Here is a 1,153,433-nt window from a genome sequence, read left to right on the forward strand (position 1 = left end):
TATTACATGCATGGTTCTTTACATGCTAACAAAACTAGGACTGGCTGAACCTTTCACCAATAATTGCACCCCCACCCCGATGCAAGCGTGGTTTAGCAGTCACTACAATGACATTGGACAGATTTGCAGGGGTTTTGCGATTACAAACAAGAACATGTGTGAATTTAACTATAAAATGTGTACTATGACAGGCACACTGAGATCTTTTAACCAAGGATGATCACATTCGATAAATGCTGCAATTCCAAATCAATACAATGGCAATTATTGAGACTCAAGCTAAATTCAAGTTCTATGACTCAGAGTTATGTATAAAATTGTATAATAGTTGTGGCCCCAAACAGAAGGGAGGTACACGAGCTTGGAGAATGGTTGTCTTCCATGGTGGTAGATACATAGCTGCCTCTTAAGAGAAGACTTTGTGTAGATCTCAGAAGCTTGAGTCGATGTAGTTGCTGATGGTTTTCCTCCTCAAAACATCAGATGGTAAGGTCAAAATATTTACTAGCTTAGATTCTAATGTACACATATGACCAAATCGGACAGCATTATGGGTCTTCTAAATTAGTAGGTCGGGAGAAGGATATTAGTCTGTTGGATTAGGGAGGTGCCGCCATGCATGAGGTATGGTTCGAGGAACTTGTTTCCTGTCATGAATTAAATAAGATAGAGACGTCTTGTAGAAACATTTCAATGGGGCAAATATTACAAAAGCATTTTGCCTGTTTTGCCGTTCATATAATACTGAATGGAGCAAACAAATTTCACTGCGTGTATTACATAAAAAACATTTCCAACCGTGCAAATCCGTGAAAATTACAAGTGGAGCCATTACTAAACATTTATAACATCGCTCAGGGCCTCCCTTAACGTTGCTGCCAGACTTGTCTCTGGAACAAAAATAGATAATCACACATCCCCGGCTCTAAAAGCACTGAACTGGCTCCCTTATGAGGCAAGTATACACCTAAAGATTGCATGCATAACTCATAAAGCCCTATATTTCAAGACCTGCAGATATTTGTCACAAAAGCTAGAATTATCGGGGGGGGAATGCAGTTCCTGACGAAGCATGAGCTCCCTGCTACTGAAACCACAGATTTTCTGCAAAAAAGAAGAATTCTATATGTACCGAGTTTCTGTTGTCATTCTATATGTACCGAGTTTCTGTTGTCATACCTATATCCTGCCTTCCTCTCTTTAGGGGGAAAATCGCTGTATAATAACAGGGCAAGGACTTGATAGTATAACATATGCATACAGTTTATAATAGTGGTTAAGAAATCGAATCCTAACAGCAATGTTCTTTTATTTTATTCAAAACCCCTGAAGAAGGGCTTTTAAACAGCCCGAAATGCATTGGGTGTAATGAGATCTGCAACTAAGAATGTTTTATGTTTTTTCCACGTGCCCGGAAAAAGGCTTGGATTAGCAAATCCGTGGCATGAGAAGCAGTTAAAGACATACTCATCTCACATGTGTGAAAACAATAAAGAAATAAATGAACTGTTTCAAAAGTTTGGGAGTACATGGATTAAATGTGGCTAAACATGGAAGAGTTCAAAAAGTGTGAAAACCACCACAGTAGCGGTGCGCCTGGTACAGGAGTGAAACTACGCTCCATTTCTGATATCTTTACTACTATCGTGAAGCCAGGGTAGATCACGGGATCCTGGAAGCACGCAAATCAACAAACAGTTGGCATAAAAGCAAAAAATAAGTTAATGTTAAAGAAAGGTGTGCACGGCAAACTTTGTGTAATGAAATCTGGGAATATGCCAAAAACCATTGTGGAAGCGTGGGAACACCCACACGTCACCCATGGAATGCCTCCCTGGTGTAGAGTAATGCAACGCTGCGTTACTCAAAATTTATCAAGCCACTCAGTTGTGTTGCCCATACTCCCTGTTGAGTTGCACAAAGGCAACGCAACTGCTTGATAAATATACCCCTTAGTTTGAATCAACAAGGTCCCGCACTTTACTTGTAAAAAAAGTGGAGAATTTGCACTGTCTCCAGGGCTTTAAGTTGGCCGGGGCTCACCGGTGCTAAGCACGGGCAGTTTTTACAGGGGGCCTCGAAATGGGTCTGTATCGGGCTCTGTTGTGTGCCCTTGCACAGGCAGTTTTTTTTTCCATACTACAGTGACAGCAGGCACATTGATGTGCATGTGCTCACACTGCTCACTTCTCACTAGTGGAGAAGTTACGGCATGACTTCATGCCAGGTGAGCGTTGTAGGTGAAGGGAAATCCTCTAAAGAGAGTCATTTTCTCTCTGGATTTCCATTCTCATTTTGAAACTCAGGAGCAGCAACATTGTTGTGGTATCACCAGGGCTTTAAATGGAAGCCTTTTCAATATTATATACAAGCCATAGTTGCTGCTTATTTATCTTATGCAACTAGCAACCATTGACAAGGCCAATAGTCCTGAGTTGTTGTAGGCATGATGTTACTTGTTGTATCATATATCTGGATGCAATGACAGAAACAGCAAAATACAGGTCGGGTGGCACATTATGATAAGCACAGAATTTTAGCTTTCGTGTTTTAAGCCACGCCCTTAATTATATTGGCCATGCCCCTTTGAGAGACCCCTCAGTTTTTTCATCGCACTTAAAGCCCAGACTGTCTCCATTTGTTTTTGTGTAAATTGAGAAGGAAAAAATGTGCAACCAATTTGTGTCATGCATTTCCAGGTGGTAATACAGCAAAAGCGGGTCTAAATGTGCACGTCTTGATTTTTTGCACCAAAGCAAACATTTTGTAATCTGGTCCATAGGACAAGCAGTGCTTAATTTAAGCCAGTGGGGGCCATAGGGATTTATTTTTCCTCATCAGATATTATCTGCGTGCAGGAGAGAAACCCACACAAACAGGAAAGAGCGTGGAAGAGAAAGATGAAAAATCAGAAACAAAGGAAGGAAGCAGGAACCTGCAAGAGTAAGGTAAAGGACAGGGAGGGTCTGGTAGTGGAATAAAGAGGCTTGAGAAGGTTACGCTGAGTTCTGTAAGCGGCCGTGGGAGTTAGGTTGCACCGTTCGTGCTGATTTTTAGCACCGGGTGTTTTCCCAGTGCGAACAGCACCATGTGCAGAGCAAGAGGGTGCTGCTTCTCTCTGCCGCTCGAGTAGATGTTCTACTTGAACAGCAGCTTCCTCAACGTGAACGGAAGGTTTCTCATTGCAAGCACTGGCCGCCATCCACGACCACCCGTTTTGAGAAATCTCGCCAGGAGTAAGATTTTCCATGCTCGCCAATTTAACGTTGGCAAGAGAGGGAAGAAACTCAGCTCCACTCTTTCGGAACTCCACGCACTATGCAGAGCACGGGGTGGGGACAATTGCACAAACTCTGTCAGCAGAGCGGAATTTCACACCCAGCCCTGGGCTTGAGGTAAATTCAACACTACACAGACTTGGCATTCGATGTTTAATAGCACTGAAAGAGCAGAGCTTTGCAAAACTGGCACTCAAGAACTGCTGACATGATGGCCATGTATACAGAGAATGTTTATTTGCATCTGACTCTTAAAAAAAACTGTAGTGATCCACGCAGAGAGCTTTGAAAAAGTTTTAAAGTCTCTCAGTGTCGGTCACAAGCGACTTCTCCCCGTGTATGTAACAAGCGCCTTTGAAATCTGCAATGTCTAATCGTCATTAGTGGCTTGGTGCATGTCTGTCTCCTGAGCATGTTTAACATGGTTTGTAGAGGCGTCATTCACTGATCCATGCCCTGTTTTCCTTCCTTTACAGCTTCAGAAGAAAGACTTCCCACCCGCGCCACACCCTGGAATCCAGCCACGATGAAAGTCCCTTCTGCAGCAAGCAGCATAGCTCCTGCTTTCCTGTGCTTTTACAGCTAATGCGTTTAATTTCAGCTTGTCTTTATCTTTGAAGTGCTCTGTTCTCACTCGTCTAATTCATCATGGAGTTTAGGAATCCATGCAGCTAAGACTTGCTAAAGGAAAGCAATGTGACCAACCCTGCCAGACCACAAGCATAAGAGGGGCCTCAGAATTCCCTCGCGACTATCGAATTTTTCTTGTGAGCGGTTTCCACACACTGAAAAAGGGCCGCTAGGTGGCGCCTTTAGGTATTAGGGCCAGATGTACGACCAGTTTTTGCGTGCAAACAGGTTAGCGACCTGTTTGCGCACGCAAAAACCTATATGGCCATGTACAAACACTATTTTGCGACTTGCAAAAAATTGCGACTTGCAAAATAGTGTTTTGTGACTCGCTATTAAGAAGCAGTCGCAAAATACTCGCAATTTCCCCCCGTCTTCAAGAGGGTGGTAATGGAGTTGCAAATGGGACCCCTTCCCCTTTGTGACTGCCTCTAAAAAAAATTTTTAAAGGCAGGCATTGAAACAAAAAGGTTTTTTTTTATAAATGCATCCTGTTTTCCTTTAACCCGTTGAGTGCTCATGACGAGCTCAGCTCGTCATGAGGCACGGTTGAGCTGCACTCATGACGAGCTGAGCTCATCACGGCCGTTGGAACGTTTGCACGCGGGGATAATTTCCCCACTGTGCTGAACGTTCCAAAACGGATGTGGCTGTGACGAGCTTAGCTCGTCATGAGTGCAGCTCCACTGTGCCTCATGACGAGCTGAGCTCGTCACAAGCACAGCGGTGCCAGTGTGCGGCCCCCTTCCCCCCAGCACAGCGGGGGGAAAACACCCTGCAGTGAAGGGGTTAAGGAAAACGGGCTGCATTTTTTAAATTTAAACAGCTTTATTGACAAGCAGTCCCAGACATGGAGATCTGCTGAGCAAGCAGGCCACCATCCCTGGGAGGGCCAGCTATTCCCAATGGGATCGCAAATTGCGAGTGGCTGATTAATATTCATGAATCTCGCATTTTGCGACCCCATTGGGAATCGCAATCAGTGTCTCTGACACTGTTGTACATTCCAAATTGCGACTCGCAATTTGCAACTCGCTATTAAGCGCAAATTGCGAGTTGCAATTTGGAATGGTCGTACATCTGTCCCTTACTTCCGTTTGGAAGCTTTGGTGTTCCACCTGCCCCCACCCTATCTAACTAATTCATCGATCTCTAGCAGCAATCCAAGGGCACTGAAAAAGTATGGGAAATGGGTCCTAAGAGCAATGGGGTGGGTTCAGTGAACAAAGGGGCAGGGTCAAAGGCATAAGTAAAAACACTAAGCATCTTGTAACTGTTTTGTTGGTCTTTTACCTTCAGGTAATTGCATAGAAAATAATACACACCTTAAATAAAAATAAATAAATGCTAGTTAAACCAATCAGTGGGAAATGCATTATTTTATGTTATTTAGATCCACAAGGATTTTGCGATTTGCAAAAAGCAAGAACATAGAAAAATTGGGACTTTGGCAAACATCTGCGCTTTTTACAAAAGCACCCACAAAATCTTTATTAACAACTTAGAAGCTTGTTTGACCCTCCTTTTATTGACCCTGCAGGGTGCTCCTACATTAGCCCATCCTTACGTTAAAATGAGAAGAGTGAGCAGGTGGCGTTAACGACGCCTCCTTCTCTCAGCATGTATGCCATGATGGGATGCAACGTCTCTGGATGGGGCCATAGAGAACTCAGATTGTATTCTGCACTCTCTCTGGCCAGACCTCTCCTTTCACAGCTCACGCTTGCTCGTTTGCACATATTGTGCCAATTGAAAAAATACTGTAAATGTTGCTCTTTTTGGCTGCAAATTTCTTGTTTTGGGGATGCAAAATTTGTCAAAACAGGCTGCAATGTCCTGGGGAGAGGTCTGCTTATGAAATCTCTCTTGGTTAATGTGATGCCACAGACTTGAATCCTGGTTGGTACAGTCGAAAATAGTGATAGTCTTTGCATCACTCACAGTATAATATAGACTGACATAGAATGTGCAGAAAGATTTATGTTGAAGATAAAAAAAAGTGCTTCTAAAACATAGTTTTTAGTAATATGCAGATTGAAACCTAATGCATACATTGTAACTATGCATGAAAAGTGGGAACTCCACACCTCAGCTGATAACACCTTCACAATACCTCTCAAAAAGTATAAATAATAAATAAATATTAATAAAAGAAATACTTTTCATCGAGAAGCTTCCAGTGACTCCAGTAATTAAACCCATTACCGCTTCTAAGCAGCATTTACAATTACAGATTAACAAACGGTGGCATCTCGGCTGTCGGAATTAACTGTCAGACGATAGTTGTCTTTTAACAAAGAGTGGGGAAACTTTTTGGTAAATTAAAAACGTCTAGCCATGTTGTGCCCCACAGAACCCACCCACTTCGGCTTCTGGTGCCTATCACCTCCTGGAAGCATCCGGGCACATTTTACGCATGCGCAGAGGCATGGCTGTATCTTTGCACTGACAAGCCTATTACAAGGAATCTTAAAACACACTTTCCCTAAATATTCGTGGACCAGAGTTTGAAGAGTAAATTGCCCGCCCTACAATATTTTGACACTTTTTGATGCCTTTCCTCCAACTTTCAAGCAAAGCTTAGAAACACGGCTACGGGAGGCACATGCATGTGGGGGTAGCACCCATAGATACGAACGCCTACCCTGGTTCCAAGCAAAAGATATGACTTGGATCTTTTGTAGTGGTTCACAAATTCCTTACCGTTTGGACTGCTCAGCTACAAATATGGAGGAAAAAAACTCCTGGGACCGTTCTGCCAGTGGTTAATTTGAGCTGGTGGTTTCCGGAGCGCAGCACTGGCACTTAATTCTGAACACTAGTAACTTTGGCAGCTGCCACATGGTGGCACTGTTGGTGTAATATAGAGATAAATAGAAAAACGGTTGTTTATTAATTCAGTATACATGAAAAACAACTGAAACCTGCCTTGCAAACCTTTGTTATCGATTTGGGGGCCTCAAACTGTTTGAATTGTCACACTTGCAGGAGTGTGATGGTTAGCAGTTGTGTTGGTACTATCATTGGCAGCACGAGCAGTGGCAATGGGCAGTGCAAGCTACGGTGGCCACCTGACGAGGGCCCTGGCACTTATTTTTTTACAAATTAAGCACTGCGTTCTGCAAACATTTTGTTGTATCAAAAAAAAAGGATGCAGCAGGGTCTAGAGTACCCCTTCCTCCCGTGTTTGGATGAGCAGGTCAATAAAGAGGCCCTTTCAAATGTGATTTTATTACAGACTTTTAATTCTATTTAACCGGTTCCGTGCTGATGACGGAACCACTCCGTCATCACCCGCGGTGGCGCTGTGCTGATGACAGAGCGGTTCCGTCATGGCCCGCCCGACGCACCAGCGCGGCGCTGATTTCGTGCCTGTGCGGCGCGTTCTATTAAGCGGGCGGGGTAATGACGGAACCGCTCCGTCATGAGCACAGCTCAACCGCGGCTGGTGACGGAGCGGTTCCATCACCAGCATGGGCCCCGCCGCGCGGCCCCCCGCCCCCTTAGCGCTGCGGCGGAATAGCCCCTGCAGCGATGTGGTTAAACTCATTCAAAGGTTAAGTGTACGCAAGCCAAGCAGGTACTGTTTTCTTTACATCCTTCTGCAACTCATGCACGGTCAGGACAGCAACCTACAAGTGCTTTGTCTCTCACTCTCGCATGTGCAGGGTGCCATTGGGTTTGGGTCTGAGCCACATCCATACTAGGACTTGCCTGACTTGTGCTCATCCATCCTTGGGAGCTTGAGTGAGGCTTGGAGAGATAACCCCGGCTCAAAATTGTGACTTTCTTCAGCCTAGCAGGAGTAGGTGAAATCTGTGCCTTTTGCAGGTTGCGTAGTTTCATCCTCGTTCATAGATTGCATTTGGTTAGCAGTAGCAATGTAGCAGCATCTTTTCTTTAAAAAAATGCATGATGCTTCTCATGACACCAATTCCCATTCTTGCTCTTTTGGCATCCTTTTACTCATTCACCCCCATCTCTGCCTGGTGCATGCGCCCTGTGTCATACGTAGCCTTATCTGATCACCTCTCTCCTTTTTAGGTTTTGCCTGGCGAAAAGATGCGCTCTGCGCATCTTTTTCGCGCAGGCGAAATCCTGATGAGTTCTGTAGTGTGCTTTGGAACGGCCCTCGTCATTTATTGGCTGGCTCCATAAATGGAGCCTAGCCATTGGACGATGGGCCTGTCCGTCAATGCCGGACCAGATTCGGGGGCGTTCCCGCGATTCTTTGGCTTTTGCCGACGTCACGCGACGTCAGCCGAAAGCCGGGAACGCCCCCGAATCTGGTCCGGCCGGGCCGCAGGCAAGCCGGAAGTCCCGCCGCCGGTCTTTCTCTCCGGGCCTCCCTCCCTCCTTTTCCTTGTTGCCGTGTTGCCTCTGCCCCGGACGGGCCTCCGCAGAGCTGTGCCGGGCATCGGTCCGTCGCTGCAGAAGCCGTTCAGCGAGTACCTGGAAGCGCAGCGGAAGAAGCTGCACCACACGGCGGAGAGCGGAGCCCCCCCCCCGGTAAGTCCCTGATGTTTGCCATTCACGCTTTGCATGCTGACCTTTTTGAAATCCAATACTTATGAGAAAAGTAAACCACACGCCTCACAAGGCAAAGCATTCAGGCATTTAGAAATGTCTGAAAGTGTCACACTGCTGCTTATTTTCATGCCAGTGTAAGGGAAGACATGATTCTGAACATGTAATCGATGCGTTTTATAACATCATGCACAAAAAGAAGTACACTTCAGTTTATCTGAGTCTCGGTTAAATTTTTTGGGGCGGTAACTAAGGTAACTGCAAAATAATAGCACCAAACACTGTTTCTGTTTGAACACTGATTGTTTTTCTAGTGTATGGGATCATCAACCATGTAAGAACTTTGTACCCATGACTGCTGCGAGTAATGGACTAGTTCTTCGCCATGTTTGAACTCTTGGGACGTTTCTGTTCCACAAAGGAGACAGCAGGGAGGGCCTGGTAGGAGGAATGTGACTTTTTTTTTTAAGTGCACTGTTAGCACATTGTATCCTATGCCTGAGAGAAGGGCCTGTGCGAAGCTCTAGCGGCCCCAGTGCCTATGTTTGGTCGGCCCGTGGCCAGTGCACGGAGGCAGGGTGTGTTGCACTTTTTTCCCCCTTGTGCTGCTTCTCTGACATCCTACTGTTGTGGTGTGCAGTGTGTATTATCATCAGAGACAGAGCCTCTGCAGCCAAAAGCAAGTTGTTAGGAAGCACACTTTGCATTACTAAATGTATATTGCGCACACTGCGTCCTAGCAGTCCAAGTGCCCGTGGCGAGGTGTCACACAGAGCTGCAGCTGTGATTTTGGCTTCTAGAGCAAGCAAGGCCGCACTCTGTGACCCCTCCATAGGTTTCTAATAAACAGATCTTCTGTCGCTTACATTACTGATGTGACCGTGCAACAACCGCTCTAGATTGGAGACCTGGGACTGTGCTATGACAATGTCTTTGGAGTTCTGCTTTGGCAGAGGGTTGGCTCCCTAGCTAACGAAACACGCGATCAGAGACCGACAATCGCTTCAAGATTCACAAACACACCATGGTAAGTAGCAGTACTAGCATTCCCTGCCTGACAGAGTGTGAGAGAGTCCCTCCCCCTATCCCTCTCTTTCCCTCTCTCTCTCTTTCCCTCTCTCTCTTCCCTCTCTCTCTCTCTTTCTCTCTCTTTTTCCCTCTCTTTCTCTCTCTTTCTCTCTCTTTCTCTCTCTTTCTCTCTTTCCCTCTCTTTCCCTCTCTCGCTCTTTCCCTCTCGCGCTCTCTCTTTCCCTCTCGCTCTCTCTTTCCCTCTCGCTATCTTTCCCTCTCACTCTCTCTTTCCCTCTCTCACTCTCTCTTTCCCTCTCGCTCTCACTCTCTCTTTCCCTCTCGCTCTGTCTCTCTCTTTCCCTCTCTCTCTCTCTTTCCCTCTCGCTCTCTCTCTCTCTTTCCCTCTCGCTCTCTCTCTCTTTCCCTCTGTCTCTGCCAGTTAACCAAAAACCCAGTAGAGACCGAAGGGACATCACGCCCTTTGACACCCCCACATGACGTCACCTGGTTGACCCTTTGTTCCACTCTTCCCAGCCTCCCCTGTACTGCGCAGGGACATGTAGTAGGAGAAAACAGTAAAGGAAGTGTGCTCTTTTCTGTTTCTTCTGCTGCCTCATGACCTTTGAGTAATGGTAATGCAAAATGGGCAGTGTCAGCCAAGGGTATCAGCTGCTGCCCTGTGGAATACAAATTCATATCACTGTGAGAAAAGGGAGTGCGCTGCTGGCAGCCCACGATTCCACACTAACAAAAAGTAAATTACCATTGCATACATGGAACTCTTACTGCACTAGTGGCGCATGCTACCTCGAACATAGAACAGCTACTGCATTGCAATAATGAGGGCAAGCCTCTGTGTGCACGTTTCATGTTGTGGGTTGGTTTGTATGATAGTGGACGCCAGTATGCTTGGTAGTTACTGATGACCTGGCATTTTGCCATAGAAACTAATACTATTTGATTTTAGAGTATTGTTGCCAGAGATTAAAAAAAAAAAAGAATTTTTAAAGTTTGCATTGAGTAATAATTTTCTAGGACAAGAGAAGTGTAACACATTGCGTTTTGAATTGAAATCCATGTGCGCACTTTCAACAATGCATCCTGCATCCCTCCACCCTTTCATCCTTCCATCCATACATCCATCCTTTCAACATCCACATTTCAATCCATCCAACAATCAATAATCCACCCACATTTTCACACATCCATTCATCCATGCAACTTTTAATACATCAATCTTCATATTCTTCAGAAGGTACCTTATTAATGTTTTACAACAATACATGCACTCACATTCTAAGACCTTGACCTCCTTGTATATGGTGTTTCAGAAAATTTCTAAGCATCTGCCTGCGTCCATCTAAGAGTGGCTTCAATAAGATATATTGTACACCATTGTATAGTTACAAAAAAATATATTCTTCATAATAAAAAGTTGAAAATAACTCTCCAAAGATTTATAGAACTCTAAGGGCTTACTATACATTGCCAAACAAGGGGACAGCTTTCTGTGTGTGAGCGGGGTGGCTCTAAGTGTGGAGGGGGCTTTGTAGGAGGTGACTCGCAGTTTATAGAAGAGACTCACAGTCTGTGGAGGGAGCTCAAAGTGTGTGTGGGGGGGCTCGCAGTGTGGTGGTGCTCGCAGTGTGTGTGGGAAGGGCGCAGTGTGGGTGTGTGTTGGGGGCTCTCTGTAGGTGTTTGTGGGTGTCATTTGCAAAAGATAAAGCTAGTGCCATTGCAAATAACAATGCCATTTAGTTATGTTAAAAAAAAAGGTCAAGAGCTTTGCCAACAGCTCAAACTTTAACAAAGGCAAAACCATTGCATTGTAAATGCTTGTTTAATAAATTCAAACAGCATCCCACTGCCCCTATGGCTAGGTTGGGGCTGTGTAGCTGCCTATGTGTTTTAGTCGTCACTACAATTATAATTTGTGTGGCTGTCTCTGGTGCATCACACCGCTAGGCACTGCATCACATAACACGAAAACCACAACTCGGTGTTCCTCACTCATTACATGTAAACACTTTCCACTCAGACTCACACCAAAAACAGCATCTTTCCAACCAGAGCTGGCCTGTGCTGAGAGAGCGCCCTGGGCGTCATCAAATCTGGTTCCCCTCCCCTTATCCTCTGTAGTTTTCACTGTACTGAAAATTTGGAAGGAGTAGAAGGAATGTGACGGGGTCCAAGCAAAGGAGCACCACAGAAGAAAAACACACAAAGACCAGTCCACACAACCTTCAGAAAAAGTGTTTAAACATACATTTCTTTGGACCTAAGTGGGAGGAAGACTGCAGCTCGCACATGTTAAAAATCGTCCCTGCTACCAACTACTCTCCTAACACATTGTAGGTTGCTATCCGTGTGTGTGCTTCCCCATATAAGGGGTAGTAAGCACCATACAAATGCTAAAATACAATACTGTCTCTTGAACTTTAGTGAGACTGTTGTAGGCGTCCAGGAGAGGGTGAATGTTGAAGGTCATGTCACATGTGCCCTAAAGCCCAGTATTGTGTAACCCAAGCACGATGCCTTTCTAAAGTTTCAGAATATTTCAGATGAATACAACCACCATTGAAAGTAAACTGAGGCGCTTAATCCGGGCACATGATGGGAACAAACATTTTAAGTAGGTGAAAAAGGCTTTAATTGTACTTGACGTAATGTACATGGGGCTAAAGACATTCTGATAGCAGTTGAAATTGCCAAAAGTGGGGCCCAACAAAATATTGTTTTATGTGACATTATCCCGGGGTTACTTGCATTATTGTCATACAGTGTGAATTACGTGTAATCTTACATTCTGTTCTGTTCACTTACTGATCTTGCGTTGCCGGACTTCTTTTCAACCTATGCCATGTTATGCTATGTCATGTTAACTTACGCTGTGTTGAGTTACACAAAGCTTTGTTATGCTATACTATATTGTGTTATTTTAATACACCAGACCGGCCAACTAACTATATTTCTACAGGGTATGGATTTTCTAAACTATTTTTTGTTTTGTTTAGACGGTCTAAGTTGGTAGAAGAAGGGTATCAGGTTTATAGTGCTTAATCTTCATTTTAGGAGCTCCAACAATAAAAAATCTAATATTTGGCTAAAGAATCTGTGGCAATGATTTTTTTTTTACCTAAGGAACTGTTGGGTCTGCAGAGCGTCCAAGGGACATTGAATTTCAGTACCAATAAACAGACGTCAGCTGCTGGTTTGGTGCCTTCTTGTGCCCTCCTACTCTAAATGATTGATCAACTACATTTGCACCATGCACTACCAAAAACAGCTTCACATTGTTGAGATTGCCTTACGTGAGATAAGGATGAGGTGAGCAATACAGCACTGGCTAAGCTCAACAATGAGCATCCAAATTAAAACAAACTATTGCCCAGACTCTAGTGTTTTGTAGGCAAAAGGACTTAAATCTTTTTTTCAAAAATATACTGAAAATATGAATATACTGTTCTGAGTCACATATAAAGAAATAATAAACAACTCAAGGTCAAACTTACATACACCCTGATACACCGTTGTCACAGCTCATTTTGATTTGAATTTAAGAGTCTTTGCGAGATATGTGAGGGTTTCATAGAATGTCAAGGAATAGCTCCTCTTCCCGCGGGATGTGGTAAAGACTCGCCCATGGATTCAGAGGTACCATTCCTGCCTTGCAGGCAGCCGAGCAAGGGTTTTCATTCAGAAGGTATTTTTCTATGTGAGGGATGTGCCTGGCAAAAGCTTGTTTGGGTTTGTTTGAAAGCATGAGAACCATTAACATCAATTTACTAGAAGGCCAGGGGTTGCAGAAGTGACATCCTTTAGCTTTCATTGCATTACAGGAAGTGACATCAGATGACCTTTGACCCTGAATCTTATGACCTTTGACCGACAAAGTGAAGACTTAAGTGGTAGTGCGTGAGCCCAACTTCTTACAAAATAGGGGTTGTGGGGGTTCTCCCCACCCAAGAAAATTTTGAAAAGAATATAGCCAATAGCGCATGTTAAAACATAATTTCCACATACATTTACAAAATGATAGACCCTAACAGTGCACTCAATAAATATTCAAATCTGTGATGGTGAACCAGGCCAATGAAACCAGATGCTTTCCATGAGCTGATGATATATATTTCAAAATAAGCTGAATGTGCCCATATTTGCCAAAGTTATCATCAGGTCTGGCACTTTGTCAAGGGTGCTTCTAAGGCCACAAATGATGATGATATGACGGTACCAGATTTTTGTCATTAGTGCCATCCATCTAGTATAGATGGTCCTTGTGTCAAAAATAATCTTTAATATGTCTGAGCCCACATTTTGTCATTTGCCCCACCTTCCTTTGTAGCACAGTCCCACCGTTGTCCTCCCTTATGCAAAGAATAACCCCCTAATATACCAGCACATTGCCATGGGTGCCACCATGCCAAGACCTTTCTGAAGTATCTCAGCACCTGCATTTTCCCACACATGCCTTTATGTGAAGAAGTACCATCAGTATGACAGCAGCATGTTGTCATGGGTGTTCTCATAAGCCAAGTATTACCTCTAGTATGTCAGAGCCAATATTTAGTCGCGGGTGCCCGTCATGGCAAGAACTGCCTCCAGGATGCAAGCACTAGCCTTTTTTCATAAGCAAAGAATTATCTTCAGTTTGCCTGGGCTTAGTACAGACTTGCAAGAATAACACATTCTCAGTCACACTCACATTCATTCACTGGCACTCATCCTCACTAGCGCACACCCACTTTTAGTCTCACTCCCTCTTAGCCTGACTCAATCATACTTTCTCATTCTCTGGCTCTTACCCTCACTCACTCAGTCTCACTCCTTCTCATTCTCTCTCACAGTTACACTCAATCATTGCCACTCTTTCACATTCTCTAACACTCCTTACAATCATTCTGATTTATTTTCACTTCTTTATTCTCATTCACTTCTAGTAAATCTTTTGCTCACTCCCTCGTTATCATTCACCTGACTGATTCACACTCAATTACGGATACTCAGGCTCACTCATTTTCACTCACTACCTGTCACTCACTATCACACACACGCTTCCACACAGACACGTGCTCACACATACAGACACTCTTTCTTACACAAACACACTCTCACCTGCACGCATGGACATAACACATTTAAGAGCATTTTGTTTTACTTGCCTCAGCTGTCAACAAATGTCTGTTCTAGTTCTCCATTTGAAATACATTAATAGTGAATACTATTTCATTCATTATTAGTATAAAATAATAGGCAGAAAACAGGGAGAGTGGTGCCATCTTTGAGGCTAAGGGTTTCGAAAGTAGTGCCAGCGGTCGCACTGGGCAAGCTAGGGGTCGCCCCTGTGGCCTCTTGAGATCCCTCATCCAGGGGTGCATTCATCTTCCTCCTCTCTGCTCTTACTGTCTGTCCTGCTTGTCTCTTCATTCCATGTCTCTCTCAAATGTATCCTCCTTTCTCTGTATCACTCCTCCTGAGCTCTCTTAGACCAGCCTCTCTCTATCCCTTCTCTTACACCTGTCTCCTACTATCCCTCTCAGTCTTATTCTCACCTCCCTCCCTCTCATCTAGCGCTCCTTCTCTAAGGTGTCACTTTTTCACCTGTCTCACTCTCTGATCTTTCTTTTGAGGCTGTCTTCTTATATATCTCTATGTCACACCTGCTTCCTCTTCTACTTCTGTCTCACTTAACTGTGTCTTTCTCATCTGAATGCCTGTCACATCTCTCTCTTGTCTTTCCCTCACTGGGTTCTGCAGTCTCTTTTGAGCTGTCTCTGTCTTCATCACCTACCTTATTCCACCGATGTCTTCCAAAATCTATCTCAGCTGTTTATATCTCTCTTTCACACTCTTTTTCACCCTCTCACTCTCACACCCACTTACAAATCTTTGTCTCTCTGTGCCACACCTGTCTGCCTGATGAGTTTTCTTTTTTTTTTTATAAATATTTTTATTGGTATTTTACAATACAGTATATAACACAAATAACATGAAAGGACAGTTCGCGGATATTTACGATGGGGTTTTCTACTGCATTACTTATCGATGAACGTTTGCCCCCCTGCTCCGTAAACATTTAACATAAAACATCGAGGTAATTGAGGTAGTTCTCTTACGCGGGGTTTCTACACAAAACATAGGGTGACCAGGATTCCAGGAGCATTTTAATCTTCCCTAGGGTTAGTTTCTCGTTGTGCTCTACCCATCTTTTGCTCTCTCTACTTTCCCTGGTCTTCTCTTGTCTCTGCCGTATTTTCCTCTCCACTGTCAATATCCAGGGACAGTCAAATTTACATTGAGGAGCCCTTTGCTCCCTTCAAGCAACAACCAATTCATTATATTGCGAGTTTATTTTTTTTTATTTTTTGAGCACACGGTGCAGCCTTTTTCATTTTTTGCAAAACAGCTTAGGCCAGAGCCACCAGAATATGAATGAAGGCACCATTGTTTCATTGCAGGGTTGTTTATTGTAGCCTAACACCCGATCACTGCAGGCTAAATAAAAAGCTCACGATACTTTGTGATCCCAGCAATTCTTTAACAGGCTCTGAGGCCAGGGGTCGCAGAAACACTCCCAAGGGTCGCAGGTGCAACCCCTGGCGACACCTAAATGGCATCCAATCTGAGAACATTTGAAGTGAGCAGTGAGGCTGGGTGTTATAATAAAAAGCTCTGTGTGTGAGCTTGTGTGGTATTAGGAACAAAACATTTTTAGTAACCCTTGGTATAAATTTGACGATCTTCTTGGACAGGGTGGACCCCTAGAGGGTCTAGAGATTGAGGCGGCATGTGAAGCACTTGACAGCCGCATCTCACAAGCGCTGGACAACACAGCACCCTGGACCAAAAACAGACCCTGGAGGCAAACTAAATCTGCACCATGGTTTGGGCCCGAGCTCGTTAAGGAAAAGGCGGCGTGCAAACGTCTCGAAAGACGCTGGAGGAAAGGCTTCTCCATGGCCGACAGGGTGGATTATAAAATCAAGCTCAAGAGCTACCATGCTTTGATTAGGAAATACCGGACCTCTTACTACAAGGACAGAATAGAGGGCGCTGATAACTCAGCTAAGGAATTGTTTGCTGTGTTTAACCCCTTCCACGCTGATGACGAGCTGGGCTCGTCATGAGGTAGCCTCCTCGCATGCTGATGACGAGCCCAGCTCGTCACGTAAAGTGCGCTTTTAAAAATCTCAGCGTACGAGCGGAATTCAGCCCGCACGCATGCGGTTAAGAAAGCATCCTCTCTGTCCAGCTCCGCCGCACCACTGAAAGGTTCTGTGGAATCCTGTGATCGGGTGGCACAGTTCTTTGCGGATAAAGTGGGAAAAATGTATTCCTCGTTTCCGGCGGAGGCTAGAACAGATGGTAAGACAGAAGAGGCCAATGTAAAACATAAAGGAACTGAGTTACTAGTATCCTTTAGTACTCCCCAGCAAGACATCTTAATTGATATAGCATCTAAAATTAAATCGGGTTCCCCCAATGACCCGGCGCCCGCGAGAATACTCAGGGAAAGTATAAAAACTCTGGAACCCACATATGACATCTGTTAGATCTCTCCTTTGGGTCGGGGTGTGTCCCGTCAGCCTGGAAAGAGGCTGTGGTGCTCCCGCTCAAGAAAAAAACTAACATTAGCGTGGAGCAATTAGACAACTTGCGTCCAATCTCTCTTCTCTCCTATTTTTCTAAAATTGCGGAGAAAGTTGTCAACATACAACTGAAAGAACACATTGAAACATGTAAACTACTCCACCCCACCCAATCAGGCTTTCGGGCGTCCTACTCTACTGAATCTGCCTTACTCCTATCAACAGAAATCATACGTAAGTTGGTGGATGAAGGTCAGACAACAGCGCTTATCCTTTTGGACTTAAGCGCTGCTTTCAACACTGTAGCACACCACATCTTGCTGCAGTGTCTAAAAAAAGGGGGAGTGGCAGGCAGAGCTTTGGAGTGGCTGGAATCGTTCCTCCAGAACCGCAGCTTCCAAGTAGCCCAGGGACCTTACCGGTCGAAGAGTACCAGGCTGAATCAGGGGGTGCCTTAAGGGTCCAGCTTGAGCCCCACCCTTTTTAATCTCTACGTAACTCCGATAGCAGAGATCACTGAAAGGTTTGGGGTGCAAGTGGTAACCTACGCTGATGACACCCAACTTGTGGTGTCTCTCGCCCAATCAGATGAGGCAGCAGCCTGTAACTTCTCGATGTGCCTACAAGAAATAGCGGCCTGGATGGCCAACAATTGCCTGAAATTAAACGGAAGTAAGACGGAAGTGCTGGTGGTGGGGAACTCACCGTCTGTGTGGACATCGGCATGGTGGCCGCAGGTGCTGGGGCCTCAACCCTCTCCCACCGAACAAGTTAGAAATTTGAGTATCTGGCTAGACAATAAAAACTCTTTCGAACACCATACCAGACGTGTGGCAGGACAGTGCTTTGGTATTCTGAGAAGTATGCGTAAGACACTTGATCTACTCCCTACTTCGGCCAGGAAAACCCTTGTCCATGCTCTTGTCACATCTAGGCTGGACTATGGGAACGTCCGGTACCTGGGAGCCAATGTCAAGTGTATTACTCGGCTACAGCGTATACAAAATGCGGCTGCCCGTATGATCCTGATGATGCCCAAAAGAGCGTCATCTAAGAAAGCCCTTGAATCCCTTTACTGGCTGCCTATTAAAGAACGGGATGCTCTATAAAACCCTGCTGATTAGTCACCGCATCATGCAGGGGAAAGGGCCTTCCTACCTTTTGGACCTGCTGACCCCGTATACCCCTGTGCGCCATTTGAGATCTTCCGGGTCAGGGCTGATTAAGGTCCCTAAGTTTAGAAGAGCTCCGATGGGTGGCCGCTCCTTCCGAGTTCAGGCTGCTCAACACTGAAACAGACTCCCACCCGAAATGCGATCAGAGACCTCGGAACGCATATTCCGGAAACAACTGAAAACCTACCTCTTCCCTCTGGTTAGAGAGTGAGGAGGTTTCGCATCTGAGGAGCGGGGGGGAAGACTTGCCCGTTCAACTGTTGCTAGCCACACCACAGCGCGGGGACACACTGGCCTCAGTGTACCCAGGCGCTTTATAATTTTTTTTTTAATTATTATTATTAAATAGTGAGTTTCAATGGAAACTAGGCACCCGGTATATAGCAAATCACATTTTCAGTAAGGGGCATTGAGGGCACCGAGGGCACCGACCTGATGTGAGCTGTGAAAAAGCTCCCACAAGGCACAAACAATCTTAGCCGTAAAAGGTAAACAGATTTCTGTGAGGAAATCCTAAGTCACCCTTGGTAGCTTGGCACAAGCATCGGAAAAATACAAGTAGGACCTGTTCTGCTACTAAACAAAACAAATATATTTTTTTTAAAAATGTAAAAAAACTTTCAAAGTTCCAAACTAAGTTACTTGAAAAGGTGAGAATATAGTAAGTAAAATATAATGGCTGAAATCTAGAGATCAAGAGTTCTAACAAAAACGAATTTAATTAACCTGAAATGAAGTTAGTTTCATTTCAGGGAATCAAAGGTTTCATTTCTGCAAACCCTCACAAGGGTGCTGCCAGAGTGATTTTGCTTTTGGCATGAAGAGCAATCAATAACCCCTCTCAACTCAAGCAGGGTTTGGTGAAAAATAGACTCGGAAAAAATAAGATGGACGTAGCTGCCGGAGTTCCAAAGGCTTGCGCCAGTAGTGCCCAAAAATCACAGGAAAGGCTGTTCTTGAAAATGAACTTTTAAAAACGTTTACATATCTTCAGGACGGGCTCGCCAGACCCCAGTCCATGTTTTGGAGTTTCAGAAGTATTTCCACACCTACTGATTCAGGTCCATAAGAAGAGGCCCAGGTCTACCTGGTTCTCTGGATTTTCTGTAGTTCTCTTCACTGTCCCATCAGGCCGGCTTCCTTCAATGCAGCAACCAGGGAAGCCTCTGTGTCTTCATCTGTGCCAGGCACTTGTCTCCTGGAGTGGTGGGTCAAACATTGCTTTTTAAAGTGTAAAGCAAGTTTGCTATCAAATAGAACTAAAATTCCTAGGCTTACCTTTCCCACAGATTTCACCAGTGGGATCCACTTCCTGTTTCATGGATATATACTTTTGAGGAAGAAACTATCCGATAGTTACGTGGACCACAAAATAATAATGGTGGAACATTTTTCAGTTGTGCTGAGCTCTCCGAGCATCCTAACACCACCCTGGACCTGCCCAGTTATTCCATCAAGCTTCAAAGGAAATCTCCACCCAAAGTCCCTTAAGTCGTAGCTGCAGTGTTCTGTCCTGCCCTGCAGTCTGAAAGGAGAGGGCTACTGCAAGAGCTCTTGTGGGGCAGATTTGCCCTGGAGGTCTTGGGTCTAATATTCCCTCCCCACCCTGTCCTCTGTGCAACTTTCTTTTGTTCTGGCAGCTGCCCTCTTAATCTGAACAGGAGGTGTGAAATGGCATGATCGCCAGCCATACTTGTGAATGCCTCTTGTTAAAACATTTGAGGAGTTTAGAAACTATACGTTTAACATGCGGAAATTAGTAGGTGCACAATAAGTAATACAAAACTAACTTACCAATGTTTGCTTTAAACCAGTTTACCTAAGTGCTACACATTTAGTTTTGATCCCACTGCCTGTCAAAAGTTAACAAACTGAGTTGTTATTTCCTGTCGTACTTTGTGAATATGCTGCAGAATCTGTTGCAGCAGCCAAGCCCGTTTAAAAGCTTGAGTTACATTTTCAGGTTAAAACCAGTTTCATTCACCCTACACTCGTATCTACACTCTGAACGCTGCACACACAGCTGACGTACCAGAGTGACACTTATGGCAACTTAAAGCAAAAGCAGTTGCCAGTGCAAACAGGTCAGATGTGACATAGACATGATCTTCAGCCCTCAACCATTGCACTAGTCTTTAGACGTGCACAGGCTGACATGGGATGTGCACAGCAAAAGACCTGCCCCTACTTACAATCAGGACAAGGGCTCTGCGTGACTGAGCTTTCGGAGCAGACAGTAAGCCTGGATATGAGTAAGGGTGATGCTTTGAGTGACACTCCTTGAGGAGCAGTGCTATGATGGCTTCAGGCTCAAACCAGTGGATTAGTACACAATTTTCAGGAAAAAAACACAAAAGCATCTCTTTCTTACCGTTGTGTCTTGCAGAGATTGCCTATTTTATCTGAGCTTACAGAGAGACTATGAATGTTATGTTATGTTATGTTAAGAGGGTACTTTTATAGCGCACGGCTACTCCGAAGAGTGTCCCGGCGCTGACGACCCTCACAAACCAATGTGGAAGATAAAACAGGGGTGTTAGATCTGAGTAACAAAGGAAGAGCGTTCCAAAGCCGGGGGGCGAGGTGTTTAAAGGACCGCCCCCCCGCAGCGGGCACGACGGATCACCGGGGTGACTGCCCTGGCCTGGGTGGCGGAACGCAAGGATCTGGAGGGAAGATAGAAGCTGATCCGTTTTCGAAGATAACCGGCACCGGTACCATGGAGGGCCTTAAAGGCAATGGTCAGGGCTTTAAAGGTAATCCGCTCCTTAATAGGCAGCCAATGAAGGGTTTTGAGAAGTTCACTCGCCCTGGCTTTTCGGGTAAGGCCAAAGATAGCCCGGGCCGCCGAGTTCTGCACAACCTGGAGACGAGCAAGGAGGAAGTCCGGAAGGCCAAGGTATAGAACGTTGGAATAATCTAGGCGAGAGCCAACCAGGGCCTGTACTGTAATCTTTCTATGCTCTAAGGAAAGAAGCGGCAGGAACTTCCTCAACATCTTCAGGATCGCAAAACACTTGCCGGCCAACGCAGACACCTGGGCCCTAAAAGAGAAGCTATTATCAATCTGAATGCCCAGATTCTTTGCGGCCCCTGAATCACTGGCAGGAGCGAACATGGCAGTAGGCCACTACTCCTTCCAACGAGGGTCTGCAGGACCGCCAAAGAAGAGCACCTCTGACTTATCGGGATTGCACTTGAGGCTGTTGCGACTAAACCAGTCAAACACAGCCCCAAGGCAGCCCCGAATGGATGGCCCGTCAAAGTCGCAGCCCCTGCCACAGGTGAACAGCAGTTGTGTATCATCTTCATACGAGACGATCTGGGCCCCGAAATCTTCCGCCAATGCCGCCAATGGGGTCATGTAGATGTTAAAGAGCGAAGGGCTCAAAATTGAGCCCTGCGGAACTCCGACCTCCAAGGACGGCATGGCGGCCAAGAAAGGGGGGGCCCAGACCGTTTGCTGGCGATTCGAAAGAAATGACCTAAACCATTGAAACACCGTCCCCCTCAGACCAATCTCCCAGAGTCTAAAAAGGAGGCGGTCATGGGGGACGGTGTCAAAAGCCGCCGACATATCCAACATCACCAACATAGCTTTGCCTCCATTGTCTAAGGTTTCCTTAATCACCTCGGTGACCTCGAGCAGGGCTGTCTCGGTGCTCAGGTTGGAGCGAAAACCAGACTGCGACATGTGAAGTATGTCGTTGGTCTCGAGAAAGAGAGATAAGGTGGTGTGCAAATGTTTCTCGACCACTTTCGCAAGCGCTGGCAAGAGGGAGATGGGTCTGTAATTGGCGTGGGATTCTGGATTCAGGTTGGTTTTCTTAAGCAGTGGCAAGATGAATGCCTGTTTCCATGGCAGGGGGACCTCACCTGAACTAAGGGAGAGATTGAGTATCGGGTCGATAAGATGGATTAATGTCGGGGCTAGTTGAGCAAGGAGCCTAGCAGGACACGGGTCTGACGGAGAACCAGATTTTAATTTGGAGAGGAGATCTAAGGAGGCCTGTGCAGTCAAAGGAGGAAAATTCCACAGAGCAGGGACCACAGTGGTCGGGCACAGATGTGGAGAGCACGGGTCAGGAATGGGAGGCGTATCATTAGATCCAAAAGAGGCCTGGATAGTCCAAATTTTGCTGGAAAAAAAGTCGGCAAGTTCGGAAATCCAGGATTCAGAGTGCTTAGATTTAGGGGTACACCACGGAGGCAAAATAAAGTCCTTAACTATCCTGAAAATTTCCTTACAGGAACTGGAGGCATCTTCTATTCTAGTAGCCAGATAGGACTTTTTACCAGCTGTGATGTCCTGGTGATAATCTCTAACCAAAGCCCTGTAATTTTCTTTGGCTCTGGCGTCGTAGTGCTTACGCCATAACCTTTCGGCTTTTTTACACTGCCGACGCTTAGTAGCAAGTGCTGGTGAAAACCAAGGGGCAGATGTTTTCACTGATCGTGTCCTAGGGGGCACAGGAGGAGCTAGGTCGGCTAGCCGTTGGATCAGCCAGCCCTGTAGGAGCTCAAGGTCCTTTTCCAGAGTACCCGTCAGCAGACATGGGTGCGTATCTAAGGCTTGTATCAGCATAGACGGGGAAACCCGGTGAAACGCTCTGGAAGGATACGCTTCACACCACTGTCCACTATGGACACTCCTCTCTTTATTAGGGATCTGAAAATCTGCCAAAAAATGGTCAGACCATAGCACAGGAGCGAGAGAGATCAGGTCGACTGGGATAGTGGAATACATTTGGTCCAATGTGTGACCTTTACAGTGCATTGGGGACTGAAGACACGGGATAAGCCCTAGGGATCATTGAGTTTCATACTGTCGGGATCCATCGCAATGTCCATATGAATATTAAAATCGCCTAGGAGCAGACAGTGATTAGATCTCAGGCATAGTGTGGAAATAGCCTAGTGAAGTTCTTCTAAAAAAGTACCCATAGGGCCAGGAGGCCTAAAGATCAGAAGTCCTATGCATGATTGCTGAGGAGAGAAGGCGAGGGAGAAAGCAAGAACCTCACACCCGGTAATATTATCCGTGGGAAGAATGGAGCATGTGATGCGCCTGTCAACAACTAGAGCAACACCGCCCCCCTTGCCACTAATTCTGTCCTTCCTGAAGATCACATGACTCGGGGGGATGGCAGTGGCAATGTCAGGTCCAGCACCCTCTCCCAGCCATGTTTCCGTCAGAAACAGACAATCCACTTTAGAGGCCGTCAATAAATCATGGATATCCAACGCATGTCTTCCCAAAGACCTGGTGTTCAACAACAGACACCTTCTGCTAATGGGAGGGGGACACGGAAAAGAGACAGATCCCTGGCCTGGCGCCCAGCCAGAGGCAGAGCATCTGTGACTAATCCGAGGGCATTTGGAGGGGACCCTAGAGCAGGTATAGCCCGTGGCCCTGAGGGAGAGCAACTCCTCCCTTGTATATTTTGGCATCCTAACTATGCCAGCCCAGCCCGCGCCCGTCGCCTCCGGGATGCTGACGGGAGCAGACGGGCTTTCCTTTGGCGCTCCTTAGGCGCCTCCACAGCGCGCGTCCGCTGCGCGGAGAGAAGGGCACGTAGTTTTAAGGCGTCGCCGGCGGCGCTATTCTGCACCACTAAACTGCTGCCTCGCGAGCCAGCCTACCCCCAAGATGGCCGCCACAGATCTGCACGCCTGCCGGTCCCTGGAAAGCCTTCAGCAGCTCAATGTAAGGGCTGAATGGGACAGGAGACTGCGGGCCGAGCAGCGCGACGCAATCAGGGTGAGTAGAAGGAAGGAAAGAAAATAAAAGTCGGAGAGGCCTACGGTCACCCGGCTTTCTGCCTGAGGTGCCAGAGAAGAAATATAGTGCAAAGTGCAGCGGAGACAATCATAGAGTGGTGAGCTAGTGGTCAGCTCCAGCCGTAGTGCAATAGATAGCAACTACGGTTTAGAACAATACAACAGGTGCTTGAGATACAATTAAAAACAAGATAACTTGTATATTTTTAAAATCGATTTTTAAAATTGCTCGCTTATCGCTCGTAATCAGCGTGACAATTCACACTCTCCGCACCCAGCATCCGCCTCGAGAAGTGGTGTGAAAGTGAGGATCTAACCCGTGCTAAGGAAAAGCACAGTTTTAAGGCGTAGGGGGCGGCGCTATTCTGCACCACTAGACTGCCGCCTCGCGAGCCAGCCTACCCCCAAGATGGCCACCACAGATCTGCACGCCTGCCGGTCCCTGGAAACCCTTCAGCAGCTCAATGTAAGGGCTGAATGGGACAGGAGACTGCGGGCCGAGCAGCGCGATGCAATCAGGGTGAGTAGAAGGAAGGAAAGAAAATAAAAGTCGGAGAGGCCTACGGTCACCCGGCTTTCCTCCTCAGGTGCCAGAGAAGAAATAAAGTGCAAAGTGCAGCGGAGACAATCATAGAGTGGTGAGCTAGTAGTCAGCTCCAGCCGTAGTGCAATAGATAGCAGCTACGGTTTAGAACAATACAACAGGTGCTTGAGATACAATTAAAACAAGATAACTTGTATATTTTTAAAATCGCTTTTTAAAATTGCTCGCTTATCGCTCGTAATCAGCGTGACAATTCACACTCTCCGCACCCGGCATCCGCCTCGAGAAGTGGTGTGAAAGTGAGGATCTAACCCGTGCTAAGGAAAAGCACAGTTTTAAGGCGTCGCGGGCGGCGCTATTCTGCACCACTAGACTGCCGCCTCGCGAGCCAGCCTACCCCCAAGATGGCCACCACAGATCTGCACGCCTGCCGGTCCCTGGAAACCCTTCAGCAGCTCAATGTAAGGGCTGAATGGGACAGGAGACTGCAGGCCGAGCAGCGCGACGCAATAAGGGTGAGTAGGAGGAAGGAAAGAAAATAAAAGTCGGAGAGGCCTACGGTCACCCGGCTTTCCGCCTCAGGTGCCAGAGAAGAAATAAAGTGCAAAGTGCAGCGGAGACAATCATAGAGTGGTGAGCTAGTAGTCAGCTCCAGCCAGGGCCGGTCCTAGGACTTGTGGGGCCCTGGGCGAAAGGGAAGATGTGAGGCCCCTCTAATTTGCTTGTCACATCACAAGGTGTTAGGTGTGGTTAGGTCCAGCATACATGCTCCTTACTATATATCATGATCCAAAAGTTCTATGAAACGATCTCCAGTAAAGCGCCCCCTTGTGGGTGCCCATTGGGCATTGCAGTGCTGACCTGAAATGGAGCTTGCCCGATGATGAAGCATGACACGCATACAGGTGTGTGAGGGCACTTGATCCTATTGCAGCATATCCCCGCAGGGTACCAGTGTGTCTGGGGTCTGAACCACAATCTATATAAGACCCGCCCAACTGGTAATTATCTGCGTTTGACAGCCTTCTGCAGCTTGAGAGAGGCTTGTGTGAAGTCCTGCTAAAAATGTTGGGTTTCTTCGGCCCTTAGAAGTCGGTGGAATTTGGATGTTTTAAAGTTTGTGTTGTTTCTGCTGAGGTTGTCAGCCTTGATTTCTCTTCGGCTTCCTTCCTCCTTAATTAGGTGTAGTTTTTTAGCATTAGGCCGTATCTCTGCCTCTAAATAAATAAATATATAAAATAGTGCATGGCTGCAGCTTATGTCACCAATTAATATTTTCTAGCAATTTGGGCATCTTTTTACTCATTGCAAGCCTTTGCTGCCAGGCACATGTGACCATGTGGATTACTGGGCCTTCTATGATTATCACCCTTTTTTGGAGAACAGGCACACATCATTCCCTATCACTGTGGCTAAGCTGGGAATTCCTTATTATAATTACAGTTTGTGAGTCTCCCTCTCACATACCCTCACCCATCTCACCCTCTGGTGCTGTGTCCCATAAAGTAAGCTGTACCTCATTGGCCAAGCAGGACATAAAAAACATTACACATAAGCTCAAAACAACACAACACCCTTCCAACCACACACATGTTGTAGCTTGGTATCTATGTTGGTAAGTGCTTCAGCGCCTCACACATGTAGGTAAGCACAAAAAAAATGCTACAATACCATAAAATATGTTAATTGAACACATCGAAGTAAGACACTTGAAAAGCTAAAATCCCATTCGAATGAATTAGAAATGCTTCCAAATTGCTGCTGTGGATTATACAGCATTGAATGTTAATCTAAAAGGCTGCTTGGTGGGGTAACGTAATGTCTTTTGTAATCAGTGTGCAACCTGGAGCAGGCTAGCTGACATAAGGTTGGCATGGAAGTTCAGACCTCTCATCTTTCTTGTAGAATTTCAGAAGTGTACCTATTTAATTACTCACTTAACAGGCTGTCCAGCTTACGATTAACGTATCCTTAAACTTGGTAACAGTAATGTATGCTTTTCGCAACACTACAAATTACGTTTCTCAAGGATAAACCTTTGAAAAGGAAAGCTCCAAATGGCTGCCATCTTGCCAATGTACCAAAACCAAACTCTGAAGATGGGGATTAAGGAATGAGTTAGTGAGCACCATTGCAATACTATGGCTACACCTTTGCGAGGACAATAGGAACCCCTTGCACAATGTCTATCTTCTTTCTGATCTCTCCGTAAAGTGGATTTGTACTCAGTACATTCAACAAACATGGCTAAATACTTGCCAGGCCTTTATCATTGTGTGTTGTCACTAATAATTGGGCGCTAGGATTGTATAGTAAATCTGTTGACAAACAAAGCCTGGAGAGGAGGCAAGCAAAGACCTCAGTTTGTTCACAGTTGATAGCATAATAGTTTTGTGAGTTGCACCCTGGCTGTATAACTGCAGATCAGTAGTTTGAATCTATGCAAGACACAATCGTTCTTCCAGGATCTATTATCTGAGCGTCATTAAATAATATAATAGTAAATCCTTAGAAAAAGGGGAATGAAACACCTTTATATGTACGTGATAATTCAAATCACAGCTAAAAATACCTTTGCCACACCACCACATAGGTATTGTGCGTTTCACCACTAGGTTAATATCCAATGTGTTGTGTGCCTCTTTTCATGCTAAATATTTTAGGCAAAGGATCAGAATAACATCACCATTAACAAGCATTGGCTAAGCCAATCGGTCTTGCCTAGAACAAATATTGTCTTTGGCAATGTTGAGTTGCCGTGTTGTACACCAGTGTGGCTGTTTTTCAGCATGGTTAAAAGTTAGTGGCATGGAGTGTCCTTGAGTGAAATGATAGGAATAGAGTGTAATTGACTGGATTTTTTAGAGTAGTAGTTGTAGAGTGGAATAGGGGGAGTAGAGTGTCATAAGTTGAGTAGAGAAGAGTAGAGTTTAGTCGTTCAGTGTCCGAGAGTGTCGTAGAGTGCAGTGTCATCGAGTGGAGTGCTGTATATTGGAGTAGGGTGGAATCGGTGGAGTGGGTTGGGTGGACTGAGGTAGTGAGTGGATTGAAGTAGATTGGGGTGGATTGGGTTGAATTGGGATAGAGCGAGTTGGAGCGAGTAGAGTGAGTTGGACTGGGTAGGTGGGGTGGATTGGATTGGAGTAGTATGGATTGAAATGGGGTGAGGTGGATTGGAGTAGGTTCTGTTAGATTGGTTTGGGGTGGGGTGGATTTGGGTGTGGTGGGCTGGAGGGATTGGACTGAGTGGGGTGGTCTGAACTGGGGCGGGGTGGATTGGATTTGGGTAGAGTTGGGTGGATTGGAGTAAAGTGGGGTGGATTGAACCGCAGTGGCGAGGGGTGGACTGAATGTGGTAGATTAGACTGAAGTAGGGTGGATTAAAATGGGAAGGGAGGACTGGATTGGGGTGGGGTGGATTGGAGTGGAGAAGAGTGAACATGAGTGGGGTGGAGTGGTGTGGGGTGGACTAGAGTGGGGTATAATGTAGCGAGGTGGGGTGGAATGGGTTGTGGTGAATTGGATTGGGGGGTGGATTTGAGTGGAGTAGATTGAATTGCAGTGGGGTGGATTTTATTGAGTGAGGTGGCTTGGATTGAGGTGAATTGGATTGTGGTGGGGTGAGGTGGATCGGATTGAATTGGGGTGGTTTGGATTGGAGTGTGGTGGGTCAGATTGGAGTGGGGTAGATTGGATTTGGGTGGATTGGATTAGATTTGGGTGGATTGGATTGAAGTTGGGTGGATTGGATTGGAGTGGGATCGATTGGATAGGGGTGAGGTGGATTGGAGAGGGGTGGAACTGAGTGGGGCAGATTGTTTTGGATTGGAGAGGAGCAGACAGGAGTGGGGCAGACAGGAGTGGGGCAGACAGGAGTGGGGCAGATTGGAGTGGGGCAGATAGTTGTGGAGTGGGGCAGATAGTTTTGGATTGGTACTGATTGGAGTGTGGCAGATTGTTTTGGATTGGAGTGGCGCTGATTGTTTTAGGTTGGCGTAGGCCAGATTGTTTTGGATTGGAGTGGGGCAGATTGTTTTGGATTGAATTGGGGCAGATTGGCGTGCGGGGATTGGAGTGGGGCAGATTGGAGTGCGGAGATTGGAGTGGGGCAGACTGTTTTGGGTTGGAGCGGGCTAGATTGTTTTGGATTGGAGAGTGGCAGATTGTTTTGGATTGGAGTGGGCCAGATTGGAATGCGGAGATTGAAGGGTGGCAGATTGGAGTCCGGAGATTGGAGTGGGGCAGATTGGAGTGCGGTGATTGGAGTAGGACAGATTGGTGTCTGGGGTGAGAGGATTGGAGTGTGGTGGAGTGGAGTGGTTTGGATTGGTCTAGGGTGGATTGGATTAAGTATGGTGGATTGGTGTGGGGTGATGTGGGATGGATTGGCGTGGATTAGAGTGGGACCGATTGGAGGTGTACTGTACTATTATGTGTTAAAGCATTTTTCAGAAAAAAACACATAAGAAATAAACCTTGTCAATTTGCAATAATATTTGAGAACAGCGTACACAAGCAAAAACAAAAGAAAACATTAGTGAAAAGTAAGAAAAGAAGATTAGGCAAAATAAAAGAAACTTAACTATAGAAAATAAATCTTTGCAACTTTGTTTGTCCTGCTGGGCACGTTTTTACCAGTCTCACGTCTTCTGTTTGCAGGACACTAAAGGTTCAACAGAATAAAATAGTACCTCAATCACATTGGGAACAGCGAACGTGCACTGATTAAGTTGAATCAATCAGTGCCTGGTCCTGCTCCACAGAGAGTAAAGGAAGTGTTGTTAGATCTGCCTTGACCAATTATGAGGCTGTTAAGAAGAGTACCACGCAAATCAACATGTGGTAAGCAACGGGCAGGTTCCAAGCCCTTTTATGCATACAACAGTGTCTCGCAAGCAAGACGCATGCAGTAGCGCATGCTCTTGCAGGCAAAACCCTAAAAAGGGTCAGAGTAGCACTAAAAGATTTTCAACAATCACGTGCGCAGCCGCATTTTGCTATCTTCAGAGATCAAAAGGAAGAGCTAAAAAAGAGGGATATTTAAGGACCTTGCTGCTTTTCTGAGGAACTGATTGGGGACAAGGGCCTACGGATAAAGGGTGCTCTGCCGGGAGTAGTTATTCGGGATGCATTTATTCCTTTGCACATTACACTGAATATGTTTTTCAATGTCTTTGAACTTATAATATCAATGAAGTTGCTTGTCATTTCTACATCTGAAAAGGCAGACAAGATGTTTTCATGGTTATTAGCTGACAGCGTCTCGTACTCTTTCACAACGAGAAACCTTGTCCAGCTACAGTACTTCCCTTCTGCCTTCTACCCCACAACCCAGGTGCAGCACAAACATGGGCTGTCAAAACCGTATCTATGAAATCCCCTACAAGTAATTAAATGGACAAGAAATTCACTGCCACTCTGACATAAGTGAGGGGCTCAAAGTGTGTCACAAAGCAGTAAATCTGCTTTATTCACGATAAGAGGGGCCATGGAGCTTCCTGCTGGGGAAATTGGGTGGTAATCCATTTGTACGCACTGAGCTGCATTTACTAGACAACCCTCTAGGTTTATCACTGGTGGCCTAGACTGGGAAGCAAACATGCTAGTCTCTCTGGGAAATACAAATTAATTATCTACCAATAGGGCTGCGAGGCAAAGGACAGGGCCCCCCTGTCCTGGGTCTCCCAGCACAAAATAATGGCTAAAAAGTCCTGCGATGGGGGGGGGCACATCTGGACCTTGCAGCCTGGTGGAGAGCTGCGAGGCCCCCCTGCCCTGGACTTCGCAGCACTAGATAATGGCCCAAGTCCCAGTTAAAGGGGCCCCATGCCTAACCTTGCAGCCTGATTCAGTGCTTGGAGGCCCACGGGATAAGGACCACCTCCTCTGTGCATCAAAGCAGACAGTAGTGAGACACTTTGCTGAACACTGTCTTACTGTGGCAGTCTGAACTAGATACTCCCCCCTCTCCTCATCAGCATCTCCTTACCTGCTAATGTCCGGCTCATTGTGGAAACAAAAGGGCCTTCTGTCGCCTGGAGACGAAATACACAAAGGGCAGACAAGTACTTCACCACAGGTTTTTAACATGCTGCTTTCACGTCCTCTACCCCTTGTTTACCCTCCCCCCACCTTTCACACCCAGGAATGCCACCATGCCCTGAACAGCGAGGTCAATACACCTCGCTTATAAATACATTAGCAAGGTGATCGGGTTGGGGAGGGGGGCCTGGGGAGTAGGAGGGCTGCCTGTGAAAGTGTGGTATTTCACACGAAACGGGGGCCCCATGTTATTGTGCCGAGCGCGAGGCCCTGGGCGGCTGCCCACACTGCCCATGCCTAGTAGCGCCGGCCCTGGCTCCAGCCGTAGTGCAATAGATAGCAGCTACGGTTTAGAACAATACAACAGGTGCTTGAGATACAATTAAAAACAAGATAACTTGTATATTTTTAAAATCGCTTTTTAAAATTGCTCGCTTATCGCTCGTAATCAGCGTGACAATTCACTCTTCGCACCCGGCATCCGCCTCGAGAAGTGGTGTGAAAGTGAGAATAGAATCGAAAACACCTCAAACAAAACATGACAGTCTCCGCATAACTCTAAATGCGTGCAAGGAATAAGCATAGAAGGGTGTGATTGATGTTGCAAGCACTGTCATAAAATATGTCATTAGTTTGAGCCACACATTTAGAGGAGCATTCATCAGTGGCTCAATATTCTCCGCAGTATCATTCTGCCATGCCGTACAATTTTGGAGTATTATTTCGACTGGGGTGATGGTATTTCTGAAGGCAGTACTTTTGCTGATAAATGATTTTTCCAGGCGATTGTAAACCATATGACATTGATTCTGATGACTATTCTGTTTTAGATATGTTATTTGTGAATGACATTACTTCAGCCGTACCAAATGGATACAATTTCACCTTATGCAAAACATGCCCATGTAGTTCCTTCAGATTTTCAACTGGGCACACACTATATTTTGGGGGAATATTCAAGTTTTTTGAGTTACAGAGAAGTAAGGTAATTGTGGCACTTTTCAAAATTGTGAAGGATCAGATGCAGAACACAAATCATCACAAGTTGTGAAAAGCAATTTAGAGCGGTCCCTTTTTCTGGTTTGGCCGATCAGTGGCTGTTTCTGACGATTTAACAACACTCTAATACTTAACGTATCACATCTACACCAGATTGCAACCATATCGTTAGGAATATATGTGGCAATACTTGCTCCACTACGTATTGCCATATCTTACTTCTGCACCAAACCATCTCATCAGTCCTCTATTAAGTAAGATGACCGGCATCCTCCTACTGGGTATCAACTGCTGCTGTCCCAGACTGTGCATCAGCCAACACGTCATCTCTCCCATGGTCTCCACGGTCTCCTGCTTCATCGCATTGCTCTACTTGCAGCACCTGTTAGCAGGGTCGTCTTACTTCGGATAGCCCCCTGCTCCACTGGCTACTGTGACACAAGAGGCCCCTCTGGCAGGTATTAGTACCACAGGCATGACCACCAGCCACTGAACTGCTTTAGACAATATTTCATGTGATTCCAGTTGTATCTCTGAACTGGTTTCTATTGTCATTGTTTATTGGTATCTAATGAGTTCTATTAGTTTTAGTTGTGTTTAGTATTTACTAGTAGAATTTGCATTGCTTCTCTGCTGCTTGACACATAGTCCTATGTTCAAATACACGAATACCAGCATGCAGAAGAAAACATTAGCTTCTGGCACTTCAGTCATGGTAGACAGAGATGTTGAGTCAAGGAAATGGGTGACCCCTTGTCTCATGTCTTCTCAACCTATAGGCTGTACTGAATTTGAGCCGGTGCTTGCAGGTGGGGCTCACTAGCACTTATTCTTGGGGACCAACACTTTTTTTTTTAAATCAGACTGATTCAGAGCAAGAGGGAAAGGCAAAAAAAATGCAAAATGACATACAGGAAAACAGTGTCAAAGGGATAAAAGAAGAATGAGAAAAAAATCTGCAAGAGTGAATGAAAGGGGCAGGGAGTGCAAATTGGTGGATGAAAGAGACATGAGGTTTTATCTGGTTTAAACAGCCTTGGTATCACAGTCCAAATATTCGACAGCGCCAGTGACAAACTCTAAAAAAAAACAAAAAAAAAACGTTTGTGCCCCAGCACTTATCGTGTACAGTTCATTTATAGGCAGCAACCTATGGAAATTACTGACTCTGAGTAATGCCATATTTGCATAATAATTTATTAAACATTGCCCCTTGACCGTACCTTACATTTCTTACCACTGCAAGCTTTAATCAGGATTGACATATTTGCCAAGTTGTGTAACTCTCTGTAGCTCCAGGATCCACTGGAATTCAGGTTTTTAACTTTTCTCTACCTGCCCTCACAAATAAAGCAGTCCTCCCTTTCATATTACTATGGTATAAAACAGGCTCATGTAAACAGGCATGTAGACCTGTAGGCATGTAAATCTATATTGTCTTGTGAGTCATATGATGGGACCCTTTTGGTTCCTGATGGACTCCGTAGACCAGTGATGTAAGTGCTTGGGTGTGGTTGATAGAATTAATTACGTGGAATGTTCAGGTAATGGTCGCACGCTGAGGAATAAAGATGTGTGTAGCATAATCATTTACATTCTCGATTGCTGGAGAGGTCGCTAAAACTGGCAATGAGATAGGGGATACATAAGCTGAAGAACCGACAGTGCTCTCCCAGAGAGTTTTTCCATGGTCCAGCAAACTACTTGTGTGTGATGTGCCTTGGTTGAAGTGAAGATTGATGGTTGGTGCATGTGGAGTCAAAGCGCCACTCAAGCTTTTGAAGAAGATGTAGGCCCTACAGTGAAATTTGTCTATCATCAACCAGAAACCTGTTGGTGAGGCTGTGAAAGCAACGCAACATAGAACCATAAACCATATGGTAAAACAAGGCTAAAAGCAGCACCAGCCAGATACAGAGAAACGCTAAAAAAGGTGGCAACCAGGTTCAAATCAGAAGATTGGAAACGGTGACAAACACATGCAAGCGACAAAAGAAGTACTTATCATAATAGAGAAAGAGGGCCCTGCACATCCGGTGAGTGAGCCAGTGAATCCAGAAGGCATGGAATAAGGAGCCCATCAAGCGCTATCTGAACAGCATATACTCTACTTCAGTAAGTTCCACGACTGGTTTTTATGCCGTCATTTTCCTGAAACCACAGCTTCCCTTTCATTCCGCCAAAAAGCAGAATATTGTCTCAGAAATGGACTGCCTGTATTGAAACGTTTGATGATTTCATTGAAGCATTGAAAGAAGCAGATAACATCATAAAACCATGAAATATCTCAAGGAGTAAAGGAAGTAATAAAGAAAATACCACATGTTGAAGTCTCTACCAACAAACCAAAGAGGCGCTAAATATCAATTTCAGTCAAATGGCAAAAGCCAATTACAAAAGATTAATTTTCAACTAAGAAAGGCGGAAAGCTGATTATACAATCAACAAGTTTGTCGAAATACTTGAAACGCTCATCAGACATTGTAAGTTCAATTAATTCAATAATGAGGAAATCATTCATCTCATAGTCATAGATGGTTGCTGTTGGACCCGGCCGCGTGGCGTGGTCCTACCCCTCCCGCATGGCGGGCCCAGGACGACATCGGCCCTCCATCGACACGCTGTCGCCCCTCCGGACACCACCCTCAACGAACCCTCGATGAGAGCAGCCCCCCTGGCAACCTACGGCTCTCCCCCCTGGGACCCCGGCGGACCCTGCTCTCGCCAACCCCTCCGGTCCGGCGACCATGCCAGGCCGCCATTTCCAGCCTAACTCCATCTTGGGCCTCTCACGTCCCGAGCACGTGGCCGCAGCCGCCCTGGCCCCGGCCCCAGCGCAGCCCCGACATCGAGGCACCAAGATCCTTCCAGGTGGTAGAGTAGCCACTTGGCGGATCCCGGAGGAGGGGAGTTTCGATGGCCCTCCAGCCGTCCTCGGATTCTGGTATCGATCGCTCTCCAGCCTCCCTGGGCGCGGGCTCCACCCCCCTGCTGGGTGTCTGGACACCTTCATCCCGGCCCCTCTGACCCCCAGGCGCGAGGGTCCGGACATCAAAGGCCTCCAGTCCTATATCTGGGCCAGCCCTGGATTAGGACTCCAGTTGTATCTTGGAGTCAAAGCCCTGCTGACCTCGTCGCGGCTGATCCTGATCCGAACTCTTGCACCTGGAACCTTCGAGGCCCTGCTGACGCTGTCGCGGCCTGACCAAGCTGAAACACCTTTGAGGCCCTGCTGACGCTGTCGCGGCCTGACCAAGCTGAAACACCTTCGAGGCCCTGCTGACGCTGTCGCGGCCTGACCGAGCTGAAACACCTTCGAGGCCCTGCTGACGCTGTCGCGGCCTGACCGAGCTAAACCACCTTCGAGGCCCTGCTGACGCTGTCGCGGCCTGACCGAGCTGAACCACCTTCGAGGCCCTGCTGACGCTGTCGCGGCCTGATCCCGCTGAACTATCTCAAGGCCCTGCTGACGCTGTCGCGGCCCGACCCCTTGAACTATCCACGCACCAGTTGGTACTAAGACTGTCCCGCTACCCCCTTATTCCCGAAACCAAGACTTTACGGATCCCTCGATCCCAGTGTTATGCTACTACGAGAACGTGCCTTCATTGTTTATATAAAGATTCTTGAGAGTATCCCTTCGTGTGGTATCCGTCTGTGGTAGTGTGATTGCTTCGTTGTTACGTTTGTAGGAGAGGAGCCTCGCCAAGGAGGCCTCCCTACGGCGCTCGGCCTATCCCATACAGAGAGGTGGGTCTCGGGGTGGGCAGTCAGACATCTTCTGTCTCCCCTGGGACCGTCTTTCTAACATTGGTGGCAAGCGACGGGATCCGAACCACGCGAATCGTACAACGAGCAACTCGCCGCTACTAACAGAGACCCACAACCACGATGACTACTAAGGAAGCCGGAACGACCACAGAATTCCAGAAAGAACTATTAGAGGAGTACACCCATAAAGAACTCAAACAATTTTGCAAAGCCTTGGGTATCGCTACCACCGGACTAAGCACCAAAGAAGATTTTAAAGAAGCGCTGCAAACATGGGTGGAGACCGGAGCGACGCCACCCCAAACCCATGATGACATTGTCCTAGAAGTACCCCCGAGTACAGTCATCGCCCCAGTGAAAGAAAACACCGCCAACAGAGAACCGGGCCTCTCCCACGAAGACGCCCGGGAGCGAGAGAGAAACCGAGTCCACGAACTAGAGCTCGCCCGACTCCGGCTGGATGGGGAACTCCAATTGGCCGAAAAGAAAATGGCCATTGAGCAACTACGATTACAGGGAGATCTGGAGGAGAGGCGGAGGCAAAGAGAATTGGAAGAAAAAAAACTCACGTACGAACACGAGCGTGGCCTCAAAGAACTAGAGATCAAAGCCAAGAGCGAAGAGGCTGGCGCCACGGTAAACCGGGACGCCCCACCTCCTGCCGACCCGAAGGTCCACATCCCCAAGGATATCGTCAAGGAATACTACAAGAATGACGATATCCAGCAATGGTTCAAGGCATACGAAGTGGCCATGATCGCGCACCGCATTCCACGAAAAGATTGGGGTGCCGGCTTATGGGGGAGGTTTGTCAGCGAAGGAAGAGACACCCTGCTGGAGCTGGCCGAGGACGTGATGTCCTCCTATGATCACATGAAGGACGCCCTGCTCACCCGGTATGGCCTCACCCCCGAGATGTACAGACAGAGGTTCAGAGACTGCAAAAAGATCCCCGGTACCACGTGGGTGGAGTACGTAAACTTTTATAGCCGGGCCCTGGAAGGATGGATCAAGGGCAGCAAGGTGTCCACCTACGAACAGCTGTTCGACCTCATCGTTTGGGAGCACCTCTCCAACAACTGTTTTGTCGAGCTCAGACAGCATCTACTCGACAGCAAGCTGACCGAGCCCCGGAAACTCGCCGTCGAGGCCGATCGATGGGTGAGCACCCGGGTCCCCCGGACCCCGATAGGAGAAACAGGACGGAACGGCCAGGGGCACCCCCGCCAGCGTGGCGGCGGAGGAGGAGGGCCGAACAGGAGCCGAGACTTCCCGCCGGCCGCGGCCCGGAGCCCACCTCGGGGGGCCCCCCAGAATAACACTTTGCCATCCCTGACCAGAAGGGGGCCCCCTCCAGCACGGCCGGGGCCCCGCCCGAACATTACTTGCAACAGATGCCAGCGGCCCGGTCACTATGCCAGTGACCCCCTCTGCCCCATGAACCCGCGTCCCGGCACCACCGGGCCTACGACCCGCCAGTTCGCCGCCGCAGCCCTGGGGGAAGGAGAAGAAGAAGACGAAGAGGCCTACAATGAGGATCAGACTGAGTGGGAGCCGGCTGCCATGGCCCTAGCCTGTCTGGGCGACAGAGACATGGTCCCCCGGGCCCCGCTACCGAGCAACACCCAAAAATACCGTCAGTGGGTCCACATTAATGGACGACGGACCGAAGCACTCCGAGACACGGGAGCCAGCGTGACGGCCGTCCGCTGCCACCTGGTGACCCCCGAACAGATCATACCAAATGTGCGATGCCCCGTGAGGGCCGCCGACAACTCCGAAACCCTGTGTCAGATGGCCCGAATCCCCTTCGAGTGGGGGGGGGGGGGTGTCGGGCACCCTCAAGGTGACCGTCCGGGACGACGCCCCCGTGGACTGCCTCCTCCACCCGCCGCCAATGAAGAATCCGACCCCGAGCCCAGGCCATCGTAGACCGACCGCGAAGACAGCACCGAACTCAGCGACATCCCCGAACTAGCCCAGTGGCGCCAAGAGGGTGGCCCCACCCGAGAACAATTCCGGCAGGAGCAGAAGGCCTGCCCCTCCCTCGAGGGGACCCGGCAGCAAGCAGCAACCCAAGCTGCCGGGGACACCTCGGGGTCCCACTGGGTCTACTGGGACCACGGCCTCCTGTACAGCGAACAGAAAATTGCCGAACTGGGGGCCAGCCGAGTGTTGGTGGTCCCCCTACGATTCCGAGACTTCCTCCTGAACCTGGCACACGACGTGCCCCTCGCCGGGCACCTGGGGCAGGACAAAACTTACAGCCGCCTGGTGACCCATTTCTACTGGCCGAAAATGCGCAACGATGTGCACCACCACTGCCGCACCTGCCCGACCTGTCAACCAGCGGGGGGAAGGTGAAGGCCCCGCTCCAACCTTTTCCAGTAGTGACCACCCCCTTCGAGCGAGTGGGGATCGACATCGTGGGGCCCCTGGACCCCCGAACATCGCAAGGGCATCGCTTCATCCTCGTCCTGGTGGACCATGCCACCCGCTATCCCGAAGCCATCCCCCTCCGAACAATAACGGCTCCCGTAGTAGGCCGAGCGCTGATGGAGATCTTCTCCAGAGTGGGGTTTCCCCGAGAGGTCGTGAGTGATCGGGGCACACACTTTATATCAAAGTATTTGCGGTCCCTGTGGCAACAATGCGGGGTCACGTATAAGTTCACCACCCCGTATCACCCCCAAGGGAATGGACTTGTGGAGCGGTTTAACCGAACACTCAAGGGGATGATCCAAGGCCTAGAAGAGCCCCTCCGCCGCAAATGGGACGTCCTGCTGCCCTGCCTCCTGTTCGCCTATCGGGAGGCACCACAGAATTCCCTGGGGTTCTGCCCCTTTGAACTCTTGTACGGGCACCCTGTCCGAGGTCCCCTCAGCCTGGTCAGAGAAGGCTGGGAAACTACAGTCCAAGACGCACCGCCGGATGTCTACCGGTACCTCCTGACCCTCCGAAGCCAGACTCGGAAGTTCCGGGCCCTTGCCGAGGCCAACCTTGAGGCCAGTCAGGAGGAAATGAAACGCTGGTATGACCAGAACGCCTCGTCCATCGAGTTCGAGCCGGGCCAGCAGGTCTGGGTCATGTCCCCGGTCGAACCTTGTGCCCTCCAGGACAAATGGACGGGCCCCTTCAAAGTGATCGAGCGCAAGAGCCCCGTCACCTATCTGGTGGACATGGAATCACCCCGAAACCCCCTCCGGGTTCTGCACGCCAACCGGCTTAAGCCTCACTTTGCCCACACGGAACTGAGCCTGCTGCTAGCGACGGATGACGAGGCCGAAGACGACTCCGAGCCCCTGCCCGACCTCCTGAAGTGCTCTGAAAAAGACGGCTCCATTGAGGGAATCACCCTCTCCGCCGACCTGACCCCCGCACAGCGCCAGGACTGCCAAGAGATGTTGGGGCAGTTTACAGACCTGTTCTCACTCATCCCCGGGGTCACCCAGTGGTGTGTCCACGATGTCGACACTGGGGACAGCCAGCCAGTGCGACACCGGGCCTACCGGGTCCCCGACCGAGTTCGGGCCTGCATCCAGACAGAAGTTACCAAGATGCTGGCCCTGGGGGAGGTCGAACCCTCTGACAGTCCCTGGGCCAGCCCAGTTGTCCTGGTCCCCAAAGCCGCCGCACCCGGCGCCCCTCCCGAACTCAGGTTTTGTGTCGACTACCGGGGATTGAATGCTGTCAGCAGGACCGACGCCCATCCCATTCCCCGGGCCGATGAGCTAATCAACCGCCTCGGGGCCGCCCAGTACCTCAGTACCTTCGACCTCACAGCCGGATACTGGCAGATCGGCCTCACCCCTGGTGCCCAGGAGCGATCGGCCTTCTCAACCCCCGATGGCCACTTCCATTTCAAAGTAATGCCCTTCGGGATGAAAAACGCCCCGGCAACGTTCCAGAGACTTGTGAATAAAGTGCTGGCGGGGCTAGAAGAGTTCAGTGCCGCCTACCTGGACGATATCGCGGTGTACAGCCGCCACTGGGCCGAGCACCTGCGGCACCTCTGGGAGGTCCTGACAGCCCTCCGACGGGCCGGATTAACTGTGAAAGCCAGAAAGTGCCAGATAGGTCAAGGATCCGTGACCTACCTGGGACACCAAGTGGGAAGCGGCCACGTGGCTCCCCTCCGACCCAAGATTGGCGCCATCATGGCCTGGGAGCCCCCGGTCACCCAGACCGCAGTCCGAGCCTTCCTGGGGCTCACCAGATATTATCGGCGCTTCATCAAAAACTATGGGAGCATTGTGGGGCCCCTCACGGAACTGACATCTAAAAACCGCCCACAAAAGGTACCATGGACCCCCGCGTGTCAGGTGGCCTTCGAGACTCTGAAAACAGCCATGTGTACCGCCCCTGTGCTACACGCCCCTGACTACAGCCGGGAGTTTGTAGTCCAGACCGACGCCTCGGATCACGGCATCGGGCGGTCCTATCTCAAATGGACCCCGAGGGGAATGACCATCCTGTGGCCTTCATCAGCCTGCGGCTGCTGGCCCGAGAGCAGCGATGGAGCACCATCGCGAGAGAGGCCTTCGCCGTAGTGTGGGCCCTCAAGAAACTCAGGCCCTACCTCTTCGGCACCCACTTCCGGGTCCAGACTGACCACCGGCCCCTGCGGTGGCTGATGCAGATGCGTGGCGAGAACCCGAAGCTGCTGCGATGGTCTATCTCCCTGCAGGGGATGGACTTCACTGTGGAACACCGCCCTGGCAACGACCACGCCAACGCTGATGGCCTGTCCCGCTTCTTCCGCCTCGACGAAGAGAATCCCCAAGAAGATGGGTGTGAGAAGTTGGCCTGATGTGCAGTGCTCACTATTCTAGTGATCACTATATATCAGTCCAAACAACCCTTATTGATGATTGGTTGTAAGTCAACCTTATAGACCAGCTATCCTAGTAGCATGGATACGAGCAGTCTAAGGCTAAGACTCTAGAGGGCGTGTTAAGCCAGCTGTTTTACCATCACATTACCCCTTGAACACCAAGTGAAAGGACACCACACAAGTTGTTATGAAAATAAACAGTGTATTTATTTATAACAAGACTACCCTGGCTCTTTATGAGACAGGGAGCTAAGCACACAACAAAACTCTTACGAAAATACTTTAAGTTGCACAATTTACCCAAATGCCCGAGGGGCACGAAAAACCATATACTACAAAAGTGGAATGCGAATTACTAGCAGGTAAGTAACGATTCTCAGAGGCTTTAGGAACGCTAGGCCTACAATACTGAACACTCAGGTTAGGAGCAGGAGGCCTAGGGACGCCACGTGCAGAGTGGGAACTCTCACGCGTAAGGCGGGAAAAAGCCTATGGAAGCTAGAATTCACAAAGTTAGTGTTCTCGGGCGAACCCGACTAGGTAGGTCAAAAACGAAAGTGGATCTGGACCCTTGGATAGTGAGGCTATGCTGGGGCACCGAAATGCCGAAGTTACCTAGCCCAGGGGCTGCGGCTGCATAGGTCTGGAAAGACGTCGGGATTCTTCGTTGACGAACCAGGAGCCTGAAGAAAAGGAGTTGCTGGCAGGCGACCAGTGAAGATTGTTCGGGTGATCCAAGCCTGGATCGAAGAAGGATGACACCTGAAAGCAGAGGGGACCAAGTTCGTGACTACTAGCCAGTAGTCAGGTGGCACCAGGAGGGCACCGGATGGTAGTCACCTCGACTAGGTGAGTGGGCGACGCTGGGCTCTGCAGTCTCACGGACCAGGAGGCGTTGTCGGCGACCAGGGTGGAGGTGCGAGCTGTCCCACGATGGAGGATGCTGTCGACGTCGCTGGACCCAGGATTGGGGCAACAAGTCTTGGCAAATTCAAGCCCACGCGGTGGACCTAAAATGGCGTCTGGAGTGGACCAGGAGGGTCCGGGGTGCTCCTCTCTTGGAAGGGAGCAAGGGCCAGTCTGGAGCAACCAGACCAGCAGCAGTGATGTCGTCGGGCGTCGTTAAGAAGGCCACAAGCCAGCGGGCTAGTAGCCAAACAACGCGGTGAGCGGCAAAAAGCAGAAGGGCCCCACGCAGATCGTGGAGATGCTGGGAGGCTGAACTTCGGTGCTGGAGCTGCTCAGGGTCGGGGCTTCTCGGACCCCAAAGCACTCACCAGAGGATTCCTCGGCGGTCGTGCTGGCAAGAAGTCGTGCAGTCTTGAAGATGGCCGGTCCCTCGAGGTCTCGTCGCACCCACGGTTCTCAGCTTAGCTGTAGAGGTGGGTAGAGGTCAGAGGTGCCAGGGAAGCCGGTTCTCGTCGAACTGGGCAGTCAGATTCCGGAGGAAGGACTTGCAGCAGACCGCAGTGTTCTTAAGATGGTGCCTGCGGATGCAGGGTGACTACTCCTTAGTCACAAGGGAGAATCTTGAAGAAGAAATCTTGAAGTCCTTTCGTAGAAAGTCGTGTCTTGATTCCAAAGATGATCTAATTTGGAAGGGGGCCAGTTCCTACCTTTATCTTGAAAAAGGGGGCTGGCACGCGACTAAGTCCTGCCCTATGGGTGGGACCAGGAGGGGGGTGGTTACACCCCTCTCCTTTGGCTGGCTTTCCCCAGGCCAGGGGCTGGAGTGCCCCTGGAACTGGTTTCAGCCGGCCTATGCACAGTGAGCACCAGGGTGCCACTTGCAGTCACCTTCCTCTAAAGCCCTGCCTACCTGGAATACACAAAACCCTGTCTGGGACGGTGCTGGCACCGCCCCTGGCAGGAAACCCTTTGTCCTTGCCTCCTGCTCTGGGAGGACTCCCAGCAGCAGGAGGGCAGACTTGTGTCTCGGTGGCAGCATCCATTTTGTGGAGCTAAGGCTCTGTCTGACTTTAACCGGGGTTACAGGTTACCATCATGTCGTGTCCCTCTAGAAGGGTGGAATGCTAACCCCGTCGCCAGAATTGGCGAGGGGTTAGTATTCCAATTCGTATGACACCTTACTCGACATGTTTTGATAAAGCAATACCAGAGTTGGCATATAACCGCGAGGATTATAATGCACTTAAGAGTATATGGTATACGATATCATGGAAACGGCTAAGGGATAGATCCCGAAAGCCGCAGAAAGGCTCAGCTCATGCCAGAGCACCATCTCACACGATTCCAAGCACTCTGCCTTCAGGATTGTTAAGGCCTGCCATAGGAGTGACTGATAGGAGATCTGTGTGTCCATTTAGGGTTAGATATAGGAATACTATATCTAAAGCAAAGGGTGATTACACCACCTTGCCCCAGCTGTCAAGCAGCCAGTTGTGTCAGATTTAGTTAGTCAGCCCAGGGGTGGCATAATACATGCTGCAGCCCCTGGGAGACTTCTGGGTACCCCTCAGCCCTGGGTACAGGGACTCAGAGAGGGCCCAGTGCCAATTCAGTACCTGAGTACAATTTGGATAGAGAGAACAGCTAGGCTGTGGGTCTGATTAGCAGGCCCACAGCCAGGGAAAGTCGTAAACCAGTGAAGCAAAAAGCAAAAATCTGGGTGATCATAGGATTGCAGACCCTACTCTCCTACAATGGGTGACTCTCCCTGCCTTCAGCTGGAGGGGACGTGTGTTGGACCCGGCCGCGTGGCGTGGTCCTACCCCTCCCGCATGGCGGGCCCAGGACGACATCGGCCCTCCATCGACACGCTGTCGCCCCTCCGGACACCACCCTCAACGAACCCTCGACGAGAGGAGCCCCCCTGGCAACCTACGGCTCTCCCCCCTGGGACCCCGGCGGACCCTGCTCTCGCCAACCCCGCCGGTCCGGCGACCATGCCAGGCCGCCATTTCCAGCCTAACTCCATCTTGGGCCTCTCACGTCCCGAGCACGTGGCCGCAGCCACCCCTGGCCCCGGCCCCAGCGCAGCCCCGACATCGAGGCACCAAGATCCTCCCAGGTGGTAGAGTATCCACTTGGCGGATCCCAGAGGAGGGGAGTTTCGATGGCCCTCCAGCCGTCCTCGGACGCCTGGTATCGATCGCTCTCCAGCCTCCCTGGGCGCGGGCTCCACCCCCCTGCTGGGTGTCTGGACACCTTCATCCCGGCCCCTCTGACCCCCAGGCGCGAGGGTCCGGACATCAAAGGCCTCCAGTCCTATATCTGGGCCAGCCCTGGATTAGGACTCCAGTTGTATCATGGAGTCGAAGCCCTGCTGACCTCGTCGCGGCTGATCCTGATCCGAACTCCTGCACCTGGAACCTTCGAGGCCCTGCTGACGCTGTCGCGGCCTGACCAAGCTGAAACACCTTCGAGGCCCTGCTGACGCTGTCGTGGCCTGACCAAGCTGAAACACCTTCGAGGCCCTGCTGACGCTGTCGCGGCCTGACCGAGCTGAAACACCTTCGAGGCCCTGCTGACGCTGTCGCGGCCTGACCGAGCTGAACCACCTTCGAGGCCCTGCTGACGCTGTCGCGGCCTGACCGAGCTGAACCACCTTCGAGGCCCTGCTGACGCTGTCGCGGCCTGATCCCGCTGAACTATCTCAAGGCCCTGCTGACGCTGTCGCGGCCCGACCCCTTGAACTATCCACGCACCAGTTGGTACTAAGACTGTCCCGCTACCCCCTTATTCCCGAAACCAAGACTTTACGGATCCCTCGATCCCAGTGTTATGCTACTACGAGAACGTGCCTTCATTGTTTATATAAAGATTCTTGAGAGTATCCCTTCGTGTGGTATCCGTCTGTGGTAGTGTGATTGCTTCGTTGTTACGATTGTAGGAGAGGACCCTCGCCAAGGAGGCCTCCCTACGGCGCTCGGCCTATCCCATACAGAGAGGTGGGTCTCGGGGTGGCCAGTCAGACATCTTCTGTCTCCCCTGGGACCGCCTTTCTAACAGTTGCCTTTCCAATACATTCAGACAACAAATGCTGAGACAAACGCTCAGTCTGAAACGAGTGTTCATGGCTGCAAGAGCCGAAGAACGTGCAGGCCAGCAATCTGGAGCCCAGAGTAAGTCAGCACTGAACATGAAAAGTAAGCAGAGACAAAAGGTCAAGGCCCACAAAGTGATGTCTCCAAAGAAAAAGAAACTGTGCTCTAGATGCGATTAGCTTTTCCACATGAAAGTAAATGTTCCACCGTTGGACAGGAATGCAAGGGCTGCGGGAAAGAGAACCATTTTCTAACGGTTTGCAAAGTGAAGGAAAAGTAACTGCTTCATGTAGAAAAAACAAACTGGCTGCCCGAATGTTCCAGAAGCGATGTTCTACTCACACCCACAAAGCCAAGTGTCCACATCAGTCTAGGCAAATGGAAACGTAATGTCTATCCCCATTTACATTTTCGACGTCTTCAACTGACAGTGAAGATGGATGTGCGATGTCGATGTCAACTAAAGAAAAACGTGCACCTGTTGAATTAATCACATGCTACAAAGAATGCAAGCCAAAGAACGATCTAAAAGTGTAGTCACGAAATGTATTTAGACACTGTCCTAACACCCCACCATAGGTGAAAAGCTGTTCCATATCTTTCATCATAGTGGGTCGTCGATGCCAGAGAAGAAGTACAATGAATATGTCTCCAATGCCCCGTCTCACACAGCCGAAGACTAAAGTAGAGTGCATTCATGGGCTTCATCAACACCATTAAAAAGTAACGGTTCATTTGTTGCAACCATGAAGCACAAAAAGACAAAAGTACTAGCACCCATTCACATTACTTTAAGGTCCTTTGTCAAGTGTCTGTTTACTCAGTTTCTGTACTGCTGCTGAAATGGGACTCATATCTCTAAATTACAACATAAATCCTCATCACAAAATAGTGAGTCAGTTTTCATTGTTGTTTCATGGAATAGGATAACTTAAGATAATTAAAGTGCAGCTGCATGTTAATGAGTACATTCGTCCTGTTGCTCGGCAACATCATCAAATTGCATTTCATTTACAGGAAGCTGTTGAAAAAGAACTTGAGACATTACTGAAGCAAGATATCATTGAGTGATCTACTGGTCCGACACCATGGATTTCACCTAAAAAGGACAGTGAAGGAGCTGTATGCATCTGTGTTGATATGTGTCAAGCTAACAAAGCAATTGAAAGAGAACAACATCCAGGCCACACATTGCTGATATGATCACATAGCTGAATAGTGAAAAAGTCTTCTCTCGACTGGATCTCAACAAAAGATATTATTAACTGGAAGTAGAAGAAAATTGCAGGTACCTTACTACCTTTTATACTCATTTTGGTTTGTTCAGATATAAAAGATTACATAAATGTCTGTCATCAGCATCAGAACATTTTCAAGATGTGATCTGCTACATAATATAGCCTTACAAAAGGGGGTGGTAATGGACGGAGCCTCCGAACCAATCAAACACTCACACCCAGTCAAAAGATCTGGGTTTAATCCATCACCGTTCTTTAGCCCACTCTGCCACCCCAGTTCGGACATGGCTATATGCAAATAAGTCTGACCCTGTGCCTCATGGGAACAGTCCAGCCCGAACTGCCAAGCCATGCCTTCCCTGGAACGGAAACAAGCTTCTGAGGACCGGTTACTGGCATTACAGCCGTCTTCAGCTCGGCTTGCTTGAATCCAGTGGCAAAGTGAGCAAAGGACTCACGTCTGAGCATACCCTGCCACACTTATGGTGGCCAAAAGCAGTACAAAAGGGGGTGGTAATGGACGGAGCATCCGAACCAATCAAACACTCGCACCCAGTCAAAAGATCTGGGTTTAATCCATCACCGTTCTTTAGCCCACTCTGCCACCCCAGTTCGGACATGGCTATATGCAAATCAGTCTGACCCTGTGCCTCATGGGAACAGTCCAGCCCGAACTGCCAAGCCATGCCTTCCCTGGGCCGGAAACAAGCTTCCGAGGACCGGTTTCTGGCATTACAGCTGTCATCAGCCCGGCTTGCTTGAATCGAGTGGCAAAGTGAGCAAGGGACTCACGTCTGAGCATACCCTGCCACACTTATGGCGGCCAAAAGCAGTACAAAAGGGGGTGGTAATGGACGGAGCATCCGAACCAATCAAACACTCACACCCGGTCAAAAGATCTGGGTTTAATCCATGACCGTTCTTTAGCCCACTCTGCCACCCCAGTTCGGACATGGCTATATGCAAATCAGTCTAACCCTGTGCCTCATGGGAACAGTCCAGCCCGAACTGCCAAGCCATGCCTTCCCTGGACCGGAAACAAGCTTCCGAGGACTGGTTTCTGGCATTACAGCCGTCTTCAGCCCAGCTTGCTTGAATCCAGTGGCGAAGTGAGCAAGGGACTCACGTCTGAGCATACCCTGCCACACTTATGGCAGCCAAAAGCAGTACAAAAGGGGGTGGTAATGGACGGAGCATCCAAACCAATCAAACACTCAGACCCAGTCAAAAGATCTAGGTTTAATCCATCACCGTTCTTGAGCCCACTCTGACATCCCAGTTCGGACATGGCTATATGCAAATCAGTCTAACCCTGTGCCTCATGGGAACAGTCCAGCCCGAACTGCCAAGCTACCATTAGGATAGCTGGTCTATAAGGTTGACTTACAACCAATCACCATAAGGGTTGTTTGGACTGATATATGATGCTCACTAGTTCTAGTGATCACCTTGTATCAGGCCAACTTCTCAAATTGGTGTGCAGCGGTTGGGATTTGAGCTTGCTGTTGTTTTTACCACATATAATCTTGAAATATCATTTGAAAGATCACATAAAGTACTATAGGTACATATAACAAGCTTAGAAATACTCTGAGTTCTACTGAACCAGCTGTTGTAGTAGAAAGGGCCTAGCACACCCTGACTACAACTCTTAGCAAGGGATCAGTAGGAAAACCCATAGTGTAGGTAGGTACATCACTTACACCTCACTAGAAGCATGTCTACCCATGGAGAGTCTTCAGAGACTCCCCTAGTGGTTAGTGACCCTCCACAGGTCCTTTCCAGATATGCAGCTCTCAGTTTCCAGGAGATGAGACAATTGTGTACCTCCAGGAAATTGAAACAGGGTTCTAACCCTACCACTCCTTTTCTGTTAGGTCTCTTAGAGACATATGATGCAAGAAGGGCTGCTAACACAGACCCCTCTAATCCAGATAGGAGCATGCCCCCCTTAGAAGGTACCTTTGGTGATCCAGACCTCCCTGAGACAGAGAATGTAGCTGAGGAGGAGGAGGAGGAGGAATCATCTGGGGATGAGGCAGACAAAGGCCCTGTAGTAGTCAGCAGGCTCACCAGGACCAACTTAGACCTACATAGGGAAGGATCTGGGGGAGCCCCAGTACTGACCCTGAGCAGGCCTAACTTTGGAGATAGAAGAGATAGGTCTCATTCTAGGGACTCCAATAGATCTGTGCACTCTCATGCCTCTGCTCAGAGGAGAATGACTTCTCCCCAGAGGAGAATGACTTCCCCTCAGAGGAGAGAGCATGAAGCAAAGATGAGGGAAGCTAAACTGAGGATCCAGAGGGAAGAACTTGCCCTTGCCAAAGAAAAGCTTGCCTTTGCTAGAGAGCAACAGTTGAGTGGGGTAGTCCCCACTGGTGGCAGCAATATCCCTAGGGATAGAGAAAGGGGTTTTGATACTAGAAACCTGAGCAAGATAGTGCCCTCCTATAAGACAGGAGATGATATCCACAAGTGGATAACTGCTTTGGAGAGAGCCTGCAAAGTACAGCAGGTACCCCAGAGTCAGTGGGCAGCTATATTGTGGCTCTCCTCTGAAGGTAAATGAAGAGATAAGCTCCTCACTGTTAGAGATGAGGATGCTAATGATTACCAAGTCTTGAAAAATGCACTGATTGATGGGTTTGGTTTAACCACTGAACAGTACAGGTTAATGTTCAGAGACACCCAGAAAACTCAGGCTCAAGATTGGACTAACTTTGTTGATTGTGCCACTAAGGCTTTGGAGAGCTGGTTACTGGGAAGTAAAGTTACTGATTACACAGGATTGTATAATCTAATTATGAGAGAGCAAATCTTAAATAATTGTCAGAACCAGTTGTTGCATCAGCACTTGATTGACTCAGATCTGACCTCTCCCCAAGAATTGGGAAAGAAGGCAGACAGATGGGTCAGGACAAGGGTCAAGCAGCAGAACCAGAACCAGGGTGGTGGCCAGAAGAAAGAAGACCAGAAGGGTAATGAGAATAAGCAAAATGACCAGAAGTCTTCAACAGGGCCCCAACAACCTAAGGAGGGCGGGTCCCAAACTTCCCAAAAGAAGAAGAATGATGGTCCTAAGAAACCATGGTGCCAATACTAGCACTTGATTGACTCAGATCTGACCTCTCCCCAAGAATTGGGAAAGAAGGCAGACAGATGGGTCAGGACAAGGGTCAAGCAGCAGAACCAGGGTGGTGGCCAGAAGAAAGCAGACCAGAAGGGTAATGAGATAAGCAAAATGACCAGAAGTCTTCAACAGGGCCCCAACAACCTAAGGAGGGTGGGTCCCAAACTTCCCAAAAGAAGAAGAATCCATGGTGCCAATACTGTAAAAGTAAGACTCACTGGTTTAGTGAGTGCACCAAGAAAGGCCAAACTCCTACCACTACTGTCCCTAAGACACCTGCACCCCCTAGTACAGTTAGTAGTGGTAGTGCACCTCCCAAGGCTATAGTTGGGTTAACCCTGGGAACTGAGGTGGGTTCTGACTTAGTTAGAATACCTACTCAGGCAGTTCTTGTCTGTACAGGGGACATGGATATGACCCCTACTGTAAGTCCTAGTACTCTGGGCAAATACAGGCAAACGCCTTTAATCAATGGAAAGATGGCTCAGGCCTACAGGGACACATGTGCCAGTGTCACTATGGTGACACCAACATTTGTGGACCCTGACCAGATCATGCTAGGTTCAGACTACCTAGTGACCAATGCTAGCAATGTCACTACCAATCACAGTATGGCAGTTGTTAATTTCTCCTGGGGAGGGGTAACTGGCCTCAAAAGGGTTGTAGTTAGTTCAGACCTCCCAGTAAATTGTCGTTTGGGCAATGATTTGGAATCCTCACTGTGGTCAGATGTGGAGTACAGGACTCATTTAGAAATGCTAGGTCTCTCCTCACATGTCCTTGCTGTGACCAGGTCACAGGCCAAGAAATGCCCAGCTGAACAAGTGCTGGATCCTGGAAGAATGGACCAGACACTACCCAAGAGAAAGAGCAGTAGGGGTAAGGCTGAGCCTTCCCCCCTGCCTCAGGTTGAGGATCAGCCCTCTCAGGAGGCTGACCCCAAGACCCCAGAAGGAAGTGTCCTAGAAGAGCTTGAACCTGAACAGGTTGAGTTTCTTTGGACAGGGGGACCTTCCAGGGCAGACTTGAGGCAGGCCCAGTTAGACTGTTCCTCCCTTGAAACCATCAGACAGCAGGCTGCTGCGGAGGCTGCAGGGAATGCTACAGGTGCCCATAAGGTATATTGGGATGATGGACTCCTATACTCTGGAGGCAAGAGACCCCAAACCTGGTGCTACCAGGAGGCTGGTCATCCCCCTGTCTCTTAGAGGTTTCCTTCTCACCTTAGCCCATGAGATTCCCCTTGCAGGTCACTTAGGCCAGAACAAGACTTGGGACAGGCTTGCCCCACACTTTCACTGGCCTCATATGTCGAAGGACAATAAAGAGTTTTGTCGCTCACGTGTCACCTGCCAAGCCAGTGGCAAATCAGGTGGCACCACAAAGGCCCCCCTTATACCACTACCTGTGGTGGGGGTTCCCTTTGAAAGAGTGGGTATTGACATTGTTGGACCAATGGACCCTTCAACAGCATCTGGGCACAGATTTATACTGGTGGTAGTGGATCATGCCACCAGGTATCCCGAAGCTATTCCCCTTAGGACCACTACAGCTCCTGTTGTGGCCAGGGCCCTGCTTGGAGTTTTCTCCAGTGTGGGGTTTCCTAAGGAGGTTGTCTCCGACAGAGGTGCAAACTTCATGTCAGGATACTTGACTGCAATGTGAAAAGAGTGTGGTGTAAATTACAAATTTACCACACCCTATCACCCACAGTGCAATGGGCTTGTTGAGAGATTCAACAAGACCCTCAAAGGGATGATAAAAGGGTTACCTGAAAAGCTTAGGCGAAGATGGGACATCCTTTTACCCTGCCTTCTGTTTGCTTACAGAGAGGTCCCACAGAAGGGGGTTGGTTACAGCCCTTTTGAGCTTCTGTTTGGGCATCCTGTAAGAGGACCCCTATGTCTTGTGAAGGAAGGATGGGAGTTACCTCTCAAAAAGCCGAAACTTGACATAGTGGACTATGTACTTGGTCTCCGCTCCAGGATGGCAGAGTATATGGAGAAGGCATCCAAAAACCTTGAGGCCAGCCAAGAACTTCAAAAAACTTGGCATGACCAAAAGGCTGTCCTAACTGTTTATCATGCAGGACAGAAGGTGTGGGTGTTGGAGCCAGTGGCCCCAGCAGCTCTCCAAGACAAATGGTCTGGACCCCATACCATCATTGAGCAAAAGGGAGAGGTCACCTACCTGGTGGACCTTGGAACTCCCAGGAGCCCTCACAGAGTACTTCATGTGAATAGGCTCAAAGCATTTGTTGACAGGGAGGACATGGGCTTGCTCATGGCCACATATGAGGGGCAGGAGGAAGAGAGTGACCCTCTCCCAGACCTGCTCACTCAGAACCCTGATGATTGGTCAGTAGATGGTGTAGTCTTTTCTGACAGCCTCTCTGAGCATCAACAAGAGGATTGTAAGCAGGTCGTTCAATCCTTCAGACAAATGTTTTCTCTGACCCCCAGTCAGACAAACTGGTGCACCCATGAGGTGGACACTGGAGACAGTCTGCCTATAAAGAGTAAAATCTACAGGCAACCTGACCACGTCAGGGACTGCAAAAAGAAAGAAGTACAAAAGATGTTGGAGTTGGGAGTCATTGAACCCTCAGAGAGCCCTTGGGCTAGTCCTGTAGTTCTAGTACCAAAGCCTCACACCCAGGACGGTAAGAGAGAGATGAGGTTTTGTGTAGACTACAGGGGTCTCAATGCTGTCACTAAGACAGATGCCCACCCAATACCTAGGGCAGATGAACTGATAGACAAGTTGGTTTCTGCAACTTTCTTAAGAACATTTGACCTAACAGCTGGTTATTGGCAGATCAGGTTAGCTGAGGATGCCAAGGCCAAGACAGCATTTTCTACCCCAGGAGGTCATTACCAATTTGTGGTGATGCCCTTTGGTTTGAAAAATGCACCTGCCACTTTTCAAAGGTTGGTGAACCAAGTTCTCACTGGGTTGGATGACTTTTGTGCAGCATATCTAGATGATATTGCTGTCTTTAGCTCCACCTGGGAGGATCACCTGATCCACCTGAGGAAAGTTTTGGAGGCCCTTCAAAAGGCAGGCCTCACTATCAAGGCTACTAAGTGCCAGATAGGGCAGAGTCAGGTTGTGTACCTGGGCCACCTTGTGGGTGGAGGCCAGGTTGAACCATTGGAGAGCAAGATACAGGCCATAAAGGACTGGGCTCCTCCAACCACCCAGACACAGGTCAGAGCTTTCTTGGGCCTGTCTGGTTACTATAGGAAGTTTGTCAGAAATTATGGGTCCATTGTGACACCACTTAATGACCTGACAAGCAAGAAAATGCCAAAGAAAGTTCAGTAGACAGTTAGCTGTCAAAAGGCATTTGATGACCTAAAGCAGGCCATGTGTACTGCACCTATTCTCAAGAGTCCTGACTACTCCAAAACCTTCATTGTCCAAACAGATGCATCTGAGTTGGGTGTGGTAGCTGTTCTATCTCAACTGAATATTGATGGTCATGACCAGCCCATTGCTTTTATAAGCAGAAGGCTGATCCCTAGAGAGAAACGTTGGTCAGCTATAGAGAGGAAGGCCTTTGCTGTGGTTTGGGCCCTGAAGAAGTTGAGGCCCTACTTGTTTGGAACTCACTTCAAGATTCAGACCGACCATAAGCCCCTCTTATGGCTAAATCAGATGAAGGGTGAAAACCCCAAACTTCTTAGGTGGTCCATTTCCCTACAGGGGATGGACTTTACAGTGGAGCACAGACCAGGGACTGACCATGGCAATGCAGATGGTCTCTCCAGGTATTTCCACTTAGAACAGGAAGACTCACCTGGTCAAGGTTAGTTTAATGTCCCTAAGTTTGGGGGGGGGGTTATGTAGGCGAGTGGGGTCTGCAATCCTATGGTCACCCCAGATTTTTGCTTTTTTCTTCACTGGTTTATGACTTTCCCTGGCTGTGGGCCTGCTAATCAGACCCACAGCCTAGCTGTTCTCTCTCTAAATTGACAACCATGTACCTTAGGTGCATTTACCAATTGGTACCGGGCCACCTTATCAGTCCCTGTACAGTATACCTTAGGAATCCAGGGCATAGGTGTACCCAGGGCCTACCAGGAGCTGCAGCATGTATTATGCCACCCCTGGCTGGCCATCTAAAATAGACACAACTGGCTGCACGACAGCTGGGGCAAGGAGGTGTAATCACCCTTTGCTTTAGATATACTTACCTATATCTAAACCTAAAATGGACACATATATTCCTATCAGTCACTCCTATGGAAGGCCTTATCAATCCTGAAGGCAGAGTGCTTGGAATTATGTGAGATGGTGCTCTGGCATGAGCTGAGCCCGTCTGCAGCTTGCGGAACCAAGTCCTAATAGCTGTTCCATGATAACGCTATACCATATACTCTTAAGTGCATTATAATCCTCGCGGTTAAATGCTAACTCTGGTATAACATTATCAAAACATGTCGAGTAAGGTGTCATACGAATTGGAATACTACCCCCTCGCCAATTGTGGCGACGGGGGTAGCATTCCACCCTTCTAGAGGGACACGACATGTATGTAACTGAGAACCCCGGTTAAAGTTAACTCGAGCCTTGGCATCACAAAATGGATGCTGCCACCACAGAAACAAGTCTGACCTCCTGCTGCTGGGAGTCCTTCCAGCGAGGGAGGCTTGGACAAAGGGTTTCCTGCCTTGGGAGGTGGTAGCATCCCCCCAGAAAGGATTTTGTGTATTGGGTAGGATAGGCCTGAAAGGAATGAGACATGCCCGGGGCACACAAGGTGTCCATTGCATACACCGGTTCAAACCAGTTGCTGGGGCATCCCAGCCCCAGCTCTGGCGGGAAACTGGACAAAGGATAGGGGGTGTAGCAACCCCCCTTCCTGGTCCCACCCAGGGGAGGGACCTAGTCCGTAGTGCAGCCCCCTTTAGCAGGATAAAGGTAGGAGCTGGTCCCATTCCAAATTAGATTAATCCTGAACTACTCTACAAGAAGAAACTCTGGACTTCGACGCTCTGCTCCACAGAAGACTGAAGAAATCTCCCTTGTGGTCAAGGAGTGTCCACCTTGCACAAGCAGGCACCATCAAGCGTCCAGCGGCTTCCCTTTGTCATCTTCCCTCGAGGATCCAGACTTCAGAGCCCGACGAGACCCGGATTCCCAGACCTCTCCGACCTCAACTCACATCTACAGCAAAGCTGAGACCCGTGGGTGCGACGAGACACGTGGGACAGGCCATCTTGGAAGAAACTGCACTTCGCTTCCAGCACGACTCCCAAGGTAAACTCGACCAAGTGCTTTGGGGACTGAGAAGCCCCATCCCCGAGCAGCCCCTGCACCGAAGATCAGCCCTCCAGCATCCACGAGATCTGCGTGGGGCCCTTCTGCTTGTTTGCTGCTCGACGCGTTGTCTGGTCACTTGCGGGCTGGCTAGTGGCCTCCTAGACGACGAACTTTGAAATCTTTGCTGCTGGTCTGGTTGCTCCAGACTGGCCCTTGCTCCCTTCCAAAAGAGGGGCACCTCGGACTCTCCTAGTCCACACCAGACGCTTTTCCTCCTCACCGCGTGGGTTGCCTTTGCCAAGGCCTGTTGACGCCGATTCCGGATCCAACACCGCCGACAGCGAGAGCCTGCGTGGGAAAGCTAATGCCTCCATCCTGGTCATCGAAGACACCTCCTGGTCCACGTGGCTACAGAGTCAAGCGTCCACTCTTCACCTGATCGCGACGACGACATCTGGTTCCTTCCTGGTTCCACGCCGGTCACTGGCTAGTGACTTTGAACATTGTCCCCTCTGCTTTCAGGTCCTCTTCTTCACCAATCCACCCTTGGATTGCACCGGACATCTTCCTCCTGGTCGCCTGCAGCATCTTTTCTTTCAGGCTCCATTGACTTCAACGCGAGAACCCGACACACTTTGACACCTATGCACCCGCAGCCCGTGGGTGAGGTAACGACAGCATTTCGGTGCTCAAGGGTAGTTTAACTGTCCTAGTGTCCAGTTCCACAGTCGTTTTAGTCCTACCTAGTCAGGATTGTCCGTACTCACCTTTAACTTGAACTGTACTGTCCATAGACGTTGTTACGCATCTCGCGTGTGAGTTCACACTCTGCACACGCGTTCCGTGGGCCTCCTATTACTTACCTAGAGTTAGTGTAGCGTGGTCCCATCGATCCTACAGCCTCTGGACAGCTCCATTCCTTCTATCGACTTTCACATTCCACTTACTTAGTATATGGTTTGTCGTGCCCCTAGGGCACCATTGTAATTTTGTGCAACTTATCGTATTTTTCCTAAGAGATGGTCATGTGCTTAGCCCTCTGACCTCATAAAGAGTTCAGAGGTGTTTGTTATTAATAAATATACTCTTTATTTTCATAACAACCTGTGCGGTGTCCTTTCATCTGGTATTCAAGGGGTTTTATTGTGGTAAAACAGCTGGCTTCACATGCCATAAAGAGTTTAGCCTAAGACTACTTTGTCCATGCTACTATTAGGATAGCTGGTCTATAAGGTTGACTTACAACCAATCACCATAAGGGTTGTTTGGACTGATACAAGGTGATCACTAGAACTAGTGAGCATCATATATCAGGCCAACTTCTCACAATGCCTTCCCTGGACTGGAAACAAGCTTCCGAGGACCGGTTTCTGGCATTACAGCCGTCTTCAGCCCGGCTTGCTTGAATCAAGTGGCAAAGTGAGCAAGGGACTCACGTCTGAGCATACCCTGCCACACTTATGGCGGCCAAAAGCAGTACAAAAGTGGGTGGTAATGGACGGAGCATCCGAACCAATCAACCACTCACACCCAGTCAAAAGATCAGGGTTTAATCCATCACCGTTCTTTAGCCCACTCTGCCACCCCAGTTCGGACATGGCTATATGCAAATCAGTCCGACCCTGTGCCTCATGGGAACAGTCCAGCCCGAACTGCCAAGCCATGCCTTCCCTGAACCGGAAAAAAGCTTCCGAGGACCGGTTTCTGGCATTACAGCCGTCTTCAGCCCGGCTTGCTTGAATCCAGTGGCAAAGTGAGCAAGGGACTCACGTCTGAGCATACCCTGCCACACTTATGGCGGCCAAAAGCAGTACAAAAGGGGGTGGTAATGGACGGAGCATCCGAACCAATCAAACACTCACACCCAGTCAAAAGATCTGGGTTTAATCCATCACCGTTCTTTAGCCCACTCTGCCACCCCAGTTCGGACATGGCTATATGCAAATCAGTCTGACCCCGTGCCTCATGGGAATAGTCCAGCCCGAACTGCCAAGCCATGCCTTCCCTGGACCGGAAACAAGCTTCCGAGGACCGGTTTCTGGCATTACAGCCGTCTTCAGCCCGGCTTGCTTGAATCCAGTGGCAAAGTGAGCAAGGGACTCATGTCTGAGCATACCCTGCCACACTTATGGCGGCCAAAAGCAGTACAAAACGGGGTGGTAATGGACGGAGCATCCGAACCAATCAAACACTCACACCCAATCAAAAGATCTGGGTTTAATCCATCAGCGTTCTTTAGCCCACTCTGCCACCCCAGTTCGGACATGGCTATATGCAAATCAGTCTGACCCCGTGCCTCATGGGAACAGTCCAGCCCGAACTGCCAAGCCATGCCTTCCCTGGACCGGAAACAAGCTTCCGAGGATGGGTTTCTGGCATTACAGCCGTCTTCAGCCCGGCTTGCTTGAATCCAGTGGCAAAGTGAGCAAGGGACTCACGTCTCAACATACCCTGCCACACTTATGGCGGCCAAAAGCAGTACAAAAGGGGGTGGTAATGGACGGAGCATCCGAACCAATCAAACACTCACACCCAGTCAAAAGATCTGGGTTTAATCCATCACCGTTCTTTAGCCCACTCTGCCACCCCAGTTCGGACATGGCTATATGCAAATCAGTCTGACCCTGTGCCTCATGGGAACAGTCCAGCCCGAACTGCCAAGCCTTCCCTGGACCGGAAACAAGCTTCCGAGGACGGGTTTCTGGCATTATAGCTGTCTTCAGCCCGGCTTGCTTGAATCCAGTGGCAAAGTGAGCAAGGGATTCACGTCTCAACATACCCTGCCACACTTATGGCGGCCAAAAGCAGTACAAAAGGGGGTGGTAATGGACGGAGCATCCGAACCAATCAAACACTCACACCCAGTCAAAAGATCTGGGTTTAATCCATCAGCGTTCTTTAGCCCACTCAGCCACCCCAGTTCGGACATGGCTATATGCAAATCAGTCTGACCCTGTGCCTCATGGGAACAGTCCAGCCCGAACTGCCAAGCCATGCCTTCCCTGGACCGGAAACAAGCTTCCGAGGACCGGTTTCTGGCATTACAGCCGTCTTCAGCCCAGCTTGCTTGAATCCAGTGGCGAAGTGAGCAAGGGACTCACGTCTGAGCATACCCTGCCACACTTATGGCAGCCAAAAGCAGTACAAAAGGGGGTGGTAATGGACGGAGCATCCAAACCAATCAAACACTCAGACCCAGTCAAAAGATCTAGGTTTAATCCATCACCGTTCTTGAGCCCACTCTGACATCCCAGTTCGGACATGGCTATATGCAAATCAGTCTGACCCCGTGCCTCATGGGAACAGTCCAGCCCGATCTGTGATTTTGCCTCAGTAAGTGCCTCATTAAGAGCCTTAACAAAACAAACTACATTTCAATGGTCACATGAATATGGAGAAAATTTAAAGAAAATTAAACATGCAATTGAGAATGCCACTGAAATGCCTACTTTGATCCGAAGCTACATACAGAAATTGTTGCTGATACAACCTTTGGAGTTCGGCTCTATTCTTGCCCATCGCAGTGGGCATCTAAATGCTCAAAGGCATATTGTGGTTTATGCTAGCCAAGGTTTGTCACAAACTGAATGTGCTTATTCACAACCTTAAAAAAAAGTCTAGCTGTTTGCGTGGGCTAGTGAACATTTCCACAAGTTTCTATATGGAAAGCATTTCACTCTTGACACAGATCATCAAGCATTGCTCACCATCATCGGCAATGCCAAAGCCAATTGACCCCTTCGCATTGAGAGGTGGGTGTTACCAATGCAGTAATATGACTTCATTATTGTGCACTGACCAGGGAAAGATCAAAACCATGCTGACTACTTTTCACGAGTGCCAGTACAGTGTCATAGTACCACTTCTAAGATGCCTGAAGCCTACACAAACTTCAGCATAAAGTCCAGTACAGCTGCAACGATATCAGTGGAACAAATCATTGCTGCCACGAGCAGAGACAGTGATACACTCAACCTCTTACAAATGACAGTAAATATTAGAAATTAAAAAAAGGTACCGTCTTACGAGGTTCGAGAATCGTCATATCGGAAAGTCTGAGACAGCAAGTCATTGAAGTGGCACATGAGGGATATCGTGGAAATGTCGCCACTAAGCAAGTTCTCAGAGACTGAGTTTGGTTTCCTCAACTTGATGAAACAGTTGAAAGGTAATTAAAGGCCTGTCATTTGTGCAACTGTTTATCTCCCAAAACAGCCCAGCGCCCATTAAACATGTCTGATCTTCCAAATCATGTGTGGGAGAGAATCACTGTTGACTTCAATGGACACCTTGACAATGGACATTATCTAGTGGTCATCATTGATGAGTATTCTTGTTTTGCCTTGGTAGAAGACCTCTTGTCCATCACTCGATAAAAGGTAATCGAGAGGCTAGATGGTATTTATGCAACATGAGGGAGTTCCTTCAGTTTTGAAGTTCAACAGTGGCCCGCCTTTCAACAGTTGAGAATTCAAAGAAGTTTTTACTCATCTGAACGTCAAGATTCAGAAAAGCACACCTCTTTGGCCACAAGCAAATGGCATTGTTGAGCATTCTAAGTAGGGGTGGGCGGAAGTCGCGTCAGGGACTATCGCGGAGAGGCACGGAGATTGAACCAATCTCCTTGCCTCTCCGCGATATTTCCATTACGCGCCGCCCGCCCGCCGCCTGCCTTATTCAATTATATGTAAAAGCCTAAAATTAAACTTAAATAAAACTTACCTAACTGCGGTCACATCCTTGCCCATCGCGGCTTCGTCTGCAAACTGCGCATGCGCGGGAACATGCGCAGTCCTCGCTAGACATTACACACGTTACCAGGCATCTATCTACACGTGTGCAGATGTAGAGAGTGCACCATCAGCAACAGATTAATGGTAAACTCTTAGTAATGAACACATGTTACCATTCACACGTCTGCAGACATAGAAGGTTCACCAGCAGCCACGGAGTAATGGTAAACTCCTTATTATGTGATTGAAAGGTCGGTTTACACCTACAAACCAGGTCCCTGACACCTTAGCTGACCTTGAGCACACAGATATCTTAAGTCATTGAGGCCTCAAGAGTGTTGTCTGCCCAGGGAACAGTTAATCTGCATAAAGCACACTTTCACAATTTTCTTTTTTCATTTTATAGTGCACTTCAAATTGTATTGTCTTGAATATGTGATCCACCTGAGGTGGATTGGTCTGCATGGAAATCGAAAGATTTAGTGATAGATCAAAACGGAATAAGACAGAAAAACTGTGGCAAAGGAAAAAAGCAGGGCTGAGAAGGAACCTGCAAGAGTGATATAAAGTGGCAGTGAGAGTTTTGGGAGTGGATTAAAAAGGCATGAGGTGGATTTAAGAGCATGCAGCCTTCAACTTCAGTCTTTGAGCTTGTAAAATACAAGTCATTTACAAGGTATTTAAGTTGGCATGGATTTGAGCTTGCTGCAGATAATGTTTGTTTGAATACCAAGGAAATCAATAGGAAAAACCCACCCAGTAGAGCACAAAACACTCCCAAAAACAGCCAAAAAAGGCTCACGCACTTTACCTGTCAGACCAACCCACTGGTCACTACCAAATTGCCCAGTAGGCCAGTCCAACCCTTGTAGCTTTGGAATTCTGCACGTCGACATTCAGTAGCACTGACCAAGCTGTTCTGAGTAAAACTTTGAGACTTGGCACTAACTGTTTCAAAAATTGAAAGTAAACAGTATCCGAATAACAGGGTCTCTGGGGCTGCATTGTCAGAGAGTGGGGGTGTAGGTTATTAGGGCTGAAAAAAGTCGGGAGTCTGGATCTGTGGATAAGTGAGGGTTCTGAGGACCTTGTGGTTACAAAGGACGATGGTGTGGGAGGCACCTTTGGACAGTGAGTGTTATCAGAGAAGGTCTAGGAAAAAGGCATGTGCCACCTGCCCTTAACACAGAGGCCACCCACCTTCCTGAAATGCAGAGACGGTGTCAGCTGTCCTTACTGCACACATTATGCTTCTTTTCCATAACACCAAATGGTGGCAGACTACTCTTTGTTGAACATACTGAACTACTTGTCCTTAATGTAAAGACTGTGCCACCTCCCTGTAGCACAGACTTCCAACTGTCCTTACTACATTGAGAGAGCGCCATTTAAAGTGAAATTTGTAGGGGTGCAGCATATGTATAAGTAGTCAGCACCCGCATATGTAGAGGCCTGTTAATCATGTTTAGATGCAATGTATGAAAGAGTACTAAAGTAAATTGGTATTAGAAAATGTGCAGAGCCAACGTTACAAAGTGCAATCCATGCTTGCTGAAAAAAGATGCTTTTAAAATGAAACCTTCTTCTAATGCAACGTGTGTTTAGCAATGCAATTGAACTTGAGATCTGCTTTATCTGAAACGTAACGGTCTACATATATATATATATATAATGATTTGCTTAAAGTAGAAAATGTATTTGCTGTTAAAGGTTGGAGGCCTAGCGGACTAAGAAGAGGGAATGCCAATGTAAAGCGTTGGGACTATAAAACAAGCAGTGGCTTAGTTCCTTTGGAATTGGTGTAGGCCCGTTAGAGAATGCCTTGCTTGACATTTAACTGTAGAAATGATTTATAAATGACCTTTATAAATGTTGCAATATCTGTAGACTGTGAGCTACTTGCGTGTATTCCTTTGCAGGCGCCTCATCGAGCAGATAGTAGAGTAGAAGGGCCCATTTTGTGTGTAGGTTAGGATGCTAGACTCAGACATGGAGGAGTAGACCAGGAATTCAAGGAGGCAACTTGAAAGGAGGAAGAGTCTGAGACCCAAGGACGGCTGAACGGACACAGATGGATCCACGCCATATGGAATTTTACAGAACCCAACACCTTCTAGAGGGGCGTACCTATAGGCGTGTCATTAACATTGTGGGGTTTCGTATTAGGGACAGCACCCCGAGGGTGGAGGCAGAGCAGATGGCTGAGGAGCTAGAGAGAGCGGTCGCATGGGCAAGGAGCTTAGCAGCGGAGATGGAAATTCTAGTCTAAGAGAGAAGGTGGCGAACTTCTTAGGAAGTCACCACGGCTGACACCTTTTGGTTATGTTGGGCTATTGTTGAGTAGGGATGTCATCTAGCATAGAGTAGGGACAGACTAATCTGAATTAATGTCTTATATCCTGATGAGTACCAGAACTCAAGTTATAGCTATTCTGTTTAGTTTAATGATTCTGGAGTTAATTCTCGTTCTGTTCATTAGCCGGTTGAGACTTTTCCGAAGGATTATGTTTGTATTAGTGCCGGTTTATCTTCAGTTATTTTTGGTTATGTAATAAACCTTTTTAATTCAGTCTTTAGTCAGTGGTTCTTTGGGGAAAGTATTTTGGTATCTTGAATTTGAACTGTTTAGCTGTGATTAGATTACCTAAATTTACTCTATGGCAGGTAAAAAGGTCCAGTCGACCTGTGACGGGATTCTGGAGAATGGTAAGCAGACTCTAGAGGTGAAATCCCGCCTTTTCAGTTGGTAGCAGAGGATGGTTTCTCTTCTGGAGTAAGGGTAATCTAGAAGTAGGTTGAGATTTCCCCGAGGCCCATCGAGAAGAACATGGAGAGTGTCCAGAGAGTCACGGACGGAGGATGGCGTTCCAAGGAAACTGACGGAGAGTAACAGTGCGGCAGAAAGCAGCAGGTCGGAGGAGAGCGAGTATGAAAAGGGTCATGCGTTGCTAGATTGCGGTGTTATGTTGTGTCATTGTGTTGTAATGTCTTGCGGAGCTGAATGCCTGTAGTGTGAAAGGAGATCAGGTTGTGAGCGCGCGCAACCGGTGAAAATCTTAAACTCAAGGAGAGCTTAAGTGGTTCGGGTGTATCGAACATCCAAAGTAATTTTCAACTGTTGTGAAAGGGGGTCATGAGGTACCATTGATCGCCCGAAGGAGTGTGTGGGTAACAGACGCTGGTCGGAAGTTACCGGGTGTTGAACAGTTGAGGTGATTGTCTGTTCGCTCGCGGACAGGCATTTGCCGGGAAAGGTGACAATTACAGTTAGACTGTGGCCGTACAGTCAAAGAAGTGGTTGCTTGGTCGGAAGTAATCATTTCTAGTGTATGATTGGGACGCATGCGTGACCGGCGAGACATCGGAGAAAGGAGGGGAACTGCTGCGAAACGGAGGCGAGTGACGTCAGAAGGAGCCGCGCTGTGATAGGGTGGTTAGTGTGGAGCCGCGCTGTGATAGGGCGGTTAGTGCGAAGCCGCGCTGAGATTGGTGGATTGTCATCAGGAAGTAAACAAGGGTTGTAAACAAGGAAACGTTGTGGGTTTCATCATGAAATGTTTTAAAATATTGCGGAAATGTTTCAAAGGAGAAAACAAGATAGAACCTCGGGGCGGGGAGGAGGCTCCGCCCGAGGATACTCCAGCCTATTATATGGCAGCGAATGTTGGCTTGCATACCATATTGTGGCTTGATAATTGGTGTAAGATGACAGATAGAAATGAGGAATTGACTTTTCCTAAATATGGAACGTTTAGACTAGAAGTGTTATACCAGTTGACAGCGATTATGGCTGCATTGCGACCTTTGCCCAGACCAACACAGTTTGAAGCGCTAAATGCATGGATCAGGGCAGCCCACGACAGGAACAGAGACAGGAGACAGGAAAGAGTAAAACGATCGGTAAGGGCAGTTCAAGAAGCGAGATGGGATGCCATGGAAAAGAGGTGGAGGGTACAGACCATTGCAGTAGATAAGTTGTATCCGTTGCTGGAAAGTACAGGGGATGGGCAGAAAAAGAGCACAGAGGAAGAAGACAGTGAGACAGACGACAGCCTAATAGAGAGGCTGTTGTCAGAAAGGCCACCCCCATACAATCCAGAGCTAGAGGGAACGCAACCATCGAGAAAGCACTGGGAAGCCCCAACAGGGGAAGGCGGAGTTCCGATGGGGAACGGATGGGACACCCCAGGGGACAAATTTACCCCAGATAAGGGAGAAAAGGCACCTCCACCCTCACCGGTAGCGAGAGTAGTGGGAAGATTTACAGTACAGAAGGTACGGGTGGAAGATGGTGTCCATTCTCAGAAACTGCCAGATGCCCTTACAGTACCGGTTACCATTGGTCCCATAGTATCAGTGTAAAATCCAGAACAGACCCATAATGAGAGTACACCCCAGATGGGGAGTGAGAGGAGTGCAAGCGATGGCAGAACTCAGGTGACAGATGGGTGGAAGACATTACCTAGACCTGTAGAACGGAGCACCCCTTTGGTAACATCGGCAGACCCTTCGGAAGACAGAGGGGGTTGGAGGGGATCGATGGATCTGAGAGCACCAAGGCCGAAGTCGATGAGGGAGTTAAGGCCAGATTTGAGAACTTGGGAAACAGTTGTGGATACCCAGAGCGACAGGTCGAGAAATGTGTTTGGGTCGGAGAACGAAGAGAATAGGATGGTTTCTCACTGTGCAGCTAGCGAAAGCAGACAAGAATGGGAACGCGGAGGTGTGGGAAGCAGGGGGACGTCCCACCACACCTCTGGAAACAGCAGGCAGGAGTGGGACTGCGAGACCTGTGAGGGTAGAAGGGTTCCTCCTAACACACCTGAAGAGAACAGAAGAGAGAGTCAGAACGGCAGCGGGAGGGACTCTAAGGAAACTTCTAGCCAAGGCACACTGAGAGCGGCAATAAAGGCAAGAAGGTTAGATGTGCTGAGACTAAAGTCAGAAGTAGAGGAAATAGTGGAAGGTACACTGCCGTTAGAAAGAATTGAACTTTACGGACCAGATGAGCTATTGTTCGTGGCAAAGGATGTCACTCGGAAGGCTAGGACTGCTCATGAGAAACTCTCGGAATTAGTGAACAAGTATGAGGTGGATTTGACAAAGACAAAAGCTTTGCAGGGGGGCCATAGGTTACAGTACTCAGATCAAGACCTGGAAGAAAAGAGGGTGATCGGGTTAAAAACCCATATCAGAGAGCTGATCATGGGAATCCGAACATGGTCCAAATTGGAGAGATGGGAGGGGAACTGCTGCGAAACGGAGGCGAGTGACGTCAGAAGGAGCCGCGCTGTGATAGGGTGGTTAGTGTGGAGCCGCGCTGTGATAGGGCGGTTAGTGCGAAGCCGCGCTGAGATTGGTGGATTGTCATCAGGAAGTAAACAAGGGTTGTAAACAAGGAAACGTTGTGGGTTTCATCATGAAATGTTTTAAAATATTGCGGAAATGTTTCAAAGGAGAAAACAAGATAGAACCTCGGGGCGGGGAGGAGGCTCCGCCCGAGGATACTCCAGCCTATTATATGGCAGCGAATGTTGGCTTGCATACCATATTGTGGCTTGATAATTGGTGTAAGATGACAGATAGAAATGAGGAATTGACTTTTCCTAAATATGGAACGTTTAGACTAGAAGTGTTATACCAGTTGACAGCGATTATGGCTGCATTGCGACCTTTGCCCAGACCAACACAGTTTGAAGCGCTAAATGCATGGATCAGGGCAGCCCACGACAGGAACAGAGACAGGAGACAGGAAAGAGTAAAACGATCGGTAAGGGCAGTTCAAGAAGCGAGATGGGATGCCATGGAAAAGAGGTGGAGGGTACAGACCATTGCAGTAGATAAGTTGTATCCGTTGCTGGAAAGTACAGGGGATGGGCAGAAAAAGAGCACAGAGGAAGAAGACAGTGAGACAGACGACAGCCTAATAGAGAGGCTGTTGTCAGAAAGGCCACCCCCATACAATCCAGAGCTAGAGGGAACGCAACCATCGAGAAAGCACTGGGAAGCCCCAACAGGGGAAGGCGGAGTTCCGATGGGGAACGGATGGGACACCCCAGGGGACAAATTTACCCCAGATAAGGGAGAAAAGGCACCTCCACCCTCACCGGTAGCGAGAGTAGTGGGAAGATTTACAGTACAGAAGGTACGGGTGGAAGATGGTGTCCATTCTCAGAAACTGCCAGATGCCCTTACAGTACCGGTTACCATTGGTCCCATAGTATCAGTGTAAAATCCAGAACAGACCCATAATGAGAGTACACCCCAGATGGGGAGTGAGAGGAGTGCAAGCGATGGCAGAACTCAGGTGACAGATGGGTGGAAGACATTACCTAGACCTGTAGAACGGAGCCCCTTTGGTAACATCGGCAGACTCTTCGGAAGACAGAGGGGGTTGGAGGGGATCGATGGATCTGAGAGCACCAAGGCCGAAGTCGATGAGGGAGTTAAGGCCAGATTTGAGAACTTGGGAAACAGTTGTGGATACCCAGAGCGACAGGTCGAGAAATGTGTTTGGGTCGGAGAACGAAGAGAATAGGATGGTTTCTCACTGTGCAGCTAGCGAAAGCAGACAAGAATGGGAACGCGGAGGTGTGGGAAGCAGGGGGACGTCCCACCACACCTCTGGAAACAGCAGGCAGGAGTGGGACTGCGAGACCTGTGAGGGTAGAAGGGTTCCTCCTAACACACCTGAAGAGAACAGAAGAGAGTCAGAACGGCAGCGGGAGGGACTCTAAGGAAACTTCTAGCCAAGGCACACTGAGAGCGGCAATAAAGGCAAGAAGGTTAGATGTGCTGAGACTAAAGTCAGAAGTAGAGGAAATAGTGGAAGGTACACTGCCGTTAGAAAGAATTGAACTTTACGGACCAGATGAGCTATTGTTCGTGGCAAAGGATGTCACTCGGAAGGCTAGGACTGCTCATGAGAAACTCTCGGAATTAGTGAACAAGTATGAGGTGGATTTGACAAAGACAAAAGCTTTGCAGGGGGGCCATAGGTTACAGTACTCAGATCAAGACCTGGAAGAAAAGAGGGTGATCGGGTTAAAAACCCATATCAGGGAGCTGATCATGGGAATCCGAACATGGTCCAAATTGGAGAGATGGGAGGAAAGGTGGTCAAAGAAAAAGACTGTTAGGCGGAGTGTTATTGGGACACCCCCGGGAGGAGGGTTGATGCATGCCGAAGCGTACCCCTTGCGGGAGGTGGCCCATGGGGGATATGTACATGTACCCTGGAGCAGGGGAGATCTGGCTGCCTTTACTAACACTTTCCCAAAGTTGCGAGAGAGCCCAGTGGAATGGTACAAGCAGGTAGAGAGGTTTGTAAAAATCTCAAAGGTACTGTGGATTGATTTGAACACACTGTTTGACATTGTAGTTCCAAGTGATTTGTGGATAGCGTGCAAAGTCAGTGTCGAATGGCCCACAGCGGAGCCAGAGCGAGATACAGCCACAAATGGGCCGTCACCTAGGGTAATGGCAAAATACGAACAGGCGATCACGTGGCTGAAGACTAAGGTGCCACCACAGGACATAGACTGGGTAAAAATAGATCGGACTAGGCAGGAACCAAAAGAGACGGTGCATGAGTACTATGAGAGGCTATTGCTGATTTTTAAACAGTACAGCGGATTAGATGTGATGGATCCAAAAGATATGGGACAGTTCGTATCCAAGTTCGTGCTGGGATTGAGGCCTGATATCTGCCTCATGATACAGCAACATTTGATCTGTTGGCAAAACAAGCCCTTAGATGAGATTGAGGTATGCGAGGTACTGCAGTGATGAGATAGACTCGAAGACAAAGAAGCTTAAGGATAAACTGATGTTAGTCCAGATGCAAGCGGGAGGACAGGGCCAGTCAGGCAATGGCACGATGGGTAGGAAGACAGGGGGACAGAAAAAAGACAACGACGAAGGTCCGAGACCTAGGATAGACATAGCGACTCTGAAAAAGACGACCAAGTGCCATCAGTGTCATGAGGTCGGGCATTGGAGACGCGAGTGCCCCCATAATCCGGACAATCAGGTGCAAGAGGAGGAGGAGGAAGTCGAAGCTCCTCCGATACGGAAGGTGACAGGGAATAAGCCCCAAATGACAAAAGGGGGGACATCGGCCCCTAGGGCTCCGGTTCCTCAACCACCTAAGATTTCAGCAGGGAACAAGGTTTACAGGCAGATGCCCTTCATAGTCGAGGGAGATGAGCACTATTTCTTTGATCCAGTGTCAGGGCGGTGCCTGAATGGGGAGGAGGACTGCACCCTTGGAGCAGTGCTGGAGGTAGATCAGAGGGGACCCTTTGTAGAGGCTGACGTAGACGGACACCCCGCCACTTTCTTGGTCGATACTGGTGCCTCCAGGTCTACTGTGCGATCCGCAGTAGTCTCCAATTTGCCCCTTTCAGGACAAACTATTCAAGTGGTGGGAGTAGCGAACAGAAGAATGACAAACCCATTGACTGAGCCAGTCCCGGTAAAGATCGGAAGTTTCAGAGACAGACACCAATTTGTAGTGTGCGATTCCAGTCCTGTATGTTTACTAGGAAGAGATCTTTTGTGTAAACTCAATTACACCATCTATTGTACCCCCAAGGGAGTAGAGTTGCAGACTAATGATGACGATGCTGATTTTAAAGTTGCAAACACGCACATGTGCATTGAATTGTACCCTGCCATAACTGTGGAAGAACTTCCCTGGGATTTGAGAGATTCAGTCTCACCGGAGGTGTGGGACTTTACGGGGGAGGAGATAGGACTGATCAAAGGAGTAGAGCCTGTCAGAATCCAAGTGAAACAGAATGCTGACTTTCCTAGAACACCAGAGTACAAGCTGACTCCAAAGACATTGGAAGGAATAAAACCCGTGATTGAGTCCATGATTAGACAAGGGATTCTGAAGGAGGTTATGGGCAGTCCCTGTAACTCTCCGATAATGGGCTTGCAGAAGCCAAGTTGGAAGTTCAGGATAGTGCAGGACCTACGAAAAATTAACAACATAGTCGTCCCATGTTGTCCAGTGGTACCGAATCCATCAGTAATACTGTTTCAGATACCGTTCCAAGCTGAGTGGTTTTCTGTGATTGATTTGTGTCAAGCTTTCTTTTCCATCCCACTGCATGAGGAAAGCCAATTTCTTTTTGCGTTCAAAATAGAGAGTCGCGTATTAACATGGTGCCGTATCCCTCAAGGGTATACAGAGAGCCCATCGATCTTTAATCAGTTGCTGAAAAGGAATCTGGAGAGTCTGGTACTGCCCCAGAACTCAGTTCTTGTACAGTACATAGACAACCTCCTTGTTGCGTCAGACACCGAAGATGCTTGTAGGATTGACACCATCGCCTTGTTGAACCACTTGGGAGAGAATGGACACAAGGTATCACCTAACAAGTTACAGTACTGCCTGCAAGAAGTGCAGTATCTGGGTCACAGAATAGAGCAGGGAAAGAGGAAGGTGTCACCTGACAGAATTGAAACGATCATGAGAATGACTGTGCCCTCGACCCAGAGAGAGGTTAGAATGTTCCTGGGCATGGTTGGCTACTGCCGACAATGGATTGCAAACTTTTCCCTGAAAGCGAAACCCTTGCAGAAACGGACGCACAAGGACGTGGTTGATCCGGTACCATGGGACACAGATTGTATGATGGCTTTTCTTGAGCTGAGAGAGGACTTGTGTCGTGCTCCGGCTCTGGGGATGCCAGATTACCACAAATCATTTGCATTATTCTGCTGCGAGAGGGAAGGATGTGCTTTAGCTGTTCTAGTGCAAGATCATGGAGGAGTCCGTAGACCAGTTGCCTACTTTTCGGCTACCTTAGACCCAGTAGCCGCAGCGTTGCCCGGATGTCTCAAATCCGTTGCTGCAACAGGTGTCAGCATTGAGAGATGTGAAAGCATAGTGATGGGATATCCACTGACAGTGCATGTACCTCATTCTGTGGAATTGTTGATGACCAGGACCAGGACGCAGCACTTGACCAACAATAGGCTCACACGCTACGAGCAGGTTATACTTGCTGCGGAGAATGTGACCCTCAGGAGGTGCTCTGTCTTGAATCCTGCTACTTTGTTGCCATTACCAAATGATATAGATGATGATTGGGAAGACCACGATTGTCTTGATGTGACTGAACTATGCACCAAACCTAGGCCGGATATTGTTGATGTGCCGTTAACAGACCCCGATGAAATTTATTTTGTCGACGGCTCATGCATAAGAGACAATACTGGTCAGTTGAGAGCAGCATTTGCTGTCTGCACTATTTCTGGAATAATTGAAGCAGCCTGCCTGGAAGGAGTACACTCCGCACAGGTGGCTGAGATCATTGCGTTGACGCGTGCCTGTCTGGCAGCCAACGGAATTCGGATTACCATCTTCACCGACAGCCAATATGGATTTGGGGTGGTTCATGACTTCGGTCAGTTGTGGTCCCAGCGGGGTTACATGACGTCATCGGGCTCCCCAATCAGGAATGGCGAATTTGTCAGGTTATTGTTGGAGGCCTTGCAAGGTCCTGCCGCAATAGCAGTGGTAAAATGTACAGCTCACACCAGAGGCACGGACTTTGTGACAATGGGGAATCGTTATGCTGATGAAGTTGCACGCTATTGTGCAGAGCAGGGATACTCCTTTACTGAACAACACATTGAGGGACCTAGGGAAAGAACTGAACTAAGCATGATGCTTGAGGTGGCAGATACCTGGGAAGAGTTGAGAGACATGCAAGGTCAGACGTCAGATTATGAGAAAAAGGTGTGGGAATCGTCTGGTTGTGTCAAGGGAGATTTGGACATGTGGGTTTCAGCTGATGGAAGAGCTGTGTTGCCGAATGAGCTGGTGAGTGCGATGGCACCACAGATACATGGTCCTGTGCATCTGGGAAGGGATGCGATGTTGCGTGTGTTCAGACAGGCATGGTACAATCCCAAATTTAGACAGGCTGCGGAAGCAGTATGTCAGAGATGTGTGACATGTCAACAGATAAATGTTGGGAAAAGAACACCAGTTACACTGAGTCACATTGGAAGGTCCGGCGGACCTTTTTACAGGATGCAAATAGATTTCATTGAAATGCCGAAGTGTAACAGCCTTAGGTATGTCTTGGTGATTGTGTGTGTGTTCTCTAGATGGGTTGAGGCATATCCCACTCGTAGGTGCGATACACTCACTGTAGCCAAACTATTGTTGAGGGAATTGGTGCCACGATTCGGGGTTCCGACCTCTTTGGAATCGGACAGAGGAAAACATTTTAATAGCGAAATTGTGAAGATGCTCTGCTCTGAACATTGATCAAAGACTGCATTGTAGCTACCGTCCAGAGGCTTCTGGCATGGTAGAGCAGATCAATGGTACCCTAAAAGCCCGAATGGCAAAGGTGTACTCATCCACGTCCCTAAAATGGCCCGATGCACTGCCATTGGTATTAATGAGTATGCGTAGTACCCCGGAGGAGGACAGGGCTCTCTCCTCACGAAATCCTAATGGGGAGGGCTATGAGACTGCCATCTATTCCTACAACTGCCTTGCTGAATATCACAGATGACCTGATTCTTGATTATTGCAGGGGACTATCTGATGTCATCCGTTCTGTGTCCCTTCAGGTGCAGGCTGCTGAAGTTCCGGCTGCTAGCGACCTTTGTCACGACCTGTGCCCGGGTGACTGGGTATTCGTGAGAAAGCACGTGAGGAAGAGCTGCCTGGATGTACGCTGGAGAGGACCTTTCCAGGTGATACTTGTAACCACTACTGCCGTGAAGTGTGGCGGATTGCCGAATTGGGTCCATGCTTCTCACACCCGACGAGCTCCAGCACCTGAAGAAGGAACAGCTCCTCTCATGGATGAGAACAATAACGACGAAGAGGATCCGAAAGAGGGAACAAGTCAAGCTGTGGGGGTGCCGGTAGAAGTTGGGAACTCCCCTGATCAAGCTGTGTATGATCACGACGACAGTGATACTGAATCCGCCCCAGAAGACGGAAGTGGCAGAGAAGGTGATCAGAGTACAGAAGAAACTGATGGGGAAGACGAACAGGGAGTGCAAACAAGAGGCCGGCGAGCAAGAGGTGCAGAAGCTCATTGGCCGGAAAGACGGAGGCGAATGAATGTGAGATTGGCTTCCGAAAGAGAACTTGCCCCTGTGTCCGAAGAGTCCGATTTGGAGGGGGAAAACGAAGGAGCTGCGCAGAGTGGTCTGAGAAGGTCAAGGAGGGTGCGAGTACCGTGCCAAAGATATGCCACTCCAGAGTGGACCTATCCTTTCACAAATGTTAGGATTGCCAATGCCAGGGGTACTGAGGTCCGGTAGGGTGAGGTCAGTGGAAGTGACCAGCACAATCCCCAATGTTAAGCTGCAAGTGGTGCTGTTGATACCTGGACTCGAAATTGAAGGTATCCTGACACTCACCATTCCTAATCCCCCTCTCCTAAGCAAGATACGTGATTTACTCCTGGAAAGACTGGTATTTCCCACCTTTGTTCCAGACATGCCAGCCTATGATGTAGTTGTGCTTCGCATGGAACTTTTTGATTATGTGTTGCAGGCAATCGGATCAAGTATAATCATAGACTATTAAGAGCCGTGAACTGAACTTTGAACTTTTGAATTTGATTGACTTGGTGCTTTGCTTTGAAAAGACTTTGAAAGGAACTTTGAAAAAACTGTTGTGAATAGCTGTTAAAACTAACCTAGAGCCGAGTGGAAGAAGAAGAAATTTAGGGACTTTCCACAGAGGACGGAGAAGGGTTAGGGTTGTCTGAAAAGAAGAACTGAAACAAGAACTTCTGTTGCCAGGTGTGGTTCAAGAAACTCAAGTAACAAAGAAAAGAGACTTTGGGTGCTTTCTGAGAACGAACTGTTTGGGCCGAGACCATGGCGCCTGGAAACCCGAATCGTAGAGCCAAGTGCATAGTGGGCACCCTTTTAGCAGGAGTGATTCTCCTTATAGTTATAGTAGTTTCAGTTTCCTATTTTGCACCACACGAACCAGTAGAGAAGGCTGAGGGGACACAGGCACATGACACCCCTAGTCAGAAGGAAGAAAGAGAAAGAAGAGAAAAGGCTTTACTGGCTGCAGAAAGTCGCAGGTTACATACAGATCTGTCTCAAGGAAATTTTGGGCAGAACGCATATGCAAAGCTGCTGTATGAATACATTGATGCAATGGATGCGAAAGACTGTTGTGTGTATGCAATTGCCAGCTTCAGTAGATGAGGGTATTAGATACCATCACCTTCCATTGACATATGGAATTTCATGTAGTTTGTTGATTAGCATATTGTATGGTAGAAATCATTTTGAATATTATTTTTCAAATTATGATGCTGTGTTACCAGAAGTCCCAAATTACAAGCACTTGAATAAGTGGGACTATTATAAATCAGAAGACAGACTGGGATATTTTTTCATTCCCACACAAGAGCTAGACACCCCGTATGCACACCGACACAATTTGACTTGTTCATTGTCAGAGGTGGAAAAGAAGTTCATTGAGCAGGTAGAAGACAGGTACACGAAGCAAAAACAGTTGCGAGATTCAGGACAAGGAAAGGTAGATTGGACCGAAGAGGAGAAGAAGCACAAATCAAGAGGAAGTTATGGTCCAATAGCTCTAGATGAAGTACAGAAAGGGAAGTTGTGCCTTCACCGTCCACAGACTTATTATGAGAATGTGTATGTAGGTCATACCACGTGTGAACACACCTTTACGTTAGAGTACTACACAAAGGACTTCTTGAAGAGCGTGGTGCAGGGGATCCCTACTGTATATTTTGTCTGTGGAAAGAATGCATATGTGAGATTGCCAGAGAAGTGGTATGGAACGTGTTACTTAGCAATTATCTTTCCCAAGATTTACCATACTGAGGATTTTTCTCTCTTGGAGGGAGGGTCCCAAAGGAGGGTAAAGCGAGGAGAGAGTGCAGGAGCCATAATTGGAGATGTGTTTGGAGCAGCGATACCTATGTTGGGAGTCATTTTGAATGACATCAAGATAAGACGGTTAGCAACTGTGGTGGATGAACTGTCAATGAATACAGCCAAGTCATTAGTGTTGGTCGAGGGTGAGATGTTGTCGATAAGGACAATGGTTTTACAGAACCGTCTTGCCCTAGACGTCATCCTAGCAAAAGAGGGTGGAGTCTGTAAACGTTTGAAGATTCAGGAATGCTGCACTTATATACCAGACAACTCTAAGGATCTGGAAACATATATAAGCAACATTACTGCAATCCACTATGAGATTGAGGACTTGACCCAAGAGAATACATGGGAGACCGTTGGCAAGGGATTTGGAAAGGTTGGAAACTGGTTTGCCAACCTAGGAAAGGGTTTCCTTGGATTTGTACTGAGACCCCTCCTCATAGCAGTGGCATGCGTGATTGCCTTGTGGGGTTTAGTGAGGTTGTACAAATGGTACAAGTCGAACAGATTGGCAAGATCAATGAGAGTGCAAGAGATACAAATGGAAAGGCTGCAGGACAATCAGTACCGCAGTTTGAGAGCATTGGAGATGCTCAAGAGGGGAAAAATGGCCACAAGCTCTGTTTAGTTTAGTTCTTACCCTGAGGATGATGTGAGGGTGGTGATGACACGGGTCATCAAAGGGGGGAACTGAGAGAGCACCTTTTAAAGTGAAATTTGTAGGGGTGCAGCATATGTACAAGTAGTCAGCACCCGCATATGTAGAGGCCTGTTAATCATGTTTAGATGCAATGTATGAAAGAGTACTGTCGCACTGCAGCCCGCCCAAATAAGACACAGGACGCAGAGCTCGAGCAGGGTAACCTTCTTTATTCCCTGCCAGGCAGTTACTGGCTTACAGACTACTTACTCCTCCTTTTCCTGTCTACGCCCTTTCCGCTTCCTCCTTGCCTGATCTGTCTCCGTGTGGTCAGGCATGACAACACGACATCTCCCCCTTTTGTACAAAGAAATTATGCTACATTTCTTCGACGAGTCGCCGGGGCTTCCACACCTGACGTCTGGGGCGAACCTCTCGGTCTGGCGTTTGGCTGCATCGATCAGGGCCACTGGTCGTTCTTGGAGATCGATGGTAGTGGACATCGTTGCTATCGCTTTGACTGGCGGGGTCACTTGAAGTTTGACCTGAGGACGTTTCTTGCCTGTTCACAGGATTGTGTCTCTTGAAGTGGGATATGTTCCTCGTTATTTGCTTGTGATCAGCTTTGGCTGTAATCATGGTTCCTTTCCTCTTGTGGACCTGTAGGGGAAGGTTCAGGTATCGGCTGTCTGCTTTCGTTCGCCGGTCACCTCGTACTATGACCCAGTCTCCTTCACGGATGTCGGCATCTTTGGCGTGTCGGCGACGATCTGCATACGTCTTCATCTTCTGCTTCTTCTTTCTGTCAATGTCAACCAGCGTGTCGTGGTCAACAGTGATGGTCCGTGGTTGAGACGTTGTGCTTATCGTGGGTACTCGTGTCCTGGGTGTTCTTCCCAGCATTATTGTGGCCGGGCACTGATTCGTGGTGTTATGGGGGGTGGTCCGGTATGCCCTCAGTACTTCGTTTAAGGTTTGCTGGACGTCGCTGCGTGTCACCTCCGCTTGTTGGATGGCTCTCTTTAGTGTCCCCATGAATCGCTCCACCATGCCGTTGGCTTGTGGCCATAGTGGGGTGATTTTTTGATGTTTAAAGTCAAGATGCTTCGCGAAATCTGCGAACTCATGGCCATTGAACGGGGGTCCGTTGTCGGACTTGACTCTTGAAGGGACGCCCCACGCTGCGAAGATGTCATCCAGTATGGGAATGACGGCTGTTGCTCTGGTAGATGGTATCATGTGTGCGAAAGGAAATCTTGAATACTCATCCATAACAACCATGATGTATTGTCCAGATTGTAGTGGTCCAAAGAAGTCAACCGCGATTTGTTGCCACACCCCGTCTGGAAGTTCGGACATTTGAAGTGGCGCTGGGGGTTCTTCGCGGCTCACTAGTTGACAAGTCATGCAGTCCTTTAGGGTTGTCTCTACCATTAGATCAAGAGAGGGAAACCAGACTCGTTCTCTCAAGGTCTTCTTTGTGGCGTTCATGCCTCTGTGGCCTTCGTGGGCTAGGTTGACAATTCCTTGGCGTAACTTGTGCGGGATCACAATCCTCCCCCCTCTCAGGAGAAGGCCATTGTCACTGATGGAAAGTTCATCATGAACGCGTTGAAACGCCGTGAGGTCACGGAGGTGTGTTTCCGAACCAGGAGCTGTGGTCTTGGCATGATGATGAAATGAATGTAGTCGTCTGCTAGCGATTGTGCAGTCGTGACACTCGGCAGGGGGTGTCGAGACATATAGTCCGCTGGGTTCTCAGCCTTGCCCGGTTTGTGGACAATCGTGTATACGTAGTCTTGTAGTCGCAAGCCCCACCGTTCGATGCGAGGTGGCATCTTGGCGTTGGGATTGCCAAATATGGTGAGTAGGGCTTGATGGTCGGTGATAATGGTGAAGTGTTTTCCGTACACGAATAGGTGAAAGTGTTCACACGCCCATACTACGGCCAGGCTTTCTTTCTCTGGTTGGGAGTATGCTTTTTCCGTGTCCGTGAGGCTGCGACTGGCGTATGCAATGATGTGGCGCTGGTCAGAGTGTTCACGATATTGAGCTAGAATGGTGCCTAGGCCCACCGGACTGGCGTCGACAGTGATCTCTGTCCTCTTATTCGTGTCAAAGTATGCTAGGTTGATGGCAGAGCCGACAGCTTGTTTGATTTCCGTGAAGGCTCGTGCACATGCTTGTGACCACTCAAAGGGTTGGCCTTGACGTGTTAGTTCTCGAAGCGGGTAACTGATGGTGGCATAGTCCCGAATGTAGCGCGCGCAGTAGCTCGCCATTCCCAGGAAGGAGCGGAGATCACTCACGTCTCGGGGTGTCGGAGTGTCAGCAAGCGCTGCTACCTTGTCAGGGTCTGGCGTCATTCCTTCACTTGAGAATGTGTGTCCATAGAATTTGAGGGTGTTTTTGTGGAACTCGCACTTGTTGGCATTCAGCGTCAGGTTTGCCTTCAGTAATGCATGGCATACTCTGTCCAGGGCAGTGTCGTGCTCAACCTGATCCTTGCAGAAAACTAGAAGGTCGTCACTGTAGTTGAATGAGTTCGGGATCCCTTGAATAATCCTTCGGATTGTTTCCTGGAAGATTTCGGCGGCTGATGAAATGCCGAAGTTTAGGCGTTTGTAGCGGAACAGGCCTTGATGCGTGGTAAACGTTGTGATATACCGTGATTGTTCATGAAGCTCTAATTGGTGGTACCCTTTATTCAGGTCAAGTTTTGAGAATATTGTGGCACCATTCAGTTTCGTGATCATATCACTTATGTGTGGCCCTGGGTGGCGCTCTCGCTCAATGGCGGTGTTGGGCGCTCTCATGTCCACGCATAGCCTGACTTTGTTGTCTTGTCCTTTCTTTGGGACCACCACGACGGGGGATACCCATGGGGTGGGTCCAGACGTGCGCTCTATGATGTCTGTTTGTAAGAGGTCTTGTAGCTCATCATCAACGGCTTGTTGTAGGTGAAAGGGCACTTTCCTGTGATGCTGGCCAACAGGTGTGATGTTTTCATTGATGTGGAGCTTCACTTTGAAATGATTCAACTTGCCCAAGCCTTTGAAGAGTTTTGGAAATTTCGCCACGATGTCAGGGGCATCTTCAGTCATGTACAACAGCTCTACCAGTTTCAGTCTTTCAGCTGTTGGCAAGCTGGGCAGGCAGTCGGCAAAATCAGGTCCTTCCACTACATGGACATATGCTGGAATTTTCCTATTTTTGAAGGTCAGTGTAGTGTGGAATCGACCGAGACATGGTAAGGGTTTCCGGCACATCCACGTGAAAATGCGAACCGCCGCTGGCTCCAGTTTGGGCCGGGTTTTCATCTTGTGGTACTCTAGCGCACAGATGTAATTTAGCGAGGCTCCCGAGTCCAGGACGAACTTCGCTGGGTGGTCCCCTATCATAATGTCTAGTTTTGGATATCGTTTTAGCCGGTCCGGGTAAGCCACCATGCAAATGTATTCATCACTGTCCTGTGGCACTGTCGTGTGTGACGATGAGTCAACCACCATACAGATGTACTCGTCACTGTCTTGTGACACTGTGGTGAGTGACGACGAGCCGCTGGATGAGGATCGGTGAGCTTGACGTGATCTCGTGGTGTGGTGTCGAGGGCGAGGCGTACCTGTGGATCTGCTTCGCCGTTGGTGAGAGCGTGTCGAGTGGATACTGGAGCCCGATGAGTCGGATGAGTGGCTCTCACTTCTCGTCACGACACGTGCATGATGTCGGGTGTCAGATCGTGGAGCGGGAGACTGAAGGGTAGATTGTCTTGCTTGACATGCGACCTCAAAGTGATTGTCCTTCCCGCAACGGTGACACCGCTGGCCAATGGCTGGGCATTGTCCCGAGTGAGGATAGTCTTGGCCACATCGGTAACATGCAGGTGCAGATCTGGTGGACTTTGTGTGTCGCGATTCTCGTCTGGGTGACGTTTTCCGGGAACTGTGGTGATGCTTGCTTGTTCTATGCGTGCTCAGCCCCGGACGGGTGACTTTGCGCGTCTGTACTCGGAGGGCGTGCTCTTTGTGATTGGGCTTGTGTGTTTCTATTCGCTTGGCATGGTCTGCTTGGTCGTTGATCCTTGTGAGTTCTTCAATCTGTTCTAAGGTGTATGATTTCTTTAAGAGGCGTCTGCGTAGTGATTCTGAGCGGCAGCCGTCAATAATGCGGAGCCGCAACGCGTCTTCCGTTTTGAAGTTTTCGAAATCGCAATGGCACGTCATTCTCTTGATGCGTGTGATGAAGTCACCCATGCACTCTCCTTTCTCTTGAGAGGCTAGGTTGAACACGTAGCGTTCATAATCTACGTTGCGTTTGTGCAGAAATCGCCTATCAAGGGCAGCCTTCACTTCGTCATAAGTGGCAGTGGCAGCGTCGGGCATTTCTTTGATTATTTGTGCTATTTCCTGGCCTGCTAGATTTCGCAGTGCAACCAGCTTACGTTTTGAGTCTTGTACCAGGGACCCTTCCATGTAGTCTTCGAAGTCCTCGCTCCAGGTCTTCCAGGCGGGCCCCATGGTGTTTCCAGGCGTCAGCACCAGCGGCTGTGGTTGTCGCATGAAGGGTGCTCCTACCGGCGCTGCTTGAGGCATCATCGTTGTGCCGGACTGCGTTGGTGCGCCTCTGCTTGTGGAGGTGCTCTGAGCGTCGGTGTCAGACATGCTGTCTCTGCACTCTTCAGTAGTTATTTGTAGTGTTGTTCACTCTATTGTTTTTCTTTTGCTTGCTATTGTCTTTCTTTTGCTTGCAGATGAGGTTAGTGGTGGTGTTCCCGCTCTTTTCCCCTTAGTTTTGTGGTATGGAGTGGTTGTGCCTGACTCTAAGATGGCCGCCGTAGTTGAAGCGTGGGTTTTGTAAGGGCTGGCGCCTGACTTAAAGATGGCCGCCGTGTGAGACGTCGTCTCCTTGGCCCCGGCAGTCTCTGTCATGCATTTGGGCCACACTTCACTTGCCTGGCGGTCGCTTGTACAGCGGGACTCACCCTCGTGGTTCTCTGGTCATTGGAGGGAATGGGGCGTTCGCGCCCACCGCGACGCCGCTCCGCAGGGCTCCTCGCGTCTTCTGTCACGCGACCACGCGATGCTGCGCGAGCACTTTCCCAGTGCGTGCTTCTACAAGCGCTTCTTCGCTTCGCTCCCTTGGATGGCAACGCGACGTCTGCGGGCCAGGGTAGCGGTGCAGGTGCCGGTTTGTTTTTGCGCTCTTTCTTTGGAGCGGCGCTTCCTTGGAGCTGCTGGCTTGTCGTTGGGGCCGTTTCCTCAGCTGGGCTGTGCGACGTTGTTTGTGGGGTAAGTGCATCCCACCCTCGTCGCCATTGTCGCACTGCAGCCCGCCCAAATAAGACACAGGACGCAGAGCTCGAGCAGGGTAACCTTCTTTATTCCCTGCCAGGCAGTTACTGGCTTACAGACTACTTACTCCTCCTTTTCCTGTCTACGCCCTTTCCGCTTCCTCCTTGCCTGATCTGTCTCCGTGTGGTCAGGCATGACAACACGACAAGTACTAAAGTAAATTGGTATCAGAAAATGTGCAGAGCCAACGTTACAAAGTGCAATCCATGCTTGCTGAAAATAGATGCTTTTAAAATGAAACCTTCTTCTAATGCAACGTGTGTTTAGCAATGCAATTGAACTTGAGATCTGCTTTATCTGAAACGTAACGGTCTCCATATATATATATATATATATAATGATTTGCTTAAAGTAGAAAATGTATTTGCTGTTTAAGGTTGGAGGCCTAGCGGACTAAGAAGAGGGAATGCCAATGTAAAGCGTTGGGCCTATAAAACAAGCAGTGGCTTAGTTCCTTTGGAATTGGTGTAGGCCCGTTAGAGAATGCCTTGCTTGACATTTAACTGTAGAAATGATTTATAAATGACCTTTATAAATGTTGCAATATCTGTAGACTGTGAGCTACTTGCGTGTATTCCTTTGCAGGCGCCTCATCGAGCAGATAGTAGAGTAGAAGGGCCCATTGTGTGTGTAGGTTAGGATGCTAGACTCAGACATGGAGGAGTAGACCAGGAATTCAAGGAGGCAACTTGAAAGGATGAAGAGTCTGAGACCCAAGGACGGCTGAACGGACACAGATGGATCCACGCCATATGGAATTTTACAGAACCCAACACCTTCTAGAGGGGCGTACCTATAGGCGTGTCATTAACATGGTGGGGTTTCGTATTAGGGACAGCACCCCGAGGGTGGAGGCAGAGCAGATGGCTGAGGAGCTAGAGAGAGCGGTCGCATGGGCAAGGAGCTTAGCAGCGGAGATGGAAATTCTAGTCTAAGAGAGAAGGTGGCGAACTTCTTAGGAAGTCACCACGGCTGACACCTTTTGGTTAGGTTGGGCTATTGTTGAGTAGGTATGTCATCTAGCATAGAGTAGGGACAGACTAATCTGAATTAATGTCTTATATCCTGATGAGTACCAGAACTCAAGTTATAGCTATTCTGTTTAGTTTAATGATTCTGGAGTTGATTCTCGTTCTGTTCATTAGCCGGTTGAGACTTTTCCGAAGGATTATGTTTGTATTAGTGCCGGTTTATCTTCTGAACCTCTTGTTGAGGTGCCTGTATCTTCAGTTATTTTTGGTTATGTAATAAACCTTTTTAATTCAGTCTTTAGTCAGTGGTTCTTTGGGGAAAGTATTTTGGTATCTTGAATTTGAACTGTTTAGCTGTGATTAGATTACCTAAATTTACTCTATGACAGGTAAAAAGGTCCAGACGGGATTCTGGAGAATGGTAAGCAGACTCTAGAGGTGAAATCCCGCCTTTTCACATGATCTACATCAAGGCAGGTGAAGCTGTACCGGGAGGCTGGTAGGGTGGTGGGGGACTTTTGTAGCAATGCATCAGTTTTAAAAGCACTGCAGAGTTCTCTGAATATCCAACAGTTTTCAAACAACAATAAATGTGACAAGATAACTCTGGTAATTAATGTACCTGGCAGTGCCGGAGAGAGATCGGAGTTTTGTCTAGTGACAGTTTTGACTCATCTAAGGTAGCGCAGAGGGTTAAAATGCTTGCTGCAAAGTACGTGTACCATGCAGATTCCAAAACAGTATTTCATGTGCATTGCTCAGTGGGATGCTGCTTTTGCCACAGAGGTCCTTTTGTTACTGTGCAATTCATACATTACCATCATGATCTAGTACAGTGAGCTATGAACTACTACCATCAAAGCGCTAGATGCAAACAGCATGGTACAGGTGAGAGTTATGTTTTTTCCCAGTCTTTGACTATCCTAATTTTACTAAAAAAGGTTTGTTTCGGTAGAAATAAATTGGTATTAGTTAAGTCAACCTTGGCCACTGTATTATGTTGCAGAAGTTACATTAGTTATTTTAGCTAATTTATTCCAAAATTGTGCTTCGAATGCCATTTTGCTTTCCTATTTTTCAACATTTTCTTGGGTGGCGGGAATCGCCTATCAGAAACTTTCTTGAGGAAGTGTCCCTAGGTGGAATTCATATTGGGTATTATACCGGATGTTCAGCAGTGCCAGATGAGGATGTGGGCGGAGCCAATAGAGTAAGTGGGTGGAGCCGGTGCAGGAAGTGGGTGGAGCTGGGGGGAAATGGGTATGGCCTCCTGAAAAAAATTGAGCCCCTGGACTTAATATTTTACAAATTAAGCACTGTGTATATATGTATTATTTGTACTTTTTACTCAACAAATAGGGACATGTAGTGTCTTGTGAGTTAGAGATAACAGGACCCTTTTAGTTCCTGAAGGACTCTGTAGAAAAGTGATATAAGTGCTTGTGTGTGGTTGATAGAATTCATGATGTAGAAGGTTCAGTTAACAGTTACTCACTGAGGAATAAAGACATGTAATACCAAGCTCCATGTGTGGCGTAATCATTTACATGCTCCTCCACCCCCCCGTCCTGTTTTCCAGCAGAATTCTTTCAGAAGCCCAGAACAGTTTAAGAAGGTTGGAATTGAGAGCCTACACAGAGCCCACTTTGTTGAATTTCTTATTCTAACTCCACACAAGGTTGCGTCATACTTATATCCTTTGCACTTCAGAAGCTTGTGCCCTACTAGATGAAGTCAGCAGACGGATTTTTATCACCCTAGCTAAAGGGACATTTTGACTCCCATCTCCATGGCATAACACTAGGCGCCAATGTCTATTGGCATTATTTATGCTGAGGGACCTGTGAAAGTGTGCCAAAGCCTGGGCCCTGTTCAGGAGCAGAGGTGACAGTAGAGAGGCTTTCTACTCATCTTCTAACTTCAGACACGTTCAGTTGGCAGCATGACCAGAGTGGATTGGGGATATAGGTGGAGATGTGACACAGGGCCAACATTTCATGACATGGTATTTTTGTGGTGGGCAATAAAGATTTTTAGCACGCCCATTGCATTAGAGAAGTGTGAATGTGTGTCCAATTGCACTGAGATTTTAACATATACACATCAAAAAGGTTCTCCCTCCAATCTCCCTAGAAGAAGTCTGGCTCGCTCACCTCAATCTATTGCTGGGATTTGGAGCAAATATTACCCCCTCCAAACACACTTTGAAATATCACCAGCCGCCATTGTTGAGCAGCTAAGGCACGAGCAGAAACAGAAATAATATGATCACCTATTATTAATATGGCTAAACCTGCATACATTTCACAAGTCGGTAAGCCATCTACACTCCTGATCAGCCTGCAATTTACATTCAAGATTGGGTCATTTAACAGCAGGGTGGTGAAACCCAGCTCCCATGAGGGCAACATTTGCACACTCATGTCAATACCGTGCCCCCTGTGCCATACTCCTTTGCAAAGAAAGTAGTACTGGTACTCCTAGCATGACTGTAGTTGTCCATTAAAAGCAAACGCCTGGGGTATTGAGACCTCCACCAAATTGTTTCTTAACCACATGCTTGCGTGCTATATGGCTAAAGCATAAATAGATTGTGTAATCAGAGACTATACCTGGAGGTGGGGGGTGGTTGACGCAGTAGGTGTAGGGGGAGCTGGTTCATACAACGGGCTGATGCTAGAGGGGAAGGGTCTGGGTCTAGAGATAAGGGGAGAAGATGCTGAAGCTATAGCCTATGCTAGAACTGGGGCTGGTGCTAGAGTGGGGGAGAGGGGTCAATACTAGACGCGGAGGTAGGAAGGCTGATACTGGAGGTTCTGATGCTGGAGGTTCTGATGCTAGAGGTGCGGTGGAGATCAGGTGATGAGAGAGGCGGAGTTCATAGGAGGGGACTCTGAAACTGTTTGAGTAGTAGGGGCAGGTACTACAGATGAGGTGAAGGTTTAGACTCTACAGGTGTCTGATACTAGAGATGGAGAGAGAATGGACTGGTGATAGAAGTGTTGGGTGATTATGCTAGAGGAGGGGGTGGTGCTAAAGTAAGGGAAAAGTAGCGGACACTGCAGGTTCACAGAGAAGGGGCGGATGCCAGACATGGGGAGGGACGGTCTGATGCTACAGGTGAAATGTCTCATTCTGGCAGTGGGGTTTGGGAAGCAACTAATACTGTAAGCTTGGGGGTGGTGATGGTAAGGGAGGAGCTGTGCTAGAGTGAGGTAAACGGACTGATGCTAGAGCGTGGATAAACAGATGTTAGCTAAGAAGAACTCATGCTAGAGGTGAGAGGAGAAGGTCTGCTTCTAGAGGTGGGGAAGAGCAGGGATGGATGGTAGTGGTGGAGTTAGAAGAAGCTAATACCTTGCATGGGGAAAGGGCTGGTGCTAATGGTGTGGGAAGGGACCACTTCTAGATTCTGGAATCTATGGCTTCATGAATACGAATCAGACGAGAAGTTAAACATTTTTCACAAAACTACTAAGAAATTCACAGTCTTTTTGTAAAACGTAGCGTGAGGCCATACTGTTCCATTGGAGGAGAGACACGGTACATGCGAACCAAAAGACATTACTACATAGAAGTGCGTTTTACCTCAAATGCAGAAGTCTGTGAGCACGCAACTGATAGGTCACACAGCCAAGAACCAGCACATTTCAATTTGAAGCACTTTTATTAATCACTAGAACAAAGGCACAGTCTGGCGCTCGGCGCTAAGGCATGGTAAACACAGGAAGAAGTACCCTACTTCATGAACACAAAGTGAAGTATCCTTTCCAAGGCACTACCTTGTGAATGCTGCTCAGCAATGAAAGAGGATTGAAGAACAATTAGAAAAACAATTACAAAGTTACAGCTTCTGATTGTTATAACGTAAGTGTCTTAGATCCTGAAAAACAGTTTATTGCAATAATGTTGGTTATGAAACCATTTCCTCCCTCTTTGTCAGAAATGAGAAGGCACAGTTACCTTTCTACGGAGTGCACGTCACATTGACATTGTGGAATAGTATATGTAAACAAGAACTCATTCTAGGAAACATTAGGCACTAAAGGCTTGAGCCATGGTAAACACAACAGGCCTAGCACCCTACACCTGAACCTGTTCTGCACCATTGGGAGCCAGTGAATACCCAGTTATTTTATACAGTACTTAATAAGTGAGTTTAGGTTGCTTTAAAGCACGACCAATATTTCTAGATATAGGAACTGAGGAACATGGAGATGTAGTAGTGATCAGCCCTAGAGCCATATTTGGCCAGGAGGGAAAGTCAAGATTTGAAGTCAGGAACCCTAGGTCATGGTCATCAATTTCACCACACCCCCTCTCCAATGTCTGCAGATTACTTCCTGCATGCTGAAAGGTCACTCTGATCTCAGTCTTCTTATAGTCCGTTTTTTTTTCTTTAAACCATAGCTTGGGCTTGGCAAGTCCAGTGCTAAGCCATCCTGTCTACCAATTATCCTGTCAGAATTTTAAAAAGTGTTGAAAGTTACGCCTGCGTCTGATGTTGCCTCCGAAGGTATCAATGAACCAAAACTCTACCCACAACTTGCCATTAGCACATTATCTTTTACGTCTAAGCATTCACTCTCTAAAGAGAGCTGAGGCAAGATTGCATTGCACCATTAGATAATTAAAAGCAGAATGAACAGACCAATAGTCCATGCCACTGTGTGGGCAGCATCAATGACCCAAGCCTTCAGTCCCCCAGCACAAAATGCCCAATTGAACCAAGACAATAACTGGCGGACTCTGGACATGTTATGTTATGTTATGTTATTATAGGTCTGCTATAGCGCGCGGCTACTCCAAAGGAGTGTCCCGGCGCTTTATGCTCCAGACCGAAAAGGAGAAAAAGAAACATACACCACATAACAATAAAAGAACAGAACAGCAGGGTCAGGAAAGGGAATTGTGAGACTCTAGCCAGTAAAGACATGACCTTCTTGTACAGCCTGCACCAATCGAACTGCTTGGAATGTATTAAAAATATTAGGTAAGGGGGCTGGATACAGTCTAAAATGAGTTCTCCAGGAAGCTAAGCCAGCAGTGACTCATTGGGAGATGGGTAAGCACACCACCGCTGACCGGATCCCATGCAGTTGTAATGTGAGACAGCATTATAACAGGGTATGCCCTGTTGTGATTCAGTACTCTCTTTTCCTAAGCTTATATAGTTGTATGAAACTGTAATGTCCTTATGTCATAGTTAAACTGCTCATGTCATGTCCCAAATCATGTCATCTAATAATAAGCATTTTACACCAGGTTAGACAAGTCCAACAACTGGATGCATGCCTCATCAATGGAGGTACAACTCAATACCTGAGATACGTCGACCCACTGGAGGTACAATCCACCACTGTACATATGTCCAACTATTGCAGGCATGCCCAATCACTGAACACCTATCTCAGCACTGGAGGTACGCCTCCACACTGTAGATATGTCCCACTATTGTACATCAGTCTAACCACTAGAGGCATGTCCAATATCCGGAGATACATTCCATGATTGTAGCTACACTCCACTACGGATCCCCAATCCAACCATTGGAGGCACGTGCAATCCTTGGTGGTATGTCCCACTGCTGCAGACCTGTCCCACAAATGTAGAAATGTGTCACACGCTTCTAAAGTTTCGGAATGTTCCACCAATGGAAGATACCACCACTGTAGACATGCCCCAGCACTGTAGACATGACCTACCACTTGACCAGCAGGAGCACTGTTACCATGACCAAAATCCTCTCTGTACGTCTCTAGGTTTGGTCATGGAGCTACATGTACACACCCACAATTGTATCATGCAGCTGTGCCCAAATTACTTCTAAAAAACTGAGACACAGGTCAGTAAAACAGCAACAACTGTAGTGTCATACAATTCAATGCAGAATACAAATGTGCTCATTTTAGTTCTGGACTAGCAGCAATATACAGCTAAAAGTAGAAAGTTTGTGGTGCCCAATTAAAGCTAAAGGAAGTAGTATTTTTGGTAGCATTAGTACACTTGTGCTGAGTGATAGGGGCCTAGTGTATGTAATTATATTTTTGCTTCTTTCATACTGTTGAAAAAAAATGGGACCGCGACTGTTAACCTCGTTGGTTTAAACCACAACGAGCGTCCCCAGGTACTATGGATGCACTGTGCAGGACCACTATTCGCTTCACAACATTACACTGTTGCACAGCATAACCAGTCATTTGTAATCACGCCCACAGCTAACCGATTATATTTCACCTTTAAAAAATTAAAAGTGTGTTCATGGGAGAGAATGTGGCCTAACGGCTAGGGTTGTCGACCTCGGAGCTGGGGAACTGGGTTCAATTCTCGGCAGGGTTGCTCAACATTCTGTAATTGTGGTAAAATCACTTAATTTCCCCGTGCCTAACACAAATGAATGTGTCCGTCTGTAACATAACTGGTGCTCATGTAAAGCACTCTGATACCTTCAGGTCTAGTTCGCGCTACATAAATATCCAAAAATAAAAAAAATAACAATATTTTGTGGCCTTAGGAAAGATACTTGTGGGGCAAGAATCTGGTAATGGCTTGTGTATTGAAGACTACTCCCATTTTCTCACAAAGGTTCCTACTGTAAGGGTGACTTGCACCAAGTCCTATTATCCTCAGCGAATTTTACTGAAAAAGCAATACTTCTTGAAAGTAGATAACGTGACAAGGGGCCAGCTGACAGTTTTGTGTTGTCCATTTGTGATTCTGCTGCACCTACTTTAATCTTTACTTCCCCGTTCTTGTGCGCTCTAACTCAAACAGCATAAGACAAGGAACTACAGTTCCTTGAGCAAAATTCCAGAACCGGTCAAGTCACCTCTGTCAGAATTGAGCAACCCACCAAACCACATGTTTGGGGTTTGATTTCTAAGACAGTGGTTCTACGACATTCATAGAAAGACTCAAAAGCATTCTATGTGAAAACGTAAAGCAAATATAGCAGAAAAACAGACAGCAAAAAGGGGCTTTCTAAAGACAGACTGCAAAACAGACTTCCAATTTCCCTTTCATACATAAATATCTCCAAATAAATGATGATTTATTTAATTTTAAATCCGGTCACAAAAACATTTGCCAGATTTTAGAATTATCATAACTGCCCTCCTCCAATATGTGGGGGAAGGCTGCAAAACTTTGGGATTAGGTCTGGGGCAAAATGTTGTTAGGGAGATAATCATGTAAGACTGAGACTTTAAGGGTCTATCTTTAGAGGCGATATTTTTGCAAAAGATGCTTCTGAAATCTGCGGTTTTCCATGCTACCACAACGGAAGATCACAAATATACCACCTTTTACGCTTCCTTTTTCTCCGCAGGGAATTACAACACTGTTGTTACAATGACCGCATTGTAACCACGCATACCATTACCCCGCAAGTCGTAACAACGACTTGCAGGGGGGAGGTGCTGGATGTAGGAATAGTACAATTTACTATTCCAACTCCAGTCTGTGCAACAGTAGGGAAAGTGTTGGATTTAAAATCCAACACCTTCTGCCCCCTCCGAAAGTCGTTGTTCTGACTTGCGGAGTAATGGTATGTGCGGTTACAAAGCGGTGGTTGTAACAACCGCGTTGTAATTCCCTGCGGGTAAAATTTTCACAGTAAATAATGTTTACCTAAGATCACATTATGGCGTTGAGTGGCACCTGAATCAGTGAGGAAAACCAGAAAGTGCTATAAGTAATTTACGGCAAAAATAAAAGCCAGACCAAGCAAGCAGTAAAAGACACAAGAACTGTTAGGAACTGCTATGCGGGGTATTTTTACTTACCTAAGCATGTGGTGCGGCTCTGGGTCTCATGATATTGACTGATATATATAGATATGGTCAAAGTGCAGAAAGCAGTAATTCCGGATCAATTTATGGAATTTACCAGATGTTAATTTAACATTTGCATCTAAACTTATCTACTCTACTTGCCATGAGCATATGTTTTAGTGCAATGCAGAGTTGTAGTGGCGACATTTTAACATCTGCTGGGGGTGTACTATCACAGCTTTGTCTAACTGTCTTTCTCACTTGTTCGACAACAGTACATAAGTTGGAGTATACAGTCGAGACATGGACATCTGACCTACCATTCGGGCTGTAAGAAAGCACTAAACACAAAAGCACAGGCTGGGCATAATCGTTTAGAGCCGCAGTGCAAAAATTGGATGTAGCTTAAGCAAACCCCAGAGGCAAGATAAGAGAATGATTTCTATCAATACATCTTTAGGACTTTGCAAAGAGACTGCCAGCCACCTTCTGATTGTAGTAAAAGTAATTATCCTAGTGGTGAGTCATCAACCTAGGTCTCCATTGGAAAAGAGGATAGAGTTTAAGATTCTAAGCAAGATGCATAGACGCAGTCATGCCCACCCAAGTGATACAACTAGTTGTGAGGCTGGATGTGCTCCTGGCAGATGTCAGTGCATTGCTTAATGTACAAGGCTTTGTGGTGACGTTAACGCTAGCTCCGGTCACTAGACATGGCATGATCTTGGGTGAATAGCTCATAGTTCGTTTATCTACCCTTAATAGATCAGGAGTTTCTAATAGAAACCTTAATAATGAGTTAAATAAGAGTTCTCAAACTGATCATTACATCCAGACATGGCTCTGCATTCTGTATTGGGGGTAAAACTAAATGAACCAGTAACAAAAGTAATTATCTAAATTGTGATTACAACTTTTGCAGGAAAACTACACTCTTTGTGTAACAACCCCAAGCACTTCACTAGCCAAAATGGGAAATTAACACAGCCATTTGGTGTGGTAGCATTGCTTCTCCTGGTAATTCCCCATCTGTCAGGCGACCCATAGGATAAAACTCATGCTGGAATTACTAATACATGCAGCTTGGTAATTTCAGATGTGGGAATACCAATGCAATATTCTTGGCCCTCTTGTAATGAGGACCTTAGTGTGACTAGGTGGACTCTCCCGAAAGCTGTTCCTGCTGGTACTATAGCTCGTTATCCCCCGAATCATACTGCTTCTCAGCTGACCCTAGCTATCTGGGGGTTACATTTGACAATCAAACTTCTTTCGGCCCTCAGGTTGCAGCAGTTGTTGGTTCCTGTTTTGGACTTTTTTAAAGTCTATGTCTAGAAACACCAGCACCTTACTATTGAAACCTCGAACATTTCGGAAAAAGAAAACCTACAACCGAACTTTGTCCGGATTGGCACCTAGAATCTGGAACTCCCTGCTCCCTGACGTCAGATTCAACCCTTAAAGCACATCCTTCAAAAAATAAGTTAAACTGTTTTTAATAAACAAAATAGTACTCTGAAACCACCAACTCATTTATCAGGATACTAATGTGACGCAACTCGCCAACCAGGGTTTGCACTCGCTGCCTACGTCCTGGTGTCTAACTCACTGTCCTCCTGATCTTCAGTGGGTACTGACCGCATTTATGGTTCTTGAGGCCAGATGTAGGAAGCCCAATACCGGTCGGTAGCTGCCTAAATTACTGAATTTCGGCCGTTACCGACCGTTTTTTAGGCTATTCAGATGTAGGGGCCTAATTTAAGGATTCGGTAATTTACCGAATCGGTAATTTAAGGAATCGGCAAATTACCGAATTCTTAAATACCGATTTAGTAAATTACCGAATCCTTAATGTATGAAGCACTCAAGTGAGTGCTTTTCACCTGTAAGGATTCGTTATTTACCACCAACTACAAGTTGGTGGTAAATATCGAAAAAAAACAAAAAAGCAATTTTGTGCTTTTTTCAACTGTGCCATGTGGATGTATGTGTGTCACATGTGCACCCATGCACTATACAGGGGTGCAACAGGGTGTCAATGTGACACCCTGCCACCCTTGTATGTCTATCCCCTTTTACCGATTCGGTATTTACCGAATCAGTAATTCTCTATCATTCCTATGGGCCTTAAGGCCCATAGGAATGAATGGGGAATACCGAATCGGTGTTTACCGAATTTTACCGATTCGGTAAAATTTACCAAATCATTAGCTACATATCATTTACAGATTCTAAAATACCGAATCGGTAAAATTCGTTATTTTAGAATCGGTAAATGATATTTACCTACATCTGGCCCTTGGTCGTCTTGTTTTCTACTTACAGTAATGTTTGTAAAATGCTCTGATACCCTTCCAGGGTCAAGTTCACGCTATATAAAACCTTATAAATAAATTAAAATACTAAGAAATTCTTACATTTACTTGTGGCACAGGCTCAGAAGACAGCCATTCAAGCCCTCATTACCTCCATCTCGATTATTCTAACTCTCTATACTTGGTTCTTTTGGCCTATCAGCTGAGGAGCCTTCAGCTTGTACAAAACACCGCTGCTCGACTACTACTAAAAGTCCCCAGATTTGAGTATTTTCACCAACATCTTAAGGAGCTGCATTGGCTCCCTATTTTAAGAGAGGATCCGGTATAAATGTCTCACATTGGCTCACAGTGCCTTCTATCGGGTCGGTCCGGTATGTCTGGCCAATAGGCTCACTTCATATCATCCTGCCAGATCTCTCTGCTACTCTGCCGCTGTGCTGACAGTGGTCCCATGATTTAGGAGCCAGAGATAGGGCGGTACCTCTTTCTCCTTGCTTGCTGCCAGGGTTTGGAATGCTCTTCCCTTGGACTTACATGCTATGAAGGATGAACGTTGTTTCAGACACAATCTTAAAACCTGGTTATTCCCATCTGCCTACGAGTAGTCTGCAGATGGGAACAAGTCTGCCCAACGCCAGGGACACTCTAGGACTATCCGTATGCTTTATAAATTCTTTATAAATTGCTTGAATGAATGCAATAACCCACATTTTCAAGCCCCTTAAAGTCTACTCAATTTGCTATTGGTCTACTTTAGCTGGCATTTTAGATTATCCTTAAGAACCTCCAATTAGATTTTAGTGTTCTCAGCGATGGAGCATATCCACTGCAAAAAGACATAAAAAACCAATAAATGTAACTTCTGGGCCTTTCCAACGTGATACTTTTCTCCTGCTATTTTCATCACAATCTATGGAAGGAGGCACACACACGACAGCAGTAGGATGTGAACTTGCTTCCACTACAAGCAGAAATCCGGACTGGTGTGGAGCGAACAAAGAACATACAGGGGAAGCGTACAGGGAAGCATTAAAACAGTTCTAGAGTGACAGTGTATAAAAGAAGCCGGTGCAACAGTGAGACCAGACCTGGATCCAGTTTCCTTCATAATAAAGCATGGTTATGTGGGATAAAGAGATGGTGAGGAGCACTTTCAGCTCCTTTAGTAGCTTGCACTATAGATCGATGAGCTGCTGTGGGAAATATTCCACTTCAGTCTGCTCTCTGTTTAAGCACCTTCTCAGACATCTCATACCTCTTAGAGGAGTGGGGCCTGGTGTTTACAGTATATGATTGATGGAGGGACATCAGAAGCCTAGTTCTTCAAGATACCAGCTCTACTTTAAGCATGTATAGTTCTGGAAGTTCCATTTAACCTCCTATCGACAGAAAACTCAGTTTTTCACAGGCTGATATCCTGTTTTGACATGATCGAAAACTTGGAAGTGATTCCAGAGATCTAGCGCACTGAAGGCTTGGGTGATATTTTTTTTAGGCTAAGGTGTGTATGTGAATGGCAATGCAAATGTGTCCTTTTTTTGGATCCACCACAGCTTGCTAAGGACAGATTTAAAAAGTTGACTTCCAGGAAGTACTCTGCAAAGGTGCACGGACTGCCATAAAAACCCTGACCTGTATCCAAGTCAAAGGTAGTTCGGCCCACAACAATTTTGCTTGTCTGGTAACCAATCAGACTGCTTTGTTTGAATGATTACTTGAAAGGCTTAAACAACAGACATCTGACTGGCAACCCTTTTAAATAAATTTGCCCAAGTCCTTTTTGTAGGACCTCTTTGATTGACGGCTAGAAGCCAATCAAAATTGCTGTAGTAGTCCTTGTTTGTTGGTTCAGGGAGAGATACACCGCCGGTGTTCAGGCACAAAATCCACCCTATCCGCTATTCCATCTGTAAAACAGTGTTTTGCAGTTATTCAAACCAAATTCCACTCCATCTATCGAGTTAAAAAGGCAGATTTCACTCCCTATGCATTTCGGGAAATGTTTTTGGCCATGCCTACATATGGACAGAGCAGAATCAACTGGATTGGTAACTACCGGGCATCCAGTTTTCACACAGACCAATCGAATAATAGCTACTCAAGCCATTTTATAATTGCAGTAGCAACAAGCGAAACCCGCATAAAGGTGGGGACCGAAAAGCATCCTAAACCCATTTTGGTGCAATTTCAATGGAAAACCTATTTCTGTCTTACAGTCTTTTTAAAAAAGAATATTCTTGCTGTGTTAACTTTCCTAGTCATTCCTACTCGTAATATCAATGAGGCTGTGTCTGAACTCACATTCAAGCCTAAGGCACTGCATTACTATAATAAATAAATAACAGAGAACCATCCTTTAAAATTATATAAATATAAAGCTCTCAGACTCTGAATTCCCTTATGACGTGATACTCTGGCAGGCACATCACAGCCACATCTACCATCGTTCATTCCTCACTCGCCCCTGCTAGGCGGAGCACAAGTTGAGTTCTGCAGTCTGGTCAGAGATCTCCGTCGCAAAGCAAAGGACCTCTATCCACATTTGTTTACAACTACACAGACGAAGATACTATGGATTTACAGAAGAGTCGATGTTGGCTGGCAGGGTTATCCTGCTTAACTTAGCACAATGATTGAGCCTGAAGATTGTTCACACATTCCTTGCCACCATCCCATGCCAGATATTGATAAGTTGGAAGAAATATTGATAATTAAGTCACAGTGTTTCCAGTATCTCTGCCTTGGTCTGCCATTAATCGGAGTACATCCAGGTATTCCTTGCCATGGATCAAGACAGATGAAATGCTTCTTCTGAGCCCCAGGGACATCTGGAACGAAATCTGTGACCGGCAACCAATTCAGGAATAACACGGAACATTTACAAAAAAACATGTAGTTTCCTAAACGGCATACCAAAACTTCCACTGTAACACAACCAGGATAACCTTATTTATCTTCCATTAGGCTGCTATCTTCTTCATTTCAGTCAACTAGGCGATCGACTTAGTGCAACGATTTCTTCCTACGATACCTCCTACTGGTCTCCAGCTATGGGTGCATCATTATGCACCATGTACTGTTCCAAGCCATGTTTGACTATGTACCATGCACTGATATGTCTCACGAATCAATGTGACAATTTGCATAGTATTTCAGTCATTTGTTGCATCTTCTAGTCTACATTTCGGAACGAGGTGTGGCTTGTGGAAGGTCTTTATTGCTACAACGTCCTTATCTGGCGTCGGTTCCACATGCCTCGCTTCGAGTGGTAGTGATGGAAGAAGTTCCGCATGGAGAGCCTTTCAACCTCCAGGCCAGCCTCAATAATCCTGTAGAGGGCATATAAGGAGAGAGTTTTGGATCAGACAAATGAATTATGGCATGACAGCGAAGACTGCATAGACATTCAGAAGAAAAAGGCTGCACTGCACAATACTTCTTAGATTACAAGCTGTAAGGACATGTGTGTGGATTTCATTGCTAGCCAATATCAATAATAACTCATTTGAAAGCCAGTTATTTACATTTCTGACATAAAAGCAGTGCGAAAAAAGCTTTATTTTTCACTACTCTTAAGTCAGATCAGCATAATAACTGGGTGTTAAAACAAAGCTTGGGTGGGCGATGACCCAAAAGACACCAGTGAGGACATCATCCGTGTTAATAAAATGCAGGCCACGTTGAGGCTCAAGAGCATATGGAGAAATAGTTCCCATCAGAAGCCACACTGTACCGCCCTCTTTCTCATCATTTGGATTCTCCTCACCCAGGAGACAAAACGGCCGGTCAGATGTTACCGTGACCGATATGTGTGAGATAGGGGTGGTGTATATAGTACAAAAAATTGGACGTGGCTACTGTAAAGGCAGTGTTAAAGTGGTAAGAGTGTTAAGTGAGGGAAAATGTAAAATTAGGTGATCAGGTGGACAAACAACATTTATTAGTGTCTCCCAATCCCTAAGGTTTAAAAAGCAAGTGTAAGTGCGGGTTTTAAATAATCACCGTACTCAATAGTGGTCAACATGTTTCTGCATTATATTGAACATAGTTTCAAAATGCATTCTTCAGGACCGAAAAAATAAAAACACTGCTGCTTAGATTAAAGAAAATAAGAACAATATCACCTGACCTTCAGGTACATACTCAACCGTATATCATACCTGCGCTGTAGCCAGGTGGGGTGAAGCCTCTCAACCATCATATTTGGTATACGGATGATGTCCTCACTGGTGTCTTTTGTGTAGCATTGGTGTTGTGATCCACTCTGTTTTGACTCTTTTTTTTTTCGTGACCCCCTGGTGTATTTTGTTGTGATAATACTGTATTTTGGGGCATGCACCTGGTCGGTCGGTAAACTCGCCCTCAGACCCTACTCTCATTGTTTGTTGTGTGCGTGGGCGATGACCCACCATGTGCGCTCGCTCAAAAAACCCAAGGACACACTGGAATGAGAGAGGATGGTCCACTGTCTAGCTGGCTTCCGTAAATCCCCAGAGATGTCACCCCTCATGTGATGTAAGTTAATGCAGACCCACGGATGACGCATTGTCTCAAGGTACTAGCAGCATCTATGATAAAGGCACTGACAGAACATCTTCTACTTTCTCACTAAAAGCAGAAAAATGTGCCCCTCAGGTTGGAAAGGGGATGCCCAGAGGAATGGAGAGAGGGCATCAGGTATGACTGCTAATCACTGGTTAGGGAAGGCAGTGTTGTGCTTGGTCCACTATCACTCGTATAGATACCCTGCACAGATGATCCATGGGATAACCCCACTGAACCACTGGGTGGGTGCTGTACACAACATAAAAGTGAAGATGGGAGGGAGTCATTAATGTGGGGGATTAAACCTTGTGGTTCCAAGTGATAACCTAGACAACTCAAGCCATCCTTTTCTGTCAAACAAGCTTTATTTGGCTAATAAAAACCATATAAGCATCATAACAATTGCATTCAATGCTGTATATCTTATTTAAAAACCAAAGTTCATTCAGTATACCATATAAAAATGTGTTTTCTGAAGACATGATTATAGAAGTTTAAAACTACCAGAATACATGTACAAGATATGCAATTTGGTCATATTTCATCGCCTTTTTAAAAAATAAAAATAAAAAAGGCATGCCTAGTTAATGCACATATGACTAATAATCAGTTAGAAGACCAGATTGCAATATGCAAATACTTCCCCACTTGCTTTCACTGTCCACAATGAACCCCACTAGAAAACAATCCCGTTATTGACACCCACCAGTCTATACTCTTATGTTATGGCTGCCAGGTTTTTCTGGATTCTGTTGTTAACTACCTTGATGGCATCATTACAGAAGACAATTAATTTGTGGTCTCCTGCAGCTATAACACAAAACTGCTCCTGCATCTAACAAACTCCCTATGTACAGTGTCCCTAATTTGTTTTGCTAGCTTTCTACACACATTCTTCTACAATTGTTTAATTTGCAACTCTCTTTCTTCCTTTCCTGTTGTGTCATGAAGACGAGTTAGGCGGTCTGCTGTATCGTTTTCCCATCCTACTGAGTATTCTATCTTGTACATGAATTCTTGCATCTTGGAAGTCAACTTAGCCAGTGTGGGTGCTACCTTGTCTGCTCCGCCTTGTTTTAGTACATTTAATAACAGTTTGAGGTCTGTGAGAAATTGAATTTCACTGCCTCATAAATATGTTTTGAAATGTGAAGATGCCCATACACATATGTATCTTTTTCTATCGTCACTTATTTCCTATTTGATGGAGCCGGTATTCGTGAAGCAAATACTACCTATTGTTCTGTTTTCTATGCAGTAATTGCTGGAGTTCATTGTTAACATAGTTTTAGCTTGGTTGAATGGTTTGAATATCTTCGCTTGCAAAGTATGATCAAAGATATTACTAAAAGCTATAATTTGTTCTTTTCCTCCTTCAAACGATTGACCTTTTCTTAATAACTTCGACAAAGCTTCTGCCATGTTGCTGTAGTGGTATACCATTTTTTTAATAATACTCTGTTAATCCCGTCTCAGTTGTTCCTCGTTTTCAGGTTCTGGAGCCATCCTTATGGACTTAAGTAGATCTTCTATTGGTTAATCCCCTGACCTGAGGACATATAGCATGAGTATTCCACTTCTAGCAAGTCAAATTGAAATTGTTTTCATCAGTGTAAAACCTTTTTGGTCCAGAATAATCAACACTCTATCTAGGGATTTGTTGGTTTTTTGTTCGTTCTTTCCATACACAAGGGTGTCGTTTTGAAAGTACTGAACATTTTTCTTGTTTTTTAAAAAAAATGTGCCTCAATCTCTAGAAGATAAAGGCAGCTGAGTTAATGCAATTTTAAATGCCTTGAATTTTAATGTTTCTTGAGAAGCTATAAATGCAGTAATTTGTTGGGACTCAGGATGGATTCAGTGGTAAGCCTTTCATTAGCCCGACTTCCTTCACATTTTGTTCATTCAAGAAACCTTAGCATTTCATTTAAATTTGGAAGGGGTCTGTCCAACTACCACACAAAAACATATCTTGCCGTTTCTGATTTTTGAGATTACTAAAGAATTCTCAACTTGCTGAATTATGCCCTCTACTTCCATTTTTCGAAGAGTTTGTTTCACTTACTATTTTATAGTTACATGTTTTGTTCTCATGCAAAAATATATTGGGACAGAGCCCTCTATTATTTGAACAATATGTTCATAGCTAGTGAGACTTGTTCTCTATATCCTGATTTTAGTGTCTTCCCTAATTCATATCGTTGCCTCCAACGTAGGATGGCTGGACTTTTCTTCCCACCACTTACACTTTTGTCACACAGGTATGTTCTTTGAACTCAATACTTTCTTCCTAATGTCCCACTAGAGCTATTACTTATCCATTGCAGCAGTCCAACTTTACTGTGTTTCTAGGTAATTGTATGTCCACATGTGATTTAGCATATTTCTGGGTACATCCAGAGTCAACCTCCAGTACTACGCTTTCTCCATTAACTTTTACTATGCTGCTCGTTTTTTATGCTGGTACTGCCCTTTTTTCTTCATCCGCTCTCCCTCTTAGACAAAGTACCATATTTGGTATTTATGGTATTTGCTCTTCCTCTCCTTCCTTCACATTACCTTTCTGTTTGTCTGCTAGTGGTCCTACATATCCTTGTTTAAAATCCTCTCCGAACTGCATTGGTCACACGTTCTGTCCTGTGAAGGACAGTTTTTTTCTGCAGTAAACCATAAGTGTTGTGGTTCCTCATCCATAAAATACTCCGGCCACAGTCTTTTTACTACCTCTTTGTTTATTTATTTGTGTTTTCCTTTCCCTGAAATTGTCCTTCTTTGACTCACTTCCATTCTATAATAGTATTCTCATCCACATGTGTTTCCTCTTCCTTTATGCTTAGTGGGTCTCTGATGCATTTCGTAGATTGTTCCTGCAATCTTGAAATTAAAATTGCTTCTGACAATTAGGGTTGCTGTTCAAGAATAACTGCTCCTCCTACATTGGGCTATTAACTGATCCCTTACTAACTGGTTTGTCATTTATCTAAAGCAGATGCTGCTGCTAGTTCCTTCAAAATAGACACAAACTAGTAAATACTCTCATTCTCTCTTTGTGCCCCGGTGTATAATGATCGTGACCAAATGTACCTTTCTGTTCTGTCTTATCGCGTCTAGATACACATCTGTAATTACTTTGCCTGTGGAGATTGTGCCCTTCTCATGATCAGCAAAAGCCCATTGCCTCTGTGTTCCAAAAACAAGTCATAAGTAAAGGTCTTTTTTTTGGGAGATGAAATTAATTGCATCCCTAGCATCAAGATAATTACTGAACATATTGTCCAGTCTTGCCAGTAAGTTCGTCTCCTCAGGCATTTCTAGAAACAATGGGATTTATTAATTGAGTCTGTAGTGATTTGAGTAGCCCAAATTTATGGATGTTGGTTGGATGGGTAAATATTTATGCTCCTAAAATAAGTATATTACTTGTAGCTGGTATCAAAATGCATATTAATTATGATACCAATTCGTAAAAATGGCTATTTACAGTTTATTCAAAAGAGTGATGCAAAAGACCCCAGGCCTGGAAGGGTCCCTTATGCCAATTTGCGGTTATGCAGATTTAAGTCCTCTGCTTGTTTAAAAAAAGCCAGTATTCTACTGTATTACTTCCTATGTAAAGTCACCCATGTAGTCTCTTTAGGAATAATACGGCTCGCTTCTGAATAGGGGGTTCTTTTCCTTCTTGTGAAGTATGCCCCCTCCCTTTTCCACCACTTGTGCAGCTGTGTTTGCTCGCGTGTGAACCTGCGCTTTCGGTAAACCCTATCGCGTAGGTCATGGGGGTGACACGTATCGCTAGTGCAGTAAGTAACCTTTTCGCACATACTGGCTGTGTGTGTTGAACTCTGCTCATCCATGGTCCCAGTCTGTCAAAGCACCCAATGCCTTCAGGATGCCTCCTCACACACAGCGGCCACTGGTCTCCTTATCCTGGACTCAACGTCTAACGATATTCCAGTTCTTATTGCCAATTGAACAGAACACCAGATACGAGGGGAGCAGGTACTTTAATACTTTGTTGAACAAAATATATAATTACGTCATCTGTGGAGACCAGCAGTAAACACACATGTCCACTGACATTCAGGTTTCATTTTCTACTCTGGTGCACCGCTTCACACTCCAACATTCTAAGGTCAAAAGAAAGCTGGAGTGAGATAACTTGCACCATATTAGAAACAGAAGAACATCACTGCACACCACCAGGACCATGCATCCTCCTCAAAACCTCCTAGAGCTCCCAGCATTTGTTGTCTGCAATAAAACATCTGTCGACAGTGTGCATACCGGATATATTAATGGTAGCCAATCAAATCAAGATCCCTCCTCCAGAGAGAAGCATACTGGATAAAAAAAAATTGGGTACCCAAGAACCAAAAGGTTTAAATGATAAATCTGATCTATCATGTTTTTTGTAAATTCGCTCACTGCTCTGTATATTGTTGATTCAGTACTTATGTAAATATTGTAAATACAGTACAATGTGTCATAGAAATTGTAACACCATCTAGCAATCATTCATTTATGTTTCACATATTCAGTCAGCACCTTTTTTCCAGGTGGCAGCACAATGGGTGAGATGGTTGTGTTTATGTTGATATGCAGTAAAGTTGTTTTGTTTGTTTTTATGACCTCCGCCTGGTTGGGGGCGAGTTTCAGTGTTCGCTAGAGTATTTCCATTTTTGAGTTTGAGAGAGGTTTGAGATTCTGTTCTTATGTGTACTAGCCTCCATGGGCATTATTATATTTTTTTAGTTAGAGCAGATTAGTGAATGATCGTAGCATTTTCATTTTTTCACCATTCAAAGATGGCGGTCATAGATAGGTTTAGAACAGAAGTCCGTTTTTTGTGTTTAAAGATCGTGCACGGGGTTAAGCTCCGTTTTCCAGTCAGGCACCATAGAGTTGCATCCCAGGGAGGCTCGTTGAAGCGGAGTTCGTTGTTGCGGAGCACGAGGAAGTCCCGGTAAGCTCTTCTTAGAGCATGTATTTCTGGTTAGTTTTGTGCGAGCGTTATTTTGAGTGAAGGTTTGAAACCTGTTTGTTTGGTATTTGACCCCCACAGGGTTCCCGATGTAAGCTTCGTTTTTGAAGGTTGAACATATGAGAGCATTTCTCAAGGTGGCAGCGGTATTCAGTATATTCTGTGGAAGCCCTTCGGTAAGTCCTGAAGGCATAGTCTGCACTAGCTTTTAAGTTTGATGTAGGTTTATCAGCAATGAGGTTTTAGGTTTGAACCCATGTTGGTGCTTTGTTTCTTTCAGAGTCACAGGTAATGAGTAGGACGGATTATGTAAGTCTTTGGTCATGATTTTTCTGTTGAACACTGAGGTGAAGGGCACTACACAAACACTACATGGTTGTGTTGATTGCACTGCAAGTTGTATTAACTTTTGATACATTGTACACTCCAGTTGCTACACACTGCTTATTGCTGTGTAACATTGTTTTTTAGATGGCACTTTCTCCTGATGAAGGGTCCGGTGTGACCCGAAATGCATAGAGCACCTTCGAGAACTCACAGAAGAATTGTTATTTTGAAAATCTTATACATGTAAATGAAATTTATGATTGTATATGTCACATAATCATGTTTGATGATTGATTACAAATAGTCATTTGAAAAAAATACATTTATGGTGTCGGAAATAAATGTTTAAATTTAATTCAAATTTTGGTCGTCAATGTATATAGAGTTGTATAAATTTAGAGGGTAAACACCCATTGAGATTGTGCGTAGGGGTCGGGACCCAAGGTCTCGAGGTAGGGAAGCCAATCAAATCATACCTCGTTGTGAATCTAAGGATGTCAAAATGGCAGACAGAAAAAAATACTCTATTGGCCAAGCAGATATACTATACATTTCATTTGCAATTCATGCATGGTTCACAAGTCAAAGGTACAGTTAATGTACTACAAGCTTGGGTGTAGTTACAAAACAAGCATTGGCATAGCCAATAGGTCTTGCCTTTGGGACCTTTTAAGTGTTCAGTCACGCAGCACATTATTCTGGGTGCTGTGCCGCCAGGGATTGAAGAGCTTTACAATTACTAAACACTGGTTCATGCAGTATAATTCAGGAATACAGGCTTGCCTCAGGAAACATTTATGGGCACATTCCAAGGCATTTTAATGCACAGATAGAAAGACAAGTGCCTTGATGCAAGTCAACAGCACTGTAACATTTTGTGTGCGACTGCATTACTAGAGTATTGAGCAGCCTATAATAAAAAAAAAAGCAGCTAAGTACTTTCCAATGGCGGAGAGGTCACATCCCTCCTCCCCAGGCCTCTATTCCCCAGACACCCTTCTCCAGAGTTTTTCATTGAAAACACTGCTCACACCATCCTTTTACCAGCAAGTCACCGGCCTCGCCTTATGTTCCACCCCCCAGGTTATAGGAGCACTGAACATAGCAACAACAAAATGTTTCCATTTGTCAGGTAGAAGGGAAATAATAGACCTTAAAACAAAATAAATAATCTGACCTTGTGTAATGTAACTGACGATTTTGTATAGCACTCCAGTACCTTTGAGTCGGTCGAGTTTGCGCTCTATAAAAATGCCCCCCAAAATGAATCTGACCTTTTGTAATGTAACTAGTGTTCATGTAAAGCGCTCCAACACATTCAGGTCGCTCAAGTTCACATTACGTAATAATACAGGTCTCACAGTCCCTGGGGAGTTGCCATGAATATACTTTGAAATTAGAGCTCAGAGAGGAGGAGGACAACAAGAAGAGGCAGCGGGGCGGGCATGCAGCGACGTGGGAGGGACGAATGCTGCTCCCATTTGTCAGGTAGCGGGGAAATAAGGAATATAAAGGGGTAAGCGCTGGCCTCACTATCTCCACACAACAAAATAATTATCCTGACCACGTGTAATGTGACTGGAGCATTTCTAAAAAGGCAATGGATGGGATGTAAACCTAAAGAGTGAATACAACAAAACTCGAAGAGACAGCGCATGCGCTGCCTAGGCTCCACCTAAAAACAAATAAAGGACCCATTCCGAGTAAAGTGAGTCTCTGTGACAAGCTTGGTGCAATTCTAGTTTATGCATACAGTGAACATTACCATAGGACTTAAACTACGAAGTGCCTCGACTAATTTCAGTGAAATTTGTAACACAGAAGCTCAGTTGAGGAAATCAGTGTTGTGACAAATTTAGAGCAGTGTCAAACAGAGAAAAACTGTTAGCGATCCAAAATGTTGATTACTTATACCCTAACCATCTCAACCATAACAGATTCATATTAGACTTTGTGTGTCCGTGTGAATCTGTGTAGATTCTGTCATAAGTACACAAGTAAGACTTCGAGCAGAAATATGACGTTGAAACATGATGATGAATCTAAGAATTCAAATCTTTAATGGCAGCTACAGAAAATAACAACTCCAGAGCAAGATGTTGGAGGAAGACTGTTCTCCAGCAATACAACAGTAGTACTTCTTTGAAAGTGCGATCTTGTGAGAAAGTAAAAACAAATGAGAAATTGTGTAAAATGTATCACCTATCCAGAAGCTCCCAGTCTTCTCCGCCCCAGCTGTCACGGAATTCCATTGTGTTCATCCCACCAATAGCATCCAGGTCTGATTTGTAGATACCCAAAAGTCCAAACCCGTTCACTTCCCAATAACCTAAAGGCAAAGGAATAAAACAACAGCATCATCAGGACCAGATAGCTGTAAATGATGATAGGTTCTACTTGTAATAAACACAGTTGCCCCTTTCTCCTGAACCAATTGCTAGGTTCCACTCCCACATATTTCTGAAATCATCTGGCATGGTCTTTGACACAGATCAATATTTGTCAAAAAGACGTTTGTACAAAAGAAATTAAGGGGGAGAAGTTGATAAGTGTAGAGACTGCTCAGGGGATACGTGCCTGTAGGAAAATGACAATTCAAGCCTATGGACAGATACACAAGAGGTCAGTTTAGAAATTAGGAACTATTGAATTAGTTCTAACTTTCTCTAACTTCTATGCGATTTGAAAAGTCTCTCATGAGTACTAGTCCTAGAAATCTAAAGCAGTAGTGGATTTCAGGAAGTACTGCTATGCGTAACACTTCCCTAAACAAATTTTGCAGCAGATGGAAAAATCCACATTGAAAAAAGTTTATGTATCTGTGCCCTTTCACATTTAATGTTTTTTTAATTCGTTTTTCCATGGGAGAAATATTTTTGCTAATAGAGGAATACTATTGTCAATATTCACAGGTTAAAGTGGCTTCCTGTATATTTCCACTCAGCAAAAAAACTTACTTCTGCCTTTGTGCATGTTCAAGATAGAATTCTGTCAATAGGACGTACTTTAATGCTCACAAACTAACAAGTTCTTTCATTATCACTTATCATTGAAGGTGGGACCCCTCCAAAACATACACAAACCTGACTAACACTAAATTTGAGAATATGTAGATTCCACATTAGTCATGAAATGTATGCATGCACAGATGCACTGTATGCACACAAAAGTCTGCCAATCCTGATCTTGCGAATCAGTATTGGCAAACAACCCCAGCCCCCATGACTTAAGTCCAGTAGTTCCTGCTTGCCCCATGGTCCCCCAAACAGGGTGTGACGCTTGAATTCATCTCAGCCACTGGCAATTACTCAGGGTCACATTCCTGTCTATTTTCTCTTTCATTATATTTTGACCACCATGCCACGTCAGACAGGAACCAGACACAAGCAAATCAACATTGGTCTGCTCTAGTAAAAACAATTGAGCTTGAACAGCCAGTCCAGGTACCTTGTGAGTGGCAATACAAGGAACCTTATAACAGTTTCGGCCTGGTTAGACCTCATCACTGAAGGAAATCTTGGTTTCTGTAGAACAGTGGGCAAGCGACCAATGTGTGAAAACATATTTTGCAAATACTTAAGCTACAAACATCCCTACCTATCCTAAACATCTCTCTCCAAAAATATCAACCTGTGCCTAAACCCACTTTCAATCATTTGCCTCCCAACATGCTAGGAGTGGCATTAGAACAGTAAATTAACTTATACCTCAATACTTGAAAATTGAGTTTGACTGTGTTTAGGGATTAAATGAAGGTTAAAACGTTTGTGTGCAGGTATTTATACGGCGCTTCTGGAAGGCGGTAGTTCGCCAGGTTGTACTTCTACTCAAGTCAGGGTGGATACTCTCCACTGCTATGGGCTAGTTCTTAATTGAACTTGCTAGTCTAATATATTTTTTCTATGGCTATCATACCACTCGCTACCTGAAATCATACTGGACATTGAATTGCGCTACAAATTGTACTAGCTCCACATGGACTTTCCATTTGAAAACCTAAACAGACATCATATGGTATTTTTAGCTCGAGTCTATTGTGGCACCCGGGTTACAACATACTGGAGGATCTGTTTCCCTAGAATGATATTGCCCTGAAGAAGTCCTATGTAAAAAGGACGAAACACATTGGCTGATGGCTGTTGGAATAATAAAGAAGAAAAACATTGTACATCTTGCATTAACAAAAATTGCAAATAAATTAAAATTGTATAACAATCCAACTCTTTATTCTTCAAATGCTATCTATTGTGAAATTTCACTCCCGGCGATGTGTTTGGAACTTTGTCGAGAACACCAATGTATTCATGCCCGAAAGGGATGAGGGTGTAAAACTTAGCCCCTGACAAAGGATATGTAGTATCTGAAATGCATTGGGCATATTAATAATCACCAGAAAAATGATTAACGTTTATTGGCCAGCAATAGTTCACAGTGTTGGATTCTTCTACAATTTGAATTAATTTGCATTTATTTTTTGATGACTAAAGATGACTGAATGATTCTGTTGAAGCTTCGGCTACATTAAAGCTGTGCATCATGGCGTCCCCTAAGTCGAAAGACAAGCATGTGTTCATAATACCGTACTTGTTGAAATACTAACTTGATAGCACACCAATTGACTGACAGAACGAGTGCATTGATGAACCTCTATATTTCCAAAGCTATTGTCTAGCCCTCAATGAACCTCTGACATGAATCTATCCCATTATACCCTCTGGTTCCTGAGGAGAGGCTCCACAGTGCAGTCTCATGACCATGGGAGCAAAGGCCATCTTCCCTTCCACGCAGTGTTTTCGGATCGATTCAATGATCCCAGCTGGAAAATTGATGTGGAGGTCACAGAGGAATATTATGCTGTGAGGATTCTAAAACCAAAAAGAGAAAATGTATTAATGAATGTTGATTTCTCCTTCACTATATTAGGGATAACACACTACATTAAGGGTACATCAAAGTGACTGAACCTAAAGAAGTTATGTTCAATAATCACACGAACACGGCAGCATCACTGTGTTAGCAATATAGTGAAGAAAGAATAATATGGAAAAATAAATAAAAGAGATCTGAACGAAAGGACACAATGAAGCTAAAGTCAATCCCTACTGCCTGCAAAGAAGGAAGGGGACCCGACAGCTTAGTCTGTGCACAAAGTTAACTTCTCAGCAGTCTTTCAAAATCGGAAAATTGGAGATAACCGTATTCCACAGGCAGATCATTCCAGAGCGTGGGGCCTAAGATACAGAATCTCCCACCTATCACCTCTTTGATCTGGGGAATATACAAAAGAGGAGATATGCTAGATTGTAAAGGCTTGACTTGGCAAAAGGGGACCACCATGCTTGTTACAAAGGCCAAGGATCAGTTCCGTAGTAGGCTCTGTGAATTAGACAAAGAGGCGTGAGCAGGATTCAGTTTCTTATGGACATCCAGTTCAGGGTTTGTCTTAAATGAGAGACAAAATGTAACTTACCCAGCCATAGCACCACCCTGATCGCCATATTTTGAAGACATTACAGTCTGGTAATAAAGCCCTCATGTTAACCACCATAAATGGTGTTATAATAGTCCAGATGGGAGAGGACACAAATGCCAACCATATGGGTAAACCTTTCTGTGGCGGGGTATGGCAAACTGCACACTCTGGATTTGGAGTAGAGAGGGCTGCAGTTACTGGGACTAGAGGTGCATCCAACTGTTAAACACACAGCGCAGTGAGCCAGATCTAAGATTCTTATTCTTTGACCAGAATCTCAGTCTTGTCTCCATTAAACATTAATAGAATTACAGAACATTCATTGCTGAATCCTGATAACCAATCTTTCAACCATGCTGTAGAATTGGTGGAGCACTGGTTACATTTGACAAATATGACTATATTACCCAGGACTGATCCAGCTCTACTGACAGAGCAAAGCAAATATTTTCTGGGGGAAATCAGTGACTCCAGGGTAGAGATGGTATACCCATGTATTTTAAAATCTACTGAGGTGTCCCTCAGCACCCAAAAGGTCTGGGTCAAATGCACAGAATCCACATAGTTATTGATGATAAGAGGAGTTACAAGCTCCATCGGAATTACTGGGTCATTCATATAATATTAACAAATCCTTGGGCAAGAGGTGGGGGGATGGTAAGATACTCACCATACCTACTCCCCTGAAATGTGCACTCAGTGAACAGTCACAATTTAAGCTTCAGAGCAGGATCCCTCAGACCAGGTTCAATTGTAAGCCACATAGATGGAAACTGTCAGAATAGGCCAATGCCTTTTGTCCACCTAAAGCTCACAATGTAGGAATGAACCATGCTTAAAGTAGTTTAAAAGACCACACAGACTCGGTGTTTCATGAAGGCTCTGACCTCATGTCAAGGATTTATTAGAATCACCACCTCCAAGTAAAGACTGCTCTCCACAAAACCACATCACTAAGAACTGAGCTGATAATCTTACTGGTATGCTACGTGTCACATCTCACTGAATTGTTCCATATCACAACAGATTCTACATTCTAGGACTCCTAACTTATGAAAAGTGGTTTAATGACAACAAATCGGTGACTTTAGAGTTATACTGACATAATAATATTGACAATAGAAATATTACATGACAGCAATCTTATGCTACTATTTTGAGTAGTATTACTTTCTTACTTGCAATCATAATTCTCCATCATAAGTATCTGTTATTGAATTCAGAAACAAAGATTGCCTCCGCCTACCCAAGGGACCTCAAAATGACGATAAAAGTCCCTCCAAAAATACTGGGGTTCACCAAGACCTACCTAAAGGGCAAACATTTTTTAACTGCAACTTAAATCCAATTTGTTTTTGTTTTTTTTAAATATATTTATTATTTTCCATACAGCACATAATTTTAGACAAAACGCCTGCATTCCAAGGCCATAAATTGATAAGCGCAAACATAGACATAGTCATGACAGTACTTCATCTCTAAAATAAATGAATTTACAAACATACATAAAAAATATTCTGCTTACAAATATTTCCTACATGTCACCAAAGTGCTAACCCAACCCCGCTCTCCAATTACTAATCGGTTCCCAAATTTGTATTCCCAGCTGCCTTCTTTTCCTGCCTTTCCTTGCGTAGATGGGTTTTTCTAAGTTATATGCTGCTAGCAAATTAGACAACCATATTTGCAACCCTGGGGGATTCTTATCCAACCAAGCCCTGGCTATGCATAACCTATACACTGCCATGGCAACAAAGATGAAATCCCGCTGTGGGATACCATCCTCGGGAACAACTCCTAACAATATGTGTACGGGTCTGAGACTTATCTTAATGAAAAGTGGTTTAATGACAACAAATCAGTGACTTTAGAGTTATACTGACATAATAATATTGACAATAGAAATATTACATGACAGCAATCTTATGCTACTATTTTGAGTGGTATTACTTTCTTACTTGCAATCATAATTCTCCATCATGAGTATCTGTTATTGAATTCAGAAACAAAGATTGCCTCCGCCTACCTAATGGACCTCAAAATGACGATAAAAGTCCCTCCAAATATACTGGGGTTCACCAAGACCTACCTAAAGGGCAAACATTTTTTAACTACAACTTAAATCCAATTTGAATAAAAAATTAATTGACATTAAAATAATAGTTTGAAAAGCCCTTAAGTTGGAAATGTGGATGGATAGGTAACAGTCTCACTCGATGCACATTTTGACACTTTATTTAAAGTTCACTTTGGAGTGACAGCTAGGCCAGTTCTATCTAACAGAATAGCCAGGTAAACATTCTTAAACACTGATCTCATAACTACCCCCCTGGTTTATCCAGGCATGGGCAGTTCATTTATGAACTATGTGAAGCTACCACATAATGGAGATTTTCAAATATATTCTATCAGTGACATTTAAAACTAACATCTGCTGGTAAGCATTTCAACAATTACCATCCAGTTTCATCTTATGCAAGTGGAGAGTTATATCCTATGATGCAAAAACCCAATATATATCATACAGCCGGTAAATGGCCAGCGCATGCTTGAAGAATTAGTCTTGACTAAGTAGGTGCTCTGGGGATAAGCTCCCTGGTCTCCCGCACAGGTCACACACAAGTATTGGCAGTACAAGGACTGGTGAGGCGGAACGTGATGAGAGGATGCAGTAAGTAGAGGGGTCGATTGCACATTGTGCTGCTCATAGCCTACCTTGTACATACACAAAATGGGTGCAAATGCCATGTACGCTGCTGTGGTACTTTGTAACAAAGGCTCATGACTACACGCTAGACTTACTGCTGGCCCCAGCCTCATGTGAGATCCAGTTTTCTTCTCTGCCCCGACCTCTGCCTTGATGTTTACTGGCCCCGTACAACCATTAATCAATTTTTTGAATCTTGACATGTACTTTGAGGCCGATATTAGCCTTATCACGCTTAATAGCAGACTATCACCCATGGTATCTGTAGTCTGCAAAGGTCAGGGAAATATTTCAGCCTGGAAGGGTGCCATATTCCAGTGTAATGGCTTTGCAAGGCAGTTTACATTGCCAATTTTTAAGGCATTTCACAATTTTGATAAGCACTGACTGGATCGATTTTTGCATCAGGGTTTGTAAAATAATTCCCAGATTATACACATTTAAACAAATATAATTTAAACCAGGAAACAAAATCGCAGGGTATACACGGTGCAAGGTCTCATGCTGATTAGGGAAGTCACTGCTATACCAAGCCATTTGTTCCCAATGGGCAGCCCAATGCGCATAATAACAATGAAAGGATGAGATTGCGGTGTTACTTATATGCCAAGCTGTAGGTTTATTTAATTACACTGCATGTAGGTATAGTTACATAGAGTTTTGCACTGCTGATGAGATGCTGAAGTGCAGTGGACAGCTTACATGCTACTTTGTAGGAGTACTTGGTTGAAAGGGTGTGTGTTTTGAGTATGGCCTATGTAGAAATCTCTGGTGTTATGCATGATGACTTGAGAAGTCCTCTTATTGTGTTGCATGAAGAAAACAAGTTACTTACCTGTAAATTTAGTTCCCCAGTATTAGTAACTTTCATAGATTCCCATGCTTTTGTATCATTCCCCGTCGTCGGAATGGGAGCCTCGGGAACAAAAATAACATAGCAGTAGGTACAAAAGAGAAAGAAAAAGGCCTAGGCCTCATTCCCTTTTGTAGCATATCACCCTCTTTGTGTAAAAGAGACCAAACTAGGCATAAGCCAATCAGAAGAGCCTCACCCCCTAGAACCCTCCTGAAGGAACCTCAGAGCCTCAGATTTTTGTAGCCATTGTGTAACAGTCACCATATCTGCTGAAGGCTGAGCTTTCCCCAGGGAGGTGGGTGGGCGCATGGGAATCTTTGAAAGTTACCAATACTGGGGAACTAAAGTTACAGGTAAGTAACTTGTTTTCTTGGCCCAATATTGGAACTTTCATAGATTCCTATGCTTTTGTATCAGAGTAGCAAGCAGTTAGCCATAAAAAACACATTTTGTGTCATAAATACATTGCAATAGCCAACATGACACAGATACAAAATGTACAAAATAACGTTAGGTGGGATAAAAAGGAAAGCTCACCAATTAGTGGAAGAGGTTCCTCAGGACAGCCTGGCTCACTACCGTATCTTCTTGTTGTAAAGATTCCAAGCAGTAATGCTTAGTAAAGGTGTGGACGCTGCTCCAGGTAGCAGCTCGGCAAATGTCCTTAATCTGCACACCCGCGAAGAGGGCTGTTGAAGAAGCCACTGATCTTGTGGAATGTGCCCGAACCCTTCCAGTCCGTGGTTTACCTGCTGCAGTATGGCAATGTAGAATGGCACTTGTGATCCATCTTGCAATCCCCTGCTTTGACAGCGGGAGACCTTTGCTCGGACCGCCAAAAGCAACAAACAATTGGGTGGATTTCCGAAATCCCTTGGTGCGATCCAAACAGAATATTAAACATCGTCGTACATCCAGAGAATGTAGCGACCTCTCCACTGGTGTAGCCGGGTGAGAAAAGAATGCTTTAAGAATCACCGGCTCGTTCAAGTGGAAGTCCGAGGGAACTTTGGGTATGAACTTTGGGTTAGTTCTCAAGATAACTGTGTTCCTTTTGAATTGTAGAAAAGGCTCCTGGATTGTGAGAGCCTGCAATTCCCCAATACGTATTGCCGATGTGAGGGTAAGAAGGAGAGCCAATTTCCATGAAAGGAACTTCATGTCTGAACGATGAATCAGTTCAAACAGGCTTTTCATGAGTTGAGTGAGGACTAAATACAGGTGCCAAGTAGGAGGCGGAGGCCTCACTGGCGGATAGACCCGGAACAAGCCTTTTAGAAATTGTTTAACAATCCTGGAAGACCACAAGGTAGGTCCAGACTCAGACCGCCTGTACCTTGAAATTGCTGCCAAATGAACCTTTATAGATGAATGGGCCAGCCCCGACTTAGCCAAGGATAAGAGATAAGGCAGAAGCTGATGAGGCTTTGAAGAAAAGGGGTCAACTTCCTCTCTCCTGCACCAAATACAAAATCTATTCCATTTGAGGCGGTAAGTTCTGTTCGTGGAAGGAGCTTTCGCCTGGGAGAGGACTTCCTTAATTTCGTTTAGGATGGGGAGATTCATAAATTCTCGCTGCTCAGGAGCCATGCTGTCAGGTGTAATGACTGTGGATCTGGATGCCAAAACTGTCATTTGGACATTGTGAGGAGATCTGGAATAGTCCTCAAGGGGAGAGGTGGAGCCTGCGACAACAGATGGAGCTCCGTGTACCAGAACTGTCTCGGCCAAGCAGGGGCTATCAAGATCATTCTGCATGGTTCCACTTTGATCTTCCTGATAAGCCTCGGGATCAGTGGGATGGGGGAAAGGCGTAGACAAATGTCCTTGACCAGGCTATCGAAAGCGCATTCCCCAATGATCCTCGGTGGTGAAGCCTTCTTGCATAAGACCGGCATTTTTTGTTGGTTGACGTGGCAAAGAGATCTATCGCTGGTCTGCCCCACTGGCGGAAGACCTCTTCCAGAACTCGCTGGTTTAACTCCCACTCGTGACTGACTGAGGATAACCTACTCAGCCTGTCGGCATTCTCGTTTAGAACTCCTGGCAAGTGTTCTGCTTTTAGCGACATCCCGTGAAGGATCGCCCATTCCCAAATCTCTTGAGCTTCCTGTGACAACGGAAGAGACCTGGTTCCTCCTTCCTTGTTCACGTAATGCATGGCCGTGGTGTTGTCCGTCCTGATGATAACTTGTGAACCTCCTAGGCGAGGGAGAAAAGCTTGTAGTGCCAGTTTTATTGCTCTTAGTTCCAAGAGATTGATGTGGAGCCGTCGATCGTGAGGAGACCAATGGCCACTGACATGCAGGTCTTGCATCACTGCTCCCCAATCATCCAACGACGCATCCCTTGTCACTACCTGAGGAGACGGATCGCTTACGAAAGATAGACCTTGGGACAAGTTTCTCTGGTCTGTCCACCACAGGGCCACTTTTTTCATTGTCGGAGTGACGGTCACCCTGTCGTCGAATGATCCGTGAATCCGTTTCCATTGGATGTCCAGTTGTTCCTACAGAGGACGCATTCATAATCTGCAGTGAGGAATCAGAGGTATGCATGACGAAATTACCCCCAGCAGAGATTTGTAGCGGCGTACTGAAAGACATCTTTTTCGTAAGTCCCGGGCCATGGTGTGCAGTTTTTCCCACCTTTCTAGGGTTGGAAAAGCCTTTGAGAGTTTTGAATTCAGGTTGGCTCCCAGGAAACGTGCCTTCCTGGATGGGACCAGAGATGATTTGTCTTTGTTTAAAGTGAGTCCTAGATTTTGAAACAGGTTCGTACAAGCCTGAACAGCGTCCCGCGCTGCTTCCCTGGTCGGGGCCTTAAACAACCAGTCGTCCAGGTAAGGGAAGACTTGAAAATTATTTCTTCGCAGGAATGCTGCTACTGGCGCTAGCACCTTCGTGAAAATCCTCGGGGCTGAGCGAAGACCAATGGGTAAAACCCTAAAATGAAAGTGGCTCTTGGCTACTGTGAATCGTAGAAACCTGTGCGCTGGGTGAATCGGTACATGAAAGTACGCATCCTCGAGATCGAGCGTGGCCATGAAATCCCCCGGATTGATCAGCCGCATGATGTCTTGAAGAGAGGCCATCCGGAAAGACAGGGAGATGAGATAGGTGTTGAGCTCCCTGAGATCTAAAATGGGGCACCATTTCTCTAGCGTCTTCTTTACCAGGAAGAACCTGGAATAGAATCCCTGTCCTTTTTGGTCGGAGGGAACCGGCTCTATAGCCCCCTTCAGGAGCATTTGAAAAACTTCGAGCCGCAGAAGACGCAGGTGTTTTGATGGAATGGCTGCAGGGGGCTTGGTTGGTGGGATTTGAGTGAACTCCAAGGTATGGCCCTTTCGAATGATGTTGAGCACCCAACGGTCCGATGTTATCTTGGACCAATTCTGAAGGTATTGGGACACCCTGCCTCCAACAGATGACTTCTTGGAAGAGGGTACAGTAGGAAGAGCCAGGAGGCCGCTATTGTCGCTTGGACGCATCACGTCCATGGCGAGCTTGCTTTCCTCTGTTGTTAGGCCTGGAGTAATTGGAGGATTGGCCCTGCCTTTGTTGATAAGGCTGGCGGTATTGCTGGGAACTTAAACCATAAGATGGGTATCTCTGCTGTTGGTAAGATCCTCTGTAGCTTGTACTTTTGCCTCTGGACCCTCTAAAAGGAGTTTTGCTGTACTGAAGCGTACCCAAAGATCTGGCGGTTTCAGTGTCTTTTTTGATGTCTTGGAGAGTGTCGTCAATCAATTTCCCGAATAGTGCTTCTCCATCAAAAGGAAGATCTAGGACCTTATTTTGGATCTCGGGTCGAAACCAGGTCGCCTTCAGCCACCCCTGGCGACGAAGGACCGCAGCTCCAGCCAACGACCGAAACGCCGTCGTGGCAATGTCCATGGCGCAGTCAATGACCTCCATTGATGTCGCCTCTCCTTCTTGCAAGACCTTTTTTGGTTCTGCTTTCAATTCTGGAGGAAGCTGATCCAGGAACGGTGCGACATCACACCAAAGTTGGCGGTCGTATCTGCCCAATATGGCTACGGCATTGGACATTGTCCAATCTCCTTCCTTCCTTGTCTGGAGGAGTTGTTAAAGGAGCAGAGAGGTTACGGGATTTTCTCTGTGCCGCTTGAGAAATTACCGAGTCCGGTCGTGGGTGTCCCGTCAAGGCAGCTGGAGCATCCTCTGGTGCCTTGTACTTCTTATCTAGACGTGGTAGTACAGGGACCACCGTCACTGGATTCTTCATTGCCTTAAGGCCTTCCACCTACAGATGTTGGACTATTGGTATGGACCTTGTCGTTTTCCTATAAGGTTCCTTGAAATCATACAAGAAACATTCGGAAGCCACCGCAGGCATTGCCAACTTGAATCTGCCAGTCGCTCTTTTCATCAGCTGATGAAAACCCCCTACATCCGCTGGTGGGGAATTCACCGGATCCGGACATGGAGATGGAGGGTCCGGAATGATGTATTCATCCCATTCAGAAGCTTGATCAGCTCCATTATCTGAATCATGATCCTCATCCGATGAATAATCATGGGTGTCTGCTGGTCTGGAAGGCTCTTGTGGAATTGATGCCTGTGGCTGAGGGGACACCTGAGCCGGTAATACAGGAACAGCCGTGGAGGCAGGCACTGTGACAGGCCTGGCTTGCGCAACTGGAGCCGGAGCAGGCACTGCAGCTTTAGATTTGTAATCCTGCAGCATTTTATGCAGGTCTTGTAGGAAAGAAGATGGTACCAAAACCATGTCTTGACCTGAATATTGCTGTGGTTGGGGAGCGTGATGATGGTAACCACCCTCTTGGTCATAACCTCCTTCAGAGTCCGTAGACTGACACTTGACCAGAAGTTGAGAGGGACTGTCAGCGCAGCCATAAGAGTCCTGATCATCCTCATCTGACTCATCCTCATCCAATAGCAAAGCTGGTGGCAAGGGCCCTCCTAGGAGATGTCATATCAGGTGTAATTCTAGTCATAGAGATAGTGATTCTCTTCTCGGATGCCAAAATCGTCAACGGTCCCGTCGACGATGGTACTGAGAATGCAGCCGTCGTCAACTTCGTCGACGGAACATGCAGCGTCGACACAAGAAAACTCGACGACGAGATAGGCGTCATCGATGCCGTCGACGACGAGACTGTCAACATCCCAGCCGTCGTCGTTGTTAAAGTTGTCATCGTCGAGGCCCTCGTCGATGACACTGTCGTCGTCGACATCCTCGTTGACGATGCCGTCGTCGGTGACTTCCTCGTCGACGTTGCTGTAGCCGTCGTCGACGCCTCCACCCTCGTCGACGATCCTGTCGTCGTCGATTGTTCCGCCGACGAGCCCGTCGACGGAACCAGTTTCAGTTTAGGCTTCAATTTCTTCATCGACGGAGCCTCTGTCGACGACGCCTTCATCGTCGATGACTTAGAACTTCTGTCAGAAGATTGGGAAGAGGCTTTCCTGAAGGCTCGATCAGTCTTCAAACCCTTAGAAGGCGTAGATGGTCCCACCCTCTCCTTTTCACCCTGGTGAGGAGATTAGCCTGGTTCTTGGCTCTCAGAAGGTCTTTTTTGAGGCCTTAGAAGGTTGCTCCACAGAATGAGAAGGGGAACCCCTACCCCTCTTGACTGACCTTGTTGAAGACGCAGATGCCGAGTCCTCACTGTCACTGGAGACATTTTCCTTCCTGGACTTCAACTTCTGGAGCCATGTCAGAAGCCTACCCTCACGGTCCCGGAGGGTCTTGGCTGAAAAGGTGCGACAGATCTTACAGTCCGCAGCCTTGTGGTCAGGATAGAGGCAATAGATGCAGTTTTTATGCTTATCCTCAATGAACAGCCTTTTCTTGCCACAGGTGGAACATGGCTTGAAAAGGGCCTTCTTCTTTTCCTTGTCAGCTAACAATCTGAAGAAAAACCTGACGAAAAAACCTGAAGAAAAACTTCTGAAGAGTTGATTGAGCAGAGCTCAAAGGAGACTCCCTAAGCACAACGTGCGGTAGAAAATCTGAGGCTCTGAGGTTCCTTCAGGAGGGTTCTAGGGGTGAGGCTCTTCTGATTGGCTGATGCCTGGTTTGGTCTCTTTTACACAAAGAGGGTGATATGCTACAAAAGGGAATGAGGCCTAGGCCTTTTTCTTTCTCTTTTGTACCTACTGCTATGTTATTTTTGTTACCGAGGCTCCCATTCCGATGACGGGGAATGATACAAAAGCATGGGAATCTATAAAAGTTCCAATACTGGGGCAAGTAGTTGTGCTTGTTGTGCTTCTGTAGGAGTCACAAGTTTTATCAACTCAAATGTGTTGATGTAATCTTGATGTTTTGCAGGTCTTATAGCTACTCTTAAGTAAGATTTAAATGATTCACCTCTATACTCAAGAAATGTGGCAAGCAGCACAAATGAGAAAGTATTTTCCTATCATGCACATCTAAGATGTTCTGCAATGTTTAGATTGTTGGAAGAACATCTACATCCTTTATTACACATTTTTTCACGTATGCTATAGCTTGATCACTCGTCTCAAGAACTTACATTTCTATGAAATGACAAATGCTTAAGTTTTGTTTCAGAAAGAGAGATAATCTGTGCACAGTCTGTTCTTTGGCGCATCTGTTGATCAGGAGCGATCTATGTATGTTCGGATCACCTACACTTTAAAGATATGTGAATGTGAAAGCGCTACTTCAGATTATAACAAATTTGCCATGTTGTTCATGTTGGACATGCTGTTTAGAAGCGCATCGCTCCATTCCTCCCTGAATCAATGAACACATACTGCTCAGGGGATATATTTTTAAGTGTCTGGTGTAGAAAGGGAAAACAACCGTTACAACGCTTGCATTACAACACATGCTTTTACCCTGCATGCCATTACAACGAAAATGGCTTTCTGTAGGGGGTATAAGGTGTTGGATTTAACTCCAACACCTACCCCACTGTTGCACAGACTGGAGTTGGAATAGTAAATTATACTATTCGAACCTTCAGTCCGCCCCGACAGTAAATCGCAGTAAAAAATTGCGTTGTATGCAGGTTAAAAGCATGCATTGTAACGTCATACAACTGTAGAAAGTCGATCTAGAATTCTGCTCCTTTCCCACGATTTTGACATACAGATGTACTTTAGAGTTGTGACTCGTACTTGGGTGATCCATTTTACTGCTTGTGAAGATGCTATTCACTCTTTCACAGATTTAGCTATAGCACTAAACGTACTTCCACTGCCCATTCACAAACGCATGTACCACTTTCGACAGCAATGTCTTTTCATATGACTTGGCTGCACAGCAAACCTGATCCAACAAAATCTCTGCTGCATTCAATACTTCACAACAAACAGCACTAATGACCAGATTGCAAAAAGTGACAAACCAAGGAAAAGTCTGGACTGGGTTTCCTACTTCCTATCCAAAGGAACCATATCATCTCCCTTCCACCAGACACCTCTGTACCCCACTGCCTGGATATTCTTTAGCCATTTGCCTGCCCTGACTCAATCCTTTCATGTCTACTGTTTCAACTAACACGTCATCCAGCCTGGAACCACGTTTGATCACTGTCAGAGACTGGATGACTGCCAACCATCTTAAACTCTGCTTTGTATCCACACTTTTTGCAGGATTACACCCAGTTAGACTTCCCTTGCCGATACAGATGTGGGTATGGTCGGAAGTCGGCTAATAATTAGAAAGCTGACAGGTGTGTGTAACGCACATTCCGTATGGCTATGAACATTGGGACATGGTATCTAGAGAGTAATAGGCTTGGCATAAAATTCTTGCAGGAGATGTTAGGAACTCCACAAATCAGTACACACAATAGAAAGTTATAAAAATGGGGATTTATACTCTAACCTACAAAACAATATGTGAATTAGGAACCTCATAATAGCATAAACACTAGTAGAGTGAAATACCGTATTAAAAAGAGTCAAAAACCCAACCATACATTTGTTAAAATTCTATCTGGTTCTGTGTCAGCTATACTGAGCTTTGTTAAATCGGACCGCTACCATTCTGTGGCCACAGTGATAAGCTCTGTTTTATCTGTGGGAATGTTCTTGGACAGACACAGCTCCAAGAAGTGTAGAAAGTCCTTCCACTATCTTCCTAGCTGCTACAGACCAGGTTATACAGTCTTTTGTGTCTGGACATTGTGGTGGTCTAGTCTAGTGGTTGTCTAGTGAGGATGGCATAATAACCAGTTGCTAGGGGAGGGTGCTTGGCCACTCATTGCTGGATAGGAGCACTTAGTAATATGTAGATAGATTAGAAAGTAAACTGTTACTGGGCAGGATTTAATGGCAACTAATATGGCGGAGAGAATTTAGAGACTGTTGGTTATCAGATTGTAAGTGGAATGAAAGTAGGATGAACAGTTCTTTGTTAGGAAGCTACACATTGTATAGCAATATGCGGTCAACCAAATATATACTATCAGTCCCCAATGCCTTGCATCTTAAGAGGTAGCAGAGGTCAACAGTAAGGTACTATACACAACATTATGGGGTCTTGTGTATCATATAGCAAAGATGTAATATGGTATGTCTCTGCTAATAAAGGATAATAAAGAAGAAAATAGAAAAGAAATCCCCCACAGAAGGCAGAATCATGCAACAACTGAATCCAGACAAAAACGAAGTACTCAGATGTGGAAATAAGCCACGCACATGCAGATACCAGGCTAAGGAGAGGGATCCCCTTACTGAACTTTGCCAAAAGCTTAGGAATCGTCTTATATGCAGATCTTACTCTGGAACCCATGCAAACACAGTAGTGAAATCGTGAACCAATATGCTCAGAATACTAAAATTGATATCCCCTTTACTAAGCTTCTCCACTCAGTTCAAGTCAAAGTCATACTTGTGCTCTCTCGCATGGGTTATGCAAACATCATATTCCTTGGAGCCGTGATAGCCCTCTTAAATTCCACACTAGTGGCTGCTGCATGCTATAAAAATACCGGACTACATAACATTCAGCCTTTTTTCAGCAAATCCATTCTACACAAGCTCACCTTTACTAGGTTTATCCCAGCCTGCAGACCGGCAGATCGTTCAAAATTTCCTTCCAACTTCAAGTACTGGTAGCTGCAATGGAAGACAAAACACCAATATTACACATCACCATTATCCAATGGAAATCAAGATGGTCTCTTTTGAGAAGGAGGGGCCACCTAATGAGATCTAGACTGGGAAACAATTTGGCTACGATGAGAGGAGGTTGAAGGTAACACATCTATAAAGAAGATCGAATCTTATATTGCTGTCTTTTTAAAGAAATATTTGTTGAATTTGATGTGCCAACAATGAAGACACTGCCGAAGCTTATCAGTCAGTACACAGAACTAAGAACTATTCTTCATTCATTTTCTTTTTGGCATTATATTTATTGAATGTCTTAGATCTCCTTACCTCCTAATCCAACACCAACACCACCCTGAGTGACTTAAACCCCCTCACAACACAAGATAAGGAGACATCCTTCTCAGCATTATCGACACCCTTAACGTGGTACAGCACTTCACTCCACCAACACATTACAAAGGCCACATCCTCAACCTAATGTTTTCAACATTATCAACAATCCAATGCAACCACCTGTACTCCTGGACCGCATTGACCACCTCACCAACCCTATCTCCCTGCTCAGCATCCTACCAACAAATTTATGCCAACCCAAAAGAGAAGAACAAATCTTCAGATACTTCAAATACTTCTCCATTGACAGCTTAATGCATGATCTCATCTCTTTCCCTGCCAACTCCACACTGGATGCCAACACAATTCTAAACAACTTCGAACACTTTTTGGAAAACTATGCGAACATCCACATTCCAATTAAAGCACAAAAGTGCAAGTCAAAACTTTCAGCAACCTGGTTCTTCAAAGACCTCGGTGACAATAAATACTCCACCCACAGATAGGAATGAAAATGGAAGGAAAACAGAACTCCAGATGACCTCATATTGAAGTCCCTTTACACAATACACACATAGCTCATCAGCCATAGCAAAGTACTATACCAATACAGTCAATGAAGCAGTCAACAGAAGCAGAAAACTTTTCAGGACAATCAAGCACTGCCTCGCCCTCCTATGCCACACCCAACAGACATGTGCAATGCTATAAACCTCTTTGCCAGTGAAAAAATAAATAAGATCCAACAGCACACTGACAACACCAAGCTTGCTTCTCCTCTTACGCTCACCCCTTCTCGTAGAATCCCTCAATAGTTAGACCTTCAAAGCCCTTTCTCCGACAGATCTCTATGACATTCTCAATTCCCTCAAAGGCAGTTCCTATGTGGGTGATGTCTTAGCCATGCCCATCATAGAAGCTTTCTCAGGGGGAGCGCTCTTATGCCTACTCAGCATTGTTAACACCTACCTCACTCTAGGCATCTTCCCAGAATCTCTCAAGACAGAGTTTCCCATTCCTAAAGAAACCTACATTAGACCCTGATGACCACACAAACCACTAGCCCAGTTTTCATCTACCCTTCATCGCTAATAATCATTGAAAAAGGCAGTCTACACTCAGCACCAAAATCAATGCTAACCATCTCATGCATGACTGCCAAACTGGGGCCGCATTACACATGCAGCACATATTCCTTCATTGCACCGGGTGCACTTTTAAAAAGGTGAGCCTGGTGCAATGAAGGAAAATGTGCCGCATTATGGGGATTGTGCTGCCCTTAGGGAAGCCACAAACTCATGCTGCCCTGGGGGTAGCACATTCATGTGAAATACAAAGCAGCTGCTTTAAAGCAGCTCCGTGTTTCAATGTGCAGGCGGAAACCTGCCTGTACTTTTAAAGGGGAATAGAGATCCCCTTGCAGGCAGGTACAGTGACTTACTGAACCTGCCTGCAAGGAGATGTCTGGGGGGTCCATATGACCCCCTTTCTCCCCTCCAGAGGGCAGCTCTAAGGGGGCATACTGACAGTGCGCCACCTTTTAGGTGGTGCACTGTCAGTGCGCCTCCGGACTGCTTCTTTGCCCTTGCACCCTCATCGATAATACAGAGCGGGTGCAGATACATAGGGATTCCATCATTAGCATTGGGGACGCCCCCATGCAAATGAGGAACACCCCTTTCAGATGGTGCTGGCGCATTATGTGCACCACCACAATTGGTATTACAGAAGGGGACGCACAAACGTCTGCGGCCCCTTCTGTAATACCAAAGTGTCCAGGTGGTTCGCAAAGTGGGCACAAATGCCCGTTGTGCCCTTGGGGCACTTTATGTAATATGGCCCCTGTCTTTAGATCACACTACTGCAGCATGGAGGCCACTACCTTACACATCGTGGATGATTCCCTCTTTACCATAGATAAAGATGATCATTGCCTCCTCCTATTGCTGGACCTCTCAGCTGCCTGCGAGACAGTGGTCCATAAAACCTTCATCCACACTCTAGAATTCTGAATGGTATTCACTGGCAATATCTTCACTAGTTCTCCTCCTACCTTTCCAATCAATACCAGTTTGCTCAGATGGGCAGCTCTAGGGCACATCTCACCTGTGGAGTCCCTTAGGGTTCCCTACTGTTTTCTGTCATTTTCAACCACTACAACGAGCACCTCAGGGCTCTAATCATGGATAACAGTAGCAAGATTCGCCTGTATGCTGATGATACACCACTATACCTGAAAGTCTGTTCTGCTCTAGACATCTAATGTCTCAAACAAAACACTGGCTACACCTGATCCAGATCTGGATATTTAGCGTCTACCAGACTCTCAACCCAACCAAGACGGAAGTCTAGTTAATTGCCAAGAACTACAAGCAAGAAATATTACAAACTTAGCTCAATGACATTAACTTTGATGTCTTCAAACACCAACTTTCATCGAATGCCAAGTCACTTGGACTCCCCTTGGATACCAACCTCACCCTCAAGGAACACATTGCTAAAAACAAAAATTGCCTTGTATGAGCTCTCGCTTTCAAAGATAGTGATACCATTTCTTACAGAAAGCAACATCAATACTACTACTCAGGCATTCATACTCTTACATCTGGAAAGTATTAATGCCCTAATCTGTGGTTCCCAAATTCTGCACTTCCCCACTGTCCCTTTGGGTGATCTTATGCTGCAGCACGTCATCCAAGGCCGCAAGAAATATTATCACATTACTGTCACACTGTTGGAACTTAATTGGTTTCCCTTGAAGGCCCACACATCTTCAAAACCAGCTGCATCATTACCAGCAACACCGCTTATCTTGCAGACAATCTCACCATCTCTTGAAGTTCACAGCATACCCTGGCCAGGTCACCACTATACTGAAGACTAAGAAGTTTTAAAAAGAAAAACAAGGCACCAAGCCTTTTCCATCTGTGTCCATGATCTGGAACAACATCTCCATATCCATAAGGACACTCCAAACACTGATCCAATTTGGGAAAGATTTGAAAACACATCTCTTTAAAAACACTACATAATAATGCAGTTCAATAATACAATAGCCAGCTACCTCTCCTATCACTCATTGGCTGTATGCTTCCCTTCTACCCTGTCAAGTGTTCAGCTGCCTTTTTGACTAGGTACATGGTATGCAAATACCATACACATACGTACATGGCGGCGTGAACATGAATGCCACTACTGTAAGGTATCAACTCAGGTGGCATCAACTTATTTTAAAATGCTACATTTATTGAACCTGGTGGAGCCAACAGAAAGGCCACCACAGTGGCACAGCCGCAGCAGTGAGATCATATTTCTATTTGGCACCAGCCAGTAAAGGAACAGACTGTATTTTCTCACTGTCCCCAGATGACTCAGAGCATGAAACAAAGTGAAACATCTACAAAGCTTTCTTTAGAGAGCACAATTGAATTGCACAGACGGAGTGCTGCAGCAAGTGCAAACCAAAGGCGAAATTGCACAGAGACATCAAATAATTCCTACTGGAGGAACAAATTCTGCTGTTTTTGACTACTACAATCACTGGAACTCTCTGATAGCTTAGGCTTGTATGTCTCATTCCATGCAAAATTTGCCTTTGCACTTTCCTCCACCAAACGTTTCTGAATTTTGGTAACCCAGTCCTAGAAGCAACCTGCAAATCTGCCCTTTTGCCTTTAAAATCTGGGTTACAGCAAGACTTTTAAACTTGTCAAAGTAATCTGACCACATCTCTCAGTTCCTAATTGAGTTACTCTGGCTCATTATTGAGAATCAAGTTTAAGCTGGGATGTCTAGCCTACAAAGTAGTCCACATACGATTTCCCCTTAACTGGCCAATCAACTCAAGATAGCTGGGGGCATAAGAAAGTTCAGAAGCAAATATAACTTCTTCTGGAAATCTCCTTATTCAGAACCTCTCATGTTCTGAACAGTTATTCTCCGAAGCTGCCCGCCTCCTCTGGAACTCTCTACCTACAGAATTAGGACAAAACTGACATTTGAGTCCTTCTCCTGTCTCCTAAAGACACATCACTTTAGGATACAGCAGATCCACGGACTCTGTTGTAATGTAGGTGTGGATGTTCTCAACAAACTTGACTCCTACTCCTAAACTGGTTACTTGGATACTGGTATCCTCCCTCTACCTTTCACTAACCTGCCTTCAGTTTACCCCCTATTGCTCTTCTGCTTCTCTTCCCAATTCTTCCCTTTACTCACACCATCCCTCCTTCTTTTCCTTGTCCCCTGCCCTCTGCCTTACAACCCTTTCAGACCCCATTCCCTCCACTACCCCTTCCCCTTGTTTCCCACGTTCACTTTCAACCACTTTCCCAACTATATTCCGTCCCTCTCGCTCAGCTTTCCCCTTGTTTCCCTCCCTCCCACTTAGCATTCCCCTTGTTCCCGTCCCTCCCACTTAGAATTCCCCTTGTCCTATTCTCTTCCTATGCTGGCTTCCATCTCACCTAGTTCCCCCTGCTGCTTCTCTGCCTATCCCTTTCTCTTCCACCGACCTCTCCTGTCCGTCTCTCATCTTCCTCCCCTTTTTTGTTCCTCTTCTCCCACTGCTTTTGCCTCCCTGTCTCCCTACGTGTGCCCCCTCCTCGCCACCTTGACTGGAGCTCGTCTGCCTCCCCACTTTCTTCCCTTTTCCATTGCCTCTCCTTATGTTATCGCCGCCATTAAACCTGCCTGTTTCCTCACTCTTTTCCTCACTTCCTTTCGATTGTTCCCTGTAAGACCCTGTGTTATAGCCAAGCTCTTTGTAAAGATCATTTGTAAATTGTTAGTGCTTATGCACTGTATAAAACCGTTATGTAAATAAATAACGGCAGATGTCTCCAAACACTATATCGATCATTCCGTCAATAAACAAGTTCTCTTGAAGAAACAACTTGAATCTTCAACAAGTCTCCTGTGACATCACCAACCTCCGAAGACCCACTTGAAACTAATCTAAATTAAAATACTTAGTGTCAGCACTCATCCTTCCATTCACCCATCCTCTTTCCATCTGATTATATTATATATTACTGTTTCGATTCCAACAGGTATGCTCCTTGATGCCTGAATAGCTAACACTACACTCTTGGACATTCCCAGCTAGGCTGGCTGCTGCCCGGCTATGGAAACATTTGCCCTTATCAGGCACTGCCGATCATCACCAGTTGTGTGGATCACCTCTCAGCTTACATATCTCTCCAAGAAACACACCACCCATGCCTCGTTGAAAAGTGAAAAGACACAGTCCAAGCACTCTGCTTGACCAACCCTCAAAAAATCAACAGAGGTGCAGAACCAAGCTCCAGAGAAACCTCAAATCAGAGGATAGCAAAATAATTTTTTAAAACAATTCTGATCACAAACAGCCACCCAAGACTTGATTCCAAATTTCCAACACGACCCGAGACTGCTCCATCACCATTATTTCTGAGATATGTGTGCAACAAGTTTTGTTGGAAAAAAAAACACTGTTCCGTGAAGCCGCTTACAATATGGTCCCATCTTCCTTTTATATTCCTCTTAGATTTCTCTAAAGTATCTTCTCTCCCACTGACCTCATCCAAGCCTTTTTTTTTTATTAAAGGCCAGTTCATTCACACAATTCAGATACAACTCTCTCAAAAGACCGTTACATTGATCTGCAAACACATAGGTGTCCCATCTTTGTTAAAAAAATGAAACAGCTTATAGCCAGTAGTTGACTTGTTTAACAAGAAGCACCGCTGCCAATTTTTCTGCCTGCTATGAAAGAGAGGTTTAAGCTGAACATAAATATTGGGAAAAAGATGAATTGCATGGGGTGGATGAGTTGGATCTCTCCATGTCACATGCCATGGGCCAGAGATCTGGCAATGTGCAAAGATTAAAAGTGCATTAGCCTCATTGTGCACCCAATGCAAAGACCAAAGCATGCACGTGGGGACAGACAGTCATAATACAGATAGAAGTCTCATTGCTCTTTTGCCAGGAGTCTGATAATGAAAAATAGGTCTGTCCTCCAAAATGAGTGTCGGTACCCACAACCTGCAACCACTGGCACAAATTAAGAACTGAGTAGTCTGTGAAAGGAAGATTGCTTAAGGCTGAGGTTTGCTGCATAATTATGCCTAACGGCTCCTGTGCTCCTTTGGTGCTAACATGGTTATGTGTATTTTCTTACACTATGTATGACAGCTGATTTAAAAACATAAATATAAAAGCATTGATTACTTTTTAAAAAACGTATTAAAAAATGACAATATATTCTGTACGAATGACAGTTCTAACCCTGCAATGTTGTCATATTTTGCTCACCTGATGCTCTTATATTGTTATGTTTGTTCTTTATTTAATAAAAAGATATTTTAAAAAAAATGACAATATATTTGATTTGAGAAAATATGTTCCAGTAGGAAAGGAGAATTCTGTGTTTTTGGTTTTCATCCATATTACAGCCAACCTCCTCTAAACTGGTAACCCTACCTGGGTATTGAGGACCTTTTTAAAGCTGCTTCCACATCCATGTCCTGGCTGCTGTAATCTGTGATGATCACGTTGAAGCGCTTGTCCTCAGTGACGCGGTAAAGCTCCTCCATGTCATAGATAAACTGTTGAACCCAGCGGGCCTGGTTCTTGACTAGAAGTGACAGAAGTGAGATGAAAGGTTAAAAAGCATGTTCAAAACCACTAAATCCCTGCACAGGTCAAGGGGTTTAGGAAAAGATGGAAACCTGTTAGTATGTGTTGCATTTAGCTGTGCGTTACCCTTCCTTTAGTAACAAAGGGATATTTTGTAACCTACTCCTTCCTCCAATATCTATGCCCAAGTGCACTCTATTACAGCTTCTCATTCTTTACTTCTCGGCTCACACGTGTTGCTCTCTAGTTGGCCTAATTCGTAGTCAGACATGGACTTAACCAATGCACTCAACTTAATTGAGAGGGTCATCATTGCACCACGTGGCCCAGATGCACTCTTATAGCGTGTAATGTAAAACTGTATTGACATGGCGATTTTGATACTTGAGTGCAACTAGAAAACAAAATACTCTGACCAGGAGTGGCCGGTGCGGGTAAGAGCAGTGGGGCGGCGGGGGGTCTACAGACGACAGACTAGGGAAAATAAAATATAAAAATTAATAAAACCACTTACCTTGCGCTCGCAACATCGCCAAGTCAGTGATGCGGCGAGAGCAAGATGTGCAAGGTAAGAGTTTTTCTTTTATTTTATTTTCCCTATTCCGTCGTCTGTTGACTCGCCCTCCCCAACCCCGCCCACCCGCTCTTACCTGCACCGGCCACGACTGTCTCTGACCCTGCGTTATTTTAATGAAGTATACCTCCCAATTGTTGAAATCCAGATTCTGCTGCTGCTCTGATCTGCAACCTATCTTTGGAGCCACAGATAACGAGGTTGCAAAGTACAACCTACAAGATATAAACAGCTACTATGTGAGAAAATACAAAATACTGCAACTGCACTGGTCGCAAAATATATAAATAAACACCAAAGAGGCCCCATTATGAGATGCAGTGGGCCACACTGGGTCACAATATCCCAGAGTCCTGCTGCATTCAGCCTGTGCCGAAGACTATTAGGAGGTTAGGAGATGGAGGGGAGAAAGAAGATGAACGGACAGAGATTGTTTAGTGACAGGTGGTAGACTTTCTCATGAACTTTCAAAGTCAGCCTCCATTTTGAGAATGTTAAGTTAGCTGTTCTGCCTTTGGTCCACATTCAGCATGCCATTATCGCTTGCAGAACTTGTGAAACTGTCATTTCATCTAAACAATGACTTTGTTATACCATCAAGTGACAAGTCTGCCACACGCTATACAATATCTCCGGCTCAAGGTTTGACTGTAAACGTGTAATATAAACATATAGTCTGATGTATCTTCATCTTGCTGGTGTAGGATGGTTTCATCTCAGATGTGCTATCCTAAGAACAAAATCGGGTCTGAATTAAAATTACATCTCTGAACCTTTGAAGGGATTGTTAGTAACCCCGAAAGCACAGACATCACACCAGCAGAAATGCTCAGTGAGTTGTCTGGGCCACAATGACTTGGACTCCCCTACTCAGTGATGATGCACTAAAGTAAGTCCGTAGCGCTTTGCGTAGCTACACAAAGTGAACTTTGTACTACGTAAGCTACGCGAACCGTGTAGTGCGGTAGGGAAAATGCTGTTCGCACTGTGCACTCATTGCAAACGGCATCTTGCACAGTTCAAGCGGTCGTTTTCTGCTGCGCGAGTAGATTTGTACTCTAGCAGCAGCTTTCTCAACGCGGACTGGTAGTTTCTCATTGCGAGCGGTCACGAGCATACACGACCGATCGCAATGAGACACCTGACCTCCCCGCGTTGAGAATCTTGCCGGGAGGTTCATTTTCCACGCTCGCGATCAGAAACTTGATGTTGCTGCTCGCGAACGAGTAAAAAGTCTCGTTGGGATGTTGATTTTGCTCACTCGCGGTTGTGAGAAGTTGGCCTGGTATATGATGTTCACTATTCTAGTGAGCACCTTGCACCAGTCCAAACAACCCTTATGGTGATGGTTGTAAAGTCAACCTTATAGACCAGCTATCCTAGTGGTAGCATGGACAAAGCAGTCTTAGGCTAAAACTTCAGAGAGCATGTGAAGCCAGCTGTTTTACCATATGTAACCCCTTGAATACCAAATGAAAGGACACCACACAGGTTATATATAAAATATATATGTACTTATTATTAACACAACCCCGCTGGACTCTTTATGAGGTCAGAGGCCAAAGCACGTAACAAGTTACTCAATTATCATACAATAAGTTGCACAAAATACAGTCGAGCCCTAGGGGCGCTGAAGACCATATACTAAAATAGTGGTATAAGAACCACGTCACGAACAAGGAGTAGGCCTAGGGAATCGCTGGGGCTACACTGAGCTAAAAAGAGTTAGGGAGCAGGAGGCCCACGGGAAGCGTGTGCAGTGTCTACACACACGCGAGTTACCATAGGGATACAATGGGAACGTACAAGTTAGAAACTAGTTGATTTAGGACACTTCCGGATGAACTAGGAGAAAGCTACTGAAAACTAGGACACTTGGATAGTCAATACCCACAGGAGCACCGAAGTACTCGCGTTACCTCACCCACAGGAGCCGGGTGCATAGGTGTCAAGATGTGTCGCTGAATCCTATGGAGACCTGTAAAAAGATGCTGCAGGCGAACAGGAGGTAGATGTCCGGTTGGATCCAAGAGCAGATCGAGGATGAAGAGTACCTGAAAGCAGAGGGGACAGAGTCTGGGTCACTAGCTAGTGACCAGGAAGGAACCAGGCGATGTCAGATGCGATCAGGTAAAGATGCGAAGCTGGTCTCTGCAGCCACGTGGACCAGGAGGCATCGACGATGACCAGGACCTGGATACGGACTGTCCCACAAAGGATCTCACTGTCGGCGGTGTCGGCTTCCGGATTGGAGTCAACAGGCCTTGGCAAATGCAACCCACGCAGGAATCGAAGATGGGCTTCTGTTCAGACCAGCAAGGTCTGGGGGGCTTCTCCTTTTCAGGGAAGCAGAAGCAAGCCTGGAGCAACCAAGCCAGCAATGCAAATTCAAAGGTTCGTCGTCACAGAGGCCACTAGCCAACGGGCAAGTGACCGGACAGACGCGTCGCGCACAAAAATATCAGCAGGACCCAAGCGACAATCAATGAGTGTGGAGGGCTGTGCGTCGGTACAAGAGGTGCTCGGGGCTGGGACTTCTCAATCCCCAATGCACAACTTCGAGGGTGCCTCAAAAGCTGCACAAGTAGCAATGAGCAGGTTTTTCAAGATGTCCGGTGCCACGTCTCTCGTTGCCTCCACGGGTCTCAGCTTTGCTGTGGCTGTGGATCGGGGTCAAAGAAGTCTGGAAGTCCAGTTCTTGTCGGGCTCTGTGCTTGGGCTCCGGCGGGAGCGTCAACAAAGCAAACCGCAGATCGCTGGATGGTGCATGTTTGTACAGGGTGGTCACTCCTTGACCACAAGGGAGATTCTTCAGTCTTCTAGTTGCAAATAGAATGTCGAAGGTCCAGAGTTACGTTTCAAGTTTCAGTTCAGGATAAATCTAAAGTCTCTAGACTCAGCTCCTACCTATATACTAATCAAAGGGGGTGGATTACCTGCTAGGTCCCTCCTATGGGTGGGACCAGGGAAGGGGGTGGTTACACCCCTTTCCCTTTGTCCAGTTTCGCACCAGAGCTGGGGCTGGAGTGCCCCAGCAACTGGTTTCAACCGGACTATGCATGGAGCACCTTGTGTGCCCCAGGCAGTGTCTCATTTCATTCAGCCCTTCCTGCCCCAATACACTAAGGCCTGTCTGGGGTGGTGCTGGCACCTCCCAAGGCAGGAAATCTATTGTCCAAGCCTCCCTCGGTGGAAGGACTCCCAGCAGCAGGAGGTCAGGCTTGTGTCTGTGGCAGCAGCATCCATTTTGTGATGCTGAGGCTCTAGTTAACTTTAAACAGGAACAACATGTCTTCTCCCTCTAGAAGGGTGGAATGCTACCCCCGTCGCCAGAACCGGCAAGGGGGTAGCATTCCAAAGCGTATGACACCTTACACGACATGTTTTGATAAAGCCAAACCAAAGTTAGCAATAACTGCAAGGATTATAATGCACTTGAGTATATGGTATGGCTATATCATAGAACAGCTATAAGGACATGGTTCCGAAAGCTGCAGACCGGCTCAGCTCATGCTAGAGTCTCATCTCACATAAAACCAAGCACTCTGCCTTCAGGATTGTTAAGGCCTGCCATAGGAGTGACATATGTGTCTATATATAAGGTTAGATATAGGAATACTATATCTAAGCAAGGCGTGATTACACAACCTTGCCCCAGCTGAGTGATCAGCCAGTTGTGTCAATTTGGATGGCCAGCAAGGGGTGGCATAATATATGCTGCAGCCCCTGGTAGGCCCTGGATGCACTTATGCCCTGGGTACCTATGGTACACTATACAGGGGCTCACAAAGGTGACCCATTTCCCAATTGGTTATGTACCTAAAGTACATGGTATGAATTTATAGAGAGAACAGCTGGGCTGTGGGTCTGATTAGCAGGCCCACAGCCACATTAAAGTCGAAAACCAGTAAAGCAAAAAGTGGGGTGACCATAGGGAAGCAGACCCTACTCTCCTACAGCGGTCGCCAACTTGACGTTGAGGGCCGAGAGCAAGCAAAAAATGCCTGCAATGCACTGTGCTACATGCAATTCATGTAGCGCGTAGTAGCGCAAACTAGTCCTATGCCCAGGGTAACTGCAGACCTTGTAGACCTGTGTACTAATCCCCAGGTTATGCAACAACTGTCCACCTTCCCCCAGCTCAACTAGTGTGCTACCACCTGCCTTCTTAGTTGAGGTGGGTCTCAAATCCTTGTGCTGGGCCTATAGACGTCAATTCTTCAAAATGCCTGGGGTAGCGGAAGCAACATCACATGACATTTGACCTTTACTTTCACACACACACACACACACACACACACACACACACACACACACGCTTACACATACACAGACATTCACAAATACACACACTCGCTCACATAAAGACACTCTTACCCTAAAGTATGCACTCAAAATACACGTAAAATATGTTTTGCTTACCTCAGCTGACAGGGAGGGTCATATCTCAGATAATTGTACTCCATTCTTTATTACACTAATAGTGAATAATGTAATTTATTCACTATTAGTCTAATAAAAAAATTGACTGAAAACAAGGAAAGTGATGCCCTGGCCGACGTCTATAAGGACGAGTTGCCCCTGTGCTTCTGGCACTGATTTTGCCACCTCTGAAGCCCGGGGTGGCAAAGACAGTGCCAGAAGTCAAAAGGGGCAAACCAGGGGTCACAACTACAACCCCTAATTGACATCCAAGGCTGGGCCTCATTTCCTTGTGAAAATTCTCATATCCTTGTATTAGATGTCATACCCTTGTCCTTGTATTAGGTTTCATAACCTTGTGGTCGGTGTCGTACTATTCTACGGTTCTCATATCCTTGCAACAGGTATCATATCATTATGTAGATTTCAAAACTTTGTACTGATCTCGTTCCTATGTACCGGTGTCATATCCTTGGGCTAGGTCTCACACCCTTTGGCTGGGTCTCATACCAAAGGGCAGGCTCTTCAAGCCTAGGGCTGAGTCTCAAAGCCTAGGGCTGGGACTCCCATTTTTATGCCGGGTCTTGTATCCTAGCGCTGGGGCTCGTAGGTCTCATACTCTTGGGCTGGGTCTCACATCCTTGGGCCGCAACTAACATCTTTAAACTGATTTCATATCTTTGTGCTAGGTCTCGTTTTCTTGTACTGGATTTCATATCAAGGTATTCTAATTATTATTCTATTTCTAATGTGCACCAGTACTAGGGCCACTGGAATTATGCAACAGAGGAGCCCCAAACTAACCAGAAACTGACCGTTTCTGATATAATTTCTAAAAGCGATGGCTGGCCCATATCGATGATGGCAAAAGAAGCTCCGGAGGCACCTTGGACAGGTACATGAGAAGGTTGATGGGCGTGCTTATGTGCTAACAAATTACAAAATACCATAATTTAAAAACAGAAGTTGAGCAGCAGCTGAAAACCCCCCAGTAAAAAGTTAAACAAGTGCAGGCAAAGGAAGTAGTTATGGAATTGAGTGTAGAGATTGTAGCTTAACAAAGTGCTTGTTTTCTATTGAAATTTGTTTTGTCAAAAGAATAAGCCCGCTCGTTTAAGCCCACATATGTGCATTTACAAAATACTATTTAAGAAGGCTGTCTTTAAATGTTTCTGTACAAAAATATCAAGCATTTGCAATGCAATAGGTCTCACATTTAAAAGACTTTGAGCTATTAGCACTGTAAATGTCAGCAGCTTAAATTCTCCTTAATGCGAGACCTATTGAATTGCAAATACTGTTTGTTTCCAAGCGACCCATGCTGCCCTTGCACTTAATAGCGGCCACGTCCCTTTACATTTTTACAAGCCACGTCTAAAGAAAGAGGCGTGACCTCTATTGAGTGCAAGCGCGGCATGGGGGCTTGGAAACAACCCACAAAACAAATATTTGCAAGCAATAGGTGTTACATTTGCAAGAGTTTAAGCTATTGTCATTTGCAAAGCCAATAGCTCAAAACACTCCTAAATGCGAGTCCTATGGCATTGCAAAGAAGCGGCCGCCATTGTAAAGGACGCCTGGAAAGTGAAAGCATGCATGGTGTGCTGAATGTTGCTGCAAAGCACATTGTGCCTGCAGTAAGACAAAACTCATTAAAGAAAATAGTGCTTACAGACTAAATAACACAGACGGTTAAAGGGCCAGTCCTCATGGGAGGTTACAAATGAAGACAAGGCGGTACTAAGGAGGGATGAACAAACTGATTACTGAATCAGAAGCCAGCATTTACAGAGGACAAAGACACAAGCCAATGACAAATATGGGCGGAGATTCAAGTGCATACACTAATACATCATGCCTCGCATAGCAGCACATGCGCTGCCCAGGCTCGACCTAAAACCATGATACGATGGCCGCCCATGCATGGTCATACATATGAGCATGAATAAGTGCCCATCAGTTTGTAATCATCATTGGGTTGGGTTTTAAAGCCCATTTCACAATGGCAGCTCATGCTTGCACCTGTCCATGTATGGTTGTCCATTGCTGAATGACTTAAAACATATTCACAGACAGGTGCTGCTTGTCGTGACTGTGCAGAATCCAGCACACTGCAGTGGAAGTGAGTGCTTGGTAGCAGTACTTTGGGAGCATCAAGCCACAGCAAAGAATTTAAACATATATACATACATACATACATACATACATACATACATATATCATTTTAAACAACAGATTGGCCCACAATTCACTGGCGCTGAAGCAGATTTTCTGTGAGGTTGACGACATTGGTAAAATGCTGCCATTCACACACAAGAGAGCCAATAGTTGAAGGGGCCAACCCACTGCCCCTTGCCACAGTGGGTTGAAGAAAAATTCAATTACATTATAGCAGACCAATAGAACAAAAGGGATGACTGAAAGCATGGATGTGTGTGTGTAGGGGGGCATGTGCACTGATAAAAACAAAAGTTGAAGTAAGCAGTGTTGGAACACCAAACGGTATGTTAAAAAAAATATCAGAAATGCACCTAAAACTCTGGTATACTCCAGTTATGGTTACAAATTAAAACAAAAAACACTGAGATTTGCAAGTTATTGTTAGGATCACAATTAACTCGCACAATAGCCATGCAAGCTATTACTCTCACACCAGATGCAATGCACCTTACCTCACCCTTAATGAAACAGATGTAATTTACAAATGTTGCAAATCATTTTACAGACTACCCGTACCACTTTGTCAGAGAGAACCATGATTGTAGTGTTATAATTGTTTCTGACAAGGTGGTAAGGGTAATCTGTAAGGTGATTTGCAACATCTGTAATTGTCCCAGTTTGATTATGTGGTGTACTTTAATGTCATTTTGCTTTTAGGAGTGGTTATTGATTCGTGTATATATTTGAAGGTCCTAAGCATTGTATCTGGTGTAGATTTTAAGGCGCCTCTGGATAATAATTAATAGGGTTTACAATGTTGGATGTGCACCGATCATTGCGGTCAGCTTCTGCACGCTTTGTTTTGCCAGATGACCATACCTGGTACAATAATGTGTACAAAGGCCTGGTGGTTCCAGGAGAACCCAACTGGCCAGCACAGCTGTGGCTCCGTCGGTGCCCCTAAAAGTCGCCGCCGCTGCCCCCACAACAAATTCTGCATTTTTCTGGCTTCCTCCTTCTCCTCCGCGTAGCTGCCCTGCCACTCTTTGGCGAAAACATACTCCGAAAGGCGGACAGTTCTTGATCCCTTCTCCAGCAACTCCAACTCTAGAAGGTAGCGGCTTCCCTTGACACGATCGACACGTTTCTCCACATTAATGATGCGCTGAAGCTGGTATATCCTACAAACATAGGACAGCAATAAGTTTCTTACTTTGCAAGTATCACATCTGCCACTTTTAACTAAACTGAGGCAGATCCTTGGTGGTATTTGGTTTCCTGCACATCTTCTATTCACTATCCATCTGACTCATGCCCCACCACCATCATTCAATCCACAAAATGTGTGGATTCATTTCTGTGTTTTGAAGACATTTTACATAATACAATTTGACCTTACATAGCCTTTGTCTTTCTGCACAATGAATGTAGCAGCAGGAGATAAGGAGTGCATCAGAATGATTAAGGGCTACAATAAGACAAAAGGCATGAGAAAAAGTAAAGAAAAAATATGGCATACGAGTTTCAAAAAACAAAGTGAAAATGGCTGTGCACAAATTAAAAGGGTGAATATGAAAGAGAAGGAACGAGTTGGCAAAGTTGTAAGTTTCTTGAGCTTCCTGCTAGTCTTGAAAACCGTCAAGTGCGGCCTTAGTTTAGAGATAACACCCCTTCTCAGCCCCTTACTTCCCAGAGTAAAGGCATGCAGCTTCCCTAAAACTAAATTGAGGTATTTGAGAAACAGGAGTGGGGACTGTAGAGTTTGAGAATGAGTAATTGTAGTCATTGTCTTCAAGTATGAATTTCTCATCTGTAGTAGGAAACCAATAACAATAATGGCAGTGGGAAAGAAGTGGAAGTGAGATGATATTTTTATAAATAAAAATCTGTAGGGAAATTCTTTCTACAGTTGGGCAATGGCTGCGCACTGGCACCCAATGGGAAAAAGCCTTTACTACGAAGTTTTTACTTCGTATACCATTTACCACGTATTTTTTTTATATCGTAAAGGATGTTGGCATGCAAATGTTTACCACGCAAACCTTTACCACGCATTTTAACTGTGGGTGGCAGTGTTGCACCTTATTCTTTTAAACAGGAAAACAAAAATAACTGAGGATAGTAAACTCTCGAAATAGAATACACGGGGCTTAGGAGCACTGGGTGTTTTATAAATATGTAGAATTGGGTTTGAGGAATGTTGCCTTCGGGCTTCTTGAAATTGAATTTCTAGTAACTGTTCTTCACATTTTGCCAGGAGTATGACTTTGCTTTTCCCCAATATGGAGAATGTTACCTTTAAACTTTGTGAGAGATTTTCACATCACATAAGCCACATTTTGTGAACGTGTGTGAGAGATATTTTAGCAACAAAAGGAGGGAGAGGGAACCCTTGTATGCTTCTATATCCAAAGGTGAAAGACTACTGTCGGCTAAGCTTTTTTGGCAAAACAAATGGAGTTTCTCTCTAAAAGGAGTAGGGCGAGTATAATATTAGTAAAGATGTTGAATGTGGGTATAGCAACCAAAGATGCAGAGGAGACATGGAGAACAGACAGACCGGAGACCCCCAGAGTACTAACAGTGACGGTAAAGGAATAGTCCTTTTTCGCTTTCGATGAATATTATAGGACGATCGCAGTTGAACACGCCTTTTTATAAAACAAAGAGCACTTTGGAGAAGGACGGACGATGATCGGAACAGAGAGTGCTCCAGACAGGTAAGTTTAATTTACAATCTATAACAAATTCAGAATATTTACAGCAAAGAGAGACGGTATGCGTGGTGAAAATGTGCGTGCTAGTTGTTAGCATGGTATGTGTTCTTGTAATGTTAACGGATGAACAAGCATGGTAGTGGTGTGCGTGGTTAAATATGCGATGTAAAGACTTGCGTGGTAAAACTACACGTGGTAATGACACACAACCACAACCAATCTGAGAAGGCACAATGACACCATGTACTTACCCTCTGTTCCTCTGATTGAGCTTCTTGAGGAAGGCTGTGGTGAGGTCTAAGGCCTCCTGTTCCTTAAGCAGCAGGTTCCCAGATGTGTTGCACTTCAGGTCTATCCAGTCTGTCCTGAGAGCATGGAAATCCAGATTCATCAAACTGAAGGTCTGACCCCAGTTCACAGGCTGGTCGAAGACGGGTGGATATTCATACTGCTCATCTGCTGTGTCGGTGTCCTCTTCATCTTCATCCTCCTCTTCTTGTGCCAGAGGTTCTTTGGGTTCCTCATTGACTTGCTGGTTGTCGTTCTGCCCTATGACGTGCCATTTCAACTTCACTTCAGATTTTATGTCCCGATACTCAGGTTGTGGTGAATCTCTATGCAACTGGGCAGTGATGGCTGCCTCGACTTGGTCGAGCCTTTGTTTACGTCGTCTCATCCGCTGAGTACTCTGGACATCTAATTCCTTAGTTACAGGAGCTTGGGTGGCAGAGATACGAGGCCTAGGATACCTCCTTGTGTGGTTGGATGAAAGGTTCTTGCTAAGTCGAATTGTTGGATTTGACTGGTTCGTGTTTGTTTCTAACGGGCTGTGGAGTACAGGTTCTTCAACATTTCTACGAACTGCCCTTTTCCTTGATCCCTGTCTCCTAGTATAGTTCTTATGTGTGCCTATGACTTTCACTGTGGTGTTTTGTGAGTTGTCTCTGACCCCAACAGCCACACGATGCTCCTGGAACAGTTCTTTGCCATCAACATCTGTTGGGTTTATCGTCTTATTTGTGTCTCTGTCATTCATTTGAATAAAGATCTTCTGATATTTCTTTCTGCGCCGTTTCTTTTTGCTTTGCGGCACCATTTGAGACTCTTCCACTTCAGAGAGGAGCTTTCTTCGTCTACCCAAAACATAGTCCTCCTTCCCTTGGGCTCGATCTTGGCTATCCTCAGGGTTCATCTGGTTTTGCATCTCTTCATCTGGCAGATACTCTGGAGCGGGTGGTAAATATTCATTTATCTCCTTTTCATCAACGTACTCAAACTCATTTGGGTTTACATCCTCTGCTCCTAAAATAAGAAAGAACGATAATGAATTGGCATTACCAAACACCCCGGAACAAATGGAGCACAGCCCAACCTAGCATCTAAAATGTATCACACGCCAGCTGGAAAAATCAGATAGTGCAGCGGCTGCATTTTATTAATAAATATCTACTCAACACTATTGACACACATTCCTCTAATGCATAAATTGCAGCTGTATAAAGACCTTTTCTCTAGCTCATATGGCTAAAGACACAAAGCGTATTTGCCACAAGTGGCGCAGTACAGAGATTTACAGTTTGCAAGTGTTAAATGGTCACATTTCTGTTGCTGATAGCTGTGTTAAGGGATTCAAAAGGTTATGAGGTGTAGCTTTTGACCAGATAGCATTAATGCCCCCACTTCACAGACTATTGAGGGCCTTTAATCTGCACCATGAAAATAATTCTGACATGTTTAATTACAATTAAAACAGGGTAGAAATAATGAATCCTTCCTTGTCGGGAAAATGTTCTGCATTTTAATTCACTCTGCACCGTAGAGACACTTATCAAAACGCAGGTATTTCAAAGAGAGCAATTAAAGTACAGAGAAATACCAAACATCTACTTCTCTCTTTTAAGTCTGGTATTTTGACTATTCCGTTGACTGCTAGATATACATACACAATGAGTGTGAACTACTATCCTGCATGGCCTCTGGGAGTGTTTCTGGAGGTCCACAGTGTGGGCACAGCGGAACACTAAAACTGAAGATCAGTCCGAGACTTTGACAACGCTATTTGACAACAATACAGACTGCTCAATAGCAATTAATTCTTGTGGGTCCTATCATATTAATCAGTCAATATTTAATTAAGTCAATTCAAAGTGATCAGTGCTCAAGCGTTCACACCATGTGCTTAAAATACGTAAGAACAAGTGGCTATGCAGGATGGGAGATAGACTAGTGCAGCGCCCTCTCTATAACGTTAGTACAGAATTTATCAAAAAGTATCCAACTACTGTGCTATAGACAAATAGTTAAACGTGTCCAATTGTCTGAGACGTTGATGGCCTTTCAACGCTGGACAGTTTAAAGGATAATCTTCAGGACAAACTATTATTCTGAGCATTAAGCAAGAAAGAGGTAGGATGAAATAAAGATAAAAGAGCCAAATACATTCCAGATTCCTGGTTACGATTAGGATTAATATGGAGGTTTCGTTTGGAATGACTGACAAAAAGAGGCAACACATGATTTATGTATTACTTATGCAAAGAGGCCTCCTCAAAATCAGGGGACACTTCACTTTAACCGCCAGAATCAGCGTCCGAAGACATCTGCTGCATATCAGTATTTCTGCATTAGGGAGGTACACAGCGTGAGACTTCTCTCAATGCTGAATGCAGATACATAAATCCTTAGTAAGGCAACTGCAAGATGTGTGATGGAAGTTATATTGCTATATTACAGCTGATCCATCCAGATCAGTTGGGATTTTTCCACATAGGAACAAGGTAATCAAAATGAGGAAACTGGCATATATTCAATATTTATTAGACTTGAATGGAGAGGACTACATAGCAGTGACACTATTGAAAAAACATTGAACACAGTGAGATGGGGGTACCTGTTTGCAGCACTTCACCGCTATAACTCCAGGCCCAAGGTAATTATTGCCTTGATCAGACTACTCAATACTTTCTCAACTGGAAGAATTAAGATTGGGAGGGTAATCCTCAGAATGATGCCCGCTGAATGTATGTCGATACTTCGCACGACTTTAGTGCGATGTTCTTACTTAGCATAAACCATTACTTCGCAATTTTGTACTGCGCATGCATTTATATCGCAAATGGTTATAAATGTACTATAATTGCTTATATTCCGCATTTTATTAGTACGCATAGCACTACTACGTTTTTTTCTAGAAATGTTTTATGCTAATAAAATACATCAAGCGAAGTGCTTTAGGATGGGTGAGTTTTTGTTTTCAAAATTAATTGTACCTCCTCCTACTATTTTTGTACATTTTCATTAACCCATAAAATGTCAACACTACCAGAACCCTCACACAGAACACTTCCCTACACTACTTAAACACCACTACACTACCCTAAACCCTAATACACTACCACCTACATGACCTTCCCCATTCTCCTGTCTGGACTCTACACTCTAAAACTACACTTAGAAGAAGAACTCAGTGCTGCCTCTTAACTGATTAGAGGTTTATGCACTGATGCCAGTGATAATAACGATGTGGATAGCGCATACCATTACAACACATGCATTATAACAGCGCTTGCGATGTAGCAACTTGCGTACTAATGGTACGCGTTACTATGCTTGTGAAGTAATGGTATGCGCACTAGCAGCCGCGAAGTAAAGGTGGTTTACCATGGCCGCTGTGGAGAGGTAAAAGACATGTCTCCCTACCATTTGCTAAAGGAATGGTACCCCTAGTGGCAAGATTGTGTGAAGATAAGAAAGAATTGGGGCGGGGGGTAAGGATTGAGGACTTGGTAACCGAACAACTTTAAATACCTGTGGTTACTGATTATTTATTTATTTATTTTGTCAATTTGTAGGGCGCAACAGCTACCCAAGAAGGGTTTCCCGGCGCCTAGACACAGCTAGAAGCGAAGAGACAGAAACGGAGGGAACATTGAGGGATTATTGTTCGAACAACCAGGTCTTTACAAGCTTTCTGAAGCTATGGTAGTTATCTTCCTTCCGAATGCTTGGAGGAAGCGTGTTCCACAGGGAGGGACCAAGATAGGCAAAAGATCTGCCCCCTGATCTTACACGTTTGAACCTTGGCATGCAGAACCGTGCTGCTGTCTGGGACCGGAGGTTTCTCTTAGGTGTGTAAAGGCAAGCAAGGGATTGGAGGTATTTTGGGGCTCCTTCTGTTTTTATTTTGAACATGTAGTTCAAGGCCTTGAAGCGAACTCTGTTCTCAATCCTGAGCCAGTGAAGGTCTCGGCGATGGTTCGAGACACCAGCGTTCCTAGGAATCTTACACAGGAGTCTAACCGCAGCGTTTTGCGCCACTTGTAGTCGTCCAATGACAGATTTATTTGCGCCTAAATATAGGATGTTGCCGTAGTCAAGCCTTGATGTGATAAGGGCATTGACTACGGTCTTCTGAGTTGACATAGGCAACATCCATAGGATTTTTCTCAACCATCTGGTTATGGTGAGACACACTCCAGTAACTTTGCTGGCCTGCTTATCCATGGATAAGGCGTTGTCTAGTACAAAACCCAGATTTCGAGCATGGGACACCGGGGTAGGAAGAATACCCATCTGTTCTGGCCAATGCGCGGGGTTCCAGAGATCTTTGTCTTTTCCCAAAATCAGAATTTCCGTCTTGTCCCCGTTCAGTTTTAACTGGTTTGCTGTCATCCAGTTCAGTATTTTTAGTAATCCTTCCTTGAGTAGTGACGGGGAGTGGGGACAAGAATTAGACAAGGAAAAAATGATTTGGGTGTCGTCAGCGTAGTTCATGAGTGTGAGCCCTAGCTTCTCAACAAGTTCTACCAATGGTTTGAGATAGATATTAAAAAACAGAGGGCTCAGAATGGACCCCTGTGGCACTCCATGAGCTGCGGGTAAGGTGTCTGATTCGGCCTGTTCTGATGCGATCTGAAAGGTTCTGTTTGCCAGAAAGGATTTGATCCATTCCAGAGCCTTTCCTCTTATGCCATTTGTGTGTAATTCTCTAAGGAGCGTTTCGTGGGAGATGGTGTCGAACGCCGCGCTTAGATCCAGCAGCACAAGTGCTACCGTTTGGCCTTGGTCAAGACGTTGTCGGATGTTTTCAGTGACACCTAACAGGGCGGTCTCCGTCGAGAAACCAGCCCTGAAACCAGATTGCGAAGGGTGGAGTAGGAGGTTTTCTTCTGCAAAAGTGGCTAGCGTGGAGTGTACGTGTCTCTCAAGGCACTTAGAAAAAGCAGGAAGCAGAGATATAGGCCTATAGTTGGCCAGTATTTCTGGGTTAGCATTAGGCTTTTTCAAGAGGGGTGTCACCATGGCGTGCTTCCATAAGGCCGGGACAGTGGCGAGGTCGAGGGACAAGTTTAAGAGGTTGGTAATGATATTCAGGGATTGGTCATCCAGTTGTTTTATAATTTTAATAGGGATGGGGTCCCTAGGGGAACCGGATTTAACAGTTTTTAGGATTCCTTTGAGATTCTCTAATGAGAGATTCGGCCAGGCTTCCAGCAGGTTGTTGCCAACAGTAGTGGGTTGAGGTAGGCTGGGGTTAGACAGAGGGGGAGGATCATCATTAGATATTTTAGTATTGATGTCTGAGATAATTTTGTCGATTTTCTCAGTAAAGAAGCAAGCTAATGCCTGACATTGTTGAGCGCTTAAGGGGGGTGCAGCGGCTGTAGTATGTGCGCCCGCCAATTCCTTAACTTTGGTAAAAAGAGTTTTGGGCATGTTAGTTGCTTCGGTGATTGCCTTTGAGACAAAGGCCGCTCTTGCCTTTATACATGCCGCGTGATAGTGGTTTCTGGCTTCATGATAGCATTTTTTGGCATAAGGGTCGTACTTTTTACGCCATTTACGTTCTAATACTTTGCATCTTGACTTTTCGGTTTTAAGGCTGTCGTTGAACCATGGAGCCGGGGGACGATGTCTACTCCCTTTGGTTTGAGTAGAAGGCAGACAGCTATTAGCGGCATATGTTAGCCAATTTTGTGTCTCAATTGCTACGTGGTCCATGTTGGAGTTTGGGCTAGGAGGGTTTAGTTTAAGTGCCTCATTTAAGGCGTCTATGTCGACTGACTTCCAATTCCTTCGATTAGTGGCAGTAGTATTTTGTTTCGCTCTAGGGGAGGGTGGAAAAGAGATGCTAAAGCTGATAAGGTGATGGTCGGACCAACCAGAAGGTACGGTGGCGATGTACGTGAGTTCACTGATGTTAGTTATTATGGGGTCCAACAAGTGGCCAGCTGTATGAGTGGGGCTGGAGTTGATAATAGATAAATTCAATGCAGCTAGATCTTCCAGAAAATTATGGCATGAGGGGATGGTGGGATCTTCCAGGTGTAAATTTAGATCACCTAGCAGAGAGAAATTGCTAGATGACATATAGTAGAGGGTAATAAGATTTGCGAAGTTTGATACCCATTGAGAGGGGTTACCTGGTGGACGATATATCAGAAGGCCTGACATAGTGAAATTGGGGTTCAAGGTAATTTTAAAAAGACCCGCTTCACAATCTGGAATTAGAACAGGTTCCAAAGTACATTTGTAGTCTCTGTTAAAAATGATGGCTATCCCGCCCCCAACCCAACATTGATGCTGAAGTCACTGAAAAGAACATACAGTACTGGAGGGAATGAAGAGATTGGTGCTTTTGTGGTCATCTCTTTCTTTGCCCATAATGGGGACAGTGGCCTTGACTAAAATGACTACTCTGCTACACTGCAACTAGGTGTTGCAAGGGGTCTTTTGCTTGATTCCGGTTTGTGGTTTTCAGGAGTCAGTTTTCTATTTGTTGTGGGCCAGTAAGCAACCGAGAGCGAAATTGGAGGTCTTAAAAAAGCTGTATGAGAGAGGTGGCCTGTGCCTTATGGACCTGGACAGCTATTATCTAGCAGCACAGCTACTCATATATATTATTTTTGGTTAGATGAATTATTAAATAGGTCAACTGAAATGTTTTCTGGGTGCTATGGAGGTGATGAAATTGAGGACAATTTTATGGAACAACCACGTATACACGTGATTGCACATATAGCTCGAATATAGGAGAGGATCGGATAAAAGATGTTGCAGTCAGCTTTCATACATGCTAAAACATTTCTGTGGGAATTGTCTGGTTGATAGAAGCAAAAATGCAAGCTGGATTAGGGGAGACATCTTAGTGCAGTGTGGCCTATGTCACTAAGAAAAATTCCTCACATTCGATGAAACCAAAATGGAGTTTTGAGTACTCCATTTACAGTTTCGATTTAGTGGGGAAATGGTGGTGGGGATAAGGAAGGACTGGAATGGGTTCCCGGGGAGGCCAACGGACTCAAAACCTTTGGTGGTTCTGATTCAACAGCAAGAGGGAGGGCAAATTATCTCAGAGGTCTATGAAGTATTAGCAGAGGAGACAGGACAGATGGCTTCAAGGATCACTGGGAAGAACGATTGGCAGATAATGAATGGGATAGAGTTTGCACAGATGCACTAAGAAATGTAGCAGCAATGCCAAGTTTAACCTTACATAATGGAAATATCAGAGTGTATTACACACTGGTGATTAGGCTCAGGATATACCCGCACACCCTGGTGACCTGTCTTAGGTGTATGGGAGACTGTGCTGTTCTTTTACATATGATATGGTCATGCAAAATAGTGGTTTTGGCCACGCGTAGTAGACAAAATAAGAGGGGCATTGGGAGGGATAGTACAATGTTGACTCAAACAGTTTATTCGAGGGTTACATCCCAGACCTGGCGGGGACGGGGGAGATATACGATACAGATTTGTGCCATTGAGTTCACTTATGATCAAGTAATTTTTCACAATCAAAACTGTGCACTTTCAGAAATCCCAGTCTATAACAATCCATTTGTCTGAATATGTCCTTCTTAGAGGACGTATTATACTGTATGTAGTGAATTTTCACTCTTGTAATTGTTTTTAGGAATTGTTTTTTATGAGATGTGATTTACCATGCCTTTTAGGTTCATTGTTTTCATTGAAGAATACATACAAAAAATCTTGACATAAGCCAGTCATCATATATTCAACAATAAAGTAGAATGTGACCAATACAACAAAACATACAGAAATAAAAAAAGCAAAATGAATATATTACTAAAAAGTCAATCTACCGAGTGGTGATATAATAGAAAAGAAGGTGGAAAGCTAGAAGGAAAAAAAGAGAAGGAAAAAGTAGAGCGTGGAAATATGTTATGTTAGGAGATTTGTAAAGTGCATGGCTGTCTCGGCATATATGAGCAGGACATCAAGTACATTCTGAGATAAAATTATAATATAGTAAGAAATGATAACAAAATATCCTATTAGGATCTGAGTGAAATATAACATGAAAAATAACTCATAGCATAGACAAACTTAATCAAACAAGATGTTTAGTCGTTTGAAGACATAGTAACATTCACAATAGCATTTTCAGATAAATTGGTCATTGGTAACCACAATTTGTCACGTTTAACTGCTAATTGTAGAGTTCAGAATAAATCTGTCCAATCTGTGATTGTGGCATACTAAACTGCACCAACAGTTAATAGAAATATTCTCTTTTGATTTCCAGTTAGAAGTAATAACCTGTAAAACAATTGCTATTAAGAGGTCTGCAATATTTCCGAGCATTGTAATATGTGACCAAACAGAGTATACCCCTCCCAACCTATCCCATGAAAAAGGTGAGGAAACATTGGTAATAACTTCAACCTTTTGCCAAACATGAGCCCAAAATTCAGAAACAACAAGGCATAGAAAAAAACATTTGCAAGTTAGAACCAGCATGTGCATCACAACGCCAAGTGTCTTGTTGAATGAGGTACGTTTTAAAAAAGAAATCTAAAATAATCAATTATAAAAAAAAAAAAAAAAAAAAGAGTTTGTTTTAAAGTTGGGGAGAGGGCTGTAGAATGCACTATGGCCCAGATTTTATCACAAGTGGAAACGGGCCAAATGCAACTCCAATTCTCACAAAGCTTTGTTTGGATACTTTGGCCTGTCGATATTGGGTGGTCAGAGCAATTTATTTATGACAGCAACCTTTGAGAGCAAATTTGTGGAACTAGGACTATTGTACACAAGACGAGCCGCAATCCCAGAGGAAGTGAGTGACCAGAGTGCAACGCGGAGCAGCCCTTTAAGTGCACTATAATATTACTGGGGAGATTATATGTGCTGGATCAGAAAAAGAAACAATAGAGTTATCCTTTAATAATTGTGAAATAGTGAAAATCCCCTTATCCATCCAGTATTCCACAGTATGGTTTTACTGTTTTTCCTAATCAATTTATTATATGAGATGCGACTGATAACAACCGGATTAAAAGTTGATGGATCACAAATGGTTTCAATAAGGAATATGAGTGTGACACAGTAGGTGACAATCAAAACTTAGGCAGATGAGACACGAAAGAATACTTACGTGTGAAAAAGATAGAACCAAAGCACACTCCAGAGAGAAGAATAAATTGCGAGTTTTGGAGATGGATTCCACTGAATTAACCTGAAACTGTTTAATTCCAAATGCCCTGTGATAAGTGGAGAACTCCAGTAAATTACCACCTACAGACACCTGTGTAATTTACCATGTTTTAATACTGTGTACCTTATATAATTACTTTTAACTGAATAAACTTACCTGTATAATATCTTCATTGAGTGAACTTTCTCACAAATACAGATACTGAAATAAGTGCATATAGAAAGACCTAAGCTCCCCTAAACGTGATGAATGTAATGACTGCTGTTTCATTTTTCTTTGTTAATTAAAAGTAATAAAGACGTTTATGTTTACGTAATTTATAAAGCGCACGTATACCAACGGTCTCATGGCGCTATGAGGAGAGGAGAGCTGTCCTCCTGGGCTCGAACAGTAAGCTTGGGTGAATAACCATGTTTTTAGTTTTTTCCTAAAACTGGTATATTCTGAGGTTAATCTGATTTCGATTGGTAGAGAATTCCAAAGTGTGGGGCCTAGTACCGAGAAGTGCAAGCCACCCGTTCTCTTTCGTTTAAATCTTGTAGTAGTCAACATGTTCATTGTGGCTGATCTAAGATTTCATTTAGGCAAGTATCTTGAGATGAATTAGTTACTTACCTGTAATCCTAGTTCTCTTCCAGGGGTATCCTCATCAAAGTCATAAGCACTAGAATATTCCCGCCCATGCGCGGGACCGCAGAAACACAACCATATATCTGCCCCACATATATGTATCTATATATATATATATATGTATATATATATATATATATATATATATATATATATATATATATATATATATATATATAAAATAAGCAACTGCAGCCTTATACACACCAGAGCTGAATAATTCTGTAAGGACTACCCAATATATCATAAAAACATACATTAGAAACAGGGAAAAACAACAGAAAAACATGTTTTGAATCTGTTTTAATGCTTAGCAGTCAGAAGAAACTCTCACATAGGACTGAAAGCATATACAGCTCCCAGGCTGCATTGCAGAAACAGTCTAAAAAGACTGAAAAGCTAACTCATAGCAACATAGAGATAAACTGGCACCGTGCCTTTAAGGCAGTGTTGACCCCCAGCTTCCCATCATGCCTCAGGGGTGACAGTTAGGTCAGTTGTTCTTTGCAGTGACTCAAAAAGCCATGACACAAAGAGTGGACATTACCTCATTTAAAAACACAATGATCCTCTGCCAGGGAAGGGGGGAGGGTTGCTTATGACTTTGATGAGGATACCCCTGGAAGAGAACTAGGATTACAGGTAAGTAACTAATCCTTCTCTTCTAGGGGATCCTCATCAATAGTCATGAGCACTAGAATAGAATAGCGAGCCTCACCTCATCCACCTGCGGGCAAAGGAAAACATAACGAGAAATTAACCAATCAGCTCAGATAACTAAGCCTGATAGATAGAATACTATCTGAATAGATTACTCAAGGAGGCCTGGCCCACCTGAGTATCAGCCCAGGAATCGGATTCTAGACAATAATGCCTTATGAAAGTGTGAACTGATCTCCAGGTGGCAGCCTTGCAAATTACTGACATTGGAACATCATGCAAGAAAGCTACTGTGGCCGCTTTTCCCCTAGTGGAATGTGCTTTAGGAGACAACAACAAGGGTTTATGCGCCAACTGGTAAGCCAATTTTATACAGGATACTATCCATCTGGAAATGGATCTTTTGGAGGCTGGGAAACCTGTTCTCATGGCCCCATAATTCAGAAACAATTGATCCGATTTCCTTATGCCCTTGGTACCCTCCAGATAGAATTTAAGCACTCTTTTCAGGTCCAAGGAATGTAGCGACCTCCCCGCAGGAGTCGTGGGCTTTTGAAAAAAAGATGGTAGAGAGATTGACTGATTAATATGAAAATCTGATATAACCTTTGGCAAAAAAGCAGGGTGAGCCCTTAACACTACCCTTAACACTACCCTGTTGTGGTGAAAAACAGTATAAGGTTCTTTTGCACACAGCCATTGGATCTCGCTTAAGCTGCTCGCTGATGCTATCGCTGTAGGAGAGTAGGGTCTGCTTCCTATGGTCACCCCCACTTTTTGCTTTGCCTTACTGGTTTTCGACTTAGATGTGGCTGTGGGCCTGCTAATCAGACCCACAGCCCAGATGCACTCTCTCTAAATTTGCACCATGTACTCTAGGTGCATACACGATTGGGAATTGGTTCACCTTGTCAGCCCCTGTAGAAGTGTACCCTAGGTACTCAGGGCATAGGTGTAACCAAGGCCTACCAGAGGCTGCAGCATGTATTATGCCACCCCTGGCTGGCCACTCAAATAGACATAACTGGCTGATCACTCAGCTGGGGCAAGGTCGTGTAATCACCCCTTGCTTAGGTATGGCATTCCTATACCTACTTATATATAGACACATAGTAACCTATAAATCACCCCTATGGCAGGCCTTAACATTCCTGGAGGCAGAGTGCTTGGTTATGTGCGAGATGGTGCTCTAGCATGAGCTGAGCCTGTCTGCAGCTTTCGGAACCATGTCCTTATAGCTGTTCTATGATATTGCCATACCATATACTCTTAAGTGCATTATGAACCTCGTGGTTAAATGCTAACTCTGGTTTGGCTTTATCAAAACATGTCATGTAAGGTGTCATACGCTTTGGAATACTACCCCCTCGCCAATTCTGGCGACGGGGGCAGCATTCCACCCTTCTAGAGGGAGAAAACATGTTGTTGCTGACTATCCCGGTTAAAAGTAACAAAATGGACGCTGCTGCCACTGACACAAGTCTGACCTCCTGCTGCTGGGAGTCCTTCCAGTCACGGAGGTTTGGACAATAGGTTTCCTGCCTGGGGAGGTGCGAGCACCACCCCAGACAGGACTTTGTGTATTGGGACAGGGAGGGCTGAATAGACTGAGACACTGCCTGGAGCACCCTAGGTGCTCAATGCATACCCCGGTTCAAACCGGTTGCTGGGGCACTCCAGCCCCAGCTCTGGCGCGAAACTGGACAAAGGAAAGGGGGTGTAACCACCCCCCTTCCTGGTCCCACCCAAAGGAGGGACCTAGAAAGTAATCCAGCCCCTTTTAGTTGTATAAAGGTAGGAGCCGAGTCCTGAGACTTTAGATTAATCCTGAATTGAAACTTGACATGAAACTCTGGACCTTCGACATTCTGCTGAAGCTGAAGACTGAAGAATCTCCCTTGTGGCCAAGGAGTGACCACCCTGGGCAACCAGGCACCATCCAGCAAATCAACGGCTTGCTTTGTCGACGTTCCCGCTGGAACCCGAGCGCAGAGCCTGACAAGACCCAGACTTCCAGACCTCTCTGACCCTCTCTTCACGACTGCAGCATAGCTGAGATCTGTGGAGGTGACGAGACACGTGGGGCCAGACATCTTGGAAAGCCTGCAACTTGCTACCTGTGCAGCTCCTGAGGTACCCTCGAAGCTGTGCACTGGGGATTGAGAAGCCCCGATCCCGAGCTCTATCTGCGACGAAGATCAGCCCCCCACACTCCACGAGTTCTGCGTGGGGCCCTTGTGCTTTTGTTCTGCTCGACGCGTTGTCAGGTTGCTGGCCCATTGGCTAGTAGCCTCTGTGACGACAAACCTTTTGAACCACATCGCTGGTCTTGTTGCTACAGACTGGCCCTTGCTTCCCTGCAAAGGTGAAGCACCTCAGACCTTGCTGGTCTGCACCAGAAGCCTTTGTTGTATCCTGCGTGGGCTGCCTTTGCCAAGGCTTGTTGACTCCAATCCGGAAGTCGACCCCTCCATCTGCGAGATCCTTCGTGGGACAGTCCGTCTCCAGCACCTGGTCGCCGTCGACGCGTCCTGGTCCACGTGGCTGCCAAGACAAGCTTCAAGACAGCACCTGATTGCTCCTCGACATCGTCGCGTTCCTTCCTGGTTCCACCCGGTCACTGGCTAGAGACCCAGACTCTGTCCCCTCTGCTTTCAGGTCCTCTTCATCCTCGGTCCACCCTTGGATACACCCGGACATCTTCCTCCTAGTCGCCAGAAGCCTCTTTTCTTCAGGTCTCCATAGGATCCAACGCCAAAAGCCGACATCTTCACACCTATGCACCCGCCGTCCGTGGGTGAGGTAACGCGAGTACTTCGGTGCTCCCAAGGGTATTGACTATCCAAGTGTCTAAGTCTCTAGTTGTTTCTTTCTAGCTAAACCGGAAATGTCCTAAATGCTTTTAAATCTAACTTCTAAGTTCCCATTGACTTTGCATTGAATCCCCCGCGTGTGTGTAGAGACACTGCACGCGCCGCCTGTGGGCCTCCTACTTCTAAACTATTGTTAAGACAGTGTAGCCCCAGCGATTCCCTAGGCCCTAGGCTTTTCCTTTTTTCGTGACCTGGTACTTATACCACTTTCTTAATATATGGTTTGCTCCGCCCCTAGGGCCTAACCGTAAATTGTGCAACTTAACGTATAATAACTAAGTGTCTTGTTATGTGCTTTGGCCTCTGACCTCATAAAGAGTTCAGAGGAGTGTGTTAGAAATAAATACATATATATTTTATATATATCCTGTGTGGTGTCCTTTCATTTGATATTCAAGGGGTTACATATGGTAAAACAGCTGGCTTTACACGCCCTCTAGAGTCTTTTAGCCTAAGACTGTTCTGTCCACGCTACCACTAGGATAGCTGGTCTATAAGGTTGACTTACAACCATCACCATAAGGGTTGTTTGAACTGGTGCAAGGTGATCACTAGAATAGTGAACATCATATACCAGGCCAACTTCTCACAATCGCTACCAGAAAAGTGGCCTTACACGTCAGGTGCTGTAAAGAGGCCTTGTGAATGGGCTCAAAAGGAGGACCCATTAATCTAGACAGCACCAGATTCAACTCCCAGGGAGGAGAAGGGTTTCGAACCGGGGGATACACTTTCTTCAATCTTTCTATTGGCCATCTTTCTATGGCCTTTTTTCACAGAAGGGTTGCCACTTCCTGCCGGAGCAACTTTAGTTGGTGAGGACGAGATCTTTTTGGAGGAATGACCTTTGGAAGCACACGAAAACGTAGTGCGTACCCATTGCTCAGTATATTGAGCACCCAACGATCTTTTGTGATGCTGCACCACTCTGCTAGATGATGTGAAGCACATCCTCCTACTGGATTGGGCAACTGCACTAGAGGAAGCTCATGCTCATTGCTTCCCTGCCGATCTGGCCGTGGTAGAGGACTGTTGCTGGTGACCACCTCTACCTCTGTTGGATTTACAGCCCTGGTACTGCGACTTGCCTTGGTTTTTTCCTTGGGACCATTGAGGGATTTGAACCCTCTGCTGGTATCCCTTGCGCTGGTGGGGCCTGTATCTATGTTTGTACTCTTTCTTTTTCTCCAAGCCCACGGCTTTGAGGGTGTCGAGTTCCGCCTTCATCCTGCCCATTTTCTCATCTGTATGGGTGCCAAACAGAGAGGAGCCGGAATACGGGAGATTTAGGATTCTCTGCTGTGCATCTGGCTTGAGTGCTGTCAGCCTCAACCAGGAGGATCTCCTAGCACAAACCCCATGGGCATATGAATGCGCCGATAGAGTAGTGCCGTCCGCTGCCGTACTGATCACTTGGTTGAGGATCTCTTCAAAGTCCTTCTGATCCTCTTTTGGCAGCTTCTGAAGCGGTCCAATGAGTCCCACAATGCCCTATCATAGCAACCTAACAAGGCTGCTGCACTGGAGACCTTTAACCACATCGCTGCTTAAGAGTTTCCCCTGCTGTGCTGGACAGCAACGAAAACGGGTGTGGTCATGACGAGCTCAGCTCGTCATGAGTACCTGAGAGGTATATGCCATGACGAGCTGAGCTCGTCATGAGCATGGAAGGGGTTAAAGATGAAGCTGCTGAGCCGCACACCTTACGTCCCCAAGAGTCCTGGGGCCTGCTTTCCTTATCGGGTGGAACCGATGAAGACGCAGTCACAGCATGAGTTTTCCTCGCTGCCGCAATGATCACCAAGTCTGCAGGAGGATCTGTCTTCAAGAAGACAGGGTCCGAGGAAGCCAGCTTGTATTTTTTCCGAATTCGATCCGGTGCGGCCTTGATCGTAGCTGGTGTCAGGAAGATGTCCATCACGGGTTCCAGAAGCCTGGGAACCAAGGGAAGTAATGGACAAGACGCTGCCCTCTGATGCAGAGTCTCACAGATCACCGTTGTTCCCACCTGATGGGCAGAGATCTCGATATTCAGCTTCTGAGACCCACTCTGAAGCACATCATGGTAAGTGTTGATGTCATCTATCGGGGATACCCTTGATACAGGGCTGTCCGATAGGGTAAGGGAATAATCCCTCTTTGATGATCTGGTGAAAGAAGAAGACCACGACGGTGTCCTTCTCCTTCTGTGATGGGAACTATGTCTTCGTTCCTGGTACCTGCCTGTGTGTTCCTCACGTCTTGGGGAACGCGATCTGTCCACCTCCTGCACCAACCTTTGTAAAGGTGACCTGTGGATGGGACTGGCATATTCCTGCATCTGCCGTGTCGCCCCCGTATCCTTGTCCCAGTGATGCAGGGGGAGGAGCCATCTTGGAGACAAGTGCACAGCAGGGCATGCCTCCCTCTGAGATGGAGACTTATGAGCAGGTCTAAAGGAACGCCCTTCTGGAGAGGCTGATCTCGTGGAAGGATGTCTGGAGGAATGAGAGGAAGAATGGCGTGATGCGGATTCCGTCACCAGAACCACGGATTCTTCTCTGGACCTCACTGAGCTGAGCCTCGACGTCGGGCGTGCGCCCCTCGGCGTCGAGCCAGACCTCCTCCTTGACGTTGATCTCCTGTCTGATGTTGGAACCGGTCTCGACGCTTCTCTACTTCTCGACGTCGGGTCCCTTGGAGACGACGCCTGAACATCCCTTCGTTTCGACATCAAACGTCGACTCGACGGCGAACGTCGCCATTCAGATCCAGATGAAGGGGCTCTGCTCCTCGACGCCGAACGTTTTCTTGTTGACGACGGCGTAGGGCTCTTCTTCCTCGACACCCATCGTCGTCGAGACGACGGCGGAGGGCTTCTCTTCCTCGCCGCCGATCGTCGTCGAGACGGCAGGAGAGGGGTGTCGATCCTCGACGCCGATCGTCATCGAGACGACGGCGAAGGACTTCCCTTCCTCGACGCCGATCGTCGCCGGGTTGCCGACAGCAGAGGACTCCTGCCCCTCGATGTCCACCGCCGATGGACTGGCGGCAACGGAGGGGAGCCTGCCCTCGACGCTGAACGTCGTGCTGACGACGGCGGGGGACTTCCACTCCCCGACGCCGATCGTCGCCGGGTTGACGACGGCAGAGGGCTGATACTCCTCGAAGCAGAGTTGACGATGGCGGAGGGCTTCTGTTCCTAGACGCCGATCGTCACCGAGTTGACGACGGCGGAGGATCACGAGTCTTCGATGTCGACAACGTACCTGAATGTCGATATCTTCTCGACGGCGAGCCCACCGTCGATGGCCTTTTCTTGGGCAAATGACCTACCGGTGGTAGATTTTTCAGTGCCGAGCCCGACGCTGAGGTCGAAGGGTGAGGGATCTTGCATCTAGATGGAGATCTCAACCTTTTGGAACACTTCTTCACCGGCGACCTGCGCCTCTTGCAGATTATTCTGCCAGCCCATATAGACGGATTCTTTCTCTGTCCTTTAAAGTCCTTTTGGACAGGGTCTGACAAGGAGGACAAGCCTTAGGGTCATGGTCCTTAGGTAAACAAAGGTTACAGACTTCATTAGAGTCTGACCTGGCCTTCTTTTTACCACAAGAAGGGCAGGGGTCAAAAAGTGAAGGCATTTTGAGTGGAAAAAAATGCCCAAATCTGTCAAAAAAGACAGAACCTTACTTCAGAAGGTGAAAAACGTTGAAGTAAGTAAAAAAAGTTCAAAAAGGTGAAGATGATTTTTGACTAAAATAGCCGTGTAACCAGGATCCTTCCTGAAGGAGCTGGAAGGAACAACTGACCTGTCACCCCTGAGGCATGATGGGAAGCTGGGGGTTATGACTGCCTTAACGGCACGGTGCCAGTTTATCTCTATGTTGCTATGAGTTAGCTGTTCAGTCTTTTTAGACTGTGTTTCTGCAATGCAGCCTGGGAGCTGTATATGCTTTCAGTCCTATGTGAGATTTTCTTCTGACTGCTAAGCATTAAAACAGATTCAAAACATGTTTTGCTGTTGTTTTTCCCTGTTTCTAATGTATGTTTTTATGATATAATGGGGAGTCCTTACAGCTCTGGTGTGTATAAGGCTGCAGTTGCTATATATATATATATATATATATATATATATATATATATATATATATATATATATATATATATATATATATATATATATATATATATGTATATATATATATATATGTATATATATATGTATATATAAAACCTACTGGCGATAGCCAGTAGGTATATATAGTTAGGATTGTTTTCCACAGGGAAATCGCAACATTCTATTGGGAATAACTTTGGCGCCAGTTGAGGAATCTTCCTGAAATTTTCCTTAACTTTGCCTCGCGGCGCTCCGCTCCTTCCCTGAAAGTTTGGGGGGGGGGGATTCGTCAAGCGGGGGCCGAGATAAAAGGGGGGTCCTAAAACGTGTTTTCCCCATGTTAATTTCCAAAGGGCGGTTGGACTCACTTTTAGCCCGAACAGCTTAATGGTTTTCCACCAAACTTGGCAAAATTGTAGGGACTGGTAGCCCGATGTGCCTTTGCTATGTCTCAAGATATGTGCTCCAGTGGTTTTTACGAAAATTAACTTTGAAAAAGTATATCTTGGGCTACATTGGGCTATATATATGTTAGAGCCCAAATGTAGCCCAATGTAGCCCAAAGATGGCCACCAGAGACAAAAAAAAACAAATGTAGCCCAAATATCAGCCAGATGTAGCCCAACTATAGCCCAATGACAGAATGTCCCAGAGTGTTCTAAAGAACAACTAGAGCGCTAACAGTTTTACTTATGACAAAAGTATGGCACACCTGAAGTCTTCTTGATTGGAATAAAGTGTTAACACTTAAAACATTTAATTTGCAAAGGAACAAAATGAGGGGGTTCATTTTGCCATAGAAATTATGATTAGTGCTGAAGAAAGAAAAATTAGGGCACATTTTGAGTGACTTCTCAAATCCTCTTATATTTCATTAAAAAAATTCTGATATGCAGTCTCCCAAGATGGCCACCAGAGACAAAAGAGCCCAAATGTAGCCCAAATATCAGCCAGATGTAGCCCAACTATAGCCCAATGACAGAATGTCCCAGAGTGTTCTAAAGAACAACTAGAACGCTAACAGTCTTACTTATGACAAAAGTATGGCACACCTGAAGTCATCTTGATTGGAATAAAGTGGTAACACTTAATACATTTAATTTGAAAAGGAACAAAATGAGGGGTTTCATTTTGCCTTAGAAATTTTATATATATATATATTCACTGAAAAAACCATAGGTTACACACCAGTTATAGTTAGGAATTAGCATTTAAAAAACCTTTGAAATTCACTGAAAAAACTATAGGTTTCACACCAGTTATAGTTAGCTGGAAATTTTACTCGCATAAAACCATTGAAATTCCCACGTTATAGTTAGTTGGACTCACTATAACTTGCACGTCTGCAATGCACTGCTGATGACGTCACATATTACATCACTCATGCATATATTTAAATATTTAAACATTACTCGCTAATATATGTATTCACTAAGATACACTTAATAAGCCAGTTAACCAATCAATTTTTTTTTTAAAACACTGAAAAAACCATAGGTTTCAGGCCTTATATAGTTCGGAATTAGCATTTAAAAAACCTTTGAAATTCACTGAAAAAACCATAGATTTCAGGCCTTATATAGTTCGGAATTAGCATTTAAAAAACCTTTGAAATTCACTGAAAAAACCATAGGTTTCAGGCCTTATATAGTTAGGAATCAGCATTTAAAAAACCTTTGAAATTCACTGAAAAAAACATAGGTTTCAGGCCTTATATAGTTAGGAATTAGCATTTAAAAACACCTTTGAAATTCACTGAAAAAACCATAGGTTTCAGGAGTTATATAGTTAGGAATTAGTCTTTAAAAAAAACCTTTGAAATTCACTCAAAAAACTATAAGTTTTAGTGGTGTTATAGTTAGCTGGACATTTTACTCATACAAAACCAATGAAATTGCTCCTATATAGTTAGTTGTACTAACTATATTTCGCGCACCCGCAATCCACTGCTGATGATGTCACATATTAGATCATTCATGACATGGTCAGTGACATCACTGATGACATCTCAAATGACATCACTGATGACATCACTGATGACATCATCCACGTGACAATCACATACACCTTTTCATACACTATTACAATTTTTCATCACTGTATGTAAAATACAGAGTATCATATTTAAATCCATTGTCACAGCAATACAAGTATCTAAAAATCCACTCAGTGATTCATACATGTATACACACATCTAATCACTTACCTATGGATTCACTCATACATGCTGTCAATGAACAATAGAACACTATCAAAAATACTTACACATCTATATCGACATTAAACAGCACGCATCCTATTCACATATGAAGTCATCCTACTCACTTATGCAAACAATGGATCATACTTACATATTTACTTAGCAAAACACTTATACAAACACCACTTCTTCTATTTATTTAGATAGTAAGTCATACTTAATGATTTATAAAATTATTATAACAAGTATACAGTTATCCATACAGTCACTCACACAATCATTGTGTCTTATGTATACTTATTTATATACAACAACTGACACATACACTGCCTTTTATTTTTCTAGTTTGTTGGACCAGTACCTTTGAGAAATATATTTGCTCATCACCACACCCATAAAGAGATTCCCGCACCCAAACTGTTAGAACATGTAGTTTTAACTTTATATATCTACTGAATCAACTATTCACACATCTTTGGACAGTCACACACCCCCCACCGAACCACACACACTTTCACACTCCCATACAAATACTCAGTTAACTAATCAATAACTAATATAGACTTTCACATAGCTAGTAACCAACTGTAGAATCAGTTTACACAACAACTGACAAAGTGATACAGATATTCACACAGTTTAGTCATTATCCACTATATTTAGTGAGACATTATAAATTGGTCAAGTAAACAGTCAATTACACTGCTACTAAATCCTCCATCCAAATATTTATTTATATATCCACTCATTCTTCAATGTAAATTGCTATATAAATAATGCATATTTAAATAACGAAGCAAACCACATTCACTGGATGATGTCATCAGTGATGTCATCAGTGATGCCATTTGAGATGTCATCAGTGATGTCACTGACCATGTCATGAATGATCTAATATGTGACATCATCAGCAGTGGATTGCGGGTGCGTGAAATATAGTTAGTACAACTAACTATATAGGAGCAATTTCATTGGTTTTGTATGAGTATAATGTCCAGCTAACTATAACACCACTAAAACTTATAGTTTTTTGAGTGAATTTCAAAGGTTTTTAAAAAACTAATTCCTAACTATATAACTCCTGAAACCTATGGTTTTTTCAGTGAATATATATATATATATATATATATATATATATATATATATATATATATATATAGATACATATATGTGGGCCACATATATGGTTGTGTTTCCGGGGTCGCGCGCATGGGCGGGAATATTCTAGTGCTTATGACTATTGACGAGGATCCCCTGGAAGAGAACTTAGTGGCTATGAACTTGGGGCCTTTTTCACGTAGTACGTTAAAGACCATGCAACCGGTCTTGAACATAGACCTCTGTATCACAGGAAGCCAATGAAGCTGCTTCATCAGCGGTTTAGTGTGGCAGTGTCTCGGTTGTTGAAAGACCAGCCTGGCCGCTTGATTTTGGATAAGCTGTAACCTATGAGTTTGGATAGCAGGGAGTCCTAGATAAATGGAATTGGCATAATCCAACCCGGACATTATTAGGGCAAGCAAAATAGCTATGCTAGCCTCCCTGGAGGAAAATGTCCAATTTTTCTTGAAGGTCCTCAGTTGATACATGCATGCGGATGAAACCATGCTAATCTGTTCCTGCAGGGAAAGATTAGCGTTTTTATTGATTCCCAAACTTTTAACTGAATTTTTGGGTATGGGAGGGGTACCCAGTGCAGCTGGCCAGTGTGCTGGTGTCCACTGCTCTATTCCGTTATTAGAGATAATTATCTCTGTTTTATCAGAGTTTAATTTGAGATAATTATGAGCCATCCACTCCTTGATGAAAAGCATAGTATGTTGAAATAAGCCCTTGGAGTCATTTGTATCATCAAGCTGGAAGATCAACTGCATGTCATCTGCAGAATTATATACCTTCACTCCTCTTTCTTGAAGAGCATGAATCAGAGGATAGATATATATATTAAACAGATGGGGCGAAAGGGAGAACCCTTGAGGTACTCCACATGTGGTGTTAACCTGGGAGGAATTGAAGGGTGCCAGTCTAAAGGACTGGGAGCATTCCCTTAAAAATGAAAGCCTCCAATCCAGAGCTGTGCCCCTCAGACCCGCCGCTGCCATTCTATCTGCTAAGATGGAATGATCCACGGTATTGAAGGCAGCGGACAGGTCTAAAAGTACCAAGGCCTGTGTACAACCCCTGTCCGCTCCATCCTTCAAGTCATCCATAACACTTAAAATAACTGATTCTATAGAGTGCAATGGTCTGAAACCTGCCTGATGGGAATCCAGAAAGTTAGATTCTTCGACGAAGGTGCATAGGAGTTTAGCCACATGTGCCTTCAGCAATTTGGCCAGGTAAGAAAGGAGCGAGATAGGCCTGTAATTGCTCGGGGATGCTAGGATCTACTACCGCTTTATTTGTAATGGCACGAACACTGACTCTTTGAAGGCGAGTGGGACTACTCCTTGCTCCAGAGAGGTATTTAAAAGGGAGCCAGGAAATTAGAGAGCAGCTCTTTTTGTATCCTAGCAGGACAGTGGTCATTGGGGGAGACAGACTGAACCTTGTTTCTGAGTTCTTCCAGTCGATCTGTAGTGATCTTTTGGAAGTTGGACATCGTTGTTGAATTTTCGTATGGCTTATGAGATTTCCATTCCAGATGGCTGGTGGAAATAGAGTTCTGGATGGCCTTGATTTTTTCGACAAAGAAGGTGTTCAGCTCGTCACATAAGGCCTGAGAGGGAGTGATGGCCAAGGTAATTCGGTCAGGACTAGAAAGCTCTTTAACAATTTTAAAAATATCTCTAGATTTGTTGCTAGAGCTGAGCACCCAGGTAGAATAAAAGGCTATTTTTGCCTCCACTAGGGTAGCCTTGTAGTCAGTGAGTGCTTTTTCATACCTTTCTGTCGGAATGTAACTTCTCCGTCATCTACGTTCAGCCTGGTGTGTTTTAAGTTTTATACGTTTTAACTCCTCTGTAAACCAAATGGAGGTTTCATGCTGCCTCAGGGACCTTTCTTTCCTCAGTAGGGCGGCATGCACCTCACTGTGGAAATTAAGTTCGTGTACTAAACATTATCTACGCCATCTTGCAGACCCACGTACGAACATACACGACAGCCATTTTAGGTACCATGGTCTCCCTGTTCACGATCGCCCGTCAGCATATTTCCCTGACCATGCAAGCCTTCCCCGCGCGCCCTGGCTGCCCCCGCGCTCACATGCACAAGCCATGAAACCCCCCATGACTCTGTCTCAGGGAATCACACCCCGCGCCTGACCAACACCTCCTCCCCGTCCATGAATACCCCTCTGTGGATAAACCCTTCCACCACGCTCGATTGTCCACACCAGTCCTTTCCGTCCATGAATACCCCTCCTTTGATGACCCCTACATCTGAGCCTGACGTCAGCACTGACTGCTGGTCATCCTTTAGCCCGAGGACACAGTTTATTGCCCATCACTGTATGCACTCGCCTCTCCTGAAAGAGGCCACTATTGATCATGACATCCCCGCCCCCGGAGATTCGATCAGGCGCACACATTCCAAAGAGATCGGCAGAACACTCAGCTGCGTGATAGCCCCTCCCAATCATATGAGGGGAAAGGGTCTCTACTGTTGTCATGTGTTGGAATGGGCCGGAACTGGGGGGGTGACAGGGATATCGTTCTGATGTCATTCTCATGCTCTACAATGTCCCGGTTGTAATAAAGGACGTTCACATGTCTTGAACCAGTGTATAAAAGACCAGGTCTCAGAGAGGTTGAGAGAGCACCTCGAGACGATACCTTGTTGTCCGATCTGATGTGTTCCACTCCGTTGGAATAAAACTTGTTTCCTGTCTTCCAGTCTCCAGCGCCTGCCTCTTTATTGAGTAATTTCGTATGGTATTAGAGGCGTTTTACGCCGGGCAAATTTAACTTAGGAAACAACTACTGAAATCGCCTGACCATTGTAAATTGATCTTTATCAATTGGCGCCCAACGCGGGGCCCATCAGCGACACGTGGATCCAGTGGGAGAGGTCCCGACGACAGAGTGAACGACTGCAACGATCGGAAGAGCTCCTGTCCGATAGACCCTCGTCTGACAGCCGATCATCTGAACTTCACTGATTCCGAGCAGACCTCTCCCGAGTGATCTACGGTCCTGACTGGGAACCACCAGGAGTGCCGCGATAGCAACAGAGAGTAGAGGACCATCGGGCGCTGGAAGCGGAAGACGAGAAACTGTCCATGCGGTTCGGGTAAGGTCGTGACACACGACAAAATTGCGAAATTGATTGATTGATTGTTTGATAATACTAGTATTACTTATTGACCGTCTCTGAGAAATTCTCTATTTTGCAAACAAACACAGAATCGCCATACTCTGTTTAGTCTTTGCAGATAGGGGAGAGTAGGCAACGCAAAACTTTAACACGTCGTGTCTATTCTGTTTTTCTCCCCATTGATTGATTGATTGAATCGAGCATTGAATTGTTCGAAGTTGGTTCTCTTAGGAATCTTCTCTGCCTGCAAACAGGGAAGAATAGGAATATTCTCTCTCCCTTTGCAGAAAGTGAAGGGTAGGTAACGCAAACCTTTAACACGTCGTACCTATTACGTTCCTCATTGATTGATTGTTTGACCAAACATTGACTGTTTGGAATTGGGTCTTTCGGGAGGTATTCTCTGTTTGCAAATAGTGTAGAATAGAATATTCTGCCCAGCCTTTGCAAATAGTGAAAAGATAGGTAGTGCAGGCTTTTGCCCCCTATGGTAATTCGTCATGCCTATCTTCTCCCCATTGGTTCATAGTTGGGTCAACCCGGACCGCTTATTAGAGATGAACCATCCAGCTCCACTGGAGGGCACCCCTAATAAGGACATGTTTACTAAGCAAGGACTAGTCGCTATAGCTTATAGTAAGTTATGGCATAAATATACAAAAAGGGATCCTGAAAGCCAGTGGCCACTGATAGGTTCTTTTGATGAAAGTAAAATAAAAACACTGGAAGCAGCTGTAAAAATAAATAAGGTAACGCCCACTATGCTCATTAGTATTGGCATGTGGCGCAAAGAAGCAGACCATCGAAGGAAAAAAGATGAAGCAAAAACAGTGAAAAAATTACGCAAAGCAGCCCATCTGGCTGGAAAAGAATTAGATGAAGAAATAAGAAGAAGAGAGGAAGTTAAACAAACGCAAGAATCAGGACTGACAGGTCAATGCCCTGTCAGGACCACCCCTACGCTCTACCCGGAGGTTCCCTCCAAACAACGGGCAAATGACGAGTTACTGCTCGGTCCTCCAATGATCTACATGCCTCCTCCTTATGCTCCTTGCCAGCCTCTAGCACAACACTCACCAGTCCAGAGTGCAGTCGAGGGTAACCCTAGCGCTAGTGCCCCGACTCTTACGGTCTTCGCACCAGCCGCATCGGTAACAACACCAGATGAACTTGAGACTGGCAAACAATTAACAGCCAGACCAAATAGGTTGAGCAAAGATGAGCGGGCTGGAATCGACCAAATAGCAAAAACCCTGGTAGAACGGAGCGAGAGTGAAGAATATACGATGAATATGCACAACTCGCATGCCGGTAGTCACAGACGGCATTTTATTTTACGGTTCAGCTACCACACTCTGAACGCATATGAGGATAGGTACCAGACTAAAGGCCCTGCTAAATTGATGGCTCTATATAGAAAGGTTGATGTCGGAGATGGGGCTGAAAGCGATATGACGGATCTCTTCATGCAAATGCTTGAAGTCTTCCGCCACCTCGCGGAGCAGAAACCAGAGGTCAAGCTCACAGTCCCTGAGACGATTGAACCCTCACTAGGAGCAGCCAACACTATGATGCCTATCAGAGAAGCCGCCCCTTATTGGGTTCCCCCGAGAGGTCAGGGAACAAACGATGATATCAACCATGCAGATGCCAAAGGGAGGGTTGTGTACAACTGGGTTTACCAACCATGGGATCGGCAAGATATTTTAACTTTTAGACAAACCCTGCCCGATTTAAGAAAAAACCCTACAGCATTCTATACCGAATTAGGCACAGCCTTGGGCTCAACTATAATGACTCTAGCGGACATGGATTTGTTTTTCGGGTTGTGTCTGCCGGCTGATGTGTGGAAGCAAATCCGGAGAACTGACCACACAGAGCTGTTCGGACACACCTGGACAAAACTCGATGAACTAGATAGGCAGCGAGAGCCCGGAAAGAAACCTTTAAAAGACATACTGGAACTCCCCGACAAAATAGTGCAGAAGCTAAAAACGTTGGTTCCAGAAAAGAAGGTAGACTGGTCGATAGTCACGGCCTGCCGCCAGAAACCTCAGGAGGACGTATCAGAATACTTCTCACGATTTGAAACAGTGTTCTCCGACTACAGTGGCCAAGACATGACCACCGCAACCGGACAACACCTATTCGTGCAGAACTACATAAAGGGGCTAGTGCAAGAGGTCTCCCAAAAGTTACAGACTAGCGAAAGTAGTTGGGGAGCCTCTAAACCTGCAGCTATCCTTCAGATGGCTCAGTATTACGAACACCAAAAGAATGAGAACGAAAGGGCAACTGAGAAAAAGAAAAAGGACCTAAAGGAACGAGTAATGATTGCACAACTACAGGGAGTGACCACAGGGAGGGAACGTGTAGTATCCTGCATATTATACTGTAAGGTGTTTTACCAGCCCTGCTCTGCCAGTGCCTGTGCTCTGACTCATTGGAATGTTGTAGTCTGATGATGCCTCGGAATGTTGGGACTGAGGGAGGCAGAGTGACAGTTGGTCATGGGTTGAGCAGCTGACAGGCAGCTCCTGGTGGGGCTCTGATCTACCACATATCTACATGATGTCCTGTACCTTACAACCTGTTATCTTCATGGAATAAAGAATCCTGAAATACTACCTTCATGAGTGGACCTTCTTCACTACATATTTTGGCGACGCGGTGACGAAGAACCTACAGCTACAAGCAAATCTCAGGTACCTGATTTAAAAGTGGACCTGGAGATGGCGCAAAAAAATTAAACTAGAGTGGCAACTACCACAATTTACAGAAGAAGAGGTAACGACAAGAAGGAATTAACTACGAAGAAGAAAAAGGTGTTTTCTACACAGTACAATGAAGACAACTGCAAGGAAGAAACAAGATCTTCAAAGAAAAGAAAAAGAAGACAACAAGAAACAAGTAAGCACAAAACCCTACGCCTTTTAAGCCCCACCAGTGGCCTCCGCACCGGCCAGCCCTAGCCCAGGCGTGCTGTGCTTATCATCTCTACTCTTCATGTACTTTGGCTTTACCATATCAGTCTGCTACACTACCATGCACATTTTTATAAATTACAGACACCTTTTTTCTTTCATTTTGATTACCAAAAGTGATAAAAGGTGGCGTGGCTACTGAACTATTTGCCTTTTCAATTCATTACGCTGTGTGATTCTCTGCACCTTATTCCTGCATGGTGTGATCCTGTGCACATTGGAGTGCTGTGGTGGCTACATCTACATTTAAAAGATTATTTTGTTTTTCACCTCATTCATCGTGCTGACCTAGACTTGCCTTCCCTCACAGGTACACCTTTTATGACTGTTTAACTCCTCTACAAGTATCTACATGTTTTTTTCACACTTGCCTCCATTGGGCTCTTTAAATTTTTCCTGACATTGCCTCCGAGAAATAAACATGCTGAGGTGAATTTAATAACAGTTTTTCTTTAACCTCAATCATTCTTTCCAGCCTGGTCTGTGACAGTTTAACTGTCATAAAACGTTCGTTTTAATTTCGCGCGCATCTCACCTCTCTCAGAAGAGCTGCGCAGATCTCTTCATCTCCGAGTAAGCCACTGTGACGTCATCCATGCTCCTAAGGCACAACTTGAGCGCAGGAACGTGCCAGGAGCCATCCGGAGCTACGTGCAGTGCGTGCGCCATTTTCGTCAGCTTTTGCCTGAATGAAATAAGAGCCTAATTCCTTTCCCTCTTCAAGCTACAGATCGAGCAATGATTTATCTTCTACTCATCATCTTTACATGCAGTGGACTTAGGCAGATCACTGTGGAACTCATCGTTGTATTCATGCTTCATTTCAGTTGCAGGGACACTTTAGGAGCATTGGTGAGCTGTTTAATTTTGCGCAATTAAATATTGAACATGGGGACTTTTCTAAGAGTGCTGTTCTTATTCTGGCACATTCAAGGAGCAAAGAAAAAGATGTTTAACACACGGTTAAATTGTATTATGCCTGTGACTTTCCAGTTAGTATCACAGGACGATGGTGACACACACAATCACCTATTTACAAAAAAAATAAAAAAATCAAGTTTAAAAATTGTTTAGTGAAACATGATGGCACATAATCTTTCATTGCTGACATATTGTGTTTAGGAATTTTGACCACACATTTTTAGGGGTTCAATTTTCCTTTAACTTGTGTATACCACACACTTTTCACTTCCCCACATAGGGAGGACTTAGTGTTTATTTTCAGGTATTAAAACACTATATTTTACACCCTACACAGGGATGGGAATGGGTTATAGCCCCATTTGCCCATATACGTGCCTACACAGGCCATTCACGGTTTTCACCCTCACAAAGGGCACCGTTACATACTGTCTTTACCCTCACACAGGGATGGGAATGGGTTCTAGCCCCATTTTCCCAAACATATGTGCCTGTTCACATTATTTTACCCTACACAGGGATGGGAATGGGTTATAGTCCCATTTGCCCATATAAATTTGCCTACATAGGAAACACACGACTTTTAGCCTTACAAGGGCACCGTAGATAGGGTCACAGTCCCATCTACTTTTTCACGAGTATCCTCACATAGGGAACCGTCTTATGGATTACAGTCCCATTTACATTTTTACCCTCTCACTGGGTGTCTCATGGGTTACAGTCCCATTTACATATATATTTCTACCCTCACACAGGGCGTATTATGGGTCACAGTCCCATTTACATTTTTCACCCTCACAGGGTATCTTATGGGTTACATTCCAATTTACATTTACATGGTCACCCTACATAGGGTGTCACATGGGTTTCATTCCCATTTACAGTGCTCCTCACACGCTTACACAGGTGTAGAGGACGGTCAGGGGTTTTAGTCCTTTTGACTGATATTGTCTATTTACATTTTGTAATTCTGCTGTTTTGAATAACGCAATGCTACATTTACATTGTATTTATTCTGTTATTGGAAACAGAGAGAAGTTGTAGTCATCCTGTATGTATCTACTTTGCCTCTTCTCTGTTTTCCTATTCATCCAGCTTTCCTCGTGGTGTCATTCTCTTGGTCATCCCTGGTTTCTGGATCTACATTTCTTGTTGTCTCTCCAGCCTTCTTTTGTTCCTTCTTTGATTCTTTTCTTCCCTGTTCTGGAGGAAATCTGTTACCTTGCTTTCCTGTGTCTGTGTGGAGGCTGGTGTCCATACTCCGTTGTGCCTTGTTCTTTCTTCCCTCCTTGCCTGCCTGGCCAGTGGGTGCGTTCGGGGGTCAGTCCTTGGTGCGTGTGAGTTCTTCTGCCCCATGATGTTTCCTTTGTCTGTTTACTAGTTTTCCCCTCATCTTTTCTATGTCCGTGAGTCTGGGTTATCTCTATTGGTTTCCGCATTACTCTTCTCTTCCTCCTCCTCATATTCTTCCACTTGTCTCTTCATGCTGCTTTGCTTACACCTCTCCTTGTCGTTGTTTCGGTTCCTCTGCTATTCTTCCTTGTTATCTCTTCCTTGGTTCTCTCTCGCTAGTTGTTATTCGCGTAGTAGTTTAATGCTTCTGTTAGAACGAAAGGGGATATGTAGTATCCTGCATATTATACTGTAAGGTGTTTTACCAGCCCTGCTCTGCCAGTGCCTGTGCTCTGACTCATTGGAATGTTGTAGTCTGATGATGCCTCGGAATGTTGGGACTGAGGGAGGCAGAGTGACAGTTGGTCATGGGTTGAGCAGCTGACAGGCAGCTCCTGGTGGGGCTCTGATCTACCACATATCTACATGCTGTCCTGTACCTTACAACCTGTTATCTTCATGGAATAAAGAATCCTGAAATACTACCTTCATGAGTGGACCTTCTTCACTACAGAACGGTATAGAGGGAACTACCAGTCGAATGCCCCTAGGAATTCGACCCCTAGAGACCGCAACCCTGCCCCTGGCGCTCCACGAACCGACCTTGACGAGAACCAATGCGCATTTTGTAAAGAATTTGGACATTGGAAGTCTCAGTGCCCAGCCCTTCGGGAACTGATTAGAAATAAAGAGACGAGGGACATGGCAAATGGCCCCAAAACTGGAGGGGAGGGACGAGGACAGACCCACGACACCACCAATGACCGATCTGGTAGACCAAACACATTTGACCGCCCCCGACAGAATCAGTGCCAACAGTCCGGTGGCTACAATGATCACGACTCTGCATAGGACTGCCAGGGGCAAGGGAGGGATCCAGTCGAGCTCTGTGTAGACCAGCAAGGTCCTTATGTCACCGCTAAGGTCCTGGGTACAAAGTCTCCATTTTTGGTAGACACCGGAGCGACACGTAGTGTGTTATCAAAACGACTGATTCCAAGGGCACCCATGTCTGGCTCACACATTACCTCGATAGGTTTCGATGGGACGCCCTCCACTAACCCCCTGTCTGTACCTATCTCCTTTGACCTAGGAAACAATCCCACTGACACGACGTTTCTGCTCTCCTCCAACTCCCCTGACGCTATTATGGGTATTGATTTACTGAAACATTTCCGAGCTACTATTAGGTGTTCCCCGGAAGGAGTCCGAGTCATCCTGTACGACAACCCGAACATGTCCGGACCCTACCCCGCACGACACATGTACATTTTGACAGACGCTGACCTATCCTTGCTCGATTCGCTACCCCCGCACCTATGGGCCAGAAACGACTCAGATGTGGGACGAATGATGATCGATCCTGTACACATAACTGTTCGACCAGATGCAATACTCCCGAAACTCCCACAGTACCGGATATCGCCCGAAGGCGAGAAGGCATTAGTGGCAATTATTCAGTCCTTGGTAGATACAGGAGTGGTAGAGGAAGTAGTTAGTAATGTCTGCAATAGTCCTATCCTACCCATTGTTAAGAAGCAAGGTGAGGGGGATGAGAAAGCGTACCGCTTCATCATCGATCTACGAGAAGTCAACAAAGTGGTGGTGCCACAGTACCCTGTAGTCTCGGACATCGCCACCATTCTGACTCTCATCCCGTCCACTGCCACCACCTTCACCGTTATAGATCTTAAAAATGCATTTTTCTCTATCCCCATCCATCCAGACAGCCGTTATCTCTTCGGCTTCACTTTAAAAAACCGTTCATACCGATTTTGTAGAGCTCCCCAGGGCTACACTGAAAGTCCCAGCATTTACAGCCAGGCAGCTGGACGCCATCCAGCTACCAGATGGAGTGGTGTTGATCCAATATGTCGATGATATCCTTTTGGCGGCCGACACCACTCCCCTTGCAATCACAGCCACTATCCAACTCTTGCACTTTCTCGCGGAGAATGGCCACAAAGTCTCCAAAAAGAAACTGCAGTTCTGTCAGTCCCAAGTAACATACCTAGGTCATCTCCTGTCCAAAGAAGGGAGAAAACTTACACCCGACCGAATCCAAACCATCCTAGACACCCCTATTCCAAAAACACAAAAGCAAGTCCGTTCATTAGTAGGCCTTACTTCTTTCTGCCGACAATGGCTACCAAATTTCAGTCTCATTATAAAACCCCTACTTTCCCTGCTGGCCAAAGATGTTCCGTTCCCACTCCCGTGGACTCCCGAATGCCAAGCATCCTTTAAGGAGTTGCGAGATGCCCTTTGCTCGGCACCCGTTCTAGGAACACCAGATTACTCCAAGCCCTTCTCCCTCTACACTCACGAAAGGGAGGGATGCGCATTGTCCGTTCTGACCCAGTCCATCGGCGCCAAACAGCGCCCTTGTGCCTACTTCTCTGCCACTCTTGATCCAGTCGCCAGAGCTCTACCAGCCTGTCTTCGAGCAGTAGCCGCTGCTGCTGTCTCTATCCGACAGAGTGAGGGAATTGTACTTTCGAACCCTCTCACAGTGTTAGTACCCCATGCAGTTGACACACTTTTGAACCAGACAAAGACTCAACATCTGACTAGTGCACGACTGACAGGATACGAACTGACTTTACTTGCGCCCCACATCACTCTGAAGAGATGCACGACATTGAACCCTGCTACACTGTTACCCTTGCTCGAGAATGACCCCGATGTGCCCCCTATACACGACTGCGTGACTCTCACAGACGAGCAGACTAGGAGTAGAATTGACCTCCGAGACGTTGCTCTCACAGACCCTGACGGAGAACTATGGGTAGATGGCTCTTGCATCAAACTCCCAGACGGCACCACTTCTGCTGCCTATGCGGTAACGACTGCTCGAACAGTAGTTGAAACAGCTTGCATCATACAACGATCAGCACAGGCAGCAGAACTAATTGCCCTCACACGAGCATGTATCATAGCAGAAGGAACCACGGCGAACATTTACACGGACAGCCAGTACGCCTTCGGAGTGGTTCATCATTTTGTGATCCTGTGGAGGGAAAGGGGATTCCTGACGTCCCATGGTACACCCATCCTTCACGGAGATCTAGTCTCCGCCCTGATTGAAGCAGTCCTTCTCCCCACACGATTAGCAGTGATCAAATGTCAGGCACACAAGAAGGTGACGGATTTAGTGGGACAGGGAAACGCCCTAGCCGACATCACTGCCCGAACCACAGCTGAGAATAGGGCCACAACACGCATATATGTGACCAGGTCACAGGCAGAAAAATGGACCGACGCTAGGGAAACGATCAGGGATATCCAATCGACCAGCACACCACACGAACTGACTGAGTGGGCACGGGTGGGTCTAAGGGACGATGAAGGCTGCTGGCGGACAAAGGACACAAACAAATGGTTGCTACCTGATGCATACTTGATCCCCATACTGACAATGGCACACTCCCCTGCACACATAGGTTCTGCCCCCATGATCGAACTCATTTCCAAAGTCTGGCACAATGGCAAGATCCCCGACTCAGCCAAACGCCTAGTCCAACAGTGCCTTATCTGCTTACAACACAACCCCGGGAAGGGAACTGTGGTACCCCGGGGAGGGTTTGGGATCCCCGACCACCCCTTTGAGGTCCTCCAGATGGATTACATCCAACTAGAGAGGTGCCAAGGCTTGAAGTACGTATTAGTCATTGTATGTGCCTTCAGCAAATGGGTGGAAGCCTATCCGACCCGTGATAACACTGCCATGACTACTGCCAAAGTACTACTGAAGGAGTTTTTCCCTCGCTACGGCCTTTGTCGAATTTTATGGAGCGACAATGGCCCCCACTTCATAGCTGAAGTTATCCAACTTATCCTGAAGGGGTTGGGGGTCAAACAAAGGTTCCATGCGGTCTTCCACCCCCAATCCGCTGGCCTGGTTGAGCGACACAACGCTACACTAAAACTGAAACTGTCAAAAATAGTGGCCACCACAGGACTTAAGTGGCCAGATGCCCTTCCACTGGCATTACTATCGATGCGCTCCACCCCCACTAAACATCACTTGACCCCCTACGAAGTTGTGTTTGGGCGGCCTATGAACCTCTGGACTGCCCCCAAACCAACCTCCATTCATGACGTCCCCGACGTCCTGCTGTCAGATTATTTGTACAAGTTAACTAAGACATTGTCTGTCATTCATCAACAGGTGCAGCAGGCCATCCCCGATGCTTCCAGGGGTCCCGGTCACGATATCCAACCAAGAGACTATGTCTTAATCCGGAATTTCCAACGAGCAAAGAGTCTGGAACCCCGGTGGACGGGCCCCTGGCAAGTACTGATCACCACTCGGACGGCTCTTCGAGTGGAGGGGAAGAAGCACTGGCTGCACGCCCATCACTGCAAAAAGGTCTCCTCAACCCTGGCCACGACAGACAACGTCAGCACCCAAGAAGAGCTCCTGAACAAAGACCGACCATCACTGAACTGTTATCCTGATACCGAGGCACTTGAACTTTCGAAACACTCTGATCCCACTGTGCCATCTCGAGAAGGGTATTTCCTACGTCGAAAGGAGGGAGCTTCGGCTAAGTAGACCACTGACTAAGTTAAAAGTCTCAGAACGGTGACCCAAAGCAACCAAGGGTTACCTGGAGAGAAGCTAAACTAAGTCTGGGGTTCTGCCCACTACCGAGCACCTTGAAGATGAAGATGATGGAAGGGCCAGATAAGAAGATGATGGAAGCGCCAGATAAGAAGACATCGAAAGCAACAGGAAATACCCACTATAGGAATCCAAAGACTGACAAATTGCACAGATCAAAGACAATCGCTCTCTTTGTTATCTCCCTGTTCTGCCTCCTCCTCATGACTTCCTTCTGGATCCTGGAGGAAAGCACGCCCGCTCACCAAATGTTGCCGACCACTGTCCAGCCAACCACCGTGAAAGAGCACCACCTGATCACCCTTTCACCTCAGCTTCGAGAAAGGCGTAGGGAATTCTGGAACAATTCCTTTGTACAACTGTTGCACCAGCACAACCTTGCTGCAAATGCCACAAACTGCTGGATCTGTGGGTTGCTCCCACATGCTACCGGACACTCCATCCCCTTTATTCCTTCACCTTTCTCAGTTCACGGCTCTTGCCTCGCCTGGTTGATCCTCATGCAAGAAAGCCACAAGGACAACGCCGCTTCTGGTCAGACAGTGTCGCACTTCTACTATGGGTTCTGGCCGAACAACACAGGAAAACCCTTTTGTCTCGCAATTTCAGGTTCAACCTTCCTTACGAACATCCCTGCCAAAGAAAGGGTCGAAATGCAAGTGCTCCACAATCCAGCCAGATCCACCTTCTCTCACCTGCGGAAACAAACGGCTGCCACCCTGACTGCGGCCCTGTCCGTCATCAATGTCACAGGGCTCGTATGCCTCGAAGGACAAGGAACACAGCTGGTGGGTCACAGTTCTTGCCGCATCACCAAACCATTGGCCTCAGCTGACCCCCCTTCCTTTGTTGCTTCCCCGAATATGTACTTTGTTTGTGGCACCAAAGCTTACACTTGGCTTCCAAAAGGCTGGAAGGGTACGTGCTACATCGCCTTCGTACTTCCTCCCACGTATGTGGCCCCAGCCAACCACCACCGGCAAAAGCGCGCTGAAGATGTTGAACAAGCCGACTCCACTGGAGCACAGTTCCTGGATGCAGCAAAGGGACTTGTTCCACTGTGGGGACCAATGGCTAATAGCCGCGCAATCCGACATCTAACTCAGGCATTAGAAACAACAATCAACATCACCGCTGGCGTCCTCGCCAACAACACGGCTGAGCTTCAGGCAGTCCGCCTGGTGGCTCTTCAAAACCGTCTTGTTTTAGATGTGATTCTGGCCGACCGTGGAGGTGCATGCCGTGTCATCGGCTCCAGCTGTTGCACCTACGTGCCGGATAACTCACCTTCAGTCTATAAAGCAATCGAACACCTCCACAGACTGTCCTCGGAGGTTCACCAGGAACAGGAAGGATGGTCGCTTGGAGGCTGGTTCTGGGACACTTTAAAGAACTGGGGATGGAGACTGTTCACGTTTTTATTGATACCAATCACGATACTATGTGGATGTTGTTTAGGTATTCAATGTTTACCACCTTTATGTGCACTTGTTTCCAACTGTATGTGCCCAAAGACTTTGAACTTTAAACCTGAACACATGAGTCCCCTATACGAAATAGAAGTGCGTGGTCTCATGGGGATTGATCCAAACTGACAAGCTGGCGAGACATGTTAAAGGGAGGACTGTGGAAATTAAGTTCGTGTACTAAACATTATCTACGCCATCTTGCAGACCCACGTACGAACATACACGACAGCCATTTTAGGTACCATGGTCTCCCTGTTCACGATCGCCCGTCAGCATATTTCCCTGACCATGCAAGCCTTCCCCGCGCGCCCTGGCTGCCCCCGCGCTCACATGCACAAGCCATGAAACCCCCCATGACTCTGTCTCAGGGAATCACACCCCGCGCCTGACCAACACCTCCTCCCCGTCCATGAATACCCCTCTGTGGATAAACCCTTCCACCACGCTCGATTGTCCACACCAGTCCTTTCCGTCCATGAATACCCCTCCTTTGATGACCCCTACCTCTGAGCCTGACGTCAGCACTGACTGCTGGTCATCCTTTAGCCCGAGGACACAGTTTATTGCCCATCACTGTATGCACTCGCCTCTCCTGAAAGAGGCCACTATTGATCATGACATCCCCGCCCCCGGAGATTCGATCAGGCGCACACATTCCAAAGAGATCGGCAGAACACTCAGCTGCGTGATAGCCCCTCCCAATCATATGAGGGGAAAGGGTCTCTACTGTTGTCATGTGTTGGAATGGGCCGGAACTGGGGGGGTGACAGGGATATCGTTCTGATGTCATTCTCATGCTCTACAATGTCCCGGTTGTAATAAAGGACGTTCAGATGTCTTGAACCAGTGTATAAAAGACCAGGTCTCAGAGAGGTTGAGAGAGCACCTCGAGACGATACCTTGTTGTCCGATCTGATGTGTTCCACTCCGTCGGAATAAAACTTGTTTCCTGTCTTCCAGTCTCCAGCGCCTGCCTCTTTATTGAGTAATTTCGTATGGTATTAGAGGCGTTTTACGCCGGGCAAATTTAACTTAGGAAACAACTACTGAAATCGCCTGACCATTGTAAATTGATCTTTATCATCACATGCTTGAAATTGCCAGTTAGAGATGACTCTCTCCATCTCATTAACATTGGTAGTAATGGGCAGAAGAGTGGAATGCAATGTATTAAAAAACTCCGGTAGGCGAGTCCGGTTCCAATTCCTGGTCATTGGTTTCATGTCGCTCCGTGGTTTAACTATGGATAGACCATTTATTGAAAAATAAATTAGATGATGATTCGACCAAGTACATGGCTGTACCAGTAAGTCGAGGACCGAGATATTAGCGGTCCATAATTAGTCTAATGCGTGACCTTTAATATGGGTGGGTTGTATTATATGTCCTACTAGATTCAAATTAGTTAGTAGGTCAGTGAGCTCTTTAGATCCCTGACTCTTCCCTTCTTCAAATGGCCAGCAATTCAAGTCACCGATTAGCACTATTTTGGCAAAATCTATGATAATTGGCTAATTCGGTGACAAACCTCCAATGGCACACTAAAGTAAGTTTGGGGAATTTTTTTTTAATGTAAGACTATCTACTGAGCTCATTTCGAAGGAGGCTATGGAAGTGGCTGACAGTTCTTAATAACAGCAGCCTCCCCTTCTCCTCTTTTTCCCGGGGGTCTATTGGCCTGCATCAAGTAATAGGTACCTTGGAGGGCCGCTAGAATGTCAGGCGTGGATTCCATGGTCAGCCATGTTTCTGTGATCAGAAGTATGTCAGGGGCAACAGTATCTAAAAGATGAAAGATCTCCAGCTGGTGCTTGACTATAGAGCATGCATTTAAATAAACTACCTTAAGCTCTTTGAAGTCAGGGGTCTTTATCTTAGTGGCAGTTTGCCTGAGCTGAGTAAGATCCGGGGATTCAGATGCAATAAAGGGCAGAGGAACAACCAGCTCAGGGATTAATAATCCATAACGTTCAAGTTTATGTTTGAGATTAGGCTCAATCCCCTTATTGGCCTCAGGAGCTAATGAGCGTAATTCCAGTGATGTATATCTGATAAAAATGGGCACAATGACTGGCCCTTGGTCGCTGCCGGCCGCAGACGGGCTTGCCTTTTGGAGCGCCTTCATGGCGCTCGCTGCGCGCATCCGCTGTGCGCCCTCTTTTTGATCTAATTAAATAGCGGACGTGGCGGTAATCCCTGGCCCGCTGCCCTGATGTTGGCCCCTCCTCCCAGAAGTGGGTGTGTAGGCCGAGTCAGGCAGTCCCCAAACAAAGATGTCTGCCCCCCTCCGCATCAATCGAGCACAGAGGTCACAGCGGACCGAGGGAGCATCACTGCAAGACCCGCCACAAGGTAATTACTGTTGGAACAGCTAAAAAGTGCAAAAAACGCCAGTACTGCAGTTAAAATTCAATTTAAAAGAGCAAGATACTTTAAAATCTAGCAGTAGAAAATACGGACGTGGGATGACCCACCTAGCATATGAGAGCCAGAAGTGCGCCCTCTCTCTTTATAAGAAAAGAAACTCCCTCACCATAGTGGTCATTCATTTGGAAACTGGCTTTCATTTACGTATTGCTTACACGAGTCCCAGATTACTGAAATGGCATTACAGAGTGCCCCCAAGTATCATTAATCTTTATTACAGCTGCTCAGCGTCACCATGAGAGGCATAAGGACCTATGCATAGGAATATAGGTGTCATAAGAGGAGGTCTTTCTGGATCCAGGGGTACAAACGAAAAGGGATTTCAGCAAGAAACAATGCACTTGCATTTTAGTGCCTCAAGAGAGATTGCCCTTTACTTAGGCAGTTTAATAGTTGTAGAATGTAATACTACATACATGAATAGTTGGCTGGGTGTTCTTTATAGTATTTATCCTGATGCTTGTGTTTCTTTTATATCCCAGCAATGCACGTGTCACGGGGCGGGGGCAACTGACCCCGTGGACGGTGAGCCGATGACCCCTTGGTGGACCACCGCACCTGGTTTACGTTCTTCCCTTGCCCCCATGCAGCCCCAGGACGATCTGGACCCCGAGGAATGGAGGACGGGTGACCCGGAATACTGGTGGCCTATGAACCCGGAGGCTGAGCACGTCTCCTTTAAGGCCTGGGAGACCGGCGCGGTAGCCCCGCCCCCTGCACAGGAAGAGGCAACTTCAAAAGAGCCCTGGACGGAGGAAGAGGCGGAGAACGCGAGCCCCGAGTCGAGAGGACGCGAGGCATTTCCCAGGAGTAACCCCGGCGGAGGAGAACCACGGACGAGCCCAGCTGTACCTTCCCTGACGAGCCCACAAGACGAGTCCTCGAGGAGCCCAGGAGAAGCAAGCCAGCGGCCAGGAGAGCCGAGGAGACACGTTCCGCCCTGCCACACGCCCACGGGAGGAGTGTGGCTCAAACAGGTACGGGGGCGTATGGCGGGTTGGCTGGGACAAAGTCCGCTACCCCCTAGCACGTAAAGCATCCTGCACGCGTGTCCCTGTTACCGCATCCCCTAACCCCGACCTCACGAGCACCGACTGAGCACTTGTCTGCCTTTGAATTTAACACACGAGTGCACTGGTGTCCCTCACCCCTGGTCCTTGCATAGCATTGAGAAAGCAGCCACTAACCTCCGGTTTCCTTTCCTTCCTCGCTGCGGCCGGAGCTGCCTTCTGGGGACGACCGGACCACCGGCCCTGACACCCTGGATCCTGCCCGGACCACCTACGACCCTGCCGCCTTCGCGAGGGAAAGGCTAACCAGCCGCCAACGGAAAACATATACTGCGCCAATTAAAATAAAACCCTCTTTGAAAAGGATTCCTGCCTATGCCGACTCTGCTTCCCTTGATACCCTCTTGGGCCCCCTAGTTGTACCTGTGTCAGACCAGGCTCCACCGCCCACCCCCTCACAAGTGGTGTCAGAAGTGGGATCGGTAGACCAGTCCATCTGTGACACCGAGATGGACGCCCTCATCCAGCATCTCATCAAGGGACAAGAAAAACTGGAATGGGCAGTGGAGAGGCAGCTGACCTCCGCACAGGCAGACAGAGACCTGTTTAAGTCCACCTTCTCCGCCCAGCTGGAGAGCATGAAGAGCGGGCCCCCCCCTTCTTTGACCCCTACGAGCGAACCAAGGATCCATAGTCCCCACCCCTCAGGTATCGCCCTACAGAAATACCTGCAGGGGGAAGACCCTGATGCATTTCTAATGAATTTTGAAAGGGCCGCGAGGGCGTTGGGATGGCCCGAAGACAAATGGCCGTTTTTCCTGGCCCCTTTGCTGACTGGGGAGGCACAGTCCGCGTACCAGGCCGCGAATCCCTTGGGGAACACTCCCTATGCGGCTATAAAGGGGGTGATCTTGGACCACTTGGGGCTGGACCAGGAGGCCTACCGAGTCAAATTCAGGAAAGAGCGTGGCATCCCGGGAGAAAACCCAAAGACCCTGTTCTACCGCCTCAAGATGGCCGCAGACAAGTGGCTCACCCCAGACACTTGCACCAAAGAGGAGATCCTACACAAGGTGTACTTGGAGCAGTTCATGGAAGCTCTTCCATATGCCTCACAAAGGTGGCTGAGGCAACATTCCGGACTGGGGATAGAACAGGCCATCAACATGGCCGCCAACTTCGCTAGAGCCCAACCCAAGGCTCTCCCGTGGGAACACGAGAAGGCCCTGAAAACACCCTTGGCGGGGAAGACGGAGAAGAAACCGAAAACCGGTGGGGATTACGGTCGGATGAAACCACCGGGGCCGATAGCCCCCCTGATGAGAGGACCTCAGTGTTACGACTGCGGCGAGTGGGGCCATATCGCTAGGCTGTGTCCCCGGAAACGTCCGCCCCCGGAAGAACCGATGGAGGTCGGATACTTGCCCAGAGCGGTGCTCTATTCCTCGGAGATGGGCTCCTCATTTTATGTGAGTATGTGGATGAATGGCTTGCGCATAAGGGCCCTGTTAGACTCAGGGTGCAGACAGTCCGTAGTGCAGAAACATCTGGTCACTCCACGGCAGTACATCCCCGACGCCGTAGTCCACATCAGGTGTGTTCACGGCGACGTCAAGCCCTACCCCCTGGCCACCATCACCCTCACCCCCAAGGGGAAAGCCCCCTGCACAGTAAGGGTGGGAGTAGTGGACACCCTACCCGAAGACGTGATTGTGGGAGTGGATAACCCCGACTTCCTCTCGATGTTCAGGGACTCTCTAAACCGGTCCCCTGGGTCAGGGACTAACCCCCTTTCGCATTACATTGCTCCTGAGCCCTGGACCACGGACCACAGTTTCCGTTTCGCGCAAGCCGAAGACAGGACCCTGTTTAACGCCTGGGAAAGCGCTCACGCCCCCCAAAGCCCAGACCGCCCCGAGTACCCGACTTTCAGCATACGGAACGGGCTCCTGTACCGCCTTCCCCGGGAGGACTGCCAACCCCAGTTGGTCGTACCCCGCTCCTTCCGGGAACAAGTACTTTTTTATGCGCACACCCACCTCACTGCAGGACACACGGGCAAGGAGAAAACCACAGAGACCATCCTGAGGTATTTCTTCTGGCCCGGCATATACAAAGAGGTCCAGGAATACTGCTCCCACTGCGAAGTGTGTCAGCGAAGGAACACCAACCGGCCGAGTGCCGCGCCCCTTAGACCCTTGCCCATCGTGGGCACTCCCTTTGAGAGAGTCGGCATGGACCTCATAGGGCCCCTGCCCAAAACAGCAAAAGGACACGTCTACGCCTTGGTCATCGTGGATTATGCCACTAGGTTCGTGGAGGCATTTCCCCTGAGGGCACCCACCACCGCAGCCATCTCGGATCGGTTTGTGGAGTTGTTTGCTAGAGTGGGTTTCCCGAAAGAGGTGCTGACCGACCAAGGGACACCCTTCACCTCCAAGCTTATGAGGGAAGTCTGCAAGGCCTTAAACATTAAACATCTGAAAACGTCGGTTTATCACCCCCAGACCGACGGACTGGTGGAGCGATATAACCAGTCCCTAAAGAACGTCTTAAAGAAGATGATGACCGCAGAAGGACCGGATTGGGATCGCCTGCTACCCCTGGCCCTTTATGTCTTACGGTCCCAAAAACAGAGCAGTTTGGGGTGTTCTTCGTTTGAACTGTTGTATGGAAGGCACCCCAGAACCTTATTGGAGATCACAAAGGACCTTTGGGAAGCCGAGGAAATACAGGAACAGCAATCCGTCCTCGAATACACCAGGCACCTAAAGAGCAGACTGGGGAAACTACGCGGTCTCGCCTCCTCGAACCTCGAACAGAAACAACATGAACAAAAAAGGTACTACGATCGGGGAAAAAGACTGAGAAGCATAGCGGTGGGGAAATGGGCCCTGGTCCTGATGCCCTCCATGAGCGGGAAATCCAAGGGGGAGTGGCAGGGTCCCTACAAAGTGGTGGAAGCCCTCGGCGACACCACGTATCGCCTACAACTGACCCCCAGGAAGACCCAGAGCTACCACATCAACATGCTGAAGGAGTGGTTGGGACCGGCTCCCCGGGGAGTCCTCCATGCGGAGACGTCGACCATTCCCCAACTGGTAGTGAACCCCGCATTGACCAAAGAAGAGGAAGTCTCGCTGAGGCAAGCCCTACATTCCTATTCGGACATATTTTCGGACCTCCCCGGTAAAACCTCGCTGGTAGAGCATCACATCAATACTGAACCCGGGAAGACTGTAAAACAGAGACCCTACAGGATCCCCGAGGCAAGAAGAACCGCGGTGAACAAGGAAGTCCAAGCCATGCTGGACTTGGGGGTGATTCGGCCTTCGACCAGCGAGTGGTCCTCGCCCATCGTGATGATACCCAAACCTGACGGGACGAAGAGGTTCTGCATGGACTTTCGGGCATTGAACACCATATCCACCTTTGACACATACCCCATACCAAGGGTGGACGAACTGATCGAGAAGATCGGGGACGCTGTCTACATAACCACCCTGGACCTCACGAAGGGGTATTGGCAGGTGCCCCTCCGTGAGGAAGACCGGAAGAAGACGGCGTTCGTAACGGATCAGGGGTTGTATGAGTTCACCGTCCTACCCTTCGGCCTCCACGGGGCCCCCGCAACCTTCCAGCGCCTGATGAACCAAGTCCTAAGGCCCCACCTTCGTTACTGTTCCGCCTATCTGGATGATATAGTGATATTCAGTGGTAGTTGGGAAGAGCACCTTGAACATCTAGGAGCAGTGCTAGCGGCTCTACAGAAAGCCGGACTACATGTCAACTCCCGGAAATCCAGAGTGGCGTTCACAAAGGTGAATTATCTGGGATACGTTCTGGGTGACGGCCAGATAGCCCCCCAAGATGCCAAGGTACAAGCCATAACAGCGGTGACCTACCCAACCACAAAAAGGGAGCTGAGAGCCTTTTTAGGGCTCATAGGGTATTACAGGCGGTTCATACCCAACTTCGCGGAAGTGGCCGCTCCGCTTACCGATTTGCTAAGGAAGGACGTCCGGCCCAGGGACATAGCCTCTCCCTCCCCGGAGGCTCAACAGGCCTTCCACATGCTCAAAAGATCCATGACCACGGCCCCCCTCTTGATATCCCCTAAGTTCGACAAACCTTTTTCATTGGCCACTGATGCCTCTAACACCGGAGTGGGAGCAGTATTGTCACAAACAGGGGCCGACGGGAGGGAACATCCGGTAGTGTACATCAGCCGCAAGCTATTCCCCAGGGAGACAAAATATTCCACCATTGAAAGGGAATGTCTCGCCATCAAGTGGGCGATAGAGAAGCTAAGATATTACCTTGAGGGCCGGCCATTCATCCTTCATACTGACCATGCCCCTCTCCGTTGGATGCACCAACAAGGTAGTCACAACCCCAGGGTCCTCAGATGGTTCCTCTCCCTCCAGCCCTATGCTTTTACAGTGGTACACCGCAAGGGGACGGACAATGGGAATGCGGACTTCTTGTCAAGGGTTCAGCCTCTCCCCGATCGGGAGAGTCCAGGGGGGGAGGTGTGTCACGGGGCGGGGGCAACTGACCCCGTGGACGGTGAGCCGATGACCCCTTGGTGGACCACCGCACCTGGTTTACGTTCTTCCCTTGCCCCCATGCAGCCCCAGGACGATCTGGACCCCGAGGAATGGAGGACGGGTGACCCGGAATACTGGTGGCCTATGAACCCGGAGGCTGAGCACGTCTCCTTTAAGGCCTGGGAGACCGGCGCGGTAGCCCCGCCCCCTGCACAGGAAGAGGCAACTTCAAAAGAGCCCTGGACGGAGGAAGAGGCGGAGAACGCGAGCCCCGAGTCGAGAGGACGCGAGGCATTTCCCAGGAGTAACCCCGGCGGAGGAGAACCACGGACGAGCCCAGCTGTACCTTCCCTGACGAGCCCACAAGACGAGTCCTCGAGGAGCCCAGGAGAAGCAAGCCAGCGGCCAGGAGAGCCGAGGAGACACGTTCCGCCCTGCCACACGCCCACGGGAGGAGTGTGGCTCAAACAGGTACGGGGGCGTATGGCGGGTTGGCTGGGACAAAGTCCGCTACCCCCTAGCACGTAAAGCATCCTGCACGCGTGTCCCTGTTACCGCATCCCCTAACCCCGACCTCACGAGCACCGACTGAGCACTTGTCTGCCTTTGAATTTAACACACGAGTGCACTGGTGTCCCTCACCCCTGGTCCTTGCATAGCATTGAGAAAGCAGCCACTAACCTCCGGTTTCCTTTCCTTCCTCGCTGCGGCCGGAGCTGCCTTCTGGGGACGACCGGACCACCGGCCCTGACACCCTGGATCCTGCCCGGACCACCTACGACCCTGCCGCCTTCGCGAGGGAAAGGCTAACCAGCCGCCAACGGAAAACATATACTGCGCCAATTAAAATAAAACCCTCTTTGAAAAGGATTCCTGCCTATGCCGACTCTGCTTCCCTTGATACCCTCTTGGGCCCCCTAGTTGTACCTGTGTCAGACCAGGCTCCACCGCCCACCCCCTCACAGCACAGTAGTTCAATCATAAATGGTAAGACATCTCTATTGACATTGTGATTTATAATGTTTTTAACTGAATCCCCTCACTCATAAGTAGAGCTTTTATGCATTTAAATCAAATTGTGCATTAGTAATAATGTACAGAGCTATTAATCTACTCTTGACTTCATATGTGAATGCCGACATAAATCTATTACAATTGAAACAAACTTGGATGGCATGTGAAAGTGTGTTTATCTGACTTAGATTTAACTAGGCCCCAGTGATGCCTCGACGCCATCTTGTCGAAAAATGGATGCATTGTCATTATGTTCATTCTTGATTTCAATTCCTGCCTGACACTGCATGCAGCAAGATGTAGATTTGTTTATTTCTGAATGACACTGTTCTCAAGAGCTTGTGAGAGGTATCTTTAGTAACAATTTGAAAGGCCTTCTACTTAGACACAGTATTGCATTCATTCTCAATGGTTCACTGTTGTTTATGTAACTAGTTTGTTCTGACACCACCTCCGGATGAAATTAGGTCAGAAGGCTGAAACAACATTCATGTATTGGGTTGGTGCCAAGATGATGGGTTATATGACTAGTAATACTGATGGAGCAAGGACTCGAAAAAAAGAGACTTGCTTGGAAGCAATCCTTGGCATCTGTTTTGCTGAAACGAAACCAAGTTATTTTACTAATGCTAACGCGGTGAAAGCAATAATGATTAAAAGGGTTTAGAGTAGAGATAGGTGCTATACAGTGAAACCATTTATTTTTTAAATTAACGTCTGTCTTTTTGACTCCTTTATTAGTGTTTATTTGGGCCTTTCGTGCGAGTCCAGAGTCTGTTAACCACCTGACCTCTGCGCATGCTTGGTGAGAATGAGCCTCAAGAGTGATGAGACTCTTGAACACCATCCAAGAACACTAAAAGATTCATACCCTAGGAACCGGAATCAAAGACTACTGGATGAATAGACATACATGGATAATTTAACAATTGTTTCTTTTAAGATGTGAATACGGGTGGGAATAAAGATGTGTAAATAAAAAATAAGGGTGGAACCTTTGAACAAAAGTCTGATAGACTAAATTGAAAAATAAGCATAGTGTGATGATCTTCCCCCCTTGCCTGTCCAATCAGAGTTAGTATTTTTGCAATATTGAAACATTAATGGGTGGTACATGAGTTTTGCAGAGTATAATTGAGGTAGTTTTAGTTAGTCAGACGGAGATTTGCTTAATCCTGCAGAGCTAGGGATGCTGTCGGAGTGACGAGAGATGCTCATGAAGGATTGAATGCAGAACCATCTACTTTAATTAATTTAGAAGAAAATAGAGGAAGAATCTTGAGGAGGAAGTGAGTGTTAGAGATGGGTGCTATGCAAGCGTCGGTGTTAGAGAGGTCAACTATCCCGTCCTGATTCCTGTCCTGAAACCTTTGTCGGTTGATATTTCCCGGGGAACCTTCCCAGCTCCTTGGCCAGGGGTTTGGTTTTCACACCATCCTAGGTAAATATCCTTTCTGTGAATGTGCAGATGTTCTTTTCTCTCTATCCTCTCCTTTCTGAGCATCAGTCATTACAATTCTATGAAGCATGTGTTTGATGATTGATTTATGGAATTTTCCTTCCTATGAGTGACGGAGTCTGTACTGTACTTTGTGGTGGTTCACATGAAATTAATTTAGATAAATACGTAACATTTATTCCCTAGTCTGTGGTTATTTTCATTGCAAAAGAGAGAAATAATTAATGTAATATCACCATCAGCTAGTTCAACTAATGGTCCATCGACCAGAGGAAAGAACTTTTTTATCTGTGAAAGATTAGTTGAGACAAAGAGGTGACTAATCTTGGAAGGATAGAAAATCACAAATATTGACTCCAGCGGTTATTATTAGGTATGTGTGTGTGTTTTTAAGGGCCCAGGTGAGTATATGGTATTAGAGTACCTGTTGCTGGTAAGCCGCTGGATCAATACTGTAATTTGATGTGTTGAAAATGCAATTCTTTGCTCACACAATGCTTACTTTGAAGTTCCAATGCTTACCTGTGGAGAAATTATCTATAAAAATCCTTGAATTTGGGGGTGAGCTCAAAACACTTTTGCCTTTTACTAGGGATTCTACCTGATGTCCTACTGATTTTGCTGCACATATGAAACTTGGTTTATTTCAGATTTTTCCTATTATTCTTCATTGTTCCAATTATTGTGAACACTTATGGCAATGTAACTATGGATTTAAATGAGGCTATTGCTGCACCTTCATTTTACTATTTCTGTATTGTACCTTTGAAATACACCTTGGTGTTTTTTTTAGGTTTCGCCTAAACAACGCTTGCGTTGTCTCTTCAAGACATGCTGTATCTAGAATATGGCCTTTAAGCACTGCCCCTTTTTTAAATGGCTCATTTTACTGTCCTTCCTAAATGCCTGTTTTCGTTGGTTAATATGCTTATCATTCCCTCCTTTTCTACTTTTGTAACATCCCATGAGAACTGCCCCTGTTACGTGTGCTCTTACTCTTCTTGTTAATTTATAATACTTTTTTGTTGGCCTGCCTCCGCTCATGCGTGTTTTGTTTGCTTCGTGCAGGCTGAAAGGTTCCCGGACGATTAATTTGTTGTGCTTGTTTTTTAATGTGGGCTTTTCCTTCTGCAGCGTTCACCCGATGGTACTGTCACCCAATCCTATACAACCCCTGTACACTTTTAGGTATTTGTAATTTTGTTGAATTCTCTCCAATCACAATTGTTTACTTTTTTTTTTTATAGTAGACAGCGGAGAGCCAGCTGGTACTCAAACCCTGTTCACCAGTTCCTAAGTGGGCAGCTCTGTATATTACGCCACATCCTCTCTCTCTTGTGGACTCAAGGAGAGTGCATTTTGTTATTGCGCTAAATTACATGCTGACAAGCCCTTGTTTTTTATGCCCTGTAAATAGGTCTGTTAATCTTCTTGGTGGGAGGGAGTAGACGGCTTCTTGTTTAAAGCAAACTGCAGCGGTAGAGCCTGCTTCCAAGCCCCCCCTCAGCCGCACACAGGCCTCAACTCCTTACTCCCCTCTCAGTTTTGACTCCAGTCTGTGTCTTACGCTTCGCTCTCACTTCTTTATCATCCCACTTCAATGCTCGTTTTTAATGCAATTCGACCACTGCGCTCAACCCGTCCCTTTCCTATCCAATCTTCTTTTCTCTTGCTGTCCCTGCACCCTATGCACATCAGTGGATAAAACCAAAGTTTTCTGAAGAGTTAATGACAACCGCCTACAATAAATGTTATCCCTGAGCTGTAAGTAAAGTCCAAAGTGCAAATTACAAAATTGCCTTCCTTCGAACGGGCCAGATGCTGCACTTGCGTTCTACCATGACTGAACAATAATTGCCTCAGAGTCCGCCTCTACTTTTTCATGTCTATGTTAATTAATTGCACAAAAATCTTTTGATCGTGTCTACCATTTTGTAATTTGATGGTAGCCTTGCATGCCTGTTTCTGGGAGATTTTGCATATGACAAGATTGGAAACACTTCTAATAGTTCCCTTAAATTCAGCCGATCTCTTCTAATAGTGTGATAATGGATTCTGCCGGTGTGAAGTGACATTTCTAAATCACGCCCTTGCATGTGCAAGCAAGTGAACAATCTATTGAGGGATGTGTTCACCTCTGTAATGCAATTGTGTTTAAAGAATCAGCATTACCCATCACTGAACATCGGAAGGATGAGTTCAGCACTTACACTCAGATTGAGCCTTTTTTTTAAAAACATGTTTTAACAAGAGCATGTTGTTATGTTATGTTAAAAATTATTTGTACAGCGCACGGACATCAAGCGGCTTCATGGCGCTAGGAGCGGAAGGACAGTGGCGGGAAGATTTGTGTAGTCTTACTCATAAGCTTATAGAAACAGATAGGTTTTAAGAAAAGTTCTGAATAAGGTGTAGCTGGGTATTAGTCTGAGCTCATTCGGAACAGAGTTCCAGAGGCAGGGTGCCAAGAAGGAGAACCTAAGGCCACCATGTTTTTTCCGTTTGAAGGCGGGGATGATGAGCAGGTTGTGGTGGAAGGAGCGAAGAACACGGGAAGGGGCATACCGATGAATCCTGGAAGAAATGAAAACAGGGCCCTGACCAGCGAGTGCCTTAAAGGTGATACAGCCAAGTTTAGAGACACAGCGTTTGGCTACCGGGAGCCAGTGGAGATTCTTCAGCAGGTGGGAAACATGTTGGTGCTTCGGTTGGCGAAAGATGAGCCTAGCTGCTTGATGTTGTACAAGTTGTAAGCGGTGGAGCTGGTAGGCTGGGATGCCAACATAGAGAGCGTTTGCGTAGTCAGGGCCATGATAACCAGTATGAGGGCTTCCGTGGTCAGAAACCTGCAGATTTTCCGAATTCTGCGGAGATGGAAAAAACACGAAGAGACTACAGCATTGATTTGTGGTTTCAGGGACAGGTCCTTACAGATGATGACACCAAGACTTTTAACAGAGTCTGCAGGGTGAGGAGGGTTGCCCAGGGATGGTGGCCAGAAACTAGAGTTCCAGGGGTTAGTGGGCCCTCCAGTCAAGACAAGCTCATTTCACTGGAGTACATCCATTCACTTATAAGGAGCATGGTGGATTGGAAATTGGTAATGGATGCATTGGTTGAATCAAGATTGAATACAAACTGAAGGTCATCGGCATAATTGAAGATTGTGACCGGGCTGTTACGTAGAGAAACAATCAGGGGTTGCATATATAACTTGAATAGAAGGGGCGATAAAGCAGAGCCCTGAGGGACCCCGCAGGTCAGTTTTGTTTTCTCAGCTGAGAAGGTGGACAAATGGACTGCCTGGAAGCGATGATGTAAAAAGGATCTGATCCATTCAAGGGCCAAACCCTGGATGCCAGCATTATTGATACGGTCGATCAGAAGTTCATGATCGACCGTGTCAAAAGCCGCCGATAGGTCCAGGAGCACTAGTGCCTGGACTATGTTCAGCTCCTGAGCTCATCCATTACAGTCAAGATGACAGATTCAGTGGAGTGCGCTGGCCTGAAACCCGCCTGTCGGGGGTCGAGGAACTGGGAATGCTCAATAAATGAGCTTAGGCAGTTTGTGACGTGGGCTTATAATATTTTGCTAAGGTAGGGGAGCAAAGAGATAGGCCGAAAGTTACTCAGTACCAAGGGGTCGGCATTGGGCTTTTTCAAGATACGAACAACAGCGGCGCATTCAAAGGTATCCGGGACGATGCCTGTTTTCAGAGAATTGTTGAGGAGTGAAAGCGGAGGATCAGGACAGGCAAGAAAGGCTTCCTTCAGAATGTGGGGAGGGCAACAGTCATTGGGAGAGACAGATGCCACTTTATTCAGAAGAGTCAAAAACTCAGCCTTGGAGATCAGAGGAATGTGATCCAGCGTGAAAGGGTTCTTACAAGATGTGATAGGGATAGTCGGGAGGTAGGGGTAGGAATATTATTTTTAATGGAAATTATTTTATTGATGAAGAAAGAGTTTAATGAGTCACATAGTGTTTGCGAGGGGACCGATTTGGCGGACACCCGGTCAGGTTGTGTGAGTTCATTGACAATAGAAAAGATGTCTTTGGCCTTTGTAGATGAGTTGGTGATTTTTTGTGAGAAGTAGGCTGATTTAGTCTAAAGAATAGAGTATTTGTAGTGTCTTAACAAGGCTACGAATGCTGTCTTCTCATCAGGGACATAAGCTCGCCGCCACCGGCGCTCTGCCTGTCTGAGGGCCAGCCTTTCCTTTTTTAATTCCTCAGAGAACCAGCGTTGGGCATCGTGGGGGCGTTTGATTTTGATTTTTTTCAGAGGGGCAACCTTATCCCTGGCTGATTGTAGCCAACTTTCGAGGCTAGAGGCCTGGCAGGAGATGGAGACCTGTTCATTGGGGGCGGAAGCTGCCAGTAGCGTGTGAAATTCATCCAGGTTAGCCCGTTTCCAGTTTCGAGCCAAGAGATTGCCGGCTGTAGATGGTAAGATAGGAGGGGTATAAGCCATGGTGAAGGAGATAAGAGAGTGGTCAGACCAAGAGCAGGGAGAAATTAGGGGGAGAGTGATATCAATATTAGAGGTCCAGACTTGGTCCAGAATATGCTCCTTAACATGAGTAGCTTTATGGGCGTGTTGGAAGAAATTCATACCAAGGAGAACGTCCGAGAACTCCACCAAGGACGTGCTTTCACGAGTGTCTGAGGGCCAGTAATTGAAATCGCCAAGGATAATAATCCTGGCATGATTAATAACTAGCTGGGAGACTAATTCACCAAAAAGCTGGAGATACAAGGGCATATGATCAGGGGGTTGGTTGAAAAGGGCACAAATAAAGGAGAACTTGAGGGAGACAAATTTCAGAATAAGACTGTCAACACGGGGAGGACTATCAATTTCTAGGACAGTGAACTTATGTTTTTGGCGAATGATAGCTGCTACTCCACCACCAGGTTTACCATGCACCCTATTAGTTTGGAGTATGTAGTACCCAGCGGGTATTGCTGTGAGGATGTCGGGGGTGGAATCACCCGTAAGCCAGGTTTCTGAAAGGAGTAGGATATCAATGTTGTCGGCGTCAAGCAGTTGGAAGATCTCAAGCTGATGCTTCACCATTAAGCGCGTGTTTAGATAAGTGATAGCAAGGGCACCTGCAACCGGGGGGTTGGGACCAGAGGGCATCTGGGGAACCTCGTGAAGCAAGAGGGGAACACATTGGGTGTGAGAGTCAGGGGGGTAGTTCTAAGAATCAAAATACCTGATTTTGTTGCAGCCATCCTGGCACAGGCATTCATAGGCCCGTTATGCTGTAGATTGTGGAGGTTAGAAGAGGTATAGGTAATCAGTTGGACATTATGACTGGCCCCTGGTCCCGGCTGGGCGCAGACGGGCTCCGGCACGCCCGCTGCGCTCGTCCACTGCGCCTCCGTCTGGTCTCCATTGAAATAATCCCAGTAATGATGACGACTAGCCCACTAACCGCCGGAAGTGAGGGAGCAGGCAGGAAGCTGTGGTGGTCACTGGGGGACCCTCCGATCAATCGGCACTTGCCGCATCGGAACGGGGTCAGGAGCAAAGAAACAGGAAGTTTGCCAGGTCAGTTTTTAAAAAAAACACACAGTAAAAGTGGCAGATAACTTTTAGGCAGTATTGTTTAAGCTAAAGATCAGCAGAGCGCTATGCACACATCTTACGGTCAAAATTGCAGCGTCCGCAGCAAGAGCGTCTCGAAATGCCTCTTAAATAGCCTAGAGGCTGTTGTCATGCAGCACTGCTGCTGGCCGGCATCTGTTAAACTTACAGAACACCGAATGCAGGACTATTTACATCGCCAATAGCTCTAAGTCCCGCAAATACGAGACAGATTGCATTGCAAAAGCTTGTCTAAATTCTGCTCCAAACTCACATTTTGAGTCAGTCCTTTCTTTATAGTCTGTATTTTGATATGCTATTTTGAACCTTGTCTCTTGTAAGCACTGCTTTGAGGTTAACACAGTCCCCGATCCACCCAACATTTGGACATGCCATTGAGGTGCATATTTTCTAGGGGTACAGCGTAAAGGCACGGTAACAGAATGCCAGCTGTACTGTTTACACTCTATGGTCACAAAATGTGTGGGTTTATTCACTATACTTACAGAACGTACTGGGGGCACAAGATAACCAACTGATATAGGCAACTTGGTAGTGTGCAACAGAAATCCTGCTTGTTTGTTGCATATGTCCCCAGTCAGTCGCTGACTGGTGTTACGTTTAATCAAATGTCCCTCCCACCAACACTCGGTGGGTTAAGATAATCAGAAACTCACTTCTGTGAGTCCCTTTTTTTTATTCTACTGTGTCCCTGCCTGCATGTCTCAGACCCTCCTACGCTCGGATATGTGCTGCAAATCTGGCCAGAAAGAAGCAGGTTAATGCAGGGAACTCTTTACTCCCTTGACATTACAGGTAGGTGGTAGAAATTACAGGTCAAGGGGGATTAATCACCAGTGCACTGTACTGGAGTTTACTATTTATTGTCTTGTTTCTCTGTCTAGAGTTGAAGGGTTGCTTGTAAGTTAACCACCCCTGGTACTTTGTCTTAAGGATTAGTTGTACCTCGGCACTCCTGGTACTTTACCAATGGCGTGAAGACAGTTGTAATCCTACCCATCTTAATTAGGTGGGCATCATTACAGGTCTGCCCAGGGCCATTGGAGTGGTTTAATTATGGCGGAGACAGAGTAGTCTGTGCCATGGTTAAACCTGTAGTCCACCGGGATCTAAATTGGGTGGGCAGACCATTATCTTGTCAGTATAGATACCCCATCATCACCTTTGAAACAGAGTATTACCGCTAAGATATAAATCAGTCCGCTACTTTTGAAAATCTTATTCACAGCAAAACCTATGAAAAGTCATCCAAATTCCACCTGCCTACAATTTCTAATTCTTAGAAGCATATACCACACACATGCACCAGACCTCTGTAAGCTTCTCATTTACCATCTAACCAGCACTTTCATCATCAAGACCTTCTCACCAACATCTGCTCACCACTCTTCAATGATCGCATCCCAAATAGCTACTGCATCACCCCCAAATATGGTGGTGTTTTCATCATCATTCTCTAATCGTCTTTCTCAGTCTATCCCCCATTGCCCTAACAGCCTTCGTTTGAACTTGTTGCACCAGTCTTTACATCTGTGCTAAAAACATCTACCTCACCTCACCTTACCTTGCCTACAGCCCCTGAACAAAACCTTCCTGGATAACTTGTCCAATTTTGACTCTTTTGCCATCATTTCACAGCCCGACAAATCCCACTTCAGTGACATCAACCTGGCAATTACACCAAAGCCATAAGAAACCACATTATGAACCTTTCTTTCTTTCTCCTTAACTGTCACTTCGCTCTTTCCATTCATGTACCCTGAAACACAACAGACCACTAGATCACTTCCTATCGGTCATGATATGTCATTGCTGCCTCCATCCTGTACCATGTGATTTTACCTACCACTACATAGCTACCCTTTTTGATCACACATTCAAAATCTCATCCAGAGGACACCAAACATTATTGACTGTCACCTTCAGATCTTTCTAAAATTTACAAACTGAACTCCCTAAAATAGGACCTATTGCTTAGTCAGCTCATCCTGAATCTGTGACAATCTTACCTCCACTCAAGAACATCCCAAAAATGCCAAATTCCCCTCAGAAAGGTAGTAAAGACCCATAGATTAGGAAGTTATGACATGAAAGTGAATTGTGAGGGCGAAGAATTGACCTCAGTTTGATGAAAATTACCAGCAAGTGAGCCACCCATCAATCTAGCAAGTTTTTCACTGGAAATGTCCATTACCCAGCTAAAGGTAACTTCTTTAATCAAGACTAAATAGATTTTAAAAAACTGAATTAACACACTAATGATCTCATTCAGAGTTTGAGCATAAATCAGGATTCTGAGTTGTGGGGTAGTTACTGCAGATTGTAAAGCCATGTACAAAGCACAGATGTCTGCGGTTTTGCTTCATTCCGACCCGCAGAATTCCAAATTGGTGGTATTTGCCTCTTACCCTAAGCCAGACTGACCATGTAGAACAATAGATTTTTTCCCACAGACACTTCCAACCAACAAAGAAGACAGATTGCTATGGAACTAGATGTAGATAAAGTCTGCAGTCCCACACACCAGAGAGCAACTGCGGTTCCAATTCATTTTGAATGGCTAATAGCGATATCAGGTTAGTTTCCTAAGAAAAACGGATCTGCAGAGTACTACAGGACCAAATAACTGGCTTTCTTCACATTTGTTAGCCTTTCCCACACAAAGACACTACACCCTCTTTTCTCATGACAGACCCTGATGACAGATGGAAAATCTAATTCAATCCTCCACACCAGACTTAGTTTTCGTGACCGAAACCTGGACAGACACCACATCAGCGCCAGACTGGAACATTGCTCTACCAGTAGGCCATGCTCTTCTTTCACAGGACAGGGAGAAGGGTAAATGGGGGGGATAGCAATTATTTACCGAGGTCATTTAAATGTACGAGTGGAGGCTATCTCTGTTCTGCCTGCAGAAGCACTGCATTTCTGTATAAGGCTAAACAACCTCTCGACATTTTCGGGGATATTAATTTATCGTCCACCTGGTTCCAAAGCGGCTTTTTCTCAAGCCCTTTTGATGCTTTTGGAGTCATACACTGACCCTTACTTCCTCACAATCCTTGGGGATTTCAATTACAATTTAGAATTTAAAAATATCACAGATACAATTAGATTGCTGGATAATCTTGAGGCTTTTAGCTTAAACCAACTTATAACCAAAACCACCCACCAGGCAGGACACACACTAGATGGGATTTTTACAAGCAACCCTGACATTACTCTGACTAATCTGCTAGCCTTGCCGTGGACAGATCATAAGGCTATTCATTTTAACATCAAAGTCACGCAGCCACATCTTTGCACACAGGCCAAGCCATCTAAGGTACAAATTAGGCCCTGGAACAAAGTCAAGGGCAGTGACTTTGAGTCGGCCTTTGACCACTTTCCTGCTACACTAGGAAAGGACAACAATGCAGCAGCCCTGCAGTTCAATGGCTGGCTACTGTCAGCTGCCGATCAAGTTGCACCGAAAAACTAATGACGGTGAAGAGAGCCAAGACATCATCACCCTGGTACACTCTAGAGCTCAAATGTTAAAAAAATTAATTGTAGAAGAGCCAAGCGCCTCTGGAGACAGGACTATAATAATCAAATTAAATCCACATATAACTTAGCTAGCCTACAATACAAGGAGGCAATCACTGCTGCAAAAAAATCTTTTTTCACAACTAAAATAAAGGAGGCTGGTAACTCCGCTAAGGAACTGTTTAAATCTGTTAACATGCTAGTTAAACCACAACAGGAAAATGCCATCAAGCCTTGTGCAACAAACTTGCCGTGTTTTTTCAAGACAAGGTGCAATCTACAATGACTTCCTAATTGCCCCAGGGTCCCAGAATATAAAAGAACCAATGGGACCGACTCATTGTAGATTATCCTGTTTCCTGTCAATAACAAGCGAAAAAGTACAAAAACTCCTGCTTTCTATAAAAACCGGCTCACCCACAGACCCCTGTCCCCCTACTATCATGCATCAGGCTGCCCATAAGATCTGTGACAATCTCACCCCCCTCTTACACCAAGTCCTGGAATCAGGCTGTTATCCAGAAATTTGGAAAAAAGCATCGATTACACCTCTTCTAAAGAAACCCAATCTGGACCCCATCGAACCAAAAAACTATCGCCCTGTTGCCGGCCTACCAATTGTGGCTAAGATCTTGGAAAAACAACTGAACACAGTGCTGACTGATTATTTAGAGGCTAATAATCTACTGGACACCTCCCAGCATGGCTTTCGCTGACAACATTTCACCAAATCTGCCCTGATCCTTTCTACCGAAGAGATCCGCAGGGTGGTGGATGAGGGGGGAAGGGCGATCCTCGTGCTCCTGTATCTATCGGCCGCGGTTGACACCGTGAACCACACGGTTCTGGTGCAGCGGCTGAGGGCTGTAGGGGTGAACGGGACCGCCCTGGCCCTCCTGTCCTCCTTGGAGACAAGAGAGCAGAGGTTGTTCTGGGATGGCCTGAAATCGAACAGTATCCACCTCCCATGGGGTGTCCCACAAGGGTTCGCCCTTTCCCCGACAATGTTCACCCTCTACTACCAATCAGCCTGAGACCACAGCAGCCAGGTTCCATGTCTGTCTCACTGAGATTATGACCTGGATGAATCACAGCTTCCCGAAAATAAACACAGACAAGACATAGGTGATGGAATTCGGCCCGGGCCAGCCTCTGTGGAACAAGTCCTGGTGGCCAATCGAGGCCGGAGAATGTCCCCGCCCGGTAAATAAGGTCACGAACTTAGGGATCATCTTTGATGACAAATTGAACTTTGGTGCCCAGGGAAACAGCCTCACTTCATCCTTCTTTTTTCTATTAAAAACTTTGAGAAAAATCTTTCCATACATCTCTCAAGAGTTGCAGAAGACGGTGATGGTAGCACTCTTCTTATCCAAGCTAGATTACTGAAATGCCCTATTTTTGGGCATTGACAAATTCTAATTGAGAAAATTGCAGTCCTTACAAAATGCTGCAGCGAGACTACTCCTGGGCAAACCCAGAGGACAGTCAACCTTTGCAGGAATCAAATCACTCCACTGGCTTCCCATCAAACAGCGTGTAGAATTCAAGTATCTCAGCCTTGTGCACAAGGCAATATATGGCGGTGGTGCTGAGGACATTCAAAAACTTTTCCCACCAAACATTCCCCCACGCGCTCTTAGATCTGCCAGTCTGGGTCTCATTAAGACCGCAAAGACCAGACGGGCAAGATGGGAGGGTGGGGGGAGGCACGGGGGGGGAGAGCAGGGCGATATCACAATGTGCGGCAAAGCTTTGGAACAAACTGCCACTGTCCATGCAGCTTCAATCCAACTTGCAGCTCTTCAGGGTGAGCCTGAAAACATGGTTGTTTGCTTCCGCATAGGCTCCTGTCAACACAGTGCACTGTTCCTGTCCACACACCTCAGTGTCAAGACGCCACAGCAACCGAGCGCTATACAAACACATAAACATAAAAATCCCCTGTCAGTGCTGCACCACATTTGACAATCTACAGCCCTACCCATGGAAGAGTGCCACGAGACTGAAGGACCCCAACGTAAAGACCTGACACATGCCTTACCACCTTCACATCACTCCACTTTTTCTGCAACCCACAATGTTCACCCTTCTTCCGTTCCCTCCAACCCCCATTCTTATAGCTTTGTGAGATGGCTCGTGTTAGATTTACTGATATATACATTTGCTATCTGATCTCATTTTGTTGCCTGTCTTGTTAATATTTGAATTAAAAACTGAAATTGACTAAAAGATAATTCCACAAAAATACAAATGTGACACTCAAGTTATCCAGAGTTCTGCATTGATGCACTGTCTTATATTATCTGGACATCTCGTATTAGTCCATGGGTAGAGCAGTAACTAATCACTTAGTGGATAGCTACCGTACAGTCATGTGTTCTAGTGGAAAACAAAGACAAATTCTCCCAGGTGAAAATGTCAGTTTTGGGCAGGACACAGGTTACAGCCACATGTTGCAGAAATATGAATAGGAAGTTTATTTTACTGGGTTCAAAGTACAAAGCAATTACTAATGAAAGCAATTCCTGATAACACTAATCCACAAACTTTGAATATGGAAAATAGAAAAGCAGAGCCATTAGACGTGCCTACAATTTCACGCCCTTTCAAATGCCAGTTTGCAATAACAATTTTCCATGCAAAACTGTGTGGAGACTGTCCAAATATCAAATATGTATTAAAAATGCAAAGAAGATATCTAAATTTCTTTCAAACTGTTGACTGTGTTAATATACAATACATTACTGTGTTTTATTTGATAAGGAAACTAAAGCGTTACCATAAAAGAGATCTGAAACATCTAAAGCACTGTCTTTTTAGACTCCAGATCATTTTGGCAACTAAGTATTTTTAAGAGCTTTTAAACATAAGCACTGAAACAAAAACAGAAGTATTAGAGGCCACATTTGCAAATGCCTACCACTGCAGACACAGCTTTCACAAGGAGAAGTACAATATCACCAGATTGACATTATGGAAATGCTGAACCGATTAATTGGACTTATGTGATTCTGCATTACTGATCAAAGTATTGAGTATGAATAAGCATTTTCTAGGCCCTCTTTCCTTACCATATATCTTTCTCTGACGGACCTTTCTTATACTCACTGAGGGATGAGAGAGTTAGTATGTCATCTGTTAATATCAATTAATAGTGTAACCCATTTGGCTAAACAGTAAGGACCAGAAATCGGTAACTATAGTCAAGAAGGTTTATTACAGACATATGATCAAGTTCAGGTACACGGCTCTTAACACCATGCTACAAAGGTACAGAATAATAACCGGTAAGTCCAACCTTTGAATGAAATTGAGGTGGACTAGTATTAGGCAGACAAGCAGTTCAGTCACAGCAATACAAAAGAGCAATATAAGGATTTGATGCTAGTCTACATTTCTCTCTTCTATACATTGAGAAATCTAAATCTCTTAAATTAAAGTCCAAGCTAAGTGGATGGTTCTGTACCCTAAAGAATCTCGAAATCAGGGAATTTCCTTAACCCCTTGGACGCACATGACGCGCTCAGCTCGTCATGGAGCGCGCATTCATTTCAATGGAAATTACATTGAAGTTCATCAAGGTGCTTAGCATCCAAGTGGTAAGGGAAATTGGAACAAGGCACGGAAAAAATAAAAAGGAAGGTGTCGGCATTTGAGAAGCTCGGTCAAGAGTCTTCAATGGGTCAGAGAATAAGCGTTAGACTAAGCCACACTTAGGAAAGAATCAAAGGTAAGCATAGAGGTCTGAACCTCTCATGGTCCATAGGAAGTGGGAAATCGGGAGAGAAATTTGCAAGAAGTCCACACAAGAGAGTCTGCAAGGGGTATCTGAAAGATGTTTGGAAGAGTTCTGAACTCAGACGGTGTGAACACTAAGTTATAATACACAAGAGTCTGGTCAGGACAAGTCAAAGCATTAACTCAGTTGTGTACATTTAACCCCTTAAGTGCTCCCGTCGGCCGTCGCAAGCACTACCTGGCTGGTGCTGCGAACGGCCAACGGCCGACGCGGCCCCGCCTGTTTCTTCGAACGTTCTGCACTGGCGCGGAACGTTCGAAGCGTCTATGAGGTTAATATGCTAGTAGTGCACATTTAAAAACCAATTAACATTAGTTTTTAGTGCATTAAATTCACATTACATAAAACATAAACTAAATCTTTAGAATAATCATGTGTAAATATGTCTAGGAACTACATTTAAATGAAATATACAGGTAACATTAGTGCACACATTACATAAACTCTTTTAAAATTTTAAGTGAAATCACATTTTGCAAATATGAGGATGGTTTATATTTAGTTTGCGGATGAATAAATGTAATTCAAGGTATTAAAACACTTATTATGAAAGTCAAATTCCCTCTTTATAGTAAGTACATGATCGACCAAGTAAGGACGGTTTATTTTATCAAGACTTCAAATAATATATCAATATGCTGTGGTAAAAACGAACACTATGAGTATCCTCTAATCCTACAGTGAATGCACTATTTAATAATGATGTGAAGTGTCTCACATTAATCGTTAAACCACATAAGAAACATGTGCTAATTGCAAGTTTATGTCATGTCTCTGTTAAGTATCTGTGACGTATAAAGAGTGGGCAATTTTGCACTTCACCAAATACATGCTACAAGACCACAATTGGTGTGGTAGTTGGATGACGACATCTAGAGGAGGCCCCTAGAAATAGGTTGGGGTTAAAACGTCGATAATATTCCTAATCGGTTGACACCAGTAATGTAAACATATGTGTGGCCAAACTTTTCGAGCCCTTTTTGCTTTTGGTTAAACTCTAAATATATATACAACCACTGGGAACACAAAGTGTCTATGTTTTGGAATAACTGTTGTCTGTTGAACCACTTTTTGTACCCTGTGTTTTATGCACTATTGACTCGTATTATCAGCCTACATTAACCACCGCCTGAACTTCCACCAACCATTGAGAAGACTACGCTCTGCCTCACAATCACTTGCCCTTACACCCTGCATCCACTGAAGCAGAAGTGGAGGGCGCTCCTTCTCCCACATTGCATCAAAGACCTGGAACTGCCTCACCACGCAACTCCAGAGCCTCACCTCACTTTCGGAATTCCAAAGGGCCCTCATGACCTGGCTGCTCACATGAGTCTCCGGGGACCTGCAAGCGCCTGGATACTAAAATAGGTTGATTATTCACTTTATAAATCCTTATTTATTGATTGATTCATACGGTCACACCTTGAGCTTTATGTGCATGAATATAATACATGTATAAATGAAACCTTCTTGGTCCAGCTGTTTCATTGATGTACCACTGTTCTTAAATCACAGACATAGTAATCCCTCAACAGTGTACACAGAATACTGTTGTTGATCAATTAAGTTGTATATCTTTGAATGGTTTTGACAACTGTGGAGAAACTTCTAAATTGCTGCATGAGGTTTCGTCACATAATGAGTCCCATGTGACATTGTGCATTTCTTGATATACAAGTTTGCAAATAAGCACACTTAGATATTTTTGAACCCTGACTGCTTCCATACATCTACTTATGGAGGTTGTTCAAAAGTGGCATCACCAAAGCACCACTGTTCTTGCCTCGCAATCACTCTACTGATTGCCACTTAAACAGGACCAAACATAGCACCCCCTACATTCACAGAGACAGAGCAGCATGATCTCAGCTGTACTAGCTGAGTCTGGCGACTTCCTACGTGCCTCAAATGTCATTTATTTACAGATCTTATTGAGCACTTAATGTTAACCTCCAGCACCTCAACTGCTTTGCACCGAGCAGAAAAAAAGACAGTCACTCAACTGGGAATGGACGGTCCATGGTGAGAAGTGTTCGGCATATCAATAACAGTTCCACAGTTGTTGGTAGCTTATGTCCAGATTAATCTCAAAGTGCAACTCAAAATGCAAATCAGCTCCACTACGTAAAGATATAAATAGCTATTCTCTCTGGGATACAGTGGGGATTTACCCTGGGGAGAGATATCCGACACTGGCGACCCACAACGGCAACTGCTTAATGCCAAAAAAATGTCAAGCAAATGACTGACTTACATTCCAGTTTTTATCCCGAGAGAGCAGTCGACGAGTCAATATTCTTCTCATTCTGACTGAACTCCCCTCCCCCCACTTTCTGCCTCTGCACACACAAGTAACATATAACAAGTTTAGTCTCGACAAATCCATACTGAGAAAATGTGATACTGGGTTTGGTTGCCACAGTCCTCGTTCACCCTTCATTCCACCAAAAGATACACTTGTGGCATTGGGTTGGGTTAGTATTTATGTAACACTTTCCATACCCCTTGCGTGGCCAAACGTGATGTGCTGTATGATCTGGTTGCAATATGCTCTCTTAATAAGGGACGCATTTTACACAAATCATGTTGACTGCAGCTAAAGATGGTGAGTGAGAGCAAAATTAGCAAAAGAGTTTCCTGAAAAAGGACCTGGCACTATTGTTTCAGATATTATATGTCCTTCAACGAGTTTGGAAAATTGTTCAATCTTAAGGTTAGAGCACTTACAGAGAGAAAATTTAAACCTAGAGGGGATATCGGTCTTCTATTTGTAACAGTGACATTCAACTGCAGCTAGAGACCACAAGATTTAGTATGAGGAACCTCCAGTGCTTTGAGATGTTGCGTCACACATGTGCATGCCATGTACGTTTCTTAACACACTTACTCTATTGGTGGCAATTTAAAGGTTAGCAGAAAGTGAAGTTATGGCAAAATCCTGGTTATTTTGCAACATACCTGGTTCTTCTCGATTGGCTTCAATTTCTCCACTTCGTCTTTCAGGACGATCCATTTTCATGTATTTATTAAACCCAATCCTAGCAAAGTAAAACAGAGTGTTGGGTTTGAAGTTGACCAAGACAGTAAAAGCGAGCTGCTGTTAGCAAGACCCTAAGCCTGACAACACAGTCTCATCATGAAGCTTGAGAAGTCATAGACATGCGGCACTCCAGGAAGGCCTGGCTGGACCAAGAGTAATTTAAAAGTGGCCTCCACAAAAAGTCATGGGTAGGCAACATGTGGAAGAGCTAATATTATTATCTTTCCAGGATAATAAAGAAAGAAAAGTGACATCAAAGGGACAGTACTGGAAGACACATTAATTATTAAAGCAGGAGATCATTCACCCAACCTTAAAAAAAAGAACTTCATTCCATGTCAAATAAATGATGAGCTTCCATGCGAGCCTGGCCATTGTTGGATCCATTGTCAATAATTCAAACATTTCAATGAATTCAATCACGTTTCACTGCATTAGTGGAGACTTACTGGAACTTGTGTTGGGCTTCGGGGGATTACTAATAACTCAGTGCAAATGTAAAAGTACGGCCAGATTACCACTGTTGGGCTAATCCCTATGTACTTCATCTTCTCCAAGCGTAGGTCAACTGAATAATTTCCCTTACTCTTTGATTTCTGGCAGAAGTAGCAGTAATAAAGCTTTGAAAGAATCCGGGCTCAACTGATGCATCTGTACAAGCGCTTGCATCTACAGTTTGGAGGTGAAAGATTACAATCCACAAGTGCTTTAATAGAGAGGCAATGTAGCTTAGTGACGTGTTTCCCAAACTATGTGTTGTGACCCCTTGGTGAGTCGGGAGACGATTTGTTGTGGGTCCCGAAAGTTCAAGCTATCAAAAAAATGTCTTACATTTTGTATTTTTCTCATCACATTTTTTGTGCTTCAATGGCAGATATCAAATATCAGGCTATGTCTTCTAACAAATTGCTGCTGATTTATTTTTTTTTTTAACATGGGGATTGGTGTTTACAAAGTCCTCTCACTTTGCAGTCAGTGAAAGAAAAGTAAAGTGAATTATTTTACAATACAGGGAGTGTGATAGGATCAAAACAAATCAAGACACTTTGCTTCACTGAAACCCAATTTACGGACATTATTATTGTGTGCAATATAGTTTTATCAGTGAAACTGTATGTCAGTGCAAACTTCGTGACCATTTCAATGGAAAGTGTGCTGTCTGTAAATGACAGTTCTCTATCACTCAATGCTTTAGTTACATTAAAAACATTGCCGGCCTCATGTCCATTAAAGCTAGGTTTATCACAAAAAGTTTGTTGTTCCTAAAATTGGGCTGTAGTTCTAGAAAGTCTGTGAAGCACTGGCCTAGTGGCTGGAGCTACTGACTTTGGGACTTGAGGAGCTAGGCTGACTTCACATTCTGTGATTCTGAGTAAATCGCAATCTGTCTGTGCCCCAAAAAATTTAAATGTAAGCTTGTAATTCCCAAGTAATGTACACAATCTTGATTAACTTCCGCCACATATACATGAGGTACAGCACGTTGTTGCTCTGTCTGCGCCTGGACCGCGCCCAGTGCCATGACCCCTGGCCCCCACCGCCGGAAGCCGACCAGACAGACCTACGACGCCACCGAACTCAACGCACTCAACAACGGCCGAACCCCGGGTTGCTACCGAGCCACACCGAGACGCACCCACGGACCCTTCAGCTGTCACTCCTGCAAGTTCACCTGCAACCGGACCCACGCCACACCAGCTCCCACCAAGCCTAACTCCAGCAGCACCCACCTGAAGTGCATCCTGCTCAACACCCGCTCCGTCCACAGACACGCCGTCGAGCTCTGGAACCTGCTCGACACCACAGACCCTGACGTCGCCTTCCTCACGGAAACCTGGATGAACGCCTCTTCCGCGCCCGACATCGCCATCGCCATCCCAGAGGGCTACAAGATCACCCGGAGGGACCGCGCCAACCAGACAGGAGGAGGCATCGCCATCATCCACAGGAACACCATCCGCATCTCGACCAACACCGACGACACCCTCGCACCCGCCGAACACCTGCACTTCCAGATCCACGTCAACCCCAAGACCACCCTCAGAGGCACCCTCATCTACAGACCCCCAGGACCACGCACACAATTCAGCGAGGACATCGCCGACTTCGTCAGCCCGCACGCCCTCCCCTCCGCCGACTACATCCTCCTCGGGGACCTCAACTTCCACCTGGAGAACAACAACGACCGCAACACCACCACCCTGCTGGACAACCTCGCCAACCTCGGACTCAAGCAACTGGTGACCACCCCCACACACTACGCCGGACACACTCTCGACCCGATCTTCTCTTCCAGCAAGGACATCGCCTTCAGCCACGCCACGGGGCTCCACTGGACGGACCACAGCTGCGTCCACTTCAACTTCAGAAGGACCACGCTCCACCATCACCAGCAACAGGCTCCCCGCAGAAGCTGGAACAGGATCAGCGCAGACCAGCTCGCAACTTCCCTGAGCAAGAACCCCCCCCACCAGCACAACCAACCCCAGCCAAGCAGCCACCAACCTCACGAAGTGGATCAGCGACTGCGCAGACGACCTCGCCCCTCTGAAGACCCAGCCGAGCAGACCCGGCAGCAAGAAAGCCCCATGGTTCAACGACGAACTCAAGAGCTCCAAGAAGAACTGCAGAGCACTCGAGAAAACCTGGCGCAGAGACCCAACACCGGACAACATGACTGCCCTCAAGCTCGCCACCCGAAAACACCACCAGCTGATCCACGCCACCAAGAAAACCGCATTCAAGGAACGACTGGACAACAACGCACACAACAGCAAGGAACTCTTCAACATCGTGAAAGAGCTCTCCAACCCCAACGCCGGAAACAACAACATCACCCCTTCGCAAGACCTCTGCAACTCCCTCGCCTCCTACTTCCACAACAAGATCGCGGACATACACAACAGCTTCAGCACTCAACCTACGCACGCCACGACCGAACCACCGCCCCCCACCACCACCACCATCCGCGCCTGGACCCCGATCAGCACCGAAGACACCATCCGCACGATGAACTCCATCCACTCCGGATCTCCGACAGACCCCTGCCCTCATCACGTCTTCAACAAGGCCGACGCTGTCATCGCACCCCACCTGCGGGACATCATCAACACCTCCTTCGACATCGCCACCTTCCCGGAGAGCTGGAAGCACGCCGAACTCAGCGCTCTACTCAAGAAACCATCAGCAGACCCAACCGACCTCAAGAACTACCGCCCCATCTCGCTGCTCCCGTTTCCAAAGTCATCGAGAAGACCGTCAACAAGCAACTGGCCGCCTTCCTCGAGACGAACGGCTCCCTCGACCATTCGCAGTCTGGCTTCCGGGCCAACCACAGCACCGAGACCGCCCTGATCGCAGCCACCGATGACATCCGAGCCCTGCTCGACAACGGAGAAACAGCGGCCCTCATCCTCCTGGACCTCTCCGCGGCCTTCGACACTGTCTGCCACCGTACCCTAGTACAGCGCCTCAGCAACGTCGGAATCCAGGAGAAGGCACTGGAGTGGATCACCTCCTTCCTCCCCGGAAGGACACAGAGAGTCCGCCTCCCCCCGTTCAGATCGGAAGCCACCGAAGTCATCTGCGGCGTTCCTCAAGGCTCCTCGCTCAGCCCAACACTCTTCAACGTCTACATGAGCCCCCTCGCAGACATCGCACGCCAGCACAACCTGAACATCATCTCCTACGCCGACGACACCCAGCTGATCCTCTCCCTCACCAACGACCCCGCCACCGCCAGAGCCAACCTACACGAAGGGATGACAGACGTAGCCAAATGGATGTCGAACAGCCGCCTGAAACTGAACTCAGACAAGACGGAAGTCCTCATCCTGGGATCCTCACCCTCCGCCTGGGACGACTCCTGGTGGCCCCCCGCCCTGGGCAGCGCACCCAAACCAACAGACCACGCACGCAACCTGGGCTTCATCCTGGACTCCTCCCTCTCCATGACCAGACAAGTCAACGCCGTCTCCTCGTCATGCTTCAACATCCTGCGCATGCTTCGAAAGATCTTCCGATGGATCCCCACCGAGACCAGGAAGACGGTCACCCAGGCCCTCGTCACCAGCCGTCTGGACTACGGCAACTCCCTCTACGCTGGAACCACCGCCAAACTCCAGAAAAGACTCCAGCGGATCCAGAACACCTCAGCACGACTCATCCTGGACATCCCCCGCCGCAGCCACATCTCCGGACACCTGAGAGACCTGCACTGGCTCCCGGTCAACAAGAGAATCACCTTCCGGCTCCTCACCCACGCACACAAAGCCCTACACAACCGAGGACCAGGATACCTCAACAGCCGCCTCAACTTCTACGCTCCCAAACGCCAGCTGCGTTCGACCTGCCACGCCCTCGCCGCCGTTCCCCGCATCCGAAGAGCCACCACAGGAGGAAGGTCCTTCTCCTACCTGGCCGCCAGGACTTGGAACTCCCTTCCGACCCACCTCCGCCTGACCCAGGACCACCTCGCCTTCAGGAAGCAGCTCAAGACCTGGCTGTTCGAGCAGTAGCGGACCCCCTCCCCCCAGCGCCTTGAGACCCTCCGGGTGAGTAGTGCGCTATATAAATGCTCTGATTGATTGATTGACTATTAATGCTGTCACCATTTCTGAGAGCTGTTGTGGTAGACTGGATACTACCAGCCATGTGCAATGTGGGTACAGGAGGGCCAAATCCACCCCACAATAGCTGCTAAATCTGCAAATGAGATACATTTAGATTCATTGCAGGTGTGTATTGAGTGGGTGCTAGTGCAGGAGGTATACTGCAGGTACCTTCTCTGCTGAGTGCCAGGCAAAGAAACCAGCTTGGGGGCCTAGGTGGAAGCAGATAATATATCGACTGAAGGAAGAGAGGCTGATGTTATAACTGGTGAGGTAATAGATTTCTGGCTGCCTCAGTGTGGTCCTATTGTTGGATTGGATCGGATGACCTGTCCTTGGATGTATTAAACTACATAATTGGGTGTGTTTGGAGTGAGAGAAATGCCTGATCTCTGAGGAGAATGGAGTGGTTCTCAATGGGCAAGCCTGAGGTGACCCAGCCTGTGTGGCAGGGATCTGACATCACTTCTGAAAGGGCAGGTGAACCTGTTAGTCCATGGCTTCTACCTGAAAGAAAAGACCAGACACTCTATGGACCCAACGGATGGATGTTCAAGCACTAGGCCTCTTTAACCAGCTGATGAAAAGGTTCCCCAAGACCTTCCCCACCAACTACAATCAGCGTGAAGGCATAGAAGACAAAGCGGTGTTGCAAAGATATTTAATGGAGGTATGTCAACAATATACACAGTCACAAATAATGTAGACAACCCTCTTTGTAAGATAAAAGAGCACTAGGGCCAGCACATACTTCCAGCTGATGTTTTATCGCACAGACTTTGGCCCTTAGCTGTCGTCACATTCCATTGTCTTCCCAGACAGAGATTTGTGCTATCAGCCAGACTCTTAGGAAAACCTAAGATTTATGAAAACGATTTCCAAACCTGCTTGTATGATAAGTGTTACTTTGTGCTTCTCACCATCCAGACATCACTGTCATGAGTGATGCCATGAATTATGTCATTAAATATACCATGAGTGATGTAATGGGTGAGGTAGCATGTAGTACATGAGGGGGGCACAAGTTGTGGTCAGTTTACTGAACCGTAATGCCTTAACTGCATTTTAACACTTTTCCCAAATACATTTCAGATATCTGTTTTATTAAAAGCATGTTATGGTCTTTTAAGAAAAGCTAACCATAACTTCACTTTAAGCTTTGGGTCTTTTTCAGTGAATTGTTGGGGTATTTGATCCTATTCCGTACCATGCACTCTACCCTCCACACAATTTGCCTTACATTTTGCAAATCTGTAGCATGTTTACTTTTCTGTTGGTATGTCAAGTTTTGTGACGATCTATTAAGGAGAGCAAATTTGAAGGGGGGTGGTCAGAAATATTTGATATGTTTTTAACTTTGGTACAATATCACGGATTGGCACAAAATGTGATATACTCTTATGTTCGGCATACTCTTGATATATTCAGTTTAATGCAAATCCATGGAGGGCAGAGTTAAATAAGATTGGTAAAAAAAGTGTTGATTTGCTAATAATAATGGTGCTGAATAATCTATCTGCCTGCTGTTCATGTTGAAAAGCACTCCAGTGCCCCACACAGGTGTAGTAGGTGCTATACAAATGATACAATACAATATAAACAGGTTGCATGTTACTATATTGAGGTCCACTCAATTTAACTATCACCACATCAAGGATACAGGTTTGACAAACTCCTCTTCAACAAATACATATTTAATCTAATTTATCTCATCTTTGACCTAACACCAATGCTATCCCTTCCACTAAATAAAAAAATGATCTTAACCGACTCTTAATGCTAACCCTTACATTTACCTTAATCGTGGTAGCGTCCTCCTCAGTAGTGGTAACAGGGATTTAAGATCGGGGGAGCACACATGTGAAGAACTCTGTCAACAAGGAGCAGATATTTTTCCACACCTTTGTGACACAGATGAATAAAGTCATAGTCAAGATGTGCTTATGACTTTGAATATGAATACAAGTACCTGATTTCAAACAGAATACAAATTATGTTTTGTTGTGTAAGTGTCACGCCAAATCATCATCATTTAAAGGTGGAATTGCAATCAACAGGAAAGCGGTTACTCCAACATCGATAAAAATAAAACTAAGCTTGTCACTGTAACTGTTGAGCTGGCCTTCAAGCTAAATTGATGTAGCTCTTTTACCAGGACCAAGTAAGCAACTAGAATTGTTCCGCATCTCTCCTCCTATGTTTTTTTTGTTTTTGTTCCTAATCCAAGCATGTGAGATGTGAATGAATGAATGAATGAATGGAATCTTATACCGCGCAACTTAGCCCAAGGGCATCAAGGCGCCAGAACAGGTCATCCAACACATCATCAGACACAGTCGGCTTTACATATGAATGAATGAATACTTATTTCTATAGCGCGTGGTTACCCGGAGGCATCCCAGCGCTGCAGTGAACCATATACGCTTCCGAGAAAAGCCAGGTCTTTAAGGCCCTACGGAACAGAGCGAGTGAGGGTTGCCTTGATAGCTCAGGAGAGAGCAAATTGGCCCTATGAGATCACATCATTGAGCCCTTGTGGGTGCGTATTGAGTTTATACAACTAGCGTTGCTCCTTTTCTAATAGTCTGTGGGTCAGTCCTATGCCCCCCTTGATTTTCTCAATTATAGTCTATTTGAGATCTTGGTCTGAGTGCCCCATTTCAACATAATGGGCTGTGAGTTTCATTGATGTTCTGGTTCGTCGGATAATGCTCCTATGCTCACTTTGCGTGTCTACACTTTACTGATTGTCAATCCAATGTATCGGCTGTTAAAAGGGCATGTGATCATATGGATGGCGTTATGAGTATTACAGTTGGTGTGGTATCGCTGTTCCCTTAGATGTAACAATTTAACATAACACTACCATGCTGAAATGCATGTTTGGGCTTTGACATCAGAGGGCTCACTAGTTCATAGGTGTTACTTGTCAAGATTGTAATGTAACAACTGGCACTTTTCTCCCTACATGCATAATACTACAAGTCCCAGTATGCTTAGTGCTAATAGATAAAAATGTAGTGTTGGCTAAAAGTCTCCCTTGTGACTGGGGCAGGTCGACAGCTACGCTGATTTGCATCAGCCCACCCTCCTTTCATCCCAACTCCCAAGTAACACCCGGTCTGCTCTCTAGGAACAGCCTAAAAGATCTGGCTGATGGCTTACCTGTTCATAAAGTACGTGTTCTCCTGATAGAAGCATTTGTTATCCTTCTCCATGTGAGTCAGCCTGGTGTAATCGTTGGGGTAAACGTGGGACAAGTGGACCTGCATGTGAAAGGGGAAACAGCAGCATGTTATATGGTGTTTTCATGTTACGATAACCCGACGCCATACTGGACCAAGGTATGAATGTTAGTTCAAAACAGACCGTGCCTGCACTACTTTAATTTGAAGTTTTGCCACTTTTCGGTAGTGAACTGTATTCGTGGACTCGATACACAAGTGCCTCACCCAAACTCACATACAACGAGAACCTGAACTTATACATGATCATTAAAGCCCTGGCATGTAATGATGGTTCGTCGGAAAAAGACCCATATGCTGGGGGCTGGCTTGGGAATACGACTCTGACAAGACATATACTAATATATATAATATAAAAATATATAAAGTATACAAATATATATATACCTCACTCTGTCACGTCGCAAGTTTCACTCGCCCTCTGAGGTGCAGAGACTGGTCTCCGTCGACTATGAAGACAAGATTCCCGCTTGGCCGGAAAATACGACACATGCAATTCTCAGATTCGCCACAACGTGTCGCTATTACAACGCTGCATGGCTGCTACCTCGCACCCAGAAGCGCAAGAGGCTACCTTTGGTCAATTACCATCGAAGCACTATCGCGGGCCAGTAGGTGGTCGGTACTGAGCTAAGCGCAAACGGTTGAGTGCTGTACAAATGGCGCCATCTAGTTCGAATGTTGTAATGCAAAAACAAGGTGTGACCAGTGCTTTAAGTGAGAGGGACCGGCAGTAATTAAAAAACAAGCGTTTGCAATGCAATAGGTCTCGTATTTACACGCGTTTGAGCTATTAGCATTGTAAATGACAATGCCTTTTATTTATGTGCTGATTTTAAAAACATAAATAAAAGGCATTGCCATTTACAATGCCAATAGTTTAAACTTGCATTGGAAAAGCTTGTGTTTATAAGTGCCCCATGCCACGCTTTCACATTAATAGAGGCTACGCCCTTTTCTCTAGACGAGCAGTGTCTAAAGAAAGATCTTCGGCTGCTAGTAAAGTGAAAGCGCGGCATGGGGCGATTTTACCCAAAAAAACCATTTGTTTGTCAAATTGACAAGTGTTTTTTGGGTAAAAGCAGCGCATGCTGCGGTTTCACTTTAATTGCGGCCACGGATCTTGCGTTAGACATGGCTTGTCTAAAGAAAGGGACGTGGTCTCTATTAATATAAAAGTGCAACAGGGGGCGCTTGAAAACAACCAAAAATTGAAATAGTGAAGAAGAAAAAGCATGCGGGCGTCCGTGCAGCGGGGGGATGGGACAAGGAATGGAGCATATTTATAGCCAACGTACATTAAGTGAAAGCTTGCCTAGTGCGCTGCAAATACCCACCCAAAAAAAGGCTGCCATTGCTAAAGGTGGCGTGCGCTCTTTACATTAATGACCATGAAAGAAAATAGTGCTCAACGACTAGATAAAGCAGACCGCGTATGACCACAAGTAAAAAGTACAGTTGTTATGGGAGGTTACAAATGCAGACAAGGCGGTACCAAGGAGTGACTAGTAAACCTATTCACGAGTGAAAAGCAACAATTTTGAAAGCTCTGTAACAGGAGTCAATTGAAAAGATGGGCGAGAAATGGCAGGAGTTTTTATTCCATTCCTCAATAAAAAGCGCACGCGCTGCCCAGGCTCAACCAAAAAAAACCATCCTTAAATATTAATGGGCCTCCAAAATGCTGGTGGTATACCAGACTGGAACCGCGTGACCTACAATGGAAGGTTGGCACCAGAGCCTCTGGTAACCACCAAAGGGGTCCTGGCAGTATAATACAGAAATACAAAAAGTATTGTTTCCAATTCAATCTCATCTAAAGAATCTTTATATTTGAAAAAGTTACATGAAAAATGAGTGAGAGGTCTCCCAGGGAGACAGTACTTCGCTTTATATGGGATGCGTTTTGTTGGTTTGGAAACATTTCCTCCAAGTGTTACCTAGAAAAACAAAGTGTTCGTGTCAGGTGTACATATGCACCTCTTACACATAAATGCACAGTAAAATGTCACTATAATGTTGATTGCTATTTTTTCTTAACACAATACATTCTCTCTAAGCACATAATTCAGCAACCAATTCTATGTCAGGACCGGAGGCTCCGATTATGCTTTCTCATTTCTTTATTAGAAATGCTCAGCAGCCAATTAGAAAACAGTAAGAAAAAATAACACTACAATAGCCATGAGTACTTAGGGTATCACATGACAAACCTAGTATAAAACGCCCTACAGAGAATACCATATCCTCTTTCTTTGCTGCTCCGCAGCCAGTTAAGTACATTTACATCGTTACTGATTTTGTAATTTGTATGTTACTGCTGTATATGCATTGTTGCATTTCTGCTTACTTTAGGTGCTGCCAGAGTTCGCTCCTTGTTTGCGCATTGCCGCTGCGGTGTTCTGGCGGTCCGACGCTCCTTCGGTGCTCTTGCGCTCCTTGCATTGTTTTTTCCGGCATACTTTTCATTTCTGCGTTGCAGGGAGCGTGTGCTCACCTCCCTGGTTGGGGCGCTTTGCGCCCGCGCCAGTTATTTCAAGTGGAGCGGGAGTTTTGGGGGCAGAGAGGCTTGCGCGCTGCTCGCGTAGTCTTCTCTATTGTGTATCTGCTGGTGGCCATTACCGCGCATGTGCGGCGGCCATTTTGATTGTTTATCTCCGCTCTGCAACAGAGAATTAATGCCGGAGCAGAGTTTTTCACAGCTCTTGCCCACAGCCTGCGTTTCTTGCCCCCATTTACGCCCAAAATTCAGGAATTACGCTTTTGGGCTGTATAATCTTCATGGGCATTGCCTAGAGTGGCCTGTTTTTAGCAAGCCCTCCCTCCACTCTTTATTTATTTATTTCAGTCAGGTTCGTCCTGTCTTCTATTGGCTTGCTTTGGGGTTTGCCACTCCCGCTTAGATTTGCCTTTGGCAATTTCATTTTCCTTCCTCTGTGGGCATTATTTGTTACACTTTGTGTAATTATGGAAGACTATTATGAGGAAGATGAATATTATTATGATGATGAAGCCTCTGGTTCCATGGAGCAGGATTTAGTTGAAGCTTTGGACCAGGGTGTTCAACATTCCTTAAATAAAGCGTTAGTTCGCGCAATAGCACCCTTGAAGCGCCATCTCTCCAATTACAACAGGGCTGGTTACCTTCCACATCAGAGCGTGCTTCTTCATCTAAATCACCCCACAATCCTCATAAATCTGACTTTCAAAAATTGGCTAAGTTTTTATCCAGTGAGCATTCTGGTGGGAAATCCTCCAAGGAGGCTTTGGCCTTGCACATTCCACAGACGGAAAATGATGACACATCCTCTACCTCGTCTTCAGATCGAGATGGTCCTCCGCCTTCTAAGAAAGCTCGTAAGGAAAATTTTGTAGATGCGCCAATCCTCAGCTTCTCACATTTGAGCCTACTGATATTGTGCATCCTAACTCCTCCTCTTGGCTTTCGTCCCTAGATGTGACGGAATATGTTCAGGCACATATTTGTCAGCCTTTTGAGAAGGAAGTAAGGGCTCGCCTTCGGTCAGAATGTCGGCGTCCTGACTTGGCAGACAAATTGGCTGACATGCCGGAGGTAGACCCTACTATGGTAACATATCTTAAAAAATATGCTAAGGACCCGAAAAAGGGTATTGACAGGGCATGGCGCTCCTTGCAAGATAAGTTATTGGATTTGCTGGGTCCTCTTACGAAAATTTTAGACTTGGGTTTTCGGGCCAAAGAATCGTCATCTATTGTGGATCCGGATGAATTGATTGAATGTCCCAGAGGGCTATTTGTCAACTAGGGAATGGCAATTGCGCAATGTCCTGTGAGCGTCTTCGCTCCATTTTACTTAAATTGGATCCCAAATTGGCTGGATTGTCCTCGTCCGAATCCGGCCCGTTAGCTCAGGGCTTGTTGTTTGGTCAGCCATTCCTGAAAGAGTTAACAAAATTTGTTGCTACCTTAAGTGGGCTGGATAAGGCTCAAGCGTCCCTTCGGACAACATTTCGCTCAGTTTTTGGTAGGGCCGGATGATATAGTGGACGGTCATTCGGCCGCGGGTCCAACCAGAATACCCAACGTGGATTTCAGTCCCAACGAGGTGGAGGTCAAGACTCCGGTTACAATAACAGACCCTCCTTCTATCTCTCTCGTAAAGGGAGAGGTCAATACAAAAAAGGACGCTATGGTGGTACCCAAGGAGGACATCATGATTCCACGACTTCAGGTGAGATTGATCTCGGCTTCGGAGGTTGTCTTAGGGGGCAGGATTACATTTTTTCTACAAAATGGGCATCTGATCTCCAGCGATGCATGGGTGTTAGAGACTGTCCAGGGTTACAGGATAGAGTTCTACAGTTCCCAACATCAGTCCCATCCTCTGACTCCCCTGGTTTTTTCTCTACAGGATCAAGAGTTCATTTCAGCAGAAATCGACTCCCTTCTACAACAAGCATTTGCAATGCAATAGGTCTCGCATTTACGCAAGTTTAAGCTATTGGCATTGTAAATAACGATGCCTTTTATTTATGTTTTTAAACAAAACAAAAATAAAAGCCATTGTTAATTGCAATGTCAATAGCTCAAACTCGCGTAAATGCGAGACCTATTTCATTGCAAACGCTTGTGTTAATAAGTGCAGGATGTACCGTGACCGGTATCGGATGTCTATATGGTCATTTGAAGCAACAATTCTCTTTTAAAAGGAACTAAAGTCAGAACATTTTCGAATAAACAAATCGTGGTGGTTCAGTACAGCATGTAATAGGAACACTAATATGTTATATATATTCTGCACTCTGTCGATAAAGGTTGACAATTTCTCTGTTTCCTCTAAGGATGTGTTTATTAGGATGCAGCGAGCTTAAGATAAACGTGTTTCACATCAGTGTTCTATAGCGAAAGTGTACGTCACTTTTGGGATCAATAAACCAACCACTGTAAATATGCACCTTCCGCGCAACTCTTCCTGACTGAAACACCAATGAGCACGGGGCGAAAACATCATTATTTCAGCCGCGCGTAAGTAAGCAGGCTAAGTGCAGCCCTGGTGGCACGGCGTGCAGAACAAAAAAAGCACAGCGCTGTCATAAACACATTTGTTCCAAATCCTCATCAAAATAAATGCTGTAAACACAGCAGCCGCGCTCCGGGGTCAGAGGTGCGGCATATTTGCCCATTTGCAAACGTCACCACTTCGTCTTTCTGTTTAGTTTTCATTGATGTTTTCACCTGACGGTGCTGATGCCTGAAGTCGTGGCAGGGAGGGTGGCTTTCACGTCGCTGGCATAGGCTTGCCAATGAGATGTGCTTCTGGCGCTCTCAGTGCCGATCACAGAAATTACGGTCACATTTATGATCCGATAAAAAGCCCGCTCGCAGCAGCTGGCTGCCGGAGTTCAAGTGATGAAAAGCTCGCGCTTCCTCTCATCTGCCTAGAAGGGGCGATGTTTTAGGCAGGGGGGCGTACTTTAGTTTCCAGCTGGACTCAGCCCATACAAACGCCGCTCGCCTCGAAGAGGCATTTATTACAGAACAACGCCAGTTATTTGCAAGGCGTGCCTTAACCTCCAGGTCACTCCGGCCATAGCCTTTCACACCTAGTTTTCAGATTCCCCATGAACGAAACAAGCCATGAATTTGGGATAACCCTTATGAGCTGAGTTGAGCACGGTTTGAGAGTCGGGGGGCTGCGACCAGGTCTTCACTGAAGGAGCTGCGAGGAGTGAACGGCGCTGTGCTACAGACGGGTCCACTCAAGAGTAACTTGGCTGAACGACTCACCCGGCGCAGAGCCCAGGCTTCCCGCGTCAGCACAGCCAGGTAAGGGCGCGCGGACGCTTGTGAGGCGGCTTAAGCAGCACATCTGGGCATAGCCAGATTAAAGCATGTACAGGACGGTGCCGTTAATCTTTACTACACAAACACGTTTTAAAAACAGTCACATCGCACGTTACCTGTCGTTGCGTCGCCTTATTTGCCTGCACAGCACCTTTAAATGTTCGTCTTTGGGAACATATTTGGATTTGACAAGAAAAGGTAACAAGAAACGGTGTCTGAAGTTGAAAGTGAACATACGCATCATGGCTGTGCCGGGCCGCCGCGCTGCCCGCGACGACCCGGAAGCGGTTGGGAAGCCGGCAAATGCCAGCGCGGCCCCAACCGGAAGTCCCGCCCCATCGCGCCGAGAGACAGAGAGAGCTGCCCGAGGAGCCACGAAGGCTCCGCATTGAGTCCCGGTCCCGAGATGGGGGACCGGGTGAAGAGCGGCCGGGCGCATGGGGAAGGCGGGGCTCTCATGTGGTGAGAGAGCCCCGCAAAGCGCTACCGCCACCCGGGAGAAGGAGCCGCCGCCGTGCACCGCCAGAACAGGTAAGTTGAGTGAGAGGAGGGGTGAGTGGGGGTGGGGTGTACGCGTGTGTGTGTCTGTTTGAGTGTGTTTGTGCGTGCGTCTGTCTGTCTGTGTGCGCGTGTGTATGTTTAAGGGGTGTGTATGTGCGCATGCGTGCGGGAGCCTTTCTGTGCATGGGAAGAGCAGGGATGGCGACGCGACGTGCGCGCTCACGAGATACAATCGCCAGGAGGACAAGCTCGTCACAGTCTGCTGTCTACATTCCCCGGAATCCCTGGAAAGTGGCGACATAAGTAGTCTCCCTAGACAGCAAAAGCTTTGCTTTTGCTTTCGTCTAGGCGAGACCTAAAAAGGGGCCATTCTTCGGACTTCTCGCCATCCTCAGGGTTTCGCAAGCACCGTTTTTCTTGTCCAGAGAAAAGGGGGCGGGTCCCGGTTAGTTCTCAATCTCAAGGATTTCAACGGAGGGGTGGTTTATCGCCACTTCAAGATGGAAGGCATCCATCTTCTGAGAGATCTTCTTCGGGAAGGGGAATGGATGGTCCGACTCGATCTGAAGGATGCGTACTTATCAATCCCCATTTAGGTCCCTCATCATCGGTTCCTGCAGTTCCAGTGGCAGGGGAGTTGGTTCGAGTACAAAGTTCTCCCGTTCTGCCTCTCGTCGGCACCTTGGTGCTTCACGAAACTTCTGAGGCCCGTCGTAGAATCTCTGCGAGCCCGGGGTGTTAGTCTAATTATCTATCTAGATGACATTCTAATAATGGCACATTGCCCTCGAATGTTGTTGGCACACTTGGAATGGTCCATCACTCTTTTACAATCTCTGGGTTTTCTAGTGAACCCTCAGAAATCTGTCTTCCTTCCCTCTCAATCAATAGAATTTCTGGGTTTCCAGGTCAATTCCCTCTCTTGCCCAATCAGAAGATCCGATCCATCAAGAGGGAGTTTAATTTAGTTTTATCCAAACAGAGTGTGTCGTTGAGGTCTGTTAGATTCTTCGATTCAGGCGATTTTCCGGGCCCTCTTCATAACCGGGCGCTTCAACGTTTAAAAATCCGTCATCTCCAGAAAGGCCTTCGCTATTCAGATCTGGTTCCTCTTTCAGAGGAAGCGAGGTGGGAGATGCTATGGTGGTTGGAGCGCATGGAATCTTGGAATGGACGAGCCCTGTTCGGAGCATCCCCAGAGGTGGTGATAGAGTCCGACCCCAGTCTATGGGGATGGGGAGCCGTTGTGGTCAAATGTCAACGGGAGGCCGGTGGTCTCATGAGGAGTTGTCTCTCCATATTAATTGCCTGGAACTTCTGTCGGGGTCTTTTGCGATCTGTTGTCTATCTCCTCGCCAGACCAATTGTTGCATACTCCTCCGCATGGACAATATTTCAGCGGTTCGGTATGTCAACAAGTTGGGGGGGACGAAGTCCAAGATCTTGGAGGAAATCGCCAAGGATTTTTGGCACTTTTGTCTACAGAGGAAGATCACAGTTATTGCAGAGTATCTTCCCGGTCGCAACAATCAGATTGCGGATTGGAACTCTCGACATCTTCGGGATTTCAGCGATTGGAGGCTTCACCCTTGAGTGTTCTGCTCTCTCTCTCTGGTGTTTGGGGTCCGTGCCAGATTGATCTGTTTGCATCTCGTCTCAACACTCAGCTTCCCCTGTTTTTCAGCTGGCATCCAGACCTGGAAGCCCTGGCCACGGATGAATTTCTGCAAACCTGGCCGTCGCTCCTGTGTTACGCCTTTCCCCCATTTATGATGATTCCCAGGGTCCTGGCTCGCACAAAGCGTTATCAATCGGAATTGATTCTGATCACTCCTCTCTGGAGGGCTCAAGCTTGGTTACCACCAGTTCTCCTGGAAATGAGTTGTGCAGTGCCACTCCTTCTTCCCTAGTGGTGGAATCTCTTGCTGGACCCTCTCATCAATCCGCATGCCCTGATCGAGTCAGGTCATCTTCTCCTAGTTGCATGGCGTGTTTCTGGGATCGCTGGCAAATCCCAGGCCTTTCGCGAGACGCTACCAGATTTATCAGCAAGGCTTGGTCCCCCAACACACACAAACGTTATGCAGGTGCTTGGCAACAATGGTGTGGTTGTTGTGCTCAACGGGAGGTGGATCCCGCTTCAGCGGATGTCTCTCTGATCATGAATTTTCTGGCTTCTATCGCCTCATCCGGTCTTGCTTATCGAACAGTTAATAAATTCCGTTCTGCCAGTTCCGCTGGTCATATTACTATTGATGGCAAGCCTGCTGGAGAGCATCCTTTGCGATTCTTGGAGGCATGGCTGTCCAATTCTTCTTTATCCCGCAAGCAACTTTCAGCGAAATTGACTATGTTATTGGGTCTTGTTTCATGCAAACGCGTTTCTGATATTCGTGCGTTGGACCTAGCAGGTCGTAGTTTCTCACCTGAGGGTGTTACTTTTGCTATCTCCATACGCACTAAGTGTAATACGTCTTCAGTTACCTATCCATCTTTTCCCAATAATCCGAAACTTTGTGTGGTTCAATGTGTTAAGGATTATGAGGTGAGTACTGCTCCTTTTCGTCAAGATATGCAGGGTCAATTGTTGATTGCTCTACAGAAACCTTTTCGTCCTGTGACCCCAGCTACGTTGGCCCATTGGGTGAGATGGCTCATGAATGAGGCTGGTATTGATGTTTCCAAATTTGGTGCACATTCAACACGTTTAGGCTATGGCTTCCAAGGCTTTTTCTATGGGGGTGACTTTAATTGACATCATGAAGGCCGCTGATTGGTCATCTGATTCTAAGTTCAAAACTTTTTATTATAAGCCAATTGTAAATATTGCTTCTGTTGTGGTGGATCAGCTTTAAACAAGCATAATCGGAGCCTCCGGTCCTGACTTAGAATTCAAAACTTGCGAACATAAGTGACAAGAATTTTCAATTCTATTAAGGACACGGAGGCGAGGATTAGCTCACCCATATTTCTGCATTTCGCATGTGTTGACATTGTTATTGATTATTGCAGTTTGCATATTGTACTTTGTTTCTTTCGGTTTCATGTCCCCCCCCCCCCCCTGTTTACTGATATCTTTCCTAAATAGAGGGAATGTGTATTACGATTCTATATCACTTTTCAGATTCTGATCCTAAATAAAGGCTTCTGTCCAGCCCAGTTAGGTCTGCCTGATGGTCATCTTCAGTTTACAGTTGCCTACGGCTGCAAGCATCCGGCCTTTCATCTCAGTGGATTTCTGTTTGCCGTTGTGTTTAATCCTTCTTCCACATTCTTCATATTGGACTGGCCATTTTTTCATTTGAACTGTTTTCATTCGCCAAAGAAAGAGGATATGGTATTCTCTGTAGGGCGTTTTATACTAGTTACTCTATGGTTTGTCATGTGATACCCTAAGTACTCATGGGTATTGTAGTGTTATTTTTTCTTACTGTTTTCTAATTGGCTGCTGAGCATTTCTAATAAAGAAATGAGAAAGCATAATCCTCGCCTCCGTGTCCTTAATAGAATTGAAAATTCTTGTCACGTATGTTCGCAAATTTAGAATTCTGGTTTAAGATGCAGTGTATTCCGATACAGTTTTTAAAACGCTGCTTCCCTTTGCATGATGCAGTATCCTGCTGCAGCACAGAAGACGGCTTTTAAAGGAAAGTATAAACCCAGTGAATATCTATACATACCCACACGCACGCGTCAGGCATAGGCTATGCAAAACACCTAAGCTGCACTAATGGTTTAATGTTTACAGAGTATGCGGGGCCAGCCTCGGACACGTTTCATGTCGTGATGGCGGTACAATTGAAAAGCTAGCGGTGCTCATTAATTGGAGAGCACGATCATTATTCTTTAAATTCAGAATCCATTTGTTTACATTTGCGGTGGCATGAAGTCAGCAACAATAAAACTCCATTCTTTTGCTTCTACAAACGTCAGTATGCAAATAGCCTTAAAATGGCAGCCAGAGAGGAGCCACGGCCAAACATCTGTCTTCTAATGAGGTCTCTGACCTATTGGCTTTTTTCTATGTTATACACTTTTGCTGCCAAATGAGCTGCACACGTTAGAAATCGATCTGTTAATTCACGTCTCGCTGACCCGACAACACTGGTGAAAAGGAAAGCGAAACACAAGAGAATTCACTCCACAGAAAATTATCTACTCAAAAACTTCTGAGTAGGTTTCAAAGGAAAATAGTAAGGTATTGTGTAACGCAGCTGAGCAAAAGTAAAAAAATATAATAAAAAATAAGTACTGAAACTGAGCGCGGTGTCCCTGAAGCGAGCACCACGCTCAAGATGCAAATACCAAAAATAGTAACCGCCATTGCCCCATAAGTGTCCATAAATGAAATAGTGCTGACCCACTAGATAAAGCAGACCGTGTATCAAGTCAATTTAAAGGTTCAGTCCTCATGGGCGATAACAAATGGAGACAAGGCGGTAATAAGGAGGGACTAACAATCCTCATAATGCATCGGAAGCCAGTCTTTATGAAAGACAGACACAAAGCCAATGACCAATATGTGAGGGAGTGGGTGGGACTGCTAGTGCATACGTTAATACACCATGCCTCGCAGAACAAGCAGCTCATGCGCGCTGCTGCCAGGCTCGACCTAAATAAAACGGATCTCCACGGGTACTGTATTAATCTCCTTACACTTAGAAACAAAAACACAGATTTTTTTCCCCGGTAAAGTCTGCAAAAATACTTTGAGGTAATCCAAGCTAGTCCCTGTTGCGTTATAGGTTTTCAAGCATGTTGATGGTATATGTGTCACAATGTCACAGGGGTATTTCCCCAGTCTAGTTTTTGATTTTGAGCCTTGTGTGGGTCATACTGTAGTTTGAATGTCTTGTAAATCAGGTTTGTAGGTGAGTTCAGGGGGTGAATGGGAGCTCGTGATGGGGCATTTTGATGGTTCTGGTTAAGGCTGATGTCACTGCAACTGCCCACCATTGAGAGATAAAAGTGTTCCGACAACATGCTTTTTCAATCCCTGGCTCCTCTGCAGAGCACACATGTGCCACCTGTAATTACGATTCCGTGTGTGAAATACATGTTGTTGTGACGTGTACAGCGCGAAAGGAAAATAAAATGCAACGTGGAGAAGATGGACGGAAGTACATGCAACATGGGTGAGTGAAAAGAGGGCACTGGAGAGGATGGGGTGTGAGACCTGCAGAGTGATGGACTTCGAAAGAATCTAAATGACTAATGCAGAGAGAGTCGATGTAAAAAGATAGACAGATGTTACTTATTTATGAGATAATTAATTGCTAACAAGCATTGTTAAATTCAATACGTCTGGCTCATTTTAGATGTATGAGTGTGTTCTTTTGTGAATCATATTTATGCACTATAATCAGGGCACAAGTCCTAAAAAAAGAAGTGGGGGGAAGCCGACGTTCTGAATGGTCTCCGATCTCGCCCCAGAGAGGCCAAAGGATGAATGTGTGGCTCCATTTGCTCCAGTTATCAAGCTCCCGGTAAAATAAGTGGGGGTTCGCCGTCCACCCGTGTGGTACCCCGACTCGAGCTCTGACTATAACACGGAGGCATGAGCACAAGATGCGAATTCATGTTTAGGCCTGACCTGTAACTACACAAGCAACACCTCTTATCAACGATTCCTAATTACTGTTCTTTGGCCAGGTGTCTTTTAGAGATCCTCTCTTACCCCACATATTTTGTCCAATGTAAAACATTCACCCTCAAGCAGGGCAAAAAAAAACCCTGCAGAAACTGGATACAAATAAGCCCCGGAAAGTGTTTGCAGCCAGCTTGGAGCATACTCCACTAGAGCTGCAATTTCTGCAGAAGCAGAATCTGCCTGCCCTACAAGGCCACTATATGTTCTCTGATTTCACACAGTCCTGCGTAGGCTTTTTTGAGTTTACATTGTTGTCGAGGTCGGTGAGCCACTGAAACCTAGAGCCAGAGGCCTGGCTCTCGCTCACCGCGTAGTCCGGTTCGATCCTTGAGCTCAAAATGAGCCAAGCTTTAATGTGGCTTCTGCCTGACACCCAGACTGTGACGTCCTGCTCTAAGAATTAAAAGACAAAGGATTCATCCTTGATCCATTTACTTCAGGGACATCTTAAGGATTTTGGGGGCTCAGGGCCAATCGTATTTTGGGGACCCCTGTTCAGGATAGCTTTGAAGTTATGATCCAATTTCAGCCCTTTCATGCCTTCTTTGGCCAAGTCACTGACAGTGCACAGGCAAAATGGTGCAAATTCTAAATGTGTTTACATCTAATAATAAGGAATAGTTACATGTGTTTTCCATATTGTAACAGCAGTAGGCCACTAATATTACTGTAAATAATCTCTGTAACACCTTCCCATTTATCATACGTGAGGTCCCGTTTTGATATAAAATTAACTTTTTGTGATGGATCTTGAAGGAAACATATAATTCATGGTCATCAGCCAGGACTTTCTGCAGAACAGAACTGGCTCTACCAGGAGGCCCCCTGAAAGGCTGGAGCCCTGGGCCAGAGCCCACTTTGTCCATGCCTTAAAAGGTCTCTGATTTACTTGCCGAATTGCACAAATAAAACAGAAAACCTGGGATCAATCTCAGTTTTTTTTGCTGAGCCTCCTTTTTTCATTATCACTAGGGCTCCCGGTATTATAGTATGTATTTGTTTTACCTTTCCGTTTGTAGTCATCCATATTTATTGTTTGCTCATTTTTTTTTATATATATATAAATTTTTATTTTGTGTTCAGTGTATAAACGAAGCTGCACTAGGTATATTTCCACATTTATTTAACTAATAACTGTATACTCACATTGGAACTCCCAACAGGTTTTTTGGCATGGAAACATTTGTATTGAAGAGTACCTTAAACAGCTGTATATCTGCTCATATGTAGCCTTCAATAGGAAAACTGTTTTTTTCAACTCTCCAAACTGGCTCTCGTGATTGACAGTAGTGAAAATCATTCAAAGAAGACCTATTGTCTGTATTTTTACTTATTTAAAAAAACACAAAAGCACAGTCAGGAAAAGAGATAGTCTCCTGAATGTATTTATCTGTAAAAATTAGTAAACATGGAAAATTGGGAGCCCAAATTATCACTTATGAGAGAGCCTTTAATACAGATTTTCCCCAGATTAATCACTCACCTTCGATTTATTCAATATTTTATAATCAAGTAATTGCATTTCAGAAAAGGTAAATCTGTAATTTATGCAAAACAGAAATATTGAATTGTAATACATTTCCTTTTCCTCTTTATTTTAGAGAGTTAGAAAATGAATTAAATGGAGACGCGCAAGCGCGTCAACCAAGATGGCCGCCGCCACCGGAGCTCCGTGACCCTCTCAGCCCATAACTTTGTTTTACCGCCGAATTCCTGTCACAAACTCGGCGAAAATACGGGCGCTTGCCTCCTGAGGCGAATTCTTACCTGTGGAGTCCTTTTTTAGCGATTTTCTACGACGGAAGTGTTTCTCCAGCCTTCATGGTTCCTGCTCCTAGCTGCACCTCCAGGTATTGCCGGATTTGAGAGCCTGGGGGCGGAGTAATACTTATGACAGAGCCTGGCTTGGGCCTAGCCACGCCTACTGTTCTGTTTAGCTGCTGCACCTGTGGTTTTACAGAGTTTCTTGACGTTTTTTGTCATTATTTACGACATTTCTTCACATTTTTAGGTTATTTTTCCTCATTATATTTATTCTACGTGTTAGTGACTATTTTTTCACCTCAAAATGGATTCTAAGAATTCAGCCACTAATAAAAGGAAGCAGCAGGTCTATCCTCCTCCAACCAAATCTAAGGTGGTGGAGTCCTCAGAACCTTCTCTTGCACTAATTTTTGAGGAAATTAAAGCCTTACGTCTAAATACTGATGCCATTGCCTCAGAAGTCAAAAATGTTCGTAAAGATATGGCTTCTATTTCGATGAAGGTTTCAGATAATGTCATTAAAATTCAAGATAACAAAACCAAGTTGGACGCTTTTACACCTTTAATGGCCAAAATTGTTCCAATGCACACTCAGCTGCTGGACTTAGAAAATCGCAATAGGCAATATAATCTTCGCATTTTTAATTTGCCTGAAGAAGTTGAATGGACAAATTGTCGGCTCTATCTTGAATCTCTTCTGCCTGGTCTTTTGAATATTAAATTCGCAGAAAAATTTGAGATTGACAAAGCCCATAGAGTTCCGTCACACCGGAATCCTCGTCATACAAAGCCAAGGCAGATGATATTTAAGGTGCTGCGTCATCATCATTTGGTTCTCATTCGAAGAGCTGTGAAAGAAATTCCGTCATTGTTGGTGAATGGAACCAAAATTTTCATCCATCAAGATTTTGCTAAAGAAACTGTGGCTGTTCGTAAAGAATTCTCTTCCCTTCGTCCACAGCTGCGGAGCCTTGGTTTCAAATATGGCTTATTTGATCCTTCTATAATGCGTGTCTGGAAAGACAATGTCTCCAAATCTTTTCAGCGCCCAGAAGATCTTCGACTGTTCCTTGAACAACAAGCTCCTCCATCCATGGAAACACAAGATCCTAATTCTTGAATTGATTTCGTTGACTTCATGTGGCACATTTGTGCATAAATTTATTCATGGGCTCCAACGGTAACTGGCCATGCTTGAGGAACGGGTGTGCGTTTCCTTGTCTTTATTCATGTTGCTTGTTTGTTCCTTACTCTCTCTTTTAGGTTTCTCCCTTTCTTATTTTCCGTTTAGAGTTACTCTTTTTACCTGTCTTCTTCTTACTTCTTCTTGTTCTCATTTCTTTCTTTCCTTTCTCTTACATCCTCATGTCTAATATTCATAATATTAAAGTTGTTTCTCTTAATGTAAAAGGTTTAAGACATCCAATAAAACGTACGAAAATTTTGGATTATTTAGGTAGTTGTAAAGCTGATATTTGTTTTGTCCAAGAGACACACGTTGAAGATAAAGTTTTACATTATATGAACAAAAAATGGTAGATTCTATTGTTTCTTCACCTGCTAAGGGTAAGAAGAATGGGGTCGCTATTTTCTTTGCCAAAAGATTACACTGTCAAATTTTAAATAAGATTTCTGATTCTGAAGGCAGGTATGTTATAGTCAAAATCAAAATTCATGACTCCATTTTCTTTTTGTTCAATGTGTATGGCCCCACAGCGGATGACCCTGTTTTTTGGGCTACTGTTACGACTGAAGTTCTAAAGTTGGGGAAAGTTCCCTTGATTTTTGGGGGAGATTTCAATGTTTTTGCTGATCCCTTGCTAGATAGATTATCTACCTCTAGATTTAGACCGTCTAAGACTTTTCATGCCTTTAAGACTTTTCTTCATACCACCAAGTTAGCTGATATTTGGAGATTGCACTATCCCACTGGCAAGGAATTTTCCTTTTTTTCCAAACCTCATAATTCTCATTCCAGAATTGATTATTTTTTACTTTCCCCTTCTCTCATTCAATTTGCAAATAATCCTACCATTGGTACTATTGACATATCCGACCATGCACTGATTTCTTTTGTTTTAAATGTTTCGTCTTCCTTTGCTAAACAATCCCGATGGCGTATGAATACTGATATTGTCCTTACTGACACTCATAAGCCCAAGTTGTTGCAAGCGATTCAGGATTATTTTACATTGAATCCGGAAGACTCTACCTCTGTTACTAATCGATGGGATGCGTTTAAAGCTTATATCAGAGGTACTACAATTTCTATTATGGCACATGAAAATAAGAAATTTAATTCTAATATCAAATCTTTAGAGAAACAAATAGCTCATTTTGAACGTTTATTTATCACGTCTAATGATCCTCAATATAAACTTAAACTTCAAAAACTGCGATATGAATTTAATGCTATTCTTAGTACAAGGGCTGGGGTCCAGCTTTCTAAGTCTAATGCTAGATTTCGCTTTAACACCAATAGATCTGGTAAGCTTCTTGCTAATTATTTACGTATTAAAAGGGATAAAACGCAGATTACCTCCATTCAAGGTCCTCAAGGTAAAATTGCACTTTCCCATAATGATATTGTTCAACAATTTTTAAATTTTTATTCCACATTATATAATAAACCAGATTTTTGTAATGAGCATATAATTGATGTTTTTCTAAAACATTCTGATTTACCTCATATTTCTCCCTCTGATAAACTTGGGTTAGATTTACCTATTACTAAAGATGAAATCCTAACTGCCATTAAATCGCTTCCAAAAAACAAATCCCCTGGTCCTGATGGCATCCCTGCCGAATTCTATAAAGAATTTCAAAATCATCTTTTGCCTTATTTGTACCAGATTTTTTCTCATTTTTCTTTGTCAGGTACCATTTCCGGCTCTTTTTCAGAAGCATTAATTGTTGTACTTCCTAAACCTGATAAAGACCCTACCCTTGTTGCTAATTATCGTCCCATTTCTTTGATTAACCAGGATTGTAAATTATATGCTAAAATTATTGCCTCTAGGTTAGCTCCTGTCCTTCATTCTATCATTCACCCTGCCCAATCTGGTTTTATGAAAAATAGATATTCTGCTAACAATACGAGAACGTTATTACATATTATTGAACAAAGCTCTACAATTCCTGTCCCAGCTGGCGTTATGGCATTAGATGCAGAAAAAGCTTTTGATAAAATTCATTGGCAGTTTTTGTTTAAAACTTTGTTTTCTTTTAATTTTGGACCATCTTTTATTCGTATGATTTCTGCTCTATACTATGCTCCCACTGCTCGATTGTTTATTAATGGCCAGATTTCTAACCAATTTTCCCTTTTTCGAGGGACTCGTCAGGGTTGTCCCCTATCCCCTCTTTTATTTTTATTGGGAATGGAGCCTTTTCTTAATTTCATTCGTAAATGTGACAACATTCATGGTATCACTATCAAAGATGTTACTGTTAAAACTTTGGCATATGCTGATGATGTGTTATTATTTATTAGTAATCCTGCCTCATCTGTTCCATTTTTACTTGATATTATTTCTAATTATTCAGCTGTATCAGGTTATAAATTAAATGTTAGTAAAACTGATTTTTTTCCGTTAAACATGTTATGTACTCCTGATATGTTACCTTCACCGGATATTGTCTGGCAAAAGAGTAAGTTGAAATACCTTGGCATATTATTTTCATCATCCCTACATGCTACTTTGAAATTAAATTGTGAGTTCATTCTTGATTATGTTAAACAAAAAACTTCCAAATGGTCTTCCCTTCATCTTTCCTGGTGGGGGAGAATGGAGTCTATTAAAATGACTATTGCTCCAAAAATATTTTATTCTCTTGCTATGATACCAACTCAATTTCCACTTCAATTTTATAAAGATATTGACAAACTATTATCTAAATTTCTTTGGAACAATAAACCTCCCCGTATTGCCTATAAAAAATTAAAAAATCCTAAATGCCAAGTTGGTTTTGCATTACCTGATTTCTTTCTATATCATAAGGCCTTTATACTAAAACAAAGCTCTTTATGGTTTAATATTTCACCTATTGTTAGTCCTCCTATTTGGTTTCACATTGAGACTTCCCTTGTAAAACCTTTTCCTTTATTGTCCTTGTTAACTATTTCTCCTAGTTCTAAGATTATACATTCATCATCTATAATCAAATCATCAAGATTAATATTTAATGATTTAGACTCCAATTTTGCATTCCCTTTACTTTCTACGGTGCATTTGTCCCTGTGGCACAGCGCCTTAATCAAATTAAATAGAAATGTCTCTTTCTGGGCTTCTTGGATTACTAAGGGTATTTTTTATCTTAAGGATGTTTTCTCAGATGATGCATTTATTCCATTTAGTCAACTCCAATTAAAATTCAATTTGCCATTGTCAGATTTGTTAAAATATCAATCTCTATGTAATTCTATTTTAGATTCCTTCCCAAATGGTATCCCATCTATTGTATCAGCTGATTTTTTAATTTATGTCAATACTGTTTCTTTATCTTCTAAAGCTGTTTCTGTTTTTTATAAGAAACTTACCGTCTCATTAGGCTCCAGTGTTGATACAATTTCCGCTTTTTGGAATACTGAGCTCTCTTTGTCTATGTCAAATGATTCATGGTCGTTAATTTGGACTAATAGTATTTCTGGATGTTTACCTGTATCAATTTATCAAACCAATGCTTATATTTTGTTTAATTCTTTATGGACTCCATTGCGTTTATTTAAAACTAAATTATTACCATCAAACCTATGTTGGCATTGTAATTCTCATCCTGGTTCTTTACGTCACATGTTATTTGATTGTCCTACTATTATGAAATTTTGGTCTGAAGTATGGAATGTGATATTGAAAATTTTACCTCTTTCTGATTCGCTTTCCTATAATTTGATTATATGTAAATCAGTTGGTTTGAGTACTCCCCTTGAAGATACTGTAGCAAAGTTATTTAACATTTTGGTTTCGGCTGCGTTAAAATCAATCACTTTTTGTTGGAAGGATGCTACTTCTCTTTCAGTTCATGCTTGGTGGTCTTGGATTATCTTTACAAGAAGAGGTGCTCAATTATCTCTACAAGGTGTTCATCATAATTCTTTGCATTTTCAATCCTTTTGGTCTCCTAACGATTCTTATGTACAGTTATGATTCTTGTTCTCTCAATGTTAATATTTTATTCATTGATTACCATAATGTTTTTTATATCTTATTGGTAACTCTATTTATCTAAGTTATTATGCTATGAACTGTATATTTCCCCTTCTCCTTAGTCCCTTCCCCTTCCTTCCTTCCCCCCCTTCATTGAGTTATCCTTTGATTGACAATCCTATTTTGCGATGTATTTTATTTGTGACTGTTTATTTATGATTATTCTTATTCGCTTTTATGTAATTTAATGAATTACTTTTTCAGTTTTTGTATGTATTTCTGTGTTTCTCCATTGTCAAAATTCAATAAAATTTTACTGAACTGAAGAAAATGAATTAAATCTTCACAAACGTTCAGGTCTTAAACAGTAATGTGTTCTAGGACGTAAATATATACTTTAAGCACAGGGCAGCCAGTCATTCAGTAATAAAACTCTATTTAGAAACAATTCTGATATAACTTTTAGATTATTACTCCCAAATAAATGAAAACAAATATTGCGTTTTAAGCATGCTGCATGTAAAGAATCTTACCAAAATATTATAAAATAGTGGATTCAAAACAGATTCATTATAACCTATAAGTGTACAAAATAATTTATTAAAACGATTAAATAATTAAATTAGCAACTGTGATCCATCTCCTCTCCCATCGAATGACGAGACATTGTAAATAACATTGTGGTAGTCTATCATCATGTGCACACATGACGTTTTTTACTCTGACGATAGTAGGTAATTTGTTCTTCCGAGAGTAAGGAGTGGCTGCTTCTTTCCAGGTTCGGGTAAACATGATTGGACCCCTCACTGCTGTGGTCGCAAAACAGTCTACCTCCGTTCCCAGACATTTTCTGCCTTCCTTCCCAGACATTATCTACCCTGCATCCCAGGTATTTCTACCCTTTGTCCCAGATATCTTTACCCTCTGTCACAGATTTTTAACCAACCATCCATCTCAGACACTTATCATTCCTTCTAGACATGGACACCCACCGATCCATACAATTTTGACCATCCATCTCCCCAAATATTTTAACCATTTATAAATCACAGATATTTTCAACCAACTCGTCCCAGAAATGTTCTACCATCCATACCAGACATTTCCTACATCCTCCCTAAACATTTTCTATCCTTTGTGATAGACATTGGATACCTCCATTCCAAACACTGGATCTCCTCTGTCCCAGACATTGCCAAACCTCCGTCCTAGACAATGTCTACCCACCGTCTCAGACATTTTTTATCCTCCCCACCCCAGGTAGTTTTCTAATTTCCATCCCAGACATTTTCTTATCCTACGTTCCAAAGTTTTTTATCCTCTGTCCAGTCATTATGAATTTAGGTGTATGTTCATTGTCACAAAATAGTACCATCTTCAAAAATAAATATGTCTATGATTTAATGTTAACTTAAGTGCAAGAGTTTGGTCTATGCACTCTGAAGAGAAACATGCCTTAAATGTATTTCCTTCAGGCTAGACTCTTAGAAGCTCACTAATTAGGAGATTGTGAGAAACTAGGTTGCTGACTGAGGGAGGGTGTTGTGAGCCCTACTCAGGCAACAGCCACAATTCGAGTCAGGGTGAACCACAAAATGTCACAAAATTAAACTGTGGTTGATCCTCTGGTAGCTTGGCACAAAAGCAGTTAGGCTTAACTTAGAGGCAATGTGTAAAGTATTTACGCAGCACACCAACATTAAAAAAGTGAAAACACAACACTAGAAAAATCCCAAACAAATTTAGGAAAATAGAGTAAAATGTAATCAATTATTAGACACCAAAATCATAAAAATGTAATCAGTAAAATCGGAGATATGCAGTTTCAACAACTTAACCTGAGTATAGCACCTAAAAGCACATAGCAACACTTGCAGTTATCTGGTCGTACAAGACCATGTGAAAGTAACGCATTGCGGCTAACCGTGAGGGAGCATGGGCTGGATACAGGGACAAGGTTAGTTTTGCTAAAAAGTTACCTTTTGTAGTCCAGTGTGAAGAGTTTTGTTTGTGGAGGAGGAGGTCACCAGGAGAAGGGAGAGCATCACAGATGGCAGTCTCTGTAGCACGAAAAGCAGGCAGGTCATCGCGGATGGTAATTACTGTCGTTTGTAGATCCTGTGGGGCGTCCTGGATGGTTGTTGCTAGAGATTCGTGTTCATGGTTAACACGGGTTGTCATTGCTGTAGCACTAAGTGCAGATCTTGTATTGTCGGTCGGCGCAGACGGTCACTGTAGCTTAAAAAGTCTGGTTCACCGGAGCTTCACATTGACGGTTGGCAAGATCTTGGCATGAACTGGACCGTTCGTATTCAAGAAGAGCCCATAACCTCAGGATTTATCCTTTTTAAGTTAGAGGAGTGCACTCTGATGCAAGCCAATGGGGAGGGACTTCTTGGGGATCAGGAACTCACTTTTGCACAGGCCATCAGGGCTAAGGCAGTTGTAGTTGCAGGTCAGCAGGGCAGGTGCAGGGAGACCTCTGAAGCTTGTTATGTCCCTATATCTCAAAACAGAAGGTCAGTCAGCAGACTCTTGGAGTCACTCAGCCTGGGATGAAGGGAGCAGGTCCAATCTTCCTTCTCAGCAAGCAGGGCAGGCCTTAAGCAGCAGGGCATCCTTCTTCTGTAGTATCCACATGTACTGGAGTAGGTCTGAGGGCTCTCTATGTATACCTGGTGCCCGCTTTGAAGTGTAAGAAGTTTCTAGAGTTACCCCCAAAAGGAATATCCAGCCTCCCTACTCTGGACCATATCTGTCCGAGGGCAAAAGACGCTAGAGTGAAGTCCTTTGAAATGCAAATGTGGGTCGTGACAGCTCTGTTCCCCATTATGCCAGGATGGCCCATACTGGCAACACGCAGACCCTTCACCGTGATGCTGCCTGGGAGGAATACACAAAGGCTAACTGCCAACTACACCCATTAATGTGACCCAGGAACAAGCTGCACGCACCAAATGCTTCAGACAAGAAAATGGCAACTTTCTAGAAGTGGCATTTTCAGAATTGTGACTTAAAATCCGACTTTACCATAAAAAAGGTTGTAAACGACAATTCCTCAGACACCAAACACTTTCGTACCTGCTTCCAATCAAAAGTTAACATTTTCTAAGTGTAATAAAAGTAACCCAATGTTTTCCTATAGGAGAGGCAGGCCTAGCAATAGTAAAAAATGAATGTGGGAGTTTTTCACTACGAGGAATTGGATAATGTAAAAGTACTTGTCCAACATTTTAAAAACAATATATCCTGCCCTAAGTGCTGTTAAAGGTCCACTCTAGGATGACTTGTGTATTAAAAAGGAAGGTTAAGGCCTGGCAAAAGGTTTATTTTGCCAGATAGAAATGGCAGTTTAAAACTTCACACACAGGCTGCACTGGCAGGCCTGAGGCAGGTTTATAAAGGCTTATTAAGAGGGTGTCACAATAAGTGCCAAAGGCCCACTTGTAGCATTTAATGTACAGGCCCTGGGTGTATGTAGTACAACTTTACTAGGGACATAAAAGTAAATTAAATGTACCAATTGGGCACAAGGCAATTCTGCCATTTTTAAATGAGGGAACACAAGCAGGATAGCAGTGGTATTGTCTGCAGAGTATTAAAACCAGCAAAAATTGGTTCAGAAAACAGGAGGGGTGAAGGCAAAAAGTTTGGGGGTGACCTTGCAGAGAGGGCCAAGTCCACCAGAGGAGATGTTGCCTAATGGCCATAGACACAGAGTTTGGAACTATGGCACCAGGTTTTAATCCTGGCATTGGCTCAACATCCTGTGATTTTGGTCAAATTGCTTAATTTCCCACCCCTAAAAAAAAAGAATGAACCTGGCATTGGGTAATGTAATCCGGTGCTTATGTAAAGTGATCTAATGCCCGTGTGCCAAGTTCACACAATATAAAACTGCAAATAAATAATTTTTAAAAGCTGATTTTTAGGGGAAAATACATTGCTGATACATCAGCTGTGATGCTGCCCTATGTAATGTTATGATAGCCACCAATTCCCTCTAATGTTAAGATATTTCCAAGTGCAGTGCATAGTGCTAGATTGTCTTCTGGAGTTTCTAACTCAATCATATGACCGCTTAACATGTAAGGTGGATTTGTAGAGCTCTGCTTGTCACCCGTGAAGGTATCCGGGTGCTGACCAGGAATGAGCTGATGTTCACCAGGTAAAGGGACATTATTCAGAAGAGCAAAAACTCTAGGACCTTGTGAGCTCCCTGCCATTTCCAAGATATATTCCAGGGTTTGTGAGCTGTGATACGCTAGTGCCCCAATACACGGAAGAAGTGGCACAGGTGTTCCAAAAATGCCAGAAGGATACTGAGACCTCACTGAACATCTACTCCCCTCACCACCCCACAGACATCGCATACACCTTCCTGTATGTGCCTTCAATTTCTAAGATCCCTTGTAAGCAAGTGTTTGCTCTTACCACGTCTCTGTAAAGTATGTCTTTTTAGGCATCTGCCTCTCACAACTACAGCCAGATCCGTTCAGTAACACTTCCGTTTTATTAATTTGCCTTGAGCACATGCACACTGAGATCCCCTCATAGCGCCTATCTGCACCCAAGTGCTCTCCTCTGGCTAACATTTCTTGTGTATCTCCGACCATCTTTCCAAAGTTGTCATCTTTCCCCGGAGTCTGGACATGAGCCTTTATATTAGTCTTTAAATTAGCAAAAAGCTCAAATGCACCAAAAGAAAAAGTGTGTGAGGTGACAAAGAATGGTGGCTTTGAGTACATAATCCTAAGGAGTTGTCATTTACTCAAGTGGTCATGATGAATGGTACTATACCTTCGCAAAAATGGACGTCAGAGCAGATAAGCTAGAAGAGTTAGGGACCTATCCACACAGGCATCCTGGCGTATGTAAAGTAGTATTCTTTTGTCTTTGTGAATAGGCCCCAAAATATGAAAATAATGTGAATATGCAAGGAACATTCATATGTAATTAGTACAAATAGAAGGGACTATGCTCTCGTGACACTTAGAGTATTCCTGTAGTAGTACTTCCCGTACGCATTAATGATTTTGTGAAACCACTACCTTAATGTTTAAGTCACTTTCTAATGAAAAATGCACCCAATCTTTAGTTGCAAAAACACTCATAGGTCACACTGTAAATGAAAACCATACCTGGGATTTAGAATTGTGTAGGAAATTTCCCAATCATAAAGTACGACATGCAGTGGAACTCTCCCAATCACTAAATGACTGCACTGTTGTGTTTTTTCTTAACTTGATTTGTCACAGCTTGCAGTGCCAGTAATAGTTTTAAAGACTAACTGAATGAATTGCAAATTTTTGTTGTTAGTGCTGTAGTTGAGCATCTTGCCGTTGCAGGACTCCCTCCCCAGTTAGCCCCAGTTAGCCATTTAAAAATTGACTTACGAACTGGAGGCCCTGATAGCGCTGTAGCTGATATCCCTTGATGAGGTAGCTGGGCTTTTGGATGCACTCGGGCAGGATCTTGCGTAGTCGCAGCTTGTTGATCAGCGGCACTAGAAAAGAAAGACTAGTTGGTTATGTGCCAGGGCGGGTGCCAGTGCCCACTCAGACACCAGAAATACAAGTGTTAACAACAAGAGGGGTTCTGCCAGCTACCATTTCTTTGTAGATACATTTTGGCAGAATAAATTAAAAATAACATAGTACCAATTGCCATTTCACACAATTACCACTCTTCAATTTAATCCTATTGGTCTACGTACATTTAGAGAAGAATTTTATTACATTTTTAGGTCATTCAGGTTTTGCAGGGAATGTAAAAAATAAATATTCAGAAATTACAACCCAAAAAACACTTCTCCTATCCCCCATTACCAGAATTCACATAAAGAGTACTCATTCTAATGTTGCGCTGGAGGCCAACGGCAACAACCATCTTTATAAAAATGACTACATTTCAGAGGGACACAAACCACTTTTGTAAAGAGGTCCAGCAGTAAGGAAGAAGATGCATTTGCAGCTTGAAAACTAAGTCAAGTATATATGTAACATGCAGTATTTCTGTAGCATGAACCAAGCCGATCGGCAGCAAAGAGCTGTACAGGATCAAAGGCAAAGATACAGGGGTAGCTGGGTTCAGAGGTAGAAAGTAGGCTGTTATTGTGTCATGATGTAGAGTGCTTTAAAGAGGTACATCTCCTGGCGGCAAGAATGCTGAGAGCCACAGGTGGGGGTGAGTTTATCAGCCAAATAGGCAGGTGTGCCAGTTGTGATAGCTTTGAAGATACTGCATCTGGTTTTGAAGATGGTGCAGGCCGGCAAGGAAAGCCAGTGTAGTTCCGTCAGTCTGGTGGTGGAGTGGTTATAATTCATCCTGTTCTTGGGGTGTTCCATGGCATGTACGATGCCTTTAAGTGGTGAGAGTGTAGTGTCTTGTAAGCCGTGGAGCAAGGAGTTGGCACCATTCAGATGCAAATATACCATGGTTTGAACTACTGTTCTGAGGTTGCTTTCTATGAAGAATGGCTTCACTTTCCTTAATAGAGGTGGATGGTACCAAGTTGTCGGTTTTCCTGACAATATGTTCCAAAATGGTGAGGTTGGTGACTTAGGTGAATCAATGTGACTTTGATTTGGCTGAAACTTTGGTTTCCATCCATCCAGCTTCATGAGGTCGAGCCAGGTTTTGACTATCTGCAGCTTGATCTGCTTGGTGAAGTACAGACATTATATTTAGGTGGAGTTGAATTTCAGGTGGCACTGGAAATAAAGGGCCATATGTATCAAAAACGAATTTTGCAAATCTCTAATTACGATTTTTTGCGAGTCACAAATAGAGAATCACAAAATGCAATGTGTGTGAAGTTGGCCTGGCATATGCTGTCCACTATTCTAGTGGGCACCTTGCACCAGTCCAAACGACCCTTTTTGATGGTAGGTTAAAGACAACCTTAGTAGAAAGCTATCCTAGTAGTAGCTGTGGAGAGCAGCCTTCAGGCTAAGTCTTGAAGGAATGTAAAGCAGCTTGTTTAACCGGTCTATAATCTAGTGAATGACCAAATGAAAGGAGAACCACACCAGTTATATATATAAAATATATGTATTTATTCTAAACGCATCCCTCTAGTCTCTTTGTGAGGCTAGAGGCAAAAGTACATTCAGTAAACTTAATTAGCACGCAGTAAATTAGCATATTAAGAAAGTGGTATAAGAACCACGACTGACATAGCTACAAGGCCTAGAGCTTTTAGAACAGCTGGGGCCAAAAGGAACCACGCAAGGTAGTGACACAGGGGACCCACGTGGGATGCGTGCAGTGTCTAAACACAACTGCGAATCACCATTAACTTCTATGGGGAAAGTCGTGGTTGGAAATTCAAAGATAAAGGACACTTAGAAGAGGACTTGGAGCAAACCCCTTTAGAACTAGGAGGTTCTAGAGTCAACACCCACGGGAGCACCGGAGTACTCAAGTTACCTCACCCAGGGAAGCCGGGTGCATATGTGTCTTTTCGTGTCGGGTTTCGTCATCATTTTCAATGGGGATCTGCTGCAAAGTGCTGCTGACGTACAAGTGGAAAGTGTCCGGGTGGATCCAAGCCTGGATCAAGGATGAGAAGAACCTGAAAGCAGAAGGAACAGAGTCTGTGTCACTTGCCAGAGACCAGGAGGGCGATGAGCGGATATCCACTGATGTCGGGTGCTGGCAGGTGAAGAAGGTGAAGCTAGACTCTTCAGCCACGAGGACCAGGAAGTGTCGACAATTACCAGGTTCTGGATTCGAGCTGTCCCACAAAGGATGACGAGTGCTGCGGTGTTGGTTTCCGGACTGGACCCAACAAGCCTTGGCAACAGCAACCCACACAGAACGCAGAGATTGGCTTTCGGTGCAGACCTTCAAGGTCTGAGGGACTCACCACTCGGTGGGGAGTCCGGGCACATCTGGAGCAACCAGGGAAGCCCAAAGGAAAGTAGAGTTACCTTTGTGGGGACCCATCAGTCGACGGACCAGGGATCATAAAGGGGCCTCGAGCGGAAAGGCTAGAAGCTGGCTCACGGAACACTCGTGGAGTGTAGGCCCACAATCTTTGGTGCAGATGGTGCTCAGGGCTTGGACTACAAGTAGCCCAATGCACAACTTCGGGAATGCTCGGGAAGTCGATGCACTTGCTAATGTGCACGGTGTCCAGGAGTTCCGGTTCCACGTCACTCGTGAGGGCTGCGGGTCTCAGCTTTGCTGGGATCTCGTGTCGGCCTCTGAAAAGTCTGGAAGTCCATTTCCTGAGTCGCAAATACTTTCAGCGTCCGACGGAGCTTTGGAAATGCATACCGGCAAGATGCTTCTTTGGGGCCTGTTTGAATAGGGGAGTCACTCCTTGACCCCAAGGGAGATTCTTCCGTCTTCTAGTCGTGTAGAATGTCGAAGTTCCAGGATATATGTTGCAGAGTTTCGTCCAGGTGTAATCTAAAGTCCTAAGGACTGGGGTCCCTTACTTATACTAAGAAAAGGGGTTGGACATACTCTGGGGACCCACCTATGGGAGTGTCAGGAAAGAGGGGTGGTTACACCCATTTTCTTTGTCCATTTTCGCGCCAGAGCAGGGGCTGAGTGCCCCTGCAACCGGTTTGAACTGGGGTCCGCACAGGGACATCAAGTGTGCCCCCAGCACTGTCTGAAAAGCATTCTCTGAATGCACCCACCCAGCCCCAATACACTAAAGCCTGTCTGGGAGCTGGTTACTCCTCCCTGTGACAGGAAACCTATTGTCCAGGCCTACTGTTTCGTCCAGCAGCAGGAGGTCAGACCCGTGTCTGTGGCATCCATTTTGTGATGCCAGGGCTCGTTTAAACTATTACCAGGCAGACCAGTGTGTACATGTCTTTTCCCTCAATAAGGGTGGAATTCTACCCCCGCCGCCAGGACTGGCGGGGGGGGGGTAGGATTCCAAAGTGTTTGACACCAACCATGACATGTTTCCATGCAGCCATTCCCAAGTTAGAATTTACAGCGAGGTTATAATGCACTTAAGAGTATATGGTCTGGCTGCATCACAGAACAGCTTAAGAGAATAGATTCCGAAAGCTGCAGAGGGGTCCTGCTCATACATGGGCATCCTCTCACACAAAACCAAGCACTCTGCCTTCAGGATTGATAAGGCCTGCCATAGGAGTGACTGATAGGTTTATATGTGTCAGTGATTAAAAGGTAGATATAGGTAACCTATATCTCAGTAAGGGGTGCATGCACCACCTTACCCAGGCCACAGTAGCAGACCTGTGGTGCCATTTTGGAAGGCTTCCCAAAGGTGGCATAATACTTGCTTCACCACCTGGTAGGCCTCTAAGGTACCTATGCCCTTAGTACCTAAGGTACCATATACTAGGGACTCACAAGGGTAACCCTGTAACCAAACTGGAGTGTACCTAAAGTACATGCAATCATTTCAGAGAGGAATAAGCTAGGCTAGGGTCCTGAATAGCAGGGCCCCAGCCAGACTAAAGTCGAAAAACAGCTAATAGGAAAAACAGCTAAACACCAGCAAAAAGTGGGGGTAACCATAGTAAGCAGACCCTACTCTCCTACACAATGTATGTAGGATCTGCTAAAAGAATTTGTGAATCCTACTTATTCCTTATTTGCGAATCGCAAATTGATATTTGAAAATAAGGAATACCTTCCCATTCATTCCTATGGGCTAGGATGCCCATAGGAATGAAGGGGAAGACAGTCTCAATTTGTGATTAGCAATTAGAGAATCGCAAATTGAGAATGCAATTTCAAGGTTGCAAGGGTGCCATAAGGACACCCTGTGGCACCACTGAAATGTGCATGTGTGCACATGTAGCGCACATACATGCCCTAAGGGCATGTATGTGTGCCACATGACACCTTGAAAAAAATCAAAAAAGTGTTTTTTAAAGGAAATCTCATATTACCACTGTTGGACCTGCGATGGGCAAGCCCAGCACAAAGGGGGTAGCTTGGCTCAAGTGACGAGGCAAGTGAAGGCTGTAGTGTTAAGCCGGCTCTGACCCAATAATAACTCCCTGCACACCACACAAAAAGAAGGACACCACACCACTGTTATAGAAAAATACGTTTCGTTTATGTAAAAGTTCTCTGGGTTTGAAGGAAGTTCACTTAGGTAATCACATTCACATTTCTTACATGGGTTTGATTAGCTGTGTACTGGTTTCTCAGGAATAAATAGTTGGACTCTAATAAATAAATATACTGGATAAATATCAGGATTCAATACATTAGAATAAATATCAGCAATGACTGGAATAAATATCAGCAATGACTGGAATAAATATCAGCAATGACTGGAATAAATATCAGCAATGACTGGAATAAATATCAGCAATGACTGGAATAAATATCAGCAATGACTGGAATAAATATCACAGGGTCATTCTGGTATCGCTGCCACCAATTAATCACTTTCAGGGTAAACACATTACGTTTGTCATTCAATGCGGAATGCGTGCTCTTACAGTTTTTGAAGTGTTCACGGGTTCGAGCTCTCTGGGCACAAGATACGCGTGATAATCCCTTAGTTGCACTCACAACTCATTGCGCGTATATCTGGAAGATAAAGGCATAAAATGACTACGGCAATTACACTCCGCGGTCAGCCGGTTCAATGCTACTGCTGCCGGAGGAGTCTGTGCGCTTCTGTCAGCGCAGGCGGGGTTTCCGAAGGCGGCTCCAGTTCACGAGTCTTGGGACCGTCGAACGGGCTGCCGGAGGGGCCAAAACACCTGCGCGCACAGTTCAAAATGAAACCGCATCACAGTTCCACAACAACGCGGCAACTTCAGGGGTAGAGACGGCCCACCTCACTTCGGCGGCGCTGGTAAGCGCTCCAGTCAGTATGGCACTTCTCCCAAGGGCGAAGGGGGGTTCCAGGGGCTCCGCGATCCTCCCTCCGAGCTCACTCACGGGGGGGTTCCCGCCCACACACCAGCTCCCAAGTCACTCGGGCAGGGCAGAGACAGTAATCTCGCCCCAATGAAGGCCAGCCTTTCCCCGCCCCAGCGCAACACCTCACCTTCTATCCACAAACAGCGCGTCGACGGCCGTGGGTTCGGAGACGTCCGAACGCCCGCCAGGAGGCACTTAAGTTGAAGGTGGCACTTTAAGAGTTGCGGTTGCGATCTCACCACTGGGGGGGCGGGGAGGCTCTAACTATGGCCAAAGTCTCTGAGGGGCAATTGGGCACTCGCTGACCAGGCGCTGAAGGCTAGAGGACACTGCTCACGCTTCTGACTGAAACGCCAGTCAGGGTCCACGCCAGCAACCTCTGCTGCTCTTCTGCCTGAACTATCAGCTGCCTCAGGGGGTTAACAGGGCAGGTGTCAATCTGGGGTCAAGTCCTCTTCTTCTGGTGTTCTTTGATCATTCTTCTCCAACATGGCCACCAGGGACTGGGCCTTTTATAGCCAGTGCCCTAGGATGCCAGCACGAGCCAGAAGGTTCTAGAACCTTCCCTGGCTATGTCAATGACATGGCCCTTTCAAGGTATCTTTTTGGTCATTAGGAGCCACCGTACTGGGCTTCCTAAGGCAGCCATTTTGTGTACTTGTAACTCCTGAGGGGATTCCTGTCAGGTTTGCAGGTTACACAAAGTGCGCCAAAACCTTCAAAGGGTCAGAGGTCAGAGGGGCTCCAATGGGAGTCACTCTCATAGGGGACAATGGTGTCCACCATTTTAGGGTTGACAACCCCAGTTGGTTATGCCACCGGTTCCGTCAGGCGCCTTGTACATAGGTGCCAGGAACTTGGTGAGCAACTGGGCATCAAAGAGCATCTAGCCCCATGGGACAACACACAAAAAGGTCCTGGTAGACAAAGAAAAAGCGATAAATTTTAGGAGGCACGGGGGAACAAAATAAATCATAGTGTGAGGGGACTCTCAGAAGCAGACAGGTCTAACAACCACCCACTTGAAGTTTGTGGTAATTTGCGATGTCTTCTAGCATAGCATTTAGAGAATAGCAAACTGCAATTCTCTAAATGCTTGAGCAAAAAAAAAAAGAATAAGGAAGTTTTGGACGAGGTGCAAGCAGGGTTTGTGGCGTTGGATATCTGGAGCAGACAAAATGTTCGAGTTGAGCTTTGTGTCATCAGTGTACTGTTGTAATTTTGCTGCTTTTAAGCAGATCCGCAATGGACCAACCTAAGAAGGCTAAAAGGGTTTGGTTCAATCCCATTTGTGGGAGGTTCCACCAAATGTCAGCAGTGAGCTTTTAATACAAAAAGCCGTCTTGCCAGCTTATGTAGATATGCACTGGATACTGCAATTAGACATAGCTCTTGATTTTAGAATGGACCTCCAACAGTCTGCGCATCTAGTTCTGTTCCCTACATCTGTCTGTCACTTCAGCAGAAGGCTGGCCATCTTCTCTTTGCTTCTGTAGGTGATGTCAAAACATAGCAAGATATTATTCAACACATTCCCTTATGATCTTCAGTATTTCCCTGTTCCTACAAGTCATATAGGTCAGTAAATAGAGTTGTGTGGTAGATGTACGTTTTAATCTACAGGGGATCGGGTCAAATGCTAGCCTGCCAATTTAGTCAATATCCTTCAGGGTTTGATATGTTCATTGACATCAAATTAGGCATTATTTACTGCTCATACAGCATTATCAAGCTGAAAGAGTAGCATTTCAGTACACGGGAAACATTTGTCTCTGTTTATCTTACATGAGAAGCCCTGATATCATCTTTAATTTGTTGCCTTCATTATAAGTCCCCACAGCTAACTGGCTTTTTTTTGTATTACAATGCATATCCCTTCTCGTGCACTGGAGCAAGGCCGGCCATCCTCTATAGGCTGAGCCGTACTTCCCAAACAGCATAACTGTTTGCACTGTGATACAACCCAACTGCAAAATGTTACATTGCCATACACTACATGCTGTTGAAAACAAGGCATGTGGAGGATTATATTTTTGTAAAACACTCATTTGAGGACATGAGAAAATGGAGAACACTGTCTCTGCCATTATAGTAATAGACATTCCGCTTTAATCTTTATTGCCAATGCCTAAAAATACCTACTGTCTAAAATGGTTTTCAATAATTGATAAGCATTACTCTTAAAAATAGTAGCCATACCAATTCCACCTTCTGTATCTCAAAAGGCAAAAGGTACAGTAGGAACATAAGAGTGAATTAAAAGATTCCTGCAGTTTTGCTACCTAAGGAAGTTAAAATGCTCATCCATTGGTATGTTAATTTTTGCATATTGAGTGGCTGAGCTCTGCAGTAGACATCCATGCAGGCCATTCTTACCATTGTGGAACGTATCACGAGGGTCCGGTCTGAGCATATCCGCAGGGTAGCTCTGGTCTCCAGAGGGATCGCCAGAATTACCCTGATAGCTGGCTAATGTCTGCGGGATGTGGTCAACTTCATTCATGCTCAAACTGGTTTCATCTGAAGAAAAGGAAGAGATAGTCAGGTTCCATGGGATCACGCCCATGGCACGCTACAACAGGATCATCAGTAAATTCACATATTTCCCCTTTACAAAATCACAGACCGCACAAAATTATTGAATTCATTCTGATTTGTCCAAGTGAAAGGACACTGATGAGGCATTAATATTTCTGATAGTATTTGGTTTCATTTTGAAGGATTGTATATTGCATATTTAGTTCAAAGGAACGCTTAACAGCTCTGTACAAACCGGGATTTAAAAACCAGGGGAAAATAAAATGATCATACCAAAACTCCTGATAACATTCCTGCTTGAATCTGTAACATCAGTACCTCCAGCCCTGCTCCATGGAAATGTACAAAGACTGAAGCTGCCAGGTAGTTCATGGCCTTCGCACAATTATATCAGCTTTTCCTTCTCAAAGACACTATCAGATCTAAAGACTCCTCCTTTATTTAAATATGTTGCCTACTGTTATTTGGAATAGAATATGTATTTCCTACAGGAGCCGGAGGGCATTTAAAAATGCAATTTCATCTTAAGATTGTTTCTCATTATAAAGATCCTTTTAATACTCTGTAACAGGCCATGAATGCACTACAAACCAAGTGTTTTATGAGCCGAATTTAACTAAATTTAAAAGACATTACATTTACATGTACACTCCTCCTGATATTTGGTGGTCCCCTCCCCCCCATTTTCCAGACAGAGGATTGGTCAATGTCATGGGTACAGTCTCCTTGGTAGCCAGTTAAATTCTGGTTGATCCAATCCGAGTCATATCAGTCAATAGAAGATTACGACACAGCGGGGCAACTGGAACACCTGTTAGGGCAGCACTTCCGGAGCGGGGCGATAAAGCGTTCGGTGTTACCCTTGCCAAGTGACCCTCAATTACAAGGAGATATGGCCAGGAGATCCAGTCCTGCGTTCTGCATTATTCTACCAGATAACTACGTGTTTTTATATCCTGAAGGATCTTCTGCTGCTATTCTGCTTTAAGACCAAACGATATAGAAAATCACCAATCACAGTTGAGTGTCTAATTCATGACAGAGGCTTAGACGAGTGTGTGATGTAGATAGCAGGACCAGGTGAAGAGCAGAGGCACTATTACCTGCATTGGTAAATTTGGAATAAGATCGTGCTGTATTTGACAGCACGGAAAATAACTGCGTTTGTGAATAGGCTCTAGGGGTATGAACTGAGCACTTAGCTGCATACGTGAGGAGGACAGGGTGCAGGTATTACATGAATGCATCCTGTAAGGCAGCCATCTTGTAATAGAGCACAGATCAGGATGCTTATCTTTCAGTTGGTCCAAAGCAGGGCATCAGGTGGCACGAGCAGAGCATGCTCCATCAGCAGCTCAGTGATAGCACTAAGTTTAAGAATATTGTATTTTAAAGATTACACTATCACATGTTACCAGGGACGAATTTGCCATTGAAAGCAAAAAAAAATATCTAATTATAGCTATAGGTGTTTTTAAAAATACAAATAAATAGGAACTTTTTAATGAAGCTTCTGCATTAAAGAACTATTTGTTATGAGCTCATTTGTGGCATGAAGTTTTTAACTTGGGAAAAACCTTTTATGCCATGTGTTAAGTGCCAACAAATTTGTGTCGACCTGGAAGGGGGGCAGACGAAGCGCTAAAGAAACTTTTGTTCAGCATTCAAACGTAACATAGGACAGATAAAAGAATGCTGGAATAAAGGACAACTTCTGATTAAATAACCTTAAAACACGTTTGAACTTTTCACTAAAATGTATGAAGGGTGTAAATGTATTACATATTTATTACATGCAACTGTGCATGTTACCTTCTAATGCTAATGCACCAGGCATTTCTCGTTTAATAAATAGACTTCTCACATTACAAGGGCTTCCCCAAAGTGAAGACATGGGGTATGCAGTGTTTTCCTCAAAACCTTTGTGATTCTAAGTAAAACAACAACTTCACGCAGTTACAGATTTTTATGCTTTTCCGAATGTACTTGAAAATTAAGGCTTTCAAGACAATTAATGTTTCAAAACAATGAATACAGGTGACACTGTGCGTAGACAAAAACTATGCAAAAAGTAAACTTGCAGAGAAAACGTTTACATGAATGTTCTTTCTTGGCTGGGTTAGATTAGCAGAGAGATCATCTCGAAAAGCGTGAAAGTGATATAACAATGCAATGAAAAAAGATTCAGGGCAATAGCTAATTTAAACCGGCAAAGATCCCAAATGGCAAATACTGGGAACTCGCCTGTTGCAGATCCCTCAGATTTCCCCTTTTATCAATCCAAGCAAGTTGTACTCACTGCAGAACAGAGACAGGTACTGGGACTCTATCACTGCGAACTTCATCCCCGGCAGCACTGGTTTCCACTGGAAATTAAAAGAAACAATGATCTTTCCTCCATTTCTCCAACAACTTGGTGAGATGCACATCACACATATTTTCAGTTTAACACCCAGTACTGCAGAGGGAAGACAGCAGGCAGATGCTGCAGGTGATACTGGTTGTGCAGTGCCTTTTCTCACCCTCCGCTACATACACATGACTTATATTATATACCACAACATGGATGAGAAGGCAGTGTGGCCGTCCAACCTTAGGGAGGATTAGAAGTCAAAGCCCTTAATACTTCTAACTCTGGCATAATGTCATGTGAATTACTATGTATAACTGATATCAGTGCCTCCCTCCTGCATTTAGGCACAAGCATTGCTGATGCTCAGGAGAAGATCATAACATAAATACATCAGTATAACGCCTTACTGGTCAGTAATAAACATCCTGGTTTGAAATGCTACTACTGCTTTAACATCAATATCTCTTTGTGCATCACAACATGCACTGATATGTTTCATAATCAATTATAAATGTAATTTTCTAGTTAATTTGAAGTATCCTTTAGCATCAATATTCTTGCTAAATTTCAGGGCTCTAGCACGCCTAGAAGCTATTTTATTTGAGTTAGTACATTTGCACATTTCCTGCATCTTGTAGTAAAGTGTAGCCATCCTTTGCATATAGGCAACCAGAAGTGTGATTTTAAGAAATTAATGAAAGTCAGCAGAGTATGTATCATATCTAGGACTCAAGGACTTCTCGCATCTTCTCCATGAGAAGATACCACCACCTGATCATTAGGTACGTTTTGCTTTAAGTAACACATTTCTGTTATGTGTTTGTACTCCATAGACATCTTTTTAGGGCAAAAATGTATAAAAACCAATCAATGTTGAATGCGTTTTAGCATTACATGCTCCAAATCAGCCTTTCTGGCGACAGCTCCGGTCAGCTGAAATGGCAATTGTCTCTTAATCATTGTTGTCCTGCTCATTATTTTGAGATTAAACGCATGTTTATCTTTTGGCTTCCGATATGTTTACAATACGTTCATGGAGGAGAAAACTTCTTGCCCTCAGCCAGACCGATGTGACAATGTATATTATGCACTTTTACTTGGATAGCATAAGAGTGGGAAGTCACTTACCTCCATCAGCAATGCAACAAATTGGCCCAACATTAGTTTGCATTGATAGTTAGTAAAGGGTCCACGTCTTACAGCAAACCAAACTAAACTCTACCTAAACCAATTAGCCTTTGCTAATATTAAAAAACTGGCACGCCTCATTTATGCTTCACTTGTAGCGCTGGTATCTGTAAATAATGAGTTAGGAGAGATAAATTGATGGATAAATCTCCCTCATCTAAGACTCACTTAATTTCTTAAACTATACCATAAAGTGAAGCTATATATATTGATGCTGCCACATGGGGCACTGCAACAAAGAATCTGACTGACATGTTACGCACTGTGCTCCAATCTGGTCTTAAGTTCAATTAAACAGGTTTGGGACCCGTGACAGTCCAGAAGACCAGCAGGAGCAATCTCATTGGCTTCATAGAGAAAATGAGAGGATTTTCAAGGTGGTCAGACCACAACCACCCCAATAGCTACGTAACAATATCACAAAGCACTCACACAGATAAATTGGGACTTTTTGATGTGTCACACTCTTCCCTTCAACCCAACATACACATTGATGAACTTAGCAGCCCTCTATCTCTCCTGAACTAGTCTTTACTCCCTATGCTTTTCCTTCTGGCCCAGGGGCATTTCTGCCCCCATAAATCTTCTACAGTGTTCTGTCACCTCTCCCAGTTTGCAGGGACGGTAACAAAGTAGGCTAATGACTGAGGTCATGTGAGGTGCAACCCTTCCTGAGCCACTAATGGGTCCACCAAATTAGTCAACCATAACTAAACCCATAGGAGGGGAAACAGCACCTTCAGACTGCCGGCTTCCGATTCTACCTCCAAGCTGACACACCCACCAGATTGGTTAGCTCTAAAGTCCTAACCTCCCATTTTAGGCCCACCAACCACATCACTGGAGTCTAACTTATCCCAGCTCTAGCGGCCCCCACCAACCTCTAGCTCTAGCATAGCTGCAGGGACAGTCGGGGACCATATGAGCCTTAAGGAACCTGTCTGCCGGTTACATGGGTCAACCTATTATTGGCACTTACAAAGATCCACAAAGGTCCTATCCATTCCCATAGGGAGACCCTTCACATAGTGCACCCAATTAGGAGGCCATATCAAGTAGCCTATTCTGTTCCCCAGGGCACAGGGATCAGGCCAGCACAGCCATTCTCCTGTAAGCACTGAACCAATCAGCCACCTGGAGATGCTGTCAATCACACTAGACTCAGTCCATCCACACTAGAGCTATAATACCCCTGGACACTTTCTACAGTCATGCACAAAAATAAGCACTGGTCTACAAACCCCCATTCTCACTTATAGTGAAGAGGTCTCATACATTAGGGAACCATTTCACACTTCCTCCTCACTACTGTTCATTTGCTCTGTCTTAAGACTGTCTTTCTTGACTTAAGGCAAATCTAAGATGTGAGGGCTCGATACAATACAATGGGTCTTTCTGGACTTAAAACTGTTTTAAGCTAGGGCAATATCATTTGTGAATCATACTATTGTCTCTGGTTTAAAACAGGCTATTATATCGGGTACACAAAACAAAAAAATCCTTGCACCATAAGGAAGCCCTTGTACTTGATGACCTGGAATTTCAACCAGCTGCAGATCATAAAACAGAATAAGCAGGTGAATGGATTGCCTCATTGAGTATGAAACCTGCGTGTGAGCTCCTACAAGTCGAAGAGGGACAGTAGATTAGACTTACAGACAATTCCACATGGTCGGTCCCCCCATCGTTCTGCTTGTGCAGAATTTCAAAGTAGTACCGGCGGGAGGCTGATAACCTGCACAAAAACAGAAAAGAAGTACTCAGACACAAAGTAAGACAATACCTCCAGGGGCGGAGGCTTTGCGCACACAATCTATTTACCAGAGGAGTTTATAAAGTCTTGACTGAATATTTAGAAGTAATTTAAAGAGTAACGGCTGGCAATTGTACAAATATTTCGTAAAAAAACATAAGGGAACTGTGGAAATACAAGTGCTCCTAAGTAGGAAGGTAAATTTATGTGGAACAATTTAACCAGACAAGGAACGTCATGTTTCTTTCCATGGATTTCCAGCAAAGTATGCACGTTGCTTTTTTGTAAACCTCTTGGAAAGTTGTAATGGAGCTCACACATTTCCCAGGTTTTCTATAATCAAATTTGGCTCAGCTATACATTGTATATTGCTCATACATTATAAAGAGAGCTCTGAAAGAGCCTGTAATATTATGATATATAAAGCAGATTCTAAGCCACTGTTTCCTCATGTACACCTAGTTTAGTGAGATCAGTAGACAGTAACTGTGCCATTCCTTTCAATTCAAGCTGTGGACGTCAAACTTTTTGTTTAAGATCGAGAATAAAAATGAAACATTTGAACAACATTCACTACTGTGTTTAATAGATCACTCATTCCATATCCTTTCTATCTACTCTATTCAGAATCGAGAAAAAACCCTTGGGAATTCAACTGTTTGAACCTTCTTGGTGTTATTTTACTACCTGGGCACTGGTATACTGTTATATACATTTAACATTTAACCTGCCAATGGCATACCAATAAGTGAATTCTCTTGACCCTTTCCCCTGATGACATCAGAGAAAGTAACAGCTTTTAAATGAGCTGAAAAAAATTACATAAGCTGATTGAAAGCATGAATTGAAGAAGTCAACTGCTAATTGGATAAAATAGTGTATTTCCTGCAAAGTACCTTTGATTTTCCTACCCAGTACCACCATGACAATCTAGTGACAGCCACTCTTCCGTAGACAGGACCGGGTGACCATCACTGTGACTTGAGGGCCTTGTGGAGTGCGGACCATTGAGGCAAGGGCTTTGGAAGGAGGAGCTAGCTGAAGCTCCACCAATAGAAACTCTGGACTTACCTCACCTCTAAATGGGGCGTAGGGACCACAAGTTTGGTAGACGAGTAACCACATGTTTTGGGCAAATACCCCACATCTGCCAAACTCATGGTCCATGTTTCTTTAACTAAAGGGTTGTTAAAGTAACATATTCTTCCAAAAGATACCAATTTACACTTGAAGTCATAAAATTACTGGCTGTTAAGAATAGTCTTGTCAGGGGTACTTTTGCAGTAAATTAAAGATATTTCCACAAATTTCAAAACTACAATGTTTTATCTTCCTAAAACTCAAGTGTTCCAAATTTCTGCTAAAGAATTGTTTGCTTTTACACTTTCTTACAAAGACTAAATGAATAAAAGTACACCTGTCAGGGAAAGACATCACATGCAATAAACATTCAATAGATTCTGGTTGAATTTGCTGTTCATTCTAATTAGCTCAGTAATCCTCATCTGGGAAATATCATTTCAAAGGACAAAATAACAAAAGTGCACTTCTAAATTCTTTAACTTGTCCTTTTGTCATTGAGGCTTAACATTCGGTGTCTTTTTTGTTTTAGACCCCCCTAAAGCAAAACATGAGCAGCGGCAATCTAGATGATCTCCTAAGAGTAGTTTTAATCTTCATTATAATTCAACAATAACAGTAATAATGGAGATCAGAAAGTCAGCACATCTGAAAATGACTGGTGTTATTTCGTGTACATCCCAAATTTGGAATTGGTGAATGCAACAATCATCAGAAGGAGTATCTAGATCCCAGGGATTACGCAGCAATGATGGCCTACTACATCTAGGAAACATTTTCCCGCCAGAAGGACAATTCCGAGTCATCTTCTAATGTGCCTATAATTATTATTAGATATTTTGCTAATATCTACTGCACAATTGTCGGTATTCTTACATAGATACAGTACTCGTGCAGTATATCACTTAAGTGGGATTTGTGTGTTAGGTCTACGATGATGCATTTGCACACAACTCAACGTTTTTTAGTTTGCACCATTGTGTAATACATAAAAGCAGCATTTGGTGGTATTAGAAGCATTGCAACTCACCGCAGAGCCCTGGATATCTGGCTCTTAAATTTGCCAAACTCCCCGGGTGCTGTCCATTCCTGCCCAGTCTGTATAAAGCAAATACATGTCAATCATTGAGTCAGCTTGTGAAAGAGAAAGCAACATCAGACTCCCAACATTCTAATGAAAGCATGTATCCCATGCATTAATAATTCAACTCATTAAAACATTGAATAAGAAACGGTAACAAATTTTGCAAAACCACCAGACAATCAGTGGTATTTAAGCCCCAATTACAGAATTATTGATCTGAATTTCCACATTGAATTATGCAGCAAAAATGAATGAGCAGCAAGAAAATGCTGAAGAAACCAACATGACAAGGGTTATCTAGAACCAGACACTAAGCAACTACGGAGGAAGACATTATGAGACAGCAAACATGGGGCATATATTAATATAGCTTATTTCAGTTATGCTGATTTTCACTCTGAAGTCACTGGAAGATGATCTCTAGCCTTTGGCATGCAATTGTATATCCCACAGCTGTGCTTGTGTTTTGAAGACCTATAATATTAGGTCCTTGAAACCAAATTATATACTTTATTTTGTCCTGATGACGCTCTATATAAAACAGTGATATGACCATCTTCACTGTCATTTGTTGATGGTGTCTGTTGGACGTGACTCACTGCAGAGTCACACCCAAACTTTTTGCATTCACACTTCCTCTTTTCTAAATTTGTTTTAGTTGCACTTTGTGCACGCTACCACTGCTAACCAGTGCTAATGTGCTAGTGCGCTCTTCCTAATGCATGGTAAAATTGGCCAACGCCTGATTGGCATCTTTAATTTACTTAAACGTCCTTAATATATAATTCTAAATGTACCCAGGGCCTGTAAATTAAATTCTACTAGTGGGCCTGCAGCACCCATTGTGCCACCCACTAAAGTAGCAAAACATGTATCGGGTCTGCCACTGCATCCTGTAAGGCAATTTTAAACTTCAATTTCTACCTGGTAAAATAAACCATTTGCCACAACTAAACCATTCTTTTAATACATATAAGTCACCCCTCAGGTATGCCCTAAAGAACCATAGGGCAGGCTGCACTGTATTTAACATATAGGTTTAAGTTTTACATGTCCTGGTAGTGAAAAACTCAAAAATCTGTTTTTCAGTGATGTAATGCATACATCTCCCGTAGAATTGCAATGGGTTGCCTTATTACATTTAATGCATGCTAACATTTGATTGGGAGCAGGTAGAAATGTCATGTTTAGCCTCAAATAAATTGTAATTGAAAGCCCTCTTCAATAGTAAAGTTTGATTTTTAAGTTACACTGCTGAAAATATCAGTTTTAGAAAGTTTACATTTTCTTATTTTAACCATGTGTCTTCTGCCAGTGTCCTGTGTCACATGACTGTGAATAGATTAGCAGATGGCTTTTGCGCATTTCTCCCAGACAGTGAGATAAAGGGGGCTAGGTGGTGTTGGCAAGTTGGGCTATCCTGCCAGGATGGTTGGGGGTGAAGTTTTTCCCTGCTCCACTTACATTTCAAATGGCTTGCCTGCAGCACACACATAGGAACCTGACACTAGTGTTTTGTCAACCAAGACTTCTTTCAGTTTTTTCAGAGGAAGAGAAGAATTGTACAGAACCAGATGTGGGGTAGCCAGTGTGTCCCCCAACTTCAAAGGCTGGCAACAGGTATAAATATTGGAGCCTCAGAGCAACTCTTCAGTACAGCCTAAACGTGTGAAAGACTTCAGAAGGACTGCCTGGACACCCAGAGGACAGCTCCGTTGCTGGAGGTCTGCCTTGCTCCCCAGAGGGCTGTCCTGCTGCTGAACTCTGCACTACCAAAGTTGCTTAGCCTCCTGTGTGTGCTACGGACATAACAAGCTCTAGAAACCTTAAACCTTGTGCCTCTGCTGGTGTGACACCCAACACCCTCCCCCACCAAGTGGTGCCCCCAGGTCCTGGACCTTTGGATGTCGTGTTAAAGGTGCATCGGCAGTCAGCCTATCATTGCGGTAGCTCCCGCTACTTTCTTCACCGCAGCAGAAAATCCTGTTTGGCAGGACTTCTCGGCGAAAATATCAGGCCTCGTGCAGCCCTCATCTGTTACAGCCTGCAGCTTTGTCAGGCATGAGATTTTTGACTCCCAAAAAAGTGATAAAGTCCGGAGGTAAAAATCTTCACAACTAATCCATCCAGTGGCTCCTCGACGAAAATGCCTCCTCTTCAGACACCCTTTGCCACCTGGCCAAACCCTAGTTTCTCAGGAATTTGTCTTCAAAATGTTTTCCAAGTTCGAAGGTAAGCCGAAATTGGCCCAATCTACCTCGTGTACATGGTCCGCACTAGGTCGGGCTCGACCTTAAGTTTTTGGCTATGCCCTGGTCTTGCACGACCAGATACTCGCGGTTGGCTCTATTATCTTTTAGGTGCAATTTTGCACTAAAACCTTTTTAAAAAGTAACTCTGGTTCTAATGAGTCAATTGAATAAATGTTAGCATCAATATATTAATTAAAATTTACTCTATTGCTTTAGAGTGGTGTGCAGGTTTTCTTGTGTTATGTTTTCACTTTACTACTGTTTGTGTGCTGCAAAAGTAATTTATACATTGCCTCTAAGTTAAGCCCGACTGCTTTTGTGCCATGCTACCACAGGGATAAGCACAGTTTAATTTAGTAAATTGTGGTTCACCCTGACAAGAATTGTGTTTGTTGCTTGAGTGGGGTTTTCGCCCCCTCAACCAATAAACCAATAAACCAATTTCTTTCAATGACGCACCATATTCAGAGTATTCTAATATATACCAGCCTGGTTCATGCTCCTAAAAACACAGCCGGCTCTTGATCGTTTGTGGTGCCAAGACTATAATGCACACATAGTGCTCCATGAACATAGAATTGTTTTAGAACTGTCCATATAAAAGCAACTAATTTTGAAAAACACAAGGGATTGGTCTCGTTCCTCCAATATTATTTATGGTGAAACAGCCACAGTACTACAGAAAAGTAAGAAGAAAGGGGGTTAGGGTACGAAAGAGGTGGGTTGGGGAGGATATGTTGTGGTGTATTGAACAGAGCAAAGATGGGTGATAAGAGATTAATCATGGTGCACCCCCTTGCAAGAAGTGAAAAGGAGATAGCAAAAAGGTAGGCGTACATACCAAAATAGAATGGGCAGGGGGGGGGGAAGAGGAGAATGATAAGGGGGAGCTATATAGGGTAGGGCCAGTACTGTTTAGTTATGAGAAACTTGAACAGTGAAGAAGACTTTTCCATTAGTATTATAGCCATGTGATTCACGTGAGCTGCAATTCAAACTAAGTACTTATAAATAATCACATAACATTCTTTTATGAAGCTCACAAAACTGTGGTTTACGCCTTGCGCCTATTCTTGCCTTTTAGTCTATGTTCATTCTTTGTTTTTTCATATATTTTATTTTTACTTGTGAAGTTTGCCATTGTCGTTATAAAAGGAGGCAGAAGTTTATGCACAATTTGAGTTTCTGATACAGATATGTGGTACTTCTGGTTATTTTATTGTTTGGGAATCTATTTTCACGGCCAGGTAGGTTGCGTTTTGCCAATTCAATTCTGCATGAGGTCTGCTACATCCGCCGTCTCTCTTGATCTTAACGTGGAATAAAACTCAATCCAAGATTTTTTATTTTTAAGAGGAGGTCTTTCTTGAAATTCATAGTGGTCTTGCCCCAACTATATCCCTTCTTCCAATGTTGACATTCAGAAAATGCCACTATTATAACTTGTTCTCTGTTTCAGACATTTACTATTAGGATTTGGGAAGTTGATGCATAAACTTTTGTAATCTTTGTGACCCAGACTCATCACCTGCTTCGTATTTTTTTGGGGGGTGGAGTTTTATATAGCGGAAACTAGACCCGAAGGTATCAGAGTGCTTTACCTGAGCACCAGTTACATTAAAGACGGACACATTCATATTTGTTTGGCACGGGGAGATTAAGTGATTTGCCCAGAATCACAGAATGTTGAGCGTCCCTGCCGAGACTCGAACCCTGTGCCCCCAGCTTAGAGGTCGACCGCCCTAGCTTTTAGGCCACATTCTCTCTCCGTATAACTATAGAAATGGGGACAAAGTGATCCTAATGTACATTGACAGTGGTTATGTCTGACTTAAACCATCACTGGGAAACTAAGCTCGAGAGAACCTGAAGTGGTTGGAGGGTGCAGTGTGAAAAGAATGTCTGCCTTAACTCTTTGCTTGTGATTGGTGCTCTTACCGGAAGATCAGTGATGGTGAGAATATATAGCCAAGGCCCGCCTGTGAGAAAGATCGAGAGCTGAAAAACATTTTTTGCGGTTAATGTGTTGTATTATCTGCAGATCAGTACCTGCAGTGGGATAGTCAGCTATGCGTAATACAAGTTTCCAGACATTTCTTTGAATTGAGGCTGCAATAGACCTCTTTGCTTCCTTATATTTAGGAACACGAGGGATGTAATGTGCCTGGATTACATTACAATGCCTAAAAGAGCAAATTACATCACAGAATAAGGCTTTTATTGGAAAGAAACGCTATGACTTATGAAGAATGTGGTATTTAACTGTACATAATGCTGTTTAGAACAGATTCACAATTGCTTTATTAACCATGCTGCTTTCTCAAATTTGCTTGAAATTGCACCATCTGTCCATTTTTTTTCAAAATGTTCTCCTGGGTGAGAACACCCCCGATCCCCCCTTAGGGGGTTCGGGCTTGCTCGCTACGCTTGCTCGGCAGCTGGCGGACTTTGTGCATGGTTGAAAGGGTTGGCAGCGCGTGCACCCGCCCTTTTTGTGCCATAAATCACTGGGGCATGTGTCAATGTGTGCATGATTATATTATTGTATCAGGTACAAACCTAACCTTACACCCAGTTTTGCCAGTCACTGTCTTTGTTAGAACAGATTCACAATTGTAACCTTCCTGCTTTCTCAAATTTGCTTGAAAATGTACCATTTGCCCCACTTTTTTTCTCAACATTTTCCCCGGGGGCAGACCCCCCGTGCCCCTTTTATGTGCCTTGGAATCGATCGCTACGCTACGCTCGCTACACTACTTTACTGTGTCACAAAAATTATGCATCTCCAAAAAGCATGTCACCAACATGAAAAGTTTGGAAAGTTGTGGTGTAGATACACAAGTAATCATGAAGAGTATTATTATTTCTGAAGTTAATACCAATGTCGCAGTAGGAGCATTATGCTCTCCTTCTTTCAGTGTACCTGTAGTGTGTATCATCTGTAACTTTCCTTTCTCATTTTGCTCCCTTCAAAATGCTTTGACATTCATTGTCTGGAAGAGGTTGGGTTCCTGGGCCGAACACAACTGTACACTGAATGCAACTGACCCGATGACCACCCAGAGCTTTTAAGCAGGCAGTTACCGTCTAGAGGTGCCACCTCAGTGTTTTCTTCTGCAGTGAAAGTCTATATGCTGGAAACCACATCTCTTAAATATAGTCAGATATATCCACCAACTGATCTCCCACTCAAGCATCACTCATGGATAAATGACATCAAAGCTTTAAAGTGACCCCAATTCATTTTTAGGAAAGCTATGTCGGACATCGTCTGTCAATACAGGCAATTTCGAATCACCTGGGGAGTAGAATGACAGCCTACCTTCCCTGTGTCAATCAGTAAGCATTGGTGCTACAACTTTCATTTAGGTGGGCAGTGCATCAGCAATCACATGCAGGGTAAAACTTAGAGACTTGTTTTATGGGAGGGCTGCAAGATGGCCGCCGCCATGTGAAGCTCTGCAAGCCAGACGGATAATCTGTTACTAATCTGGCATATTGGGCAGACATCGAGTCCCCAAGCTTGTGGGCGACTGCCATACAGGCCATGAGCTGCTGTCCCTTCCAGCCCTGAGATGCGACATCCATTATTTACTGACAGGTCAGCGAGTGAGAGGCGGAATGCAAGATGGTTGCCTGCTGACATCCAGGGAGAAGAGAGCAGTGCAGCAGCAGAGAGAGGCTAAAGACATCTATTAACCGTTGGGGAAATTACTGTCTCCCCCCCTGGTCCCTGATCTGCGGCCGGGGACCCAAGACCCCAGCAACGAGACTGTGTGTGAAGTGGAGGCTGGGCCTGTGGCCGTGCAGGCACAGGCGAGGTGCTGAAGGCGGCCCAAGTGGCTGCAGAGGACTGAGGCCTGCATGAGGGCAGTGGAGAGCAGCGCTGCCACTGCAAGCGAGTGAGTTACCCGGGAGGTGCTGACGGGAGCTAGGAGCGCAGCTGGGGGTGCTCCAACAGAGGCAGCGCTGCATCAGGAGACGGCATGGTTGGGGCTGCACAGGCTCCTGCACCGCCCACACTAACCAGCAGTAAACAGACGGCCAGGTGAGGAGCGCAGTTGGGGATGGAGCCCAATGGGTGACGGCGCCCCCGTCCCTCTGAACATATGACGGCAGGTGATGTAGAGGTGGACCTGAAGGCGCTGTCTCCCCCGCTGTGAAGTGTTGTGCCCCGGGGGTGGCAGGCCCGCGCAGCAACAACTGATCAGGGAGTGGAGTGGCTCCTGGCCCTGGGGGGCCGTTGTGAGAGCAATCAGGCCCTGATAGACACACAAAAAGTGCCTGAGCCCTGCAAACAGAGCCCTACAGGAGGGCATGATCTCCGCATAGGGATTTACGAGCCCTACCAATGCCCCTCTTTCCAAGAGACCTAGTGGAAGTTGAGATGAGGAGATCTTTGATTTCCCCAATACGTGAAGCCTGTGCCTTAGGTGGAGGCTGTGACTTGTGGCTGCCCACAGGAAATGGGGAGACGGGCCGACTTCACCTATAGCTGTGAGATTAACCATTCGCTGCACCAGTGAGACATATTTCTTACAGCACTCAGGGCAGAGAGGGGGATATGGGCAAGATGGACATTCGCCAATCAAAGTTGTTGTTTGAGCAGTGAAGAGCCCTCCCGGGGCAGCGCTCCCCTTGCAGAAGGCCAGACTGAAGAGAGCGTGGGTGCTGAGTCAGCACAAGAGCCGAACATCAGGGAAATGTTTAAAGACCTTAAACAATCCCTCATGGCTATTGACCTGAAAATTGACTCAAATCATCATGATCCGTTGGACAGACCAAAGTACTAGGTATCCAATCATGACGAACATCTCGGACAGGTTGAACAGCGCACATCAGTGCTCAAGGACGAGGGCGTTGCAACTCAGGAACAGTTACTCAAGATGAAAAAAGTCCTGGAAATCATCGCAAATAAAAATGAGGACTTAGAAGCAAGGTCACGACGCAATAACCTGCACATTGCGGGAATACCAGAATCCACCGCCATGACCCGACTTGAGGATTACGTTGAGGAGACGCTGCGCTCACTGTTTGGGACACCCCTATCGGCGGTTTGTATAGTAGAACAGGCCCACAGAGCGTTCGATCCAAGACCCCCTCGGGCGCCCCGTCCAGGCATATTATAGCCCACCTTTTAAATTATAGAGAGCGGGACACAGTGCTGCGCAGCGCCAGAGACCTCCAAGCAACAACATGTCAGGGAAATTCTGTGTCCTTCTACACGGACTTCACCCTTGCCAAGCAGGCTGCCAGATGTGAATTTGTGCCAGTAAAGAGACTTCTTCAAAAACAAGACATTAAGGGGTCCATTAGGATGACGGGCGGACTTTGTCCACCCGTCATCCTAGCAGGGATTGGGACCGCCCGCCATAAGGACGGGGGTCCCGTGGGGGGCATTAGGATGTGCCCGCCACAGTGGCGGGCACATCCTGCATTTGTAGCATTGTGGCGGGCGGTGCTCTCAGCACCGCCCGCCACAATGCTACAAATGCATTTCAGCATTTGCATATACAAAGCGGCAGGCACCGCGCGGTGCCTGTCGCTTTGTTTATGCAAATGTGGAGGGGTACCAGAGGTACCCCCCGTGTGCAGCCCCCACCCCTCCTTCACTCTGGGGGCCCGCAGGGGGCCCCCAGAGTGAAGACCGCATGCCTTTCCGTGGTGAAAGGCATTGTAAAATGCCCATGCTAATATGGGTGGCGGTGTCTGATAGACACCGCCACCATATTATTCCTTTTCCGCCCCAGCCGCAAGGCGACCGGGGCGGAAAAGCGGCGGACGGTCTTTCCGTCCGCCGAGGTCCCCGCGCCATACTAATATGGCAGGGGGGGGAACTAGTGAGGATGTCGGGCGGATTGCCCCCGCCAGTCCGCCCGACATCCTAATGGGCCCCTAAAGAACAAGTTACTTACCTTCGGTAACGCTTTTTCTGGTAGATACAATATCTGCCTGTGGATTCCTCACCGTGTGAATATCCCCTTGCGTCAGCAACATTCGGAAATTCCCTTTGTAGCCTCGCGCCGACGTGGATTCGGACGTCACAGAGACACGACATCGCTCGCGACTCCGCTGACGTCACCGACGCCCACAACAGGCCCAGGCCGGCGTGATGACATCAGTTCCGCCCTTTTTTCCGTGCCATCGAGGCACACGGACGGACCAATGACAGTAGAAAGGTATACAGTATACACAGTACACATTAGCAAGGGCAAAACACACAGTGTAAAGCAAATGCAGGAAAGCAATAGAAACATTTCCATGATAGCAAAATATATATACATTACATTACAGTAACTCTGGTATAGAAGAGTGGACAACGGGGAGGCGGGTGGGTCAGTGAGGAATCCACAGGCAGATATTGTATCTACCAGAAAAAGCGTTACCGAAGGTAAGTAACTTGTTCTTCTGATAGATACATCTGCCGTGTGGATTCCTCACCTTGTGAATAGAGTCCCACAGCAGTCCCTACTCCCGGAGGAGGGTGTCCACTCTTCTAAACCAGGAAATCCTGAAGGACAGAACGCGCAAAATGGCCGTCCCTCCTCACTTCGGAATCCAAGCAGTAATGCTTCGCGAAAGTGTGGAGGGAAGACCAAGTTGCCGCTCTACATATATCGTCAACAGGCACACCTCTAGCCAATGCTGAGGTCGAAGATTTAGCTCTAGTTGAATGAGCCCTTATACGCTCTGGAGGTTCCTTACCGGCCAAAGAGTAGCAGATCTTAATGCAGAGGACGATCCATCTCGACAAGGTTCTCTTATGGACCGCTCTTCCTTTCTTGCAGCCAGCAAAGCCAATGAAGAGCTGGTCATCCAGACGAAAGTCTTTAGATCTGTCCAAGTAAAAAGACACCGCCCTTTTGGGGTCCAGACGGTGTAGTCTCTCTTCCTCCTTAGAAGGGTGAGGGGGAGGAATGAAGGTAGGTAGGGTAATGGACTGTCCTAAATGGAAAGGAGTTACCACCTTAGGCAGAAAAGCAGCCCTGGTCCTAAGAACCATTCGACCAGCATGAATGGTCAAGAAAGGGGGCTTGAAACTAAGAGCTTGAAGCTCACTTACCCTCCTTGCCGAGGTTATTGCAACGAGGAAGACTGTTTTAAGAGTAAGAAGTCTCATGGGACATCTGTGAAGAGGCTCAAAGGGAGCACCCATCAGAAAAGTCAAGACAAGAATTAAGTCCCACTGAGGCACAATAAAAGGAGTAGGAGGAAACTTATTTGTGAGGCCCTTCAAAAATCTTAAAACCACAGGAGACTTAAAAAGAGATGGCTGGTCAGGCAAGCAGAGAAATGCCGACAGCGCTGAAAGATAGCCCTTCACTGTGGCAACAGCAAGCCCCTGTTGCGCCAGAGAAAGAGCAAACTGGAGAACATCAGATAAATGGGCTCTCAAAGGGTCAATAGACTTTTCCCCACACCACATGACAAATTTTGACCATCTATAAGAATAAATGGACTTAGTGGAGTCACGCCTGGCTAACAAGATGACATCCACAACGTCAGGCGGGAGGGAAAAGGAATTCAGGTTGCCCCGTTCAATCTACAGGCATGAAGGTGAAATGTCTGGAGGTGGGGGTGTAGAACCTGCCCCTCCATCTGAGAGAGGAGGTCTGCCCTGAGAGGGAGATGGAGCGGCGGGTGAGAGGAGAGGTGGAGAAGATCTGTATACCACACCCTTCTTGGCCAGTCCGGGGCGACCAATATGACTTAGGCCCGGTCTTGGCGAATCTTCCTCAGAACCCGAGGAATCAAAGGTATGGGGGGAAACGCATAAAGGAGTTGATTTTTTCCAACTCAACTGAAACGCATCCCCCAAGGCTCCTTGCATCGGAAACTGGAGACTGCAGAACGACAGGCAGTGAGCATTCACACGAGTGGCGAACAGGTCCACCCGAGGAGACCCCCACATCCGAAAGATGTCGTGAACAACCTCTGGGTGAAGCCTCCACTCGTGGTCGGCAGAGAACTGCCGACTGAGACTGTCTGCACGAACGTTCAGAACCCCGGCCAGATGATTTGCCATCAGATAAATCTGATGGTCCTGAACCCAGGACCAGAGGCGCAGAGCCTCTCTGCAGCGACACTGCGACCCCACTCCTCCCTGTTTGTTGATGTACCACATCGCGGTCGTGTTGTCCGTCAGGACCTGGACCGAACAACCGCGAAGGGAAGGGAGGAAGGCCTTGAGCGCCAAACGTATCGCCCTCAATTCTAGAAGGTTGATGTGAAGCAACCTTTCCTCTGGAGACCAAAGACCCTTGACCTCCAGGTCCCCCAGATGAGCACCCCACCCGAGAGTGGATGCATCCGTTATCACTGTGGCAACCGATGGAGGCAGTTGGAAAGGCTTTCCTTGAGACAGATTGCCTTCCACGCCCCACCAAGACTAATCCGCCGCAGCTTCTCTGGAGATCCTCACTGACTCCCTGAGATCTCCGTTGTGCTGATACCACTGCCTGCGGAGGCACCACTGGAGCGCCCTCATGTGCCAGCGTGCATGGTTGACCAACAGAATGCATGAAGCCATCAGACCGAGCAGGCGAAGGACCTTTAGGACTGGAACGACCGCTCCATTGTAAAATAAAGGAATCATTTCCTGTATATCGTGAATCCTTTGAAGGGGAGGGAATGCACGACATACAGTTGTGTCCAGTACAGCACCTATGAACAGATTGCGCTGGGAGGGCACCAGGTGAGACTTGGGTACATTTATCGAAAAACCCAACCTGTACAACAACTGGGTTGTCTCCTGCAGATGATGGAGCACTCTCTCTGACGACTCTGCCTTGATCAGCCAGTCGTCCAAATAAGGGAATACAGGAATCCCTGATCTTCTGAGATGCGCCGCCACCACTGCCATCACCTTGGTGAAGACTCGAGGTGCGGTAGTAAGACCAAACGGAAGGACCGCAAACTGATAGTGCTGCGACCCCACCGTAAAACGGAGATACTTCATGTGCGACTTCAGGATTGGGATATGAAAATACGCATCCTGTAAGTCGAGCGACACCATCCAGTCTTCTTCCAGCAGAGCCTGAAGAACCTGAGCAAGGGTGAGCATCTTGAATTTCTCCTGCTTTAGATAAAAATTCAAGATCCTGAGATCCAGGATTGGACGAAGCCTGCCATCCTTCTTGGGTATCAGGAAATACCGGGAGTAGCATCCCTGACCCCTTTCCTGCTCCGGAACCACCTCTATCGCACCTTTTCTCAATAAAGTTTGAACTTCCTCCTGAAGGAGTAACAGGTGTTCCTCTGAGCAATATCCCTAACAAGGAGGGTAATTTGGAGGGAATTCCCGAAAGGGAAGGGCATACCCATTTTCTACGAGATTGAGAACCCAAAGATCTGATGTAACCGATTCCCAATCCCGTAGAAAGTGGGTAAGCCGACCCCCCACCGGACCCACATGATCCTCAATGGCGGATCTAGGGCTGCTTTTCCGTGGCTGGGGGGTTGGAGGAGGTGGAGTAGGAAGAGGCCTGACGTCCTCGAGGACGTGCTCTCTGCTTTCCCCTGTATGATCTATACAAGGTATTTTGTTGCTGCTGCTGTTGTTGCTGCTGCTGTTGACCTTGTCTATATGAACGAAAAGAAGAGCGACCAAACCTTCTGAATTTCCTGGTTGTAGAACCTCTGATCTGAAGGCCAAGAGATCTAGCGGTCGCTCTGCTATCCTTGAATCTCTCCAAGGCCGTGTCTGCTTTCTTTCCAAAAAGTCCTTCACCATCGAAAGGCAAATCCAATAAAGCAGACTGCACATCAGTTGAAAAATCAGATGACTTCAACCAAGCCGAACGCCTCGTGGCAACCGCTGTACCCATGATTCTTGCCACCGAATCAGCAGTATCGAGGCCGCTTTGTATGACCTGACGGGCTGCCGCTTGAGAGTCAGATAAAACTTCCTCAAAGTCTTTTCTACTATCCTCCGGAACCTTAGGGATCAATGAACGCATAGAGTCCATAAGAGCATGTATGTATCGACCCATAAGGCAAGTGGCATTAGATGATTTTAATGCCATACTAGCAGAAGAAAAAGTCTTTTTGATCCTGTTTCCTGGCCTCTTTGTCGCCAGGCACCTGCGGAAAAGCACCAACCGACTTCTTAGAACAAGCAGCCTGAATCACCAATCTCTCAGGAGAAGGGTGAGATGACAAGAAGGCAGGATCTTCAGGAGCCACTCTATACCTCCTAGCCACACTTTTTGAAACTGCAGGAGCAGAAAAAGGTTTTTTTCCATACTTCCATAATGGGCTCTGTTAAAGCATCATTAAATGGTAGTAAAGGTTCTACCGCTGAGTTCGGAGAATGAAGAACCTCGGTCAGCAAATTTGACTTAAATTCGACAGTAGGTAAAGTCAAACCTAAAAGTCCTGCTGCCTTCTTCATAACAACGTGGTATGGTTGAACATCTCTAGAGGGTGTATCAGACCCCGAAGGCAAAGCCCATTCTGGAGAAAATTCAAGACCACTCGCCTCAGCCAGGTCCTCGAAATCATTCCCATCCAGCTCACCTTCTTCCAAGTCTGAATGAGACTCACAAAATCTCTGTTCATCTAGGAGACGTTGAGCCTCTCTCCTAGACCTCAGTTTAACTCGAAGTGCAGCCGGATCCAATGTCGAATCCGACGGCGCCGGAGCCGACGTCGGAATCGAATCCGAAGGCTTGGAAGGATGTTCCATAGACTTGCTTGGAGCCGGCGACGCAGGAGCCGGAGTCGTCGACTTCGGTCGAGCCGGCGTCGATATCGGCGTCTACCTCGGTGGAGCCTGGTACTGCCACAACGGGGTCGGGGCTGGCATATATGGCATGAAAGATGCCGGAGCATATGAGTGAGGTACACCCAAATTAAAAGCCATTGGACCCATGGGACCCGAAGGTGCTCCAGAGGGGTGCCATGATCTTGAGAAAACACCATACATTGCGTTTAGAAACGCAGAAGGGTCCTGACCTGGAGCTGGAAATGGTGGATGCTCAGGTTGACCTCGAGGCAGATTAGAATCTGTTAAATTAACAGGATTCGAAGCCTCCTCTTCAACAGGAACTCCATCGGCGTCCTCAGGATTCGAAGATGGAGCCGGAGTCGGATCCGGAACCGGAGTCGGAGAATGGACTATCGACTCCGAAGGCGAGGCCTCACCTTCCTGATCCGACACTTGTAGAGGAATTACCTTCGACTTCACTTTCTTTGGAGACTTCGATCTTGAGCCAGACCTATCATCCGAATGACGTCGGGACTAATGTCTCCTCTTCTTATGTTTTCTACGAGAGCCGGAAGCATGATCAGATGACGACTTCGAGACCGACGCCTCACGAGATCTCGACCTGGACCTCGACTTCGATCTGTTCGAGTGTTTTAAAGACCTTCTAAATTTACTCGCCTTCAGCTTAGCCACAAGAAGTTTTGACTCCCTTTCTCGTAGAGCCTTCGGATTCATTTTCTGACACGACGAACACCCATCCACGTCATGGTCAGAGCTCAGACACCAAATGCAGTCTTGGTGTGGGTCCGTAACGGACATCATCTTTCCACATTCTCTACAAGGCTTAAAACCTGTTTTCTTTGTCGACATGACAATCAGAGAAAAAGAGCAGAGAATGGAGAATCTAAGAAAAATAGTAACAAAGTCACCAGTAAAGCTACAGAGTATCCCGATACCGTTAGCGTCGACGACGCGGAAAAAAGGGAACTGATGTCATCACGCCGGCGTGGGCCTGTTGTGGGCGTCGGTGACGTCAGCGGAGTCGCGAGCGATGTCGTGTCTCTGTGACGTCCGAATCCACGTCGGCGCGAGGCTACAAAGGGAATTTCCAAATGTTGCTGACGCAAGGGGATATTCACAAGGTGAGGAATCCACACGGCAGATGTATCTATCAGAATATTCACTACTGTACCCTGCTAAGCTGCGAATTTACCACACGGGCAAGACCTCATACTTTACAGACCCCCTAATCTGCAATCAAATTTGCTCAGAGTCTACATGGGCATGTTAGCTCATTCACCCTATCCAGAAGACTGACCCACTTCTTCAAGAACTCCAATTTTGTACCAGCATGTCTGTTTGCAATAGGGGCTCCTGCTGCGAGATCTTCGTCCGGCCACGAAGCCCTTCTAGCTGGAGACCGCCAGGTCCTAGCGGATACCCCTCAGGAATGATTTCCAATCTGTTGTTGTTTGGCCATCTTCGGCCATATTGTGGGAGGGGGGTTGTTTTTAAGCCAAATTGGATAGCTGTAGTGGGTGGGAGGTGGCGGCATTGGGGCTTGGTTGAAGCACTGTAACACTGTTCCTGGCATTGGGGCTTGGTTGATGCACTGTAATACTGTTCCTATCTCTCTATGGTTCTTGTCCCCCTATCTCCTCTCACACTGGCTTCCTCCTACTATGAGCTGGTTGAACTTTTGTGTTGGCAGGCGAGACTGCTGTTGGGAACAAGAGTGTGTCCGCTACGAGAGTGGCTAAATTGAAGGAAGTAACATGGAATGTCCGGGGACTGACTGACTGCAGCACTTGACGGGGACCAACTGTGCGCAGCTGTGCTCAGGTTGGATGGGGGAGAAACACATTGCATGCTACTCCAACTACGTGATGGGGGCGGCGATCATTCTCAGGATGGGACTGCCTTGGCGCCTGCACACGGCGATATGTGATCCACAGGTGAGATATGTGCTATTAGCGAGGACGCTGGGTGGGTACCCAATTAGGCTGGCCTCGGTGTACGGGTCCAACGTGGACGACCCGGACTTCTTCGGGGAAGTTTGGAGACTGATAGAAACACTTGGCCCTGGAGTGGTCGTGTGGGGAGGGGATTTTAATGCAATTCTGGACCCAGACAAGGACAGGTCGGGAGATACCCGATGCCCTCACCCATGGGCAATGGCGCAGGTGCGGACCATAATGGCGGACTATGCTCTGATGGATATCAGGCGCTACCGTAATGGGCTAAACGAGGAGGGCACCTGTGTGTCCTCAGCCAGCCCTACTTGGTCTAGAATAGACTTCTGGTTGGCCTCTAAGGAAAAAAGTGTCTTGGATTCATAAAGTAACTCAACTTCCCAGAACGCTATCTGATTACTCCCTGGTATTACTTGAGTTTACCTTGCCGGGAGGAACAAGCAGGGCATTCAGCTTGCGGCTTCCCAGTGGGGCTCTACGCAACAAGGTATTTCGTGAAGAAATCAGAGCTGCAATAGTAGAATACTTTGCGCTGAATGAGGGCATGGTGGCATCCTCCTCCACGCTATGGGAGGCCTTCAAGTCTGTGATCCAGGGTGAGTGCATAGCCAAGCAGGCAGGGATATTGCGCACATTACGCAGGGAACACCATGAGGGAGAAATACGGGAGCTGGAAACTGACCATTTTAACCCTAATGAAGAGGAGGTCTTGGGAAACATCAGAGGCAAAATCACGGAGTATGAGGAGGCAGCATTAAGGGAAACCCATTACTTGGGGAGGGAGAGGCGGGCTACGTGATATGGGGAAGGGGAATCCACGGGTAAAACACTTGCGGGACTCCTTAAAAAGTCATAGGCCAACGATTATGTTTGCAAGCTCTGCATATCTGACAATGAGATGACAATTGGGCAAGCATATGTTCAGACAGAAATGATGTCATTTTACTCCTTGCTTTACATAGCGCGACAGGCTGATATCCCTCCAGATTTGTCCATGTTATTTAATCCATACAGCTACTGTGGTTAGATGATGGCCACCGCAGATACTTGGACGATCGCTTTTCGGAAGAAGAGGTGATTAGGGTAATCCGTGCTATACCAGGGGACAAGGCCCCGGGGCTGGATGGAGTGACAGCCAATTTTTATAAAGAATATGCCCCGTTGCTCGTGTCACATCTCCCTAAAATGTACGAGGAGTCTCTGGAGAGCAGCCTGCTTTCCCCCCTCTCTGGGAAGCACTTATTATCACGATCATCAAACCCGAAAAGGAAGCTCTATTGTGCAACTCTTACAGACAGCTCTCCATGATCAATCTAGATAATAGGCCAGGGCGCTATCCCCCACCTATAGATTGAGGTGGATTCATTTAAAGTTTATACACAGGCTTTATCGAACCCGGGCATGGCTACACAGTCGGAATGAGGGACGATGCGAGATGTATGCGGTGCTGCGCCCAGGATTCAACATTCTTGCACTTAGCATGGGGCTGCCTGGAAATTGCACGATACTGGGGCAGCATCTTTGACGCGCTAGGAGTGATGTTGGAGTGTGTGCTTCAACGCTCCCTCCTGACAGAGTTGCTTGGCTCTGTACGCTCTATGCCTGCCACGGTGAGGAGATTGGTGGCTATGCTTCTCTTGCTGGCCAAGCGTCGCATAGCAATGTGCTGAGGTCGTCGCAGAAGCCATCGCGTTATGGACTGGATTAGAGATGCGGTGCTCAGTCAGGAACTACTGTCTGAATACGGAGAGTTAATGCTCGAACAGGCCCGCCCCAGAGACATCTGGGAACCACTGAAAAGGTACCTTCACGCCCTCCACCCTGGCTTGAACTGAGACGATCCTGTCTGATCAGAGGATTGGTAGGGTAGCTGGCGGGCACCATCTGCGTGCTGACAGAGCCCCTTCTGGAAACCAGTGATCTTTTCCTTCCCTTACCCCCTCCTTTTTCTTCTCTTCTTCCGTCTATGCCTTGCTCTTCCTTTCTTTCTATTGTCTTCTTTCATGAATTGCGCAGTTGACTATCTATGGACACTGGAACTGGGGCGCTGGGTTGCTGCATGCAGCTCCCCAGTGTAATAAAATAGGATTGTAACCTGGGCCCCTTGAATTGATTGCACTCCTTGTAGGAGTCGCTCCAGTGTAACCAAACCAACACATGTCATACTGTGAGAACTTCTTATATTCATAATCTTGCATATGTAAACAATACAAACAAAGAAAAAAAAAAGAGACTTGTTTCATTTATTAGTGGTGAACTGGAGCTTATCGTCAGGATCATGAGGAGGATGCCCGCTTTATTTGCTTTCCCTGGGTCATTTTGTCAACTGTGTATAGATTCCTTTTAGTCAATATTATCACCATGTAGATAGTGTGATCTTCATCTCTGGGCACAATTTGACTGTTATAACGTTTACAACCATCAGACTGAATCAAGATAACTTGAGCAAACCTGACTTCTAGGTTGACCTGTTACAACAGTCAATCTTCATGGTGCTAAAACACCACCCGAAAGGCCCCAATGGCCAGACTGTGGCATCTCTGCTTCATAGAGGTGGAGAGGTGTGGTGCAGCGGCCAGGGCAGCTGACTTCGGAGCACAGGGTTCAGGGTTCGATCCCCGGCTCCGGCGGAAGCTCAGCTCAGCACCATGTGACTCTGGGCAATAGCTCACTTAATTTCTACGACAACCCCCAGCACCTTGAGACCTGTAAGGGTGAGTAGTTTGTGCTTTACAAATACGGATTTACATTTTTTATTTTATTTATACAGCTGCCAGCAAAAGTTACACCTCGCCCAATGATGTATACATAGTAAACACAAATCGTTCACTATTGGTGCAGCCTTTTTTCATTTCTTTATTCTACATTCCTCCTACTTTGTCTTAACTCACAGACACAGACTGTCCCGAAACCTAGAAAGGCAATTAGCGGTTGTTGCTTTTGATGACGGCTGTCAGGATTTTTACCACCCTGAGCGAGGCCATGAAGACAAGTATTATCTTGTGTTAGCAGACCACTTTGCACACAGTGTAGTATATATAACAAGTAAAACTTTGGAAATAATGAGACAAATGGAGAAAAAGAAAAATGGAGATTGAGTCAAACTTACCGGGCCAATGCTAGCCTGGCGCTGCAGGTTATGCACCGTCTCATCTGTGCTCAGCCAAAACTCTGCGTTGTCCTCAGCAGCAATGGCAAACTGGAACTCACCTGTGAGAGACATCTTCAGGTTACTAGGAGCTTGGTGGAAGGGATACTGAGGAGCGGGCCAGCCTGTCAGTTACAAGAAGGTGCAGGGGCTTGGAGACAACTTCACTACAGAAACTGGGTGAGGTAAATCGAGACTAGCAGGACTTGAAAATGCCAAATACTTCAGCTATCACCCATAAAGTAATAGACACCACACATTCACCTAATACGGAATATGGCCTGCAACCACACACTACTTGTTTTACGAGTGCTGCTAAGTGTTACTGCTTTAAACCTAGTGACACAAAGGAACACAATGAGACTGTTGAAGGTTGTCCTACTAGACGGACTACGCCAGCATCCTTCAATACCTCTCGCAATACACCATGAGCGATAGCCTTGTCGCATAGACCCCATCAGTGACTTTGGACCAGAAACTGGCACTCAAGTGCCCTTGGGCTCAACAGGGTTAAGTTATACAGAGGGATCTGGACGTGGCTTGTTAAAGAGGAGCACAAATACATCACAGCTGGTCCTACAAGCATGTCACTGTCAGCTGGACTCAGCTCATTTTTAGAGTGATTTGTGAGCCCACGCGCTAATCAGCCTGGGACCTGCAGCGTCACATTACCTATGCATATGCCTGGTAAGCTCCCAGCATGCATGGATCTATGAGCTGAAAAAAGCCGAAAGTCACCCTACTGACATGGTGCAAAATGACAGCAACTTAATGATACTTCATGATATGAACTGCATAGCACATACTAAACATTCAATGTAATACAGTCCTCAATGGTGAAAGTGGTGTAATAGTACAGTTAAATAACATGTGCGAAGCACAGGCTTCAGGGAGTTTGAATAGGACCAAAGGCTGACCACCTAATGGGACTGACTCACACCAGTACATCTGAAGACTATAATATGTTGCTCTATGTCCTATTTCACACCATTTGCTCACAGAGGCTGGCGTGGGCAGGATCTGTTAGCAATGACGTAACCAAACATTTATTTTTTAACTATACAAATACAGTTCCAATTTTTGTGTCCACAAGCAGTTTAATGCCGACCTTGAGTGACCTTGGACTGAAAGGAAAGGAGGGGAGAGTACTCCATTATGCAGGGACAGACAGCTAAAGAAGAAACAAACCTTCTCTCCAGAGTCTCTGCTTCCTGAAAGAATTGTAAATGTGTGAAATTGGTTAATCAGCAAATTTAATGGCTGCTTGGGAGCCAGCATAGACTTTAATTGATACAATTATTTAAAGAATCATGGAGACAAAGTGTTATTGTTTTCGAGAGGTTCCATAAGAATGTGACCAGTTCTGCGTACATTTACTGGAAATCAATGAGAAAGGTTTCCACTAGGTGCAGCATAATTCCACGTTACTAAAAATGTAACTTTTGAAAGCACTTTAAGCACTTAAAACTGAGTCGTTATTCACAATATGGTGGTGTGCATCTTATACTGTGTGTAGTCTACTTTATAATGTGTTTAAATTCAAGGCACTCTTCTCTTATACTGTGTATAGTATGTTTTTAAAGAAATGATTCACATAGTGACACTACTTTCTGTCTCAGGCTAGGACCTGATAGCACTATAAATACACGTCACAGACGTCTAATGTGATCGTATTAACCTACCTGAAGAAAATGCTGTTCCTACAGATTAGCTTCATTTACATTTATTTTCATTTGAGTTGTTTGCATATTATATTAGATACAGTTATCTGTAGGTGAAAGGCAAACAAAATAATTGCAGAATATTTTTTCATTTTACCTATGTGTCTAACCCCATCTCCACTTACACTCAGCATTAAGTCCTAAAAAAAGAAGTAGGGGCGACTAATCAAGTTAGGCAGTATGCAAGTGACATCATGACGTGTGACATCACACGTGGTATCTTAACTCAAGAAGTGACATCACAAGAAGTGACATCAGACCTTGAGACCGTATACTTATTTTTAGCAGGTCTATCATGAGTACATCTGAGCTTACTGTAATAGTTAACAAATGTAATTTTATGACAGGGTTTACTAAAGAAGAACACGACCCGACTGAAAATCTGGGCCTCAGCTTATATATTTATTTTTTTAAACTCTGCCACAAAGAAATTGGCAACAAGGAGAAAGTGACACTAAATATGGTCTGTTTAATTGGTTGCAAAGTCTGAATTTTTTAATTATCTTATGAGGTTAAGCCACCTGCTGCAGAGACCCTTGTGTGGCAATTATATCACAGAATAATAATAATGGTTAACTCTGGAGGTTAACGTATTTTCTGGAGAGATCTGTGTTTTGTCTAGTCTCAGTTTTAAATCAAAGTAGCATAGCCGGTTAATATCTCTCCTGCAAAGCACATTATGTAACATGCAGATGACAGCTTTTTTTATTTTATGGAAATGGGTAATGGGTTGCTGGCTTTTAACTCAGAGGCCCTTTTTTCACTTAAAGTTCATTCATTGGCATCCTTCTAATATAGCACAGTGAACTATGAAGGCCATGTAGCTCCTAGACCTTGTAACCCTTGCTGTCTTATGTAACACATCAGTTGCATTGATTTATACACATGTATTTATAAAGTTTTATATATGATTTATTCTAAATGTATAATGTGTACATATGAAGTAAAGCGCTCTTAAACCCTTCATCAATATGAGTTGTGCTAAAGCTCTATAAAAGAAATAAAATAAAATTGTTTATCTTTATTTGTGTAAATACTGGGCTAGATTAACACACCGGACATTCTTGCAGTGCATGCATATCTCTTATATACAGGGACTGCAGAAAGTCAGAAGCATGCCTCTTTCAAGTACCTGTGAAGTGATAAGCTGTGTGCCTTTGTTTCCCCTCCATTGCATTTAGGTGTGAAGCCCCTGATGGCTCCCATCAAGGGTACTCCAACAAAAGGAGGCCCATTAACTTTGGCCTTTGTTATGAGCCCACCTGGAATCTGAAAAGCCCCTCCCCCACCTGCACGTCACTGCTTGGACAGAAAGCAGACAATGTGCAGGGCCTGCAGAATGTGCCCCGGGGTCTGAAAATTACACAGAACAAGTTTATGCTTCTGTAGGGTCCAACTTCTTGGCAGTGTGACGGCGTCCACCCTGTAAAAAGAGTGGGCAGGCGCCGTCTACCCACATGTACCCTCGACTTGTGCCCTGCTCAGCATGACCATTCCCATACATTTTGTATATACTTTGACTGCTATTCAATATTCCATTGCCTCAATATGCAGTCAACAATCTAAAAACAGCTTTGATGACATCTGAACCACACATCCCATAGAAATGGCAGCATTGCCGGCAACCTCGTACCATTGGGAATCAACGAACCACCTGCTTGCAGAGCTTAGCTGTGGGAGGTCACAGCCATGTACTGATCCCCAAGGAGGACAACTGAGAAACCTGAAAACCGATGAGCGTCTTGTGAATACGTGCCCTACTTCGTTCAGAGATTGCGTCACCCTCTAGGGTGCACGAGCAATCTGGTCTTTGTTTTGAAAACCTTGTGAGGTGTGTTGAAAGCAACAACAAGCTCAGTTCTGCATGAAAGATCACTGAGGAACAGCTGACTTGACTGATGTTGAGATATAGCGAAGTGTGCAGATGAGGGCGAAGGAGGCGTGTTAGTTTATACATGAATAAATGGTGTGCCCTCACCCCTCCATGCTGAAGTAAATTGCTGTGATTTCTTAAACATACTATTCTAAAGCTAATCCAATGCCGTGGAAGTGCAGCAGAGTTCATGGCCGCCATGGGATCATTACAGCGGCTCTATCTGTTTTCATGATGACGCACAACCAACAAGCATGTCTGATCTTGCCTCACTGCTGGAGCCTCCCTGAACGGGGTGGCAGATAATGCTCGGTGAAGCTGTTCAGATAGACCAACAAATAAATGCCATCCTTGCCGGATCCTCGGCAACGAACGCCATCGCCATAGGAGGTGACTAGGATGAAGACCTCACTTCCTAGAGATAGTAAATCCAAACATTACCTCAATGAGGTGCAACAACAGCATCATGAGTTAAGGTTATGCGCTTGCACAAAGCTGGAAGACCCAGCACTGCAAGAAACTGTGCACATAGGACTTTACACATTCCTTGGCGCTCGACACAACCTCATCATGCAGTTCATGCTGGATATTGGTGTTTCATCCGAAGGAGGGGTAGTCTGGAGCGATTTCAAAGGGGCCACATTGAATAATGCAGCACAAGGCAGACATTGGAGAGCATTGATTTTGCATATCTGCACATTATAAAAGAAAGAAATAGGCAAAAATTATTTTGCCCATTCCTCAAATTTGGAAGATGACACCATTTTCCAAGCATAACTTAATGCTATTATTAATTATTTTGCAAGCATTTGTATGGCGCATCGTCAATTTTTGCTCGATTCAAAACCGTCTGGAACACAGCACCAAACAGTCGCAGATGTTGGGAGTTTCTCACTATTAAAATGTATGATGAAGAGAAAATTAAGTAGCTCTCCATGGTCATCCAAATATCATTGAGAGGCTCTTGCACTGGAGCACGGAATGACATCTTGTCAAACGCACTCAACTGTGCTGAACCAAACCCTACCCAATATGGCAGCCAGAAAGGGCTCTTGATTGTGGCCTGGCAGTCTATTAAATGTCCTTAAATGTCTGTGCGTGGAAGAGGAAGTACTTGGCTCTAGGTGCTCCAGGGATCATGTTAAAATATGCAGCTCCTGATGGGGTCACTTTTAATGAAATGTACCATGACCCTAGTGATTAAGGGATAGTGTGTGTTACTTATTCAACAGTAGGTCGGGTCGATCACTTATTTATGTTACATTCCGGTCAATTAACCTGTATATGGCTGTCTACTTTTGTTCTTGAAAATAATTACAAATTGTTATTAAAAAAAAATCAAATGTTATTCTTGAAAAAGATTTTCATTTAGTGGGAGCTAATCATCACTATGTACATTTAGAGAGCAGGTACAACCCATAGGCGTCCAAGCACCTTCAGACATTCAACAACAAGACATGGAAAGCACCGAATCACACAAATGAAAATAGCATTTAGGAGTACATTTCACATACTGCAAATCACAGACATAGGGTAATCGAGCTGAGAAATCCCTTAAAGTGCTAACACTTACTTTAAAAACCAACAGGACGGCTGCTTGGTTGCTAAATATAAAGATTCCCTTTTGCAAGGAGTAAACCAAATGTGCTGAGGTGATTTGAGGTTATCTTTCTGAAGTAAAGCTGATGGGAGTAAGATGGCTATCCTTTCCAGTATATGAGGTTGTTGACAGCAGCCTGTAGCCGTGAATCAGCCCCACTTCTCATCTTACTAAGTTCTTTCACAAAACAGGCAAACTCTCAAAAGTTCACCCAGCCGCAGATGAACGGGCATCCTTGTACTTGCTTCTTCAGCTGACCTTGGCTGCTCTTAAGGCTGGTGGGCTGCCCATGCAGCAGTGAAATCATGCCCATATCATGCAGCTCCCTGGGGAATGAATGCCAGACTGCCAGCAGGCCTGTTTGGGACTGCATATACAAATCACATGACAGTGTTGTCAGGAAAGTGTGTGCTCTAAGGCCTGTTGCACACTGTGGGCAGACTTTCTGGTCGTGGGCAAGTCATCCCCTTGGTACAGTGTACCTAAACCAGTGCCATAAGGTGACTTTAGTAAACTGTGGTGCAGTGCAACAGAGGAGCAGAGAAGAGGCTGTCCAGGGAAGATTCAAAGTCCAGCACAAGGCCTGGCTGAGGAAGGTGCTGTCAATCTGGCACACATTAGAGTGGTGAAATAGTAAAGGAGATCAAGTGGAGCAAAGAAGAAAAGAAGTATAAATGCAGAGATGTCATTTCGTGTTGTATTTGTAAGGCACACCATCACCCGCAAGGGTATCCTGGCGCTGAGCAGGTGTGTGTGCTTCCTAGGGAAGGTTGGCTAATTGAAAAGCCGAGTCCTCAGCTTCTTGCGGAATTCAAGTAGAGAGGAGGAGGCTCTGCTGTGGAGTGGGAGGCCATTCCACGCTTTAGGAGCTATGTCAGAGAACACCCGTCCTCCAGATCGGTTCTGTGTATGCCTGTGTGTGAGTAGGAGTCCTGTGGAGCAGCTCAGGTATGTGGGGCCAAAGTTGTGTAGTGTCTTGAATCTGTGCATGAGGATTTAGAAATGCACATATTTGTGTATCAAGAGTGAGTGGCTAGGCTTCCAATGTATACAAATAAAATTTGCGGGGAAAGGTCAGAGGAGGGTACAGACTGATGCAGAACCCCATGTCTGTGTTTTTTTATGTGCGGTAATGGATACTATTCCGCAGCTGGCTAAGGCAGTGGTTGCAGATAAGGAAAGTCAGAGTAAGAGGTGGCTCAGAAGGGCAATGCCACCAACAAAGCTTCCAGAGTTTGTGTACTGCCTTCACGTAGCCATTTAATATTGAGCCAGGGTGTGTTCTCTCTGGGGTTGTCAACGATTAATATGCATGAGGAGCCCAGAGAAGTATATTTTCTCACATTTGCCTCTGACAATGGTACAGAAGAATACCCAAGTCAGGGCAGGGTCAGTACAGCTTTCAAACATTTGAGGTCAATGGAAAGTGAGATATTCTATACAAAATAAATGTACAGGAAGATATATATATATTGTGTGTGTCACCTGTTTTGAGGCAGGGATGTGCACTCCACACAATGCAATCACTTATGAAGTGACAGTACCATGTTGCACAACATTTTCAAAGCTGTTTTGGTTGAAAATCATGCCAGTCGAAAGAAACTGATCAAACATTCAATTCAGTAATGTTTACTGTCATTGCTCTTTTGTTGGCCTTACTTGCACTAAAAAGACCTTTAAAAACACAATAGTTCAACTCGCCTCCATCATCTTTAAAATCCGCTGCCTTAACTTTTTAGTTCTCCTTTTCCACTGCCCCTCCATCTCGGCCAGGGTATACAACAGAAGAGTTCTTTCAGAGGCATGGAGGGCACAGAAAAGAGGCAACAACAGGTGTTAGAAGGTTCTTCTCTCGGTATTCGCTTTAAGTGTGGCGAGACTATCTTACAAACAATGAACACACTTCATGGGCCTTTTGCTGAAAATAATAAATATTGCAATTGTGATGAACGCTGTGAAAGACGAACCTGAGAACGTTCTGCCAGTGAGGGACATGGAGGAGAAGTAAGAGAAAACAAGAACTGGCAAAGCCATTCGGTCTGTTTCTCAATTGCCTAGCAAGGACGTTCTACATTATGAAGTATTTATACTCAAAGTGTTCAATATGGCCCCCCACTACTGCAGGTCTCGTGAGAGCACTGTGGCTCTATGACACTTGTCCTCCTTGTGCATCGCATGGCGCGTCAATTGAAAGGACAAAGGCTCTGTGCAGTTTGCAGCGTCTTCTGCTTCTGAAGTAACGTAAATTCAGAAGTTTCGAGTACCATGCCTCCACACAAGACCAGTGTAAAGAAGTCAGGGCGGGCCACAGTTCATTACAACAGGATAGGATGCAAGATGCAATGCAGAATATGTGTTACTATACATCAAACAGCAGTGTTACACAAGGGGAACAAAGCAGGCAAGCTACTGGCTTGCAAACGGAGGACTATGATGACCTCAGATAGGGTGTCAACAATTCTAACTATGTATGGAACGCTTTGTTGGTATGATTTATGCCTAACCGATGCCTTTCGGGAAAACCATGGGGCACTATACACGGCCAAGAACATTCTAACCTCAGAATTAGAGCCCAGATGCAGAAACTCATGGATACACAGAAGCAAGAGTTATAAAAACCCATTCAATATCACTAGCTCAAAAGACACAAATCCCAAGAGCTGGACACCTTCACCTCCCACATTGAAAAAATATTGTGCCATTCATGACTCCCTATCTTGCCCGCCTATTCAACTCTTTTCCAGAATCAGTAGGTAGTTCTGCTAGGGCGTTGCACGCTGTGATATCTCTCAGACCCAAGTCTGGAAAGGATCAAAGCCTGTGTAGCTTCTACCGGTCAAAATCTTAATGTTAACTCCAAGCTCTTTGATAGTATACTGTCGAGCAGTCTGGGGAGGTTCCCTTCCACCCCCTAAGCTGGGCGAACCAAACCAATCCAGATTACCTCGTTACTACACCAGGCAACTAGAACTACAGTCTTGGCACGTGGTGCCCTCTCCTGGTGTGGATGGATAGCTGCTGTCAAATTGGCTACACTTCTCAAAATTCTCTTTACACCTCTGCTGGTTCTTACTTCAACTCCTCAAACTCCAACTTATGATAGATAACGTTGTCTGGGCTGGGAAAACAATGACTAGCTAGACATCTGATGCATAAGACACCCACTGATGGAGGCTTTGAACTATGCACTGCTCTAAAATATTGCCTGGCAGTGAAACTTGAAAAGTTAGTTGAATGGCAAAGGGCTGAATCCGAGAATCAGTGGTGTGCCTGGATGAATTTATAGCAGGAATGCATGTTTTGAAACTACCCTGGTTACCAAATAAGAATAGAGCATAGGGCTTTTACTTCTCTTTGATGTCCAGGTCTACATTTGCGACTTGGGTACAGAGACATCGTAGTTCACTTCACTCCCATTTCCGCATAATCATATAATGGGGAACCCAAAGTTTACCCCAGCCGAGGATAGTGGATCATTTGCAATGTGGCAAGAAGAGAGATGTACAAGGATAGGGAATGTTCGATGCATAGGGCATCAAATCTTTTGATAGTTTAAAGCAAAATTGTAATCTTTCCTGATCAGAGACATATCACTATGTTCAGGCTGGCAATGAGTGCTGGATCCCACAGTTAGATCAGTAGCCAGTTGTCCTTTGATGAAATGTGAACGTTGGCTACATACGAAGGCAATTGATAAAAGAATAATTTTGGAAATCTATATATTCCGTCTGAGCACAATGCCGGCTCGGAAGTCCTCAGGGCATAAATGAGCAGAGGCTGAACTTGTTATTACGCCCTCTATTGCAGACTGGAAAAAAAGTATTTGTGCAGACCCCAGCACGGCACAGTAAGCCACTGAAAGGGAAGCTCAAGTGTCCACATACGGGTATCACACTACTCTAAAGCTTGAAGAATGAGAGAAACTCACAGCTGAGAGGTGTTGGAGTGATTGCAAAGCTAGGGGTACCTTTTACACTAGGAATGGTATTGTCCAAGGCTACTATTGTATGTGAAGGCACTGACATATAATGTTCCAGACCACTAAACCAACTTTTCCAATATATATCCTGTTGGGTATATCTAATAAACTAAAAAACTTTTTCCATTTGGTCTGCGGCAGATAGATGTAACTGGCTTTGTGTACAAGCAATTACATCTGCCTGAGGAAAATAAATAACTCCGGATCTTAGGAAATAGCTACATAGAATCTGGGATCTCCTGGGCAATGAGAACATATTACATACCATTACTTCAGGAGTGAAAGACCAAGACTCATACTAGGGACCTCACTTGGCCTACCTTTCCTTAGAATTAATTGAACTCTCATGTCTTTGTAACCTTGGGGTAATAGGAGCTACTGGTGGGAGTGGAGAAGGCAAGATTGACTTCTGAGGAGAAGCATCACGAGTCATGTAGCGAATGTCCATTGGACATGGAACATACTTTGAATAGAGCTTGGTAGACTAAGTAGCATCCCTTGGTGGAGGGAAGGTTTCTTAGCGGTCTTCTGAAACCTGATTGGGTGTGCTATGCTCTCCTTACCTGCCTATGATAGTAACAACTGTATGTGTTATTTCCTCCAAACTAAGAAGAAATTAAATTCAGCTATAGATAGACGGGGGGAGGTTGTCCTCTGGGATAGTGTCCCGTAGGCGAGATATTGGGGGCGCAGGGAGGGGTTGTCAGTATGACAATTGTGGTTTGATACTTTCTCTTGTGACTTTATCTCTCTGCTCCCTCTTCAAGGCGCTTTGTTCAAGGTCATGTTTTGTTAAGCAGACTGTACATGCAAAAGGGCTTTTATTTTTATAAATGTGTCTCTTTATTGGGTACTGTGGTAAAAAGGATAGCAATGAATGTAGGGATGATATGTAGATTTCGCTATTGTTGTCGGAATTTCCACTTGTTCAAAGTAATATACAGAATTAAACATCTGCAAGGCAGCAACAGCAAAACTGCTCAACCTAGCTGAACAATTCAACAACGCTGAAGGCCAAATAAACACACAGAGCCATGATAATGCCAGGTGGAAATCAAGAAGTACAGTAAGAGAAGGCCAGGAGATATTTGCTTAATCCACACAACAACGCTATGGGACAAAATCAAACCACATACCAGGATGATTTCTTCATGTTATCTACTGAGCAGTAACACTCAATCGATAAACCTCCTACTCCTTTAGCTTTTGGGGACAACCAGAAGAGAACACATGCTCGTAACCAACCCAAAATCATTCCCCTGCTTCCACCAGGTGCCAAGATGCACTGCATGTCAGCCAGACTGGCACAAGGTCCCAGTACGTACGTGCAAGCAGGGGTGCTGTTGGAAAGGATGAGTGTCTTATGTGGCCACAAAAAGGGAAAAATACTCGAGAAGAATCATTGTGACAAAAATGAACTGTGTGATGCAGGAAGAAGTCCTTGGGAAAAGAGTGAAATCGGAGGGCATGACCTGGGAAGGGGTTAATCATCAAAGAGCTTGGCTCACCATCCATGAAGGGGTGCAGGTAGCCGAAAATTCGTAGACCATAGTTTGTCCATTTTGGAGACACTGCCAGTTTCTTCAGTGTTGTTCGTGTCTGAAACAAAAGAATAGCATGTATGTACAATAAGATCGATGCAAATCATGAGCTACACACCAAACAGTAGGTCCCACAGGGTGGGAGTTACCACCCCTTGCCTGTACTCCACCAGTCAAGAGTGGCCTATGACACATGGAACCACATCTAGGCATGCTGCGTGAAAATATTTGTTCTAATCACATTTTCAACTGGCATCAAATACTGATTTAGAATAACAAGGTGCTCAAATGCAGGGCAAAAACTGTCCAAATTAAGGCCAGGCTTTTATTATGAAGAGAGTTGCTGGAGTCACCACTAGGTTTAGTGGGGACCTCTTAGTAGTCACCCCCCCTCCTCAGGAAGGGAGCCTCGAGGGCACCCACGACGCCAGACAAGCCAGCTCCAAGGGTGGAAAAATGTCCCCCATCAGTCCATAGTACCTCCAGGCAGCAGTGCCCTTTGTCCGACCAACCCGAGTAGAGAGGAACTTTGTTCCATAATACCTGGCATTTCTGCAGAAAATTGAAGGTCATCAGGGCCTAAATGTACAGCTCTGCTTTTATACAAGAAGATTCGTCATGGGGGTCAATCAAGGTAGATTGACATAAGAATTCTCTACCAAAGTGTGCACAAGTAATGCACTCAGTGGAGAGGTTCCTGACAGAAAGGTGACATACAACTGAAATTATGTATAGCAAATTGATTTCTTCAAATGAAGTCTAAATGACAGAGGTGGACTTTGCCAAGAGAACTTTTCCGAACACCTCAACACCTAAAGTCCATTAGATTAAATCTATAGTATGGGCTATGATGAGACGTGTGGTCGAAGCTGTTTTTTAAAAAAAAAAGTCCCACAGTATTTTAAAGCAGTTTTTTGGTTTAGACATTTTACTTCTTACAGAACTGCCAAATATTACCTAGATTATATCCCTATTTTTTATTGCTGATTGTGCTAGATTTTTTGTAATAAGATTTATATTTATAGGCACAAGGTTTCCATGTTAGTAACTGACTTTGTTTGCATATTCTGTAAGTTTGTATAAAATGGACAAAAAGTAGTTGGGTTCAAGTTTGGGATATTTCCCAAATGAGAGACCTTAAAAGAACTAACAGCCTAACCTTCACTGAATTTGTACTTGGTTTTTTTTCTTCACCTTTACCACTTGAAGTAAGACTAATAACATACTTTCCTCCAGTATATAGTGCTAAGAAACTGGCCTTTCAGGCTCTACAAGCCTAATTTAAACTGGTTCCATTCACGGATGATAGTTTATTCTTCTGGAAGGATAAGGACACAATCCTAATGGAAATCGTATAAAGGCATTCCTTAGTGCAAGGGAGAAGAGCACAAAAAATGATAACCTTGTTACTATAATCAAGACATAAAAGCCCTGTTTAAAGGTAAGCATGGTTCCGTCTCTGAACTGAAGGGGTATGAGTACTACTCAACCCCCAGCCTGCTGGTAGCGTGTGCAAGAAGTTGGACAGGGTGAAAGAGGCGAGCAGTGTAAGCCTAGGGGCTTTATGTGAATCATATTGCACAATAGGGATATAACCTAAGGGGAGGATTATCCAAAAGTTGAACTACCTAGGAGGGATTCAGTGGAGCATAAATCCCTCCAGTTTCCAATCCATAGACTTTGCATGCATTCTCTTGTGGTCGTGGGAGGGATCCACTCTGGAAGACAATGCAATCTGGTGCGACCTCAATAGATGGTGGAAGCTCAACCTCCCTGCAACTAGCATCATGCTGGGACTACTGTGAAGGGCATTGTGGACTCTGGGTCAATCCCCAAGGCTAGCACTGCTTTGGATGTCAGGCATTGGTGGCCCTGGATCAGGAGGTCATCAGATCTAGATGGTTTAAAGTCTCGCAACCAAGACGTTCGGTGCCTGGGTGACGATCTCTTCCATGTAACTCCAGAAGGATTGGATGGGGCTCACAAACGTATTCACCAGTTGGTTGAATAGGAGTCACTGAGTTGAGTAGCTTGCACACCGAAGGGAGTGGGGGGTCTGATGTGTGTGAAACAGGCTGCATTGCTTTTATTAGTTTACCATGATCAGAAAAACACCTGCTTCTGCACATGTTGGTGCCAACTTTACATAATCGGGAGGGAAGACAAACACCGGAAATTGGATTATTATTTCCTGGGTTAATTATTTACTTGTGCTGGGCAGGGGGTTACAGTATATAAATCACCTATCATATGAAAACCCTACAGGTGCTGGGATCTGATCTATTTACTTTCTTGTGCACGAGGGAACTTCCTGTCGACTATCTAATGGAAAATAACAAAGTGATTTAAAGTTTAATGAATTCTGTATGAGATATATCAATAGGTCACCATGTTCTCTATCACATGTAAACCGAGAATAAAAAATGTAGGTGTGAATAAATAAATTAGGCGTTGTACGTAATTATGACTAGACTCCTCCCTTCCCTTAAATGTAGCAAGATTCACATTCTCCAAGCACCGTTTATAATCGCACAGAGATGTTGCGGGAGCAAGGAAACAATTTACCGAAAAGGCTGGGAAAAGGAAAACATAGGGTACAACGATTTATAAATGAGGATTTAGCGAAGATGACTGGTGAAAGATAATAGTCCACTGAAGATGGTGACAGGTGAAACACTTCTGGGTTGTACTCACGTGAGGATACAGTGGGAAATGCAGGTTTTTTCGGAGTTGCTTGATGGAGCTTCCGCACCAGTCTTCGAATACGTGGAGGTTTACTTGACCTTTGAACTGTTTAAAAATAAGACGACAAAGGGCAGTTGAACTGTATGCTGCGGTAAAATATTTAGAATTATCTGTCCCCAGTCCCCTGGTCCCATATTCACACTTTTTTGCGCCACGAAACAATTGTTAAGTGCTGAGTATCTCACAAGGTTACCAAAACCTGCATAGTAAAGCACTCATCAGCTTTACCTAGTATTAAGAGATGATTTCACAGTTCTATCTCAGATATAGGAGGTGCTTCAGCAGTCAAGACTCAGTAATCAGTTACAACTTTAATCAGTCAACAATTCAATGTATCCAAGAGAAAAACAGCAGATCATGTATGTACTAAGGTTATATAGACCTAAAGCCATACATTAACAGTTTGCAATTTTATTTCATCTCTTGCTTATACATTGAAAGCTGGACAAGAAAACTATCTGCTACTAACATTATTTTACGAATGATCTACCTGCAAACATGATAGACTGAACTAAAAGAGGCAATTGTTGCATAGGTCTATTCATTTATTAGAAGAGTATTTCATGTAGCGCTGCAAGGCCCTGAAGAGTGAGAGAGTGCCTTGCAACAAAGGGTGAAAGGATATGCACTTGCACATCGGCAATTTGAAGAGAAATGACATAATAGACAATGCAAGTAAGAACTATGCACACATAGAGAACAACAATACAGTAGTAAAGTACCTAATATAAACAGTGTAGTAAGCACTAGTTGAGGGAAAGAGGGTGGAGTGAGGGCGGGCAGTACATGGCGGAGACATGGAGCTCACTTGAACCACGGCATGTGATAGGAATTTAACAAGGTGCCTAGAAGAGGTACAACTGACAGATTTAATTCAGTTCAGGCCAGCATCAGTGGGAAGCGGGAGTGCAGTGTTAACCATTTGAGAGAGTTTAGGAGGGAGTCATTCTGTTGAATTTCTCACGTGAGAAATCATCAGTTCAAGATCCGAATTGCTTAAAAACAGAGGTCCTCCGTACTTCAGCTGTCTTCTGTACCTCCTGTGTCAAACCATCACTTTGTAGATGATACTGGAAGTTTGAGCCGAGGTTTCACACGGTGAGGGCAAAAGCTCTCTGTGAGTCACTTCTTAGTTTCATCTTTCCCACTGCCCAGTACTGATAAAAACTGTGCTATAATCAAATTATACCAGGCATGTGCTGGTGAATGGCTTCTGGTGAGTGTTTTAACACTTTATTAGGAGTGGAGAACCTTACCTGCCTTGCCTGACCCTCAAGAGGCCGCGTGTCCATTGCCAAAGGCTCATGCTTACAGATCACCAGCAGGCCCCACCTGAAGCACCCCCAAAGGTGAGCAGAAACTGGCATGGACTCAAGCTCAGCGAATAACCCCTGCTGAACAGTACTGCATCCGCTGCGACTTACGCAATAGGTCTATTGGTCATTTTAAAGCGAGTGTCAGGATTTGCTTTTTCAGGGGCTGAGTATTTATTATTTTATTATTTACCACTTATTAATGTGAGCAACCCTCATTTTCAATAAATAAGGTTTACAAAGTGGATACGATGACAAATTATTTGTCCAAAAGATAATAGTATGGGCCTTTATCTGATGTGATCGAGAGGCCACGCGAGTATTAAGTTACGTTATGGATACCTCAAGAGGACTCCTGTTACTGTGAGATTATGCAAAGCTTTGCCCTGTCCAGATAGATGGCCACTGCCAGCTTAGGTGCTATGGACACTGTCTCTTTCTGGTGGTCACAGCTAATTCTAATGTTTTTAGGGTCGCACTGCATGACAGCGGAGCCTCAGCTGAGTGAACCCAGTCCCAGGTCATGACTTTTTAGAAGGTAGCAGGCTCAAGGTGTTACCAAAACACATATAACCGGTATTTCAGATATACATTTAGTGTGGGTGTTGTAACTGAATCAAAGAGCACTACAGAACACCTTGAATACATGTTGGTGTGTGTCTTCAATTGGAATCCTCTGTGATGAATACCAGATTCTAAATCCGGCTGTTCACTGCTATGAGGTAGCGACAGTGAGAAACAAAAGTTGCTTTCCACTGTTGCCACGTCATCAATAGATGTTCTGGCTGCACAGAAAGGCTGACAGTGTAGCCTGGCTCTAGCACAGGTCCGGTAGGAGAAGGGGTAAGAAAGCATATTTGGGAGTGGACAAGGACAAGAAGTCATGTTATTTACGACCACACATTACTCCTCTGCCCCGCGGAGCATCTGAAAGCAGGCGCAGATGATTTTGGGGCTCATAAGTGACATATGGGTAAAGTGAATAAGAGATGTTTTTCACCCCAGCGTTCTGAATGATATCAGACATCCGAAGCTTCACTGGGAAAGCCCTGGTGAAAAACAGCCGAGTCATCCATTGTTACTCATTCATCACTCTTTATTTCACTCACAGCTGCCAGGAGAGTGGTCATATGTTTGTAGTGGAACACCTCAGGTGCATGCGGAGCCAGAACATTCAGGAGACTTTTTTGCATTCTTTTGCTGTTCTTGGAAATATTAGTACCATCTCCCCCTGACATTTCTGTGGGAAAGCTGAGTAAGCAAGATTTAATTCAAAAATTTCGAATGGAAAAACCCTTATTTAGCCTCTTGAGACTGTCCACGACTCATGGTCTGACAGTACTCAATGTTTTGTGATCATAACCACATGTTCCAAGTACTCGCCAAAGAATGTCAGTCAAACTGCCGGAATGTCCTCCTGAAGCTCTCGGTCTGCCACCAGCAACATTGGTGCCCACTCATGTAGCCATGTAGCCATTTGGGTGTTGTCAAAGCAGTTTTACCAGAAACTAGATACACAAATTAAAGAAATGTACTGAAAAGGACGACCCTTCAAGGACCCCCATGCTGCAATTCTTTTGCCTCAAGCATATCCTCCAGCAGCTAGGCTTCTAGAAAGGGGTCATTCAAGGTCTTTCCGTGGCCTCTGACCCCTGGGCAGTGAGTCAGGTCAACAGTACTGGATCCATGGTGTTGAACGATGCTAGCATTGGCCAGTGGGGGAGACGGGGGGGGGGGATTGGAAGTGTTTAATGCTGGATTATAATTTGTATTGTTTTGCTTATAAAACAAATGAATGCTCTGTAATGCCTTGATAGGCACTCAAATGTGATTATTTCTGTCCCTGAACGTGATAATGCCATATTAAAGAATATCTAATGTAGAGCAATAAAAAACTGGTGGCAGATCTATATGAATATAAGGTAACAATATCATCTGAGCTTGCAAAGGGTTGAAAACAATGCAAACTCTGCGCCTCATCCCAGTTCGAATGCACACTGTGCACAGGTCAAAAAGCTTATTGTTCTAAAATGAGGTTGCGGGGGTTAGGGGGATGTAAAGTGATCTCCCTTTTCAGTACTTATTATGAAATGAGTGGTTTGGTATACATCTATTGTTCGCCACCTAAATATGGCAGACATTACAATAAGTTAAATTAAATGCATTTCTAGAGCTCAAGCCCACCCTTTGTGTGGTTCAGAAGAGCTGGTGCAATCAGAGTACCTTCTTCCTGTGGCTGCCCCTGCCAACTCACAGTGTGCCATTACACATGCCCATGCCCAATATGAAGAACATTTCTTAAAAGGAAAAAATGGTAAAAGAAAAATGACCAGCAGGATTAAATAATATTACACAATATTACGCAAAGCCTGCAAGATACTTAAAACTAAAGTGACACAGAGGATTAACCATAAACCAATGAAAACCTAATAGAAATCCTATCATTTTATCCACTCCTCAATCGGTGCCTAGATCTTAGACGCCAACTTCCTCCTCCGCTTGCCCTTTAAAGAAAATACTGAGAATTCAAGCTTATGAATAGCAAGCAGTCTAGCTCTCCAGTTCATAAATGTCGGTGCTTCAGAAGACAACCATTTCGAAGTTATACACAGCCGGATCTGAGACATAGCTATAAACAAGAAGGCAGACATATGCCACGTATTTCCATTATTCCCTGAATCATAGCCCATTATCACCATTTCTGGAGTCATGGTACACCGAATCTTAAGCGTATTGTTAATAAAGTGCTCAACATCTGATAGAAAATCAGAGAGACGTGGACAAGAGTGAAACATGTGAATGACATCTGCTGCAAACAGCCCACACCTTGAACAGTGGTCCTCCCTTCTACTGCCCCATTTCGCAATTTTTGCAGGCGTATAATATAAATCAAACAATGCCATATAGCTTTGGGTCATAAGATTACCAGACACCAACACCTCACTGGCAAACTCCAATGCCGGCTTTAGATTAATACCAGACTTTCCTTCCCATTTGGCACTTTGGGCCCCTAAATCATCCGGAAGTCTGGACAATATGACGTCTGGAGTTAGACTGATTCATTTCCAAATTGGAAGAATGACCAAATACAATCAGTGTTGGTAGCCACCAACCTTCTGTTACCTGCCACTGCACATACGTGTTTCGGGGTAAATCTCATGTTTTTAACTGAGGTCAGAAAGGGTGTTGATCCAGAATAAAAGCTTCACCGATGCTACAGAGCTCCTGATCATCAGTTTAATCAGCCCTGCCAGTCCCCTGCTAGCTGCAGATAAATTAATAGATCTTGCTAGGCACTGTGTTTTACTAGCTGCAGCCCATATAGTCCTGTCCTGCTACAAGGTTGCTATGTAGGCGCAATACCACTAGAGGAACTTCAAGGACTTGCACCCATACCAGAAACTAGGGATCTACAACATGAGAGGGGCAGTAACTGGACTACAGCTAGTGCGTGGAAACTACCGATGACAGGTGAGAATCTCTGTTGACAATGCCACTTGTGGCACTTGGACACTTCCAAGCGTTCTGGAACCACGATTCCTTCTAAGTGCTACATTAACCACACATCCCCATGTGCAGTGTGAACTCCGAAGTGCTAAAGTACTCCAAAAGCATGTAGACAGTGTGCCATCCCAGAGACCTTTCTGCTCTACACCACCTCAATGGCAGTACTCTATGTTTTTCTAAAGCTACAAGACTACAAACAATCCTAAACACTATATTTTCATCTTCTTGCTATTGGAGTGATGTTTCTCATGTCGAGTCCGTCGCATTCCACAGTGACTACCAGACAATCCAAGTCTGCCACAAAATCCTAAACAAAGAAATAAATGCTACATGTAGCATGGAATTCCAGTGCATACTTGTCCTTCTGATACCTCTGCTAAACACACCACAAGATCCCAGTGAATACTTGTCCTTCTGATACCTCTGCTAAACATACCATGGGATCTCAGTTAATACTTTCCTTCTGATAGCTCTGCTAAACATACCATGGAATCCCAGTGAATACTTGTCCTTCTGATACCCCTTCTACAGCTGGCATGGAATCCAAGTGCCTTCTTACTCCTCTAGTACCCACAATGGATTTTGAGACCCCCCTTTTTTCCTCAGTAGCCACTTGATGGATCACCCCCTAAACTTATGAGGAAGGAGCTGATGTGGATGACCTCTTTTTTTGGAAAGTTTCATGACGATTTGTCAAACGGGGCCAAAGTTATTAGCAAAACAAAAAAAGCTTTACCTATGGACAAGCTGACTTAAATATAATTACCTACTGGAGACTGCCAGTAGGAGATAATATATATTCGTCGTGGTGAAATTACGGCGGAGTTGAAGTCAATTGACTTTACGTTGGTGAGGTTCAGCATGTCTGCCTTGCCCCCGCTCAATGGACACCAGGTACACGAAGGGAGAGACGGTTGGGGACTGGAGGGGACGGCGTGTTCTTCGGCAACTATGTGTGGAATCATTTTTCATCATAACAGCGCTTTGTCATCCCCACGCAACGTTTTCCAGTAAAAAGCACAAGGAACTGCATTCTGGGATTGGTAGTAGTTGTACAATATACGACTTACTGAATGACATTTGCGTTAGCTATTTGGGCCGATGGGGGTGGAGCAAAGCTGGACAAATCAGATGGGACGTGACACTATGTCAGGAGATTTGCCGCCACCTGATGCACCTACACCCGTGGCGCTGAAGAAGGCTAACTCCTTGCCGAAATGCATTCGCCTCGACAGCGGGTGTGTACTGTTTTCCTACCTGCTGCAGTTGAATAAAGGCTGTTCCCACCTGTTCCCCTGATGTGGCCTCTTCACTCTCGGCGTTGGCAGAGGTGATGGATCGTGTATTTCAGCGCGGATTCCAGTACCGCGCCAAGCGGCTCCCGTCTCATCAAGTTGGCTCTGGAATTACTGGTTGCTGCTTTGGTGGCGTTTGGATTCACCCGGGGTTCCGGGATTTGTCAGAGCCCACCTTCTGGTCGTGGTGAAATTACGGCGGAGTTGAAGTCAATTGACTTTACGTTGGTGAGGTTCAGCATGTCTGCCGTGCCCCCGCTCAATGGACACCAGGTACACGAAGGGAGAGACGGTTGGGGACCGGAGGGGACGGCGTGTTCTTCGGCAACTATGTGTGGAATCATTTTTCATCATAACAGCGCTTTGTCATCCCCACGCAAAGTTTTCCAGTAAAAAGCACAAGGAACTGCATTCTGGGATTTGGTAGTCGTTGTACATTATACGACTTACTGAATGACATTTGCGTTAGGCATTTGGGCCGATGGGGGTGGAGCAAAGCTGGACAAATCAGATGGGGCGTGACACTATGTCAGGAAATTTGCCGCCACCTGATGCACCTACACCAGTGGCGCTGAAGAAGGCTAACTCCTAGCCGAAATGCATTCGCCTCGACAGCGGGTGTGTACTGTTTTCCTACCTGCTGCAGTTGAATGAAGGCTGTTCCCACCTGTTCCCCTGATGTGGCCTCTTCACTCTCGGCGTTGGCAGAGGTGATGGATCATGTATTTCAGCGCGGATTCCAGTACCGCGCCAAGAGGCTCCTGTCTCATCAAGTTGGCTCTGGAATTACTGGTTGCTGCTTTGGTGGCGTTTGGATTCACCCGGGGTTCCGGGATTTGTCAGAGCCCACCTTCTGGTCGTGGTGAAATTACGGCGGAGTTGAAGTCAATTGACCTTATGTTGGTGAGGTTCAGCATGTCTGCCTTGCCCCCGCTCAATGGACACCAGGTACACGAAGGGAGAGACGGTTGGGGACCGGAGGGGACGGCGTGTTCTTCGGCAACTATGTGTGGAATCATTTTTCATCATAACAGCGCTTTGTCATCCCCACGCAACGTTTCCCAGTAAAAAGCACAAGGAACTGCATTCTGGGATTGGTAGTCGTTGTACATTATACGACTTACTGAATGACATTTGCGTTAGGCATTTGGGCCGATGGGGGTGGAGCAAAGCTGGACAAATCAGATGGGGCGTGACACTATGTCAGGAGATTTGCCGTCACCTGATGCACCTACACCCGTGGCGCTGAAGAAGGCTAACTCCTAGCCGAAATGCATTCGCCTCGACAGCGGGTGTGTACTGTTTTCCTACCTGCTGCAGTTGAATAAAGGCTGTTCCCACCTGTTCCCCTGATGTGGCCTCTTCACACTCGGCGTTGGCAGAGGTGATGGATCGTATATATATATATATATATATATATATATATATATATATATATATATATATATATATATATATAGACACACACAAACACAAACACACACAAAATCATATATAATCCTTATAGTTAGGACCACATTTCCATAGGAAAAGCATTTTTAGTTTGTTTATGTCTCATCCACCTCAGCTCCTTCCTGGAAAGCTTCGGGTGATTCACCAACTGGAGGACAAGACAAAGGAGGGGATCCCAAAACAAGTTTCCCCTTTTCATTTTTCCATAGGAGAATTAGACACAGCTGCAGCCAAAACGGTTGAACGGAATTACACCAAAATGGCAAAAAAGGAAGATCTTGGTCCAGAAAGTCTGCTCTATGTGATTTGGAATAATTCCATTCAGTAGTTTTCGAGAAATTGAGGTTAAAACAAATATAGATGTTTTATGCCGCAGAGAATCTGCAGAGCTGACTAATCTAGATATAAGATCTGACGACTGGCTGCCACCACAGCAACAAAGATGTGATGGCAGCCATTTTAGGACTCGGGGTACTCTAAAGAAAATTTAAAAAAACATATAAGGTGGCATGATAGGGATACCATGTCCCAATCGGCCTAGGGTGGGGGGAGGTCCTAGAAGTTTTTAAAACTTTACTGGAACGTATCCGTACCGTGGGAATATAAAACACAAAAAAAACAGGGTGGGCCAGGACTGGGGTGAGGGGTGCAACATATTTACAAAGGGGAGGGGGTGTGGCCTGTCCGTCCCAGGCCATTTTCAAACCCCGGGTACCCATCCTCCGGGGCAAGTAAAAACATATAGGGGACGGGGTCGTGCAGCCTCCTTCTCCAAGTCTCATTGATGCCCCAGGGACGACATCCTCAGGGGGCGTACATTAAATTGATGAGGAGGCGGCCCTCCTGCCCGAGCCACGCTATGGCCCTGGGGATCTCATGTCTCCGGGCTGGCACCGTCACAGTGTCCCGGGCACCCATCCACGTGAACACTGGTTTTTTCCTGCCTGCGTGAACATGGGCAGGGAAGTCTTTTGTATCCACCGAGCGGGACCAGAAAGCAGCTCCAGCTGAGTGGGAGCACAAAACTTTCTCACTGCCCCCGCTCTTGTGGGCAGAGAAACATAGAATTGCTCCTGTCCTGCTCTCACCAGGTGAGAGTAATGCCAGCTTCCGCAGCACTCGGGATGAGCGCTGGCAGGGCAGCTGAGGCTTTGAGGCTTTCCCTGCAACCAGGAAACACCCATTACAATGTGGTTGTCACCAAGCAGAGCCTTTAGCACGCATGAGTTAAAATGCAAGCACTGTTACCACGCATTTTTTAACAATGTATGTGGTGAAGACATATGGTGGCAAAAGCACCTGCGTGGTCAAGGATATCGGCATCGTTAGAGGAGCGAAAATGTAAATTAAATGTAAATTGATACTAGTATAGTGCACTCCTCACCCGCAAGGATCTCAAGGCGCTTGTACGAATACCGCTGTGGAACCCATCCTGGCTTTCCCTGTGAGGTGTCCACTCCTGGGCACCCCCAAGGTGGAGGCCAGGCATCCTTAGCGTTGTGGGGGCCGTTGTGGAGAATAAGCAAGCTATTGCCCAGAGTTGCAGAGTGGGACTCCATGATTGGAATAGGCACCGAGGCAAGAATTATCAGGTCCGTGGAATTTTTGAGCCCAAGACCCACCGAGGCGGGGAATTGAACCCTGGCCCCGGCTAGACCTCTGCATCAGGGTCTGCCGCTCTAACCATTGAGCCACACTTCTCCAATAAAGATATCCATCTGCTTCCTCTTGACGACCTGCGCCGTGCCTCTCAAGAGTACCCTCGTCATCGTCTTGTAAAGGTATGGGGGATTGGGCCTGGGGCGGGTGTTGGCCTTTAGATTGTTTTTTTTTTTTTAAGGAACTGGGGATCAGGGGGAGGTTGCAACGGGGTGCAGATGTAGGGTTCAGGGCAGGGAACAGGTATTTTTTGAAAGCGCTGGGGGCCAGGAGGGGGTCGTGCTGGGTTCTAGATTTTGGGCTTAGGGCAGGGTTCTGGCATTTGTAAAAAGGGTTGGAGTGTGGGGGTGCCGGGGACCAGCTTGAGGACTGAGGGCAGGGGTCAGGGAAAATGTCTAACATGCACAGGCCTTTAACATACATGCTTTACAACAAAATACATTGCAAAAGCATGCCTGGTAAAGGCATGTGTTGCAACAAAATGCGTTCCACCATACATACCACACTGCAACCCCACCATGGCATCCCAGCTTAAAAACAAAATTAGGACATTTCCGCTCCTGCCTCACAGGGAACTGGCGGGGAAGCAGGGGTCCTAGCGGTCCCCCAAGGCTTCCAACATCAAAAATGTTGTGGGGTGCCTGGTGGGCACTAGGACACACCAGTTTTAAAAGCTTTTTTACATAAACAAAACACACTGTTGACTCCTGCGTGGGGCACTTCAGGTAGCTGCCGAGGCTGGGAGTCCCCTGGGGCTCTCCCTGCTGACCCAATTTTTTTTTAAAGATGAGGGTGTCTCAGGTGGGCACCCAAAGAATATTTTAAAACGAGAATAAAAGAATAATAAATGAGCGGCAGGAGCCCCTCATATATTATTTACTGCTCTGGCATACAGCGCTCAATAATGCAATGTGAGGGCTTGTTGTTTAGATTTTTGGGCACGGGAACAAATAACCACACATAATGTGGGCTCTCACAGAGGACACTCAGAAAACCCATGAATAGTTACCATAATCAACAATACTTGTCCAACCCTCTTCAGTCTCGCCACCCAGCCCATAGTATGCCCACCTTTGCCCCCATATCTTGGAGTGTTTCTTGGCACCTTTGCACACGAACTAAATTGTCTCCTCTAATTTCGCAGAGCAGTCCATGCCTATCCTCCAGTATGTCAGCGGGGGAAGGTGCCTTCCAGTATCTGGCCACGTCTCCCTTCGCCAGTAGTGTTCCCTACCCCATCAAAATCTGTTTGTCTCCTGGGCCTCCCAACTCATCTACAAGACCAAGCAGTGCAACTATGGCATCAATTTTCTGGCCTAGAATTTCAAACAGTGTCTCAAATATAGAAAGCCAGTATAAATAATTAATGGAACAACTCAGACCTTCTTGGCTGCTAGTTAGGGGTGGATCTAGGACTTTTCGTGCTTTTCACAGGTGTTTGGGTGTATAGTATGTGTAATGTAATTCATTCAATTGAACGAGGTGCAACCAGGCCTTGATCAGAGTACGTGGTGTCATGCATGCTTCCTTCCATTTCGCCTCCTCTAGCTGGAGCAACCACCCTCCCCATCGCTTCTTCAAATGCAACAATGTTACCAAGAGAATTATTTTCAGGGCTCTATAAAGCTGGGAAATGCCCCCCTGGACCATGCATTTTTTCAATGTTGTCGGGGCCGTGAGTGCAGCTCACCCATAGCAACATTAGAGAAAACAAAACAGTAAGTCGTCTATGACCCAGGACAGCTTATCATATTTTTAGAGTCAATTATTTTTATTATGTGGGAAAGCATCTTGGTACACAGCCCAGCTGCCTACATCAACTTGCCGGCAGGGCGCGATCTCGCAGGTTCAACACAGCGTCTGGGCCTACACCCCGGGGGCGAACCCGTGTCAATATCTGAGTTTAAGAGCTAACCCGCCTGTGCAAACGTCTCCACTTTTGTAATAGAACAAACACAAGAAACAAAAACCCCACCACCTGACCCCCCCCTTTCCCTGCCCCCCACCCCGCTCCGCATCAGCTCCCCCCTCCACCCCTCGCCGTCTATACAACACTAAGTCCATCAGGCACCCCTCAAACCACTGCAGTAGCTCCCCTAGGCTCCAAAGGAATAAGTTGCAAGATCTGAAGATATTTCGGACATGTCACTTCACAGAGGTCCTTAGCAAGAAGTTTTAAAAACGGACCCCAGAGCATCGCATATTCAGAGCCCTTCCCATCCATGCCCATTGAGAGCCGTTCCATAGCTAGAATGTGCCAGAGCCTTTGAATCCAATCCCGAGTATCGGGCATGACCGGGGAACTCCACTGCGCCAAGAGGACCTGCCTCTCTGCTAGCAGAGCTAAAGCTATCTGTCTACCCTTCTGTGAGCGCAAGAGAAAGGACTTAGGATGGGGAAGCCCCCGCAAAACGTGCTCAGGAGCCCAGGGGAATGTAATCTGAAACGCACCGTCCAGCTCATCCAATACCAGTTTCCAATAGCGCCCCAACTTCGGACAGTGCCACAACAAGTGCACCAGAGTCCCTGAGAGGCCACCCCCCCACCAGCAAAGGCCCGACTTCGTTACATCCCACTCCTTGACGCGCGCCTGGGTGTAGTACCAATAGGATGCCAGTTTGTACGCTGACTCGGTACCCGCAGTGTTAGGAGCTGTGTGATGTACGCGGTAAAAAATGTGCTCCCACTCCTTACTGGTTAAGGGACACCTTAGCTCTGTTTCCCAGCGGACCTGTGCCTTCATATGCTGCTTCTTAGGGTGGCGCAGAATCATCGCATATAACTCTGAGACGAGCATGCGATCATCTTTCTTGCAGACTAACCATTTTTCAAACCCCGACAACGGCAGAGACATAGAGGCCATATTGACTGGTTGGGTCACCCAATGCGCCACCTGCGAGTGGTGAAAAGCATCAGACTCCAGCAACGGGAAGTACTCAGTACGCAATCGGGCAAAAGGAACCAGACCATCCAGGTCAAAAAGCGAGCCTACTCTTTTACAGCCCTCCTCCCGCTAGTGGTGGAAGACTGGGAATGAGCAACCCGGCGAAAAGTCCGGATTATCAACGATGGGTGTCACTGGGGAGGGAAAAGTAGTCCACCCCCTGCGTTGCGCCAGCTGATCCCATGCCTTCAGGGTCGGAGAAGTCACCGGGGAAGAGTAGAGACCATAGGCCCTATGCTTGCGCGGGAACCACAACTCATGCCAGATGTTACACCCCGCCACCGTTTGATCCATAAAGTTCCAATGTTTACTAGACAGGGGCCTATTCCATTCTGCAATATAGCGGAGACAGGACGCTTGATAGTAGGCTGTCAAGAGGGGGAAACCCAGTCCACCCACCGCCTTCGGTGTAGTAACGAGGTGCAACGCTAGCCACGGCCGCTGATTGTTCCACAAAAACCTATTGAGAAGCCCCTGCAGCTTCGGCAGAGTGCCCGGCGGGGGGTTCAGAGGCAGCATTTGGAAGAGAAAAAGAACCCTTGGAAGTACAGTCATCTTTACTGCAGCCAACCGTCCGTACCAGGCCAATTTAAGGCGGGACCAGTCCGAGAGGCCCTTGGCGGTGTGCTCAACGAGCAAATCATAATTAAGAGACGCCGTTTTAGCAATAGAGGAGGCCAATCGGATACCTAGGTAGGGAATATCTGAATGCACCCACTGAAAGGCGAAGTCTTGCTGCAGATCCTGTACATCAGCACTAGGGACCGAGACGTTCAGAATTTGTGATTTGGAGAAGTTGATTTTGAAGCCCGCTACCTTTTGAAAGGCGAGGAGTTCTGCCGACAGACATCGCAGGGAAGAATGAGGTTGGGTCAATGAAAGAATAACATCGTCCGCATATAAGCTAATCTTGTGGATATCAGCGCCAAACTTAATCCCGGAGATACCTATGCTGGACCATACACGTTGGGCGAAGGGCTCTATATAGAGCGCAAAGAGCAACGGGGAGAGGGAACACCCCTGCCGCGTTCCCCTAGTGATGGGAAGAGGGCAGATTTACAGCCATTCACCCACACCGCCGCCTTAGAGGCTGCATAGAGACACTGCACCCACAGCAGGAAGTTGTTCCCCACCCCAAAGACCCTCAATACCGCGAACAAGTAATCCCATTCTACAAGGCCTTCGCTGCGTCAATAGAGACAAAGAAGACCTGAGTCCGAGAGCGATGGACCAAGTCCATAAGGTGCAGCAGCCGCTTGGTATTATGCCCCCCTTGGCGGGTTGGGATGAATCCCGCTTGATCCGGCTCAATGACTCCTTCCATCAAAGGGCTGAGGCGCGCAGCCAATACGCCCGCAAACAGTTTTGCATCAATGTTGAGCAACGAGATCGGTCTGTACGAACCGCAATTGTTAGGGTCCTTGCCAGACTTAAGAATGACCGTAATCGCCGCCTCCGCCATGGACGGAGTCACCGCATGATGACACAAGACGCCAAGTAGTCAGCCACTTCCCCACCGTCCACACCCTCCCCCCTGTACAAAGTCTGATAGAACTGCCAAAAGGTGTCCACAATGGCGGCAATCGCTTGAGGGTCCCTAATGGATGGAATAGCTGACAATTGAGTGCGCGCCCACAACCTATGCTCTAGCACCTTCCCCCCTTTGTACCCACTGAAGTAGAACTTATGTCGCAAGCGCAGTAATGCATGGGAAGCCCTATTAAGGTCTAAGTGCTTTAACATACGTCTTTTCGTCTCCAACTCCCTCCAGACCCTAGGGGACCCGGTCCTCTTATGAATTGCCTCTAAGCCGCCAACCTCCTTCTCCAACTCAGCGCGCTTTTCCTTGCGCAATCGGGAATATGTCGCTGCAAGCGCTATAAACTCTCCCCGTACTACTAGTTTTAGGGCCTCCCAGACTGATGCAAGGGGTGTTTCCTCTACATCATTATCGGCAAGATAGTGAGTAATAGTGTCCCTGATCTTCTGGACCACCGAATCTGAATGAAGCATGGAGTCACCAGCCCGACGGCAGTGGCCGATCGCCATGGGAGGTGAGCAAAACTGAGATGAGTACATAATCCGACACGGAGCGCTTGTGATGTCGGCAGCCAACAAATGAGGCAACATAGAAGACGTAGCTAGGAAGTAGTCTAAGCGCGCATACGTTTTATGAGCCGCAGAATAGTAAAGTATAATCGCGCTACTGAGGATGCAGAACACGCCACACATCATGTAGCCCCCCCTCCAGAAGCCACTGCCTCCCCCCCTGCGACATTGCCCCCGCTTGGTGGGACCTCTGCTCGGACCTGTCCAATCCAGAGTCCATTACATTATTTAAATCACCACCCACCAGAATCAGGGCATCCGGTGAAGCTAACACCTGCGAGAGAGCCGCTTGCAAGAAAGGTTCTTGCCTTTCATTTGGAGCATAGATGTACCCTATCGTGAGCTGCATCTCCCCCCACAAAACGCGGACAGGCAAGAATCTACCTTTCATGTCCACCACCTGAGAGAGAACTTTGCAGTGCGCCCATGCGCTAAAGAGAATGGCTACCCCATGCTTCTTAGAAAAACATGAGGACCAAAGTTGCAGTGGGAAGCGTTTGTCTGGCATGCGCTTAACATCCTTAGAGAGGAGATGCGTCTCCTGCAACAGGCACACCCCACTTTCCGCATTCTCTAAGAGGGAGAGGATAGCAGAGCGCTTAACTGGGCTATTCGGACCCCTAACATTCAGGCTCACAACTTTCAAGCTCCTACCTACCATATCTAGAGCATGGAGGAAGAGCCACTGCAACGCTTATCCCCAGCATTCCTTTGGTGTCACAACTTCCTGATGTCACCCCTGATCGACCCCCAAGTCCCTTGAAAGCTGATGCCGAGCCCCCAGCCCCCCAACCAAACCCCCCCCAACCCCAACCACATGAGAACCCCTAAGGAAAAAAGAAACAGATTACGCAAAAGATAACAACAGTCTGTCAAACAGGCCCCAATGGCAGGGGAACATGACGCCTTCATCACCCATTCCCAAATCCAGATACAGGACACCCCCTCGATCAAGAGCATAGGAGTGCAACAACACGTTAGTAGAAAAACTGTCCTCCTCCAACGCCAGATTTAGTCCCAACTAGTGCCAAGCTGCCAGGCTTCAAGAGACTCCAGGCGAATCAGTTACCAAGGCCACGGAGGCAACAGCAGCCCCCCTTCTCCAGAAGACTTGCAGACAGGTCCAGTTCCACTGATGAAGGCGACTTCCCGACACGCTGTCACTCCCCGGAACGCCTGCGCTGTCTAACAGGCGACCCCCCAGCTCTGGGCGTAGAACCGGCCCTCTCCAGGCCCTAGATCTTGAAGGCCGACTCCAGGGAACGCACTTGGACCAACTTGCCATTGAGTTTGAAGGTTAGCCTGAATGGATGCCCCATGAGTAGGGAATGCCCTGCTCCCGCAGGTGATGGGCTTAAACTCCCTGCGTTTGACAAGGGTGGAGGCCGCCAGGTCTTGAAAAAGGACTGGTTGGTGGTCTCTGAAATGTATGGGATTAAGGTCCAGAGCTTTCCTGAGGATCTTTTCCTTAAGCTGAAAATCATGGACACATACCAGAATGTCCGGGGGAGGGGCCTTGCGCCACGCGGTAGACCAACGCAATGTACACGATCCATTTGGATGTCCAGGTCGCCCTCCTCCTCACCTAGGATGGAAAAGAGCCCTGACGTATTCGCGTAGATCATCTCCCTCTCCTTTCCATGGAACCGCCCGGATCCTAATATTATTCCGCCGAGATCTGTTCTCCAAGTACTCGGCGTGAGCCTGGAGGTCCATATTCTGCTCCGTGAGGCGGAGTACATCTTGCTGGAGTCGGTGGATGTCCTCCGCTGCTCCCAGGTCGTGCTCTAGCGCAGGTCCGAAGTAAGCTGCGAGCGGAGCTCTAAGATGTCTTCCTTTATGGCGGAGAACAAGTCTAACATGAAGGCTTTGGTCGCTGGCACGTTACTTTCCTCAGTGCACAGGGATTTGTCCGTGGGCGGAGAGGTAGACTGCCCCACCACCTTCTGAGGTATTGAGGGGTTTAGCCTTCCGGTTTCTGGAGGCCGCCATTCCACCCCCAGCAGTGCCTAAGCTCTAGGGCTCAGCAACAAGGCAGGAACGCCACCAACTCTCAGAGGGCACAGCCAGGGGCCCACGTACTCGCCCCGGGACTCTGGTCCAGATGCGTGCCCAGTCCCTGCAAGAGCCCCCCAGAACTCTCTTCTCTCCGAAGGGGGTAAAACCACTGCATTCTCCTGGCCTGGCTCTATGCCTCAAAGGCGCAACTATCTCTCGGGGTCTCAGCAATCAAGTGTCAGGGGGAGAGGAGCACTACAGGAAGGCAGATGAACAATAGTTACTTACCTGTAATATGTGGTTCTCCAGTATTGGTGTCTTTCATAGATTCACAAGCCTGAATCATTCCCCGTCGTCGGAGTGGGAGTCCCACGGTACATAAAAAAGCAATATTATACACTAATAGCCTTAGAAAAACTTGGTAATAAACAACCAGGAAGTAAAGTAGCCCAAGCTACCATAGAAAAAACTTCCACACTCATGACTATCCTAGTCATTTTGTATAGTCCACACTGCAGCCAATCAGGCGATAGCACCCACCAGAAAGTCCTTCCCAGAGGCTCAGGCTCTTAGATTTTCTCGCACAGGAGTGAAGGTAAAACCAACCTAGCCTATGAGCCTCTGAGGGGAGGTGGGCGGGTTGCATGTGAATCTATGAAAGACACCAATACTGGAGAACCACAGATTACAGGTAAGTAACTATTATTCTTCACCAGTATTGGGGTGTCTTTCATAGATTCACATGCCTGAATCAGAGTAGATAGCAGTATATAATAATGCTTGGAAGACGCTATTTGTTGCATAAGTTTGTGCATATGAAAAAACCCATAATCATATAATGAAATGCCTCATTCCTAAATGCATGAAAAAATTGCAGTTACATGAGAATGTACATAATAATAGGCATGAAATAAGCGTCTGGAAAGAAGTAAAGAGGAGGAGGGAAACAGAGGCTCACCTTATCTGAAAAGATTGCAGAACTGCTTGACCCACTGAAGCATCAGTCTCGCTGGCGGCATCCGAGCAACAATAGTGCTTGGTGAAAGTATGCCTGCTGGACCCGGTTGCTGCTCTGCAGATTTGCTGAAGAGGAACTCCAGCGAAAAGAGCAGTTGAGGAAGACACAGCTCTTGTAGAATGAGCCCTTGGAGTTGCCTGTAAAGGTCTTCCTGCTTGTATATGGCAAAAGTCAATATTTGCAGAGATCCATCTAGCTATGGTTTATTTAGACACTGCATGTCCTTGTCTTATCCTTCCATGGGCAACGAACAATTGATCGGATTTGCGTATTGCAGAGGTCCTTTGTAAATAGAACTTTAAACATCTCCTGATGTCAAGTGTATGCAATGCCCTTTCCGCAGGGGATTGCGGATTAGGAAAAAATTTCCTTAAAATGACTGGCTCGTTCAGGTGAAAGTCCGAAGGCACCTTAGGCATAAATTTTGGGTTTGTGCGGAGCACTACTGAATTAGACGTGAACTGTAATAAAGGTGGATGGACAGTGAAAGCCTGGACATCACAGACTCTTCTAGATGAAATCAAAGCCAACAATAAATATAAATAGTGGATTAAATGGTGGATTGGTGCGCAGCACCAGAGAGTCATTTGGAAGTTGAAGGTAAATATGTTTGATGGTAAAAGCTTGAATAGGACTCACACATCGAGAAGACGTGAGAGCGAGTAGGAGGGAAACTTTCCATGTTAGAAATGTCGAATCCGTGAAATGGATTGGTTCAAAAGAAGCTTAGAGAAGCTGGGCCACTACGACGTTGAGGCGCCAAGTAGGCGGGGAAACGCCCGATGGGCAGGAACATCCTGTAGAGGCCCTAAAAGAACTTGCGAATAATCAGGGAGGAATAGAGAGACCTGAATCCGTCATGGCGAAAACGAGAAGTGCAGCCAGTACTTTTCAAGACGAAATGAGAAAAGGGGCTGGTTTTGCCCTAAGGAGAAAAACAGGTAGGATTTGCTCTGGTGTAGCGTGCACGGAATTGATGCAGACAGACTCGCACCAGATACCAAAGCATTTACATTTTGGTTTATATATCTAAGTAGTGGATGGGCTCTTGCGTTCGCGAGAAACCTCCCCTTAGTCTGAGGCAATGCACAAGTGAGCATATTCAGAGTGCTCAGGTTGAAGCCGCAAGCCTGAGGCCTGAGGAATGCGGATGGTGAATCCATCCGCACTGCACTGTCAGAAGGTGCGGCAGAGGGCGAAGCGTGATAGGTTCGCAGCAAGGTAGTAGTAGGAGACCCGTGCACCACGGTCGGCGAGGCCGTCTGAGCACAAGGAGTGGGATGTGACATGGTTAGAACCTCATTTTCCGCTAGAGATGAGGCACAAACAGAATCGGCGGAAAAGCGAATGCAAATACTGTTGATGAGTTCATCATAGATATTTGCGGTTGAGAGGCGATGCAAACAGATCCAGGTCTGGTTGGCCCCCAGGCATAAGATGTGGTCCAGGGTCTGTTGGTGGAGATCCTACCTGTGGTTGTCCTAGGCGGATCCGCTGAGGGAGTCCGTCATGACGTTCGAGACCCTTGGAACATGTATTGCAGAAATATCAACGCGATGGTGAATGGCCTATTCGCAAATGTTTTGTGCTTGTTTGGGCGACAGTGATCGCGTACCTCCTTGCTTGTTGAGATAGTGAATAGCGATAGTATTGTCTGTACATGCTAACACTGATTCCTCTCGCACTAGGAAGTGGAAGGCTTTCAGAGCCAGGAAACGGGATAACAGCTCCAAGCGGTTAGTGTGTGACGTGCGTTGGAGAGGCGTCCATCTGCCCTTGATGGAAAAAACCCTGAAGGTGCGCTCCCTAACCTTCCAGAGAGGCATCGCTGGTAAGGGTGAGCGGTGGAGCGTCCGAGGAGGGAGTGGCCTGCTGCGACACTGGGAGCGTGGGCCAACCAGCCCAGCGGTGTCCTCATTCGAAAGGCAAATAAGATGTTGTCGTTGAATGAGCCAGATAGTTGTCGCCAGTGCTTGGCTAGCTCCTCTAGCATTTTCTCATGTGTAATCTGCAGTTGGGAACCAACTGGATGCAGGTAGAGGCCGTGGCCAGGAATGACTTTGAGGATCTACTGAAACTGACCTTTATTTATTTATTTATTTTTTTTGTACTTAGAAGAACCACCAAGTGGGAGATGCAGGCCTGTCGTTCGTGTGAGACAAACACCTTTGCTAGGTTTGTATTGATTGATGCTCCGAGAAATGTTCATATCGGAGCTAGGACTAGTGGGGACTTGTCATGATTTTTGAAAATCAGGTTTTGAAATAGTGACTGACAAGTCTGGGTGTGCTGGACTGCTTGTTGATAAGAGCGAGCCCTTCTTAAACAGTCGTCTAAGTAATGATAAATTTGTATGCCTTGCAGACGTAGACAGGCTGCCACTGGTGCCAGGATCCATGTAAAGACAAGTGGCGCGGACCGAAGTCCAAAAAGGTAGGACCTTGAATTAAAAAGATTTGTACCTATTGTAAAGTGTAGCCACTTCCTATGCTTTGGAAGGATTGGCACATGAAAATAGACATCCTGGAGGTTGAGTGTAATTATAAAGTCGTTCTGGCAGTAGAACTTTATGACCTTCTTGAGGTACAACATTTGAAAAGTTTGCGCAAAGATCTAAAATCAGGCGCCTCCTTCCTGACTTGCGTGTTGATGAGGAACTGAGAGTAAACCCTAACTCTGTTGTTGGAGATTCGGAACCACTCCGACGGTCCCTGTGTGTATCAAAATAGACACTTGTGCAAAACGACTCGCGTAGATGAGGAGGTAGAGGTCCCCTGTGAAAGTGTAGCAAGAGGGAATTTACCAAATTCTAGAGCATGCCCTTTCGACACAACTATTAGAACCCCCAACAGACAAATGGCATCGTTGACCAAATGGAATAAAAGAGAGAAATTCTACCATGAGCCTTTTTGGGATGGATTAAGGGTGGGTTCTAAGGCAAGTCATTGGTTCCTGGAAGAATTACCTCCTGTATACGATTTAGAGTCAAATAATGCAGTTGGTTCTGATTGTAGGAGTGATACTGGGTGGAACTCCTTGGAAAAGAGGATGTGGAGCTGCAACCTTGGGCACCCCGAAAGGGCTGCTTTCTGTACTGGAGAGAACCAAAGGTGCGGGTAGTGACTGCAGTGTCTGCTCAACATGTTGGCCAAGGAGGGATTACCCATAAAAGGTACGTCCATTATTTTTGTCTGAACCTCTGGGCGAAAAAACGAGTGTCCTGCCAACCATGTCTTTGCAATACTGCCGCTGCTGCGAGCTGTCTAAAAACTTGGAGACACAATGTGCACTGCACGGTCTATTGTTTGATGCACTTCTTCCATTCTTCTGCAGGATCCTTGAAGCGTCAGCCGAGGAGGATTCGGGAATAAGGGCTACCTGCACCAACATGCCAGACTACCTCTGGCAGTGGTATCTGCCCAAAATGGTTAAAGAGTTCCCTGCTGAAACTGTGGTTGCAGCCATTGTGGAGAACGTTTTCCCCCAATCAAACGAGGCATCGACCTTCCCGGTCGGGAGAAAAACGTCAAAGGAGAAGCGGAATTGCGAGGACGTCGCTGGGCCGCCAGAGCAAAAGATGAGTCAGGTTGTAGTTGAGAGACAAGACAAGCAGGTGAATTGTCTGGCGTTTTAAATTTGTGTTCGAGGCGTGAAAGAACCGCCAGCGCAGATCTTGGGCTCAGGAAGAGTCAAAGACCTCTTGTCGAATAAAAGGTATCAGAGGAACTGAACGAACTTGTGTCTGTAGTTAATTGTAAAATCAAAGAGAAAAACGGTCTGCTTCTTTCCTGGTGACGAGGGGAAGATGAAAGGGAGTCGCCGTTCTCTCCATGAAGAGGTTTGATCCTCCAATATCCACACAAGGGTAATGTAATGGAGATTCAGGTATAATTTCGCCATGGAACAGGACATGGCAGCCTCGTCGTCAGAAAAGCATTATTCTGGTCTTAAGGAACCAGAGGCTGAGGGTCTGGCTAAGTTTTTAGCCTGTCCAAGAAATTATGGCGTTGAGTTAGGAGCCATCACGCCATCACATTGATGTAGCGGAAAAGCAGTTTCCGACTAATAAATAGGCTACAAGAGCACTGTGCATATAGCCAATTGTCAACTGGGTTAACCGTCGATGAAACCAACCGTTGACTGGGTCAACCGTCAATTAGGCCAACCGTAAACTAGGCCATCTGCGTCAACACAGCTAACCGTCAACAACCCCAACCCTAGACGAAGCCAACCGTCGACGAAGCTTTCCGTCGTCAACAAAGTCCATTGTTGGATAAAGTTGATAGTCGATGAAGTAATTGCTGAAGTTTAACGTCTACGGAGCTGAACGTCTACGGAGCTGACCATCGACGAGGCCACCGTCGATGAGCCCACCATCAACACAGCTCTGCCGTCAACAAAGCCAATCGTTGACGAAGCCAATGATCGACGAAGTTTACCGTCGACGAGGATGACTGTCGACGAAGTACATCGTCGACGAAGTTTACAGTCGGCGAGCTACCGCCGACGAGCCCACTGTCGACGAAGCTGACTGTTGCCAATGGGCCAACCGTCGACGGGCCAACCGTCAACAAGAACAACCCCGCTCTTCGCGCTTGGCTCCTATCACCTCCGCCTCCCTTGAGCACGCCGTCCGCTGGTGCGCAGACAGAGACCCGCCACACCAAGCCCGCTATCCTCCTCACCTGCGCTCACTGCACCCAGGCCGCCTCCACACCACCGCACTACTGCTCCTCACATACCGTCTCCAGACCTGGGCACCTCGCTCCGCGGCAATCACCACCAGCCGCTGCATGCCAGGGGGGCACGCCACTCGTCTGCAGGCCCGGGCCGCTCGCCTGACAAAATGGCGGCCCGGAGACAGACCCACGGCCTCTGCACGTCAGGCCGCTCTGGAGCAGGACCACACCGTGCTCGCCTCTCTGCAATGTCGGAGGGGCTGCCGCCTTGCCACAGTTCGAATTACGGTGCCACAGCTCGGGTGACGGTGTTCTAACGCCAGGGTCCCCCGTCGTCGGCGTTCCGCCAGCTCCCTCGCCAGGCCGCAGCAAGGCCGGGACCGGGCGAGTCAAAGCAATATCCCACACCGCCTTCAATCACCGAAATTTAATCTCCACTGGGATGGGAGGGTCGCAGGCAGCTTCCACACTCACGCTCCCTCGCGGATGGACACCAGAAGGGCTGATATCCAAAGCGATAGACAAACAGCGTCGGAGGGACAGAAAGACACGTCCTATTCCGCCGCCATCTTGGCCACGCCCCTTATCATATTTTTATAGCACTCTAAGCTGAAGCTCATATTCTTCAGCTGGAGTGCAGGGCCCCCTTGTGGTTGTTTTTAACGCTGCATTCTGTGGCCTAAACATTTTTAAAAGAAAGACTCAAAGACATATAGTTGTTTTTTAAAAAGACTTTATTAAAAAAAAGTTCTGAAAATCATTTTTATTAAACATTACAAGTTGTGAATCAATGAAATATTCACTTGATTATCTTTTTTGGTGATTTTCTGACAAATACAATAGGTCTGCTTTATAGACGTTCATATGCTGACCCCTTCATAAAGCCAATAGGCCGACTTTTTATATTCTGGTGCTTTGAGCCTTTGACAAAAGCCAAGCATAGTGGGGGTTTGGGCACCCAACTGCACACTGCGCACGGCCAAATGCATGACCTGCTAATTAGCTCACATATTACATCACTCATGATGTTCTATGACATCATTGATAACACCACTGCAACATCTAAAATGACATTATTGATGACAAGACTATGTATGGTCAGGGTGTGAGCTGTTGATAATTTAGGGTAGGAGTTATAACTCGAGATAACATGAGATAACTATTACTGCTGCATTTCAGTAGTGGCTGTGCTCGTTTTAAATGGTATGTTTTAATGGACATTTTCACCTAATTATAACATCCATTTAACCACTTTTCTCAGTGAATTTCTAAGGTTTTTTCTTTAAATGTAAAGAGAACATTTTTATCATTATATATATATATATATATATATATATATATATATATATATATATATATATACACCAAAAAAAGGAACCGAATTGAATACAGCCTCAGGGAGTTTCTTTTAAACTGCTCGTTTCTTTATTTAACATCTTGCTGGCAGGCAACAAATCCAGAGGCACACAGCCATAGGTAAGGATGCCAGGACGCGTTTCAGGAAAGGAATCCCTTCATCAGAGGCGTAAGTTCTTAGAGGGAAGTGAAAGCGTCATTTGAAGCACACACTTTTTTATTTCACGCACCTGCCCCAGTGGGCGTAGTCAGGCACACGGCCTTCTGGGATGCGTAGTGCAGACTCGTAATCCCCAGTGGGTGCGCTGACATTTCCTTCTTTTTGCGAACAATAAAACCCCAGTGGGTTGCTGTGTGCTACTGGTAAGGCGCTTGTCTTGCTTTATAGATGGAAAATGAGCATCAAACCGGCAGCCCCCTGCAAGGTGTCAGCTTGTCTCCCTTCCAATGCGCAAACACCCGATGGTGTCTGCACGGACCCGCACGAAGCAGTGGGCTTCGATTCACGACCTGGGCAGGCCGTTACAAATCCACCAAAAACAGGAACCCAATTGAATGAAGCCTCAGGGAGTTTCTTTTAAACTGCTCGTTTCTTTATTTAACATCTTGCTGGCAGGCAACAAATCCGGAGGCACACAGTCATAGGTAAGGACGCCAGGACGTGTTTCAGGAAATGAATCCCTTCATCAGCGGCGTAAGTTCTTAGAGGGAAGTGAAAGCGTCATTTGAAGCACACACCTTTTTATTTCACGCACCTGCCCCAGTGGGCGTAGTCAGGCACACGGCCTTCTGGGATGCGTAGTGCAGACTCGTAATCCTCAGTGGGTGCGCTGACATTTCCTTCTTTTTGCGAACAATAAAACCCCAGTGGGTTGCTGTGTGCTGCTGGTAAGGCGCTTGTCTTGCTTTATAGATGGAAAATGAGCATCAAACCGGCAGCCCCCTGCAAGGTGTCAGCTCGTCTCCCTTCCAATGTGCAGCACACAGCACCCCACAGGGGTTTTATTGTTCGCAAAAAGAAGGAAATGTCAGCGCACCCACTGGGGATTAAGAGTCTGCACTACCTAGATTGTGAAGCAGAGACACTATTTCTGGAATGTGTGCTCGGCATTGTGGTTTGGTGCTGCTTTTGAGCGTCCAATTTAAGAATGGAAAGACATGAATGGTATTTCTGCACAGGTGCGCTGTTACCACTGCTAGGCACTTTGTGAACAACCTTTGAGCTGTAGTGACTTCAAATGGTAACACCTTGAACTGGTAGTGTCCGCCACTTAGGCTTTGATGATGCACTGGGTGGATCAGGAAGTGTGTGTTTCAGATGCAGCACTGACATGAAGTCTCCTTGGCCCAACAGTGGTTTGGTATCCTATAGATTGACCATGTTAAAGTGCTCAGAGAGAATGAACCTGTTCATTAACCGAAGATTGAGAATCGCCAGAAGAAAACAAGTTACTTACCTGTAATTTTGGTTCCCCAGTATTGGTAACTTTCATAGATTCCCATAGCTTGTATCATTCCCCATCATCGGAATGGGAGTCTCGGTAAACAAAATAACATAGCAGTAGGTAAAAAAGAGAAAGAAAAAGGCCTAGGCCTCATTTCCTTTTGTAGCATGTCCACCTCTTTTTGCAAAAGAGATTAAAGTAAAGCAACAGCCAATCAGTTTAGCCTCACCCCCTAGAACCCTCCGGAGAGAACCTCAGAGCCTCAGATTTTCGTAGCCGTTGTGTTACAGTAACCACATCTGCTGAAGACTGAGCTTTCCCAGGGGAGGAGGGTGGGCGCATGGGAATCTATGAAAGTTACCAATGTTGGGGAACCAAAGTTGCAGGTAAGTAACTTGTTTTCTTGCCCCAGTATTGGAACTTTCATAGATTCCCATAGCTTGTATCGGAGTAGCTAGCAGTGAGCAATAAAGCACATTTTGTGACAAATATAGAAATACCACAGTATCCATACTTTCATAAGAAATAGATACACATTGAAACAGTAATCAGCATTATCATTAGATACAAAATGTGCAATCATAGGAAGGAGGGATAGTAGGGAAAGCTCACCACTCAATGGAAGAGGTTCCTCAGGACTGCCTGGCCTACAGCCGTGTCTTCCTGTGTCAAGGTTTCCAGGCAGTAATGCTTCGTGAAGGTGTGCGTGCTGCTCCAAGTCGCAGCTCTGCAAATGTCTTTGATCTGCACTCCCGCAAAGAGAGCCGTAGAGGAGTTCTCTAACTCTGCCTTCTAGAGGCTTGCCCGCTTCTGAGTGACAGTACTGAATGGCACTGGAGATCCATCTAGCAATACCCTGCTTTGACAGGGGTAAGCCCTTGCGAGGAGCACTAAATACGATGAATAATTGAGAAGACTTGCGAAATCCCTTAGTTTGGTCCAGATAAAATTTCAAGCACCACTGTACATCCAGTGAATGAAGTGACCTTTCCGTTCGCGTGGAAGGATGAGGAAAGAAAGTCTTGAGAGTCACTGGTTCATTGAGATGAAAGTCTGAAGGTACTTTTGGTATGAACCTCGGATTAGTCCTTAGAATTACAGTATTTCTTTTGAATTGGAGAAAAGATTCCTGTATTGCGAGAGCTTGCAATTCCCCAATGCGTCTTGCCGATGTGAGAGCAAGAAGAAGTGCCAGTTTCCACAAAAGAAATTTCATGTCTGCCCGATGAATCGGTTCCAAGGGATGCTTCATCAGCTGGGTGAGAACCAAATTCAAATGCCATGTGGGAGGCGGAGGCCTCACCGGAGAAAAGACTCAAAACAGACCCTTGAGAAACTGCTTGACAATCCTGGATGACCAGAGAGAAGGTCCAGATGCAGTGCGCTTGAAGCGAGAAACTGCTGCTAAGTGAACTTTTATGGATGAATGAGCAAATCCTGCCTCAGCCATGGACAGGACATAAGGAAGAACCTGATGAGGCTGAGAAGAGAAAGGGTCAACACCCTTCTTCTGGCACCAGATGCAAAATCTTTTCCTTTTCAGACGGCAAGTCTTGTTAGTGGAAGGGGCTCTAGCTTGAGAAAGAACCTCTCTTATCTCATCCGAGAGGTGAAGGTTTAGGAACTCTCGCTCCTCAGGGGTCATGCTGTCAGGTGTAAGGAACGAGGATCTGGATGCCAAATCTGACCTTGGGACATCGTGAGAAGATCCGGAATCACCCGCAAAGGAAGTGGAGGAGTCGGAGAAAAGAGGTGCATCTCCGTGAACCAGAACAGCCTCTGCCAAACAGGAGCTATTAGGATTACCTTGCACGGTTCCGCCTTAATCTTCTTGAGTAGCCTTGGAGTCAAAGGAATGGGGGAAAGGCCTACACAAATGCTCTTGACCAAGCTATCGAAAGCGTATTCCCCAGTGACCCTCGATGGTGTGACCAGCTTGCGTAAAACTGGCATTTTTTGTTCATCGGGGTGGCAAAGAGATCTATTGAGGGTTTGCCCCACCGGTCGAAAATCTTCTCCAAGACCGTCTGGTTCAGTTCCCATTCGTGGCTGACTGACGACAGCCTGCTGAGTCTGTCCACCTTTTCGTTTAGCACTCCTGGCAGGTGTTCTGCTTGTAGCGATACTCCATGTAGGATCGCCCACTTCCAAATTTCTTGTGCCTCCTGAGATAACGGAAGAGATCTGGTACCCCCTTCCTTGTTTATGTAGTGCATGGACATGGTATTGTCCGTGCGGACGAGAACCGCCAACCCTTGCAATCGTGGGAGAAACGCCGGCAGCGCCAGACGGATCGCTCTGAGCTCCAGGAGGTTGATGTGAAAATGACTGTGCTGGGGCAACCAATGCCCGCTGACATGTAAATCCTGAAGCACTGCACCCCAGCCCTCCAGCGAGGCTCCCCGAACAGCCCAGAGGGAAGTCCGGAGAATCGACGGACAGAGCGGTGCTCCGTTTACCTGCGCTGCAGCCAGGTGATGTGGAGCTTTTCTCTCCTACCACTTAGGAGAAGGATGGAATAATTAACATTCAGGTAATTGTTTTACCTTTTTAAATTCTAAATAGCAGTAGCGCTAATGGTCCTGAAGAAGCAGTAGGATACCTCTTGGATCCATTCAATCTGCAGAAACATGTCGACCTTCCATTCTTTGTAGTGGTTATTTGTTAATACCACTTTGCACTCTTTTATTAATTTGGGAGTAAAAGAGGACATATTAAAAAGTTTTTCTTTCCCCTTTACTATCCAATTTTATCATCCTTAGTAACTCACTGGTTCACTCACTTTTTTCACATATTTGGGCACTGCTTTTTCAGTCAGACACCCCACACGATAGCTAAACTGGGTCCCACAGGATAGGTCAAACTTTTTGAGATCTGTCAGTCATTTGTGGGCATTCCACTCTACCTTGATGGTATAAAAGATCCCAGATGATGTAGGGCGGATTCGGTGTGGCGACTGATGGGAATCTGTTTACATTGAATGGATACCCTAAATGTGACTGTATCAGCACAAACTAACAGTTAAATATATTCTGTCCCCTCCTTGACTTTTACATAGTAAGACTTTTTTCTTGACTTTTTTGCTACTCAGTGTTGGTTTAATTGTTTATGTAGGGATTGTAGCATTATTAGGTCATTAAACTTTCCCTAGGACCCCATTCCCCCTGTTTATGAGGTATTGAGACACCCTGCCTCCCACAGATGTTGCTAGGGAGGTGGGTAATGCAGGCAGAGCCAGAATGTGACTATTGCCTCTTGGAAGTATCACGTCCCTGGCGATTCTGCTTTCCTCTAGCATTGGACCTAGAGAAAGACGAGGTTTGGCTTTGTTTTTGCTGGTAAGGTTGCCAATACGATTGAGACGTTGATCCATAAGAAGAGTACCGTTGCTGTTGAAACGAACCTCTGTAGGAAGTAGTACTCTTCCCTCTGGCTTCCCAGAAAGGAGCCTTTCGATACTGAAGAGTACCAAGAGACCTAGCCGCCTCCGCATCCTTTTTTATATCCTGGAGGGCATCATCGATGTGCTTGCCGAACAATGCCTCACCATCAAATGGGAGGTCCAGGATCTTATTTAGGACCTCTGGCCTGAACCATGTCCCCCTGAGTCATCCTTAGCGATGAAAAACTGCTGCGCCAGCCAGCGAACGGAAAGCCGTAGTGGCAATATCCATGGCACAGTCTATCACCTCTGCCGATGTCGCTTACCCCTCCTGCAGGATCTTCTTGGCCTCCACCTTGGACTCCTGGGGAAGTTGGTCCAAGTATGGTGACAGATCGCATCTGCCAAGGATCGCCAACGCATTAGCCGCCCGCACCAGAAGATTTGCCATAGAGGAGAATCTCTTCCCCGCATTATCAAGGCACCTGCCCTCTTTATCAGGAGGAGTTGTCAAGGGTGCCGAAGGATTACGTGACTTCCTCTGTGCCGCCTGCGATATTACTGAATCCGGTTTCGGCTGCCCAGTCAAAGACGCCGGACCATCCTCAGGGGCCTTGTACTTCTTTTCCAGGCATGGTAAAACTGGAATTACCGTAGCATGGGTTTTTCATCGCCTTTAAACCCTCTTCCCAGCCATGGCTGACAATGGGTATAGACCGGATTACCTTCCTATAGGGCTCTTTAAAAACATAGAGGAAGCACTCTGTTTGCACAGAAGGCATAGGAAGCTTGAACCTACTAGAGCCTCTCTCCATCAACTTGTGAAATCCCCCAATATCCGCTGGGGAGAGTCCACTGGGTCCGGACTAGGTGACGCTGGGTCCGGGATTACATAATCATCCCATTCTAAACCTTCCGAGGAATCATCCTGAACCTCCTGGATCACTGGAGGTATACGTGGAACAGGTGTCTGTGGCTGAGAAAGCACCTGGGATGGTTTTTTCGGAGAAACCATCATTGAAGCCGCTGGAGCAGATACAGCCTGTACTGCCGGGACAGAAGCACCAGGAGGAGGAGCCTGAGAAAACCTGGCCCTATAATCTTGTAACCTGCAATGAAGATCTGCCAAGAGGGAAGAAGGAACTGAAACCATCTCCTGGCCTGCGCTCTCTTGATGTTGATAAGACTGCTGGTAAGAGCATTCATGAAGGTACTCTGCCTCAGAATCAGTCTCTTGGCATTTCACCAACAACTGATGAGGACTATGTGCATAGCCAAAAGAGTCCTGATCATCCCCATCAGAATTCTCTTCTTCCTCAAGCAACAGTGCGGGAGGCAAGGGGGTAACCCTCCTTGGAGATGTCATATCCGGTGTTATCCTTTTTAAGGAAATTGTAATCCCCTCCGTCGACGAAGTCGTCGCCGACGGTACCATCGGCGATGGTGTTGCCAGAGAAAAACTCGTCGACGAGGTCGTCGTCGAAAGATCCACTGTCGACGGTTGAATCGTCGACGACGAGATGGGCGTCATCGACGCTGCGGTCGACGAGACCGTCGACGCTCCTGCCACTGTCGTCGTCAGAGTCGTTGTCGTAGTTGCTCTCATCGACGACACCGTTGTTACCACTGCCGTCGTCAACACCCTCGTCGGCGTCGACACCTTCGTCGACATCGACGTCACTGTAACCGTCGTTGAGCCCGTCGACGCTGTAATTTTCCTCACCTGCGATTTAGAAGCCTTCCGAGACGGATTCTTTTGCAGCGTCGTCGCCGACTTAAAACCTTTCTCTGACTTCTCAGATGACAGAGAAGAGGGCTTCTTAAACGCCTTGGCAGACTCCACCCCTGCTGTAGCTGAAGATAGTCCTTCCCTCTCCTTTACACCGTGGTGAGGAGATTTGCTAGGACTCCGGCTCTCAGACTCAAGGGGGGTCTTTTTTGAGGCCTTAACTGGACGCTCTTAAGAAGGTGAAGGGGAAGCCCTATCCCTTTTGCTTGACCTTCTGGATGAGGTTGCAGATGAAGAATCCTCACTGTCACTTGACAGAGTTTCTTTTCTTGACTTCAATTTCTGGTCTTTTCTTGACTTCAATTTCTGGAGCCAAGTGAGGAGCCTCACGGTCCCGGAGGGTCTTCGTAGAGAAGGTGCAGCAGATCTTGCAGTCCGCAGCCTTCTGATCAGAGACAGGCAATAAATGCAGTCCTTATGCCTGTCCTTCACATACAGCCTTTTCTTGCCACAGGTGGAACAAGCCTTGAAAAGGGCTTTCTTCTCCTTGTCAGACATTTCAAATGAAACACCTAACAAGTCTGAAGGAAAAAAGCTAGAAAATCCTCAAATAGAGTTGAAGTGAGCAGAGCTCAAAGGAGACTCCCTTAGACAACGTGCAGTAGAAAATCTGAGGCTCTGAGGTTCTCTCCGGAGGGTTCTATGGGGTGAGGCTAATCTGATTGGCTGTTGCTTTACTTTGGTCTCTTTTGCAAACAGAGGTGGATATGCTACAAAAGGGAATGAGGCCTAGGCCTTTTTCTTTCTCTTTTGTACCTACTGCTATGTTATTTTTTTTACCGAGACTCCCATTCCGACGACAGGGAATGATACAAGCTATGGGAATGTATGAAAGTTCCCCTTTTGTAAGAGTGCCTGAACCTCTTCCCCTAAAAGGTGAAGGTGGTCTGAACTCAGTGCGTGGAGGTAGTGTGGGATGTTGTGTGGGTGGGGTGAAATTCAAGGCAGTAACCTTCCTGGACATTGGAGAGTATCGATTTTTCTCAGGTGCTGTTTATCGACTGTGGTAGGAAGTGCCTAAGCCTACCCCCGAAAGTCACAGCTTTTTAACAGAGGAGCCCTTTCGCAGCACTGCCTCTGCCTTTGCCCTGCCCATGTCCTCTACAGGCCCCTCTTTGGAAGGAATTGGACTGTTGAGATTCCTGAAAGGACGGCTGGTATGGCTGATAAGGAGGCCTTGGGTTTGAGCCCCCTGGTTTGGAACTCCCCCTTTTAGCTGCTTCCTTAAGGCTGACCTGGGACTGCAGGGCACCTATGGACTTAGCTATGTCTGTATGCTTGTTAATTTTCATTGAGCGCCTGCTTCACCTGAGGGTTGCATAGATGTTCGCAGTTGAATAGTAAGTTTAATAGGTGCTGTTGCACCTCTGGCCTCTACCCTGACACCCTAAACCAGACGTGTCTGTGAATAAAGACGCTTGTATTGATGACCCTCGCTGTAGTGTTTACTTCTTCGAAAGCACACTTGATATTAGTGTTGCTATAGTTATGCCCTCAGCTATCAATTCTTCTCCCCTTTATTGATGGGCCTCTGGTAGGTGCTTCACCAGGTCTTACACCTCCTCTCAGTGGTATCTAGCATATCTAGAAAGGAAGCCCATGAAGTTAGCAATAAGCCAATGTTTGGCTGCCCTAAACGCAACCTGCTTCCTGCCAACCTGCTTAATTCTTTTTAGACTCCTTGCTAGGCGGAAGGGAGGAAACCCATGGTATAAGCAGAGGGCCTTTTATGGGCAGTATGAATTACAAAGGAGTCTGGGACTATCTACCTCCTAATGTATGCTGTGTCATCAGGAGCAGGCTTGCATTTTTTCTATGCCGGGGATACAATTCTAATCTTTACTGACTCCTTGAAAGCCTCGTTGGCAGATGTCCGCATCACGCTAAGCATGGGAAAATAGTGTACTGTGTGTAGGGTTTTGGATAAGGTTTTGACTAGAAAGTCAACTTTATCGTCCACTGTTTTTCGTGCACTGTCCTCTGAATTGCTGCATGGTATGCATCTGGTGGGGGTGGCTTTGCTGGCCATGGTCCCAAGTCAGTGTAAATCCGGAGGGTCCACCACATAATCCTCCCATGGGTCAACTCTGTGGCCTAAATGGTTCCGCATATAGGTAATGTGAATAATGCCTGAGTCGGCATCTGAATCCTGTGGGTCCTCTGGAGGCAAGTGTGGTGGAAGCAGTGGTAGTGGAGGAACAGGTGTGGATGATAGTGCTGGGATGGGCATAGGACTAGTGGTGGAGCCTTAAACCCTTTTTGGGTATAAGGGCATAGGAGGCTGAAGCTCTAGCTCGAAAGTGAGGAACTTCTCTTGGGAATGCAGCCAAGCTGTTAAGAATGTTGCTGGTGTGTCGGTGAATGAAGATCTTTCGGTTTTCCATCCTGAACATTCACCGGCTTTTGGAAGATGGTTTCCTCGAAGATGGTTGATTTTGATGGCAAGGGTGGTTTTGAATTTGGCCTCTGTGCCTATAAAGGAGTAGGCCTGGGACCGGACGGCAGCTTAGGTTCTAAACGAAGTTACTTCAGCAGCTTGTTGCCGCCGCTAGGGTGATTTTCAAACTGAGTGTGGCTTATCAGTGCCTCAACGCTGAGGGAGTGGTGCAGCAATGTGAACACAGGTGCCCTGGGGTGGAGTTTTCTTGGGAGCCAACGCAACCTGTTGATTCCGAGGGGTCCTGGCAGGAGACGGTGGCAAAGGTTTATGCCACTTCCAGCTTGATCGGGAGCTCGCAATAGTGATGATGTGCCTCAGCCGTTGGGTATTTGAGAGATGGAGACTGACCCTCAGGTGCGACTTTTGCATGCCACATGAATTTTGTCTTGGGTCTCGAGGCTGGTGTGTGCTGCACCACTAGCTCATGGAACTCAATCTCCTACTTGAAGTTGGAGCAGTGTGCCTCCGGATCTCCCAGTGGTTGGTATGACTGGATACCTCTTCCTACTGGGTGCCAACATGTATTTGGCAATAAAAGTGCCCGGCGCCTCGAACAGCACTTGCTGCTGCAGGTTGTGGTGTGCCCAGCTTATTTCACTCCAATGCCTGAGAGTCTTCTTAGAGCAGAAGTTGAGACAGGCATCGCAGTATTTCTCCAGGTGCTCTGGGGAAAGGCAGAGGTTGCAGACCTCGTGGTGGTCAGCTGAGAGGTATTTTGCATTGCACACTGAACAAAAGTGGAATGAGTAAGTTCCATTATGTTGTCGTTTGTGCATTGTTAAGAGTCCCACCATAGACTCTGGTGGAAATGACGGCTTGAGGCTGTGATGCGTTTAGGGGCCCTGGCCTTTGGTCATCGGTTCTGAAAACCTGCCGGTATGAACAGAAGATTTCCTTGATAAAATCAATAATTTTTTAATGCAGGACTGAGAAGGGAGCTGCTAGATCTGAAACATACGCAAAAAATCTTTGAGAGGGGGGAAGGGAGTGGAGGGGGTGAGGGGTTGAGCTTTGTTAACGATTTACTGTTATCTTTTATGCTGGCCAGTTTTTCGAGTAAATCGGATGACATTACCCTTTCCCATTTTGGTTAGTGCGGACTCAGCTCGAACCGCTTAAGAGTGACTGTTGCTAGATCCTAAGAGTTTCGATTCATGCATAGCCTTTGGCGAGAACGGATGATTAACCCTGGGCTTTTCTGCGGTCCTAGAGTAACATGCGCACAAGCTCGGCTCCTCTTGTTGCGGCTTTATAAACCTTTTTTTTTTTTAAACGGCTGTAACTATGCCCCGTTTTCACCATTTAATTCCATGGTAGCTCCACGTTTTTCCGAGGCCACACCATTTTAAACATTAATAGGTTACCGCTCGCGAGGTTCCTATCTACTTAATCACTTGACTCACGCCCAGACCGCTTATTGACGCTACACACGTAGTAAGTAATTGCATTTACCAATTTTGACTATGGCTATTCCCGCTCACCGTGACTTATTTTAGCTATTTCCTCGCTATAGATTTCCTTTTACACTAAGGACATCCTTCTGGTCTTAGTACGACACTGGCTTGGGATCCTCTCCTATATGGACATATAGGTGGTCTCCGCCAATTTGAAGTATGTTCTGAATGAATTTATTTCAGAGTCACTCCATCCATCACACATGGTAGTAACTACCAATTTTTACCTTATTTTTCATTACTTAGGCCGTCGTTTAGAGCAAAATTACACGTTCCAATACGGACGTTCTACGCTTATAGCGATTTACTGATACTGTTTTACGTGACAAGACATTAGCAACTTTACATTGATAAACCAACTCTTGCACAAGACGTTTCCCTTTTTTATCATCATTTCACACAGTGGCATTTGGGTTTCCTCTTAGTTTGGGATCACAATCTAGAATTTGAATCCTTTACACGTAAGCTCGTTCGCGGATTTCTAATCCTTTCTAGTACCCACAACCACCATCGGGTTAGCATTACTTTCTGCTTTCCTCTGGTATCCCCACCTTAAATTCTTTTTCCTTCATTCCACTCTCTTCACAGTTTTTTGTAAATAATGTATTTGCCAGCTTCTCAGTGGTTTTTCTTCCCACGAACTACTTCTTTCTCTTTTCAAGTCTCTTCTATCTACTTTCTTCTCTAAACAAATTTTAAGTCTTATTCTCACTGATTTCTAATATATGTATATTGTATGCTATTACAGCACTGAAACGCGTTGGCTGTTTTTATCTGAAATCAAGCATACTTGAAATAAAGATGTTCAAAGATCACCACGAAAATGCCTACTCATTTTTTTTTCAACTTGTATATATCACTGTCCTCACCTGCTTTCAGTATATATTGCCTCTCATACACCCCCTGTGTTTGTTTAATTTTGTGGTCAAGTGGCAGCTGACCATTTGAGGCGGGCAATATTCGAAACCCATGTGACTCACTAAGGCAGTGCAGTCTTCTTTAACCCGATTAGCTTGCAGAGGTATGTTTGAAAGTAAGTTGAGGCTTAATGCCAAAGCCTATTTAAAAAAATCTTTGAAAAAGGGAAAACCTGTTAGTTAATAATAGGTTATCCACCAGTAGATATTTGGGAGTGTGCTCATATTAAATAGTTGTAATATACAACTATAGACAAATGCTATTTATCAAGAATGTTTATAATGTATAAATGTTTATTACTATAACTTTTTCAAGGATTATAAGGTTCTGGTGATTGTTGAATTATGTAGAATGTAGGTGTGTCCCACATAGAGGAGGTTTATCTCTCACTGGCGTTACAAGCATAGCTCCAAGGTTGAATGCCACAGTGCCCATTTCAGGAAAGAATGCAGTGCATCTTACTAAACATACTGAGTGTAGTCCATAGGGTCTGAAAGAAAGTGTATTGACAATGGTAAATATATAGCTGCCAAACTATTAACTTGAAATCGAGGTCATGAGAAGTATTTAATTGGGTATTCCCATTAAATTGGGAGGATTCCTTGAGTGGTATTACTGGATGCTACATGAGAGGAGTCAGGTTAGCAAGCTTGTTACAAAACTGATCCTTCCAAGACAGGCTACAGACGCTGACTTATGACGTGATTCAAGTTATTTTCTAACTATATTTTACTTCTTTCATTCATGTCACATTTGCCCTAATTGCGCTCTTGTTTTCTCTACACCAGAACTGCAAAGGAAAATTAACTGTGCAAAGTTAAAGATTAATTTCACAAAACACAGATTAAAGCGAGCCGATGGCTCCCATTTCCTTCATGCGGAAAATCTGGAATACACTTGGCTTGGGAGAGAGCCAGGAGTAATTAAGTAATTCATGCTGTTTGCTCAGAGCCAATAGCACTGTGTAATAAATAAAGAACCAGCCACCCACAGGTACCAGCAGGTAAAATTGGGATAAAAGGGGCAGGACTGGACCAAAGCCAAATCTGTCTAAATAGGCAAGGCGGCAGACCAGATCAATTTATCATAGGCTGACGTGATGTAAATATTTCAGGTTAAAGAGGAAAAAAGACAACAAAGATAACTTCAGTTGGAAAAAGGGATTTCGTCATTGTTTTATTCTCAGATCTTGTCTACAGCTAACTTTAGCTACCTATTGGCCAGACCTACTGTTTCCAATATGCACAGAGTGGCCTCTCTGACAACCTTTTGCTTTAAATTGGTAGGCTATTTTGTCCATCTCTCTTTACTGCTGTTCAGTGTCTTTCTTCCCTGTTCTTTTGTTTGTCCCACACAAGTGCATTTCAGTCTCACATTCTTCTGACTGATTGTTTTGTAGCCTTCCACAGCTGATGTTGCTGACATTAAGGGAATTACTTTTTATTTTCATCACTCCCCTGTGTGCAGCTTCAATTCTCACATTCAGCTCTCCAAGCTTGAATGTTTCCAGGCAGGTCGCTTCCCACGCCGCGCAGCTCCACCTGACTGCGCCCGTGCTCCTGTGACCAGCAGCTGCTTCTGAGGGTGTTCGAGGCCCGCCTCCACCCGCAGGCTACCACCTGCGCCTCATCCCTGGTGGCCAGTGGTAGGCCTTAGGCTTGCTCTGTGCCCGCTCGCTTTTTGCCTGTGACCGCTGTTTTTGGATTGTCTTTTGTATTGCTTTGTGACTGTATTTGCCTTGTGCCACTTGCTCCCTACCTTTGCCTGTGCTTGTTTCCTCCCTCTGTGCCCGTTGCCTCGCCGATCCCGCTCCTGACCCTCTGCCCCCATTGCTCTGTGCCGGCTCGCGTTTGGCCTGTCACAAAGGAGAACAAGGAAACCCTACCCACTAAGGAACCAGGGTATATCGTTTATATCAGAAACAACGGTTCCAGTGGCACAACAAATGTATGACTAATAATCAATACAATCTAAGTTAATTAATAACAATTCTTTTAAGGGTTAAAGGAGGGTGTCCGAAAGGGAAACGGCTCTACACCATAGATTTTCATACCATCATTGAAATTTTATTTTACAACAGTCAGTAATTATTCCTAGACGTAGTGTTTCAAAAATAAGTGCAGAAGTGACCCAATGTGTAAAGTGAGAACCAAGAAGGTACAAACCATTATACAAAATCAATAACACACAGTGAATTACAGGGTTTCTAAAAGGGAATTATGTACAAGAAAAGGAAAAACGACCCACAAGTAATTAATAATTGTAACAATCAATGTAACAATGGCTATCAAGAATCATAGGCACTGTTTGTAAGGTTCGTTTTCTGGGGGCGTCGACGGCGTTTCAACCCAAGCAGTATACTGGGTCTCGTCAGGAGTGGGCAATATGGGACTTCTGTGAAATAGGAATAACATTTTTTAGGGAATAGGAACACTACTTTTAACGCTATAGTTTGATAATTTTGGATTGTTTGAAGGCAAGTTACCTGGACGTATATGAAGCACGGGGACAGGATAATGTAAGGAGAGGGTAACCACCGTGCGTGAATCATAAAAATAATAATGCACTTACAGTTGACCCAGCCGGGTACTGTTGTTTGGTGTTAAAAGAAGAAAGGAGAATGATTAGAGACACATTTCTTCTGAGCCCGTTTTATTTAGAAGTGAAGGTGTTAATTGCCTAACACAACTTACCACTGTAATGGTGCAGAAGAGATAGTTCAGCGAGTAGAACTGGATATGTCTGAGAGCTTGCAAATAGATAGTGCAGGACCATACCTTAAGGAATATACATAACATGCAATCAGTGTCGGTGCTAAAATAAATGAATACACTGATGCCTTATACGGGCCAAGGAAAAGATCTTACCAAGTGAAACTGGTTCACGTAGTGTATAACTTATTTGGGCGACACGCCTCAGGGATGTTGCTCAATGGCAACACCGAGTCGGGCCGATACCTTCAAAAATAAAGTACGAGTCAGAACACATATCAATTTACATGTGCAATGCTACGGGGCCCACCGAGTAGAGGTTCTCTTACCCAATGAATTGAAATTTGGCGTGCTCTCTGTATAACTGGCGGACTCTTCCGGATTGGGATTTTTTGTCTCTAGCAGGCGCAGCGTGATTACGTGCAGTTATTTCTAAGACACAGGAAACGTGAGGAGAGCGGAAAGCTCGATCTTCACTTTCACAAGGGCTACAATGGACAGAAACGAGCCCGGAGCACTGGATAAAGTAGCGTATCTCGTGTAAAGTCCCACAGACAATTGTGGAATTCTTCTAATGCATAGCGATCACCGCAATTGCGTTGAGTTAATATGGTTTAAGATCAAGAATTGTGGTTTAGGGAATTTTAAAAAATACCAACAATTAATTAATTACAATTAGAATTACAGCATATTGGCACATATACATTGTAAGGTGGAGCGGGACAGCATTATTGGTCATACTTCAGAGAGATGGTTAAGCCCAATACTGCATACATGGTGTATAGAGCGATCTCACATTTAACACATTGATATACACACTATATACTCAATATATACATTGCAAGGTGGACAGGGAAGTATTATTGTTCATAATTCAGAGAGTAGAAATGATTAAGCCCAATCTTACATGTATGGTGTATAGAGCGATTTCACACTTATCACATTGATATACACAATGTACTCAATATAATCAAATCGTAGGCATGCACAGACAGAATGACCATCAATTTACGAATGAAACACAGTTTCTTCAATTCTATATTTATTGGGGGAGGGAGGTTACATAGCCTCGCCATTCCTCAGCAGAATTAAGACCATGATTTATAGAATTGACTTTGTCAATCCAATAGCATTCATGTCTTTGCAATATTTGTGCAATATTACCACCTCTCTCTGGCAACTTCGCAATGTCGATTACTTGCCATTTAATTTCCTCCGTCGTGTGGCTTTTGTCCAGGAAATGTTGGACCAGGGGAGCAGTGACCACATATCTTCTAATACGACTTTGGTGCTGACCTATTCTTGCTTTGATAGGTTGCTGGGTTTGCCCAAAATAGGGCAAACTACATGGACACCAGATGCAGTACACCACATTTCGGGTGTTACAATTCGAAAAAAAGTCAAGTTTGTGTTCCGACTCACCATATTTGAACACATTTCTGTTTTCAGTTAAAGGACATATGATACAATTACCACATCTATGGTGACCAACAATGGGGGGAAGGCCCCATGCTGCCTCCAAGGTACCAGATTTTTTAGTAATTTCGGTGGAGGATCTCACCAGATGATCCTTTATGTTCTTAGCTCTTTTATATGCAAATAGGGGAGTTTCAAACGCGGGATCTATGCTTTTAATGATTTCCCAACGTTTAATAATTGCTTTCCTGATTTTGTTAGTATGTACACCAAAGGTTGTTACACACACAATTTTTGATGTCTGTTTCTTTGGTTTAGATACAAGTAATTCCTCCCTGGGACAGTACCACGCTCGCTTGAGCGACCTTTTCACTATTTTCTTAGGATAACCTCTGAGCAACTATTTCTTCTTTAATACTTCTGCCTCCTCAAAGTAATCTTCCTTCCGGGCACAGTTGCGACGTGTACTCAAAAATTGCCCAAAAGGAAGACCATCTCTCAGAGCCCTTGGATGTTGACTTTTATATGCCAGAAGTGTATTCCTTTCAGTAGGTTTCCTATGTAGTGACGTAAAAACCTTGCCCGCCTCATGTTGGATATTCAGATCAAGTAATGCAATTTTTTTTTGTTGACCGTGGATGTAAACGTCAGATGTGTTTGGACGTGATTAAGATAAAATACAAATTCATTAAAAGAGTCTTCACTTCCTTTCCACACCAAAAAAATGTCTATGTATCTATACCAACAACTGATGTTGGAATGTTGAGGATTTCGGTCATTCAATGCATAGCTCATTTCTACATCATTCATATAGATATTCGCTAAATTGGGCGCAAAAATTGCGCCCATGCTGGTCCCGCAGCATAGCTGATAATATTGACCATTAGATACAAAGTAATTGGTTTGTAATGCGACACGTAGTAGTGCAATTATAAATGAAGCGTTTGGCCTGTGACCGCTGTTTTTTGTATTGCTTTATGTATTGCCTCAACACTGCCGAGCACCTGCACTTCCAGATACACACCGACCCCCAACACCACCCTCAGAGGAACCCTCGTCTACAGATCACCCGGACCCTGACCACAGTTCAGCGACTCCATCGCCGACCTCATCAGCACCCATGCCCTCGCCTCGGGGACCTGAACTTCCACCTCGAGGACAACAACGATGCCAACACCACTGCCCTAATCAACAACAAAGCCAACCTCAGATTCAGACAGCTCGTAACAACACCCACCCACGCCGCTGGACACACGCTTGATCCCACCTTCTCCGCAAGTCCCCACGTCTCCTTCAACCACACCACCGAAACACACTGGACCGACCACAGATGCGTCCACTTCACCTTCAGGAAACCCACCACCGCATCCAAAAGATGCCATGCCGCTGCTGGGGCAAGGTCACCAAAGACCAACTGACCTCCACCCTCGCCCTGAGACCACCCCCTGACCCCACCGACCCCGACACCACTGCCCTCAACTTCAAACAGTGGATCAACGACTGCGCCGACACCCTCGCTCCCCTCAAAACCCCCGCCGCCAACCACTCCAGCAAAAAAGCTACATGGTTCACCGAAGACCTCCAGACCTCCAAGCGCACCTGTCGAAAACTGGAGAAGAACTGGCTCCGCGAATAAACACCAAACAGCTATACGGCCCACAAGATCGCCACCCGTAGACACCACCAACTCATCAGGACCGCCAAGAGGACCACCTTCAAGGACCAACTGGATAACAACGCACACAACAGCAAAGAGCTCTTCAGCATCGTGAAAGAACTCTCCAACCCCTGCTCCAACACCAACGATATTCCACCTTCTCAAAACCTGTGCGACTCGCTGGCCACCTTCTTCCACCGCAAGAGCACAGACATCCACAACAGCTTCAACGCCACGACCCCCACTTCCACCGCCGAGCCCACCACCCCTGCGACCAACATCCGCACCAACCGCCAGACCGCCAGGTTCAACGTCAGCGACGAAGACACCATCAAGACCATGAACTCCATCCACTCCGGATCCCCATCTGACCCATGCCCACACCACGTCTTCAACAAAGCCAAGACAGCCATCGCCCCCCACCTCCGGAAAACGATCAACATCTCCTTCGAGACAGCAACCTTCCCGGAAAGCTGGAAGCACGCCGACATCAATGCCTTACTGAAGAAACCCAAGGCGGACCCCCAGAACCTCAAGAATTTCTGGACCATCTCCCTGCTCCCGTTCCCGGCGGAAGTCATATAGAAAATTGTCAACAGACAACTGACCCGATACCTCGAAGACAACAACATCCTGGGCCCATCCCAGTCTGGCTTCCACAGCAACCACAGCACCAAAACCCGCCACCGACGACATCAGGAACCTGATGGACAAAGGAGAAACAGCCGCCCTCATCCTTCTGGACCTTTCAGCCGTCTTCAACACGGTCTTCCACCGCACCCTAACAGCACGCCTCCACGACGCCGGAATCCAAGAGGAGTCCCTGGCCTGGACCACATCCTTCCTCTCCGGCAGAACCCAGAGCGTCCGCCTCCCACCCTTCCGCTCCAAGACCACCGAGATCATCTGCGGCGTACCTTAAGGATCCTCTCTCAGCCCAACGCTGTTCAATATCTACATGGCTCCACTCGCCCACGTCTCCCGTCAGCACAGCCTCAACATCATCTCCTATGCCGACGACACCCAGCTTATCTCCCTCACCGAAGACCCTCTGACCGCCAAAGCCAACCTCCACAGGGGAATGAAGGCAGTCGCCGAATGGATGAAGGACAGCAGGCTGAAGCTGAATTCTGACAAGACGGAGGTCCTCATCCTCTGCTCCACCCCCTCAGCCTGGGACGACTCCTGGTGGCCGCCCTCGCTGGGAACAGTCCCCGTGCCCACCAACCACGCAGGCAACCTGGGGGTCACCCTTGACTCCACCCACTCCGTGACCAAGCAGGTCAATGCCGTCTCCACATCCTGCTTCAAAACACCCTCCGAATGCTCCGCAGGTCGACACAACCACATCACCCCCCACCTGAGAGACCTACACTGGCTCCCCATCAACAAGAGGATAAACTTCAAACTCCTCATCCACGCACACAAAGCCCTACACAACACCGGACCAGCATACCTCAACGGACGACTCAGCTTCTACACCCCCACCCGCAGCCTCCGCTCAGCCAGCCTCGCCTGTGCCACGGTCCCACGCATCCGGAAAACAACCGCTGGCGGCAGATCCTTCTCCCACCTCGCCGCCAAGACCTGGAACGCCCTCCCCACCAACCTACAACAGACCCAAGACCTGCTAACCTTCAGAAGACTTCTGAAGACCTGGCTCTTCGATCAGTAGCAGCCACCCCCTCGCCTAACGCCCCCCCACCCCTACGCCTTGAGACCCTCTCATGGGTATGTTGCGCGCTCTACAAATTCCTTGATTGATTGATCGATATGTTGCTGTTCCTGTGTGTCCCCTTACTCTCATAGCTCGTATGCTGCTCCTCGATTGTCTCTCACTGCTCAGCTTTACTTTACTTCATCCACCCTAGCCACTCTACCAATCCTCCCTAACTCCTTTGCATCTCAACTAATATGTCTGCTACACTTTGCTGCAGAGCAACTGTTTTCCCAAAACACACATTTGTGCCTTTACTTTGCCACTCCAGATGAGTGTCAAACAGTGTGAAATACATTTTAAAATAAGAAACCTACAACATAGCAGATGTTATGCGCACAGGTCACAATGCATGTGCATGCGTGCATTGTGATACACGTATGAGTATGCATCATGACACATGGCATCGTGAGATCGGTTTCTTCTAATTAGGAATCCAAGATGGCTTGATATAAGTGTTCATGCATCTTGATGCTTGCGTTCCCATGCCAGTGTAAACAAGAAATGACAAAGCAAATAGCTCGGCAAAGCTGGGATCTCTTGACTTTGCCAATGATTATTGTATAATATATTTTTTTGTTATACAAACAGTTTTGTTTTCTGTGAGAGAGAGGCAAGCATTACCACTAATCATAGACCCAGATTATGAATAGGTTGAAAGGTGGCGGTTGTTTTCCTCACCTGGTCAATATCATTACTGCCCCGCTGAGGTATTTATCAGGCACGTCAAATACCTAATATTCCAAGTATTTCCAAGAAGAATTGTGAATTACATGTGGATTTGATGTATTCTGCATCGGGTTCAGCATATATGGGCATGGTGAAAACTTTTTACCTACAGTAAATTTTGGCAGTTTGATTTGTCTGAATTTACTTTCGGAAACTTGGGTGTGGTTTTGCTGTCTAACGTGAGTTTGTGCAAGGATTATTCTTTAGCCTCATACTCTAAATCAGTGTCCACATCTGGGAAGACGAATATCCTGCCAAATGAAACCGTCCAGCTAAGTCTTATACTTCACAATAGCAGAAAAATCGTGTTCAAGTGCCCTTTGGGCTCTGTAGCACCCTATTTCCTTCAGGCGTGATTACTCAGTAGTAGAACCACAAGTACACTTGCCACACCATTCCCCCACCCATGTGGACCTCTACGGTCGTTGGGAGAGAGTTAGGAACATGCACCACAACTCACGTATGACATAAATTTGACTTCATACAGCGTATGACTCACATTGGGGAGACGTAATACAAAATATGAATGTTTACCTAAATTATGTTCATAAAAGTAAATGAAAATTATAATATGCAAAAGTCACCACCACACCCACTAAAAAGTGTACCTACCTCTTCAAGACAAAATGTAAGCATAAGAAAAGGAGCCATCCAGTAACCCTGGGACCTGGGTAATCTAGTAATAAAGCAAAACAGTGGTCCCTAAAGGGGGGAGCGTGAATCTGTGTACATCCTTGGAGAGAGTAATTTTGGCCCTCAAGAGAGTTTTATTTTAATTTTTAACAATTAGAAGTATAAAAAACTGCAAGTGATTTTTTCTATCACTTTGTAAGTAAGAAGGTGATACCAAAAGGCGCAACGATGCAGTGCAAGTGGAAATCAGTGAATATAAAGTGCGTTGGTGCTGTACAATCTATGTACATGAAACAGTGACTGACCCAGTATGCATAAACAGTTGGTACACACTCTGACAGAGTGAAATGCTCCAGAAGTGCTATTATTGTGTCAAGTCAACGTTTCGATTCGAGGCATACAATTTAGACAGTGTCATCATCAGGACGTAGGTTTGGGAAGCACCTGCCCAATGTATAGGATGTACATATATTGTATAGCACCAATGCACTTTATATTCACTGATTTGTTACGGTCAGTCAGTGAAGTCTGAATGCCTTCTAATCATCCTTCAGTTAAAGTAGGCAACATGATTCTGTATAGTCAGTTCTGGCAATGTCTGCCACAAAGTCCCTCTTTTCACTGTGTCTAGCTTTTATACCAATATTTAGATGCTATTGAATCTTTATGAATAAACAGTTAGCAGAAATTGACCTGATGCCTTTCTTCTTATTCACAACTGTATTCTTTATATAATAACAATCAATGAGACACCTAGTTATCAGCTTTTCATGAAACTTTGTTCACAATTTAGAAACAACTACTTAGAACAAAATAGTGTATTTCAAATATAATACTGAAAATATATTTGTGCAAGCTTGATTATCACCTTGCGCTAATAAATGACATAAAATCAAAGTGCATTTTCTATTTAACTTTTCAGCTCACAACTAGATAATCTAAAAAAGAGGAATACCTAGATGACCATTACATTCCCAGAATGATAGTAAAGATACATGTGATGAATATATTTGGATACATGCATACATATGTGTAAGAAATGTGGTTGTTGGTTGATTGGTGTGTGAGCCCCGGCCAAGTAGCATCTAGAATCCTTGTTGGGGCGAGGCACAAGCAAAACCTAAATTAACCTGTGCACAACCCTCGGGTAGCTTGGCACAGAGAAGTTAGGCTTGACTCCGAGGCAATGTGTAAAGTATTTGTGCAACTCTTCAAACATTAACACAGTGAAAACACACCACAAAGGACCCCAAAATGTAATTTTTTAAATAAATAAAACAGGACCAAAACGGCAAAAGTTCAATCATATGCAATTTTAAAGATTTTAGTCCAAACAGCGCCAAAAAGCACAAAGCGTCAACTGTGGGTATATGGTTGCATCAGACCGGGACTAAGTCCCACGTTCCAGCTGACCGCAAGAAAGCGTGGATTGGCTACAGGGACCCAGTTAGACCCGCTTAACAAAGTACCTTAAATCCTGGTTTGCGAAGCGTTGCGAGGATCCGTATCGAAAATGCATCGCACAGCCAGAGCGATGAGTCAGTTCCAAAATGCGACGAGGTTGTATTGCAAGGTCCTGCATCATCGTTGAGGATCCTGTCAATGAGGGTTTGTGATGCAAAGTACTCTGCCGAGGATGCGTTGTGCATTTGGGGAAATGTGTCAGTTCAGAGTAGCTGTGATTGTGCGATGCCGAGCCCGGTGTTGTCATATAGGCTGCTATCAACGAGGGATGCGAGGGACTGAGCCTATGATGTGTCGCACAATGACGGTTCCAATAGGGCAATGGGCTGCAATGCGACATGGGTCTTTGCATCACAATGAAAGAAAGTGTCTTACTCACCAAGATATTATATTGTTCATTTTTATGAACAATTTTCACTTTGGTAAAAGTCAATTAATCGTGACAAGAAATTAAATATCAGTAAAACTAAAATTATTTGTATAGCCTATGAATTTCTCCATTTTTTAAGTTAGTTGCATTTCTCTGATAGTATAGAATTCTCATTTATAGCACCAAATAACCAATTTGTCTCTCCTACAGGTTTAAGGAAGATGTGCATTCATTAATGCCTAATTAAACGGCTATGTCCTGTGATTCTTGACCAAAGGGACTCCATATTCCCCTTTGACTTCACGATCAGTTGTGTAAGTATAATAACTATATGGGCCACTTACAGTCATGTTCTGTTGACCATATAATTTATTTCTGCCCCTTGTTCTTTTTTATTACAATATATATTGGTGACTCCTCTTGGAGCAACCTCCTTCAGCTCTACTGTTCATTGTGGGATAATTAAGTGAGCAGCTTTTACTTATGCATGATTATGAATAAGTATCACTTTCTGATCTTTACGTAGTGGGTGATCTTCTGTCCACTAGAAAATAACATTTCTTTTTTATTTACCTTCTTCTATAAATAAGGATGGTCTTTTAAAATTGGGACATGAATCTCCTATGTACACGCTATTTTAAGCATTTTTTTTTCTTATCACTGCGGGTGACCGCTTTATTTTTAGGAGATGTATAATTTATTTTGAGTTTGTTAAAAATGTGTTGAGTATTATATTTCTTCAATACCTCTTAAAAGGGGTCTTTTCCATCCTGTTGAAAAATCTACTGTCCTGAAGATTATTATTAGTGCGATGATAAATGAAAGATGCCAGGCTATTATATTGATTTGCTATTTACTGAAGTGGGGTACAACATTGTTGAATTCTTTATTTAAAAAGGCACAAAACTGTCCTTTCGTGAACTTTCTTCATGTAATGATTTCAAGAAGGATCAGACACTTTCATGTCTTGGTGCAATCTCATTATTTTCTCCCAGATGAAGTAGTTGACATAACTCTTCAGGGAATGAATAAGGTGAAGCAGCAGGTTTACTGGGTTGGTGTGTGCAAGCTTGGTCACCACTGTCTAAATAGTTACCTTTTTTTGTGCTCTGAATGAGGCACACTTCAGAAAAACCGCACTGGATCCTTTAGTGCATCCAAGAGGGTGATATAGCAGAGCTGGCACAAAGCAAACCCATGCATATCAAGTGTTATCGCACTTTAATTAAAAGTGCCTCACTGTCAGACAGCCAGTGTAAATAGCCTGCCCACTGTAGCCACAGCTTCACTGAACACTACCACAACTGTCCCAGAGAGAAGAATTAAGCAGTGCGCGAGAAGGCCAGCATTGCAGCTGAAAACGCCTTCATGGTACTCAGTTTGCTTATTAACATTTAAAATATTTTAAGGGTATTATGCCCGGCAAGGTGGCACCTCCAAATACAATTATCAATGTAGTTTGAGAAGCATGTATTCCGCTGGCAGTATGGTGGCAAATACTTTCAGCTTCAATGAAGGAGACCTTGGCATGGGTCTCCTGAAATGAGCAGGGCTGGCAGGAATCAATAAACTGATGGAAAGAGTATCCTAGCTCTCATGTTCAGTGGATATCTTTGCAGGCACCCAGAGTTGTTGAATGATCTCATTAGCACCACAAACTACAGCCATTGACTGGAGGGTACCAGGCCATTCACAGTCAGGTGTGTGGGAAGAGGAAGGTGGAAAAAGAACAAACCAACAGCCTAGGTTTAAAGAAAGACCACACATGCACGCACACATACACACACAGTTGAAGTCTCATTCACAAGTTCAATCAGCCCACAGAACAGCATATATATAATAGGTGAAAGGTTAGTCCACTTTAGCCGCTGATATTATTACCAGTGTCATTCTGGTTTTGGATCGGTCCATAGGATTACCTTTGGATATCTTATGTCTCAGGCATTGTATGTGATGGCTTTTGCCCGTTTATAGGGAAGGTAACATTTCAAAGGCAGCAAAAAAGGGCATTGGTTACTGCTCAGTATCTGCAGGTCATGGACATAAGGGATGGGCAATATTCTTGCAGACATTGCGGAGGGTCAACAGCGACCGCAAGGCCCAATGTTAGCGCCATCCGACAGATACTTACAACATTGTGTGCAGATAGTGAAAGATCACCACCTCATTACAGCTGAAAGCATGTCCACTGGAGCCCACCAGCTAAAGGAGCTTCTTGTTCCAATGTCGGCTCCAGGAGGGTGGAGTAGTGGAGTGGAGTACACTTACCCGTGCACAAGTCAGTTTGCGGACCTCTTAGGCTGCTCAAACAGACATGAGCAATTAGGTTTCTCCAACCCAGCTGTATTCCACGGCCGGGTGGAGAAACGGCAGAAACTTCCTGTGCCTGAGCAAGTATTAAACTAGCCCGCTGTGGCCAATCCCTGCGCTGCTCTCATGCTTGGTAATAGCATGAGAGCAGCACGGGTATTGGATGGGGAGTCTCTGATTGTGTCCCAGGGATTGATGGAAGCAAAAAACAGAGGAGCACTGAGGCACGAGTTGGCCAGCAGCTTCAGGTAACTTAAAAAAAATTATTAATAGCCCACCCCCTGCTGCACCTCCTTTTTTTTATAGCCAGTCCACCAGCAAAGCTGCTACTCTTAGGACCCTCCCAAACCTCTTATCTTCACCTGAGAATCTGATATGCCAGACCGTGACTCCTCCTCACAACAAGGGTAAGAAATGTAAGCCATTTTCATGATTTAAGCATGATTAAGGATGTAATTTAGAAATGTATTTACATTTATGCGGAATCACTGTAATGATGGCGTGGGATGATATTTTCAAGATGTCTATTGTGTTTACAGTCTACAAACACTGCTTACCTTTGAATATCCATCTTGTATTTCTACCTTACTTACAGCAGTGGTAGCACCTGTTGTTTTTGTGCTGCCACTAACAATGATTTTTTTTTTTTAAAGATATTTTTATTAACTTTTCAAACCAGCCCCTCCATACAGTCGGTCAGCAGTGCTTATGAAATACAGCATAACAACAAATTATTCATTCCAACCGCTACCCCTAAACCCACCCAAACCCTCCCTTCCCTCACCGGTGTGCCTTAATAGGTTAGCCCAAACATAAAAATAGCATATCTACCAACAGTACGAAAATATACACCCACATAAATAGAATCGTACCGAATCACACCAGTTCATCCAGTACCCCTTGTTGATTTTCCAAGTCCGAGTCATCCCCCGATTCTGCCTCCAGAGTCTGTAACGTTGCCACCAACGCTTCCCAAGCCCTGGAACCCTCCATAGCTTTGTCATCAGCAGTGCGCAAGGCCTGTTGCAATCGAAGCGTGCCCTCACTTTGTGCCCACTTTAACAGCTCCGACCTCCACCTCCCTATATTGGGTCCCAGCGCTGACTTCCAATGTGATGTAAGTTCCCGTTTGGCCAATAAACGGCCTAAGTCAATAAATGTACTTGTTATTTTCGTTTTGGAGGCATGCGGGAACGAGTGCAATAAGCAGACATTCATATCTAATTCAATCGTACGGTCAGTTATTCTGCACAGTAGTGCCCCCACCTCCTCCCAAAAAGTTCCCAGATTAGTGCAGCCCCACATCATGTGCCGGAAATCAGCCCCTTCTAGATTACATCTCGGACATTCTACATCCGGAACCCCAAAATACTGAGAGAGTTTAGCTGGTGTTAAATATGCTCTATGTAAAACATAAAACGGTATCAACGGAAACCTGACATTCCTGGTACTCTTCGAGGACCTTCTCACTAGTTGCACCCATACGTCCTCAGGGATTTCTTTGCCAAGATCCACTTCCCATTTCCCTTGAAGCACAAGTAATGGTTGCAACCCCTCCGTCGACAGACGTTTATAAAGGCACGTGATGGCCTTAAACTTTCCTGCTGCCATTACAACATATTGACACCCTAACGAGGTTCGCGGCTCGGAAAGTCCTGTCCCCCAGTAACGTTGTATTGACGAGGTAAGAGCCGAATGGAGTAAATAATCCCCCAGCGATAGGCCATATTTCAGCTGTAATGCCTGGAACGACAACATAACTTCGTTTTCATAAAAGTCTCCTATCATTTGTAGGCCTAACTCCTCCCAAGTGGCCAACGCTGACCAATTTCCATCATGAGGGAAAGCGGTACACATACCCAACAGTATCTCCAGGGCATATGGGCGAGGGAATCCTGCTCTGCGCTGACTCCTATTCCAACATAGACGTAACATGCGTTCTTCCATATTGAGCGGTTCAAGACACATCTTTTGCTGGAGTACTATGAAGGATAAAATATATTGAGGGATGCGGCGTCCTTCAGGGCCGTCTGGGCCTCGAAACTCCCTGGCAATAGCCTGAGTGAGCCATTGTAGTTGCGCCGCCAGATAGTACCACTCAAAATCCGACACTGCTGGTCCCCCATCAGCTCTTGGACGCATCATTGTAGTCATACCTACCCGCCTTCTGCCTGCCCCCCAGATGAGGCCTATCGACAGAGCGAAGCTGCCGGAAAAAGGAGCCCGGTACCCAAATCGGCATGGTGCGGAAAAAATAGAGCAGACGGGGAAGCGCCACCATCTTCAGGAGGGCGACTCGGCCCATCACCGACCATGGCAACGTACTCCAAAACGCGAAGCTTCCTCTAAGTCCCCACAGAGCCCTTCGGAAATTTCCCTCCAACTGATCTCTGGGGGAGTGGTAAATGTTAGTGCCTAAATATGGTAAACAGTGAGGCTCCCAACGAATTTCGGCCACTGGGGGAGAGCGGATAACCGCCGGTGCCACCGGGAATAAGCACGTCTTCACCCAGTTCACCTTCAACCCTGAGAACTGTCCCAGTTTCTGAAGCAGGGATCGAGCACCCTCTAAAGCCATATCAGTGTCCGCAAGGAAGAGCAACAAGTCATCCGCATACAATGAGATATAGTGCATATACCCACGACAGAGAAGGCCCGTGTAATATCTCCCTAATCTGGCATGGGCGGCCAAAGCCTCAATGGCCAAAGTAAACAACAATGGGGAAAGGGGACATCCCTGTCGTGTACCCCATCTCACTGGGCAGTCCGACGAAATTTTGATTCCTGTTCAAACCCGGGCCGTCGCTGATTAATAAAGGAGCTCCGTCCACTTTACAAACGAAACCCCAAGGCCAAATTCACGCATGGCTCGAAATAAATATGGCCACTCAAGGCTATCGAACGTCTTCTCAATGTCAATGGAAAGGACCGCTGCAGAGGGTGATACCCTATGATCTTCTCCCAAGATCCTCAAAAGACGTCGCACACTAGACGCAGTATTACGCTTAGGAATAAAACCTGCTTGATCAGGATGAACCAGTTGGGCCATGCATGGGAGCAACCCAGTCGCAAGAATCCTACTAAGTACTTTATAATCGACTGTCAACATTGATAGCTGGCGATAGGCCGAGCAGAGCAACGGGTCCTTACCCGGTTTCAACAGAGGGACAATAATGGCGTCACGGGCAGTAGCAGGCAACATCCCCAGCTCCCAAGCCTCTCTATAAACTAACAGCAGCCTAGGGGCCAACACATCCACACACACTGAATAAAATTCCACCTGGAGTCCGTCCACTCCTGGAGTTTTGCTTACGCGCCATCTTTTTAATTGCATAGCGGATTTCCCCCACTGTAATCTCCTCACCCAACGCCCCTCTCTGAGCAGGTTCAAGGCGAGGTAACCTTGCCTCAGCCAGGAACACCAATCCCAGCTGTTTTACTCTCATACAGATCTGCGTAATGGGCCAAGAACAGTCCATTGATTCCCCGCTGAGTGTATTACCGCTGTCCCGTTGGGGTGGTCAGGGCCAGAATAGGCGTGCCCCTTGTGGCCGGATTGGCCAACCAGGCCAGTAGTGTGCCCGCCTTATCTCTCTCTGCATGTGCGCGTACTAAATATTCTCTATGATCGAAGCATAGCAACCTCTCTATTTGTTTGGCCACTTCCTCTCGTGCAGCCAAAACGTCTGCTGTGCCCTCAAATTCCCTTGCTGAGCTTTCTCAACCTGACGGAAACGCTGCTCCTCCTTCTCTCGATCGTTCAACAGTCTTCCGCATTCCTGTGGATTTAGCAATGCATAAGCCCCGCACCACCACTTTGAAAGCATCCCACTCCAACGCAAGGGTCGAGGCAGTCTGCTCATTCTCCAAGAAATAGTGTTCTATTCCCTCCTGGACCTCTGCGCGAAATACTGGGTCCTCCAATGTTTCTGGACGTAACCGTCAGGTGGGAATCGCGGCCCGCTCGCGAGACCACCCTAAAGTCACCAACAAGGGATTATGATCTGATATTGTCCTCGCCAAGTATTCGCTATGACGAACCAGCCCATGGACACCCGGGGAGCACAAGAACGCATCCAGCCGCACATGCAAATCATGCAAGCCAGAATAAAAGGAATAATCCCGCTCACCCACATGCTGTGCTCGCCATGTATCGAATAATCCCCATTCAGTTTGCCAATCTCGTCTGAGTTTCGAAAGTTTATGGATAGGGGCCTGAGGGAGAGGAGGATGCGAACGGTCCATAACAACATCCGTGATTGAATTAAAGTCACCCCCAATAATGACAGGGCCAGTTAACATAGCGGCCAGCTTCCCTGATAAATGGGCAAAAAAAGGCATCTGCTCTACATAAGGGGCGTACACACTGCACAACGTGATATCCCTTCATTCTAATCTTTCCGTAACGGCTACAAACCTCCCCTCCGGGTCCACTATCTGATGAGTTGGCTAAAAAGGGAGCCCCGCCCTCACCCAAACCAATGCACCCCTAGCGAAAGCTGAGTACGTTGTATAGAAGAGTTGACCCCTCCACCTACGCTGCAGCGCTTGACCCTCAGTCTTATCAATCTGGGTCTCTTGAAGAAATGTGACTTTCACCTCCCTACGTACTAGGTAAGCGTGGATCTTATGGCGTATCAACATCGTGTGATTTCCCCGTACATTCCATGTCACACACTTGATCTCTGGTGATGTCCCCATAGTGTTGATGAATGTCATTCCACAATTTTGCTCCCCGTACTGGCACACCGGTGAGCCCCATGAACCCCATCCCCGATATAACTCCTTTGCCCCACTCCCCACCCCTCCCAAGAACAGGGTCTAAACAGCAGGCACCCATCCAAACCCCAGCACAACAAACCCTCTGGCAGCCACCAGAGACTCACACCTAGTGTGAGGATGGAGGGGTGACTCTACACTGATGCAAACAGGACAGCAGCTGCTACCCTCGACATCGTCCAACCTCTACGGATGTGCTGTCTGAGCCCCTCACTCCCGGGGACCGCCCTTCGACCTCCCGATATGCAAATAAACGTGCAGGACCCAGTCCCCGCAGCCCCTCAACAATGTCATCAAATAATGTGCCCACCCACCGGTCTAAACTGGCAATGCAATGTGACCCCTTACTATACTCAATAAGCAACAACCAAAGGTCAGTCATTAAACAGTTCCTACACCGTTCGGGGGGGGGGTGACGTGCGGGAGAGCGATGCTCCCAGCATCCGTGCCCTCGGAATCCGGGTCATCCGAGCCCTTACCTGATCCAGTGTCCTCAGGCGAAACCTGGGCAACCGTTCTCGAGAACTCGGAGACCGCCCGAAGGGCCGCCAGCCGTTCCCTCTCCGTCTGTGACGCCCAAGATGTCCGCAGCAATGTTTTGGCGGTGCTCCCCGCTTCTCACCACCACCTCCATGGCCATCCGTGCCTGCTCGATAAGACTCGAACCAACTCCACACCTCTTCCGGGCTATTGTAGAAAGAAGAAGTGCCATCCAGCATCACCTTCAGACGGGCCGGGAACAGGAGGCAATATTGAATACCCTCTGTACGGAGGGCCTTCTTAACTTCGATAAATGAGGACCTTGACACTGAACCTCAAGTGTATAGTCCGGGTAGATGGAGACGGAGCTGTTGTCCACCTTGTATGGCCCCGCTGTTCGTGCTTTCTGGAGAATGATGTCCCAGTCTTTGTAGTGCAGCAACCGGGCCACAACTGGCCTGGGGGGCCGCCTGGGCGCCAGTAGGCGGGACGGGACCCTAGGTGCTCTCTCCAAAGTGAAAAACTGCGTGAGCTCCTCAGGACCAACCACAGCACGCAGCCAAAGCTCCAGATAATCCAGCATGTTCTCCCCCTTCAATTCCCACTGGCAGGCCCACCACCCGTATGTTGTTGCGCCGATTGCGCCCTTCTGCATCTTTGGCACGCCTCTCCAGGATCTGCAATCTCCGAGTCACATCCCCCAGAGCGACATCTGTTGCTTTTTGGGCAGGCTCGAGCTTCTCCAGAGTATTCTCAGCCTGTTTGACTCTATCCACTAACTTGCCATGATCCGCCCGGAGTAACCCCAAGCCAAGCGTCACCTGGGCAATGTCACGCTGCAGCGCCTCCTTCGTGTCGGTAATGGCCTGGAGAATCTGGTCCATCTGCCGTTGCTGCAGTCCCTCCTATGGCGCCCCAGTCGCCTCCAGCGGGCGAGAATCAGTCGTCTCTTCATGCGGGCCCGGAGGAGTCGCCCCCGGTTTGGGGCGAGGGTCTTTTTTACCCATGATCGGGGTCAACAATGACCAACCACCGCCCCAAGAAAGCTGGCCTCCACAAACAATCCAGGCGGGTCGCAAATCACATCAACCGAGGGCGTCTCGCCCCGTAGGTGAGGGGAGAAGGGCAGCAATGTCCTCAAAAGCAGCCCCTTGGAGCCCAGCCGGTCACAGAGCCGCCCAACAGCCCCCAGCGCCCCCCGCTCCAAGGCGCTCCCAGCAGCAAAAGCTCTACTCCTGATAATCTCGGAAAAGCGAGGCATCAACAGAAGCCACCCCGTTGCAGATATAAGTTCAACGCGGGCCACCACACCTCAAGCAGTCCTGTTCAGGGGGCCTCAACCACCACCCTCCGGCAGCAAGGCACAGTCTCGAGCATCGTCCCTGCATCAGCGAAAATCAAAGTAAGCCAGTCCTTCAAGAAATCTCAGTGTGAGTGGCCCCCTCCTCAGTTACCACTCGGGGTCACTCCAGTACAAACAAGCCCCCTTCGGCCGGCAGCCGCCCTGCTAGCCAGCTCCCACCTCCACGTCACCACAGTCGAGGACGGGCAGCCACAGCAAGGGACAGGTCTCCGCGAAGTTAAGGGTCACAGGGGTCAGCTAATTAGCAGCTCCGGCGCCAGCAGTCGAGAGGGCACCACTCCTTACCCCCTGTCGGCCTCCAATCAAGCAGCAGTCCTTGCCACACTTTCACCGCCACTCTCTGCCTCCAGGGCACCTAGGTCCTCACCACCTCTCGGGCCACTTCTCCAACACCAGATAAGCAGCAGCACAGCCCAGTGTCCGTTGGCCGAGTTCCACAGAGACGTCCCTGCCCCCGATCAACCACGGCCGTCCAGGCCGCCGCGTCGCGCTTCCGGTCGGCCCGGACCACCACTCCAGCCCGCGGCTTATTCCTGAAGGTTAGGCCACACAGAATGGCTGCTGCTCCGCAATCCCAGCCAGAGGCATAGCTGTCGTCGCTAGTCCGGGCATCCGCCAAAAGCCACAAGGGGGTGCCGCCGCAATCCAGCCAGAGGGGGGACCTCCAGGGAAGCGCCGGAGCCCAGTTACAGCATTGGTACTAGGATAATTGGCAAGGCGGACACGGAGCTCACAGCTCACACGTCCATGCCGATCGGCGCCCAAGCCACGCCCTCCTCCTGCCACAAACAATGATACTAATACAGCCGCTTAGTGACTAAACTTCTGTGAACTTTAACTTCAGCCACTTGTCTTCAAATTGGAATTGTTATTCATAAAAATTATAAATTGGTCCAGTCAATGACAACCCATTCCAAATTGTTTCCATCGGAAGGTCATTAAGTCACTTGTGGGACACCCCCGCGCCGCACGGCCACCAGCTGCTGCGTGTGCCCCCTGCCTGCCCTCTGCCTCGCTGCTGCCTCGTTTGCCGGTTGCCGGCTGCCTCCGCTGCGGGGATTGTTTTGCCTGGTTTTGTCGAGCATTTGTGCCTGTTTTGCTAAACTTCGTGTATCTTCTTTTTTTCCCTTGTTTTGTCAAGTAGTTGTGCCTGTTTTGTCTAACTCCGTGTAACTTCTTCTTTTCCCCTTTTTTCCCTTGTTTTGTCGTAGATTTGTGCCTGTTTTGTTTAAATCACATTTTGCCCGTGTTTCTGGCTCTCCTTCCTTGTTGTCCGCCGCCCTCCGCCCTCCCTTCCCGCCACCGCCGCTTGTCCCCGCCCCTTTTTTCTCTTCTGTAACCCTCTCCGCTCCCGCCTCCCAGCTGCTCCGCCCACCCGCGCACTTGGCCTTAAATGGCGACCGTGCGACGCAGGTGAGTGTGACCCACTTGTGGGACACCCCCGCGCCGCACGGCCACCAGCTGCTGCGTGTGCCCCCTGCCTGACCTCTGCCTCGCTGCTGCCTCGTTTGCCGGTTGCCGGCTGCCTCCGCTGCGGGGATTGTTTTGCCTGGTTTTGTCGAGCATTTGTGCCTGTTTTGCTAAACTTCGTGTATCTTCTTTTTTTCCCTTGTTTTGTCAAGTAGTTGTGCCTGTTTTGTCTAACTCCGTGTAACTTCTTCTTTTCCCCTTTTTTCCCTTGTTTTGTCGTAGATTTGTGCCTGTTTTGTTTAAATCACATTTTGCCCGTGTTTCTGGCTCTCCTTCCTTGTTGTCCGCCGCCCTCCGCCCTCCCTTCCCGCCACCGCCGCTTGTCCCCGCCCCTTTTTTCTCTTCTGTAACCCTCCCCGCTCCCGCCTCCCAGCTGCTCCGCCCACCCGCGCACTTGGCCTTAAATGGCGACCGTGCGACGCAGGTGAGTGTGACCTACTTGTGGGACACCCCTGCGCCGCACGGCCACCAGCTGCTGCGTGTGCCCCCTGCCTGCCCTCTGCCTCGCTGCTGCCTCGTTTGCCGGTTGCCGGCTGCCTCCGCTGCGGGGATTGTTTTGCCTGGTTTTGTCGAGCATTTGTGCCTGTTTTGCTAAACTTCGTGTATCTTCTTTTTTTCCCTTGTTTTGTCAAGTAGTTGTGCCTGTTTTGTCTAACTCCGTGTAACTTCTTCTTTTCCCCTTTTTTCCCTTGTTTTGTCGTAGATTTGTGCCTGTTTTGTTTAAATCACATTTTGCCCGTGTTCTGGCTCTCCTTCCTTGTTGTCCGCCGCCCTCCGCCCTCCCTTCCCGCCACCGCCGCTTGTCCCCGCCCCTTTTTTCTCTTCTGTAACCCTCCCCGCTCCCGCCTCCCAGCTGCTCCGCCCACCCGCGCACTTGGCCTTAAATGGCGACCGTGCGACGCAGGTGAGTGTGACCCACTTGTGGGACACCCCCGCGCCGCACGGCCACCAGCAGCGGCGTGTGCCCCCTGCCTGCCCTCTGCCTCGCTGCTGCCTCGTTTGCCGGTTGCCGGCTGCCTCCGCTGCGGGGATTGTTTTGCCTGGTTTTGTCGAGCATTTGTGCCTGTTTTGCTAAACTTCGTGTATCTTCTTTTTTTCCCTTGTTTTGTCAAGTAGTTGTGCCTGTTTTGTCTAACTCCGTGTAACTTCTTCTTTTCCCCTTTTTTCCCTTGTTTTGTCGTAGATTTGTGCCTGTTTTGTTTAAATCACATTTTGCCCGTGTTTCTGGCTCTCCTTCCTTGTTGTCCGCCGCCCTCCGCCTTCCCTTCCCGCCACCGCCGCTTGTCCCCGCCCCTTTTTTCTCTTCTGTAACCCTCCCCGCTCCCGCCTCCCAGCTGCTCCGCCCACCCGCGCACTTCGCCTTAAATGGCGACCGTGCGAACGCGCAGCGGTCACGCGCAGTGGGCGCGCCGATTGTGCGCCGAAGGCGCGCCAAAGGTAAGCCCGTCTGCGCCCGTCCGCGACCGGATCGCGACCAGCGCCAGGACCCCTGGACCTCGAAGATCCCGACCGACCCGCAGGACGTACTCAGCCGCCACCCTCAGCGCACTCAACACCGGCCGACGCCCAGAGTGCCACCAAGCCACACCACGACGCACCCAGGGACCCTTCAGCTGCCACGCCTGCAAGTTCTCCTGCATCCGGACCTGCCTCGCACCAACACCCGCCAAGTCGAACTCCAACAGCACCCACCTCAAGTGCATCCTGCTCAACACCCGCTCCGTCCACAGACACGCCATCGAACTCTGGAACCTCCTAGACGCCACAGCCCCTGACGTTGCCTTCCTCACGGAGACCTGGATGAACACCTCCTCAGCTCCAGACATCGCCATCGCTATCCCAGAGGGCTACAAGATCGTCCGGAGGGACCGAAACGCCAACCAGATGGGAGGAGGCATCGCCATCGTCCACAGGAGCACCATCCGCCTCACGACCAGCACCGACAACACCCTGACCAGCGCCGAACACCTGCATTTCCAGATCCACACCAACCCGAACACCACCCTCAGAGGCACCCTGATCTACCGACCCCCTGGACCACGCACACAATTCAGCGAGGACATCGCCGACTTCGTCAGCCCGCACGCCCTCCCCTCCGCCGACTACATCCTCCTGGGGGACCTCAACTTCCACCTGGAGAACAACAACGACCGCAACACCAGCACCCTGCTCGACAACCTCGCCAACCTGGGACTCAAGCAACTGGTGTCCACCCCCACCCATCTCGCCGGACACACACTCGACGCAGTCTTCTCGTCCAGCACAGACATCGACTTCAGCCACGCCACTGAGCTTCAATGGACGGACCACAGCTGCGTCCACTTCACCTTCAAGAGAACGACGACTCACCACCACCAGCAACAGGCGGCCCGCAGAAGCTGGAACAAGATCACAGCACACCAGCTCGCCACCTCCCTGGGCCAGCACCCTCCTGCCAGCTCAGCGAACCCCAGCCAGGCCGCCGACAACCTCACGACGTGGATCAGCAACTGCGCGGACGAACTCGCCCCACTGAGGACCCCGCCTAGCAGACCCGGCAGCAAGAAGGCCCCATGGTTCACCGATGAACTCAAGAGCTCCAAGAAGAACTGCCGAGCCCTCGAGAAAGTCTGGAGAAGGGAACCGACACCGGACAACAGGACCTCCTTCAAAATTGCCACCCGGAAACACCACCAGCTGATCCGCGCCGCCAAGAAAACAGCATTCAAGGACCGGTTGGACAACAACGCACACAACTGCAAGGAACTCTTCAACATCGTGAAAGAGCTTTCCAACCCCAGCGCAGGAAACAACGACATCACCCCATCGCAAGACCTCTGCAACTCCCTCGCTTCATACTTCCACAACAAGATCACGGACATACACAACAGCTTCAACAACCAACCAACGCACACCATGACCGATCAACCACCCCCCACCACCACCCTCCACGCCTGGACCCCGATCAGCACCGAAGACACCATCCGCACGATGAACTCCATCCACTCCGGGTCACCGACCGACCCCTGCCCTCACCACGTCTTCAACAAGGCCGACGCCGTCATCGCACCCCACCTGCGAGACATCATCAACACATCCTTCGACACCACCATCTTCCCAGAGAGCTGGAAACACGCCGAACTCAGCGCTCTACTCAAGAAACCAACAGCGGACCCCACCGACCTCAAGAATTACCGCCCCATCTCGCTCCTCCCGTTTCCAGCCAAAGTCATCGAGAAGACCGTCAACAAACAGATGGCCGCCTTCCTCGAGACGAACGGATCCCTCGACCCCTCACAGTCCGGCTTCCGAGCCAACCACAGCACCGAGACCGCCCTCATCGCCGCCACCGATGACATCCGAGCCCTGATGGACAATGGAGAAACAGCGGCCCTCATCCTCCTAGACCTCTCCGCGGCATTCGACACGGTCTGCCACCGCACCCTAGTACGGCGCCTCAGCAACATCGGAATCCAGGACAAGGCGCTGGAATGGATCATCTCCTTCCTCGACGGAAGAACACAGAGAGTCCGCCTACCACCGTACAAGTCAGAGGCCTCCGACGTCATCTGCGGCGTCCCCCAAGGATCATCTCTGAGCCCCACCCTCTTCAACGTCTACATGAGCCCCCTCGCAGCCATCGTACGCAAACACAACCTCAGCATAATCTCCTACGCCGACGACACCCAGCTGATCCTCTCCCTGACCCACGACCCCGCCGCCGCCAGAGCCAACCTGCACGAAGGGATGAAAGAGGTAGCCGAGTGGATGACGACCAGCCGCCTGAAGCTGAACTCGGACAAGACGGAGGTCCTCATCCTGGGCTCCTCACCCTCCGCCTGGGACGACTCCTGGTGGCCTCCCGCCCTGGGCACCGCACCCAAACCGACAGACCATGCACGAAACCTGGGCTTCATCCTGGACTCCTCCCTCTCCATGACCAGGCAAGTCAACAACGTCTCCTCGGCGTGCTTCAACATCCTACGCATGCTACGGAAGATCTTCTGGTGGATCCCCACCGAGACCAGGAAGACCGTCACCCAGGCCCTCGTCACCAGCCGACTGGACTACGGCAACGCCCTCTACGCCGGTACCACCGCCAAGCTCCAGAAGAGACTCCAGCGGATCCAGAACGCCTCAGCCAGACTCATCCTCGACATCCCACGAACCAGCCACATCTCCGGACATCTGAGAGACCTTCACTGGCTCCCCGTCAACAAAAGAATCACCTTCCGCCTCCTCACCCACGCACACAAAGCCCTACACGACCAAGGCCCGAGCTACCTCAACAGTCGAGTCAACTTCTACGCTCCGAAACGCCACCTCCGATCAGCCAACCACGCCCTCGCCGCCGTCCCCCGCATCCGAAGAGCGACGACAGGAGGAAGGTCCTTCTCCTACCTGGCCGCCAAGACCTGGAACTCCCTCCCGACCGACCTGCGCCTGACCCAAGACCACCTCTCCTTCAGGAAGAAGCTGAAGACCTGGCTGTTCGAGCAGTAGCGGCACCCCCCCCCCCCCCCCCCCCAGCGCCTTGAGACCCTACGGGTATGTAGCGCGCTCTATAAGTGCCACTGATTGATTAAGTGAAGAGCAAAGCACTTTTCTTTATAAAATGGCCACACTTACTGCTTTTGCTAATGGTCGTCATATACTTATCATAACGCAACACAGATTGGTGTTTTATTCATACAAATAATCCATGGGTTCCCTGCAGGATTCCTGCTTTCTCATATGAAACTTTTTAAGGATGATTCCATGCAAGAACATAGCCATTGGTCACCAAATTACAAAATACTGACTTGGCAACCATAGATTAAATATAGAGGGGACAGTCTCAACCTAATCCGCAGGGACAAGTCATCGGATATTTAAGAAAATCTGGTTTAGGCCCACCACCTAAAACTGATAATTTTAAAAATAATGTAACAAAAAAAAATGTATTACATAATAAATGTTCAATGATGGTTTGCAAATGCTCCTGCACATTGCGTACTTTCATCTGGAGCGCATGAGACACAATGCTATACTTGGTCAAAACTCTCTTTATATCCAAAAGAGAATCCATCTGGGAGCCTTTTTAGGATTACAGGTCAGAAAAATGTTCTTGAATCGAAGGACCTGATTGTGTTGTATCAGGGATTATTTTGTTATTGGTGGGTATTGGATTGAGCTGCAGACCTAGCTGTAAGGATACTATCTGTGCACTTTACAAATGGCATTTCCACTATAGTAGGGGCACTTCTGACTTGAAGTGCAGTTCATAAACAAGTGTGGGGTTATTTCAGAAAGAGTTGCAGAAATTGGGATAAAAGGATGTGCATATGTGTCATTGGGACGTTTCACTTCATAGATGATTTCTAACAATACGCATTATTTACATTTTGAGCCACAAGGATATAAAGTGAGTTTTAAAGACTCATAACCGTCTGCCAAGTGCCTGACCTCGTTGTAGAACCCGGATCTTTAAGGTCAGCAATTTAGTAGACAGCGGGAACCTGATTCACAACGCGCTCTCTCGAAAACGCGCGATTAAATCCACACAAAATTGAGCGCGAGACACAACTAAACGCGCACAATGCTTCTAAAAGGGCCGGGGGAGTCTCACGAGAATACAAGTCAATGCTGGGCGAAGCAAGGCGGCGAGGGGGGCACGGAGATAGGCCTGGCAGAGCCCTGCGGGACTGCAGAGAATGTAACCGGATCGCTGGGTCGACTTTCTGGAGCGCTTTTTCTTCCGACATGTTGGCACCTCAGCGCACATGAGCTTAAGTCTGGAATTCGGCAGTCCAAGTCCAAAAAAATGCTAAGTAACTGGAAAACGAACAGACAAAAAAGGGGGGTTCATCTGTGAAAGAAAGAGCGCATTGTACCGAGGTTCGCCTACTGTTTAACTGCGGTTCTCTCTACGGGGAGGCCAGCGCCGGGACCCCTCGCCCACTCGCCCTGATCTCCTTCCGCGTCTCTGCGGAGCGTCCTCTCCTCCCCGCGCGGCAGAGTTCATTCATGTGATTGGTGACATGGAGGGCGCGCGCAGCTGCTGCAGGCCGGTCCCTGTGATCCCGCTGCACGTGCTCACATCCGTCAACACTGAGCGGCCATGGAGGAGGGCCTGCTGAGCTGGAGGCCCTAAGCAGACGGGCAGAGAAAGACGAAAAACGTCGTGCGGTGAAAGGACTGATGCTCATTGTTCGCATTACCACATTTAACGCACTGCAATACCACTTCACAGATTCTGCCTGGTGTTTAAGTCTGCACAATGGATTGTTAAAAACGTAAGAAACCATATTTATCCAAGTTAATCACTATGTATTTGTGCAAAAATCAGAGATTATATTCATTGTTCCAAGATACATTTGTAAAGCACATTATTACTCCCGGGGGCATGTTGGCGCTACACAGCAAGACAACCGATTGTGCTGAAATAAAATGCTTGCCCCAAATGTTAATGCTGTCAATCTTACTAGAGAAGGCTATTGACTCATGCTTGTGAGATCCATTTCTCAAGGGCCGAGCCACACACATTTAGAAAACAAAAACTGCTAACCTGTAGCAGAGGTGAACAAAGTTATAGTCCTGTTTGAGAAACTGGGATGTTGAATTATATTTTTGAGACGCTTTAATCATATTTCTTTTTAGAAAATCTGCTGCCTGATCTACATTCTGAATCTTTTAATGGTTCAGCCCTGGCTTCGGCCTTCTGGAGCCAAGCATACACCCTGGCTCCCCTCTCAGAATGTTCTGCCTGGCCCTTTTCTAGCAGACGTTTAATTAGCGGCCTCTTGGCACTATGTGTTGGTATTATAGTCGCATAAACAAGCAAGAGGATTGATGTGCAGATTCCATCAGGTAGTTCCTTGATGGGCCAATAATTGTCCTCAGTGCTCAAAGGTGAAGCACTACAACACTCCCCAGCCACCGCAGCAATTGTCAACAAAGTTAGAACAGAATGGGCCATGCACGAGAACGTGTGCTCTGCGCTGGTTTACATTGCAAGCTGTTAAAGTTGGGGTGCTCCCGAGACAAACCTGCACCAAACGTGAAAAACGTGTACTTCATGGTGAGGTGAGGCCTGGTGGCATCTGCTGATGGGCTCAAATAAGCTTCAGAAAGCGTACAAAATGCACCATCCCAATTTTGAACCAGCTTTAAAGCTCATTCTGTAATATTTAGGCACATTTTTTATCAACTGCACATTATAAAGAAAGTGCAAATCATCACCGAGCAGTTTAGTGGACTGAACTGATCAAGAGAGCATAAGATCTCACAGCAAGCATTGGCAAAACCAATAGGTCTCAGCAATCCAAGAGCTATTGGCATTATCAATGTCAATCTCTTTTATCATGTGTTAGGGACTGGAGTGGATTTACTTGGTGTGGATTTGAAATATGTTTAGTGTAAATATGTAAGAATCTCCGTGAATTTTATCTCCGTGCACTCTGTGTCATCAAGTTTTATACGAGGTTTCAACAAGTTCCTTTATGCTGCTGCATCCGTTGCACTGTGTCCACAGTGCCTCAAATCAAATCCTCAACAATGTGGGTCTGGTACATCCGACCCCAGGATGAGCGCAATTCTCAAATGAAACAATAAGTTTCTGATCATTTTTCTCTTTGCAAAAAAAACAACAAGTTTTTACTCAATTTCTCAACGATGAATCAATAAGTTCGTTTATTCACACATCCATTACTTCATGGTGAAAATTTCAGAGCACGTTGTGTAATCCAACAATTTTATGAAACCCAATGCATTTCGGGTCTATAAAGAGACCCTTCTTCAGGGGTCTGTAACAGAAAGATACATGGCACAAGATCAGCCTCACTTTAAACAGAACATATGTAACTTAAGAATAACCAGACCCCCCCGGATATAGCGGCATGGATTAGCAAATTTAGTGGCACAAAAATGGAAATTTAGCGGCACAAATATGGAAATTTAGCGGCCATTTTGCGGCATTTTATTTGGCAGTTTTTCCTACAACAAACACAGATATCTTAGTGGCCACTTTTGTAAAAATCGCGGCATTTTTACAAAAGTCCCGATTTCACGACAAACAACAAAATCCTGGAGCGTCTGACTAGTGGAGAAGTTACTGACGTCATGCCAGGTGAGCGTTGTGAGGGAAGGAAATCATTTAAAGAGTAATTTTCTTTCTGGATTTCCCTTCTCTTCTTGAAACGCAAGAGCAGCAACATTGTGGTGTCACCAGGGCTTTAAGCGGAAGCTTTTTCAATTTTACATGTAACAAGCCATAGTTGCAATTATTTATCTTATGCAACTAATAACCATTGACAAAGCCAATAGTCCTGACTTGTTGTAGGTATGATGTTACTTGTTTTATCACATATCTGGATGCAATGACAGAAACAGCAAAATACAAGTCGGGTAGCACACTATGCTAAGCACAGATTTTTAGCGTAAGTGTTTTAGTTGCAGGTCCTCAGAGCAAAGGATTTTATGTGCCAGGTCCACAAACCCTTAAAATATTGGGTGAGCTGGTGTTAGTTTCATGAGGTCGTGACATCCAACTGGAGGTCCTCCATTCAGCCCGTAGGCACCACTTAGATGGTGTTAGCGGAGTTGAGTTCCTCTCCACCCTTAGTGGCCACTGCAAGCCCCGATCCAGAAGATATGTTGGGCCCATCAGTCCCTGGACTTGGGAATGAAGAGCTTGTCTATGGAATACTGGTGCATGCAGAGCACATGTAAATGCTCCTCAGAAGGCAGTCTGGCGTCGGGCATGGGTGAATGAGGGTGGACGTGCATGATTCTCAATTCTCTTTAAAAATGGGACGCCCAAAAACAAATACAATAGAACGTACAAAAAAGATTGGCAGCCACCTTTGTGAAAAGTCTAATAACCCTATTGAACAGGATTAATATTACAATTTGAGCAAATGTTACCCTTCAAACAGCTATTTACAAATTGCTAATTTATCACACACAAACCTACACATCAACAGAATATATAGAACAATAGCAAGCAAAAGAATGTAACCACTGTAGTCAACCTTGAATTGTGGCAAAATGACAAGTATTGTGCTGGTCTGTACACAATTGAAGAAGCTATGCACTCGCACAAATCTGAAATGCAAATACTGCCCTGGGCAACGCAAACTCTTAAAATTCCAAAATAGAAAGATGAATTTCCTCGCCGATAAGTCCTATGAAGGAAAGCAATAAACCACTTTCACTGGAAAGTTGATATTTTGATTAAAGCCTTGCATGCTCCTTTCTAAAATCACGGAATACAATTCTCCAACTTCTGCCCCAAAATCTCCCTCCAAAAAGTGTACCCATCCATCCTTCAGTCCCAGAGCTTCATCTCTAGTCGACCTACAGCTCTCAGTTAAAATGACTTGGTCTGCCCATAAACCAATTGAAACTCAGTTGTATTATCGCCCTCGGAAGGATGAAAGATTGAGCTGGAACAGCTCACAGTAAAATCTGGCCACGTACATACCTGTTTCTCCTGTAGTGGCAAAACCTGCGACCTGCTCAGCCCCCGTATACACATCAGAAGGCAAGAGCAAGGTAAGGCTGCCTGGATCCAAGAGGAAGCAGTTCCGATTATACTCTGTTTTACACATTTTGAAAAGGTGTTTGTGCCGACTTTGAAAACATGATTGCATGCAAAAGAGAAGCTTCCTTGGATGCCGGTCGGATTGTTGGTGTGATGCTCTTGTTTCAGCTATGCTGGCTGTGCGTTTTTTTTTAAACAGCTCTCATGGTATGTCAGGGGAGTGATGGATGCCCCTAAGTGTAGAAATACATAATTCAGGAGCACGAGGACCTCATTGAAATCGGAATGGGTGGATTTACAAGGGAGTCACACTTTGCACCAAAGGGAGATCCACCTTCCACAGAGATGTGTGCAGGCTGCTGCAATCGATCTTTGTGTCTGACTCACCTTTCATCTTTTCTACAGGGCGTGTTAAATACAGCACCTCCTTGCTGTAAAATTTACGTGAGTGCTAATCTGAAAGCACATTGTTGGCTGTGATTGCTGTAAAGCAGCAAGATTGGTGTTTAGTCCCGCCGGCAATGGCCGTACTGAATGTAACGTGTTTGCGCTTTCAGACGAGGTGTCAGGAGCCCCGTCATCAATATCCCCACTCACAGGTGGCAGTCTTGCTGGAGCCATGAGCTGTCCTGGCCTCTCTAATCCACAAGGCGTGTACAATTACTCATCACCTCTAAATTAGCTGGTACGGCACGACGTAGTGACGTGTGCCCGTACAGCCAATCAGAGGTCACCATTTTGTGAGCTGTCTGTCAAGACCTTTTTTGCGGCAAAAAACAAATATCGCGGTCATGACGCTATTTCGCTGATTTTGCGATTTTATTGCGAATCGCGAAATACTGGAGGGTCTGAATAACAAGCTGTTCATAATAAGCCAACGCTGTCATACAATAACATTCTAGATAAAGTAACCAACTTCCGCTTATTTGGATTTGCGCGCCTCATCTTAAACACAGTGAGTCTAAAGCTTAATGTCCCTCAGGGTTATGAAGACAAGGTTTTACATAGGGTGCACAAGTGGAATTAGAATATTCGTCTCCATGCTCAATAACATGCTGTTACGCGCTTTTTTCAGTGATAGAGGATGAAACTATTCGTAAACGCACTGAAAAAAGCGCGTAAAAGCATGTTATTGAGCATGGAGACGAATATTCTAATTCCACTCGTGCACCCTATGTAAAATCTTGTTTTCATAACCCAGAGGGACATTAACCCCTTCGGTGCTCATGACGAGCTCAGCTCGTCATGAGGCACAGTGCTCGTGATGAGCTGAGCTCGTCATGACCACACCCATTTCTATTACGGTCCAGCACAGTAGGGGAATATCTCAAGCAGCCAAGGTTTTAAGCTTTAGACTCACTGCGTTTAAGATGAGGCGCACAAATCCGAATAAGCGGAAGTTGGTTACTTTACCTAGAACACTATTGTATGACAGCGTTGGCTTATTATGAACAGCTTGTTATTCTTACATTACATATGTTCTGTTAAAAGTGAGGTTGATCTTGTGCCATGTATCTTTCTGTTACAGACCCCTGAAGAAGGGTCTCTTTATAGACCCAAAATGCATTGGGTTTCATAAAATTGTTGGATTACACAACGTGCTCTGAAATTTTCACCATGAAGTTATTGATGTGTGAATAAACGAACTTATTGATTCAACGTTGAGAAATTGAGTAAAAACTTGTTGTTTTTTTAACAAAGAGAAAAATGATCAGAAACTTATTGTTTCATTTGAGAATTGCGCTCATCCTGGGGTCGGATGTACCAGACCCACATTGTTGAGGATTTAGTGTAAATATGTGGCATGGTGCGAGTGGATTTATGTGGAGTGTAATTATGTTGCATGGTGTGGATTTACGTGAAGTGGCATTATGTGGCGAGGAGTGGCATGTAGTGGAGTTGAATTATGTGGCATGATGTTGAATTATATTGTGTGGATTGCAATCAAGTTGTGTGAAATTATATGTGTTGTAGTGGAATTGCTTGTGGAATAGTGTGGTGTTGAGTGTAGTTATGTGTAGTGGAATTAAGTTGCGTGGTGTGCAGTGGAATTATGTGGATAATTATTATGTGGTATTGAGTGTAGTGTTATTGAGTATTTAGTGTAGTGAAATTATGTGGAGTGGGATTGTGTGTCATGGAGTATAATTGTGTGGAGTGGTATTGTCTATGATGGAGGTGCATGTAGTGGAATGGAATTATGTGGCGTGGTGTTGAATAATATGGCATTATGTGTAATTCTGCGGTGGATTGGATGTATGTAGTGTGTAGTGGAATTATGTGCTGTGGAATTATGGGGTTTTGTATGGAATTATGTGGTGTGGTATGGAATTGCGTAACGTTGAATTCTGTGGCGTAGAATTGTGTGGTTTGAAGTGAAATTATATTGAGTGGAATTATGTGGCAATGGTGTAGAGTGTATTTATTTGGAGTGTTGCTATGTGGTGTGGATTTATGTGGAGTGTAATTTTGTGGTACGAGTGCCATGTATCTATGTGGAGTTTAATTAATTATAAGGTGATGAGAGGTATGTGGAGTGTAATTAAGTCGCATGCTGTGAAATTGTGTGCCATTGAATTATGTATTTTGGAATTGTGTAACATTGTTTGGAATGATGAAGCATGGTGTGGAGTGGAAATATGTGGAGTGTTTTTATGTGGCATGGTGCAGAGTTGAATTTTGTGGAGTGTAATTATGTGCTTTGAAGCTGAGTTGATATGTGTGAAGTGTAATTATGTGGGTAGAAATTATGTGGTATTGAGTGTAGTTGTATTGAGCGTAGTGGAATTATGTGGAGTGGTATTGTGTGTCATGGAGTACAATTGTGTGGATTGTCATTGTTTATGATGGGGTGGCATGTAGTGGAATGAAATGATGTGGTGTGGTGTTGAATTATATGGTATTATGTGTAATTTTGCGGTGGATTGAATGTATGTAGTGTGTAGTGGAATTATGCGCCGTAGAATTATGAGGTTTTGTATGGAATTATGTGGTGTGGTATGGAATTGTGTATAGTTGAATTCTGTGGCGTGAAATTGTGTGGTTTGAAGTGAAATTATATTGAGTGGAATTATGTGGCATGGTGTAGAGTGTAATTATGTGGAGTGTTGCTATGTGGCGCGGATTTATGTGGAGTCTAATTATGTGATATGGAGTAAAGTGTATCTATGTGGAGTTGAATCAATTATAAGGTGATTAGTAGTATGTGGAGTGTAATTAAGTTGCATGCTGCGAAACTGTGGCATTGAATTATGTATTTTGGAATTGTGTGGCATTGTTTGGAATGATGCAGCATGGTAAGGAGTGGAAATATGTGGAGTGTTTTTATGTGGCATGGTGCGGAGTTGAATTTTGTGGAGTGTAATTATGTGGCATGGAGTGGGATGATGTGGAGTTGAATTGTATGGCCTGGAATTATGAGATGTTGAAATGTGTTGTGTTGTCTGTGAGCTGTTTAAACTGTATTTACTGGGGCCTGTGCACTTCGTTTTTTGGCCAGCAGGGGGAGTAATGCTTTATTCAAACAGTATTGTTAGATTTCGAGTTAGTGAAGCCTTTACCTGCAGAAGTCCAAAGTTGTGGATTGAGCCTGTCTGTCTCCTAGGAGATTCTGAATAGGAGCACGCAGCTTCCAACTCCCTGGCCAGCAAACCTTGTCTGAGGTTGCTGGGACCTTATATGGTGTGCTAGTGGTTGGCACATGTGTACACTGATTGGTGGTTGTATCTGGTGTTACTATTGGTTGGGTATTTGAGGGTTCTGATTGGTTTCTCGGTCTGTGATTCAATCATTGCAGGGTTGGGACTAGGGCTAGGGTTAGGATTTCTATTGGAAGTAGGGACTAGGGCTTCCTATGTTATTGGTTGTTGGGAGTAGGGTGGGACTAGGGCTAGGGTAAGACCTTTAATTGGAAGTAGCTATTTAGGGCTTCTGGTGTGATTGGTTGTTGGACCAGTTCTGGGACTAAGAGTAGCGTTAGGCTTTCTATTGGAAGTAGGGACTAGGGCTACCTGTACCATTGGCTGCTTGGACTTGGGTTGGGACTAGTGGTAGGGCTAAAGCCTTTATTGGACGTAGAGATCAGGGTTTTTGAACTGATTGGGTGCTTGGACTAGGGTTAAGATTGGCTGCAAGGTCCTGGTCTCCTATTCGTTCTTGATGTTAGGGCTAGTGTTGTGATTGGATAGTGTTAGGGCTAGGGTTCCATTGGCTAAAGGGGTGGTTACCTGATTACTAGGGCTACAAAAAAGGCCAGGCTTAGGGCGTCTCAGCCCGTGCGTCGAGGCGAAAGGGGGAGAGGACAAGGGTAGTTGCCTGTTTGAGCCTGTTCAAGACTGGTCAGTACTGGGGCCAGAAATGCTGCCCTTTTTCTCATTTAACAATACCCAGCCCCCACCATCCACATCCACTCTTTTATCCCTCCGCTATCCTTTTTCAATCAAAATTAACAGACTAACATGTTCACTTCTCAAATTCCATATTCTATATTCAACTATACTAATATACTGCTCAAATAACTGAATAACATATCTACTACTCAAATTACTTCATATTTATACTATACTAATTTTCAACACTAATCCTTAATGGGTTCCGGAGTGGCGTGCTACTCGCCAGAAAAGCGCTTCAACACCCATCAGGGGTTACAAGTGCTATATGAATGCAAATATTTCTTCCCCTTTTATCCATCCTCTATCCTGCTCACTCCAAGTAACAGACTAATATCCACCACTGAAATTACCTCATATTTCACCATATTAATTCACCACTTATCCTTTATAGGCTCCCTGAATAGCATGCGTCAACAAGCGAGCGATAAATAAATACAAACCTTTGTCCTACTCTATCCTTCTGCTATCATTCCAAATCCAAATAACTGACTAACCTATCCACCACTTAAAATGTACTTGCATGTTTCACTATACGAATTCAACACTAATCCTCTATGGTCCCGGAGTAGCGTGCTACCCGCCGAAAAAGCGCTTCGACGCCTCGTCAGGGGTAGTAAGCGCTATATAAATGCAATTACAATACAATACGATATCAACTGCAGTACTGAAGGAGTCCCCTTCATGGGGGGGGTGAGACAATGTTGTTCTCTTTTCTGTCCTATGAAATTGCCTAAAACAGTGTGAATGCCATCCAGCAGCTGCTGATGCCTCCCCTGCCAGCGCTGGAGTCTTGAGATGACTCCTGCTTCGGTCAGTAGGCTTTATAACTGCTTTGAAGTTTCAGCGCAAGCTCAGCTGGAGGAATGAAGGCATGGTGATTAAAGGCGGCTCGCTGAGTCCTCTGTACTTACTCAGTGAGCCAATGGCATATATGCAGCCCGTCTCTCTGGTAGCATGTTTATTTTAACGGGCATTGGCATGAGGGGCAGAAATAAAGTTATCTGCAGCCATAAAACAAGAAACTAACTTTGTCTTAGATTTCTTGCGCAGAAACAGCACAAGGGTGGGCGGGAGAATAAAGAAACATGATCTAGGGCCGTGGGTACGCAGGGAGATAAAGAAATAAATACATTACAGCATGATTTGCGGAGGGAAAGAAGCAAGAGGGATGGGGGACGGAGCGAGTGAAAACATAAGTACTTGTGTGGAGTGCTCAAAGACAAAGAAAAAAGTAGCTCCTAAAACGGGAGCAGTGGATTGACACAAGTATAACAAAACAGGTGTCACTCTGGACTCTCAAAATGGATGTTCCTTATTTATTGGTAATGAGACATGTCTATGTATCAAGAACTCAGTATGGCAGCTCACAAGAAATCAATCTAGAGAATCAATTATGCAAAATTCATGGTAATTTTCAATAACGCTGTCTTACTTAAGATACAATGGTCGGTTTGGTACAACACAATCCAACAGAAAAAAAGCACAAACATATATTGTTTCACAATACACAGTACTATTACAAATTGGCGTTTGGAGGTCCCATTCTTTGCACCTCCTTGTTGGCAAACAAAGATGGCAGCCGACACATGTTTCGTTACGGTTGTATCTTTTTCAAGGCTTCTATGTTTGTGAATGTCGACTCTCAAAATCACTTCATGCCGGATTTGGGGCTAAGATACTGTTTTGGATTGTGTTGTACCAATCCGAGTTCTGGATACATAAACATGTCTCATTACCAATAAATAAGGAACATAAATTAGTTTGAGAGTGCAGAGGTACAGCTGTTTTGTTAAGCTTAACACAATAGTTCATTTGAACTTCCTTGTGGTGACATCTGTGCTAGTGGGGTGTTTATGATTTGTTACCTCTAGGGGCACCAATACTGGTATTTGTTCATGGACTAATTAAAATATATATGTTACTTGGAATTGATGTGCTACTGTTTATACCACCACTACCTCTTGTACATATTGATTGACACAAGTACTTGGTCCATGCTCTCAGGGAGGGCCAAACACAAGAAGAGGCATGGCGCATGCATGCCATGGACAAACGGGAACAAAGGATACAAGAGCAACGATGGAGCAAACAAACGGTAAGCCTATGAGGTTCCGAAGGCTGAAGTCTACTGATTGTATACAACATGTCTCGAAGACACAGCACATGCACTTTCTAGCCAAGACCTAAAAAGCATTGCCCAATGTCATTTATAAAAGCACATCTTTCACACAAATTAGGTAAAAAAAACTGAAGTTCTGAAGAAACAGTAATGCATCCATTTATTTTGTGGTGTGTCCGGCAAGTCTTCTCCAACTGAAATATGTTGGGCCTCACGTTCTTCAAGAAAATCTCGAAAAACTGATGGTAAAACAGTGGATTTGCCAGCAAAATGTTCGTAACAAGTGACATAAGAGGTGTACTACATGCTGTCAAAAAATCTGAGAATCCGATTTCTACAATGTTTCAAAAGACATAGCTTATTTCTTCTCTTCCTTTTGTCAACCTACCATTTTAAAGCAGAATCCCAATCATATTTCAAGACTGAGAATGTACTTTGAACGCGCAGAGTGGATAATTCAAAACACAAAAATCTCACAACCACAGGCTGTAATTTCAAATCCAACAGGCGAACCTAGCAATGTTGATGCTCAATTACGTACAGTTTACAGGAGTACACAACAGAAAAGTCCCACCAGAATTGATCTTACTTCTTTATTTTTTTATTTTTTTAATACAGATGAAGAAATGTTTATAAAAAAGTTATGTTATAAGCCGAAGCTTACAGTGTTTTTGGTACCAAAATTAGCAAAAGCTCCCTGAGTTCTGCATGAATTACTCCTCAAATGAAGCTTTTAATATCTTTCTAAAATCCTACAGGACGTCAACTAATGGATGGCACAGGTGGAAAAGTATTTTAATTGTAACCTTAGGGTCATGGAAATAAAGAATGTGGGCTGTACTGGAGCAAGCTATAATTTAGGGCAATTCGTTTGTATAAAGTTATTATATAATCGTGAAAGCCTGTGGGCCATGTTCATATCAAAAAGAACAATTGATGGACAGAATGCAGAACAATGTCATACATTCACCAAAGTACAGAGATCTGGGCTTAAATCCATCGGTTTTTTTTGCTCACCATGCTATTCCAGTTTGGACCAAGCCATATGCAAATCAGTCTTGACCCTGCGCCCAATGGGACCAGTCCAGCCCGAACTGCCAGGCTAGGTCCTGCCTAGACAGGAAGCAAGCATCCTAGGACCGGTTTCGGGCTTTCAGCCCTCATCAGCCAGAATAGCTTGACTCGAGTGGCATGGAGAGCACAGGACCCACATCTGGGCATACCCGTCCCACTTGGGGTGACAAATGCGAAAAAAACACTTGATGGACAGAATGCAGAACAATGTCATACATTCACCCCAGTAGAGAGATATGGGCCTGAATCCATTGTTTTTTAGGGCATGGTGAGCAACAAAACTGTGGATTTAGGCCCATATCTCTGTACTGAGGTGAATGTATGACATTGCTCTGCATTCTGTCCAACAATTGATTTTTTTGCATTGGCCATGTTCATATCGGCAACAAACTGACAAGTAATCAGAGGCCCTCTCAACAAGAACAGTCCAGAATGTTTTTATTTCAGTGAGTTTGATAATTGTCACTGCTGTGTGTAACTGCCCAGTGAGCAGTACTGAGGGGCAGCCAAGCTACGTAGGTGATGCCAACCATACATCCATTACACGTGAAGGCAGGAGAAAAATCCCCCTTGTGGGCCGCAGACAAAGTCTAGAGCTTGGAGGAACACATCTGGACTTGAGCTCTTAGACATGTGCAGTGTAGATCTCCATTGCTACTGTACTCTATTGTATTGGTATTGCTATAGTAATTTCTATACCCCTTGCGAGAACTAAAGGCTTTTCTTAATTGTGGAGAAAATAGCTACTCAGAATATTTATAATATAAATATACAGCGCTTAGCATGCTTAGCAAGGACAGGAAAAAGCTTCTATATTTCATTGGGTTCATGGGTGCCCTTCAGATGCATGATTGAAAATGGACTAATTGTAAGTTGTCCTGTGTGGGGTAAACCTTGGATGTCATGCATAAGGTTTCAAAGTGGGCTAAGTATGTGTGCTGAAGAGTGAATGAAAGGTATGCGCAGCCCCGCATGCTGGTACTTATACAGTGTCTCATCTATAGCAACTTCCAGAGGTATGTACAAGAGTGCACTTCAAGCCTCTGCGGCACGTGAGACATGTGTGTTGGAATACATCAAGTTCAGAGCAACTCAAGAATCATCTGACGTCACTTCCGAGGCATTACTGAGCCTTACCCAAAGTAATACAAGAGAGATGTTTCAAGCACCATTTTTTGGGAAGGCTTTTAATGGGTGGAATGTACTCGTGTTTGGGTACTCAGCCTGAGAGGGACACTATTGACGCTGACATCTGCAGAGGGTGATGGGAGGGCTGATGGAGCCTATTTCTCCCCCTCTGGACACACCACAACATCTGCTAATTGTATGTATGTATGCCGTAACAAATGGGTTTCACTCATGTAGTCCGCCATGATTTTTTGCTTATGATTACCCAGTTTTTTTTACCTTTACTGTGGGTAAATTTCACTACCTAGGACTCATTCACGGTAATTTCACAGTAATTAAGCAGAACGAGTTAACAGCGAATGTCAGCCTTTTAAGATAAGGCTGCAACCACACAGCTATGGTGAGAGGCACTGGGCTGGATACACAAGTCCACGTAGGCACACATAATCCAAATCTAAATCCGGTATTTATAAAGTGCAAACTAATCATCCCCAACGTTCTCAAGGAGCTCAGGGTCATCGGAGAGATTAAGTGAGCTATTGCCCAGAGTAACATGGTGCTGCATAGTCAGCTACCCTGGCTGCTGCGCCACACCTCTCCATCAAGTGTGGGGGTGTGCATGTGAGACTACAATTGTGCACAGCCTGATAATTGCGCACAGGTAGCCTGGTGCAGCAGTGACTCTGCAACATTGCTGCTGACCTGGGGTAGGCTTTATGATAGAAGTGGGCATTCATAGTTTGGCCAGTAGGGTTTTTATAGGAAAATCTGAAGTGTTTTCAATGTATTATACATGTAGGCGAAATCTGCCCTAAATTTTCAATTTACTGAGCCCACACAATTCAGCAAGGTGTCATAGTCGGGTAAAACAAACATGCTGAGTGTGAATTTGCAGTTGCCAACACACTAAATCAACATCTTATAGTACTTCATAAATTGTAATTTTTCTCTGGCTCAGCTCATAATCACAATCTAGGCCTCTGTACTTCTCAACTGGGACAAGTTAATTACTCTGCTTCCCAGCAGGGGGGACAAAGGCTTCCCCACACAAAACAAGAAATTATCATTTATTAACTAAGTCCTGGGAGAGGAAAGAAGTGTGGGTAAAAGCATATCTGATAATTAGCTTGCCACACTGCACAAGGGCTGGGTCAGCCAAGGCCCACTGAACTAAGGCACAAGCCTTGACCTCTGGGGCTATCACAGGAGGGGCTCGCTTTTGAAGATTTGATAGAAAGAGATTTGGCAGCGAACTCATCAAGGGCCAGATCTGAGGCCCTAGGTGGATCTCTTTCCAAAGAAAAGGTGATAGCACCATATTGGAAAGTGCCAGAATGCTGTCTAGGAAGGTTGGAACATGGTGGAAGGATAATGTGGCAGCTAGAACTTTCCAACCCCACTTAAAAACACTGCACAAGTGGCCTTAAATTGGGGCGCGATTTACCCCCCAACTACAAAGGAGTGTCAGGGATGTGACATACTGTAGGGCACAGCTGGCATGCTATTGGGAACTTCTACCTACAAAGTCTCGTCCATGGGACATTTGGGATCCGTTCTTGAGTTGGCTGATTTCTTCTGCTGCAGATGATCTGTGATGTAATTGTTAGAGGGCGGGTGCTCCTGACTGGTACTGGAGTATTGCTTGTTAATCATACTGTCGTAATTGAGATAAGCAACTGTAAAGATTTATCGGTCAAATGATTATGGAACACCTGTTTAACACGTTTCTCCCCAAGGAGTTGTGAATGCCTGTTTTTATACACTGGATTGCTGTATCTCTGTGTTTCGATTGTGCCGGCTGGCCCACCAGCTTGTATTGTACTGCATTTTATGTTGTTGTTTGCATTTATACGAAATGCTAATAAAAATAAGTTTAAAAAAACACTGTACAAGGGAGAGACAATTGAGAAGACCCTGGACCTAAGAGGTGAAGACAGCGGAAGGGATGATCAGCGGGAAAGAGAAGTCACCTGATGCTTTTCCAAGATGGACTAAGGACTTTGACACAGCTGACCCCCAGAAAAAAAAATGCGGGCCCCTTTATACCCCCTGAGGACCAACTGAGAGAAAACCTGAAATCCACTGTACCCTCGGATACTCTGCAAGAGGGCCAGGAGGCAATGGTGCCTGCGCCGTGCAGGTAGGAGGGTATTCTGCTGGTTGGTAGTGGAGGTGGTACCAAAGATGCCCCCACTAGCAGGAGAAGAGCATCAGGAGCCAGACTGAGGAGAAAGTTAACACAGGGAGGTCGCAAATTCAGCTACCTGAAGAATGCAGTCCTTTAAAGGTCAAGAGGCCTGTCGTTACTGGTGGCAAGAACTCACCACCAGGAGCAAAACAAGCCTAGGATGGACAAAATTGGCCCAACAGGGCTGGCGATATTCACTCTGAAGATTTGACCTTTAATCCAAAAGGAAATATGAGAAAAACGTAAAAAAACGAATTCTCTCTAAAAAACCCTGGGATCCGTCTGGTCCCGGGGGTCGGTGCAGCTTTATTTATACAGTTGAGAGTAGAGGAGAGCGTGGGGGCTTCTCTCTCCAAGCTAGATTCTAGCCCTAGGGACCCCATCTCCTGGGCCTGACGTTAGTCAAGTGTCTTGGGGCCCCATCCCCCGGGACATGGAAGTAACATAGTATCATCATTGGCATCCTTTTCCACCACCCGAACATAATATACATTTCCCATAAATAAACACACAACACATTTTTGGTTTGGGTAAAGTGGCTGCAGGTTTATTACATACACCAATATGTAATAGGTGGGTTATCTTACGGGCAATCCAAGGGTAGGCAACCAACTGGGCCGCCTGCCTGCCTGATGAGCCAGGCAGCACTAGGGCGAACCCCGCCTATGCTGACCTTACTAGTATTCCTCTATCGGATCACGTGACCGTTGGTACATTACTCACGCCCCTTTCAGGGCATAGCGTCGCATAGCAAACCCCCGGTTGTTCAGGCCCACAACCGCCCGAAGGACTAGCGGGGCGCCGACACGGTTTCAAGGACCCTCCCATGAAGCTCCTCGGATTTGGCTCTGGCACCCACCATGGTGCCACGCAGAGGTACCCTTCTGTACCCTTTTGCTTCCAGATCGCCCTGTAACTTCGCCACAGCTCTGGAGGCGGCCACCGTCGCCGCCAGTGCCCCTCACCAGAACAGTCTTACCCGCAACCTCTCCTGTCTGGAACCTCCTGCAAATCTAGATGGAAGAGAACCATCCCTACTGATTATAGATGACCCCATCTATATCCCAATTGCCCTTGACGTTAGCCAGGGTCAGCTAATGTCGGATGAAACAAAAGGCCCTTCTGGCCTGTGAAGTTGTGCTAAGAACTATTCACCCTCATGTGGGAAAGTTCACTGCATCACATGCCTCAGCCCGTGCCAACTCTGGGCGGGACGAATGCAGACACTATGGCTCATATTGTCCCATCTATTTGCCGATCTCACCTAGCTGCATTCCATGTAGCACGATGTGTGCCCGAACACCTGCGCACCCCATTTATGGGACAGCTGCCCACTTGCTAGGTGACCACTCCCCCACCCGCCTGCCTACTATGGCGAGAAGGATTATATTTGACGTTTGAACAGTCCTTTTGCTTGCTAAATCATTACGCACAGGAGTGTTTGTAAGTAAAAGTGTGTGACAATGGGCAAGGGGCCCTCCTGCCCTGCCATGGATCCCTTATTTCTTATGGGAATTTTGCCAGTTCCGTTCCCACAATGGTGGAACCCTCTAGGCATACCAGCTTAGAGAATCTGTCTGATGTAAGCAGTGCGCCCTTGAAGTTGGCTTGGATCAAGTAATGTCTGATGGAACAAAAACCCTTTAGGCCCGTGAAGTTGTGCCAAGCACTATTCATCCCAAGTTCCACTGCGTCACCTGACTCAACCCTGCCCCAACTTAGACACCCTGGCTCACAATGCCCAAACTATTTGCTGATCACACTAGCCACCGCCCTTCTAGCACTGTGTGTGTCTGGCCACCGGTGTCTCCCACCTCTGGGACAGCGGCTCGCTTGTTAGGAGACTGCTCCTACCCCCGCTTGCCTACTTAGGCTATTACGGCGAGAAGGATATACTTAGCCTTGGCACAGTCCCTTTACTTGCTAGATCCAGGCGCACAGGAATGTCCATAACTAGGCGTATGAGACAATGAGTAAGGCTGCCCTCCAGTACTTGCCCTGCTTCCCTTTTTCCATAAGGGAATTTCGCACTCTCAGCTCCTTCTGGTGGAGCCCCCTAGGCATACCCGATACCCGCTTAGAGAATCTGTCTGATTCGATACCGGGCTCACTGTCTGTAATATGGTGCCTAACATTTGATGTGGGAGATGCCACACACCGCCTAAGTCATATTTGTGAAGCGCGCATGCCCCCAGGGCATGCGGTCGCTGCATACCCAATGCATGTTACCCACTCGCTGATAATTATCTATTGCTAACTGCCCTTAATTGGATTGAAGGATTGCTGGACGCTACCGAAGGACTGTAGACTTGCTGCTCAAACCCAGTTTGACCCCAAAACTTTGGGACAACCTGGGTAGTCACCATGCCCTTCATGGTACATCTACCCCAGCGTTAGCTATGAACATGCTAGGGACACAGGTCGCAGAAGATGCCCCTTCCAGTCTCTGGTTCAAGCCCCTAGAAGGATGACCTAGGGGGCAGATAAGTCTGTGGGGACCCAGGGGGGGAGGGATATATACCCTCCCCAAGACCTGGGCGCCCAAAAAGTGACGCCCCCTGTACGCCTCTACAAGGCTGGAGAGGGAGGGACTCCAACCGGAGTCCCTGCCCCTAAAGGGGGCGGGGGTGTGGGGTGCCCAGGCGACACTAGAAAGCTGACCTCTCTAGTGGCCCCCAGTGGGTGCCTCGGCCAGCTGCAAATAAGAGTCCGGGCCAACTGCTGCAACGAGAGCCCTCCCCTCATAGGGAGATAGAGAATATCAGCTCTCATGCAGGTACAGCACAGTGTCGGTTGCTCGGGGGTGGTGGGGACCTGGGGCTGCCCACATGGCCCCAACAAATTCAGCTCATTGCGGGTCCCTTGGGTGGATACGGGAACCAGCAAACAAACACAAAAGTAAAAAAAAAAAAAAATGATGCAAAGTCGCAGAACAAGAGTGGCTTATGCTCATACAATAAGGAAGGGGTTGATGAGAGCCCCATAACATCCAGCGAGAGCATTTCTTTATGCAGTTTCTTTCCCATGGCACCCCATGGAGGGGCATGGGCAGGAGTGAATTAATAAAACAAATCACCCTAACTCGCCTGGTTCCTCAAAAACATGAACCCAGGAGGGGTTCATTTAATTTGTATGCACTCCCTGGCTGAAGCTTTTACTCTTGAGCTCTGCTGTGTGAGGACCCCTAGTGACTTGTCCCTTGGCTGCATTATGTGGCCTGAAGAGTGTAAAAGAAAGACTCCAACACATATATTTGATTGTTTTGAACAATATTACTTTGTTAAATATTTAATATTGCAATGCATATACTTTTAACAACTGCATTTTGCAGTGATTGTTTCCATTGGTGTTAATGTTGATCTCATGGTACCATATTGCTACAGTATAACGTGATTGTTAATACTGAAGTGACACCCTGACAAAGCCAGTAAGCCTGTTAAATATTTCAATGTGGTGACCCTTTGTCTAAGCCAATTGTCCTGCCTTACAAATCATTACACACACTTATAGTGTTATAGTGAGATGCTACAATTGATATAGGGGGGGCATTGTGATTAAGGAGTTCAAAACCCACGGGCTATATAAGGTATATGTGGTATTTGTGTGTCCGCAAATGCACTTTTATCTACCTGAATGTTTATACTTTTAATTCGTTCAGCAGCTTTTAGTAGTGTGTGGAAAAAAAAACACTTTTCCTATTTTAAAACGAAAAAACACTGACTTGAGTGGTGTTGTTGCGAACCAGAGATTTAGGATTGCTTGCCCGCACCTCCTCCCCTGATTAGGCCTTGGAATGCTCTGCTTCACTACCCTGAGAGAGTCAAGTGGTCCAATGCCAGACTATTACTTGCACAACTATTAACCCAGTTTTTTTTAGCCAAAAAGCAGTGGAGCCAGGAGGCAACACTGAAGAAAACAAAAAAACAGACACTAAACCTTGCCACACACATTATCAAGACCAACACATTTTACTGCAGAGGAGCGAGTACGAATTGCTTAAAGCTGCATACTAGCTTTAATATGACCTTGTACGTGTGTGTATATATCAATATTATACTGTGCGCACATATGATTATAGGTGAGTAAATTTGCGAGTGGTGACAGTTTTGCTTCTGCACCAAGTTCATCAGTGATGCACATACTTTTCCATGTAAGTGGTAGAAGTCAGTGCGGCACTCAGCACCTTGAGCGGATCACAACAAACGCCAACGGAATCCATTCTCTCTTTGGAAAGCATTTGAAAACCAGGTTGTTTCATTAAACCTGCTCCCCCCGGGCATACCTAGTGCCAGGTCACCCCGTTCGTATCGAACACTGCACTTTACAAGTCGTATCCATTCCTTAACAATACTTACATATAATGTGATTGTTGGTATTTCATTTGTTTTGCTGCCTTCTGCTGGTTCTGCTTTATAGACCTATTTCCGGTGTTTGTACGCGGTTTTTGTGTGCGTTTTTAGGTGTCAGGTGAACCACTCAGAACAAGCATTTACAATGCAATGGTCTCGTCTTTGTTAAAGTTAGAGCTATTGGCATGGCTCATGACATTATTTTTGTTTTTAAAACATATAAATAAATGGCATTGTCATTTACAATGCCAATATCTTAATCTCTCGCAAATGCGTGACCTATTGCATTTGCACCCCCACACACACACACAGTCAGCCACACACACAGACAGCCACACACACAGACAGAACCACACAAACACACACACAGAGCGCCACACACACACACACAGAGCGCCACACACACACACACACACACACACACACAGAGTGCCACACACACACACACACACACACACACAGAGCGCCACACACACACACAGAGCGCCACACACACACACAGAGCGCTACACACACACAGAGCGCTACACACACACAGAGCGCTACACACACACAGAGCGCCACACACACACAGAGCACCCCACACACACACACACACATAGCGCCACACACACACAGAGCGCTACACACACACACACACACAGAGCGTCACACACACACAGAGCGTCACACACTCTCGAGAGCTACAAGGACCTTTCTGCATTAACTATGTTAATATGTATTATGTTTTTGTGCAACACTAATCACTCTAACTTTATGTAATCTGTAATGAATCTGTAATTTGTAAATATGTAACTTTCAATATGAGTAAAGATAGTAGCTATACGTACTGTCACTTACTGCCCTGTACATTTTTTAGGTAATGTTCGTCGCTCTGTTGAAAAGTGCTTTGATACCTCTGGTGCATAGGCTATATGAAAACGCATACATAAATAAATAACAAGCATGGAGTCTGATGAGGAACTGAAAAGAACACTAAAAGGAGACAATTACCAAAATCATACAACGTGTCAGGATGTCCAGGGGAACATACGTCATCGAGACACAGACATAAGCCATGCATCCATTCCTGGGAGCCTTCCAAAGTTTGCCCATCACTTGGGCGCGCCAACCAGGCCCAGACGGACCCTGTTCTGTGTGTGCTGCCTCGTGAAGCCACTAGCTACTAACCGGAAGTGGGCACAAGCAGAGCTGTAGTGCATGCACCCCCACCCCTCCCCTCCTAATCCAGTGCAGCTCACAAAGGCACGCCTCAAGGGGGTGCAGCCAGAAAGTTAGACCCCCACCCCATGGGAATCTCAGGGCAACCATTCAAGCACACAAAGGCAACACCTTTTCCAGGATCTAAAGTAGACCCTCTCTGGGGGTAAGGAGGGGGGCAGCATCCAACCCTCTGGCCGCGGAGGCTTGCATTGGAAAGGATGCGACAGTGCTTCAGGGCTGCGCCCCGCGGTGCCTTTGATTTCTTTCTCTTTGAACCTGCACTCCGGGAATCGTGGGAGATGGGGTGATGGAAGAGGGGGTGGGAGGGAGACAACAGGTATCTGAACAACTGATGAATTGGCGCGCTAGCAAAACAATTTAAATGAATATTTATTTAAGATCACACGTCCGTCTTCGCCAAGCATATTATTACAGATGGTGCGAGTATCCCATATGTTTACGGTTAGGTTACAAAACTATGCTAACCACCACAATCACTGCTATGTGCAGCCTTTCTGCTTGAAATAAGACTACATTACCTACATAAATAAAATATACGTGTGACTTTAGAGATAATAAAAAAGGCAGGAAGTAACTGGAGGGGGTGTTGAGGGAGACGACAACAGAAATTTCACTTCGGTGCAAGAGTCCCTGGGCTGCGGGAATGCAGGGAAGCTGTGGCATGATATGTATTCCCCAGTTAAGTGGAGAGAGGAAACTGACAACATGGCTTCATCCCTGAAGAGATATTATCAATGTATTTGTAAAACGCTTACAACGACTCCAATGGGCAGCTTAGCACTTTGGGAACCGTAGTGCGTTTAAGGATGTGGGTTATTTGTAGACTGGAGACAATCTGTCTGTTGACATCAAACATAATTGTGTTTCGTCTAATTTTGAGATGAGTCAGAAGCTCCATATGACACAGGGCGACATGGAGGGGGGGGGGGTGTCTCTCTCTGTTGCGCGGCCAGACATCCTTCCTCGCTGGTCGGCTCCCTCTTCAGAAGCGGCGGGGGCAGGCACCGGCAGTGTTCCTCGCGCCCCCTCCGCAGCAATAGGCGGCAGGGCTCTCTCTTCTTCCGGGGCTCCCTCCAGCGCCTGGAAGCCCCCGGAAAACTCGCACTGGTTTGCACGCACTGCCCATGCTGCATTTGTGCTGTGAACCTCGAAACACTGGGGACTTTGGGAAACCTTTCATTTGTATTTTACTAGAGCTTACGAAAAGCTTTTCACTACACAAAAGCCAGAACGATTGACTTTGCTAATGCTTGCTCATTTAGTTGGCGAATGTTGTGTCACCCACTGCGTGTTGTGAAGGGGTGGTGGGGCGGACTGGATGAATAAATCTTGGTTAATACTGCACGTTTCGGTAAGCGACCTCGGAGTCAGACTTCAATTTAAATGGCCTGGCACGGTGGCTCGCATGACGTGGTCACAGAAGAATAAACAGGGACACAATTAAATTAAATAATTAATGGCGCTAATTAAGGCGGCCGAGAAGGCCCAGCCGTGTGCGTCTGCCAATATCGCGCTGTTCTCTCCTGAATGCGGGAGGGGGGCACAGGGACAGCACTCGAGGATGGAGCCTCGCTGACAGACTCGCTCACATCCGCGGTCCTGTGCTGCGGAACCACAACCTACCGCACTACCGCACCACCTGGAGGCGCCGGGCATGTTAGAGCCACTGAGCACCCCCTCGACTCTCATCCCCTCTCGAATGGGGAACGTTACTAGTAGCGCAGAAGACAAAACGTTGCACCCTCACACACACTCCCCACAGTGAGAATCGCGCGGGGGGACGGGGGTGCACTAGTATTCTATTCAATTAACTTATGTTTCGCCGACTTGCAATGCGCCAATATCTACTGCGAACTACACTTCAGTTCAAAACACTCTGCCTAGCTTTTAAAATTCTGAAAATGGCTTCCCCACCCATGCTCAGCCCCCTTCTGTCCAATTACGTCCCTCGACGTACTCTACGCTCAGAAGGTCAAAATCTGGCAATAGTACCTCGTATCAAACTATCCAGGATGGGCGGCCGCTCCTTCAAATACTTGGCCGCAAAACTCTGGAACAACCTCCCTGACCCTATCAGAGAGATACAGGACTTGCAGTCCTTTAGGAAAGCTATAAAAACTCACCTCTTCTGCTAAAATTCTTCTCCCCCCCCTTCCCTTCCGATCCCATTTCCTGCCCATTCCTCTGACAGTAAGCGCCGGGACGCCCCTTGGCTGGGGCAGCTGCGCGCTATACAAGTTCTTTTAACATTAACATTAACTTTAAGAGCTCGAATCCTGGCATGGCCTAATGAGCATTCCATCCTTCCGAAGTCGGTGTATTGAGTACCATTAAATGTAGGAGTCAGAATTTACTTTGGGCTGCGTACAGCGTTCAGGAATACTTTGCCTCATGGCACAGACATGAGAACGAGGGGGTGTAGGCTTCCTCGCTGCTCTGCCCCCCCTCCCAAAAAAAAAGGCTGCAACAGGCAGCGTCTGGCTTGAGTCTCAGTCGTTTTGCGCTGCTGCGGGACCACCAGCCTATGAATAACAGCATCAAATAGGCAGAATGCGTGGCTCAAAGACTGCAGAGGGGCAGCTAGAAATGGTGGACACCCCCACCCCAAAGAGAGCATAATGTATGAATGGGTCAAGAACAGAGGAGTGGGCGTGGGTAGAGAGCCCGATCAGCCTTGGGAAAATGTGATGTACAAAGTGAGGCGTCCAGGGGCCCAGGGAGGAGCACTCTGCCTTGATGACACTAAACGACAATATACAGATTTACAGGACGCTGCCCATTGAGAGATGTGGTCGGAGGGTGGGGACAGTCTCGGGGAATACAAGAGCGCAGCTGGTGCTCTGGGAGTGCGGGGGATCAGTTGGTGCATCTGGAGGCGGGGCGAGCTTTCAGGTGCATCGGAGGATAGTCTGGTGCCTGGGGGAGAGGGCTCAGCCGTAACTTGCCCATGGACGGCAGCTGGAGGGGAGGTGGCACTTGGGGGGCCCGAGAGATGAGCACTGAGAATAAGTGGATAATGATAGGAGGGCAGCCGAGAGCCTGGGGGGAGAAAGTTCAGCACAGAGCAAGCGAGATTACAGGCGGAGAGAGGAGGCGAGCCTGCGGAGAGAGGGCAGAGTCTGAGGGATGCGTCGCTGATGGAGCCTCTCTGCCCCAGGACTCTGCGGAGCATGCACAAGCGAGCTCCGGCTGGAAAGCGGACCACCCCATGACACCACCATGTTACACCACCATGTTTCTCCGAGGTCCAGCAGAAATGGATCGGAGAAACACCCCGTCATTTTCCGACTGGGGGGCGTGTTTTTCTTTCTCTCCTCTTCCCATTGGCTTGTTGTTTACATTACAGCCAATGGGAATAGGAGAGAAAGAAGCAAAAAAAACACGCCTCTCAATCCGAAACGGACGGGGCTTAAAGTGACGGACAAAGCTCTTCTCCAATGGCTGGCCGCCGTTTAGGAAGCCAGCCAATGGAGAAGAGCTGGCTTGTTTAAGCCATACTAGAAAACACAAAACCTCGCCAGCGAAACTGCGCAAGCGCAGCCTACGCAGGCCGAGACCTAAAAAGGACATCTGGATGCATGGTACACAGCGTATGAACTGGTGTAACTGACATTAAATACCTTTAATTGGTTAGAAAGAAAATCTCTGCAATTTAAATGTTAGTTGTCAAAGGCCAAATTGATTAGAGCATCGTCCAAGTGTGGACAGGAAGGGAGAGAATGATGTAGTTTTATGTGATTATCAACAAGCAGTTTGTAGGCCAGAAGAGTACTGTACACACAAACAATTAGTTTCAATATTATGTTGCTGCTCTGATGGTACCTTCTACCGCATATGAGTTTTAAAGTTAACATCACAGTAAAAAACAAACAGTGCTAGTGAACAAATGTCATCTAAAAACAGGTCAGGAAATATTGTCATCTTCAAAAAAATTATTTCCTGATAGAAACCATTGGTGTGGTAGAAAGCTCTGAATTGAATTATCCAAGAGTCAATCAAAGTCTCTTTAAAGTGGCATCAAAAGTGGCTCGTTTGTGCGTCGAACAAATTCTTTTAGCGCAAAAAACACTATTCTTACCCAAGGCTTCCAGGATTTATTAAGGTAAAGATCAGTTTAATCAAAACGGAAACATCCACAGGGATGGATAATTCATCTACAATAAGCCAAGAGGTGCTGCAAATATTGGCCAGATGCACTACAAAAGGGAGGATTATTAATTAATGTATACATAATCGATTACCCTTTCGTTGATCAAAAACATAAAGGTTTTCAGTTAAGTGTTGGCAATATTAATCTGGAGATTAGGAGCATCATTTCATTATTTCAGTGAGCCTTTTGCAAAGGACTTGGTGATGAGTATATCAATTTCAGTTCAATTTTAGAGCCATTTTTTGTGTGCATCTTTACACAAATTGTACGCACGATATCACCTCATCCTGTGATATCACTACCATTCACCTTCCCAAGTGTGAGGTCTTTCAAAGTAGAATGGTAAAAAGTCCCCTCACTTGTTTTTGGGATTTGTATCCTGACAAAATTTACAAGATTTTTAGGGGAGCAGCAATATTAATTAGAACCTTGACAACAAGAATGAAATCTAGTCTTCTCTTCCTGGCACATTTTGCTAACTTTTAATGTATTTTTTGGCACCACGCCTTATTTTACCGCGCCTCATTTATATAAACTGCTTCGCTTCCTTACTTTGAAACAGAACCCACAACATTTTGGATAGAAAATAAATGTCCTTGTTTTCACTTGATCAATGAGGCTGAAATCCGGTGAGGAGTATGAAAGAACAACACAAAACAAACTACCCCAGTTGTGCCTGCAGAAAGGGAGTGCACCCTCCTGAGCTACCTTTGAACAAACCTGCAAAATGCCTTTCTAGAATTGTCTCTCCCTACACAGAATTAAAAATGCCTTTGGACGTGATTTCCGAAAGAGATCTGGTAGGAAGCCAACAATTCCCAGCATGGATTCCGAATTCCACATTTATCATGGACTTTAGGGTGCAGAAAACAATAAATCATAAAGTCGTGCAGATAATGCAAGATGATTTTTTTTTAAAGAAAGCGTATAGTATAGGGTGGCTTTGGGAATGCTACAGGATACCTCAAAGGCACTTAATCCCGGTAACTAATGCCTCAGAGAGATTCTAATGCATTCCATGGAACATATTCAGGAGGGCAAGAATGCAGCATAGCAGCCAAAGGGACATCGAAGCCAATTAGTCTAACTCCGATGGATCTGATGAAAGCATGCACAAAAAGCCTGACTACAGTACAGCGGACGTTTACATTCCCTGCCATCCAAATCCATATGTTTGTGTCAACCATTGTTTATATTTTGTTAGTATATTTTTTTAATGTTTGTAGTCGTCTGTATTTAAGATATCAACTAGTGAGTTGATGTGGGATGTATGTGAGATGTATGTGGGATATCTTTGTCTCTCTCTGCATCCCTAGACACATTAGTAAGAAGTGTCATCTGGTGTTTAAGGGATGGTTTATATATGGTCAAGGGCTGTTAGACAACTACAGCTCAAACATTTGTCCCTCCACCCCAGGCCCATTCCATTCTCTCCATCAGCAGCGGGATCACTTCCTTGTACCAAGGTACAGGCCAGATCCCCCTAGAATGAGGCTATTCCCTCCACTTCCAACCACTCCTTCTCCTATCTCGCCGGCAAGACCTCTACTCTACCTCCGAACAAAACGGATACACTGCATCCCCAGCGCCCAGATACCCCTAGGAGTGACAGTGCTGGAATATACAAATACCGACGGACTGATTGATTGCCTAATCACACACTGTGCTCCTACAATCTGTTGCTCTACATGTGTGGACAGCCGTATTCCCAGCATGGAGTCTGGATCCAAGATGTTTACAGTTCTGCACTTCTGCCCTGCACACAGTACAATCACAGGTGGGGAGAACCAATGACTCCTTGCCCCAGACCTTTCTCTTTTCAGGGCCCTGCACTGCCACTTCTAAACCGGTTTTTATTCCACAAAGCAGGCTTAGTCAACAGTTGTGATACATTCTCGATACAGCACTTACAGATCTTAGCCACCACTATGTTTCACTATAGAATCAAGGAAGGACCCGCTTCTGCCATTCTTGTGAATGATGTAGGAGCCCCAGTGCACGGTACCTGATGTGAATTTTATGGTCCGGTATCTCCTTTGCCTTTAAAACTCCAGTACATGACAGGCATTCAAAAGTGCAGAACGTCAATGTCATCCCATGTTACAGCGTGTTATGGTCTTCAATGGTACATTGTGTGATGAGAATTTCACAGCACAGTACCCTGGGGGCCATTAATGAACTCTAATTTTTGACTCTTTAATAATGTTCCTAATCAGATGACTGGCGGCTTATTGCTGTAAGGACATTTCAGGCAACATTATGAGATTTTTATTTTATACAGAAAACCTAATGGACCTTCCAGGGCACAGTCCCATGCAGGTATTGAATAGTGTTTAATGGCAAATTATGTGGTATTTCTTGGGTCGTATCTCAGGGGCAAATTCTGACACAGTGCCTAATAGTGCAGATTGTGATGGGCATTTCATAGCAAAGCCTCTCATTGTTATTTCAGGATGCAAGAAAGCATGCAGCAAATTTTTACACGCACTTCTTGGTAGAGGATCATTTTAGGATTCGCAAGCATGTATTGATGTCTGATATTTGTATTGCACATACCTGCCAGAAAGACAGTGGAGCACTGGTCAGTTATCGAAGCCAGGATACTGTTAACAAGTGAATGGAGGTGTGGTTGTGTTCTGAGAGTAAAATTCGACTGTTATTGTGGCATGATGTAATTTACTTCAATCAGACTGGCTCTGATGTATAGGGAATGGCGTTCCAGGTCATGGTTACCTAGATATACAAGTCCTATTTCCTATTTCCTTGTTTCTTTTTCTTTTTTGCATTTCTTCACTTGATGGAGTCCTGGCTATGGGTGTGGGGAAAGCCACGAGTGCTTGTCAGTCAGATAGGCGAGGACGCCCTTCGTGATGGCTTTGCAGATGATGCAGATGATCTAGAAGATGTGCAGGCCCGCACGTGGAGACAATGGAGTTCCATGAGGGTGGGGATAATGGAGCAATGCCCCTCAAGGACAGCCTATTCCATTCTTATTTTTGATAGCTTACATTACACTGGTCCATCAGGAGTATTATGGTTCTCGCACAATATTTGTGATATGCTTTCTATTCTTACAAGTCTTGTGGTTCCCAAGACACAATAAATCCAGACCTTACAATACGGTCTAGGAAGTAAAGGTACGAGGACATCTTCTGGAGCTGTTTTTTGCACCCCTTCAGAAGGCAACGTGTTCCCATGCTGTGTGGCTGCATCAAGAGAGGTTGGCTGCTTTCTTGGTACAGATATAATGTTATAGGTGTTTTCTTGGTGAACATCACAGGCACCTTCAAATGTTTCCACTTCTGCATCTGTTTAGCAGCAACTGCTGGATGGGCTCTTCTTGCATAATGATCCCCTGCGGGAGGAGGCATCCCGAGTGTTTATGGCAGCTCTCCTAGGTGCTTGTCTTAGTCACAGAGTTTTTGAAAGAAAGTCTTAAAGATGTCATATTTGAATGCCTATATTTCAGGCAATGGCTAAAGATACAAATATGGAGCAAGGAACGACTTCACTTAAGGCGTTTTTTTTGGAAGAAAGCCCTCACTCACCACCTAGTGATGACATGCTTCATCATCGGGCCCCACAGAGGGAATCTAGCATCCCCTCTGTGTGCTGCAACGCCAGAACTACTGCGGAGCGGGTAGTGGGTAAGGACAGTGATGTGCAAAGAATATTAAGTGAGTGATGTGAGGTTAAAAATCAGTCTGTAGTGTATCACAACAATTTTATTAGGATCACTAAGGACTTATCAATAGAATGATGTGTCGGAAATGCGTCCACAATTATTCAAGTGGTAGTTTCCTTAAGTCAGTCGACATGTTTCAGCCACGAAACGGTGTGAATTTACCTGGCATTCTTCAGGACTTGGTGTGAATAAACCCTGGCGGCATGGACTCGCTAAGGTCCACCCTAACCTAGGGACGTGAAAGTGAAAATAAATAATGAAAAAGTGCAAAAAATTAGAAAGAAAAACTATCTTTCTAATAACTCCTGGTTTAGGAGGCTTCCGATTTTACGGTTTCTGCACTTTGATAGTGTGATAGATGCACACCATGGGTCACAGGAGGGGGGTGGAGGCGTAATCGGCACACCGCCCTCAACGCTCGGCACCCTCAGTATACCTAAGACGACCCTCTGCTGGACCCCGAAGATCTTCGGGGTCCAGCAGAGGGTCGTCTTAGGTATTTTCACTTTCACGTCCCTAGGTTAGGGTGGACCTTAGCGAGTCCATGCCGCCAGGGTTTATTCACACCAAGTCCTGAAGAATGCCAGGTAAATTCACACCGTTTCGTGGCTGAAACATGTCGACTGACTTAAGGAAACTACCACTTGAATAATTGTGGACGCATTTCCGACACATCATTCTATTGATAAGTCCTTAGTGATCCTAATAAAATTGTTGTGATACACTACAGACTGATTTTTAACCTCACATCACTCACTTAATATTCTTTGCACATCACTGTCCTTACCCACTACCCGCTCCGCAGTAGTTCTGGCGTTGCAGCACACAGAGGGGATGCTAGATTCCCTATGTGGGGCCCGATGATGAAGCATGTCATCACTAGGTGGTGAGTGAGGGCTTTCTTCCAAAAAAAACGCCTTAAGTGAAGTCGTTCCTTGCTCCATATTGATGGTCTCCAATCCTTCCTTGGAATACTCTTGTTTTGTTTATGAGATTAACACTGGGGTGCGAGAGTATCCCACTACCCTATCTCTCTTTTTGTTGTAATATAATAAAGATACAAATAACCCATAAATAATTTAATCAGTTCACAGGAAAAGAACACCTTTAAGAAAGATATTGCCTCTTCCCAAGTAAAGCTTTGCATTGTGACTTAAGCCTTCCCTATCCACATTTGTAAAGCGCACAATCACCCGTAAGGGTCTCTAGGCGCTGGGGGCCGTCGGGAAGATTAAGCGAGCTATTGCCCAGAGTCACATGGTGCTGGGCTAATCTGCCGCCGGAGCCGGGGATCGAACCGTGGCCCCCAGATTTCAGCGTCAGTCGCCCTGGCCGCGGCGCCACAAGGGGAGAAAGAAATCCCAGAAAACACACTGTGATGCAGTAGATGAATATGGACCTAGGAGATCTTCCAGATTGAGCTAAAAAGGTGAAATCATGATTTTGCGGAGATAAATATACTAGGTGGACCTGAGCTCAGCCCAGGTAGTCCCTTAGACTTGACATGCAGTAGGAAAGTGAGCTATGGTGGCCTCTAAGGGGTGTACAAATGCTCTCTGCATTCACCTCGTTGGCTAAAGTTTGGATGCTTTTATCTGTGGTGAACAAACTACTAAATAAACACTATTCTTCAGCCTATGGCCAAATTGACAAAATTTACTGCAGGTTTAAACTGCCAGGGGTTCCCAGAATAACAGCAGCGAATAATTCAGGGCATGTGAATGTACCAAGGACACAATGCTAGTGAATGAGGGGCAGGTTTGATGTTACTGCTGGGACAAGACATCAACCCATTGATGCCATATGGTGTCCAGTCAAGGGGGACTACTACCCCAAACATTCTGGTTAATAGATGCCCATTGTTTATCTAGGGCCGGTCATGGATTAACTTGACTTGAGCAAGGCACAGACCAAAAAGAAGATGTGCAAACATGCAGGTGCTTCTGCTGGGCGATACAGAGGTCTGACAAAACACAGTTAATGCTATGGTACACGTATATTGGACTCTTATTTCCACTGGCAATCACCCCACATGTTACCTCACAGTCGTTACAACGACGGCGTTGTTACAATGCACACCATTACCCTGCAAGTTGTAACAATGACTTGCGGATGGGGCGCTGGATGTTTGAATAGTATAATTTACTATTCCAACTCCAGTCTGTGCGGACAGTAGAGAAGGTGTTTTAAATTCAACACCTTCTCCCCCCTCCGCAAGTCATTGTGATATGTTGGGTCAGTGTCATGTAGTGCCTTGAAAGTTTGGGTGAGGAGTTTGAGTTGTACTCGTTTGTATATGGGGAGCCAATGGAGCTCTTTCAGCTGTGGTGGGAGGTTGAGAATGATTCTGGCCACTGATTTCTGAATTGTCTGCAGCCTTCTGGTGAGTTTTTTGTTGATATCGGCATAGATGGTCTTCCTGTAGTCCAGCTTGCTTATTACCAGGGCGTGTGTGATGGTTTTTCCGGGTGCTGATTGGGAGCCATTTAAAAATCTTCCTAGGCATCTTCAGGTTCTGGAAGCATGAGCCAGTGACGGTGTTGACTTGGCAGTCATGTAGAATTTCCTATGGATGACGATTCCTAGGCTTTCCATGGGCGGTGGGGGAGGGTGTTGATCCTAGCTCTATTGGCCAGCAGGTAGAGCCCCGCAGTGAAGTGCTGTTCCTGAAGATCAAGATTTTCATCTTGTCAGTGTTTAGCTGTATAGAGTTGGTCTTCATTCAGTAGGCTTCATACAGACATTGAACTTGTTTCGGGTACTTGCTGTCTTGTCTGTAAGAGAAAGATTGAGTTGTGTGTCGCCCATGTAGGAGAGGACGTTGATGTTGTGAGACCAGATGATGCTGATTAGTGGGATCATGTATGCATTGAAGAGGGTTGGGATCAATATAATCCCGGAGGTCGTGGGCATCTGAGGTGTAAGATGCCAGGCTGACTGACTGGGTCCTATCAATCATGAAGGAGCAGATCCAACGGAGTGCATGTCCTTGGATTCTGATGTTGTGAAGTTGTTGGATGAGGATGGGAGACTGCCAAATGCTGCAGAGAGGTCCACGAGTATGAGGGCTCCTATGTCCAGAGTCCTGTGGATGTCATCCGTGGCGTCCATGAGGGCATTGTCCATGCTGTGGATGGGTCTGAAACTAGACTGAATCGTGTTGAGGAGTTTTGTGATCATTAAGGTATACCGTGAGGTGCCTGTTGATGATTTTTTCGAAGTTCTTGGCCATGAATAGTAGCAGGGAGATCGGTCTGTAATTGGCAAGTGCCAAATGGTCGGTGGAGGGTTCAATGCTACACACCTCAGTTCTGCATAGCCGATAAGGGAAAAGATTTCTCCGAGTTTAAATAGATGGAAAATTATTGATGCTACTGCCAACTCTTATTGTTGATGTTTAAAAGGCTAAATGTTAGTTACTCCACATTTCGCTTTCTACAGTCAGTTAAAAATACTGTGAGATGCATGGTTGTGAAGTTGTTAAGACAACCTGACCCTTCCGACAAAGATTGGACATTGAGCTCATCTCCGGAAACTCTGAACAGCCTATGTCCATTACGGAGTGTGCAACCATAAAAAGCTTTTGAATTTTTTGAAGGCTGGAGCTGGTCGAGGGAGGGGACAGAAGACCCACTTTGGTAGTTCCTGGCATGAGGCCTGACCCTTCCAGGCTCCCACCCTTGCTACACACCAACTGTGATATATCTAGATCTATCTATCTATCTATCTATCTATCTATCTATCTATCTATCTATCTATCTATCTATCTATCTATATATATATATATATATATATATATATATATATATATATATATATATATATATATATATATATATACTTTAAGTTGGCTGGCTTGCTTCTAATAAGACCCTTTACTCTCAAATACTGGGAAGAAGATGCCACATCAAACCAGCTTTGATAGCTCAGCATTGGCTAGATGATGTAATTGAGTCATATTTTGAATTTGGGTAACCAGAATTAAAGAATGAGTAACTGCTTTGGCCACGGAAACCTGAAAGATCAATCACAATGTCCCTTCCTGAACCAGAGTGTGCATACTTTTCATGCTCATTGTCATACTCAGACCCTATCACATTGCATAATGGATTTCAAGCCTCTGAAGCTCTGCCAGGAATGTCTTTCAGACCTTCTTCAGTGAAACAGTGATCTGGGATGAACCCAAGAAATAATTCCTGGATCACTACTACTCCATCTCCTTGCACTAAGTCTCTTGCTTAATAGTTATATACCTAATAGTGATATTGCTCTGTACAATTAAAACTAATATCTAATTCCAATGCATGAATAATAGAGTACTTGTCATGCTTCAGCTATGGTAGTTAAGTACAGAGTTTCCTTTGAATATTGAGTCAGTTCAAATTGAACATTCTTCCTTACACAATGTTCCCAAGTAGTTGTGCTCACCTCTTTTTCATGTTGTTGAGTGTAACAGTGTCATATTTTGTAAGTGTTTCAACAACTCACATATCACTTACATTATGACCATTGTAGAGTATGTTCATTGCTGGCTCAGAAAACCAAATACTGCCAACACTTGTGGCATGCTGCTTCAGCTACCAGGCCATGAGCAATATTCTATTGATGTTGAGTTTCTGTTGGCACGAACATTTTATGTGCTGCTGTTTAGGCAAAATCTTTGAATGATGACTTGAAGTGGGCTTTAGTTCAGCCGCCTGCTCGTGATTGGATGGTTATCTTCTGTGCTTGCTCTTGATTCAGTAACTCTCCTTCCAGTTCTCCTGTTTTGTCTCAAAGGGTGCATTTCAGTATTACTGTGTTATGATTAAATAAGTTGTAACTTTCCACTGATGACCTGATGGGGAATTCTTTTTCTCTTTTGTATTCAACACTCAATGGTTAATGCATATTTTTCCTTGCTCCCTCCCTGCCAAAAAAAGGCTGCCACTGCCTTTTAGCATCAGTTCTTCGATAAGACAAAGTCTTTACAAGAATCTTCCTCCAGCTCTCTGTCTGAATGGCCTGCTTCATGCGATTAAAACATTCATCAGTTCGGCTGGCTGCAATGATTTCCTCAGTAGTCAAGGGCTTGTGTCTGGAACTGCTGACTACCAGCATCTGGTTGCTTGGTTGAACTCCTGTTTTGTAGCCTCTCGTAGATATTAGTTACTATGAGAGGTAGTCAGCAGGATACATGAACCAGATTTAAACTCACATTAAAAGAGAATTCTTGTAGCTACAGGATCCACTTTTCAATTCGCAGGGGAGGCTTTTATGATATACCCTTGAATAGAGAAATCAACAGCTTGTGGTTGATACATACATACAGATATACACGGTAATGGTGGCAACTACAAAAAATGATGATTGCTTCTTTTTTCTTTGTGGGAGTACCTTTGTTCACGTCTACATTCAGACAAGCTGGTATTTGCTTCCGGGGTCCAGCATTCGTTGTTTTGCTATTGGAATAAGATAGCCTCCAACCATGTCAGACTTACATCCACAGACAGTTACGTTGGTTTGCGGGGTTCCTAAAGTCCCATTGTTGTCTTAGTTGAAAAGCAAGATCAATTCTCTGACATGCCGTAATTTGATATTAAACAATACGCAAGGCGTCTATGCCTTCAGTATATCTCCTAATGGGTTTGTGAGAATTGTGAAATTCTAAGTAAACTGACTAAAGTAGGTCACCAATCCCAGAAAAGTTATGAGGTGTTTTGGGACAGGGCAGCCATTTTGATGTACACTGCCTACTGAGGATTAGGAGCCACTCCCTCTAAAATTAACATGATGTGACAGGAAATCAAGAGAGAATGAGGTGCCATTCTTTCTTAATTGCCTTGTTTGGCATCCTCATGTCCACACAAATCCGCACCTCACCCAGTGGTTTCTTTTTTTGGCAACCACAATCTGGGACACACAGAGAGTGGGCCTATCCATTTTTCTATGATGTCTGCTTCCTCCAATGAAATCCGCTCCTTCTTCACTTTATCTCACACTTTGAATGGGATCTCATGGTGGGGAAAAGCCACAGGCTGCACTGACTCATCAACGTGTAATCGAATACTCTTTCCTTTTAAACACTGTATGCCTTTAAATAACTCCTACTCCTTCAAGATCACACTCTTGGACTTCAAACACAGAAGCAATTATGTGCCAAGACGTGCAAATGACTATGGTGATATCTTCTGTGCAAGTAATCTGGCTACCACAGAATATTTGTCATGGGGCTTCTTTGAGCAAAATGCTCCTACAATGTCAAGTGGAGTCATACTGCCATGAATATAGACTTTCTGGAGGGTCATCTTTAGTGATGTATCTTTGGTGTAGCCATTTTAGGCACACAATTTCAGGCCCCACAGTATCTGGTGACACAGTATGTGACAGTGGCTTCCACCATCACAAACCATCCAGACGACTCTACTCATCCGGACAATCACTTGCACAAATCCCACACATACAGAAAACTATATCTAGCAGTAGAACCTTTTCTTGCATCGCTCCTAAAGCATAGAACGACCTGCCCTACACATAAGAGCCTCCTCCTCACTTCTTGAATTCTGAGAGAAGCTGAAAACCTGTATTTTTAAATGTTCACACTGGGCCCTAGGTTTGGCTAGATTCACCTGTTCAGCACCAGGATACCCCCCTGGGTCAAAGCACGCTCTACAAATCTGCTAACATAACATAACATGTTTAGATTGACTGATCAAATTGTTGTAATTTCAGCCTCATTTGAATATTTTTGTTTTTTATTTTCTTCATATAGCACGATAACTTGCAGTATTGCACAGTTTCATGAATTATCGGTGTACACTGTCAAATTGGAGATAAAGAATCAACCTTTTGATATAGGGTAAACATGGGAACACATCATGCACAGAATCCACCCTGTCTAATACATCAATCATTACAACACAAACAGTAAAATAGATATATAGCTATGGGTTGCCATTTTGGATATCAAGGTAAGATTGCAAGGAAGACCATATAGCCCTACGGTGGGACCCACTAGGGAGTAGTGCAGTGTGTACATCCATCGTATCACTACGATATAACAAATCAGAAATGTAGTTCTTTCTAGCCTGGGGCGGTGTGGCTTTGCCCCAATCCATCACTATTCTTCTTTTAACCAAAAGTAATGCCAGCCCATCATATCTCCTTGTTTTGGTCTGAATGGAGAACTTTTCACCCAGCAATGCCATCAACATGGTGAGGTCCAGTTGTTGATTCATCTGTCTCTGGATCCTAAATATCTCAACCCAATAGTCAAGCACCCCTGAATAACCCCAGGATAAACGGATATAATGAGCTTTGTTAGTGTCACACCTGTGGCACGACGCTGAGTCTAATAGAGTGCATTTAAATAATTTGAATTGAATAGAAGAAAATCTTTGAAAAAGTTGAAGTGAATTAGTCTGTCTCCACTATTCAAATGACACTAGTCATATCTCCCAACAACAGAATTCTTACTGCTTATCTGACAACGTTATGTCAAGGTCAGCCTCCAATTCCTGTCTTGCTGTGCAGGGATGCAGAGGTGTAGTACCTTTTATTTGCTGACACAGACAGGAGACCAGATTAGCCCGGCCAAGGTATTGCAATGTTATTGATAACATTAGCATATCCTCCGGATCACAAGGGAAAGATAGGAGGATATCTTTTAGATTATTGAACAATCTATAATATAGAGACGAGGCCAGTGTTTTGACTAGGTTGTTCTCTCCACTGAAATGTTCACTTGAATTTCCCATTAAGAAACAGTTTGGCCATGGACCTGATTTTCAGTGTGCAAAGTTGAGAGATTACTTTGAGCTTGTCCCTAAATGCCAGCCCAGATTATTCTGACTAGGGATTAAGGGTGAGTATCATACTTCTCTGTTTAGTTTCCATGCTAGTTTGTGCCATGAATGTGAAGTGCTCTCAACAGTGTTTACCCCTTTTCGTGGTTTACTGACAGCCTGGGCTTTAAGCGGAGCCCACGGCCACCAGCATACTGGGTCTAAGCACAGGAGGCTCGATGTGAGGGCCAGTTGGTGCCACTATACCCTGCAGTAACTCACCAGATTCCAGGAGGCAATGTGGTTTCGTTGGTCGCTCTGAAGGACAACTATGCCGTGGTATGTACTTCTTTCCCTAGCTTATTTATGCCAGGCTGCAGCTAGGAAACCCAACATACAGGCCACATCCAGGGCAGCTTCAATACCACCGCTTCGGACATGCCATATGGTCTGCAGGCCTCTTGATGCCATGCCACCTCACATCACGATATCCCTCTCACAGTCAAGCACCCCCCTCAAACAGTCAAGGCACTCAGCATTGCAAGTGACAGCGCAGCATGGTTGCCACATAATCAGCATCTACCACCCCTCCTATACTCCAAGGCATGGGGAGGAACACCTGCACAGCGGTTGCCAGGCGAGAAATGGCCTAGTCCTATATGAGCATGAGATCGCCATTCTCAGCGATCGTCGCCACCAACATGAGCGCTAATATTGAAGGTTCACTAAAGCTTTTAGACCACCAGCCTCATTTTAATTATAAAATACTTTTTAATTTTACGGAATGGGTTTGAGAGCGTTACTAAGTGTTTTCTTGATTCAGATGTTTCACCCCCAGTCACAGATCTGAGATGCATGTTTTGCCAATGTGCAACATTCGGTCCATCATCTTGTGTGTTTTGCTGTTCGCCCTACGTGGGAAGAGTATGCCCAGACGTGGGTCCTGTGCTCACTACGCCACTTGAGTCAAGCTATCCTGGCTGAAGAGGGGTGAAACTCCGAAACCAGTCCTAGGATGCTTGATTCTGGTCCAGGGAAGACATGGCAGTTCGGGATGGACTGTTCCCATGAGGCTCAGGGTCAAGACTGATTTGCATATGGCCATGTCTGAACTGGGGTGGTGTGGTGAACAAAATAACGATGGATTAAATCCAGATCTGTGACTGGTGGTGAATGTTTTGCCAATGTGCAACATTCCGTCCACCATCTTGTGTGTTTTGCATCTCTATCATTAGCATGGTTCTCTGTAAAGCCTTCCATCTCATGCAAAATTTCTACCAGAGGGCAGAAATTTTTATCACAGAGCGAGTCATTGCCTGATTAGAAGCTAGTTCATCATGGTGTTTAGAGGCTTTTCACCCACCACGGCAACCCAATTCCTACCTTTTGTAAATATCCTGGTGCTACCGGAGGCTCAGAACTGTCACCCGACTCTTTACTTATGTTCTATAGCACATGAAAGGCTGGTTACTAGTTGAAAGTGATGCACACCCCAGTAAATGCATTATGTTGATGCAGATGATAAGCTGCCCCTTAGACTCGATCTAAAGTTGGTACTGGAAGAGCTCATGGCAAGCACCCTAAAAGGGCACCGTACGATATCTGAATTTGATTCTGTGGTAGCGAAGAAGGTACAAAAAACTGGATGCAAAGATTTATGCTATGATAGATGCAGTGCATATCTGATACAGTGGATTTCAATCAATAAAGCCCATAGTAAGCTCCTTCAGAAATCTATGTCAAGAGAAATACCACCAGTTTTAAATTGTCTACTTGGATATAAGAGCCATCACCGATCATATGCTGCTTAGGAGTCCATCAAGAATGTTGTTCTGCTAACCAGATGAAAGTACATTTGCCAGAGTGCCAGGGACTATTCAAAAAGGCAGCCTGTGAGGCAAGATCACTTAAAAAAACTTAAAAAGTCAATGATGCTCATTGTGAAGGAAGACTACTCACTGTGTCAATGAAATGCACAGGTAGCCAGGGTTGCTGTTCAGGGTGTTGGGACTAGTGCAGGTTACATATAACACAAGTTCATGCCACATTAGTCTGTGGTATTCATTAGATAATAGTTTCTGTCATAACACCAGTGTCCATACTGACTGGTATGAAAAGTAAACATTGCCACTGTAGTTGTTACATTGTCCATGTAGGGAAAACAGTAACATGCCAGAAACCACATTGTGGAGCTATACTTAACACAATTCACCATGTCAGAATCCCTACTACCCCATATATTAAACACCATTGTCATGAGAAACTCCTACTTACCCCAGTATGTAAAGCACCATTGTCATGAAAGAATCCATATATCTTTTGTATGCAAAGCATGCATGCATATTTACCTAGTTTGTACAACCCACTCACCAAACCAGATTCCACATTACCCAGGTATGCACAGCACCACTGTCATGCCAGAAACCAAACTGCGCTAACATGTCAACCTCCGTTCCAACTGAAATGCCACTGCCAGCATGATACCAACTTCACCTTCCTCTCGCCCCCTTATCTTTCCTCATTATTCCCTCACAGTGCCCTGGGGCAGAAGCTGCATAATCTGGAATCCGCAGAGTCAGATCACTGATGCCCATAAGGAGTGGAATGCTACTGTCGATGTAGATTTCAGCAGGGTCCCACCAGAGAAAATCTTCTAAACACATGTGCATGCACATCTCTAGCGCACCGTTTTGCAGGTTGCATGCGGTACCAGGCCCTATCAAAAATCGAATTGGGATGTGTACTGCTCCAAGTCACAGATCAATTGGACTGCTAGGTTGTGTGTGGTCCGCCGCTCTGCATATCTCCAATGACTTATTCAAGTCCTTGCATCCAGACAAATTTAGACGGAGGTCCTGCAGCATCGTGGTAGTTCTCCGGTAACACAACATGCGTTCTTGAAATGTTTACGCCTCTGCTTACACACTCCAACAATTGGGTATTTTGTGTTGTCTGCTTGGAAATTGTCAAATTATTATAAGGGAGACACAGGCTGCCCTTAATATTGGGCAACACCACCTGCTTCCTCGTTTGGTACTTTGCCACAGGACATTCCTACCATTCAAGGTGAACACAAAGTAATAACCAACAAGGAGTAGAAGGGTCGACATCTGTAAATGCTTCACCTATAGCACCAATAAGCTGTAATTCAGTGGTATTAAGTATTAAATAGATATTAGCCCATCGTTCATTATTATACCCCTGTGCAGATGGAGCTGCCCGCTGCTAACTGACCCCCATATGATTATAGGTGAGAGCCAAACACAAAGTCGTTTGGGCATTGAACATTTGTAAGCATACGGGTACTTGTTAAGGATGAGTCTATTATCACACATCCCCTGGCCACCCCCAACACCCGCAGACACACACAAATCCTCCGTCCTCGTGCCCTTCTTGTTCTCCGTGCGTCTAGAATGCACCCAATTCCAGTATTCCCACTGGGTGAGTCAATTTCAGACTTTGGCATCAAGTTAAATATGTTGGGGGCGATTTGGGGGTGAAGAGCATAAAGAGATGTGCTTCGGTGTGTGACAAGAGGAAGCAGGACGCGACGTGGTAGCTACGTGGCATTTGTGAAATGTAGAATCAAGCAAGACCATGCCATCCTGTAAACAGGCACCATTTTTAAACTGTATAGCTTGAAGTTTAATTAACTGTCGAGATTATGAATTAAAAGAAAGAATTGCTCGGTCTCTCTTTGTAGATGAGAAAAAAGTGCTTTGAATCTGGAAATATAAACTTCAGGTAGTTAATATGTGACGCGTTCTTTGGGTTTCAAGCAGAATAGTTGGCACTGGCAGGTGGGGTCGATCGGTTAGATTTTGGCACAAATTACTGCATTTCACCGGGGCACGGTAGGAAGGTCAGCCGCTCGGTTAAACAAACGCAGGAGAGTTTGCCTTTAGGGCGGGGTAAGTACACTCTACCTACCCACACCCCACTTGACAAATAAGTGATATAAGCAGGTAAGCATTTGGCAGCTGTTCGTATCCTGCCTGCCCAGGTGACCAAGCGAAGGCTTACATTTCAAAGAAGATAAATGGAGTGTTTTTTTCTGGAGCACGACATAATTTTCGGAGGAAAAAAAAAGATCAGTTTTCATCTTCTAACACGCATTGCCGCTGAAGGAGCTAGTAAGCAGGGATTCGACAGATATTAAGGGTCATGAAAGACACTGGCATTAGATTTCTTCGTAACACAAGAGCCGCTTCTACTTATAAAGCTGGAATTCAATTTCTGTTCGAGGAAAATCCCAAGGAAGACTAGCATAACAGGAATCATTTCAGATCCCTAAATGAGAACTATGCCCACTGCCTTGGCACCAGGACATTAAAGACCAGCCTGTCTGATGCAAACCACACATTAACGAGTTATAGCCGACACAGAGGCGTAAAGTGGATGGTACATAATAAAAGCATGGGTGGCTGTGGAAGGGTGCCACTTGGAGCCATAGCTGGCATCTCCAGAAGTGATATATATATATCTCCGTTTGCTCCTTCCAATTCTTGCCAGAAAAACGAACACGGACCCGCTCAGGTAGTTTGCAATATTTTATTCCATGTGCAACACGGTCACCGCCATGACGCGTTTCGAGACCTCGAGCCCTTGATCACATGACGTTGTAAATTAAGACACCCCCTATAAAGTGCATGTGCAAGTCACCTGACCCCGGGACATAGAAAACAGACTTTTACCATGTTTTAGTCATACTCGTGTAAACAAAGTTGTTAAAGACATTCTTATAACAGTCCATATTCCTGTTAACACTAGATTATTAAAACACCATAGTAACAACCACTTATTATGTTCAGCCGCGTTATATAAAATTCTATGTTTGTGCAAATAGCCGCAAATACATAAATTAAATATATGATACAAAACATACATAAATACATATAACATATAAATATATACATTTATACCCTTAAATCTGATGCTCTAATGTGCAAATCCGCAAATACTTTTGTGCAAAGTTGCATTTTTAGAAATGTGCAAATATGCAAAAATTAGCAGCCATAAACATAGTGGTTAAAGTAATGGTACTGATGATACGGCCCAAGTGTGCACCTTTGAATGTCTTCTAATTATTACCCCCTAACTGTCCCTCCATTATGGTTACACGGTGCTATGCATTTTTTCAAATTAAGAAAGAAGAAAAAGTGAAAAAAGAAATAAATATACTCTTCACCATATTGGTCTGAAGACCCACCCTCGTGAATCAAACTTTTAAAACATATTTACTGATGTTATTGTTACTTTTTCTCTACCACAGTCTCATGTTCAATTTCTTTTTCTTTTTGTTTGGTATCCCAGTAATCGTGCTTCCATACACTGTTTCCTTTGGACCCCTCTATTCTCTGTATCGGGCTGTCACCATTCTTGGGCTAAACTCCTCCCAGGCAGGTGTACATGTCCTCCCTCATGTTCAACCCATTGGGAGTCTTGGTGTTGAGCTCGAGGATGTAGCGTGTCTCCAATCCTCTTAATTGTGCCTCCCAATCACCTCCTCTGCGCAATGGTAAAACCATATCAATTGCGAAGTGAGACAGACAACCCACATCATTATTGTGGCAGGCATGGATGTGCCTCACCACCGGATATGCCTCATCCCTGTTGTTAACCGCCCGCATGTGCTGGAGTATGCGCTTGTGGACCTGCAACTTGTTACTGCCCACATATTGCAGGCCACACACACACTCCAGCACATATACGACAAAGTCCGATTTACACGTTATTTTCTTGGATATAGGGACGGGTACGTCGCTGAATGGGGTAGTATATGTTGTTTTATTCTTCCCCAATCTGCACGCCTTACATGAGGCACATTTGATAAAACCTTTAGTGGTTTGTAACCAGGAGCTTTTAGTTGCTACTTCTGGACTGCTTCGTACCAACATGTCACTCATTGAGCGAGCCCGGCCGCATGTAATTGCCGGATTCTCGGATAGCGTCCTGCCAATGATGGGATCCCGTTTGACAACGGACCAATTCCTACGGATAATGGTCTGTAGTTGTTTGTGTTGTCTGCTGTATGCGGTGATGAGTCTAGGTTGGTCTGGGATAGTGGTGTCAGTGTTACCAAAGTAGCATCCCTCTGATGTAACTGGCACTGGTGTTGATTGGCCTTAGCGATTGCTTTATCTACCACCATAGCAGAGTATCCCCTGGCTAAGAATCTCCCTTTGCTACTATTCTGGGCCCGCCTGCATTCCTCATCTCTACTGCAAATCCGCCTGATCCGCAGCATCTCCCCATAAGGGATGCTGCGAATCAGGTGGCTCGGGTGGTGGCTTGAGGCATGCAGAACTGTATTCCCCGCCGAACCCTTACGATGTAGTCTGGTTTCCAGCCTGCCTTTATCAATATAGACCTCCACATCCAGGAAATTCACTGAAGAACTGCTCACATAGCCCGTGAAGTTCAAATTCAAATTATATACATTGATGTCTGCAATAAACGCCTCTGCACTCAACTTAGAACCCTTCCAGATTATAAAAAGGTCATCTATGAACCTATACCATGATTAGGGCTCCCGGTTTTCCGTTTAAACTGATTTTTACATATAAATACAGACGGAAAACAATTTTTATATGTAAAAACGGCAAAATACTAGCAAATGTTGCCGCTCTACCGTCTCGAATACAGAGTTATCTCATCTCCCCACGCCCCCTTCCTGCTGCTGGAAATTCCTTCCCGGGCACACACACAGCCGCACCCGAGTACTTCACAGGTCTTTTGAAAGACCATTTACTTGTTAAAGAGGCTTAATTGTTCTTTCACCCCGTGACATAGCCTCCTCAAGCGCCCCTTACACCTCATGTCCCAGGTCCCATACAGTTGCTCAGCTCTGCCCACTGATGCCTTTAGGGGTATTTTAATGTCAGATATCGTTTTGTTTCCATTCAGAATATTTAGTCTGTATAAATAAATAGAAACGTGACATTGTATTTCTACTGAGCAAAGAGGGAAATGAAGTGCTTAGCACTCATGCATTTGGACTCGTGGATTTGTCAATGTCACGTAAAATAAACGTACATTTGTCTTTCTTTGTTGGAATGAAAGAGAAGCTCCGTTAGGAAAAAATGCCCTTTTTTATACTGAAAAACCTCCTCCTATAAGATGCCTTGCGTGGCCTCCATATGTGCATACATACTGTTATTAAATGTGAAATGGCAGCTGCGGAGTCCAGGGTGTGGAGCAGGGGTGCGGAGGTGAAACGGAGGCCACAGAGCACAGACCAAGCCACAGTCTCAAAATTCACCTGACCTCTCCTCCATGCCAAGGCGAAGCAGACGTGATTGGAAGGATGGCTGGCAGCAAATATCCCAGGAGGCAAGTGTGTTCATTCGGAAATACAGATGAAGGGTGCTAGAGGGAGCAGGGTTGTAATGAGCTGTTTAATTCAGGTGCTAAGCACCTGAAAAATAAAACTCGAAATAGGCCCCTTTATATGTTAAATATTAAGAATGCTCGAGTTAGCTTGTTTATGAGAAATTGGATGGGCAAACTTTTTTTGGAGCAGATTAGGAAATATCTCTCTTCAGTTAATTGCAAATCGGAATTATTAACAGGGCCGCATTAGGCTCACCAGTCTGCATTCAGTCACAGTCAATCTTTCTCTTGCAAAGTTGAACCTATTCTGTGTGTAAGAATAGAAAACAATCTAATATGCCCCTTGTTAACCTGAATTACTTTATGTTAAGAAAGGTATGTCCATCCAGCCATGATGTAGACAGAGACGGAATTACTGTTAATGACCTACCTCCAAAACATTATGTGAACAGAAAACGTGATTCAAATACAGTCAAGCAAATGCATTTTTATCAAGATTGATGGATGGTTGGATGTTCTGGTGATTCACCAGTGGTGAAAGGATACATAAATGGATGGGTGGGCAAAGAGTTACAGGAGAGTAAGTCCGAAAGAATGAGTGGATGTATACATGAATGGATGAATGCTCCATATGATGAACAAATGAATCAATGATTTTCCAGTGAATGGATACATAGATGGATAGAAGGGTGGATGCTTGAATGGGAGAGTCTAGAAGGATGTATGTATGTATGTATGTATGCATGAACAGATGTATGCAGTCAGTAGATGATGGAAACATGGATGAATTACTGGGGGAATGATTTAGTGAATGATGCTTGCGTTGAACTCCCTTATGTTGCCCGGACTCGCGCGCTACACACAACCGCCACTGAATGATAGGTTATTTCCAGTAAGGACTTTCATGACAAGCCAATTTTCACATAGAAATTAACAAGACAGCTGCATGAGGCACACACAAAGCTCTGCCCTCGAAAGCCACTTGAGAGCATTCAAATCCGATTGCAGGGGTGTGACGGAGCAGTGACGCAGTCTGAGAGATCCCTGCTGGAGCAAGGAAGGCAGAAGGGTCGTTTTCAAACACAGAGCAATAAGTCACAGGTAAATGCTGCTCGTGGGTCACCAATAGCTTGTGTAGGGCTGCCACGGGGTCTTTTGTGTAGAGCGCCCCCTCTGTTGCCGGTGGCGCATTACTTCAGACAAAATTTCAAGGTGGTTTTAATGGCTTTTGCTGAGGTGAGCATTTGTACACTTAACAGTCTGTAAACGAGTTATGCGGTGGTAAAACTGGGAGGCAGAATTGATGTCCTGAGGTTATAGCATAGGTGTGCATATTCTAGGAGGTAGAGGCGCAGTTCAGTAATTATGGATTTGCCACCGTCTTCCTCGAGCTGTCAGTGCAAATTATTAGACTCCTATTTGTGCCATATTATAAAACGGGAATGTGACAACTCTGGCTGATTTTATTTCGAACAACTGCTGAGCCCTTTGTTTTGTTGCACAGGTGCGCTACTCTGGGAGACGTGGACACTGTTCAGGATTTACGACCCTGTCACTTTCTTTTTCACGTTGTTTATACAAATTATTCCACTCTATCCGGCTCACATCCTAAAATGGGGATATTAAAAAAATGGATACTCTGACTGACTTTATTCTTAACAGCCATCAGAGGGCCAGCCTCATCGGGTTCCTTTACGCTTTCTGACACAGACCACCCAACTGGGTTAAATCTCCTGCATAAGTGGCTACGGCCACTCTCATGGCCACAGCCATCCTATCCAAGACTGACTCATCCACTGAATATCGAGCAGCAGGTATTAGTTTACCAAAGGATGATCTTCAGGGATGGAATATTTAGAAACCACAGATCTCCTTCTTAATCCCAACCTCCCCTTGCCACGTCAATGTACACACTTTGGTATTAATGTTGCTTTGTTTTCTCAACATGTCATTCTACACATATTTTGACCCATTCACTGTGGTAAAGTGTTTTTATAGCAGAACTGAGAAGCACAGGTACTCTCCTTTTCATATTACTCAGTACCGGACCATTGAAAGCACTACTAAAGCCACAACAAATCGCTAGTTTAAGTGAGCGCATGTGTGTATTGTCAATTTAAATAAATGTGGAAAAATACTAGCTGTAGCGTCGTCTTTTGCTTGTGGCAAAAATAAACGTGGATAAATACTGAAAAAATGCCCCAAAAATAAATATGGATAAATACAGACGGAAATGGCAAAAAAATAAATACCATAAAACCTGGAGCCCTAACCATGATACAACATTGTTCCTCATGGCCCCCTCAAACGTAGTTCTGAGGACCTGCTCCTCCCACAGTCCCATGTGCAAGCACGCGTAACTGGGAGAGAAGCAGGCCCCTATAGCCACGCCCCTCAGTTGCTGGAAAATCTGGTTCTGGAATAAAAAATAGTTATTGCTGAGACATATTTGGATCATTTCACTGATTTTGTTATGATTTAACATCAATGCTGGTTTCCTGCGCAAGAAGTATTCCACTGCACGGATGCCGTCCAAATGATTAATACTCGTATATAAGGCTGTCACATCGAGTGTAATCAACAGGTAGTCCTCTTGCCACAATATCGGTCGAATCTTCTCCAGAAAATCACCTGTATCACGTAGGTATGATGGTAAAGCCCTTACATGTTCTTGGAGAAAATGGTCAATGTATCTGGATGCATTTTCAAACATATTGCATTTAGCTGATATGATCGGTCTCCCGGGTGGGTTTGCAGGATCCTTATGTATCTTAGGGATCAGATAAAATACTGGGATCACAGGGTAATTTGTTTTTAGAAATTTAAATTCATCTCCCCTCAATAAACCAAGGCTTTTCCAGGCCAATAATTTGGAATTAAAATTGTTCCACGCTGATTTTACAGATGGCCAATCACTCCGGCCATAGCATTGCCTGTCATTAAGATGTTTCATGGCCTCCTCCATGTACATGATTTTAGGCCACAGGACAATATTGCCGCCCTTATCCGACTGCCTTATAATTACATTGTTGTTGCTTTGTAATGTCTTCATAAGGCTACCATAGGCATTGTTCTGTCTGCGATTCTTTGTGTCCCCAATTGTTGTGGCCCTGTGTAGGTCGTTGAGTTGTGAGATCACTAGTTCATTGAAGACGTCAATATTGTCATGTACAAGGACAGGATTAAATGTGGATCTGGTTTTAAAATGTGTTGGCCCCGGAGCATTGGTTTTTAAAGTTAGTGTAGCACCCAAATCATTCTCAACTGTGTTCCCTTCCCTGAGTAGTTCCTGCAAATCACAGTGCAATTCATAGTCCCCCGCTTGAACAGCCGGAGAACTCGATATTTCAGTGTTACATTGTCCAATTGAACTCCTAGATTTATTTTTGTTGAGCATGTGGAATTTTCTCAATTTTAACTTTCTGGTGTATTTAAATAGATCCAATCTCGTGCGGGCATAGTTAAAGCTGCTTGGCGGACAATAAGTTAAGCCCAATGATAGTATTGAAAGTTCTTTAGGGCTTAGATGGACCTGTGTTAGATTAATTATTGACAATGCATCACTAGATCGCCCGATTAGTGACGCTTCCATTTCTTCTGGACCTTCTTCTTGGGTGTCTGATTTTCTGAGCTGCCGGATTTTGCGGCATTGCCTGCGTCTCCTGCGTTTGGTGTCGTGCCTTTGCCTTGATTTGAGTTTGGAATGTGCGATCTTAGGGTCTGTCTCCGGTCGTGTCTCAAGCATTCCACTTCCTGAGCCAGTGATCGTTTGGTAAACCCCAGTCTCAAACTGGCCGCCCTCTGTTCACCCTCTGACTCGCTACCCAGGACAGAACTCAAATCAGATTGTGAGGATGCCGATTGGATTGTTTCCCGTTAACCAGATGCTGTAGTATTGGCCCCTATTGCAGGTTTGTTTAGTTTGACAGAATCATACTTCTTGGCAAATGTGAAAATCCGCCCGTTTTGATAGTCCAGTTTATCCCTCTGGAACTTGTAGGTCTTACGTTTTTTAATCACATCTTCCTCCTTTGCCAATCTGCCAACCATCTCATCTCGATATTTACTCTCCAAGGTCACATCATTCATAACTTTAATTGCCTCATTCAGCTCCGTTATTTTTACTTGCAGGGTAGCACCATCACTTTCTGCGTATTTTATCAGAATCCTCAGTAGGCGACTAGAAGAGTCCAAATTACACTCTGCCCATTCCAGTAACATATCTGGGTCCGGATTCTCAAAACTGGGAGCCAGCATTATGCGCAAGCCGCGAGGGATGCGTCCCACCTCCAAGTACCGGGAAAGAGACTTCTGCTCCCACCACTTGGCCTGTTCTGTCCGCATTGCCTTCTCCAACTGTTTGAATAAGTCCTTCATTTTGCAGCCCCCAGTTTTTGCCAATGTCGGGATGCTTTGGAGTTGTGCCTTCGTTACTGGGGAATCATTGAACATGTCGACAGCGGCATCATACAACGTCAGCGGCAGCCATCGTGTTGCACACGTTAATTTATTCGTTTCTAAGCAAAAAGCGGCGCGGGTCAATTCCCTTCAACGGCTCTGCCCGCCTCGCTATCCTTCACTCCTACACCGGCAAATACTAATTTACAATCACCCCCGAACAGGCACTTACTTTAGATTCCGACTCAATCACAGCCGTGAGAGTCCTTCATCCGTTCGTGCCTATGCTGGGTGGGTGTTGAAAGCCGGGGCCCACACAGCTGCTCCATCACTGGAATTGTGGATGCTTCCGGGTAACCAGCAGCTTTGCTTCCTGCCGCTCAGCCCAGTGCGTAGGAGGGGTCCGTTCAACACCAGGAAGCAGACTCGGTGTAGAAATCTCCAAAGAACTCAGTTTGCTCCTTCCAATTCTTGCCAGAAAAACGAACACGGACGCGCTCAGGTAGTTTGCAATATTTTATTCCATGTGCAACACGATCACCGCCATGACGCGTTTCGAGCCCTCGAGCCCTTGATCACATGACGTTGTAAATTAAGACACCCCCTATAAAGTGCATGTGCAAGTCACCTGACCCCGGGACATAGAAAACAGACTTTTACCATGTTTTAGTCATACTCATGTAAACAAAGTTGTTAAAGACATTCTTATAACAGTCCATATTCCTGTTAACACTAGATTATTAAAACACCATATTTACAACCACTTATTATGTTCAGCCGCGTTATATATATATATATATATATATATATATATATATATATAAACCCATACACACTTTCCCTATCCTTCGAAGGAACCCATGGACTACATAGTCCATCATGCTCGAATGAACTTTTTGTGAAGCCAAGCCCATGGGACAATTAAAAAAAAAACGGAAAAGGAGAATGGAGTTAAGTTTTCAATGTTTGTTTGTGCCCTGTATGAAGAGGCGAAAAATGCCTCGAAATGCGTCGCCATCGGTGAATTTTTATGGCAAATGGGGGGGCAGGCTGCAAAGAGGCAGAAGTGACCTGTTGGTTAGGAGCATGGTCGAGTGTCCCTTTTAATGCTTCAGGGCGATTGTTGTCTCAAAAAAAAAATATATATATATATATATATACCTCAGGATATATGTAGACATTTAAAGGTATTTTACCACAATCGAATATTGCCATATTTGCACACACTGTTGAAGCTTAGCTTGACAATAATAAGGTATTTTACCTGTATTATAATATGGTTTTATCTCTTATGCGTATATTTGCAAGGTCAAGATATGAATGCTGTAGTACAAAATAATTTAGGGACACAACAATGTATTTTTCCCAGTGATAATGGAAAATTTACCTCCTTTTTTGTACTAGAAGACGCTAATTTTTGGTACTGGGATGAGAGATTTTTGTGAATTTTAAATGTCACAGATGGTATTTTACCGATATTTACTTTGACATTATGTCTGATTTTGTCATGCATTTGCACTTTAGCGTATTTGTACAAACATGCAACAATGTATAAATGTTATAATGTGCAAACGTTGGCGATACAACAAACTAAAGTATGTTGTCTATTTCCATTGAGGTGTATGTCACGTGAGGGTTTTGAATTGTGCACTTTTCACTTTAAATATGCCTTCCATTGGTCATTCATTGTCGAGTGAACAAGCGGCAGGAGCCGCGAAACACGTCTGACTTTGGGCGATTAAAACAACTTTAAGAAGGAATGTGGGTCCGTGTCCTGCTTTGCTGATGAATGCGCGAGTAAGGCGTGTATGCTAGACTTTTCAGGATTCTTGAATATATATATATATATATATATATATATATAGAGAGAGAGAGAGAGAGAGAGAGAGAGAGAGAGAGAGAGAGAGAGAAAGAGAGAGAGAGAGAGAGATGCACTGATAAAAAAATAGAGGTTAAAGGGATGTGATAGGTGAAACACTGAATTCACCAGTTCTAGTTAACTCAAATGACTAGAACCTGTACCCTAAAGTAATTATAACTCACGCTCCGGTCTTGGACGGTGCTGTAATCAATGTCGTTTTACATGTGATTAGGGATGTTATCAATGCTGTCACTGAAAATGTCATAAGTGATGTAATATAAGGGAGTACAAGCAGTGCATTGTGAAAACACGAGGTATGGTTACTTTAGGGCACAAGTCGGGTCTGCGGATCCTCTGCAGCACCAAATATAAATACATTTTGGACCTTAATTTCTCAGACACTACAGAACAGATTGACACCAAATCACCAAAAACACTCTTTCTGGGCAAAGTTCTAGCTCGCTGCTGTGTCTAATTTTCCTATGGAACGTGTTTTTGATTCCTCCTCCCTTTCTTGCCTCCCACTTGACAGATCATCCCAAAATATTCTAGGAAGGAGTTGAGGTCTATGAGAATATTTTGTGGAAAGTTTCAGTAAGATTCATCAAATGTCACCAAACTCATTAGCAAACCGAAAAATCTATTTACTATGGAAATGAGGTCCTAATTATAACTACTCAGAGGTGACCGCCAGTGGCTAATATACATATATTGGTCAGAGTTTCAATATGAAGAGCTTTTTTTTGCTACTAACTGTGGCTCATTTTGACCAAACTTCATGAAATGCTCCCAAAAAAGTTTAAAGTAAATATTATTAGCAAATTATTAAAGTATATATACATAAAAACGAAATGTAAAACAGAGCATTTTAAAACGTCTGTAAATGTAATGAATTTGAAACTAGGTGTTAAATATCCATTAGTTGTATTCCTGGGAGCAGTGCAAGTACAGCCAACAGTAGTATGGACAATTGCTAACCTCATTTAAAGCACTGCACAGACACAATTTACTTATATTAGGAGCAAAAAACAGAAAGCATTATGCTACAGCCTAGAACATTGCTTTGTCTTTTAGAAATCAATCCAAATTTTAAAACACTCCCATTAAAATTAAAATTTAGATTTTTGTGCATCTTCCGACGGTGTATTAAACACAATATTTCATAACTTATGCATTTGTTTGATGTATACTTATTTATGTAGTGTTGTTTATTCTTCTGAGGTACAAATCATAGAACATGCTTGGGTTGGGGTCCCCAGAGGTCAAACGGACCACTGCTTACGTCAGTCTGATGAAGAAAAATAAGTCTTGTGCCCCCAAAAAGAAACATAGTCACACAAAACCTGATAGGACAAGTAGGGTAGGACCCACCAGACAAGCACTACAAGAACTGCTATGAGGAAATGGGATCCATGCTCTTTGAGACACTTACTGCGAGGTTCAAAACATACAGTGACTAATTTAGTCATGTGCAACTAATATCACACAGGGCGTCTGCAAACAACGTGACAGATGGAAACTGTATTAAAATCAGTCACAAGCGACATGAGGTGGCCATATTCAGTCACAGGAAACATGAGGGGCCAGCAACCATGAGGTAACCATGTGGAACAAGTACAGAAGGTGCCGGTCTTCAAATGGGCCATAATACGCTCCAGCAGACATGAGATGATTGTCTAAAAATGTGCATGCTAAGTCACAACAAACATGAAAAATGGTCAAATGAGGCACAGCAAAAATGAATATAGGGAAACTATTCGTCGATTTTCCAAGTGAAAATTCAGCGCTCAATTAACAAACATAACAGACGTTAAGAGACAACACAAAGAGACAACGTATATGTATGACTATAAACTACCTGAATGCGTTGTGCACAAAACACATCGAAACTAAGACAGCAATATAACATCTTGTAAACAGTTCCATATTAAAAACTGAAATAAAAAACTTTAAGTCACGCCGAGAAGGAGCAACAAAGAAAATGTGTTTGCTTTTCCAATTTGATACACCACATAAAGGAAATCTTTTTAAACATGCTACACTAAAAAGGCATTTATATGAAAATGAGCACACTACGCCACTAGCAGTGTTTGAAAAAAAATATAAACGTCTGACTTGAGGGGCTACAAAATTAATGTGAAGTTGCAAAGTGTGCGAAGCATAATCACTGCAAAATAAAATATATGCAAACTGTTATACCATGAGACACAGCAAAAATGAATAGACATAAAATGGTCCAAGCAGGCAACACAAAAAAGAACAATCTTGCGATATTACTGTTGGACCTGGTCCTTTTTACAGGGTATGGCTCAAACTTTTTGCCGTCCGTCTGTATTTTATTCTGACCTGTTTTTTGTTGGCCTTAGGACTCTGAGCACTTTACCACTGCTATTCAGTGCTAAAGGGCATGTGCTCTCTCTTTTAAACATGGTATGATTGGTCTACACCTGTTAGACATATTTAATTTACCTGTAGGTTCCTTGTACAATGATGGTATTCCATATACACAGGGCCTGTAATTTAAATGCTACTAGTGGGCCTACAGCGCTGCTTGTGCCTCCCACAGAAGTAGCCATTCAACACTGTCTCAGGCCTGCCACTGCTGGGCCTGCATGCACACTTTACTGCCACAGTGACTTGGCATTTAAAAATGCTTGTCAAGCCTGAAACTACCCTTTTAATACATATGGGTCACTCCTCAGATAGGCTCAAGGTAGCCCTATAGGCAGGGTGCTATGTAGGTAAAAGGTAGGGCATGTGCAATTATTGTGTTGCACTTACATTTGTATAGGCTGTATACTCACCTAACACAAAGGGCTCGTATACGCCTGGAGCCAGAGCTGGGTTGAAAGGGGGTGTTGCCTCCAAATCAACAACAGTTTGAGTATCAGTACAGGGGCTCTGACCCCATATTGTTAGACACTGCATGGACTTGTAGCCAGATGCTGCTGGCTCTATAGACTGCACATTGCCAGAGGGAACTGTTATGCTGCCAGGAAGAACCGCCATTGGACTGACTTGCTTGTTGTGCTGTCCTGTAGCCTGCTGAGCTACAAGAAGAATTGCCCCTTTGCTTCAATGACCCTGATGTGCTGGCCTGCTACTTGTTACCTGCTCTTGTGCTTCCCCAGGTGTTCTCCATGGATTGGGTGGTGTTTTGCTATAAGCATACGGAGAGCTGTGCTGGAGTGCTCTTCCGTCCTCTTGCCAACGCATGGAGAGCACTCCAGGTGGGAGAGGACGTGTAGAGCAATGATCAGCACGTGATGAGTGCTTAATTTCCCAAAAGGAGCACAGAGCATCGTGGACGCTGATTCCTGCTCCTGGCTTTCCTGTGTGGGGTGCTGCCCTTGGCCCCTTCCATCATAGCTTGTGTGGAGTGCCTTATTTTCGCTGTTTTTGGTAGATATACGCCGACGACACCCAGCTGATACTCTCCCTCATCAAAGACCCAGCCACCGCCAAATTCAACCTCTAGGAAGGAATGAAATACGTGGTGGAATGGATGAAACTTAGCCGTCTGAAACTGAACTCAGACAAGATGGAGGTCCTCATAATCAGACCATCCCCATCCGCCAGGGACAACTCCTCGTGGCCCACAGTACTGGGCGCCGCACCGACACCCACGGACCACGCACGCAACCTGGGATTCATCCTGGACTCCTCTTTCACGATGACCAAGCAAGTCAACGCCATCTCATCCTCATGTTTAAACACCCTGCGCATGCTCCGAAAGATCTTCCGGTGGATCCCTACCGGAACTAGAAAGACGGTCACCCAGGCCCTCGTCACCAGCCGACTAGACTACGGGAACGCCCTATACGCAGGAACCAAAGCCAAACTTCAGAAAAGACTCTAGCGCATACAGAACGCATCCACACGTCTCATCCTCGACATCCCTCGCCACAGCCACATATCTGCCACCTGAGAGACCTGCACTGGCTCCCCGTCAGACAAAAGGATCACGCTCAGGCTCCTCACCCGCGCACACAAAGCGCTCCACGACATTGGCCCCGAATACCTCAACAACCGCCTCACGTTCCACACTTCAACCCGCAAGCTCCGCTCCGCTAACCTCGCCCTCGCCACCGTCCCACGGATTCGCAGAACCACCACCGGAGGAAGATCATTCTCCTACCTGGCTGCCAAGACGTGGAACTCCCTCCCCGCCCACCTACGACTGACCCAGGACCATCTCACCTTCAGGAAACACCTCAAGACCTGGCTCTTCGAGCAGTAGCAGCACCCCCCTCCCTCCATTCAGCGCCTTGAGACCCTTATGGGTGAGTAGCGCTCTCTATAAATGTATTGATTGATTGATTGATTAATACTACTGCTGATGGCCGTGCGAGTTCTTGAGGTTTGCCCAACTCACTAGACTTGGCGCGGTGTGCTCTGGGTGGGGGCTTCTGAGGTGCTCTTCATTTCCACACAGAGGGGGGCTCGTATTCTGTACCAAACTCATTGCTGCAAGGCCCACATCTGCCTGAGTTGGGAGTGCTCCCCGGGCCGGCACTGCGGAGCGCAGAGGATTGGCATGTGCGCCCCAGCCCAAGAAGCCTGCCTGTGGCTCCCACCTGCCCATAAAACGGCATCTTGCACAGTGCGAGCTGTAGTTTTCTGCCGATTTAGTGATTGTTTATTTAATTTGGATCATAGCTTGATGTGGTGTATTTTGGAGATATGCGCATATGTCACTCAGTGGCTGCCTTAAATACTGTCTTAAACATCTTCTATTGAAACCGGTTGTTAACGGCAGTACATCAGTCTTGAGGAAATTGGCTACCTTTTTAGGACTTATCGTCAGTGCACTGCAGTAGAAATGCAAGTTAGTTGTCGGGATTAGAACAATGTAAAATATGTCATCTGTAACGAGATAGCTATATCTTTTAGTAATTTTAGAAAAAGCAGTTGAGTTGCAGGAAGTGTGTGACATAATTTTTCCTTTCAACGCTGTATTTGACAGAATCTGAACTTGTTCTGGACAGTACCATTCTCACCATTGTAGTGTGCCGAGTGTCAAGGACAATATCCAGGGCTACTGTGTCAGCAACTAATTTCCTTTAATGAATAGATATAGTGCATAGTCAGCAATCTTGTGTCGTAGTTTCTGTACTGTGTCTAGTTCTAAAGCGAGTCTGGTGACTCCATAGGTGGTGGTTTTCTATGTAGCATTCTTCTGGAGTTCCTATTCAACTTTAGTGAGTGTAGTAGTCGGGAAGACAGTTTTCTTCATCTCCATATTATACAATGTACTGGTCGCCTTTAATCATTTGACTTTAGAGACTTTGTCTGTCTTTTTGTTTTTATGTATGGGTGTCCCCAGATTATCCATAATTCTACAATAGGACCGGAAGTGAGGTTTTATCTTTCTCTTTTGTCACATTAATAAACAGCGGCTCACTGTATCAAATTTAAACTACAGTATCCAAAACACATGAGAGATCCTCAGTTGTGTGACTTAAAAAGCCATTCAGCAACAACAGAAGTTCATATCCATCATTGGCCTAGCCATCATGACCTCATTCTTTGCTGTTGCGCAGGTCGAATTGGGCCTCTCCCAAATTCTCTATTTAGCTGCCACTTAATTTTACTGTTTTTACTGCTTCATATGTTCATTTTGCTCATATTTCGCTAATTAGCTTGTAGGTGCTCTTTTTAGCAGTGCTCCTGGGTTACGAAGTCTATTTTTCCCATCATATCTTATTCATTCTTCTCACAGGTTTAGAGGCCTCGAGCGCAAATAGTTGGTAGTGGGCTCAGTGTGTATCCGTGTGTGTGGCTGTGTGTGTGTGGCTCTCTGTGTGTGTGTGTTTGTGTGTCTCTGTATGTGTGAGTGTGTGTGTGTGTGTGTGTGTGTGTGTGGCTCTGTGTGGATAGCTTTTTTTGTAGGTGGCTCTATGTGTGGGTGGCTCTGTGGCTCTGTCTGTGGGAGGGTGGCTCTATGCAGGTGGCTATGTGAATGACTGTGTGGGTGTCTCTGTGTGGCTGGCTCTGTATGTGTGTGTGGGTGGCTTTGTGTGTGTGGCTCTGTGTGGGTGTAAATGCAATAGGTCATGCATTTGCGAGCGATTAAGCTATTGGCATTGTAAATGACAATGCCATTTATTTAACTATTAAGCTATTGGCAATATAAATGACAATGCCATTTATTTATGATTTAAAAAAAAAAAATGTCATGAGCAATGCCAATAACTTTACCTTTAATAATGCCGAGACCATTGCAATGTAAATGCTTGTTTTTCGAGTGTTAACGTGGGTATTTTTCACCCTGTTAGGTTAACATGAGACAGAGGAGTGGAGTTGTTGCCATGTCGACGTTTCCGGTGGTCGTTGAAATGGGTATGTGCCGTTAGCATGAGGAATTTGTAACTATCATGCAGTGAGGCCAGTTGTGGTTATCTTAAATTTTAATCTTCTTGGATATCGGTGGACGTGATAATTTCTCAGATACACACCTGCCATTGCGTCATCTTTTTGAGTAAGTGTTTGTGTGAGTAAAGTGCATTTTTGCAAACTTGGTGAGGAGCTGCATGGACTTGTAGCCAGATGCTGCTGGCTCTATAGACTGCACATTGCCAGAGGGAACTGTTATGCTGCCAGGAAGAACTGCCATTGGACTGACTTGCTTGTTGTGCTGTCGTGTAGCCTGCTGAGCTACAAGAAGAATTGCCCCTTTGCTTCAATGACCCTGATGTGCTGGCCTGCTACTTGTTACCTGCTCTTGTGCTTCCCCAGGTGTTCTCCATGGATTGGGTGGTGTTTTGCTATAAGCATACGGAGAGCTGTGCTGGAGTGCTCTTCCGTCCTCTTGCCAGCGCATGGAGAGCACTCCAGGTGAGAGAGGACGTGTAGAGCAATGATCAGCACGTGATGAGTGCTTAATTTCCCAAAAGGAGCACAGAGCATCGTGGACGCTGATTCCTGCTCCTGGCTTTCCTGTGTGGGGTGCTGCCCTTGGCCCCTTCCATCATAACTTGTGTGGAGTGCCTTATTTTCGCTGTTTTTGGTAGATATACGCCGACGACACCCAGCTGATACTCTCCCTCATCAAAGACCCAGCCACCGCCAAATTCAACCTCCAGGAAGGAATGAAATACGTGGTGGAATGGATGAAACTTAGCCGTCTGAAACTGAACTCAGACAAGATGGAGGTCCTCATAATCGGACCATCCCCATCCACCTGGTACAACTCCTCGTGGCCCACAGTACTGGGCGCCGCACCGACACCCACGGACCACGCACGCAACCTGGGATTCATCCTGGACTCCTCTTTCACGATGACCAAGCAAGTCAACGCCATCTCATCCTTATGTTTAAACACCCTGCGCATGCTCCGAAAGATCTTCCGGTGGATCCCTACCGGAACTAGAAAGACGGTCACCCAGGCCCTCGTCACCAGCCGACTAGACTACGGGAACGCCCTATACGCAGGAACCAAAGCCAAACTTCAGAAAAGACTCTAGCGCATACAGAACGCATCCACACGACTCATCCTTGACATCCCTCGCCACAGCCACATATCTGCCACCTGAGAGACCTGCACTGGCTCCCCGTCAGACAAAAGGATCACGCTCAGGCTCCTCACCCACGCACACAAAGCGCTCCACGACATTGGCCCCGAATACCTCAACAACCGCCTCACGTTCCACACTCCAACCCGCAAGCTCCGCTCTGAATCCGAAAGAGACGGGGCTTGTTTGGAGTGACTCCCTTCTCTTCCAATGGCTGGCCTCCGTTTAGAAAGCCAGCCAATGGAAGCGAACGGAGCAGAGAGGCGGGTTTAAACTGCCCTACTCCAAAACATAAGATCTCCGGACCGGAAGCTGCGCTTTGCGCAGCTTATAGGTCCCTCGACCTAACGATGTGTTAACCATCAAAATAATATGGGATCTGCGCGCAAACCTACAACCCTCACCTTCAACTTAGTCACGTCCTTCGTTGTGCCTATTTTCCTACTCAAGCCTTTTCCAGCACCACAGACAGCCTCCTTTCCGAAAGAAATTAGCCATGCTCGTTGATTTGCCGGCGTTCAGCATATGAACACATTAAAAGTCTTGCGAGCCTCGCAACCTCTGCTTAGTGTGTACGGCATATTGGAATGGGTTCACACTATGATAACAAACCCTCTGTATATCATCTCACAGAGTATGTAATTAATCGATGCTATTGAGGAATCTGAGTTTCATTGCCAAAACCTCAATCGACAACCAACTCTTGAATATAATATCCCCTTCAAAATCAGATTTGTGACTGCTACGAGTCCTCTGGTGAACGCGCGACGTAAACTCTCGGTCCAGACATCGAAATAACAGAAGGACAACCTTGATGTTGCGCTATGGTTGGTGACCATGGAAACCCTTCGACACTCGCGTAGGTCAAATGAATGCTCACTAATCTGTCATACCATCATGCCTAAACAACACTCTAACTGCCATTCGCTATGCGGTGTCCTCCTCTTAAGTCTTAAAGTTTATGAGTGGATTGATGTTTCCAAATAGACATTCCTATTTATTACAACAGACAACATCATGGCGTGTTTAAAAATAGTTTCAGCATGTCAACGTGGTCAAATTTTACAAAACAACAGTTTCGGCTTGGAAAAATAGTTTGGACTTTTGCATGGGCTTGGAGCTCCCTATCTTTGAAGCTATAGATGTCCCCGGAAGCATTATAAGATCAGGAGGCGCTGGGCAGATTACCGCGGTTTGGAGATTGAACCGTCGGGGGCAGGCGAGGTCGGGATTCGGGGTGATTCCCCGGGTCCCTTACTTCGGGGTTTCCCTATTTGTGGCATTACATAGTGGGTCGCCCATGATTCCTTGGTGAGATATTGGGTTGCTGAAAGTAGGCTCTTGTGTGGACCGATAGCAGCTTAAATTGGTGCTACGCTGCTCCGGAACAAGTGGATGGTGCGCTGAGTGGGGGGGGGGGGTTGTTTAGAAAGTTTGATTTTATTTGTATTGCTTTTTATATTCTCCTTGTTTTAAAAATGTAAAATGGTCAATCACAATTTTTGTATCTTTATGCAGCAGTTGTCTCTGGGGTTCAGAGATCTGCATCATATGTGTAATCTTGAATAATAAAATTGTTTTCCAAAAAAAGAAATATATACAAAACAAAATGTGATTCAACACCATCCCAATGGTGAAATATGCAGTCCATTTCATGAAAAACATTATTTAGACCAGTCTCCTCAACAAGAGTCTTATTGGAGCTTATGTGTGTATATGCTGGTGATATATGTGATTGTAAATTATAGAAAGCATGACATTTCGAATTTATCATTGAGCCCTGTTGGCATAAGGGTGTTCAATCTCTTTATCCAAAATGCTTCTCTCTGCAGTAATAATTTAGATTTATACCTTCCTTCACGTGTAGGCATGTGTTCGATGATTTGGAATTTCAGTTGTGCAATGGTATGGCGATTTTGTTCCCAATGGATTGCTAAACTACAATTAATGTTCTTATTTCTAATTCTGCTTTTGTGTTCTGTCAAACACGTCTTCATTTTCCTTTCTGTCTTCCCAATGTATAGTAAACCGCAGGGGCACTTAATATACACCACATGAGTGAATTGCAATCAAAGGTTTGTGACAATTTAATGTGTTCTCCTGTTTGGGATGTATTAGCGTATCCCCTGGTATGACGTTGTTACAATGGATACAATTATTTCGATCCAAACAAGTGTTGCATTAGCCATGTTCCTAAACCTGAGGCAAAAGCATGAACTCTCATTGGAAGACATAATTACTATGATAAAAGGCGCTAAGCACACATTAAACTGTGTGAGAAACATTGACAAAAAGGTAAGGTGATTGGTACTGTATTGGGACGGAAAAGTCCTCGGCATGGTAAGAGATTTGTAGCCATGCACTCAGTGCTTAACTGTAGCCACAGGAGAACACTGATCATGAGTTTGCAGCATGACATAGGTATGTATCATGGATTGTGGTCTTGTTGGACCGGGTCCAAAGCGCTACCCTCATAGTGGTGGAAGGCTAAAGCCTTCACCAGGAGTTAAGCAGCAAGAGAGGTGGTGCGAGGTGGCAGCATTCCGTGTAGGGATCAGAAGTAGTGAACGGGACCTTTTTACCCTGTGCCCCTGGAGTGAGGCCTACAGGCTCATTCACCTTCTTAGAAGTTCTGATGCTAAGTGCTTAACTCATCCTTGGCCTGCATCAGCTAGATGTGGAGTGCTGCATGGCACAACAGTAGTGGCTGTACATTAGTTGTATATGTGCCTGGAAAGGGAACAGTACAAGGATGGAGCGGTACCGTGCAGCACATGTGTGGTTAGTACTGTACTGGGTGTATGTATGCCTGGGAGGAATACATTATATGAGAGATGCAGTGCTGTGCATGCACAGGGACAGCATGTACTGGGTGGATGTATGCTTGTGTGAAGTATAATACATGAACAGGGCTCGAAAAATCAAACAAATTGTACTAGTCCTGCAGGACTAGTACCTTAAAAAAAGTCCTCGACCGAACTGCAACCTATTTGACCTCCGTCTGTGGAAGCGGAGCAAATGCGACAAGATAACAAGATTTAAAGGCATCTTTATTGCTCATTAACTTTTTGAGCAATAAAAATGCCTTTAAATCTTGTTATCTTGTCACATTTGCTCCGTTTTCACAGACAGAGGACAAAAGTTGGTTTCTTTTTCCACTCGCCAGAAAGGGTGAGTAGGACCCAAAAACAGCTCGACCTTGTTAAATTTAGCTTGACTATGAAGGCGGTCGAGTGAAATTTTCGAGCCCTGATGAAGGGTGCAGTGTTGTGCAACGTGCACGTAATGAATGTGTACCCTTGTTTAAGATAGAAGAGTATCAGTTCTGAAGAGTACGGGCAACCTTAGTGTATGTGCTGAATGCATGTGTGCCTGTGAGGGTACAATGCAGTGAGTTATTAGTGCTGAACAGAAAGTGTGCTGCAAATGTACACTGAGAGCCTGCAATGGTACATTCTTTGGAGGACACTCAGTTCCATTTTGGGAAGCCCAGGCCGGCCTGGCTTGGCAAGGAAATGAGGAGGAGAGGAATTGCCCCATACATATTTGTGTACTGCCGCATTCCTGTGAACTGGGTGGGGATGCACTTGAGGGACAGGGAAAATACTCACTTTACCTTTCCAAAGACTGCTCTTTGATTGTTAGATCACAAGTACGGGGCCTGGACACATCTCGGGAAGGGAGATGAGGCTGATAAGAGAATCATAAAGAGTAGGGCTGGGGGACTGGGATAACCCTTTGATAGACATATCTCTGTGGCTGACATTCAGGTATGAAATCACCTTTGGAGTTGTGCCTGCTGTGGTAGACATCTTTCATGAATGAGGATAAAAAGAAGTGCTCACTCCAAAAAAAGCAGAACCCCAACATAAAACTTCAACTCCCAGACCCTAAATCACATTTAGTCTCTGGAAAAGGAATGTAAGAAGGGGAGGTTGAGTCACCATACAATTATCATATACCAACAAGCCAGTATGAGAAGGGGAAGCACTGCAAAACTACGGCCTGTGACCAGTCCTGTGGGTCAAGGCTTGCTAGTCTCCCTGCTGGATGAGGGGACATCACTGAGAAAAAATGAAGACCACCTGCCCTGGAGCCTGGAGCATAAGCTCCTGCCTGCTTGCCAAGACCAATGTGCTCTGTGAGAAACATGAGAGCGTTAGAGGGAGCGAAGTCCTGTGGGGAGTCCTACTGTGAGGACTGAATGTGTGAGGTGTGAGAATTCGTCTATGCACAATTTATACCATAGCCTGGGTGCAAGACTGTTTTCGGCGCCCCCCACCCCCCCCATATGGCAGGAGAGGGGGACGTAGACTGTGCCAAGTATCTTACACTGTGTGGAGGGCACCAAGCTCACATGGCCTTGCTGCCGTGACCCCGTATGTCAGAGGGGTCCACTGCTGAAGAAGTTGTGTGACCACATGCCAGGAATTATGCTCACCAGAGCAGCAACCCCATATGCCAGGAGGGCCCACCATGGTCTGGGTGTTTGCACCCTAGGAGTCTACATTGAGTCTGGAAGGTTCTACGGAAACCCGATATGATAAATGAGGATACCAGGAGCAAATCATCAAAGACTTCAGGCCATTGCCTGAGACTGAAGGATCTGCCCTGACTGACCCTCATACACCAGGAAGATGCCAGGGAGAACAACACGCCCTCATGGGACTCCACTTGGGAGCCAAAGGACGGAATTCCCCCCGCCAGGGAGAACTTGACTTATCGAATCACTGTAAACTTGACGCTGCACAATCCCTGGAGCAAGCAGCAAGCCGCCGCCCCACTCCAGAGAGCCCGATGCGTGTACTGCGATCAGCCTAACGAGCAGGATTGGAGCTTTCAAGTGCCTGTGCTGGGGGACCTGCTGTAACACCGAAAGCTTCCGTGCTGCAGGTGCAGGTAAGACTTGAACTAGGTCTTTGAGTCCCTGGGGGTTTCACTGCCAAAAGTGCTGAGGCACCAAAGAAACCTTTGACTGAAACCTGAAGCATCAAAAAGGAACTCTTGAGTATGGCCTAAAAGTTTGCATTCCCTGATGCGGTCACCATTAAATGGGGAATCACCCTGAACATGTTACATGAAGGGGGGTGGGCCAGGGATTAACCTGATGACCACTAGAGTCCTGACTCAAGGGGATTGCGTTTTTGCATATGAATGTCGCAACTCTTTGCATGTGTAGAGTAAGAAATAAAATACTACTTTTTATATAAAAACCAGTATGTGGCAGGACATTGATTTATTGCTCGTACTGCTTGCATTTTGAGTTATGAGTTGTGTTCACTCACATGGATCTACAACCTCCCTGAGGAAGCCTTGACTGCTCAACACAGCTACCACTGAGAGCCAAGTGCAGAAGGAGTATTTTGCCCAGTAGAGTGGGATCCATAATAGCTTGGGCGCCAGGACATCAGGAGTAAAAGGCCTGAACCACCATGGTTGGGCCGAGTAGCCCCTGTGTGCCCCGTATAAATCCAAGAGTGAATGCGGACGAGTCCGAAACGCAGCAAATTCTTTACCAATAATACCGAAGGGCTTGCCTTGGAAGTTTCACAGGTTCACCTCTATTCTGCGTTCTGGATGAAATCTGGATTTCTCCAACCCAATTGTATCCAATGGCTTTTCTGGAAAGCCATTGGATGGTCCTAGTTCCCACATCATAACTAAAAAAAAAGTAGAATTAACAGGTAACATGGCTTGCTAAGTAGTGATAAAGATTCCGTCAATAGGGCTGAGGCCCAGAGATACTTACCTTTTACATGAAACAACAAGAGCAAACAGAATTAGTGAAAAGTTTACTTCACATCCTTGAGCACCGGTGCCACTCCACCTTATGCACTAATGACAGCCACATCTCTAGGCCCCAGCGGTAAATGAACTCTAAGGCGTCTCTCTGATGCACTGGGGGCTCTAATAACTAAATAGGAATTATCATCCCTTGTGCACCACCTCATAGCCTCGTACCCTAATCCAAGCCTGTCAGAAACGTTTGTGTGGCCTGATATCATACATGCTAACATTGGTAAATATGAAAGAGGACTATTTTGAGAATTTGAAAAAATAAACAGAGGAATTTATTTTCCCATTGATTGCTTTGACGGGGAGGCATTTTTAGGGAGGAGATAGCTAAAATAAAGCCACTTTTAACTTTACAAATCGTGAGTCTTTAGGCTTGTTTGGAGTATATTTCTCCACCTAGATGTTACTTGCCTGATTATAAAATATCACAAAAGGTGGGTAAGTCTTCTTTTGAGATAGATATATTAATACATTCAGCAGTGGTAGCGCAAGGCCCTAAAAAGAGTGGGGTCTGGGACAGACAGCCCCGCCCCTCACCCTTTGCCGAAATCCTAATGGAGTGTTCCTCACATGGTGAGGTCAGCGGCAGAGGGAAGAGCTATTGCTTACCTGAAATTAACTCCCTTTAACACATTGTCAGAAAAGCTGAGCCAGCAAAATCATTAATTATCTTTCAGAAAAGTGCGAAATTGCTACAAGCATAACAAGAAAGCAGATTATGCATACAGCTCTGTGCTCCAGTGTGGATCTGTTGCTATCCTGTTTTTGTTCTTTTTAACAGACAAACGAACAATGGAATATTCCACTTACCTCTGGTTTCCATGGAAGTGAAACATTCCAGATCAACTGACCCATATTGTTGCTCCTAACCTAAAACAAAAGAGACCAGTTAAAAAGTGTTCTTGCACCGCAGGCAACCAGGGGCGTAACACAGGCCCCTGCAGCCCCCGTGGTGCGGGGGGTCCCTCACCCTCCAGAGGGCCCAGTCAGCACCGCACTTCTGCTCGGGACCTCTAGCTTGAGTCCGGAGGGGGCCCCTTCACTTACCCTGCAGGGGGGCCCCCTCAAGGTTCGTTACGGCACTGCAGGCAACTGTTTAACAGTAACCTTGTGCCACAGAAAACCCCACAAGATCTCAAGAGAAATCTTCAGTAAAATCTATTTTTATTTTGGAAAAAAATACAATCTATCAGGAATCGTTCTTCAACTATGTCAAAAAATACGACAAATCCACTAACAAGAGGAATGTAAATTATAAAACTTTCCAATAGTAAATTCTCAAATACAGGATAGCATTATATCTCACACAGAGTTGGCAAGCCAGGGACTTTATAGGAAGAGTTGCCCAAAGTCAGGTGTGTTCGGTTTGTTACTTGGAGCAGGGCATGTCACTGTTTCTAAAAAGCCTATGGATGTGAGAAATCAATATACAAGTTGATGGTAGGACTGGATGTGTGTAGTAAAAAATAATGCAGAAAGTTTGCGCATCTAACACTCTGGGTACATATGTAGCGAGCTTTGAGTGCTGGGCACAGCATCAATGAAACCACCAAATAGAAGTAGAACGCTTTTCAAGCTCTACATGTAGCTGTTTGGTGCTTTTCTCATAGATAACAGCATCACGATTCGCCAACATGCTGATGATACACAACTATACTTATAAGTTTCCTCTGCTTCAGACATCCAACACCTCAAACACTGCGTGAACATCATCCAGACCTGGATGTCCAGTACCTATCTGAAGCTCAACCACCCAAGACAACATTCCATTTATTTAGCAAAAAAAACAACTTTAAATGATGAATGCAAAGTCAGTTGCATTCACTCTAGACCTCAACCTTACCCTGAAGGAACAAATTGTCCCAAAACAAAAAGAAGAAAGATGGTCTACTACCAGCTCTCTCTCTGATAAAGAAGGTGAAACTGTTTGTTCCAGTAAGCAACTTCAGAACTGCTTTTCAAGTCCTCACACTCTTGCATCTGGATGGATGGTGGTAATGCTCAGACTTCACACTAGCACCCTTTAAGGGGAAGGGTATATCACATGCCATACCATGTCTCATCCAGGGCCTGAAGATATATGATCACCTCACCCCTATCCTGGTGGGACTCCACTGGCTCCCCTTGCCAGTCAACAACATTTTCAAAACCAGCTGCCCCCGATAGGTGTGCACATAAGCTCACCATCTCTGATGTTCATGGTCACATATGTACCTAAAATCTGAAACAACATCCCAGTATCCATGAGGACCACTACACTGCCGCTCAAATTTAGGAAAGAGTTGAAGACCCACCTCTTTAAAGAGAACTACATCACATTTAAGGCTACAAATTTTTAGTTTGTACTGATTTTTACAGATAAATATGTGGTGTTGTGGGTGTATACAAACGACAGACGATCCGGTGTTCAGGTAAGTGAAGTGAAGAGCTTAATTATCAACACCCCAGCAAGTTGCCGAGCCTAGACTAACTGTCACCTTAGATTTAATCTACATTCTAGAACCCTTCTTTATACAGGCAGCCTGAGCATAGATAGAATGTTCTCACCCAAGAGCTACAACATCACACTCCTCCCTCCTGAAAGAAAATATATACATGTAAATAGTAATCTTATATCAAAATACCAAACAGTATCACTAACTTGTCCTGGAAACAAAATTGAGAGATACATTCAGAAATTAATATATCCTTTATATACCCAAACATTTATATATATTATTCAAACTATCTGTAGAAGAAATAGATTCATTGTAAATGCAAGAACTACTTGTTGATGACAAAGTGTTTAAGATAAGATGGCACTTTGGGCATCCTACTATTCATTCTTCTGACTGGAATTCCGGACTACATCATATTCTGGTGGAGTACCTAGTATTACATTTTCTTTGACTGTGCTTTTCAAGTTCCAAACTCTGCCATCATCTGTTTTGTTTGCGTTCTTGAAAACTTTGATCACTCTACTTTTATGAGTGAATTTAGATCATTAAGCACACTCTGCTGGTGCGCTCTTATTTTCACCATATCTCCAATTTGTATTATATTTTCTTTTACCTTTCTATTCCTGTCAAAGTACTCTTTCATCTTCCGTTGTGTCGCAATTTCTTTTTCACGTCATTTACTTGGACCGTTTAGTTTTACACCTTTGTTCTAGATCATCCAGCTCAAACACAGCCTGGCACAAGGAGAGCGACCTTTGAACAATCGAAAGGTGACTTCCCAGTAGGGAAGTGTGGAGACAGGCGAAATGAGATTATGCGCTCTCGTAACACTCTCTTCCAATCCGTAATTCCATCCTTCCTCCACCTATGTTTAACTTCCAGGTTCCACCTAGTAAGTACATAGACACCAACATTTCTTCTACACTCAACGTTCTAAAGCATGTCCACTCAACCCACGCAAATATTGACAAATCATTACATTATGCGCCTTCCTTGCACACAGGACAATATAATATGTCACCTCTTCTCCCTAATACCCAAGCAACGCACACATGCCAGCAAAAACCACAGAATCATCCACACTCTAACAAGCAAACATGCAGCCTAGCACTCCACCACACCAACACGTGTTCACATGAGCTGGCCAAACCAACCTGACCCAGTGCCAAATGAAGGAAAGCACCTGGATATGTACACAATGCCAGTCCCCGTGTATGCTGCACAAATGTCAGATGGAAGATCTCCTATGTGTAAGGATGATGACATGCCCATAGTACATGCAGACTGAACCTAAGAAAAATACAGCATTCGAGCACTGGCACTCTCCCACCTCCTACACCAGCCCATGTCAGCAGCCCAGACCGACACCCTATGGCGTCAGTATAAGAAGCCACCACTACTAGTAGTACAAGTACACACCATTCTAATTCTCTTATTTGTACAAAATGATTAAAGGACCCAGAGCACGTATGGGTGATAAAACACGAAAAGCACCTCACCCCGCTGTACTTTGTCTCCAGTGTCATGCACCTGTCGAAACTTCCTATTTGACCGAAAAGACAACTGATCCGAGAGCTCACACAAGCTGAACCTGGGACTTCAAGCTACACCACCAAAGTGGACTACACTTCCCCAGGCCTCCATCTGCGAGAAGTTACTCCTCGTACCCAACTTCGCAACAGCAGGGTACTTAAACGGACCATATAGTATAAAAAAAAGGTTTCCTTTAGCAGTCCTGCAACTATAACGATCACCATCAATTGGTAATCTAAAATGTTGCATTGTTTACATGATGACATCTGCAGTGGTTTTGAGATATACTGTGACTTCATTCACTAGATGGCCACTTTAGGGAACACCCACTAATCTCTATAAATGAAATCCCTTTCAATCTAATCAACAACATAGACTCCTGGAGGAGGAAACTGGGGCCCTGTGTTGGAGATTGCATACTTTGCAGTAGGCATAGCTGGCAACAATTTGCATGACTTTAAATAGGCACAACCAGAAACAATCACTCGCTGGATGTAGTCAGTGGGCAATACCTCAAAGAGTCAGTAATCTCCCACAAGGAATTGGATTAGATCAGTGGATCAAGGAAAAGCAAGACTTTGAGTAACCTCAAACAGGCAGCAACCACCTAGGCTTGTGTGATGCACATCTTTTGCAAGTGGTGCCCATCTGCTGCAGTTGGCAGCCTGACATTCTTTGGGAATTAAATCCGCATAGTGAAGTCAAACTGGGGAACCAATTTGAAGAACCCCTGGGTGGACAGAAGCCCTGTTCCTTACAGCTTAGGATTCTCCTCCCTCAACAGATGCAGGGACGGGAAATATATATTTCAGCACCTGCCCTCAACTGTCCAAACTTTCAAAACAGTCCAGATAGAGATACTATTATACAGACGCTAACAACTACATTTTCAGATGTATGTCGATTGAAGCAGACTCCTTCGACTGAACAAAAGCTCACAAAGTAGGTACATGATCACAATGTTTATAAAGTATTAATACCCGTGTTTGAATCGCTTCGATAGTGACATTCTGGCGACGGAGAATGCATCAGACACTACTGCTCAATTTGACTAGCCAACCAAACTGAGAATAACCCATGCACCAGCAAGGAAAGAAGCTAATCAACAGTTCAGAGCAACCAGAGAGTACATCAACGGCCAGTTCATGATGTTCAGGAGGCTCATGCAGTTTGGTCGCCCCATCGAATGGTTAAACCATCCATTTTAGGTAGAAGAGTCTACTTAGGATAAATAATTGAACAGACAGCTAGTGCCTGAATCTGAAAAATACAGAGCACATCTCACAGCCCTGAAACGCCCCTTTAGGTTTCCAGTAAAAAGACAAAATAAATGTAAACCTCTATGCACAAAGTAAAAATCGGTAGTGGACAGTAGTATCAAGAATACCATTGCAATCAAGTCCCATATTACACCACAGGTTGTGACATCAGAATAAACAAGGATAGGATCAAACACCAAATTCGGCAGAAAGAAGCATGGCAGCAAAACCATCAGCATGATGGGCACAACTTAAAATACTTTTTTACCCTAAACTAAAGGATTTTCCTAACATGGAGGCCTTCAAGAGATTATTGAAAAGTACCCCTTTCAATAAGTCTTTCACTTCCCTCTAAAGTGGAACTGCCCTCACCATCCATCACCAGCACAGTTCGCGACCCTCTTTCACTGACAATTAATACTATTCTTCATTTTAGCAAGTAGCCGCGGCATGCTGACAAGTACAGTGCTCTCCTCAGTGCTATAAAGAACCATTGAAGGATTTTAAATGTGAATATAAGGCACTAGGCAGTACCAACATGTAAGAACACACGAATTTATTTCACAATTGCTCAATTTTAAATAATGAGGTGCAGAAAACAACTCCGTTATTTAACAAGAAAGATTCATTTACAGAATTCAACAGAAACGACTCCTTTCCAATCCGAAATCGAACTGCTATACATTCAAGGGGAAACAAGCATTGGAAATGCAATAGGTCTTGCATTAGAAAAGTTGGAGGTATTGGTCTTGTAAATGATTTTTTTTTATTTATGTGTTGTTTTTGAAAATAACTAAATTAATAGCTTTGTCATTTACAATGCCAATAGTTATAACTTTTGCAAATGTGACACCTATAGCATATGTAATGCAACATGTTTTGTATTTACGTGACTTAGATGTATTGATATTACAAATAACAATGGCTTTTAATTTTTTTAAATAAATAATACTTAAATAATTTATTTAATTTATAATGGCAATAGCTTAAACTTTTGTAAATAACTTTTGTGAAGAATATGTTCAGTGTATTTTATTGTGACGAAAATCCAAGAACAGAAGTGAATTATTAACATTTTTTGTGACATTTGTAATAAAGCTTGAAACATTGAGAGAACATATTTGAACCAGTGATGCTGTGGTGGTGCTGAGTGATGCTGTGGTTGCGCTGAGTGATGCTGTGGTTGCGCTGAGTGATGCTGTGGTTGCGCTGAGTGGTGCTGTGGTTGCGCTGAGTGGTGCTGTGGTTGCGCTGAGTGGTGCTGTGGTTGCGCTGAGTGGTGCTGTGGTTGCGCTGAGTGGTGCTGTGGTTGCGCTGAGTGGTGCTGTGGTTGCGCTGAGTGGTGCTGTGGTTGCGCTGAGTGGTGCTGTGGTTGCGCTGAGTGGTGCTGTGGTTGCGCTGTTGTGAAATAAAATCTAATCACCCTCAAGATGTAGGAATCAAAGAAATGCAGCAGGTGAGGTGGAATGGACGACATAGTGGGAGCCATGATGCCTAAGAAAGATATAGTCATGGCTGGGGCAAGGAAATATCATCGAGTATAAACCGTTTGAATCATAAACAGTCGTCAATTAATGAACAAATCTCAGTGTTAGAGACCCCGATGGAGTATCAGCAAGCAGCGCAGGGTGTCATGGGTCAAGTGAAGAAAAGGAACACCAGCGCCACATGCCGCAGAGAGCTAGCGGGCGTGGCTGAATTGCATATTGAAAAACATAGGGACATCTGACAGTGCAAACGTAAAGCAGCGACGTAGGGATAAAGCATGCGAGCAAGGGCAAATAAACAAGGGAGGAAAGTATAAACGGTGTGCTCAGTATCGTAGTTGTCAAGCGTTCGAAGTGCATATAGTGAGGACGCTTGTAATTAAGGATGGAGACACAAATCAAGGTGCCATGCAGAAACAGAGCTATATATATATCAATAGGGAAGCTAAAAAAATAGCAAAAGCAACAAACAAAATGCGAGCGGAGCGAAAACCAATCGCAACCTGTAAAGAGCGCATATCAGTGGGCTTACCTCAAATGACGGTCTAAGCGTATCGGCACTTCCTGAAGTGATAGGATTTGCAATCATAAGCCCCTTATATTATGCAAGCCAAGCGCGCGAAAACCTAAATTGGAAGAGGGGCAAGGAAAAACAAGCAACGAGGGGGGAGGGGGGTGATGAGCTCACAAACTCAAGCAATGAGGGGGGAGGAGGGTGAGAAGCTCACGCACTCAAGCAACGAGGGGGGAGGGGGGGAGGAGCTCATGCACTCAAGCAACGAGGGGGGTGAGGAGCTCACCCACTCAAGCAACGAGGGGGGTGAGGAGCTCATGCACTTAAGCAACGAGGGGGGAGGAGCTCACGCACTCAAGCAACGAGGGGGGAGGAGCTCACACGCACGCAAGCAACGAGGGGGAGGAGCTCACGCACTCAAGCAACGAGGGGGACGGGGTGAGGAGCTCACGCACTCAAGCAACGATGGGGGAAGGGGGATGAGTGTTGAGTAAAGTGAAGTGTAAAGGGAATTAAATTCAGGATATGATCTTTATATATAACATACGTGAATAGTTGGATAGTTTTCATTGCAGCCCAAAGTCAATGAGGTTTACCATATGGTTTCTTTCTAAATGGTGCTCCATTCAATCTGTGCAAGCCCTTTTTGTTGGTGCAAAGTTCCTGTTTGGATTGCAGTCACGCATTGTGCAACTATAACGTTTTTTGCATGTAACTATTTACTTGTATTTTTTTGCAAAGTACTGTAGGAATGCGGGTTATATGAACATGTAAATAAAGACTAAAGTGAGGGTAAACGGCTGGATAGCAATAAAAACGCATGAAGCAAATTGTCTAGGGCGGTTGGGATAGACTCGGAGGAAAGGGCGTTGGATTAATCTCACTTAATGACAATGCATTGTTTCAACGGAGCAGTAAGAGTTGCACTGAATTATTTCCTCTTCTACGGCTCACTGTGCTTCTTTTTAAATGCAAGGGTTGGGTGTGGAACGCTAGCTGTCTTAAAACGCTTGGTGTTAGCACCATTGTTATCAGAGAGGTTTGAGCCCCGCAGAGGCGCGGAACAAGTAGGTGTGAAGAGCAGGAGATCGCCATCTTTATGACACACACGCGCGTGCTCAGGGTCACTGATACTGAGGAAAAGAACCCGACCCAGAGTCACAGGACGAAATAACGGGCGGCGAGAGGGGAGGCAGCGGAAGGAGTAAGTAATGGCAGAAATAAAACGCTGGTACCGGAGAGTGGGGATGGGCACCGGTGCCGTGTTCTAGAGCCAGGCCTACCATGAAGGGAACGTTTTAATGCTTTTTAAGGATCGAAATGGGTATAGCGAGGTTTTTAAATAAAGCCGAAGGAAGCACACGTGGCCTGTTCATTTCTTAAATGAGCCAGATTACTGTGCAGTACATAAAGTGAATGGAACAATTCTCGCTTGGCATCTCGGTGTGAAATTATGTAGACTCATGGCGTGCAGTTAGTTAGGGTAATGGGATCTTGTCACATTATTTATAACTCTCATTAAAAGAGTTTTGCAAGTCGATGATTTAATGCCTAGAAGCAGATAAGGAAGTTACTGACACGACAAATGGGAGATAAATAACCAAGGAATTCAACACCTTTTCTGGAGGAAATGGACACCTATGTGGGCACAAAAGTAATTTTACATGTGGCACCAAATAGCAAATGGATGCCGTGCCATGTGTGCCTGTATGTTTGTGGGTTCGTTTGCAAGGGTGCCTGTGTGTCTGTTGTGTTTGTGCGCATGTATGGTTGTTAGTCGGTGTGAAAGGGAGCTTGTGTGTCTGTGCGCATGTATGTTTGTTGGTCCGTGTGCAAGGGTGCTTGTTTGTCTGTGCGCATGTATGTATGTTGGTCCATGTGCAAGGGTGCTTGTGTGTCCGTGCGCAGGTATGTTTGTTGGTCCATGTGCAAAGGAGCTTGTGTGTCTGTGCGCATGTATGTTTTTTAGTCCGTGTGCAAGGGTGCTTGTATGTCTGTGCGCATGTATGTTTATTGGTCCGTGTGCAAGGAAGCTTGTGAATTTGTACGCATGTGTGTTTCTTGGTCTTGCTTGTGTGTCTGTGTGGATGTTCGTTTGTGTCAAGAGAGCTTGTGTGCATGTATGTTTGGTGAGGCGGTGAGAGAGAAGCTAACAAACGACAACAATGTCCATCAAGAACGGGGGGAGGAGGGTGAGAGCTGATATGTGAGCGAAACAGAGACAACAAATGCTGCAAAGAGCAGAGACGGAAATATGTGGAAGGGAGGGACTGTGAATGGAGGGGGAGGTAGGCAAATAGAGGGAGGGAAGGACTGAGGCATGAGAAACGAGCGAGGGAGAAGGGTAGGCGGAGAGTGAAAAAAACAAGCAAAAAAAAATAAAATGAGACAAAGTGAAAGTACGGCCGGCCGGCCGTGAATAATTAGGGGGGGAGCAGCCAGGAGAGAGCAGGAGCGGAGGCGCCAAGCTGGGGATCAGATGGCTGGCGATTTGATGATGTGCACGCGCATTTTAGCTCAATGCGCTTGCGCATTGACCTAAAAGCGCACGGGCACAGCATCAAATCGCCAGTCTAGTTAAACCTCTGTTTAAGCCCCTATAGTCTCGCTCCGCTCAATGCGCATGCGCATTGACAGGCGAGACCTAAAAAGAAGGCAGAGTCATGACCCGGACCCAAATTATAAAGAATGTGATATTGAATTGAAAGTCCAGTCGTTAACTGTTATAAGAAAAAGGAAGCTTCTAAATAAAGGACTGTCACGTGTGCTATTATAATAACGAGGTTATTGACATCTTTCATGAAAGTGACATTTTTCATGAATGAGTTTCTTAACTCAAGATGGAAAAACACATTTGTCAAGTTGAATATAGAAGGGAAAGATTTTGACCAAACAAAGAAGACAAATCTCAAATTTTGTGAAATAATGAATATATTATTTAAACATTATTCCCAGCACCATTAGGCAATAACAGCTGTTAATTATCCTCCCCACAGTTATAGGACCAATGCACAGGCCAGGTTATATAACATAGGGGGTAACCCACTGAGTTTGCCCTGTGGATAACTGTTATGTGTTTCTCTTATTGGTTCCAGGTTTGAACCAGAAGGATGGGTAACTACATTCCGAAGGGTGGTGAAGGAGAATCTTGGACTGGAGAGGTGTAAGCTGGGTCTGGAAGGTGCTGCGGTGTTACTCTTCAGGTGGCATAAATGCTTTCGTGGAGTGACTACTTTAATGTCCCACAAAAATAACTCATGGATGTAATGCCACTCAGTGCAGAGACGCCTACTTTCTGGGTGGACCAATGAGCACTTAACCCATCGTATGGTGTCCGATTGTTAAAAAGCTCAAAGACATCGCCTCACCTCTCGGTGATGTACATGTACGGGTCCAGTAAAGCCAACTCAGCTCTCCTACCTGGGTGAAAACCCGATTAAAGATTGCCCAAAAGGGATTGCTCATCTGAGTAGCACAATAGCTGCTTGGTGGCTGCCTTTTGAAGAGGATTAATCAAACAGTGAGTCCCAGCGATAGGTCTGTAACTTGTTGAATCCAAGGGATTTACAAAGGGCTTTTAATTAAGATGGATTTACAAGTGTGTATTAAAGATGATGGCATCCTTCTCTACTTAAGTGAACTGTTAATTATAGTATTAATTATGAGAAAAGTAGCAAGCACAAGTTATTTCTCTTGGTAAGGGAATCTGGGCACTGGTGAAGGGTAAAAGGCTGAGAAAGAGAAAACCCAATCCGGAAACAAGGCAAAACTCATGCATGGGGCTAACTAATTGCAGAAGCAAATACTCCTAAGTTTTGTCTTCTTTCTTTGAGTTTATATCACAAGTTGATGCCCGAACCCTTGTATATATGTCAATAATAACGACTTTCAAGCAACAGTGATACGAGACTTCCTGTTTACAGTGGTGATAGTAGTGAGATATGGATGCCAACATGATGCAGCCTAACACAATAGAGGACATGGGGAACCAGTAAGCCCAAGGTCAAAGACATTTGCAACTGATAGTAGAACAGGTCCAAGTGGCACAACAAGATCGGGAGAGAACATGCCACCTTGAAAACCCAGGCATCCTCATTGCAGATAACCAACAGGCTCAAGATACAGTCATCACAAAGCTTACATCCTGATGTACCGAGTTCTGTTCTGCAAAAGCATCCGGCCGAGGAGGACCCTGATTTCTTCTTCACTCATTTTGAAAGGGAGGGTACCGCTTGGCCACATGAACGCTAGGGGCACTACATAGCTCCTTTGTTATCTGGAGATCTACAATCAGCATTTCAGGCTGTCAATCCATCAGTCACAATCCCTATGAAGAAATAAAAAATGATAATCCTAGAACACCTAAAATGTTACCCAGAATATTATAGGTCCCGCTTCCGAAAAGTAAAATGGAGTCCTAATAGGTGAAGGAATCCCTTTCAAATTCTGATACACTTCCAACCTCCCAATGGAAGGTAGCAGTGAAACCGGTTACCTGCTTTTGTCAGGGAACAAAGTACCATCAAGAACCCCGGGAAAAGACACAGGACAGGAGCCCCAGTGTTTCTAGGTGACTGGGGACATATAGCAAGGAACTGTCCCAAAAAGACTCCTGCCTCAGAACCAATGGAAGCGGAGTACTCCAAGGGACATGTACTTTGTATGGGAGGGTTTCCACGATCTACAGGTTGCATATCCTCCTGAATGGGCATCCGATACGGGCCCTGGCAGATTCGGGGTGTTACTCTGTAGTGAGTGATAGTTTAGTGGACCTGCAACTCTTAGTGTCCCGTGGGAAAGTGTCTATCACTTCTGTACATGGTGACAGTAGAATCCACCCAGTTGCTGAGTAAATATACAATGGTGAGGTGATACGGGTACCCTTTATGTCGGAGTGGTACCTAATCTGAGAGAAGTAATTATTGGGATAAACTATTGCAGCTTCCACCAGATGATACTGGAATCAAGAAAGGAGATTTTAGGGACAGAATAGTTACAGTAGCTGCTTTCCATAGTGATGACATAGAAGGGGGTAAGAAAAAAAAAGAAACAGTAGAGATCTGAGAAATGTTTGAATAAACAACAATTTGTACTTAGGAATCATGTTAACTCACCTTTATTGTTTTCTGCACAGACGATAAATAAGTGGGAACACCAATGCAGCTCCAGGTCTGCACAGAGGGAGGACCCCAACCTAGCTGAGGTATAGGCTCACACGGTCTAGGACAAAGGGTTGAGGAAGGTCCATATATATATTTTGTTTTGTAGAAAAGGGTTTATTATAGAGAGGTGTGAATAAAGGCAGGAAGATTGCCTCACAGCTCGTTGTTCCGCTCCCATTCCATATGCAGGTATTCCATTTAGCTCATGGGCAGGTAGGGGGAGGGCATTATGCGAAAAAGACGGAAGAATATTTACCAAAGATGTTTTCTTGGCCTATCAACTATTCAGATATTCAGAAATTCTGCACCCCTGCAAAAGCTGTCAATTAATTCCCCTACTGACACCAAGGTCCCCCAGTGACCCCTTCCTATCATTGATGTCCCTTTTTCCCCAAGTGGGGATGGATCTGGTAGGCCCTCTGATTCCTTTCTCTAAGGAGTTATCAGAATATACTGGTTCTTGTAGACTATGCAACCCGATACCACAATACCGCTAACTAGTATGTCCACTATGCTAATAGCGCAGGCAGTGATTGAGTTATTTTCAAGGGTTGGACTTCCAAAAGGACTTCTAACTGATTAGGGCACTCCATTAATGTCCAAGATCATGGCTCAGGTTTGGAAAGTTTTGAACATACATCAAATCCGGACCTCAGTATACCATCCCCAAATGGATGGTCTGATTGAGAGGTACACCCGAACCATTAAGACCATATTGAAAAAGCTAGTGTCTGATACAGGGAGGGATTGGGATAAAAGCTGCCCCTAGTATTATTTGCCATCCATAGTTCCACCCAAAGGTCTACGGGATTTTCCCCGTTTGAGTTAGTGTTCAGCAGGCAGCCTAGAAACTTACTATATATGGCTGCTGACCACTGGCAAGAGTAAGAAGATGCTTTTCATACAGCCAGAATGAGTAGGCCCGTACTCAGTTCTCTATAAAACCTACAAAAAAAGAGGAAGTGCAATAATGTTTGGTCAGATGATTCATCACAAGGGCTGCGACAGACAGTTGAGACATCATATTGACCAAGAGGAAAGCACGGGTTCTATCAAACAGAGCTCAGGCAAAATCTCATGAGGTGTGACCGTTGGTGGCTATTAACTCACTCTGGATATTGTTCAGATCGGGATGTGCTTTAATCATCGCATAACGCCTATAAGACTCCGAGGAGGATAGGACCTGGTCCCTTGCCATGGACAGTTCCAACAGGAAATTTTCCTTAATCCCCCTCTTAACCTCCTTCATGATGAACATAGGATCAGTGAAAAGATTAGGTCTGACAAGACTAGAGAGCTTAGTCTGAATGTACTGAAACCATGGCAGCGAGGGACACACTGGGCACACTCCAAACAATATTCAATTACAGCCCTACAACGAGATGCCTGGCCATTAAACAAGCTTGAGCACTAGAGTAATAATGGGCCTAACTGAATAGGATCTTCAACAAAGTCTATGCCAACCTCTTCGTGCACCTTAATATTATTGCTGGTGAGGGAACCCCCTAATAGCTCATGAAACACCCTGTTTTCTTCGGTTTGTAGAGTACAAGCCTTTGTGCAGCCCCAAATACCAACATCATATGTCAAAACCGGAACATATATGCGTTTATATGAGAGAACAAATGGGCTTTTGCCATAGACTTGCAGAAAATAAAACAATTTACTCAGTGGCACGTTCAAAGCTCTAACACCTATTATCCACACATGTAGTCCAGCTAAAATGAGCCTCAAAAGTGATGCCTAAGTTGGGGGAGGATCACAGTCGCTCTACTGGATGAGACTTATTATAAATAGGGTTTTCACAGTCCCAGGGCCACTAACCATCATAAATGTTTTAGACCGGTTGGTTTCCAGGCTGAGGTCCTCCTTAAAATAAAAGGATCCATCAATTAATTATCCATTGAAAGTTCTGGTCAATAGCACGGCGTCAGAGTAATTTGTCTAGGACACAGGATAATTGACTCATACATGTAAAGCATTGTGGTCACTAAAAAAATGTAAATTAGCGCCACCTTCGACCACTCTAGTTGACATGTCTATGGAAACAAAGACATATTTGATAAGAGAGCACTGTCCTCTCCCAGCAAAGAATGTGGCAAGATTAGATACATCCTGATCAAACAAATCAAAAGCATTACACAAATTATTACTAACTAAAATAGGAAAGAGAAGTAACCCTCTGGCATCACAATACCTGCTAAAATATTGACGAAACTAATCAGAGGGCTAAGAATCAATGAGAGCTGATGTATTCCCCATCTTGGAATTATGATCTCCTGCTACTAATTGGTTAAAACTTCCCCTAGGACAGGGAGGACTAGAAGTGAAGGAATCGATGCAGGAGGATAGAGCATCAAATTTCCCATTACCCTTGATCAAAAAATCATCGATGTAAAAATGAACCACAAATAGCCCCCTGTTCCAAGGCCATTTCAAGTAAAAAGCCTGGATGAGTCTACTGCTGATATCAATGAGTGTTCTGGTGTAGCCCAGGGAGACTCTAAACCAGGCTAATAAACCCGCACTAACCCACCCCGAAGAGGACTGAAGGGCATGTTGAGCAAAACTTACATAATTGTCACACAAGACATTCTCCATAGCCCATACCTCCTGCAGCAAGCTAATATCAAATTAGTGGACCAGGTCCAGCCATGCGTGGGACCCCACATTGACTTTAACGCCTGCTATGTTCCAGCTAAGCACCCTAAGGCAGTGCTGACAGGTCTGCACCTTGATAGGAAACGGATTGCCTTGTTCAACCCCATGGAAGGACTAGACAAGGGCACAGAAAGTGCGGTGATCTCCAGGGGCTCTACTGGGGACTCCATTGTGCTCTATATGAGGACCGGGGGTAGAGTCACTGATGACAAATGGGTGCAGTGCCCAGTGTCCAAGAGTCAATCCACCTCGCACAAGAGTGGAGAGTGGCCCAAAATGATTAGAAACCGTGAGCCCTGAGTAGGCACCCCCACAGCGCCTGCAGTGTGGAGGACCTAGAGCTCCAGGAGGCCCCGCCTGGGACTATGCACGGGTGGCTGCTTAGAGCTCCTGACTGAGTGTGGAGCGTGGGAAGCCCCCTTTATGTACTTTGCAGGGTAGCCCTCTCAAGTTTCGTTATGCCACTGTACTGCACACAATTGGTTCGAGCCATTCAGCAATGAGGCCAGATTAGTATAAAAGTATGAGAGGGGTAACAACTGGATCAGATTGGAGTGAATCTCTCCCGCCCTGTTGGTCTGACACCAAGCCTTCCACAATCCTGTGCTGGTGAAAATTCACAATGATACAGACAATGATACAGTCCCCCTCAAAACTTTTAGGTCGCGATCCCACCCGCTCGATTCTTTGCATCATTAAAATACCTCTAGCTGGACAGGCAGATACGTTCATTTTAGTGTTCAAACAGTGGTAAACCTTATTTCTCAGTTCGATGGTCGTTTCAGCAGAGGCAGCACAGGGATTTTAGCCAATACTCATATATGGACTTGAGGCCGGTGGGAGGTGTAATCTAGAGGGCCCAGCTGTATGCCGTGGTTCCAGGGTCCCAGGCCCTGAAGGCAGTTAGCTGACCTATGGGACAGCTGTTACATCCTCAAGGAAAGTGGCCTTTGCAACCACTGATTGATACAGAGTTCCAAGCCTACCAGTAGAAGGATGGCTGTCGCCAACTCCAATTATGGTGAATGTAGCGGGGCAGCCAGAGGCAGTGTCATAGGGAGTAATATTACCTTGGGAACCCTCCCTCCTGCTTTAACACCGGTGGCATCCACAAGTCTCGACAGGGTTGATTCAACACGCACCGGCTGGGAGATAACTGGGGCTCACTTGCACTCAAAACAGCATCTAATTCTAATAAAAGCCGGTTAACCAGTTCCCCCACATTGCTCAAACTCTGCTAAAAAGGAGCCTCAGTTGCTAAGTCGAGATTAGTATGGGCCAGTTTCCCTTTAGATGTAACGGTCCTCCTCCTGCGTTTTCACACTGGGCCAGTGCTTTGGGACAGACTGGGCACCTGCCTAAAATCAACATCAGGTGACACAGTTGGGATCGAAGTGCCAGCACATGCCTGGGTGGGGAGATTATCCTACAGAGGGGTGGACTCAGGTTCAGGCTGTCCAGTGTGTGCACCCGACAACCTTCCATAGGCATTGCATCCAAACTCAATCTGCACAGTAGAGGGCCATCCTCCATCAGAGAGAGTTTGCGTTCAGCCAACTCGACTTCTTTAGAGACAACCCCAACTGCATGTGCCAAGAAGCCATCAATGGTGGAGACTCAGGCAGGCACTGGAGAAGGTAGTGGTTTGCTGGAAATAGCCTTTCTTTTCCTCATATTAGAATCAGCAAAACATTGGATGGCAATGGGCCTATTCCGGTCGATGACTGGCATAAGACGGGCATGTCCTTGGCCTTGCTTTGCCCCGGGCGCGGTCCTCACCATGCCCTTTATAGCGCTGCTAGCGGGCAGCAGGTGTCAGGGCTGCCTCCAGAGCCCTACTAAGTCCTGGGACACAAAGTCCCACGGCAATTCATCCAGTGCAGGGGGTCCTCACAATGCACTTTATAGTGCTGGTAGCAGGCAACAGGCGTGCAGGTGTCAGGGGCTGCCTCCATAGCCCCACTAAGTCTTGGGTGACGACGTCCCACAGCAATTCATACATTTCTTGTGGGAGGAAGTACGCCTCATTCTGGAAAAAGCACAGGAGAAACAAAAGAAATACTACGATAAGCATAATAGGGTGCTGGAATTAGTATGTGGAGATAAGGTTTGGTTCTATTATCATCCTCTAACAAACTGTTGGTTCAATGGCAAGGTCCATACCTAGTCCTTGAACAGATATCTCCAGTGACGTACAAAATATAAGTTCCCCATAAGGCAAAAGAGGGACAAATTTATCACAGTAACGCCTACAACGAGGGGAAGAGAAGATGGCAGCAATGTTTTGAAATGGCTCCCGTAACCATCCACAGCAATCCTAACCCGACAGCGAGTCCTCCTGTCCCCCAATGCGACTTTGACGGACAGGGGCACAGGAGACAAGATTTAACACTCAGATCAGATCAGAATATGCTTTATTCGATTTAGAGAAATATTAAACCATAAAAGCACAATACATGTTAAAAGTACATATAAAATAGATTAACAAGGACTCAGACAGTTTGAGAAAGAGGAGGGCCATCCATTGTCATCCGGTGTCTAACCACCCCTTTCAGATATTTGGCAATATGATTAGTCACGGGTCCATCATTCAAATATTGCAGCTTTAGAAAGGCAGGTCGACATTGTCTCAAGCCATACCTCTTTAAAATAGATAAAATACATTTTTTACTGGCCATAGAGTAAAATTTACAAAAAAACATAACATGAATTGTCGATTGGGCGGAGATGTTATCACACGGACAAAAACATAAAGAGCGAGACCAATCATTAAGCCTTGGAAAAGTGACCCTGATGTGAAAAATACCAAGGCGTAAGCGGGTCAATAACAACCTATCATAAGATCCTATGGTATTTAATAGGTATGGCTGTATTCCTGGGTGAGTCAAAAGTAGTTGCTGTGCTCTCACTGAAGGTTTTGCAATGTTACTAACTAAATTAATAGACTTCAGGTGATCTAGACAATGATTTAAAATTATTTCTAGTAACATTGTTCAAACTGTCAGGGTTGGAAAAATACTCGGGTGTCCTAAATCGTCAAGGAAGTTTTTAACGTGGATCAGTCAGGGAATGCGGTCTGCCCCATCAAGGGACAGGTACAAAAGGGGGTGGTGATGGACGGAGCATCTGAACCAATCAAACACTCACACACAGTCAAAAGATCTGGGTTTGATCCATCACCGTTCTTTAGCCCACTCTGCCACCCCAGTTCAGACATGGCTATATGCAAATCAGTCTGACCCTGTGCCTCATGGGAACAGTCCAGCCCGAACTGCCAAGCCATACCTTCCCTGGACCGGAAACAAGCTTCCGAGGACCGGTTTCTGGCATTACAGCCGTCTTCAGCCCGGCTTGCTTGAATCCAGTGGCAAAGTGAGCAAGGGACTCACGTCTGAGCATAAACTGCCACACTTATGGCGGCCAAATCGGTACAAAAGGGGGTGGTGATGGACGGAGCATCTGAACCAATCAAACACTCACACCCAGTCAAAAGATCTGGGTTTGATCCATCACAGTTTTTTGGCCCACTCTGCCACCCCAGTTCAGACATGGCTATATGCAAATCAGTCTGACCCTGTGCCTCATGGGAACAGTCCAGCCCGAACTGCCAAGCCATGCCTTCCCTGGGCCGGAAACAAGCTTCCGAGGACCGGTTTCTGGCATTACAGCCGTCTTCAGCCCGGCTTGCTTGAATCCAGTGGCAAAGTGAGCAAGGGACTCACGTCTGAGCATACCCTGCCACACTTATGGCGGCCAAAGCGGTACAAAAGGGGGTGGTGATGGACGGAGCATCTGCACCAATCAAACACTCACACCCAGTCAAAAGATCTGGGTTTGATCCATCACCGTTCTTTAGCCCACTCAGCCAACCCAGTTCAGACATGGCTATATGCAAATCAGTCTGAACCTGTGCCTCATGGAAACAGTCCAGCCCGAACTGCCAAGCCATGCCTTCCCTGGAAACAAGCTTCCGAGGACCGGTTTCTGGCATCACAGCAGTCTTCAGCCGGGTATGCTCAGACGTGAGTCCCTTGCTCACTTTGCCACGGGCTGGACTGTTCCCATGAGGCACAGGGTCAGACTAATTTGCATATGGCCATGTCTGACCTGGGGTGGCAGAGTGGGCTAAAGAACGGTGATGGATCAAACCCAGATCTTTTGACTGGGTGTAAGTGTTTGATTGGTTCAGATGCTCTGTCCATCACCACCCCTTTTTGTACCGCTTTGGCCACCATAAGTGTGGCAGGGTATGCTCAGACGTGAGTCCCTTGCTCACTTTGCCACTGGATTCAAGCAAGCCGGGCTGAAGACAGCTGTAATGCCAGAAACCGGTCCTTGGAAGCTTGTTTCCGGTCCAGGGAAGGCATGGCTTGGCAGCTCGGGCTGGACTGTTCCCATGAGGCACTGGGTCAGACTGATTTGCATATGGCCATGTCTGAACTGGGGTGGCAGAGTGGGCTAAAGAACGGTGATGGATCAAACCCATATCTTTTGACTGGGTGTGAGTGTTTGATTGGTTCAGATGCTCCGTCCATCACCACCCCCTTTTGTACCATCAAGGGACAGGCAATTGTTGATCAAGTCCCTGTTCAGGCCAGAGGAGGTACCGGTCCAGGCCTTACGCCACATTAGGCTAGGCTGCAGTTTGATCAAATCCGAGAGATAGGGCAAACCCAGCTCAGCGTGGCATATGGATGCGGCTGTACTGTTAGGGACCGCTAAAAGATATCTTAAAAAGCTATTTTCCACTAGCTGCAAGCACTCAACATTAACATAACTCCAAATGCCTGCTCCATACACGGCAATGGGTGTACATTTAGCTTTGTAGATTGTTAATAGACCAGCAATTGGGCGCCTCCCTAACTTCCTGGCAAAGTGAATCAATGCACCAGTTGCTTTACAAAATAGTAATTTTCTAGATTCTATAGCTTTAGCCCATAGACCCCCTCTTTCAAATACAATGCCCATATATGAAAATAGAGCTGTAAATTCGAGTTTCCTATTATCAGTGAAGAATTCTCTGTACTTAATACTGGGCTTGCAACATTTCATTGTGAATGTTTTGTTTAGGTTTACATGAAGGTTGAGATTTGACATGTAGGCAGAAAATCTAGAGATCACATTTTGTAGGCCAAGTGGGGTACGGGCCAATAGGACAGCATCGTCCGGGTATAACACTGCTCCGATCGGTCGTCTATTTATACATGGTAGGTCCTGACAGTCACTACTTAGTTTTGGCACAGGCTATTAATATAGAGAGTGAACAGGAGGGGTGCTAGCACGCACCCCTCCCTCACCTCCTTCTTTACAGGGAAGCTGTGACTGAGCTCGCCACCTCTTCCATAACGCACCCGGGCCCTGGCATCTAGGTAGGACTGTTTTAAAAAGTTTAGGATAGGTGGGATCAACCCCCTTGGTCTCTAGAATGCTTCATAGCTTCTGGTGGTTGACACAATCAAAAGCTGAACTCAACTCAATAAAGCATAAAAATAGACTCCCCTATTAGCCTGTAGATATTTTCCCAGCAGCAAATTCAGATTCAGGCTCTGTTCAACGGTTCCCACGCCTTGACGGAAACCGTTTTGTATTTCTGAAATTATGCCCTTTTCCTCCGCCCAGAACTGAAGACGATTTAGAATGATGCGCACGGCCACCTTTGCAAAAGAGTACAATAATGATATTGGTCTATAACAGGATGGGTCGTCACGATTACCTTTCTTGTAAATGGGGACGAGTATCGACTCCGTCGAGGTAGTTGTGAATCCCAGGGTAAAGGCAGTCTTTAGGACCAGGGCTAACAAGGGTGCCCAGAGCGCTGGACTTGATTTAAATAAATCCACTGGTATGCTATCTAAGCCTAGGGCATTACCGCCCGCGCTTTCATTTATAGCTAAAATCACCTCCTGGGCATCAAAATCAATTTCAATCGGAAGATGATTTGAGGAGTTCATGCTTAAGGCCTCTTTGTTTTGGGAATCAACCAAATTGTTATGTAGGCCAGAAAAGTGAGTCACCCATTTATCCTCCCCTATTGTGATTTCGATGCTGGGCGAAATACCTGAGGCAAAAAAAGGGACGTTCACTGCCTTCCAAAAACCTTTCATGTCTTTCAAATCTGATGCTCGTTTTAGATTTTGCCATAATTCGAGCTTTATGGCCGACTTACATTCCTTAAGGGCCGTCTTGTAAGCTAATCTAGTCCTTTTTATTGCTCCTCGGTCTTTTATGGGCTTATGTAAGGCGGTTATCAAGCCTGCATGAGCTTGTGAACATTTAGAATCAAACCAACCACTCCTCTTATCAGCCCGTTTTTAGCATTTCACCCGTAATATATTTTGCATGGACTGGGATATGTTTTTGAAGGAGCTAAGAAAGTCAGTTTTGTTAGCAGTTTCATTGAGGCAGGCCATGAAGTAGTCTTTACAAGTGATTAAAAGGTGCTTGCATAATTTGAATGAATTTACGCCTGCCCATTTGATTGTATAGCTATTTTGTCTGTTAATAACAATATCTTCCGCCGGGTGGATTGCCATTTTTTTTTACTAATTAACACCTTGGCAGGAAGATCTAGGAGAACGCTATAGGGGTAATGGTCACTAAAAACAACGGGTTGTACTTTAAAATAGTGCATTGCGTCTGCGTATCTATTTGATACTAATATGTGGTCTATAACTGAGGACAGGCCACGCCCATTAAAAGTGCTACTAAAAGGAGTTGGGAGTGGAAACACATTATTAGCAAATCCCAGATCCAGAGTATATTTTAACAAGTTAAATAGATCACCGGGAACAGAATGCAAAAAGTGGGACGAATCATTGACATCATCTAGTTCTATGCCACAGACATCTCCTAAGGTATGTAGGCAGGGTCCACAGTTGCAGTCCCCACCCCAGATAATGCAATAGTCTTTGCCGGTACTTCTTTGAATCTTATCCAAGTCTCTCTGCAGGTGCATTAACATTTGTTGATAATCCACAATGGGTATATTGTTATAAACATTTATTAAAACTAAATAATGAATGTTGTCTATTAATTTTAAGCACCTGATAATAGATCTTGGACTCCACGAAGTCTATCTTGCGTACATTTAACCTATAGGACACATAAGTACAAAGGCCACCCTTGTTCCTCCCCTGACTCAAAGAGACCGCTGGGCTGAAGAATGTTTTGTAACCATTAATATGTAATATAGTATCAGTCCAGGTTTCTTGAGTGCATATGAGGTCGAATTTATGAATAAATTCCAGCCAGGCAGGATTTGTCAATTTGGCTTTAAGACCTGCCACATTCCAAAACAGGATTTCCATTACTTTAGTTCTACGCCCAGGCTGAAATGCGCAATTAGTGGGGGAAGGGGCAGCATAGGGGCCATCAAGGCTATTTGTTATTTCACTGTGAGTGATGCTTATGGTGGATTGAGTTATTCCATTCTGAGAGTTACAATTATTTGCAATATCTCTTGCCTCTGTGTCGATTTGCTCGACATTGACTGTGGGAACTATGCATGGCGAGGGTATTCCCGTGGTTTGACATTGGGCTGCATTACGGCTACTGTTGCTGAGTCAATCAATGTCTGCCAGGGAAGAAAGGACCTCAAATCTGTTAAACAGAGGTATGCTGGGTTGGGAATAATTCATGAGATAAGCCGGGATCTGCATCTGCTGTCTTACATAAGGAGGATAGTTAGTAGGAGGATAGAAGTAACCCAGGGACAGTACATTTATACCATGATTGGTCACATGAATGGAACCCTGTCTGCGCAAGATTACTTTTATTAGATTTGGTGTTCTAAATATGAGGACAATGCAGTCACCAGGGATCCTCTTATCGCTTTTCCCCACCCATCCTACTCTCCTTGCCATTTTAAATTCCATAAATAGGACATCAGTTAGGCCGGTTTTGGATCCGAGCCAGCAAAGGGTCTTATTACATAAGTACTCCCAAGACTCAGTTGATTTAGAGGTGGGTTGTGGTACATTTGCCAATATTATTGTGTAAGGTGTGGCTTCTGGTTGTAAATTTAAAGTCGCTTCCTCTCCGTTTGCCCTGTCCCTTTCGCTAAGAATTTCACACGAAATAGGCATCCTTTGAGAGTCACTGAGTGCTATTTGAGGTGGCACTTTGTTATGATTTAAATTAGGAGGACTCTTAGAGCCCACACTTCCCCCTGGGACTGGTTGTAAGATATCTGCCGAAGGGGGGTTGACTGCCCTACCGTCATTTAGTGTACTCACTGGGCGATTATGCAGTGTCTTATTTAAGCCTACACCCTGTACTTTACTGAGCAGGTCCTCGATGACCAATGTCATAGCCAACAAATTCTCTAGTGGAACCAAGGCTGAGTTTTGATGGTCAAAAGCAGTGGCAGAACCTTAACCCTCCCTAGATGTCTGGGGATTCACAGGGGTGGAGCACAACTCTAAGCGCCCAGAGAGGTTAGTCAATATGCCATCCAGATGCTCTAGACGACCATCCAATAGGGCAAAGTTTCTATCTATGGATTCCTTAATCCGTTCAAGGGTGGAGTCCAGGGCGGTCACCTCAGCAGCAGTGGTGGCAGTGCTATCCTCCAAGGGGCAGGGTTGCGTTAACAATGAAGCATCCGTTGTCTGTGTGCTTATAGAGCAGGTCCTCACCACAGATTTAGGCTGAGTATTACACTGAGGCTCCTTTTGGTGTTTTTGTTTTGGTGGACCCGCACCCTTCTTGCGGTACGTGGATTCCTTCGCCTTTGTCTTACCTGTGTGCTCTCTGTAGGGAGATGGGAAGTCCGGGTCCTCAAAGCTATACCGGGCCTGTTAGAGGTGTCCATATGTGGTGCTAACAAGCCATCATATCCGAGGGCCGGGGTATCCGGGGCGGCCGGTGCCGCGGTATAGTTCATCACCACTTAACCCGGTACCCCGGGTTAAGTGGTGATGAACAAGAATGAGTTAGGTTTTGATTTTGAGAAGTACCAGCCAGGTATGTGTTCCTAATGAGGATTGCCTCTGGAAAAATGAGACAGCCGCCTCTCTGTTAGTTCTATTTCGTGGCAAAGCAGTGATTCTGCCCTCATTATAAAGGTGTCCAAAGTCCCCTTGGCCCCCTTGCTCTTAATCACTGCAGGATTGTTCATTTTTTAAAAGTCGATGTAAATCGCTACGCCACAACAATAAGTACCAGTCACACTGCACACAGAGCGTGGAGGCAGAAAGTATAATCAGAAGACAGTACCTGGAGATCGATGAAGGATTATGGGAGGCCTGTTGTTAGAGGGGGAAGCCCAGCCCAGCCTCCTCCGGGCATGGACAGGCATGGATGGGCCCGGGCTTTGCCTGGGCAGGCTTGCGCGCGTACCGCGCTGCGGGAGGGCTGCTCGCCAGTTAGGACGCCTCCTGGTGCCGTGATGACGTCCTCAAAGGGCGTCTGGCTGTGCCCGCCGGGAGTTGTGGTCCTTTGCCTTTGCCTAGTGCCGTTCCCCTCACGGCAAGATCTACAGCTAATTGCCTGGCAAGCCGTTCCCCTCACGGCTGGTGACAAGCTGCTGTCTGGGAGAGAGTGTGTTGGGAGTGTAGAGGAGTCGTTCCCCTCACGGCAGTGTCAGCAAACAGGTGAGCGCGTCCCACGCTGCGGGAGGGCTGCTCGCCAGTTATGGCGCCTCCTCACGCCGCGATGACGTCCTCAAGGGGCATCTGGCAGTGCCTGCCAGGAGTGGTGTTCCTTTGCCTTTGCCTAGTGCCGTTCCCCTCACGTCAGGGACTACAGCTAATTGCCCGGCAAGCCGTTCCCCTTAGGGCTGGTGACAAGCTGCTGTCCAGGAGAGAGCGTGTTGGGAGTGTAGAGAATCCGTTCCCCTCACAGCGGTGTCAGCAGACAGGTGAGCGCGCCCCGATTTAACACTCAAAGAAGCACCAGTGGATGTAGGACAGCCCACGAATGATCTGAACACGCAGCCCCTGCAAGATGGCAGCTGGGACCAAGGCCTTGCCCCGGAGCCGCTGAGCCATGGTGAACTAAGCGGACACCCCTGGGCTCATTGCACCTCGCTGCTGGGGTTGCAATGGACCAGGTGGAAGCTGTGGCCGGCGCTGCCAGGAGGAGGCAAAGCCTGGGCACTCCCGGCACAGCATCAATACCAGACTGCCAAGCGAGTGCCAGATCCTACTGCCTAAGGCCTCCCTTGGGGCCACACCATCGCATGTGACAGAGCCCGATGCCCAAGAAGCTCCTTGACCCCTCTGACCAACATTACATTATACCTGGAGGCGGGCGGGCCATCTGGCTGATTGAAACTGTGTCCCTGCTGTTGGTGTCTGTAGGACCCTCCTACTGGTTCCTCCACCTGAGGGTGTAAACTAGGATAAAGCCCCAAACCACTGCTTGAGGCCCCTGACTGCGACTGGGCCCATTAGAGCACCAGATGTCTGCATAACGGTGAGAGGGGCACCTTACACTACAGCCTTGCAGGGACTGGCGGCACCCCCTTGGTGCCTGGTTCTTGCCCTGCCCACGGCTTGGAGGTGCTGGCGGCGGTCCTCATATCAAGCCACAATCAATGGAGTACTATCTCCCCTGAATCCCCTTCTATTGTACTGGCTGACCAGGGACGCAGCTGGCACTTGAAGGTGGACTCACTCCCACTGCTGGTGGTGGCCCAACAGAAGACTCTTTACTCCTGGTGTGTGGCGGGGCCCCCTGCCTAGCTCCGCCACCCTACCTGGTGGCACTGCCTTTGATTGGTGGCCTTGTGCTTTATTACAATTGCCATGGAATTCTGGAGCGAATCTGTTTTGGATTTATTTGACGTTTCCATGAAAATTTTGCATCTATTGTAATGCCCAAATAACTAACACTGGTACCACATTCCAATTGTTGTAGACAGCATTTTTTTTCTTATGGTCTGATGGTCATATATTATGGCTTATTAGAGTTGATTTCTAGACCCTTTAGACAACTGTAATCATTACAGCTCTCTGATAGCCTTTTCGACTCCTGTGGTGTCTGAGATAATAAGATAGTATCATCAACCAACAATAATGCACATATTAGGACCCCGCCTAATTTCGGCGAATCCTGATTGCACTTCTGTAAATATTGACCTGTAGTGAAAAAAGAGTAGTTGCCAACACACATCCCTGCCTTACACCCCTATTAATAGGTATAGCATCTGTGAGTTCGCTTCAGTGTCCCTAGCAAACCTTGACATAATTATCTTGGTGGAGTCTATCTGTACCAAAAAACCGTTGGGAACACCTTGAGTTCTCAATGATTCCCATAAGGAACTCCTTGGGAACAAATCAAAAGCTGCTTTCAAGTCAACAATAGCAGTTTGCAGGTGTCCTCCCCTCAGCTTAGTATATTTCCATGCTTTGCATAAAAGTCTAAAGACCCGATCAATTGTACTAACACTCGATCGTAAACCCACTTGGTATGGTGAGAGGATGTTAGTCTCATTTATTCAATTGCTGAGTTTAGCTAAAACTTGCTTTGCATATACTTTTTGCAAAGAATCAATTAGACTAATTGACCTGTAGTTAGCAGGGTCCTGCGTGTTGCCCTTTTAGAAAATTGGGACGTTTTCAGATCCTCTCCATATATCTGGTACTGGTGCTCCTGAGGCCCCTGCATTGCATAGCAAGATCACATATGGGACCCACACTGCCTTATTATGTCTCAGGAGGTCCTATGGTATTTTGTCAGCACCTGGTACTTTCCCTGTCTTAATCGCATCCATTGCTTCTGTAGTCTCATCTAAGCTGAAATAGGAGACGTATGTTGTGGCCCAGTTTACTTCGACATGAGTTAGCCCATGTAATTTGTGCGACAACCCAGATACTTCAAAATATAAGTGAGTAAAATGCCTGCTCCAAGAACAAGGGTCCAGGTTATGATCTGTACTTGTATCACCATCTTTGCTACCATGAGCAATTATTTTCCAAAATGCAGCATATTCTTTATTTCTAGCTGCAGGAGATCAAGTCTTTCCAGGTGGCTTCATCTTATTTCTTTTCAGCAAAAATTAGCACTTTCTGTCCCAATCTCTCTCTGTCCACATCCCACCAGGGTAAACAACTCCCTGAATTAATCCCCATGGAGGCCAAGCTCTTAATGGGGTGTGGGCAGGGGATATCTCCATGTTTCACTGTTCCCTCAGTCTTAATGCCCTGGATTGCATCTCTGGGTTACAGAAGCGATGGGAGACATTGGCGGGAGACCTTGGTGAAGACAACTGGTGTGAAGCCAGACTAACCCTAAGGAAACTGGTCATCTCCTCAAACCTGCGCATGAGACAACTAAATATCTCCATATTGCATACCTGACTCCCCAACAATTACACCAAGCAGGCACTACTGCCAGAGGCCACTGTGCACGCTGTTCCCTTGCGGAAGCTGATGACTTCTACATAACCAGGGCCTTCCCCAGGCTGCCCCCCTTTTTTGAGGGAGTAAATGTGGAGCTGTCCAGGGTCCTGGGGCGTTGGTTTGCCTTGCTTGGCTTGCTGGAGGAGGTCAGTGAACTGAGAATGGAGAGGATCTTTATTGAAGGCCAAACGCGGCATTGCCTGTAAATGGAACTCTCTGGGACCCCCGTCATTAGTGGACTGGAGGAGGGGTGTTGATTGGTGTGCCGACCAGGAAAGACCAATTTATGAGGCCTAGGGCTGCCCCAGGAAGCATAAAAAGATTTGGGGAAAGTGGTGGGAATATCATGGGCTCAATGTTGCAACTTCTTAAGTATGTATCTCTGACTAATGAATGCGATGTTGAAATGTGGAACTGGTCAATCTGTGTCATTACTGCTTGCTGCATCAAAAATCAATACAAATTGGTGATCAAATATGGTGGAAGGAGCCAATACGCTAGAATCTTCATAATATGCCTACATGTCTAGTCATCAATATCCGAAATTCCGTTTCCACCATTAGACAAAGAAATAACAATCGAAGAGATAAAAATAGGATTGCACATTACTTCTAAAATGATAAACCCACTCTGGAAGATTTTGGATCACTTTAATATAGTATTATCAGGAAAACGATGGAGACCAACCCTGATTCAGCATGGCATCATTGCTGAGGACAACAAGGTCATATAATTAAGACCTTGTAGAATACCAGCGGCTGGAAGATCTGCAGTAGAAAATGGAGGTAGCTAGTATGCTGGCAGATGGTATAATTGAGCCATCACATAGTGCTTGGTGTTCCCAAATAGTCCTGGTACTCAATCATAATGGTTCCCTCTGGTTTTGTATAGACTTTTGTCAGCTCAATAATATCTCTAAGTTTCATACACTTCCTATGCCCCGGGTAGACGAGTTGATAGTAAGACTAAGGAAAGGAGTATACATGCCCATGCTAGACCTCACATAAGGATACTGGGAGATTCCCTTTATCGGAAATGCAAAGGAAAAACTGTTTTTGCACATCCCTCTGGACTGTATCACTTTAAAGTCTGTTTGGGCTGCATGGAGCTCCAACTACATTTCAGCTGCTTATGGACATGATTCTACGCCTACATCAGCAGTATGCTGCAGCTACTTAGATGATATAGTCATCTTTAGTCCCAACTAACAGTCTCATCTCCAGCATCTAGAGTCGGTATTCGCTGCACTTCAGGAGGCCGGACTAACAGCAAACCCTGGAAAATGAACACTGCCACACTAACTCCATTCAGAATTTAGGTTATTTTATCCAAGATGGTGCTGTGAGGCCACAAGTCTACAAAGTAATAGCAATCAACCCACCACAAAAAGGCAGTGCGTTCCTTTTTGGGATTAGTGGGATACTACAGATGTTTCATTCCTCACTTCTCACAATTAGCCACCCCCTTACTGACCTATTGAAAAAGTACCAACCTATAAAAATCACCAGTTGGTCCCAAAGACATCTAAGAAGTTTTGAAAAACTGAAAAGAGTATTGTGTGAAGATCCTATTCTGACTTCTCAAGATTTCGGCAAACCCCTTGTGTTGCAAACAAATACCTCAGGTAGAGGCTTTGGGCCATTTTATCTCAGGCAGATCCTAACGCCCATTTGCATCCTGTGGTTGTTATCAGTAGGAAAGTTCTTCCATGTGAAGTGCACTATGCCACTGTCGAAAAAGAATGCCTAGCGATTAAATGGGTGATAGAGACACTGCAGTACTATTTATTAGGACATTGCTTTCTCCTGTTCCATGATCATGTTCTGCTCGTCTAACCCTTTTCTTTTTATGTTCAGCACCAGGTAGGTCATCTCCTACCCCACGTGGAGTTTCTCACCCATGATGCAGCTTTTGAATGGCCCAATTGGCCAATCCTGGAAGGGATTATTGTGAAACAGACCCAAGCTGATAGGAGGAGAAATCCAACAGGGCCGACGAGAAAACTCCACTAGACAAGGAAGAGAACGAGCTAGATTTTCAATCAGGCCCACTTATTGGAGAGCACATAGACCAGCTGGTGTGGGGTGTCGAGAGAGAGGAAGACGGAGGGGAAGACAAGCAGGTAGAGCCCCAGAGGGCATCGCCAGCAAGGAACGCTATGAGCTGCGGTGACGAGCGAGAGGTTAAGAACATTGCAAAACAAGCATTTGCAATGCAATAGGTTTCGCATTATGAAAGTTTGAGCTATTGGCGTTGCATTATTGTTTGCAATAGCTCAAACTTTCAGTAATGAGAGACCTATTGCATTGCAAATGCTTGTTTTATTTCTTTTTTGTTCAACCGTATGAAATATGCAAAAAGCACTTTCACATAAACATTAAAAGTATACAACTAGGGGGCGTGGCTAGCAGCCGGGAATGGCGGACGCGTGAAGCGTGAGCTCCCTGAGGCAGCACGGCCTTAAATAAAATCCGGCATATCTATCCTTAAAATCCCCCACCAGAAGGAGCGGTAACCGGGTCCGGTAAGATAGAGGCATCTTCCGGTCCTGCCCCGGCGCCTGTGTGCAGCCAACAACTGAACTTATTGGCCCCGGAGTTTCTTGGCCTGCGGCCTGAGTGAGACCCCGACCTCGAGTGCCTCCCCGACCCCGGCGGAAGTGAGGGCTGGTCGGATCGGACCCGGAGGTGTCCCCCACCCCCCCCCCGCCTGGAGCGCCGTGAGGAGCGATCCGGCGCCACACAGTAGATCCTGCACTACCGCTGGCGGGCGGACCAGCGAAACAGCCCGTCAACGCCTGGAGGCATCACCGGAGAGTCTCGGTGATTGCGGAAACGGGAAAGCAAACGGACGGTGAGCCCTGCGGAAGCTGGGATCCCCCGAGGGAGGTGAGATCTACTAGGAGGCGATACAGTGACGGACCGGGTTGCACCCCCTCGCCGTCGGTTGACCCATACTCGGCCGCACATGGCGCCGGACACCGGGGCTGCCGGCGGGTCCCCCCGGGGTCCCGCTTGGAGCGGAGACGACAGAGTGCAAACTGGAGTGGCCGGGAGAGAAGGCGGCAATAGCGGGAGCAGTGGTGGGCCAGCCAGGACAGACACTAGCGAGAAGCTTCCCGGACGGGGCTAGCCTCGCTGAGGCGACGAACTGCAGCGCAGCCTACACCGAACAGCGCCAACTACGAGTGAAGGGGCACACACGTGAGAGACCAAGGCCACCGGTGCACCGAACAGAGCTGTGGCCAAATACCGAGACTAACACCGCCTACACGCACCTTGTCACGGCGCGACACAGCGCGGCGTATAGTCAGGACTAGCAACGCCATAAGCGCGCTGTTTGGTTGGTTGGTGAAAGAGCGACGGCCCACAAGACTAACGCAATATACCACCTCCCACGGCAACTACCGGACTAAAGAGGGCGAGAAGCCCCTGTGAGCGGAACGCACAGCTTTCTTCTCGACCTGCAGACGACAGGCCCTCCCCGGGCGCGCGAAGAACTGGAGGACTGCATTAGTGGCCATATCAAACCCCAAAACCGTGTCCTTTCGCCGACAGCTGCGAATCATGGCGGGCAGGGGCTCCAGGAGTGGTTCCACGCAAGCTAAACTGGACAAATTTGCATATGGCTCGCAGGGACAATCGTTAGGAAATGGAAGAACTTCAACAGGCGCCACTCCAGAAATAGAAGGTACCAAGAAAGTCACGCTGGAAGACATCATGAAAACCCTCTCCGAAGTGCGGACTACAGTGGGCTCTATCTCCTCTGAGGTCACTCTACTGCGAGCCAACTTCCAGAAAATGACAGAAAGAGTGTCGCAGGTAGAAGTGGTCACGAAATCTCTTGTGGAGGACACTTCGGAGTTACAAATAGCTATGGAGCGGATGGACAAGTTCACTCGACAACTGCAGGACAGGCTGGACGACTAGGAAGGGCGTTCCCGGAGAAATAATGTCCGCATCCTTGGTCTTCCGGAGACGGAGGGGAAGAGAGCAATGGACCTCTACGTAGAGGATCTCATCAAAACCAAACTCCAACCTAAAAGGCTGTCACACTTTTTCTCTGTGGAGAGGGCGCACAGGGTGCCGGGTGGCGAACCCAAACCGGGTGCAGCACCAAGGCCGGTGCTGGCACGTTTGTTCAACTTTAGAGAAAGGGATGCGATTTTACAGGCGGCAAGAGTCTCACCACCAATCAAACTCCACAACTCCACCTTGGCATTTTTCCCTGACTACACAGCGGAAGTAGCCAGACGCCGGAAATCGTTTACGGAGGTGAAAAAGGCGTTGCGGGACAGAGAGCTGCAGTACTCAATGTTATTCCCTGCTAAATTGCGAGTTGTGGCCAACGGGAAGACGTGGTTCTTCGACAAGCCGGAGGTGGCACAAGACTGGCTTGACGGCTGGAGACAGGTGGGACAACCTCGACGGCCGCACAGAGATCGACCTACCCAACGGAACGGCGACCAAGCAGGGAGGCAGACCGAACATCTGAAACAGCGGGAGACCTCAGCGAGGGCGGAATCCGACACGGAGCAGACTCCAATTGACTCTGGCCAACCGGGACCCATCTGAGGTTTGACCTTTGGAGGGAGGGGCAGGATATGAGAAAAGGACCTGGGCCTGGTGCTGCGAAGTACGGTGGGCAGAGCCGGTGCCTGTAGGGGATTCACCAACCCCACAAGCAAGTAAGATAGTTTGGGATGGGAATGAGCACTCTGCACAGTTGGGGGAACGGGCGGGGGTTTGTCCGTGGCGCAGGGGAGCAGGGAGGGGGGTTGGGAGGGGAGTTACACGGTTCTTGTTCTTGTTAATAGTCATCAAACACACCACAGGGTACTCGAACGCACACGACACAGAGTTTCTCTAGCTCTACCACGAAGCGTTGCACGTGCAGTGAACCCCCACGGGGACAGGCAAACCTGGCGACTGTCCATGGCATGCTGCGATGCATGAGTGCTTTGGGCACTGTGCTGCTTCTACACCTTAACATTGGGAACTGCATGTACACCGGGACCAGCCCTGTGGTACGCAGGATGCCACACAGACGATCCCATGGCCCGACACTTACATACTACGCCCACTGAGGGGGCGGGCGGGACCCTTGAGGTGCCCCCCCCTGCGAATACTTACGTGGAACGTCAGGGGATTGGGAGATAAAATAAAGCGGGGATTAGTGTTGCAGGCAATCAAACGTCATGGCCCTGATCTGATTCTACTGCAGGAAACGCACCTCATGGGACCAGCGTGCAAGGCACTTGACAGGCGTGGATATGTCATGGCGGCGCATGCGGAATTCACGTCTGGCTCCCGAGGGGTAGGGATACTTATGAAAAAGACGTCACCCTTCATGGTGACACACCACAAAACGGACGAGCAGGGTCGTTTTGCGGCAATACATGGACAATGGGAGGGAAGACCCCTCAACGTAGTGTCGGTTTACATCCCCCCGGCACTCCACTCTGTGGCTTTGCCTGCACTGGGTGGCTTCCTTTTGGACCTTCCAGAGGGTGACACAATCATAGGGGGGGATTTCAATTCGATTATGGACCCAACACTAGACACATTTCCCACTAGAGACCGCCATAGAGGGACTCCACTTCTCCCGGGATTCCTAGAGGCAATGGGCATTACAGACGTTTGGCGTCACCTACACCCCACAGAGACACAGTACACATACTACTCTGCAGTACATAATAGCTTAACACGCATTGATTACTTTCTGTTTCTTGGGGTAGGACTGGGAAAGGTGGACAAAATTGACATCCTGCCCAGGGGGATCTCCGACCACTCACCGATGTCCCGGTCACTCACCACAAAAGAAAAGAGACGTACGAGAATTTACCCAATATACCCGAACTACCTCACAATCCCGAAGATCAGGAAAGAACTCCAGTTAGTGACCACACGCTACTTTGAGGAGAATACGGGCTCGGTGTCCTCCCCCTCGGTACTTTGGGAAGCTTATAAAACGGTCCTGAGAGGGGGGGCTATGGCAGCGATAACAGGGCATAAGAGAGAGTGCAGGAGAGTCCTTACAGAGATCGAGCTGGCACTACACGCCGCAAACACTGCTCACATGGCTGACCCCTCCCCAGAAACAGCGCACGCACTACATTTAAGACAACAGCAACACCGGGCCCATCTTACGGTGACGGTCCAGGGTCACATCACAGGCACAGCCAACAGAGTATATGACGTGGGAGACAAGGCTGGGAAAATGCTGGCATGGCTAGATAAGAAGGGGAGGGGGAGTGGTAAAGGTATTCAGCAGCTATACTCACATGACGACCAAATACAGACACACCCGGAAGACATAGTATGTACCTTGGCGGAACACTTCCGAGAAATATACACCCCTGAGCGAGAGGTTACTGCCCAAGAGGCAACACTCGCACTTACGCACATTGACATCCCCAAGCTCACACCAGAGGCAATACAGGACCTAGAATTAGACCCGACGGAAGACGAAATTCAACTGGCAATTCAGGCACTGCACTCAGGTAAAGCGATGGGTCCCAACGGAATACCTCTGGAATGGTATAAATCGCGGGCTGACACATTGAGTAAGCCTTTGCGAAAAATGTACATGGAAAGTCTGGAGAAGGCAATCCTACCACTGGACCAACGTACAGCCACGATAGTGGCTATACCGAAGCCGGGCAAACCTCCGTCTCGGTGCTCATCGTACCGCCCCATTTCACTGATCAACGCAGAGGCCAAGATACTAGCGAAGCTGTTGGCCACTCGCCTGATACAACACCTACAATCGCTGATACACCCTGACCAATCAGGCTTCATGCCTCACAGAAGTACGTCTCTGAATCTCGGACGACTCAATGGGGTGATAGTGCAAGTGCACCTTATCCCCGAGGGAACGGTTATTCTTTCCCTAGATGCCAAAATGGCTTTTGATCTAGTGGAATGGGAGTATCTGTTTGCGGTGCTGGGGCGGATGGACTTTGGACCGAAATTCATAGCCTGGGTGAGATTACTGTACACACAGCCGGTGGCGCAGGTCGTGGCGAATGGCCACATCTCGCAGACATTCCCACTGGGCAGAGGGACTAGGCAGGGATGCCCGCTGTCACCCTTACTCTTCGCCCTGGTGATAGAGCCGCTGGCAATCCTGCTCAGAAATACACCATTGATAAAGGGAATCACGTGGGAGGATGGATGGGAAGACAGGGTGTCCCTTTATGCAGATGACATGCTGATCTATATGGTAGAGCCCGAAAGCGGCATCCCAGCATTACTAGATCTATGTAACAAGCATGGTAGAGCATCGGGATACACTCTGAACTGGACTAAATCGGTGGTGTACACACTACATGGTCCAGACCCGGTGCTGCAGGAGAACTGCCCCTTACAGTTAACTAGTGATTCCTTTAAGTACCTGGGCATTGTCATTGCAAGGGACGCAACAAACTTTTTCAACAAAAACTTGCAGCCACCCATGGACCGCCTTCGGGCGGATGTTAAACATTGGGCGGCCTTGCCGTTGACTCTCCTAGGGCGCGCTGCACTCTACAAAATGATGGCTCTTCCCAGGTTCCTCTATGTGCTGGAGAATACTCCTTATCTCGTGGAACCGAGGTACTTCAAGCAAATTGCGGCGTTGGTTTCGAACCTGCTTTGGAACAACGGCCCAGCACGAATAGCGTATGACAAACTGACAAGGAGCTGGTACGAAGGAGGCGTAGCCTTGCCCAACATACAGCTGTACTATTGGGCGGCGCATCTAAAAACAATCAACCAATGGATACATGCCCCAAGGACCGACCCAGCGTACAAAGCTGACTGGGCACAATTAGGGGCGGATGGCATGCTTGCAGTACTATATAACAAGCCACAGGTACGGAAACTGTGGGGCCCAACGCACCACACTGCGTCCATATGGCACATTGCACAAAAGCGACTGGGTTGGCAAGGTAAACTCACCAAACTGACACCGCTTTGGGACGTAAAAGCATTGGGGGCCCTACGCTCCTGTAAGGGATTCACGCAGTGGGACCGTATAGGAATATCCACAATCGGAGACCTCTGGGACAAAGGTACGGTGATCGGGTTTCCGCAATTACAACGACAGTACGACCTGGGCCCGACTGAGACATTTCGATATGTGCAGATAAGGCATGCATTGCTAAGAGCGATCCCAGCGGGAACGGACCTACCAGAATCCTCGCCACTAGAGGACAGACTCTTAACTGAATTCATGCCGCAAAGCGCCACATCACTCACATATAAAAAATTGATCAACAATCTGAGAGACCCAACAGAACGACTGAGAGATAGATGGGTGGGAGATGTAGGAGAGGTTACTGAATCAGAGTGGAATGAGGCAATGGCGTCCCCACGAGAGGTCGGCATCTCAGCAAAATTCAGATTGGTGCAACTGAAAATCTTACACCGTATTTATTACACTAGGACACTACTTCACAGAATACATCGAGCGTCACATCCCTACTGTCTACGGGGGTGCGGGGAGGAGGGGACGCTATACCATACAATCTGGGAATGCCCACAGATACGAGAATTCTGGAGACAGGTTATGCGCACCATCTCGCAAACACTTAGGGTTTCCATTCTACCTGAACCTAGAAAATGCCTATTGAACATTTGGGACCCTAATGACCTGAATAGGCATGGACAGATATGGGCTACCCTGGCCGTGATGGTGGTAAAGCGAGATATTGCGCAGAAATGGGGAGCGCCAGATACGCCTACAGCATATAGGTGGGGTAACAACATGGACAAGCTAATGATTACCGTGTGGAAAAGTAAATTTTGCCATGTTCTGTGTCCCTACGTGTCATCCATCATATGTTATGTGTGCATGATTAAATATGCATATGCATTCCCCATGTTCGATTAATGACGCAATCATAGTTGTGTCCATCTCTAATATGCCAGTTTCTAGTCCTCGTGAATACTACGAATATCAGGCCTATGTAAAGTTACGTTGCCACGTTTCTCAGTGTGCACGTTATTTCATTGTAAAGTCCCCGTTTCTAGGCCTCAAAAGGGCCTGGACACCAGATTCAGCTCCTGTCTCCTGAAAACCTCGCCGAGGAGCGATACAGCCCCCACCTGTATCCTCGACCCTTCACTTACTTCCTGCCTCACAGTGCCCGGTTCAGCCTGGCTCAGCCTCTGAGTCTGCCAAAAGTATGTTATAGTTCCAGTTATCAGTTCAGTCCTCCTTCTCTGCATTCCTAAGCTACTGAATCGCATCGATAGTTTCCGTCATTGTCTAGCCTTCACGTCTCCACGTTAGAGAAATACTGTATTAATGGTCATTTAATATTCTTCATCACGTACTACATGTAGAATAATGCATGGTCCAGTCTTAGAATCAAGTTAGCCTTTCCCCTCCTGACTTCTAGTTTATATCAACATGTTCTCTAAACATCAGATACTAGATACTGCTTAGGTACATGTCGCCCTGACTCTCCAGACTTCAGTCTCTGCTCCTAGCACAGAGTTCATAGCCCCCAGCTTCTCCTAGTGATACGTCATTGCTAGTTTGCGCGCACCATCAGGTTAGAGGTCCCGGCTCCTTAGGTAGCCCCCTCCATGGTTTCCGCCCCATTCATGACATATTCTGTTACGTTTGCATCACATGTCTATGTATACGCCCTGTTACACCTCTTTTTACCCTTATCTTTCGCGACTGCTACGCGTCACACCTTCTGCTCCACCCACTGCTACGCCTATTGCAATGTAATGCTATGTGTTTGCGCTATGTATATATGCTCATGTACTGTTATTAAAAAAGTTATCCTTTTCCTTGTCCCGATCCTGTCCCCAGCAGCGCTGCTGGGCCCTGCCATCCTATTCCTATGCAGGTTGTCCTGTTCCTGTCCTTTATGCTGTAATAAACCTGCGAAACTCCTACTACCTCGAATCTTGACTCTTATTTATTGAGCTATCTGTTATTCATTTATGCATTCAAAAATAGGGTATTATTTATTTATTTACCACATAATGGCGCCCGAATAGGGACTTGCCCTTTCCCCACGCGTCGGTGAAGCCACGCCGACCCCCTGACCCTCTGCAGTCGTGACGGAACTCTTCTGCGCACCGGCAGATATTTCTGCTTCAAGTATCCCTCAGGCCCACGGAGGAGACGGAGGAGGCGGTCCAGCATCCAAACGAGACGGTGGAGGAACGCGGCGAGTCCCGACCAGAGCCCAAGCCGAGAGTTCAAGGTCCGAGGTATCCGGAGGTCCACCCGTAACTGAAGTCCGAAGTTCGTCGTCCGTCGTCGTAGCAGTCCCGTCCAGTCCGAGGCCTTTCGTTCTTGCTGCCCGGTGAGTACCATTACTGGGGTGGTATCTAGACAGGGTCAATCTAATTGACTCTGGTCCGTGGGTTGGTGGTACACAGACCCACAAACGAAGTGTCCACTTCGGTGGATGCGGGTCCTGACGTGTCTCTTTATGAGACCGGTAAGTTTCGTACTGTTTCAGCAGTGCATCTAGTTCCTGCTCTAGTCAGTTCTGTTCTCGAGAAAATTCATGTATTCTGTGTTCCGTATTCCAGGTAGTATTCTGTTCGAACTGTTATTTTTAAATGTTCTTCATGTATTTTAATGTCGTGGTATGAATGGGGAATAAGTATCGTGTTTATTGTGTATTGTATTGTGTCTAGATTATAGTTCAGTCATGCCGCTCTTTTCGAAATTACGTCAGTTAAAAACCAGAAAGGGTCTGCTGGAAGCAGCAGTTCCAGTTCCGCCTAGGGACAGTCCAGGTCATTTTATGTATCAGAAGCATGGCATAAGCGCCATATTGTATCTAGATTTATGGGTAGAGTATACCAAACAGTTAGAAGAAAAGTATAGATGGCCCGTATCGGGTACATGGGATGCCGAATGCATCATGCGAGTAGAAGAAGCATTATGGAAAAAGAAAGCCAGACAGTCACAGAAAGATGCCATCGAGTTATGGCGCAAAGAAGCTCATAAAAGAACTGAAAAGGAAATCAGAAAGTCAGAATTAAGTAGAGAATCCTTAGAACGAGCACAAGAAAAAGAACTAATCGAGATAGGTGAACAAGTCAAAGCCGAACAGTCAGACAGACAGAGGCATGCCCTTATTAGGGGTATGTATCCTCTCTTTGCCGAGGGCTTGCCAAAAGCGACCCCAGAGGCATCCAGTAATTTCCCGCCACCATTAGTTCCGACCAAGCTACGTCACAAACAGACCGCAGCTGATATTTTTATTTCGTCCTATTTGGACGACACAGTCCCAGAATATGCAAATCCTGTTCGCGCTCCGCCAGTCCCTGTAAATCAGGCACTTCCCGCTCCTCCAGACACCGGAGTACCTGTTACGGTACCCCCGGTCCAGCCCGCCATACAAGTCCAGCCTACATTTCCATTTCCCACTCTGCCAGGACGAAGAGCCTCAGTAGACGACTCTAGTTTAGGGGCCGCAGGGGGAGGTACTCCTCAAACCCCGCCGCCACACAAGCGTTTAACGACAGCCGAATTACATGCACAAGCGTCACAGCGTACGCCCAGACATCAGACTGTAGCAGAAATAAGAAAATCCCTTGCCGAATGCGGCTATGATCCAGTCCCAGGCGAGGATAATATGGTTTTATATTCATTCCGCGTAAGAAAGGTGACCGAGTATCTAGTCACCTTACCGAATATGAAAGAAGATCTAGACAGAATATATCGTTTCATCCGTACAGGGGATGATCCAGAAAGCATTAGCGAGGCCATGTCTCAAAGGAAAGCCGAGATCCAGCTCATGATATTAAAGTTTCTGATTAATTGTCTAATAAGAGAACAAGATTACCCGTCTAAAGATCCGGCTGAAATGAGAACCCTGACAAGGTGGAGTGATAATATAGCCGAGGGTAAGCACAAGACCGTCGGTGCTATGGAGAGTATGTACAAGAAAATCCGTAAAGAAATAATAAAGTTACACGAACAGCGTAAAGAAGCACAAGTAAGCGAGAAAGAAAGTAACTCTGATCCTGAAGAGTTAGACGACGAGAATCCCGCCAGAATAGCGTATGTAGGAAAATCTAGATTTCCAGATCGCCATTTACGCCTAGAACACAAGTCTATTTTTCATCATCCAGCACCAGAACAAGGTTCACTAGAACAAGTGTTTCAAGCTACCGATCACATTTTGAAATCACGAATCGGTTACAGTGAGTTAAGTACCATGCATGAACAAGAACTAGCCCGATCAGCAGTCCGATGGATTACTGATTCTACCACTTTTCCAGACGAAATAGTGGCACAAATGTTTCTGAAAATGCCCCCAGCCGAGCAACGACTGGTGGGTATGTATATGATTCAGCACCTCATTTCATTGTATGAGGGTCAGCACTCTGATCCAGGCCCGTTACATGATGTCCTGAACGAGTTACTCCAGTATAGATGGAAAGGTTTAGGTACCGATTTAATTAGTGTCATTCTAGAACAGCGTCACAAATATAGAACGTTTCTGAACCCGCATTTTGTTCCTGCCTCACCCCCAGAAGGTAAACCATTTTACATGGAGAGACAGAATCCGTTACGAGAAGTCCACCCAGTCAGAGGAACGGGTGGCGAACTAGAACGAGTGTTTGTTTACACTCCGATTACAAAGATGGAACTCCTCGAGATGAAGAAATTAATTCCCTGTCATGACAAAGATCCAGCAGGGTTCCATAGAGAATTAAAAGACATGCTCCGTATGGGAGAATACACGTATCCAGATATAATTAAAATGTTAAAGGTTCTGCTGCCCGCAGGGGTGTATGAAAAGCTCAAGGAAAAAGAATGGGAGGTGGGGGAGAAAAAGATCGATTGGGCAGTTCTAGAAGCTGAAGATAAGGCACGAGTACCAGGTACCGGTCTTGGAGATAAATGTAAAGAATTACCAGAATTATTAATACAAGTTTTACCTAGATTATTGACAACTAGAAAAGAAGACTGGGATGCAATCTCAGCCTGTAAACAGAAACAAGACGAAGATATTAGTGATTTTTATTCTAGATTTGAAAAATGTTTTAGCATCAACAGTGGCCTCAAGACAAGTAGTGAGTCATACCCTCACCTTTTTGTTACTAAATTAGTCGAGAATTCAAGCCCACAAATTAAAAATCGAGTTTTGAAAGTCGAAAGTACCTGGCAAGCTAATACCCCGTCCCAGATGTTGCAGATGCTTCAATACCACCAGAATAGAATCAGAGAAGAACAAGAACACGAAAGAAAACGTATGAAAGACACGAAAATGAAAGTACTACTTGCACAATCTGTTCTTCAAGACAGTCAGAAGAGGGGTCCGAATCAAGCCAGTCATCCTGCAGCTCCCGTTAAAGGGAACTGCAATTATTGTAAACAGCCAGGTCATTTTATAAATGAGTGTGCAGTTCTGAAACACAACATAGCTACTGGTAAGACTAAAGAAAGACCACGTCCGCCTAGACAAGAACAAGTTTCACAGATTCCTCAGCCACAGAATGCACAACAGACAGTTACCGCACCGCAGCCTATTGCTGCAACACAGCATGTTACATCGCAGATGTACCAGTATGCACAGTCTGAGTATCCAGAGTACCAGCAGTATTCATGAAACAGCCTAGAGAGGGAGGTAGGCTTGCCTCTCATCGAGATACCTGTAGATCAAGAAGGTCCCTATGTTCACAGTCAAGTATTAGGGAAAGACAGAAAGTTTTTGATTGATACAGGGGCAAGTAGGACCACAATTAGTCACGCCGAAGTTCCAGGGGCTCCGCTCTCAGGCTCAAGAAATGTTTCCCTTGGATTCTCAGGAAAACCTATCGTAAATGAGATTTCAAAACCAGTTTCTCTAGAAGTAGGTCCATTGTCCCGCACTACTGATCTGTTACTTACTAAGTCATGTCCAGAAAATCTATTAGGCATTAAAACACTGAAAGAGTTAGGTGCAGTTATATGCTGTTCCCCAGAGGGAATACGATTGTTCCTACGTGACTTTAAGGGTCACTATGTATTACGGGATTTTGATTCAAGACTGTCTAATGTCCCGCAGCACTTATGGGCGCAAGGTCCAACTGATGTAGGTTACATGCAAATCACACCCTATCGTGTGACTCTCAAGCCAGGTGTAGTGTTACCACGAATCAGACAGTACAGATTGCCACCTGAGGCTGTAGCAGCCTTATCCAAAATTATTGACGAGCTCATGGCTCAAGGAGTGGTTGTAGAAACTGACTCCAACGTATGTAATTCTCCGATCATTCCAGTCATGAAACGTACTGATCCAAATGCACCCCCAGTATATCGATTAGTGATTGACCTACGAGAGCTTAATAAATGTATTATTCCGCAGTACCCAGTTGTCCCAGACATCTCTTCCCTATTAACGGCCATTGATTCCGAAGCCACGTTCTTCACTGTCATAGACCTCAAGAACGCATTTTTCAGTGTCCCTATTCATCCAGACAGCCAGTTCCTTTTCGGATTTTGTTTAAATGGAAGGAGCTATATGTTCACACGCGCTCCTCAAGGTTTCACAGAAAGTCCTAGTATTTATAGTCAAGCACTTAAAAGACAACTAGACAACATTCACATGCCAACTGACACTGCCCTGCTCCAGTATGTCGATGATCTCCTGATCACAGCCCGTTCTGAACGTGCTTGCGAGCGAGCATCACTGACAGTTCTGTATTTCTTAGCCGAGATGGGGCACAAGGTATCCCCTTCTAAGCTTCAATTCTGTGTCCAGCAAGTGGTCTACTTAGGACACTTACTGTCCAAGAGGGGTAGGCAGTTGACACCAGACCGTATCCAGTTAATAGCGAGTCTTCCTCAGCCCAAGACCCAGAAGGAGGTACGTGCTTTTATTGGCCTTACTTCTTACTGCAGACAATGGATTCCTCAGTATGCATTTCTAGCCAAGCCACTGATACAGTTAACGACACAGGAGGCAGCCGTATCGACTGTCCTCCCTTGGACATCTGAACATACACTTAGTTTCAATGAGTTAAAGAAAGCCCTATGCCAAGCTCCAGTTCTAGCAACACCGAACTACAGTAAGCCTTTTACACTTTTCGTCACTGAACGCGAAGGTACAGCATTATCTGTTCTCACACAAGATCAAGCAGGACAATACAAGCCCTGTGCTTATTTTTCGAGCACATTAGATCCTGTAGCCCAGGCTCTGCCTGCGTGCCTCAAGTCAGTTGCAGCCACAGCCCTAGCTATCAGACAAAGTGATTCCATAGTCTTAGGACATACCTTGACAGTACAAGTTCCACATTCCGTGGAAGTTCTTTTAAACCGAACACAAACTCAGCACTTGACAATTGCACGTTTAACAGGTTATGAATTGACACTGTTCCAGCCACACATAGAAATCAGACGCTGCAACGTCTTAAATCCTGCTACACTGTTACCATCAGTTAATTCAAATTCTGCCACACATGATTGCGTGGAAGTAGTTAACATTACGACAAAGCCAAGACAAGATCTGACAGATACTCCGTTACCAGACCCCGACCTGACACTTTATGTGGATGGTTCATGTATGAGAACAAGTACAGGAGAACTAGTCGCCGCGTATGCAGTGACTACTGACACTGAAGTTATTGAAACACACCGTATTGATACCCTGTCCGCTCAAGCAGCAGAGCTAGTTGCTCTGACACAAGCCTGCATACACGCCAAGAACTTGAAAGTTAATGTTTACACAGATTCACGTTACGCATTTGGAGTTGTACACGACTTCGGAGTGCTCTGGCAGGAGAGAGGTTTCATGACTTCTCATGGAACCAAGATTCAGCATGGTCTCCTTATTCAAGCTCTGTTAGATGCCATACATTTACCGACATCTATCGCTATCATGAAGTGCAAAGCACATACGAAAGTTACGGACACCATTTCTCAAGGTAACGATCTAGCAGATCGCACAGCCAAGCTCACAACACAGACTCTAGACATTCCAGTTAACATGACACACACTCCAGATCCGATTACATGCATGACAGTTAAGGACCCTACACAAGATGTCATAGATATCCAGTTACATGCTACTCCCGATGAAATCAAGAAATGGTCCGAACAAGGAGGGGTCCAGACAGATCGAGGATGGTTAACGAAGGGTAGAGCCACATGGTTTCTCCCCGACTCTATGGTTCAAGTCATTATTAATACCGCACATAGTCCAGCACATTTAGGAGAAAAAGCTATGTTAGACAGTATCCAGAACATTTGGTTCAACAAGCATTTACGAGCTGCAGCCAAGCAGAAAGTCCGTACCTGTATGATATGTTGTCAGTTTAATCCAGGTAAAAGTGTCCCGGTGGAACAAGGTGGATTCCAGCCCCCTGACCACCCTTTTGAAGTCCTCCAGATGGATTATATTCAGATGGAGCGATGTCGAGGTTTCAAGTATGTCCTTGTAGTTGTATGCGCTTTGTCCAGGTGGACAGAAGCATATCCAGTCCCAGATTACACAGCCGCGACCACTGCCAAGCAGTTGGTTCGTGAGTTCTTCCCCCGTTATGGACTCCCTAGAGTCGTATATTCTGACAACGGCCAGCCATTCTCATCTGAACTCATGAAGCATGTTTCCCTGTTGTTAGGGTACCAGTGGAAGTTTCATTGTGTACGCCATCCTGAAGCAGCCGGTCTTGTAGAGAGACATAATCAGACTCTGAAAATCCGTATCGCCAAAGTATGCAAAGAAAAAGGTGTGGACTGGCTAATAGCTCTGCCAGTCGCTTTATTTTATATGCGCATGGTCGCACATTCCAGATCAGGTCTGTCCCCGTATGAGGTCGTTTTCGGCCGCCCCCCTAACATGTGGGGTACTCCTAGACCCCGAAGTATTACCGATGTTTCAAGTAATATGCTGACAGATTACCTAGCTTCCTTGATGTCTGCCCTCAACTCATGTCGTTCACAGGTTGCCGCCGCATTTCCAGACAATACCGAGGTGGCACCGCATGAAATCGTTCCAGGATCCATGGTGATGGTGAGGAATTTTGACAGATCAAGTCCGCTGGAGCCTCGCTGGAAAGAGCCCCGACAGGTCCTCCTCACCACCCGTACAGCCGTGAAGTTGGAAGGTCGCAAAGGCTGGGTGCACCTTTCTCATGTAAAACAATTTAATGGACTGAAACCCGTCTTAAAGAACATTTCCCAGGATTTGAAGGATTGCCAAAATATTGTTCTCAAGGACTGTCCCGCAAAAGACATTGCTACAACCCCTCCCCTGTTAGAGAAAACTCCGCAACAGGAGTACAAGTTAAAACTCCGGTCTAGTAAAATAAGTCAGTCAGTTTGATTGTCTAAGTCCTCCCCTAGGTGAAACGGTTAGACTGTTTCTGACATGTATAAAATAGACCCCCATAGTGAGAGAGTTAGTCAAAACTCAATTCGATGTATCGTTTTTCTATGTTTCATATTGTTTCTCAGTATTATGATTTCCTGCACCAGTTATGCATTTTTCTTGTATTTCCCAGTTCTTCATGTAAATATGTCTGCTAATGCTACAGTAGAGCACACGTTTAGTGATCTGCCTCCCCATGAACTCTCTTACCGCCTCGCTATGCGAAATAACTCATTCATCCGCATGTTACATTACTCACACCAGACCAGCAATGCCACTAATTGTTGGGTGTGTGGTCGACTCCCCCCTTTCCAGACACCGAAGGGAGTTCTGCCACTCTTTCCTTATCCATTTTCACATAATGGTTCGTGTGGAGCATGGTCCACGTTAACGTCATCCTCAACAGATATGTCTTTTCTTAACAATACATGTTTTCCAGACAAGCAAGGTCTTCCCCACAGAACAGGGTTAGATCTAGAAAATGAAGTGTATAATTTAGGTAATTATTCTTCGAATTTCATGGTCTTGAATGTTCAGTCTGATACTACTCCAGACTTACCTGCTATTTCAGTACTGCCAGTCAAAGGTGAATTGTGTGTCCGAAATTATGGTTCCGTACATGTAGGACATAGTGATTGTACTACTATTGTCAAGTATAGTGACAGTGGGAAATCTATAAGCTTCACGTCATTCTTATTTTATTTGTGGTCAAACTGCATATGTTCGTCTGCCCCTCGGTTGGGAGGGAACCTGTTACATTGCCTTCCTACTGCCACCAGTTTTCCTAGCCCCACCTGATTATCATAGAAACACACATCTAGTACACGTTAGACATAGAAGGGAGTCCCCAATTGTTGATTATACTGAAACTGCTCTAGAACAATATACAGATTTCAACAGAGGTTTCTTTTTCTTTATAGGACCTATCCAGAATAGTAAGCTAATCCGAAGGTTAACCAGAACCCTTGAAGCAGTAGTCAATGAGACTGCTTCTGCTCTAGGTAACTTAACCGAAGAGCAATCTGCTATGAGATTTGTCGTTTTACAGAATCGTCTCGTCCTTGACGTCATACTGGCCGATAGGGGCGTGGCCTGTAGAGTCATCGGATCTAGTTGCTGCATTTTCATTCCAAATAACGCACCGTCTGTTTATTCAGCTATAACCAGACTCCATAAAATTGCCCATCTGATACACCAAGATCCAGGCACCTGGACATGGTCCGGTTGGTTCTGGAATATAATTTCCGCATGGGGATGGAAAATATTGTCCTTCCTAGGTATTGCAGTAGCGATCATATTCAGCTGCTGTCTCTGTATACAATGTGGCCCTGCGATTTGCGGCATTTGTGCTACCTCTTGTATTCCTAGTCCCAAGCCCCGTTCTAGATCCCGTTCCAGGATAATTCGAGACGAACAAATGATACTGTATGAAATGATAGATGGTATCATGAATATTGATGTTTCCTGATGGAAACGTAGTGACAAGGAGGGAATGTGGAAAAGTAAATTTTGCCATGTTCTGTGTCCCTACGTGTCATCCATCATATGTTATGTGTGCATGATTAAATATGCATATGCATTCCCCATGTTCGATTAATGACGCAATCATAGTTGTGTCCATCTCTAATATGCCAGTTTCTAGTCCTCGTGAATACTACGAATATCAGGCCTATGTAAAGTTACGTTGCCACGTTTCTCAGTGTGCACGTTATTTCATTGTAAAGTCCCCGTTTCTAGGCCTCAAAAGGGCCTGGACACCAGATTCAGCTCCTGTCTCCTGAAAACCTCGCCGAGGAGCGATACAGCCCCCACCTGTATCCTCGACCCTTCACTTACTTCCTGCCTCACAGTGCCCGGTTCAGCCTGGCTCAGCCTCTGAGTCTGCCAAAAGTATGTTATAGTTCCAGTTATCAGTTCAGTCCTCCTTCTCTGCATTCCTAAGCTACTGAATCGCATCGATAGTTTCCGTCATTGTCTAGCCTTCACGTCTCCACGTTAGAGAAATACTGTATTAATGGTCATTTAATATTCTTCATCACGTACTACATGTAGAATAATGCATGGTCCAGTCTTAGAATCAAGTTAGCCTTTCCCCTCCTGACTTCTAGTTTATATCAACATGTTCTCTAAACATCAGATACTAGATACTGCTTAGGTACATGTCGCCCTGACTCTCCAGACTTCAGTCTCTGCTCCTAGCACAGAGTTCATAGCCCCCAGCTTCTCCTAGTGATACGTCATTGCTAGTTTGCGCGCACCATCAGGTTAGAGGTCCCGGCTCCTTAGGTAGCCCCCTCCATGGTTTCCGCCCCATTCATGACATATTCTGTTACGTTTGCATCACATGTCTATGTATACGCCCTGTTACACCTCTTTTTACCCTTATCTTTCGCGACTGCTACGCGTCACACCTTCTGCTCCACCCACTGCTACGCCTATTGCAATGTAATGCTATGTGTTTGCGCTATGTATATATGCTCATGTACTGTTATTAAAAAAGTTATCCTTTTCCTTGTCCCGATCCTGTCCCCAGCAGCGCTGCTGGGCCCTGCCATCCTATTCCTATGCAGGTTGTCCTGTTCCTGTCCTTTATGCTGTAATAAACCTGCGAAACTCCTACTACCTCGAATCTTGACTCTTATTTATTGAGCTATCTGTTATTCATTTATGCATTCAAAAATAGGGTATTATTTATTTATTTACCACAACCGAAAGAGCAGTGTATGTAATGAGGGCTTGCCCCCGCAAGTGGAATAAGGTGTGGACAGCATCGAACACTTATAGAGGAGACCTCTGTGAACCTTTACCGGAAGAAGACGACCTAGAGTCTGAGGGGGAGGAGGAGTAGAGGGCGGGGGGGAGGTTGTGGTATTGGCCCTGGTGGACATCATGCAGCTCTGCAGCTGAATTTAATGAGAAGTGACGCAGGAAATAAGGGATTACTGTAGACGAATGTCAGTGTTGCAGAAATACCTAAGGTGGATGACTCTTTTACTGTTTTAATGGTTACTATTGTTCTATTGATGATTGTTATGGTGCTCACAATAGTAGGAAGGGGACCTTGAGATTATAAGTAAAGGCAGAAATGATGTTAGAGGGTCCACAGACTTAACTCACTCATGCAATGATCGCATAATTTTCTTGTTAGCCATTGGGACCTACTATGACGTATTGAGGAGGAATGTTAATTGATGGTCTAGTGCCCTGAAAGGAACCTTGTGATTGTAATGTAAGCTGACAACTTCAATAAAAAGTTTTTCAAAAGAAAAAATAAAATAAAAGTATACAACTAAAGAAATGGCCCAGCAGACCAAGCACACCAGTCCCGGTACTGAAGTCGACTCGTATTCAGGTGACTTGGCATATGTGATCAGGAAAAATTCACAGTGCAAGACAGCCAATAGATAAAGTGGGCTGGCCCATTACCAAGTGCTGTATGGTATGGTGGCGGTGTAAAAAGATGACTGACACTTGAACAGATCACTAGGTGAAGGGGGCAAAGTAAAAGCTTGTATCTGTTGATGTATGTATGTATTATTATTAGGTTTTATAAAAAAAAAACAAAAGGCTGGCCATACAGTTAAAGCTGTCATTAAGCCAGAACTAAATAACAAGCATTGGCATAGCCAATAGGTCTCGCTTTTTTGACCTTCTAAGTCTTTAGTTATGCAGCACAATATTCTTGATGCAACAACCACTGTTGCATGGCTAAACAATTAAAAGGTCCCAAAGGCGAGACCTATTGGCTATGCCAGTTCATCAAAAACTGGGCCCAAGGGCCCTGGCCTGCAAGACAATGTGTCCCACAAGCTGAGGGTTTCAACCAGTGCTCTTCAACCTTAGGGCCACATATTTATTGTTCACTACAACGTGCCTCAGCGGTCTGAGACAACGGATTTTAAACTACCCGACCATGAGATAAGACTGATTTTCCTTACTTGTTTTAGGGCGCACAGCATGTCATCGTTGATACGCCCCTCAGTTGGCAAAGAAACTGCGTGCATCGCATGTCTAAAGGCACATGCACTGTGAGACCATGTGCCCTTTAACCTCTAGGCACAACATGTTAACATGTGGCCTTATAGGCTAAGTGCCACATGTGCTGACATACCAAGTACTCAACCAAACTAGTCAAGGCAAAGAGTAATGCACCTCGCATGCACACCCAGCCACTCGCATGCAAGGTTATCAACACTCGCGTCAAAGCCGACTGGCCCCTGCATACCAAGATATACCACTCTAGCACTGCCCTTTCAACCTCTTTTAAACATTAAATCACATCAACAGACCCTCACTGTGAGAAGTTGGCCTGGTATATGATGTTCACTATTCTAGTGAGCACCTTGCACCAGTCCAAACAACTCTTATGGTGATGGTTGTAAAGTCAACCTTATAGACCAGCTATCCTAGTGGTAGCATGGACAAAGCAGTCTTAGGCTAAACTCAAGAGGGCATGTGAAGCCAGCTGTTTTACCATATGCAATCCCTTTAATACCAAATGAAAGGACACCACACAGGTTATATATAAAATATATATGTACTTATTACTAAATTAATCCTCTGAACTCTTTATGAGGTCAGAGGCACAAGCACATAACAAGATACTTAATAAACATACAATAAGTTGCACAAAATACAGTAATGCCCTAGGGGCACTTCGAACCATATACTAAAATAGTGGTATAAGAACCACGTCACGAACAAAGGATAGGCCTAGGGCCTGGAGAATTGCTGGGGCTACACTGTGCTACCAAAGGATAGGGAGAAGGAGGCCCACGGGATGCGCGTGCAGTGTCTCTACACACAAGCGAGTTACCATAGAGTTATAATGGGAACGAAAGAAATGGAAACTAGTTCTTTTAGGACACTTCCGGATGAACTAGGGAAAAGCTACTTGAAACTAGGACACTAGGATTTTCAATACCCACAGGAGTACCGAAATACTCGCGTTACCTCACCCACAGGAAGCGGGTGCATAGGTGTCAAAGTGTGTCGGGTTTCGTCGCGGATTCCTACGGAGCCTTGGAGAAAGATTCTGCAGGCGACCAGGAGAGAAGTGTCCGGTTGGATCCAAAGGTGGATCGAGGATGAAGAGTACCTGAAAGCAGAGGGGACAGAGTCTGGGTCACTAGCCAGTGACCAGGAAGGAACCAGGAAGGAACCAGGCGATGTCGCAAAGCAATCAGGTGATGTCGTGAAGCTTGTCTCTGCAGCCACGTGGACCAGGAGGTGTCGACGATGACCAGGAGCTGGATGCGGACTGTCCCAAGAAGGCTCTCGCTGTCGGCGGTGTCGGCTTCCGGATTGGAGTCAACAAGCCTTGGCAAAGGCAACCCACGCAGGAATCGAAGATGGCTTCTGGATCAGACCATCAAGGTCTGATGGGCTTCTCCTTTTCAGGGAAACAGGGGCCAGTCTGGAGCAACCAGACCAGCAGTTTAAATCAAAGGGTTCGTCGTCACAGAGGCCACTAGCCAACGGGCAAGTGACCGGACAGACGCATCGAGCAGGAAAATGCAGAAGGGGCCCACGCAGAACTCGTGGAGTGTGGAGGGCTGATCTTCGGTGCAGTTGGTGCTCGGGGCTGGGGCTTCTGGATGCCCAATGCACAACTTCGAGGGTGCCTCAGAAGTTGCACGGAAAGCAATTTGCTGGCTTTCCAAGATGGCCGGTCCCACGTCTCTCGTCGCCTCCACGGGTCTCAGCTCTGCTGTGACTGCGGATCGGACTGTTGGAAGTCTGGAAGTCCGGGTCTTGTCAGGCTCTGTGCTCGGGCTCCGGCGGGAGCGTCGACAAAGCAAACCGTTGATCGCTGGATGGTGCTTGCACAGGGTGGTCACTCCTTGACCATCAAGGGAGATTCTTCAGTCTTCTATGTCGAGTAGAATGTTGAAGGTCCAGAGTTTCGCTTCAAGTTTCAGTCAGGATAAAATTTAAAGTCTTGGGACTCAGCTCCTACCTATATACCAAATTTAGGGGCTGGATTACCTGCTAGTTCCCTCCTATGGGTGGGACCCAGGAAGGGGGTGGTAACACCCCTTTGCCTTTGTCCAGTTTCGTGCCAGAGCTGGGGCTGGAGTGCCCCAGCACCGGTTTGAACTGGACTATGCATGGGACACCTTGTGTGCCCCAGGCAGTATCTCATTTCATTCAGCCCTCCCTGCTCCAATACACTATGGCCTGTCTGGGGTGGTGCTAGCACCTCCCAAGACAGGAAACCTATTGTCCAAGCCTCCCTTGCTGGAAGGACTCCCAGCAGCAGGAGGTCAGACTTGTTTCTGTGGCAGCAGCATCCATTTTGTGATGCTGAGGCTCTGGTTAACTTTAACCGGGATTAGTAGGAACAACATGTCTTCTCCCTCTAGAAGGGTGGAATGCTACCCCCGTCGCCAGACCTGGCGAGGGGGTAGTATTCCAAAGCGTATGACACCTTACACAACATGTTTTGATAAAGCCAAACCAAAGTTAGCATTTAACCGCGAGGTTCATAATGCACTTAAGAGTATATGGTATGGCTATATCCTAGAACAGTTATAAGGACATGGTTCCGAAAGCTGCAGACAGGCTCAGCTCAGGCTAGAACCTCATCTCTCATAAAACCAAGCACTCTGCCTTCAGGATTGTTAAGGCCTGCCATAGGAGTGACTTATAGGTGTATATGTGTCTAGATATAAGGTTAGATATAGGAATACTATATCTAAGCAAGGGGTGATTACACGACCTTGCCCCAGCTGAGTGATCAGCCAGTTGTGTCAGTTTGGATGGCCAGCCAGGGGTGGCATAATACATGCTGCAGCCCCTGGTAGGCCTTGGATGCACCTATGCCCTGGGTACCTATGGTACACTATACAGGGGATCATAAGGTGACCCAATATCCAATAGGAGATGTACCTAAAGTACATGGGGTCCATTTTACAGTGAGAGCAGATAGCCTGGGGCCCTGATTAGCAGGATCCCAGTCCAACTAAGTCGAAAACCAGCTAAACACAAGGCAAAAAATCTGGGGTAACCATAGTCAGGTATCCACCTTCCTACACTCACCTCCTGGGGTGGTGGAGAAGAGGGTGCCTCCAGGCGTGGTGCAATAGTCATGAGGTAGCTGCGTTGTGTCGCTGATGGGGATGGTTCTGGTGGGGATGGCCCTGCTCTGGCTGTGGTGGTGTCCAGTGTTCATGTCCGGGCTGTGCAGAGACCGTGGCTTCTGGGGAGGAGGTCTGCGCTGCTTGGCTTGACTGCCGGGCAGGCGTGGTCTACGGGACCTTACTTTCTCTCTTCACTCCCCCAGCTCTCTTCCCACCTCCGCCACCACCTCCTCGCTCACTCTCCTCCGCCCTTCAGCTCGGTCTCTCCGTCAGGAAGCAAGAGCCAACAGCAGCGAGGGGCATAGATATAGAAAACATACTACGGATAGAAGCACGTTCTTGTTCATGACCGCCACTAAAGTTTACCCAATAGCCGGCCATCTTCGTTTATACACAAAATATAAAACGTAACGACAAAAATTTAGACTATTGAGAACACAAAATCATAATTATTGCTATGTTACATATATAAGAAAATAAAGAATTTTGACTTTTAAAAAATATTTTAAACATAGTTTGTGCCATAATATTAATAAATATAATTAGGTTGGTTTGTAGTATACAGTTTTTCAACGTTTCCTTTTTTCATTGCCTTGTATTTTATTGTTTTCTGTTTTTAGAGTAATTTCAAAGAATGAATTAAAAAATGCACACTCTCCTAAATAACTTATTACGCTTTGGTGGACATGATGGATTGTATCTTTGGCGGTCATTTTGGAATGGGATTCATTGTAGCATCTTAAAGGAATTTCGCCAGCATATTTCAGAAGAGCATACACATCCAGTCACAAAAGCACAGGCATGCACAAACTGCCACCAATCATACACAAACTGACATTTGTGTGCATGCACAACATGACAAAAAAGAACAGACAGGGACACTGTGGCACACAAATATTGATTTGAGAGCGCCTGCACACTCTGACCAAAGAGTACAGAAGCACCAACAAAAAAGCTTTCACAATGTGACGTAAGACAAACGTGCTAACACAAGAGTACAGGTACACTGTGATGCAGAGGCGACAGGAAACCACAAGTGGACCCATAAACACAAAAGCATGTACCCACACACTAACAAAGGTATGCGCACACAGGAACAAAGTGTAACAACAGTGACACAAGAGCGTACACGCGCACCAACTCCACGGTACTACAAGCGGGTGCACACACTGAAAAAATAACACATATACTCACACTAGAGCACCTAGGGTAACAAAAAACTTAGACACGAACACACACTAACGTGACTGAGAGCACACACTGATACAGCAGTGTGCACACATACATTTACATAGAGTGCACACAAGCCTTCATCGAAGCAGACATATAGACAGGGGCAAACACTCACACAGGAAGAACGACCAGCGCTGCTAACTTCACGGACGGAGCACTTTGGAATCATGAATTTTAGTCCTCGCCATTTGCATAACAAAGCCCTGAGGAAGAGGTAGAGGAGACGCTGGGCAGAGAAAGAGTGTAAGAGGGGGTAGGGGCAAAGAGAAAGGCAGGAAATATACGCAATAAAAGAGAGAAAACGGAGCACGTGAGACATGAAGAAGCAAATAGATGTAATTCTGTTTAAAGCTGCAGCGAACCTTTTAAACACCTTTTATTGTAGAAAGGGGGAGAAAGCACTTACTTTCGAAACAGGAGGAGGGACCCACTTCATCGGGAGTTCCTATGTTGCGGTCCTCATTTGATATGAAAAATAATAACAATGAATGACTTTGTTTGGGAAAGAAAAGGTAGGAAATAAGCCCACTTGGAATGAAATAGAATTAAATAATTTCAAAGCACTTCACGGATCCAGCAGAAGCCGTATTTGCATCTATATTAAGAAACGAGTGGTGCGCGCCCGCGCGCCACAGAGAGACATGTGGTTTCAATTATCGCGCCCGTGTCTGGGTACGATAATTGAAACCACATGGCGGCTGTGCCGGTAACCGACACCAATAGGCCATGGGCGGAGCAATGTACATGCCTTTGGCCAATTGCGTGCTGTCTTTGTTAAAAAGACGCACACAAAGGCCAATAGCGTAGGGCAAAACGAAAAGCACACGCACGAGCCTGTGCAATTCTTAGGTCCGTTTTGAAACCCCCTACATGAGGTCTCTCGCTACTCGAGCAACACTAGGCGCAAGACCTAAAAACGGACTGGGGAAAGGATGCCAGCAGAAAGACCAGAGGGGCCCGCAAGCAGAGGCGGATGTGACCCAAAACCTGAAACAGCTGAGGGAGATGGACTACAAAGCCCTATCTGCCACAGCTCCTGATCAGTCATGGCTATGGGCAAAGACTGTATTCTTTTTTTCAGCGCTAGTTATTTATTTATGCATTTTTATATAGCACGAACTTTACCCAAAGGTGTCAAAGCGCTTTACAATAGAACCAGTTACATTACATATGGACTTCAGAGTGCATGAATAACATAAAATATCCAAAACAAATAAACTGGTAGAAAGTACACGTCTACTACAGCTACTAGCGGTTAGAGTTATATATATACAAGTTGCATATTCACACAAAGTTACATTTTAAGAAGTGTTGAAGCGATTAGGGTTGGAAAAATATATATCACATATTTACACAGCATGATCTCACCATTGCTAGGGTTCTTGCAAAGCGTATTCAGCCAGGCCTTCTGGTGCTGTTGCACTCAAGGGCGGTGATCTTGGGCCTGGAGGGATCCCCGAGCTGGTGATGGCCAAAGGGGCAGGCGGATCCGTGCCACAGAGTCAGGCTTCCCACAAGGTCAAGCACCCACAGCTGCCACTGAGTCGCGACCTCCACACCGCAGGGTCTGTCCTCGAGGCACCCCTGGGGCGGCTCTCTTGCTTCTCCATCGCTCCTAGTCTCAGGCTCCAGGTCTATTTTGGCAATAAGTCTCCAGTGCTGATGGCTGGGCCTCCTAGTCACAGCCCTCTTCTGCCATCTTAAGTGCCGCCTCTCCGTAGCAATCGGGCACTGAGTGCCAAAATTAGCACTGTTAGTTTCTCTGGACAAGGTAGTCAGTAACGGGGGGGTCCAGAGGGGTTTAATCGGAGGTCACCGCTGCTCCCGGGCCCTTATCGCCTGCAAGATTGCATCGAATGGGGGACTCCGGCGGGAGCTCCCCCCGTCAAAGGGCACCTAACATTTTATAACTGTGTGCTAAATGGCGGGGGTGAACCTATTGGTGTACACAACTCACTCTGGGCCATGCATGAGTCTGACTTGTGCATGTTTGGACTCTGTGATAGTTTAAAAGCAGTTTTTCTCCACCCTAATGGTGGTGGTGGCACAATCATAGAAAGTTGACATATAAGGTACTCAGGGCATCGTCTGTTTGGGTTCTCCCTTATGCTTAAAGGCCAAGAGAGAGAGAAGACCCTATCTAGAAACCAGGCAAAAGGGTGCATGGGACTGACTAATTACGAGAGCAAATACTCCTAAATTTGCTTTTCCTTCTTTGTGTTTATATCCCAAGCTGACGCCGGAACCCTTGTACATCTTTCTTAGATTTGTGAATAAACACCATCACCCAATCAAACAACAGTGATATGAGACACCCTGTTTACAACACCTGAAAGATTTCTAGTCCACAAATCGCCATTACAAATATAACAGGGCTTGTCAAAACAAGCAATTAATTACCTAAATACATGTCTTATCTCACGCAAAGATACAGGTTCCAGTAGATCACAAGAAAAAAGCACAAATTATTTTAAAAATATAACTAAAATGAAAAAAAACAACAAGAGGACAAGTTTCACAGACTAGATGTGATCACCATTAAGCGTTGATTGAGACATATTCGTTTATGTTGTCTACTTATGTTGTCTACTTAACGTGACAAAGAAACAAAGACATTAGCATCGCCAGTTCAGCGTTATTACTGGTATGGAGGCCGTCTGCTCTCTGTAAGATGTGGCTTGAGTGACACTATTGTATTGTGTGGTTGAAGGACCAGAGAACGTATTGAGGCCAATGAGTGGAAATCAAATCCCGTAAACTATGTAGGGCAGCTCGAGCTCTTTCTTTTTAAAACAAAGCGCTTGAAATGCTTTACAAAGAAATTGGAAGGTATCCACTAAAAAATAATGAATTTCATTGAATGAATTTCATTGATTTTCTAAGTCAGGATGCTATATCTCTTCTATCTGTATACAAAGGAGTCTGCCATTTATTTTTAGTATGAGTAATTACTATCGACACGTTTAACATAAAAAGAAATGAAACAAAAAGCTGTGCAATTATTGTTCATACTAGTTATTTATTGCGCGTGGAGTCACCTACCAAAAGAAGAGAAGTGACACTGTGGATTTTAGATTTTAATCTGTGCTGTAAACAGATGTAATAAGTATTAGGGTCACTTATGTATATAGTAATGATCGTCCAGTCGTTTTGCTCCACAACACATGCATTCACCAGATATGGCTTCACTTGCATCTTATTTAGTCACCTACCTGGTGCTCCTGTTTCTTTGGATAGTAAAATTCCAGGTGGGGATCCACAGCAGGGATGTTCCTATTGGCCAAAGCTTTCCCCAATTCACTCCAGCTTCTGTATCCTGTGAGTAGGGGAGTTAAAAATACTTTAATTAGACCTGGGACAGAGTCAGAACATTTGTTAATAGTCACTAAGTGGTACGACTGAGTAGGACACATGTAAGACAAGAGAGTGGTACACTCTTAAATAAAGGTTATTTAGTCCTGTATTTAGTATTGCTACAGAACTTACACATAGCAAAGATTATCACAAAAGAAATGCCAATACTGAATTTTATCACAAATTGCCTACTTTCTTTGGCTGGCTGGTGCACACGCTGTTCTAGAGAACTAATTAAGCCAAACAAAAGTGACAATAATATTCCACTTGGGCGTATACCATGAAACCTTACTTCTGATTGGCAGGTTGTTGGTTAGGTAAATCTGGAGCTCTCCATCTCTGCAAACTGTTATCTTCCTGAGAAGATGGAGTATAAACATTTGAGGAGACAGCATGACCAACACCCATATGAGGAGTATTGAAAGCTATTGCCAGGTCAAGGCTGGTAATTCAAAAAGTAATGTTAATTACTTGGTTAGATTCTGTCTCAGAAACCTGGTTGGTAGGACTTCAGTAGGCTATGCTGGTCAACGTTGTTTGAAAATGGAGTAAAATGCTCTGATATTGTTCTTTTGAAGGTAGGCAACTGGGTGGTAGTTGAATGGTTTGCCAGGGTTTAGATGTGGTTTCCTTTGGAAGGGCAGTACATGGCTGGTTGGATGATAATATTACAGAAGTGAGGGCAGAGATAATTTGTGGATGCTAGGGAAGTGATTCTGTCAAATAAGGTTTTGATTATGGATGATGGAAGATAGTATGGCCTCATGGCCGCTGGTGGCTTTGTCATGAATTCGAATTGTAGGTTTGCTGAATGTGCTCTTGGTGACATCAATGCGTTTTTGGGTGGTGCTGATCTTGAAAAAGTTGGAGTGATTGATAGTGGGGGGTGTAGAATTTGGGAGAATATTAATCCACTGCTTACGCTTGCTTCACAGTTATATTATATTATTTTGGTAGACTTCTGAAAGTTGTTCAGTTTGTGAGTATTGCCTGGGGTTTTCAGCCGGATAAACTGCTGGAGTGCTTCTGTGTGTGGAGTGCAACTATGCAAGAGGGCACTACAGAGTATAATGTAAACCCAGTGACAATGCCCCATCTTGTGTTTAAGAGGTTATTCCTCATCCAGTCCACTATGTAGTTAGCAGTGTTCCATGTTTTTATACCTGTCTTGCATATTAATTATACATATATAGATTTGAATTTCAGGGGTCTAAGAATGCCACAATAATTCCCTTAACCATAGTGAATCAATAGAAGGCTTTACATAGATATCAAATAGGGGAACGTAAAGGAGATATTTTGAAGTATTCCACAATTCATTGCTCTTGCCTACCAAAAATTCTTTGAAGTATTCAAGAGGAGTGCCTTGAACCACAGTGTTGCAGACAGACATCATGGGCAGGCATAACGCCTTCTCGTCCTTATGAGCCTGAATGTGATCCATCCAGGGATGTTTCTGTCCCATACCAAAGCTAATTGAACAGGATAAATTCGGTTTGAAGCTTCTAAACCAACTGAAGTGGCTGAAACCTTTCTCAAACTTTATGACGCAAGGGAAGCCAGCAGCAAACCTATGGTTTAAAATGAGTATGGTCCAGATTCACTTTTTATTAAAAATTTAAGATTTTTTTATGTATAGCACAATTTAGGACATCTATGAAACTATATCCTACACACATTTCAAACTCTGTCTCTCATTTATATTATTGTAGTTATAGCTGCATAATTTAGTGCTCCGCGCATTGATATAGAAGTTATACTCAATGTGTGTTTAACATTATTAATTAGTGTGCAATTATTATTAGTCAAATGCAGTAGGTAGTTGTGTTTACCTTAGAGGAGAGACAAACATGTACTACCGAAATGTAATCAAATTATTTACTCATGTTATCCACACTGGTTAGGAAGCGGCGTTTTCTAAAGTTGGCCTAACGTGTACCAGGCTCAAGCTGCACGCATTTCAAGAGTATAAAATGCTTTGCAGTCTAATGTTTTCCCCTTTCCGCAGGGGTCTTATCAAGCTCCCAGTTAGCTAGAATAGGTTTATTGTTATGGTACTCAAACTTAGATAGCTATAAATTAATTGGGATTTGGATGTGGACACTCAGATTGTGGTGGTGGGAAAGATCCTCCTTTACCAGGCAGACCGGGCCAGTGATGCATCCAAAATCGTGCATATGATTGCTTCAAGTTTACCTGCTCCCAGAGAATGGCCGTTCTCGATTGGTCCATTTGGTGGGAACCGATATGAAGTAGCTTCCAGAACTTTCCTTCACATATTAATTATGTGTTCCATAGAATAGCTTAGCAGATCCTGTCGTGACTTTGTGGGGAGAAAGCCTGTGTTCAACTCAGCTGAAATCCACTGCTAGAGTGTTGGGCTTTGTTCATCCGATGCTGACAGCTTCCTTGTAGAACTCCCCTTGCCACTTTCGATGCTTATATAGAATAATGAAGCTCCTTTCAGGAACCTGTTAGGTTGATATATTGTCTACTATATTTAGTTATATTTTGTATCTTCTTCCTCATAGTATACAAATTCAGATTGTATGATTATTTAAATATGTATACTCTTACTATATATTTGCCCCAACTTTGCTAATTAGTTTACTTTGTAACCTTGACTAAAATGGCTTATAAAACTCTTATTGTTTGGACAATTTCCTCTCTATAATTCTGTGGGACCACATTGGTGTCACTGTACTTGAAATGTATTGCTGATGTGAGCTCCTTTCTTACACTTCAAGTCAACAATGAAAAAGCTCTACTATCAGTGGTAAGTCCTGTTTGACTTCACTAAGTAATTGAGATATAAGAATCTCCGCTCTATCAAAGTGGGATAGAAACCCAAGAAAACATGCTACCAAAAGGCTTCCAATAAGACTCCTCTTCCCATAAGGACTTAAGGTGTAACAAATTAAACCTTGGAAATAGGGCGGGGGGTAAACTCACCAAGTTCAAGTTATAATACATCCCAATTTGGAACAAGAAACAAGTAGAAGGTTGTAAAAACATTTCTTTTGCCCTTAATTTTCCATTCATGTACTGCATATATCAAAATTATAATACACATGAAACAACCAACAAATGTTTCGCCTTAATAATTTATTAGGATGAAAGAAAACTGTAGAAATACATAAAAGGGGTATACATTTACAAAGCTTGAGTAGTAGAGGGTTAGTGGCTAAACAGTTGACTTTATGACATTGCAACTGATCACAATGATGCTATGTTGTGCAGAAAACTACATGTCACAACATTGGGAACAACATTGGGACCATTAAAAAATAGGCTGAACACCAGTGGTAATTATGCAAGGCTATACAATTGCCCTTACACATTTGAGTAATCTGTCAAGTGCCTAGTTTAGGCCAATTGATATAGCTGTGCAAATGCGAATATGCAACTTCAGCTTTGTGAAACTTGCCATGTGAGAATTTTAGGGATGGTTTGGAAATACCAGTCTGTTTTTTTTTAAACTGTTCCCACTCCTCAATTTAAATGAAATTATTTTCAAAACTTAGTTTCATAAGTCTTACAGAGGTTCAAAGGTTGCACCGATGTTTTAAGATGCTTGATTTTGCTAAGGATTAAATGTAGGACAGAGAATAAAGATGTAATTAACAGCTTTTATCAGATATGTACACGTTGTTTATTTCCAAGTAAAAACCTGATCTTGTTAATATATATTATTCCTTAATTTAGATCACGTTTTCAATTTAGAACAATTCCACGTTGACAAACAACTAAACCATCATGTAAATGGAAATATATAAAAACCTACAAGACACTCATTCATTCACATTCATAGCGGAGATACTGTTGGAACTGGCCCTTCTTGCAGGGTCATCCTCAAACTTTTTGCTTCTTCCTCCCTTATTTTTCCTGACCCGTGGCTGTTGGCAATAGGACTCTGCGCACTTTACCACTGCTGATCAGTGCTAAAGTGCATATGCTCTCTGTGTAAACTGTTATTCTGATTGGATATACATGTTTGGCATATTTGTATCACCATGAAGTCCCTAGTAAAGTGCACTGGGTGTGCCAGGGCTGGTGATGACAAATGCTACTAGTGGGCCTGCAGCACTGATTGTGCCACCCACAGGAGTAGCTCTAAAATGGTGTCTCAGGCCTGCCACTGCAGTGCCTATGGGCAGTTTAGAACTGCCATGTCCTCCTGGTCAGTGTCCCCACTGACCAGGCCTAACCCTTCCCTTTTTGTGCACATCAGCCACCCCTATGGAAGGCCCAAGGTACCCCCCTGGGCAGGGTGCAGTGTATGTGAAAGGTAGAGCATGTACTGGTGCAGGTAACATGTTCTGGTAGTGAACTACAGCCATTTTCGTTTTTCACTATTGTAAGGCTATCTTGCTCCATAGATTAACATGGGGGATGCTGGCTACAGTGGTTAACAGCATTTCTTCCCATAGGAACAAGATAGGACATAAGTATCTAGTATCCCTGAACTCAGAATTTAATAACACATCTTTTAGGAAAGGTTGTTTTTAAATCCTGTGTTTGAGAACAGCACTTTTAGAAAGTTGCTGTTCTCTTGTCTGACCCTTCTGTGTGCCTGGGCCTGTTTGTATATTGACTGTCTGGTTTGTGAGTGACAGGGGCTGGGGAATTCCCCAGCAGGATGGATGAGTCAGCACTAGGCTGAATGACTGCATCTGCAACTTGAGTAGTGGGAGGAGTTAGCACCTGGGCTGAATAGGGCTGTGCCTGCCTTCCACAATGCTGGCTCCACCCCCCTGCTGGGCGGCTGAGGACCCTGCCCCTCACTCTGAAAGGAAAGAGCAGCCAGCAAAACAAAGTGCTCAGGATCCACCCAGAACTAGTTCAGACCGGGCTCAGGGCCCACATGCACCAAGAGAACAAAGACTTTAGGGGTATAAGTACAGGACCCCTGACAACAGAAAATTAGATCATCCTGGAAATCAAGAAGGAACCTCTGCCAAGGAGAAAGCTGACCCTGAAGAAGGAAGATTGTCCTGCTGTTGCTCTGCTGGACTGACCTGCTGTTGCTTTGCTGCCAAGGAGAGGGGAAGGACTTTGCTGTGTGCTGTGTCCCCTGTCTTGAAGGAATCTCCAAGGGCCTGAGAAGAGCTGGCTCCCTGTTTTGAAGTCCCAGGAACAAAAGGACTTCACCCCCAGCTTCCCTGAACTCTGCTGAGAGAGTTCTGTCCCTCCTAGAGTGCTTGATCCAGTTGTGGGGCCTCTGGAGGTTGGACCTGTGCTGGGAAGCTTGAAACTAAGCTTGAGTGACTTTTGAAACTGAAAAGTGTTGCATCGCTCGCTTGCGGAGCGCATCCCCGACAGTGCGAGAAGATTCCCGCCGCTACGGAGGTCGAGATCGTCGCAGCGCCTGACGCCGCTGCCAGAGACGTCGCATCCTTCGTTTGCGGGACGCACCAGACCGGTGCGGGAGAATCGAACATCGCTGCGAGTATCGTCGCAGAGCCTGTCGTCGCTGGGTGAGAACGCCGCACCGCTTGCTTACGGACCGCATCACGTCGCTGCGAGTGTCGTCGCAGAATCATCGCATCGAGGAGCTGCGAGAGAAAGGATCGCCGCTGGACCGCGCATCGTCGCCCCGGAGATCGTCGCAGCACCTACGAGATCGTCGCATCGTGCCTTTGCGAGAACAGACTTCCTACGGAACCTACGCACCGGAATCCATACAAGTGGCCTTCCTCCCCATACAGACCGGATTCGTCGCAACACGCCCGCTGCTGCAGCGGGGCTGTCGCATCGCCTCCCCAGGGTCTCAGGAGCAACGCATCGCTTGTTTTCCACCGCACCAGCTTCTGCTTTTGGAACTTTGTTGCAACTAAAGGTACTGTGAGTAAACGTGACGCAACTGTGAACTTTTCACGCAACCGTGGTTTATTTTGCCGCAACTTGAAGAATTTTAACGCAACCTTAAGAACTCTTTTGAAACCATATTCTTGAACTGTGTATGTTGGATTTTTGTCGTTTTGGTCTTGAGTAGTTTAGATTAAATACCTTTATTTTTCTAAACTGTTGTGGAGTCAGTTTGTGGTGTTTTCACTGTATTATTGTGAGTGTTGGTACAAATACTTTACGCATTGCCTCTGGTTAGCCTAGACTGCTCGCGCCAAGCTACCTAGAGGGTGAGCGGAGGTTATCTCAGAGGGCTATCTCCTTGCCCTGACTAGAAGCAAGCGTCCCTATTTGGACAGTGGTACCTACCTCTGCCAACTAGAGACCCCCAGATCTAACAGATACCCTTTCCGACTCGTCAAACATGTCGTAATTGCCAGACTATCTAGGGATTGTGACTCAAAACAGTGGTTAGAGACTCTATTGATTACTGCATGTGGTGTTTCGGCTTCCAGTTTCAAATTGTGAAGGCTTCTTAAAGATTAAATAAAATAGCAGTCACTTCATATATGTTACTGCTCCAGCAATAGGTTTGAACAATGCCAGTTACAATGATAGTAGTACATAGGTGAAGCACTAAGTTCTCACGTATTTGCCAGTACAACACTTCATGTAAACTATTTTTAGATTTTCCAGTAAATATATAGAATTCCCCAACTACATTCCTAAAATTCTCTCGAAGGAAGAGCACTTCGACAGATTCACCTCATACTTTATCTCAAGTCCCTTCCAGACTCTTCACATCATCCAGTCCAAATGCTCAAGAAGACAGTGCTGTAATTAACACATTAGTTGATTGTTCACTGCAGTTAACAGTATTCAAAAAAGGGCTTCTTGAAAAAGCCAGTATGCTTGTGATTTGTAAACTCATTCCTTCTGCAGAGGCTCCATCGCCTATGTTTTCACACCTAAACACATGAGACAGGCTTACTACATTTACAAGAAGTTGTTTTTGAATAATAGTGACAGTACTCTAATGCTCACTTCACACGGTCACCGGCGAGGCGCTGATATCACACGGTGGCATGGGAAACAAGAGTGGATTCCAGCTCTTTTTTGGAGGATTTGAATTTCCGACGTCCAATAAGGGATGTGAAAATACCCCACAACATCACCAACCTCAACATGCTTTCTTTTTTGTTTTGTTTTTGGAGATGGGGGGTTGGACTGGAGCAAAAGTGACTCTTGGGTCACTTCTTGGCACGAGGGACCGCCCCTCCTCCTCTCGCCTTCTCCTCAGACGATGAAATTATTCTTTTAGTTGGCAGGTCTGCAGACTAGGCTGCTAGTTGGAGGCTTTCCCTGCATATGAAGCGGAATACCCACTCCTGGCGACCGTTGGCGGGGCACAAATTTTACCATGTACTTCGTGAGCCTATAAAGTGGCTGTGGCAGGAAGTATATACGCTTCTAATATGCTGTTAGTAGAACATCAAATTGCGTTAGAATTGATTCACTTGCCTTTTTACGTATATGGACAAGTGACCACCATTTCATATGCCCTCTGCATTACAGGTCTATAAAATAGACACAACCTGACATCCTTAGAAAACATCATGGAGACACACAGAAGTGAAGAACGTCTGTGCCTGTCCGGGGGTCGACAGACCAGAAAAGCTGAAGTGTGCTGTAACCACCTTTTGGTCAAAATCTTCTGCACCAAACTTGGCAGTCTGGGAATTATAAAAATGAATTAAAAAAGTCCTACTTCCATAACGAATACAGCCAGGATCAATCCTTTGATTTCAAGAAACGGCTTTATCACAAAAAATCCTAAATTATCAAATTCCGGTGCACATACAAAGTAACTTACATTTGTTAAATTGCCATTTGCTTCAGGCTTGCTATCAAACTGTGAACAAGCCCAGCTAGTAGAAGTTCTATTACTTTTTCTTCTACCTCCTTTTCATTCCTTCCGTTTACCCTTCCTTCTGTGTACTGTGGCTTTGGCCCAACCTTTAGTGGCTGTGATCTGGTACCGCCCCCTAAGTCTTTTCTCACACTCTTGAATTATTTCTTGATCTGTGCGCATAAAAAACGTGTACAATAATACAATGCCCATTACACAAAGACAAACGCTTCTTTTATAAGAACCAAATGGAAAAATTAAAATGACACCTCGTTCGTTTTAGTTGGCGGGCAGTTTGTAAAACAATACTGGACCAACTGCAAGCCCACAATTAAAGGCTCATGAGAGGAGAATGTTGACCGTGTGAAGGTGCTGTGATGTGGAAGGTTCAGGCCAGCGCCCAAAAAACTTTGAGCATTTAATGCACAATACTTATTAAAAGCATGTTCAATTGATAACTCCCAAAACGAATGCATGAAAACAAGCGATTCGAATGAGACAACTGCATGCCCCCAAAATCGGCTAGACAACCCCTCGCACCAGTCCTCTTCCTAACCCATGTGTGGGAATCCTTAACCCACCCAATAGTTTAACTAAACAGAGTTTTTTGAATAGTGTCATTTACAGCCGCTCAAAATGGGCCTTATTCACCATGGTATTTCCAGGTGATTCACAATAGGGATTACTGGCAGGCATAAATGCATTTACTACCTCCAATTGCTCAACTACTAGGGTGGAGAAATCCACAATAGTTAATCTGACTGAAGAGATTGGGAAGTGGACGTTCCAAGGAGTGGTTTAACTTGGAAGCTTGAAACGCTGAACAACATGTTATTCCTAAACTCCGTTCTGACCTCGTCCCACTCTTGAAATGGGTTAGAGATTTACTCCAGCCAAGGGAATGAGTGACTCCCATTAAGGATGGAACGGATCACACCGATATTTAATGACGGTGTAAGCAGTTGCGGTTCGCATGACTCGCGGGTTGGAGGGGGTTACGCGGGGGGCGGGGGGAGGTAGTATAATAAAAACGTACCTTACCGGGTCCCGCGCCACATCCGCTCCTTGCCGAGTCCCGGGCCCACTTTTTCCTGCTGCTTTTCTGCTCTCCTGCCTCCAGCAGGAACAGGAAGCGGGCATCCTCCCTCCCCTCCCCTAAGCCAATCACAACGCTGCAATGGCAGCATTGTGATTGTTGAGGACGGCGCGAAGCCGGGATCCTGTAGGGAGGCCATTTTCTCTATTTAGTTGCATGCAACCAACTTAGAGAAAATGCAGAGTGCGCATGACCGGTTTGGTCGGCCTCAGAGGGCTGACCAAACAGTCAGGGTCCACAGCATTGGGCAAGCCCTCCTTTCCGACCCGCCCACCCCCAACCAGGCATACCATTGTGCTTTCTCGCAGCGCGAGAAGCAGAAACATAAAATGGTATTTTAAAAACCATTTTATGTTTCTGCTTCTCATACTGGGAGAAAGCAGTGGGGTGACGCTCCTCTGCCTTAATGGATGAGCCGCCTCTGGGTGCAAGGCAAGACCTGTCTCCACGAGGAAACCTCTTCCTTACATAAATGTTTTCCTGCCGAGGAAAACAAATATGCGTTTCATTTGCATAGGACGCTCCAATCTCCATGTGTGTAATTCTATGCCAGAGGAAACAATGGACCACATGGTACTAGCGGAAAGCCTGGAAAGTTAAGACAGGTGCAGCTTTCCAGGCATATTACCGAGAACGTTAGTGAACAGAAAAAATACAAAAATGCATTTAGGGAGATATGTCACTCTCAGCCCTTTATTTTAAGTTTGTTTTCCTGAATAGAAACACATACTTAAATATACTCACACATACTCTAAGTGGATAGCCTGTACAGCTGTCTATATTTTGCTGATCATTGTGTTGAGATGCCCAGCTCATTATCTCTCTGCTATGTATCCCGTTATGTTGACCAGAAATGCAGGGGTGTTGTCATCCAGGCTCCTGTAGCCCCTGCAGTGAAGGGGCCCCCTTCAGGGAGCACCAGTCCTCTCTAAAGCTTAGGAATATCTTTGAGATAGTGGAGTCTCAAGGCATCTGGACATTATGGGACGGAGGTGCATCATTTTGTATTACACCACTGCCCACATGCAATGGTGGCTGCTCTTTAACGAGGGTAGCGGGCGGGGGGCGGGGTTGGGGTCTGTGGGATAAAAAAAATAATACATTTAAATACCTTCCCTTCAGGCCGGCCGCCAAGTCTTGGTCCTCTTCGGTTGACTACATAAGCAGGAAGCACACAGTCTCCCAGACTCCCCTAGCCAATCATGACCCTGCGGTCACCAGCAAGACTGCAGTGTCGTGATTAGTCTGAGCACCATGGTTCGGCACTCAGACAGGAACAGGGAGCCTGTGCATGTTGTCCTCCAGGCTGTGCAGTACAGCCGGGTAGAGAACATGCTAAGTGCACATGACTGGCCAGTCCAAGACGGCCGGCCAAACAGTCCTGCTCACCACTCCTCCCCCTGCTTTAAACTGGCCAACCTCGCCCCACCATTGCACCACCCCACCCTGCACCTAGAACTGAGCCAGTACGGAAAAATAAAAGAATAATATTGCGTTATCATTTGATTTTTCGTTTTTGAACTGTTCACAGAGCTGTGGGGCGATGCTACTCTGCCGTACCGGAGGAGCCACGCGCTACCCACATGATTATGGATGCAAATTGAACACATGAATCTCCCTGTTTCGCTGAAGAGGCTATTCCAACCACAAGTTAGGATGTACTTAGGGAGAACTAATGGGTGGTTCAGTATAAACCGAAAACATGAAAGCTATACAGTTTAGTGTGAAGGCTGTATAAGTGGTCGAATTTCTTCTCCTGTCCAGCAGGCACATGAGGAACACGGCTTCTCCACAGACCTAAGTGGTTACAAGTGGAAAGTGATATCATTTAGATTTTGAAGTGGTGGAAGCTTTGAACTCCAGTTGCAAAGGATCACAAAGTAAGGAATACACTTTTGCAAACACTGGACATGTCTTGACATGGGAGAAAGTTGCAATCCATAGGAAAACCCTGTTGACGCTTTGGGGTAAGACATTTTTATTTATTGCAGTTGACTAAGGTAGAACCAGAGGGGTCACATGGGGCGGACGGGGTGAGGCGAGGGATGTCTGGTTGTGGGGATAACGACCTGGTGGGGCTAGTACTTCACCTGTAAATGTCCTCCCTCCCCACCCTCCTTGAGCCCCGCCAACAGACAGCCACAGCCAGCAAAAACAGTCTTTGCCCTCTCAGCCTTAGAAGAGCAATGTTGTTCCTGTTTACATTTCACGTTTACTTACTATTGCATTCCCTAAGAGTATTTGCTTTCTCCAGGATATTGTGTGTCTGAAGTTTGTTCCCTTAATAGATTACTCACTTTTAGAGCGCAGTGTGAAAAGAGTAGTCCCTATGTAGTTGTGGGTGTTCAAGCTGTGGGTGGGCCACGATGGAAAGCTGTGGAGTTCAGACTGAATACAGTGCAAATTTCTCATAGTGCCTGCCCATGGGTCATAGTGGGTTGTAATGCAATCCCATCCAATTATTGGTCTCTCTGTAGAACACACAGCAATGGTCAGGTGTGTCAATTGTAAATGTGATTATATGTGTGTCAATTGTAAATGTGATTGTATAAGCAAGTGTGTGAAGGAGGTACACAACAGTCAAAATATTGACAGGGCGCGAATAAAGAAAATTGAGTGCGTGTAGGTGATTGAATCGTGTGTGGGTAACGAGTGAGTTGAAGGAGATGCAAGGAAGTATGTATAAGAAAAAGCAAAAAGAGGGTGAAGAGGAAAGAGATGATGTATGAGATATGCAGATTGAGTGTTTCAGAAGGATATGAGGAGAAAAACAGCATAAATATCTAACAGAGACTGTAAGAGAAAGTGGTGTGAAGAGGAGAACTGGAGTAAGACCTCCGAAGAACTTGCTCCTTCCACAGACCATAGTAATCTTTTAATTCTTTTTTTCACAGTCTGCTTAAACAGTTTAGCTATATATATATATATATATATATATATACATACACACATACACCAAAGGTTACAGGGATGTTATAGATAGGCTCAGATTTCACTCGTACAAAACCACAGAAATTCAGAAGTTATAGTTACCTGAGCTAACTATAACTTAGGGCCCTACAATGCACTGCATATAACCTCACATATTAAATCACTCATGACATCACTGATTACACCTCAAATTACATCACAAATGACACCTCAAATTACATCACTGACATCACTAATGACATCATGTAGTGTGTTTCGTAAATGTTTCTTACATATATATACTTAGTTAAATTACTATTCTTTCTGTACTACTGAGTGATACTGTTTCTAATATATGCCATCTGAGTGGCTACGTCACTGTATCAGTGTGCGAGTGGCTGTATGACTGTGTGAGTGGCTGTATGGGTGAATAAGTTGGGTTGTAAGTAGATGTATGGATCAATAAATGGGTGTGTAAGTAGTTGTAGGGATAAGTAGGTGGCTGTGTAAGTGGCTGTGTTGGAGGGTGAGTGGGTGTGTGAGTGTCTGTATTGAGTGATTGATTGGTCGTCTGAGTGCTTGTAGGGATGAATGAATGTGTAGGTAAGTGGTTGCATGAGTGGGTGTGGGAGCACTTACATGAGCGTGTCAATAGGTCTGTTGAGATGCTGTATGGGTGAGTGACTGGCCGAGTGATTGTATGATTAGGTGGGTGTGTGAGTAGCTGTATGGGTAAGTGAGCGGGTATGTGAGTGATTGCATGGATGAGTGAGTGGGTGTATGACAAGTTGTGTGCATATGTGAATAGGTATGTGAAGGATTCTGTGGGTGTATGAGTGACTGTATGAGAGACTGTAGGGGTGTGAGTGGTTCTGTGGATGATGTCATCAATGATTTCTTCAGTGATGTAATTTGAGATGTCATCAGTGATGTCACTGACCATTTCATGAGCATTGTAATATGTGAGGCCATAAGCACTGCATTGCAAGGCATAAGTTATAGTTAGCCCAGGTAATTATAACTGCTGAATGTCTATGGTTTTGTACGAGTGAAATCTGAGCCTAACAATAATATCCCTGTAACCTTTGCATTTTGCAGTGAATTTCGAAGGTTTTTTTAAATTCTATTTCCTAACTATAACGTCTCTGTAACCTTTGGTTTTTTCATTGAATTTCTACCTTTTTTTAATGTTAATTCCTAACTATAATGTCTCTGTAACCTTTGATTTTTCTAGTGAATTTTGAAGGGTTTAAAAAAACATATTTCCTATTTGCAACCTTTGAGAGTGTGTATTTGAGTGGCTGTATAGGTCGGTGAGTTGGTGGGTGAGTGGCTGTGAGGGTCTAGGACTGGGTGTGTGATTGGTTTTGTGGATGTGAGTGGCTATATGGGTATGTGAGTGGGTGCATGAGTGTCTGAGTAGGGGCGTGAGCTGGTGTGTGAGTGTCTGAGTGGGTATGTTCAGAGTGGGTGCATAAGTGACTGTCTGAGTGGGTCTGTGAGTGGGTGAGAGAGGGTTTGTGAGTGCCTCCATGAGTGTGTGAGTCAATTTGTGAGTATAAAGGTGTCTGAATGAACCTGTGAGTGTTTGAGTCTCTGAGTGGGTCTGACAGTGGGTGTGTGAGTGTCTGAGTGGGTGTGTAAGTCTTTTAGTAGGTCTGTGAGTCGGTGTGTGAGTCTCCGAGTAGGTATGTGAGTGGGTGTGAGAGAGTATGAATGGTTCTGTAAGTGGGTGCATATGTGTCTGAGTGGGACTTTGAGTGGGTGTACAGGCCAGAGTGGGTGCATGAGTGTCTGAATGGGTCTGTGAGTGGGTGCATGAGTGTCTGAATGGGTCTGTGATTAGCTTTGAGAGTGCCTGAGTGGGTCTGTGAGTGGGTGCATGAGTGCTTGAGTGGGTGCGAGAGTGCCTGAGTGGGTGAATGAGTGGATCTATGAGTGTGTCTGAGTAGGTCTGTGAGTGGGTGTGTAAGGGCCTGAGTTCGTCTGTGTGTATCAGTGTCTGAGTAGGTCTGTCAGTGGGTGTATAAGTGTCTGTGTGGGTGTGTCAGAAGCTGTGTGGGTGACTGGGCCACAACGGAACTGCACCCACCCCTTTATCCAACAAGAGTCCACACTTTTGCACAAAATATCTACTCAAGTGGAATACTTTCTTCTGGTTAATTAGTAACTGCTACCTCATTGCGTAAATGTAGTATTCTACACTACATCTGTGTAATGGACCATGAGGAAATGTCTCCAGTGACCTTGTGTGCATTTCGGCAATGTCATTGTTCCTTCTGCGTCTTTATCCAGATATCTGTGATAACATGAATCCTCATAAAGAGAGGACAACAAGAGTACAAAGAAGTAAATCTCCACCAAACAAGGGTCTTCCTCTTAGCTATATGAACTAAGTATGTCTGTTTGGTGGAACAAACAAAATAGGAAGAGGGAGCTACCCCAGTGCAAAGCAAAGGGACGGGGTAAACATAGAACGGCAGAAATAAAAGTCCCTATTATCTAATATTAAAAGGAGAAGCTCCAAAACTTAGGACCAAGTGTTTCTGTCAATATTGGATATCTTATTGCACAAGTTTCTATATAAATACTATCACATAATCTAGCATGAGACAAAGAACATGAATTTATTTTAAAAATTCTCAGAGCAATTTATTATTCATACAAATATAAAAAAAAACATACATTATAAGCTGATTGTAGCTATGGTGCAGTATCATAATACTCCCCCACTGGAGGTTACAATCTAGAAACACTCTATTAAAAACTTTATTTAAAAAGACAGTCGACGCAGCGTTTCGGTGACACCTTGATGCTTTCACCTTCTTCAGGACTAACAGAGTTTAAAAATCTAAATGATAAAACGGAAATACACTAAGTTTAAACAATATACTTGTCTACCTGCTAGACATATTCCACAGTATCATTGTCATTATTCCGCATAGACCTGTTATTTTTATCCTGGTCTAAGCACTTGTGCTGAACCCCAAAAGATGGTGGCGACGTCCTCATATTCTTCGGCATGAAGAATGCGTCACCAAAAACGGCGGGAAAACGTGCTCGGGGGACTTTTGGTAAGCTGTTCATCATCCTGGCAAAAGGCAGGAAAACCATTGCATACTACAAAGGTGGGCAGGGAGGCCCGCCCAATTAGGAGAATGGGGGGGCGCATTCTCTAGGTACCTCAACCTTCCTACGCCCTTCTAGGTAGTAAACGCAGCATTGCCACAGGATGTACACATGGTCTATTCATTTACCCTCCTAATTCAGGCAACTTGCTACAAATCTTCTGCAAGAAGAGCATACACAAGAAAGTAAATAATGCTTAACAATTAAAGTGGGTATGGAAATTGTCCTTCAAGGAAGTTTCTTAGTGCATAGGGTCTTTCCCATATGTGAAGGGAATGAACAGACTCAGACTGGACTAATGAGTCAGGAATCAGATCCCTATTTATCGCCTGTGCTGAAAACCTGGAGAAGCAATTCCCCGTCACCTGTGATGAGTTCAAAATCATATGAGGAGTCAGCACTACTTTGTCCGGCTATGTTGGACTAATGATCCATCATAGTTTATCAGAGAAAATAATCACACTTTGCAATTGTTTGATGTAAATGCACATCCTCTTATCAAAAGAAATGTATTCGGCAAACAAATGACCAATTTATCAGCTGGACTTGGACCGAATACTCGACAGCAAGCTTTGCATCTAAAGAATTACAAGCCTCGGTACTCTTCAATGGAGTTATTTTTTTCTATACTTTGCCATCATTTGTGCATTTGAATGCTTAAGGTAAGAGGACATGGGTTGGCTTATGTCAAGAAACTAAATCAACAGCTCCATGGGTTTTATAAATAAGCTAGTAAGGAAAGATTACAGCTTACAAGAACGACGCATGCCGCGTTGACCTACATTGCTGAATATTTGTACCAATGGTATTAATTCATTCTCAATTTCGGAATTATCACATAACTTCTTTCTACCACGTATAAAAGCTTGGTCCTCCACTACCCTCAATTCCAAATGCTTTATTAAGTTTCTTGATAAATTACAGTGGAAGTCAACTGTTTTCAGTGCTACCTTGGTGCCGTCTGGAGTTTATGAGCCTGCTAATGAGTCTGCCTATACTGAAGGGTGTAAGGTCTCATGAGCCTCAGCCTCAACTCATCTCGGTGAGTTCCTACCCATAGATTAGTGGTGTTTTCTGGCCCTAGGAACATATGTTGCCATTAGTCTAATGCATGGGTGTAAAACATATGAACCAAGCCAGATTCACATACCGTGAATGTAAATGGAACTCGTTTACCTAATGGGTGCTTATCATGAAAACCTGCAAAAACAACAAGGTGGTGGAAGAAATGCTTAAAGGTGATGGAAGTCCAACAGAACTGTAAAACCAAAAACCAGCTCAAATCCATCCCTCCCAGCCAATATTCAGAAACCTTGTTTAAAATATGTGTCAATCCCACCGCCTGTCTAGTGTAAGATGTTGCTGTGGTGCGGGCAGGCCTCATCTAGCGTGGTACCACCATCTATGGCATGCCCTCCCCTCTCGCAGCACACATCCTAAATTGGTGGGATGCCCCAGGGTCTCCTGCATCATGCGCAATGTAAGCTTCTCATCATTCATCCCACCTGTTAGCCATTGGCCATCTACGCATTACCCTCTGTTTTTCCACCCTCAGTGCCATTTTCTCAGTTATATCCCATTTTTCCAATTCCGTTATCATCCAGTTATGTGGGGGGGCCTCCAGGTACCTCCAATGCATTGTTCTGTTGGCAGTTACTATTCTTAGGTCTATGAATCTGGAGCCAGTTTTCCGTGCCTGCGGTCTAGGATACAGCCCTAGCGTATAAATGACCCAAGCTCCTCGCGATTCATTGATCTCCCCAAGTCATTACCAAAATGTGGCAGAACCCAGCTGAGATTGGGCAGGACCAAACCATGTACATGAAATCTGCATTAGCCAGCGAGCACCTAGTCTAGGCTTTATCCCCCATCTACGCAATTACTTTTAGTCTGTGGGGCGTTGGGTATGTATGGGTATGGAGATAATGAAATTGAGTGTATCTGAACCTACTGCTCCTGGACACTTGATGCGGGTGTCAAAAGAAGTTAGGCCATTCCCCGATCATCAGTTACCTACCCATTGCCCCTTCTCAAGCATTTTTCACCCTGTCCATGGAGCTCGTGGTAATGGAAAGCATGATCTTGTATAACCAGGAGATCAGCTTCCATCCACCTCCAAATGTGAATAATGCCTGTAGGGTATCATGTGTGGATGGCTCAGAATGTCCTTCCTCAAACGCAGCGCATATCATGTGGAAGAGTGCACCATAAGTCAGAAAGTGTGACTTTTGCAGCCTAAAAAGTGTGACCTCCTCAGCTCCCCGTCAGCACAACAGTGTCCAATTGTGAGGAGCCCTACTTCCGTCCACTTCTCCAGTCCCCGAGCCGCAAGGTACCCTACTCTGGCAGTTGGAAAACTTATCAGTGGCGGCGCAACAGTATGCAGAGCAGAGTCTGGATTTTGTAACCACCTTCTTCCAGTCCCACAGTGCTATATATCGAGCATCATGGGGCACCTAGTAACACATATCTTCGCCTTCAACATTATTGCAATTAAGGCTAGCTCATTCCTAGCCTCCCCGATTAAGCACAGCTCCTCCTCTCTTGTGCCACCAACCACTGTAGCTGTGCCGCAGCATAATAAAGTTAAAAATCTGGGATGCAAATGACAAACCAGCTCCGGAGGGCCATTGCGGGAGGCAGAATGATATCGCTGCCTTTCTCCAACCCAAACCAGTTCCCTCAGGAGTGCAAATTTGCTTGCATATTCACCATAGTTTCAGACCTGTTCCTGATCTGTGAAACAGGCCTCAATCTGCACCAACCATGCCAGCAGGCTGCCCACTTTCCCCCCCACACAATGCTAGATATTCAAATATTCCCTACAGTTGTGGCCAGCCTTGGAATGCCATATATTACTCTCATTTTCTTTTAAGTTAGGGATCAGCTGTGGTGTCAGTCACGACACTCCTTTTGAGCCCACAGAGTTGCCCCTCCAGCCCACTCAGCTTCCTCTCCAGTGGTCTTCAGTCATTGTCCTCTCATCACCACGTTGAATGCCTCTGAATCCGTGGATATGCGATCTGTGGAGTGTTGGTTTTGTTAGAAGAATTCTGGGTGGCGCCTGCAAGTGTTTTACGTGACGCAGTGTTGTGTAATAATGGAAATGGGAGCTTCCATGTTGGATTCAGTGTCCACTGACATCCCCATTGTAAACGCAAAAGGAGCGGGTTATGATAGAAGATGGTTGTGCAACTTAAATACTCTGTGGATACAGTGGACTTCCCTAGAGTGGGTGTACCCAAAAGCACATCTAGCCTCACATGTAAGTCACAGACCAGGGGATAGAATGACTACTCCTTGTTAAATGTCATGCAGACCCCATTGTGATGCCCTCTGTCTAAAGTCTTGGGCAAGTTAAATACTCGGGGCATCTAGCAGTGGGGGATAATTTAACTCATGTTTATGTGTACATGTCTAGATTTAGTAAAATCTTAAATCCGATTTTTAAGGTAAGTGTTTGACGAGCAGCAAAAACGAATGATGAAGTTATAACGTATTTCTATGTGACAAATGACTAATGTAGTTTAGGATACATAGATTTTTAGAGATTTTTTTTTAGAAGCAGTATAAAATGTTATTGTATAATCTTTTTTATTGGCTTTAGTAAACTGAGATTAAAAGTGTAAATTTAGATAAACTTGAAACAGAAAGGGTCACATCTATGAAGAAAGTAACATTTTGAAAGAATTTGCCAGGGCCCATTTCAAGAAAAAGACTGAGATGGGAGTAGGTTAGAAAATAAAGCATTAAACTGGTCCAACAAGCCCACTTCAATATCTTATTAACTGAATATTTGCGGCCAAAAATCCGATAGCTTGGAATATGTTACCATCATCGCACAGTAGTACCAGTGGACGAGAACATGACCAAAGAAAATGATTTTACAACTCTGATAACAGGAATTCTTGGTTTTCAAAGCTACCACACATTTAATCTGCAGGCGTTGTCAAACTTTGCCATGAATCAATTACCAGTGGCAAAAACCTAGTTCAAAGGTTGTAAGATTAAAGTGAAGTCAGGAGAAAATAATTATAGTTTGTTTTCTATCTGATGTTCTAAAATAACATCAAAGAAAATGTGGGCGATTTTGCAGTCTAATTATTCTCGTTTGTAAAGAAAATATGATTGGTATTCATTTAATTTGCATGTGATAACTCTATTGACAAAACGTGTGTCTTACATGGAGGCAGGCTCTCCACCAATCTGATGGCACATGGTAATATGCGATATCTCTTATACATTTCCATCTTGAATTGCAGATCTGCTGGCGAACTGCATTTATTTTCATGGTTTTGTAGCACACACTTATCCAAAAGGTGTCAATTCACTGTACAAGCTTTAACAGTTGAGCCACTGGGCATCTCTTACAGGCAAATAGGTAATAATTATCAACAGTGTACACAGGACTTTAACTTTATGTTATCAAAGATTAAACACAAAGTACAATCAACAATACTGTTGGGGCGTGGCAAGTTTGGGTGGAAGAAACCAAGAAGGAGAGAGGGAGGGGGGACTGTGAATGTGAAGCTTCAACAAGGGGGAAGCAGTAGTAAGTGAGATAAAAACAGCAGTCAGGTGGGAGCAATAACACCAGAGGGTGGCAAGTTAATTGGTAGCGTGTAAACAAATGTCTCTTCAGCTTTTACAAAATAGTATAAAGATCACAGCACGTGTTAGACAGGTTGCTGCTCAGCAGCAGCTGCTGTAACACAAGCATCTGCACTATAATAGGTCTCTGAATTTGTGAAAGTTAGACTATTTTCTGCAATGGAGTTATTATTTAAAGGAAAAAAAGTGTGCGTTGTCCTGTGGTGTTTATGTAGTGATATTGTGCACTAACCATGGAATTACTGTGTTTTTTTTATATTAACAGGACAAAATCTATTTATTTACCCTAATTGTTAACTGCACCACTCATAGTTATTATGCTTCTAAAACACCAGGTGCAGGAAATATGTTTTAGCTCATGTTTTTTTGGAAGACGCAAATTGAGGGCACTGAGCGCTGCGGTAAGCATGACACCATTGCACATGGCAGCACTCATTTTACTTTAACACTAGCAAAAGACATACAGTTTCAAACAATTGTTTGTCAAGTTCAGTGATATTCCAACAACCGCAGGAAATAGAGCCAAGCCACAGATTGTACTGGAACGCAATTACATGGTCGATGCTATACAAAGGCAAACAATACAACACACATTGTTACAACCCCACCCTGTATTTGTAGTACAGGTACATTCCAGTCCTGAACTTTCATTTGACAACCTAATTATTACATTCTTCGATATGGAGTATTTGTTTCTTTACATTGAATCAACTGCACTAGCAACTTTCCCTGAGTGGTAAGTGCCTCCGATCCTGTGTGAACCCTCAGTCAACCTGGCATCACAGCCAAGGGCACAAAATAGGATTGAAATTTTGACCACAGAACCACTTGGGGCAGGAGTACGAGTTGCGCAGCATTTACCACACCCTATAAATAACATAATAAAAGAAAATCCAGGAATGGCGTCCTACCAACATGGCGTCAGGTGACAGTCCTAGAAAGTTATGAAAGTGGAACCAGCAGCATCAGCCTTTACAAGGACCTGTTGCGACCCCTGCACTGCTCTGCTAGTTTGTGGTACTTGGCTCGTAGTAAGTAGATAAGAGATCATTCAACCATAGAGATGAGGAAGCTGCTCCCAAGCACAGTATCTCAAACTGCACATCTAACTTAGATTGACAGTTAATTCCATGCCATTGGGGACCGCAAGTGCTGAGTTCCCATATAACCAACCGTGCATTCTGGGAGTTGTAGTCCAGTAACGTCTAAAATGAAACAACTGGGCAACAGCTCTAGGTGTCATCCTTCATGCATAACTGTACCCCGGAGCTGGACTAGCCGCTCCTCTGATTAGAAGAGAATTGGGGGGTGGGTTGATTAGTCCCAGGCGGATGTGTGAGGTGCTCTCTTACCTCACTGGCCCATCTCCAGAGGCCTGGATACTGGGCTGTATCTGGTGGTGGCGGACAGAGCAGTGCCTGCAGCTCTTAGCAGGGGGATCCCTAGTACTCTACACTCTCTGTGGCTTATCTGGTCCCACCTCTCCCTCCTCCGCCCCCACACCCCACAGGATGACAGTTGGGCTGCCGGGTAATCCAGCAGTCTGGATGCATCTGCGCTTGACCTTGCCACCGGGGTCCCTCTCTATGTGTCTCTCTCTGCTAAGGCGCAGGGAGCTCCTTGCGTGGGAGGGTAGAGGAAGCTTGTGGGGCTTGTAGTGTGTGAGAGGGAAAGGGTGTGTTGACATCACGCAGAACAGCTTCTCCTAACTACGCAACTATCAAGTGCTGCAAATTCATATTGTAGCATTATGTTTTTTTTTTGCGTTACGTGTTTTGTAAAAACTTTGGTAAAACTTTGCCTTCTAATGAAGTTTAAAGGCATTTGATTTTTTAAATTGTAAATGCATGAAGAGGGGGCTAGGAGAGGGAGGGGTTCTGGGGCGAGGGGCGGCACCAGAGGACTTTGATAAAATAGGCTTTTGTTTTGCACTTGTAGAATGCAGTGGAATGAGCAATAACAAGTAAAGAAGTAGAAGCATTTGTTTTTTCAATATTATATGTTTTTAGTAACAGGTGGCGTGCTACGCTGCGTATGAAAAATTTACAATATTGAAAAAACAGAGTTTGACAAGCCGCGCCAGAGAACACAAAGGCGTGGCTTGTCAATCTCTATTTTCTCAATACTATACGATTTTCGTAACCAGCGCATCACGCCGCCTGTGCTGTGCTAACCAAAAGTACATAATATAGGAAAAAAATAGAGTTTGTCGAGCCGTGCCAGTGAAAAGAAAGCAGAGGCCGCCATTGTTAAAAATGAAGGCGTGCCTTGCTACATGTGTAGGGTGAAGCGGGATAGCTTGTCCTGCCTGCAACAGCAGCTAGGATAAAGTCATTAGTGAAATAGTGCTCACAGGCTGTGAATAAAACATACCTGGTAACAACACATGTAAAAGGGCCAGTCGTCATGGTAGATTACAAAAAGAGAAAAGGCGGTAGTAATTAGGACTACTAAACATATTCACACATCAAAAGCAACCATAGGACAGTAACAGGAGCCAATTGAAAAGATGGACGGAGCTTCGTGTCCATACATGAATACTGCATGTCTTGAAGAGACAGTGCAAATGCTGCCTAGGCGAGACCTAAACAGTGAGGACAGCGTGAGGGGAATAAATAAAAAAAATTAAAAAGCACTGACCTGCTAGCCGCTGTCTCAATCCTCTTCTTCTCCTCTCGACTCTCGGCAGGCTCCTGGACTCCCTACACCAATCCAGACGCTGCTCTCATGCTGGTAATACCCAGCATGTGAGCAGCGCCAGGTCTGAGCAGGAGGGTGTGGAGGGGGCCTGCCCAAGAGCGTGGCAGAGGAGCAGCCGACTATTAGCCGGACGGGGAGTGCAGCGGGAGAACCAAGCAGCCGCGGTACCGCTCTACAGTGCAAGCGAAGGGCGAAGGAACTGCAGTGCACCCGTCTTGCACCACAAGAGGGACACACACTCGTGCAAAACCTTGAGTTACTGACGCCCTGCCCCCGCAGCTATGAAGTGTAGGAACACTACGGTAGTGATGCAGTGCCCACCAGCCCACAAAGCAAGAATGGGGAGAAGGGGTACAGGAAGCACGGTCCTTGTCGGTCACCAACCGGCCTGCCTCACCCCAGCAACCGGAGGCAGCAGCACAGTGGGAGCAGCAGTGCCCGGTCCCATAGCAGGAGTGCTAACAGCGTGACACTCAGCAGACAGAGGGCGCAGAGAGAGCCAAATTGCTTGCGCCACTTCTGCCAGCCAAGCGCCAACGCGGCGAAACAGGGCGACCCACCACCCAGCAAACAAGCTGATCGGGGGGCACGGACGAGCAGCAGACACCCAGAGAGGCACACCAAGTACACGCATAAGCCCTAGCTGCAGCCCCACCAGGCACCCCACGCCCCAGCAGTTTAAGGCACCACATGCTGCCCCGGACACCCGACCCTGGCGCACCAAGGACGGGACAGAGTGGGAGAGGACCTCACGTCCCAAGCAGGGGCAACAGAGCAACAGGAACAAAGTGCCCCGGGGAGCCCCCCCCCACCCAGGGCGGACGGAGAACCTCCCAGAAGACAAGCCGCCATGTGTGCCCAAACCTTCTCCCTCACGAACCCGGTTCCCTTCCTGCCGAAACCGGGGGAACTGGCCATGAAATGGGAAGTTTGGAAGGAGTACTTCCTGCACTACCTGTCGGCACTAGAGGATGAAGGTGACCACGTGAAATGCCCTAAAAGAAAACTAAATGCACCATGGTACACCCAGGCGCTAACTGAGAGTCATCTACTATGTAGAATAAAAGAAAGGAAGTGGAGGAAAACATATGACGAGGCTTCAAGAGCCCTCTATGTTCAGCAGAGGAAATTATACCTCTCCAGTATAAAGGCGGCTAAAAAGGAGTACTATACAAAGGCCATCAATGAAGCCCACCAGAAGCAAAAAACCGTCTTTTCTATTGTCAAATCCTTTACCCACCCTAAAGCTCTTCTGCCCGAAATTCCTCCCTCTGAAACTCTGTGTAACCAAATTGCAGATTTCTTTGTGGATAAAATCGCCAATATACAAAAGGACTTTTCGCCTCCCTTGATTATTCCTCATCAGGCAGCTGACAACCATCCTTCCCTTTGCAGCTTCCAACCTGTCTCCCTCCAGCAGACCCGCAAGGCAATTTTGGCCTGCAAATCAGGAGCACCAACTGACTCCTGTCCTCCTCGCATTCTGCACCATCTAATCGAGGTAGTAAACCCTAACATCAACGCGATCATTAACACATCCCTTGACTCAGGGGTAGTGCCTAATGAATGGAAAAAGGCTATCGTGAAACCCCTGATGAAGAAACAGAATAAATCTCCAACAGATCTAACCAACATGCGCCCCATCTCACTCTTGCCTGTTCTAGGAAAAGTCACTGAACAGATAGTACATTGGGAGCTAAAAACATTTGTGGAGAATCATAACATCCTGCATCCTCAGCAATCTGGGTTTCGCCCCGGTCACTCCACCGAAACGGCTCTGATAGAACTCTCTGATTCCATCAAGTTCCTGCAGGATGAGGGAAGGCAAGCCGTCCTCATCCTGCTTGACCTAACAGCAGCGTTCGACACTATCTCTCATGTCATCCTGATTGATAGAATGCGAGAGATTGGCGTGACAGACACAGCTTTGGCATGGGTAAAATCTTTCTTGTCCAATAGGTCCCAATCTGTGTCCTTGGGTCCCTACCTATCCAGCGAAAAACCCATTACATCGGGTGTACCGCAGGGGTCCATATTAAGCCCACTTCTTTTTAACATCTATATGGCTCCCCTCCTCGCTGTGATAGAGTCTCATGGGATCCTTGTCACGTCATACGCTGACGACACCCAACTTGTCGTCTCCATCGACAAAAACTGCATAGATACAGAGCTGCGATTTCGGAATTGTCTCACCGAGGTATTCCAGTGGCTGAATAAAAACCACTTGAGATGCAACAGTGGGAAAACCGAAATCATACCAATGGGTAAAAATGTATCCTTCTGCCCGAAAGATTGGTGGCCCAAAGACTCAGAGGCCCCGCCTAGTGCGGTGTCCTCTGCGCGCAACCTGGGCGTGCAATTTGATGCATCCCTTTCCTTTGACGATCACGTCAGGATCACGGCTGGTTGCTGCTTTGGACTAATTAAATCTTTAAAGAAATTCTTTGACTTCCTCCCTATCACCGCTAGGAAATCGGTCGTGGTAGCACTAATACTTTCCCGACTCGATTATTGCAATGGATTAATGGCAGGAGTGAAAAAGTCCACCCTTAAGAAGTTGCAAAGTATACAGCATGCGGCTGCAAGATTAGGGTTGAAACTCCCCAGAAAATCTTCGGCCTCAGCAGCATTGAACTCCCTCCACTGGTTGCCACTTCACAAGAGAATTCTTTTTAAAATTTTACTTATACTGTTCAAATCCCTGAAAAATACAGGTCCTCACTACCTCGTCAATCGCTTCATTCATTACAACCCCGTACGATGTCTGAGATCCTCAGGGGCCAACCTCACGAAGATCCCGAAGTTTAAGTACAAAACCAGGGGTGGAAAAACCTTCACAGTCCTGGCAGCAAGGGCTTGGAACAACTTGCCCGTAAATCTCAGACTGATCGAGACTGAGAGTCTATTCAGGAAACAACTGAAGACATGGGTATATCAGCAATCAGATACCTATGTATTGACAGCTATTTAGATCTTTCACCACCTATCTCCCACACGCATGCTCAGCGCCAAGATGCTCCTTCCGGAGCGAAAGTTTGCGCTCTACAAATACCCACAAATATCAAATATCAAATAAATGAAGGGGGCGAAGTCTTTCCTAGCAAGAGGAAGAAAAAGATCCTACTACACAATTTAGGGCAATAAGGTATCAGGGTGTACATGAACCTGGTACCAGGACCCAAGAGGATGACGACGTGTTCCAGCACCCCACAGAAGACCTAGCCTGCCATTATCAACCTGTGGTGTGCACTGCGATCGACCGATTCAACTTCTTTCAACGGAAACAGAGCGCGGGGGAGTCGGTGGATGACATTGTGGCAGCACTGAAGAGACTGGCAGTCACCTGTAAATTCGGAGGACTCCATGATGACTTCATAAGGGACCAAATCATCATGCACACAGTGAATTCATCCATGCAGGAGAAACTGTGGGTCAGTGGTGATGCCCCTCTCAAACAGATAGTAGCAATGGTCAAAAAGGCGGAACTATCAAAGATATGCACGGAAGCCTCCAAAAAGGACAGTGCCAGCACAGCCACAGAGAGCAAGGTAACAGACGGCAGTCCCCAAGAGAGGAAGCAGTCCTTCAATGGAAGCTCTAGGCAGCCCAAGAAATTCGCCTCCAACACGGCCACAAATCAGAGGCCCCAAGGGGAGGACAAGAACAAGTGCTACAGGTGCGGCAGCCGGACAGACGCAGCCAATGATAAATGATGCCCCGCCTTCAAAGCCAAATGCTTATTGTTGGAAAACGAGGCAGTATCTGTGAGGCCTGCACAAATAACATGACGCATTTGTCCTTCACTGGGAACCAAACACCCTAGGGCAGCGCCTGACTCTCAGAGGGTAGCGTTGCAGAGCAGTCTGAGGCTTACTCAAGGGAGGTGGTGTGGGCTAGTAATCGCCATTTGCAGGTGCGCAAAAATAATACTCAATAATTGGTTGTCCAGTCTGTACTTTGCTTTATAAAAGTAAGAGTACATTTATTAAACACACACACCACTCAATACTATGCACCAATTTACAAATATACATAAGCTGATGGAATTACTTTGTGACATTGCATAACATCTCCACCCCTCCCGCAGGGGGGGTGGGGTCTAGTACCACCACTCCCATGTATGCACATCATCTTGCCCCCAATGCAGTGAATTGGTCTTAACCTGGAGCGAGGGCCCTGCGCACTGGCACCATCCCAATGGCGTCCCCCTCCCATTACTTCAACAAGCATTAAACAGGGATACACCTGCCTTGGCGACACATGACCCTGACCAAGCATCTCCTACTGACCCTAAAGTATACACCTCTACATCTTAAGGGCTAACAGTCTGGGGTCTTCACCTAAGCGCAGCAGCAAGACTACATGTTTACGCACACTTTAGAATGACAGTACTCAGCACATTAGGATCTCATTAAAAATGCATTGCAATTACAGCCCCTAAAGGCATCACAGATGATCACAGGATTAAGTTGTAAATACCGTCAGACACCCTAGCAGGAGTGTCTAGCCACTTAAATCCACTTTGCTTGTGACATCACCTTACACCAGTACTTCACATTGAACATCTGTCCCTCTAAAAGAAATAACCATTAATAAATGCTTTTCAGTGCAATTACGCCAGTTCACCTCCAGGGGATGCCCTTCTCGAGACATCTCCAACTCAGCCCTTCAATCTTTGATGCACTTCTCAATGAACCCCTAGCTGTAGAACAAAAGTTCCAGCCTAGGAGATGATGCAATCTTCGCTGAGAGTTGAGGGGTTATTCTTTTTAAATCCTCAAGATACTTAGGGTGGGGCTTAGCTTTGTGCTGGGGGAGAGACTGCGCTGCTCCAGCAGCTCCCCCCAGCACCTTTTCACACTCAAGGGTGACTCCTCTCCTCTGGGGGCCACCAAAACGCCAAAAACAATCCATTCCTCAGGCCTTGCAAGGCATCATGCGGCGCTTCAAGCTCCTGCTGCTTTCTGGGGCCTCGGTGGGGGGCCCGGTCCCACCTGGACCCCTGGGTAAGGGTATGCGGCGCAGGGAGCCCACACCCGGCCGCTCCGCGCTTTGGTCGGGGGCCCGGTCCCACTCGGGCCCCTGGCTCCTCCTTCCTTGTTCGGGGGCCCGGTCCCACCCGGGACCCCCGCAGGCTCTCCACGTTGGAGGGCAGTCCCCGGGACCTGACCCACCCCGGGGGCCTTTCCTGGACCAGCGACAGAGCCTCACGCGCTTCACCGCCAGGGGGCCACAGGTCCAAGGTCGCTCACCTTCTGGGGGCCATATCTCAGCCCCTGGAGGTCAGATCTGCCCCATTTTCGCATCTTCTTGCTCCTGGCGGCGCCCCAGCCACTGGGAGCACTCTCCTTCACTCTCCGGGTCTCCAAGAGGGTGCACTCTGCAGGGAGCGGTCTGCACTGGCTCCCTTCGCCAGCCTTTCGCCAGGCTCTCCTCCTGCGCCTCTCTTCTCCCTGCGCAGAGGCCCCTGCTTCTGCGCACCGGTCCTGGGCGCTTCTTCTGGTGCTGTTAGGGGCCTGGGTGACAGTCAGGGGGTCTCTTCTTCCAACTGCCCATTGCCAGGCTCCAGCACCTTCCACCTCAGCAGACCACACCCCAGAGAGAGCTTCTCTTCCTGTGCAAGTACTTTTTAAAAGTTGAGTAGGGGGCTGGCAGAAAGTCTCTGTGGGTCCTATCAAACAGCGACACATCACTTCCCTGCCCCTGCCCCCTCCTTCTTGTCCAGCCTCTGGGTTTGTTCAAAATGGAGTCCTCCAGTGTCTCTGGCCACATGGCCTCTGAAACCCAACTCCTTCCCCCCTTCACTGCCTTCTCTCCTGGGTGCAAACTGGTGCCTGGCACCCAGTGACAGCTGCTAATGGATGAGCCTGTAGCCCCACCCATCTTCTTCTTTGTGGAGAGGAGGCCTTAGCTTGTGGAAAAAAGGTTATCAATCCATCCAGCTGAGGTCAACCCTCAGCCTGGGTCTGGTCATGGCTGGCTCAGAGAAATATGACAGTTCTGTATGACCCGAAAGCAGTACAAATATGAATTTGGACTCTGCAGAATACATATTTTCACCTACTCTACAATGAACTTTAGTGCATGTCTGGAATCTGTAGGCTTTGTGGAAGTCATTTTAGCCATGGGTTTGACATCCCCATTGGGGAATAATGAAGTGAAAACACAGTAAACCACACTGACTTTCCCTGGCATGTTCCTTCCCAGGGTATAAAGCCTATTCCATGTCACCACCCAATTCTGCAGAAGTCCTGCCACACCATTCACTCTGTAGCTGCTCCTGGACTGCGCACGCTAGGAATCTCCCCTGCGCAGCTCCTACACGTGTGCACACGCATGTACACCCGTGTCTGCATGTAACCAGCACGGTGTCCCATACTCCAGCTGCTGCGCAGCGGCCTAGTCAAGCCAGGCGGACACCAGTAAAATCTCCATGCAGTCTCCTTCATTATGAGTTCACTGTGGATGAGTCCCAGATTATGAGTCTCCCCCACAGTAAAAGCTCCATAATTAGGTGCTCAAAAAGCGAAAAATCTGGGCGGCCCTAGTGTCAGAACCACCTTCTAACACACGCCGCGCCCAGCTGATTCCTACAAGGAAGAAGTAGCCACTCTACATGGGTACACTTCCCGTAGTCAGCGATAACTAGTTATAAGGGGTTCTGACCAGACCCCCCATTACTCACCAGCTATCCGCTCAGACCACCTGCTTCTCCCATCCATGAAATCTCCACCCATGACAAGGATCCCAGACTACCCTAAGAACCTTCCCGGCTCTAGGTTAGATACCTCAGGTCACTCATGGTCTACATGGACTCAGCCTAACTAGGCCCACCTTTGCTCGTGGGCATGCAACACTATGCCTACCCGTTCTCTGGACAAGGGTACAGTGCCTCAGCACTGATGCGGTCTCCCGGGATAGGTCTACCCCCATCCCCGGGTCGCTAGCTGGTCTCCCTTCCAGAGTTTGTTCCAACCAGGACCCTCTCTCCGTTTTTGTCCTTGCACCCTAAAGATGCAACTTCTCTGGACCCTCAGCCTAAACCTGCAGCTGAGGTCATTTTGCTGCCACCACCCTTTCGGGATGACTGGCTTCCCTAAAGAAAGCACAGTCCCTCATGCTTTTCCCACTCAGAAAAGCTCCTCTGACCACTAGCCTGACTCCAAAAATAGGACCTAAGACTGGTCTCACTACCACGCTGGCAGTGCTAGGGAGGAACACTGAGGGTGCCTTGACAGACCCCCTACAGCTCATTCCCTCCGTCAGTAGCTCCACACGGAAACTACCCCGGGAACGTAGACTCCCTTCTTGTTCTCCGCTGCGAGAACAGGGCCTATGCACCCTTCCCTCCGAGAGGCGCGCTCTCCTCCCGGAGTACCCATAGAGAGCCTGTGGGCCCAGAGTTAGCTAGACCCAGGTCCACTTCTCATGGCTCTCCCCGGTCTCCCGGCAGCGCCCTGGGAGACCGTCCAGGGACCTACATGGTCCCTGGATGGCCTGCACCACCCCTTCTGAAGAGCAGGGTCCCTTCACTTAAGATAGGCCCCACCTGCCTTCAGGGTGGTACTACCACTCTCAGCCAGGGACACTAAAGATCCCGGCTAGGCCTGCACCACCCCTTCGCGAAACACAGGGTCCCTTCACTGAAGATAGGCCCCACCTGTGTTCAGGGTGGTACTACCTTGCAGAAGTCCACCTCCTGCCTCGAGCTAGGGGAACATCCCCATGCCCCTGGTCCTTGGGTCCAAGTCCCACAGGACCTACCTGACTGGTTACCGGCTAGGCATCGCCCAAGCCACCACTTCAGGTTCCCTCCACCAGCTCCGGGTCCTGGGGTTTAAGTCCCACAGGACCTACCGGACTGGTCACCGTCCACCACTAACCGTTCAACTGAAAACTAGGGAGCACATCCCCCCCACTCAGATCTTCACTGGGTCAGTTACCTAGCCCACCTAGGGGCTACCACTACACACCATCACTCAAGAACTACCCTCCTTTGGGGCCACCCACAACCAGGGGCCACCCCTGGGTTGCTCACCTCCCCCCCCAGTTAACCTGGGGGACCTGCCGGACACTGAACTCTACCACACTCTCCTCCCACCGTGGGAAAAGTTTGTTGGGGTCCCCCACCATGGGAACCCTTGGGGTGTTACCACCCGGGGTGAAGAAAACTCCTGCCCCACCATTCAAGTGGTTTAGGCCTGCGCCAATAGCAAGAAACTTTCAGTGGGGGAAGGATATCTGGGGCCCCTTCTGTGGAAACCCTCCCTGCCCTTAAAAAGTGTGGGAACCTCCCAGGACCCCCTTTTCTCTTGACCCCCATAAAGGTCCATCCACCCCTACACCCCCCTCTGTGATGTAGGTATCAGTTGCTGTCCCTATCTCTTGAGGAGACATCCTCCTCAGGCAGGTGTAGTGCATGTAGTGTTAGGGTTCAAAGGTGTACAATATGGTTTAGAACATTTGTTTGTAATCATTTCCTGGAAAGCACCATCCCGCTAGCACATGATAATCAACATAGTGCGGTCATATCAATACAGTTTACATTTAAACCATAATATCTTCACATGACACATATGGGCGCGTGGCTTTCCTTTCCCATACCTTTAGTTCACATAACCCAAACTTTTAACCCTTCTCAGAGCCTTACGCTCTTCCATTTGCTCATTACTGCATAGGTAATGTGTGGCTAAACTGGACTTATCAAATGCTATATTTGCACTCCAGAATGGGATACTATGTTTCCCGCCGCTAGACACCAATGTTGGAAAACGAGGCAGTATCTGTGAGGCCTGCACAAATAACATGACGCATTTGTCCTTCACTGGGAACCAAACACCCTAGGGCAGCGCCTGACTCTCAGAGGGTAGCGTTGCAGAGCAGTCTGAGGCTTACTCAAGGGAGGTGGTGTGGGCTAGTAATCGCCATTTGCAGGTGCGCAAAAATAATACTCAATAATTGATTGTCCAGTCTGTACTTTGCTTTATAAAAGTAAGAGTACATTTATTAAACACACACACCACTCAATACTATGCACCAATTTACAAATATACATAAGCTGATGGAATTACTTTGTGACATTGCATAACATCTCCACCCCTCCCGCAGGGGGGGTGGGGTCTAGTACCACCACTCCCATGTATGCACATCATCTTGCCCCCAATGCAGTGAATTGGTCTTAACCTGGAGCGAGGGCCCTGCGCACTGGCACCATCCCAATGGCGTCCCCCTCCCATTACTTCAACAAGCATTAAACAGGGATACACCTGCCTTGGTGCCACATGACCCTGACCAAGCATCTCCTACTGACCCTAAAGTATACACCTCTACATCTTAAGGGCTAACAGTCTGGGGTCTTCACCTAAGCGCAGCAGCAAGACTACATGTTTACGCACACTTTAGAATGACAGTACTCAGCACATTAGGATATCATTAAAAATGCATTGCAATTACAGCCCCTAAAGGCATCACAGATGATCACAGGATTAAGTTGTAAATACCGTCAGACACCCTAGCAGGAGTGTCTAGCCACTTAAATCCACTTTGCTTGTGACATCACCTTACACCAGTACTTCACATTGAACATCAGTCCCTCTAAAAGAAATAACCATTAATAAATGCATTTCAGTGCAATTACGCCAGTTCACCTCCAGGGGATGCCCTTCTCGAGACATCTCCAACTCAGCCCTTCAATCTTTGATGCACTTCTCAATGAACCCCTAGCTGTAGAACAAAAGTTCCAGCCTAGGAGATGATGCAATCTTCGCTGAGAGTTGAAGGGTTATTCTTTTTAAATCCTCAAGATACTTAGGGTGGGGCTTAGCTTTGTGCTGGGGGAGAGACTGCGCTGCTCCAGCAGCTCCCCCCAGCACCTTTTCACACTCAAGGGTGACTCCTCTCCTCTGGGGGCCACCAAAACGCCAAAAACAATCCATTCCTCAGGCCTTGCAAGGCATCATGCGGCGCTTCAAGCTCCTGCTGCTTTCTGGGGCCTCGGTGGGGGGCCCGGTCCCACCTGGACCCCTGAGTAAGGGTATGCGGCGCAGGGAGCCCACACCCGGCCGCTCCGCGCTTTGGTCGGGGGCCCGGTCCCACTCGGGCCCCTGGCTCCTCCTTCCTTGTTCGGGGCCCCGGTCCCACCCGGGACCCCCGCAGGCTCTCCACGTTGGAGGGCAGTCCCCGGGACCTGACCCACCCCGGGGGCCTTTCCTGGACCAGCGGCAGAACCTCACGCGCTTCACCGCCAGGGGACCACAGGTCCAAGGTGGCTCACCTTCTGGGGGCCATATCTCAGCCCCTGGAGGTCCGATCTGCCCCATTTTCGCATCTTCTTGCTCCTGGCGGCGCCCCCAGCCACTGGGAGCACTCTCCTTCACTCTCCGGGTCTCCAAGCGGGTGCACTCTGCAGGGAGCGGTCTGCACTGGTTCCCTTCGCCAGCCTTTCGCCTGGCTCTCCTCCTGCGCCTCTCTTCTCCCTGCGCAGAGGCCCCTGCTTCTGCGCACCGGTCCTGGGCGCTTCTTCTGGTGCTGTTAGGGGCCTGGGTGACAGTCAGGGAGTCTCTACTTCCAACTGCCCATTGCCAGGCTCCAGCACCTTCCACCTCAGCAGACCACACCCCAGAGAGAGCTTCTCTTCCTGTGCAAGTACTTTTTAAAAGTTGAGTAGGGGGCTGGCAGAAAGTCTCTGTGGGTCCTATCAAACAGCGACACATCACTTCCCTGCCCGTGCCCCCTCCTTCTTGTCCAGCCTCTGGGTTTGTTCAAAATGGAGTCCTCCAGTGTCTCTGGCCACATGGCCTCTGAAACCCAACTCCTTCCCCCTTTCACTACCTTCTCTCCTGGGTGCAAACTGGTGCCTGGCACCCAGTGACAGCTGCTAATGGATGAGCCTGTATCCCCACCCATCTTCTTCTTTGTGGAGAGGAGGCCTTAGCTTGTGGAAGAAAGGTTATCAATCCATCCAGCTGAGGTCAACCCTCAGCCTGGGTCTGGTCATGGCTGGCTCAGAGAAATATGACAGTTCTGTATGACCCGAAAGCAGTACAAATATGAATTTGGACTCTGCAGAATACATATTTTCACCTACTCTACAATGAACTTTAGTGCATGTCTGGAATCTGTAGGCTTTGTGGAAGTCATTTTAGCCATGGGCCCCACATCCCCATTGGGGAATAATGAAGTGAAAACACAGTAAACCACACTGACTTTCCCTGGCATGTTCCTTCCCAGGGTATAAATCCTATTCCATGTCACCACCCAATTCTGCAGAAGTCCTGCCACACCATTCACTCTGTAGCTGCTCCTGGACTGCGCACGCTAGGAATCTCCCCTGCGCAGCTCCTACACGTGTGCACACGCATGTACACCCGTGTCTGCATGTAACCAGCACGGTGTCCCATACTCCAGCTGCTGCGCAGCGGCCTAGTCAAGCCAGGCGGACACCAGTAAAATCTCCATGCAGTCTCCTTCATTATGAGTTCACTGTGGATGAGTCCCAGATTATGAGTCTCCCCCACAGTAAAAGCTCCATAATTAGGTGCTCAAAAAGCGAAAAATCTGGGCGGCCCTAGTGTCAGAACCACCTTCTAACACTTATACTGCGGGATAATGGGACACTTCGAAAAAGTATGTAGACGCAAACCACAGAAAACGTCAAATATGTGGTGCAAGACTGTGAAACAGAAGAAGGTGGGGGCGAAGACGACGAAGACAGCGTACTATGCATAGATGACCAAGTCTTAGGTATAGATTGCTCCCAGACACGCAAACCATTGTGTGACCTCTCCATAGGGGGGATTCAAGTATCCATGGTCGCAGACTCAGGATCCCCATATACCATCATACAACGCAGCACTTGGGACAGAGACTTTACACAGACTATAGGCATACATCTTCTTCCCACAGACATCCATCCAGTCACCTTCACAGGAGAACCCATTCCCATGGTGGGATACCGCCAGCTACAGTTTGAATTCAAAGGTCGCACGGCCGAAGGGAAGCTCTACGTGGCGGAGAAGGGACCCTCCGTTTTAGGATGGGTGGGTCAAGGAAAATTAGGGATTCAACTAAACCCCGGTGGCAAGACAAGTACTGATGACAGATCACGCACAAACATATGACGCCAACACGTGGAAGTCAAGCTTCCCGACAGTCTTTGGAGGCACCATCGCGCAAGCTGACGAAGTTTACTCACAAAATATGCCTGGAGGAAGGAGCCAAACCAGTGAGCCAAAAAGTGCGGAACATACCCTTTAATTGCAGAGACGCAGGGCAACAAGAATTGCAGCACTTGGAAGACAATGGAGTAATTGAGCTCATACAGAGCGCGGAATGGCTGGCGCCCCTCGTCGTAGCCAGGAAACCGAATGGGAAAGTGCGCCTATGCATAGACTTGCAGGAGCTGAACAAAAACATCATAATAGATAAGTTCCCGTTGCCCAGAATAAATGAAGTGTTGGCCCAGACAAATCGCACTACACCGCAAGAAACTAACTTCGTTCATCACGCCATTTGGATGCTACCGGTTCCGGCGGATGCCATTCGGCCTTGCGTCCGTGGCAGCTGTGTTTCAGAAGTTGATGCATAAATTGTTTGAAGACACAGAAGGGGTACAATATAGACAGGACGACATCCTGTTTATGGGGAGAACCAAGGCGGACCACGACGCCAGCTAACCACAGTGCTGCACATTCTGACGCAGAACGGCCTCACAGCAGAATGGGACAAGTCAAGTTCGGGGTGACATCAGTCACATACCTGGGCCACGAAATAAGTGACAAGGGAGTCACACCTAAACAGGCGAATGCGAAGGCCATGAAGGATGCACCCACATCCAGAAACAAAGACGACGTCCGTTCCTTCCTAGGAATGGCAGAATTCTATAGCAAGTTTGTGCCTCACTTTGCCACCAAAACGCACAATTTGCGTCAGCTACTAAAGGTATCAAAGAGGACATCTGTGGGGCGGTGCCCCTCCATGGATTTGACCAGCAGGCTTTATCCATCCTCACCACAGACGCGAGTGATAGAGAGTTAGGGGCAGTCCTGGTGGAGAAGTCAGCGGAAGGCAAAATGACAACAGTAACCTTCGCGTCCCGGTCCCTAGCTATGAATGAAGAAAAATTCAGTGTAATAGAAAAGGATATGCTCGCGGCGATCTGGGCGATGGAAAGGTTTCGCCAATTCCTCTGGGGCTCTAAATTCCTGCTCAGAACGGACCACAAGCCGTTAGTGAAGGTGCTCACATCAAGTGGACATGCGAGTGCCACGCCGCGCATAGCAAAAATGACGCTGCGACTACTAGACTATGTGTATGATGTCCAATACATCCCGGGCGTCAAGAACACAGTAGCAGACTAACTCAGCAGGGCAGCTGCAATGGAGGATGCTCCTGAGCAAAGGGAGGAAGATGACTATACCATAGTATTTACAGAGGACCAAGAGGCAGTCATTAGTGCACAAGAATGGAGAGAGGCATACGACAACGACACAACTCTCACAGCTATTAAAAGGTTCATAGTCACTGGGTGGACTGAGAAGAAACACTTGGATGCAGAACACAGAAATTCTATGAAGTTCCAGAAGAGCTGTCAGTGGGGGACAACGATGTATTCGTTCTGCAAGGAGACAAAGAAGTTCCTTCTGGCCAACTAGTTCAGCGCTTACTCTTGATACTGCATAAAGGACATCTAGGCATAGTGAAAACCAACCAGAGAATCAAACAAGCATACTGGTGGCCAGTGCTAGACGGCCATGTGGAGAGGCACGTCAGAGAATGTGCACAGTGCAGCAATACAGACAAGACGCAGACCACGCTGCGACCTCCACTAGGGAAGTTCACCAATCCAGTCAGTCCATGGAAGGAATTGTCAGTGGACATCCTGGGCCCCATTCTAGATGTGCATAGTGTACCCAAGTATGACATAGTGCTCGTAGACTGGTATTCTAAGTGGCCGGAAATCGAGATATGTGAAACCGTGGACACCGACACCGTACCGGCATACCTCACCGCCACGTTCCAGAGAGAAGGAATTCCAATAGTCATAACGTATGACAATGGACCCCAATTTTGGTCCAACAAATGGAACACATTCATGGAACGCAACGGAATACAGATTAAACACACCCCAGTATATCATCCGGCTGGGAACGGCTTAGCCAAGAGATTTAACAGAGTTATCATGGGATCAATACAGGCAGCCGTCAATGCTGGAAAGAACTGGGAGGCAGAACTCAAGTGCACATAATGGGTGTAGCGAATCACTCCCACCAAGAAAGGATATAGCCCTTTCAGAATATTGAGGGGCCGAGACCCATTTACCAGAGATAACGTAGCATGGAAACAACGAACTGTACAGAGCAAATGGTCACCTGCGGTAGTACGTTGCAACTTGGAGAAAGCACAAAACATCTACACAGACCACTACAACAGCGACACAATGTCAAAGAATCGTCACTGGAAAAGGGGGAGTGGGTCAGAGTGAAGCTTGCTCAGTTAAGGAGGAAAGGCGACAGCAAGTACAGCTCGCCCCTGCAAGTGCTGAAATCTACGCACGATCCGCTCTATTAAGTGACGGAAAGGTATGGTCCCAAGACATAATGTCAAAGTGCAACAAAGTGTTGAAGTGGACCATGACAGGAGAAACGCAACCAGAAGGGAATGACAATGGGAACCTGGAGGTGGAGGGAAACCCCATAGTGGCACCCAGAGCACCAATACAGAAGAGACGAACATCACCAGTACACAGGAGAATCAGGAAGACACTGGTAGACATGAACAGCAGGAAGACCACAGAGAGAGGAATTTGGATAGAGGGAAACAAGTACGGGAGACAACAAACGGTGCCCCACCCAGTAGCAGCAGAGACACTAGGGCACGCACACCGTTGAAACAAACCCGCACAGGCACAGGCAGGACTGTGGTACTGCCTAGAAGGTATCAAGAGTTTGACATGAAGACATAACCAACTCCCAGTAAGATCTATCTGTGTCTACAGTACATTGTTGTTGTTTTTGGTTGTATTGTAGTGTTGTTAAAGGGGGGAGATATGTAGAGTCGCGCTCTAGTGTTCCAGCCACGTCACGGCTGGGAATGTTGGGAGCATGGGCAGGCATTTTGCGGAAAAGGAGCTGAGCCGTGTCAGGAGCCGGTGCTGTTCCCGGCGCTCTTTAGACGTTAATAAATATTCTTTAATTAAGCCCAGTGTCCGCCTCGTAATAACCCCACAACCATCACCCTACAAGCCATCACCCTACAGTGTCTCATCTTCATATCGACGGATAGCCATGCTAGCGTCCTCCATCATGATCTAAGTGCTTACATATACACATTCAACAGCACAGACGCAAGACTGACCCTCCGACCAACCTCTATGTACAGGCATGTTTCAAGGACTTGGAGAAGCTTCCAGTGGTCGAAGGTCAGAGACTAATCAACAAAGAGGAGGTGTATGCATGACTGTCCAACATGAAGTGACTGTTGTCTGTTACTTTGACAGTTGTTGTTCCTGTACTGTATGTTTTAAAGAAACCAACCTCCTATAGCCTGGTTTGTTCAGTGTGAATGGAAAATATGATGCCCATACATTTCTGAAGGACCTTGCCCAGATCCGACAGATTTCTCACCAGCTGAGATTAAGTAATTTTATTTGGGGTATCCTGCAGCATTTTTTATCAGGGATGAATACGTCCATTCTTGAGGGAATCTGGAAATGTGCCTTCATTGAGTGAGGCATTTATCAATCAGCATGAAAGATTCTCAAATCACTTGAAGGACCTTTTGATCGGGGTGGCGGGACAATGCCTCCGAAATTTCATTGTAATTTTGTTGAGATTGGGGGCTGTGTACATTGAATATTTGTGCTATGTTGAATGGTCTTTTGGGGTGGTTTTTAGAGTTATGTTACATTGAAGATATTAAGCCTTTGCAGAAATCACGTAACTCTTGTATATTTTCAGCCTGATTTTACAGTGATAGGGATGTGGGTGTCTTATTTGCCTTCACAATTGTTGTGTATTTTTTTCTCTTGTACAACAGATCATAGGAGAGCCATGGGTGTGTATGTTCCTACAGTGCATGCATTTTTTATTGGGTGCCACTATTTCAGCCTAATTGTGTACAGAATCGTTGTAGGAGTTAAAAATGAAGTCATGAATTTGGTGCTGGTTGTTTGTTCGGATGTTATCCTGCACTCATTGTCCTTCTTGGTTGCTGACTTGTCTAAATGATCTTTTATACATGATCACGGCCAAGGTATAAGAATGAACTGGGTTGGATAACAAGTGTGTGACCAAAGGAAACAGTAAGTGATCAGACCAGTCCAGTGCTTTGAATATGACAATCATCTGGTCTAATCTCACATGATTAAATACACGATATTGTTTTTAACAGTAATGGATTAGGAACATTGAGAACCTGATGTATATTGTGTTGAATAAAGAATTATTGGAGGACCAAGGCCTATGTATTGGGTATGTCGCCACAATTGAGTTTAAAGGCCATTAAATAAATGTTAAATCAGTTAACAATTGTTACTTTGAGACAGACAGTTAATAAAATCAATGATGAAGGCCTGTGGGGGTGGTAATACATTGTGCATATATGTAGTAATATTCGAGGAGGATTTCCTGGTCATTTTTAAGCATTAAAATGATTTGAACTTGGGTTAAATCATTTTAGTGAGCCTGCGTTGTGCGATAAATCATAAAGTGGTACCTGAAAAGGTGTGTTCTCATGATTTATAAAGTACTTTGCAGAAAGTTTTTCAAAATTGTACCTTTGAAGGGAGGATAAGCGAATACCTCACTTAGGGCCCGATGTAGGTAATTTCGATGTATCTACTCTTAAATACCGAATCATACCGATTCGGTATTTAAGAGTAGGTAAATTTGAAGTAGGCAGATGTAGGTAATTTTTCTTTTTAAATTACCGAATCTGTATGATTCGGTATTTACCGATTCGGTAAATACCGAATCAGTATTTGCCATTGATTCCTATGGGCCTTGAAGCCCATAGGAATCAATGGCAAATACTGATTCGGTAATTACCGAATCCTGCCAGGGCGAATGGGGTGTCACTTTGACACCCTGTAGCACCCCAATGTCAGGCTTGTGTGCCATGTGGCACACAGACATGCCCTAAGGGCATGTCTGTGTGTCACATGGCACAGGTGTACATGCACAGATGTGCATGTACACCTGAATTCGTTATTTATCATGCAATAGTATTACATGGTAAATAACGAATTCTGAGGGGCCTGTGTGGCACTGTTTAAAGCGCCACCTACATCTGCATTTACAGATTCGGTATTTTTACCGATTCGGTAAATACAGATTCGTTAAAAATACAGAATCTGTAAATACATGCCCCCTACATTGGAAAAGGCATTTACCGGTCGTTAACGGCCGAATTCGGCCGTTACCGACGGTAAATGCCTACCTACATCGGGCCATTAGTACGGGGTCCAGCATTGTGCCCATATAATTCAGGGATTGCAGAATGTCAGCTCAGCCTGGTCTGAGTAAACCTTACTCATGCAGATATACAATGTTCGTGCATTTCAACTGTATATTTGAGGTGAGCTGCCGTTTGCACCCCCCCACATGCTCCTTCCATATCACAACTGCACACATGCTTTGTAGTCAGTCAAATTGTTTAACAAAGTCAGTGCTTAGAGCCAATTTCATATAGAGAGACATATTTTCAAAGGCTCTTACAAAATGCCTTGAAAGAAAACCAGCAACTAAAGGTCATGAATGATATAAAAAATAAACCACTGATGAATGATGTAACAAATACCTTCCAATAGTTTTAGACAGAAAGACCGTGGAGTGACTGATGGTCCTATCAAATGCTTGCTTTTAAGAATGCTGAAGTAACACTTTCTTACTTTCTAGTGAAACATTTTGAACTTTGTGGATTGAATAAAAAAGGTATACAACAGAGCTTAAAGCCAGATATAAACAAGCATTACAAATGCAATAGGTCTCGCCTTTTATTAAGTTAAGGCCATTTGCTTTGCTAAAGGTATTGTATGGCAAAGCAAATGGCTTTAACTGAATCAAAGGCGAGACCTATTACATTTTCAATGCTTTTTTTTTTTTAAAAGGAGCACCTCTTTTAATGCTAGGAGACGGGACACTCACTCTCCCGCTTCCATTCGAGGATGCCGAGCTCCAGATGGTTTTAAAGAACACTTCCAGCACCTTGAAGAGGTGGGTCACTCTAGCCACACTTGCACCTCCTTCCTCCCACCGGGCACCCCCTGTACCCTCTTACTTTGGAGATCTGCTTCAGGCCTTAGGCAGCGTGGCAGTAGCCGGGTCTCCTCTTGCACATTGCATATCTGCGCTACACAACACACTCAGAACTGGGCAGCACTACACAGCCCGGCAACATCCCAGACAACACACCCCGGAAAACACTGCACAATCACCAGACGCACACACACTAACAACACACACACACTTAACTTGAACTAAGCTTAAACCAGCATTACACACATCATCACCAACACAGACCACCAGGGCTTTACAGACTTTTACAAACACACACGCCATGAGCCAAGCACCACATACAAGATCCCCACTACACATAGCAAGTACTAGATAAACTGTCACCTACAAGACAACGTACATTACGAGCAGCACAAACACATGCGCACACAGCACGACAAACACACCAGCAGCAATTTATTCACTCATCCATCACCGTACGCAAACACACCCACTGGTTAACATCACGGACTGAGATCGAAAATCAAGAGTGGAGAGAAAAAGGGGCGCTCTGGGTGTCTCGGAGATCCTCTTCACAGGCAGTCCCACCAACATTCTGTGAGAAGCTGCCTCCAAGCAGATCTTGAAAAAGAAGTGAGAGGGGGAGAGACGGTACGGTTAGGTGGGTGGGAGGTTTGGGATGGAAAAGGGCTCTGCCTCCCCCCATTGGCTAAGGAAGAGAAAAATTAGGACTGCTTCCCAAAACACTGTACTACCTACGTGGCTTTAATCCAACTGTTTCCATCACTTCCTTCTCACAGACACAATTATTGCTAAGTTTATGAAAAGAAAGCAACAGGATCCAACAGCATCCCAATCGGAATTGGCAGACAGAGATTGAAGATTCATTGGAACACGCGCTTTTCCAAATGTACCATGTTGCGCTCAACTACAAACAGTAAACAGACCACATCGTGCTGTCACAGCCTCCATCACCTTGGCACCGTGCGGACATCAGTGCCGCCTGGGACCCGTATTGTTCAAAGTCACGAGCACAGAGACTCAGATGCGCACAGCTGGACTGGAGGGCGCAACAATGAACCTGCAGGACACGGACATTATACAGACTGGAGGTTAAAGAGCACTTACTGCAGATGGGCAGCCAAGATTTGGACTGGACAGTGCACTGACCATGAGCATACGATGCACCTCGGATGAACATGCGGGCATATGAATACCTGTATGATGGCCACCTATTTGGGCTGAAAAGGCACAATCATGGATTTCGTGGGCACACCTCTTGACCAAGGGAGTGAGTATTTATAACAGCTGTCCACCAGCGCTGGAGGGAGAGGGCAGAGACATATCTCACAGACGCGACATTTAAACGGGCCGAGTCCCATTAAGCAGCTAAAAAGGGGTTGAGCGGGACAATTATGTCGGCGGTTGAAAAAATTAACCCACGAGAAGCCGGAGCTGCCACGGCTTTCTTAAATCAGCCAGGGCACCGACGTATCAGGAGGGATTAAGACACGGCACGATATGTTTTACAAGAAACCAACCCAATTGATGTTTAACAAAAAGCGAAAACTCAAAACGTTAAATACATTTAAAAAAATAAAACTACAGAACATAGTTCCCCTTTAAATGAAGCCCCCAGCCCCGCCTCCCCCTGCAGCTTCTTACCGGCTCTCCCTGCATCACCTGCGGAAAACGGGACTCCCAGCTTCCCAGCATGCACCGCGAGCGGGGCTCCCCTGGCACCACCTGAGTCCTGACTGAGGGAGAGAAAAGCAGGCCTGCCTGAGGGGGAGGAGTTTTTGTTTCTGCACTGCCGCAGTTTAAATAGTACTTGGAAACGAGAAAAGGCTTTTCCAGTCTGTATTTAAAATACGAACGTCTCTAGTCAGAAGAGGTGCGACTGCTGGGCAATGATACTTTAAAAGTAGAATCGGGCTTGCCAAGACTGGTGCGCGGATCCTTTAAAAGCAGGACGGTCCTACGCACCTGCCTTTAAGAACAGTTGTTGGCAGCGAGTTCACGAGAAACGCTGTAGAGTGCTGGCTACGATCAGATAGCCTGGTGCACAGGGATAGCCTTTTCGTGCAGCTTGACTTTTTCACAAAGCCTCAAGGTCTTCTGCTTTTATTGTAAATAGTGCGCGTTGAGCTAAGAAATTAGGTATATGTATTATAACGTTTTTGGTTGCTTTATCGCCCAAGTGGCAGTGGTTTCAGGACCATTATTTCAGAGTTTCTTGGTGCACCAGTATTTCAGAGCTTCTCGGTGCACGCCGTAAAGTCCTTCAATGCCTCGCTATGTATAGGAAGCGCTTTAAACATCCAGTTACAGTACAGCGTTGTATGCGAATTATTACCCTTATTTAGTAGATGTGACATAATTATGAATTTCTTCTAAAGGAGGCCTAGACTTAGTCTGATTTCATCCCACCAGTCTGTCTTCTGTATCGTGAAAAGTAATTTGCATTTTTAATGACATGACAGGGAGCATTGTCATGCCTGACTAATGAACAAGCGCTCACCACGACGCAGAGTTTTATCTTTGTCTGCCGTCCCACTTGGACAGCCTCTGCCTGCTTTCCTTCAGCTGCAAAAGGTTTTTATTATCTTCATGGGCCATGTATTTGGCCCCCTATACAGATAACAAACCTTTTGCAGCAGAAGGAAGTCAGGGCAGTCTGTCCAAGTGGGACGGACGAAAAAGAGAAAACTGTACGTCACCCCAAGCTCTTTCCCAATGTCTGGCCACCGTTTAGAATAAACGCTGATGCCGGCCAATGGGAAAGAGGGGCGGGCTTAAAGCCCGCTGGTGAATCCTTCTGAAAACACTAAATCTCGCCAGCGAGACTGCGCATGTGCGCAGCTCTAGGCTTCGACCTAAAAAGAATGCTGCCAATCTATTGCGCCTTTGGGTGACTTGTATATGTAAAATACTTTACTTATTTCCTCCCTAGTCCAGTCTCAGCCTCTGGTTAGGACTGTAAGCGAAAGTCATGGATTAACCATATGTCCTCTCTACCCATCCGGTGTTCAAATACATGAAATGTCCTGGTCTGTGCTGACGAAATGTAGAATTTTATCAGGATAAAGAAGTGCTAAGAATCGATATGGGGATTTCAAACAAGGAGGAAATGTTGTAAAGAAAGTAATGAGGTTATTTCTAGTGTGAAATATGCGAAAAAATAATACAGAAGCTGTAAACCTCGAAGCTTAACCGTAAAGTCCAAATAGAAGAAGTTAATTTTAAATCACAGTTTAAGTAAAAGCACTGATGGTGGTCCGTGGACACATCAGCAATGTTAAATCATGATTTCTCACAAACACACAATTATTTAGAAAACGTCTCTCCAAGAATGAACAGTGGAAGATAACATAACATTAAGGAAGAGAATGTTACGTCCTTAATTAGCAGATAAATGTATCTGATTCTTACTTTTACCAAAAGTTCCTTCTGTTTTAAAATTAAATTAGTATCGACTTCGTGCATCCTGAAAATGTTAGAAGTTGGTCTATTAGAACTGAACCAACACTGTGGTTGTATATTAAATCAAGTAGTTAATTAACAAGTTAACTGCAGTATAATTGGAACTAGAGCTACTGCAGGCCACACTCTAACCGAGGTCCCACTGGATGCGTTCTTGCCCATGGAATATGGACACAGGAAAAATAATCAAAGTAAAGGGGGCATAGAAGATAACCACACTACTCAGAATCCTTCACTTGAGCTGAAGAACGTGCAGAAGAATACCAGTGCTCAAAAATGCATGTATTGCTCAAACATCAAATAATATAATATCCTGAAAATGTGTGACATGTCATTCTCTGGCTCCTGAAGGTAGAAAGCTCTCAATCCTGACCAAGGTGTAAAGAGCATCTTCAGTCAACACGAAATACTAATCACATTGTGGTTCACACAAGCAATGTCTCTTTAACATGCAAACAAAAAGATGAATTGTCTCAATCATTTTGCTGATATACATGATTGCTCAGTGATTGAGCCAATCAGGAGACCTGAAGGATGCCGGAATCCTCACAAGATTGTATACTTTGGATCGTAATCTAAGATTAGAAAACGGTTTTGTTTTCTCTTGGTCCAACAAATCACCAGTCTACTAAAATGAATTCTATGTTCCGAAATAACTTCTATGCTCTGCAATTGGCTATCACCAGGAAAACAAAAAACACTAACGATGCCTTCATAAAATAAATCACTTGTAGCAATGTAAGTGGGCTTGCCTCCTCTTGGTGAGAGCTACCTCGTAAGAAAGAAAGGGAAACACCTGAAGACAAGGAGTGCAGTATAGCTGCTTCAAAGCGGTTATGGAACTTCCTGTCTTTTAACAGAAGAATAAGAAGAATTGAGAAAGTTGTGGTAGCTGAAAACATAACTAAAATCATACTGTAGTGACTGGCATTCATTGGACAGTCTTTCCTAACATCTTGCAATAACTGAAGCCAAAGACACAAGGCAAGGGCCAGCTAGCCATTTGGAAAATTGTTATTGCTGACTGCTAAACCCCTGGTTGCTGACTATTCTCATACTAGAATGTAGGCCTGCATTGTTCACATTCTCTTATATTTTCCAGCTTGGATCAACGGTCGGTTTACCTTACCCTCAAAGATGCCAGCATGAGATATCTCAGATATTTGGGATTCTGCTCATCCTCACTGACCTGGCAGAAATTGTACCACCAATCAGGTCACAGTGCTTACCAGAGTTAATGGCTCATTACACATTAGGGCACCTATCATGGCCCCAACCACGCCACATTTAGTTCACACACACCCAAGTATTTATCAAATATTTTCCTGTGAATCTGCTTGTGGATGTTGTCACTGCGAGGGATGACCTCTGAGAGAAAACCAGCAGGGTTGACACCATGATGGACCAGCCATGAAGTCTATAAGATGACACACAAATATTTGTGGCCTTCAGTTTTCAGAGCTCTGAACTGTGTTTCCTCCATATTTCACAGCTGTATTTATTGCAGGATACAGGACTTAAAAGTATGCCTGCATATTTAAATGGTTTACCATAATCAACCGAGCCCAGATCATCTTTTGTGCTTCAGTGAGTCCTTTTGGACATTGTTGGCTATGGCAGAATTCTATACAGTCAAACCCTCAACAAGAACAGAAGTCTAAATGCTGGTGTTACCTAAATGTTATGTAACGCTTTGATGAATGATGGGCCCTGGGGTGGCCTCACAGAAGCAGTCCATTATTGTTTAGTTTTCCTGTGCCGTTCAGATGAAGGTCAGCCAACCACAATACAATCTGTCCCTACCTAAGAAAAAGTAATCTTGCATAAACGGTTAGGAATGCTGCAAAAAGGAGGCACAAATATTAGCCCCAGTATTTGAGAAGAGTTAAATCAAAATCCCCAGTGCACTCATGTGATGTTTTAGGAACTAAAATGATCAAGAAAAGTTCTTCAGTGGTTAATGGGGAACCTCGGAGTCTTTTTTCTCATTAAATGGGTAACAAAATTAATTTCCATTGGACAAAATTATTGTTTCTAAAGTTGCCAAGAGGAAAACTTGCATAGTTTTTACAATGTCTTTTACTGTCATTAAAAAAAAATGAAATTACAGAGCATTACCAGCGCATCATCATGCCAATGTTTTTGGGCAAAACCTGAACAGGATCGATAAAAAGAAGCACAATGCTTTTGCCTATGCTATTTAGTATCATCAAAAAAACAAACCTAGAAACAAAAAGAGCAATGACATAGCTGCAGTAGGCAGTCATGTCTTTCTTTAGCCTAGTGCATACCTCAGCACGTATGCAAGTGCCTACAGAATGAAAAGGGCGCAATTATGTTTTACTTTTCATTGATCAATATATGATAGGTTCCACTTAATTCAGCAAGTTGAAAGAAATACATTTTAAGTATGCAAAAAACTTTAGTAGCAGAACAGCAGCAATTTGTAACCTGGCCCTCCAAAAAAAAAAAAAAGAAGTTCAAAAAAGGAGGAGGGCCACGAAGGAGAAAGGGGAAGGTAGGGAGGAGCAATGGGGAGAGGGCGGGAGGGATATATTAACCAGCATTGGCATAGCCAATAGGTCTCGCCTTTGGGGCGTTATAAGTGTTTAGACAGAGCTATTGGCTTTGTTAACGTTTTTAATATATCTTGTAGAGCATTGTGAATGTTGTGCAGCATGTTGAAAATGTATAAGTTATAATAAAAAATGTTGTAACCATTTCTGGCACCTTATATATAACCTAAAAATCATTATATACAACTGAAGTATCCTACTAAAAACCAGATTTAACACCAAAATTGTGTTCTAGTTTATCTGTTTATGCAATGCTGTCAATTTTTCTTGGCTTGTTTTACATTTTTTTTGTTAAAGGTTTTATTGTTAGGTGTAGGATGCAAACAATAGGAGAGTGGATGTTGTGAAATAGTACTTTAATTAGATAGGAGTAGAGGTGAAAAAAGTTTGAGTCTTGGCGTCGTCCCAACATACTCTAATCCTGGGCAAATCACTTAATCTCCAGATTAGTACAAAAAATTATATGTCCTTAAGTGATGTCGAGAGAGGCTGCGTGCCTCGCTTTGGCTAAAACGGCAACATTGCTTTTAGGCTACCTTTCCAGTTGAATGAGTTTAAAATGCATTCACACCTTGTTTCTGGAAGAAGACCAACTGATGGGCCAAGAAGTCTGGAGTGGTGTGAAATGTTTGAATAGTTAGTAGATGTGTTTGACTGGGAGTCTGCAGTGGTACAATAAAGAGAAATGTGGCCTCCTGGGAAAGAACGTTATCATTGGTAGGAGCTGTAAATGTGGATTTCATCAAGTTGTACATATGGATGCTGTTTAAACATCAGACTGGCAAGTTTCTTACTGAGATGAGAATGTTGTTCAAAAGTGTCTATTCCGTTTGCGCTGTAACAGTTTCACTTGCAAAAAGTTAAACAAATTACTCTACACAACACTGCTTGTTTTTCAGACCCACTCTTTAAACATCCATGCTGACATTTAGACAACGTCCCTAGGCCAGTCATGGTAAAATAGGTGATATCAGCACCTTTTATTCCTTGGCAAAGCTTAGAAGCAACTGCGTTAATTTAAAACATGAAACCGGGCGCAGTGGTGGGCTGCAGGAACACAAAGGGAAAAATGCATTTGGAAAGCAAAAATAATGATGAAAGCGGCACCCGCGCGTATTTAAATTATATTTATTGCATTGAGTTTGCTGAATGATTTAAGTATGTTATGCTGCAGAATGTATTGTATTACAAGTTATCAGAAATATATATTAAAATGCAAGCAGGATGTGAATGTACCCATGCAGTGAAATAATTTATACCATTGGCTGAAAAGTGACAAACTGTGAAGTGGAACGGTGCCCTGCGGCATGCTTGGCTATGCATACATGGGAAGCAGATTAAAAATACAAAACAAGCATGGGATTCTCGTTGAAATCTTCAGGGAGTAAAGAGTGGGCATGCACTGTTGTGGAAGCGGTAAGGTGGTGTGGGTATGGGCACAGGGAGATTAAGAGCGGCACAGCGGGCGCCGAAAAAGGCAGCGTCTATGAAGGTTTCGTGGCAGGGAAATGAGCACAGACAGGCAAATGTAAACAAGCGTGGCTGTGAAAGCAAATATGATCAACAACAGATGGCACCCTGTGTGCCGCTGCTTGCTCCCGCGAGCTGGATGCAGTGGGAGTAAACATTTACTGAAAAGGGTGGGACATGCTCCCGCCTTTGGCCAACTGCTTGCTTTCATTTTGAAAGCCACACGCACGTAATGTGTGGAAAATCTAAAGCCACACGCACGAGTTTTCAGAGTGATTCCAAGAGGCCCTCTCCTAGAGCAGCGCATGCGCGCTGCGCTAGATTTGACCTAAAAACATGAGTAAGCCCCAGTTCCTCTGCCCTTGTGATTTTATGGCAGTTGTGCCACCTACCTGGATTTTTTGGGGGTACTAAGAGTTGGCTGAAATATTCCTAGGGCATTTTAGACTGAGCAACTATCGAGATTATCTATGCTAAGAACAGCTTACCTTTCTTATGCTTGAATAGGTTATTGTTGCTTGAGAATTTTAAGCAATAGAATCCTTTCTCATGTGATATCACTTTAAAGTGTAAACTCATTAGTTTATACTGCATCGGTGCAGCCACTAATGTTTACATTGCAGCACTGAACCGTAGCCATTGCTTGAACTTGCCACATGCAGACATGCAGCGCCGCAGCATATTTGCAGATTTAATCCAATTTTTTTTTAAAGTGAAAACTCATTTATTTTGTTCATGAAACTATTTCCTGAATGTATTAAATTGGAGCATTTGTGGCACCGTCCAATATTTTTTATGCCTATCCTCTCAATTTTCTTCGTCCTGATGATGACTCATTAATTGATTACGGGTCGAAACACCATACAGATCATGGATAGAGCGACATATTTTACATAGGCCCATGTATAAGAAAGGTAAAACATATTAAAAGGCCAGTTTATTTCTTACCAGCACTGCAGACGATATCTTAATTTTGCATGGTTGGCTGATGGTTGAGGCGACCAGATTTGATGATCCAGTTGTTCTGCGCTTACAGTGACAAAAAAAGTAAATGATTGACGGGCACCAGCCCACAACCACAATATGCTTCAAGATATACCGGCAGAACCAGAATCTGGACAGTTCCAACTCTATTCAAGAACTGCCTATAACATAACATCGTTTCAGAGTCTTGTTGAGGTGTGTGGCAGTGAACTGACTGAGAACTTTCTGTTGAGTGAAAGTTTGCTCCAGAGTCTGAGGAGGGAGGTGCTATATGGCATCATATTTTAATTTGCTCTATATTATGAGGCTGGCACCTTATTCTGGATGAGGGGAAGAGACATGGACTAGAAATGCCTCGGGTCCTGAGGTAGTACATGGAGCTGAGAGCCCTGTGGGGTGTCAGATTATTACAGAGATGAAAAGGTGGGGTTAAGGAACATGAACTGAGGGAGGCCCTAGAAGGTTGTTCCAATGACTGGAAGTGTGTGGTCCATGGTTTGCATCAGTATTGGGGGTAAGCGCGCTAGTGCTGCAAGACACATACACAGGGGGCACTAAAATCTGAAACTAATTTGTTTCCTACACAGCGCCAAGGGAACCTTCATAAGTGGGTCACAAAATCTCTTTTCCCCTACATAATCATTATCCGCGAGGCATTACGGATGTTTTCGCGAGGGGTGCATTGTGCGAGGCAATCGACACACTTGGACAGGGTCCCTTCCTTTGGGAGAGAGATGGGGCAGTAGTTTGCTTGACCCTCCCTCTACAACGGGCAATGACTAAGGTGTCCGGTAGCCACAGGGCCTGTATGGTGCCGTCAGCATGTCCATCCTCCAGCCTGTAAACAACCAAGACTTATTTTGCATTCTGGGATATAACCCGTGGGCAGCGCCCGGGCGCTACTCTGGAAGAAGGTGGGAGTGCCCAGCTTGTGAGTCACCGAGGGGGGGCAAGGTCGGGCTAGAGCTACTGCTGAGTGGGTGGGAATCCGTGGTGAGTCTCACTGTCTCTCCCAGGAACATACCATGACTCACCTCTGCTAATAATGCAGCGCAGTGAGGTCACCGCTGGCGCTGCCCTCCTGAAAGTCACTGAGTGCTCCCAGCTGTGCCCTCCAAAGGAGAATCCGTCTCAGGGGGCCTGGGACCTCAGAGGAACAGGGTCGGTAGGTGCTGGGAAAAACAAAACATCGCTAGTGCTATTAACAGCCACAATACGTGTTTTAATGCACCGGCGGGAGAAGAATAATCGTCTGCAAAGCCGAGAGTCCTGGCTTTTTTTTATAGTGCATGACTATATAGACAATCACAGACACCAGTCATCATAACCCCTGCACACACAAGCACAGCAACACTGTTAGAGACATCAGTGTGTCATTGTGACTGGTCCCCATGTAAAGCGCTCCGATGCCTATGGGTCGAGTTTGCGCTATATAAATCTGCAAAAAAAAAAACATGCACATGCAGGCACAGACCAGCACAAAGACACAAACACATGGCCTCCATTAGACCCACAGATACCAGACATGAAGCCTCGGAGGCACCCGGACAAAGAGGGACCATCATAGAAGTTCACTCACACACAGGCGTGCCAACTTTAATAAATAAATTGAGCGCGGTGTCCCTAGCGGGCGCCGTGCTCAGTAAAGTAATAATATCAAGTACGGGCGGGGTGCGCGCCGCGATAATTAAAAACAGACGGCAGAACAGATAGCCCATGCACGTAACCGCAAGCGTTAGGCCATGGGCGGATACATGCACATGCCTTTGACCAATTGTGTGATGTCTTTCCCAGAAAGACACACGCATAGACCAATAAAAAAAATAGTGACAAGCACGAGCTTGTGAAAACTGCTGGTGAGCTCCAAGAAACTGTAATCCTTAGAGCAGCGCATGTGCGCTGCACTAAGGCTCGACCTAAAAATGTAGCTAGTAAAGCAGAGAGCAGCACAGAGAATAGCGGGAGAAGCATCAGTTGCGGCCAGTTTCCTGCCAAAGCAGCGGGGCGGGTCGATGGAGTAATCCAAGGGGGTCAAGGGGGGTGAGAGTGGTTTGGGGGACTAAATAAAAAAATTCAATAAACTTACCTGATCGCCTCTGCTATCCGCTCCATCGCGCTCTTCCTGTTTTTGGGACAGGCTCCCAGACTGCACTGCGTCCAATCATGATGCTGCAGGAAAGTAACATCAGGATTGGCCTTAGCGCTTTGACTTTGCGCTCACAGGCAGACTAGGAGCCAGTGCCTGCGTTCTCCAGTCCCAGCAACGCAGCTGGGGCTGGAGAAAGCTTCACTGTGCATGCGATGTTTGGCCCGAAAAAAACAGCCAGCCAAACACCTCATGCGCAGTGAAGGGACAAGGGAGTGCACTACCACTCCCCCACCGCAGCGTCCTCCTCCTGGACCAGTCCCCAAGACTCGTCAGAGTCCTGGGGGCGGGTCCAGGGGGATTTAAATAAAAAGATAATAAAACGGGTTAGAAACTAGTTTTATTATCGTTTTAGTTGTGGGTGGTGGCAGGAGAGGCGGCGCTCCACCGCCATAGTGGAGGGGCCGCCGCTGAGAATCCACTTGAGGGATTGCCACAAGGAGAGCGGAGGTGAGAGCAAAGGAAGAAGAGAGCTGGAAAGCACATGCATTTTGATGGAGTTGTTGTGTAGTTCCTATATTCCCAATAGGCTCTGCGCATTGGAATAATATAAACAGCAGTGTAGACGTAGGACTGAGGTCGACTAGGTCTCTACTGACTATATTAAACTTAATTAGTTTTGCCAGCTAGCTCAGAGGTCACTAGAAACTTTCTTGAATGTTCAGGAAAGGTTAACTCTCCTGATTTAGACAAGAAGGGATTAGCTTCTGACAACCGCATAAACATGACAACTTTGCTCCCTCAGAAAAAGAGTGTATCTCTAGAGTCGTGTGAAAACAATAGACGGTTATTTCACTCAGTTAATCGTGCGTACTTAGTTTCACCAGAGTGCAGAGAAATAGAGAGACTGGCGTTTTCAATAAAAGGTGTTATTTATTGAGCAGTCTTCTTTCTCATGCAAGAGAAATGAATTGCCACAATTGCAATACTTATCATGAAGTAAAGTGCATACAGTAAAAGGAGTATTATGAAATAATACTGTAAAAGCATTGATATGGTTTCTTAGCCATATGATACTTTAAAATGGATAAAATATATACATACAAAAAAACATTGACTAACGTACTCAACTGGTGCTTCTAAGATACGCCTACCCCGGTGTACCTGACCTAAGCCTAATACGTGGGAAGGAGTAAGTAAGTAGCAGTTTAAGTTAAGTTAGTTTTTGCCAAGAATCTGAATCAAGAATTCTCTTAAGGGTTTAGTCAGCTCCGTACCTTGGTTCTAGAATGTAGGAGGTCTTGTATCTCTCTCTCAGGACTCGATCTCCCAGCAACCCGCAAGGGTGACTGGAAACACCGGAGCTGGATTTTCTCAGCTGGAGAAAAAGACAGCGTCTCTCTCAGTGTGTCAAAAGGGAGGGGCGGCTTCCTTCGGCTCTCGCATCAGCTGGGATTCCGGCAAGTAGATAGCCGCTCTGCTCCAAACCACCGTGTGTTTGCTTAAGGCAACGCTGGTATATTTATACCTGAAAGGTCCCGGGTTTGACGTAAGGTTGGACATAAGACGTCACTAAGAACTAACAGTTCTTTCTGGACTCCAGGAGTTCTTGTGCAAATCAAAACAAAAGCAGGGGGAATTCCCGGGCTGCTGGAGGCTTGGTTTGTTTAAAGAACGCGTTGTACTTTCTAGGAGTCTAGGGGAGTAGCCTTGCCGTATTTGGACTGCATGGGTTATTACTAAATATGGATATGATTCTTATGCCTTTATAAGGATATTATTTATTATAACCACATAAGGGCATAAATCAGGAATATCGAATTAGGGTCCTAGATAGAAACACAACACCCACTCCACGAATTAATGTCCATCATTACTAAAAACTAAGCAATATTAAACATATAACGATGCATGTGTGTTTAACAACCCTCCCCAAAATACAAAATTCGCATTTGAAATGGTATATGGTAAATACACGAAAATGAGTATTGGTACTGTACGCTTTTCAAGCAGTGTCATCATTCAGTTAAATGCATATACATATCAGCTGAATTAATTGCGAAAATTACACATGAAATGGCTCTGTATACAGAAAAGAAGGTCGAGACCATTCCATCACATATTTATACAAATGCTGTATATGTGCTAGAGGCTGAGGTAAAATATTGTCTCTAGAGTTCCTAAAATAGAAGCTCTGTTCTCTAAGAATAGTTCTACTTTAAGCAGAGTACTTTGTGCCAGAAAAAGGGTAAATATTTTGGAAGTGAAAAAATAATAATTTCGCTCTCAGGGGAAAAAATAGTTCCAATTGTTTTCAGCAGCTGTGTTTATCAAAAACTGAACAGAGGACCCTAGTAATTTAGGATCATGTAAAAAATAGACATACACTTAATAGTTTGTATGTCCTTTGTCCAGCCGGACAGGAATTTTATTCACTTGAATATTTTATACTGATTCACGTGGTGAACATTTATATACAAGTGGGCACAACCTGTGCCCCACAGAAAGCAAGACAAAACAGGTAAAAGCAACTTATGCAAAGGCGCACACAGCGGTCTGTACTCGTATTCAGTATTGCAGACTAGAATTCATTTTAGCAAACCATTGTGAAAGACATTTTTGTGACTTTGTAGGAAACATATGGTGCTTTCAGGTCGACGACGTTTCGATGCAATTTACAGATACATGCATCATCATCAGGACAAAGAATAAATCATGTTTGTCTTGAGAACATATTCATAGTAACATAGCTTCTCCGTGGGGACCACGCGTATATCCAGATAAAGATGGGGGGTAACGGTCTGTTATTCAGCTCTTTGTAGAAGTGATTACTGGCTGGCAGATCCGAGTGCGCGGCGCGATAAATATAATGGATGGTTAGTACAGCGGATTCCAAGGTGGCTTGCACGGCAGCGCGGTGCTCCGGCGGGTATAATTTTTTTGTTGCCTTGCTTGATGGCAGGACGGATGGGGTTCTGGCGGTGATCGTAATCGATCACCGCCAGAACCCCATCGTAATCGATCACCGCCAGAACCCCATCCGTCCTGCCATCAAGCAAGGCAACAAAAAAAAATTATACCCGCCGGAGCACCGCGCTGCCGTGCAAGCCACCTTGGAATCCGCTGTACTAACCATTCATTATATTTATCGCGCCGCGCACTCGGATCTGCCAGCCAATAATCACTTCTACAAAGAGCTGAATAACAGACCGTTACCCCCCATTGGTCTACAACATCAGGTGAAAGTTCGACCAAGTTCGAAAATGCTGAAACAGTGCATATGTGAGAGTGATTGCTATCATCGATGTTTGGATCAGCAATGCTCACAGAAGGTTGTACCTGTTTGGTGCTGCTTTCCTCTCATACTTCACCGCCACCTACTCGTAGTGGTAAAGTCTCAACGAATGCCATCATCAGAATAGGTACCCGCTGGGGACAACACGATGCATGAGTCGTTACCGGACCTAGCAAGGTATCTATATCCATTGGTACTGCTGATGGTAGTGTAAGACAGATGTCCAACACGCATTCTTCTCCGCATAGCAGACATCGAAGCACAGGTAAGATGCAATTTTGCCAGATAGGTCTGAATGAAAGAAACCAGGTTGCACTTAGATCTCTTAGCCGGGCCAATCCGAGGACTCTAGTGATTTGGTCTCGGTAGCGTATTGCTAAGATCGTTTCTTCCATTGTAGCTGGAGCTCTGTCTGTGGCTTGGCTTGCCATATCGTAGCAGAAGGATCAAAAATAAAATTCCTGCTACGAGTCCCAAAAGAAGAGGCAGGCCGCCAAATAACGAATGGACAAAATTTGGAAAAATGCCCAGAACTGTTTCAAAGGGTGTTAACAGTCCCGAAAAAATTGTCTTAAATACATGTGCGATGCCATTGGTATCAGACATGTTTAAAATTTGGCTTAACATTTCTACGAAATGCACGGGGCAATTTGTTGATAATAGGGAATGTATCTCTGCTGCTGTCCTTGCAACTTGCAGATCATACGTCTCTTTGGACGAGGTTAAAGGCACAGTTGTCTGTAAAAGAATGGATTTCATTCTGCTTAAAGTATCAATTCGAATAGAAGAGATTTTCAAAGAAGGCCATAACGCAGCCTCCATGTCTGGATTGCTGTGTGGATACAATACTTGCATACAGCAAATGACCCTGGAAGTGACGCTTACGAGATCGGCTTTTCCTGGCACCATGCCACAACAGCTGTGGTCACTTATTAGAACATAACTGCCGTTGGAAAGCTGTCTGAAAAATGGCTCTATCTGTTTTGCAGGAGTGCCGTGCAGGTGACATGAAAGGTTATTTGAAGACCCTTCGCAGGCTCCATGCAAGTTAGTACCTTGACACAGAAGTGTACCACTTAGCGATTTTTTACAATTGCTACCACTAAGGAATACTTCCTTTTTTCCTTCACTATAACATTTGTGTGTGTTGATTTGATGTATCCTTTACCCAACCTTTCATACTGGCCCGCTGGTATATACTCTTGGCAATATTTAAACTGTTGTTATCGGCATTGTAATTATTCCGTGTATTATCCATTCAATGACAGGTCTCTCTGACATTATCAATGGTAATCTCCCAAGTTTTTCAATGCTCAGAATAGTATAGTCTGCTCCTTTTTGTGCCAAACTGATTTGTTTATCAGTAAGGTTAAAGATAAATAATGACGTTGTGATGATAAAACGCCATGGCACGTAGCCTGAACGCAGATTTTGCAACGTCCAGCCAAGCTGTACAATAGAACGTAATTGGGCCTGACCATGTTGTAACATTAGTAAGTCCTGCTCTATTATATCAATAGCAGATGATACAATACTGTCCAGTGAATATATTCTGGAGGACAGAGTCGTTAAACCATTGTCCACAACAGAAAGTGATTTTTCCAAATTAATACGATCAATTTCTCGTATTTTTTCTGCTGTTTCAATTTGTGTTTCTTTCCAAGCTTCGTTGTATGCAGCGTATATACCGGCCGCTATGAAACGTTTTTGACGCTGTTTGCGAGGTCCCATTATGAAATCTCGCAAGTCAGCACCGTCTTTAAGTAAAGTCAAGTGTTGCTTAATTTCAGCCAGTGTGGATTTCTGTAGCCATTCGAGGCATAGTTTCCCTACACTGTATGTTGTAACTATCCCTGGATGTTGTCTCTGGGAGTATCTAGGGTCTGGCCTGTTCTGTTTAAACCCCTGTGTTTTGTTCAGGAATCTATCTTGACAGTTATTTGTGTCTGTGGGCCAGATCAACCATTTTTTCCAATCAGGATTTGTTCTGTTTTGGTGTAAAATATGGGATACGTCTATCTCCACATCTGTAGTGCTATTACTATCAGGTATGGGCGTTGGAATAGACGGTTTGTTTAAGTCTTTAATCTTGGCTAGGCCAAGACATGTTGTCTGTTGAATGGTGTCATTCAGGAATATTAATTGTTCTGGGATCATGCAAGCTCTAAATAATGTTTCTAAAACTTGGACCTGCCAGTCTTTTGAACCCCAGATGGTTTTTGTTTCAATGTTGTTTTTCCAAACTGCAAAACCAAATGTAGACATTTTGTCATAAAACTTTTCAGAATAAATCAATTTAGTATTTGTCAACATTGTTTTCATTCCTGTCTTATTTAACATTCTAAAATAAAACGTTTCTGCATCACTTGTGTTAAAGCCTGAGAAGTATGGGAATTTCTCATAAAATGTTTTTGAACTGCCTTTTGGCGGTGTTGGACAATGTTCCCATTGAGTATAATTTAAAACATTTCTAGGTTGAGCAGATTTATGCAAATATTGATCGCCAAAATGATTATAACAATATAACTCTTCATAATTTGATGAACCTTGTAAATAATCATGTTCTGTGAATTTAGCTGACATTACTAAATCTGACATCATATTATTAATATTTTCAAAGTCCCAATCATCAGAGAAAGTACTTGGTGTCACAAAGTCACTTAAGGAAACCTTAAATTGATGTGGATATTTCAAGAGCTCAATCGGGCCATAGATTTCATAATCCGTTATGTCACATGCCACCACACCGGGTATTGGATTGGCTGTGATGTTCACTGATGACAGTTCTCTTTTCTCGATGTGAGAGGATGTGTGAGGCTTTAGGACCAAGTTGATGTTCTGACTTGCTGTGTCCATTGTACTATATGTTCCATCAATGAATTTTCCCAAACATAGAACCATGATGAGCCAAAGCAGGAGGAAAAGTACACCTAACACAATCCAAAATTCAATCCATGGTGAAATCAGATATGTTTTTTTTAGTTGGTGAAAAGTTCAGTTACTTTGTCTTTGAAAGTTTTTGTTGCTGGCGTTTCTTCATGTTCACTTGGATCTTCAGAAAAGTCATCGAAATTGATGAAGTAGCCAGATGCAGTTCTGTCAATTGTTGGAATTGCTTCCGGATTTTCATTTGCTTTTGGATTTTTCTTTGTTTCATTAGCATAGTCTGAGGCTACATCGTTGTAGACTGGTGTTTCTTGACGAACTGTTGCAATTTGGGTTTCAAGAGGCACAAGTTCCATGGCTTTGTTGCATAGTCCTTTATTATTCACTGCAGGTTTATCAAATGTGATTAGTCTCTCAGTTTGAACCTCTTGGATTGTAGCAAAATTTGGTCTTCTGCTATTTCTTGGGAGTCCACTGGGCCTACTACTTATTATTGGCCACATGTTTGTGGTTTTACCAGGTCGATGGATACAACTCGGTTCTCCTTTTTACCAGCAAGGGGCGGTAGTACAACTGATCTTGTTCCGCTGACAGCTAAGATCGGTACTGCTTTTCTGTAAGAAGACCCAAATTCCTTCTTCACCACGATCTCTTCTCTGACTAGATCCCCAATCTTTGGAATCCAGACAGGTCTTGCTGGGACAGGTGGTTTTTCTTCAGTGGCTGTTGGCTTTAACTTTATATTACTCAGACTTCTTCTAGTTTCATTCAAGTCCTGTAAAACAGCCAAACGATCTTTGATATCAAAAGCTTTTTCTTCTACCACTGAAGTCTGACAATCAAGATCCTGGATTCGCATTCTAGTACCGAACAATAGTTCGTAGGGAGTGAGACCTTTTAGAGAATTTCTTGGCAGATTGTTAAGACTACGTTGGACACTTGTTAAATGTTTGACTCACCCATCACCCGAACCTAATACCCTAGCCGTTGTAGATTGCTTTATGTCCCGGTTTTTTCTTTCCACTACCGCATTTCCCTCAGGATGGAATGGAGAAGAGTACCGCAATGCAATACCCATGCTGGTCATGGCCTCTTTGTAAGCTCGAGAGCTAAACGCAGGACCCTGGTCAGAATGTAGCGTGCCAATTGCGTATGTGCCGATAAAGACTCGCAAATCTTTTATAACAGTTCTGGCGTCAGCCGAGTGCTGGTGTCTGCATTTTAAGTTAATCTAGTCTTAATATTTATGGGATCGCGTTTCTCCTTCTGGATTTTTGCGTATAGACAGCCTTATGCTTTCTAATACAGGTATCCTGGCACTAGTCTGGTCCGGTTCACGACTGCGATCTTGGTTGCTGTCTGGACAATCCTTTGCAAATTTGTAATGTTGCAGGCTCATCCCCGCCCACCAGTATTCGGATTGTAATTCTTTTAGAGATTTCACGATCTCTTGGTGCCTTAGACCCAATCCCATGTGCGCGTCTGCTATTAAAAAGACTCTCCTGTTCGTGTTTGGAATTACTCTAGCCCCCCACTCCAGGGATTTGAGCAAAAGGAACGGAGTTTGCATCAATTATGTATGTATTATTGAGTGGATAGCCGAGAGGTAATGCTGCATAGTCGCCTTTTAATGAGGCTTTTACCGCTAGCATGGTTTCTCCGTCTATGTGCTTTTTAGAACGCTTTTTTGTGGCTAGGGAAGTCGGTTGAACCGCTGCCGCTGTGGCTCTGTTAGCCAATGAATTCCCTGCAACGTGAACGCCATCACGTTGATGACTCAGTGTATGTATCACGTGAGTCTTTTGTAGTTCTTTCTGCAAAAGAACTACTTGTTCCCAGAGCTTTTTATGCTTTATTGTGGCACCTGTGTCATCTTTGTAACCGTTTTGAATCCAGGTCTGCATGTCCTTATTGTAGGACTTGACGCAGAAATGCGAATCGCACACTATTAGTGCATTTTCAAGCGCCATCTTTAAAGATCTTATTTCAGCTCGCTGAGCTGAACAGTTTGAGTGATTCAGTTTTGGTGATTAATGGTCTGAATTTACCAAAGCGCCAGCGACCTTTAACAATCGCGCACGCTGCTTTGTAGGATTTTTTCTCTACATCGTAGTGTTGTGCAAATCTGTCCATGTAGATTACACATGTGTATTGTTCGAGAGGCAGAATTTCGATTGGCAGAGGATATTCTTCTTCATATTCTAGATCTTCTAGTTTTTTCATTTTCGGGTCAAAATAGTGCTTCACGTCTTCTGCAGCAAGAGAATTTTCCCATTGTATCCACTTTGGATCTAATGCCACTGCATTTAGATTGCGTGGGCTTGCTAATGCCTCAAGGGCTGATTCTGCTGTTAAAACAGTAATCTTCCTCCCTTGGGCTCTTTCTTTTGTTACAGCAGTTTAAACCGCTATTAGAAGTTTTTCAGTAGAACTGAATTTCATTTCAGCTTGTGTATACAAATGTGATTTGTAAGCTAATGGTACAGTTTCTCCCTCATTAGAGGTCAGGTACGTGAATCCGCATCTTCCTGGGATTACTCGGATTACAAGGTTGCGTATGTTTTTGCGAGTTTGCAATTTTGTTTTAGATAACATGTCTGTTTGTAATGATCTTAAAATTTCTGTGTGTTTCCGAGTCCAATTGATTGGTTTGAAATCAGGTTTTATTAATTCATAGAGAGGTTTAACCCTTTCTGCATAATTTAGAATGTATGTTCTTCCGAAATTCAGGAAACCTAGTATTGATTGTAAGTTCTTCAGCGTTTTTTTGGAGCTTGGAGTACAGCACATTTCTCTAAGAAATTGTCTGCTAGGCTTTTGCCTTCACTTGATAGTTTATATCCTAAAAACAGGACAATTAGATGGGCAATTCTTGACTTTTTAAAGTTGAATTTGTAACCCTCAGATGCGAACCCAAGTATTATGGTGTTCACTCTTTTCAAGTGAGTCTCCAGGTCATCATCTGTGAGATAGATGTCATCGACATAAGATAATGCCTCATCATCATATATTTGTAGTAACTCTGTTACTCTTGCTGAGAATAATCCTGGGCTATTCTTGAATCCCTGTGGGAGTCGACAGAAGTGTTTTTGCGACCCCATTATTGAGAAAGCGGTCAAATACCTGCTTTCAGGTGCAATGTTTTGACAAAAGAAACCATTTGAGATATCTAATGTTGTTTTATATTTTTTGCACACGATGTTATTCATTAGTGCTGCACTGTGTGAGTTTTGTACTGCAAATGTTTTGCAGCATGAGGTTAGGTGTCTGTAGTCCAAAACTAGACGATATGAATCGTCTGGCTTGGAGACAGGAAACAAAGGATTGTTCATTTGTGAGGTGCATGTTTCAATCAGCCCCTGATATTAAAGTTGATCTAAGATCTCCCTGACTTGCTTTTTAGCTTCTTGCTTAACTGGGTACTGCCTTTGAGCAGTGGGTTGATTTTTTAACTGGATTTTGTGAGGAGGAGAATCCTCATCCCATCCTACATGATTTTTATATAATGCAGGAGCTTGGGCTACTGCCCATTTTCTTGCAAATGTATATTTTTTATTAATTGGAATATGATTTTAGAAGGCAGGCATAATCATTTCTTCGCCATGAGGGCACTCCCTGACAAACTCTGGTAGCCAGTCTTTCTCAGCTAACAGGATGTCATAGCCTTTCGAAAGGTTATCCCAAAAGAGACCCCTTACTTTCCTAGTCTTGTCCCCCTCTATACGCAATGTTATTTCGTATAATTTATGGGGTTTGCTAACTCTGGTGTCTGCAGTTTCCACTTGAATGTATTCATTCGTGTCCACTGTCTCCAGAAGATTCATCAGGATCTTACGAGCTATGGTCACTTCTGCTGCGCTGTCTAGCATTGTCTAGGCCCACTCTCCGTTTTTCAGTTGTGTCCTCCGTATCCTCGGCATGTTTTATTATTTTAATACTAGCTACCTTCTTCTTTGGATATTGTAATTTTTTACTTTGATGAGCAGGTTCCTTGTCTTTGGACTTGACGTGCTCTTCATTGTGTTCTGACAGTCCTCTTCTTTCCGATTTCTGTGAGGAAGTCTGAAAAGATCGAGAGGGACGTGTATCAATATCTTGATCTCTATCAGGTTTTCTCAATTTATCCCTATCTCTAAGGTTGTATCTTTTCTCAGAGGGCTCCCTCTGGGGAGACTTGCCTCCTCGTTCTGGAGATCTATCTCTCCGTTGAGGAGACCTTCCTCTGGACTGGAATCATTTTTCTCTGGGAGTGGATTGTTTATTACCATCCCAACTCTTTTTTGGAGTGTTTAGATTATTTTTAATAAAGGTTTTTTCAGGATTTTCAAGTAGTTGGGGTTTTACTGGTTTCCCACCCAAACTATCTCTACCTAGTTCTTCATAGGATTTTTCTATGATTCTGGCAAGTTCAAAAGGTTGTGCTGCTATATCTGTTTCTTTCAATTTCTGGAGGTATGTTATATCCTCCATTGCCAATTGAACTAATTCTCTATATGCCTTTGTTAATTCTTTTATTTTAACAAAAATGTCTTCACTTGACATCTTTTCAATGTCAGGATGTGGTGTGTAGCGGGCTAGAACCGGCCACGTTGCTCCTGGTCTACCTCGTGGACCAAGCCTGGTGATGTGATTTTGATGTTTTAGGGCGCCTTTAAACCAGAGCAGGTGCTCTTGGTAAGTTAATGGGATTTCAACGTCCTCGAAAGGAGTGTATTCATCCAGAGGTTCCTCTATTTTGTAATAGTGGAATTCCTGTGTTACAGCGTTTGCTGCTGGACAGTGGCGGCTGGTGACATTTGTAAGTGGTAGGACGTAAAAGTCGTGGATGAGTGTTATGTTGCAAGCTAAGCGAGGTAGCCTGACTATCATAAGGGAGGTTCTGGGGAGTATTTTTTTTAAAGAGTGGGCAAATCATTGCTTTATAAAATTATCTGTAGAAGTGCACAATTGTTAAATGTAATGCACTTTTCAGTGAAAATGTGCATTATGTGAATTGCAGTGCACTCCTACACCATCCTTCAGTAATATATTTGCACACCATCCTTTAGTAATGTAATTTGCACACATTCCTTTAGTAATATGTATTTGTAACAGCATGCCCAAAACGGAGTTAGCTTGACCTCTGCTGTGTATTTTACCTATAGTTTAGCTGTTTAAAACCTGGCCAGGCGGGACATCGCATCTTTATATACTTTCAGGATTAATACATTGTGTGGAAGAAATTAAATACAGCACTATGAGACGGACAAAACTAATGTCGAAACCAATATTTCAAAACAGTGCATTCTCTTAAATGTGATTGCTGATTACTTCTTCACTGACATTCAGCTGACATGATAATGTTTTGTAAAGTGCCACCGACCCATTCTCGCGCGCTCTCTCTCTCTCTCTCTCTCTCTCTCTCTCTCTCTCTCTCTCTCTCTCTCTCTCTCTCTCTCTCTCTCTCTCTCTCTCTCTCTCAGAGGCGCCCGTAGTAACACAGTAATTGCTAGTATTAGAAATGTAGCATACATTTGAGCATATGGAATATGCAATTTACTCTTTAACCTACAAGCCCATCTACCACATGTAAATGTCTAAATATAGTGCTATAGACCGTTTCATCTTTTGAGCATGTACCGCACTGAAAATGTTATCCAGTCACTGATTAAAAATGGTGAGTCACCAGTTGCAGCCCGTACCCCCGACCCTCAGGCACAGCATGGGGAACCATGCGATGATTCGAGGCTGTATTGTACACAACAGTTACCCTTAGGGATGCCTACCTAGCCACTGGGTAGTGTATTAGTTGTCACCCAACGCTGCGGTCCTCGATGAAACTGAAACAGAAACCGATTCAGCTGGAGATCATTCTGCATCTAGACAGACATTGAAGTGGGGTTACCACTACCCCCTGGGAACAGTCACAGGCGGGGGGGGGGGTTGGAAATGGGGTCACACACGCGACGACATGAGGGGGAGGCGGGAGGGGTTTGGACTGGAAACAACACATTACAAGAAATATATTTAAAATAAAATAGTAAACTTACCGTCCGGAGACTCGGTCCCGATTCCCGCCGTCCTCGTTTTGAAGTCCTGCAGCACGTCATCAGGAAGGCGGCGCGGCAGGCAGCCTCCCTCTCCACCGCCGCGTTTTTCATTGGTGTGGCCGGCTGCCCCAGGCTACGTCATTTTCTCTCTGTATGCTGCTGATGTAAGCATACAGAGAGGAACAGGGAGAGTGAGTGGGTGGTGTTACAAGGAAGTTCTTCTTTCTCGCCGTGAGAGAAGGCAGAAACAATGGTAGTTATATTACGGCAATAAATTCACTACCATTTGTTTCTGCCTTCTCGCACGGCGAGAAAGCAGGGGGGGCGGCGCCCAAACGCCCCCATGGAGGAATCGCCACTGCTGCTGGAAAGTGTATCCATGAATAGAATACCTCTGTCTGCCGATATTCATGGGCCTCTACCACGAATATGACTGTACCACCTCGTGATGATAGTCCATTTGCTATAAGTTTAAGAGTTATAGTTCTTCTTATATTTGCCGGGATGATAATTGCACCCGGTTCATTTTCATTAAACCCTGTAACATCGAAACCCGGTTGATTTGCATCTACTGCAGCTTCACCGGTTTCGTTGCTTTCGCCGTTAGTTGACATTGTCTTAATGAAAGTTTGCAGAGCAAGTTTCAAAGGAAACAAAGATTAGGTGCACAATATTTTGGAACACTGTATCCTTCAACGTTGACTAAACCAAAAACTATACATAGGAATCTCTTCCTACTTTTACCCACTCCAGACGTCTATTGGAGTTTTTACGGGAAAAGGGATCTGTGTGAAAAAGCACGACTGAGTTACTCTAATGTCTTGCGTTAGATTATCGCCTTACCAAACGTTGGGCGCCATGTAGTGTAGTTCCTATATTCCCAATAGGCTCTGCGCATTGAAATAATATAAACAGCAGTGTAGACTTAGGACTGAGGTTGACTAGGTCTCTAATTAGTTTTGCCAGCTAGCTCAGAGGTCACTAGAAACTTTCTCGAATGTTCAGGAAAGAGTTAACTCTCCTGATTTAGACAAGAAGGGATTAGCTTCTGACAACCGCATAAACATGACAACTTTGCTCCCTCAGAATAAAGAGTGTATCTCTAGAGTCGTGTGAAAACAATAGACGGTTATTTCACTCAGTCAATCGTGCGTATTTAGTTTCACCAGAGTGCAGAGAAATAGAGAGACGGGCGTTTTTAATAAAAGGTGTTATTTATGGAGCAGTCTTCTTTCTCATGCAAGAGAAATGAATTGCCACAATTGCAATACTTATCATGAAGTAAAGTGCGTACGGTAAAAGGAGTATTATGAAATAATACTGTAAAAGCATTGATATGGTTTCTTAGCCATATGATACTTTAAAATGGATAAAATATATACATACATAAAAACATTGACTAACGTACTCAACTGGTGCTTCTAAGATATGCCTACCCCGGTGTACCTGATGTAATCCTAATACGTGGGAAGGAGTAAGTAAGTAGCAGTTTAAGTTAAGTTGGTTTTTGCCAAGAATCTGAATCAAGAATTCTCTTAAGGGTTTAGTCAGCTCTGTACCTTGGTTCTAGAATGTAGTAGGTCTTGTATCTCTCTCTCAGGACTCGATCTCCCAGCAACCCGCAAACACCGGAGCTGGATTTTCTCGGCTGGAGAAAAAGACAGCGTCTCTCTCAGTGCGTCAAAAGGGAGGGGCTGCTTCCTTCGGCTCTCGCATCAGCTGGGCTTCCGGCAAGTAGATAGCCGCTCTGCTCCAAACCACCGTGTGTTTGCTTAAGGCAACGTTGGTATATTTATACCTGAAAGGTGCCGGGTTTGACGTAAGGTTGGACATAAGACGTCACTAAGAACTAACAGTTCTTTCTGGACTCCAGGAGTTCTTGTGCAAATCAAAACAAAAGCAGGGGGAATTCCCGGGCTGCTGGAGGCTTGGTTTGTTTAAAGAACGCGTTGTACTTTCTAGGAGTCTAGGGGAGTAGCCTTGCCGTATTTGGACTGCATGGGCTATTACTAAATATGGATATGATTCTTATGCCTTTAAAAGGATATTATTTATTATAACCACATAAGGGCATAAATAGGGAATATCGAATTAGGGTCCTAGATAGAAACACAACAGAGTGCTTAGGCAAAAAGAAAAATGAAGTTTCCCACTAGTAAACACTGAGACGACACAAGTCAGCCACTATTTAGTCAAGACTATGGTAAAGTGGCTATGCTCTAGAAATGACACAAACACGAAGAAACAAGACGGACAAGGAAAAACACTGAATAAAAAGCTAAAAAAGGAGAGTGACAATAAAGCCAACCAATGGTAAACAATGGGCAGGCTCTAAGCCCCTGTAAGTTCTTGGTTAGCTCATCATATGTTCATTGCAACCAGACAGACTGTGCGGTCTGTTAGGCTCGACCTAAAAACAACCAGTGTTGTAAAATAAATGTCATCAACAGATAAGTACAAACACAGGCCTTTTAAGCTAATACCACCTGCAAAGGCACTTAACAATGCACTATTGCTCTAAAAAGACAACAACACTGCTTTGTAGTTCCCTCTGATAAAGTGGTGCAGCCCTTAGCCCTTACTTGGGACTTAGTGCTGACTTTAATGAGTCCCGTGGAGAAGCATGTCTACTACACTAGGATTTTTACATGTTAATGTCCCAACGTTCTCTTTTCAAGACATCCAGTCGAACACATTTGTTTTTGGCTACATCTCTGACCCACTGCTTTTTTTAAATTGTGCAATTTATAATAACACCGCTTTAGAGATTTTTCGGATACAAAAATAGCTGCATATTCGGAAGAAGTCTGATCCTTTTGCAAAATATTTGGATCTTTACATTTGAAATAAAAAGCCATAGCTGTTAGGGACCAAACCAGGCCTCAACTTGAGAATATCAACTCTTTTGTGTGTGGCGTCATTCTGGCTACTGTGAGCTTTAGTCTTCAAAAAACTTACAGGAATACAAATTGGCTTCTGGCGGAAGATTTTGGAGGTAGGGTGTGGTGAATAAGAGTGGTACTCTTATCCTGACATACATCAGCAATCCTAAACCTGTAATTGCTCAAGCCAAGTGACTGACATCACACGTACTTTACTATAATGTATCCTGTATCTGGTTGAAAGGCTGTGTGTGGTTTATGAGTGAAGCCTGTGTGGGAAGTGTTGGTGCCATGCACAATGAGTTGTGGAATGCACACATTGTGGTGTGATTGTGTAGCTGTGTTTATGCACAGAGTGGAAATTAAGTAGTGTGACCAATGGCTGTGCACATTAACAAACTTACCTTCACAGATAGGGCAAAAGTTACATTTCTCAAGAGGGCACTCAAGACCTGGCTGTTCGACTAATCGACTTGCACTCAGTGCATTTTTGTGCAGTAACTTGGCAGTCAGTTTTCGCTAGTTGCAGGACAAACAAATCTTTATCACTCAAGTGGCTTCTAACAGGGATTATAAAAGCAGATCTAAGTTGGGCTTAGTCCATTCTGTGCGTAAAGTACTATATGGCATACTGTTCACAGGAGAAAGGTTTGCAAAGCTAAATCTTTGAAGACAGTTCTTGCGTTCATTGATAATCATAGTTATGTGTGGTTTCCCCATATTCAATGCTGTTTTTACCAAGATTTTTTGTGCAGCCGAGCAGACATAGACCTCAATCAGTGATAGACTTGCTGCCCATAACTTGCCATCGGGTCTCCTTGTTAACCGTGGGCGTAGCTTGGTCAATAAGATTGGGGGGTGGGAGGAGTAGACGTGTGAGCTGCAGATTTTTCCAACAATAACGCTGGCATATAGTGTCAAAATACATTATTTATTTATTTTATTTTATTTATTTATTGAATTTGTATTGCGCTCAGCTACCCGTAATGGGTTTCCCGGCGCCAGGGACAGACTAGAGAAGAAAGATAGGTAATTGCTGAAGCAGGAATGAGCAGAAACAATAACCAACTAAAACAGAAAAGTTTTCAACTTCTTGCGAAAAGCAAAAAGATTGGTCTCCGTTTTTAGCACCAGCGGAAGAGCATTCCACATCTTCGGGCCCAAATGGGCAAATGAGCGGCCTCCCATTTTTGCCAAGCGGATTCTAGGAATTACAAAATTGGCTTGATTTGAAGACCTGAGAGGACGACTGGGCTGGTAAGGCTGAACAAGATTGTGCAGGTAAGTGGGAGCAGAACCCTGACGAATTTTGAACAAAAGGCACAAGGTTTTAAAAGCCACACGGTCTGGAATTTTTAACCAGTGAAGGTCACACAGGGCTTGTGTTGCAGACATTCTTCGTGGAACATTGCACAAAAGGCGGGCAGCTGAGTTCTGCACAACCTGGAGTATATTCATCGTAGCTCTATCGGCTCCAAGATAGAGCACATTGCCGTAGTCGATACGGGACATTACAAGGGCCTGAACAACAGTTCGACGAGTGGACTCAGGCAACATCCATAGGATCTTCTGCAACCAGCGTAGGGTATTAAAGCAGATTGCAGCAACCTTAGTTGCCTGTTGTCGCATCGAAAGTTTCTCGTCGATTAGAAAGCCGAGGTTACGAACAACTGGCACGGGGGTAGGCAGTGGACCCATGTCACTGGGCCAGTGTCTAGGGCCCCACAGATCTTTATGTTTGCCAAGTATGATGACCTCGGTCTTATCACCGTTGAGTTTTAGCAGATTAACCTGCATCCAGGCCGCAACCCGAGAAAGGCCGATTTTAAGGGCAGAGGTGTCCTGAGACCTACTGCCAGACAGGGAAAACACAATCTGCGTGTCGTCTGCATATGAATATATGGACAGACCGGCGTCCTCTACGATAGTAGCGAGGGGTCTGATGTAGATATTGAACAACAAAGGGCTCAAAATAGACCCCTGAGGGACGCCGTAAGCAGATGAACAGATCGCCGATTCAGCTTTAGTTGAAAATACCTGAAAAGTGCGCTCATTAAGAAATGAGGCCACCCAGGCAAGCGCAGATCCAGCAACGCCAAGGGAGTGAAGGGACTCCAATAAAATGGAGTGCGACACGGTATCAAAAGCCGCGCTTAAATCCAAAAGGATAAGCGCAAAGGTCTCACTACTATCAATACCATGTCGGAGTCGCTCAGTCACCCCCATAAGTGCGGATTCGGTGGAATAGTTACCATTATACCACAAGCAGGGTGCACAAGAGGGGCTCAAGGGGAAGTGGAAAGGGCGAGGAATGCGGGTTGGTAAGTGCACTAAGTGAGAGAAAACACAATATTTTGTAAAATAACCAACATATTTTAAGACTTTCAAAACCTAGAGAGGGAGACCGTGTGTGTGCGTTATTGTCTGTGTGTATGGAAATATTCCTGGTGAAATTAGTCCGACAACTCACAATCCTTGACTGAAAGCCCCTGTACCCACCTATTTATATGAAAATACATTATATTTATTAGGGGGGTGTAACACCTCAAACAGCCTCCCTGAAGCTACACACACCTGTCTGTTACCTGCATTCCTGTAAAGTTTCCCAGGGCCCAGGCCTCATACGTAATGTTCTGCTGCAGACCAATTTTTTTTCTTTGAATTCTAGGACTTGTAGTCTTGTTTTTTCTATTATAAAACAGGACCACTAGTCCCATAAAATAAAGGCAAAAACCTGAACTGGATTAGTAGATCACACTTAGACCTGGGAAACTTGGTAGCTATGTGTCTGTGGTCTCAGGAACAGAAAGTAAATGAGATTCCAGGAGCCCTTGCAGGTCTGGCTTGACAGTACTGCTGTCTGCCAAAGCTTATGTTACTAATATAAACACGTACATTGAGCTTCAGAGGAGTGAACATTGCTCATGTAATGCTATTTGCTGTTTGGTGCTTCCTTCCTCTCCAAATGGGGTGCTTCCATTCCAGTGCATATGGGACTGTTAAGTTTCTTAAAAGTCCCAACAGTCACACATTTTAACACATTCATTTGCATCACATATGCATTGAAAACAGAATGCAAGCATTTATAATTAATGTATTCAGTGCTTTAAAAGGGCAGGTACTGTCCGGTACTGAGTTCCCGCACATCTTTAATTGGAAAGAGTGAGTACGTGCCCTTCCCAGCACTCCTTCAAAGCATTTAATGGAAGAGTACCAGCATTTATCAGGAGCAAGCAGGTACTCTAAATAGTGAGTACCAACACTTTTATATTTCCATGTAAAGCACTGATTTTTATCAGAACCGAAGTAAGTGGGAACCTGATTGCTAAATTTGCTGCCATAGTGTAAGTGTTCCTTCAGGACACCCTGCACCCCTGATGGCCTCCCGATGACGTGGACGTGAATAACAAAAGCCAAAATTTTCCAAGACTTACAGTTCGCCATCTTTGAGGCAAGCCATCTCGAGGTTAAAGACTAAACTCACTTGCAGCCCACCTCCAGACTTAGCTCGCTCAACATTTCAGCAAAGATGACGTGATTGCATCAGTGAAAGCGAGGACTTATTAACAAAAGCACTATTGACAAAATCATATTAAACTATTGAACTTATGTTCCAGGATAACGCACGAATTTCACCTGCTGCACGCCTTAAAAAAATGCACAGTATGTCAGTTGTCAAAAAAGGCTCAACTGAGCATGATGATGAAATGCAAAATTGAGTAGAGCTCAAAAAATGTGCATGTGATGTTTGTATGTATGGATACTCACGTTTACTTACAAATACACATGCCCACACACACGGCAAGTACATTTCGTTTCCTGCACTGTACATGAATGTGTAGCACGTCCTTATACATTTTTAGATTTATTTTACAATACTTGCAATCTTGCTGCTGTTCTTTATAATTCCTTAAATTCTGCCAACATTTTCTCTATTGAAAAGGAAACAAAGATCTAAGTGCTCTATTTGCGAGTGAAGGTAACAAAAGAGGTGGGTGTAAAGAGGTGTTGGGTGTAAATTGATTGCTATTGTGCTGCACAATCACTCTCGCATACATTTCCCTCCCGATGGTCCGCAAGACCACTTCACGCGCTCCCGACCGTGTCGCGTGAGCCGTGATTGACGCCGATCCCTGCACGTGGAGTTAGAAACTGGTCGACCGAATCTGTCCCTGACGAACGAAATAAAAAAGTGAGCTCGAACCATGCCGCCATAAATGGTTCACCCCATTACTGCAGACCGAGAAAATACAATTTTGGCTTTTGACAAGACGCTTGAGAAACTCCCCGCCTAGTAAACTAGGACCCCTTGGCAAGGAATAGACTCAGGCACATTTTACAATCCCTTGGTAGGTATTCTGCAGAACATTGCTTGCATGTTGCATCCATTCAGACAATGGTGCAGTCATTTCCCGTCATCATCTGTCGCAGCGTGTGTGACATCACTTCAGCTGCCCCTGGCATTGTGGCGAATCAACCAACGCCCATACACCGCAGCACTGGCACCCTTGGCTGTTCTTGCTCCTCAAATCAACGCACCGTTAAATATAGCTCCCAAGAAGCTGGCACAGGCGCTGCTCATACAGGTCTCATGCGAGCATGCATCTGCGGCTTAGTCTCGGGCCTCTGCTTTGTGCAGCTCCTCCCGGGATACCCCGCATCGCCTGGAACTTGCCCGTACAAGGTCTGGGGTGGAGATGAGGGTTAGTGAACAGCTTACAGACACACACTTCAAACAGGCCACCTGCAGCTGCTTCCAAACTAATCCACCCTGTGGGGAGGCAGGAAAGCACAGTGCGCCTCATTGTTTTCTGTCGATAATAGCCAACTCGCACCCAACCTGCGCCTTAGCGCCTGTAATAACAAGCCACATGACATGCAGGCCTTGCCAACCAGCCAGACGGGACAGGAAAATCACTGGAAAGGCAGCACCCGAGGGACTCTCATAGACAGAGAGAGTCACGCCCGCTGCGGAGAGACCCAGGCCCCCAGCCAGAACCACAGAACACAAGACATTAGCAAAACCTTCAAAAGGTTATTTGCGACATTCGAACCAGGTTCAGTCTCCCCGCCTGTGCTGCAAAGGGTTCAGGGCTTAATTTGAAAAAAAGTAAGTGCTGGGGCCAAAACTTTTGCTCTTAAAACTGCAACCTGCCCTATTGTACGTTGGTGTGGGAATACCAAGGGTGCCTAGTCTTGATTCCATTATGTCCACCGTCTGCCTCTTTAATCCACCACCAGACACTCCCCTGCCTCCTTATCTCACTCTTGCAGGTGCCTGATTTTACCCCTTTTACTCTTTCCCATGAGGTTTTTTAATCTCTTGTTCTAAATTAAAGTCTGATGAGGAAAAGTAAGCCCCGGTCTCCAAAAATGAGTACCAGTGGGCCCCACCTGCAAACTCCTGCATCAGTTAATCACTGGGAATCCTTATGCTGCTCAAAGTTATCCAATGTACTCATTCATCCCCTCTGTGTGGAGCTACTTTTGTACATCCTGAAAGAAAGAAGGGGCAGGGTATGCCAAAAGTAACTCTTGGGAAAAGAGGCAGGAGCTTCATCTGGAACTCCATAACGATTCTCAACTTCTGCTGCAGCAGGGTAACTCCAACCTCCCCTCACCCCCTTTCAGATGACCAAATGGTTCTGTCACTGGTAATCACAGGTTTTTCACTTCAGACAATAATACATACATTTCAATTAAACCAATGGACATAAATAAAAACTCAACACTGGAAACATGGTGTCCTTGATCATGGGGCCTTATGATCACCCAGACAATCCTCTCGTTTTCTATCCATATGCTTTTGGTGGCGTCGCACAATTCAATGAGGTATTTGTCTCTAGATTAAATAAAGGATGAGAGAGACAGGAGAGATCAGTAGGGCTCATTCGTGTAGAAAAGCCATTCGGTTTTTAAAAGAACCCTCACCCACCAACCTTGTTGATGGCATGCTTCAACATTAGGTTCCCACCTGGGGGCCGAGTGATTCCTAGGTGTGCTTTGACGCCGGATTACAGCGGGGTGGGATAGTTGTGAAGTGAGGAGGTGAGTCAAGTGAGTGCAAGCCATAAAACTATCTCCAGGATACTCAAACAAGTGGAGTGGACCACATTTTATTATTAGGTTGCTGTCTAGTATTTGTCTCTCACCCACAACTCACACTGTTGTCTCATAGACTTCAAACTTAATAAGTCAAACCCCAGATGATGCTACACTTCACTAGACGACTTGAGAAGCCGCTTCAGTGCAGACAAATGAACTGCAGAGGGGAAGCAGCACCATAAAAGTTCACAGGTGCATCAGACGGTGTTACAGCTGGATGCAGTGCAAGTATATTTTGCCCTGGAGAGATATGCTCAACTGAGGTAACCAACTCTAAGCGGGGCTGAGGTGTTGCTCCTGTAGTATGAAGAACACAGATATGCCCAGATTGAAACACAAACAGCATGTAAAGGGAGAAATATTGGAATGCAAAGTAGACTGCTACCATGAGCAGCATGACTTTCGGGATGTAGGAACCTAAGCCACATATTGAGGCTACATACTGGCCCATGCATGCCAGAGCATCTTAATTGTTTTCATAACTATGTGTGGAACTAACTGACATAATTTTCTCTTGCATAATTACCACAAAATGAATCATAATTATGCATAATTACATGATAAGCAGAACCCAGCATGTAGTGCTGTTGTCGTACTGCAAGATGCACCCTCGCAAAGAAAATGAACCTGAGAATGCATTTTGTACTTGGAAAAAACCACTACATGTAATAGGACACCAACAGCTGTAGCAGCCCGCGCTCGCCTAGGTCACTGTTCGTGCACTCCTACAATGGGATGTTTGCCCCAAATTACTCTTAGTTACTCACATTTTATTTATTTATTTAATATATTTAAAGAGTTTTATATAGTGCTGGCTATAACCGAAGGTATCAGAGCAATTACATGAGGCTCAACAAAATTACAAGATTACATCAGTTTCAATATACAACAGTTGCTAAAAAAACAATTACAAGAGTATAGAGAACGAGATAAGTGGAGTATAGAGGGGAAGGGGGTAAGTGTAAAGGGGAGATAGAGCAGAAAGACGGAGGAAGGTCTGCCCAAAGTCCGCTGGGTAGGTGAAGGTCGAGGGGGAGTCCCAAAACCCATCTCCTCTATAGCTATCAGGTAGCTCCACTAGGCTTTGGCCAAATAGCTAGGTCTCAAGGGAAACATAAAACGAGCATGGAGGGCAAAATAATGGAGCGTAGAGGGGAGGGTGAGAAAAGGGAGGAAAGGGGATATACAACATGGAGAGACGAAAAGAAGTCAGTCTAAAGGCCGACTGGGTAGGTGACGACCAAGGAGGGAGTCCATGGCCCATCTCCCCTATAGCTAAACCAGGTAGCTCCATCGGACATCAGACAAAATAGTTCAGTCTCAAAATATTGAGAGAGGAGAGAAGGAGAGACATAGAGGGAGGATGCGGGAAGAGATGACAGGAGAGATGAAAGGAAGTCTGGCTGAAGACCAACTGGGTAGGTGACGTCCACGGATGGAATCCCTGACCTTTCTCCCCTATAGCTAAACCAGGTAGCTCCATCGGGCATCATGCAAAATAGCTAGATCTCACATGCCGAGGAAAAATTCACGGGTAAGCAGGGTGGGGACTAGGGCCAGGACAAGGTGAGGGCAGAGGTCAGTAGCAGGTAAGTGGAGAGGAGTAGAGCGGGGAGGAAAGAAAGAATTGCAGATGTTCCCATAAGGGTAGGTGCAGTCCTGGACGGGAAGAGTAAGTCAAAGTTCAGCAGGGGGGGAAGAAGTCATAATTTTCGGCCATGATGGGGTCAGGTATCCTTGGACCCTGTTCCATATGGAGTGTGTCAGATGGATATATAGTCTAGGTGAAAGGCCACCATACACTGTCACTCAGCAGGCGGAACCTCATGGAGCCCCCATTCTACAGAGGAGACAATGTGTCCACTGCAGTCCAGAAGCAGGATTCCAACACGGGCAGGATCGCCCACACCAACACACTTCCTGGGGTCTCATCCCCACATGGAGTCCACGCATCAGGCAATCTGCTGCGGCCCCACTGAGTGCCAAATCCAGGGCCCGTGAGTGGGGGGAACGCAAATAACTATCCACTCGCCCCCAACACCCCACCCTACCAAGCCGCCACCTCACCGCCAAAGCTCGGGGCTCCACAGCACAGTATACCCCGTGCAGGTGTGGGGGCTTCACAAGAGAGGGTGGGGACCACCTAGCAGGCACCCCCGCAGGTCCTTCGCGCCTCCTCACATCACAAGAATGACAACTAAATTAATCAAATTACTCCGGCATAATTAACATTTTGCCCAGGCCTACTATAAGGGTTAATTGTGTTTTTAAAAGGTTGGTAATATTTGGTACAAATGTTTAGAAGCTTTTTTCAACTATTCCCAAATAGCTTTTTCATTCTGTGAAGGAGTTTTGTAACATTACAAACTATTCTATTGACTTTCACATGTTAATCATTGTTATCATTCGACTATATGAAATGTATATTACTGGTTGTGTCCACACATTTCATAATACTTGAAGCACATATGGAAGATACTGACAAATACTATTGACCATCCATAAAGGCCCTCACCCTAAACTGGCCGTCCTACACAATGCTGTTGATAAGGAATATTACCCAAGGTACTCATACAAAGCTCACTCGGTTGAGTGAGCACCTCTGCGCACAACCAAAACGACCAATGGGTCTAATTCATTTCAGCATAAACGTAAGAACGTTGATTCAATATTCAGTGTTCATCAGCTTTCACATTTTATTCATGTTTCGAAAGTGAATATCCAGGAAGTTATCCAAACATAAATATCAATCCAAAGATAAGTCTATTCCAAAATAATAATCACGCATCCCGATGCATTTCGGGCAAAGCCCTTCTTCAGGGGAATACTCTATGAAAACAATCCAAAAAGGAACAATTCAGTCTGATGTCAAAATCAATCATGTTCAGTAACATGCATCAAAAAGTATGTGTGAAAAGTGATCGTGCATGAATCCTAAATAACCAAAAATTGGTGTACCCCAGTAAAAAAAGTAACAAAAGGAATTCTCAACAACGCTGCAAACTGTCGTGACTTCAAACTATCGACACTGTGTAATAACGAGGTAAGGAAAGGCAGATTATGAAAGCCATCGAATAGCCCGCTGTGATTAAAGTCAAAAGTAAACCAAGAGCGTGTAAGAAACAAATGCTCTGAAATAGTGGAAAAGCCTCGTGCTCCGGAAACCAAATAAATCAAGAAAAACGTGCGACTAGAACAGTCCCAGAAAGGTACTTACAGCATGCGGGTGTTTAAGCGAGCTCCGAGAAGAGCCGCCAAGTCGGTGATCTATCATGGGAGCCGTCGTGAGAGCGTGAAATAAACCAAAGGTGACCCGGGAAACAAGACGGGAAATAAACAAAGGACTACAAGTAAAGTGTGGCTCAAAGAGAAAAGGTGAACAAAGTTGGGGGCCATATTGGAACGGCAAAAAAGGCAATAGAAAGCCAGAGTAGCATGCATAATCAGTGACACTGTGAGAATAAGATTACAATAAACAGCATGTAGTGGAATCATGAATCAAACCAATATGTATAAAAAAATTATAGATAGCACAAAAATTCCATACGGTCATTAAGACCATGCGATGCCATGGTGGACATCAGGCGGATCCAAAAGTTCTCTCTTTTTAACAGAGTGTTTTTGTTGTTCCATGTGGTCTTGACTTGTTCAAGCACTTGAAATTTTAATTGAGCCACGCTGTGTCTATGTTCCATAAAGTGAGAAGCCACACTTGATTTCAGGTTGTGTGTACGTATATTGCTCTTATGTTCAAGAATACGTGCACGGATCTTTCTCTCAGTATGCCCAATATAACACTTGCCACATGGGCACTTCAGCATGTAGATGACGTTGCTACTATTGCATGTAGCGTTCACTTTCAGTTTTATGACATGTCCTTTCATGGGGTGAGTAGTTCTATTACCAGGGATGCAGTTCCCACAGTTGCTGCAATTGTAGCAAGGTTTTAAACCATTGTAAACCAAAGGGGTAGAGATAGCAGAAGGTTTACTCAAGAACTCTTTGACATTACGACCTCTGGTGAATGCGAACATAGGCGATTGGTTGAATAGGCCATTAAAGTCAGGTTCCATTGCAAGTATAGGCCAATGTTTCCGTATGATATGTTGAAACTGATTCGACAGCTTTGAGTCACCCCATGAAAGGACATGTCATAAAACTGAAAGTGAACGCTACATGCAATAGTAGCGTTGTCATCTACATGCTGAAGTGCCCATGTGGCAAGTGTTATATTGGGCATACTGAGAGAAAGATCCGTGCACGTATTCTTGAACATAAGAGCAATATACGTACACACAACCTGAAATCTAGTGTGGCTTCTCACTTTATGGAACATAGACACAGCGTGGCTCAATTAAAATTTCAAGTGCTTGAACAAGTCAAGACCACATGGAACAACAAAAAAACTCTGTTAAAAAGAGAGAACTTTTGGATCCGCCTAATGTCCACCATGGCACCGCATGGTCTTAATGACCGTATGGAATTTTTGTGCTATCTATAATTTTTTTTATACATATTGGTTTGATTCATGATTCCACTACATGCTGTTTATTGTAATCTTATTCTCACAGTGTCACTGATTATGCATGCTACTCTGGCTTTCTATTGCCTTTTTTGCCGTTCCAATATGGCCCCCAACTTTGTTCACCTTTTCTCTTTGAGCCACACTTTACTTGTAGTCCTTTGTTTATTTCCCGTCTTGTTTCCCGGGTCACCTTTGGTTTATTTCACGCTCTCACGACGGCTCCCACGATAGATCACCGACTTGGCGGCTCTTCTCGGAGCTCGCTTAAACACCCGCATGCTGTAAGTACCTTTCTGGGACTGTTCTAGTCGCACGTTTTTCTTGATTTATTTGGTTTCCGGAGCACGAGGCTTTTCCACTATTTCAGAGCATTTGTTTCTTACACGCTCTTGGTTTACTTTTGACTTTAATCACAGCGGGCTATTCGATGGCTTTCATAATCTGCCTTTCCTTACCTCGTTATTACACAGTGTCGATAGTTTGAAGTCACGACAGTTTGCAGCGTTGTTGAGAATTCCTTTTGTTACTTTTTTTACTGGGGTACACCAATTTTTGGTTATTTAGGATTCATGCACGATCACTTTTCACACATACTTTTTGATGCATGTTACTGAACATGATTGATTTTGACATCAGACTGAATTGTTCCTTTTTGGATTGTTTTCATAGAGTATTCCCCTGAAGAAGGGCTTTGCCCGAAATGCATCGGGATGCGTGATTATTATTTTGGAATAGACTTATCTTTGGATTGATATTTATGTTTGGATAACTTCCTGGATATTCACTTTCGAAACATGAATAAAATGTGAAAGCTGATGAACACTGAATATTGAATCAACGTTCTTACGTTTATGCTGAAATGAATTAGACCCATTGGTCGTTTTGGTTGTGCGCAGAGGTGCTCACTCAACCGAGTGAGCTTTGTATGAGTACCTTGGTTTTTACACTGCCAGCGCAGACAGTGCTTCCTCCGCTGCACACTCACCGCTAAAAAGACATTACCCTGACCACCCTTAGCTGTGCGAGCTCCTGTTTTATTTAAGGAATATTACCCGCCAACTGGAGGTGCTGGATGGTGTCTTCTCCATTGCCTTCTCTGTGGCTAAAATAGATACACTGGAGGCTAGCCACTTCCCCAGCTGAGAGCAGTGGGTCTTGGAACTCATTCGACTAGCAGCTCATGAACTTACTATTTTAGCCTGAACAATCAAATCAAGATTTTTGGGGATATCAGCTGGCTTATTTTGGACTGGACTGCATGACTAGACCCCTTACTGCAAGGAAAGTTCTTGACGTACTTATCCTGATGCAAGTACATTATATAACTTTAATTATTTCTCATTCCAAGAAATGCATGGGTCCTCCATGTTATGCATCAAGGTCCACAATGAAATGTACTTCTATATTAAGCCTGCTTCATTAGAGCTTTTGACTCACCAATGCTACCCAACAAGTCGTGTATAGTCTTTTCTAGTCTCCCAGATGACATGTCTGGATGGGCGAAAAGGGCCCCAATTAACAGCAGCCATATTTTTACATTCAAACACTCTTCACGAGCCCATCAATCATTCTCACAAATATCTCCAGTTTCAAGTATTCTTACACCTTGTAGCTTCTTGCAGCTACCATCTTGTCAAATTTCTGGTTTTGTGGCATCACTGAGTGATGCAAATTGTCTAATTTGGTACAAAACCATTATTCAGTTTATCCAAAAGAACATTACATTACATTGAAGCCGGGTAGTCCAATGAGCCAACAACCCGGTTAATCCATCTTGGATTAACCGGGTTGTTGGCTGTGGCGTTCACGGGGAAAACATTCGGAACTTTGCAACTTGTTTAGAGAAGATGAACAAAGAGTCCCAGATAGTACCCGGCGATGGTGAACGCCGAGTGAAACAGACAAGCTGCCTATTAAGAGATTAACAAAAGATACCTTCTTGATTTTTGGCAAAAACACTCACGAGGTTGGTGTGTGACAGAATAGATCGAAGCAGGACTGCACGATCCAAATGAAAGACTGAATTCTTACAGAAGTTATCCACGCCAGTTTTGTAAATAAAGGAAGCTTACTTACAACCCTCTTCTGTTCATATTATGATAATGACAAAGCCCTGATGAGATTCCGGGAACTGGTTCCCCGGGATCGAAACGCGCCGGCAAACGGGGAGGAGTAAATGATTGATCACAGTATCAATGAATAATACTGGATGTGTAGATATATTGTTTACATTAATTGAACTCCTCATTGTTTCACGTTGTCTATTCAATTTGACATTTGAAGTGTACATAATGTGTTGTTTAACATTGTTTTTGCTCGGGATGAATGATTGATATTGATTAATTGATTTTTGATTTGTTTTTTTCTGTTACATGTATATATCCAATGATAATGTATAGTGTTGTAAATAGATCAATGTACAGTGGTCTTTTTTTTACATCTATGAATCTTCAAAAACAATCCAAAAACATAAAATTGGTTGGTATAAATAAAAATACATTCAAACTAAATAAATTGTAGTTTGACTTTCGAAGTAAATTCTGAATAAGGGTGGAGGAGGCATTTTCGTTTTTTCTTGATAAAATAAGGTCCAGCCTACTCCATGCCCTGAATGACCTAACTCCATAGACTCATAAAATAAATAGCATAATAGCACAAATACATGTTGAGATATGCAATAACAAACAAATTTCATTCAGATTTCTAACTCGCCATGCTGCCAATATGTACAGCTATTGCCCTGAAATTCATTATTCTCAGTTTGGAGAGTCACTCAAATGAAGCATAATTATCTGTATTTTCCACTTTTAAATGTAAATAAATAGATTTTCTTTCTGCTTTTATCTGCAAAAATCTGTGGTAAACAGGGAGCCCTAGTTATGTTGTATGTTTTGTGTTGTTATGCTGTATGTTATGCTTCTTTTTGTGTCATGTTTTTGTTAGCTTATAAGTTAGGTACATTATGTATTGTGTTATACCACGTTGAGAAGATTTATAAAGTACACTACTACCCTGAGGGTATCTTGGCGCCGAGAAGTCATAAGGAGCAACCTCCAAAGCAGGATGTGATTTTGCATAAGCTTTAACAAACAAATACGTTTTGAATCCTGTGCTAAATGGAGTACAAACAGAGACATTTCTTAACGCCAGGAGCAATGAGTTCCACAGAGAGGGGGCTTGTACTGCGGCAGAGCACTGCTATTAAAGAGCTCAGCTGAATCTAGGAACAGTGGGCATAAATTGATGGCTCGACTGAAAAGGTCTTTTAGGAATATATAAGCGTATCCTGGGAGCAATGAAACCAGGTATGGAACTACCTCTTGAACGATGAACAATGTATAGGATTTTGAAAAAGATCGAGCCTGTATAAGTAACCAGAGCAGAGATTTCAGGATAGAGAGCATACGATTAACTTGGGGGGCCTGGGAAACCAGACTTGATTCTGCATAGTCTGCAGGTGATAAATAGGAGAGAAGTTAAAAGAGGACATTACAATTATTTAATCGGGACCAAATCAGTGCCATGCTAATTCTAAAGTTAGCATCAAAAGGAAGCAAAAGAAGATGCAGACGCAAGTTTTTCATAACAGATGTACATGTTGAGCTAACCAATCAAATGTGCCAAGAAAGGTGTCAGTTTTTACCCCGCCGTAAAGGTTTATACGAACATCCTCTTTAACCACCTGTATTGTCACTTAGATGACACAGCTATGTAGTTTACTTTTTTCGAATAGCCTCAGATGCACGAAACAGAGAGACCATGCTTTCAGAGTTCATAGTCCCTTATTCTGGAAAGCCCGTAATACCCAAGCTTGTTCCTCAAGACACCAAATACCAGTTGTGCCTCATCCCAACCATGTGATCTGAAGGAATATTTTTATTCAAATGTATTGTACAGGTAATTAAATCCGGTACAAAGCCAAGGAAATTCTGAGAAGCTGGGCTGGTTATATGATGTACACTTATGTAAGTGGACACCTTGCACCTGTCCAGACAACCCTTATGGTGATTTAAGTGGTCTTAGACAACCTTAGAAAGCTCTCCGAGTGGTAGCTGTGGAGAGCAGCCATCAGGCTTAGTCCAGAAGGAGTGTAAAGCAGCTTTTTATTTTTACCAGAATGCAATTTTATAGTATAGATTAAGTGAAAAGAACCACATCAGGTATTTATAAAAATATGTATTTATTATATAATACTCTCTAGTACGTTCAAATATCTCCAACATGGAGATAAACACAATTCACACAATACTTCAGCAAGAAATGCAGTAAATAGCACAAAACACACAGTGGCCATGACTTGGATCAAGACAGTGTCGAGAGAATATAGAATTGCTGGGGACCCACAGAACCACCCAAGGTAAGTAGATAGGGACCCCACGGAGAGAGTGTGCAGTGTGGGAACACAACTGCATGCTCCGTACACGTCTATGTGCAGGTCGCGGTTGGATTTTTATAGATTAGGGACCCTTCCCAGTGGACCCTGAAGAATCCCAGTGGAAGACAGAAGGTTGGAGAGCCACCCCATCCGTGGATACCCTAAAACCCACATTACCTGCACCAGGGAAGCCAGGTGCATATGTGTGAAGTGGTGTCGGAAACCGCAGTTGAACCCAATGTAGGACTTCAGGAAAGTGCTGCTGTGGGGGAAGGAGAAAGTGTACGGTGGAATCCGAGGATGGATTCTTGATGAGAGGTACCTGCAGGCAGAGGGGACAGAGTCTATGTCAATCAGGGGTGACCAGGAGACTTGGAAGACGAATGACCCCCAATGTCGTGTGTTGCAGGATGGTTGACGAGGACCTTGACTCTGCAGCTGTGAGGCCCAGGCGACACTGAGGAGGACCAGGAGCCATGCAAGAGCTGTCCCATTAAAGATGTCGAATGCGGAGGGGTCGGTGTCTGGCAGGAGCACCAACAAGCCTTGGCAAAGGTAAGCAACGCAGGAATCAAAGTAGGAGCAACGTCAGGACCAGCAAGGGCACCAAAGGCAGGGGAGTCAGGGAAGGCCCCGAGCAATCAGGGGAGCCCAAAAGAAACATGTATGTCCCTCAAGTGGACCCACAGGCCAGAGGCACTGGAGTTGTGAGAGGACCTCAAGCAGCTCACCAAAAGATGCAGGCCACGATGCACAGGAGGCGGTGTGGCGGAAGATTCTGGTCACAGAAGGTGCTCGAGGTTGGGGCTACTTGGAACCGGAAGAACGTCTTGGAACAAAGCAAATGCAGAGGAGGGACTCCTTCACTCCAAGGGAGATTTCTTCAGGTGCCTTTGATGCTTCACAGGGCTTGGAAGGATCCTGTATGATGTACAGGCACAGACGATGCAGCAGACTGGATGGGAGATGAAGTCAGGCCCAAACGAAGTCCAGCGAAGTCCAGAGTGCACAGAAGGTAGAAGACCAGTGGTGTCTGATCTGAATCTTATCCCACGATGAATCTAGGGACCTACACCCAGGTAGGCCCTTAAGTACCCTAGGGAAAGGTTTGGGAAGATTCAGGTGACCCTCCCAGGGGAGGGTCTAGACAGGGAGAAGGTTACTCCCATTTCCTTTGTCCAGTTTTGGACTAGAGCATGAGCCAACAGCTCCCAGGACTGGTTTGAACTGGACTATACACAGGGACACTAAAAGGTGCCCCTCATGCAGACTTTCTGGTGCTGGCAAACATACCCACCCAGTCCCAATACACTAAATCCTGTCTGGGAGGTTTTCACACTTCCCTGTGACAGGATGCCTATTGTTCTGCCTTCCCCTGCTCGAGCTTGGCTCAGCAGCAAGAGTACAGAAATGTGTCTCTGGTCGGCAGCAACCATTTTGTGCAGTCCGGTTCTGGAAGACTGGTACCGGGGACATGGAGAGCCTAGCGGAGGGCTCTTCCAGTGCTTGGACTCATACCTCCCACACCGTTACCGTTAATGGTGTGGGGGTATGATTCCAACATGTTTGATACCATTTATGATGGGATTTGTTGCAGCCGTTTGCGAGATGGTCAATGTGTAATTACGCACTGCCCCTCTATATAGTATATGGCTGCTTCACTGACAACCAGGGAGAATGGACTCCGTAGGCTGCATGGGTGCCCTGCACATGCAGTGGCACCCTCTCACTTAGAACCATGCACCCTGCCTTCAGGATTGCAAAGGCCTGCTATAGGGGTAACTTTCAGGTTTGAAGTGCAGTGACCCTAGATGTAGCAAACCTATATCTTTAGTAAGTTGTGTAAGCACCAACGTGCACAGGCTGCAATGGCAGGCCTGTAGTTCCATTTTCAATGGTCTCTCATGGGTGGCACAATACAAGCTGCATCGCATGGGCAACTTCTGGGGTACCTATGCCCTGGGTACCTTAGTACCATTTACTAGGGACTTATAAGGGTACGCCAGTATTCAATCTGGGATGTACCCAAGTAATGAACACCACAATTTAGGGAGAAAGCAGATAGACTGGGGTCCTGATTAGCAGGATCCCATTCAGACTAGTCAAAAACAGCATCGCGTCAAGCAGAAAGTGGGGGTAACTATAGAAGTAGATCCTACTTTCCTACAGAAATCTACTGAAAAGAGATCAACTTTTTGAAACAGTTTTAAATATGTGAAACTTTAAAAAATTTACTGTTAATAGAAGCAAAATGCAAAATAAATAGCTATCGTGAGTGTATGGGGCACAATGCGTAATAATTTTGAGGTGGCTGGTGGATCTTCAAAACCATTACACCAATAATCTAACACAATGATGCCCGCAACTGGCTGTTATCTGTGTTTGTTAATACATTTCATCCGGTGTGTCCAACATGATTTTCACAAATATTGCTAGGAGTCGCCCGTCATTGCAGTTAAGCTACCTCTGCAGCCTCTGCACAATCTTATTACCAATCGGGGAAAAAAAAACGATTTAAAGAAGAGTTTAAATCAGTTTTCAGGACTGGGCAGATACAAAGAAAGTGAGACATTGCATTAGATGTAATATTGTACAAGACGCATGTAGGGTGGTCTGTCCCCTCATTTCCAACTTAGTACTGCCTCACTATAATCAACTTTGATGGACTCTCCTATGGGAAACGCTAAGTATGGTAGTGGACATGCATTTATATATGAACTCCAAATCGAACTAGGTATTTAACGAGTTGTACACACCAATAGATCTTTATTTAATTACATTAGCTTCACCTTCCTTTTTCAAAGACCCCTAAAAAATCACTATGCTGCTATCCAGAATTCCATAATGGTGTCAACTCCAAATGTAAAGGGCTCCAAGGCACTAAGCAGGTGTTGGAGACCAACACTTGTTTTCTAACAACACTGTGTCATCTGCATATTGCAGAAGGGGCACAGAAGCCCCGCCTAATTTAGGGGCTATGAACTTTCGTTTTGAAGAGCTATTCCGTAGTAGGCCATGTGTAAATTAAAATAGCAATGGAGCTGGCACACATCCCTGCTTTAGGCCTTTATTTATTTTGATTTGATCCGAAATACATTTGCCTTTTGCTAATTTAACACATACCCATGTCTTCTGATATAAATCCCTGTATGGCCTTTAAGAGTTGATCAGGAATCCCCCACCAGTGTTGCAGAAAGAATCACTGGTTACTGCTTTCTTCAAATACCCCTTTGAAGATCAGTAAGGCATTTTGGGGGTCGACCGCTCTAAAGGCACAGAGTTCTGGTAGGACCTTGACTGGTCACCAGGCCCAGTTTGTCACTTCCGCTCTCTTTCCAGATATGCCACCCCTTATATTTGCTAATTTACCTAGTTGTAGTATGTGTGTCCATCGCACTGGTCATAAAGTCCTCTCAAGTGGCCGCTAACTACGTGTTCATTAAAACTGAAATTAATATATGCTAAACGTGCTCTATACACTCCTATAATGTGAATAATGCAAATCGCATGTTCTTTGGGTGGCTGCTGTCCTTTGATAGTTCTGCTGAGAGTAAAGGTGTGCAAGAAAAGCAAGGAGACTAACAATTTCTACTGTCACTGATACCAATGAATGCCAAAAGGCCTCCGATTAGAGGACACGCCAGGGCTCAGAGCCCACACTAACCAAACACATTTACCACTTTAGTAAGCTGGAGGGATGGCCAAGTGTAATCATTAATAAGTGTTGTATGTAGTGGTGTGGGGCCCTAGGCCCACATGCTGTAAGAAGTGCGACACTGACACCAGGGGTATAGTGGGTTAGTGAGCCTCGAGCACGTGCGCTCGGCTCCTTTTATTAACTGTGTCACGTGATGTCGTGACATCAGTGGTGGGTGGGTGTTCAGTGTAGGCACACATGGTTAACCCTTAACAGTGTCAGCTAGGACACTACATTCCTCCCAAACTTTAATAAAAATTAAGGAAAGGCAAAAAGTCCGAGCCTGTGGGAGGAAGTACATAAATATACAGTAATTACAAATTTACAGTGAGTCTCTTCAGCTGCTTGCTTGATGACGGTGATGGAAATTGCTGCTGAGACTATTTCTTCTTGGCTCGACGTCCTGGTTCTCGGTGGGCGTGTTCTTCTTTGCTTGCGCCGTGGACGTGTGGTGGTCAGTCCACGGAGATCTTGCTTTTGAGGATGACGTCAAACAGGATGACCAGAAGTTAGACTTGGATGGGGTTGTCTTCAGCTGGTCCGTCGGTTTCTTCACTGTAGGCAGCTTGGCTTTACTTTTCAAAGGGTGGAGTGTTCGAAGGACATTCTTCTCACTAGGATGCCCCTCTCGCGGGTGTTCTCCTGCCACGAGATATCACCGGAGGCCCTTTTACCAGGTTTCCACTGGGCCGGGTATTATTCCACAGCGTTGCTCCAACTCCACAGTTTGCGTGTGAATGGAGGAGTCGATGGGGTACTACCTCACAAAGTCCGTAGCTCCACCTGAAGGGTAGTTGTTGACTCTTGCCTTTGCGCACAAGTTCCTCATCTTCCTGGGACGTGCAGGTTAGACGGCGATGGACTCATCTCTCGTGTTGGGACCCTCTGCCACCGGTGTCCCTGAGGCCTTTGCCCCTTGGATCTCCACGGGCTGGTGTGGATTGGTCAGTTCTCCTTGTTCAGGACATCTGAGCTCCCTCAGCTTCCAGACTGCCGCTCAATCCCAAAGGTGGGTGTTGCCAATGGTCCGGCCTGTGCTCGCCTACCGTCCACGGGTCGTCGGGGTCTTGTGAATAGGTGCCTGTTCTGTTCTTGGTGCTATCGGTGTTCTCCAGGACGTGCGGGTCACTGTACACGATGTTGTAGTGTGTCACCTCTTCTTCTTCTTGTAGGTGTGTGGACTTGTTACACCTCTCTTCACCTTTTCCAGAAGTTGTTGATGATGGCGTCGTGCCACATGACTTCTTACTTCAGTTCTCTTCTTCATGGCATCGTGCCACTCTTCTCCTTTTCATGACACAGTGCGGTCACCTTTCTTCCTTCGTCTTGCTGACCAGGCTTCTTCAAGCAGCGTGCACTCCGCCTGTTTCCTTCTGGTCCTGTCCTGTCTTTAGGACACTGTCTTCTCTCCACTCTTCGGTGACTGGACCGGTCATTACGATCTTATCTCTTGTCTCCTATTACTTCCAGTTACTCTTGGTGTTGCGTCCGTCTCTCCGGATCTTCTGATCTCTCGGTTTACGGACGTCTTCTGGCAGGACATATTCATCCTGACTTGGCAGAATTTCTTCTTTCATTTCTAGCGATCATTTTGGGTGATCGGCTTTTGTTTGGGCGTCCCTCTGGCTTGTCGGATCATCCTTTTTCCTGGGCGATCTTCTTTGCTACCAGATGGGGTGGACAGCTTGCTCTTCGTGAGTCTTCTTGCTATCCGCGACCGTTGGGATCGCTATTGGTTCTGCTGCAGTGCTTTTGCGTCGGCGCAGTTTCTCCTGCGCTCTTCGTGTGCTCTGCTTTTCCGGAGGGTTAGCTTCACCTCTCCCTGGATCTTCTCCGGTGGATGCACTTCTCGTGCTCGCTTCCGGTGAGGCTCTGTAGCTTCTTGGGGCGTTGACCTTGCTTGGTTGATTCGCCTCCTTTTGGCTGCGGGGTAACTTTGCGTTACTCTTCCGGTGCACGTCAGTGTGCAGTGTAGTGGCAAGTTCTTGCTTCACTTGGTACCGTCGTGATACATCTTCAGTGTAGCTTTGTTCCTTGCGGTTCCTTTGATTCTTTGGCGTTGTCGCTCTTCCACTTGCGTGTCGCACTTTTCTTCTTCACACTTGGGTACTTGCCTCGCACGTCTTCTGGTGCTTTGGGTGTGGCTTCCTTACTTTCAGGCGCTGTCCTGTACTGTCCGCGTCCGGGGTACACTTGTGCTCTTCCAGTCGGTTGCCTTTGAAACTTGCTGCTTGCGGTAGACGTCTTGACTCTTCCTCTCCGTCCAGCGTGAGGGTGTCTTCTGCGTTTGCGATGAACACCTGTGGCCACAGGCGTCACTTCTGCAGTGGTGATGGGTCTCCGTCCGCGTCGCTGCAGGCTTGCTTCACCTCTGTAGGCTTTCCCTTGTGCTGTCTTGTGCTTGTTTCCTTCATTGTGCTTCATTTGGTGCAGTACCACCCAATGTCCAGTAGATGGCAGTGTATTCCACTTTGCTGGCAGTCTTTCTCGTTTTGTTCCCTGAAGCTTATTGTTTGCTTCTTGGTGCAGGTTAAATTATTCCTTTTCCTGTCGGGAAACCTGCTGCTGAGGGAGTTGCCAGTGCTGGGCATTGTGTTTCAGGCTTGATGATGCCAGGTGAGTACTTTATTATTTATTTAACTTTCAGCCTCCCCCTGCCTCTTTTCTGCCTGCTGTCAGAGAGGGGGCTCTTGCAGGCTGTCTGACCTAGTTCCTTCTGTGCTCTCTCGCCCCCTCCCGCGCTGGCATCTTTACAGTTCACTCACTGCGCAGGGAGGGGCAGGAGCTGTCGCCGAGTCCTGCTTGAAGAGGCCTCGGGGTGCCGCTGTGATGCGTGCAAGTTTCCTGTCCATCACCAGCACCCGGCAGCGCGGACATGCTTTGCCCTCACTTGTTTTGCCCTCCCTGCTTGCCGGCTTCACAGTACTCACGCGGGCAAGGGGGGAAGATATGGGCCATAGTCAGTCATGCGGGGTGAGCACCCGCTGGCTTCTTCCTTTCCACCGGCTCCTCCCTTCACTCCTCATGGGAAGCTTCCAGGGTTCGGGCATCTCTCCCTGTAGCTGCGGGTGGCTCCGCTAACAGTGTGCTGTTTTGTGGGGGCACTTATGCTGATCGCGGGTGGGCTCCGCATATATACTTTCACTTTCCCCGCCCGCGGCAGCTCCTCTTCACACGCTGCGCTGGGCGGGGGGCAGGGAATACTTCAGGCAGGCCGCGGGTGGGCTCCGCCGGCGCTGCTTTGTTTAGTGTACGTTGTTGGGCACCATGGCCACACAGGTAGGCTCCGCTGGCGGCCTGCAGCGCCTTGCAGCACTTCACACGCTGCGGGCGTTTTTCTTCACCCCGCCGCCGCACTTCTCACACGCTGTGCGGCGGGGAAGCAGCAGGTAGGCCGCGGGTGGGCTCCGCTGGTCTGCCGTTAATTACAGTCAATTCTCGGCTGCTTCACGCCCGGCAGGGCGCCTGACCATGCGGGTGGGCACCGCTTATGTGCGATCACAGGGGGGATCGCTCCTGGCATACGCGACCCCCCAGGGGCATTCACAGTCCCCGGGCTCACCTCCGGCCTACGGGCCTGTCTGCTCCTGCGGCCGTGGCGAGTGGGCTCCGCCCAGTCAGCACTCCGCTCCGGTGGGGATCACTGCTGCTGCGGCCGGCTCGGGTGGGCTCCGGTCGGTCCGCTTGGGGCACAGTTGCGGCCGGTGTAGGTGGGCACTGCCCGGTCCGCTTCTTCTCCGATTGCTCGGCACGGCACACGCCCCACGGGCCTCTCGCCGAAGATCACTTGCTGGTGGAGGGGGGGGGGGTTTGCTCATGGCACGAGCAGCATTCCCCTTCTTTTTCCCCCCAACGTTAATGCTGGTGCAGGCACGGGCACCGGCTCCGCCTCGTCGCCATTGTAGTGGTGTGGGGCCCTAGGCCCACATGCTGTAAGAAGTGCGACACTGACACCAGGGGTATAGTGGGTTAGTGAGCCTCGAGCACGTGCGCTCGGCTCCTTTTATTAACTGTGTCACGTGATGTCGTGACATCAGTGGTGGGTGGGTGTTCAGTGTAGGCACACATGGTTAACCCTTAACAGTGTCAGCTAGGACACTACATTGTACACAGAGAGTTCCTGCTTTAGGTGGGAACACAATGCTGAGTTTAGATTTCCCTGTATGCACAGCAGTATCACATGCAGAGCACGGGGTCACTCACACCTTGTGCTATGGATCACTGGTCGATCACAGTGTACTGCTCTGCGCCTCAGAGGACAATGGGACCTCACCATTGCTGCCAAAATGTCCGATTGCTCATGCTTGACGTTCCCATGTTTTCAGTGCACTTAACTGTGGCATTTCAATGCCTTGTGTGTGGCACTGTGAGTGACACAATATTGAAAGAACAAAGTAGTTACGTCTCCGTAATGAGATAAACTTTAGAAATGGCCCGTTTTCTGTAATGTAAGGGCTAGAAATGTCCTTAAAACAACTTCAAAATCCTTCTGTGCTTATTTAAGGGCACTGTCTCACTTCGCATTTCCAACCTGACCAGCTTGGATATTTAAAAGGGTGGCTCGGATGCATACAAAATTGTGTTATTGAGATGTCAAACTTGCGTCTATGCCCCATTTTGAAAAAGTGGCAACAAAACGCGACATAGGCAGGCAGTGCTGCAAGTTGCTCACGTTCAGACTGGTGCATTCGCTGTGTCCCTTGCCCCTGATGCTCTCCAGCAGCGCAAGTGTATTGTAGGAAACCTGGTACAGGGTAAAGAAGCCCTCCTTTACAGAGTCCAGCTTCAGAGGCAGAGACAAATGCCAGCATTCGTGATGGTCAGCTGCACCCTTGCATTCTTGCAATAGCTTCCTCCGCCTCTCAGAAGTAAAATCAGAAACCACCAAAATGACCACAACAATGGATCAGCTCTATCTTAACATGAACACGCAGGGATCTAAGATGAACATTACATTCAGAATTCAGCGAGGCACATTTATTTCATTGTTTTATAATTACCAGCATTGGTTGCGTACATTGCAGCTGGTCTAACTCTCCCCAATCTGTCTGCTTTCCCTCCTCCTCTTCTCTCACCTCGCTTCTGTTTTCTTGCTCTTCATGCCACGCTCACTTCTCACACACGTCTTGATATGCTTTCATCCGTTTCTTCCCTTTGCTCCCCTCCACTCTTTTCTTATTATTTCGTCCACTTGCCTTTCTCACACCCCATTCTCTTCTTTTCCTCCCTCCCCTTCATTCTCTTTTCACCTTTCCTTTACCCATTTCACACACTTTCCATACTAGCTTTTCCTTCTCTGTTGGACACCATTCTCTCTTCTCCTTTGTCGCTGTCCTTTTGTTATCTGCATTCGTTCTCTCCCTCTATCCTTCCTGGCTCCACTATCTCCCTTGTTCGGCCTGCTTTGCCACTTTTACTTTTTGCACCAATGAAAGTGTTTGTACACTATAATCATTGGTGGTAATGGTAGATTGGTTCATGCACCACAGCAAAAACCCCAGTGAGGAACAGGTAAATAAAGCACAGCAGACCACTGACCTCTGATTTCAACACAAAGATATGCAGCTTAGATAAAAATGAAACCCACCCTGTACTGAGGGTCTTCTTGGTCTCTCCCTAGACCACAAGCAAAAACGAAATGTGTTTCAATGCCTAAGCCACTGAGCAAACGTAGTACTGACAAGATTCAAAGGAAATGTATTGAATAGACAGTAAAAACAATACATTTGAAAAAACTCCTAAAAACGTGGCTTTTTGAGTTAGTCTTTGTTAGCCTTATACTTCAGCTGAAGCTCTGAGATATTCGTCCGGGGAAGATTCGTTGTGCTATAGTAAGTGATGCTAACATAACAATTATCTCACTGGTTACTAATTCAGTTTTCGGAATGCACTACTACATAATTAGTAATATAAAAATAATCAAAACGTGACGCGTGTATGTGTGTGTGGGGGGGGGATTATTTTAGTCCAAAATAATTTTTACGTGTTTTCTTAACTGTGGTAACATGCGTAGTTTCATTTCCCCTGTTTTGTCACAAACACATCATGATGGAACGCTTTACTTTTACTCATTCAGCCCTGAACTGTCAGAACGAGAAAGAGACAGTCAGCCAGTATCTAGACTGCTTTTAGATGTTATTACCTTGTCAAGAGTGGCGGAGCTGTGCTCTGTGCTTATCAACAACTGCAATCTCGGGAAATAGAAAAGGCAGGTCCCAGAGCCTTTGTATGTATATTGGGGACGTGAATCCTGTGTTTACAGTCACAAGAGCAGCTTAATGTGTTTGCTGCTGGAAGATAATACAAAGCGACAACTTGTAATCTGGCCGGGCCAGGCCCTCCCCATTAGCAATGAGTCACACCTCTCCTGGGACTGGCAGTTTGGTGACAGTGCACAGCAAGATACTACCATAGAGTTTCCTGCAGCGTCCTGGCACGCTGCAAGGAGCTAGTAATGCATGACTAACGCATTTTAGTGCAGTGATGCAGACAACAGCACTAAAATGCGTTAGTCAAAACCCTGATGCGTGGTACTTGGCAGGGCTGCCTCGTTTACAAATCCATACTGCAACAGAGGAAATGATAGGCGAAATAAGCTGACTGGTGAATTATGCTGGTTCTGCTGCACTGAGTGCAATTCAAATTCATACTTACATCTCTTCACATCATTGCTGTTTGATCACACCTAAATGAAAGACTAAGCCTCATGAGCAAACAACTAAAGGGATACAAAAAGAAAGATCTGTACTTGTGTCTATGTAAACAGTTGAATGCTTAGCATTTCTGGGGCATGTGTACATTTTAGCTATATAAGGGATGGGAAGGACGGGAAGAAATAGTACTTTAACACTCTTCAAGATGGCGAACTGTTAGCACAGCTCCCTGAATTAGTATGCTGCAACATGTTGGGCTTCGGCTGACTGCACGTTAAAATTGCATGATACATGCAGTGTTTTTAATAGAACGGGCTACCTTTCATGTTTTGCGAAATGAGTTTGCTTTTCTGCAGCAGCATGATTACTGTGTTAAAAAGTCTGCTGTAACTTGGGCCCTTTGCTGAATGTTACAAGTGAATCTGGAGGGAGGACCAGGATGAAACCAAGTATGCACGTGACTGCTAGAAGGTTTGCTATGCACCACGTGCATGTACCAGCATACCGACCTATGCCAGGGACACGTCAGCTTTTTCTGTTTTTTTTTTTAATAGCATTAATCTGCCCTAAGGTCGTTAGAGCACTTTACAAAAGCACCAGACTAAGTTATACTTTTCCACCCATTTTTGTTAGGCGCAGGTGGTTTAAGAGAATTGCCCAGAATCACAGGATGCTGAGCCAATACCGGATTAAAATCTTTTTCCATATGTTCCAAAGTCGGCAGCTCTAGTGGTTAAGAACAGCACTTCCCCCTCTCAAGAAGCCCTGATGAGAAAAAGGGTATGAAGATCCCAGGATGAGACACCAGTCACGCGTGGGATTCATTGACACCGGAAGGTGGATAACAGAGGTAGTCGATCATAAAGGAGGCATGAGATTTGGATCCTATCCTTTCTCATCTGAGGCACAGGCCTGCTCCACTTACCTGAGGCGCAGGCCTGCTCCATTGTGTGGAAGGAAGGTCCCTTAGAAGAAAGTGGGGGCACGTGCAAGCACAGATGCCGTTTTAGTAAAGGACAAGCAATGAATTGGAGCTTTTGCCATCCATTTCGCAGCAGTGACCAAATTGGAAGAAGGAAATAGATAAAACTGTGGCCAATATTTTTATAGTAAGTTATTGTCTAGCCATGGCTATTTTAAGGCATGTCATTTGTCATGCTATGGTGCTGGGGGGAATTATGAGGCATTTACTAGCGATTGACGTGGGTTTGATGCTCTGGTAATGGATGGTTACAGTATAAACTGGAGGATGTAAAGAGAAGGAAATGTGGAGCAAATACAAGCGTTAATGTGAGTAAAGACAGAGAGGTGAAGTATAAGGTTCTTTGCTGTGGCTGCTAATACATCAATCAATCAAGTTGTATTTGTAAAGAGCAACTTATCACCCCGGGGGTATCAAAGGTGCTGGGCTGCAGGTCTCTATCAAAGAGCCAGGTCTTGAAGTGGTTGAGGGAGAATGCGGTGCATAGGTGAGAAGGAGGGTGTTCCAGGCTTTGGCGGTGAGGTGAGAGAAAGAGCGTCCTACGGCTGCAGCAGATGCATGGTCTGTGCGAGGGGCGGATGTGCAGATCATAGCTTTCTGAAGGCTTGGTTGAAGGTCAGGCGGTGGTTCATGCAGTGTGGTCCATTGTTGTGGAGGGCTTTGTTGTGGATTGTCTGGAGTCTTTGCATGAGTTCGGAGGTTGTGCCAGCATAGTGTGTGTTGCTGTAGTCGAGTCGGCTGGTGATGAGGGCCTGTGTCATCGTTTATCTATCCAGATTGATGAAGGCTTTTATGGAATTTTCATCATTGCTGCTGTCGGACACCGGAGCCTGTAAGTTTGGTGTAAACTAGCAGATCTGTTTGCGGTCTAAACCTGTAATCTGTTTGGAAATGGAGTAGCAACCCTCTTTCTAAGCATGCAAGATCTCACCCAAAGTGTACCTCAGCGGTATACTGACTGAGACTAACTATAGCCTTTTATTTGTTATCCTGTCACTTTAAAATAGATAGTCCTAGTATACACTTAAAAAAATCTACTTGGATAGGACTGGATGGGATAATTAAATGTGTTTTAAAATGAAGGAATATGCTAAATATACATCTTAACATTTATAAGAGGTTGTGTCAAATACCTAGGGTATGTTTAATGCCTGTAACAAAAGTATAATTTTTGCCAATTATGAGGGAAATTGCACAAACAATGCATCATTTTTTACCACTTTTATTAAGTTTTCTAGAGAGATGAAAACCCATTGGGTCAAGAGTAGACAATCAGGGTTGTCTGGCACGTAATAAATATACTGATTCTGGACTACCCCTTCAAAACTGGAAACATATGGCTTTTTAGCCAATATATATTTTTAATTGCGCAGTAAAAGGCGTGAATTGGCCCCATTAAAATACAACTCTTTGCAACAATTATTGTATTCTTTCCTTCATTTCTGCTTGAGCTTTATCTCTTATCAAAAGTACTGCGACGAGACTTAGTTTTGACAAACTAGTGATATTTTAGGGAACAGGCATGGGCAAAGCCAGTAATTTTTTCTTGCATATTGATAAGCTTCGGAGACGAATAGATAGGATATCACATGGACATCAAGAGCACAAGTGTACATATATCACGAGGGCATCAGCAATGCCTTCTATAACAGGGCAGCCAGGGCTTTAAGTGGGCCGGGTCTGTCCGGGTCTGAGCACCGGCAGTTTTTTTTTGGGGCCCTCGAAACGGGTCTCTATCGGGCTCTATTTTCGCGGGTGGCAAAAGTAGTCCTTTCTTAATTTTTTTCTGGTTTAGACCCGTTTCGAGGGTCCCAAAATAAAACTGCCAGTGCTCAGACCTGGCCCACTTAAAGCCCTGGTGGTTGCTGCTGCGATGCTCTCTCAGTTAAGGGTAATGAATGATGCTACTGCAGTGAGAGCTCAGTTAGTGGAGGTCACGGCATGACCACGACGGCATGACGTCATGCCAGGTGCGCTTTGTTAGAGGAAGGGAAATCCTTTAAGAGAGCCATTTTCTCTCAGGATTTCCCTTCCCTCTTTCCAGCGCAGGAGCAACGTTGTTGTGGGGCCAGCGTGGGACCTTCACTTTTTCCAACGCAGCAGCAACGTCGTGGTGGTGCCAGCCTGGTATGATAAAAAACTGAAGTGGCATAGTACCCCAGGCAGCCTGCTCCAGAACGACCTACACGACCTTCACTTAATGAATTGGACACCGTATTCGGGGAAATTAGTTTCAGCATTTCTCACCTGTGGAGCCCCATCCTTGATCGGTAAGTGAATTGGGTTATCCCCACAGTTTGATTACGATCGTCCATCATTGTTATCTTGCTGAGAGGGCACAGCTTATGGCCCTGTTTTCTTTTTTTTATCCATTTGTCTACCATTTTAGTAGTGTTCTTTTTCTGTTGAGCTTTTCTTGGCGGCATAATTCAAATATGCAAATAAGAAAAATGCAACCCTCTGCAAACTCGCCTACAACTTGAAAGATTCTAGGGCTACAGCCTCACATCTTTTAAGGTTTTTACTACGCTCCAACAAGTGGTTCCACTTTTATGCCATCCACAACATTGGTTCCAGTCACTGATCAGCCTTAAAACGCTCTTGTTCCACAAGCACCTTAAAGGCCTATCATCTTGAACATTCCAGATGCTAGCATACATACTCACTCCGGCAAGTGAGAACACTTTTGTTAATTGTATAAGAAAATGTCCTCATAGGAGGTGTGTGGCCAGGACTTTAAGTGGGTCGGGTCCCTCTGAGTCTCAGACCGGCTAATAATTAAAAACAGAAATGAAACGGGTCCCTATCAGGCCCTAGATTGATTTCATTAACTGTTCTGGCAAATAACACTGATGGAGTTTTGAACAATTTGTGTGAAAAAAATGTTAAAGTAATCCATGTCACCGATTTACTTCCTGTTCAAATTTTACACGTTGTGCGTAATATTGCACTCCCTAAGAGTGTCAGCTATTTTCAGGACGTTGTTTTTCTGTTTCTTCTTTGGATAGCTTATAATTCTTGTACAGAACACATTTTGAACAGTCGCTTCCAAGAGTTTATAACGAGAACGGATTGAGAGCCCTAAAGTGGAGGCTGAAGGCCTGTTTGTCTCAGTTTCTGACAGTGCCTGTCAGTGTGTCAGAAAGATGTTCAGAATACATGATCATCCAATCCTTGGCCTCTCTGACAAGAGCATAGAGCAGTGATCACAGATTACAGTTGCAACTGTGCGTGAAGGAGGTACACAGATGTCAAAGTATTGACAAGGTGAAAGTAAATGAAAATTTTCTGTTTACACTGGCAGTCGGTTTGCCCTGTAGTTTTTCGAATTTGAACCTCCCTGAGCCATGTCAGGTGGCGAGCTGTAGTGCACATTATCTTTCCAAGATCGTGCTTGTACTTGTACAGATGCAGTTACTAATGCCTGTGTTTTGTCTACATTGGAACACGTGACTTTTGGGATTTCACACATTTTCCTGCGGTAAAAGGTTTTTTTAGCATTGTACAAACTTCAGAAAGAACTTAGATAAAGGTTTATGTTGAGCCAAAGATCCCCTCTATATTTCCAAAAGATTTCTTAATGCTTACACTTACATGTTTTTAAAGTGTTTGGTATGTTTATGGCTTATACTTAAAAAATATACCCTTTTGCCTATTTTATTATCCTTTGCTGGATGCGACTTCATGATTTTCTTAAGCACACAATACTAGTGATCTTGATTTAGACCACGCCCCTACTCGGATAGGCTCCACCCCTTTAAGAGAATTACCACGCCCCTTTTAGAGCACCCCCAGTTTTTTTTTCCCACTTAAAGCCCTGAGGGCAGCTAAGGCATGGTGGTAGCAGTACAAGCTGCCCTTTCAGTCTCAACAGGGCATACGATGACTTCCATTGTGCCCATGGGGGCTGCCTGTTGCATAAACACACAAGCACTGCCTCGTCAACATTGCAGAAAATACTTTCAGGAACCAGCTTTAACCTCAGAGCTAGGCAAGGAAGTTTTGGGTCCTCCTCGCTGATCAGTCAAACTCAGAGTGTCCTTAAAAACCAGGCCTTCAATTTATGTTTCAGTGATAAACTTGAACACATGAAGAAGGAGCACAGTAGCGGTGATCAGTCAGGAGGTGGTATGGTGGCAGAACACCAATATGTATGTACCAAGGCTTGGTTGCAAGAATGAAGGATGCACAATTGGGACGGAAGACCAGCTGAACTTACACAGACTGGAGCAAACTGCTTGGAATGACAGAGGGTGGAACGGGACACATGCAATGGTTCAGAGGGAGAGAGGGGACCCAAGATATACAAGCTTCATTCGCATATGCAAGTGTTGGTGCAGCTTGACACACCACTCCCTCCTGAACATTTGACAAAGTCCTCGAAAGAGAAGGACTACATTCAAACCCCTCAATTTAAAGACTGCATTGGGCTGTAGGAAAACGGTATTTCACGCTGGTGAAGCAGCATTTGTATACAAAGATGAAAGCAATACCATTACATAGAATGAAATGCTTAAGTGTCATGCATTGCTATGAGAACACCCTTAAGGCAACATACCGTATGTGACAGAGCCATCTACTGTGTATGAAATACTGCATTTATTAAAAGGTGCACTCACTACAGTAGTTTTCCCTTTGCGGTGCTAAATGACCATTGTGCCAAAACATAACGAGTATTAGCAAGGCAGCAGTTCTCACCTATAACACAAGGGAGAAGACCTATTGAGTTTGTCCATGTGTTTTTTATATCATTTATGGCATAACGCTTTGAAAGATGGCTGATGTATATGCGCACAGGTGCATGGACATGATTTTCCTTATGCTATTAAAAAACGATCCCAAGGTGGCCACCTGCGAAAAAACCACAGTAATCTGGAATGGTTTTCCATAAAGCATTCCAAGATGACTACCGTATGTACACACAGTCACATGCTTCTCCAGACACGGGCAGCCATCTTGGAAAGGCATAAAAAACATGCAAAGATGGCTACCCACTGATGGGAGGCAGAATGAATGCAATGTGGCAAGCATGCACTGGGTAGAGCAAATTTTCAAACAAATAAAAGAGGGAGCAGGAAAGGAAAAGCAAGGAGAGGAAAGATGTAGAGAGAAAATCAAACCTAATGGACTGCAATGCAAGGTTCTGATGATAGCAGCAGACAGATGCAACGGATCTAATCAAAAACCGAAACTCCATCAGATTGAAATGTTCTTTGGGTGAAACAGGGAAAAAAAGACCACAAAACAGTAAGAAAGCCATTGCATCCTGAGCAAAATGCAGACAGAAATTCCACTATACGTATATATTACATACCAAAGGTTTGTTGCTAATAGACAGCAGCTACAGGTGAATGTATAAGAAACCTAAAACCAGAGATATGGTGGAATTAATAACACACTTTATTAAGGTGATATCATGAATTAACAAGTAACCAATACTGAACAATGTTACATGGGAAGGTTTCCACATCTGATTAGGACATGTCGTATCTTCCCAAACGTTTTTGCCTCATATACCTCTTCTTTAGCTACATTTCTCATTTGGGGTTAAATGATTTGGGAAATATATCAAATGTTTGTTGAGCTATTAAATGAGCAAATCTTGAAAATATATAAACTATTCAAACTACTGTTGCTTGCAAAACAAATAAATATATATATATATATATATATATATATATATATATATTCCAACAAAGCAGGTTAGCCCCAAAGAGAAGCGAAGCCACATAAAGTCACTCGGCACTCATATTTGGATCCATTCCATTGCCAGCAGACAGCTTGCAAATGCAGTCTTTAAAGTTCATATCTGCCTGACACGTTTCAGGAATCTCATCCTTTCTTCAGAGGCAATTATTCAGAAAGGGTATGGTAGCAGTTTTTATTGCGCACTTTCGTTGAGATTTCAAACACCTGCCACAGTGGGCATGTCCCTTCGCAAAGCTTTCTGGGCTTTGCAGTGCACCAACCTTCTTCCCCCCCCATTGGAAGCTGCCCCACGGGGGGAAGAAGGAGAGTACATCATAGCCAGATCATGTTTTTTGGTGCGGCTGTAATTTTGAACAAATTGTAATATACATGAAATTTTTACAGAAATTCGCAATGTTATGAATTTACATGCACTGTGGGAATTCTCAGGTGACCCTCTATTTTAGAAATTTACAATCTCATAACCTTACATATGTATTCGGATAATAAGTACTGTATTGAAACAGATATTATTAAGAGTTGGCCTAAGATTGCCTTTTTTGCCCGTTTATGCGCCTTGAAATGATTAATTTAACAGTTGTGTTACATATTTCAATGAATTAAGTTGCAACCAATCAGTGATGTCGTTGTTAATGCACTAGCACTTTAAATTCACGCAACTCTTTCAGTGCGCCATGTGACCAAGCCCTCTGTGTAGGGCGAAACGTTATCCTGCCGTGGTGTGCTGTTAAATAAAAAACTCACTAGCACTCTGGGTCTTCCGTGTTCTTGCTCGTTTGTCAGCCGAGGATTGATGGCGTGGCGTGGCAGCAGGAGTACAAGTGCGGAAACATTTTGAGCCGGTTGAGTGTTTCACCGGTGTTTGGAAGATCCCTCCTCCGTAAGTGGCCGAGCAGCAGGAAACTGCGACCTCCGCTCAACCGGAAGTCTTTACTTTCTCCCGTTGGGGAGTTACTGCTCAGGCCCCTGGGACAATTGTTTGCTAGTACAAGTGCGGAAATATATATATATATATATATATATATATATATATATATATATATATATATATATATATATATATACACATATATATACATACATATATATATATATATATATATATATATATATATATATATATATATATATATATATATATATTTCCGCACTTGCACTCCTGCTAAGACGCCACGCCATCAATCCTCGGCTGACACACGAGCAAGAACACGGAAGACCCAGAGTGCTGGTGAGTTTTTTATTTAACAGCACACCATGGCAGGATAACGTTTCGCCCTACACAGAGGGCTTGGTCACATGGTGCACCGAAAGAGTTGCGTGAATTTAAAGTGCTAGTGCAGTAACAACAACCTCATTGATTGGTTGCCCCTTAAACCATCGAAATATGCAACACAGCTGTTAAATTAATAATTTAAGGGTGCAATAACGGGCAAACAAGGCTGTCTTAAGCCAGGCCTTTAAAAGTATACCTGTTTCAATACAGTACTTAAAATCCGGATACATATGTAAGATTACAGGATTTTAAATTTCTAAAAAATATATATACACACAATCACCCTCTGGTACGTCATAGTGATAAGTAAGGATGTGCCTACCGCAGCTGGATGAGGTGAGGGGGTTGTCTGATTACACCAAATGTGGCTATTAATAAAATAGCCAGCAGTACATTCCTATGCAGAACCACAACTGAGATGCCATCAGGCGCGCAACACTCACCGGGCTTCAGCCCCCCCCCCCCCCCCCCCCCCCCGTCGCCTCCTCTGCCCGGGCTAAGATGACACGCACTGAAACATCGGAGCCCAGAATGTGATTTTTATTATGCATTCTGAGAGGCCCAGCAGCCCGAGCAGACAGCCAGCCTCTGAACAGTTTCCTCGAGTGAACCCCCCTGCCCTGACCTCTTGTTTTCCTTTAGAGTGGCGCAGAGGTGAAATCCTTGCCTGAAGGCAGGGATTCACCTAAGCACTTGATGGGTTATAAGCATGGGGTGTGAAGTGCACAGCAGGGAGGAAGGCATGGCCAGTGCAGGTGACGCTTTTCTTTTGTATGGGAATTTCTGCTGGCGTCATAGCCCAGGGTGTGCTGTCTGTGCACTTGTAAGGATGTGTATTCCATACAAGTGCACAGACAGCAAACCCTGGGCTAAGACACCAGCAGAAATTAATTTTCAAAGGAAAAGCATCACCTGCACTGCCATCCCTTTCACCCTGCTGTCTGTGCACTTGGATGGAATTCACATCCACCGCACTGCTCACCAGATAAATGGTGAACAGGGCCATGGATCTTTCTATTTTCGCATCCAAGGGCAGCAGCGAAGAAGCAGAGGGGACCCAGGCAAGGAGAATCCAGGAGGCCTATCTACTCTGAGACCTTCGAGGGGCTGGATGCCAGGACGCAGTGCTGCTGATCAGCCCGACTCCACAGTATAGTATCAGAGGAGCAGTCAGAAGTTTTTTATGTAAGTTCCAGTAACTTTAATGCATTTTTCAGCACATCATTACCTTTTGGGGGTGCTAGTGGGTAACTTTAGAGTTCAGAGTGGGTGTGGGTTTTAGGGAGCCAGTGAGTAATTTTATGGTTCATGGTGTGTTACAAATTGGGGTGCCAGGGTTTAATTTTAGGGTTCTGAGCGGGTATGGGTTTTGGGGCTCCAGGGGGCAATTTTAGGGTTTAGGGTGGGTATGGGTTTTGGGGTGCCAGGGGTCATTTTAGGGTTCAGCGTGGGTATGTGTTTTGGTGTGCCAGGGGTAATTTTAGGGTTCAGGGAAGGTGTGGGTTTTGGGGTGTCAGCGGGCAATTTTAGGGTTCAGGGTGGGTATGGGTTATGGGGTGCCGGGGCAATTTATGGTTCAGCATGGGTATGGGTTTTTGGGTGCCAGAGGGTAATTTTAGGGTGTGGGGTGGGTATGGGTTTTGGGGTGCCAGGGGTGGGGGGGGATACTTTTAGGGTTCAGGGTGGGTGTGGGTTTTGGGGTGCCATGGGATTAATTTTAGGGTTCAGCGTGGGTATGTGTTTTATAGTGCCAGGGGTAATTTTAGGGTTTAGGGCAGGTGTGGGTTTTGGGATGTTAGGGGGCTATTTTAGGGTTCAGGGTGGTTATGGGGTGCCAGAGGGGAATTTATGGCTCTGCATGGGTATGGGTTTTGGGGTGCCGGGGGGGGGGGGGGATAATTTTAGGGATCAGGATGGGTATGGGTTTTGGGGTGCCAGGGGGGCGGATACCTTTAGGGTTCAGGGTGGGTGTGGGTTTTGGGGTGCCATGGGATTAATTTTAGGGTTCAGCGTGGGTATGTGTTTTATAGTGCCAAGGGTAATTTTAGGGTTTAGGGCAGGTGTGGGTTTTGGGATGTCAGGGGGCTATTTTAGGGTTCAGGGTGGGTATGGGTTATGGGGTGCCAGAGGGGAATTTATGGCTCTGCATGGGTATGGGTTTTGGGGTGCCTGGGGTAATTTTAAGGTTCAGGGTGGGTATGGGTTTTGGGGGGCAAGGGGGGAATTTATGGTTCAGCATGGGTATGGTTTCTGGGGTGCCAGGGGTAATTTAAGGTTCAGGGTGGTAATGGGTTTTGGGGTGCCAGGGGGTAATTTTAGGGTGTGGGGTGGGTATGGGTTTTGGGGTGCCGCGGGGGGGGGGGGATAATTTTAAGGATCAGGATGGGTATGGGTTTTGGGGTGCCAGGGGTAATTTTAGGGTTCAGGGCGGGTATGGGTTTTAGGGTGTGAGGGGGTTAATTTTAGGGTTCAGCGTGGGTATGTGTTTTGGTGTGCCAGGGGTAATTTTAAGATTCAGGGTGAGTATGGGTTTTGGGGGGCAAGGGTGTAATTTTAGGGATCACTGCGGGTATGGGTTTTGGGGTGCCAGGGGTAATTTTAGGGTTCAGGGTGGGTATGGGTTTTGGGGTGCCAAGGGTAAATTTAGGGTTCAGGGCGGGTATGGGTTTTGGGGCTCCAGGGGGGTGATTTTAGGGTTCAGGGTGGTAATGGGTTTTGTGGTGTCAGGGGGCAATTTTAGGGTTCAGGATGGGTATGGATTATGGGGTGCCGGGGGTATTTATGGTTTAGCATGGGTATGGGTTTTGGGGTGCCAGGGGGTAATTTTAGGGTGTGGGGTGGGTATGGGCTTTGGGGTGCCAGGGGGGGGATACTTTTAGGGTTCAGGGTGGGTGTGGGTTTTGGGGTGCCATGGGATTAATTTTAGGGTTCAGCGTGGGTATGGGTTTTGGGGATCCAGGGGGGTGATTTTAGGGTTCAGGGTGGTAATGGGTTTTGGAGTGTCAGGGGGCAATTTTAGGGTTCAGGTTGGGTATGGGTTATGGGGTGCCGGGGGGAATTTATGGTTCAGCATGGGAATGGGTTTTGGGGTGCCAGGGGTAAATTTAGGGTTCAGGGCGGGTATCGGTTTTGGGGCTTCAGGGGGGTGATTTTAGGATTCAGGGTGGTAATGGGTTTTGGGGTGCCAGGGGGTAATTTTAGGGTGTGGGGTGGGTATGGGTTTTGGGGTGCCGCGGGGGGGGGGGATAATTTTAAGGATCAGGATGGGTATGGGTTTTGGGGTGCCAGGGGTAATTTTAGGGTTCAGGGCGGGTATGGGTTTTAGGGTGTGAGGGGGTTAATTTTAGGGTTCAGCGTGGGTATGTGTTTTGGTGTGCCAGGGGTAATTTTAAGATTCAGGGTGAGTATGGGTTTTGGGGGGCAAGGGTGTAATTTTAGGGATCACTGCGGGTATGGGTTTTGGGGTGCCAGGGGTCATTTTAGGGTTTAGGGTGGGTATGGGTTTTGGGGTGCCAGGGGTAATTTAAGGGTTCAGGGCGGGTATGGGCTTTGGGGCTCCAGGGGGGTGATTTTAGGGTTCAGGGTGGTAATGGGTTTTGGGGTGCCAGGGGGTAATTTTAGGGTGTGGGGTGAGTATGGGTTTTGGGGTGCCAGGGGGGGATAATTTTAGGGATCAGGATGGGTATGGGTTTTGGGGTGCCGGGGGTAATTTTAGAGTTCAGGGCGGGTATGGGTTTTAAGGTGTGAGGGGGCATTAACCGATCCTGATTATCTGCCATTTTAGCTCCGCCCCATTGATTAACATTAGCCACGCCCCTTCTTTTGCCATGTTAGCCCCCCCCAAATGAAGACCTAGTTGCGCCCCTGGATGCCATACTGGGATAAAGTGGCTCTGTCTCGCGATCCCTCGACCGGCTCACAAGTACAAGTAAATAGGGCTCCTTGTGTAGCTGGGAAAGGGTCCCAAGTGAAATCCACCATCACCTTCCTCTTTACGAAAGCTGAACACTCAGAGTGCATCGCCACATATCCCGGTATTCAGTCCTCGGTAAAAGTCACCTCCTCCGTAGATTTCACCCATTACCATAGCAAATAATTCCACCCCAGGATTCAATGGATGACCTCTTAAACAGAGGAGTGAGCATCCAACGTTGACGCTTGCACACCAAGTTACTCTACGGGATATACCACTTAGAAATTCTGTCATTTCTAAGAACTTCAAATAACACTTATACTATTACAAAGGGCCACATGAATTATGCAATTGTCTGTCTATTTTCCACATAGTTTTAGATTTGCTGCACTTCCCACATAATCTACTGCGTAATGTGAAGATTTCAATAAAAACATTTTGTTTCTAGCTCAAGCAGATCAAAAGTTACTAAAAAAAAGTGCATTGTGATGATGTGCATTGGCAGACCCGTGCAAAAATAACTGAACAGCTTCTCTATTGTAGGATAAGGTGGAACTACGAGGTGAATCTTTTTTCTAGACAGTATTAATGAGTGTAAAAATGGCAAACCAGTAACATTAAATGACACAGAATGTGCCACATTATGCCATATAATATACCTTTTTGACCAAAAAATGTTGTCCATCATAAGGCATAATGTGGTCCTCCACTGCTGCATAATTCCAGTGGCACTCCTATTGTCCAATACAATGGTACTCAACTTTCCAACCTCTGGCCAAGTCTCCTTGAGACAGAAACTCTGTTTAGGTCTTAACGGAAGACTTGGCTTTTTACCAGGATTAATCCTTCCTTCTTTTGGTCAGTTCTTGTGTTCTAGCGCCGGGACGCCGGTTGGCAGCTGGGCGGCATTCCTGGACTATAATTTGTGGCCTGCAGCTCACAGTAGATGTTGGCAAAGCACTTTTAACTCTGTGATCCAATCTGCTGGCACAGCAAGTGCAGCAGTATGACGGTGTTGTTATACACTTACTCGTGCCCCAGGCGATGTTAAAAGAGAGCCTTCTTTTCCTTCTACCATGGTTAAAGTAAACACAGAGCTCATTAAGTAAAAACGACAGTAAAAGCTTTGTTATTTGCATTTCAAAGGCAGCTTTGTGAGCAGCATCCTATTTTACTCGTCACTTCTTATGAGGCTCGGGCACCTAGACCTTTGATAGCTTTTTTTTGCCATTTTTGGTTTATCCCCGACCATAAAGCAACACCATTTGTCTTTCCATTTTCATACACAAATCTAGTTTGAAACACAGACTAGGGAAACACGAGCCTTAAAATATATCTATATGTGGGGTTGAGAAACAGTGCTACTTGTTCTCATAGTGTGGGCAATTGTGACAGGCAGTTACAGAGAAAAACATCTGCAGATGTGACTGCTGCCCACTATGTAGTGGGGCAGTGCGGAGGATGCGTGGGGGGAAAAATAAAAAATAAATGATGATACACTTAACGAGCCACGCTACGCCTCTACTCCCTGCACTGCAGTTCCCATGAGCACGTGCTCCCAGCTCACCACTCCATCCCAGTATGTCTCTCATGCTATCACTCCCAGCGCTGCGATTGGGCGGAGCGGGCCGGATTCACACTCCAGCAGGGACTGGTAGCCTGTGCTCCTGAGCACTGCAGATATCTCCAAGGAATAGCCTGGAGATATCCAAATGCGCATGTCGGATTAGCTGGCGGTGGACAGTCGCCAAACCGACAGGTGCACTTTCAGTGCCCACTACTTCTCCTCCTGCTGGTGACACTGTGACCTGACCTGACCCGCCCCACCCCAGGCATGGCGAACTCACAATGAAAAATAAAATTATAACAAAAGTGTTCTATTATCATTTCATTTTTCATTTTCTGCGTTTAAGCAGTGTGGCGACACTCCTCCACCATAGCAAAGAAGCTGCCCCTGCCCATCTCCCTCCCACCCTGATTCTATTTCGCTCTCTCTCCATCCGCCAGCCTGCCCAAGCCATACCACCATGGCTCCAACCCTCCAAACGGCCCTCTGTGGTACGCTCCCAATCTTGCACTACCACCAACTGAATCCTGGACTGCAATGGCTATTTTGAGGCTGCTCTTTCAATTCAGAAGGCATATGCCTTAATCCCTCTCCCGTTTCCTCATCTTCTTTTCTCCCACATCTAGAACACCGTGGCCAGACTTGTGCTCTGCATCCCATGACATGAGCACATCACCCAACACCTGCAAGACCTCCACTGGCTCCCCATCGAGAAGAGAGTAACCTTCAAGCTACTCACCCACGTCTACAAACCCTCCACAACACCTTACCCAAATACCTCAACAAAAGAGTCTCATTCCACGTACCCAAAAGAAACCCCCGCTCTGCCGACCTCGCCCTAGCAGAAACCTTGCGCATCCGCAGAACTAGAGCGGGTGGAGGTGCCTTCTACATCGTGGCCAAAGCCTGGAATAAGCTCCCAGTCCACATCAGACGCTCCCCTACTCGCCACACATTCAGGAAGAACCTCAAGACCTGGCTCTTCGACTGACCGGAGCTGCAGCGCCCCCCCCCACCCGCCCCCCAGCGCCTTGTGACCCTCACAGGTGAGTAGCGCGCTCTATACCCCCTGATTGATTGATTGACTAGTGTGTCTATTGTGAAGAGAATTTGTTAAAGCCAGTAGGCCTTTAACAGTGGGTTATTATCACATATTGTTACAGGCTAAAGGTAGATATTTTGTTACATGTAATCTCACATATTACCTCATTAGGCAAAGGGTGTAATGTAAGCTAACCACTCTGAGAAACCCTGGGTTTTTCAATGTTCTGATTCTTGCTAGGCCCTGCTGAGAGGAGTTGTATACTCTTTTGCAAACTGTATTTTTCTACATAGTCATAATTTTATAACTGTATGCATGATGGTTTCCAGTTTATCTACGCTTGAATAGACATGTTTTGTTATGGCTTCAAACCAATGGTAAAGGCTGTAGGCCTTATTTATTCATTTGGAAAAGTTAGGCCAGATTCCATAGGTTTAATCTGTTAATAATGAAACAATACCACAAAGGCAGTCGGCTGACTTACTTATGGTGAAAATCATGTGCTAAAGGCAATAGGGTCTTAAGGGTGGATTGTTATTAAACTCCACTAAAGCCTGTAGGCATGTATTTTTCTACACTTAATTTCACAGTCCATCAAAGTAACCAAGGGTTTTGGTTGTTGGGAGACCCAAACGAAGAAACTGTGGAGATAGATGTTCACTACAATAATCTTCTCATGCTATTAGGAGGGATATTACATTGTTCAGACCACAATTTTGCACATATTTATAATTTGACTATAGTACACATTGTGGTCGCCTTGTGGAAAAGCTAATGCCAAGCCAGTCGAGTTAGTTAAAGAGACAAACTAGTGATAAGAGGCAAAGGCCTGATTGTTATGAAAAGTAATGATAAAGGCATGGCCAATTGACTGTGAAAAGCATATGTCAAGGTCAGTAGGTATTACTCTTGGATTGTTATTACTCTGTTTTATTACTTATAGATAGGTATTTTGTTACATGGAATCTGGCAGATTACAATAGTAGGGAAGGGTTTCTATGTTGGTTAGCCTCTCTGACAATCCATGGGTATTAAAGTTGTGTGCCATGAGAATCCTTGCTATACCCTTTTAGGGAAAATAGTATGTGCTTTGACACCTGTAAATTTGTATACATTGCTTGTTTTATGACTGCATGCCTGATGGGTGTGTTGTGTGGAAGCTTATGTTCAGTACAGTAGGCCTGAGTCGATAATGGTGACAATCAAACAATAACACCTGTATGCCTGATTTGTGCACTGGTAAAAGTTAGGTAAAATATTATAGCTCTGGAATGTTTATTATGAAAAGTTACGACAAGGGCAGTAGGCCTGGCATTTTCAATGTGAAAAGCATTTTTTGAAAAGCCAGTAGGCCTCTGAACAGTGCATTCTTATCATGTTTTTCTACTTGCCATAGACAAGTACTTTCTTACATGTATTCTCACAGATTAGCATAGTAGGCAAGGATTTTGGTGCTGGTCACCCACTCTGACAAACCCTGGTAGAAGAATTTTTCACTGTGATGATTGTTGTTAGGCCCTATTGAGAGTGGCTGCATGACGTTTTGCCAACTGTAATTTTGTACATATTTGTAATTTTATAGTTGTATGCACGATGATTGGCAGTCTATGCACACTTCCAAAGGCCTGTGTTGGTTATAGTGACAATGGTAAAGGCTGTATTAGTTCACTGTGAAACGTTATCTTAGTTTTCTTTGGTGTCTTCTATTTCTAATGAAAAGTTATGACAAAGCAAGTAGGCCTGACTTTCTTATTAGGAAAAGCATATATGCTATATCTGATGTTTGTCTCACACTGTCTATTTGGACGAGGGTATGAATCTACTGTATATTAAAGGTAGCAATACCTCCTGCTTGGCCATGTCCATCCTTACCTCCTCCCCTTCTACCCCCTTGCAGCTGGGCACCAAAATCCCCCAGCCCAAATAACAACAAAATGCAACTTAAAAAAAGAACATCATGATCAATACGAATGCCACACAGGATTAATGCGTTAGGGTGAATCTGTGCTTAGAGTTAAGGTGAGTGTGGGGTGGGAGAAGTGGCCAGTAAGCTTTGTAAAGGACCCAACAAGCCGAATCAGCTCTCGTCTACAGCCAGCCCAGGCCCAAGGCCATTTAAAGTCAGCAAAAAGAGCCATGTGGTTTGTTGAGCTGTCTAGCGGTACAGCTGCAGAAGAATGAAAGGCATGACCATAGGCTAGCCTGATAGTGGCTATTATGCTTGCATGCTCAAACTTATCTACTGTGGATGATGAGGTGCTCTAATTCATTCATATGATTTCTGTGGCGCAATGATCACCATATTCGTCGACATGCTGCTTGTGTCGGAGTCAGAATCCCAAGTTGGTAGCTCCGCCGCTGCAGAGTCCGCAATATCTGGAGTGCGTGATCGACTGAAGGATGTCAATGTAGCCACAACCTCCCTCTGCTGCTGGCGGGTCTGCAGTGACAAGAGAAGGTCTGGATGGTAAGGCCTTCTATGGCTCTTCGTTGATCGCCACATCTCAGACCAGACTGACGACCACTGTGAACTCTCATCCCTCCCAGAGGGATCCCTCGCCTCATAGGTTTTGACCCAATCCCATGCTTCTCTTGGGTGATAAGGAAAATTGTCCTACTGATTAGTCATGACCTTAAGTCTGGTAAGGAAGAGGAGCAGGTATCGAAGGCCAATCTCTTGGAGTTTGAGCTTTACTGCCCCGCAGTGTTGGACCACTAATGTGCAGTCCGGGAAGATTATGACCGTCCCACATATGACGTGGAAGTGGCTCACTTGATGTGACTTAGGGATGATGCTGTCTCTTTCCCTGTAGGATCTTGGCCACTATAAGTCTGGAAGTGGCGCCTGGTGGGAGAGGCATGGTCCCACAGTGTGCCCTCTCAACCGTGAACCAATAGGACAGAGATTGGGGAGTGACTATTTGTGCGAGCAAGCTCAATGTACTGAGTGGAGTTTTCCCCTTCCTGCCCTCAAGCAGCCCAATCACACATATGTTGTTCCTTCAGGCTCTACCTTCTATGTCCTCTGCTCTCCCTTCCATGAACCGGACCCTGGAAGTGAGGTCCGCAAATGTTTTTGGAGATCCATGGTCTGAAGCTGGAGATCTTAGATCGTTGTTCCCACTGTGTGGAGTCTGGCAGCCAATTTACGTTGATCCTGTCAGAGCAGTACAAGATCTATAGCCACTCCATCTACCTTTGCCTTTAGGGTAGTCTTCGTGTCCATGACCGTTTCAAGTATATGTTCATGAGTAGCTAGTGGCGGTCCTACAGGGTCCTGGCCAACCGTGGCAACCATTGGAGGCAGAATGTCCTCTGACGTAGTAGTCTCTGATCGGGCACCCAGTCTCGTGTCGGTCTTGGAGTGGCCCATCGAGAAGGTGTTAACCGGCCTTTCTCACTCAGCACCTGGGGACATGAACAGCTAGAATGCTGTGTCCAGGAGGCCAGTTGAGTTCTGCCAAGCTAAGGGAATGTAATAGGGCCACAGCGGCATCTGGTCCAGTTGCAATAAATCTGAGCCCTGCAGTGTCTATACCTGCGTAAATCACCAGGGTACAGGTTCCGCCGGTGTTTGTAAAGTGTAAAGGCTGTTCTAGCTACTCACAACCTGGCTCCTAGACTCGAGGCTTAGGTGAGGGGCGAATGTTGCCTCAGGTGTCACCCTCGGGTGTCACAGCCCCTCCAAACCACTCCGGTTGCCTGCTCCCTGCCATGCGGCTCAGATGAGGCAGTTGAGGACTGTCTCAACTGGGACTTCCGGGGCTACTCAGCTAGTCTAAATGAATCCGCAGCATCCCCTTAAACCTTTCTCCATGTGGCATCCTGCTTTATACTGGATCTGCAAGTCCTCAGAGATACTCAGTTAAGTAGGGAGGGGCCTGGACGCCCAATTGGTGCTGCCAGGTTGCACTCACCACATTACTCACCACACGCCTGCCGGCCTCAGCCCATTCTCCCGCTAGTCAGAAAAAGTCAGGGCCCTCAATTACTCTGGGTCCACAGCCTAGGCAATGGGATCTTGGCTTGTGGAGCATCCGCCCCTTCTCCAGTCCGCCGCATTGGGAGGCAGAGGTAGCAGTGCAGTCCCAACAGTTTGCCGGTGCAGCTGCGTCACTGCCAGAGGCCAGAAGAACCGTATCAACCGAACCACTGGACCGATCGGGCCAGGAAATTTTTTGTATGGAGTCCCACGGTTAGGTGTTAGTTCCGCCAAGCTGTGAGGCAGCTGATCGATGTCCATTGTCGTACGATGGCCAAAGAGGCCCTGGTCGGCATCAAAGCTCAGCAAAACACATCTGCCATGTTTCATGGCCAAGCCACGCTAAGCCCCCTTCTTTTATTTTATCTTGCATATCTTGCTTAGTTTGTGTTTTTTTTATTGTGGTTATGCGAGATGGTGAATTCAAAAAAGAGTCAGTGGATTTATTAATGGATACATAAGTGCAAAGATAAGTGTCAGTGATGCGTTGAGTGCCTAAACCAAACAATGAAACAAAAGACACTTTTATTTATATGTCAAACCTATTGGCATTATCAATGTGCGTTTCACTTTTGCTTCACTTTCTCTTTTGCTCTGGGTCAAAGTCACATGTATTTCCCACCAAGGATATAAGTTATTTCGATTTCCCAAAACGTAAAAGCAGTATAAAGACAATTCAAGCATAGACTTGCACTGCTGCACTTGCCACTGTCTTGAAGCGTAGCTCTTGGGGTGTCCTGTATTAGGTGTGAGTGACTCATACACTATTGCATTCTTTGCTGTACAGTCTAGTGTTTGTAGTTCTGTTTTTTCAAATTTCGAATGCTCATCTGCAAGTATCGATGAGAAAGAATAAGTCTGCAGAAGCTATTCAGACAGAAAGTAATGTGACATAGTGGGTGATGCACGGGACAGAAAATCCATCATTTCACAGGTCCGGACCTGTGAACAGCCATGAGAGGCTTCACTGCAGGGGCGTAGTTATTCATTACGCAGCAGGTGCAGTGGTACCAAGGCCAAGAGGTCTGAGGTCCCACAGTACCTCGATCATAGCTGTTTTGTTTACTACTAACCTGGGTGAGTGTGCCCCATTTTCCTTGGTTCTGTTCGGGTTATGGCACCATTGCCTGCCACTGCAATCCTTGGCCAGACACGGAAGGCACATACACACCACCGGCTATCCCAGAGGGATACCGAGAACAGCTCACATTAGAACAACCAACAGTCGATACCCTGCCCACCTCACGGCCTGCTGCGGTGCCATATATTGCCGGCGCCTTCCCCCTCCCGGATTTCGCTTGCCATACCCTTCCGTCATCCTTTCATCGCCTCTTTAGAGCTTCTGGTATTCAAAGGGAAACGGGACCCCGCCTCGTGAATAAATAAAGCCCTCCTTTCTCTTTTAGCCTGGCTGCGAGAATTCAATCGGCCTGCCGGCATCCGTCAGCCATCTGTAGCAACTCCCGTTACCGCCGGGCGGCCCGTCCTCCTCGCGTGTGCCACTGGCTCACGCCTGTAAACTCACTCCCCGCCCGCCCGTGAGGGCGAGGACTCGAGCAGAGCGCGCTCAAGACATCGCAGCAAGAGCCAGCGGCTTGGGAATGGATTAGCAACACACCCGACGGACACATGCCAACGTTTTAGAAGAGGAAAGCGGGAAATTTAAAAAATCAAACATAATTCAGAGATTCCCATTGAACTCTATTGAAGGAGAGACAATTTCTGGCGGGAGACAGGCAAAATAAAGGCATTTTTTGTTTTAAAAATCTGGAGTCTCTCGCCTGTATCGGGTCGATCTATTGGCAGCATGATGAGAACATATTATTCATCTCAAACGTGCACTGAATCATCATATATTATGTTAATTATCTCAGACATACATTGTATAATCAAAGCAATCCTTTTGTCAGAAACCATGCGGCAGTCACACAATAATGTACACATATGTGTTTACCTACACACGTGTATAAAGGAGCATAACCCAGTTACTTAAAAACATGCACTGGTAAAGCCAAAAGGTCTGACTTGTGTGTGGCAATTTACTTAAACACAGGCATGCACAAATGTAGCTTGCATGCATTAGAACATTAGGTCAGACCTACTGGTTTTGATTGTGGCCTCTTAATTTGTTTAGTCAGTGTATGCTTAAACTATAACTCCAGGGTACAGTAATTCCCAATAGGACCTTAAAATAGATTTCCTGCAGGCGCGCAACACCCATTGGACTCACCGGGCTTCAGCCCCCCCCCCCCCCCCGTCGTGTGTGGCAGCCCGGGATGAGACAGATCCCGGGCACACACACAGCCACACCCGAACGTTTCAAAGGTCTTTAAAAGACCATTTGAATGTTAATTAGGCCTTGCGGTTGTTTCACCCCTTGTTGGAGGCCCTGCAGCTCCACTCTGCCTACGGATTAAAGGTTCAGCCCCCCCCGAAATTTTTTCTTAGCCCCCCCCCCCGAAATTTGGCTCTAGTTGCGCCTCTGATTTCCTGTGATGTGCCTTTAGAACTAAAAGTGTTTCTATACCCGTTCTAAGCACAACTGCTTTCTAGGAAGCACCCATACTATTGTTTTTTTTTTTACATTCTACAATGGTTAATTTATTTTTAGATTTAAGATTTTTAATTGCAAGCTTATGGCCACCATGTTTAGATGGCATGCTTTCTGTTTTTTGTCATTACATTTCTGTTGCATATGCCAAAGAACCAAAAACAATAAAAAGTAACCATAATACCAGTTTACAAAGGCCAGACATATTGGCTGTGTCGGTGCTTAACATAAGGTAACTGGTTATGGGTTTAACATCGATTGAGCTAGACCCATCAGGTCTTATCTCACTCTTCAGTCAAACCCCACTGGGGTGATGGTCTGTGGAATTGAGGAACCCTGAACTAGACCAAATGTCCAACTAGTTCAAGGCAGCTCAATAGAGTGGAATATTTATGAGATGGTTCTTCTTGCAGTCCAGACAATAGCTTGACAAAATCAAAAATTTGCTAGCATTTGCGCCAAGAATTTTCAATTCTATTAAGGACACAGAGGCGAGAATTATGCTATCTCTTTCTTTACTGTATAAAACACAGCAGCCAATTAAAACATTCACTTAGTTATAACAAACTACATTGCCCATGATGCTTTGCAATGGTAACGCCTCCTTGGCCCTCTATAAGGGCCCTGAGTTCAATCCCATTATCCTCTTTCTTTGCTCGAACTGCAACAGTCCATATATATCAACAAATAACTGCATTACATCCTCCAACATGGAAGTTAATATGTAACCAAGAACCATCTGTAGTCTTCAACTGGAAGAACTTCTTACTCAGACTTTTTGTCTGCGCCTAGGAAAAATGAACAACCCGTAATATCTGTGTATCGTAAATCATCATCATTCTATGAACGGGTGGGTAATATGAACAATAATCTTGTACATAGCCGGGTGGGATAATCCTCGCCTCCGTGTCCTTAATAGAATTGAAAATTCTTGGCGCGAATGCTAGCAAATTGTTGATTCTATTACAGGACCGGAGGCTTCAGATTATGTTAGTTTAACGCGTTATTAAATACAAATGATGTTATGTCTCCCACCAGCTTATAATAAAATTGTTTAAAAGTCGATTCTGCGGACCAATCAGCACAATGTATAATATCTTGAATGTTAGAACCTAACATGTAAGACTTAGATGCCAATGCACCCCGTACTGAATGTGCCCCAAATTTCTGAATGTCAATACCAGCCTCTTTCATAATATAACAAAGCCATCTGGCAATAGTTGCTGCCGACACCGGCTTAAAAGGTTTCTGCACTGCAATGACCAGTTGAGTAGCTCCCTCTGGTCTCAACAATCTAGTATATTCCTCGTATTCTTTTAAACAGTGCACAACACATAATTTCTCATTGCTGGGAAAAGCATTATATTCAATATGTCTAGATAGAGTCTTCGTACGACCTGTGATAGTAAAAGAAACTCCCTCCGGAGTAAATACTCTACCTGTACCGGAGTAAATACTCTACCTGTAACTTCCAAGGCCTGTACATCCGATGAACGCCAGCATGCCGAAAGACATAGAAGCATTGCCAAATTGGCAAACAACTGTTTCCGGGATAGAAGATTATTCACTGGCCAGTTATTAAATAAGGAAATAACCAGTGAAACATCCCATAAGCCAGAGTATTTAGGTTTAGGTGGATTCGCCACGCTTATACCCTTAAGAAGCTGACATATCAATGGATGCATACCAATAGGTTTTCCGTCTACCTCGTTATGTCCCACCAAGATGGCCGATCTAAAATTATTTAGTGACCGGTATGCCAAACCCTCAGCTGCTTTGTCAGAAAGAAAATTTACAACATGGGATAGGCCTGCCCCCACGGGATCCAAGTGCCGTTCCAGGCACCAACCCATCCTGCCCTTTCAGGCTGAAGAGTATTGTTTTCTGGGTGACGGAGTCCAAGCATGCTTGATGAATTCTGAAGCAGTCTCCTTAAACCCTGGCATGCTATCAGGGACAGCCTACCCTCTAGAATCAACGGATGCTGTTCCCTGTGAGGTCCCAGGAGTAGGGACTCCGACCACGGTAGCATCATGGGGAGGTCCCAGCTCATCTCCAGTAACACTGGGAACCATGGCTGCGACCTCCACAGGGTTGTCACCAGAATCACTTCCGCCTGTTGTTTGAAGATGTGTGACGTCACCCTGGGTATTAATAGGAATGGAGGAATGCATAATTCAATGCTCCCGAGCAGTTTTGGAGAAAAGCATCAGTCGCTTTCGCCGCTGGGTCCGTTCTCCATCTGAAGAAATTGGAAAGCTGGCGGTTCAAGCTGGACGCAAACAAGTCCGTCTGACATTGACCCCAAAGGTTCTGTAACCATTGGAACACTCTCAGATTCAGCTGCCAATTGCTGTAATCCCGGAGGTGTCTCGAATTCCAGTCTGCCACTAGGTTGGACCGACCTGGGATGTACTCCTCATCACCGTGATCTGTCGATTCAGGCAATAATGCCAAAAATCCTTGGCAATCTCTACTAGAAGAGATGATCTCGTTCCCCCCAACTTGTTTATGTATCTCACCGCTGAGATGTTGTCCATCCGTAGAAGGATGCAACACAAAGTCTGCTTGGGGGATAGAGTCCGAATCGCGAAAGAACCCGCTAGGAGCTCTAGACAATTTATGTGTAACGACAACTCCTGGGGCGACCATCGACCGCTTGTGGAGATATCTCCGCAGTGCGCCCCCAACCTCAACGGCTGGCGTCTGATTCGATGATGACCTCTGGTTGTGAGCCGAAAATGGCTCTTCCATTCCACGCTTTCACGTGGCTGAGCCACCAGTGCATTGCATCTCTCACCTCCTCTGTTAACGGAACCACGTCCGTGTATGTGAGACCTTTCTGTAACTGTTGGATTTTTAGTCTCAGCAGTTCTAAGTAATGCAGTGGTCCCGGGAAGATCGCCTGAATGGACGACGCTAGCAAACCCACTATTCTGGCAATAACTCTGAGAGACACCTGCTGTTTGCTGAGAAGTGACACAATCTCTTTCCTGAGATCCTGCAACTTCGATTTGGGAAGACTCAACTGTGCCGACTGAGAGTCTATCACAAACCCCAGAAATTCCGTTGTCTGCGCCGGAACTAGTGCAGATTTGGCGTGATTGATCACAAAGCCCAGACTCTACAATAGGGACATTGTCATTTGAAGATGATGAGCCACCAACTCCGGGCTCTGCACCATGATTAGGATGTCGTCCAGATAAACAATCATGCGTACCCCCTGCTCCCGCAGGTGGGCCACTACTGGCTTAATTGTCATGTATTCCTATAGGTTCTGAATCGATCCCCCTATTCCTGACCCTATTCTAGTTAAACAAACCAACAAGTTAACTAGCAGTCAGCCCACGAGGCAGAAAACCCCCATGATGCAGATACCGTTATCTGACGCAGTCACACTACGGCACAGGAACGTGTTATCTGATTAGGTCATAACGCTTGCGATCTAATTAGACAAGCGATATTCCTCCAGCCCCTGATAAGGCATACGGAGTTCTCATAACAAATCAAACCTATGACAACCTGGGCAAAACCCTGCGGCCATTGTTTTGATTTCACCGAGAACTTTAGTAAAAGAATGTGCTAACGAGCAAATCGTATGACATCTTTATTGACGTATCTATGTCCATCCTTACGTCAATCTCGGCACCTTAAAGGTATAAATATTACCGATCTTGCCATAGGCAAACACACGCGTGGTGACGAGACGGAGCAGCCATACTTGCCGAAGCCAAGAGCAGAGCAGACCCCGCTGGCGCAGCCCCGCCTTCCTGACGCGCTGAGACGCGCTGCTTTCTCCTGCCGAGAATTCCAGCCCCGGCGTTTCTGGGCAGCCCTCGCAGGCAGCCTGGAATATCGAGACCAGAGAGAGAGATACCATTCCTCATTCATCCTAAACTTCCAGGTACAGAACTGAATAACCCCTCACAGAGAATTCTTTAGTTATTCACTTGGCAAAAACAAACTTAACTTAAACTGTAACTATCTATTCCCGCCCTCGTATTAGACTTAGGTCAGGTACACGGGGTAGGCGTATCTAGAAACACCAGTTGAGTACGTTTAGTCAAATGTATATGTGTATGTAATATATTATATTCATTTTAAACATCTTATGGCTTAGAAACCATATCAATGTTTTTACAGTATTATTTTATACTGCTGCTCTTAATGTATGCACTTTACTTAACTATAAGTATTGCAATAATATCGATCCATTTCTCTTGTATGAGAAAAGAGACTGATCAATAAATAACACCTTTTTATTGAACACGCCCGTCTCTTCCTTTTCTCTACATTCTGATGAGACTAAGAATGCACGTACTGACTGAGTAAAATAATTTGCCTTTTGTTCACACGACTCTCGAGATTGACTCTTGATTAGGGGAGAGCAAAGTTGTCATGTTCTATGGTTGTCAGAAACTAAATCCCTTCTTGTCTAATCAGGGAAGTTAAGTCCTCCTTGAACATTCGAGAAAGTTTCTAGTGAACTCTGAGCTAAGCTGGCAAACCCAAAACTTCAAGTCTAGTATCGACAGTAGTAGACCTAGTTAACGTCTGGCCTAGGCCTTTACTGCTGTAGGTATTATTCCAATGCGCAGAGCCTATTGGGAAGATAGGAACTACACTACATGGCGCCCAACGCGTTTGGAAAGGGCGATAAAACTAACGTAAGACATTTAGAGTAACTCAGTCGTGCTTTCTCACTCAGACCCCTTTTCCCATAATACTCCAAAGACGTCTGGAGTGGGTGAAAGGTTATATCCGCCAGACCTCGCAGGAGGGAACTCCTATGTATGGTTCTTGGTATAGTCAACGTTGAAGGATAAACAGTTCCAAAATATTGTGCATCTAATCTTTGTTTCCATAAGAAACCTGATCTGCAAACAAACAAAATAACCATCCTGTCGGTAAAATGACAGACAGTGATGAAGAAAGAGAGGCAGTTAAATTAGCAGCTGACATAGCAGAAGCTGATACTGCACTACAAAATGCAGACCCGGAGATAATACTCATCCCGGTCATTAAAAGAAAATCTATAACCTTGAAACTTATAGAAAATGGACTGACACCTAGAGGTGGTACAGTCATATTCGTAATTGAGGCACACGAATATCGGCAGACAGAGGTATACTATTCATGGATACATTTTCCAGCAGCAAATGCTGTAACAAAGTACTTCCACTATTACAAAATAGAGGAACCTCCTAATGAGTACACTCCTTTCGAGGAGGTGGAAGTACCACTCAAATTCCAAGAGCATTTGCTCTTATTTGATGGCGCCCTAAAACATAATAATCACATCACCAGGCTCGGTCCTTTAGGTAGACCAGGAGCAACGTGGCCGGTCCTAGCCGGATACACACCACATCCAGACATCGATGGGATGTCTGCACCAAACCTTTTAACACAGCTAAAACAATTAATAAAAATTCATAGACAATTAGTTCAGTATGTGATGCGGACTTCAACAATTCAGCCAGCGATTAAACTTCCACAGCTGACCCCTCACCAGGGGAACACAAATAAAATTACACCACAGAACATCCAATCCTGCCTAGGTAAAGTACCGGCTAAACGGGAACAAATACCATTCTGGTTGGCACAGAAAATTACCCAAATAGAGGCGGTGTTTCCTGACACCACCCCGCTAGAAAAACACAGGATTCTGACTGTCTCCCAATGGGAATCGCACCACACATAGAGGACTGTGACACTTGGGGTACAGTCTTTGCTTCCATCTACACAAAAACGCACGGTGTTCCATCCATTTCGGTGATACCAGATGTGCTAAAACAAATTCAAGACGAATACGGTCCAGAACCTGCTTTAACTCTTGGTATGAAATTACTGAAAGACTTCAAACAGGTCTCGGCTATATTATTAGCCAACATAAAAGGTGAAGCAGCAAACGTGGCGATCCGCCAGAGGTTAAAAGAGACAGATATAGCAGACCAACCAGCTGAAATTGCCAGAATCATAGAAAAATCCTATGAGGAACTAGGTAGAGATAGTTTAGGTGGAATACCAGTAAAACCGCAACTGACTGAAAGTCCAGAAAAAATATTTTTTAATAATAATTCACCAAAAAAGAACTGGGATGGAAACAAACAATCCAATCCTAAAGAAAAGAAATTCCAGTCCAGAGGAAGGTCTCCTAGGCGAAGAGAGAAATCTCCGAACCAAAGACACAGGTCACCCCAGAGTGACCCCTCTGGGAAAAGATATAACCTTAGAAATAGGGATAATATAAAAAAGCCTGATAGATATCAAGACATTGATACACGTCCCTCTCAATCTTTTCAGACTTCCTCGCAGAAATCGGAAAGAAGAGGACGATCAGAACAAAGAGAAGAGCACACCAAGTCCAAAGACAAGGAACCTGCTCAACTAAAAAAGAAATTACAATTTCCAAAAAAGAAGGTAGCCAGTATCAAGGTAGTTAACAATGCCGAGAATACTGAGGACACAACTGAAAAACGGAGAATGGGCTCAGACAATGCTAGACAGCGCAGCAGAAGTGAGCATAGCTCGCAAAGTCCTTATGAATCATCTGGAGACAGTGGACACGAATGAATATCTTCAAGTGGAAACTGCGGACACCAGAGTTAGCAAACCTCACAAGATATACGAGATAACATTACGTATAGAGGGAGATAAGACTAGGAAAATAAGGGGACTATTTTGGGATAACCTCTCCAAGGGTTATGACATCCTTCTAGCTGAAAAAGACTGGCCACCAGAGTTTGTCAGGGAGTGCCCTCATGGCGAAGAAATAATTATGCCTGCCTTCTCAAATCAAATTCCAATTCATAAAAAATACACACTTGCTAGAAAGTGGGCAGTGGCTCTAGCTCCTGCTCTATATAAAAATCACGTGGGATGGGATGAGGATTCTCCTCCTCACAAAATCCAGTTAAAATCACAACCTACTGCACAAAGGCAGTACCCAATTAAGCAAGAAGCTAAAAAACAGGTAAATGAAATACTAGATCAGCTAGAATACCAGGGGGTGATTGAAACTTGCACCTCACAAATGAACAACCCTTTGTTTCCGGTCTCCAAACCAGACAATTCATATCGTCTAGTTTTGGATTACCGACACCTTAACACATGTTGCAAAACTTTTGCAGTGCAAAACTCACACAGTGCTGCACTAATGAATAACATAGTGCGCAAAAAATACAAAACAACATTAGACATCTCTAATGGATTCTTTTGTCAAAACATAGCACCAGAGAGCAGATATTTAACTGCATTCTCAGTAAATGGCACTCAAAAACAATTCTGTCGGTTAGCCCAGGGGTACAAGAACAGCCCGGGGGTATTCTCAGCGAGAGTAACAGAATTACTTCATCTATATGATGATGAAGCATTATCTTATGTCGATGACATTTACTTAACAGATGATGACTTGGAGACTCACTTGAAAAGAGTGAACACCATAATACTTGGGTTCGCTGCAGAGGGTTACAAATTCAATTTTAAAAAATCCAGAATTGCCCATCTGACAGTCCTATTCTTAGGATATGAGTTATCAAGTGAAGGCAAAAGCCTGGCTGACAATTTCCTAGAGAAATGTGCCGTACTCCAAGCACCTAGAACACTAAAAAACTTACAGTCGATTCTAGGCTTCCTAAATTTCGGAAGAACATACGTTGCAAATTACGCAGAAAGGGTCAAACCCCTTTATGATCTAATTAAACCAGATTTTAAAAGATCCAATTGGACTCAAATACACACAGAAATTTTGAGATCCTTACAAACAGACATGCTAATTAAAACAAAATTAGAAACACGTGATAACACATGCAATCTTGTGATTCGAGTCATCCCAGGGAGATGTGGATTCACATACCTGACCTCTAATGAGGGAGAGAAGGTACCAATTGCATTCAAATCACACTTGTACACAGAAGCTGAACAGAAATTCAGCAACAAAGAAAATTTTTTCATGCAGTTCAAACCGCAATAGCTAGAGAAAAAGATCAAGCAGACGGTAGACATATCACAGTCAGAACAGCTGAATCAGCCTTTGAGGCATTAACAACACCGTGTAATTTACCAACAACAACATTGGATCCAGAATGGTTACAATGGGTGAATTCAATCACAACGGACAAAGTATACTACTACTTTGATCCAGAACTAGAAGAATTGAAAAATCTAGTATATGAAGAAACATATCCTCTGCCAATCGACATTCTGCCTTTACGACATTACGCCTGTGTAATCTATACAGACGGACATGCTCAACCGTCCGTTTGGGGAGAACAAGCATACAACCCCACATGTGAGATTACAAAAGAAGTGTGGCGCGGAGGTAAACTAAAACCTCTATTAACAAAAACACACTCAGTAGAAACTAATTCAGAACAACAAACTGAAATAATAGCATTGAAAATGGCGCTAGATAATGCGGATCGCGAATTCCCGACACTTATAGTGTCAGATTCATATTACTGCGTCAAATCATATAACAGCGATTTGCAGACATGGATTCAAAACGGTTACAAAGATGACACAGATGCACCAATAAAGCAGAAACTGCTCTGGGAACAAATAGCTCTTTTACAAAAAGAACTACCAAAGACTCACGTGACTCACTCACTGAGTCATCAGCGTGATGGCGTTCACGTTGTAGGGAATTCATTGGCTGAAACAGCCGCAGCGGCAGCCACTAAATCGACTCCCGTAGTTCGAAAAAAGCGTACATTAAAATACATTGACGGTGAAACAGTGCTGGCGGTGAAAACGTCATCAAAAGGCGACTGCTCAGCGTTACCGATCAACTATCCACTCAATTATACATACATAATCGATGCAAACTCCGTCCCTTTTGCTCGAATCCCTGGAGTGGGGGATAGAGTGATTCCAAACATGGACAGGAGAAACTTGTTAATCGCAGACGCACACATGGGCGAGGGTCTCAGACACCTTAAACTAAAAGATTCTCTGGAAGAATTACAATCACGGTACTGGTGGCCAGGCATGAGCCTGCGTCATACCATGTTTGTAAAAAACTGCCCAAACTGCAACAGAGATCGCAGTGGGGAGAGAAACAGTTTAATACCTCGTCGTTCTACTCCAGGAAAAATCAGGAGTAAAAAGGAAGGGTTGCGATTAACATATACAGGCTAGTTCCACTTATAATGTAGATCACCAGCACTCGGCTGACGTCCGGACTGTTATACAAAGATTTGCGGGTCTAAATGGCATATACGCTAAGCGCATGCTACGTTTGACTATTGTTTTCACTCAAGCCCTCCAGCCTGGGGGGAAACATGGCCAAATGAGCATAGTCCAGCGGGAATCTTCTCACTTCCTTCCTGAGGGTACGGGACGGTGTAAAGAAAAAACCAAGGCATAAAGCAATCTATAACGGAAAGGATATTAGGTTCGGGAGCTGGGTGGGTCAAACATCTAATAAGTGTCCAACGTAGTCTCAATAACTTGCCAAGAAATTCTCTGAAGGGATTCAGTGCGTACGAATTATTATTTGGAACTAGGATGATGATCTCTGACATTGATAGTCAGACTTCAGTGGTGAAAGAAAAAACCTTTGATATCAAAGACCGTTTGGCTATTTTGCAGGACTTAAACAAAACAAGAAAAGACCTGAGCAACATAAAGTTGAAACAACAGCCAACAACCACTGAAGAACCACCACCTGTCCCAGCAAGACCTGTCTGGATTCCAAAAGTCGGGGATCTAGTCAGGGAGAAGATCGCGGTAAAGAAGGAATTTGGGCCTTCTTACAGAAAAGCAGTTCCTGTCTTGTCTGTCAACGGGACAAGATCAGTTGTACTACCGCCACTTGCTGGAAAAAAGGAGAACCGAGTTGTATCAATCGACCTGGTAAAACCACAACATGTGGCCGATAACAAACAGTAGGCCAAGTGGACTCCCAATAAGTAGCAGAACACCAAGGTTTGCTACCAGTACAGAGGTCCTAACAAAGAGGCTCATCACATTCGAAACGCCTACAGAAGAACAACAAGGACTATGCAGCAATGCAATAGAACTCAGACCTCTGAAAACCCAAATAAAAACATTTAGCAGAGACACACCAATCTATAATGAAGTAACAAGTGAAAATGCAAGAAACAGAAATCCTGAACCAATTGGAACAATTGACAGAACTGCATCCGGCTACTTCATAAACTTCGATGATTCCTCTGAAGGCTTCAGTGAATCAAAGACACAGCCATCATCAAAAACCTTTAAAGATAAAGCTAAGGAACTTTTGAAACAACTGAAAGAAACATATCTGATTTCTCCATGGATTGAATTTTGGGTGGGTTTTGGTGCATTTATCCTCATACTTTGGCTCATCATGGTACTTACTTTGGGACGCTTCATTGAGGGAAAATATGCTAAAATGGACACAGCAAGTCAGAAAATCAACTTGATCCTCAAACCACACACATCCTCACACGTCGAGAAAAGAGAACTTTCTTCAGCCAACTTCACAGCCAATCCGATACCGGGTGGGGTAGCCTGGGACAACACTGACTATGAAATTTATGGTCCGGTCGAGATCCTGAAATATCCACACCAAATTAAGATCTCATTGAGTGACTTTGCAAAACCAAACTCATTTGCTGATGATTGGGACTTCGAAAGCATTAATAATATGATGTCTGACTTAGTAATGTCTGCTAAATTTACCAAACATGATTATTTGCAGGGTTCTACAAATTATGATAGTATGTATTGCTATAACCACTATGGTAACCAGTTTTTACATAGATCTGCACAACCTAGAAATGTTTTAAATTATAATCAATGGGAACATTGTGCAACACCTCCAAAAGGGAGCTCAAGAACCGTTTACGACAAATATTCATATTTTTCAGGTTTTAACACAAGTAATGCTGAAACATTTTATTTTAAATTGTCAAACAAAACAGGGACCAAGACCATGATAACCAACACAAAATTGTTATATTCAGACTCATTCTTTGAAAAAATGAATACTTTTGGTTTTGAATATTGGGACAAAAATGTTGAATTGAAAAGTGTTTGGGGTACAAAAGAATGGCAAGTACAGGGTATAGAAGCTTTGTTTAGAGCCTACATGATCCCAGAACAAATGATATTTTTAAATGACTCTGATGCAGATGAAGAGATAGACGTAAACCATATATTAAACCAAAACAGAACACATCCTGATTGGAAACAGTGGTTGATCTGGCCCACAGATACTAATAACTGTCAAGACAGATTCCTGAACAAAACACAGGGGTTCAAAATGACCAGGCCAGACCCTAGATATCCTCAAAGACATCACCCAGGGATAATAACCACCTACAGTGTGGGCAAATTATGCCTTCAGTGGCTACAAACTTCCACACTGGCAGAAATTAAGCAACACCTAACTTTACTTACTGATGGTGCTGACTTGCGTGATTTCACTTTGGGACCACGCAAACAGCGCCAAAAGCGTTTCATAGCAGCCTCTGTATATGCAGCATACAATGAGGCCTGGAAGGTTACTCAAATTGAAACAGCAGAGAGAATACGGGAAATTGACCGTATTAATTTGGAAAAATCACTTTCTGTAGTGGACAATGGGTTAATGACTCTGTCCTCCAGAATTTTTTCTTTGGACAGCATTGTGTCTTCAGCAATCGACATATTATCGCAAGACTTACTGTTATTACAACACGGTCAGTCTCAATTGCGTTCTATTGTACAGCTTGGCTGGACGTTACAAAATCTGCGTTCAGGCTATGTGCCTTGGCGTTTAATCAACACAACGTCACTATTCCAAATCTTTAACCTTACTGATAGACAAATCAGTATGGCACAAAAGGGTGCTGATTATACAATCTTGAGCATTGAAAAACTCGAAAGATTACCAGTGACAATGTCAGAACGACCTGTCAGTGAATGGATAATACATGGGATAATAAATATTCCAATCTCAACCTTCAGGTTTCAATACTGCCAAAAATATATACAGGCTGGCATGTACGAGAAATTGGGAAAGGGGTACCTTAAAACAACATGGAACCTGCCCTATTCACATGCATGTGTCAGTAATAAAGGACAGAAAGTGTTTCTTAGTGGCAATAATTGTGCAATGTCACTAAGTGGCACACTTCTGTGTAACGGAATTAGTTTGCATGGAGCCTGTGAAGGGAATTCATTCAACCTTTCATGTCACCAGCAAGGCGCACCTGCAACAGAAATAGAACCATTCTTTCAAAGACTCTATAATGGGAGTTACATTCTAATTGTAGACCGTAGATGTTGTAGTCTTATGCCCGGGACTCCTTATCTAGTAACTACGACTGCGAAGGTCAAGTGCTGTGGACGCTCATTGTTCCCCAGCTCCTTCCCAGACAGGGAGGCAAGGGCATGGCCCGATTTGAAAATTACTTCTATTCGAATAGATACTTTAAGCAGAATGAAAACAGTGCTTCTTCAGACGCCTACCAGGCTCTCGTCATCAAAAGAAACGTATGATCTACAAGTCGCAAGGACGACTGCAGAGATACATACATTATTATCAACTAATTCCCCCGTACATTTCGCGGAAATCCTGAATGAAATCTTAAATATTTCTGATACCAATGGGGTCTCAAAGGTATTTAGGACAGTATTTTCGATGGCATTAACACCATTCAAAGCCATACTGGGTATTTTTCCAGATTTCGTCCATTCGATTTTTGGCGGACTTCCCCTGATCTTGGGACTAATTGCAGGAATCCTATTCTTAGTCCTTATTTTTCGTTATGGCAACCCATGTCACAGACAAAACTCTTGCGACAAGGGAAGAAACAATCCTAGCCATTGGATACCGGGACCGGATATCAAAAATCCTGGGACTCTCCTGGCTTAGAGACCTGAACATGACTTGGTTTCTATCATTTCGACCAATGTGGCAAAGATGTGTTTTACCTGTATTAAGGTGTCTGCTATGCGGAGAAGAATGCGTGTTAGACACCTGTCTGACGCTACAATCGGATGCGCCGATGGATGCAGAAACATTGTTGAGCCCGATCAAGGTTCATGCTTTGTGCTGCCCTCAAAGGCTACCAATCCTGATGACGGCATTCGTGGAAGCTTCACCACTACGATTGATGGGTAGTGAAGTTCAAGATGAAAGCAGCATCGAACAGGTACGACCTTCTGTCAGCAATGCGAATCAGAATGTCAATGGAGACAATCATGCACAAGAATGCATGATTACACCTATTTCCGAGTTAGTGGAACTTTCCCAGGAAGCTGTTGACAGTTTTTTCGAAAGCCTAAATGATATGATGTTCTCACCCGAACAGAAATAGAGACTTTTGAACAAGCCCGCACACGGCGTTCCCTGAATTCGGCCTTCAACTTTAAATAATAAAGTCACATGAACTATTTTTCACTCCAGTTCACGGACAACAACTCTTTCAGAAGCCCCAATTCATTTTTTCGGTTTTTCGGGACACTTATCTTCTGCTTAAAGTAAGAAACTATTCCTAAAGAACTAAGATTTCTATTTTTTAGATACTTTATAGACTTTAGCTGCCCGCTGGTATGTTCATAAATATTTTATTCTGTGATGGAATGGTCTCGAATCTTTTTTCTGTATTTAAGAAACCATTTCATGTGTAATTCTCATATACCAAACGAGCAATAATGTATACAAATGCGATTACTTTGGCATTATTCTACAGCTTGAGTGCATACAATATATATGTCTGCAATTTTTCAGTATTTTTGAAGAATTTCAAAATGCATTTATGTATTTTGGGGTGGTAAGGTATACACACTACTCTATAGTATGTTGTACTATGTTATACTATGCCTAGATTAGTAAATATGTCCATAGTTAGCGTGGAGTGGGTGTCATGTATTCCTATAGGTTCTGAATCGATCCCCCTATTCCTGACCCTATTCTAGTTAAACAAACCAACAAGTTAACTAGCAGTCAGCCCATGAGGCAGAAAACCCCCATGATGCAGATACCGTTATCTGACGCAGTCACACTACGGCACAGGAACGTGTTATCTGATTAGGTCATAACGCTTGCGATCTAATTAGACAAGCGATATTCCTCCAGCCCCTGATAAGGCATACGGAGTTCTCATAACAAATCAAACCTATGACAACCTGGGCAAAACCCTGCGGCCATTGTTTTGATTTCACCGAGAACTTTAGTAAAAGAATGTGCTAACGAGCAAATCGTATGACATCTTTATTGACGTATCTATGTCCATCCTTACGTCAATCTCGGCACCTTAAAGGTATAAATATTACCGATCTTGCCATAGGCAAACACACGCGTGGTGACGAGACGGAGCAGCCATACTTGCCGAAGCCAAGAGCAGAGCAGACCCCGCTGGCGCAGCCCCGCCTTCCTGACGCGCTGAGACGCGCTGCTTTCTCCTGCCGAGAATTCCAGCCCCGGCGTTTCTGGGCAGCCCTCGCAGGCAGCCTGGAATATCGAGACCAGAGAGAGAGATACCATTCCTCATTCATCCTAAACTTCCAGGTACAGAACTGAATAACCCCTCACAGAGAATTCTTTAGTTATTCACTTGGCAAAAACAAACTTAACTTAAACTGTAACTATCTATTCCCGCCCTCGTATTAGACTTAGGTCAGGTAAACGGGGTAGGCGTATCTAGAAACACCAGTTGAGTACGTTTAGTCAAATGTATATGTGTATGTAATATATTTTATTCATTTTAAACATCTTATGGCTTAGAAACCATATCAATGTTTTTACAGTATTATTTTATACTGCTGCTCTTAATGTATGCACTTTACTTAACTATAAGTATTGCAATAATATCGATCCATTTCTCTTGTATGAGAAAAGAGACTGATCAATAAATAACACCTTTTTATTGAACACGCCCGTCTCTTCCTTTTCTCTACATTCTGATGAGACTAAGAATGCACGTACTGACTGAGTAAAATAATTTGCCTTTTGTTCACACGACTCTCGAGATTGACTCTTGATTAGGGGAGAGCAAAGTTGTCATGTTCTATGGTTGTCAGAAACTAAATCCCTTCTTGTCTAATCAGGGAAGTTAAGTCCTCCTTGAACATTCGAGAAAGTTTCTAGTGAACTCTGAGCTAAGCTGGCAAACCCAAAACTTTAAGTCTAGTATCGACAGTAGTAGACCTAGTTAACGTCTGGCCTAGGCCTTTACTGCTGTAGGTATTATTCCAATGCGCAGTGCCTATTGGGAAGATAGGAACTACACTACATAATCACCTTGGTGAAACATCAAGGAGCCGAGGAAAGCCCGAAAGGAAGGGACAAATACTCATACCACCGACCTTTCCATTGAAATTGCAGGAAACCACAGTGTGGTAGAAAAATAGGAATGGACAGGTAGGCATCCTTGAGATCCAACCTGACCATCCAGTCTCCTTGCTTTAGTAGATCCATCAGAAAATGGATCCCTTCCATTTTGAAATCTTTGTAAATGAGGTACTGATTGAACTCCCTCAAATTCAAACCCAGTCTGTGTCCACCACCTTTCTTTTGTACTAGAAAGACATTGCTGCAAAAGCTGTGAGGCTTGCCGCGCAAGGCATAATCGCGTGTTTTTGCAGCAATTCTGCTACTTCGGAGTCTATAAAAATGACCTCCAGTTGGGAAAAATGGAGAGGTTTGGGCAAACTGTCCTGACTTTCCACTGGGTTATTGTAGAGTTCTAGTAAAAACAGAACACATGACTTGGAGAATTACATTGCTGGGACTTACACTCTACACAGAAGTGACTCAACAAGCGGTTTCTCAAGAACTTAGATTTGCTGTGGATAAGGGTACATGTTTAGCACAGACTGACAAGCGTCTGTATCGCCTCCCTCACAAGGGATTATGGTGCCAGTCCATATAGCTAACCCTTCTCTATTGTAGGGATCTTTTCTCCCATGCAGCTTATCCACTGCACTCTACCTGTCTGACTATACCTTGTAAAATGAAATGCACAATAATACCCCTTAGCTTATCGTTGATTTTTTGTCTTGGGTGGAAAATACATTTTAAAATGGCTGACAAACAATAAACTGAAGCTCCTTGAGACTGTACAGTTTTATTCTTATCCACTTTTTCAGAGTAAACCACTTGCTTGCGTCATGACTACTACTCAGAGACATTTCCGATCCCCCAGATTCTAATCAGGCCAATGCAGTGCTGTTTTCTGATTCCCAGATTCTAATCAGGCCAATGCAGTCACTCACAGTGAAGCTGAGCCAATGGCTAAAGTGGGTTGACCTGTGGGAGGGAGGGAGGGAGGGAGGGAGGGATAGAGGGAGGTATGGATCGGAGAAAGCACTGTGCACGGGCACAGGAAGCAAAGCTTCATCCAACATAGGATAGCCCTTGGTACTGCAGAGTTGGCCCTCAACATTCAGGGAGTGCATAGCCATGTTGGTAATGGGCACTAATCTGTACAGGAATGGGGTCATGTGTTGAGGTTAAGGCTAGCATGTTAAGTGTGGGCAGGACGTTTACCAATTAAAACCATAACTAATTAATACATTTATGTGTGCCTCCACATTATTTTACTTGCACAGTACTACAAGCCACTGTAGGTAGCCCCAGAGTGCTATGATCAAATACATCACCATAGCTAATATCACAATAAAAAGTACTCAAATGGCAGTAGACAACCAGTATCCTGAATAATGACGTAGAACCCTTAGGTAAGGTCTGAACGTGTGCTTTAGGGAGTGACTGGTTTTTATGCATCTAACCTGCAGTCCTGGGTCAAGTGTTTTTATTACATCCACCCTCAATATGAAATGGGCTACGAAGAGTTGTCTCGCTTACTGTAAGGACATATGGAATCATGCATGGTTATAGAAGGAACATCAAGGGTACAGGCAACCATCCTGGACATCTGGTCTAAGCAGTCCTCAACCACCCTGTCATGTAGTAGGCAAGGCAACAGGCCTTGCAACCACACTTTTCTCTGGCCACTACAACGTGCACTGCTTCCTGCCACAGGATGGACAGGAGGTGTTCATGAGAAGGGAAGAGGAGAACTTTGGAAAGGGGCTGAAAAGAGGATCACATGGGTGGAGATTAGCGCCCCCAATAAGTAAATCAAAGAGGAACAGTGGAATGGATGTCCACAATAGAGAGCCCCTGCCTGTAACCAGTATAACCACTATGACTCAGTGGTCCATGCATCAAAGGGACACAAGCCCTGGGACAAGACACATCCTGGAATGATTCATTATCTCTTCCTTATACTCCGGTCTCTAGACTAGGGGCCATAGTGCCTCGGCTCTCTTAAACAGATCCCTGGGACTCTCCGCACACCGATACACAGGTGCATACACCAAAGTGATGGGACCATATCTGGTTCAGGCCAGCTGATGTGACTGTCTAACCCATCAGTGTTCGTGAGGGTCCTTCTGAAAATTTCTGGGTGAGATCCTATGGCTGGATACCGGGCTATTTGCCAAGTATGAGACAGATTTACTCCCCTGGATATGAAGTGTGGTCTCCCCTGTGCCCTTCTCACCCACTGTGGCTTTAGAGGTCAATTCACCAAAATGTCAGGGGTAGGGCGAGTGATATCATGCACCATTTGACCTTCAGAGCATCATGGGAAGTGATATCATATGATCTTTGACCCTGAATCTTCCCAGGAAGTGATGTCATACGACCTTAACTCTGATGACAGCACAATAATTGACAATGCAGAAAAATTACTTGGTTCTCTTTGAATTATATAAAAAAGTATGTCTTCTTATGAACAGGGTGTAGGGCCAGAAAACAGTACAGCATCGGGAATCTAAATTATGTATACCACAAACTCTCATGATGTAAGAGTACCGCTAGTGACACCTCAAAGAGAAATGTATTGAAAAAGTATAGAAAGAGAAAAAATTATTTAAAAAACAGTAGTTGTTATGTTGACACGTATTAATTCATATAGACCATGCATTCACTTACATTATTTATTGGTAATACATTTTGGTTGATGATCATTTAAAGGCACAATCACTTGTGTGAAGAACAGAGGTTACTTTTTTTATTCAGTCACATAATTTTTCCAGCGTTTACAATAATGTAACATTGCAAATACTTACTTATAAATGTGTTTCTTTACTGTTTTTTTTTAATGTAATTAGAGAGGTGCATGTTGCAGTGTTGAATTTGTTTATTTTACAACACTTAAAACATAATGTTTGATCTTCTGCTGAAGCTGAAGAAAGTAACCATTGCTCATCAAGACACTGTATATCTTCTGATCTTATAGTGGCAGCTGGTGATCTTGGACAATGGACAATGGGGAGGCTTGGGGTCTAATACTTGCACTGAGTTGTAGTAAGCGAAGACAGTGAGACCAAATGTTCTAGGATTGTTCAATGGAGTTCTCCCCAGAGACAAATTTGGAAAAATAGATTTAAATTGTGCATTTTAAAGCAAACGTTAACATAAATATGTTAAAACGGTTAAGGGTGAAAGGCAGCCGCGGCCCGTGGAGGGAGTTCATTGGGGCAGGCAGGCGGGGCGGGGGAGGGTTAGGGTGGGAGGTGGTAAACACCGGAATATGGATGATTAGAGGTAAGTAAACAATTAATTTAATAAAACGAATTTCGTAGCGCGCCCTGCATCGCATTTTGTGATGCAGGACGCGCAACGAAATTCGTTTTTTTAAATGTAATTGTTTACTTACCTGCAATCATCCATATTCTGGTGTTTACCACCCCCCATCCTGCCCTTCCCCCGACCCGCATGCCTGCCCCACGGAACTCCCTCCACGGGCCGCGGCTGGTGAAAGGACCCTCATTGTGTTCCAAGCCAATGAAACAGTCACGCTGTGAGGGCCTCATCTGTCAAGAATTACCTCAATTGTGACAGGGCTAGCATTTTGTCATGGGTGCCAGCATATGCCATGGTTGTCCACCCAGGACGCCATGGTTGTCCTCCCAAGAATTACCATCATAGTGCCAGTATTTTGACGTAGGCGGCCCCAATGCCAATACTTTGCATTAGTATGCCAGTGCCAGTATTTTGCCAAGGGTGTCCCATTTGCCACGTTTTTTTCTCTACCTTGCAAATGCCAGTATTAAATTGTCTCCAGAATGTCAGCACCAGCGTTCGGTCTAAGTGCCTCTATAACCTAAGAATTGTCTTCAGTATGCCACTGCCAATTGCAGACTCAGAAGCCAAACATCACAGTCTTACTCATGCTCACGTATATTCACTTCGACTCATTCTCTGCCATACGTTCTCACTCACTAATACATTCTCATTCACTGTCTTGTAATCACTCTCAGTCACTTTTACTCTGACTCACTCATACTTCCTCACTCACATTCACTTGCATTCCCTCTTACTATCAATCATTCATTATCACTCACTTTGGCTCACTCATTCTCACTCATTCATGCTTACCCACCGACTTGGTATTACTGGTGCTCATTGTCACCCACTCCGACACACTCAATCTCACTCGTTGTCATTCATTTGCACTCACCCTCCCTCCCATACTATAACACACTCTCACACTCATTCTTATTCATTCTAACGCTCTTGTACTCTTACTCACTCTCAAAACTCAGTCATGCTCACTTACTGACAATCTCACTCATTCTCACTCAGTCACTCCTACTCACACACTGACTCATGCAGAAACCTGCTCACATGTACACACACTCTCAAACAAACTGTCACCTATCCAAATTCACACAACATACTTTTAAAGACATTGTTCATTAAAAATATTTTTTGTTTTGTTTACCTTTACCTCAACTGCCAGTGAATGTCCCATTCCAGCTTCTGGTGCTCCCATTTTTGTTATACTAATGGTGAATAATACATTATTATATATATAGTAGAAAAAAATTGAGGGTTGGCCTCGAAGCTCAAAAAGGCTCAAAAACCTGTATTTTTGGCACAGATTTGCCCATCTCTAGGGACGGGGTTCTCAAACGCAGCACCAGAGGTTTGTGGCAAAGGGCAAAGTCAGGTGTCACACTAGCAGCCCGAAATTCATGTCTATGATGGTGGCTCACTCAGGTGACTCAATGTATTTCAGTGACTTACACTCTCACAAAAATACTGTAGAGGTGGTTTGCAAATGGCTCATTGTTATTCCACATGTCATTCCATGGTGAAGATTTCGCAGTGGGCCCAGGAGATTCTGTGACTCTGTCTGCTGGTGGCTCAGGCTAGGTCAATTCGGGTGAGGGCCAGTTCCCTAGTTGAGGTCTCTTAGATGACGCCGACCCTCCCTCCTCTCCATTTGTGAATGTCAAACTAAGCCCAAGATGTCTCACACAGAAGCGTCTCAACTCCCAGGTCATTTTCTTCTCACATGCTGCCATTTTGCTATGTTAGCTCCAAGGCTGAACTGGCCTTAGCGGGCCACAGGCGTTTTCCCAGTGGGCTGGAAAGGCGGGGCAGGTTTTTGAGTGGTGCGGGACATTTTTGTTACTGGGGGCCGGTTTTGCAGCAGTGCTGCAATATCGGCCCCCTGCAACAAAAGCAGCAGCAGGGCTTCTCACTAGCCCCACCACCACATCCCGCCACCCGTCCACCACTGTCCAACTGAATTGCCAGGGTTGGTTTGTGTTCCCAGTCCGGCCCTGGAATTTCGCACTGTAGAAATACCACAAACATGCGTACACTGTCCAGGCTGTTGACGTACGCTGCTTGCAGCACACCCTAGCTGACAGACTGGGTACTACACTCTTGCAGTCATGCACAACATAAGATCTGGCCTCCACGCATGCTCCGTGATAGCAGGGTAGAGCCCCTTACAACATGGCGGAAACATTACAACTGCGCCACTCTTTCTAGCTATCTGAACGGACTCATCCAGGCCTGCCAAGTACCACGAATCAGGCATTAGACTAATGCATTTCAGTGTGGTACTCTGCATTACTGCACTGAAATGCATTGTCGTGCCTATGCTGTGTGTCAGCTGTCACTGAAAGCACTGAGTAAGTCTGTGGCAGTGCGCCACCTGTGCCTTGCGTGCACTGCTCCAGCAGGCTTGGGGCTCGCAGCTGAGCTAAGGCTGCTGGCAGGCTCACTCCTCTTCTACAGTGTATCATGATGGTGATTCAAATCCCTGCAGCGCTGCTCTTACTGTAAGCCTGACATCATCGCGGGGGACGTTGCATCCTGCTGCCTGAGCGCGTTTTGTAATTTAGAAGCGATTAGGTTTAGCATTAGCAGAAGACATCTTTTATTTAGAGACTATCTTGTCCGTTGTGTGGAATCCATTTTGTATTTCTGACAGCCATTTTGTTTGTCATGTGCTCGCCATGTGCTCTGTCCTACCTTCCGGTCAACTGCTCTTGAAATCTGCCTAGAGACGAGATCTATTTAGCCTCTTCTGCTTCGCACATGCTCAGTTGAGCTTACAGCTGTCCCCAACTTGTAACTGTCAGGATGTGTCCACCAGAATTAGCTGTCAGCCCCTCCCACTTGTTGCCAGCACACTCTCTGTATGACCTTCTATGTATTTGAAACCAGCATTCTGTACTTGTACCGCCTTCATTTGAGCCCCTGTGTGGGTATAAAAGGACCAAGCTCCTTCCAGTCAGTGTGCTACCTCATACACTACCGAAGGGTGTTGTGTGAATGTAGTTCCACCTCATGAGGTTTAATAAACTCTGTCTTTTCTATTCCAGCTTCTGTGCCAACTTCTTTCTATTGGTCTAAGGACTCTGTGCAGAGAAGGGAGAACCCCTAGCACTGGTAGGCCTTGCTGAGTCTCACCACCACACGCGGGGAACTTGTTTTAAGAGCTAAAAGGCAGCGGACTAGTTTTCGGGTAGTGCAGCAAATCCTGGCCAAAGGGAGCTCTGCATATAATCATGGCGAAAGGGAGGGCTGCATATTACCGTGGTCAGAGGAAGCTCTGCTTATTATGGTGTGGTGGCCGGAACGCTGCAAATAATCACGGCCGGAGTGCTACAAGTAATAATGGCGCCGGCAGCTGGTCGACACTCGCAGCGCTGTCCTGCAGCAGCTCGCACTGGCCCGGGCTGCCGGGTGCCATCAGCTGGTGTTATTACTCCCCACCACCACTTTTGCTGAATTTATTATTTACGGCAGCTGAAGGAGACAGAGCCTGGATGGCCCTGTCCGGGACTCACAGGATTCAGGACAGGACAGTGGTCTTGATGGCTATCACTGGAGGCAGGCCCTGGGGGAAAACTTGAATTGCCACGGGCCATGGTGGCTCCCGGCCTGAGCCTGCCTACCGCCAGTTTTGAAGACCTACATGCAATTATAGAGCGCCAAAGGCGCATGGCCAGAATTAGTTAAGAGGGTTACTTCTGAAGGTGTCCAGGGTCTTGTGAGCAGACATTTGACATGCATACCTGGATGATGGTAAGACCATTTTTTCTAGAGTTGATATTGTAACATGGATATTGAGATGTGCTAACCTCGAGCTTTGTGAGGGAAAGGTTGGTGTTTTTCCTGAATAGAGGTTCCAAGTACAGTGACCAGTTCCTAAATTAATTTAAAGCAAGATCTGTATTATATTTTATTAGCTCTTCTGCTTTTGCCTTCACAATCCTCAGGCACTGTAGCACTGAAAATTGTAACCAACCTGCATTAGTGCCGTTGAGTAATATAATTTGAAAAGTAATGTGTGCTAAGTACATGCACAAGAAACTATTTAAAACAGTGCACAGTATATTTTATCATCAAAGCAACAGCTGTAACCCAGCATCAGTTCACAGACCTGCATGAACCTATACTCACTGTCTCTCGAGTCCAGTCTCTTTTATTCTCTCGGTGATTGCCGGTCTGTCTGACTTACCTATTTATGTGCGAAAGTACATACGATATGTTTCCCTCGTCTTCATTGCTTGATTTGGCTCGTGAGAAAGTGTCACTCATAGTCGTTGAAATGTCACTCATAATTACACTGAAATTATGAAATGTCACATATAGCAATCTGCAGCGTCGGATTGGAAACGCGGGCATTCTGGCAATGCCCGAGGGGTCGGTGTCCGAGTTCTGCTGTGGGCTGCTTTTTTGAGCAGTCTGGGGGCCATTTGGGCGCTGTCTCAATTGTTCGAATACAGCCAGCGGCCCAGTGGGTGTCTGAGTGGCCTTTCTGGAGGCAGATGGCCGCTCATTACCTCCGTTTAGCAACAGGCAGAGGTGTCACTCCCTTTGTCTCGCTGGCGAGCCCATTAATGTGTGCACATACTGAGCAGGGGGGCTGAGTAGAAGTGGCCTAACTTGTTTCACCACTGTAAACTAACGTGCATTCTTTTACCCCACACCCCCCCAAACTTTTTTAATAAGATTACGCCAAAGCAGTGATTTGAGGAGTGATTATGCAATTTTGGGCCGATTATTTTTTTTGCGTGCCCTGGCCGATTTTCAATCACAATCCAACCCTGGCAATCTGGAACATTGGCAGCTATGCTCATCCTCTTGCTAGCAAGGTGCTGAGGTGAAGCAGCTTAAAAGTGTTCGCCTGCACAGATATTGGCTCCCAGTAAGGGCGGATCCCTTAGGAAGCAGATAGACCCCCGGCTACCATCTTCCAGAAGGACTCACCAGCCTTAAAATGCATCTATTTGCAATGCTTGTAAAAGAACTGGCCCGCTTTTAACTTCAGTACATGCTTTGGCATTACGGTTTTATCCTCCTATCCTCGCTGACAGATAAAGAACAGTCCCATGACTGAAGATTTCCATGCTGCCCCTTTTTCATTAGTTTATCTCTGTGCGAAAGGTTTCTCCTTCTGTCGCTCTCCATCCATGCTCTACATCCCCTTGACTGGAGACTTGCATATTTGCTATTCTTCACTGATAGATCGCTTAGCTGGATGGCCGCTATATTCAATATTTTTTGCTTGTTTGACCCGTGGAAAGCTTATCCGGAAGCATTACTGAACCTGGTGGTCTCTTATTCGCTAGCCCGTGCCAGCTTATGTTTATGTGCTTTGATATATTGTGTTAAAGGAGCCCCTGACACTACTATTTATATATATATTTGATATCCCTCGGATAGAATCTGACCACCTTATGAACTGTACCTCCTGCGTCCTGGCGAAGGAGCTGTTGGTCTTATAGTCCACTCTGAAACGTGCGTCAGAGCTTCCTGTTTTCTATTTTTTGTTACCATATATTTATGTTTTGAAATATTTATTGTGTGATTCTTATATGTATGATTTGTTTGATACACTGTCCTTTTTTCTTTTAGATATTCTGGTGTGCCTGTGAGTTGTGGTTTGTCCATTGACGTGTGATCATTTTTTGCTTTATGTTTTGGTGGGGCTGCTTTAGTGATTTTATGTTTAGAAATTATTAGATTTGGGGGGGCGTGGCTAGCAACATGGCAGAGTAGGACGTGAGCTCGACAGCTCCGGCTCTCGGCAGTGATCCGACGACTATATAGGTGACCCTGATAAAGGTGTCTTACAACTTCTTAAAGGTTCCTGCATCCCCTGTCTATAGATAGGTGCCTGCAGGGATTGTGGGTGCTTGGCTCTTGCAGTGGAAACGGCAGCAGATTTGGAGAGCAGACACGCGGCCTAAAATGGCGCAGGCTCCGTGTCTCTGAAGCCGGCGCTGCGGACCAGACCCGGCAAAAGACACAATCTGCAGCTGCTTGGAGTGCGACTGCCCGACCCTGGACCGGGCTGGTGAGGGCTGCTGGGGAGTAACGTGACATCGACGAAGTCGGACGGGGTCGGCGAGACTCTGCCTTCGGCCCCGGAGCTCAAGTGAGGAGACAGCGGCGAGGGTCTATGCGGGCCCCAGCGGTGCACTTCTGGGAGGTCCCCAGGCGCTTGGGAGCCGAGCGGCGCTTGCTGAGTGCTGCTACGGGCCAGAGACAGAAAGGGCCTGGTGCGGCGCGGCCCTCCTGGAGTGCGGCCTTCGAGTGGTGGGCGCCCGAGAGTGACGGCGGCCCGGCAGGGCAGAGGAGCCGGCGGCGTTGAGGCATCTGGTAGGCTGGAGGTGAGCTTCCCTCTGGGATCCTCCCGCTGCATGCCAGTGGACCCTGGGGACCGTCTTGAGGAAATCACTGGGTTGGGCCCCTCCCCTTCCCCTGTCTGCATTGTGACAGGGACCGCTGAGGTCCGAAACCGGCACGGCCCCATGCGTGCAGGTCCTTGATGGGTGAGGTTGGCAGAAGTCCGCACATCGCATGTCCTGCAGCCCAAGGACTCTAGTCCCCTTGTTCACGGCATCACCCGGGCCGGGAGGCTGCTGGAGACACTCCCTCTTATTGAGGGCGCCGCAACCCTGCCTTTGAGGAGAACAATTAGGGAGCTCAATGGAGGTCCCGGAGGGCGAGTGGTGCCCAGAGTGCTGGCCAGAAATAGACATTGGATGGAGGAGGGGTGTCAAGGCCACCCCCCCCTGGAAGTGGGCACGGGAAAGCCAGAGGGCGCGGAAGAAGTCCTGGTTGACGGCAATGGACGGGGACTGGGTCGAGCCACACAAGCCTGGGAACTAGCGCCTGAGCCCCAACTGACTGAGAGGTGAGGAGTGCCGCGATCTTGCGGGCGGTGCCTGCCTGGCAGAGGGGCCTGGACGAAGCCGCCTGAAGACGACACGGGAGGTGGATGGCGGCGAGAACACCGAGGATTCCGCGGAATTGCGACTCGGAGGTCAGAAAGCCAGGTGAGGGAACAACAGTAGCGCTGCCCACGATGGGCAAGAAAACCCTAGATCCCAGGTCCCCCAAGCAGGGCATCCTGGACAGGTATGCTATGGCCCCGCCGGCAGCGGAACCGAGTGGGTCGAGTTCGGACACGGCCCTTCTAATGAGTGCGATACAGGCGTCCCGCGAGGTCCTCGAGAGCAAGATCGGAGAGGTGGGGATGGAGGTGATGCTCTTGCGACAAGATCTCCGCAACCTGGCTGAACGAGTGATGAACACGGAGACCAGAATAGGGGAGGCGGAAGACATTGTCCAGGACATGAAGAAAGACCTAGTGGATCTCCGAGCTTCCCATAAGCAGCTTCTCTGGAAGGTGGACGATGCAGAAAACAGAGCGAGACGTAACAACCTCCGCTTTGTAGGCTTTAGAGAAGGAATTGATGGACCAAATATGTCGGAGTTTCTTCACTCATGGCGGTTACGTACATTCCCGAAGGACAAATTCTCCACTTGCTTTATAATTGAAAGGGCACACAGAGCACTGATGGCGAGACCTCCGGTCGGAGAGCGACCGAGGCCAGTCATTGCTCGCTTCTTAAACTTCCTAGACCGAGATATGATCCTGCGGGAGGCAAGGAAACTGGGCGACATCCGGCACGAAAATGGGCGTATAATGATCTTCCCGGACTATAGCCAAGGGTACAAAAGCAGCAACGATCCTTTGATTCAGTTAACGCCAAGTTGAGAGCACTTCAAATACAATACATGCTGTTATTCCCTGCAAAGCTGAAGGTGATCTACAAGGAGAAGGCCTACTTTTTCCAATCCCCAGAGGAGGCTTGGCAATGGTTGGAGGAACGCCCACCTATGGGGCGGCAGCAGGCGGGGGAGAGGAGACCGCCGGAGCCGGATCACCCGGGGGGAAGCACCGTGGAAGCCGAGGAGTGGTGGCCACTCGGTATGTGACCTCTGGAACTCGGAGAAAGAGATGGAAAAGCACAACCTCGCTTGAATCGGGCCACCTGACTGGTTCCCGCTTTCGCTGTTTAGCAGACAAGGCGCGATCGGAGGATGAAGATGAGCCCGAGGACACCACATCGGAAGGAGAGGACTTGGAAGGGCGCTCGATGCATCCCCTAGTAGTGGCCATAAAGGACATATGCAGGACAATGAGGCCTCGCAGGGGGAACCACAGGACTAACTCGTGAGGAAAGGTCCAGGGGGGTTGACCTGTTGCAGACGATGTAGCCGAGAGCACGCAAGTTGTTGACCACATCCCCCCCTTCCTTTTATTTTTTGTTTTCATTGCTTTCCTTTTATAATTGTCGATTTTGATAGTAGTGAATTGCTTTTTATTGTTTTGTGGTCTATTTGGTTACATGTTGGTGGTATCTGATCTTGCACAACTATCCCACAGAGGGGTGACGCAGGCAGGTTTGTAGAGTGGAAGATAGAGGGTGGGTGACAGACCTCCTTCACCTGAACAGCTGTATCTCTGTCACTAGGATGGCGATGGGTCTGGACGGAGGAGGTGGGTGGGGGGTGTTTCTGGGGTGCATCAGTTGGGGGGTTGGGGAAGGGTGGGGGGGCAGAGGGATCTTGACTGGGAAGAATTTGGGGTTCTGGTTATCCTTTTTAAGCATATTGCAGACGAGATGGTTCATTGCATCTGTAGGCCCTCCACTGGGGACCCGCCGAGACATGTCCTGACCCAGTTTGATGTCTTCTGAGGAGCTGGGTGACCCCGAGGTTGGGGCGTGAGAGTGTGGACAAATCAAAATTCTTACTTGGAATGTAAACGGACTGGGCACTAAGATAAAAAGGGGGCTGGTCATGGCCCTAGTCAAAAGGATGGCTCCCGAAATAGTGCTACTGCAGGAGACGCATCTACAGAGAACACGATGCGGTTTCTTGGCTAGAGGAGCATACAAGGTTATGGCCCACGCGGGGTACACGACAGGCTCCAGAGGGGTGGCCATACTTGTTAGGAAGTCCCCCCCTTTCTTAGTTACTGACACCTCGATGGATCCGCAAGGTATTTACGTCAGTGTGACAGGGACATGGAGACACAGAAGCTGACGGTGGTCTCAGTATATGCATCCCCTAGACTATAGGAGGCCAGAACCCTCTAACGGGTGGCGGATATTATCTTAAACACACCGGACTCCCTGCACGTGGTGGGTGGAGACTTCAATGATGTGGTTCACCCCTCGATGGATAGGTCCGGGGAACGGCTAAACCCCTCGGTACAGTCTTCTCTGGCACGTTTTAGTGACATGGTAGGGCTGACGGACACTTGGAGATGGCTCCATCCAGAGACAAGGATGTACTCCCATTTCTCTGGGGCACATAAGGTGTATTCCAGATTGGATTATGTCTTCCTGCCTCACCGGGCAGAATTCCTAGCACGTGGCATCTCAGACCACTCGCCGCTGATGGTGACGTTCGGCATGAGAATAGGGACGAAAGCTGGACGGTGGAGACTGGCAGCATGGGATCTACAGGACAGGGACCTGTTGCGGGGATTCAGGGCGGACGTGAAGGTCTACCTGGCAGATAAGTTGGACTCAGTTCAGTCGGGGGTGACGATATGGGAGGCCCTGAAGGCGGTTCTCCGCGATAGAATACAAAACAGATTAGCTGAGGACAGGAGGAGGCGGCAGGGGCAACTCAGGGACCTTGAGACACGCATACTGGACCTTGAAAGACAACATGTGCTGAATGGATGAGTACCTGCTCTACGTCGTATGATGGATGCCCAGCTGCAGTACAAGGACTTGACGAATAATGAGGCCAAGACACAGGCGCAGGCGACATTACATAAATTGTACGATGTTGGGGACAAGTCTGGGAGACTGTTGGCATGGTTGAGTCGCAGGGAATAAGAGGCAAGATGGGTAGAACGGGTGGTGGGTGCAGATGGCCGTCATCATAGAACAGACGCGGCGATAGCGCAGACTTTTGCAGATTACTATGAGCAATTCTATAGGGCTAGGAACCTAGGCTCGGTGGCTGAGATCAATCAGTATCTAGAGGAGGACGAGACCCCCAGCCTAGCTGAGGTGGAAAGAGAAAGCTTGGAGGCAGAGATTACCACAGAAGAGGTGCGGGCAGCAATTGCCAAACTGCGCCCGGGGATATCGCCGGGCCCTTTTGGGTTTCTGGCGGAATTCTTTAAAAAATTAGCGAACCTCCTTACTACCCATATGCTGGCATTATTCAACTGGGCAATGGAGGAAGGGATGCTTCCACCGGACCTCCGTATGGCCACTATAGTACCTATATATAAGCAGGGCAAGCCGCCAGGGAAATGCGCGTCGTACCGTCCCATATCACTGTTGAATGTGGAGACAAAGCTCTTAGCGACAATCCTGGCTCTTCGTCTAAGACAGGTAATTACAGGCCTGATTCATCTGGATCAGACTGGCTTCTTACCAGACAGGGCGACTAGGCATAACCTGCGGAGGACACACAACTGGTTGATGGAGGTATGTGCGCGTGAGGAGCCCCATGTCTTTCTCTCCCTAGACGCTGAGAAAGCGTTTTAACGCGGTACACTGGCCCTTTTTAGACAGCATACTAATAAAGTTTGGGTTTGGCCCGACGTTTCAGAGGTGGATCATGCTTTTTCATACAGACCCACAGGCGAGGGTTAAGGCCAATGGGGTGCTTTCTGAGGACTTTCCCATACGGAGGGGGACCCGTCAGGGTTGTCCCCTGTCATCGCTACTGTTCGCCCTCACCATTGAAATAGTAGCAAGCGAAGTGCAGCAAGATAGACAGATAGCCAGTTTTGGATTCCAACAAGTAGACGGTTATGAGGAGAAAATATCGCTTTACGCGGATGACATCCTGCTATATGTTACCTCTCCAGAGGTCTCGATACCGCGTCTGTTCTCCCTACTGAACCGTTATGGGTCACGTTCTGGATATACCATTAATTGGCACAAATCGGTCCTCTACAACCTTGGGGAGGGAAGCTTAGGGCCGGCATTACCGGAGGCATTACGGGTGAAGACTGAAGGGTTTTTATATTTAGGAATCTACATAACGACTAATAGTTCCGTCTCGTACAAAAAAAACATACAACGAGTTCTTCTGAATTTTAAAGAGGATGCGAGCAGATGGAAGACCCTCCCACTTACAATGTTAGGACGGCGACGATGTATAAAATGATTACTCTGCCGAGGCTCTTATATGCACTGCAAAACAAATACTTTCCCCTTTCACGTCAGATTTTTGCAGAGATGAATGAGGGAATTAGAGAATTGCTTTGGCTAGGGAAACAGCCGAGGATAGCAATGGAGTCACTACAAAGAAACCAATACAATGGAGGGATTTCCCTCCCCAACATTGAGGCATACTATTGGGCGGAACATCTTGCTCCGATTAATGACTGGATACACGCCCCGGCAGATCACCCCATGTATAGACTGGAAAGGGAACAAGCATTGGAAATGCAATAGGTCTCACATTAGAAAAGTTGGAGCTATTGGTCTTGTAAATGTAACAATTTTTAAAGTTATTTTTATGTGTTTTTAATAGCAAATGTATTCATTTTGTTATTTTAAATGCCAATATTTATTGAATTTGCAAATGTGACGCCTATAGCATTATTTAACATCTTTTTGTGACATTTGTAATAAAGCTTGACTCAATCAACTGTACATTCCACGATGGCCATTTTGTGAAGGCTAGTCATTGTTGCAAGGTGTTTGGAAATTGCGGCGCAGTGTTGTGACCATCCGTTACACTGACAAATAGCCATATCAAGTGTAGTGCTAAAACTGTGATTGACTACCTAATAAAGGGCAATGTTGACATTTTAAGAATGCTCAAGGAATCGATATTTACAATCCGACATCTGCTGATGGTGGTGTCAATTGACTCAATGGCAGATTGAACAGTGAGGAACTAAGAAGAAGCAGAATTACTTTGTGCAGTCCTAATTCTTGTAGTGTCTCTGTTGCGGGAAGCGGCTTGGAATGATTGGCAGGGGAGTGAAGGTAATATTAGAAACGACGTGGCGGTGGTTTTAAAAAAAACGAAAAATGTAGGAATTTGCGGGAAAAATTACGAAGCCCGGTGATGGCTATTGAATGTAATGCGGCCATGCACAGTAAGTGTGATACAAACGAAGAGTTAAGTTATTACATTTACTGTGTAATCTCGGGGAAGACCAATTAAAACATTGGAGCTTCGCAAGCCTGATTCGGAAGCCTGCAATGGGGCACGGTTAGGGGGGAGAGTAGGCGCATTCTGAATAAGGAACCCATGGGATTAGGAACTCTTACCGGGGTGCCGAAAAGGAATGAAAAAGCCGGGAGTCTGCAAGGGTTTGTGATTAATCCCTTAACAGGGAAGGTTGGGCGTTTTGGAGTTAGTTGCCGCTTCCCTTATGCGGTAATGACGGCAAACCTAAGAATCAACAGTAAGGTCTAATTAATTAAGGCCTTAGACGCAATTACATGGCCAAGGAGCTGCCAAAACGGGTGTCAGTTTACTCACTGAGTTAATACTCAAGCAACTTCCATTAGTGACTGCTACAGCCGAATGTGGGTCTGAGAGTGAGTCATAGACGGCAAACCGGATAATGAAGCCGCGGCACTCAGCACGTGATGTGGTGAAAAGGGGAGGGGGGAAGAGGGACGACGGCGGGGGGAAGGGGAGAGGAGAAACACAAGGCACGGCCTGGCGGCCGTGAAAGTGAAAGTACGGCCGGCCGGCCGTGAATAATTAGGGGAGGAGAAATGCCTGAGGCAGAGCGCACAGCTTCAGATGCCTGTGGGAGGGAGGCTGGTGGCTTTGAAGTGCACGCGCTTTTTTCACGGGCACTGCATGCAATTGCCGATGGTTAAACTCTGGTTAAGCCCCAATATCTCTCGCGAGCTCAATGCGCAAGCGCATTGACAGGCTCGACCGAAAAATTGGGCCGTCATACATACTTACATTACATATATGGAGGGAAAGGGAATACAGCACTACTACCAGGGACTAGGGTGACCGTAGAGATGTGGGATAGGGCGACACGACGGATCGGCTGGCGGCACAAACCCCGATTTGGCAGTGCGCATGGTTGAAAGAATTACACAAGCTGAAAGGCTTCAAACTGTGGGACGATATAGGCATCTCCGGGTTGGGTGACCTTCCGAGGCGGGGAGCCCTGAAGTCCATCAAGGACATGAGGGTAGAATACGGTTTGCACCGCTCTCAATTTTTTAAATATGCGCAACTGCGGCATGCGTGGCAGGCGGAGGGGGCGCTTTCGGAACAATTATCAGAATATGTTCCGCTGGAGGGCCGCCTACTACAGGAGCAGGTGCAAGCCAAGTTAGTTTCCCTGACCTATAAAACTCTTCTCAACAACATGCCGGACGGCCTAGTGAAACTGAAAACTGTGTGGGAGTCGAACCTAGGGGAGATGGACACGCTTGACTGGGAGGCGGCACTGATGCATCCTAGGGAGGTGGCCATAAAATCTTGTCTCCGACTTATTCAACTCAAAATTTTACACAGAGTCTATTATAACAGACACCGTTTACACCGGATGGGTCGGGCTGCTGACCCTAGTTGCCTGAGGTGTGGTCATGTCGAGGGCGACTTCTATCACACCATCTGGGAATGTGGGGTCCTCCAAAGTTACTAGGCTAGAATACTGAGAGAACTTGGAGAAATACTCGAAGTGGCCATACCGCTGGAGCCTTAACTAATCCTATTGGGGATAACGAACGAGGTAGACCTGACTCGACCTGATCTAATTTTTTTTACATTAGCATTAGTGGTGGCCAAGAGGGATGTGGCGAAGGAATGGGGAGCCCAAAATCCACCGAGGGTTGCGGACTGGAGGAAGGGTATGGACATAGATATGGCGGTTGAAAGAGTTACTTATAAAGCGAGAGGCTGCCCGAAGAAGTTCCGTAGAGTGTGGGGGAAATGGAGATGCTTCTATGGCCTGGATGGGGGGCTTTGAAGGAGTAGGGTGGGCTCCACGGGATGTTTTACTGTACACAGTAAGGACCCGGGGGCAGCAACTTACCGAGATGGAGGGTGGGATTTTCAATATAGATGCATTGCTTTGTTTAGTGGTATGCGGGGGTAGGTGGGAGGCGGGTGGAGGGAGAGTAGGAGGTGATGACTATTCGGATGTGACATGCTTGTTATGTTTTTGTTTTCCTTTTGGTTTGGAAATGCAAATAAAAAAAATTAAAATAAAAAAATAGTGCTAGGGGAACTATGGTAAAAAGTGTAATGTAATAACTTATTTCTCATGATTCATTATTTGGGCGTAATGTAGAAAATACCTGTATGTATTTGATGAATACTTACAGGATGTTATTAAATTATACTGCTATCAATAAATAGTTACACAGAGTAAAAAAAAAAAGAAATGATTAGATTTGTCATAACTGAATGTATATATACAATTGTTTAAAAAAAAACTACTTTTTTGTAGTCTGTGGGTCAACGATGTTTCACCATTTTTGGATGTATTACCTACACATTAATTAATTGATAGGGGGAGGTTCGTTGTTATTGTTCTTTGATTTTCCCTGCCCTCCTCTCCCTGTATTTTGACTTTCAGGGACCCTCTTCTGTTTTTTGGTCCCAGTCCGACCCTATCCACTATCAGCCCGCTCTTATTTACCTTCATTTATTTCTCTCCTATCCGATAGTGCCCGCTGCCTCTGCTGACAGGCAGCATGGCGCAGCCCTACTTCCGGTTACGCTATCCCCGGTGCTCGCGGACGGGCCTCCCTCTCTCTGGACCTCAGCGGCAACACCTTGGCGACGGTTACCTAGAGCCCCTCCCTCCCCCCCCCAGTATCCCCAGGAGGGCGCAATTCAGTGCTGACAGCAAGTAGGTTTTGAGGCTGGAAGGCCAGCGACATGTTCTCCCGCCAGAGCAAAGGTAAATACACACCACGGCAATTAAAGCGAGCGCTTGAAAAACACCACACTTTTCCCGAGAGAATTCCTGCCTTGGGTTTACCCTTCAGCGCGAAAATCTGACATAATTCCTTCCACCGCCTGCCTCCATGTCAGTAATTCGGAGACGATGTTGCTGCTGTAGTGTTTAGTTATAAATCCGTTTTTGGGGCACTGGACAGTGTAGCCACCCCAGCAGACAACGGTGTGTTGTGTTAACCACCCTAGATTCCTGCTTTAAATCTCGCCTTCAATGCCCGTACTTTCTAAGAGCCATGCCTGCTGTTTGTCTTGTGTCCCCTGCATGAAATACCTGCATTTTTAGGTTTCGCCCTGGCGTTGCAACTGCGTAGCAGTTGCTCCGCCCAGGGCGAAATCTCATGATCCTACATATGGGGCTTTGGTCCTGCCTCTGTCTCCCATTGGCTAGCTCCATAAATGGAGGCTAGCCATTGGGAGACAGAGGCTGTCAATCACGCTTTCCCGTGAAAACGCGATTCGGGGGCGTTTCTCGGTCTTTTTTTAAGTCCCGCCCCTTTGTCCTGGGCCGCGCTGTCATTGGCTGCCGGCCGGGACACCCCCGTGACGTCATTCCCCGGGCCGCGCTGTGATTGGCTGCCGGCCCGGGACCTGACTTGTTTACCTATGCCACCCCAACAACTTTAGCGGCAACACCAGGAGACTTCAAGTAATTATTGGCAATGTTTTCAAGCACCTAAAAGCATCATGAGAGCAGATGCAGAATATTTATGGGGCAATGGTTCATATACCCCGGGAAGATGGCATTCCAAAGTGCCCCAAAGGAAGACCGACATCCGGTAGAAGTAATGCTAATCGTCCCAAAAATTCCAAAATGGTAAAAAAAAAAAAAAAAATTTAAGTGTTTTAAGCTCGCTTTAAATTATTGCAACAAAGTGTCATTGCCTGGTGTTTGACAGTTCAAGAAGGGGCGCACGTACGTCAGAGGCATGGTATCAGTTTTGGCGCTCAATATGCTGCCCGCTAGTGTGCAGCGTGTACTCGTCTGGACCCCAGCTCCTGAGAGCTTCAGCGCGGCCCGGCCCGAATGAAAGACAAACACTGGGCTGATTAAATTAGCTGATTTTCCCTCATTAGCCAGACAGTTCATTATCGAGCTGGGTGCCTCCGTGTTTGGTTCCTATGAAAACAAGGGCCGAAGTTAATAAAGCTGCTGTCTTCGGGGGCAGAGGAGGGGGTGGCCGATGGAGCCGTCCCCGAGGGTGACTGATTTGACCCTACTGTGTGGATGGGTGCCCTCGAGAGCAGCATCTCTGTCGGGTTAATACAAGCGGCGGCCGGGTTCTCCCTGCATTACTCATTTACAGTGGCTGTGGGGAGCAAGAGCCCGCCGCCGGGCGACTGATATCATGGGAACAGGCGAACAGCCCGAGACCCTAGAGGGGAGGTCCAGCTCCGTCTTCAGTCTCTTGCGGTGACGTCTTGTGGATTTGTGCGTTTCATAGAGGCCATTAACGCAATTCCTGGCCAGTTCGACTCTTCACGCAAACCATTTCTCCTCACTTCTGACTGTTTAAATAGTGTTTTTTAATTTAAAAGCCAACGCCAGAACACATTGCGCCACCCCCTTTTATTTTCAAAACCGAAGCTCTACATATCAGTATATGTTTTATCTATTTTTATATCTAACTAAAAGTCGGGAACACTCCAGCACAGGTCAGCCTCCGAGAGGGGGAAGGCAACGGGACATCTGATGAAAGCCCGTCTGCCCCATCTGAAGTCCTTGCACCCGTCCACCGCCCTGGTGAGAAGCTGAGTCCGGCAGTCCTTGCACCCGTCCTCCGCCGTGGTGAGATGCGGAGACCGGCAGTTCTTGCACCCGTCCCCCGCCGTGGTGAGATGCGGAGACCGGCAGTCCTTGCACCCGTCCACCGCCCTGGTGAGATGCGGAGACCAGCAGTCCTTGCACCCGTCCACCGCCCTGGTGAGAAGCTGAGTCCGGCAGTCCTGCACCCATCCTCCGCCGTGGTGAGATGCGGAGACCGGCAGTCCTTGCACCCGTCCCCCGCTCTGGTGAGATGCGGAGTTCGGCAGTCCTTGCACCCGTTCTACGTCCTGGTGAGATGCGGAGTCCGGCAGTCCTTCCACCTGTCTGCCGGCAGTCCTTCCACCCGGGAGCAGCTTTCACTTAAGAGCATGGCCGAAAACAGGGAACCAATGGGCACACATGCCAACATTTCAGAGGAGGTAAGGGGAAGATAAAAAACAAAAAACAGAATTGTGAGAATGCATCTGTGTGTGTGCGCCTGTGTGTGTTTGCCTGTGTGTTTGTGTAGGTGTGTGTGTGTGTGTGTGCGCATCCGTGTGTGTGTGTTTGCCTGTGTATTGGAAAGCATTTGTGTGTGTCTTGTTGTAGGTGTAATGTTACTTATTGCATTCTATATCTGGAGGCAATGACGGAAGTAGCAAAATACCAGTGGGGGGGGCTCTATGCGCATATATTTTTAAGCCACGCCCCTATTTGCATCTGTCCCAGTTGTTTCATTCCATGTAAAGCTCTGCTGGCTCCCCCAGATCCGCCTCGAATTCAGATATTTCCGCTGAAGTACACTGCTCTCCTCATTCAGGCAGCGCTGTAGTGTCACATGCAAGAGCATGAGGGGGGTTTGGAAGGAATCTGAAATAGTAGGGACTGCTGTCATTAGTAACTGAAAATGAATGGTTTTTTTGGTGTCCCTTTTGCGGTAGTCAGACTACAACAAACACTGGTCCACTCTTTCCGTTAAGTCTTTGCTGCTGCTGTGAAATGCTGTTTTCAGCCCCTTGGAGCTCTGACACTACTTCCTGCCAGAGCCTCTGATTGGCCAGTTTTGTTGTAGAACATTATGCTCTTGTCTTAAATGTGAACACTCCGGGAGTTTGAAATTAACTCTTTCTCCCAGCCTCGCAGACGGAAACATGTATGTGTCTGTGTGTGCATATGTGTCTCTGTGTGTGCGTGCTTCTGTGTGTGCACATCTGTGTATGTGTGTGTGCCTGTGTATGTGTGTGCATCTGCGTATGTGTGTGTGCCTGTGTATGTGTGTGTATCTGTGTATGTGTGTGCCTGTGTATGTGCATGACTGGGCGTGTGTGTGCATCTGCATGTGTGCGTACCTGGGCGTATGTGCACATCTGTGTGTGTGGGGGTGCGTGCGTGGTTGTGTGTGTGTGTGTATCTGCGTGTGTGTGCTTTCCTGGGCGTATGTGAGAATCTGTGTGTGTGTGCATCTGTGTGTGTGTGCATCTGTGTGTGTGTGTGTGTGTGTGCCTGGGTGTGTGCACATCTGTGTATGTGTGTGCGCCTGTGTATGTGTGCGCCTGTGTATGCCTGGGCGTGTGTGCGCCTGTGTGTGTTTGCCTGTGTGTTTGTGTAGGTGTGTGTGTGTGCGCATCCGTGTGTGTGTGTGTTTGCCTGTGTATTGGAAAGCATTTGTGTGTGTACGTGCCTGTGTGCATGGGTGTGTGCGTGTCCAGGGCAATGCAATCTGTCCCTTCTGCCAAGATTAACATACACATGAATGTTATGTTGTACCACATGTGCCGTTGTCAGAATGAAGTGACTGCTGATGTGACACGGGGCTCTGATCAGGTCTTTCCCGCCAGCCTGAAGTCTGCTTTCAGTCAGGCGGAGCTCAGTGTCCTGGTCCCTGCAAGGGGCGAGCCTGAGCGCTGACATTTTTGTTATTTGTTATTTCAAATGTGGCTATCTTTGTCAAAGTATTCAGAGGGGTCACAAAGAATAAGGCCTCGGCGTACAAACGTACAGCCGTAACGTACCCAAGCTCGAAGATTCCTTTTCTGCTCCCGTCCCTTACACTACGACTGCCTACCCCTTCACTGTCTCCCCGCCTAGCCTCTTCGCTCTTCCTTTCTATCCTATCCTTCCCACTCTCTCCTCTCCCTTCCCTCTTGAAACCCCATAAAATGCTGCAGTTTACTTTGTTTGGGTTACTGCAGTGCAATGTCTTTTCTTTACTTATTATGATGATGTGTGTCTGTGATATGGTCATGGTGGTGACTAATGCATGTGGTAGTTACGTGCCAGTGTGACGTGTTTGTGATGACATTTGTGGCAATATTTTGTATGGGTTATGCTATGTTCTGCCGTGACTTGTGCATGTAATGATGTACATCTTGGTCAAGTGCATTTTAAAGTATGCGTTTATGTGTATGTAATTGAGTATGTGGCTCCTGGCTGTGAATTATGTATTTGGTGATGTATGTGGTACTAGTGTGTGTATATGATGACGTACATTGAAGGAGGCAAGAGTCAACATAGCATTTCTGCTCAGCACTTATTATTCTAAGCACAAGCCTTTAGTGGCATACAATACTTTATTTGTTAACAAGGTTTTCCATTTCCGGACTCAATATTTGGTGTATATTTATGGTTTCAGTACATTGAAATCTAGCCCACTACTAACCACATACTTCCAATACCACAGCTGTCCGGCTGGTTTGCACTGCTCACCAGATATTGGCCTTGATCATAATATTATAATGTGGCCTGTGTATTAACTAATTAAACATTTTACTTAAACACTTCTGCATTTAGACTGCGTTTACATAAACAATGTCAGCCTGTCATTTATTTTATGGGTTCTGATGTTTTCCTGACTTAGCAAATTTGGTTGCAATGCTTCTTACTCTCCTGTTTGTGGATTGGGTATTCCCTCCATGATCACGCCCATCGTTGCCAGATCTCTGATTTATTCTTATCAAGTAGAGCTGCTTCCCTGCCCCCTCGGTTTTGTGTGTGCCTCTGTTGCCTGCTTGCAACCCGGTTTTGTGTGTGCCTCTGTTGCCTGCTTGCGACACGGTTTTGTGTGTGGCTCTGTTGCCTGATTGTGACCCGGTTTTGTGTGTGCCTCTGTTGCCTGCTTGCGACCCGGTTTTGTGTGTGCCTCTGTTGCCTGCTTGTGACCCAGTTTTGTGTGTGCCTCTGTTGCCTGCTTGTGACCCGGTTTTGTGTGTGCCTCTGTTCCCTTCTTGTGATCCAGTTTTGTGTGTGTGTGGGTGCAAATGCAATAGGTGTCGCATTTGCGAGAGATTAGGCTATTGGCTTTGTAAATGACAATGCCATTTATTTAGGTTTTCAAAGCCAACACATAAATAAAAATGTTGTCATTTACAATGCCAATAGCTTTAACTTTTCCAAAGGCGAAACCGTTGCATTGTAAATGCTTGTTTTTAATTAGAGGTGAGGGATACATTTACAAGGAAAGCCGAGCCAGAGCTAAGACACGGGTCTGGCTCGGATTTTAGAGCCTGTGCACGAGCCGAGCCCTAAAAATTTTTGCTCTGTAAATCACACAACAAACATCGGGTAAAATATGATGCAGTTGCTTTAATATTTAAAAAAGTATATTACTTTAACATGCAATGCTTTGACATTAGTACGTCACATTATAGCACTGTACTGAGCAGTATGTATTAAAAGTAATGAGAAAAGAAGAGTTTTGATGAAATTAAATATTTGCCTAAGAATACACAGTTTAAGTGGTGAAGCCACGATTTATCCTAGTTTTCTGGTTTCACTTTAATACAAATCAGCCAGGAAATGGAGATCTTTTTGTCTTTCCTTATGTTAAGGCTTTGTTTTTACTTCCTTGTGCAATTTTTATATAGCATGAACTCGACCCAAAGGCCAAATGGAGCTCTTTACATGAGCACCAGTTACATTACACAAGGTCACATTCATCACTTATAGGCACAGGGAGATCAAGTGATTTGCCCAGAATCACTGGATTTTCAGCCAACACTGACTCAAACCTAGTTCCCTAGTTACAAAGTCAGAAGCACTGGCCGTAACGCCACATCCTGGGTAGAGGGAGGGAGGCAGACTTAAAAGCTGAGCTTGCCATGGGCTCAAGATTCCACTTGGACCGCGAGCTAAAACAGGCTTCAGGCTTGAGCTTCCAGCAGCTTACCCACTTTTAATTGTTATCATTGCTTGCACCCATATGTCAAAATGCATAGTATTTTAGTAGTCACTATACAGACAATAGTCATACGAGATCTTACAGCATCAGTGCCTCTACTTCACCCTCTCACCCCAAGTGCTTAATTTGAGCCAGTGTTTCCTATGCCTCACCGACTTAATTGTTAACACAAGCATTTAGCACAGCCTGCCACATAGTGGCGCGGTTTGTCTAATCTAGAGATTAGCATAACAGTTGCATATTAGTTCAACATACATTAAAAATGATTAATTCCTGCCACCCAAACTGTTCTTATAGTTTTGGGGCCTGGAATAATCTGAATTGTCACACTTGCAGGAGTGTGAGGGATTGTAGTTGTGTTAGTAGTGTCACTGGCAGCACCAGTAGGGGGCAATGGGTGGTGCAAACTGCAGAGGGCTCCTAACGAGAATTTTTTTTTTTTTTTTTACAAAATTTCACACTGCTTCAGTTTACAAGACTTGACCTCAGCCCATCAAGCTTGCTTTTTGGTGCATTTATTTAATTAATGTAAGTCTTTGATTTAGTTATTTTTCTGTTGTATAAAATAGTGTTAGCATGTTGCATGCGAGTAGGAGTGACCAACAGAGATCCAGGAGGGCCAGTTTTCGGGTTATATCTGTAGCATCTTACATGGATAGCCTGAATATCTGGTATGGACCTAGCGCTACCTTGACCTACGTTGGACACCTCTGCTAGGGAAACGCCCCAGGGCCCATGACCACCACGAATGTTCAAAGTGTGTCACCTTATGTCCACTTCATGGCCTGTGCACCGATTTTTGCAGTACTGTGAACCGTTCTTCCGATCGGTATGGGCATCAGTAAGACTCTGCTGTAAGGAGGTAGGCTAACAGGAACAGGATGGCATCGCTAGAAGAGTGTTCCTAGAGGGACAGACCAGGGAAGCACATTGTTTCAAGGATGGGAGCTGGACTATTGTAGAGAAGGGTCTGCAGACATTCAGCTGTCTATTCCAGGTACTCTAATCTTCTGTAGGGCATATACACAACCCCTTCAGGACAAATATACCCTTAATGATGATCCATTGGCATCCACCCACTAACTCAAACACTACACAACACATTCCCTGAGTAGCACCCACTTCAAACAATCACAAGTACAAGTTCAGCCAATAGTGAAAGCACAGACACACACAGCTGAGAAGATTCCCATCTACACGGAAATCTCTCCAGAGCACTTCCCCATATATTTATAAACCCGGAGAAAGGAGTGATGGTGAGGTGCTTCTAGTACAGTGTGGAAACACCTCTGCAGACGCTAGTTCCGCAATCATTTGCATCAACATAGATACACCTTTAAAAGAAGGGAGCAATCCCTGCTGATGATGCAAATGCTTCCTACTTTGGCTTGGTTTGTTCTGCTTTTATGTAATTTGTACATAAGAGTACAGGGGCTGTGGAGGAGTGCAAAAAGAACAATTGATGGACAGAATGCATAATGTCATACATTCAGCCCAGTACGGAGATTTGGGCCTAAATCCATCGTTTTTTGCTCCCCATGCCATTCCAGTTTGAACTCAGCCATATGCAAATCAGTCTTGACCCTGTGCCCAATGGGAACAGTCCAACCCGAACTGCCAGGCCAGGTCCTCCCTGGACCGGAAACAAGCATCCTGGGACTGGTTTCGAGGTTTCACCCATTATCAGCCAGTATAGCTTGACTCCAGTGGCATGGAGAGCACAAGACCCACCTCCTGGCATACCCATTCCAATCGGGATATCAAATGCAAAAAGAACAATTGATGGACAGAATGCAGAACAATGTCATATATTCACCCCAGTACACAGATGTGGGCCTAAATCCATCGCTTTTTTCGTCCCATGCCATTCCACTTGGTACCCGTATGCAAATCAGGCACTTAAAGACCAGACAGTGGTGAAAGAACATCATCCAGACATGCAGGAAGGCGTACAAGTGTGATCCCCAGGCATGCAGGAAGGCCAACAAGTGTAATCCCCCAGGCAAAAAGGAAGGCCTACAAGGGTTAACCTCTAACTCTCAGGAAGTGCAATTTCTGATAGGCAGGATGGCCTACAAGTGTGACCCCCAGACATGCTGGGAGGCCTGCAAGTGTGACCCCCAGACATGCTGGGAGGCCGGCGAATGTGTGATCCCCAGATACGCTGGGAGGCCTGCAAGTGTGATCCCCAGATACGCTGGAAGGCCTGCAAGTGTGATCCTCAGACACGCTGGGAGGCATGCAAGTGTGATCCTCAGACACGCTGGGAGGCATGCAAGTGTGATCCCCAGACACGCTGGAAGGCCAGCAAGTGTGATCCCCAGACACGCTGGGATGCCTCCTAGATACGCTGGGAGGCCTGCAAGTGTGATCCTCAGACACGCTTTGAGGCCTGCAAGTGTGATCCCCAGATACGCTGGGAGGCCTGCAAGTGTGATCCCCAGATACGCTGGGAGGCCTGCAAGTGTGATCCCCAGATACGCTGGGAGGCCTGCAAGCGTGTTCCCCAGACACGCTTGGAGGCCTGCAAGTGATCCCCAGACACGCTGGAAGGCCTGCAAGTGTGATCTCCAGACACGCTGGGAGGCCTGCAAGTGTGGGAGGCCTACAAGTGTGATCCCCAGACATGCTGGGAGGCCTGCAAGTGTGATCCCCAGACACGCTGGGAGGCCTGCAAGTGTGATCCCCAGACACGCTGGGAGGCATGCGAGTGTGATCCCCAGACACACTGGGAGGCATGCTAGTGTGATCCCTAAAAACGCTGGAAGGCCTGCAAATGTGATCCCCAGACCCGCTGGGAGGCCTGCAAGTGTGATCCCCAGACACGCTACGTGGCCTGCAAGTGTGATCGCCAGACACGCTGGGAGGCCTGCATGTGTGATCCCCAGACACGCTGGGAGGCCTGAAAGTGTGATCCCCAGACACGCTGGGAGGCATGCAAGTGTGATCCCCAGAAACGCTGGAAGGCCTGCAAGTGTGATCCCTAGACACGCTGGGTGGCCTGCAAGTGTGATCCCCAGACACGTTGGGAGGCCTGCAAGTGTGATCCCCAGACATGCTAGGAGGCCTGCAGGTGTGATCCCCAGACATGCTAGGAGGCCTGCAAGTGTGATCTCCAGACACGCTAGGAGGCATGCCAGTGTGATCCCCAGACACGTTGGGAGGCCTGCAAGTGTGATCCCCAGACATACTAGGAGGCCTGCAGGTGTGATCCCCAGACATGCTAGGAGGCCTGCAAGTGTGATCTCCAGACACGCTAGAAGGCCTGTAAGTGTGATTCCCAGACACGATGGGAGGCCTGCAAGTGTGATCCCCGATATGCTGGAAGGCCTGCAACTGTGATCCCCAGACACGCTGGGAGGCCTGCAAGTGTGATCCCAGATACGCTGGGAGGTCTGCAAGCGTGATCCCCAGACACGCAGGGAGCCCTGCAAGTGTGATCCCCATACACGCTGGGAGGCCTGCAAGTGTGATCCTCAGACACGCTGGGTAGCCAGCAAATGTGATCCCCAGACACGTTGGGAGGTCTGCAAGTGTGAGCCCCCCAACTCTCAGGAAGGCCTACAAGAGCGATCCGTAAATACACAATAGGGCTTACCAGTTCAATGACCAGCTATGCAGGAAAGTCTAGAAGTTCATGGTACTAACACACTGGAGAGCATGGAAGAGCAGTCTCCAGACACGGATAAAGGCCTGGAAGAGCAATACTCTGGAACATAATGAGAACTGGCAGTGCAACGCACAAACATGCAAGAAGACCAGAAAAAACACAACTCTCAGTCATGGAGGAAGGTCTTTAACTCCTTCGCTGCGGCTGCGATTTTTCTGCTGTGCGGTAAATAAAAGAACAGGGCGGGGCCGTGACGAACCCCAGCCGTCATCCGCACACACGCCCACCGCGAGGCGTGACGGCTGGGGTTCGTCACCAGCACTGGAGGGGTTAAGAGCATTAGAGCCACTTAAGCTACAGGTATGTGATCGGGCACTTATGGATGCTCTAAAAATAAGAATGCAACAGGTATCTTTTTGGCTAACCAGAAGGCAAGCCATGTGTGTGCAGACCTAGGAGAAAGCTCAGGATGGATTTCCTCCATTAAGCCAGAATGATGCAAGAGCTGGTGAGGGAACTGGCTCTTGAACCACTGGTAGCAGTGCGGTCATCTGATATGGCAGATATGCTGATGGCAAGTGCACTTAAGTGTATGAGTGAAATCTTCCAATAAATTCAGCCAAGTCAATAGCGGGCCTCGGAGGCGGGTGGGCACACTGTTCTCTTGAACGCAAGCCATAGGGCATCCCTTTGTGGCATTCTCCGTGCCCAGTATGAGTGACAGGCAACTATCATCATTCCTGGAGAGAAGGAGCATGACAGCCCAGTACTCCTAGCCGGACAGAAAGAGCAGGACCCAAGAGCTGACAGGCCAGGCACTACACTGTGACAAAAATATTTGGGCAGGTTTCCCTGGCTGTCTGTGATAAGGAGGCAGTCCTCAACAGGCATGAGGCAAAGAATATGGGGAGGAGTTACCAAACCCAGACCCACAGTTGTTTGTTAGGCAGCAAATCGGCTTATGCACAGTGAGTCATAGTAAAAGGCTGTGTAACCCAAGGGCCAGAACTGGGCATAGGAGAGAGCCTGGACTTCTAAGGGACTCCTACCTAGCAGACTGGCCTCTCGGCCACAGGTCTGTACACTTCTCGGGTATAGGTCATTGGCAAAGCCCAATACTTAGGTTGGGCTGATAGGAACGTATGGTAGCAATCTCCACACCTGCATGCAAGATAGTAGTGTTTATGCTCTCCTTACCCAGAGTAATCAGGGAGGTTTAACATGCCTATGCCTGAGAACGACAGGGCACCCAGCCAGCATCTTAGTGTGTTTCTTGGGAGATGGAAGAGGAAAGCTTTCTGGGGTTGAAGCCAGAATGGAGGTACTTAGTCATTTACTCTGGTGGTCCATGTTAGGGACACCTTTCCAGCCCTTGGAAAGGCGTGGGTTCAGGACATGGCCCCCTAGATGATGATGACCAGAGAGAGGCGCTGGCTTCCCCACGTGATGTGGCGATTGCTTCCCAGTACAGCCTCACTCGGCTGCGTTACTTACATAGGGTTTGTGAACCAAGCTACAAAATTCCCTCAGCTCCTTGCCGTGGTTTAAAATCTGTCTGCTCCATTCATCGTTAAGGAAGACATCATCTGACGCAAATGATGTGCTCCTTTTAAGCCCGCTGCAAAATTTATGTAGCATGTCTCCAACGGTTAAAAGTGAATGACGAACACAATATATCTCAAATCCAAGGAGACATCATCAAACAAAGCAACATTTCACCCTATTGTTAGTGACTGTTCTCAATGACTGGATAACGAGAACTGATTTTGTTCATTACTCTGGATGGCCCCTCTAAGAATAGGAGTCCCAGGTAGACAAATCAGTGTGCCAAGAGTACACAGTGCATCAGTGGCGAAAGAGGAATGTGAATTTACAGCTCCTGAATCCAGATTCCAGTCTCATGTACTGTGACGCCAGGGACCAAGAATAATAAATACCCACGATTTAGCAGAGAGTGGACTAGACTTGCATGGGACACCTGTGTCCGGAAAAACATCAAATCTTAGCAGCAAGGAAATAACAGACAAGCACAACTGGCATCACACTGCGATTCGGATTTCACTCCAGATATATTGGTTTCCTCTTGTTTAAGATCACTGTCTTGATTTCACATTAATATTTGGCTTAGCCTTCTTAAAATAACCAAGAATTTAATAACAGCGTCTGTGCAGGGCTGAATCGCCTGTAAACAGTCAGGGAAGCAGAGGAAGTTCACACGCAGGGTGATAGGGGGCAAAGACTCCGTTCCTGAGGAAATAAATCCCTCCCCGCCCGTAAACGCAATGAGTCGCATCTGTACCAAGACACATTCCATTTCTGTGCACACCTCTCTCTTCCTGCACGCTCCGTCGCACATTCTACTGAGGAGAGAACTCAGCATGTTCTTTATCCTACTTGAAAATTAGGACTGCAAATGTTCTTTTTGAAACTATCCAAAATTGGGAACTGTGCCCTTCCCTTTAACATCAGCCTTTCTGTGACTTGACTTGATTCAGTGAATTATGGTGAGCTAACGGAGCGCTCAATGCCTTTTTTTCCAAGGCACATAAACGACCTGATGCCTAAATAATTCCCACATGTGTTGTGCTCGATCCCGAAGCATTAGAATATTTCATAAATTGTTCTTTTGAACGGTCTGTGACGGTTCGGCCCCCAGAGATGTGCCGTATAGCTTTGGGTGGCATGGAAGCATTCGACGGGGAGGGTGGCACAGACACCGAGCCACCACCAGAGCGCAAACTTATCTCCTGTGATTACTCAAACACACTGATATATTGCGTCAGCGTGCTGGCATAACTGCAGCTTCTTTATTCACTTGAATGCTTGAAGATTGCTTGCACCCAATATTTTGGAGTCGATGCACAGCAGGGGGAGCTAATTCCCAAATGGTCCCTGGATGTGGCTTATAGCCTGGATGGAGATGTTCAGACCACAGGATGCCCAACTAAACAAACAAGGAGGTTTGCGGGTACTTGGCATCTCATGACAACATGGGCCTATAACTCGTTGCTTGTAGGTGCCGAAGATCCTGAAAACTCTGTTTTCAACCTGTGGCAGGTATCAGTGAAAAGACGCAGTAGTACCACCCATGCTCCCCTAGTTGAGCAGTAGGCTCAGCAGGAGCAATCTTGGCCGCACTGGAGGGAGAGCCCCAGGGGCATAGCTTAAAGGTGGTCGTTTAGGGTGTAACACCACTTAAATAAATGCATTCTTCACTTGGAAGTTGGGTCTGGAGTCCGGACTGTTATGTCTGTGTTGGTTTTTCTTGTGATTCTGATTTCACTAAGATGTTTTACTGTTGTAATTAAAGAAGTCCTTGAGCCAGGTATATGTAACACGTTGGATTTAATAAAGCTTAGTTCCAAGTTAGGTTTCAAGTAAATAAGTAAAGATGACAAATACACCACCAGGAGCGGCCTCCCTGCCACTCAGCCTGCCTGCCATCAACTGCCACTCCTTACAAGCCAGGCACCCAGGATTATATTATGTCATCAGGCATTCCAAGAGCCACACCAGCTGAGTAGCAGGGAAGTCACCAAAGCTAAGTATAACATATCACCCTTCCTTAGGGAAACAACAGTTCACAAGTGAAGGAAGGAAATGTGAACAACCATCAAAATGTACAATGAAAATTTACAATGCATTGTGAAAAGAAAGCATTTACATTGCATTCTAAAGAGAAAGACATTATCTCCCAAAATAAGCAATGCATTTTCAAACTTCACATAAAACAAGCATAAATGGCACTAGTACACGGGGCACTTACCATCCCACAAACCCACCATCATAGGGCACTTACCACCCTAAAACAAACTGCATGGGGCACTCACCACCCCAAAAACTCATCACCATAGGGCACTCACCACCCTAAAACAAACTGCACAGGGCACTCACCACCCCAAAAACTCACCACCCTAAAACAAACTGCACGGGGCACTCACCACCCCAAAAAAACTCACCACCATAGGGCACTCACCACCCTAAAACAAACTGCACGGGCACTCACCACCCCCAAAACTCACCACCATAGAGCACTCACCACCCTAAAACAAACTGCACGGGGCACTCACCACCCCAAAAACTCACCAGCGTATGGAACTAACCACCCTAAAATACTCTGCACTGGGGCACTTGCTACCCCACAAACTCATCACCATTCCCAAAAGTAAAAGGATACACCACCACCCAATTAACACAACTGACCACCCTGAAACCACCCAGAGATAAACCACCATAGGGCACTGACCACCCTAATTTTGGCACCCACAACAACCCTCTGGATTGTGAAAACAATAAGAAAAGGAAATTCTTGCAGATGCTAAAAAGTTCTTGACCACCGGTGAGCGATCTCTCACCCGATATCTCCTCTCAGGGTTCCACGCCGCGACAGGGAACTCACGTAGTGTAGATTAGACTAATCGACTGAGAACCTGTGGAGAACTGAGGCTGGACACCGCCATTCAACTGCAGTGCCGAAACTTCATTCTGAGAAAACAACTGGACCACAGTCAAAAGATCAATTTTCCTCCTCAACGATATGCCCAACGTCCTTACTCCTCTTGTGGCACTGAAAGTTGCCACCGGGCAAGATTTGCAACGCGGTTCGGAAAGAAAAAACGCCGCAATGAAGGTTGCCAAGAGGGGAAAAGTTCTAAATCCAAAATGTAGGCACGTTTCTTGACGGCGTGCCGGACGGCTCGCAGCGCGCTGCTGCATGCAAGCGTGACTGGGAAGCTGAAAGAGAGGAAGACGTCACAGAGGCTTCCACAAAAGGTCTGCAGGGCTGCATCATCAAGTAAGAGTGCATGCGACATGCGCAACATGCGCCGTAATGTAAACATTTTCAAAGAGAAAAGCAACTGCCAAATGTTTTCCGTTGCAGCATGGGACAGTATTTCAACAGTAACTAAGTTTTGCGTCGCAAACAGGCCCACACACCATGTATATCATGCAGACATCCCACAACAGATCGCCCCCCCCCCTTGTGGCAGCCTCTCTCCACGGTCTCAAAGTGACTGAATTTTCTTCCTTAAACATCGTCAGTCACACTCAATTTTCTTCAATGACCTCAAAAGCAAAATGAGCACAGTCTCCGAGGTCATACTTCGTTAATAGACAACAGCCCAAGCCCTTGCACTCCGCTCTAACTGCCATCCACATCAAAGCAATCCGGAGCTCTTTCACCGTGTGTCCGTCATAGTGGGCACAATTCACAGCCCAACACCCCTTTAACCTCTCCTTACCAGCCAGTTGATAGATAAACAGTGCTTTAAAACTTGCGCTGTTCTCCACGGTCTGATTAAAATCCTCTTAGAAGCAGTAAACCTTGACGGGCTGCTTTACGCTCCACAGAGCTCCTTGTCACCTTGAGGACATGCACGTCTCAAAACGTAGGCAGATTACTCTTACGTCAGCCACAGTCTTCACTCATGAGATATGTGCCAAAGATCACACATCAATTGCTTCAGATCAGAGCAGATAACTCACAAACGCCCATTCTTCAGGCTGTCCGAATGGTATAGGACACTGGTGGGGCATACCAGGCCGGTTTTCTACGTTACACAGTCTATTATTAAATTCTTCTTAGTTCCATACTTTCTTCCTGAAAGCGTAGTTTCTTTAAAATATCTCAGACCCAGACTCTTTCCTTCACGCGTAGGTTCTTTTAAATCTCGCCAAAGTCGCCAAACATGTTGTAATTAAAGAAGTCCTTGAGCCAGGTATATGTAACACGTTGGATTTATTAAAGCTTAGTTCCAAGTTAGGTTTCAAGTAAATAAGTAAAGATGACAAAAACCCCACCAGGAGCGGCCTCCCTGCCACTGAGCCTGCCTGCCATCAACTGCCACTCCACACAAGCCAGGCACCCTGGATTCTATTATGTCATCAGGCATTCCAAAAGCCACACCAGCTGAGTAGCAGGGAAGTCACCAAAGCTAAGTATAACATTTACATTTTTAATTTTTTAGATCTGGAACTTAAATATATTTAGTCTCAGAATTACAAAGATTTTGAGACGGGTTTGCGTCATGTTTGTGACGCAGACCTGATGCAAAATCGTTTTTGGTATTTAGAAAGATACACAAATGTCGATTTGCATGGCTTTGTAAGGAAACGTAAAGAAACTCTGTGCATGGCGCTGCCATGCATTACTTTGCGTCATGTAGGGTTACATGGGTGGTGCATGGGCATAGCTTTGGTCTTTAAGAAATGTTCACTGTCGAGAGTGATCAATATCAAGCCCTTTAATAAAATACTCCTGGTCCCAAATATAGCAATCGCAGTATTAAACATAAGCAGTACACATCCAAAAAGCACACCATCAAGCCACCTTTCATCTTAGGAGAAGCCAATAAGACCAAGCCTCAAGAATAATTGCGTGTGGGTCACTTGACAATCAGATTAGATCAAGGTTTCCCACCACATCCCTTTCTCAACCACCACACCGTTTCACTCCTATCAAAAGAAAGATCTCCATTAATTGGAATTACCACCAACTCTCGATCTGACTACTGAAACAACAAACAAAATGCCAAGTTGGAAAGACACATTTAACTCAAAAACACTGAACTCTAAAACATCTATGAACATGCTTTATTCCTGCCTTCAAGACCCTCTTCTTGTCCCACAAAGATGTTCCTTCTGTTGAGCGAACCAAATACTACAACTGAGAAGGTAAACATTGCTTTTTCCCTAATAAATACTACCAGTGAATTGAGATTTTCCGGGTGGCCCATCTCTGATGTGAACATTCCACGTTTCACGTCCCAGAAGATTACAGTAGCTAATGGCCCCAGTGTTGGGTTTCCCTAGTTAATAATCCTACTATTAAATCATAACAAAGAAATCTAAAAATTGAGGAAGTAGGAGACCAAAAAACATAAAACTGCTGCACACACCATCAGTGTAAAGGCACCAATTAATCACGTCTCTTGCGAAAAATAGCAAAATGAACTTGTGGGAAAATAAGTTGTAAGGTGAGTGTCGGATCGCGGTCGAGAAAACCAAAACAAAGAGTTGTTTAAGTTCAGAGTTTTTTTAAGTTCACAGATAAATAGTAGTTATTAATACCGTTTCCATGGTGCACAATGGATGTGTCTGAGTGTGGCAGGACATATTGTATTGAGTGTGCTATAACCCACTGTGAGGCGACGATCCACAGACCCCTACCAGGAGGGCGCCCTCCCCCTCGTGTACCTTGTTCGGCACCCCCGGGACTGTCTTCATGTCACGAAAACGCCGCAACCAAGGCAGGAAGCCGAACACCAGCCATCACCAACGAAACCCCGCCCTTCTCTCTCCCACAGGAGCCAACCAGAATGACAGGGCCAGAGGAACCTTATCACGATGACCCCGGAAGTCCCGCCCCAAAGGCAGAGCCAGCACAGGATAAAAACAGGGATTCAACACAACACGTCGTCGGAGTTTCGTGGCAGGACCCTCTGGCTGGAGACGGAGAAGGAGAGCAGACGTGCGAGGACGAAGTGTGGACCGAGGAGTGGTGGAGTCCCTTGGAGGTGGCTGGAGAGCGGCCGTAACTCGGAGGAGAGTTACGGCGGACCGCGTGAGTGCCTTTTTCCTCCTTTATCCCTACTCATTAGGAGTCCGTGTTAAAGTCCCTGTACATATTCCCTCTCTCCATAGTCTCACCGCCCCTGCACTGTATTATAAGTGTACAGCACTTCACTCGCAGACCCCTTCCGTTCCTCTCACGACCCACCCCAGCACCCTCTCTATTTTCCCGACCTGTATTCCGTCCTCCCGGTACCTTCCTTCCCGCACTGTCGCTTTCCGCCCCCTTCCTGCACTACCCGGGTGTCGGTAAACAGTTGAGTCTCGGTACTTGCTGGATAGGACTAACGGTCCCTTGTTTTTTCTCTCTTCCGGTCCTCCTGGGAGCCTCCCCGTCACCGGAACCTTCCCCGGACCATCGGTGGACGCCGAGTAGCAGAGAAGCACCGACCCAGAGTCCATCGCCTGGAGCCACACCTTCCGCCTCTTGGAACTATCTGTACTGTGCAACCGTAATAAAAGCCAACTATTGCCCACTACATACGGCCTCCTCGCCTGCTTTTCCGGCCCGCTACACCCACTCCACCACACCTGGTGTCAGAAGTGGGATTTGCTGGAGGTATGGAGGCCGTAGTGAAGAAAATGGTGGAATCCCAAGAACAATTCGGGAAACTCATGGAGCAGTTCCTGAAGACTGCCGAAGACGACAGAGGACAGCTCCATGATGTCCTGAAGGGTCAGGGGGTGACCCATGAACAGACCATGACAAAGTTAACTGACGCTCTGGGCCAACAAAGACCGATGACCTCTCTCCCCTCTGTGGTTCTTCAAAAGTATGTCCCCGGAGAGGATCCGGACTACTTTTTCACAAACTTCGAGAGGATCGCCCAAGCCGCTAATTGGCCTGATGATCGTTGGGGACAGTATCTGGGTCCGCTCCTCACCGGTGACCTCCAAGCCGCCTACCAACAGGCCAACATCCAGGGTAATACACCCTATGCAGACATTAAAAGGTGTATATTAGAACGCCTTGGCATTGATGACGATACCTACAGGGTGAAACTACGCCAGGCCAGGGAAAAACCCCAAGAGAACCCCAGAGCTCTCTCCTTCCGGATCCGGGATCTCGCAAACCGGGGGTTGCGCCCCGAAACCTCCACCAAGGACAATATTCTAGAGAAAATCTATCTGGAACAATTCCTTAACCCCTTGCATCCGGCCACCCAGCGCTGGCTGATGCAGCACTCCAGACTCACGCTAGAGACAGCCATAGAGATAGCGTCTGCCTACAGCCGGGCACAGGAACTCCAACGGGGTAAGGACGACCACCCGCACAAGCCCTTGCCAGCTGCAACTACTCGCCCGATCCGTCCTCCCCAGGGACGCCGACCTGAACCCACGCCCCTCTTTCCTTCTCCGGTAGTGTTCCGAACCCCCACTCCTGGACCCCAGTGCTATTCCTGTGGAGGGTTCGGACACATCGCCCGGATGTGCCCGCAGAAAGAGGAGCCGATGGAGGTCGGCTTTGTCAGAAACTATCTGTGTACCCCTCCTGGTTATACACCGCCGCCGTTCTACTGTCCAGTATCCATCAACGGACAGCCACTGAGGGCCCTCGCCGATACCGGATGTCGGCAGAGTGTTCTTCGACCACAAGACCTCGCACAACCCCTCAGCAATCCCACGGGGGTGGTAGCCATCCAGTGTGTACATGGGGACACCAAACAATACCCCACGACTCAGGTACGAGTCCAGCACTCCCAAGACCCCGGCACCTCTCTCACCGTGGGCCTTGTCCCCGCCCTGCCAGAACAAGCCATTCTAGGGAGCGATTATCCGGGACTACCAATGCTCTTACAAAAGACTTCCGACTCTCTGACCCAGTGGTGGAAAGATGCTCCCTATCCTGAATATCCCGATCAAGTACCCGAACCTAAGCCCCACAAACCTAGGAGTCAGAAAAGAAGAGAAAAGAAAGAGCACGTCAGCGCTTATCCCGCCATCATTGAAGAGCACCCCTGGCAGACCGACCATGAATTCAGGGCCGCTCAGCAGGAAGATCCTCTCCTGCAGGAGGCCTGGGGAAAAGCGCTTGATCACGAAGACCCCTTACAAGTAGGTCCTTACTTCGTTAAGAGAAACGGGTTGTTATACCGAAAAGGGGGGCCCCAACAGAATGCACAGTTGCTTATCCCCGGCCCCTTCCAAGACAAAGTCCTATTCCTGGCACACAGTCATCTTCTGGGAGGACATTTCGGGGACGAGAAAACCAGCCAAGCCATCCTGGAGAAGTTCTATTGGCCCGGGGTGTATCAAAGGATCAAGACTTACTGTCGGGAATGTATAGTATGCCAAAAGAACAGTCGACACAGGCCACCCCGGGTCCCTTTACAACCCCTCCCTATCATAGACGTGCCCTTCAGCCGCATAGGGATGGACATAATCGGTCCCCTCTTGCCCTCCCGTAGCGGGTGTCGCTATGCGTTGGTCATAGTCGATTATGCCACCCGCTTTCCGGAGGCCATACCTCTCCGTCATCCTACTACCCAGGCTATAGCAAAAGTCCTGATCTCCTTGTTTTCTAGGGTTGGCTTCCCCCGGGAAATACTCACCGACCAGGACACACCGTTTGTTTCAGCCCTTATGAAACGGGTATGTGCGGAGTTGGGGATCAAACAAATCCGGACGTCTGCTTATCACCCGCAAACAGACGGGCTGGTGGAACGATACAACGCCACATTAAAGCAGACGCTGAAAAAACTCATAGGCCTAGAAGCAAAGAGATGGGAAGATATGCTTCCTTTGGCCTTATTTGCGATTCGTTGCAAAACCCAGAGCAGCACCGGATACTCCCCATATGAATTACTGTACGGACGACCCCCTCGTACCCTGCTGGACATGGCCCAGGAAGCGTGGGAAGCCGAACCAGACCGGACCCGTCCGCTCCCAGAATATGTGGAAAACCTAAAGACTCACCTGTCTATGATCCGTGACATCGTCAGACAAAATCTAGAGACCGCCCAGGTTAACCAAAAGAGACAATATGATAAGGGCACTCGTAGTCGGGTCTTTTCTGTTAACGACCTAGTTCTCCTGATGATGCCCTCGTCAGACCAGAAATTACTGGGACAATGGCAAGGACCCTACCCCATCCTTCGGCAAGTGACCCCAGTCACATACGAGGTGGAATTGGATCCCACACGGGGCACCTCCCAAATCTTTCATGTCAACCTGCTAAAAAAATGGGAAGGACCCCGCCCGGTGCTGTCAGGAACCAGTAGAAACCTCCTGTTCTCTTTCGACCCTTGTCTTGACCCAGAACTAAACTCCGTACAAATCCAGGAAATACGACATGCCTTGGAACCCCTAAAAGACGTCTTCTCCTCCTCCCCCGGTCGAACCACGGTCACTGAACACAAGATAGAAACCGAACCGGGGAAAGTGGTCCGCCTGAGGCCTTATAGAGTACCAGAAGCCCGCAGGAATGTTATCCGTCAGGAAATAGAAGCCATGCAACAAATGGGAATAATCGAGCCCTCAGTCAGCGAGTGGAACTCCCCTATTGTTTTGGTACCGAAACCAGACGGCTCGGTCCGTTTTTGCATCGACTTCCGGGAGGTTAATAAGGTCTCTAACTTCGACACCTATCCCTTGCCCCGGGTCGATGAAATGATTGAAAGAATAGGACAGGCAAAATTCATTTCAACACTCGATCTCTGCAAGGGGTACTGGCAGATACCCCTCCGGGAACAAGACAGAAAGAAGACGGCCTTTTCTACCCCTGATGGGTTATACCAATTCTTAGTCATGCCCTTCGGACTTCATGGCGCCCCCGCCACTTTCCAACGGGCTATGAACCACGTCCTGAGGCCCCATACCCCTTACGCAGGCGCCTATCTAGATGACATCGTCATCTTTAGCGACAGCTGGCCCCAACACTTAAGACACCTGTCCAGTGTCATCACCTCCTTAGGTTCATACGGATTCGCCATCAATCCAGCCAAAACCACATTGGCGGCGAAAACGGTAAAATACCTGGGGTTTCTTCTGGGGGACGGCCTGATAAGACCCCAAGACAGCAAAACTGCAGCCATCCGGTCTCTTCCGTTTCCCCAAACAAAGAAAGATCTCCGAGCCTTCCTGGGTCTCCTTGGGTATTATAGGCGCTTTGTGCCCAATTTTTCCCAAAGAGCGGCAGCCCTTACAGACCTGCTTAAAAAATCAAACCGATCAGATGAAATGCTCCGGAATCCCTCCTCTGAAGCCTGGCGGGCATTTACCGACCTTAAAGGCGCCTTGACCTCAGGTCCTGTGTTGGTACCCCCAAATTATTCGGTCCCTTTCATCCTACAAACGGATGCGTCAGACTATGGGTTAGGGGCCGTGTTATCCCAGAAAGACGCCCTGGGGAACGAACGTCCCATTCTCTATGTGAGTCGCAAACTATTCCCCCGAGAAAAACAATATGCAGTTGTAGAAAAAGAAGCCTTAGCCATCAAATGGGCTGTGGAAAGCCTGAGGTACTACTTAGAGGGTAGAGACTTTGTCCTCTACACAGACCACGCCCCTCTGGAGTGGATGGCTCGGAACAAAGGGCAAAATGACCGGGTACTACGTTGGTTTTTGTCCCTCCAGCCCTTTCATTTCCAAACCAAACATAGAAAGGGCTCCGACCAAGGTAATGCGGATTTTTTGTCCCGGTACCCACATTCTCCCTCCTCTACCAGAAGGACAGCTAGGGGAAGGGGATGTGAGGCGACGATCCACAGACCCCTACCAGGAGGGCGCCCTCCCCCTCGTGTAACTTGTTCGGCACCCCCGGGACTGTCTTCATGTCACGAAAACGCCGCAACCAAGGCAGGAAGCCGAACACCAGCCATCACCAACGAAACCCCGCCCTTCTCTCTCCCACAGGAGCCAACCAGAATGACAGGGCCAGAGGAACCTTATCACGATGACCCCGGAAGTCCCGCCCCAAAGGCAGAGCCAGCACAGGATAAAAACAGGGATTCAACACAACACGTCGTCGGAGTTTCGTGGCAGGACCCTCTGGCTGGAGACGGAGAAGGAGAGCAGACGTGCGAGGACGAAGTGTGGACCGAGGAGTGGTGGAGTCCCTTGGAGGTGGCTGTAGAGCGGCCGTAACTCGGAGGAGAGTTACGGCGGACCGCGTGAGTGCCTTTTTCCTCCTTTATCCCTACTCATTAGGAGTCCGTGTTAAAGTCCCTGTACATATTCCCTCTCTCCATAGTCTCACCGCCCCTGCACTGTATTATAAGTGTACAGCACTTCACTCGCAGACCCCTTCCGTTCCTCTCACGACCCACCCCAGCACCCTCTCTATTTTCCCGACCTGTATTCCGTCCTCCCGGTACCTTCCTTCCCGCACTGTCGCTTTCCGCCCCTTCCTGCACTACCCGGGTGTCGGTAAACAGTTGAGTCTCGGTACTTGCTGGATAGGACTAACGGTCCCTTGTTTTTTCTCTCTTCCGGTCCTCCTGGGAGCCTCCCCGTCACCGGAACCTTCCCCGGACCATCGGTGGACGCCGAGTAGCAGAGAAGCACCGACCCAGAGTCCATCGCCTGGAGCCACACCTTCCGCCTCTTGGAACTATCTGTACTGTGCAACCGTAATAAAAGCCAACTATTGCCCACTACATACGGCCTCCTCGCCTGCTTTTCCGGCCCGCTACACCCACTCCACCACACCCACAGAGTTTATAATAATAACAATGGATCAAGCAAAACATTACACAAGAAAAACATTTAAGTAAAAACCAAATACATGACAAATGATACCCATGAACCAACAAACACTACAAAATGTAAAAAAAGTATTTACTAAAACAGTAGAACAAAGTTACAATAAAGTAATTGGACTCTACATTAACAGGTGATCATACAGTTACACAACCAACAATACAAAAAAGACAATCGACAGTGTAAACAATAAGACAACGGCAGAGGCAAAATATATAAGGACAACTGAAGCGAACAATTGCAAAAGCAGAAATTGTTGCTTCCTCTTCAATGTATGCCAAAGTTGAGCGTAAACGGCGTTTCAACCAAAACAACTAGTATGGTCATCATTAGGACAAACAAGACAAAGTTCAGAGCATCCAATATGTAATTTTCACTAAGTCAGAAATAAATCAAGACCTTCAATATGACATGGAAGGACACGTGCAAGGTCAACACAATAATAATTTAGTTTTTGTTTAAACGCTAGTGCTTCTATACTCAAAGAGTATAGGGGATTATTCTAGTAATAAATACATATATTTTTATAATATATAACTTGTGTGGTGTCCTTTCATTTGATATTACAGTATTGCATATGGTAAAACAGCTAGCTTCACATGCCCTCTTGAGTTAAGCCTGAAGGCTGCTTAGTCCATGCTATCATTAGGATAGCTTGTCTTTTAAGGTTGACTTACAACCACCACCATAAGGGATTGTTTGGACTGATACAAGGTGCCCCCAGAATTGGAGACATCATATATCAGGCCAACTTCTCACATTCTTAAAGACTTTCTGAATGAACTAAATCTTACACAAGCCTGCACACAGCCAACTCACGCTAAAGGAGCAACTCTAGACTGGATAATATAAAAAAAAAATGAACATACAGATCCATTCAGTTGTGCCGTGTGACTGGTCCGATCACCATGCCATAACCTTCCTAATACCCACCTGGAATAGGAATAAGATCACGCAACCGATTAAACTCTAGAAGTGGACCCGAGACAATAAAGACTCCAATATGGAACAGCTAGTAGAAGATTGTGAGAAAGGTCTGAACCCGCCTATCAACTTGCGGAATGTGAATGACCTAACAAATCATTACACTGAGACAGTAACAAACATAGTCAACAGCAACATGCCACTAAAACTGAAAAGAATCAGAGAAAAGGACAGAAACCCCTGGTTCAATGAGACACTGAATGATGACAGGCGGAAATTAAGACTTGCAGAAAGAAAATGGAGACAACACCCGGCAACCCCAGAGTTGAAATCGCTCAGAACAATTAGGAACGAGTACAACAAAAAGATCCTCAAATCCAAAAAAGAATTTATTAGATCAGAGCTAGAAAATGCCAAAAACAGGCCACGAAAACTATTCGAGATTTTAAAGCAGCAAACCAACAAATTGGCAAAATCGGCCCAAGAAACCACTAAAGCTCAGCTGAGCTGTGAAGAATTTGCTACCTACTTCACAGACAAGGCCAACACTCTGGAAATAGAACTCAAGAGGACAGCGGACAACCTGCCCATCCAGCAAGACAATCTGAACAATAATACCCATACAATGTACCACGATGAAGCAAAAAACAAAGCACATTGGGACTCCTTCAAGTTATATGATCAGACGGCAATAGCCAACATACTATCGGACATCAAACCCAATAACCACTATAATGACCCACTCCCTGCAAAATGTCTACAAAAGATCAATCACATCATCATCCCACTTTGGACCAAAATAATAAATGCCTCGCTCTCGCAAGGGATCCTCCCAGATTGCTTAAAAACTGGTAAAGTGGTCCCTATCATCAAAAAACCAACAGCGGATCCAGCAGATCCAAACAATTTTCGCCCAGTTACCAATATTTCATTACTGGCAAAATTAATTGAGAAATGTGTGCAAAACCAACTGAGTCATCACATCACTAAGTTTATGCTATTGGACGACTACCAATCGGGTTTCAGATCAGGACACAGCACTGAAACGGCAATCCTACATATCGTTGATGACGCATTACAAGCTCTTGATCTTAACAGAACATGTCTACTAGTCCTTCTAGACCTGTCCTCTGCATTTGACACTGTAAATCATACAAAATTACTAAGCAGACTGAATAAAAGGATGGGAATGTCAAGAAAGGTGCTGAATTGGTTCGAATCCTTCCTTCAGAACAGAACTCAAAGAGTCTTAGTCAACCAGGCACTATCCCCATCATGCCCTAATGTGATCGGAGTCCCTCAAGGATCTACACTATCTCCATCACTTTTCCACCTATATGTCGAACCTCTCACAGAAATTCTCCGGGGCGCAAACATATTGTATCATATAAATGCAGACGATACGCAGATATACATCAATATAGCATCCCTGGAAGATATCATCTTAATGAATGAGGCCTTAAAAATGTCATTAAACTGGCTGACCAGCAACAATCTGAAGCTAAATGCACAAAAAACTGAGTTCCTTTTAATCACACCACCAAAGAACCACACGGAAGTGAAAGAATGGACCAAATTGATCACAGCACTAAACTGCACCCCCACTGTAGTGGACTCAGCGAAATCATTAGGAATCACATTGGATAAGAACCTAGACATCAAAGCCCATATCAAAACAATGACAAAAAAATGCCCGCTTTCACCTGAACTACATTAGGAAATTGAAACCATTCATCTCTACAGCAGACCTCAAATTGGCAGTACAATCCTTGGTTATCTCGAGAATTGAATATGGATGCACAACCTTAGCAGGATTACTAAAAATTTCCACAGCACCACTAAAAGCATGTCTCAATGCAGCTGCAAGGCTCATCACCGGATCGAGGAAATTCGACCATATCACGCCACACCTGAAATCGTTAAACTGGCTCCCATACGAAGCCAGAATCCAATTTAAAATGGCATGTATCACACAGAAATCGCTCCACTACAAAACACCAAGATACCTGGCTCAGAAGATAGAGCTATCTGGAGGAGACAGACCAACCAGGAGTGCTAACAAATTACTGTTGAGACCACCCATCTTCCGGAAGAAGAAAACATACGACAGAGCCTTTTCAGGAACAGCCCCCAGAATCTGGAACTCTCTCCCTCCTAACATCAGGAAAATCACAAACACGGTCACATTCAAAAGGGAAGCTAAGATCTTCCTAATGAGTAAGTTCCTGAATTAGGCGAGAAACAACATCACCGACAACATGACAGAATGATGCCAAATCGGAAAAACAAATGAAGAATAGAGGAAGTCATCGTTATAGTGGAGAGAAACTCGAGACGCTATACTTACCTGGAAATCTGGAGGACAAATACACAGACAAACTGGGACTAAAAAGATAGTAATATTATTTACAATACATGGACAAATAGAAAAACTGTATGAGAACATGGAAGAAAGACAGAGACTGGAATTATATAGATATGCAATCATGACGAGGTCAAGTATTAGCCATTGTATAATGTTGCTATACTACCGACAGTCATACTCCCAACCTACCTCATAGCAAAGTGATCTCTAACCTACCTCAGATTATTGTATATGTGAAGCGCTCTGATACCCAACGGTCACGTTCGGGCTATACAAAACTTTCTAAATAAAATAAAATAAAGAATAAATCTAGATTCCAAACAACAATGTGGTGGGGGACTGTAAGCAAATCAGATGCCAACTGGTACAAGTTTAATGGCCGGTCCGTTGCGAGTGCAGGTAAGATCTTCTGCAACAGTGCCCAACAATTCTGGCACCCGACCACTAGGATCACCAAAAGTGTAATAACCCAGAGAGCATTAAAACGCATGCATCCAGGCTCATCAGTTTAGCACAATGGTAGATAGTCTTTTACCTCAAAGTCCTGATCTAAAATAGTTCACCTTCACATCTATTAGAAGTCTATGTGATTCGATATTTATTTGTGGGAATTTGCTAATCGAGTGTGGTATGCACAGCTCAATTCTGGTTGGTTTGCACTAGTGAGATCAGTGCCTGTTCCACAAAATGCAGTACCATAACTTATCAAATTTTTGCTGATAGTGTCAGGTGCGCAATAATTTATTTGTTAACATGATATCTGAATTATCCACATAAAGGCCCGCAAACAAATCCAACACTGACAAAAGAATATATGCTTATTTAGGTGAAAGCACTGCAAGACCATGTAGTAGGTCTTCGGTCACCTGACACCATTCTCTCGCAGCTTACTGGTCTCCTCATCTGGATTTTGTGGTTTCTTCACGGTTACCAATTTCTCCATCGTCAAATTTTCATTGTAGAGCCCATCTCTTGATAAAGTTGGTCTTTGAATTTCAAGTTCATAGCAATACTTCTTTTTGCTAATGAAAGTCAATTTAATAGACTTGAATATTTGCCTGTTTTTCGTTCCTCTGTAGTAAGCCCAACAAACATATTTCCTACGATCAACCAGATACCTACTGCTTCTTTACTCTCAATGCTAAACGTCCCTATGCCCAATAGCTTCAAATTCATTGATGCACTACTTCATACAATAAAACAATGCCTCAGGATGGGCCATCAATAACATTTGCTGGAAGAATTCAATCTGCTGTAGTGTCACCAGGGTCAAGACAGTGTGATGCAATACATTAATCTGTATTAATTTAAATCTAGTGTGATGTGTTATTTTTACAAAGAAGTTAGCCACATACAACCAGCATCCACTGGGCAATGTTCTAAATTCAATTATGTCTGACTTTCAGCAAAGCAGGCAGTGACATTTATCAGAAGAAACAATAGTGACATAACCGCATACCTCAATATTTGAATCCTGTGATGTATCAGAGTTTGGCAACGGACAAACATGTACATTTATTTATTTAGTGGAGGTATTTTCTACAGCACAGCAAGCCACTATGCAGATATCTCAAAGCATGTTGCTGCGTACAAAATTGTGGTTAGCTGTGAGGGTAACTGTGTGGTCACATGGGGTATCATGTCGAGTTAATTTTACACCAGTAGGCTTTGAATCCAAAACGGCAAAGTGGGAAAGTGTGAGTTTACTCAAGACCCAGTAGGCAGACCCCTCTGTTTAAAACACTTATCTGGAAAAATACAACTGCAACCACTAAACTTCAGCAGATAACCACACATTCTCCACAAACGCTCTTACGTTTCTTAATATTTTGGCAGGTGTGATGTTAGCCTCAATTAAACTAAAAATATAATGGCTGATATGGGCAACTATTTCAGAGCTGGGAGAAGGCTGGGAGAAGGAGGTCTGCAAACCTAGCTTGATGAGAAGAGAACTAGAGCACTGGACTAATAAAAACAGAGGAACATAGGACCATAGTAAGGGAACAAATAAAGGAAGGAGATGAATCCGTGAGGGTGAAAGATGAAAACCCAAAGCGAAAGGTCACTGAAGAATTATCACATAAGAAGGTAAAAGACACAATGTAGAAGAATGGCCCAAGGACCCTACCAGCAATCCAACTGTTTTATCAAAATTAAGCAGTTAGAGACCTATTAAGAAAGGGTTGCCATTGATGTCTAATAAGGCCTTGTTTGAATACATACCAAATCATGTTATATTTAAATAGCGTTTTGATGTAAATCTGAATTACAAAAGGGAGAAAATGGCATGTCTTTGAACAAAATGAGAAGAACATGTTGTGAGAAGAGATGGTAAAGGAACAGTGAAAGCCTGCGTCCTGCTATAAACTTCTCATATGTTTTCCATTTGGAAATGTGGAGTAGAAGTTAGTGAGTAGAAGCTGGTTTACAACTTTCAACAATTTGCAACCAAATGCTGATGAACTGTGCCTCATGGTGTTGACAACAAGCACTAGCTTGCTGCCTTTTACCTACCATCATTACACAAAATTAAGGAAACCAGACAATCCGTAGGACCTGGGTAGTATATGTTAAAGAACAATAATGGTCCCAACGGAGAAAATTAACATTTAAAAATCATTCATACTCAAGAAAAAGCAATCTATGCAAGTAGAAGTTAATCGATAATTTTATAATGAAAATTTATTACGTCATATATTGGAATTTTATAACGAAAACTTGTTGAGCAGTTGCGCCAAGGTAAGTGAAAAAAGGCAAGTGTTTGATAGAGTGCTTGTGATCAATAGTGAGCACAGCCGTATGCACGCTGACCTCTCCGGTAATAATAATAATAATAATAATAATAATCCACATTTGTAAAATGCGAACAATCACCCGTAAGGGTCTCTAGGCGCTGGGCCGTCGGGAAGATTAAGCAAGCTATTGCCCAGAGTCACATGGTGCTAGGCTAATCTGCCGCCGGCATCGGGGATCGAACCGTGATCCCCAGATTCCAGAGTCAGTCGCCCTGGCCGCGGCGCCACACCTCTTCCTGTGCCTATTTCAGGAAACCGTCTCCGCCGTATTCGCAGAGATGCGAGTCTTCACCAGAGATGCTGAAAATGGTATCATCGCGGTTATGCCTGACCATGGACACTCATTCTGGTTTAATTCCTTGAATTATCCTCTCTAAATTGAGCATGAGCATACCACTAACGCATTGCTCCTTAGTTGTTTTTATTCTTTCCTCTGTATAGACACAATACCCGATTAATTCGGCCCACGGCTCAACCACATAATCCCATCATTTTTGAACCACAAAATTAATCATTGCTCACGAAAATGGATGGGTGAGTACCATGAGCCCTTCTGTTTTGATACAAGGCATATAGTTTCTTCCAGCACAAATTGCTGTATGCTTTTTAATTTGATTTCAGCATAACTTTTACCCTACGGATCCCAACTGGACCGTGTAATTGGCTTTCTGTCCCCCTCCTAGCCTGGAGCCTACTGGCCTTTTTCTCCTATATCCTTTCACTGATTGCAGTACAGTGATTTTTAGGTGAACTATACTACCACCTACTACCATACCATGGTCTCACTCACATCTTTTGTAGTAACACATAGATATGCTTTCACCTACTTTGTAGGTTGCTCCCACTTCTCTCCTGAGGAAGACCCTATTCTAAGGTGCCATTGGCCTTTACCACCACCTGGGGTCGAAACGTCGATATTTCCAACACATGCTGACCTGTACTGGAACTCAATCCACATTTAGATAACAAGAATTTTAGTCTGCATCTCCTAACTGCGGATTATAAAATGTGTTTAATATCTTTAGACAGGTTCCACATCGATGGATTGTAAATAACTCCACTATATATATATTTATTTTTTGTACTCCTACCTTCTTCTCAATTTTCATCTTATCAGGAGCACCCGATCAATCTTTTTTTCCACTTACTTTGGAGCATATGCTCGACAAGTTTTCATTATAAAATTCAAATATATGACGTGATTCATTTTCAATATGAAATTGTGAATTAATTTCTTCCTGCATATATTGTTTTTTTCTCCGGTATGAAGGATTTTGAAATGTTAATTGTCTCCGTTGGGACCATTATTGTTCTTTAACCTTTACCTACCATCAGGTAGACAAAGCTAATGTCTTGACTTGAGAGGATGGGGAACAAACAACAGCCTTGTTAGGGCGATTTAAGGACCATCTGCAGAAGCATTGCAGAAGGTCTCAACATGTAAAGAGAATAAAATGGGTGACTGTAGACCACACTGTCCGATTTCAGCTCATTTGAACTATTCCAAGGTCACAGTACAGCCCTGGATCAAACTTCACACTAAACCTACCCTTGTAGGCCTATATGTATTTACTTGTGCCCAATGCTTGCAAGTCGATTGGCCAGTACCTTTGCATACATTTAAAATGGCTTTTTTGACGAAAAACTAATTATGAACTCATGTAATAACTAATGGGAATTAATTGAACAATATACTGCCAAATACTCCCACTAGAGTAGAGATTAACACTGCAGAAAATAACAAAACGCATACAAACACACACGCTGTGTTTCGGAATTCTCAGAAATTAGTCCTGGCTCCAGTTTTTAGGCCTGCAATTTGTGCCATTCATGAAAAACATATTGTACTCTAGGCTTTGTGTCCGCCTCCTTCAGCCATTTGCTTCTTTTGCTCTGAGACATTGTCAATAACGTCTTGGCTCAGTCCAAAGGGGCATTTATGTCTCACTGTTTTTCTATTGGCTCTTTGGGGGTTCCCTTCCATTACCACTGTACTGTACGGGGCGATATTTTACCGCCAGTTAGCATCCACGACACAGATACAATCATCAGAAAACTAGATACTTCAGAAAAGAAAGTAACATTCTTTTTATGGGGTAATTTGTCAGTGTTTTTGTGTGCACTTGCTCCCCAGTATAAAAACAAGGATTGATTAAACTTGTAGCATGCTTTACAAATGTCAAACCCTTTGGTTTTACCAATGCCAATTACGTATGCTGGCGAAATAGGAACACAAAACTTCCGTCTGCTTTCCGACCTCTGACCCTGCTCGCAGGCAGGTCGCTCCCCACGCTGCTGCACAGCTCTGCCTGTATTGTTTTTGCCTAATCTTGTATTTTTCCCCTGTGCCTAACTTGCTTTCTTGCCCGGACTTGCTTTTATTCCCCTGTGCCTGCACTTGCTTTCTTACCCAGACTTGTTTTTATTCCCCTGTGCCTATCCTTGCCCAGACTTGTTTTTATTCCCCTGTGCCTGTACTAGCGTTCTTGCCCAGACTTGTTTTAATTCCCATGTGCCTGTACTTGCTTCCTTGCCCAGACTTGTTTTTATTCCCCTGTGCCTGTACTTGCTTTCTTGCCCAGACTTGTTTTTATTCCGCTGTGCCTGTACTTGTTTTCTTGCCTAAACTTGTTTTTCCTTCCTGTGACCTGGGAAATGGATGACCTGGGTTCTGATAATAGCCACGACTCCAAAATAATGTTGTTGTTCTGGACAAAGCACTATCTCTCTCAAATTATGACTACGTGCACAATATAAATATCTATAATGTGTAAAAGTGTGATGTAAAAACTAACAGGACAGGGTGCAGTCGAATGAGGTCTCAATGGTATGATGAAACCCCCTTCTGAATAACATTTTGGTTTCTGAAATTTGGCTGTACCTAGGGTTGTGCAGAATTTACATTTTCCTGGTAGAACTTTATCAATTTCAAAGCTTTATGAAGTTGTGATATTTGTGGACTTCACACAAAAAAAATGTTTTGTGGGGACATTTTCCAAAGTTTCTGGCACCAGGCAACTTCCCATTCAGAGACGCGATGCTGCTGGACGCTAAGCCAAATAACAGACCGTGACATGGTAGAGTGTCCATGAGTGACATACCGGAGATCAAGCAGTATTTGTATGACAAGCACATTTCTGCCTGCAACAAAAATACTGATAATTTTAAGGTTTGGGACTGCAATTTTTGCTTTTTGCCATAAAATTTATCATCCCAGGCCGCAAAATCCTGAGGGCCGGGCAGACTCTAATGCCCCATTTTCTGAGTCTTATGCTGGTGAATGGTGTAAATTAGGTCATTCCTTGCCCATCGGTCAATGCAACATTGTAGTCCTATTTCCATGTTTGTGGAATGTCTAGTTTTTTATTTTCAAAATGTGGCCACCCTACTTCTATTCTGCCCAGCACGTGGCCTTAAGGTTTTCAATGAAAGATATGCTATGACTCACTTGTGCCAATTGGATTCTTCTGTGAAAGAAACAAATTCCACAGGACACGATCAAATCCTTTGCCCAACTCATGAGGCATAGATTTAGGTTGAGTATGTCAGGGTCCATCTGACTAAAATACTTAGGTCACCACTTCCTCTTTAGAGGTTAGAAGTGGAGTGAACAGACAAGAACAAGTGGAAGGTCTAAGCCATTGATTACAAATCTATCCTGAATGGCATTTTGCCTGCTAGGAAGAGGGCCTTCCCTCACCTCTTGTACTCTGCACACATAGTTTGCAAATATTCCAAAACGAGTGCATGAATAGCAACTTTCATCACAAAAGTACTTTCCAATGTCATTTAAGTTGTGTACACCAAAGAGCTAACTTGTGACCTATGGGAAAACAGAGGCATAGATCCGGGTGTCAGAAAAATGTGGGGACACAGGGCCCTCAACAAATAAGTTACTGTCTGACTTTGGCATGAAGAAAGAAATGGTAGGGGGGCGCTAGTGTGCGCGCAAGCAGTATGGCCGCATTCACGTGAGGCTCCTGCTGCCTGGATGAATATCCTGCATTTATCCTCCTTATTCCGCCACCTTTGTCCTTCCTGACCCCTCTCGGACGGAGAGGCGGCTGTCTGACAGCCTCGGTGCAATTTTTTTGAAACTCCGATCTGCCGTTTCAAGGTTACAACACTCGTAAGCTTTGACCAGAGCTTGGCCCGGAGCTGGCTGCTGGGGCCGGCGGGATCTGCAACCTACTGGAGGCCGCGGCCTGGAGCTGGCTGCTGGGGCCGGCAGGATCTGCGACCTACTGGAGGCCGCGGCGCACCACGAAGAGTTAGGGCCCTGAGGTGCCTGCTGCACCGTGGTGACCTTCTACACGCTTCAAGGCCCCCTCCCGGACGGAGAGGTGGGTGTCTGGTGGCATCGGTAAGCTCTTCAGGGAAATCCGATTTGCCGATTTTAAAACACAACACCCGGGATCTTGGTCGGAGCTGAGCTCAGAACTGGCTGCTGCGGCCGGCGGGATCGGCGGACTACTTGAGCCCGTGGCGCTCCACGAGGAGACCAGGCCCTGGAGAGCATATTTCGCCGTGGTGCCATCCTTAACGCTTTGCGCCCATTCGGGCCGCGGTGTCCACACCAGGGAAGCGTACCTTCGAGGGCACCATTGTGAGGCGCATACTTTCAGCTCCCCCTGCTGGAAAAACGCTATTTAATTGTGACGCTGGGAGCAACGTGGGAAGATCAGACCCGGAGAATAGTGATTGTCTCCGCTGGCCCTCACAGAGCACGACGGCTTCTGGTCTCAGAGGTACTGGGGTTGTTGTGGGAGCCTGGGGGGCCCAGACAGCGGCTGCTTGCTCTGGACCGACTGCTGCCTCCCCCCCCACGGCGAGACTGCATCTTGGGGCGCTGCGCTGCCTCCCCTCTGTGCTTAGGGACACACAGCCGGTGAAGGAGAGAACTTGCGCGCGCTAAATGTGCTTTGGCGACTACCCGGCCCCCATTTCTCTCTGGACTCTGGTACATTGACCTCCGGGAAGCGACTTGTTGCCCAGCATATCCTGCCTTTGTTGGGGCTAATATGTCACACTGGTAAACTGACTGTGTACTCACCACTGCTGCACCAATTGCCCCCCCCCCAGGGGCATTGCGGTATTCACGAGGAGTGCGACGAGGCAAGGGGCAGTCCTTTATGACCTCGGACACCAGCCCACTCCGTGGCATCCGTGGGCAGCGTCTCTCGCCAACTGCATCAAGCCCCTACAAGAGACCTACGATGGGCAAACCAGATCATCGACAACCCAAGCTATCGTTTGACCCGCTCGCGACCAAAAAAGGGCTCCGGAGCACGCAGGATGCAGAAACCTCTCAGGCCAATTCAACGGCCGAACAAGGCGCCACCTCGGTCACAGCCGACTTGCAGCAGATGATGCAGGAGATGAGGCAGGGCTTCGCCACTATAGTGGACAAAGTAGACAGGATGTCTTCCAGAATGGACGCCATGGTCCAAAAGATAGATGTGCATGAGGAACGCATCACTGCAACTGAACGACGCATATCTGACAACGATGATACCACGGCCTCCCACACGACGCAACTCTCGAGAATGGACAATGTTCTACGAGTCATTGCGGCTAAAAACGAAGAGTTGGAAGCCCGCAGTCGCCGGAATAATATACGCATCATAGGTGTGCCGGAGTCTACCAACACAGGTCGCATGGAGGAATATGTGGAAAAAATACTCATAACAGCGATCGGTCCAGACGCATTTTCCAAACAGTTCATTGTTGAGAGAGCACATCGATCGCTGGGGCCGCGGCCTAACCCTGGAGCGGGGCCGCGGCCTAACCCTGGAGCAGCGCCGCGGCCTATCATCGCGCTTCTCCTTAATTATCGAGACCGAGACGCTGCACTGAAGGCAGCGCGCGCCAACCATACCCTTACCTATGATGGTGTCTCCTTCTCTATCTATCCTGACTTCACCCCTGTGGTGCAAGAGCAGCGCCGAAAGTTCCTAGACGTGAAGAAAAAACGACGTGCGCTACAGGTGGATTATGCACTACTATATCCCGCCAAACTTAGAGTGACGCATCAGGCCAAGCAGCACTTCTTCACAAACCCACAGCAGGTGGAAGACTTTGTGAAAAATTTGAAACGTGACCGCGCTGGTGACAGGCGTAATCGTGATGACAAGCAAGACGACTTCCACTCGGCAAATGAGGATGAGTAGCACTGATCACTTCCTGCTTGGGCGACATTTCATTTTGCTGCTTTCTTCTCATATCTATTGGAGTGCCTGCCGCTGATGGTGCCTCGATGGCCGCTTGAGGGTCGTGGAATGGACATTGGACTTCTGGTGGTAACGTATTCCAGGCCCCCCCTCCCCCACTTCTCGATTGAGCCCCAATGTGGCCGTACAGGACGAGGGGCGGGATGTGGGGGGTGGATTTGTGCGCAACTAGACTGCACCCCGAAGGGAATACCCCATTGCGCTTGTTGACTTTGATCCAAATGTTGGGTTGTTTTGGCTTTGTGAAGGGTGGTGGGCGGGGTAGGGTTACTGGCAAGTTGGGGATGCTTCAGTGGGTGGAGGGTGGATGGGCGCTTCCTAGAGCGACATGGTACTACGGTGCCCTTATCTTTGCCTATCTTACATTGCTGGTATTACTGCACGCTAATTTCTGCTTGCGATGCATGTTTCAGGGCTTTCGTTGCATGGCGCTTATTGCAAGCGATGCTTCCATCACACACGGTTACCTTTCCTACGATAGAGTGTGGACCAGTGAATATGGTGTTAAGAGGCGTTTCTGGGAGGGAGGGAGGTTTTGCCTGGCACAACAATATACTGTCTTTCATACACTACATATGCTTTTGTTTACTGGGACCTTGCCGTTTGGGGAGCTTGGCAAGTGTTATCCTGCGCATGCTTTGATTCGACCTATGGAGTCGTTTGCATTGGTTACTGTGCATGCCTCTGGGTCGCACATGTTGAAGTTGTTATTAAATGAGGGAAGAGGGGTTGTTTTGTTTCTTAACTATGTAACCCGGTTCGACACGAAACCTACCAAAGAGTTGCTGAATCTTAACGCATCAGGACTTTGTACTAGTAGACGAGACGGTGGTCTCACAATGCAAGTTACACACACAAGCATTAAGCTTTTACTGGACACTGGGGTGCAGGCTTCACCACAGCACGGTGTGGTAGATCGCGGCCCTGGGCACGTGCTCCTCCACAGAATAAGACCATGGGCCACTGATGGGTGATACTGACCTTAATATCTTAACGTGGAATATACGAGGCCTGGGGGATCCCAGGAAGCGTAGACAGGTGCTGGCATTTCTGGACCGTCATTCAATTCACATAGCCTTCCTGCAGGAAACCCACTTTAGGAAGCAAACTTCACACACATTTGCCAGCCAGTGGGCAGCCCACACTGTGTTCTCGTCTTTTTCATCATACGCTAGAGGTACGGCAATCTTGGTGAAAAAGGGCGTACTATTTGCTATTGCTGGGACCAAGATAGACTCTCAGGGGCGATACTGTATGATGTGGGGCAGGCTGGGGCATGTGGCAATCACATTGATATGTTGCTATGGTCCTAACGTTGATGACCCGAATTTCTTCACTGAGTTGTGGGCGGCGATTATGGGAACAGGGCCCCATCAGATTATTTGGGAGGGGACTTCAATACCACATTAGATCCCACCTTGGACAGATCACACCATGCCCCTCAACACTACACTAAGGCGCGTACGGAATTACGTGCTACACTCACTGATCATAGTCTGATTGACGCCTGGAGGCGCCTACACGTTGATATACGGGAGGGCACACACTTCACTGCACAAGCGCGCTCATGGGCCAGACTTGACTATATTTTCCTGACACCATTACTCTACACCTCACTCACCAATGCACAACACCTCCCCAGGACGTATTCCGATCACTCCCCTGTAAAAATCACACTGCGCTCAAGAGACCTAGGCCCCCCCACGACAGCTTGGCGGATGCAGCCTATGATGTTATTAGACGTCACCTTTCGGGAAGAACTTAGGGAGGAATGTTTGGATTTTTTCAGGAGGAACAAGGATTCAGTTAGGGATGTGGAAACTATTTGGGATGCATTCAAAGTGACGCTCAGAGGGATATGCATCGCTAAGGGTGCCGGTGTCTTGAAGGCTATTATTGCCCGGATAAGAGCACTCGAGAGGGACCTTGAATTATTGGAAAATACGATGGCCACTGCCCCCACTGAAGCCACACTCTTACAAGTGCGGGATAAGATTTCTGAATACACTACTGAGGCCACGAGGGAATCGAACTTTAGGGGCAAATACTGGACCGCACGCCGTTATGGCGAGGGCGAGAGACTGGGGAAGGCCTTGGCCTCCACGATTCGGCTGGCTCGTACACCTAATATCATACTTGAACTCGAGAACCCGGATGGGCTGGTGGTTCGTGACACTTCACAAATCCTCAATTCCTTCGTGTCACATTATAGTACATTATATGAATCCTCTAGAGTGGGAGCACTTCGGTTGCAGGACTATCTAGCTGACGTCTCCCTCGGATGGCTGAGTGATGCCCAGAGGGCCTTCCTTAGTGCGCCATTTGAACTGGACGAGGTTCGGGAGGCAATTATGGGCATGAGGTCCGGGAAAGCCACCGGGTTGGACGGTATTCCGATAGAGTTTTATAAAACCTATATCGACTTTATGGCCCCAGTGTTACGTGAGGTTTATGAGGACGCCCTGGAGGTAGGCCATCTACCACCATCTATGAGAGTTGCGCTCATCACTTCGCTACTCAAACCCGGCAAACCTGCGACCAACTGTGACTCCTATCGCCCACTTTCATTACTTAATTGTGATGTTAAGATACTTGCTAAGCTTATTGCTAACCGTATCAGTCTTCTACTTCCTACCCTGATACTGCCTGATCAATTCGGATTTGTGCCTGGAAGGGCTACCTCACATAATCTGCGAACTTTTTTCTCGGTTCTTAATTCAGTGCATGAAGATCTGCCTATGGCGCGGTCTTCCTAGACGCAACCAAGGCGTTTGACTCCCTTGAATGGGATTATGTTTTTCGGGTGTTGGAGAGAATGGGGTTTCCGCTGATCTTTATCTCCTGGGTCCAGTTTCTTTACGATCGGCCTGTTGCCAGGGTGCTCATCAACGGCAGATTGTCTGAGGAATTCCCCATCAACCGGGGAACCAGGCAGGGATGCCCCCTCTCACCTCTTTTGTTCGCGATAGCCACGGAACCCCTTGCTGCCAAATTGCGTCAACATCATACTGACAGGGCGTTGCGATGTTTTCAACGACAAATATTGATCTCGATGTATGCAGATGACATCACTTTGTATATCCGGGATCCACTCGAAAATTTAAACCCCGTTCTTAGAGAATTCATACAGTTTGGGAGGCTCTCCGGCGTCCAGATTAACTGGGGTAAATCTTGCATTTTCCCGCTCACAACCTCCACAACACGATTTGACTTAGACTATCCCGTTTCCTGGAGTGACGGGGATTTCAAGTACTTGGGCATACATATTGAGAAGGACAGGGATGAACTACTTCGCGCCAACTACGGCACTACTATGAATCGCATCACAGATAACGTTGCACGTTGGATTACCCTGCCCCTTTCTACGGCAGGTAGAACATCCTTGATTAAAATGGTGATCCTCCCACAACTTCTATACCTTTTTTTAAATATCCCGTTTTACCCGGGAAAATCCTTTTTTCAACAGCTTCGATCGGAACTTATAAGGCTCATATGGGGCGGTAAATCCCCTCGGATAAGATGGGACACTTTGACTCGACCTTATGCTCAGGGTGGCTTTGGAGTCCCTGACTTCGAGCTCTATTATCAGGCGGCACAGGCTCATTATGCATACTACTGGGTGCATCAGCCCAGATATATGCCTCAGCTAGCCGCTGAGCACTGGTTAGCCCATCCTATTCCTATGGAAGGCGCTCTCTACTCTGTGGTACAGGGCAGGGATAAAACACCCACAACAGTGATGAGCACGGTCACGGCATGGTCTCGACTGGCTACTAGGCTTGGAGCTACGATGCTCTATGCCCCGTTGCTACCACTGGCGTATCATCCAGATATGCCCTTATTGCAGGAAGGGGGGTTTCGTAAACTACTCCATAAGATCCATGTGAAAACTTGGGGTGACCTATACCACGACGGCACGTTTCGCTCTATGGAACACTTATATGAAGGCATACGACCGTCCCCACTTGACATTTTTTTCTATATTAGGCTCCGTCAGGGGCTTAAAGCGTTGACACCCGACTTTCCTACCGAACCTGATGCCTTGGTTCCTCTGCAGCTTATACTCCAAACTGATAGTCCGTGCAGACTAGTGTCAACTATTTACAGGACGGTACATACACAAATAGACTATCAGCCTTTGATGGTGGGACCAGGAACTCTGGACCCCCCTCACAGACAGGCAGTGGACGTTCTGCCTTCAGCAGACTGAACGCATATCTGCGAGCAGCCGGCATAGAATCATACACTATAAATTCCTACATAGGATGTATTATACCCCCGCCCGTATGCGTCGACTACAGCTCCGCACTACTGACAGTTGCGATAGGTGCCGTGCTCCTGGGGCTGACTTCCTACATCTTGCCTGGGCATGCGAACCGGTCCAACTCTATTGGGTTCAAGTGCTCACGGCACTGTCCAAAATGGTTGACACTGTGATCACCCCATCCCCTGTGCTAACACTGTTGGGGTACATGGAGTCCCTACAGGCAGCACACCGCAAATTTGTTGCTTTGGCTCTTCTAGTGGCGAAACGGAGGGTCGCCTGTCGAATGGGGCAGAGGCAGGGCCCCAAAATTCAAGGACTGGTTACATGACTTAACATACTGCCAGGAACAGCTGAACACATATTCTGATTTACGACCTTCCGCTTCACGGCCCAGTGATATATGAGCCCCTTTGAGATGTTACCTTTCCCAAGTACAAGCTGACGATGTAGAGGGACCCTTGGGCTGATTTCCTCCCCCCCCCCCCACCTCGGCGCTTCCTCTGGATACTCCCCCGCCATAGGCATAGATAATATTAGGTGATACAACAATGCCCGATAGTTTGTTATGTAGCAATGCACAACCGTTGGGAGGGGAACTGGGGATATTATGTGTAAATGTACACCTACTCGCCGTGAGGTCTACTCCTTGAATCTTGTTGCTGGAGACATTGTCTGTTGTTCACTATTAATGACACTGTGGAAACACTTGTTTGTGGGAAATGTTTGAATTCAATGCCCTCTGGAGGAGTGTATGCCTTGCCAATTGCATTATTGGAATAACTGTCTCTACTATTGTATGATCGGATTGTGCTACGTACTCTAATGTCCTATGATTTGTATAACTATTGTAATACGACTTGATGTGTAACTGGGATGCACTCCTTGTTGAAGGTTTTCGATGTAAAATCCAAAAAAAGTAAAAAAAAAAAAAAGAAAGAAGTGGTAACAGGTACAGGGTAGGGCTGAACAACCATGAAACAACCCCCAACGGATCTTAGGGAGATGTGATTCGCGGATCTGGGCTGGGCTGGGAAGTCACAGAAAATCGGGCTAAAGTATCAATTAACACACATTTGAAGTTTATTCAGTTCAACTTCATACCTCACCACGAAAAAATTCGTGAAAATGTACAGAGACCTGGCTGATTCTTGTCGAGCATGTAGTTTCAGGGAGGTGGGGTTTTACTAAATAATTTTGTATGGCCAATAATAACCCAATACTGGGAAGGGGTGACCTCTACCGTTAACAGAACTATGAAAAATGAAAACCTCCTAACACCTGAGAAGTGTCGCTTGGGGAAAAAGTGTCTAGATTCATAGACCTAATGCTCATACTAGCAATACAGAATATGGCCAGGAACTAGAAATCAAATATGGCACCCAGAACTATGAAACGAGACAACATCTGTTACACTGGGCTGTGATGTAAGTGAGGTCTTACATAAGGCAAGTCAGAGGGGGACAAGGAAAGTGAAGTGGCACAAGCCATAGCTGACTTGAAACAATCATTTATAAACACAATCAGTGAGGGCGGAGAGCTCTGAGCAAACTTATTTCACTAGATGAGACCACCAAAAGAAGATTGGAACACACCCACAACACAACCCCCTGAGGCACAGTGACTTTGAATGTCTTCGCAAATGAATGATTAAAGGCAGAGAGTGATTTAGTGATTTAGCTGCCTTTAGTGGCTCGCAACTTCCATTTGCCTGGTAATCTTATTGTAACGCATTACACTCCATTTGATTTGCTAGTTGGGGAACTAACTCACCAACCAACCTCCCCACCCCCCAAACCAATTGGATTAACCTGATTTTACAACAGGAAATATCCTACATACCCGCCGCGCAAGCCACTTACTACGCCTTCAATTCTAAAATGTTAATGTTGTTAACGTTAGTCAGACTTATAGAGCGCGCTATCACCCAACGGGCACTCTGGCGCTAAGTACCCTAGTCTAGCCGTTCACGGAGATTGCATTAAAATGCCTTGCTAATAGAAAATAACATTATGCAGTAACAATGGGAAAGATCCAAGTTTTTAATTTCTTCCTAAACTGCAAGCGATCTCCTGTCTGTCTAAGGCTATAAGGTAGTGTATTCCATATTCGGGCGGCTGCCACGCTGGAGGCTCTACCTCCAAGTTTAACACACAATTGGTCCAGCACACAAATATAGTCATAAAATTAAGGCAACATGAATTATCAGACACCAAATTAGTAATAGCAGAATCTGCAGTGTAGTTTGTAGTTCATTCTTTATTGATTTCTTCAGTAAAAGACTGTAGCCATAGCCAACGCGTTTCGTCCTTCACGGACTTCTTCAGGGCAAGAATTAATGTTAGTAACAATTTCAATATTTGGCCAATCAAGCTCAGCTTGGTTATATAAATCTTGAATTATTCTTTTTCTCTGTCTTTTTGTTTTCATTAACACAAATGTCGAACTCTCGCGTTGTAAGAGACGGCCTGATTGAGTTTAGCCGGCTCCATTGCTAACGCTGGAGACGACACGCAATGGAGCCGGCTAAACTTCGCTCTGAATGCATTACCTATGAGTGAAAACTCAATCAGGACTGCTCTTACAACGCGAGAGTTCGACATTTGTGTTAAAGAAAACAAAAAGACAGAGAAAAAGAATAATTCAAGAGACTAGTTCTGGCCGTTTTGTTAACTTGAGATCCTAGGCTCAGTCGGTCAACAATTACGACTTCCAGATTACATACAGCTTTAGAGGGTGTTAGTGGCTTATCCATTGACATTGGCCAAAAGTTTATCGGAAGTGGACATGGGACTTTCTTAGGTGTACAACAGACAATCTCTGTTTTTTCTCCTTTAAATTACAGAGAGTTCCCTTTAAGTCAGCGCGCAGTATCCTGCATACATGCGTGGAATTTAACCAGAGATGTTGCCTTGTCCCGCTCCAGCGACAAGATGAGCTGAGTGTCATCCGCATAGTTCACCAAGCTGACATTGTGTGATTTAATAATAGCGATCAGGGGTTTTTATGTAGATGTTAAACAAAATCGTGCTAACTGCTGAGCCCTGCGGAACACCATGCTGGATACTGACGAAATCTGATCAATACAGAGGCAAAGCCACTGCCTGTTGTCTATTGTCTGTTTGCCAGATACGATTGAAACCACTGTAGTGCCATGCTCTCTACCCCCACATCACTCAGTCTTTTCAGGAGGATTTTTTGGTTAACCGTATCGAATGCGGCAGACAGAACTAATAGGATCACTATGATGTATTGTCCCTTGTCTGCTCGCATTCGAAGTTCATCCAGGACAGTCAGCAGAGCTGTGTCCGTTCCATGTCCCGGCCTAAAACCAAATTGTACATCCTCTAATTTGTTATTACATTCCAAGAACTTTGAGAGTGTTTTACTGACCAAACGCTCTATAATCTTCACAGGGTATGGTAGAAGTCAGATTGGCCTGTCGTTTTTTGGATTGAGGGGATCGAGAGTGGCTTTCTTCAGCAGCGGTGTCATGATTGCTTGTCTCCAGCAAACCGGTACAGTTCCGCTGCTTAAAGACTGTTCGTAAATTTTCCGAAGCGTCGGGAAGAAATCTGTCTTTAGTTCTTTCCAGATATTATAGTGTAGCAGATCCATTGTGGAGCCTGAGGACATGCTTAAAGCTAGCTTATTAAATTCCTCTTCTGAAGGAATATCAAAATGATTCAGAATAGCTGATCTCTCTCTATCTAAACCTATCTCCTTCTGAGGCGGTGGTGGTGAGCCCTTGTGAATGCTACCAGGGTCTTCCACTTCATCTGTCTTATCTGATCTGAGGCCATCAATGATATTATTGATTTTTTTCCACAAAGAAGACTGCTAACTTATAACATAGCTCCTGTGTGGCAATGATCTTACTTCTTGTGCAGTTTGGATTGGAAAGGTCGTTTACTATTTTAAAAACACTCTTTGTTCTATTAGTGGCCTTCACTATAATATCTGCATAATAATTTACTTTAGTCATAGTAATTTCTTTTTTGTAGTTATTTCTGACCTTTCTTAAGGAAACTTTATCCTCCTCTGTATATTTTCTCCTCCATCTCCACTCTGCTTGCCTGCAGTCCTTTTTTAGGTTTTTAAAACTTTCATTATACCACGGGGCAGACTGCCGACAAGGTTTTATGTGATTTTTCATAGGGGCAACCTGGTCTAACATATTACTTATTTGGTCACAAAATAGTGTGTAATTTTCCTCCACCTGTTTATTTAAATCTAGAGGACATAGCTTAGGGCAAATGGAAGAGTGTTTTGCCTTTTCCAAGAGTCCCTTCCAGTCCCTTTTTCTACCAATGTTTACTTTACTAATGGTAGAGATATTACGTCTAGGTATATATGCCAGAAATGTTACCAAATAGTAATCAGACCAGTCTACAGGCAAAATGTCCTCTAAGCCTATAACATTTTCCGCAGAGAAAATCAAATCCAATGCGTGTCCTCCACGATGTGTTGGGTCTGTTACCCATTGTTGCATGTTCAAATTCTCACAGGATTGGAGAAGGTTATTAAAGGCAGTATCTAAGCTTCCATTTAGCCACAGAGTGAAGTCCCCTAAGATTATCAATCTCGCATGAGTAAGAGCCATATTGCTGAAGACATCAATGAGTGCTTGCTGCTGATGACTAACTAAACCTGGGGGTCTATAGCAGACAATTTCAGTCAATACATTTCCATTGTGGTCCTTCAGAGAGAAACCCAGTAATTCTGAACCCTCCACCTCATCAATGTCCATTGAGGTGATATTCCATTTGTCATTGAAAATTAACCCAACCCCACCTCGCCTACCACATTTCCTAGGCTTATGGAAAGCTTTGTATCCAAGTGGACATGCCAGCCCTAGCTCAAAGTCTGAGTCCAGGCGCAGCCAAGTTTCTGTTATAAACAGTATATCCAGATCATATGTTTCTAAAGTTAATTGGATCTCCAGGTGGTGTTTCACCAGGGATCTGGCATTAATTAAGCCACACTTCAACTTATCCTCCTCCATGGCTATTTCCTCCTCCCCCTTGTGTTTATATATATTAGATGAGATGAAAGGTCTTCTGACTAGTAAAACACAGCATATGCCCGCTTACATTGATAGGCGGCATGGTTGTAAATGTAAATTGATACTTGTATAGCGCACTACTCACCCGCAAGGGTCTCAAGGCGCTTGTACGAATACCACTGTGGAACCCATCCTGGCTTTCCCTGTGAGGTGTCCACTCCTGAGTCCCCCAAGGTGGAGGCCAGGCATCCTTAGCGTTGTGGGGGCCGTTGTGGAGATTAAGCAAGCTATTGTCCAGAGTTGCAGAGTGGGACTCCATGATTGGAATAGGCACCGAGGCGAGAATTATCAGGTCCGTGGAATTTTGAGCCCAAGACCCGCCGAGGCAGGGAATTGAACCCTGGTCCCGGGCTAGACCTCTGCATCAGGGTCTGCCGCTCTAACCATTGAGCCACACTTCTCCATGGTTCTCACCATGAAGGGTCACATAACCGTAGATACCTACCACCCACAAGCTTTGTGTATGGTTTGTGAATAGTTTGTATGTCAGTTGTGATGAGACAATATAAAACAGTAATTCTGTATTTAGGAAGGACATGCACATAGCATGTTCCTTGATATGGTCCTTGCGTATCATTACCACACTTGGGTGGAAATTTGCGGATGGCCATCGAGAGGTAAAGCTGTAACAAATGCCAAAATGGCAATGAATGCGGAGCGCTCATTGTATATGTGTATTTAAAAGCCAATACAAACATGTTAAAAAAATAATTAGTGTTTAACACAGTAGCTTGAAGGGAGTTAGTATGCACACACTACTGTATGCACATTAGTTATTTAAGTGATACAGTTGCCTGTATCTTGTAACATCAAGGCGTAGTGTTGCAATGCCACAGTGATTGTACTCGTTTTTTTACCTTTTTACACCGCAAACATGTCACCTGGTGGTTGGAGTGCTCCACACAACATCAGCTATAAGGACAGTTTGTTACTGAGAGCAGGTTGGGTGAATATGGAGGGTATTGTTTATTTTTTATTTTATTTATTTATTTTATTTTTAAAGTTTTATATGGTGCGAACCAGACCATTGCGGGTATCAGAGCGCTTTACAGGGTAGGTGGCATAGTTAACAATACAAAGAAAATATTATAGGGTTCAAAGCTAGTCCTTGATGTTGAAGAACATACTATCATAGATAGATACATGGGTATAAGGTGCATAAGAAAACATTCAATGCATAGCAAGCAGAATATAAATACAGTATCCAGGAGACCCGACTGGCCAATATACAACACAAAGATTTGTGAAGAGGATGCGTTATGTAACAACATAACCATAGTCCATGCTCAAGTGAATTTAGCCATGAGAAGCGATTTCACTTTTTTTTTTTTTAAAGATGCCGTATATGGATTAAGTCTGGTTCCTGGGGGTAGCGCGTTCCATACCCTGGGCGCCATCCCTGAAAAGGTTCAGGTATATGTTTTCTTCTTGTTGAATTTTTGCGGTTTCAGTAGAAGAATTTTAGCACTTCTTGAAGCTCTAGCCCTACATGAGGGCGCTAGTTTCTGTGCCAAATAGCTAGGTGCATTATGGTGAATGGCTTTATGCGTCATACATGCTATTTTCAGATGTATTCTAGCTTCAAAAGGTAGCCAATTAAGGGATTTTAGGTCAGGAGATATGTGTGAGCTTCTTTTGGAGCCTGTGATAAGTCTTGCTGCAGCGTTGATTGAGGCTCTTAGAGGGGCTGTTGCAGCTTTGGGCAGGCCGCAGAGAGAGATACTCCTGTAGTTAATTCTTGGGATGACTAGAGCTTGTAGTGCCAATTTGAAGTCCTTTTCCGGCAGGAAGGGGTTCAGTTTTAGTATGCAACTGAAAATGTGCTCCTTTTGTCTAGTTGCTGATTTGTTTTTGCATATTCAGGTTTCTGTCTAGTGTAATTCCCAGCGATTTTGCGGAGTCAACGATGAGAGGTTGGCAATTGAGTGCAGTAAGGGGTTTGATCAATTCTTGCATTCTGGGTACCTGAGCGGGAGGAGCGAATAAGAGGAATTCGGTCTGGAGGACATTCAGTTTTAGATGGTTTTCAGCCAGCCAGATCTGAGTTTTTCTGAGAGTTGTGTTGAGAGCTTTGATGTCTTCTAGGGTATGGATGTTAAGGTATAGTTGTGTGTCATCGGCGTACATGTGATAATGCACGTTAGACGAGTTGAGATTTTCAGTGAGTGGTTCCATGAATAAATTGAACAGTGTCGGGGATAGTGAAGATCCTTGAGGAACTCCTAACGTGACCGGGATGGGTTTGGACAGTGAGAGGTTGACCTTAAATCGTTGCGATCTATTTTGGAGGAACGAAGTGAACCAATTGAGAACTGATCCAGATAGTCCCATTCTGTGTTTCAGAAGATCGATTAGGTTTTCATGTTTGACGGTATCAAAGGCCAAGGAAAGGTCTAGCAAGATGAGTAAGCAGGCTCCATTCTGATCTAGGATTTGTAGAGCATCATCAATTATAAGAGTCATGGCTGATTCAGTGCTGTGACCTGCACAGAAACCTGATTGGTATTTGTTGAGTAGGTTGAAATATTCAATATGTCTTACCAACTGTAGGTGTACACATTTTTCTAAGAGTTTGGACACGGTAGGGATGTTGTATATATGGCGATAATTGTTTAAGTTCGCAGGGTGCGCGGTAGATTTCTTTAGGATGGGGGATACCTGCCCGGCTTTGAGGGTGTTGGGAATGCACCCTTAGCATAGGGAGTTATTTATAATCTTGGTCCATAGAGGCAACAACAACAGGATGAAGTCTTTTACGAGGTTTGGAGGGAGAGGGTCGGGGAAGTGATTAGCCGGGTTCAGTGCAGTAAACATTTTAAGAATAGATTCTTCATTATAGGTATTAAAAGACTACCAAGATGCATTATTTTTTAAGTCGAACTTTGATGAGTTTGGCTGTGGAGCACTTAGAGGGGAAGGCGAGGGGTTCGTATTGAGGTACCGGGTTTTTAGGAAACCGGTGGTGCCAGGGGACAACACCCGAAGACCTCTGAGTTCTCCCTTGTTCCGGACCACAGAAACAAGAGTCTTCTAGTCGCCGTCAGAAATCAAGTTTTTATTGGTAGCTACCAAGTAACACGTGTCCTAGAAGCACGACAAACACGGGTCATGTATTCTCAGGAGACTGTACGTGTTCGTTTTTACAGAACCAGTCTTCTCCTTTTATACAGAAATAATGGCTTCAAGCAAGAATTCTTGAGTTTATGATACGGCTGTAAACATATTTCTGTAATAATACAAAGTGCAGCGTCACGTAAGCAAACCCACATTTTAGATGTCCAGTTCGTGACAGATTACCCAGCAAGATCCAGGACTTCCATCAGATATCGATGAAACACCAATAAAGGCAGGTACCACCCAGTCATAAAACTGGCCATAAAGAAGAAGTATGGACAGGTGCATGTTTGTAGAAAGCATGTTCTGTATGGGGTGAATGGTTTTGTGGAATGTTTTGTGTCGATAGTATCGTATTCGGCCACTGGGCGGGGAGCCGCCCAAACAGGTTTGGCTTAAGGCAATGGAGTCAGTTTGGACAGGTCAGGGGGAAGTCAGGGAAGGTGGACGTGTCCTTTTGGATCAAGCTCGACCTTTAATTGACTTAACATGAGGGCAAGAAGTAAGATGGATGCCGTTCACAAAATGGAGTCTAAGGGATTGGGACGGGAACTACGATTTAGGGGTGTTGGCAACCCTCGATTGTCACGCAAATACATAGGAATGATGTCCTAATCATTATCGGTTCACGGACACTAAATTCGTCATGGTACGTTGATATTTTGTGACACGGGTATTGGACCTCGATATTGGGATAACAATAGGGTCCAGATTTTCAGAACCACAGACCCTCCTTTTGCCCTTATGTAAGGCAATAACTCATGTTAATCCGAGTCCAAATCTGTATGAAGGAATTCGTGGAGATGCTGCTGTAACATCATCCTGTTGCTTAGTTCGTCCCTTGACGCAGGCTTCTGTACACATGAAGTAGCACAGAGGCCACAGAGTGCAGGAGCGCACTGGACACATAGGCAGAACATAAACAGAACTGTTAAGATCATCCCAATGAATATTAGCGTTTTCCATCCCCAGGCAGCGATCAGTCCCCAGAACCACCCTAGCAAGGACCAATCCCCTTTCTCAACGTGAAGGGAACCAGATATTTCATGTAGTTTAGAGATGGCCTGGTATACTGTCGGTGCATTATCAGGGATGAATATGCAACAACTGGATTGGATGACTCTACACACACCACCACGATCGGCGAGTATGATATCAAGGGCAATTCGGTTCTGAAGGGTCATAAGTCGATCCGACTGAAGCTCGGTTGTCAAATTGCCAAGTGCTCCGGCCGTTGCAGTCACGGCGGATTCAACTATCCTTGCTAACTGGCGAATATTCCTGCTGTTCACCATAGGCCCCCAAAACGGCAGAAAACCTTTTGTGAAGTCAGCGAATTCCTGACCCGCGGTGTCGTCTTTACTCACGACACCTCTAGCTGTCCTTGTCCGATGGTAATCTGCTCGGGCCGTGTAGGTAGGAGGCAGCAGAAATTAGATGAAACACGTGCCTGAGAAGTCAGGGGGTAACCATGTATAGGCTTGGTCGTGGCAGACGAAATACGTGCCTTTGGCTGCTAAGAATATAGGAGAAGTTCGGGAGGCGAGCACATATGTTTCTGTGCAAATGCTCTTTCCTAACTGTGCAGTGGGATCTCTACCAATACCTTGTAAACATAGGTGACCTCGGTGGGGCACTATCCAAACTGGGCGGGATTTCTTTGCTGCCTGGCTCTTGATCAGGTAAACGCCATGTTTGGTTACGTTCCAACAAGTGTATGGGGTCAGTTCGTCTTTGGGGATAGTCAGATATGTGTCGAACTCTCTACTCATATTTCTTATCCCTGCTATTAGTGCCTTGTTACTGGAATCGCTTTCAGTGGAACGGGTCGGGTATGGTTCTAGGGCGAATAGGAACATGGTCTGAAAAGCCCACAGAGAACCATAATAACTAAATGGCAGGATGAAGTATGGGATACCCTTATCCGTCGTGTGCGGCATGAGTCCGCATATCCAACAGTTTGATGTGTTCATTATAGACTGGTGTTGGTGTAGGAGTTGGATGAAAGAGTTATTTACAAATTCGAGCCTTCTGGCAGACTCGTGTTCAGGTAGAGGGTGAAAAGAATGTGGTGAGAGAGTGGGAGAAGGCGTCGGCAGAGTGTCATTTGAGAGTAGGGAAACTTGAAATACGAATAGAGCATAACCAATCAAAAGCATCACAGTGCTACACAGCATTAGAACACATATTATTAAAAATCTTTTCTTGGACAGTATAGTACACAATTGTTTTTCAAACTTCGTAAGTTTGACAGGTCTCTCTACCCTTGGAAACTCCATCCTCTACTTGCTGCCCGTGGTGGTAGGTTGATTTTGCCAGGGAGCGCGCTCCGTTCGGTCCGGGGTGACTCCCTCGGACCAACCAGAACCGTGGGCCTAAAACTTCCTTGGTTGCACTCCCCACACTTCAACCGCGACCCTAGCAGCAGAACCGGATGGCGGTTCGAAAATCAAAAAATGAGCTAGTTCCCTGGGACGAGAGAGCTGGAAGATAAAAATAGTTCTTGGGGGAAAAGGGAAATCACATTAGATCAAGGTTTTATTAGTCCCTGGGGCTGGATCTCAGGTTGTATCGTCGCTTCTCAGGTATGGTGTGGTCTTTAAACAATGTCTCAGGTTCGGTAGTGTCCAATTGCATAGATGGTGACACACGTCCTTGCAAAATACGATCACTCTCCTTTTCGGTACCAGTCTCTTTTAAACGTGCATCGCTGAAAAGGATGGAACGAGGTACGGATTCGGTCGTAGAGTCGGCAAGTCCTTTATCGACCCGCCGGTCGTATGGAAGGGGCAGAGGGACCCGTTTGCAATGGGTCCCATGCACCCAGTTCTTTTTGCCGTCCACCCGAACCGCTGATCTCGTGGAAAGAAGTACCAGGTATGGTCCGGTCCACCTCGGCTGTCCGTTGTTGGTGCGCTGGAAATTCCGCACCAATACCCACGTACCGGGTTTGATTGTATGACCTGGATCGTCAGAGGCTGGCGGAGAGGAACTGTGAACCTGTTGGTGTAAAACACGCAATTTAGCTGTCAATTCGCACAAATAATCAAGCAGTACGGGGTGTTCTATTTCACGGAGTTTCTTTGGTCTTGGCACGCCCCAGACGTTGGCTGGGCGGCCAAACACGATCTCGTGGGGGCTAAGACCTAGTCTGGAATGGACGGTCATCCTAGTTGACAAGAGTGCTAGGGGCAAGGCGTCAGGCCATTTAAGACCTGTACTGGCTTGGATCTTGGCTAGCTTGAGTTTCAAAGTGCCATTGTAGCACTCTACTAATCCAGCTGATTGGGGATGATTTGCAGCGTGGAATTTCTGGTGTATGCCTAGACATTCACACACTCTCTTCATCACTCGTCCTATGAATTCACTTCCATTATCACTCCAGACAATTCTAGGCATACCGAATCTCGGGAAGAACTCTTTGACAAGGGCTTTGGCAGTTGTCATAGCAGTATTGTCTTTAAGGGGGTACGCTTCCACCCACCTTGAAAAAGCGCAAACAACAACGAGCACATACTTTAGATTGTTGCACCTTTCCATGTGAATGAAATCGAGCTGCAAAACCTCGAACCGATACGTAGGAGGCGCAAAGTGACCAGCTGGAGTTGGAGTTCCTTTACCGGGATTGTGTTTTAGGCATATCATACAGTTTCTGACCACATTTTCTGCATATTTTGGGATATTGCTATTCTGCCATACTGGGGCCAATAGCTTACATATTCCTTTCGAACTGATGTGTGCCATGCCGTGAGCCATTGTTACTACTGCAAGTACGTATGCATTAGGTAGTAGCCATCGCTGGTGTTCCGATAATTCGACCCAACAACCATTCGCATCCAATCTACCCTTACTTCTTCTCCATTCATTCAACTAATTCTCAGTTGCCTCAGCTTGTATGCATTTTACGCTTTCAATGGTGTCCTCACACATTCCCACATCAGTAGTACATCCAGCGGGACCCGCAACATACATTCGACTCATCGTGTCCCTTGCGGTCTCTTTCGCAACCTCGTCTGCAAATGCATTCCCGCGGCCAATATCGTCTTGAATTTTCTTGTGTGCACTGCATTTCATAATGGCAACCTGTAGTGGCATGGTCAGTGACTCAAGGAGCTCATGAACTAGCTGACCATGTTGTATCTTTGCACCATGTGAGGTAAGGAAACTACGTTCACGCCATAATCTCCCAAAACTGTGAGCCACGCCAAAGGCGTATTGGCTGTCCGTGTACACATTCACTCGCTTTCCTTTTGCTAACACGCATGCTCTGGTAAGTGCAATGATTTCCGCAGCTTGTGCAGAGTTGTGGGAAATACGTGCAGTCTCTACAATGGTGTGTAATGTTGTTACAGCATATGCAGCAGTCGTATCACCATTCGGTAACTTGAAACATGAACCGTCAACCCATAAAGTATCATTGCATTCAGGAAGGGGAGTGTCCTGTAAGTCTACTCCCCCTTTTGTCTCTTCTTCTGTCCTAAAGCAGCAGTCATGTTTATCACTCTTGTCTGTTCCTGTCGGAATGGGTAATAACGTTGCGGGATTCAGTGTATCACACCTCTTTATGTGGATGTGGCTTGCTAGCAACGTCAGTTCGTAACTGGATAGTCGAGCACTAGTAAGGTGTTGTGTCTTCGTCCTGTTTAGTAAAATGTCTACTGCGTGCGGAACCATAACGATCAGAGTATTATTCATGACTAATCCAGCGGATTGTCGAATGCAGACAGCTGTTGCGGCGGTAGCCCTCAGACAACTTGGTAGTGCCTTAGCCACAGGATCCAGAGTTGCCGAAAAATACGCGCATGGGCGCTGTCTGTTCCCAAAATGCTGTGTTAAGACTGATAATGCACAACCTTCCTTCTCATGGACATATAATGTAAAAGGCTTACTGTAGTTGGGGTTTCCCAACACAGGGGCTGAACACAATGCATCACGCAATTTGTGAAAACTCATCTGACAATCTTCAGACCATAGGATTGGGCGTATCTTTACGGAGTAGTGCCAGCAAGGGTTTAGCTAGCAGTGAGAAATTCAGTATCCATTGTCTACAGTACGATGTAATACCCAAAAAAGCTCGAACTTCTCTCTGTATCCTTGGGGCACTTAGTTCTGCAATTGCCTGTATTCTTTCTGGTGTCAGTCTCCTTCCCTCTTTCGACAAGACGTGACCTAAGTAGGTTACTTTTTGTCGGCAAAATTGTAGTTTGGAAAGGGAGACTTTGTGCTTCATGTCACATAAGTGATGCAATAATGATAACGTAGCTTTCTTGCAAATGTCTTCAGTGTCCGCAGCGATCAGCAGATCGTCTACGTACTGAATCAGAGTTGAACCACTTTGTAGAACAATCGTGTCTAGTTGTGTTTTCAGGGCCTGACTGAATATGGATGGACTTTCGCAGTAGCCTTGAGGAGCGCACTTGAAGCGGAAGCTTCGTCCTCCTAAATTAAATCCGAAAATATCTCTACTCTCCTCGGCAATCGGGATACTGAAGAAAGCGTTCTTCAGGTCAATCACCGAGAACCAATTTGCTGAAGCTGGAACCATTGTCAATAAAGCAGTAATGTCGGGGACGACTAGAAACTGTGGGATAACTATCTTGTTTACTTCTCTGAGGTCGATCACGAACCTATACAAAGGGGGTTGTGAAGGATCAGTACGTTTTAAACGGGCAAAACCGGACTGTTGCAGACATTTCCTGTCGTTTCTTCGATGACGTCTTTATCAATCAAATCATGAACAATTTTCAACAATGCTTTTTCGCATTCGCTAGATATTTTGTATTGGGGAATACATGGCAACTTAACGTCGGCTTTCAACGTTATGACATATGGTGTTATCTCCAAACGACCTACATCATTAGAACCATTAGCCCAGAGTATATCAGGAAGTGACAATAATTCAGTTGGAATATTTTCCTTTGATAAATACATCGAAGATATGACCTTCTTGCCTAAAGTAAGTTGTACTCCCGAGGGAGAACAGTACAAGGTCGCATATAACCTTTTTAGTAAGTCCAAACCTAGCAAATTTTCACCACAACCTGTTGTCAAAATGAGGGGTGCTTCTAATTCGCATGGGCCAACAGAAAGAGACATAGGACTAGAGATCGGGTTTCTAACAGGGGCGCCAGAGAAACCTACTGAGACATTCATTTCGCCAGACAAAGGTGCGCCAGGAAGTTTCGAGTGCATGATAGAACTTTTTGTGGCACCAGTATCCAGCAGAAATGGCTCTGACACTCCTGAGGCTATTACCTCGACATAAGGTCCATTCTGATCTACCGGAACTGAGACAACTCCCTCTCTTTGTCCATGGCTGTCCTAGCAATCGTTACCCTCATTTTCGTGTTCAGCGTAATAGTCGTCAGCATAGTGCTGAGCTGATTTAGACGATGAGTTATTCTGTTGGTCAAAGCTATTCATGGACTTCTGAGGCGGAAAAGAAGTTGTATTCTGAGTGAAATTTCCACGGCCTCTACCTCTAGGGGCATGTTGAACACCTCTCCCCCTTACACCTTGACCACCGTTTAAACGTCGTGCAAGAGCCGGACAATTATCCTTAAAATGACCCTCTTCTTTGCAATACGCACATTGATTCGGGCCATATGTAGGACGCTGGTGGGAAAACTCGTTACCTTGCGCGTTCCTCGAATACTGCTGTCGCAGTTGATAGTCGGGCTGACTAGCCGTGCGAGGCGGATAGGCCTGCTGGAGGAGAACCTTAGTTTTCAAATCTTTCGTCTTTTTATCTGCCTTGTCTAGCTCGTCTTTACGCCTATTCTCATAGTACTGGGCTGTAGCTAAAATCTGTGCTGACGTAGAGACAGCCCAAGCACTCTCAGAGTCTTTTAGTTTATTACATAGTTCAGGGAGCAAATTATGTACGAACTTGTCCACAAACAATCTTTGGCCACCCTCGGTAGCCATATCTTGGCCACTGTGGTCGGTGAATGTTTCCTCAAACCTCGTGAAAAAGTCAGACACATTCTCATCTTTCTTTTGTTTACATGCTGATAGCTTGTCCCAATTTACGCGTACTTCAGGCATTATTGTCTTCATGTACGCTATAATTCTACCCGGAAGTTCAGCTATTAACGGCTCAGGTTTAAAACCACCGACTTGTCTAGCATCTGTAGTCGCAATGTTCGCCCATGAGTCACCTAGTTCCTGATCGTGATCCGTATGACGTATCTTGCTCCATAAAGGATGTGAAACAACGTTCCCAAATAACATGTCTACATCTGCTAAATTCATTATACATGAGCTTGCAGTTTGCGATAACTCCTTATAATACCCAGTTGGGTTCTTACGAGGGTCAGGTAGTGACTGTTTGAGTGCTAATACTTCCGATCTTTTCCATGGGACATGTACCCATACACGCTGGAAATGGGGCGGAATTGGTGGATTAGCATTCGCATCACCTTTCCTCCAAACAGGAGGAACCTCTCTCATGGGGTACTGTTTCGCTCTTTTCCTACTAGACGTACCAGATTCAGACGATGACCCAGAGTTACCACCTGTGCTTCGATATGATAATAATACCTCAACTGCTTTGTCGACATCGGGACCTACAATCATGCCTTCCCCGAATTTAAATCGTATACTACACAACTTTCTACAGTTGCTCTCTTGACCATTATCTTCCAAATCCTCACACAGAAAAACACACATCTGTTCAAAAACATATCTTTGCGTCGGTTCATCCCATTGACGGAAAACGTTCATGACGGACTCTACATCATATCTGGCTGTATCCAGAGCCCAATTCCGTGCTAACTTATTCAGGCATTCCCTCTCTCGATAATCAGGCATTTGGCTTCGTAACTGTCTTAGTCCCGTATTAGGGGTCGGTTTAGGCGACCGAAAAAGTGGTGAAGGAATGTTAGTAATAATGCTGGCCGTTTTATGCCAGACGGAAGGTGAAAGTGGAGGAATAACTGGTGTCAGAACAGAGTCACGCAAAGCAGAAACAGAAGCGTTCGCAGAACTAGTATCGGAAGAAATAGAAGGTGCGCTAGGCGAAGTTGTAGAAGGAACAGTAGGAGAAATAGATGCGACTGGTGAGCCTTGAGGAGGCTGCACTAGAGAAATAGAAGCCAGCTGAAGAGTAGCTGGTGAGTGCTGTAGAGGAGCTGGTATAACAGCTACTAGAGGTGCAACTAAAAGTTGCGGAGGTGCTGTGGCATTTTGCGCATAGGGTGGTGGCGAACTCAGCAAATGCGCCATTAATGGATCTTTCTCACGCTCTTTTACTGTCTCTTGCTGAAGAGATGGTAAAACAGGATAGCATTTATCTATTGCCATTTTACGTTGCCTGTGCAACTGCTCACTTATTCGATCCTCTTCGTTGTCTTTAAATTTTATCGCGGCTTGTATTACCGAAATACCCCTTTCCCTCTTATTCTTCTTTTCTAGTTTAATTGCCTTTTGTTTGGCCTCTTTACGCCATAAGCGGAAAGAGTCAAACATCGCCGGTCGGGCTTTCTTTTTGAACAGTTTGATCTCTAGGTTATCTAGAATTTCTGAGTCGAAACTACCATATTGGGGCCATTTTAAAACACCATCTTTACGGGTGTATTTTATCCACACTTCATTATATGTGATAGGACCTACGCCATGTTTCACATAGAGCTCATACGTTGGAGTTCCAATTGGAGGAACCGGACACGAATCCTCTAATCGGGAGTCCCTATTATAACCAAGACAAAACAAGTTTCCAAGTCTGCTAAAACCAGGCATCTTCGCTCACTAGTCTAGCTTCAAACTTCAAAGGTTTATCTATTATGATATTTCTCGTGAAAACACGAGTCCTTTGGCTTTGGGGCTTGCAAGTGCCAAATCAAGTCGTATCTCCAGGATACCAAAAACTAAGGACAAACTAAGGACTGGGAGACGCTCCACTTATACTTAACTGAAGTATTTGAAGATCGGTGACGTCGCTAGAAGACTCGTCTATCGTTTCGCTCTACCAAGGATCACTGGGTCCAAAACAAGGCGATAGTCAGGGCAGCAGTCCTTCGTAGCCGTCGGGACGCGGGGAACCTCGCAGCAAAGACCTTCGGAACCACGTCGACATACAGGGGTCGCTGAAGTGGCTGGCCGTCCTCCGGAATTTTCACACGAAGCTCCTCACGAACATCTGGCTTGGACCGTCGCCGCTTGATATCGCCCCGAGTTGGGCGCCAATTGAGGTACCGGGTTTTTAGGAAACCGGTGGTGCCAGGGGACAACACCCGAAGACCTCTGAGTTCTCCCTTGTTCCGGACCACAGAAACAAGAGTCTTCTAGTCGCCGTCAGAGATCAAGTTTTTATTGGTAGCTACCAAGTAACACGTGTCCTAGAAGCACGACAAACACGGGTCATGTATTCTCAGGAGACTGTACGTGTTCGTTTTTACAGAACCGGTCTTCTCCTTTTATACAGAAATAATGGCTTCAAGCAAGAATTCTTGAGTTTATGATACGGCTGTAAACATATTTCTGTAATAATACAAAGTGCGGCGTCACGTAAGCAAACCCACATTTTAGATGTAAAGTTCGTGACAGATTACCCAGCAAGATCCGGGACTTCCATCAGATATCGATGAAACACCAATAAAGGCAGGTACCACCCAGTCATAAAACTGGCCATAAAGAAGAAGTATGGACAGGTGCATGTTTGTAGAAAGCATGTTCTGTATGGGGTGAATGGTTTTGTGGAATGTTATGTGTCGATAGTATCGTATTCGGCCACTGGGCGGGGAGCCGCCCAAACAGGTTTGGCTTAAGGCAATGGAGTCAGTTTGGACAGGTCAGGGGGAAGTCAGGGAAGGTGGACGTGTCCTTTTGGATCAAGCTCGACCTTTAATTGACTTAACATGAGGGCAAGAAGTAAGATGGATGCCGTTCACAAAATGGAGTCTAAAGGATTGGGACGGGAACTACGATTTAGGGGTGTTGGCAACCCTCGATTGTCACGCAAATACATAGGAATGATGTCCTAATCATTATCGGTTCACGGACACTAAATTCGTCATGGTACGTTGATATTTTGTGACACGGGTATTGGACCTCGATATTGGGATAACAATAGGGTCCAGATTTTCAGAACCACAGTATGTGAGACAGCGAGAGTGAGTAGATCGTTGTGAAGGTCTTTCTTTATGGTTTCGGTCTTCTGAGTGAAGAATGAGGCAAAATCTTCACAGTTTGGTCGTGAGCCACATTTATCTAGGGGGAGGTGAGGTGCATCTTTCGATTGAGTTTTGATTAACTCAAAAAGTTTTCTGGGACGATTTTTTGCCTGGTTTAATTGGTGTGTGAAGAAGTCTGATTTAGTGCGCTTGATCTTTCTATAGTATGCATTTCTCTTCTTTCTTAGTATGTTGAGATGAATGGCGGATGGAACAGCTCTCCATCTGCGGTCAGTTATTCTTAGGTCTCGTCTGTCCTCGTTTAATCTACCATCGTATCAAGGCTTAGAATCTTTGTGGAGACTCTCTTCAATTTAAGGGGAGCCACCTCATTTAGAATGACATTCAGGGAATTGTAGTGGTTGGTGAGCTCATGAACATCTGATATCCCTTCAGGAGGAAGAAGTAGGTTGTAGCTCTGAGCAGTGGTTATGCTAAGGACAATGTTTTTCATGTCCCTTTTCCATACTTTAGGTCTTGAAGGCTGAACCGAATTCTATTTCAATGTTTTATTGATAAAGAAGGTGATGATGTGATGATCTGACCAGTCACACGGATGGATTGTGTCTAGCTGGAGGGATTCCGCTTTAGAGATTACTAATCAAGGGTTGCACCTTTATCATGCGTAGAATTGTTGCAAATTTGGATGAGGTCGAGGTCAGCGAGGAAGTTTTTAAGACTATTGATACTGTTGATACAATGGTATGTTCGGTTGTTGGCTTGGACTTTTTTTTCCATCTTTTTGCTGTTGTCTTAGTTCCCCTCTCTGTCCTTAAAACCTTTCATGTTCCCACTTTCATTTCACTTTCTCCTAGTTCTCTCCACTTCCACCTTTAGTCCCTCCCAACCTCTCTCACTTTCCCCACTACCCACCTCCGTGTTCCCTCTTTGGCTTGCATCATGGAGGTTGAATTTCGTTCCAGTAATTGAAAATAAGAGTTTTTTGATAAATGTTAAATGCAGCTTTTCCTGGCAGGTCAAACCTGTGGAAATGTCTGGGGGAGAAAAACTCAGAATAATGGTGAAATATGCGATATTTAGAATGATAAATATTGATTTTGCATGCTATGCTTTGTTTCCAAGAGAAAAACTTTGATTGAGAGTTAATTCACCACTCCAAGAAAAATATCTCACCAAGGGTAATGCCACCTTACATCAGGCACTACTCACTACAGAATGAGAGCGCTTCTGGAGATTGTGGCAAAGGCTTCTTCACAGGAACTACAAAATTGGGTCAGGATTGAAGACATACTTCGAGTATATAAGTCAGGTTTCAGGCCTGGCGCGTCAACACACGATAACATGATAGCCCTGGCCTATTTAATCAATCGAGCCACATGTGAAAGACAATGGCCCCTCTTTGCCTGCTTTGTGTAATACACTGCGGAATTTGACTGTCAACAGAAATCTATTATAAGCATAGTTACAAAATTGGGGGATTGCGAGAAAGTTGTTGAACGCCACCAGCCTTTACACAAAAACCTGGGTATGGGTCAAAATAACGTCAAGCACCGCGAGAAATAAGGTGTTCACGGATCAGGGACTCAAGCAAGGCTGTGTGCTAGCACTCCAACTTTTAAATCTGTACACTGCGGATTTAGGTAACTTTTTAACATTCGTCAATCTGTTTATTCCAAATATTGGGTGATTCCGATTTTTTTTTTTGCAGTATGCAGACAACATGGTCCTAATGGACCACACACGTATGGGACTGCAGCAGGCACTAGACGCGCTAAGTACGTACAATAGTGCTAACGAACTAGTGGCCAACGCCAATAAAACAAAGGTGGTGGTATTTGGAACTTTTGCTAACAAACTTAAGCAAAACTGGAGGTTGGGCAACTTGAAAATAAGTACCGTTCCCAAGTACAACTATCTGGGCATGTGCTTTACAAGAAAGGGCAGGCCCAACCAGAACATCGCCGCTATAGAAATAAAGGCGAAGGCGCTGACCAATGCCATGTGCAAATTAAATTAAAAAATGCACATCCCATCTACAGTGGCAATACGAAAAGTGATAAAAGCCAAGCTACTGCCTGCAATTACATATAGACATCAGGCATTTCCAGGGGCTCTGGTAAAAAATGTGGAACTTGCACATTGCAGGGCTTTTAAAAGGATCTTTCAAATTCCCTGCCACACCCAGAATACACTTAAGACTGGAGTTCGGATTAAACAAACAAACATACAAAAACTGGGCTGACGTGGTGCAATATCGCAGAATCTGTGCAGTGCCCCCAAAAACCATGAAGGAAGTTTTGAAGGATATCTTCATAGAAGAGATTAACCCCTGATCAGAGCACTTACGGATTGCCTGCACCAAACTACAAGTAGAGTTGACAAACTGGAGCACATGTATGCATCAACCAGGGATACTAAATAAAGTATTGAAGGCCCAAGTTAGACATCTATCCTGACCAATAAGACATTTGACTCATAAAAACCTCTGAAGGCAACATCCAGGTACTAGTTAATTCCTACAGGGACAACTCATGCCAGCCTTACTTAAACATTGCACTGAATAAACCGATTTAAAGCACATTTTAACAATCCGGCTTATGTCGCTTCCAATAAAAGAGAAACCCATATTGGAAATGCTTAGAGATAGTCACCCCCTGCAGATTGTGTGAATCAAATAACGAATTATTGGCTCATTTTCTCTGCATCTGCCCAAGTATGATAAATGCACGCCACACTTTACTAAACCCTCTGTTTTCAGGTCTCGCGACCTATCAATGCGCATGCGCATTGAGCGGAGCGAGATATAAAGGGGCTTAAACAGAGCTTACCGAGATCGGGCGATTCCATGCAGTGCCTGTGAAAAGCTCGCTCAATGCGCATGTGCATTGCCATAAAAAGCACGTGCACAGACACCAGCCTCCCTCCCACAGTCCTCCCCCAGCGTGCGCTGTGCCAACAAGCCTTTGAAGTGAAGCTTAGCTTCACTTCAAAGGTATCCGCTACCCCCGCTCCCTGCTTCACACGTTTCTCGCATTTCTCCTCCCTCCCTCGCCTCCCTCGCCCTTCAGCGTGCCCTGTTCACCCTGCTCCCTTTCTTCCTTCGTTCTTTCCTTTCCTTCTTTTGGCTCGTCAGCCTCCATCCTTTCTTTCCCTCTTCCTTGTTTGTTGTTGCAGTTTTTATCCTGCTTGAACTCGACCCCAAGATATCGGAGCGCTTTACATGAGCGCCAGTTGCATTATGGAGGGACACATTCATGTGTTTTTTAGGCACGGGTAGAATAAGTGGTTTGCCCAGAATCACACTGATGTTGAGCCTCTAGCCAGATGCGAACCTGGATCCGCAGCTTCAAAGTCGGACGATCTGGCCATTAAGCCACACCCTCTTGAGGCATAGCCGGGCCACTCCTAGTAGTTGAGCACCGTATATTCAGCCCTTGTATTTTTGCACGCCAGTGACCTTTTTACTCTAGCTGCATGGGTTCGAATCCCACCTCAGCCACTTATTATCTTTTTTTGTTGTTGCAGTTTTTATACTGCTTGCACTCGACCCCAAGATATCGGAGCGCTTTACATGAGCACCAGTTGCATTATGGAGGGACACATTCATGTGTTTTTTAGGCACGGGTAGAATAAGTGGTTTGCCCAGAATCACACTGATGTTGAGCCTCTAGCCAGACTCGAACCTGGATCCGCAGCTTCAAAGTCGGCTGATCTGGCTGTTAAGCCACACCCTCTTGAGGCATAGCCGGGCCACTCCTAGTAGTTGAGCACCGTATATTCAGCCCTTGTATTTTTGCACGCCAGTGACCTTTTTACTCTAGCTGCTTGGGTTCGAATCCCACCTCAGCCACTTATTATCTTTTTTTGTTTTTGCAGTTTTTATACTGCTTGAACTCGACCCCAAGATATCGGAGCGCTTTACATGAGCGCCAGTTGCATTATGGAAAGACACATTCATGTGTTTTTTAGGCACGGGTAGATTGAGTGGTTTGCCCAGAATCACACTGATGTTGAGCCTCTAACCAGACTCGAACCTGGATCCGCAGCTTCAAAGTCGGCCGATCTGGCCGTTAAGCCACACCCTCTTGAGGCATAGCCGGGCCACTCCTAGTAGTTGAGCACCGTATATTCAGCCCTTGTATTTTTGCACGCCAGTGACCTGTATGAGCCTTTTACTCTAGCTGCATCGGTTCGAATCCCACCTCAGCCACTTATTATCTTTTTAGGTCTCGCCTCTCAATGCGCATGCGCATTGAGCAGATCGAGACTATAGGGGCTTAAATAAGCTTTACCTAGACTGGCGATTGACTGGCGATTTGATGCTGTGCCCGTGCGCTTTTAGGTCAATGCGCAAGCGCATTGACCTAAAATGCGCGTGCACATCATCAAATTGCCAGTCAGTCACCAGCAGCACTCCTCCCACACCTTTGAAGTGAAGCTTAGCTTCACTTCAAAGGCCCCTGCTGCTTCACACCCTCATCGCCGCTCTCCGCCCCTCCCCTGTCCGCCGTGTCGCATTTCTCCTCTCCCTCCCCTCCCCTTCTCTGCCTTCCCTCCGTCTTGTTTTTTTTTACCCGCTCCGCCCCCTCCCCTGCCCGCCGTGTCGCATTTCTCCTCCCCCCTCCCCTTCTCTGCCTTCCCTCCGTCTTGTTTTTTAAACACAGCGCTTACAAACATAGACAGCATACACAAAAGCTTTCTCAAAATACAGCATGAGAGAATTCTTCACACACACACACACACACACGCACTCACACACAGACACACACACATGCACTTGCAACTAGCGGCATCCAAGGAGCGTTATGTTTTCCCATCACAAGGAAAGCATGTGCAGCACATTTTCTGCCACATACGAGAAATATCACAAACTCTTGCGTAGGATGTATTTTTATGTAATTTTGTATGCTAAACTACTCAGAGAATAGAAGAGTAATTAAATACTTAGTTCCCCTAGAGCTTTGACAAGGACATTCTCTGCCTTTTCCAGGAGCAGTTAAATGTGTTTCTTCTTTGCCGCTATGCAACCACACAAATGGTCAAATAGCTGATGCCGATTCTCTCCTGCCAGCCGTGTCGCATTTCTCCTCCCCTTCTCTGCCTTCCCTCCGTCTTGTTTTTTAAACGCAGCGCTTACAAACATAGACAGCATACACAAAAGCTTTCTCAAAATACAGCATGAGAGAATTCTTCACACACAGACACACACGCACGCACTCACACACAGACACACACACATGCAAACAGACTCACATGCATGCACTCACATACACACACCCACATGCACACTCAGACACACACACACACACGCACACACACTCACACTCACATGAATACTCCCACTCAGACACACACGCACACAACTAGCACAACTAGCGGCATCCAAGGAGTGTTATGTTTTCCCATCACAAGGAAAGCATGTGCAGCACATTTTCTGCCACATACGAGAAATATCACAAACTCTTGCGTAGGATGTATTTTTATGTAATTTTGTATGCTAAAGTACTCAGAGAATAGAAGAGTAATTAAATACTTAGTTCCCCTAGAGCTTTGACAAGGACATTCTCTGCCTTTTCCAGGAGCAGTTAAATGTGTTTCTTCTTTGCCGCTATGCAACCACACAAATGGCCAAATAGCTGATGCCGATTCACAATTAATTTGAAAAAAAAACGTCTCCGTAAGTCAGGAGACAGGCAGGAAAGGCTACAAAAAGAAGGTAGCAAGCCTCACCTGGCAGCAGTGTATTAAGGGGAGCTATTTTTGGTTCATTATAATGAGCGATCACGCACTAGTGGCCCGTGACCAGTTCTTTGCCTGGATAACCTTGATCCAGCTTTTGCCCATGACCAAGATTATGATGCATCAACCGTCTTGTTATTTTGCCACTAACTTTACCAAGAAGTGGGCTACACTATGGTAACATCACTCTGTGCTTTATGTTATCTTAGATGTCAGAGAAACGACAGCCTTCCCCCTTTTAAACCAGCTGGCTTCATTGCCAAGCTTGTTTCCTTAGTATTGTGACAGCGGAGGTTCCTAAGTATTGAGGACTCCCCAAGGCTTTATGCAGCTCGGTTTCATGTAAGATGAGCGAGTGAGTGAATACTCCCACTCAGACTCAGACACACACGCACACAACTAGCACAACTAGCGGCAGGCTGAAACACAAAGTAAATAATAAATAAAAAACAACATGTAATCTTTGACAGGGATTACACTGCCACTGACAAAGGTAAACAAAAGTTAGCTCAGGATCTGCAACACTGCATGTTCTTCTCTTCGCTCAAGTTTGACTTGCAACTGTGGGGAGGGGGCGGTGTATTCGCCAGAGCACTTCCACCTCATAATCTGGAAGCATAAATCACCCTGCCCTCCCTCTCCCCATTGTTCGGCTCCCATTTCCTGTAAAGTTCAATTCACAGTTTCTGTATTTTGTGGTCGCCTTTACATAGTGCATTACACAGTGAGTTACAGCCCTCAGTTCATGACAGGCGACACTGTTTCAAGCTGTTTTCAAGCTTTCAAGCTTTATTACAAATCACAAAAAAGATGTTAATATTTCACTTCTGTTCTTGGATTTTCGTCACAATAAAAAACTCTGAATATAATCTTCACAAAAGTTATTTACAAAAGTTTAAGCTATTGCCATTACAAATTAAATAAATTATTTAACAATTAATTTAACAAAAAAAATAAAAGCCATTGTTATTTGTAATATTAATACATCTAAGTCACGTAAATAAAAAACATGTTGCATTACAAATGCTATAGGTGTCACATTTGCGAAAGTTATAACTATTGGCATTGTAAATGACAGAGCTATTAATTTAGCTATTTTAACAAACACATAAATAAATAAATAAATAAATAATTTATAAGACCAATAGCTCAAACTTTCCTAATGCGAGACCTATTGCATTTCCAATGCTTGTTTAAATACGGCACTTAGAAAGAAGTTCTGTTGCCTCTTTGCAACTTAAAGACTCCAATGGAACTGGCTAGGCTAGCTAAATGTGCACGCCAGCTTCAAAATCTTTTAATAGGAGGCCTGTGACAATTGATGAACATTGAAGAAACCTAATATAGCTTCAAGCTGGAACGCAAACTTAAATTACAGTGACGGTTCGTGAACTTTTTTTTTAAGCTTATTTAGAAGCAAAATGTGATAACTAATAATGTGTTAATTTTAGTACGCTCATGCTATGGTTTTGTAACCGTTTTAGTTAGTTTAAACAAATACATATATTCATTCATTATTTCACTCAAAGAAAAATACCTCACCTAGGGTAATGCCCCCTCCTGACGGTCCTGAATGAGGACTGGAGAGAGATGTATCTGAATAAAACTGCGGAAAAAGGGAGTTCTTCAGAATAAATAATTGAGGATAAGGGTGGGGGCAGTGACTGCATAGGTTAACAATGCAAGACAAAAATGCTGTTAACTGAGAACTTTCATTATTGAATAGAGTAAAGTAATGACAAGAGGGTAAGTAGAGGTGCTGAAAAAAAATTACCAGCATGGATTAATAATGACACAGAAGAGAGATGAGCAGAACAATGATGAGATGTAAAGAAAGATTCATAAGAAATACGATCGGCTTCGACTTGTCTTTTTTTACAGAATACTAGAAAGACCAAAGTTTAGATATAATGTATCAAGACTGAGTGGAAAGCTCATCAGGCGATGTGAAAGAGATTTACAAGCACTGTGAAATTTGATGCAATCTTAGTGACAATCTAGGACCGACGTTGACATTAAGTAAGGGGCAAAGGAGGAACCTGAATGTATCTGTGATGTACTTTCAATGGAGTGAGATAGAACTAGAGGAGATGTGGGAGGAACTTAAATGGATGTGAAGGGCCTCTAGAAAGGGAGATAGACAATGTAGGGAGGTCAGATGATGCAGCTGGAAAATAGGAGCGACTAAAGGGTGAAGTGAGCGGGTCAAAGAGGAAAGTGAGGGAGCTAAGTAAAGTGAAAAAGCCTAGTTGGAAAGTGAAAGGAAATGAGAGGGAAATGGGCAGCTAAGGGGCCATGTGAGAGAGACTTAAGGGGGACGTGAGAGGGACTCAAATGAAGTGTGAATTACTGCAGTGGAAAGTGAGCAAGACCAAGAGGAACTGTTAATGTGATCACTTGGGAAATGAGATTAGTTAAAAGGGGAAGGTGAGAGGAATTAAGAGGGATAACGTAAGGTACGAAGGCCCGAACTCGGAGTAGGTCTTAAAAGGAATATACATCTTTAGTGCATTGTTAATGCTATTATTCCCAAGGACTTAGATTTTTTCAGGATCCTGTTCTCGTGCTGAATAATTTAGCCTCATCTCCTCTGGTCTCCTGTCCGCCAGCGCTGGGACGCCCTGTTGCTGGGGTAGCCACTCGCTCTATAAATAACCCTAACATAACATAACATATTTACGATAGCACAGCAATTTTGTAACTACCTGGTTTCCAATCCCCTACCCCTGCTCCCACTTCCTCCCTAACTTTCACAACAATCTCCTACCTCAAAAGATGCCTTCCCCTCCCCTGCAGCCAAGAGCACACCTTTCTTGTCCCTCAATTGTTGTAAGCAAATATAACAGAACAATTTCAGTTACAGGGGTCCCAGCTCTTTTGTTATATACAGTTGAGACACGCCCTAGAATACTACTGAACCAAACGTGTCAGGGGTCCCCGAAAACACTCCACTAGAGATTAAACTCGTACTTGAGGAGGTGGGAGATAAGGGCATCTCACGACTTTACCGCTCATTATTCACCAATTCCCCAGACCCGTTGCGTGCCCTGTAAGTTAGAATTGGAGTAGGACATCAGCTGATTGGTTGACGAAAAATAGGTAGAAGCCATAATGGAGACAAGGGTGGTGGCAATCTCTCCCCACCTTAGGCTAATCCTCTTTTAATATTTATAGATTTTTACAATCATTCAGTTCATCCGAGGAAGATGGGCAGAGTTCCACACCCTCACAGTCCACGATATGAACATTTTGAGAACACATACCTCCATGTGATATGGGAATGCCTAATGAGTTCTCAATATTAGTACAAGATAACAAGTATCCAGAGGGAGGTGATGGGACGAAAGATTACCTTGAACTCTAAAATGAGGATATTAGGAGTCATGGATGAGTGGGGCCTCCACGAAGTGTTAGAACTATAGTTAGCATAGGGCTCTTGCTGTTGAAGAAAGACATTGCTCTGTTATACTCTATACATATTTGATGCTAAAACCATAAATAATAATTTAAAATAAGAAATCCTTGAAAATAAACCTCTCCCCTCTGTCTGGCGCATCCTTTTATGCCCTCAGAAGATGGTTAGGCCATCCTCTCCCCTATGAAAAACCCAATTTTCAATGCTCATATGTACACCCCTCTTGTCCATCAGTCTGTTGCTTATTACCTAGGTTAATGGTTTACAAGACACGCATAAGCACTTTAAATAGTGCAACACATAGTTGTAGATCAGTGATTCGATGTCCAAAGACAAAATGACTCATGCAGACCCCTTGGTAGGTAGCGTTATACGGCAAAACCACAACTCAACAGAAACAGCAACTTCAAGTCCCATGTTCCAGCAGCGGCCAAAAAGCACAGCACAGTTGAACACAAGGTTCACTGGGAGTGGGCACACACAATGGATTAAAGGGAAAGCTACACCCAACAGACTTCTTGGGGCAATGGCTACCACAATACAAAATCATCAAATCATTTTATTTATTTCCACTATAACATCTACCGCTTTTTTCCAACTTTGGCAGTTTGGAGGCCTGAACGGAACTTCCGTTAAGCTGGAGTAATCAGAATAATTTCGGCAAGTCGGTGTTGCTCTATGACGCAGAATTACAGATAATTGCGCAATTACTCCTGCTTGCATAATTTCAGGGAACTAATCCTACTGCAAGAGCACATTAAGCAAGAGGCTCTGCAGCATTCAGCGTTATTTCTAAGAGTAAATATGCATCCTCGCGCCCATTATGGATGCAGAGGTGCATTTTGCACTATAAAACTAGCTGTAAAAAGCAGGGAATTATATTATGTTATAAGGATTTGTATAGCGCTTATCACCTGAGGGGTATCCAGATACTGGACTAGGTGAGTAGGCCGATCAGTCTCCTAGTTCAAAAGCCAGATCTTCTGTTTCTTGTGGAATTCAAGATGGGATGGGGGGGTCTTGATGTGGTGAGAAAGTTGTTCCAGGATGTGGCGGCGTTGTAGGAAAAGGAGCGTCCTCCTGACTTGCTCCTGTGGATGCCCGTAACTCGTACGAGTGAGTCTCAGGACAGTTTCCTGGTGGGTTGGTGGAAGTGGAGGCTGTGGTTGAGGTATGCAGGCCCAACGTTGTGGAGAGCTTGTATGCGTGGGAGAGCAGTTTGAATTGGTATCAATTCCGGATTGGGAGCCAGTGTAAGTCTCTGAGGTAAGGCGTGATGTGATGTGTGTGTTGCGGGGGATGTTGAGAATGAGTCTGGCGGCGGTATTCTGGCGACTTTGTTAAAGCTGATTTGTGCTCTTGGAGTAATTGGAGAAAAGCCTACTGCAAGAAAATATTTAGAGAGTGCCCGCTCGCCAATTGTGTTCTGTTGCTTTTAGCGCTGTTTCTTAGTGCAAAAATGGATCATTGTGTCCATTTTGGATGTGAGAGGGCATTTTTGCACTAAGAAACTGCGCTCAAAACAGAATTACCCTTCTCGCATACTTCTGCGTAATCTTGCAGAATTCTTAGGTAATTCTGCGTGATTACGCTACACATAATTGCTTGACTTACGCCCACTCCTAACTAAAATTTACCACTTGGCAGCCATCTTCTTTTCTCCCTTGCAAATACATTTCAAAGTGTAAGTGAGGTGCCTGCTATTTTGTTAATTTAAACGAGGAAAACATCCATAAAAATCAAAGTAACAAATGAACATGAGCCTCTCTTGCACTTGAAATGAGTGGGAGATTTTTAGGGAGGTAGAATGATGGCCGTGGGCATGTCGTCGTCCAGCAGGTAAAGTTGAAAAAAAGTGATAGAAGTTACATTGGATACATTAAAATGAGTAGGTGGTTCTAGGATTTTGTGTGGGACATTCATTACTCAAAAGTATTGTCTGCAAGTTCCTCTTAAATGGCAGCTCACTTTCCCTCTCACCCAATGCAAGCAGAGCTGGGTCTATAAAATAATTATTTCTGTTCTGTACGAGTTTAGCATCGGAAAAGTGTCTCCCAACCAGCTGGTTAAATAGGACATCAGGAACCAGAATGTAATTTATCGGGTGCATTATAATGCAACAGAGATCAGGATATCGTGAGACTATTCATGATGCATAAAGGCGCCACATGTTGAAGTCACCCGCTGTCCCCCATATGTATTGTGCAATAGGGCGTGACATGAGGACTTATGAGGGAACCCTTAGTGGACTGGGCCCAGGCTGGAATGAGAACCCATGAACACCTACTGGAATCTGCCGCTCTAGAAGGAGCCAACATTTTGACGTGTGGGGGGGCATTGCTGGGTCCACTCTTTGTGGACGGAGGAGACATTGCGAATTCTGGGGGGAAACCACACCTACTGATGGGCGCAGCCAGTCTGGCAGAAGGTGGCATGGGAACCCTATCCCCCTTGAGAGACCCTGGCACACCCTGGAAGGAGCCGACTGAAATTAAGCCTACCAGGTGCCGCCAGTGCTGCAGCAGCCCCACATGGCCTACCTACCCTCAAATCCACATGCATAAGTAACTTACCCACCACATAAGCCAGAGCAGTCTCCATCTCTCAAGTGTCTGTAGAACGAGTCTTGCTGTACCCTCGTCGCATTAGTTTACATCATCAGTTTGTGTCGCTCGGCTTTCAGTCGTCACCCTTCTGTTCCCTTCCTCTCCTCATGCCCTCCCACTCTTTCCTCACCATTCGCCCTCCTGTTGACTTTATTCATCAAGTCCCCATCAGTCCATTTCTCTCATATGCAGAAGCGCTCCGAAACTATGCCCGGATGGAAAAAAAAAAGACATATTTCCACTTCAACCGACAAAACCAGTTTCTCGAGCCAGCTACAACCAGCAATGTATGGGAAAATAACAAAACAGGAAAAAAAACCTGAATGGAATAAGTCAAAGGTTGTAATTTAAGATTTCTGTGTTGGACGAGAACTGGGTCCCTGTAATTACCAAGGTGGAGTAACTCCGCATAACACAATAAACCCAAAATCCAACATCTGGAGACAATTATGCGAGAAGCCCACCCTGGAACTGGAAGCAAGGCGGCCTGTGAATCACCAACGCTTTGGAGTGGTGTCGACCTGCATCCATTCTTTTACTTTTTGATTTTGTTACTTGTTCACTCTTAGTAACACAACTGGGTTAAAGTTCAGTTCTTTAATGCAGCACTTACACCTGCTGGGAGGCAGGTTACGTCATAGGCGTGACACTTCCTCCTTCCCCGATTCGTAAAACAAATGCCACGTGTATTCTAAAATAAAACCGTTTTTGATCAATTGTAAATCAACTTCATTGGTGGAAATTCCAGTTACCCTGGTGCAAATTACACCTACTAGCAGTGCTTAATTTGCAAAGAATTAAGTGCCTGGGACCAACAGTATTTCCCATGGGCCCACTGCAGTTGGTGCAACAGACACTCACTTTAAAATTCAGGTTTAAGTCCGAGTTTGATCTTTTAAAAACAATTAATAAAACAGTTAAAAGCACAACTAATGACCTCTGCTAAAACATTACACACACAGCACCGCACCACCATCTGTTGGCTTCTCATTTGTAGGTGCGGGTGTTTACACATAGGTCCGTTGCCGAGCATCAGAAAACACTGGGCCAAATTAAGCACTTCCTAGTCCCATTTTTTTTTTTTTTTTACAGATACGAAGAAAATTCCAGCTGCACTTCAGAACTGGTTATTTGAGTATAATGCGGTCTATCTACTGAATCCAGATACTATTTTAATTTAACCTGCTAAACTTCACTTGCCTTTGATTTCAACTGATCATTATAGTTCAATTTTCAACCAGCTTTGGCAAAGCCAATAGATTTAGGTTTGTCACTGAATGTACATGGATGCTTCAATCTATGCAAACTCTCAGCTATCCTTCTGTGCACTCAGTTCCTCATTGTTACACTGTTGCATCTATTCATCCCATTGATCTGGACTTCCATTCACTCACTTGCCCTCCTCGATAACATACACACATAAACTCACTAATCGATGAGGAGGCAATTCCAGTGATCAGCCAGACCTATTGACTTTGCTGCTAGTTTGAGAGGTATGGGAGAGTACTTCCAGTAGTGTGTGACTGCTAGTCTGAGGGGAGTGACTGCTAATCTGTGGGATGTGTGAGGGTGCCGTATGTGGTGCGAAACTCTCTGAGGAGTGTGTGATTCCTAGTACGCGAAAAGTGTACGAACATTTCCACTAGTGTGTGACTGCTAGTCTGCGAGCGGTGTGAAAGCTATCGGTGTTTAGGGCAGTTTCCTTTTCAACTACAAGGTCTTCTATATTTCCCTCATTGTGAGCATTGCCGGTCTGCTTCCTGTAAACTGGCTGCCTACACTGTGGATGGGACATTAGTAACTTAGGCTATTGATTTATGTTCAATGAATTTGGATTGAAATTTCTAAATTAAAACATAAGAAAAATAAAATTTTAAATTTCTATTCAGCAATTGGCTTCTAAGGCAAATGTTTGGTTTTTTGCCAGTTTTTCCTCATAATTCTCTACAGGATCTTACTATTGTAGTTAGGTACCCTAATGCTAATTCTCACTCCGAAACCACGTGCTAACTACATCACTTACCCTTTACCATTACATACTCAAACCTGCAGTCCCTAACCTCTTTATTTATTCAACCCAATCCTTAACAGTAAGCCGAACTCCACTCTAGTCTATAACAATATCCCTAAACCTAAGAGTGCCCATCATCCTAACCTTAAAACTACAGCTTACCATTACCTCATCTCTATACTTAATCTTTTCACCAAGTCTAGCAGTAAAGCACACCATCGACCGATGCCCTAAACATTACAGTGAACGCAATCATAAGCATAAGGCTCTAACCCTTCTGCTTGTCCTGCCCAGAAACCTAACCTTACCACTCTGAAAATGTTTTTTTCTTAAAACTTTGAAAATGTTTTCAGACTCCGTTTTGTTTTTACTTCATAACTGCTGGTTTTCTACCTTTCCTTTGATCTTTTTATGTCCAACAAATGTCTTTGAGTTTTGGAGCGTACACTGAACAACAGAGCATCATGTCGCAGGAAATATTGCATATGTGACGTTGTAGAATATATTGTTCTGTTTCATATGTAAAGGGATCTGACGAATATCGTACTAAACACAAGACTCAGTAAAGAGAGAGGAGTTTGGTCTTGCTAGCCTGCACTTGGATAAATAATCTCCCATGTGTATTTACAGATCTGTCCTGAAGAAGCAGCTAAAGTAGATGAATCGAGCGGGAGAAAGGCTGAGAACGAAAAAAAGAATGGCACTAGAGGAAGTAGAATGACGCCTGGTGAGGCTCACTCGTTGGATAGTAATCCGTCTAATGAGATCTGCCTAAGTTTGAGATGCAGGTTATGGGGAAGAGAGAGGTGCTCTTGGTATTCCTCAATGGGACAGCAGGGTGGAGGTACTTGATTAGGGGTAAGTCATGGCGGTTTAAGAAGCCGCAGCAACGCATCATGTTTAATTTACGTCTTCTTTAAGGTGCTTAGTGCGTTATCTGTGGCTCTGCAACCCAAGCCACCAAGTACCTTGTTTTTGCTAACTTTTATTTTAGGCTTAAAAATGTAGCCCTAAAAGGACTTTTGAAAGCTCTTGCCCAGTAAAGATGGTAGTCCATCAGCCCTACCCAGTGACCACTAGCAGGCTTCCCCACCCACGAACTCCACCACACAAACTATTGACCCCCATATCATGTCCAAAACTAATTATGTTTACAGTTGTCTTAAACAGCCAGTTGTACTAGTAACTTTCTGCACTGTTTAGTGCTCACAAATACTTAGGACTCTGCATCCAGCCTGGCATGAATGACTCTACACCAGTTTTTAGACAATGCTCTTCCTGGCTGGCTGGCTGACACTGGTCCCTGTTTACCAATCCCAATGCTACATGCTGGCGTGTGTGCAAACATAGTGGGGATGTGCCGTAAAGGGCGGTTCACATGTACGGTGAATGGGCGGTCTAGTGAGCTTGACAGGAGCAGCTTGTTCTCCACCAAGAAGGACCACTGCACTGCACTGGCGTCAAAGAGCACCATACCCTCACACTAGATAAACCAGCACAGCCCAGCACTGTCCTCTGAAATGGAGCAGAGGATGGTCTGGAAGAAGCCCGGTAATGATCATTAGCACACCATAGCAGAGCAGGAGTTTGTTTACTGCAACACCCCACCCATCACGCCACACTGTATTGCCCCCCTGCTGCTGGCATACATAGTGCAATATACTGGTTTTTCATCAGCACCCGGCACTCCAGGTATTGGAGCTTGTGGTGCAAACAACAGGGGAGATGGAAGTCTCAGGTATGTTTTGTTTGTTACTGTAGACAATATTAATGCACCTCCATTGCAGTTCAGGTGGGAATGCAGGCAGTAGTTTGGAGAAAGGGGTTCCCAGGACAATCAGAGGAAGCTGTCCTCTAATTGTGGCAACTATAGTCTTATCTCTGGTGTCCTTACTGTTGGGCCCAAAGTGTACATCATGTACATGCCTTTGGCATCCTTCAGACTCACTACATTTGATATGTTGTTGCCCTAAACAATAAAGGGTCTTGAAAGGCAGAGCCCCCTGTCAAATGGTGACTTGTGTATACACATTCACAGCTCAGAGAATCACATTCCACAAGGTCACACTTTCCCCTTAAACACGCGGAGGCAGCTCAAGGGAAACATGAAACTGAGGTGAAATCAAATGTCTAGTGAAGCAATAAAGTGAATTGTCCCCTTGTTTACACCCTTTGGCAATATGAGCTCATTGTTCAATACAAAGAGGCTAAACAAGGACATTTAACCACTCCTCAAAGAGATTTATGTTAGCTTGTGAGAAAGGTTCAGATATGGAGCAGGCCCAAACAAGAGTTACAGAACTACACCACAGAGAAAGAAAGTACATAAATCACACATTACTGGAGCACAACACGAGGAACACGTTTCTCATGCTTTTCTTGACTATTAGACTCTTTAAGAAACAAACACCTATGGAATCCCAAGGTACACATGAAGATTTAGAAACACCATCTATCTATCTATCTTCACTGAAAAAGACATTATAGTTATGTTCAGATTTTACACACACAAAACCACAGACATTCATCAGTTATTGTTATCCCAAGTAACTATAATTCGTGCCCTAAGGTAACTATAACTCACTCTCCTGCTATGCAGTTTTTTCATCAATAATTTCACTGAAAATGTTGCAGTGATATTATCAATGATTGATAGATATTATCAATGATGTTACAGAAGAAGCATATATATCGTCCAAGTCAACCTGAAATAAATAAAAGCAACCCCATACATGTTTTGTTATCATTATACATCTTCAGAGTGGTTTAACTTTGTACAAACACAAGGGGGCACCCAGTATAGGTCAAACCAATACCCTTTCAGGCTTGGATGGTATTTTACCAATCCAAAGCTGTAATACTGTGACTGCGCCTGGAGTGGTAAAAGGCTTTTGTCATTTTACAGCTTGACATAGATGGCACTGTGCTTATCGTATGCATTAAGATTTGTTTGTAGAAATGGCAAAAGACTTTGACCCTTTCTAGTCCGGCATGGACAGCACTGTGCTAATCCTATGCTTAAAAACTTTGTTGGAAAAACTCATATTTGAAGTGAGCAGGTTCAGAGTGTCACTGGTGTTGTAGGGTGCTCTATACAGGAGCTGCTCTCCACCTAAACTTGGGAACTACCCAGAGTTCTGAGGTATATATTGATCCTTCTTTGCATTTGCATCTCTGGTTTCTGAGCTGTGTAGTCCCCAGCTAATTATATCGTGCCTTCACAGGTGTGTGCGTCAGTCGCATAAAGTAAATCTCCTTCAGCAGTCTTAATGAAGAAAGCATACACTCACAGGTTCAACTCTGAATGTACTGAAAGGGTTACGGTTGAGTGTTGAACTGAGATAAGAACTACTATTTAAAAACTGAAAACCACTGAGTAGCCATCATCCTGAGCAAGGTGACAGAGATCTGTCGAATTTAGTGGAAGTCAGTCAACAGAAGACTCATTATAGCCAGGTTACAAGGCAAGCATATCAAGACCACCATTATCCAGTGCTATGCTCCAATAAATGATGCAAAGAAAACAGTGAAGGATATATTCTACCAACAGAATGTTAATTTTCATCACATTTAAACACCCATGTAAAGCATAACTTTAACACTGTTTTTCTGTGAATTTCTGGGGGAGTTTTCAGGTAAGCTGAGACCCTTACCATACCCAACTGTAATATGAATTTTATAAAAAAAAAAATCACATTCAAAGTTGAGCCTGTGCCCAAGCCCCCCTTTGGCCATGTCCTCCTCAACACCCCACAGGCAACAAACCTCCCACTGTGCACGACCTCTGGCCACATGCTGGAGGAGTGGGATGTCCTGGGTCCTGGGCCACTTCTACCATAGTTCCCATATTTAAGAATGGGAAGCCGGGATTGTCCCCATTGCTACCGCCCGATCTCGTTACTCGATTCAGTGGTTAAGGTGGTGGGGCGGGTGCTCTTGGAGAGACTTACTACTGGGCGGACGATAATGATATTTTAGCAGACATTCAATATGGGTTCCGCCCGGGAAGGTCCACGGTAGCTCAGTGCCTTAACCGGACTATGGTCATTAGCAAATATACGATTGCACGGTCGGGAACCATCTACCTGGCCTTCATGGATTTGTCCTCAGCATTCGATTTCATAAATCAGGAGAAGCTGTGGCAGTCCATGAGGGCCATGGGAGCTGACTGTAGCATTGTGAATTTCCTACAGGATTTACACCATTAAACCATTGCTCAGGTGCGGTACTCTGAGAACATGGAGGTTTCAAGGCGTTTGCTCTACGGAGGGGGGTACGACAAGGATGTATTTTAGCACCCTTCCTGTTTAACCTTTATATCAATGATCTTGACAAGGTTTTATCGGCTGCAGCTGTTGACTGTCCATACATAGGGAGACGCCCACTTCCAATTCTTTTATATGCGGACGACACGGTTCTTATTTCGAGAACTGCTAGGGGTCTGCATTCACTTTTAGAACTTTTTTCCACTTTTATTGGAGATCGAGATTTGACAGTCAACAACTCGAAATCAGTTGTCATGCAGTTGGGGGTTCGGGAAAAATCCTGCTTTCAGTTTAGAGCAGGCACAGCTACGATTCCACGCACAGATGTTTTTTCTTACCTGTGCGTGGTTTTAGATGATAAACTTACCTGGGGCCCGTTAAAACAGAGAAAAGAGGGAGACTTGATGAGACTGAATGGTGCTACATTTGATTTTGCCTCAAAATTAGGTAATAGACCAATTGCGGGATTAATGAAAATATATCATGCCAGAAGTGTTGCAACTGCTGCTTATGGGAGTGAAATGTGGGGTTATAGTAGTCTGGACCGATTGCAGGTGACAGAAAATAAAATTTTAAAGCGTGTGTTACGAGTGCCTGGAGGTACAGCTAATTTGATAGTGCATGAAGAACTAGGCATGCCCTTTCTGTGTGATACTCTGGCCCTGCATCCTATTATTTTTTGGTTAAATATATGGATAAATAAGCATTTGCTGATGACGCAACACATTTTAAAAGATTGCATTAAACTTGATAACATGCTGGGAATCCTATGGTTTAAGTATATAAAACGAATGCTGGGAAAACTTAATCGCCCAAATCTTTTCAGCAACCCCGATACAAGTTGTAAAAAAGATATGGGATTCATTCAGGAAGCTTTCCTTACTCTCAAATCACAGGAAAGGGAGGAGATCGAATTGTCTAAACCTAGTGTGCGTAAATTTGTTATGTTGTAAACCACACTAGGGGCTGAGCGCCTGAGCCATATTTATTGGGGGCCCTTACGAATTATGATCGCTATCTGTTGACCAGATTTCATTTAGATCTATTTCATCTCCTGCTTTCTGTACAAAAGGGGCAGCAGGAAAGGCCAACACTTAGCACCCTGTGGTTGCGACGGGATGTACCCACAGGATATTTTACACTTTATGTTTTTATGTAAGTTTTATGATGTCCCCCGGAAATACTTTTTAATTCCTGTTTTAAAAAAGATGAACTTTATACAGGCTTGGCCAGCTCTCCTGTTTCTTCAGCTACCGAGGGAAGATTGTGTCCCTTTTATTGTCGTTTTTTTTAAGTCTGCAATTAAGTCTGGGGTCAGTTATGATTAATTATTTTTATAGTTATGTCTTGATTTTAAATTTGTAAATAAAAAATGTGTGTACAATTATTATGTATTGGGGCTGCGAACGATTATATGTTGTCTGTTTTTATATGATGTATTAATGACTAAATCTGTACTGAAGGGCTGTGTTTTAGCATACTTTTATGTTTTATATTTGTGAAAAACCGAATAAAGTTTATTTTGATTTGATTTGAAATCACATTCAAAGTTGAGCCTGTGCCCAAGCCCCCATTTGGCCACGTCCTCCTCAACACGCCACAGGCAACAAACCGCCCACTGTGCATGACCTCTGGCCACATGAATCAGGAGGTAGCTACATGTCCTGGCTTCTGGCCAGGTACTGTGCTCACACCCTGCAGACACCCAGCCCTCCTGTTGGGTACGACCTTCAGCCATGTGCAGTGTTGGTTTGGACCGGCACCTCACCCACTGCAGACAGCCAACCCTCACAGCACAAACCAATGGCCTGCAGAATGTTGTTTGGCTTCATGGTCTGGTTTTTAAAAAGTGCTTTCTCGTTCTTTTCTTTTTTATTTGCAAATTCATCTTGGCATTTGCAGCTCTGGTTTCTAAGCTGTGTGGTTCCCAGGTCATTTTATACGTTGTAGTGTTATGGAGTTAGGAGTTAGAACATGCACTTAAACAACGGCAATGTGTTAACAAGCATTGGCAATGCCAATAGGTATTGCTTTATAGGAATGCTGTCGGGTTATGTGAAGCACTGCAAGTAAATAGCATGGGAATAGATATGTGTTCCTGTGGAAGTAAAGAACTGTAGTTTAATATTGATGTAGGTTAAAAGATCAGGTGACAGGTGGACTGTCAAGCCAGACCTAAAAATCCATGTAGGTTAATGACTGCCCTTCTCCCATTTGTGAGGCTGCCAGAGAAACCAAAATAAAGTATCTAGTTATCTAAGACACTTTAATAGCATTCCAATGTCATGCGTGTGTCCTGAATGTTGGAGCTTAAATAAACAAAATAATAACAGCTGTGTGGAGGGCAAGCACTTTTTTGCAGAAGCACACTACTTCTGGCCAATCAAACCATTTACTACTTGCTCCCAACATGTGGGTGAAGCCAAAGCCATTTTCTAGTGATGTTCACATAATTGTCTTGCGACAGCTGCGCTGTCAATCCATACAATAACAAGCATTTACAATGCAAAGGTCTCGCCTTTGCAAAAGTTAGAGCTATTGGCATTGTTAATGACAACATTTTTAGGTCTCGCTCGAGACCTATTGCTGTGGAGTTGGCTCTCAAGGGAGACAGACCTGGGCACGCGCGTCGATTTCACATCGTGGACGCGCATGCCCAGCCTCCCGGAGCCGTGCACATCTCTTGCTCCACATTCCACATTCACAGCCTCTCACAATCACGCGCCCACACAGCCACACTCACGGAAGCACACACACGTGCGCGCGCACACTCACACACGCTGGCACACACACACACACACCCCTCCTCCCCCTTACCTCAGCACATCTCTTGTTGCACATTCACAGCATCAGCCTCTCTCATTCACGAGCGCACACACAGCCACATTCACGGAAGCACATACACACACGCGCGCACACACATACACGCATACACGCAGGCACACACACACACCCCTGCACCACTCCAGAGACAAGCCATATGCATATCATGTTTGGTCCTGATGAAATAGGAACCATCTAACAAAACTGCAAGGCCATGTTGCCAGAGCTCAGGGAAACATGTAACAGCAATGTGGTTTCAACCTATTAGGCATCATGAAATACAGCTATATTCCTAAATCATAGTGATCACAGGACCCACATCTGGCCATAACCGTTGCACTTATGAAAATACAAAGACGATAAGTAGAAGCCTTGGATTAATCTTAGTCACTAGTAAACAGTTTGTTTGGTAACATTGAATCTTTACAATATTGAGCAAATTAACTAATAAAAAAGCATACATCTACAAGGTGGGTTGCTAACTCACTCTAGGTAGTAGGTCACACATTTTCTCATTGCCTAACTTTAAAAGTTTCAGGAGCTGCAGAGTCCGTTTTCTCCCATTGAGCTACTATAAAATGGTCACTGTCGCTGCCAGCCTTAGCTTGTTATGCAGCAACGTAAATGTGGACATCTTTGTCAATTCCGGTTTGCGACCCAACAGTACTTTGCAAGCTAGGATGTTTGCACAGTTAAAACGTTAAAAGCGATACTACACATTCCTGAAAGCTAAATCTGCGGGCATATAAAAACCACAACAGCTGAAACATCTCACACGGCATAATACCACTTGACTGTAATGAGAACTGTAAACAATTACGAGATAGCTTACTGAAAAAATAACCTATACACTGAGCTAAATGTGTAACCCTGCGAGTACACAATAATCACTGCGATGAATAGCGAAAACCTACGCAATATACGGAAGGGCGCATCTGATAACATTAGAATCTGCTGTTTAATGCCAACGTTAACTTTTCAGTAACAGAGAGAGGTTTAGAAACAGTAATTAGGTATAGGAATGATCGCTGCCACGATAGATGCGCCAAATCTCCGAGAGAAGGCCATAGAGGTAAACGAGCAGTACAGAGATAAGAGAGGCGAAAGCCGTATCTGCTCACCTGGTGGGACTCAAGCGTCCACACTAATGAAACCATAGTACCAACTTCAAGAGGCCAGACAATTCATGGTAGAGGTGGCAGCAATGGCACTCACCATGCGAGGCTCATGACCCGGAGATCAAAAACTGTGACTTAAGCCCGCCAAAAGAGGCCTCCATTAATTGGACTAAGTTTACGAAGTTTAGACCAACATAACTTCAAACGCTGGACCCGGCGCTATGCTCACCTCTGCTTTTGCACTGATACCGTGCAGCACAGACACAGATTTTCTCCCGCCCCTCACGCACTGCAGTGCCAGGGAGATGGTGGTGCCAAACTTCCGTCCAACCTCTGCCGTCCTGCGCAGAAGCAGATTGCCAACAGTTCTCGCGTGATGAGATGAGGTCAGCTTCCGGCGCTCTCCCCGTCATTATTTTAGTAAATAAGGAGACCAGCTATTAATAATAAAAATAAAATTCTCTAAACCTCACAATAACATTCTAAATTCCCCTAATCTGTAGATATTAATAACAACCCAGGTGTCAAAGAACAGTAGGACAAGCGTGAAGGGCGGAAGAGACAGACAAGTGCATGAGCAGAATCGGCTCTGTGGACGAGCTTCCACGAGCCGATTCTAAAATGGGAACGCGCCTCCCAAGGACAGCTTTTGCGCGTTCAATTGCATTTGATTAGTCCTCGCTGGAAGACCTGCTGGGCGTTAATTATGGGTGAGTGCTCCTGTCCTGAACACTGGTGAGCAGGCGCCTTACATTTGTTTACTTATGATAGCAACCTCTCTGGGAGACGTGCTTCGGGGCCTGGCGGCATGCTGTGATAATTGCTATGCTATTTACTTTTTAGGTCTCGCTCTCGAGACCTACACTGAGATGCCTCTCAAGGGAGACAGACCGGTGCACGAGCCGCTCAGACAGACCGGTGCACGAGCCGCTCAGGGTCTGTGCACGTGGTTACGCAGGCCGGGCGAAGGCACGCACACACACAGAGACAGACGCGCAAACAGACGCACACACACAAACACACACACATACACACACGTCCCCCCCCCACGCACACACACAGACACACATACACACACTGCCCACCCCTTACCCGCCGCCATCTGTGCATGGAATGACCCACATCTTCCTCTCCTGCCTCGATATCTTGCTCCACCTTCTTCGCCGGCGGCAGTCCCAGGGCCGGTCCTCGGTATGGGCAGCTGCTCAGGGGCCCCCGCCGCAGGCGCCGCAGAGTAGACCTCAGATCAGTGGGCCTGGCCCGACATGAAATCCGGAAAGAGCTGCAAGTTAGTGGGACTAGTGCACCGTCACAGTGCACGCACCCCCGCCGTGCGCGCGGCAGGCGTTTAGTGATGTGGATCCCAGGGCCGTCAATCTGGTAGCGCTACCAATGATGGCCCTGGACATCATTTTGGCCAGCCCCCACTCAACAGTGACGCAGCACGCCCGCCGCACGCGCTCCCTGACCTACAGTCTCTACTCTCTTCGGCCAGGAGCAGGGTGGAGTCGGTTCGGGCGCGTTGGTGTAACGTCTTAGATGAAGGTGAGACTACTGTAAGTTTACTGTCTGGTTCTGCGTAGGGTTCCACACTGACAGTAATCACATCAAGTATTCCAAAGTGTGCGTCACAAAGACTTAGAAGTGTACGCACGGATTATTTTACTTGAATAGGGCAAACCCTTTCTAATGAATTCCTCATGCTTTGGAAGGGTTCAGAGTGTTTGATGTATGCAACGCTGCGCTCCTTCAAATATTCTCCCTCCCCCACGACTTTGTGTTTGACAAACTAATTGTTCCAAAACCTGCGCAGAGTTAGATTTTCTGATATTCGGAAAATGCACGTTTATATCTTTATAGAACATTTTCTTCTGAAATCGCACAGTTTACATATGTGATCCTCATAACAAAGTTTAGCTTTGATTGTTGGGGTGTTTTCCCAGGTGGGTTGCATAGTGGCCGCTATAGTACTGCGAGACACGCTTATGTGTTCAAACTCCTGGTTTAGGTTACTTGTGTCTATTTCTGTTGTCAGTGGGGTCAAAGATCATGTGCCATCGCTTTCATGTTTTCTGATTGGTCATGTGACTTCACTTTCTGTGATGATGTTATAGGTCAAAGACATGTCATGTCACTGCCGATACCCCTGCTATTTTGTTGAATTGACATCCATGCCCATAGCTGAATTATCTAAAGTCCTCCTTTGTAGGTCTTCAATTGGTGACAATCTGGAATATTTTACCACTTCACCCTCAAATTAAGGAGGAGCTAAAGATTACCGCGCTGACACAGTCCCTTAAGGTTGACATTAACACTTTTCACTTACTTACAATACATATAGGATGCATGATAGACACCTACAGGATTAGGAATCGCAAAACATTTACAAGAATCACTTCCCAGACGTATGAGGCTGAAGTTTATTCACCGGAGATTCAATCTAAATTCATTAGCATTTTTTAGGCTTTGCTGAAGGAGTTTTCAATCAAGCAAAGCTCAAAGCTGATTATACAGGCACAAGAAAGAGCCTCTTGCGCATATTCTATGTTCCTGTCTAGTATTGCTCGCTGGCTAAGGCCTGCGCTCCCCAATGCAGGATTAATGGGCTGTCGAGAAGCAGCTGCATATTGCTAAAGTGGGTGTTGCCTTATGCAGATTTGGAAGGTTATTAAATACTTGGATGTTATTTTAAACCTTTGGTGAATAATCGGTCCTACTATTTCTATGTATCTTGTAAATGATTGCTGCTTTTAACCGTTTTTTTAATCCAAAGTGTCTGCTACCAGTTCACAAATTGGCTAAGGTCTTAAAAGATTTACCTGTAATCAATGGTGTAGCAAACCGTGAAGGGAGGGAGGGGGTCCTGCAAAATCTGCTGAAGGGGCCCCTCACATCATAGGGGCAGAGGGGGCCCCCTCCAGTATGGGTACGCCTGGGGGCCTCCCAGCGCCGCAGGGGTTGGGGGGCCTTTGTTATGACCCTTCATGTAATAACTTTTGTATTTGTGCATAAAATTAATTCTTGATGACAATGTGCTATATATCTGATGAATTTGCATGTACTTCGTTAGGATCTGTTTATTTACTTTCAACAAAACTTTTATAGTGTTACAATATTGCTCCGACATAGGTTCAGAAGCATGTGACTAAGCTGCAGACCAAAGGCCCTGATTCAGAGTTCTTCGAAATCAAGGTGCTGTTTATCACACCTTATAAATAATTATACCCCAGGGTATGTTACTTATCGGATGCAATGAACAGAGCAGATTTTGAGTTTTTAGAGACTAAAATGAGAATTTTAGTGCTTATCACACCAATTATTGGATGCGTTAAATATCACCCAACTCGAAAGTTCAGCCCCTGAGCAAACATGAGTTTGGACTGGGGTAGGAAAACACCGACCCACTGATAATCATACTAATTCACTACTAATCCTCTCTGGGTTCCGGAGTAGTGTGCTACTCGCCGAAAAAGCGATTTGACGCGTCGTCAGGGGTAGTAAGCACTCTAGAAATGAATTACAATACTCTGGGCCCAAGAGTCGAATAGAGAAGCGTTGTTTAAAATGCACAAACACAGAAATTGTGTTTTACACAATTTCCTCAATAGCATATATCTAACAATGTTTTTATGAGTTATATAGTTCACTTAAGTAAACTGTACACAAACCACAACAGCATTAAACAAGCATTTGTACAGCAATAGGTCTCGCATTTCCGAGAGTTTAAGCTATTGGCATTGTAAAAGATAATGGCCTTTATTTATGTTTTCAAAATCAATACATAAATAAAAGGCAATGCCATTTACAATGCTAATAACTCAAACTCGCGTAAATGCGAGACCTATTGCATTGCAAATGCTTGTTATTTATGTGTTGGTTTTGAAAACAGATAAATAAATGGCATTGTCATTTACAATGCCAATAGCTTAATTAGCTTAATCTCTTGCAAATGCAAGACCTATTGCACACACAGAGCCCCCCCCCCACACACACACACACACAGCCCCCCACACACACACACAGAGCCCCCCCCACACACACACAGAGCCCCCCACACACACACAGAGCCACACACACACAGCCACACACACACACACACAGAGCCACACACACACACAGCCACACACACACACACAGCCACACACACACAGAGACACACACACACACAGCCACACACACACACACAGAGCCACACACACACACACAGCCACACACACAGAGCCACACACACACACACAGCCACACACACAGAGCCACACACACACACACAGCCACACACACACAGCCACACACACACACACACACACACACACACACAGAGCCCCACACACACACACACACAGAGCCCCCCACACACACACACAGAGCCCCCCACACACACACAGAGCCCCCCACACACACAGAGAGCCACACAGAGAGCCACACACACAGAGCCACACACACACACAGAGCCACACACACACACACAAACACACACACAGAGCCACACACACACAGCCACACACAGAGCCACAGCCACACACACAGAGCCACACACACACACACAGCCACACACACAGCCACACACACAGCCACACACACACACAGAGCCACACACACACACACAAACACACACACAGAGCCACACACACACACACAGCAATTGTGTTTTCCACAATTTCCTCAATAGCATATATCTAACAATGTTTTTATGAGTTATATAGTTCACTTAAGTAAACTGTACACAAACCACAACAGCATTAAACAAGCATTTGTACAGCAATAGGTCTCGCATTTCCGAGAGTTTAAGCTATTGGCATTGTAAAAGATAATGGCCTTTATTTATGTTTTCAAAATCAATACATAAATAAAAGGCAATGCCATTTACAATGCTAATAACTCAAACTCGCGTAAATGCGAGACCTATTGCATTGCAAATGCTTGTTATTTATGTGTTGGTTTTGAAAACAGATAAATAAATGGCATTGTCATTTACAATGCCAATAGCTTAATTAGCTTAATCTCTTGCAAATGCAAGACCTATTGCACACACAGAGCCCCCCACACACACACACAGAGCCCCCCCCACACACACACAGAGCCCCCCACACACACACAGAGCCACACACACACACAGCCACACACACACACACACAGAGCCACACACACACACACACAGCCACACACACACACACACAGCCACACACACACAGAGACACACACACACACAGCCACACACACACACACAGAGCCACACACACACACACACAGCCACACACACAGAGCCACACACACACACACAGCCACACACACAGAGCCCCCCACACACACACACACAGCCACACACACACACACAGCCACACACACACACACACACACACACACAGAGCCCCACACACACACACACACAGAGCCCCCCCCACACACACACAGAGCCCCCCACACACACAGAGAGCCACACACACACACACAGAGAGCCACACACACAGAGCCACACACACACACAGAGCCACACACACACACACAAACACACACACAGAGCCACACACACACAGCCACACACAGAGCCACAGCCACACACACAGAGCCACACACACACACACAGCCACACACACAGAGCCACACACACACACACACACACAGAGCCACACACACAAACACACACACAGAGCCACACACACAAACACAGAGCCACACACACACACACAGCCACACACAGAGCCACACACACAGAGCCACACACACACACACACACAGAGCCACACACACACACACACACACACACACACACACACACACACACACACACACACACACACACACACACACACACACACACACACACACACACACACACACACACACACACACACACACACCCCCCCCCCCCCCCCCCCCCCGCTTCCCCCCCCCCCCCCGCTTCCCCCCCCCACCCACCCACTGACAAAGCAAGGATACACCATGGGCAGAATACAAGCAAGAGTGGATATTTAATGAAGATAAAACATTTTTTTTATTAAGATGTACGTGAGCCACAAAGGGAAAAAAATGACGACTCGGTTAGTTTGTGGTCTCCAAAAGCCAAGTATATCTCCCGACACAGATTTTAAATCAAATTAGGAAGCCAGGTTAACAATAGAACGTTTTAAGCCTAATAAGCCTTACAGTACACAATCGTGTTTTTTGGTCTGTAATTACCTCTACCTACTTTTTGAAGAGAAAGTCGCCTATTGAAGCCATTACCTTTCTAATATTGAACCACAATAATCCATCAGTTTGGGTTGTTGCCAAGAACTAAGTCGCAATGCAGGCTAGTGTTAACCTTCCACCGAAATACACATAAAATGTTTTAAAAATGCATTTGAAATAGCCAGGTCACCTAAATCGAGGGCTGCATTTACTTCATACACATTTAAACTAACTGCCGCCATGTTACACGTGTTTATAGGAATGAAATGTAGATAAGACTCTTTGTGTGTGACCAGATAGAGCGGGGTGAAGACACTGGACTCTGGGTAACTTTTTATAAAGACAAAGCAATTGTATTCCCACAAACAGAAGGCTCAGATTTCTTACAAGTTGAGAACGCAGAAGGTAAGATTCACGCAAACGTTTGAAACACGCAAGCTGATCGTTATTTGCCATTTTTATTACTTTGTAGTTGGTGATGTTTTAAGAGAACAATATGTCCAAGTAGTAAATAAACGAGCCAGAGTAAACAAAGGAAGTATTCGCACTAAACAGGGCTCGGCAGCATGTCCGATGATCACAGGGCAGATTAGTGCTAATTCCAGCAGCGGGCAAACAGGGACACAGGTCTATGCCGCCGGCTCTTCCGCCTTATCACGAGGAGCGGGCATTGTAAAATAAACCAAGACAGCAAATCGCACCGTCAAAGACGAAACACTCACTTTCCTCTCACTGCATTGTATTTAACGGCCAAATGACGGGGCGAGGACACGGCCTTTCCGCGTGCCTCTTCGGCTACCTTCAACCCCACTTGTACTCCGGAGTAAACCAGACCCTTCCCACGCGCCCGTAGCATCACAGGCCTGCTCGCAATGGTGTGTGGGAAATGGAGGACGCAGCTTTCGAGGCCTATCTGCCGGCGAGACCTCCGGGACGCTGAGCATGCCTACCCACAGCTTTTCGCGGCTCAGTGAAGGGTAAAGAAACCCATCAAGCTGCTCCACCCGCCTCAGCGACACTTTCAGCACCTCCGGTAATAACCTGCTCCCAAGAATGTAAGAATTGTGTATTTTACCTTCATCAGCCTCTTGCTGGCAGAAGGAAACATTTAAGGCACACGGAACGGAAAAAAGACACAAACAGAGAGTAACGCTGTGAAGGAATCGTTACGCTCCTCGCTGTTTTTTTTTTTCTTGTTGTTTTTTTTTCACGATCTAGCAAGGTGGACAGAACGTAAGAAAACCCTGAAGACCAGATAGATCTGCGTGCAGCGCCTGAAGACGTCGCAGACTAGGATGGGGGGGCGAAGGGGAAGCAGAAGTGGCTGTGCCCAGCAGACTTTGATCTGTGACTGGGAGGCGGAGGAGGAGTGACTGAGTGAAGGGAGGAGGAAGAAGGCTCGGATCAATCTCGTTTTTTTTTTGCATCGTGGAAAAAAAAGGGAAAACAACAGACGTTGGGAGTGAAGCACCTCGTCAGCAGTCAGGGGAGAGGGATCAAGGGGGAAGAAGAGGAGCACAGGGGGTTTGAAGAGAAGGGGCATGGATCCGGACTGTCGCTGACACCATTAGCCTCTGTTCCCCTGTGGCATGTGGCATCTGGAGGGGGCAGTAGCAGCAACGTGAAATTACGATGAGGCGCCCGCCCACGCCCAGCACAGCCTGGAAGCCTCTGAGGCGCAGCGGCGGCTGGCCACTGAGCCCACCAGCCCCCCGGGGGCGCCATCTCGTCCAGGACCTCACCCGCTGAGCCTGGGAGACTCCAAGCGCGAGCTGCGTCACAGAGAGCTTACACCTTGCCCATAGAAAAACACGCCCCATAAAAGAATGTCCAAAACACACCCCCAATCTCAAAAGGACGGGGCAACAAACAACAGTCAAAAACACGCCCCATAGAAAAACACGCCCCATAGAAAAGCCGCTTGTGCTCACACTGTCTGTAAGCCCAGTCCTTTTCAGACTGGGAGGTGTGTTTTTTTTTTTTTTTAAATTTTTTTTATTGTTGCACCTTGTCAGCATAAGAGTCAGTTCAAGCAGTCAGATACGTGGCGTCAACATTCCGCCATAATCAATTCGAATCGCAACATTTCTTTTTCTCCAACAATAAACAACAAGCAACATTCAGGTGTATATCTTGGTTTTACAGAAGCTTGATAGGTATATGTAAGCAGACTAATCGTGGCAGGCCGGCTGCCGACATGTATCACCCTCACGCAGTCCGTACATCCCACAAGCCAGAGGGGCGAGACAGTAACCAGGCATTTTGAATCCCCGCCACCCCATCCCACCCACAATCTCGTTGTTATGCTACATCCTCCCCCTGCTCTGAACTATCTAGATCTTCTTCTTCCCGTAGAGGTTCACAAGGCTCCCCCCTATAGACATTCCATGGCAGCCATAGTTTGTTCCACTTACGTGGATTGGCCCTCTGCTGATACACCGCCCGCTCCACCATCATGAGCATATCCATATTCCTGCACCATTGAGTCAAAGTGGGCGTCTCCGCCGCTCCCCATCTCTGCGCTATGTCTCGCTTTGCTAACATCACCCCAATGACCGCCCATTTCCGCCCGTGTGATGTCAGGTCGTTCGGGCCCCATACATTTAATAAGCAGATTCTAGGGTCAGGAGTGAACGGGAGCGCAGTGCCTGGGCGATCGTGCGTGCCACTCGCCTCCAGTATTCTAGTATGGTCGGACAGGACCAAAGGGTATGGAACAGCGTTCCCTCCTCCCCACAATTACGTAGACAATACGGGTGATCCGCCCTCTGGATTTTGTGTAGTGTGGTGCGTGTGTAGTACACTCGGTGCAATATCTTGAATTGTACCAATCGGAACCTCGCTGATATTCCCGCCTCCCTAGGCGATGCCAGTGCGGCATTCCATTCTGTCTCATCCAGCGTACCCATATCACCCTCCCACTTCTCCTTCAATGTCTGTAATGGGTCAGGCAAATTATTCACTAGTTTACGGTATGTGAGGGATGTAGCGCTAGCCTCCATGTAATCAGTGAGTAAACGATCTTCTAAGGGGGCCGATTCCGGGACCTGAGTCCCTGGTGTCAGTGCGCCCAGTAATGCATGTCTAATCTGTATGTAGCGATATGTCTCAGTGGTGTTCAGCTCATATTGTTCTCTCAGTGTGTCAAATGGAACCACCCCCTCCCTTGTCCACAGATCTCCCACCGTGGAAATCCCTATAGCGTCCCAGCGGTCAAACCCTTTACTACGTCTCAAGTTTCCCAACGCTCTAGAGTCCCATAAGGGTGTGAGTTGTGTAATTACCCCCCCCACTTCAGACGGGATTGAGCCTTATGCCACAGCGCTACAGTGTGCTTAGTGGGGCCAATCAATTTTGCAAGCAGGCCTCTGTTGTAGAGCGGGGCCAGAAGTGTAGTTATGACAAGCTGGCGTCTATCCGCTAAGTATGCCGGGTCCTCCTGTGGTGCGTGTAGCCATTGGTTAATCACCCTGAGGTGTGCCGCCCAGTAATATAATTCCAGGTTCGGGAGTGCAATCCCTCCGCTATACCAATCCCTGATCAGTTTCACCTGTGCTATCCTTGCCGGCCTGTCTCCCCACAACAGTCCCGACAGTTGCCCTGATATGTGTTTAAAAAAGGAAGGTGGAACCAGTGTCGGTGTATTCTCCAACACATAGAGGAACCGGGGCAGCGCCATCATTTTGAAAAGCGCCGCTCTGCCCAATAACGTCAGCGGGAGTGTCTTCCAGTGGCGCACGTCCGCTTTCAATCTGTCGAGCAGCGGTTTCAGATTCCGTTCCTGAAAGGTCACATGATCGCGGGTAATCTGAATCCCCAAGTATTTAAAGGAAACTTCTTCAACCACCAAGGGGCAATCCACCTCAAGACGTGGCGGGGCGCCATGCAGCATGTAGAGCACCGACTTTGTCCAGTTAATCTTGTAACCCGATACAATACCCTGCCGCTCACACAACGCCAGTAATATTGGGATCCCTTCTGCCGGGTTAGTCAGGTAAATCAGCATATCGTCAGCGTATAAGGACACTCTGTCCTCCCACCCTTCACCCCATTTGATGCCCCGCAGCAGTGGCGTGGTCCTGATGATAGTCGCCAATGGCTCCAATACCAGGGCAAACAATAGTGGTGAGAGCGGGCAGCCCTGTCTCGTGCCCCTCGCCAGTGAAATGACTCTCGAGACATATCCGTTTGCTGTCACCCGTGCCACCGGTTTCTCGTACAGTAGCTTGACCCACCCTATAAATTTCGGGCCGAAGCCCATCTGGTGCAGGACTGCAAATAGGTACCGCCACTCTACTAAATCGAACGCCATTCTGGCGTCCAGTGAGAGGATTGCTGCATCGGCTGTCAACAACGGGGCTCGTGCCATAACACCATGCAGGCGCCTAATATTCAGCGCCGTATTTCTGTGCGGCATAAATCCCGATTGATCCGGATGGATGAGGTGGCTAAGGTGAGGCAGCAGCCTGGTGGCTAATAGCTTCGCCAGGATCTTACTTTCCGCATTGAGGAGGGAAATCGGCCGGTAGGAGCCGCCGTCCTCAGGGGGCTTGCCAGGTTTCGGGATCGCCACAATGGTGGCCATGCACTGGTCGGGTGGTAGGCATCCTCGTTCTAAACTGTCTACATACATTTTGAGTAGCGGTGTCGCAAGCGTGTCAGACATGGTTTTGTACCATTCAATCGGGATTCCGTTGGGGCCCATGGCTTTTCCCGGGTGTAAGGCCGCGATAGCCAAGGTGATCTCCTCAGCTGACAAGTCCGACTCTAGGTCCTCAACGCTGTCTACCAATAGTGTGCGGGTGGGCACTCCCACGAGCGCCGTCTCCGCCATTTCCCGGGTAACCTCTATGTCAGAGGTATACACCGCCTGGAAGTGATCAGCCAGGAGTTCGACTATCCTCGCAGGGCGGGTGTGCATTGCCCCTACAGAGTCTTTCAGTTGCAGGATAGCCCTCTGTCCCTCTCGCTTTCTCTCTAGCCAGGCGAGGAGCTTGCTTGCCTTATCCCGGGAGGTGTGTTTTTGACTGAGAACGTCACTAGGTAGAAAGAATGTCAAAAACACGCCCCCCAATCCGAAAAAGACGGGGCTTAGAGCGAAAAGAGAACGTCACTGAGACCTCTTCTCCAATGGTTGGCCGCCGTGTAGGAGGCCAGCCAATCGAGAAGAGGGGCGGTGCTTAACCTCGCTACTCAGAGTCATTAAATCTCGCCAGCGAGACCTAAAAATGAGAGAACTGATCCATTTTGCGCCTATGATCGTTAGCTGAACTTGCAGAGAATATAAATCGTACCAGGAAGTTTCAGTACTCATTAACATTAATTAGTTCTGAATGTGGCATATCTGATGAACAATTTCAATCATTGCAAGGCTATTGAACTTTGAGCATAGATTTCTTTTAAATAAGCTACAGCAAGAAAGAAATTAGGAGCTTTCGTCTGCCTGAAACAACAAACACTGGCAAAGTCAATAGGTCGGCCTTGCATTTTGAGTTCTGATCAAACCATTTAAAAAGGCAAAAATAAATTTACTTTCTGTGCGCAATGCATTCATGATAAAGTATTTATTGTGTTGTGATTTATTTTATTTTGAGATGTGAAATAATCACTCATGCATTACAAATCAAGCACTCCATAGGAGGTCGAATATATACATCAAACAGGCATCAGCATTATGTGAGAGGGAAATGCTGTAGGTGGAGCAAAAGAAGTGGTAACAAAAGGTGTTGCAAACATCTGCACTGACATTCCACAGCTAAAAAAGAAACACAAAACCTAGTGTTTACTGTACACACTGAGGTTCATGTATCTAAAATAAACACACATGGAAAAACACATGCTCCACAGAAGTGTGCTACATAAGATTTGGTGTGTATCACAGCGTGTGCACTACACTTCCGCTTAGGCGTATAAAGGCACTAACATGCGGATTGAAACTTTGTGTAAATGCAGAGTGGCTTACATGGGAGGTGTTTTAGTGTTAAATGTGTATGACAGAGGCTGCTTCTACTGTGCAGCTGTGAACACATAGCTGCCCGGATATGGGGCAGAGTGAGCGATAGCTTCACAAGTGGTTGTGCCATTGACCCATGCCGACTGCTTCCAGCTTCTGGCAGATGCAACCCTGAATCCACGGATTCCTAGTGATGGTGAGTGGCTGCTTCTGCAGGCTGTATTACCATCCGTTTAGGAAGAGTTACTTCTTCATTGACTTCCTGAATTCAAGTGGTCTTGGATGTATCTCATCTTAACTGGGAGAGAGAGACACTTATTCACTTTACTGAAAAGGAGGCTCCAACAATACGTTGCATGCAAACTGAGATGATAAATATTAGTTGAAGATATCTGGAATGCCAAATTAATCTTGGTTTGTGAACACGGTCACCCTGGGACCCATGTTGAGGTCTTAACATTAGCTCCTACCTTTGTCTTCTACATTCAAGATTACCTCCCAACCCTGCCACCACCTCTTGTGTTGTGTTACTGTATGTCTGAGAACAGGATTGATGTTCAAAACAGTGTATGTCTAGGGTATGAATTAAGACTGACAAAGAATGACAGGGGTGGTAGCAAATTATGTCTTATTACATGTTTCACACATGGACGTCATTTGGGGGCTGCCAGGGGTCGCTGCTGCGACCCCTGGCCTACCCCGTGTGACCCCTAGCACCGCCTTGGCGACCCCTAGCCTCAGCAGTGGCAGGAACAGAAGCAGCAGGTCCTTATGGACGTCGGTGGGGGCTTTACTTGCTTTGTTTTTTTGTAAATTTTTTATTATACTAAAATCAATAATAATATAACATTTTTCGTTATTAGTTTAATAAAAAAATGGAGTGCAAATAGTTGGAATGTGACTTTCCCTGGCATCCGAGGTAAGTAAAAAAAGATGCTTTTATATGTATGTATGTTGTGTGCGTGCTTGCAGTACGGAGTGTGTTTATGTTAGAGAGTGTGTGTATGTGTGAGTGTGTGGGCATGTGTGAATGCGTGTGCATGTATAAGCATATGTATGTGTGAGTGAAAGTGAAGGTCAAGGGGCATGTGAAGTCACTTCCTCTACACCTAGCATTTTGGTGAATTTACGTCCATGGTCCCACATCAACTATCCGATTATGTATTGTGTTATTCTATGAAAATGAGTAATGTTGAATAGAGAGTATAGCAGAGTTAAGGTTCCGGATGGTTGACGAAGATGTGAAGTAAATGTAAATGTAAATGTAGTTGAGCTTATATAGCGCACAGCTACCCGCAGTGGGTTTCCCGGCGCTTGCTTAGGGAACCCTTCCTGGTATTCCCCTGTGAGATAGCAGGGTATCCACAAGGTGAAAGTCAGGCATCCCGCCGCGAGGGGCCGTTGTGGAGATTAAGCAAGCTATTGCCCAGAGTCGCAGAGTGTGAACCCGTGAGTCGAGGAGGCACCGGGGCGAGAATTATCGAGTCTGTGGAATTTTTAGCCCAAGACCCCGCCGAAGCAGGGAATTGAACCCTGGTCCAGGAGTAGTTGAGCTTATATAGCGCACAGCTACCCGCAGTGGGTTTCCCGGCGCTTGCTTAGGGAACCCTTCCTGGTATTCCCCTGTGAGATAGCAGGGTATCCACAAGGTGAAAGTCAGGCATCCCGCCGCGAGGGGCCGTTGTGGAGATTAAGCAAGCTATTGCCCAGAGTCGCAGAGTGTGAACCCGTGAATCGAGGAGGCACCGGGGCGAGAATTATCGAGTCTGTGGAATTTTTAGCCCAAGACCCCGCCGAAGCAGGGAATTGAACCCTGGTCCAGGACCGATCTCAGCTTCTGGGTCTGCTGCCTCTAACCCCTGAGCCACACTTCTCCACTTCTAAGGGTAAGGTAGTGTCTTAAATTGAGAATTTCATGTCTTGAGATTTTTGGCTGTAGTGAATATAACACCCAGGAAGCTTAAACTCCCCTTTAAGTATATTTTTTGTTCTCTGAATTGCAATGGTTTTTAGCAAGGTGTGCCTCGTGATGTTTGGTGGGCACGTCATATATATTGTATTGTACTGTAATTGCATTTATATAGCGCTTACTACCCCTGACGAGGTGTCGAAGCGCTTTTTCGGTGAGTAGCATGCTACTCCGGGACCCATAGAGGATTAGTGTTATTAGTATAGTGAAACATGCAAGTACATTTTAAGTGGTGGATAGGTTAGTCAATTATTTGGATTTGGAATGATAGCAGAAGTATAGAGGAGGACAAAGGTTTGTATTTATATAGCGCTTGTTGACGCACGCTATCAGGAAGCCTACAAAGGATTAGTGGTGAATTAATATGGTGAAATATGTAGTAATTTCAGTGGTGGATATTAGTCAGTTACTTGGAGTGAGAAGGATAGCGGAGGGATAAAAGGGGAAGAAAGATTTGCATTCATATAGCACTTGTTACCCATGATGGGTGTTGAATCGCTTTTCTTGCGAGTAGTACGCCACTCCGGAACCCATAAAGGATTACTGAAAATTAGTATAGTAAAAAAAAAATATGAAGTAATTTGAGTAGTGGATATGTTATTCAGTTATTTGGGTAGTTAGTTTAATATGAAATTTGAGAAGTGAACATGTTAGTCTGTTAATTTCGATTGAAAATGATAGTGGAGGGATAAAAGAGTGAAAGATTTTTTTTTTTTTAGGTCTTAGCAATAGGAGGAGGCTTTTGGATGAGTAAAAAGGAGTTTTGGGTATTGCTAAATGACAAAAAGGGCAGCATTTCTGGCCCTAGTCCCAACCAGTCGCGAACAGGCTCTAACAGGCAACTGCCCTTGTCCTCTCTGCCCTGAACAGGCTCAAACAGGCAACTGCCCTTGTCTTCTCTGCCCTTAACTGGCTCAAACAGGCAACGGCCCTTGTCCTCTCTGCCCTTAACAGGCAACTGCCCTTGTCCTCTCTGCCCTTAACAGGCTCAAACAGGCATCTGCCCTTGTCCTCTCTTCCCTTGTCCTCTCTGCCCTTGTCCTCTCTGCCCTTGTCCTCTCTGCCCGGGCTGAGATGCCCTAAGCCTGGTCTTTTTTATAGCCCTAGTAACCAGGTGACTCCTTCAGCCAATGGGAACCCTAGCCCTAACACTATCCAATCACAACACTAACCCTAACATCTAGAACCAATATGAGACCAGGACTTTACAGCCAATCTTAGCCCTAGTCCAAGCACCCAATCAGTTCAAAAACCCTGATCTCTACGTCCAATAAAGGCCCTAGCCCTACCATAAGTCCCAAAAACAAGTCCATGCAACCAATGGCACAGGTAGCCCTAGTACCTACTTCCAATAGAAAGCCTAACCCTGCTCTAAGTCCCACACCTAGTCCAGCAACCAATCACACCAGAAGCCCTAATCGATACTTCCAAGTAAAGGTCTAACCCTAGCCCCACCCTAGTCTCAACAACCAATAACACAGGAAGCCCTAGTCCTTACTTCCAATGGAAATCCTAACACTAGCCCTAGTCCCAACCCTAGAATGATTGAATCACAGACCCAGAAACCAATCAGAACCCTCAAATACCCAACCAATGAGGACATTAACCCTAATGCAATAGAAACACCAGCTACAACCTCCAATCACATGTATCAACCACTAGCAGACCATATAAGGTCCCAGCGACCTCAGACAAGGTTTGCTGGCCAGGGAGTTGGAAGCTGCTTCTCCTGTTCAGAATCTCCTAGGAGACAGACAGGCTCAATCCACACTTTAGACTGCAGCAGGTAAGGGCCTCACGAACTTGAAATCTAACAATAATGTTTGAATAAAACTTTACTCCCCCTGCTGGCCAAAAAAACGAAGTGCACAGGTCCTAGTAAAACACAGTTTAAACAGCTCACAGAAGCACCCTCTGATGTAGAAAAATCCCTGTTGCTGGAGGGGGCAGGGAGGCTGGTTTCACCGGCTTGTGAACACAAAATGGTGGCTGGGAGTGCACTGTTTTAACATACAGGTCTTAGCACAGAGCAAAGGAGAAATTTGGAGGGAAAACAGAAATGTCACCAAGGAATGAGAGGGACAAACTACAGAGGTTGGACTGCAAATCCCACAATTCAACACACTAAATGGAGGCAATCATGGGTAGGGAAAACCACAAATTTAAAACATAACACAGGTGATAAAATAGGCAATTACATGTAGGCTAAAACTACAATGTTTAACTGTAACAACCACAGGCATAGACAGTCAACACAGTGAAAATCATTTTTTAAACAACTTTTTGTCTGGGGAAGAGACAGCACTAGTCTGTCTCCTTACCACTTCCTGGACTCTGATCACTGCAATCTGGGGCACAGGTAGTCTGCAGCTCACAAGATGGAGGAGAATGATTTGGGATGCAGCAGTGGTCTGGTGCCCCAGCCTTCCTTCATTCTCACAGTGTGAAGGAAGCATGCGACAAGTGACAGATCGCGGATGACATAGCATTTAAGCATCCTCCACCCTTCTTGCCGGCAGAGGCCATCTTTTTCTAAACTCCTCCCCTTGCCAAAAGTGGCTGTATTGTGTATAATCTACCCCTTGCTTTATTAAAGTAGGGCAACATTTGTTATCTTCTCTATTGGACTATGGCGGTTGTCTGATTGTCCCTCTCCCCAATTTTGGGCTGGGTTGGCTGGTATTTAGTGCTGTGCCCCCGAGGGGGTGTCTTACTTTGCTCTGCCCCTAGCAGAAGGTCAGGGTCATTTTTGCTTCCCATTCAATAGGGGGTTGGGAGTAGTATCATGCCTCTTTCGCCCAAGGTCTGTGGGAGGTATTGTTTTCCTACTCATCTAGCTCGAAGGTCGGGGAAGGTCTTGGTTCGAACTCTACTTTGGCCAAGGGTGAGGGAGATCTTCGTTTGCCCCCCTGCCGTGGGCAGCGCCGTTACACTTCTTGGAGTAGCTGTGCACTTCAGAAGTTGCATTTCATTCATTCAAGTTGCGAGGGGGACTACAAACACCCCCACTATTGCCCAAGAAGGAAAGGGTACTTCTTCCCCCTTTTCCACCTTACCCAAAGTGGATGAGATCTTGGTTTGCCCAATCTCTTACCTAGGACGGAGGATGTGTTTGTTTCAACCCCCTGATTTCCTCACATTACCTAGGGATGTGGGTGAGGTTTGAGCTCAGGTACTTATCCACTTCCCCCAATGGAGAGGAGGCAATTCTTTAAAATTCTCTCTACTTATTTGAGTTTTCTTTCCTAATGTCTCACCCTCTACTCCATGCATAGCCCAGGAACAAGTGCATTTTTAAATGTTTCCCAATGTTTCTGAAAAAAAAGTGTCAGGGGATGGTGTCAACAGGTCCACCCTGCTGTGCTAGCGAGATTCTTCTCGCCCCCCAGAAAAGGTGGCCAGCTGCTCAGTTAGTGTCAATTGTAAGGATGGCACAGGGGCAGTTGTTACATACACTTTAATCCACATCACTGTTGTGCATGGTGAGGGTGTTGTCAACATCCCTCGCAACACCTGGGGCAATGTAGAAGAGTAGTTGGGTTAATGTTTCCCCGTTTGGCAAGGCAGGTGGCTTATAATGTAATAAAGCAAGACGTGGGTCTACTGAAAACACCTACATTTTGACAATGTAGGCGGGACCTTTGAGCCAATTAGCTGGGCAGGAGGGGGTGTTAAAAGAAATTGCTAGGAGCCATAAACGAGGGAGAAAGCTGTGAGTTGCCCCCTGCTTTACAATTTTTTCCACCTTACGCTTGGATAGTGTGGGGAGTGGAGGCTTATGCCACACCAGCCCTTGGGCAAGGAGAGGGAGGTTAGTGAATTGTTCCCTCTGCCCTTGCCGTAAAAAAAAAGTACTGTCGGCCACTTATCCCTTCCTGACCCATTGGCCAGGCTGGGGAGTGTGGTTTAACTTCTTGCTTAAGGCGGTGGGGTATGTAATTGTAACGCTTCCTTGTTGTACCCTGGCCAGGAGGTTGAGGATGAAGGCCCTTTTTGTTGGTTGCTTTTCTCCCTTAGCCTGTATAATAGACCGGAAGTGATCAGCATACAGGGCAGGCCTACATGCCTACATTTGCATAATTCGGTATCTGATCTCCTGCTGAGCTTCCTTTTGTTAGTCTGTTTTTCTCCCTTTCAGCATCACTATTAAGAAGGGGAGGGATCGTGCCTAGATGATTCAAGTATAGTTGTGTAATTTTTCAGTGGTCACGACTGATTAGCTGTATTTTCTGGGGATGGTGAACATTAAGGGATTTGCACTTGGATGGAGCACGTACAATTGATAGTAGTCCCTGGCTGGTCTCATTTTGTAACCTCCAATGGCAACACCCCTTGTTAAGTGTGTTGTTACTCGGTAGGCTTTAATTACAGCCTCCAAGCACTATTTTCTCAAATAGCTTTGTCCTGTCTGCTGTCAGGCTCTCTCCAAACGCTTTTTAAAATGTTTATAGCCCAACGCATTCACAATGCAATAGTCTCGCATTTGCGAGAGTTTACGCTATTGGCATTGTAAACGACAATACCTTTAATTTATCTGTTTTAAAAACAACACATAAATACAAGGCAATTACAATGCCAATAGCTCAAACTCTTGTAAATGCGAGACCTATTGCATTGCAAATGCTTGTTGCTCTCGCCCTCAGCATAAAACAAATAGGACCTCGACGAGATATGCCCTCCCCTGGCCTGAACTTTGAGGAGGGTGCTTTGTCATGTCTGCAGCCACAATCACAAGCTATGATCGCTCATATGAAGGCGTGCACATGACAATCTGCAGGGGGCAAGAAGGGGAGTGGGCAGAGGGCAGCCTATGAATGTACCACCGAGGCAGTAATTGGCTGCTGAAGTCTGATGGCACATTTTCAACTGATGAGACTAAAGCAGGGTTCTCTAAAGTCGGTCATGGCGGGCAGGATCCATGCCAGATTTTTAGAATATCCCCATTTAGATTAACCCTGGGCGGTGAACTCCGCTGCGCACGTGGAGTTTGCAGAGTCTTCCGCACTCCGCGTTACGCAGAGCTTGTGGAGTTCCGAAAAACTCTGCTCCGCGTAGCAGAGTTTTTTTCCTCGCTCACGTTCGTCAACGTCAAGTTGGCAACCGCGAACGAGGAAAATCAACCTCACGGCGGGGAAAAGGGGAGTTAGGTTTTTCGCGTATGCTCGTGACAGCTCTCGTTGAGATACTGCCCGTTCGCTTTGAGAAAGCTGCCACTCGAGTAAAAGTCGACTCGAGCGACAGAAAAGGAAAGCAGGGACCGCTTGCGCTGGGCATGGTGTCGTTAGCAATGACTGCACAGTGCGGACAAGCATACGGCACTTTGCAATCAACGCAAATGGCATTTTTCTATTGTACTCCGCCGCTTGCTGCGCTCCGTGTAGTGCGGTCGAGTTTTCTTTGCACTTCGTGGAGTTCTGCGTAGTGCAACTCCGCGAACTCCGCTTAGGGTTAATTTAGATTAATGTAGTTATCTTAAAAATCTGGCATGAACAGATGTAAAACGGAGAATAAAGCATTGGGTAAAAACTCTTCTTTCTCCGCAGTTACTGGGCTAGAGCTTGCGCTGTAAATGATGCAAAATGACTTTGAATTTTTAATTTTATTTTGAATTCATGGCACTCACGTTACTGTGATAAACTCTTGGTTCAGAAGTCCTGCTTTACTGAAGCTCAGAGCAAGGGGACTTTGTCAGTACAAATGCATAAACATTCCAACCCTCTCATATATCACGATGTGGCCTTTGTCTCTCTCGCTGATTTGCAGCCTGGGAGCTCACTGTCCCTCCTTGAGTTTTTAGCCCTTCCTTCTTTACTACTGGTTTCTCAATTTCTCATGGTTCCCAAGACCTTCAGAATGAAATATTATCTTTAGGATAGCTATTAGGCACCATACCTCTGCATAATGTTTTCAAACCGAAAGTGGAAATGTCTCCTCCATTCACTAAAAGTAACCCACACAATATCAGTTAGGCTTTTAAATGCATAGTATGTAAATAGGCAGTTGGTAGTAACTTGCTAATAAATTGTCAGTTGGTTATTAAGACCAGTATTTTCCCTAAAATATTCCTTTTTAGACTAACTAGTCCTGATGGAACAGAAACATTTTTCTGCACACATTTAAATATATTGTTGCTTATGATTTTGTGCAAGAACTGTTCATGAATTTGTGCAACACAGGATTCTAGTCCCCTGTATTAGGCCACGCCCTTTGTAAAATAAGCCACACCTCTTTCAGGAGCCCTAGTTTTTTTCAGGGCCATAACCCTTTCGAGGCGCGCCACCTTTTCCATTCCTTTCAAAGCACAGGCTCCAGGTTTGGGTTCATCAAAGTTTGCCTATAGAATGTTGTCTCCTTACAGTTTGGAGCAAACTGCAAAGGTAAAGGAGTAAAGTTAAAACACTGCAAAAACAGGATTTGTAGGAAGTGAGGTGCAAACCTTAGCTACAGAGGTAGGAGTGTACACATTACTTAGGTGCAAATGAAGCTTTCGCTCTGAGACAGGGCAAGCACATTTCAGCCCTGTTTCATAGGAACAAAATGGTCATTTTAGACCATAGGCCTGTTAGGTGGGGCGAAACCTCGGTGGATGCTCTTCAAAGCAAAAAAAAAAGTAAGCTCTTTAATTACAACCTGGGTTAACTCAGATATTTTCAACTTTATCCAGCACAAAAATACAGTTCAGACAGCTGAGAAATCCTAAGTGCTCATGCGCTTATGAATGCTAACTTTATCGAGGCACTAGTGAATGCAAACTATATTCAGTCAGTTCAAACACAGAGATTTGCATCCTTATTTAGCAATTGTTTATTCTCCTCCTGCACAACAAGCTTGGTCTTGTTTTCGTTATCTACAAACTTGGCTTGCTGTCAGAGTTCTCTGAAGGAGAACATGCTTATTCTCGTGCCTTTGCAATACAGAATGTGAGAATTATATGTTCTAATCTAGGCACATCTTTCTCTTGAATCTTCTGTTACACATGGTATGTGCTGAGAAGCAGTGTAAGATGTCTAAATAGGATTCAGTTAAAAGTGTATTCAGTATAGGAGTTTACTGATGCAAACTTATTTGTCTAGAAAGACCCTCTGTTTAGACGTTTGTGTACAGCTGGACACAGGATAAGGATTATCTTGAATCAAAATACACTTCGTAGAGAGAATTTTATTTATTATAGCTGTGAATTTTTTAGTATATTTTGTACAGTTTCATATAAACTACATATTTTTTTAAACTGCATGTATTTAATTTTTCTTGGTTTGAACTTGAAACAACTCAGATAATAGACATGTAAAACTGTAAAGTACACCACATCTAACACCGCATTTTTCCCATACGTGTCAGGTATTAAAAGAAACATCCTCGAACTTTACAGTGCTCCTTGAACAACTAGTAAACACCCCACACTGTCGGAGCCCTACAGTGTATGTAGGGAGAAAGAACTCGAAATGCTGCCGCCTATAAGCACTAATGGGGCACTCTTGGAGAAACAAGAGAATCCTGGCACTCCATGATAACTAAAATTGCTGCTAGGAATATCAGCGTTGTAGCCAAGAAGTACAAGCAGGGTGAGGCTGTGAGACCTCACAATGCTGCTAGAAGTAGGAATACTACAGTCCTGCAGTACAGTCAATTCTATGAGCTTTCAGAACTGTCAGGGCATTGCTATGATATCTAGAACTGCTGCTATGAATATCAGTGTTAAGGGCATACAGCACGGGCTTGTGGGAACTAAACACTGCTGCTATGAATATTATTGTTATGACCATACAGAGCAGACAGCACAGGGTTGTGGAACTCGCACTGCTGCTATGAATATCATTGTTTTGGCCATAAAGCGAGGACAGGATAGGGTTGTGAGAACTCATACTGCTGCTATGAATATTATTGTTATGGCCATACAGCGAGGACAGGATAGGGTTGTGAGAACTCGCACTGCTGCTTTGAATATCATTGTTATGGCCATACAGCGAGGACAGGATAGGGTTGTGAGAACTCGCACTGCTGCTTTGAATATCATTGTTATGGCCATACAGCGAGGACAGGATAGGGTTGTGAGAACTCGCACTGCTGCTTTGAATATCATTGTTATGGCCATACAGCGAGGACAGGATAGGGTTGTGAGAACTCGCACTGCTGCTTTGAATATCATTGTTATGGCCATACAGCGAGGACAGGGTAGGGTTGTGAGAACTCGCACTGCTGCTTTGAATATCATTGTTATGGCCATACAGCGAGGACAGGACAGGGTTGTGGAACTCGCATTGCTGCTTTGAATATCATTGTTATGGCCATACAGCGAGGACAGAGTAGGGTTGTGAGAACTCGCACTGCTGCTAAGAATATCCAGGGGCGTAGTTTGGTCAGTAAAATTGAGGGTTTTAGCTACATATTCTCCAACAACCATGCTGACATGGAATGTTTAAATACATTATACATATCAAAAACAAAATAGAATCCACCGGGTAGTTGGAGTGGTCCCTACTATGGTGGGGAGCACTACGTGTTTTTAAAATACCCCTCACACACCAAAAGGACCCTTGGTGTCATGCTTCATCATGGGGGTCTTCGCACCCCTCTACGGGATGCGGCGTGCTACTACCTACGACTACGCTGAAGCACTTTTACACAGACTATGTGTGGTGTATGTGTTTTTTTTTGTAGTGATCAGTGAGTGGTGAGGTTTGGAGTGTGTGGTAGTGATAGTTAAAAAGTACCTGACTCGTGGGGTGACTCAAAAAAGTTTTAATGGGCCACCGAGCTGGTACTACTAAAAAAAGTGTGAAAATGAGGTTATTAATGTAGTATGATGTACATTAACCTCCTGTGTGCGTCAACATGTTTCGGAGTCTAACACTCCTTCAGGACGGGGTAGCACAAATCCCGACCTTACTCACGTATGCTAAGAAACTGTATATTACAGAAAAGTGAACAATACGACTATATTGTACCTATTTTCTTTCTTATATTTGAAACACAGTTTGAATGGAAGAGCCAACAGGAGTCAATAATAGACTCAGGCAGGATTTAGATTAATTTGGTTATTGTATTAAAGAATCAAAATTCATTAAAGTGAGCCATTTCTTAAATACTTCGATCAAGAATATCACAGCTTCAATTAAAGCACCAAATATTTAGGCAAATCTTTATTGATTAGTTATAAAATTCCATTGCAGTTACAGAGTCCTACCACCACTAAGACAGAAGGATGGTTCAAATTTCTAACAACTCAGGTCCTATGGGAAAAGTTCAGACTTAAAGTCCATTAGGGGGCGAGTCCATTAGCTTAGAGCTAAAGATATAAGAAAAAATAGGAAAAATAGAAAGGGTTCGGCAAAGAAGGTTTCAGTCCATCAGCTACCGACTGTAGCATCGACAGTCCAAAGTAAAAAATTGATCAGCATACCATCCGGTTCACAAGAATCAAAAATCGAGGGAATTCAGTCAGGAATCAATAGCGTTTGTGGCCCCTGCTTTGAAGTTTCTTCTTTTATAGAGTTTCAGAATGTTCTGTGACTTAGCATCACACCACCATCGAAAGACTATCAGATGTCCAGGTTCACATCATGTCACCTGAGTTGGTTGAAACATCAAGCTGGTTTTCCATGCTAGTCATGAGAAACAACAGTTTTGTAAGTCCTCACAAGCCTAACATTAGCAGTTGTGACTTATAGCCAATGCTGAAAATCTGTTCCCACAGGAATATTTCACTGTGAACGTTGGAATAAACATTTAAGAAGGTCAGGGTGTAGTCATGTACAGGCCAAATGAGCAACATTTCACTTGCAAAGAATGGTCCATTGTATTATATCAGGAGAAAGGTCAGCACTAAAAAATGGCATTTCAAAAAGGCATTTAAGTTAGCATCACCCGTTTAAATGAAATGAGCTCTAACTTTTACTTAGAATATAATGAATGTTAATCACTTCAAATGAACAGTGTATATATGTATAAAGAACTTTCACAAAATATTAAATGGAAATGGCTAACGTTAAAAATGTCCTACTACCACAACATTTTACTTCATTCATATAAATGCAAATTTTTCAATTTTCATCCTACAAATTCATTTTTTATATTTTATAAACTGCAGTATCTCTAGTATCATTTTGCAAAATATCAAGCTTATAATTCATTGCTACACATGTTGGCACCGAGTTTTCTAGCTGGTGCATTCTCACCAAACAGCATGAAAAACACTAAGCCACTTCACATAGCATCACAGTTACCATCAATATGCGTTAATAAGCAGGCTTTGTGTTAACATTTCATTCTCACAACTCATTTAGATTTATTGGTGTGATTATGATGCTTCTACTACACTTGTCTTGGTTGGGAGTGTGGGCACTATGAAAAACACTAAACCACTTCACATAGCATCACAGTTACCATCAATATGCGTTAATAAGCAGGCTTTGTGTTAACATTTCATTCTCACAACTCATTTAGATTTATTGGTGTGATTATGATGCTTCTACTACACTTGTCTTGGTTAGTTTCATGTGTCACTGTGTCGAACGTGTGCAACATGTACATGTTGTGCAATATAATTTCTAAAATCATGCTGCATCACTTGCTTCAACAGCTCCTGATTGCACCCAAGTTTCTTTGGTTTCTTCCGTTCCTGTTGCCTACCTTCTCCATGATGCCTGAATCATTAGAGTTTGGCTGCAGTTTTTTTTATCTTTGAGCAAATGGAGTTTCCCAGCTTTTTTCTTAAATCGCTTTCAATCTGTGTCTAAAGACATTCCCACCCCGTCAACAAGATGTGCCTTTGAAGAAAAAAAAAATATGAGTGTTGCTAACAAAGGCAAGATGCTCAAAGGCTCGGATATAATCAGTCGAACACAATATAATTTCCAGCCCCCTCTCTGTTTCAGTCAGTCCAATGTTCTTGCTCCGATCCCTTTTCTTAATTTACCTCTTTGTTTTGCTTTTCCTTACCACTTAACAATCTTTTGAAAATACCAATATATAACTTTCTGATCCATATTAATTAAGATTCTAGAAAAGATAAATATATGCAACTTATATAACCTTTAGCTTCTTTTCTATTTGTTTTTTAATTTATTAGTAAACTATAGTCTACATGTTACTTTTTCTTTTCCTCCCTCCATAAAGCCCCGTTTTTATAAAAACTATGTGTACAGATTTTTGGGGTGTAATTTGTGCTTTGTGCCTAAAGCCCGCAATGAGTTAATGGGCAAGACAAATCCACCAGAGTCGAAAAAAATAGAAAATTGTGTCTTTATTTTCTTGGCCATTAAGAATCTCAAGCAACATACCTGCAACATGTCCCAAATATCAGCTAATCACATATTTACGGATATTTGAGGCTTATTAGAAACACTGCTTAAACAACTTAAGCTGTAGTGTGATCCAAATCACACTGAAGGGCAGTACACAACTCTTGGTGGTTGATCGCAGAGCATGGCATCACACAGTTCATGGGGCTGGACAGCGAGGTGTTGGCTTTTGTCACCAATGCTAGTGCTCTAGTATTTAGCAATATTGAGAACTGTGTGAGGAATAGTGCTAGCTATTCTACTCAGACATTCATCTTCAATGGTCAGGTGGTGGTTGCAGGGAGCACAAAAGGATTTACTTGGGGAGCTTCTAGGCTCTGTCTCCTTAACTCTGTGCTCTTCAGTAGCCTATGGGTGGGCGCTGGCTCTCAGGCACCATTTATTAGAGAAGCGGAGTGAAGAAAGGCAACTAAAAGCACGCCAATGTCTGCTCTTTAAAAGGGGTCTTTTAGATTCAAGACGATTGCTTTTTGGGGCTGCGGTTAACATGGACTTAAATAAGAGGCAGCAACTGCTAACCTTGGCTGGAACTTTGCTACTGGTGGCATAACTTAATAAATAAATAAATGAATTGTCCTTACAACCCCTTGCAGAGAGGCCATAAAGGCAGCAGCAGGAACAGAATGTAACAAGGCTCAGACAAGCCATTTTGTGCTCTGACTTAATAATGGAGATGTCTGCAAGACCGTGTTACCAATTCTTTAAAAACATTAGGTGGACTTTGGCTCCAGCTGTACTCTCACTTAATGCTATTGACGGTTTGGTGTATTATTCCACTTCCTATGGAGTGCCTGCACTACAATGGATGAGGGACTATTTTACATCTGAAAATACACAAAATCATCAGATATTCAATTCTTTACCTCTTCCATGTCATTTATACAGACAACAAGCACTTCATTCACATATTCAATGCATATCTCTTGCCTGCATTTAATATAGAAAACTATCTTTTTTGCATTTTTACTGCAGTAGGCTCTTTAAAATATATTTGTCAGGACTATGGTATGAGCCATTACTACCACCATATTGAACAGCATTACTGGCACTACCATTATCACCACCTTCAACCACTAACACCATAACAGCACTTCCTCATGCCATTGTTTATATGTTTTACTACCTGAGAATCAGGTCTACTGGCTTTTCTAGTGCTTGTTTAACTTTTTCCACTTCTTGCACTTTCCCCAATCCATTACCAGTCTACATAAAGCTGAGGTTGGCTAAGAGTGGAGCAAAGGGTCAACCTTGCAATGTCTTTGCAGGTCAAATAATGCTTAATGTCACCATTGCTATCCTCGGCTTTTTAGTGAATAGACATCCATGTCGGATCGCAGATAATTATTCTCCCCACACTAGTGCAGTGTTGTGCAGCCTCTTAAGCCTGTGTTTGTTTCGCGCACTGGGAGGTACCTAGTCTGTCTGGACTCGTAGTGGCTTCTGAGAGATGCAGAAAGCAGACTCAAGGCAGGTATTAGAAACCAACCCTGCTTTAGTTCAAACATCAAGGGATTATGCTTTACTCAGACTTTAGATGCAAGCAAATCACAGAAGAGTGTAAAAGCTTCCAGTCATCAAAATGCGTCATAGTATATGCGTAATTGTTAGGCGAGCCTGCAGCAAAATAAAATTGTTTATTTCTTCCTGTAAATTCAACTGAAATCAGTAAAAGTTAGTGCCAGAATTGACCTGATGTCACGAGTGTAGGAAGCATTCAATCCTAAACTCTTGCCGGTACCACTGCGGCATGGATGACCACTGGAGGTAGAAGCATTGGAGAACACACCAATTTTCAATGGTGTTTACATGTAACCATTTTATGATATATTAGTAAAAAAGGAATTATTCAGGTTTAGTCATTAGATAAAGTAAAACCAAATGACCCCTCTCAGCACCAATAAGGACACTTAAAGACAACTGCAACAAAGTAGCATTTCTCCCACTGCAGTTCAGAAGAGGTCCAAAATCCAATCGACCACATGTTGCTACAGGAGAAACCATCTGTAACAGATGAACAGTAATTTCTACCTGAGACATGAGATCAATAAAACACTAAAGTGCCAAGCCTGGTACATTAGTTGTTCTTCTCAGCAAAACAGCTTGTCCGAAGTATGAAGCCAGTCGGCTTTCTACTCTTTTTGACTTACAGGGCAAAGTAAAAAATTCCAGACGAATTTCGGATCAGCTACTTTTAGAAATCATCGAGTCCTGTTGCAAGGGTGCAGCCTTTCTCGGAGATTGCCCCCCATGTTCTTCTGTTATCACTCTCCCAAGGTGCCCATTGCTTTCTACGGATACCTACAATGGCCAAAACAATTCAGTGACTCTTTGCGTTCCCAGCCACAGTTAAACGTTCTGATAACTCAGTGGATGGTATCTTAAAGCTATTGTTATTTTCTTGGGTTTTATTTCCTGATGTATGTGCAATTCCTTCGATGTTTTTTGCAGCAATAACTTAATAATGATACATGAAATAATAAACGCAGTGTTGAGCTTAGCTCTAAATACGTGCAGGTAATGTGAGATGCCATGCCTTATTTCGTGTGAGAAGCGCTGAGGTTGATGCTCAGCTACAGGGCCACATCCGTGTCATACCGCAAGCCACAGCTGTCTAAAGAGGTTGTTCATTATCTTAAACCTTCCCGGATTTAAACAAAATAAAAGTACCAGCTATTTACCCGAATAGGTGGGTGGTGTAGGACTGACCTGCTTCCTGTAATGTCAAAAACTGTATTAGCTGCCAACGATGCATCTTTTACTGGCTATTGCACGACAAAAACTATATGGAATGTAAAGAAACCAAGTGACATTGTCTACATTCGTAGTTTCACCCGTTGTGTCTCATTTATTAAAAATGAAGTCTTTCTATCCTTTACTAGCCTTAGTGGGCTGGTGCTCCGGCTACCGTAATTGCCAATGTTCCCACCACCTCCATCACTAATCACTGTCTAGTGATCCCTCTCCCCCACCCCTCCCGACCATCAGCTCAAACGTGCCCTGTCCTACTTGTGTCAGGAACTGGACTCTGAGAAAGGTCTGTCAAGTTTCGCACTTAATTACCCAAAAAAAAGCCACATTCTCCCAGTAGCCATGGCACCACCCTGCACTTATCACTTACATGTGAAAGCCTACCAGCTAGGAGACAAAATCTCAAGGGCTAAAAAAAACCTCCTTTGACAATCTTGTAGTTCTTGATTGAAGAGGGAGACTAATGCAAAAGTAGATGAGCTAGGCTCCATGCTCTCTGCAGCACCAGGGAAAGGGCGAACAGTGAAACAAGACACTCAAAAGAAAATCCAAAGGAAAATCAATCTGCAAAGGACGAAAAATCGGAGACCATAACAGAAGCAAATGGGCGTTGAACATGATGAAAAATAAGAGAACCATGGTGTCAAGGCCCCTGCAGCTTCCGGCCTCAGAGGCGGCAAAATACGTGCCAAGAACACTGGAATGGCTTTCCCTTGTAGGTGTCTGACCATTTATTTATTATGTTAATATTGAATAATAATGTTTTATTCAGCATAATCAAAATGAAGCAGCGGGAGCCACAGCAGGACAGTCTCTGGATGCTTTGGAAGTAAAATAAAATGCTTTTAAATGTATCACCTGTCTTGGCCCTTAGTCCCCTCCCCTCACCTGTCGATCTGTGAATTTTCCTTCGTCTATTGAGATCTAGCAATTTTGTCTGATGCCCAATGGAGCTACCTGGTTTAGCTATAGGGGAGACAGGTCAGGGATTCCCTCCTTGGACGTCACCTACCCAGTCGGTCTTTAGCCAGACTTCCTTTCGTCTCTCCTGTCGTCTCTTCCGGCATCCTCCCTCTATTTATGTCTCTCCTTTCTCTCCTCTCTCAACGTATTGATACTGAACTATTTTGTCTGATGCCCGATGGAGCTACCTGGTTTAGCTATAGGGGAGATGGGCCATGGACTCCCTCCTTGGTCGTGACCTACTCAGTCGGTCTTTAGACAGACTTCCTTTCGTCTCCCCTTGTTGTTCTCTTCCCTCACCCTCCCTTACTCACCTCCCCTGCCTCCTCCACTACTTTTTCTCTCTCCTTTCCCTCCCTTCCTAATGTATAGCCTATTTTTTTGATGTATTGTGTAATTGTTGATCTTTTTCTGATACATTGTGGATTCTCATGTAAAGCGCTCTGATACCTCCGGGTCTAGCCAGCGCTACATAAAACTCTTTAAATAAGTATGTTGAGTTTATGCAGGTGAAGGTGTGCTTGTATGTGGGAGAACATGTTTATGCTTGAGCCTGTGTCTATATTTGTAGGAGAGTGTGCGTGCGTGTGTGTGTGTGAGAAAGTGTGCGAGAGCGAGTGACAGGTAGTGAGAATGACTTAAATTTAGGGTCAAATTTATCAAGACTTTGACCAGTGCAAAACCAGGGAAAGTGACCCAAAGTGGTGAAAAGTCCTGATAAATTATTTAATATCTGGTAAATAACTTTTTTTAGCACTGGAAAGTAGCCTTATAGTAGCGCAAATAAACCTTGGTGCTGCTTAGCACTACTTTGCATCACCGGGGCATGCCATGGGTGTTATATGGATGTTGCTACGCTACAACTAAGGATTTTTTATGTAAAGCCCTATCTACTAAAAATGTTTGACAGTACTTTGACCCCCAAAAAATAACACCTTCATGAGGCATGCATTAGGTTGTAGAAATATTTTAATTTCTGATAAATATTTACACATTTTGCACTATACAACACATATTCAATGTGTGAAAGTGTTAAAGCTTGTCCAAGCATAGTATTTTGCACTGGAAGATGAACCTTCAAGTAAAAAATCTATGCTAGACATCACAAGCCTATCTCTGCATCATGGTGCAAAGGAATGTGTGCTTGATGTCATGCAACCTGTTTGTGCACCAGCGCTGAAGAGCGCAGCAGGGCCATGTAGCTCTGTATTGCGTTCTTCCCTTGTGCAATGCAGCATAGCAACTTTGCTTGGTACGCTGCACAGCACTATTTTTTTATTTTTAAAACCTATTCTATTAGGTTTTTAAATTACCACTTGGGCGAGAGTCCGACATAATCCACTTGATGACAAAATATTGAAGGGTTACCAGCCAAGGAAATATCAATGGGTACAGTTCATATACATAACAAATTAGAAAACACTGAAACTGTACGCAGACTTTCCCACCCACCTGCATTGGCAAGCAAATTTCAATACACACATATGCCCAAAGAGATGAAAAGATACATGGTACATTGTGGCTCGCAAACGTACCATGGAGCTATTTTTACAGGGATTGTGAAGGAAGAGGAGGGAGATCAATGCCATGGTATGTAGCCCATCGAGGCCATTTCTTTCTATTTTTTGGGGGGCAACCCCTCACTTGAAATACCACCATCTCCACACCTATGCATTCATTCATCTCTTTTCGCCACTTCCCTATTGTCGGTGGAGAAGTTCCCTCCCATAATTGGGCTAAATTCCGCTTGGCGATTGTGAGGGCGAGAAAAAGCAAGTGTTGCTTATATCGGACCTATGTCCTCTGTGCTATGGAGCAGAAACAGTCGGGGATCATGTGGCAGGTCCCAGAACAACACCTCTTTAAGGCATGTGGATACCTTACGCCAAAAAGGCTGTAATACCAAGGAACTTCACACCGTATGGAGAAATGTCCCCTCCTCCCTGTCACAGCATAGGCACTGAGGGGGATGCCCCAACTCTCATCCTCCAGAGACGAAGACATGTATAGTACACGCAATGAACATACTTAAACTGAATAGGACGGTATCTGGAGGCTACCGCGGCAACCCGAGGACTAGCCATCGCCTCCGCCCAGTCCACGTCTGTCAGGTCAGGGATATCATCCAGCCATGCCTTCCTCGTTCTATGTAGGGTCGTGTTGGAGTGCATCATCATCATCTGATATAGGTCTTATTTTGTGTGCACCGAGATCGCCCATAAGACGGTGGCCTTTTCGCGGATGAAATTCAGGGAGGTCGGTTAGATTCGCAAGCAAGAGGGTCAAAGCATGACCTAATTGGGAGATACCTGTAGAACTGGGCTTTATGGAGATGAAACTCCTCCTGCAGTCGCTGAAAGGATTTATGGACAGTGCACCGCATAATGTCCCCTAATGTGGAAATACCAATCTGGTCCCAATGGCGGAACCCCTTCAGTACGACCACCTGACGTAAATAATTACCTTGCCATAAAGACATCGCCTGTGTCAGTCGCAGGTGCCATCCCATTCGTTGGATGGTGTACTGCCATAACCTAATCGTTGTTTGGCTGGCGTGTGGTAAGAAGTCAAGCTTCTGTGCACAATAGGGTAACAGAAGGAGGGGACTCCTCTCCATAGCTGCGTGCTCTAATGAGAACGCCGGGTCTGTAGGTGAATTATACCACCAGTCGTTAATTCCTAAAAGGTGGGCCGCCACGTAGTAGGAGTACACATCAGCAGCTGCGATGCCTCCGCCGTAGGTGGATTTTGCACATGTCTGCAGTGCCACCCGAATCACCCCTCCCCCCCATAAAAATGTGTTATGTATCGCGTTAAGTTGTGCAAACCACGCTTGCAGAACGTGATATGGGACATTTTGAAGACTGTAGAGTACCCTCGGGAGAGAGACCATTTTGAAAATGGCAGACCGTCCATATAGCGAGAGAGGTAGGGAAGACCAAATATTAGTCTCATTGCGGAGGTTGGCGAGAAGCGGGTTTATGTTGCGTGCCCACGAAATCTGCGGACAGGGAGACACATACACTCCCAAATATTGGAAGCCCTCTGTGGCATGCTTTAGCTGGGATGCCCACGTATTCCTGGTCCAATAGCACTGATTTAGCAGGGTTAGTATGGAGCCTAGTGGTCTGACCAAAGACCTGAAGAATTTGCAGAATACGTGGGCCCGAGATCCAAGGGTCGGTCATAAAAAACAAGACATCCTCTGCGTATAGCACAATGTGGTCCAGCTGTGATCGTGGCCAGTCGAAGCCTCTGAGCACCGGATCCCTAGGAACCCACGCCGCCAGGGGCTCCACCGCCAAGGCATAGAGGAGAGGGGACAGGGGGCATCCCTGCTGTGTGCCTCAACCAATGGGGAAGAAGTGAGAGAAATGACCAGCAATGCGAACAGAAACCATAGGTTCTGTAAAAAGTAGGCATACGTACTCTAGAAAACGTGGCCTGAAATTGATCGCTCCTAAGAGTTGGAATAGGTACTCCCAGCTGAGGGAGTCGAAGGCCTTATCTATATCGGCTAAGAGGAAGGCCGTGGGGCAGCCCAGCTCCGGGGGCCAGGGCCATAGCGTTGTGAACATGACTAATGTTATGCCGGGTGGCCTGATGCGTCATAAGCCAGATTGGTCAAAATGGACCAAATCTTGAATGCAGGACAGCAAGCGGTCTGCAAGAACTTTCCCCAGTAATTTGTATTCAAAGTTGATGAGGGCGATGGGTCGGTATGAGGACGGGTCCTCTGGCGGGCGGCTGGGCTTTAAAAAGAGGACGATTTCAGCTTGACGCCAGTCCTGAGGTAGTAGTTGCTGCTCAAGGGCCTTGTGAATCGTTTCCAAAAGGTGCGGGCCCGGCGTGGCCTCATGAGAGCGGAGGAACTCCCTAGGAAACCAGTTAGGCCCCGGAGCTCGACTTGGGTGCATCACGTTTAAGGCAACCGTTAATTTGTCTATTGTTATAGAGACGTCTAATTGGTCTCTCATCTGATCTGATAGCCACTTGGGGGGGGGGAATATCCCCTAGGAACTCTACGATGAAATCACCCGAGATCTGTTCCTTCCATGTGTATAGCGAGGAGAAATGATAAGCGAATCCCTCCACCACTTCCACTGGAGATGTATGCAGAGCACCGTCCCTACCCCTGATGGTTGGAACTGTGGCCAGGGCCTGCCTGGCTTGACACAGTCTATGCAGCATTTTACTGGGTTTGTCCCCTGACTGGTAGATTCGATATTGAGATGCCAACCAGATTTCTTTTGCCAAGATGATGGTGCAGCTGTTGTTGCACAAGGGACAGGTTTCTCTGAAGAGTCTGAGTGGGCTCTAGCGTATATAGTGACTCCAAGGAAATGCACTGGGCCTCTAATTCGGCCCTCTGAGCGGAGCGCTTGTGTTTGTCGTTAGTCCTATAGGTAATACCCCTCTAATGGTAGGTTTCCTGGCCTCCCACAGGGTTACTTTGGAGGGTGTGGAGTCGGTATTTAGGGTTAGATAATCTTGGATCGCGGTGTGAAGACACTCCTGGTAATCAGGATCACACAGATGCTACGGGGGCATCCGCCATCTAAGGGAGGGGCCTTTGAAAATTTAACAGAAGTGTCACCGTGACTGGAGAGTGATCTGACAACCCTCTCGGAATATATGAGGCCTGAGCAAACCTGTGGACATAGCTCCGGGATGTGAACAGGTAATCTAGGCGAGACATGGAGCCGTGCACCACTGATTAAAATGCCCATCTCGGCTGGCTGGTATTCCCGCCATATATCAGCCCAACCCAGTTCCCCCTGCAAGCGACAATAGTTTAGAGGGACCGACGGGGGGAGCAACCCTTGAACCCTGTCGAGTGGTGTCATAGTGTCATTCCAGTTGCCACCCAGAAGGGACAGGCCCTCCACCTTCTACAAATGTGGTCCCAAGGGGCGGGGTGCATACACACTGCATAGTATGAGCGGTTCACCAGAAAGCGTTCCCGTCAGGGAGACGTATCTACCCCCGGGGTCTACCCAATGTTTCGTCTGGAGGAAGGGGACACGACCATGGATAAGAATAGCGGTCCCACCGGAGCCCCTAGTGAATCCTGCATGATATACCTGTTGGAACCAGAACCTAGCTCGACATGGGGCCTTATTGCCCAGGAGATGAGTCTCCTGCAGTAGAAGAATTTCAGCCCTATATTGTTTAGCTTGCCGAAGGACAGCCCCAGTTTGACCTTTTTGGGTTGCTGCAGACATTCCACGTCACCACCTTTAGTTCACCAATATGGGCGACCTCTGCCTGAGGGGCCATATATCTAATCTGGTTCTAAATATACTGATCTGCCTAGTGAGGAATGCGATGTGTGTCTGCGTATGTAAACAACAAATAACAACCACCCCCCCTCTGGTAGCCTCCCTCACCCTTCCCGATACTGCCAAGAACTAGGAGCATCTGTTGGGGTGAGGAACATCCCAGGACCCCAACCTCGGATCCCAGACCCCCCCATGGATCCCAACCACCCTATATAACATATACCGTGGGGAACTAGTGACTGTGCAAGTCAGCCACAGTGCATAGCGTACACCTCTACTAGATGCAGAATAAATCGGGGTAAGCCCAACCCTTGAACACACAATGATGTTCAACTGAGAGTATCACAGGCCACGAGTCCGTCAAGATGCTTGTTCAGGGCTGGAAGATCGACGGTCTGAACCGGAGTGATGTCGCCTTTTTGATTTCATCCTGAATGATCTATTCCGGTGTGAGCCCCTAGAAGAGTCAGATTCCAGTGGCAGTGGGAAGTGTGGTTTCAAGTGGGCCCTTTCGTCGGACCAAGCGAAAACTGCTTCAGGTGAATCAAAAAAGAAGGTTTTGGAATTATAGATCACCCAGAGCCTGGCAGGACATAGTCGCATTTAAGAGATGTTAAGTTCAAGCAGTCTCCGCTTTGCTGCTGTGAAAGACTGTCTTTGTTGTTGCACCAGACCGGAAAAATCATGATGGGCCTGGAGTCAAAGATGAGCTTATCCTTACTCAAACGTCTTACTGCATCACAGTGTCTTTGTCTGTGTAGTTTACCAACTTGGCAATGACCGGCCATGAGTTTTCTCCAGGAGGTGGCTTTCTCGTGAGTTCCCGGTGGGCCCTTTCAACCACAAAACACGTTGAAATCCTGTCTGCAGGCAGCAGGTCTTTAAGCCATGAAGTGAGGAAGCTATTCATGGAGCCACCTTTGCAGCCCTCTGGAAACCAAAAAACTGAGGTTGTTGCACCTTGCGTGACCTTCTGCATCTTCAACTCATTCAGCAAGCTCTTGAGAAATCGGAGTCAATTTATTGACCTGTTATTGGAGGGCCTGCATGTTATCTTCCACAGACGACACCCCCGTCTCAGCCTCAGGGATGCGGCCCACAGCCTTTCGCAGGTCCTGCCGCAAAAATGAGACTTCGGTACCCACTGAACCTATTTTAGCCTCCAGCATGTCCCTTTCGTTCGTAATTGCCGCTAGCAAGGCCGCGTAATCCGGAATGGGGCCCGGTGGAGCGTCACCACATGCAGACGTAGCAAACTGGTCCAGAGTGCTCTGTTTCGGACCTGTGGTACCAGCTTTGTCTTTCTCAATTGTGATGTCGATTAACAACACCGTTTTTTACTGGGGGCAGATCCTGGCACGGTGATGTACACGAGGTCGCAGGGGTGCCAATCTGCCTCCTCGGGGGATTCTCCAGGGGGCGCACCACGGCCGGTCCTCACGGAATCCGTCCACTTCTAGGCCACAAGCCGCACCGGATCTAATCTAGCGCAGTGGGCAGCCAAGCAGGCCCCTCTAGAGGAACCTAGCTCGCTGGACCACCAGCACGCGGTACACCCCTGACACCCCTGTGCCCCAGGAGAGCGTCCTCTTCAGCAGTGCAAAATTCAGGGGCACAGCGTATTTCCAATGTCCACGGGCCCCACGTGGGAGCACACCACCTCCTAAGCCCCAGCCACGGAGCACGAACCAGAAGTGCGGAGGTGATGAAATGGCTGGCAGGGCCAATGCCTGTTCACCGAAGGCTGTGGGGAGAGTGAAAATGGCGGGTCACACGCATGCCGCACCAAAGTCACCGTCCCAGGTCTGAGCCCCAAGGCTGCCACCTATCCCAAGCCTGCCCACGGGTGTCTCACTCCGCACTAGCCCTGATAATGCCTCAGGTGGGAGGCCTTGTCCCAGCACCAAGCACGCGGGGTATTCCCCCCGAAGAAGCTCTATTCCGTGCAGTGCTGGTCGTGGCCTACAGACGCAGCGCACAGTATCACCACCCCCGCCCCCTAAGCCCCAGAGCAAACCAGTCCCCTGCGCCGGTCGCTGCCCAGGCGCGGGCTAGCCCCGCAACCACAGCGTGGATCCCAGCTGGGCCAACGGGGCTCCCCTCAGCCTGAACCCTGACCAAGGGCCAAGACCATCGCCCAGACAGAGCCGCGGGCAAGGCTGTGCCTCGCCGGCTGCCCCCGCTTAGCCCCTCAGCACCCTCTCTCACCTCATCTCAGTTCCGTATCCCGGTCCAGGCACGAGGGCGCGGATCATCGGCCACAGCACGCTTCACGCAGTTCTTGTGCTCGCCTGCAATCCTGCGGCAGTAATCCTTCTCTGGCTCCACACCAGCACGCGGATTTGATTCTCCGTCCTGTGCGGCATGGATGAGCTGCACCAAGGTCAGTTTGGGTAGGATATTCGACGTATTTAGGCGGTGGACGCACGGAGCTTATTCAAGCTGGGTCTGCCATGTTGGCTGACCAAGCCCCGCCCCCAGCACTATTTATTATTTAATTAAATATGCCCCTAAGAGTCAGTGAGTATGAATGAGTCACTGGGTGATAATAAGTGAGTGAGTGAGTCAAAAATATAAGTTTATTTAGACCTTGCCCTTTTTAACATTGTACAGTAAAGGTCCTTGTATCAATTTTTCAATAAATTATTTAAAAAAAATTAACTAAAATCGGACATAATTCAAGGAAAGCAAAATCCAGTGTGTGCGGTAAAATACTGAAATCTAAAACCTCATTCACAGATGTTAAAAATCACCCCAAAAATCGCATATTAAAAAATAAATTAAGTGCTTGTCCTATTTCTCCAATACAACACTTTTGTAACGTTGGTCTCAATAACCTCATTGTTGGGTTAAGAACCACCGTCCATCTACTAAAACATGTACTAAATCCCCTTTCATTTTAAGACCACATTTACAAATTCTGCCCTCTAAAGGGGCCATTAATTGTAACGGAGCAACCCGGTGTCCCTCAGAACCTGGGTCTAATAGATAAATGCTAGTGTGTTCCGACGGGTAAATCAATTGCTTAGTTTCAATTGCAGTAAGTCAACAAAGATCACACACTTGTTGTGAAAGTAAAGGGATAAGTCAAAACACACCTAATCAAGGTTATACTCAATATATATTATTTATATATTTCTTAAATGCATCATGATATGTATGGCTGTAACACAGTTAATTCACAGGACAAAAACAAAACTGATATAACGTGGAGTTACATTATTCAGTGCACAAAGACAAACAAATATACATAAACATTTCGCATCTAGGCATAACATTTTTGAAGATTCGGTCCTATCACAATGAATGTAGTTCAACTAGCAACCTGTCTTGGCTTTGACAATGATTAATAGGGTGAAGTGACTTCAGGACGTGGATGGATTAAGCGTTGACGTTTCGAGCCAGAGTATGTGTGTTATTGTATAAAAATCATGATGGGTCTTCATCAGGACCAATATGCAACCTGCAGACAGCCATATTGAATGTATTCACAAAGATGTACTTCCCCTAATCTATATGGAGTATGGGAGAAGGAATGAAGAAGCATGTATGACACCCAAAGAAATGATTTTCTTAAATGAAACATTCAGGCAAACTGCTTGTCTGGGATGTGGAACTATGAAAGACCTTAAAAAGCCCTCTGTACCCAAAGTTGACTCTAAAATAATTGCCATGATCCAGAATGGAACTTGTAATTCCTCAAAATTCTCTCCTGTAGTTTTAGCCTTATGGCCCTGTGATTCTAATAAATGCATGCGCAGTTTTCTTTCCAACACTCCTGATCCAAAAGCAAATTGCCATGATCCCCTGTATAATAAACACATACCTGTAGTCATTACTCCATAGTGTGGGGCTAAACTGTGCCAAGGTTGAGTAGCACATTCCAGCCTACAGGCTATGAAGGAACATGTTCTCGAATTTGTTGGTAGAACTACACAAAATATATAGTAAAATGCATGTATGCAATTTGTAAGGAATGGAATAAATACTATGAAGGAGAAGCTGCAGAAAGAAATTGACATATAAATATATAAGCAGCTATTATTATTATTATTGATACCGGCATGCACACACTCTCCAAAAGAGTGTATCTCTTAAATGACATCATGTTCTCGGCATTATAGCTCATCAAAAAAGACTTGGGTCTTTACAGCATAGCTAGGCCTAATTAAGAGACATAATAGAATTACATTGGGCTCAATCAGGTTATGTGTCCTAATAACTTTTAAACAAAACAGCCATTTTGAGCCATACACCTTAAATTAACACAAAGGACAATTGCTATTAAATAATCCACCCACTCCTTGTTAAGCAGAAGGCAAACGGAGGGAACCCCCCTTTCTGTTAGTGAAAATCTACCTATTACATGGCTGATATACCGTTATCTCCTTTCCAATTACTGCTTTTCATTTTCATGATTGTCCGAAATGCAAATCACTGAGTTGGTATAAGAAAATGCACAATTCAAATGTATTTAATTTGTGGAAGTTTCTTTTTTCTTACATATGCTTAAATAAAGATGATCCAGTGTTTGTCAGTGTTTCCAGCTGCAGAAATCCTCTAGGTCACTCACTACTGTGTAATTCTATTTCTTTATATGGAATGTGTAACCCTTTGATGCCTAGTGTGTATTCAGACTTATCAGTAACTCCTAGTTCATCCATCACAGTACACCACACACTTTTAAATAATGATTTGTATTTAATGCTAACCAACAACAGCTGCTGTGTTTGGAACCAAGCCAACTTTATGCGATTATGATTTATAAAACAATGCAGTGTTGTGGGGTAACATTAAATGCTCCACCTCAACATTTAATCAAAAGAGTTATTTGGCATAAAAATTAGATGACGGACATTCATTTTGACACAATTACTAAACTTGTTGCAGATTTACTACAAAAGGAGTTCCCTTTCACCTCCACGGTATTGTGCATTTTTTCAAGAACATTGTATCTGGTTGATGACTGGTTTTACAGCTGTGTTCAGTCTGATTCCATAATTTTTTTCACTTCTTGTTCTCAAGTCATATTGGAGGATTCCCTCACCATCCTTCTACTAATCAGCTGTGGTATTGTCATATTCCTCCTGATCCAACAAGGGAATTGACAACATGGAGTACAAGTATCCAGCTGAACAAAAGTGCCAAGAAACCCTACCGCACTATCTGGGGCATACATTCTTTCTGAACTAAGTGAGAGCTGGATTTTGTCCTTTAGTAAACTGGATGATCTGCTAGTAAAATATGTGTTTGTGTATGAACTGTGCAACTGAATCATCTTGAACTGCATCTGGAAAAGCCTCAGCGGCTTCCCTGGATGTAAAAATGCTTCTGCAAGCACTGCAGATACACCGGAAGCAATGTCGAGACAAAATGCTATCTATGATGGACTAGCTTTGCCCTTTGAAAAGCTTCCTGAGGATTAGCTTGCATCGCTGATGTCACTTGAGCCACTGATCGAGGCGCTCTCACCATCTATGAGTGCTCTGGAACTACAAAATCATTCCAGTGCTCTGATCCATCCACCTCAGAAGCAGCCAGCACTATGCCTTAGGGGAGAGGCGTTGGCCTAACGGCTAGTGGGCTCTGAACATCCTGTGATTCTGGGCAAATCACTTTAATCTCCCCATGCCTAACAAAAATGAATGTGTCCCCATGTAACGCAACTGGCACTATGTAAAGCACTCTGATACCCGATACATTTGGGTCAAGTTTGAGTGCCATATAAAACGTTAAACAAAAAAATGAATGTGGGGACAATGCATCACAAGTATCAATCATATGCTTCCTCTGATCCTGTTACAGTGGAAGCATCTTTTGCCAACAACTAGGAGCGATTCTCCACGGTGTGGCGCCGCGGCCAGGGCGACTGACGCTGGAATCTGGGGACCACGGTTCGATCCCCGGCTCCGGCGGCAGGTCAGCCCAGCACCATGTGACTCTGGGCAATAGCTCGCTTAATCTTCCTGACGGCCCCCCAGCGCCTAGAGACCCTTACGGGTGATTGTGCGCTTTACAAATGTGGACTTTACTTTACTTTACAACCGGCCCAGGAAAATGAATAGAATACTGTATCAACCAAAAAAAGACTGTGCCATGAATACCTTTGAAGAAATAAATGACTATCGTCTATTTTTTCCTATTTCCACTCCTATGCTTTTTTCCAAGACACATTATTTGTACAATGTGATATGCTTCCTTTGACGTACTTGAAAGAAATTGACTTAATTTGTTTCCTTTTATATCTTTAATGCCATTTCCTTTCTAGACAGGGTCTTTCCCTTTCTGATACATTCCAAGAGGTGGCGGCCCATGTTTACTCTATGACTTCTGGATTTCTTTCCCTCCTGCTGATCTTCTGCCAGCTTTGCCCTGCTCACAGCTAGGTAGTTTCATGTTTCTTTTCTCTATAGCTCACAAATGATGCACAAGTTTCACTACACTCACATTTACCAATTCTTCCTGCTTCCGTCCTCACATTGGGATGGTGAAAGTGGTGGTTTTGTAGATACAATCCGTGGAAGGATTCTAGAGCAGGAACTTCACATGTTATTGAAACAGCCTTACTTGGATCTGGGGGGGAAGGATAACAACACATCTTTCTTAGTATTGGAGGGTCGAGAATCACACTGATGACTGATGCAGGAACCAGTGGTCATAGCGCACATACATTTTGCTAGTCACTTATTGCAGGCGGGGGCTTTGAGCTTCCCTCTGTCAGGGAGCAGGGACGAAACGGATTGATTTTTGCACAGATACCAGCCAGTGTGATAAACGGAATCAAATTCTGTTTTCCACTTTTCTGGTTCGAGGTATGATCCTCAATTTGGTTTCTCATAGTTTGAGAACAGTTTACTAACAATCAAGCTGTATGTGGTCACTCATTGCAATTGCTTTCTTATGCCTGACTGCTTCTTTTTTTTTGTGTTCCTTGTCTTATACGCTAATTTGTTTTTAACTGTTTTTCTTTGCCAAGTAACAGCATGATGACTAATGTTGGCTGTCTTATTGTCTAGTCTTAACGTACTTAAATAACTATTCTATCCAGTTTGCCTTAAGGTGGGGGGGGGGAACACACGTAGAATCACTAAACTATTCAATTTTGAGCACTGTAAATGTATTTAAGTCCTTTCTTGCCTACAGAAAATCACTACATAAAACGCATAGCTCCATAGCCTTTGAAAGCTAATTGCTTGTGTTTTTTGTATATAACCCATAGGCCTTGTCTTGTTTGTTACTGCTATACCTCTCTTTTCTTTCTGTATCTGTTGCCTCTTTTCGCAGTAGTCCTTGGCTGTGCACGGAATAAATCCTCATGACAAATCTATCCGCATGTGCTCTCACCACTGCATGTAAGTATGGTATAATCTCGCAACTTTTATTGCCATGTACTTAATATTTCCAAATCTAGTTTTTTTCCCTTAAAAAAAGCTTTTGTTTTTACTTCAACTTTCCTTTCTTTAACGTCATGGGCAGCTAGACTGAGCACACCTTGACGAATTCATAAGACCGCAGTTTACAGAAGGTCTCCAAGGAGAAACAACACAACTGAATACAATTTGGATTGATTCTGGCTGTCAAGTATGATCTTGATAGCTGGCATACCTGGCTCCTAGGGTGACCTCTAAATCTTGATCAGTAGCTTAGATTTCATTAATATCATTAATAGCCATTGATATTAGAAGAGGCTTTGTCTAACGCACCAGTAATTTGCGTTCGGAGAGGGATCGGGGCAACTCTTTGCCCAATAATAGGAATTCAAACAGTTGCGCTTACCAGTGAGTTCCCGCAGCACACGGGCGCTCCAGCAAATCTTGATGACGGACGCTACTTCTAATATCTTACTGCGTCCAAATAGAGAACTTACTTCTGCTTGACCTAGGCCAGGACTGGGGGAATTTAGCTCACACATGAACTGTGGCCAGTAAAACTGCTCAAGGGATATATGATATTGATCAGTGTTTGCCTCAGTTCTTCATTTACCCCCCAGTGTTATTTAACACATGGGTGGTGTCCCATGATCACTCCGCCCACCTGTGATCATTTGCACTATTTAAATAATCATATTCCATTCTCTAGTGAGTAGTGAGTGATTAATTTGGAATATTGCAGTCTGCAAAATTAATTGCATTGATACATTTAGAAAACCTTAGATTGTTGTTTGCACCCTTGGTAGAAAGTATGAGAAAAAGCACCTGCAACTGTCCATCGCCATAGTGCTCAGCAGCAAGCACGGATCCCTGTGTGAGGAGGAGAGTTTAGGTTGCACTCCATAATCCAGTCATACAATCTCTCTGATGTCCAGCCAGAGAACCCACTGTGATGGTTTGCAGTGGATATCCGTTGCCTGGTAAATGCATTGGAACCCATCACCGGCTCTAACAAGTGCTACTGAGCTCAGTGCCCGGTGGCTATCTATTGTTATCACTATACCTTGGGTCCGATCAAAACCAGCATGGTAGAGTAGTAGCTGTATCCTTGTGCCACTGTACGTCTTTTCATATCCAGTGCCAACAGGATCTTACCTTAAGAGCAACCATCACAACCCTCCCTCTTGCTTTCTATGAATCTCCATGTATCTGTAAATCCCTGGGATATTATGCTTTTTCGGTGTTGCAAATGTTCCTTATTCTTAATGTTTGTTTCAAGTTGAATCCGCTTCTGTTTCCACTTTTATCCACTGGTTTTGCGCTTTTTGTTGATTTTCCTGAAATACATCATTCCCCATCCTAATCATCTTTTATATTTACATGAATGAAAAAAAAACTCAATTTCCACTTATAGCGTTTTTAAAAGGACCACTGGTACATCTGTGTCTGTACGTTGCATATAGCATGCTATTCATGGGGATGCCATACCATTAACCCTTCCTATTACCTACCGAATATAGAGCTGTAAACAGCAGAAGGAATAATGTTATTTGAATGCTTTTTTATATATCACTTGCTTCAACTTGTACTCTAGTTAATACCTTGACAGTGTCTTTTTGAGGCCATTTTATGATGTACACAAGGTGGTAATGCAGTATTATTGTAATGTATGTATATAATTGATGTTTGTTAAATATTTGATTATTGGTCAAACACATTTCATCTTGAAGTCTAAAAGTACACACCATGAATCATTAGTGGGTACTGTGTATTGAAGAACTAATTTTCATGTAATGATGTGTGCCGGGAAGTAGAATAAAACATCTTGTTTGTGTGCAAAAAAAAGAAAATGCATCTCTTCCTAATTGATGATAATGTATTTTATCATAATACAATGTTTACTGTTTGTAACATGCAGGCCTTGGGAAAAAATATTTGTGCAAAGCTTATACATAATTTTATTCCGTTTTACATACATTTTTTTATTGATTTAATTAGCTGATTTATTTTAGATGTGAAATTTTACATTTTCATTTTAAGAACATGAATACTTAGTTTTTATTAGATTTATTTAGGTTATAAATACAAAACAGAATACGTAAAAATGACATAATCTATATGTATTCAATTACATCATACCCAGATGTACAAGCCAGTGATGTTGTAAACTCCCCTAGCCAGACTCCATTTTGAGCATGTTGAGATTGCCTTTGTGGACCTGGCCTGGCAGTTCAGGCTAGACTATTCCCATTGGGCGCAGGGTGAAGACTGATTTGCATATGGCTGGTTTCAAAGTGGAATGGCATGTGGAGCAAAAATACTATGGATTTAGGTTCAAATCTGTGTACTGGGGTGAATGTATGACATTGTTCTGCATTCTGCCCATCAATTGTTTTTTTTGTATTTGTCACCCCGAGTGGGACGGGTATGCCCAAACGTGGGTCCCGTGCTCGCCATGGCACTGGAGTCAAACTGTCCTGGCTGATGAGGGGGTGACACCACGAAACCTGTCCTGGGATGCTAAACCACGAAACCTGTCCTAGGGAGGACCTGGCCTTGCAGGATGGGCTGGACTGTTCCCATTGTGCGCAGTGGCAATACTGATTTGCATATGGCTGGGTTCAAACTGGAATGGCATGGGGAGCAAAACAACAATTGATTTAGACCCAGATCTCTGTACTGGGGTTAATGTATGACATTGTTCTGCATTCTGTCCATCAATTTTTCTTTTTGTATTTGGTCGACATTCAGCACATAATTATCTTTTGCAGAACCTAGGGGTTAATTTGTAAAAATAAAAAAATAAAAAAATTCTTGGGGGTCCACTGTCTGGTTGCTGAAGGACTTTGCTGTTGTCCTACCAGGCTTCTGTCCCTGGGCACAGTAGCTGCCTCAAAATGGATTTTAGTGTTAGATGTGGGAGGACACTAGGATTACGTTGGAACTTACCTACACACACAGCTCTCAGAGCCCACGTTTAGAGTAACCGAAAAATGTTACCATCTTGAAGATACCCAAAGTGGGTAGGGTTGACACTGATAACTTTTACCCGATTGATTAGGGAATTCCCAGGAGTCACTCACCCACAAACTAGTGCCCGGTATAAACGTTGAATCTCAGGCACTCACTTCAGATCACTTCCTGGACCTGCTGAATATCAAAAGAGGAGTGGACTTGCTGTCTGTGACCCGAGAGGAGCCATGAAGGACTCAACCTACTCCCTCTTGTACCCAGGGTAAAGAAGTGGACGCCAAGGATCATAAGACTGACCTCCTGTTCAAGTTATAGGGATACAAGATGTTGCTAGAGGCCTTTGACTGGAAGTACCCAGCTGACCAGTGGCAAGTATATCTAGACTGGACCTCGATTTTGGCCTCTGTCAACCTATGAATATCTAAGTGCCTCTGCTGAGGTCCTGGTGGTTCTTTAGAAGTGTACTCCTGTGGTGGATTGGTACTTGAAGGACTAAGTGTGAAGGTAAAATCTTTGAAAAGGGTGAACCTGGTTGGTATACCCGACATGCGCTCCATCAGAGTTAGCTTCAAATTGCTCCTAGCTCCCGCTCTACTGTGACCATTGACTATCATTGGCTTTTTGGCACTATTTGTACTTAAAACATTAAAAATGCATATTTTCAGTTCCTCATTTTGGATGTTTGTCATTTTGGAGCCATTTTGTTTTTTAAATTGTACTCTATTTTTCTAAACCAGTTTAGGGTTGTTATCGCTTTACATTGTGACTTTATTACTGTTTTGGTACTACTTAAATACTTTACACATTGCCCTAAATTAAGTCTGTCTACTCTGTGCCATAGCTACCAGGGGGTTGAGTGTAGGTTAATTTAGTGGCTTTGAGGGTTCGCCCCAACACTGACTAGGGTTAGGAATATTCTTTGAGATAGGTAGTCACCCACCCCAAATTGTAATCCAATTTCATACAGAGGATTGCATAATAATGAATATAAGACAGTTTTGGATTATTTAGTACACTTGTACATTTTGTTGAAAATGTGTAGCCTTAAAAAAGCGCAATGCCAGTGAAACATGTGTTGGCTGGATCATTGAGGAATGGCACTTGTGGAAAGAATCATAATAATGTATAATAAACTGCTCTTTGGATGTTATAACAAATAAATTGTACAATTTCAAAAAAGTTCCTTTGGTTGGACTCGCCAATGTACAATTACTGGCTAATTATTCCAGGGACTATACCAAGCTCCCAGTCCTTAATCACTTGGACAGCTTATGTGAACCACTTTTTAATATTTATTGGATATACCCAACAATGTATTTAGAAAATCGAATTAAGGCTGAGAACGTTCTCTACTCAATCAATAGAGAATAGACAAGTATTTACCTTCATGAGTTTATCCCGATGATTGTTTGGGGGGTTTTGTAAATGATGTATTATTAATTCTATTCTGTATTGCATTGTATTGTTAGAAATGTACAAGTCTTCAGAAGAAACTTTTAGCATACTGTTGGAATCCATACGCGGTTTTGCTGCCTGGTACCTTCTTTATAAAAGCAGTAATTTAAACATTGTAATATCATTTTTGTTTTAACGTATGAGTGTTTAAAAGTATACAGCACTGTGTATTAAATAGCCACGGATGTTTTGCACTATGAATATACGATAACTATAAAATGTAGATATTTTGAGGTTTGATCTCTTAACTCTACCCAAGTTGCATGTAAATTATTCCCAGTGATATTTTCCCTTCAAACTTGCAAAAATACTGAAGGCCTGGAACCACTGGGAGCCAGCTCGTGAGCGTTTCGGTGTCTATTTTTCATGCTGAGGAGTCAAAGCGCTCCTTAGATGAAACAGGGAGACTGAAAAGCACTGCTGTCACGTGTGTATAATTTGAGTAATCCATGCATTGACTTGTGTTTCTAATATCATACTCTGGATTGTCTTCCCTGCATGACTACCTCATCCTAACCTGCCAGTCCAAGGTTGGCAGGACTGGGGAGCAGTCAGTCGCATACCGGCGTAGAGGTCATTAATCCAGTGTGATTAGCAAACAGTAGTGCACATGCAAAAATTTAGGACTGCACACCTGTGATGGAAAGAACAACTGAAAGTTCCAGGAAGCAGAGTGCAGCTGACTCAAGGTCTGAACTGCTACTGAGAGCCTTTTAAATTCAGTTGCATGTCAGCAGCACATGTAAAAGGCTAGTTGGCGCAGAATCAACACAAGTATTCCATCTTAGAGGGTGACAGAGTGGAGACATGGTAAGTGATGTGCCCTCATACTTTGACTGCGCAACAGCTCTTCTCTATTAGATGAAGTAAAATAAGTTAACATACCATTATTAATAGAGGATTATGATTGTCTTGCTCAAAGGTACTCATTGTAATAATAAGTGGACCCTTTGGGACCCGAACTGTGATCACAGGGTCAAATGCTGAATCTTGCAATGGGTGCATTAGTCCACTGAGCTACCAGCCCTGGCTTATTGGATTAATGCAATGATTATGGCAAATTAAACATAGAAAAGAAAGTAAATTTAAAAGGGAATAATTGATTGATAGTAAATGCTGAGTTGTGAACATCTATTGCTGAAGTTATGGTATTAAGGCCTTGATTCCAAGGGGTTAGTTAATCCTACAGTGATTTTTTTTCATGACTCGTGCTATAAATTAATCGTTTTTTGATCAACCTTATTAGAAATTCCACTACAGTAGAACTGAGTACACACAATCAACAACAATGATACATGTCCAACCCCACGATCTGCCCATTAGAGGCAGAGATATGAGGCCTCCAACTAATCCCACAATGAACAATACATGCACAAGGTTATTGAGGCTATGATCACAAAGCGTCACTATAATGTGTCCATTTGGAAGAGATCCGCTGGGCTTATCTTGTTTTGTAGACACCCTCTTCTGTAGGATGTACCTCTCCATGCATCCCTGCCACTCACCGAGAGTCGTGCTGGCACTCCCCCAGTACTGCGCAATGTCACTTTTGGCAATCAGGTAACCCATCCCAATCAGTAAGTGTGCACTGCTGCTGCTCTGCCCACCGTCCATAATCCCCAACAAGGTCACTCTGGAATCCAGCAGAAAGTTGTAAACAATTACACACTCCACATATGTAGGTACTAATATGAACCAATATGTGGAAATGATCGGGCTATCTCATATAACATGCGGGCACATGCCCTCGTGTTATTTCAATGCCAGGATGCAGCCGAAGGGGCTGTGTGCATCTGCCACAGCATGGAGGAATGAAAGTATACATGGTGCAAGTCTTTAGAATTGTACAAGTTGTAGTCTAGTAGACATAGCCAGCAGTCTGGAGGCCTTTTTTGCTGTGGTCAATTCATTGTCGCCCAGATCTCCCAGGTCGTTGCTCCAATTTTCACTGAGACACTGGAAAGGGGCAAGAGAGTTAAACATTAAGGACATATAGACAAGTTCTATTCCTTTCAGCCCATGCTTGGCCTAGTTGCTGTTGCTGTGATCAAGCTGTGTCCCACTCTACATAGGGCAATGTTGAGGGTTCAGCTTAATCCTGGTTCGGGTGTGATCATCGAACCAAGGTATTTAAGGTGGGTGCAAGTTAGTTTTAACTTTTGAAAGCTAAGCATTTTGTGGCGGGTCTCCTACCAGTGGCATGCATGTCAATTGCCCCATTTAAATGAGGCCAGAGGCATCAATATAGGCCTGTTGCATGTGGAAAACTCTTGGGATGGAGTTTTCAGGTCCATGCACGAAAATGACTTCACTTGCGTACAGAGACTTCCTATCATCAGGAACCAGGCAACCAGCATCTTTTGCCTGATCCACTCTGCCAAGCACTCAATGACCAGGGTGAAGACGAGTGGGGAGAGTAGACACCTCTGGTGTGTGCCATGGCATATTTGAAAAGGGACCGACAGAGCACCAGTTACACATACTTGAGCCCATGGCACGAGTAAAGGGTCCTCACAAACCTGAGGCAGCATCAACCAAACCCCATCCTCCCCAGTACATGAAGGCCAGTGCACTGTAAAGAAGGATTTCTGGAAGTCGACAGAGTAAAGTCGATTTACCCTGCAATCTATAAATCTGTATTAAGTCTACTTGACACCTACGGAGGCAGGACCTGGTACTTCTACCAAGCATGAAGCCATTTTGGTCAGAACTAATTAGCACGTGTACGTAAGGGCCTTAGCAAGTACTTTAATTTCTATGCTGGTTACTGGGATTGGTCTATACTACGCACAGTGGTGTGAGGGTGCCCTTTGCTTGACGAGAACTGCAATGGTGGCACCCCTTAATTTGTTTGGAAGCTTTGCTTTGTCCCACGCATCTTGGTATGTCACCATGAGGTGTGGTAACAGTAGAGAGGAGTATTTTTTTTAAGTCCATGGGAATGTTGTTTGGGCCAGGTGTCCTGCCTGTCGACATTTCTGTAATATATTTATATTTTTTTATGACATCCTTATGACTTGGACTTTGCACTTAACAGCCAGCCTTCTGCTTGACTTTCATCATGTTCCTTTTACACCTTCTTAACTGTCAGGTGGAAAAGATTAGCTCATCTGAACGTGCAAAGTTCTTCCACCATTAGAGACATTTAACGACTTGCCTTGTCAAATACTTATCCGATTCATGGCATTGTCTAGGAAAATCTATCTATGAGTTCAGCCGCCTCTCTTTTAAACCTACATCACCACCCGTCAGCACTCCAAGAAGGCTACCAGTGGTTGAAACACTACAAAAATGAAAAACAAACAAATATATTACTATTGCTCATTATCAGACAGCGGGTATGTTACCCAGAGCAGTTTCCAGTGGTTACACTACTTGCAAGCATTCCTCCCATCATCATTTGTGTGATTGATGTAATGCCCTAAGTGGTCACGGTTATGCCCAGATGTGAGTCCATTGATCACTGTGACATAAGATCCAAGCTTTGCCTCACAGATGAGGCCTAACAAGGCAGAAACCGGTCTGGGGTTGCTTGATCCTTTCTGGAGGGGACCGTGGCAGGCAGTTCAGGATGGACTGATCCCATTATGAGCAGGGTCAGTACTGATTTGAATAGGGTGAGCCTTTGTCTAGAGTGGGTCAGTATAGATAAATGATGGGTTGGTTTGGTACCCCAAGCGATTGTCATTTGTTAGACTATTTGCAAGCATTCCTTCCATCATTTTTGGAGTGATTTATGAAAATTCTTAGTTTAGCATGGAACAGACACTTGTGGAAGAATGCCACCATTACCCCTCCTTATTTGCATAAGCCTCTTCCCAGCCAACTGAATTTGAACAGTTGCCCTTTTGATCCACTTTCTATAAACTCAAAGTTGCCGGGTACCCTTTTAAAATCTGCCTTTCCATTACTTCTCTTGTTGTGCATCTTCCAATGAACCATCACACTAACACCAGGCATTCTCATTTTCAGGATATTTCACTTTGTAGACGAGCTTACAAGTGGTAAAGAAGGCTGTGGCACACTGTATTTCTGGGGAAGACACTAGCCAAATGGGGTGGTAAGAAATGGACTCATTCTCAGAAATCATTATTTGGTTACCAATGAATTCTGTAAATTGCGTCCACTTCCTGGATCCCAGGACAGTATGTTACATGATTGTGTCTTAATGGAAAACTTTCACTATTAGTGTGTCGTGGAGCTTTGGCAAGATAGTGCCACGCAACCACGCAGGCCTCGGGAGAGGTAGATCTGAATGGATTCCTGGGAGACGTAGCGCTATGCTGGCTCAGTGACATACATAGGAAATTTCTGAGTGCGCCCCTGGAACTGGATGAGATTAGGGAAGCTATCATGTCATTGAGCAATGGGAAAGCGCTGGGCCTGGATGGTATACCGGCAGAATTCTATAAGTGTTATATAAATATCATGGCTCCGGTCCTTGAGGAAGTATTTGAGGATTCCTTAGAGTGTGAAATATAGCCCAGATCAATGCGCAAAGTGGTGATCACGTCCCTACTGAATCCGGGTAAAGACTCTAGGTTTTGTGACTCCTATCCGCTGTCGCTAATAAATTGTGATGCGAAAATATTGGCCAAGGTCCTTGCCACACGACTGTCTCTGCTCATGACGAGGATTATACTCCAAGACCAGTCGGGGTTTGTCCCATCCAGGGCGACCTCGCATAACCTGCGCACTCTCTTTTCACTTATACAGAATGTAGCCCCCCATCTTCCTGTCGCTGCAGTTTTTCTTGACGCAACTAAGGCGTTTGATTCGGTGGAGTGGAGATTCCTATTTACTGTGTTGCAGAAGATGGGGTTCCCACCTATGTTCATATCATGGGTGCAACTGCTCTATACTGAGCCTATGGCCAAAATTCTCATAAATGGACACCTTTCCGACCCAATAGTAATAACCAGGGGCACGAGGCAGGGATGCCCACTGTCCCCGCTCCTATTCGCGATAGCGATAGAACCGCTGGTTTGTCGAATACGACAACTACATCAAGATAGCGCTTTTTGGTGTCTGCAGCGTCAAATATCGGTGTCCCTCTATGCCAATGATGTTACGTTATATGTCGCTGACCCTCAGACTAAGCTTAATGCTTTACTGCGAGAATTTGTTGTCTTTGGTGGACTATCAGGAGTAACAATTAATTGGGCAAAATTGCAACTCTATCCACTAACATCTGCAGTGACCGACTTCACTCTAGACTACACAATGGAATGGTGTCACACAGACCTGAAATATCTGGGGATACGAATATCTAGAAATAGGGAGGAGACGCTAAGACTAAATTATGGCACGGCAATCACCAAACTACGCGATAGTATTGCGAGATGGATTGCCCTTCCGCTGTCAATGGCTGGCAGTGTGTCACTTATCAAGATGGTTATTCTGCCCCGTTTTTTATATTACTTTCTCTACATCCCGTATTATCCGGGGGCCTATTTCTTTAAAACATTACGTACAGAATTGATCAGGTTGGTCTGGGGTGGGCGACAATCGCGATTGAAATGGGCTGTTATGGCGCAACCATATAACAAGGGTGGGTTCGACATACCAGACTTTGAAGCATATTACCTTAGCGCGTAGTCTCACTACCTGTTCCATTGGGTTAAACCCACCCTTTTTATGCCTCAAATAGCTGCGGAAGACTGGATAGCTAGACCTTTGCCCCTGACTGGGGTCGTTTACGCTCCTATCAGTGCGCTGGATATTCCGTCAACCACGGTGACAACTATGATAGATGCGTGGCAGCGAATCTCATGCACACTAGGCGTTACTTTCCTATATGCACCACGTATGCCCCTTACCTATCATCCCAGAGTAGAGCTATTGCACAAAACTGGGTTTCAAAATATGTGTAGGCGGCTGAACATACTCACATGGGGAGATCTATTTCTAAATGGTAAATTTCGATCACGTGACCTTTTGTTTGGAAATATCACACCCACCCCATTAGAGGTCTTCTACTATATCAGACTACGGGAAGGTATGAAGGCACTGCTTCCTGACTACCCCAAAGAGCCGGAGTGTGTGGGACCACTGCACACTGTCCTGAATAGCGCTGACGGAGCACATTTGGTGTCACATATTTATAGTAGCTTGCGGACACACACACCGGAGATAGCGGGGTCATCTAGGGGACACTGGAGTGAGGACCTAAAAAGGGAGGTGACTGATGATCAGTGGCAATATTGTTGTAATATTATGGGAACTATCACATCTAGCTGTCGACTCAAAATTATCCACTATAAATTCCTACATAGGATATACTATACCCCAGCACGCAAATATAGGTTCAATTTGGCGGATAATGACTGCTGCGAAAGATGTAAACGACCTGGAGCTGGCTTCCTCCATCTATTCCTGGGAAGGCCCCCAAGTGGAACAATATTGGGAACAGGTCCATAATGCACTGGAAATAATGTTGGACATGACCCTAACCAAAGACCCGTTGAATTTACTATTAGGATACACTGCACAGATACCCAGAACCTATAGAAAATTTCTAGATGTTGCTTTGCTGCTCGCCAAGAGGCGGATTGCCTGTAGATGGGGGAGGGGAAGGGCCCCGAAGTTCAAAGACTGGCTACAGGATATGTTGTACTGTCAGGAACAGAATAAGATTTATGCAGAGACTCAACCTATTACGTCCAGGCCTAAGGACATCTGGGGGCCCGTACAGAACTACATGCTTCGAGCGGAGACAATACAGATAGGGAGGGAGAACTCCCCTGAGGGCCTAGGATAAAGGATGGTGTGTACAATGGATGCACTGCTGTGTCATAACTATATTGGCGATAACCTATTGAGAAGTATGATACCAGCATGTTGTTCGCCACGTCAGTTGCCCGTTGAAGGGCCTGCTGTTTCTTTTGACATACTGCCTGTATGAAGAATGTGCTACATGCCCATGCTATGCGACTGGTAATTATTTGGATTTGTATGTAACCATGGACTATTACGACTTGCTTGATAGATGCTATCACTGTACCTGATGGAAAATGTGAATGTATGGTAGGTTTATGTCTGTATACAGTTTGAAAATGACAAAAAATAAAATGTATTAAAAAAAAAAAAAGAAGATAGTGCCACGCATCCTCTTAGGACTAACCTGCCATACTGTGGGGTAGTGCAGCAGTAGCAGCAGCTTAGAGATCTACAGGACCTATTTAAACTTCTGTAAGAAACCAGTACTTGTATTGTGTCAATTGTTTTATATAACTGCAAATTAAAGGATCAACAGAAATGGACTGTTCATGCTGTGGCTGATAGCACACAGCAAATCCTAGATGGGATCCCAAACAATCTGTTATGAGAGTGTGGTACTGGCTGACAGTCAAGCCCAGAATCCATGTTAAGGCAGTACTACCCTTGGCCTGTGACACAATAAATATAAATGCCTCTCATACCTCAAACATGGGATCAGGTTTCACACTTTGGTCAAGAAGGAAAAACCTTTAGTCACTACTCAACTAATAAAGGGCCCAGGACCTAGCAAAGACCCTATTCCACAGTGGCAATTCCAGGGGACTAGAAACAAATGATCTAAAGGATATATGTGGATTATGTATGTCCAGATGCATCAAAGGAAGTTTCCACTGGATAAATAGAAAGACCAACAAATAGCAAAAGAAATAGAGAGACCAATAGAAAGTTCCAAGTTGGAACAAGAAGCAAAGGGAATGTTCTACAGTCATTTGGAACGAATCCTCAAATCTAGGTCGTAGCAGTGGATTCGGTAGAAAATACTGAAACAGGTCAATACGTAAAGTAAAGACTATCTGAGCACATTTGTAGCATATCTTAATAAAATCATTCAAAAGAAAGATTTAGACTGTTTTATTTGTGAATTGAGCTTTATGGTAATTGATGACGATGGGATCATGAGAGTTTCTCACTTGGCCACAACAGCAGGTTGCAGCCTTCAGGCTCTTCTCACATGTAAGCACTACAACTCAGCAGGACTAGATAGGAGTGCAGGATGAGATGACATTTTGTTATGCATGCATCGGATTATAGTTGCGCACATTTAAGCAAAGTGCCACTGGATTGAAGCAAGCCGGGCTGAAGACGGCTGTAATGCCAGAAACCGGTCCTCGGAAGCTTGTTTCCGGTCCAGGGAAGGCATGGCTTGGCAGTTCGGCTGGACTGTTCCCATGAGGCACAGGATCAGACTGATTTGCATATAGCCATGTCTGAACTGGGGTGGCAGAGTGGGCTAAAGAACGGTGATGGATTAAACCCAGATCTTTTGACTGGTTGTGAGTGTTTGATTGGTTCAGATACTCCGTCCATCACCACCCCCCTTTTGTTCCGCTTTGGCCGCCATAAGTGTGGCAGGCTATGCTCAGACGTGAGTCCCTTGCTCACTTTGCCACTGGATTCAAGCAAGCCGGGCTGAAGACGGCTGTAATGCCAGAAACCGGTCCTCGGAAGCTTGTTTCCGGTCCAGGGAATGCATGGCTTGGCAGTTCGGGCTGGACTGTTCCCACGAGGCACAGGGTCAGACTGATTTGCATATAGCCATGTCTGAACTGGGGTGGCAGAGTGGGCTAATGAACGGTGATGGATTCAACCCAGATCTTTTGACTGGGTGCGAGTGTTTGATTGGTTCAGCTGCTCCGTCCATCACCACCCTCTTTTGTACCGCAACAGAGATAGAGCCGGGTATTCTACATGACCTACAACTTCCTGATAACATACAAGGGGCTTCCTAGATAAAGAGAGTTGGCATAGTCGAGGCAAGATAGTACCAAGTCTTCCATAAAGATGTATTCCCAGCAGAAATCTGCCTTTGCACTAAGATCATGTTACTCCAGGACTTAACCACATGTCCCTCCCCACTGTAAATATGGGTCCGCTTCAGAAGGAGGACAAGCAGTGTGTGATGAACAGGAGGGAATAGTGTATTCACAAGTAGTAAAATACAAATGGATGAGCTAGTGACATCACATCAAATGATTCAAACCCCCAACTATATGTTCAAATCTTGCATGCATATATCACAATTTCTACATTCCACAGATACTTCACTCATTACACATTCAAGGCTTATCTCACACAACCTTGATCAACATGCCACAATTTCACAAGCGATATGTTCAAGTGATTAAAGGATTTTAAAACCTGGGGATCTGGGTTCAAATCCAGACATTGGCACTTAACTGGAAATCATCCGATTCTGGGTCTCTCACTTAATTTCCTGGTGCCTTAAATTTTAAATATATTAAATGTAGTCCTACTGTATATTTGTGAATTGCAACTTATTTTTGCAATTCTAAATGTTTATATATCCACTAAATGTACATGATCTTGCACCTTCTCCTAAGAACGCGCCCCTGTATAGTGCTCTGTTGTGCTATATGCGTATAGCGTACAATATTCATTCATGGTATTTTTTCTGTGATCTAGACAAACCAATTTGATTGTTTCACTTTCCTTCCAAGGAGTAAGGCGAAAACTTCTTTACAAAAAAAAAAAAATTTAATGACTTGCACCTTAATATCCCGTCTTTACAGGAAGCCTGGGACAGAATGAGCATGGAGTAGTCTAAAACACAATTATTACAGAGTAAGACCAACAACTTATTTTGGTGCTGTAGAGAAATGTTCACTCTATCTCCGTCACCTGCTTTTTGGTTATCTGCATATAACATAATCCTGCAGGCACCTCAGTGTTGGCACATGTGAATACTTTTTTTTGAGTTCTGAATATTTTTTTAGCATTTTTAAGAAAAACAATAAAAGCAAAACAACACAAAATGTCGATTCATGCAGGCTTTGAAAGAACATAGGCGCACAGTAATCACAAAATAACATCAGTGGTAACATTGGGAATGTGAGGGGGTCAGATGTGAATCATGTTGAGTTAGTGGGTGTGGACTAAATGTTTGGTGATGGAATTATAGTTCTTAAGACAGCTGGGAGTGGTCTATCACTGGAGGGCATTAGGTCTGCGGTTGGCTCCTGAGTACTCGACATAGAATGCATAACTAAAAACGAAAATAATAAAATTAAGTAAGAAAGTTGATAGAAGTGGAGAGGAGGAGGAGGGGGTGATGGGAGTGATGTGGGTTGATGGTAAACTGCCATAGCCAAGGTTGCAAATGGAGTCTATGGCAGTGGGGCAGTGTCCGAGAGTTCCCTTATTGAACAGAGGGGTTGCGAATAAGACATCTAGTGTTTCCCATATCTGTTATGATGCAGTGGGGTCACCTTTGCTAAGAGATTGTGATATATGTGTACGTCTATGTAAAGTGACCCACACCCAGCATGTGTGGTAAGAAACATTATTAATAGATTTCTAGTCAATCAGGATTAACTTAAGGGGAATGGTGAGTAGTGGATCTACTAAAGCAAGGTCTGAATATGTGAGTTCGATTAGTGGCTCAGTGGAGTGTGGACCAAGGATAATCAATGGGAAGTCTAAAGAAGTTTTGATTTTTCAAGATTTTGTACAACTGGAAGGAGATGTCTGACCAGAAGGAAGACAGCCAGGGGCATGAGAAAAACATGTTCAGCATATCCAGGCGATGAGTTACAGACCCATCACGTGCCAGTGTCTTAGTTTTCATCTAAAGAATTTATTGGGTATTAAGTAGAGGAAGTAGGCAGCAAAGTACCTTGTTTGCATCAGTGAGGGGATAAGTTTGTTTTGAAGTATTATTTGTGGGCAGATTTATGAGCACGCCTCCTCGCTAAGAGATATGGAATCTTTAAAAGAAAAATATGAGGACTATTCATTTAGTAGTGGGGGATTACGATGGGGATTGGCATTATTGAGTAATTTATAGACCTTGGATGGGGAATGACCACCCGCATGTAAACGTTTTATCTTTCTTAATGTTTAAGTGGTCCTAAATTGGTCAGTTTTACTTTGATCTGTAGGAAGACTCAGAAATCCATATTTGAGAGTCCATGTTTACTCCATGTAAACGTCCGATATAATGAGATGCCTTTGGCTGCCCATAACGGACAGACGGCCGTTAAATTGGTGGTCTTAAGCATTTTATTGTTCCATAATGATACGGGCCTCTCACCACACCCTCTGCACAAGACTCCACGATGCCTGTATCCATGACAAAACCTTAGAATGGATCCGCTCCTTCCTCACAAGCCGAACACAGAGAGTCATACTTCCGCTGTTCTACTCAGAACCTACAGAGCTCAGCTGCGGAATGCTGCAGGGATCCTCCCTGAGCCCACCCTCCAACATCTACATGGCCCGCTCGCAGCCATCGCCAGAAACCACAGTCTCCTACCAGCTTCCTAGTCAACCTCAGACTGCTTGTTCTTGATGCCACTAAATGCCACTTCTGCTGGTCCCGCATTAATCACTCATGCCACAGTTGGTGCATTGTTTTCATGGACTACTGCAGTAGTACTGCATTGCTGTTCTGCGACTCGTGCTGCTGCCCATACTCATCCCTAGCTATTGGCACTGGTGATCAGTACCACTGGTGCAGCAGAGAGTGAGTGTGGCTACTCAGTGACATATATTCTGTGTAGACCAACTGCATCTATAGCGGCAATGACTAGCACAGGACTAGGTGTTGGGCTGGGCCCATGTAGGCTGGTGCACACCCGCTATGCAGACAGTACTGGAAAGCAGAATGGAGGCATTGGAGAGAAGGACAATGTCTACCCACCTGCAGGAGCCTGAGGGTGGCTATCTCTCTCTCTGAGTGTAGTCTGAGGCGCACTGGCAGCACCAAATGAGTCCTCCACTGAACTACTTAGCAACCAGTTCAAGTCACTTACTGGGGACCACATGCTGTGGTCAAACACCGGGCAAGGGGAACCAGACAGGCTCACCTGCTCAGAGTCATTGGATGCCTACGGCACAGACAGGCAGGCTTACCAGAGTTGCTTCTTTCTAAGTGGGCATGGGGCAGCCAGCACAGTGCCAAGGTAGTAACATTGGCTGGATGTAATTTTACTGGTGCTTGTACGTTCAAACTGGCAACTTTGAGCATGGCCCACAGCCCGCCCCTGCAAAGACAGAGCAACACACTTTGCTTTTTAACCAAATAACTTAATAGTTAAAATATACTAAATACAATAAGTTCCCTAGATTGTATATTTTACATGAACGTTTTGAAACGATTGCGGAAGATTAAAGCCAGCAGTTGATTATATACGCACGACTATAACACTGAGGAATTGAGCGGTGAAACGGAGGCACGTGCAGCGTTGCTGCTGACTTGAGCGGCAGCCGTGAATTCCACGGACATTGAGCTGCCTATTTAAGATTGCTGCAAGCAGCCTAAGGTTACTGACACATCAACACATGAAAGAGGTTTGATTCCCTGAAGATTGAAGAGTCTTGTGGTCCTGAGGAGAACCCTATTATCTACTGGGTTCGAAACGCCGCAACCTTTTTCTGGTCCCATGTCACATATAATGTGTCCCTAAATACTGCGATTAGTTCAAAATCGTTGAGACTATGATGTTCATGTAAAATATACAATCTAGGGAACTTATTGTATTTAGTATATTTTTGTGTTGACATTGGGATTACTGCGGCCCAGGTGGTTGGTCATGCAACAGTGAGCCTGACACATACTGGGTCATTTGGATGAATGGTGTGTGAGTATGTGTGATGATTTGTTGTCTTGGCCAAATCTGTGAAAGGTGTGTTGTGTTGGTATGTATATAGTGGGAAGGTTTGAATGAATTGTATTGATTGTATGTAGTATGTTTGTAGTGTATTCTATGACTTAATATAAACAAAAACTATTTTTTGCGAAATTAATGAATGCAAAAAATGCAAAAAAGTGGAATAAACCATTTATTGTTGCAATTCAAAAAGCTGATCGTTATGTTTTATTCATAAGGTCCAGTGAAAAGGACATTGTGAGTGTAGCTCAGTACTGGCATTTGTTCTGTTCTTTAGTTCTACTGAGTCCGAGTCAAGGCCCTTTGTTGTTTTCTTGGTCTGAGCCTGGCAGGTCACTACTGCACATCCAAACCAGAGAGTAAAATACATGCAGGGGAAAGAAACTCATAATACTTTGTTTCATTGTAAAAATACAAAGTTGTCAGGGTCCAGTCCTGGTCCTCTGATGCGCCTCAAGGTCTTTGACCTCTAGGGATGGTGGGAAATAGGAAAGCACAAGCACTGGCACCTCAATATTAACAGTACGGGCAGATTCATTGACGTTCAGGGATGGGCCGCACATCAAAGCTGAGCAGTGACAAATCTAACGTTTGAGACCACGAGCTGTACCTGGTAAAGAACTCCGCAGACTGTAATTTAACAATGTAGCAAGACTTAAGAGCATTGAAGCTTCTGCTTGCCGACACACCTCGAAAGGCCTGAGGCTTTTTAGCAAATGTATGTAAAAGTTGTGTTTTTTACCACACTGCTTGCCCACATAAAAAAAATATACAGTGGGAGAACCCACCACCGAGTCTAGCTACAAGAGGTCTGGCTCACTGAAATTCAGGGTATTACATGGTACCACTTTCAAAGAACATGTCAGCACCCTAATAGAGGTGGTTTCTAAAATGGTAACTTGTCTGTATTGTGTTACTCAAATCATGAAGTTACCACAGAACCTCAGCGGTGTCACACCACTTCCTGTTGGCATTAAGGGTCAAAGATCATATAATATCATTTTCTGTGATGCCATCAAGGCGAAGGTTAAGTGATGTTACTTCTGCTACCCCTAACATTTTTGTGAATCGAAGTCCATGAGGCATGGATGTCTCATGTTTGACACCATGAGCCATTTGTGGGCACAGCTTTTCAACCAACATCTATTTCCGTGTTGGGCATTTAAACTAAAAACTATTTTCAAAAGTGAAACTACAAGTCCCAGAATGCAGTGTAATTTTGTTTAAACCTCCTGCCTCCCTTCTCCTTCTTCCCCCTCCCCCCTCTCCCCCCCTCCTGCGAGAACAGGCACAAGGTATCCCATATAAAGAGAGGCCACTTGGCTGCTAAACATTCTTTAACATGTTCATTCAAAAGACACATTAAGTGATTCAGGATGGGACCCACTGACAAATAAAATAGAGCCATTTCAAAGTCATTTGCTGCTGCCGAGTGTTATGTATTTCTAGTTACTTTTGGCATTTCAAAAACCACATTCTTCTATGGGGACTTTAATTTCCTACGGACAATCTATGGATAAATACATATTTGTCAGTGCACACTTCAATACTGAAATATATGCAGCTATATGCACAGAAATTAACGGAATTACTGTTCGTGAAAGCAGCTTTACTTAATTTTTGGGAAGCACTTGCATTGTTCCCAAACATAACAGTTAAAATAGCAAATAGTTTCTGGTTCACAGAAAAAAAGCTTAAGTAAAATAAATATGTATGTTTCTAAATAAGTCTTTGTATTGCAGAGCAGCCATCTCAAGTCAGATGAGTCGTGTTTTTTCTTTGCATTCTGGTATTCGTAGCTGTACTTTTCCTGTTATTAATGCAGAACTACATGAAAATGAAGAATTTCCTGGAAACATTAGCGACACGTAATCCTTCTCCTTTAATGGTGAATTAGGTATGTTTGTGTTTTATTATTGGTAGCTCCCCAAAGGATTATTGTACTACACTATTGGCTATGTTCGTATTTTGAGCTCCAAATTAGGGGTTCTCTCTTTGGTATGGCATGGTTGTCCATGACATCAAACATACAAAAGGTGCACACAGTCTAATCAACTGGCCATCGCTCGGGGTAGAATTCCACGCTTGTATATTTTTTCTGCCCACCATGGCACCTCAGAATAGACCCAGCCATAAGCAAATCACACTTGTTCCTGTTCCAATAGGAAGAGCCTAAGCCAAACTGCCAAGTCAGGTCGTCTCTGAACTGGAAAACAAGCAACCCGTGATCCGTTACAGCCTAATTGAGACTATTCAGCCAGGTGCAGCTTGCTTCCAGTTGCACAGTGAGCACTGGACCCATGTCTGGGCACATCCATGGCCAGTTCAGGTATTACATTAAACACTGAAAAGGTGATGGGAGGAATGCTTGCAAATAGTTTACATTGTTGATGACACCAGAGCATGCAGGGTCAAGGATCCTGTGGGAAACAGTGCAGTGCACATAATATTAGGCAGATAATTGAGGGAGGTCACCTTGATGTAATCAACAGCCTAGGCTGCAAGGGATTCATTATGCTGTCAGTGATTAAGTGTGCAATAAAATGTCACTGGATGTGTCACAACAAGACTTAGAAATGTCACAAACTGGTGCACTGCAAACATGGAAATGTCACACATAAAAATAAACTGGAAACTTGACAATGATGCAATCCCTCATTTAAACAATAAAGAGGAGCCACCAGGAACAAAAGGAAGGCTGCCAGTAAAGACGAGCTCCCTTGACTACCCAAACAAACACACCCTTCAAAAACCACCAGAACAAGACACCGGGACTGAGGAAGGGCATTTTAAGGAAGAGGCTGTCAGATTGAAATGAAGAAACTGAGAAAGAACAGCGGAGGTGTTGCAATCGGAGATAGAATAACACAGAAGCCTAGCGTAAGTGTCTGGGGAAGTATTGTGTGGGAGGAGCAGTAACTCACCAGTAAACCAGAGGTGTGGAAAACGAGTCGACATATAACTACAGTGGAAGTGCAGCAACCGAACAATGCATTGGAGGTGCAGTCATTCACCAGTGCACAGTAAATGCAGTGGCTCACTAGTGCGCCGGAAGCATCGCAGTTTTTTTAGGAATACAAGGTATCGCTATTTACAAGTGCACGTGTGACGAAGTAACTTCAGTGAATCGTTCTGCACTCGGAACTGCATAAGCAGTACAACGACTTGCTAAAAGTAACACGCAGAGGCAGCAACGATGAAAAGCTCGGATATTTCAGGTTTGGCCACTCAGTGTCATGCACACTGAACCAGAGACTTCAAAGTCTTGCTGGTAGTAATGCTGGAGTGCCGCTCCGAGGCACGCCCGTAGAGCATTCCCTGCTGGCACAATGTATGGAGAAGTGCACAGGCCACAAGAGGGTAATACATATCGAAGGCCGCTCCTCCTCTAATATTTGGTGAGGGCCACCTATTTCTCTCATCCTTTCCGCTTCACACATTAAAAAATACGCAGAGAAGAGTTGGGGCCCAACGAGTAAGTCACCTGCACTCCATGAACCTATGCTATACCCCCTGCTGGCACCCGTAGACCCTGCTCTTTTATACAGCTCCATGCAGCCATCTTTCCACAGTTACCCCTGCACTTCTATTTCTCCTGTGCAGCTTTGCTGCTCCTTTCGTTCCATGGCTGCACCTTTGCTGCTGGAGATCCTGTGCATTTTTGATTCTCCTGTCTTTCTAGGGCTGCGTCTTGCTGCTATAAATCCTGTGCTTTTTTGATTCTCCTGTCTTTCTAGGGCAGCACTTTTGCTGCTGTAGATCCCATGTATTGTTGCTCCTCCTTTCTTTCTAGTGCTGCATCTTTGCTGCTGTAGGTCCCGTGTAGCTTTAATTCTACTAACTTTCTAAGGCTGCACCTTTGCTACTGTGAATTAATTGCATCTTTCATTCTCCTGTCTTTCTAGGACTGAACCTTTACTGCTGTAGATCATGTGTATTTTTGTTTCTCCTATCTTTCTAGGGCTGCACCTTTGCTGCTGTAAATCCTGTGTAGCTTTGCTTCTCCTATCTTTCTAGCGCTGCACTTTTGCTGCTGTAGGTACCGTGTATCTTTGCTTCTCCCATCTTTCTAGAGCTACACCTTTGTTGCTGTAGGTCTTGTGTAGTTTTGCTTCTACTATATTTCTAGTGCTGTACATGTGTTGCTGCAGATACCTTGTATCTTTGCTTCTCCTATCTTCCCAGGGCTGCACCTTTGCTGCTGTAGATCCCATGTAGCGTTGCTTCTCCTATCTTTCCAAGGCTGCACCTTTGCCACGGTGAATTCTGTGTATCTTTCATTCTCCTGTCTTTTTAGGACTGCACCTTTACTGCTGTAGATCTCATGTATCTTTGCTTGGGCTATCTTTCTAGGGCTGCACCTTTGCTGCTGTAGATCACGTGTATCTTTGATTCTCCTGTCTTTCTAGGGCTGCACCTTTGCTGCTGTAGATCCTATGTAGCTTTGCTTCTCCTATCTTTCTAGGGCTGCACCTTTGCTGCTGCAGGTACCGTGTATCTTTGCTTCTCCTATATTCCTAGAGCTGCACCTTTGCTGCTGTAGTTCCCATGTAGTTTTGCTTCTAATATCTTTATAGGGCTGCACCTTTGCTGCTGTAGATTTTATGTCTCTTTGCTTCTCCCATCTTTCTAGGGCGGCTGCACCGTTGCTGCTGTAGATACTGTGCATCTTTGCTTCTCCTTTCTTTGTAGGGCTGTACCTTTGCTGCTGTAGATCCCATGTAGCTTTGCTTCTCCCGTCTTTCTAGGGATACACCTTTGCAACGGTGAATTCTGTGTATCTTTCATTCTCCTGTCTTTCTAGGGCAGCACCTTTACTGCTGTAGAGCCCGTGTATCTTTGCTTGGGCTATCTTTCTAGGGCTGCACCTTTGCTGCTGTAGATCACGTGTATCTTTGATTCTCCTGTCTTTCTAGGGCTGCACCTTTGCTGCTGTAGATCCTATGTAGCTTTGCTTCTCCTATCTTTCTAGGGCTGCACCTTTGCTGCTGTAGATCCTATGTAGCTTTGATTCTCCTGTCTTTCTAGGGCTGCACCTTTGCTGCTGTAGATCCTATGTAGCTTTGCTTCTCCTATCTTTCTAGGGCTGCACCTTTGCTGCTGCAGGTACCGTGTATCTTTGCTTCTCCTATATTCCTAGAGCTGCACCTTTGCTGCTGTAGTTCCCATGTAGTTTTGCTTCTAATATCTTTATAGGGCTGCACCTTTGCTGCTGTAGATTTTATGTAGCTTTGCTTCTCCCATCTTTCTAGGGCGGTTGCACCGTTGCTGCTGTAGATACTGTGCATCTTTGCTTCTCCTTTCTTTGTAGGGCTGTACCTTTGCTGCTGTAGATCCCATGTAGCTTTGCTTCTCCCGTCTTTCTAGGGATACACCTTTGCAACGGTGAATTCTGTGTATCTTTCATTCTCCTGTCTTTCTAGGGCAGCACCTTTACTGCTGTAGAGCCCGTGTATCTTTGCTTGGGCTATCTTTCTAGGGCTGCACCTTTGCTGCTGCAGATGCAGTAGATCTTTGATTTTCTGCACCTTGGCTGCTGTAGATCCCATGTATATTTAATTTTCCTGTCTTTCTAGAGCTGCATCTTTGCGGCTGTAGGTTACATGTAGTTTTGCTTCAACTATCTTCCTATCTTTCTAGGGCTGCACCTTTACTGCTGTAGATCCTGTGTATCTTTGATAATCCTGTCTTTCTAGGGCTGCACCTTTGCTGCTGTAGATCCTATGTAGCTTTGCTTCAACTATCTTCCTATCTTTCTAGGGCTGCACCTTTACTGCTGTAGATCCTGTGTATCTTTGATAATCCTGTCTTTCTAGGGCTGCACCTTTGCTGCTGTAGATCCTATGTAGCTTTGCTTCAACTATCTTCCTATCTTTCCAGGGCTGCACCTTTGCTGCTGTAGATCCTATGTAGCTTTGCTTCTCCTATCTTTCTAGGGCCGCACCTTTGCTGCTGTAGATCCAGTGTAATTTTGCATCTCCTGTCTTTCTAGGGCTGCACCTTTGCTGCTGTAGATCCCTTGTATCTTTGATTCTCCTGTCTTTCTACGGCTGCACCTTTGCTGCTGTAGATCCCTTGTATCTTTGATTCTCCTGTCTTTCTAGGACTGCACCTTTACTACTGTAGATAATGTGCATCTTTGCTTGGGTTATCTTTCTAGAGCTGCACCTTTGTTGCTGTAGATCCCTTGTATCTTTGATTCTCCTGTCTTTCTAGGGCTGCACCTTTACTACTGTAGATCATGTGCATCTTTGCTTGGGCTATCTTTCTAGGGCTGCACCTTTGCTGCTGTAGATCCCTTGTATCTTTGATTCTCCTGTCTTTCTAGGGCTGCACCTTTACTACTGTAGATCATGTGCATCTTTGCTTGGGCTATCTTTCTAGAGCTGCACCTTTGTTGCTGTAGATCCCGGGTACCTTTGATTTTCCTGTCTTTCTAGGGCTGAACCTTTGCTGCTGTGGATTTGGTGTATATTTGATTCTCCTATCTTTCTAGGGTTGCACCTTTGTTGCTGTAGATCCCGTGCATCTTTGCTTGGGCTATCTTTCTAGGGCTGAACCTTTGCTGCTGTGGATTTGGTATATATTTGATTCTCCTATCTTTCTAGGGCTGCACCTTCGCTGTCGTAGATTCCATATATCTCTGCTTTTCCTAAACCTACACCTTTGCTGCTGCAGATAAGGTGCAGCGTTTATCAGGGGCTGCTAACAGAGAGTAAACACACCGTTCGCTTACTAATCGGGTTGCAGGGTTTTCTCTTCTAAATCCAAGCAATTGCCTCCATAAACCACAAATCCAGCTCCGAGAGGACCTACAACGCCTCTGTCAATGAACAATGTTATCTCACCAGAAGCAGCGAAGCACCGCCTTGGGCTGGTTGTTTAAACAGGTGCGAAGGCCAGGTGGTTTCCAAGAAGAAGGGACGAGCGGGCACAAGGGCACTCAAGGTCACGAACGTGACCCGAATCAATAATTTTCATTTTTTTGACAACGAGGAAGCCAAACCTGCAGTGTATTTTAAACTAATATCTGGAGTTTCCAGGGACTGCTGTTGACTTCTCTATGTGCAGGTGATAGCACATTCAGGTCAGAAAACTGAAAAAATACAAAGAGAAACAATACCAGTGCTTAATTTGTAAAAGATACTTATATACATACATTCAAACATACATACGTACATAAATGCAGGTGTCCAAATTTCCTTAAAAGACCGCTTCTGGCGCTGCCAAAGTCCTGGGTGACCGAATACCAAAGTTGTCCAATTGTGATTCTACCTCATGCCTCTTTTTTTCACCCCTATATTTACTGTCTTTTATCTTACTCCTGCATATTTTGTCGTCTCTTCTCTCCGCCTTCAACACTGTTTTTTTTTATCTGTCTCCTCCTCTTTTCTGCATTTCGCTACCTTGCTCGCAGACAAAGTCTGATGATGAAAAAAAAACTGGTCCATGAAACTGTGGGTGAGTGTCCAGCACCTGAAACCACTGACATAATTAAGCACAGCACCGGTACGTGGAAGTCTCGGGCACAATAAGGTATCACAACCATATCTAACAGAATGTAATGATTAAAGGGATAGTTTCATCTATGTTTTTGCCTCCCAAATGCCCCCCACCCTTAGGCTCAGAAGCCCCAACTTGGATTCTTTTTGTCACGTTTAGAGTGCACCTCTTTATTCAAAAATCGAATTGAAGTCTCAATCTGGATATCTGAATAAAGAGGTAGTAACAACACACAGGATTGGAAATTAACAATAATGTAAGTATCTTAGAAAGAACCCTTTATATTAAAGTAATTCATAAGGAAATAAAGTATAGGTAATAGCTCGAAACTGAACCATTTCTTTTTGGCAGACGTCGACCCTTTATCAACTTCAATACTACTGTGAAAATCTGGCATATTTCCCATAGATAGATCATTTGACACCCAATCGGGTTTCAGGTCGGGTTTTAGTACGGAGACAGGCAGCGGATTCAGGGGCATCCGCGATGTTGGTGCTCCTGGATCTGTCCGCTGCATTCAATACAGTCGACCACACCTTGCTAGCTGAGAGACTGCAGGAGATTGGCACTGGAGGCACGGCTCTGGCGTGGTTGAAATCCTACCTGGCTAAGCGCACACAGAAGGTTGCGCTCCAACCAATTCTATCTAAGCCAAAACAGCTCTGGTGCGGAGTCCCTCAGGGGTCAGCACTAAGCCCTCTTGTGTTTAATTTGTATCTGGCTCCTCTGTTCACTTTGATAGCCAACTGGGGGATAAAAGCGATCTCCTATGCGGATGATCCCAGTTGGTCTTCACTTTTAAAGAGCAGACCGAGGTAGCCTTTGAGAGCGTCAAGGGGCGCCTTAAAGATATTTCGTTGTGGATGAACAACAAACTCAAGCTCAACGCAGGAAAGACAGGGGTGCTGTTCTTCAGGAAAGAGCTGCCTCCAGCTCCAGACCTCTGGTAGCCTATTGAAATGGGTCCTCCACCTTCACCGTCTGATTGTACAAAAAATCTGGGTGTGAAGTGGGAGGCTGACCTTTCTTTTTCAGCTCAGATACGTCAGGTGACCACGACCTGCTTCTGTCAACTGAGAAATATGAAGACATTTCTACCTCTTCTGCCAGAGGAGTGCCGGAAAAGCATAGTACATGCCTTAGTGACATCCAGGCTGGACAATGCAAATGGCCATTAGAAGGGTCAGCCTGATTACTTGATTAAGCGCCTGCAGATGGTGCGATATGCGGCTGCGAGACTAATCAGGCGAGTGCCCATTCGCGAGCACGTCTCTCCGCATCTAAAAGCGCTTCGTTGGCTCCCACTCTCAAAAAGAATTCAATTTAAGGCCTTGACGTTGGCATACCGTGCCTTACATGGCAACTGCCCTAGATACCTAAAACACAGATTATGTGGTTATCAACAGTCCAGAACCTTGAGGTCCAACTCACAAAATTTACTGTGCATCCCCCGTTTCAAAAAGGTGCGAATGGGGGGGCAGATTTTTTACGCTCGGCGCAGCAAAACTGTGGAACTCCCTGCCGAGTAATTTCCGAACAATAGAAACAGAGTCCCTCTTCAGGAAAATGGTAAAAACCTGGGTCTTTAGGGCAGACTAAGGGCCAGTGGGCCTGATCTGAACTGTCCAGCACTGTACTACTGTCTGCCTAGCGCCGGGACACCTCTGTTTGAGGTAGCTGTTGCGCTTTATATAAGGGTCTGTATTATTATTATTATTTGTACTCTCTCTTTTTTACCCTCCAAAGCGATCCTCTTTTTTGATTTTTCCAAATCGGAGACTGGACGTGTTTCATTCTCAAAGCACACCTATAGTCATCACTTGCACAGAGAACATTTCTGTGCTGTCAGAACAAGGTGCAATTCCGACACTTAAGGAAGAATCGATGTACACTGGATAGAGAGGATCATGCCACAATGCATGACACATTGCCCAGAGGTGACACGTCCAGCAGATATAGAGAGGACCATCACACATTGCCCAGAGGTGACACGTCCAGCAGATATAGAGAGGACCATGCCACATTGCCCAGAGGAGACACACGTCCAGCAGATATAGAGAGGACCATGTCACATTTCCCAGAAGAGATACCAACAGAGATTACCATGACACACAGTGCACTGAGGTGCCACACAGAGTTAAGCATAACATTGCCCAAGCTTGATACACCTAGAGATGACCTTGACATATTGCCAACAGCTAGGGCACGTTAAAGTGTGATGGCCCACTATAAATACAATATAGATGGCCAATACACACTGATCAGGTGTGCCACACACTGACTAGAGATGGTTATGATGAATATTGATCAAATGTCACACACATCAGCATGACACACAATTGTCAGACATAAGACACATACAGATGAGCATGTCACAATACCCGAAAGGGACGCACATTAATGTGAGATGACCACCTGTGAACCAACAACAGATGGGCATGACAAATTTCCCAAAGGTGGTACACATTAACTTAAGATAACCAACTATGAATCAACAATAGGCAGGCATGACACACTGCCCAAATGTAGCAGACATTAACGTGAGATGGGCAACTATCAATCAACAACAGATGGGCATGATAGATTGCCCAAATATGGCACATATTAACATGAGGTGGCCAGCTATGAATGAACAATAGAAAGGCATTACACATTGCCCAGAGGTGGTACACATAAACCTGAGATGGCCAACTATTAATCAACAATAGACTGGTATGACATTTGCCCAAAGGTGGCACACAATCAGGGGCGGCTCCTCCACTAAGGTGGAGGAGCGTCGCCCCACTGCTTTCTCGCAGTGCGAGAAGCAGGAACATAAAATGGTAATACATTTCAGTTACACTCTGAAAGCAGGGCAGGGGAGGAGTGGTGTGCCTACCCAATCCAGAGTGAGCAAATACTGTTTGGTCGGCCCCTTGGGCCTGCCCTAACCAGTCATGTGCAGTCTGCCCTTCTCCATGCAGGCTGCAATGCAGCCTACATGGAGAAAATGGCCTCCCCATAAGCCCCTGGCTGGTCGGCGTCCCGACCAATCTCAACGCTGCTTGAAGCGTTGTGATTTGCTAAGGGGAGGGAGCCTGGCTGCCTGCTTCAGTTTCCTGTTCCTGCCGGAGGCAGGAAAGCAGGAGCAGAGAATACGTGGGACCTAGCTGGCGGAAAGGTAAGTTTAGTTATATATTTTTTGTATTATTACATTAAACCGCCCACGTGCGCGACCTATGCCCCCACCATTGTCCCCCCCACCCACGAGTCATGCCGGCCGCGACTGCACACAATATGAGAAGGGTAACTATAAATGAACACTAGACAGGCATGACACACTGCCCAAAGGTAGCAGACATTAAAGTGAGATGGTCAACAGTCATCTCAACAATAGACAAGCGTGAGACATTGCCCAAAGGTGGCACATGTTAACATGAGAAGACCAACTATGAATCAACAATAGATGGGCATGACACACAGCTGAGAAGTACCACACATTAAATAGAGATGGTCCTGAAGCACTTTGGCTGAAAGTGCTGCATATTTGCTACAAACAGGTATGACATACGCTGCTCAACCGTGATGCATACTGTGCAGAGGACGACATACTATACATTTGCTGGAGTCAACTCATAGCAAAGTGCCACACGTTTCCAGAGGCGCAACCCACTGCTAGGAGTGGTCACAGTTTCCCTACAGGGTTCGGACTTCTCAGTGGATATCTTTCCAGACGATTTGTTCTAGTGCAGTGGTGTCAGCTTCGAGAGATGGGCTCCGCTGTCCCACTTGGTTCATTTTGTCATGTGCCATCTGCACATGATTGTTTTGCCTCTCATGCCTGCTCTCCAGTAGTCTGTTGGCACGAGGCATGCAAAATTCTGTGCAAGAAAAATACCAGCCATCTAAAATTAGCTGCCAACACCCCTTCCAGGCCATGAAAGCATTACAGGCTCCAGAAGCGGTACTGATGTCATGCACCACAGCAAGTTTATTTTCTTTTTTAAGCATGACCACAGAATGCCAGAGCAGCCACTGACCAGATGAAAAACACCCTAAGGCAGAGCCTCCCAAAACCAATAAACAGAATCGACTCAAACAAACCCAACTCGGAGGGCACGAGCTGCCACTCAGCTCTCAAAGGACTAGCGACGAGGGCTTCTGCTGCTGCTCTCACTAGCCCAGGTAAAACCAGCACTGCCTGCCCGCCAAACTGATTAAAAAAAATGGCAAACGGACCCAGCACTGCCTCTCAAACTCATATGGAAGCAATGCAAAGACCGAGCACCAGCTATCTGATAAGCTTATGTAAAACCGGTATCCACCTACTAGAGGAGACAGCCTGACAAGCACACATAAAAGTATGCTCTATTTACCTAAGTTCTTTACCTATTTCGTACGCTTCTGATATTTCCACCCAAGAGTTTTTACCTGTTTGGAGGACGTAATATCTTTTATTTAGGGCCATAAGAGACCCAGGGGACCCAATGGCTTTCATCCACAGCCTTTGGCCAGAGCCCGGTGGGCTCTACCCAATCTTCTCTGGTTGTCATTAGCAAAAAGATCATCAAACTAACCCAAAATATCTCTGGTCATTTTTCACAAATCATCATCTGCTTCTCCACTCTCTCTTTGCTACCTATTTCGATTTGTCAATCCACGGCTGCATCCCAAACATGTATACATTCAAAGTCATTCAAGGGTATATAACTGTATGGCAACGGATCAGCAAGCCCTGCCAAATTCCAATGCTACACGGTTCCCAACTCATTTGGAATAATCAATTTGGATTTCAATGTTGTTCTAGAAGCCTCTTTGAAATATTCAAGCGGCTTCAAGAACCACCCTGAACTCCAAATGGGCTAAATCAAATCTTTATTTCATAATGCAACTCTGTAAGGGTACCATGCTCAAAAGCTGCACATACATTGTGGGTGAATTCAGTATTCCACATGCCGAATTATTTAGAAATATTTACAGCTTAGAACTTGTGCCATGTTCATGTGACTTAGTCTGGTCTCCATCACAATGTTTTTTTATGAAGATCCATTGAACCCACTAGAAAGAAGATGGTTTAGCACTCTGGGCAGAGTAGTGGTCTAAATGGACTAATACCAATATCACAATGGAAAATGTACTGCTTCACTTAGGGCATGCTTTACTGCCGTCACCTTAGTTAAACAAAACTACAACATTTTCGCAATCTAGACGATTTTAATGTCACACCTGCCAAAACCTGCAAATGGCAACTAGGAACTGCAGCTAGCTGTCCACAATGTCACAAAGTTGCAGCCTACCGAGTCCACATGTTTGTAAGCTGCCCCGGGATTCGTTCCTACCCGAAATATATTTTAGATCGAATTACCTTGATATGTGGGATAACCTTGTTCTAGGAAGCTCAACTAAACATTACAGGCCATACTGCAAGATTCAATTTCAAGTGTTTATTTGTGTTGATTCTAAGAGCACAGTTATTAATTGCCCATCACTAGAAAGGTATGTTGAGTCCTGATCCACAAATATGGATCCATGCAGCCAACCAACCAGCTTTCCGAAAAACAGCTCAGTTACTTAACACATCCATCCATGCCTACATCGCTATAAAGAATATTAGCAGAAGATAACTCGTATTACTTTCAAATTGACCAAAATGAGCCATTGCTAAACTAGAATAGTATCAAAGCTCTGCTAACATTACACAACCCACCAACCAGACACAACTGACCAATGGAAATACCTATACGAAAAGAGCGATGACTAACAAAATTGTGCCATAGTAATAGCAGGTGTATGTAAATGCTGATAACATAACACAGAGAGCCTCTAGGCTTCTCACATGACTATTTTATCAATTAGCTTCCTATATGTTCATCGTAATGGCTAAAGGTGGATTTCAATCCATTTTCCTAGTGTGGGTGGAGTCTCAGCCACCGCTTGTAGCAGGATTTACCACTCATGGAGCGGATCAAATGTGTTTTACTTTGGAGATTTAAGCAAGATTTACTGTTCAGCCATCTCATTTTACAATAGAGATTTCTTGATAAATTGCGGTTCTATATCACTCACAGTGGGCTGCCTGATTTGCGTGAGAGTCTAACTCACACAAATAGCCTTTTTTTAATGCAAGGCTTCTTTCGTAATTCCCAAACATTGCTTCTACACTCGTAAACTGATTCATTCACATTGAGATTACAGTGGGAGAAAAAAATCTCCTCCGTTGTTGTGGTAAGTGGGCTTTGTAAGATGGGGATGCAATGGGTTCTGAATACTCACACATAAAGGTCTGTGGCATTGCACATTAATTTACCAACGCTTTCGCACCCTGGAAATATTTTGACATTTATAAAGGATACAAGTAAAAACCATTCTGGAATGGGAAGGTGCTACACTTAAACAAGCATTGGTAATGCATTGGTTTTCGCCTATGTAATAAATAAAGAGCTGTTTTCATCAATCATCGTCCAGCAGAAGGAAAGCGCTCCCTGACAGATGACACAGGAGTGGAGAGGATGTAGTGCAGTAAATATGCTGCAAGACTAAAACACAAAACGTTATGAAAATATAGTTCCACCAAAGCGGAGGTTAACAGTAATTTGGAGGCGGGAAACTGATAAGAGAAGCAGACAAGTTACAAGCATTGGTAAATGCAGGGAAATATGCTACAGCCAATAGAAATGGAGGAAAGGCAAGCGGCACACACTGGAACCAATGAGACGGCAGGAAAGCGAGGCGGCGGGATGTAAGTCCCTTTTAACTCTTCATTAAAAAGAATAGATTTCTCAAGAACAGTGCAAGTGCTGTGCAGGCAAAACCTTAAAATGGTGGTGTTGTAGTGGAACGATTTCGCCACAGTGTACAATGTGTTCCCAATTGAGATGAAAAAGCATGTGTTTGCACTTCATGGTCTCTTTTTAAAAACAATTTTTTAGGAATACACGTATATGTTCTTGTGCACGAAATGTAATTACATAGTGGGATATATAAGAATACACATTGATTTTGTTATTAATATATACAAACATGAGAAAAACAGGAATTTGAAGCTTTCCTGGTGTACTTCTGCAAAAGCTTTTGTGAATGCCTGAAAGTCCTAAATCTGCATCACATGCGAGGTCATAAACTTGCGAGTCTAGATGTAGTTTGTTTTTAAAAAACCAGTCCCAGTGCATTCACCATGTACGTTTTGTACTCTCATCAGACAGGCTTTGATTAAAGGACATCCTCCCTCAGGGTTTTTACTATGAATTTTCTGCCATTTAAAAAAATAAAAATGCAAGAGAGTGCTTTAAGTACTTGTTAAAAATGTATGTTGATTTGCTCTTTTTAATGGCTCGTCTGGTTGGGTTTCCATTGTAGTACCCCCTCCTTCCTGTATTTTGCCTTTATGGTGTGCAAAAGAAAATCACAAGAGCCAAACCCAGCGGAATTTGCTCAGTCGCGCAACGCAAAGCTCTGTGAAATGGTAAAAAATCTCAGCGAGCACGCAAAAGTTGCGCGAATATGTGGAATTGCTTGTTCCGCCCGTTAGCAATGCTTTTTTCCTGTTCGTGAACGCTATTTGCATGCCCGGAGAGAAATATCTTGCAAACACGCATTTTGAAAGCGCAAACAAGCAAAAATTCCGCAAAGCAGCGGATAGTGGAATTTTTGGCAATTCCGCGTCATCCACGGAATTCAAAATTACCCAAATTCCGCAAGCGGAATGGAATTTATCGCCCAGGCCTAATATACATGCCAAGGATTAGATGGTGGCAGGCCGGGACTGGCCGTTGCGGGCACTGGGCAATCCCCCGGTGCGCCGCAAGGGTGATGGCCGGTTTTGGGCCCCTGGGGGTCGGTTTTGTTACAAGGCCGTTTATGCAGCATAGCTGCAAAATCGGCCCTGCAACAAAATCGGCCGAAAACCGGCCCAGGCAAAGAGCTCAGACCTCCCCCCGGGGGCCAGCCGAGCACTTTGCCGGGGCCGGTTTTGGTTCCTAGTCCGGCCCTGGATGGTGGGTCCTCAATGTGGGCTTCTGTGTTACAGTGAGCAGCTATTTATGTACGCAAGTGTCAACACGATCCTTTAGGCGGTGAGATGTTAGAGCACCGGAGCTGCTGAAGGCGGTTAGGGTTACTGCTAGGAGAGGAACATGCCTGAATGCCGCAGTTATTGGAGATCTCCACCACTGGCCATATCCACCGCCCCACCAACAGTCAAGCCCACCACAAAACCGTGCATAACCCATTGCAAAGAGTAGCTTTCATAAACATTTTTAAAAAGACTCTATAATATAGACCACCAAATTCTCGACCCATATTAAATCACACTGATATTTCCACCTCCACCACAAGCCGCTATCAAGCAGTTTCCTGAAAGTAGGCTAGCACTGGAGTTAAAATAGTAAATTAACACAGTCACACATTAAGAATGAAATGAGTTTGGTAATACTGGTGAACATTTTTGTAGGTTGGTATCTATGTATGCTTGTGGGTGTGGCACTCTGTATTTTTACTCCAGAATTGACAGTTGCACTCCATTCTTGTATAAATTGGTCGAGATGGTATCACTTTATCAAAGTTGATTGGGCGCAGACGGGTATTGCCCTCTGATCCAGGGCACTGTTTATTGAGTATTTCAGTGTTATTGGCTCTATTTTCCATTTTTCAAAAGAAATAGTTCACTCACTGTTTTACCACTTCATAGGAATACTTTTTGCCTGAAAAAGGGCTAGGCCCGAAATGCATTGGGATAAATCAATATATGGGATACCAAAATGACATAGTGTGATTGATGGCTTAACACTAAGGGCCAGAAGTACGACCCTTACATTTTGTGACTCACAAATTGCGTTTCTTTGCAACTCGCAATTTGTGACTTGCAAAATGAAATTTACAACAGTGTCTCAGACATTGTTAGCGATTCCTAATGGGGTCAGAAATTGCCTGTCTCATTAATATTCATGAGTCAGGTGCTATTTGCGAACCCATTAAAAATGGCAAGCACTCACAGGGATGGTGGCCCACTGGGGTCAGCAGACCACCATGTCTGTGACTGCTTTTTTAAAGAAAGCAGTTTTTTTTTTTTTAAATGCATCCCGTTTTCCTCGAAGGAAAACGGGATGCATTTAAATAAGAAAAGTGAAACGTTACTGTTCCATTTTTTTAAGAGCAGGCAGCAGTCGCAAAACAATGGTACATTTCATTGTGACTCGCTATCAGGAAGGGACTCCCCTTCCTAATAGCGAGAGTCGCAAACACTATTTTGCGAGTCACTGACAGGCAAAATAGCGTTTGTACATGCCAGGACCCTTTTTTGTGGTCTCAAACAGGGTAATTTCCCGTTTGCGACTGGAATCAAGTACAACTATTGTTTCTAATTTTTGTGAGCGTACTGTAATTACCTTGAATTATTCGCAAAAAAATCAGGTCTATACTGATATACCAGGATTAATTATTCCAGAGTGCACATAGGGGACGTTTCTCCCTACCAGGGGAATCTGTATTTTCATTTGGAACCTCCTGGACATTCCGAGTTGCTCCTTGCATACTTAGCATATGGCTTTCATTCCCATTCTCAAACGTTTTCAGAAGCAAGCAAGACCAAACTGATCTGGATGAAAACCATTTGCCTGGCAGACGGGTTTTTACTCCCCAGGAGTGGTAGGTAGTTTTTTGGGTGGAACCACAAGAGCCCCTGCAACCCCGACACTCCAAAGACTTCATTCAGTTAGTGTGGTAAAAGTATTGTAGTCAGAATATCACCCAACATAAATATCATGTCCTAAATATTGTTTAGAAAATAATTGTAGTAAATAACAGAAAATCTGCACCCCATGGGACGAGACGTTATTTGCGAAGGAAGATCATTTAGTCTACGATAATCTGATGCATCTGTCAAGCCAAAATCAGGCTCCAGCCATTTACTAAGCATCACCTGCTCACCTTTGATTGAGAGGTCGAATGACAAAGCCAATTATCCATAGCTGATGGTGTGTCCAAGGTTGGAAAGAAACTGGGCACCCTCATGGTTGATAGGAATGTAGGGAAACTTGTTTCTCCGGCCTGACAAAACACATTTTCGAATGCACAAATCTTCCTGACTCATTGGTTCAGGGTTCGCATCTGCTGAAATGTATCCAGTGCAGTGGTGGCTCTGTGGAGGCACGTCTCCCCACTACTTTAAAGCAGTGCAAAGTAAAAATAAAATGATAACAACAGAATGTCTGTTATTATAATTGTATTTTTACTATTGCAGTTCAGTTGCACTGCACTGCAGCCCCGTGGATAGAGCGCGCTAGGGACGCCATCCCCTGACGTGCATTTTTTCCACAGGCATACAGCCTTAGTGGAGAACATGTCCAGCCTCGCAACCGCTGTCTGAGCACCGAACCACGGCACTCAGACCAATCACAACGCTGCTTTATGCAAAGCAGCGTTGTGATTGGTCAGGGGATTCTGTGGGTCTGGGTGCTACCTGCTGGAGGAGGTGACTGCGACGGTGACCTCCGGGTAAACTTGCTTTTATTTCTCTCTTTTTTTATTCCACCCCCACCACCTTCCACCACTTCCCACCACTGTTCCCTACCAGCCGCCACTGATCCAGTTGAATAAGCGGATATATGGGATTGTACATCTAATATTATCATGCGCAATTATGTGGATTTCTATGTATAGTACAAAAGTCAAAAATATATGCCATTTTTGGTACATGGTGTAGATTTCGGACAATTTGCAAACATACGCCGGCTGTGTGTAACATTTGGAAATACATTCATGTACATAACACCACCATGACAGATCTTTAGCTTCTGAAGCAGCCAGTAGGTGCACAGAGGTTAAGATAAAAAAAATAGTGTTTAGAAGCATTGCCTTTTGTTTTGTCAAATGTGATCAGTGCACCCATTGGTGGTTATTCCTTGGACTGGGAACAATAGTAGCCATAAAGATAACAGATGTCAGCAGCAAGTGCATTAACTCGCTGAGTCATTTTACCAGCATTTTCTGAGACAGAGATAGGCTGCTTGACCTCTGGGTGGCACATGCAACATCATGACTGTTCAATTATATTATAAATTGGACAGTTTTGAGGTAATAATTAAAGCTATATCAAAGAGTATTCTATTTAATGGTACATAATTGCCTAATCTAACAATTGGTTTAGAATAATCTACGCAGTGGTGTCATCAGCCGTTCAAAGGCAATTACTGCCACAGGTATTGCGCACACCAATGAGCATTGACAAACCAACAGGTCTAGGTTTAATGTACCAAGAAAAGTAAACACAGGCATTCACTAATGCGGTTTGCAAACTCGGTATGCACAAATGTTATTTATCACAATTAGGCCTGCCTTAATGGCTTTACTAATGCTGGGAAAGTATCAAAAAATATTGTTTTCTCTGTAGAATGTATATAGGACAAAAAAGAACTGTGTGTGTGTTGGACATGGCCCTCCTTAGGAGATTTCTCTAAAAACTTTTTGCTTTTTCTCTTCCAGTTTTTTTGCCGATTCTCTTCGTGGCCTTAGGACTCTCAGCGCTGTTCCATTGTAATACCGTGTGAAGGTAGGCACGCCCCTCCTACCCATGCTACGAAGTGCTGCTTGCTTAATTGGTTTAGGTGTGGTACCTGTGAGCGCCCTGTAAATAGGTACACCACATACCCAGGGCACGTACTGCATGTGCTAATGGTGGGGCGTAGTATTGATTGTGCCACCCATCAGAATAGCCTTTCAAACATGTATCAAGCTTGCCATTGCAGGCCTGTGAGCACGCAGTTGTGTCGAAGATCAGTTTGCCATTTCTAACTCAGTAGCCAACCCAGAGTGGGCCTTCCACTACCCCATCCTAGGGTAAGCCCGGAGGGGTGGAGCAAGTAGTATGCGAAAGGCAGAGCAGGGACACATGGGTGTTCTCTGCCCAGGTAGTGAAGAACCCCCTACTATGGGTTTTTCCTACCTAGGAGGTCGGCTCTTCCCATGGAACAACACCTAGGTTTTGCTGATTCTCTTGGGGCTCTGTGCACTTTCCCACTGTAACTGCAGTGTGAGTGCGCAAGAGTCTTATCTACACACATTAGGAAATGGTGCTTAACTGAAGTTTTCAAACATGCCACAAGCCTGTATTTGCAGGCCTGTGGGTGAGCACGTGCACCTATGAGGTTTTTACAAATGTGTTAAGCCTGCCATTGCAGACCTGGATGTACGCAATTGCACTCATGGTCAGGTTGTAATTTTAAGTCAATGGCCAAACTTAAGGGCATCTTTCACTACCACTAGAGCACCCCTGTGGTAAGTCTTTAGGGGTGAAGCACATGGTAGATGAAAGGTATGGCAGGTACACGTGTGTTCCCTGCCGAGGTAGTGAAGAATACCCATGTGTGTTTTCACTACCGATGAGGTTTGCTCTTCCTATAGGTTAACATGGAGGAATGGTTGAATTCACTTTGAACTGCAATAGTGGTTTGCAGTAGAACAGCCTCATAATGTTTCCTATTATTGGATTCACAATTACAAACCCTCTCCTGTGGTAAAGGTGGATTTGTCATTAATAGATTAGAAATGGCACTTCTAGAAAGTGGACATTTCACTGCTCTAAAATTCTGTGTGCCTTTTAGCTTGACTCTAGTCCACACTCGAGGCTGGGGGAAAACATCTGTGCATTCCCCAGCGATAGCAATAAAACATTGGGCATGCAACTGGAGCGACAGACTTCTGCCATTCGAGAGCCTGGCTGGACAGACTGGAGGGAGAGGATGTTGACTCTGAAATTTAGGAGAGACATGTGTGGTTCAAATGGAAACCCCCTGAACAACCCCCAACTTCAAAGGCACAATTCAGTATAACTACCTGCGCCATACTTTGGCAGGGTAAAAATACACTTGTGGGGACCAGAGATTGTGGAACTGCATGCTGCATACTGCCAGAGGAATCTGTTGTGCACAAGGAGGATTACTGCTATTGGAAGGGACTTCCTGAATAGCAGCAGGCCTAGGCTAATTACTTGCTGCTTTGTGGCACCCTGGAATGTGCTCACCAAGGAGCTGTTGGCTTACCCCCTGTTCTCTTGTGGAGGTCTCAGGGACATCAAAGACCTACCGCGAGGTACCCACACCATCTACTTGTGACATCTGGAGAGTGGTGCCCTCCTAAGTGCCCATATCATCAGTTGGATCCCAAATGGTAGTGTGGCGTAAGCGGGGAACTAAGTATTGTGTGTGGAGACCAGACTGCCTTGGGCGGAGTCCCCAAAACTACTGGCCGTATCTAAGGAGTGTTCCCCCTGCACCGTAGGGCCTCAACACGCATAAGCGGCGTGTTGGTGGTGAGTAGGTTCACCAGTTGCGGGATACCACGTTGCCCACTGTTTTAAATATGCTGCATCAGTCTTGTGTGACACACCGCCTGCATGCTCATTGAGTGAGGTGTCCAATTCACAGGTTGCAATCCTCGGCGGTGAGGGCGTACCCAGAGTAGTGCCTCCTACTACCTTGTGAGGCACTGCTGAACTTGCACCTGTGTGTGTGGCCGAAATAGTCAGGTGCTACTCATATCAACGCACACCAGATGTTGTGCCTAATTTCCAGGGAGGTACTGAGTATGCGACTCTTCTCGTGTGTGACCGGAACTGTCTAGTGTGACTTGTATCAATGCACAATAAACGTTGTGCAGCGTTTCCAGGAAGGTGCAGAAGAGTGGATTCATGTTCCTCTGTGCCCGGATTGCCTGGGTGCTATTTTGTTCGATGTGTGTTCTCTTTCCACCTAGAGGCTCCCCTGCTTCATCCCCCATTCATTGATTGTTCCATTTGTGCTCTCAGTGCGGCGGACCACCTGCCCTCTCCTCACCCGGCCCAACGACTGTGTTGCCAGGTTGTATTGCAGAGATCGATCCTGGGTGGTGAGAGTAATTGACTGGACTACGAAACGCTTCTGGAGTGATTAGAAGTGGGTCAAGAGACTGCATGACTCCCTCCATGTGTTTCGCATAAATGGGCAGGCCAGAAGGCACAGTGTGGAACCCTTTGATTGAACGACTGCTGCCCGCAGTTCGCTTCTTCTACGCATACCATGGGTGAACTTTCCGAGTAGTGGCCAAAACCCCATTTGCGACAGCGCCTAATTAGCCCTGCTACCTACCTCCACCTTCTTCCCTTGGACCCTGACTAAGTTTGACTCCGGCCGCAATCGGCCTAGTATCAGGGGAAGGTTCTCTTGATCTCCAGCCCATGGGTGTAGGGTAGTTGAGGTTAGAAGAATGGTGGGCTTGGCCACGGAGTCTGCGTGTGCATAATCAACTCACCTGCCGGATATCAGTTGCACTGCATTATGGTGCTTTGAAAGACTGCGGTCCATATGGATCATGCATGATATCTGTGGCACCGGGTTTCAGTGCTGAGTGAGTGTATGGGAGTGACTGTCTGTTATTAACTGCACCGCACTGCGGTGTTGCTTTACACGTTGATTCCTTGCCAAAAGAATACTAAATTTGACATTGGATTTTACCTGTGTTGCCTTGGCCCACAGTGCTGCATGAAAGTGTAATTATCTGTGTGTACACATAACTGATGTCATTTTAACATGGTTGGGGCTAGTATTGCTAGTGATATTTCTAAATGTGATTTATGTCCAGAAATACATGATGTTCATGTTGTGGTAATTAATGTGTGTGTTGAATACAAACTTTATTCACATACACCTAGTGTGAAGTCTCTTTTGTGATGCTCAGTGTATTTATTGTGTGAGAGTACTGTGCCAATGCTTTACACATTGCCTCTGTGATAAGCCTGACTTCTCAGTGCCAAGCTACCTAAGGGTGAGCGCAGGTATACAGTGAGTGTAATCACCCACTCCTGATGGGACTGGTAGGTTCTGCCTGGCTAGGGCATTGCCTCAGCCTTCCAGAAGGTGGAAGTTCCAACAGTGTGACAAACAGCACAGTCGAGTTTATTCTTCATATTTAGAACAGTCCATCATGTATTCTAATGGTAGCACTTCCAGGAAGGTGGAAGAATACATCACCAGCAGACAACATAAGGTGAGAGAGTATTATTCCTCTGGGTAGAGCAAAGCAAAATCCCACACTATGCATATTTCAAAGAATTGGTAAAAATGTAATCCAGACAGCTACATGGTCACACCAGACCCAAATCGGGAAGTTTACTTTACATACACAGGCCTTTATTATGAAAAATGTATAGTAGTCCTGCACTAACATTTGGTGTATTTTGTCATTCATAAACGCTACAAAGGGGGACATTTATAGTATGTGAGAAGCTGTCAAAAGTTTGATGCACAGAAAGCAGTTTTCAGTGCATTTAATGCTATTGTGCAGTCAAATAAAAGCACTGCATTCCGTGATAGGTTTTCTTTAACATAGTATGTATTCTTTTTCCTTGGAAAATACATCACACGATGATAAAGACAATCGCGAACATTCAAATGCCAAAGGAAAAATTACTGTTAGCAATCTGCTGCACGCTGAGCTGGGAAGTAACCCATATCTACTGTATCCTACCATGACAACATTCCTTTTTAAGCATACAAAGCTATTTATTATTACTGTAGTGTGTTTGAGCTGTACCTTGATCTGTATGACAAGGACTACCTCCTCGGTGAATTCACAAAGCATTTAAACCTTATGCCTGACAGAAAGAAAAACCATTCCACGATAGTTGTAGAAAAACAGGCTGAAATAATGCTTGCACATTCATCTCTAAATTTGCAGTAGCGTCATGATTACTGGTTGTGGTAAAGCTATTGCTGAACAACAGCAAAAAAAATCAACATTCTGTAAGTTACTCCATTAGTGTTGTGGTGCTCATATTTCCCAAATGGCAATGCAGCACATCCCCACTGTACATAAACTGCAGAATGGGCTCCATCAGGTTCCTTAAAGTGCTTCAACTGATGCTCTATAAATATTCAAACTCTTTAAAGCAGTAAGCATTTTTGAGTTGCCCAACACCATTAAGGGCCTTATGATAAAGTCCCTGTTATCAGCCGTCTTCAGCCAGGATAGCTTGACTCCAGTGGCTTAGTGAGCACGGGACCCACGTCTGGGTATACCCTTCCCACATAGGGTGCAAAGCAAAACACACAAGATGATACACGGAATGTTGCACAATGGCACAACATTCACCCCCAGTCACAGATCTGGGTTTAATCCATCGTTATTTTGCTCACCAAGCCACCCCAGTTCAGACATGGCCATATGCAAATCAGTCTTGACCCTGTGCCTCATGGGAACAGTCCAGTCCCATTTTCCATAGCTTAACCTTTTCCAAGCCTGAAACAAATTATTTTTAATCTTCATATCCCTCATCCGAAGACTCCCAAAAGGATCACTGCATTAGTAGTATGACCCCCTGCTCACATTCTTGGGTTTAAGCCTGGTGGCATTCTATACATGTTTGATAGTCTATAGGGCTTGTCATGCTAGTGGTTCTTGTAAAACCCACTGATGTCATAAGTGGCCTGGTCCACTGGTCCGCAATCACACCAATAACGGTATCTACTATGATGGTTCAGATTGTATTTGGGGCCCCCTCCTAAAGCATTGCCTATGAGGATAGGACTTTGGATGCCTGGCCAGTAGGACTGGTGCAATATACTCTTATGACTCACAGGTGTATTTTTAGCTCAGCGACCTCCGTAGCTTTTATTTTCCATTGTGAACTGTGGATGAAGCCATTATGAAGCTTAGTAAACAGGGATTTAGCAGGCTGTGGTCTCCGGCAAAGGAGTAAGTAAATAATTTCACATGGTATTTGCTTGGAGATGTAAAACTGAAGGTTTCCGGGAAGAGCAGAATAGTCTGGTTTGATGATTCATTTGGGGATAACAAAAGCAAGGGAAATGGACAGGTAATTGGCAACTAAGGTTCACTGCAGTCATGAGCCAAGTCAGAAATGTAGGAGTCCGCAGACATAAGCCATAAGATTTTGGTGACCACCTGATTTTAATATTGCTTACATATCACACACTACAAATTCAGCTATTACCATTGACACAGTCAAACATGACAGCCTCCTTGAATTACTTGAACAAAGAATGGGATTATTAGGGGTTGTCCTAAATTGATTTGCCTCATTTCTACACAACAGAACTCAAAGAATTAAGGTTAACCAATCCTTGTCCACTAGCACTCCAGTCACTTTAGGTGTCCCTCATGGGTCCACCTTATCACCTACTCTATTTAACCTGTTCATGGAGCCTCTAACCAAAATTCTGAAATGTTCCAATATACAATACCACATATATGCAGATGACACCCAACAACACCTTAAAATCCCCTCCCCCGAGTATATTCGTCTACACAACACAACTCTCCAAAAACCCCAAATTGGTTAACCAAAAACCACCTTAAACTCAACTTGCGTAAAACCGAATTCCTCTTAATTGCCGCACCAAAAAGATTCCTCGACATTGAAAATTGGATGAAACACTTAACAGCCTTCAACTGTCTTCCACACATTGATTCCACAAGATCAAAAGGAATTACACTTGACAAGAATCTCAACATGCAAGAACACATCAGCTCAGCCACTAGAGCAGCTAACTTTCAAATGAGTATTCTAAGAAAATTAAAACCCTTCCTCCCCTTCGACTACCTTAAATCCATGGTGCAAGCGCTAGTTATCCCCAGATTAGACTATGGAAGTGCCACCCTATGTGGTCTGCTGAGATCCAAGTTGGCTCCACTAAGGGTATCCCTTAACTCTGCTGCAAGGCTCATCACTGGATCGAAAAGGTACAGCCACATCACTCCAGATCTGAAGGCACTAAACTGGCTCCCTTATGAGACAAGGACTCAGATGAAAATTGCTTACATGAGCAACAGAGGCCGACACTTCAACACACCGAAGGACCTAGCTGACAAAGTGGAAATGTCCGGCGGTGGCAGATCATTTAGAAGCACCAGCACCTTACTGTTGAAACCTCAAAAATTTGGGAAAAAGTTAACATACAACCGAGCCTTCTCCGGATTGGCACCTAGAATCTGGAACTCCCTGCTCCCTGAAATCAGACTGATCCTTTCAATCATTTCATTCAAAAAAGAAGTCAAACTGCTTTTAATCAACAAATCTCTACTCTAAACCCACCGACTCATTCTATGGATACTGATATGATGCAGGTCTCCAACCAGTGCTTGCACGCCGTCTGAGTACTGGTTTATAATTCACTGTCCCACTCTTGATTTGCAGCGGACAATGTCAGTGTTTATGTTTCTTGGTTATTTATTTTCTACTTATTGAACTATTTGTAAGGCGCTCTGATACCCTTCTAGGGCCAAGATTGCGCTATATAAAACTTTATAAATAAAATAAATACCCGGCCCACCAAAGTTTAAAAATACTTATAGAAGCAAAATTATCAAGAACGAGATTTTAAAAACGGTTGAAGACCGAGGACTACATAGAAGAAATAAAACATAATAATCTAACATTATATTGGAATTAAACAAGACACAGTTGTACCGTTTTGTATATTTTAAGCTAAGCGAAAGCATTTCTAAATATGTGCAGACACCAGTTCTATAAAGCTGGTGATAAGTCACCAATGTGACTAAGGTCGATGGGGGTGGTTAAGGGATTATCCAGCAGAGATGTCTAATTGGCTGATCGCTTTTAGTTTTTACTCCATGTTTTTTAGAGTAAGCAAGTGTAAATAGCTAATATTTACAAAAGGACAATAACTTTTAAAATAAATTATATGCTACATGGAAACCAGCAAATGGGACATAAAACAAGTGGACAGGATCCCCCATAGATAAAAGGATGAGCAAACATCCTGATGCAATATATACTACCTGTAAATGCCTAATCGAATATGCGGAAAAGCAAGCATGCATGTGTACTTCACCACAGCAGATATTGAAGAGAGAACTTATGACCAAGAAAAGGACTACTTGAGTATAAAAGGAAGGAGATGTTCAACGTGTCAAGCTAAAAGAACGCATATTCCACCACCATATCGAGCTGGAGAGCTATCAACTCCAGGGTGTGTGCACCTCTGTCTGCATTTCCCTCTTGGTCCACTAGAAGTTCAATTCCTCTAAAGAGGAAGACTGCTGCAAAGCATCCATTCCTCAATGAGCACAAACCTCTGGCACTGTGGACGACTGGTCCTTTCGCCTGGTGACGCAGTTGGATTTGCATCACTGGTATAGTAATGGCAGCCGATATGAAGATCTCAGAGAAGTTGAAGGGAAGGTTTCATTTCAATGTTAAACCAAGGATGGGTAAGATTCTGTGTGGCGCCACAGGGAAACAAGTCGGTATCAGAAACACTCTCCTAGCCTCTCCTCCGCTTTCAAGAGACAAGAGTTGTATTTGCAAATCACTAAACAGCATATTTAGAATTGACGGTCAAACATATGAGGTGCTGGGGTGCACTGAAAGGCTTTCTTGTCTGTGGCTGCAGCAGAAATACTGTGCTTTTGTCACTCACTTATACCCCTATCACACATGAACCCTGGACCTTACCTCTCAATGGACTGACAGCTCCTGGCAGTGTAATGTCCTTTCTGGATGGAGATATCCCGACCACAAACTTGTATCATTGCGACCTGACAAAGATGATCAAGAGATTGCTTTTAAGGTGGATATGAGAATTGGAGCACTAGCAGAAGGGCATAATGTGGTCCCAGCCAGACTGGCCATTCTGCCTCTCTGGCATTTCCCCAGTGAGTTGAAGGCTAGCAGTCTGCTTTCAGAGCTGAACAGGCTGCTGTGACCCAATCATGCCCGTTGGCCTCATTCTAGTCGCAGCCTCCTGCAGTGTGATGCTGGCTTGAAGATTGTTGGCAGGGTTGATTTTGGTTTCCAGTTGGGTCTTTGATGCAGTGCAGATGCCAGTGTACAGGAGGATCACACCTCTTGTTCAAGCCAGGTTGGACCAATGCTATATTATCTTTCACCAGCCCTGAGCTCATTCGGTGCCAAGGAGATCAGCATTTTTTATTTTGTGAACAATTATCTAGATCTGAATAGAATATCGATCCTTAGAGGACAGGTGTTTCCATTGACCTGAAAAGATGAGAACAAACCTGCACTATTCCAGTAAAACCCAGATAGGTGCCAACTTTAAACTCCAATCTCTAGGTACCATCAGCCAAAAACAGACCCTCTCATGTTTAATGTTCAGAATGGTGGCCCTGGGATAGTAATGAAAGTGAAGGACAGGTGCGCAGAAACTGAGGTATGCCCTGTTGTTGGATGTTTCGAGCGAAATCGAGTTGCAAGGACGGTTGCTTATGACAGCACTTTCTACCATGACACGCCACACACTAACGTCTAACAGTACGTATTTGACAGCATTTTTAACAAACATCCAACACGGCCGGATGTGCCCGGTGGTTGATTATCACATTACCAACAGCACTCGCTAAGAAGAGGTACCAGGCTCACATCTTTTTTCTGGTAGGCAATGGGCTTGCTTACTAACCTAGAAGATACAGGAGCAATTGACAACACCTTTCGGTCTAACCCTCAAGTACTATAATCATACACCCACAGCACAACGAACAAGACATAACAACCTAAACGAGAATACAATTAGACAATACAGGCAACACCGTACCACTAGATCAATATACCCATTCTTGGTCCTTTCTCCTCATCAGCCTCTTTGGTAGGGCCCAATAAATGAACATTGATGCAGTACATGGGTGTTCATTAAGTATTGTACAGTATGAGCGACCGTTAATGCTTGCATTTCTGATTAGTTATACTTGCCTATGATACATTTTCTGATTAGTGTATACAATGCATAGTGGGAATAACAAGCATTCTACATAAGGGGCCCAGCATATAAAGTAAGCAATAACAATCGCCGTAAAATGGCTATGTATCACGTTGACAACCTCCAGCCCACATGAGAATTATGTGGCCACGAGCGTCCATGTGAAACAATAGAAAATGGCTCTGGATCATGCAGACATAAATCGAACAAGTGAACTCGGGGGTAATAACAAAGTAGGACATTCTGATTCATGAATTAACAAGATGATGGATGGCACCAGACTAGCACGCCACAATAATGTGGGGCATAAACATCACCATCATTTACAAAAACACAGGCCAGCTGCAGTAAATAATGACAAATCTATAGCCAGCGGGAAGATATTTTTGTAACCACTATTGGGGCAGGCCTTTTAAAGTGAGACCATAATTCCGTACAAGATATTTTTGGAAAGGACAAAGAAGGAGGATTGCAAACTTTGGACAAGGCCCAGAATTTCTAAACTGAATGGCCAAGAAAAGGCTGGCAGGTAACGGATGAATGGATAACTGCATACAATGGAACAACGGGAGCCGCTGGAGGCCAAGCAGGATATGCGATTTTAGACCGAGAATAAGCGGAGAGTAGATGTGTCCGAAGGCAACCCAAGTTCACGTTCTCCTTCATGCTGGAAAAATGAATAACCGAAGCCTTCATCCGAAAAATAAACATGTTTTCAGGGACTATTAGTGGAAAAATGTCCCAGTCTTTTCTGCATAATTTCTAGGTCATGCTTCTGTGTGTACAGTGAAGGCCAGGGGTGGGAACGCTCCCTTGGCTGGATGGGGGAAGAGTGCCCTGGCATGCTTTTAAAGGCAACAACTTTACTCTAAACAAGATGCCCAGCCCCGGGCGCTCTGCTTACACCAAACAAAGTAGCTATGGAGGGGGCGGTGTCTCTGGGAGCAGCACATCTGGGCACGGGCCGGCGAGGTCTGGTACCTCGGGATGCACACGCCACTGCTCTGAAGGAACATTCTTGAGTCAGGACAAGCACCTCGGTAACACGGCACGCCAGGAACACGGTTCAGAGGCACCACCGGCCGGCGCATGCGCACTTCGCAAGTCTTCAAAGCGGGCCTCGGTAATGGCCTTCTGATGTGGTGGTGACACCGCTTTCCGTGACAGGCTAGTAATCGTCTCTCTCCCTCACGTGACTTAACACTAGCAGATGAAATAACTTCAAAGCATCAGAGGGATGCGTTGTTCGGCTGGAACGGTCTTTGAACGGTGGAAGCCAACATCGACATATTCACCAAAACAGCACTCGTGGCCCGCTCTAGGGCGGTGCGATCGGTACCACCGCACCGGGCGCTGTGGTATCCCATATAAAGTGATTTAAAAGCACCTGCAGCAGCGTTCCTTGCCTCCAGCAATTTGCAGGCAACAATAAACATGTCAAGAAAACTCTGGTGATTAATGGTAGTCTGCTAGGGATCAATCGAGTAATTGGATGTTTTTTACTCATAAAGTAGTGCAGAAGGTTAATATGCCTGCTGCAAAGCACATGCACCCTGCATATCACAGAAGCGCATATAATGTAAATAGTTCAGTAGGTTATTGCTTTTGTAGGAGATAACCTTTTGTTACTTGCAATTTATAAATTAAAATCTTAATAAATAACTGTAATGAGAGAGCTGCGTGGAAACTGCACGGTGTAGGTTAAAGCGTTGATTTTTCCCCCAGTTTTTCATTATCGTAATATTGAAAAAAAGGTATATTTGGGTAGAAATCTGTGGCGTAGCAAGGGGGAGCGGTGCACGCCGGGTGGCACGAGTTTTGGGGGTGGCGGCCTCCCACCCTTACCTGCGGGCATCACAGGAATCGGCAGAAACCCCTCCGCCCCACTCTTACCCGCTCTTACGTGCAGCCGTCGGGCGGCAAACTCAGGGGCCGCCAGGGCGGCACAGCATCTAGCTTCGCCACTGGTAGACAACAATTCGTACTAGTAATGACAACCACTAACCATGGTGGTACGTTTTACATTTTGAGTTTGTGCTCCTCCAGATCGAGCACCTTTAAACTATACACCCACTATGAATGACATTTGACTCCTATACCTTGAAATCCTCTTTCTTAGGTAGCATTTCCTATACACTGATATACAAGTGTGATTCGTTTACTCTGTGTGATGTAAAGTGCTACGACACACTACACTGGTATGAGTAGCACTATAAAACAGAAGAAAAGCATGTGAGAGTGGTTTTGGAGACCTGTGGGTCACTATTATAGGGTGGTAAGTGAGTGAATTCATGGAGAAGGCAGTCATTGGGGGGCACCAACAAACATACTCACACTGGGACCAACAGCCTGCTAGCTGATGACGTGGAAAAAAAATCGTCATTTATTTCTTGTGAATTTACAAGCTCAGGACTGCTGGTGGCAGTCTATAAAGTGATGTCATTTTATCAAAATAAAGTGGTGGGCAGCAGAGGCGCAACTAGAGGCAAATTTCGGGGGGCTACACAAATATTTCAGGGGAGGACTGATTCTTCCATCAATATGCTGAGTGGAGATGCAGGGGCTCTAAGAAGGGGGGAAAACACAACAAAGCCTCGTTAACAAGCAAATGGTCTTTTAAAGACCTGTGAAGTACTCAGGTGCGGCTGTGTGTGTGCCCGGGAAGCTGTCTCAGCCCGGGTTGCCACACATGAAGGGGGGGCTGAAGCCCTTTGAGCCCAATGGGCTTTGCACGCCTGGTGGGCAGTGCAAGAGTTTACAAAATGTAATACAGACCCTTAAAATTGGGAGTCAAGGTGTGGCGAAAGTGTGTGGAGTCAAGAGGGGTGGAGTCATGAAAAGTAGAGAGACAGTAAACATATACATTTGTTTCTAAAACTCTGCCACAAAGAAACTGGCGGTACAAAAGGGGGTGGTGATGGACGGAGCATCTGAATCAATCAAACACTCACACCCAGTCAAAAGATCTGGGTTTAATTCATCACCGTTCTTTAGCCCACTCTGCCACCCCAGTTCAGACATGGCTATATGCAAATCAGTCTGACCATGTGCCTCATGGGAACAGTCCAGCTCGAACTGCCAAGCCATGCCTTCCCTGGACCGGAAACAAGCTTCCGAGGACCGGTTTCTGGCATTCCAGCCGTCTTCAGCCCGGCTTGCTTGAATCCAGTGGCAAAGTGAGCAAGGGACTCACGTCTGAGCATACCCTGCCACACTTATGGCGGCCAAAAGCGGTACAAAAGGGGGTGGTGATGGACGGAGCATCTGAATCAATCAAACACTCACACCCAGTCAAAAGATCTGGGTTTAATCCATCACCGTTCTTTAGCCCACTCTGCCACCCCAGTTCAGACATGGCTATATGCAAATCAGTCTGACCCTGTGCCTCATGGGAACAGTCCAGCCCGAACTGCCAAAGAAACTGGTAACAGAGGCAACTGTGTTGTGGCGTAATTGATTGCATTTTAAAATATCTGGTAGAGTTAAGGTATACGCTGCAGAGATTTTAGAGTACCCAGCAAATCTCACTGGATAGGAATAATGGCAAGATAACTTTACTGGCTAATGCACCTGCTGGAGAGATCTGTATTTTGCTTAATCACAATTTTGACTCAAAGGAGAATTGGGATAACTGTGTCTCCTGCAAAGCACCATCATGTAACATGCAGATCCTAGATTTTTAGGTTGAGCCTGAGCAGCGCAGGGCCATGCTGTTTTGAGGTAGGGACTTGAAGCTCCGCCCACTCTCAGCCTACATTTTTCATTGGCTTGTGTCATTGCCCACTGAAAACTGTGGCTTTGCATTGGTTAAAAGTCTTAGTAGTCCCTGTTTAGTACTGCCTTGTCTTATTTTGTAACCTCCCATGGAGACACCCCCATCTACCTGTGTTGTTGCTCAGAAGGCTGTAATACGGCCTCCGAGCACTATTTTCTCAAACAGCGTTGTCCTGCCTGTGACACGCTCTTTCCGAACGCTTTAAAAATTTTCATAGCGCGTATTTGCAATACAATAGGTCTCGCATTTGCAAGAGTTTAAGCTATTGGCATTGTAAATAACAATGCCGTTTATTTATCTGTTTTAAAAATAAGCACATAAATAAAAGGCATTGTCATTTACCATGCCAATAGCTCAAACTTTCATAAATGCAAGACCTATTACATTGCCTCGTCTCCAACAATGGAGCATAAATACCTGATGGAGGTGCACCAAAGGTAAGCGCTGTCTGTGCCCGCCTGCACACCGTCCAAAGGACAGAGCTAAATCTGAAGCAACCTTTTGCACTTAGACATATACCAGCAACCAAGATGAGCCCTTCTAATTGGATTAAAACTTTTGCTACTGCCAGTCCCGATCTCCACTCCAGCTCAGTCTCTTAAGCCAGCCACTGCTTATGACGAGCACCACCGCTCTTTTACACAAGAGCACTATCACGGACTGGCTTTACTAAACATCTGCTCTTTCATAAAGCATGCCTTCTGGGTGAGTCATGTCAGCTGGTTCAGAAGCACAAGTCCCCTTTTTTTCCGTCAGCATCGCAGGGTGAATATACTGCCACACTGTCCCTCCAGAGCATCTCCATACGGCACCTCTGGTTAACAGCCAAAATGTTTTGACCGACTCTACATCAGAAACTGACTTTTGATTGACTTTCATCCCTACATTACAAAGCATGTGAAAGAACCCATGATGCGATACAAAAGGGGATGATGGACGGAGCGTTTGAACAAATCAAACACTCACCCCCAGTCAACTGATCTGGGTTTAATCCATCACCATTCTTTAGTTCACTCAGCCACCCCAGTTCAGACATGGCTATATGCAAATCAGTCTGACCCTGTGCCTTATGGGAACAGTCCAGCCCGAACTGCCAAGCCATGTCTTCCCTGGACCGGAAACAAGCATCCTGGGACCGGTTTCGGATTCATAATCCTCATCAGCCAGGCTATCTTGAATCCAGTGGCCAAGTGAACAAGGGACCACCTTTGGTTTTTCTTTGTGCGCCCTAAGTTGGCAGGGTATGCTCAGACGTGAGTCCCTTGCTCACTTTGCCACTGGAGTCAAGCAAGCCCGGCTGAAGACGGCTGTAATGCCAGAAACCGGTCCTGGGAAGCTTGATTCCGGTCCAGGGAAGACATGGCTTGGCAGTTCGGGCTGGACTGTTCCCATGAGGCACAGGGTCAGACTGATTTGCATATGGCCATGTCTGAACTGGGGTGGCGGAGTGAGCTAAAGAACGGTGATGGATTAATCCCAGATCAGTTGACTGGGGGTGAGTGTTTGTATTGTCAACGCTCCGTCCATCACCACCTTTGGTTTTTCAAAGAACCCATGATGACAGTTTCTTGTGAAGGTGCAACCATCTCGCCATACTAACTCTTCATACTTTTGGGCCCTAAGAGGAGCCCCATGTATTGTATCCTAGCAAGAAGATTAGGATGAAACCAATCTTTGAGAACTGTCTGATGAAAGCCTTCTCTAAATGAAGTCACCCAGACTCTCCGCCCCGTACAGTTGTCACTCTAAAACTAGGGTCCGATGACATCATGTCCTCTCGTATGTCACCATCTTCGCCTGTTTCAGGACCCTTCCCTAACATGCCATCAAGTCAACACATAAGATGATGGACGGAGCGCTGAAACTTTTCAGACACTCACCCCCAGACAATATTAGATCTGGGTTGAATCCATCATCATTCTGCTCACTTCGCCACCCCAGTTCAGAACCAGCCATAAGCAAATCATTCTTGACCCTGTTTCTCGTGGGAACAGTCCAGCCCGAACTGCCAAGCCAGGTCCTCGCTGGACCGGAAACTAGCATCCTGGGACCGGTTTCAGGGTAACACCCCTCATCAACAAGGGTAGCTTGAATCTAGTGGCAAAATGAGCAAGGGACCCACGTCTGAGCACACTGACTGTGTGTCACGACTTGGTACGGTCTGGTGTGTGCTCTCCTCTAACTCCCCTTGGAAGTGTAGAGGCAGAGACACAGTATGTCGTGAGCGGCTGAGTGAGCAATGAGACATTTACGCAGCAGCACTCATGATAGAGGCAAAGTGGACTACCTTGTTTCTTGGTTTTAAGTGTTACATTGAAATAAGTTAATACAATTCCAGTTGCATTATCAGTTTGTCTCTGTGTTCTTGTCAACCAGACAGTAAAGGTCTTCAGGCATGCCAGGGAGGGCAGTAGTAGAGGCTTAGACGTGCCAGCTCACACGGTGCCACCATGAGTCACACAATATCGGCACACTTCACAGGGTCACCTGGCGAAGGGCAGATATCAGAGGCCGAGCTGGAAAACATTTCACAGAGTGAGTTACTAGCATGTGTGTGGAGCTCTACACTAAGGAAATCTATTACAGATTTAAAAACCTTGCTATGGGAGGTGGCTTCAGAAGCCTTTGTGTTTTTGGCGTGGGAAAGAGTGGCCAGGCCCACCCCCTTTGGTCTTGGCCCATCCAATGTTCCTCCATATCAGCTCCAGCGGTGACACCTTAAAACACCACCCTATATTGAGGCCACACCCGCTTTAATGTCCCTCCAAGGCAGGCGCGGTGCGTCCATTGGGGTGTGGGGGCTTAGCCCCCCCCCGCCCGCCCGCGCAGCTCCCTCGGCGTCTATAAACTTAAGTAAACGGACTCAGTTTACTTAAGTTCACAGACGCCGAGGGAGAACTGACAATCATGTCAGTCAGCATGACGTCAGACCGCCCACCCCCTTCAGATCTGAAAGGGGTGGGCGGTCTGACGTCATGTTGACTGACATGATTGTCACCAGGGGCAGCAGGCAGCAGCACAAGTGCACATGAGTGGGGACGGAGGACGAATTTTTAGCCCGTGCCCAGTCATGCGCACTTGTGTTTGTACTGCCTTGCGCATGCCCATTAGGAGCCCTTAGGCCTCCTATTGGGCAGGCGACGGCGAAGAGAAACCTGTGCCCCAAGCCAAATCCCAGCGCCAGGATTGGCTGAGGGGTTGCCACTCTAGTGCTGCTGTTCCTGTTTGAAGAGGCGCGGACCAGGAGCAGAGGCGGTCAGGTAAGTTTTATACATTTTATTCACCCTAGGCCCGCGGCCCCCACCCCCACGCGACCCCTCTCCGCCCCCACCCAGACACCCCTCCACCCCCCGCGAGTACTGCGACCAAGCCGCAACTGCATTACCCTTGCAGAGGGAACAGTGTAACAAGTCAAAGAGGGGTGGCTAATGTGGGTGATTGGCAATGCCAAATACCTATTACAAATCTACCTTCGAAAAACCCTTATAATTTCAATCTCTGGCACTTATTTATTGCACAGGTTTTTTTTTATCTTGTGGTCGTGTGACAAGCCATGCACACTCGGTTCACGCAGTAGATGGCATGATGCTTAGGACACTGCTACATGCTGTTAGATGCATTCCTTAATTGTGGCAGTTTACCCATATCATAGGGCTCACGAAAGTGACATCACGTGTCTTTTGTTGCCGATGATACCACAATAAGTGAGCTCTTAGAACACTGTACTCAGAAACGCACAGAGAGATGTCTCCTAAAACTAGCAAAAACGGAAAAAACATACTTCTATAAAAATTAGAAGCCAGAATGTAAAAAATAAAGCTGTTCAAATGTGTTTCAAGAGTCATTATAGGCATTTTGATGAACTGGACACGAAGTTTGCATTACAAGTTGGCATCAGGCTCCTCTCTGAGGAAAGGGACACTTTTAAGTGCATTGTTGAATTGCATTCTATCCCCCTGTGGTGCTGTGCTCCCATTTCTAGAATCATCTCTTAACCCAAGGCTTGAGTGCCCTCAATGTCTGCGGGCAGTGTGCTTGGCGGGGATGGGTGGGTGGATGAGTGAATGGGAGAGTGTCTAGATGTATGTATGCATGCATGTATGCATGAACAGATAAATGCAGTGGATGATGGAAACATGGATGAATGGCTGGGGATGATTAGGTGAATGATGTATTGACTGAACGCCCTTAAGCCGGCTGGACTCGCTCACTATGTAAAATTTGTCCCCAACTTTTACGCCCTACCTCTTTGAAATGTCACCAGCCACCACTGCTCCAAGGTCTATCAGGCTGTGATTACTTGAAAGCCCCGCCACATCTCCAAACCACGCCTCCTTTCACACAGTAAGGAAGTTTTCCAAGTTGGGAGATCTGGAGGCAATACTTTTTTCCAGTTAAAGGAGCCGAGGGGGTGTGAAATGCACAAGTCAACACGGCCATGTGTTTTTGCAACAGATGGGCAGGAAAGTTGTGAGAAATAAAACATCAGTGGCTCTTTCCACTTCGACATCACCTTCAATCACTTAATTTACCTCGTCTCCTTTCCTCACCTCACTCATCTATTTTCCTCTCGTTTCTCCACCCTCAACTCTTTTTTTCACCTCTCCGGCCCCCAGATTTCTCAGTTTCCTTCTTCCCCTGCTTGGCGAAGAAACAACTTGACACATTACCAGGGCGGCGCAGCCAAACATAAGACACTTTTTCCGACACATGGACAGTTTTAGGTGCTAAAAACACCGAAAGCAAACGAGCCTGCTGGTTTTCATTTCTTCCTCCAGAAGAAAACAAGCGTCTCTGTAAGCGAGGGTGTATGCCGCAGAAGACAAGGCAGTTCTTGTGTGCACCAGCTGTTTCCGTTCTCTGGCCACCATAAACTTGTGAGAGGGTTCTCAGCCGAGGGTGCACGCATTCTTTCTGCACACGGACAGCAACTCTAATCTGAGGGGTCGTAACAGGGGCAGTAGAAAAAAGTAATAAAGAGCAAGTTTACTTTTTTCGTTTCCAGTCCTTAATTTGTGCAGGTGGTTGACTCCAGCATTTATCTTCGGGCAGGGCTCAAGTCTTTAAAAACAGACGCAGGGGACTCACCAAGTTAGGCAGAATTGGTGCGACATCCCCGTGCCTGACATGACTGCGTGTGACATCACAGAACAAGACATCGCATGTGGCATCACAGGAAGTGGCATCACAGGAAGCGAGGAGCCCTGAGGGACCCCAAGATCCAGGGGATAGAATTTGGACTGATGGGGCGGAACGGCCACGCAAAAAGATCGGTTGGCAAGAAAAGAACGGAACCACTGTAGTGCGGGGCCGGCGACGCCTGCTTCCTCCAGACGTTGCAGAAGGGTCTGGTGAGAAACGGTGTCAAAGGCGGCGCTCAGATCTAATAGCACCAGCGCCGCCGTTTGACCCGCATCGAGCACGGAGCGCAGGTGTTCCACCATAAACAGGAGGGCTGTCTCCGTGCTGTGTCCAGCTCGAAATCCATTCTGCGTGCTGTCAAGGATATTGGCCCGTAAAAGATGTTCAGAGAGGGCTGTATTGACATGTGCCTCCGCTACCTTGGCCGGCCACGGAAGGAGTGAAATTGGGCGATAGCTTTCAGGTTTACTGGCATCCAGAGTTGGTTTCTTTAGGATGGGCATGACCACCGCCTGTTTCCACTTAGCAGGGACCAGACCAGAAGCTAATGAGGTATTAATCAAAGAACAGACAGGCGAGAGACCATGGAATGCTAGGTCTTTAAACAGAGCTGGCCTTAAAGGGTCAGCCGGAGACCCAGTCTTGACCTGCTGAGCCAATTTCTCAAAGCTTTCCAGTGTTAAACTAGGAAAAGAATGTAAAACATCCTGTACTGGACGCTTGGGGGGTTCACCAACAGGAGGTATAACCGTAGGAAAGCCTCTGTGAATGGCGCGGACTTTTTCCAAGAAAAAGGCCGCCAAGGTTTCACAATGTGAGGTGGAGCCGTATTCATTCGCTAAAACCTTTTTTGCCACTAGATCTTTAAGGGCCTTAAAAATGGTTTTAGAGGGATTGGTACTATTGCGGAATTGAAGGGCGTAATAAGCCGCACGAGTTCTGCAGACAGCACGATGATAAGATTTTACAACGGCCAAGTACAGAACTTTTTTGTTACTATCATAAGTTTTACGCCATTCTCGCACTGTACGTCTACAGGTGCTTTTGAGCGCCCGCAAAGGTTCATCATACCAGGGACTAGGGTCCCTTGACCCACGTTTACACAAAACTATCGGAATGAGAGAGTCCAGGGCCCTAGTAACCCATTTACAGAAGCGGTCGTAGCCCATATCCACGGTCTCAGATAGGTCCAGCGGGTCGGTAGACAAAAGATGATAAAAATCGTCAAGTTTAAGTTTATTCCAACACCGCCTGGGAATAGTTCGAACCGTAGGTATCAGAGGGGGCTCATTCATTGGGCACTGGATACGCACCAAATAATGATCCGTCCAGGCCAAAGGAGATGGAATAGAGACACTAACCTCTGCCAGATTTGTAAAAAAGGGGTCTAAGGCAGGGGTGGGGAATTCCTATCTCCCGACGCCCGAGACATCTAGATTCCTTACAAGGACAAGAGGTTTTAATTTCTAACTTGTCCAAAGGACAAGTAGAAAGTCTTACGGTAATCCGATACACAGCTGCAGCCTGTTCAACCCTTTTGGTCACAGCCAGTTAATAAGGAGCTCCGAGCAGTTTATTGGCAGTGAAAGGGTCAATGCAAAAGCTGGCGCCTGCACTTCCCCGGAGCAGAACAACATCATGATGCAGATGAGCACAAAGTTGCAGCTCCATATAAAACATCCACAGCACCGCCAGGAAAGAGTCTTTTGTCTTTCTCCCCGAGCACTGGTGTGGTTTGCGGGTCCTTTCATTTTCTTCGAGCACGAGACGCCTCTGACTTTAACCTTGTGACCCCCTGCCTTTCATTCTGTGCTTCACCCTGGAGCTTCAAATCGGCCCAAGATCCCTCCTCACCCTTGCCTCCGGGGGCCTACAGTAAAGCCCATGCTTTCCCTTCTCGTGCAGCCCCTGCGCAACCCTCATTTGCACTTTCCTTTGCCTGTACACCTTATGATTCACCTGGTGCATGTACTTGCTAACCCCACCCCACCCCCTCTGCTGCCCCGTTTGACTGACCTGACCCGCTCCCCTTGGCCTCTCGTATCTTACCTCATCCAGGGCTTTCCTTACAGCTCATTAGTTTCCCCATGAGAAATTCAAGCAATCCTCAGGCACAGCCTCATTTCTCTCCTTGCACTGGGCCTCTCATCTCACTTTGTGCATTCACTAGGGGCACCTGAACACGCTGCTGTAGCAGCTACAGCAGCTACAGCAGCTGTGGAGTTCTCAAGGGGCCTCTTCTTTCTGCAGGTCAAGACAAAGGTTCATAATTGACATGAAAGGGTGCTTGGATATATACATGGATGAATGAGTGAAAGGATGGATGTAAGGATGGATGAGTGAAAGAATAGATGGATGTGTGCAAGGATGAATGAATGGATTGACGAGTGAAAGGATGGATGGAAGGATGGAAGGGGTGAAAGTGGATGGATGAGTGAAATAATGAATGTAAGGATGGATGTGTGAAAGAATGGATGGATGAGTGAAAGAATTGATGGATGAGTGCAAGGATGAATGGATGAGTGCAAGGATGAATGGATGAGTGCAAGGATGAAGGAATGGATGGAAGGGGTGGACGTGGATGGATGAGAGAAAGGATGGATGAGTGAAAGGGTGAATGAATGGTTGAGATGAAAGTGGATGGTTGAATGAAAGGGTGAATTGATGGATGAGAGAGAGTGGATGAATGGCTGATGGAGTGGGTGGATGGATGGCTGGGTGGAAGGATAGATAGGTGGAAGAATAAATAGATTGATGGGTCGACGGATGGATAGATTGATGGGTGGATAGTTAAGTGAAACGGTGGATGGAGAGATGAGTGAAAGGGTGGATGGATATGAGTGGAAAGGAAGATGGAGGGATGAAAGATGGAGGAGCAAAAGGATGGCTGATGGGAGGGATGAGTGAAAGTGGATGGATACGAGTGAAAGGATGGATGGAGGGGGTGAAAGTGGATGGAGGGGGTGAAAGTGGATGGATGAGCGAAATGATGGATGGATGAGTGGAAGGAAGGGAGGAGGGATGGAGGCGTTTGAATGATAGATTTGGAGCTGGAAGGATAGGTTTGGCCAGGGGTGTCCTGAAACACTCACTTTAGCAGTTACAGCGGGGGTTGAACTCTTGATGAGCCTCTTCTCTCTGCAGCTCGGCAGACAAAGGCCCATAATTAACGTGTAGGGGTGAGTGAGTAAAAGGATGGATGTGTGGGTGAAAGGGTGGATAGATGAGTGTATGAATGTTAGCGTGGCTTGCTAGATGGATGAATGAGTGAATGTAACAGGGATGGTGGAAGGACGATGGATGTATTGATGAAGAAAAGGGTGAAAAGATAGATGGGTTGCAGGGTGGACGGATCAGTAAGTGAAAGGATGGATGAGTGAAACGGTAAATTGATGGATGAGCGGAAGAATGGGTGAGCGAAAGGATGGACAGATGGCTGAGATGGATAAGTTTGGGGATGGATCGGTAGATATGGATGAGCAGATGGATGGATTTACAAAGAGAATGGAGAAAGGCTGGTGAAAGAATGAATGGAGGCCAATGTATAGGTGAAATGCTAGATATCAGTTGGTGAATGAATGGGTAGATCTGCAGAAAAGAGACAAAATAAGGAAATCACTAGTATTCAAATCCTTCTATGCTATGAGCCTGACATAACCAGAGAGGCTATTATCCGAGCTCTTCTATAATGAGTGCTGCCATTATTTGACGGTGCACTACATGGCACCAAAAGGACAAGTGGATTTTGTACAGGACAAGTAGGTTTATAAAGTTACCAGTCCCATGGACAAGTAGATATTTTATTAAATTCCACACCCCTGGGTCTAAGGTATGACCACCTACATGGGTGGGATGCAAGACCAGCTGAACCAGCTGGAAAGCCTCAAGGTCAGCCAGAGAGCTATTAACCGCAGGTATAGTCAGGTTGTCATAATGAAGATTTAAATCCCCGAGAATGGAAAAATTAGCGCAACCTGCTGCCAGCGTGCTGATAGCGTCAGGGAGAGCCTCCCTAAAAGTGGCATCGCTGCCAGGGGGGCGATAAATCAATAGGCCCGAGAAAGCAAAATGGGGCGTAATGGAGAGCTTGAACAGAGCACTTTCGCAGCCAGTGATTTTTGTGACTTCATTAGGTACAAATAGCGTAATTGACAGGGGTAAGTGCAGGAGGCTGCCAAACCTGGATATGCCAGCAGCATTGGTACCAAGCATTTTCAATGCAATAGGTCTCGCGGGCGCTGGCCTCGGTGGCGCTTAGGGAGTTTCTAATATTGTTTAGAGTTATGATCCCGTCTACTTTTGCACCGCTTAGCTCAGTTCGGAGGTAGCGATTATTGGGGACGTTTTCTTTTCTCCGAGGCTCCGTTCGTTGTGAGACTACTTCATCACGGGTACTTTGGCCCCGGACATGAAGTATTGTCTCTTCTTTCAGCGCGCTGGGGTTTTCGCCTCCAGGTGCTGGCTGAAGCAGCGCTGTGCGTCGGGTTCCCTGGAGTCAGCGGAGCTTTAGTCGTCGGAGACTTAGGCGTGAGGTATCCGAGGGCATGGGCCGTGGGGCGTGCTGCAGAGGGCCCTCTTTATATGATTTTAGACAGGAACTAGGCCGACGACTTAGTTGGTCTGGGAGCTCCGGGGTTTCAGGCAGTTCTCGAACGGAGTTGTGCCTTGCCCGAGCGGTACCGGAGCAAGCTGGTCAGGAGGCACTAACACATACTGAACTGCCAGTGCGTCACGTGTAAGATATACTAGGACTGTGTACCTTCACAGCACCTGGTCTGGATTGTTATGTGTTGTGGCTATTAGCAACTAGCAGTCACATCTTAACAGGGGGCGAATGTGGCATTTCTTCTTTGGCTTTAGGACACTTCTACCCCAGGTGTACCTGGACTTCGTTTTGAGTACGGCTGACCACGTTCCAGTGCTTGTGCCCCAACTTGTGTCAGAGGTGCCCCGTCAATACACTGGAGAGAGCTGGTATTAGGTGGGGCATAGTAAGCTGGTATTAGGTGGGGCCTAGTATACCAGTATTTTCTTCAGGCTAGTGTATCAGCAGGTCAATCACGGGTAATTGTGCAGTACACTCCCTATTAGGGGGCGCAAAGCATGCAGTCCAGCTGAGATACTTAGTACTTGGGTACTTGCAATCCGACTAACCCTAGGCTTAGTCACATGAAGCAATGTGTCTTTCGGGGGCAAGGATCACTTGAAGCAGCTTCTGTGCTCCACAGGAGGATTAAGTGGCATGAGTGAAGTTTTGAAGCGGACGATACACATGCAAAGACTAATTATTGCATTCTCGACAGTCTGCCCAACACATTACATCTTTCTTATGCCAGGTGGCACTTGCGCAAGTACAGGAAGATTTCCCGTATTATTAGGTAGCGGTCAGTGGGTTACATGTTATCTTGACGTGTACACGGTACATCTGAGTGCATATTTTAAGTAATGGACCAGCCTGCTTAGGGCAGACATCCCTCGGCACTCACCTCCACCCCCCACCCTGGATGGAATCCACCTTTGTCAAGGAGAATAGCCTTTCCGTATTAATAGGTCTTCTTCTAGATAGTAGTGGGGGCACTTTGGCTTAAGTATTCTTTTGAGTATTGTACCTTGGAGTGTTACGGTAGGCCAGGGATGAGCAGGTGTTCCTTCTATAATGGTATAGGGACGAACATAGGCGATTCTCTCCCCACACTCAAGTGCATTGGTCTTCTCCTGACTCAGCATTTGCAGAATGGCTCAGCTTCGAACCTCTATTCACCCCCGGCGCAACACTAGGTTGGCGGCACCCAGCTCACTTAGGAATGTTTTATAGTCAAACCACTTATCTCATCTCCCCGACAACCAGGCTTAGCCTTGGTTTGTGCTGGGACCTTTTGCCCCTGCCTCGTTGAGGAGTAATTTCATTGGTATTTTAGAGAGGCAGAACTTATTTTGGTTGTCGAGTTCTCTCATGCAGGAACAGCTATGAGGATTCTGACTGTCCCTCTCGGGCCACAGGGTCTATCTTCAGGTAGAAGGTTATGTCACTGGGGGGGCAGCAAGTTAGGGCCTAGGACCCCAGGTTTCTCCAGGTGTCATTGGTCCCTGCTGGGGGGCGTGTATCGTACGCCCCAGGGAAGTAACTGTTGAGAGCAACTAAAGCTGTGCGGTACAGGTGTTTCCTGTGCGATAATGGGTTCTTTTCTCCTTTACTCAACTGATGAGTCTGGTCAACCCGTTGGTGGCTAGGAATTTACTTGTGGTGCTCGCTTGGTAAGTATTGCAGAGTGTGGGCATAATGTTATCCCCGGGGAGATCTTTCATACGCTTTGCCGGTAGCAATTGGTCTGGCCGGGCATATTTGGCATCCCATGTGCAATATGGGTCCCTCTGGACTGCAACTGGGGCGCATTTAGGGCCCAGATTAGAGGAGCATGGTGTTTACCGGGTTAGGCGGTCTAGGGCAGTTTTCACGGATCTGTTCTTTCTTCCAGAAACGCACGTGTTCGTTCCATATGTGTGATACAAAGCATGGCAGGCTGGCCCGCCAAGGCTGGGAGCGGACACAGGGGAAGAACATCTGGGGCCAGGGCGTGGAATGTAACATCTTGCATTTCTGGTCAACAGGAGCAAGTGCACAGGCTTCTGTGAAGGTCAGGTGTGAACAGAAGTAGGTATTGCCAAGGCGCCCTCCGGTCTGGGGCCTGTACGCTGTTCCGGGTTAGGTGCTCTTGGGGGGGCAAGGTGGCAACCCGGTTTTCACTGCTTGTAGGGGAGAAGCAGTTCATGCATAAGGTTTGTGCTGTACCACGACATCCTTACATGTCTGCCCAGTTGTGCGAATTTCTCGCATCCATCTCTGGCCCCATCTCATAGACGAGAGGAGAGTTTTTTCCACTTGGGGAGACTGGCGGGAGTCTAGTATAGTAATATTAGGGGGTACTCCTTGGCCCCTACCAGTAATTATCTGTAGGTAGGTACTGGTGGCACACTTTTAGGGATGCACACAGCAGGGGAGAGGGCCTGTCCAGGTGGGCAGGGGCAACATTTTGTGTCTAAGGTTAGTCTCCTTGTTGGGCGCCAATGGGGCACACGAATATCATTTACGTAAGTTGCGTCACCTGCTCTTATTGCCAGGCCCTGGGTCACCAGGGGGATGCGGGATCCATTGCCCAGTTAAGGTTCCTGTTTTTAACCTCTTTCTTCCTCCAGACGGTCCCCACCGGGACTTGCTGGCTCCGCCCCAGGTCTGGCTGCCCCCCTTTTAGACTCTTTCTTGTTTATTTCGCTGGATAAAGGTTTGGAGCATTTGGCAATGGGGGCGAGTGTTTTAGGTTAGGGTTCGGATGTGTACAAGCTATTTGAGTCAGGCTTATACTTTATACAATCTTGGGCTGACACGTAGTGGATGCAACTGGCTATGTCCTCTGTTAAGCTCTCACTTGTACAGTAATTCAAGGACTAAGCATCATCACAGTAAACAGTGTGTAGGGTAATTTATTAAACTACGTGTGCTGACAATACGGTGTCTTCTCCCCCTTCATTGAAGTATCTGGCTCTCTTCACAGCTGGTTGTTGCGTGTGGGTGATGGGACATTCGTATGTCACCAGATTGGAACGCTGGGCGGCGCTCAAGAAGTGGACCTGGGTTTTCGCACAAACACAGATTGTGCGATTGGGCTTTCCGGGAATGAAATGGGGCGACTTGAGGTCCAAGTTAGAGCAACAACTTGCATTAAGGGGTGGCCCTATATGTCCTCATCATTCACCTGGGAGGGAACGATCTAGTCACACTCGGGAGGCGAGCCCTGATACAGGTCATGAAGAGGGACTTCGGGGCAATAAGCGGCAGGTTGGGAGCTGCAGAGCTTCTGTGGTCAGAAATTACCCCCCGTAGAGAATGGAGGGGAGCGTGATCTCCAGCAGCAATAGGCATTCCCGCAGGAGGGTTAACAGGTCAATGCAGAAGTTCATGGGGAAGAGAGGCCTGGGTTTCATTAGACATGCGCTGATAAAAGAAAAGACCGAAGGGTACTTTGATGAAGATGGGGTGCACTTGTCTGGTTTAGGGATGGATATGCTCCTCCTGGATATACAAGAGGCACTGACAGCAGCGGGTTGTAAGTAGCTGAGTGGGTGGGGGGGCTCTGGCATCGACGGGGGCCTCCCCAGAGCTGTGGCGGATTACAGGGCGATCTGGAGGCAGACGGGTACAGTAAGGGTACCTCTGCGGCAGAAGGGTACAGTAAGGGTACCTCTGCATGGCACAGTAAGGGTGTCAGAGCCAAGGACCAGAAGCCGAAGGAGGTTCCTGGAAACCGCGTCGGCGCCCAGTTAGTCCTTCGGGCGGTCGGTGGGCCTGAACTGACCGGGGGTGTGCCACACCGCTCCGCCCTGACAGGGGGGGCGGGAGTATTACGAGGATGGCAATGTGCTGCACCGTTTGAGCATCAACTCACCGTGCAAGACGGCTCTTTAGGCATGCGGGACAGCGAGGGGCTGCCTGCTTTGGATCACCCGTAAGATGACCCATCTAAATCGTCATACATATGTGTTGTATCAAATAAACCTGCGACAGTTCTTTCCCATAATCACGTGTCAAGAGTATCATTTGGGTGGGAACTGTGTGGTGTGGTTGTGTGGGTGCTCCACTTCCTCTCGGACGCCTGAGTGAGGTACCGACGGACAGAGCGGGGCCTCATTTTACCGAGCGGATGCCGGGTGAGGTGTTTCTCCACGCAATGCGCGGATTGTTACCAGATACTTATCTTTTACATGGATATTGGGGCTCCAAATTCATGGTAGATATATGCATTCTATACTTTTTTGGCACGATCATTTTCTTTAAATTCACGTTGTTGCAGTAGCCCATCATTTAGGTCCTGATGATAGCCCGACAATAAGTCTGGAGGGCTGAAACATGTTGACCATCTGCATAAGCGCCACAGTGTAGCCATAAGCTTCAACTACCTGGCGTGTTTTTAATATCGACACTCAGACATCTTGATTAAATATATTTTTGTCTGAGTCGTTAATTTTAACATTTCACCACAGCACTGCACCTACACCTAAGTATCAGTTTGGCTTGAGTGTACATCTTCTCTTCCAACTCCGCACCATCGGCTGATGGTTTGGGCGGCTAAGTTTTGGATGTTGTGACAATATATCCCATATGATGATACTCCGCCAAAATATGGGTGGTCAGATGGGAATATCTCAGCCTACGGATACTCTTACACTTGTGTTAGCCTAATTTTACAGTTATTTGTACAAACACTTTAGACCTTTTATTTTCTTTGTGTATTAGATGTTGTGTGGGTGCTAACAGGCGGGAGCGAATGACGATGTGGGCACTATGCCGCTGATTGCGTGACCCGCAGGGGAGAATGGGCAAGCAGCGCTTTAGTGCCACTAGTCGGAGCACCCATGCCTGCTCCTTGAGGGTGGGCGGAGTAAAGAAGTTGGCTCCTGACCCTCCCCGCTGTCACCGGACATTGGCTGAAAGGGGGGGGGGGCGGGCTCACCTGTGGAAGGGGCGTACTCGCCCCTATTTAACTACAGCGCGTCCTCGGCCGGGCCTCTTTGTCCTGGTCGCCCGCGCCCGAGCGCTGTTCCCTCCCTGTCCCTGACCCAGCTGCTCGTGCGGCGGGCAATGGATAGAATGTTGTAATTGTTTCTTTTGTGTTGCAGGCGGAGTTACAGGGCGATCTGGAGGCAGACGGGTACAGTAAGGGTACCTCTGTGGCAGAAGGGTACAGTAAGGGTACCTCTGCATGGCACAGTAAGGGTGTCAGAGCCAAGGACCAGAAGCCGAAGGAGGTTCCTGGAAACCGCGTCGGCGCCCAGTTAGTCCTTCGGGCGGTCGGTGGGCCTGAACTGACCGGGGGTGTGCCACACCGCTCCGCCCTGACAGGGGGGGCGGGAGTATTACGAGGATGGCAATGTGCTGCACCGTTTGAGCATCAACTCACCGTGCAAGACGGCTCTTTAGGCATGCGGGACAGCGAGGGGCTGCCTGCTTTGGATCGCCCGTAAGATGACCCACCTAAATCGTCATACATATGTGTTGTATGAAATAAACCTGCAACAGTTCTTTCCCATAATCACGTGTCAAGGGTATCATTTGGGTGGGAACTGTGTGGTGTGGTTGTGTGGGTGCTAACAGGCGGGAGCGAATGACGGTGTGGGCACTATAGCTGTGCTGCCCCGGAAGCACGTTAATGCTTCTGGGGCAGGGCCTGCCCCGCTCCAATCGCCGAAGACATTGCCTCTGGGAAGCCCGGGGTGACCATGCCCCGGCCTCGTGGATGGCCCCTGGATCCCCACCATATTGTTGGCTCTCCCAAGGAGGGGAGAGCCTCTCTTAGTTCAGCATATTTAGAGAAGTAGGAAAGGACTGTCATTCCGCCGAAAGCGGGCAGTTTTACAGCAGGGTAGACGGCGTTTACCCTCTGAAAATAGAGGGTAGACTAGGTCTACCCTCGACTCAAGCCCTGTCTTTGGGGACCTGGGATTATTTATTTTTATATTCATTCAGACTTTGGCCATGAGCAAGGGATCGAAAGGCAGGAAAAGGGAACAAGAAGAAGGAAAAAAAGATAGGATAGCAGTGACAAGGGGAGAGATTTGGGGTGAAAAAGATCCTGCAAATGTGAGACAGGAAGAGTATGGCGGTGGATGAAAGATGCATGACGTGGAATCAAGACTATGTAGCCTTCGCATTCCACAACTTCTGAATACTGTCAGAAGAGACTGAAGAAAACATGTTGGCCATTGTATTGAGTTTAAAAAAAAAAAAATTATAAAGTTAGCCTTGACCATCCCCTAGACATTTGTGTGCTATAGGGGTTACAGGTTGGACGAGTCAACCATGTGAATACACCTGGAGTCAAAGCGTACTGGAGGTCACCTCCGCTACCCTTGTGATGTTGGTGAAGTATGTACTCTACCAGAAAATTGATGGGAGATACGGAGCGAAAGGAGAGAGGAGGCCAGATGGTGATACCAAGATGCTCAAACACAGGCAGATAGTGGAACTGATTGTTAGGCCTGTGGAAGACCCCCATCCCCCCCCACCCAACACCCGGATTTTCAGGAAATTGAGGTGGGAGGCACTTTTTTAGTAAGTAGGTCGATTTTAAGTACTTGGCATGTATCCCTGTCCCCAAGTTAGACACCACCACCCATATTTCGTTATGGATATTATATTTCGATTTCTTTCTTAGTACAAATGGTGCCCAATTTATGTCACCTAAAGATCTACACTTCCTACTCAATGAGTCTGGCATCAACCTCACAATGTTGTCATGGTTAATAAAGATGAAATACAAAGCTTCTCCTCCAGTTCTCCCATTTTAGGTTGTAGCTACGACCCCCTCACCGGGGTCATCATTTTGAAATGTTTATTTGAACAAAGCAGGGCTGCTCTGGTCTTTTGTTCCACCACGCATCTCCGCAATGAGTGTGTGCTTGGAGGCTGGTTTTGAAAGCCTAGGTCCACTGCACATTACTCTGTTACTTTCTCCTGCTGCACAAGGTCAGTTGCAGCAGGCAGAAGGGCATTCAAGCTGGAGAGAGATGAGACGGAGCGAGACAGAGGAATAGAGCGAGAGACCACTCAATGAGAGCAGAGAAGGGGAGTGACAATGTATGGATGGAAAGAGGGAGAAAAAGGAGTGGGGCTGGTTTGAGCATTTGTGCCAGGGCTGCTTTTGGTTCTCCAGTATGGCCATGATACAACGGATGTGAAAGTTGAACACAAAATATCTTTAACATGCTTAGGACTGAGCAGTTCTCAAAAACAAAATTCACAATGCCCCCATGTGTTCCTCAAGTATTCATTAATTCTTACATATTGACTCAATCTGTCAGCGTCAGGGCTGAAATCTTTGTTTCATGCTACCTAACTCAAGGCCCCTGTGGTTCCACTGGGATTATAGGTCCAACTCTCACCTCGTAGTCCTTCATTAAAGGAACAAAGTAACTCAACAAAATTTGGGTCAAAGTTCTGGATCCTGGGATTTTTCTCATGACCTAAAATCAAAGAAGTCCCAGGTAGGTATTTAACCTCTTGGCTGCGGCGGTAATTCCGCCGCAGCGCTAGGGGGGAGTGGAGGCCGCGCAGCGCCGCCATGCTCGTGACGGAACCACTTCGTCATGAGCCTCAGACGCGCTGTGCTTGTGACGGAGTGGTTCCGTCACGGCCCCGCCCGCTCAATAAAACACGCCGCGCAGGCGCGGCGGCCGGGCCGTGACGGACCACTCCGTCACCAGCACAGTGCGTCCGTGGCTGGTGACGGAGCGGCTCCGTCACCAGCATCGATGAGGTTAAAATAAAGCCTGCAATCTGTGACCACCTACGTGAAGGTTTTTTAGAACACTGGGTGAACAGCTCTTTCCAGACTTCAGCTCAAACTCCATCTCTTGCAACTACTGCCACTCGCAGATTGAGGACAAGGTAAGACTGCAGTAGGCCCACTGGGTCATACTGGACTGTTACCAATGGTTTTGCATTGCCCACAATATTGTTCGATATCTATGTGACGGGTCTAGGCAGCACATCGCCAGTGGTGTAGCAAGGATGCCATGGACCTTAGTACAAACAAGGAAAATGGCGAATTTGACTGCTGTTGGGGTAGCATTTATCAGGCTTCAATGGGTCCCTCAGGGCTCTGGGCCCGTTGCCACTGCACCTGCTGCACCACCGGTAGCTACACCGCTCCACATCTTAGTCAATGGGGTACATACCGACTTCCACAAAATGCGGTCAACAGTCAGATTATACTCGACTGAGAGAGCGACACAAAAGGCAAACTATGTGGCGCAGCTCAAGAAGGATTATCACGTTCTAAGGGCACTGCACCCTCACATCCACCAGGTTTTTGACTGGTTCCCAATGTGGAGAGAATGAATATAAAAATACAGGCCTCTGTGCTAACATGTAGCATCTTTCACAGACACAGACCGTTACACAAACAAGATAAACCCCCCCCCATTCACTATTTGACCAGATCACTCCACTACTTTTGCCCGGGCGCCTCCTGCAACTAGCAAAGGGGGCTTCATTAGTCGCACCACACGCAGCAGCCTCGGCAAGGAGAAGTCTATTACTATGTCTATTTTGGTCAAGAGGTCGCAAAAAGTCATCGGGAGGAGATAGTGGGCCAGAGGCCTCTTAAGGATCCCAGGGTCAAGGGCTCAGCCACTTCTTCCTTGGCTGCACTCACCTGCAGGGTCATTTCATATCTTGCATGTATGGAGGCCATGGTCCAGGAAGGTATTTGTGGATCCCGCAGGAGGATTCACTGTGCAGTCGGCCAGCATGTGGATAAGGCATGTGAGGGGAGGTTCCAATGTGGCAGCACGCCGATCAAGTGGTAAGTGCCAGTCGTGATCCCACGAAGGGCCTGATTCCAGCATGGGATGTTGCCTTTTTGGGGGCCGAGGGTCAGTGAACGGGCACCATTGCTTGACTGTTCAAGGGGCAGCATGTTGATGTTGCATGCTTGGAGAAACCCCAATGTGAATATGTGAATCTATGAAAGCTTTCAATACTGGAGAACTCCAGTTACAGGTAAGTAACTTGTTTTCTTACTCCAGCATTGGAGCTTTCATAGATTCACATATCTGAATCAGAATAGCGAGCAGTAAAACATAGCACATTTTGTTCGGTCACCTATTTCTCCCAAACAGGTAACACATGTCATTCTCTCGTAGCAGTAGCTGTATACAAATATCCATAGACAGATTGTTCATAAATGTTATAACAAACAGCGTACAATAATAAATTGTGCTTATCTTACCAACCAAGGAAGGAAGACAAAGAAGGCTCACCGTTACTGGAAAAGGTTCCTCAGTACAGCTTGTCCCACTGCTACATCGCCTCTTGCATGAGCGTCCAGGCAGTAATGTTTGGTAAAGGTATGCGTACTCCTCCAGGTAGCCGCCCTGCAGACGTCCTGAATAGAGACGCCTGAAAACAGAGCAGTAAAGTTTGATACCGCTCTTGTTGAATGTGCACGAACACGTGCACTTAACGGCTTCCCCGCAGCCTGATGACAGAATTGAATGGCGTTTGAGATCCATCGTGCAATTCCCCGTTTCGACAACGGGAACCCTTTCCTGGGGGCACTAAAAGCCACAAACAATTGTGTAGATTTTCTGAAAAGTCTTGTCCTTTGTAAATAACATTTCAGACAACGCTAAACATCCAGAGTGTGGAGAGTCCTCTCTGCCGCCGTAGATGGTTGAGGAAAGAATCTTTTAAGGATCAATGGCTCATTCAAATGGAAATCCGTTGGTACCTTTGGAATACATTTCGGATTTGTTCTGAGCACCAACCTGTCCTGAATTGCAGACAAGGTTCTTGCGTTGTAAGTGCCTGTATTTCTCCCACTATCCTGGCTGATGTTAGAGCTATTAATAGAGCCACCTTCCAGGATAGGAATTTTAGATCAGTTTTGTGAATTGGCTCAAATGGTGGGTTCATCAATTGTGATAAAACAATATACAGTTGCCATAGAGGAGGTGGAGGCCTGGTAGGTGGGTAAACTCTAAACAACCCCTTCATGAACTGTTTTACAATCTTCTCCGACCACAGAGATGGACCCATTGAGCTTCTTCTGTATCTAGAGATCGCCGCCAAATGCACTTTAATTGAGGCATGGGCCAATCCAAACTTTGCCAGCCTTAGTAAATATGGGATGATCTGATGTGCCGCTGCTCACAGAGGATGTAAGTCGTTCTCCTGACACCACAAGCAGAATATTTTCCATTTCCTCCTATATGTCTTATTAGTGCTTTCAGCCCTCGCCTTTGCCAGGATATCTCTGCATTCTGTCGGAATGTTTAAGTGATGAAATTCTCTGTATTTAGGAGCCAGGCCGCTAATTGCAGTGATGTCTGGCCTGGATGCCGCACTTGTCCCTGAGCCATAGTCAATAGTGCTGGTATGGGCTGTAGGCGTATTGGCTGTGTCTCTGATAAAAGGAGCAGTTCAGTGAAAGAGTGCTGCCTAGGCCACCAAGGGGCTATTAGTATCATCCTGCACGGTTCCTTCTTCATCTTCGTGAGCACTCGCGGCAGGAGGGGAATCGGTGGAAAAGCGTAGGCAAAGACGCCTGTCCATGCCATCGAAAATGCATTCCCCCACGATCCCCTGTGGTGATGACAGCTTGCAAAGAATTGGCATTTCTTGCTCTGGGCTGTGGCACACCGATCCACTGTCGGTATTCCCCATTTGGAAAAGATTTTCAGTAGTGTGTCCTAATCGAGACAGGTCGTCTTTTGCCTGCTGAGAGTGTCTGCTGTCATGTTCTGATCCCCTGGAAGATGTACAGCCTTCAGAGTTACCTTGTGATTTATAGCCCATTTCCATATTTTCAGAGCTTCTTTTGACAGAGAGAGTGATCTTGTGCCCCCCTGTTTGTTTATATAGTGCATTGTGGTTGTGTTGTCTGTCCGCACTAACACCGATCTGTCTACTCTTGGCAGGAAGGCCAACAATGCCAATCCTATAGTCCTCATTTCCAATAGCTTTATGTGAAGGTGTTGTTCTTGTTGTTTCCATCGGCCGCTGACTTGTAACTCCTGGAGTACTGCTCCCCATCCTTCAAGAGAGGTATCCGTGGTAACCACTAATGGAGCTGGTTCGGTCAGGAAGGAAAGACCCACCGAGATATTGTTTCTGTGAGTCCACCACGTTACAACCTGCAACAATGTTTGCCTGACTTTGATCTTGTCCTCGAAGGATCCTTTTGCTTGGCACCACTGTAGATCTAACGCCTCTTGTAACGGACGCATTCTCAATCGACACAGGGGAATGAGTGGTATGCATGAAGACATCATCCCAAGAAGCGATTTGTATTTTCGGACTGAAAGACACTTTCTTCTCCTGAATTCTTTGGCCAGAGAGATGAGTTCCAATTGTGTTTCTATGGATGGGAATGCCTTGTTTTGTGACATATCTAGGATTGCACCTAGAAACGTGATCCTTCTGGATGGTTGAAGAGACGATTTTTCTACATTTAAAGTCAGACCCAGATCTGCAAACAACTCCATGCAAGCCGAAGTTGAAGCTTGAGCCGCCTTCTGTGATGGTGCCTTTATCAACCAGTCATCTAGGTATGGGAATATTTGGTGTTTTGGTCTTCGGAGATAAGCTGCCACCGTCACCAGACATTTTGTAAAAATTCTGGGGGCAGATTTGAGGCCGAATGGCAGCACTTTGAACTGGTAATGATCTTTGGCCACTGTAAATCGAAGGTACTTTCTGTGGGAAGGATGGATGATGATATGAAAATATGCATCCTGTAAATCTAGGGAGTCATCTGATCTCCTGGGTTTGAGAGTAGCAGAATATATTGGAGGGTCACCATTCTGAATGACTGTTTCTTGAGATAGACATTTAGAGACCGTAGGTCCAGGATCGGACGCCACTTGAGAGCATTCTTCCGGATCAAGAAGAAACAGGAATAAAATCCTTTTCCTCTTTGGGAGTTCGATTACTGGGTCTATTGCTTCCTTTCGGAGCATTGCCCGAACCTCCCGACGCATGTGAGATAGGTGTTTGACTTCTTGCTTTCTTGATACGTAGGTGGCGTGGGAGGAGGGAAGTGTAGAAATTCTAGAGTATGTCCAAATTGTATTATGTGGATGACCTATTTGTCCGATGTTATTCTCTGCCACTGACTGTAAATAATAAGTTACTCTTCCACCCAGGGGAACATTTGACGGGGTAGGAGCATAAGAATCCGGAGTTTGAAGGTTGTCATTGTCTTTTGTTGTTGTCTTTACCTCTGGCCGTATTGCTGCCGGTAGTGCTGAGATGAGGAAGAATAGGAGGTGTATCTTCCTTGTTGGTATCCACCTCTATAAGAAGGTTGTCCTCTTCCACGAGCGCCTCGAAAGGGCACCTTCCGATACTGCAACGTACCCAAGGCCTTCACCATATCCGTGTGCTTCTTAATACTCTGAAGGGTCTCATCTACCAGATGTCCAAACAAATCTTACCCGTCAAAAGGTAGATCCAGAATCTTATTTTGGACCTCCGGTCTAAAGGCAGTGGCCCTCAGCCAACCCTGACACCGTAAAACTGCTGCTCCTCCTAGGGAACGAAAGGCTGTGGTAGCTATATCCATGGCACAGTCGATGACTTCAGCTGAAGTCCTCTCACCTTTCTGCAGAACCTTCTTCGCCTCCTGTTTACTGTCTTCCGGAAGGAGGTCGAGATATGGTGCTATATCGCACCACATATGCCTGTCATATCTGCCCAGAATGGCAAGGGCATTAGCTGCTCTGACTAGGAGAGCTGACATCGAGGAGAATCTTTTACCTGCATTGTCCAATCGCCATCGCTCCCTGTCCGGAGGTGTAGAAATAGGCGCTGATGGGTTCTGCGATGTTTGTTGTACTGCCTGCGAAATGATAGAGTCTGGTTTAGGATGGCCCAGCAAACACGCTGGAGCGTCCGAGGGCACCTTATACTTCTTGTCCAACCTAGCGAGCACAGGTGTAACCGTCGCTGGGGTTGCCATCACCAGCAAACCTTCCTTCCATACATGGTCGATGATTGGTATGGATTTGACTGATTTCTGATAAGGCTCTTTAAAGTCATAAAGAAAACATTCTGCCTGAGTTGTCTTCATAGGCAGCTGAAATCTTTTTGCAGCTCTCTCCGTAAAGTTGTGGAATCCACCAATATCCACTGGTGGAGAATCCGCCGGCCCTTGAGTCGGTGATGGTGGAGATGGGATTAGGTAGTCATCCCATTCTTTGTGGGGCTCCGTTAGCTCCCCTTCTTCATGGTCCTCCTCATCCGTGGTATTCGGACCCTGGTGTTGTTGGACTTGAGGTGTTTCAATCAATCAATCAATCAATCAATCATAGGATTTGTAAAGCGCGCTACTTACCCGCAAGGTTCTCAAGGCGCTATGGGGAGGGGGGGCTGCTACTGCTCGAAGAGCCAGGTCTTGAGGAGTCTTCTGAAGGCGAGTAGGTCTAGGGTCTGTCGCAGGTGGGTGGGGAGGGTGTTCCAGGTTTTGGCGGCGAGGTAGGAGAAGAATCTGCTGCCGGAGGTGGCGAGAGCGAGGCTGGCGGAGCGGAGCTGGCGGGTGGGGGTGTAGAAGCTGAGTCTGCTGTTTAGGTAGGCTGGTCCGGCGTTGTGGAGTGCTTTGTGTGCGTGGGTGAGGAGCTTGAAGGTGATCCTCTTGTCGACGGGGAGCCAGTGTAGGTCTCTCAAATGGGGGGTGATGTGGCTGCGGCGGGGGGCGTTGACGATCAGTCGGGCGGAGGCGTTTTGGATGCGTTGTAGTCGTCATAGGTGTTTGGCTGGGATTCCTGCGTAGAGTGTGTTGCCGTAGTCCAGTCTGCTTCTGACGAGGGCGTGTGTCACTGTTCTTCTGGTTTTGGTCGGGATCCACTTGTAGATCCTGCGGAGAGTGCGGAGGGTGTTGTAGCAGGAGGAGGAGACGGCATTGACTTGCTTGGACATGGAGAGGGAAGAGTCGAGGATGAATCCCAGGTTGCGTGCATGGTCGGTGGGGGTTGGTGCTGTTTCCAGTGTGGTAGGCCACCAGGAGTCGTCCCAGGCTGAGGGGGAGGGTCCGAGGATGAGAACCTCCGTCTTGTCAGAGTTCAGTTTCAGACAGCTGCTCCTCATCCAGTCTGCGACGGCCTTCATTCCCTCGTGGAGGTTGGTTTTGGCGGTGTGGGGGTCCTTGGTGAGGGAGAGGATGAGCTGGGTGTCGTCGGCGTAGGAGATGATGTTGAGGTCGTGGTGGTGGGCCACTTGTGCGAGGGGGGCCATGTAGACGTTGAACAGCGTCGGGCTGAGGGAAGAGCCCTGGGGAAAGCAGCAGATGATGTCGGTGGCTTCTGAGCGGAAGGGTGGTAGGCGGACGCTCTGGGTTCTGCCGGAGAGGAAGGATGTGGTCCAGTCTAGGGCTTTTTCCTGAATTCTGGCTTCTTGGAGGCGTGTCTTCAGGGTGTGATGGCATACCGTGTCGAAGGCTGCTGAGAGGTCAAGGAGGATGAGGGCAGAAGTTTCACCGTTGTCTAGTTGGCGCCTGATGTCGTCTGTGGCGGCAATGAGGGCGGTCTCGGTGCTGTGGTTCCGTCTGAATCCAGATTGGGACGGGTCCAGGACGTTGTTGTCTTCAAGGTGGCGGATTAGTTGTATGTTGACGATTTTCTCGGCGACCTTTGCCAGGAACGGGAGTAGGGAGATCGGTCGGAAGTTTTTGAGGTCCTTGGGGTCTGCCTTGGGCTTCTTGAGGAGGGCGTTGATTTCGGCATGCTTCCAGCTTTCCGGGAATGTCGCTATTTCGAAGGAGACGTTGATGAGCTTACGTAGTTGGGGGGCGATGACTGTGTCTGCCTTGTTAAATATGTGGTGGGGGCAGGGGTCTGTCGGGGATCCTGAGTGGATGGAGTTCATGACCTTGCGCGTCTTGTCGTCGCGGACGTTGGACCAGGAGGTAAGGTGGTTGATGTTGCTTGTGTTTGGGGGGCCGGTGGGGACTGGCGTGGTCATGGTGTTGAAGCTGTCGTGGATGTCAGCGATCTTTCGGTGGAAGAAGATTGCCAGTGAGTTGCATAGATCCTGTGAGGGTGGGATGTCGTTGATGTTGGCGCTGGGGTTGGCTAACTCTTTCACGATGCGGAAGAGCTCTTTGCTGTTGAGTTCGTTGTTATCCAGGCGGTCTTTGAAGGAGGACCTCTTGGCTGATCTGATGAGGTGGTGGTGTCTGCGGGTAGCGTCCTTGAGGGCTGCGTGGTTGTCTGGTGAGCGTTCGTGGAGCCATTCCTTTTCCAGCTTCCGGCATGCGCGTTTGGAGGCCAGGAGCTCGTCGGAGAACCAGGTGGCTTTCTTGCTGGTGTGGTTGCTGGGGGGTTTCTTCAGTGGGGCGAGGGTGTTGGCATAGTCGTGGAGTAGTGTTCAGTAGCGATTCTCTGCTCCGGACTGGAGTAGCCGAATAGAACGGGGATGTGAAAGAGGAACTTCCTGAGGGACTACTGACAGAGGAAACCTCTTCTTATAATCTGCCAACATGAACTGCAAGTCCATCATCATTGAGGATGGCATGGCGACCATCTCCTCCTGAGGTCCTTATTGGTAACGATGTTGTGAGAGGCTGTCATATTATTCATAACCCTCTTCATCCTCATCCTCCTGACATTTCACGTGGAGTTGCGATGGGCTACTGGCATACCCGAAGGGTCCGTCATCCTCCTCCTCATCCGACTCTTCCTCCTCCAAAAGGTGCGATGGAACCAGAGGAGTAATCTTGCTCGGGGAAGTCACTGCTGGTGTGATCTTCTTCTTCTGTTTTTCTGGAGTTTCTCTTGTGGACGAGCCCGTCAACGAGATCGCTGTCGACACTACCGTCGACGATGTTGTTGTCGTCGTCGACACTGCACTAGAACAATTCCTCGCCGACGACATAGTAATCGTCATCGACATTCCCGACGACGATCCCATCGTCGACATGGTCGTTGCCATCATCGGCGATGTCGTCGTCGTTGTTACCGGCGTCTATGTTACCGGCATCGATGCTCCCGTTGACGCTGTCAACACTATCACAATCAATGGCAGCTTCTGTACTTCTGTGGTCGTCGCGGTAGACGAGGACTTCTTCGTCGACGATCCCATCGACGATGTTGATTTTTGGCTTTTCTCCTCAGGAATACTAGAGGATGGCTTCCTGAAGGACTCTTGGACCAAAGGTGGGGTCTTTGAAGGCTCAGAAGAGGCTCCCTTGGATACTTTTTTTTTTTTTAAAGTGTGTCCTTTGCTCTCCTTTTCTTTTGGCTGGCGAGATTTGGAAGGACTACGCCCTGAAGACCCATGAGTGGTCTTTTTTAGGGCCTTCTCAGGACTTTACCCTGAGGAGTGAGCTTGAGGAGATCTTGTTCTTTTTTTATATCTCCTAGATGAAGAGGAGGACTCCTGGTCACTATCACTAGAGACCACCTGCTTTCTGGCCTTGATCTTCTGAAGCCATATCAAAAGGCGTCCCTCACGATCTCTAAGGGTCTTGCTAGAGAAAGTGCGACATACCTTACAGTCCTTGGCTTTGTGGTTCGGATAAAGACAATAAATGCAGTCTTCTTGTGGGTCATCAGTGTAGAGTCTCTTCTTAGAGCAGGTGGCAAAGGCTCTAAAAAGACCCTTTTTCTCTTTTCCAGACATTCTACAGGATGTAGATGAGAAACAGGTCACAAAAATCTCAAATCTACAAGAAAATAGAATGAAATCAAGCTTCTACAAAGTTGGAAATCCAGAGTGTGAGCAGAGCTCAAAAGGAGACTCCCTAGCACAACGTGCCGGTAGAAAATCTGAGGGGCAAAAGGTTCTCTCAGGAGGGTTCTTGAGGGTGAGGAGTTCTGATTGGCTAAGGGAAAAGGTTGGTCCTTTTTTACATAAAGGTAAAAGGGAAATGGGCCTAGGCCTTTTTTCAGTTAGCTATACTGCTAAGCATTGCTTTTTATATACCGGAGACTCCCGTCTCAATGACAGGGAAATGATTCCGGTATGTGAATCTATGAAAGCTCCAATACTGGAGTAAAGGGATTAAATAATAAAGCTGGAGGTGAGCACCAAGGGTTGGACGCTCAGGCGGATGCCATGTAGGTGCAAGGGAACGTACCTATGGTCTGTAAGGCACTCAGGGTGCATGTGGGGAAGCCTCGATCTGGTGAATGATCGCACCGTGTTATGGGTGACGATCGCGCAGATGCATCTGCTAATGATTTCTGCCTTTATTCATGTGCACAGCATAGCAGGCGAGAACCATAAGCACTTCAGATCGGGGAGGCTGGCGAGGTGCAGGGTATGCTTTTTCCCCTGTGAGAAGGCAAGAGATCAGGGCCACTAGCTTGGCATACGAGCCAAGGTCCTGCAGGTCAGGCTTCTCGGCGAGGCAAATGTTTGGGCATCCAGCATCCATCTGCAGGTTCATGCGTTTCTCTCGGAGGGTCTAAAAACAAGTAGAGCTTGACCTCTTCTTATCAGTTTAATATCTGTATATCATTGCGGGCACTCATATGACCTGGGACGTGAGTAGAGCTCTACGACAGCTTGGGGTAGGAACTGTTTCAAGCAGCATTATGGTGCAATGGACGTTTCTGAGGGTCAACTAATCTTCTGTCGTATTCTTACAGTAATGGCACCAAAATGTGCACATTATTCCACTGACAACCGGGCAAGGTAGGAGGAGCTTCGCTCGTTTATCGCCTTGTGGAAGGCGATACAGACACATGGCATCGACTGGGCGCTGAAGCGGGTGTCATGGGCCATGGGGTGGAACAGCCAGCAATGGCAAAACAGCATCAAAGTGTGAGAGCACGATATAATGACACGCTCCTTGGAATGGCAGGAGATGTGTCTCAGACAACACCCTGTGTGAGGGGCGAGTCTACGGGTCAGGTGGTCTATGCCTGCCCCCCCCCCCCACACACCCCGGAAGTAGGGCAGGGCACCACGTCTCCGGTCTACAATGGAAAAGTGGGGGTGATGGGACAGAGTAATGTGGTCATATTTCCGACTCCACAAGGTGAAGCTGTGCCTGTGGCCGTGAGTCCCCCCGTTCCCACACAAACAGCCCCAATCGCATCCTTCTCATCTAACACGGGTGGGGTTAGCCAGGTGGGAAGAAGGAGCCCCTCGTAGATGCTCACGGTAGGGGCCAGTACGGGGATTGGTGGGGGGTAGCATTAGCGCTAGCACAGCAGTGGCACAGGTTTGGGCACAGCCAGGGATGGCAACACCTTCAGTGCTGGGCGGGGTGGCACAGGCCACATTGAATTCCAGCCGGTCCTGTTTGGTACAGCGAGTCCCACATTGACAGCCTCGTTGGAAATAGCATGGCACATACTGACAAAATCAAGGGAAAAGATTCACAAGGGGAGTTCTGGGATGTGCTCGATCTGATTAACATGGGTGTCATCCCCGGGAAAGGCAAATTGGGGAATGCTGGGGAACAGAGATTGAAACAGGTGTGGGTGGAATGGTTCCTGAAGAACTGGGTGATGGGCTTCTACATTTAGTCTGCTATATATATGGAAAGGTTTCCTGCTTTGCCGCAGCAGCTGTTTGGGTCCATGTCATTGATACACAGCGCAGCATTGGACTACCAAGGCTCAGCCTGGCTGCAATATATCACTAAATTCAGGCAGAAGAAGGTAATCAGACCCGAGGTAGCATGGAATCAGAGGGAGATTATATAGAACACGAAGGGAGAAAGAGAGAGGCTGAGAGATAACCACACCTGCCTCCAAAGTAACTATATTACACAAAAATGGCGAGCTAACTGTACACCAGATGCCTCTAAAGAAGAGATACCCAAGGCCTGTATGTGTGGGTCCGATATTTATTACTTCATATCCACAGATCCATATTATGTTTGTGTGTCTCCTATTGAGAATGGCAATTCCAAGATTTGGATGAAGTGGACTCACTCACTAATGTGACATGCTTCATCATAGGCCACCTCATCCCACCCTGGTAATACCACCAGGGCGAACTCTGTTGCTGTCCCGAGGGAATTCTTAGATATTCTTCTTTTCTAACCTTGAGTTTGTGGCTCCACAAATGACACAAAACAACATATCTTGCCACTGTGGTGAACACAAAAACATTTTAATGTGCTGTAATAGTGTTCGCTTACTGTTTGGAACAATCAAAAATACTCAAAAAGGAGCGGTATTTTTTTGCTTTTAAAAGTACATTTAATATGCTTCTGAGATAAAGAGGTGCAATGTCTGCAAGTTTAATGCAGCCAGGGCATATTCAATATCGCACGATCCAGGCATTAAACCCATTTACCAGGGATTAATCCTGACACATGCACTCAGATTTATACTATAACATTCTGACCCTCTGTTTAATCATCACTATTGGGCAGTGCAGAATTAAATCCCACACAAAAGCTGCAGGCCACTAACATCTGGCGGTCACCAGTACCTCATACATCAAAAGCCGGATCCCAATTGCAAAAAAGGAAGATACAGTGCAACCACTAAATATGGCTAGTACAAGTGTAGTTGGCACCCTAGGCGGAAGGCTATTTGCCCAGTTTACAACAGGTCATGACTGAAGTTTCTGAGGCTCATTTAGCCCTCCTAGGGGGCACCCAGTGGACTGCAGGCTGCTTTCAGAGCAGAATGGGCTGCCATGACCCAATCATGCCCCAAGGCTCCTGTTTAATTGTTGCCTAATGCAGCAGTGGGATAGTTTCAACATTTTTGTCAGGGCTGATTTTGGTTTCCATTCCGGAAAGGGTGGTATCCTAGGCAACTGCCAAGTATTGCCTTGCCATAGCAGAGGCTGTGGTCCCTTAAGGAGTGCCAGATGAGGTTAACCATGATAGCAAAACAAAAGCAGCCGTGGTGCGATCACACACTAAAGACTAAACGAAACCCCAGGGTATAATTAACTGACCCATGTATGGCCCCGTCTAATCTTGGCATAGTCCCTACATATACTTCTGCTTCACTTCCTCAGGGCAAGGATTCCCTGGACAGCCTCCAAGGCTTTATGAACTGAACTTGCATCTCTGTCAGTTCTGAACACTCATCAGGTAATTTTAATAAAAAGGTCCACACTGCAAGTCTAGGGACAGAGAAAGGTATACATAAGCCATGAACTACAGCTGTAGGTGAGTACTGGTGCCTGATGGAGATCTCCCACACAATATGTCTGTCTGCTTGGTTTTACCAAGATGGCTTACTAGGAGCGAGTGTCAACGAACCGAGGGAAATGACTGTCTTACTGACCAGTGTCCGCGATGCTGTGATGTTTCAACTGCTTTCCAACCAGCTCTGCGTAACTCCTCTGAAGAGCTCAAAACAGAGCGAAACATGTATTAGGATTTACACTATGTAGGTATGTAACATATGTATATCAAGAAACCACTAAGCTGTACTTCCACCTACACACTAATACCAAGACCACAATGCACTTGTTTGGGCTACCAAGCTAAAGAAACGATGAACAGAAGACAATTGAAGTATTATACTTAAACATAAGTATCAAAATGCAAAGCAGAACTTGAGAGAGTGAGAAATTGCACCTGAAAGTTTTACTGCTAGTCTGGTGCTATGAAGATTTGCTGGGAGATTGATCCACACATGCCTTCGCTACCCTTAGTATGGGAAACTAGTTTCCGTTGTCCCAAGGTTAAAACCATCATCCATTTGGAAGCCCCATTCTCCAGTCGGCCTTAATGCTTCAGGAGATGTGGCCTCCAAGACTGGACAGCACCACAAGCGAGAGTTTACCAGTAATGTGAGCAGTGCTAATAGAACCTTCCCTGTCCACACACCGAGGTGCTCATTAAGCAGTTAACTAGGAGTTTAGCCTGATCCCAGTGTTCAGACGATGGGGTAATCAGGTATGAGAGCCCCCAGGCCTCTTCCCTCGTTTGGCACTTATGGGACTCACACTCGGATATGTCTGCCTTACATGCATCCCCTGGCACCTTTCTCTGTTGACTGACACTTCCAGGTTTTTCAAACACATGCCATTTTTTAGTAGCACGAACTTGCCAGTGTACTGACTTTGCAGCCTCACTTTTCAATACCAAGATGGTGCGTTATTTATTTTATTTGATTTATTTATGAAGTCTTACATAGCGTGAACATGACCGGAGAGGGTATCAGAGCGCTTTACATGAAGGGTATGTAAGAGATAGGTGTGAGATCAAGAACCAGTCACCTATAGGAACGACCCTCTCTGTGATAATACAGACATTAAATGACCAAGATTGTAAACCTTTTCACTGCTTGCCTCCTCGCCACCACAATGTTGTGCTGGACAGCTTTTCCTGCTTCCTTCCACTGAGCGCCCTCTTATTCAGATTACACAATAGCCATTATTCCAGAGCAGTGTATAGGGAAACAAAAAAAAATGTGCTAGAATATGTAAACAAACCAGAAGAAAAAAGAAGAGGAAAAAATACCTTGTGTCATCAACAGAAAGCAAAACCCTTGTACAACAAAAATGACTTATTAAAAAAAAAAGCATTGGCCACACCAATATGTCTTCTTTATAACAGGAGTGTCAGGCTGCAGGTTTTGACAATGTTTGTCTGTAGAGCAACGTTTTAAATAAAAAGTACAAGAAAAAACATTTAAAAATACCAGAGAAAAAGAAAACATCTCTTATGGTATCAAAACTGTACATTGAGCTCAATGTTTTTTAATCTTTATAAATGAAATTGTCAGATTTAATCTTGCCCAGGCCACTTTACTTTCCACAGGATTTCAGCCATTTGATCGTCTGTAGTAGAACGAGCAGCAGATTTATGGGCCTCCAGAAAACGTGTTATACAAAGTTCACTTTCCACCTTAGACACCAGCTAAGTGCATTACATTATCCATTCACTCAGCACCATAAAAGTCGGTGTGTGCCACAGTGTGCTTTTTCATGTATTTCAAGAAATACAGGCAATAAAACGAAAACAACCTGTAAAATCTGTTCTTCAATCATACCCCAGTACAAATATCCCTATAGCTGTGTTTTTCAAGACACGCTGGGAGGGGGAGAAAGCAACGCAGCACAGGGGCACATATTTGAGGGGTGCACACCACGAGGGAAAGAGCTAGAAAAAAAGTTGACCCCTAAAGTGGAAGGAAACAAGTCAGCCAATCAAAAAGGTCTTAACCCCTTCCATGCTGGTGACGAATCCCAGCCATCACGCTCTGCGGCGCTCGTGTGCTGATGACGGCTGGGGTTCGTCACAGCCCCGCCCTGTTCTTTTGTTTACCACACAGCGTCGGAAACGGGCCAGCATGGAAGGGGTTAAACAAGCTATGCTCCAGGGAAGAAACATTATGTGAACAACAGTGGTCCCATGCAACATTAAATAAGTCTCTTGATAAATACAGACACAGTGGAACCTGTATTGGAGTGACTTGTCCAGCCGGACAGTGGTCAAAAATCCTTTAATAAATTCAACAAAATTGAAACAGCAACCGATGAACTTAAAAAATTGGATGAACTCATTAAAGACATAGAGAAACAAATTAATGATAACAACACTGTTTCGGATGCAAAGAAATTATTGGACAAAGTAGAGAAAACTGTACTAGAATTTCACCGGCTTGAGCAAAATAAAAAATCGAATAAAGTAAAGAAAGATATTAAATCCTTTACAGCCGAACGGGCATATCCATACCTCCACAAGGATTTCTATTCTAATCGTAACTTTAATCAGACCCCGCAAAATCCCAGACCTTGGGGCCGCTTCAACAGAAGAAACACTGTTGTTGGCTTTACAGATTCCTCTGCCGAATCTTCTGATAGAGTGCTGGTTCCCTCCCCAGGGTCAGAACTATCACATAATCCAAACCCCTACAATCAGAACCCTCATTTTTAAGGAAGAGGTACTTCCGAACAAGGGCGGAGGGGCAGGGTAAAACGCCAACCGAGGTGGTACAATCCCCCGGGCGAGAGACAGACACGCCAGAAATTCTACCAGTGGTAACAAACAATTCCAATATGACTATCCCTTTGTTCAATTTATCTGATCATATCCTTTCCAGTGCAGAAGTCTCCATTCTCAGTAAAGGGCTATCCTTTGTCCCATCCACCTATCCTAATTTTCTGGATCTGCAATCAGAATTATTAGGTTTTTTCAGGAAAATCAGACTCCGTGCTTTCTTTGATTTGAAACCACCCCAACCCGTTCAGACCTCCATCGACCTTCTCGCCATCTGCCTACATGACCCCTAAAGAAATACTCACCTTTGAGAAGGTTATCCTCAAAGAGATTACAGAACTGGCCAAATCACATGTTTTCATCCCATATAACATCTCCCTAGATGGGAAGGCAGCCATCTCATCCCTCCGTGATAACAACAAACTTGTCATAAAACCAGCAGACAAGGGTGGGGGGATTGTCCTGCAAGACACAGATGACTATAAAACTGAAATTAAACGTCAGATTTCTAATACAGATCATTACTGTCCATTACCTACCAATCCCACCAAAGAATTACAAAAATTGATTAGACAAATCACTCAGGAGGGTTACGATACTGGGTTTCTAAGTAAACACGAACTAGATTACCTCAATGTGACGAATCCCAGGATGCCTGTAATCTATACTCTACCCAAAATTCATAAAAATCTTGACTCTCCACCTGGTCGACCGATCGTATCCGATTGTGGCTCCATATTGGAGCCCCTTGGCCACTATGTGAATTTCTTTCTTAAAGATTTTGTGCCTGAAACATGCTGTTTCATTCGGGACAGTATGTTTATGATCAACCTTATCGAGAACCACCCTTTTGACCCGGCCAGAGAGACTCTGTGTACCATGGACATAGAGTCCCTCTATACCAATATCCCACAGCGAGAATCGCTATTGGTCATGGAAAGCATACTAGACAAAAGAACACGTCCCCATACAGTACCCACACTGTTCATAATCCAACTACTGGAGGTCTGACTGACTCGCAACTTTTTCGCCTTTGATTCCCAGTACTACCAGCAAGTTAGAGGGACTGCCATGGGAGCCATTTTTGCTCCTACCCTGGCAATCCTGTACGTGGACTGGCTGGAGTGTGTGACCATACTTGTCCCTAGCAATCCCTTCCATCTAGGCATCTTACAATGGAAACGTTACATCGACGACATTTTTTTGATTTGGGATGGGCCGGTGGAAAACCTTAACTCCTTTCTCCATTGGCTAAACAACAATTGTAATGGTCTTACTTTCACCCTATCCCACAGCAAAAGTGACATATCTTTCCTGGACCTAAGCATTAAACATAAGGATGGCCTTTTGTTTATCACCCTCTTCCGTAAACCTACGGAAAGGAATACCCTGCTTAGTTATCATAGCTCCCACCCCAGGGCACTCAGGGATAGTTTGCCTTTTTCTCAATTCCTCAGACTGAGGAGGAATTGCTTCCAGAAAGTTGATTTCTTTCAGGAGGCAAACACTTTGTCTGAGAAATTACAACACAGGGGCTATCCGCGCCGCCTGGTGAGAAATGCAATGAAGAGGGCATGGTACTGCCCCCGTGAGACACTTCTGGAATCCAAACCCAAGAAACCCACTGACAAACTGGTTTGTGTAACCACCTTCTCTCCCATGTCCAATAAAGTTTGCAAAATCATCAAAAAGAATTGGCACATCATTAACGCAGGTACATTGAACTTTGAAAGACCGATGTTTGCCTTAAAAAAAAAACAAGAGCTTGAGGGACCAACTTGTCAGGGCGGCAATGCCTACCGTAACATCTTCAAATGTAACACTTTTTGATCATTGGGATCTGCCCCCTGTGAAGGGTCATCATAAGTGTGGTTCTTGTGTTGTTTGTTCATTTTGCATTGAGGGTAAGGAATTCGTCTTTGAGAATGTAAGGAGTGAGCATGGTACGTTCACAAATTGTAACAGCTGTAATGTGATCTACGCTATTTTTTGTCCCTGTAATAAAATCTAAGTGGGACAAACAACGCAGAAAATAAAACTACGGATTTCACAGCACCGCAGTCGGATTCGGTGCAAGACAGCAAATGCCCCACTTGTCGAACATTTCACCGAGAAAGGGCATAATGAGAACGATGTACGTTGGACAGTGATAAATCAGATCATACTTCCGCCCAGGGGAGGTGACCTTACAAGACTCCTCAACAGAGAGGAATTGAAATGGATACTAAGATCTGACAGTCTCAATACCGGACTTAACCTCCAGGAAGATTGGACCAATCTGGTCTAACCTATCACCGTTTGTCCATTGACCTTGGTTCCCTCACTCTCCCTAGTTATTCTGGAGTTGCAATATATTTCAACACTTTGTAAAGTAATGAGTAGAATGATCTGTACAAACTGTCCTCCCATCACTTTTTACGAGTCCTTCTTGCTTCTCATGTCAATCTGTAATTTTATTATAATGTATCAGAGTGAACAGCTATTTTCAATGGTAATTGATGATCATAGATTGTTAACCTTCCTATTCACGAGCACTATCGTCACTCTCACCCACCCCTCGGTTGCACGTCACCTCTCCAAGATGGCCGCCTCACTCCCGAGCGCTACTGAGTCTGGTAGCCCCTCTTCACTTTCCCTGACATCCCTTGAGACTTACTTATTAGAGCGCGCGGCTACCGCCTCCCGCTAAACATCTTCCAGCTCGCATTGCCGAGAACGGCCGACTGATCCGGTAAGTCACCCCACGTTTAGTCTATCCTTCGCGGCAATCACTCGGCCCTGATTATAAGCTTGATGGTTGCCTCTCTTCTAGGTACCGTATTATTCCAATTGTTGGTCCCTACTGCGGCGACTTCAATGACTCAGACCCTATACCATAATGTCGCTGGTGAACTTTTTGGTCCACGGTCTTCTCACTGCGCCGTCCTGACTCGTTACATCACCGTCTCCAGGAGGCATTTCACCCGTTTTTCCCCCCCTGCAAACAACCGGTCACGGGGCACCTTGCCCCATTTACATTTTATCACGTATACATACCGTTCCAGACCTCGGTACCATTATCTGAATTTATCTGACAGGATACTATCACGGTTGTTCCCTGCTCACATGGAATTAACCTTCTTATTACACGCTATCGTTCCACATATAGGCACAACTATATGTCGCCACGTCTTTTACTAGCCCAGCACACGCGTTAAGCTCGTCACCTGTACTTGGAATTGTTGCATCTTAATCACCCCCCTGCACTTATTGTCACTATTTACGATATGACACCATTTTAAAGTTCTAAAGCGTTCCCTTTCCTGTTCCTTTTAGGTTCTAGAGGCTTGTACTTATTAGGCATTTACTAAATTGTCCTGATGATGATCCCTTTGATTCAATAAGTGGGATCGAAACGCCGTCGACTAAATTGTGTGCCATATACTGTGTGTATATAATATGTACCCTGTCGTCGTAATGGCACATCCTGAAAACATTTGTTCTTATAATGATTTAAAGAACAATCCTTGCTTCTTTGCCTAAAAGCCCTTTCTATGCACTTTGATTGTACTAAAGTGTTGTTTGTGTTTGAGTGTGGTGCAGGCTTGTACCCCACAACGAGAGAGTGTTGAAGGATATTTTCCGCTCATTTTGTTGAATTTATTAAAGGATTTTTGACCACTGTCCGGCTGGACAAGTCACTCCAATACAGGTTCCACTGTGTCTGTATTTATCAAGAGACTTATTTAATGTTGCATGGGACCACTGTTGTTCACATAATCATTGTTCCCCGAGGTCCTGTGCTGACGATATTGGGGCTCCTTGTTGTTGATAAACATACCAGGGAAGAAACAAACACAAGAAAAGGATGGCAAGTTGCTGAATAAGAGGCAATCAAATGAGGTTGACAATAGCACCAGCCAAAGATAAGCAATGGATGTCTGTAAGCTCACTGTAAGTTCACAATTACAGCTTGTGCTGTCTGGTAGTTCAGCCCTAATAAACGGAAAGCAACTAGTGTACTTTTAGTCAGTCAAACTTGTGTGCTTTTAATTAAAGAAAAAATAAAACGAAATCTAACATTAAAATGTACTCATTCTTCATGCAAGTAGTTGATCACATACTGTCCTAGCAGCAGAATACTGAAACCCCCCCTTGGCAACTCCGTTTCAGCAACTAAACTCTTAAGAAGGTCGACCCCAACAGGATCTGCTTCTCATCATCCCCATTGGATGAGAGGGAACTGAAGAGGGGCACTGCTGTAAAGCAATGCAAAGGCAGTGCAAACTGACTTTGTTGTTCTTGGGCCATTAAGACAACAGGAGTAGACATGTTTGTTATTTCGTTTGACCCAATCAACCACCAACCATTAATCCCCATCACCACTCCACCTCTGACCCATACATCCTGTTACCCAGCGGCATGCCTCCTCCTGCCCTTCCAGCAACATTCAGACCACGAATAAAAACTGAATTAACACATGGCCTCTTATTCCCACGCCTGCATCTCCTCTACCCTCGTTGGTCACTTAATCAATCAACAATCAGTTAGGGACTAACATAAAGCAAGCCCGGTCACGTGAATTCCGTCCCATAAAGTTGCATTCCCGTGGATGGTTCGAGTCATCCTGCACTAATGCCCTGGCTGACTTACATCTGGACTTGCGCACTGACCCGAAAGACAGGTAACTTGTTAGAAGATCACGCACACTATATATAGATAGGCTTGAGCAGTCAGGGTAAAGGAGCTGAAGGAGAGGGCCTGGGAGGCTCTTCAGACAGCTATCATCATGGTTAAGGACAGCTCTGGTTTTTGGAAGGTGCTAAATGCCTCCTATGTCAGGGAAATCTACTGGCCTCTCCACAGATGTACACACACAGGAATCAAGGTGGATAGAACATTTATCGATGATATACTCGAGTGGTACTGGGGCGTCTGAAGCTGGTGACACAAATGATCAAGGTGTTGTTGCTATCCCTTTGGTGTTTGATTTAGCAGAGGTGCAGAGGGCCTTGGGTGAATGTAGCAGCGGTGAAACTCCTGGCCCGATGGGGTACCAGCTGATGTTTTTATGGACCGTCAGGCTTTATGGGCTCCACTGCTTGTGAATCTGTTCAATGCCTTTGCAAGGGTTCACCCACCGGCTACGTGGCAAAAATCAATCATTATTCCAATTTATAAAAAGGGGTATAAGTCACACCCAAAGATTCACAGACCCATATCACTACTTGACTCCACCACCAAGATAATGGTTCACATTTTGCTGCACAGACCGGAGGACTGGGCTGAGGCTAACAATATTCTAGCAGACGCCCAGTACAGCTTTAACAAGGGTTTAGGCGTCATCAATCAATGCCAAAATGTGTGCATGCAGTAGGCAAATATGTCGTTGCCATGAAAAGCCCTATTTTCTTGGCATTTATGGACCTAACGGCTGCGCTTGATTGTGTCTCACATTCAAAGCGGTGGGCTCCTATGTCTGAGATAGAATTTGGAGGATGCAATTTTCAACTTTTTCAGACAGATGTATTCCGAAGCGAGTGCTTGTGTGCGCTCTGCCCGGCATGTTGAATACACAAAGCTGTTTAAGAGCAAATGCAGGGTGGGGCAAGAGTGAGTTCTTGCTCCCTTCTTCTCCCTGTATAAAAACAGAGTTGAAGCATCACTTGAGGGCAGAGACGTCCCATTCATCGGTATGCATCCACTCCCAATACTCCCCTATGTGGACAATGGCGTGCTTGTGGCGAGGACTGGACGAGCGCTGCAGGGTCTAATAGAGAATTATACAATTTTTATGAAGGAGCTAGACTTACAGGTCAAAAAGGAAAACTTTCACTCTAACCTGTGAATGAAGACCAACGAAGCATCTGTTTTTTTGTATCAACAAGCGTAGGTTTAGTGTCACCATGAGCTTCTCATATCTGTGCATCCTCTTTGATGTCTAATATCCTTGGAAGCGGTGGTGTCTGACAGAGTGGGTATGTTAGAAAAGACAATCTTGGCTCTGTCGAGTTTCAGTAAAAAACTAGGCACAAAACCGTCCATGAGCTGTTGACCATTTATGCAGCAAAATCTGTGGCGATTGCCACTAATGGGGCAGCTATTTAGGGCACTGTGGACACTCATGAGAGAGAGTGCATTGAGGATGCTTTCATAAAAAAAGCTTTTAGCAGGCTCACGTTGTTGCTGTAACACCATGTGCCATGACGAGCTATGAATCTCCTACATCATGAACACAATTAAGCTAGCTCCACTGTTCATATGGCATTCAATCTGGACATGGGAAACTGCATTGCTAAATCAACGGGTTCCTGAGGATTGCCTAAAATTACATTCTACTCTCAATATACCCTGGATTTCAGACGTTAGATTGATATTGGAGGAAATAGGGCACCCTGACCTTTTTACCTCACCAAACTCATGTTTGTCAAGTAGTAAGAAAGTAGAAGCAGTTGTTTTTAGCTAACGCTGCGGTAAGAGATTGGAGTCTAATAAAAAATATGGTCACAGTTATTTCCCACAGTTCAATATCCTCTTATGCAGGCTTGCAACCTTATTTATTTGCTATCCAGAACCAGCAGCATTGATTTGTGCTTACAAAATTCCACCTTAATTATGTACTTTTACTGATGGACCACCCTGAAAAATGTTGCTCTTTGAAGGACTTAGGTCCCTGCCATTGTGTGATGGAACCTCCACCCAAACCAACCTGCATATTATGTTTTCTGTTTGTTTAATGGGGCCCCAAGTAAAACATTGTTCCCCTTCTTAAAAGATATACCTTCAGACAGTGTAGACCTGCTCTTTGTTTTTTGCAACAACTTGACGGCCTTTTGATCTGTCAGACTGTGGTCCTCTTCATCTGGTAGTGTCTAAAGTTAAGAAGATGTGCCCTGTCATGAAAGGACATTAGTGGGGATGGCACTGTAACTGCACTTTCAATGTATGGCACTTTAAGGAAGAATATGCACTTTATATCCATGCCCTTTCCTTTATTGCGAAACTCAGAAACGTCCAATATTTTAGTACAATAGTGCTGCAATTTTAAAGCATTGTTAAGCTTATTGTAGAATGCCTTTTCTATTTTGTGGCTTTTTATCATATTGTATGAGATAGGGTATTTTAAGATTTGGTATTTAAAAGTGCGGTATGGGTTTAAATGAAGTCCTCAGTGAACAGTGTGATATAAATGATATGAGGGTATATGAATTTACAATTGTATTTTAATGTTTGCTTTAGCTTTTACCTGTTCTTTTATGCTACGGAAGCGTAGCAAATTAAAGTTTGACTGACTGACTGGCTATATTATCATTTTTCAGCAATGCTCCCCTCCAACCTGTTAAAAACTCTAACACCTATAATAAATTGTGTCCTTTCCCAGTATACCCCACCCCCATAGGCTACTGCTATTTCCCACACAAATTTTACGAAATATAAATTTTACTTGTATATATAACCTGTGTGTAAATGTGCCCTACTTTATTTCCTCCTTACATGTCAACACTCTTCTTTATGTTGCTATGAAGACAATGCCAAGCAGGCCAATGCATGCATCAGCGGATGAACATGCATTACAACTATAATCCGATGTACAGCTTTTCTTGTCAAGGCACACAATGCAAAAATGGAACCTGACTTCGAGACTATGCCAAACTAACGTAGGTGGGGAATCTTCAAATGGAAAATGTACATCATAGATTCTTCTTTGGCCCTACGTGCTTCAATTCCAAGCATTCAGCAGTCCAATTGTACATCCGGATTATGGCCTGGTCAATCAACAAAGAAGGGCTAGGCCACAATTATTAACTTTAGCAAGAGTGTAATAAATTGTATAAAACAAAAAGATTTCACAATAAATTATTTGTGACTCTGACAAGAAAAATCCGAAAGGATCCACGGTCTCTCCTCGCTGTCCACTGTCATTTACAGCAAGTAGCCAATCTATTGTTTTTTAGCCAGGAAATGTACCGTTTGTATTGATAAATAGATGAAGGTTAAGAATCCTTTTTTCCACACGGGTACGACCCTTAATGCTTCTCCTAGCTCCTGAAAGGTAGTGAGGTGTTTTAATGCTGAACCATTTTCCTGAGGTTTCACTCCCAGGGTACCACATAGCTTTCAGAATGTAAACGGGCTGTCCATCATTATTGCAAAACGCTGCAGCATTATCATCAAGAGTGGCTTTGACACCACATTATGCTGTCCGCTTTCAGACGAGTCTAAAGAAAATAAATAAGACCACACAGCTGGCGACAAGCAATTATATAAATACTTGCATATGTAACTAAATATCATTAGAACTAGAGGACCTTATTTGTCATGGAAACTAAAAGGAGAAAAAAACAGTTGATAACACTGAGACTGGAGGTCTGGTACAAGATGCAGATGGTTCAATAATTAGTGTAACGACAGAGTGACGTCTTGTGGCACTTGGAAAGAAACTGGATCCCAAAGGCTTTGAAGAACTAGGTCATTCTAATTCATGTTAAGCCATTCTGCACTCCCTGGCACTACAAATACACTTGCAGAGGGTTAGTCCACATGCAACATCCACCCCGGAAGGATGCCCCGATGCCTGCACCACTAGCTGCCCTACAGAAAAAAAAACAATGAATGAATGAAAATTGGGATTTCCAAAGCGAACAGCTACTCCAGGGGGTGTCCCAGTGCTGACTGGAAAGTAAGAGTCCATGGGTAAAAAGAGACCTGTTAGAAAGTGAAAAGGCAGGTCTTGAGTTTCTTTCTAAAAGACCCTTCATTGTCCACTCGGCGTAGTTCAACAGGCAAGTTGTTCCAAGCTTGAGTGCCCCAGAGGTAGAAGGATCTGCCTCGGGCTTTAGCCCGCTTAACCCTTGGAACTTTAGCATAGTAGCTAAGTAACGAATGCAGAGTTCTGAGGGGAGAGTAGAATTAAATTCTGGAGGACAGATATTCTGGACCAGGCTGATGCAAAGCCTTGGGCATGAGAGTCAAGGCCTTAAACCTGATCCTTTTTTTTTTTTAAAGGGGAAGCCAGTGCAGGTTCTTCAAATGAGAGGAAATCAAGGCTAATTGGAGAGCCAAATGAGCTGCTGCGTTCTGTGCAGTTTGTATTTTCTGCAGCTGGTACTGTGGGAGTTCTGCATAAAGGGCATTGGCATAGTCCAATCTAATCACCACTAGAGCCAGGAGAACGGTAATCCTTTGGGCAAGGACAGGATTTGCAGACATTTTTTGGTAGTTCTCATCAGACAGAAGCATGTGCCAACTACAGTGTTTATTTGAGTTTGTGAAGTTAGCAGTTTGTGAATCTTAATGCCCAGGTTTTTCACTACTTCATTTTGGGCGTTAGGTGAAGGAGCCAGGCCAATGAGTTTGTAAATCAAAAGTAAAATTATGTCCAAATCTGAGAATCTAAGTCTTTTCAGTGTTGCATTTGAGTTGATTAAAGCCCATCTGCTAAAAGAGCGCTGAAAAACAGGGTCTGATGGCATCTTGATCTACTGGCTCATCTTTCTTGAAAGTGGAGTGTAACTGGGTGTCAACGCTTAAAACGCTTAAAAGAATTTCAACTGCGCCTCTGCAACTAGGCGAGCCCTCTCCATTCAGAGAATTACTGCAGAAAATAAATACAAAATGCAATTCAGCAAGTACTTTTTACTTGAAACCGTACAAATTGCGGACATAAAACTGGTAAATTGGACTCTTGTTGTCTTCTTTGTCTAGCTGAGCAACTATTGCCCCAAAGTCTTAATTTCTAAAACATTTAGGGTCGAAAGTTTGAGAAAGACTAGTTCTAATGGTTTGTAGTTAAGATGGTAGAATGATAAAACCTGTAAGTATACCTGGACCCAATACTTAGATTTCTAAATAAATTTTCTGGATAGGGGTGCAGACTAAATGTTTGGTTTCCATTAAAAACGTCTTAAAAAATAGAAGTACAATGAAACATTTTTGCTCAGAAACATGGTAGAAAATGTTGCACCTGCCTTCCAATCTAAGTTGGGCACCTCTACATACAGAGCGAATAAGAAACTTGATCGATAGGGTCAATTAAACACCAGAAAATTCTTGAAATTAAGGAATGGGAGTTAATAAAGGCCCCATAAAAGAAATGCCTCGATACCAGAGTTTTAGAAGATACACAAATAGTGGAGATATCCATTCAGCATGAAAAGCTCCAGAGGTACATCTAGGGCTTAATTTGTGGAGCTATATGTAGGTGGGGGGCACGGCACTCATTTTTGGTGGCCAAAACAAAAACTTAGACACTTAGCAAGAGAGAGAAAGACTGGTGACGGGGAGAAAGTGGCAATGATAAAAAAAATGTGCAAGAGTGATAAATGGAAGTGTAATGTGGAGGAACAGAGGCATGAGGTGGGTTAACGACTAGAAACCATTAGTATTGGGCAACTTCAGCATTCACCAGCACCAGAGGCAGACGCTAAGAAAAAATCTGAGCCCGCATGTAATTTTTAATATATTTTTTATAAAAAATTAAGAATTGGATATATCTAGAGATCCTAAACATCTGTTCCGAATTTGCTACAGGAAGGGAATCAATACCTGGTTGAAGGCTCGTATGGGTTCGGAGGTCCAGTGCAATAAATTAATCTCTTTCACAATTGTTCTGCACTAGGGTCCCTATTCATTTCCCTAAGCTCATAAATGGTCTTGGAAGGAAAAATCGTAATGTGACCGGTGGTGAATTTTGTGAATACTGAGCAGGGGGTATCAGGCAGTACTTACGATCAAAGTCACAGAGGAAAAATTCCAGATTTTACAGTCAAAAGCACTGTCAAGATTTTGTGAGGATAGAAAAAGAAACTAGGAAAGTAAAGTACAGAAAATAGGAAAGGGGTGGAATGGTTTTGAAAGCAGTCGATGAAGGGAAGAAGTTATTCACAATGTTGTCAAACCTGAGTTTGAAACAGTCAGCATCCGGCAATGCACCGAGGCAGTCAGACGAGTATGAAGTGAGCCACTAATGGAGTGGTAGAACAATCAAAACTCAAACCAATAAAAAATAATAGAACGGTCAATTAAAAACAAAGTGGACTTCTAAATCCATATATCTCCCGCATTAAAGTTATCAACAATTTATAAAGAATAGAACATTTCAAGAGTCAACTTAACACCCTGACTTGCAACGAAGTTACTGTTAGAATATAACCGAGTATCAAAATGTTGGTGTGTCATCAACATAAAGACAGTGGTAAAACCCAAGCAGCAAGATAATGCTTTACATAAAGATTACGTGTAAGAACTTTGCCCAGGGCAGAGCCTTGAGGGAATGCCCCTGGGAGTGAGGTGGACATGGAGGTGCAAGACACCGAGTAAAACTAGACCACTCCGTAGGAGGGTGCACTGAGAGATGCACAAGTAAACTATAGGTGTCAGCCATGTGTCATGATTAAACATTGCCCTTGGCACTGAGATGGAGGACAAGAAAGAAAGGAAAACGGCTGTGGTTGGCAGAGTTAGAACATTTGGAGATAAGTGCGAGCAATGTCGCTGATTAGGCTCTTCAGCAGAGGCCATCTTATGTTATGTTATGTTATGTTAACAATAATTTGTAAAGCACGCTAACACCGATTGGTTTCCTGGCGCTGACAGACAGAGGACGTGACTGACCGAGGAATTGGCCGAGATTTTATTGATATGCTTGTGTATAGAGCCAGGTTTTTAATGCATTTCTGAATGTCAGAAGGTCCGGGCAGGACCGGATTTCCAAGGGGAAAGTGTTCCCCAGACGAGGAGCCAGTGTACCAAATCTGCAGCCACCAGAACGTTTACGTTTAAACGACGGTATCTGTAAAAGGCCCAGGTGGGCAGAGCGCAAGTTTCGAGACGGGACATGCTTGTTGACTAGTTTGTCAATGAACTTGGGGCTCCTACAGTGGAGGGATTTGAAAATTATGCAACCTGTCTTGAAGGTGCATCGTTGGGCCACGGGGAGCCAGTGGAGTTTCATCAGTAGAGGGGTGGCAGGTTGCCATCTGGGTTTATTCAGTATCAGTCTGGCCGCATAGTTCTGTACCATCTGAAGACGTTTCAGGAGGAAGAGGGGAAGGCCCAGGTAGACAGAATTTGCATAATCCAGGTGGGAAATCACAGTCGCGATTACCACCTGGGTAATGGCTTCCGATGTTAAAAGTCGCCGCAGCTTCCGAATTTTCCTAAGTTGGAAGAAACACTTGGAGACCACCTGGCCCACTTGCGTTTTTAGTGATTAGTGAGAGATCACTGTTCAAGGTGACTCCAAGTGTTTTTGCCGAGGAGGAGGGGATGGGGGCTTGGCCTAAGTCAGACGGCCAATAGTGTGGGCCCCAATACCTAGCGCTGTCTCCAGTGAGAACCAACTCGGTTTTTCCCGGGTTCCGTTTTAGGTGGTTTTGGTCCATCCAGGCTTGGATGAGGATGAACCTCATAGTTGACTGGAAGTTGGAGATCGATGCTTCGGAGTTGTCGATTGAAAAGAACAACTGTAAATCATCTGCATAGTTGAACACCGTTACTTGTTGGTTTTTGAGAGCCTGGATTAAGGGGAGGATGTAGATGTTGAACAGGTGGGGTGACAGGGAGGAGCCCTGAGGAACCCCACATGTGATGATTTGTTTGGTGCCGACTAGTTCTCCGAGTCGGACTGCCTGGGAGCGATTCTCCAGGAAGGACTTCAGCCAACTGGCTGCTGTACCCTGGACGCCGGCCTGGATGACCCGGTCGATCAGGATGGAATGATCGACCGTGTCAAATGTGACCGACAAGTCCAGAAGTACCAAGGCCTGGGGAGAGCGTTTGTCTACGCTGTCTCGGAGGGTGTCTAGTACCGCAGTCACCACCGCCTCCGTTGAGTGGGCGGGGCGGAACCCCACCTGGTGGGGGTAGAGGCAGTTGGATTCCTCCATGAAGTTAGACAGGCACTTTGCTACGTGCGCCTCCGTTACCTTTGCAAGGAAGGGGAGTAAGGAAATCAGACGATAGTTTGCCTTACAGGTTGGGTTGGCCTCCGGGTTTTTTGAGGAGTGGTATGACCGTGGCTTCTTTGAAGGCCTGGGGGCACTAAACCGCAAGTTAGTGAGTCATTCATCTTATAGGGGAATGTAGCTCGGCAACAGGGGAATCTGTTAAAGACCAACCTTTCCAGGATGGATTGGAGGCAGGGGACATGGTGGAAGACAAGGCGTGGGGTGGAAGTCTGCAAATGATTGCGATTTTTGGAGTCACAACAGTTCTGAAGCACGTAGTTAGATATCATTTGAAGTGAAGACGGTCAGAGGGCAGCTGGAGCAGACGGCCTATTTGAAACCCGGGTCAGCTTCAGAGCATAGGGGGTGATGGTCAAGAGGGAGGAAGGGATGGGATAATGTGAGTGAAAGGGACAGCAGATAGCTGGTGAAGGACTTGTAGTTCCTAAAGTAATGGGCTTTAAAAAGGTGCCTTTATGGTAGTCTTGCTCGTAAATTGAACTTCCAGGTGCCGGGCTTCTGAGAAGTCTGAAACTTTAGCTGCAGTTGCCTCTAGACTATACAAGAACTGCCGCTTGGCTTTATTAAACTCATGAGCAACTTGACACAAAACCAGAGCACAGCAGCCAAACACCAGGCTCTTTTTCCAACACATGGAAGGATTTCAGTGCAATAAAAAAAAAGTACATCATGTTTTCTAATTTCCTTTCTTTTAGCAATGGAAAATGTTCGTACACTAAGGAAGCCTACACTGTAGAGACAGTCTGTGTTTACATTTGCTCTTTGAAGCAAGGATGTTAAAATCTAGGCTGCACCCACTATGCTAGGACGTTAAACACTTGCTATTTGGGCAACATCCACAAAGATTTATTCATGTGGAGATTCTTGGGTCACTGACCAGCAAGTAGGCACATATGTGCCCTGTCCGGTCTAGTGTAATCAATCTTCTAAGTAACTGGTGAATCTAAGAGACCAAAGCTTTTGGGACTGAAATGGTGAAATAAGGGTCAGAGCGCAGATGTTCCCTATTCTTCATATAATATGAAAATCAGTTGTGTCCCTTGGCATCACTGCTCATAAAGAGGAATTAGTGTGACGTTTTCGTACTTAATAAAATGCATCTACAATCATTAGGTTTCTGTTTAGGAGAGGTTAGCAAGAAATTGACAGGATGTAGTAGACAGAGGAACAAGCCACTGATAAAAGATGGTGGGCTAGTAACGTGAACACATGGGAAATCAACCAATCTCAAACACCAGGAATCTATTTAGGAAAATTCACAATTGGTGACAACGAAGTCAACTGTCTGTTGGCATGTAGCCATGTGTTTCCGTTGCCTGCTTCTCTTGTCGGTGGGGTCTTGACCCCTTGGGCTGCCTGCTACGCCTGCTTCTCATAGAGCCAAGCATGTAATCAGACCACACTAAGCTTCACAGAACTGGTGTCATAGACTTAGGTAATTATTACTTCTCTTCATCCATAACAAAAGTATGTGTCCTTACTGTTCAGTTAAAATGTGCATTGTTTTGACGAAATTTGCTCTCCTTCCATTATGGTTCCACACCATGGATTTTACATTTTTCATCTCTGGGACCTCCTCCAATACACTAGCTGAAGTGTTAGCTTCATATCTTGGTATCAACTCATAAATGGAAAGAACCAGTTGTGCCCGGAACAGACACCACCGCACCTGTGAAGGTCAAAGACCCATTCTGGACCAACCATGACCAATTAGAGGGTTTGGGGGCCATGGTGAACCATCTGTCTTGATGTGTAGGTTGTACCCGATTCTGAGGATTGTGCAGACAGGATGCACAGCTGTGGGGAACAATAGATGGATTGGTCATTGACTTTGCTTGTGGTGGTGATCACAGATGGTGTTGGCCTACGATCTACATCAATAGAGAGTTGCATTGGGGATTACCATGGCACTGTGTGTGTCCTCATTTTAAGTCACAGAGACAGGTTGCTGTGCCACAGTAGGTACAGTGAATCCTGCAATGCACACTTGTGGCAGCTTGATGGAGCATGGGCCCATTTAAGCACTACGTGGATATCTACTTCATAAACATGAAATTCAATGTGACCAGGACTGATCAGAAGCCCCCATTCAAGAAACCTTATATGGGGGCATTTCGACAAAATATGTTGGGGGGAAGTGTCCTTTTTGGAGTTCAGGCTGAGTAAACTTGGCTGCCATGTTGACTATGATACATATGCATTAATGACGGGGCCTTCCCTGAGGTATAAGTTAACACTAGTCATGCTCCTTACATGCACCAATGCTACTCACATGAGCAGCCTTGAGGCATAAATTGGATAAAATGAATTTGAGACCCATCTCAAGGGTAGCTGAAGAGCAAGGTAACGTGAAGGGTCCTCCGAGCTCCTTGTTATTTACTCAGGAGGGTACGTGCTCGGCTCACTCACATGGCATTTACTGGAGGGAAAGCTTGAGTACCATAATTATTGATGCACTGGCACGGGAAAAACTGGTAACATGAAAACAATTTTGCAATCAGGAAACAAAAAGTTATATTCTGGTTGTTCAGATGGATTTTCATGACATGCAATAAACATGGCAACTCTTCAGAGGAGATGAACATAGAAGAAACATTGTGTTTGCTACATTTTGTAGTCACATATTTGGTATGTTATCGCCTAGCTAAGATCCACATTGGTGGTAATTAAGTTTGTTTGCATGATAAATGTCACTTAAACCCACTTCTCTTTGAGAAAAGCAGATAGCATTCGTATGCAGCATAGTAATGCCAGCCTTTTTAAGCCTGGGTTGGGGACACAACTGCAAGACCTATTGTTACCAAATATCCCTTCATATAATTATTTCTCTCTCAACTAATGCCACTGGCAGCCTGGTGCATCATTATGACTTCTACAAACTGTTTCCATTTCAATAAAGGAGGTGCTTTTTACATTTATCAGTAGACTCAATCATCACACCTTTTGTCACATCTAATTCTTTATCGCCTATGTATGTTCTATACAGGAGACATCCTTTTTAGCTACGTTTTCCCCGTCACTGGCTAAGCCAATAATAGTTGAATCAATGCGTTTACCAGTATCTGTGCATACACACACGCAAACATGTGTGAACGCCTGTGTTTGCTAGTGCTAGCACAGTAAATCCAGGCCAATTTGCTTTCCCAATGCCTGTTATTTTTGGTATAGCTGCCCTTTATAGCCACTGGTGCTGAACTAATGCATTACTGTTACAGAAGAGAGGCATAGAACAAGAAAGCAGAAGACATTATGGTTTATATGCTGCCACTATATTGAAAAAAGTGCAACAGTATGTGTGCAAGCGCAGCGCAGCTTCCCCCTTCTATTCAAACTGATGTTTCCACTCTGTGGTGGGCTGGTTATTTATAATTAAGTAGCCATTTTGAAATGGTCATATTCCATAAAGACTACAAAAGAAATCATTCACGTTAAGGAAAGAGCAACATTCTTTAAAACAATATTTCTATAAATGTACCAGCATTTCGTTATTTGTATCAATAGTACCCATTATTATAGTTTATCATAAAGTATTTATGCAACTTTCTTTCACAAAAGTGCATCATTATTATAAACTAATTGTAAAAATATTAAAGATGCTGAAACAATTTAGTATGAAAAAAGTAAATTGTATTTGTTAGCAGGGCGTTGTTGCACTTGAAGATCAGGCTTTCTTTGCAAGCAGTTCTCACATGGAGGAGTTACTGAAAATTCGCGCAATGGAATTAGCAGCTTGGCCCAAGGTAAAAGGAGAAAGTAAGTTATGGATAAAACTGCCCTCAGAGGCTCTGCCATCATGGCTGGTGAGTTCATCAGGAAAGTTGTATGGAACCACCAGCAGGGGGCATCAAGAGCGTTGCGCTGCAGCTGGGAGATGCAAATACAAGCCTTCCGTTGGGGCAGGAGTAAATGCACATCCAAAAATGAAATAATAATATTGTGATTTATAGAGCGAGTAGCTACTCCTTGCGAAGTGTCCCAGCACTAGAATACTGAGTACAGAGAAGAAAAATTGCACAACCCAGGGAATCCTGAATCTGAGCCGAAAAGCCAGGTTTTCAATGTTTTCCTAAAAAGTATTTTGGATAGGGCTTTCCAAATTTCCACAGGCATTTAGGTCCAAGCTTTAGGTGCAAGAAGGCCCAAAGAGCAGTCTCCTGCTCTGGCCTTTTTGACCTTTGGAATGATGGCCCATTTAGCTTCAGCTGATCTTAGGTTTCTGGATGGTGCATAGGGTTTCACCAAAAACCAAAGATGATGAGGGACGTGAGAGGAAAGAGCCTTAATGCAATTACTCATTGCCTTACCGGAAACCTGTGTGACTTTGTCAGAGCTGGACTGATTGAAGCCCGCTTGGGAAGATTAAGTAATGCTCGAGCAGCAGCGTTCGGCACACGTTGTAGCCTGTTCAAACGCGACTCGGACACACCCAGATATAAAACGTTGCAGTAGTCCAGCCTGTATAACACCAGGCCCTGGACTGCTGTTATTTGGGCAGCTTCAAGTAGGAGGAGGAGGGTTTTGCTCAAGGATCTCAATACCCACAAAGCATTTCCCTGCAAAGGCAGCAATCTGGGTATCAAAGGACAGCTTATCATCAAACCAGATGCCCAGATTCTTAACCTTGGATGGGGCAGATCCAAGGTCAGTGGGCCACCAAGCTTTGGATCAAATGTTGATGTGTTTGCCAAGGGCTACCTCCGTCTTCCTGGTATTCACTTTCAAACAGTTGAAGTTCATCCCTGCTGCCACTTCTGACAAGCATAAGCGGAGGAAGGGGGCCACAGTTGTCACTGTCTGCAACAAAGTGATGACAAATTGCGAGTCATTTACATATGAAATAATGGTAAACCATATTGCTCAATGACCTGTGCCAGAGGGCAGACATATATATTAAAAGGGGTCGTCGGGCTGAGTGAGGAGCCATGCGTAACTCCCTGCGAAGGGTGTGCCCCATCAAATTAAAAGGTTTCTGAGAGTCCTGCAGGGTGCATCCCCTCAGGAAAAAGGACAACCAGCACAGTGCAATGCCACAGTTCCGAGGCCTCTTTATCAGAATGTTGTGTAAAACAGTGTCAAAGGTGGCACTGAGATCCAACATTAGGATGGCCGAGGTGTCCCCCTCATCCATGATCCAAATGGGGGTTGACTGAGGCCAGCAGCAGGGCGGATTTGGTGCTACAGGAGAGGTGCAAGCCAGATTTAGTGCAGGAGGTTATTATCCTCCAGGTAGCTGGAAAGCTGTATATTCACATGCTTCTCTCTGATTTTAGAAAAAAAGGGTAGGAGTGATATAAGTTGATAATTTTAACACTTAGATGGATTGGGTAAATGTTTTTTGAGGCCAGGGACCTTCATAGTGTATTTCCATTGCTGGGGAATGCATTCAGAGGACAGAGAAAAATTAATAAATTCACACAGAGCTGGTTGGATAGTTTCACAGCTCTGCTCCAGGATGTTGGGGGAAATCAGATCAGCTGGGGATCCAGATTTATTGGCCATCAGAGGGAAGAGATGTTCTAGGTTTTTTATAGGGCTAAAGTGCTAGAGCTAAACATATTCGCCTGTGGGGTCAAAAGATGCCTCCAGTTGTGGATGGTTCCTGGCTTTAGCCGAAAAGGAGGCATAGATGTTTTCCACCTTTTCAGTGAAAAAGGAGGCCAGGGCATTACAGGTCTCTACAGATGGGCATGAGGAGTGTGGGACAGAAGTTAGTGAGGTGAGAGATTTTATAATCTGAAAAATTGTGCAGGATGAGTTTTTGGAGGCGGTGATTGTCTGAGAATAATAGTCTTGGTGTGACTAGTTAATATGCAGAGAATATGCTTTCAGAGTGAGCTATCTTATAATCGTTTCTGCAGCCTTGATCATAGGCTCTACACCAGCAACTAGCAACTTTCATGCCTCTTGCACTTCTTTTTGAGGGCAGAAAGTTAATGTGACCAGGTGTCCCGGATTTGCTGGGACAGTCCCAGGTTTTCACCAGCTGTCCCAGCATATTTCTGGAAATTTAGCTTATGTCCTGGTTTTAGAGAGTGTCGACTGAAAACGGTCGGAGGTGCCTTTGTATGTTTTCCAAAGCAGGGATAGTTAGCAGCTGTTATAAGAAAGCTATTTACTTAACAAGCATGCTACTGGCTTTAAAAATTGCATTTTATTTTTCATCTTACTGCGTCTTCTATAATTCTTTGCTACTAAGTGCTTTCATTCTGTGCATTCGGTTGAAGTAAAATTGTAGTCCTTCTATCCTTATGAAATGTCTCAGTTTTTGGCTTAAAAATTCTGGTCACTCTTCCGAGAGTTCATCAACAAAATGTATTTTTACCAACACTGCTCCTGCGCGTCGCACTCTATAGCTCTTTCCCTAGTATTCTGGCTGGACCATTTGGGAACAGAAAGGAAATAGGACTCAAAGTTGTGTGCAGAGGGCTGTTGAAGAGGCAGAAGAGTTTAGATATTTCATAAAACAGGGGAGCTAAGAGTGAGAAAAATGAGGCAACCATCAAATAAATATAAGGACTGCTGACGTCCTGGCCCAAATCCATGGGAGCAGGGTAAGTCTCCTTCACAATGTTACTTGTCCTTGGTTTGCCCATTTCTGGTTCTCACTTTGAAATGTCAAAAGGGCAGGGAAGAAAAGCTTCTGAGGGCAGGTGTATACCAATTCATGTACACACGAAACATCAAGGGTCTAATGGATCTAATTAAAACTGGAGATTATCTGCCATGGGAAGAATGAAAGGGGCCGAAGCTGAAACCCTGCTCAAAATGGGCCTTGTACAACCTATAAAGTAGTAGGGGGAATCTATGCTGGTAAAAGATTGAGCTGGTCCTGCTCAGGTCCCCAGTCTGGGTTCCAATTCTCCTCTCACTCATGTGGCATCCATGTAAAGTACACTGGCTTTATACATTGACAAAGGATCAGTTCATAATTCAAATCACTATCTTTTACTATTGCAATGGTGATGTCGCTCATTTGGAAGGAGTCTAACATTCCTACCTTTAAAATGCAGCACAGCTTCAGTACACGTCACCATTTGAAACAACTGTAAATAGGTAAGGACCGGGTTTTAGTAGTCAGGAAGTAGTGGCGCTCCAGCGATATTTGCGTAATAAATCTAATAGGACTTGTTATTACTGGAAATGGTGCTAGCAGGAAGGGGACACCCTCACAAACCCTTTAATCTGTATAGTAAGACCATACAACCATAACAAACAAAAGTTCCTGCGCACACATATAAATTACAAATACAATGATTGAATTCTCAGAAACAGGACAATCTGACAGTAGGTTCTTTGTTCCGATCTGGATTCTTTAATCGTATGCCAGAGATAATAAACACATACAGCCAGCCGACACGTGTTTCGTTGTGGGAAAACGTAATCCACAACTCTTCAGGGCTATACAGCTTGTTCCAATTGTAGCAAAGCCCACTTCCGGTGATACTTCCAACCCGGTTGGGTACATAAAATTAATATTCGTCTCAACTTGCAAGGTTCACGGATAGCGGTATCAGCTATGGACCGTCCAAAAAGGTATGAAGACGCCAGTATGTGGTAGAATTAGATAATCATCGCAGTCCAAATACACCGTCAGTACTTGGACAACATTCCTCATGGATAAAAACCGGCAAATCCTGGTGTAGCACGGGCACGTGCTTTCACGATCGCTGCTCTCATGAAACGTCTTCTCTTTCCGGCCCGTGCTACACCAGGATTTGCCGGTTTTTATCCATGAGGAATGTTGTCCAAGTACTGACGGTGTATTTAGACTACGATGATTATCTAATTCTACCACATACTGGCGTCTTCATACCTTTTTGGACGGTCCATAGCTGATACCGCTATCCGTGAACCTTGCAAGTTGAGACGAATATTAATTTTATGTACCCAACCGGGTTGGAAGTATCAACGGAAGTGGGCTTTGCTACAATTGGAACAAGCTGTATAGCCCTGAAGAGTTGTGGATTACGTTTTCGAACAACAAAACACGTGTCGGCTGGCTGTTTGTATTTATTATCTCTGGCATACGATTAAAGAATCCAGATCGGAACAAAGAACCTACTGTCGGATGGTCCTGTTTCTGAGAATTCAACCATTTGGAACAACGCTGCTTGGCGTGAACACAGACAGCACTACTATCCCTCTGGATTGGGTTGCACTCTATGCATGTCTACATGTATGCATTAAACCCAAAGGCCTGCCAACAAACAGTACTGAATGCTGTGTCACATCTAGCCATATAGTCCCAGATGACATCACAGGTCCGCAGAGGTAACACGCCCTCTGCCAGACACTGTCCCTCGCCCGGAAAAAGTCAGACTGGCTTCACTGCAGGGGGCTTGATGGCTGGCTTTACAGGAGGTGCTCTCCAGCGTGGGGAGTGTGCTTTCACTCTCCAGTGCTAAGGCCGTGATCTCAGCATCCGGAACTAGAGTGGTGTAAAAGTGAACTAGCTCTAGTGGGCTTGGCACAAGAAAACCACGTGCCTGTCCGCTGAAAGCAATGCTAAGTTCCTAATGGCTTTGTCATCATACTACGATGATCAAAAGGGGTGCAATCCGGTGAGCAGTTGTGAATTTTGGAAGCGCACAACCTGGCTTTCTGTAAATCCAGACTTTTTCATTTGGTAAAAATGTGTGATCTTGGCCAATCCCTTTTGGTTATCAAACAATGGAAACTTCCAGAAGACGTGCAGATCCCAGTATGTGGACTAAAAATGTACGTAGTTAATGAAGTTCCTTTTCGAAGGTTATGTGCAGAAGTTGTGAGGTATGATTTGGGAATCACAGGTTGCCCGCACGCTCGCACCTTCTTCCGGGGAGTCCTGGAGCTGCACACAGAGCCGGGGGTTGCTGCAAGAACCACCGCGAGACAGACAAGCCTCTGTGCTTTCTGACCCACCCCAGGCGAGGTACCGGTCACACTGGAGTGAGGGATGAGGAACGAGCCGCACGGTCCGCTGCCAGTCTGCCCACATACGCGTTTATTCCACAGCTCGGCATCCTGTCCCCTGGCGGCTCTCTGCCAGCAGGGAGTGCAGGACGTGAAAAGCCGTTGCGTCACGGGGGCAGCCAGGCCGCACAACCCCTCCTTCGCTTGGAATGCCTCGCTACTCTAGTAGAGGGGTTTATAGATTCACATGTTGGAAAGTGCCACATTCCCCAGTGCCCTTTCAGAGGGCTGCAACGTGGGCATTCCTAGTGCATTCCTCGGTTTAGGAGGGAGGTCACACTGCAGACAGGTTGGTACAGCCGAGGTGGGAGACGGGGTAAAGGGACATTCATTTAAAAAAGGCATGAAAAATGCCGGAAGTATGAAACTGCATTAAGCGCCTTCTGTAGGTGTAATCTCCCCAGACAGTCAACTGACCACGGCAAGCCACAGCCGGACTTCAGCGTCAATCTGCTGAAGCAGGCATGAGAACACAGACCCTACAAACACCACATGGACCTCTGCTATGTTTTCAGCATACTTGCCACGCCTAATTTGAGCCGGTGGTTTCCGGTGCTCAGCACCGGCACATAAAAAAACAAAACACCTGCCATTTTCATAAACACCAGTTATGGACATATTCAATTATGGTAGGCACCAGGAAATTAAGTGATTTGCCCAGAATCACAGACTGTTGAGCCGACGCCAAGATTCGAACCGGATTCCCAGCTCCAAAGTCGGCAGCTCTTGCCATTACACCACAGCCTTTCCCCACTTTTATGGTTTGTAGTTGGTTTTGTTTTAGGCAGTGCTAACAGGAGAAATGAGCTGGTGCAAGCTGCCTCCTGACGAGAGCTCTGGTACTTATGTTTTTATAAACTAACCACTTACTTTGTGCATCTCAGCCAGGCTGCTCTAGCTTAAGCTGCTGTGGCATCGGCTGGGCAGTGTCTGGAGTCTTATCTCTGCCACACTCGAACACTTTTCACAGGTCTTTAAAAGACCATTTACATGCCTTTTATGAAATGGATAAAGTGGCTTTGTTTTTCACTGATTTCAGTACCCCATGGGCCTCCATTCTGCCTATTCCTTACATCAGGCGGGCAACTAGAGCCAAATTTCGGGAGGGGGCTGAAAAATATTTCGGGGGCGGGGCGAGCTAATTCTTCCAACCATGGACAGAGTGACTGAAAGAAGTGCTGAAAACACAACAAAAGCCTAATTTACAAGTAAATGGCCTTTTAAAGACCTGTTAAGTACTCGGATGCCGCTGCAATTAGATGGTCGCCAGCCCACAAAGCTGTGTCAGACCGGGCTGACACACATGACGGGGGGGGGAGGGGAGGAGAGGGGGGGAGGGGGCTGAAGCCCCGTGAGCCCAATGGGTGTTGCGCGCCTGCCTTACATTGTATTTTACTTTTACTGCCACTGTGGGCGAATGCATTTAGTGAAAATGCATCTCAGCAGTAGGGATACCACCTTTCCAAAAGAAAATACAGGCCATTTGTTGTTATTTGAAGAGTCTGCAAAAGACCTCGCCTTGACACTAAATAGGTTTGTAAATAAAATGGCATGCATTAATATGTAACAGGACATTTCTATCTTTGTTTTCTTTAACTATTAGTCATGGATCATTAATGCAGCCCTGGAACACTTTTAAAAGTGCTTTCTATTAATATTTGCTGTTTGAAGTGTAGTGTAGTTCCTATATTCCCAATAGGCTCTGCGCATTGGAATAGTATATCCTATAGATTAGACGTAGGACTTAGGTCGACTAGGTCTCTATCGAATATACTAAACTTAATAGTGAGTGCCAGCTAGCCCAGAGGTCACTAGAAACTTTCTCGAATTAACAAGAAGGGATTTGTTTCGGACAACCGCATAAACTTGACAACTTTGTTTCCCAACAATAAGAAATATATCTCTCAGAGTCGTAGAAACAATAGATAAGTATTTCACTCAGTCTATCGTGCATGCTTCATTTCAACAGAGTTGTAGAGAAATAGAGAGACGGGCGTTTTTAGTAAAAAGGTTTATTGAACAGTCTTTTTTCTCATACAAGAAAAGTGAACTGCTACGATCATTATGCAGACTGCGAAGTATAATGCGTACAGTGAGAATAGTATTATCAAATAATACTGTAAAAGCATTGTATGGTTTCTAAGCCATATAAACATAATACATAAATATACAGGCTATAAGTACTCAACTGATGCTTCTAAAATACGCTTACCCCAATGTACCTAACCTAAGTCTAGTACGCGGAAGAAGTAAGTATTGTGTAGCATAGGTTTCGTTTTTCTTTGCCAAGAATTTCACAAAAAGTTTCTCTAGGTTCTAATCAACTCCATACGTTAGTTTAGAATGAAGGAGGTCTGGTATCTCTGATTCGGGACTCGATTTCCCAACACCCCGCAAGGGGAGCTTGGAAACACTGGAGCTGGATTCTCGGCAGGAGAACGGCAGCCTCTTGATCAGTGCGTCAGCTGGAGAGTCGGCTTCCTTCTGCACTTGCTGTAGCAAGCTGCGCCGGCAAGTAGATAGTCTAACTGCTCCGAACCACCATAGTTGGACATAGATAGTGAAGGCATATTTATACCTTGGAGGTGTTTAGGAATGCCATAACTTGACGTAAAGTCGGGCATATGAACTTCAGGAAAGAACCACTAGGGAAGAGTTGTTCTTTGCAAAGTACATGAGTTCTTGGACAAATCAATATTCAGGCATGGGGAAGTTCCCTAACTGCTTAAGCCGATTTTCCGAAAAATCGTTGTGACGTTTGGTACGGGTGGAAGTAGCCATGCCTGTATTTGGGTAGCATGCGCTATGCCTAAATAAGGGATTGATTTCTATGCCTATATAAGGGCAATGAGAATTGTACCTATATAAGGGCATGAATCAGGAAAATTCACTCGGAGCGCTAAACGCCACACAACAGAAATCCAATCAGCTGGCAACCGTAATCAGGAGACTGAACGTATTTTTCAAGATAAACACGTTACTTATTTCCTCCACCATCCATCTGTGATTGATGACATGACAGCAATAGTTAAGCTTATATCTGAAACCCGCTGTCAATACAATGCTGAGTTAATCCAGGTAGCCATTAAAGACAATGGGGTATTCCCAAGTGGTCCCTGAACCTGGGTATCGGACGAATGTCTCCAGTCGTATAAATCACGCTGTGCCCCGGATTGCTTGATTCGTTCAGCAAACTCTTGCCACACATACAGGCTTGAATATTACGTTCCATGGACGGTCTGGGCACCACCGTCATAGTTTCTACTGAATAACGGGATTTTTCCTTAGTTGGCCTTTGCCACTTTACGGGCATTGGTGTAACCAGGTTTTAGACTCCAATTGAGCATTGCAAGATTGATGAGGGTCACTTCACCTGTCCTCTTGTCCTGAAGAAGATCCGCATGGCTGAGGTATTAAAGTCCCTCGGTTGCCGATAAGCCGGATCGAAATGTCGACTCTACCCCCTACCGCACCTGGACCAATTCCCCTTCCCCATTATCCGTGTTTACAGCCTTAAGGAAACTCTACTTACATCTTTAGAAAATATAATTCAAAGAAATAATTTGCATGTGGCCAGGTTGCATCGAACTGTTTATTGGATATCAGTTTTGTACAGTCTTGTAAATATATGCCCTTTACTTTTCTCCACACTTTGAGCTCTCTTGACTCCTATACACTTGAGCACTCTTTCTTAGACGTTCCCTTGAACATTCTCCTACCTTCTTGACCCTGTATTGATTATTCCTTTAAATTATTAAATAAATGTATTGTAATAATACTTAGTGTTATTTCTACAAATTTGTTTGTTTTAATTATTTTCGCGATTTACAGACATTTGAGAGATGATTATTGTAAGCTCAAATAAATTGATAATTCTGTTAATCTAACTCTTCCTTGAATAATTGGTACACGACCATGGTTTCTTTATAATAATGAGTTACTCCAGGTGCCTGAGAATACATCCTGCATTCTGACAACTCACTCCTAATTCTCACTGCTCACCCTTCACTTTAACTTTCATGCTCACCTTGCACTCACAGCGATTACACTGCACTCACACTGCTCACTATGCACTCACGCCATCCACCCTTCTCCTACCCTGCCCTCACACGAGCACACGGCTCACCCTGCACACACATGACACTCCACTCACTCGTCACTTTCACCACTCACAGACCACACTGCATTCACGCTGTTACCCTGCACTCACACTGTTCATCCTCCAATTACCCTGCACTCACACAAGCACACGGCTCACTCTGTACTCACAGTGACCAAACAGCACTCACACTGCTCACCATGCAGTCACACCATTGACCCTCCTCCTACCCTGTACTCATATAAGGACACTGCTAACCCTGCACGCACTTGACACTCCACTCACCTGTCACTTTCACCACTCACCCTACACTCACAGCGATCACACGGCACTCACGCTTTTACCCTGCACTCACACAGTTCATCCTCCTCTTTCCCTGCACTCAGAGCGACTACACTGCACTCATGCCCCTCACCATAAACTCCCCAACATTCTTCCTTCATTTACCCTGCGGTCACATGAGCACACTGCTCACCCTGTACTTATGTGACACTTCCCTCACCTGTCACTCTCACTGATCACGCTGCGATCTCACTCAAAAAAGCTGCTGACCCTGCTCCACACACAAACACACCACTCACCCTGCATTTACACTGCTCACACCACCCTACAATCACGACTTCCACTCTGCAAGCACTCCTCTTACCCGACACTCACATGAGCCCTCCTCTCACATTGCATTCATTCATCTCATCTGACACTCACATCGGCACATTTTTTCACACTACACTTGCACTTCTCACTCTGCAATCATTCACACTTTTCACCATCACCCAGCACTTACATGAGCATACCTCTTACTCTACATATATTAACAAGCATTGGAAATGCAATAGGTCTCGCAGCATTAGAGTTAGTGCTTTTAGAATTGTTTATGGGTTTTTGTGTAAATCTTTAGCATTTTTGTTTCCTGTAGCCAATGCTAAAGAATTAAAAAAAAAAGCCATAAACATTTCTAAAAGCTCCAACTCAAATGCTCCGAGACCTATTGCACTGTGTGAGGGTGAGGGGTTGAGGGTGAGTGAGGGTGGGTGAGGGTGAGTGAGGGTGAGTGAGGGGTTGAGGGTGAGTGAGGGTGAGGGGTTGAGGGTGAGTGAGAGCGAGGGTGAGTGAGGGTGAGTGAGGGTGAGTGAGAGTGAGGGTGAGTGAGGGTGAGAGTGAGTGAGGGTGAGGGTGAGTGAGGGTGAGTGAGGGTGAGTGAGGGTGAGTGAGGGTGAGGGTGGGTGAGGGTGGGTGAGGGTGGGTGAGGGTGGGTGAGGGTGAGTGAGGGTGAGTGAGGGTGAGGGTGAGTGAGGGTGAGGGGTTGATGTTGAGGGGTTGAGGGTGAGAGGGTGAGTGAGGGGTTGAGGGTGAGTGAGGGTGAGGGTGAGTTAGGGTGAGGGTGAGTTAGGGTGAGGGGTTGAGGGTGAGTGAGGGTGAGGGGTTGAGGGTGAGTGAGGATGAGTGAGAGTGAGGGTGAGTGAGGGGTTGAGGGTGAGTGTACAGCCTGCTTCAATAACCACGTTTTCAGGTAGTTTCTAAACTTCACACTTCCATACAGGGAGAGAAACGAAACAATTCAGAAATATTCAGAATATTGGAAGAGCGGAAACTGTGGAGGCTGGGAGGGAGGGGGGAGGCGGGGTTCGAAAAATGGTAGACATTGTGAGAATTGGCAGAGTACTACAGAGAATGAGAAAAATAAATTGTGGGCGTGGAGGGTAATTGAAGAGCGCAATCGGAGAGGCAAAGAAATAATGACTAGAACTAAAGCGACCAAAGGAATTAAAATGAACGGATTAAACAGATATGAAATAAGTGCATCCATTGCATGTGCTTGTACTATCAAATTAACTGTGCAGTTCTACGCTGTTCCCCTGTAAACACTTGTAAAGCACGCAAAGTCCTTCTTAGATTTAAAGATTTACTTCTCAGCACGAGCTTTTCTTGGTCGCAGTTTTCGATTTTCTGTATATTCTGATATTTCGATCCATTAGCTATTTCTGGGAGAGTCCAACAACATATGACAGGCTGTGAAAGGAAAGTAAAAGTTAAAGAGACAGAAAAGCACGAGACACGGAGAGAATTTCGCGTGAACTAAATCCCGCGGGATCCGAGTTTAAGAGGGCCTGCACGAGGAGAGCGAGCCGAGCCGTTCCATCTGAATGGAAACACTTCTGCAGTGCTCTGAAGCTGGCTATAAATATTTGAAAACATCAAAGGCGGTTGTGTTAAATTAAAAATGCTGTCGCACAGATAGGAACTAGCCGCGGGGGCTGCCAGCTCCGACATGTGAGCCTGGGATCAGACACAAAGAGGCAGAGCAGCAGCAAGGCAAGAAGAGAGCCGGGGAGTGAGCGAGAGAGAGAGCGACAGCAGAGGGGAGAGCAACGGAGAGACGTGGGGAGAGACCAGGGGTGAGGGGATACAGCAGGGGGGGGGGGTGAGGGGATACAGCGGGGGAGGCAGTCACAGCACGCTAGGAAGAGAATAGACTCAGAGCTTCATATTGTCTGTTTGGTCACGGATTAGCAGCGTAAACTGTGAATAATCACGTTTTTATCGAAAAAACAGTGGTGTGGAAAAATGTATATTTACGACTTGGCTCTGATTTTAACATGGCCATAGCAAATAGTTAAGGCAGCACAGTATCCCATGCTTTCTAGCGGCAGGCAGGCAGGGGAGGAGAGGAGGAGGGGGGAGGAGAGTAGGGGAGGCACGGCCTAGCGGCCGTGCAATCAAGTAGTGAGGGGGCGGAGCTGGGGGAGGGTGCGAGAGAGAGTAGGCAAGGCTAGCGGCAGGCAGGCAGGGGAGGAGAGGAGGAGGGGGGAGGAGAGTAGGGGAGGCACGGCCTAGCGGCCGTGCAATCAAGTAGTGAGGGGGCGGAGCTGGGGGAGGCTGTGGAAGAGAGTAGGCAAGGCGACACGGCGGGAGGGGGCGGAGCGGGTAAACAAAGACGGACATGCACGCGCCCGTGACTTTTAAGGTCAATGCGCATGCGCATAAGCTTAATGCGCATGCGCATTGACCTTAAAAGTCACGGGCACTGCAAGGAATCGCCACGATTCCTTGCAGTGTGGATAAAGAGTGGATGAGCCCCTATAGTCTCGCTTGCTCGATGCGCATGCGCATCGACAGGCGAGACCTAAAAATAGACAGCTCTCATAAATATATACACATATTTCTACAAAGGCACCCACAGAATACCTGCACTTTCTGTACTTCTAGATGTATTCTTAATTCCATCGGCAACAATGGGGCTGGTGCAAGAGGGGAGAGTGGATCGAGAATGTACAATGGCACAAGGAGGGAGGCTTGGCAGAAAGGATTAGGACGTTTTAGAAATTTGATCCCAAAAGTTTCAAAAAATTCTCAGTGGAGAAGTCTACTCTCCCTTAAATCACCTACAACAAAATCTGTTATTGTGTTCTACATGCTGGAAGTATCACACCCCACTTACATTGACCTTTTTCCTCATACATTGGCTTTGAGGTTCGCTCTGACCCCATTTCTGGAAATGCTTGTCCTGCCCCATTGCTGGGAGCAGGACTTGCTTTGGGGCAGTGCCACCAGTGCAGTTGCACCTGGCGCTAACTTTGGTGGGGGGCTTTGTGTTTAAAAATAACTTTTGGTTTAAAAGCACATGAACTTCCTTGTGCATCAGGCAGTTTTTCAGGCAACAATAAAAATGTCAAGATAACTTGTGATTAATGTTCCTACTTGTGAGAGTTCAGACTTTTTTCTTGTGGCGGTTTGGCTCATCATAAAGTAGCGTGGAGTGTATGTACCATTTGGATCATAGAACGGAGTGTGAGTGAACTATGAGTAGCACTATACAAAGTCAGAGAGAAGCTATGGAGAGATGAGGTGCACTGCGAGAGAGCGTTAGTGAGGAAATTCATGGGTAAGGAGAGCGCCAAAAAAAGATTGCCGTAAGGGCCCCCACCAGCGCTCGAGCCTTAGCCCCATATCTTCCTCCCGCCCTTCCCCCCCCCCCCCGAAAGTTCGGCTCTAATTGAGCCCATGGCCACGACCCAGAGCACGGCAGTGGCTTCGTCCTGATCCCTGGGCATGTCCACACCTGTCAGTCATTCAGCCCTGGCTGGCGGTTTAAAGGGGCCGTCTGTGTACAAAAATACGCAGTTCTTTTTACCCAGACCTGCATTTCAAGCAATCACCACCAACAGGCATTCTAGAATATTCGCTACTTGGATGACATCTGCTTGGTTTTATTTTAAGATCTGTTGTGACACCATTCACCGATGACCCTAATATCAATGGATCAGTTACTTGCACCTGACGGGACACCTGAATGAAACATGCTTAAATGGAAAGGCTCGCACAAGAGCGCCTTGAGGCTGAGGGACGGGGCGAGAGCGCCTTCAAGTTTGGGAACAGAGCAAGAGCGCCTTCAGGCCTGGGGCAGAAAAAAGCGCCTTGAAGCCGAGGGCAGAAATGTCCCAGAGGCTTGCAGTTCAGTGCCTTGAAAACTGCCATCTCACAGCTAGGCCATGTCTCTTCATATGTTCATTAATCCATGCGCATCGTCTCGCGCATCCACGGTCGACCCACATCTATGTACGCATCCAAGCACATTCCCTCATCTAGCAATTCATTCTAAAACACTCAAACCCCCAGACGTCTGACTGCAAACCCAAAACAACTGGAGCCGAAGCGAATGATGAATGGCGCGCGGAATAAAAAATGTGCAACATAAAATGGTATTAATCTATTCGGGAAGGATGGCTTGCATCGTCCAAACCATCCTTTCATGTGCTCATCCGACTGTTCACGTTCCAGTCGTGCATCAATTCTTGCACCATCTATCCATTCATGCATTTATTCGTGTGTTCATTCGCTCCTCTATTCACTGAAAGATCCATTCTTCCACTTATTCATTCAAGCGGCTGGTAGTGGCACAGATCCACATCTTTAAAAGACCGACACGCCTGCCCTGGGAGAGGTATACAGGGGTCTGGAGAATCAAATAACCCTGCTGCTGTCCATGGGTATACATTTGCACTTTACCCAATATAAGTATATGTGCGAGATGCGATAAGCAGGTAATTGTTCAAAGAAGGCGTGTCCAACTTTTCACCCGGCTGCTGCAAGGACGCCTGAACATCGAAGGACCCCTTCCTTCTGTACGTACTCAAGGTACACAATAAAGACGCCCGGATTCTAGTAATCCAAGCAGGCTGCTAGTGGTGCCCGGAAGACCACACACACTGCAGTTACAGTTCATGTAACATTACAATGATTCACCTGGAGTCAGCTTAGATGCCCCTGGAAAGAGATGTGTGATGTATCCAGTCCCATGTTGTGTGTTCTAACATGGAACTAGGTACATGGAAGTTCTGGTGAAGATTAATCTGATGCTTATACAAAAAATGAATCTACTCGCAAGAGTAATAGAGTTCGCAAAATCCCTAGTTTTTTGCGAGATTATGTGAGATGAGATGTTAGTTTTCCTTTTTAGTGTCTTATGTGTTATTTATAAGTTCTGATGTTTAATTTAAATGTATGAAGGGAGATGTGTTATGTATCCTAGTTCCATGTTGTGTGGAACTAGGTACATGGAAATTCTATAGCTTGACAGTTGGTGACTGCATGCTGATGAATGAGGTTGTATAATAAATACCTCTTGCTTATTTCACTAATGTGCTCTGCCTACTTTGTCACAAGATGCATGCACGAGGGCTGCTGTCAGACAAAGGCAATGTCACCCCATTCACAAGTACCCCTGCATCACATGTACTGATAGGTACTGAGAAAGGTCAGGGCGGCTGCACCACTGTGCCATGCACCTCTTGGTATTAAAATACCCACTGTAAAAACTTAATGAAACATATGCCTTTTAAATGTAAACACCGCATAGCTAAGGGGTTTATGGCGTGAGTAACCACATGCATCTGAGGATTTTCCAGCAAATTTCAAATCAGTTCATTTAGTTTTGCTGGACTTATTAAAACGAGCGTTGGCAAAGTCAGCAAGTCTGATTATATAACTAGCTAACGTATGTAAACAGGGGCATGCATAAACCACGCAGACAATTTATGCGGCCTCTCAGTGGAGCATGCTTCTTTCTAGGTCACCTCAGACTTGACATTTTTTATGCAGTTTTTTTATCGCGCGAAGCTGTCCCAGGGGCACAAGTGCACTTAACAACAAAACCATACTACTTACACATTTTTCATTTTTTAAGCAGCGAAAGATTAAGTGATTTGCCCACAAAAACAGGCTGTTAAGCCTAGACAAGGATTCAACCCCTGCTCCCTAGGTCAGCAGCTCAAAACCACAAGGCATTCACCCCAAGCCCATCATGTGGCAAGGCACTTGCACTGTAAACTGAGGAACAAAAAAAACACAGCACCAGATGTTTAGGACAAAAAATCCAGGGCACAGACAAAAACACAAATAGAAAGTGACAGGTTACACAGAGGCACCTCACAAACAGTCTGCGTGCATTTGTGTTTCCCTACCTGTGGTCGCATGCCTTAGCAAAGCGTTTCCCAAACTGTGGCTCACGACCAACTGGTGGGTCGAGCTTACTTTTGGTGTGTCTTGAAAGTCCGAGCAATAAACAAAGATGCTTGTATATCCTGTATTTATCAGGTCACATATGCTTCAAAAGACAGAGGACATGACCTGACATTTGACTTCTGACAAATTGCTGCTTATGTTTTTTCAACATGGAGGATTGGCCATTTACAAACTCCTCTCACTTTGCGGTCAGAGAAAGTAAAGTGAATTATATCACAATCTTGCCAGGCACAGGGAGTGCGAAAGGGAAGGCTGTCATTTTTTGTAACCCACAACAAAATGTAGATACCTGTAAATTAAATATACACATTCACCAGTGAGAAAACCAGATCAAAGCCCATTTAGTTCTGAAGAGTTATGGAAACACAGATTTGAATAGGGTAAAAACAAATCAGAACACTCAACTCATTGATGCACAGATGATGAATGCTCACTGAAACCCAAGCTCCACACATAATTTGTCACCAATATAGTTTTATCAGTAAAACTGAATGTCTGTGCAAATTTAGTGTCCATTTCAATGGACAAACTAAAATGACACCCAAAGAAAACCAAAAATAAGAATGGGGTTTTGTGACTGCTCACTCAGTGCAGTGGGCACAGTGTGGTTTGGTGACATAAGGCCACAATAAGGAAGCCTTTTCTGAGATAAGTCGGTGTTCATTGGGACGTTCAGCTTTAGAAAATGACGGGTGCCAAGCATATAATGCTGCATGTCTGCACGTGCCTCCACAATAGAGCAACATGTTATTGAGCAGACATTGCATCTGGGAGTTTTTTGGTGCCCCAGGGTAAAACCTTCCTCCTGATGACCTAAACAACCTGAAGAAAAACCCCACAGCAGAAGGCACAGAGTTATTTATAAAAGGTACCATACATACATGTGGGCCCTCTTCCCGCCGCTCGGTACTCACTGTGGTTCATGGGGTTATCCTCAGGTGATGCCACCAGGTGCAGGTAGGCGGTCCAAAACCCTAGGATCAGCAGGCCTAGCACCACAACTGTTCGAAAGCGCCTCCTCAGCGTCTTCAGGGGCAGCAGCTGTGGGATGCGGCTCCACCACATCTTGGGGGCAGTGGGGGGACGCGACTGCTGTCCCAGTCGCCGCGTAGGCCCAAATCTGTAGGCCCTGCACTGCTCCGGGCCCTTGAAGCCTCCAAGGCCTCCACGAGCCGTGCTCCTGGCCTTGTGCGGACAGAAATAATCCAGGATCCAGGTCCCACGCAGGTCCAACGCTTCTCTTCCAGTCCACCACGCTGCCAGCGACACTCAGGCTTCGCAGCTTTGGTCCACTCTGCTCCTGACCGTTCCCCACCGCACCCCTGGCCTCACACAGGTGCAATGACCTCTGGCCCCAGGGTTCAAAGACAGCTTTGTTGTGTGGGCCGGGGTGTTTGTGGGCACCAAACCCTCTGCCAGTGGCCACACGTGGACTTCAAACCCGGCAGCAGCCGCGCGTCGAGCCCTTGATGGGTCCCACACTCTACCAGCCGTGCTCCTGGGCGCATGTGGGCTCCACACCATCCGTCAGCAGTGCTCCTCGCCCTGCGTGGGCTCGAAGCCTTCAACCAGCCACTGTGCTCCTGTGTCCCCACAGCCACTGTGCTTCCGTGTCCCTATAGCCAGCTGTGCTCCTGTGTACCTAGAGCCAGCTGTGCTCCTGTGTCCCTACAGTCAGCTGTGCTCCTGTGTCCCTACAGCCAGCTGTGCTCCTGTGTCCCTACAGCCAGCCGTGCTCCAGTGTCACTACAGCCAGCCGTGCTCCAGTGTCACTACAGCCAGCTCTGCTCCCGTGTCCCTATAGCCAGCTGTGCTCCAGTGTCCAGCTGTGCTCCTGTGTCCCTACAGCCAGCTGTGCTCCTGTGTCCCTACAGCCAGCGGTGCTCCTGTGTCCCTACAGCCAGCTCTGCTCCTGTGTCCCTACAGCCAGCTGTGCTCGTGTCCCTACAGCCAGCTGTGCTCCAGTGTCACTACAGCCAGCTGTACTCCTGTGTCCTCCACGCCTCAAACAGCAACGCTCATTGCCCAGTGAGGGCAATCTACCAGCCGTGTTCCTGGCTACTTGTTTGCTCTGCTGTACTCCTGCCCCCCCTGCGCCTAAAAACCTTCTTCCTGCAGTACCCCTCGCTGTCGTGCCTCTGGGCCCGTGTGGGAGCCCACCTGCCTGCAGTTGTTGTTGTTGTTCTGTAGGCACCAAGCTTTCCAGGTTTCGCCGAACTATCTGCCACCCTCGCCACAAGCTGCCTCTGCACCTCCTGTCTATCAGACCCTGCCGCAAGCCCCTGTTTTACCCTGTCAGTCTCTTCTCAGACCCCCGTCTTCTCATAGACCCTTAGGACGGCCTGTGCGTATATGGGCTCTGTGTTTTTTTCTAAGTGGAATGGTTATCCCGTTTAGCATCCCTTGAAGTGTTATATGCTCTCTCATAAGTGCTTCTAACACCCCACTGGTGTTCATCGGCTCTACGAGCAACAGGTGCCGCCAATGGCAAACTTTCTTCACACTCTTCTGGGGAATGTCACTTAAGAGGCTCTTCTCCCAGCCAGTCTGTATCCAAACGGCGCCTGTTTTCCTACCCCTCGGCTCTCGTCCAGAGACACACGTGTCTTGTCTTTCTATGTAGGTGCTGTCATCTAATACCGGTCAACACGTCTGTCTCGTGCCACATATTTAGCCGGACTCGGAAATCCTAGTGTCTTCCCGATGTCACACTCCGTTCTGCCATCTCTCTTTCCTGCTTCAGTCTCTTTTTACGGACCTCCACCGTGACGCGTTCTGCACTCTCTTCTGCCTGCAGGTCTCTTTTCCTCTCTGTTCTGTCAGGCACTCTTCTCTCAGTGACGACCTGTTCAGTCTCTTGCTGATCATCAGACACCTTGTCGCCAACTATGCCCCGAGCAGTCTAGGCCCTCTTTTCCGCTGGCCGTCTCTTCCTGCTTAGGTACTGTCATCTTAATGTGTACCCTCACTCTGAGCAGTCTCTTCCTTGTAGTATTTTCAATACGGTGGTACCCCCTTTGTCATTCACCCACAATCTCGAGGGTTCTCCGTTACCCATCTGAAGCCAAGCTTCTAGCTGCTAAGAAGCACCCCAGCAGATTGTAACCCCCAGATCCATTAAATCCTAAACCGTGCTCCTGGCTCGTCAGACGCTCTCAGCAGTCTCTCCTGTGACTGCTTCCTTGGTCGCACGTTCAAGGGACACTCGCACTGCCCTGCCTGGCCCCCTGCTCTGAGGCAGTTTCCGCAGTTCTGATGGGGTTCTCGACTCCCTCTGGCAGTCTCGTTAAAATGTGATCTTAAGACTTTCTCTCGGTTGCTGCGGTCTCGTACCGTAAAGTCTCTGACTTCACTGCTCTAGATCACTCGGGTGTTGATGTCCCTTTGTGCCCCCCTGGCAGAGTCATCACCGCTCGCCCCAAAGGCAGTCTCCCGGGCTCTCTGATGGTTCCGTTTCTCTTCGCGATGCGCTCTCGGGCAGTCTCTGTGCGCTCTGTTGTAGCTGCCCCTCTGGTCTCTTCCTGGATGCACCGTCTGTGGAGCTGCCCCAGAGTTCCTTCTGTCTTCCAGTAGTTCCCTGCTGCTGGAGTGCTCTCCGTCGGCTCTCTCTGACAGACTCTTCTACCCTGGCCGTCTCGCCGGCGCTCTCTGTGCCCCCGGCCGCCCTCTCTCCAGTGCTCACCTGCAGCCTGCCCCGCCCTTCTCCCCCCGGGGATCACCTGCGGCTCTCCCCGCCCGCCTACTCAGCGAGATGCGCTTAGCCCGTAGCTGCGCTCCTGCCTCGCCCGGCCCCTGCCCTCCCTCCCCTTACACTTTCAGGAGTCCCTGCGCCCTCCGCAGCACTCTCTGGGGGGGTCACTAACCACCTATAAAAGAACCCCACCCGCCGTCAAGGCTGAACCGGTGTCTCCCAGCTCCTTGGGGCTTCCCTTCCCCGCCCTCGGTTCACTCTGGGAGGGAGGGCCTCCGCTCGGGGACACTCCCAACCTGCGGCCGGACCCGCCCTCGTTCCCGGCGCCGTGCCCGGCAGAGGCGCTTTCACGCCGCGGCGCGAGGGTTACTCGCGCGGCGCGTGCAGCCGAGAACCGCGAGCGACAATCGGGGCGCGCGAGGGTCGAACCCCCACCCCTCCCCTCCTCTCATCCCCCCCAGGCGCCCCCCACAAATCTTGAAGGTTGCCCCATTTAGCACGCGGCTAATGAATATCATTGAGATATCGGAGACTCGATAGGGGTTGGGATGTTATGTTATCATTTTGCGTCACGGCGCTGCGAATCGTTTCATCTGCGCGAGCTTTGCCTACGTTTTAGTAAACTGCCAAACTACTGGTTTTAATGCTGCGCAGCAGGGCGCCCCCTAGCGGTAGGGTTGCTGAACTGGAGGCGTTCACAGGCCTCCCGGGCACTGGCGCCACTTTTGTAAGGGAGCTCGTAACAGGGGGGCAACGGATCCCTCCCCCTCAATAGTCTACCATTATAGGGATCATTTATACTCGTTGATTGGCTATAACCCTGTGATGGCATAAGATATCTCGGATTTAATCATACCGTTTTATTCTAGCCGATTATATTGTAGTAAAAAATACGTTGGAAACAAACTGAAAAGGTACATAATCACAAACCAGTCGTAAGAAGAGAGGCGCTGCTTTAGTTCAGATATTTATTGAACTTTTAGAGAGACTTGTACGTGCCTAAAATAGTGTCTGAGGCGGATATTTTGGTTTAGAATAAAGCAAAGAAATGTTGGTTTCAGATTTCCAGTTTGGGGACATATTGGAGTTCGTGTGACAGACTTGTAATAGTGAATGTGACTTGTGGGAGGTAGAATGTACCCACAGTGAGTGGGTTGGGCTTCCAGCACCTGAGGGCCCCAGTTTCAGCATGCTCCACTGCAAGGAGGGTACTCAAGGCTCAACTCCAGAGTACTTGAATGCCCTTCTGGGTGGCCCGTCCGTTCTATCCTAGAATCTAACAAAATATTGAATCCACAATATAAATTATCACTATATTGTCAAGGTAATTTACACGTAGAGTTAAGAATAATAATCTAGACTGCCCTGAATACACGGTATATATGGTGGTAGTTTAGTATTATAGATGCAATTTTTTTTGTAGGCTGATATTTCTGACCACAACATAAGGACATATCTTTGCTCAGCCAATTCATTTTCTAGCCTATATGTAGAGCCTGCCATTGAAAGTTACTACTGGTGCAAAATTGTAATGTCTGTAAGCTGTTTCGTGAGCTGAGACGCCTCTATTAAGACTGCAGGAATATTCCATTGGTCCTTATCAAGGAGGCCCATACATTATATGCAGCTACAAGACTGAGTGCCATTGATATTATTCTGGAATAGGGTCCGGACCAGATTGGGCCAGTTGACCCGGCTTTTCAAACTTAATATTCGCCATTCTAAACTTCTACTACGCTTGCCCTGACAAAGTTCAACCTTTGAACGAAACGCGTTGGCTGATGTTTTGTACAAATCCCATGGATTGTTGAAAATAAAGATTGATATATTTTTTTAACGAAGATACTGATTAAGCTTCTTTATTGATGCAATATTGACTTAGGAGTACACCGCTCCATTATCTTCGCAGTTCTGTAATCTGCCTGGCAGATGGCACCCCACAACGGCGGGTGCATGAGCTGAGTGTGCACACCGACTTCCATCCATTACTAGGGACTCACATTGAGGAAAGTGCGGCAATTGGAGTTCGCCGTTGGTTCTCTATTCCTACAATCTAAATTACCACTATATTATCAAGGTAATTACAAGTGGAGTTAAGAATAGTAATCTAGACTGCCCTATATACACAGTGTATATGGTGGTAGTTTAGTATTATAGATGCAATTTTTTTTGTAGGCTGATATTTCTGACCACGACATAATGACATTTAATTGCTCAGCCAATTAATTTTCTAGCCTCTCTGTAGAGCCTGCCAATGAAAGTTACTACTGGTGCAAAATTGTAATGTTTCTAAGCCCCTTTTTACTTGGCCAAATGCACTCTGGAACTCAGAAACTCGAATAGCACATACCCTATGTTAGGCACATCCCCGTTTTAGACAACTTCAAGGAAGTCTCCTGCTTCTCAAACCTCAGGACCAACGTATTTCAGCAAACATCTCAAATTCCAAGTGCCCCCTTCTCAGGTTTTGACTTTTAGAGGCTAACCAGGTCCAACAGTGGAGACTTACTCTTGGAGGTTGATGAAGGTTTAGAAACTCTGACATAGCTAATATCATTAACTCTCAGTAATTGTATTTTCCCATTAGTGTTACAGTGTGATGAAAACAATAATGATTACCTCTCCGTCCCTCGACCTTGTCCCAGTCATTACTTAGGATCTAACCTCACAGAAATAAGGGAGAAATCAAGGGGGAAATCTGAGCTCTAGATTCTAACATCACACAAAGGGAAATAAAGAAGGTGGGGAAACTAGCCTCTAGTCAGTAACAGCTGACCTAAATACAGGGGTGGCTCCTCCACGTGGGCGGAGGAGTGTTAACCCCACTGCTTTCTCGCAGTTCGAGAAGCAGAAACATAAATGGTATTATGAATACCATGTTATGTTTCTGCTTCCAGCACTGCGAGAAAGCTGAAGGCAGGGATTGATTGGGAACGGGTGGGTGGGCGTTCCTACTCAAGGCAGGGGAGGAGTGGCTTGCCCACTGTTGTGGGCGCTGACTGTTTGGTTGGCCCCAGGGCCGACCAAACCAGTCATGCACACTCTGCATTTTCTCTATGTAGGCTGCATGCAGCCTACATAGAGGAAAAGGCCTCCCCATAGACGCCTTTGGGATCGGCGTCCCAGACAATCACAACGCTGCAATTGGCTTAGGGGCGGAGAGGCTGCCTGCTTCCTGAAGGTGCAGAGAGAGGAGACGCAACGTGGGACCTGAGGCGAAGGTAAGATACATTTTTTTCTTCAAATTACCCCCCCCTGCCAATCATACGAGTCGCAACTGCCTAAATAGCCAGGTTTTTAGTCCTTTGCGAAAGGTCCCTTCTACTCGTTAAGCTCTCAGATGCATCGGTAAGGAGTTCCATGTCTTAGCCACCAGACGGCTGAAGGAACATGCCCGTAGCCTTGCCCTCTGCACCCTCACTAGGTTGGCCCTAGCCGATCTTAAATTCTGTAAAGGTAAGTAAGGTTTTACCATGGAACGTAAGTATTTGGCACCCTTGCCCATCAGGATTTTGTGACAGTAGCACATGACCTTGTAAGTAATTCTCTTCTCCACTGGAAGCTAGCGGAGAGTAGTCAAAAAGTTATTAAAACATCCTTCTGGGGAAATTCCAAACTAAGCAGGCTGTCACATTTTGTATCCATTGGAGTTTTTTAAGGCTTCCCTTGGCAGCCCCAAAGTAGAGGATGTTAGAGTAATCTATTTGAGAAATTACTTAAGCATGCACAATGGTTTTCCTGGCCGATAGTGGTAGCAGATCCTGGGTCTTCATCCAGATTTTGAGAGTACCGAAGCATTTTCTGGCTGCACTATTTATTTGATTCTTAAAAGTAAGCCTGGTTTCGAACCGTATGCCCAAGTTTTAGGTTTGAGATTTGGGGTGGGGGTTTGGCCCAGGACATCTGGCCACCAAGCCGATGTCCAAATGGAGGGCGCTTTGCCAACTATCAGTACATCCATTTTGTTGCCATTCAATTTAAGACAATTATTCATCATCCAGGAGGCTAGTTCTTCCAGGCATAGAGAGAATTTGGCTGCAGCAACATTCACATCCTGGGAAGGTGTGCCAATGAGTTGTGTATCGTCCGCATATGACACAACTTTAACATTGTGCATTTCCACTATCGTCGCTAAGGGGCAAATGTAAAGATTGAATACCGTTGGGCTCAAAATTGAGGCCTGTGGTTCCCTTTGCGTCTGAGAAATTATATCTGACATATACTGTCTTTGGACAACTTGATAGTTACAGGATTAGAGAAACAAATTCATCCAGCACAGTACCTCCAACACGACACCTAATGAGCCTCTGGAGGAGTAGGCCACGTGATACGGTGTTGAATCCACACTTAGATTTAGCAGTACTGTTAGAAGGTGGTTCTGACAATATGGGCCACCCGGATTTTTTGCTTTTTGAGCACCTAATTGTTGAGTTTTTACTGTGGGGGAGCCTCATAAGTTGGGACTTACCCACAGTGAACTCATGATGTAAGAGACTGCATGGGGATTTTTAGCTATGTCCCCCTGACTTGACCAGGCCACTGCGTAGCAGCTGGAGTAAGGGACACTGGGCTAGTTACATGCAGACACGTGTACATGCGTGTGCACACGTTTAGGGGCTGCGCAGGGGAGATTCCTAGTGTGCGCAGTCCGGTAGCAGCTACAAGATGAAGGGCGTGGCAGGACTTGTGCAGAATTGGGTGGTGACATGGAATAGGCTTTATACATTGTGAAGGAACATGCCAGGGAAAGTCAGTGTGTTTTACTGTGTTCACTTCATTAGTCCCCTTTGGGGATGTGGGGCCCAAGTGCTAGATTAACTTTCATAAGGCCTACAGATTCCAGGCACGTACTAAAGTCCACTGTAACAAATGTGAAAAGAAGTATTCTGCAGAGTCCAAAGTCATATTTGTACTGCTTTTGGGTCATCCAGAAATGTCATATTTCTCTGAGTCACTGGCTGGGGTCTGACCCTGGTAGGTTAGATTAATGACCTTTCATCCCAGAGCGAAGATCTTCCCTCCAAGGAGAGAAGATAGGTGGAGCTACAGGCTAATCCATCAGCAGCTGTCGCTGGGTGACAGGCACCAAGCTGAACCAAGGTGAAGGCAGCACTGGGGGAAGGGGACCATGTGGCCAGGAACACTGTACAACGCCATTTTTAACAAACCCAGAGGGTTGGACAAGAAGGAGGGAGCAGGGGCAGGGAAGTGATGTGTCACTGTGTGATAAGGCAAACAGAGACTTCCTGCCAGCCCCATCCCCTAATTCTTAAAAGAACTAGCACAGGAAGAGAAGCTCTCTCTGGGGTGTGGTCTGCTGAGGCGGAAGGCGCTGGAGCCTGGCAATGGGCAGTTGAAAGAAGAGACCCCCTGACTGCCCCCCAGGGCCCTAACAGCACCAGCAGAAGAGCCCAGGACCAGTGTGCTTGCAGGGGCCTCTGCGCAGGGAGAAGAGAGGCCCAGGAGGAGAGCCAGGCGAAAGGCTGGCGCAGGGAGCGAGTGAAGACCGCTCCCTGCAGAATGCACCCTCTTGGACACCCAGAGGGCAAAAGAGAGTGCTCTCAGTGGCTGTGGGGCACCATCAGGAGCAAGAAGACGCAGAAATGGGGCAGATCGATCTCCAGGGGCTGAGATATGGCCCCCGGAAGGTAGGCGATCTTTGACCCCTAAGAACACCGACGACGAAGCGTGTGGGGCTCCGCCGCTGGTCTCAGAGATGCCCCCGGGGTGGGTCAGGTCCTGGGGGCTGCCCCCAAAGAGAAGTAAAGCTGGGGGTGGCCATCGTGCTCCCCCGTGAAGGTGACCCAAGGGGGTCACGGGGGCCCATCCCCGGGCCCCGAAGCAAAGTCGGAGAGCGCCGTTACGCTCCCCGTGAAGATATCCCACACCGGAGGGGTCAGGAGCCCACCCAGGCCCCCGCCGACGAAGAGCCCCGGGGAGCGCCGTTGCACTCCCCATCAAGGGGGAGGAGGGGCCCGGGATCCCATCCCCGTGCCCCGAAGTGGCAGCGTGGGGAGAGTGCTATCATGCCCCCGTAGGAGGAGGGCCCGGGACCCCATCCACGGGCCCGAAGTGGCCACGTGGGGGGGGAGCGCCGTTGTGCCCCCCAAAGGAGTCCTGGGGGCCGGGACCCCATCCCCGGGCCCCGAAGTCAAGTAGAAGAAGGGGGGGGGAGTGCCACTGCACTCCCCCGAGGCCATCTGGAGCCATGCTGGTCTCCGTGTCTACCCGCAGGCAGACCAGAACTGAAGGTCCGGCTCCCGCGGCCGCACACAAGGGTGCGGGCTGAGCGGGGAGCCAACGGGGGCACCCGGGGGTGGGTTCCCCGGGCTGCCCTCCAATATAGAGAGCCTGCGGGGATCCCAGGTGAGACCAGGAACCCCGAAAGATCAAAAAGGGAGGAGGCAGGGGCCCGGGTGGGACTGGGCCCCCGATAAAGCTGCGGAGTGGCCAGTGGTGGGCTCCCCGAGCCGCCTACCCTCACCTGGGAGTCCGGTGGGACTGGGCCCCCATCGCGACCCGCAGAAGCGGCATTGCGGCTCTCCCCGGCACTGCGGGAGAGCCGCTAATATAATATTCATCAGCAGGAGCCTGAAGCGCCCCATAATGCCTTGCAAGGCATGGGGAATCTATCGTTTTTTGTTCGTCGTTCTATCGTTCGTGTTTTGGTGGCCCCCAGAGGAGAGGGGTCACCCTCAATGGTGAAAAGGTGCTGGGGGAGGTGCTGGAGTAGCGCAGTCTTCCCCCCCCCCAGCATGAAGAGATGGTCCTCCCCAAGTTTCCTGGGGAGTTGAAAGGAATTACCCCTCAAGGGCTCAGCCAGCATTTAACACCTTCTGCGTTGGAACTTTTGTTCTACAGCTGAGGGTGTATCGCCGAGTGCATCCAGGAGTGAAGGGCTCAGTTGGGGATGTCTTGAGGAGGGCATCCACTGGAGGTGAAGAGGTGTAATTGCACCAGAAATGCTTTTACTAATGTTATTTCTTTTAGAGGGACTGAAGGTCACATGTGTAATGTGAAGTACTGGTGTAAGGTGATGTCATAAGCAAAGGGGGGTTATGTTGTCAGACCTTCCTGCTAGGGTGTCTGGCTGTATAGGCGTAATCCTGGGATTTCATCTGTGATGCCTTTAGGAGCTGTAATTGCAAAGCATTCTAATGATACCCAAATGTGCTGAGTACTGTCATTCTAAAGTGTGCGTAAACATGTATTCGTGCTGATGCGCTTAGGTGAAGATCCCAGACAGCTAGCCCTTAAGATATAGAGGTGCATACTTTATGGTCAGTAGGAGAGGCTCAGTCAGGGTGACGTGTCACCAAGGCAGGTGTACCCCTTTTTAATGCTTGTTGAGGTATTGGGGTGGGTCGCCACTGGGATGGTGCCAGTGCGCAGGGCCCTCGCTCCTGGTTATGTTCAACTAACTGCATTGGGGGCAAGATGATGTGCATACATTGGAGTGTTGATACTAGACCCCCCCTGCGGGAGGGGTGGAGATGTTACACAATGTCACAAAGTAATTCCAACATCTTATGTATATTTGTAAATTGGTGCATAGTATTGAGTAGTGTGTGTTTAACAAATGTACTCTTACTTTTATAAAGCAAAGTACAGACTGGACAATCAATTATTGAGTGTTATTTCTGCACACCTGCAAATGGCGATTACTAGACAACACCACCTCCCTTGAGGAAGCCTCAGACTGCCCTGCAGCGCTACCCTCTGAAAGTCAGGCACTACAATTGGGTGTTTGGTTCCCAGTGAAGAACAAATGTAGTAATGTATTTGTGTAGGCCTCACAGATGCTGCCTCGTTTTCCAACAAGTATCAAGGCAGCTGTTTGCCCTTTGTCTGCATGCTGTCTCAGGGTTACAGTGGCAAGTAAAAGAGTAGACTCAGTGGAATTAGAGGCCCTAAAGCCAGATTGAGTTGGATGAACCAGATCATTTGAATCAATATAGCTCATACGTTGGCTATTCACAGATTTCTCACTTATTTTTGCAAAAAACTGAAGGAACAAGATAACTCGCAGATATTCAAGTTGCATGGGAGCGGCTGTAGGTTTTACCTGTAAAGGAAACACCACCGCATGCTTCCGTTTTTGCGGGACCTCACCTGACCAGAATGGCATAGAGATCAGCTGTTGCAGGTGCAAGAGAATAACATTCATCACTTGCATAAGGTTTTTAGGTGATGCTGGATCTAAGGGAGACCGTGATTTAATTACCATAGAGAGTCTTTTTAGATCTTTCATAAGAGGGACCATGAATTTATTGAGGCCGTTCTCAATAGATAGTTCAGCTGAAAGAGTGCCTTAGTCCCTACAATTTCAAGCCTCCGCAGGAAAGGTGTCATAGATAGTAGCAACTTTAGAATCGAAAAAAGAGGCAATCTTATTGCAGCTATCTAGTGATGGTCGCACTGTCACTGCAACACGTTCCAGAGAGGAGAGTGAGTTCAGAATGGAAAACAATTCTTCGGTGGAATTATTTGCGCTCTCTATTATTAAAGTGTAGAAATCTCGCAGCGTTTTTCTAATGAGCTTATGATATTGCTTGAGCTCGTTTTTATAACTGACTCGATTGGGTATACTGTAATCCTGCCGCCAGATGCACTCTAGGCGTTTGCACATCTTCGTGGCTGTAGCTGAAGACTCATTAAACCAATGTACAGTACTACAGGTTCTTGATTGGTTCCTGGTAATCTATGGGGCTGAATTTTCCAAAGCTCCTATTATCCATTTTCCAGTTTCAAATCAGCATTATTCACTTCTTTCTGTGTCTCAAGGTTAACTGCATATAGTGCCTTAGAAAAGGTTTTCAGGGTTGACCTTTGCCCACTTTCTTGTGGTTATCACTTGGTTAGTGTCGTTTGTCCGTATAGATTCAAGTTATGGCACATTAAACAGGATCATGTAATAATCTGACCAAGGAACTGCTGTAGGAGTGTCAATCTTATGAGTAGAAACATTTGAGAAAATGGGTTCTAAGGTATTGCCCGATTCGTGGGTGGGACCTATTACCCTCTGAACTAATTTGACCGTTTCAAGCTCCCTGCTTCAGGCTCGGGCCTCATGACTGAGGATGTTGTGAAAATGCATTGTGATGTCACCCAGTATCATCAGCCTATCATGGCATAGAGCTGGTTGCAGGATGTTCTCTGCTAAGCTAGGGATAAATTGGGCTGCTGACACCAGAGGGCTATAAATTAAGTAGTCTGTTAAAACGCAGTCTTTCATCATCCTTTAGGCGAGAACCATAAACTCCTGAACGTCATCAAAATGGAAGTCCTTCAGACATCTTTCTAGGAAACATGAATCTGATCGGTCATCATAATTTCAAGGGAAATCCTGCTCCTTCCAATCCTTCAAGAAATAGGAGCCGTATTTAGAATCCAAGAATCAGCACTCCTGACAAAGCAGAGTACAGAAAGTGTCACCAACAGCTAAGGGCTGGAGGTTGAATAAGGCGATTTTTCACAGAATTGAAAGAGATGTCAATGGACAGGTGGTGTCTCAACATAGTGAAGAGTGAATACCAGATCAAATTCTATTTATTTCAAAACCCATTGGGCACTATTTATACATTTGACTCCAGGAGCCCATTGAAAAAGGAGACTCTCATGGAAGGGATAGCATTCCTAATATGTAAGGGTACAATTTGATCTGTTCCAGGGAAGGAAAAGGGTCTGGTTGGTTATCTTTTTTCTAGTCAAGAAGGCAACAGAAGGTGGGACGCTTTCGGGGGGTCCAACTGGAGGAAGAAGACTTCTAGGCGGATGGGTGAGGCTTAGCTATATGGTGAATTTAATTGTTGTATTGATTTGCCCGAGATCAGACTATGGATTCAATGATATGTCATGTGACGAATTGTCATTATACTGTTATGTTTACTTTCTGCAATGAAAAGGGCTCTAAAAAAGAATGCAACAGAAGGTTATCTTCTGGTGATAGACTTAAAAATACTGAACAATTTTATTCTAGTTATCAAATTCAATATGGAGAACTTGCATACGAAAGGGATCTGGGATGCATACTTGCATATTCCAATCACTATGAAATATTGGAACTTTTTTAGGACTTGCCATGGTGAAGCATCATTGGCTATCCAGGGTTCACCTGTTCAGGCTGAAGTCAGCACCAAGAATCCAGAAGATGGTAGCCCTAGTGATGGCTTCTTTTGCTTTCCAATGAATCCTCGGTTTATTCTTACCTGGAGGATTGGTTACACTCTGCTCCTTCCACACAAGAAGCTCTTCAAATCCTGGACATGGTAAAGATGGTGAGTAATATGTTGGGACTTCTTTTGAACATCCCAATATGTCATATCCTCACCTCAAAAGACCTAAAGTTCATCAGTGTAAGATTAGGAACTGGCATGTTAAACCCTTTCTCCCATTCGTCTTCAGAATTTAAACAAGCACCTCCTGACCAAAAAAGAAATTCCATCCAGGTTGGAGATCCAGGGGCACATGGCAGCCTATGTGGTCATAATCCAATGGGTACGAATTCATCTTCTCTCATTTCTGTGGCACCATCGCAGTTTTGTTTCTCAAAATATTAACTCAATGGAATATCCGATTCACATCTGACTAGAAATCTTAAAAGAATTGTGATAGTGCATGGACTCAGACAGTCTATCCAAGGGGGTAATGGATGTATCCGTAACTGCTCTTAGGGCCAGATGTAGGTAGGCAAATACCGGTCGGTAACTGCCGAAATTACCGAATTTCGGCCGTTACCGACCGGTATTTGGAAAATGAGATGTAGGTGGGCATTTTACTGATTCAGTAATTTACCGAATCGGTATTTTAAGGAATCGGTTAATTACCGATTCCTTAAAATACCGAATAGGTAAATTACCGATTCCTTAAAATACCGAATCGGTAAATTAACGATTCCTTAAAATACCGAATCGATAAATTACCGATTTTGCTATGTAGGGAGCACTCAAATGAGTGCTTTTCCCCTTTTAGGATTTGTTATTTACCACCAACTACAAGTTGGAGGTAAATAATGAAAACCTTGGAAAAAGCATTTTTTTTGCTTTTCCAACAGTGCCATGTTGCAGACATACATGCCCATGTTGCAGACATACATGCCCTTATGGCATGTATGTCTGCAACATGTGCACCTATACACAATTGAGGGGTGCAACAGGGTGTCAAAGTGACACCCTGCCACCCTTCAATGTTTACCCCTTTTACCGAATCGGTAAATACCGATTCGGTAATTGCCATTCATTCCTATGGGCGTCCAGGCCCATAGGAATAAATGGCAATTACCGAATCGGTATTTATCGATTCGGTAATTACCGAAACTTACAGATTCAGTAATTTTTTCAGTAAATTACCTACATCCCATTTGCCTGTTCTTAAACACCGAATCGGTATGATTCGGTATTTAAGAATCGGTAATCTGGGATTACCTACATCAGGCACTTAATCTTTATAACATATGCCAGAAAGATCGATTGGGGAGTCAACATTTATGTCAGTTCAAATGGTTATTGATGGAGAGAAGGAAGTCATGGAATTGGAGGGAAAAAACTGCAATAAAAAGAACTCTCAAGAATTTCAATTTCTTGATTCATAGAATATCTTGGTCAGAACAGACAAAAAAATCTCTGTAGCCTACAGCAATCACCAGGGAATTGCCAGTTCCAAATCCCGCAATCATGTGGCGCTCAACAGACATGTGTACCTGTTGAGGAGAAGCTTTCAGTCATCTATGAGTGTATAATTATTATAATATTCAGGTACACAGATTTTTATCAAGACTCCTGGAGAAGGTAGCATGGGGAACAGATCTATTACTGATAAAGTGGTCACAGAGGTTACTTTATGCCCCCCTCCTATTCTTCTAATCCTGAGGGTCCTGTCCAGGATGCAGTAGGAGAAAAAGGAAGTAATTCTTGTGATGTCATTTTGGCCACTTCAATCATCGTTCACTATTCTAAAGATGCTTGTGATGTAGTGAAGTAGTGTGGCTCACTGGTTAGAGGCAGCAGACCCGAGAGCAAAGGACGGCCCGGGGCCAGGGTTCGATTCCCGGCGCGGGAATTACCGAATCTGTATTTATCGATTCGGTAATTACCGAAACTTACAGATTCGGTAATTTTTTCAGTAAATTACCTACATCCCATTTGCCTGTTCTTAAACACCGAATCGGTATGATTCGGTATTTAAGAATCGGTAATCTGGGATTACCTACATCAGGCACTTAATCTTTATAACATATGCCAGAAAGATCGATTGGGGAGTCAACATTTATGTCAGTTCAAATGGTTATTGATGGAGAGAAGGAAGTCATGGAATTGGAGGGAAAAAACTGCAATAAAAAGAACTCTCAAGAATTTCAATTTCTTGATTCATAGAATATCTTGGTCAGAACAGACAAAAAATTCTCTGTAGCCTACAGCAATCACCAGGGAATTGCCAGTTCCAAATCCCGCAATCATGTGGCGCTCAACAGACATGTGTACCTGTTGAGGAGAAGCTTTCAGTCATCTATGAGTGTATAATTATTATAATATTCAGGTACACAGATTTTTATCAAGACTCCTGGAGAAGGTAGCATGGGGAACAGATCTATTACTGATAAAGTGGTCACAGAGGTTACTTTATGCCCCCCTCCTATTCTTCTAATCCTGAGGGTCCTGTCCAGGATGCAGTAGGAGAAAAAGGAAGTAATTCTTGTGATGTCATTTTGGCCACTTCAATCATCGTTCACTATTCTAAAGATGCTTGTGATGTAGTGAAGTAGTGTGGCTCACTGGTTAGAGGCGGCAGACCCGAGAGCAAAGGACGGCCCGGGACCAGGGTTCGATTCCCGGCGCGGCAGGTTTCTGGACCAGGGTCAGCGGACTCGATAATTCTCTCGCCTCGGTTCCCTCTCTGATCAGCGATCACACTCGGCAACTCTGGGCATTAGCTTGCCTCATCTTCACTAACGGCCCCCACCAGACCGCCGGGGATGCCTGGTCTCACCCTGGAGATACCCATTAAGGGACCATCTCTCAGGGAAGCCAGGAAGGGTTTCGCAGCGGTCGAAGCGCCTTGGGACCCTACGGGTAAGTAGTGCGCTATATAAATGCCTATACATACATTTACATGTACCAGCCTTGGATTCTTCCTCCCTTCCATTTTCTCTTCAAAAGGTCTTCTCTTCCTCTAAATCTATTGCTTTGGAAGTTCAGAGGTTACATTGATTAATTAAGCGTCTTCCAGCTAATTGCGATATAACTTGTTTGAAACAATTCTACATTCTAGAAGACCTCCCCCTTGAAAGTCTATACAAAACACTGGGCACATTTGATAAGTGGTGGTCCTTGCATGATTTAAAAGTCCCACCCTGTCTACTCCTTTCTTTTCAGTTGTCCAATTTTTAGTCACTGTTTCTCATCTCAATCTCTCTCTCTCTCCTTTACATTACAATGGTTTATCGTGTAGGTGGTCCCTTGCTCACTTTGCCACTGGATTCAAGCTAACCTGGCTGACAAGGGGTGTTACCCCGAAACCGGTCCCAGGATGCATGTTTCCGGTTCAGGGAAGACCCGGCTTGGCAGTAAGGCTGTTCTGTTTCCATGAGGAAGTTCAAGACTGATTTGCATATGGCTGGGTCTGAACTGGGGTGATGAAGTGAGCTAAAGAATGATGATGGATTCAACCCATATCTGTGACTGGGGGTGAGTGTCTGAAAAGTTTCATTGCTCTGTCTATCCTCTCCTTGTGTTTGCTTTGTTCGCCCTAAGTTTGCAAGGTATGACCAGGCGTGGGTACGTTACTCACTTTACCAATGGATTCAAGCTATTAGGTTGATGAGGGGTGCTACCCCGAAACTGATCCCAGGATGTTTGTTTCCGGTCCAGGGAAGACCTGGCCTGATAGTTTGGGCTGGACTGTTCTCATTAGAAACAAGGTCAAGACTGATTTGCATATGGCGGGTCTGAACTGGGGTGGCATAGTCAGGTAAAGACCGATAGTGGATTTAACACAGATCTGTGACTGAAGGCGAGTGTCTAAAAAGTTTCAGCGCTCCATCCATCCTTGGCCCTAAGTTAGCAGGGTATGTCCAGATGTGGGTCACTTGCTCACTTTGCAACTGGATTCAAGCTAGCCTGGCAGATGAGGTGTGTTACCCCAAAACCGGTACCAGGATGCTTGTTTCCGGTCCAGGGAAGAACTGGCTTGGCAGTTCAGGCTGGACTGTTCCCAAGAGGAACAGTGTGAAGACTGATTTGCATATCGCTGGGTCTGAACTGGTGTGGCGAAGTGAGCTAAAGAACGACGATGGATTCAACCCAGATCTATGACGGGGTCAAGTGTCTGAAGCATTTCAGCGCTCCGTCCATCATCTCCTTGTGTTTGCTTTGTTCACCCTAAGTTGATAGGGTATGCCCAATTGTGGGTCACTTGCTCACTTTGCTACTGGATTCAAGCTTGCCTGGCTGATGAGGGGTGATACATCGAAACCAGTCCCAGGATGATGGTTTCCGATCCGGGGAAGACCTGGCGTGGCGTTCAGACTGGACTGTTCCCACGTAGAACAGTGTGAAGACTGATTTGCATATGGCTGGGTCTGAACTGAGGTGGCGAAGTGAGCAAAAGAACGATGATGGATTCAACCCAGATCTGTGACTGGGGGTGAGTGTCTGAACATTTTCAGCGCTCCGTCCATCATCTTGTGTTTGCCATAAAGGTGTTCAGAAAATGTGTGGAACTTCAAAGTGAGATTGATTCTTTAGTGATTAGAATTTTTAAGAGTTTCTCCATCACAAAAGCTATTCAACATTCATCTCCTCCTTCCTTTATTCAGGCTTCCTTTCGAACCTTTACAGATGGTAGACCTGAAGTTTCTTTAATTTAAGGTTTGCTTTTTGGTGGCTAATACCTGTGCACACAGGACTGGGGAGCTTTCGGCTTTACAATGCTGCCCCCCTTTCTTAAGATTCTTTGATGATGGGGTGATCTTGAGATCAGATCCCTCCTTTATTCCAAAAGTCAAGTCTTCTTTTCATTTAGCATAAGAGATGGTTCTTCCTTCTGGAGTGGTGTGGCTCACTGGTTAGAGGCGGCAGACCCGGGAGCAGAATTCGGCCTGGGACCAGGGTTCAATTCCCGGACCAGGGTCAGCGGACTCGACAATTCTCGCCTCGGTGCCTACTCTAACCTGGGGTCCCACTTGGCAACTCTGGGCATTAGCTTGCCCACTAATCTCCACAACGGCCCCATCAACGCCTGGGATGCCTGGCTCCACCTTGGGGATTCCCAGTAGGGACCATCCCACAGGGAAAAGCCAGGACGGGTTCCCCAGCGGTATACAGCGCCGGGACGCCCCTTTGCTGGGGCAGCTGTGCGCTTTACAAGTATACGACATTTACATTTCTTTCTCTTACCGTCTTAGGAGGAAAAGTGTGTCTTGCATGCATTGGATGTTAAAAGGGCGCTCTCTATTTATCTTGACAGGTCACACAAGTTTAGAAAGTCTAATCATCTGTTTGTGACTTTTGGTGAAGCAGGAAGAGGAAGGAGAGTGTCAAAAATGATATAACGAAGATGGATAGAAGCTGCGCTCATGCAAGCCAATCAAATTGTCTCTGATCAGGATCAGAGATACAGGGTTGATCTACAAGAGACATGACTATATCACAGGTTGAATTGTAAGGTGTCTTCATTCAGAAAATCTGTAGGGCAGCAAGTTGGCCTTCGGATAATATCCGCGTGAGATACTATAGACTTAATAATGTAGTTGTTAAACAGACGAGCTTTGGTTTTGCGTTTCTTAAATCAATAGTGTCTGAGAGAATGGGCACTTATTCTTTTATTTCATGTTTATTGGGTATCACGTTTGAGTCTGCATTAAGTGTTTTCAAGGGTGTACATGCTTACAGTTCATGTGGTATCTTTTCGAAGTCAAAGGCTTATTCTTTGGTAATCCTCAAAAGTAACGACTGGGACGATGATGGGCATAGAGATAATGCCTGATTACTTACAGATAACCTTCATTACCCATAATTCTATTCATCCTCGTCACAGTCATTGCAATCCCGCCCACCATCCCTCCATGGTCTTTAACACGAGTTGGATATTACAGAATGTCCTGGGAATCCTAGTCCTCTTGTATCGCCCAGGACGGTGGGTCGGGTTTTCATTTTCAGAATTCTCCTGTGTTTTTCCTGTTCTGCAGGTGGAAGCACCCCAAAAGTAATGACTGTGCCGAGGACGAATAGGACCGAGAGCGGGGAAGATTTCCAGTAAGTAATCGGACCATTATTAACTAAAAGGGTCAATAGTTCAGTTATATGTGACAGCATCAAACTTAAATTGATTCCCACCAAAGGCTGCTGAGTCGATCTTACTTTTCTTCAATGGCTGCAGCCGGGGCCGTCACAGGGGGAGGACGGGGGGTTGGGGGGGGGGGGGGGGGCAGAGGCACATCGTGCCCAGCCGTGCCCATTCCAGTGCCTTGGTGTCCTGCTGCAACACTTGTTTGAAGATAATTTGCAAGGAAGCCTGCCATCTTCCTTAATATTGAGGCTGGTTACCTGGTCAGACCCCTAGATGGCGTCAGACGCACTGTTTTCTCCTTGTCTGGATCACATTTTCATGAATACAAAGAAGCAAATCTTTATAGGGCGCCTCGCAAAACCAACTAGAAGCATCAAGAGGGCCGCACTTTAAGTTTTGGCCCTAGGCCTGGCACTGACGTCTGGCAAACCTGGTTGCAGCCTAAACTTAGCATACATTTTAAACAATTACACAGGGGGGAGGCCAGCATGTTTGAGTTTATGAATGCGGCCTGCAAATGCTATGCCTGGCTGCAGTGAACAGGGCAGGAGGCTATGTCGCATATATTCCATTACTATCCGTCATTAGGTGTGCACGTCAGCACCCACAGTTCATAGAACGAGTCTGCTGTCTCAAGATCAGGTGTCGGGGCTCATGGTCAGACTGTGTGATGCAAACGGGTCATCGGAGCCAGGCAGGAATGTTGTGCAGCTGCGGCTATGTCAGCAGCAGTCCCAAGCCTCAAAGAGATACCCAACAGGGCAGAGCCTAACTTGTGCCGGTGGTGCAGGTTACTCGCTTCTGGGTACATGACGTATCTTTCTTGATTAAAAATTGACCAGAGCAAGAGAGAACGGCAGAAAAGAGTAAAAAAGAAGGTGGGAGATAAAAAAAACTCCCAAAAAACCGCAATGAAACGAAAAAGTAGTGATAAAAACAGAGATGTAACTGTTAAATAAAAGAGAAAAACCAAAGGTGGTGATGGACGGAGCGTTGACAATACAAACACTCACCCCCAGTCAACTGATCTGGGTTTAATCCATCACCGTTCTTTAGCTCACTCAGCCACCCCAGTTCAGAATCAGTCTGACCCTGTGCCTCATGGGAACAGTCCAGCCCGAACTGCCAAGCCATGTCTTCCCTGGACCGGAATCAAGCTTCCCAGGACCGGTTTCTGGCATTACAGCCGTCTTTAGCCGGGCTGGCTTGACTCCAGTGGCCAACCCTGAACTGGGGTGGCGGAGTGAGCTAAAGAACGGTGATGGATTACACCCATATCAGTTGACTGGGGGTGAGTGTTTGTATTGTCAACGCTCCGTCCATCACCACCTTTGTTTTTTCTTTGTTCGCCCTAAGTTGGCAGGGTATGCTTTGACATGAGTCCCTTGCTCACTTTGCCACTGGAGTCAAGCAAGCCCGGCTGAAGACGGCTGTAATGCCAGAAACCGGTCCTGGGAAGCTTGATTCCGGTCCAGGGAAGACATGGCTTGGCAGTTCGGGCTGGACTGTTCCCATGAGGCACAGGCTCAGACTGACTTGCATATGGCCATGTCTGAACTGGGGCGGCGGAGTGAGCTAAAGAACGGTGATGGATTAAACCCAGATCAGTTGACTGGGGGTGAGTGTTTGTATTGTCAACGCTCCGTCCATCACCACCTTTGGTTTTTCTTTGTTAAATAAAAGAGTCAGGAAGTGTGAAGTGATGGGAGAAAGAGCCATACGGTAGAATAAGGATTCGTTTTGGTCTTCCGCAGCGCCCACATTCAGCACTGAATGAGATTGTTGCGGGCTCCAGGTGTGACATCACCTTCATGGTGCAGCTGCAAGCAGCAGAGACAAAAGGGGAAACAACAGGCCATAGTGACGGCTGACGGCCACAGGTGACCCTCAAAAATGTACCGCCTCGTCCTGGATGTTCCCTCTTCAGGATCAACAGGTGGAGAACTATGCCATGAAGCATAGTCTCACTCTTTGCCAGTCTGGGCAAAGGGACCATTGAGTTTAAGAGGGGCTCACACTTAAGAATCATGAAATCCAGAGCATCACTGTAGCGCATTCTATTGAGTGAACCACTTCCAGACACTGATTGCATCTGGACGTATTGCTCAAGTCAACATAACTCCTTGTATAGATAACTGAGCCGACTGACTCTGGTCTGCAGGTTACATCTCTAAAGGATTTTTATTAGCCTCCAAAGCTATCTTGGTCTGACCTGAGAGATCTGATGTCATCCCATGCAGATGTGAGTAACGGTCCTATGTTTTTTTTCCAATCGCATTCATTTTACGTTTTCTTTCCCCAGTAATTGATGTGAGACTCCAAGTACAGAATTCAAAGGACGGACAAGTATTCACCTGGACATCAAGTATCTTGTGAACTCTGAAAACCTTCAACGCAAGCACAGACAGCAAAGCTGACAGCTGTAGAAGCTGCATTAGACCAGGCTTAACGTATTGATGCGGCTAATGAGTGAGATTCCTTTCGAAAGTGTAGTAAGTAGAAATGAGACTTCTTTGATGAAAGTAATCTTGTTTATTGTAGTAAGATTATCCGAGTGGAAAAGTATGGCTCTCCCTCTGGCTTGTCAGTAATCAACTGCCAAAGAATAGAACTGTCAGCTAACAGGGAATGTAGAATGCACTAGACACAGTGGTCTACAATCCAAAGCTGACACGTAAGATTACAACATATCCTCATCCTTTATTTGAACAAAGACACAAAATAATATAAATCAATATTGTCTAGAAGAATAAAGATAAAGAATGACATTCAAAAATAAATACACAAAATGATGTAGATGGGGATAGCAGAAGTCTAAACTTCAACAAAGAGAAAAGGTGAGTAGTAAGTGTTGAATAACCTATTTACACAAAGAAGCATATTGATAAGTAGACATGTTCAGTTATTTACATATGTAATCTTTTAAGTAACCAGGAGGAAAGCGATTTCTGTAAAGTCTTACCTCCCGGGAAAGTTGACTCAAGGCAAGAGGATCTATAGAAACAGAAGCAGGAACAGGAGCATCACCTCCTCCCTGAACCACACTTTGAGGAGCACAGGACTCCTGGGAATTGTAAACAAGGTCACCATCAGACATAGACAAAAACGTATTGTCAAAACAATTGTCACCACTCTTGTTCTTAACTAAAACTTTTGAACTACCATAACCTCCTGTACATACACTTCCTTTCTGGTATAAAGCCACCCGCCTGTAATTCCATCTCTCACCATTCTCTAATACCACACAATATGGTAAAGTGAGTTTGACCTTAAAAGGTCCTAAAAATTTCGTAAAGGAAACACCTACTCTGCCAGAGCGTATTTTAACCCAATCTCCAGGGCAAATTATTTTGTCAAAGTTCCCTTTGTTGATCATCTTCCCATGTGAAGTAACTTGGGACGGATTGGTGGTAAACACATTATTAGTTACCATCTCCTTTAACCATGTAGGAACCAATTTTGTATTAGGTAGTCTCCCCCGCATCATTTCAAAGGGTATTTTATTAGTAACACTATGTACACTAGAGCGATAAGCCCAGACCATTTCCGATACCATAGAGTCAACATCTTTACCACTAGAAATGGCCATCTGGATGACACCCTTAACAAGACGGTTGGCCCTCTCAACAATTCCATTCCCCTGTGGATTATATAGGGAAGTACGGCTGTGCTTGATACCACAAGTGGACAGAAAAGATTTCATTTCAAAAGATGTTAGTTGCGTACCGTTATCTGTTATAAGTACTGAAGGTAGACCTTCATCTTTCCAAATCCCTTTTAAGGCATTTATAGTAGTAAATGTTGTGATATCCTTAGAGAATTTTACTACTAACCATTTCGTATGAACATCCATCAGAACAATACCAAAACGTAAGTTCTCCTTTAGACTATTCATAGGACCAATGAAATCCATACATACAGTATGCCAGGGTAAGCCCGGATCAGAAATATGACCAGAAGAAGCTTGTGTACCAGTTCTCAAACGCTTGTCACTCTCCTTGCAGATTTGACAATTAGTGACATAAAGATTCACATCAGAATTCATTCCTGGCCACCACCAATTTGTCCTTAACCTCTGTTTTGTTCGAGTTTGCCCCAAATGTCCTTCATGGGACAATTTGATTAAGTTTTGTCTCAAAGAAACTGGAGGAATGAGTCACCCCTCATGATTACAGTATCTTCACAGATTGATAATTCATCCAGAAATTTAACAAAAGGTCTATTGGTAATGGAAACAGTGCTCTCCCTTTTACAACCACTCCTTATCAGCTTCATAAGTTCTAGCATGGCATTATCAGCAAGCATAGCATTGACCCACCCATCTCTATTCAATGCCTGGGGTTCACACAAGTTTACAGCATCTTGGATGAAAGCAACAGCCCCTTCATTTTCTTTCTTCAAAACAGCAACCTTATCAACCAATTCCCAATCTAGCGACAATCTAGATAAACAATCGGCTTGGATATTTTTCCAACCTTGAATATACTCAATGTTATAGCAAAATTCTTGGAGAGGAGAAGCCAATCTAGCCAATCTAGCTGAACACTTTGTATCACCCCCTGGTAGCAGCACTCTTATAAGGGGTTTATGATCCGTTTTAAGCGTGAATTTGGTTCCCCATAGATAAGTCCTAAAATACTCACAAGCCCATGCAGCAGCTAAAGTTTCGCGTTCTATGACTGAATAATTGCTCTCTGATGGAGTTAGGGTTCTTGATGCAAATGCTACAGTTTTCTCTCTACCATTGTGTATCTGAGCTAAAACTGCTCCCAGACCAGTAGCACTTGCATCAACGGTAAGAACAGAGTGTAATTTCGTATCAAAAGGAGTAAGAACCTCAGCACAACAAATGTCCTTTTTAATGTTTTCAAAACAAGTCTGCTGAACTTTCCCCCACGAAAAACCAACACCTTTCTTTAAAATAGATCTTAAATCAGTTGTTTTAGAAGAAAAATCCTTAACAAATTTGGAGTAATATTCGATTAATCCCAAGAAGGATCGTAATTTGTCCTTGTCAGATGGAACGGGAGCTAATCGAATAACATCCAAAAGATTCTGTTTGGGTTTTACTCCTTGTTCTGAAATTTCATACCCTAAATATTCCACTTTATCTACAAGAAACTTACACTTATCTTGTCTAAGTGTTAGTCCAGATTCTCTGATTCTGAATAGTGCTTCACGAAGAGTATGGTTATGCTGTTCTACTGTATCCCCAAATATCAAGATATTGTCTTGAAAGAAGATGATATTTTTGATCCCCTTAAACAAAACATTCATCATTCTTTGGAATATGCTAGCAGCAGAGCATAATCCAAAAGGCATCCTGACACATTGGTAAATGCCCTCCGTGGTAATAAATGCCGTCAAAGATTTAGAGTCTTCATGCAATCTAATCTGGTGGTAGGCATTTTTAAGATCTAATTTCGAAAAAAACTTCCCACCACTCAGTGCCAAAATTAATTCGTTAATATTAGGAAGGGGAAAAGTATCGACCACCACATTTTGATTGAGGGACCTAAGATCAATGCAGAACCTAAATTTGCCATCGGATTTCTCAGTGATAAACACTGGCGAAACCCACGAAGAGCTCTCAACTGGCTCAATTACACCTGAATTAAGCATATCTTGAAGCATTTTCTTTACAGCTTCCCTGGCTACTAAAGGTGTTCTGCGTGCTTTGTGTTGAACTGGGATGGCATTGGGCTTCAAAATTATCTTATGTTCATATCCCTTGAAACAACCCAATTTTTCTTTGAAAACATCTTTAGCTTCTTTTAAAATATCATCTAACGAGGGATCTTCTATAACTAAAACTTGTGTCGGAGCCCTAGGGTCTATAATGATAGATAAGTCAAATTGATGCATCCATCCTAAGATAGGTGGTCCATCCTTTGCAACATAAACTTTACCATCAGTTGCTCTGCCTTTAAACTCAATAGTCGACTTCATAAAACCTATGATGCCAATGGTTTCCCCTTGATACCCACCAGGGTTAATATCTTTAGAATGTAATTCCCAGTTGGGCCAGAATTTGTCAAAAATAGATTTGGGAATAATGGTATACATAGAACCACAGTCAACCATCAATTCTACAGTTACACCATTGACTCTGAAATCAGCTTTAGGTCGATTCTTCCTACCAATTTGATCATCAGGATCATCAACACATAACATTTTCTCTACTTGTAAAGACTCATTATCAACATCAACAAATGTAGTTTCACCACTATTATCTATAGTAGCAATCCTTTGTTTAAAAGATTTTCTGCACATGTTCGAAAAATGACCTTTGCGTCCACATTTTAAACAATTTTTCTCAATGGCTGGACATCTATAATAATCAGGATTGTGAGCGCCACCACATCTGTAACAAGACCTAAATTGTTGCCTTCCTCTTTGAAAATTTGTTCTTTGAAAGTACTTTCCAGGTTTACACACAGCTGAAACTTCTGATTCTGAACAAGGCACTGAAGAAGTACTGCCACTAGTAACATCTTCTTTTTTTGTTCATCTCACGCATACAAAATTGTGAGTGTTCAAGAACTTTTGCTATTTCAATAGCATCCTTCAAAGTCGGGTTTTAGGCTGCCCAAAGTCTTTCTTGCGTTTTTCTGCACTTACACTGTACAATAAGTTGGTCAAGAACCATTTCATCGGTCATTGCTCCAAACTTGCATTTTAAAGATAGTTCTCTTAGTTTGATACAAACTCATCTATTGATTTATTTTCTCCTTGTTTGAGAGTGTAGAACTGATGACGATTCATTACTATATTAACTTCTCTTGCAAATCTTATTTCTAAGCGTTTTTTTGTTTCATCAAAAACATTCTCAATGGCATTACCATTAGGTAAAGTTGCGGCAGGTAGGTATTTAAAAATGTGTTGGCCTTCTTTACCAAGATTATTCAATAACAAGGCTTTTTTCCTTTCAGCACTAAATTTTGAGCCATCAATTGCATCAATGTAGTTTTCGAACATAGGTAGCCAGTCTTCTCACTCTATTGCAAGTGGTCCAGGAGAAGCTAAAAATAGAGGTGGAGTAACAATAGTGCTCTGACTGGCCATAACAAAATAAAGTCAAACAAGCTTAGAATAGAGAAATAGTGCCGAGTTTGTTTTATTGCAAAGTGTTCTGTAGTAGAAAAAGCCTTTGACTAACAACTGTTATATGGTTGCCATGGAAACAAAAACGAAACGATGTGATTTCCAATACTTTGAAAATCGAGGAAAAGAAAGAAAGTATTTGTACAGTGCAAGGAAATGATATAAATGTATGAATCAATACCTTTGAATAATAAAATCCAGTGCACAAAGTATTTTGTGAGAAATGACGATTTCTCTTCTGATCGGTAAAACTTCCCTTCACGGAGCTGTTTACATGAACAAAATGGCCGCTGCGTCGTGCTTACGTGTTATCTTTAGGAAATCGGGCTTGTTGCAGAAACGTGTGAAGCGTGTGGTTTGCGTGATGTTTCTGTGGGAGATTGGGCATAAACAGCACAAGAGCGTGTCGGCCCGAGATCTCCCTACGTCACTATGACCTTCTCGCTCTTAATCAGCTGGCGCTAAATTTCAACTGCTAGATGATGCAGATTTGACACAAAATAGCCGATTTCTGTCAAAACAGGATACTCGCGATACACGGAACGACAGTCAATAAAGCTCCTTATATTTCTTGTGCAAATCCAAGCTCAGAACGACGCTGAGGCAATCTTTGTGCTCACGCTGGGTTTCAGCCACTTCCACTTTGGAGACACAGCCAGGACGTCGCCAAAAATGTAGTAAGTAGAAATGAGACTTCTTTGATGAAAGTAATCTTGTTTATTGTAGTAAGATTATCCGAGTGGAAAAGTGTGGCTCTCCCTCTGGCTGGTCAGTAATCAACTGCCAGAGAATAGAACTGTCAGCTAACAGGGAATGTAGAAAGCACTAGACACAGTGCTCTACAATCCAAAGCTGACACGTAAGATTACAACAGAAAGGGTACATGGCGATATTCATTCTCTACTATGGTTTAGTGAAGGAAGTTTGGCTCCTCCTAGTCCCGTGTTCTAAAAGCTTGGACCTTTAGCAGTTGCCTTATAAACATAATATTTACCATGCCAGAACCATTCCTCCACTCCTTCATTAGTTGCGTCCCTGCTCTTGGGATCAGGTGTAGCTACATCCCTCGCTGACTCAATCCAATGTTTACTTATTGATAGTTTGTCTGTGGGTGATAAATCAAATTTATTAGAAACCATCAATGTAGAGACTCTTAGATCTGCATTCTTCTTAATGAAGTTACTCCTATGAGGTCAAGTTAGTCCTTGGTCGAGTCTCTTTAATGTCACAAACACACTGATCATTCTTCTTTACCTGCTCAGGTAATCACTCTAAAACGCCTACATGTCACTTCCTCTTACACGCCCTGGGAGGTGGTTTGTCAATTAACCTTTGCTTATGTTATTATCCATCCACCTTCTAGGAACCTGGAACTCACCTCCTCTCCCAGGAAAAGTAGAACACATTTGAGGCAAAGGTATAATTACCACCCATACTCTTAACCAGGGGCTTTGTCAGACAAGCTTTCTAGTCTTATTCAAGGAAGACACAATTCATTTTTCTGTTTGCCTCCCTCAATATGTGGTGGGTCCCATCCGAACTGAGGCACCTGCATGGGACCTGAAGCTGGAATCCATGAGTCCACCAAAAGTACTTTCACTTTGGGCTCTGCACTCATCCAATACACATCTAATGGAGGATGGTTTCCTCCTGATCCTAAGATGTGCAGTTTTAGGATACCTCGCTCTGATGTCTCTACCATAAATATTCTACACATAAGGCACCTTTTCTGTATCTGCTTCAGGGAGCTGGTCTTCTTGCTTCCAGCTGCTTTTGTCAGCGGTGGGACATCTACCACCTTCTCTGCGAGCCTCCCTCCACTGCAGACTTCTGTAGGCAAATTAGTAATTTTCACCTTATCCAAGGCACACAGCACGGATCCTATTTTTCTTTTATATATGTAAGAATTAAAGTGTTTTTTTTTTAATGTTACAGAAATGCAGAAATAAAGAAGTATTGGCAAAGCCAACCAGTCTCGCCTTTTAATAGTAATTCAGACCTTTGGCTTTGCTAATGTTTGTTGCCAATGATGTTGCATTGAGGTGAAAAAAGGAAAGAAAACCCGATGGTTTGTACGTGCACATACACCACCATTTTGTTACCGTTCGAAGATGTCAGATGCCTGTATTGAAGTGGTGAAATAAAATGTGCCCAAATACAAGTGTTAAAAAGGAGTGGCCCAACAGCAAATTGTGGCTGCTAGGCCCTAAAAAAGGAAAATTATAAAAAAAAAAAAGGTTAAACAAATGAGATAGGGAGGGGTCAGGAGACCTACGGAGGAGTAGCTGAGGCAGATGAAAAACTGGTTTATAAAAAAAAAGAAAAAAAATCTTCGGGGAAACTAAGTAATAGCTGTGGGGCGTGGTAGCGCCATGAAGACCGGGGAGTGGGATCTAATGGGGAAAGCAGCACGAGAAAGAGAATACGAGAGAGAGCAAGAAAAGACATGCACTATCATGAAGGGCTAGAAGAAAAAACAAGCAGCAGGGCAAAGACTCAAGTCATCCAATCAGAACACAGTCATACTCCTGAGGTGAGGCTAACAAAGAATGTGGATGAATAAGAACTAAGGATAAGATATAGGCAAGTTACCATCCAGTCAAGAGCAAGAAGAGGCTGACTCAAAGCACCCTATTTAGGTATTTAGTTAAAATTATTAGAGACAATAAGCGCCATGATGCTCCTTTGGGAGTGGCAGAGCGCTTTATAAGTAACCCAATTCAATAGGTCTTTGGCAACAAACAGCTGAAGCTATTGGTGACACCTAAAACGTTAACAGCTCAGTGCAGCTGGCTTATGTAAATCAATGTGTTTTCACACCATATGAATTAGGCAACAATACTATATCAACGTTACAAAACTCTGATTTCCAGCACTCCTTCCTCCTTATTTAGAGTAATCTTTAATGAATGGGGAACAGCTAATCTGTAGTAGTAGCCATGCCTGGTTGATGCACAAGCAGGAGAGTTCAGGTCCTCAGTGCAGTGGAATGATGAGGATTTGATAATAATGTATGCATGTAAATCTTGATCACTTTTTAGGTTTCGCCTACAGCGCGCATGCGCTGTCAGTGAAACCTATTGTAAATGAAAGAAAAAGCTTAAAAATTGACTTAGAGAGCCAACGCAATGGTGGAGTAGACACGGAGTAGACACGCTGCCTGGAGGCTCGACAGGCCAACAAGAATTCGTAGCAAATTATGACTGCTGAACCCCATCCAGGCGAGAAACTAACACCGGGCAACAAGGTGGGAAGAAACTCAACGAACGTAAGCAATTCGAGCTGATCCCATCAGGGGAAACCCGCCAGCCGAGACATTGCCTTCAGAGCACTTTGATCTGGTTTCCGATCACTCACTGGATTTTCTCTTCACTACTGAAACGTGGCTGGACGCTTCATCTAACCCTATTGTCACACTAGCTACTCCGGCCGGCTACAAAATACATCGGGCTGATCGCCCTGTTGGCAAGGGAGGTGGCCTTGCCATTATGTACAGAGCGAATTGGGCTCTTCACAGTGAAATCGCTAGCCTTTGGGATGACTGTGAAGCTCTTGATTTTAGAGTAGCGCTGTCCGCCCAACTCACATTGGGTGGGTCACTTAACTATTGGCCCCCTGGTAAGCTGAAGGGTTTTCTCAAATCATGTGGAGATGCCATGGCGGAACGAGCTTTGCGCTTCTCTCACTACGTGATTCTTGGGGATGTTAATCTGCATCTGGACCAGCAGGAGGCCTTGGACTCGGCTGCCTTCCTTGATGTACTTCAATCGGTCCGATAAAGTCAACAGGCCATATTTCCGACTCATGAAGCAGGTCACATTCTTGACCCCATCTGTTCAAATTTCGCGATTCAGGTGGATAAACCCCCGCCTGTCTCTTGGTTGGACCACTTCCCGATCTTTTTTTCTTGGGAGGTGGCCCGGCCAGCTCAGGTTGCTGGCTGCCATCATCCTCCGGCCTATAGCAAAATTGATCCTCATCAGTTCATCAACTCTTTGGTTGCCTCCAGACCTCTCCTCCAAGATAATCTTGAGGGATATGTTAATGGGTTTATTACCTGGATCTTAAACTCAGTGTCAGCTTTGGCTGCTCCCTGCCGATCCAAGTTGGCAAGAGACTCACCCTCTAAACCATGGTTTTCCCAGGAGTTGAGGGACCTCAAACACGAATGCAAAGTCCTGGAGCGGGCTTGGCGCTCTAGGGGCTACAGCCCTGCGGCCAAACTGGCACTTAGGGCTAAACAAAAAAGCTATTGCACTTCTGTTGTTGCCGCAAAAAGCCTCTACTATGCCACACGGATTGATTTGGCTAATAATAATTCAAAGGAGATTTTTGCTATTGTTCAAAATTTCATGGCCCCAGCGCACAGGTTTGAACAATGCCAGTCTCAACCACCTGGTGTGACATGCTTTCTCAGTTCTTTGAGAACAAAATCTGCAGCATTCAAGCTTCTTTCTCCCTCTTGGAGGGAGGGCCTACAGCTTTTTTTTTGGGCCGGTTTGTCTAATATGCTGTCAACCTTTGCGCAGGTCGAACCATCTGTTACGTTAAAAATTCTTAAAGCCTTGAAGTCGGGATCTCCTAATGACCCTTGTGCCACCAGACTCCTCGCCGCTGCTGTGGACAGTATTAACCCTGAAGTCAATCAAATCATTAATAGGTCCCTCAGCAATGCCATAGTTCCAACATCATGGAAGCAGGCACTGATTCTCCCTCTCCTTAAGAAGCCGTCGCTTGACCCTTCAATACCTGGGAATTACAGGCCAATTTCGCTCCTTCCCAGTTTAACTAAGGTCTGCGAGAAAGTAGTCACTAACCAGCTCACCAACTTTGTTGAGTCATTTGGGCTGCTTCTCCAGCTCAATCTGGTTTCCGGGCGACCCACATTATGGAATCAGCCTTGGTAGAGGTGGCAGAGGCAATTTGATAGTGTCTGGATGCCGGCGGGAGGGCAGCATTGGTGATGCTTGACCTCTCGTAGGCATTTGACACAGTGCCTCATTCGCTGCTCCTTAATCCTCTCTCGGAAATTGGCGTTGCTGGTGCCGTCTGAGGGTGGATTAGATCCTTCCTCGAAGCCCAATCGCAGCAGGTCTGGCTCCCTCCGTGTACTTCGGAGCCTCAGCAGTTTGCTACTGGTGTTCCGCAGGGATCATCACTTAGTTCCCTTTTATTCAACATCTATGTTACCCCGCTAGTGTTTCTAGCGGAATCATTGGGGGCTAAGGTGATGGCCTATGCTGACGACACTCATCTCTTTTTTTCTTGGGGAAGGGACGATGAATCTGTCCAGTCAGCACAACACTGTCTCGCCTCTGTTTTTCAGTGGCTGGCCAAGCCCAGTTGAAGTGCAACAAAGGAAAGTCTGAGGTTCTTTTGTATGGGACCTTTCCAGCCGACTTCAGAGCGAAGTTGTGGCCCCCTGGTTTCTCCATGCCTAGTGCAGGGAATAATACTGAGAAAAATCTAGGGATATGGTTTTCTGAGAATCTTAATTTCTTGACACAAGTCAAGAAACTTGTTGGGACGTCGCGGATTTGCGGATTTTTACGTTTTTTGTGTTGGCGAGCGTTCGCGAGGATTTGTGGACCATTTCGCAATTGCGAACTTACTTTTCGGCTCGCAACGGCCGCGACTATGTTGTTTCTACGTCTGGTTTATGATCACAGGTTCACAGCACCCTCTGTTTCACCACTGCCACCCTCTGGTACACCCATGCCACCCTCTGGTACATCCTCACTGCCACCCATTAGGTTTGTTTATCACTGTAGATTATGGGGGTGAAAAAAAGCAAGCACACCTGCCCTGCTTCAACTGCCATGAATTAATTTGGGGTTGATTAATGTGTCAGTGATTTTGAAAATTCCAGTCTGGCTGGCACCTGCTTCCTTCCTTATCTGTAATTTGCTTTCTGTTGCAGTGAAAGCAAGCACACCTGCCCTTCTTCAACTGCCATGAATTAATTTGGGGGTGGTTAATGTGTCAGTAATTTTGAAACTTCCAGTCTGGCTGGCACCTGCTTCCTTCCTTATCTGTAATTTGCTTTCTGTTGCAGTGCAATTTTTTTTCACAGGACCTTTATGGTCTACTTGTAGCTATTCTATGAGCCTGCTGTTTGGGTCATAGCAGGGTCATGGAATAGTTGCAAATAGGCAACTGAACTCTGGAGGGGCCCCTCAGGAAGCACTAGAGTGAATGGTTACTAATGTTAAGTTTGAACTTTTGCACCTGCTGATTGCTTTCAGCTTAGCAAAAATAGTTTTTCTGCAATTTCGCGCGATTTGCGGGGCGCGAATCCGTGCGAGATCGATTTCGGAAGCCGCGAATGCGTGCGAATACAATTTTTTTTTGCGGCGTGTATGTTTGCGTGATTTTTTGCGTGTTCGCAAGGCGCTTGTAGCTATACGTTTGCGAAGTTACCCTAGCGGTCGTACACGGGCGCGGCCATCTTGTTTGCGTGACGTAATTCCGTTTCCGGCCGCTATGTGTAATCTCGCAAAGTGTGCTGCTCGCTAGTACAATTTCGCGCGTGATCGCGAGGAAAATCTCGCGCGAACTTACCCACGCGGAGGTGAATGGGCGTGGCCATCTTGTTTCTCATTCATTGCTATGGTTCTGGGCATGCTTTCTGTATCCTCTCTGAATCTCTGCCATCCTTTGCTTTTTTTGAAGTTTATTTGATCTATTTTACTTATTATCTATCCCTCTATTTTTCTAGCTCTATATTTTTGTGTTTTCTGCTACTTTTTGTTAATTTTAAACTACTTTTTTAAACTCTTTTATTTTCTTCTTCCCTATTCTATTTCTTCTTTATTATTTAACTCATTTCTGCCCAGACCATGGTAAAGGGAGCCGGGAAGCACCCTGAGAAGGGGAAGGGTCCCGCACCCCGTGCCCGGCTCCCGTGCGGGCGTTTGAGGGGGGGGCAAGTGATGCCACGGGAGATCTTTAGCGCGGAGGAGGTGGCCGCACTCATCTTCCACGTCCAGCGCCGCCTCCCCAAGACGATCCTGGGAGGCGGCAAGATCGCAACTGGCTATGGCATCCGGGAGCGCCGGAAGCGGTGGGAGAAGGTGTGCCGGGCCATGTTTAAGCTCTCTGGGGTCCGTCGCACCTATAACCAGGCCACCCACCGCTGGACGGATGTCATGGACCGGGAACGGGACTTGCTGGACGCGCTCGGCGTAGAGGTCCCCGGGCTTGGTGAGTAGTAGTAGCCATTTCTAGCTATTTCATCACTAATCTGTTTTATCCGGCTCTGTTATTTGCAAATCTTTGTTCTTTACCAAGAGCAATAATGCTGCCGATTACATTAGGTAAATTATATTTCAAAATCTTCTATGCATTTCAGGTGCACTGCTCTCCTTCTCAGTAGCCTTGCATTCTACTATGCCTATTTGTTTTGTATTTTGTGTTCATTTCATTGGCCTGAGAAATTATGTATGAGTGTAGTGTAAAGAACTGCGTAATGCTAGACACTAAGGGTCATATTTTCAATTACCGGCGCATCCCGGCAAAGTAGCAGGGATGCGGCAGTAATTGTGCGCCATGCCACCACCACCCATTGGCCCAAAACGTCACAGAAGCCTTACGCATCTGTGGCGTAAAGGCGGCGCATTGCTGGAGTTGCGTGCCAACGATGGCGCAGCTCCAGCAATGCTCTGGGGTGCCCTATTTCCCCAATGCTGCATCAAGCCGTCCGTCGGCTTCAAGCAGGCGCAGGGTTTGAGTCACGCATCATTGTCCTAAAAGTGACTGATTGACATCTTGTAGATTTCCCTCAGCCACTTTTAGGATTCGTTCCTGCGCAGGAACGCCCTCCCTTGCGCCGGAACGCCCCCTGACGGTGCAGGGCTTTACAACGTGATGCATCTCCCATATGCGTTTTTTTTTAATATATACGTCGCACCATGGCGACTCTTTTGTTCTGCCGCTGCGTCACAAAAGTCACGCAACAATGGAGGAAAATGAGCCGCAAGGGACTTCTAAATCAGCCCCAACAGGCTGAAGTCCAGTCCTTCCTTTAGACACATGGCTATAAGAAGAAATAGTGGTGGTGGTCGGTGGATTGATAGTTTGAGTATTCACTGATCTGCAAGCAGGATGGACTTTGTCTGTCACTTTGCGTGCTGCGGACTGCTGCCTGCCAGGCCTAGGCAAACCGTTTTAGTAGTCTGTTTATTGAGTTACATAGGAACTTTGAAAGTCAACGGTCCGCAAATCCGGCAATACGAATAACGTAGTATACCACATGAGATAGGTCAATATATCCCGTGGAATAGTTGTCTATCTATTTGCTATTTCTCCAAAATATTTTGTTATAGTTCTTTTGAAATGTTTGATTTGGTTGACAAATCTCATCCATGTTTTCTGGTCTTTCTTTCTTTCATGTTGTACATCAGCTCCCCCCAAGGGCAAGAGGACACAGGAGGAGGGTGCTGTTCAGGAGGATGCAGGCCAGGATCGGGCAGGCGAGGGCTCCTTTGCTGGCCCCAGTAAGTTTTAATTTTAATAAAGAGTACCTAATTTTTTCCTAGCGTTCCTCATTCGATTTTTTCTAAATCGTCTTTGATCTTCTTGTAGACTGGATCTAAATTCTTATCCTGCCTCGACTATGACTCCCTGTGGTATTACTAGATTATTCTTATTAGTCTGTGTGTGTAGCTAACTAAGATTGCACATTTGGCAATTCCATTGGACTCCCATTCTAGTCAGCAATCGCTCTATGCACTGAGTGCAGTCCTCTGGGATTGTCCATAATGTCTTTTCAAGTCTTCTAAATGTTTATGCTTTGACAATTGCCAACAATAAAAAGGTGAATGACCACCAAGAAAGAATAAGATACTACTTTACTTTTGTTTTGGATAGGAGGACAATCCATTCTACTACTGTTGCAGGGACAAATCTGCACAAACCGAACTATGAACACTAAATAGTGCATTGTTTATCAATTATAATAGGCGCAGGTAGACTTTCTTTCCACATACCTCAGTGATATCAGACTTTGAAGAACCCCAATCTCCTTACTGACTAGATAGTGTGGCAGAGTCATTTAGCTCCCTAAGTCACCGATGATTGATCCCCAATGATCATTAGATTATCCTACGCAGGGCAAGAGTACGGAGTCACAGTCAAGAAGTGTCAGAGGCACTCATGCTTGCAAAAATTCCAAAACCTTTAGCTCATCCACTCTAGTCTGGAGGACCAAAAACCACAGAGTCTATTTAAGTTTAAAAGCTTTATTAAAACTAAACACATTTATTAAAATCAACTTTGTCATAAAAGTAAACGTTTAACTAAAAATGGAAAAGTGCTTAGTGCTAACGATTAATTGGACACATTTCTTGTGGTCGAGCTGATCTCTCACCTGGTTTGAACTTGAGCTTGACCCTGATCGTGTTCTTAGAAGTGAAGCTTCTGTTAGGAGAAAAAGTGTTGTGTGTTAAAAATAAAAAGCAAGCATTCATCAGTTGTGCCAAAAAGTGCAGCAAGACAACAGCCTTCCCTGGAAAAAGGGACATTTTTACTGTAGAGTATACAGTTACAAATTATTACATTGTATTTCGTTTTTTTTAACTTTCTTTATTCCTCCTAGACCAAATATTATATAGTACTGAGTGGTGTATTCTAACATTCTTAAATGTACTTTGTAGTTGGAACATCTGGTGGCGGGGCCAGCGCGGAGGTGGTGGATGAGGAGGACAACACTTCTGGGGAGGAGGCGGTGCGAGTGCCGGACGACACCAATGTGCCTGTGAGGGTTGACACGGTGGTGGTGGGCAGAGGTAAGCTATATATTCGAAAAGCGAAAGAAGGGTGTAAGTAAGTGTGGAAGGACGAGAAATTTTATGATGGCTGGCAAAGAAGAATGATATGTGTTTGCTTGGCCCCCGAGGTGGCTGGGAAGGAAAGAATATGGTATGGTGCATGGCTGGGTCAATGATGAAGCAAGGATGGGTGGAAGGACAACAGCCTGGGTGGGTGAAATATAAACTGTATGTGTGCATATACTTTGAATGGATGGATGCCTGGAGCATGGTATTATCTGACTCTTAGATAGCACATGTGTATCTAGAGAGAGTAGATGGTCACTGGATGAACTAAGTGTTACCTTGAAGAGCATGTAACACCGCACCCGCACGTCCGTTCCAGTGTAGGGAAGGCAAGGAAAAGAAATTGTAAATTTGTCCAATACTACCATGAATAGTAGCAATAGTTTGTATTGCAACTGCAAGCACAGCATATATCCGGTTATTACGGTGGACACTCCGTACCTCTCTTAATAACTTTAGTTTAGTAGTAGTACGTCATTCATGTGTGGGTGTATCACTGTTCACTCAATAATAAGCAAAGCACCTAAAGTCATCCCATATGTCATCAAATACATCCCATGTGAAGTGATAGATAATCTAATTATTTAGCTACTTCATTTTCCTTTTCTAGTACTCATTTGCACTGTAGGGTGAAAGGTAAATTAATTAAGCAGTAGCCCTTGTAACAGAGTATTCTCAGTGCCACCCGTAATAGAAAAGTAATAGCTTCACCACCTGCATGTACTGGACCGGTACAGTAACGCAAGTCTGTCTCACTCATCATGGTGTGCGTCTGTTTTTCTCGGGTGCAAGTTCACTGCGCTGGCATTCTGCCGGCTTGCATAAGATAACGTACCAATTTTCCGAAACAAGAGAGAAGAATAAGAATAAGACTGGTGTACTGTCATAGTCGACTGTAATGGAAGTCCATAGTGGTCGTAGAATTTGTTCATTAAACTACCACTAATGTTAGAGCAAGGATGCAGAAGTGGGAGGTTAGATAGATACTGTCCTCAATAGTTATGTACTGTGCTTTCAATTTGCTACTTGTACTGTGACACAACTTTCGGCTCAATCACTTTGTGGTATTAATGTTAAGGAGCATTGGTTACAGACTATGTCTTTCTTTCTTCATATAGTTGCTCCTTCCAAATCGACATCACGGAGGGAGCAGGCTCGAATGGCCCGGCAACGGAGGCTGGATGCCACTGTCGCGGAATATCGGCGGCTGGTGGCCCTGGAGGAGTCGGAGGACACGCAGTCGACCGGTGCAACCACAACATCCTCGACTGGGACAGCTGCATCCTCCTCCGTGACCCCACGGGCTGCCAGCCAGCGCAGAGCTCCAGCGGTACGGAGCCGGGCTAACAAAGCCAACCGCCACCGCCAAGCAGCAAAAAGACCAGCTGCCCCCCACAGGAGCTGCAAGGCACGCCAGCGCCGCCTAGGAGTCCGAATGTCCTACCTGGAGCAGGAGGTCCATAGGTACAAGAACTTGGTGGAGGGCCTCCGCTTCGAGCATGCCACCCTCCGCAAGGAGTATGATGCCCTGGCCGCAAAATTCACCAGCACCCTCCAGTAGTGGAGTGTCCCTTGCCCTTTTTTTAGAGACTTTTGGGGGGTGGGATTTGGGAGTTGAGTGCTTTTTGGGACTTTTCAAAGACAATCGTTGGGGTTAGGGAGGGTCTTGCGGGAGATTATTTTGTTAGGGCTACATAAATATACTTTTTTAAACTTTATCTGACCATACCTGTTTTTTACTGCTTTTCAGTCTGGTGGGTGGGGGTGTAACAGTAAGTTTGTTTTCCTGAAGAGTCCTAGGACTTTAGTAGTACTACCGTCAATCTCTCGTCTAGTCCTAATACTCCATTATACTACCTCCCACCAAACGCTTATCTTACCTGTAATTTGTGTTAGAAATTAGGGCTAGGCCCAGGGCTGGCTCCACGTGAAATGGGGATTAAGGTTGGCAATCCTGGGCGGATGAAATTTCCTCATTGCGGTGGTACTAGTGGTGTGACACAGTGGCAGTTGCATGCCTATGGAAAAAAAGAAAACGAAACCTGGTTTGTCCTTACTGTAGCATTACAACGGTTACGGTACGATCGAGAATATAGCAGGTGACAGTACACTAGAACAGTGCCACAATGTAGCCTAACAAATGGTAAAGTATTGCAAGTATAACTAGTACTTGCGTTGAATTTATTTGACATTGGCTCCTACTACTACAAGAAATAGTACTGAAGCTGAGTAAGGCTAGAATATATCCTCGTATTCCTTCACCAGCCTGTTGCTATGACCTTATACTCCCCAGCAAGTGTGTGGAATTATTGATGTCATTTAGTCAGACATCAAGCAAAACGACACAGCCCGGGGGAAGAGGGTTAGGGTTTGGAAAATGGATGGGAATGGGGGTTTCTTTTTGGGTAGGTTTTGTTGAGAGAAGAAAAAAAAGCACAGCATGGACAAACAATAATTGAAGATAAAGAAATCTTTGGGTACAAACTAAAGCTAACCACATGCAGTCACACTCATAGAAGAAAACAATGGATACTGTATCTGTATTCTGTATGTTGTTGGAGTTGTCCTGTTGAATTTGGTAAGTAAGTTGCATGCAGCAAACAATTCCTCTTATTAGCGGCACTCCTCCATTCCAGCTGATGCTTCGTCCATCAATGTTGGTGACCGCTGACAGAAGAGAAGACACCCTGTCCACTGCCTGCCTGGCGGATGTTGACTGAAACCCGGCCTGTAATTATTGAACGGAAAACAGGAAGTGCTATTACAATACCACTGATAAATAAATATACGGTATGTACGCTGTGTGGTGCAAAAAGTCACACTTTGATTTCCCTAATAGACAGTATAATATTGTTGAAATTGCGTACTCTGTCTGAGTCACCTTTTTAAGGATAAATAAGTATGGCCAAAATAATAGTTAGCTAACCCTAACGAACCCTAAGTTACAAAAAGTGCCAAAAGGTTTTTCCTGATGGATTTTGTCCTAAACACTTCTATCCGGTATTAGACCTTCACAGGAATGCCCCAAGAGACCCGCCAACCCACCCGCAAAAAAGCACGCGACAACACCCCCAAACAGCTAAAAAGCAAAATCTCATACTTACAATATCTCTCGGCCTTCGGTCCAAACGCGCTGTGCAGCTAGGTCATCATCATAACTCCTGTTTTCCACCACGGATTTCCTGAAAAGCAAATGCAATCAAGTTTAGACTGTCGCAGCAGTGCTCCGACAGAGACACCAAAACCCACCAACAAACACCAGGAAGACCCTCAAACAGGCCCCCGAAAACGCTACATTGAGCAAGATGTCAGAAGAAATAGCAAAAACAAATTCTGCATGGATTTTGTCCTAGACACTTCTATCCGTTATTAGACCTTCACAGGAATTCCCCAAGAGACCCGCCAACCCACCCGCCAAAAAGCACACGACAACACCCCCAAACAGCAAAAAGCAAAATCTCATACTTACAATATCTCTCGGCCTTCGGTCCAAACGCGCTGTGCAGCTAGGTCATCATCATAACTCCTGTTTTCCACCACGGATTTCCTGAAAAGCAAATGCAATCAAGTTTAGACTGCGCAGCAGTGCGCCGACAGAGACACCAAAACCCACCAACAAACACCAGGAAGCCCCTCAAACAGGCCCCCGAAAACGCTACATTGAGCAAGATGTCAGAAGAAATAGCAAAAAAAAATTCTGCATGGATTTTGTCCTAGACACTTCTATCCGTTATTAGACCTTCACAGGAAAGCCCCAAGAGACCCGCCAACCCACCCGCAAAAAAGCACGCGACAACACCCCTAAACAGCTAAAAAGCAAAATCTCATACTTACAATATCTCTCGGTCGTCGGTCCAAACGCGCTGTGCAGCTAGGTCATTATCATAACTCCTGTTTTCCACCACGGATTTCCTGAAAAGCAAATGCAATCATGATTAGACTGTCGCAGCAGTGCTCCCAGACCCCAAAACTCACCCACAAACACCCGGAACCCCGCCAAAGAGCACCTCAAAGGCAAGCAAGTCAGCAAAAACGGCAAGAAATTTCGGCCTCATATTTGGTCCAAAACACTTTTATCCGTTATTAGAGCTTCACAGCAATGGGCCCAGAGCCGTCAACTCACCCGCAAAGAAGTAGAACACCCCCACAAGTGCTGAGTCTTTCTTCATTGGGCGTAATCCAGCCCTCTGCTTTGAGGGAAATAGGAGGAGGAGGATAGAGGAGCATGTTCTTCTGAACTTGTGAACCTGAGGAATGTAGACTGCGGCACCTTCAAATCAATAAGCAAACAAGTGAAGACAGTTCTGCTGATAGGCTTGTTTTTGGGATTAGGTGATTAAAGTTTGAATTAAATTAACTGTGCAAAACAAAGAAAGACAGAAACACAGGAATAAAAGTGAATAAGGACGAAAAAGAAAGTTATTGATTCATTGTCTCATTTTCAGGGCTCGGTGTCAGGGAATAAGAAGAAGATTTCATCATCATACTCTGCGAATTCAGGCAGGATGAGGTCAGCGTCACCGAACAGAGAACAAATCCCCTCATCTACGTTGCCGTCCTCCTCGTCTTCATGCGGCGTGCTTTCTCGTATTTTGTAATCTGGTGGTATGAGGTGCTGATTCATCTTGATCATTGTTAGCCTCTCCACATTTTTGGGCGAGAGGCGGCTCCGTTTGGGAGTTACAATGCCACCAGCAGCACTGAAAACACGTTCAGAAGACACACTTGCGAGTGGGCAAGACAAATAGTTTATAGCCAGGTTGGAGAGCTGTGGCCACAATTGTTTTTTCCCATGCCAATACTGCAATGGCTCATCATTAAGAAAGACCTCTGTTGAGTCATTCAGATAGTCCTGCACCATCGACTCAAGGTCCTCAACGGTTCCTCCACTTTGCTTACTTTTTGCTGTGCCTGTGACCTTTTTTTGAGAACCATACCCAAGCAAAGTTAGCCAATCCGCTTCAGCAGCCACTGTTACTCTTGTGTGTGGTGCAGATGATCCGGTTGCCGGTGTCTTTAACGGCTGAGAGGTCACTTGTGCCACAGCCACAGGTGCAGAAGTGGATTCTTTTGACTGGGGATGGCCTGCTGATGCTGATGCTGATGTACTGCCTTCTCCTTCAATATCCTGCCGTTCTTTTTCAAACCTCTTGGCTGACCAGGCTAGCCAACGTTTGTACTTTTTAACATCTTCATCAGCAAAAGGAAAGAATGCTTGGCCTGCCAGCGCCTTTTTGTAGCGTGGATTCAGAATAGTAGCACAAATGTAATGCTGTTCTGAGTTGATCTTTTTAAGACGTTCATCACCACGTAGGCGCTCTAATAATTTCTCCGACAAAAGAAAAGGGTCTTTGTTTTTTTCATCTTTTTCTAACTCAGAAGACACCGCCTTCAGTTGGTGCTCCAGCATGCACAACAATGGGATAGCTTTTCCCAAATTACAGTCCTCCTGGCTGACTGCACGCGCGAAGAACTCAAAAGGACGAAGCATGTCTGTCAGGCTTTTAACTATGTCCCATTGCGCCGCACCCATCCGCAGGTCCTTCTGAGCTGTACCCTCTTTTAAGAAATAGTGATCGAATACCGTATACTGCTCATACAGACGCTCAAGCATGTAGAAGGTTGAGTTCCAACGTGTTACCACCTCCTGGATGAGTGCTTTCACTGGCATTCGACGTTCAAGTAGCAGGCTCCTCAGATGCTTCCGGGCCTTAAAAGAATGGCTGAAATGGTTGCACATTTTGCGGCAGGTGGCCATTACCTCGCATGCTGGACTGTCTTTATCACTCAAGAATTTTTGAACTACCAGGTTGATACAGTGCGCCAAACACGGCACTCTGAAATAGTCACCCAGCGCCATGGCCTTAACTACATTGGCGCCATTATCCGTGGAAACATAACAAATCTTGCGTTTTTTTGGGGACAGCCAGTGAAAGACCTTTTTGTTACACTCGTCCAAAATGTTTTGTGATGTGTGACTTTTCTCCAAGCCAAACATGGCTAGTGTTGCATGTTTACGAGCAGCTTTAAAAACTTGGTCCGTGTCAATACCTGCGTTTAGTTTTGCTTTAACACCTGAAAAAGAGACCCAGTGTGCAGTGATGCACATGTAATCAGCGCCTGCGCCACTGGTCCACATGTCTGTTGTCAGATGTATTGTGTGAACAGCACTCTTCTGCAAAGCTGCCCCAATCGCCTCCAGCACATCTTCATGTAGTGCTGGAACCGCAACTCTGGCAAAATAGAACCGGCTAGGAACCTTCCATTTAGGGCAGAGCGTTGCCACTAATTCTAGAAAACCTACCGCTTCTACAAAAGAAAAAGGGAGAAGGTCCACAGGTAGCATTTTAGCCAGCTTAGTGTTATACAGACGCGTCAGTGGGTGGTTGCGTTCATATGGCGCGTCTGAAGAAAACATGGTTCTAATGTTGCCCTGGACCAAGCATTTACGGGATGATAATGACTTTGTTGACCCAATTATGCTCGCTGGTGAACTTTTGCGCGTTGGTGTCTCACTCGCTCCAACACTCTTAGTGTGCCTCACATGGGGTGTGCTGCTGACAGAGGTACTGGGTGTAAGTGAAGTGTTTGACACGTCTTCTTCCTCCTCGTCATCATCAGATGCAACATCAACGTTTTCTTGACTTCCAATTCGGGCTTCCTTGATCGCCTTTAGGTGCGCAAACCATTGGACAGTGTGCTGTCTCCTAAGATGATCTCTCTGGCCTCCGGTACCATAGTTGGTACCAAACTTACCACGACTAACTGCAACCTTACAAATGGTACAAATGGCAAACTTTTCCCTTTTTGGGCAAACAGTAAAGAAGTCCCAAACTGGGGACTTGAAGTGTCTGTGGGGGCCGGAGGAGGCGGCGATACTGGTGGTGGTGGTCATGCTGCTAATGCCAGATGAAGTGGAGGATCTGGATTGCCCAACTTTTGTACGTTGTGCACTTTCACCGCCACTAATTAAGGTCGAGGTGGATGGAGGTCCCTTCTTGTGAGAAAGAAATATGGAAGCGGTACGAGTTGGTGTACTACTTAACTCCAATGATTGTGGTGTTTCCACTGCCTCCTCGTCGACAACATCATCATCATCACGCTCAGCAGCTTTTCGGGCTAGGGTCAAAATGTCTGTTTGCTGCATGCCCGCTGGGGCTGCAGTGACCTTTATGATGACTGGGTCGTCGTTGTCAGAGTCTTCATCAGCAGCAGTATCCGCCACTTCTTGTTGAGCCTCATCATCACACTCCATAACTCTGAGACTTTGGACGAGCTTCCTTTTACGCTTAACTACCTTTGTCAGATCATGTGCCTCACTCTCAGACAGCAGTGGTGCTGGTTCCCAATTTTGATCCGTATCATCAGAAGGAGGTGTGCTTGAAGAAGATGTAGACACCACCCTTGATCTCTTCCTTGCTAGGGGTGTTGAAGACAATGAATGATCATCAGGAGGAGTGTCTCCCTCAAATGATACCTCGCCTTGATTGTCGATTTCCTGATGTGCCCCTACTTCGGGAGGAACAACTATTGTGGGCACTTGTGACCCTCCATGCACCTCTGCTTGCGCATCTCCTTGCGCTGCCTCTCCTTCCACATGTACTTGGGCTTGTACTTGCACATGTGGTTTTTGTTGCGGCTGTGGTTGTTCAACACTCGTCAGATGAGTTACAACAACCTGTGTTGATTGAGGGACATTGCTGCTACTTTCTTGCGATGAGCCAACATCACTGGTCGATGGTGATTGAACAACTAGACTAAGTGCCTCTGCAGCACTGAAGGGCTTGGACTTAAGTTGGCGTGGAGGTGGTGGTGGCACTGAGCCCAATGGAGCGGGGGTGCTGCTCCCAGCTTGGTCCCCAGCAGATCCCGCTGCTGCTGCAGGCATACTTTTTTTTTACTCCCAAAAAAAGGGGCGGCCGGCACACCAGTCTCCTTGGTAACTTGTTTCTTCTGCTCCTTACTGGCAACTTTCTTGCTAGAGGAGCTACGGGTAACTTTTTTTGGGGCCATCTTCTTCAGAACAGCAGGCAGCAGTTGCACGAGTTGCAGAGTTGTCTGTGTCCAGACGTGACGTCGCGTGACGTTATGCTGCACACACACACCGCTGCAGGACTTCTTCCTGGCACTGGTGGTTCTCTAGAGTCTTGTGCACCTAAAAGCAATGGAAGACAGAGGAACATCAGTTCAGTTATACACCCCAAAAAATGGAAAAACACAGAAAAATAAGCACAATCCCATGCCATCCATGATGTTTACATTCAAGACACCACACAGAAAGACTAGGCCCATGCAACACTCACTACCCCTGGGGATAATGGATGAAAAGTAGGCTAAATAAGTGCAGGCCTCAGACACTGCCTCTCTTCAAAATGGCCCTTTGCACCCCAAGCACATGTTGCCTGTACCAGCCAGCACTCAAGATGGCCACCGCCACCACCCACATGGCCAGTCCACATCAACAGTACACCCCAAAAAAACAGAAAAACACCCAAAAATCACCACAATCCAATGCCATCCAGGATGTTTACCTTAAAGAGAGTGAGACCCCACAGGCACACTCAGTCCATGCACCACTACCCCTGGGCAAAAGGCCACACCAGCAGCCCCAAAAAAACGACAAAAAACACAAAAAACAGCACAATCCCAGCCCATCCATGGCCTCAATGGTGTTTAAATTCAAGAGGACACCCCACAGGAAGACTGGGCCCATGCAACACTCACCACCCCTGGGCAAAGGGCCCCACCAGCAGCCCCAAAAAACGACAAAAACCACAAAATTCAGCACAATCCTAGCCCATCCATGCCCTCAATGGTGTTTAAATTCAAGAAGACACCCCACAGAAAGACTAGGCCCATGCAACACTCACTACCCCTGGGGATAATGGATGAAAAGTAGGCTAAATAAGTGCAGGCCTCAGACACTGCCTCTCTTCAAAATGGCCCCTTGCACCCCAAGCACATGTTGCCTGTACCAGCCAGCACTCAAGATGGCCACCACCACCACCCACATGGCCAGTCCACATCAACAGTACACCCCAAAAAAACAGAAAAACACCCAAAAATCACCACAATCCAATGCCATCCAGGATGTTTACCTTAAAGAGAGTGAGACCCCACAGGCACACTCAGTCCATGCACCACTACCCCTGGGCAAAAGGCCACACCAGCAGCCCCAAAAAAACGACAAAAACACAAAAAACAGCACAATCCCAGCCCATCCATGGCCTCAATGGTGTTTAAATTCAAGAGGACATCCCACAGAAAGACTGGGCCCATGCAACACTCACCACCCCTGGGCAAAGGGCCCCACCAGCAGCCCCAAAAAACAACAAAAACCACAAAATTCAGCACAATCCTAGCCCATCCATGCCCTCAATGGTGTTTAAATTCAAGAAGACACCTCACAGAAAGACTAGGCCCATGCAACACTCACTACCCCTGGGGATAATGGATGAAAAGTAGGCTAAATAAGTGCAGGCCTCAGACACTGCCTCTCTTCAAAATGGCCCCTTGCACCCCAAGCACATGTTGCCTGTACCAGCCAGCACTCAAGATGGCCACCACCACCACCCACATGGCCAGTCCACATCATTAGTACATCCCAAAAAAACAGAAAAACACCCAAAAATCACCACAATCCAATGCCATCCAGGATGTTTACCTTAAAGAGAGTGAGACCCCACAGGCACACTCAGTCCATGCACCACTACCCCTGGGCAAAAGGCCACACCAGCAGCCCCCACAAAACGACAAGAAACACAAAAAACAGCCCAATCCCAGCCCATCCATGGCCTCAATGGTGTTTAAATTCAAGAGGACACCCCACAGAAAGACTGGGCCCATGCAACACTCACCACCCCTGGGCAAAGGGCCCCACCAGCAGCCCCAAAAAACGACAAAAACAACAAAAATCAGCACAATCCAAGCCCATCCATGGCCTCAACGGTGTTTAAATTCAACAAAACAGTTGTATCATGCACCCATAACCAACACTGGTCCTACTGGATACTGTGGCTCCCCACAATATATTTTATTTAATGTTCTGAAAAAGTTCCAAAATTGTAGTTGCAGCAACTGTAATGCCCCAAACAAACTTACTTGTGAAAGGTGATTTCTAATCCAAAAGTGATCCAAAGAAAGTCAAAAAGGCCTCAAATCCAAATATCCAGCAGCACCCACAAAAAGTAATCCTTCCAGGTCAAGGTCCAAATGAAAGTGACCAGCACATGAAGAAAGCACTGGGAGGAGCCTGCTGGACAGGAACAGGAAGTTGGAGACTGTGGGGCACTTCCTTCCTCCCCCCCCAAAAATGGACTCCTTGCAAAAAAAAGGCCATGCAAATGTCAACCTGAGGAGTGATTCTGATAAAAATCATCATTTTCTGAAGGTTTATCCTGTTTGCTGGTGGATTTCTTGTGCAGAATTGCTAAATCTCTATTTCGCGAGTGCGAGATTGTTCCTTTCCCCCGCAACTACGTGTTTGCAATTGCGAACTCTCGCGAGGCGTGCTGTTTAAGGTGGCAAGCCGCGATTACGTATTCGCGGGCGCCAAACTCCCGCGGGATCCCGCAGCAAGATCCAAAATGGCGCAGCACTCGCAAAATATGATCGAGAAAAACAACTCGGCAAACGCTGAATGACGGAAAGTGAACGCCGCAGAACCACGCCCGCGCCGCAATATTGTATCACCAAGCAAAAAATCCACCGCTTGTGAATTCACGGATTTTCGACAAATTCGCGAGAGTTCGCGGATTGCGAATTTGCCGAAAATCCGAAAAATCCGCGAGCGGAGCGGATTTTACGCCCATGCTTACTTTTAAGCAAAATGCAGGTTGTTCAAAACTCTGCTGCTAGACTCCTGCAAAGCTTGTCTAAACGGTGTAGTGTGCATGCGCATTTGCGCTTCCTGCTCTGGCTCCCTTTGGAGGATCAAATTCAATTCAATATGCTTTCCATTGCCCATAGGGCCCTTTACGATATAGCTAGACAGCTGCGGTCCTCTACGCAACTTCTGTTGCAGACCGCCAGATTCAATCGTCACAGGCTGGGTGGTTGCTCACTCGTCAGGAAAGCTAGTCTGGCTTGGAATGCCCTACCATTGGCACTCCGGAGCATCCAGGTCCATGCGATTTAAAAAAAAAAAAGCTCAAAACGTTCCTATTTTAGATGATTCTCTGGTACCTTCTGCCTTTACCTTTGCACGCGTCGGGACACTCTGTTGAGTAGTTGAGCGCGATACCAATCTATTTTTATTTAACATAACATAACATAACAGAGATCAAGATGGAGGTGCCCGCGAGCAAAGACCAGTCCTGCTGAGGAAGGGGGGGCCCAGGAACTGACGATATGGGCAGACAAACTTTCCAACCAAATGAGAAGGTTAGAAGCTCCACAGCCGTGGCAAATTCCCCCCTGCCAGGGACTCCGTAGTCGCCCCGTCATCGGAGCCGGAGGAAGCAGAGGAGGCTGACGTGGGCAGAGATGAGGCGGATGGACCCCGCAGGTGTGGGGAAGCACAACACAGATTTGTACCGCTGAAGGGACGGGTTGTAGGGGACGGGGTGCGCAGCAACCGCTACGGAATCAACAAGCAGGCGGGGTGGCAGGAGCCTGGCCAGAGTGGTACTACACATCCTCATAGGAGATGCAGAGGGGAATAGCGGAGAAGTAGCAACGCTGCCACGACAGTGGGGCTAGGGATCCTGGCAGCACCTGGAACCCACAGGAAGGGGGAAGCCTACGGCGAAGACCCTGAAGGAGGGCCTTGACTCACATAACAACCTGGAGTGCCAGAGTGAGACCAGGTGGGGCTGTGAAGTCGGTCAGAAATCAAAGTCCCTTAGGCTGGCTAATACCGCGACACAACCGGAATGACTTATTGGGGTAAAGGAAAATGGTGGCAAGGAGCTAAAGCCACAAAGCCAGAGGAAAATAGACAGATACACTAAAATGGTGCTCCCCCGTGGGTCGCCCTTCATGTTGCAAGGGAGGGCAGAAGAAGCCCTTCCGCTGCCCACACTCCTCCTACACGTCATCTAATGACTTCAACACGCACCGCGCGCCGACGTCATTAGCTGATACCGGACGCGCTGGAAGCCATATGGTTCCAGTGCGTCGGAGAGATGAGGTAAGGTTTTCCTCGGGGAGGGGGTAATTTAAACAAAAGGGTTTTCCTTTCCTCCAATGCCTCTTTTGAGCATTCCTGCTGCACAATCATGCATGGTGCGCAACTGTGTAGCAGGAATGCCCACTAGACACCAGGGATTTTTAATTTTTTTAAGGGATTGTGATGTTTGCAGGGAGCGGCGCCTTGGGCAAGGGTCGCTCCCCTTTATAGGGGTGAATATTTTGGTCTTTAATGCCCCCCCCCCCCCTTGGGGGCAGATCAGCCATATGTTTTTAGCTCAAGGGGGAAGAAGCCATTAGCCACCAGGGATTTTTAAAATGTTTTTGGGGCACGCCCCCTTGGGCAAGGGTCGCTTCCCTAAATGGGGTGATTATTGTGGCCGTTTCTGCCCCCTTTGCGGGCAGATTGGCCATATGCTTTTAGGCCCATCTGTCCCCAGCTTGGCTGGTGGATTGTGTGTGGACTGGTGCACTATTTGCATAAGTGATTGTAATGTTTTATTTCCCTTTTTCATTCTAGTGCAAATCTTTTGATTCTTGTTTGCGGTTTCGGCAGTGGTTGATCTGCAGTTTGCATAGCTGTATTTATTTGGTAAGACAAACTTTTTTGTTGTTTACTCCAAATTAGTGTTATTGTCATGCAAGAATGAATTGTTTGTAAGTGGTGTCATAAAAGTGGCATATTTAGTTTGTGGTTTGAGCGTGAAATTCTTTGCGATGTGTTTTGCATTGTCTTATGTGTAATTTTCTTTTCTTTTTCTTTTTTAGTCGGATATTGTTGGTCCTTGCTATGTCTGTTCAGAGACAGTTGGTGGTGTTGAGTCTAGCTGCTTCTGGCAAGTGAGTGGTATTGTTTTGGAGTGTATAGGTCTTTGTGATAAAGCCACATTTTGTTCATACTTATTTTATAAAGTGTTTGTTGCTGTTGTCTTGTTTGACAAGTTACCTTTATTAGTAAGGATTTTGGCTAGCTGCAGAATTATTGCTCAGCAGGTGGTTGGTATGCTTTTTGAATCTTCCTCTGACCATGATTATGAGACTGAGAGTACGTCTGAGGTAGAGGAGGAAGTGCAAGATTCTGGCAGTGAGTTTTCTGTCCATGAGGAATCATCTATTAATGAAGCTACTCTCAGTGCGGATGAAGCTACTCCAAGTGCGGATGAAGTACCTGTTTTAGAGGAGGACACTGATGTGTCGATGGTGCAGCAAGAGGTATCTGGATTGCAGCCTGGCGCTGCAAGGTTTCCCATTGGAAGTGCTGGAATCTGGGTTGATCCAAACATTGTGCAGTCAGTGTTGCCTTCATTTAGTGGTGATGCAGGGTGTAGAGGTAATTGTCATTTTCCTTTACCTATATATGTTTTTCAGTTGTTTATGGATGATATATTTTTGGTTAAGATTGTTGAGCAGACTAATTTGTATGATGAACAGAATTTGAAAGACAATAGTGCCAGACTTAGACCCTGCTCTAGAGCTACCTGGTGGACTCCCACAAATCTGGACTAGACGAAGACGTTTTTGGTTTTAACTTTTTTGATGGCCTTGATAAGGAAGCCGTCCCTGGATTCATATTGGTCTACAAGTCCATTGATGGCAACAGCCATATATCCTGCAATTATGAGTCGTGATCGGTGTTTACTTTTGCTTTGCATGCTGCATTTTGTTGACAATGCTTCCTCGTTACCACAAGATTACTCTGACTGTGACCATCTATTTAAGATTCAGACTGTCCTTGATCACTTTATAAATCGATTTTCAGAGACCTATACTCCAGGGAAAGAAACGGCTGTTAATGAGTCTTTGGTCCTGTTCAAGAGCCGTTTGGTTTTTAGGCAGTACATTCCTAGCAAGAGGGCATGTTATAGATTTAAGATGTATATGTTGTCTGAGAGTAGGACAGGAAATGTCTATAATTTCCGGGTGTACACTGGTAGGGATTCCACTATTAACAGCCCCCCCCCCCCCCGGTTGTCCGTCCAATTTAGGAGTTTCAGAGAAAATTGTGTGGGACCTTGCTAGAGGACTTTTTAACAAAGCTCACCATTTGTACCTAGATAACTTCTCCACTGCTGTGCAATTGTTTAAGGAATTGTTCAAAGTGGACACTCTTGCTTGTGGCACAATCCGCTCTAACCGTAAAGGTTACCCAAAAGAGCTTATTTGCAAAAAGCTTCAGAGAGGACAGTGCAGTGCCTTGCGTAGTGATACACTGCTAATTTGTGGGCAGGAGGGATGTGTATATGCTGACTACCATCCACGATGACAGTACTTCACCTGTCACTGTTTGGGGTCAGGTTGCTGAAATGCGCAAACCTGCGTGCATTGTAGACTACAATAAGGACATGAGTGGTGTCGATAGAGTAGATCAGAGGTTGGAACCTAACTTTGCTGTTCATAAGGCTTACATTTGGTATTAGAAGTTAGACATCCATCTCTTCAATTTAGGAACTTTTAATGCTTTTGTTGTGTTCAAGGAGTGTTCTCCAGCGTCAAAGATGACTTTTGTTCAGTTTCAGGAGTCTGTGATAGGCAGCCTTGTTGTAGTGGAAAAGGTAAGTGTTCCTAGAGTTGGAGTGGTGGAGGATGTGGCTAGATTGAAAGATAGCCACTTTCCCAATTTAATCCCTCCCATGCCCCAAAAAAACAATCCCTGTAAAAGTTGTAGAGTCTGTTTGCAAAGAGGTATGCGGAAGGAGAGCATATGCACTGTGCTGAATGTCCTTCTAATCCTGGGCTGTTTGTGCCCACATGTTTCTGATTGTATCACACTCAAAAGAGTTTTTGGGAGCAACCGTGAGTCTAATAGTGTACTGCCTGGTCTCTATGGCTTTATATTTGTTGTTCAGTTTCATGCTTGGCATTAGAATGATATCTTTAGTTACCGTTGTTGTGTTTGCAGTTATAGTTTGGTAACTAGTCCCAATTGGTTTGTGTTTTCTAACTTGTTTAAAACAAAATTGATGAGGGTGTGCGTGGACTGGCACTTGGCTGGTGGTGTGCATGGACTGGTGCTTGGCTGGCAGTGTGCATGGACTGGCGCTTGGCTGGTGGTGTGTGTGGGCTGGCACTTGGCTGACAGTGTGGTTGGACTGGCATTTGGCTGGCAGTGTGCGTGGACTGGCGCTTGGCTGTCAGTGTGCGTGGGCTGGTGATTGGCTGGCGGTGTGGGTGGACTGGCGTTTGGCTGGCAGTATGCAGAGACTGGCGCTTGACTGGTGATGTATGTGGGCTGGCATTTGGCTGGCAGTGTGTAAGTAGTGACTTGCTGCTGGTCATTACACACACTGCTAGCCAAACGCCACTGCACACACTATGTCAACTGCCAGGCGGTGTGATTGTTGTGTCAGTCATGTGGGCGTATGAAAGTGATGGGCCCTTGAATGGCACTGTCTGTTGATGTGAATGTTGTAATGTGCTGGGCCAGTGACTGGCTGTGTTAATGGTCTTGTGTGTGTTAATTATGAAAGGTGTGTGTATGGCATGTAAAGAGGTTGGTGCCTTGGTGTGGCTTTACAGCTCACGAGATGTAAGTCACTGGTTCAAGTTTTAACTTTTTAATTATTAAGTGTATTTCCTTTTTGTGAAATCTCTTGTTAAGAAAATGTTACGCTCTGAACCTTCACTCGCCAGTATGCCAAACCCAACCAGTAAGTGTGTGTACTTAAGGAACAGTTATTTTTGAAGTAATATTTGTCTTTTCTGTCTTTCTCTGCCAGGGTGTAATTTGTCTCTACATTGTCTGTTGATGTGAGTGTTGTAATGTGCTGGGCCCGCAGCTTGTGGTGTGAACGTGTGTTTCCAGTATGAAAGGTGTGTTAAGGTCCTGTTAAGAGGATGGTGCTTTGACATGGCTTTACAGCTCACGAGCTGTGAGTCATTGGTTCAGGTTATTAACCTTTTAATTATTAACAGTGCATTTCCTTTTTGTGGAATCTCTTGTTAATAAAATATACATTTTGAACCTTTCACTCACCTTCATGCCAAATCCAACCAGTATGTGTGTGTACTTGAGGAAGTCATATTTGTCTTGTAGGTCTTTCTGTGCTATGGTGTAGTTTATCTCTAGGGAAAATCTACCAACTTTAGATATTTTCATTAAAGAAAATGGAGAGTACAGGGTCGCATGCCTCTCATGGATCCCAACAACTTTTTTTACTCACAATTCCATGCAAACCTCAAATTGTGATAATAGTCACACATTTTCCTTGAATTAACTGTGTCATAATCTTCTGGTGTCAGAAAAAACACAATTATCCTACCATCCAGCGTTCCCTCCTGGTCTCCCGATAAAAATGGTATGTCACTCGTGTGGGTGGGCCAAGTACCCGCGACAGGCAAGGGCGCAAAACGTATTGTGGAGACATCAAAATCACCTATCACAAATGACCTTGTTTTGCAAGGAAGGGCACCTGGGTTTTTAGCACCGGGCTCGGCAACCATCTAGGGAAACCTACGAGACTCACACATTTTTGAAACCTAGACAGCTGGGTGAGTTCAGGGAGGTATGGCTTGTGTGGATCCCCTAATGTTTTCCTACCCACAATCGTCTGCAAACCTCAAATTTAGCTAAAAAATCACATTTTCCACACAATTCTGTATGGGATCACCGTGCCGGCACAAATGGGTGGGTCCCACCACCCAGTGTTCCCCTTGGTCTCCTATGTAAATGATACCTCACTTGTGTGGGTGTCCAATGCAGAATTGGCTAAATACGTATTTTAAAAAAATTGCGCTGAGTGTTTGCTGTGCTATATCCTTGATCCCTATGATTTTGACCCTTTCCAGTCACAGGCCCTTGGCTCACCCATGCAAGTGAGGTATCATTTTACTCGATAGAGGAGGGGAGCGATGTGTGATAGGACATTTGTGCCAGCACGGTGATCCCACACAGAAATGTGTGGAAAATGTGATTTTTTTCAGCTAAATTTGAGATTTGCAAGGGATTCTGGGTAGGAAAACGTTGGGGGGGTTCATGCAAGCCATTTCTCCCTGGACTTTCCCGGGTGTCTAGTTTTCAGAAATGTGTGGGTTCAGTAGATTTCCTTAAATGGCCGCCGAGCCTGGGGCCAAAAACCCAGGTGACCCCCCTTGCAAAACCCGGTCGTTTTGTTATAGGGAATTTTTTGATGTCTCCACAATATGTTTTGGGCCCTTCCCTGCCGCGTGCACCTGGCCCACCCCCACAAGTGAGGTACGATTTTTGTCAGGAGACTTTGGAGAATGCAGGGTGGGTGGAAGATTATGGTTCCACGCATATTCCAGAACATTCCATCACAGAATTGTGAGTAAAATATGTGTTTTTTACAAAGTTTGAGATTTGCAAGGGATTCTGGGTACCAGAAACTGTTGAGAGTCACACAAGTCACACCATCCTGGATTCCCCTGGGTGTCTAGTTTATAGAAATGTATAGGTTTGCTAGGTGTCCCTAGGTGCCACCAGAGCTAGGGTTTAAAATCCACAGCTAGGCAAATTTGCAAAATAAAACGGGTCAGTTTTCACTGTACAAATGTGGTAAGTCCATGTTGCGTTTCGGCCCATTTCCTGTCACATGCACTAGGCCTACCCACACAAGTGAGGTATCATTTTTATCGAGAGACGTTGGGGAATGAGCGTAGGTAGAAGTTTGAGGCTCCACGCAGATTCCAGAACTTTCTATCACAGAAATGTGAGAAAATCGTGTTTTGTTTGACAAAGTTTGAGGTTTGCAAGGGATTTTGGGTAACAGAACCTGGTGATATCCTTACAAGTCACCCCATCCTGGATTCCTCTGAGTGCCTAGTTTTCAAAAATATATAGGTTTGCTAGGTTTTCTTAGGTGCCGGCTAAGCTAGGGTTCAATATTCACAGCGAGGCAATTTGTAAAAAAAGGCCAGTTTTCACTGGAGAAATGTGATGTGTCCACTTTGCGTTGTGGCCTGTTTCCTGTTGTGGGCACTAGGCCTACCCACACAAGTGAGGTACTATTTTTATTGGAAGACTTCGGGGAATGCGGAACGGTTGGAATTTGTGGATCCACCCAGATTCCAGAACTTTGCATCACAGAAATATAAGGAACATGTTTTTCTTTTGGTTTACAAATTTTGAGATTTGCAAGGAATTCTGGGTAACAGAACCTAGTGAGAGCCACAGAAGTCACCCATCCTGGCTTTCCATGGGTGTCTAGTTTTCAAAAATATATAAGTTTGCTAGGTTTCCCTAGAAGACGGCTGAGTTAGGGTTCAAAATCCACAGCTAGGCACATTGAAAAAAAAAGGGTTTGTTTTCACTGGAAGAATTTGCTGAGTCAACGTTGCGTTTTGGGACGTTTCCTGTCACGGACACTAGGCCCACCCACACAAGTGAGGTAGTGGTTTTATCGGGAGACTTAGGGGAACACAAAATAGTAGAACAAGTGTTATTATCAATTGACTTTCTTTGCATTTCTGCTTTCCAAATGTAAGACAATTTGCACAAAAAAAAGTCATTTTGAAAATTGACCTTTGATTCACATGCTTGTATGGGTAGCCACAATTTTAGAGATGTGAAAAAAACACTGCTTAGAAACTCTATATTGTGTTCTCATTTCAGAAATATATTAGTTTCCTTGGTACCTATTTTTCACTATTTATATTTTACCAACTGAATTGCTATATACCCAGTACACAATGAAAAACCATTGCATGACGCAGCTCAGTTATTGGCACTGTATTCCTCGGGTTCTTGGTGAACCTACCAGTCCTATATATCCCCACAACATGAAGGGTCCAGCGATGTAATGCTATAAAACTTTTAAAAATCTGTCATACTTAAAAGAAGTTACAGGTGAAAATGGAAAACGTGGCACAAATGGTTGTTTTTTCCTACTCAATTTCAATATTTTATATTTTCAACTGTTATATTCTATAGAGAAAACCTTGAAGGATCTGCACAAACGACCCCTAGCTGAATTCAGAGTTTTGTCTAGTGTTCAGAAATGTATAGCTTTCTGGGATCAATTATTGGTTTCACACCCATTTCAACCACTAACTAGAAGGACGTTGAAAGCACAAAAAAAAGGAAAAATAGGCTATGTCCCAGTAAAATGCCAAAACTGTACACAAAAGTTTGGCTTTCTGACAAAGGTCTGCCTGTCCCTGAAAGCTGAGAAGATGGTGATTTCAGCACCACAAACCTTTTGTTGATGCCGTTTGCAGGGAAAAAAACAGACGCTTTATTCTGCAGCAATTGTTTCCTATTTAAAAAACAAAAAAATAGCTGTATTTTGGATAATTTCTGGGTCCCCTCCAGGAGAATCGACAAACTTTTATTAATTTTTTCATTTATTTTAAAGGTTTTATATAGCGCTGGCCAGACCCGGAGGCATCAGAGCGCTTTAAATGAGTATCAGATCATAATTGCAGGTAATATCGTTACAAAGGTTACACAGTTATTAGAACCTGGCAACATAGTGACAAGTAAGGTCGAGACAAACAAAAAGGACATATACATAGTTAGGGAAAAAGCAGGCAAGGGGAGAGATTATGGGGAGGGGGTAAGGGCAGGGGAAGTAGACAGAGAATGGAGGAGGGAAGGAAGAGGGGAGGGTGAGAGACACAGCATGGAAAGAGGAGGGAGAGGGTGACGGGGACACAAACCGATAGACAAGTCAGAGCTGCGTCCAAAGTCCAGTGAGCTGTGATCCTATGGGAAGTGGTATAAATTCCCCATCTCTGTTGCGAGAGGCTCCCTATACGGAATGGACTCTCTCAGAGGGGTCTGTGAGACTCGAAGGCCCACATACTGGATCCTTCCCCAAAAAGGGGAGAGGGAGTGCTTTGGCAAGGGGTGCTGTTAGACCTGGCTATTTCTGGTTGGCTAAGGCTGACGCCAAAGCCAGGCAGAAACCACCATTCTAGTCAGGGCGAGGGAGTCACACGCCAAGATAATCCCTGCTCACCCCCTTGGTAGCTTGGCACGAGCAGTGAGGCTAAACTCGGAGGCAATGTGTAAAGCATTTGCGCCAGCACACAACAGCAACAACATCCTAGGCACACCACAAAAGGAACTCCACACAAGGTTATATTAAAATAACTTTTGTATTGTCAAAACACATCAGATAGAAATCACACATGTACATTGTGCCAACTGGCACGGGCAATATTCACAAGGGATTATTTACAAGACAGGGCCACATGGGCCACTGTCAGAATCAACACTTTTAGAAATAGAAATACTGTCAGAAATTAGAATAAAAGGATATAAAATAACAGTTATAAATCACATTCAGTAACTACTGGGAACAGGTAAGTACCACCTACGCAACCCTAAACACCGTAGGAGAATGTCACGCAGGGGAACAGGACCTCACTAGGACCACCTGTACTGGAAAGAACAACCACCTAAGAATAAAATACATTTAGGGGTATAAGCAAGAACACATTACACATGATGCATCAAAAACACATTCAGCGGTGTAGGGAAAAAGGTAAACACATGATGCATAAAACATACATTCAGCGGTGTAATAACAAGGCACATGATGCATCAAAAACACATTCAGAGGTGCAGGGAAAGAAAAACACATGATGCATCAACCAATACATTCAGAGGTGACAAATCAAGGAAGACACATGATGCATTAAAAACATTCAGAGGTGCCAGGAAAGAAAACACAACTCAATAGCGCAAAGACACATGATGCCTAAAACATTCAGAGGTGCCAGGAAAAACCACACAATTGCGCAAAACCTACATAGGCCACCACCTGTGGCAGTCCCTAGGCTAACTGGCCTTGTTGGGGCTAGGACGCCCTGTGTCTCAATGTCAGGGGCCTAAACGGTGCAGGTGCCCACTACTTGCTGGGCATCTGTGAACACTCACAAGGGCCTAAACGCTGCAGCTGGCACTAAGTGCTGGCAGCTGTGACTGGCCGGGCACCTCTGTGCCATCGTTGTCCCTCTCAGGGACTCACTCTCCATCTTGCGCCTAAACGGTGCACCTGCCCACTAATTGCTGGGCAGCTGGAGACAAACTGTGACAGGGTCCTCACTGACCCTAGAGCCGAACTGCGCCAACTGTTGGAGCCACACAGGCTCTGAAAACACTCGTGTCACATTGCCCAGAACGTTGGAGCCACACAGGGTCTGAAACAAATATGCCCTCGTTGGAGCCCACAGGCTCTACCGATAACATTGCCCCCAGGGAGCACACCGGCTCCTTAACCAATCAGGCCCCTCATCCACCAGGCATTGGCACCACTGGCCGTGGGGACCCCCACTGGGGCTCTTAAACAAAAATGTGCCCCAACGTTGGAGTCCCTCCTGGACTCAGAGAACAGAAATGCCCCTGGGAGCCTTCTAGGCTCTAGGAGCAATGAGGGGGGTCAACAACAGCTGTAGGGGCCCGGGGGCGGGCACCGATCATGCGCCCCGACATCACCCCCTTTGTACAACAAAGCATGGGCCCCTCTGGGCCCGAATCACTATGGCGGCCGCGTCAGGGCCCCCCTTCTATGCGGGGTTGCTCGAGAGCGGGACACCGGCAGGGTGCCTCGCTCAACTTCCCCCCCAGCCGGCCTTTACTCACCGGCTCTGGGGCGATCTGCGGCTCTCTTCCTTTGGCGGCGGTAGCGCGTGGCAGGGCTCTCCCTCCTCATGGGAGCCCCGCCTTTACAAAGCGCCCGCTTCGCTGTCCACCCGGTCCCCCATCTCGGGACCGGGACTCGAGGTGGAGCCTTCGTGGCTCCAAGGCAGCCTGTCTCCTCTCTCGGCCGCTCAGCTTCCTCTCGCCGCAATCGCGGGGCTCTCCCCTCCGCATGGGAGCCCCGCAGTCAGCTCACCGGCACTTCCTCAACAGGCCAGCATCTCCGGTCTCCCTCTTCTCACGGAAGACCGGCCGGACACCGCATGGCTTCCCCCAGGCAGGGGGAAGCGGAAACAACGTCCTCCCGGCCCCGCCTACAACCAGGCAGCGTGCCGGACATCTTCTTCCGGTGTTTCCTCAGGGCTGCGGCGGTGACCAAACGGAGGCAATAACGAGGGGTGGCCACCCTCGAAGTTAAAAATAAACATAGAAGCGAGGTGGGCACTCGCTAAATAATTAAATAAATGGGCAAAGTCGCAGGGTAGGCACCTGCCAAACCTCACGCAAAATGCGTGAGGGCGACACGCTCGTAATGGGTTCAAATAAAGCGCTCTCCCAGCGCTATAAGTAATATACAGCGCTCCCAGGCTCTATAAATACCAATCAAGCGCTCCCAAGCGCTTAGGCTTCAACAAGCCTGGGTAAAGGCAAGAAACAAAGGTCTCTGCAGGAAAATGCAGCTTTTCCATGCTGCCAAAGGTCCCAGAGATTTCAAGGGGCAAAGCAATGTCCCCCCATCAGCCCAGGCAAGGCAGAGGGGTCCCCCAGAAGTCCTCCAGGCATCCAGGAAAGTCCATCAGGTGTCCAGGGGCTGGGCAGGGCCCAGGGATTCCCCTGGGCCCAAGCAGCAGCACGCCCCTGGTAGGATTCAAGTCAGAAACAAGAACATTTTGGAAGGGGACACAGCCCCTTCTTATACAGAGAAAAGTCTTTGAAGTCTTTGTGCAGGCAGTGTGAGAACCAGCTAGAACTGGTTATAGGGAAGTCCTTTCAGTATCAGGGACAGAGGTGACAGTCGCCCAGCGGGGAAGTGGGGCCAGCCTTGTGGCAGGCAGGCACAGCCTCATTCACACCCAGGCGCTATCTCCTCCCACTTCCCTGGCAGCAGATGCTGCCTTTCATCCACGGGCTGACTCAGACAAGCTCTTGGGGCTCCCCAGCCCCTGTCATCCTCAAACCAGACAGTCAATCCACAAGCAGGCCCAGGCACTCCTGGGCCAGGCTCACCAGCCAATCACACGCCAGCCACAGACTACACAAATATGCCAACTTCTAAAAGTGGCACTTCTAGACTAGACACAATCAGGCCGCATACACCATTACGCAGCATTTAATCTCACGAGTTCGCACATACCAAACTCGACCCTGCACTCCCCACACATCAGGAACTACCATGGGCATACATATTCCCCATTCATTCCTATGGGAGGGCAGGTCACTCACCACACATACACAGAGAGCTCACATACTTTACACTGTACCACAGTGAAAAAGTGCGCCAAGACCTAAAATCACTAACACCAGGTTCCAGAAACAGGCTAGGAAAAAGCAAAAAGTTTCGGGGTGAACCTGCCAAAAGGGCCAGGTCTAACACAACCCCCTTCCAGCCAAAACGCAGGGTAGACCAATCACTCCACTGATGGGCTTCACTGCTTTGGGCGACAAAACACGGACACGGGCCCGCACGGCAGGGACACCCTCCAGTTTTTCGCCACTCTGAACCCACATGGATTTCTCTCAACAAGAACTCTCTGGCACAACCAGGATACGCCACTGGTACTCTCTAGTCATCCACGGCCCTAGGCCATCCAAATGTCACAGGTCCTAACCAATCCACAGAGTGGGGGGCAGTAACTCCTGGCACACAATAGCCAGTCTCCATTCTCCCTCTCAGTGTAGCTACAACTACCACTGATCCTTCAACCTAGGGACCATACCCTCAGGCTGACCAGAGGTCACGGGCAAGAATGCCCCACCCTACCTCTACTTCTGGGTTTCCGCACCCTCACAGGGAAGCACCCACCAGAACACAATTCTCCTACCAGATCAGGACCTCACTCCATCACTGGTCTACCACCTGGAAACTATTTCACTTCTGAAGTACAAAGCACACAGCACAGTTCCTCTTCAAGCAGGTGGGGGGACACAGCACACAGCAAAATCCCCTTTCCTCTACCTTAGTGGAAACAACAAACTGCAGGTGGGCCCCAGAACACACAGCAAGGGCAGCCCCCTCAGTCTCTTCAGCTGATCCACTTTGGTAGAGATTCCTCTTGACCTGGAAGTTTCCTAATCTCCCAACCTAGGATCTAAACTCTCAGGTTGCACCGGGGTCAGAAGTACACCGTCCCTCCGTACCCCCTTCCAGAGTTCTGCACCCTCCACTTAGGAGCGGTACCCCTCAACACCAGGACCAACGGAGTTCTGGTTACTGACACTCCCCGTCCTCTAGACACAGGAAGATCCTCCTCAAATGACCTGTAAGTACAGCGTAGGCCCCTGACCTGGCGCTCCCGGGGGAACCCTCCAGGCCTAGAGACAGGGTTTCGGGCCAACGTGGGACACACCGTCCCACACTCACTCCGCCTCCACTGAGACAGGACGTGAGCCCCTACACCCCTACCATCCTAATGGGACCTAGCTGGGCTACACATGAACCTCTTCACCTACACAGGATCATCAGATACACAAGCCACTACTTTTAGAATCACTCCCTAATGTCTCTGCAAGACATCTAGCACACCTCCAGAAATCCACCTTCTTGTCCAGTGCCTCTGCAGGACCTCCTGCACACCACCAGAGGTACACCTCACGTGCAAGCTCCTTTAAAAAAAACTCACACCAACTCCTCCAGTTCAACACAGCACTCATCCACACATTCCCCCTCCAGACTGGTGAGACAATTCCCCACTGCCCCGGACTCTCAACCTGTGCCCCTCTTATTGAGCACCAGGCACCATACTCTGGGAACTGGGAATGGGACTTCACGCACTGGACACATTTTAGCTGCCACCACTGGATCCTACCATACTGGGGAATCCAGACACACACACACTACACTCAGTGGATAACCACCCTCCCAAGCAAGCCATTTCTCCTCCACACTCCCTCTCTTCCATCTACCCACACAGGAACAGGAACAGGGATTGGACACTGGACCCAGCAAGGGATTCCTAATCTATGGGAACCTCCCCCTCTACTGGCATCCCGCATGCCATTTTCTCTCATCTGCCACTAAACAAAGCGCAGGAACACCATCTGAAAATGACACTCTTGAGGAAAAACAAAATCACAAACAATAATCCCAAACATGTGACTATCTGAAAAATGCAGAGTTTTCTAATGTAGCCAGTTGTCGCTGTGGCACTGCGCAAACACAAGTCCAAATCCGCACCGCTGACCAACAATGTTAGACCTGGCTATTTCTGGTTGGCTAAGGCTGACGCCGAAGCCAGGCAGAAACCACCATTCTAGTCAGGGCGAGGGAGTCACACGCCAAGATAACCCCTGCCCACCCCCTTGGTAGCTTGGCACGAGCAGTGAGGCTAAACTCGGAGGCAATGTGTAAAGCATTTGCGCCAGCACACAACAGCAACAACATCCTAGGCACACCACAAAAGGAACTCCACACAAGGTTATATTAAAATAACTTATGTATTGTCAAAACACATCAGATAGAAATCACACATGTACATTGTGCCAACTGGCACGGGCAATATTCACAAGGGATTATTTACAAGACAGGGCCACATGGGCCACTGTCAGAATCAACACTTTTAGAAATAGAAACACTGTCAGAAATTAGAATAAAAGGATATAAAATAACAGTTATAAATCACATCCAGTAACTACTGGGAACAGGTAAGTACCACCTACGCAACCCTAAACACCTTAGGAGAATGTCACGCAGGGGACCAGGACCTCACTAGGACCACCTGTACTGGAAAGAACAACCACCTAAGAATAAAATACATTTAGGGGTATAAGCAAGAACACATTACACATGATGCATCAAAAACACATTCAGCGGTGTAGGGAAAAAGGTAGCCACATGATGCATAAAACATACATTCAGCGGTGTAATAACAAGGCACATGATGCATCAAAAACACATTCAGAGGTGCAGGGAAAGAAAAACACATGATGCATCAACCAACACATTCAGAGGTGTAAAATCAAGGAAGACACATGATGCATTAAAAACATTCAGAGGTGCCAGGAAAGAAAACACAACTCAATAGCGCAAAGACACATGATGCCTAAAACATTCAGAGGTGCAAGGAAAAACCACACAATTGCGCAAAACCTACATAAGCCACCACCTGTGGCAGTCCCTAGGCCAACTGGCTTTGTTGGGGCTAGGCCGCCCTGAGTCTCAATGTCAGGGGCCTAAACGGTGCAGGTGCCCACTACTTGCTGGGCACCTGTGAACACTCACAAGGGCCTAAACGCTGCAGCTGGCACTAAGTGCTGCGCAGCTGTGACTGGCCGGGCAACTCAGTGCCATCGCTGTCCCTCTCAGGGACTCACTCTCCATCTTGCGCCTAAACGGTGCAGCTGCCCACTAATTGCTGGGCAGCTGGTGAGAAACTGTGACAGGGTCCTCACTGACCCTAGAGCTGAACTGCGCCAACTGTTGAAGCCACACAGGCTCTGAAAACACTCGTGTCACATTGCGCAGAACGTTGGAGCCACACAGGCTCTGAAACAAATATGCCCTCGTTGGAGCCCTCAGGCTCTACCGATAACATTGCCCCCAGGGAGCACACCGGCTCCTTAACCAATCAGGCCCCTCATCCACCAGGCATTGGCACCACTGGCCGTGGGGACCCCCACTGGGGCTCTTAAACAAAAATGTGCCCCAACGTTGGAGTCCCTCCTGGACTCAGAGAACAGAAATGCCCCTGGGAGCCTTCTAGGCTCTAGGAGCAATGAGGGGGGTCAACAACAGCTGTAGGGGCCCGGGGGTGGGCACTGATCATGCGCCCCGACATCACCTCCTTTGTACAACAAAGCCTGGGCCCCTCTGGGCCCGAATCACTATGGCGGCCGCGTCAGGGCAGCCCCCCTTCTATGCGGGGTTGCTCGAGAGCGGGACACCGGCAGGGTGCCTCGCTCAACTTCCCCCCCAGCCGGCCTTTACTCACCGGCTCTGGGGCGATCTGCGGCTCTCTTCCTTTGGCGGCGGTAGCGCATGGCGGGGCTCTCCCTCCTCATGGGAGCCCCGCCTTTACAAAGCTCCCGCTTCGCTGTCCACCCGGTCCCCCATCTCGGGACCGGGACTCGAGGTGGAGCCTTCGTGGCTCCAAGGCGCCCCGTCTCCTCTCTCTGCCGCTCAGCTTCCTCTTGCCGCAATCGCAGGGCTCTCCCCTCGCATTGGAGCCCCGCAGTCAGCTCACCGGCACTACCTCAACAGGCCAGCATCTCCGGTCTCCCTATCCTCACGGAAGACCGGCCGGACACCGCATGGCTTCCCCCAGGCAGGGGGAAGCGGAAACAACGTCCTCCCGGCCCCGCCTACAACCAGGCGGCGGGTTGAACATCTTCTTCCGGTGTTTCCTCCGGGCTGCGGCGGTGACCAAACGGAGGCAATAACGAGGGGTGGGCACCCTCGAAGTTAAAAATAAACATAGAAGCGAGGTGGGCACTCGCTAAATAATTAAATAAATGGGCAAAGTCGCAGGGTAGGCACCTGCCAAACCTCACGCAAAATGCGTGAGGGCGACACACTCTCAATGGGTTCAAATAAAGCACTCTCCCAGCGCTATAGGTAATATACAGCGCTCCCAGGCGCTATAAATACCAATCAAGCGCTCCCAAGTGCTTAGGCTTCAACAAGCCTGGGTAAAGGCAAGAAAAAAAGGTCTCTGCAGGAAAATGCAGCTTCTCCATGCTGCCAAAGGTCCCAGAGATTTCAAGGGGCAAAGCAATGTCCCCCCCATCAGCCCAGGCAAGGCAGAGGGGTCCCCCAGAAGTCCTCCAGGCATCCAGGAAAGTCCATCAGGTGTCCAGGGGCTGGGCAGGGCCCAGGGATTCCTCTGGGCCCAAGCAGCAGCACGCCCCTGGTAGGATTCAAGTCAGAAACAAGAACATTTTGGAAGGGGACACAGCCCCTTCTTATACAGAGAAAAGTCTTTGAAGTCTTTGTGCAGGCAGTGTGAGAACCAGCTAGAACTGGTTATAGGGAAGTCCTTTCAGTATCAGGGACAGAGGTGACAGTCGCCCAGCGGGGAGGTGGAGCCAGCCTTGTGGCAGGCAGGCACAGCCTCATTCACACCCAGGCGCTATCTCCTCCCACTTCCCTGGCAGCAGATGCTGCCTTTTATCCATGGGCTGACTCAGACAAGCTCCTGGGGCTCCCCAGCCCCTGTCATCCTCAAACCAGACAGTCATTCCACAAGCAGGCCCAGGCACTCCTGGGCCAGGCTCACCAGCCAATCACACGCCAGCCACAGACTACACAAATATGCCAACTTCTAAAAGTGGCACTTCTAGACTAGACACAATCAGGCCGCATACACCATTACGCAGCATTTAATCTCACGAGTACGCACATACCAAACTCGACCCTGCACTCCCCACACATCAGGAACTACCATGGGCATACATATTCCCCATTCATTCCTAAGGGAGAGCAGGTCACTCACCACACATACACAGAGAGCTCACGCACTTTACACTGTACCACAGTGAAAAAGTGCGCCAAGACCTAAAATCACTAACACCAGGTTCCAGAAACAGGCTAGGAAAAAGCAAAAAGTTTCGGGGTGAACCTGCCAAAAGGGCCAGGTCCAACAGGTGCCATACCATACCTCAACTGTGAGTGGCTCCCTAGGCGCTGTGGACTCTCTCAGCGAGTTCGCTGAGACTCCAGAGAATAAATATTGGATCTTTTCCCAACAAGGGGAGAAGGAGTGCTTAGTCAAAGGGGACAAAAGGATAGGGGGCTAGGCGGTGTAGCGGGTAAGGGGAAAGAATCAAGTGAGAGGGGATAGGAGCAAAGGAAGTAAGACAAAGAAAGAATGAGTGCTAAATGGGAACAGATAGATAGATGGGAGACAAGGAAAAAGCAGAGTTACAGAAATACAACTGGGGGTTAAGACAGGGAGACGGGGAGAAACACTGTGCCCATAGTCTGGCTGGGTAGGTGACGGTCAGGGGATAAACCAAGGCTGATCTCCTCAATAGCTAAACAGAGCAGCTCCACCGGGTGTCGGACAGATCAGGAGTACTCAGAGATTATCATATTGGGGGGAGGAGAAACCATGGTCCGAATGAATTCCAGATGCCATCTTGAGGTCAGTCATAGTCCTGGTAGGATTATGTAAGGAAGATTTCAGCTGGGAGGAAAAGTCACAACTGGCGGCCTGTTAGGGTCAGGCGCCCATCAGCCTCAGCTGCGACTCCATTGTATTGTGAACTAGTAACACTTACTTAGGACTCTGGGACGGCAAGACACTTGATAGGGATCACACGTCAGGCTTATTACCGAGAGCATCTCCACAGTGGAGCCACCATCTCAGGTATCAGTGAACAGGTCAGTCCAGGCGGATCACATTTGTGCACATTCAAAGGAGATTGCTTAAAAGTTTAAATGTCGCTGGCATACAATGTGGATTCTGCACACAACCACATGCATCCGCTTTATATTAGGGTTCTGGCCATGCACCCTGGGTACCTTTAGAATCCTCAGGTTGTTGGAAAAAAGCGCATAAATTTGACATGGATACCTTATGTGGACAAAAAATTACAAGGGCCTGTTGCAAGTGCTTCTGTCCATTTCATTGGGTCTCGTGGGGATGGAGTGTTTGCCGTGGAATCTTACCTTCAGATTCTACGGAGACACAACATTCTTGGGGAGGCAGTTGATGAGGATAGCAGGCTGGGATCCCCATCCTGAAGGAAAGCTAAAGAATAAATACCGAATTCGACTTACCGTGTGCCTCCTCCATAATTTCTTCAACATTTTGGGGACGATTGCCTGCTCCAGCTCTTCACCAGTGGGGTATGAATTCACGCGTATCCTGCGTCTCCTGTGCTGACTTCTACGCTTGAGCGCAACGGTGGATATTCTATGGTGGGCACCAGTCATTCATAAGTCCTCTGCACTTGTTTTGAGTGGCGTTATTGCCCCATTAAGGTACTGTGGCTTATTTTATTTAGTTTTCTACCTTGCCGCACTTTGCCGTGCTCGAGCCGCTCACGCTCGTGCTTCCAAGTGGCGTTGCCTAGTTACGCCATCTGCTGGGCCGTTCTCCAAGATTTCATTGTCTACGTCTGCACGTACATGCTAACATGACGCCATCTTGAATTGGGAATTGGGATCAGTTCTCTTTCGTTTCTTCTTGCCGCAAACAGTGTCAACACCAGAACTCAAGCTGTGTCTGTCTACAGCAGTTCCTACTTATTTCTCCTTTATGCTGCGGCAACACGAATGTTCATGCTGTGATTAAAAGCACTTTTGTCAAATCCTCGCTTTTAACAGCGTCAACACGGAGAACATTTTGATTCTCAACTGCAGTTTTGGCATATTCTTCCTACCGTTTGACAAGTCTGTCAGCTGTATACATTATTTACACAGTGATCTGCACACCTAATTAGCAGATCATACTTTAGCAGTAGATTTTTATTTCTTCTACAAAATTTATACGGTGATCTGCACACCTTGATAGCAGATCATATTTTAGGAAGCTGATTTTTATTCATTCTGCAATTTTTTTCACGGTGATTTGCTTCACACTTCAAGCCAGTTGCTTATTATTACTATTTACACAGTGATTTGCACATTTATGCGCAGATCACATTTCTGGCTATTTCTGAAATTGCTTTTATTCTAATTTTAGTATGGCTGCCAATCAGACCATCTCTCCTCCACCACCGTTTTTATCTGAAGGAGAAACTCCTTCCATTGAGTGGGAGGAATGGATTGGTATTTTCGAAAATTACTTAGAAGCCATTGATGGTTTTAGGTTTCAAGCATCCAGGAAGAGAGCTATTTTACTAAATTCTTTAGGAAAAGCTGGTCAACATGCTTTTAAATTTCTTCCTGAAATCATTGGTGCGGATGGCAAGCCTATTGACAATCCCTACATTGAAGCCAAATAAAGGCTTGCTAAATATTTCGGTAAACAGGTTAATATCGTGATGCAACGCCACAAATTTTATACATTACCCCAAAAGGATAAAAAAAACTGCGGATCAAATGGTTACTCGTCTAAGAGAACTTGCTCTGAAATGTGATTTTGGTACCATGACTGACCAATTAATTATAGACCAGTTAATTGTACAGTGCAAGAGTAAGAGAATGCAGGAAAAACTATGGGCAGACAGAAATCCAACGCTACTTGAAGCCATCACCATTGCCAAAGTGGTTGAGGAATCTGATAAGTGCATGCAAAAAAAATATGGTAAAAGAGGCCATTTGAGCACTGTCTGTAAAAATCCTAATGGAAATAGTTGCTTTTATTGATGTTGAGTGTATTTCATCTAAAATGTCTATTGAACATGACCATTCAGGTATTCTACAGAGAGTCGGCAAAAGGGGCATTTGCATTTTAAACATAAGTGCACATCTGCCTGCTGCCACTCAGCTGCAATTCCCCCGCCCCGTCCTAACACTCAGTTGCTGAAAAATAAAATGGTAATGAATAAACTTTATTACCATTTTATTTTTCAGCTCTGGGGGCATTTCTTTAGCAGGACGATGCTCCTCCACTCTCATGGAGGAGCAACTCCTGGATGTAATTTGCCTCACTGTCTGTTTTTATGTGTTTGTGAGCACTGTCAATGAAGAAAACCGGTGCTGATCATTTGAAGCAACATTAAAGTCCTTCCATGTTTGTGGAACGTCCTGGTTTTTGGTTTTCAAAATCTGCTCCCATTGTCCAAGCATCAAGCAGTGGAATAGGCAAAACACTAGGCCACCCAATAGAGGAAGTGTGGTCCTGGAAAACTTCACCCCAAGATCTGCACGTTATGCGATAACAAGGCCCAATCAGGTGCTCTGCCAGGTGTATTGAATTGTAGCATGGGCTGCGCGGGTTCCGTTTCTCTGACGTCACGCTGCGACCTCAAAGTGCATCAATACTTTCATCACTACAATGACATGTAAATTAATGTATTCCGTGTTTAAATGCGTGTATTTTTAATCTCATTAAACATTCAAGATACTTTGATACCCAAAGAAAACTGACTATCAGTAAAAGTGCAAATTAAACAGAAATACGCATCACGTGATCATGAAATCGTAACTAAGGATAATTGGAGCCTTTAAGAAAAAAATAGATTTTGAAAGCAGACTCTGGTGAATATGCAACATAACTAACATAAGTTGCTTGAGGTATTAGAATGGCTCAGTTACCTAACGCTCCAGCTGACAACTGCTGTGATCTGCAAATACAGAGTTCGAATCTCAGTCAGTCCAACCTAGCCTTCCCTCCTTCTCGGGTTAGTAAATTGAGCATTATTAAATTAGGTGACAGCAACAACTTTAATTACAGCGCTTGCAAACTGAAACAGTGTGTATGAATCACTGTGTAAAAATAGTTTATTTTTTCAGTGTACAAATGCCAATTGATCTTAATGTCTAGCACCTAAGTGAACTATTGGGACAAGGAGCTAGAGTGATTTGCCCAAGGTCACACATACATCAAGTCAGGAAAATGTAGCTCTTCTTGTTCAAAAGTACTCAATTAAGACATTAGCCATCATGCATTACTGGCATTGTTAGGCTTCCAGAAAGTGCAACCAATTAAAGCTTATAGCTTCGATGTGCCAATGTGTATTTATGTAAACTGCTGGGCCATTCTACATTGTGTCTGCTGGTAGTCTCAGTTAGATTATTCTGTGATAGACTATACAGTTTTGATTTCAAAATATTGATGTACTTTATGAACTGAATTACCAAAAATTGGACCCCTTAGTTCATATAGGACGCAAACAGCGTGTCGTGGTTTCAGACGTTGCCTCGGGAGTATCACGGAGTTGAAGCTTGACCTACAACTTCTCCTCCGAGGTTCACCATATGCCAGGAATATTAATACACCTGGAAGCACATGATGATGCCCGAAACGGGAAACAGGGGAACAAAACAAGGGAAGGTGGGGAAAAATAGAGTTTCTTCTTCTCTGAAGATAATCTGGTGATGATCCAGAGAACCGGAAGGTCTTGGTTAGTGGTTACTGCAATCAAAATATAAGAACGTAATCATATGGTGTTCTTTATGCTTGAAGGATAAGAAATAACATGTTAAACTTCAGACTAAATACCTGTCTTTAATTGCATAAGGTCTGAGTATTATCTTCGTGAAATAAAATGTATCTGGAACCAAATATGGAATCCTTGTTCTATGTGTAAGGAATAGGAATTAGCTATAATGTGGATAAAGAGGACTTATTCTTAATTCACTCATAAACGGTCTTCTACCTGAATGCTTTACCAGGAACAAATACCATAACACACTCTGGAACCAACTCTGTGTTAATATATCCCAGCTCTGTAATATAAAGAACAAAGATTACCTCTAATGTGAAGAGAGGGGACGCTTGTATAACCTACTCCCACCTAAACGTTACCTGTAGAATTCAGCAGGGAATCCTAAAAGGGAACACAATGTTTGGGCTACTGCCAAATAATAATAAGTGGAGTAACAAGTATCGTTATTCTGTAGAATAGTTACACAACGACTCTTCTATTAGAATCTACAAAGACAATGACCATATAAAATGACCTATTTCTCAAGTCCACTATAGACCATGCTTATTAGTGAAACCAAAATACCACGGAGTGCATAGCCATGCAAAACTCCGTCCTGAAATAATCTTAAAACACTCAAGGGAAAATGAGAGGGAACTCTCTATGTGGGCAATGAGGAACCAAACAATACACTGTTCAAAAGTCAATAAAGAAACCGGAGGGAAGAAAATGCGAGACTGAATTCTCAACATCTGGAGAAAGAGGCGGCCACAATACTCAGAGCAAGTCACGTACCGTCGCTCGCCGAAATCCCGACGCACCCGCATAAACGCCACCACCGTGTCCCGGCTGAAACCAGCAATACCCCGGAAGCAGAAGAACACGAAGGGTTCACGAAGCCGCGGGGAGGATCTAAATGCGGCCAGGTGTGTTTATGCGCATGCGCCAACCTTCGCACATGCGCTTATTGCATTAGCTGCCATGTTGCCAACCTCTTGGGGACTCGTATCTTGCCAACCAACTCTGCAGGCACAACACAGCGCCTCGCAGTTGAAGCTTCCTACTGAAACAGAGCCAAGTGTGATTTGCATAAGGTTGGTTCCTGCCTGTAATGGCACAGGAATCATAAAATAGCCTGGATTGCAACCCTTTAGTTATTAGCAATGGCTGAGATCAATTCATTCATGCAGATTTGTGTTTCTGCACGAAATCTAGAGAAAGGAACAGAAAAGGATTCTTGCCAACAATAAGCCAAGGACACGGTCCCGGATGGGCAGAGCACTGATTACTAATGCCCTGCCCTTGTGAAATCTGCCATCTGTGCCTTGAAAAGGGTGCAGTGCATGCTAGTTCATCGCCATGCATGCACTGAGTTCAATGTAGCTGCACCCTGCTCCAACAAGTGACATAGAATATGCCTTTTCCAAGTTCACTTGCACCCCAAGATTAATCTCAGTTGAGCCCCACCTCCCTTTCTGCGGAGGAGCGTCGCCCCTCTGCTTTGCAGCAGTGAAATAAAGGAAACATAAAATGATAATAACTCGAGGTTATTATCATTTTATGTTTAATAAGTAACTGAATCACAATTTACTTTTTCTACGTTAAATTAAGCGTTTGTGTGGCCACAGACAGCCCAGTTCACAGAATAGGGCCGTTCGAGCCCTCAAAAATCGTTTATACATCTGTTCCTCAAAGTATTAAATACGCTGTTGAACTTGACCCTTTTTGGCTAAAGTTCCCTAGACTTTTTTCTTTCCCCCTAGACCTTTTTTCTGACATAGTGTTGCCAACTTAGATCCTCTGGGCACTTTGCCACTGCTGGTCAGTGTCAAAGTGCAAGTGCTCCCTGTGTAAAGAGTAATGGTAATTGGTTGCCCATGATTGGTATGCTGCCTTACTAGTAAAGTCCCTAGTAAAGTGCACTATGTGTTCCAGGGCTAGTTATGCAAATGCTACTAGTGGGTCTGCAGTACTAATTGTGCCACCCACACCAGTAGCCTTAAAGAGAGAACTCAGGCCTGCCATGGCAGTGCCTGCGCGCAGTTTGTTAAACTGCCATGTTGTCCTGACAAGTGCTCCCACTTGTCAGGCCTTACCCTTCCCTCTCTATGCACATCAGACACCCCTATGGTAGGTAGGTCCAAGGTACCCCATGGGCAGGGTGCAGTGCATGTGAAAGGTAGGACTTGTAAGCTGCCTGAAAGATTTAGCGGGATGGATGTCAGATAACTGTCTAAGGCTCAACGGAAACAAGACGGAAATTCTGATAGTCGGAAACACTCCATCTCTCTGGTCATCGGCTTGGTGGCCAGCAAGCTTAGGTCAGATTCCAACCCCAAAGACGGAGGTGAAGAACCTGGGGATATGGATAGACCATAGACTATCGTCTGAGACCCAAATCAAAAGGGTTGCTGGGAGATGTTTTGGAATCCTGAGAATATTGAGGAAGACCTTAGATATCCTACCCCTGACAGCAAGAAAGACCTTGACCCATGCGCTAGTCACTTCCAGGCTAGATTATGGATACTTGCTGTACCTTGGTACAAACAAAAAAGGGCTCCAAAAGCTGCAATCTGTCCAGAATGCGGCGGCCCATCTTGTGTTAAATCTGCCAAGGAGAGCATCCTCAAAGAATGCGCTAAATTCACTACATTGGCTACCAATCCAGAAACGAATCAAATTTAAGGCCCTGTGCTCTGGACATCGAATCTTGCATGGCAGATGTCTACTGATGACTCTTTATGAGACAGGAAGACAACTGAGATCCACAGGGACCCATTTGGTGAAAGTACCAAGGATTAGGAGGGCACGGATGGGAGCACGATCCTTCGGCTATCTGGTAGCTAAAAGCTGGAACTGCCCCCCCCGACCCGTAGGGGGGAACCATCAGAGAAACTCTTCCAAAATAAATTAAAAACATGGTTGTACATACAAGAATAATAATAGCACTTAAACTGAATGACACAGATTCCTAAGGATGCGTAGTGGTCTTAATAGCGCGGGGACACACCAGCTGGTGTAACCAGGCGCTCTACAAATGCAGAAATAAAATTAAAATAAAAGGACATGTACTAGGGTGTGTACCATGTCCTGACAGTGAAATATTCTCCATTTCGTTTTTCACTGTTGAAAGGCCATCTTGCCCATAAGACAGAATGGGGAGGCTGTGTAATATGTTTTCCAGCCTATCTTCCCAAAGGCTTAAGATTGGAGAGGTGAAGTTTAGAATGCCTGAACTCACAATGCACAATGTAATAACACATCTTTTTATGAAGGTGGTTTTTGCATTGTGTGTTTAGAAACCACTCTTTTAGAAGTGGCCGGGTTTTTGTGCTCTAACATTTCTGTGTGTCTCTGCCTGGTTGTGGATTGACTTTCTGGATTTGAAAGTGATAGATTCTGGGGAATGTCTTGACCCAGGGGAGGCGGTGAGAGAGCAACAGGCTGACCTGCAATTGGAGTGTAGGGGGGAGGAGTAGCTCCTAGAGGTGAAAAGGCCTGGGTTGCTGCAATAAAACAATGGTCCCATCTCCTGTTGAGTGATTGAGAATTCAGATCCCCACTAATCATAGGAAGAAGGTGTCACTGGCAGGGAGGCACCCAGAACTGGTTTGAACAGGGATCAGTGCTCCCCTGAACACAAAGAGTTCAAAGACATTTAGGGTATAACAATGAGAGCTGATTATCCTGCACCGGAATACGGCACTAAATCTCGGTCGTGTTCACGTAATACTTGGTAGGGCAGATACAATACGTGAACCAGCGGTCCTAGTTTCCCTTGACGCCACTATGGCATTTGATATGATTGAATGGCCCTACCGTTTCTCTGTACTCCAGAAATTGGGATTTTGTCCAGAATTCATTAGCTGGGTCCGCCTCCTTTACGCGGCACCACTCGCCAAGGTTGTTGTCAACAATAAGCAGTCGGACACCTTCGCTCTGACTCAGGGTACCCGTCAGGGTGCCCGCTCTCCCCCCTCTTATTTGCCTTGGCACTGGAGCCGCTCGTGGCCTGGATCCGGCAAGACCTAATGATCCGAGGTCTCCGTTGGTCAGTGGACTGGGAAGATCGAATATCACTTTATGCCAACGATGTCCTACTATATTTAACAAATCCTCAGATATCTTTAATTGCTGTGTTGGACATCTTGGCAGTGTTTGGGAGATACTCTGGTTTCCGCATTAATTGGACTAAGTCTCATCTCTGCCTCCTTTATGGGGAAATACCGGCCTTGCCCTTCAATTGCCCAATTCAAATTAGTACATCGGGTTTCAAGTACTTAGGCATATTCATATCCTTGAACCCTATAACAAGAATCTCCTTCCCCTCCTCCACCGTTTGCAGAGAGACATCGCCAATTGGAGAACTCGCCCATTGTCCCTTCTCGGGAGGGCCGCTCTTTTTAAAATTATGTCCCTCTCCCGTTTCCTCTATGCCCTGCAGAACTCATTAGACGTAGTCCCCCTGGCTTATTTCAAAGAAATTAAGCGATTACAGCGTGACTTGCTGTGGAATGGTCCGTCGCGTATAGCTCTTACTAAACTGACCCTGAAATGGCCCTCCCTGACATCAAGAATTATTACTGGGCCGCCCACCTGGCTGCCATTAACCACGGCACTTATGGAACACCGGATGACCCTAGGTATCGAATGGATAGATGGCTACTCCTGGGTGGGAACTACAAAAGAACACTATACTCTAAACCTGCCTAACCCACTCTAACTGGTCCCACCGGCATACTGCCACCAGATCTCTGGGATGGGAGGGCAAACTGACATTAGCCACCCCCTTATGGGATTCTGAGAAACTAGGGAACTTATGGCGGACGAAGGGATTCAATACATGGGATTTAATTGGCATATCCTGTGTCCAGGACATGTGGGAAAAAGGTGACATAAAAACATTTGCTTCCCTGCAAGAACAACACGACCTGGCCAACTCAGACCATTTCCGTTACATACAAGTGCGGCGTGCCCTGCACTCGGCATTCGCCCTGGCTCTTTCAGCCCCCCCCTCACTCCCCCTCCCGGGTCCTCCCCATTGGAAAATAGGATACTAGACGGCCACCTTCCAGAGAAGGCTATCTCCTTGATCTATAATAAGCTGATATATAACATGTTCAAGTTCAAGTTCAGGCATTTATAGAGCGCACTACTCACCCAGAGGGTCTCAAGGCGCTAGGGGGAGGGGATCACTGTTTATCGAATAGCCAAGTTTTCAGTTCTTTTCTGAAGGAGATGTGATTCTGAGTAAGGCGGAGGTGGGTGGGGAGTGAGTTCCAGGTCTTGGCAGCCAGGAAGGAGAAGGATCTGCCACCCATGGTGGTTTTTCGGATGCGCGGGACTGCGGCGAGGGCTTGATTGAATGATCTTAGTTGGCGGGTGGGATAGTAGAAGGACAGTCGGGTGTTGAGGCATTCGGGTCCTAGATTATAAAGGGCCTTGTGTGCGTGGGTAAGAAGGCGGAAAGTGATTCTTTTGTTGACGGGAAGCCAGTGGAGGTTTTTTAAGTGACCGGTGATGTGTTCTTGGCGTGGGATGTCTAATATGAGTCTCGCTGATGCGTTCTGAATGCGCTGGAGCTTTTTCTGCAATTTTGTTGTAATTCCGGCGTAGAGTGTGTTGCCATAGTCCAGTCGACTTGTGACCAGTGCATGGGTGACAGTCTTTCTTGTTTCGAGGGGGATCCAGCGGAAGATCTTTTTGAGAATGCGAAGGACGTTGAAGCAGGAGGACGATACCGCGTTGACTTGTCTGGACATTGAGAGAGAGGAGTCTAGAATGAAGCCAAGGTTACGTGCATGGTCTGTGGGTGTGGGCGCTGATCCCAAAGCGGAAGGCCACCAGGAGTCGTCCCAAGCTGAGGGGGAGGATCCAAGGATGAGCACCTCCGTTTTGTCTGAGTTGAGTTTTAAGCGGCTCTGTTTCATCCATTCGGCTACTTCTTTCATACCTTCGTGAAGGTTGTTTTTGGCGGTGTTGGGGTCTTTGGTGAGGGAAAGGATTAGCTGGGTGTCGTCGGCGTAGGAGATGATGTTGAGGTCGTGTTGACGTGCGATGGAGGCGAGGGGACTCATGTAGACGTTGAAGAGGGTGGGACTGAGTGAGGAGCCTTGAGGTACGCCGCAGATGACTTCGGTGGACTCGGAGTAGAAAGGGGGGAGTCGGACTCTCTGGGTTCTTCCGGCTAGGAACGAGATGATCCAGTCCAAGGCTTTTCCTTGTATGCCGATGTTGTAGAGGCGTTGTATGAGGGTGTTGTGACAGACAGTGTCGAAGGCGGCGGAGAGGTCGAGTAGAATGAGGGCCACTGTTTCACCGTTGTCCAGGAGTGCTCGGATGTCGTCGGTCGCCGCAATGAGGGCGGTTTCGGTGCTGTGTTTGGCTCGGAAGCCGTTTTGTGAGGGATCCAGGGAGTTGTTGGATTCGAGGAAGGCTGCGAGTTGGTTGTTGACGGCTTTCTCGATGACTTTGGCCGGGAAAGGGAGGAGGGAAATGGGTCGGTAGTTTTTCAGTTCTGAGGGGTCTGCTGTTGGTTTTTTCAGAAGGGCGCTGAGTTTGGCGTGTTTCCATATTTCTGGAAAGGAGGCGGAGTTGAAGGAGCAGTTGATGACATCGCGGAGTTGGGGGGCGATGATGGAGTCAGCTTTGTTGAAGATGTAGTGGGGACAGGGGTCCGAGGGTGAGCCAGAGTGGATTGAGTTCATGAGGCGAATGGTATCTTCAGTGGTGATTGGGTTCCAGGACTTGAGGTAGTTAGTTGGAGGGGTGGGAACAGAAGGGGGTGGGGTGAGTTGGTCATTGGGAGTATTCATGAAGCTGTTGTGGATGTCGGCGATTTTGTTGTAGAAGAAGGAGGATAGCGCATCGCAGAGGTCCTGGGAGTTAGTGATGTCGTTGGATGCTGCGGGAGGGTTGGTGAATTCTTTGACGATATTGAAGAGTTCCTTGCTGTTATGGGAGTTGTTGTCGAGACGGTCCTTAAATGCTGATTTCTTGGCGGATCGAATCATTTGGTGGTGTTTGCGGGTGGCTGTCTTGAGGGAGGCCATGTTGTCTGAGGTTGGTTCTCTTCTCCAGTTCTTCTCCAGGGTGCGGCATGTCTTCTTGGATTTTTTAAGGTCGTCATTGAACCAGGGAGCCCTTTTGCTGAATGATTTCAACTGGTGTTTTTTCAGGGGTGCTAGTTCGTCCGCACTGTTGGTGATCCATTGCCTGAGGTTTGTGGCCGCTTGGTCTGGGTCCGTTGTTAGGGTGGGAGTGTTTTGGCTGAGTGATGTGAGGAGTTGGTCGGTGGTGATATTGTTCCATTTTCTTCGGGGAATGGGTTGTGGACGGTTGTGGGTCAGGGTTGTTTTGTAGCTGAAGTGAACACAGCTGTGATCCGTCCAGTGGAGAGCTGTAGTGTGGTCGAAGGAGATGTGCTTGCTGGAGGTGAAGATAGGGTCGAGCGTGTGTCCGGCTGTGTGAGTGGGGGTGTTAACAAGTTGTTTGAGTCCAAGATTGGACAGGTTGTCCAGAAGGGTGGTGTTGTTGTTGTCGAGAGTGTTGTCAAGGTGGTAGTTGAGGTCTCCTAGGAGAATGTAGTTCTCGGATGCGAGGGCGTGCGGGCTGACGAAGTCAGTGATGTCGTCACTGAATTGAGATCGGGTGCCTGGGGGTCTGTAAATGAGGGTTCCTCTGAGTGTGGTCCTGGGGTCGGTGTGGATCTGGAAGAGGAGGTGTTCAGCGGTTGCAAGATTGTCGTCAGAGCTGGTTGTAATTTTGATGGTGTTTCTATGGACGATGGCTATGCCTCCTCCAGTTTTGTTAATGGTGCGGTCTTTTCGAATGATCTTGTATGTGTCCGGTATGGCTATGGCGATGTCGGGGGCAGAAGATGTATTCATCCATGTTTCAGTGAGGAAGGCGATGTCAGGAGATGTAGAGTCGATTAGGTCCCAGAGTTCGGTTGCGTGTCTGTGGACCGAGCGGGTGTTCAGTAGGATGCATTTCAAGTCGTTGGGTTCGGATCTGTGTGTGGAGGAAGTGTGTTTGGTGAGGGTCCTGACGCAGTTGAACTTACAGGAGAGGCAGGAGAATGGGCCGTGGGTACGTCCTGGGGTAGCTTGGCAGCAGAGTGGGGTGCGTCCGGCGTTGAGGGCGAGGAGAGTAGCGGCATCATAAGTTACTCTGGGGGATTGGGAGCGGCATAGGGCAGGGGGACGGGCGCTGGGCGCGGTCCAGGCGCGGACGGGCATAGACGGGCTTACCTTTGGCGCACCTTCGGCGCGCATGGGGCGCGAAACTCTGCGCGTGAACGCTGCGCGCTGATGCATAAGTCATATATGGATGGTGGAGGGGCGGAGCGTGGGAGGGGCAGCAGGGAGGCGGGAGCGAGGTCCAGGGAGGGTCAGGGACGGTCAGCAAATCAACAAAATGGCTGTGTGGTAAACAAACGTTGCGAGCGTCTCAGCCAACAAAAGCCACACTGAAATTGGAGCGCTATGCAGGGCAAAACTATCTGAGGCCAGCAGAGGAAAGCGCTATATCAGGTGAGGTTACAAAGCGCTATGCAGGGCTAATAACTAATCACCACACTCGACATGTAATTCTGTTAGGCAGCAAGGCACAGCAGTGTGACAAAGTGCAGCGCAGCTTTGAATTCCTGAATATAATGAAAATAAAAACAAATGCGAGGCAGAATTCAGCTTCAATAAATACGATACCAGCCAGGAGAGGAGAGGAGGGAGGGAGCGACCGTTTCTGGTGTTAGCAGGGCGGTCACAGTTCACTACGAGGATGTGGGCAGCCTGTAACTCTGTGGGTGGGAGGGGCAGCAGGGAGGCGGGAGCGAGGTCCAGGGAGGGTCAGGGACGGTCAGCAAATCAACAAAATGGCTGTGTGGTAAACAAACGTTGTGAGCGTCTCAGCCAACAAAAGCCACACTGAAATTGGAGCGCTATGCAGGGCAAGACTATCTGAGGCCAGCAGAGGAAAGCGCTATATCAGGTGAGGTTACAAAGCGCTATGCAGGGCTAATAACTAATCACCACACTCGACATGTAATTCTGTTAGGCAGCAAGGCACAGCAGTGTGACAAAGCGCAGCGCAGCTTTGAATTCCTGAATATAATGAAAATAAAAACAAATGCGAGGCAGAATTCAGCTTCAATAAATACGATACCAGCCAGGAGAGGAGAGGAGGGAGGGAGCGACCGTTTCTGGTGTTAGCAGGGCGGTCACAGTTCACTACGAGGATGTGGGCAGCCTGTAACTCTGTGGGTGGGAGGGGCAGCAGGGAGGCGGGAGCGAGGTCCAGGGAGGGTCAGGGACGGTCAGCAAATCAACAAAATGGCTGTGTGGTAAACAAACGTTGCGAGCGTCTCAGCCAACAAAAGCCACACTGAAATTGGAGCGCTATGCAGGGCAAGACTATCTGAGGCCAGCAGAGGAAAGCGCTATATCAGGTGAGGTTACAAAGCGCTATGCAGGGCTAATAACTAATCACCACACTCGACATGTAATTCTGTTAGGCAGCAAGGCACAGCAGTGTGACAAAGCGCAGCGCAGCTTTGAATTCCTGAATATAATGAAAATAAAAACAAATGCGAGGCAGAATTCAGCTTCAATAAATACGATACCAGCCAGGAGAGGAGAGGAGGGAGGGAGCGACCGTTTCTGGTGTTAGCAGGGCGGTCACAGTTCACTACGAGGATGTGGGCAGCCTGTAACTCTGTGGGTGGGAGGGGCAGCAGGGAGGCGGGAGCGAGGTTCAGGGAGGGTCAGGGACGGTCAGCAAATCAACAAAATGGCTGTGTGGTAAACAAACGTTGCGAGCGTCTCAGCCAACAAAAGCCACACTGAAATTGGAGCGCTATGCAGGGCAAGACTATCTGAGGCCAGCAGAGGAAAGCGCTATATCAGGTGAGGTTACAAAGCGCTATGCAGGGCTAATAACTAATCATCACACTCGACATGTAATTCTGTTAGGCAGCAAGGCACAGCAGTGTGACAAAGCGCAGCGCAGCGCAGCTTTGAATTCCTGAATATAATGAAAATAAAAACAAATGCGAGGCAGAATTCAGCTTCAATAAATACGATACCAGCCAGGAGAGGAGAGGAGGGAGGGAGCGACCGTTTCTGGTGTTAGCAGGGCGGTCACAGTTCACTACGAGGATGTGGGCAGCCTGTAACTCTGTGGGTGGGAGGGGCAGCAGGGAGGCGGGAGCGAGGTCCAGGGAGGGTCAGGGACGGTCAGCAAATCAACAAAATGGCTGTGTGGTAAACAAACGTTGCGAGCGTCTCAGCCAACAAAAGCCACACTGAAATTGGAGCGCTATGCAGGGCAAGACTATCTGAGGCCAGCAGAGGAAAGCGCTATATCAGGTGAGGTTACAAAGCGCTATGCAGGGCTAATAACTAATCACCACACTCGACATGTAATTCTGTTAGGCAGCAAGGCATAGCAGTGTGACAAAGCGCAGCGCAGCTTTGAATTCCTGAATATAATGAAAATAAAAACAAATGCGAGGCAGAATTCAGCTTCAATAAATACGATACCAGCCAGGAGAGGAGAGGAGGGAGGGAGCGACCGTTTCTGGTGTTAGCAGGGCGGTCACAGTTCACTACGAGGATGTGGGCAGCCTGTAACTCTGTGGGTGGGAGGGGCAGCAGGGAGGCGGGAGCGAGGTCCAGGGAGGGTCAGGGACGGTCAGCAAATCAACAAAATGGCTGTGTGGTAAACAAACGTTGCGAGCGTCTCAGCCAACAAAAGCCACACTGAAATTGGAGCGCTATGCAGGGCAAGACTATCTGAGGCCAGCAGAGGAAAGCGCTATATCAGGTGAGGTTACAAAGCGCTATGCAGGGCTAATAACTAATCACCACACTCGACATGTAATTCTGTTAGGCAGCAAGGCACAGCAGTGTGACAAAGCGCAGCGCAGCTTTGAATTCCTGAATATAATGAAAATAAAAACAAATGCGAGGCAGAATTCAGCTTCAATAAATACGATACCAGCCAGGAGAGGAGAGGAGGGAGGGAGCGACCGTTTCTGGTGTTAGCAGGGCGGTCAACATGGAAGACCCTCTCACACAACTCCGGCAAAAATGGGTAGCAGATGGTATCGAATTAGATGATGAGGACTGGCAGGAAGCCGGTTCATCTCCCAAAGTGGTGGCTATTCCTGCACGACTGCGACTGGTCCAACTTAAAATTCTACACAGAATATACATGACAGGGCTTAGATTGGTGTTGATGGGAACGGCATCCACGGGACCTGTCAAGGGCGGTGTGGCCAACTGGGTACGTTCCTACATATCAGCTTGGAATGTCCACATGTTCAGTCCTATTGGAGGGAAATCCTCAGGGTGATGGGGGCGGTCTTGGGAATCCCTCTGCTCCCAGAGGTGCGGAGATGCTTGCTCAATATATGGGAGTCTACTGACCTGAATGTACCCCAGACACAGTGATCCATGCTGGGCTTTATGATTGCTAAAAGGAATATTGCCCAGGCCAGGGGGACGGTAGCCCCTCCAACGCTGAAAGACTGGAAGACCAGCGTGAACTGGTGCATGTTCCATGAAAAGACTGTGTATGCGGCTCGGGGCTGCCCCGGGAAATGGTCCAGTGTTTGGGGACCCTGGAATCGATACAAAGGTAACATAGGTAACCCTCCATTACAGCTAGCCCTTGATGACATGCTTTCTCCCTTCTCTGCCCCTTAGTGGGTACGATCTTTAGTCGTGAATTGCTTTGCTTGTGCCTGACCAAATTGTATACATAGCTGTAATGTGCCAGATTTAATAATTGAAGTCGATGATTGTTAATAAAAAGAATTGTTAAAAAATACACCAAAAATAAAGAGAGCTGAAGCCCTTGAACGTTGGAATGGAGAAATGGAGTGATCAAGACTGTAAAGGATTGAACCGCTTTGAGGTCAAGAAGAACCTCTGTCAAGGAAGAAATAGCTGAAGAGACTGAAGGAAAGTACTGGCCCTTGCTGTGTGTTCTGGGCCTGGCTTGTAGTTTTCTGCTTTAACCAAGGAAAGGCTGAAGGGACTTTGCTGTGTGCTGTGTCCCCCTGCTTGAAAGGACTTTGATATGTGCTGTGTCCAAAAGTAACTTATCCCCAAGGGCCTAAGGTGAGCTGGCTCCCTGTTGCGGAAACTCAGGAACACAAAAGTGTCCAGCAGAGTCTCAGCAACGCTGTGTGCATGTGCTTTTTGCAGCCTGAGACCCTCGTAAGAATTGCGCTGTGATCGTAGGCACCTGGAGTCCAAGTGAGTCTCAGCAACACTGTGTGCGTGTGCTTTGTGCAGCCTGAGACCTTCATGAGGATTGTCCTGTTAGCGTGCACCCAAAGTCCAAGTGAGTCTCAGCGACGCCGGGTGCGCGTGCTTTGTGCAGCCTGAGACCTTTGTGAGGATTGCCCTGTTATTGTGTACCCGGAGTCCAAGTGAGTCTCAGCGACGCTGTGTACGTGTGCTTTGTGCAGCCTGAGACCTTCGTGAGGATTGCCCTGTTATCATGCACTGGAGTTCAATTGAGTTTCAGAGACTCTGTGTGTGTGTGTGCTTCATGCAGCCTTAGACCTTCGGAAAGAGTGCCCTGCGATCGTGCACTCCCGAAGCTCAAGTGAATCATCTTGAATTGCTCATTAATATCGCCAGAACCTACAAGGGCTGGCTGGCCTAATAACCAGCAGGAGGAATATTACAGATACGCATATGTTGGATTTATATTGTGTGGTCTCATCGTATATCTTTTTTATATAAATATATACTTGTTTTTATGAAACTCGAGTAGAGTCCATTTGTGGTGTTATCATTGGGTTACTGAGAGCGTGGTTGCAAATACTTTACATATTTGCCTTGAAGATAAGCCTGGCTGCTCGTGCCAAGCTACTGAGGGGGTGAGCAGGGGCTATGTGAGAAGGTGTCCTTCCTTTCCCTGACGTGGAAGCAAGGGTCCCTATTTGGCCTAAGGTACCCACCTCAGCCAACTAGCGACCCCCAGGTCTAACATATGCATTGTCAGAGCTAACAGGTCTATGCTTTTTAGAGTGGAACAATTACGCATGTTGAGTATGAACACAAAGAGGGCTATCCAAAAAGGAATTTTGGAGTATGTAAAGTTGTATACTTGTGTTAATATTTTAGATACTCTTACAAGCTTTTGTGAAACATCCAAAATGGGAATATCGAAGTGTAATTAGAACAAATAGAAAGGAATGTGCCATCTTTGCACTTTTCAAGATTCAAGATTCCAACCTCTGTGTAGATTAGGGAAACCTTGATCCTGAAGAATTTCCACAAGATAATTAGTGACTTAAATCGGCAAGACACATGTTGACCAACCGAGATATCAAAGATCATTGTCTCTTGTGATAGCCACCACCATTTCAATTATACAAGTGGACTCATTTATTAAACTCCCCTGATGACCACTTAGTCTATTTTTACACATAATTTTCTCACACATAAACATCTATTACACCAAACTACAGTAGCAGCCGTTCACCCACACATTGCATATGGCCTTTTATACAAAAGAGTTCCAGTAAAGAGCCCCCTTGAAGTTGCCCGTAGGGCATTGCAGTGCTGGCCCGACAAGGAGCATGCCCTATGATGAAGCATAGTTACATAGAAGGGTTAACCCGATTGTACTGAGACCTGGGTAATAAGCGTTACAGGAGACAGGGGTCCCAGTAAGAACATACGATAATAACAAACAATTCAAGACAATCAATTCACAAGAAAGGAAGGAGAAATCATAAATTATTAAGGTGAGAGATGTTGTTTAATCACATCCTCATCTATGCATGAATGTTGTAGAATCACTTCATTACAAACGCATATCAAAACGTATTGTGCCCAGAAAGGGGGGAAATTGGGATGGGAAGGTGTTTAGTGAGGAATAAAGGTAAAGTGAAAAGTTTCAAAGATTATAGTGTGGTCACAGCATAAATAGTTGACGCCACACAGGTAAGTTAATAAAGTACATGAAAAAAATAGTTCGGATCCTATCCCATATGTCAGAACACAGTAACAATGATTCAGTTTGTTCACGGGTAGGAGGGAATGTAGACAGTCGACGTTTCGACCCCTTGAAACACGTAGGTTATGTTGCACCTTACATTGGGGTCTTCATCAGGACGGAAAAGGTGTAGTGGGGACAGGGGGGGCACCTAGAATAAGGGAAAGGGTTTTAAACCAGGCAAAAATTACCTAATAAAAAAGAGAGGTGCGAAAGCTGCCAATAATTACCGAAAACCAGCCACAAGGTGGCGTGGATTGCAGAATGATGTTTTGGCCCATGGGCTCCTAAGGGTACAAAGAGAGTGTGTGGTTACCTGCCAAATCCAGGTATGTGGGCAAAATTACAACTAGTTGCCAATGATTAAAACGCCCGGTTATACTGTTATCCAGGGCAGATCAGAAAACAGCGCCTTATTCGCAAAAGCAAACAACACATTTAAACAGAGATATGGGCAATTAATCAACCATATCGGAAGGTTACACTATTACTCAGGGCAAATAAGGAAACGTGCGTATTACTCGCAAGTACAATCAACACCTTAAAGCAGAGATATGGGCAATAAATCAGCCATATTGGCATTTCAATAAGCCAGTCAAAAGGAAGTCAAAGCTAACCCACACAAACATAACACAGCGAATATCAAGAACAAAGTATTTACCTCACAGTGTTGAAACAATAAATATTCTGTGGATAAAATGGCAAGAAAGAATCACATCCTCATCTATGCATGAATGTTGTAGAATCACTTCATTACAATTGCATATCAAAACGTATTGTGCCCAGAAAGGGAGGAAATTGGGATGGGAAGGTGTTTAGTGCGGAATAAAGGCCTCTGGGCGCCTTACCACTGCTAAACAGTGCTGAGGTGCAGGTGCTCTCTCCCAAAACATTGTGACACTGGCATATCTGCCACAAGCCCCTGCGACTGCAGTGAGGCTTAACCCTCCATAGGCTAACATTGGGAACCCCCCTTCTGGGATAATTTCTGACTGGGACCTAATAAGTCTGCCATATTTGGTCTTGTTAGAATAGGGGAGGGAACCCTTTCCAATGATATATGGGGGTTGGGCGCTACTACTCTAGCATTCTCCCTTTTAAAAACTAGATATTTCTCTGCCTACACTTAATCTGGGCACTGAGGATTACCCTCTCCCATCTGCCTACTGATAGCCTGCCTGGGCTGTGAGATGGGAGTGGTGATTCACACCTTTTCCCCTTGAATGGGCTGTGACTGGCTGCCCACTGTAGCCTTAACGGCCCTGCCTTTCGTCACGGTGACAGCCAGGTCAGGGAAGGCAGGGAACATCCCAGAACTCCCTGGACTCTTCCAGAAACCCCTGTCCCCAGACCATTCCAGAGACTTCTGCCCCCTTCTAGTAACTAGACTGAGGGTATAAAAGGGAGGTTCCTGGCCTCACATCTTTGTTACACTATTGGACCGGGAAGAATCTCTGCTGGAGTGAGGACTGCTGCGCCAGGAGGATTGCCACTTGTGAGGAGGCTGACTGCTCCCAGGAACTGCTGCTCCTACTTGCTGAGCTGCCCTACTACCTGCTGACCCTGCCCTGCTGGGGAGAACTGGAAATAACACCCCCAGAGTGTCTCCACAATATTAATAAAAACTGTCTTTGGGAAAACAAAATTTTCAAGGACTTGCCCCTGCAACGTTGTGCCTGCATGCAGCCCAGTGACTTTTCAAGAAACTGCCTCTGCAACGCTGGGTGTGGAAAACCATCTATTTAATGTCCCCAAAGTCACCGCTGCCAGCGCGGACTGAGCGCAATATCTGAATCACCCCAGTGGTGCTGAGCGCGGTGTCTGCAATTTACTGGAAACCGGACTTAAACGCTGGCCCCGAGATCACTGTCGTTGATCCGGGAGCCTCTGGGACACTGTACTCATCACTACTGCAGGCCCAAGTAGAGCAAGCTCATCTAAAGTGATCCTCAAGTCACCGCCGCAGCCCGGGCGAAAAGTGCACCAGGACCGCTTTTAAAACATCGCTGCGGGCCGGGAGCCTCGGGAACCCAGCACACGTCACCGCTGACGTCAGAGGTAAAGCCGCGCTGGGATTGATGCCAGCGCCCGGTTGCCCAGCAACGAGGTGCTCGTCACAAAGAGGAAGCAGTTCCATGTGAAGGAAATACGAGGCGTTGCCAGGGAACCCAACCACGTTTCAAGGATCAGCTGCTGTGCCTGGTGTAATCCTGCACTTGCTGCAGATGAGGGGTTTGGGGGGCAACCGAGCCACGAGGTCTGCACCCCGGGCTGTTTTGGGAGGGGGAGGGAGCGAGCCATGGGCGCGGCCATTTTGCAGTTTTAGGCTGCTTTTGGGTATAGCCCAAAAGCAGCCCAAATTACATGTTTCAAGCCTAACGATAAAAGGGGCTTCCCGCGTCACCCAGCCACCATTTTAGGTATTGAAACCTGGTGGCTGGGAGCGGAGCGAGAGGTTTTTGTGTCTGGCGTGGTGGTCGGTGTTTTAGGTTGTCGGCGCGTGTTTTTGGGTAGTGGAGGCAAGCGAAGAAAAGATGGCAGACAAGGGGGATTACCGTGTGTTGGAGGCCATCCGCCTGCTGAGTGAGGCGGGGCAGATGGACCTCTTGGTGGGCCCGGTGGCGGCGACGCGCCCGCCGAGGCGTGCCACGGCAGGAGTGGCGGTGGCGATTCTCGCCTGCTCGCCGCCGAGAAAATCACAGAAGCTGCAGGGGGGTGCCGGGGGCCGCGCTGAGGCCAGGGGCGCGGCCCGTGGCTTAACGGAGGGGGCGGGGCAGCTACCGGGGGGGGGGGGGAGCGTGCGACGAAAGGCGCCTCGCTGTGAGAGCGCCGCGCTGACAAGCGAGGGATGGAGGAAAAAGACAGGTCACGTGAGGAGAAGGCACCGGAGACAGAGAAGGGACAGCGCAGTGACACGCGGGAGCTCCCCAGCACGTCGGCGGACGGCGGGGAGATCCCCCAGAAGGGAGGGAAGGTCGCAGTGAAGCAGCGCCCGGGGCAGAAGGCGGTGGGGTGGCGGGGCCCGGAGGAAGATGTTTTGAACCCCAAAGCAGGCCCGGGGCAGGGGGGCAAGAAAGCCCAAAAGAGAGCAGGGCCCCCTGAAAGGGGACAGGTAGGGGGTACTGGGCGGGGGGGAGGAAAGGCAGCCCCTCACCAGCCAGACAGGGGGGCAACTGGGAGGGGGGGAGGGGCAGACAGGAGACCAGGCTGGAGAGCAGAAGGGGGTCACAGGGGGGGGGTGAGACACGGTGTTGGAGGGGGGGTGCCAAGGGGGCAGAGAACAGGAGATGTGGCGGGAGTAGGGGGGTGGAGGGAAGAGCTGAGTGGGAGCGGTTGAGTCTCCCCCATATTGATAGACGCGGGGGAGGGCGACCAGGACTGGGAAGGCCTGGACGTCTTTGATTCATGGGTGGAGGGGTTGAGAGAGGCCCAAGGTGAGACAGGGGGCAGGCCAGTGAGGGGGGAGGGGACGGTGCCACGGGTGGGGCAGGCAGAGAAGCAGGGTGCAGGGGAGGTGGCAGAGGTCTCCCCGGGGGTGGGGGGATTGGGGAACTGGCATGGAGCGATGAGGAGGAAGGGGGTGAGGTCATGGGGTCGCGGGACAGGCAGCGGGAAGGCGGGGGGTCGCGCAGTGGCAGGGACCCAGCACATCAGCAGTACCGTTTTTATTGCAGGGGACTGCGCAGCGCGGGGCTCTAGACTTGGCCAGGCTTGGTGCAGCGGACCGGCGCCAAGGTGAAGGGAGGGCCGTGTTTCTTGCAACAGGCCCGGAGACAGCGAGGGACCACGACATGGCTGGCACACGAAGGCCCCTGGCGGGCTCGCTGGCCCATCACCCCACAGGGCCCACACGGCTTGGGGTCCAACGGCGGACGGAGAGCAGCATGGAAGAGGACTGTTTTGTATGGTCAGCTCGCCAGACATATAGATGGGGCGGGGTAGATCTCCGTGAAGGTGATGAGGAGAGTTTGGAGGAAGGAGAGTTACGGGAGGGCGAAGGCGGACGGGGGTCCGTTAATGGTGTGAGTTATTTCTTACAGGTGTCACGGGGCCTGGGTGCGGCTACGGCCCGGACACAAGATAGGGACTGGCCGGCGATGGATCGGAGAGGTGTGGAGCAACAAGGGGAGGCGCTGGTGCCAGGTAAAGCCAATGCGACGCGCACGGTGTCTGTGGGGGTGGGGGACGGGGTAGAGGGGGGGTGACCGGTTGTGCAAGGGCAAGTATGTGACGGATAAGGGTGTGGGTTCGAAAGACGTAGGGTTGGCGCCGGCGGTGATTAGTGCGCCGGGAGCGGCGGGGTCGGCGGCTGGGGAGACGCTCGGGACCCCAGGAAGTGCGGCGGGGGAGGCGGCGTCGACTGGCAGTGGGGAGAAGGTGGAGAGTAAGGAGCTGAAGATAAAGCGGCTCCCGTATATGGGGGTCACGAAGCCGTTGGGGGCGCATTTAATGGCGTCCACCAAAGAGAGGATATGGAAAGGGGAGTATGTGGAGCTGTTGAAATTGCTTCACCGCGAGGTTAGATCGAAGGAAGGGTCAAAGGAGGAGGAATATGAGCTACAGAAGCGGCCAAGGGTGCCTTTGACGATTGAGAATTGGACGGCGGCATTTTTAATTTTCTCGAGTGTATACTGCGAAAAATTACCTGCGCGATCGGTGTCCATGTTCAAGTACATGGACGTTATACGGAAGGCGCAGATCACAGGGGGGGGTTACACATGGGCGCAGTACGACGAGGAGTTTCGTGCGTGAATGGTGTGGGATCCGGATACCGAGTAGGGGGATCTGGACTGCGACCTCTGGCAGCACACGATGGGGTTGGCGGGGTCAGGGAAGGCTATTTTTACAGCCAGCGGTTTGCCTTTAGTGTACCAGCCCTTTCCTGGTGGGAACCGGGGCCAGGAGCCAACCCGGAGCGGCAGGCGCATGTTGGGATTTTAACCGGGGAACGTGTGCCAGGGAACATTGCCGTTTTAGGCACGAATGCTCGGGCTGCGGTAGGTACGGACACCCCGTGGCCCGTTGCTGGGGCCCCACCCGTCCACAGGGGGGAGCCCAGGCGCCAGGAGGAGGCGCGCGTCCTGGAGCTGCCCCACAGGCGGGCAGCGGGCGAGGGGGTAGGGGCTCTGGGACGCAGGGCTCGTACTCGGGTTAATTTGGAACACTTGACAGTGGCCCTGCGTACTTACCCGGACGTGGGGGCCGCCAAGCGCTTGCGAAACGGTTTCCGGGTGGGTTTTCGGTTAGGGTATGCGGGGCCGCGACAGAGGCGTTGGGCGGACAATCTGCGGTCCGCCAGGGAACACCCGGAGGTGGTGCAGAACAAATTGGACAAGGAAGTGCAGGAGGGGCGCATGGCGGGTCCGTTTGCGGATTGGCCGTTGGAACACTTGATAGTATCCCCCGTTGGGATGATGCCCAAGAAGGAGGCAGGGCAGTTTCGCCTCATCCAACATTTGTCTTGGCCGGAAGGGGGGTCGGTGAACGACTTCATTGATGAGGAGGAGGCCACGGTGTCGTACTCCTCGGTGGAGGCGGCCATGTTTTTGGTGGTGGAGGCAGGCCCCGGTGCGAAAATGGCTAAATGCGATATCAAATCGGCTTTCCGGTTGCTGCCGGTTCACCCAGACGACTGGTGCCTACTGGGAATCCAGTTTCGTGGCCGCTGGTATGTGGACAAGGCGCTGCTCGATGTCTTGTGCCCTTTTTGAATGTTTCAGCACGTTCCTCCAATGGTTTTTTACGGAACGCACGGGTCACCAGGGAGTTACGCACTACCTGGATGACTTTTTCTTGGTCGGGGCCCCAGACTCCACGGACTGCCAGGTGGCACTGGACAGGTTTCAGGAGCTCATAGAGGACCTAGGGGTGCCCTTGGCACCGGAAAAGACAGTGGGGCCAGGCACGGCGCTGTCGTTTTTGGGCATTGAGCTTGATTCAGTGCGGATGGAGGCACGTTTGCCGGACGACAAAAAGAGGCAGATGTTGGGATTGCTGGAGGTGATGGTGGCGAAGCACAAGGTGGCAATCCTGGACATTCAGGTGCTGTTGGGTCACCTGAATTTTGCGTGCAGAGTGGTGCGAGTGGGGAGAACATTCTGTAGGCGTTTGGGTAGGGCGTTGGCGGGCAACCGGCCTCCACACCACCGCGTGCGTTTGTCGGTGGGCGTGCGGGAAGATCTGTGGATGTGGCGGTTTTTCTTGAACCAGTTCAACGGTGTGCCCTTACAGCGGGACGTGGACATGGTTTGGGAGGTGCAGATTTTCTCACATGTGGCGGGCAGTAACGGTTTCGGTTTGTACTGGAACGGGAAATGGTGTGCGGAGAGTTGGCCACGAGAGTGGCGCAGAGGGGGCCGAAGCATTGCTTTTCTAGAGCTTTTTCCTTTGGTGGTGGCGATTTGGCTGTGGGGGGAGGTGCTCGCACACCGGCGGGTGACTTTCCATGTGGACAATATGGCTGTGGTGCAGGTGGTGAACCGGCAGTCGGCAAGGAATGAACAAGTGTTGAAGCTGTTGCGTGTGTTTGTGCTGGGATGCTTGCGACATGACATTGCTTTTCGCGCAGTGCACGTACCAGGAATTGACAATGACATTGCGGATGCCTTGTCTCGTTCGCAGTGGGCGAGATTCCGTGGGTTGGCAAAGGATGCAGAGCGGGACCCGACGCCCATGCCAATTCAGCTGTGGCGAGTAGGCAACATCGGATGTTACAGCTGGTTCTAGGATCGTTGGCAGAATCGACCAGGGCAATGTATGTGTCTGCATGGGGGGAGTTTTTGGTATCAGGGGCGTGCTGGAGGGCCCCGGGAGCTGCCCAGCGGGGGGATGTGGTGCGATTTATGCTCTTGTTGATAGACAAGGGTCTCCAGAAGGTGACTATAGCCGGCAAGTTGGCGGGGATATCCTTCATGGGTAAGCTATGTTGGGGCTATGCACCCTCCGCGGGGGAGCTCGGGGCTAGGATGTTGGAGGGATGGGCCCGGGAGTGCGGGCGGGCAGGGGCGTTGCGGCGGCCCTTGTTGGAGGACATGTTACAGAGGGTTCTGGAGGTGTTGCATTTGGTGTGCGTGGATGAGCAGGAAAGGCTCTTGTTTACGACTCTGATGGCGTGGATGTTTGCGGGGGCATTTCGGGTGTCTGAAATGGTGAGCGGGAGGACGGTTCACGGTTTGGGTTGGGCGGAGGTGCAGTTGGGGCACAGGTAGGTGCGCATTTGGCTGCGGCAGGCAAAAACGGACCAGCGTTGGGTGGGGAAATGGGTGGCGTTGCAGGAGAGGGGGGGATTGGCTTGCCCGGTGCGCTAGGGGTGGGCCTGGAATGGCGTTCGGCCGGGAGATGGTTTGGTGTTCCAGCACGCCGATGGATCGAAGGCGACGGGGCCACAGTTGCTGGGGGTGCTGAGGAAAGCCTTGGGCAGGTTAGGAGTGGATGGGCGACAGTATGGCACTCACTCGTTCAGAATTTGGGCGGCGTCGGAAGCGCACCAGCGAGGTTGCGGGCGGGGAGCCATCATGCGCCTGGGGAGGTGGTCTTCGGCCTGCTATCGGCGGTATGTGCGCAGCTCTGAGATGGCTTAAGTGCACGCTGAATGTTTGGGGGGACTCTTTTACTTACATTTGTTTTTCGTTTCAGGTTCGGTGGCGGGTCCTACAGCGCAGGGGATGCTAATTTGGATTGTGGGCCACTCATTTGTGAAGAGAGCGAAATTGCAGGCCCAAGATAGCTATTTCGGGGAGAACCTGGGCTTTAATCCGGCGCTGTTTCAGGTGGTGTGGATGGGGAGTGGGGGCATGCGTTGGAAGGAACTTATGGCTTCTTTGAACGGTATGGTGCAGGGGTATGGTGTCCGGATGTTTTGGTTCTCCACTTGGGGGAAAACGACATGGTGCGGGAGACTGGTCTGGTTTTAATGAGGGCAATGCGGCGGGATTTGGCAGAATTGCGGCAAAGTTGGGCCGGGTGTTCGGTGGTTTGGACGGAGCTGGTTCCGCGGAGGGTGTGGCGCGGGGCGAGCCAGCCTCCGGCAGTGGACAAGGCGCGCAAGAAGATCAACGTAGAGATGGTGCGTTTCTGTCTGCATCTGGGGTTTGCGAGGATCTGGCACAGGGACATTCACTATGATGCACCGGAAAGGTTCAGGGGTGATGGGGTACACCTCTCGAGGATCGGGATGGACTTGTACCTGTTGGAGCTACGGGAGGTTTTGTCCCGTTTGTTAGGAGTGCGCCGGGAATAAGAGTCCGGTTACAGTTTTGAGTTGTTTTGCGGCGTGGGCCGGAGCAGGGGTGGGGGGGGGGCAGGGAAAGGGGGAGGAGGTGTATTCACCTGCATCCACCTTTCCCTGGGTGGCGGAGTTTGGTTGGAATGTTGGCCAAGTTTGGCTGGAGGTCGGTATTTTGGTGTTAAGTTTGGGGACTTGGGGAACGGGAGCGGGGAAAGGGGTAAACAGTTGGGGGTTACATTAGAGGGTAGTTTGGTTACAGTTGCAATAGGACAAATAGGAATGTAGGTATTCTGAGGCATTGGATTTAAGACGTAGGGGAGAAATGTGGTTATTCATGGGATACAATGCTGTTTATATATTGTTATGTTGTGGGGTGGAGATATATTATCATGTGGGATCGTAGGGGTGGAGGGAGAATGACAAAAAGGGGGTCAGGTAACTCAATGTTTAGAGAGGTCTAGTTTTGTAAGGCGGTTAGCCAGTTGGTAAAAAATTGTGATGTGCTCCTGTTTCAATAAAGCGGCCTTTTACACACACAAAATGGTAGTCGGTCCGTGCTTGCCTCCCTCTCTCCCTCCCAAGAGGGGTTTGGGGGGCAGCCGAGCCACGAGGTCTGCTCCCCGGGCTGTTTTGGGAGGGGGAGGGAGCGAGTCATGGGCGCGGCCATTTTGCAGTTTTGGGCTGCTTTTGGGTATTGCCCAAAAGCAGCCCAAATTACATGTTTCAAGCCCAACGATAAAAGGGGCTTCCCGCGTCACCCAGCCACCATTTTAGGTATTGAAACCTGGTGGCTGGGAGCGGAGCGAGAGGTTTTTGTCCCACCCACCCTCCCTGGTTTTTATGGTTTATGGGGTGGTTTTTTCCCTTGGGGTTTCCCCCCTTTTTTAGGGGCAAGAGAATAATTTTATGAAGGCCGTGGCATTGGGACAGGTTCTCAGGGCAAGGTTAATGTGTATGTTGTCGCTGGAAGCAGGTGCAGGCGGAGTTTGGTTGGAATGTTGGCCAAGTTTGGTTGGAGGTCGGTATTTTGGTGTTAAGTTTGGGGACTTGGGGAACGGGAGCGGGAAAAGGGGTAAACAGTTGGGGGTTACATTAGAGGGTAGTTTGGTTACAGTTGCAATAGGACAAATAGGAATGTAAGTATTCTGAGGCATTGGATTTAAGACGTAGGGGAGAAATGTGGTTATTCATGGGATACAATGCTGTTTATGTATTGTTCTGTTGCGAGGTGGAGGGACTTTATCATGTGGGATCGTAAAGGCGGAGGGAGAAAGACAAAAAGGGGGTCAGGTAACTCGATGTTTAGAAAGGTCTAGTTTTGTAAGGCGGTTAGCCAGTTGGTAAAAATTGTGATGTGCACCTGTTTCAATAAAGCGGACGTTGATCCGGGAGCCTCTGGGACACTGTACTCATCACTACCGCAGGCCCAAGTAGAGCAAGCTCATCTAAAGTGATCCTCAAGTCACCGCCGCAGCCCGGGCGAAAAGTGCACCAGGACCGCTTTTAAAACACCGCTGCGGGCCGGGAGCCTCGGGTACCCAGCCCACGTCACCGCTGACGTCAGAGGTAGAGCCGCGCTGGGATTGGTGCCAGCGCCCGGTTGCCCAGCAACGAGGTGCTCGTCACAAAGAGGAAGCAGTTCCATGTGAAGGAAATGCGAGGCGTTGCCAGGGAACCCAACCACGTTTCAAGGATCAGCTGCTGCGCCTGGTGTAATCCTGGACTTGCTGCAGATAGAGGCTGTGTGAACTGCTTTCTCGACGATCGGAGGAACCTTGTGCCCGTGCCAGGTAACGCTCGGAGCGGGGGTTGGAATTCCCATGGGCAGGGCTGCTGAGGGACTGTTGACCACTCCCCCTTTGATCGAGTCAGCCCGGGACTACTTGCACACACCTCCGGTGAGGGGGTGGCTGGTTGACTGTGCCGATCGGATAGAGAGCCGGTCCGTTTGGAACTAACTCTGCATTCCGGAGGGTGGACCTGTGGGGGCCTAACTACTCTGCATCTTTTTCTGCCTAAAGTAACTCACAGCGCACTCCTACCTATACGATCAGGGGAAAAAGGAAAGTAACACACAGGCTCAGACATACTGCAAAATCGCCATCGCTTAAGGAACTGCTTTATTCTGAATGTAAAGAACTGTTCTGCCAAGATGGTACAGGCTCATAAAGACTGCGGGCGGGAACTGTTTTTGTTTGCCCCAGTACTTCCCATCTAAGAGACAGCCACTACCAGGTATTGGTGGCAATCTCCTCAGAGACATTACCTATTGGAAAAATTATTAATGTACATGGAATATTCGTGTCATATTGTTTGATCTTGCATAATTTTTAGATAAAGATACCTTTTATTTTTATATAAAAACCGGTGTGGTGTCCTTTTGGGAGTGCTTTTACTGTGTCACTGTTGATGTGTGTTGCACAAAGACTTTACACATTGCCTCTTAAGTTACGCCTTCCTGCTCTGCACCAAGCTACTCTGTCGGAAGCGGTGGTCCCTACTTGGCCTAGGGTGCATACCCCGGCCAACTAGAGATCCTGGTTCTAACACACTTTACTAATCTGTTTATATTATTTAATTTTCTAAGCAGTTGCTGACCCCCTGAGTGGGCGTTGCGGACCCCCCGGGGTCCCCTTTCCACAGGTTAATAATCACTGGTCTAAATAACTTTGCTCCTTAATTCTATTGGCTACGACAGATTTCATTGTTAGTTTACCTGTAGACTATGGACCACATTCAGTCATGAGCTTATATTCTTTAAGTTGATCAACAAGTGCTGATGCAAATACAGATTTTGAATTATTCATCTTTCTTTAGATAATGGCACCGAGGTATTGAGGTGACATCCATGAATTATAGAAGATGAAAGACTTACTAAAACATTTGGAAACTGAACCAAAGTTCCAGATGAATAACCAGTTGAAGAGTTGAATATATCTGTAATTTTAGCGGATTAATTTCCCCAGCGCTACAAATGAAAGAACAGTACAATAAGATGGAATTTACTCACCTCAGTGGCGTAGCTCGGAGGAGGTCTGTCGACTACCCCCCACCCCCGAGAACAAGTCATCTGTCGACTCATACCCGCCTCCCCTCCGTCTGGGTGGCAAACTCCACTGACTCACCTCCTGGAGTTATAATTCTGGGAGAAGAGTGGTAGAGTCCTAATTTAAGACTCCATCTGGGAGCTAGTCTTCATCATCAAATAGTCTTTCTTTGGTTATATTATAACCATAACAAGGCCAGGCTAAGAGAGAGAGCCTGAGATGATTTAGGCCAAAACGGTTGGCAAGCTCCATTTTATAGTCCCTGCAGCAAGGGATAACAAAGTCCTTATCTGTAGGGACTATTTTTAGAGCTTCCTTCAATTTCGATAAGGTCTTGGTGCAATTGCTATCATTTGGTCTCACAGGGCTTGTCCTGCTTCAGAGGGACCCTCAATAATGTGTACACCTTCTGTGAGATGCCCTCAAAGTCACTTAAGAATGACCCACTTGGAGCACTTAAATCCAGACTGAGAAAGGGATGTCTACACTCAGACAAAAGTGAGTTTTGAAACTGAATGGGCTCAACCGGAGACCATCTAACATGCCTTTCCTGATCTTTATGGAAAACACACCCAGTATCACTTGTAGGTTTCTAAGGCCGTGCCTATCCCACTCAACACTAGCGAGAAGGTATTGTGATCGCTAAAAGCACTATGCACAATACTAAAATCAATAAGAGAAAACAAGGAGGCTGACACACAAAAAAAACAATTATAGAGGCACATCCCCTGCCCCTAAAAGTGGTTAAAACACTGGGATTGACAACAGCACTAATACGTTTTTCTAAAGTGAAAAACAAATGATGATTATTTAAGATGGTGTTTAGCTCAGAACCTTCATGCACCATGTGTTGGCCTTCTGCCGACATACACTTAAAACTACAGTTAATGAGATCCAAAGTGTTCACATATAGTTACCAATTATAGTCCTCCACAAGGATTATCTTGTCCAGCCCCTCCCTCCTTCCTGCCTGATAGGGTCTCAATAGCAGATCATAAGGTACTGAAGTTGGTCGGCTCCTCCGCCCAGGCTTTATTTAGCATTATAGACGGTAATTAACACAAATGACACAGAGCCCTGCCTAGTTAATTTCAACCTTTGTAGCAATGGTGACTCCCAGAGTCCTCGATTCTGCCATGAAACAAAAGAAATTAAACCACCTTTAGCCCGTAGTAAACCTGTAGTCACTGTTGCCACAAAGATGCAAGCTGCCTTCCAAGAAAAACAGATTTGATTCTGCCCACGTTTCCTGGAAGCAAATCACCTGGTATAGTCTTTCAAACGCAACCCAGTCAGAGTCATTTAACTTGGCTGAAAAGCGTGCAATGTTGCAGGATAAAAAGCAAGGCTGATTGGATCTGATGGCCAAAACATCAGAAGGAGCAACAGCAGGGACTATAGCAGGCTGGGGGCACAACAGATCGAACAGGGATGCGCTGGGCAAGTCAGTCACAATAGTCCAGATCGATTACCGGGGCAAATCTATTCTCAGTTCTTAAGACCAGGGCAGTTGGTAAAACAGGTGAGCGCCTGTCTCAACTGGCCACTCCCGGGATACACGGCTTCCGTGTGTTTCTAAGAACCAATTCAGGCTCATGATAGAAGCCGAAGGGGAGTGCCCGCATGTTAGTTGGCTTGGTCTATAGTAGCCAGGACAGGGGCGTAGGAGACAATAAAATTCTGGGGGGGACAGGGACAACCTTGTGGACTTTCCAGTGATCCTATACAAATCACCGCCCGTTAAACAAATACAATCGCATACTTTTGAAGTGAAATATTGAGAAAAGCAGACATGTAGTCACAGTTTGCATGTATGCTTTATTGTTATTTACATTCACATAGTAATCAGACCAAATATTAAAAAAACATGTATATGAATCTTGCATCTTCATGCACCGAGCAAACAAGGGTCGTTGACTTAGGGTCGGGGCGTCGTGTTTGCAAGCGCATTATGGTTCGAAAAGTACCTGCTGCTGCATTCCTGGTCTCCAGCAATTTTTAGGCAACAATAAAAATGTGAAGATAACTTCGGTGATTAATGTTCTTTATTGAGAGAGATCAGAGGTTTGTCTAGTCACTAGTGGAAGTTTTGACTCATGGTAAGGTAGCCATAGTGGGGTAATATGCCTGCTGCAAAGAACGTGTACCACGCCGATCACGAAATGAATATCATGTAAATAGGTCAGTGAGTTACTGCTTTTGTCTGAGAGATTCTTTTGGTATTTGCAGTTTATAAGTTAAAATCCTAATATTGAACAGTGAGCTAATAACTGTCATCAAAGAGCTGCATAAAAACGTCAAGGTATAGATTAGAACATTATCCTTTTTCCCCAATCTTTCCTTGTCCTAATGTTGGAAAATGGGTTAATTAGGATAGGAATGAATTCTGATTATTAAAGAGCATGGCCAACCATGGTGTAATGTTTTAAATTCTGAATTTGTGCTTCTCCAGTGTTGCAAAGCCATCCTGTGCCCTTGGCACTCCCCAACTTTTTGCTGACTGGTAATGGTGCTACCTGACTCTGACTGGCCCTGGCCTCTGCCTAACCAGGCTCCATCATAAGCTGAAAGAGACACTTAAAATACAGTGAAATCCCCTACATACACTAGGGTGCACTATGGGTTAGGGTATCCCTATGATTGGCATGACCTCTCCTATAAGACCCTAGTACATAATAGGCCAGGGGGATTAGAACTATCTTTAAGTCCCTAGAATATAATAGGGCATGGCAGTTTAGAGGCCAGCAGTCCTTCGTGCTCTTGCATGTGTGCATTGCTGAAGCCAGCGGTCAGTTTAGAAGTAGCCCTGTAACGTAGAACTGATTTTAAAATGCAAATTGTGCTCAAACTCGACTTTTGGATTTGGGGAACTTACAAATCGATCAACTACAATGTTGGGGCAAAATTAACTTAAGTGGAAACATGTTTTCCACTTAAGTATGGCTGTTTCATATTTGCCACATAATACATCATCTGCTGCATAATCTAACAATTTCACCCAAAACAATTTTGTAGCTCAAATGGATCAAGAATTACTAAAGAAATGTGACTTATATTGCTGTGAAGTGTAGGGCCCTTTCCAAAGGTTGACTGTCACCTTTCCTACTGCTGCATTTGTATGTTACACAGGTACTAATGAGGCAAAAGCTTTGCAGAGGATGTTAGTATGTATAAATATGTCAAAATAATAAAGTATCATCAAATGTACCGCATTACGCTGCAGCCTTTTTATTGTTGCATAATTTAGTCAACACTGCAACATAATTTTGGCCTCCATTGCTTTATTACTCCAGTGGCCCGAAAGCAGGCTGCAAGTGTTAAAAGTGTTTGTGCATGGAGCAGAGACCATGAAGTTTGCAAACTTAGAGGCTGCTAACGATGGAGAGCAGACTGCAGTCCATCCTCCATCGAATCAGGAAACGGGACCGCTGGCCTTCAAGGCGGCGGCCCCACAATAGGCATTACAATGCAGCCGTCACTCCGGCGATCGCAGTGCCTATCTTTTACATTGCAGCAGGTGCTGCTGGCTGCATCATCCGCCGTAATGTAGAAAGGGACATGTTAAATGTATCACTGCACTACGTGGCAGGCATAATGTAGTGCCTGCCACATGGTGCAGTGATATGTAGGGGGGCATCATAGGTGACCCCCAGGTCCCATGTCTGGGGGCTATGGGGAAAGGGGCCTGCTACAGCCCCCAATTGTCCCTTTCTGCCAGCTTTTCCATGGCGGGTAAGGGACATCGTAATTCCTACAGTGGTGCCTGGTAGGCACCGCCAGCATTGATGGAACCACGAGCCCCTCCGCCACACTGGCGGCCTCAAGGAGCCCGTCGGGTGCGTGGCGGTTGGTCTTTCCGACCGCCAGGGAACCGCCCACCATTGTATAAGGTAGGCGGTGATGCAGTCCCTGATGGCAGTGGGACTGCCACCGAAGGGGTGACGTGGCAGTCCCACCGCCATTATAATCACCCCCTAAGTTTGGTGTGCATGCAAATCCTGCATTGATAACCCCTGGTAAGTTGCACTATTACTGCTGAAAAAGGCCAATGGAGGTACCAATGGGTGAGGTGGACTGGCCTCAAGGGTCTTGTGACCTCAGTGACAGAGTCACTGTCGATCTAGGGTGTGCTTCTTCATATGCCTGCCCGCAAGACCAGTGCTTAATTTGACCGGTGCTTTCCGGCGCTCTGCACCTGCTCTTAATTGCCAGCACCAGCACTTGGAACAGCTGCTCATTTAAAGATGAGCAGGAAAACAGTTATTTATTAATTTAATACATGTTTAAAACAACTAATACCAGCCACCCAAACCATTTTTTAAAGCTTGGGAGTCTGAATTCTCACACTTGTAGCAGTGTGATGGTTAGTAGTTGTGTAAGTTTTGTTATTGGCAGCGCTGGCAGGGGAAATATGTGGTGCAAACTGCTGTGGCCCCATCACGAAGGCCCCAGCACTTATTTGTTTACAAATTAAGCACTGCGCAAGACAGGTGGAGAAGTGTGGCTCAATGGTTAGAGCGGCAGACCCTGATGCAGAGGTCTAGCCCGGGACCAGGGTTCAATTCCCCGCCTCGGCGGGTCTGGGGCTCAAAATTCCACGGACCTGATAATTCTTGCCTCGGTGCCTATTCCAATCATGGAGTCCCACTCTGCAACTCTGGGCAATAGCTTGCTTAATCTCCACAACGGCCCCCACAACGCTAAGGATGTCTGGCCTCCACCTTGGGGGTGCCCAGGAGTGGACACCTCACAGGGAAAGCCAGGATGGGTTCCACAGCGGTATTCGTACACGCGCCTTGAGACCCTTGCGGGTGAGTAGTGCGCTATACAAGTATCAATTTACATTTACAAGACTGGAAGTGAACTGCAGTATGGATTGTGTTGGACTGGCCTTCAAGGTTAACTCACACTTGCCACTGTTAGGGTCCACCTGCGGGTGCTAAGACACCAGAGCTTCTAAGGTCTATCGGGCCTTTTAAGGTGTAGGATCGGAATGAGCTCTGTCAGGAGTGTGGTCTAGTGGACTGGTCATGAAGGTTGAACATGGTTCTCCAGTTCCAAATTCAGCAGCTCTGGCCAGAGTGCCACATCCTCTCCTATACTGAACACCATACTGCCCCACAGAGAGAAACTTCCACTGCCTCCAGCTACAACTCAATTGTGCTACAACTAAATTCAAAGAATGCACTTGACAACAAGTAAAATGCTGCCTGAAAAATATTAATAACACCCTGGAAAAAAGCAAACACTCATAGGGAATGCAAGAATAAGCGAAGCATGTGAAATGTAATCAGGAACAACATGGTTACCTTAACAGTTTTAAACTCATTATTCAGAAATCAGTAGATGATTTTGCCTGAAAAGTTCTGCTACAGGACCAGGAAGGGGCCCATTTCAAAGTCCATTGTACATATCCTTACAAAATATAAGCAGTTTGGTTTAAAAAAGACCACATCCCTAAACACAGAGCTGTGGTACACATTTTAGAAGCTAAAATAATTAAAACAGTTGAAAACTATTATATTAAACGTTTCCACTCCACCCATTACCATGTATTGCAGTCCCTTTAGGAATGGTGCACTTCCCCACCCTGGGAAAACAATGTTGTTCAAAGAAAGAAGATAACAAGAAAGTAGCGCTTTCACTGGTAAACTATGTAAAGTGGTGCTAATATGTGTGGGTGTAAATAACAAGCTGGCCTGTCTGCTGACTACTCTCTATTGCTTTATTTAGGTATTTATTTATTTTTTCTCTCTGTCCCGAGGTTATTTGGAATAGAAAAATCAGCATGTAAGGAGGAGTGAGACAGAGACAGAAAGATGGAGGAATAAAGAGAGAGAGAGAGAGGGTAGGAGGGCAGCTGCCAGAGACAGATCCGGGGAAGTGGATTCTGTCCTTGCCTTCTCTGGGCATGAAGGAAAAAAAACAAGAGGTTTTTTTTCCTTTTCTGCCCTTCCTAGAACGCTGCAGAGCCTTCCTGCAGCATAACAAAGGGCAGAGGGCGGGCGGCCTCTTAGACTCCAGACAGGTCAAGTACAGGGCCATTAAGTAGCGCTTTCGCGCACTAATGGCCCTGTGAATAACAGAAGGGGCAGGGGAAATTCCTTTGTCCCCTCGACCCCCCACCCTTGTCCCCCGTGTCCCCCCCACTCTAAAATCTGGGGGGGATTTGTCCCCCGCATCCCCCACACTTCCTACGCCCATGAGCCAGGATACGAGCCGCATGGTGGATTTATTGAAGTTGGTTTTCACTCAGGCCCCATCCCATGACATCATGTCTTGCCCTTTCCTACTCACCCTTCTTACCATATTGATAGAGTCAAATATCTGCATCACCAAGTTCTAATGATTGTTTATCAAGTTTTAGCTCATCAAAGGACTCCAAAGCAGGGTGGCACATTCCCCAGGATCACTACGAACGGTGCAGCTTTCGGCGGTAAATTGATTGCAGCTCCTGAGATGGGAAATGGAGAGTGTCGCACCGCACCTGGCCCGGGCTGGCAACAGCCGCCTCAGAACGTGGACTGAAACTGAAAATGAAGCCCTGCCACACCAATACTGAGGGTATTTCCCACCCACGTATCGTCATTGTGTCGCAACACCCACACATCCAGCAAGCTGCCGCGGCCTGAACAAACCTGTCGACAAAAGACCAACCAACACTTATCCCTCCTGCACCCATCTCTGCAGTGTTCGTTAGGGCGGATGGCCGGCAGTGGGATAGGGCTGCCCTGGCCCGGTGAAGCGGCTGCTGGTATTGAGAAGAGGTGCTGCAGCGCCACCTAGTGGCCATTTTACCCGCACCTCTTTTTCCAGCGGTGCTCAGCGCCCAAATTCAGTGACGAAGCCTCAGTCTCACCAGCGGTAGCTTGATGCAGTGCATCCTGATCGGATGTAAGCCAGAGCCTGCTCATGCTGCACAGGCCACAGGAGGTCGGATAGAGGAGTCCTTACCCCAACCCCTGTGCAGAGCAGCAGCCGCACGAAACACACAGCCAGATTGGAGACAGATCTAGATAGGAGCTGCAGTGCTAGAAGAGAGGAGCAGTAGCCTTACCACAAGCACAGCACTGCTGCTACCTCCACTGCAGAGGATGAAAGGTGAGACTCTGAGACAGTCTAGGCATGGCTGCAAAACACCGTACCGCTAGCGACCTGATGCAAGGAGAGACAGCAAGGAGACTAAGGTGCAAGAAGCTGAAACCCAGTTGCATGCCCACCACACCCAACTAACCAAGAGAACATTGCACACCTCCTTTGTGGAAGGTTGCTGCCACTGCACTTTTGCCGGAAGAGCATTGCGAGGCCACATGGTGGCTGTCTGATACCCCTGTTACAAAGAAGGAGCTGTGTGCTCTGTGACACACCAAATACTCTCTGCCCGCACGGGGAAATAGTGAGACACCCTTGCATAACAGCCAGCGCTAGAGGCTGCTGTGCAGCAGGTGAAGAAGAGTTGTTTGTCCCTGCAGCACACCGCTATGGTCCCTTGCTGTAGTGGGAGCAGGAGAGAGAAGCACAAAGGGCATGCGCACATGTCCAGCGTGGAGAACAAAGCAAGCCCCAACAGCTAGCAGCAAAGAAGTAACAAGCATTTGCAATGCATAAGGTCTCGCATTAGGAAAGTTTGAGCTATTGGTATTGTAAATGACACATTTTTTATATATGTGTTGGTTTTGAAAATAGCAAAAATAATAGCTTTGTCATTTACAATGCCAATAGTTATAACTCGTGACACCTATAGCATTTGTAATGCAATATGTGTTGTATTCACGTGACTTAGATGTATTGATATTACAAATAACAATGGCTTTGAATTTTTTTAATAATTAATACTTAAATAAAAGTTATTGTAATTTATAATGGCAATAGCTTAAACTTTTGTAAATAACTTTTGTGAAGAATATGTTCAGTGTATTTTATTGTGACGAAAATCCAAGAACAGAAGTGAAATACTAACCTCTTTTTGTGACATTTGTAATAAAGCTTGAAACATTGAGAGATCATATTTGACCCAGTTGTTGTTGAATGGTTGCACAGATTGATGCTGTGGTGGCGCTGAGTGATGTTGTGGTGGCGACTAGTGATGCTGTGGCATTCAATGATCCTGTGGTAGCGCATAGTGATGTTGTTGTGCCCCTTAGTGATGCTGTGGTGGTGCTGAGTGATGCTGTGGTGATGCGATAGATAGAGTGAGGGCGATAGATAGATAGAGTGAGGGCGATAGATAGATAGAGGGAGGGCGATAGATAGGAGTGAGGGCGATAGATAGCTAGACAGATAGAGTGATGGCAATCAGTATCTAAATAAATAGATAGAGTGATGGCAATCAGTATCTAAATAAATAGATAGAATGAGGGCGATAGATAGATAGATAGATAGATAGATAGATAGATAGATAGATAGATAGATAGATAGATAGATAGATAGATAGATAGATAGAGTGAGGGCGATGGGTAGATAGAGTGAGGGCGATAGATAGAGTGAGGGCGATAGATAGATAGCGTGAGGGCGATAGATAGATAGCGTGAGGGCGATAGATAGATAGCGTGAGGGCTATAGATAGATAGCGTGAGGGCGATAGATAGAGTGAGGGCGATAGATAGAGTGAGGGCGATAGATAGAGTGAGGGCGATAGATAGAGTGAGGGTGTTAGATAGATCGATAGATAGATAGATAGATAGATAGATAGATAGATAGATAGATAGATAGATAGATAGATAGATAGATAGAGTGAGGGCGATAGATAGAGTGAGGCTGATAGATAGAGTGAGGCCGATAGATTGATAGGTTGATAGATAGAGTGAGGGCGATAGATAGAGTTAGGGCGATAGATAGAGTTAGGGCGATAGATAGAGTTAGGGCGATAGATAGAGTTAGGGCGATAGATAGAGTGAGGGAGATAGATAGATAGAGTGAGGGCAATAGATAGATATAGAGTGAGGGCGATAGATAGAGTGAGGGCGATAGATAGAGTGAGGGTGATAGAGTGAGGGCGATAGATAGAGTGAAGGCGATTAGATAGATAGAGTGAGGCCGATAGATAGAGTGAGGGCGATAGATAGATAGATAGATAGTTGTGTGTGGTTGTGTGTGCGTGGTTGTGTGTGTGTGGTGTGTGTTATGCTTTGCTTTGCTATGTTTTGTTATGCTATGCTATGTTTTGTTGTGTTTGGTATGCTATGCTATGTTTTGTTATGCTATGTTTTGTTGTGTTTTGTTATGTTATGCTATGTTTTGTTGTGTTTTGTTATGTTATGCTATGTTTTGTTGTGTTTTGTTAAGCTATGCTATGCTTGGTTAGGCTATGCTATGCTTGGTTAGGCTAGGCTATGCTATGCTTGGTTAGGCTATGCTATGCTTGGTTAGGTTATGCTCTATGCTTGGTTAGGTTATGCTCTATGCTTGGTTAGGTTATGCTCTATGCTTGGTTAGGTTATGCTCTATGCTTGGTTAGATTATGCTCTATGCTTGGTTAGGTTATGCGCTATGCTTGGTTAGGTTAGGGTATGCGCTATGCTTGGTTAGGTTAGGTTATGCGCTATGCTTGGTTAGGTTAGGTTATGCGCTATGCTTGGTTAGGTTAGGTTATGCGCTATGCTTGGTTAGGTTAGGTTATGCGCTATGCTTGGTTAGGTTAGGTTATGCGCTATGCTTGGTTAGGTTAGGTTATGCTCTATGCTTGGTTAGCTTAGGTATGCGCTATGTTATGCGCTATGTTATGCGCTATGTTATGCGCTATGCTATGCTATGCGCTATGTTATGCACTATGTTATGCGCTATGTTATGCGCTATGCTATGCGCTATGTTATGCGCTATGTTATGCGCTATGCGCTATGTTATGCGCTATGTTATGCGCTATGTTATGCGCTATGTGTTATGTTATGCGCTATGCGCTATGTTATGCGCTATGTTATGCGCTATGTTTTGCGCTATGTTATGCGCTATGTTATGCGCTATGTGCTATGTTATGCGCTATGTTTTGCGCTATGTTATGCGCTATGCTATGCGCTATGTTATGCGCTATGTTATGCGCTATGTTATGCGCTATGTTATGCGCTATGCGCTATGTTATGCGCTATGTTATGCGCTATGTGTTGCGCTATGTTATGCGCTATGCGCTATGTTATGCGTTATGTTATGCGCTATGTTATGCGCTATGTTGCGCTAATTATATGCGCTAATTATATGCGCTAATTATATGCGCTATGTTATGCGCTATGTTGCGCTATGTTATGCGCTATGTTGCGCTATGTTATGCTGTGTTTTGCTATCCTACGCTTTGCTGTGTTTTGCTATCCTACGCTTTGCTGTGGTTTGCTATCCTACGCTATGTGTTGCGCTATGTTATGCGCTATGCGCTATATTATGCGCTATGTTATGCGCTATGTTATGCGCTATGTTGCGCTAATTATATGCGCTAATTATATGCGCTATGTTATGCGCTATGCTTGGTTAGGTTAGGTTATGCGCTATGCTTGGTTAGGTTAGGTTATGCTCTATGCTTGGTTAGCTTAGGTATGCGCTATGTTATGCGCTATGTTATGCGCTATGTTATGTGCTATGTGCTATGTTATGCGCTATGTTATGCGCTATGTTATGCGCTATGCTATGCGCTATGTTATGCACTATGTTATGCGCTATGCGCTATGTGCTATGCTATGCGCTATGTTATGCGCTATGTTATGCGCTATGCGCTATGTTATGCGCTATGTTATGCGCTATGTTATGCGCTATGTGTTGCGCTATGCGCTATGTTATGCGCTATGTTATGCGCTATGTTTTGCGCTATGTTATGCGCTATGTTATGCACTATGTTATGCACTATGTTATGCACTATGCGCTATGTTATGCGCTATGTTATGCGCTATGTTATGCGCTATGCGCTATGTTATGCGCTATGTTATGCGCTATGTTATGCGTTATGTTATGCGCTATGTTGCGCTAATTATATGCGCTAATTATATGCGCTATGTTATGCGCTATGTTGCACTATGTTATGCGCTATGTTATGCTGTGTTTTGCTATCCTACGCTTTGCTGTGTTTTGCTATCCTACGCTTTGCTGTGGTTTGCTATCCTACGCTTTGCTGTGTTTTGCTATCCTATGCTTTGCTGTGTTTTGCTATCCTATGCTTTGCTGTGTTTTGCTATCCTATGCTTTGCTGTGTTTTGCTATCCTATGCTTTGCTGTGTTTTGCTATCCTATGCTTTGCTGTGTTATGCTTTGCTGTGTTTTGTTATGCTATGTTTTGTTGTTTTACTATGATATGCTATGTTTTGTTATGCTATTTTTTGTTTTGCTATCCTATGCTTTGTTTTGCTATGTTTTGTTATGTTCTGCTGTTTTGTTCTGCTGTTTTGTTGTGTTGTTATGCTATTCTATGTTTTCCTATGCTATGCTATTCTATGTTTTGCTATGCTATGTTATGTTTTAAGTTATGTTATGCTATGTTTTGCTATGCTATCCTATGCTTTGTTTTGCTATGTTTTGTTAGTTTCTGCTGTTTTGTTCTGCTGTTTTGTTGTGTTATGTTATGCTATGCTATGGTTTGTTTTGTTTTACTATGCTATGTTTTGTTTTGCTATTCTTTGTTATGTTATGTTTTGTTTTGTTATGCTATTCTATGTTATGCTATGGTTTGTTTTGTTATGCTATTCTATGTTTTGCTGTGTTATGCTATGTTTTGTTATGTTCTGCTGTTTTGTTATGCTATGTTTTGTTAAGGTATGTTTTGTTATGCTATGATTTGTTATGCTATGTTTTTTTATGCTATGTTTTGTTATGCTATGTTTTGTTCTGCTATGTTGTGTTCTGCTAGGTTTTGTTCTGCTATGGTTTCTTGTGTTATGTTATGCTATGTTTTCTTGTTTTACTATGATATGCTATGTTTTGCTATGCTATGTTTTGTTTTGCTATCCTATGCTTTGTTTTGCTATGTTTTGTTATGTTCTGCTGTTTTGTTCTGCTGTTTTGTTGTGTTATGTTATGCTATGCTATGTTTTGTTTTACTATGCTATGTTTTGTTTTGCTATTCTTTGTTATGTTATGCTATGGTTTGTTTTACTATGCTATGTTTTGTTTTGCTATTCTTTGTTATGTTATGCTATGGTTTGTTTTGTTATGCTATTCTATGTTTTGCTGTGTTATGCTATGTTTTGTTATGCTATGTTTTGTTATGCTATGTTTTGTTCTGCTATGTTTTGTTCTGCTATGTTTTGTTCTGCTATGTTTTGTTATGCTATGATTTGTTATGCTATGTTTTGTTATGCTATGTTTTGTTCTGCTATGTTTTGTTCTATGTTTTGTTGTGTTATGTTATGCTATGTTTTGTTGTTTTACTATGATATGCTAGGTTATGCGCTATGCTTGGTTAGGTTAGGTTATGCGCTATGCTTGGTTAGGTTAGGTTATGCGCTATGCTTGGTTAGGTTAGGTTATGCGCTATGCTTGGTTAGGTTAGGTTATGCTCTATGCTTGGTTAGCTTAGGTATGCGCTATGTTATGCGCTATGTTATGCGCTATGTTATGCGCTATGCTATGCTATGCGCTATGTTATGCACTATGTTATGCGCTATGTTATGCGCTATGCGCTATGTTATGCGCTATGTTATGCGCTATGCGCTATGTTATGCGCTATGTTATGCGCTATGTTATGCGCTATGTGTTATGTTATGCGCTATGCGCTATGTTATGCGCTATGTTATGCGCTATGTTATGCGCTATGTTATGCGCTATGTTTTGCGCTATGTTATGCGCTATGTTATGCGCTATGTGCTAAGTTATGCGCTATGTTATGCGCTATGTTATGCGCTATGCTATGCGCTATGTTATGCGCTATGTTATGCGCTATGTTATGCGCTATGTTATGCGCTATGCGCTATGTTATGCGCTATGTTATGCGCTATGTGTTGCGCTATGTTATGCGCTATGCGCTATGTTATGCGTTATGTTATGCGCTATGTTATGCGCTATGTTGCGGTAATTATATGCGCTAATTATATGCGCTATGTTATGCGCTATGTTGCGCTATGTTATGCGCTATGTTGCGCTATGTTATGCTGTGTTTTGCTATCCTACGCTTTGCTGTGTTTTGCTATCCTACGCTTTGCTGTGGTTTGCTATCCTACGCTATGTGTTGCGCTATGTTATGCGCTATGCGCTATGTTATGCGCTATGTTATGCGCTATGTTGCGCTAATTATATGCGCTAATTATATGCGCTATGTTATGCGCTATGCTTGGTTAGGTTAGGTTATGCGCTATGCTTGGTTAGGTTAGGTTATGCTCTATGCTTGGTTAGCTTAGGTATGCGCTATGTTATGCGCTATGTTATGCGCTATGTTATGCGCTATGCTATGCGCTATGTTATGCACTATGTTATGCGCTATGCGCTATGTGCTATGCTATGCGCTATGTTATGCGCTATGTTATGCGCTATGCGCTATGTTATGCGCTATGTTATGCGCTATGTTATGCGCTATGTTATGCGCTATGTGTTATGTTATGCGCTATGCGCTATGTTATGCGCTATGTTATGCGCTATGTTTTGCGCTATGTTATGCGCTATGTTATGCACTATGTTATGCACTATGTTATGCGCTATGCGCTATGTTATGCGCTATGTTATGCGCTATGTTATGCGCTATGTTATGCGCTATGCGCTATGTTATGCGCTATGCGCTATGCGCTATGTTATGCGTTATGTTATGCGCTATGTTGCGCTAATTATATGCGCTAATTATATGCGCTATGTTATGCGCTATGTTGCGCTATGTTATGCGCTATGTTATGCTGTGTTTTGCTATCTTACGCTTTGCTGTGTTTTGCTATCCTACGCTTTGCTGTGGTTTGCTATCCTACGCTTTGCTGTGTTTTGCTATCCTATGCTTTGCTGTGTTTTGCTATCCTATGCTTTGCTGTGTTTTGCTATCCTATGCTTTGCTGTGTTTTGCTATCCTATGCTTTGCTGTGTTTTGCTATCCTATGCTTTGCTGTGTTTTGCTATCCTATGCTTTGCTGTGTTTTGTTATGCTATGTTTTGTTGTTTTACTATGATATGCTATGTTTTGTTATGCTATTTTTTGTTTTGCTATCCTATGCTTTGTTTTGCTATGTTTTGTTATGTTCTGCTGTTTTGTTCTGCTGTTTTGTTGTGTTGTTATGCTATTCTATGTTTTCCTATGCTATGCTATTCTATGTTTTGCTATGCTATGTTATGTTTTAAGTTATGTTATGCTATGTTTTGCTATGCTATCCTATGCTTTGTTTTGCTATGTTTTGTTAGTTTCTGCTGTTTTGTTCTGCTGTTTTGTTGTGTTATGTTATGCTATGCTATGGTTTGTTTTGTTTTACTATGCTATGTTTTGTTTTGCTATTCTTTGTTATGTTATGTTTTGTTTTGTTATGCTATTCTATGTTATGCTATGGTTTGTTTTGTTATGCTATTCTATGTTTTGCTGTGTTATGCTATGTTTTGTTATGTTCTGCTGTTTTGTTATGCTATGTTTTGTTCAGGTATGTTTTGTTATGCTATGATTTGTTATGCTATGTTTTGTTATGCTATGTTTTGTTATGCTATGTTTTGTTCTGCTATGTTGTGTTCTGCTAGGTTTTGTTCTGCTATGGTTTGTTGTGTTATGTTATGCTATGTTTTCTTGTTTTACTATGATATGCTATGTTTTGCTATGCTATGTTTTGTTTTGCTATCCTATGCTTTGTTTTGCTATGTTTTGTTATGTTCTGCTGTTTTGTTCTGCTGTTTTGTTGTGTTATGTTATGCTATGCTATGTTTTGTTTTACTATGCTATGTTTTGTTTTGCTATTCTTTGTTATGTTATGCTATGGTTTGTTTTACTATGCTATGTTTTGTTTTGCTATTCTTTGTTATGTTATGCTATGCTATGGTTTGTTTTGTTATGCTATTCTATGTTTTGCTGTGTTATGCTATGTTTTGTTATGCTATGTTTTGTTATGCTATGTTTTGTTATGCTATGTTTTGTTCTGCTATGTTTTGTTCTGCTATGTTTTGTTATGCTATGATTTGTTATGCTATGTTTTGTTATGCTATGTTTTGTTCTGCTATGTTTTGTTCTATGTTTTGTTGTGTTATGTTATGCTATGTTTTGTTGTTTTGCTATGATATGCTTTGTTTTGCTATGCTTTGTTTTGTTATGCTATGGTGTTTTGTTGTGTTTTGTTATGCTATGCGTTGTTGTGTTTTGCTATGCTATGTTTTGTTGTGTTTTGCTATCCTATGCTTTGTTTTGTTATGCTGTGCTTTTGCTATCCTATGCTTGTTTGTTATGCTATGCTATGCTGTGTTTCATTATGCTATGCTATGTTTTGTTATGCTATGCTGGTAAGGATATGTGAGGGTGTGTGTGTGAGTGTGTGTGAGGGTGAGTGAGGGGGGTCCGGGTGTGTGAGGGTGAGGGTGTGTGAGGGTGAGAGGGTGAGGGGGTGAGGGGGTGTGAGGGTGAGGGGGTGTGAGAGTGTGTGAGGGTGTGTGAGGGTGAGTGAGGGTGTGTGAGGGTGAGTGAGGGTGTGTGAGGGTGAGTGAGGGTGTGTGAGGGTGTGTGAGGGTGAGTGAGGGGGTGTGAGGGTGAGAGTGTGTGAGGGTGAGAGTGTGTGAGGGTGAGGGGGTGTGAGGGTGAGGGGGTGTGTGGGTGAGGGGGTGTGTGGGTGAGGGGGTGTGAGGGTGAGGGGGTGTGAGGGTGAGGGGGTGTGAGGGTGAGGGGGTGTGAGGGCGAGGGGGTGAGTGAGGGTGTGTGAAGGTGAGGGGGTGTGAGGGTGTGAGGGGGTGTGAGGGTGAGAGGGTGTGTGAGGGTCAGTGAGGGTGTGTGAGGGTGTGTGAGGGTATGTGAGGGTGTGTGAGGGTGAGGGGGTGTGAGGGTGAGGGGGTGTGAGGGTGAGGAGGTGTGTGAGGGGTCAGGGGGTGTGAGGGGGTGAGGGCGAGTGAGGGGGATGAGGGTGTGAGGGTTAGTGAGGGTGAATGTCTCCAATGAATGTCGCTGCTTCGCCTTCTTTGAAAATGTTCAGTGCTGCAAATAGAGCATGCCGCCCTAATTATCACAGCATGAGGCCCCAAAGTGATAATTATCACAGCATGCAGAGAGCCGCCCCACACTGCTGGAGCACTCAACTGCACATTAATTATAGTTGAGTGCTCCAGCAGCCTGGGGCGCCTGTTGACATGCTGTGATAAGTGGGTCTCCTGCTGTGATAATTGTTGCAGCGCCTGAGGAAGTGGAGACTCCTGCTGGGATAATTGGTGTTGTGGCCTCAGGAAGTAGAGTTTCATGCTGGGATAATTGGTCTGGCGGCGCCTGACGTCCAACAAACGTGCACAAGCTGCTCAACCTTGAAGCACGTTCACAGACCTGGGTCGGCTCGTGCCCAGGTCTGTATCGGGCTCGTTCACAGCTGTTACTTCCTTGACAGGGATGAAGGCGGCTATAAGTCTCGTTGGCGGCAGGGCTTCGCCCTGCAACGCCAGCGAGACCTAAAAATGCGCTCATATCCAGACCTCCATGCAATGAAGGAGCGGAGGACCCTCAAGAGCACACCCTGAGCACAAGGTGCAACCTACCCATCGCCACTCATGACAGAGACTGATGTTTCAGACCACTATTGCTAAAAAAAAGCATGGTTGCACGAAAGAGGTCGTATCAGCCAGCCACCCCAGCACCCAATGGCCCCCATTGACCCATCAATGAGAACCTTACCCAGAGTGACCATCCCTGTCAATCATGCCTGCACTCAGGCAGGACCCAACGCCATGATGGCATAGTCTCTAGGCACAAGCACTACGCCCTCGAGTGAAGAAAAGAAGATACAGGTGCACAGGGAGCAAGCTGACTACTTGCCTAAAGAGACAATGCCAGTCACAGAAAGATCTTGGATGCCTGCCATGTGCCTGCAAGAGATGCTGTTTCTGATGCCATGAGGAGGAACACTGCCTCTGCTCCCCACAATGAGACAAGTAGGGAGCTGCCTGCGATCTACCCCACACACTTACCCAGTGCCACCAATGCCCCCCAGAGGAAAGAGGGGAGGAAATGCCTAGTGTGGCCCGAATACAGAATGAGAGCATCTACACATCTCAATTGTAATAGCACCACCCCACAGTGGGTCAAAGGCTGCTGAGAGTGTCCTCTCCAACACTGCCTCAAGATGGAGTCGCCAGTGGCCCAATACAGGGGAGAGGAGAGTCGTACATCCAGAGTGCCAAGCAACCACCACCACAGCTCCTTACTGCTCGCTCAAGCTTCCCTGAAGAGGAAACACCCAGAGTAGGAGCTTCAAGAAGGTCCCTGAACAGGGAACCTGAGGCAAATGGCCAGCAGGGCCGGCCTAAGGCATGTGCAAGCTGTGCACCTGCACAGGGCCGCCAAACCCTTTTCAAACTCGATCTATCATGGCATCCCCAACTCCTTGTTATCTAGGTTACAACTCATCCAGAACCAGGCTGCCAGACTCGCGCTCAACCTCTCCAGATGGCAGTCGGCTCGACCTTTACTGTATCAACTTCACTGGCTCCCAGTCAGTGAAAGAATAGCTTTCAAGGTCCACTGCCTGGTCTTTAAAGCACTTACTGGTCCATCTCCTGTTTTCCTCACGTCCCTGATCACTCCTTACTGTCCCTCCCGCGCCCTCAGGTCCACCAATCTTCATCTCTTAGTTGTCCCCCGTGTCAAACTCACCAGATCCGGTGGCCGCACTTTTTCTTACTTGGCCCCTAAGCTATGGAACTCTCTTCCTCTCCCCCTCAAGACCTCTGGTGCCCTTCTTGCCTTCAGGAAATCTTTAAAAACCCTGCTTTTCTCCCATTGTCATTAAATTCCTCTGTTATAGTTTTAGGATCCTTGGAGCGCCAGGAAACTCGCGGTGACAGTGCGCTTAATAAATATTTTTTTTAAAAAACCCAGGGGCCGCCACGCCAATATATATCCTTAGATACATATTTGCGTGGCGGCCCCTGGCAGGGATTTGGCGGCCTCGGGCCCCCTACCTACACTCCCTGCTCAGGGCCTCCGTGAGCCTAGAGCCGGCCCTGTGGCCAGACACCGCCCAGCATTCAAGAGTAAGAGCAGAACCAGATCAGCAACTGCTGGGATCCTCACTAAGCCAGACTCCAACACCTGAGGCTGATGGCTGGACTAAGGAATTAGTTGACCACTGCGGGGACCTGTTAGCAGATTCCGGAGATGGTGCTTGCCACTGCACCCAGAAGAAGAGATGGAATTGTGACCTGCTGGTCTACACTAGGAACTTGACGACCAAACAAGTCCAAGAGGAAAAATCGTGAGAGGCCGGGCCTGAAAGGCATGCTCAAGATGACTTGAGCTGTTGATGGAGTGCATCCAGATACACAAGCAACAAGCTACCAAGGTGACGTGACACCAGAACGACCTGGCAACCGCACGTCGAGAGAACCAGGAGTAAGCCACAAACATTCACGAATAGAGTCTCTGCCTTACGCTTCTCAGCGCATCTATCCAGACACAGTCACCGATCACTCAGGAACCCAAGACATCAAAGCACAAGGTTGCAGATGGCTTCATGAGTAATGATATGGAACCCCTATCCACCATCACTCCCGGTGGTCGACTGCTTAAGAACGAAGGCCTGCAACCATCACAGCAAGTTGTCACCAAATGTTGTCCAGGTTCACCAGACGGCTGGCAACTCACTACCACCCCTGGAGAAATCAACAAAGCATTAAGAACGAGGCCTCGTACCATGGCATGAGGGCACCCACAGATACAAACAGCTACCAAGGCGGAGCAACGTCCCTGGAGACAGCTCAATGGGAGAACCACATGTTAGCCCCCAGCAAGCATAAACCACGCCTCTTCACCCTATGTGTACCACTACAACCGCCAGTTCTAAACATCAGCCACTTGAGACAGATGGCATACACACTCACATCCGCACATGCCAAAGGAGAGGTACAGCACTAGCAAATACACCAAGGTATGTGGCTGCGAAGTCCCTCCAGTCATTTTCACCCCAGGCGAGTCATCACCACCTGTCGTCCAGGTCATATAAATGGCAAACACATCAGTGCGATGGGCATCACCATAACCACCAGCGGAGAATCTCATTACTCAAGTGGAGTCTCACCCCTGCAAGCCACCAAGATACCAAGAAGCTGCTCCTGACACCACGAGGGACCAGAGACTATCTGTTAGCCCAACCACACCTGGGTCATGTTAGTAAGAACCCTGGCCACATGTAGTTCATCCTGTGGGTTGCACAAACAACTCAGCCCTGATTCTATCAATGATCCTGCAATGGCCCCCATTTGACCCACAAGCAGTCCTCCACACTCCACGCAGTCCTTGGCGACCCAGCGAAAAGGGCCTCATGGACATTCCCGCCCGTAGGTATCCTGGTACGAGAGATGGTCTGGAAGCTGCCCCACCGACAAGGTACCCGGAGGCGCCGATTATTTCAGAGGAAGTCGTCGGCAGCCTCATCATCGCCATTTAAGTCTTGACAAGACTCGCCTTCCTGGAGTCAAGACACCCACAGGAGAAAGCTCCACAGAGAATTCCACAACGCTCCTGATGCCCCAAGTTTGAACTTTTAACACCCATTGCATCACAGTGATAACACGCCGGACTTATCACCATCACATAGGTGGACCGTCACCCAACTGACGTGAAGCAGAGGGATGCTCATTTCGTCAGCACAGTATTCGTGTCCAGAGGGTTTCTGGTTAAATTATGGATGCATGCCGAGATGCTTGGTTGCTCCCAGCTGCACCTGTCCACCAATATCCTGAGGTCTGCCTCTTGAGGCTGTGAGACTGTGCTTATTTTAGTTGTTTTCATTTTTTCCCACAGGTTGGACTTGTTTTTGTTTTTCAATACAGTTTGGGAGGAATGTAGGGTCCTGCTGGACACGTTCTAGTGTTCCAGCATTCACTAGTTTACCAGCCAATCCTATGAGAGCTGGCCATACACCCACCCCACACCCATCCAACATAGGCGTCACCAGTCAGTAGACCCTGCAAATAAAAGAGCCCGAGTTCATGTGCTTGTGGCCAATTTCTAGTACCATAAACTAGTGCCCGCCTCATCCTTGCTGCAGTATGCGGGCCCAGGGAACACCACATTACAGATCATACAGATTCCAGAATACACAACGCCCCCTGTTGTCATCCTGGTACCCCTCGCATTCGAATACATGAGGCAACAGAAGTATGTGTCATGCAGCACTATATAAAAACCCATAAAAAATTAAATAAATACAGCCTTTGTTTCCAGCTCTACAGCGCTAAAGTTCTCTTCAGTCAAACCTAAAAATGCTGTGCACTTGAATCTCCCGAATAACACGAAACATCTCTAAATGGTACATGCCAGCATTCACACCAACATTCACAGCTGGTGGAAAGATTTTTGTCACTGAGGCTAAAATATGCTATTTCTGTTCAGCTGTCCTGGCAAGCAGGCCTCATATGTTACTTGGTGATGTCATCTGGTTATCCTGTGGGTGCCTCATGAAGCGCTAATGCGTTAAAGGGCAAGGCACGTTCTAGCTTTTAAAAAACAAGCATTGCTAATGCATCGGTTTCGCCTATGTAATGAATAAAGAGGTGATTTTATCAATCTTCGTCTAGGAGAATGAAAGAGCTCCCTGACAGATAACGCAGGAGTGGAGAATAGTGGTGCAGTGGCCAGAGCTGCTGACTTGAGAGCTGGGGATCCCAGTTCGAGTCTCCGCGGCGCCACACAACATCCTGTGATTTGATGCAAATCACTTAATCCCTCCGGGTGATAAATTGTTATATAAATATGCTGCAATAGTAAAAGGCAAAACTTTATGAAAATATAGTTCCACCAAAGTGGATGTTAACAGTATTTCGGCTGCGGGAAAATGATAAGAGAAGCATAAAAGGAACAAGCATTGGTAATTGCAGGAAAATATGCTACAGCCAATAGAAATTGAGGAAAGGTAAGTGTCACGCACCGGAACCAATGAGAATCGAGGAAAAAGAGGAGGCGGGATGTAAGTACCTTTTAAGTTTATAATAAAAACAATACATTTCTCAGGCGAAACCTAATAACCTTCGGTTAACACCTACGTCCTTTTGCTACATTTGTTACCTTTGGTCTCAGCTTCCATCATTCCTAAATGGCCTGATGCTTTCTGCAGCGACTGGTTACCCTCTGTGGCTAAATAACTTAATAAGTGTTTTACGCTTAATCGTTGTTTTGAAATGAGATTCATAGAGGCTTTGTTTAACCCATTTCTGCATTAAAAAAAACATAAAAAGATTGTTTTCAGCGAATTAAAGAAATGACGCCTCTAGGGCTCCAAAAATGTTTACTGAGGATTATTTTTCATAGTGAATTTTATTCCAACATCCTGTCATATTATAGGGAAATATCTTTAACACATATATAGCACTGACAGTTTACTGCCACTTTTCTTCCCGTTTTTGTTACATAATATACACTTCATTAGTTTGTAATAGTTCACAATATTTTACTACTTCCACAAGTACTACATTTACATGAACTATTGTAATAATTATCTATCTATCTGTCCATCTATCTATATGCTTCTCACCCACATCCAATAACTTTTAAGAGAATCAACATATTTAAAATGCACTGTATAATTTCAGATTTTAACTTATCGTCTTAATGTTCTTTGAATACTATGATTTTAAGTAATTGCATCTGTTAATGTATTAATTACATTTCTTGATTTTCTTACATTTAAATAATTTTTCTGAAAAGTTTTAAAATACATTGGTAGGGCGTGGCCAAGATTGTGGCACGGTAGGATGCAGGATTTCGGCCCTCCGGCTTCGCCTTCTCAAAAGCTTTGTATTAGCCCCATCCCGGTTCTCCAGAACTCAATCCGGGACCGGAGTGAGAGGGACTGCCGCCGGGCCTCAGTGGGGTCCACCTGCTGCCTCCGTTGAGTTACCTGGTCCGGTTCCCGACCGGATGGGAGCGGCCCCATCTGGCGCTTGCTCTCGGAATGCAATCGCCTTCCCTCCAGTGGTGTGCGGTATATCGGCAGCCGCCTCAACCAACGACGGCGGAGCACCCGCCATTTTGTGCCTCGCTGGCCTGACGTGGAGCACGGAGGATGAGGTTCCGTGCCACAGCCTGGGTGGCCGCGGTGGGTGCCTGCCCAGATCTGCATCACGGAGACACGCACTGGCCTACACCCCTGTGGCCCACGGCTTGCTTTCCTCCCAGTAGTGGCCCGTCTCTGCAGAAACGCAGCGGCCTGATCTACAACAAAGGCGCCTCCACTTATGACCACCGATAGCTGTAAGTAGGGCCCCTTCGCCTGCCTGCTTGGCGCATGAGCTATTTGGGCACTTGTTGCCGCGGATGGAGTGAATAGCGGGTCTGAGCGGCCCATGGGCAGTGAACCGTGCTCGACCCCCACTAGACAATGCCTTCGCCAAACACCGCAACTTGGGGATGCAGCGGGCCAGCATAGGACTTTTCAGGCTGTGGCTTAGTGCGCGTACAGCGCATACACCGAGGAGTGGAGGGGTGGCCGAGGGCGCACAGGGGCCTGACACAGAGGAGACCGTTGCCCTGGTACACACTTGCCTCGCTGTATAAGACCCCCTCAACTGGATTGCCCAGTGGCGACACCGACTGCAATCACATCCAGTCATCATCAGGCGCCATTGTTGCGGACCCCCTGCATACAGCTACGCGGACCTGGCTTCGCACCATGTCTTCAGCCTGTGCCAAGTAGGAGAAGTCCCTTATAGACTTACTTCTCAAGCAAACTGGCAGGCCCAGCACCGCAGGTACCGCCCTTAGGGACACAAAACAACCGGAGGCATTGGAGGGGGGTGATAGCCCGGCCACGAAGGCCTTCATGATGGAGCTGTTCACGGCCATCAGAGAAGATATCATGGACCTAAGGGCCAGCTCGCTGCAGATCTCAAAGACATGCAGCGCGATCTAGACGAAGTGTGAGAGCGTGTCGCCACTTTTGAGGAGCACGAACTTAGCCGAGAAGATAAACTCCACCAGTTGCAGCAAGATATGATCCGGCTGCAGGAGCAACACTTGGACCTGCAGGCCCATCCCGAAGATCTCGAGAATCGCTCTCGGAGAAATAATATACAAATCCGAGCAGTGCTCTGGCGAGCAGAAGGAGACAACCTCACGTCTTACGTCTTGGTCCTTTTTCAACAGGTGCTAGGTGAGGAGGACACTTGGGTTATCCAAATGGACCGTGACCAGTGTGTGGGCCTGCCCAGGGGAGACAAGGCCCCTCCACCAAACATCCTCATCTGCGTACATGATTTCTAGCTTAAGGAACAAATTGTACGCAAAGCCCGGGCATCACACCCTATCCAGTTTCGAGGTCACACCCTAGCGCTCTTTCAAGACCTTGCGGCCTCCACCCTGATCAAACAGCGAGAATTCAGAGCGGTCACCTCCCATCTTCGCGACATCGGGATTCCATACTCCTGGGGCCACCCCTTCCGCATCATTTTTAAGCACCAAGGAAAATTGAGACAGATTAGCTCCCTTACCGAGGCACACAGAGTGCAGGGGTTGGAGCGACCCACGACCCCGGAACGGAAATAAGGCCCTGGAGAACGCATCACTCTGGGAACCTCACACTGGCAATTGATGGCAAACTGACGTCTAACCTGAAGCCGGACACAGAAACAATGGCTAAGGAACATAAGGCGATCCTTTCCTTTCCCTCTCAGCCTAAGGAGCGCCCAAACACCCCCTGAGATTAAGTGGAGGCTCATCCGGGGTGGGTGTCCCGGAGAGAGGAAGGAGGGACACACAAGACTGCTCCCTGTCCTCTGCTGACAAATTGTTCACCGGTTGCCGGTGCATCTGCAGGTACTTTGGGCCACGACTTGCTGCCAATGCCATGACCCCGTTGGGTTTTTCTTCTACTGACGGACTTGTGTTTATTGTTATTCCTAGGGTTTGGATACAGATGGGTATTTGCTTATTTTCAGTTGTTGTTGTTAATCTCCTGTGGGGCTTCTGTACCGGCTCAGTTGCCTCTGTGTCCCCCTACATGGTCCTTATTTGATCTTGTTCACCTTCAGCTCCTCTTCTCAAAGTATATCATGGCTGTGCGACAGTCGCTGATCTCGGTTCCTGATGGCGAGGGATCTCAAGATTGTAAGTCTTAATGTCCGGGGCATAAATCACCCTGTAAAGCGCTCTGCTATACTATCCTTGCTAGAGCACTCTGAAGGGTACATTTGTATAGTGCAGGAGACCCACTTGCTGTCCAAAGACTCTGCCTGCATGCGCTCACGACGCTTTACCCGCCAATATTGGTCCTCAGGCTTGGCGAAGACGAAAGGGGTGGCCATTCTACCAGGGGTGAAATTTGAAGGAAAGGTGCTTTCCACTTTCTATGAGGCAAAGGGCAGGGTTCTAGCACTCAGGGTACAATGGGGGACCACTATTCTAACTGTGATTAATGTATATGCACCTAATACACACCAGGAGCCATTTTTATGCCAGCACATTGCAAAGGACTTGGACTCCCCATGCACTGCGATAGTGGTAGGTGGAGACCTGAATCTGGTCATGGACAATGACTCTGATCGGTCCGGCCAGCGGTATACACAGGGGGGCGCCATCTCCCCAGAGGGTAAACAATGGTTGGCTGATAGCGGCATGTATGATGTTTGGCGGCTTAAGCACCCGACTCTCAGAGACTTCACCTTCTACTCCGCAGCTCACAAAACTTATGCATGTTTGGACATGTTCCTCATCTCCAAAGCGCTTTTGCCTAGGGTTACTGAGGCGTCTATAGCACCGTCCTCCCTATCCGACCACGCACCAATTTCCATTCACATACAGCCAAGGGGGTCGGGTACACTCGGCTAGATGGCGTTTACGGGTGGGTCTACTGCACTTGCCTAGCAATGTAGAGAGTATACGTGGGAAGATTACTGACTATCTGCAGCACAACAACACTGGGGATACCTCACTAGCAACCATCTGGGAAACCCTCAAACTGGTTATTTGAGGAGAGCTTATGGCACTTTCCTCAGCTGATAATAAACAACATAAAAAAGCCCGACAGAGCTTAGAACAAGAAGTAGGAGAGTTGGAGGCTATTCATAAGCACAGGGGTGCCCCTAGAGTATGAAGGTCCCTGGAAAAGAAAAGAATGCTCGTTAAACGCATAGACCTGGACAGGGCAAAATATGCTGTGCTTCACCTTTGCCATAGGTTCTACCTTAGTAGCGATAAATGCGGAAGGATGTTGGCTCAGCGATTACGCGCCAACCTTGGCAGCTGCCATACCATCCCTGAAGCGGCTTTCCGGCGAGGAAGTACATTTAGACTCCCAAATAGTAGAATAGTATAGGCGATTTTATCAATTCCTCTATAGCGAAGGGGCGATCAGACACCCTGAGATAGGGGCTTACCAGGAGTCAAGCAAGTGTACCTGCCTCCTGGAGGCCCAGGCGGAGCAACTAGAAGACTCCATACATCTAGATGAGATCATATCAGCCATTTCCCATCTAAAGCTAGATAAATCCCCTGGGCCGGATGGCTATCTGGCTCTTTTCTACAAAACATTCTGTAGGGAGTTAGCACCTGTCCTGACACAACTTTTCAATTCTTTCTTAGACAGCGGTGCGGTCATGGACTCCATGTCCGAAGCCGTGATATCAGTCATCCTCAAGACTCATAAAGATCCCTGGCTGTGCAGCTCTTACCGCCCTATTTCGCTGCTCAATATCAACTCAAAGCTCTTCGCGGGCGTCCTAGAGGCATGACTGGGTCATCAGGGGGGATAATATGAAACACCTTCTCCACCTCATGGACAACATACATCGATCTCATAGGGAGGCCGTGCTCCAGGCCGTGGACGCGGAGAAAGCGTTTGAAGGGTGAGCTAGGGGTACCTGTTTGACAAGCTTCGTAGCTTCGGGTTTGCACCTCGCTTCACCCAATAGGTTCAATGCATTTATCATGCCCCCCCGGGCACTTTTTAGGGTGAATGGAGTGTCCTAGATCCCATTTATGCTCGCTAGGGGCACGACGCAGGGGTGTCCAATCTCACTCCTCCTATTTGCCCTCTACAAGGAGCCCTTAGGTCAAAGAATTCGAGACCACCCGAGCATTCACGGTCTCCAATTTGGAGGCGATACTCACAAGGTGAGCCTATACGTGTATGATGTCATCTTATCCCTCGCAGAGCCCCTGACGTCTCTACCTGAGCTGGTGAGCGAATTGAAGTCCTTTGGGCGTGTTTCGGCCTTTAAGGTCAACCTTAACAAGTCTCAAGTGCTTAACTTGTCCTCGCCCCAGGCACATGTAGTCCTACTGCAAAAGAGCCTTCCCCTGCACTGGTCTAGCGACCCCGTGACCTATTTAGGTATTCTCCTTGCCCCCTCAATCCCCCGCATGCTTGAGCTGAATTACTCGACTCTGGTGGACCAGGCTAGGAAAGCGCTGGATGTTTGGATTAAGCTTAATCTGGCATGGTTCAGGCGCAAAGCTGCGGTGAAGATGACGATATTGCAGAGGATCGTATACCTTTTCCAGACCCTTCCCCTACTGCCCCCACCCAAAGCAATGTGAGCCTTGCAGCTGGCCATCAATAAATTTATCTGGGGCAGCAAAAAGGCTCATCTGTCTGTCTTACAGTTGGCACTACCCGAGGGTGGGGTGAATTTACCGCTGGTCCACAGATACCTTCAGGCCGCCCATCTCCAGTATGTGTTAGAATGGAACTGCCCCCATTCCGAAAAGCACTGGACATTCATGAACCAGGCGGTCGCTGGACTGAATATCTGGAGAGAGATTTGGCTTCCGTGTAAACCTCGAGCTTGGGGCCTCTACTCCTCTCCAGTAACGGCGGCCACCATGAAAGTGTGGGATGAGGTACCACACAGAGAAATGCTGGCGGGCTGTGGCTTGACTGGCTCCTTCGTACATCTTCTTTGGCACTGTCCGAAGCTAGAGCGGTTTTGGGAGCAGGTGTTTAACGACATAGATGTGGCCTTTGAGACTGAGATCCTCTGCTTCCTGGCCTACCCTCTATTGTGGCTTTCGAATCCCATAATGTTCCCACTGCGGTCCCTGCATGGCAGGCAGATGGCTTTAGCAATTCTCGCTGCTCGCCAAGCGTTCCTGGTTCACTGGGGCACTACAACAGTTCCGGACCACACCGCATGGCTCCATACATTGTGGTCGACCCTTGCTATGGAACGTTTATCTCTAGTACAGGTTCATAAAGGCGAAAAGTATGTGGACTTATGGGCACCCTTCATTTCTCTACTATCCAAAGAATTCCGAAGTCACCTGCTCCAAACTCTTACAAATCCTCCAGCTAATCCATAGATCTCAGGAACAGGTGACTCCCAACTCGGAGTGATGAGGCACTAGGGTTGCATCTGGTGGGGAGGGGACAGCTACTCCCAAATATCTGTTGGAGCATGGTGCAGGTCCCCCCATTTTTATCTTTTCTTTCTTTCTTTCTCTTTCTTTCGTTCCTTGGAGTGGGATGGGGGGGGGGGCTTCTGTTCTTTTACAAGTCTCTTTTTCCAATATACATTGTTCTCTTGATGGTTTGTGTTTCTTTTCTTGAAATTCAGGCATGTTCATAAGCGCTGCCAGCCTCCGTGTTGTAGGCACTGTAGCTGTGTACTAATGTATATGATATGCATTGTTTCCTAGCCGCCGGCCCCGGGGTTGTAGGCATATGGCTGTATATGTACATTGGTCTGCCTTATAAAACGAATAAAAAGATTTGTTCCCTAAAATACATTGGTGTTGAAATGTAACCTTGATGGAACAAAAATAACCTGCTGGCCCCTCGGTGGGCACAAAAGAAGCAATAGTGGTCAGTGTGATGTATATGCTGGTTCTGAGGCTGACATATTGAAGTGTAGCATAGCAACAAAGTATAGCACTCCTGTATTTTGTGGCACAAGTAGTTATCTTGTTGCTGTAGAACCCACCAGTAGGATTCCTCTGCTTTAGAACCCACAGGTAGGACTTCTCTGCTTTACAGCCCACAGGTAGGATTTCCCTGCTTTAGAACCCACAGGTAGGATTTCTCTGCTTTAGAACCCAAAGGTGGGAATTCTCAGCTGTAGAACCCACAGGTAGGATTTCGCTGCTGTAGATCCCACAGGTAGGAGTCCTCTGCTTTAGAACCCATAGGTGGGATTTCTCTGCTATACAACCCACAGGTAGGATTTCTCTGCGGTAGAACCCACAGGTAGAATATCTCTGCTGTAGAACGCACAGGTGGGATTTCTCTGCTCTAGAACCCGCAGGTGGATTTCTCAGGTGTAGAACCCACAGGTAGGATTTCTCTGCTGTTCAACCCACAGGTAGGAGTTCTCTGCTGTAGAACCCACAAGTAGGATTTGTCTGCTGTAGAACCCACAGGTAGGATTTTTCTGATGTACAACCCACAGGTGGGATTTCTCTGCTTTAGAACCCACAGGTGGGATTTCTCAGATGTAGAACCCACTTGTGGGATTTCTCTGCCATACAACCCATAGGTGGTATTTCTCTCCTTTAGGACCCACAGGTGGGATTTCTCAGCTGTAGAACCCACAGGTGGGATTTCTCGGCTGTAGAACCCACATGTAGGATTTCTCGGCTTTAGAACCCACAGGTAGGATTTCTCGGCTTTAGAACCCACAGGAAGGAGTTCTCTGCTGTAGAACCCACAGGTAGGATTTCTCAGCTGTAGAACCCACAGGTAGGATGTGTCTGCTGTACAACCCACAGGTAGTAGTTCTCTGCTGTAGAACCCACAGGTAGGTTGTGTCTGCTGTAGAACCCACAGGTAGGATTTCTCTGCTGTACAACCCACAGGTAGGATTTATCAGCTGTAGAACCCACAGGTAGGATTTCTCTGCTGTAGAACCCACAGGTAGGATTTCTCTGCTGTAGAGCCCACAGGTAGGATTTCTCTGCTGTAGAACCCACAGGTAGGATGTCTCTGCTGTAGAACCCAAAGGTAGGATTTCTCTGCTGTACAACCCACAGGTAGGATTTATCAGCTGTAGAACCCACAGGTAGGATTTGTCTGCTGTAGAACCCACAGGTAGGATTTCTCTGCTGTAGAACCCACAGGTAGGATGTCTCTGCTTTAGGAGCCACAGGGGGGTAGTTCACGGATGTACAACCCTCAAGTAGGATTTCTCTGCTGAACCCACAGGTAGGATTTCTCTGCTGTAGAACCCACATGTAGGATTTCTCAGCTTTAGGACCCACAGGTGGGATTTCTCTGCTGTAGAACCCACAGGTAGGGTTTCTCTGCTGTAGAACCCACAGGTAGGATTTCTCTGCTTTAGGACCCGCAGATGGGATTTCTCTGCTGTAGAACCCACAGGTGGGATTTCTCAGCTGTATAACTGTCAGGTAGGATTTCTCTGCTTTAGATCCCACAGGTAGGATTTCTCTCCTGTAGAACCCACAGGTAGGATTTCTATGCTTTAGAACCCACAGGTGGGATTTCTCAGCTGTAGAACTCACAGGTAGGATGTCTCTGCTGTAGAACCCGCAGGTAGGATTTCTCTGCTGTAGAACCTATAGGTGGGATTTTTCTGCTGTACACCCCACATGTAGGATTTCTCTGCTGTAGAGCCCACAGGTAGGATTTCTCTGCTGTAGAACCCACAGGTAGGATTTCTCTGCTGTAGAACCCACAGGTAGGATTTCTCTGCTGTAGAGCCCACAGGTAGGATTTCTCTGCTGTAGAACCCACAGGTAGGATGTCTCTGCTGTAGAACCCAAAGGTAGGATTTCTCAGCTGTACAACCCACAGGTAGGATTTATCAGCTGTAGAACCCACAGGTAGGATTTGTCTGCTGTAGAACCCACAGGTAGGATTTCTCTGCTGTAGAACCCACAGGTAGGATGTCTCTGCTTTAGGAGCCACAGGGGGGTAGTTCACGGATGTACAACCCTCAAGTAGGATTTCTCTGCTGAACCCACAGGTAGGATTTCTCTGCTGTAGAACCCACATGTAGGATTTCTCAGCTTTAGGACCCACAGGTGGGATTTCTCTGCTGTAGAACCCACAGGTAGGGTTTCTCTGCTGTAGAACCCACAGGTAGGATTTCTCTGCTTTAGGACCCGCAGATGGGATTTCTCTGCTGTAGAACCCACAGGTGGGATTTCTCAGCTGTATAACTGTCAGGTAGGATTTCTCTGCTTTAGATCCCACAGGTAGGATTTCTCTCCTGTAGAACCCACAGGTAGGATTTCTATGCTTTAGAACCCACAGGTGGGATTTCTCAGCTGTAGAACTCACAGGTAGGATGTCTCTGCTGAAGAACCCACAGGTAGGATTTCTCTGCTGTAGAACCCACAGGTGGGATTTTTCTGCTGTACAACCCACATGTAGGATTTCTCTGCTGTAGAGCCCACAGGTAGTATTTCTCTGCTGTATATCCCACAGGTAAGATGGCTCTGCTATAGAACCCACAAGTAGGATTTCTCTGCTGTAGAGCCCACAGGTAGTATTTCTCTGCTGTATATCCCACAGGTAAGATGGCTCTGCTACAGAACCCACATGTAGAATTTCTCTGCTGTCGAGCTCACATGTAGGATTTCTCTGCTGTAGAACCCACAGGTAGTAGTTCTCTGCTGTAGAACCCACAGGTAGGTTGTGTCTGCTGTAGAACCCACAGGTAGGATTTCTCTGCTGTACAACCTACAGGTAGGATTTCTCTGCTGTCGAGCTCACATGTAGGATTTCTCTGCTGTAGAGCCCACAGGTAGGATTTCTCTGCTGTAGAACCCACAGGTAGGATGTCTCTGCTGTACAACCCACAGGTAGGATTTGTCTGCTGTAGAACCCACAGGTAGGATTTCTCTGCTGTAGAACCCACAGGTAGGATGTCTCTGCTTTAGGAGCCACAGGGGGGTAGTTCACGGATGTACAACCCTCAAGTAAGATTTCTCTGCTGTAGAACCCACAGGTAGGATTTCTCTGCTGAAGAACCCACAGGTGGGATTTCTCTGCTGTAGAACCCACAGGTAGGGTTTCTCTGCTGTAGAACCCACATGTAGGATTTCTCAGCTTTAGGACCCACAGGTGGGATTTCTCTGCTTTAGGACCCACAGATGGGATTTCTCTGCTGTAGAACCCACAGGTGGGATTTCTCAGCTGTATAACTGTCAGGTAGGATTTCTCTGCTTTAGATCCCACAGGTAGGATTTCTCTCCTGTAGAACCCACAGGTAGGATTTCTCTGCTTTAGAACCCACAGGTGGGATTTCTCAGCTGTAGAACTCACAGGTAGGATGTCTCTGCTGTAGAACCCGCAGGTAGGATTTCTCTGCTGTAGAACCTATAGGTGGGATTTTTCTGCTGTACAACCCACATGTAGGATTTCTCTGCTGTAGAGCCCACAGGTAGGATTTCTCTGCTGTAGAGCCCACAGGTAGTATTTCTCTGCTGTATATCCCACAGGTAGGATGGCTCTGCTATAGAACCCACAGGTAAGACTTCTCTGCTTTAGATCCCACAGGTAGGATTTCTCTCCTGTAGAACCCACAGGTAGGATTTCTCTGCTTTAGAACCCACAAGTAGGATTTCTCTGCTTTAGAACCCACGGGTAGGATTTATCTGCTGTAGAACCCACATGTAGAATTTCTCTGCTGTAGAACCCACAGGTAGGGTTTCTCTGCTTCAGAACCCATAGGTAGGATTTCTCTGGTGTACAACCCACAGGTAGGATGTCTCTGCTGTAAAATCGACAGGTAGGATGTCTCTGCTTTAGAACCCAAAGCTAGAATTTCTCTGCTGTAGAACCCACCGGTAGGATGTCTCTGCTGTAGAACCCACAGGTAGGATTTCTCTGCTGTAGAACCTATAGGTGGGATTTTTCTGCTGTACAACCCACATGTAGGATTTCTCTGCTGTAGAGCCCACAGGTAGGATTTCTCTGCTGTAGAGCCCACAGGTAGTATTTCTCTGCTGTATATCCCACAGGTAAGATGGCTCTGCTATAGAACCTACAGGTAAGATTTCTCTGCTTTAGAACCCACAAGTAGGATTTCTCTGCTTTAGAACCCACGGGTAGGATTTATCTGCTGTAGAACCCACATGTAGAATTTCTCTGCTGAAGAACCTACAGGTAGGATTTCTCTGCTGTAGAACCCACAGGTAGGATGTGTCTGCTGTACAACCCACAGGTAGTAGTTCTCTGCTGTAGAACCCACAGGTAGGTTGTGTCTGCTGTAGAACCCACAGGTAGGATTTCTCTGCTGTACAACCTACAGGTAGGATTTCTCTGCTGTCGAGCTCACATGTAGGATTTCTCTGCTGTAGAGCCCACAGGTAGGATTTCTCTGCTGTAGAACCCACAGGTAGGATGTCTCTGCTGTACAACCCACAGGTAGGATTTGTCTGCTGTAGAACCCACAGGTAGGATTTCTCTGCTGTAGAACCCACAGGTAGGATGTCTCTGCTTTAGGAGCCACAGGGGGGTAGTTTACGGATGTACAACCCTCAAGTAAGATTTCTCTGCTGAACCCACAGGTAGGATTTCTCTGCTGTAGAACCCACATGTAGGATTTCTCAGCTTTAGGACCCACAGGTGGGATTTCTCTGCTGTAGAACCCACAGGTAGGGTTTCTCTGCTGTAGAACCCACATGTAGGATTTCTCAGCTTTAGGACCCACAGGTGGGATTTCTCTGCTTTAGGACCCACAGATGGGATTTCTCTGCTGTAGAACCCACAGGTGGGATTTCTCAGCTGTATAACTGTCAGGTAGGATTTCTCTGCTTTAGATCCCACAGGTAGGATTTCTCTCCTGTAGAACCCACAGGTAGGATTTCTCTGCTGTACAACCCACATGTAGGATTTCTCTGCTGTAGAACCTATAGGTAGGATTTCTCTGCTGTATATCCCACAGGTAGGATGGCTCTGCTATAGAACCCACAGGTAAGACTTCTCTGCTTTAGATCCCACAGGTAGGATTTCTCTCCTGTAGAACCCACAGGTAGGATTTCTCTGCTTTAGAACCCACAAGTAGGATTTCTCTGCTTTAGAACCCACGGGTAGGATTTATCTGCTGTAGAACCCACATGTAGAATTTCTCTGCTGTAGAACCCACAGGTAGGGTTTCTCTGCTTCAGAACCCATAGGTAGGATTTCTCTGGTGTACAACCCACAGGTAGGATGTCTCTGCTGTAAAATCCACAGGTAGGATGTCTCTGCTTTAGAACCCAAAGCTAGAATTTCTCTGCTGTAGAACCCACCGGTAGGATGTCTCTGCTGTAGAACCCACAGGTAGGATTTCTCTGCTGTAGAACCTATAGGTGGGATTTTTCTGCTGTACAACCCACATGTAGGATTTCTCTGCTGTAGAGCCCACAGGTAGGATTTCTCTGCTGTAGAGCCCACAGGTAGTATTTCTCTGCTGTATATCCCACAGGTAAGATGGCTCTGCTATAGAACCTACAGGTAAGATTTCTCTGCTTTAGAACCCACAAGTAGGATTTCTCTGCTTTAGAACCCACGGGTAGGATTTCTCTGCTGTACAACCTACAGGTAGGATGTCTCTGCTGTAGAACCCAAAGGTAGGATTTCTCTGCTGTAGAACCCACAGGTAGGATGTGTCTGCTGTACAACCCACAGGTAGTAGTTCTCTGTTGTAGAACCCACAGGTAGGTTGTGTCTGCTGTAGAACCCACAGGTAGGATTTCTCTGCTGTACAACCTACAGGTAGGATTTCTCTGCTGTCGAGCTCACATGTAGGATTTCTCTGCTGTAGAACCCACAGGTAGGATGTCTCTGCTGTAGAACCCAAAGGTAGGATTTCTCTGCTGTACAACCCGCAGGTAGGATTTGTCTGCTGTAGAACCCACAGGTAGGATTTGTCTGCTGTAGAACCCACAGGTAGGATTTCTCTGCTTTAGGAGCCACAGGGGGGTAGTTCACGGATGTACAACCCTCAAGTAGGATTTCTCTGCTGAACCCACAGGTAGGATTTCTCTGCTGTAGAACCCACATCTAGGATTTCTCAGCTTTAGGACCCACAGGTGGGATTTCTCTGCTGTAGAACCCACAGGTAGGGTTTCTCTGCTGTAGAACCCACAGGTAGGATTTCTCTGCTTTAGGACCCACAGGTGGGATTTCTCTGCTGTAGAACCCACAGGTGGGATTTCTCTGCTGTACAACCCACAGGTAGGATTTCTCTGCTGTAGAACCCACAGGTAGGATTTCTCAGCTTTAGGACCCACAGGTGGGATTTCTCTGCTGTAGAACCCACAGGTAGGGTTTCTCTGCTGTAGAACCCACAGGTGGGATTTCTCAGCTGTATAACTGTCAGGTAGGATTTCTCTGCTTTAGATCCCACAGGTAGGATTTCTCTCCTGTAGAACCCACAGGTAGGATTTCTCTGCTTTAGAACCCACAGGTGGAATTTCTCAGCTGTAGAACTCACAGGTAGGATCTCTCTGCTGTAGAACCCGCAGGTAGGATTTCTCTGCTGTAGAACCTATAGGTGGGATTTTTCTGCTGTACAACCCACATGTAGGATTTCTCTGCTGTAGAGCCCACAGGTAGGATTTCTCTGCTGTAGAGCCCACAGGTAGTATTTCTCTGCTGTATATCCCACAGGTAGGATGGCTCTGCTATAGAACCCACAGGTAAGATTTCTCTGCTTTAGAACCCACAAGTAGGATTTCTCTGCTTTAGAACCCACGGGTAGGATTTATCTGCTGTAGAACCCACATGTAGAATTTCTCTGCTGTAGAACCCACAGGTAGGGGTTCTCTGCTTCAGAACCCAAAGGTAGGATTTCTCTGCTGTAAAATCCACAGGTAGGATGTCTCTGCTTTAGAACCCAAAGGTAGAATTTCTCTGCTGTAGAGCCCACAGGTAGGATGTCTCTGCTGTAGAACCCACAGGTAGGATTTCTCTGTTGTAGAACCTATAGGTGGGATTTTTCTGCTGTACAACCCACAGGTAGGATTTCTCTGCTGTAGAGCCCACAGGTAGGGTTTCTCTGCTGTAGAACCCACAGGTAGGAGTTCTCTGCTGTAGAACCCACAAGTAGGATTTTTCTGCTGTACAACCCACAGGTGGGATTTCTCTGCTTTAGAACCCACAGGTGGGATTTCTCAGCTGTAGAACCCACTCGTGGGATTTCTCTGCCGTAGAACCCACAGGTGGTATTTCTCTCCTTTAGGACCCACAGGTGGGATTTCTCAGCTGTAGAACCCAAAGGTGGGATTTCTTGGCTGTAGAACCCACATGTTGGATTTCTCTGCTGTAGGGACCCACGGGTAGGATTTCTCTGCTTTAGGACCCACAGGTGGGATCTCTCTGCAGTAGAACCCATATGTAGGATGTCTCTGCTTTAGAACCCACAAGTGGGATTTCTCAGCTGTAGATCCCACAGGTAGGATGTCTCTGCTGTAGAACCCACAGGTAGGATTTCTCTGCTGTAGAACCTATAGGTGGTATTTTTCTGCTGTACAACCCACAGGTAGGATTTCTCTGCTGTAGAGCCCACAGGTAGGAGTTCTCTGCTGTAGAACCCACAGGTAGGATGTGTCTGCTGTAGAACGCACAAGTAGGATTTGTCTGCTGTAGAACCCACAGGTAGGATTTTTCTGCTGTACAACCCACAGGTGGGATTTCTCTGCTTTAGAACCCACAGATGGGATTTCTCAGCTGTAGAACCCACTTGTGGGATTTCTCTGCTGTAGAACCCACAGGTGGTATTTCTCTCCTATAGGACCCACAGGTGGGATTTCTCAGCTGTAGAACCCACAGGTGGGATTTCTCGGCTGTAGAACCCACATGTAGGATTTCTCTGCTGTAGAACCCACAGGTAGGATTTCTCTGCTTTAGGACCCACAGGTGGGATCTCTCTGCTGTAGAACCCATAGGTAGGATTTCTCTGCTTTAGAACCCACAGGTGGGATTTCTCAGCTGTATAACTGTCAGGTAGGATTTCTCTGCTTTAGATCCCACAGGTAGGATTTCTCTCCTGTAGAACCCACAGGTAGGATTTCTCTGCTTTAGAACCCACAGGTGGGATTTCTCAGCTATAGAACTCACAGGTAGGATGTCTCTGCTGTAGAACCCGCAGGTAGGATTTCTCTGCTGTAGAACCTATAGGTGGGATTTTTCTGCTGTACAACCCACATATAGGATTTCTCTGCTGTGGAGCCCACAGGTAGGATTTCTCTGCTGTAGAGCCCACAGGTAGTATTTCTCTGCTGTATATCCCACAGGTAGGATGGCTCTGCTATAGCACCCACAGGTACGATTTCTCTGCTTTAGAACCCACAAGTAGGATTTCTCTGCTTTAGAACCCACGGGTAGGATTTATCTGCTGTAGAACCCACATGTAGAATTTCTCTGCTGTAGAACCCACAGGTAGGGTTTCTCTGCTGTAGAACCCACAGGTAGGATTTCTCTGTTGTAGAACCTATAGGTGGGATTTTTCTGCTGTACAACCCACAGGTAGGATTTCTCAGCTATAGAACTCACAGGTAGGATGTCTCTGCTGTAGAACCCTCAGGTAGGATTTCTCTGCTGTAGAACCTATAGGTGGGATTTTTCTGCTGTACAACCCACATATAGGATTTCTTTGCTGTAGAGCCCACGGGTAGGATTTCTCTGCTGTAGAGCCCACAGGTAGTATTTCTCTGCTGTATATCCCACAGGTAGGATGGCTCTGCTATATCACCCACAGGTAAGATTTCTCTGCTTTAGAACCCACAAGTAGGATTTCTCTTCTTTAGAACCCACGGGTAGGATTTATCTGCTGTAGAACCCACATGTAGAATTTCTCTGCTGTAGAACCCACAGGTGGTATTTCTCTCCTATAGGACCCACAGGTGGGATTTCTCAGCTGTAGAACCCACAGGTGGGATTTCTCGGCCGTAGAACCCACATGTAGGATTTCTCTGCTGTAGAACCCACAGGTAGGATTTCTCAGCTTTAGGACCCACAGGTGGGATTTCTCTGCTGTAGAACCCACAGGTAGGGTTTCTCTGCTGTAGAACCCACAGGTGGGATTTCTCAGCTGTATAACTGTCAGGTAGGATTTCTCTGCTTTAGATCCCACAGGTAGGATTTCTCTCCTGTAGAACCCACAGGTAGGATTTCTCTGCTTTAGAACCCACAGGTGGAATTTCTCAGCTGTAGAACTCACAGGTAGGATCTCTCTGCTGTAGAACCCGCAGGTAGGATTTCTCTGCTGTAGAACCTATAGGTGGGATTTTTCTGCTGTACAACCCACATGTAGGATTTCTCTGCTGTAGAGCCCACAGGTAGGATTTCTCTGCTGTAGAGCCCACAGGTAGTATTTCTCTGCTGTATATCCCACAGGTAGGATGGCTCTGCTATAGAACCCACAGGTAAGATTTCTCTGCTTTAGAACCCACAAGTAGGATTTCTCTGCTTTAGAACCCACGGGTAGGATTTATCTGCTGTAGAACCCACATGTAGAATTTCTCTGCTGTAGAACCCACAGGTAGGGGTTCTCTGCTTCAGAACCCAAAGGTAGGATTTCTCTGCTGTAAAATCCACAGGTAGGATGTCTCTGCTTTAGAACCCAAAGGTAGAATTTCTCTGCTGTAGAGCCCACAGGTAGGATGTCTCTGCTGTAGAACCCACAGGTAGGATTTCTCTGTTGTAGAACCTATAGGTGGGATTTTTCTGCTGTACAACCCACAGGTAGGATTTCTCTGCTGTAGAGCCCACAGGTAGGGTTTCTCTGCTGTAGAACCCACAGGTAGGAGTTCTCTGCTGTAGAACCCACAAGTAGGATTTTTCTTCTGTACAACCCACAGGTGGGATTTCTCTGCTTTAGAACCCACAGGTGGGATTTCTCAGCTGTAGAACCCACTCGTGGGATTTCTCTGCCGTAGAACCCACAGGTGGTATTTCTCTCCTTTAGGACCCACAGGTGGGATTTCTCAGCTGTAGAACCCAAAGGTGGGATTTCTTGGCTGTAGAACCCACATGTTGGATTTCTCTGCTGTAGGGACCCACGGGTAGGATTTCTCTGCTTTAGGACCCACAGGTGGGATCTCTCTGCAGTAGAACCCATATGTAGGATGTCTCTGCTTTAGAACCCACAAGTGGGATTTCTCAGCTGTAGATCCCACAGGTAGGATGTCTCTGCTGTAGAACCCACAGGTAGGATTTCTCTGCTGTAGAACCTATAGGTGGGATTTTTCTGCTGTACAACCCACAGGTAGGATTTCTCTGCTGTAGAGCCCACAGGTAGGAGTTCTCTGCTGTAGAACCCACAGGTAGGATGTGTCTGCTGTAGAACGCACAAGTAGGATTTGTCTGCTGTAGAACCCACAGGTAGGATTTTTCTGCTGTACAACCCACAGGTGGGATTTCTCTGCTTTAGAACCCACAGATGGGATTTCTCAGCTGTAGAACCCACTTGTGGGATTTCTCTGCTGTAGAACCCACAGGTGGTATTTCTCTCCTATAGGACCCACAGGTGGGATTTCTCAGCTGTAGAACCCACAGGTGGGATTTCTCGGCTGTAGAACCCACATGTAGGATTTCTCTGCTGTAGAAACCACAGGTAGGATTTCTCTGCTTTAGGACCCACAGGTGGGATCTCTCTGCTGTAGAACCCATAGGTAGGATTTCTCTGCTTTAGAACCCACAGGTGGGATTTCTCAGCTGTATAACTGTCAGGTAGGATTTCTCTGCTTTAGATCCCACAGGTAGGATTTCTCTCCTGTAGAACCCACAGGTAGGATTTCTCTGCTTTAGAACCCACAGGTGGGATTTCTCAGCTATAGAACTCACAGGTAGGATGTCTCTGCTGTAGAACCCGCAGGTAGGATTTCTCTGCTGTAGAACCTATAGGTGGGATTTTTCTGCTGTACAACCCACATATAGGATTTCTCTGCTGTGGAGCCCACAGGTAGGATTTCTCTGCTGTAGAGCCCACAGGTAGTATTTCTCTGCTGTATATCCCACAGGTAGGATGGCTCTGCTATAGCACCCACAGGTACGATTTCTCTGCTTTAGAACCCACAAGTAGGATTTCTCTGCTTTAGAACCCACGGGTAGGATTTATCTGCTGTAGAACCCACATGTAGAATTTCTCTGCTGTAGAACCCACAGGTAGGGTTTCTCTGCTGTAGAACCCACAGGTAGGATTTCTCTGTTGTAGAACCTATAGGTGGGATTTTTCTGCTGTACAACCCACAGGTAGGATTTCTCAGCTATAGAACTCACAGGTAGGATGTCTCTGCTGTAGAACCCTCAGGTAGGATTTCTCTGCTGTAGAACCTATAGGTGGGATTTTTCTGCTGTACAACCCACATATAGGATTTCTTTGCTGTAGAGCCCACGGGTAGGATTTCTCTGCTGTAGAGCCCACGGGTAGTATTTCTCTGCTGTATATCCCACAGGTAGGATGGCTCTGCTATATCACCCACAGGTAAGATTTCTCTGCTTTAGAACCCACAAGTAGGATTTCTCTTCTTTAGAACCCACGGGTAGGATTTATCTGCTGTAGAACCCACATGTAGAATTTCTCTGCTGTAGAACCCACAGGTAGGGTTTCTCTGCTTTACAACCCATAGGTAGGATTTCTCTGGTGTACAACCCACAGGTAGGGTGTCTCTGCTGTAAAATCCACAGGTAGGATGTCTCTGCTTTAGAACCCAAAGGTAGGATTTCTCTGCTGTAGAGCCCACAGGTAGGGTTTCTCTGCTGTAGAACCCACAGGTAGGAGTTCTCTGCTGTAGAACCCACAAGTAGGATTTGTCTGCTGTAGAACCCACAGGTAGGATTTTTCTGCTGTACAACCCACAGGTGGGATTTCTCTGCTTTAGAACCCACAAGTGGGATTTCTCAGCTGTAGAACCCACTCGTGGGATTTCTCTGCCGTAGAACCCACAGGTGGTATTTCTCTCCTTTAGGACCCACAGGTGGGATTTCTCAGCTGTAGAACCCACAGGTGGGATTTCTCGGCTGTAGAACCCACATGTTAGATTTCTCTGCTGTAGGGACCCACGGGTAGGATTTCTCTGCTTTAGGACCCACAGGTGGGATCTCTCTGCTGTAGAACCCATATGTAGGATTTCTCTGCTTTAGAACCCACAAGTGGGATTTCTCAGCTGTAGATCCCACAGGTAGGATGTCTCTGCTGTAGAACCCACAGGTAGGATTTCTCTGCTGTAGAACCTATAGGTGGGATTTTCTGCTGTACAACCCACAGGTAGGATTTCTCTGCTGTAGAGCCCACAGGTAGGATTTCTTTGCTGTAGAAGCCACAGGTAGGAGTTATCTGCTGTAGAACCCACAGGTAGGATGTGTCTGCTGTAGAACCCACAAGTAGGATGTGTCTGCTGTAGAACCCACAGGTAGGATTTTTCTGCTGTACAACCCACAGGTGGGATTTCTCTGCTTTAGAACCCACAGATGGGATTTCTCAGCTGTAGAACCCACTTGTGGGATTTCTCTGCTGTAGAACCCACAGGTGGTATTTCTCTCCTATAGGACCCACAGGTGGGATTTCTCAGCTGTAGAACCCACAGGTGGGATTTCTCGGCTGTAGAACCCACATGTAGGATTTCTCTGCTGTAGAACCTATAGGTGGGATTTTTCTGCTGTACAACCCACATGTAGGATTTCTCTGCTGTAGAGCCCACAGGTAGGATTTCTCTGCTGTAGAGCCCACAGGTAGGATTTCTCTGCTGTAGAGCCCACAGGTAGTATTTCTCTGCTGTATTTCCCACAGGTAAGATGGCTCTGCTATAGAACCCACAGGTAAGATTTCTCTGCTTTAGAACCCACAAGTAGGATTTCTTTGCTTTAGAACACACGGGTAGGATTTATCTGCTGTAGAACCCACATGTAGAATTTCTCTGCTGTACAACCTACAGGTAGGATTTCTCTGCTGTCGAGCTCACATGTAGGATTTCTCTGCTGTAGAACCCACAGGTAGGATGTGTCTGCTGTACAACCCACAGGTAGTAGTTCTCTGCTGTAGAACCCACAGATAGGTTGTGTCTGCTGTAGAACCCACAGGTAGGATTTCTCTGCTGTACAACCTACAGGTAGGATTTCTCTGCTGTCGAGCTCACATGTAGGATTTCTCTGCTGTAGAGCCCACAGGTAGGATTTCTCTGCTGTAGAACCCACAGGTAGGATGTCTCTGCTGTAGAACCCAAAGGTATGATTTCTCTGCTGTAGAACCCACAGGTAGGATTTCTCTGCTGTAGAACCCACAGGTAGGATTTCTCTGCTGTACAACCTACAGGTAGGATTTCTCTGCTGTAGAGCCCACAGGTAGGATTTCTCTGCTGTAGAACCCACAGGTAGGATGTCTCTGCTGTAGAACCCAAAGGTAGGATTTCTCTGCTGTACAACCCACAGGTAGGATTTATCAGCTGTAGAACCCACAGGTAGGATTTGTCTGCTGTAGAACCCACAGGTAGGATTTCTCTGCTGTAGAACCCACAGGTAGGATGTCTCTGCTTTAGGAGCCACAGGGGGGTAGTTCACGGATGTACAACCCTCAAGTAGGATTTCTCTGCTGAACCCACAGGTAGGATTTCTCTGCTGTAGAACCCACATGTAGGATTTCTCAGCTTTAGGACCCACAGGTGGGATTTCTCTGCTGTAGAACCCACAGGTAGGGTTTCTCTGCTGTAGAACCCACAGGTAGGATTTCTCTGCTTTAGGACCCACAGATGGGATTTCTCTGCTGTAGAACCCACAGGTGGGATTTCTCAGCTGTATAACTGTCAGGAAGGATTTCTCTGCTTTAGATCCCACAGGTAGGATTTCTCTCCTGTAGAACCCACAGGTCGGATTTCTCTGCTTTAGAACCCACAGGTGGGATTTCTCAGCTGTAGAACTCACAGGTAGGATGTCTCTGCTGTAGAACCCGCAGGTAGGATTTCTCTGCTGTAGAACCTATAGGTGGGATTTTTCTGCTGTACAACCCACATGTAGGATTTCTCTGCTGTAGAGCCCACAGGTAGGATTTCTCTGCTGTAGAGCCCACAGGTAGTATTTCTCTGCTGTATATCCCACAGGTAGGATGGCTCTGCTATAGAACCCACAGGTGAGATTTCTCTGCTTTAGAACCCACAAGTAGGATTTCTCTGCTTTAGAACCCACGGGTAGGATTTATCTGCTGTAGAACCTACATGTAGAATTTCTCTGCTGTAGAACCCACAGGTAGGGTTTCTCTGCTTCAGAACCCATAGGTAGGATTTCTCTGGTGTAAAACCCACAGGTAGGATGTCTCTGCTGTAAAATCCACAGGTAGGATGTCTCTGCTTTAGAACCCAAAGCTAGAATTTATCTGCTGTAGAACCCACAGGTAGGATGTCTCTGCTGTAGAACCCACAGGCAGGATTTCTCTGCTGTAGAACCTATAGGTGGGATTTTTCTGCTGTACAACCCACATGTAGGATTTCTCTGCTGTAGAGCCCACAGGTAGGATTTCTCTGCTGTAGAGCCCACAGGTAGTATTTCTCTGCTGTATATCCCACAGGTAAGATGGCTCTGCTATAGAACCCACAGGTAAGATTTCTCTGCTTTAGAACCCACAAGTAGGATTTCTCTGCTTTAGAACCCACGGGTAGGATTTATCTGCTGTAGAACCCACATGTAGAATTTCTCTGCTGTCGAGCTCACATGTAGGATTTCTCTGCTGTAGAGCCCACAGGTAGGATGTCTCTGCTGTAGAACCCAAAGGTAGGATTTCTCTGCTGTACAACCCACAGGTAGGATTTGTCTGCTGTAGAACACACAGGTAGGATTTGTCTGCTGTAGAACCCACAGGTAGGATTTCTCTGCTGTAGAACCCACAGGTAGGATGTCTCTGCTTTAGGAGCCACAGGGGGGTAGTTCACGGATGTCCAAACCCTCAAGTAGGATTTCTCTGCTGAACCCACAGGTAGGATTTCTCTGCTGTAGAACCCACATGTAGGATTTCTCAGCTTTAGGACCCACAGGTGGGATTTCTCTGCTGTAGAACCCACAGGTAGGGTTTCTCTTCTGTAGAACCCACAGGTAGGATTTCTCTGCTTTAGGACCCACAGATGGGATTTCTCTGCTGTAGAACCCACAGGTGGGATTTCTCAGCTGTATAACTGCCAGGTAGGATTTCTCTGCTTTAGATCCCACAGGTAGGATTTCTCTCCTGTAGAACCCACAGGTAGGATTTCTCTGCTTTAGAACCCACAGGTGGGATTTCTCAGCTGTAGAACTCACAGGTAGGATGTCTCTGCTGTAGAACCCGCAGGTAGGATTTCTCTGCTGTAGAACATATAGGTGGGATTTTTCTGCTGTACAACCCATATGTAGGATTTCTCTGCTGTAGAGCCCACAGGTAGGATTTCTCTGCTGTAGAGCCCACAGGTAGTATTTCTCTGCTGTATATCCCACAGGTAGGATGGCTCTGCTATAGAACCCACAGGTAAGATTTCTCTGCTTTAGAACCCACAAGTAGGATTTATCTGCTGTAGAACCCACATGTAGAATTTCTCTGTTGTAGAACCCACAGGTAGGGTTTCTCTGCTTCAGAACCCATAGGTAGGATTTCTCTGGTGTACAACCCACAGGTAGGATGTCTCTGCTGTAAAATCCACAGGTAGGATGTCTCTGCTTTAGAACCCAAAGGTAGAATTTCTCTGCTGTAGAACCCACAGGTAGGATGTCTCTGCTGTAGAACCCACAGGTAGGATTTCTCTGTTGTAGAACCTATAGGTGGGATTTTTCTGCTGTACAACCCACAGGTAGGATTTCTCTGCTGTAGAGCCCAAAGGTAGGGTTTCTCTGCTGTAGAACCCACAAGTAGGATTTGTCTGCTGTAGAACCCACAGGTAGGATTTTTCTGCTGTACAACCCACAGGTGGGATTTCTCTGCTTTAGAACCCACAGGTGGGATTTCTCAGCTGTAGAACCCACTCGTGGGATTTCTCTGCCGTAGAACCCACAGGTGGTATTTCTCTCCTTTAGGACCCACAGATGGGATTTCTCAGCTGTAGAACCCAAAGGTGGGATTTCTCGGCTGTAGAACCCACATGTTGGATTTCTCTGCTGTAGGGACCCACGGGTAGGATTTCTCTGCTTTAGGACCCACAGGTGGGATCTCTCTGCAGTAGAACCCATATGTAGGATGTCTCTGCTTTAGAACCCACAAGTGGGATTTCTCAGCTGTAGATCCCACAGGTAGGATGTCTCTGCTGTAGAACCCACAGGTAGGATTTCTCTGCTGTAGAACCTATAGGTGGGATTTTTCTGCTGTACAACCCACAGGTAGGATTTCTCTGCTGTAGAGCCCACAGGTAGGATTTCTTTGCTGTAGAACCCACAGGTAGGAGTTCTCTGCTGTAGAACCCACAGGTAGGATGTCTCTGCTGTAGAACCCACAAGTAGGATTTGTCTGCTGTAGAACCCACAGGTAGGATTTTTCTGCTGTACAACCCACAGGTGGGATTTCTCTGCTTTAGAACCCACAGGTGGGATTTCTCAGCTGTAGAACCCACTTGTGGGATTTCTCTGCTGTAGAACCCACAGGTAGGATTTCTCTGCTGTAGAACCCACAGGTAGGATTTCTCTGCTTTAGGACCCACAGGTGGGATCTCTCTGCTGTAGAACCCACAGGTGGGATTTCTCGGCTGTAGAACCCACATGTAGGATTTCTCTGCTGTAGAACCCACAGGTAGGATTTCTCTGCTTTAGGACCCACAGGTGGGATCTCTCTGCTGTAGAACCCATAGGTAGGATTTCTCTGCTTTAGAACCCACAGGTGGGATTTCTCAGCTGTATAACTGTCAGGTAGGATTTCTCTGCTTTAGATCCCACAGGTAGGATTTCTCTCCTGTAGAACCCACAGGTAGGATTTCTCTGCTTTAGAACCCACAGGTGGAATTTCTCAGCTATAGAACTCACAGGTAGGATGTCTCTGCTGTAGAACCCACAGGCAGGATTTCTCTGCTGAAGAACCCACAGGTAGGATTTCTCTGCTGAAGAACCCACAGGTAGGATTTCTTTGCTGTAGAACCCACAGGTAGGATTTCTCTGCTGTAGAACCCACGGGTATGATTTCTCTGCTGAAGAACCCACAGGTAGGATTTCTCTGCTTTAGATCCCACAGGTAGGATTTCTCTCCTGTAGAACCCACAGGTAGGATTTCTCTGCTTTAGAACCCACAGGTGGGATTTCTCAGCTGTAGAACTCACAGGTAGGATGTCTCTGCTGTAGAACCCGCAGGTAGGATTTCTCTGCTGTAGAACCTATAGGTGGGATTTTTCTGCTGTACAACCCACATATAGGATTTCTCTGCTGTAGAGCCCACAGGTAGGATTTCTCTGCTGTAGAGCCCACAGGTAGTATTTCTCTGCTGTATATCCCACAGGTAGGATGGCTCTGCTATAGCACCCACAGGTAAGATTTCTCTGCTTTAGAACCCACAAGTAGGATTTCTCTGCTTTAGAACCCACGGGTAGGATGTATCTGCTGTAGAACCCACATGTAGAATTTCTCTGCTGTAGAACCCACAGGTAGGGGTTCTCTGCTTTACAACCCATAGGTAGGATTTCTCTGGTGTACAACCCACAGGTAGGGTGTCTCTGCTGTAAAATCCACAGGTAGGATGTCTCTGCTGTAGAACCCACAGGTAGGATTTCTCTGTTGTAGAACCTATAGGTGGGATTTTTCTGCTGTACAACCCACAGGTAGGATTTCTCAGCTATAGAACTCACAGGTAGGATGTCTCTGCTGTAGAACCCGCAGGTAGGATTTCTCTGCTGTAGAACCTATAGGTGGGATTTTTCTGCTGTACAACCCACATATAGGATTTCTCTGCTGTAGAGCCCACAGGTAGGATTTCTCTGCTGTAGATCCCACAGGTAGTATTTCTCTGCTGTATATCCCACAGGTAGGATGGCTCTGCTATAGCACCCACAGGTAAGATTTCTCTGCTTTAGAACCCACAAGTAGGATTTCTCTGCTTTAGAACCCACGGGTAGTATTTATCTGCTGTAGAACCCACATGTAGAATTTCTCTGCTTTAGAACCCACAGGTAGGGTTTCTCTGCTTTACAACATATAGGTAGGATTTCTCTGGTGTACAACCCACAGGTAGGGTGTCTCTGCTGTAAAATCCACAGGTAGGATGTCTCTGCTTTAGAACCCAAAGGTAGGATTTCTCTGCTGTAGAGCCCACAGGTAGGGTTTCTCTGCTGTAGAACCCACAGGTAGGAGTTCTCTGCTGTAGAACCCACAAGTAGGATTTGTCTGCTGTAGAACCCACAGGTAGGATTTTTCTGCTGTACAACCCACAGGTGGGATTTCTCAGCTGTAGAACCCACTCGTGGGATTTCTCTGCCGTAGAACCCACAGGTGGTATTTCTCTCCTTTAGGACCCACAGGTAGGATTTCTCAGCTATAGAACTCACAGGTAGGATGTCTCTGCTGTAGAACCCGCAGGTAGGATTTCTCTGCTGTAGAACCTATAGGTGGGATTTTTCTGCTGTACAACCCACATTTAGGATTTCTCTGCTATAGAGCCCACAGGTAGGATTTCTCTGCTGTAGAGCCCACAGGTAGTATTTCTCTGCTGTATATCCCACAGGTAGGATGGCTCTGCTATAGCACCCACAGGTAAGATTTCTCTGCTTTAGGACCCACGGGTAGGATTTATCTGCTGTAGAACCCACATGTAGAATTTCTCTGCTTTAGAACCCACAGGTAGGGTTTCTCTGCTTTACAACCCCTAGGTAGGATTTCTCTGGTGTACAACCCACAGGTAGGGTGTCTCTGCTGTAAAATCCACAGGTAGGATGTCTCTGCTTTAGAACCCAAAGGTAGGATTTCTCTGCTGTAGAGCCCACAGGTAGGGTTTCTCTGCTGTAGAACCCACAGGTAGGAGTTCTCTGCTGAAGAACCCACAGGTGGGATTTCTCTGCTTTAGAACCCACAGGTGGGATTTCTCAGCTGTAGAACCCACTCGTGGGATTTCTCTGCCGTAGAACCCACAGGTGGTATTTCTCTCCTTTAGGACCCACAGGTGGGATTTCTCAGGTGTAGAACCCACAGGTGGGATTTCTCGGCTGTAGAACCCACCTGTTGGATTTCTCTGCTGTAGGGACCCACGGGTAGGATTTCTCTGCTTTAGGACCCACAGGTGGGATCTCTCTGCTGTAGAACCCATATGTAGGATTTCTCTGCTTTAGAACCCACAAGTGGGATTTCTCAGCTGTAGATCCCACAGGTAGGATGTCTCTGCTGTAGAACCCACAGGTAGGATTTCTCTGCTGTAGAACCTATAGGTGGGATTTTTCTGCTGTACAACCCACAGGTAGGATTTCTCTGCTGTAGAGCCCACAGGTAGGATTTCTTTGCTGTAGAACCCACAGGTAGGAGTTCTCTGCTGTAGAACCCACAGGTAGGATGTGTCTGCTGTAGAACCCACAAGTAGGATTTGTCAGCTGTAGAACCCACAGGTAGGATTTTTCTGCTGTACAACCCACAGGTGGGATTTCTCTGCTTTAGAACCCACAGATGGGATTTCTCAGCTGTAGAACCCACTTGTGGGATTTCTCTGCTGTAGAACCCACAGGTGGTATTTCTCTCCTATAGGACCCACAGGTGGGATTTCTCAGCTGTAGAACCCACAGGTGGGATTTCTCGGCTGTAGAACCCACATGTAGGATTTCTCTGCTGTAGAACCCACAGGTAGGATTTCTCTGCTTTAGGACCCACAGGTAGGATTTCTCTGCTTTAGGACCCACAGGTGGGATTTCTCAGCTGTATAACTGTCAGGTAGGATTTCTCTGCTTTAGATCCCACAGGTAGGATTTCTCTCCTGTAGAACCCACAGGTAGGATTTCTCTGCTTTAGAACCCACAGGTGGGATTTCTCAGCTATAGAACTCACAGGTAGGATGTCTCTGCTGTAGAACCTATAGGTGGGATTTTTCTGCTGTACAACCCACATATAGGATTTCTCTGCTGTAGAGCCCACAGGTAGGATTTCTCTGCTGTAGAGCCCACAGGTAGTATTTCTCTGCTGTGTATCCCACAGGTAGGATGGCTCTGCTATAGCACCCACAGGTAAGATTTCTCTGCTTTAGAACCCACAAGTAGGATTTCTCTGCTTTAGAACCCACGGGTAGGATTTATCTGCTGTAGAACCCACAGGTAGAATTTCTCTGCTGTAGAACCCACAGGTAGGGTTTCTCTGCTTTACAACCCATAGGTAGGATTTCTCTGGTGTACAACCCACAGGTAGGGTGCCTCTGCTGTAAAATCCACAGGTAGGATGTCTCTGCTTTAGAACCCAAATGTAGAATTTCTCTGCTGTAGAACCCACAGGTAGGATGTCTCTGCTGTAGAACCCACAGGTAGGATTTCTCTGTTGTAGAACCTATAGGTGGGATTTTTCTGCTGTACAACCCGCAGGTAGGATTTCTCTGCTGTAGAGCCCACAGGTAGGGTTTCTCTGCTGTAGAACCCACAGGTAGGAGTTCTCTGCTGTAGAACCCACAAGTAGGATTTGTCTGCTGTAGAACCCACAGGTAGGATTTTTCTGCTGTACAACCCACAGGTGGGATTTCTCTGCTTTAGAACCCACAGGTGGGATTTCTCAGATGTAGAACCCACTCGTGGGATTTCTCTGCCGTAGAACCCACAGGTGGTATTTCTCTCCTTTAGGACCCACAGGTGGGATTTCTCAGCTGTAGAACCCACAGGTGGGATTTCTCGGCTGTAGAACCCACATGTTGGATTTCTCTGCTGTAGGGACCCACAGGTAGGATTTCTCAGCTTTAGGACCCACAGGTGGGATCTCTCTGCTGTAGAACCCATAGGTAGGATTTCTCTGCTTTAGAACCCACAAGTGGGATTTCTCAGCTGTAGATCCCACAGGTAGGATTTCTCTGCTGTAGAACCTATAGGTGGGATTTTTCTGCTGTACAACCCACAGGTAGGATTTCTCTGCTGTAGAGCCCACAGGTAGGATTTGTCTGCTGTAGAACCCACAGGTAGGATTTCTCTGCTGTAGAACCTATAGGTGGGATTTTTCTGCTGTACAACCCACAGGTAGGATTTCTCTGCTGTAGAGCCCACAGGTAGGATTTGTCTGCTGTAGAACCCACAGGTAGGATTTCTCTGCTGTAGAACCCACAGGTAGGATGTGTCTGCTGTAGAACCCACAAGTAGGATGTGTCTGCTGTAGAACCCACAGGTAGGATTTTTCTGCTGTACAACCCACAGGTGGGATTTCTCTGCTTTAGAACCCACAGATGGGATTTCTCAGCTGTAGAACCCACTTGTGGGATTTCTCTGCTGTAGAACCCACAGGTGGTATTTCTCTCCTTTAGGACCCACAGGTGGGATTTCTCACCTGTAGAACCCACAGGTGGGATTTCTCGGCTGTAGAACCCACATGTAGGATTTCTCTGCTGTAGAACCCACAGGTAGGATTTCTCTGCTTTAGGACCCACAGGTGGGATCTCTCTGCTGTAGAACCCATAGGTAGGATTTCTCTGCTTTAGAACCCACAAATGGGATTTCTCTGCTGTAGAACCCACAGGTAGGATTTCTTTGGTGTACAACCCACAGGTAGGATTTCTCAGCTGTAGAACCCACAGGTAGGATTTCTCTGGTGTACAACCCACAGGTGGGATTTCTCAGCTCTGGAACCCACAGGTAGGATTTCTCAGCTGTAGAACCCACATGTGGGATTTCTCTGCTTTAGGAACCACAGGTGGGATTTCTCTGCTGTATAACCCATAGGTAGGATTTCTCTGCTTTAGGACCCACAGGTGTGATTTCTCTGCTTTAGGACTCACAGGTGGGATTTCTCTGCTGTAGAACCCATAGGTAGGATTTCTCTGCTTTAGGACCCACGGGTAGGATTTCTCTGCTGTTGAACCCATATGTTGGATTTCTCTGCTGTAGAACCCACAGGTAGGATTTCTCTGCTGCAGAACCCACAGGTAGGATTTCTCTGCTGTAGAACCCACAGGTAGGATTTCTCTGCTGAAGAACCCACAGGTAGGATTTCTCTGCTGTAGAACCCACGGGTAGGATTTCTCTGCTGTAGAACCCACAGGTAGGATTTCTCTGCTTAAGAACCCACAGGTATGATTTCTCTGCTGAAGAACCCACAGGTATGATTTCTCTGCTGTAGAACCCACAGGTAGGATTTCTCTTCTGTAGAACCCACAGGTAGGATTTCTCTGCTGTAGAACCCACAGGTAGGATTTCTCAGCTGTAGAACCCACAGGTGGGATTTCTCTGCTGTAGAACCCACAGGCAGGATTTCTCTGCTGAAGAACCCACAGGTAGGATTTCTCTGCTGAAGAACCCACAGGTAGGATTTCTTTGCTGTAGAACCCACAGGTAGGATTTCTCTGCTGTAGAACCCATGGGTATGATTTCTCTGCTGAAGAACCCACAGGTAGGATTTCTCTGCTTTAGATCCCACAGGTAGGATTTCTCTCCTGTAGAACCCACAGGTAGGATTTCTCTGCTTTAGAACCCACAGGTGGGATTTCTCAGCTGTAGAACCCACAGGTGGGATTTCTCTGCTGTAGAACCCACAGGCAGGATTTCTCTGCTGAAGAACCCACAGGTAGGATTTCTCTGCTGAAGAACCCACAGGTAGGATTTCTTTGCTGTAGAACCCACAGGTAGGTTTCTCTGCTGTAGAACCCATGGGTATGATTTCTCTGCTGAAGAACCCACAGGTAGGATTTCTCTGCTTTAGATCCCACAGGTAGGATTTCTCTCCTGTAGAACCCACAGGTAGGATTTCTCTGCTTTAGAACCCACAGGTAGGATTTCTCTGCTTTAGGACCCACGGGTAGGATTTCTCTGCTGTTGAACCCATATGTTGGATTTCTCTGCTGTAGAACCCACAGGTAGGATTTCTCTGCTGCAGAACCCACAGGTAGGATTTCTCTGCTGTAGAACCCACAGGTAGGATTTCTCTGCTGAAGAACCCACAGGTAGGATTTCTCTGCTGTAGAACCCACGGGTAGGATTTCTCTGCTGTAGAACCCACAGGTAGGATTTCTCTGCTTAAGAACCCACAGGTATGATTTCTCTGCTGAAGAACCCACAGGTATGATTTCTCTGCTGTAGAACCCACAGGTAGGATTTCTCTTCTGTAGAACCCACAGGTAGGATTTCTCTGCTGTAGAACCCACAGGTAGGATTTCTCAGCTGTAGAACCCACAGGTGGGATTTCTCTGCTGTAGAACCCACAGGCAGGATTTCTCTGCTGAAGAACCCACAGGTAGGATTTCTCTGCTGAAGAACCCACAGGTAGGATTTCTTTGCTGTAGAACCCACAGGTAGGATTTCTCTGCTGTAGAACCCATGGGTATGATTTCTCTGCTGAAGAACCCACAGGTAGGATTTCTCTGCTTTAGATCCCACAGGTAGGATTTCTCTCCTGTAGAACCCACAGGTAGGATTTCTCTGCTTTAGAACCCACAGGTGGGATTTCTCAGCTGTAGAACTCACAGGTAGGATGTCTCTGCTGTAGAACCCGCAGGTAGGATTTCTCTGCTGTAGAACCTATAGGTGGGATTTTTCTGCTGTACAACCCACATGTAGGATTTCTCTGCTGTAGAGCCCACAGGTAGGATTTCTCTGCTGTAGAGCCCACAGGTAGTATTTCTCTGCTGTATATCCCACAGGTAAGATGGCTCTGCTATAGAACCCACAGGTAAGATTTCTCTGCTTTAGAACCCACAAGTCGGATTTCTCATCTTTAGAACCCACGGGTAGGATTTATCTGCTGTAGAACCCACATGTAGAATTTCTCTGCTGTACAACCTACAGGTAGGATTTCTCTGCTGTCGAGCTCACATGTAGGATTTCTCTGCTGTAGAACCCACAGGTAGGATGTGTCTGCTGTACAACCCACAGGTAGTAGTTCTCTGCTGTAGAACCCACAGGTAGGTTGTGTCTGCTGTAGAACCCACAGGTAGGATTTCTCTGCTGTACAACCTACAGGTAGGATTTCTCTGCTGTCGAGCTCACATGTAGGATTTCTCTGCTGTAGAGCCCACAGGTAGGATTTCTCTGCTGTAGAACCCACAGGTAGGATGTCTCTGCTGTAGAACCCAAAGGTAGGATTTGTCTGCTGTACAACCCACAGGTAGGATTTGTTTGCTGTAGAACCCACAGGTAGGATTTGTCTGCTGTAGAACCCACAGGTAGGATTTCTCTGCTGTAGAACCCACAGGTAGGATGTCTCTGCTTTAGGAGCCACAGGGGGTAGTTCACGGATGTACAACCCACAGGTAGGATTTCTCTGCTGTAGAACCCACATGTAGGATTTCTCAGCTTTAGGACCCACAGGTGGGATTTCTCTGCTGTAGAACCCACAGGTAGGGTTTCTCTGCTGTAGAACCCACAGGTAGGATTTCTCTGCTTTAGGACCCACAGATGGGATTTCTCTGCTGTAGAACCCACAGGTGGGATTTCTCAGCTGTATAACTGTCAGGTAGGATTTCTCTGCTTTAGATCCCATAGGTAGGATTTCTCTCCTGTAGAACCCACAGGTAGGATGTCTCTGCTGTAGAACCCGCAGGTAGGATTTCTCTGCTGTAGAACCTATAGGTGGTATTTTTCTGCTGTACAACCCACATGTAGGATTTCTCTGCTGTAGAGCCCACAGGTAGGATTTCTCTGCTGTAAAGCCCACAGGTAGTATTTCTCTGCTGTATATCCCACAGGTAGGATGCCTCTGCTATAGAACCCACAGGTAAGATTTCTCTGCTTTAGAACCCACAAGTAGGATTTCTCTGCTTTAGAACCCACGGGTAGGATTTATCTGCTGTAGAACCCACATGTAGAATTTCTCTGCTGTAGAACCCACAGGTAGGGTTTCTCTGCTTCAGAACCCATAGGTAGGATTTCTCTGGTGTACAACCCACAGGTAGGATGTCTCTGCTGTAAAATCCACAGGTAGGATGTCTCTGCTTTAGAACCCAAAGGTAGAATTTCTCTGCTGTAGAACCCACAGGTAGGATGTCTCTGCTGTAGAACCCACAGGTAGGATTTCTCTGTTGTAGAACCTATAGGTGGGATTTTTCTGCTGTATAACCCACAGGTAGGATTTCTCTGCTGTAGAGCCCACAGGTAGGGTAGGGTTTCTCTGCTGTAGAACCCACAGGTAGGAGTTCTCTGCTGTAGAACCCACAAGTAGGATTTGTCTGCTGTAGAACCCACAGGTAGGATTTTTCTGCTGTACAACCCACAGGTGGGATTTCTCTGCTTTAGAACCCACAGGTGTGATTTCTCAGCTGTAGAACCCACTCGTGGGATTTCTCTGCCGTAGAACCCACAGGTGGTATTTCTCTCCTTTAGGACCCACAGGTGGGATTTCTCAGCTGTAGAACCCACAGGTGGGATTTCTCGGCTTTAGAACCCACATGTTGGATTTCTCTGCTGTAGGGACCCACAGGTAGGATTTCTCTGCTTTAGGACCCACAGGTGGGATCTCTCTGCTGTAGAACCCATATGTAGGATTTCTCTGCTGTAGATCCCACAGGTAGGATGTCTCTGCTGTAGAACCCACAAGTAGGATGTCTCTGCTGTAGAACCCACAGGTAGGATTTCTCTGCTGTAGAACCTATAGGTGGGATTTTTCTGCTGTACTACCCACAGGTAGGATTTCTCTGCTGTAAAGCCCACAGGTAGTATTTCTCTGCTGTATATCCCACAGGTAGGATGCCTCTGCTATAGAACCCACAGGTAAGATTTCTTTGCTTTAGAACCCACAAGTAGGATTTCTATGCTTTAGAACCCACGGGTAGGATTTATCTGCTGTAGAACCCACATGTAGAATTTCTCTGCTGTAGAACCCACAGGTAGGGTTTCTCTGCTTCAGAACCCATAGGTAGGATTTCTCTGGTGTACAACCCACAGGTAGGATGTCTCTGCTGTAAAATCCACAGGTAGGATGTCTCTGCTTTAGAACCCAAAGGTAGAATTTCTCTGCTGTAGAACCCACAGGTAGGATGTCTCTGCTGTAGAACCCACAGGTAGGATTTCTCTGTTGTAGAACCTATAGGTGGGATTTTTCTGCTGTACAACCCACAGGTAGGATTTCTCTGCTGTAGAGCCCACAGGTAGGGTTTCTCTGCTGTAGAACCCACAGGTAGGAGTTCTCTGCTGTAGAACCCACAAGTAGGATTTGTCTGCTGTAGAACCCACAGGTAGGATTTTTCTGCTGTACAACCCACAGGTGGGATTTCTCTGCTTTAGAACCCACAGGTGTGATTTCTCAGCTGTAGAACCCACTCGTGGGATTTCTCTGCCGTAGAACCCACAGGTGGTATTTCTCTCCTTTAGGACCCACAGGTGGGATTTCTCAGCTGTAGAACCCACAGGTGGGATTTCTCGGCTGTAGAACCCACATGTTGGATTTCTCTGCTGTAGGGACCCACAGGTAGGATTTCTCTGCTTTAGGACCCACAGGTGGGATCTCTCTGCTGTAGAACCCATATGTAGGATTTCTCTGCTGTAGATCCCACAGGTAGGATGTCTCTGCTGTAGAACCCACAAGTAGGATGTCTCTGCTGTAGAACCCACAGGTAGGATTTCTCTGCTGTAGAACCTATAGGTGGGATTTTTCTGCTGTACTACCCACAGGTAGGATTTCTCTGCTGTAGAGCCCACAGGTAGGATTTCTTTGCTGTAGAACCCACAGGTAGGAGTTCTCTGCTGTAGAACCCACAGGTAGGATGTGTCTGCTGTAGAACCCACAAGTAGGATTTGTCTGCTGTAGAACCCACAGGTAGGATTTTTCTGCTGTACAACCCACAGGTGGGATTTCTCTGCTTTAGAACCCACAGATGGGATTTCTCAGCTGTAGAACCCACTTGTGGGATTTCTCTGCTGTAGAACCCACAGGTGGTATTTCTCTCCTTTAGGACCCACAGGTGGGATTTCCCAGCTGTAGAACCCACAGGTGGGATTTCTCGGCTGTAGAACCCACATGTAGGATTTCTCTGCTGTAGAACCCACAGGTAGGATTTCTCTGCTTTAGGACCCACAGGTGGGATCTCTCTGCTGTAGAACCCATAGGTAGGATTTCTCTGCTTTAGAACCCACAGGTGGGATTTCTCAGCTGTATAACTGTCAGGTAGGATTTCTCTGCTTTAGATCCCACAGGTAGGATTTCTCTCCTGTAGAACCCACAGGTAGGATTTCTCTGCTTTAGAACCCACAGGTGGGATTTCTCAGCTGTAGAACTCACAGGTAGGATGTCTCTGCTGTAGAACCCGCAGGTAGGATTTCTCTGCTGTAGAACCTATAGGTGGGATTTTTCTGCTGTACACCCCACATATAGGATTTCTCTGCTGTAGAGCCCACAGGTAGGATTTCTCTGCTGTAGATCCCACAGGTAGTATTTCTCTGCTGTATATCCCACAGGTAGGATGGCTCTGCTATAGCACCCACAGGTAAGATTTCTCTGCTTTAGAACCCACAAGTAGGATTTCTCTGCTTTAGAACCCACGGGTAGGATTTATCTGCTGTAGAACCCACATGTAGAATTTCTCTGCTGTAGAACCCACAGGTAGGGTTTCTCTGCTTTAGAACCCATAGGTAGGGTGTCTCTGCTGTAAAATCCACAGGTAGGATGTCTCTGCTTTAGAACCCAAAGGTAGAATTCCTCTGCTGTAGAACCCACAGGTAGGATGTGTCTGCTGTACAACCCACAGGTAGTAGTTCTCTGCTGTAGAACCCACAGGTAGGTTGTGTCTGCTGTAGAACCCACAAGTAGGATTTCTCTGCTGTACAACCTACAGGTAGGATTTCTCTGCTGTAGAGCCCACAGGTAGTATTTCTCTGCTGTATATCCCACAGGTAGGATGGCTCTGCTGTAGAACCCACAGGTAGGATGTCTCTGCTGTAGAACCCAAAGGTAGGATTTCTCTGCTTTAGGAGCCACAGGGGGGTAGTTCACGGATGTACAACCCTCAAGTAGGATTTCTCTGCTGAACCCACAGGTAGGATTTCTCTGCTGTAGAACCCACATGTAGGATTTCTCAGCTTTAGGACCCACAGGTGGGATTTCTCTGCTGTAGAATCCACAGGTAGGGTTTCTCTGCTGTAGAACCCACAGGTAGGATTTCTCTGCTTTAGGACCCACAGATGGGATTTCTCTGCTGTAGAACCCACAGGTGGGATTTCTCAGCTGTATAACTGTCAGGTAGGATTTCTCTGCTTTAGATCCCACAGGTAGGATTTCTCTCCTGTAGAACCCACAGGTAGGATTTCTCTGCTTTAGAACCCACAGGTGGGATTTCTCAGCTGTAGAACTCATAGGTAGGATGTCTCTGCTGTAGAACCCGCAGGTAGGATTTCTCTGCTGTAGAACCTATAGGTGGGATTTTTCTGCTGTACAACCCACATGTAGGATTTCTCTGCTGTAGAGCCCACAGGTAGGATTTCTCTGCTGTAGAGCCCACAGGTAGTATTTCTCTGCTGTATATCCCACAGGTAGGATGGCTCTGCTATAGAACCCACAGGTAAGATTTCTCTGCTTTAGAACCCACAAGTAGGATTTCTCTGCTTTAGAACCCACGGGTAGGATTTATCTGCTGTAGAACCCACATGTAGAATTTCTCTGCTGTAGAACCCACAGGTAGGGTTTCTCTGCTTCAGAACCCATAGGTAGGATTTCTCTGGTGTACAACCCACAGGTAGGGTGTCTCTGCTGTAAAATCCACAGGTAGGATGTCTCTGCTTTAGAACCCAAAGCTAGAATTTCTCTGCTGTAGAACCCACAGGTAGGATGTCTCTGCTGTAGGACCCACAGGTAGGATTTCTCTGCTGTAGAACCTATAGGTGGGATTTTTCTGCTGTACAACCCACATGTAGGATTTCTCTGCTGTAGAGCCCACAGGTAGGATTTCTCTGCTGTAGAGCCCACAGGTAGGATTTCTCTGCTGTATATTCCACAGGTAGGATGGCTCTGCTATAGAACCCACAGGTAAGATTTCTCTGCTTTAGAACCCACAAGTAGGATTTCTCTGCTTTAGAACCCACGGGTAGGATTTATCTGCTGTAGAACCCACATGTAGAGTTTCTCTGCTGTAGAACCCACAGGTAGGGTTTCTCTGCTTCAGAACCCATAGGCAGGATGTCTCTGGTGTACAACCCACAGGTAGGATGTCTCTGCTGTAAAATTCACAGGTAGGATGTCTCTGCTGTAGAACCCACGGGTAGAATTTCTCTGTTGTAGAACCTATAGGTGGGATTTTTCTGCTGTACAACCCACAGGTAGGATTTCTCTGCTGTAGAGCCCACAGGTAGGGTGTCTCTGCTGTAGAACCCACAGGTAGGAGTTCTCTGCTGTAGAACCCACAAGTAGGATTTGTCTGCTGTAGAACCCACAGGTAGGATTTTTCTGCTGTACAACTCACAGGTGGGATTTCTCTGCTTTAGAACCCACAGGCGGGATTTCTCAGCTGTAGAACCCACTCGTGGGATTTCTCTGCCGTAGAACCCACAGGTGGTATTTCTCTCCTTTAGGACCCACAGGTGGGATTTCTCAGCTGTAGAACCCACAGGTGGGATTTCTCGGCTGTAGAACCCACATGTTGGATTTCTCTGCTGTAGGGACCCACAGGTAGGATTTCTCTGCTTTAGGACCCACAGGTGGGATCTCTCTGCTGTAGAACCCATATGTAGGATTTCTCTGCTTTAGAACCCACAAGTGGGATTTCTCAGCTGTAGATCCCACAGGTAGGATGTCTCTGCTGTAGAACCCACAGGTAGGATTTCTCTGCTGTAGAACCTATAGGTGGGATTTTTCTGCTTGTCAACCCACAGGTAGGATTTCTCTGCTGTAGAGCCCACAGGTAGGAGTTCTCTGCTGTAGAACCCACAGGTAGGATGTGTCTGCTGTAGAACCCACAGGTAGGATTTTTCTGCTGTACAACCCAAAGGTGGGATTTCTCTGCTTTAGGACCCACAGGTAGGATTTCTCAGCTGTAGAACCCACAGGTGGGATTTCTCGGCTGTAGAACCCACATGTAGGTTTTTCTCTGCTGTAGAACCCACAGGTAGGATTTCTCTGCTTTAGGACCCACAGGTGGGATCTCTCTGCTGTAGAACCCATAGGTAGGATTTCTCTGCTTTAGAACCCACAGGTGGGATTTCTCAGCTGTATAACTGTCAGGTAGGATTTCTCTGCTTTAAATCCCACAGGTAGGATTTCTCTGCTGTAGAACCCACAGGTAGGATTTCTCTGCTTTAGAACCCACAGGTGGGATTTCTCAGCTGTAGAACTCACAGGTAGGATGTCTCTGCTGTAGAACCCGCAGGTAGGATTTCTCTGCTGTAGAACCTATAGGTGGGATTTTTCTGCTGTACAACCCACATATAGGATTTCTCTGCTGTAGAGCCCACAGGTAGGATTCCTCTGCTGTAGAGCCTACAGGTAGTATTTCTCTGCTGTATATCCCACAGGTAGGATGGCTCTGCTATAGCACCCACAGGTAAGATTTCTCTGCTTTAGAACCCACAAGTAGGATTTCTCTGCTTTAGAACCCACGGGTGGGATTTATCTGCTGTAGAACCCACATGTAGAATTTCTCTGCTGTAGAACCCACAGGTAGGGTTTCTCTGCTTTAGAACCCATAGGTAGGATTTCTCTGGTGTACAAGCCACAGGTAGGGTGTCTCTGCTGTAAAATCCACAGGTAGGATGTCTCTGCTTTAGAACCCAAAGGTAGAATTTCTCTGCTGTAGAACCCACATGTAGGATTTCTCTGTTGTAGAACCTATAGGTGGGATTTTTCTGCTGTACAACCCACAGGTAGGATTTCTCTGCTGTAGAGCCCACAGGTAGGGTTTCTCTGCTGTAGAACCCACAGGTAGGAGTTCTCTGCTGTAGAACCCACAAGTAGGATTTGTCTGCTGTAGAACCCACAGGTAGGATTTGTCTGCTGTAGAACCCACAGGTAGGATTTTTCTGCTGTACAACCCACAGGTGGGATTTCTCTGCTTTAAAACCCACAGGTGGGATTTCTCAGATGTAGAACCCACTCGTGGGATTTCTCTGCCGTAGAACCCACAGGTGGTATTTCTCTCCTTTAGGACCCACAGGTGGGATTTCTCAGCTGTAGAACCCACAGGTGGGATTTCTCGGCTGTAGAACCCACATGTTGGATTTCTCTGCTGTAGGGACCCACAGGTAGGATTTCTCAGCTTTAGGACCCACAGGTGGGATCTCTCTGCTGTAGAACCCATAGGTAGGATTTCTCTGCTTTAGAACCCACAAGTGGGATTTCTCAGCTGTAGAACCCACAGGTAGGATTTCTCTGCTGTAGATCCCACAGGTAGGAGTCCTCTGCTTTAGAACCCAAAGGTAGAATTTCTCTGCTGTAGATCCCACAGGTAGGATGTCTCTGCTGTAGAACCCACAGGTAGGATTTCTCTGCTGTAGAACCTATAGGTGGGATTTTTCTGCTGTACAACCCACAGGTAGGATTTCTCTGCTGTAGAGCCCACAGGTAGGATTTCTCTGCTGTAGAACCCACAGGTAGGAGTTCTCTGCTGTAGAACCCACAGGTAGGATGTGTCTGCTGTAGAACCCACAAGTAGGATTTGTCTGCTGTAGAACCCACAGGTAGGATTTTTCTGCTGTACAACCCACAGGTGGGATTTCTCTGCTTTAGAACCCACAGATGGGATTTCTCAGCTGTAGAACCCACTTGTGGGATTTCTCTGCTGTAGAACCCACAGGTGGTATTTCTCTCCTTTAGGACCCACAGGTGGGATTTCTCTGCTGTAGAACCCACATGTAGGATTTCTCTGCTGTAGAACCCACAGGTAGGATTTCTCTGCTTTAGGACCCACAGGTGGGATCTCTCTGCTGTAGAACCCATAGGTAGGATTTCTCTGCTTTAGAACCCACAAATGGGATTTCTCTGCTGTAGAACCCACAGGTAGGATTTCTCTGGTGTACAACCCACAGGTAGGATTTCTCATCTGTAGAACCCACAGGTAGGATTTCTCAGCTGTAGAACCCACGTGTGGGATTTCTCTGCTTTAGGAACCACAGGTGGGATTTCTCTGCTGTATAACCCATAGGTAGGATTTCTCTGCTTTAGGACCCACAGGTGTGATTTCTCTGCTTTAGGACCCACAGGTGGGATTTCTCTGCTGTAGAACCCATAGGTAGGATTTCTCTGCTTTAGGACCCACGGGTAAGATGTCTCTGCTGTTGAACCCATATGTAGGATTTCTCTGCTGTAGAACCCACAGGTAGGATTTCTCTGCTGTCGAACCCACAGGTAGGATTTCTCTGCTGTAGAACCCACAGGTAGGATTTCTCTGCTGAAGAACCCACAGGTAGGATTTCTCTGCTGTAGAACCAACGGGTAGGATTTCTCTGCTGTAGAACCCACAGGTAGGATTTCTCTGCTTAAGAACCCACAGGTATGATTTCTCTGCTGAAGAACCCACAGGTATGATTTCTCAGCTGTAGAACCCACAGGTGGGATTTCTCTGCTGTAGAACCCACAGGTAGGATTTCTCTGCTGAAGAACCCACAGGTAGGATTTCTCTGCTGAAGAACCCACGGGTAGGATTTCTTTGCTGTAGAACCCACAGGTAGGATTTCTCTGCTGTAGAACCCACAGGTATGATTTCTCTGCTGAAGAACCCACAGGTAGGATTTCTCTGCTGTAGAACCCACAGGTAGGATTTCTCTGCTGAACAACCAACAGGTAGGATTTCTCTGGTGTAGAACCCACAGGTAGGATTTCACTGGTGTAGAACCCACGGGTAGGATTTCTCAGCTGTAGAACCCACAGGTGGGATTTCTCTGCTGTAGAACCCACAGGTAGGATTTCTCTGCTGAAGAACCCACAGGTAGGATGTCTCTGGTGTAGAACCCACAGGTAGGATTTCTCTGCTGTAGAACCCACAGGTAGGATTTCTCTGCTGAAGAACCCACAGGTAGGATTTCTCTGCTGTAGAACCCACAGGTAGGATTTCTCTGCTGTAGAACCCACAGGTAGGATTTCTCTGCTGAAGAACCCACAGGTAGGACTTCTCTGCTGTAGAACCCACAGGTAGGATTTCTCTGCTGAAGAACCCACAGGTAGGATTTCTCTGCTAAAGAACCCACAGGTAGGATTTCTCTGCTGAAGAACCCACAGGTAGGATTTCTCTGCTGAAGAACCCACAGGTAGGATTTCTCTGCTGAAGAACCCACAGGTAGGATTTCTCTGCTGAAGAACCCACAGGTAGGATTTCTCTGCTGTAGAACCCACAGGTAGGATTTCTCTGCTGTAGAACCCACAGGTAGGATTTCTCTGCTGAAGAACCCACAGGTAGGATTTCTCTGCTGAAGAACCCACAGATAGGATTTCTCTGCTGAAGAACCCACAGGTAGGATTTCTCTGCTGTAGAACCCATAGGTAGGATTTCTCTGCTAAAGAACCCACAGGTAGGATTTCTCTGCTGAAGAACCCACAGGTAGGATTTCTCTGCTGAAGAACCCACAGGTAGGATTTCTCTGCTGAAGAACCCACAGGTAGGATTGCTCTGCTGAAGAACCCACAGGTAGGATTTCTCTGCTGTAGAACCCACAGGTAGGATTTCTCTGCTGAAGAACCCACAGGTAGGATTTCTCTGCTGAAGAACCCACAGGTAGGATTTCTCTGCTGAAGAACCCACAGGTAGGATTGCTCTGGTGTAGAGCCCACAGGTAGGATTTCTCTGCTGAAGAACCCACAGGTAGGATTTCTCTGCTGAAGAACCCACAGGTAGGATTTCTCTGCTGAAGAACCCACAGGTAGGATTTCTCTGCTGAAGAACCCACAGGTAGGATTGCTCTGGTGTAGAGCCCACAGGTAGGATTGCTCAGGTGTAGAACCCACAGGTAGGATTTCTCTGCTGAAGAACCCACAGGTAGGATTTCTCTGCTGAAGAACCCACAGGTAGGATTTCTCTGCTGAAGAACCCACATGTAGGATTTCTCTGCTGTAGAACCCACAGGTAGGATTTCTCTGCTGAAGAACCCACAGGTAGGATTTCTCTGCTGAAGAACCCACAGGTAGGATTTCTCTGCTGAAGAACCCACAGGTAGGATTTCTCTGGTGTAGAGCCCACAGGTAGGATTTCTCTGCTGAAGAACCCACAGGTAGGATTTTTCTGCTGAAGAACCCACAGGTAGGATTTCTCTGCTGTAGAACCCACAGGTAGGATTTCTCTGCTGAAGAACCCACAGGTAGGATTTCTCTGCTGAAGAACCCACAGGTAGGATTTCTCTGCTGAAGAACCCACAGGTAGGATTTCTCTGCTGAAGAACCCACAGGTAGGATTTCTCTGCTGTAGAACCCACAGGTAGGATTTCTCTGCTGAAGAACCCACAGGTAGGATTTCTCTGCTGAAGAACCCACAGGTAGGATTTCTCAGCTGAAGAACCCACAGGTAGGATTTCTCTGCTGAAGAACCCACAGGTAGGATTTCTCTGCTGTAGAACCCACAGGTAGGATTTCTCTGCTGTAGAACCCACAGGTAGGATTTCTCTGCTGAAGAACCCACAGGTAGGATTTCTCTGCTGAAGAACCCACAGGTAGGATTTCTCTGCTGTAGAACCCACAGGTAGGATTTCTCTGCTGTAGAACCCACAGGTAGGATTTCTCTGCTGTAGAACCCACAGGTGGGATTTCTCTGCTGTAGAACCCACAGGTGGGATTTCTCTGCTGTAGAACCCACAGGTGGGATTTCTCTGCTGTAGAACCCACAGGTGGGATTTCTCTGCTGTAGAACCCACAGGTGGGATTTCTCTGCTGTAGAGCCCACAGGTAGGATTTCTCTGCTGTAGAACCCACAGGTGGGATTTCTCTGCTGTAGAACCCACAGGTGGGATTTCTCTGCTGTAGAACCCACAGGTAGGATTTCTCTGCTGTAGAACCCACAGGTAGGATTTCTCTGCTGAAGAACCCACAGGTAGGATTTCTCTGCTGAAGAACCCACAGGTAGGATTTCTCTGCTGAAGAACCCACAGGTAGGATTTCTCTGCTGTAGAACCCACAGGTAGGATTTCTCTGCTGAAGAACCCACAGGTAGGATTTCTCTGCTGAAGAACCCACAGGTAGGATTTCTCTGCTGAAGAACCCACAGGTAGGATTTCTCTGCTGTAGAACCCACAGGTAGGATTTCTCTGCTGAAGAACCCACAGGTAGGATTTCTCTGCTGAAGAACCCACAGGTAGGATTTCTCTGCTGAAGAACCCACAGGTAGGATTTCTCTGCTGAAGAACCCACAGGTAGGATTTCTCTGCTGTAGAACCCACAGGTAGGATTTCTCTGCTGAAGAACCCACAGGTAGGATTTCTCTGCTGAAGAACCCACAGGTAGGATTTCTCTGCTGAAGAACCCACAGGTAGGATTTCTCTGCTGAAGAACCCACAGGTAGGATTGCTCTGGTGTAGAGCCCACAGGTAGGATTGCTCTGGTGTAGAACCCACAGGTAGGATTTCTCTGCTGAAGAACCCACAGGTAGGATTTCTCTGCTGTAGAACCCACAGGTAGGATTTCTCTGCTGTAGAACCCACAGGTAGGATTTCTCTGCTGTAGAACCCACAGGTAGGATTTCTCTGCTGTAGAACCCACAGGTAGGATTTCTCTGCTGTAGAACCCACAGGTAGGATTTCTCTGCTGTAGAACCCACAGGTGGGATTTCTCTGCTGTAGAACCCACAGGTAGGATTTCTCTGCTGTAGAACCCACAGGTAGGATTTCTCTGCTGTAGAACCCACAGGTGGGATTTCTCTGCTGTAGAACCCACAGGTGGGATTTCTCTGCTGTAGAGCCCACAGGTAGGATTTCTCTGCTGTAGAACCCACAGGTAGGATTTCTCTGCTGTAGAACCCACAGGTAGAATTTCTCTGCTGTAGAACTCACAGGTAGGATTTCTCTGCTGTAGAACCCACAGGTAGGATTTCTCTGCTGTAGAACCCACAGGTAGGATTTCTCTGCTGTAGAACCCACAGGTGGGATTTCTCTGGTGTAGAACCCACAGCTAATATTTTCTCTGAGTCGGGTGAGTGTAGCCCCTGGCAGCCTGGTGATGATCAGGTCGGGCTTTTATTGTTAGTGCAGGGTTGCTGAGTGCGTGTCTGATGTCAAATGTCACTCTGTCGACACGGGCCCCTGCCTGTCACTCACACGCTCTTTGCCAGGATGACACCAGTAGCATCAACCAGAAGTCGCTTGGGTTTCAGATTCTGATGCACTGATTCAGCCACTAATGAGTTCTTCTTCGCTTTGTCCCCCAGAAGAGCAGACTCTCTACCATCCACGTGCCACTGCATCTGTTCCGGACGCATCCATCACCTTTTACCAAGATCAGATCATTCCATCTTATTTACAATTCCAAGCAAGGCTTCAAGTGGGGCCGCATGTCTCAGATTCAGCCCTCATCCGACACTGACTTTTAAACAAGTCCCTGCCAGGCCCTTTAATCATGTCCTTAACTTTACAGGACATGATGGCAGGGGCCTAAATACACCCCCAACCACTAGCACAGCTTAATAGCGCCATTTCTGCCTCTCCTTTCTTTTTACTCACCAATGTATTCTTTATATACTTTCTTCTTTTCCTCTCCTTTCCGCAGTCATTTAAAGACTCATCCACACGTGGAATTATGTGCCATTGTCCAAGTTTCTAATATTCATGATGTGTCCATCCGGGCCTCTCTTCATAAATACGACGGAAGCAAGGTTCGTCAAAAGGCAGCATTTATTCTAAAAAATCCAATGCATTTTGGGCTGCAAGCGCGCCCTTCTTCGGGGGTCACTATAAAGAACAATATTGCATTTTGCTCTATAAAATAGCGCAAATTAATTCGGGCCATACTCCGGAGGTGAGGCTGTAGCGATCCTGTCTGTATCGCCCTGGCGGGATTGAGGCGTGACCGGGGCCCGCTGGGTGCGGAGAGCTGTGGGGTGCCCGGATGCCGTGGAGCTGTGTCTGCAGGTGCCCGAGACGGGTTGTTCCTGAGGCCGCGGCCACCATCTTGAGGCCGTAATATCTGAGGCCGGCGATCTGGTGCGGCGGAGCCTGCTCGGCCATTGGAGACACGCTGTGGCCACGGCTGGCTTCCCGGGCGCTGTGGATCGGCTGTGTGCCACTGTGGGGGACGCCTGGAGAAGCGGTAAAGGACAATAGCGGTGAGTCTGCCATTCTTGCAGAGGCCCTGTACACCCACTGCCCCTACTATTGGGCTCATTCATCAGTCTGAAGCCACGCTACTCAAGGCCAGAGCTCGGGGCGGCTGGGTTTGATGTGAAATTTGGTATACGCTTGATACAGCTGATAACTGCACGGGCACTGTAAAATCACTGCGGGTTAGTGCACAAGCGCGTGTTACTTGGAGAGGCGGGATGTGCCCAACGCAATGCTAGAATGCGGCACTCCCTAACATCTGCACACTTGACAGCTTTGTTTTCTGACTTTGTCGCTGCTTGTACGGCACTGCCCCGCTGCTGGTTGTGGAGAAGATTAGCTTGAATCGGGGACATCAGAGGTGCTTGCTATACCCCAACCCTGGAGGACCCTGGAGTGTGGTGTGCGGTTTGTAGCAGCGTTTGTGGCCTGGGGGCCCCGCTGTCCTGGGTCGGGCTCTTTGCTCCATGTCGGGTTGTGTGTCATAGTGCCAGACTAGTCAAGGTGCAGACTCCGCCGTGCTTTGTGTGAATTTACTAGCTGCTGACAACATGGGAAAACAGGATGCCAATCAGCCAAAATTGACTTTCGAGGACAAACGTACCACGAGACATATGGAGCCTGACTCGGATGCGTAGGGGGATGGTCAACATGAGTTGCTGGCGGAAGATCATGGAGAAGATCTGCGGACCCTTATAATGGAGATGCGCTCCAGCCTGCGCAATATAGATACCAAGTTGGACACCCTGACTGCAGAACTGGATTCAGTCGTGACGCAAGTGGCGACGCACGAGACCTGACTAGATGTCCTGGAAAATCGGCAGACGGAGTTCCATGAATTCCAGGTGGACACAAAAGAGCAGTTGTTGCATATGGATAAATTGCTGGGGATCGTCAGGGCCAAGAATGACGATTTGGAGACGAGGTCAAGGAGGAACAACCTTCGCATTACTGGTATCTCGGAGACTACAGCCATTTCTAGGATGGAGACTTTTGTGACGGATCTACTGCATGAACTCTTTGATCCTCATTTGTCATCAGTATTCGTGGTGGAGAGGGCACATAGATCTCTGGGACCAAAACCTCCTGTTGGCACAACACCCAGACCAATCCTGGCAAAGTTGTTGAACTACCAGGACCGGTCATTTTGCGCTTAGCCAGGGAAAAAGGTCAGATTTCACACAAAGGCAACACTATTTCCTTTTATCCCGACTTTACTCCAGCAGTCCAGGCGGCGCGTCAGGAGTTTCTTCCTGCCAAGCGTATTCTCATGCAGGCACAGATCCCTTACTCCCTGTTATACCCCGCCAAGCTAAAGGTTTCACATGATGGCACTGACCACTATTTCACAGATGTGAAATCCGCCTTAAAGTTTGCCTGGCATGTCGGTGGGAAAAAAGCTAAAAGACACCCGAACGGCAGAGAGATCTCCAGTGGACCATCTCAGTGATAATGACTGACCAGGTTTCCCTGTTATCTGTTCATTGTACAAATGTGCCTCAGTGAAGCTAGATGTGGGCTAACATGATTATGGGTATCTTCTTTTTACTATTTGCTGTGAGGAGCCCTGTAATTCAGCAGCCTGAAGGTTCCTTTTAGGACTTGTTATTGGTGATATTTGCTGACAGCTTCTCTGCAGTACTCCCGGCCACCCTGTGCGAACAGGGAAGTTTGCTGGTGCTTCCACGCCCTCATGGGAAATTTCCCTTTGCTGCTTAGCTGTTCTTTGTTTTTCCTGTTTGGGGTGGATACTCTACTACCTGATTGGGGGGGTTGGAGTGGGAGGTGGGTGGTGGGTAGGGGACTTTCTATTGTTCACAGCCAGTATGATTGCAAGTCATGGGTCAGGTCATTGGAACTGCAATTGGGTGACGTCACGTTGCCATTGTTTATGTCACACATGTGGGCTTAATATACTAGAATTCACGCTCATACAATAAACTTTCTCACATGGAACATCAGAGGGTTGAATGACAATAGAAAGGCTAGATTAGTACATGCCTATGTATCCAGGCACAATATAGATGTATGTCTATTGCAGGAAACACATTTAAATGTCACACCATCACAGAGGCTTTGACACAACAGGTGGGGCAATGTGTACTCTTCCGTGTATTCCAATTATGCACGTGGGGTGGCTGTGTTGAATAGGCGGGGAGTGGACAGGCGATAAGGGAACACCTACGTAGATCCCGTAGTGAGGTTCTCCTCATAAGTGGAATTCTGGGCGGTGTTTCATTAGTTATAGTCACTGTATACGGCCCCAATGTGGACTCTCCAGAGTTTTTTCGAGATATTTGGACTAAGGTCAAAGTGACAGGTTGTAGTACGATATTGTGGGGCGGGGATTTTAATGCTATTTTAGATGATGAACTGGACAGGCATGGAGCGGCTCGCCCCTTGTATCCGAATACTAGTGCTGCCTTACACAATATAATATCTGACGGTAATTTAATTGACATTTTGCAGAGACGACACCCCCTAATTAGGGAGGGTACGTGTATTTCTAGCCATCGTAGTGCCTGGTCTCGGTTGGATTTCTGGTTGGTTTCACGAGCTATAGCTACATGGACCTTGGAGGTCTTACATTTGGCACGCTCTTTATCAGACCATGCCAGCTGCGGTTGCAAATCCCCGGTGCACCCCCGTGCTTTCACTTGGCGCCTCCCACCACATGCCCTGCTTGACGAGACCTTCAAAGAAGAAATACACTCAGACATTACGGATTATTTCACCCTTAATGCAGGTTCAGTAGACACTGAGGCCTCACTATGGGAGGCGTTTAAAGTTGTTATTAGGGGACAGTGCATTGCTAGACAGGCGGGAGTTCTGAAGGCCATTAGAGGCACGATTGCTTCATTGCAAGCCCAGATAAAAGATCTTGAAAGCCAATTTTATTCCACCAATGAGCTAGATACCGCCGCCCTTCTGAAGGCCAAACTGTTGGAATTCGCCAAAGAGGCCCAACGTGAGGTCAAGTTCCTGGGCAAATACGCTGAGGGGCGGCGGTATGGCGAGGGTGATAGACCGGGCCGCACACTGGCTGGTATGATCTGCCCCTCTAGGTCTTCCATGTTCATACACGAACTCCATACCACACAAGGAGATATCACCAGGGGACAGAGGGAAATCTTAGATGCCTTCTCTGCATTTTATTCTCGTCTCTATACTGCTACCCAACAAACATGCCCTGAGGGGATGCAAGAATTTTTAGATTCCATTGCCTTAGTCTGGTTTAATCATACCTCTAGAACTTATATGGATCTCCCCATCACAGTGGAGGATGTTGCTCAGGTTATAAAGAGCCTGCCACTCGATAAAGCCCCGGGGCCAGATGGCCTGACTACCTCATTCTGTAAGACTTACGTGGAGGAGTTGGCGCCTAGTTGGCGGTTTATGAGGAGGCTCTGGAGGTGGGTGTCCAACCTCAATCCATGACAGAAGCAATAATCATTACCCTATTGAAACCCGGTAAGCCAGAAATTGAGATAGATTCCTACAGGCCACTATCGCTCATAAACGTGGATGTTAAAATCCTTGCAAAGCGGATTGCAAATCGACTACAGCCTTTGCTCCCTATGGTTGTGCTCCCCGACCAATCATGGTTCATCCCTGGGAGGTCAACCGCTCATAATTTAAGGACCATTTTCTCAGCGCCGCATTACCTTCACCCAGTGGTGCCCGCTGCCGCTATATTTCTAGACGCCACAAAGGTGTTTGATACGCTTGAGTGGCCTTATTTGTTTGCCATTCTGAATCGTATGGGGTTCAGCCCGCTTTTCATCAGCCGCATCCGGCTGTTGTACACTTTGCCCGCGGCCTGGATTCGGATGAATGGCTTGCTCTCAGATCCGTTCCCAAAATCGCGTGGCACAAGCCACTTTCTCCCTTGTTCTTTGCCATTGCGATGGAGCCCCTGGCTGCCCGCATTAGACAGCACCACACAGCTCGAGGCATTGGCTTAGTCCAAAATGCCACTGTCAATGGCGGGGAAGATAGCATTCGCTAAAATGGTTATCTTACTGAAGTTCTTATATCTGTTTGTCAATATCCCAATCCCTCTCACACAACATTTAACACCTTCAAATCGCAGTTGATTACCCTGGTTTGGGCAGGTGGTCAGGCCAGAGTGTCCTGGGACCTGCTGACTCTCCGGTTGCGACAACGGGTTATGGGGGCACCAGATATGCATTTATACGCACTATGCGCTCAAGCCCAATTTCTACACTATTGGGTCCATCCGACGCCCTACCAGCCCCATGTGGCAGTTGAGATTGATGCGGTTGCCCTGTTCCAATTAAGGTAGCACTCTACCAGGCTCCACGGCGTCCCCGAGGAGACATAGATATGGCTGGAACTCTGCGTTGGGTATGAGGAGAGCTGCGGAGAAGAGCTGACATTCTGCTGCTGTACGCTCCTTCCGTTCTGTTGCCCATTTTGCCTTGTATTCGGGATGAATTCAGTAAGGCTCTCACTCATGACATGAACATACACACTTTTGCAGATTTGTATCCTGGAGACATGATCAGACCTCCTCCCGAGGCGGGTGTAGATCAGACGATACCCTTTGCTGAGCTCTTCTTATATCACAAACTGCGTGCAGCGTGTCGCGCCCAATGGGACGGCTTCCCTGCAGCTCCTCCACTGCTGCCTGCAATGGACAATGTATTAAAATCTTCCTCTCCCAGAAAACTTGTAACACGCATATATACCCAAATGCAAAACACAAACCCGTTGGTGAAACCTAAATCCCTCCAGTGTTGGGATAGCCAGCTCCCCACTCCACTGACTGAGGCCCAGTGGGAATTCTGTTGCGGGCAGCTCACTGAACTCTCCCCAAACTTTAGACTACGTTTGATCCACTTTAAATACTTGCATAGGTTCTATAGGACACCTGTGAGTCTGTGTCGTATGAAGCTCGGGGAAGACGAGAGTTGCTGGCGCTGCAGATACACTCCGGCCTCATTTCTGCATGTGGCGTGGGACTGCCCACCGATAGCTGAATTCTGGTTCAAAATTTTTGCAGCAGTGAACCAAATCATTGGAAGAACTGATGATCCGTCCCCAGCACTGGGCCTACTGGGTTTTGTCAAAGACACACTGCAGCGTGAACTACATGCACTTCTCCTACTCTTTGCCAAACGACAGGTTGCAATCCACAGGAGGAGGAAGAAGGTGCCCTCAATCAAGGGTTGAATAAATGATGTAACATAAGGCCACACACAACTGAATACGTTTTGTTCAAGTTATGCCCCCATCATCGAGGCCGTAACATATGGGAACCTTTTTTGACCTGGGCTCAAGGTCAGCTTGTGTCTTCGCAGCTTGCAAACACGAAGGCGGAAACAGCTGTGGTATGAGCCTTAATGTTTCCTGTGTCTTTCTATGCCATTTACACTAGTTTGCACTTACATTGCCCATAAGTGGTGCCTGTTTGTTCCATACACCCTCCACAGAACGTAAGGTAACGTTGTATTGTATGCTGGAGATTGATGCCTGAAGTTGTGGAAACTGTACCTTTTTCGCTGTGTTGCATAAGTGGTACACTCAATGTCATTACCGAAGTTTCGAAATATATTGACCATGGCAGCTTTATTATTTGAGTTGCTGTCACATCATGCTGGCTTTTTCTGTTTATATTGATAACATTTTCAAAAAATAAAAATAAAAACTTTACAGGAACATAAACTGTAAAAATCATTATGGTAAAGCGTGTCAGGGATGCGTCCCTGTTTATATTTCGCATGTTTTACTTCATCTTGCATTCACTAGGAGTATTTGCTTTTTCCTGAAGAGTTACTGCAGTTTTTTCTTGCAATGTGAAACGAGTTACTTCTATCTTTCCAGGTGAGCTCAGGGTGGGTGTTTATGAGGGAGCTCAATCGAGAGCTCTGCAGATGTTATGTTAAATGTTAACTTGATAAAGCGCAACAAATCATACCCAGATGTATATCTCAGTGCTGAGCCTGCACTGACCAGTGATCAGAGACTAAAACTGCCAGGTTTTCAACATTTTCCTTAACTTTGTGAAATCAACACAGCATTGAAGGTGGAGAGGCAGGTTTTTCCATGCGTTAGGGGCTGTAAATGAGCATGGTTTGCCCATATCTCACCCTACCGGCAAGGGTACCATCAGAAACTCCTTGTCATTAGATATAGTACAGAAAGGCCAATAACGATCTAATTTGCTCTTTAGATAAAGAGCAACATTGCCCACCAAGGCCTTGTGGGTGAGACAGCATATCTTGAACAGGATACCTTTTCGGACAAGGAGCCTTTGAAGGTTTCTCAGAATTGGATCCGAGGGAGAGCCGGGCAGTAGATTACAGGCCAGACAGGCAGCCGTATTTTGCACTACCTGGACTTTAGATACTATGATGTCATTAACAGCCATACACAGCGCATTACGATAGTAGATGAGGCTGAATTCAGAGCAAGATTCTCACTGTCCCATTAGTGGGTCATAGGGGAATTTATACCACATGCACATCCAATCCTTGGATTCTCTGTAGAGCTCATTGAGGGATGGTCACATATGTGCCCAGGGACGTAGCTTGAAAGGGGTGAGGAGGTGTTTGGGGTGGGACTCCCACACCCCTCTCATAACTTCCGAGTTGTGTTTATGCCGGCAGTGTCACTCAGATTGGCTGCCTGCCGCAACAGTCCCTGTTGCTACAAACTGCCAAGAGGTGGACCAGTCAACAGATTAACAGGATGAATCAAGCAAGAACCGAGCCAAGGTCGGGTGTGACTCTGAAAGCCTGTGCACAAGTCGAGACATGAAAATATTTGGCATGTAAGTTATGCAACAAACATCATGTAAAAATATGACAAATGCACTTTAAACAAAAGTGTATTTCCTTAATATGCAGAGGCGTTTCACCATAGGACTTCAGATTATATCACTGCATCGCAAGGCATTTACAAAAGTAATAGTTTTAAAACATAAACTTAGAAATATTCATGCCTTCTCCCGTCCTGAAGACAATGCCACTGCTAAAATGGGAGGCAAGTCAGTTGTCATGATGAGCCCAAATGCGGCCTAGATTCTTATTATAGATGTAGCAATATCATATTCTGTTAAACATGAGAGATTTTTGAACAGCACACTCCTTGAACCCATCTTTCGTAAGTACTTTAATTCGTAATAATGAAGAAGATGGAGATTCTGTGGCATGAAGTATTTGCCTAACATCACATAATTTGCTCAAGAGGCGAAGCTAGGATTGGTCACAGATATTCACATTGTGCAATTCAGCTCTTAGATGGGTATCTATTTCTTTCACTCATCTTACATCAATGGCACTACTTTGTCACTAATTCTTGGTGCATAAGGTTACAAAGTTGGGGTAGGCAGACACCACATGAAAGCCCAGCTCGTTTTGGGCTCGGGATCCAAGATGACCTTGAGATAAGCCGGAGCCAGGCAACTGCCTTGAAATTTCAGTAGCTTGCCCACCTCCAAAACTGGTCAGGGGTAACGCCAGCTAGCGGTACGACCCCAAGATAGGTGCGGGCTAGTTCCAGGCAGCGGCCAGCGGTGGACGCCCGCCATATTCTGAATTTTCACGGGCATCCCGCAATGCCAGGAATTGGCTGGCAGGTGGCAGGGGCAGATGGGAGGGTTAAAAGGGGATCTCAGCCCCGCTCATCTTTACCTGGTTTTTGGCTGGCTGCCCCTGATGACCACTGATTCACCTGCATTTAGAACCTTTCTGCCTTTGGGACTCTGGAACGATTTACTATTCCCACCCGCCCATCCCTGTAGACAGTCTCTTTCGAAGGGGGAGGGGCCGTTCTGGCAGGGAAGGAGCCATGTTTGGACACAAAGCAGGCTTACAACCTTTGCTTCAGGAATAGAAGTGCAGGTGAATTCAAGATTGAATTGGAAACCTTTGTCTTAAACCAGGGCGGGTGTGCCGTGGGTGTGTAGAGGGGGAAATCGGGATTCCTGCTACAGTGATTGTCCATAGCCTTCCATGGTACTCCATTACAAGGCCCTGGGGATGTCGGGGATGATGACTGTGCCACGGGACCATGGTATGGTCTTGTTGGCCAGGCCAATCTCCCATTGGGTGCCGGGGGACCCTTCTTTGGGTTGGCTCTGGCACGCGCTCCCTCTATCTTCCAGGGGCAGGTGAGGTTGCCTTGCGATGTGCAACTTGTTGTAGGGGGATTACGGACCCTGAGTCAATTGGAATAGTCGATGCCATGGGTGCCTGGGGGTGGTCAACCATGACTTCTTTAAGATCTGTGGTTAGGAGATACCATGTATTAGTTACCCCTAAAAATGACATAATGTACATATTGTAAATTGGATACAAGAATACTGCGAAATGTTTTTAATAACTTGTTTATGAATTTGTAATAAATACAGCCTGAACATTTTTATATTCTCTAATGAAGGAATCATTGTCAGCTTGTCTCTGTCTCCCTAGGGGGAACTTCCAACCACGGGGAGGATTGGAATTCCTGGGTGGGTGATTTGGATAGGTCTCAGGACAGTCCCCGCCCAGTGGGCTTGGTGTATGTTGCAGGGTTACCTACAAAGGTGTGTGATGCGCAGGCAGGGGCAGACTGACTGGACCTCTGCCCAACACTCACTTCACTTCAGCAGCATCTGCAGGGCTTTAAGTGAGTCGGGCCCTGCCAAGTCTCAAGTCCAGCAGTGATTACAAAGTTAGAAATGGGTCCCTCTCTGCTCAAAGTCCCAACAATGACTGTAAAAAGCCTTGAGGGAATCCTTAACAGCGATGCAGACCCGGTTTACATTACATTTTAACTTCAACTTGCATTCCCTCATTCCCTAAAAGTATTTGGTTTTTCCATATGTTGTATTTATGTGGTTGTTTCATGCAACATGCACATAGGAATTGAGTCACTTCTAGGTGTGTTGGTGAGTTTTGCTTGTGGGTTATTGTTCAAGACGGGAACGAGTCAGAGCTCTGGAGATAAGTCTGACAGCAGTGTACATTTCTCACAGTGCCTGTTAGTGCATGATAAAGGTGTTCATACTTCATGCGCATGCAATCTGGGCTACTAAAAGGCCTGCTCTCGCTGCCCATCCTAAGCCTGGTCTGCTGGTGTTAGGTATGGAGTCATGCTAGCCTGCTCTCCTAGGCCTCCCTGCCCTACATTGCTCTGAGGAGGAACCGGACTAAAGTGGACAACATAATCCAGACAATCCCACAGAAGTTCTACCCTGGATTGCCTTAATTTTCCAAATAACTGAAAACGAATACCCCCAACTTGTGAATTACCACTGTCCATTGGCATCAGCCCGCCCTGTCCTTTTTAGTCGGGTACACCTCCTTGTTTATTTAGAAATCCCAGCCTTACACCCCTCTAACATTATTTACTAAGACACACCCCTGCAGTTCTGCCTGGAGGTGCCGGTACTGCCCTCATGCAGTTATCATACTCTTAGAAGTGTTGGCATAGCCACGTACTGTCAGGGTGGCAGGCAGTCACTTCAGACAGATGTGTCCTGCAAATTGTTCAGTGGGGTTATGCTTCGCCATTTCTCATACCTATGCCACATCTACCATCATGCTTAGAACAGCTGATTGAGGATCATCTGCTCTCTTCCAGCAGGAAGTGCAGGCTCTTTTGGCCAAAGAGAGGGTCCTGGGGACACTAGTTGGTTGTGGTTGTTATATCTGCTACTTCCTGGTGCTGTAAAAGGACAGGGGCATCTGTCCCATATTAGAAACTGGTCCTCTCAATGCCTTTCAGAAAAAAAGGACTACTTCAAGATTCTCACCCTGACCCAAGTCGTTTCTGCCCTTGACCCTGGAGACTTGGTGGTAGTGTTTCTCCTGCATGATGCTTATTTCAACATCCTCACCCTGCAGGCCAACAGGTGTAACTGCAGTTTATGGTGGCCCGCAACCAGTTTTAGTTTGCTGTGTTCCCCTTTGGCCATACCAGTGCACCAGGTGTTTATGAAAGGGTTTGCAGTGGCTGTAGCACATCATTGGAGATCAGGGGTCTCAGCTTTCCCCTACCTCCGTGACTAGCTGTTGAAGGTGGACTCGCTCCAGGTAGTCTTTTCCAACCTCTGGACTATAGAGAACCCCTGATCATTGTTTGGGTTAACTATCAACATGCCAAAATCACACCTGACTCGTTCAGACACTCACCTTGACCAAAGCTATTTTGGACACAATGCAGTTTTGTGCCTATCCCGAGGAGAAGAAAGTCCGGGATATTCAGACTATGATAGTGCTGTTTCAGCATCTAGCCTGGATTTCAGTGAGATGGTCTCTGAGACTGCTAGGACTGATGTACTCCTGCATCCTGCTGCTCAAGCACACATATCCACCACTCAAATTACTTCATATTTCACTATACTAATTTCCAACACTAATCCTTTATGGGTTCAGGAGTAGCGTCCTACTCGCCAGAAAAGCGCTTCAACACCCATCAGGGGTAACAGGTGCTATATGAATGCAAACCTTTCTTCCCTTTTTTCCCTCCGCTACCCTTCTCACTCCAATAACTGAGTAATATCCACCACTCAAATGACTTTCATATTTCACCATACTAATTCAGCACTAATCATTTATGGGTTTCCGGAGTAGCGTGCCTCAACACCCCATCAGGGGTTACAAGCGCTATATAAATAGAAACCTTTTTTTTTCCTATTCTATCCTTCTGCTATCCTTCCGAATCCAAATAACTGACTAACCTATCCACCACTTAAAATTTACATGCATGTTTCACTATACTAATTCAACACTAATCCTCTATGGGTTGCGGAGTAGCGTGCTACTCTCCGAAAAAACTCTTCAACGCCTCATCAGGGGTAGTAAGCGCTATATAAATGTAATTACAATACAATACAATACAAATGAGTGCAAGTCCGGTGAGGGCTCCCTACGGTTCTATAAACATCGTATTATCCTTTCCTAGAAATACTGGTGTTTTCCAATTGTAAACATAACAGCATGGTGCGGGTAAGAATGGCCAGCATAAGTGCTGCGCGACCAAATAAACTAGCTCTGTGAGAGTGTGGTAATAGGGAGTCCCCAGGTGGACAACTAAAGGAATGCACACAATAAAATGAAGCACACTACGACAAAGCATGCATGTATTGCCAAAACATAGCCACTGGTTTATTTATTTATGCGTGTTTTTTATAGCATGGACTTTACCTGAAGGTGTCAGAGCGCTTTACAATAGAACCAGTTACATTGCATAAGGACTTCAGAGTACATGAATTACATAAAATATACAAACAGATAAACTCTAAATTCACATCAGAATGGTAGTGAGTACAGATGTCTACTACAGATACTAGGGATTAGAGTTACATATATACAAGAGGTAAATTCACTCAAGGGTACAGTTCATGAAAAGTTGAAGCGATTAGGGTTGGACAAATATATATTGCATATTTACACAGCATGATCTTATCGCCATCGCGGGGGTCTTGCTTTCAGCCCAGCCTCCGGGTGGTGTTGCACTCACAGGAGGTGATCTTGGGCCTGGAGGGATCCCCGAGCTGGTGATGTCCAGATGTCCTCCACGCTTTTTGGGATGGTGACTTGCCAGCTGGGCCCTAGCACAATGAAGTGGCTGTCACTGATGTATAAAACTTTACTTAATGTACGCATTTTGTACATTGCCTTTACTGAAGGTATCCTATTAAGACATTTTAATTCTCACTGGAAACACCAGAGGAATATGTAAATGAAAGAGAGTGCTTGCACAGGTAGAACTGTGTGAAAAAGGGCACTCTTGGGGTGCCTTCGCCCCAATAACAAAGGTTAACACGCTGATACTATGCTCGGTGCATGTTTCTTGGTTTCTGTGCCTCGTAGTATTTTACTGGGCACAGTCTCAGTGCGAGTAAAAGCTGTTCTCATTGTGCAAATGTTGAGAACGCGCCAGGTGCTCTCTGACAGAAACGAGGAATTACGAGTTTTCCTAAAGGAAATGCGCTGCTTTAGCATCATTTCCTACTTCAGACATGTTTAGGCTTCATAGCAAACTGAATCTTGTGGGGGAAATGTAATTTTACCTTCAGGATTTTAGCAGGGCACAGTTCAAGCTTCCGTACTATTTAGGAAAATGAAATTGTCCTCTTCAGCCGCGAGCAGGAAGTTGTGAATATGTCAACTTTATTAAAATGTGCGTCGAATAAACAAGTTATCCTCCTTGCTTTTCAGTCCCTTCAAACTTCAGAACTCATAAAATGTAAAAATAGATTGAATATGTGTACCGAAGCTAAAAACCCTTAAAAAACACTCGTAAAATTGTTTTTCCCTAACCCCCATCAAACCTTAGGACCCAGTCCTTTATTCTGAAATGGCTGAGTTCCAAGTTCTAGGCTTACTCTGGAATCCCTAGTCGATGGCTTCTTTTAAAAAAAATAAAAAAAATTTAAATAGCAATTATATTAAGTTGAGGGCACAGAGCTATCTTGGCGATATCATGTATCATGTTACACTTCAAACATGGTAAATAACAATACATCGATAGGCAGATGTTACATGAACTAGACATGTTGAAGATTAGTGTTCAGTTCGTCTGCGCATCGCCATGTCTTCCGTCAGTGATGTACAGATCTCCCCCCTAAAGGCGTTTCACCCCGCCCACTTTTTGTCCCACTTCTTGGGGTAACCCCGCAGTTTGTAAACCTCCTTTTCTTCTATCATGCATCGATGGCTCTTTGCTGCCTGCTTGAAAGTGTGGAGGGGAGAGAAAATCATTAGCCAATTATATATTACCATTACAATCGCCCATGTCGCTAAAGAACATAGACTCTGATTCCAAAGTTTAGTGAATTTATTACAAAGCCAGGAAAATTTGGACATACAAACACCTCAAGACGCGGGTGTAAAAGTGCATGGGCACTAAAACTAAGCCAAATCTATGAGTGAAATTTAGACGGTGCAACATGCAAAAGACAATCAATTCCTAAATCAGAACACAGAATATAACTGCACTTACGTCAATAACCCCCTTCATTGGAGGTTCGTAAGTGAAAAGCATTAGTCTGTCCCTTCACTACCACTATCGTGACATCCCTATTTAGCATTTCCCAGGCAAGTTCCAGAAAAGGTGTCAGCACTTGCAGGCTTCCTAGGAAGTGTACTTATGTTGAATGGGTCAAGTAGCATAAGGCTACAGAGCTCGTTCTAAGATGCTCTCTTTTCTCAATGCACGGCAGAAGGTCCCGGACTCTGTCCCTAACCCCAACACAAAAATCATAGGTCACATCCCTCATCACATCACACGATCACCCCATCCAGCTAGACACCTCATCATAGGTAACTTTCCATTCAGCAGCGGTGCTCCCAGGCTCTTGCTCGATGACCTTGATTCCCAGGCCTTCTCCAGTGAGAAAGAACACTTCCACATTATTAGTATCGCTTGTTCAAATGTATCTTCTCCTCCCTAAGCCTAACTCTTAAAACAAAAGCATTATTCTAACTAACAAGGATTAATTTTTTCACCTGCAACTGATATGTGAGAAAGGCAAATTCCACATACACATAAATTGTAATTGCAACCCTTAACAAAAGAGTGAACAGGGAGAAATATACGTTTAGGCCTACCGAACTTGGTCAACATCAGAACAATGCATAAGATTGAGGAAGTACATGCATATATAAAGTATCATTAAATTTGACTCGTTACATGAACACATTAACATCGTAAACATTCATTAGTTAAGAATACACCTTTACACATTGAATCATCATCTAAACACAAGTAACTGCAACATTAATTCTTCGTTCTAAATAAAACGTAACACTTCACTTTGCACAGTATTAAAATACACAATCTAGTAACCAAATATTAACACGACAAAGGATTATATGTGTTTGGGTGCAAACTACTCATGATTATAATGGGCCTCTACAAATGACAGAGCAAAATCGAGCTCTATCACTGCTCAACAGAAGAAAATATGAAAAATACATTAGTCAATACCAGCTACGTGGATGTAAATATAATTATAAAGGGAGTGTCTCATTTTCCACGGGGAACAAAAAACAAATTCCCCAGCCATTCTCGAGAGGGCAAGGGAAAGATTAAATTATTTTATTCTGCAAGTTTGTTGATACTTTTCAGGGAAAATGTTATACAAATTATTAGGGAGGGGATGCCAGTTTTCTGACTACTCCAAATAGGTAGCATGTTTTTCCGCGAATGTGCAGATTTCTTAACAAACAACATCGTAAAGTACCTTGAAACATCAGAAGGATGAACTGGAGATGGAGACCTGTAGTCACATGCACCAACTTCAGCGGGGCCGTAGGGTTCAGGCCCCTTCAATATCTACAGGGGCTCTGCCTTTGAGGGGCAATACTGTGAAGCTCACAGTGCCACACCTGCAGCATATGTATCACACAGCCGCGGCCCTTGCAGGTAAGAGCGGTCGGGCTGGGTGGGGGATTTAACAGACCACCATGAGGGAAAATTAAATAAATAATTAATTTTCCCTCTATTGTCTGTCAACATCCCCCCCCCCCCCCACCCAGCCCCGCCGCTCTTACCTGCACGGGTCATGGCTGGTATCAGGTATCACATGTAACGAGAAATTTACAAAAATTATTAATATCTTAATATCTACAAGTAATTTGACTTCCCTGGTACGGAGTCCTACAATCCCTCACAGCTGGATTCACAGTATGAGCGGAGTCCCTTAGAGACCAAAGGATTAATGGAGAAACAGTTAGCAGCTCTATCTTGCTTCTCATGTATGACACATGAACAAGTGGAGCTTCACCTTCTAGACACTAAGTCAGGGTCACCCTTTGAGCCATACCATCCTAAAATATTGCAGTTGGCAGTGAGCGACTGTGAGAAGCTGGGTTTCAGTTGCAGAAACCCCCCCCACTTTATGCCAGACTACTGATGCACTTTGACTTGATGTGCCCTGGGTCCCTGCCAATCAGGCTCCCAGGACCTGCGTTCTCTCCCCAAAACTGTACCCAATTGGCATCTCTGGCCACAGGTCAGCCCCTGGTAAATGGTACCACAGGTACCCAGGGCACTGTGACCAAGGAAGACCTCGAAGGGCTTCAGCACTTATTGTGCCACTCTTAGAGGCCTTGTACCATTACACTCACGCACTGCCTTTTCAGGCTGAGTTTCTTGGTGCAGAACAAAGTGACGAGTCAACATGGCACACATCCCTGTGTGCGATACCTACAACCCACTGCCCAGACATAGATCAGTCACCCCTCTAGCTGGGTATCCTATGCCAGTGGTGAGGGTGCCGGTGCATGAGCCCTGTGCCCATACAGTGTCTTAGTCCATTCTTAGACATTTTAAGTGCAGTGCTGCCATTAAGAGTATATGGTGCTGGGAGTTTGTCATTACGAACTCCCCAGCACCATAATGGCTGCACTGAAAACTGAGAAGCTTGGTATCAAACTTCTCAGCACATTAAACCCACACTGATGCCAGTGTGGGATTTAATACAAAAATGCATACAAAGGGCATCTTGGAGATGCCCCCTGAAAAACGACCTACCACTAGTGTCCAGGCTGAGTGGCTGCTTTCAGCTGCCACCTCCAGACATGTTTCTTGACCCCTGGGTCAAGAGCCTGCTGCTCTTGAGAGCCTGAAACAATGCACATCCTGGGACGAGGTGTCAAGCCTCCTCTCCCAGGATAGGTAGGGTCCACAAAGAGAATGCTTTAAAGGCATGCCGCCTTTGTGATTTTCCCTAGGCCACTTGCTGCTTTCAGCATCTGATCCCCACTGGTTCTGACTCCCACTTTGGGCGGGAGAAAGAGCGGGGAAAAACAAGTGAGGAATAGAGGTGTGCCTGCCTCTGCCAACTCCACCCCTCAGGTGGGGGAGGCAAGGTGAAGCACAACTCTCAGTCCCCGCCATCTTACAGATGGGGGACCCAGCCAACCAGGGAATGGCTTATGCCCCCCTCCCACTGAAGGGTGGCGTAATGGGGGGTGTATCCACCCCACGGAAGGGACCTATTGTTCCCAACTTTTTACCTACCTGTAACACCCCTAAATCTAGTTTTTATGGGAACCCCAGAACCTTGCTTCCTCAGACAAGAACCTGCAAGAAGAAAAGAAGAAGAAGGACCGAGCAGCCGTGCCGAAGCTAACAAGAGGAGGACGCCCACTGACTTAGCCCCAGCCCTACTGACCTGTCCCCACCTCAAACCTGCTCCAGCAAAATCGTGGTGTGTCCTGCATCCAGTACCCTTGACAAACCCGGAGGACCTGCCTGCCTTCAATCCCAAATACTCTGTCTCCCGTGAACACCGGATTTGTTCAAACAACAGACTCTAGTTCCCCAAAGATCAGCGGATCTGCACCTCCCTGCACCCCATGCCCACGGCCCAAGATCACGTTGTCCAACACCAAGAGGAGGTCCCCCCAGTGATCCTGACCTGAGATCCAGTGAACCCTGACCTTCCTCAAGCCTCCAGCCGACGCCTGCAGCCTCAAACTGGAAGGTCTCCCCAACCGTGACCAGGAGATGGTAAGAAGATCCGACACCAAAAGGCACCCCTGCACCCGATGCCCCACGGCCTTGGGTGGCCCAACCGATGGTGTCTAACCAACCCCCAAGATCCCAACTTACCTCTCCACGTAGTGGTTGCACCCAAAAGACCTTCATCCCAGAGCCTGCTTACCATTGTGGTGCAAACCCACGTTTACAAGTCTTTGTGTATCTGAGTTTGCATCAAAATACATGGGTGGATGCATGGGAATGCCCATGCTCCTCCCATGTAACGCCTTGCGTTGCTTTGCATTTACTAAATCACGCAAGCTGTCTTTACATGGCTAAGTAAATGCCAAAAACTATTTTGTGTTGGAGCTGTGCCATAAAAGTAATGCAGCCCGATGCAATATCATAGTAAAATTGGGCCTGAATGTATGTGATTCTCCAAGTGTGCCACCTGACCAGTATTTTGGCTCCTCTCTGTGCTTTCTGGTAGTGCATTCAGATATATATCACAAAGCAATTAACATACACCTAGAATCAGCCAGGACTATTTGCTTTGTCAATGGTTGTTGGCTTTTTAAGGTAAATGAGCAACAACAATAATTTTGTTGTAAATAATTAATACTGAAAATGTTTTAATTATGAAATTGTGAGACTGTTTAATTAAATGTTACTGAGTCCTTAGGAAGGGGTAGTGGCCTTAAGTGTGTCTTAATCACTCATTATGTTCACTCTCCTGACTACCCTTCCTTGCATCTCATTCACTTGGAAACCCCCAAACATAATGCACCCACTCACCTGTAAGCAGTTTTTTTGTTTACTTTAGCATTGTCAAAATTTTGAAAACGGTGTACCTACTTCACACACACATTTGCACAGAATCATAAATGTAACTGTAGTATGTGGCCATTGTTCTGTGTGCTCCTAGAGAGGCTATTGATTTGATATGATGCGCACGAATGAGGGGGTATGGGGCACATTGGGTAAGTATGTGAGGTAAAGTGGCAGGAAACAGAGAGGGCAGTGAGTATTGAGGCGGTATGGGGCACATTGGGTAAGTATGTGAGGTAAAGTGGCAGGAAACAGAGAGGGCAGTGAGTGTTGAGAGGGGGAATGGAGCACAGTGGGGAAGTATGTGCGTTGAAGGGGTTGTGAGCAGAGAAGGAAGTGAGTGTTCAGAGGCTGCAGCAAACAGATGAGCCTTTGTGAGAGCAGAAGTTTCAGAGAGCACAGAGGTCCGTTTATGAGCAGAGGGGGCATTGTGTTTGTGTGTGTCATACAGTGTAGTATAGTGGCGTGGATGGGAATGGAGTGGAGTGGAGTGGAGTGGTTTAGAGTGTAGGACAGTGATGTAGAGTGGAGCTGTATACAGTGGAGTAGAGTGTCAGTCCAGGGGCGGCTCTAGGCTCATGGCGGCCCTGGGCAGGGAGCGTAGGTTGGGGGCCCCGGAAGAGGGGGTCCGGGTGGGGCGGAGCGCAGAGGCCAGTGAAGAGGGGGGGTCAGGGTGTTTGGAAGTGGAACAGAGCCGAAGGCAGCCAAATCCCTGCCAAGGGCCACCACGCAAATATGTATCCATCCTCAGAGGAATTTTATATTAAGGATATTTATTGGTGTGGCGGCCCCTGGGGTTTGGTGGCCCTGTGCAGGTGCACAGCTTGCACATGCCTATGGCCGCCCCTGGTAGGTCAGTGGAGTGGCGTAGTATGGTACAATGGCAGAGCGTGGGATAATGTGTAGCATTTTTTAAAGTGGAAATAGGTAGGGAAATTAATTATTTTTTTGCATATTTTTAAATAAGTTTACAGAGTACCACGCTAGTACCTAGTAAGTACCGTATATTTAGCAAATGTTTCTTTTTTAAAACATTTTTTAAGTTGCACAGTATTTGGGTGTTTTTTTAGGTATTTCCGCGGAACTCTGTACACTTACTTTTACAGAATTAAATATGTTAATAATTGTAAATACACCGTACTACCCTACTTTTGTGAAATATAGTGCATTTCAGTGTTTTAAAAAAATGCTTAAGGTATTTTTTTCCAATTTTAAAGTACCGTGGTGGTATTTATGGTAGTACCGCAGTACTCCAGAAGTACCACAGTACTCCAGAATTTTTTTTAAAAAGTATATGGAAACATATAATTATTTTTCCCTATCTATTACTACTTTAGTAAAGTGGTAATAGATAGGGAAGAATATAAACCCTAAAACTTACCTAGATCTACAACCCTAAGCCAGAACACTGGCAAAGCGGCCTTAAAACAACATGGCTACCATAAACGTTTGTAAAGGCAGTCTTTTATCCAATCAGATATGACTTGTCATCACACAACATGTACTGTGGTAGTTTTGCAAAGTTCCTAGAAAGTACTGTGGTCACAGATATCACTATATTTAAATGCCTCATATCTTAAAAAATACTTACCCTACTTACCTGCCATACCCAAAAAAGATCATCTGTGCACCACAATGTATGATCCTGCCAAACTCCATGTAAATCTGTTCAGCTGTTTTGTGCTACATCGTATACAATAGTCTACGGAAAAAGGTATTGGTGGAAAAACGCATTTTGGGACCCCTCTTTTATCTTTGCAACCCCATAACAATTCACAACAAAAATGTACATCATCACAAAATGTAGAAAATGCTATTGGTCTGGAAAGTTTTGTGGTGATTAGTCAAACGGGTAGCAAGCATTAGACGGCAAAAAACAGACAAATTCTTATCTCTGGGAATGCTAACTAGAACTACAGAGTGGCAATCAGATTTAATGTGACCTGTTTCTTTTTATCTATTGTATTTACTATGTATTTGTTTATTGGTTTACATAATCATGTTACCATAAATGTGACTTTTAGTTGTTTATGTAGTAATTCTTAAATTTAAAATATGCAGTCTAGTTTAATTTTTGGGTTTCCCCGTTACTTTTAGTAGTATTGTGCTGCATATGAAACCCAAAGTGAATTAAAGCCAGTCATTGTTGTTGTTATAAAAATGTAGATTATTCATTGTTTTCCTAGTGGCCAATTATCATGCACTCCATATAGTAGTTTGTGTAGCTCACTGCTAGGTCACTTTTTCATTTCCCTGCACCAGAGTGCACAAGGAAAATGGTTTTTGTTTGACTGGTTGGGCACAATTTTTTTTTGTGAGCCAGAGAAAGTGCAAATAAAACTTATGTAGATTAGGATGTGATCTATTTGTGATGAGTTTGATTATTTCCATTAGTATGTGAACATAAATGGGTCTTTCAGTTGTCCATGTAGTAAATATGAAACTTTACATATGTGGTCTCAGTTTATTTTGTGGGCTTCCTTGCTACTTTTAGTTGTATTGTTCTAGAAATATCACTACGTTGTTGGCCCTTTTAACTTCATAACCACTTCATACCATTGTTTGCAATAGCAAAAAAGATCATCTACATAGTCTATTGTATATTGCTGTAAAATGTTATTACAATCCGTTCACATGCAATATAAAAAATTTATGTAAAATGCATTTGGGTCTAAACCAGCTGGGGGACCCCTCTGTGTTTTGCACCCCTTTGACCAGTCACCGCAAAACTTTCCATCATTCGCTAATGTAAAAGGAAGAATAGGTCTGGAAAGTTTTGTGGAGATTCATCAAAAAGAAGTTATTTAGAATCAAAAATTATAGGACTTCCTATCTCTGGCAATCCTAGCTATAACTACAGAGTGGCATACTGCCATGTAAAAACATTTTTCCATAAAAAGTACATTTTGCTGTATGGACTGTATTGTTCACAATGAATTATTTGATTTCCTGTCTAAGCCGACAGTGTACAATCCTTTGAAATAAGCACATTCCTTTGCATATAGTATGTGTGCCAAACCGTTTAGCACCATGTTAAGATGAGCGACATTTATTTATGCATTTTGGGTGCCTCTAACCTGTTTTCTCACACACTCTTTTTATTGGTGCTGGTTACACTTTTGATCTACCCATGATCAAGGCATTTGTAACGCTGAAACGCATCAGGCTCTTTTGTGCATGGTGATCTCATGTGCAAACTGAAGCCGACTTGGATTTTCTGCACTGGAGTGTGCATCTCCTTCTTGTTTGAAGTACCCCATCCCCCGGGGCTCAGCCTTTTCTTTTCTTTTTAAATAAAAATAAATACTGGGAGTGGACCACTGGGCCCTGCCTCTGTTGTGGGTGCCCTGGTCTCACCCAGAGCACCTACTTTCTAGTGTTGGAGACTCCGGGGGTGCCTCAAGGTCCCTGCAATCCCTGACGGCTTCCCATCTCCTGTGGGAGCCAGCATTCAGTTGACTTAGAGGGAGCTGCTAATGTGCAGCTCCCTCTGTGTCAAAGCAATTGGCTCCCCTTTGAGCAAGCAGGAGCAATATGCTCTAGCTTGCTCAAAGCAGAGCACAGTTTGCTATGGCTTGGCAGGAACGCTAAAACTCCCGCCAAGCCGTAGCAAATAGCTATGTCCCGGAATGGGCACCCTGGGACATAGTAGGGGTCGGCTCTGGGACGCGGCAAATTCCCAGGACCATCAAGGCTCCAGGAAGGGGGTGGTGTTTCATCCTCCTTTGTTTCATTCAGCCCCAGAGAGGTGGTGTTCCCTGGGGGACCGCAACAGAGCCCCTTCATTATATTATTATATTATTTGAGCCCCCGCATTTCTCAGTTAATTGCCATAGGGAGGTGGCAGTCTCCGGGACTGGTGGGTCCGCACAGCACCCAATTAATTAAAGTTAAAGCCCTGGGAGGTGGTGGTCCCTGGAGCTGCGGGGGGCTGCGCACCCCGCATTTATTTTAGCTAAAGCCTTCGGGAGGTGGCAGTCCCCGGGGCTGCTGGAGTGGGGGGGGGCGGTGCAGCTCACTCGCATTATTCAAATTTAAAGCCCCAGGGACGTGGCAGCCCCCAGGGCTGCAGGTGGTCCGCATGGCCCCCGCTTTGTTAATTCAGTAGCCCCCACACCAATTTTCTTGTTTGCCCCAGGAAGGTCGTGGTCCCCGCACCATTGATAAACACTACCTCCAGGATTAGCCCGCGCGGGCAGTCATGAAAAGATGCGTAAAGCCCACCCATGAATTCACTGCAGAATTAAATGTAAAAATACTTGTAATCCCTGGAGGAGTCCCTGCGGGACTCCCCTCATCATATGTAAGTGGCCAGGCTATTCCTACACTGCCCCCTTTACTTTATGTTTTACTTTTTGTGGGGCTTCAACCTGAGTCCCAAGATGGCTCCCAACACTTCCTGGTTGAAGTGTTGACAGCCAGTCAAATTTTAGTAGGATCCGCGAGTCCACTACAAGGACTCGCGTCCCCAGATATCTATATTTTTTTAACTTAAATATCTCTGAACCTACTGAACAGATTTACATCAAATTACAAAAGTATACTTTCTGAACCAACATATAGCTTTCTTTTTTTTTTTTTTCAGAACAAATTTTATTGGGTTTCAGTTGTTGACAGAATATAAACAAGACACCGCTTCCGTAGCATCAGGAAGGCAATGAAAATAAAGAGCAAGAAGATCAAAATATTCAATCAACGTTTACCCAAGCCCCCCACCCCGTATTCCAACCCAACACCCACCCCCCACCCTGCACGGTGTTTACATTGTCCAGAATATAATCTGAGGGATCGTAACAGCAGCATGTGGTACAGTTCACTCAGGGGCAGAACTAACAAGTTCCAGACTTGTGTCTCTTGTCGCTGGGGGGTCCAGCAGGAGGCCCCGATAATCCGCCCATCTCCTCCAGATTCGATAGTGTTTTCTAGGGCAACCCCTGGACTCAAAGATTGGACGTTCCAGGACCATGTTGAAGTCCATGCCTGGCTTCCACACCCCCACCAGCGGAGCTCTGGGTGCCTTCCAAGCCTGGGCTATGTCCCTCTTGGCCACTGTAAGACCCAACAGGAGCAAGTGGCGTTTATATCTGTTACCCCCTACTTGCTCCATAACATGGAGGAGGCCCAACTTCGGCGTGCGAGGGAGGTCCCATGCCAGTACTTCCTCCAGACAGTCCCACACACCAGTCCAAAATCTCTGCAGCCGTACGCATCCCCATACCGTATGTAAGAAGGAGCCTATCGCATTCCCACACCTCAGGCACTCCGGGGAGGCTATCAGTCCAGCTTTCCACAGCAACATATAGCTTTCTGCTAAATTTGGTGTCATTCCGTTCAGAGGTTCAGGCTGTAGTTGTGTTAAAAAATTGAAACATCATTGTAGACATGATATGGGGAAATTGTGTGTTGGGACCCCCCTTTATTCTACCCTTTCCCCCCCCCACCTCCCCCCACTTGACTTGTTCACCCCAAAACTTTCAACACAACAGCTGAACCAAAATGGGAAGTTTGAATTTTTATTTGTGAAGATTCATCAAGCGCGCCACAGTTATTGGCAAAATAAATAAACGATTTTTCCATGGAAACTTTGGTCCTAACTATAACTACCTACTGGCTTTGCCTCTGGTAGGCAGAAACGCGTCATGGCGGTAGTGCAGGGGCTTCAATAAACGACTTTGCACCGATTTACGGGTCCGCATTCGTCTGTTCTTTGGAATTGGAAATTAAATGGCGAAAGTTGCAGTTATATATATATATATATATATATATATATATTTGTATAGTATTTTATCTCTTGTCAAGGCACATATAGTAAACCTATACTAACCTTATCAATATTGTGGTTGTTCATAAATTTGACACACTATTTTAAAAAATATATATTTTTATTAAAGAAATGACAAGACAGTTCACTTCTGTGCAGATAATCCCAACTTGCAAAAGGCAGTTATTTTCACATTGTTAATGAGTTCAATTAAATGCATACTTTACATGTTTTGCTCTCCGTCCCAACCCTCCTCAGTTCTAACTCTACCATTGGTGACACACATATCTCTCCTCTGTATAAATTTCATTTAGACCATTTCCTGTCCCATTTCTTCGGGTATCCTCTTGCGATAAAGACTTCTTTCTCAGCTATCATACACTTATCTAGTTCCCTACTCCACACCGCTACTTCAGGTGGCCTCACTCCTCCCCATCCCCTAGAGATTTCTCTCTTGAATAGTGTAAAGGCCAGCATTACAAACTGTTGTTCCATTTCTATAAGATCTGTCGCCTCCCAGATGTTTAGTAGGCCCAATCGTGGAATCAAGGTAATCGTCTTTCCCAGTGCAGAATGCATATGTGTTGTGATTCTGTCCCATCTGCTTTGCACCATTGGGCATTCCCACACCATATGGTAGAAGGTGGCCTGCTGCCTGCATCCCTTGAAGCAAAGATCGTCAGGTCTAGTCCCTATCCTTGCTAAGATGATTCCAGTCATGTATGAGCGATGGAAGATACAAAGCTGAACAAGGCGGTATCTAAGAGTGATGGCAGCCTCTCTGGGAGACATCAGCGCCTGCCTCCAATCCTCATCCTCGATGACTTCCAGGTCCCCCTCCCATTTCTCCTTAAGCTGCCCAAAAGAGTCTAGCATATTATTGCTTAGCTTTTTATAAGTAAGGGAGACCGCCTTAGCGTGCAATTGTCCATCTAACAAAGGATCTTCAAAGGGAGAGGATTCTGGTATGTCTACACAGCTAGGAAATGCCGCCAGCAGAGCATATCTTATTTGCAAATAACGAAAGATCTCCGTGGGCGCCAATTTGTAAGTCTTCTGTAACTCTTCAAACCGAAGGATCTCACCCTTCTTAATCATATCGCCTACCGTTGAAATACCAATCATGTCCAATTTATAGAAACCCAGGTGGTGGCATAGCATACCCAGCTTTTGAGAATAACACAACGACGTCATTCTAGTAAGTCTGTCTGTCCAGCCCAGCCGGGAATTGGCCAATCTCCATATCTGCAATGTGTGCTTAGCTGGACCTATAATTTGCTGTCGCCGTTGACCAAAATAGAGCCCTCCAAGATAGCCAGCCCTATCCATCTGATATCTATCTAAAGCACACGCCGGGTTATCTGGTGGGGCATATTTCCATCTATTTACAGTCACCGCCTGCGAGGCCCAGTAATACAAACGTATGTCAGGTAACGCGATACCTCCATCGTACCATCCCTTCACCAATTTTTGAAGTGCTATCCTCGTGGCCTTTCCATCCCATAGCAGGGTACGCACCTCACCTTCCACCGCGATAAAGTAGGCATCCGGAACTTTATGTGGCCAATTTTGTAAAACATATAAAAACCCCGGAAGAGCAAGCATTTTAAAGAGGGCAGAGCAGCCAATCAGTGATAGTGGTAGGGATCCCCATATGTTGGACATCTGCTCGCAATCGCGTCAGCAGTGGCGCTAAGTTGCCACCATAAAAGAGAGCCTGATCAGGCGTAACAAAGATCCCAAGGTATCGAAAACCGTCCTCCACCACCCTCAGAGCACAGTTTTTTGTAAGATGTGGGGTCTGTCCATGATGTACATACAATACTGACTTGCCCCAATTAATAGCGTAGCCAGAGTATTTTCCAAAGTTAGTAAAAATGTCAAGGACCACAAGAATGGATCGGTAGGGGTTTGCAAAATATAGCACTATATCATCTGCGTAGAGTGATATCCTATCCTCATAGTCCCGTAACCATCGCAGGCCCTTGGTCATAACATCTCGTCGTAGTGATACACTATTTTTTAGCATAATATTTAAAACTCTGTATTCTGGTGCCATATTTAACATTTAGGGGCCGATAACGATACGACCTGTAAAAGGTCCAAGGTGCGGTCGTAGCCTTTAGGGCCACATCGTAATGGGCTGCTCGGTTTCCTTTCCAACCGCCTCATTATGTTGGAGGCTGTTGGAAAGGAAACCAGCCGGTCATTCCTGGGAGAGCCCATCCGCCAGTAAGTAATCTCAAGTCTTTCCGCCCTTGAGATTACGATCACGGTTTCCAGCATCGTTTCCATGTCGGTCTGTCCAACATGGAAACCATTTCAGAAAGTTTGTTTGGATGCTCCCAGAAGAGCCCCCTTTGGGGCACAGCCTCCAGTTGGAGGCAAAGGGGGCACCTATTGTGCCCCCCTGTTGATCCCTGCACCTTGTGGCAGGCACCTGGGGAGCCTGCTACTGGATGCAGGGATGAACTGCACCTCCCCTTCCTCAATGGAAGCTTGTGTTACGGCCGTAACAAGAGCTCCCATTGAGGAAGGTACCATGCGACCGAACTGTGGGGCATATGTACAATCCCCTAAAGCCTCCACAGCGTCACTGATAGGTGCCTCGCCTTATTTACAAGGCAGCGTTAAGCCTCTTAATGTGGCTTAACACTGCCTTGTAAATAAAAGACACACAATTGATGGACAGAATGCAGAACAAATCATAACATTCTCCCCTAGTCAAGAGTTCTGGGTTGAATCCATCATTCTTTTACTCACCATGCCACCCCAGTTTAGACCTGGCCACATGCAAATCAGTCTTGGCCCTGTGCCTCATGGGAACAGTCCAGCCTGAACTGCCAAGCTAGGTCCTCCCTGGACCAGAAACAAGCATCCTAGGACCGGTTTCGGGGTTTCACCCCTCTTCAGCCAGAATAGCTTGAATCCAGTGGCACAGTGAGCCCGGGACCCACATCTGGGCATACCCGGCGCACTTAGGTTGAGAAAGCAAAAGACACACAATTGATGGACGGAATGCAGAACAAATCAAAACATTCTCCCCCCCTCAAGAGAACTGGGTTAAATCCATCATTCTTTTGCTCACCATGCCACCCCAGTTTAGACCTGGCCATATGCAAATCAGGCCTGGCCCTGTGCCTCATGGGAACTTCCAAGTCAGGTCCTCCCTGGACCGCAAATAAGCATCCTAGGACCGGTTTCGGGGTTTAACCCCTCTTCAGCCAGGATAGCTTGAATCCAGTGGCACAGTGAGCCCGGGACCCACGTCTGGGCATACCCGGCACACTTAGGGCGCAAAAGCAAACTGACCTGGCAAAGAAAACTGGCCTGGCAGTTCGGGCTGGACTGTTCCCATTAGGCGTAGGGTCAAGACTGACCTGGCCTGGCAGTTCGGGCTGTACTGTTTCCATTGGGCGCAGGTTCAAGACTGATTTGTATATGGCTGGGTCCAAATTGGAATGGCATAGTGAGCAAAAAAATGATGGATTTAGGCCCAGATCTCTGTAGTGGGGTGAATGTATGACATTGTTCTGCATTCTGTCCATCAATGGTTCTTTTTGCATTTGTCACCCCAAGTGGGACGGGCATGCTCACACGTGAGTCCTGTGCTCTCCATGCCACTGGAGTCAAGCTATCTGGGCTGACGAGGGCTGAAAGCCCAAAACCGGTTCTAGGATGCTTATTTCCAGTCCAGGGAGGACCTAGCCTGGCAGTTTCGGCTGGACTGTTCCCATTGGGCGCAGGGTCAAGACTGGAATGGCATGGTGAGCAAAATAACGATAGATTTAGACCCAGATCTCTGTATTGGGGTGAATGTATGACATTGTTCTGCATTCTGTCCATCAATTGTTCATTTTGCATTTGTCACCCCGAGTGGGACGGGTATGCTCAGACATGAGTCCCGTGCTCTCCATGCCACTGGAGTCAAGCGATCCTGGCTGACTAGGGCTGAAAGCCCAAAACCGGTCCTAGGATGCTTGTTTGCAGTCCAGGGAGGCCCTGGCCTGGCAGTTTGGGCTGGACTGTTCCCATTCGGCCCTGGGTCAAGACTGATTTGCATATGGCTGGATCCAAACTGGAATGGCATGTTGAGCAAAAAAAGCGATGGCTTTAGGACCAGATCTCTGTACGGGGGTGAATGTATGACATTGTTCTACATTCTGTCCATCAATTGTTCTTTTTGCATTTGTCACCCCGAGTGGGACGAGTATGCTGAACGTGAGTCCCGTGCTCTCCATGCCACTGAAGTCAGGCTATCCTGGCTGACAAGGGCTGAAAGCCCGACACCGGTCTTAGGATGCTTGTTTCCAGTCCAGGAAGGACCTGGCCTCGCAGTTCGGGCTGGACTGTTCCCATTGGGCGCAGGGTCACGACTGATTTGCATATGGCTGGGTCCAAACTGGAATATGGTGAGCAAAATCGATGAATTTTGGCCCAAATCTCTGTACTGGGCTGAATGTATGACATTGTACTTCATTCTGTTCATCAATTGTTCTTTTCGCCTTGTAAATAAGGCACCCTTTCACTCTATGCTTAGCGTGAAAGGGGTTGGGCAGTGGGTTTTGCTGTGGGCTTTCCAACGCAACACCCTTTGATTTTGACGCTGACCCCTATTTACAAGGGCAGTGTAAATAGGTGGTAGTGCCAAAATTAAGACCAGGGAATACCTGGTCTTAAGTTGGCTAAACGAGGAGTAATTATTTATTTCTTCTCGTTTTTGCTTTTTGCATGTATGCTGCCTTGTGCAGCACACATGGGAAAAGCAAAAAGCCTTAGATTGTTTATGAACAGGAAGGTCCCCCTTCGTGCACATAATCAATCCCCTCCCTACACATAATCAATCTTTAAAAAAAAAAACATTTTGTGGCTTCCGTGTGTGCTGCATTAAGCAGCACACATTGAAGTGACAAAATGGCATTTAAAGACTGTTTATGTACAGGAAGGAGGACCTTCCTGTACATAAACGATCTTTCCCCTGCACGCAGACACCCTTGCACTATGGTGCAACGGTGCCTGTATTGGCACTACACTGCTAAGTGTAGCACCAGTGCAGGGGAAACGCAAGGCTGCACCATATTCTCGTAAATATGGTGTAGCCTTGCGTTTCTGAAGTGGTGGAGTGTGGCGTTAAGCCATGACGGCCAACGTCTCACTCCGCCACTTGAGTTGTAAATATCCCCCTGTGTTCGATCGCATTAAAATCAGTCAGTTGGGTCCACCGACCGGGTGCGGGTCGGTCCCATGACCAAGTCAGTGTCAGACCGGACATCATAATAAGCCCCTTAGTGTGGAAGTGGTAATTTTATTTCATTAGAAATATAGGGAAAATGAGACTGAGACTAAATGAGGTTCCCTTAAGTATTATGAATGAAGTGTGTCAGTACTACCTGAATCCCTCAAAAGTGAGTCTCCCCTGCACAGGTATCTGGTCAAGAGTTCTAGGGTGCTCAACCTTAACAACGTTGAAAAAATATTGCTGTGCATTAATATTGTTAAAATAATATTGAGATTGCAAAGATATTGTGGGACATAAAATGGCATGCAGAATATCTTTTTTTACTTTGTTAAAAATATCCAAGTATTTTTTTATTATTTAATTTAATATTTTTGTATATTATATCAGCATCAACTTTATCAGCTAAAAGCCAATAAAGTACACATCATAAAAACACTTCATGTACACATATCTAAGTACATAGAGTATACATTAAAGTCACATATAAAAGCATTTCTCCTGCATAAAAATTAAAAAATATGAAGAAGCCATTCACAAACTAATTTACATACTGCTATATCTATTTCTGATCACCAGCGCACATCGGATGAAATGTACCACTGCAGCACATGTTTCCAAATCGTTTAATTGTTGTAAATATACTAAAGCTTCCTCATGGTATCTGATGCTAGAGGTGTGCAAGATCGGCATTAGGTAACGCTTCCGTGCACAAGGATACAGCTGGCAAAAAAAACGTTTAGTGCATTGAAAGGAGACATCATCACAGGGACATTTTGGAAGCATAGAATTCCAGTCAGTCTATCGTGGAAATGCCACTGAAAAGTGGACGGTATTAAAAAAAATCGCATAAGATAAAACTTGTGCTTAACATTAAGAGCGCCAATTAAATAAAACTCAATACCTAGAAACTGTTTAATTAGACTATAATTAAAACTGGAACACAGTTTATAAAATTCCTCATGGTGAAGTCTAACTTGCTTTTCCAGAAACATTTAGTTCAGCTGCTCCTTTGTTCCTGTTTCTATAACCTCTGGATCGTAGAACAACTCCGGCAAACCTATCTACGAAGCCACTTTTAATATAACTTACCCAGGGAATTGCAGTGGCGCTGTCCAAAGCTTGGCAGTCCGCCAGCATTTCACTCATAAAGTGGGCCGCGGAAATACCCCAAACTCTTAAACAGAGAAGCAAGGGACTCAATTGGATCCTGTCCACCATAGAATCTAGAGCCCCCACAGAATGACACATAAAAGATAGATAGTGTAGATTGAGGGACAGTCAGGAGTTTGCGTGGGGAAATACTTTCAATCTAAGCGGTTGGTTGGCACGCCAGCTCCATGCACCGCCACTGGAACACACCAACTTTAGAAATATTGACTTGCTGAACATGAAGGTGTTTGGAAGAAATGGTGGAACTACTATAGTCGTGGAACTCAGCAACTTCCTATTATTAACTTGTTGTCGCGATCTTAATGTACAATGCTAATGTTTTGTTACTCACATGCAAATGTGAATGAAATCTTTCTATAAAAAAAATATCCACAGGTTTATGGCTGAGTCAATGAGCGAAACTAAATACTAACTCAATGGCTCTTTGGCATTGAGTTCTATTCCATTTTAGTTTTGAGTCAAAGAGTAGACCTAAATAGGTAAAAGTTGTTACCCTAGAGATTACCGAATCTCCTAATTTAAATGCTCTGGTTTTAATACTTTTTGGGCATATACTTATGGCAAATGATTTATTAAAATTAGTTTTAAGATCCAACTTTCTCCCCCTCATAAAACAAAAATAAAAATCAAGAAGGAGTTGTAGGCCATTTGCCGTTCTTGAAATGTAAACCACATCATCTGCTTAGAGTAAAACTGGTATTGCACATAATTTCATTTGGGGTAGATCTTTTCATATATTGCACAGATAATATTCTAGGCCATTAATATAGATGAGGAACAGCAGTGGAGCCATCCCTCATCCTTGGTGGACCCCAGATGTTGATTATTATTGGGGAAAGCTCACCCTCTGTGCCGTATCTAATCCTCGCCACAGTTTCCCAACGCATCCTCTGTAGCAGGTCAATCAAGGCCTGGTCAACCCCTACTCCATAATACAGAGGTGTCCATTGAAGGTCCAGAATGGCCAGATCCATCCAAAATTTTGTGGACATCCACATCACACACATTTAGACACAATGAATCTAAATAAAACTCAAATACGTAGAGCCAGATGTACGACTATTCCATTTTGCGACTCGAAATTTGCTACTCGCAAAATGTAATGTACAACAGTGTCTCAGACACTGTTTGCGATTCTTAATGGGGTTGCTAAATACCTACCTCATTATTATTAATGAGGTAGGTCTCGATTTGCGACCCCTTAGGAATCTTTCATTACACAGGGATGGTGGCCTGCTGGGGACACCAGACCACCATGTCTGTGTCTGTTTTTTAAATAAAGCAACGCTTTTTTCGCAAATGCAGACTGTTTTCCTGATAAGTTTCTTTTCATTTTTTAAGGGCAGGCAGTGTTCCATGGGACCACTGCCTGCTCTTGAAAAATATTTTCGCATCCATTCACAAAGGGGAAGGGGGCCCCTGGTGACCCCTTACCGTTTGCAACTTGCTAACCACTTACTTGAAGTGGTGGTAACTGCGATTGTTTTGCGACCGCATTTGCAATCGCAAAACAATTGTATATACCAGCGTATCTCCCTATTAGGAAAGGACAGCCTTGGACCTCCCCTTCCTAATAGCAACTAGCAAACCCTATTTTGCGAGTCTGTAATAGGTTACCAACTTGCAAAAACAGGTTTGAACATACCACAACTCCTTTTTAGCGGTCGCAAACGGTCCGATTTCACGTTTGCGACAGCTAAAAAGGGTCAGACCTCTGCCCATAGTGATTAATCTGAAAATCTGGAATAGATTCAGCTCTCGTAGACTTACATGGACACCCCTTCTCTAGTGGCATCTTTTTAATTAGTAGTTCTCTTGTAGAGAGGCTATGTGGCTGTGTAGGGATGTGTTTCAACATTGGGATGCAGCGTGCATCATGATATTGGTCTAAGAGCAGCTTCGCTGAAAATGTTATTAAAAGTAAAGCTGCACCAGGCAGTCTCAGTAAGCTGAAATCCATCGCAATATTTTCTCCCTCTGGACATGGACTTCCTGTGCCAGGGGAAGCCCATGCCAGCTTGGCAATGTTTTTCCATGGCCTGCCACTCTTAGCCCTAACAAACGATGAAGTCATTTGAGTGATGGAGTGATATATTGCAGTGTCAGTGTTATTTTAACCATAGGTGCTTCTGCTTCGTGCAACCCCTTGGGAATGACGTTACACTAGGCCCACCCATACGTCTCACTTCCGTGACCTGAACTCTTAGGTTTTGGTCATGCACAATAACATTCTTCTTTGTTCAGCTGTCTCCTATGTTTTTCATGCTTAACAAGCGGTTATATTTGACTAATTTCTATTTCAATGGCTCACTTTTAGGGCGAGCCTGTGCAGCGCATTCAGCGCATGCGCTGCCTCAGCGAGACCTGTAGTAAAGTGAATGTTGGCTGAAACGTCCTCTAATTTGCTCTTCTGCTTGTGATTGGTTTACTTGGGCCACTGCTGTTGTTTCTGTGCTTTCTGTTGGCTGTTGATGGTAGAGTTACTTCCGTGTAGTCCCAAAGCAGCGGCGCCTAAGTACAGTTTCCATCCGCTCTGCTTGCACTTCCTTTAATTGATGTGCAATGTGCCATCTGTAGCTTGCGTCTGTAACTGGAGACTCTCCTGTTGCCCTGCTCTTGCTACAGTCATAAATCACTGTGGCTCCTTTCTTGTGCTGTCTTCCCTGGCGTTCATTCTCCTGTGTGTGCCCAGACAGGGTGATAATTAATAGCGAGGCGCCCCTGCTCTGGTGTGCCTTGCCTCTCACTCTGGAGCGGCTGCAGCGAATTAGAAGCTTTTATGGCGCCCCTCTTCACCCTGCTGGCGGTTCATCCCACACTCCTTTACGAGGCTGCTTGCTGCCTCCAAAGCTCGTCGCAGAAGCAATAAACCGCGGGCCTGGTTACTAGCCTCCCTGGCCCGGCCCTTGGTGTCAACCTGCCTCCCCTTCTCTCCGTCCTCCCTCTCCAGAGGGTATTGCGCCATCCAGGCCCTGAGAGGACATGCCTACTCAGACGGGCACGAAATGCGAGGGGAAGAAAGTGCATGATCCATGAGCAGGGAAAGGGTGTTTAGTGGGGCCGTCTGTGCACTTTTATTTTGACTCTGCGGGGACAGTATCCGCTCGAAGAAAGGGGCGATGCAGGTAGGCAGCCCAAAGCCCACTAGTGTCATCTGAGGCGCTGGGCAAGTGGCCGGATCCTCTGGCTCTAGAGCCCACCGCCCGCCCTCAGTGACAAACAGCAACTACAGCCAGGGACTGTGGGATACCTTATTTATTTATTTTATTTTATGCAATTTCATAAAGCGCGAACTTTACCCGAAGGTGTCACAACGCTTTACATAAGAACCAGTTGCAAAACACGCCTTTCATTTCTACAGGATTAACACACATCAGGAGGAAGGAAGGGGCCGCATCACCCCTTTCGGTTTGCCTTGACTGATGATTTCATTATCAGAGGCCTCGAGAGTGGGATGAAATGTTGGCGCTCTTGTTTTAAACACTCCTTTTAACCCACGGGAACTAAACTGAGCTCAGGCAGTTTAACCTGGGAAGGGGGCAGCGAGAGACAGCTGGCACCTTTGCGCCCAAAACTTTTCTGACTCCCCCCACAACCCTCCCGGTTTTTAACTTGCAGCTTAATAACGAGCTTCAAAACAGTTTAACCTTCTGATAGCGGCGGGGCAATGTTTAATACATGAGCCCGGCGCCGTATAATTGAAGGTCTACCTCTTCGCACTGTGTCTGCTTTTGCCGCTGGGGCGCAGAGCTCTAATCCAATTCCCCGGCATCTCTCGGTACACTTTAGATCTGGAAAGATTGTGTGACATCAGCTGCTGAGCACCATTGGGGCCCAGGCCCCCCAAAAAGCGAGTTTATTGGCATGGAGGAAACTAACCAAACTATATGATTGTTTTGATTTTTTGATGGTAAATAAAATAATACAAAATAAAAAACAAGCAGCAACTTGGGACGGAGTGGGCAGGAGTAGCGTGGCAACAAGCACTAGGATGGGGGGACTGGGCAACAGGGAAAAGGGTATGAGGGGCCGGGTGAAGTGATGGGGCAATAGTGCCAATATCGGCCCACTCACCAGCCCTCTTGCAACAACATACATGAACCATAAATAAGCAGACAAGACAACTTTTGTTGGAAGAAAGTCGCTGCAGGTTTATTAGCATACACATATGCCAACATGTGGGTTATCTTACAGGTGATCCAAAGGCAAGCCGCCCCTAGCGGCCTACCACCTGAAGGGCCAACTTGCATCGTGGCCTTAGCCAATCGCTGCTTAGCGGTTGTGGTGAGGGTTAGCCACTCCCACTTCTGGTGAACCATTGGTCCACCCTCTTGCTCACGCCCCCCCCTACGAGGGGCGGAGCGTTCAAGCGACCCCCGGTTGTCCAGGTTTCCAACCGCCCGTAGGATAGCGGGGCGCCGTCGCACCCAGGGTCCACCGGACAGACTTCCTGGGGATATTAGGCCTCAGCACCCTTTGTGCTCCTGAAGAGGGTACCCCTGAGTACCTTTCCGCCTCTGGATCGCCCTGTAACTCCGCCACAGCCCTGGGTGTGGCGAACGTCGCAGCCAGGGCCCCCCACCAAGGCCGGCATTCCTACTTACGTCCTGCTATATCTAGGGCCTCTCCCCTACCAGCAAGAATCTGTTCATGCTTAAACTGGGCAGATGCAACTCCTCGCTCAAAACACACCCTGAGGGGTGGCGTGTAGTACCCAGGTCTAATGAGGCCAAGCTTCCTCTGCCCAGTGAATTTACTCATAGTGCAGCACATCCTGCGCGCAGGCTCCATCGCCTCCCCTGCCAGGTTCCTTGCCCCGGAGCCAGGGGTGATTTCCGACCACTGACGGTTACCTGTCCCCCGCTTGTTGCTAAATTGCCCCGTGCGGTCATTGTTGTCTTCAACCATGGTTCATATTATGCCACGTAGACCAGACACTTCAAAAGTAATTTCAAATTATCCCTGGTGCCCCTCGCAATGGTCACACACAGGTTGAGGAAATAAGTGTATGGTGTCCAGCAATAGACACTGCACTATAACAAGAAGTGCCCACCTACAGGTGCCCGGACCCTGTTATCCACCTTTGACCCTTAATACTTATACCCGTAATGGTGGCAAACTACAAGATAGAGTGCCACCAGTTTAGTGATAATCCTTTTTGGTGGATTCGCTGGGACCCATCTGTGTTCCTGCCAACGGTGTGTCACCCACTTCAGTCCTAAAGGGGACAAGCCCGTCCCTCAAAGACACCTACAGCCTGATCCCCCCGCAGACATTGTGAGGGGGTATTATAGCACAGCGCTCCCCGTCTAGGTTTCTGACTGTTCTCTCCCTTGCAGGATCCAGCTCTCGTGAGCTGCACTCCCTGTCCTGGCGGGGCATACCAAAGGCCAATTCGGTATAGGGACTAACCTGCCCTGGGAAAAGAGACATAGAAACGGGGTCCATGTGTCTAAGTCAAAAAGAGGGGGAAACACCTGAACGCAAAACACTTGACCCTAGTTGGGCAGTCTGACCGCCAAAACAACCTTCCCCAAACATTGTAGCCAAGATATGAAGAGCCCACGTTTTCCTAGGCTATGGCACCGCAACCCATGAATTAACTGGCAGCTACCACTACTGACTAGCTCCCTGGCTCTTGAGTAGGTGTTAATGTTTGTCGCCGAAGGACTTGCGCATCCATCACTTGGTGCATGCTTTCTCTTACTGTGATCACCTTGGTTGTGTCAGCCCCTGCCTGGCTCCAAGCTTAACTAAGCTCCTGTGGAAATCACCTGCCCGTGAAGGCCCCCAAGTAAGTTCCCTTGGGATCCCGTCCCAACACACAATGCTTACCTCCTAAGCATGTCACTAATTGTCCTATCAGGTGTGAAAGGCTGGTTGGGACCTACATATGCAATCTCCCTTTTAGTACACCGTGCCGGGTAACAATAAAAGCCTGTTAGTTGACCAGCCCCCCCTTGAGGGCCCTCGAAGGACCCAATGTGGCTATTAACCAAAGTATCTATCACGTTGGGCAACTGGGGACAAAATGACTTACTCCCTGTGTACTTCCCGGCGTGGAATACTGCCTACGATCTCCCCACTTTAGGTCCTGAATAACAACCCAAACTCACCCCCTTTAGCCTGGCCCTTGAAGGTTCCTATAAAGCTTTTAACATGCCCCCCCTACAACTGTATATACCTGTTGCGCAACTAGGGGAACTGTTCCTTCATCACTCGTAATTCTTGGCGTGTGCAAACTGCAAATGGGAACCTTACTTTAGTGCCTGAAAACTGTTAATGCAATACCGGCTCGGTGAATGCTAACCAGCGGACTTAGCCAATGGCCCTGAACTGCTTGTAAACCCAAGGTTGACATATTTGCCTGGTAAAAGTTTTCTGCCCACATCCGGACCCTACAAGTAAATAATCCACCACAATCGCCTCCATGGACAAAACGCACCAACCTGTGTCCAGGGAGATAGAAAAGTTAGAGGCATATTGCAACAGCCAGACCCGGGCGGAGCCATCCTAACAGGTCCAAGGGGACAGACTGGAGGAGGATGTGTGGTAACCCAGGTCCAAAATTGGTGCAAATAGATCCCGCACACCCAAGTACTGACCTTCAGAGAACTTCTGGAAAAAAACCCTGGGCACCCCTCTAATGATAACCATCCCAATCGACTGCCAATCACCTGTGTGGTTATCCCTCCTGTCCTCTATCAGTTAAGGCCAGTGGCTGAAAAGGAAAAAGGGCACAACTGAGCTGAAGGGTACGGATGTCCTGGAATAGAAACATCGCTACCCTCAACACTGCTTCTACTTCTCCCCACGAGAAGTCTGGATCGAGTTGTCACCTTGCCACCCAAGAGCACTTAACCCGGAACACTCAGGCTCCTGGCCCGGAGCATGCTGTGACCAATACTGTTTCGGTTCCAACCTGTCCTTCTCAGCGTGGTGCCTGTGTACTCGATCCGATTGTCCTGCTCCAAGCCCTGGCCGGCCTATCTACTAGGCATAGTTTGACCCTTATGGGACGACACCCGCGCGTTTCTGGAAGAGAGAACAAATCCATGAAAAACCGCCCCTAATCAGCATTGCTTGGTAACCCTATTGCTACCTCGCTCACCAGGATCAGAGTCCCTTACTTGCGCACCCGTTGCTGTAGAAGGTAACCCATTCCATTATTGCACGAGGGTGCAGTACTAGTCCAGCCACACCCTTGTTTAAAGAAAAGGGTTCCAATTTTGACACAGGGGAAGCCAGATATACCCACACTCTTCCGCCGCATACATTGATAATCCCCCAATACTTTCCATAATACATCAACACCATGCCCAGACTCATCAGTTGTTTTAACCGAGAAAACATCCCATTGTTGCCCAGGAACCACCTGCTATCCTCAGACTTCCCAGTTGAATACCCTTGTAACACTTCCATGGAGCGTGACCAGCGCACCCCATGTTAGGGCAGTAATGACTCCTGTGGAGTATCTGGATGTCCCTGACCCTAGCTCACTGCCCTCAGTGTGCTAATACCCTTGTATCTGATGATAGTTCAGGCAGCCCCCATGAGAGAGGGTGGTTCTCCGGCGTGGTTCCTGCATTTGAAACATAAAACAACCATTAGGAGCCCAACCCCCCTCATATAACAAACTGAATTCTTTACAATCAGACAGGGGCAATAACCGCCCCCTTGCTACCAAGGCAAAGCCTGTCTGTCAGTTACAAGAACTAATTATTCCATATTACATTCTAGTATGAGTTGGGCGGGGCACTTAACCAGGAACAGCATTCAGGCTCCGAGCCTGGAGCCCCCATGGCCATTCCTGCTTCCGTTCCCCCCTGATCTTCTCAGAGTGGTGCCTGTGCACTTGCTCCGATTGTCCTGAAATTAGAATACAAGTTACACTCCACTCCTGGACGTGCTGATCCAGAACCCCACATTCCCCAGTTGATAGTTAGGGTAGCCCGCCTTGTTAGTCGGGCCGGTCTCCAGCGCTTGTCCTGCATTTGAGACATAAAACATCCATTAGAAGCCCTGCCCCCCTCACATACCAATATATATTCTCTGCACTGAGGCAGGGGCCGACAATGCCCCCCACTCTAACAAGGCCAAGCTTGTTTGACAGTTACGCTAACTATTTTGTCAATGTTACACTCTCGGAAGGAGTAGGGGGGGGTAAACACTTGCGTAGCGCCAGAGGCAATGTTGAAGTGTTGTGTCTAGCTACTAAGTCAATAATCCAAAGATAAGTCTGATGATGCCCCTTGCATATGGGTGTGCGATTAGATTCATAACTTAACTCGTCCCCTTACCACTCGACCAAGGAACACCTCCTCACCCCGGTACTTGCACAAGTGCAACCATTGCTTACGAAGCGTTTGTTCCTGTGTTAGACTGTCTGTCAAGAATTGCAGTCTTATACCTCTACTTGTACATAGTACGCATTGAACTTGCACACCCGTCACAGTATCCACTTGTAAAGCACCTTTAGCTCCTCCTAGACTTAATTGTCAACCTTAGTCACTATTCTTCATGGAACTTAGCGTTTGCTTGTAAGGTGTTCACTTATGGTGCCCACATGAATCCGAATGTTCCTATTGTGAAGCGCCTGATAAAGGCATAATTATTAGTGAGATCTTAAGCCCAGATGAAAGCTGTGAAAGAGGTGTGTTGCTTTTTTTTTAAGCGACCTATCCCTAATTACAGGGTGACAGAGTTGTCGGCTCGAGAGACACCTTCTCTTAGTAAGCCCGCCTGACGGCCATGAACATTCCAGCCAAATACAGCTCAAGATGTGGCGCAGCATCAGAGCAGAAGGTCCATGCGAAGTGACGGACTGAAGAATCAGTGCGGAAAAGTACCGGCTATGAGAACAGATAAACGCGACCGCAACAAAGCACAGACGCGCCCCTGGTAGAGCTGCCAACCACCTGCCAACACTCATACTCCCCCAGCTCCCAGACCTCTGCAAGCTGCAAAGCACCCTCTGTCACCCATGACTGCCCCACACCTAGAGAACACAGGAGATGTGAAGATGTTTGCCATCACCTCAACAGACTCAAACTAGATGAGCATGGAGGACCAGTCCTACTTAATTACTGGTTAAACCGAGTGATCAAATCAACACTGCATAAAAGGTTCACAAAACACATGGCATGAAGGTAAACATGAGCATGAGCCAGCGTTCTGCCGTTAAGACGATGGACACCCGGGCAAAGGAACAATACTGAAAAGCCTAGGCGAACCCTTTCCATGTAGGCCATGTCCACTTAATACCGGTCCTGAGGAAACTACCTGTACTAATTCTCATACCTCGGCCTGAAGACTAGGGCGACCACAGCTGCCTCGCGAAATCAGCTCCTTGGCCGCCTCCGAACTCCCTTCCACGGACCCGGCCTATAATGCGACATCCCTCTAGGGACTACCGCGCACAGCCCTAATGCTCGAGAGATGTTCACTGGGCACTGCACAAGCCCTAAACTGACCCAAATGAAGTGTCCTCTGAGATGCCAAGAAACTGCAATGTAATCGAGTAATCTCTGCTCCTTGTCACCCCGACAAGTCCTCCCAGCAGCGTCCCCCAGTGCTGGATAGGTACACCAACCGGAAAATACACCACGCTATGTGGCGCGGAGAAAAGAGTAAATGTAATACTTCCCACGTTTCACAGCGAGTAGTGGGTGAACAATTGGGCAAGGAACGGCATCCGCCGAATCCAGGAATGACCGAGAACCACTAGATACACACATGCTCTCCAGAAGGAGCAATCTCAGGCCTCAAAATAATCTTCACCCATTATTGGGCACTACAGCGAAACTTCCCACAAGGAGCTGCACTAAGGCCAAGCCTAACACAGCTTGTCTTCAAAAACACTGCGCTGATAGAGATTACCCTTAGCTCGGGTAAACCGACGACAACAAAGACGTCCCTAACCTCCTCCTTCTGCTCGGACCCAGGGGGAGAAGATGGCCGCCCGCGTGGACGCCATTTTCCCCGGGCCTCGCCTACATCAGCCACAAGCCCCCACATGCGTGTCTCTCTCGGACGCTCCTAGAAAGTGTCCTGGGGGCAGGGGGGGAATCGCCCATAGAGCAGGAGCCTGAATGCGACACCCTCGACCACACGGCCAGGCCACCAAACTGAGGTGCAGCCGCGAGGACGCCCGCATCACCTCCCCGAGACCGCTGAAGGCCCGCGCCACGTGGACCAGGAAAACGAGGCTGAGAATAACACCCCCAGCTACCAACCTGCGATCACTGCTGTAGCCGCCAACCTATTAACCACTACTCCAAAAAGGACCAGCGACCACAATAAACTAGTGCACAAGTTGTGGTACCGAGGTTGTGGATCGGACACGTAAACCCAGCACAGAATTCTGTGCCACGTATCTCGCTAATAAAACAACAATACCCGTGACAAAGAGCAGAACGGGCAACACAATCACAGTGCCCAGATCACCAACCCCGAACCGCAAGAAATGCCAAACATAAAATTAATAATATAATAACATCGATAACTTCATAGCCAGCATGCCCCAGCTTCAGCGGCCCACGCTATGCAGGCCACCCGGCCCAGCTCCGACCCCCAAAATGGGGGAAGCAGGCACGAAGGGGGTAACATGAAGCTCACCTAGTTCCGCGCGATTCCTGGGCACATCAATCGCATGCAAATTCCTAGGATGCAGGCGGTTGGGGCCCGGGGCCTCCCACAGGCAAAGTGCCTCTTCCGTCGCACTCCCCAGTATACAGCAGGCCGTTCAATCTAATTGGGGAGGGGGGTACAAGTGTACCCAAACCCACACATAACCCCCCAATACAACCATTAAACACAAATTATGTGGCACAGGCATAAATTGCTCGACACGAGAACCGTAAGCGTCCCATAATCACCTACAAACTAGCGAAGAGGCCCGCCTCCTCTACTAAACTCGCACGTGGGCTGGAAGAAGGTCAGCAATCCCGTGACCGCCCCCTCCCCGCGCTATGCCAGGAGTTAAAGCGCTAACTTTCAGCGGTCCCACATGCCAAAACCCTCCCGGGACCACTAGCGAGGGGACCACCACGGGGGGTGCCGGTGCTAAGCGCATGCGCCCCTGACTCCTGCGCTCTCCCATTCACGGCCTCACCGAGGGACCGAGACCAAAGGGGGGGCTCCCGAAAAACAAAGGTGGAACAACCTTTGTGACCCCACATGTCCCGAACATTACCGAGGCCTAGGCAGAGGCTTGGGGCACACGACTATGCCTCTGCCCCTCCACTGTCCCCTCGCCCGAAACGGCGCTCAAATCAGAAAAACCCCTCCCCGAGAGGGGACGACTCACCGTAAGGGAAAACACCCTGCGACCGTAGGGAGATAGCACACCGACACGCCGACGCCAGACCAGCCCTCTGGACGGAGCGACCAGAGGGGATACAAACGGCGCCAGGGTGAGGGAACAAAGAGGCCGCCAGTCTGAGTCATGTCTTCTCCTGTCAGATACCTTCTGACAGTGATGAGTTTTTGGATACCGAGGCAGTAGCCTCATTACTCCATATTCATTTAGAATTTTGTAGTCGCTGTTTAGGTTGTCTTATTGGTGTGTGACGCTTTGTCACAGTTGAGGTTGTATCACATGGTCCGCTCAGTGATGGGCCGCTGGTAGCGGTCAGTAGAGTTTGCAGATATGTCAGCATGTTTCCTCAGAGAGTCTCGTCTTTGTCCGTCTAGAGCCTTCTGTTAGTGTTGAGGTTTGGGTGCTTGCCGAGGCTATTATGCCATCAGGGCAGCGGTGAGTTATGCGTATCTGCCGGCGTTTGCCTTCAGGCAGTGATGAGTTTTTGGGTGATGCGTTGCTGGTTCAGTTTCGCATGGTTAGCGCTTCAATGGGACGCGGGTAGCGGTCAAATGGGTTTGTAGAGATATCTGCAAGTTTCCTGATCAGTGGGTTTTCTTTTTGTTCCAGTCCATTGTAGAATTTCCTGTTGAGTTTGAGGAGATGATCGTCCAACATCTCAATGCCCAAGTCTCTGTGGAGGTCTGCTGTTCGTGTGAACATAGGTGCACCTGCTGCAATCCGTAAGGCCTTGTTCTGTAGTCTCTGCAGGTCTTCCCGAAGCTGCGGGCGGCAGCCACTCCAAACTGGTGAAGCGTATGTCATAGTTGGTCGAATTATTGCAGTGACTACTCGCACCTTGCTCTGCATGGGCATCGACTTAGTCTTCAGGAGTGGGTATAATGCAGCCAGTTTGGATGCTGCTTTCTGGCAGGTCTTCTCTATGTGGTTTCTCCAGCTGAGTTTAGAGTCCAGAGTCACCCCCAGGTAGGAGCTGTTGTTTTCCCATTTGACCTCGTCCCCAGTGAGGAGGATCTGTGGGTGTTTCCTGTTCCGCTTCTTGGTAAATAATGTTGCAGTGGTTTTGCCTGTGTTCAAGGTGATCTGCCAGTCGCTGTACCATTCGGAGAGTCTGCAGAGCGATGTCTCAAGGTTCTTAGCCACTTCTTTGTCGCTGAAGGATTGAGAGATGACTGCAACATCATCTGCGTAAAGGGCAAGATCAGTCTTCTTTAGGTCCGTGGGGATGTCGTTTGTGAATATGTTGAAGAGGAATGGACCTAGGATTGATCCCTGAGGCACTCCAGCAAGAATTGGGCGTTGCGATGAGCATTCTTCTCGCACTGCCACGTGAAAGGTCCGTTTTGTCAGGTAGCTGGACAGTAGCTTGACCAGGTAGCTGGGAAACTGGAGCTTGATAAGTTTGTAAAGCAGTCCCTCGTGCCATACTCGGTCAAATGCTTTGGCTACATCCAGAAAGACTACTCCGGTAGACTTGTTGATGTTGAAACCATGGCTGATGATGTCCACAACTCTGAGGAGTTGGTGATTGGTTGAGTGATCTTTCCGGAACCCAAACTGTTCTTTAGCAAGGAGGTTGTTGCTTGTCGCAAAGTCCACGAGACGGGCGTGGATAACTTTTTCAAAGAGTTTTGATAGGCCAGATAGCAGACTTATGGGGCGGTAGTTTGCAGGATCTCGCAGTGGTTTCCCAGCCTTGGGGAATACGACGACTCTTGCTTCTTTCCAGGCGTTTGGGAAATACTGGTGCTGCATGCATGCGTTGAATATCTCAGCAAGGTGATCCACTGAAGTATCTGGTAGCATCCTGATGGCTTGGTTGACTATTCTGTCCTTCCCTGGTGCCTTGCCGTTTTTTAGTGTTTTTGCCAGGGCCAGTAATTCGCCCATTGAGCATTCCTCAATGTGTGCAGTTTCTGTTTCTGGTGGGTGCTCCCGGTGATGCTTGGCGACCTCTTGCTCGACTTCTGTTGCCAGTTTGCTTGCCTGGTTGGGCCTGAATGATGCCTCCAGCGTGTCAGCGAAGACCTCAGCCTTATCCCTGTTGCTGCATGCCAGGTGAGTCGTCCCTTGTATCGGTGGGTTTGGTTCCTTCTTCCCAGTCAGGCGGCGGGTCATTCTCCATAGAGAGTTGTCTGAGTCCTTTAGGTTAGCTGTAGCTGCTTCCCATTTTTCGCCTCTGTGCTGGCTTATTTGCATCTTCAGCTGTCTTGTCAGTTCATTATACTTCTTCAGCAGGTCGGGGGTGCGGTTCCTTTGCCACTCTCTGCGGGCTCTGTTCTTGGCAGCTATTGACTGCTTGATGCCCTTCGGGAGATCATAGATAGAGCAACGTTGTAGTTTCTGCTCTGGAATGCTGCGCTCAATAGCTGTGTGGATTGAAGCTGTGAAGTGGCGAATCGCCTGGTCAATGTCTTCAGTGCTTCGCAGGGGACCAGGGACCAGTGTCTCCTCCAGGCATCTCTTGTATAGGCACCAGTCCGCCTTCTTGAAGTTGTGCCTGATGCCCTGCTGCTGGTCTTCAAGTACGTCTCCAACTGTGATCAACACTGGGTTGTGGTCGGATGTCAGCGCTGTTAGGGTTTCAAGCTCCATAGACTGGGAGAGATTCTTCATGACCACAATGTCCAGAACATCCGGTTTATGCAGTGCAGAGCCTGGATAGTGTGTTGGTTGAGTCGGGCCGGCCACTACAAAGTCCTCCTTCTTTGAGTGGGCAAGTAGGGCGTGTCCTTTGCTGTTTCCCGTCCGAGAGTTCCAGCATTTGTGCTTGGCATTAAGGTCACCTCCAATTAGTGTTGGGATGCTGGGGTCCAATAAAGCATCCAGGTCCTTTGGGCTTAGCTTGCCTGGGGGTGAGTAGGCGGCGATCAGCCACAGCGGGCCTGCAGATGTCTGGATCTGTATGCCAGTTGCTTCAATGCTCCCAGCTGGTGGTAGAGAGATCTCGTGGTGCTTCACTTTTGTGCTGACGATCACCGCTGTTCCTCCGCCCTTGGCTCCAGTGGTGCGATCTGTGCGGTATACCCTGTGGTTTGCTAGGGTAAGCTTCTGGCTTCCTTGGAGATGAGTCTCAGTGATAAGTGCCACACTCACGTCCTTAGTTTCCATCAGGTGTAGGAGTTCATCAGTTTTCTTCTGAATGCTGTTAGCATTCCACATCACGAAGAGAGAGTTTCTTTTAGTTTTTGCTGCCATTGGAGTTGCTTTCTTCAGGTGGGCGGGGGAGGAATTTATACCTCTCCCCCCCACCCCCCTACCCGGCCGGAAGTGACTCGCAGGACCCGAGCAGGGTCGAGGAACCACTAAGCTGCCCCGTGTGCCATCTTGTGGCACTAAGGGGGCCGCCCTTTTATGAGGCTCCCCTGCGGGGACGAGTCGGTTGGCCCGCACAAGCAATGGTGCAGGAGCGACCAGGACAGCAAGCAATAAGGCAGGAGAGACAGCAGCAAGATTGAAAAGTGGGCAAAGAGACTGTACAATTCACAGGGTTATGAAAGAGAGAAGAGAGGGCACAAGATCAAAATGATGGGTAAAATAAGAGATCAGAGAGGCAGCAACTCATTTCTATTCTTCACGCTGTCTCTCTGATCTCTTATTTTACCCATCATCTCATTGATGGATAGAATATTGTGGGGACTAGAGCACAAGGAGAAAAGGGTGGGGGGAGTTCTAACAACACCTGGTTGCCGAAAGGGGGGTGGGAGCGAAACCAGATGCAGAGCCAGACAGTACAGAAAGGGAACATAAGCTTCAGTGAAAAATATAGGATCAGGGCATTGTCACCCTCTATGCATAATAAATGATTCCCAGAATGCACCACTCTGGAGGGAAACAATTGAACACCCCACGTGTTGCAGCCACTGTGTATTGTGCACACACCACATACATGCTGAGATAGCTAGTGTTTGTTACTATATAATCCTAAATGCAGCTCACTACTCTTAGTATACAAATATTTCATGTTAGTCAATACCATTCCAGGGACATCCGACTAAATTCAAAGGCTCTTTCACGAAGAACCAGTGTTTAGTGTGTGTGCCAGGGGTTGGTACAGGCCTGTGCTCTTAATCTGTACTGGTTCTATGTATGCCCTAGCTCAGCACATGGCCTGGTTCCATGTATGTCAATGTATTGGCAGTGCCAGACTTATCTCATTGCCAGGGCTCTACATATGTCGGATTATCCACACCTTTAAATGAGCTCTGGCGTTTCACTATGTTTACAATCTGTAAGAGGTGTTACTGACTTTCCAGAGACTGGTGAAGGCTGCTCTTAATGTTTACTTAAGTAGTTTGTGGCTTGGTGCATCGCCAAGGATTGCTTTCCTGTGCAGAACTCATTTGCCCTATTTACTATTTTTGAATGCGTCCTGGGTTAATCATGAAAAAACCCATGCAGCCAATGAATAATGCGGGCCGACCCAAAGCCCTCTCTCTGTATTACTTCTGGCATGCATTACATTCAAGTCTTGGTCACATGAGGTCCCTCTGACGGCTATAATTAGACTTAAAAAGGGTAAAGGAAATTATAGGTTGATTACCCTGATAGACACTGAAAATACATGGGTTTGATGACAGACAGATCTATACTCTGAACACAACTTGTGACAATGGGTATTGATCCTGCTCTGTTAACTCTGATAATAGCTCTGCTCTCTGAAACTTGGATTTGGATACAAACACCAAGGGTACTGTTACTCACTGAATACATAAGTAAAATGTCGTCAAGCAATTTTTCATATTTGCACCTTGTCAGTTAATCCTTTGTACTGCCAAATAGGGCCACTTCCCAAGCTAATACCACATTTTGACCTCCCCATTTAGCAAGACTTCAATCTCTATCTTGTCCTACTTGGACAATCTTAGATTTACGGACAGGAATCCATTTGGTCTAAAAAAGGCTATTGTCGGACATAGTCATGTCTAACACTAACAACAGATTACTCACGAATAACTACAAAGCAAAAATCTGGATTTTCACAAGGCGAGATGCAGACTCCCCCTTTTTCTTTCAATCATCTCTGTTGGTTTTGTCCTTGCAGTCTGTGACAGTTCCCTGTACATTCACTGATCTCTGCTGATTCTCTGTATCTTCAATGATCTGCTCTGGTTCTCTGAACCTTCAGTGATCTCTGGGTTCTATGTACCCTCAGTTGCCCATGCTGTTTTTCTGTACCTTCAGTCATGTTTGTTCATCTCTGCTGTTTCTCTGTACCTTAAGGCATCTTTTGTGCTTCTCTGTACCTTCAGCAATCTCTGCTGCTTCTCTATACCTTCAATCATATCTGATGCCCCTCTATACCTTCAGTGATATCCGCTGGGTCTTTGTACCTCCAGTAGTCTCTGCTGGCTCTCTAAACTTTCTGCTGTCGCTGTCTATTCTCGGCTCATTCAGCGATATCTATTGGTTCTCTGTCCCTTCAGCGATATATGTTGGTTCTCTGTCCCTTCAGCGATATATGTTGGTTCTCAGTACCTTCAGCAATCTCTGCTGCTTCTCTTTACCTACAGTAATCTCTGTGATGCTCTGTACCTTCAGTGATGTATACTGGCTCTCTATACCTTCAGTTACATCTTCTGGTTACCCATGCATTTTCTCTGAGTATTCCTTTTTTTACAGAGGTTCCAGTTTTCTGTTAACCGTGCTTCGGAAGGATTCCCTTCCATGGAACCTCCCTGTTGTAACTTACTTTGTTCCTCCAATGGGTTTTCTGTTACTTTTTCATCTTACCCTCTGTCCCAATTCTCCTACACTTTTCTGGTTTTCTAATTACACTTTGCTAATTATATATCCGGTGTCTATCTCAAGAGAAGAAAGTATCTATGTCAGTGACCATTTATTTCTGAGGGGGGAGCTAGAGCCCATTTACCCTTGTACTGTCACTGCCCTGGGCCTCCATTCTGTCTATGGACTTGAGTTGAAAGCCACTTGCTTAAAGAATCCCTTCAAAATACCCCAAGAGCCACTTCTTTTTGGCTCTAAAAATCGTAGCAGCTCCAGAAGACAATGGGCCAGATGTACAAGTTGCCCATGTACAAGTATTTTGTACATGGGCAAAATAGGTCTTGCCCATGTACAAACCCTATTTTGCGACTCGATAACCTATTACTGACTCTCAAAATAGGTCTTGCGACTCGCTATTAGGAAGCAGTGTGCCAAGGATGTCCCTTCCTAATAGTGAGTCCCAGTGGTATGTACCATTGTTTTGCAACCGCAATTGCGGTCGCAAAACACTTGCAGTTTACCACCTACTTCAAGCAGGAAGCAAGCCACTCGCAAACTGGAAGGGATCCCCAGGGGATCCCTTCCCCTTTGTGACTGGCAGAAAAAAATAGTTTTTAAGAGCAAGCAGTGGTCCCACGGACCACTGCCTACTCTTAAATAACGAAATATTAGCGTTTAATTTTTTAGGTCTCGCCTGCCAATGTGCTTGGGCATTGCTGGGGAGAATTATAGTAAGTGGAAAAGAAAAGTCTACCAAAACAGCTGCGGATCCCATACAGTTCATGTGATACAGGCGTGTGAACGCCAGCCACATAACAAACCACCATTTGTGTCTATGCCTCGGCATCAGACATCAAAGGCTGCCGCAACCCCGCCCTCCCATGTGCACATCGCGCACCACCATTTGTCTGTGCCTAGGCATCAGACTTCAAAGGCTGCAGACCCCCCACACTCCCCCCCGCCACAGCAATGCAGAGAGCTTGTTCTTTACAGTGCTCCAGCTGAGGAGGCAATCCTTTTTCGCTTTCTGACTTTAGTCACTGGCCCGCTCTATATATTCCGAAAATTCTTCAGGAAAGTTGATTGTTTTTCAACTCTATGTTATCGGAATTAAAACCTGAAGGTCTGTGGTGATCCCACGTATGCTTCAGTTAGTTTCACTTCTTTTCCTGGGTGGTAAGTGAGCTGTCCAGGCTGATTTATACGTTTACATGTTTTACTTGTTGCCTACTTATTTGCTGTGGTTTCCTTGACAACCTGACTCTTATCTGTGTATTTTAAAGTAACACGTGGAAACCGCTTATCTCCGATTTCTGCAAAACAATAATAATGTGAAGCCGAATTTTTATCAGTGTCTTCTTTACTTTCTCAATCATTCTTAACTGGTTCAGCGCTCCCATTGGTCGATTCTCTGCTACTTATCTTAAGGTCCCACTCTACATTTAGGCAGAGAATTCATGGAGCGTTCCGAGCCAGAGACTGGCGTGGCTCCAGACCATAAGCTCATTTTTTAAACGTTGCTTTCGGTCCGGGACCCTTGCTGTTTCTCCCTTCTGACCAACCTCTGACAGAAGCACAGCATTTCCAATGTACATGCTATTGTGCTGGACACCAGTTTGTTGTATTTGATCTGTCCTGCTTCTTTTCATTAGAATAGTTTTATTTACATTGTCTCCTTCCTTCCGCCCCTCGCAGTTCGTTTTCCTTGCACCTCCCCTTCTTACAGTCCCTTTAACCATTTTGGTACGGCAGCGATGGTGTTGCTCAGCCCCAACTACCATGTTATTGTCAATCCTCCACCCTCCAACTCCACCCTCCAACTCTACCCTCCACCTCCAACTCCACCCTCCAACTCCACCCTCCACCTCCACCCTCCAACTCCACCCTCCACACTCCAACTCCACCCTCCAACTCCAACTCCATCCTCCAACTCCACCTCCACCCTCCAACTCCACCCTCCAACTCCACCCTCCAACTCCACCCTCCAACTCCACCCTCCAACTCCACCCTCCAACCTCGAACTCCAACCTCCAACCTCGAACTCCAACCTCCAACTCTACCCTCCAACTCCACCCTCCAACTCCATCCTCCAACTCCACCCTCCAACTCCACCCTCCAACTCCACCCTCCAACTCCACCCTCCAACTCCACCCTCCAACTCCACCCTCCACCCTCCAACTCCAACCTCCAACTCCACCCTCCAACTCCAACCTCCAACTCCAACTCCACCCTCCAACTCCACCCTCCAACTCCACCCTCCAACTCCACCCTCCAACTCCACCCTCCAACTCCACCCTTCAACTCCAACTCCACCCTCCAACTCCACCCTCCACCCTCCAACTCCACCCTCCAACTCCACCCTCCAACTCCAACTCCACACTCCAACTCCACACTCCAACTTCACCTCCACCTCCAACTCCACCCTCCACCTCCACCCTCCAACTCCACCCTCCAACTCCACCTCCACCCTCCAACTCCACTGCCACCCTCCAACTCCACCCTCCAACTTCACCCTCCAACTCCACCCTCCAACTTCACCCTCCAACTCCAACTCCACCCTCCAACTTCACCCTCCAACTCCAACTCCACCCTCCACCATCCAACTCCACCCTCCAACTCCACCCTCCACCCTCCAACTCCACCCTCCAACTCCAACTCCACCCTCCAACTCCACCCTCCAACTCCAACTCCACCCTCCAACTCCACCCTCCAACTCCACCCTCCAACTCCACCCTCCAACTACACCCTCCAACTCCACCCTCCACCCTCCAACTCCACCCTCCAACTCCACCCTCCAACTCCACCCTCCAACTCCACCCTCCAACTTCACCCTCCAACTCCACCTCCACCCTCCAACTTCAACTCCACCCTCCAACTCCACCCTCCAACTCCACCCTCCAACTCCACCCTCCAACTCCACCCTCCAACTCCACCCTCCAACTCCACCCTCCAACTTCACCCTCCAACTTCACCCTCCAACTTCACCCTCCAACTCCAACTCCACCCTCCAACTCCACCTCCACCCTCCAACTCCACCCTCCAACTCCACCTCCACCCTCCAACTTCACCCTCCAACTCCACCCTCCAACTCCACCCTCCACCCTCCAACTCCACCAACTCCAACTCCACCCTCCAACTCCAACTCCACCCTCCAACTCCACCTCCACCTCCACCCTCCAACTCCACCTCCACCCTCCACCTCCACCCTCCAACTCCACCCTCCAACTCCACCCTCCAACTCCACCTCCACCCTCCAACCTCACCCTCCAACTCCACCCTCCAACTCCACCCTCCAACTCCACCCTCCAACTCCACCCTCCAACTCCAACTCCACCCTCCAACTCCACCCTCCAACTCCAACTCCACCCTCCAACTCCACCCTCCAACTCCAACTCCACCCTCCAACTCCACCAACTCCAACTCCACCCTCCAACTCCACCCTCCAACTCCACCCTCCAACTCCACCCTCCAACTCCACCAACTCCACCCTCCAACTCCACCCTCCAACTCCACCCTCCAACTCCACCCTCCAACTCCACCCTCCAACTCCACCCTCCAACTCCACCCTCCAACTCCACCCTCCAACTCCACCCTCCAACTCCACCCTCCAACTCCACCCTCCAACTCCACCCTCCAACTCCAACTCCACCCTCCAACTCCACCCTCCAACTCCAAATCCACCCTCCAACTCCACCCTCCAACTCCAACTCCACCCTCCAACTCCACCAACTCCAACTCCACCCTCCAACTCCACCCTCCAACTCCACCCTCCAACTCCACCCTCCAACTCCAACTCCACCAACTCCACCCTCCAACTCCACCCTCCAACTCCACCCTCCAATTCCACCCTCCAACTCCACCCTCCAACTCCACCCTCCAACTCCACCCTCCAACTCCACCTCCACCCTCCAACTCCACCTCCACCCTCCAACTCCACCTCCACTCTCCAACTCCACCCTCCAACTCCACCCTCCAACTCCACCTCCACCCTCCACCTCCACCCTCCAACTCCACGCTCCAACTCCACCTCCACCCTCCAACTCCACCCTCCAACTTCACCCTCCAACTTCAACTCCACCCTCCAACTCCACCTCCACCCTCCAACTCCAACTCCAACTCCACCCTCCAACTCCACGCTCCAACTCCACGTTCCAACTCCATGCTCCAAATCCGCCCTCCAACTCCGCCCTCCAACTCCACCCTCCAACTCCACCCTCCAACTCCACCCTCCAACTCCACTCTCCACCCTCCAACTCCACCCTCCAACTCCACCCTCCAACTCCACCCTCCAACTCCACCCTCCAACTCCACCCTCCAACTCCACCCTCCAACTCCACCCTCCAACTCCACCCACCACCCTCCAACTCCACCTCCACCCTCCAACTCCACCCTCCAACTCCACCCTCCAACTCCACCCTCCAACTCCACCCTCCAACTCCACCCTCCAACTCCACCCTCCAACTCCACCCTCCACCCTCCAACTCCACCTCCACCCTCAAACTCCACCCTCCAACTCCACCCTCCAACTCCACTCTCCACCCTCCAACTCCACCCTCCAACTCCACCCTCCAACTCCACCCTCCAACTCCACCCTCCAACTCCACCCTCCAACTCCACCCTCCAACTCCACCCTCCAACTCCACCCTCCAACTCCACCCTCCAACTCCACCCTCCAACTCCACCCTCCAACTCCACTCTCCACCCTCCAACTCCACCCTCCAACTCCAACTCCACCCTCCAACTCCACCCTCCAACTCCACCTCCACCCTCCAACTCCACTGCCACCCTCCAACTCCACCCTCCAACTTCACCCTCCAACTCCAACTCCACCCTCCAACTCCACCATCCAACTCCACCCTCCAACTCCAACTCCACCCTCCAACTCCAACTCCAACTCCACCCTCCAACTCCACCCTCCAACTCCACCCTCCAACTCCACCCTCCAACTCCACCCTCCAACTCCACCCTCCAACTCCACCCTCCAACTCCACCCTCCAACTCCACCCTCCAACTCCACCCTCCAACTCCAAATCCACCCTCCACCTCCACCCTCCAACTCCACGCTCCAACTCCAACTCCACCCTCCAACTCCACCTCCACCCTCCAACACCACGCTCCAACTCCAACTCCACCCTCCAACTCCACCTCCACCCTCCAACTCCACATCCACCCTCCAACTCCACCCTCCAACTTCACCCTCCAACTTCAACTCCACCCTCCAACTCCACCTCCACCCTCCAACTCCACCTCCACCCTCCAACTCCACGCTCCAACTCCAACTTCACCCTCCAACTCCACCCTCCAACTCCACCCTCCAACTCCACCCTCCAACTCCACCCTCCAACTCCACCCTCCAACTCCACCCTCCAACTCCAACCTCCAACTCCAACTCCACCCTCCAACTCCAACCTCCAACTCCAACTCAACCCTCCAATTCCACCCTCCACCCTCCAACTCCACCCTCCACCCTCCAACTCCACCCTCCACCCTCCAACTCCACCCTCCAACTCCACCCTCCAACTCCAACCTCCAACTCCAACCTCCAACTCCAACCTCCAACTCCAACTCCACCCTCCAACTCCACCCTCCAACTCCAACTCAACCCTCCTATTCCACCCTCCATCTCCACCCTCCACCCTCCAACTCCACCCTCCACCCTCCAACTCCACCCTCCACCCTCCAACTCCACCCTCCAACTCCACCCTCCAACTCCACCCTCCAACTCCACCCTCCAACTCCACCCTCCAACTCCACCCTCCAACTCCACCCTCCAGCTCCACCCTCCAACTCCACCCTCCAGCTCCACCCTCCAGCTCCACCCTCCAGCTCCACCCTCCAACTTCACCCTCCAACTCCACCTCCACCCTCCAACTTCAACTTCACCCTCCAACTTCAACTCCACCCTCCACCCTCCAACTCCACCCTCCACCCTCCAACTCCACCCTCCAACTCCACCCTCCAACTCCACCCTCCAGCTCCACCCTCCAGCTCCACCCTCCAGCTCCACCCTCCAGCTCCACCCTCCAGCTCCACCCTCCAGCTCCACCCTCCAACTTCACCCTCCAACTCCACCTCCACCCTCCAACTTCAACTTCACCCTCCAACTTCAACTCCACCCTCCAACTCCACCCTCCAACTCCACCCTCCAACTTCACCCTCCAACTTCACCCTCCAACTTCATCCTCCAACTTCACCCTCCAACTCCAACTTCACCCTCCAACTCCACCCTCCAACTCCACCTCCACCCTCCAACTCCACCTCCACCCTCCACCCTTCAACTCCACCTCCACCCTCCAACTTCACCCTCCAACTCCACCCTCCAACTCCACCCTCCAACTCCACCCTCCAACTCCACCCTCCAACTCCACCCTCCAACTCCACCCTCCAACTCCACCCTCCAACTCCACCCTCCAACTCCACCTCCACCCTCCAACTCCACCTCCACCCTCCAACTCCACCCCCACTCTCCAACTCCACCCTCCAACTCCACCCACCAACTCCACCTCCACCCTCCACATCCACCCTCCAACTCCACACTCCAACTCCACCCTCCAACTCCACCCACCACCCTCCAACTCCACCCTCCAACTCCACCCTCCAACTCCACCTCCACTCTCCAACCCCACCTCCACCCTCCACCTACACCCTCCAACTCCACGCTCCAACTCCACGCTCCAACTCCGCTTTCCAACTCCGCTTTCCAACTCCGCCCTCCAACTCTGCCCTCCAACTCCGCCCTCCAACTCCGCCCTCCAACTCCGCCCTCCAACTCTGCCCTCCAACTCCGCCCTCCAACTCCGCCCTCCAACTCCGCCCTCCAACTCCGCCCTCCAACTCTGCCCTCCAACTCCGCCCTCCATCTCCGCCCTCCAACTCCGCCCTCCAACTCCGCCCTCCAACTCCAGCCTTCAACTCCACCCTCCATCACTCAGGGGCACCACCACATCACTCGGGAACACCACCCCATCACTCGAGGGCACCACCACATCACTCGGGAACACCACCACATCACTCGAGGACACCACCACATTACTCGGGGACACCACCACATCACTCGGGGACACCACCTCGGGACATCACTCAGGAACACCACCACATCACTCAGGAACACCACCACATCACTCAGGGGCACCACCACATCACTCAGGGGCACCACCACATCACTCAGCCCAACCACATCATCACTCAGCATCACAACAGCACTGTCCTTGCTTGCTACCAACAAGCATTGCCATAGCCAATAGGACTCGCATTAGGAAAGTGTAAGCTATTGGCTTTGTGAATAACAATGCTATTAATTTTTTTCATTGGGACTCTAGTTTAGAGGGAGGATAAGACAGTGGTGGTATGTGAAGGTTGGTGGGAGGTTCTTGGTCTCATTATGGAGTTGCACATGGGGTTGAAACATTTTGTGGCAGCAGTAGAGTAGCTATTGTCTCTCCACAGTTAACAGTTTTAGAGTACAATCATAAAATAAATATCTAATGCTAAGATGAGTGACAGCACAGTCTTTGACTGAAACCAAAGACTGAAAAATAATAAACATTTGGGAGGTTTCATCTAAGAGGCTTTTAGGGCAAGCTAGAGCACTGAGGGCCAGCCGTCAAGGGGCTGGGTCAGGAGAGCCCCCCACTTCTTCCACCTCAGCAGAGGTCTCCCTACTGTATTTAAATGTCCAGAAGTGAATATGGCCTCCTGGTCAGAATGGTTTCTGTGCAACAAAATAGCAATGGCACTGGAAGTTTTTTCTACTAGTGCATGCGGTAATTGTGGATTTTTCTTGTTTGCAACCAATGTGCCGGTCACAGGGGTTGCGAACAACAAAATAAGTGTGTGGGGAAAATTGTATTTCTTCTTTCTTTGCTGAATCGTTTTAGCAGACTTATAGATATTGAATGGTAACCTGTTTCGATCTCTTAATAAATTTGTCATTCTTCTTCAGGTACCTCCCCCAAAACTCCTGACAATGATTAAAACTCAATGATACAAAATATAAAGAAATCCAATTATATGTGCACTATTGTAATGGCACCGGTTTTAGCTGATAAAAACCAGTGAAACTGCACTCAAAGAATATATAATCTTCTTTGATTGTATCCCATCGCCCCCTCTCACTACGCCTGAGCTATGTGTACCTGTAGAGCTCTGATTATCACCCTTGCCAGATGCCCTTTGAACGAGTACTTGTTATTTATGAAGGTGTTATTTTCAGCCTTCTTGCATGACAGGATGAAAGAACAACATGTATGCAAACGCAACCTGAGGTTTGTCTGTTAGCTTAGTAAAAGTGCTGCGGTGCTATACAAATCCCAGTTGGTATAATATTCCAAAATAAGTTCTATGTATGCAAAGCATGATTTTTGCATATAAATATCCAACAAGAGCTCCCTGAACTAACATAGCATCCGCATAAACATCACTACAAATGCTGCATACAAATGCAACTGCAACAGAGGACAGAAATGTTGCAAAAGGAGAGATCACAAGCTTGGTATGTAAACAAATCATGTGCAACTATAGGACATGAAGCCCATAGAGAGACAGAAATAAATTCTGTATATAAAAAGCAGAAGCTTATAGAACACAAGTGCTAAATGTAAACTTGGCATAACCACTACATTCACACACGGAGTTTTAGTCACAAAAAACCTGTAATGGCACGGGCGGGTTTATATCTCTGCTCGAATGTTCATTTTTCTTCTATTCACAAAAATGTCCAGAATTACCCCCTCAAAGCTCCACTCCACCAGGCATACTTCTGAGAATGTCATGGGACACATTCTGTTGGGGCCTGCTTCCCTCTGTGGAATTTTACATTGAGACCATTTTGCACAGAAGGACAGAAGGAAATGCCCCCCCTCTCCACGTGCAAACACCCACTTTTTGTTTGTTTGCCTCCACAGAAAATACCTCTCCCTGCACCCCCACACAATGGGTGGGGAAGTATCAGGATCGAGATTTCCGAATGTCCCGTAAATGTATATGTTCTTCAGCGTTCACAAACTTACAGGGTAAACCACTCCTTGAAAAGCCCCTTTCCAACTCTGAATGGGATTTACTCCTGTGTATTTCTCTACCCTCTTGGCAAAGAAATCTGAAGTAGTAAATGCAGAAACCCTTCTAGGAATCCCTGGGAGTCGTAAATGAAAGTGTTGTTGACCGTGCCAAATGTATTGTTGACCATATATGTTTGTTCATGGGCCAAAATACCCATGTGAATTAGGCCCAGGCCCTTCATGAAAATACAACAAAAAGACATACAGAAATTCTGCATATATATATTTATTTATTTAATCAAGAATTCTGCTTTCAGTGTTTATTTTTGGCCATTCTGTTTTGTAAAAACTGGGAAAATCATAGTTCAATTGATTTTATTTTAGTAGAAAAGACGCTGCAGTTTTGAATCCTGTGTTTGGGGCTGACTTTGGGGGCATTTCTGACAGCATCCTGGTGGGACCGAAGTCCCAGGAAGCCCTGACTGCGGCTGCCCGAAACTTCGCCATCTCGCACCTCACCCTGGTGGGACCACAAGTCCCAGGGTGCATCGGCCATTTCTCACGCCACCGCTCACGAGGGGGAAGCGCCACCATCTCGCTTAAAGCGCTGACTCGCTCCCCGCGGGGCGGGAGGCGCGTGGGCCACACCCGGGCGAAGCCAGGGCCAAGGGCGGGCCAGTCCGCGACCGGAAGAGGCTGGGCTGGGCCACCCCTCTTGGCTGCTTTATCGGAACACAAGCTGCCTAGTCCTAGTACTGTAATCATCTGGAAGGCAAGGCGGTGAGACTTAATCCCCATTCCCCCATTTCTTGCTTCCCTAGCCACTTCCCCATGGGACTTTAATCTTGTCAACACTCCCATTAACTTGTACAGACTGCTTAATTAGTGGGGGCAACCAGGGCAGGGTGGCATGAACAAAACTGTTAAATGAGGTTTTGTGCTTTTAACTATTTACTTAGAGTTAATGACCAAGTATTGGACTGCATATTTTATTCTTTTTAGCTACTCGGTATTTCTATGGATTTTCCTACCACCACAACATTGGACATTAAACTGGATCTGAACCAATTTGACCTTAGCGTTGAATGCCCCTTGTGATCGGGTTGCAGATAGAGCCTTTTACCATGGGCACTTTTATCTGGTAGCCCTGCTAACCCTATGTAGATTCATACTGGGGCCTGTTCCCACCTGCACTCCCGCACTTGCACTATTGTTTCTTAAGTTTTTATGCCCATTGTCTGGCATACTGCATCTGTACTCACTCTGCACTTTATGTCTGAGCTCTCCCGTACTTGGATTCTCGCGCATGTTGTCTCCAATTAGCTCTCCCTCGAACCTGAGTTAGAAGGAGAATTAGTAGTGCCCAAATTAAACCATCTATAGTACAAAAGGTAATAGCCACAATCAAAGTAGAATGGGTAAACGAGTGTGTACAGAAAAGAAACAAAAGGCCCCTCCCATGCCTAAATCTAAAATCAAACCTCTATAGATAGGATGTTGGAAAAGGCTCTAGGAGCAGTGGCCACTGAAATTCGAACGGACAGAGAGACGATTATCCTTAACCCCTAACCTGGAAATCCCTCTGGTAGATTCTGACACCTCGCAAACCTCAGGAGTCTTGAAAAACGATACACCCAGGGCCCAAACTCCAATAGCTGAAGTAATTAACTCTGCTCAAACCGGGGTGGAATCTCCTATATAGCCCGCTATAAAAGGGAGACCTAAAATACAAGCAAAAACAGCGGCAAGAAGGAAGAAAGCCATGGGAGAGAAGATAGATAATAGCAACGCTGGGATGGGAGGACTAGTAAACAGTACTGAAACAGCCAGCGAACAGCCAGTGTGGGTCACTAAGCTGGTGGTGGATCTGCAAATCCAAGTGAGGGACATAGTCAAGGATGAACTCAAATCACTCGTAGAAAGGGTTGACAAGCTGGCCTCACTCCTTAACGACTGGACAAGTACCAGGGGGGTAGGAGACAGGAATGTTGGACCTGACACTGGACCCCAAGACCAGGCCGCTGTGAACACCATAAGGGCCATCTCAGCCCCAAACATAATTATTGCCCAGCTACTCAAGTACCAAATCTAGAGAAACCGCGACCGTCAGCCCCACTAGAGCTAACATAGAGAGGCCCCCCACCACCACCGCTAATAGAGTAAATCCACCTCCTTTACTCCAACAACCCATCAGGCAATGGCAGCTAAATAAACAATGGTTAGGGGTAGACTTTCCCACACGCAAGGAAGCCACTAAAGAAAACCCTCCTCCCCCCCCATTTATAAACCTACCAGGGCTTCAACTCCATATGTTCTCATCCTTGTAGGCATCCTTGAGCTCGGAAGGGGCCAACATGAACCACACCGAGAACTAAAACAAAAATGCATGCAGTGGCTAGCCAATCATAGGCAATTCCGGTACAACAATGCAGGAGAGATCTTAGCTACACGCAGAGTTGGATGGCTAAGATGGAGGCCTAAGGATAACAAGGAGACTTTAGAAACCCTTGAGTTGTGTAAGAAATATTAAATAGAGAGGTCTGGAGAAAAACGGGTACTATCCAAGCCCTCCCACTGGGTTATTTTTATCCCCCAGAGAGGGTCCATCAAGACATAAGGCATTATGGGTGGGGCCGGAGACACGAAAACCATAGCTATAATATAGCTGCTTTGGATCACTACTGGCCCAGACAACCAATCTTTAATATTCCCACAGATAACAGATTTAGCAGCCTAGAAGGAGTGGATTAACTTGAGGCTCAGGCCATTGGCCCCAAAGTGCAGTTGGGCAACCTTCTGATGGTAACTGAGACCCGCGAGAATGAACAGGGAACTGCACGATGCTAGGGTAGGAGAAACCTGTGGGAGCATGAGCGGCTCCCCAGGAAACACCCAAGAGGGCCTAAATATGACCCTCTCATGCAACCAATCCCCTCTATCGAATAGCAGGACCATCACGAAAGCTGATTCTAGGCTCTGCGGGTCTTCCCTTCAACCCACCCCTCCAGTTGCCGATAAAACCAACTCTCCTGATCACCCAAGGCTACGTAGCAGGTCTGAACAACAAGATAGATAACCCCGAATGGGGACATTTCATGTACGAAGACGAGATCTACATGCTTCCAGGAGACGTGGGCAAGAGAGGGCATCTCAAAATCAGGTCTTGCCATCTTTAATATTCCTGCAATATCTGGTGGAAAAGGGAGACCCTCAGGGGGGACTAAGTAGATGGGTGGGAGTTCACCTAGGTAGTTCAGCAAAACAGATAGAAACATCTTCAAATGATATTCTGTGTGTTCTCGTGCACTTTTCGCCCAAGACCTCTATAGCCCTTCTAAATGTGTACTCAAGACCAGTCAGTCAGGGACAGGAGTCAAAAACACTCGAGGAACTAATATAATTTTTACCCACCATTTCAGACAATCGTACGGTGATCATAGGAGGGGATTTCAATTGTTAGTTTGATCCATTAGATGGCATGCTTAAGGACAGTCTCGGTGAAGAAGATAGGTACTGGGCCATCCCGGAGACTATGTGTCCACCAGTTAAAATGTGGTCCCCTCTGGTGATCCAGATGAATTACCTTGTTTTAAAATATTTCTTAATGGCATGCAATGGAAGAACACAGTCCAATACATCTAGCAACTACAGCTTCACTAGAAATGTGCGAGGCTCCTTACTGGACTATATTTTAATCGACTCCAAATCCTGGCATAGGGTAAATGACTTTAAAGTCATGGTACGTGACGATAGTGACCATAATGCCCTTGCACTAGAACTAAACAAGCTTAATCCCGAGAGTGCTATAGGGGTATACTCCCCCACTGATGATATGTTGTCCCTCTCAAACTATAGGATGAGAGAGCGTTGGACAGACATAATCCAGTCTCAAGATAGACTAGGCTCCCTGTATGAAGCCATCATCCCGGTGCATTCGACTGCAATTAATTCTGTACTTACTAACGGTGCCAGAATTGATCCCCAGATGGTCACCTTGAATCACACTAGGCTAATTGCAATCACGGTAGATTTATTCTTTCCCATAAAAAACACCAGGCCAAATAAGAACCCCCCACCCCTGGTATAACGACCAATGCTGTAAGGCCAAAACAGCCCTGATCACATCTATCAAGGCCAATGATCGTTCCTTAATTAAAATATCAATAGCGGCCTACAAGGCCGGTGTCAATGAGGCAAAAAAAAGGGTCGGAAAGCGACAAATGGGATAACCTGAAAAGCTCCCTGGGTGCCCGTGACATGAGGACCTTCTGGAAAGTGGTCAACACAGGCAGTTCCGAGGCTAAATCACAGATGGAGCCAAACCTGGAGGAAGGTGTATGGAGGGACCATTTTTGAGTCCTTCTATTCAAGGGTGGAGACACTGGATGACTCAGCAGTCAAGGGTTGTTCTGCGGGGATTCATCATCCGATTGCATCCATGTTCACTAATAGAACTTTGGATGACACCCCGATAATAACCCTTAATGAGATAACTGGTGCCCTCTCCAAAATAGCCCCGGGTAAAGCTCCTGGATTAGATAAGATCCCAGGGGACCTATTCCGCAGTGAACCCATCGTCTGGACACCATATCTCTGGGTTCTATTCAATGCCATACTCCAAGGTATGAAGATCCCTGTTAGCTGGGTCAGAGCTGAAATAATCCCCATATACAAAAAGGGCTCACCGCTGTTACCAACAAATTATAGGCCGATAAGCCTTTTAGATATTACACAAAAAATCTTTGCACGTGTGTTACTGCTCCGGCTGCAGAGCTGGATGGAGGAGCATAAGATACTTACTCCGTTCCAGGCAGGGTTCAGAGAAAAAATGTCCACACTGGATCAAATCCTCAGGCTACAAATTTTACACTGGAAGATCGTGTGTTTGGAGGGTGGCAGCCTCTACCTAATATTTGTAGACCTGAGGTCTGCGTTCGACCTGGTCCCAAGGGGGAAGCTTTGTGCCATTCTCCATGAGATGGGGGTTCCGCCTTACCTATGCCAAGTCATGAAGCAGTTGCACAAAGGAAACTATGCCCAAATTAGATATGGCAAGGAACGAAAACTTACGGCCCACATTTCCATAAATAGAGGTGTTTGCCAGGGATGCGTACTTGCCCCGACCCTTTTCAGCCTTTATATAAATGGGCTAGTTGATTTTTTGCTCAGCGAGGAAGACTTGACGGCCCTAAGTTGGCATCATGCAAACTCCCAGCTATGATGTTTGCCGACGACACTCTACTAGTATCTAAATTGCCCATGGGGATACAGAGGTTACTAAATAGATTTGATGCGTTTTGCAGGGAAAGAAGGATTGAAATTACCTTAAAAAAACTAAATTCATGGCGTTCAACTCTGCCAAAAGCCCTCGACCAAATCAATCCTTAAATGGCAAACCCTTCGAGAGGGGAAACGACCTTTACAACGACTCATTCACCATGAAGGGCCTAAACCATGACTCCTTAACAACGACTGAACCTGAATCACGAGTCTTTTAACCATTAATGCATTTGCAGCTACCTCTGGCTAGTAGATGGCACTCTTGGATTGTATATGAAAGATGTACTACTATTGCTAAAATGACGGTTGGCTGTATTTTATATGGTTTTGTAGAGTGGATTTTTTTTTTAACAGAATAAGTTTAGGAAACCGTTTTCTAAAATAGTGTTTACTGTGTGAAAACGTGTTTGAATCTCGTTGTCAATGCATTAAAGGTAAAGGCATACTTGCAGTAAAAATGTCACGTAGACGGTCCTCAGAATCGGTTTGCCGTTTAGTATGGTCCACCTCTAGATCTAACGAATGCCTGGATAGCCGTGATGGCACAGGACATTCGAAGGATCAAGCGAGGGACAGTGGGGATGGGGGAGGGAAAGGAAGGGGACAGCGGGGAGGGAGATCTGAAAAACACAAAGAAACATACAATGGTAAATACACTAATGCTGTTTCTCTCTCTACATGAAACAAAGACCTGTATACTATGTTATGAACCCCTAATTCTAGAAATACCTGTAAAGCAAAATACGACTTCTGGATGTAGGCAGTGGTGTTTGTCAGTGCTGCGGACAGTAATGGCGTATCACTGCATAAATACAAAATGAACACAACATATAGGTATAATCCACAAGATTCATATGATAACTCTCCGCAAGTATTAAACCATAGAACGTACTCTGGTCTAGATACCTTTGTGAATCACAGGGGTAGAGTGTAGCCCTCTACCACTCATGGAAAAACCCTGTTAACAAAGGGAGCCAAAGACATAGGGTTAAAACACCATTAAGCTGACACACACACACATTACAGGCCTTTCTTTCCATTCAACATACAATTCATCCAAAGGTAGGTTGAAGGAACGCCATTTATCAAATGTAGGAATATCTGGTACCGGAGTCCCCCGATACCAGAAAGATACTCAGACTGTTTCTGGTTGAATCACCAAGTGTTAAACCGACTGATGCCTAGATCACTAGAAACCTTATATGTTCCTGATAACCTCTCAGGAGAAAACAGTGGCAAGAATAGTTATTCCTTTGGAGAACTCAAAATCATTGGGGGATAACGTGGATCTCAAAACATCCACCCCCGTCGGCCGACAATACCGACCGAAATGACACCCAACCGGCAATACTGTCGATTTGTAGAAACGAAGATCAGCTTACTGGCTGAAAGACTAGACTGGTGCAGAGCACCCTTACCGCCACCAAGAAGAAACCCACGAAGGCTGGAGACTCGGAGGGAACGAAGAAGGAATCCCCGACACCGAGCCCGGACATGGTTTCCGCTTTTATGCGTCCTTTCGCGATGTCTAACCGGACTCGCGCAGGATCATGGGAGCTGTTGTTCCGGCTTGGGTGATATCGGGAATTGTAGTTCCCGCCGCATCGCGATCGTGACAAAAAAATGTTTACTTTGAAATGTAAGTATTTTGGTAAGTATTAACGGGTGTATTACGTGTAATATATATGTGTGTGTATATATATATTGACGAATATATATACACACTGCAGCGTGATCAAGGGCTTTGCAGCTCGAAACGCGTCGCTGGTTCTGTTTATGGAATAAATACCATCTGTTGCTGACTTTGCTGGTCCGTTTTCCTCATTTCATGCTGGCGTGGAGGCGGTGTCTGCGAGCGCAGAGCGTGCTGAGGAGGAGCTGTTAATTACATATATATATATATATATATATATATATATATATATATATATATATATATATGAAAGCTCCAGTTACACCATGCAACGAGTCACTCTTTGAAGCGGGTGCTGTCACGCGACGGTGTCCGCGTGAACAATATAAGCTCCAAATTCCTTGAAAATCCAGCCGGGTTCAAGGAAAACAGCACTCACGCAAATAGCAGCATATCATCAAAGGGCTTTATTCGAACAAACGCGTTTCAGGATAAAATCCCTTCGTCAGTGTTCACATCGGAAACACACTTAGTGGCACCATTTTCTATGTTTGCAGTTGTCATAAACACAAACAATGGACTACAATACCCGCGCCTATTTACGCGCCATCTTGGAGTATGTAGTAAACAAACATGCATCATTTAAAACATTAAATGGGTTTTGAATTCCATACTTTGAGCCGTGGATCGGCAAATAACAATTTTGGTCATTACTGGTAATCATAGTTAAGGAAAGTAAATCCAAGCTAAAAACAATAATGAACATACTGCAAAATATCGCAACAACCCCATGAGAGCCACATTAAGCAAAAATCACGGGAGCATTCATCTTGCCGTGGATCGGCACTGGCAGCCAAATATAAGCTGCAAACACTTGGAATATTAAAACCCAATTCATTTTCGATGCATGACAAACATTCAGTAAATAAGTTTCGGTGCAGTTTAAGACAAAAACCCTTTCTAAACATCATTATCTTACACGTAAAAGAATATTTTCTTACAGTTCTTGCCATATCATCAATATATACAGTTATCAAATTGCAGCTTAACATATTGATATAATTCTGATTACTCAACCCAAGTGTGATACCAGTTCTTCACCCATGTTTAGACCCTTAGGCGCCCTGGTCTCTAAGTCCACAATGTAACGAGATTCTAATCTTCTGAGCGATTGTAGCCTATTACCTCCTCTAGGATTTTCACTAACATAGTCTAGGCAAAAATATCTCAGGAGATTCCTGTCACTCTTGTGCTTCAGAGCAAAGTGTCGAGCCACCGGGTATGTAAAATCTCGGTTAGTAATGGCTCTCATGTGCTCAAGCACCCTTAATTTTACGGGGTTGATGGTACTCCCCACATACCTCAACAAACATGGACATGTCAGACAGTACACTGCATGATCTGTGTGACAAGACATGAATTTGTCAATTCTCTTGCCATTTCTACAGCCAGGAACTGCGTATGTCAATGTTCTCTTGCTTGCTATACAGGCCTTGCATTTCCCGCAAGGGAAAAATCCTTTAGCGTCTTTTAAGGTACCTGTTTGCTTTTCCGGAGGCTGCAAGTAACTGTGGACCATCTGATCACGTAATGATCTTGCTCTTTTAAACGTGATCAGTGGTGTGGCTGGAATATCTGGCCCTACAATCAGGTCAGATTTCAAAATGTGCCAATGCTTTGACAATATAGATCTTAATTTAAAAGAATTGGCAGAATATGGAGTTATCAAGCGAAATTTACCATCTGAAATGGGGCGTATCTTCTTAACAAAAAGGTCTTTCCGGGGTAGTTGTCTAACCTTATTCAGAGTATCCAGTAGAACTTGACCACTATATCCTCTAATTTTGAATCTCTCCATACTCTCTGATGCCGCTTGCTCAAAATCTTTGGTCTGACTACAGTTCCGTTTGAGCCGTAAAAATTCCCCGTATGGAATGCTATTAATAAGTTTGCGGGGATGGCTGCTTGTCGAATGCAACACGCTGTTCCCAGCTGTTGGTTTTCGATAGAGTTGTGTGCATAGTTGACCTTCTCTGATGCTTACTTGTAAGTCTAGATAGTTGACACTATCCTTACTCACATCACCAGTAAATTTCAGATTGCACCCATTCTGGTTAAGTATTCTGATATAATCCCTGGCTTCCTCTATAGACCCGTCCCAAACAAGGAACAGGTCATCAATGTACCTGTGCCAAGTTATCACCTTCTTCGTCCAAACCTCATTCTCTGGGGCCCAGGCTACCTGCTCCTCCCACCAGCCCACGAATAAATTCGCGTAGCTGGGGGCGAAGCAGGAACCCATGGCTGTACCAGAGAGCTGGCAGTAGATGGTATCAAGAAAAATAAAGATGTTGTTACGCAAACAAAATGCAATCAGTTCTAATAACATTTTGTTATGCATCGCGTATTTTAACGCTCTTTTCTTTAGAAAGTATTCCACTGCATATAGACCTTGCTCGTGGTCTATGCAAGTATATAGACTTGCAATGTCCAGTGTGATTAGCACATACGAGGGTTGCCAAGTTAACAGTTCTACCTTCTCAATGAAATCAGTGGTATCTCTGATATACGACCTCAAAGAAAGCACAAAATCAAAAAGAAAGTGATCCAGAAACTTAGAGAGATTCTCAGTTAGACCTCCTATGGAGGAAATAATAGGTCTTCCGGGAGGATTGTCATTGTTCTTATGGATCTTGGGTAAATGGTAGAAACAAGGTAAAATGGGGTTCACATTTTTCAGAAAAAGGTATTCTTCAAGATCCAACATCTTTTTGTCATGCCATTTTTTAAGCAAAATATGCAAGTTGTCAATGCTCTTCAGATACTCTTGTTTTTTTATTGGCATGTAACATGATATATCTTGTAATTGCCGCATAGCCTCTGAGACATAACTCGATCTTGACATAATCACAATGTTTCCTCCTTTATCAGAAGGTTTACACACAATTGTATTGTCCTCAGTTAACACTTTGATTGCCAGTTTTTGTTCCGTTGTGATGTTATATGATTTATCCTGATTGTGTTCTCTCCTCATGGCCATCAGATCCCTGACGACAGCATCTGAAAAAACATCTATTGCATCAGTGGCAATCTGGGGGACAAATTTTGAAGCCAATTTGAATTTGCTCTTAGGCGCCTCTTGATCGACATCAATATTTATCAGTCTTTGTGTGAAAGTATGACCACTTTCCATTGTTTCCATGTCTACTTCTTGTCTCAAATTTTCTAAGACCTCGCACGCTGTTAGATCATTAACTGATAGTAGATCCGTGTCTTTTTTGTTGTGTCTCAGTTGTTTTGCTTCTTTCCCAGTCGGTTTAGTCTTGTAGAATTTGTGGAGTTTGACCTTTCGGATGAATTTAAACAAGTCAATTCGGGTTTGAGTATATTCCATGTTATTATTGGGACAAAAAGTTAAGCCCAATTTTAGAACAGATTCCTCTGCTGGAGTCAATATACGCTGGGACAAATTCACGATGGTTAGGTGGTCAGATGCTCTCACCATCTGCCTCTCCTCTTGCTCCTGGTTATCCTTGGAACTGTTCCTGTTTGTGCAGGTCCTTTTCCTTTTCCAGCCACCACGTCTGGTTTGTCTTGATCTTCTGGGGGCTTGTTCTTCCCGCCTCTGAGCCAACTCTCTCTGATGACTTTGAACTCCTGCTGAAAAGGAGTTTTGATGGTTGGTACTGCTGTTATGCTTGGAGTTTCATCTCCTGATAATTCGCTTGCAGTTGCATCAGATTCTGAGGTTGCAATCGGTGATTCCGCTGTGGTATGAGATATGTGGCTTTTTCTTGCAACCTCCTTACGTGGTTGATCATATTTTTTGGAGAACGTGAGGACCCTACCCATGGCGTAGTCCCGCTCGTCCCGGTCAAACTTTTCCTGTTTCCTTTGTTTGATTTTCATTTCATATTTGTGTAGTCTTTTTTTCATATTTTCCCTCAATTTTTCTTGTTCCTCCTTGTCAGTATTTTGGGCAATCAACTCCTCCAGAGTTTCAATTTCTTTAACGACCTTGTCGCGGTCACTCCACGCGAACTGGACTAATATCTCCAACATACCTTTACAAGAATTCGCTATGTGGGTAGCCCAAGTTTCCAACAGGAGGGGGTCAGGGTTTTCATACGCGGGTACCGTAAAAATTCGTAAACCTCGCGGTACTCTCTGTACCTCAATATACCCCTGTAAAGATGTACCCTCCCACCATTTGCGGAGTTCTCGCTCATATAGTCGTTCTAATCTCTGGAATTGAGTTGTCAAAGTATTTTGTGTAGGACCGCTTGGTGTCGGTGGCGGTTTTGTAAAGTCAGGGTTCTTGTTCTTAAAAATGTCACCAGCCGCATCTCTGCGCTCCGACATATTGAACATGGTTCCTTTGTATCGTTGTTGCTCACTTTGGTCACCCGATCCCGGGGACCAACCAATGCCCCACGATAGATTGCCGCTTATGCTTCGCTTCACTGCACTCGACCAACAAACACAGCGTCACAGAGTTGCAAATAAATTGTCTGGCTTACCAATTCGAGACAAGCCAGTTCGCATAACATCCGTGCGCATTCCAAGCCGTGTTTCCAGGGAGAATCGATCACTCCTTGCTCCTCATTCCTTCCGGTCGATAGCAGCGGTGCACTCGTTTTAAAAATGAAAGCTCCAGTTACACCATGCAACGAGTCACTCTTTGAAGCGGGTGCTGTCACGCGACGGTGTCCGCGTGAACAATATAAGCTCCAAATTCCTTGAAAATCCAGCCGTGATTTTTGCTTAATGTGGCTCTCATGGGGTTGTTGCGATATTTTGCAGTATGTTCATTATTGTTTTTAGCTTGGATTTACTTTCCTTAACTATGATTACCAGTAATGACCAAAATTGTTATTTGCCGATCCACGGCTCAAAGTATGGAATTCAAAACCCATTTAATGTTTTAAATGATGCATGTTTGTTTACTACATACTCCAAGATGGCGCGTAAATAGGCGCGGGTATTGTAGTCCATTGTTTGTGTTTATGACAACTGCAAACATAGAAAATGGTGCCACTAAGTGTGTTTCCGATGTGAACACTGACGAAGGGATTTTATCCTGAAACGCGTTTGTTCGAATAAAGCCCTTTGATGATATGCTGCTATTTGCGTGAGTGCTGTTTTCCTTGAACCCGGCTGGATTTTCAAGGAATTTGGAGCTTATATTGTTCACGCGGACACCGTCGCGTGACAGCACCCGCTTCAAAGAGTGACTCGTTGCATGGTGTAACTGGAGCTTTCATTTTTAAAACGAGTGCACCGCTGCTATCGACCGGAAGGAATGAGGAGCAAGGAGTGATCGATTCTCCCTGGAAACACGGCTTGGAATGCGCACGGATGTTATGCGAACTGGCTTGTCTCGAATTGGTAAGCCAGACAATTTATTTGCAACTCTGTGACGCTGTGTTTGTTGGTCGAGTGCAGTGAAGCGAAGCATAAGCGGCAATCTATCGTGGGGCATTGGTTGGTCCCCGGGATCGGGTGACCAAAGTGAGCAACAACGATACAAAGGAACCATGTTCAATATGTCGGAGCGCAGAGATGCGGCTGGTGACATTTTTAAGAACAAGAACCCTGACTTTACAAAACCGCCACCGACACCAAGCGGTCCTACACAAAATACTTTGACAACTCAATTCCAGAGATTAGAACGACTATATGAGCGAGAACTCCGCAAATGGTGGGAGGGTACATCTTTACAGGGGTATATTGAGGTACAGAGAGTACCGCGAGGTTTACGAATTTTTACGGTACCCGCGTATGAAAACCCTGACCCCCTCCTGTTGGAAACTTGGGCTACCCACATAGCGAATTCTTGTAAAGGTATGTTGGAGATATTAGTCCAGTTCGCGTGGAGTGACCGCGACAAGGTCGTTAAAGAAATTGAAACTCTGGAGGAGTTGATTGCCCAAAATACTGACAAGGAGGAACAAGAAAAATTGAGGGAAAATATGAAAAAAAGACTACACAAATATGAAATGAAAATCAAACAAAGGAAACAGGAAAAGTTTGACCGGGACGAGCGGGACTACGCCATGGGTAGGGTCCTCACGTTCTCCAAAAAATATGATCAACCACGTAAGGAGGTTGCAAGAAAAAGCCACATATCTCATACCACAGCGGAATCACCGATTGCAACCTCAGAATCTGATGCAACTGCAAGCGAATTATCAGGAGATGAAACTCCAAGCATAACAGCAGTACCAACCATCAAAACTCCTTTTCAGCAGGAGTTCAAAGTCATCAGAGAGAGTTGGCTCAGAGGCGGGAAGTACAAGCCCCCAGAAGATCAAGACAAACCAGACGTGGTGGCTGGAAAAGGAAAAGGACCTGCACAAACAGGAACAGTTCCAAGGATAACCAGGAGCAAGAGGAGAGGCAGATGGTGAGAGCATCTGACCACCTAACCATCGTGAATTTGTCCCAGCGTATATTGACTCCAGCAGAGGAATCTGTTCTAAAATTGGGCTTAACTTTTTGTCCCAATAATAACATGGAATATACTCAAACCCGAATTGACTTGTTTAAATTCATCCGAAAGGTCAAACTCCACAAATTCTACAAGACTAAACCGACTGGGAAAGAAGCAAAACAACTGAGACACAACAAAAAAGACACGGATCTACTATCAGTTAATGATCTAACAGCGTGCGAGGTCTTAGAAAATTTGAGACAAGAAGTAGACATGGAAACAATGGAAAGTGATCATACTTTCACACAAAGACTGATAAATATTGATGTCGATCAAGAGGCGCCTAAGAGCAAATTCAAATTGGCTTCAAAATTTGTCCCCCAGATTGCCACTGATGCAATAGATGTTTTTTCAGATGCTGTCGTCAGGGATCTGATGGCCATGAGGAGAGAACACAATCAGGATAAATCATATAACATCACAACGGAACAAAAACTGGCAATCAAAGTGTTAACTGAGGACAATACAATTGTGTGTAAACCTTCTGATAAAGGAGGAAACATTGTGATTATGTCAAGATCGAGTTATGTCTCAGAGGCTATGCGGCAATTACAAGATATATCATGTTACATGCCAATAAAAAAACAAGAGTATCTGAAGAGCATTGACAACTTGCATATTTTGCTTAAAAAATGGCATGACAAAAAGATGTTGGATCTTGAAGAATACCTTTTTCTGAAAAATGTGAACCCCATTTTACCTTGTTTCTACCATTTACCCAAGATCCATAAGAACAATGACAATCCTCCCGGAAGACCTATTATTTCCTCCATAGGAGGTCTAACTGAGAATCTCTCTAAGTTTCTGGATCACTTTCTTTTTGATTTTGTGCTTTCTTTGAGGTCGTATATCAGAGATACCACTGATTTCATTGAGAAGGTAGAACTGTTAACTTGGCAACCCTCGTATGTGCTAATCACACTGGACATTGCAAGTCTATATACTTGCATAGACCACGAGCAAGGTCTATATGCAGTGGAATACTTTCTAAAGAAAAGAGCGTTAAAATACGCGATGCATAACAAAATGTTATTAGAACTGATTGCATTTTGTTTGCGTAACAACATCTTTATTTTTCTTGATACCATCTACTGCCAGCTCTCTGGTACAGCCATGGGTTCCTGCTTCGCCCCCAGCTACGCGAATTTATTCGTGGGCTGGTGGGAGGAGCAGGTAGCCTGGGCCCCAGAGAATGAGGTTTGGACGAAGAAGGTGATAACTTGGCACAGGTACATTGATGACCTGTTCCTTGTTTGGGACGGGTCTATAGAGGAAGCCAGGGATTATATCAGAATACTTAACCAGAATGGGTGCAATCTGAAATTTACTGGTGATGTGAGTAAGGATAGTGTCAACTATCTAGACTTACAAGTAAGCATCAGAGAAGGTCAACTATGCACACAACTCTATCGAAAACCAACAGCTGGGAACAGCGTGTTGCATTCGACAAGCAGCCATCCCCGCAAACTTATTAATAGCATTCCATACGGGGAATTTTTACGGCTCAAACGGAACTGTAGTCAGACCAAAGATTTTGAGCAAGCGGCATCAGAGAGTATGGAGAGATTCAAAATTAGAGGATATAGTGGTCAAGTTCTACTGGATACTCTGAATAAGGTTAGACAACTACCCCGGAAAGACCTTTTTGTTAAGAAGAAACGCCCCATTTCAGATGGTAAATTTCGCTTGATAACTCCATATTCTGCCAATTCTTTTAAATTAAGATCTATATTGTCAAAGCATTGGCACATTTTGAAATCTGACCTGATTGTAGGGCCAGATATTCCAGCCACACCACTGATCACGTTTAAAAGAGCAAGATCATTACGTGATCAGATGGTCCACAGTTACTTGCAGCCTCCGGAAAAGCAAACAGGTACCTTAAAAGACGCTAAAGGATTTTTCCCTTGCGGGAAATGCAAGGCCTGTATAGCAAGCAAGAGAACATTGACATACGCAGTTCCTGGCTGTAGAAATGGCAAGAGAATTGACAAATTCATGTCTTGTCACACAGATCATGCAGTGTACTGTCTGACATGTCCATGTTTGTTGAGGTATGTGGGGAGTACCATCAACCCCGTAAAATTAAGGGTGCTTGAGCACATGAGAGCCATTACTAACCGAGATTTTACATACCCGGTGGCTCGACACTTTGCTCTGAAGCACAAGAGTGACAGGAATCTCCTGAGATATTTTTGCCTAGACTATGTTAGTGAAAATCCTAGAGGAGGTAATAGGCTACAATCGCTCAGAAGATTAGAATCTCGTTACATTGTGGACTTAGAGACCAGGGCGCCTAAGGGTCTAAACATGGGTGAAGAACTGGTATCACACTTGGGTTGAGTAATCAGAATTATATCAATATGTTAAGCTGCAATTTGATAACTGTATATATTGATGATATGGCAAGAACTGTAAGAAAATATTCTTTTACGTGTAAGATAATGATGTTTAGAAAGGGTTTTTGTCTTAAACTGCACCGAAACTTATTTACTGAATGTTTGTCATGCATCGAAAATGAATTGGGTTTTAATATTCCAAGTGTTTGCTGCTTATATTTGGCTGCCAGTGCCGATCCACGGCAAGATGAATGCTCCCGTGATTTTTGCTTAATGTGGCTCTCATGGGGTTGTTGCGATATTTTGCAGTATGTTCATTATTGTTTTTAGCTTGGATTTACTTTCCTTAACTATGATTACCAGTAATGACCAAAATTGTTATTTGCCGATCCACGGCTCAAAGTATGGAATTCAAAACCCATTTAATGTTTTAAATGATGCATGTTTGTTTACTACATACTCCAAGATGGCGCGTAAATAGGCGTGGGTATTGTAGTCCATTGTTTGTGTTTATGACAACTGCAAACATAGAAAATGGTGCCACTAAGTGTGTTTCCGATGTGAACACTGACGAAGGGATTTTATCCTGAAACGCGTTTGTTCGAATAAAGCCCTTTGATGATATGCTGCTATTTGCGTGAGTGCTGTTTTCCTTGAACCCGGCTGGATTTTCAAGGAATTTGGAGCTTATATATATATATATATATATATATATATATATATTACCTACTGGCGGTCGCCAGTAGGTAATTATAGTTAGGACCTAGTTTCCATAGGAAATTCGCAACATTCTATTTGGATTAACTTTGGCCCCGGTGGACGAATCTTTGCGAATTTCTCAAAGAAGATGGCTCGGTCCGCTGCGCTCCTTCTGTGAAAGTTTTGGGGGGATTCGTCAAGTGGGGGCTGAGATAAAAGGGGGGTCCCAAAACGTGTTTTTCCCATGTTATTTTCCATAGGATGTTTAGACACGGCTACAGCTCGAACGGCTGAATGGATTTATAAGAAATTTGGTAGAAAGGTAGAGTGTGGGTCGCAGATCACGCTTTTGTTTAAATGATGTAAATCCGTTCAGTAGTTGCTGAGAAAATTAAAGTTGAAATCAGTTATATATCTGTAAGCGTGCACGGGTGCGCGCACCTATGCGGGTGTGCGCGAGCGGCATTGTGATTTGCTGTTTAACGTCTGTCAACATTCGATTCGGAGGAAATCAGGAAGTGTTGTCCGCCATTTTGTTAGTGCGAGTGAATATATAATACAGAACAAAGGGTTAGTACATGGAAAGGGGAGAAGGTAGAGATTGTCTGGACGGGTAGGTTTTCTCATGGGGTGCAGTATGGATCCTGAACGCGAAAAGATAATTTTTTTTTGTGAAAAAAGTTGCGGAGTGCGCGCACCCCTATTTACAAGACTGTGAAAAACTATAGTGGAGAGAATGCAAAGGGAGCATGGTGGAGACTGTTTGATTTCGTAGGTTTCTTGAGGGGTTTATTAAGGATGCTGAAAGTCTAAAAGTAGCTTTTTTTTGCAAAAAAGTTACGTGGTGCGCGCACCCGTTCGCGCACGGCGAACAAAAAACATAAAGAAAGATGGAGATAAATTACAAGGTTGAGTGTTTAGATCTAAGGTGGCTCTTAAAAGAGCCCTTGTGTTAATTGAGTTTTTTCTGCACTTATAAGTAAGTTCCGATGCAGAGTCTCATGTTACAGAGGAAAATTCTATTTCCCTCATCCGTGAAATGAACACCATCTCTCCGATAGATGCCTTCCATGTTGAAACGTAGGTTGTTGTTGTATATAGAACCCATGTTATATTCTCTGAGGAAAGCAGAAACAGATTTATTTACATGTTTCCTTGCTTTCTCAATTTGTGGATAACGTTGATTGGACCAATTCCATTTTTGTCTTTGGCATATATTTGAATACAGAAAGACAGTTCGAGGAAAAAGTGACATCAATTGACGAAAGGTGTCTTTTAGAAGCATTTCCAGACCTACCCCTGTTAATGTGCCTAGATCATTCCCACCACAGTGCACAATTATCAGGTTAGGTTCAGGGAGATGCATAAAAGGTTTCACCAATGGTATCAATTGGTTACATCTTAATCCTCTTTGGCCAATCCACGTAATTTGCACATTTGGTAAGTCAAGGTTAGAAATTCGTCTGTTTGCAGCATATTTTTCACTCCAGTGAATATAACTGTGTCCTACAAGCCAAACCTTCATTTTCAAGGCAGATGCAGTAGTACTCCGATGGGTTCTTGAAGTGGAATGGCAAGTAGATGGTGAAAGTCACGATAAAAAAGTGTATGAGGTGTCTTGTTGATGAAAAACTGAAAATGACTGGTTGATTGTTATACCTCAAGATTGAAGACTACGTTGTATGTTACTGTTTTTTTAAAACGAAATGTTCTATTGGTTGTGGAAAAAAAGAAATGTAAAAAAACAGTGTATAAGCAGGTGTGTTTGCAGGGAATTGCGCCTTATTGCTTTGATTTAGAACGTTGAGATATGAACTTTTGACCTGTGCCTTCAGCCAGGTGCAGAATGAGCTGTTACCATGGTAACAGCCAGAGAAGGCAGAGGGTGAAGGGTGACCTTTATGTGACTTTGAAAATATTGAAAGGATAACCAACTGAAATGTTAATTTGATTATGAATTTGTGCGGGAACAAATATGATTGGTTGGAGAGACATATATGAGTTTGTATTGACAGGTAATCTATGCCATTATTCTTTGGTTGCAGTGATAGAAGTATTATTGAGAGCTCCGTCAAACGGCTATCGTTTTGCTACTATCATTGTTCTACATCTTATAAAGCATGGTAAAGGTGAGTGTATAACTGTTTGTTTTATGATGTACGGTTAAATGTGGTTTGATCACTATATTTGATTATTTGACTTACAGTGTCTAAGCAACCACATTTTTGACTTTGTTACGGTTTTATATGTTTTCAACTACTGGTTTTTTTTAAATTTGATTAAGGTTAGTGGACTTCAGTCATGTTTTTATGCTATCCACTACTGTTAGGTCTATGAATTAAATGTCAGTTAGAGACGGATCTGCAACGAAATTTGGGGGGGGACGAAAAAAAAAAAAAATTTCTAGGGGGACATGAACGTGTAATCTGTAGGTAGAGTAAAGCTGGAGGGGCTCTTAGAATGGGTAAAACAAGTGCAAGGCCTAATTAACATTCAAATGGTTCTTTATAGAGATGTGAAACGTTCAGGTGCGGCTCTGTGTGTATCTGCGATGTATGTTATCTTGGGCTTCCACAGCAGACGTGAGTGAGGGGTGGAGGGGGTGAAGTTGTGTGCAGTTAATAGGGGTTGTGCGCCGTTTTTTCACTTTCTTTGAAGTGTGAATTATAGTTTGGAATGTATTTGTGGTATACTGAATAAACGGAATATAAAATGTGATAAAATAGACAGGAATTAATTGAGATTTGGGAGCGTTTGTACATAATTTGTAAAGTTGGTTACGGAATTAGCAGAGACACAGATAATGCAGGTAGAGAGAGAAATGGTAGATTATATGTGATATAGTCGACAAAAAGTGGGAATGCTTTAGGTATTTTAAACTTTAAGTTTGAGGAAAAAATTACAGTGTGGTTTGTGGCCGAGGGATGCACTGGTGGGGGTGGGGTGAGAAGGAGAGGTGTCCCAGTACAATCAAATGAAAAATTGTGACCATGAGGTTGTACACAGGTTCGTGGAGTATATGCCTTCATAAATTGATGTAGAAGACCGAATATATATAGAGGTTTCTGTGTTCCGCCGTTTGACTGTATTTTCATCTTACTCCTGCTTTCCGAATCAGTTGCTTTGTGTTATCTTAGTGTGTGTATGTGTGTGTGTGTGTGCGTTCAGTCTGGGCTGAGGAAGTTTGTTCTGCAGGCAGACACAGATAGTCGCATCAGAGTACTTGGCAGGTTTCGAAAATATTATTTATATAATTGAGATGGTTTTTGGAAGCGTTAGTCAGTGTATGTCGAGTTTTAGAATTACCGATCGGTGGGCACCACAGAGTTGAGGGTTTGTTGTGTTTCACTTCTTAGTCCCTTTGGTTTTTCACTTTGTTGTCTGATGGCTGTCAAAGTAGTATTTGTTATAGTGGAGATGAAAGGGTGATAAGTACTGAAATACGACATAGCGTGTGCTCTGTGGAAGCGGGGGAGCAGTGATTAACAGTCTGAGTGAACCACAACTGCGGCGGTGCTTCGTTACAGTAATAAATAATTTTTTTGCCAGAGGTACGATTGATGCTATGGTTCACAACCCGCAAAGAAAGGCTTGACTGACCGTCGCAGGCCAGCGGGTTGAACTATGAATAATTCAGGTTGACAAAAGAAAACATGAATTGAGTACAGCTGAGATTACGTCAAACACATGAATACAGTTTTAGTATACATTATTTCAGTTGTGAATATGGGTTAAAAGAGGGAACGTATATATTTGAAATATTTATTCACTGATGCAGTGCTTTGAAGCGAAGTTTTTTATCTAATACAAGAAAAGATATTATAAAGAAAGTAGTGGGCATAGTTACTAGTCCATACAACGCAAATGATGGAAATGTAGTATGAAGCAAAATGAATAACGTTTAAAAAACATATTGTACAGCCTGCAATAAAATATATTAAATTATATTGCATGCAAGAAGGTGTCTTTTGATTTTAAGTTCAGTAATCATATATGAAAATGCTGGTGGTTAAACATTACCTCATTAACAATTAGTTTTCTGCATATGAAGCACTAACAAGCTTGTTGTATGGTATTGTGAAAGGAAATGAAAAATGCGCCAAAAGCGAGAACTTGGCTGGAGGTGCATGTATGTTATCTGCCGGTACGTTTGAAAATCAGTACTCAGAACAACTACTGTATTGAGATAATTTTTTGAAAGGTTTCAGTACTCGATGTGACATACAGGTTGATAAGCATGGGTAATATCAGTGTAATCATATACTTCTCAGTTATGAATCAAAAATCTTTCAATAGGCATAAAACAAAAACAGCACATATGTGTGTAAGGCGGAAATTGGAGTAGAAAGGGAAAATGGTGATAAACGATATAAAAAGTCATTGTAACTATACACATTTATCAGGGCACATTTAACCATATTTTACGCAGCCTTGCTTCCAGAATATTTCAAATCAGATAAGATAACATAAGCTAGTGATTTGTTGAAATTAAAGCATCATGAAATGTTTTGAACAAAATCGAGTAGGTGTGGAAAAAAAATTAACTCCACATAAAATAAAAAAATCTCACCAGCAGGAAATTGCAATGTCCAATGTTAGTAAAGCCAATAGGTCTGTTTATATAAAACATAAAAATAAAAAAATAATAAGAAAAATAAGGAAGGGAAAAAACAGTCAAGATATCAATGGCTTGCATAACAGTCATCCTTCCATTGAATAGGCAAAGTAAGTGGCAACCGCTTCTAAAAGAAAGTCATTGTTATAGTCCGAAAACAAGTCAGCCATCCAATTGAAAAGAGGAAATGAACATACATGGTCATTAATTACCGGACCCTCTAGTACCATCAGAGGACAACTCGGTGAATTTTCAATGTAGCTGTGTGCCAAGAAATCTTGCGCCGCTGCGAATATATTCCAATGACCCAGAACTCCATGTATCGCTGCAAAGGCCATAATCCCTACGTCGGAACAAAGCTGTTCATGATCAAGTAACGGATTAATGAGATGATTGTAATTCACTTCAGGAGGTACTGAGTTGCAGAGACATAAGTCCAGGGCCCACATGAAATCACAGCTCAGGCAATGAAATACAGGCTGCACACAGGTGAAATAGGAAAATCGAAATGATAATCCATATGATGCACTCAAAGTCGCGAGTGGTAGGATGCCATAGTACTCAAGCATCTTGTGGTGAAACAGTTCTAAGTGCTCCAGCTCGTTTGCGCAGACAGGACGGACCTCCATTTTGTAATAAAGAAAATAGGAATACAAAAGTAACAGCTGCTAGTAGTAGATGAGGAAGTTCAGAAACATAGATCAGAGAGTATTGAGTGAAGAGTAGCAGAATGCCTTTAAATAATTTGGTGCAAAAAAATCACCAAACCATTGGTTAGTAGTTGCAAAAAAAATAGCCCAGCTGGGAAGTGGAGGAGCATTAAAGATTATGAGAGTCACCTCAGAAAATTGTAAAGGAAGGTCACTATTTAATAAGGTATGCAGTTTTCTGCGAGTGTTAGCTAAGTGAATGAGATTTGTTTGTGAACAGATGCTCGGGTAGCTTGATTTTGTGACAATAAAGCTGTTGTTCAAGTCTGGGGATGGAACTTTCAGTTCAAGGCCGGATTTCGCGGCCAGATGGAAACATGAAGGTTCTCATGCGGGGGTGGATAAACTACATTTTTACAGAGAGATATATGCAGAGTGACTATTGTAGAGTAAGGCTTGTCGTTTAAAAACTCAAAGTAATTCACATTGCTTGAAAATAAATAATCACTGCTGAGTATTAAGGTAAAATTCGGCATTATAGGAGGTACCGGTGTACCTTTGAAAACACATGCAACATTACAGCGCTTCCTGTTAAATAAGTCATGCAATTGGTAGTGCCTGGATGTGATCGATTATGTGCGGTATTGATATTTTTGACACTGTGTACTTATGAGTAGTGGAGAAGTGACGCAATGAGATGATGTTAGGTGGGTGTAGTGTAGTAACGGAACGGAAAACCTTTAAAGAGAATTACATTTAGTGTGGAATACTTTTTAATTTTTAAGAAACTTAGGTATGAGAATATTGTTGTAGTGTCAGCGGGACTGTAAGTTGAAGTTTGATAAACATTATTGAGAGGAGTAAATTAAGGTTTATTTAACTTGTGCAGCTATTAATCTGTGTGAAAGGCAATAGTCCACAGTCTTGTAAATAGGGGTGCGCGATCGAGTGCGCGCACCCCGCAACTTTTTTCACAAAAAAAAAAGGTCTTTTCACGTTCAGGGTCTATACTCCACCCCCTGAGGAAACCTACCCGGTTAGATAATCTGTACCTTCTCCCCTTTCCATGTTCTAACCCTTTGTTCTGTAGAATATATTCACTCGCACTAACAAAATGGCGGTCAACACTTCCTGATTTCCTCCGATTCGAATGTTGACAGACGTTAAATAGCACATGACAATTCCGCAAACTGTAAATTTTTGCAATTTTGAAAAATAGGCAAAATTATAAAACTTAACGACCTGAAACTATCTTCAAGTCTCCTCTCCGTTTGCACCATTAAATTTTATTTACAAACCACGTAGTCGTCAGTCTTGTAAATAGGGGTGCGCGATCGAGTGCGCGCACCCTGTAACTTTTTTCAAAGAAAAAAAATGTTGTTTTCGCGTTCAGTGTGTATACTGCACCTCCTGAGAAAAACTACCCGGTTAGATAATCTGTACCTTCTCCCCTTTCCATGTTCTAACCCTTTGTTCTGTAGAATATATTCACTCGCACTAACAAAATGGCGGTCAACACTTCCTCATTTACTCCGATTCGAATGTTGGTAGACGTTAAGCAGCAAATCACAATTCCGCTGTAAATTTTAGCAATTTTGAAAAAAAGGCAAAATTACAAAACCTAAAGTCCTGAAACTATCTTCATGTCTCCTCTCCCTTTGTACCATTACATTTTATTTACAAACCACGTTTCCTTTTCATCACACACGATTTTTTCTCGGTTTTCCACATTCAATGCGTAGAAACTTTTCCCTTTTCAGTCACTTATGCGGCTGTGCGTGAGCGGCATTGTGATTTGCTGATTAACGTCTGTAAAGGTTCGATTCGGAGGAAATCAGGAAGTGTTGACCGCCATTTTGTTAAAAAACACCCTGCACATAATGTACATGTATTTAGGAAACAAATATACTAAGTAAGGTTGTGTAGCATTGCATATCATAAATATTGCATGTAATATCCTGGCAATGTGTGGTAGATTATACTGTAAATGATGATTGATATAAAAAAATTGTGGGTGAAAAATTTGGTAATTAAATGTGTTTCACAAAGAAATATTAAACTTAGGCTTTAGGATATATATTGGATAGAAAATTAGGGAATGTATCTGTTAGGCATGAAATTTGGCAGAATGGGTGTATGTTGTCTAATAAATATGTCTGTAATATGTTAACTAAAATTTAGTTGTTTATTTTTTTTAAGAGTGTTTGGTGCTGAAAAGCAATAACCTGAAGTGAACGTGAGAGTATACAACGACCAAATTCTTTTTTACAGGTGCGTTGAAATTTTTTAAATGACAATTTATTGTTGTGCAGATTACCGTAATAAGCAAGATTTTTAAGAATATTTGCACTGCTTCTCTTTTGCAGGAGGATTTTAATTTCTATTTTAAACATGTCTGTACCTGCTTGCAGTACATATGTATTTTGAAATACGGTTCCATTGTTTGTTGGTACTATCTTTTTATGGGCCGGGTTCATGTGGTATTTTCTATGTAGTTTGGGTTAATCTATTCTTTGATTGTAAGAGTTTGCTGTTTACGTGGATTAATTTTTGCTAAGTCATCATTATCTCTCTAACTTATGCTGTATCATTTGTGTACAGTCATTTTTCTTGATTTATAGAGGTCTATTATGATATGGCTGTTGGCGTGATGGCCATTTCTGATGCATTTCTGTGACTGTACTATCTATTTGCACTCTATTATATGCATTTGCACAGGTGTATTATGATGTGGTCAGTCGGAGGCTGTGGAGGGACTTACGGTGGGGCAGGTAGGGAGGGAGGGGGAGGTGTAGGGTGGAGAGATCTAAAATCTGGGATATAGATAATTGCAGGTAAGTATACAATTCAATTAATAAAATGAATTTTGTAGTGTACACAGCATCGTATTTTGCAATGCAGTGCACACTACAAAATTCATTTCAATAATTAAATTATGTATTTACTAGAAATTATCTATATCCAGGTTTTTAGGTCCCTCCACCCTACACCTCCTCCTCCTTGTCTCCCTGCCCCAACATAATTCCCTCCACGAGTCGCGGATGAATGTGGTTTCATATGGTTATGATGAAATGTTTTACATTAGATGAAATTTACATGTTGAGTATGCTGTTTAAAGGTAAAAGCAACAGCCTTTGTGGGAAGTAGCAATCTGTTTAGTGAATGTTTTAATTGGTATATTGTGAGTCACTCCTTCAGTTTGCATACAGTTTGAATCATAGTTTGTAGTGGTGAACTCTGAAAATAGATCCCTACAAATAAATTAGAAAGTGTATAAATAGTTCTACAGCACACAAATCCTGAAAACAAATTTCACACTGAAATGTGTTTTTACAGCACAATTTCAATTAGAAAAAATAAAAGGAATAGTGTTAATGTGTAGGATCAAAGTGTCAGTTTCTTTCTAAAATAAAGAGGAAGGTGCTATCTTAATCTATGTAGTTAATGTCTTAAAAAGTATGAAAATGTATATAGTTTAAAGATTAGTCAAGGTAATTTTTGGTCATCTAATCATAAGAAAGATATAATTTAGTCTTTATATTTTCTTAAAAGGACACAGAAGATAGAAAGGAAGTAGTAAAATGGAACAATCTTCAGAAAATATAAATATCCATTTTGAAATGGCAACTGAACTTATTGAAGGATTATTACAAGAAATATTTGAAGATGAAAATGGAACAGAAAATGAGGACTTTTGGGACTGCAGTTTTGATAGTTCATACTTAGAAATGGTGGAAGGGGAAGAAGATGAGAATTTGCAAGAAGAAAATAATATTAATGAAGTATCTGATGAAATGATGCTACATGTACTTCTGGAATACGAATTATTAAATCAATAAAATTATTTTTGATAAAAGAAAAAAACTTGAAAACATGATTGTTGTACTATTCATCGGTATTCTCTTTTTTGAGAATGATAGTAAAAGTTTTGATGAGGTGTGTAACAGATTAAAGTAAAAAAAATTAAAAGCATTAGGAACACCTACAATGCTTGAAAATTAGTATAGTACTTATATGCCTGAAAAATTACATTCATAAAATACATGTATAATGATAACACAGGTATGGAGTGTCATAAATTTAGAAACAATATTCACTATAGGATTTCCTACTCAGACCAGAGACTGTTTCTTTGTCTTTATTGTAGTTATAAAATCAAGCAGTGGTTATTAATTGTAATTTATATGGTAGTAGGGGTCTATAATATTTTTTAACTTTTTTCCAAACAGATTGTCATTTATATCACAAACATCAATCACTATGCCGACCAGAAATGAAAAAAGAAAGCTGTATAAAAAGACATACCATTTGAAGAGGAAAGAAGCACAAGATTTATCTAATCAACAAAGGACGGAGAAAAACAAGAGTACTCCTGGTTGGAGCAGCAAGGATTTTTTGCAAAAATTGTGTCAAAGGAAAACTCAATTGGATAATGTTGAAAAGGAAAAACAGTTATCAGTATCTACAAGGAGAAATGGAAGAACAAAGAAAATTGTGTCTGAAATCAGTGGTGAGGAAAGTATGTACAGTAAAAGACGTACTAATCAGTTTGCGGAAATAAGGAAACGTATGTTTCATAAGAGAGTAGTTTTGAATTTATTGAAAAAGGAAAAAGTTTCTAAAAGGAAATTTGCTTTTTATAAGAAGAAAAAATATATAGAGGAAGCTGTGGATGATGCGTTCGAGATAAAAAAATTGTTTATTTTAGTGCTTAAAAGAATAAATACACTAAATAAGGCAATCAGAGTTTTAAAAGCTAAGAGTAAATGGAAGAGACACATAAATAGGACTAATTTTTGTAAAATCTTTTCTGGTAAATGGATGCATACTTCAAATTCTGAGCCATTTTTTAATGAAGAGAGATACTTTCAAAGTAACGACTTGTTGCATGCAGTTGACACCAGTGGTCGAGCGTATGAAGTGAAGGATGGCTGTCCTATTGAGAAAGAGAAAATTGAGGTCAGAAATCCAGAAGGGGAAATAGGTGGATAAGTTTTACAGGGACGTGTTCATGCTCCTGTTTATAGTTGGAATTGTAGCAGTATTTGCAGTGTACGACAGGATTCAATTGATTTCTTTTGCAATTTCTTACGTAAGTACACTAAGGAAAGTCTAAAAAAAAATTGTAATGTTGCAAGAATTAGATCGTTGCAGAGTGAGAGAAAAAACAGGTTTGCAAGGCCATTCTCTGGCTTGTCTTTCTAAAAAAATATGCCAGAGTGTTTTTCATCACTTCAGGATGTTAGCAGTGCATCATACCAAAATGAGAAAATTAGTTAGAAAGATGTATTATGCAAAAAGTCCAGCACTTAAACTGAAAGAGTTAAATAGTGCTCTTTTGCATGGATGTGCATTAGATGTGAAGAATTTTTGTGCAGAAATTGAGGTAAGTTATTTTGCTCGAGATGAAGAGAATGTAGAAACTGTATAGAAGGAAATGTGTTAGAAAATGTTGCACATTTTAATACTGAAGAATTTGAATAGGAAATAACAAAGTTTAAGGTGATTGCAGGTGAAAAAACAAATTTAACTTGTGTGTGTTGTCGACGCATTCATTACAAAAGTCAAACTAGGTTAGTTGATTTATATTTAAAAAGTGAAGATGAAGATAATACTCAGTGGAGAGAGTTTGCGACTTATTTGCTGGTAGAAAACTATTTTGATTTGGGTTTTGAGCAACTTATTTGTAAATATTGTTATAATAAATTAAATGAAAATAGAATGCCTGCTAGAGCTGTATATAATAATCTTGAGTTGATAAATATTCCATCGGAACTGAAGGATTTAAATACTTATGAGACTATTCTGATTCAATGTGTACATCCTTTTCAGGCTATTGTTCGTATGGAGCCTAAGACTGGGAAATTAAATCCTACAGATTTACAAAGAGGATTAAAGGGTAGAGTTGTATATTTGCCACTTGATTTAAAAAAATAATATGGAGACAATTGGTATTGAAAATGTAGAAGAGGAACCTCTAGTTATTCTAGTTAATGGTGTACCTACAAAGAGTAAGAAAATCTGGCAAGATTTAGTGGATGTTAGGAAAGTGAAAAAGGCAACGTTGTATTTAGTCAAAAATAATAAATACTATAAAAATGTTTATGTAGAAGAAGAGGATGTAAGTGAAGAAGAGGATAATGATTTGTCTTTTGGACAAATTGAAAAAGTCGACTTGTCCAGAACGGAAGAAATTTATGAACATTACAGTGTTCATCCACTGTATTCGAAAGAAGCAATGGGGAATGCTATTGAGTTATTTCAGATGAAAAAAGCAGAAGGAAGTCCTATTAGTGTATGGGAAAAAAGTTTGGAAGGTCGTTGTTTCCCACAGTTATTCCCAACAGGTGAAGGTGCGCGATATGATGATCAACCTATGCAGATTCCTGCATCTGAGTATCGGACAACAAGATTATATGCAGAAGATCCTAGATTTCGTCAATGTATTCCATATTTGTTTCATCTTCTGTTTGAGAGTGACTTATCTGGTCTTTCTTATGCAGTAAACCATATCTTAAAAAGTGGAGTGCATCTGCAAAATGTTTCAGCAAAGGAATTTATGGATAAAGTGCAAGAGAAAGATAGTGTTTTGGATTCTCACCTAATTAATTTAATGGCATGTCAGCGTGGTACTAATGAGTATTGGTACCGTCGTCATGGAGATTTAAAATGCATGCTAAGAAACTTGGGAGCACCAACATGGTTTTTAACTCTAAGCTGTGCAGAGTATGCCTTGGAAGATTTACTTAATTTTCTTCGGGAGGCAAATGTAAATATTGAAAATATAAACTACAAGACACCAGGAGAATTGTGTTAGTTGGATCCGGTTAATGTTTGCAGATATTTTAATCATAGATTTGAAGCTATGATGTCTTTTATTACAAACAAGAAAAATCCTCCGCTTGGTGAAGTTTTGGATTTCTTCTGGAGAAAAGAGTATCAAGCAAGAGGTGCTCCTCATATTCACATGTTACTATGGATCAAGGATGCTCCCAAATTTGGAAAAGACTCCGATGACACTGTACTGTCTTTTATTGAACAATATGCCACTTGTGACATACCTAACAGTACAACTGATAAGGACTTAAGAGGAAAAGTGTTACGTTTTCAAAGACATCGTTGTGGAAAATATTGTCTGCGAAAATTCAAATCAAAGGATAAATTCTATACTAAATGTCGTTTTGGATTTGCACGACCTGTGCTTTCAAAAGGAAGAGTCAACAATTTGATGTCAACTTTGCGACATAATATCAGAAGAAGATCACCCAAAAATACATACAATTTAAGAAGAGGTGAAGAGTCCAAATATATAAATGACTACAACCCTGTCATTTTGACCATGTGGAATGCTAACATGGATATACAATATGTTGCGGATAACTCTATTGCTGTGGCTCGATATGTAACGTCTTACATCACGAAATCTGAAAAGACGGAACTGAAGGAGATGTGGGAAGATATTTCTCATGAAAAGAGCCTAAGCAAGAAATTGTATACGTACAGTTTGAAGATGTTATCTCATCGAGAAATTGGCGCATATGAATGTTGTGATCGATTATTGTGAGAAGTTGGCCTGATGTGCAGTGCTCACTATTCTAGTGATCACTATATATCAGTCCAAACAACCCTTATTGATGATTGGTTGTAAGTCAACCTTATAGACCAGCTATCCTAGTAGCATGGATACGAGCAGTCTAAGGCTAAGACTCTAGGGGGCGTGTTAAGCCAGCTGTTTTACCATCACATTACCCCTTGAACACCCAGTGAAAGGACACCACACAAGTTGTTATGAAAATAAACAGTGTATTTATTTATAACAAGACTACCCTGGCTCTTTATGAGACAGGGAGCTAAGCACACAACAAAACTCTTACGAAAATACTTTTAAGTTAGCACGTTACACAAATGCCCGAGGGGCACGAAAAACCATATACTTAAAAAGTGGAATGCGAAATTACTAGCAGGTAAGTACAGTACTAATAGGCTTTGGAATCGCTAGGACTTAACTAGGGAATCGTTAGATTACTTCTAGGAGACCTAGGGGACTCGGGTGCAGAGTGTGCACTCTCACGCGGGATGCGGGACAAAGTCTATGGAGGCTAGTAAAGGCAAAGTTAGTGTTCACGGGCGAACCCGACCTGGTAGGAAGAAAACGACAGTGGATCCTGACCCTAGGATAGTGAGGCTATGCTGGGACACCGAAGTGCCGAAGTTACCTAGCCCAGGGGCTGCAGCTGCATAGGTCTGAAAAGACGTCGGGGATCTCGTTGCCGGACCAGGAGCCTGGAAGAAGGAAGTTGCTGGCAGGCGACCAGTGAAGGAAAGTTCGTTGGATCCAAGCCTGGATCGAGGAAGAAGAAACCTGAAAGCAGAGGGGACCAAGTTCTTGAATCACTAGCCAGTGATTAAGTGGGCACCAGGATGGCACCGGGCGAAGTCACCTCGACTAGGTGAGTGGGCGACGCTGGCTCTGCAGATCTCACGGACCAGGAGGCGTTGTCGGCGACCAGGATGGAGAGGCGAGCTGTCCCACGATGGATGAAGCTGTCGGCGTCGAAGTTACCCAGGATTGGGCAACAAGCCTTGGCTAATTCAAGCCCACGCGGTGGACTCAAAATGGCGTCTTGAGTGGACCAGGAGGGTCCGGGGTGCTCCTCTTTTGGAAGGGAGCAAGGGCCAGCCTGGAGCAACCAGACCAGCAGCAGAAATGTCGTCGGGCGTCGTTCAGAAGGCCACAAGCCAGCGGGCTAGTAGCCAAACAACGCGGTGAGCAGCAAAAAGCAGAAGGGCCCCACGCAGATCGTGGAGATGCTGGGAGGCTGCACTTCGGTGCTGGAGCTGCTCAGGGTCGGGGCTTCTCGGACCCCAAAGCACTCACCAGGAAATTACTCGGCGGGCTTGCTGGAAAGAAGTCGTGCAGTCTTGAAGATGGCCGGTCCCTCGAGGTCTCGTCACACCCACGAATCTCAGCGTGACTGATGATGCAGGTAGAGGTCAGAGGTGCCAGGGAAGCCGGTTCTCGTCGAGCTGGGCAGTCTTGATCCGGAGGAGAGACTTGCAGCAGACCGCAGTGTTCTTAAGATGGTGCCTGCGGATGCAGGGTGACTACTCCTTAGTCACAAGGGAGAAATCTTAGGAAGAAGTCTTGAGTTCCTTTCGCAGAAAGTAGTTTCAGGATTCAAAGATGATCTGATTTGGAAGGGGGCCAGTCTCTACCTTTATCCTGTAAAAAGGGGCTGGCACGCGACTAAGTCCTGCCCTATGGGTGGGACTAGGAGGGGGGTGGTTACACCCACTTCCTTGGCGGGCTTTTCCCCAGCACAGGGTCTGGAGTGACCCTGGAACTGGTTCCAGCCAGCCTATGCACAGTGAGCACCGGGGTGCCACGTGCAGTCACCTTCCTCTAAAGCCCTGCCTACCTACAATACACAAAACCCTGTCTGGGACGGTGCTGGCACCGCCCCTGGCAGGAAACCCTTTGTCCTTATCTCCTGCTCTGGGAGGACTCCCAGCAGCAGGAGGGCAGACTTGTGTCTCGGTGGCAGCATCCATTTTGTGGATGCTAAGGCTCTGTCTGACTTTTAACCGGGTTATAGGTTACATGCATGTCGTGTCCCTCTAGAAGGGTGGAATGCTAACCCCGTCGCCAGAATTGGCGAGGGGTTAGTATTCCAATTCGTATGACACCTTACTCGACATGTTTTGATAAAGCGATACCAGAGTTGGCACATAACCGCGAGGATTATAATGCACTTAAGAGTATATGGTATGCGATATCATGGAAACGGCTAAGGGATGGATCCCGAAAGCCGCAGACAGGCTCAGCTCATGCCAGAGCACCATCTCACACGATTCCAAGCACTCTGCCTTCAGGATTGTTAAGGCCTGCCATAGGAGTGACTGATAGGAGATCTGTGTGTCCATTTTTAGGGTTAGATATAGGTATACTATATCTAAAGCAAAGGGTGATTACACCACCTTGCCCCAGCTGTCAAGCAGCCAGTTGTGTCAGATTTGGATGGCCAGCCAGGGGTGGCATAATACATGCTGCAGCCCCTGGTAGGCCCTGGGTACACCTATGCCCTGGGTACCTAAGGTACACTGTACAGGGACTGATAAGGTGACTCAGTATCCAATTTAGATATGTACCTAGGGTACATGGAATCCATTTTACAGAGAGAGCAGTGGGCCTGAGGTCCTGAATAGCAGGGCCTCAGGTCAACTAAGTCAGAAAACCAGCAAAACACCAGGCAAAAAGTTGGGGGCAACCATAGTCAGGGATCAACCTTCCTACATAACCCCCCCCCCAAACGAAAGGAGATAAGGCTATCCTTGTCCAGGTAAGCCTATATTGCCTAAGTGGCCATTTAAGGAAGTACCAGCACTGGCATGGTTACCCCCTATGTCATGGTCCACTAAGCAATCCCTCACCCTAAGGGTGTCTGAGGGTCTCCACCATAGGGAATCTCTACCTGTGGTGTGTTTTGTCAAAGAAAAAGGCTGGTGCTGAAATGGAGTACTGAAGTGAGGCTCCACTAATTTTGGGCTCAGCTTCCTCCAATCATTTTCCACCATATAGGCCTTTCTTTCCAAGACTGAGTTGTTTTGGGCTCTCAGGGTCAACCTCTGGCTACCTACAGCTGGAGGTTGGGTCCCTCTGTTTGGTTTACTGGAGGGACAGGTCAGGTCTGGGGCCCTCAGGTCCCAAGTTTGGCTGTGCCCAACAGTGTCCATCTGTGGGAGGTCCCTAACTAAAATTAAGGGGGATCCCTCAGGAGTCTGTTTTATTTTCACTTGGCTAGGATTACTAGCTTCAGTGCCCTTAATCTGCTGATTGGGAAATTCTTTTGGACAGGGGGCCCTTGGGGGTCCACCACTGGCCTCCCTGACTTCTACAGCCCTGGGCTGACTGAGGCAGGGTAGAGAGGGGCAGGTTACCTGCTCCAGACTGGGTCCCACCTTGGAAGGGTCCACTGACATCAGGGGTTCTGCCAGGCTAGGCCTGACTACCTCTGTGGCAGTTTCTTCACAAGGGGTCAGATCAGTTCCCTGAGGAGGCTGATCCTTTCCTAAAGTCTGGTGGGAGGGAGATTTCTCTTCCTCCTCAATACTCTCTGTCTGAGTGGAGTGATCCATAGTTTCAGGCTTCACAACACTGTCATCTGTCTGAGTTTGAGCTGTGGCCATCACAACTCTCCCAACCTTTTCAGGAGGGGGCTCAGTTTGGGTGTGGGCTGTGACCATCACAGCCTTGACAACCTGTTCTGGGAAGGAAGTTGTCTGAGATTGGGTTGTGACTGGCACAACCCTCCTGACCTGTTCAGGGAGGATATCTTGGACTGGGGCTGTGGCTATCACTGCCCCACTAACCTTACCATGGATGTTTACCATTTTAGAATGGGTTTCTTGCTCAACTTCAGCCCAGGCTGAGAGCTCTAAATCATTCCCCAGTAGGCAATCTACAGGCAAGTTTGGTGACACTGCCACTCTCTTGTGGCCAGTGACACCTCCCCAGCTGAGATTGACCACTGCCATGGGATGATCTCTCTGTACTCCATCAATATTGGTCACCTGGTATGTGGCACCAGGTAAAAGTTGCCTTGAGGGGACTAGACTCTCAGTCACCATAGTGATGCTAGCCCCTGTGTCTCTATAGGCCTCAACTTTTATACCATTGATGAGGGGCTCCTGTCTGTACTTGCCCAAAGTGTTGGGACAAGTTGTGAAGTTGGCAAACCCCATGCCAGTCTCACAGACAAGAGTATCTAAGTTTGGGGACCTGGTTAGGCCAGAGTCCCCAGGAACTCCCAAAGTAAATGCACCCAAATTCTTGGGGGCACTCCCACCACCTGGGGGATTACTACTAGTAGTAACAGGAGGTTTGGGAATGTTACTTGGGGGTATGTTTTCCTTATTGTTATTCTTGGGGCAACTGCTGTCAGTTTTTAAATGACCCACCTGTTTACAGGGATAACAATAAGGTTTCTTCTGGTTGTTGGAAGGATTCTGGGACCCACCCCCCTCAGAGGATTTTTGGGGCCCTGATGTGGTTTGATCTGTAGATTTATTCCCACCCTTCTCTTGAGGCTTGGTTGATTCCTTTTTCTGGTCACCACCTTGGTTCTTGGGCCTAATCCTGGTTCTGACCCATTTGTCTGCCCTCTTACCCAATTCTTGTGGAGAGGTCAGATCAGAGTCTACCAGGTGCTGGTGTAATAACTGGTTCTGACAATTATTTAAGACTTGCTCTCTCATAATTAGATTATACAATCCCTTGAAATCAGTAACCTTACTACCCAGTAGCCAGCCTTCCAAAGCCTTAGTGGCACAATCAACAAAGTCAGACCAGTCCTGAGACTGAGTTTTCTGGGTGTCTCTGAACAGCAACCTGTACTGCTCAGTGGTTAAACCAAACCCATCAACCAGTGCATTTTTCAGGACCTGGTAATTGTTAGCATCCTCCACTCTTGTAGTGAGGAGCTTATCTCTACCTTTACCATCAAAGGAGAGCCACAGTATAGCTGCCCACTGACTCTGGGGAATGCACTGCACAGTGCAGGCCCTCTCCAGAGCAGCCATCCATTTCTGGATGTCATCCCCTTGCTTAAAGGGGGGCACTATTTTAGTCAGGTGTTTAGTATCTAAACCCTTCTCTCTATCTCTTGGGAGATTGCTGCCACCAGTGGGAGCTAACCCACACATCTGCTGCTCTCTAGCAAAGGCAAGCTTCTCTTTGGCCAGGGCAAGTTCTTCCCTTTCAATCCTCAGTTTAGCTTGTCTCATCCTTGCTTCATGCTCTCTTCTCTGAGGGGAAGTCAATCTCCTCTGGGGAGAGTTCCTTCTCCCCTGAGAAGAGGCATTAGAGTGCAGAGATCTAATGGAGTCCCTAGAAAGAGATCTATCTCTCCTAACTCCAAGGTTAGGCCTACTTAGGGTCAGTACTGGGGGTCCCCCAGATCCTAGCCCAAGCAAGTCTAAGTTGGCCCTGGTTAGCCTTCTGACTACCTCAAGACCTTTGTCTACCTCTTCCCCAGAGAGTTCCTCTTGATCCTCCTCCTCAACTGCTGAATCAGTGTTGGGGAGATCTGGATCCCCAGAGGTTCCCTCTAAGGCTGGCATGTTCTCATGTAACTGAGAAAGCTTTCTGGCATCATATGTCTCTAAGAGACCTATCAGAAAGGGAGTGGTGGGGTTAGACCCCTGCTTCAGTTTTCTGGAGACACAGATTTGTCTCATCTCCTGGAAACTGAGAGCTGCATATCTTGAAGTGACCTGTGGAGGGTCAACACTGACCAGGGGAGTCTCAGTAGATTCTCCCTGGGTAGACATGCTTTTCTAGTGAGGTGTAAGTGGTGCACTTACCTACACTATATGTTTGCCTACTGATCCCTTGCTAGAGTTGTAGTTTAGGGTGTGCTAGGCCCTAGGAGCTACAACAGCTGGTTCAGTAGAACTCAGAGTATTCTAAGCTAAGTTATATGTACCTTTAGTACTTATGTGATCTTTCACAAGATATTCTTAGGGCATGTGTGGTAAAACAACAGCAAGCTCAAATCCCAACCGCTGCTCACCAATGTGAGAAGTTGGCCTGATGTGCAGTGCTCACTATTCTAGTGATCACTATATATCAGTCCAAACAACCCTTATTGATGATTGGTTGTAAGTCAACCTTATAGACCAGCTATCCTAGTAGCATGGATACGAGCAGTCTAAGGCTAAGACTCTAGGGGGCGTGTTAAGCCAGCTGTTTTACCATCACATTACCCCTTGAACACCCAGTGAAAGGACACCACACAAGTTGTTATGAAAATAAACAGTGTATTTATTTATAACAAGACTACCCTGGCTCTTTATGAGACAGGGAGCTAAGCACACAACAAAACTCTTACGAAAATACTTTTAAGTTAGCACGTTACACAAATGCCCGAGGGGCACGAAAAACCATATACTTAAAAAGTGGAATGCGAAATTACTAGCAGGTAAGTACAGTACTAATAGGCTTTGGAATCGCTAGGACTTAACTAGGGAATCGTTAGATTACTTCTAGGAGACCTAGGGGACTCGGGTGCAGAGTGTGCACTCTCACGCGGGATGCGGGACAAAGTCTATGGAGGCTAGTAAAGGCAAAGTTAGTGTTCACGGGCGAACCCGACCTGGTAGGAAGAAAACGACAGTGGATCCTGACCCTAGGATAGTGAGGCTATGCTGGGACACCGAAGTGCCGAAGTTACCTAGCCCAGGGGCTGCAGCTGCATAGGTCTGAAAAGACGTCGGGGATCTCGTTGCCGGACCAGGAGCCTGGAAGAAGGAAGTTGCTGGCAGGCGATCAGTGAAGGAAAGTTCGTTGGATCCAAGCCTGGATCGAGGAAGAAGAAACCTGAAAGCAGAGGGGACCAAGTTCTTGAATCACTAGCCAGTGATTAAGTGGGCACCAGGATGGCACCGGGCGAAGTCACCTCGACTAGGTGAGTGGGCGACGCTGGCTCTGCAGATCTCACGGACCAGGAGGCGTTGTCGGCGACCAGGATGGAGAGGCGAGCTGTCCCACGATGGATGAAGCTGTCGGCGTCGAAGTTACCCAGGATTGGGCAACAAGCCTTGGCTAATTCAAGCCCACGCGGTGGACTCAAAATGGCGTCTTGAGTGGACCAGGAGGGTCCGGGGTGCTCCTCTTTTGGAAGGGAGCAAGGGCCAGCCTGGAGCAACCAGACCAGCAGCAGAAATGTCGTCGGGCGTCGTTCAGAAGGCCACAAGCCAGCGGGCTAGTAGCCAAACAACGCGGTGAGCAGCAAAAAGCAGAAGGGCCCCACGCAGATCGTGGAGATGCTGGGAGGCTGCACTTCGGTGCTGGAGCTGCTCAGGGTCGGGGCTTCTCGGACCCCAAAGCACTCACCAGGAAATTACTCGGCGGGCTTGCTGGAAAGAAGTCGTGCAGTCTTGAAGATGGCCGGTCCCTCGAGGTCTCGTCACACCCACGAATCTCAGCGTGACTGATGATGCAGGTAGAGGTCAGAGGTGCCAGGGAAGCCGGTTCTCGTCGAGCTGGGCAGTCTTGATCCGGAGGAGAGACTTGCAGCAGACCGCAGTGTTCTTAAGATGGTGCCTGCGGATGCAGGGTGACTACTCCTTAGTCACAAGGGAGAAATCTTAGGAAGAAGTCTTGAGTTCCTTTCGCAGAAAGTAGTTTCAGGATTCAAAGATGATCTGATTTGGAAGGGGGCCAGTCTCTACCTTTATCCTGTAAAAAGGGGCTGGCACGCGACTAAGTCCTGCCCTATGGGTGGGACTAGGAGGGGGGTGGTTACACCCACTTCCTTGGCGGGCTTTTCCCCAGCACATGGTCTGGAGTGACCCTGGAACTGGTTCCAGCCAGCCTATGCACAGTGAGCACCGGGGTGCCACGTGCAGTCACCTTCCTCTAAAGCCCTGCCTACCTACAATACACAAAACCCTGTCTGGGACGGTGCTGGCACCGCCCCTGGCAGGAAACCCTTTGTCCTTATCTCCTGCTCTGGGAGGACTCCCAGCAGCAGGAGGGCAGACTTGTGTCTCGGTGGCAGCATCCATTTTGTGGATGCTAAGGCTCTGTCTGACTTTTAACTGGGTTATAGGTTACATGCATGTCGTGTCCCTCTAGAAGGGTGGAATGCTAACCCCGTCGCCAGAATTGGCGAGGGGTTAGTATTCCAATTCGTATGACACCTTACTCGACATGTTTTGATAAAGCGATACCAGAGTTGGCACATAACCGCGAGGATTATAATGCACTTAAGAGTATATGGTATGCGATATCATGGAAACGGCTAAGGGATGGATCCCGAAAGCCGCAGACAGGCTCAGCTCATGCCAGAGCACCATCTCACACGATTCCAAGCACTCTGCCTTCAGGATTGTTAAGGCCTGCCATAGGAGTGACTGATAGGAGATCTGTGTGTCCATTTTTAGGGTTAGATATAGGTATACTATATCTAAAGCAAAGGGTGATTACACCACCTTGCCCCAGCTGTCAAGCAGCCAGTTGTGTCAGATTTGGATGGCCAGCCAGGGGTGGCATAATACATGCTGCAGCCCCTGGTAGGCCCTGGGTACACCTATGCCCTGGGTACCTAAGGTACACTGTACAGGGACTGATAAGGTGACTCAGTATCCAATTTAGATATGTACCTAGGGTACATGGAATCCATTTTACAGAGAGAGCAGTGGGCCTGAGGTCCTGAATAGCAGGGCCTCAGGTCAACTAAGTCAGAAAACCAGCAAAACACCAGGCAAAAAGTTGAACTCAATTGGATAATGTTGAAAAGGAAAAACAGTTATCAGTATCTACAAGGAGAAATGGAAGAACAAAGAAAATTGTGTCTGAAATCAGTGGTGAGGAAAGTATGTACAGTAAAAGACGTACTAATCAGTTTGCGGAAATAAGGAAACGTATGTTTCATAAGAGAGTAGTTTTGAATTTATTGAAAAAGGAAAAAGTTTCTAAAAGGAAATTTGCTTTTTATAAGAAGAAAAAATATATAGAGGAAGCTGTGGATGATGCGTTCGAGATAAAAAAATTGTTTATTTTAGTGCTTAAAAGAATAAATACACTAAATAAGGCAATCAGAGTTTTAAAAGCTAAGAGTAAATGGAAGAGACACATAAATAGGACTAATTTTTGTAAAATCTTTTCTGGTAAATGGATGCATACTTCAAATTCTGAGCCATTTTTTAATGAAGAGAGATACTTTCAAAGTAACGACTTGTTGCATGCAGTTGACACCAGTGGTCGAGCGTATGAAGTGAAGGATGGCTGTCCTATTGAGAAAGAGAAAATTGAGGTCAGAAATCCAGAAGGGGAAATAGGTGGATAAGTTTTACAGGGACGTGTTCATGCTCCTGTTTATAGTTGGAATTGTAGCAGTATTTGCAGTGTACGACAGGATTCAATTGATTTCTTTTGCAATTTCTTACGTAAGTACACTAAGGAAAGTCTAAAAAAAATTGTAATGTTGCAAGAATTAGATCGTTGCAGAGTGAGAGAAAAAACAGGTTTGCAAGGCCATTCTCTGGCTTGTCTTTCTAAAAAAATATGCCAGAGTGTTTTTCATCACTTCAGGATGTTAGCAGTGCATCATACCAAAATGAGAAAATTAGTTAGAAAGATGTATTATGCAAAAAGTCCAGCACTTAAACTGAAAGAGTTAAATAGTGCTCTTTTGCATGGATGTGCATTAGATGTGAAGAATTTTTGTGCAGAAATTGAGGTAAGTTATTTTGCTCGAGATGAAGAGAATGTAGAAACTGTATAGAAGGAAATGTGTTAGAAAATGTTGCACATTTTAATACTGAAGAATTTGAATAGGAAATAACAAAGTTTAAGGTGATTGCAGGTGAAAAAACAAATTTAACTTGTGTGTGTTGTCGACGCATTCATTACAAAAGTCAAACTAGGTTAGTTGATTTATATTTAAAAAGTGAAGATGAAGATAATACTCAGTGGAGAGAGTTTGCGACTTATTTGCTGGTAGAAAACTATTTTGATTTGGGTTTTGAGCAACTTATTTGTAAATATTGTTATAATAAATTAAATGAAAATAGAATGCCTGCTAGAGCTGTATATAATAATCTTGAGTTGATAAATATTCCATCGGAACTGAAGGATTTAAATACTTATGAGACTATTCTGATTCAATGTGTACATCCTTTTCAGGCTATTGTTCGTATGGAGCCTAAGACTGGGAAATTAAATCCTACAGATTTACAAAGAGGATTAAAGGGTAGAGTTGTATATTTGCCACTTGATTTAAAAAAATAATATGGAGACAATTGGTATTGAAAATGTAGAAGAGGAACCTCTAGTTATTCTAGTTAATGGTGTACCTACAAAGAGTAAGAAAATCTGGCAAGATTTAGTGGATGTTAGGAAAGTGAAAAAGGCAACGTTGTATTTAGTCAAAAATAATAAATACTATAAAAATGTTTATGTAGAAGAAGAGGATGTAAGTGAAGAAGAGGATAATGATTTGTCTTTTGGACAAATTGAAAAAGTCGACTTGTCCAGAACGGAAGAAATTTATGAACATTACAGTGTTCATCCACTGTATTCGAAAGAAGCAATGGGGAATGCTATTGAGTTATTTCAGATGAAAAAAGCAGAAGGAAGTCCTATTAGTGTATGGGAAAAAAGTTTGGAAGGTCGTTGTTTCCCACAGTTATTCCCAACAGGTGAAGGTGCGCGATATGATGATCAACCTATGCAGATTCCTGCATCTGAGTATCGGACAACAAGATTATATGCAGAAGATCCTAGATTTCGTCAATGTATTCCATATTTGTTTCATCTTCTGTTTGAGAGTGACTTATCTGGTCTTTCTTATGCAGTAAACCATATCTTAAAAAGTGGAGTGCATCTGCAAAATGTTTCAGCAAAGGAATTTATGGATAAAGTGCAAGAGAAAGATAGTGTTTTGGATTCTCACCTAATTAATTTAATGGCATGTCAGCGTGGTACTAATGAGTATTGGTACCGTCGTCATGGAGATTTAAAATGCATGCTAAGAAACTTGGGAGCACCAACATGGTTTTTAACTCTAAGCTGTGCAGAGTATGCCTTGGAAGATTTACTTAATTTTCTTCGGGAGGCAAATGTAAATATTGAAAATATAAACAACAAGACACCAGGAGAATTGTGTTAGTTGGATCCGGTTAATGTTTGCAGATATTTTAATCATAGATTTGAAGCTATGATGTCTTTTATTACAAACAAGAAAAATCCTCCGCTTGGTGAAGTTTTGGATTTCTTCTGGAGAAAAGAGTATCAAGCAAGAGGTGCTCCTCATATTCACATGTTACTATGGATCAAGGATGCTCCCAAATTTGGAAAAGACTCCGATGACACTGTACTGTCTTTTATTGAACAATATGCCACTTGTGACATACCTAACAGTACAACTGATAAGGACTTAAGAGGAAAAGTGTTACGTTTTCAAAGACATCGTTTATTGTCTGCGAAAATTCAAATCAAAGGATAAATTCTATACTAAATGTCGTTTTGGATTTGCACGACCTGTGCTTTCAAAAGGAAGAGTCAACAATTTGATGTCAACTTTGCGACATAATATCAGAAGAAGATCACCCAAAAATACATACAATTTAAGAAGAGGTGAAGAGTCCAAATATATAAATGACTACAACCCTGTCATTTTGACCATGTGGAATGCTAACATGGATATACAATATGTTGCGGATAACTCTATTGCTGTGGCTCGATATGTAACGTCTTACATCACGAAATCTGAAAAGACGGAACTGAAGGAGATGTGGGAAGATATTTCTCATGAAAAGAGCCTAAGCAAGAAATTGTATACGTACAGTTTGAAGATGTTATCTCATCGAGAAATTGGCGCATATGAATGTTGTGATCGATTATCATCAGCAAATCTTTATGCGAAATCTCGAAGTATCCTGTGGGTGAGTTTAGGTCTTGCAGGAACACAAAGCCGTGTTTTGAAAACTGTGCAAGAAATTGAATATTTAGCACAGAAAGAACCAGACAGTACAGACATTCTGAAAACAAATATGTTGGATACATACTATCCAAATAGAAGTACTCTGCTTGAAAACTTTTGTCTGTATGAAGTACTTGAAAAATACACTTTTAAAAGGAATATTAGAGAGAATGTTGAAAAAGGTAAATACGCTGTGGTTGGACAGGAAGGATGTCTGGTGAAACAAAGAAAAGGACACCTGATTAATCACTGAAAACTGAGTTGCGAAAATCCAGACAAAAGAGAATTTTACTATTTAGCTCTTTTGCAACTCTTTAAACCATGGCATACTGAAGAGGAACTACTTGGAGACTTCGTTAGTTATGAAGATTCCTTTAACGCATCAAAAAGTAGTATAGAATGTCCTGTTTTTAGTAATTATCTCAAAATGTTGAACGACGAAATAGAGCAAGAAGCAACAATTGCAGCGGAGATTGCTAGAGAAAGTTCACAAGACACTCAAAGTTCTGCATCGTTGAGTCAGGATCTACTGGGAGAACCAATTATCCGAAATGAAGCAGCCACTGCCATGGATGAGGTGGAAAGAGCAATGCAGCAAGCTCAAGAGGATATAATAAACTTAGAAGAATTGGAGAAGGAATTTAATCTTGAGCAAAGACAGATATATGACGAAGTGAGAGAGCACATTGAGCATGGTTTTCGTCATGACAAAAAAGAATGCTCATGTATGTCATTTGAATCTATTCGACTATATGTAAGTGGAGAAGCTGGAACAGGGAAAAGTTTTCTTATAAAAGGAATTACTACATATCTACAGCAAAGAACTCAGTCACCGCTGTCTTGTGTTGTTACTGCTCCAACTGGACTGGCAGCACATAATATTAAAGGTATTACTTTACATCGCTTACTGATGCTGCCAGTTGAACATGAAAATAAATTACAATATCACAAGCTATCTGGAGACGCTTGTTATGAAGTTTCTAGAGTTCTTAAAGAAATGAAACTTCTCATTATTGATGAGGTAAGCATGGTATCCAATTTAATGCTTGCTTTTGTACATTTAAGAATGCAGCAGATACTTAAAACTGACTATGATGTCTTATTTGGAGGGAAACATGTCATAGTTTTTGGAGATCTACTGCAACTAACTCCTGTGAAAGGACAATCTGTTTTTGAAACTGTTACACATGAAGACACCAGAAAGTGTCTTGGCAGTATTGGAAATGTTAATATATGGTCACATTTCAAATATACTGAACTGATTCAAAATATGCGACAGGCAAAGGATACTAAATATGGAAATATTCTTCAAGATATAAGGATTGGCAAAATAAACTGACGATGCGAAAGAAACTTTACGAACTCGATTACTTTGTAAGTTGTTTCCCAATGAAGATAATATACCTGAGAAAATATATAGTAAAGAGGTTAAAGATAAGTCAGTCATATGCTTGATGCCAACTCTAAAAGAATGCTCAGTTTTCAATGAGAAAATGTTGAAGTTGGAAAATCAAAAAATTAAGAAACTGGAAGCTAAAGATAAAATAGAGCATGAAGGAAGTACTATTGTTTTGTCTGAAAAATTAAAGTTAAAATTGGATACTCTTCAGAAATCTATATCTAAAACTGCTGGCTTAGAGAAGAATCTGTATGTATGTTTAAATTGTCGGATTATTTTACGGAGAAATTTACTTGTAGAAAGAGGTTTGGTGAATGGAGCAATGGGTAATATTGTTGGTGTTGTAAATTACCCAAATAGAGATGAGATTGAATTTTTACGAATAAAATTTGATGGAATTGAGGAAGTTCAACAATTCAGTCGCTGTTCAAGTCGTTTTTTACTTGTGAAAGACTTGTATGTCCGTCGGAAACAATTTCCAATTTGTTTGACATATGCAGTGACTATTCACAAATCTCAAGGTTTAAGTGTAGATTGTGCTTTGGTAAATATTGGAAATAGTGTATTCAAAGAGGGTATGGGATATGTTGCTTTATCACGAGTTAGAACTTTATCTGGACTTTATCTAATTGATTTTGATGAGACAAAGATTAGTGCAGATTTAAAATGTGTGAAGGAGTATAATAGGTTAAGAAGAGAATATGCTCCAAGTTTACCTCAATATCCTTTCATTAAAAAGAGTATAGTTGGTCAGAAAAGGAGAAATGAGGAACAATGTACAGAAGTAGTAGAGAAACGAAGAAAAAAAGATGAGACTGTCATTGGTAGGAGTAAGAAAAAGGTTAGTACTACAGAGATTGTTGGATTTAAATTTGAAAATAGGTCTGGTGTCAACTGCTATGCAAATGTAGTGGTTAATGTGGTTTTTTTTCTAAAAAGTTTACAGCAACCGATTAGAGAAAATCAGGAGCAAACATTTTGTTGTTCTTTAAATTCTGTGTTTGAAAAATGTACCAGTGGTAATAGTGAAGTAGCAAGTGTTTCAGAAGTAAGGAATGTTTTAGACATATGTGCAGGAGTAAATCAATTTTCTCAGAATATTCAGCAAGATTGTCAGGAATTTATTATGTATATGCTTACAGTTTTGGAAGAAGAAGGTGTAGGTATTGATAGTCTTTTTGGCCTATCTTATAAATGGGAACATATTTGCAATAATTGCTCATTTACAAGTAGTACTGACATACACACAGAAAGATTTATATATTTAACATTACCAGATTGTGAAACAGTGTCCTTTAATAAACTAGTTAAAGATGCGTATCAGAACATGGTCTGCTCTCAATGTAACTCAGAAATGTTATCAACCTTATTTATCCACAGATATGGACAGTATGTAATTTTAATGCTTCAACGATGCAGAGCTGATGGAAGTAAATTGTCAACTTCAATTAAAGATTTTGTGGCTTCTCAAATATCTATTTCTAGAAGAACATTTGTAACTGTAGCAATTATTTTTCATGAAGGGCCATCAATATCATCAGGACATTACATAGCTTATTTGAAGTGTCCAACTGGTTGGATGCTCTGCAATGATAGTCAATTAAGTTTTAAGAAACGTTTGCCTTCTGAGTTAAGAAATTCTTATCTGATATTTTTGGAACCAAAATTTCAGTGAAATTACTTGGTCTAGTCAGAGTAATACTGTAAAGATATGAAACTGTGTTGTTTAGAAATATCATGTGATTGAGGGTGTTCAAATCTAGAAATGAAACTTTTATGTGGCAAAGTGATAGTATCAGGTAAGGTTTCCTTAATGTTTATAGTACAGGACATGTTGGAATTAACTCATACTATTTGGCCACGCGGAAAACAATGAGATATCAAAATGTGGAATTGAGATAAATGTTTTTAGAACATACTTACTCGCAAGTTTGTTGACAGGTACTCAAAAAATAACGAATTAACTCATAGTATTTGGCCAGGCGGAAAAAAATGAGATATCAAAATGTTGACTTGAGATAAATGTTTTAAGAACATAGTTGCACGGTTATTTGTTGAGAGGAAATTAAAAGTTACTGGTATACTTTAATTAGTTTGTAATTGTGGAGTATGTGCTGTGCTTACTCAAGAAATTGCGAATTAGAGAAAAACATTTAAGACATGTTTTTTTCTAGGTATTTATAGTATGCATAGAGATCTTGTACGGGTTTTTTAAACACAATCATTTTGATTGTGTTTTTTTTCCCCGCTGTTACATGATGATTAGTATTGAAATCACTGTTTATAGTGAAAATCAATTTATATGAGGACAGCAAAAATAAACCATTTAATATGTTGTCTAAGTTATTTTGTTACATTGGATTTAGAAATATGTATTATAACAGATTTCTTTATTGTCTTCCACAGATATTACATTTTTAAGGTAAGTACAACTAATCATATCTGAGAGTGTCGTGTACCTCTCTCTTATCCTTATTTCTTTCATCCTCTTCCTTTGTTAGTGGTGTTTAGACATGTTTATTCCCTTTAACTCATGCACATTTTGCATTTTTAAATTGTCTATGCTGTTTCTCTTACATCTTTTCTGTTAATATTCTATTCAGTCTATCTAACTCTTCAGTTTGTTACTTACGTTGTTTTATACTGAGTCACCTTCATTGACCCTTTATCACGTTTGTTTCCTGAATCTTAATTTCTTTGTTTTACTGTTCCTTCCAATTTGTTCCCTTACTCTGCTTTCATTAATTATGCTCAATTTCCAAACTTAAATCTATAGTTTAGTTCTCTCATCCTACTTCATTTCTCTTTATCTGTCTCTCTTACACTCCATATCTGTTTCTATTCCATTCATCTTCTGTTACTCATTCTTTTTCACTCTGTTTCTCTTAGTGTTGTTCCTTTGTTTTATCTATCTCTTTAACCCCGTCCATGCTCATGACGGAACGGTTCCGTCATCAGCGTCGGTGCTCCGGTGCTGATGACGGAACATTTCCGTCATGAGCCAATACGATTTTAAACCCTTCAGCACTGCAGCGAAATTCGCGCAGCACTGAAGAGGTTAAGACATTTCAGTATTCTTAGTCTCTTTATTTTACAGACTGTTTGTTTCGTGTATTATCACTGATTATACTCTCATTTTGTCTCTCACTTTACTTTCCTTTAGACAGTCATTCTTTGAGTGCTATTATTTCTTTCAAATAATTCTGTCTCTGTCTTTTTCTGTCCCTCAGTCTTCTTTTCTTTCACTTTCTGTTTCAATCACTTCTACTTTGTTTTGCTTTATAAAATGACACTATAACCTTATTTTTACTTTTTTTCAACAGATACCATGTTTTTTTTAAAGATTTTAAGTTTTGCTTTATTACTATTTCCTAGGTAAGTATAAAAAATAAAAATACTTTTTCATCACTGTGTCATTTTTTTGAGTATCCTGGTCATACCAGTGTTGTGTTTTATGTGAGCACTTTCATGGAGGATTGGCTCTACGGTCACAAGGAGTCTCTTAAAAATTAATTTAAGAAATCAGCAACATTTCAGTGAGTCAGTTCACTAATGCGGATGTGTCAAAACATTGCAGGTAAATGATATGTGTTAAAGAACTTTGGAGCATATTATCAAGGGGGGTTTATTCAGCTTTTTTGGCTTTAAAAGCGAAGAAAGCGGAGATAAAATTATCTCTCTAGCATGTAGGTGATACTAACACCAGTTAGCGACATCTAATAACAGATAATGCGTATCTTGTGATTCGCTTTGTTTGTCTGTGAAATTTATTATTGTTGACATGCAAAGTTAGTATTGCAAGATGTTAGTGACTGGAAACAGTTCCTAATATTGCTATCTCCTTTTACCCACTTTCGAAGATATTTGTGCTATGGTCGAAAATGTCCAAAATCTAATAGCTGCCCCTGAGCAGTTCTTAGTTATGTCATGTAATGGTAGGTAGATAACATGACTAAGACCAATAGCTCGATAATGGATGAATATTGCTGACTTCACAACAATATTTATGTATTTGGACCGATTTTTATCACTTAGGACAGTGGTTGGTAAACAATGTTCACCTGTGGTTTCCTTGACCTACTCAGCAGTTTACAGTGGTTCCTCACCATTTTATTTAACGGTTGGTAGGTGGTATGTATGTTCTGTTACCTTTCTTAAAGTAATTGGGACACATTCTTTCACTCACCCAATCATCCGTTCACTGATCCGTCCATCCGCTCTCTTAACCATCCACCCTTTTACTTCACTGATGTATCCATGCTTTTGTCCATCTACCCCCTTTGACTTACTAATTAATCTTTATAATCACCCTTTCAGTTATCCATTCTTTTACTTTTTCACTTATCATTTTATCTATCCACGCATTTACTTGCCCATCATCTACCCGTTCACTTTTTTATCTATCTATCCTTTCACACATCCATCCACTAAATCACTGATGCATCAGGTGCTCTTTTACTCATGCATCCATCCTTTAACATATCTATCCATTCTTCTAGCCATTTATGCAACCTTCCAGCCATACATCCATCTATTTATCTTTTCTCTCATCTATACTTACACTCATTCATTTATGCATCCATGTTTTCTTTGATTATGTAACTATTCTCTTTTCATTCATCCATTCATTCTTTCAGTAATTGATCCAGCCATTTAGACATTCCAAATTTATTTACTCACTCAGCTTTGTACTTTATGACCTGAGTCTTTCTCTGCAGAGTTGTAGGGAGAAGAGGCCTGTGAAGAAGAAACTACAGCAAGGGGTGGGGTGCGGTGGGTGAGAGTTTACAATGCCTCCGTACATAGGCAGACTGAAAAGGTAGAAGTTATCAGTTATACATGATGTCCAGTAACAGGATGTGAGGTTACTGTAAAATGGTGTTGTTTCTATGGCTTTATGCACTGTTAAAAAAAATGGAGGGGTCTTTACAAAGGATGTGTTGGATGTAATTCCGATGGCACTTTAAAACACCTAAGCTACAAATATGCGTCTAGCACAGTGTTGTGCTCGACTGGTGTTATGTTGTATGTCTGATTGCATGCAGATATGTAGAACAGCAACTATCTTTACACAAAGAACAAGCAAAGACTATTGGTTTTGACAATGGGTGCTAGTTCCTTTAAGTACAAAAGCAGTAACCATGGCATTGTTGAATATATTAATGAAAATACTGGTGTTTAAAAATCATGAGAGAATGAAAAAACGTTAATCTGTTTTTTTAATTTTCTTTCATAGCCTTCTTTAAAGGAAGTGTTTTCTAATATGGCATGCTGGTGGTTTTATTTTTTTTATCTAAGATAATGCCTTCTGTTCGTTGAGGCAGGAAGAGCGCTATCTGCTTTAAAAAACCTTGACTGCCATATTCTCATTCAGTAAGTGCCAATAAGTTCCATAGAGAATTTCAGTGTGCGGGAGGGGTGCTCCTGTAGCAGTGAAATCCAAGGCCGTTCCAGCAGGGGCTGTCAGCCTTCTCACAGGGGAGGAGCGCGCAGCTCTCTGAGATGGATACAGTTACACATAACAGGGTAGTGACGTCTGTGGAGTTTATGGACGGTTGGTCACCCTAGTGTGCATTGTGCCCTTGGCACTTCATTACGGCGGACTGGGGAGCTGCGGTGCACAGTTTGGGAATCACAAGTTTTAGAAGTATCGCCAGAGTTTTCCGCAGTGTAACTACGTCATTATTAATTTAAATATATATGTGATAGTACCCCTGTAACAGGCAGCGGCAGTTAACATTACCGCGTGAAAACAAGCGTTGTTTTTATGCACTAATGTGTGCTTTGTAATTAGGAGAGGGGGTTGATTTCGTTTTATTTTCCACACCTCCAAATGCTTCATGAAAGCAGGCCGTGGCACTCGTACGATGAAGAAGTTTATTTAAACTGTTTTTCTAACAATAGCCGTGTTTGTGATAGTATTTTCGTCTCCAAACACATTTTGCTTGTGGTTTAACGTACGCCTACTATGCATGTCATTAACTGTTTGTGCGGCACACATGCAAAGTGCTCTTACCGCAGGCGGTGTTATGACGTTGTCACAAAGGTGTTCAGGAACATTTACAAGGATACGGAAGACATTATCGCCGCCTTTAACGGCAGGAAGTTACCGATATAGGGGCAAAAACGGCGTTCATAATAGGCTTTAGAAATTGCAGTCGAACGTAATGTTAGATATAAAGACATATAACATACGTTTCGATTGGAATTTGTAGAACATATGGGCATATTATCAAGGACGGTCGATACATTTTTGCCGCTTTTATCGACAAGAAATTGCCGATAAAGCGGCGTTAATGGGCTTGATAATATGCCTTATGGAAATCCTATCGAAGCCCATGTGAGATGTGAAAACATCTAACATGGGCTTCGATAGGAATTCCATACAGTATATTATCAAGTCCATTATCGCGCTTTATCGGCAGTTTCCTGCCGATAAAAGCGGCGATATTGTATCGCCCGTCCTTGATAATAGGGCCCATATTATGAAGGCGATTATCGTCGCTTTTAGAGCAGCGTTCTGCCGATAAAAGCGACGATTAATTATCACGTCTTCTTCATAATATGCCCCAAGTATTGCCGCATTCTTTAATAATTGTTCTGAAAATGCGGCGATACTTTAGCTTATGAATAGAGCTCTTTTTGGTACAATGAGGTAGTTCTGAAAAGAACTTTTTTTTTGAGTTTTGTAGTTTTTTTACTTTTTTTTAATTTTTGGACAAGTTTTTTATTCTTTATAATTTGTTAAACTGGAGCCGAATTTTTGAACTGTAAAACAGGAACATAAGAAGTTGTGAAAAAATTAGCTACATTCGAATCTTTCATGGTCATTAATTCTTCTTTCTACAAGAGTGAGGCTCTGCTCCCCGTACACAATCATTCCTTCACACTTGTTGCATTTCATATGCACTTTCGACAAAAATGGTTTCAACTCCAACTGTGCAGTAGATGGAGATGTAGGTCGTCTTCTCGATGAAGTACTGGCCACAGCTGGTGGTAGTTCTGTTGCAAGAGCTCTTGTCGCTGCCTCTGCATATTGCACAGGATGGACTTGGCTCACATGTCTCTTCATGGTATGAATCGAAAAGGAATATTTTTTTGAAACATTTCCTCTTGAAAGTACTGTGTCACAAATTGTGCAAGTTACTTTCGGAGCATTTACTTTTTTTTGATCCTGAGGATAGGTAAAAAATTGACAGATGAAAGATTCTTTTTTTTTTTTTTAAAGGTACACGAACATTTTCTTCAGATTCCGAGGATGAATTGCGTGCGGCAGCCATTTCAGCAAAGTCTCCGGAAAGATGAAAAAGGTTCTTCTCCCTTCAGCGCCAAATAGATAGTGAGGGAAGTTGGTGGTTTCTCGAAAATTGCAGAATAGAAACTAGTATGAACCAATAGGAAGTGTTCATTTCAAGTCACATGATTTGACATGCGTGTATTAGGACGTATACGTGGTGACGGAATCCGGACACGTACGTCATTTGGAAGTATCGGTCTAATTTAATGAAGTTTTAAAATGAGAAAAGGAGGAAAGGTAGACATTCTCTGATGTTGTATACCTTCATATGGGGTCCCAAGAACAATACAGATAAAGTATACATCCTTTTTTAATCTTTAAAAATACCGGGGTGCGCGCACGCGGTCGCGCACCACAGTACGTTTTCCAACATTTAGTGACAAGTCTGAAAACGTTAAAAAGAAGGTAAGGTAAAGACTTCGTAAAACCCCTAGAGATTTATAAGGAGTCCCAAAACAATTTTGACAGTAAAGAAAACTTTGTAATCCGATAAAAACATTTCTCGAAATTCTATGATAAAACTATAGAATACATTGAAAATATAGTTAATAATTCGCATTTAAAAAACCTTTGAAATTCACTGAAAAAACTATAGGTTTTAAACACTTTATAGTTAGGAAGTAGCCTTTAAAAAACCTATGAAATTCACTGAAAAAACCATAGGTTTTACACACGTTATAGTTAGGAAGTAGCCTTTAAAAAACCTATGAAATTCACTGAAAAAACCATAGGTTTTACACACGTTATAGTTAGGAAGTAGCATTTAAAAAACCTATGAAATTCACTGAAAAAACCATAGGTTTTACACACATTATAGTTAGGAAGTAGCATTTAAAAAACCTATGAAATTCACTGAAAAAACCATAGGTTTCACACCAGTTATAGTTAGCTGAAAGTTTTACTCACATAAAACCATTGAAATTCCCACGTTATAGTTAGTTGGACTCACTATAACTTGCGCGTGCAATGCACTGCTGATGACGTCACATATTACATCACTCATGACATGGTCAGTGACATCACTCATGACATCACTGATGACACCATCCTTGTGACAGAGTGACAGACCTCCTTTCACTGTAATGTAACCCTTGAAACACATATTCAAAAATAGAAACTAAAATTTTCAAAAAAAATGGAGATATCATTCCACCATCTATATACACATCCACTCATTCACAAACAGTTCTATATAGTCATTCATACATATACTCACTCATCATATGTAGTCATACACTTATAAATCCTGTTACACACCGACAGTCATCCAAAAGTTACTCACACACATACTCACACATGCAAATAAACTATTGAACATCCATTTATTTGCATATACAGCTATACACACACTACAACTTTACTTCAAAGAAAACTTACACATACTTACTCTCTTAAACAATCACTTATAGAAACACATACTAATTTAAATAGGAACTCTTACAATCTCTTACTCTTAGATATACTCACTTATATACATCAATATTCACATACACTAGATTAAAACATATGTAGTTACTGATAAAGAAACTAGTGAGACACTCATTCACTCAGTAACACACACATATACACAGTCATCCACCCATACAGTCCTGCACATATGCTGTCTTCCAAACACATACTAAGAGAGAGTCAGTCATTCATGCATCTATGTGCTAAGTAATACCCCCACCAAACCATACAAACACTTATACTGATACTAAGAAAAACATCTAATAACCCATATACCTACACATGTAGCTACTCACCAACCCATGCAGCCACTTATACACAAAGTGAAACATTAATACATATATTTAAATATTTAAACATTACTCACTAATATTTATTTTTCAGAAAGACACACATTCACTGGATGGTGTCATCAGTGGTGTCATTTGAGATGTCATCAGTGATGTCATGAGTGATGTCACTGACCATGTCATGAGTGATGTAATATGTGACATCATCAGCAGTGCATTGCACGCGCAAGTTATAGTGAGTTCAACTAACTATAACGTGGGAATTTCAATGGTTTTATGCGAGTAAAACTTTCAGCTAACTATAACTGGTGTGAAACCTATGGTTTTTTCAGTGAATTTCATAGGTTTTTTAAATGCTACTTCCTAACTATAACGTGTGTGAAACCTATGGTTTTTTCAGTGAATTTCATAGCTTTTTTAAATGCTACTTCCTAACTATAACGTGTGTAAAACCTATGGTTTTTTCAGTGAATATATATATATATATATCCAAACCTCACCAAAGTCCCAAAGTGAAGGAGACCAGCCTGGAAGTATGAACAATAAACGCAGGTTTATTAACAGCAAGCTGGCAGCAGGACACATGGGGAAGCCTCTTCCAAAGTTCAAAAACCAGACGCGTTTCGGGAGTAACCTGCTCCCTTCTTCTGTGGTTTCTTGGGCATGAGAACAGCCTCGCTGCAGTCTTTGATTCGATGCGTAGCACCTGCCCCTGGGGAGGTGGCGTGGCCGACCATCGGCCTTATGGGTGCTGTAGTCCACCATTGATAAATCGCAAGTGGGTGCGCAGCTAGGTTGTAGTGAGCAAATGATAAATCCCCAGTGGGTTAGAAGGGGTGCCAGGCGTCCTACTGTCTTGCTTCATTGCTGGAAATAGCGTCACGGCGAACACGCACTGGCATAGTGCTCGCCTTCCTTCCATCCTTTCTCTGTCAAGCCCCACCGGAGCTGACAAGGTCCATGGAACCACGGGCGGTCTTCTCCGCGGCCGGGAACAGCCGCTACTATCCAAACCTCACCAGAGTCCCAAAGTGAAGGAGACCAGCCTGGAAGTATGAACAATAAACGCAGGTTTATTAACAGCAAGCTGGCAGCAGGACACATGGGGAAGCCTCTTCCAAAGTTAAAAAACCAGACGCGTTTCGGGAGTAACCTGCTCCCTTCTTCTGTGGTTTCTTGTGCATGAGAACAGCCTCGCTGCAGTCTTTAATTCGATGCGTAGCACCTGCCCCAGGGGAGGGGGCGTGGCCTACCATCGGCCTTATGGGTGCTGTAGTCCACCATTGATAAATCCCAAGTGGGTGCGCAGCTAGGTTGTAGTGAGCAAATGATAAATCCCCAGTAGGTTAGAAGGGGTGCCAGGCGTCCTAGTGTCTTGCTTCATTGCTGGAAATAGCGTCACGGGGAACACGCACTGGCATAGTGCTCGCCTTCCTTCCATCCTTTCTCTGTCAAGCCCCACCGGAGCTGACAAGGTCCGTGGAACCACAGGCGGTCTTCTCCTCGGCCGGGAACAGCCGCTACTATCCAAACCTCACCCAAAATGAAGGAGACCAGCCTGGAAGTATGAACAATAAACGCAGGTTTATTAACAGCAAGCTCGCAGCAGGACACATGGGGAAGCCTCTTCCAAAGTTCAAAAACCAGACGCGTTTCGGGAGTAACCTGCTCCCTTCTTCTGTGGTTTCTTGTGCATGAGAACAGCCTCGCTGCAGTCTTTAATTCGATGCGTAGCACCTGCCCCTGGGGAGGGGGCGTGGCCGACCATCGGCCTTATGGGTGCTGTAGTCCACCATTAATAAATCCCAAGTGGGTGCGCAGCTAGGTTGTAGTGAGCAAATGATAAATCCCCAGTGGGTTAGAAGGGGTGCCAGGCGTCCTACTGTCTTGCTTCATTGCTGGAAATAGCGTCACGGCGAACACGCACTGGCATAGTGCTCGCCTTCCTTCCATCCTTTCTCTGTCAAGCCCCACCGGAGCTGACAAGGTCCGTGGAACCACGGGCGGTCTTCTCCGCGGCCGGGAACAGCCGCTACTATCCCTCTGAAGAAATGCGCTATGCGCATGAAACGCGTCAGGCATTGACATTTTGGTGAACACTTCGTCACAGCGTTTTGCAGATCTCTTCAAATAAACACAGATTGAACCTACCTGAAGTGGCTTCTCTGAATGGGGGCAACATATTTTTGGATATATATATATATATGATGAGGCACACGCCGAAACGCATCTGCCGGAGGCTGACTCTTGTGGACACACGAAGTGTGAATTATGTGTGCAATGGCGGAATAAAGAAATTTGCTGGTATCCAGAGCATGTGTCAGACCTGTTTTTACTGAAAGCAGGATTGGAGGAGGATAGTAAAGCGGAGGTCGGCTCCGCTTTCTGACACGCCCCTCGGTCTGGAGCTCCGCATCAACCGACAAACTGTGGCAATGGACGATGTGCTTGGAAGGCACAATGCGGCGCCCCCCCAACCCGGAGTGTCTCTAAGGTATTGGGGAGAGGGAGCAGACATTTTGTCTGTTTAATGGACTTTCCAGCAATGATGGAAACCGCCAGCGTTTTCCCGCAATGCCAAAAGGAGCCGACACGCAAGCATTATTATGTGCGAAGTTAGGTCACTGTACCTCACTATATTTGCCTGTTGGTTCCATATTGCGGGACTCGATGCACTTCACCCGAGGTCTCTTGGTGGGAATAGCGGCACCATCGATCTGAGGAACATTCCCTGTCCGCTTTCAGTGAGAGTGATTGCCCGCCAATGAGAAGACTCGGTTAGCAGCTCAAAACAGCAGCTTCGGAGCATTTCCATCTTGGCAAAATTCAGCGAGTACCCGGCACTGATGAGGCACACGCCGAAACGCGTCTGCCGGAGGCTGACTCTTGTGGACACACGAAGTGTGAATTATGTGTGCAATGGCGGAATAAAGAAATTTGCTGGTATCCAGAGCATGTGTCAGACCTGTTTTTACTGAAAGCAGGATTGGAGGAGGATAGTAAAGCAGAGGTCGGCTCCGCTTTCTGACACGCCCCTCGGTCTGGAGCTCCGCATCAACCGACAAACTGTGGCAATGGACGATGTGCTTGGAAGGCACAATGCGGCGCCCCCTCAACCCGGAGTGTCTCTAAGGTATTGGGGAGAGGGAGCAGACGTTATGTCTGTTTAATGGACTTTCCAGCAATTATGGAAACTGCCAGCGTTTTCCCGCAATGCCAAAAGGATCCGACACCGCAAGCATTATTATGTGCGAAGTTAGGTCACTGTACCTCACTATATTTGCCTGTTGGTTCCATATTGCGGGATTCGATGCACTTCACCCGAGGTCTCTTGGTGGGAATAGCGGCAACATCGATCTGAGGAACATTCCCTGTCCGCTTTCAGTGAGAGTGATTGCCCGCCAATGAGAAGACTCGGTTAGCAGCTCAAAACAGCAGCTTCGGAGCATTTCCATCTTGGCAAAATTCAGCGAGTACCCGGCACTGATGAGGCACACGCCGAAACGCGTCTGCCGGAGGCTGACTCTTGTGGACGCACGAAGTGTGAATTATGTGTGCAATGGCGGAATAAAGAAATTTGCTGGTATCCAGAGCATTTGTCAGACCTGTTTTTACTGAAAGCAGGATTGGAGGAGGATATATATATATATATGTATATATATAGTTGCAAGTGTATTTTTAAGGGTTTAGGGTGAGTATGGGTTTTTGGGTGGCAAGGGTAATTTTGGGATTTAAGGTGGGTATGGGTTTTTGGGTGGCAAAGGTACATTTTTACAGTTTGGGTGGGCACGGGTATTTTTAGGGTTTAAGGTTTAAGGAAATATTCTCTTTAGGGTTTAAGGAAATATTCTCGTTAAGATGGCCACCGGGTAGAAGCTCTTGGGAAGAGCTCCGAGTGCTTGGGATCCCATCTGCTGGACTTTATCCCTGTTAGCACCCAGCAGCGGCTCCATCTTTTCGAGTAACCGCCAAGTAACTGGATTTCAAGTAACTGGATTTGACCAACTACCTCAAGTAACTGGATTATGATTTTGAGCAATAACAGCCTTACCTGTCTGTTGGCTGTGGCTGTGGTCCACGATCTGCCCGGAGGTTGCGGTCGGCGCGTGAGAGACGCCCACGCCTTCTTCTGCGGACCCTGGACTGCCCCTGACCAGCTGCGGGACACTGCACGGATGCTGTTGCCCGGAGCCCGCTGTGGATGACTGGTGTACGTTGTGCCCACACAGGACTGCCGTCAGTGGCGCTGGACTCCCTGCGTGTGGACCCGATCCTTGCTGAGAGCACCTGAGGGGCCGCTGTTCGGGAAGCTCGGGACGGAAGACTGGTGCCCGCTGCGGCGGAGGTGTCCTGTCCGCCTTCGATCATGGCCTTGCTCTCCCCCATCCTGCCCGTGGACCCCGGTCTGGAAGTGGCGGGGGACTGCGGAGGTGTCCTGCCCACCTGCACTCATCGCCTGCTTGCCCCCGTCCAGCCCGCGGACCCGGACTGGACGCAGCGCGTGTGACCTGTCACTGGCGGGCCAAGGGGAACGCTGGTGTCCTGCTGCCGAGGTGGGCCCCGGACAACATCGTTGGAGGGACCGGGCGGGAGCAGAGCCAAGCAGAGGAGCTCGGACGTGGTTTGACACGGCACAGGCATCGGGGACGACCCGGGCTGCCCCCCCCCTCCGTGGAGACTATCCTGGTTCGCGGAGCTCACATTTTCTGTCTCTCTCGGAAGAACCCCCCCTCAGCATCCCCCCCCCCAAGGAACAGCGAGAGTTGAGACTGCCGACCTCTACGTTGGCGAGCCGGGCATTACAGGGCGCCTCCGGTGTGCCCTGCCTGCTTGATCGGGCTGCCTCAGCACATATGCGATTTTTGCGCCTGATATGAACAGCCTCAGTGCAGCCTGACAGTCCTGAAGGTATTTACACGCACTCTTTTTAACTTTTTTATTTTTTATCTCGAACATGCCGGCGCTGCATTCTCTGCCCTGAATCACACAAAGCTGTCTGCTTGCAAATTATCCACGCGGCAGGGTGGTTCTTTCACTCTCCTCACTCTCCTTTTACCTAAAATGGCGGGGCCATATACCGGAGCCATAAATCGCCTCCACTGCCCACCAGATGACCATGAGGCTACATACCAACGTGGTCACAGGTCACCAGAACAGAGATAAGTCTCCCTCCTCGCATCCAAGCAGCATAGAATCTAATATTTCCCCTCCCCACCAAACAACACAGAGGATGGACTAACTCGACCTGCCTCAGAGCAGAAAGGGAAACTATCTCTCTAAGGTACATCAACAACAGAGAAAGGACTACTACTTTTGTCTCCCTATATGCTACCCTCGTGGCCATCTTTGACTAGTCCTCCACTGGGGCAGCCATCTTAGACTAGTCATCCTCACCTACTGCCCATACTTAGGACTTCTTAGACTTATAGCCCTGCAACCGCACAAACTCACCCATGTATACCCCCCCTCTTCTACCTACGCCTCTCCCACCATGGAACGCATGGGCGAGCACACTTACAAAATCATTTACCCACCCGAGCTATCCAAAAAAAAGCCTAACGCTACAAACACAACTTCCTGAAGGCACACCCTGAAACTCCGTGTGTGGACACCTACTTTTCACTGATCAATGGAGCCACGAACACCGATATCATCTTCTACACTCTGCGTAGAGCACAATGGAGGAAAGCGCTCCTCTCCATTCTCACTATCTCCTCCACCAGTAAATCCGCTCATGGCCTAACGCTTTCTATCACACCATCCCAAGTTTTCCCAGGTAGAGCCACCGTCACCATATACAACAACGGGAACATTCTATTCCAAGCAACTGATAGGAACCTCGACTGACTCGACAACCTATTCCCTACCTTCTTAGAACACATCGCCAAACAGCGGACCTCCACTCCGCACACATCAAGCTGCACAACACCCCCCAACCCCAATCCTCAATATAACCTGCCTTGCCTATCGCAACAGCGGAATGACACACACCTCTCCCATCCCCCCAGTGCTATAGTTAGTCACACAGCAGACGTAACCCCCCCACACCCCGCATTCACTGACGAAGATCATTCCCCCTCACACATCCCCCATACCCCCACCCTCCCTTCCCCCACCTCACACCGCCTACGAGTCTCGCTGAACCCACCCCCGCCCAGAGCATATCTCCCCCCCGCGGCAGATCCTTCTCCCTCCCTATCTCCCCCCCACTCTCACTCCCCACTCCCCAACCCTCCCAACTAGACCCTCAGAACACGCCACCCCATACCTTAACATCCCCCCTCTCTCCCCCCCCATACTCAGCCCCCACTACCTCCCTGCCACCCCTATTGTCTTCAGCCTTCACTCATCCCTCAATTCACCGGCACCGCCTCCCATCGATGACCCCACCTCTACCTCCTACCCTCCCCCTACCTCACCCACACCCCTCACCCACAAATTCTCTCACCCATCGAATGCCACCCCACCCTCTATGACCGCAGAGCCCTCCACTACCACTAACGCTAGCGTATCCCACCCCTCCGTCCCCAGTTCGCTTTCCAGCTCCCTACTCAACCGCCCGCCCACGGCCCTCATCGCCAACACTAGCCCCAATACACCTCTGGACTTGATTTTATCCACACTCCTACAAGTCAAAGACGAGCTCCACGCCATCAAAGAACTTCTTTACACACACCCCAGACAACCCCGACCTACAACGACCACCTCTGTATCCAACAAACGCCACACCCTCCCCACAGGCCCTCGCATTCAACTCCCTCCGCGTTGGCCCACTATCCCCGCTCGCAACAACACCCACCGCCCCCGGCGCGCCCTTAACTCCCTGTCGGACCACAACTTAGGCACCCTCCTGCGCTCTTTTGGCCCAGGTCCGGTAAAACACACAACCTCCACACACCTCCCCATACCCACAATTCTCACAAATCCCCTTAGGCACCCAACTCTAAGTAACAGAAGCTCCGTCCCAGCAACCTCAGAAAAGTTCCCCTATCTCTAGAACATTCGACCACCCTCCTCTCCCCCAGACTCAAATGCATCCTACTCAACTGCAGATCGGCCCAGAGACACTCCTCCGACATTGCAGATCTCGTCACATCAATGGATCTTGACCTAACCATTTTGACTTAAACGTGGCTAACTGAAGCTTCTACGCCTATTATGGACATTCTAGTTCCCCCCAATTACCGCATCATTAGACTCGACAGGCCCGGCAAGACGGGCGGGGGGATTGCATGCACTTTTAGGAGCAACCTCTCCGTTACTAAAGTCACCTCCCCCTCCCTCACTTCCTGTGAACTCTTCAGCCTCGATATCTCCAGCGAGGGCAAACCAGTATGTGCCTTACATCTCATCTATCACCCGCCTGGGGACAACCTCACCTTCACCCAACAACTCATGGACACGATCACATCCAACGCTGGTCGGCAGATCACTCAAATCTACCTGGGTGACTTTAATCTCCACTGGAACGATCAGAAAGACGCAGTGGTGAATAGTCTCAAAACTTTCCTTAATGCGCTTGACCTCACCCAAATATGCAACAGCCCAACACACGATAAAGGCGCGATACTCGATCTCATCATCGCCAAAGAGGACTCTACCCAACTGGGGGCAATCCAACCTTGTGACTGGTCAGACCACCACATTATCACCTTTTTTATCAATGAAAAAGTCAAACCTACCCCGGCTCAACCCACCAAATCCAAGATCTGGAAAAGGGACATGAAGAATCTTAACCCCAACTCCCTGCCTCCCCATACCTACAGTCTCGTCCTTCCCCCTTCGGGCGCCTCTGATGTTCAATCACTGACCGACCTCTACCTCGACTCTATGAACTCAATAATCAACGAAGTCGCCCCACTGCAACTAAAGAGAGTCTCCACCAAGAACTCGAACCCTTGGTATGACGGCAGACTCAATGAAGACAGGCGTGCTATGCGATTGGCAGAGCGCACTTGGAGATCTGACCCCTCATCACTGCAACGCAAAACGCTTAAGAACAAGAGAAATGCCTACTTTAGGAAAATCAAGCGTGCGAAATCTGACTTCTTTAGCCTCCAGCTGGACCAAGCAAAAAACCGACCAAGAAAACTGTTCGAACTAGTCAAAACCCAAACCAAGACGCAATCCTTACAACCAAACAACACAAAAAGCGATATCCCACACTGTGAAGACTTTTCTGCTTTCTTTAAGCTAAAGACCGACAACATAAGAACTGACCTCCTCAATGATGTAAGCCGATACCCTAGCCACATCAGAATGTCTAACACTCAACCTAAAAATAACGCATCATGGACGACCTTCAACACCTACTCTGAAGAAGCAATACACAAACTGCTCGGCACCTTGAAGCCCTCTAATCACCTCTCAGACCCCCTACCTGCTAATGCTGTAAAAGACTTCACCCCCTTGCTCCTCCCACTCTGGACCAAAATAATTAACAGCTCCCTTCAACAAGGTCTCATCCCTGACTTCCTCAAGGTGGGGCAAGTCACGCCCATACTCAAGAAACCTACAGCTGACCCGTCTGACCTAAACAATTACCGCCCTATCACCAATATCCCCACCTTGGCCAAACTGTTGTAAAATGTGTACAACTCCAACTAACAAAACACATTGACCAGTTTGACCTCCTCAACCCTCATCAATCAGGCTTCAGAGCGAAACACAGCACGGAAACGGCCATGACACACATAATTGATGACGCCCTCCAAATCCTTGACCGGAATGATTCATGCCTCCTCATCCTTCTTGACCTCTCCTCAGCATTTGACACAGTCAAACACGAGAACCTACTGGAGCTGCTAAACACTAGAATGGGTTTATCCGGGACTGTTCTCAAATGGTTCACTTCCTTCCTACATAACCGGTCTCAGAAGTTCAAGATCAACAATGTGCTGTCCTCACCTGTGCCAGTAGATTTAGGCGTCCCACAAGGATCCTCCCTTTCACCCACACTGTTCAACCTCATCATGGAACCACTCGCCACCTTGCTCCAAGCATCCAATGTACACTTCCATATGTATGCTGATGACACTCAACTTTACCTAAAGGTTCAATCCCCGGATGATATCAAACTTCTGAACTATACACTTAGAAACACCCAATCGTTGTTGGCCGATAATCACCTCAAACTAAATGCTCTGAAAACTGAGTTCCTTCTGATATCACCCCCTGTGAAAATTACCACCACCCAAATCTGGCTCAATCACCTAACAGCACTCTATGTCCGACCCACCATCGTGGACTCTGCGAAATCCTTAGGCATCACACTTGACGCAAAGCTCAACATGCAACAGCACATTAGCAAAGCAACAAAAGGAGCTAATTTCCAAATCAACACATTGAGGAAACTTAAACCCTTCCTCCCAGTCAAAGACTTCCAAACTGCTGTACAAGCCCTAGTCATCCCCCGCATAGACTATGGAATTGTGGCCCTCAGCGGACTCCCTCTATCAACAACCGCACCCCTAAGAGCCTCCTTCAACGCTGCCGCGAGACTCATTACTGGCTCAAGAAAACACTCTCATATATCCCCTGACTTGAAATCCCTGAAATGGCTGCCCTTTGAAGCCAGAATACAGCTGAAAATTGTCGTTATGACACACTCGGCCGTACACCACAAGGCACCCAACTACCTCACTCAAACGTTGACTATATCAGGAGGTTCGAGATCCAATAGAAGTACAAAAAATCTACTCCTGAAACCTCGCAGATTCCGGAAGGAAAAAACTTACAAACGCTCCTTCTCAGGAATGGCACCCAGGATCTGGAATGCACTTCCCCTGAAACCAGGCTTATCTCCTCCACTGCATTCTTCAAGAAAGAGGTGAAAGCCATCCTTATGGCCAAGTTCACCTGAACTTTATTGTTGTTGGATCAGAGACTTTGCACCGCTTTTGTATCACTGGCTACTTGACTGTTTAATGTTTAATGTTATCATATTCTTATTTGATTACGATCCTATTATGTTACTCATTCACTACCTATTACTATACTGTACACGTTAGTTTGTTGAATCACCCCCTTGATATCCCTACCCCTTGTTCTTTGTAACGCTAAGAAAGTGGTATATGCTATCCTTATAGCCTAAGCTCTCCTGATATCTATTTTAGTTGGATCAAAGACTTTGCAACGTCCTATATTATTGCTTACCTGATTGTCTATTGGTATTTTATCAGCACATGACTGCTATCCGATCATGCTTTTGACTATTATACTGTACCCAATAATATGTTTAGTCACCCTCCTGTTGCCATCACCCCCTGTTTCTGTGAAGTGCTCTGATATCTGCAAAGATCTTGTTCGCGCTATATAAAACTTTGAATAAGGTGAGTATGGTTTTTGGGTGGAAAGGTAATTTTAGGATTTAGGGTGAGTGAGGGTTTTTGGGATTGCACGGGTAATTTTAGGGTTTAGGGTGGACATGGTTTTTGGGTGGCAAGGTTAATTTCAGGATTTAGGGTGGGTATGGGTTTCTGAGATTGCAAGGGTATTTTTAGGGTTTAGGGTAGGGATGGGTTTTTGGGTGGAAAGGGATTTTTTAGGGATTAGGGTGGGTGTGGGGTTTTGGGTGGCAAAGGTAATTTAAGGAGTTTTGGGTGGGTATGGGTTTTTGGGTGGTAAGGGAAATTTTAGGGTGGGTATATGTTTTTGGGTGGAAACTATATATTTAGGTTTAAGGGTGGGTATGGGTCTTTTGGTGACTATGGTAATTTTAGGGTGGGTATGGATTTTTGGGTGGCAAGGGTAATTTCAGGGTTTAGGGTTGGTATGGGTTTTTGGGATTGCAAGGGTATTTTTAGGGTTTATGGTGGGTGTGGGTTTTTGGGTGGAAAGGGAATTTGTAGGGAATAGGGTGGGTGTAGGTTTTGGGTGGAAAGGGAATTTTAAAGGTGTGGGGTGGGTGTAGGTTTTTTGGGTGGAAAGGAATTTTATAACATTAATAGTGAGTATAGGTGTGTGCGTGTGTGGGTGTGTGTGTGTGTGTGTGTGTGTGTGTGTGTGTGTGTGTGTGTGTGTGTGTGTGTGTGTGTGTATATATATATATATATATATATATATATATATATATATATAGTGTGTTAATACTTACCAATATTAACTTTACAACGCATTTGTCTTTAGCATGAATGCCTTTACCACGAAATTCAAGTGTTTTACAGGTACATACAAACCCATTAACCATACATACATGTGTGTATATATATATATGTGTGTATATATATATATATATATATATATATATATATATATATATATATATATATATATATATATATATATATAGGTTTATACTTACCAGTAAAATAAATAAATTAATGGGGTAAAGGCAAGCGAGGTAGCGAGGTAAAGGCATAGTAGTTGTAAAAGATAGTTGTTGTTAAAACTTTAGTGGTTTAGACTAAGTGGTTAAGGAGTAGTTGTTTAGACTATAGTTGTTCAAGTGGTAGTTGTTCCATCATACAACCCTTAGAGAGAGTATCCTCTTTTGATTACCTCGGCATCACCATTACAGAATCTATGGACTGGGGAGCGCAAATTTAAAAAAATCAACCCTGAAACTGGCACAATCTTCAGGGGGCTTAAGGAAGGTTTTCCGAAAATCTAGCCATAAACCTGTGAGTCCTGCCATAGAAATATACAAGGTCCAAGTCAGGGGAGTGGCGCTGTATGGAGCAGAAATATGCGGCCACCGCAGTTCTGAGAGTCTCACACAGTCACAAAATGCCTTTCTCATGCAAATGTTTAGCCTTCCACGGAGTACCCCTCTCACGCCGCTCCGATTGGACCTGGGGGGAAGGGCCATTGCTGAAGAATATAATCTCAGACCCCTTCTATTCTGGTGGCGTCTGTGGGTTACCCCAGAATTTACAGAATACAGGGATGAATTAAGAGAGGTGATGAGTCTACCGGGGGCGGGAAAATTACCCTGACTCTCCTATATTCGACACACGTTAGCGAGTTTGGGACGGGGCAACCTTTGGATTGACCCGGAGGTTGCTTGTACCTCAATTTCTAGGAAAATGCTAAAGGACTGCTATGGGGAGTTCAAACTGGCCCAACTCCAAAGCAACCCTTTGGCCTGCAGTCTTCCTAGAAACCAAGGACAGGTATAGCCTAGAGCCGGCACTGAATGTCAACAAGCCGGCAACTGCAAGAAAGCTTTATTTGCAGTTCAGACACGGAGTCCTGCCACTCTGCTCTTTTACAAACAAGTGGGCGGGCTCGCAAAATGTGGGTGCCCGGCATGTGACTGCCCCACAGAATCAGACCTTCTTGTGTTTTTTTAGCTGCCCCGGTTACCACAAAGTGAGAAAACGGTGGCTGGTCCAGATCTGTAGAAACGTATGTACCAGGTCCTGCGGCGAGGCTTTTAGGATATTGAAACACGATTCTAGTCTCCCGATAGTATACTCGGTAGCAGGTTTTCTATTCTCTATGTGGCGCAATTGCAGAGCACTTTTAAAATCAACTTAATAAATAAGGTCCATAGTTTCGCACAAATGAAATGAGGAAATGTAAAGGGTCTTCCAACTTCACTGTTCAACTGAGATCATTTGCATCGATGCAGTTTATTTACATTTTGAATTTACTGTTATATTGGTTTGTTGCTCCTGAAAATCTGTATCTAGTGGCTTAAATCAAGTTCTGATCTCTCATATTTGGACCGGTCACTTGCTTATATAACTCGCTCATGCACTTTGAATCGCCAGAACTGTGTCCATCTTTGATTAATTTTTTGCCTCATATGATCTGATTCTCTCACCTGTTGAGCTGCCTGCATAGATCTCACCATACTTGATATTTGCGCCAGGCCATACCTCTGTATGTTTCACCTATCTGTTTTAACGTATGTATCCAATCTTGCTCTATCTCTTTTTACCCATATCGATTTTAAAGTAAATGAATTGTATGCAATTTTAGATGTACTTTTAAGGTCAAACTTTCCAAAATAAAGTTGTCATTGACTTGACTTAACTTGACTTGACAAGTGTTAAAAGATAAAACATCACTAAAAAAACACAAAAGCATAACTATCACATAGCCTACCAGAAAATGATTAGAAGGCTTTTGCAACTGAATGACAATTTTCACAGCATTGATGTGCACCAATCGGTATAGGAAACAGCTGTCTATTGCTCATTGTAATGGAGCACTAGGGATACGCTAGCCCCATCAGTCCTTTCTGCTCAGAGGTACAACCCAGGAGTACGTAAGAACTAGGGGAAATAGGGGAAAATGTATAGCTTCCCATTCCGGCCACTTTTACATTTCCAGGGACCTGGAGTTTGGTTGGTCCCACTGCACCTGTGCACTGGCACCTTTGTGGTATCTCCTAATCCCTTGATCTTGACCATGGATGCTAGTGGCAGTGGCTGGAGGCTCGCCTGAGGGAACACCTTAGAGCAGAATCTTGTCCCAGAAGGTTTCCAGGTACTCGCCCAACTGGAAGGAAGTCAGTCATGTATTTGTGCCCTCCTGTCTTGTGCTCTCTTTTTCAAGGATCATGTTTTGTTTGGACTGGTAACCGGATGGCCCTGGCGGTGTCAACGCCAGGGTGTACCAGAATTCCCAAGCTAATGCCTCAAAGGACTGGGGATTGGGCAGAGCTCCATCTCCTGTAATTCGTGGATCGTGTAACTCCTGCGGAGGGAGTATCTTTGTGCAGCTTGATTGAGTAGAGTTTTTCCCTCCTCCTGCTAGAGTCTGACCATGTTTCAGGGTCTCAAGCGTAATCCGATGGGCTGTCCCAATGTGACCTTGCACTCATCCATCTGGCACAAAAGTCTTATGTCAGCTTGTCAGGGTTCATTTATTACACTCATTCAACAACCAAGAGTAATCAAAACATGCTAAGTCTATGCCATATTTGAGCAGATCTATCAAACTGTGGAACGTTATTAGCAAATTAAAAACTGTTTTGATCCCCCCATTTAACTTACGCCCTCCCATCCCCTGCGTGGTGTATCTGTATAAAGGTTGAGATACCTGCACTGGGTGTAACTTGCTAACTGCCTGCCACATTTCCTACAGATGCATAAAACGGTGCCAACATTAGTAGCAAATGCCCATCTTTTAACTTCACCTCCTTTAACTGCTGACAATGTTTATGCTTAACCATTAGACAGTGCCAACATTATTAGCAAATAAATACTTTTCACTCATACATATATCAAGCAGTGCTAAAAATATAAGCAAATTAAAACGCCTTCTCAACTGACAAATTATCAAAAAGGTCAACGCTTTCAAAACAATGGTGCACTTTTTCCAAACACAGTTATCTCAAAAACTACTAAGTGGATTTGCACCAAACATTAAAAGCACACTTTCTGAGTAAAGTTCACTTTCATTGGCAAAACTGACAAACTTCATATAGTTTTAGCTTTCATTAAACCATTAAAGGTAGTTCTTTGTGTTTTTAAAGACTCTAGTAGTTGTGTTTTTTACTTTCTTTGGGTAAAGAAGTAAACGGTGGGTTTTAAAATCCAGGGTTAAAAAAGAAAAAATGCTATTTTTGCAGGCCCCCTAGTGGAGAAACACTTGATTCTTTAGTGCTCTCACACTTTCCTCTCCACAAGATGTTACCGGGCGGCTTGCAAAGAAAATGTCTTCCAGAATTGCTTTCAGCTGTAAGTCACTGTGTTCTGGAAGTATAAGGAAGAATCCAATGAATCTACTCTAATGTGTTAGCAAATGCAATCATTTCAACGAACAGTCAGAGGCAGAGGACAGGGAGGAATGGGGAGACAGAATGAACAGAGAAGATAAAGAGGTTGGAGGTCCGGGAGGAGCCAGAGGCCAGGAAATGGAGAGTTTGCTTTACCTGGCGTACCTCATGTTTCAATTCCAATCAATTGAGGAATGAATGCAAGCTTGCCTGAACTTGTCCAAAGTTAAGCCCATAGTCCTGCTGCAGGACATTCTCTTACAATCCTTTACCTGGAAGGATGGGGTATTACAATGCTGTGCTAGATGTAGCTGCTTCCTCAGCATTCCTCTTTCTCTTTTCAACATTAATGGCAAGTATTAAGATGCTTGTTCATCAAAGATGTGCCAAAGCTGTTCTTCCCTCGCTTCCTCTGCTCAGTTTTTCTAACCACACAATGTGCATGTCGCATACCTGAAGGTAAGTTTTGTTTCTACCCAGGTGGCAATGAAAACAAATTCCACACTGTTGATTCATGTGGTGAAAAGTTCTTCAGTTTCATATTCTCCATGTACCTCTGGATTCCCTCCCTCATGTTTCTGACCGGAAGAGTAGAGCTCACCTATGGCAAAGAGAGTAAATATATGTACTACTTGAATGTTGAACTATATATTCGCATGAACCAATGAAATGTCTTCAATAGTCATCAAGGATTTGTGGATCCTTCATGAATCCCTGGAAATAGTCATAGTTGTACCGGGGCATGTCCTGGAACTGCGCTACAGGGATGCCAAAAAGCCTTAAAACATGGGCATTTGTGTATGTTCCACTAAAGTTTTGAGTTTTAAGTTCCACTTAGGACAACCCTACTCTTAAATAAGAAAAAAACTATGTCTTTGCTTAGCGAATACAACTTTAAAAAAATGTTTTCCATTTTTGGATCACCAGAGAAGTCCCACCATCCTGATCTTCTGAGAGCCGTAAGAACAGAAAGAGAACAGCTGCACCTTACCATTATTTCTGGTGGTAGTTCAAAAGATCCATGAAAAAAAGAAAGGAGGTATCTGATTGGTTGAACAATCCACAATATGTAAAAAAAAAAATGTCCACCGACTCTAGAAACGAGGATCTCACCCTTGGAAGGACACCATTTTCTCTTTGTTCCTTGAAAGTGAGATAAAGAAACTTCAGGTGTGACCAGTATGTCTGCCCGACAGACTAGATAAAGCCAGGAAGCAGCAGGAACAACTCAAGACCAAACTTATGCTGAGAGATAGCAAGTTGAAGATATTGTGGAGGTGTTAACAACATCAAGAGCTCATGCGGCACCTTACTCAGTATAAGAATCTCTGGTGGGGAATTTATTTACACGCTCCACAAGACAGAAAAAAGTGAATGCCCTAAAGGTCATGAACCCTTTATCTTAGGAAGTCTGAAGGACAGTTATCAGGGAGGGAATACAGTGGCATGCCAAAAAACTTTAAAGTAATACACCTAAATATGTACTCCAGAATAGAGATGCAGTGGCAGCAATGGGAGGAAAAGTAGAAGGAATCCATGCCACCTGAAGTCACTCCAAGCCACACATGATAAATATGTCCACAGATTGCAGATGTACTCCTTGTACCGCAATGAATGCAAGGAGATTATTTGTTCCGAGACCAGAGCAGAAATGTAATCTTGCAGGCAAATAATCCACACTTATTAAAGAACCATAAGGACTTATTCCAAAATTTTAAAAAAGTGAAAAGCTTAAAAATATTTTAGGAAAACGTCTAGCAAAAAGAATGTAATAACTCACAATTCTCCACCACTCCCTTCAACAATAGCATTCGTTTCCTATAGTGGGCTGAGTGCAGCACCTGGCTGCATATAGTGGAAGGCTATATGTAGCAGGAGTTGCTTGCTTGTGCCGGATTAGACAGAGAACCTGGCAACATGACAACTCCTTTCAGCAGTCACCACATCAAAATGACTGAAATCTATGTGTATTACAGGTTCGCTGTAGGGCCTGCAGGTCAGCCCAGCTGCTCAAGGTCAAAGGCCACGCACTGCAGTTGTGACTGTCTGAAGCAGGCTGGGTGCAAGGGCCGAAACCAGGCCCTGTAGCCATCCTCTGCTGCATGCAGGCAAAGGCCAAGAGCAGTGGGGGGTAGGTCATTTCCTTCAACACGTGGGGCGAATGGCATCAATAATGCTTAGCATTAGCAGCAAATCCTCATCTCTCCTGCCAATCTAAGCGTTTCCCAGCCAATCTGCGAACCGGAGAGTTCGCCAACGGGGGATGTAATCTGTCGAGAACTATATCTGTGATGGAGTTGAAATCCCCTCCCACTATCGCCCGTCCGGCCAGGTAATGTGCCAATGTTCCTGAGATATGATCCAGGAAGCGTGGCTGGTCCACGTTTGGGGCATAGATACTGCTAAGGACAATATCTCTACCATGTAACCTCCCTTCATCTGCCACATATCTGCCCTCGGGGTCCAAAATCTGGTTCAAGGCCTGAAAAGGAACACCCGCCCTCACCCAAATCAGTGTTCCTCTGGCAAACGCCGAGTACGACGTGCTAAAGATCTGGCCCCTCCATCTACGTTGCAATGCTAGTCCTTCCGTTTTAGTGAGATGGGTCTCCTGAAGCAGGGCTGTGTGAACTCCCCTCCGCACTAGGTATGAGTGTACTTTATGCCGTTTCGCCATAGAATTCAAAACACGAACATTCCATGTGATACAGCGCAATTCAGGTAACATGCCCATTGTGTGCATTCCTCCGCTCCCTGGGCCACCACATATGGTCATCCACACCAAATTTGCCACCCCAAACAACAATACCCCAGTTAACAACCCCCCACCTCCCCCCCAGAACAGGACCTAATACAAATTTATCAGCCCCCATCCAAACCACACAACACACTCAGCTATATCCTGTAGTAGCCACTACAGGCTTGCCTTAAGGGCAAGAGGGGGTCGCTCGGCCTCAACAGGCAGCCGCGTCAGCCACGTACCCCACCGCCTTATGATCCCATAACGAGTTCACAGGATCCATATACTCCCCCATTTTGCCTAAATCCAAGGACATAACTACCAATCAGAAACAATGCAGCAATCGTCAACAGCTAGTCCACGTAGTCATTCATCGAGCATGCCCTCCGCAGTCCTGGGTGTCACCTCCGGACCCTTAGTACTATCAGTTTCTGAACGCTCAGCTTCCGATCGCGGCCTGTCTTCCTCCGAATCAGTCCCAGCTGCTGACTCTGTTCTCTGTGATCCGGTGATCGCAGCTGTTGCTTCCAACGCCCCTTTCCTTTCCAATGCTGTTTGTGAGAGCATCCGCTGCCGCAAAGCCCTGTTCTTCTTCCGTAGCCTCTGGGATTTGCGCACTCGCGGTTCTTGAAACTGTTCTGCATACCGTTGATCTCTACGATCTGTTCCTACTCTGTAGGTTTCCAGACAGGTCCAAGCTTCCTCAGGAGTGAAGAAGAACTGTGTTACGCCATCCACTATGATTCGTAGCTTTGCAGGGAAGATCAACGAATATTGGATCCCTTCCTCTCGGAGCTCTTTTTTGACCGCAAGGAACGATGCACGACGTCTTTGAATGTCTTGTGTGTAATCCGGAAATATTGTCACCTTGCTATTCTCCACAACAAAGGGTCCAGCCAGTCGAGCTTTCTGGATCACCAGGTCTCTATCTTTATAGTGGAGCAGTCTGGCCACTACTGGCCTAGGAGGGCGGCCCTGTAGTGGCGGCCGCGCCGGTACTCTGTGCGCCCTCTCAAGTGTGAAGAAAGTGGACAGACCCTCCGGAGCCACCGCCGTCCTGAGCCAATGTTCAAGATAGGCGATCATATCGGTTCCTTCTATTTTTTCCGGAAGGCCAACCACGCGTATGTTATTGCATCTGTTTCGGCTTTCGGAATCTTCCGCCTTCTTCTCCAACGCCTCAATGCGGTTTAGGGCATCCGCCGTTTTGGCTGCCAGGGTGGTATGAGCCGGCGCCAAGTCTCGAAGGGAGTTCTCATTTGCCTTTACTTTATCTGCCAACTTCGAATGGTCGGCCCGCAGGAGCCCAAGCCCAGTCGCCACCTGTGCAATATCCAGTTGTAGGGCTTCTTTTGACGCCGCAATGGCGTCCAGGATCCTGTCAAATTGTTGTTGAAGGCCTGGGTCCGGTATCGATTACGCAGCCCCATGGTCTACAATGGCAAGATCATCTGGTTCCACAGTCTCATCTTTTTTGCTTTTGTGCTTCATTGCAGCTGAAGAGCCCCCTCGGCGCTATGCGACACCCGGTTTCCTCTCAAGATTGCCCACTTCACCCGGGCGGTGCCGTCTAGGCCCCACCACGCCCACTCTCCACTCACGTGCGTGAAGTATAGTCCTCACACCACCCCACCGCGCTCCTGCAAGCCCAGAGCCCCAGTATTGAGCACCGGTCCTGTCGCTCCAGGTGTCTGTCCGCACCAATTAGGGCCAGTACACGTTAGTGCAGCTTCGGTGGGCCCCCCGTCGCATCAGCCGGGCGGGCGCTCCGCCATCTTGTGCCGGGTGTAGAATTCAGCTACAACAGTTCCCCGGGCTCGAGCACCAAAAAGTCCTCCTCCGTTATGTGCTGCGGTTCCACGTGTCTGCGCCGGGACTCAAAGTCACTCGCACACTCCCGCAAGCCCCGCCACGGGCCTCCGATTCATCCCGTTGCAGGAGTATTCATCGGCGCTCCGAGACCTCCGCCATTTTGTCGACCTGTATTGAGCCGCAGCAACACAATTTCTCGGCCCGTAAGGTTCGACGATGGCCCCAGCTATTCCGCCACTTGACGTCTGCTGGTCACAGGCGCCCCGGGGATTCGGGGTGCCAGGTTTCGGCGGCAGATTTAGAGGGATACCAGGATTATTGCTGGGATCAGGCATGGAGCTCCGAGCGCACGCCTCCATTCCCATCGGCGCCCAAGCCACGCCCATTGCTTGAGATAATGTTGCTTAAGAATTCAAACTTTGAAAGAATCACCACAAGAAACCCATCACAAGATGTTGTGTAAGATCCTACTGCTGCCTCTGTCATGGCCTTCCCTTATCTGGAGTCTTTTTCATACCAATCAGGAGCAAAGAGTCTACATTTTTCATGGCACTTGGGGGTGAAGACCTGTGTGTTGTGTCCAAGTAACAACTCCTAATTCACTGTCAAGGGAAGTGAAGAGTCTGCTTACACAGCCCTATCCAGGCTGCAATGTACCAAGGCTAATTTACAGGAAATATCCTAAGTGCCACTCTGTTGCTAGTTGAGAAGCACAACAAATGAACTAAGCTTAGTATGATTACAAGACGCCCACGACTTTTCTTGAATTCCTGAAATAAAAAGTAATAGCTGGGATTACTGTATGAACATTATTGCAAGTTGCTTTTCCCAACTATGTCCTAGGAACCAAGTCCTCAGAGTGCATGACTCCATCTAATGTGTCATCATCTCCAACCCCATGCTTTCCTCAATGTACATTTAATATGAGAATTACAATGAGCGAACGCAAACCTCACGGGAGTTGCCTCAACTTATCTTTTTCATGAAAGTGTGGGCCATTTCAAAGAGACCCTTAGTTTACTTCAGGTGATAGAAGTGACAGTGGTAAATATAGGGGATTTCAGTTTAGAATACCAAGCTGTAGACCATTCCCTTAAAGATTTTTTGGGCCACGCCTTCTTGCCAATCAAAGCACCTCAATGGGAACATTACTCTTTGTTCTGCTGTGCGCATGTGTTTAATCAGTGCAGGCATCAGCCTGACCTTAATGTTGAAAGACAAGTGCCTGGAAGCCCTAAAGAGCAGTGCTTGGTGGCTATAGTGCCACATCGCTCTAGCAGCAATGTGAGCTTAATTCAAGAGGTTTCGATGAGACTAGAAAGTGTCCAAAACAGTGAGCTCACGCCCCTGAGCACTGTGTCACATACACAGAAGTAGATATAAACTGCCACAAAAGGAAAAAATTTCTGTGCAGAACCTTATGCTCTGTGTCATAGTCCAACAGAAACCAAAATTTGAAGACCAATACTTCTGGCCAAGCCAGTTTCAGACCAACTTTCTCCAGTACCTTCCACAGTCACTCTTTGCACGACTCTTGGCACAATAAAATAATAAATCAGGAGTACTAATACATGTATGTAAGAATGCTGTATTCAGGTTTGATTCCTGGTAGCCCTTGCTTATGCTTCCTTACAGCATTTTTCCCTTCGTCAAAGTTCTTCACTGGGAGCATGCACCCAGCTGATTGACTTAAGGTACTGCTTGCAATCCACTCTTGCTTGAGATAATGTTGTTTAAGAATTCAAACTTTGAAAGAACCACCACAAGAAACCCATCACAAGATGTCGTGTAAGATCCTACTTCTGCCTCTGTCATGGCCTTCCCTCATCTGGAGTCTTTTTCATACCATTACTGGGAGAAGCCCTTAGGTGGATCACTGGCTATAGGACCCCACTGCTGACACGGCCCACTCTATCTCGAGCGAGCTAAGCTTTATTCTTTCTTCTAAAGGTGATCAGTCTCAAAGGGCCAAAGCTTTACAACATGCTCATCTGGTCTACTTACAGCCCAGGAGTGAACTTTATACCATGAAGTCCTGCAGGACCGAATTAGCAAATTTGCTCTCCTTGCAGACTTGAGAATCGTAGCCAATGGTGTCTGGAAACACATGTAGCAGCCTGGCAGATGTCCAGTATTGTAACACAATACCCAAAGCAGTTGCGGTGCCCTTGACTCTGGTGGAAAGGGACCAAAGGTGCCCAGGAGGCGTTTTCTAGAAAAAGCCAAACTACATCTTTGTATAGAGGGCCATACATCTTGATAAGGTTAGTCCCTAAATTGCCATGCCGTTCTTTGCTCTTCGAATTGGCCATCCACACTTTGCTCATTAGTCCGATCTGCATAGAAATTAAGGGCTCTTTTCTGATCCAACCTATGAAACCTCTGCTCCTCCATATGGAAGGGCAACATCACTTTTGGAAGAAAGGCTGTGGGAGTCCTGAGTACTAATTTATTTGGGAAAAAGGAGGTATAAGATGGCTGCACATAGAGAGCTCACTGACGTGGCATTCCAAAGTAATCATGATAAGGAACACGGTCTTGAGGATCAGCAATCTCAGTGAGCAGCTGGTCATTGGTTCAAAAGGTGTGCACATCAAGAACATAAGGGACAAATTAAGATTTCTCTGTGGCATAAGAGGAGATGCAAGGGGTACATATAAATAAGGCCTTTTCAAAAAAGCATCACAAAAGGTGACCTGAAGAGAGGCAAACCCAGAAAGGTTAAAAGGGTAGTCAAGTAACTATAAATGATAGTGCTCATGGCAAGACCTTACCTGACTAAGGACAGAACAAACAGAAGCACATCAAAAAGCTTAGCCTGAAGTGGATCAGCCACATGTTTCACAAATCGAAGTACAACTTTGCCCATTGGCCAAATCAGAACATTGATTTGGTGGCTGGACATCACACAGCCAAAAGAAAACTACCACCTCTGCAGGTAAGTCAAAACCACTAGACTGATTCCTCTGAATCTGCATGCATTTGAGGTTTGCATGAAGGACACTGCCCTTTTGTTAAGGCCCCAGATTCTCCCGAAGCAGAGGCCAGATGCAAAGACTATTCAACTCAGAATACCAGACCGAATGAACGCAGACCAAGGCTACTCAGATGACCTGAGCCTGGTCTTCCCCGATCTTGTTCAGAACTCGTGAAGCAGCGGCAAGGGGGAAAGTACATAAAGGACCAGAGTCTTTCAGAAGGTGGAACGTGTCTCCAAATGAGTTATGAAGTGAGAATTCCAGAGGGCACAATTAGTGTGTTGCTGCAGTGGCGAAAAGATCCAACCAAGGCATGCCTGAGCAGCCTTATACATACACCTTGAACCACCACCAGGTGCAGATGCCACTCGTAAAGGCTAGAGGACCTCTGTTGAGCTCGTCCACCCTGGGATTGAGAAAGTCCACTTGGTGACAGACCTTTAGGATTATCCTTTCAAGGTCAAGCCATCTCCTGAGTCTCAGCAGCTCCTGGCCAAGCATTTGGGACCCTATTCTGTCTTGTTTGTTAAAGTACCACATGGTGGTCATGTTTTCTGTCAGAACATAAAAGGTTTTCCCAGATGAAGGGTGGAAAGGCATGAGGGCCAACCAGATGGCATGCAGCTAGGAAGTTGGTATGGTGTCCCTATTCCACTGGAGACGAGAGGCCTCTGAGCTCCACCTTCGAGTTGACTCCACTAACAGAGAGTATACATCTGTCATCACCATGGGTTCTCTATCGGGATTGGAACATTGTCTACTGCACAACACGTTGAAAGTCTTCCTTCACCATTCAAAGTCCCAGGCTGTCTTATCTGAAATATGGATGTTGTCCGAAAGACCCCCCTGTCCTTCACCCATTGAATGTGAAGTTTCCCTGCAAAGCTGGCAAGTGCCAACGGGCATGAGGCATTAGCAAAATGCACGAGGCCAGAGGACCAAGAAGCCTATGTACAGTCTGGGCTGCAACATAGGAACAAAGTAGACAATTTGGGCTCCTATCCATAATGCCTCAGACTAACTCTGGCAGCAGAAAGACTTTGAAAGTCACAGTGTCTAGGATAGCCTGTGTAAAGGGTATCCTCTGTACCATCTGAAGATGGGAATTCAGTTTGTTGACAGAGAACCCAATGGAGGACAGCCATGAAACTTGCCCCATTACGTGGTCTGTGGCCCTCTCCAGCCAGGGTCAAGGTATGGGAATTCATTCATTTACGATCTGTGAAGATGGGCCGCGACCATAGCCTTCATGAACATCCAGGGGTTGAGTAATATCAAAGGGCAGGATGGTACACTGATAGTGTTCGCACTCCACCATAAAGCAGAGGAAGCACTTGTGGAACTGTAGAATGTATCTGAAGATCAAATTTACCTTCAGTAATGCTATTTTTAGTAGACACCCCAACCACACCCTTCACCTTAAGAAAAACACGCAACTCCAGACTGGATCCCTCTTTTCAACAGCACCATGCCCCAGCAGGTGGAGCCATCGAACTCTGCAATGGCTTTGCACCACCGCAGAAGTAATGGCATAGAGCTGCATATAGATGCCACTCATGTACACTAACATCAGTTTTGAATTGCACACTTTTGTGCCCGCAGATACAAACCAGTTATGACGATTTGGAGGTGAAAATATGCTGCAACTAGCTTGGAACATTTTTAACACATGCAGAAGGCCACACCACAGAATGTGGAGGAGGGGGTGTGGTGAGGAATCTGCAGTTAGAGTATCAACCAGAAAGAACATTATCAAAGGTAAGTAACCCAGGGGCATATTTACAAGCCCCAGTACTAAAAAGCCCTGCACAACTCAGCGTGTAAAATTAGCCTTTCTGCTGGCCTGTCTAGGCAGTTGTGCTTAGTGAATGTGGGTGCAGATGCCCAAGTAGTGGCCTGGCAGATATCAAGAACAATAACACCTCTCACAAACGTCGCCATAGCAAATTTGACTCAGGTGGAGTGAGCTCTTGGCCCTCAGGTAGTTCCTCGTGGGCCAAGGCATGCCATGTCTTTATGCACAGGACAATCCTTCTGCAAAGGGTATATTTCTGCACCGCCTTCGCCTTCCTGGCACCAGACTAGCTTTCCGAGACCTGGTCTTTTACACAGTATCCCTTCATACGCTGAATGTAAAAACTGAGGGCTGTACTTGGGTCAAGCTGGTGCAGCCTCTCCTTCAATGGGTGTGGTAGAGAGAAACAGGCAGGAAGAATGTGCTAGCGTAGGGTTCTTATTTGTTCAATGCCTTCCATTCAAAGGACCATACCGGTTGTGGTTCTCGTCTCATTTTATTACAAAATGAAATAAGAATTCTTCTTTAACTGTATCATACAGTCTTTTAGTTCACAACCAAGGTATCTTGCTTCTTCTTTCCCTAGGTCCTGGAACAAGGGTCCTCAGATCGTGAACTGAGGTATGGCTTCCACTATCTCCAGTCATCCTCAAAATAACAATGGTAAATGTAAACCCCGTGGGCTGTGGAAAGTGCTGCTATCTTCAATTTCCTCTGTCTTATATCTGTTTATTTTCGGTGCGTCCATTGGGGCGTAGGGGCGTAGCCCCACTAAGCCTCGTGGACGCACCTGCGGCTGCAGCAGAGAGAGAGCACCAAATAATTAAATGCAGCGCTTCATCGGGTGTTCCGACCGGGACAGACCCGAAGGAATAGGGAGTGCGCAGGGGGTGGGGCTGGGTTAGTGTCTGACTCGACTGACTCAGGCTGCGCATGAGGAATTCAGGAGGAAACTTCCCCGCGCATGCGCTTTAGCTGTCAACTTCGTCAAGTTGACTGAGAGGGAAGGGGGTGTGTCTTTTGCTGAGGCGCCAGGGCGAGTGACTGTGTGCCCCCCTAGCCAATCCTGGCGCTTATGCAGCGCCAGGATTGGCTGGGGCCCACCGCGCTGAAATACAGGCAATCCATTATTGGATGCCGCGCGTGGGCAGGCTCAGCAGCACTTTATCAGTCATGGCATGATGGCAGCCCTGCATGAGGGCCAATCACTGTGACTTCAGCAGCATATGAAGCCACAGTGATTGGCCATGATTCGGGGACGTGCGCCGGTGCGCGCCGTGACGTTTCCTAAACTTGCGCTCTGCTCTGCGCTGTACTTAAGTGTTTCTAGGGAGCGGGGGCTCCCTCTGTCTCGTGCGCGCAGGCCAGGCAGCAGCCAGCAGACCGTCACTACAAGACTTCACTTAGTCACTGGAGGAGACTCTCTACTCTGACACAGCACTGACTGACTTCGTTCGTCGTTGTTGTCCGTCTGACTCAGACCGTCACGTCACTCACTCGACTCGAGCTGGTGGTTAGTACTAGTGGTGGTTTTGTTAATTGTTTTTTTAAATTGTTGGTGGTTGGCGACGTCAGTGTCGGCCTCCTCGCCGGAGCTACCTGCCCTGGCTTAATAACGTTATTTGGATGGGATCTGGATAATCCAGATCCAAATAACGTTATTAAGCCAGGGCAGGTGGCTCCGGCGAGGAGGCCGACACTGACGGCGCACAGCCACTGTCCCTGATTATTGAAATAACAGAACACACTATATGGCCCCCAATTATTCAATTATGAGTCAGTCGGATTTTAATGTGGGGGGTACCGTATGACGGCAAATAATGTTTCTGGTTAGGGTGGCCACACCTAAATCTACTGTGGGTTAATCCCAATGGAATGGCCTGGTTTTCCTGGATAAAATTCTGCACGGTGTTCCCTATTTCATGCCAATTCCCACTCCCCTTTGCCAACTTCTCAGAGCAGCTTGCACATGGGAGCGGGACGAGGGGTGGATGGGGGTCAGTGCATGAAGGAGGGCGCTGGGGTTGGCTGTACTTGCAGCCCAATCCTTCTGCGATTTTAGCTCTCAGAATTTCCAACCCATAAAGTTTGGCACAGTGTTAGTGCGTCCAGGCCCAGCAACGCCAGACCATTTGGTTGTGGCCTACAAGTATCACATTTGATTGATGCTGTTAATTAGTATGAAGCTGCTTGGGGGGAAAAAGCAAAAAAAACTCACAACAAAAATACAGAATCCAGCTGTCACAACGAAATAATCCCATATACTGACAATACCGTTGCTCAATGCTCATATATATTGTATCACGGGTCCAGGGGTGCTATTGACTCGGTTTGTTTGACTAATGGCGAGGTTTTATAGCAGCCTTGTACTGGATGAGGGCTGTTCCCCTGCAAGTATTGAAATCGTTAAACATAAATGCTTACTGTGGGGTTTAATCATTGAAGAGGCGCCACGCACATTGAAAGGTTCCCCAGTTCAATGCAGCAAAGGAAGCTCCAGCCACCATCCAGACTGACAAACAGGCCTCCACAGAAGCATACGATACGCAGCATTTTAATAGAAGTGCGTTTCAATGTAGAAAACAAGCACAAGGAAAACTGGACCGCAAACCCCAGATACCATATGTTCCTTACAAAGTACAGTGCAGAACATGCTTAATTGCAGGTAGCAGGTAAATAAAGCAAACGGTAATGTAAATAAATGTCCGGTCGGGTCCTCCCCTCGGTCTAGCTAGTAACGTGCTACAGTTTACCGAGGTGGTGAGGGCGCACATGGAAAGGTCAGGGGGGCACAAATAGTGTAGCCAGATGTACAGTGTGAGGAGAAGGATGAATGTTTCATAGCCATGGTGTATGTAAGACCAGTAATGGGCATACTGGAGGCTGAATGAGAGACAGCAATGGCAGAACGTCAAGTGTTGCAGAAGGTCATGGAGTGTGTTGTGAGAGCGCGCCTATGGACAGTAGTGTTCGGCTTTGTATCCAACCATTTGTGAAGATTGGTAGGAATTGATTTTAGAAAACGGGGTGTGTCTCAAAACAAGTTGTTGCCTTCAAAATAAATGAGGAGAAAAATAATTGACAACCATGATGAGATTAATTTGGGATATAAACTGACCAAGAGTAGAGTTTGGTCTGATTTTTAGTGGTTTTAATGGTTTCACAAATGTAATATGTTGTTAAGATGTGTGTTCTACGTGCCTGTAGCGAGGCAATTAAGGTAGCGAATTACTATAGGTTAAGTTTATTTCTTGACCAAATAAATGTTCCATCATGAGGTTCATGGGGCATATGTTCTTGTGTGAAGAATTACCTGGTAAGATTGTATACGAAAATGGTGGTTAATAGGAAACGAGAAACAGGCATTTTTGGAAGAAAAAATAACCAAACATAAGGTGATTTCCTGGAATGCTTTGGAAGTGAACACTTACCAGATCAAAGGTACCTGCAGTCCACCACCGCCCAAGTCACCCCATGTCTGCTGGGGCCACGCAGACTCAAACAGACCAATCAGCAAACCCCAATAAGCTGTGATTGGCACGGCAGGCACCCCCTTAACTAGTATGGATGCCTGTCAGCCACTTGGTGCAGTGGCATCAGCTAGGGCAATGCTCACAGGCAGCAAGGCACCGCTGTCCAACTACCCGCAAAGTGCTCGCCAGCGCTTGGCCCACAAGTGGGGGTCCCATCAGCTGAGATGCCCGGGATGGGCTTCATGTCAATGCCTACGGTCAAGTAAGGATGCCGCACACCACGACTGAAAGTGAGAATTACACTTTCCTCAAACATGAAGGGAGAGGAAAGGCAGCAATCAATCATGATGAGATTTGAGAGATAGCGAAAGCTGCCTTTCGTCAGAGGTTTAGACTGAAATCTGTTCTTACCGGCTCACACTTGGTAATTTCGTTATCCTCACTGGCGTGCCGGATGTTGCAGGGGAGTTTTGTGATGTAAGGGAGTAGCCTCTGCTCTCACAGACCACACGTTTTACGGTTTGCTCGTTCCTCGTGCTGTCTGGGAGAGGCCGTGCAGTGATTTCCTCTGATCTGTGACAAATGCTGTTTAATGTTATTTCCTGAAAAGTTCTTAGCAGGGCAAATGTTGTATGTAATTTTATGTAACTTGCCCATTATGCTACTTTGAAACCTTAAAAACCTCTTTTGGGTCCAAAGATTTGGCAGATATTTAAGGAAGAAAGCACTCGCAACAAGAGAGAACCTTAACTCCTTCTATTTTCGTGTGTACATAGTTGTTTGCATACCAGTGCGTTCCCGGAACCAACATTTGAATTTGCCTGTGTTTGTATAGCATCAGTACTGAAAAAGCAATCTAAATATTATTTTTTTTTCTCAATGTAATGACTTGTATAAATATTAACTTCAATGTTTATTCCCAAATTCACAATCTCCCGCTCCCCCCCAAAAAAGTTTACAATTGAAAACCACAATAAAATGAATAACACCCACGAGCAGAGTTTCCACACCTTCAGAACTTGGTTTTGGTTTTGTTCGTGTTCAGGCTCCATAGATTGCAGAGATTTTGTAGCGTGCAAAGCAAAGGGTCTTTTGCAGTCTCTTTTGTTGACGATTTCCATTACAATCCAAGGCTCATCCCACTGTGCCAGCGCCAGTTCCTAAATACTGGGGTTCAAGGGGTGGTGGTCGACTCTACACTGATGCTCAGTAGAACGTGTTTTAAGTCCCTTTGTGCTTTCTCGAATCTTGTGACCAGTAGACATGCAGTCAGGCTGCGGCAGAGTCACTATTGTCCTTAGTGCCTATAGTACTGAGAAGTCCGAGGTAATCAAGGCGCAGACATGAAAATAATTGTTATGAGCCAAAACATCTAGCAGCATGTCCTGGGATTTTAGTTAGGGAGCTCCCTCCTGAAGGATAAAACATATCATTTTCGGTGATAACATCACAGGGGCAAAGCTCATATGAAGTTGGTTCCACCGTTCCAGTGCTTTATTAGGCTTATTAGTAATTTATAATGCTTATTAGTAAAATCCTTAAAATATTACTTTTTGGTCACAGACTGTTGGCCAGTATACCAGAGTAAAGAGATTAATTCTGGCAGGCTTGCAGTTGTTATTAGAAGGTGGAGGAAAGAGCACAAAATTGATTACATCATTGTTGGGGGGATTGCGGGGGCAGAAAAGATGTTCATCCCTGCCTATAGGACCAGAAATAATCACTTCTGACAGGGTGGAAGAAAACAATGACATAGATTACGACAGGGTTGGAATAACGATAGGGAAAGTAAAACATTTAATGGGTGGCGATAGAGAGAATAGACTGGACATGGTCCAAAAAAATGCTTATGATGAGCAAGATTTAAGAAAGTGGGAACCCAACATCAGTTTTCCTTTATAAATGGCTAGCACAGCTGTCTTACTTGTGGAGCTGTGTTTTGTTTTAGTTCTGAAGGAAAAGCTGCAGCTTTACCTGTTTAGTGAGAGAGTTTTGCACAGAGAATTCCTATTCTGTGCATACTTTGTGAGTGAGACCGTATTGCTGCTACCTGTGTTGTACTTGTTTAATGTGAAGAGGTCTTGTACACCTACTGGCCAACTGGCACTGAGGTTCTCTTGGCACATATATTTTTTTTAAACAGACCCCAATGTCCAAAATGTACGGGGAGTTTTCTCTCCCTTTGCCCAGCACCGATGGAGGTTTTGAAGCCAAAGAGGGGTTAAAGGCTCCATTGCTAAGAGCTGTGGACTAAAAACACAGGACTGGCTAACATTCACCCAGATGGCCAGACCCCTGATCTCCATGTCTATCAGGTGGCTTCCCCAGCCCAGAGATGATGCATCTGCCTCACAAAGATGCTCTAAAGCAAGGGTAAAGTTGGCAATTTCCCAGGTCACACACTTTTCAGGAGGTCCCCTGATAAAATGACGGGGGTAGTCACAAGATTCTCTACCTTCTTCTCCCTCTCTGGCTCTCATCTTCCCTCTTTATTTTTCTTTTTCTGTCTCCGCCTCTCTTTCTCGGCCTTTCTCTACCTATCCCTAACTGTCCATCTTTCTATCCACCTCTCTTTCACTACCTCACTAATCTCTTGCACTGTCATCTATCTTTCTCTCTCTCTACACTTCTTTCCCAGTTTACCCACTTCTGTCTACCTCCCTTTAACAAACCCATTCCTACTGCTGTCTTCTGTGTCCCTCTCCACCTCTCCCCTCTCTTTCTACCCCCACTTTTCTCTATTTTATTTCTCTACCTCTATATCTCTTCCTTACAAATCAGTTAATCCTCACCTCTCTCTACCGCTCGTCACTGAAACTCACTACTTATGAGGGCTTGAATTAGGTGAATAAATTGAAAACTGTTCTAAAAAGGGGGGCCCAAAATCCTTAAGATGATACTGGTCTGTTACAACCATGAGTGCTGGTTGGGGTAGAGAGTATGGCCTGCCTCATGACGAGCGGTACTCATCAGCCACCATATAAGATCATGAGTAGTGCAAAATAACTTGCTAATAAAGAGCTGATACTCAGACTTGCAGGCTTCCAAGCTTCATTCAGGTTTGGTAGAGTTTGGGATAGGTGTATATGAAGAATAGTAACCTAGAGATTAGCTTGACGGGCACTTCCAGGTTGTGGGCTAGACTTCTGAGGCAGTGTCTCTATAAACTAAGTGTATAGCGCAAGTCAGTGCTGGACAATATCTCCCAGTTGTTTTGGTCCTTCACTACCATGCAGTTGGGCACTCTGCACTCTCAGTGGTCGAAGTGGGGGGAAAAAAGTAGGGGAACTGTGGGTGGAGAATCAGAGAGCGGGAATAATCTGAGAAGTGCATTTATGGGCGGAGTCAGAGGCTTGGCCAGAATGCATAAAACATCCCAATTTTTAGTATTTGTTTGGCATTTTACTGATCAGTTACAGCTTATTATGTTATTTAATTCAATCAATGGATACACATCATTATTTAGGTTTAATATGAATTATTGATATTAAAATACAATAACAAAGTGGGATATGTTTCCAATCACTGGATATTCCAAATATGCTTAAAAGAGAAAGCAAAAGCCATTTGTCTCTGATCCATGGAGATTCTGTCATCAGCACTTCTCCCTTTTTTTCCACCAGAGCAGTTCAAACATGAATCGGAAAATATCCTAGTGTGCAAAAGTGTTCTTTATAATTATCCCTCTGCCATATTTGCCACATAATACAACATCTGCTCCAGAATCATCTGACAATAATTTTAACTAATAAATTGTTTGTAGCTCAAACAGATCAAAAGTTACAAAACAATTTGACTTGTGTTGCTTTGAAGTGGACGGCCTTTTGCAAAGGTTGACTGATCACCTTTCCAACTGCTGCATTTGTATGTTACACTGGTACTAAGAAGACAAAATCTTTCCAGAGACTGTTAGGTTGTGTAAAAATGTCGAAATAATAGTGTCAGAAAATATATTGCATTACGTTGCAGCCTTTTTTTGCTGCATAAATTAGTCAACACTGCGGCGTAATTTTGTGTTTTTTTTCTGCATAATCCCAGTGACCCCCAAAGCAGGCAGCACATCTTAAAAGTGCTTGTGCATGAAGCAGAGAGACTGAAGTTTGCGAACTTAGTTTGGTGTGCGTGTATTGCCAATCCCTGGTGAGTTGCTGCAACAACTGCTGAAACAAGCCCAATAGCGATACCAATGGGTGAGGCAGACTGGCCTCAAGGGCAGGGCCGGCTTTAGTGCTGGTGGTGCCCTGTGCATGAATGTTTGATAGTGTCCCCGAATGACCACCTCCGCCACGGATACCATCAATTCCACCCTTTAACCGTGCCCCTCAAGTCTCCATAGCGAAACTCTCTCTCAGATGCATTTAATTTGATGTACAGCTCAACTCATACCAGTGTAGGGTTTCAGAGCACTTTACATCACACAAACTACACAGAGACAATCAATTATACATGTGTAAATCACTGTATAGGAAATGTTACATAAGACAAAGGACTAAAAGGTGTAGAAGTCACATGACAACCATACTAGTGGGCAGAATAGTGATTGGTCTGGACAAACACAAACTCAGAATTTAAAATGTAACACCATGGTTGGTGGTTCTCTTTAATAATCAGAATTGATTTCTATCTAAATGAACACTTTCAACAACAGTAGGATAATCATAGACGGGGGGAAACGATAATGCTCTAATTTATACCTTACAGTTGGCATGCAGCTCTTAGATGACAATAGCTCACTGTACTATGTAATGATTTTAACTTCTGAACTGCAAGTAACCAAAGATCTGTCTTACAAAATCAGTAACCCACTGACCTATTTACATTATATGCAATTTGTGGTCTGCAGGGTACATGTTCTTTGCAGCAGGCACATCAACCTTCTGCGCAACCTTTCCATGAATCAAAACTTCCACTAGACAAAACTCGAGAAAGAACAATTAATCAACAGAGTTATCATAACATTTCCATTGTTTCCGAAAATTGCTGGAGGCCAGGAGGGAGGCAGCAAGCACTTTTAAAACCATAATATACTTGTCACCCAAAGTCAGCACCCGGTACAAACACACCGGTCGCACCGCTGGCATTTCTCAAGGGTCCTGTGACCTCAGTGACAGAGTCACTGTTGCTCTAGGGTGTGCTGCTTCATAAGCCTGCCCACAAGACTGGAGGTGAACTTCAGTATGGATTGTGGTAGACAGGCCACCAAGGTTAACCCACACTTGCTCCCACTAGGGTAAACCTGCTGGTGCTAATACACCGGGGCTTCTATGGCCTTGCGGGCCTTCTTAGGCCTAGCATGGGAATGTGCTCCCTCAGGTGAGTGGTCTTGGGGACTGGTCATGAAGGATGAACCTGGTTCCCCAGTTCCAAATCCACCAGCTCTGACCATAGTGCCACATCCTCTCCCCCAGTGAACACCATACTGCCCCACTGAGAGAAACTCGCACTCCTTCAACTACAACCCAATTGTGCCCTGCTATAAACACCTGGATGTGACTCAGTTCAAATTACGCACTAGACAAGAGCAATATGTTGCCTAAAAAATAACGTAACAACATCCTGAAAAAAAAGTACACACACATAGGAAATGCAAGATTAAGTAAAGCATGTAAAATGTAAGCAGGAACAACATGGATAACATAACGCATTTACACTCACTATTCAGAAATCAGTGTGTGCTTGTGCCTGAAAAGTTAAGGGGGGGATGAGACTTTTTAACCTGTTGGGTAGGTTAAAGTGGGTGGGATTTTTGTTGTTGTAATGTTTCTGTATTGCCTTACAATCCTCGAACTGACACTCTCCCTCCCTACCGGAATGGGCACTCATTTCATCCCGCTTGCGGCGGCACACACACATTCCTTTTGTCACTGATGTCGTCTATTAAATGCTGGATCTGGAATATCCGCAGTCTTAATCACAGGTGCAAGCTGCCTCTGGTGCATGCCTATATAAACAGACATCACAGAGATATTTACTTTCTCCAGGAGCTGTACCTAACCCTGGCAACTGCCTTTCGCCTCCGAGCTGGGTCGCCGCGGAGACGCACGCCTCCCTCTACTACTCCAACTACGCACGGGGCACCGCAATAGTCCTTGCAATGGACTACAGTGACAAACACGCCAAATACTCTGTGACACGACAGTAGATAATCATTTTATCTGGGGGAGGGAGCGGGGGCAACCTCAATGTCATTCTGGACCAGGACGGAAATCACGCCAGCGTCACTAGGTGGCCTCACCCCGGCGCCGCTGCACAACTCCACACACATATGCATGACAATAACCTGCAGAGCGTTTGGCACGCCGGTAGCACCGAGGGCACTTGCATTGGGTCCATGCATAATATCTGGTCCAGAATTAACTATTGGCTGCTCACGCTGGATGCGCTCACCTAGACCTCAGATGTTACCCACCTCTCTAGGACTCTCTCCGATCATGCTCCCGCCTTGTTGGAGCTCACTCCTCCACTCACCCTCCCCCAGTCCTTTGCTTGGAGGCTAAGCCTGTTTTCCCTCTGTGATGCCGTCTTCCAGGACGAAATCCAGAAAGCCATACTTGATTTCTACACCTACAACGAGGGCTCAGTGTCTTCCCTATACACAATGTGGAAGGCGTTTAAAGTTTTCATCTGAGGTCACTGAATAGCTAAGCAGTCGGGAATCCCTCTGGCGATCCGCAAACATCTTGCTGCACTAGAAAAAGAAAATATGCACACTCAAAATCCTATTCTTTGAATCCAAAATCAAGCAGACACTTGTGACTCTCCGTCAGAAGCTCTCTGAGGTAGTGGCGAGGTTGGGCAACACTGGTGAGCCTCCTTTGTAAGCCCTCCTGCAAGAATGAACACAGCCCACATGAAACCTGATGAGATAGTTCAGGTCAAGATGTTGTTCTACTCTAACCTATATTAAAGCTCCATTGCCCCAGATAATGTACCTGGACGCCTTTCTTGAAACGCTCCACCTTCTCTGGCTAGAATGTAGGCACAGTATGTACCTTGAAGTCCCCTATTCGTGAAAGAGATAATGCAGGTGATTTAGGCCATGCCCGGAGACAAGGCACTGGGCTTGGATGGTCTCACTACGTCATTCTACAAGGAATATGCCTTGCTCTCAGCCTTCATCTTCTGGCAATGTACGAGGATTCACTCTCCAAGGGCTGGCTGCCACCTTCCCTCCTGGAGGCAGTCACTGTCACTATTTTGAAGCCTGGCAAGCTTGCCAACAGCGGTGACTCCTACAGATTACTATCAATGATAAAGGTCGCCAACAAGATACTTGCCAAATTCATAGCTACCTGTCTTTTGTCCCTTTTACCGGATATTGACTGACCAAGCCAGTATTGTCTTGTTCCACACTCGACTGCCCATATTCTCTACATAATGCTAGCCCTCATGCACACCATGGACCCTCAACTGAAGGCGGCCGCAGTGTTTCTAGACGCCACAAAGGCCTTTGAGTCTCTAGAAAGGCAATACCTTTCATCTCCTTCCGTATCTTGACATCAGCTCACGGTTTCTACACCTAATTAGACAACTGTATGCCTCACCTGGGGCTCACCTCTGTCTAACCGGCTTCACCTCAGCCCCGTTCCCTGTAACTAGAGGCACCAGACAAGGCTGTCCTCTATATCCAAATCTTTTTGTGATAGCAATTGAGCCTCTGGCCACCCGGTTGCCCCAGCACCATGCTAGACAGGGCATCAATTTCACTGCTCAGTGGATACTGGTGTCTATGTACGCAGATGACATCACACTGTATGTCTGCGACCCCTGGAAGAACCTCTCCCTAGCATTCAAGAGGTGATTAGTTTGGTCAGGTATTCTGGCATTTTCTTCAACTGGTCAAATTCTACACTGTTCCTCCTCATCGTGGTTATGCTAAAGTTTGAGTCGGAGTACCAGTTCAAGTGGGCAACTGAGCCAGTCAGATATTTATGAATATGGATCAGCAGAGATGTTGATGAACTGTGGGATGCGAACTATGGTCGAGCTATCACCTGGTTCAAAGAGCATTTACCACTCTTGTCCAGGCTGCACTTGTCGCTGGCAGGCAGAATTGCCATAGCCGAAATGGTTATCCTCCCCAAGAGTCTTTACTTATTCGTGAACACCCTGACTTATCGTAGCCCACTTACGGAAGACTTGTCAAAGCGCCTTCGCTCCAAACTGGTGTCCTTGGTCTGGGTGGGCAAGCAGCCAATGGTGGCATGATAAATCCTAACATTGCCATTCCAGCAGCATGGTCTCAGCGCTCCGAATATGCACCCCTGCACATACTGCATGCAGGCCTAATTTTACACTTTTAGTACTACCCCATTCTCTTCCAGCACACACAGTGGTTGGAAATTCATCAGGTGGCTCCATGTCCCCTGGCTAATGCACTATACAGTCCATATAAAACCACACGTGCTGCAATAGACATGTGACCCATGCTCGCTGGGCCCTTAATGGCTTGCAGAGACTGGCTCAGCTCCACCTCTATGCACCCACAATGCCACTTGCTCTGAATCCTCCTCTATCCCTGTTGGCGGATGAGTGGCCCTGTAGACGTGCATGCTGCATGGGGCTTCTCTCGTTTGAAAACCTCTACCCTGATGAGCAATTCATTCTACCTTGGGGTGCGGAGAGTTGCCACTGCCCATCGCACTTGATGCCCTTCTGTATCACCAACTCCATGTCATCTGTCGGTGCGGTTTGTTACATTTCCAGTGTCTCTCCACACACTTCACACCCTAGACCACATACTCACTACCTCCTCCCTTCGGTAGCTCATCACCCGCCTGTGTAATGTGGTGCAGGAGAAGACACCTGTCTGCATCCCTGGAGCTTGGACTGCCTAGGAATTGGACACAGCTCCATTCGTCTACGAAGCGCAACAGACATACTGCAGTGCCCAATCCACAGTCTCTCCAAACTATCGACTCAGACTTCTTCATTTTAAGTTCATGCTTAGACTGTACTGCACGCCGGCTCAGTTATACAGAATGGTACTCAAAGAAGTCGCTCATTGTCTGCAATGCGCCGCTCCCGTGGCCACATTTCTCCACCTTGCCTGGGATTGGGCTGGCGTCTTTAGTGATGTGGATCTGATCACTGATATGCTCCCGCAGTGTCAACCACAGGAAGCCCTGCTGGGGTACATAAAGGAGATTCCCCCAGAGATTTGGGGTCTCATCGCCATGCTACTTCTACTGGCCAAGCAGAAGGTGGCCATCCACTGGGGTAGGTGGACAGCACCATAAATCAAGGATTGGCATCAAGACACCGCATAGTCAGGAACAGCTCACCGACTACTGGGATCTCACGATCCAGGCACAATGATATCTGGGGGCCTTTGGTCCTACACCTGGAACAGCAAGGAGCAGATGGGGCTCTGGATTATGAGAAAAACATGCTTGTCCTGGATACTATCTCCTGACAAGGCCTGCCCCTCTCAACTTGCCCCTAATGCAAGCCCTGGCCGCTGTGTGCAGTGGGAGATGTTACTTATGATGCACACTGTTACCTTTAAGTTGACTCTTTGCTCATCCTTTCTGACATTACATGACATAGGAGGCTCCACCATTTCCCCACCTTCCCTCTATTTTCATCCTCTTTCTTGTGTGTTGTTGTTAAAATGTTAATACACAAATAAAAAAAAAATCTCTGCATGCCTGCTTTCTTCATCCTCTTTATGGAGTAGTTTCTTTAGAGTAGGGAGAGGTTGTAAGGCTCTTCTCTGAAAACTTCTTGGTGTTAAGGGTCTGATTAACCAAATTGGCTGCATAGTGCTTTTTAATGTGATCAAAAGACACCTTTCTGTTTTGAACCAGACAAAAGAGGCATGATTATTGTTAATGTGGCTTCTACCCAAGAACTTGAACAGGTGGCCTGTTAGATGGCCTACACACTGTTTTTTCGGGATATTTTTTAAACTAACATCATCCCTGGGGAGCCACCAGTCAGCAGCGTTAGGAACTGTATTTTTGCCCGAGGTGAAGTAGGATTGTTTCTTCAGCTACCTTTAAAGAAAAATAAAGATCTTGCACAGACATAGATGCTTCAAAGAGCATCGCATATGGAGTGCAACCACCTAGTACTCCTCTAGGCAAATTATTTAATGCTCTCTGGACTCCATACAGATTATGTAGCTAGCTCAGACATGTACTTGATATCTGTAGGTAGCTGGCTTTCTATATAGTGTACTAAAAAGAAGTACACTATGCAGAGAGTCCCGTGGGTCCTCAATAGGTTTACAGAGGCAAAAGTAGATAATATTAACACTCTACTTGTGAGGGTGAGCAGAACAAGTTGCTTTCCTTCAGCAACGATATATCTGTAAGAAACATTAATTAGTTAGATTCCTTACCTTAGAATAACCCCCAGGCGTCAGACTGGATCTGGAAAATGTTGCGTAGCAGTACCCTTGCGCGTCGGTAGGCGTCGTCTGCAGCTCCGCGTCCGTTGTCGGTGCCGTTGGCGCCGAATGGCGTCTGAGTACTTAGCCGCCGCCCTCGTGCGCTGACGTCAGTTCTTACACACAGCTTTTCCGCACCAGAAACGCAGAGCCATGATAGAAACCAACACTAGTGCCCTGATACTAGGGTCCTGAAAGGGATGACCTTAACCCTAGATATTGGTTCGCAGAACGGGGAGGATGGGTGGGGCGGTAAGGAATCGAATACTAACTACTGTTTCTTACATATATATCGTTACCGAAGGTAAGTAACTTGTTCATCTGAAAGAAACACGTTAGTTAGATTCCTTACCTTAGAATAGATACCCCACTAGTACACTTTTTTATACTACACAGAGCGTATTTAACGCCAGGGAAAATTCGTAAGTATTTTGGAGTGAATGAGGCAGCGTGCCCTAGATGCACCAGGGAAGGGGCCGAACTGGACCACATGCTGTGGACTTGTCCAATGCTGGGAGACTACTGGAAGGAGATAGGAGACACATTGAACGAGGCGACGGGAAGACAGTTGCAGTTTGACATGGCTATCAGTGTCTCACATTGGTTCCCTCACACCCCCAAACACAAAAATACCAGCAGATTTATTGACATGGGCCTTATATTAGCCAAGCGCGAAATTACTAGACATTGGAAGGCGAGGACTGGTCCTTCGTACAGAAGATGGATGAATGAATTCCTGAAATGGGCCACCTGCGAAAGCTCCCTTAGATATCAGATGGCATGTAGGTGTCAGGACGACAAAGCATTGGACGCAGCGACAGCGTGGGAGGTGTTAATACAAGCCCTACGGGACCTAGAGACACATAATGAGGAGGAGGAGCAGGATAGTGAAAGGGAACCCCTCCGACACATCCAGGACACATCGCACTCCTAAACATTTAACGCTCCTGGCACATAGCTCTGGATGACAGACTGAGGTGACACACGGAAGTGGTGGGACATTGGGGAGGGTGGGGCGGGGACCCGTCAGGAGCACTAAAGAACTGTAGATTGCGCAGCGGCACCCCCTAGTGAACACTGTAGAAGGAACCCTCAGGATACAGCACACAATATTGTAAGGTAGCGAAGGACACTCCAGGGGAATATTACGGAAGACGTTCCACTTGACATTTAGGTAGGGGTGTTCCTGACGGGAATAGTCATCCGTCGGAGGGTTCACGCGATTGGGGGGAAAAGTGACATGGCAGGCTATGTTAAGGCGCTTCTAGTCGCTCATGGTCGTTTCATAAGGTTGATTGCGGGATGGGTGTTGGTGGGGGGGGGGCTTCTTGAGAGGGGTTGTTCACAAATGGAAAAGCGGACATGAGGCCTTCCTACTAGATGGCTGCGACTGACTCTTGCTTTAAATTCTTTAATTTCTCATGGTTAACGCCGCCCGGCCTCCGGGATGTGGGCACACGGGCTGTGTGACGAGATTCTAAGAGTTTGGTATGTAGCAGCCACTGGGTTTGGAAATATGGAATGTAGTTACATGTAACTTTTATATTGTCTGCAATAAAAATATATATAAATTTTTTTTTTTTAGAATAGATACCCCAGCAATACCAACCCCGGTGGTGGGTCTGCGAACCAAGATCACACCAGAAAGTCCTGGAGAACGGAACGGCCAAAGAAGCCATCTCTCCGGACTTGGCTGTCCAGGCAGCAGTGTCTAGCAAACGTGTGCAGCGAGGCCCACATAGCTGCCTGACAGATGTCCTGCAAGGGGACTCCCCGGCCCAGGGCAGTAGAAGCCACAGTGGCCCGAGTGGAATGGGCCCTCAGCCCAACAGGAGGCTCCTGCTTTGCCAAGGAGTAGCAAATCTTGATGCACAAGACGACCCACCGAGAGATGATTCGTTTGTGCACCGCCCAACCCTTCATAGCACCCACGTAACCAACAAAGATTTGGTCATCCACCCGGAACTGGCGTGTGCGATCCAGATCGTATGAGAGCGCACGTTTTGGGTCCAGACGGTGGAGCCTCTCTTCCTCTTTCGAGGGATGCGGAGGCGGAAAGAAGGTGGGCAAGGTGATGGAATGCCCGATGTGGAAGGCTGTGACTACCTTGGGCAGGAAAGAGGGTCGCGTCCGCAACACAACTTTGTCCGGATGGACTGAAAGGAAAGGAGGTTTAGAAGAAAGAGCCTGAAGCTCACTCACCCTCCTGGCAGAGGTGATGGCAACCAGGAATTTAGTCTTAAAAATGAGAAGACGAAGAGGACTGTTATGAAGTGGCTCAAAAGGAGCGTACATCAGGTAGGTCAGAACTGCGGTATCAGGAAAGGAACAGGAGGAAACATATGAGTGATGCCCTTCAAGAACCTACTTACAACGGGGGACTTGAACAAAGAAGGCTGATCAGGTAGCCTTAAGGAGGCAGAAACGGCAGAGAGTGCCCAGAGCAGAGCCCTGCTGGGCAAGAGAAAGAAGGAAGAGGAGAACCTTAGAAAGGGGGGCAGTGAGTGGATCAACAGCCTTTGCTGTGCACCATGCCACAAATTTATTCCACCTGCAGGCGTATACCGATTTTGCGGAGGGACGCCTGGCTGCCAGAATTACATCGCAGACTTCAGGAGGCAAGTCAAATGGCCTCAACTGTCGCCGCTCAATCTCCACGCATGGAGGTGGAGACTGACAGGTTCGGGTGGAGGACCGTCCCCTGCTGCTGCGACAGAAGGTCCTCCTGAAGAGGCAGACGAATCAAGCGATCGACTGACATACTGAGTAGCTCGGGATACCAGTATCTTCGTGCCCAGTCCGCAGACACAAGGATGACTTGGGCCCGGTCGCGCCTGATCTTCTTCAGCACTCTGGGCAGAAGTGGTATAGGCGGAAAGGCGTACAACAGACCGCAACTCCACTCGCGTCGAAAAGCATCTCCGAGCGAGTGCCGCCTTGGAAATTCCAACGCGCAGAACTGATGACATTGCACGTTCTCTTCTGTGGCGAATAGGTCTAACCAAGGCTCTCCCCACTGCTGAAAGAGACCTTGCACCACGTCCGAGTTCAGACGCCATTCGTGATCCATCATGCACCGATGGCTGAGTTCGTCCGCCCTGGCGTTCAGGGAACCTGCCAGGTGTTGAACCACCAAGGTCACGCCCTGATGTTCCAGCCACTGCCAGAGGCGCAGAGCCTCCTGGCATAGGGTCCACGACCCCACCCCGCCCTGTTTGTTGGAGTACCACATGGCAAGGGTGTTGTCTGTGAACACCTGCACTACACTTACCCAGACAGAGGGAAGGAATGCCTTCAGTGCAAGCCGGATCGCCCGCAGCTCCAGAAGGTTGATGTGGAGCCGGGACTCTGCAGGAGGCCAGAGTCCTCTGATCTCCGCCTCTCCCATGTGGCCCCCCCCAGCCCAGGAGGGACGCATCAGTCACAACTACGCGCTAGAGTTGAGGAAGGGAGAGGGATCTGCCGCTAACCCAATCGCGGTCCTTGAGCCACCACTGCAACTGTTTCGCAGTGCCCTCCGAGATCAGGACATGGTCGGACAGGTTGCCCTGATGCTGGGCCCACTGAAACTTCAGGTTCCACTGCAGAGCCCGCATCCACCACTGGCGTGATGCACCAGAAGGATGCAGGAGGCCATCAGCCCCAGAAGTCGCAACATCAACCTGACCGAGACCCGGGATAAAGGCTGAAAGATCGGAATCAGAGCCTGAATATCCTGAACCCGCTGTTCGGGAGGATAAACCCGAAACTGCGCGAATCCAGAACCGCTCAGATGAAGAGGAGCTTTTGAGAGGGACACAGGTGCGACTTCGGCACATTGATGGAAAACCCCAGCAAGTGAAGGAGGTCGGCCGTAGTCGGAAGTTGGCTGACGACTGTCTGGGGCGAGCCCGCCTTCAACAACCAGTCGTCGAGGTAGAGGAAGACTGACACCCCTAACCTGCGCAGATGAGCTGCGACCACCGCCATCACTTTCGTGAACACCCGTGGGGCGCTGGTAAGGCCAAAGGGGAGAACGGTGAACTGGAAGTGCTCGTGGCCTACCATGAACCGCAGGTAACGCCGGTGGGCTGGCAGGACGGGGATGTGGAAATACGCGTCCTGCAAGTCCAATGCTACCATCCAGTCTCCGGGGTCCAGGGCAGCTAAGACCTGAGCCAGAGTCAGCATCTTGAACTTCTCCTTCCGGAGGAAGCCGTTGACGTTCCGTAGGTCCAAGATAGGGCGTAGGCCCCATTTGTCCTTCTTGGGAACCAGAAAGTAGTGGGAATATTAACCACGTCCTACTTCTGGTCCAGGAACGCGCTCGATGGCCCCCTTGGCCAAGAGGGCCTCTTGCGGAAGTTGCAACTGATCCCCTGACACGCGGTGGTACTGCAGTAGCATGGCTGGAGGGGTTTCGCCTCGAAAGGGAGGGAGTAGCCCCTACGGACGATTTGCAGCACCCACCTGTCCGAAGTGATGGTGCGCCAGTGGAGGAGGTGATGGCGGACCCTGCCCCCCACTGGCGTCAAATGGGCCTAAAAGCTTGGACTAGGAGGGCTTTGAGGCGGATGCTGCGGGGGTGGATGTGGACTGGCCGCGCCGTTCCCACTGGCACCGCCACGGTGGTTACCACGTCAGCCGCCGCGCTGGATGTTAGACTGCGGCCCGTGGCTGGCAGGACGTGAAGGGGCGCCCCTTCTTTGGCCACGAAAGGAGCGAAAGGCAGACTGCTGCTGACGCTGGCCCGAGAGGCCCAAGGACTTGGCCGTAGCCCTGGAGTCCTTGAAGTGTTCAAGCACATGATCTGCCTTGCCACCAAAGAGGTGGCTGCCATCAAACGGCATGTCCATGAGGGTGTTTTGGACATCGGCCGAGAAGTTGGCGGACCTCAGCCAGGCGTGGCGGCGAACCGCCACCGTCGTTGACATCGCCCTGCCCAGCGAGTCCGTGGTATCCTGCCCACGTATGGAATACCGAGCTGCGTCTCGTCCCTCCGTGAGGGCTTGAGCAAGCTTCGCCCGGGCCTCCTCCGGGCACTCTGGCAGCACGGCCGCAACCGTATCCCACAGAGCGTGGGTTTAACGGCCCAAAAGGCAAGCGGTGTTGACTAACCTCAACCCACAACTGAGGGATGAGAACAGTTACTTATCAAACTGTTCATACCTTTTGGATTCCCAATCTGGGGGTGCAGTCGGGAAAGCGGATTGGGAAGTAGAGGCCTGGATAACCAGGCTCTCGGGGGTGGGGTGGGTGGACAGGAAGCTAGGGTCGCCCAAAGCTGGGCAGTGGCGCCAGGCGACATTCCTATCTACAGGGGGGCCTGTAGGGGCCTGGACCAGATGTCCAACAGGACGTCTATGAGAGCCTCATTAAACGGCAGCAGAGGCTTCGGAGCGCCGTCTGCGGTTTAAGGACCTCAGTGAGGATGTTCGACCTCACAGTAGCGACGGGAAGCTTAAGGACCAAGGTCGTGGCTGCCTGCGTCAGCACCACACTATAAGCAGCCCCCTCCTCCGTAGCCACGGTAGGAGGGGAGACAAAGCCAGTGTCAGGGGAGGTATCAAGACCACTGGCCTCCCCTAGCTCCTCTGTCCAGTCCTGAAAGGACTGACACTCACGTGTCAGGGTCCTCAGACCCCTCCCAATCCCCCTCATCCTCCATCTCCTGAAATTCAGGGTCAAAGGATGGAGCCGGATCAAAGAAGAAATGCTCTTCAGCCTGCGTCGAATGCGGCATCAGTCGACGCCGGACCGAGGGAGGGATCAGGGGCGGCGCCGTGCGGAGACTGTGCCAGGGGGGACACCCTGGGGGTCGATGCCGGCGGGATCGTGAGGTTGACCAGCGGCGACCCGGATCCGGAACCGGATCCAGCGGGAGCCTGCGGCGCCAGGGCCAAAGCACCCGATGGCGCCGGGGCCATAGCACCCGGCACGCCTGGACTTCCAGTCGGGACAGCGGGGCCCGGAGGCACCGCGGGACCCGATGGAGGAGAGAGGGACCTCATGGCTATGAGGAAGGCCTCTATCTCCTCCGGCGTCGCGTTAAGCCCAGGGACCGGCGGGTATGGAGCTGGTCGCGGCGCCTCCTCCGGTGTCGCCTGAACCCACGGCCGCGCCGTGTGAGCGTCGGGGGAAGTCGGAAGAGCGATGTCGTCTCTTCGACTTCTTGTGCCTCTTACCTGAGGACTTGGAGCCCGACAAATGGTGTCGACTCGTCGAGCTTCGATGACTGTGGCCCCGCGACCGGTCCCTCGACCCCCTCCTGGACCGGGACTTTGAGCGGCATGGGGCCAACTGCCGGAGCTCGAGGCGCTTACGGGACTGCTACCGTCTAGCCTTTGACGTCAAGGCCCGGCAGTCGGGGCACGACCAGTCGTCGTGGTCGGCCCCAAGGCAATACAGGCACCGGAGGTGGGGATCGGTAACCGACATCAGTCGGGCGCAGTCGGTACAGGGCTTGAACCCGGGCATCCCTACCAGTACCGAGAGTCGTGAAGACTCGAGAAGAGATAAAAAATGATCAAAAAAGTTTAGTCAAAAAGTGACTAACGTACTGCTTTCTCCGGACCTGCGCTTGCTGGCGTGGAAAAAAGAACTGACCTCAGTGCCCGAGAGCAGCGTCTAAGTACTCCGACGACGTCATCCCAGCCCCAACGACGCTGACGACGGACGCGGAGCCGCAGACGACGCCTACCGACGCGCAAGGGTACTGCTACGCAAAATTTTCCGGATCCAGTCTGAGCCTGGGGGTTATTCTAAGGTAAGTAATCTAACTAACGTGTTTCTTTCAGATGTTAGGCTTATCAGAGGGTAGTGGTAAGCATTTGTTCTCTCAGTCAATAAATGCGATACACACTCAAAGAATAAATCAGAGAACAATTAAAAAAAAAACAATATTTGTACATATTTTCAAAACAAGAACTACATTCAAAATAAGTAATGTATTTCGTATGAATTTTCAAAGCTAAGCAAATGGTACAAAGTTGTGCGCAATTACACACCATACAATCCTAAGACAGGAAAAAGCAGGTAGGTAAAGCATGCAGCAAATCAATCAATCAGTAATTTGTAAAGCGCGCTCCATATACGCGGGAGGGTCTCAAGGCGCTGGGGGGGTAAGGGGGTGGGGGAGAAAGCGCTACTGATCGAACAGCCAAAGACAGTTGTAGAGGTTCACATTCCGGGTTTAGGGTAGCAGGAAGCCAAGGTCCAATGTTCTACCAATAGTTTGTTGGGTGCGTCCCGAATTCCGCCTGGAGCAGGGTGTTGGTAGAGTTGGTAGCTGGTGTGGTACAGAGAAGGGGGGTCCTCTAAAGACAAGCAGCACAGGGGGCCTGTGGGCAAGTCTGAGAGCTCACAGGCAGGGGCTAGGGTCACAGGGGCCTTAGAGACTAGGGAGCATAGCTGGTTCGTCGTTACTCAGGCCAGGCGGGCTTGGTGTAGAGCATGTAGGTTGGCTGGCTCTAGTGCGTAAAGGTGCTCCGCGTGGTCAGGGGACAACAGCTGGCAGGGGCAAACACAGGACTGAATTGCCACTCTCGCAGTGGGCCTCACTGGTCTTGATGTCCCCCCGCGGCTGCTGGGCTCTGGTACAGTTGGAGTCCCGACTAGACTCTTCAACGCTGGTCTTGGTTGCAGGGCATCTGTTACCCCGGGGGTTAGTACTACACGGCCCCTATCCATCCTGGTGTCTTCACACTCAGTGGGAAGACAAATCTGACCTTACAGAGCACAAGTACCTCTACCAAGTTAGTTGCTGTGCCGGTAGGGCCGGGGAGCCGCAAGTTAGTGGACCGGACTCTGCGGTTTTGGTGCCTGTGGTCTGCAGGGATGTAGCTCCTCTACTCCAACAGAGTCCTTGGGCAGTTTGCGAAGGCTGATAGTCCTCTGGGGTTCTTAGAGGCCACAAAGCAGCAGAACGAGAGAGTTCACCCAGACTGTTGAGTCTTGAAGCGGCAGGGATGGGTTTGCTCCAAAACTCACCGGCAGGCACTTTGTTCTTGGGTTTAGCAGCTATTCTTTGTCCTCTTCGTCTTTATGTCCATTGAATCTGAAGTTCTGGGTCAAATAATGCCACCTAAATACTCAATTTAGGGGTGGTAGGGAGAGTACCAAGTAGTAGCCAATGAGGTACCTACCTTTGGATGACTATACCCTGTATAGGACCACTTCATGTGGGAAGTAGGCATAACCTTGATCCTAATAGGCTACTTCCCTACAACACAGGATGGAGGATTCTAAAAAGTGGGGTCCACATCAGCTGCCCCACCTTAAGGGTGTTGCTGGCTAGGTGAGGACACACCTCCTAATCTAATTAATTTCCCCACCTGTCCTCCTGCCGAAAAGTGGGGACAGGACATGGGGGTGACATCTTTCACTAGCTGGAGAGGCCTGGGTCACAATTCAGAGGCGAATGGCCTTTGAAGCTTTCTGCTTTGTTTCCAGCCCCTGAGAGTGAAGGCCGTCACCCCAGGAGGTTAGAAACCGCTCTACTGGTGGCAGACTGGTCAAGACCAGTCAGTCAACACACTAGTAGTCAGTAGGTTTTTAGGGGCACCTCTAAAGTGCCCCATGTGTGCACTCATTAATAAATCCAACACTGGCCTCAGTGTGGGTTTATCAAGACGAGGTGTTGGGTACCAAGCACCTTGGGGAACAGTGAAGTCATCATGGATCTGGAGAACTCGTAATGACGAGTGTCCAGTCCATGTATTAGTTATGGCTTCTCTGTTCACTTACAATGTCTAAGAAAGGACTTACTGTGAAAATTAGAGTATGGAGTTCCTCAGTAGGTCATAGAACACAAATGAAGGTGATGTATGGTGAAAGGTTGGACGTAAATCATATGTGGAGGGGAAATCCTCATTTCGGAACTAGGGCCCTCACACACCCAGCAAGCTAGGTGTCATGCTTAACCATATGGGTCTGCTCCTCGTCGGGTCGGCGCTGCAATACCCGACGGGCTCCCATAGAGGGGCTCTTTGGCGGAGATCTTTTGTTCCTGCCCTTTAGGTGCCGTGGGTGAAAGGGGCATGGTATGTGTAGATGTCAAAGTGAAGTGTGCAGATTAAAACAGGGGTGGGATTCTTCTAAATGACTTTATTCAGGGAAGACCCTAGCCAGATTAAAAAGTATATAGGAGAGGCGACAATCTGGCTACAATGTGTCAGAAATGCGCTCTACTTCTAGGTGGTCGACATATTTCTCGCCTGGTAGTCACAAATGATCTGTGTCGATTCCTCCTTGCTGTGTGTGAAGAACTATCTACAAATTACTAGTAATGTGTACAACTACATAACATACAGTGGTTCTACGGGAGTATTATCCACAGGTAAGAAGCCAACCTCAATTCTGTAAGATCATGCTTCATCTGTTGCAGTAGGAAAAAGACACACGTAATGTTGTGTCTGCTCCAAGAAGAAGCCCAGTGGTTGACCTAAACCGCTCCGCTGCAACCGGGATGGTCTATATGATGAAGCATGACACCTAGCTTGCTGGGTGTGTGAGGGCCCTAGTTCCGAAAGGAGGAATTCCCCTCCACATAGTATTTACGTCCAACCTTTCACCATACATCACCTTCATTTGTGTTCTATGACCCAATGAGGAACTCCGTACTCTAATTTTCACAGTATATTAGGGCATGTAAATTTGGACCTCCCCAAAAGCCCATTGTACCCCCCTCTTTTGATTAATAAGAATGGACTTAGACATTGCAGGGTCATACCTGCTCAGACAGATATTTCTACACATGGGATATAGTACACCCTGCCTATGCGCTTTAAGGCCTACTGTAGGGATGATTTACTTATATCTCATGTAGTGTATGCAGGCATGGCACACAGAGCTGTGTGACATGTTGAATCTTCGGTTTTGTCTGCACCAAAACACGAAGCCTGCAATGGCAGTTTGTATGATCTTGGTGAGGGGTCCTTAGGTGGCACATTCTGTACTGCAGTCCTAGTGGACCCACTTAAGGTCCAATGCCAGGTACCAGGGGCACCATTTACTAGGGACTTACAAGGGGTCCTTGAGGTTTGCCAACTGTGGAACAATCATACAGTTGAGGGAAAGAACACTGGTGCTGGGAACCTGAATGGCAGAAACAGAGCACACTCTCAGTCAAACTTGCACCAGATACCAGGCAAAATGTGGGGAGTAACCATGTCAAAAGGGGCACTTTCCTACAATATCGATGTGGTCAAGGCTTGCTTAATCGAACCTCTGACACACTAAGAACTCATTGCTCTCCGCACAAAACCAGTGTGAATAATGCAGACATACTTCCAAAGAAGATACAGCATTCCTGAATGCCACAGTGGATCATGCAGGACCATTTTCTGAATGAAAGTTATAAACTATGCCTGTT

At 45.9% G+C, this 1,153,433-nt stretch overlaps 1 protein-coding gene across 2 annotated transcripts; it reads right to left on the reverse strand.

Annotated features, from left to right (window-relative positions):
* Window positions 1-90,037: 90,037 nt before the first annotated feature.
* On the reverse strand, window positions 90,038-841,503 carry B4GALNT3 (beta-1,4-N-acetyl-galactosaminyltransferase 3). Of its 2 annotated transcripts, XM_078673705.1 has the most exons (21): window positions 839,730-841,503; window positions 838,734-839,679; window positions 456,105-456,208; window positions 400,667-400,726; window positions 275,475-275,570; window positions 272,748-272,838; window positions 262,028-262,128; window positions 243,932-243,999; window positions 241,725-241,803; window positions 238,827-238,893; window positions 236,366-236,509; window positions 228,505-228,614; window positions 204,141-204,241; window positions 196,284-196,363; window positions 134,586-135,636; window positions 132,497-132,798; window positions 124,306-124,459; window positions 117,438-117,510; window positions 104,100-104,253; window positions 101,591-101,717; window positions 90,038-92,864 (listed from the first exon to the last, which is right to left on the reverse strand). In XM_078673705.1, the coding sequence occupies exons 2-21, from the start codon at window positions 838,882-838,884 to the stop codon at window positions 92,756-92,758; spliced, it is 3,222 nt and encodes a 1,073-aa protein (XP_078529831.1). In that variant the 5' UTR covers window positions 838,885-839,679; window positions 839,730-841,503; the 3' UTR covers window positions 90,038-92,755. The 2 variants fall into 2 exon arrangements, with proteins under 2 accessions (XP_078529831.1, XP_078529832.1); XM_078673706.1 differs by lacking the exons at window positions 838,734-839,679; window positions 839,730-841,503 and adding an exon at window positions 617,050-617,174.
* Window positions 841,504-1,153,433: the final 311,930 nt, after the last annotated feature.

Source organism: Lissotriton helveticus, chromosome 1_1, assembly GCF_964261635.1.
Source record: "Lissotriton helveticus chromosome 1_1, aLisHel1.1, whole genome shotgun sequence".
NCBI classification, from domain to species: domain Eukaryota; kingdom Metazoa; phylum Chordata; class Amphibia; order Caudata; family Salamandridae; genus Lissotriton; species Lissotriton helveticus.

Excerpts from the sequence above, each read along its gene's own strand:
- B4GALNT3 (XM_078673705.1), bottom strand. The coding sequence starts at position 838,884 with ATGTGGTGGAGCCGCATCCCACAGCTGCTGCCCCTGAAGACGCTGAGG. Across the intron at positions 456,209-838,733 it reads GGATAACCCCATGAACCACA|GATACAGAAGCTGGAGTGAA; the intron begins GTGAGTACCGAG and ends CCCTACTCACAG. Across the intron at positions 275,571-400,666 it reads CACTTCCATGGAAACCAGAG|TTCAAAGGTCAAGTAAACCT; the intron begins GTAAGTGGAATA and ends ATTTTTAAACAG.